The sequence below is a fragment of the Rhodnius prolixus genome, unplaced genomic scaffold (assembly GCF_049639745.1).
Source record: "Rhodnius prolixus isolate KJV_2025 unplaced genomic scaffold, Rpr scaffold_2, whole genome shotgun sequence".
NCBI lineage: Eukaryota > Metazoa > Arthropoda > Insecta > Hemiptera > Reduviidae > Rhodnius > Rhodnius prolixus.
In genome coordinates this window covers 15,160,418-16,135,592 of record NW_027411592.1, presented here as the reverse complement: position 1 = coordinate 16,135,592, position 975,175 = coordinate 15,160,418, and the positions used below count along the sequence as shown (strand labels likewise).

The 975,175-nt window shown below is 31.7% G+C and overlaps 36 protein-coding genes and 8 long non-coding RNA genes across 93 annotated transcripts; 23 read left to right on the top strand and 21 right to left on the bottom strand.

The window, feature by feature from the left end:
• The first annotated feature begins 3,394 nt into the window (after nt 1-3,394).
• Nucleotides 3,395-131,900, top strand: LOC141449115 (inward rectifier potassium channel 2-like). Of its 5 annotated transcripts, none has more exons than XM_074118202.1 (9): nt 3,395-3,629; nt 15,443-15,642; nt 115,394-115,508; nt 117,385-117,616; nt 118,286-118,560; nt 120,223-120,415; nt 121,929-122,150; nt 122,367-122,538; nt 131,759-131,900. In XM_074118202.1, the coding sequence occupies exons 2-8, from the start codon at nt 15,449-15,451 to the stop codon at nt 122,522-122,524; spliced, it is 1,389 nt and encodes a 462-aa protein (XP_073974303.1). In that variant the 5' UTR covers nt 3,395-3,629; nt 15,443-15,448; the 3' UTR covers nt 122,525-122,538; nt 131,759-131,900. The 5 variants fall into 5 exon arrangements, with proteins under 5 accessions (XP_073974303.1, XP_073974302.1, XP_073974305.1 ...); XM_074118201.1 differs by having other exon boundaries at nt 3,399-3,629; nt 15,440-15,642; XM_074118203.1 differs by lacking the exons at nt 3,395-3,629; nt 15,443-15,642 and adding exons at nt 85,059-85,355; nt 99,510-99,729.
• Nucleotides 13,299-17,190, bottom strand: LOC141449124 (uncharacterized). 2 transcript variants are annotated; one of them, XR_012455343.1, is made up of 4 exons: nt 16,752-17,190; nt 16,093-16,175; nt 14,628-15,048; nt 13,299-13,450 (listed from the first exon to the last, which is right to left on the bottom strand). It is a non-coding gene; the product is annotated as an uncharacterized lncRNA (long non-coding RNA). The 2 variants fall into 2 exon arrangements; XR_012455342.1 differs by having other exon boundaries at nt 14,692-15,048.
• On the bottom strand, nt 24,248-133,986 carry LOC141449121 (uncharacterized). 2 transcript variants are annotated; one of them, XM_074118216.1, is made up of 4 exons: nt 133,854-133,986; nt 25,516-25,660; nt 25,355-25,416; nt 24,248-25,273 (listed from the first exon to the last, which is right to left on the bottom strand). In XM_074118216.1, exons 2-4 carry the CDS (start codon nt 25,615-25,617, stop codon nt 25,216-25,218), a joined length of 222 nt encoding a protein of 73 aa, XP_073974317.1. In that variant the 5' UTR covers nt 25,618-25,660; nt 133,854-133,986; the 3' UTR covers nt 24,248-25,215. The 2 variants fall into 2 exon arrangements, with proteins under 2 accessions (XP_073974317.1, XP_073974316.1); XM_074118215.1 differs by having other exon boundaries at nt 24,248-25,416.
• LOC141449116 (ATP-sensitive inward rectifier potassium channel 12-like) lies at nt 132,129-164,993 on the top strand. 3 transcript variants are annotated; one of them, XM_074118208.1, is made up of 6 exons: nt 132,129-132,388; nt 158,826-158,937; nt 159,014-159,331; nt 161,370-161,609; nt 161,726-161,992; nt 163,377-164,993. In XM_074118208.1, exons 1-6 carry the CDS (start codon nt 132,129-132,131, stop codon nt 163,461-163,463), a joined length of 1,284 nt encoding a protein of 427 aa, XP_073974309.1. In that variant the 3' UTR covers nt 163,464-164,993. The 3 variants fall into 3 exon arrangements, with proteins under 3 accessions (XP_073974309.1, XP_073974307.1, XP_073974310.1); XM_074118206.1 differs by having other exon boundaries at nt 163,362-164,993; XM_074118209.1 differs by lacking the exon at nt 132,129-132,388 and adding an exon at nt 155,587-155,802 and having other exon boundaries at nt 163,362-164,993.
• On the bottom strand, nt 163,910-502,096 carry stg1 (stargazin-like protein). Its single transcript, XM_074118210.1, has 10 exons — nt 501,716-502,096; nt 271,195-271,552; nt 200,619-200,711; nt 179,611-179,751; nt 175,055-175,175; nt 173,583-173,770; nt 172,039-172,196; nt 171,186-171,233; nt 170,282-170,687; nt 163,910-170,190 (listed from the first exon to the last, which is right to left on the bottom strand). The coding sequence occupies exons 2-9, from the start codon at nt 271,397-271,399 to the stop codon at nt 170,400-170,402; spliced, it is 1,242 nt and encodes a 413-aa protein (XP_073974311.1). The 5' UTR covers nt 271,400-271,552; nt 501,716-502,096; the 3' UTR covers nt 163,910-170,190; nt 170,282-170,399.
• LOC141449114 (uncharacterized) lies at nt 220,740-225,735 on the top strand. 5 transcript variants are annotated; one of them, XM_074118200.1, is made up of 4 exons: nt 220,740-220,897; nt 221,928-222,167; nt 224,502-224,676; nt 225,493-225,733. In XM_074118200.1, the coding sequence occupies exons 1-4, from the start codon at nt 220,804-220,806 to the stop codon at nt 225,614-225,616; spliced, it is 633 nt and encodes a 210-aa protein (XP_073974301.1). In that variant the 5' UTR covers nt 220,740-220,803; the 3' UTR covers nt 225,617-225,733. The 5 variants fall into 5 exon arrangements, with proteins under 5 accessions (XP_073974301.1, XP_073974297.1, XP_073974296.1 ...); XM_074118196.1 differs by having other exon boundaries at nt 224,505-225,735; XM_074118195.1 differs by having other exon boundaries at nt 224,502-225,733.
• On the top strand, nt 338,606-397,722 carry LOC141450184 (uncharacterized). Its single transcript, XM_074120338.1, has 3 exons — nt 338,606-338,707; nt 395,567-395,709; nt 395,786-397,722. The coding sequence occupies exons 1-3, from the start codon at nt 338,606-338,608 to the stop codon at nt 397,176-397,178; spliced, it is 1,638 nt and encodes a 545-aa protein (XP_073976439.1). The 3' UTR covers nt 397,179-397,722.
• LOC141449107 (uncharacterized) lies at nt 404,685-409,199 on the top strand. The gene is made up of 4 exons (XR_012455340.1): nt 404,685-404,986; nt 405,492-405,624; nt 407,391-407,611; nt 409,011-409,199. It is a non-coding gene; the product is annotated as an uncharacterized lncRNA (long non-coding RNA).
• LOC141449106 (UDP-glucosyltransferase 2-like) lies at nt 414,800-424,511 on the top strand. Its single transcript, XM_074118187.1, has 5 exons — nt 414,800-415,325; nt 417,927-418,519; nt 419,257-419,476; nt 420,163-420,382; nt 423,749-424,511. The coding sequence occupies exons 1-5, from the start codon at nt 415,094-415,096 to the stop codon at nt 424,035-424,037; spliced, it is 1,554 nt and encodes a 517-aa protein (XP_073974288.1). The 5' UTR covers nt 414,800-415,093; the 3' UTR covers nt 424,038-424,511.
• LOC141449105 (UDP-glycosyltransferase UGT5-like) lies at nt 433,273-446,010 on the top strand. 4 transcript variants are annotated; one of them, XM_074118185.1, is made up of 7 exons: nt 433,273-433,747; nt 434,499-434,609; nt 434,707-436,448; nt 438,313-438,461; nt 441,260-441,488; nt 442,176-442,395; nt 445,614-446,010. In XM_074118185.1, the coding sequence occupies exons 3-7, from the start codon at nt 436,205-436,207 to the stop codon at nt 445,882-445,884; spliced, it is 1,113 nt and encodes a 370-aa protein (XP_073974286.1). In that variant the 5' UTR covers nt 433,273-433,747; nt 434,499-434,609; nt 434,707-436,204; the 3' UTR covers nt 445,885-446,010. The 4 variants fall into 4 exon arrangements, with proteins under 4 accessions (XP_073974286.1, XP_073974283.1, XP_073974285.1 ...); XM_074118182.1 differs by having other exon boundaries at nt 433,291-433,747; nt 438,313-438,896; nt 445,614-446,002; XM_074118184.1 differs by lacking the exon at nt 434,707-436,448 and having other exon boundaries at nt 433,294-433,747; nt 438,313-438,896; nt 445,614-446,001.
• Nucleotides 476,324-481,150, bottom strand: LOC141448610 (uncharacterized). The gene is made up of 2 exons (XR_012455165.1): nt 478,100-481,150; nt 476,324-477,805 (listed from the first exon to the last, which is right to left on the bottom strand). It is a non-coding gene; the product is annotated as an uncharacterized lncRNA (long non-coding RNA).
• A 2,221-nt stretch (nt 502,097-504,317) lies between the features above and the next one.
• On the bottom strand, nt 504,318-511,481 carry LOC141449123 (uncharacterized). Its single transcript, XR_012455341.1, has 3 exons — nt 509,600-511,481; nt 509,407-509,521; nt 504,318-505,323 (listed from the first exon to the last, which is right to left on the bottom strand). It is a non-coding gene; the product is annotated as an uncharacterized lncRNA (long non-coding RNA).
• Nucleotides 511,482-512,142: 661 nt separating this feature from the next.
• On the bottom strand, nt 512,143-517,197 carry LOC141449120 (uncharacterized). The gene is made up of 4 exons (XM_074118214.1): nt 517,020-517,197; nt 516,009-516,193; nt 515,643-515,679; nt 512,143-512,487 (listed from the first exon to the last, which is right to left on the bottom strand). The coding sequence occupies exons 1-4, from the start codon at nt 517,072-517,074 to the stop codon at nt 512,234-512,236; spliced, it is 531 nt and encodes a 176-aa protein (XP_073974315.1). The 5' UTR covers nt 517,075-517,197; the 3' UTR covers nt 512,143-512,233.
• A 9,333-nt stretch (nt 517,198-526,530) lies between these two features.
• Prp6 (pre-mRNA processing factor 6) lies at nt 526,531-532,059 on the bottom strand. The gene is made up of 2 exons (XM_074118194.1): nt 526,836-532,059; nt 526,531-526,732 (listed from the first exon to the last, which is right to left on the bottom strand). The coding sequence occupies exon 1, from the start codon at nt 531,931-531,933 to the stop codon at nt 529,141-529,143; it is 2,793 nt and encodes a 930-aa protein (XP_073974295.1). The 5' UTR covers nt 531,934-532,059; the 3' UTR covers nt 526,531-526,732; nt 526,836-529,140.
• A 266-nt stretch (nt 532,060-532,325) lies between these two features.
• On the top strand, nt 532,326-545,213 carry LOC141449111 (uncharacterized). 2 transcript variants are annotated; one of them, XM_074118192.1, is made up of 3 exons: nt 532,326-532,441; nt 540,381-540,724; nt 542,087-545,213. In XM_074118192.1, exons 2-3 carry the CDS (start codon nt 540,393-540,395, stop codon nt 544,764-544,766), a joined length of 3,012 nt encoding a protein of 1,003 aa, XP_073974293.1. In that variant the 5' UTR covers nt 532,326-532,441; nt 540,381-540,392; the 3' UTR covers nt 544,767-545,213. The 2 variants fall into 2 exon arrangements, with proteins under 2 accessions (XP_073974293.1, XP_073974294.1); XM_074118193.1 differs by having other exon boundaries at nt 532,404-532,559.
• Nucleotides 532,839-534,077, bottom strand: LOC141449119 (eukaryotic translation initiation factor 3 subunit J-like). Its single transcript, XM_074118213.1, has one exon. The coding sequence runs from the start codon at nt 533,582-533,584 to the stop codon at nt 532,979-532,981; it is 606 nt and encodes a 201-aa protein (XP_073974314.1). The 5' UTR covers nt 533,585-534,077; the 3' UTR covers nt 532,839-532,978.
• On the bottom strand, nt 537,596-563,037 carry LOC141449118 (uncharacterized). 2 transcript variants are annotated; one of them, XM_074118212.1, is made up of 5 exons: nt 562,787-563,037; nt 554,066-554,243; nt 540,076-540,198; nt 538,389-538,526; nt 537,596-538,285 (listed from the first exon to the last, which is right to left on the bottom strand). In XM_074118212.1, exons 1-5 carry the CDS (start codon nt 562,958-562,960, stop codon nt 538,011-538,013), a joined length of 888 nt encoding a protein of 295 aa, XP_073974313.1. In that variant the 5' UTR covers nt 562,961-563,037; the 3' UTR covers nt 537,596-538,010. The 2 variants fall into 2 exon arrangements, with proteins under 2 accessions (XP_073974313.1, XP_073974312.1); XM_074118211.1 differs by having other exon boundaries at nt 540,076-540,201; nt 562,787-563,027.
• Nucleotides 563,038-564,523: 1,486 nt separating this feature from the next.
• Sans (SAM_USH1G_HARP domain-containing protein Sans) lies at nt 564,524-583,693 on the top strand. Of its 3 annotated transcripts, XM_074118180.1 has the most exons (11): nt 564,524-564,727; nt 573,623-573,823; nt 574,430-574,614; nt 576,319-576,534; nt 577,704-577,880; nt 579,465-579,588; nt 579,674-579,758; nt 581,490-581,607; nt 581,747-581,922; nt 582,172-582,321; nt 582,502-583,693. In XM_074118180.1, exons 3-11 carry the CDS (start codon nt 574,448-574,450, stop codon nt 582,597-582,599), a joined length of 1,311 nt encoding a protein of 436 aa, XP_073974281.1. In that variant the 5' UTR covers nt 564,524-564,727; nt 573,623-573,823; nt 574,430-574,447; the 3' UTR covers nt 582,600-583,693. The 3 variants fall into 3 exon arrangements, with proteins under 3 accessions (XP_073974281.1, XP_073974282.1, XP_073974280.1); XM_074118181.1 differs by lacking the exon at nt 573,623-573,823 and having other exon boundaries at nt 564,525-564,727; nt 574,462-574,614; XM_074118179.1 differs by lacking the exon at nt 573,623-573,823 and having other exon boundaries at nt 564,526-564,727.
• Nucleotides 583,694-585,201: 1,508 nt separating this feature from the next.
• LOC141449108 ((E3-independent) E2 ubiquitin-conjugating enzyme) lies at nt 585,202-601,151 on the top strand. Of its 2 annotated transcripts, none has more exons than XM_074118189.1 (23): nt 585,202-585,532; nt 587,282-587,455; nt 587,555-587,713; nt 588,861-589,013; nt 589,694-589,821; nt 589,904-590,073; nt 590,229-590,339; nt 590,435-590,577; nt 590,974-591,087; nt 591,230-591,444; nt 591,563-591,725; nt 594,705-594,868; nt 594,975-595,139; nt 595,245-595,393; nt 595,554-595,729; nt 596,319-596,596; nt 596,676-596,761; nt 598,382-598,501; nt 598,636-598,799; nt 598,894-599,155; nt 599,760-599,961; nt 600,075-600,190; nt 600,761-601,151. In XM_074118189.1, the coding sequence occupies exons 1-23, from the start codon at nt 585,323-585,325 to the stop codon at nt 600,916-600,918; spliced, it is 3,780 nt and encodes a 1,259-aa protein (XP_073974290.1). In that variant the 5' UTR covers nt 585,202-585,322; the 3' UTR covers nt 600,919-601,151. The 2 variants fall into 2 exon arrangements, with proteins under 2 accessions (XP_073974290.1, XP_073974289.1); XM_074118188.1 differs by having other exon boundaries at nt 590,229-590,357.
• A 2,917-nt stretch (nt 601,152-604,068) lies between these two features.
• Nucleotides 604,069-616,232, top strand: mAcon1 (Mitochondrial aconitase 1). Its single transcript, XM_074118190.1, has 15 exons — nt 604,069-604,228; nt 607,672-607,820; nt 609,940-610,019; nt 610,147-610,244; nt 610,336-610,509; nt 612,030-612,339; nt 612,670-612,842; nt 612,933-613,062; nt 613,341-613,498; nt 613,672-613,930; nt 614,009-614,214; nt 614,304-614,401; nt 615,163-615,410; nt 615,603-615,703; nt 616,034-616,232. The coding sequence occupies exons 1-15, from the start codon at nt 604,196-604,198 to the stop codon at nt 616,166-616,168; spliced, it is 2,352 nt and encodes a 783-aa protein (XP_073974291.1). The 5' UTR covers nt 604,069-604,195; the 3' UTR covers nt 616,169-616,232.
• Nucleotides 616,233-617,398: 1,166 nt separating this feature from the next.
• On the bottom strand, nt 617,399-620,900 carry Sf3a2 (splicing factor 3a subunit 2). Its single transcript, XM_074118191.1, has 6 exons — nt 620,780-620,900; nt 620,521-620,688; nt 620,312-620,445; nt 620,113-620,242; nt 619,518-619,645; nt 617,399-617,758 (listed from the first exon to the last, which is right to left on the bottom strand). The coding sequence occupies exons 2-6, from the start codon at nt 620,672-620,674 to the stop codon at nt 617,474-617,476; spliced, it is 831 nt and encodes a 276-aa protein (XP_073974292.1). The 5' UTR covers nt 620,675-620,688; nt 620,780-620,900; the 3' UTR covers nt 617,399-617,473.
• Nucleotides 620,901-626,306: 5,406 nt separating this feature from the next.
• On the top strand, nt 626,307-629,712 carry LOC141449101 (uncharacterized). 2 transcript variants are annotated; one of them, XM_074118176.1, is made up of 3 exons: nt 626,307-626,444; nt 626,863-627,062; nt 627,901-629,712. In XM_074118176.1, exons 2-3 carry the CDS (start codon nt 626,899-626,901, stop codon nt 628,268-628,270), a joined length of 534 nt encoding a protein of 177 aa, XP_073974277.1. In that variant the 5' UTR covers nt 626,307-626,444; nt 626,863-626,898; the 3' UTR covers nt 628,271-629,712. The 2 variants fall into 2 exon arrangements, with proteins under 2 accessions (XP_073974277.1, XP_073974276.1); XM_074118175.1 differs by lacking the exon at nt 626,307-626,444 and adding an exon at nt 626,631-626,862 and having other exon boundaries at nt 626,932-627,062.
• Nucleotides 628,813-631,479, bottom strand: LOC141449102 (uncharacterized). Of its 2 annotated transcripts, XM_074118178.1 has the most exons (3): nt 631,340-631,479; nt 630,722-631,007; nt 628,813-629,122 (listed from the first exon to the last, which is right to left on the bottom strand). In XM_074118178.1, exons 2-3 carry the CDS (start codon nt 630,949-630,951, stop codon nt 628,813-628,815), a joined length of 540 nt encoding a protein of 179 aa, XP_073974279.1. In that variant the 5' UTR covers nt 630,952-631,007; nt 631,340-631,479. The 2 variants fall into 2 exon arrangements, with proteins under 2 accessions (XP_073974279.1, XP_073974278.1); XM_074118177.1 differs by lacking the exon at nt 631,340-631,479 and having other exon boundaries at nt 630,722-631,087.
• Nucleotides 631,480-633,899: 2,420 nt separating this feature from the next.
• On the bottom strand, nt 633,900-647,832 carry LOC141449100 (WD repeat domain phosphoinositide-interacting protein 3). 6 transcript variants are annotated; one of them, XR_012455338.1, is made up of 10 exons: nt 647,695-647,832; nt 647,468-647,619; nt 646,275-646,457; nt 645,987-646,169; nt 643,551-643,741; nt 639,179-639,264; nt 637,104-637,205; nt 635,517-635,638; nt 635,294-635,442; nt 633,900-634,167 (listed from the first exon to the last, which is right to left on the bottom strand). XR_012455338.1 is itself a non-coding variant. In XM_074118170.1 (9 exons), exons 2-9 carry the CDS (start codon nt 647,532-647,534, stop codon nt 634,052-634,054), a joined length of 1,050 nt encoding a protein of 349 aa, XP_073974271.1. In that variant the 5' UTR covers nt 647,535-647,619; nt 647,695-647,832; the 3' UTR covers nt 633,900-634,051. The 6 variants fall into 6 exon arrangements, 4 of the variants coding, with proteins under 4 accessions (XP_073974271.1, XP_073974274.1, XP_073974272.1 ...); XR_012455339.1 differs by lacking the exon at nt 633,900-634,167 and adding an exon at nt 634,452-634,583; XM_074118170.1 differs by lacking the exon at nt 635,294-635,442.
• Nucleotides 647,833-649,873: 2,041 nt separating this feature from the next.
• Nucleotides 649,874-695,550, bottom strand: Vps13D (vacuolar protein sorting 13D). Of its 4 annotated transcripts, none has more exons than XM_074118164.1 (71): nt 695,322-695,550; nt 694,463-694,653; nt 692,658-692,840; nt 692,227-692,475; nt 691,798-691,959; nt 691,345-691,662; nt 690,259-690,530; nt 688,870-689,033; nt 688,279-688,429; nt 687,998-688,196; nt 687,724-687,922; nt 687,517-687,640; nt 687,323-687,446; nt 687,053-687,213; nt 686,498-686,633; nt 685,057-685,235; nt 684,708-684,853; nt 684,417-684,608; nt 684,240-684,335; nt 683,683-683,886; nt 683,335-683,592; nt 683,096-683,264; nt 682,772-682,951; nt 682,424-682,651; nt 682,030-682,228; nt 681,024-681,336; nt 680,468-680,866; nt 680,100-680,263; nt 679,866-680,025; nt 679,181-679,448; nt 678,937-679,105; nt 678,668-678,863; nt 678,379-678,582; nt 678,088-678,251; nt 677,812-678,010; nt 677,630-677,729; nt 677,265-677,544; nt 676,985-677,182; nt 675,479-675,614; nt 670,431-670,639; nt 670,129-670,325; nt 669,693-669,851; nt 669,464-669,610; nt 669,278-669,372; nt 669,058-669,200; nt 668,524-668,677; nt 668,235-668,448; nt 667,870-668,089; nt 667,621-667,800; nt 667,346-667,453; nt 667,159-667,266; nt 665,918-666,142; nt 665,664-665,842; nt 665,370-665,514; nt 665,079-665,281; nt 664,809-665,004; nt 663,959-664,139; nt 661,997-662,029; nt 659,322-659,500; nt 659,103-659,204; nt 658,388-658,537; nt 657,204-657,359; nt 656,690-656,896; nt 656,305-656,487; nt 655,699-655,873; nt 654,582-654,781; nt 652,259-652,371; nt 651,935-652,075; nt 651,712-651,840; nt 651,463-651,628; nt 649,874-650,305 (listed from the first exon to the last, which is right to left on the bottom strand). In XM_074118164.1, exons 1-71 carry the CDS (start codon nt 695,416-695,418, stop codon nt 650,222-650,224), a joined length of 12,612 nt encoding a protein of 4,203 aa, XP_073974265.1. In that variant the 5' UTR covers nt 695,419-695,550; the 3' UTR covers nt 649,874-650,221. The 4 variants fall into 4 exon arrangements, with proteins under 4 accessions (XP_073974265.1, XP_073974266.1, XP_073974267.1 ...); XM_074118165.1 differs by having other exon boundaries at nt 684,417-684,584; XM_074118166.1 differs by lacking the exon at nt 661,997-662,029.
• Nucleotides 695,551-695,665: 115 nt separating this feature from the next.
• MnM (myomesin and myosin binding protein) lies at nt 695,666-710,113 on the top strand. Its single transcript, XM_074118168.1, has 11 exons — nt 695,666-695,699; nt 696,026-696,226; nt 702,049-702,165; nt 703,704-703,966; nt 704,171-704,393; nt 705,201-705,488; nt 706,024-706,151; nt 706,305-706,477; nt 706,996-707,338; nt 707,963-708,131; nt 708,454-710,113. Exons 2-11 carry the CDS (start codon nt 696,163-696,165, stop codon nt 709,959-709,961), a joined length of 3,276 nt encoding a protein of 1,091 aa, XP_073974269.1. The 5' UTR covers nt 695,666-695,699; nt 696,026-696,162; the 3' UTR covers nt 709,962-710,113.
• A 1,977-nt stretch (nt 710,114-712,090) lies between these two features.
• On the top strand, nt 712,091-719,967 carry LOC141449099 (zinc finger protein 277). The gene is made up of 8 exons (XM_074118169.1): nt 712,091-712,446; nt 712,531-712,717; nt 712,854-713,056; nt 713,857-714,010; nt 714,493-714,744; nt 718,557-718,708; nt 718,914-719,006; nt 719,851-719,967. Exons 1-8 carry the CDS (start codon nt 712,229-712,231, stop codon nt 719,852-719,854), a joined length of 1,263 nt encoding a protein of 420 aa, XP_073974270.1. The 5' UTR covers nt 712,091-712,228; the 3' UTR covers nt 719,855-719,967.
• Nucleotides 719,968-744,210: 24,243 nt separating this feature from the next.
• On the top strand, nt 744,211-816,961 carry Reg-5 (Rhythmically expressed gene 5). The gene is made up of 5 exons (XM_074118162.1): nt 744,211-744,436; nt 796,315-796,381; nt 811,261-811,365; nt 814,287-814,364; nt 815,556-816,961. The coding sequence occupies exons 1-5, from the start codon at nt 744,335-744,337 to the stop codon at nt 815,858-815,860; spliced, it is 657 nt and encodes a 218-aa protein (XP_073974263.1). The 5' UTR covers nt 744,211-744,334; the 3' UTR covers nt 815,861-816,961.
• Nucleotides 773,646-789,338, bottom strand: LOC141449095 (uncharacterized). 2 transcript variants are annotated; one of them, XR_012455337.1, is made up of 5 exons: nt 789,186-789,338; nt 789,000-789,095; nt 785,101-785,547; nt 784,717-784,781; nt 773,646-774,317 (listed from the first exon to the last, which is right to left on the bottom strand). It is a non-coding gene; the product is annotated as an uncharacterized lncRNA (long non-coding RNA). The 2 variants fall into 2 exon arrangements; XR_012455336.1 differs by having other exon boundaries at nt 784,717-785,547.
• Nucleotides 816,962-818,023: 1,062 nt separating the features above from the next.
• Nucleotides 818,024-822,535, top strand: LOC141449091 (uncharacterized). 3 transcript variants are annotated; one of them, XM_074118160.1, is made up of 3 exons: nt 818,024-818,483; nt 818,559-818,743; nt 820,291-822,535. In XM_074118160.1, exons 1-3 carry the CDS (start codon nt 818,251-818,253, stop codon nt 820,446-820,448), a joined length of 576 nt encoding a protein of 191 aa, XP_073974261.1. In that variant the 5' UTR covers nt 818,024-818,250; the 3' UTR covers nt 820,449-822,535. The 3 variants fall into 3 exon arrangements, with proteins under 3 accessions (XP_073974261.1, XP_073974260.1, XP_073974259.1); XM_074118159.1 differs by lacking the exon at nt 820,291-822,535 and adding an exon at nt 819,139-820,266 and having other exon boundaries at nt 818,046-818,483; nt 818,586-818,743; XM_074118158.1 differs by lacking the exon at nt 820,291-822,535 and adding an exon at nt 819,139-820,266 and having other exon boundaries at nt 818,078-818,483.
• On the bottom strand, nt 820,395-826,053 carry LOC141449093 (uncharacterized). Its single transcript, XM_074118161.1, has 5 exons — nt 825,913-826,053; nt 824,812-824,970; nt 822,398-822,535; nt 821,105-821,182; nt 820,395-820,832 (listed from the first exon to the last, which is right to left on the bottom strand). Exons 1-5 carry the CDS (start codon nt 825,922-825,924, stop codon nt 820,722-820,724), a joined length of 498 nt encoding a protein of 165 aa, XP_073974262.1. The 5' UTR covers nt 825,925-826,053; the 3' UTR covers nt 820,395-820,721.
• Nucleotides 826,054-827,542: 1,489 nt separating this feature from the next.
• Nucleotides 827,543-850,168, bottom strand: Taf1 (TATA-box binding protein associated factor 1). Of its 2 annotated transcripts, none has more exons than XM_074118146.1 (29): nt 849,387-850,168; nt 847,929-848,144; nt 847,662-847,841; nt 846,676-846,792; nt 846,372-846,547; nt 845,256-845,443; nt 844,976-845,174; nt 844,645-844,885; nt 844,311-844,445; nt 843,602-843,825; nt 842,679-842,799; nt 841,989-842,232; nt 841,598-841,728; nt 840,275-840,496; nt 840,066-840,191; nt 839,844-839,977; nt 839,605-839,773; nt 838,834-838,984; nt 834,720-835,019; nt 834,420-834,616; nt 833,628-833,813; nt 831,903-832,142; nt 831,287-831,431; nt 830,703-830,996; nt 830,266-830,408; nt 829,979-830,101; nt 829,184-829,265; nt 828,702-828,851; nt 827,543-827,886 (listed from the first exon to the last, which is right to left on the bottom strand). In XM_074118146.1, exons 1-29 carry the CDS (start codon nt 849,909-849,911, stop codon nt 827,630-827,632), a joined length of 5,616 nt encoding a protein of 1,871 aa, XP_073974247.1. In that variant the 5' UTR covers nt 849,912-850,168; the 3' UTR covers nt 827,543-827,629. The 2 variants fall into 2 exon arrangements, with proteins under 2 accessions (XP_073974247.1, XP_073974248.1); XM_074118147.1 differs by having other exon boundaries at nt 842,091-842,232.
• Nucleotides 850,169-850,324: 156 nt separating this feature from the next.
• On the top strand, nt 850,325-858,485 carry Su(P) (prostaglandin E synthase Su(P)). 2 transcript variants are annotated; one of them, XM_074118153.1, is made up of 8 exons: nt 850,325-850,340; nt 850,437-850,986; nt 851,346-851,555; nt 851,643-851,845; nt 852,839-852,950; nt 855,285-855,385; nt 855,460-855,728; nt 858,340-858,485. In XM_074118153.1, exons 2-7 carry the CDS (start codon nt 850,690-850,692, stop codon nt 855,716-855,718), a joined length of 1,182 nt encoding a protein of 393 aa, XP_073974254.1. In that variant the 5' UTR covers nt 850,325-850,340; nt 850,437-850,689; the 3' UTR covers nt 855,719-855,728; nt 858,340-858,485. The 2 variants fall into 2 exon arrangements, with proteins under 2 accessions (XP_073974254.1, XP_073974253.1); XM_074118152.1 differs by lacking the exons at nt 850,325-850,340; nt 858,340-858,485 and having other exon boundaries at nt 850,428-850,986; nt 855,460-855,796.
• Nucleotides 856,328-860,406, bottom strand: LOC141449089 (uncharacterized). Its single transcript, XM_074118154.1, has 9 exons — nt 859,004-860,406; nt 858,755-858,919; nt 858,525-858,655; nt 858,322-858,448; nt 858,020-858,145; nt 857,671-857,757; nt 857,409-857,543; nt 856,921-857,040; nt 856,328-856,666 (listed from the first exon to the last, which is right to left on the bottom strand). The coding sequence occupies exons 1-9, from the start codon at nt 859,119-859,121 to the stop codon at nt 856,557-856,559; spliced, it is 1,119 nt and encodes a 372-aa protein (XP_073974255.1). The 5' UTR covers nt 859,122-860,406; the 3' UTR covers nt 856,328-856,556.
• A 150-nt stretch (nt 860,407-860,556) lies between these two features.
• On the bottom strand, nt 860,557-864,247 carry LOC141449090 (splicing factor C9orf78). 2 transcript variants are annotated; one of them, XM_074118157.1, is made up of 7 exons: nt 864,107-864,247; nt 863,846-863,960; nt 862,563-862,711; nt 862,274-862,480; nt 861,275-861,408; nt 860,904-861,105; nt 860,557-860,814 (listed from the first exon to the last, which is right to left on the bottom strand). In XM_074118157.1, the coding sequence occupies exons 1-6, from the start codon at nt 864,223-864,225 to the stop codon at nt 860,927-860,929; spliced, it is 903 nt and encodes a 300-aa protein (XP_073974258.1). In that variant the 5' UTR covers nt 864,226-864,247; the 3' UTR covers nt 860,557-860,814; nt 860,904-860,926. The 2 variants fall into 2 exon arrangements, with proteins under 2 accessions (XP_073974258.1, XP_073974257.1); XM_074118156.1 differs by lacking the exon at nt 860,557-860,814 and having other exon boundaries at nt 860,881-861,105.
• Nucleotides 864,248-864,456: 209 nt separating this feature from the next.
• Nucleotides 864,457-873,213, top strand: Arp6 (Actin-related protein 6). 2 transcript variants are annotated; one of them, XM_074118149.1, is made up of 8 exons: nt 864,457-864,597; nt 864,686-864,992; nt 865,071-865,188; nt 866,434-866,626; nt 866,806-866,998; nt 867,627-867,834; nt 867,971-868,236; nt 869,620-873,213. In XM_074118149.1, the coding sequence occupies exons 2-8, from the start codon at nt 864,916-864,918 to the stop codon at nt 869,747-869,749; spliced, it is 1,185 nt and encodes a 394-aa protein (XP_073974250.1). In that variant the 5' UTR covers nt 864,457-864,597; nt 864,686-864,915; the 3' UTR covers nt 869,750-873,213. The 2 variants fall into 2 exon arrangements, with proteins under 2 accessions (XP_073974250.1, XP_073974252.1); XM_074118151.1 differs by having other exon boundaries at nt 867,971-868,261.
• Trhn (tryptophan hydroxylase) lies at nt 870,195-885,385 on the bottom strand. Its single transcript, XM_074118148.1, has 12 exons — nt 885,336-885,385; nt 877,147-877,239; nt 875,112-875,222; nt 873,955-874,168; nt 873,545-873,642; nt 873,410-873,477; nt 873,219-873,269; nt 872,365-872,510; nt 872,116-872,251; nt 871,909-872,035; nt 871,597-871,826; nt 870,195-870,574 (listed from the first exon to the last, which is right to left on the bottom strand). The coding sequence occupies exons 2-12, from the start codon at nt 877,228-877,230 to the stop codon at nt 870,313-870,315; spliced, it is 1,527 nt and encodes a 508-aa protein (XP_073974249.1). The 5' UTR covers nt 877,231-877,239; nt 885,336-885,385; the 3' UTR covers nt 870,195-870,312.
• Nucleotides 885,386-898,027: 12,642 nt separating this feature from the next.
• LOC141449077 (inositol polyphosphate-4-phosphatase type I A) lies at nt 898,028-919,498 on the top strand. 2 transcript variants are annotated; one of them, XM_074118131.1, is made up of 21 exons: nt 898,028-898,285; nt 898,360-898,492; nt 902,422-902,493; nt 903,976-904,131; nt 906,064-906,264; nt 907,559-907,713; nt 908,213-908,342; nt 908,519-908,700; nt 910,474-910,676; nt 910,833-910,993; nt 911,077-911,260; nt 911,351-911,555; nt 911,678-912,058; nt 912,130-912,422; nt 912,562-912,749; nt 913,445-913,638; nt 913,720-913,946; nt 914,352-914,632; nt 916,477-916,608; nt 918,018-918,153; nt 918,241-919,498. In XM_074118131.1, exons 2-21 carry the CDS (start codon nt 898,375-898,377, stop codon nt 918,371-918,373), a joined length of 3,732 nt encoding a protein of 1,243 aa, XP_073974232.1. In that variant the 5' UTR covers nt 898,028-898,285; nt 898,360-898,374; the 3' UTR covers nt 918,374-919,498. The 2 variants fall into 2 exon arrangements, with proteins under 2 accessions (XP_073974232.1, XP_073974233.1); XM_074118132.1 differs by lacking the exon at nt 902,422-902,493.
• Nucleotides 919,499-923,414: 3,916 nt separating this feature from the next.
• Atg13 (Autophagy-related 13) lies at nt 923,415-938,774 on the top strand. Of its 4 annotated transcripts, none has more exons than XM_074118142.1 (7): nt 923,415-923,572; nt 924,855-925,077; nt 926,366-926,708; nt 926,838-927,021; nt 928,709-929,006; nt 930,819-931,034; nt 938,597-938,774. In XM_074118142.1, exons 2-6 carry the CDS (start codon nt 924,925-924,927, stop codon nt 931,032-931,034), a joined length of 1,194 nt encoding a protein of 397 aa, XP_073974243.1. In that variant the 5' UTR covers nt 923,415-923,572; nt 924,855-924,924; the 3' UTR covers nt 938,597-938,774. The 4 variants fall into 4 exon arrangements, with proteins under 4 accessions (XP_073974243.1, XP_073974244.1, XP_073974246.1 ...); XM_074118143.1 differs by lacking the exon at nt 938,597-938,774 and adding an exon at nt 936,875-937,138; XM_074118145.1 differs by lacking the exon at nt 938,597-938,774 and having other exon boundaries at nt 928,709-928,997; nt 930,819-934,802.
• Nucleotides 929,013-930,334, top strand: LOC141449083 (uncharacterized). Its single transcript, XR_012455335.1, has 2 exons — nt 929,013-929,829; nt 929,916-930,334. It is a non-coding gene; the product is annotated as an uncharacterized lncRNA (long non-coding RNA).
• Nucleotides 937,434-940,068, bottom strand: LOC141449081 (uncharacterized). Its single transcript, XR_012455333.1, has 2 exons — nt 939,928-940,068; nt 937,434-937,899 (listed from the first exon to the last, which is right to left on the bottom strand). It is a non-coding gene; the product is annotated as an uncharacterized lncRNA (long non-coding RNA).
• Nucleotides 940,069-940,869: 801 nt separating this feature from the next.
• LOC141449082 (uncharacterized) lies at nt 940,870-942,035 on the top strand. Its single transcript, XR_012455334.1, has 3 exons — nt 940,870-941,310; nt 941,403-941,502; nt 941,686-942,035. It is a non-coding gene; the product is annotated as an uncharacterized lncRNA (long non-coding RNA).
• Nucleotides 942,036-945,374: 3,339 nt separating this feature from the next.
• On the bottom strand, nt 945,375-953,410 carry LOC141449078 (SET and MYND domain-containing protein 4-like). Of its 6 annotated transcripts, none has more exons than XM_074118134.1 (11): nt 953,091-953,410; nt 952,416-952,650; nt 951,803-951,983; nt 950,171-950,345; nt 949,896-950,051; nt 949,047-949,293; nt 948,106-948,371; nt 947,659-947,984; nt 945,968-946,114; nt 945,727-945,898; nt 945,375-945,638 (listed from the first exon to the last, which is right to left on the bottom strand). In XM_074118134.1, the coding sequence occupies exons 1-11, from the start codon at nt 953,222-953,224 to the stop codon at nt 945,497-945,499; spliced, it is 2,181 nt and encodes a 726-aa protein (XP_073974235.1). In that variant the 5' UTR covers nt 953,225-953,410; the 3' UTR covers nt 945,375-945,496. The 6 variants fall into 6 exon arrangements, 4 of the variants coding, with proteins under 4 accessions (XP_073974235.1, XP_073974236.1, XP_073974234.1 ...); XM_074118135.1 differs by having other exon boundaries at nt 945,375-945,656; nt 946,004-946,114; nt 953,091-953,409; XM_074118133.1 differs by having other exon boundaries at nt 945,375-945,656; nt 953,091-953,407.
• A 355-nt stretch (nt 953,411-953,765) lies between these two features.
• On the top strand, nt 953,766-959,126 carry LOC141449079 (copine-8-like). 4 transcript variants are annotated; one of them, XM_074118140.1, is made up of 9 exons: nt 953,766-953,982; nt 954,087-954,384; nt 954,470-954,691; nt 954,831-955,046; nt 955,269-955,404; nt 956,325-956,586; nt 956,659-956,806; nt 958,107-958,221; nt 958,791-959,126. In XM_074118140.1, the coding sequence occupies exons 1-9, from the start codon at nt 953,912-953,914 to the stop codon at nt 959,003-959,005; spliced, it is 1,683 nt and encodes a 560-aa protein (XP_073974241.1). In that variant the 5' UTR covers nt 953,766-953,911; the 3' UTR covers nt 959,006-959,126. The 4 variants fall into 4 exon arrangements, with proteins under 4 accessions (XP_073974241.1, XP_073974238.1, XP_073974239.1 ...); XM_074118137.1 differs by having other exon boundaries at nt 954,470-954,703; XM_074118138.1 differs by having other exon boundaries at nt 953,769-953,982; nt 954,087-954,372; nt 954,470-954,703.
• Nucleotides 959,127-975,175: the final 16,049 nt, after the last annotated feature.

The window sequence follows — 975,175 nt, the reverse complement described above, 5'->3', positions numbered from 1 at the left end:
AGTATTATTCTAAAACAATCATAAAATAATTAAATAAAATATTGTTTAATTAAAGTTTACTGCAAGACCCTCTCTGAGATTTCTTTTAGTCTTTGAAAAGAGAATATTGTTTTCAATTAGTCAAACCTTATCGCTATGTACTATACAGAAAATACATTCCTACAAAAACATAACTTGTTGCAACCAAGTATACGGTTTAAATTTATTTCCGGCATATAAACGTCCTACAAAACTGCGTTCAAGGTTGTTACGTCTGACAACTAAGCAAGATAACAATAATGGGACTTTTACATCATGTAATAAACATTTATTTGTTTAACAAATTGTCTGCTTATCACCTCGTACCTTGTTAGTTTTTTCTATTGTTGATGCCTGACCTCTGTAACGGAGCTTATTTATTTATTGTCAATCTTCCTCTTACTGTTCACTGTTTCGTTCTAACAGGAATTCCGAGGAGAGCAAGTTATCTTCTGCATTGTAATTGACAGTCGGGTTTGAGGATAGTTTATCAAATGTCTATCTATTTATATTCTTTCATTATTTAATAAAGGAAATTCATCTTCAAAGTCTTGCCAGCATTAAAACAAGGAAACCCAACTACAAACTACTAAAATAGATGTTTTTAATATAGTTCTTCGAAGCACTCGTAAGGAATAAATATTTTTGTTTTTCCTTCATACTAAATGTATGAAGTAAAAAAATAAATTAATTAATGTGATTGTCTATCTTTTCAGACAGCCTTTTCGGCTAACCACTAATCAGAAGTCATGAACGAAGGCTAATATATTTTACTTAAATTCTCACATTAACCAATAAATTAAATCCAAGCTTTAGATCAATGCCAGTACCGCAATGCAGCTGAACTTTGCGGACCTAAAATGCAGAAACTATTGTCGAGATTCATGGGAAAGGCCTGTTAATAATCTTGCGTTGTGTTTAAATGAGCAAACTCAAGACGTGCAATGTGAAAGTAGCCAAATCTCTGAGAACTCAAACCAGTTTTGGCCAATTTCTTCTTCTGGTTCATATGCTATCCAAAGAGTCAAGAAACTCACGGTGAAGCTGGGAAGATCTTATAAGCTGTGTAAAAGCATTCTCATAACTATGATGCGATCTCGTTTTTTCTTTTGTTACATAAACTAATCTCAAAAACTTTCTTCAGCAGACCATCTCACTCATAAAATCAAACAAAAATTAATAAAATATGGTTTGAACATTCGAATGATTCTGTTACTTCATCACTTTCTCTTACAACTACAAACTTTAAAAAAATTATATTAATTCTCCCTAGTCATGTAGTTTGCGATGCTACCCATACCTCTCTCTCAGAACATTAAAGAGCTCTCTCTATTAAGCGAATTTCTAGAATGTAGAATTAAAATTTGACATTTCCTACCATAACTCTAAAGCAAGGATTCTTCATTGTAACATTCTTACAACGGAAGCTCTTCACCCAATTTAACCGCATATTTTGCTAGAATATCGACATCTTCTTTTTCTAGGATTCTATTGTAGCACGCCTTAATTAAACATATTCAATTTTGAGTCATTCAAAGCTGTCACAGAAATGGATTAGCCTCCTCTCCTGGGATTTTGGTACCCTGCCTAAAAAGCACCTCAGCCTAAAAAACTTGAACTAACTTATATTTCATCTCAAACATTCGTAGTATCTATTAGCGGAGGCGTTAATCGATGTAATAATTTGGGAATAATGTGCCCAGCTCTACCCATAACCATACAGACGCGCGCACACACACTCTGTTTTTTACAGAGAAGATAAAATACTTCCTACATCGCCTACAAATTTTAGAAAATCGGGCTTGTAACTTTGATCACCGTTTACCTCAGACTGTTGACCATCTTCTTTGGTTCTGCAGAGATTTAGAAAGTTAATGATCATCTTATCCGGAGTCAGGGTTTCCACAAGGAAGCGAAAATGGGCACTTTTAAGCAATAAGCAGCCCCATGGTGCCTCCTCTCCTTGTAGAAATCAGCTCACATCAGCCCTTTATCATTCAGAAAACGTCAGGTCAGAAGCAAATGGAAGACTTAGACTCCCTTCCAGGTCTTCCAGCGATTCGTTTGCGATCATAATGCGCGCATTCTCCAGGAAGTTAGAGCGCATCTTGTCTACTCTTTTGACCCTACATCTAGATTGCAGCCTTCGTAGTTGCTTCCTCAAAAAATCAATACCCTAATCTTTCTTTCTGTTAAGGAGGTTTAGTTGAGTTGTTTTTTTTTTAGTTTTATCCAAAAAAATTCTTGGAGAAGCTCGTCTCGGTCATACCTATACCTTACAGGAGAATGCTTTCGTGTTAGCCATTCTTCAATGTCCCATCTGCCACATGAAAGCGTACACACAAAGAGATTTCACTACCACCTAGGCATCATTTGTTCTAGAGTGATTTTTATAAACATTTGAAGAGGTTTTCGGGGTAAACAAATCCATTATCTTGATAACAAAGGCAATGAGTAAATGTAGATTTGAAAATGTGGTTTAAGTCTGAAAGGCTCGATAATATCTTTGATTTGTATGTTTATTGTATAACCCTGACCAGTTTTGGATTTTCATTTCTCATCAGAAGTACAATAATCAGTTTGGTGTCAAGATTTTGACTTCATTTACGTTACCGTCTCGCACGTCACTTGCTGACTGATATTTTTCAGTATTTTGAAGTGTACTCTAATTCTGGCACCTAAGATTTTATGTGTTAACTTCAGATCTACAACTTTATCCTAGAAAACTCTATTTAGAGTAAATCTGGATATTGAGGCGAGTGATTTCTGCAGAAAGGCTATTTTTATTTTGTAATATACATCCTCTATCCCTTGGGATTTGTTGTTAGGATTTGAATGAGTCGCTATTATAGACCACCTCCTTACTTAACAGATTGTTCACTTTGTCCAAAATGGCTCTTAGGCTATTCAGTAAACTTCATAAACATTTCATTCGCACAGAGCGATGTCTTCTTCTTTCATCATATTTCTAGAAAACTTCGTATAAGACTGACGTTGTTAGGTATTAGGGTAAGGCTTGGCAGTAATGTTCCAGTCCTTTGCAGTTTACGGTAACATAATATTACTGAAGGTTGTCTCGCTTCTTAGAAAACTGGGAAGTTAGTAACCTGAGAATAGAAGTAAGGCAAAGTCCTGGGAGTGTCCACACCAAATTTTTCTAAACGGGAATGAGATAATAAAAAACAGTTCAAAAGGAATAGCGTCATAATAGGCCAATAAAACACCAGTTTAATAGGCCATGTGTAGTGAGTTGCAATTCATTGACAGGCAGACTATTAGTTTAGCGATGTGAAGATGCATGCGACCCACAGGAGCAGTGCACTTTAGGGGGAGTGTCTGCTACAGAAACGTCTGGTATATTGGAGGGGGTACGGGTTGTATCGCGCGCTCAACGGGCGCTTCTACAACTCCACTGTGTACAACTCGAAGGTACTTTAACTTCAGTCTCGTGTCAACATCAGTGGTGTGTACGAGCCAGCTGTTGCATTTTGCCAACCAACGCACGATACGAGTTTTGTCACGTGTTTTGTCCACGAATAGATAACAGAACGGCTCGAGGCGCAGGAACTTGTACAGCTGAAGCTGCTGCCAAAACTGCCTCCAGATTCAAGGTATTATTATTTATATGTATATATAAAACCACCCTTTAGTGATAAGATAACGATAAGATTGTCGGTCAGCCAGTGAAATTATACAATTGTTTATTAGATGAATTATTTTATAATCCCAACTTTCATTCTGAAAATGCTTTATTAAATAAATAAATAATTAAAAAAAATTAAAAGTTACACCTTCTAAGAGCTCAAATAGGATGTGTTGATTGCATTCTAGATGAGATTTCCCAAAATTCAGTTTTAACCATATGTTCTTGATACACACGATAAGGTGATCTTTTCATTATATGAATGTTTTAGTAACTCGCTGTCGAGTTAAGTATCAATTATGGTACTATATTTTGCATAAATTGCCTAAAATATCCAATATTTTTGAATCACTTTCAACGAAATGATTGTGTTTTTCACGTTTACACGTGTATCCAAATTTGGCTGAATGATTTTTCATTTAATAATATATTTTATTTGATCGGGCGTTGTATATTTTTTACGACCCTTAAATGTTTTTCTTTATCACACTATTGAATAGTAATTTGACTTCAAGGAAAATTATTACACTTTCATAAATAATTAGTATTTAATAAATTAAACTGTAACACCATTTTTGGAATGAAATGTTAGCATTTTAGTTAAACCAAATGCAGTATCTGTGGTTGGTCCTAAACAGATATAATGAAAAATCCGAATATGAGCAATATCAAATTAATTATCTCTTTCAAAATCGAGTTCAGCATGATTTAAATCCCCAATTTTAAAATGCATATTCTCCTTTATAACCATTACAAACTATAATTTTATCTAAGTTACTCTCAAGAGTAAAAGCTTTCATCTTTGTGAAGTATAGATGCTCTTCCAAGATTAGGAGTTAGGGTGGAAAATAATAGATCAATCAAGTGAGCTTCTACATTTTCATGAGGGACATGTCTTTCCCTAATCCATTTTTTCCTTTAACCAAAATTGTTTGTAGAACTTGTAAAATACTAAACTTGAAGCTTGAATTTTTGTACAATGATGTATTTTTCGTATTACATTAAAAGGAAATATTTATTAATTTTAATTATTACATTTTTTTATAAATCACAATTCAGAGCTAAAAATTTTTTTGGTTTTATTTAGAGTATCTTTTTTAATGTTTCCTTACAATTTGATTGTAAGAAATTAATACTTCAACAGCCTCCAGATCTTGCTACTAAGTCATCTTTCAATATAATTGTTGCATTAGATACCAATTGCCAATTTTTAATCTCGGCTGTTCCTAAAGACAAAAGTCTGGCAGTTTGACTTAGAGTAGCTATAAAGAGTAGGTATGTGGAGTTGGTTTTGTGTTCCCTTAGAGGTACAGGCTACACTCAAGAGAAAAATAAAAACGAATCGACCTTCTGGAATTTTTTTAAAAACCCTGCTTGTAGTTATCAGAATAATGGTAAAAAAAGTGACTAAAATTTAGCTTGTAAAATGCAGAAATCAAAAATTTAAAAATACAATCTAACGTGATGCACGTGTGTCTCGTCTCTTCCACATATTTTTTATTATCATCAGAGGTCTTTAAGCGATTGGACACTTCATTTTGCACTGCTGGTCTCCAGAGTGAAGATACAGCATTGTACTTCACAGATTGAACTTTTCCTCTTCAACAACCTCCTTTCGTTGCTTTCTCTTTTTCTTCTTTCTTTAGGCTGATGTACGATGAGTTCTTTCTCATGAAAAATCCAAGCATCTTCCTCCATGACTCGATAGATTAAGATAGCGATCCCTAGCTTTTTCTTTCAGCAGTCCCTGAAGAACTTAAACAATTGTCAAAGATATCCAATCTCATACAACTACCGAATACTGCAATTTTTACCAAGTTTTAGACGTTACTTATTACATATATGAGGTAAATATTAAATTGTCTTAATGGGTCACTTTGAGAGAAGCTTTAACATTGCAGTTTCTTGAACTATCTTTTCGTGGTAGGGCGTCATATGTCTGTATGAATCCGTAGACGAGAATCAGTGAACGAAGATCAAAGAAAATCGGACAGAATACTTTATCAAAATTGCCCTTCAGTTTGAGTCGAAATCTGACTACTATGGAGTTAAGACTTTTGTCTTTTTAGATAATCTCTTCACCCACAGATCTCTCGCTAAAAAGTTTTGTTTTGCATTCAGAGAACTCTAAACATAATTTTTCACTAGGAGTGAGTAAAAGATAATTAAATTATTTCTTGCAAACAAGAATAGTTATTAGACGAGAAAAATCTAAGTAAACAATGCAGTATTGATGTATAATGCATTCCAGAAAACCGATACACCCTCAGACAAACTACGGGTCAGCCAAGACGCAATATATTTATATATATACATATATCTATCTACCTTCAATCTATACATATATATCCAATTGTTTGCAATCAAAACAGTGCTCCTAATTAACAATTTAAGGGTTACAAATTCTAGCTTTTATTTTATGAATACCTAATTAATTTATGTTTATATTGTATTAAAATAGTATTAAATTCTAGGAGGGACTGTGCCAATAAAAAAGTAAAGTAATACCTATTTTCTCAGGTCGGCTTTACGTCCAACTACCAAATTAGGTGTCGTGAACAGAGGCGATTAGCAAACATACTTTACTGTAAATTTCTTTTATTAACCTATAAATAAAATCTAACGCCTAGATCGGGAGTTGAACCCAGTACCAAATACATATCAGCTTTATAGGTCTCGCCTCTAATCGCTCGGCTACCGTGGCGCGGGTGTGTGCCAATAAATGTATAGACATATCTTAAATATATTTGGAACCAAGTACCGCAGTGTCTGAAGTATTAAGGCGAAAATTGTAAAACTGAGTTGTGTCGCTGTACTGGGTTTGATTCTTAGCCTAGGCCTTGGGTTTTATTTAATGTAATGATGTATTTAATAAAATTTATAGTGAAGTATGTTTGCCATTCGCCTCCATCTATGAGTACAGTAGTTGGACGTAACACCCAGCTAGAAAAAATAGCCGTTACTTTACTAAATTTAGAACCTGATGCACATAAGTAATAAAAGGGGAAGTCTGACGAGCACTTAATTACGAACGTAATTAAATGTATATTTTTTCTCTGTGAATCATTTGTACGTTAAACAAGTAAAAACTCTAGTATGCAGAATGTAAAGTGGAGTGAATTATGAGGTGTGCTAGTCGGCCGGCAATACAAGGTAAAGGTCCCATCGTGTGGGTGTAGATTTCCTCTGCCATCTAGATAGTAGACACTATAACAAAATGACAAGTATTATAAAAAAACTAATCCTTGGCGCGCTCATATTCATGTATGTGTGTAGCCAAAACAAAGAACATGTTTGAACTGGTCAAAAGTATTAAAAAATATTGAACCAGATGTTCAATTGTGGTGTCTAGTTTTCTTTTGATTTATTTTAGTACATATTTATTAATTAAAAAAGCTATTATTTCATTAACAGTGGAATATGGAATTTAGTTTAGTAGATGATAATATGAATCAATATTAAATAAATGTGCTGTTATGAATAAAAAATATCTGTATTTATCCAGTTTTCGTAGCTCTAAGTAAAGTAAAGTAATGCCTATTTTTTCAGACGCGCTTTAAGTCCAACTACCAAATTAGAGGTCTTGGACGGAGACGACTAGCAAACATACTTTACAATAAATTTCTCATAAAAACCATTTAATAAAATGCGATGCTCAAACCACTACTATAACACTATACTTCTTATATTTTGGCGACTCTAACCACTTTGCCAACTTGGAACCTCGTAGCTAACCTTTAGGTAGTGCTATCTATTAAGTCATTTAGAAGTGGTATTTCTAATACAAACAGTGCTTTGTTTTGGAAGATTGTACTTTGCAGAATGACAGACTTCCATCCAGTTGGACAGACTGTGAAAGGGGTAAAAATTGTTGTGTAGAACATTGCGGTTTAAGCTGCCTAAGGGTTAGATAGGTATGTCTTAATTATTTATCTTATGCAGGGTGTCCATGTTTCTCTGGTGTTGAGATGAACACTGAGATATTTTGACTTTTCTGAACGTCCTTCCATTTTATGTCATTGTTGTAGATTTTTAAAGGTCTAGCGCTTTTTACGTTCTGCGTCAAGATTGTTATTTGTACCTTCTGTTCGTTTCCACTTCCATTTAAGAAACCAGCCTTTTACTGTGTACATTCGTAAGATATCTATGAATTCAGTAAGATTTTGATCTCTAGAAAGAAGTAGAGTGATTTCTGCATAAGTTGCAAGAACAAAAGAGTCAAATGAAGAATGAGATTTTTTTGAGGTATCTTGAGGAATTTGTTTGGCAACCAAAACTCAAGATTCTTAAAAAATAATATCTCATCGAGGACTGCTCAAGAACTATTACAATCTTATTTCAAATGGCGGATATTAAATATCTGGTGTTGACACTCATATAACTTACTCTTTAGCCAATTATTAATATTCTAATTGTAATTTTTTTTTTTTTTTCAAGATTTTGAAACCTAATAGAAGAAGCTATTAGGTTTTGTAGATAGCTGAAATTATCTTAGTAAAAACCACATTGTTTTATTTCTTATGTTAAAAAATGTTATTTATTCAATTTTAAGGTAGACATTATCTTAAAACATACAATGACAATAAACTACTAGGGAAAGCAGTTTTCTGAAGAATACACAAACAAACATCGAAAATATACGAATATATCAGTAAAAGAGATTATTATAAAGGCGATTCTCATTCAAGTTTATTGAAAAGAACGAACTCAAAATAAAAAAATAAAAAACAAAATTTACTATAAAATCGCATTTTGAGAAGTAATTGTCATCAATTTCAGAATTCTAGAATTGATTTAGGTGACTCGTTAAATGCTTTAGAGCCCCTGAAATAACTAACAACTTCTTTAATAATGCCGCACATTTCTCAATTCCTTGAATCCGTCATTCGCTCATATGAATAGATACTGCAAATAATGTGTGCAATTTGATTTCTTTGAAGCATACTGAATACATTCTCGATCCACTAGTGCAGTACATATTCAAAAACTAGATGCCCCAAAGAAGATGATATTGACTTGTGTGATCATAATATATGAAACATTAAACTCTATCCGGAACAGATTAAGAAAACAGGTGTTAGTGAACTTAACCTGAGCAATATCACATCCGACCAGCCCAGTCGATGTGGTCTGTCTAATGACGCAATGAGTTAATTTTGGGAAATGAGACACTTGTAACTGTGAATAGAGATTGAATTGAGCGTTGTCATCAGTCATTAGTTCTATTTAATACTTCGCCTGGAAATAGTCCAGAGTCTTAGTTTTTTTGCGCAGTAAAAACTAAATTATATCATTATGTTAATAACATTATATGTAAAGTGAATAATCAGTAACTAATTGGTTGAAATCAGCCAATTGGAGGTGCCAGTTTACTGATTTGGAATTTCAAGTTTGTGATTTTCTCAAAATTGACTTCAATTTTCTTTAAACGGCGAACAATCACAGCTCACTCCTTGAACAATCATCTGGTCTATTTTTGATTAAAACTTGTTTTTACACTTTTCATTTTATTAGAATAGTGTTGTGGAGGAGCGATGAAAAGTCCTTTCTTTTGATCTATTTTGGGTATGATTAGTATTCTAATCAAGCCTCATGCCCCTCTAAAGCCTCTCGAGGCTCGTGTAACCCCCTCAAAGAAGAGTAACGATGACAACAGTCGCAGTTCAGAGCATCATTTAATACCTTTTGTGAAAAACCAATTTTTATGACGCGTTAGACAAGCTAGGTTGTCGCGCTCATGTCCAGTCTATGTTTGTTTCATAATAATGTAATTTGCCTCTTTGAAAGTGTAAAATAGAATTTAATAAACACAATCAAATAACTCTACTTTCTCAGAGTGTAGAATAGGAAAAGTAGGGAAAATGTGCGCAGAATACTCAGAAATTCTAACGAAAGTCCAATGAAAATACGGAAATTCTGGCAAAGGTAGACTATTTATAAAAGTATTGCTTATTTTTATTTAAAAAAGCGTTTACAAATATAAATATTTAGAAGAAACTAGTTTTAAATAATCAATAAAAGTCAATTTCAATAAACCATATCATTCTATTTAATGAAATTACATCCTGCTGGCAAAAAAAAAGTGCATTAAACTAGAAGTTAGTAAACTTATCGATGTTTAGATGAAAACACAACTGAACAACAAAATTCAAGTTGTTAGTTTGAATTCAATCTCTAAAAAAGAAAAAAGGTCCAACAAATCTTTGAAATGATTGTAAATAGCAACACAATTTAATTACGGGGAGCAATTTTATATTTAAAGATTTAAGTTTACGTATTTTGTTGGGAACGTTTTTAAAATACGTTATTTTGTACAGGAAGTGTGTAATCATAAATTACTAAATCTACTGCAACCTAAAATATCGGTGGTTCATTACATTTTGTATTCTTTTCATATTTATGACAAAAGACAATTCAGTTTTTCATTTTAGGACTTCCCTTTTACCGTTAACTCTTATAGATAGTTTTTATGTAGACATTTAATATTAATTTTGAAAATCTGAAGAATTATGGCGACTTTAAGTGCCAGTGTGGTTGATCATGATTATTACAGTCGTTAATAAGCTGTACATGAGAGTGAATTGTAGTGTTGTGCTAGAATTTGGCCAATGAGTTTGCTAAATCCAAACTGTGTTGCACATACGAGTTATGGTCCCTTTGTGTATGTATTGGAAGTGCTACTGTACATTGTGAGTCCTGTTAGACGGGAATTTACCGACAGTGCACCTAAGCTTTTACTGATTGGCTACTCTGTTTCCCAAAATGGAATGAATACTTATGAGTGGCTTAGGAATAGTTTATTAATTTAAACGTTCTAGGCAAAAGTAGTTATTAATAAAGATGATTCTGCAATCAAATCTTACTAAAGAAATAACGTTATCTTTGCAATGTTGGATCCCAGCAGGAGGCCGCCAGCTAGTAAGTTTTTAATCTAATCGATCGACCTCGGAAAAAACCCATATTACTCAATGGATTTCTCATTTTTTCATAGTTTTTCGGAAACGCCTCAAAAGTTTTTTTTTTAAAGATCTTATCACAATGCGCAGACTACTTATATGTTTGTTTAGAAGAGTTTTCCGGACAAACTCATTAAAGTGGTGTCTGGTGGAAAAGTGAAGTTTAAATATACCTTGAAAAGTAGGGATGAGCCATTTTATGAGCAGATACAACTTGAGAATTGTGAGCAGGCGTTGTGCAAAAACATGGAATGATTTTTTTTGCTATCACTGAAAATCTATTTAGTCAATTGGCACTTTTGGTCGAACAGTTTTATTTAAAATTTGAATTTTACGTTCATATCTAGTGTCCTTTTAATATTTGCGCAGGAAATGCGAACAAATATTTCTTAGAAATGACAGTTTACAGGGGTGCTAATAACCTCCCGACGCCTCCTTCCTGGAAAATGAAGTTTTGTTCTGTTGCACTCTGGGAAGTCAGACACAGGGAAGTTCTATTTAAAGAAGTGCCGGTGGAACAGAGTGGATTAAAATAAATAGATATTAAGATGGGATGGCCATTAAATAAGGTTGCGGGTTACTGCAAGCAGCCAAGAAGGTCATGCAGTATGTGCCTATTGGAACACGTGGTCAAGGAAGACCGAGAGAGCGGATGCATAGACCAAGTGTATCGTGATGCTGGAAAAGCTGGAATATCTGATTGGAGAACGAAGGCACAGGACAGGGAAGGCTGGAGGAAATTCCTGGTGAAGGCCTGAGCTCGGTTTGAGCTTTAGCGCTGGATACGTGTGAATGAATACTTGGAACTACCCAAATCCTCTCCAAAAAGATGCTCGTAAATTGTACCACTCTAAAAAGAATGTTTCTAACAAAAGTGATAGACCTAAATTTATAATCGTAAGATAAAAAAAAAAAAAAATAGCAGGAGCAGTTTTTTTAAAAGTCTCTAAACTTTATTTAGTGAAGTGTTACTTTCAGTTTGATGCTGGCTAAAATTATTAATTAGTTTATCATAAAGCTCGTATCGTGCATGTAATTAATTCAGCTTGTTTACACGTAAAATAGTAAATAGTGAAACAGAAGAATAATTCTGTTAATTATTATGAAAATATAAATTTTCATTCTATCCTACATTCTCAACCGTCATCATTTCTTAATTCTGCGTCCTATTCTTTAATGATCTACTGACATTAATTTCAAAGAATGTTGAGCAAGATTTCTATGAGTAATTTTTTATTTAAAAAAAAACAACAAAAAAGTTATATAAATTCAATGTGACATCACATATATATAAACGTTACATTTATAATTGTGTTTACAAAGAAGAAACGAGAACAGTTTTAGGTTAGGTAGTTGGCACAGTTCGTAATTTTAGTTTCAGTAGAGTTTAGCAATGGTGTTCATTTAAATTTTGTGATTTTTGAAAAATAATGTCAACTTATTCGTTATTACTCAATTAAATTAGTTAATACTAGCTGTTTTGATCATTTAACAGTCATATCGATCGACTTATCACTAAAAAAAAAGATAACAGTAACAGTATCGTAACTATAATATTGATAATGGTAGAGAATGACATAAATCCTCTGTCTAACTTACTAGTATTCCCTTAGCTTTACTGACTCATTATTCTGCACCGAAAATAGTAAATAATGTTACCAAAAGAAACATCTATGTTTCTTAACTTAAAAAAACGGCAACCATTCTCCTTTCCATCTCTTAGCAAAATTCTTTACAATAATTTGCATAAGTAAGCTTCGGTAACAAGGCGGAAGCAATTAAATGCGTGCTGTCTATAAAACGAACTTAACGATGAGCCCAATATTAAAGAATTAAAACTGCAAGATTATGCATTTGGGCCAAGTGCAACTTAACGATGACTCGCAAACTAATCAATTCATATTATAAGGGCACTTCATTTCATTTCAAAAGGATAAGTACCTTAAGATTAAATATTAATTACGCTCCACTGCGAGGTGAACAGAGAAGATGTTCAGTCTATCTGCAGTTACTGCGGCAGAGAATAAAACACCTTCTCTTCCTTATGATAAGACTGCTGCCCACATAACAAGCTTCTAGTGATTCTCCGAATCCATACCACTGAAGATAGGCTAATGGAGCTTATGGCAGAGAAATATTACATTTGTCTGGCAGAGGACATGGATGAGGCTGGATCAACAGATATAAAGCTTTCCATTATACTAAATAACAAGCTTTAATGGATTATAGATCCGTTGGGAAAGCAACGACGACACAGTCACGCTAAGAAAAGCAGGGAGAAGGAACAATTTCATAGTCTATATATACCTGCTTCTATGATGAAAAGTTCCGTAGGAAGTACGGAAACATGGAATTTTATTCCTCAGATTGCCGTTTCGGACGGCTGCATGGGATAAATAAGAAATTCGTTGTCGAGCTCGAAACACACGACTGTATCTTTGGTGATTTAATCATTTATATTTTCGACCATCTGCTTGTGTGAATTACATACTTCTTTAACTTATATAAAACGCTATATTTTTAGGGGGTAACGCTCTAATATTTTAGAAGGATAAGGAAATCTGTTTCTGAACTCCGAAACGTTTGAAAGATATGAGAAAATAGGTCAGAAAATTCGAGACTGAAAAAGTGTTTTATTATTTAATTTTCCAGAAGGAACAAAAGTTAGATAATTATGGAGTTGAAGCAAGTCCTCTTCTTTTGGGTTCTGAATCGTTTCTGCTAGGTCCTGGATTTAATTTTTCTTCTGTTTTATCAAATAACCAAGGCTATTGATTAGGAAATTTGCTAATAAATTAGTTTTTTTTTTGTTGATTGTAACAAAATAAACGATCTAAAAAAAAAAATAGTTAAAATATTTATCAATTATTATTTAAGATATCCAGCTTAATTATTGCCAAATAACTAACTATGGATTACAAATTCTTATCCTTAAACTCATATTCAAGAAATAACATTTTTAACACTCAGTTCTTTTGTCATTTGGGTGAGATGACGAAGAGACCTTGAAAATTGCCCACAAGGTCAAGTTTTGTGGTACCTTACAAAAGACTTTGTCACTAATAGATTCCAATCTGTTTGTATTTACCTTAATCATTTTAGCAACATAACTGGCAAAACTGTATCGCTTTCAGTAGTAAAAAATTGTTCTTCCAAAAAATCGAAAGTGTGCAATCGATGTGGAACTTATAGAGGATGATTTATTGAATGCTTTCACATTTTTATGGTTAAAGGAGCATTGTTATTATAATCTTTTCCATTAATTTAAATAAAACTTTGAATTGAAATATGAATGAAACATCCGGTTCCTAAACACTAACAAGAATTCTAGCTAAATTAGGAAGTGTGTGGGATCATAACAAGTTTTAAATGATTTAAACCCACCAGTCAACTCCAATCTAGTTGGGCTTTGTGGTGAATTTTGCCGCTATCTGATGCGATGAAATCATCAAGTAAAAGGCACATATGGTTACAGTTTTAAAATATTCTCTTTTCATTCAAGTTTATGCGAACTTAGTTATGTTTCTCGCTCACATACAAAAATTAGGGGAAAAATAATTTTGTTGCGCTGCGTATTAACTAAAATTAGGTTTAACTTTTGCAACTTTTTACTTAATGAAGAATTATAATAAAGCCAATTATTAAAAGGAGATTAACGACTCAAGCTTGTGTATAGCAAAGAGACCGCATATTATTAACATTATTTTAACTATTGACATTTGTTACAACATCGGGTATTAGATAGAAATCTGAGACATACGTATAGGTCTATGTTCTTATCTACTAGGACGGACCCTTCCATTCGCCTCAGGTTAGTAACATTTCCAAAGACACTTTTCAAGCGAAAAAATTCTACTTTACAATGCTCGGATTCTAACGCGTCTTTCAAAACTCCAATTAGTGTGCATTATACTGACGGTCTCTAGACAAAGGCGTCTAAGGAGATCAATTAAAATTTTGAAAGCGAAGGTTCGAGATAATGGCGATATGTTTTCTTAATGGTTTATTACCTAGAAATATATTGATGGACAAAACTGGTTTGTGAATGACTAAAACAGGTATAATACTACACACTTTTTGAGTCCATTTTGTTTAGTTTCTGGCAGTAATTGGCATATCTATCGGAAATGAATTTTTAATGCATTAATTCTTCGTTATTTCAGAAATCGCAAAACGATTCACCACTTCACCAGCCGGAATCGGATCGTCCGCAATCGAACTTTTTAGCACCAGTCTCAGGATTTTGCCAGTAATTTCAGTTTTCATTATTGGTTTATACTAGCGCAAGTTAGGTAAGACTTATTGCGGGAAGTTGCAATAATCCATTCATCTGGAGTTATGTGGTACAAGTTCCTGCAACTCTTTTTTACTGTTTGGAGATGATGTTTAACGGCGTCTTAGTCTTCCAGTTGGATTTCATTTGACAACCTTCTGCAACATAAACGTGTCACATTAAACCAACAGATATTTCATTTTTTCTATCTACCATGCAGAATTAAGGGCAGGTTACTTTTTCATTTCACCCTTCCCATTAAGCCGCTGACAATAATAACTTAAAAAACTTATCACCTTAAAAGTGTAAAAGAAACACTTCATAAAGCGATTACGTGAAGAGGGTTTACTAGAACCACTCTTCAGAATCAATTTCGGTATCGATTGTGTAATGATAGGTTTTAAGGTTTATGGAACTTTTAATGATAAGAGTAAATTTCATCCGATTTCTAACAATTAATTTATCAAAACTGAAATAATGTTAAATTAGTAAAATTTTGTATTCAAAACTACAAAACAGTAATTTATGTTTATTTTCATGTAAACACAGCAGAGGGCTATGTCTACGCAGTGGGAGCAGCTTATCAGCTCGACGATGACGCCAACAACGGCGGTAGCGGTCAAGCTGGCCGTGACGCCCGATGAAGAAGCACCCGGACAGACTCAGCCAGAAACACGAGGTCTACTCGGAACATTGAACAGGCACATGGGAAAATTTGGTGTCAACCACACAAAAGGTTCTACACTCTTCAGGTAGAATTATATATATTGACATTGATAACTCCTATTTCAACATTTAAACAAACTGTTTAAAGACAAAATGGACTATTATTTACAAACAGAAATACGATTGGTTGGATCGTACAAAAATTCACACGTCTAAGTTAGGATTTTTTCCATCACTTAAGAATTTTGTATTATATTCGAAAGTTCTTCGATCTTATTTCACTATGCAACTCAAGCAACAATAATGATAACTAGACCTGGTTTTCTATTTATTTTTTATACATATAAAACCTGTTTTTTCGTAGATTGAAATTTAAGCAGAAATTGCATTGGTTGAACTAAATATTTCTTATGTAAAGTGAGTACCTAAACGTTAGGAAATAGAGGGATTCGAGTTGACCAATCAATTTTGAAAATGAGGTTCATTAATTTAGTAAAAATCAATGGTAGTTTTGCTTCTGTAGAAGCCTTTTATACCTGCTAAAAGAAGTATTTCTTCACCTGGCTTCAGTGCCAATCATCGTCGTCTGAATCGAAAGTGAAAAATATCTCTTGTTTTTCTGGAAAGAAAAATCATTGATTTTTCTTTACGAAATCATCTTTTAAGTAAAAAGAAATTTCAACCTGTTGCTTTGGAAAAATTTATGAAAATTCAATAAATACAAATTATTACTAAAAAAAAAAAAAGGTTTTAAAATTTAAATAATTTCAAAAACCGTTCTTTTTAATTGAGAAAAAAATTAATAATTGTCCGAGGAAAAGAATATAAGTTTAAAATAACATACAGATTCTTTGCTATAGTCAGCATTAGCGAAGTCTGCATGTTCAACACTTGGCAATCACTATTATTTCTCATTTTAAAATATGACTCCGATGACGACTGTTTACCACAAAACGCGTCATTTCTAAATGAAAAAGGTGTTTTTTTCACTTTGAAACTTTGCAATAGTGTGGACGATATTTGGTTGATTCACATCACTTTCAAACGTCAACGCAACGAACAAAATAGAAAACTGGTTTTAGATCTTAAGTTAGCGTTCAAAAACGCTGTAAGAAAACATTTGATCTGGTTCAGGTATCATTTCTGTAGCATGTGTTGTGCAGATATGTGCTAAAAACATTATAAATAAACACACCTTTGGAGTAAAATAATGGTGCTTTGTGCTACTAATTTCACAGACGATAAATGAATTATGTGATAATTATGTCATCTGCTTCATGAAATTTTTTTTTTTTTTTGGTAAATGCCTTAAGGTAGTACGAATTGGGTGCATAAGTTTGGTTCTATAGCATTTCAGGGCTTCTGAGAATCTTGCTTCAGTTTTATTGTGACCCGTTCGGCCATCACTTTACTTTTAAAGAAATGGATTCTAATTCTTCCAGGTAGAAACGACAGCTGATTTCCAAGATAGCTGTACTTATCATCTTTCTGTAACAATTCTGTTCTACATCAATGAACTCAACCTCTTTTGAAGGTTGCAGGTTTAGGATCTTATTTCACTTTATGTGTGGGAACGTCAAACAACGTTCGTCAAACAATACTTGTTGGAATGTCCTCCTTATCCTTATTTTATTTCTGGAAGGACCTGCACAAAAAAAAACATTTAGACAGATTTGGGTTCTTTGTATAACCTTCTTTTTATTTACTTGAGGGGCTATAGGGAGAACCTCACCATAGGCGCTATAAAACACCTTGGGTCAATGCAGCGGTCGAGACTTTGAAGACTTCTTCATCCATAAATCAGGACAAAACCTCCTTTTCCTCTACAAGCTACTGACCTGTTTTCTTACAAAATTCATTCAACAAAATCTCCAAAGTAAGTATTGCTAGCCAGATAAACAGAACATGTTGATGCAAACAATATACCAATCAATAGTTCGGGTTTAGATCAGAACTAAATTCCAACTCGTAAGAAGAATAGTAGACCATGTTACTCGAAACTTCCTCTACAATAAAGATACTGACACGATTCTACTAGACATGGAGAACGCCTTGAATTCTGTTTGGATCTTCCTTTTCGCCTAATCGAGTGTTACTTTCCTCTAAACTTCAAAAATCTTCTACACTCAAATCTATCCTATAGAAAGTCTGTAACCCCTCTCAACTCTGCCACTTCATACTCCTATCCAATGCAGCAGACTTACCTCTTGGGTCCCATCCCACTCATTACATAAATTAATCCTTTTCTCAAACCTTCTCATACCCAACTCTACACTAGTAGCGGATGAGGTGGCTTTTTACAAAATATGAAGAATCGACCCTAGTAATATAGCCTTTAGCAAAAGATGAACTAAGCGTACTACAACTAAATTTAAAATTAAAAATTATCTTGACATAATAACGCCATTAGCTCACTACTTGGGCCTTAGAGCCTCTACTTACAAATTGAGCTCGTCAAGATACACGGACTAAAAATTAATCTTCTCTATCCACATTCAGGGCAAGATCAATTCCGGCAAACTGACTATAATACTAATTTTCCTATTGCACTCATAAAATTTGAAGATAGTGGCACAAAACAAACTCCTCCTCTACAAAGTGGTCATCAGAATGATGTTATTTTACGCCTACGCCTGACCTGTTGCAGTAACGTCAAGAAGCTAAGCAAAATTTTCTCATATTCGCGTGTGACTTTCCAAGATACTTCTTTCGACTTCTTTCATGTCATATCTTTTATAATCTTAAGTATACGTACTTTTGTTCAAAACCGCATACTGAAACTCCTCTCCTATCTAGATTATCATCCTAAGCTACTCTTAAAGTAGTCACTTATGATCCTTCCATTCTCTACAGACACAAAAGAATTGTACATACACTTGATGATGATGAGTTTGCTCTTTCGTTTAGCAAATCTAAATTCTTGCACATTATCTGCAAGTTGAGGGCATGACGCCAAAGTGTTGATCTATTAAGCTAGACCAAGAAGAAGTTTTGAAGGTGTGAATGTAAAGAAGTGTGTAAGCCCATTTCCGCCTTCCGCTATCTCTGATTGTTACAGCAGTACATGAAAAACTATTGCAATCTTACAGGGTTCGAATCAATTTCAAACGTTTTAATTATTTTTTGTGGAATAATCGGCAAACACTCGAAATTTGAGCTTTTAATTGAAAAATTTCCATATGATTGTATTCTTTCGAAAATTATTACAAAATTAAGTAAATTTCATTCATAATTAAGTTAATAACGAATTTGGACGAAAAATCAAACGGTTAAGTATAATAAATATCTCTACTTTCTAATTAATAAAACAAGGAGGTCTAGATCTAGTAAAAAGAAGTCTTTTCAAAATTCTGCTGACAGAATCATCAGTTCTTTCATTTCTTTCTTGTTTATCTTCAATAATGAAAGATTACTCACACAGATATTTGTGAATTAACAAATTATCTTTATTGATATAAGCGACACTAACATTAATAAACATTTGGAATACAATCTGTGTATATATATTTCAAGTTTCATTCATTTACAGTACCTGACAAATGATTTAAAATCAAGTTTGCGATACGATATTTAAACTGAATGAATGCACCTGAAATGTTGACTGTTCTAATTTTTTTTTTTTCTATTTCTGTCATATTTCAAACTTTATCCTACTTTAAAAGTTAATTTATCAGTTCGTCAAGTTTTATATCACCATTGGGTTGGCCATTAGTAAGCACAGTAAGATGTAAAACGACAATCTGACTAACTGGATCGATCGATTTTATAGGGACAAAGCGACTTGATAGGCGCAGACCATTGGGGGAAGACTACATTGTTGCTAATGCACAGAGTTATGTTTAATGTATCCAAAGGGAGGCAGTAGCAATGGATGAATATGGTGTGGAAGGCAGGCAAGATTCGTAGCTCCACTAAAAAAAAACAAGAACAAAATATCTGAAAATCTCCTGTTGATGAGTTAACTTTAAACGCTGAAAGACATTGGATTGGGGAAAAAAAACAAAAAATATTAACAATGTTGATTCATCTCGATCTATTTACTCGTATATTTGCTAAGTTTTATTGCCTTCTATTGACTAAACACGAGTCTTTATAACTCTTTCCATCTACACGATCATGATCAACCAAACTGTGACAATAGAAGAACAAATCCGAAACCGAAGGAAAACAGAAAGTATATGATAATCAACATGTGATACTTTCCTAGAAATCAAATCTAATATGTATTCAACGGTGCCCAAGGCTTCTTGAGCAAAGAAGAATTAGCAAACGGAAAAAGATCGCCAATAAAATTTAAAAAGATATAAAATTACTGCAAAGGCAATAACCAAGGTACCTTATGAGGGTAGATTAGTCCGGCGAAGCGAGTAAGAAATGTACGATGTTAGTGGGTGTCGCGCCAGTAAAGATGTGTAACTTAACCGACAGTTATGTAACTATGGATCGGTCCACCATTTTAGATAAAGGAGTGTACTTCTTTAATATTTCAGTTCCATAACATATTCCGCAGGAGGTATTTGGCCATAAAAAAAACTCTTAATATACCTCTTCCTTCATATCATTTAAATACGGATAAATAATTTTGCAATAAAATAAATTTCATAGTAAAAAAATTAGGTAATTTTTTTCAGAGCTGCTTTTAATTTAGGTAACGAGCATGGTTTTGACTATTTCGAATCTCTGTGAGAGATAGACTGTAGTCTAAACAAAAAAAAAGAGATTATTTTAAACAACACTGACAGTTTTGAAGAGTTAGGTGCTTATGCTGCTATTCTGGAAGATCAATTATGAATTGATTAAAAAGAGGCAGGGAGTGATCGTTTTAGTTTCCTTTTGGTTTAAGAAAATTTTTATATAAGTGCCAAACTTATTCATCTAATCATTAACAATTTTGTAAGCGATTTTTTTAAAATAAATGGTTGAAGGGTAGTTTAATGATTCTTTGTTTTCACCAATTACATTACATAATAATACAGCAAATTATCAAATATCAACGACATCCTTACCAGGAAATTTTTAGTTTAAAATCCACAATTGTAGGTAGACAAATTTATTGTTCAATAATAAATACCTTCGTATATTCGGAAATAAGAGGCCTCCTTAAGTAATTCTCATCAAATGTCAATTATTTTCCATCACAGGCGATTAAAACTGTTCAAGCTCTAATTTTGATTTAGTGGATTCCCTTAATGAACACATTTCTGGTTATTAAGAAAAACAAAAAACTCTAATACGCCGCAATGGTGACCACTGAGGGGACCAATTGTAAGATAGAGCATAAATATTATAACAAATTTTTAATTCTGTACGAATATTCCCGCAAATATACATAATATAAATAAATTATGAGATGTTATCCCAGCTAGAAACCTCCACCTAAGACTTGATTATTTAAAAACAAGATAGGAAAGGTAGCTAGTTTTTATTAATGTTATACTTTTTATTCAAGAATGAAGTTGGCAAACAGTTCAGAACTAGCATGTAGTTTGATAATAAGTTGCCCAAATTAACTACCCAGCATTAACAATGTTTAATGTTTCTCTTCTATAAAAATAACACATCCACCTGGGATTTTGAAATAGATTTATTTATTTTTTTTGGATATAATTTTAGCTTAATTCTATTCTTCAAAGGATTAGGTTGTTTATTTGGTTATAGATATATATTTGAGATATATTACAAATATAATAGAATTTTTTTGGTATAAGGTTTAGTCACAAAAGGATTATTTTTTATTGACTTTTCAATTGTCTGTTCAATTATCTGCTGGGCTACAAACATCGCAGTAATTAGTTAAGAAACAAATGAACAAACTCTTCAAACTGAAAAGCCATAACTATTTACAAAGGTACGTCTTTTTTTTTTACTTATTACACCATTAAGAGTTAAATATTTAAATTGGGACCTTAACTAAATTACAATTAAAATGTGTACATGTTTTTGTAGGCCTTGAAGATGTTTGAATAATCATAATTTGTTCCACAAATTCAATGTAACCAACATTGTTTTCCCCCACTTTGTTGACTAAACTTTTAAGGGTATTAACGCTTGAACACAGTAATAAACTTGAAGAGTTTATTTGAAGAATGCTGCTGCCTAAGAAGGTCCTGGTTCCTTGCCGCATAAATTGCGTCAATCAATGTAGGTCGCATCTTTGGGGGTTTGTGCAATTCGCTTGTAATAGGACAGACTAAACAGTATAAGCGATAACTGGTCTTTTTAATGAAATCTTGAAACCTACAGAGAACTCTATCAAGAGAAAAAAAAATCTTTTAGATTCCCAGATTAAGCACAACCTGATTTTATTTCGGTAGATTTAGCTTTGAAATAAAATTTCCAAAAAAAAATCCAATTTTAACTTGAACTAATTTCAGAAGGTCTGTGAATCTTGGTTTCGTTTATATTTAATTTCCTTTTTTTTTTTGAAAATGAGAAGTTGCTTTCAACGATCGTTTAAAGAAATAATCCTTTAAAAACTTCGGCCTAATTCTATTAAAGGGCTGAAATTGGTGTGTTATGTCGGAAATATTTGAAAATATGTAAGTTAAACATTTCTAAGCAAAACATAATGCTAATGGAACCCACTTTTGGCCCAATCGAGAAACGTTTAATGTTCTAAAGTCCCTTCTAACTGAAATATCATCTAACGTTGACTACCTTTTTTGGTTTTCCCTTAATTAGAAATTTATCTTTAATAAAAACAAAAACTAAACATTAAGGCTATAAATGAACTTATTGTAATTATTCACGAATGTTTATTTTACTATTTTTGAACTTTTTCTCATTCTATTAATGCCGGATTAAAGTTATGGCTATCATAAATATTTCATGTATGTGTATCATAAATAAGTAGCCAGACGTAGGATAAAAAAAAAATCATAAATATTTCAAAATTTGAGTTTTTACTCGAAATATCGTGGATTTTTTTCTAAGTAGTATTGTTTATGTGAGTGAGCAGAATAACAAAAAATTCTAAAATCGTAGAAAGGTTCAAATTTGATTATACGAATGTGTACCAGCAAGTCTCCAATGATTTTGTTTAAACTTTATGAACTTCGTATTGCACACCTGTGGGTCCAGCACTTTTTAAAAACTATTTCCAAATTTGAAACAAATCGATTGAGCCTAAAATGCCTCTTAACTAATTAAATTTGTGATTTTGTAGCTAATTTATTGCCCAAAATAGTGCCAACAAACTAAACTGCTGTATGAAAAAGTTATGTGAGGGTTTTACACCAGATTTCTAATTTATTAACTTATCAAGTCGTTACTAAACCAGAAAAAAAAAATCACAAAATCAGTCACTAGTTGTGATAAGTATTGCAATCAGTTATCAAAATTGTGGAATAACATCTAACAGATCTTCTCTGGTTGAAGTAAGACTTCCTGTTCTTGGCAAAACATGTAATTGCAATTCCGGTCTCATCACTTTGAGGACTCTAAATGTTCACTTTTTAATTAAATGGAATGTTCACGTGATTAAACGGAAGCGAGAAGTAAGGGTACGTTTACAACGGAGCTGTGAGTATAGATGATAGCAGAGATGATAACTGATAGAGTAAAATATAATCGCTGATTAGTGTGCACAACGGAGCTGTGATACATGCGACATGCCCGAGTAGTGAAGAAGAGTTTTTATGTTCAGCAGCAACGAAATGGTATATTTTAAAGAAAAAACGCTTTAGAAAATATCATGTACATACCATAAATAAAAAAACGAAGTACTTTGGGCGAATTTCACTATTTATATAAGGAACTTAGAAATTATCCGGATCGTTTTTTTTAATATGTGAGGATGGGTCCACCCACATTCGACAATATTTTAGAAAAAATAAGGTCAAAATTAAGAAAACTTAGGAAAAATTGTCATGGAAATCCTATAACCATAGAAGAAAAACTAGTGATTACTCTTAGGTTAGTAATGATTTTATTGAAAAAAAAAAACAAATAAATACACATGAAAATACATGGAAGCACGATTTAAAAAACTAAATATTGTTTAAAAGTAAATAATAAAATAATAACCAAAAATAATGAGTAAAGACAGCACTAAATAATTTTTCGACGTCCATTTTGAAGCTCCGATACTGGAGTTCAGCTAGCAGAAAAATGAAAAATTCAATTCTATCATCTATGCTCGTTTATAGCAGCGAGTATGAGTCACTAATCGAAGCTTCGTTGTGTACGCTCACATAAGAATGTACTAGGTTATTCTATAAGCGCTGATGCATTACTGCTATCATCTCCGCTATCATCTATGCTCACAGCTCCGTTGTGAACGTACCCTAACAGTGGTGTGCATTTTTATTGCTTTTGTTTATGACGTCGTTTATTGAAAATCTCGTTCAATTTTTCGCTAATTTCTCTGTACGAAACTAACTAAAACTAAAATGCGTGATTTGATCTTTACCCTCTTATTTGAATTCATTTTAAAATAATTAAAATTCATTAAGAAAGTTTTTTTGTTAGGTTTAAGCAATATATTCTTAATCGACCTGTAAAGCATTAAGATGGAAAGAAAGAAGCGTTTTGGCGTCTACAATCCCTAGGCCCTATTAGTAATAGGATTGTACTGAGAGTCAATGAGAAGTTGGCGCCGAACATCACGTGACCTAGCACAATTTCCGCTAGCCAAGGTTCTAACTCTCTTCGCTAGAACTTATTGGAATTGGCTGGTGGTTTGGTGGAGTTAAGTGTTCGTTGCATGTTAGCTACAGCTTTACTATTTGTGCAATGCTGTACTGGTGACACAGAAAATATCACTAATTTCAGAATACAATGATTGGTGGTTGCCATACATTGTACCAAACTCCTTCACCAATATCACTGCATTTTGGGCGAACTAAATCTCCTGAATCAGTCTTAAACAATCCTTTTCGAAGATCCTATTCGATAATTATTCATTAACAGGATTGAAATGGGAAGTGGTGTTGAATTTTTTTTTTTAATTATGTTGAAAAGTTGGGAAATCATATCTTTGTCTGCTTCCAAGAACAGATATAGAAATTATAGTGTCTATATTAACATAATATATATATTTTTAAAACATCATGCTTAATTATTAATTGAGATGAAAACCGGTTTAATAAATTATAACATCAGTAAGTAATTTTATTTTATTTCTATTTATTTATTTGTCTAAAGTAAATGCATACTTATGACAAGGAGTCTTGCTCGAACAGAGATTACATAAAATATTCAAAAAAAAGTTACATAAAACAGATTAATATTATAAAACTCATGAAAAATATAACATAAAAGTACAAAGTATTTATGTACTATTTATATAAAAAATAATAATACTTATTTAATGGAAATCTTTTAAATTAAATTATTACTCTCTTTTAGAAATGCAAATTATTAAATATTCAGAACAAAACAAAATTTAAATAAATAAAATACTTGAATAATATCCATGATAAATATCCTCGGAGGATTCAGAGAAAGTATCTGAAAACTAATAAAAATATTATAAAATAAACTATAAAATAAAAATAAAGTGATAGAATTACCAAAAAATTGCCCATCCAATCCCTATTTATACAATCGACTGCTGGTTTAAATAATCATTTCTCAGTTTTAAGCAATCCTTAGTATAAATAAATAAATCCTTAATTTTCTGGAAGGATTCAACCATCAATAGCTTTTCCCATTTCACTTCAGGTGGGCTGAAGAATATGCTTGTTAATATATCTAGATCTTAAATCGGCATAAAATCTACAGCATAAATAAAAATGTATTAAGTTATCAGTCTCTCTCATACACAATGGGCAAACATCTGGAGAGTTAAATACATACTTTTTATCTTTGATGTAGAATCTGTTATGTTTCTCTCCCGCCAATCTTAATTGAATAACAAACTGTAGAAATGTGAGATTACATTTAATTTGTAAAGTTGAATTTTTGAAACTGTAGTTACATATTACTCTATATAAAGGATTATATTGAGAATTTATTACCTTCTCTATGTCCCGGCTATCTATGTGATTATTCATTTTTATTACTAAATTGTTCATTTCACTTCTTATAAGATTTGGATTCTGTGAGTCCCAAATATCCATAGCACCAATAGTATATAAAAAGTTCTTTAGGGAATCAAACCAACTGAAAGAAATATTATTATTATAAGAGAATTCACACAATCGTTTGTAGCAAATATTTGGCAATCGGCTTTCCTCCATTTCCAAGATATGTAGCCACCAGGAGATAGCCTGCTTAAAGACTTGTACCTGAATATGATTTCTCCCCATTTCTAATCTGACATAATAGTCAGGAGTAGAGCGCGAGAGTAAAAAGAGAGATTTCAAAAAATATAATTGTACCCTCTCAATTTTGTCCACATAATTAAGCGCCCATATCTCGCAACAGTAACACACAATGCTCCTAACTACGGCATCAAATAGGCGACATCTGCTTTCCCAGACCTCCGGTTTTCCCATGTAAATCAATTTTCTCACTTGAGGAATAACCATCATTCCTCTGGAGTGCAATGTATCAGCAGCGGCTTTTCGAAACTTGGCTGAAGATGAGAAGGTTACATCTAAATAATTAAAGGAATTTGTCAGTGTCAGTTATCTCTCTAATCGAGCTTATGCTTAAACCCTTCGCTCCGTTCGTCTCAAAATATTCAGTAATATCTGAAATGAAGATCGCAAATAAGAGCGGGCTCAATTTATCCTCTTGGAGAACCCCCTGGCTAACTTTAATTTCATTTGAGGTCCATCCACCAATATCAACCATAAAGCAAGCCTTTTCGTAAAGATCTCGAATACTCCTCATACACTTACCATCAAATCCAAATGAGTGCAATTTTGCCCACAATTTTGGGTGTGATACAGAGTCAAATGCCCGGCGGAAATCTACAAAAATACAAAATACTTTTCTCCTTTTTAATCTCAATTGTAGATTAATCGCTGCAGAAAGAGTAAAAATGGCACCTCTACACCCCCTTCCCGGTCGAAACCCCATTTGCTCCTCTGGGAGCAGCATTTGATCTTGTGCCCATTTACTGAGCCTGTTGTAAATAATTTGCGTAAATATTTTAACTACTGCGTTAATTAATGAAATACCTCTATAATTGAGGGGATCGGAAGGATCACCTTTTTTAAAGAACATCTTTAACTTTATCTTTCCCCAACTATTCGGTATACTTTCTTCATCTAAAATTTTATTAAAAATATTCAACAAATAATGTGTCCATTTTAAAGGCAAGTATTTGAGGGATTCATTTATAATGCGATCACAAACCGGGGCCTTATTGATTTTGCTCATTTTGATACTTAGCATTAAATCTACTATTGTTATGGGAGCGTCCAATTCCAGATGTGACACTGTAAAATATTTAATTTCTGGCGAAACTGGAAGAACCTGGACATTTCTTATAAACTTTTCCCATTCTTTAAGAGAAATGTGGTTAATTATTCGACTGGATCCCCTAAGACTTTTAATGGTCTCCCAAAAATCCTTACTATTACTAATATTATTTAAGCTTTTGAGTTTCAAAATAATTTGTTTTGGATGAATTTATTGTTTTTCTAAAATTTTGTTTAGCTTTAAGAAAATCAGTTAACCTGTCCCCGATAAAGTGAAATTTTTTGGCTTTCTTGTAACACACTTTTATTCTTTTTTAGCCCTGTAACAATTTTCATTATACCAGGGTTTATTTGAAGTTTTTTTCTTAGTAACATAGACAATAGAAGATTTAATAATCCCACTCTTCTCCATACCCATGTTAATTGTATTCACAAAGTTCTCATACAATTCATCCGTGGAATCACTGTGAAAATATATAGAAGGAGATTCATTTACAAACCCATGAAATTGGAAAAAATTTGCTTCATTTCTATTAAATTTTGTTAACAAATTATATCTATCAATATCTATTATATCTATCGCTATCAACTACATTATTATTACCAGCATTAATATCCAGATATAAAACTATTAAAAGGTGATCTTAATGGGCAGAAACAAATTTAACACCAGTAAGTACCTAATACATTTATTATTCAAGTATTTAATAAACTTTTACTTAAAATAATTAAGAAAGAGTTTGCTAGAGCAATCCTAGTTAAAGCTAAGGTTACCCAAGAAGTTCTGGTCCAAAGGAAGGGCGAATAGCAGAAGAAATAACTTGACTTCCACAAAAAACAAAATAAAAAAAATATTCTGAATGTTTGATACCGTAATTTCTACAACCTAGGGGATTACTTGGGTGCAAGTACAGGTGTAGGACGAAATCAAACATGCAATAGGAATAAAAAAAGAAAGCGATAACATTTAGGTTATCTGAGGTCAGAGGGTTAATGGAACATTCAAGATCAATTAGGAAACCCTTATCTGACTTTCTTGCAGAGAATGAAGAATGTTATATGGATTATTTGTTGTTCATAAAAGAATTCCCACTTGAACTTCGCCGATTAATTCCTTCACGAATTTAAAATAAAGCTTTTATCAATCTCAATTCTTTAAGAATCAGTCTCAATGCTTAAACAAGAATCGTTTCCGATTTCTATACCCACCGTCACTCTGAAAAATCTTTACACATTATAGTATGTAGTGAACCAAATAAGCTCTACGAACAGAGACCTTAAATTTTTGTTATTATTAACGCTACAAAAAAAAGATTACCTGGCTGAGCTACACTATATTGCCAACATGTGGCTATGAACATACAGTTCTTTTTAAACCGTCCAATATTTTCACCCTAAGTATATAAAATTTATGTCCTCCAGTTGTGGAATAGTAGTACAAACGAGCAGAAAGGATTAATTTTCTGTCTAAAAACAAAATTTTTCAGAGAGCCACATTGAAGGAGCCATTTTACTCGTCGATGGGAATTATATATTACTCTTAAAACTATATCTCGCTCAAATCATCAAGTTATAAGTTAGACAGAGTATGAAATAAAACTTATTATTTATAAACGGTTTAAGTTATTAGTTCCCGAGTAATTGAACTAATATTTTAGTTGGATTAATAAATGAGATAGAGTATTTAAGGGATTTTAAAAGCAAATAGTAAGGCCTCTGATCTCATTTGATTCCACATTATGTTTTATGCAGAAATTTCGTTTCATTATTACCCATTTTCAGTATATATGAAATCAAAATTTAGTAGACTGATGAGCTAAGTAAATAACGTTTTAGTTTAGGCAACCAAAAAGTTTGAGATTAAAAAAGCCAAGAATATTATGCCTTAAATGAAATAATTTAGAATACTTAACTTTGTGAGCAGCAGTCCAGAATCTTGTTCTTAAGATAATAAATACTTAATGATTTTTTGTAAAACTATTTTATTAATAATCTTGCTCATGCTTTTTTTTATACTGAAATATATAAACTCTCCAGGAACATTTACGTAATATCCAGTCTTAATTACATCAACATTGTTAGTGAATAAATTAATTTTCAGTGGCTAAAGGTTTGAAAATGGTAACACTTACTGGGAATAAGGAGGGCTTGTTGGCATTTATATTGGAATGTCACGGCCCGCACTTGGAGGTTCACTTTGAAAATATCACATTGTGATATTATCATACTTCTTATTATTCTTCTTTTATTTCCTTAATTAGAAATCCTCTTAAAATGATATTTACATATTTAAAAAAGTATTTTTTTTTTTTTTTGTTCATTAAAACAAAACAAAAAACTTGCAAACAACCAACTATTCAACAAAATCCACTAAAATTTAAAATAACTTGGAACCAATGAATTGATTAATTAGAATTTATTTTCATTTTGTTAACTGAGAATTTCTAAACTCAGAAAGTGAGCAGCATCGCCAAGTATGATGATACATATTTGCTTGTCTAATTCAATGTACAATATCATGTCCTTCAAGGCTTGTTTTTGGGCGTGTATTTTCAGAAATAGATTTACATTATATTTTAATACGAAATATTAATTATAACAGAAAATTATTTCTTTGAAGAAATAGTTATAAATTAAAAAATGATTTATTAACGTTAATTTTAAGACTCCAGTTACTAATATTTTGCCTTGGTTTTTATTACTGTTAGTATTATTTACGTCATCCAAATTTTGTTTTATCCTGTCCAATCTGTCTGCAAACGATTACTTATAAATGTAACAGCTATTGTAAATAAACTTTAAAAATATCTTTTACACACTCCTTCAGAATGATATAAAACTTATGTTGCTGATTTATAACATTAGGGGAAGTGGACTTTTTTTTTTATTAAGGCTTTAACTACGTTATAATAAGTGCTGATCTTATTATTTATTCCTCTTTCTCTTTCTTTTTTTTAGTTTATGTCTAACCTTAAACAACTCACTTATACTAGTTCTGATTTCTTCCGGAATATAAATTTAGTTTTTATTTCATCTACTGTTTTTTGACGTTGTTAGTTTTTTTTAACTAATATTCTTTCCATTCGTTTGTGTGGATATATGAATCTGTCTTTCTGTATTTTCAAGAAATCTGCTCAGAGTCCAAATGTGCAAAAGTCAAGGGCGTTCAAGTCAACGGTACGGCTCACCAAAGTCTCCATTCTTTAGTGTTACTTTTTGCTCTGAAGTTTTTCCGTGAACTATGAATTACATTAAATTCTGTTTTCTTACACTCCCAGGTGGCGTTAGTTTACAAAGTCAAATCGACTACAGTGTGAAATATAGATTGTAGCTCCAATAATTGATTGTTAGTTCCATTAGATGTTTGTAAAAACTTTTCTGCATTAAAGAAAGAATTGAATGTGTGAGTTGATAGAAGGAGACTGCGTTTGCTGTTGTTTATATTTGAACCGATCTTTTTAAGTGGTTTCTACCATACACATTGTACATTTATTAGCATTTAGTTTTATGCGGTTAAGCATTTCATTACATTTATTCGTGTTTTCAAACAACTTCTGCATTTAAGCTATAAAACAACATTATAAAACTCGTGCATTCACTGAATCACTCATTATTAACACATTTGATCTGTTTTAAAGATAAGATTAGTTGCTTTTCAGTAATTTACAGTTCAGAACAGTCATAAGTATTGCATTTTGCAACTAAAACATTTAGGCTGTTAATGCTTATTACAAGCGATCTTAATTTAGCTTTTTCTGAACGAATGAGGTTTTCCAATTTAAGGTGAATCAATTGTGAATGTTCAAGTGTTTACAGTCTCAGGTTCAGGTAATATCAAGTACGATATTTCGGAATGTGTGACATAGTAAGAGTAGTCGACCATTTTACATTTCCAAAACTATCCTGGAGAGAATCTTATTTATGATCCTTGGTTGATGCACGTTCGCGTGTGTGCAGTTGGAAGCTATAGGCAGGAATAGAGTTGCGTCTTAATTCCACCTAGAAGGTGAAATGTGGGCAAAGAGGGATATCCTTAGAGTGACGACCAGTAAGAGACAAAGAGAAGAGGAAGTAGTTAATCCAGTATTCTGACTTCCTCTTTGCAACCTCTCCAAGAATTAATTTGGATATATGAATTCGTCAGAAATTTTTCCAGAAATGTGAGCTCCTAAACGAAATGGAGCACGAAATTGCCCTCACTGTCTTTGAGAAAAATGCGATTGTTTGGTTCCTACCACTGAACTAAGTTCGGTTGCATATAAAATAATCAATGAAACAAAATCCTATTCAAGAATGGAATGCAGACATATTTTCAATTTTTGTTATTGAAACTTGAATTATGTTGCCAATAAGAATTTAAATACATTAAAACAAATTTCTCATCGAGATGAACTTTGAGATGAATGCTTATTAGAGCCCCATTCCTCTGGTCAATTCCTCGCCGAACTTTTTTTCCTCCCACTTGAATAACTCCAAGAACCCCATCAGTTTCCCAAAAATAAAGTTTAAAGAACTAAAATTGCTGTCTGTTATGTGCTGGTGAGTTCGAAGAATATCAGTACACCGAAAGTGCGACTGTACAGAAAATATTTAAAATAGTGTGACACAAATCCATTTTTTTAAATTAACAAACAAAGCTCCGGGCGCCATTGACATAGATTTTGAAGCCCCTTATTAAAATAAAAAACTATAAATTGTTTAATTCCAAGAATATTAAGAAATTGGTGTTGTGTAAGCATGAATTTGAATTTTATTTTTACCACACAATCCCAAGAAAGATTGTAAATTTTTCCTCTGCTCAAACAACATAATTATATGACTATCAATCAGAAACAAATTACCATATAAATTGAAGAATATTATACACGACTAGAAATTTAGCCTAGGCACTATCACGAAATTCTATAACTACGGGGATTTCCAAAATATAGTTAATTTATTTGAAAAATCAATAAGCTATGTTTCGCTTAATTTATTAAAGGGTAATTGAGGATTTATTGCAATAAAATCCACTTCAGGGATTATTTTTACAATATGGAAATCCAATCAGTATAAGGGGAAAAAAATCAGTTTTCATTAATAATGATGCTATCATCTCTAATAGCTATTTCCTTAAATACTTCTTTTTAATATTAATTTTGCTTATGGTCGACAATGTTTTTCTATAAATATTTTTTTATTATTATTGAGATTGACGAATATTGGCTCACTCACGTAAGTGTGCTACAATTGGGATATTACCATCTTTCTATTTTTCAAGCATTCCTCACTTTACTTTTACTTAACCTATAATGGCTAATTGGCCAAGTAATTAATTTTATTGTTTTATTTTTTTGCAATTAAAGTGCTAACGTTCATTTTGTTATAAGATTATCAAAATTTTGCAATTTATTGAAAATAAAGACTTTCGCTTCTATGTAATTAATATGTATTCTACAAAAATTGTAAAAGTCAATAAAATAAATAGAGAGAGAGAGAAACATTTAAATGCAAATATTTGCAAAACAAAGGGTGCTGCCCAAATAGATCGGGTTGCTAGACACACAGCGTACCAATCAGTCAATCAAGATATATAGATAATAATAATAATAATAATAATAATAATAATAATAATAATAATAATACTGTTACTAGGGAAGGGATTAGCTATGAGGTTAGCATACTGGACTCCCACGCGGAGGTCCCGGGTTCGAATCCAGCAGCTGACCCTTAGATTTTCTCTTCCTAGGAGCTTCTTACAGCTCACTGTCCGGTGATGGACAGTGTTGTCTGTAACGAGAGAACACTGTCCGGAGGCCGGCAGTGCACTGGAAAAAGCTCCGGGCGCTAATGACCTCAGCTGTTGATGCGCCAAAAAAAAAAAAAAAAAAAAAAAAAAAAAAAAAAAAAAAAAAAAAAAAAAAAAAATACTGTTACTACAACAGTAGGCTGGGAATCATGCACATAATAATACACCAACCCGACGATGGCAAGGTAGAAAGAACCAAATGACATTAGGCGAACTTGTTACAACCAACCTGGCTGTATTTATAGGATCTTACTGGTTTACCTAACCAATCCGCGCTCAACAAGATCAACAAACTCACAGGAGCACCTTGAAGAAGATTTCAAGCGTCCATTTTCGTTTACCACATTCACGTGAACATAATTGCCAAATGCTAATTTTGGCAATAAACAAAAACGCTGAGAGATAAGGAACGTATTAAGGTGTACGTGAAAGGTTAACTGCAGATCAGGATTGTCAGTTTGAATCCAAACAGTTTAAGTGGCTGATTGTTTTCCTTTGAATCCATCACGTATCACAGAGTGATAGAATATAGTACCACAACAGCAAACAGCTAATTAGGAGGAAGGTGTCACAGAACACTGAAGACTGCCCTAAACACAATCCTGCACTACACGCCCACAGTCTTTACAGTAATTAACACTAGAAGACTAACTATGAACTGAAGTAACAAAAAAGACTACAACTCTTCAGAGAGAAGAAGGTCTCTTCAAGGTGTTGATAAGACTAAGATCGCAAGGTCACCGTTCCAATAGATACTAACCTTACATGTAGCTACGCCATCGTATCGCACGAGGACATCAAATTAATAAAACTCAACGTCCGCTCTTTGTGGACTGACAAAGTGCGCAGCAATATGTAATCAGCAAAAAGAATCAATTACAAGATTATCTGACATTTCCGCCCAAAAAGCTCGATAAAACTTTTTGGTGTGTTGCAACCAAGGTTGATTACCTTCCGCGTTCTGAACACAACAGCTACACCAACAAGAATATGCTGAAAGAGTAGCCAAGGCTACAGGCTCACAAGATGCTCTTTCCTGAGGCACAGGGCGAGAAAGAGCCCCACTAACATAGTATGTACACAATCTTATTGGTTTTCCTAAAGAAATACTAAAAACCCGTCTCCTAAGAAAGCTACATTTCTTGAATTCTTTAGTTTTGTTTTAGTTGCCGTTTTCTACAGATTCTAAACTTAAAATTTAACTCGAATTCAACGGTGGAACAATTTTTTTTAAAGATTTAGCGCATTGAAGACTTGAAGCAACAATATCAGTGATCGTCAATTAATCTTTAACGGGAATCGTTTCTGTATGCAGTAGAAATTTACGTGGCTATTTATCATTAAATCAAACAAAAAAAAATACTGGTCAGAGAAATAGAAGTTAGAATGGAAGATTGGTTGAATTATGGTATTAAAAACGTGTAAGAACTTCAAAAAAGTCGATCATCGTGAAAAAGTAGGATTTAAAATTGGAAAATAGATGAAAATTTTGGAAGCAGTTTCTAAAGAAGTTGACAATTGCATGTGCACACACACTTTTTCGCTGCACTTTAAGCACACTAACAGTGCCATGTCGAGACTATAGTGTGCCAGTCAACTGTTCAGTCTTTGGAGGTAATTCCATAGACTTTACTCTATTAGTGGTTACCGCTCTCTTTCGTAAATCACTTTTTTACAATTAATCTCTGTTTTAATCACATTTTTGAGATCAGAAAACAAACAAGTGCATGATCAGTGCAACATAAAATTATACAATTTGGATGCATTTAAATTCAGTTTTTGCAGCATACGACAGAAATTAGAAACGAAAAAAAAGTAGCTCTATTTGTTTTTAGTAAAAACTTAATATATAAATCCTTTTTTAAGTTTTTAAACAAATCTTTCCTTCTGCAAATTGCGTTATTTTCGCAGGTAATGTGCTTACTGTACATCACCATTTTCCTGATGCGGAACGCATGTTTTTAACAGAAATATTTCGTATCTCAAATGGACAAAGGGAATTGAATGAAAAGCGAACTATAGTCAGGTTGAGTATTTGGTAACGTTGAACATTTAGAACCTTCATAACCTCCATATTTCACTAAGGGTATTTTAACGGGTCAGCTATAGCCGTTATATGAAGATGTGATGAGTCTAAAACAAGGTAGTAGGATGTTGCTTGGCCAAGAAGGACGCACGCTTGCCCTAGAAATGGCTTCTCACTTCCTCAAGTAAGTGTAGTCTATGTTACCGGCGATGGCAATCTTTTTAGAACAGGTTATTAACATAAGCGATTAAGAAGAATCACTGTACAGACTAGCCCTGGATGTTACAACTACGGTTGATCTTTTCTTAGTAATTCATTATGATAAACGAAGGAAAAATAAGGAAATGCAAGCTAGTTTGGGCAGATGTAGTGATTTTCTTTAAGAAAACTCACTATACAGACCAGCCCTGGATGTAACAACTGCGGTTGATCTTTTTCAATTAATTCATTCTTATAAACGATCACTGCTACTTTGTTTATCAAATCTAAGAATATTATCTATTTATAAAATTCAATTGTTAAAAAAGAAATTTATTAACAAAGCGTGGGTTGGAGATGGTGACCGAAAATCTGGAAACCAATGCTTTCGTTTTTTGAAAAAATGAAGAATGTAGAACAAGATTGCATTCTTTTCAGGCAGATTGCTTGTTACAATCGATTCGTACACTTTTTCTCGGCTAGATGAAGATTCGGAGTGATTCGAAAAAACTGTGTAGTACAAAACATACGTTAAAGAAAAATCGTCTTTTGACATTAAACAATCTTGGAAATTTATTTAAACAAAATTTAATATTTTAATTTGTGGCTACGCAATATATTAGAACAAATTAAAAACAGCGAAATTGTCATTTTTTCATAATTCATTAAGTATAATTTAATCTGTTAGTATGTACTTACATTAACCATTGGCTGTGGCAACTCAATCGGGGTCCTCGAAACAGCCATTCGTTTTCATTAAATATGTTTGTTTCTTAATATAGCACTCGGAAATTTTGTTACCAGTTTAAAATTGTTGGAATTCTTTTGAGTGCATGACTCTAGTGCCCGAAACAACTAGTTTCAGGAAACGCTGAATCGCCGAGGAACATATTTTTAAAAAAACCTTTTTCTGAGATGCCCACAAATCACGTTTATTTAGAGTTTGCATCTAAAGATTAGGAATTGCTGCGAATGATATACACCTTCAGAATTCACTATAATTGCGAAATCAGTAGTTGAATTGTTTTGGAATGACAGTCAAAACCCGCTGACCATGTCTGATGTGCACAACTTCATCGTGAGTGGTGTGCTGGTCAATTTCATTTGAGTTGGGCTATAATTCTTTCAAATCATTAATTCCTTCTATGAATGAAATATTTTAAATCAACCTGCACAAATAAGCCATACCCCAGAACTTTAAGCACACCATTGATAATAGTTTCTTATAAATCCCATCAAATTGGCTAATTTTAATTTTTCTATTTAACAATTAAGGTTTATACTCAACACTCAGTTATCTGAAATGACAATTTTTTATCAACTTTTTAAACCTTACCTAATTTAAATTAGTTAAAATTAGAAACGCGATTTTGAAAATGTAAACAATAGTGTATTCCTAATTTATGTACACAGTTTATTAAAGCTCTAAAAATTAAGTAATTACAAAAGGTAAATTTAAAAATTGAATAAATATTTGTCAAATCTCATAATCGATAGAGCTTTAACACTCTTATACAATATCCATTATTCTTATAATTGAAAGTTTACTCAGATTAAAACCTGACCTTGTACAGTTCATAGCTCTTTGGATGGGTAACAGAATATCTTCTATGCACTCCTCGCTAAAGTATCATCTTAGCACCATCCATTTCGACACTGACAAAAATAACACCACATTTCTAGCTCTAATTGGAATAAAAACCGTTGTTAAATTTATATTTACTGACCTTTATTTTCGGAGTTTTCAATGATTCTAGAGGAGCCGCTTAAGGGTGTTATTGTTGAAAAGTTACTTAAAGTATACTCACTTTTCTGGTTGGTAATTGTAAAGAAAAATAATAATAATTCCAATAAAAATAAATGCTAATTTTTTACGGAGACTTTCTCAGACCAATGCCTAACTTCCTTATCAAATATCAATCGCTCGATAAATGAAAACAAAAAGAAAGTACGAGGATTCTTTTTTAGGAGAGAATATGATAACTCCTTTCACTGTATGTCTTCCTTTTTCTAAAATGAGAAATTCGTCAGGAAGTTCCTACAGTTTTGAGTTGATCAAGAGTTCAAGGGTACGCCCATCGATTTTACCTTACTTTTAAGGCACAACTTCTTCTTCTCAGAACTTTCTAAACCAATACTGTGCGGTACGAATCGACCAAGAATTAGCCAACTCAGCTTTCCAAATTTTTCAAGCTGGCAACTGTTGCTGTTAATTAAGATAGAATTAAATCGTATCATTTTAGAATTTTTCACATCAACTCGTACCGTCAAAACTCAATTAAATATTCAAAGTTATAATCTAATAATTAGTATAAGAGACAAAGGTATAATTTAAACGCTATTTTTATTTAAATACATTTTTAAGAAAATAAAAAAGCGAACTTTTGATAAAACCTACCTAAATTTTATGTGAAATACCTGAAATGCTAAAAAAGATTATGATTATTTATTACACAAAAGCATTAGCTTCAGATCAAAGTTTTTGTTTATTTATTGGTAATTAGTTTGATAATCTAAATTTTACTTATTTGTGAATATATATTTTAAAACAACTTAATATCATCAAAGTGCATTGAAATTTAAGTCGAACAAGTTTCTGACATAAAAAGAAACTTCTCTAAATAAACAAAACAATCTACTATCCAACAAAAAATTCAAGATTCATTAACATTCACTCAGCAGGTTTCAACTGAATTGGTTAGTTGTTAATGTTACAGCTGTTGTGTAAGGAAACGGCAGTAAATCCTAAGTTAGGAGTTCAATGTCCCGAACAACATGTAGGTGGTCTTTGGACTACCTTAACACGATTGTCTGCTTGTATGTCGCCTTATGGATTTGTGTACATGTGTCGGTCGTAATCCTAAATTATAGGAAGAAGAACATCCGGCTGCCATTGCCTATAACAATTGTGATCTTTACCATGTGGTATGAAAAAATAATAAAATTATATTTTAAACAATATGTCTTAGAGGTGGCCGTGCATGTAGTACCATGACAAAGGTATAAATCATTGGTTCATTAAAATGAAAGCTTTTAAGGGAAACATTAACATCCAGAACTCCTTCATATAACCATCTCTCCTTAAAAGAAATTCCAAACAAAATCTGGGCAGAGGGTTTACGACTCCTGAAAATAAGTCTTCTAGTCTAGCGTAGTTCTAGGGATTTTAGATATGAATTCAATTCTCACTAACATACTAGTGCTGGTGTAACAACACTTTAAAGAAAAGGATTCAATTAGGAAACTTAATTTATGTTACCGTCAGAAGTGTTAAAACAAAAAGAATTTGAATTCCTCAAGCTTTTTATTTTTTTGGAACTGATAGAGTGTGCATGCTGCATGCACGAGTTAGAGCAAACATTAGATCTTTCAGTCAGTTACCACTCTGGAACAGAGCATACTAAATTAAAATAGCTGTCTATACTAACAGATAGCTTTTGGAAGGCTTCACAAGAGACTTCATGTTGGCAAAATTAGTCAGAGAATTAATCAGTTTCTTGAAAATACAGAATTCATTCAATGTACGATGTTTTCGTAAGTTTTCCAACCTAGTTAGAGAAATAAGTTTTTATTAATTTGTTATTACACCTGTTGTTGTAATCTTTATAATATTTACTGTTATTTAATTGTTATTCCAGTTATTGTGAGTTTAAAAATATTTATTATATCAAAACTGAAATAAACCCTTGTGTGGAAAATTAATTCTTTATCAAAATTGGCTCTGTTCGATGAAAAAAAAACAGTAAATGCTAAAAACTGACTTATGACTTAAAAAGGTAAATACTCAATAACGAAGTTTGGCAATTACACTCACAACAGGTAGGAGAAAGTGTAAACTTGGCGCGACACTTTATCTTCATGTATTACCATTAAGGAAATCTGCTAGAGGCACAATTGGTTAAGATCAGCCTCATAAACACTTGCAATTAACTTCAGAGTATTAATTATAATGCACATTCAATGACAATCTTGTCATAAAGAATTAATAGGACAAGTTAATTAATATAATAGTATGGATAAAATGGTCCTTAATACAGTCGGTATAGTGATTTTACTTATCAGAAAACACACTACATCAGCACAAACTAGCACGTATTTCCCTATTTTTCCTTCGTTTATCACTATGAATTAATTCAAAAAGACCAATCACAGTTGTGACATCCAGGGCTGGTCTGTATAGTGATTCTTCTTATTAGAAAACACTCTACATCTGCCCAAACTAGCTCGCATTTCCCTATTTTTCCTTCGTTTATCACTATGAATTAATTCAAAAAGACCAACCACAGTTGTGACATCCAGGGCTGGTCTGTATAGTGATTCTTCTTATTAGAAAACACTCTACATCTGCCCAAACTAGCTCGCATTTCCCTATTTTTCCTTCGTTTATCACTATGAATTAATTCAAAAAGACCAACCACAGTTGTGACATCCAGGGCTGGTCTGTATAGTGATTCTTCTTATTAGAAAACACTCTACATCTGCCCAAACTAGCTCGCATTTCCCTATTTTTCCTTCGTTTATCACTATGAATTAATTCAAAAAGACCAACCACAGTTGTGACATCCAGGGCTGGTCTGTATAGTGATTCTTCTTATTAGAAAACACTCTACATCTGCCCAAACTAACTCGCATTTCCTTATTTTACCTTCGTTTATCATAATGAATTACTAGAAAAAGATCAATCTTAGTTGTAACATTCAGGGCTGGTCTTACAAATTAGCAACTCAACAAGGAAAATGTAAAGTTTTATAAGAATTAATTTTAGTTTTTTTTAATATAAAGAATTAATTTTTTGTTAGATTTGTGTTGAAAAGCCTTTAGTGCGCCTTAGCGAAAGTACGAGTATTAAGTTATTATTGAACGAAATCAGTGAGGGTTCCATGTGTGGAATTTGATAATTAGATTCCCCAATGTGTATTCATATATTGTGAATAGTTTATACTGGTAAACATCCACAACAATTTCATTTATTGTTCTTTGTTGCTTAAATAAATGAAAAAAATCATTTTACAAAATAAGGCTTTTTACTGACACTAGCAGCTTAGTAGTCGAGTACAGCAACAGCAAGGAACAAGCTAGTCTGTTGCTGCTGGTATCTAGTACTCAGGCAAATGGATGAGTAGATGAGTTGTGCAAAACGTATTAGCCTTGAAAGAGCAGTATGATTTCAATGAATAATCAGCGATCGCCTATAGCCATGACCTCAACATGCGCCAGAGACAGAGGCGCTTTACTCCCAAGGTGAGTCTTGGGATTGAGGATGTCCACAGCGTAAAATTCAAACCGTTAAGTATAAATCATGATCGAATAAAAAAAAAAAAAGAATCAAGAAAAAAGAACTACTCCCCAGAGAAAGCAATAAAGGTATCTCTATCTTTCTTCTTGCTATCCCAATCAGTTCAAGTTGGTCCCAAAATTAATCTTAAACAACTAATTTGTAAAATATTTTGTTGTGATAAAATCCAAACTAATGTCGTCATTTCTAAATCATCTTCTACCTTCTAAACTTTAAGATATTCATTTGTTTGACCTAGATATTGTTCAGACAGCCTTGATCCTTCTTGATAAAGTTACATAACTTCTTTATCTGTTACATGTACCTTGAAACAGACCTCTAATTTAATGATTTTATTCGGAAGAAAAGATATAGTTCATATAGTCAATTATTTGTTTAAAAAGATAATGATCGCGTGTAAATATTTCTACTCCTTTATTAATTGATCACGGGAAAATAATATAATGAAATAAATCTACAGTCCTCTGACCCTCCTCAAGGGATATCAACCTTTTTGCGGCCCAGGAAAATAAATTCTCTGAAGCCTGTTTACCTACTGGGTACAACAATAATCCCGGGGAATGGTTGGCGGTTATACTAGTCCAAAGGCAAAGTTCTTCATTTACCAACCAAGTGCCTTAGCAGGGACCTATTACAAGAAGGACAAGAAGCCATTGGAATAACTGTAGGCATCTTGGCATTCAAATCATAGTCTGAGCAAAAACACTTCATAGACCTAACATTGATTGACTGCAAGGAAAACTTAGAAACGGCATGTTGTATCAATATGATGCATTTTATACAAGCTCTTCGGAGAAGACAAATTCATACCTTCAAGCTTTATTAGAAAAATCATTTCCAGATTCCAAATAATCATACGGCGTAAGATTGTTTTATGTCGCAGTGGCTAATCTCTGGCCTCCCATGGAATCTAATCACTCATTCAAATTAATTTAATGCCCTAAATGTAACAATGATGTCCGACATCACAAAACTAGACTAAAGGAGTAGTTTCCGATCAAATTTACCACTTCAAAAGAAACAAATTTTCATCAGTGAAACTTAGAACTGGTTTTAAAATCTATATGGAAGAAAAATTGAAGGCTGGCAAATAAGAAAGAATTCAAGAATTTTCGTACTAATGAATTTTTAGTAAAACTAATGAAGGTTTTCCAATTGTTCTTTTTTTTGTAATCCTCAACTTCCAAATCTAGCCGAACTAAATTGTATTTTCTAGCCCAATCATAAAAAAAGAAAATTAGATAGAGAAAATAAGAAATTTAAGTAAAACTAGTAATGATTTTCCATTTTTTCCTTTTCTGAATCCCTACATCCAAAACAAGCCTATGTAAAGTGTATTATCAAACCGAGATTTAGAAATAGAAGATCAGAAAAAGAAAATAAGAATTTCACAGAAAAATTATAAAAGATTTCCGATTTTTAACCCTATTAGCTGAACCTCTACATCCAAAAGTAGTCGCACTAATGTCTATAATCTAGCCTTGACAAGATAATTTTTCTGAATCACTACATCCAAAATAAGCCGATATAAGGTGAATTATCCAATCCTGGTAAAAAAGATGAATGTTAGAAGGAGAAAATATGAAATTCCAAATAATTCTAGAGAAGATATTCCATTTTTTCTGATTCTTCTTTTTTTACTTTTTCTTTTTTGAACCTCTACATATTAAACAAGCCTTCGAAAAGTGTATTACCCTCCATGCCGCAGAAGAAGAATGTTACAAGGAGAAAATATGGAATTCCTAGTAAAACTAATAAAGATTTTCTATTTTTCCCTTTTTCCTAAATCTCTACTTCCAAAACTAGCCCATCTACTATGTATTATCTAACCGTAGTACAAAAATAGAAAGTTACAGGGAGAAAATTAACAAATTCTAGTAACACTAAGGAAGATTTTTAAAATTTTTCTTTTTTTCTGGATCCGTATATACAAAAGTAGCAGTCCTAATATGAAACAAAGAAGAATTGGAAAACCGTAAAATTATCTCAGTGGAATGAACAGGCTTACCAGTTGAGATGCAGCCCTTTCAACAATAAGTTTACAACCTGCTTATTTTCATGATCACATCATCCGAATGACAAACTGTTTTATGTAATATTTACCAGAACCAGTAGATGTCAGAGTGGTGTTTGTGTACATATATAAGATAAAATTGGAATAGAAAATGAAAATGAAAACCAGTTGTTCCGTAAATTGCAAGAGCTCTAGAAACACTGAAACTGACCGGATCATTAGTCAGGAATTGAAGAAACAAAACTAGTGTGTAACAGCTGAACGTCTAATAGAATCTAATCCATACATAGCTGCATGGCCAGTTGAGTATAAGTAAGTCCCAATCTATGGGCAATCTACTCAACCTGAACTGCTGTGTACGCAATAGTGAAGCTACAGTTTGGTGTTAAGAGCTGCAGGCCGCTTTGAATACAGTTTATTTTTCTAACTACTAGATAGTGAACGCATTGCAATCATGCATGTGTGTGCCCCTTCTGCTAAAATTATTAAACGAGATATTGCCCTTAGATTAAAGTATGAGTCACTCAAAAAAAGATTAACAGTGCTCTAAAATTATTATTTAAAGTAGGAAACAGTTTAAAAATATTTCAAAATTGGCCCGATACACTCAGTTTGCAAAAGCAATTAACCGCATTATTGAGCATGATTTAGCTAGTTCCAAAAACATAATTTAAGTAGACATCTTTACACCTTAAAATTGTAATTGCAATGTTTTCATTAATATGTAGGCATATGAAAGTGAATTGGCCTGCTTTCTTGCGGTGAACACGATAACATTGATTATTAGACATTTTCTAACGTTTAACATCATTTAAATTTTCATGATGATTGTGTTTATGTACATTGGTTGTTTGTGCATAAAATTATGCTTTTTGTTTATCCACGTTAATTGAGATTTTTATATCAAATTAATCACTGACCATGTATTCGGAATGCACCGAATCTAAGCATAAAAGAAATTCAAATTCCCTAAATAGCCTATCATCTAGTAACTTAGAGCTCGGTTTATGGTCTACATCAACTAAATTATGTAAAAACGCCTAATGGGTGGCCTATCATCTAGCACATAACGAAATTACAAAATTATTTATGTGCGAATTATTAAAATAGTCACACTAATAATGGCGCTACAAATAATTGACTTCAGATTGATTAATGCTTTGAACTATTTAGGTATTGGATTATTTTTTTTAATTTAACTTAATTTTTTTGTACACATTGATTTATCTGGTAACATATAATTTTGTTTACTCTTCTGAAACAATATCGATTCTCAATTATTCTATTATAGGGTTAATTGGTTGATATTTGTTGACAAACTGGTCAATATACTTAGAGTGTTGACCATTCTATCCTTAAAAGTTAAGTCCTATATCTGTTACAGTGACCTAGAGACGGGCATTAACCACATACCTACGTCATAGGGATTTATAAAGTGATATAAACTTTAGGGAGTTAACTTGTAGGTGGTAGAAGATCCAGTCACTACTCTTCTGGCCTGAATACTTCCATCATTTTCTCTTTTATAGGGTTCTTTCTGATCAAACTTTAAGGGGCTTCTCTCTCTTCGTTTTTTAATGAGTAATAATAACACTTAGTTCAAGATAGTGATATCTTGACAGATTATTTACGCCACTACCATATTCTTGGTTTTGTTAATGGGCCATCCTCATTTTGAGATTTCTTTTTTTTTTAAGAACACACACAATTTTATGGGTCTTTATCATTTAAACATAATCCTTTATCTTAAAAGTCTGACCGTTTATCTTTAATTATTATCAGGATATTATATTATCTTCTTTATTTTTTACCTTAAATTGTAGAATTAGTTTTCACTTTACTATCTCTCAGTGTCTTAAGTGGCCTCGCGTTATTTATATAGACTTTTTTAAAGACTTGCCAGCACAGAGCTATATGTTACATTCTAAAAAAATTAAAAAAGGTGTACTAAATTAAAAAATAGTTGTACCAAAGTTTGTGTTACAGTCCATCCTAAAAAAGAAAGCACTTTTTTAAAATTTATGATGCAGTTTCATTTAGAATGTAAGGTATATCTTACCCCAAACCGGATATCTTTTATTGGGATCATCTAATTGAATTGTTTTAAAGGAAAAGAATGTGAAATGAAGGGTAAAATTTTGAAGAAACCTTCTTTACTTTCATATGTAACTTAACTTCAAACTATGTTCCCGTCTCGCACTAGCTGACTGTGAAACGGAGATCAAATGGTGGGTTTTTTCAGGTACTTTTCTTACTTTATCTACCAACTACGACTCACATGGACGTAACATAATAGAGTTCTTTTCTTGAAGATATTTTTTTGAGCGGACACTTAGCAGTTCGGATATTTCTGCAACAATGTACCTGACCATCATCTCCACTGCTCTTAAACTAACCCCTTTTTTTTCTTTTACAAAGAGTTGTACCTCTCTGCAAACAATATATTTCACATATCCCGTACACACATTTCGTAATTGCATCTTAAAAAATAAGATATTAGTAATATAAGCTTTAGGTACTTTCTGTTTATTAAATTGGGAAGTGACAATACATTTTTACTTACATTTAACAGAGAATATGATGTATTCAATACAACCACTTAAGTATCGCGTGTTTTATGTCGTACATATCGGTGTATGAAAACATACAAACATAAATGATATGTGACAGCATTCCCATTTATAATCTTGGTTAAACAAAGTTTATTACTCGTAATTCATTGAATACAGGCTACATAATTATAAAAGCTGATCTTTTAAGAAAAGATTTAACGGTCTAATGATTTCTGTTCTTAGCCGTACATTTGAATGGAAGGAGCAGAAATGTCAATGGATTTTCTGTTTTTGTTTTTACTCTTTTCAGTTGAATACTGGTGGTCCAGATTTGTATCACTAAACATATCTCTTTGTTCACTGTATCCAATAAAAACTAAACTTCCCTGTACAGTGAATGTATAAACCTAAAAATACTTCATTTTGACATTGACTTTGTGAAATGCGTCTGAATTTGGTAAAATACAAAATTACGATTGAAAGTACGTAACAAAAAAAAATGAAAGAAATTATTTCAAATAAACACTGAGGGAGTAATTTGTAAAGAAAGCAGTAAGCCATTTCATTGATTTCAAAGGCTGAAAAATTGTCTCTTTCGTTGAAATTTATTCATTTAAATTTAGGACTGAAGTCCATTTACAATGAATAGTGGTAAATATACACAATAAATTACCAAAAATGCATTGAAAACCTATTATCTGAACAGTTTCTCATAAAGTTATATTGCGTTCATTTTTATGGTCACAGATAACATGGAATTTTTATGTACTACTAACAATAAATCTCCTAAAATACTTATGAATTTCCAGTGTTGAAATTAAATCTCATCAAAATGTAAATGGAAATAAATGTCTATATGAAAAAGAACTTGAAGCTTATTTAGGTAATTGATTTTTTATGTATACGTGTAGTAATAAATACATCGTGATTTTGAAGAAAGTTATTAGTTGAAGCCATAATGGAACATTAATCATTGCGCTTCAAGCTAGATACAAAAAATAAATAAAACCCTAAATCTCATTTTGCTTAGTATTATTTGAATAAATAAATTTAGAAAAATGTATTTTTAACATTTGAACTTTTTTTGAAAAAAAAAGTGTACCCAACATTTTCATTAGTAAATTCTTTGAAATTAAAGATCTTTTAAAGTAAAATCTGGTATTAATTTTTTGGTTCTTTTTTATTCATTTAATTTTTGAGTGATGCACTTTTTCAACTTAAGCACTTTTCGCCTATTTTAAGAATGTTGCCTTTTCGTTTCAAGGGAATTCGCTCAAATAATTTTTGCAGAAAAAAACAACAAATATGCAAAAAATTGTCTATTAAATTCTGTTTAGATTTTTGCAATGACATTGAAATAGAACGTTCAGTTTTCAAAAAAAGAGTAAAATGGAGTTGTAACATTTAACAGCGAATTTGGAAATTTTAGATGTCAATGATTCTGTCGAAATCATTTTAAAATATTAATTTTAAGAAAGTATCTTCATGTGGCGTCCCTGAGTGCTCACTTTTAGCATGGAGGATGAAGGCTTAAATTGTGATAATACGGTGTATAATATTATTTGTGTTCTGAAAAACAAATAGGGATCCTTACTTAGGCTGAATGTGATACCGGAAGCTTTATCTAGAAGCTGAAAAGGAAGTTGCGTGTATATTTAAGCGCTCAAGTGTAATAAATGAGCCTCACTTGCAAGTCAATTTTAAGCAGTAAGTCACAACAAATTCTAGGATGTACAGGATTTATCCTCTTCAACTGTTAACTTTTGACGTTTACAAACAGAGTTTTGTTATTTAAATTTAAAATGTTGAAGAAATAAATCACTCAAGAAGAAAAACAAACAATATACAATAAATGCAGGTTTTTAAAAAAATGCTAGTCATTAGTACTGTATAATAAACTAACGGTTCATAAAATTTCAAGGCAACCTCCGCCAACAGACCGCACATATTTACCCTTCTTCTTGAAGAGACAACAATCAACTTTTTATTCCAAATAAAGGTGTTTTACTCAACCGTACTTGTAATAGAACTGATTGCGGTGCGGTTGATGATTTAAAGCTATTTGATGGAAAAAACTTGCTGATTTTGTACTTTTTACGTAAGAACTATCCTCAATTTGCTCCCATCATAGATTGGAAAATTTAAAGCATTTTTAAATCAAATTGCCTTATTAATCTTATTGCCACTCCTTATAATATAAGGATTCAACATCTTTGTCACTGCCTACTTGTCATTGCTTATGGCTTATGCCATTTTGTTAGATTCAACTCGCACGGCCTCTTATTTACTCATTTGTAAAATGTTAGTCCATAAACAGTGCAGAAAACACACCAAACTTACATATTACAATGTAAAAGAACGTTAGAAATTATTTCTTTGGGATTAACGGTGGCGCGGATTCGATTATTGACTAGAATATTCTCTAATGTTAATTCGCACAAATGATTTTAAATGATTTACAGTTATTTCGAGGAAATCATTGAAAATGATTAATTTAAAAAGGAAGCAAAAAAAAAAAAACTAATACCTTCTGCCGGTAAATGATCCAGATAAATATTCACAGTTTTGGATTTCCCCAGCAGATGTATGTTAAAGGTTCGTGGACTCCAAAGCGTCTGATATTTCCGTTGGTTAGCTACCACAAAGCAAAAATAGAACTAGCGTAATGATATTATATGCTCCACTTTGGTAAAACTAGCTAACGAAATATTTAACTTATTTTGTAGACTTTTTTTTCTATTCAAAATAGAACATGAAAATATCCGCAAAGAAAATAAAATCAATTTATTAATTTTAAATTTCATACTTAGTTTGCTTGATTACAATATTTCTATTTTCAATATTGCCACTCCTTAGATGTTTCGTTTTCAAGGGTCTCTTACAGCTCAATGTCCGGAGATGGCTAGTGATCTCTCACAAGTTTGGAGTTTGAAGAAAATTTGGGAGTAAAACTTGGAGAGAATACGTGAAAGTTATAATTTAAATTTTTAGCTATAGTAAAAAAAATTAAAAGTAAAGTAAAGTAATCGCCTATTTTTTCAGGCGGGGCTTAACGTCCAACTACCAATTAGGTGTCGTGGACGGAGGCGACTAGCAAACATACTTTACTGTAAATTTCTTTTATTAACCATTAAATAAAATCCAAGGCCTAAAGACCGGGAATCGAACCCAGTACCACAATACATATTATCTTCGCAGGTCTCGCCTCTAACCGCTCGGCTACCGTGGCGCCTGAAATTTTTAGCTATAGTTTAAAACATTAGCGAGTTAGAAGGTTCTTTCTCAATTATAACCTTATAATTAGTAGCAGCATGAGAAAATAGCGCGATTTCTGCAGTTCAGCAAACCACACTCCTAAGAAGAACAGTTTAAATTTTGTTCAGTTTAAGGAAGTTAAAAAAAAAAACTCCAAAATGAACAACTGAAACAACTACGTGCTTAGAAATTTGCCCAATAATTGAATTTTAAAAAACGGTAAATTGAATCATGTTCCATAAATGTGCAAGGTTTTAAATATACATTTAGGCAAATAAATAAAAATATCCAAATATTTCGTTGAATTCAAACTAGATTTTAAAGTCAAGGTATTCTTTATGGTAATATAACATCTCCACAAATATCAAAAGAAAGCGATTTATAATCCCACTCAGTTAGTGTGAAATATTATTTCCGTTTTAAAAATAAATCATGTTCATATGTGGCAAAATTTATTGGGATCATAGTATGAAAGGCATACAGAGCACCACTAAACTGATATGTAAGAAGAGTTATGCCAAATATATTGATATATTGATACGAATCGCAGAATTGTGGTAATTGGTCGCAAAGAACGTAGACATCTTTAAATGTTGCGATTTTTCATCTACGAATTCTAATCCGTTAAAGTAGAATAATAAAAAATATTTATAAAAGAATGAATTGAATATATAGAGAACAATTCTAAATTAAATTACGAAAAAACTTATTCAAACATTCAAAAATGTATCGCAAAAGTCTGACCAGTGAAATTTGTTGAGAAATAACAGATTTTTGACACACTCCGGATACACTGATGATTTATTAATGATTAAATTTTTATTTTAGGATGCTTGTAAAAGCCGAATGAAATTATTAAATAATTAGCGAACGATTAATAGAACATTTTGACAACTATGGAGGATGTAATTCTTAGATGTTATTGAGTAGCAATTTTCAATCAGCGCGTTTAGAATATCGCGAGAAAGTGACTGATTACCTTCATTGTCTAGTTAGCATGTTTAAGATTGATACTTTATACCAAAACTTTACTAATGCTGTTACTTGTGTCACTGGTGCGGAATTAAGATTTAATTCACTTCTAACTGGTATCCCCGTATAGTTTGCCTTTCAAATTTTACTACGAGGGTGAATCAAATATTAACCGGACTTTTCTTATTGACGCTCCCAAGGTGAAGTGAGTAACGTGACGTCATAATATATGTTGGTTGACTATGTGAAGTGGAGGTGAGTAACTTGGTCCGGCTCGCCAGAGCAGTTTGGCTGTTAGTAGCACCATGTCTAAATAAGAGGTACCCATATCTGTTGAGCAACGCATTATTATTAAATTCCTATCCCGGAAGGGCGTAAAACCTGCCGAAATTTTGCGTCGACTAACTGTACAGTTCGCTGGAAAAACGTTTTCAAGGGAGCCAAGTCTACGACTGGCACAAAAAATTTCCGATGGCCGAGAGTCAGTGCAAAATGAGACCCTTGCACGCCGACCTCGAAGAAACATCAGTGAGACGCGAATATTCTTGCGATCCGTGAGATGATTGAAGGAGACCGCCAGCCTTACAATATGGGAAATTGCTGCACACGTTGGAATATCGTGTAGGGAGTGCCCAATCAATCATTCCCGATGATTTGGGTCACCGAAAAGTGTCGTTAAGGTGGGTTCCTCGCCTCTTCACGAAGAGCAGAAAGCAAACCGTCTTGCAGTCTGTGAAAGATTTTTGACACGATATCGAACAGAGGGAGATGCTTTCTTGAGGTCACATTGTCTCCTGTGATGAGACGTGGGTGCATCATTACACCCCTGGGAGGTCATCACTTTGATGTCGACGATGGTGTAGAAACGTTCGTGCGCAATTGGCTACTGACACGACCAGATTCATTCTTTGATGACGGAATTAAAAAACGTCCGATTCGATGGGGAAAATGTGTAAATAAAAAAGGAGATTATTTAGAAAAATAAGGTGTATTCAAAATTGTATTTACTGTACCAATAAATGTTCTAAAGCAAAAGTCCGGTTCATATTTGATCCACCCACGTATCTTCTTAATCTTCGACTCAAAACATTCATACAGATGTTTCGAACCCATTAGGACTCACCTTTTGTGAAAACATTATTTAAATTGCCGAAAAATACGGCAAATTATACAGATAGTTAGAAACAGACTTTATACACATTAAAGTTGCATGTCAATTATATTTTGAAAGTAATTAAAATGTATGATAAAAGATTACCCAAATTAGGATTGTTAATAAAATTTTATTTCCTAAAATGTTATAGTATCGAGAATGGGAATATCTATGTTTTCAATCACAAGTGCCGTTATTTCAAATAGAAAAGCCAGCTACTTGGACAGGTAATTTGGCACAACTTTTATAGCTTATAAGTTTAGAGAAGCAAAGGAATGCCATATCTAGAGCGAGACACGCACAACACTATATTGTTCACCCGAAGATCGAGTTTGGTAAATGTAATTATTCTTACAGTAACAAGTTTTAAGATGCATAACTGATTTTAAGAGCAAGGTCTGAATCACTCAATTTAAACTACAATCCGTTTGACCCAGAGTGCTCTTAGAATTGTATCTTAAAAGGTAACCTAAAAGAGATTGAAAATATTGTCCATTTTATTAGGGTTTAACCAGATTGGCACCTTACAGAGAACACTATCAAAAAAAGAAAACCCTGTCTTTAGATGAAGCTTTCATTATTTTAAATAAAGTCAACTGGCAAAGCTTAATAATTTAAAAGTCGCGCTGCAATATAGGAAAGCACTTATAAATGAAATTGATTATTGATTCCTGGCATCTTTACTGTTTATTTTAGCTGCAAGTGAAGTTTTTTAATAAGCAACCCTTGTTAAATAGAAATTCTCCTTTTTTTTCAGAACGTACTTTAGCTGAAGAGTGGCCTTCAGTTTATAGAAGCCTAGTGAGGCTGAGACGTCAATAACGCTAAAATTAAGATAGCAAACTAATACCTCGCAAGTATCTCGTATAACACGTGTCGCAGACATCTTTCTTACCACCAACCACTGTGCCAGTAATATCAGGGTAGCTCGAGCTTGCTATAAATTATCTGTAATCTGAGTAGTAATCTGATTATTTATTACAATTAAGTCAAATTATATGTGATTTAAAATATCCTTATGTTCTAATTATTATTTAACAAAACATTTAATTTACTTTAGTGCCAATCAGTACTAAGCAAAATCAATTTGACTATGCAGACATTTTTTAGTACGAATTTAATCTATAACAAATCATTGATTACTTTTTAACTACGCTTCTATTAAATAAAATTCTACCTGAATTTATTATTCGTGAAATTTAGTTATAAATATCGCTGGACATATAGCAAATTGCCTCGTATATTACTGTGGAAATTATAGTAGGGTTAATACTTTTATAATTTTATTGTTTGTGTTAAATCAAAGAAGAAAAGTGAAATGCTATCTTTTAACAATTATTAAGGGAGATATTTGGATCATATGTACAGAAACTTGTGCTAGATGGATAACTTTGGATACACATGGATAAATGGATAAACATTGAATTATTGCTAGTGGTCAGTTATTAGCGCCTCTAACAACTGTCCACGCTTAACACATGCTAGAATTAAGAATTCAAATTGGCGAGGAGTCGGTCCAAATGAAAACAACAACTTGTCTTTTTGCGTTTTCTATAACTCAAACAACCCACTTAGCCACGCCCTGAAGAAGGCAATATATTTGTCGAAACGTTGGCAAAAAGACGAGTTGTTGTTTCTATTTGGACCGATTCCTCGCCAATATGAATCCTTAAATATAATATTTTACGGTCACTAAAACCAATATATGTATATTAATACATGCTAGAATATTTATCACACTTGACGTGCAGAAATAGTGGGTGCAACCATTTTGGTCTAACAACTATCACACAAACTCTAGAACCTCAAGGAACATAGTTTCCAATTAGACCCAGAGTGGCTTTAGAAAGTTTAGAGATGCGCACTACTTCCTTGATGAATAGTAAAGCAATAAGATAATAACTTGGCTTGGAGTCCACTATGCCCTTAATTTTCTTCTCCTAGAAGCATCTTTCTGCTCACTATCCGGTGAAGAACAGCATTGACAAGAACGAGTGAACACTTTCTGGACGTGGCAATGCACTGCAAAAGGCTGAGAGGGCGCCAATGTTGAGGTGCCTAATCATTATATTGAGGAGTTTTAAAAATTGTATTTAAGTAAAAAAACAATAAATCGTAACAATATACGACATCTCTCAGATACTAAAAGCTGTAAAAACAGGAGATCAGTATAGACTTCCTGGTAAAGGATTAGCTGTGACGTCACCGGAACAACCATATCTCCCACTATTCTATATGACGTTAGTTGGTGATGTGTAAATATAGTTGAGAAAAGATACCCACAGGTGCATGATACCAGACAGCTTTGCACGGTGGTCTTTTCTTAGCATTGATTCTCATCCTTAGGTGCTTTTAACTTAAGTTAAATTTATTATTCATTTCTCGGATCATTAGGAGGAAAAATATAATTTTTTTCAAGGAAACTCGCTAAAACTTATAACTTAAATTGATTTTATGGGAGGAATATACGATAAGTGCAAGTTACCGACAAATAATTTCGGTCATTAATAAACTAGGGAGGATTTCCCATAAAATATAGACAATTTTTGGAAAACATTTTACAAATTATTGCTTTTTAAACCGTTAATCTAAAAACGTCTTGTTCTTAATGCTTTTTATAATGTTTACAAATCTACACTCCTTGCATTTGCAACAGTGAAGAGAATTTATTTTTGTGAAATCAACAAGGCCATGTTTTCGGTTTACTTCTAAATTGCTAGTACGGTGTAATTTCAGTCACCCGTCAACTTAATATCAAACAATAATGAAAATATTGATTTAATAGAATAGATAATGCCACCGGTTTGTTGATGACTACTGCTTCAGTACTGGAGAGAGAGCATTACTGTTCGGCTGCCTTCGATCATGTTTAGCATCCTGGATCATTGTTCGAAATAAAGAGTCTTTGTTAAACATACTTTCTCAATCTGCTATCTTGTCTTTCAGAAAGATTTTTTCAAGAACTTGCTCAACATGCACTCTTCTTTGCCATCAGTAAGGGCGGAATTGCCGCTGACGAATAAACTTCTCTTCAGACATACCTATCGTATACCCTACTCAGTAGAAATATGCAGATGACACAGCTACAAGTAATACACACTCTAAAAACGAGTTTATAGATTATAGAATCTTGAACAAAGAAGTAGCGAATTAAATTAAACCCACAAAATTGCCAGCAAGCCGCAATTTACTCTCTGGAGGGTTTCCTGACCTCCTGTTATCTTGAACAACAATCCTCTTCCTTGCACAAATCTGGAGCGCTATCTTCGGCTTTCATAGACAAACGACAAAACTTAAAGGACAAGTAAAGACAAATCGTGTGAAACTTCTTTACAGGCGGGTTAAACAACGTTCCAAATTGCCTTTAGAACTCAAAAGATCACAATACTATCCTAATGCCTATGTGGGTTTTAGTCCATAAAAGCTGTGGGGTTTTGGATAATTCCGTATGTTAGTCAGATTACCGTAGAAGTTGTAAATCAGGGAAATTAGCACACTTGCTACATTCCAATGCTAAATCATTCATAATTTTATAACAGAAAAAAACCCACCACTTCTTTTTATATGATTTACACTTTCACGTTTAGTTTTATAAAAAATTTTAAATTAGAATTGTAATAAATAATAATTGAAGTAAGAAAGTTAATGAGAATTCAAACAGATTTTTGGTGTCGCTTGTGTGCAATTAACGCAAATAACACTGAAGATGGAAAAAAAATGCTGCCTCAGCTAATTTCTTGCAAGACTGCAAAAATATCTGCCTTACAAAACAAGAAAGTCTAAGTTTTCCAAATAAGTCTAATAGGCAATCTCAACTAGTACGAATTTACAAGGTTATTGCAATGTTCAATGAATCAGATATGTGATAACATTAAAAATAGAACTCCTAGTTATTAAAAATAGGAAAGGAAATTAACTTGCACTGTACAGAAATAGTAAGTTCATTTATTTTATTTTTGTTCTTAAAAAAAAGAAAGATGGACAGAATGAATGGTTAGATGTCTAAAAAAAAAGTATTTCTAATTATATTCACAAATTATTACTTACATTTTACCTTAATGTGCGAGACCCTGAAATAAAACAGTTTCATGTTTACAAAAGTCCTTTTATTTATGTATTTGTCTATAAAAATCAGTTTAGAGGGCAACAGTTTCAATTATTTTTTAATCTAAACATTTTAAAACATTTTGAGTGAATCCTATACAACCAGCCCAGAAATAAAGCTTATTTTTCTAAGGAGGCTTTAAGATGAGTTACTGATCGATTAAGGGAAAAGAAGGCTTCGAATTTCTCAAATACCGCATTTAATAAAAGCCAAGACCTCAACGAAAGAATAATAATCATAGATATGATTAGCAACTTACTCTTTGTTAGTTTATATTGTGTATGCCCCATTCGGAGTTCTTTATTGTCGATTTTCTGCAATGTGTTTTCAATTAAAAAACATCTGTCTCTACTTTTGCAAAGTAAATACGCATCACAATTTGTTATTTCTACAAATACTGTTGGTTTCTGACAAGCTCTCATTAATTTAGATCTGGAATCTTTCACCCACTTTTGGCCGCTTCTAGTTCTGAAATATTCTTATGGTAAATCAAGAGTTATCTCTCATTCACTAAAGAAAACCCTTACCATAAACGAGAGAACAGTATCTAATCTGAAACGCTCAACATAATTCTTGATTTTTACTAACTTTCAATTGTTAATTTTTTTTAAAAAAAGTTGCTATTATCTTTGTTCATTCGCGCTTCTTATTTCTGCAGAAAATTAAATTTAAGAAATTCAAATAAGCAAAAGCTTCAAATTCTTATTTTGAACTTATTATCATTCAATTATTATAATTTAAATGACAATTTTTTTTTATATATTCTGAACTTTATTAGACGTGCTTAGTTATCTATCAGACACACCTATGGCCCAGGCCTTATGCCTTAGGGCACCTGCCTTGAAATACCAATTTAGGCGATAATGAACGTAGAAAATGATGCAAAAGAATTAATAGTTATAACGAATAAGAAAGGAATTAAAACTCAGAGATTTGAGCCCTAATTTACTTATTTTCTTAAATGTGGGAACATTTAAAATAGAATAATTAAATAGTAGTTCACAAAATCATCTGTAATAATGCAGTAACTTTCAGTTTAAAATATTCGTCATTGTTTACTGATATCAAATTATGATGTTAAATTATTCTAGAATAATTGTAATTTCTTCAAATAAGAAATTCTAGACAACAGTTTAATTTCTGATAAAACCGTTCATTGTTCGGATGCGGCACTATAGATCTGATTATTTACATAATCCTAAAGTAATATATATTCTTCGTATAAATGCAGAATTTTTCTGTTTATCTACCTGTCTGACAGGCCGTTGAGGGGCAATAATTCTTAAATTAAATAATTTTATGATTATTTGAAGAAGTACTGTCAGATTCAACGCTGGAAGGTAGTAAACTTCACAGTGCACTGCTCCATAATATAAAATTAGGCCCAGCGAAGTGTCGCTTGACGTCATTGTAACGATTTTGTAGCCAACAGATTCCTCGGATTGGTATCAATAGACGCTATTTAGAGGGTGACGGCTCTCTGCCGACTTTATTAGAATGTTGTTTCACACTACAGTCGATGGACATTATTTTTAGTTCAATCAACCGTTGAAAAGGCATAGATAGAACAAAATAATGAATAACAGTATCATTTGTCTTTGAATCAATCAATTAAATGTAATCTATAATTGAAACGAAAAGCACCCAATAAACATGTATGTTATTTATAGTTAACTTGAAGATTCCTCTTCGCTAATAAATTTACTTTTCTTTAGCTCTTAATTTGATGCCTGGCAATCTTTTCTCTTCCAGCAATTACTTCATATCTAAGAGAGCAAGTTTCTTGTATTATTTGCTTAATTAGCCAGAAAAGGGTTGTAGACCCGTTTGGGCGTTTCGGATTTTATGTTTTCTAGGTCGAAATTTTACAGTTTTTTTTTTTTGGCGATTATATTGAAGACGGTGTCCTTCAAATTTGTTCTATTAGTACTAAATAATTTTAATTTAAGTAATGAAGAAAGATAATTTTAAAGGTATTAAGTGGGCGTTAATGAGAGTTTTAATAAAGTGAATCTGTACAACGTGGAACCAAGAAACATTTTAGAAAAAATTAACCGTAAGAGAGTTACATTTAGTGTCTAAACTTGTATTTTTTCATATGTTTTCCGACTATAGGCATGAGTTTGGAGAAGCCAAAAGAAGTGTAATTATCACTACTATTAGAATATTTATCTTCTTTTGTTTAGAATAAAATAAGCGCAAAAATCCATTTCATTGAGGAGTTATCATAAGCATCAATTATCTCATCATAACTGTTATCATAAGTAATTAGTATCTATCTAAATCCCAACGTTGGTTTTATCCCAAAATCCCTTTTGGAGGAGGCCTTTTTTATCCCGTTTCTGAGAGCTTGGATTATAAATAATACTTGGAATAAGAAATTACTTAAAGCTTTAAATGTTATTAAGATTTAAAATAGATTGATGAATTAATTTTAATCCAGAAGCTTTCCAGTTAGTTTATTCATCATTGTGGTCGCTGATTTGGAATTTAGTTGAACTATTCTGTTTGTACATGGTCTCTTAGAACTAAAATAGTAAGGGAATATGAAGAATACAATTAGAACAAGCGGAAAAGAAATTACATTTAGAAACTAAGATACTTTTAAAATAAAAAGCAGTTTCTATTTTTAGTACTTTGTGTTGCTGATTTTTAGCAAAAAAGTTTCTTTATTATTTAGTTCCCAAATAAGGTATGTTGCTTCTTCATTCTTGATGTTTAAAGATAATGCAGAAATCTATTCTATATAAAATATATTACGCGTTCAGAATTTATTATGCCTACAAGTTAAATAAATAATTCATTGTGCCAACATGCGGTTAGATTTAGATGATGTTACATTTTCTTTTTACTCTCCTACTGACATTTACTTACTGTCAGCCGATGTTAGGTAACAAGGAATTGAAATTACATACATTGTATACCTTGATTCACTCTAAATTTATGCAACTTCTGTCAAAGCGTGTTATATAATATTAGTTAATGTTTTGTTAATAGTACAAGGCCATTTCTGAGAGCCACTTATCCAGGAGAGTGTCTGGGTTAGTGACAACTACAATACAAAAGAAAGAAGAGGAATCTAGGCATCTGGAATGGACAGGTGTAAGCAGAAGCAGACCAGCAGAATAAGTTGCTTATTTTTAAAGATTTGGAAGTCCACCATGGTCTTTTATGTGAATCACATAGATGTTACTCATTCTGCTAAAAAAAAAATATATATATTCTAAACGGAGTCTCCAAAACATAATTATTTTCAAATCTTATGATAATCACGCCGCTAATAAGACCATCAGTCAAAGCTGGGCTAAGGAGGAATTGTATTCAGTTCCAAACGAAACAGTACTTAAGAAGCTTCACGTCAAGAGAGGAATGAGGATGAACTGGCGAGGATCTTCCTATCGCTACAGATCCGGTTGTCTACTTGCTTAATATCAGTCGTTAAAAAACAAGCAAAGAAGCTTAGTAACGGATCCACACAAAAAGTAATCGGGCACTTTCTTACCATGGCCGAGAGCACTAGAAGTCATAGTGGGTTTGTTGACCGAGGAATGTAGCCTTAGCAGCAAAGAAGACATACTTTTGCTTCAGTGAGCAAGAGAAGCGAATCTGCCAATACAAAGATTTGACAAGAGCAGAGATTCTGACAATCGGTGGCGCCTCCTAGATTTATTTGTGTCAGCCACGATCAAGAAACAATTTTGCATTACTGAATAAACTTTTCCTACTTTTAAGAGATTTTCTTACCATTCAAATGACTTTGTTACGAGGTAAATGTATCAAATGACAACTTAACTACATAGTGAATCTTTGATTTATTACCAATTTTAGAAATTTCACAGAACATTAAGTTTCTAATTTCTGTTTACTTCTGCAAGAGAACCATAAATATCAAACGGAAGTGTGACAAAAACTGCTACATCCAGAACTTCTTTCTACTATTCTAGTCAGTATCACCACTTGTCCGAGCGAGCAACAGTTCACTGACTTGTATTTTTATAGAATGTGCGCTGCACCGACCTTTCTGTTGATACATCACTTCTTCCATAACTGTTGGCAATTACCATCGTAATACTTATCTACGAACTTCGACTAACACTAAACAGTTATAAACAGCGCTGTCTATACATGTAACTACTCAATTTTTAAATAATTTCTTTCTTAAACAAATTAATCAAATTTTAGTAAAAATCTAAACAAATGAGAGAAACTATACAACAGCAAGTAAATAAAACGAAAATAACTATTTCGCCTTGTAAAAAAAAAAGCCAATCTAATCTCTTTATTTGAAGAAAAATATCTAACTTCGAGATTCCTCGCTATTTTCATTATATCTGACGAATCAAATTTACTCATTAAAACTGTAAATATGGTAAAACATTCTAATTATTGCACAAAATTAATTTTTTAAACTTAAAAATTAGTGGCCTAATGTAAATACACAAAGCGCAACCAAACCCCGTTCGTCTGCTTCTACAGAACAATGGCCAAGCCTTCTCACTGGGAGGTGTTGCAAGTTCAATTAGGTCCTCCAAGTGTGGCCGTTGCACCAACAGTGTTACTTACCCACTAAATTCGAATTTCAGTTCAGGTAACTGAAGATCTGGCTTTGAGCTCAGTTCCATTTGGACCACAGTGGGAGGTTTGTTCAATAGAAACCTGATTCTAAAAAAAGCTATTACCTTTGCAGTTTGAAAAAATGACCTTTCACGTGCTTTCTGTTCCGTTCGTTTGAAAATGAGCTCAAAAAAGGATTTTACATGCATAAAATATTATTTTTTCGAGTTGGTGCTTTAAGGTAAAGAACCTGGGTCTCAGAAGGGATTCTTTACTACACCAGATATGGAAACCTAACTCTCCTTCAGTTTTCTCGTTCAATCTTACCATTATACCTATTATCTCAATGCAGTACCTTTCCTAATTCTAGACCAGTTAATAAAGGTTATTCCTTCGCATCACAACCACTCTCAAGATCTTCAGTCTGCAGTACTCAAAGCACGGACCTTCCCGGCGGTAATGTACCGCTCTGGGATTACTAATCTGTGAAAATGTTTTCGATAGGGCAGATTATCCTCTGGCGTCGTCTCGGGTTTTTATTCTTTTCTTTTAATCCTCATTATTTAATGCAAACAGCTCAACTTAACACGGGTATGATCTTGTACGCAGCCTATTAAAATTCATTTATATTTAATAAAGAAAACAATGAATAAAAACACAAAATCAAAACTGCACTTAATAAAGTGCATCTGTGTTATAATGTAACTTCATATAAATTGCAGTTTCTGTATTAACGTTATGAAAGTTTTAATATTTTTACATTTATTATTGTATTCAAATATTGGAATTTCTCTTTTCAGGTAATGGGCCGACTTTCTGTGAATGAAATTTAGATGGTTTGATAGCAAGTAAGCAGAAATACAAAAGTATTATAACCAGGTACTTAGTTTAAAATGTCTAAAGTAATTAATTGAACAACCATCAACTTGTATTCTAATAAATATTACACTTAACTGATTAGTACAATTAAAGTAATGTTTAACGGTACATAATAAATCTTTTTTTTTGTGTACAAATCGTGATGTGGCTCTTTTGTAGCTGTTTAGATTGTAACAGATGTTTTTTAGTTTAGGGAGCAAATGCATACGGTATTCGTTAAAAGAATTGTTCTTGAAAAAGGCATAAGCAGTAACGAATATATAAGACTAGAAATGCTAATTTCAAGTGTTACTCTTCTTTACACATCCTCGCCAGCGTATAGCTGGAACCTTGACGCGATTTTTTTTACACGATATTCTCTACTGATTCTCCCACCCAACCTAGAGACCTTCAAGGACTGTGCAGATAGTGCAATATGCTTAAACTCTATTTATCTTTCTCTTGATAAAATTTTAAAAATAATTTAGCTGAACGGAAATAAATGTTTACAGGTTCATTTAACTTCACTTAGGTGCACTTCCTCCCCTCATTTCCGTCAAGAATAAAGAAATATATTAAGATAGTAGATAGGATTATGTCTCTCGTGAATACGAAACTAAAAAGTTAGCAATTCAGCAGACGTTAAGGACAGTAATGAAAACTGTTAAAAGGAGATCAACCAATAATACAAAAACGAAGTATCTCCAGTGCTGAAAACAACGGAATCGAACTGTGGGGTTAGGCGAAACATCCAACAACATCTAGATGATCCAATCTATCTAGTTTAAACTCTTTCACAACATTGTTCTTTACCACATCTCCAATTTAACAATTCACAAAGAGCTGAATGCTTCCTTGACGAACTAATCCATTCACTCACTAGGAAACCAACAATCCAGTTGCAAGAGACTTACTCAATTTTTCTATCCCGACAATCTTCATCTAATTTGATATAGGTTTCCTAATCACCATAGTACAGAGAGTTCTAGCGTTGTTTCACTCTTCTGAGGTTGCGGGCATTGATCGATTTCCTCCAGCTATATCTTTTCAGGCAATCACACTCATAATTCCTAGCCTGCCATGTACTACTAGATGTATCGGTTGTCAGCCCTATATTCTTGATGAAAAGAATTTTGCCTTCTCAAGCACTTCTGTGCATTGCAGCACAATATCCTGGACTATCATCTTACATAGGAGTGTGCCCTCGCACCATTTAATGAGCTCCTCTGTATGTACTTTTTTATTCTTTTTATCCTTACACGCTATTGAGCAGAGAGCCGTCCACTTCGACAGCTTACAGTTTCTAAGCTTGCGAACTAATAAGGGACAAGATTTCACTTGAGTTACATTGCATACTTCACGCAGATGAATATTATTCTCTACCTCTAGCTCAATTGAAATCTAAGGAGTCCATAATCCAGAGTTGAGCTTGCAGCTCCCACGAAGAGCACAGAACTCTACATTTTTAATTAAATTGCCATCCATGTCGAAAATAAAACTCAAAAGTTCGTAGCTCTCCTCTTCCTTAATTTTGGCCCCAAAAATATCCACTCATTGACATACAGACTACTTTGGCAAACGGGTCAGACAGTTGTAAGAAGTAATCTCTAAAAATTAAAAATTTCAAAGGAGACAGCTGAACCAGAGATCATCTACGTGTTCGTATATGCGTGTCCATTGTACTAATTACAGTAATCTCTTACCTCATACTTATCAAGCAATGATTTCGAAAAGTACAACAAACTAAAATTAATGATATATTGTTAATTTGGTAACCACCTCAAAAGATTTTCGAAATGGCTTTTTATTATATAGAAAGTCTAATATATGTTTGAATGATTGACTACGATAAAACTTATTGCTGCTTCCTTCAAGTAATCAGATATTTTCAAGATCCCTAAGACTTTATTAAACTTGAGAGCTGACCTTTGATGAATTATCACCTCTTAAAAGTCATTTGATCAAAGGTTGACTTAACTTTGTTAGCGATCTTGAAGTCTCAGCTATAAAATACCTACAATGTAATTCTCTAAATAAACTGTAGAAAGAAGCCTTTGAAATAGTTTTCAGCAATAAAGTGGGCTATTATCACACGCATTTCCACTTCGTATTGTGGTTTGGAATAACTGCTGTCACACAGGTTTGTTCACATGCAACTCCTCTTTGACATCGACAAAAACTTCCTTTGAAGTAATGCTGCTAACAGATTGTAATGGAATTTCTTGAGACTGATTAGTGGAAATGGTTTAGTCTTAGTTGCGAACTGCTTTTTAACACCTCTACATCTCTCAATAACCTTCTTTTTTTTCTCTCATTATATGAACAAATATAACTTTAAAATTCTATGTTAATATTGTAAAAAAATTAGTAGAATTTACTAATAAAATAAACTGAATTTGATAATTGGCCAATGACTAGTCTGGTAAGCTGAGTATGCGTCCAAATTCAGAAATTTAGTGACCCATTTTCAGAAATAAACAAACCTTTACAACTTCTTTATAATTGTCACTGCCATATAGTCTACTGTTTTGATTTTTTTCTCACTTTTCGCTTTGAAATCAAATGGTTTAGTAACATATTTGTATGAATTTTGTTGAATAGGTAGGATGCAAGCACAGATTTTGGTCAATAAGATCAGGTATTCCCTCGCAAATCTTCAGTTGATTTAAATTTCAAATTTATTAACCATGCAAATAAGAGATCTGCCATGTCTAACTAATAGCTTTACAGTAACACAATGAAATAAATCCCACAATCCCTTTAAATAATCCTGAATAAGTACAATGTTGAAAAGTCGAAAATTATAAGCTTTTTTGTTTCTTGAGTGTGTAAATTCTGCCAGATAGAATTTACCAAGTTCGAAGTAACAAATTTGCTAGTAACGTCAACTACCGATCCACAGAAGTGGTTAGCTAACACACTTTACTACAAATTTCTCGTTTACTATTAGTTTAAATGCAAGGAGAGACCAAGTGTAAACCCCGGTGCCAAAAGTACCACTAAACTATGCACTATTCATGTAAAATTCTGAACAACTTGGCTCTTCGAAATTCTTTGTATTCCTGTTATGGGAAATGTTGAAAGTTGACTTTTTTTTTTATTAAATGCAAATTTTGAAAAAAGGTTTAATTAATAGATTATTATCGATTAGAGCTAGGTTCTATTCCTTTAAGATTATTGCTCTTTTTGTTCTGACTAATATAAATTTTAGTTTCGCTGTGTATTTTCGCCAAGATTCGATTTACTTTTTTTCTGATTTTGCTCAAATTTTAGCATTGGATAGAACTAAAAAAAAGGTTTTGGTTCCAAACGAATAATACGAGTAAGAGGATGAAGGTTTAGGTTTAGCTTTGTGTATATGATATACTGGACTTATCTTGAGCTGGCTTCTGAACAGCAAACTAATCCCAGATTTTCTTTTCCACGTCATCTCCTGCTACCTAGGACCCGGGGAGGGACATTGTTTAGGAGACAGGTAATTTTTATGAAAAAAAATCGGTTTGTATTACCAAAATTATAAAGTGGCTATTTTCTCTAAAAAGAACTGCTTTATTTAAATTATTTATTCTTCATTGTAAAAAATACTTATATGTCTTTGTAGTCGAAGTAGTGCAGTATATTTAATTTAATATATATATTATATTTATAAGGTAGGATACAAGAACAGATTTTGTCAGTAACAGTATCTACTTAGATCAGACTTAATAATATCTGCAAACTAAAAGGAAAGTTACTTTATATTTTTTCCAGTTACTAATGTGATTTAGTTACAATCATACTTAAATAGCTAAAGATTTTAACATATGTTGAGGACATGTGTGACGTAAAAATTGTAAACGACAAAACAGGTGTAATTCAACAACACATTTGGTACACATCCAATTAAACGCATACGCACTTTTTTTTTAGTATTACGGATGAGTTGTTTCACGTTGATATCTGTAAATGATTTATATTATAAAACTGCTTAAGAGAATATTATTCATTAAATTTTAAGATAAGATTACTTTTCTTACTTAATTTTTGTTTGATAGCAAAAAATAAAATTTTTTTTTTGAACATTTCTGGTTTGTAATCAAAAGGGTTACCTTGTACAGTAGTTCTAATAAATTTACTGCACAAATAAACCTTTAAAGATGTAATAAAATTTAATTATTATAAAAGAAATGAAAAGTTAAATATCACGTGCAAATAACTTATAAACCGTGTGCAAATTGTTGATACACGTGATACCAAAATACGAAAGTATTTCCTTATAGTACTGAACAGCTGTACTGTGATGTAACACAGTCTTGGATTCTTACTACAGTGACGCTGTAAATAAACAAGTACGCTGGATACAAAACATAAGTTAACTTTTAATTACATCCAGAAAAATCTAGGTTATCATCAACAACAAATCTGTCTCTCACTAAGCACGTGCTTCCTAGGTCACAACCCTATCTATTAATTAAGAAAATGAAATCAAAGACACAAAGAAGAAACCAAATCAGTGTATTACTTGGTGAAGTCACAAAGAAACCTCATAATCTATTATCGCCCGCAACAGCGTCTAATTATTGATTCCGAATATTTAACAGTTTATCTTTTTCTTTGAACATAATTTATCATTTATTGGTATTTCAGTAGGAATTGTCTATATTGGCTTGCGAATTTGGTTATTGGAATAATGGTTATGAAGCGTATGGCTACTTTTGAACCCTTCAAAACGGTTTTGGACTTCATTCCATCATCAGAGATAAATTAATTAGCTTGTAAAGGTTTTGACTTCACCAAGTTTGCGTCCCGCACTACCCAAGCTGATTGTCGAAATCTCAACACCAAACTACCTCTGATAATGGATGAATGTCCGCAGCTGGTCAGGAATACAATAAAATGCGTCAATCAAGATATTATCCAGCGCTGAGAACCTAAAAATACTTCTTATTTGATACAAAAAAAAGTTAAGCGTAAATTACTTGCTTCCACCGCCACTAAGTTTAGTTACATTTAGTAGTTGAACGATTAGTCCGATCTGAAAAGTTGGCGATTATTTTTTACTTTATTCGCTTATGGCATTTTTCCGTATCCGAACTATTTAAATCAGCAAGCTTCAACATCTAATTTTCTGTATATGAAGAATAATAAAAATTATTAACTTAATTGTATCTTAAAACTCCCAAGTTTTAGACGAATGGACATCTAGGCGATTGTCCACAGAATTATGATATCACCGAACTATCATTCGGAGTGTTCATTGAATGATTCTGAGAATCAATTTACAATTTTAAGCAATATATATTGTTGTTTGTTATTAATATGTGTAATAAAAGTGAGAAAACTATCATTAAAATTAGATTTTAACATAATTAAGTACATCGGTGTACATCTATAACAATATAGGATAAAATTATAATAGGATAAGGAAATTAAAGTTCTTGTTTTTGGACAACACATAAGCTTGAAAATAATTCATCTTAAATACCTTTAGCTCTTCTTCTCTTGGCACAGAAATGGTCGCCAGCTGAAGTCTCTACCAACAGAATACTTTTATTAAAATAAGAAATGACAGATGTTCGCATACAGGTTTCGTCTGTGCACGTATCGCTTGTTTTTCTTTTTTAAACAGATATATCACAAAATTTCAAAGGAGTTCATAAATTCATTTGATACAGAAGTGAATGTTTATTTATTTAATATTTTAATGAAGCACATGATTCATCTTTTTTTGTATATTTTATTTAAATAGCCTCTAGTGAAATTTTATAGTTTTGGCGAACTTCGTTCTTTTACAATGTACTTTGTTGTTCTTATCTTGTTAATAAGGCTAGCAGACATTCAAAATAAAAACCTCTGGAGACTCCAGTACCCTTATGCGTGGACTCACCCTCTGGAGATTATTGAGATGTAGGTCACATTTCCCTCGTAATGGGGCGGTAGCCTTGGCCTCTCTTTCTAACGTCACTGCTCCCATTCGTGCTATTAGAATGTCAATATAACACTTTTCTTTATCTTCGGGAAATGGCCGTCTGTATAATTGCTGATGTGAGATTACTCCGCTAAGGAAAAAGAAGTACACTTTCTTTAAAGAGCTCTAATCTAATATATTGGCTCTGACTAAACAGAGGTTGTTTAAATTGCAATTTATTTAGTTCTTACAAGAAACACGTCGAAGCTCCCTTCTGTAAAAGACAGTCTGAACTAGTATTACATCCAGCTGGGAGATTAAAGTCTAAGACCAGTACCAACTGATAAATGTTGATCGCAAGAAGCTAAAAGCACTTACGGGAAATGTTCTTCTTATCTATATAAGAAATTTAGAAGAAAAAAAATCGAATAAAGAGGTTTCTTATAATGAGCCTCTGGTTTAGTACGATAATTATAGTACCCAAAATCATTTATGTTTCCTTAAAGGAGTGGAACATTGATCACAAGTAACTAGCGTTTCTCAAGCTTGGACGACCATGGGAATTTCCACCTTCAATGCTTTACATAATTTTGTTGACATTTTTTATATTGTAAAGGTAAGGCTACACCTTATTTCATTTCACATTTATTTCTTTATAATTTTCATCAAAAAAAAAAAAAAAACAAAGTCAAGGTCATCATTTACAAACTAGTAAATCTCTTAAAACATAATCTCAGTTGCTTGATCTAAAAAAATCCAAATTCATCTCATCGTCATTGTTGCAAAAATTTCTTAAACAGCTTTTCTAATCGCTTCACAAATAATGGAGGAGTACTCATGTTTTTTACACTTGACAAGGCAGGGATATTAGGGCTATGGAATCTTTCATATTCCTACGGGGCATAATCATTAAACCTATGGGTTAAAGTGCCTTGTTACCCATTTCATCAACGTGCTCTTTGAATTGAAGTCCCTGGTCCAATTCAAGGTCAACATTATTAAGGATGAGGACAAACGGTATTGTTCTTTCTGGTGAAGGTATTAGCTGTGCATTTCTAAACGTTTAGGCCCAAGCAGTTCTTTTTCTTGAACGGTCACTTAGGTAATATAGATCTTTTTGTAACCCATCAGTCTTCTCCTTTCAAAGAAGTTATTCTCAAAAAAAAAAAGTTTCGTATAATTTATCAAAAATCCGTCTGGCAAATCTTTCATAAATGCCCAGAAACATGCAAAGTCCCAACTTATATTCCCAATGTAACATCTATCCCAACTTGAAACATTTTAATAACCGTGTTCACTCCCTTTAAATGTGATGAAACGGTTTAGTGAATCCCAAAAATGTAATAGTTTCTGAAGCAGCAAACCGTGGGGATTAGAACATATGCCTTGCGAAAATTAAGGTATATTGAGTCTACCTGCAAAGCCCGATAATACGCCTCCAAATGCAGTTTTTGTAGTCTCAGTTGTATGATCAGATGAACGAACAGGCATTACCTACTCGTTTTCCACTTTTTTCTTATTTAATTTACCCACAATTTTACATTGAAGTAGCTTAATAATTCCACTACAGAAATAGAGTACTGTGGCTTCCTTAGTATCAACGTTTGATCGTACCAGTTGTGCAGTCCAATTTAAACAAATAAATTTCTGAAGCGAGAAATTATTACCTCCTTAGCGTTTGAATGTCTGCAAGTTTTTCAAAAAAAGTTGCTACACCGAGGCATTATATTTCACAGGTGAATGCCTTGACTGTTTAGTCAGCACGAACATTTCGACTAAGCGTGATTTATACTGCTATTTAACTTTAGAAAGAGGAGACATTAGAGTTGAGCTAGGAATCCTCTGTTGTTTAAAATATTATTCAGTTTCTTGTATTAACTAAATTCGTTTTCACCTAAAAATAATAAATAATTAAGTGGTAATAGTTACAGAATCTTTGTAATCAAAGAGAATAAAATTTTTAAACGAAATGGATGTACAAAATAATGTCATGTTTAAGTGTGCTGCCATCTTTACATGGATACACATTACTTAGTCAAATTCTCTGAAGGTTAAAAAAATCAGAGAGCGGCCCTATTTGTTTCTTTTTTCTGGAAAAAATAATAATTTTATTTATGATTATTGAAATTCTTGTGCTATTAGCTAAAAAGGAAAGCTAAATGCTAAGTGGGAAGTATATATTTAAGGCCACGAATATATATTTGTGCCTTATATATGATGCGTGTACTACGTATATCTTTCATTTGAAAATTATTATACTGGATTCTAAGGTCAGGCATAATTTTCTAAAACTGGGCGACTTTCCAACAGTTGTCCTTTGTGAAAATTTATATTATTTTAGTGAATTATATTAGCGCTTAAACAATAACAAAATAGTACGCAAAATCATAAATAAAGTACCATCTAAGTTGGACAGTAATCTGTTATCTATTGCGCTGAAAACTAGGGAAATTAATTTTCATTTTGACGTTTTGGGAAAGTGGTACTTTTTCTTTCGTTTATGAAATTTATAAAATAAAACAGGATACAACGATGAAGGGAATATTCTTTCTTAAAGAATTTGAATCTATCTATTCGACTCTATTTATTCGACTCTATTTATTTTAACGCAATAAAATTTCTATAAGATTTTCCAGCAATTCTACGAATATCATTTCCGTCCTTTTCAAGAGCAATAATCGTTAAAAGCATCTTACTTAAATCAAAACAAAATGAGCAAAATTTAGTAACTGGCAAAGCTACTTTTTTGGATTTCACTGATAGGAATGCAATCTGCATGTGGTAGAAATGCATATCGAAAAGACAAATTTACAGAAAATGAATTAGTATTAAACTCAGAATAACAATTATGTGAGCACATTAACTTTATGATGATCAAGTTCATATTCGGTGCAGAGATATTTACTATATAAGATAACTTATGATGTAAAGAAGGAATTATTTAACAAGCAGAACTTAATTTAGTTAAAATGATTAAATGCTGGTCTGTTAGTATTAATTTCCAGCCTTACTAAGAGCCAATAATGTTAAAAGCTTGAAGCTTAGTTTGACGATGGATTACTTAAAAAATAAAAATAAAAGATCCTTTTTATTTTTTTTTTTTGCAAAAGAAGTTCATAAATATTTTTGACAGAAACTTTGTTTTGCTCAACAATCAATAGTCAGTTAAGCAGCAACAGGCCTCTTGGAAGTTCAATGTTAGCTCTCGGTGCCAGTGTAAACTTCCAAACTTGTTGCACATTGAAAACTTCAGCCAGTCCTTCCTGCCAGTAACAACCAGTTTTATTATTTACATTTTTCAGTATTAACATGTTAAAGTGATTTATTTTTTTTTTCTTTCCGTCTATTTCATTCATTGTAATGGTAATTTTCGTCTGCAAATCACTGTCCTTGCGCTAAATTGTTGATGAATGCGCAATGATTAATTAATCAGTTTAAAAATATACAGAATAATCCACATTGACCTAATTCATTGATGAAAACAACAAATGTTTATTGTTTTATTGGAATTGATAATGCAGAAAAAGAAAAACCAACATTTCGCCGACCTAGAAAGCTCTATTTAGGCTATTCTTCACAGATCTACCAACCAGATGAATATTGACTGTTTGTCTCTCTAAATTATTTCTTCTAGACTTATGTTGTCTCTTTATAAGTTTATTAGACGGTGCCAACTTCCCAAATACTAAAATTGAACAGCAAAGAAAGTATTGAAAGAAAGATTTTAATTTGGAAGTTAAATGTAACTAAATTCTGCAATAAAATTTAAGGGATAGTATGCTTTGTACAAGACACAAACAACGTACAAGTGTATAGATGCTAGAGCTAATGAAAATAATTTTTTACTATTTAGTTTCAAGTGTTTTATCAAAAAATGATATAGACTTATGTTGTCTCTTTATAAGACGGTGCCAACTTCCCAAATACTAAGATTGAACTGCAAAGAAAGTATTGAAAGAAAGATTTTAATTTGGAAGTTAAATGTAATAAAAATTCTGCAATAAAATTTAAGGGATAGTATGCTTTGTACAAGACACTTCCTTCCGGAATGTTTGACTTTTTTATTTTTTAATTCAAGAACTGTTTCAAATTATACAAAAATTAAATTAAAACTTGTTATTCAAGTTTACAAAAATTTTCATTGCTTTTAAAGAATTAATTACTAAAACAAAATCAAGGAAATACTTTATAAGAGATAGACAAAACAGGAATGGCTGAATAGATTCAAATCCACTGTGACCTGTAACTAACTATCGTGGGCTTTCTGACAATGTTTGTGCTTAGAATAAAGACACAACGTGAAATTTAATGAATTAGGGTTTTACAGTAACCGAAGTACTTGTACGAATCAATTATCTCTTCAGGTACTGTGAGGACGTTGAAGGTATTAGTATGCAATGTTAATAGGCTGGTATTCCATCAGGGTTGTCAAGATTTAAGAAGCTGCACCATCTTCGAATATTACACGAAGTTCTAGTTTACTGAACTCCTAAATACGAGTCAAATAAGTAGTAGTTAATAAGAGAAGATTACCAATGACAACTTATTCTTAAATATATTTTATGATTACTGGGTACCAGAAATCCCCATTGCTAGATCTTTACATTCCCCGTCAAGCGATTTACTTCCATCCATGTTTAGTTGGTAATTAGGTATAATTAGGCAGAGAAAGCGCCTGGATTTGAACTGACCATCGCAGCCCTGACAACCTTAGATGTTGTCTCGTTTAAATTAAATGATAATATAATTACACAAATGGTATTTTTTTTTTTTTAATTTAATAAGGAAGTGATACAGTATTTAATTTTAGGGTTATATCAGCTGAAATTTGACTAAGCAGATCTAAACAGACAGACTAGTTTGAGTCAGCATGTGCTTAGTCGTTAGTTCCTTAGATGACTGAGTTTATCAAAGGCCTGAGTGTACTACGTCACGAATATTGCCCTGAACTGTTTTTTTTTTATTATTATTTTGTTAAAAAAAAAGTAAAAAATATTAATTCTTATCAAAGTGAGGCTTAAAGATATGGTTCTCTCCTACAGTGATAGTCAAATTAACAGATTTTGGATAATTGTGCATTTTTCATTCCTGATTTTAAATTCTACTTTAGAGTGGGTTCATTTTCATTTTAATTTAATATTTAGGAAAAATTCATCATTGTTTGGTAAATTAAATTTACATGGTAAATTTGTGCGGTAATATTTTCTAAATTTCTAAGTTTGTTAGCCTTTCCAAAAATTCAACAAAAAATTTGTAAAAATCAACAGTGATCTTATGAACAGATGGTTCTGCATAATAAAACAGATTTTGACAGATAAAACTATTTCAAACGACAATCTCTTTTAAGACATTTCAAAATATTAAATGTCTACCAGCAACTCTTTCTTATTTTTTTGTGCTGTTTGATTTTTATTGAGTTGATCTACGGCCAAGAGATTCTTAAGAGTTTACAGGTGATTTACAGACTGGGAAACATTGAAGCCTACTAGATGGTTTCAGCAGAGGTAGAGAGAAGGTTTTCTTATGAAGAACTAAGAACATACTTCGCTCCAATACCTCTGTGTCAAGAAATGGCTAAAGAAACGTTCTTCATCCAACAAGTACAGATGGCCTGTTCCAAAGAATATTAGGCTGGATGTTTTTTCTCCTAGGGACATCCTATTAAAAGAACCTATTAGCCACCCTAACCGTAAAGTATCCTAAACTCTACAGGCCAGTGGTAGGTACCCTCGTGTGACAATTCATTTCAGGTCGTTTGATTATAAGCATAAGTATGCTTTGGTAACGCTAAATACAGAAAGTTTCATCAATAGCTGCCTCTGAAGTTAAATTTTTTTACCATAAATAATGATCAAAAATGTTGCATAAAAACTTAATGTTATTTCTAACCTGCTGCGTTGCTTGTAGCCTGAACTCTCGCAGGAACATAAGATCCTCAAAGATTGGTATAAGCTCAATTGGACCAGATTAATTATGAAGATTTTCCATTTCTAATACAGTTAGATTTAAAATTTCATTTCTGGCGTGATGGTACAATAAATTTTGTTGCTATTTAATACCTCCTTTATTCAGCAGTGCAAAAAAACTACAAGTTACAATGAATAATGTGTAACAAAATCTTAGATAAACATATTAGCTTATCTAAGATTGTAACAACGAAAAACCTACATTTTTCTGGGGCATATTAGTCACACTTTCGGTTCTTACGTGTACGGAGTTCAAGAATAAATTTTTTGATCACTATTAAATAATAAATTTAATTAGTTTCAGTGCAATTTAAATTTTAAATCAATGGAATTTGCAAGAATTCTATTTCACATTGGTTTTATAATTTCATTTATTTTCTTCCTTATTATTTTGCTTTTATTTATGATATTCATCATTGCCTTCATCAATTGTTTTCGGAAATTCAGGTAATATGTCAGTTTTTGAACTTTTATTTGTAATATGTTCAATAAAATAAATACCTAGGTAAAATTGGTACCTTGGCTAACTAAAGAGTGGTTGTTATTTTGAAATATTACTCCTGAATTAAAAATTATATTTAAAAGTTTCCAAAATTATTCACGTTTTAATTTGTAAATCACTTAATAATATTGTTAGGGATGTTATTAATGCTATTAGTAATAGCACGGTTAGTGCTTCAGTTGGAAGACTAATAATAAAGCAAATAATTCATAAATAATTACTGAACTTTTGTTCTTTTAATGGAAATGCATTGCTTCAATTAAGAAAGTGTATACACAGAAATTCTTGTCTAAACTATCTTTAGAAGTATCGATACTTTTCAAGTGCAGTCTGTTAAAGAAGTTATAATCTGAAGTTGAAAAACTTGTTGCACATTGCACTGTACTGTAACATCAAGTATCAGTCTACAGCCGAATAAAATGAAGAATTGAACAGTCTATTATTGAGTATATTTTAGCATAAATGAATGCTTGTAATTTTTGATACCCTTCTTCTAATAATTTTCTATTCTATATGGAAGGTGAAACTAAATTTTTTCATATATTATTATTCTTTTAATTTTATTAATAAAGGAATTATTTTGTTCAAAGTGAAAATTAATTTAAACAAAATAATACTATTGGTTGTAGATTTTAATGTAATATGAGCCTGTTCCGTAACAGGACAATAATAAATATTGTCTGGAGTAAAATGCTACACCTTTCAATTTGTAGCTCAATAAAAAATGTTTTCCTGAACACCTCAGCTCGCTTATTGTAAAGATAGAAATGCTTTTTAACGCTTGGCTCTGTAACTTGATGAGACTGTGTTGTCTTATCGCCCAGGAGATATTTTCCGAAGGTTCATGATCCTTTTCAGTTTGTTCTGTTTTTATCTGATGGATTGGAAGAATAGATTAATAAAAATTACATCCATTTTGAAAATCTGATACCATGGTATGAACAATGTGCATTATAAAAAATGCAAACTCACAAAAAAAAAAAATAATAAACAAAATTGCTTAATGAGCATTGCATACAAATATATTGTAATTAAGAAACAAAGTGTATTAGTAATCAGTGAATTCAATAATCTTATAATCTCTTTGTCTGAATCTAATGGTAGTATTAAAATGTAAGCTGTAGCAATCAATATAATTTCAATTAATCACTTGTATATTATTGCGTAATAATCTAAAGCAATATAGGATGTACGTTGAATAAGTTACAAAAAGAAAATACTGAGTAGAAAAAATGTTCAGAGATAACACCAGCCTTCTTTACAAATATCCTGGCAAATGTTGTTTCTCTTGTTTGGTAAACATATCGCAATAACGTAAACATGGACTTTATCTATCAAATAATTATTATTTTGCAGAATAGGCTTTTTGAATTCATAAAATTTTTCATTTGAATGGTTGAACGCTTGATGGAAATTCATCCTAAGTTGGTGAAAATTTTGTAAGGAAATTGCTTTCTATTTGTTAAGAGCGAAAAAAAGTTGGCGATTACATACAAATATGGTTCTACTTCCCTTGAAAATGCAATAATAATATTGGTCAAAAATGCAATTACAGATGAAAAAGTCCAGAATGTGTTTAATATGACATTGGCGACCAGCAATATGATACAGCTGAGACCCTGATGGGTTTTTGGAAGCAATACATTTTTACATAATAATTGACTGAGAAGGTTTCGTGCAAGATAAAGTGAGGCATTGTTTAATACTGATCAAAACCAACATTTCGCAGCAATATTTGAACCATTTAAGTGGGGAAAAAATAATAATAATTTTTTTACTGAAAGTCTTATGAAAATTACTAAACGTCAAAAACGAAACAGCAATCAAAGCTTTGGGCGGAAGACGATGGCTCTGCACCAAAAAGAAAGTAAAATCTATTTAATCTGTGGAAAATGACAGGCCAGAGTTTTTGCTGCAATGCTCTTTATTGATTACCTTGCACAGGATAAACAATAACTGGCCGAATAACACGCAGAAGGGAACAACTGGGTGAAACAATTCGTGACCAAGAGGTTGTAAACCTCTAGGTGAAATTTATATTTGATTAATATACACTTGCGGAAAAGCAGCCATAGATGGGTATTTAATAGGCGATTACTTAACTTTTTACTTCCAACTGAAGGAAGCATACTTTTAGGATTTTTTGAAATCTTTCTTGAAAAACGTTTTTAGACTGGTCTTAACATCCAACTACTAAATTGGTATCGTAGACGGAGAGCTTTATTATTAACATTTTTATAAAGAGTAGCGAATGCGATACTCCAACTAGTCCGTGATCATGAACACTGCGCCAAACCTGCCCCCGAATTAGTTGCGTATAAAATATTTTTAACATTTAACCGTAGGCTTTCGAAAAGCTTCTATCGTTATATAACCAATTCTAGGTTAGTAGGTACTGCCTGCATTCTGGAAAGAATGAAATGTGAGGACTTTTTTTATCCAGGTAATGAGGATCATAAGCAGATCGTCTGATCTTGGAGGGTGTCTTTAGAGCCCTCATATGGCCACTGAATCATTTTAGTTTGTTGGTTGAAATGCATTATGAGTACTGTTATCAAAGAATGGATTACACCAGTCGCAGGAATGGAAGCAGTACGCGAAAACGTTATTTATTATCAGCAGCACAAAGTAAACTCAATTATTAGCAAAGTTTTCTGTAAAAACATTATAACAAGGCCGGTTGAGAATTCGTATGAACATGGGTCTCTTTACCAGCAATGCAAACATATTTATGAATTGTTTGGATGAGTATCGAATACCCAGAGAAGATATTGTCAGCCAGAGGAAGAAATTTAAAAGGCAACATCTCCTGGCGCTCTCACTATGAAAGCGCTGGTGGTTCTCCAAAGCTTATGTCTTCCAGCGTTAACCAGGAATGTCTAGTTCCTATCACAAGTAGTTACAGTAATATCGTAGAGAGGTGTATAAGTGAAACCAACAACTTTAAGTAGAACTTTTCTTGTGAGAATTGAAGTCAGAGATACTCTATTGTTGCTGCACGTAAGATTTTAGGACACTATTTACAGGACGTGAGATATGTAATTGTTATGACATGATTGTTTTTAAGTTCGAACTCAAGGGCTAACAAGAGCACTTTTTAACGTAATTACATTAGTCAAAATGAGAAAATTTCGTTAAATGAAACATAATATGTTAATAATACCATAAATATGGTTGAAGTTTATTTATTTTAATGCAACATTGAATAATAAATTAATTTATTTTATTTGCAAACAAAATAAACTGGTTTAGGATTTGTATATTTTTTCCAGTAATCAGTTTCATAATGCATTAAATTTATTATAAAACATGCTGTTTCACTTCTTTTAAATGTGTTTGTTACCTTCAACATCGCTAAAGTTGTTTGAATGGAATTCTACTTGATAGCAATATTTTCCAACATTATTTCCAAGTTATTGTAATTTTATTATTCTATCACAACTTATTAAAGCTTTCATTTTTTTAATGTTCTTTTAAAACTAATTCTCAAAAGATCATAAGATTACAGTAAGTAGCAAGCTAGTTATGTAGCAAAATTACGCTTCTACAAACAGTGGAGTAAAAGTCATGATAAAAGAACACTTAATCATTTATTTGTAAAATCTCGCATATTTGAATCCAACTTTTGGCAGTCCTTTACATCTTTTTTCCTTTGTACCTTCGGACAGGGACACCAACAAAATTTAAACATTTAAATGAATAACTAGTTTCAATATGCCAGTTTGTTTTTAGGTAAAGGTGTTTAGGACTGGCAAACTGAGACGTGGTAACTTAATTGAAATAAACAAATTCTGTATATTGAACTTTATTCTGTTTTTTCTTTCTTCAATACTCAAATTACTAACCAAAAAAATTGTTTAAACAGAAATTTTACTCGAAGATAGTTGCCTTCAATGTAAATAAATAAAGTAGCGCGACTAAGGAGCTTGCCACGCAAAGGACTTACAGAATTAGCCTCAAAATGGTTACAGAGATTCTGTGAATTTGTCATTTGCTTTTGGTAAATAATTAATTTTCTCTAATATTATTACAAAGGAAAACAGTACAATTCACAGAAATGTGATTTTAGAGTGAAAAATTCAAGGAACTTCCACTCATAGAACCTTCTGAAATAAATTTTTATGGAAATAAGTTCTAGTACGTGATTAATGTAAGTTTATATCCACATTTAAACCAATCAGAGTAACGGTTGTTGAAGAAATTCGAGACAAATCCTTCAGCTTGTTCGCACTTCAACTCTGACTGAAATTTTAGCACAACACTTAATCCTTAATCCTCCTTAATTCTTATTATAATAAAATAACACTAAAATGGGTGTGTTTAATCGCTCCCTCCAGAAGTCCGCCTAAAGAGAATTATCCAGGTAGGGTTTAAAATAAGACATATACAAACTACATTAAGTCACTGTGCGGTCGCGGTCCATCTAAAAGCCAGTATTGTTTTAGGCCACCTTATTTTACCAGCTGCACAAGTATAAATTCCAGTAATCTTTGAAGAAACGTTTTTTTTATTTTCAGTAAGAATTGAATCGTGTTTTAAAACAATAAGTAGCAAACCATTTGTACTTTTTCTATTAATAATTTATTTCATTGTACATGTTCAGATACCATATTTAGTTTGGCGACAGGTTAGGGCTTTTGTGTCATTGAAATAAAGGACAATTGAGTTTCTTACTATTTTTAGATTTCTTTTATTTTTATACCAGACTACATAAAATACATTTTACTATTCTGAAATTTAACCTTAGTTTTATTGTTCTTTGTTAAGGTCAATTGCTTCTACCACAATTTTATACTACTTGATTTGATTTATTTTTATAATGTTATAATTTAATTATGTCACACTTTTGTGGACAATCTTGATGAATTGCGAAAAGAATTTTTTTTTTTTAAATCTATAAAAAGGAAATTGAAATGCCAAAATCTTCCAGATGTCAATAAAACTATTTCCGGAAAACGTTTCAGTAGATTGAGAAAAGTTGTATTTATGATTCATCTGCGGAACCATTCTAGAAAATAGTGCTCGCAATCAGCGGATTTCTTGTTTGAATTGGGTGGAAATTCCCTTTCCTACATATGGTGCTTGTATTACTTGAAGAAAATTCCATTTTCAAAATTCAAATAAAAATGGCAATCTCTTAATTCGTAAGGTTTATCGCATCTTAAGCAATTCTACCAATAAACTATATCATCCATAAAAAAACAGTGATTCAACGCGGGATGCTAATTATTCGCGAAATGCTGAACAAAAAAAAAAATTAATAACTGAATTAATTTTGGTATTTCTCGAGATATTTATTAGCGAACAATTTTAGTATAATTTTTTTTTATTTTTATTGAGAAAGGGATAAGCTTGAGGGATTAGCGTGCTGCATCCTCTCGCGGAGATCCCTGATACGAATTCAGCTACCAACTCTTAGATTTTCTCTTTCTATAAATCTTCTTACAGCTTATTCAGCTTCATCCAATGGTGGACAGTGGTGTTAAACGAGAGAATACAATACAAATAACATCAGTGCATTGGGCGCCAATAACTTATGAGGACGTTGATGCGCCTTACATTAATAAATATTAAGATAATAGCAATACATATTATATAAAAGTGCTTTGAAAGAAATCTGCCAGGGATACAATAAACATAAGTGCTGCGACGAATGTGATCAAAGCTGAAATTATTTATTCTATTTGGATACAAACGCTCCAGTTGATTTTGCTTCTTCTTCTTCGTGAGCACTATTACAGCTTAAATATTTTAAAAAGAAATAATATGGTTATAGACCAAGTTTTTGTTTTTATTAAGAATTTGAATCTTTGATACAGAACTGTTTAAAGTAAAAGAGACCATACTTCTTACACAATATTAAGTGTACTTAAAGCGCTTCAATTAGACTGAATTTAAAAATTAATGGTCGTATTTTAAAATATTAAAACGAAAAGTAGCATAATTCTTTTTTAACTCGAGAGTTATATTCATGCTCAAAGTGATGAATTGTTGTTTAGATCGACTTGTCGGAAAAAGTTTTTTTATTATATACAAAAGTCTTTTTATAAAAACCGAATGTTTGTATCCCAATAAATAAATTATAAAACCAACATTTTATCTCAACATAGTCGATTTGTAAACATCCAAACAAATAAGATTACATTCTTTTTCAAATTTTTGTAGTTTTAATTTGAATTTTAACGTAGTCCTTGGGTTAATTTCGTTTCTTAGGGAACTGTGTTTATTTAAACATAATTTGCCGAGGACTTTAACCCTTTCTCACGGGAATTTTTGTTAATATTGTTACTGCAAAAATTGAAAAATCTTTGTACAGTATTATCTTTGTATACAAGCCCTGAAGATAACCTAGTTCTTTTAGGTCGTAAGTGTGGATATAATAAAACTAAAATCACCAATAATTTCTCTTACTTACAAAATCATTGCAGATTATCTGTTTGTTTATTACAATTGCAAGATTGTCTGCTTTACTTAAAGCAAAACATTTTCTAAAAATCTAAAAGATCTTTATGATAATTAGAGGACAATATGCATGCAAAAAGGAGATCGAAAATCTTCGATATGAAAAAATAAATAAAAATTCTAATGCAAAGCGAATCGAATCCTTGCAAAAAGTAGTTTTGCAGTTGACTGGTATACGTTCCAAAGAAATGATCTATAAAGCCAAATCTATTGCAAAACTATTGTGGCTCCCTTAATGCCTAGAACACACTTAGATCTAGTCGTCCAATGTTGATATTTTAACGAGCTAGAGATTGGCATATTACAATATAAATCTTGCACTTATCAGAGAGCTTTAATCGAACTTCAGGCACTTGATCGCAAAAGAGATTGTCAATGTAAATTTTGTGCTTGTTTCTGTCTGCGTTAATTGCAAAGATCTCTGAAGAAATAATTAATCTAGATTTCTCTCTAAATTCTAAATACTTTGGATTTGCATAATTATACCCTCTCACCACAGTGGCTACCTGCTTTAACAGTCAGACGCTTCTGTCTTGTTTTGTTTTGTTTTTTAAATAAGACAAACTGTCTACTTTCAAAAGCTACCTCTGCACATACTGGTGACACATAGTGCACTATCAAGGAGCTTTATATTCCTTGATATCTTAGTTATACGTAACTTCTTGTAACGGGGCGTATGTATCACATTTATTAATTTTCAATCTTAGAGGTATCTATTTCCTTTAATATTAAAATATTAAGTATTTTCGATTTTTTAAGGCACGATTATAGTTGGTTTAGACTTAACTCTGCACCGCCAACTTCCGTATATTAGTATATCCCTTTTCTTCGTCCAAGACATTTTATAAAATGTTTTTTATGATTACTAAATTATCTATATATATTTTTCTTGTCACTGACATGAATCGTGAGACTATTATTTACAGAAATGAGTGACATTCACTACTTTCTAATAAAGACAGGTGCAGAAGCATTGTTATTTTATAATTAAAAATATTCTGTACCTTATCACTTTTAACTTTAATTCATACTTAATCGAGAATAATCTAAGAAACCATTACTAGCACAATGAGTAGAATTTGAATTAATTATTATTTGATTTATTTTTAAAATTGTTTCTTCGTAGAGCCACTAAATTACATAACAATTCACCTGCACGAGAGCTGTATTTAATAAGATCCCCTAACTTTTTCCTCATCCAAAATCAGAGGTAAAAGCAATTATTGTGCTAACAGTTTTCCCTAAGTCATTTCTTATAATTGCTTAATCTTATTAGTTTTAGTAAAGTACTAATCGAAATAACTACTTAATTACAATCTTCCTGAAATGTAAAAAATAAATAAAAAAAGAAATAAAAAAACTTCAAATTGAATTAAAAAAGATAAGAAAGGTAAAAGTTTAAAAACCTTTCTGAAATTTAATTAAAAAAAAATTAAAGAAAGAATAAAATAAAAAATTGAATTAAAAAAGATTGATGATTTAAAAAAAAGTTTTACTTTTATTTTATTCATTTAGGTGGTCTGTTTTTCCATTCGTTTGCAAATCAATAATTGCAAATTGCTTTTACTATATTAGGTGAGTGGCTGGACAAATTATCAAAAGATCTGACCATACGTAAGAAAACAAACAAGTGTACTTATTCATGAAAGTTTCATGTTACTTGGGCTCTCCAAAGCCATCATCGAAAATCAATCAATGGACCAAGAAGACTAAATCTCGTTTTCTTTGAGCTTCATTCTGGGCTTTAAATATGTCTATTCAAAAACCCATGAGTCGGTGTTTATAATGTTTATCAGGCAGACATCAAAATGACACGAGGAGGAGAATATTAGCTTAGTATGTTAGGCTTGAAGTCCAGAAAATGGAAATTTTAAACTTAACAGAGTTCGAAAGACTACTTAATGATTATTAATTAAATCAAGTTTAAATTGAAACATCAAAATAGTTGGCTCTCCTCGTTTCGTACCCGAAGTATCTCGAACACTTTTGAGTTGATTTTCCCATTGGAAATCAAGTAGATTTTTTGGTAAACATTTATTGCTTACATATTAGGGATTTTTTTTTGCAATTTTCGGGATTTTTTAAATATAATGTTATAGCTTTTCTTGTGTTTGCTGGTTTACATCTTCGTCAAGCCTTTGAACATCATTCTCTATCTAATGTGAAACCTATATCGATGTGTTAACAACAAAATAATAAAAAATTTCCGGACAAATTGAAGTTAGGAAAGTTGCAAGATATCTTCAATGTTCGACTCATATCTAAACTTCATATTTCAAGGGTAAAAAGAAATTAATACATGATTAAATAGCCGAAGAACATTTTGGCAGTTTCCATTGTGTGGTGTGACGGGTATTATGTGAACTCAGATTGAAGCATATCTTCTTTTTTTTCATTAAATTATATAGCAAGCCATTTTGTTTTTGTGATAAGATGTTAACTCAAAGTACAATTCTGTGTTTAAAGAGTTATGCTATTTACTCTGGAGAGTCAGTCTAAATACTCGCTCAAACTGTGGCCAATAAAGTTGTAAATTTATTGGTCCAGCTGCCAGTTATCAGAATAAACTAGCACAACAAATTCTTAATCTGTAAAACATATTGATTCCTATTTCAGTCTTAAATAATGCATGAAAATAAGCTATTGATAACATTGTAAAAATTTCACTGAACTACGATTTATCTTTCTCTAAGTAGGCGGTGAAAGAATAAGATAAGATTTGGTTGTTTTGCGTCATTATATCGTACTATCGCTGTCGATAATGGCAACTGTTTGATTACTTTCTAATTCTGCATGAATATTGTATGTAATGTTTGCAGTTCTTTACAAATATGGCACTTAGCTTATTGGAATAAATTCATGTCAGTTTATTATCAAAATCTACTTTGCTAATCTATCTAGAATTGAATATTTTTTATTTTAAGTGGAATTATCTTGATATTACCGTTATCGTGTCGAATTTCCCACATTCAGTTTGTGCCGGAAAGGCATATTTGGGCCATCTTAATAGGAAATTATAGCGAATATTCCTTACCCACTAATTCTTACTCTGTTCCTGAGCGTAAAACTGCAAGAAACTGAAATTCCGTGTTTTAAATTTTAAATTCTATGACTACCTAATTAAATGACTAAATTAAAAAGCCATTATTGAAATATTTAACATTGAAAATTTCTTAAGAAAGGTTTATTGGGTTTATCAGCACGTTAAACATTCTTCTTTAGCTGCCTTAAGTTCTCTTTCAGTACGGCTTACTATAACGTCGTCTACTTAACATCAAAGAAAATGCATCATTGGAATTCCAATCTCAGAAAAATCGTTTAATTTTTGCCTGGAATATAGCTTTGTGGGAAGATTTTAGTTTCTAAGTTTCTCAGAAAGGTTTGCTTTGATTTATTATTGATTCGGTAAGATATTTGGTGTATCTTATATAATTTAGCAAAAGCAAAAGCATTGATTTTTTTTTTTTTAAATAGTTTGGTGTACTTAAGTCTCAACAATCTGGATTAATTTTCTCTAATTCTAAAATTAGAATGATTATTCTAGAGCATGGACAAAAACAGAATCTCTTCAACTCTTTGAGATTACTCATTTGAAGAAATTATGAGAGTCTCGCTTGCGCAAGAAACCAGAATGTATAATGTGGATCTAGTATCGTTGCCAGTCATCCTCTACCCGTTAAGGCATCATCATCCATCTCAAGAACTTCTGGGTCTTAATTTTCTTCTTCAGCCGTCCAACTCTTACCACAAAAACTTAGTTTACTCCATCTATTGTCACTACAAGGCAATACCATCTTAGCCTACTTTCCTCTAAAATTAGTTCCACTAATTTAAAGTCGAGGCTAGATCAGATGGCTCATTTTTCGCCCTAATTCTTCTTGATTTGCAAGTATCTCATTTTTACGCTCTGCACCTGCCTGATATGTGAACTTTCTTAAGGGCCAGGACTTGCTCGGATTTAAACAGTGGTGTATAAATTTACATACTGCCATTTTGTTTGTACTAATGGTGCACTCATACCTTTTGGAAGAAGAGTACTAAACACTGAAGATATTTCTCGTTTTCCAGTAAAGACTTTTGAACGCAAGCTTCAGATTCTTCTACCACTGGATATATGTAACTCGAAGGTTATCACATCCCTTAACGCAAGAACAATAATGACCTGCATCTTCCCAGTTAGTGAATTACCTTCCTCTCCAAGCTGGATTGTATAAATGATCCTTTCTCCTTTTTTACCCATTAATTTCAAAATATCAGGCATTATGCCATCAACGTCGACAACTGTTCCCATAGATTGCTTTACTAATGTTTTTTCTTATTGATCTTTCTCTGTGTAATGGTCTTCATCCTAGATAAATACTTCTTACCTTGCAGTCAGTATTTCTTGGGCTGTAATAGCTCCTACATATAATAATAATTCTTGGAAGTACACGCTCCATCTCTTCATAATGTCTATATAATGTCTGTTTCCACATCAGAATTTACTCACTATTTCTTTACTGAATTGTATCAAACTAAATCTGAACTTCAAGGCTTCTTTTCTCTTGTTCATTAACCTAGAAAATGTAGTTTATAATATGCATATAATATGTAGTTTATACCCATAAATATATTTAATAAATATATATAAATGTATGTAGGTAATTATGTGCAAATGCTTCTAATTAAAACAAGGTTCGTCAAAGCTAAAATTCATCTTAACACAAAAAAAATAATAAATAAAATAAAAAATAACCCAATCCATAAGGAAGACACAAATGAAGTCAAGGCAAAAGAACAGACTTCTAATTATCAAATTTTACTTTAGTTCACTTACTTTGAATAAATAGAGTGTATATTATCATTGAGAATAGTAATTTACTCTAATTGAGTGAATATATAATTATAACGTGATAAGCAATTATTAAATACGATCTTAGTGGGGTAAACAAATCTGCGTTGACGTGTTCACTCATAATTTACTTTATTTAATCTAGTTTATGCTTTTAATTATTATTTGTTTTCATTTTGTTGTCAATTTTCCTGTATCATTTTATTTCAAAATGAATAATTAGAATCAGGCCCAGATTTAGACCGGTTTAAGCACCTATCCGTCGTATAAGAGATAATATTCTGTTTGGTTTGAATCGAAATTGCATGTGCCCAAGTCAGATTTCTACCTGTAGATTAGGACTATTCAAATTGGTATATATAGATCCCCTGACCAGTGAGCATTGAATCTGGCCTGAATAATTATTAGAAATGATCTAAATCAAACGCTTTCAGCACTTTATCTGGCTGTAACACCAATGTGATCTGGAGGCTAAAGTTTAAAATAACACTTGTCACCGTGTAAACTTCTCATCGTTCTTCTTCGAACATTTCCAACGTAAAGAACGGAAGTCCCACTATATGTAATGTAGATGGACTAAATATTGGTAGACTTACCTGGATTTTGGTACCACTGGGAGCCTGCTTATCTTACGAAATTGTCTCCTTGTGACGGTATACTATTCGCTAGGAATCCTTAGTTTTAAGACTTAGAATGAAAAAGTGAACTTACTTTTCAGTGATGACGATATTCGCGTCGTTTTTTTTTTTATTTACACGTGGCAACTATGGCCATTTGCACACCTGTTTTTTTTTGTGTTAAGTTGAATAGTATACATTCCAACTTTGGTTACATTCAGTACAATGCCTAATCCAGCAATGACAAGGTAAATTACAAGGTTGAGCGCGTTATTTCCTCAGATCGTACACGTTTAGAACGACTATATTGATGCCCTTCATTCTAAAAGCACAGAAAAATATTTTAAAAGAAGTGTGACTTCTGAAAGGAGTTAACCTGCAAATTTATATTTTTCCCCATTTTGAAGCCGTTAAACTGCGAGTAACTTTTGACAATTCTTGGCTCAGTGGAAGTTTAATAATCTACTTTAATACTAGTATTTTAACTAAACGAGAATTTTATTTTATGGAATAAAATTTTAAAAAGAAACAATAAGTTTTTAGCTCTAACTACTTAATCCACTGTACCATTTTTCCTTACCTGAAATCATTTACTTCTAGGTTTAATGTTAATTGGCTGTAAAAGTAACTGAAATTTGATTTCTCCTGTGGTTGCAATTGTTGAGCTAAACAGTTTTGAAATGTCAGTGCAAAATTCATGAGTAAATTTAATTCCAGCTGCCGAGTAATTATTCTTTCTTCAAGATAATACATAATAATATATTTTTAGTTTTGACTCCTTTTTAATTAAAACTTAATTTTTCCGCAAGTTCTACGTTTGTCTTTTATTTTATCGTTAAATTATTTATTGTTTATTACTCTAGGAGTGGGCTTAGTCCATGCGTTAAACTCAAACTGCCCTATAGAAAATCCAAATCTGATTTGTGGATTTCGAGTAAATAAACAGAAAGATTAACGATGAAAAATTAATAATAGATTTTTGCACCAATAAGGTTTTGAGTAGGACCTAAACCTTAAAAATAAAATGAAAAAATTCTAAAAGAATAATCATAACTGTTTAATCTATTAGATGTATTTGGCTAACATCTTGTAGTTTTTTTTTCGTAAATATCATATGCAAAGATATTTATTATTGGTTACTATGACAAGAAGTAGATGAAGAAGGAAAAAAAATGTACTATTTCCCCCACTAATTTCGTTGTCCTAAACATTGCCAAAGAACCAATTGGCAAAGAACAATGATGCTGGTGTTTAGAGAGTGCTCAGTCTGGTGTCGCGCTCATCCAATACACCTAGTCAGTGAAGTGTACAGTTTTTGTGAATACAATATTAGCGTACGCAGAATACTTTTATTAAACCGTTTTATTAGATTTTACCGAAATCTGTAAACCAGTCGGTGGTGTGTAGAGGTTGGCACAAATGGAAGCTACATTTCTGTTCCTATATTTTTGGTAAAAACGAATTCATTGAAATTAAACATTGGTATTACTTGGCTGGCATTGTTCTTTATTTTTTTTTTTTTATAGAATTAAGGCGAAAACAGTCCGGTAATTTTCTTTTTTTTAATTAATGTATTATGATTTATTTGCATATACCGTAACTCCTAAAATAACATTTTTAACAGAGACAAATGCGAAGTGATTATTTTTCAAAAAAGGAAAAAAATATCTGCAGCATTTTTTAAATTCTAATATTAAATTTGCAAATTTTCAATTTTCAGTATAAAAAAGATAATAAAATGAACAAACAAAATGAAGCTACGCATTTTAAAAAAGGTGTAGCTATTTTGATTCATCATTTTCTGCGTTGAATTAGCTTACAAAACAATAATATTTCATTCGATTAAAATATGGTACGTAAAACCCCCCAATAAATTCTCTCACATTTACTTAGAATTAAAAAAAAAAAAATACAAAAAACTCCTCCGCTTTCTGAATATATTTTACAATACAAAATACATTTCATTAGAAATAAATCAGTACAATGGGGAGCCACTCTCCCTTCATCATCGGTGTGCAAGAAGAAAATCTAATGTCACAGCTCCCCCAGAACTTTAGGTAAATTAATTTTTTTAGGAAAAACTTTTTGAATAAAGCGCATTAAATTTATGTAAATTCATTACTACAAATAATTTCACTAAATTTATTTAGTGAACGTTTTGGCACCAGTGGGAAAACAATGAATGGTGTTTTGATAACTGTGGGTACTGTCTTTCACATTATATTTTAGTCTTTCAGAATAATAAATTTCACAAATTCAACTTCTTTTTTTGTTTTTTAGTTAAATGTGCTTAAATTTGTATTATTAAAGTATTCTCTACAGTTCAAAACAGAAAACGATTAAATAAATATCAAAATTAGTATGAATCATTTACAAACAGTATATTACGCAGTAACTAGGATATTACTTCACCTAATATACATTACATGGTAAATTTTCTTTAAAAACAGAATTCTTACAAAACAATTTATCAATTGTAAAAAATACAGCAAGCATTGAGGAACCAACCAATGAATTTATTTACTTTTTAGCCAAAAGTATTCCTCTAATGTTCCATTTTTATGAATATCATTGAAAGAAAATTTTCTTTGTTGCTAATGGTTCAAGTTTCAATTAAAATTTTCGGATTGATTCTGATCAAATCAAGAAGAAGAAGAAAGTCAATGATACTTTTGATATGTTGAAAACAAAATTCAAACCCCAAAATAAAGTGTTTAATTATCTAAAAAACTCAAGATATAATTTGTGATTTTATTTTGAAGGAATGATGGAATTAACTTTTTATATAGAGTTTTGGAGATTGTCGAATCATTTAAATACAAAATAAGTCCCATTTTGAACGTTGAATTTTAAAATTTTTTGCTGGTACTTTATAATCATAAAAGTTAATATTATTATTATTTATTACAATTTCTGTGAACTTGTATGAATCATCTATGCGTACCACATCGACTGTTTATCTAGCTAGGACATCCTTCATTGTGATTCAATTTTCTAAAAATGCAGATTCAACGGCCTATCTCTTTTTTAAAAAAAATTGCTATTTCATTTTGCAACATACCTAGTTGGAATTTATAAGCAAATAATTTCCAAAAATAACATAATAGAAAAAATAATTGAGAAAAGATGGTATGGATTACTTATTTCATAATTGTTTTAGAATTTCGGACTGTCGATAATTCGATTTTAATTCTAACTTAGATGTTGCCTATATAGTAAAGACAATTTTTTTCAGATTGGTGCTTCAAAAAATTGCTGCGAAATTTTCCTCCTAGTTTAACTGATAGGAATTTTACTAAGATGGATAGCTAAAGAAGTGGATACTAGTTTTATCACTATGTCCTAATAGATCTATTTTCCCCTTAGAAATGCCAGTGATTATGTACAGAGTTCAGGAGGTTGAAAGAGAAAGAGACTGAGGTAGAATTTGCCTGCAGGTTTGCTGAACCCTATAAGTTGCACTCTCTCTCTCTCTCTGCAGTTGTAAGGATGGGAATACCCTCTCGGACAACAAGATCTCTGAAGATGTGACGAAAACCAACTTGATTTGACAAATTGAAAATTCATTTGGATTTGTTGAGATCACAGAACTAATTTCTTTCGAAAACTCTTAAAAAATCCATTTCATTAACTTTATAGAATCTAAACCTATTTGATTAAAGCTTGCCAAAGAAGATCTGTGCCACGAAGGACAATAAAATATTAAGAAGAATGATCTGGTTTTCTCACATATGTAGCAAACTAGCAAACTCAGCCCATCACGATTACCCCTTTTATTGATATCCTCTGATTTCTAAACATTTGAAAAAGAAAATTATTCATATTCAATAAGTTTCAAATTTCAAATTAATTATCACTCCATTTTTCCAAATTTAGAAGATTAATAGCCTGCTTTGAGTGAATGTATTATTACTGCTTTTTCAACATGAACATTTTTGATAGGTCTGAATAGCGTTCTAAGAAAAAACAATACTTTCATAAACTAAGTTTCCTTCCCAATTTCAGCTGCTCACCCTTCTGGATGTTGTTGCATTTTGTTTACTTTGTGAGGCTGTGCTGGTGAAAACTGCTCAATTTCAAAACAAACTCTCTGATAAGGAAATTCACATAACTTTTTTCCTCGGTAGCCATTATTGATACTCCCTTTACAAGTGTTCTCATAATTTAACGATTTTAACCAAGAAGAGCTAGGATAAATTCATTTTTACGGAAAAAATATTCCAAATAAATTTCTATCTTTATTTGTGTAGCAAGGAATCGAGACCAGATCTTTCCACTAGATCTAAATTCATAATTATTGGAGATATGATTACTATTTGAAGTTTACATCTAAGATCAGGAATTGAATCCAGCTTTACATGCTTTTCTTCCTCGTTCATGTTCAGTTCAGGTTTCCATTATCGTAAAAGAGTATAGCTCATTTTTTTTAGTGTACTTAGAGTTGTTAAAATTAAAATTAATGTCGTTCTCTAAAAAGAATGATGCAAAAAACAAAACTGACATTAATGATCTGCACGAAAGAGAAAACCAGCAAGCTATGTCTGATCGATTATCCTGATTTTTCCCGCAAGTTTTAAAGAGCAACTACAAGCGAAATGGAGTTTTTATTTTAACCAAGACAAGGAACGAATCCCGTTTCCCATCGCACCACAGCCAGAAAGACTTACTGTACTATCCGCTAGATAATCTTCTCTGCTACAAGATCTAGGATCTTATTCAGTACTCTTTTTCTGAGATGTACTCCTCCTCACACAGCAATAGGCCAAACATGTCTATCACAACCTCGCGGCAGCTACCCAAACCATATATATCCTCTTCCTGGTAGAACCTACACAGTAGAGGTTCATGTTCGCCAGAATAATCTAATTCCTAGCAAACTGCAAAGTCTCAATTTTACACAGATCGTGCATAATACTTTTATCATTTAATTGCTGGAATTTAACTGCCTTCAATTGTCCACCTCTCTCTCTAAAGCCACATTGATTGCTTAAATGCTGTTTGCAAGTTGAGGCTTGTGAGTTACCACTTTTATACATGTTATAAAGGCATTTATAAATGTTAAACTGCAATTAGAGAATCTATAATACAATTTAACTGTACTTTTATACTGAAGTTCTCTCAATGTAAAAAAATAAAAACTCTTCAATGTCTAAGTTTTGTTAGGGTTTCTAAATTTATGGTGAAGTGTAGCAATAATTTATCAGGTTCAGGTCGACATATTGTCAATAATACTGATAATACCTAGTCACTGTAATAATACTTCTAATATTATTTATAATAAATGTTAATTCCTCTTTCGACAATACCACAAAGATGAAAGAGGAGAGATTATGATGTTCTTTTTCTCTACCGATTGATTTGCCGACTGTAACCTGACTGTAACCAAATCAGAGTATGACTTCTACTTGGATCACTCTTCTTTAAAGTGGATCACCTTCCAAACAAATCAGCCACATATGAAGGCACCCTTCTCTGCCAAAACATTTTTCAAACTAGTTATCATGACTTAAAACCAACAAACCAAAGTTTTCAGATTATGACTTAAGTACTGCACTAAAAAAGACCGCTCAAATTCAGGGGTTGCTCCTAATTGTAAGTGGAGAGCTTATAAAAAATCATGAATATAGGATGTAAATATGATACAATGATGTCAATCAAATCATTAATACATAACTAGAAAAGAAAATAGAACAAGCAACTTGTGCTTAAGAAAAAACATTGCAGAAAGGAGCAGTTTTGTCAATTTACTATTTCACAGCTGACTGGTGTCATATTTGGGGGTCGATCATTTTCTCTAAATCCAAACTATACGCTATGTACTTTAAACTTTTAATTTTGTAAAATCTTCTACCAAAATTCTTGAAGAACTACTTGAAGACAACCGATGTAATTATTATATAAATGTCGCTTCCTTACCTGGTGATCTTTGAGCCCAAAGGATCTTTTCTGTCATACTGTAGCTTATCACTGATATGAATATGATGGTTATCACATCGAATACGGAACTACCTCTTTGTGTGAGTTGTTCAAAATAGTAAAGCTTTTCTTTTTTTAACAATGCCGTGAAGCTTTCCTTCACGCTATGATAGCCTTGATTGATTAAAATCATGTTTGTTGGGCGCGCAGCTCCTTGCCACAGCTCCAATTTACTAATCTAACTTTTATTTAAAATTAGTTATAAAAATTTCGCAACTACCATTAAATTTATTTAGTAAAAAATGTGCTGTTTTTAGTTTGCACGAGCGTGGCTGCAATGATTTTAGATCGAAATGTTGATATTTATTGATGTAACATATTCCATCCACAAAATATTTCATATTAATGTAAATTTGATGCCATAAGAAACACAAATAATTCTTGATCACTCTTTTCAAATTTAGTTGTTACAAAAAAAATTATTACTAGTTTCTAAATAGAACTAGTTTGAAGAATAATGTCATTAACTTTTTCATTCATTGATGCCAAACTAACTAGAATAGTTCCTAGACTTATAAAATAAGGTAAAAAAAGAAAAGATTTTACGTAATTCTAACTCAGCTGGAACTTGAAATGCAGCCTTGTTGTCCTTCTGCAGATTAGGGTCTCTTTTACAATATATCAGTTAAAAAGAGAAAGAGAACATTCTTTAGTTTACAGATTCATTATATGTAAACATTTAGCCGTTGTTTCCGTAGATTTCAGCATAAGTACAACAAAAATAAACTTGATTGTTGACAAATCAGAAATAGATCTTCTCTATTTTACCCTCTGGGTGGTGACGTCTATAAAATAGTTCTGCCAGTCGTCTGTTTCCTTGCTGCCATTGTAATATAATTTATTTTTATCTAGCCTACTAGCCAACTAGACATTTACAGTTTTTTAAATATTTTGTAAATATAAAAATTTTAAAATTATATTTACGATCAGTTTTTCTTATATTTTTTTCAAATGGCTTTAATAGGTACTAAAAAAATACTAAGATTAACTTTAGCAGTAAATTCAAGCAAGTAATTGATAACTGCATTAATTTTAGTTGCACCAAAAATATCTAATGCAAATTAGAAGTATGTGGTTGATTTTGGGAATGCATCAAATCTACGTCCTTTCAGATGATAGAAATCCATGATGGACATGAATAAAACACCCTTTCAGCGTAACGAATTTCACTTTAGCGTAACACTATAACGCAAAGAAAATCTACTCTCTCCATCGATTTGGTTTCCCCTCTAACATTCATCAGGCTCATAGAGTTGTAGGCACCGTCGCAAGCTCCCTTGAGCGGGGACAGAATTGCCCGAGAGCCTTTCTTAGACATTTCTCAAGCACTAGATCGGCTATGGCATCCGGGTCTTCTGTGAAAGCTTAGAGCATTCTTCCTTCGTCCTAAAATCATACCTTGCTAATCGCTACTAGGTACCTCGTTTTCTCCCATATTTTCTATCTTTGCCGGTGTCCCACAAGGAGAGTTCTTGCTCCCCTCCTCTATACAATTTACACTGCACTCCTCCATCTGCATCCAAATACTGCCATCTTTTTCTTCGCTGACAACGAACCCGTCATGGAAACTCGCCATCTTCAATGCCTTTTCAATATCCTAGAATTCTGGCTCCGTAAGTAGAGAATTAAGAAACCGAAATCCAAACATATAGTATTTATGTTAAACCGAAAAACCTCTCCAACGACACATTTCAACATCACCATTCCTACCGTTACAAAAGTTCGATACCTCGGACTTTACCAAGGCAAATGACAAATCTGAAATCCTCACACTCGACTAAAACGATCTGAGTTAAATAATAGATATAAACATTTGAAAAACAACTAGACAAACGTTCGAAACTGACATTTCGTAAATAAAAACAGCAGTACTACTCACTACTAACCTTTATAAGGACATACGAAATAGAATTATACGGAACAGCCAAACATTGGAACCTTTATCACATACAATTCCTTCAATCTCACACACCCTTGTCAATGCTCTTTTCTACGTCTTTAACCAGACTATCCAGCATGACCTTAAAACTCCCTTCGTCTCTGTCATTGCCAAATCCAGTTACCAGAAATTCCTTTCTCAACTATCCCTTCACTCGAATCCTTTAGAACCAGCTCTCTCAACCTCCATCCTTCTAAATAATCCTCCACAACGTTTAAAGTGTCTTACGTATCCAACAGCTTATGTAGCGTTGACTGTTTAGTGTAACAGTCATGAACCTCTTGCTATAATCGCATGTTACGACTGCTATCGCTGGAAGAACGTCGTACACGCCAGTCATGCCAATGTGTGTTGGTCTTCAGTCTGTCAGCACATCATTTATGGACTGTTACAAGTCATCTCTTTTACTTGCATTTATTTTTTTGCATTTGTAAAAATCTCAATACAAGTTTTAAAAAAAAACGAATTTCACCTCTCATTTGAGTCAAAATCTTCGGATTTTTCTTCTCAAGTTTAAATTAAGTTTCTTAAGCTTCCAAGTAATCAAATTGAGGAACAATTTGTTCTTTGGTTTCTTTTATTTCACATATAAAGGTAATTCTAGATCTGGATTTGAGAAAAGAAAATAATTAAATCTCCACAGGTTAGGAGATTAGATTTTAGAGGAAAAGTAGCAAATTGCATATGCAGAAATACGGAAATTAAAAGTAAATAAGTTAGTAGAATTTATTATATTATGGTTAATGTTGGAAAATTAGTTATATACACGTATTAGGCAAACTATTTACGATCTTGTGATCAGTACAGTTTCCTTGACAGAGTACCTATCTTTCGCAGTAATTTACCAGTTTTTATTAGCTTTTTCCAGTTTGTATCTTCGTTGCTCTTTAAGTAAGCTGTAGTTAGCTTAGAGTCCTGTTTATTCCAGTTCCTCAACAAAATCTATACTTACACCATGAACAATAATAAATCCTAATAAGGGCCTCCCTTCTCTGGGGAAATCCAACTACATCTATGTTCTAAAGTAGGGTACTAAGGTAACACATTGTAAAGCTGTAAAGGAGCTCTTTCCAATCCTACAAGCCGTATATTCCCGTCGAGAAATGCTAGTCTACTTTAAGCCCAACTTCACTGTACAGAAAAATAATAACTTTCAAGCAGAGCATTGTCCATTAACAAGCCATAACTCCCGAATGCGGACTGAAACCTGTCAATCCCTCCGGTATTCGACATCTCTTCCACCTCAACAATTTGGAATAAATTCATGCGATGCTTTGAAGATCCACCCACAGCATATGTAGAAACTAATGTATTCCTTTTCCTCAATTACATTTTCTAAGGATGTAGTTGGATTGGCTCACACTTTGAACTTATTATCACTTCTTATTCAATCTTCTACTTATTTTTAAACATCTAATCGCAGCAGCTTGGTAAAAAACTAGTTTTATAAGTTCAAATTTCAGAGCATTAAATCACTTTTTGAATGTTTCAAGACAATTTGAAAATGTAAAGAAAACCACAACACGTTTAGGCTTTGCTGAAACAATTTTTTTTAATAATTAAGAACCTAAATAATGGGAAGTACTAATTTTCTTTGAAAAGAAGTAGTTTTTGAAGCAATAATTGTTTCCGAAATGTATGACTTCTGCAGATATAAAAACACAATCAAAAGTTATAAACAATTAAAATAGATATTGGCACCGACTTTATTGTAAAAAGTTTTAGCACATTTTTATTAACATAGAATATTTTTCCTTCTTTTCATTTGAGTAGTTGCAAAATCCCGTGGTATGTGCCTGCTTCCTAAAAATAACGCTTTAGTAAGTAATAAGCGGAATTCCTATAATATGAATATCTATTTCAATAAATTTGCCATGGGATTAGCAATTTTATAGTCTTAGCATCATTTATATAGATACAGCCAAGACACTTGGTAACCAACATCGAATTACATGAGTAAATTTAAAAACGCTTGCTCTGGCGGCGGGGGCTTTTGCGGTTTCTATTTTTAACAGTTTATTCACCCATTTTGTATTTTTAATGTTTTTTGGACATTACGGCAATTGGAGTTATGGGAATCTTTAGATTAAGTTTAGCAAGGAATTTTAAGATATTTTAATGTATAACACGTCAAAGACTTCTGTTGCAAAGGTTGGATACAAGTACATAAATAAATTAATTTTACTGTTTAAAAATTTAAAAAATAATTTAAGGAAAAAAAAATTGCAATAGCTAATTCTTAATTACAGAGCACCCCATTACAGAGTCCTCATGATTGCCTGTTATCCACATCTTTAGTTTTTGACTTCAGCTACTGCGGAAACACTGCTATTTATCGCATATATCTTAGTATTTCATAAATTTGAAGTGATTTCTGATAATGAAGAAATTTTGTTAACACGTAGAACCAGTTTATTTTTTCCTCGTAATATTTTCGTATTTTTTTTCAGCTTTCAATCAGTATCCGGCCTTTTCATAAACGCATAAAATTGATCGTTTGTACTAGCTTTAAACGCATTATAATGGTTGACTGTCTAAATCCATTTTTGATGATCATAAAATGAAAAAGGATGTAAAAAAAAAATCTTGAAAAATTCCTATTCTTTAGGAAGGAACTACAGGAAACTATTATTAAAACCAACTTACGTCAATGGTGTATGAATTCATTGTAAGGCAAATTTGATTTGATTTCCTCTTCTTTCTGTAATGGATATCCTGTTATAAAAAACAAAACAAATGAGATTTATAAACCCCTTTCTTGAAAAAGTTAAAATTGTGTTTAATACTTTTTCCGGCTAATTGACTTCCTGCATAAAGAAATAGTTGTGTGAATGTGTTTACATTTCCAGAACTGAGTATGAACTTATTGTTTTACACTAAATTCTGGCTGATCTTTCATTCCTGGTGATGGCTTTCGTTGATTTAACACGATGACGTCTATGGCCGCATTACCATTAACTCCGTTCTAATTCGAGAATTTTCTTATTTTAAGAAGGTAATATTTTTCTTTAAGTAAGTCTATCGTAAGAACTATTTGTCGCCTGCATGGAAGTCGTTTTTATTTTTCTGCTAAAAAGTGGTGAACCGAATCTACGTACTTGAATCGCTTCTAAAGTGTTGGCTAGAACCATTCCTCACTCTTGAAGGCCTCTTCTTCTGTCATCCTCTATCCAGCCATGCTATCGTTTATCTCATCTATCCATTTTTGTTTCTTGGGGTCTTCCTCTTTTTCTGTACCCTTCTTTAATCTCTTTCGCACTTTTCTGTTCGCCATTCTTTTTACGTATGTGGACAAACAAACCATTGCGGTCTCTCAATAGTCAAGAAAAGGTTTATGTTCATTACTAACTTGCCTCTTATTTCAGAAGTTTCTCCTACATTGATTTTATTATCAGAGTCATCTGAAAGAAGTCATCAGAAGTTTATCTCATTGGACAATATGTGCATTGCTGCAGATAAATATGATGCATAAACTTTTCTGCTTGCAGAGAAAGCCTTAAAGAAGGCCAGCAGATAACAGAGTCGAGGAAAGGGAAGATAAAATATGAAAGCTATCACAGAGAGTCTAATGTATTTTTAAAGGGAACACAAGAAGCCAAAGGGAGCCATATCCGTTTTCTTTCTCTGCAGTAGATTTAACCATTTATATTGAATTTTTAAAATGTCCAATCAAAGTCCATTGCCATAAATATAAACATTTTATTCAACCTAATCTTTAATTCAACAAATACAACAAACAATCAATTCGTCTGGACTAGGGAGAATGGAGATTCTTAGAAATATATGTTTGTATTAAATAGAAATTGCATTTGACTTGTTTTAATTTTAGCAATTTTTTTGAGGATGGAAATTAACTCTTTTCACTTCAAAGTTTTCTCAATTTTCCTCCAGGAAAGCCTAAATTGACATTGGGAGGGTTATTTGCATTGCAAGGTTCTCTAGAAGTTTTAAAATGAAGCTGTGCAATTATTAATAAGGTGTAACAGAAGTTTTTAATCTATTATATTACATTTATTTAAATGAATTGTAGTTATGCATAACTATTGATGGCCATTCAGTTCTGATTACTTAACATACAGTATTTAGTCTAGTTTTAATTCTATTATTGATTTAAAAATTATAAAATGAATGAATGAAAAATTAACAAATCGGGCAATATTGAAGCATTACTTTAAATTCCAGCAATAATTGCTACTCGAAAAATATATAAAGGGGCCAAAGCATTTTGAAAAATTTGTGTTGCATAGAGTTGGTTTCAAAATTTTAGGGAAGAAGGTATGAACTTTCAAAGGAAGGTTGAGGCTGTGATCCTCGAATAAGGGCTGGAAAACTTGCTGATGGAAAAGGAGTAACCCTAGTGCCGTACATGGGCACTTACATGTCATTGGAATGGTGCCCAAAAGCTGTTCGAATTGTTTTCTCAGCAAAAGGCACTTGGGATTGAGATATGTGAAAGAATTCCTAGAAATCCAAGTGATTTTCGATTTACAAAGTGATTTGGCACTTGAGAAGTGGATATACTTTCAAAACACATACGTACATCCAAAAACAGTAAATTATGCTAGGACCTGGATGTTCTTCTTTCTGGCTTGCGTCAAAAAAAAAGATTTGAAAAAACAGAAAAACCTCTGCGTATATGAGGAAATTTCGAACGAGTGTTGTATTTCGATTTGGTCGTCAAGGAAATACATATCTAAACATTTTTAGACAAAGTTAAAAGTCCATGCTGTTGATCTCTTTTTAGTTGAAACAAAAAATTTCTACGCTATGAATTCCCTAGTATTAAAATTCTCTATTCAGTTTTATACATTGATTGGTTTTAATAAAGTATAGTTAAGTATTGGTTTTTAATTCATTAATTTAAATGCGATTTAAATATTGTAAGTGAAGCGTTTAAACCGTTAATACATGGTTGGATGTTTAAGCTGGATAATATCGTCGATTATATCAGAATAGAATGTTTTTTACTTTATTTAATTCATCTTCAGAGATTTCTTCATTACGTTCTTAAGGATAATTTTTTGTCTCACTTCTTGGCGTGTCCCAGGGGGAAAGAAGTAGAATTCTCTTCTCGAATTCAATGAACAAATTGCATGAAATGGACAGAATCAAAACTAATCAGAAAAAAAAAAAAATAATGTCTAATAAAAATCCATCAAAGTATGATTGTTGTAATTGTTAAGTAAGACATAAAAATACTGAAAAATTATAACCATTATAGTAGCTTTCCAGTTTCCGCGGCTCTGAAAATTAAATAATTATTATGGGGCTGCTTTTAGAAAGATTAGAAGAAAATATGGATGCAACGACGGCTAAAACCAACGATATTTTCTAGCACTAAGGACCCAAACACTTTTTCTAAAATGTTTGAATAAGTTAACTGTTAGATCTGTTTGAAGAAGAAGAACACGGGTGTAACTATAGAAACAAATTCGGCGAAACAGAAATTGCTGATTGGCTGAAAGTAAAATAATGATTGGTAAGAAGGGGATAAACTTATGGTTATTTAACCTACATTTTATGTTCTGGGAACGATGGAATAATTCGAGGTTTTTCACTTTAAGCCAAATTGCAAACCTTCTGCTAAAGCAAGTGCCATTTTGTAAGAGGCAGAGTTTACTTTATGTATTACATCTCCATTTAAGGTAGCAAACGCATATCAGCAATATTCCTAATACGGTGTACGTTGGTTCTAAAAAGTAATGTCATTGAACTAGCTTATAATAAAAGAATAAAAAGTACCCATTAATGATGAAATTTTTGTATCTAATAATTATAAGAAACTAGTTTGAATAGTTTGAAATTAAATGAAACTCCAATTTGTAACTCAAAATGTTTCGGCAATCGTTTAATTGTTTCTGAAGATAATATTAACATTTAAAAATTCTGTTTCATTCTCTAATATTTAAGAGAAAGTGAATGCGATTAATATCTTGGTTAACCCAATTTTGTACTGTAATTATTAGACTGTTGTTTTCTATTCATTGTTTGATTTTTTTTTTTTAATATCTACTCTTCTTACCCTTAAGAAACGATAACGTCTCTTCTAAAATGTTGATAATGATAGTAAATAGACCATTGGACTACAAATGCTTGACAAAAGTGCCTAAAATGTTATGGGAGAAGGTCGTGAACCGCCTAGAAGTAATCCGTATCTACTAAAATGCTTCATATAGCCTCTAATTCTGCAAATTTATGTACGAATAAACAGACTTCTAGATGAGCACCGAAATAGGGATTCTAAGTAGGGATTATTAACTCCAATTTTGAATACAGGCAGGTAATTGACATTACTCTCTCTTCTAAGAAATATTATTACACTGATCGATGATTGGGGAGTTTTTCACAGGCTGTTCTTGTCGAGGATTATTTTAGGTTTAATCTATCTATGGATTGGTCCAATTCCCAAACTGTGGAATCCATGAATGTACGAATCGGAATGCTTACCCTACGCTCCTAGAAAGTAGACTGTGCCCAATATGGTACCTTCAATTCCTTATTGAAGAAGTGGAAAAAGCTAGCATTCATATGAGAGCATCATTTGTGTACAAATTAGCTCGCTTGATAGTCTTGATAGAAGCAGAGATCAACTTCAGGACCTTTTAATTCGAAACAAATCAAAGGTACAAAAAAGCAAGGGTTGGTTCCTGGGTTCGATTTGTTCAGACAAATCTCAGTAAGACCCAAATCTTCTTTGATTTTGTTTTGCTACGCTTGTTTACTGCTGTTTTTCTATGTGTACAATGCTTGATCATTCCCCACAGACAAATAATAATAAAGGCAGATCTATATTTTTACTTTTAATTATTAATATCTTCCCTTATTTAATTAATTCGTAATATTTAAACAAAAAAACTTCATTCTGAAAGCATTTTGAAATATTTATACGCATATTCAACATTAAGTATTTTAGCTGTAGAACAGCAGTTTCCAACACCTGCTATCAGTTATGTTACGCTCGAATTATTTTGGAATAAAGGAAAATACAAAAAAGAAAAATGAATAATAAAATGTAAAAAAAAAATTACAAAATTTCTCTCTTTTGGCCAACGTAATGGGAGTTCTGTTGCAATTTTAATACCATCCCACATAAATATCAACCGAACTTATTTTTGGTTTAAATATTATAATAGCATTTTTTAATTTTTCCTTGTAATTTTATGCATAATAATAATAAAAATGCTCCAAATACCTTGGTTACAGCCAGTAAACTCAAGACGAAAAATCTAAAGAGAAGAAAGAAACCTAAAACTTTCTTCAATTAACTTAAGTGCAATAATTCAAAGAGTTGTAGGTACTGAGATGTTCATACTTCGTTTATTTTGTTTTACTCTATTTTAGTCCCATAAATTCCTTGGTGGAGGAAAACTAATCTCTCCTTTGGTCTTTTCCTTCAATAAATGCGTGTTAATTCTAGTTTGATTTTATGTTTTCTTGTATTTTGTGGAGCCATTCAATTTCTCTTTCATTATTTATGCAGTGTAGTGAAAGATTTAAAATGATCCACTGGCTGACTCTGATAGGAACTATGTTTGTTTTGTGTCACTGCAACGTTAATCTTCGTAAAATACTATAAAGTAAAGAAAATTTTGAACTAAAGAGAATGCCAGTCAGTACTGCCTAATTTATAAACTAGAAAACAAAAAATTAAGTAATGAAAAATTGATGGAAAATAAGTTTAATATTACAGTTTCTGACAAAAGAAAAAAAAGAAGTCTCACAGACTCTTTAGAATGTAGAAATCTGCCAGCCGGAGAAATGGAGTATGTATTAGTGGATCTGGTGCAGTCTCCAGACTCCCAGGAGCCGGTACAGGTTAACAGTAACATAAAAAATAACAATAACAATAATGTCAATAATGTTGCCGATACAAAGCGAAGGAGATACACCGTAGTGGATATGCTTTCAAGGTAGAGCTTTAAAATTAAATAGAATATGTGTTGCTTGATGTGTCAACGCTTTAAAAATATATTTTTTGTTTTCTTAAGCATAAGTTGGATGTTTGGCTGTTGTTACAATACTAATTTTAGTGGTTAGCAAGGGCCAAAATTTTAAAAAATTAAATGGTTGACGTTTTGGACTTCTTTGATGTCTTCAAGAACTGATTCAAGGAGTAGGGAAGATGAAAAGTTACCAGAGGTATTCGAAACGCTGAACATTTAATAATTTTTTTTTTTCGATCCAAGTCAACCATTGAAGTTTCAATTGTAATTTTCTTACTTAAGTTAAATATAAAAAATATCCAAATTGATGGACTTGAAAAAATGTAAGTAATCTGCTTTAATTAACAAGTTTTCATTTCATTATTTTACAATAACAAAAATAATGTGTGAACAAACATTCACCAAGGTTTTTTTGAACTTTAAATTCATCTTAATTGTGACTGATGAATTTTTCCGAAAGAGAATTATTGCTAATTTTTGCCTTTTCATTTTTTACTTCCCCAACAAGTCTAAGAAGTGTTATTATTGTATTATATAAGATGAACTATTATTGTGTTCTAACAGTGCAAATTTTCGGTTTTGAAAATATCCGTTCTGAAGTTTTCCATAGGCATACAAAAATTGGTTTTTGAAAATTGGGGTCTTTGTGTGTGTGTGTGTGTGTATTCATCGTAATTCAAAAAACTAAAATTGTAGAAAGATCCAATTTGTGAGGGCCACAATAAGGTTTTGGTTGGAATAGGCAAACCGGAAATTTTTCAGAGTTTTAAGGTGTTTACGAAAACGGTTGAAAGAATTTTATTTAAAATTTGACTAATGTATTTTTATGTAGTCTTAAAACATCTATTTGAATTATTATTACTAATTTTTTTTCAGTAAAATTCGATTCAGTAGCTCTTCAGTTGGGTTGATAGGATTCGCTCCATCATTTTTATATATTCTACTGTTTTTGCCACGTGCAAAATACTAATAAAAGTCTGATGTGTAACTCACACTACTGTATTTTACTAGTTTTATCAAGATATTAACTAATATTTTCTTTAAACTACAAATATTTAAGTCATATTTAATTATGACCAAAATTTTACAGTTTCTAAAACAATACATCCCACTGAAATGCATTGTTTTACAAAAGAAAGCCCTGCTACAACCTCAACTCGCTTTTTTAAACTCCTTTTAAATATCTTTAACACCTACCGAAGATAAGAACGCATACTTAATACAAAATTGAACTCTAGAGGAAATCTAAAGTGTAAGACGTTTCATTTTTGCAAAATTATAATAAAACATTACATGTTTTGTTATCGTTTGGATAAACATTTTTAAACTTTACAACGGTAAAAGTAGAGGCGAAAGCATTTATACAAGTCCGTGCAATTTATGTCTACATCTGGATATTAACAATACTAAAGAGAGTTTGTTGAATATTAAATCTATTAGCACATAATGAATCTGGATCAAGTTAAACCAACTGAATGTAACACGTGTATCACACGTGCTCCACTGCTTCTATTCTTGTCAGTCCAATACGAAAGTTATTTCCTTTCTTATTATATATATAGTATATATGTGTATATGCGTTTAAATTTGAGTCCAGAATAAAGTACTCTTAACAACTATTACATAGTATTGTAGCAAATTAAAAAACAAATTTTTAATCAATCTAGCTTTACTAAATTACGAATTGTTAATAATTTTTTCCAACACTAAATTACTATTTCTTTCTAGATCTTAAATGTTAAGGAAATTGGGTTATCAAATTCCTAATTTAAAAATCAAGCTTGAGTTTATTTAGTTAATGATCACTGATAATTGGTTGCCGAATTACAAAGAATATATATTTTCTACATTAAAAATAATCAAGGTTATACACATTTTATAGACAAAACACTAGGAATAAATACTATTTTACAAGAAATCAACGATACAAAGTTACTTACCTTTGAAACGTTGGAAGTTATCTTTTTTGTTGAACTTAGAATAAGTTTTTCTCCAAATAAAGAAGAGATTTGCTTTTCTTTTATTTATGTTATATTTCCGCGCTTGTGAAGTTTGGAAAAACAAGCAGCAATGAACCTAAACATGGAGGCCACTTGTATTCTTAGGGAAGTTGTTTACTATTCCGTTGCGGAAAAGAACAAAATGGAGTAATTCTGATTCAGTTGGGTGATTAAGAAAATAAGAAACCCTTAAGAAAATAAGAAAACACAGGGAAATTGGTTGAAGAAAAAAAGAGAAGAATGGTGGAAGACCGCAAGGGCAGACAGAAACCTGCAAAAGATCCAGTATTGGACCAAAGATCATTCATAGTATCCACCTTTTCTAACAATTAGGCCAGTCTTAGATGCTGCAGTCCCTGCTTTCCATACTGGACTGTAAGCCAGGTAATTGACTGTTAGATGTTAATTTCTTCTTCAGGAAATGTTCTTATTTCTTAGATTTGGTCTTAAGTCACCGAAACACCTATTCTAGGCCTGAAGCTTGTTCTGAATATCTTTGCCGTCTTCATCCATCATCATCATCAACGTCAGCATAGTAATTTGGTAGCCAGATTATATAGACAATCATCACGTAGATTTAGATTGAAAAGAACTGTTCACAAAGAATAACCTTGCCTTTATGCTTCTTGTATCAATTACATTACCGGGAATTCTGTTCTTGAAGTGCTACTATCCTAGAGTTCTCGAAGGTATCTTAAACTTTTGATAAAAACTTTCTTTAGTGTATTATCTTGTTAAAAAGTTGAGTTTATTTACAACCAAGTTTTGACGTTTTTCCCTCCTCACTTCAACAATGATGAAAAGGAGTTTTAATGAAACACCTAAACCAATAATAATGATAGAAAGAAAAACAAAAATATTAAATAATAATTGTGATATTAATTATAATGCTCCAATGTAGTTACAAAAGTCTAATTACGACTATAAAACTGGGCCAGACGAGTTGCATTTGTTTGATGTAACAGATGCTAGAGTGTTGGATTAAACTTGTCCAGCTAGGTCAGCTGTTTAGCCATTTGCTGATTCCAAACAAATAGTTGCAGTTACCATGTCCACCGACCTATCTAATCTGTTCTAATTAGCTCTTAACAGAGTGGACTTGAAACATTTTAATTGATTCCTTGGATTCTTCTGTTTTACCATTTGAATTTTTTAATCAAAACAAAAATTACCTGGGAATGTATTTAGTTGTGTTTTAATAGTAGTTATTTTAGTTTTTGTTTTTTCTTGAAATATTCTTTGTAAATTACACCATGTGAAGGTCCCATTTCTTTTGAAACATCAGGAAAATTGAGTTTTGACGAAGTTTCTCAAAGAACTTCAAAAATAAAATATGACCTAATTCTATTCTACCTGTATTACTTCAAAGGGCATTAATAAAAGCGGAAATTATTAAATAGGGAGGATGGCATCTTTTCAGAAGTGGTTTTCTTCTAGAAAGCTATCTAATGATTGTCATCCAAAACTACATGCTAACAGCTTGTAGAATAATATCCCTTTTATGTAAAACTTTCTGTCAGATATGTAAGTTATTGTGGTTCCTAAGAGACTGAGGATTTACGTTTATTTATTAGCTAGAATTGGGTTAGTGAACCAATTGTCGACTCTCGCCGAGTCAATAATAAGATAATTTGAGAATTTTACCTTTTATATTATCTTTGTTTATAAGTGGTATTTATTTATTTTTTCTGCAACGATATTGATCAAATAGATTTTGAATAAACACAGGTGCCGCAAAATTTCGAAAAATTGTTCTAGTTCTTGTTCTTGTTGTTATCGTTTACCTTATTTATTTCTGAACAACGTAGCATCCAAACTCGTAAACTGATTATCATGACAGAGGTGTCATTCAATTTGAAATTTCATGAAGATTTACGATTTGAGAGTTTTGAGGTTGTGTATCTGTTGAGAGAGAAGTTAAACTCCTCAAAATCTATTATCAGTAATAGCTCTGTAAAAATTCTAGCCCAATCTTGACGAAATTTGGCCGGAAAAAGGAGATGAAGATACCCTACGTATGATTGCAATGCTTTCCTGCTTTTCGCGAACTAAAGGAAAGCTTTGAAACACTTTCAATGTAAGTGGTGAAAGGGACTGCTGCCACCATTTTATACACAACAAGGTGGTCCAGAACCGTAATTTACCATCCAAAAAAAGTTCACGACAGAATGTTACGCATTGTGCACATATTCTGAGTCACTAGTTGAAGATGAGAATGAAAATAATCGTATATTTCGATTTTAACTCCCGGAGTGTGGATGTCTGCTTACATACTCACTGGAATTTATCCCTTTTCTAACTTAAGAAAGTTGTTAACAGAAGCATAAAAGTGTAAGAAAGTTTTCAGAAAGGGTAGACATTTAAACGATAAAATGTTTTAAATTAGTACTTAAACTTTCTTTAATGGAATCATTAAGTAATTTAACGGTCTAATTAGAAGACTACTGTGCAATGTTGACTAGATTGTCACAAGCACTTTGTCGTTGAGAGTGTATATATTCTACCTTGCTGTTTTGCCACCACAACAGATATAGATAGCATTCAGTTCTTATATCTCCATTATAAATAGTGTTTGGTTGCTATTAAAGAATATATTTTGGTGCCAAATTGACTCCTCTCCAAAACAACTACATCACACTGGTCTCACGCTACACCAGACTTGTAGCCACTACTATCCAAGGGAAGCCGAGAATGACTTGGTGTTCCCACTAGGTGGCGCTGTATCAGTCCACACTACCCACCTTTGACCATGGCCAAACAACTGTATATTGCTTGCTTGTAACTAGGGCCCCAGATATAAACCTACTGTTCAAGGTGGGGATTTTAAGTAGTGACACTTACTTCTTCCTTCATTCTGTGGTAAGGGTTTATTATGTCTTTTTTTCTTTAACGACGAGCCAATGCCAGACAAGTCTGTTTAGCGTACTTTGCCAATCTATTGTGATTTGGCTGCCACATTTTACACGGATTCATTTATCACGCGGATCTTATTCTGTTAATATAACACTTCATCCGCCGGTATTTTAGTAATCGCTAAATTAAATTCCTAAACTGTTATTTTTTATTATAGCCTGCCTTTGATTTTACTCTTCTCTAGATATTAGTCTGCCTTTGATACTAATCTTCTCTAGATTTACTAGTTTTTATGGCAATTTTTTCATTTCACATTTAAATGCACATTCCAACATTACCTGTTTTAGGTCCTGCATTAAGTTTCATAGATTACATTAACGGTCCAATTAGAAGACTACTGTGCAATGTTGACTAGATTGTCACAAGCCCTTTGTCGTTGAGAGTGTATACTCGTATATTCTACCTTGCTGTTTTGCCACCACAACAGATATAGATAGCATTCAGTTCTTATATCTCCATTATAAATTATAAATAGTGTGTTTCCATTACCTGTTTTAGGTCCTGCACACATTTCATAGATAAGTATTGCATTTCTTCCTCACACTTCCTCAGAAGGCTAATTGTTTGATGTGCTAGATTTCCCAAAATAAATATAAACCATTTTGGGCTGCAGATCTCGCATTTAGACCATATTGAACATTTTATAAATTATTTATTTCACATTTTAGCATCTCTTGTGATTTAAATGGTTTTCAAAAATGTCATCCATAAACTTTATTATTTCAGAGTGGTTTATAAACTGATTTAGTTCCTCAGTTACATACTGCAGCTATACTATAATTTACCATAGGTGAACAATGGTCACGAATGGGTCTGTCGTGACAAGATTGTAACTACTGTCGGTCCAGAAGCCTTTCATAGAAACTTTTAAGTGAAATGCATAAAATGTTTCAATTCCACAGCAGGATCATTTACGCTTATTTCCAACTCTCCATTTACTGTCCATTTCTCTTTGCTTTTACGGCCTAAATTTGTGAAATCTTTCTTGAGTGTATTTAGAATTGTTTCAGTCCACCCCCATTTGAAAATGCACCCTATTTATAATGCAAATATATGTATAAGTGCACATTGAAGATAATATTTTGAAGTTAAAGCAACTAACGCACGCATTATATACTCATGGAAGACATTTCTGCACTTCGCCTTACCTATTCTCCTCTCACTCTTACCTATAAAACACATGAATATACATTAACTAACTTTCGGATCAAATCACATATCGTCCAACATCGATCAATTCACACACTTTAGGTACACACAATCATTTAAATGAGATAATTAACTTAAAAATTGCGATTTATAAAGAATAAAGCTTTATAGAAAGTTGGACTAGAATTTTAGCTCTAAATTTAGATTTGCTTTCAATATCATGATTGAATCTATAAGTATTTGAAACATATGTATGTTCTTTACATAAAATGTATATCCTTAGTATTTTAATAAATTATAAAGTTCAATAATTCAATTTCAATGGATATTTATGATCACGGTTAAAAAAAACTATTGTCCCAAACAACCTAAAGGCCTTTTTGTTGATAATTGTCTTTTTTACAGAACACAGATTAAAGATTCAATGTTCGTACAACGTTCTATCCAATATTATTTTTGTTCACCTAACCTATCCCTTTTTACTTTCTCTTGCGTTCTAGTTGGGGAAGGTTTAGATTGCATGGTTTCTATCTTGAGCTTTCATCGCAGTCATTCGTATTGAGGTTTACAGAGTTATAAAAAGTGATTTTTACAAATATGGTTTAAATGCAACCATCGTAACTCAAAAAACTAAAAATACAGGAGGAAGTTAAAATTTGATATTAGCAACACACCATAATTTTTTGGTCATATTTGGAAAAAACCACTTTATGAAAACGTATTTTTCAAATTTTTCTCGAAAACTTGGTGCAACAATTGGGTAGATGTTGATCATCTACAAACTTTTATTTGTACCATTTTCCCAAGAAAATTCTATTGAGAGCACTTCTGGTAAAAAGGGTAGATTAGGTTTTAAAATAGATGGCCGAATAAGCCTTCGTCTCCGCGATCCAGAAAGTGGAAGATAGATTCTCTCTGAAGGACCACTTTTCTAAAATGTACTCATTTCTATTGTTATGGTGAAATTTCTTCCAAAAAACCTTTTTTACTTAGAAGTACCTTCGCTTCATTGATGCTTGCCAACAAATATATTCATTCTTTTTAAAATCCGACCATAATAAAGATGGGATTGTTGGAATTTAAAGCTTTACATTATACTTTACTAACCTCTAACTTCTTTCAGAACAGGAGAAGGTGCTTTACGAATACTTCAGTGTTCCAAATGAATTTTTCATATACAATTAATTGTCTGCAGTGAGAAACAAAGCCAAAATTTGGAAATGTTCTGCTTCTCTTGACGGTAAATAGGATGGTTTGAAAATTATCTATTTTATTTTTTTGCGCCAGAGCTTGTGTATACCAAGAATTTTAAAAAACAGGAAATGGAGTTAAACAAATTGCTTTTACCATTAAATTCTAACAAGTGATCCGAATTAAGGGTTTGAACGAAAACCTTCAACCGAAAATGCTAAACCAACTTATTTTTTTTCTCTCTCTTTCATTAATTAAATATTGAAGCTGCTTCCTTCATCTTCTAAAATCAAACTCAAGTAGTTGAAGCACTAAAAACTAAAAATTCAATATTTCACATTTGATTATTAGAGTACATACAATTTAAAATGAACTAAAAATTGAATTTCGATAAAAGCCATTATTATGACCGCCTTATTTAATCGACAGAATAGTTTTATCAGTTTTCTAAGGGTGATAGTAAAGTAATTTAATCCTTTTTGAATAGGAGGTCGTCGGGTCATTAATATAAGAAATAGTTGTACAGAATAATCGAAGCGTCAAACACTGTGTCAACAGTTGATGGTCGTCGCCGCTCTGTCGATCATATTACACGGATGATATTTTGTGACTCTAAGGGCATTACACTCTATTTTAGTGGTGCACAACAGTATCAAGTCTAGGTAAACATTTAATTTTATGCCCATAAACATTTTTTAGTAGGGTCTATTTTTTATTATCCCCTCTACTTTTCATTTTTCTATTATAAACAATAACAATTTATACATTGTTTTTCATATTAGCATTAAATTTCAATCAGTTAATTTATTAATAATTTCGGGGACTGTACCAATATTATTGATTATTACAACATAACATAACACGCTGCTCTGAAAGCTAATGGTAAAACTAGTAATAAACCCAATAAACAAATGATGTAGAATATTTTAAATCAAATAACCGCCTTCAAGATGTGAAGTGCCGCGTTGTTCAGCACATCCTTAACTGTCGGCAAAGACAAAAAGGAAATATCACTAGATTGAAACAATTTGCCTTCCATCATTGATTGTTTCAATTCAATTTATGCTACTATCTAGTGAGTTATGTAACAAGTACTTTATCAATTACTTCTTTGTAAACTGAGATTCACTTTTTTGAATGTGAAGGAGCAAGTATCTAGAACAGAATCTAATAAAACTTTAGTTGCGAATAGGGCTTGGTTCTGTTTAAAGTAGTTTAGTTTAAAATAAATTAAAACTGATAATATTAAAAGTTCCCTTTTAGTAAAGAAAGTAAAGACCGATACAATCTTAGATCTAGGTTTGTGTCTCATTGTCAGCTGACACATGATCCTCTCTCCGCCCTACTCTGAACCTTTGATAAGGTCGTTTTATTTTCCACAATTTTTTTTAAATCTGGTCTCATCCAAACGATTCTTACAGCCCAATATAACTGTCGATTCGTCATTATTGTAGTATCATTGCTGTTATTTCTTACAACTTGCAATGCAACATTCTCTAACAAAATTTGCCAGTCGGAAATGCCACTGCATTTTTGTGTTTTGATGATGCCTCGAAAATAGCACCGGATGATTTTCTTTAAAATTAATTCCAAACTTGTAGATTCAAAACTTTTATTTGAAAACTAATAAAATTCTTAAGGCAGTTCTAAGAGGATTAATTTTCTTTAAAGTGTCACATTCGAGTGGAAATATCATTACAATATTATTAGAGATTAACTAAATTTTGTGGGTTGGACCATTTTTCTGTAAAAATTCTTAAATAACAAGAAAATTTTATTTACATAATATATTGAAGTAAAAGAAATTCATGTGAGATTATTAGTGTTAGTTATTTTTTTTAGTGACTTTTTACCGTCCACTACTTTGTGTAGTGACTTTATCACTAATCACCGATTGCACGCAATGCTGTTTAATAGAATTGCCCAGCTTCTCGCCTATGCGGATGATATCGTCAAAGGGTAAAAATTTCAGGCAAGAATAAAAAAAAAACAAGTTTCTATGTATATGGAAGTCATTGCAAAAGATTTTGGGCTTTAATTGCGATTAGACGTTGGTTCATTCTAAAGTTAATTAGGCTTTGAGTATCTCCAGAGACGCCGAAATCCCGGAAATTTGAACCAACATATTGTGCTTAATATTCCATTTTGGCAGTACTCAAATTTAAAACTTTTACGAATAGAATTTAACACAATCTGTATAGTCGTAAATGTACGTATTAATAATATCTAAGGATTCTATCTATTTAAACATACATTATCATAAAAAATTAGGACTGTAAAAAGATATAAACTGCCAAAACTATCTTTTTGTTCACGTGCAGATCGTAAACATAGAAAAATATCATCCACAGATTGTGTATAAATTGCTCATGTTAACACTCAAAATATCAGTTTTACTTACATTTTCATGTAAACAGAAAAATATCACTTTCCTTATGTAACCTTTTTTCATATTTTCACTGTCAAATGGTGTTTCTTTTTTACAAAAGTTACATCATTCTTATTCTAACTCAACGCTTACAGTTTCATCACTTTGATTTAAAACAGATTATCGTGAAGGTAACACTTAACATTTTGATTGAATAAACAAGTTTCTTTCGAACGTTATTCGTAAGTTAGATAGTTTTTACAAAACAAAACGTCTTCCAATCATTAAGACAGACAACGATAAAGTATCTTCTGAACATCTATGACCTGTAAGATTTAAGACATGCAGAGATTTAAAGTTAGAATCATTTTTTTTTTTCTCCCCTCGATACCGAACTAAATGTCATAATAGGTTTAAAACTGGCAACTTTCTTTCAGGTGAGCTTATCTAGCGTTCAACTACCAAATTAGGTGAAGCAGAAGCAAATTACTATTAACCTTTTTTTTCAATGAATAATTAGTAGCCCAATTCGGACTGGAGACTAGCCACTTGCAGGCCCACGTACCAACCACTATACCCAGCCCGTCTTCTTATAATTTGTTGTGCAACACACTTTTATTGTATTATTTTGTATTTATTTTTTTTTTTTTTTAAAAAAAAACTATATTAAGTTATCTCTGAAGGCTGATCAAGGCCGAAATAAAGTCAAAACATTAGGTAATACTAATGAATTTAAAATTGCTGAAAGTAAACCTCAAGTGAGGTATAAGAATTATGCACCTTAGCGATTGTAGAATTTTATTTGATTTGCTATGCAAAATACATTATTTTTATCCTTAAAGAAAGCGAGGAAGAGATAATAAAACGAAGATACCGAGATAATTTTCAGAAATTTGACGATTTAATTAGAAAGTGCATCATAAGTGGAAATGCGCCGGATTTCAGTGCACTGCCGGGTCTTGTCAGTATTTTATCGTTTTAGACTGCACTAAAATAATTGAACAGTTTTTTTAAAAAGGCTCTTAGGAAGTTAATAATCTAAAGACAACTAGCTAATTCTTTTTCAAATCTTGTTTTTATGTTATACTAGTTATTGTATTATGTTCGTGTCTTACTGTGATTTTTGAATTAGCTCAATAATTGTGAAGGATTTACTCTTTTCTGTAAAATGTCGCGTGCATTTAAGCTGCCATAAAATAGATTAAAATGACCAATGTTTAGATTTAGATTTAACGGGCGGGACGGGACCTATAGGTGGGGTATACCCCACGGCACCGCAGCCACAAGAGGCTTCATGGCTAATGTTTAATATAACTATAATAATATAATATAACTATACGTAACTATCATATAACCAACATCTTCAATGTCTTTAACTATCCCATAAATAATAATTTTGCTTTTATTCAATGGGGAAAAAAATGGAGAGATTTACTGTTGACATTTCGACCATATAAAGGTGAGTGTAAAACAAGATTTAGACCTTTTAAAAGAGTATGCGAGGTGAAGAGCCTTGGAGGTCCTAGTATAGTCAACTAAGGAAATAGAAAAAAAAAGTAGCCTACTTGGGAGCCGAGAGTCTGAAAGCTCAAAAAGCTGGGTAATTGAGAATATTCAGAAGTAGTAGCAGCACTAAAGAAAGCTTTGTATTAGGAGGAAATAAAGTCAAATGTTAAAGAAATGCAAGATATAAATGAAAAATAAATATTTTCGTAACTGTCATTTCTTAAATACTTCAATCATAAACAGGAAATAATCAAAATTATGATAGAAACTGTTGGGAACCTCTTTAAAAATGACAAAGTGGAAAGTTTTAGATGACTGTCAAGTGTTGACAGTAATAATAGTCTCAGAAACGTAAAATATCAAATTTGAAGATCAGTAAAATTGTACAAACATCCATTAACACTAATTTGGGATTAATTTTTACTAGATCACCTGGAAATGACAATTTTATGGAGCGTTCATGAAGTTAGGACAAGAGGTTATAACGCCAAGTAATAAAACAGAAAGGGCAGTAATACAGGCCTTTTATTTTGTATTTATGCAAATATCACGAAGCTACGAAGAAAGTCATGAGTTGTTCAAGAATTTCAGTACGAAACATCACAATTAGATTTTATCATTATTAATTTATTTTTAGAACACTACAGCTAATCGCTTTTTATATTAAATGCGAATTCATGAATTGTTTATTAAAATGCTAAAATTAATGTGTAAAATGTGTAAGAAAGTCGGAAATATGGGGCTGATAATATTTTTCCAATCACTTCCAAAAAAAGTTCCAAATTTTGGTCTAATATACAATTTGCATCAAAACTTGATATGCACAATATATCTTTTAAGTACCGTTATTTTTAGATGATAAACACAAAATTGTTGATACAATAATAGCAATTAATATTAAAGAGAATGCATTTCTTATTCAAATTTCCCAATTAGATACATTGATTTACTTTCTAATGCAATGCAGGGTCTCAAATTTGTGTAGTTGAATTATCTTGGAAATGCGTTAATTAAAAAGTATTCTGAGTTGGGATATTTTTTCTTTTTTGAAATTTGTTTTTTTTTTTTTTTTTTATTTCTCTCACAATTAATTGGGAAATAAAAACTGCAAATCATCTCTCATTTTTTGATTTAATAAGAGATGGTAAAAAAACAAGTATAAAAACAATCTCAAAAGTAGTGGCTAACTTTTGAATTTGGGATTTATAAAGTTCACAAATGACAATCCTGAAATATAACGCCAATAATCCCCAGCAGGGTATGTAAATCAAGACCACCAAGATCCTCTTAAGGAGGCAGCCCTTCTTCTGAATCGCGGTTAGCATAAGCTGCTTTCCTGGAAACTACCATTATTAAGAGAACTCAAAGAAATACCGTCAATCTCATTATTCAAACCATTTTGAAACTTCTTTTTCTAAAAAAGAGAGAGAAAGGTGAAACGATGATTTTCGGTACAATAAACCAAAAAGTTCAAATCAAATATCCTAAAATTAAAATTATTTAACGCTCAAAATAAATAAACAGCTAACCGGGTTAACGTGACCTAATCTAACTTCAGAACTCTGATCCAAAGGTGACTTCTTCTGCACTTAATTAATTGCATAAACAAAGTATTATGTGTAAGTACATATGCCTTAATCTGATAATGCTACTGGAATAGCTGATGGAGGACTTAAAAGGAAAAAAATATTATTTCTTGACCATTAGATATTCAATGTAAATGAAACAAGTATTACGCCATGTTTTTTTTTTTTCGCCAACCTTCGTAATGTAGAAAGTTTAAATGCCACTACAAATTCAGAATTTATGAATACCATAATGAATGTCACAATAGACTTTTTTTAAAATATTTTAATAAAAAACTTATTTCAACTTAACTGCTAAAGTAGATCGTATTGGGCAGAAATTTAATCGATTAAAGAGCCCTTCAATGCAACATTCTATATAATTATTCTTTTAGCCATAACGAAAACAGCACCACTAATCCTTGGCAAGCTAACAGTTTTTTTGGCACATTTAAGAGAGTACTGTTACGAGTGTTTTGCGCGATATGGTCTAATGACGAGACTCTAACTAAATGTGTTCCATCCATTATTAGCAACCAAAAACAATACAAACAAAAACAATATTTACAAGAAAATCAAATAAATAACTACATTGTTCTAATTGTGGCCTAATGATCTTTCAAACTCCCTCATTTGCTTTATTTTTTGTTTTAAATTAATTTTGTTTGGTTTGTAGTTCAATTTTGCCGTTCTATCTTCCCCGCGAAATCGAAATATTTTCTTTAAAAAATGTAATAATTCATCAAGTAAATTAATACTCAAAGAAATTGGTGAATGAGCGTTGCTTTTTTTTTCTTGAAGGAGACCATAACCAGAAAAACAGCTAGTAATAATAATCATTCTGTATCTAAAGTTATGTATCACATTTCAAATCTATAATATAATTCCAGGATCGAAATCGCAATCGAATGCTGCACCTCAGTTCAGGATGCTATGCCAAAATCAATAAAATGTATAAGCAGTTCAATATTAAAAAAAACAAAAAAAAAAAACGAAGTAATATAGTTTTGTGATAGATCACCTTAACTTTAAAATACTTCAGATTAGGTAAACAAAAACTCTCCTCCAGGTACATTTATTTATTTTTTTTACTATAATTGTTGATTCTATAAAGTTCATGACCTTAACCGAACCCATCAATAAAAAGTGGAATCGGACCATTTTTCTACAAACCATTTTCTTCTGAGTTTAACATCTGCAACCACCAATAATTTGTAATGGTCATTTTTGTAGTGCTGAATATAATTTTTTGAGTCAAGTTTTAGAAGAGCATTAAATTGAATAATTTCTTCGATTTTGCAGAAGCATGTTTATCTCCTTATTCTATCAAATTTCGGATTTTCAACCATCTTCAAGATGAAGGTACTCAAATTAGCGGAAACTAACCACAATAACTCTTTTTTTACTCTCTTGGCATTCTGGCCAATCCCCGATTTAATGTAGTTATTTTATTCAATTTTTTTAATTTATTCCTTCAAGAGCAGCAGTTCCAGAACTTGCATTCTCCACTGCTTGTAGAACAACCGTAGACTAAAAAAATTATTTCTCCATCTAGCGAAGCTTGGGGTGAGAGAAGGAACTGCAATGTACACCATACAAATAGACCTAGGTACAATTATTGAACAGCTTCCTCATACTCGACATTAAATATATAAATACATTATAATTTTTTTTTTTAAATTTAAGACGCCTAAATGTCCGAGGCCATTGGTGCCCATAGCTTTTTCCAGTGAACTGGCGTCCTCAGGACAGTGTTCTCACGTTAGAGCCAACACTGTCTATCAGCTGTAAGAAGTTCCTGGAAGGAGAAAATCTAAGGATCAGCAGCTTGATTCGAAGCTAGAATCTTCGTGTGGTATCAAGAAACTCAGCCACTAAACTAATAAATACCTTCCCGATATTTTATTATTATTCTAGATTTTAAACTACTTGCCACATATCTAGGATTAGGCTCCTATTGATCCTCCTCATGATGTCACCATTTAAGGAAGTACATGTTTATTTGTGCAACATTCTATTTAAAAATTATTTAAAGTTCTTTTTACTTACTTTGTAGGATAAAAGTAGAGAGGAGGCTTTCTGTGGTAAGAGGCACTTGCCTTATTCGGTGAAAAAATTAAAAACAAAATGTCCAAAACTATATCATTTTTCATGTTTAATTTACCAGCAAAAGAATTATTATATAAGTTAAATATAATTTATTAATTAACACTTGAAATTTTATGAACAAGTAATTTGAGGATTTTTTTTGTTCTAGAAAATCAAAGTTATCTGCTTTTGACAGGATTTCTGTGTAATTTTTTTTATTTTATGAGTAGATGACTAAAGCAATGTAATACAAAGAAGTATTTAAAATAATTTTTAAAAAGAAAAGAAGAGGGCATTAACTGAAAATTTCTAATTACTGAAATTTTAAGTTTATACAATAAAGCTAGGATGTGTACCTCAGATGCGATCTAGGGGAATTAAGTGGAAACACAATGGTTGCATCGATGGTCTTTTCGTGAAATTACAAAATAATTTATTGTTTTCTGAATTGAAAAGAAATAAATAAATTATCGGCTCTAGTGTATGATTAATAATTTAATTATAGGTTATTATTATTCAATCAAAGTTATTTACCTTTTTTCAGAAAAAAATGTGACAGAGGTTACCTTTACCTTTACATTGTAAACGTCTCTATTTAATTACTGTTCATTATTTTTGGTGGCTGATTCATAGTTTCAATCGGATGAAAAAATAACTGCCAGTTTCAGTCATTATATATTTTTATTATGCCGAGCTTACGATGACCTAGTCCATAGGTCGAAAGCTGGGCATAAATAAAAATATATCATGACTGAAACTGGCAGTTATTTGTTCATCCTACTGTCTCTATTTTAAGTGAACGATAATTTAATCTAATAAAATACAGTTCTAATATATAATTACATTTCCAGGTATCGTCAAACAAGGTTCAGCTCGAGAAGAATCAGAAGAAGAGTTGTCTTCAAACATGGTGATTGCAATGTTGTCCAGGGCAATGTAGCGAAGAGGAGACGAAAATATTTGCAGGTAATTTGACGTTCCTAAGCATATTATGTTTGAAAGATTTTATGATAATTATGTGGACGGTTTAGAAGTATAGAGTAGAGACTCTGGTACGTTTACTGAGTTAAACGTTCATTAGTAATTTTTTTATTCTTCAGATGTTGACGCGCCTTAAATTTATAAAAAAGAAACAAGAGTAAAGAATGTTGCTAGCTGATATCAAGTTAATTATGGTTTCAATAAGAAATCTTAAGAGATTATCTATTTATAAGTTAATAATGAGGTGTTAAACTTACATCAGACACATTTAAAAAGATCTGTGAGCTAAGTCTTCTTTTCTCTTCTGGAACAACATCTTTTAGACAGAAAGATTATTATTTCGATCTCGTTAAGAGATCAGTAGAGGATTCTAAAAATCTTAAAAAGGTGCTTTTCATTTTTTTTTTTCAGTTTAAACAAATATTAGAATTGAATTTCTTGACAAGCGATCCTAATTGATTCATTTTAGTAGACAGATGGCTTGTTAGAAATGATCATTAAATCAATTGAGTGCACTTGAAATTATCTTTAAAATTAAATTCTTTTGCGATTGTTCTTTACTGCATAATTTTCGTTTTTTCTAAAAAGTTGACAAAAAAAGAAAGAGGCACGGCTAAATATTTCAATAGTAAGAGAAGAATGATTTGGCAACGTTGAATGACCGCAATTAGGTGACATTGTCTAAAAGACTAGGAAATTTTGTAGATAAGATAAATGTTAGCGTGGGAGTCAGTAGTAAGCTTACGCGCACTTTAGGGTTACACTTAATATAAACATCAATGTCTGAAAACATGATGTCACCTATAAGCAATTATTTATTCTGCAAGCTTTAAATATTCCTCGTATTTTCAAGCTTTGGGAAAATTAGTTGAATTGACTATTGACTAGAAAAGTAAAGGATGATATATTTTTCATCCTATCCTTAGTTTTTTAAACAGCGTAATCAATTAATATATAAATAAAATTACTCTTGGAACTTGCAATAAAGTGAACAATGCGTTTTACGTTTATTTAAGAAAGGGGTAAAGTTAAGGATTTGAGCAACAACTGAGATAAATCTAATAATAAGATAATAATATTCAAATAGACTTTTATTCGTTCATTTAATTCCATTATGTACGAGTATATATTTTACTACACTAAATCAACAAATATTAATTCATTTAAAATAAACTTCTATTAACTAAAATCAACCTTTTTTATTACGACTTCATCTAATCTCGTTTAAAAAAGTGATTTTTAATCACCATATTTGATGATAACCATGCACCTTGGAACTCCAGTTCTCTACTTCTTCCTCCAAGTCTTTCACAGTAATTCTTTGCCCGATAGTTCCCGTCACCCACCCTATTTTGTAGGCGAAGAATTCATGGAATTCGAGTTAAACATCACCTTCCCTTCATAATATAAGACGAAATATTGATGGTTACCCATTTCATTTGATTTAAATAAATGAGTACTAGTTCGCAAAATAAGAAATGAAATTCATTCGCATAAATTATATAAATATTTCCTTATATTTAAGAATTATTTTTTCTAATTTGTCATCGACTTTATGATTCTTTACTTCGGTTGGATAATTTTTTTAAAAAAGCTTAACTGATATAAAAAGCATTAAAGAATTCAATATTCACCCCCTTACGAAATTCAATTTAATTGAAATTCAAAAAATATATATTAATTGGAATACAGTAGACTAAATAAAAACTTTTTAAATAATAATATTCATTGATTATTTTCTAGCATTTAAGCAACCACATATATAAAATTATATATTTGTCGGCTTATATCCTGTACGTTTAAATTGTTTATTAAGCGACTTTGTTTAATTAATTATTGTTTTTCTTCATTTTTTTTTTAGGACATCTTCACCACTCTTGTAGACGCCCAATGGAGGTGGACTTTGCTCGTATTTGCGTTGAACTTTCTATTAAGTTGGCTGGGATTCGCCGCACTCTGGTGGATTGTACTTTATACACATGGAGATTTAGATCCTAATTTATCAAATAACGAAACTTGGACACCATGTGTGAGAGACGTCAAAACATTTAGTTCCTGTTTTTTGTTTAGTGTTGAAACTCAACATACTATTGGTAAGAAATGCTATTTATATCTTTATTTAAATAATTAATGTTTTAGGAGTGGTTTTTATGATTTGTTGAAATATTTCTGGTAATTTCTCTCGATCTTTCTCCAAACAGCGGTAGTCTACGACCTAGATTTCACAGGTATCCGAGAGATATTTAATTGTATTCTACTTGTGCGTTCATTCAAATCTTTTTGAAAAAATATACACTGGAAGTACTGTTTTTTTTTAATGGAAAAGCAATCTTGAAAGTGAGAAACAAAATTCTCTTGATCTTTTATTGGCTTTGTCGGTTTACCTTGCCCTGGTAATTTATAGTTTTCTCAATATACATCAGCGATAGTGAAGCATTGGCTTTCAAGAGATTAACGTCAATTACCCAGTCTTAATGCTGTTTTCTATGAAGCCTTATTGCATTGCCATGTTTTGGGAATTCGGATATAAATTTAGTGTCTCAGTTGTCGGAGTGACACCTTTTCTTTTTTCTGCTTGAAAGCAAAATTCTGTGTTCAGTAAGTATTGTGAACTGTTTCCCTTGCTGAAGATGTAACCTCCTTTGCTGTTAATCCTTAAAATATGAAACATATTGTTAAAACTAGAAATAAAATTTAAATTTCATAATAACAATTTCAAAGTTTTATTATAACATGCCATATCATCTAATATTTTCTTTCAGGCTACGGTGCGAAACATACTACAGATGAATGTCCAGAAGCTATATTTGTGATGTGTTTACAAAGTCTTGTAGGAGTGATGATACAAGCCTTCATGGTTGGTATAGTGTTTGCCAAATTGTCCAGGCCTAAGAAAAGGACACAGACACTACTATTTAGCCGTAACGCTGTGATCTGCCAAAGAGATGGCCAATTGTGCCTAATGTTCAGGGTTGGAGATATGCGCAAATCTCACATCATTGAAGCCCACGTGCGCGCGCAACTTATAAGCAAAAGGGTAATTTCTTTATTATTATTAAAATAATCTGATTATAATTTATTCTTAATATTCTATTGTAATAAATAATTGCAAAAATACTATCGTATAATGAAAGTCCCTCCCTTAGGCTTCACTACTTAGTCTACCACTTCTGGAGAATCCATTTCAGAACTTTTGGAACCGCTATTTTTTCTTTGTCACATTTCCAGTTAATGATCCCTATGGATTTATAGTGTTTGAATCTATAGGTCCCACTTTGAATTTTCAGCTTCTTATATAGAACTGTTTATGTTAGAGCTTTCTTGTTTCCAACGCCCATTCTCTCTGCGTGAAGGTTTTTGAAACCATCGAGTCTGGTGCAAATCATCCACCCCATAAGTATCAAAATGAACCAGATAGTAAAACTGTGCATTACAAAAGGGGCCAGAAAAACTTTAGTAGAGAGAGAATCTGCGTTGGATTCAAAAAAGATAACACAATTCAATAGAAAAAGCTCAATATTCGTTAGCTTGAAATAAATAGTAGCTGCCAAGAGGTTACTTAGTTCAGTAACAAAGGTTTCAAGAAAATGCATGTATGGACAAGTCATTTATATTAACTAAAAACATTGGCGAGAAAGAAGTTCTAACACTATTTAGCCATGACTATCACTCCAATAGTCTTCGACAAAAATGGGGGAAGGAATTTTTAAAGCAGAGAATCATGCTTACAGTCTAATTGCGATTAGATGCCCTAAATAATTTGTATCCTGACGGACTTAAAAGGCGAAGGTACCCCAGTTGACAACTGAAGTAGACGCGTCCATTAGAATATCGCCAACTAAGAAGTCCACTTTTATCGCTGCAGTGGAAAGATGATAGGAAATCACGTATGTTTGGTTTGGTTATAATAAACTTAGATTCTTCGCACCCCTCATATAAATGGGTGCTTGATTATTTAATGTGCACTATTTAATATAAAGTGGAAGGGCCTTTGATTAATATTGTGGAACCTCGAAATGGGCACTACTTTTATTTTCTCGAAATTAGATGCGGAGAGTCGCCAGTTTCGAAAAGAACTTTATTTGAGAAAATTCCAAACTAGTTACTATATTCTTTTTAAGCTTTGCTCTGCTGTACTCATTTAAAGGATTCACACTCCTAAGAAAAATATTTCCCTGATACCAAAGAAGTATAGACATAGCCATTGAATAATAATTTCAATAAAGAAACCATCTCCCTTACATCATTTTAGAACTTCAACCAGTCAAGGTTATAGGAGAATTGAAATTCTTAAGAGAAATTGGTTTATACTTCTTAGGGTTTAAACTTAAATCGATCAATATACTCAAAGACCATCCAATACGATGCAAACGCCTCTTTTTGTTTCTTCAATCAAATTTAAACATTTAATTAATAAATTAGGCAAGACAAATATTTTTGCTGCATGTTTAAAACGCCCCCACTATTGGAGACTAAATCAGTGGTCGCAATGAAATCCTAATTAATATATTTCACATATTCTGTGTGCAATTTTTTTTGTATGAGTAAATAAAAAAAAAATGCATGTATACTTGAATGAAATTAACTAATGGCCATTTTAAATCTGGACATTCGAAACTGAAATGGGAATTAAGAGAACAACAAAGTAATTAATTACTGAAAAAAATTAAATAAGAATTATGTGTTTTGTTTCTTTCAGGTAACCAAAGAGGGTGAAGTTCTTCCATTCTACCAACATGAATTAAAGGTAGGCGGAGATGGTGAAGAAGACAAGATCTTCTTCATTTGGCCGACAACTATAGTCCACAAGATTAATCCGGAAAGTCCCCTTTATACGCTTTCTGCAGCTGATATGCTCAGGCATCGTTTTGAAATTGTTGTCATACTGGAAGGCAAGTGTTCATTAAATAATTAGCAAACTATTCTGGACACCTTTAGGTTTCAGTGAATGTATTCCTTGAAGTTTTGTTTTGGATTATTCGTAGTCTTAGGACCACGAAATAATTTCTTTAGAGCATCACTTCTTCGAAGCAAACAAAGCCTAAGGATACAAAACAAATTCTAATTGTATGAGAATCCTTGGAACTGAATTTTTACCACTAGTAAGAAACATTTTGCTATCGTGCATGATTTAGATTTAAGGTTTTCATCATTAATATCAGCTTGAGTATGTGAAAATTCTCGAAGTACTATGACCACAGGTGTAATTAGGATTAGGACCATAGCCGCTGTAATTATGGGTAAAAAAGTTGGAATATGAAAAAAGCATGCAAGTATTTTTCAACGATAAACGATTTTAAAAACATTAGTTTTTTCCCCTAAAATCTTTTAATAACAGCACAATAGGTGAAATAGTAAAAGAAACTCTATTTGATTTACATTTACTTTTTACAATAATTATCCAGTCATAAGATTTTTGCAACTTACAGTTATTTTTTTTGTAAAGAAAAATTTTTCACTAAAAGGGAAAGAGAAATTTCAAGAACAAGAGAACTTTTTGGGCGAAATCCTACAAGCAATAAGAATATAGAATTTTAGAATGGTAATTTGTATTGCTGAGGAGAAGGATACCTCTCAAGAAGAGAGATAATCCCAAAGAGATTGAACATACCTTTGATTCAGTTAATCCTCTAATTTAAATTTTCAGTAACATAAACTGTCCCTTAATTCCTGATTTACTAGAAACTTAAGACGACTGTAACAATGTTAGATTAGGTGTGTTCATAAATAAGCTTATTACAATTTATTAAGTATATATCCAACCACAAAACATTTATTTAACAAGAAGAAGACAAAAAAGAAAAATGCATCTTTGAAATTTGGAATAAGAAACGAATAATTTCCTTATCAATATTAGCGTTCAAAATGCATAACGGAAGCCAATTAGTAAAGCATAATCATAGTAAAGACGATTAACAATATTTAGAAGAATAAATTGAAGTAACGCAAACCAGGTAGAGCAATGTGCATGCCGCTTACTTAGTTAGGTCTTAGGCAAAAATAATTTGTTTTTCTCCTCGGTCGACTTTAAAATCTCAAATCTAAAGATAGGTTGTCAAGAATAAAAAAGATAAGCTGGGCAGAACTTTTTACTTATGGTGAAGCACAAGATCTAAGATCAACTAATTTAGCAATGTGACTTACATCACAGAGATTAAGATCAAAAGTACTGGCACATGTTATTATATTTATTCTTACAATAAATATAAGTACTGAAGACTGGTAACTGGTGAACTATGATAAATTATTTTTGAAATACTGATTTTTAATATTATATTTTAATTACTATAATTTAGGATGCTCTTGGCAATTGTTTTTTATATTAGATTTTTCCGCGTTTATTTAATTTTAACTTCAACATTCAGTATTAAAACTTTAATTAATTAGTTTTGTCTTATTATAAAGGTGTAATTGAATCTACTGGTATGACAACTCAGGCTCGTTCTTCGTATCTTCCAAATGAAATTCTGTGGGGCCACCGTTTCGAACCGTTGGTATCATTCAAAAAGGAAACTGGTGAACATGAAGTAGATTACGGCCTATTTAATAACACATATGAGGTTGATACACCAATTTGCAGTGCTCAATCGTTAGACCAACTAATGGGCATTAATACCAACGCAACAGGTAAATTGGAAGAGATGCAGTTATATAATGAGACCTAACTAAGGATTATATCAGTTTTTTTTTCAAGTTAGAGTATTGAGGATTTTGTTATAGATCATAACGTAAAATTTCTACTAGAAACTGTTTTTAAAAGATTCAAGAAAATAAATTTTGTACTTTAATTTTCTTTAATCTTTTTTTCAAAGAAATTAGGATACAATAACTTTATTATTTCAGGTAATGGAAAATTCCAAGTTGGTGGTAGTTTAGCATCTGAAACACCAGATTTAACAAGCATGGAATCCAATAGCATGCTTTGCGACAAGACTGATCAGAGCTTACAACATGTAATTCTACATCCAACAGATATTCCAGGACCAGAGTCTCGCATTTGACAACCACCTTCTTGGTAAGTAAATATTTTTTTTTGTAATTTGCTTTATAAACTGTACCCAGACTTATGCTTAATTAATTTTTTTTTTATCCGCAATTTAGTCATATTTTACAATTCTTTGGTATTTGAATAAGATATCCGAAGGTGATTCATATTTTGAAAATTAGGATTTATTTCTACTACACATATATATTCTAATATAATCTAAGAATTTTACCTGATTATCTATAATTAAATAATGGTTCTTCACTACTAACTAAAAACTTCTTCAGAAAATGTGAAAGTTTCAGTTGCTTTACATCAATTAAATATGAAAGGAATCAGTCAACAAGAACGCTGAATGTTTTAGTTTATTGTTATATAACCGAATTTTTACTTTATTTTGCGAGTTCTATGAACAAATGCTTTGGATATTTTAATGGATGAGTAATATTTTTTAAAGAGGCTACACAGGTGTTGGACAATAAATTTGTTGATTGAATTGCAGATTTTGCGACTAACTTATCCAGCTAGAAAAAAGTGCACTTTTTTAAATCGAACTTAATCATTATTGTTGTAAGATCTAAGTTCAATTCAACCACACTATTATCTCCTTAAGTTTTACACATATGTATACTTTTCTTTTTAGTGTAGGCTAATTATTATTATTATTATAGATGGTAGGTATATATCCTTTATTTGGCAAAGTTTTTAAAAAGAATATTTTTTTTTTCTTTTCAATAAAAATTAAACACCAACCATCAAAAACTGCATTACTTGAATATCATAAAACTGCTGACCTATTTCAAGATAAGTCTCATACTTATTGAAATATAAGACATAAATAAAAGCGGGCTGAGAACTTCAAAAACAACATTCTTGTCAGTTTCGCCTGTAGCAATTATTTTTCTACTGGGCAGGCATGGCCAATATCCAGGTGAGAATTATTTGCAGTTTAGAGTTATGTGGCAATTCATTTTAACGTGACAGTAAGCAAGCTCACACAGTTAATGTTGTTAGAAAATATAATAACTACATTTATCGGATTTCCATTTAGTCAAGATTATACCGGAATGAGCTAATCAAGTGTTAGTTTCTTCAGATAATAAAATATTTTTAAAATTCTGTTCGGCTTTCATTTTAGATTTTTCAGAGCTTAATAATCTGCTGCCATTCTTTTTTTCTTTCGTAATAGATCAAGATATTCGTACATCAAAAGAACCATGTTACTTTAGAACAGCAAAACTAAGGTGGTTTATAATACTGGAAGGTTTCTCAACATTATTAATTATTAATGTTAACATTAATGTATTTTTTAGCTGTCCGTATCCGATCGACTGACCCATGCATCGACAAAAAAAGCTTATCAGAAAAAAAAGAAAAATTCTTAATACTATTTATTATAATGATAAAAAAATGAAATAATTTATGCTACTCTTACAGCAAGATTAATGCTGGCATCAGGAGAGAATTGGATTAGGTTTAAAATTGTTTCATCCCAAAAAGGAGTAATGCTTTAATTGTATACATTTTTAAATTAAAACTAACAAAGGAAACGGCGAAAGGATTTCTGAAAGCTCCAGTTCTAATTCTTTGTTACTATTCTGTTAATTTCAGAGGTTTGAAAAATTAATTTGTTGTTTCGAAATTATATGGTGTAACAGAGATGAAAGTATAAACTAGAATTCAAGATTAGGTTTTGAATTTTAATAAAACGGAATATTATTAAAGAGAAATTAAACATGAGAATTAAACAAGATTGTTGAAATTTATAAATAAATAATTGGCTATTCACAATGTGAATCTCACAGACAACTCTTTTTGCTTTCAAATAATAACTTGACTCTTAATGTACAACCCTTGAGGTTTCCCATGCCAAGCGATTCTTTAGAGTATTTGTTTTATTCTTACCTTTTAATTTTTGCAGCAGTGAATTTTGATCTGGGGAGAATTATTCGTTTAGTAATGTAACAGAGTAAATAATACAATTCTTGCCTGCTGGCATTTTCATAAAAAAATTAGTTAAAAAAAGTTGTTACGATATTGATTATTGTAATGACCTAATATTAAAATTATGGTCAATTTATTTGACTTTTCTAGAAGTATAATTCCTTTCTTTATTCGATAAAAGTTTCATGGTTAAAGCATTGTAATTTTAGTTGGAAAGTGGCTAAAATCCTAGTAATTGGGCAGTAGACTGGTTCCCAAATGATGCTAGCAAAAGAATGATATTTAAATGAGATTGCGTTAAATTTGTCAAGATCAGTGCAGAATAAAGGATAAGATTATAATTTAATTGAAACAGAAATGGCGCCATACTGGAGATGGGCTAAGGAGCTATATAGTAATAGTGTCTCCTTCTGTCATTTACTGGCTATTACTGTTGTAATGAGAAGTGGTAATTCGAACATCCTGCCAACTGTGTGAATGAGCAGCTATGAGAGCGTTTTCTCATTGCCTTCAATCGCCGAGAATTGGCCATTATTCTACAAGTTGTTCATTCTATCCACTTTGTTTTTTCAGCTCGCACAGTAATCATGGCTCTGTAGCCTACAACTGTTAATCACTAAGGAGGATCTGCCATCATACAGTTAATCTCGGAAGATATTTGTGTTTGAAAAATTCTGTAGCGAACACGAGTCTCTCCTATAATTCTTTAGACATCTAACTTATAAATTTTTTTACACAATCCTTCTTTAAAACCAAAGTCAATTCTTAATATATTATCGCTAAGTCTCCGACTCTGCTGCTACCAGTATTACAATATTCTTTACAACATCTTGTGGCTGGACTATTTTTACTGAACACTCTGGTACACCCCAAGGTGATGAAGGATGGTCTGCGTTCTTTTCCTAGTTAGAACCACTGTTTTCCATCTATATCCATCGCAATGTCGAAAGAAACCACTTGGAGATAAAGATCAGAATTTCTGGAACTAGGAACCACCAATCTTCACATTATCATTTTCTAGTTGAACTGTTAATTCAAGATTAGACCCTTTTTAAAGTAAATAAACCTACTGATCTTTTTGCTGAGAAATGCAAAGCTTTGATTCAATACACGAAGTGATCCAATCTTATGATTAAACTAACAGTTTGTTTTACAATATCATCTTTTTGATGGTCCTAAACTAAATGTTTCATTTTGTTTACGTTTTGAAATGGAAGTTTTAAATAAGTCAAGCTACAATAAATAGAAGAAATACTCTCTTCTATGAGTAAGAAATTAATTTTAGTTCCATTGTATAATTTTTACATCCAATTCTTAAACAAAATGTTAAATGAAAGATTAAAAATATATTTATGTCTCTCAATATATTTCTGATGTAGTTTCCCATGTCCAAAATCTTGTGCTTTCCCAATCCGTCATATTTAAAAAGGAAAATAAAATTAACTTGCTACAGTTGAATGAAATACTTAACGCTAATTCATTCACCCGAATGGAACTAAATCAAATTAATCCCGTGTAAGCAGAAAAATTTACGATGAGATAAACACAAAACCTAATTCTATTTCTTCTGACTATCAAGTATCTTTTTTATTAAGTTACAGTCTAAATATAGAAAATATTAGTTACAAAAATAATACTACCATTTTAAAGTTATTTATTACGTTCGTTTTTATTTCCTTACTAAGTAGTATTACTATCAAGTCACATTTTTTAAATCGTGTTTTCACTAGAAACGTCTGTTTTAATGTCCGATGTATATGAAAAAAAATGTTTTGTGTGATCCGTAGGTGAGTGTGTGCATGTTTCCGGAGAATATCTCAAAAATGAAAAGTAGCAGTAAGCTTAAAATTGATATCCCGTTAAAGATATTTTGTATTTTTCTATCAGAGATTACATGGAAATTGCCAACTGATTGCTATAAAATTGTTATGTATAATATTTGTATTATTAATTGCCTATCAAAGCGTCAATTTTATTCGGGACTTTTTTTTTTGGAGGGGGAAATGGGTTTTTCGGGAGATTCTCGGAGAACTGCTGTATTTGGCTTCCCGCCCTAAACTACCATTCACCAACTATTTGCCGTTTCGTTATGTTTAAAGAACATTACTACAACAAAATTAAAATAAATACAATAAATTTTTAATTTTCAGATTTCACTTTGAGTACTATTTAACTATCAAAGATTAAAACTGGTTATCCATAAAAAATTATTGTGGTTGATTTTGAACTCTAACAGATCTAAGACGTTAAGAGATCTCTTAGTCTATCTATAGGCCCAAAGTGTGGTGTAGCAGCCAGTGTGTTTCTAGGCTGGCCTAGCTGCAGATTTATAAGTGGATTAGCCCATACAAGCTTGCACGTTATGGAATGTGCGCAACATTTGGTAGTATTAAATAATATCTCTCTCACACTTATTCTTACGTACAAATAGAAATACGTACAAAGAGAAAAGGGAAACCGAATCAGCAAAATGCTAATGGCTCTTTAGAGGCATTCTAGTTGAATATTACTTACTTCTGTGGGCGCTACGCCCTTTTGAGAACCTCGGCCTCCTCAGTACTAGCACTGGCTAGCCACCATCTACTTTCTTATTCGTGGGCGCTACGGCCTTTAGAGAACCTCGGCCTCCTCAGTACTAGCACTGGCTAGCCACCTTCTACTTTCTTATTCGTGGGCGCTACGGCCTTTTGAGAACCTCGGCCTCCTCAGTACTAGCACTGGCTAGCCACCTTCTACTTTCTTATTCGTGGGCGCTACGGCCTTTTGAGAACCTCGGCCTCCTCAGTACTAGCACTGGCTAGCCACCTTCTACTTTCTTATTCGTGGGCGCTACGGCCTTTTGAGAACCTCGGCCTCCTCAGTACTAGCACTGGCTAGCCACCATCTACTTTCTTATTCGTGGGCGTTACGGCCTTTTGAGAACCTCGGCCTCCTCAGTACTAGCACTGGCTAGCCAGCTTCTACTTTCTTATTCGTGGGCGCTACGGCCTTTTGAGAACTTCGCCTCCTCTTCTCACGCTAGTGGTTCCAAGATCGTTTTTTTCTTTCTCAAGCCATTTTAATCTTGGCCCGTCTCTTGTTCCCTAAAAGCACTCTACCAGACATCTCACGAGTTCTAATTTATCCAGATATCCTAAATATTTTATTCTTCCATTCCTTACTCATAAGATTAAATCAGGTCTCTGTATGAGAGCGCGGAGCTCTTAGCTTTACCTAATTCACCACATTTCTCTTAGTTTTCTCGGACAATAAATGTTTCTCGATAATTTTCTTCCCATAACATTGAGTGCTTCCTCTTATCTTGCTTGATTAGTATCGAGCTCTGGTTTTAATTCAATAAACTGGTCAGATACTAAATTTATCACTTTTCTGTTTCAAATTGGATAATTTTATTTAGAGTAGGATAGTTGATGAAGAAATTTTAATTTTCTACTGTCATGATTGCAACAAAGTACATTAAGGACAACAATTAGGCAAGTTTAGACAGTAAGACCCTGATGTAAATCGATAAGTAAAGGCAAGAAAAATTTGAGGACGATTCTTTTTTTTTTTGTTGGTTGCAAATGATTTGTGAGTGTACAAATAAAATAGGAAAACAATCGACTTTGTGAAAACCTGGGTAATTAATCAAATACAGCGAAAAGAATAATAAGTTAACTAGAGTAACTTGGAGATATAAGATGCAAATATCAAAAATAAATAATATTCACTCACTTTAAAGCATAAAAATATCAGACGATGAAAACATTTGTTCACATAAATTTTCCTTTGATTTACAAATAATTGGCAATTCTGAATCGCGTGCCGACCCAGCTCGAGTGGATAAAAGAAGAGAAAAGCTTACAACGATTAGGGGCGCTAATGACCTCAGCAGTCGATGCGCCAGAAAAAAAAAAAATTGGCAATTCTATGTGCCATGAACTGATATCCATCATTTATTTTACGCATTTTTCAAATCTAATTTGTACTGAAATTGAGTTGTAACTATAGTCCAGTGTGCGAACCATCAATGACAGAAAGGGGATCTGAGACAACCCAGTTGTGAGAAACCGGTATTCAAAGAGCTGGCCATTAATACAATGTGTGTATTGCCCCACTTGGGGCTTTTGTAACAATATTCCCAACCTTCCAACAATAATAATGGCTTATATTACGTAGATTCAGTAGAATTTGTTTTTCTTCTTTACTCGAGTCCAATTTACGATTTCGACTTTCCATAGGAAGTATTTATTTTGAAAACCCCAGTATCTAAAAAAAGTGTTTTTTTTTTTACGATTTGGTCTGATTGGTGTCTGATTCTCGCGCAGTTTGCAGAGCGTGAGGTCAGAATAGCTAAAAAATAAACAAAAATCTCTCTTTAATGAAAACTGGCTGGTCATTTCATTAAACAGATTTTTGGGAGAATTTGTCCCTTAAACATGTTTAAACGCAAAATACTGCGAGTCAAATATAATTTTTTAAGATTACTAAAAGATGATGTCAAATCTATATAAAAACTTTTATAGCACATCGCTTAAAAAATTTAAAAAAAAAATCCATAAAGTATGTTACACTATATTTTCTTGCTTTTCTTAGCGTTCTTCCCACTACGAAACTACACTTATAAGTCACTTATGTTTCCTCTAACACCCTTTTTCTCTTTTTTACAGGAAAGCATTTCTTTCCAGAATACCTTCACAAAAACGATTTTTATGAAAAAAAAAAAACAAAAAATAATCATAAAAATCCGATAAATAAGAAAAATTGCATCTCTAAACTTGTGTTTCTGGCGAGAAATCAAAATTGTTGGCGAGAGAAAGTAATAATTAAATTCATTGAATTAAAAGCGCTAAATATCAACACATATAGCCCCTTCGAAGAATTTTTTATTGCAAAGGTTATTATCTATATTGGTGTTATCGCATTACCAACCAGTCTGTACAAATAGTATTTCTCTAAATTATATAGTTCCACTATCTTTTGTTTAATTCAATTCTTACTCTTTTTTTTTGTAGTTTTGCCGATGAAAGTGTCAGGTTCAAATTTTTAAGTCGATTCATTTTTAACGTTTTATCTAGTTTTTAACACTGATTAGTAGAAAAAAGAATTTATCAGTAACTTTCCGTTATCAATTGAAATTCGCTTACAAGTTACTTAGTTTTTACTTTTCGCTTATTAATTATTGGCTTTTCAGCCAATAACTGGGATAGGCATCCTTAATAAGTAGCCAAATTCCACTGATCTTGAGCCTTAAAGGCTCCTTCGATAATTTTCGGCATCCTTTATCCACCCCGAACAAGGCTCAACCTCGTCTCTTTCCAAATAATTTGGTAGATTTTCTTCAGAAGCATCATGCCATCACATGCACGACTTTTTCTTATTCGATTAGATGTTATTAAAGCTTGTTTAATACTATATGGTTTCAAGTTTGCCATTTAATTTTTATTCTATTTTAATTCTACCTACTACAGTTTGTTCACAAATGTAACTTCCAATTTTTACAACGAGCTCTACGGGGAGTAAAGTCATCACATTAATCACACTATTCAAGCCTCTTTTTCGCGGAGGTTTCCCAACACATCTTTCGTGTTAGTCTTGTAGAGGTCTGAACTCGCGAAGACTGAGCAACCAGTCTAGCCATTTTTTCAAATTATTTTATTTTCAAATTCCAAATTTTCACGAAGAGCTTACATCACAAATTTCGAAAGAGAATTTCTGTCACGTAAGTCAGCACCTGATGGTCTTATACAGCAACAATTTAGCGTTTAAGGAGAGATTATAAGAGCCCACAGTGCCTTTTTGCTCGGTTGCCGGCTGTGTCCCTTCTTCCATATTGTTTGCAATCAGCACACTGGAGGCTATATGAATGACTTGAACCCTGCGGACACTTTCGCTTGACCTAGAGTCTCACCTCTAGCTGAAAGAGGTAAACCCCTCCTAACCTTTCGGGCAATGCAATATCACCATGAACTGGATAATATCATTATAGATAGTTCTCCAACCATTTGTCTTTATGACTCTATTTTTGTACTTAACTGCGCAAGGCCCAAATTGATCAAGGATCACCTTGTCTCAAACCTTCATTAAAATCTTTGCTAAGATTCTACAGAAGATGCCCCGTGTCTTCACTCAACATCGTGAGCCCGCTAATGTAATTCGTGTAGATTCATTTTGTTAGCGTAGAAAAGAGTACTATGATGGTGTCAAATTATTTTTAACAAAAGACTGGGTGCATGTGGGCGACCAAAATGTCGCCAACTCAGATTCTACAGGAAAAGATATCACCGGAGTCAGAAACATGATAATATGATACATTTCCGTTAAAGTTTTACGATTCAATTGCACCCAGGATGTACATCTTTAACATTTTTACGGTTATTATTATTATTTAATAAAAAAATGTTATTTTCAACAAATTGGATTTCAAGTGCATTTAATCTCATGGAAGAACGGATTTTTGGCGTGGTATGCACCACTTAACTGTACAGTTCTACCTTCTATGGTTAAACCACTTAAAATTTGTATTGTAAATGACAAATTTAAAAATAAAATCCATTTGTCAGTCAGAAGTGTTGCTTTAATGAGTTTTTTTTTTTTTAATTATCATCTTTTATCTCTTGAAAAATGTACTAAAATTTTATTTAAATTACGCAAATAGATAATATTTTTTAATTAAATATTTGTTTACACAATTTTTTCTTGTGTCCACAATTTTGTTCTAAGACTTCTTAAAGAAGCGAAAAGAATTGTAAGTATGGGCTAACTGAAAAGCAGTCAATTGGTGACTGAATTTGTACAGCTGTATATCATCTATTCGTATTTTTGTTCTTAACTAATTACTTTTCAATATTTTTAAATTGTTTTTATCATCGGTTTCGTTCTGATTACCACTGTCCATTTTCTGTCACTTACCTCTATGAATGAAAATTAGAAATCTGTCAGACATAGTTAAGATGGATAAAATAAATGATACTGAGGTTAGTTTAGTAAGATTTAGATGGTACTAAATTTTGCTGAGTAACAAGAAAGGCCCACCAAATATTCAAACACAATCGGGGTCATAAAGCCACATTATTTCACGGACCTCTCTTAAGATCTAAGTAATTATTCATTGGTACAAAATTGTATACTATAATTGGAAAGTTGTATTATTACTTAAAAATATATAAAAACAGTAAACTCTACTTTATAATTGAGATTCTAATATTAATTTTTTAAGTTTTCTAACTCTTAAACTACAAATTGAAAAAGGAACTACTACAAATAGAAATAGTCATTTGGTGCGTGACATATACAATGAAAATCCATGATTTTTTTTCTGTTTCAGGTAACCATTTGGTGTAACCGGAAAGTTGTTTAAATAATCAACGCAAGAATCAATCAAAGACTGTAATTTAATAATTGTAAAAAGGAAAAAAAAGTGAGAACGTGTAAATAAGTAATTTATATATATAAAAAAAACTTTGTAAATATATGTACATAAAATAGATGACGGCAAAGAAGAGAAAGAATGATAGACCGGTATGTTATGAGGGGGAATTGAGGCAAAAATTGTGTGTGGGGGAAATTGTGATAGTGCCATAGTGCTACAGCATGGAGGGGAGAAGGTAGCATCAGTGATATGTAGGCGCTGCGTGAGTGAAGTGAGAACCGTATATAGGGCATAAGTTTTAGGGCACGAATAAACAAAAATAAATATGTCAATAGTTGAAGAGGAATTGGAATCACTGAAACCTCTGGACGAGAGGAGCTTTGATTCACCGCCAATTAGATTGGACAGGCCTACCAAACTTCAGCTTAGAAAACAATCCACACCGGGAAGTTTTAGATTTTTCGAAGATACGGATACCGAAGGCGAGACACCATTGGCCGCCAAATCTCCGTCCACAAAAATCACCATCGTACCGCCCCAAGTTAATAATGGCAAAGACACCTGCTCGAATTATTCTTCTTTCAGGTAAATAGTAATTAAAATAATTATCCTAATTAGAAAAGAAAATAACATAAGATAAGAGAGTCAAGGATATTCATAAACGATTTGCTTGTGCAACCTGTTAATTCAGATAGTAACAAGGCAAAGACGGTCTTGCAAATGTAGCCGTATGACGAATAACGTTAGGGCACCAGTCATTTTAGGGACTTCAATTATTTAAATGCAAACACACGCTAACAGCAGAAGAATTATTTGAATATAGAATATCACAAAATTATTCCTTTGTTAATTGTTGAAAAGATGTTTTTTTTTTTAGATTTTCTACAACATTTTATAAAAAAATAATGGACTGTATTGTCTGTTAAATTATTATTTCTTAAGATTAAGAGATTTTCCAAAATTTACTTGACCCTTTTTTTAAAAAATATTATTAGTAGACATGCTTTAATTTAAATTCAGTTTAAATATAATTAGAAAAATAATCTCACTCTAAGAATAACATTTTAAACAAAAAGTTGAATGACAGTTAATATATTATTCTCAATAGAGTTTACACTTTAAAGTTAGTGAATTCACATCGCCCCACTCATTGCCATTAATATTCATTTATTCTTTCGATGTTGCTCCAACCAAGTAGGTAGCTATCCTCATCCAGGTAGTTTACACATGAATGCCAGGTGAACCGAGCAATTTCGCTCTGTATTCACCAAGTGCTAGGTTTGTTGTTTTTAGTATGTAATTATGTTTCTTTAGAAATCACTTTTTTTAATTTATTTATTAAAAGTTATTTTGTAAACCTTACACAATAACAATAAACCTTAATATTCCTGTTGGAACAAACAGGAAACCTTCGAAACAGTTCTTGTGAAAAAAAGAAAAATTAGTTAAAATTTAAGATAATTGAAGTCATAACCGATAATTCCAAAGAAAACTCCACCTCTCTCTAACTTTTTCTTTCTTAAGAGGAGTTTGGGAAAAGGGAAAAAAGAATTTCAGTCCGCGTTGTGGAAAATTATTTCAGAGTTGATGCTATCCCTAATTAAGAGTTTTATTTATTTTTATTTTTTTCCATCGATCGATTTTAGTTATGATAAAGTGTGTTTAGCTCAGTCGCCATTCATAAAACGCCTTTTTTGCTTTTTCTAACTCTAAATCTATTTCAGTTTCTTTGTTTTCTCATTCCTTTTCTTTCAGTTTCTTTGTTTGAACTCAAGTCAGTATTCTTGTTTGGTTGCTCCTTATGTTAAAGAGTACCATAAGAAGTTAACAAAGACTTTAAAAAACAAAAATATAAATTGTTAGAAATGTATAGTTATTACATTTTTTAAAAAAATTATCAGTTATTCCAGATATTTCATGATAGATAATGCTTCATTCCAGTTACAAAGAATTTCAGATGAACACCTTGAAATGCAGGTGGTAATAAAAATACAAAAAAAAAGACATCCTTGAGAAAAATATAAATTACGGAATAAATATAATTTCTTACCTTTATACTGTAGTGTTGGTTTCGATTTAAAGTTGCCAATAATTTACATTAAGATGTATGTCTACAGTTTGCTGGTGTCCTACTTTAATGCATTGTAGCTAAATTACGAATTGGTTTCATAAAAGAGGTTTTGTTTAGTATGCAAATATTGCACTTTAAATTTACAGCAAGGTAATAAACAATGTGTTCACCCATCTCCTAATTAGCATTAGGTTTTCAACTAGAGTTATGTTTGGCATGATATTTATGATTTGTTGCAATAATAATTAACTTCTTTTTTTTTTTGAACGTGTGAAAGTTTTGGTAAAAAAGTTCAGCTCAAATTCAAATTTTTACTAAATCATCTAATTTACATTTTGAGCAGTACCAGTTTTAAGGAAATTAAATTATTTGTTTTTGAATTTTAACCTTTTTCGTAAGTTATTAACAGAAAATAGTATTACGATATTATCAAGTTTTAAAAATTAAGATATCACAGACTTTTGAAGTCATCCAAACACGAAAAAAATGCTTTTAAAAATGATCTTGTGAGGTGGAAAAAATTTGTCTAAAAACGAAAAAGTTGCAGGAAACTCAATTTTGGTATATTGGTCAAGAAAAATCGTCACTGCTAGACTTGAGTATCTGCCAAAATTTGTCTTTTGAAACCATTAATTTACTGAATTCAATTTCCACTCGGAGTTAAAGGTTATCTTTAGATATTAATTTTCTTACATCTATAGTTTACTGTTACTGCCATTAGTGATAACTTTTTTTTATCTTTTTTTTCTTTTATTGTGGTTGTTGGGCGGAGCACTATCATACAATCGGACCATCATGCTCTCCCACTAGAAAGTTATAAACTATTAACCTCTTTTTCGACTAATTCAACAAAGTTAATTTTCCTTAACGTTTATACAATATATATGAATATCTTCCTAACTAAACTTTTGATTGCTAATGGTCTCTTCTTTTAGGCATTTATAAATGTTCCGCAATATTTAGCACCCTCTCATTATTACAGTGCAGTGTTATGGTTTACAGTATAGTAGCCAATCAAAAGAGTTGTAAAAATTCAAGGATGGAGAAATTTAAATATCGCAAAGTGTGATATTACAATAATTATCACTCTTATTTGAATTATTTTGTGCTGATTTAAAGAGATTTAAAGTGCAGAAATATTTCCTTAATAACTCCTCGATGAATGATTTTAAAATTATCAGATTAAAAATTGCTAGAAATTGGCCCGTTTCCACTTAGTTATTTTAAAGAGTGTTATCTTTCTGTATTTGTTACAATACAATCCAATTTTTTAAAAAAAGTTTTGTTCTCCGTAAAAGCTATTCGAGCGACTCAAAAGTCATGCGATTCCATCACTAACAAAAATATATGTATTCCATATTAATCGAGTAAAAGTTTACTAACTTTCAACAATGTCTATTTAATGGAACGATTTATTACCATTTTATGTAATAGGAGAAAAGAGAAACAGTTTAAAACTGGGAAATTAGAATATTTAAAAGTATTTTTTATGGTTGAGAAGGTTTACTGCGTGCATTAGTGAATTTGTACATCATTACTTTTACCTGCATGTGCTGGAACCTACTAGTTCTCATTCAGTTTGCTATCTGTTTCCTGTTTCCTACTCACTTATTGTTTACTTGAAAAATAAAAAAGGAAAAAAAACTTATGTTTAAATGAACAAGTTACAGTTAAATTACGAATAAACAATAGAATAAACTAACATATTTACAATGCAAATGCGAAAAGGAAGAACAAAGATAGAAATAAAAGCTTAAAAGTTTTTCGGATTGTAGCAGGTAGTCGTGAAATCATTCTATAATTAATAATAAATAAGCAAGCGTTATCTCTAAACATACAATTCTAGTAAATATGTAAAAAAGAGGAACAATAATACTAGTAAAGGATAACACAGAAATAGTTAGTGCAAGAAGAAGCTAAGGGTTAGCTAACTGAGCTAATATAAAATAGTGAATTCTCTTTTTAAGGCATTATTGCTTCAGTTCTTGCTGTCCGAAATCTCCCCATCTGTTAACACATCCACAGAGGGTTGCCACCTTTTCTCAGGCTTCCGCAAAACCACTGACAACTGTATTTCCCTTACAAATAAGAAACTCTAGAAGTATTTCTCTTGGGATATTTGTATGGCACCTTAGCGATCCACGTTTTACTCTTCACATCTTTTCTTTAGATCTCCATCATCCGCATCCAACCCTTAAGACTTTGCCCTAGTTCTCAAAAATGACGGCTTCCTCCTTCATTCACCCTTTGGGCTGTTCAGTCAGGACTCCCTCTTAATGATTGCTGCAACACCTTCCAGTCCTAAGCATCGCCACCTAATCAGCCTCGAGATCTTCCTCCCTGCTATTGAAATGATGATACTTATCATTCAACTGATGTGGCATGTGAAGAAAGTCTATTGCAAGTCAATGACTCTTTAAAGAACCAGACTGAGGTGGAAGTTTAGAAGCGTGCAATGAGAGGTACAAGTTTTACATCTTGTTTCATCACATGTTGAAATTTCTGCCACAATTTAGGCTTTTAAAAAATTAATTATTTATTATTTATTAAAATGAAACAAAAAAAAGAAAGGAGTAATTGTTGAAGAGGTTAGTTTGGAGGTTATGAATTTTATTTCCATAGTGAAAGGTATAAAACAGGAGGTGTCCAAGGACACAATGGTCGTACATGGGACGACACTTCGATATTTCATTGTGCACCTTCTCAACGTCCGTCTGACACTTTGATTCACCCACACTAACACCCTGATAACTGTATTTTATCTTTTTTCCTCTTCTCTATAGCTCATTCAATTCTGTATCTCAGAAATTTTTATATGTCAACCTAGGTCTTTATATTTTTCATTAAACTAAAAATCTGATATTAAACCTCACGGCATTCTTTCAGTATAAATCTTCAGGTTTAAAGATTCATTCTAAACATTTTTTTTGGAAACCTATTTCATCCTTCCTAATATTATCAGTGCTTAAAAAACCTAAACATTCTAAAATAACTACATACCCCACTCATTTCTCTCCAGGGCAATCCTAATAATAATTTATTTAAACAAATTTATTAGAAATAAAGTTATAGAGCTAATGTAAGTAAAAATTGTCGCTGCGGTACCAAGTTAAGGCCAAAATCTGTCCTCTCCCGAGCTTAGCGATCTTGAATAACTTTTGCCTGCTTTAGGAACCTTTCGAATTGTGATATGAATTTCCTAAAGGCTGTAGTTACTGTAGTTGTTATTAATGATAATTTTCTGTTTTATTAGTGGTAGTTGGCCCAAGCTTTTTGAGAAAAACTCTAAAAAAAATGAAAAATCAAATCTCAAAAGTGGCACTTCCGAATTAGAGATTTTCATAGAACGCGTAATTTCAGCACATATTATGAAAGTGATATTAACGACCTAACATTGTACAATAACGTACTGGTTCACTCTAAACAAATTTTCTTTTTTAATTGAATTTTTCTTTCAAAAATTTTTAATTTAAAGTTATAGGTCAACACATAAAGCTATGAATATGCCTTGTATAATGAAAATTAGAGCTATTTTCAATAGATTCGCTACAAATAAATAAATAAATAAAAAACTATACTGCAAAGGTTTTAAGAGAAGGAGTCACTGTCAGAACTGCAGAGCCGAAAACAGACTCAACATCCAGTACCTAGACTTTATAAATTAATTACCTATTTAAGATATTATTTGTGCAAGACCTTAACGTGTACTATCCTTCAACGCCAAGAAAATGACCAAGCGTTGTCAGCGCGATATAGTCATCTAAAATAATGTCTGCAGCAAGCTGAAAAGAAATCATTAAAGTCTGAAAAACATTTTGAGTGATTCTAATGGAGTGAAGAAAGGAATCATGGCTTTTTTTTGAGAAGAAAGAAAAAGATATATATTAGATTTTATTATGCGGACCTTTTTGATTTGGCGCAGTAAAAATACGTCTGGTTCAGAAGAGCTGTATGTAACAGTCAGTCGTATTAGCGAGGGATAACATTTAGCTGGGTAGTTATTCTGCCTTTTGAATCCTATACGCAAAGCGGGTTGCATCTTTTGCATTTGTCAATATAGAGTTCATGGTACTTGCACGTGGATATATAGACGTATATAAGTAGCAGGAAATTGATTTCAATTAGATGGAATGTTATGTTTAGGCATGCATTGATTCAGGTTTTCCATTTCAAGAACATTGCTCAGGTGATGTAGCTGTTTATTGCATAGAACGGCTTGACTACACTGGATCAAAACGTGGTGAGAAGATGCCTTCTGTATTGTTGAAGGCTGAAGTATGAGGATGAATGGGCATGTCATAAAGAATATCGGCTAAAAAATACCACCAGAATAAAATGAAGAATGCAACAGCAGAAATATTTGTACATTAAGAGAGGCAAGATCTTAGAATTAAGTAATACGTACAAAAAAGGTATTGTGCATTCTTGCGCCTGTAATAAGTGCTTTCACGTATTTTTAAATTAAGAACACTGAGCTGTTGTTAAGTTTGCATTAAACGTAACTAGTAGAATGTCTTGTTACTTTTCGCGTGAGTAAATATTGTGTGTAAAATTACATAAAAGATTACACACAATATGTGAAAAATACATTAATTTTTGCTTGCGTGAAAGTTAAAATAGATAACAAAGCCACCCGTTTTTTGGTTTTAATGTGTGTCGCAAGATAATATTTTAAATGAAAACAATAATAATAACAAAGAATTGTACAGTTTCTATGTAAGAACAAAATACAAATTTATTTCACCAAGAATTTCAATGACGCGAAGCTCCGAAACCTACAGAGTATTGTCTAAACAGAATTTAAGTATTCTTACGCTGAGAAAAAAAATTAAAATACTGCCTCTATAAAATTGTTTTTTTTTTTTTTAAAAAAAAAGCGTTAAAATTAACATTTCTCATGAATCAGTTTAATGGAACTAAAATCCCTGTTATCCTCAATAACAAAGAATAACATTAAAATTGTAATCTGGAGTTTAACCCTCGTTTCTTGACTACTCACAACTCGCTTGTGATTTTTTTTAACAATCTATGTATTTTAAAACTATGTCAAAGTGCTGGCTGGCATCAATATAAGTTACCCATAAAGAAAAGGCTTTCTGAAAAATGCCAGCTTTCGCAGAATTTCTTTATTGGATTCAAATTTAATGAAAAGTATTTCAAATCTAAGTGATTGGTGATTATCTAGATTAATGGAATTCAAAGGCTAAAAGAAATCGTTTCTGGTTAACAATTATTCCCGGGGTAAAGAAAATTTTCTTCCCATCATATTGGCTTAAAAAATTATAAAACTGGCATTATCGTCATGAATTTTTCAACAAAACTAATACCATTTTTACAGGCTTTAGTAATGAAATAACTTTAAATAAATCAGCTGGTTTTCTATCAAATTATGGAAATATTCCTGAAAATTCGCCTTTTCATTTATGCCATTTACTTGAAAGTCAGAGATTTAAGCACTCATTTAATAGCTGTTTACACTAAAGAAGAGGAACCATACATTTGACTAAATGTCACTCGAAGGTGAAGTGGCAACTCTACACAGAATTTACAACGTGATTATTCAACTTTGTATAAAATTACGGCGCAAAATTTAAATAAAATTATTTTCGAGAAAACGTATCAAATAAATAAATAAATCGTTTTAATAATAAATGACTGAACTGAATATTAGCATTTAATCATCAGCTGGCACTTTAACGAAATATTAAATTTCTTTATGTTTTGAGTTGTAGTGGGACTTTTTCTCCTGAGAAAAAAAAACGTGTATTTTTGGTAGAAACTCGTTATAAGAAATGAAATTAATTCCTTTTCTTCTTAAAAGACTTCTTAATAGAAAGTTAAAAAGTGACGTACGACCTCCGGATGTCTTTTATTTGAGTTAATCAAATTTGCCTGTTAAATGTTCTTAGAACTTTATCGTTATTGCACTGCCAGAAAAGTTCTTTCAGTCCAACCCTCAGCTTATCCTAGTAATACTTATTAGACCTTTTTGCATTATAGTGCTTGTTCTACTACCTTACATCTATGGCACATAGGATGGGCATGCTGTCTAAGAATAACTATCGTACTTTGTTCTCTGAAACATCCGAAATTACAAAAAAAAAAAGTCAATTACCCTCACTTTAACTTCAACAATAAAAAAATAATATGTGCTTTCATAATTATTGAACATCAAATAAACAAAATTAGGTATTAAAACTTGTGACTTATTCACTCAACCCAATAAGTAGTGTATTTTTCCAGCTTAAAACAAAATTTACAGCTAGCTTTTAAGATTATTAAAATGTTTTGTTTTGTCAACCATTTTTTACTCATCATTTCATTTTATTATTTGTTTGTCCTTCAAATGAACATCAAAATAAATATAAAATTTAATCGTTATACAAACTTTTGTATTCGTTTTAAGCACATTCACCCATATAGTAGTATAAGCAAACATTCTGTACTCCTACAGCTATTTCTAAAATCGCAGATTTCTGATTTGTTAGATCTTGTTAGACCTCAATAACATCCTTGTACTGAAGAAGAATTGACCACCACACTTACAGCAATCTATTCTGAGTAGGGAAGATAATGATAAATGATAAATAATGAATTCTAAATGAGCAAAAAGGCTAATTTCATTATAAAATTATTTACAAGCACAAAATATTATCTTCGAATTTTGTTATCAATCCGGTATTTTTTAACAGAATCATGTAATAAATACAAAAAGAAAACTATATTTCTGATTTATTAAAAAGCTGCTAACACCCGATTCATCCCTGCCACCAATATCTGTTACCAAAGCTTTGCTAAATTGTACCACGGTTTATGAATCCAAAACCTATACTCACTGCTTTCACAAGCATGGCCGGCAAAGCTGGGCTGTATTGCGGTACTGAACTTGGTTTGATTTTCGGTCTAGCTAGGCCTAGGTACGTACGTATGTACGTATTAAATGTTAAATGAAGTAATAAAGTTAAGTATACTAGCTATTTGCCTCCGTCCAAGATATCTGCCCGTTAGTGGGTATTTACTCACTTTAAAGTAATGCCTATTTTTTCAGGCCTAAACTACTAATCGTGGTGTCGTGGACGGAGACGATTAGCAAGCACATGACCACCAAGTTCTCACAATAAACATTATAAATAGAATCAAAGGCCTAGTCCGGGAATCGAACCGAGTACCATATTACATATTTAGCTTTGCAGGTCTCTATTACTTATTTTACTTTCGCTTTTGTTTATTCGTCAAACCAGTTTAATGAAATCACTTCTAGAAAATTGGCAACAAAACTTCCCCTAATAGATAGTTACATTCTAAACTCTCTGCACATAAAAATGGGTCCTTATACCAATAAATTATGTTACCTAAAGTAAATTCCAACCACACTTCAATAAAGAAATAAAATAATAAAGGTCATTATCACCATTATTAACTACAAATCGCTATTTGCCTCGAATCATGCCGAACACAACATCCTACAGTAATTTAAGTGCCATTAACCTTTCCAAAATGATTCACACAAAGAACTTCTGACGGAAATTCTACATTTTTACGGTTGGATAAGTTCATTTGTTTTTTCATTCATATTAATGGTCTCTTCATTGTTTTAAAACTTAAATACTCAAGTATCAGCTCGATACTTGCAATTTTTTAACATTATTATTTGCTTACATTACATAGTAAAAGGCTAGCTCATTTAGAACTACATATTAAATTAAAAATTATAATGAAATATTTAATTTCTATAAGATGTTGAGTAATCTGTTGCATTATGGTTTAATGTGTATTTATAAATTTTAAAACAGGAATATTTGAATGAATCATATCGTAATAAAGTAAATGAATTAAAATTTTATAATTATGCACCATCTTATACAGCTTCCTAATTTAGTTTCCTACTGAAGTAATTTATGAACGTGAAAAAATTGTAAATGAAATTTTGCCAACGATTAGCCCTTTCATAGATTGACTAGCCATTACTCCATTGTTGAGTAGTATATCCAAAAACCAAGTTATGCTACAAAAGAACAATTTTTTTTTTCTCATAATGAGAACATTTTCAACGATTTTATCCGCGTTTTTTCCCGCTTAATTCTGCCCATTTTAAGATTTGGATCATCAACTTTGTACAAGACAATTTGAATTTCTCTTGTAGAGAATGTCTATCATACAGTACTGTCTCAGTCTGATAGCATTGCGTTGTGGAGAAAGACCTGGCGAACTACTTCTAACGGTATCTTGTACTCTTAAAAAGAGATATAGATCTAATTTGTGCAGTTAGCCAACCACAACCTACTGCAAAGAAAAAAAAAGAAAGAATTTAGTTTCTTTCTCTTCCTGTACAAAAACCTTTGAGTTGCTGTCATTTTCGAAACATTTTTAAGTTAGAACTCAAAAGTGCACAAAACGAAATTCGTAAGAGACATTTTCAAAGAAGTGAAATAAAATTGATTGTAAAATTTTGGCATTTTATAATAACTACAAATTTCAGATAGACATTTAATGTCCTTTTTAATGTAAAACCCATAGAATCGTACATATTTCTGAAAAGGCACATTAGAGGGAAGAATACTATTTCTTAATCCAAGATTGCCTTATCTAGGGAAAAAAGTTTAAGAAAAGTCGTTGGAGCATCTTTGAGAAAATTTCATGCAAAAGAAATTCACCTATTCAATAAATTGGTATTTTCTTTTCAGGGATTTCGATCCTACGTCACAAGTCAAAAGTTCGCTGGTAGTCCTAATCTAAAAGTGAAGTTTTAGCTAATTGCGATTTTCTATTTTCTTTACACACCAAACAGTGAGAAAGTGGTACCATTTGCTGAGAAAAACATTTTTCCCGGCCGTGAGAACCACAAAACAAAGATTTCCCGTGATAATTGGACCTGATCGCAATAAATTATCTTAAAAAAAAAAAATTGAGTAATTTTCTTTAAAATAAGAAAGATTGTAAGAAAAAGTCACAAAAAAAAAAATCTCTAACAGGATATTTTTGTCTATATAATCCTCATCTCCGCGTTCCTTTAGAAAAGTGATTTACAAAGCCATAAACCTTTATCTACTTACTACGATAAACTGGATGCTACACAGCCAACTACTTATCAGGTCTTAAGAACACAGGCGAATAGAAAACATTCCTGATTATAATACATATGATCTTTAAATGCTATCATTTGATAAGTAATCGTTTATGTTAGGGCAACGTTACTCACGATAATGTATTCAATATTAGACAGGAAATGATAAAAGTTAGATTATAAAAATGGTTTATTGTTACAAAATCCAGTAGCGAATCAGTGCAGTGTTGTTGGTTTGGTAAAAATTATTGCGCGTCTGCAGTGATAGCAATAGGCTTTACAAAAATGTTCTTGGAATATAGTGATTGATAACGCTTTCTTGATGATAATAATAATAAGTACAAGCTATATTTAGCTCCGTAGTAAAAGATATTAATTTCACAATTCTCCAGTCAGATTTCCAGTTTTAATAAAGAAGTTAAATAGTTCATTGAGAAGTGAGAAACTTACTTCGTTATAGTTGCGTCAATGCTATCCAAATATGCTTTTTGTAATACTTGCTTATTTTTTTTTTATTTTTTTTTTTTTAATAAAATAAATTTTTCATTAATTTCAAGCGAACGTTGAATTGAAATTTAAAATCTTTCTTACTCCTAAACATATTTACACTCTATAGGATGTAATAATTTCTCAAACTCCCAGAGATCGTGTTCATTTTTGGAAATTATGTTTTCATTAGAAATTTTGGTTTTGAAATCCGCTGGACTCAAAAAAAAGAAGAAGTTTTTAGATCAGGAATGTTGTAGTGGTATCAATAGAATATCATCGCAAAAGCTCGTACATACTATTGTAGAAATTAGTATTTGGTACTGTTGTCGATTCTGATACTAAAGTCGAGATGAAATGAGACTTACAATACGATATAACATTGTTGTGCGAATTTCTCTAAAAAAGCACCATCTTTTTTGCTTGTTTTTCTATGTTTGTTTTTTAATTTAGTTGAACCATTCATTAAGCAGCGATATTGTACTTCTGTTACTTCACGCAGAATATCTGAAAACAATATTACTGAATAACAGGTTACAGTATTTAGTCAATTTACGAGTCTGTTTAAAAAAACGTTACATTGAAACGGATAATAATTAAGCATTATTTTATTAAATAAGGCTTTATTACAAAACCCTCAGCTCAAGAAATTTGTAAAGCTAAAAGGTGTTGTTTTTTTGACGACATTGGTTTCAATAATTTAAAGAGATACTGAGATTTGGAAGTGAGGCATGTTTTGGAAAATCTCTTTCTAGCTAACGTGAATCATTTTGTATTTCTGCATATACTACTTATACTTTTAAGCCTATCACTTTTATTTGAAAAGAAACTTTAAGCTCTCCACTTGAGTGACAAAACCATCTGTCTTTATGAAAACCATAAAATATTGAATGCTATACTAGAATTTCAACTTTGTAGAAAAATGATACCCTCTGATAGTTCTACAGATTTATTGTAATTTTCTAAAAAATAGGATTAATTAAAATTATAATATGTTGATAATTTATAAACATGTAAAAATATATATCATTTTCATATAAAAACATTTCTGGCTCCCTATAATCGTCAATTTGAATAACTGCTCTCTAAATCCAAAAAAGGAGCATTTTTATGGAGCTAAAAAAGTTAACAAGTTTTTTTAATTATTAAATTTTGTATAAATGAATATATATTTAAATTCATATAAAATAAAAGAAGACTTGGAATATTTATGACGCATGGATAAAAAAGCGTTAAGGTCTTCTTAAAAATTTGATTATTTAAGTCTTAACCACACTCAAGTCAATTGGGCACTATTCCTTAATAATATATTTCCTCTTAAAAATTTAATACCACTTGAGAAGATTACGTTCATAGATCCGAATATAAAGCGATAAATTAATGGGCAATTTCTTTATCACTTTATTTTTTTCGTTATTTTTAAAATTTAAACGACTGCCTCAGATAATCTTAACAGCAGTTGCAAACTAAATTATGTTGCAAAATATTAATGATTATATAATCAACTATTACGTATTTATATTTCGTTTTTAAAATATCTAGATTTAATTTGATCAATTTCATTGGTTTAATATATTGTTTAGGTTTAAATTAACAAAAAATAAACTGTATTAGCGAAGTATTTCCTGGGTATTTCGCTAATTTGTTTTTTTTTTTTTCAGAAATTTATTGCTGGTTTTGACTATAAATTGATTGTGGGGAAAAAGCACGTTATTAATGCTATCAGATATTCTATCTGTTTGGTTGGAAGTTTCACTCAGAGTTAAATCCATTAAATTATCCAGGAAATTGAATCTTCTAAGCATTGAGATTTATTTACTAAATAATATGAAATTAATTCAATTGCTATAATATCTTAACCTATTTGACTTTTGAGCGAGTTACTCAGCAATACCGACACCTAAGGAAACAGATTAATATTTTATTTAATAAAATTACATTTTTGCTCAACTAATATCTTTAAGATTTGTAATTCTCTAATTTAGTTCTATTAAACGCAATGATGGCCACATAATTCACTTAAATAACACTGTCAAAGGGGTTGGTTTGAATGTTCAGAACTGAATATTCGTCTTACTTTTGGAAAACAAAAACAAACGCGAATAAAGTGATAGTTGGCTAATTTACAGTTCTCTGCAAGCATATTGTGGGGCCCCGTGACAACACCAATTCGTACAATCAAATTTGAGTATAATGCGATTTTCCGAAATTGAGTTATGTAGACCCTATCACATACTGAAAGGAACAACAAATCACAAGGTTTGTTACAATCCAAAATCTGCTAGATAGCATTAATGATTCTTTTTCTAACAGATCACTAGAGTGAAAATTAATTTTAAAGTAGCGAACGCTATTCATCTCAGGAACGAAAAATTATAAAAGAAATGATAAATATATGTATATTATATATACACATTTTAAAAGTATTACGCTGAGCTTGCAGCCTATTAGGAAGCCAGCCACTGTTCATGTGTCTTCTTTGTCCAATAATGATATATTCTCACTGTATTAAGGGCTATCGGAATAATTATAAACGTAAACTCCTATTGCTTGCAAGTATTTCGAATAATTTTTAACTTTCAGCGATGCTTTAAACATAAAACAAATCAAGAAGGCTAAAATAAGTGGAATAAAGAATAAAATTTTAATTTTCCCTTTAGAAACGGATCCTTAAAAAAGTAAATAGCTATGATTAACTGCAAAATTTAAATTGAATGCCCTTCAAAAGTTCTGAACTTCACTTGTGTTAATTTTTACAATCCTCTGGTAATTGACGGTATCTTTGGTGTTTTGTAATTTTGTTAACGCTCCTTTGTAATCACTACAATTTACTTTACCAATTAACACTCACCTTTTTTTTTAGGTAAATTATTTAATAGTTATCAAACACTTATCACTTGAGAAGTTACAAAATTAAAAGAAATATTGCGTCATTCTATGAACGAAGGTTATTGTCTGAAAAGGAAGTATCTGAAAAAAAGGTATAACTTGAGAGATAACGCTGCTTAGTCTTAAACTTCAATCCTGAAAAGCTTACTTAACTACCACAAAAAGGGTGAAAGTGGTGTCACGTTTTTTTGAGCGAAAAATTGAGCCTGAAATTAATTTGTATTCAAAATACTAGGAGGTTTTTTTTATGATTAATTTATGATTAGAGAGAATTAATTTAAATAATTTTTAGACAAACATAGAGCATTACGCCATCAATAGCCGTGATTAAGATGAAAAAGATTTCACTTTTCGGATGTAAATTACATTTCGATTAATGACTTATTTTTGTTATCTACAATTTATACATAGAAATCTTTTCAAAATTGATACTCATTATGTGGATATTTATGACCCCTCTCTCTTACAGTGGTTTTAATGTCATAAAAATATTGAAGCAGAATTAGGTCCAAATTTTACAATAGCAGAAAAGCATCTTTAGGGAAGGGATTAGCTATGCGGTTGGCGTATTGGATTCCCACGCGGAGATCCCAGGTTGTAATCCAGCTGCTGGCCCTTGGATTTTTCTCTTTTTAGGAGCTTCTTACAGCTCACTGTTCGGTGGATAGTGTTGTCTATAAAGAGAGAACTCTGTCCGGAGGCCGGCAGTGCAATGAAAAAAAGGCTAGAGGCCAATAACCTCAGTTGTTCAAGCGCCTTAATCTTTTTTCGCATTTTATATTGAGCTACCCCGCTTGACATTCAAATTTGACGTTCTAAATATGATGAATAGATAATAATAATTAAAATAAATTAGAATCACTCTGCGCTCAAGTTAGAATGCTCAAGTTTCTTTAGACCATAAATATCTGCCATGGCTTGTTGCACTTCCTGGACCAATAAATTCTATTATCTGTGCAGAATCCTTCGATTCCTTCAACACGTCAGTATTCTGGATCTCTGTGCCTCCTCTGAATGTCCACAGAGTCTGCAGGAAGTTAATAATTTCTAGGGCTACCTCTTCCAGGTGCTTACTTACAATGGCTATAGACGAGAGTGAATAGCCAATCTTGCTCAGGCGATGTTTCCTGCTTTCTGATTTTTCTCCGGTCGTAATTTCTCAGCAGTTAAGTATGCTTGCTTGAGGTTGAGACTTTTTACTTAGTTGGTGGAAAAAAGTGAACAACATTACGATCAGGGTTGTTATCGTAGATTAGATTACAACAAAAGAAGTTAGGATGAGTTAAGCGGCCCTTAATCTCAGACCCAGTGCTATTGTGGTGAACGTTTTTATTTTATTTTCTGTCCGATTAGATTGTAAAAATTCAAACCATTGCTATCAAAAGCTCTATTGTCTCTTCAATGATGACAGTGCTAACAAAAAGTAGTCGTCTATGATGAAGATGATATGTATGAGTAATTGTGCGTATTGTAAGAAATCAAGAAAGAGAGAAATCCATTTATAATCTTAAACCAAGTATTCAACTACTTTCATAGATTCTGTATCGATTATGTGAATAAGTGTTTAAGATGTCAGTGAAGTAAGTGATGGATGAGATTTTTGAGTTGTTGGCCTGGCGTGGCCGCAGATATTCACAAAATTTGTTCGTGTAAGTAAACAATGGAAATAACTGTTTGCAAATGCTTCATCGATTGCACATTCTAAAATAGAGCAAATATTAAAAAAAAATAAGATCTAAAGAGACTGGAAAAGGGTTATTATTTTTGAACGTATTCACCAATGCAGAACCTCGGACAATTAGTCCAATTATCTAAAACTAAAAATGAACAAAATAATTTATATAAAAACAAGTGAGCAAGAATTCCATTTATAAACTTAAAAGTGATGTGTTAAATATTTCCTAACATTTAAATCAGTTTAGTTCTTCATGTCGGCCAGTGCTTATTTCATTTCTTCTCTAATCAACTCAAACGTTAAAACTTGGCTTTGAAATTTGAACGCCCCTTAAAAAAGTAAGAAATAAACTTATAACGAAAAAAATGTTTCGGTGTCAACTTTAATACCTGGTTTGGGTGACAGGACATATTTATGGTTCACATTTCATTCATAAGATTGGTTAAAGGAACACATGTTTTTGTAAGATGTAAGTTGCACATGTTGGGACTTAAAACAGTCCAATAAGTAAACATGCTTTTAGTTTTAACCTTTGCGCATAGCTTTACAACATGTTAAATATATTTTTGCCAGCGATGATATTTTAAAGTTAAGGATACATTTTGTCATATAAGGTTGCGTAAACAGGTTAAAGTGAAGAATCATAAGCCTCAATAACCATTAAGCTTAATTTTTTAGTTGATTTAAAATGAAAAAAAGAAGTTAAATTTATGTCTGTCTTATTTTCTACTTACCCAAAAACTCAACAATTTGGATTTAAAGTAACAATTCTTATTTTAATAAAATCAAAGAAAAAGCTAGTTGTATTTTTCGTTTATGCAATATGTCCAGCACCAAGAAAAAAAATCCTTTATATTAAAAAAAGTCAAAATGTACGCGATTGAGTGATGTAAAAAAAAATTAACTTCCATTTTTCCTAGAGAACTTCCGTTAAACGCTTTACTATTTTGCAGAAACTAACCAATGTAGGTTAACTACATTAACAAATTTAACTTTAACTAAAGATATTTTGGGCCCATTGTATGAATAAAATTTGAGACCTGTTTAGATTATATATTCGTTTTGAAAATTGAGCAGCCATTGAAGACTGATCAGGCCCGAAATATTTTTAGAAAAACATTGTGAATATAAAAGGATTCTTTTATCCATTCCTCCTATTACAACAGGTAACAGAGGTTTCACGTTGTTGGAATAACACAGATTCTTACTTGGAAAAAGATGTATTTAATTTCTATTACCAAAGATGTGAATCAATTCAAAGTGGGGTTTTAAGAGTACTATCAGTATAAAATTTAAAAACTGGATATTTTTTAATATGAAAAGTATGTCTAAAATGTTACATATGCGATATTTGGCAACTTTGATCCAATTCTTATTCATAAATTTACAGATTAAAGCGTTGACCACAGAATATGAAGCATAATGGCAAAGCCAAGATAAACAGAAATAGAAAAAGACATTGTCTGAGAACACAATAAGCAGCATTCTAACCGCTAAATGAAATTAATACTTCAAAATCGTATGAAATGCTAGACCACCACAAGATAGCCTCCAACAATAATCTTAAGAAAAATGGTGAGAAACATAAGTTGATTCACACTAACATTATAGTAACAAGCAAAACAAATGCGGTTTTGTGGACAACCCAAATTAAAACCACGAGGAAATCGAAGTGTTATAGTTAAGTAACAATAATAGTAAATAATAATAATAATACTTTCACCAAACTTAAAATAAAAGTATTATCAAATTATTATTATAATTATTATTTTCAAACAAAGAGGAATTCATCAGTAGAAAATTAATAATTTGAGGACCCCACTTAAAGCTTTCACCTCAGTTACTTTTTTTATTTTTCTATTAAAAGTAGCATTATAAGTTTACAAGCAGAAGGTCTCTGTTCAAATCTTTAGATTTTCTTTTTTCATCTTCAACCTCTTCAACCCGGTAATTGTGTTGTGTGTACCGAAAAAACAATTCCGAAGACCGGGATTTCACAGTTAAACTCAAAATACAAATTCACAAATATATTTTAAGGAAAATCGAGAAAATTTGAGAATTTTGAAACCCAAGAGGATATTCCAATGATGATGCAAAGCAAACTAAGTTGCTTTCGTTAATGTGGTTTACCAGTTGCCTAATTTCCCAAGTAACTTCAGCTGTTACAAATCTCGTTCTATAAAAGCAAAACCTCTTTGTTTCAGAACAAAAACCATGTAGGTTTATTAACCTCCTGACAAGTGTGCCTAGCAATTTCCGATCTAGTTCTACGAATACATTTAGAAAGTTAACCTTCTACCTCGCGTGTCTATTTTGTTTTTAATTAAGTGGTTGTGTGAAGTACACAAGCAAAGCAAGATGCATATTTAAAAGCTAGAGTTTGTCTTTAATTATGTCGAATTATTCATGAGGTTGTTAGCCATATGAATTACTTGGACAGACGTCTGCAGGCAAGCGTGCTCTCTGAGACTAGTCGCTAGGATTGCCTATACATTTCTAGAGAGTATGTCTTTAAAGACTGTGGCCTCGGGATCTCCTCTTTGATGACGCGGTTCTACAAAAAGTAAAATGTTATTTGAGTATTATCGCTGGGTGGGTAACTTCTCCACTCTGAGTGTCATATATTGTTTATTGTTACCCTTGTTGCTTATAACGCAATAAAAAAAAAAAAAGTAAAGTTATTGCCTATTTTTTCAGGCGGGCTTTACGTCCAACTACCAATTAGGTGTCGTGGACTGTAAACTTCTTTTATTAACCATTAAATAAAATCCAAAGCCTAAGACCAGGGATGAACTCAGATCCACTATACATATTAGCATTACAGGTCTCGCCTCTACCACTCGGCTATCGTGGCGCCTTATAACGCAATAATATGCGTTGATTGTAACTAAAGAAATGATTTTTTTAAAAAAAAAAAAATTATGAACTTTTATGAAATAATTGAAACAAATTTCTCTTTCTGTATTGTCAGTTTTGTCATTGATTTCAAACTGATTTCTCCTTAGATCAACTTTCATAGTTCGAAAACTAAGCCCATTTTTTAGATTTCATATTCATTGTTCTGAATTACTTTTTGGACTAAAATCGACAATACTTAAAGTTTATTATCCTTCGATAATAAACAATTATCCTTTTCAAGTTTGTACAGGTTTATGCTATGAGTCATTGATTAAACTGTTAAATTGCTACAGCCTCTTATGGTCAAATCGGTCAAACATTTCTAGAATCAATTTACATTTTCAATAAAACTTATTAAAATAGTAAAGGTCATTTTATTGAACCAAAATTTAAATTTAGTGAATTTTAAATTCCGATTTAAAATATAAAATCTTTTATAAGCCTGTTATGTTATAATGGGACAGTTATTAGAAAAAAACTATCCTAAAAAATATTCTACCAATCTCATCCCAGATGACCAGTTTGCATTTAACATAGACGAAACCACTCAATTCAACTGGCATCGCGTTATAGACTTACTATCGCTTCCTTCCTTGAGTGGGCGAATGTTGATCAAAGAAGTTATGTTGGGTTTAGGCAGTGAGGCTTGAGCTGGAAGCTCAAGAGCATTCACGATCCTTACAATACATCTCTACTACTTACTAACTTAGTGTCATACTTATCTCTCTGCTATTATTTATTAGCCAAATCTCTCTCTCATTTCCATTCATTAGAAACAGGAGTGCCTTAGAAGAGTATCTACTTCCTGAAAACTATACTGTATATTCTGCAATATGATCTCCTCACATCCTGTAATACCCAAAAGAAACTCACTGTTCCATTGTTTATTTTAGAAGGATGGTTCAAGAACCAATATGAACAGAAATGTGTAATATTTATCTTTAACACTCATGAAAATAATCTGGGCTCCGATATAACTACAATGAAATTCCTCTTCCGTATACCAATGTTGTAATGCCTTTATGATTTTATGAATCTGAAAAGAGCTGCAGAAGCCGTCTTAAGAACCACTTACTTCTTCAACTGTGGAATTTTATGCAGATAACAGATGCATAAGGACATAATAAAAAGTTTATAACTCATACTTAAAATCCCTGGGGCTAAGGAACAGAACATTAGGTCAGCTAAACGTTTAAACTGTTAATGAATCCATTGCATTCAGTTCAAAATCAGTTGTTAACCGCAGCGAATTTTGCTTTTCCTTCATTTAAGAGACTCCAAAACTTCTTTACCCACGTAAATCTCTTTGGCTGGAACCACTTTCCGAAGCTCACCAGACTGCCCCTACCGGTGCCTCCTCCTTTAAACAAGGGAGTTTTACTTTTTAGCATTTGTGCGTTGTAAACATACAAAAGTTATTATTGAAACCTTCGGCAAATCTTTAAATTAAATTCTATCATCTTAAAGACAAATGGAGGAGAACGAAATGCGTTTGTTACATAAATGGTGTATTAATTTGCCGAAATACATATTTTCTCCTAATATGTTCACTGCCTTTAATCATTAATTTCAATATAGTTAAAGAAGAATATCTATTTAACTTAGGAAACTGTTTATAATAAAAGCTAGCCATGAGAAGGATTGATTAATTCAGTAGGTTTTGTATATAGCAGTAAACCAACATTGGTAATTCTACTTGGTAGTAAAAGGTTCTTGATAATCTTTGTAACAAAGAAGTCAGTCCAACTTGGAGATCATGTTTAAGAACTTCAGCTCTCACTTCTGGTGTACCAATTCGTACAAGTTATTCGCAATCGTTTAGATGATCTGTTGCGCTTTTTATTTCAATGCTTAACCTTCTGCTTAAAAAAAATTAAATATCTTCTTTTTTATTGAAGAAGGGATTTCAAATAAAATTGGCCTTGTTAAAATTCATTTCAAGTTCAGTAAAAGTTGGAGCTAATGAAAAAATACGGATTATAGGAAAAATCTTTTTAATTTTTTTGTACCAGCTTGATCCATTTGCACTTCAACAAGTGGCAGTTGAGTGGGTAGAGATGGATAGCAGGAATTCGTATAATAACCAAACAGTTAACTCGGCGCTACATAATCTTAAAATATGAGCATTGATAACTAAGTTTATTTTGAAAAATAATACTCAAATATCTGAAATTAAAAGTTTTAAACATTAAAATTGAAATTTGTGGTTTTGATTTATGTTACGACGGTTTTGGTCAACACTTTCGTTCCGAAACCAGAATGAAATCAATCTTGTTCTGATCTTTCAAAAAAAATGTTTTTATATGACATTTTGTTAAGGAGAAGTGCTGTATAATCAATTTTGGTTTTATTACCGAAGTTGTATGTTGAAATACAACTTTAATTAAGTAATTTCAAAATTGAATTCACGCATACATTTTTTGGGATGGATACATTATTTTTTGATGATCGGCAACTGTTAAAACCGATTGTAAATCAAGTACACTAACAAGATATTTATTCCCATGAAGTATATTGGTGAAGCACTATAATAAGAGATACATAAATTAAAAATTGAATTGAATATTTGTAAATAATTCAAATGAACTGAACTTAATGACCAAGATTAATTTACATGAAATAAAAAAATAATTATAGGTGTAAAAACAGATTAAAGTAGATGTAAATTATAGGTGTAAGTGAGTTGTCTTTAATACTTTTGCAACTAATTGCCTTTATCGGTTGAAATTAAACTTATATTAAATCTAAATTTATGACAAAAGTTGTAAATTATTTTGCATAATTCTCAATCATTTATCTTAATTTGAATTTGACCATATTATCTTTGAATGACAGATTTCAGTTTAATCCTACACATTTAGTGGACTTAGATATAGTAATTCTCAATTAATTTCATTAATTATTTTCTAGATTCAAAGCAAAATATGTATTAATCTTTTAAACGCAATCGTTCGAGTGGGTCGGCCTCTGGCTTACTTTGAAACAGTTTTTTTGTCATCAACCTATAACCGAATTACACTTTTCAAACTTACTAATGAATCGTGAAACTGCAGATTTTAACTATGTAAATGATGACGGCATCCTATTCACCATCATTATCCAATAAAAAAAAAACTTGAAACCACCATAAGAAAAATTGGTTCTAAAATGGCCCACTTAGCTGGATGAAAATTAGGACAAAAACAAGTTAATGAAGGACTGAAGCTTAATCAATTATGCGCATCTAAATGGATATTAAATAGTACATTGAAATGATGTACATAGAAAAAATAAAAGTTGGATACATTAACAACGTAAATTCCACTTCGCTTAAAATGAAGATAAATATATTGAGGAAATATTTTGAAACTTTAATGAATATCAATTTAGATTTTGAGCAAAATTATTCAATAAGAAATTTTTTAGCAAGGAACAAAAAATTGATTTGGAGATAATCGTTTAGTTGAATATATTAATTATTTAAACAAAATATATTAATCTATCAACCTCTTATCGGGAACAGTTTTTATTATTATTATTATTATTATATAGATTTGTTCTCGTACATACGGGTCACTTATAGAGAGATAAGTTTGTTACAAGATGAAATGTATTGCACAAAAAACTAATGTGCTCATTATGTGCGATCTGGGCTTTTTTATTAAGATTTCTTTTAAACAAATCTTTCATACCACTTTAGTATTGACCAGATTAGAAATAAATAAAAGGTTTAGTTTTCAGATAAAATGAAAAGTTCAATATAATGCCTTGTGCTTAATGAAAATATTGTTAATTTTAACATTCCTGGATTAGGTGGATTCCGAGGCAACTTGTTTTTAACTTCTCTATTAAAAAAATATTCTTTGCTATACATGATCATATTATCTGCGGTTTAAGAGCTTGATGGCAGTATCGTCATTATAAATAAATAAATAAAAAATAAACGTAACTTGAATCCACTCTCTTACTCAAATTCTAATAGTTAGACGAAACGAACATCTTTGGTTTTTCTTAAAACCCAGAACTTATTAAGTTCTCGTTGACAATTGGTTATATTCAATTTGGGTTAAACATGAAATTAAAAGAAAAGTTCTAATTTTGTTTTTTTATGTGACGAATTATGACGAAAAACGTCTTTAATATTGTAAACTATTTCAAACTGAACTAACACGAGCCGAGCTCGAAAGTCTTACTTTCTGTACCTCTAAAAAAAAAATTTGAAAAATATTTTTACACCTTCTGAGAATAGGTTCTGGCAGAAAGAAGTTGAATCGTCGCTTCACCTGCTGTGTCTTCGTTGTTAAGGGTTAGGGGTCGGCCCTTCTGATAAGAAAAACCTACGGCCTTCATACTTTACCCAGGAACCTTTCGCCAGACTCTTGAGTTTAATTAAACGGGTAACTAGTGTGAACCATATCAGACCCTTCCTGGGTCCTGGTAGCGTAGCCTTTTTTACCAACTAACTCTTTTAGGATCAAATCATCTCATTTAAAAAAAAAATTGTTTAATAAAACATTAGAGTTTCCAAATAGAATCCCGCCACCAAATGACTAAATGGTTATTAGGGGAAAAATTTATTGAATTGCAGACAGGCTCCATCTGTGTACACTTTAATTAATTTAAACAGTAAGAGGAAGGCGGAACAGATAAGGCTAATGGAGGGGGATCGTATTATCGCAATGAAATCCACTTGAATATGAAACGGTAATTTTTCTTATGCACTGAATATTTTAGTATACCATAAGTGTGCCGGTTAGATCTTTGTTCTGAGTTGTTTTAGTATAGTATTAAAACGGAATAATGGCTAGTGAAAGAGAAATGTATGAAATTTTGGAAAATGGTTTAGTTGGAGAAGCTGCTTCAATAACTGCAAGTCTTGGATCTAACTTTGAACGCCCTAAATTGCACAGAGAGTCTAGCAGGACTTCTAGTATTAGGTGACTCTTTTATGTTTTCTTACCCATTTACCATAAATGATTGATAAATTTATAATAAACAAAACTAGAATGAGTTATTATTACTTCACAGTTATGTACTATTATCGGTTGTATATAATTCAAGGTCCCTTGGCAACCCTAACGGTTATCTTAAACAAACAGCAACAAATCAAAACAAAAAATGAGTATCCATGTAAAAAAAAAAGACTAAGAAGTTGTTTGTGTGGTCTGGATAGTTATGTAGTTTTATTTGGTAACATATTATTATTAAATTATCACATCTTAATTATTTTTTAAATTATTCATTTCTGTTTATCAATTGTCAATAGTGGTTTATTAGTCTTATATTTGTTATAAAGTGAACATCATCTTATTTCTTATCTTTGAAAACAGTAGGCTCGCGTGTCAGTAATTCTGCCGAAGAAATAGTTGCCTTAATCTTCTGCTAGATCCTAATACTTGTCAAAGGAAGGAGAACTTTTTCTCAGACGCCAAAGCCACCTTCGTCGCCGTAGTAAATCACCTGCCTACGGCCAAATTACAGCATAATAAACTATAACCAAGGTCTCCATGCAAGGACAGCTGAGGAGACAGTAGTACAGAAGGTACCAACACTCTGTGGAGTTCCAAGCAATGAGGAAGTAGACAGTCTGGCGAGTATCGGTGCAGTTTAGCACCAACCAGTCAGTATGCAGGCATTAGCTACTTCGCCAAATAATTATTTAAAAGAAAGAAAAGAAAAAGATGTTCGGATTATGCGACGGTCTTAAGCCAGAGGAAATTCTAGACATTGTTTATAGACCTACGTTAAAACGCAATCTATACTGGCGATCTATTTGCCCTGAGCTGATGGCCTGTGATCTCTAGTACCACCTCCATCGTATTAGACGGCAAAGAGTCGCTCTCGTCATTCGAAGAAGAAATGAATAAACGCCGAGCATTTATTTAGATATTCAGCTATCAGAAATGCCGAGGCAGATACTCTAGAATCTCAGAGGAAAGATTTGTAAATTAGCAAAAATGCCTGCGAATGCGTAAAAAAAATAAATAAAACAGGAAGTTATTAAAAATCTAATTCTAAATGAGAATAATTTTATAAAATTCTTTTTAGAAAAAAAGGGAAGGAAAAAACTTGTGTGTAGATATGGTGTAAATTTTAATTATTCATAATGTTTATCTGTTCTGTTGTTATAAAAGTGTCATCATTAATTTAAAAACATTTGTTTTTGTTCTTCTTTAGTTAGTGTCAATTATATTTCTATAATTTAATGTTCGATAAAATAAGATTAATGACTTCAGCGTCAAATTCTTTGAAATTGTCTTTTAATCTGAACTTGATGCCTGAAAAGTGATTTAAAAATCTTGCTATCTTTCTTTGATGTGGTGTTTGGGCATTTGATAATAAATAAGCCAAATTCTAAAACTCAAAACGTGAGTTTTACCAAATTTATGATCTTTCACTAAATTTCAGACGTGATCGGACAGAATTTAGTACTTCTAGTAGTTTTGTTAAAACATGGTTATGGAAAATGTGGTCCTACTTCCATAAAGAGTTGCAGGCATTTTAAGGAGAAAAAAAAAGTTGAAAACAGTTCTTTGTTGCCAAGAGTAATCGCCTGTTGATACTCTTAAAAACATCAATCAAGCTTAAGCAACTAATTTCGCTCTGCGATATCTAGTACTCTCATTGGAGATGCGTTTAGTTCTGCGATGTCATTATGCTACACACCTATCCCCTCCTTGTGGTACAATGTCGAATATTAGCAGTTCGGCCTTGGCCGCACAGCTTTTATTTACATAATTTCAATCTAGTTTAAAGTAGTTTACTATAGGTGAGTTGAACTTTATTAGTGTACAATGAGTGTAAACTCTTAACTAACATCCTCTTTCTGTATCATTCTTTGAAGGACAAATTCATAAAAATATAATTGCCTAACAAATAGCAATAAATTGCATTTTATTAGGGTATCTAAGATTTATCCACAAATGCTATTTCCAGTTCTCAACTCTTTTTTAATTTTTTGTCTATGGACATCAAATTTCTAATTACTACTAATTACTCTAAATACTAATATTAAATTACTCTTTAGTGAGGGAGTGGCGAAAATTTGGCAGAGACAATGGTTTTACCATGAACTTTAGGACATTATTCTGGCTTTTATATCAAAAGGAATTATTATGAAACTTTTTTGAATTACATTTATAGTTACTGTAACAGCTATTTTAGGAGGTTTGTTCCATACATTTTTAGCAGGTAGATATTAGGTATTTATTCGATACTGCTGTTTGAAAATGCCCTTTTATTTTCAAACCCGTACCAGTTTCTCCAGGCAGCATAGAAGGTATCCTAAGGCTGAATCCTAAAGATATATGCCCTCTAAAGAGTTCTGAGATTCCTTTCACAAAGAAGTGATTCTCATTTTCACTTCTTCCATTAGCTCTTGCATTAAAAATTTTTAATTATGGACTCTAATAATTTCACGTTTATCTCTATCATCTTTGCTCATAGATGACAACTTCCTCAGGCTTGTTGAAAGCTGAAGATCACACAGAGCCAAGTCTTTCTTCTTTACGAATCATTTTTGTGCAACTATATCTTTGCTTTGGGTCCGGAAGTTATGTCGAAACAAATAGATACAAATAGTGCTTTTAGCATAAGGGTATGTTTCTACTAAAATAATTCTTTTTGCAAGGGTTTGATATAGAAATTAAAAAAAAAACAGTATCAATTTTTTCTTGGATTTATCAATCTTTTCAAAACAAAACTTGGGCAATAAATTCGCAAGAAAATAAATATTTGATGTAAAACTAATTAGTTTGATATGCCGAATTTGTTGCATCCCAGATAATAAAAAATTATTTAAGCAAGGGCAGGTAATCATTTGCGAAAATTCATCTTATTCAAAATCAGTATAATAAGCTAGTATCATCATCTGTACAATTGGTAAAATCAGTACAAAGTAGTTGAGTAATATTTATGGTAAACTCTATATCCATTAGTAAATCATTTTATTGAATTGCAGGAGTCGCGGTAGAGGATCTACCAGACGTGTTAAAAGGCGAGCTGTGAGAAAAAGTGGAGAATGCAATGTCACCCAGGTCCACATTTCTAAGAGACGCAGAAGATACTTACAGGTAGCTATCTTAAATTTGCTCCTTTATTTTTTACTTCTTCTGGCCAATACCTAATAGTTTCTGTATATAATTGCAGGATATTTTCACAACGCTGGTTGATGTTAAATGGCGATGGACTCTGTTAGTGTTTGCTTTAAGTTTTACACTGTCCTGGTTAATGTTTGCTGCCATTTGGTGGTTGATAGCCTATACTCATGGCGATTTAGATCCAGCAAATTTAGAAGATGAAAAGTGGTTACCGTGTGTGGTTAATATCAACAATTTTGCATCTTGTTTCCTCTTCAGCATTGAAACTCAACATACAATTGGTTACGGTTCAAGATCTACTACAGAAGAATGTCCTGAAGCAATATTTGTTATGTGTTTACAAAGTATTACTGGAGTGTTTATTCAGGTAATTAATTGCAAATTATGTTCACAATAAATGATAGTAATAAATAAGATAAGATAAGTAAATGTAAAATATGGAAGGAACAAAAAAACATTAATACGCAAACAGATTATTGTAGCTATAAACTTGTTTGTGGCTATAACAAATGTTCGTGGTGAAGGCAAAGAGGATATAAAAAAGGCTACTACTGTAAGTGCTGGATTTAGGTAACCTCCTTTAATTAGGCCCCCAATTCTCTCATGGTTGTTCTTTCGTTTTAATTTTTTGTTTTATCACATGCTATAAACATAAATTAAATGACCTATTAACCTTTTTTATCTATCTTCAGACCTTTATGAAGGCGATGGAAGAAATTATTGTTGACTGAAAGTTAAATAATATTCCCATTTATAAATGTATATCGTTATTACAACTATTTATGATGTAACTAATACGTCATAATCATTTGCACCTTGTAGGGACTAGGTGGCTTTTAAAAAGTCACAGACATTTCATTACATAATCTTTTCCTTCTTGGTAAATCTCTAACAAAAGAAGTTCCAAACATTATTAGTTTGGTGACAATTGAAATTTATTTTAATTTCTTGTGGCTTGACTAAAACCCATAAAAAAAAGCCATAAGAAAGAGAAAGGGGAAGGATCCAACTATTTAAAGTTTGTATTTTTATATTATCGCTGTAGCAAAATAAAATTTAAAATTTGTGGTCATAGTGGTACACAACCTCGGGAATGAAAAACTAATATTCAGAAAAGCCGATGTATAACCCAACTCCATTGGCCCTTTATTTCCCCGAGCCTTCTAAGCTTAACAAAACTGGCAACATTTTCTGCATTAAACATTTAGCCATTTGTTGAAAGTGTGGTTAGATCCGAGTGCTAAATATCTTTGATTCTATCCGTTGTAGCATGCATGTTTATTAAGAGACAGCAAGTGTAATGCAAGATAGAAACGTAAGTGAAGCGAAATCTCTAATTGGTTTGGTGTAGAGGATTCGATGGTAGATGGAAGTCTGACACAGATCAGGGATTCTACAGACATGCGTGCTGTGATGGATCAAATTTGTAGATCTGTAAATTTGGAGAAATCTCTGACGATCTCCACCTCTAATCTCCCAAAAAAATTCCTTAGAGCAACAAATATTCAGGTCAAGATCTCTTCTACTCCATTTTCGTTATGATTCAAGCCTGTAGAATTCTAAATTAATCAAATTTTTTTGTAGCATGAATTTTGTTCTTTTATAAACTGATGTACTTCACCAACAACTTAAACAAATATCAATTTGCATCTACTTTTCTTCGATAAGTTATCAGCAACATTGTTGACAGAAAAAACAAATTAAAATTAAATTACATCCAACTATCTCTTATATATTTTAGGATCCAAGGTGGTGATTGTAACAGATTCCAAATAGAAGAATTGTTCAATTTTTTGAAGTAGGGCCAATTTCAATTTTCTCTCTTGGATCTCTGACTCCATCCAGTCCTTATAAATTTTGTTTTTTTATTAGTAATCAGGCCAACGCAAAGCACATTAAGCAAATAAAAGTTTTATTGCAAATAATGAACGAGCACTATCACTGATGTCGCTTAACCCCATGTATTTGAATCAATTTCTCATCGTCAGGATTCCCGAATCTGCAATTTGTTTTTCAATTGCCAGCTTTTTTTTTTTAGTCTACTTTGCGCATTGAATCCTGAGGATTTTTGTTTGATTGCGGACTATAATACTGCATATTATAAAGCCTTCCTAAATGAAACCTCACAGAAACCACTGTTTTACTCCATGCTGCAGAAAATAATTAACATGGTTATTAAATAATAAGATCTGTGTATAAATTATATGTGTTTTTTACTTAACATTATTAATCGAAAATGCAGAAATTTAAGCGTGACATAAAAGTTTTCGTATTCTTAATGCCAAGAAATGAAGGTTTCCGAAAATATTAAATGTTGAAATATTGATTTACTAAATGATGTTTTCACTTTAACTCTGACTTAATATCTCTTTTGTTTAATTTATTTATTAATATCTCAATTTCAGGCTTTCATGGTTGGCATTGTGTTTGCCAAAATGGCTCGCCCTAAACAACGTTCCCAAACGCTGATGTTCAGTAAATTCGCGGTTGTCTGCATGCGTGATGGCATGCTTTGCTTGATGTTTAGAGTGGGGGATATGAGGAAAAAATCACATCTGATTTCGTCTTCTGTAAGAGCACAGTTAGTCAGGCCTTACACTACCAAAGAAGGTGAAGTACTTACACCTTTCTTACACGATCTTAAGGTAAGTAAATTAAATAGAATACATATATACTCTTTAAATTAGACTAAGTAAAATAAGATTGATTTTATGTGATTAATTTTTTCTTTTTCTTTTTTTTTTGTAAATTAACTCTTAAGGTGAAAGCAGATAATTATGAATCAGATATTTTCCTTATTTGGCCAACTACGGTAATCCATGAAATAGACAGCGCCAGTCCTTTGTACGATCTTAGCGCAGCTGATATGATCAACGAAAGATTTGAAATTGTGGTCATTTTGGAAGGCACTACCGAGAGTACTGGACAGACGACCCAGGCCAGGACTAGCTACGTGGCTGGAGAAATTTTGTGGGGACATCGTTTTACACCAATGGTTACTTTCAACAAATCTAAGGAATCTTACTCGGTAATTTATTAGAATTTATTACAAATAAAGAACAAATAAATAATAAATATTTTTAAACAGTTTTTCTCTTAGAAATTTTAATGTTTTCAACTTAAAATGAAAGAAAAGACGTTTTAAATAATTCAAGTTTGAAGAGATAAATAAATTTTTCATTTTTCTTGCTAAATAAAGACGAAATCTAACTTTCAACGATTGGCAATCTTAAATGTGTTCCAAGCCCTGTAAAGAAACCAACTTGCTAGTGCTAAACTGCATTTGGTGCCAACGGTGGGATTCGATTCCCATTGGAACGTTCATTCTTCGAACTTCTTAATTTAGCTCACGTGTAGGATTCAATTGTGAAAGTGAAATTCTTCCCACAACCAGAAAATTAAAACTGTTTGTTAAAAAATGTATAGGTGAACTGTAGACCCATTTGTAGACTGATACAAGATGCCTTCTCGAAAGAAACCGATGTACAATAAGCAAACTTTTACATGTAGTTCACAATAGGCGTTTCTATTCTTGCATATTTAAAATGTTTTATTTCAATATAAATGCTGAATCTTAATCAACAACCACCTTAATTATCTGAAAATCCAATGGATTCTAAGAGTTCTCTACCTAATGAGGAGTTGCTCTGAATCAGTTTCCTAACATAGTCTTTACTTGTTTCAATGAAAGAAGGAATTGTTATAATTGCATTTAAACGTAAAATTTAATTGCCAGTAACAGAAGTCATTGCGTTTGTTATTTTACAATTCAAAGAGATTTGTTTACTCATTCATTAAGCTTACTGCTTAAAATTTAGGCTATAATTTCTGACACTTGACCATCTGTAACAACCAACAGTAGTTTTGGGACACATCCAGCAGAAATAACTGTCACAGGTGCTTTGTAAAACAAAAATCACTCGGGTTTTGAAGAAAAGTATTAAGGGTTTCAAGTTGGCGTGGAGCTAGGTCAAAGTATTTAAGAAATGCTAGCAATGCGGCTGCTCTCATGTGCAGCTTGTGGTTTTGTTGGAACGCCTAATTCATCTGAATGTTTTCTGATAATGGTACCAGAGTTCATTACTAAGCTGCAGTCAGAAATCTGAAGGCAAAGAATGTCCAAGACCAATTTACTTTGCAATATCTTCTCTCTTCTATTACGTGGTTGAACCAGACCTGAGCAGCATATACATTCAAGACTTTTCGATTCTACTCCATTTCAGAAGCGGTGTTTTTCATTTCAGACCACCGACTTCTTTTGCCCGCTAATACAAAAGTAAAATAATTTTTTTTAAAAACATGCCTAATAAGAAGCTTTTGTTCTAGTTTTTCCTCCACAAAATTATGCTGGGCTTGTATTTTTTCTTACGAACAATAATTTTTTTCAATTTTTGCAGGTGGACTTTACCCAGTTTGATAAAACTTATCAAGTTGATACTCCATTATGTAGCGCTAGAAATCTTGAAGCTTTCCTTGAAACTGCAGACATGGATATGTGACAAGGATTTTGTAATTACCATCAATCAGACAAGCAAGGTGTTGGAATGGCCGTCAGCACCATGCAAGAGTTTAGCTGGCCAGTGATCTCATAAAATCAGTCATCACTAACTTCTATGGAAGTAATGTACAATGTGGGTACCGCTGAAAGTGCACACCGTGCTATGTTGCTCTAAAAAGGGACTGTGCTCTTCGAGTTGTGATTCAATGTCAAGAGTATTGGATTATTATGCAAGAATGGGTGGGTGGACAAAATTAAAGCGAAAAATTTATTGAAAGAATCATATTTTATAAATAATACCTTTGCCTTAGATATAATTTTTAATATCTAACAGTAAATAATTATTAATGTTATTTATTTTTGCTAATTTAAGACCTAATTTAAGTTGTTTTGAAAACCAAGAAAACAAAACTTTAAAGATTGTACAGTTCGTTTTATTTGTATTGCTTAAATAAAAAAAAAAAAAAAAGAAAGAAAAGTAAATTAAAAAATGTGAAAAAGGGGAATCGCACAGCTTGTGCAGTAATTATTATCAGAGAGTGCAAGTTGTTCAATCTTCATTAAAAGACATAATTCTAAATATCAAATGCATTCCAGAAATTTCTTTTAAATAGAAGACATGGTTACAGAAAGACCGCTTGGAGTTGCTAATAAAAACAAAGGATTATAGTTTGGTTGGATTCTGACACTTTCTAATCGATTGACATCAATTTGCGGTTATTCATTCTGAGCCAGTTGAAATAATTAAAAATAATACTTCCATCACATATTTGTTTGAATTCAATTTACATAGTGCTATAAATAAAAAAAAAAAAACTTTAAACAGCTATGAGGCATTTTTTTCTTCTGTTTTAATTATTGTAAACATAAATTGGCCTGTTTTCAAAAAAATAATGAAAAGAAAAAAAAAGTTAAAAATAATGAAGTGGGCCCGTAATTTCTCCATCACGTGTGATACTATTGCTCAATGATTAGGAAAAATTAATTAAAATTAAAAATTGTTTTATATATGGGACTGTTGAGAACTAGTTTGTAATCAATCATCATCAAATTTGCATTCATTTAAGTATAATACAATTCATATAATTACACTTATATATATTTTTTTTTTTTTGTTATCTACAATAACCTGATTACATTATGAAAATGAATAAATAATAAACCCCCTTTTGTTGAGACATGTATGAATAATTATATTATTTTCATAGTATAATTAGGCCTTGTGATACTAAAGGTAGGAATATTTGGTGAGAGAGTTGTAAAGTAAAGATATGTATATTTCATTTTATGTAACAGTGTTTATGTACAAGAATAAAATAAAATAAATAAGAAATCAAACATAAATTTGAGCGCTATTTTATTATTATTTTGATATTAAAAAAAAAAAAAATGGAAAAAAAGTCTGTATGCATATAATAAATATGATATTAAGAAATAACTGAACAAATAATAGAAAGTTCAACTATCTGTATATGATTCGCCTGTATTTTACTATTTAATTAATAAAGAATGTTAATTTTTTTTACAGATATATATATTCTTTTTATTTACTTTTAAAATATTTAATGAAAAACAATTCACTAAGACAAAATATATTCTTTTAAATTTCACAGTTCTTTATAATAATTAAAGATTAACAAAGAGTTCATTTTAATTTTGATTACATACTTTAAGATACTTTTCCATGTTTTTTTCCCTCAATGTTTCTAGTAAAGAAATAATTTGTTGGTAACTGAATGAAGTCTTTGAAGAAATTGAGGTAATACCAAATTTTATAGCAATTCCCCTCAAAACAAAAAATATTATTTTATAAACAATTCCTTAAAATTTATCTGATTTTGTAGTTTATTTTATAAATTTCAAGTCCAACAAACAAAAATAAAATATTTCGAATTCTTTTTAAAAAAGCTCTTTCTTTTACTTATTTATTTAATTTCTCAGAAATAATAATTCTAAATATTTTTGAAAATGAGGCCTGAAATTTGAGAATTACGGTTGACAGAAAGTGGATTTGTTTCAAACATTTAAAAAACGCTCAAACTTATTGAAAAGAGGCTGCTCAAACTGGGAAGCACTCAGGATGTTCTCCTACAGTCTAAAAGACATATTTGTCACATAATGGAACATGAAAAGTATGGTAATAGCATGTTGGAGGGATAACTAAAGTAATCTTACCTCGGACAATAATGTCCCGATAATTACATTAACGGAAGGAGTGACCATATTAGCTGTAGAAATTCAAGCAGGTGTCGATTTATTTTTAACTACGAGTCGTAAGTATGCCCTAAACTTCTAGGGGAGAAACAAACTAGCATGGATACTTGAACTGACCCCTGAAAACCCAAACCAACCTCAACCTTGTGGTTAAGAGATATCGAGAGAAATAAATCTCGATAAGTACAGTACTTAGTGCATTTTACATTTGAGCTGAAAAGTTGTTTTTGTTAATAATCTTTCGTTCTATAATTAAGTCTTCCATGACTCGGCCTAAAAATTATATAATTCGACGTAGAGCCAAGAGTGGCAGTCAATATATGAAAGTTACCCAGTCTGGCTTCATTCCCGAAGTGAAAAAAAAATGAATTAAGCTTTTCAGTCATATCTTTGCGGGTTCCAGTGGATTTGAGGCAGTGATGAACCGAGTTTAGTCCTCGGTGAATGATCTTCCCAGTGGAAATGCATTGTCATCCAGACAGTCTACTGTAACTGCCTACCGAACATTCTCTAACCGGCATATGCAGAAAGAAAGCCGTCGTTGTTTGTGAATGACGGCTTAATTTTTTCAACTGTATTTCTGTGAAGACTCCGAGAAATTAATATGGCTGACTCAAAGCCAAAGAACCTCCTCGGACAATAGCTCTCTTACTTTGAAATGAGTAAAAAGACTGGAACAGCCAGTTCAATTAACCGTTTGTTGACGGGCTTTAATAGAGCTGTAGCAGGAGGAAGGGCATGAAAGGGTATGATCATATGATGATCCCAATAAACAAACGCAAAAAAACTGAAAACATGTAACGCACTCTTGAATTTAGGGCAGCAACCGCGTTTACTAAGGTAGAATCATGCAGAAATCTACCCTTTAACGAAACGACAAAGTAGAATTTGCCCCCAAAAAATATTAACATTTTTAACAACAAAAAACAAACTGGTTATAAAGTGTTATTCAATTTAATAAACATAACATCATATGCTTCTTAAGCTCGGTCTTATACTTCACATTTTAATCATTCACAAAGGAAATGAAGTTACTATTTTTAATCCAGGGTCATGCCACCAAATGCACCCAGTTCAAAATAATTATTTAGTTCAGTTTTTGTAAAAATTATTGATGGGTGAAAAGCACGCAATAAGATTTTGTGAGACCATAGGGAACTTATTGATATCCAAAAATAAAATGCTAAAGTACAACAAACCCTTTCACATTTACCTGAATTAATGTCCTGATTAAATAATAGAAATCTTGTAGAATACCCAAATAAATAGATTCAGTTGGTTACATTTTCATATTATTTAATATAGTTCACAATTTATCACACAAATCTTCACTTTTTATCTTTTGAAATATTTAAATGTAGCAAATCACATTTATGAACACTAATTTGATTATTGTTTTTATTCTTATAGTTAATTCTAAACATAAATATTAATCCTATACATTTTAGTGTTCACTATAATGCATTTTCGAAAATCATTTATCTCGATAACAGAAAATAAACCAATTTTTTGTTTGGAATCAAATTTACAATTTTGTCACAGATTAATCACTTTTACAAAACAACAACTGAATCAACGCTATTTAACTCTTACATATTTAAGTTTATAAAAGAAAACTCTAAAGCCCTAAACCGAAATATTTGCATACAATGAATTTCTGTGCCCTTTAATAAATGTGCCTTTGTTTTTCTTATTAGATATTTACATTTTTTAAACTTGCTATGATTACTAAATTGATCTTAATATAACTATGAATTTTATTTTATTTATATTTGATATCAACTTTCTGTATCAAACTTTACACTTGTATTGCATACAACATATTTATTTATTTTTTAAAGAACTATTTTAGAATTTAAACAGATTTTCTGTAGTATTTATTTAAATATAAATATAACAGTCATCACGAATCACAAAAAAATTAAAACATTTATCCATTTAATTTTTAGTTATTATCATTAATACAGCTTAATTTCTCGTTAACTGCATGATATGAACAATCATTAAAAATAAAAAAAAACTGATGAAGTATTAAACTTAAATTTAGGAAGTTTATTTTAGAAAAAGAATTAACTTGTTTTCTAAAAGTACTAAATTACCCAAACATATTTTTATAATTATCCAATAAATATTCTTTTTACTGATTCGGTAAATAAGGGATGTTTCCCGATGAAGGTACACAAAAAATCTCTATGGAAAATGCTCATTAATTTTTTCAGGAAATAACAATCCTTGTGTTATAAACGTTGAAATAATGGAATCTAACAAATATTATATTTACATACAATAATTTACCTACCCGTATGTGAGCAAGAATTCAGTTTTAAGTTAAAAATACAAAACTCCTTCTAATAAAGATAAATGTGTTTCTGAAACAGTACGTTTATGAAAAAAATATATATATATTTTAAATACATTTAGTTTGCAATACAAGATTTGGATTATAAATATAATTCGCCTAGACATATTATTTAAAATAGCTCGTCAAAGAAACGTTAATAATGCATGTGGAGGCACCATGTAAAATCTCTAAAACAATACTAACTTCAATACATTCACGGAAAAAATCTTGTAGAAATCATTAAGTTAAGAATAAAATATAACTAGAATGTGATAATAAATTGAAAGAGAAATTATTTACATAAACTTATCTTTCTTTAAAAAACCTAAAATATCAGAAAAAATAATGCAAGAAATAGGTAGTTCAAATTAAAGACATCCGGTAGTTAACTATAATTTTGTCAAATTACTAAATAATTGTTCTAATAATCACATAATACTGCCTATTTATTTTTTCTAATGAAATTTCTAAACAAATAGCTTTAAAATTAATAAAATGATATAGTATATTTTTCAGGTAACAATATGTAATTAATATGTACAAATCTTTCGCTATTTTTTTAATGTCAATATATTAACATGGCAGTAAATAACTCTTTAAAAAAATTAATTTAAAAACTTACTTAACTCAGTTAAGCAATATTCTTTTATTTCAATATTAAATATTTTTTCTTAATTAATTTTAGATTAAATCAAATTATAAACTATTTCTGATGAAAAACTCAATTCACACATCGGCAAAAATGTATCAATCTGTTCGAAATGTATCTTTCCTGGTATACAATATTTTCAGTGAGATTAATGGCAATACAGGAAAACTGTAATTTAATTCCAATAAACGATACCTTGAAATATGTTTTGATATTGAACCAAAATTAAAGATTAGTCAAATAAAATAAACAATGTTCGGATGAAACAGAAAACAAAATCTACTCACAAAACAATTTTTTAGTTATATTCTGTAAATGTTAAATAAAATTATGGATAAATAATAATTTTAAGAAAAGAAAATGATACTAAAAACGAATCTATCCAGTTTTTTTTTTTTTTTAATGGCTCAAATACAATAAATAGGTACATTTTTGGTACGAGATTCAAATTTTTCAGTGACAACCATTGCATAAATACAATAAGGTTAAACTAGCTGGAAATTTTTTTTTGATGTTTACGAAAATGAAGTATTTTTTTTTCCAATTCATTAAAAGTCAATCCAATTTAATGTTCACAATCGCTTTATTGGTTTAAAGTTTAAGCTTAGCCAAGTATAAGTTTAGCATAAAAAAATAAAGAAACAACTGTGTTACCTTAGCATTTTATGATTTATTAGTTCTTTTTTTTTGCTCAACGCTTAATAACTTATTTTCTTGGAACTAAATAAAATAACTCCCAGAAATAAAGCAATATCTCATTTTTTCAAAACAATAGTAGTGAAAAATCTCAGTTCTAGATGCACTCCTCTCTCGATGCTCTGCACTAGAATTCAACAATTTTCGAAGAAATTGTTTCCTCGAAAGAAGTACAATACACAACACAATTAAAACACTTCCTCATATTTCTTTTCCTATCTTAAAAATAAAAGGAAAAAAAATGGGACTTAAAAAATGAGTCTGTTTTAACTCTTCGCAAAAAAAAAGCTTAATATTCTGTTTAAAAAAAAACATTTACTGAAGTTTATAGATTTAAAAAAATAATTCACTGGGCAAAATAAATCAAGATAAACTTCGTACAACTTTTCATCTTCTTAGTGTAGAGAATACTAGATTCAATTCTGCGAAATTCCACTTTGATCACAACATGTAATATTGAAAATATATTAAATTCATGGCAGAACAAATGTTATGGTTTACACCTAAGTTCGTATTCCAAGGCAGGAGATTAACGGCACAAACTACATTTTTTCGCTTATACAGTAATTTATGTTCTGAACCGTCTGAAATAATCAAAATAATGAAATAAGTGATTTTTATGTCGAAACTTGTGGAGTAAGGCTTTCAATCTGGAGGCCTGATCACTCTCAGCCTGACACCCCAGCTGTGCATAAAAGGCTTTCCACTAACTAAAAGTGATGAGCTTGTAAAAATGATCTTCATCATGAATTCAAGGTTTTTGTGCATGCTATAACTTCTGTAAATATCCATTTCCCTCACTGAATCTGTGACTGTAAGTTCTTATTCCTAGAAAAGATGATGGATTTAACATTAATGAACTAATATTTAAAGGCTACTTAGAAACAATGGATGATTTCACACACAAAATGAAGCTCACCTTCTGAATAGTCGCACCATTTGAACAGATTGAGAGCAAATTACTGGTCTAGTTGATCGGCCAAACGATATAAAACGCAACAGTTGACCGTGTAGTGCCGATGTGGAGGAGCCGTCTGCTAGACTGGCGTGGTACGGCGCAAACTATCGTAATCACTCCTTTGAGCTCGAGATTCAGTCCTAAGAGGCGGAACTTCGTCTAAGTCAAAGGTAACAAAGTCCGGATGGGGTGAAAAATCGCCGATATCGTCGCATGAGTTTACGTCGGCTGTAGTGGAGACTGTATGGTTAGTGAGATCTCGAGGCAATTCTCCCCAGCCTCGTGAAGGCACCTCGGCATCTAATTCACTAGGATGATAAGCATCATCTGGGTAGGCGTAGTAGGTTGATGTAACACTGCTAACTCTCTAAACAAAATAGTTTTTAAAAATGGAGTTCTACGACGGTGAAGCAGAAAACTGTGCAACTTTGAAAAGCAAATTAGAAATTAGAACTAACAACAGTGGACGTTTATCAAAATACAATAAATTTTAGTTAATGTATAATAATAATATTTGTGTTAGAAAATGTTTCCCAAAAATTTAAAAGTATTCAGGTTTTCTGATAGCGGATGATTATAATTTTTGAACAATTTATTTCATTATAAGAGTTAAATATAATGCATTATAGGTCTGTTCCATCAGACAAGTTGTGACCAGTTGCCAATAGATTCGTGCTTAATTAGTGCACAATCGCGGTCCATGTACTGGTTTAAATTCTATTTGAATTTTGTAAAATCTGTTTAAAGATGGTTAGGCTTCCCATGGTTTGCCTGACCAAAAAAAATTGAATTCTGTCTAAACAACGCACTCTCAAACAAATTCTGATGGAACAAACCCAATATAAAAATATTTGTCGGAGATTACCTGATGGTCATGTGGGGCAAGACAAACGCCAACACAACTTCCCCTTAACTGTAAAATGTACAAAATTACTAGTTAATACTCACTGCTTATAAAAAAAAATCCTTATATTTAAATTAATGAACTAAAACTATTTAGAATGGACGTAGTTTCTGTAACTGCGGCAATTCTTTTTTATTACTATTAGGTAGTGAACCATTATAAAAATATTAAATTTCGCACACACAAAAAAAATGCATGAGAAAACTAATGTCCCGTTAAGGAAAACATTTTTTCCCGTTACAGGCAAACACTATAAACCATCGGATCAATGATTAAGTGAGCTGAATGAAGCTCCTAAAATGAGATAATCTACGGACCAGCAGCTGGAATCTCCGCACGACAATCCATTGGGCTAACCACTAGCTAATCCGTTTCTCATAGTTCCTAACGACAAAAATGTACTTTTTCTGGTTATAATCCGATTTAATTTACTTCTATAAAATGTTTATGTTACTCTGAAAATTGTTCTAAATTAAATTAATATGTAACATAAACTGTTAATAAATATGTTGTGTCTTAATCAGGATTGACTTAAGCACCTTTTTATATTGGAAAAATACCAGTAAAGTTTTTTATTTTCCTTCAAAAAGTTGCTATAAAATTCAGCCCAGAACAGAATGACATCTGTTAAATTACATAAGAAATGTGTCACATAAGGAATTCAAGTAGCTGGTGATATTAAAAAGGAGATAAAAGTTTATCTGGCTACAAAACCAAGCCGTTCAAAATGACAACAGTACTTTAGTTAACACTGAAAATAACAAATGTAAACATTTAAATATATTTGAGGACAAGAACAATAATAATTACTGACATGTTTAGGTGTCGGCGGAGGTGTTTCGTCCATGTCGGCTTGTTCTAAGTACAGTCGCCTATGGTGGTGTGCTGGCGAAGCACGATCGACGTGGGGTATATGGTTGCTCATAATTGGTTGCGAATACTGAGGGTGCCTTCGGCAAGGATATAAAACACCTGGTGTGGCATAAACAACTATCATCTTGATGGCAATAAAAAACAGTACAAAAAAAATCAATTAATTTAGATATTCTTTCTTAGCCGTTATATTTTTCTCTTATTTTGTATTCCACCCAATTTATTGTCAGTATTCAGTGCTCATAATATAAAGAGCAATTACCCGCCAATTACGTAAGATATGGTACAGAAAAGTTCCGGGTAAAGTGCAAGATGTATTGTGGGTTGTAACACCGAAGAGGGCCGCTAGAATATACAAGTAGTTCACTTAGCGTTAAGAGTCAGACTAATCCAGTCTTCAGTACCGCATTGTTTGAATCCTAAGTTCCAACCAAGTGGCGAAAGTTTTGAAGCAACAATAGATCAGAAACAAAATCTTATTTCAACTGAAGAAAACTGTTTCAAATGAACACTAATGTTTAAAAGAGGGTTTGTTAATAATTTTTCGTGACCAGGCAAAGTATAAAGACCAATTTCTGACGATGACGATGGTGACTAGAAGACCCCTACCATAGATAACATGCATGAGCGCAGGAGATAAGTACGGCAGATCGCCGGCAAGTTATGTTAATACTTACAACTAGGTCCTCGCACCGATAATACATCACTTAATGTTTGCCTAAGCAGTTTTTACCTCCCAACCTATTCAGGTGGCAGATTAAATAGGTTAGAAATACGGATTAAAATACTATTTCAAAACTGCATTAGAAGAATAAGCTACCTAATGTAAAAGTTCAGCTATTCTCGTAGCTTTCTGAAAGGGCAAGTGGCTGATATTTGGTAATGTTGTACGTATTTTAAGGAAGAATGCAATAAATTTTTTGTATATTTTGTTCAGAATTCTCTTTTTTGTCCCTCTCCGTTCTAAGAATTTCAGCGTGAAGGAAGTGACCGAAAGACTCCTATTTTATTTACTTCACTGCATTTTTTCTTTCAAATTTCTGTCAATGAAAATTGACATTCTTATTCCTTTACTGACAACTCCCGTGCAATTTTATCCTGATCTCAAGCAGAAATTGCACCTCAAAAAATAATAATTTATCAAAATGGAAGATATGGAAAGAGTTAATGGAATAGAGCTGGAAAGTAGATGTTACTGCAAAAAGAAGACTATCCGAAGGGGACAGAGTAATTTAAGACTTTACTCACAGATGCTATAGTTTTCAGGACCAGCCTCCCAGAGCTTTTGGATAGTACTGTGGAAGTACTTAGAGCTAAATTAGATTTTGATTATGAGCCAAATATTCTGTAACTGATGGACAAATCTTAAGACAGCAATTGCAAATTGTGTTCAGTAATGTACTTGCATCATATTGATATATATTGAAACCAGCAAAAATAGTTTTTTCTTGACAGATAGTTACTAACTATATAAATACTACATACCACTGGAATAAATATGTTGATCAGGCAATAAAACTGAAGATGAAGACAATTTTCTGGTGTGATGATTCATCATAGTCATCTCCAATGTTTTCTTGCCCCAATCTCTTTGGTGCCAATAAATGTAAAGAAAGACTGCACAAGTTCCAGCGGTTTCAATAGACATAAATCCACTCACGTACAGTAAAAAACTATAAACAAAAACAAATTTCTTATCAATCTTACTATTTTGTTAATTGTTAAATGTTTCACTGCAACAAGAATATGTTCGTAGCACCTACCACAATGAAGCAAATATAGAATTACCAAGCTAAATCAAATTAGTTAAAATATTTTTTTTTTGGATATAAAATAAGACATTTCTGATAGACGGATTTAGTACAAACCACAACTTTGGTTTCCAGCAATAGTTGGAATCTTAAGGTGTACTGCTCTGCACTTATCCTCAGTGTAATTTCAACTCAATTTCTCTTTGACTTGAGCTGATCGCACCAAAAAAAAAATTTTCCTAACTCGTAGAATACGTCAAAAATTACTTGAAAGATCAATTTCGTACTCTGATAAATTTACAACACTATAATCAGTGTGTTATTGACAATAAGGTCGAAAGAATCTAGTTTGTAGTTCAATCATATGAAAAAATGTCTGGTGAAGAGAGACTGAAAGAGGTAGACCCTGAATATGTCTATTATTCGAAGCATTTCGAGACTAAATCCAAATTTCAAAAAACTTTAGGACACACGTCTGCATGGAACATACATTAGCAGAGTAATAAAGTAGTGAAATCTAAAGAGTAAAAATATTTACATTGCACCTTTGTAAAAGGTTTTTAAACATAATCCAAAAACGGCTACTTTGAATTTGAAATAACTGGCTGAAATTAAAAAATAAAAATAAAAACTTTAAGCTCTTTTTAATAACATTTATGATTAAGAATAAACCCCTCCCTCTTGTGGCCAGTCCATTTTATTTCCAATTACAACGAAATGATGTTAATTATATTTAATTACAGAGAATTTTCCCTCATTAAAATAATGTCTAAAATTTTCATACGTGTACTACTAAAGCGTTTGTATCATTATGTAAAACAAACTAACTCGTTGAGTGAGTTGGAAACCTGATTCAACTAATTACTCTCATACTGCTAGTAAAATTCAACATTTCTTTTTGCCACTCCTTCAAAGAAGAGAATAAAAATGTATAATTATTGGCATCATGTTAGATTCTTCACGATAGTACAAAAAGAACTCTGTTAATTTAAATGAAAAAGAATTATCTACTTAGGTTATGAATCTAGAAATTAAGAAAAATCTATAACGCATTGTAAGAACCATGCAGAATATAAGAATACAAATAAATTCTATAACATCTTAAAAAAAGATGAAAAACCTAAAAAAATAAAACTTAAAACCACCAGAAAATAAACTTGAGATGTAAATAGTACCTATAAATACTATTTCTAAATTCTTACTCACCTATAACCATATTTATAAGTAAATTGCGGCGGTTGCAGTTGTGACTTCGGCCTTAATTTTCCTCCTATTTCTGCCTTGAACACTGATATGTACATAACTAATCCGATAAGCATTAGCAAACCTGTGCGCAATTATAAATATATTAATACACAAATAATAATACATCTTTCATCAATAAGTCTAATATCATATCTGGGGTACCATTAGCATGTTGTAAGTAGGCAAACAGTACAGAAATCACTAACACTGTAAGTATTTCTTCCAAACACAATTATTTTACTTGCATATTTGCTACTAACTTCATCTTTATTATAACTATTTCTAAGAACGAGATTCTTCGGTAAATCAATTAAGAGATTTAATTGCGAATTAAATTGCAAGGTTGATGTATCCACCTCTTTTGAACTACTAAAACATTGGGGTACCATTTGATTGTTTAAATCTATCATCTCAGGAGGAGTAGTGATGCAGAATACTGAGAAATTTTCTGGCAAACTCAACTTAATTAAACTTGATATTAAGACGATGTTATATTAAGCATTCTATTCATATTTCAACACTAACACTAAATTCTAATTTGCGGCTTGAGGGACGCGATAGCACATAAAAGTTCATTATGTCTAAGCTCCCAATTAAAGTTTTGCAAAAGAAGGTGCTGAATCATACAAAATTACTCCTTATTTATCACACTTAGTCAAGAGCAAGAATTAATTATTAAGAAAACCTATTCTAATTTATTATAAACCTTTAAAGAGAACATCTTTCAAAAAATATAAAACTATTTCTCCCCCGCTAATAAAGAAAAATGATTTACAAAAAAAAAAAGAAAAAATATTCAGAGAACTCCATGTACGAGTATATATATACGAGTATATATAACTCGTATATATAATATCAACAAGATAATATTATTGGTTTACTTAGAAAGGAAATAAATGTTCTGTTAGACATGTTACATCCGGGTTATGTTTACTTATGTAGTAAAGGTAGATTGTGCTAAACCAACACAAATTTGTTCAAAGATAAAGTGTCAACATTTGGCCACATAAAGCTATTTTCAAAGCATTATCTTTCTTTATACGTCGATTTATTTTTATAACTTTACAACATGATTTCAAGAATACATAATATAATAACATAGTATAATTATTCATATTTTAAGTGCCGCGTCATTGGGTTAAAATCTTTTAATGAACCATATTAGGTGTAATTTGAAAATAAATAAAATACTGTAAAGGATGTAAATTAAATGTATGGGATATTTCCACCATGGGAAAAGGTCAGGCGCCAGGTAGTGGTAATCCCAATCTAACAACTCCCGATTCCTGAGATTTCCCTAAAGAGCCTGGGCGGTTTAGGAGCAATTTTAGGGATTCACAAATGTAATCTTGTAGGCTACGAAAGCAATAGATAGCCTTAAGGGCTGTATTCCTACTCCTGTTGAAGTATGAAGAACTTTTCATATTACCTAAACTTTGAATCGAAATATCTCAGTTCTTGTCGTACGGAATTCTATGCGGTTTTACACAATTATAGACTACAACTATTTAGAAAAATCCGAACTTTGTAGGAGCAATAGTAAAATCGAGATATAGGAAGAAGAAAGCAATAAACCAGACTTCCTATCGTCCAAAAACTAAACTGTCTTACTTATTCCACTAGTATTTAGATACGCAAAGTGACCCAAATGGAAAATTTAGAGAGTCAAGAACTCACTGCTTGCATCACGAAGGAATTTCTCTTCTGAATGTTGCAAACAAAAAATAATTATCGAATTTTTGAGAAAACCTAAAAAAAATGAATATGCAGCTCATTTGAAACAGAAGCAATTTTTCCTTCGTACGGCTGGAAGCATAAAGGATCAAACCTTCACTTAAAACCAAGTTTGTGAAAAGACAAAATTGCTGAGGTAGATAATATCTCGCTTCAATTAGGGTTTAACGAACTCTAAATCTCATTATCTCACATACACACTTAACAAAGCCGCAAAAAGAAAAAACAAAAATAACTTTGGCTTATAGTTCCTTCTCAAGATTTACAGAATTGTAAATGTTTATTCAGCAAGATGAAGACTTTTTGTATTCATAAAAAAATAAACCTTTTTTCTTTAAAATTGTTCATAGATTATTGGGGGTTCGGCCTCTAGTTATTTGATTAGAAGGCAATGAGTCCTTGGCCCTCTAGAATTTGATGACGGTGACTTTATTGAGTCAATTCTACCTGGTGAACTGTTACGAATGGTTGTGAAGACAGCAAGACTAATGGCACTTGAGAATCAATTAGGAACACAGCTCGTTTTTATTCGCCAACAGATTGTGAATAAGAGTAAGTGAATTAAGTTAAGAGTGTTTCACAAGTAGATCAGTGAAATTTTATTGGCATTCAAGTGAAAATAAACTAAGGAAATTGTCTTATAATTTCTTCTGCCTGTTTTTTCAATAAAATAAAATCATCCAAACTTTTCCATTCCCCGTTTTATTAGTAACTTATCTTACAAAACCATTAAAAAGTCAGAAAAATATTAATTTATTATTTATTTTATTGCATAACTTGATAAGGGAAAGTTTTGTTAAAAAAAGGCAAATTTTATGTTTAAATTAATAATTCTACTCTCATCAAAAGAGCAGTAAAGAACATGTATATTCACGATAATGAAGTGACACCACAGGGCGCCTTCTCCAATCCCATTGTTCCTGAAATTGTTGTCTTATCGTGTAACATGTTTACTTGTTGCAGATGTAAATTGCAATAAAAGATGAAAAAATAAATAAATAAATAATTGACTATCAAAATGAAGAATGGAAGAGTAAAATGCAGGTGTTATCTTAAACAAAAGGTGGAAACTGTTGCTAAAGCCCACGTCAAAACCAAAAAGGCCAAGTTCCTTCAAATGAAAAAGTGGTTAACTGTTTCAGCACTAACAAATTAATAATATTTTTACAAACATGCATGATCATTGGAAAAAGTTCTTAACTGTAAGCGATATGTGTTTATATAGTACTTAGAAATTACAAAACGAGTGAAGAAATTTTGTTTTGACTTTCACAATTCAATTTCGAAGTCTAAACTTCTGTTTATTTACTTCTGTAAATACTAACCAACAAGGAAATTATTAAAAAAACTACTGGCTACAAATCCTTCAGCTTAAGATTGAAAACTGAATGATAAAAAATGTATATCACTAATTTCAAACTACTTAATCCTTCAATTATGCAAATATTAAAGGTACTTACTTAAAGTTCAAAATATTGTTTTCAATACTAGATTATAAACTTTATTTCTCACGAATAAATAAATTAACGCAGATAACAGATTAAATCATTTTGTTACTTAGAATAATAACTTATTTTTTTTAGCTCTAATTATAAATAGTAAAATCCTGATTAAATAAATTAATAGGGATTAGTAATTAAAATATTCAGGTTTCGATATGGTTTAACTATATGCTTTAAATTTGTTTGTGTTGAACAGAAGTTGCGATTATGTATGGTGTTTAAGAACTATAGCAGGTCACGGTTTAACAGCCCCAGAGAACTCTCATCCAAACCTAAATCACACTTCTGCACGCAAGAAGGCCAAAGATTCTACTCTAGGAATGTTCACTAAAATAAATCTTAGGAATGGTTGTCCCCAGCTAAAATTAAAGCGAATGTTCTATTACTTTAAATTTAAGCGTCATAAGGTAGGTAGCACGCCATTGTCTACCAAAGTGTGTTAACTATGGTATGGAATTGGTATGATTATACGTTATGCTATTAATACATACTTCTAATATTAGGTTTACATACTGTGTTTAAAGTTACAATTTCATTAAGTTCATCAAAGATTACAACTTCTGATTATTAGTAACAAATTGTATTGTTATTATGTCCTGCGAAATTATGTTTAATGATTATGAAAATTAAGTGCTTGTTATTGTTCATTGTTTACCTGGTAAATTAATGGACGTTTATTACTGGACCAATGAGATGGTGAATAATTGACAATTATGTTTAATTAAAGTTCGAATACAATGTTTTAAATAGGCAGCCAAATCATAGCAACACAGATTATTACAAGAATAGCATTAATCTCCTTCTTCCTCGTGATATAGAATAGTCGATGTTGTAATTATCATATTATAATGTCGTTATTGTAAGAAAAGCAGGGAGAGACTTGTTATTGATCAACAGAACAGCCTTTTTTTAAGAAGAATTATGTTAAATTTGAGTTAGACTAGTTTTCATTTTTATCCCATTTGTAATTTTGTATTTCTTCTAGTTTTGTTTTTATTTATTGGTTGTCCTTAATGTTCTGATAAAGTGATTATATAGGAATCGAGAAACCAAATTTTATTCGTACCATTTTAAGTTTGCGAAGCTTCATCATTGATTCATTCAATTTATAGTGAAAACTGTGACAAATCAATGATAGTTTTCATTCTTATTCCAAGATTGCACGTTTCGGGTTAATGAAGCCATTTTAAAGTCAAAGAATGCAATTACATAACCAACTTAATTTTTTTTAGAACATAGGCTAGAGAGTTTTTTCAATATAAGTAAATAAATAATAAATACCAGATATAATAAATATGACTCCAGAAACAAAAGTGAATATCCTTCTGCTTCTTTGAAATTGTCCGCAAAAACAAGAAAATTCACCACAGAATAGAAGCAATGTAGCCATAATAAAGAAGAAAACTGATCTTGTTACAGCATCTGAAACAAAAATAGTTAAACATCAAATTAGTACATAATCTCTTTCACAAAAGCTTACAGTTCAAAATGTTAAGTATCAACCCTTTTACAACTGTCTTACCGGACAGTTTTAACATACAGTAACTCAACAGCGATAATGAACGAGACATAGTAAAAAAAAATCATGATGCTTTCATGATTGGTGAAACAAAAAGAAATCCAACCTTAGCTTTCATTTTAGCACAATGACAAAACAGTAATGTTTCACGGAGCAGCCACTGGGACCCATTAGTTTATTTTCATTCTCAACTTCTAGGAACAAATATTTAAGTTACCGGTGGTGACTTAGCATGGCTACGGGAGTCGGTTGGCAGGGCAGTTCTGGGTGTCAGGCGATGGTTACGTTCTAGAACTCACCCAACAAAGAGGTGACTAACTAATACAGTTTAGTTCAAGTCAACTATGACAGGGAAATGTCCGTTGCTCGCTGCTTCAAGCTTGCCATAAAAATGGAGAAGACTCAGTAACTTCATTAGACTGATTGTCAAGCGTAGGTTCTACCAGGTGTGGAAGAACAGGATTGGCTTCTTGGACGCACTCTATCACCTTCTTATATATAAAAAAAAGTTGGAAGATAATTAAACATAACTATGAATATGCTATATTTTATTTTTATGCTAAATTTTTACATGCTACATTTATTTATTTTTATTTTTGTGTATATGTGAAAAGTATTGTAAATAAATTTATTATTATGAATATGCCATAAGATTTTGTTTTAAATTCAAATTATGACCTCAATAATTTAAATAAATTCACCAGAATTATATTTTTTGTCAAATTAAATGTGTTAATTATAACTGTAAAAGTCGATAGTTGTAAAAAAAAAGAGAAGATTATTATAATAACTTCAGAGCTTCTCAAAGCAAGATGTTGGTCCCATAGACTTGTTGAGGCCAATGAATATTCATTAAATATTCATTAGCAGACATTCCCATACTGTTTTCTCAACATAAATCTATGGTGTCCAATAAACACACTCTAACCTTGTAGTACTCTGATTCGGGCGAAAGGCTTTAGCGAAACCAATTACTTAAAAAAAAGAAAAAAAGATTGATTACAACAGAAGTTATTTCTGGAATAAATTTGGATTACAATTTAGGAACTCCACTCTCACCAAAGTTTCATTTGAATAGACATTTTTTACGTTGCCATTGCCAGCAAAAAAAGGGAAAACTGAACCAAAACTTACCAGACCCTTTATGATTTATATAACTTACTAATCTATTGGTTGCTAAACATTTCTAGTTTATTTACATAATTTTCTGCTTTTCTAACCATTTTCAAGATTAAGTACTAATCAATTATTTGAATATTTCCATTTTATTGGCTGACTAAATTGTACTAGACTTGAAGAGTGCCATTATAAGTGGAAGCAGAAAAGTTAAAAGAGTGAGAGGAAAATATTCATTAAATTTTTAATTGTACAAGCGTCCAATACTTCCGTTCTTCTTAAGGAGTTCTTTTCCCCTCGTTATCTGCCGTTACTACTAAGAGAGAGGTACCTAAGTCAGCATCTATTAGAATTTCCAATAAAAGTTGACTTCCAGATTGCTGATAAAAAGAATATCTATTACTTCGGTTAAAGGTCTTTTAATCTTAGAAATGTCAAACCTTCCACTATTTAATTTCGTTCTCTCCTTTGCATTATTTCTTGTCGAATAGAAAAATGCCTTTGAGAACATTTTAATTTCTTATTAATGGCTTTGTAATTATTTTGAAATGTGAACCTTTCCTTCTTCTAAAAAAACTTCTCTTGTGTAAAATGAAGCATGTCAAATATTTGACTAAATTATCTTTTCAAATTAATTTCACCAACGAAGGAAAGTAACTTTCATTTTGTGTGTTTTTGTTTTTTAACAAACAATGAACTACAGGCTACATCCTGTGGTAATAAACATTATCACTGTTTTCCGTTAGCCCTGGTTTTTGTTTTTGTCAAAATTCCGTTCTTTCTAATAACATGAATCCTGGATCGAAAAGCGGAATGCCTAATCTTCAGAGATCATCGCATCAAAGTTTCACACCTCCTTTAAAAGCAAAATTATTTCAATAATTGCAGTCAGTATTTTTCTTCTGTATAACCTAAGAAGTTGAAATCTTTCAGTCACCCATTCAGCATCTTGTAGGGTCATACAATTTTGTATGGCTGTCAGGCAGCAGAAGATTAAGTCTCTCCTGACTTTTTCTAAGTAGCTAGCGACATGAAGTGGAATGTATAATTTTTCTAAACAGGTTCCTTGGCAAAAAGTCATGGTCGACAATCAGCCGACCCTAACGACGCTAGGAAAGGCTGTAAACTATATGGTGCAATGACTACCAATTTCTACATGCATACATTTCATAATAGCCGGATATCCATTTTCCATAAACGTTAGCGCGACAAATTTGTTGCCTTTTTAAAAACGTTTTCAAGGGTCATCCTCAGAGAAGTCCTGTATTGTTAGGCGAACTCTTTCTAATTTTGTTACATCCCGCAACAGGGTTATTGTAACCTGAAACTAATCACACGCAAACGCAACTAGCCACATAAATAACCAAAACATCACTCGGTTCTTGTCTCTTTCACTTAAACGTGAACATTTTAGGAATAATTAATTATGAGAAGTTAAGCGGGGAATTTTCTTCAGCACCTAGTAGCTGGAAATTAAATGATTAGAAGTTATATATTACAACCTTGATAAAGCTACAGACATCACATTCGACAATAAAGCATCTATTAAAACATTGAGCTCAATTGCCACGGTTATAAAACAAAGCCCAAGCACAATTTTCGGAATGAGAACAAAACAATTACCTGACTCTGGCTCTCAGAACATGTGAGGCCGAATTCTGAGGAAGGAAGCATGGAAATGGATAAGCAGAAATGAATCCATGTTTAATGGTTTGCCTGGGATAAGCAATATCTTCTAAGAAAATGGATGGAGAAAAATCTGAGAGCACTGCACTGAAGAAATCTCCCAGTCTGTGGATCGGCAAAGTCTATTTGGGCAGTTATGAACAGAAAAGTTCAATGAGAATAAGACGATAAAATTTAATTTCTTTCGCACAACACAATGTATACAAGGCCTGCAAATTCTGTAGAAAAATAAAGATCCCCAGCTTATGTTTGAGGGACTGAGATACCATTCTAAAGAGAAAATTTAGAAATATGGTCCTTATCAGGAAGTTGCAAGAGGAATCATTCTCAGAACTAATTTTTCGTTTTGTCACAGTAATTGTACTATTTCCATCAAAATAAATAAATAATTGGTTTGATATAAGTAAATATAGCAATAAACATTAAGTGGGATAATCTTGTAATATTATTTCTTATTGAATTTACAATAATGTAAAGAAAAACTAAAGTAAAGTGAATTTAAGAAAAGCGTCCAGACTCTGAAAAGAAATTGAGCTATGAGTCCGTTCTTTGGAGATCTCTCCCAGAACTAGTAAGCTTAGCTAAATTCTGCGAACGAAAAGTCTGATGCATACATAAGCCTGACTATTAATCTGACTAGTTCACTCAACTAGTTCGCTGAAGCTGGGTTTTAGAAAGCAAAAGCTACTTCAGTTTCTACAAAGGAAAAGAAAAGATAGATTCTAAATTCAAGAACCTATTCACTAAAAAGACGTCATTTATAGGTATACTTATTTAGGACTTAAAGACTATTAGATGAGGTTAAGATATGGACTGGTCTCCAGAATACAAAAATTAGTCTATATTAGGCGGATTCCCATAAATGAAAACGAACTTAATTTTAATATTATGTTAAGTTTATAAACTCTGTCAAAAACTTTGCTTTTTGTTTATTTTTTATTTTAAATTTTTATTTATATTTAGGTTACATTATTAAATAATTAAAAAATCAAATAAATAATTATAATAATCAATAATATAATTATAACCAATTTGTAAATAAGCGAAAATTCCAGCCATATAAAAATACGGTTAATCAGTTGTATACACATTTAGAGTAAAAAATTGATTAACAAAACATAAATTAAGGAACAAATTCAATTTTTTAAATGATGCAAAATCCCTGACGGAACGTCAGTGACTGTACCTCCCATAGAAATGTTATTTCAGCCTTATATTAAAACAAAGATAACAAAAATTCAATTACGAGGCAAAGAGGTCATTATTTACCCATATTTCAAGAGGAGATATGGAGTGAGCAAGTTATTACTGGATATTACAAAACTAATAATAAATACAATGAGTGGCAGAATCCTCTCTTTCAGATCCCACAGACAGCCTTTTTTTTTCAATATAAGCACGCATCGTTTATTAAATAAAAGGAGAAAAAAGAAGCATGACCCTTCGCAATAATTACACACTTTTACTTTCACTTAATAGTTAATCACTTAATAAGAGAAAGTATTGCGATTGGGTCCAATTTTCTAGATTGGCTTTTCGAAAGGAAAAGGCCAGCAGTAGGAATAACCACTTCCTGAAGCCAACATAATAATCCCTGCTACTAGATATTCTGAAGAAAGCTCTCCCAAAATAAAGTCAAGAGGATTCTCCGACTTCTGGTTAAGTATCCAGATTTTCCAGGCAGGTTCCAACCGGAAAGAAAAGTGAGGAAAACTATCCAATAAGGCAACATACTCTTACAAATCAAAGATTCTGGCTTCGTGAAAATTACATCATATAATCGGAGGATAAAAAAAATGTAGAAAGAAGCAGTCTAGAATCGGAAAATCAGAAACATTTATTTCCACTCAAAGTTAGAAGACTACTTCACAATTGTAATTGAAACAATTATAAAAGAAAAAGTGTTGTGTTCTTTTATCAGAATTCTCTATTGATGGTTTTTCAGTCAGAGCTCTGAATCAATTAATGATATTTATTTAAATTTAGGGGAAAATAAAAAATACATGGTTAAGATGAAAGGTATAGATGTTAAGAGAAAAAAAACAAGACTCAACTCCGGTAAGTTTATTAAAGGTATATTTCTTCAAATACTTACTTCCTTTTTTAATTTTCTTTTCTGAAGTACACTTTGATATTAATCAGCAGACAACAGATGTTTTAATTTCACACAATCTTTTTACTTTATACAGTTTAGTATTTTATTTCCTAACCTTTGTAGAAATTTCTTTGATGTACGAGTATTTTACACTGAAACAAATATCCATTAGAACTTATTTTTCAATTAATTTCATAAATTATATTTAATATTTTTTTGTAGGAAATGTTCAGCAAACGTTTGTTTGTTTTCAATTTTTTGTTTTTCTTCTTACTTAATAATAAAATAATTATTCTTTTATTACTTATTTATTTAGTTTCTTTAATTTATGGCGCGTCAACATCTAAGGTCATTGGCGCCCTATTCTTTTATTGTTATTATTAACAATAATATTCTTCGAGAAGTTACTATACCTAGACCAACCTGAAACAGCCTTGTGTTAGAGGAGAAAGCGCCAGTCATTGTTCGGAGTGGTCAAGTTTAGAATGATAATGGATGATGGTCAAGTTCAGAATGATAATGGATGAGCTTGAGAAATTTTCCTTAAAAAAGTGAAAAGTACGAGTTTAATTTTTGTTAACCTTCTTTGGGTTAGCTGGTGGGCTTGAAGAGCACAGATCTACAAGACTTAATACTTTGGTAATAACGATAACAACAATAACTCAGAGGAAAAAAGAAGATAAAGAAGTACTCTGCAATTGATTTTACATTTGGAGTTCCCAGATGTTTTCTGATATCCATAATTTAAGTGACAAGGCGATGTTTAGAAAATAAAACAGAATGTAAAAATAACATTTATAATTAAACGTCAGCTTCACAATTCCTTAGGTTTCCTGGTAATTCTACGATTATGCAGCATTATGAGGAATTCTTAGGGGACCTACAAGCACTACACAGCTCCCCTTCATCACTTAAACCCCCATTCACTGTCACATCTATCGAGCGGCTGCGGATATCCTACTGCATGATATAGTTCACTCACCATTACACAAAACAATAACCTCATTGTGAAGCGATTAGCTTGGTGACAATTTAGCAATTAGCTTTCTGGGGGGCGGTAACTTGAATTCGGGGTCCAGGCTTCCTGCTATTAATTAGATTTTCTCCTTCACTTAGCCTTTTCCACCTAACTGTTCGAAGAAAGGCTGTGGTATGTTCGGGTGACAGCAGTAACTAAGTGCATCCGAAAGGCGTTGACCATATATTCATGTACTGACTTGCCAGAAATAAAAAAAAAAATCACGCCTAAAGGATTATTTAGGTCAAAGTGAAATGGTTTCATAAGCACTTCTGAAAACAAAAACTTACTTCTCCATTTGATAATGGAATCTTGAAGAAAGTTTACGAAGACACAAGAAGCAAGGAAGATGAAATGATCAGGATTTAGTGTAATAACAATAACTATGATCTAGAAACGGTGGTACTAACTAAGCCTACAGCGAAGTTAGTCCATCTCACACGCTCTGTGCGCAACCAATCGGGATTCAGTAAAATTTATTCATCCTTGTACACCTTTTTTCTGACTAATTTTAACTACATTTCTCGCAATTACTTCCTTTCAAATTAGTGCATCCTCGTTTCCCCTGTAGGGAAATTTCCGCCAAAAATCTATTTTTTCACTTTTCAGATTACTCATCCATCATAAGCCACTAAGAGACTGTCCAGATTTCATCGACTAAAGAAGAATATTTTTATTGAAGCACTGATCTGCTAGGTACAGAATACAACACCCACATCCGCGGTTTTTTTTTTTTTTGGCGCATCGACTGCTGAGGTCATTAGCGCCAAATTTATAGTAATGTATGTTTAATAGTTGATTCCGTCTTCGCCATATAATTCAATAGTTGGATGTAAAAGTCCACCAGCTTACAAAAAAAGGTATCACTCTATTCTGTTTCTCGCTACTGGTTTTTTTAGTAAGTGTGAATCAAGTCACAACCACCTATGCAGGCAAATAGAGGACTATAGTTTGGACACGATGCACAGGCACAGGAGAGTTAAGGACTCCCTGTGGTAGAACTTTACTATCTGTTGAGGTTTTTTTTTCATGAGTTTTTTGCCTTATTATCTAATTTTATGTTGTATATTTTGTACAATTTTTGTAATTATTATGCTGCAGGTTATAGAATTCGTACTGGGCACTCCTATGTACATATGTATTTATTTTCATGTAATAAATAAAAATCTTTTATTCATTCATTATTCAATCTATTCTTTTCTTTGCATTATCCACTGAGCCAGGTCCCTTGATAATAAAGTTGAATTTTGTGATATTTATTGCAGATAATAATACAACTTACTGAGCCACATCTTACTGAGTTTCTTTCAAATGAACAACTGCTTTAAAAACACAGAATTTGTACTCAATTGAAGTTCATAAGACTTAAGAGAATCTCAGGGTTCCCATTTTTTGAAAGAGTTGTTAAAAGATTCAGAAAGATGTCTTAGACTATGTTCCTTTGTCAGGTTACTTCACATTAACGAGGTATTCCGTCCTCATTCATATTCCAAACACGTGACCAGAGCGCTGCTTGTTATCATGCTACTTTTATTCACTCGTTTCCACTTCCCCCTCAAACGCTCATTCTGGTTTAAGAATCGAATGTATTATCGTTATTAGCTTTAAATTTTGTTTCTAAAATATAATTTAAATTCAATTTAATATAAGAAATTTTAACCAGAGCCACTAAAAATCAATCCAGAAGATACCATTTACGATTGATGGAATCAAGACCTCGCGACAGCCTTGTCTGCGCAGAGTTAAGCGGCATTATTTTAATTTAAGAAAAATTTGGAGAGGTAGACAGTAAAGATGTGTTCGGCATAGATGGCGATTCCAAAATCCTGATTAGCTGCCCTAAAAAAAAAACAAATATTTAGGAAAGTGTTCCTTCCCTTACACCGAAACCTTCAAATATCTGGCGGCTCGTTGGTGATGAGAAAACTAAGGCGTAACAAAAAAGAGAGAGATTTGCTGTAAGGAAATAGATCTTTTTAAAGATTATAGATTTTTCAACATATTTCTTCGAAGGGGTTAAATTGTGTAAAATCTGCGACCAAAAGCCACCAGGCGGGAGAAGAAAGTTAACGGCTTTAGGCTGTTTAGGGTAAGGAATGTTTACTGGGTTGATAGATATGTGGCCCGTTAAACGAGTTAGGGTAAAGACCGTTAAAAAAAAATCTCTGTAACCAACGTTTTTCAGTGGTTAAGCCGTTTATGTCAAATGGACACTTTTATTTTATTTTACCAATTCTTAATACTTATATAATGTAACTTATTAGGAAATTTGGGACTTAACGCTAGCAGAAGAAAATCAAGGACATAAAAAAACGAACAAAAAACATTATTAACGCAAAAGAAACAAAAGTTAGGAAGCAATTAAAAATAGCTTATTATTTAAAACAACTAATATCTTTTGTATTTCTTTTTGTTAATAATTATTACATTCTCATTTACATTCTCAACAGTTTTAAAGAACAAATAGCAAATGTGCAAAAAGTGATAAATGTAAGGAATTAATTTATTCATTACTTTGTCGAAGTACTACAATAAGTAAGGATACCTTGATTCATTACTTTTCATAATACTAGGCTTGGAAAATCTACAAGAGTTTGCGCAATCAAAAAGAGTCATAATACGCCCATTTTATAAATACGATATAAATACACAGAAAATAACGCCTATTTATTTTCGGTAGTGAAAACATTCAGAATAATCCTCAACAGCTACGTAAGAAGTATTCAAATAATTTACTAGAGACTAATTAAACTTTCTTTAAACAGAATAACAACATAAATACCTCTAAATATCTTATAATTTTGAATAAATCTCTGCCTGAAGTAGAATATTCAAAGTGACAGGCCTTAAACATGTTTGCATACAAAGATGTATTGCTCTAATTAATCTTGTTCTAGCTAAACGAGACTTGCAAGTCGATCGAATGATTAGGGTAATTAATTGGTGCCAGCAGATCAATCCCTGATACAGACTGACAAACAGTAGAACGGACAGAACCACACCACCAGATCGGTCTACCTTCAAAGCCTGGTCTGACTTACAAACGCTAATTTTAACTATTGTATTATAGCAAAGAAGAAATAGCATTATTATAGGAAATAAGTGTGTGGATTTGAAACATTAAAATGAATAATAATTATCTTAAAATGTTCTTTGAGATAAATAAATAAATAAATAAGAAAAAATTAACAAGACATGCCCTTACTCCTTAATTGGATAGAGTAATTCATTTTCAAGCTATATTAAAGAGCCTGGCACTTAAACGCTTCTTCACAACAGGAAAGAAGGTAATATATAAGAGGAGAAGGTCCCTTACTACATAATTCTGAAAAAAAAAAAAATCTATTATAAACGGCGTACTAAAAATATTTCAAGAAATTCTATCATGCGATTTGGTCAAACTCAGAATATTCATTTTGTACTCGTTAAAACTACATACGTTATTAAAGACCATACTCAGACGACAATTACACTGTTGAAGAAGACTGGTCCATCTACTGTCACACAGAAAAACCTTAAAGGAATTTTTCCTGTGAAAATGATTCAACTGAAAGTTCTAGATCTAAATGTAAGCAGCAACTGCCAAGTTTGGTATAATCGCTGGAGCAAGTACCTATGATGCCAATAAAATCTATCGGGTACAAATATCCATTTGAAAATTCCGCGATTTCCAGCACACATACGCATAAAAAGGAACAGTTTGTAAGAAAACCGCTTTTTCGTAGCTGATGAGACCTTAAAACCGTCTGCTTCCATATAACAGCCTCTACATCTCTTCTAAGCAGAGTGGGACTTCTTTTTGAATAACTTGATCCTAAAACATGTAAATGAAATTCAGAGCGAAAATCGAATACTGATCTCAACACTACAACACATCTTTACTTAGCGTCCTCTCGTATCTAACCGCTTTGCTATCGTGGAACCTAAAGCTTCAAATTTTATTTCACGTATACTGATTTTAACAAACAAGCTTTGTGTTCATGTTCCTTATGTCTGACAGGTTTTGGCTAGTCATCAATCTTCAAAAATTAATCATCAGAGTCGTGTAGAAAAAGTGGCTTCACTTACAAATTTTTTGTCATCCTGATAAGGCCTGGTTATGAAACGTGTAACTAATTGTAATATATTTTAGCCCAAAAATTAGTTGAGAAAAAAAAATTGCTAATGGTAGCTCCAAAAGAGTTTGGAAGGGATCACTAGTATCACTGTTACTCATCAAATTAATTAATGTCAAATTAATTACATGAGATAACTAATTACCAGTATCCAAGGTAGAAGGAAGAAAGATGAATGCTTGTTTTCAAAGAAAGTGGAGGTCGAATATTGTTGAAGTACGATTATTTAAAGGATAAGTAGAAAGCAAAATTAAGACAACTAAAATTTGCAACAACCCAAATAGATTCTACAACAAATAAAATGATAGACTAGTTTTACATTTTCAAAATCACTCTTTGTACAGCCCTACTTCTACTTAATAACTTAAAACCATGTGATAATAAATATTTTATTAATTAAATAATTCAACACAGTGAAAGAACTATTTATTTCTTTAGTTACCGGGTAAGAACATAATTGTGACATGCTTACCTTTACAGAACTAGTATTGCAGAGCATCATAAAAGACTGAATAATGACTGTTTGCCCAAATAAAGTGATAGCTGTGATTCTGCTTCTCTCAATTATACTTCATCTATAATTAAAAGTGGTGGAAAATTGAATTACAATCTACGGAAACTTGACGAAGACGGCTACATTAACCGGATTGGCAGCGAAGAGAAGTTGGTGTGAGTGATTTTGTTAGATATGCTAGGGTGTGTTACAGTTGCATTTAAGCTGCTGCAAAGTCCTGAGTTGAACTTGCAAAGCCGTGAAGAATTTGAGAAGTTCGAGTTTTCCTAAATTCCTGCTCAAACAAACGTTGATACAGTGAGTTCTTTCTGGTTTAACACTGATGGATAAGAGATAAATAAGAATAATCAGCAAAGTTGGAAAGAAAGTTTGTTTTTAGAAGTTATTAAGTTAATGCGCGAAACATCTCCCACTGTTGGAGGAGCCTAGCTTAAATAATTCTTTACTAAACAATTCTTCAGTGTATTCTCCTGCGGTCTGTCGGCTACCTACCGAACTACAACTATCCTATTTCCATCTTGCGGTACATTTTCTTCTCAATACACCAGCTCCTATGCGAGGGAAATTTTTTTCTTTCGTGAAGGTTTATCTCAGAGTGGTAGTTTGAACTTTATATACAAAGTTTGCCCATTAAGGGAAGAGGATCCTTCAATGATTTAGCCACCATATGATGATAACCCTATCTAACTATCAAACAACATATACTAATTTAGACAATGTATTGTAATAAACACATAATCTGCAATAAAATTAGTATGTACTAGTTTAGCTAATCTCCAGCTCAACTGCAAAGACCATATTTTACAGAACAATGCAGGTTTAAACACAGGAACCATATTAAATAAATAATTTAAGACACAATAAATTTGCATCATACAGCCACAACTTATACTTGCAGGAACTTCTAAAACTAATTACTTTTAGCAATTGTAAACGTTTAGTATCTGTTGATGGGTGCATCATCTAAGAAAAATTAAGAAAGTCCATCAATAAGCTTCCTGGACCGTAAAAAAAAACTTACCTATATAACATTGACACATAAAAAAGTACAATTTAATAGTATCGTTGGCATTTGATAGCTAAGCAGAATAAATTTAATTGATATTATGTAGTTCATCATTACTTTTTAAATTGGCTTTTTGCATTAACATCAAACGAAGTGCTTGACTACTAGCACTCGGATACAAAGCTAAAAGTAAGAGGAGATTCTGTTATATTAGTAATCTAACAAAATTTCCATTTAATAGAGGAACCAAATTTTATTTTTAGATCCATTAGTGAGCTATGAGAAGTAATTAGAAGAGAAACCAAAACAGCTAAAAGCGATAAAGTTGGAGGACAACAATTGACAGCCGGGAGGCTTGTAGAGTAGTAATAATGTAATATTTGTTGTAAGAAGTTCATTGCTGTGTTTGTGAAAACGACGGTAATACTAGAGTAGGAACGGACTGCCGGCGGGCAACATACGAGTTCTTCTGAACACCAGAAGTGAGAACTTTTGGAATAGAACCAACGGCCATTTGCTGTTGTTGTTAGTTAGCTCTACCAGATCTAAGACCTATTTAGCTAACAGCGCTCTAACTTCTTAGTGGCGAAACCAATCTTTAAGGTAGTTGCCCAGACAATTTCATCACCTTGGTAATAGATTTACTTTAAACAAAAACTTTAATCTTATATTAGAATGTCGAGATATCTGGTTTTCTTAATCTGATTCAATACAGACATGTTTCATACACTACCAACACACATGATATTTGAGCAAAAATTATTTACTTTCCAAACGTACTATTAAACAAATCTAACTTATTCAATCAATAAATATCAGTAATTGTTAATTGATGGTAAGAAATTTGAATTAATGATTAAAAATTCTCGCTAGGTTTTACAAGTTAATGCATGAATCCGAGATTGGCACACAGAGTAGCGCGAACATTTTTAGCGGAGATTTTTAGTGGAGTCCTGACGACTTCAAATGTCTCTAGTTTTCCTTTCCAACCAAATCTTTTAATAATGCGCAGGCCAGTAAAGGGCCGAGTAGTGTAGACACTGAGAGAACACTAATCATAATCGGACAAAAACAAAATATAAAATCATAAAAAATATATCTAAAATTGGAAATGATGATGGGTTTCTGCAAAGTCATGTCTTAAAATAATTACTAGAAAACCAGTTGTAAATATGGGCGCCAAATATTTTCTGTTTTTTAGAAATTTAGAAAGTGCTGTGGAATATTCCTTATTTTTCAGGCTACATTTTTTTGTCAAGGATTATTGCCCGAAGTTAGCGTAGGATTTTTTGTTCTTTTAGTTTTAAATAAACACTGACAGGACTGCCCGAAAGAATGCAGCTTAAATGGAATAGCCTGCTAACTAATACAGATACATAATATCTAAAGGGATCAACCTATCCCGACTAGCTATTATTGGCCATTATCTTCTTCAGTGCTATATGTCCCTAGGAGGATTACTGTACCTCAAATCTCTTTATAGTTGATATAATAATAATAATGTTTCTCGCTACCACACAAAAGTGAGACAGCATAAAAAACAAAGTTCCGATAGTAGAGAAAAACAATTCTTTAAAGAACTTGAATCTATGAACTAGATAACTCAAAAAATTATACTTGATGAAAATTTGGTTGTTATATTCCGTTGTAAATTTTTAAAATATGTAATACTAATGGGTATTTAAAATGTTAAAATGCTTTTTATAGTTTTAAAACAGAAATACTTAAAATTAATAAATGTATGAATTATGTCGTCTAAGAATTCCTGGAAATATTTTCAATATGATTTGGTGAATGAAATCATATTTATAGGCAAAATAGAACGCCTATATTTCAAAAATGCTTTTCAATATTCAGATGAAATTTGTTTAATTTTGCTTCATCTAAAGAATTTATCAATCTAATTTTTTTTTCACAATTTTTATTTAAAAAATAAATCCCTGAAATGTGCTTTAAAAGCATTACTTTATTATAGAGAATGACTTAAATTCTAAGCATTCATTTGCATTTGTTACTCACAAAATCCAACATTGACCAATTCGCTCAACGCAGCTGCTCACCAACTATCAAAACAAAATAGCAATTCAACTATATAATGAAGAAAAATGCAGCTAAGAAAAAACTGAGTTGCCGCTAATTGGACCAAGATCCGCTCAAATCGGACGTTTTTCTTTCTATTTTCATAATGTCTTCGGCGGTTTTCTCAGCTGATCCTGGCTGAACGATTTGCTGTAATCACTTTCCTGTAGATCATTATTTCAAGGTTCTCAGTTGCTACATTGTACCAATAGTTCCTTCCTGAACCGCAACGAGTTCCCATTCAGCTTTCTGATAGCCTAGATAACTTACACTCAGTAACCTAGCTCTTAAGATTCACACAGTCAAATTTAGAATACTTTGTGCCAGATTTAGATCCCTCGCAGAAGTGATAACCGCTAAGTGGTCCGCACACCAAACAGTCCTTCTCCAACACCCAAAAAGTCGACGTAGGTGATATTTCAAAGAAACGCAACTAATTTAGAAACCAGCGATGCTCTCGCCTAAATACTGCTGTACGCCATTCCTGCTTGGTTTCAGAGAGTAAGGAGCAGGGCTCTCTTAATTGTACCAAATCCGCAGTAGAAAACTCGGTACAAAGAACGTGTACTCCTGCGCAGAAAGTACACAGCAACAATTGGTTAAGATAAAAGGGTACTTCGAATATAGCGTGAATAAAAAAAACGAGGTATAAAAAGTGGTCGAGGCCCTCAGTAATGCATGAACCTTCGATAACCTCTTGGATTGTGTCGACGGTCAATCGTTCTATGTTATCATATAACAGAAGACAATTCAACAGCAGTCTTAATTCCAGCCAGCAGACTGGATTTTAGGATTTCCTGTAATTGCTTGTCTTTTGTTTCCAGACTACTTACACACCTTAACACTCCCTTACCTTGCACTAACACTTCCACACCCTTTCCATTGTCCATGTAATAGGGCTAGATTTATTTTACCTAGGAGCTTCTTATAGATCTCTGTTTGGAGATGGACAGTGTTGTCTGCATCAATATATATATATATATATATAGTAATCAATATAAGTAAGGTGTCTTGAAATTAGAAATAACGTTACGCCATGAGAAATCCCAGCAAATAAAAAATCAGGGCAAATGTCAATAATATTCAATCACACTCTGGCCATGTTCTCTAGAAAACATACAACCTCGAAAAAAAGTTCTCTAAATTGGGCCACACACAAGTGTCACAAATACCGGTACACTTCCTGGGAAATTGCATTTGTCTCATGAAAGATTCATGGACAGAAGACATAACGCAATCTGAAATAAATTGATTACGATTGTAGGGGGGAAAAATAAATAAAAAAAAAAACTCCTGAGGTTGAGCAAGTTGTTAGAAAGTTTTACTGTTACAGAAGCCATTTTGACCTAAAAAGTTTATTTGTTTATTGTTTGGCACTTCCACATAACCTTTCTCTCAATGAACTGAATTTTGATAGTTTGCTCTTTTTTTTTTTTCTTTTTTTAGATCAAAACAAAATTTATTGATCAATTCCTCCTTTATTACATAAATTCAAGAAATATTTACTTTTTATTTTTATATCTGCTTTTGGTGGTGATACTGGAAAGTAAATTTTGGGGAATTTTGTTTTCATTTAAAACAAATTTTACCGTTACCTATACGTCCACGCAAATGACATGCACAGATACTAAGTAGATGCAAAATTGAATTTCAGAATTGAAAAAGTAGAAATATGAAAATAGTTGGAGATATACGGACATGGAAAGAAAAAAACAGTTTGTTATGATCTGCCTTGGGCAGTTTGTAACAGATCTTCTGCTAACTAGTTACCGACAATTCCTCTCCAGTTACATAACGACCAGCCTTCATTCGAACCTCTCATCACTAAAGCCCAGGGGAATTCCACTTTCTTAGAAAGTTTATTGCCCTTTACCTGTGACTCTTGTTCACAACTTTACAATATATATAGAGTATATATGTAGTATAGAGCATATACGAGTATATAGTGTGTAATTCAATAAGGGTACATCCTAGGCATAGTTAAGTATTGCTTCCAATATCGACCTACTACCTACTTGCACCGTCACAAATTTACCAACAAATATTTAGATCTCCTAATTATTTATTTTTTCCTATAAGTGTTCAGCACCTTTGACCATAATCGTTGAAACGGATATTAATTATTACCTTTGGTCTCAAAATTAATATCACATAATGCTTCAGTAACAGTTATTGTGAATCAATGAAACCTTTAGAATGAACTAAATAAATAAGATCAAACGCGAATGTTGTGACAGGACAGTTGGAGGGTATGGTTAATCTTATAAGGGAATCATACAAAATTGCCCAAAATCCAGGGTCACAATATGAACCCTAAAGGCACCCTTTCGCTATAGGAACTGAATAAGATAAATTATTCTGTACCATTTCTCGATCTGAGAAGTACAGTACCTTATTAAATATCCAATGACACAATCCGTGGATAATAATGGCACAAAACGTTGGTCTAGGCTTTGTAGCCAACTACAAAGCAGAACGAACGCAGAAAAGCAATAAACAGAACGTATTCTTTCCTCCATTGGTTTCTTTATAATATTAGTAACTCATGTTTAAAAGTAAATTATTCTCAGATTTTTTTTTTTTTACTTGTAGCTTACTTTTTTGTAATGAGCAACAATAGAAACAGCCGTAGATCAGAAGCAACATATTGGCACTGAAGAGACTTAGAACGCTGGGAAGCAGCCTTTATAAATGACAAACCTTAACGTACATGAACCATTAAAATGCCTAAAAAAGTGAACTTCTTAACTTTAAGCAAATTAGTTTTTTGAAAACAGAAGCATAAAGATAATTCATTTTACTTCTTTTTTTTATTTTATTTGTGTGTAATAAGGATTTGAAAGTTGGAGTACAAATATCGTGCAGCTAAAGAAGCAAAATAATGTGCTAAAAACAACTGTGATTATTTTCGTCCCCGTCACAGAACCCTCAAATCAAAAATTATTAACGATCATGTTATTTAAAATAATATTGAATATAAAATGAAACATATTCTATTCAAATTGAATTCTCCATATAAATAAACTTTGAAACCATGATAATTTATCAATTATGTTAAGCAAAGAAAAGGGAAAGTTTTGGGTAATAATTTTTAAAAAGAGTTCAAATAAAGAAATGGACTTTAAAGCACTTGTGATTCAGTACAAATGGAAATCGGAACTCATTAAAACCAGGCATTCAAGAAACTTTTAAGAGAAATCCAATATATTATTCTCCTACAAAAGATTTTTTTCTTATTTCTGATTACTATAAAGATCAGGGAAAATACAACTAAAACCAGAGAGAGAAGAAAAATTAAATCTAGTTGAAAAATGCAATGGTGGGATTGTTTATAGGTTTTAAATGAATTAATTATTATAGCGTAGACATCAATAATTTATTTAATTTTAATGAATGAATTAAGTGCTAAGATTTAAAATTGATTTATCCAATTATAGTTTACCATTTAATTCAACACCTAGCAGAGGAGTACCCACAATTTTTTTCAACAAGGATTTAGTGTTGCTTTGAATGATATTAGTTTATCATCTAAGATGTACTTTTCCATTTAGGATACAATACAATGTTCCTTTGAATATATTTATAAATTAATTTAGAAATAAATTGAAGGTTAATATAATAAATTCTTTTTTATTTAAAGGTTAATAACTGGTAGCCAAACCTAAATAAGTAATTACTTTAAACGTACATCTTGGTATGGTTCACAAACGGCTTCAAGTCAGGAAAAGACATACGAGACGGGGTGCATTAGCTAAAGAGCTAAAGTATAGTTTAAAAATTTTTTGTTAAGCCTAAAGAACCTAGCCAGTCTTTTAAGCCAGAGAGTTAGGTGCAATATATTTTCAAAACTGAGATTATAAGGTAAGGTATCATCAATAAAGATAACCCGAGATAGAGAGAGAGAGAGAGTGAGAGAGAGTAGCTTTCTTAACTATCAAGTTCTTTGAAATTCATTCAGGTTAGAGTGGGACTTACAGCCAAGATATGTTTGCATATTGCCAGCGAAAAAGTAAGATATAGTTATTTACCTAATTTTAGTACGGTTCTATGCCAACAAAACCAGGCAGCTAATCAAACAGTTTTATATACGTATGTTGAAGAGTGTTGACAGAGAGAAGAAGAAGAACCTTCTTCAATATACATTCTTTCATAATCAAGGTCGTGCATGACTGACTGTAAGTTCGACTTTTTAGAAAAGAAAACCTCGTTCCTTTAAACTTTACCTAGAAGTTCCTCTCCAAACTCTTTAGTCTAATCAAACAAACAGGTCCAAAGGGACAAACCTAACTAGAGGGTGCCATAACGATCCCTCAGTCTGCAGTGGCTTAGACTCAGTCGCCAACAACCACGGTATATAAACTTAGGTCCAATTTTTGGGATTAGAGAATGGAGTAGAACACAGTTTACAATTAATTAATGTAAATTTAGAGAGTTGTAGGAGAGTTAAACCATTTAATTTGGTCTTGAAGCTGAAATTTCTTAAATTTAGTTTGTAGTCTATTCAATCATTACAATTTTTTTTTAGCTCATGATTGGGCCACTATTATTCTAATGGGAGGGGGTAGGTACAACTTCTAAATACCTCTTAGGGGCGCCAATGTTTACCAATTCTATGTTTATACTAGAATTAATTCCAAATTCTTATTTAAACATAGAAAACCTGGCAAGAACCCTTGCACGAGACTTTAACTTCTTTTTGTAATTACAATCATTTTTGCATTTACATCTTAAGTTTATTTTCGTTTTTGAAAAAAATTTACTCATGGTGGGTGTAGGGTTAATTAGTATGGACTTATTAGCCGGCACTTCAACAGACAGTCACGCAAACACTTGAAATTAATTTCACAGACTTCCTAGAATTCCAAATCCACTTAAAATTTTTAATAATGAAAAAATATAATGGAATTTGGATACTAACTGAGAACTGTCCGAGATAAATAGGTAAACTCAGTAGAATCAAACCAACAGCAACAAAAAAAAAGTTAAAACCAATCGCCTGAAAAATTATTTGTTCCAGAAGCTAGCAGATAAACTCCAAGATTATAGTTTCGAGGTGTATGGAAACTCTAAGAGAACAAGTATTAATCCATTTTCAGCGAAGCAGTGTACTCGCATACCTAATCGAAACTTACTTCCAATGTGCTCATTATTAAGTGTTATCATGTTAGTTGTAATTTAGAGAAACTTCGCTAAGACTTTCTAAGTAATTTAATCAACAAGTATGAAAAGCATTAATTCAAGGCATTGCTAGTTTTCCAACATGTGACAGTCACAACTTTATGTTTTAATAGTATTAAATATTTCCAGAGATCTTTGGTCTATATTGAAAGTAAATTGTTCTTAAAAAAAGATTACAATATGTGCAGTAATATATATGTTTGTAAATAATTCAAATCAGAAAAAATGCTTCAAAATGATCACATAGGCATTCATAGCGAATGCTCGAATGAAAGTATCGTACCTGTAAAAAATATAAAACAGCTTGGAAAGAAATGGAGTGGCCATTAGCGGTGTTGGTGTAGCTATCAAGAGGAAATTCTATACTCGGTGCCAATAGTGGAGAACATGAGCCAAGTTTTCCCAAAAAGCAAGGCAAGTAGAAACACAGTTTCCCTTTGGGAACTATATATCGTTGCCTAAAGTTATTTGAACTTTTGTCTCTGTCCATTTGTATTCCCATTAATACTATTTAAGTTTTGTCTTAAATGGAACTTCATTAATTTTAATAAAACAAGTAGGCAGTTTACAGTTAATTTTAAACTTTAAAAATATTTAGACATACAACGAATAAAAGCGAAAAAGTCAGTCAGTCATACACTGGCCCAAAACTTCGGTGCTCTTCATTTGCAAAAAATTATTCATTTCCTAAAAAGAATCATGGTTGCAAATTTCTACATTAACAGACATTTTATTCGAGGATCTATTCGACTTTGATGGATTGAACAGACTTATAGCGATTCTAAATGAACATTAGCTGGTGGCAATCAAGTATATTTGGGACAAGAAGAACCTAAACGATACACTTTTTTTTTTATACATTTCTTCTCAAAAGTCTTAGCGGGAGGAAAAGCAATCCTAACTACCGACATGAAGTTACGAGCTGTCATCACAGATCACTTGATGCTGGTGTCACAATTCAAGGCTTTCAAAACAACGCCTAAAAAAATTCATTACGAAGGCTCCAGTTGGATTCATGTTGCAGTGAAACAATTGGTTTATTTTATAATGTTTCTGTTACATTTTAATTAATTTCTCTCTCGAAAAAACAAGCTTACAATTATATTAAAAATATCAATACAATTTAATATATAAAAATATGTATAATTAAACTACTCTATTGTGTTGGTACTCTATTATTGAGCTCTATTGTGACCAATTGACTCGCCGCAACAAAAATTGTTTTTACTGTGAGAAATAGAAAACTAAGAAGTCATATTCTGGGAGGGCAATCATAATCATTCGATTAGAAATATTTCTTCGTCAACTAAAAGCTCAATGCTCATGATGCGTTACAATTCTCAAAATTATTTAACTGTAAAAGCCGTTCATATGCTTGTTCTTAAATCCTTAGTAGAGTTAGGACATTGGATGTAGAGTCCCGATAAGCGTCCAGCTGGCCAGCTTAGATATTCCCTTCTTGAGAGTATTTACAGCTCGTAGTCCGATGATGGACAATGATGGCTGTGGAAAGTGAACCCTGTTGACAGCTCTACAGTGAAGAGTTTCACAGCACCGATCACAGATGTGACGCGTGTTATTTACATAATTTAAATAAATTACGCGCATAAAACAAAACTGATGCGCGAGATCATTTTGAGGAAAATAAGTTCAACCAAATCTGTTTGTTTTAGCAACTGGGTTGTTTCATTGGGCAAGGGAAAAAAATGGGCTCGATGCAGTCAGCCAATCAATCGGGGACATAACCCGGGTGGTCCTCAGTCTGGGCAGGAAGACTCTTAGGTATGAGCAAGTTACTAGACCGCGCCTAATTCAGCAATACAAAGGATGGAAAACTAGTTTTGTTTTATTAAACAGCTTCAATACTATCAGTATACGTATAACTGAAATTTAATAGACTACTATAGGATCTATGATCCAGATGGCTGTATCATCAGTTAACCTTATTATAAGACAAACTCACATGGTATGGCCATTGTAGAATCATTAGGATCCGGACTATATTCTTCTTTAGGGAAGTATTCAATATTGGTGCACTGCAGTTCCTTTTCTCCAGCTGTAAACAAAAGAAAACCATAAATAAACAAGGGTCAAAACTGTATTTCCATTATTATTACAAGATTCTTTTCGGAATGGAGGGAGCAAGGTTTTCCTTTATTACCTTCTCCACAGATAAATGAAAAACTTAAAAAGAAGCAAACATCAGTGGTGATTCTGTGTGGAGGAAAGAAAATGGTTGAAAAGAAAGCGTAGCAGGAAAATCTAGAAAGCCAAAGTGGTGAAAAGAAAAACCTTATGTACAATTTTACATTTCAAATAATCAGAGTGTAAGGAAATGAGAATGTTTTTTAGTTAAACAGAAAAGGGATTATAGGAAAAGAGACCATGGCCAGTCTGTGTGCTACCAGATCCATAGTAGTCTTTCACCACCATAAACACTTCCCTGTCCCAACTTCCCTTTCACACTCGCAAACCACTTCTTTTTTCCAATTACTTCCTCTTGTGCCTTCTAATACTACATCTAATTCAACCCTTTTCTTTATGTAACCTTTGCTTCCATCCTGGAAAAAGGGTTAGTAGGGAAAATGGTCCAGGCAACTAAACTTCTTTCACTTAATTAATGATATGCTGTTGGAAAAAAAGAAAAGTTATTAACAACACAATTAAAATAGTCATGTCGTGCTGGGCTACCCTCAGATTTGTTATCTTTCACACTATCCGGATAGGGAATATCTGCTTTCACCTTTTTTTTAAGTATTGGTATCAAATTTAAAAAAGTTCAAATCAAGTGTAACTTTCAAAACATGTAGCTTAAAAGGAATCACATGGCCGTCATTAAGAATAATGGTGAGCTATGTATCAAATGAATTTTTCAATTCTAAAAAGCTGGCTCTTTTTCAACACACATCAAAAACTGGTGGACAACTTCCTTAAGCGAAAAGTCAACCATCCACTCTATCATTAATTTTCCGACAGAACTGATGTGTGCAAATAATTGAATCTAGTGTACCAACAGTCTAACTTCCACGTTGTGCACATTAAAGACATCTGTTGCATTCCATGAAGACAGCTACTCAAGAGGATCCTTCGCTACACGTTTTATACTATCTAAATTTAGGATTTAGCATCACCTTCAGACAGGTGTATCTGAAGTCACATGAGCACTCTTCATATTTCTCAACTGAAAATTAAAGCTGAAAGTGTAATCAGAATTTGCTAAATTTTAATGGATAGTGTAGTTCCGCAAGCATAAGTATCAAGGTACAAATGAAAAACTCTTATCTCTATGACTTTTCTTTTCAAGGAAAAAAAAAGGTAATGACTAATTTTTGGTTTTGGTAGTGTCAAGAACTCAAATTAGTTTTTATTCAGAAAATGACAACTACTGAATGCAAAATACATACATATATAAATATTTCTATTTACAAAGTTAGATTAATAGAGAAAATTTAAACAGCAAATCAGATAACAGATTTCATAAATTCTTTTGTACTGGGATAATTTACATAAATCTCTTTTTTCATATTCACATTTGTTATCATTTCGAATTATAGGATTAAAGTGACTTTTCTGTTTGTATGAACAGGTCATTTTATCTCACTTCTAACCCTCAGGGCTTGCTATAATCTTGAATTCAATTCTGTTTAAAAATCTTTCAAAAACAAATATAAAACTCTTTTTTAATACCTCGTTTGAAGTTCACTCTGCCAGTGTGTTGAAAATTGTAAAAGAAAGTAAAATTGTTCTTCAACGATTAGTCTTAAATGACTTTAAAGAAATAAAACGTATTGTGGCCTCCAAAATATCGTTTTTTATCTATGGCAATTCAAGTACGAATGGGATTTGTAAGTCTAACTTAATAATAATAAAAAAATGTAATTAAAGTCTAAAAGTATTTACATACAAATACAGATACTGGTAGTAGCTGGTAGGTAAGAGTACCAAGATTATTTAATCCTCTTCATTTTGTTCTTAATTAAATTTTACATTCTTAATTACAACCTTAAGAGATTCTATTTGTTGCTGGGAAAACAGACAAAAACCCAATTCTAATTGTCTAACCTACAAAGTGCCGGAGCCTTCAGGGAATTCAAAAAAAGGTGGTTCTTTCTTTTGTTTTTGATTATTATTATTTATGGGAGAGGAGTTTTTCTGATCTCTTCGAAAAGTCGTTTCTTCGAAAATAAATATGAAATCAAGAAACATGTTTCTGGAATTAATTCCGACGATTCGAGTATTTTGTATGAACTTTCCTAAGTTGTTATTGTGAAAAGAGTATTTCGCAAAGTAAAATATTATTTTCTGAATTATAGGATCAATAAGAAAAGTTGTATATTAAATAAAATTAGTAAGAATAAGGGATTATTAAGGTGGGAATTGTGAGAAGGAAACAGAGGGTGTCAGATTAGAAGAGTCCCACATGATTGATTAGCCAAGCTAAGAAAGGAGGCAATTAATTTACAGAAATACCAGCGAAGGAAGGTCACACAGTCTGGAAGGAGATAGACGACAGTCCTGGAATATAACACGTCTCCCACTAATTGTCTCACGTTCTCCCACCTACACTGAATATTAATTAGAATCGTAAGGATGAATGCCAGATAGATGGTGACAAGTAATTGCCAAAGCGAGTCACAAGATTTAGTACTAAAAACTAATTTTATGATAAATTAAACAATTTTTTATTAGTTTCATACTATAATCTTGTAATTATTAACTGCGGAGAGAGGCCGAGGTAAAATGCTGCCTCGAATATCTCTGGTAATAGATAGTCAAACAGTAAATGCTTTATATGTAAAGAGTGCAATACGGGATATGGATCAAAAGTGTTACTTACACCTTATTGAAGAAAACCAAGAGAATACCTTCATTTCCTCATAATACATTACTAACATCTACTTAGGGAGAAATTTTACACAATATTTTTTTAAAATGAATGAGGATTAAACCTAAACTTCAGAAAACTACTTATATATTTAGTATGTATATGTTACATGACACTAGGAAAAAAAAAGATTTGGAATTTGGTAAAGAAAGAAATATACTCGTAGTTGGATAAATTCCTTCAAGTATCTAGATTTGGTTAATGTTGAAAAGGTAGAGCAACAGAGGCGCTCAAGGAGGACTGGAGACGCAAGTAAAGCCACTAGAGTGTAACAATCCATCTTAAAGCGAATTTAAAAAAAAAAATAAAAACACAGAATATTTAACAGCTCTCAAAAGGAATAATTCTATGGAATTTTGAAATCCTCCTCTAAATTCTGGAGTCCTCATACTAATCCTAAAATCTAGAACAATTTATTTGGATGTTTCTTCTATTTTGAACATTTTCCCTGTCAATTATTATTAAATTATGATCCAAAAAAAAAATAGACAAAATAGACTCTTTACAAACAATAACAATAGTTTTACAAGACTAACAGGTCACACCGCTTTCAATTTAATTATTTAAAGTTAATAATTTCACCACATACCAAAGGCTTTTTTGCTATTTAGGTAAGACAGTTATTTAAAATTTATGAAGCCCAAATAGTTGGTAAATTTGTTTGAAGGAACTCATTAATCATTGCGGCTGTGACAAGAGCAGATCTGTAACAAGTGATAATGTACATATTTGGGAACACTGTCCAAGATTATTCCTCTCTAACAACAACAATGACGACTACAGGATATTGTTTCAAATTTCAATCAATCTTAGCGGAACTACAATTCGTCAAATTCAATAGATTCAATAGCATATCAAATATAATAAGTAACAACAATCAATCTGAACCGTCATGAAGTAGATGTATAGTTAGGTGCATAACTGAAAATTCTTGTAATTTAAGGCTCTTTAAAAAAAAAAAGAAATATCAAAGTAAATGTAATAAATGTATTCGATATTATATAAACATATATTGGAATTACTAGCTGAGGCCGATTTTAAAAAGGATCTATTTTGGTATGACTGAAAAGTGTTCAGATTAGTGATAATAAAGCACATCACTAGTTGGGTAAAAATTTTGGCGCAGACGATTAAAAGTAGTTTTGGAAACCAAGAAATAAAGGAAAATTTCATAACAAACCACTTTTTTTTATGAAAAATGTGTTTAAAAGTTTTGGGAGGATGCTTAGCGCTATTGCAACGATTTTTATCAAAATGGTACGCATATAGGCTGAATCCTGGAGTGACTAATAAATCACGATAAGATCTCCGCTCCAGTTCTGTATGTGAAAGTAATCGAATCATAACTACTCAAAAATCATTCGGTCCTTTCGGGTTCTTTAGTTAAACATCTCGAACATAACTAATACCAACAAGAATCATCGCTTACTTAATGAACTAGGTGCATGCCGACATGGTAGATGTGAGCAATGTTTGTCGTTCATCTTTCCCTCATATACAATTGTTTTACAAATTATGGAAAGGATTCTATGAACAGAAAATAAACGAAAATGAGCCCTTATGAAAATGAGACCTCTAGTGGCTTTAAACCGCCCCCAAAACCCAACAAATTACTAGGGCAGACTGCTTATAAAATATTTTAGAGTTGATTAGGGAATGTTTTTATTCCAAGTATCACACAAATGTCGCTTCTTATTTAATATCTAAGTCGCATCAACATATAATGTCTTTGAGGCCGAAACTTAAAGGCATCGATGGCTTGGATTGACCACACCAAACCAATTACAGTGCCTCACCATTACGTAACCCTGCTTCTTCTCTAGTAATAAGTTGACAGGAATATTATTGAATTCCGAAAACTGATTGTGGACACGTGGAAAGTTAAACCGAGCAATCGTTCAAGAAGAGTAAACGTTAATAAGATTGGTACATGAAGCATAAAAAAAGCAATATGTACATATTTTTCTCAGCCTTCATTAGGTTTTCTTGCCCTTGATCCTGTACCATGATTCAACAATCCTCTTTTGGATATCCCTGGAAAATAGCTTACGGGACACATCTGCCTCATAGCGTCCACATGGATAATCTGAAAGTAAATACAAAATCAGCGGAGCAACTTTATTGAATGTTGAAGTTAGTGATCTCATTCAGCTATTCAATTAGAAGGAAATTTGAGAGAGAAAATTATGTTGTGCTGCATGTCGCACGAGAGAGGCTAACTATGGACTTCCAAAATTAGGAGGAAAATATTGGCATCGTAATACATGAAATACAGAAATTTTCAGCTTTTAAATATCTTAAATGCCATCAATGCTTTGAAATATCTGCATCTGATGCACAAAAGATGGTGATAAAAGAGTTAAAACGAAGGGTGACACTTTTCCTGAAATTTAGGCTAAGCGTTAAGAACTGCATCAAATCTTAAAATATATGGACGATACCTTTCTTTTAAGTAGAGCTGAAGTGGTCGAAAACAAAGCTGGAGCAATTTGTTCGATATGTTTGTACCATAAGACTGCTCACAAAACTTATCAAGAGCTTCATTCGCAAGATTATACTTCTCGGCGCAACAGGTAGGATAGGTCTCAACAAATGTAGAGATTACCTGTGCAGTTGGCGTCAAAAATTAATATATATAAATAAATTAATGAGACGAGCCACTTGATGAGTAAAATTTATTAACTTATCTTTTAAATATAAAAGAAGAAGAGACCGAAATACTACATTATCTTAAGCAGGAGTAGACAAAAGAGCAACTTCGTGGAAAATATCACTTAATGAAGCTCACACGTAGCCACTGAGAAGGCACCCACAAAAAAGCGATCTGTAACCGAATCCGTTTGTTTTATCCACAGTATTTGCTTTGATACAGTATTCAGGTTCATAATTATGTAGAGAAAATAATTTATATTTATATTTTACAGCATTACTACTCCTTTTCTAATGTGATATATCAGTTTACTATAAATCTCTTCTCTCTTTATTCCTGCAAAATAAATGGGTCACAAAGATTTAAACAGACTTATGTATAGTACATCCGTATTTAGTTATTTTTGATAAGAACAAACAAAAGCCATCCATTAGTCTGCGCTAAGGTCAGAATAATCCTAACCTTAAATTTATTTTACCCAGATTGGCATGCCCTTCAAATCACTTAGCTCCAATTTTATTTTTCTTCATTTATCCATTCTTTCTACAAGAGCATCATTCCTCCCCCTTGTAATTTTTATAAAATAATATTTCGCCCAAAGACCTAAGAAATTGGAATTTATTGATACAAAAGTTAGTATTAATCATTCTATAAATCTACGGATAATCTGAAAAAGAAGGAGTTCAACTTACTAGTTAATCACACGATAAAGAGGAAACGAAGATTAAACAGTAAAATCAGTTTTTCAGTAACATCCTCAAATACCAAGATAACAAAAATTTGGTGTGAAATAAAAGTTTTTCTAACTCACAAACTTCCTGTTATATGGAATTTTGCAGAACGTTTGGTTGTCCTTATAATTTGATGATGCAATAAGCCTGTAAGCCATTACGTACATTACGCTACAAATCAGCTTTCAATCACATCCTAAATAAGAATGTAACTTTTGTCGTATGTATGTTTAGGTTAGGTTTTTTATCCCGGGGTTGAAAGAAATTTTATACGAGTATTTCAACCCCATTAGATTAATTATATTTAGTTCTAGTTTATTTTAGGATGTGCAGGAATATTAGTTCAAAGTACTGCACATCCAGCTACTAGTAGAGTAAATAGCCTCCTCGGATTTAGTATTCAGTAAAGCCCAAGCAAATAATAAACTTAGAAATTATAATACTTTTGGTTTTGCCTACAATAAATATTGTAAAGTTTTTCTAAAAAAAAAAACTTTACTTACACAACTAGTGCCCGCCACTAGTTATTTTAATAATAATGTGGGTTTGATTAAATAATAAAACTCGCTAAAGTTGTAAGTAATAACCTGATTTATTAACACGTTAACATTACTCACATTAACATTTACTAGCAACTAACGCTATTCATTACAGTCACCATTTACAACAGTCACAACAGTTTACTGTTACTTACTCACTTCGTAACGCCACAAAACTGTTCCCCGACTGACCACTGGTCCACACTGCACCGAATTGCACTAGTCTCAGCTACACTAACACAGCTCTACTCATCAACTGACTAATTGCCCAACTAGCTACCACTGAAGCACTCCGCAACACTGACTCTCCAAGACTAACTCATAAACTTGACTAATAACTATAAACTCTAATAACTCCTTAAAACTTGCTTAAAAACTCTTAAAAACTCAATTGAAACTGACTTCTCCAGCTGTGTCGGCCTCCTTTTAACTGCGTGCCTCCCTCCAACTGGGACTGCCCTCCTCCAACTCTCTGAGCATAAGTTTCCACGCCCTCCTGACGTTCATTGGCTGGAGAAAACATACTGCCACCACCTCAGCTGGGAGCCGCCTCCTCCCATTCTCCGTCTCTCTCCAACTCCGTCCGTCTCACTCTCACCTGTCAATCACTGGCTGGGAAACACATATGCCACCACCCCAACTGAGGCCTTTCTCTTAGCTGGCTTTTACACAGGTCACTAACTCCTTGAACAATCTAGCCCTTTCCTTTCTAGTTCAGGTATAGACCGCCCCTTTTGTTTATGCAGTGGCGGCCTGTTACTGACTTTGGTCGTTCAACCTCTAGAATAATCTAGGCCTTTCTTCTCCGCCCAGGTCAACTTCGTTACAATATAATAGAAAACATTTAAAATTATTAATTCAGATTTAGATATGTAGTATAAAAGTTAGTTGGTTTAAGGGATGACACAATTATATTCCACACTCCCCCTCGTCGACAAGGTCGATGAAATAAGAGGGGATGTGTGAAAACAATTTTGCAGACCCAGGCTCCACCGTACCTTGTTAAGCAAGGTGTTGTGATTGGAAGCTATGGGTCTGCACTTGTGTCATCCCAGCTCCAGTAGTATAAGGAAATAAGAAGAACTAAGAAAGTGGGCGCTAATGACCAAGAAGTCGATGCGCCGATAAAAAAAGAAAAAAAAAAAGAATGTAACTTAACTGACACTGCCTAGTTATATGTACTGCCCGCCGCAGTTCAGCGCCACCATCCAATTCTAGAGATTAGAGAATGTACGTCAGAAGAGAAGTTCTAACTTTTGTATTCCAGCGCCTCATTGAGGTAAATATTCAATACAAATACTCGTACAATGTATCCTTAGCGAATTTCTGTAGACGTCGTTCGATATTCCACAGCAGTAGATAGTTGCGGCATTGCTTCATCGTAAGCACTCTCTGGTGCATTAATATGGGACTAGTACAGTTTCCAAATAAATATAGGTATTCAATTATTCAAAATCCAAAGTGATTAATGTTTGTATCACGTAAAATTTGTACTGCTAGAAAAGCAATAAACAATACCACTAGAGGAGCCATCATGCCACAAATTAACTAGTAAAAATTTTGCTAGCTGATAAACGCTTTTAGGAGGCAAAATTTAGTGCAAACATTGGCATTAAATCAACAAAACCTCTATCCTTCTTTTCAAACGACAGCTCCTCTTATATTTCCTACATTCGCGTGAATGTTCTCAGACTATCTCAATCGTCATTTAAAAGCAATTTGGCCGGCATGATTGGAATCACTGTACAGAATCTGTGAAATGCAAAAGCTCAAGGCAACAATACATTCCATGCAAGTGACAGCTCATAGATCTCCACTCCTAATTCACCTGATGTAACCAAATTATCGATACTAGTTGAGGGATGAATGCCATCCGAAACTCTCCTTTCAAGAAGCTTTAAAAATAAGAAGGTGATCAATATAAATGGGTATGAAATGGTTTATATTTTAAATGAAAAAAAGAGTTGATTCTTAAAAGCTTTTTCCCTCCAGCATTGCTAGTCCCTTTTAAGAATTCGCAGAATTATTTATTTCACACTGTTGAAGATCATAATTGTTACGAGTAATGAAATAGCAAGGAATAACTGTACTTCTTTTTAAGACCCATCACAAGCGGAAATCCAATTATAATTGGAATATAAAAGAAAACGAAATATCACATAAACACGATTGTTTGTTTTTTTGTTTTTTTTAAGAAGAATTTAAAGCATTACTTAATTATTTTCCAGACGATACAATACAATAGTTTTCCAGTACAACATTACAATAGTTGATGAAGCTTGGTACCATTTCATGGTTCTGATATGAAGAGATTCAAGTATGAAAACTTAGGTAAATAGTTCCAGGACAAGTACATCCAAAACTGCCTTCACAAGTTCACGTCTCCTTCCACCGATCTCTTAACTGAACAGTTTTACTGCTCTCTCTTTCTCTCCTCTCTTTCACTTCGAACATCACCGTTTTACCGCAGACTCCTGTTAAACTGCCGGAAGAGTGGCACCAGAACGGAACAGCCTCGTTAGCCATCTTGTCCCCATAACGGAAATAATTCCTGTCTGCTTGCTAGCAGCGAAGGTAGTAGGAAACATCTGTTCAGGACATTGCCTCTCTGATCGGATTACCTCTCTCTTTACAAAACTCAAGTACCACTAACAGACTTCTAACATTCATTGGCTGGCAAATTCGCTCTCTAAACAGATGCAAGATTAAACTTTAGAAAATCAATTCCTGCAGACATCATTTAGTAAACAGAAAATGAAGTTAGTTCGTCTCCAAGAAGAACTAAAAAACAAAAATCAAGTCAAAACGGATAAAATACAATCTGGACCAATCTTATTGGAAGCAAAATATGTTTATAAGAAGATTTCTGATTTTCTGTTAATAACAACGTTAAAGTAACAAATTTATTAAAATATTCGCTTTCTTTTTAGGTTTAATTGAATATAATTATGTGCTGCAAATCGCAATAGAAAAATAAATAAATAACTAAAAATCGCTCTAACCACAGATACGTGTCATAAGAAGTCGCCAAGTAACTCATTTAGGAGATAAAAATGGTATTCCTAGATTTATAAATAATAAAGACCCCAAGAAACTTTAGAAATTAAACATAGAATTTCTTTAATCAAAATATTACTTAACGTAGAAACATAATTTGACACATAACATTTGAAGTTTAACTGGGACAATGTCTTTGCCAAGAGAGAATTATGTTCAAAGATTAATGGCCAAGAAAAGAGTGGAATGGAAACAATCTCCATTTACCATTTATCGATTTTACGCCTCCCTTAAAATGCGAAAAAGTTTCTCCAACTTTGACAATTATCCTAGTGACTAATCGATCACTTCTACAAACAGCTTCTAAGTACTTTTTATTTGTTTTTTCAATTAATTACTGTAATTTCTTGAAATTTAGAGAATACTAGCATGTCAGGATTATTGAGAGTAAATTCAGAAGTCAAAAAAAAAAATACTCTCATGATTTTCTGTTATACTTACTATCCTCAAGATTCTAACTAATGTTTTTCTTCAATATATGAACTATATTTACTTTATACTAAGATTATACACTTTGTAAAAACCATACATTGCAGTGAAGTGGTCACCTCACAAGTAAATCTATCCCACCTCTCCCCAATAACCTCTCTTACCTTGTATTTCTTTCGAAAAATATTCCTAATTCACAGGCATAGTTTACAGAAATAACTAAGAACCATTAGAAGAATTACCTCCCCGCTCCGGCCAGTAAGTACGATGAAATGTCAATTTAGAAGAAAGTCTGCCCATTATTCCGTCCCCGAGGTGCCCAACGTAACAGTTCTACTCCAGTGAGGGAACCAACTTGGTGACTGAAGTAGGCTTTTGAAAGACTCTGAAGCAACTTACCCAATCAACAACTGAAACTGTCAACAGCAAAAGTGTTCATCCATAAGGATAAATACTACGAGGCAATCCCAATATGCAAGTATCAAACGACACGATTACAAGAACATCTAAGTGACCACCAGTATTAAAATAGACCGTTTGCTTTAAATCAACCATCAATTTCGGAAATTTCTAGGCTAAATCCAAGATGAATGCCCACTTAAACAATTAAATATGTCGTTGGCTGTCATTCCCTTTGTGAAAACCAAAATATGTGCACAATAAACTTTCCCATTTTGTAAAATACATGGATAATAAAAGAGTGAAAAAAGCAACCGTACATTTTTTAATTTTCCTTAAAATTCTTTCTTCTTTTTTTTCAAGAGAAAATAAGTAAGAAAGAAATCTTCACTCAAAGAAAACCTGAAAATAAAATTGCTTCAAAATGTTTATACAAAGAAATATTTTTAACAAACATTTTTGGTAAAATTCTTTTATAAAAAACAAATTTAATGAAATTAATAAAGGAGAAAAAAAATGTATGTATCTATTTTCATTGTTAACATATCAAGTTCGCCAATAAATTTCTGGGATAATGTTTGGTGTTCAAAGAATCTTCCGAATTCCTACTAAGTTGAATTTTATGCAATAATATCTATGTACTGGGTACATAAAAATACATGGTGAAATATTTAAAATACTTGTTACTTCAGATATTTAATAATTAACATCAGCTTTTGTTCAAATCAATAAAATTAAATTTATAAAAGCTTAAGCAGAGAGAAAGAAAAAAGGGAAATTTCTGGACTTCAGAATTATTAATTTATTACTTCGCCTAGTACCTTTTAAAAAGGGAACAAGATGGGTATTTTGTAAAATATATTAAACGTTTCTCGACCTTTTCCATTCATGATAATGATACCGCAAATACTTTTTAATAAATAAACATTTTGAATAAAATATCACACAATCTTGCGTTCGGTGCAAGAAACGAATATTTACATTTATTAGAATTTACCATTTTGTTTCACACTTCGTATAATGGTTTTTTTTGGAAAAGCAATAATTTTGAAATATCGAACTATCTTTCACTTCATGTTAAACTTTAATCTTTAAGGTTTCAATAGTTGCTATTTACTTTAAAAATGCATTAGCTCTAAAAACTCAAAACATGCCCATTCATCTTGTCATTGAGCGGGAGCTTTGGGGTTTGGACCTGGTGGAGTCTTAACCAAGAAATGCATGAGTGGCTGTCACCAAATATTACCAATTCTACAGTCGCTTTTCTTCAGAATCAAATCTTCTTACTTCCAAGGTGATCAGCAAAGAAATACAGCTGAAGAGCTTCTATTTGGGTCCTGCGGTTGCTGCAAATTCATCCGAAAGGGAGATACATACCGGTGAAGGGAAACGTGATTATTTTATTTATTACATTGAGAAAACTGCATGAATAAATTTCAGTGGAGGTTTGGTGGTAGTTGAGAACTATCACCACTTTTCTATTGGTTGTAGTTTTCAAAATCCCCTAAATAAAAGTGACATTTCTGGTTTGTAGATTTTAACCAAACTTTCTTGTTAAACATACACATAAAGATCTACAGTGCCACAAAGATTTGACTTCATTGCAGTACTTCTTGCGGAGTAAAAGAAGAAAGCAGTAGGTATTCTGTTGAGAAAAGATTGTTCAGATTTTGCCATGAGAAGACAATCCTTCCAAATTATTATTGCACCTTTTTTTATTTACTGTTTTATTTTTTGTGTACATATTCCAACCCTACTAATCGTCCACTCAATAGAAACTGCTTGTTTCATATTTCTTTTTTTCTTCCTTTTTGTCAAGATTTATAAATATAACAATTTTCCAGAATTCTATCGTAACAATAAACGAGTAAAAATAATCTCCGTCGTTATGACCGAATTTCATCGCAATACTATTTGAAAAGATACGTGTTCCTCATACAAGTGTAACTGAACGAACAAGAAGCAAAATACAATATGAATTTACATTTTATAAGAAAAAAAAAAAAAATTGCTCCACGTAAAAAGGAGTTTTATACATGGCATGTTCTGAATATATAATGAGTTTAGGCGATTTGCATTAGTATTCGCTTCTTCAATTTTTCTTTGAAAGCAAACGGTGTACAAATAATAGCAACTGGAGTTCGATTACTATTGCCACATTATAAAACATTGTGCGAAAAATATGTCCAAACTTTTGAGTTAAAAGTCAACTTTTATTTTTAAAGTAATAAATAGAAAATATTTTTTTAATAGAAGGAGAAAATTAGGGCGTCGCCAGCTTTAAAGCAAAAAACGTAGCTTAAATTTTTATAGAGGGAGAAGGAAGCGATAGAAAATGAAATTTTTGGGTAGATAACGAAAAGTTTTTTGGCAAATATTTATGAATTGACCAAACTGTCATGTAATGAAGTGCTTACTTCGGTCACTTTTCTATTCGAACGCTCATTTAACGAGATCTACACCCAGAACTCAAAACTCAATAAAAAAAAATATAATTAATTTAAGCTGTGTCAAAATCTGAGATCATGGGCGCTGCAGTCTAATTCAGCGCATTCTTTTCCTCCTAAAACATTTTTCCCAGCGTAATGTTTGAAATAGAAACATGTAATTTTTAAAAAAAAATTGTTTTCAATCGTTTTCTTTCCACTTCCGAAAAACATGAATAATTCTAGCATTGGTTAACGATTGGTCGAACCGTAAAGTGATCACTAGGGTCACATTAGAGGGTAACTTAAGATTGTAGTCATAACAATATTACATCGCGGGCAAATGTTTCAACTGACAGAAATAGGCCTTCTAATTTAAACTAAATTTCTGGAAAAGGAGCCGTTTTCAAGAATATATTAAGAAGAAAAAAATTGAAACCGAAAAGATAAAAAGAAATTACCAAATTTCATATTCCTTCTGAATTATAAGTTTTGAAATATTCTGACCCAAAACCAGTCCAAGGCTATAAGAACATTTTTTCATTTTCAAGTGACCACAAATCCGTTTAAGTGCCAGATGATCTTCGTCTCTTAACATAAATTATGCTCACAAAGATAAAAGTTTAAAATTGTAGAATATTAAGGAAAAAAGCTTTAAATTACAAATTACATTGAATAATAAAATTAAGTTACATGCTCATTTTTAATTCTCTTGTATTATGTTTTTTTTTTTTAAACTATTACATCATAAATATACACCAATTTGTTTTATTAAATAATTATCACGCAGTTCTGTTTTTAAAAAATACATCCTTTAAAAATCTTTAATATATAAGGGCCAGACCTGCTCTGTTTTACAGCGCAGATATCAATGTCTGTACAGAGAAATCGATAGCAAATCTCAAGAATTTGTTCTGGATTCTCTGAAGTTTCAGCGTATTGGTTGGAACGTCAAATTCCTCACTGGAGCAGTATGATTCAGTCTTATTATCAAATATTGGGCCTTTGATTCATGGATTTTGATTCTTCAACGTTAGAAATATTTACAAATTATGTTCGAAAAAGAAATTACCTATTTTTGTGGTACATCATTTAAGAAAGTAAAAAATTAATAAGCTGACATCAATCTCTGAGGGATGCCAACCGTTTACAGTTAATATTCTCAAGCATTATTTGAAACGTTCTACTAAACAAGAAAGAAACAATTTTGTTTTAAATTACATAATTTTATAAAGTGATTTAATAATCCTCGTCCGAGTGTCCATAATGTACAAGGAAAAATTTCATTTTGACATAATATTATAAGATTAATTAAAAAGATAAATTAAATAATTATTTTGAAAAATATAATCATATTGACATAAAGAAAAGAGGCAAAATCATAAGATCATGATTATTCATATAATTTATTAAAACGAGACTAAAATTACCCGAGGTGTTTCTTACCTCAGTCTGCATTAGTTCGTTACACAGCTAACTTCTTCAATAGGATCTCTGCTGGAGAGCTTTTTCTCAGCCGAAAGTAGATGCATATAAGTAATATTTATTAACTGGGTGCAATACGAGTCGCTTTGGTATGTCCTTAAAATTTTAATAATTGGAATTTATTTTTAAAAAATTACATAAATACGAGTATATCTATAATTTAAAAAAAAAAAAAATATTAATGAACTTTTGAAATCCCGCAATGAACAGAACGAGCATTAAGTAATCCTGGGTCCAAATACAGACAGAGACAGTGAACATGAGTGACGTTGACTGTAAATAGAATGAGACTTAAATATAGGATATTCTATACTTGATAACTCGAAAATTAAAAATTTTGAACTATAAATAAACTGATCTTTGGGAAAATTGTTCGGATCAATTGAAGTTTAAGAATTCCATTAGTTATTCCGTTCATAACCAATTTCTTATTGGTCAGTCATATGTGGATATTGGTAAATCGAGAGTAAGGACAAAGAAAGAAGTAAGTCAAACTAATCTGTATATAAAATGCAATGGAAACTTTTCGAGTAGTTTCAAAAATAGTTTGGTTGATCACACACTGATATTTTTGTTACATCTGTTCTAAATAGCAACGTATTTTTTCAAATTTCTAATTTTTACTTAAAGTTAGTTATGATTGTGTTCTCTGAAAAACAAAAAAACTGGAGGGGTATATATTATTAAATTCAAAGCTCTACTTAAACAATTTTTGTCAGACTTAGTGGATCTCGATAATCTGCAATATAGCTCTTATTACAGCATAAAATTTTATTTCATTCTATCAAAAGCAAAAGCAAAAACTAATTTATAACAAAAGTAGTCTAAAAGTTCTTCTCATTGTAATATTTGTCGCTTATTATGTAATTATAAAAGCGAACTCTAGGTTACCCTCTAATCGAATGCTGACTAGTTTTCACAACGACCCATAGAATGTTAGTTTTCTCTCCGCCTAAAGTGAGTACACTAGGATATGCAGTCAGCACAGGAAATTATCCTTGATTAGCTTTAATTATCTCGGACATACCGCTCCGTGTACATAAATTACTCTTTTGATTAACCTCAGGTAATTATGTACGCTTTTTCCCACCAAATAATTATCATTCTAAACTGTAAACTATTATTTAATATACTGGTAGCTAGCTGTCCAATTGTTTTGTGATATATTATAAATATTTTCAAAAACAATAAGTACCTTAATGTTACTGATGGCAAACCTTCTGGGAAGAAAAAATGTGAAGATATTTTTAAATCATTAGGACAGCTAAACTTTTTCTGCTATTATTTCATTTTTTTTTTGCGTAAATTGCAGGATAATATGATGATCTGCAACACATGGGTCTCCAGCTTGGTTCAACTTCTTTGTTAGCTGGCTCCTGTATCTGTGAGGATTCATTAACATCACATGTTACAGTTCTAAGGAGCTTGGTAGAGGGGTCACTACAATTTTCATTATTTAAACGTAGGTCCATAAGAGAAGCATTAGAGGCCTCACTAGCTAGGTAGTGAAAACTTCGCCTGCTCTAGTTGTTTCTAGATTCTCGAAGAAATCAAATCTATCGATTATTACTGGAAAAAAATTTTGTTTCTACCTTCAGTCAATATTTTACTGTAATGTTGAAAGCATTAAACTAATCAACAAATTTTAATACTCTACAGAAGCATTAGGGACCAGCAAGGACGCAACCAAAATAGTTTCTGGAATTAGGTTTGGTTCAAGAAGAAAATGCATTACTTTTTCCTCTTAAAAACTATTCTATTAACGATCACTTTCTTAATGAGATTGTTCTGAGAACTTGTAAAAATAACTCCGGCAACATGATCTCTTAAAGCTATTAATTATAATTAATAGTAAGTAGTCACTAATCACTTTATGCTTATGAACTTTGTGAGGTTCTCAGATGGCTCCAAGGCAAAAGAAAACAATTCTCTTGTAGTTAAAATTTCATTTATTTTAAGTCACAAAAAGAATAACAAATGTAAAAAGTAAATGTAAAACTTGGGTTAGAGAATATAGAATAAATCTTCATTTAACGTAAGAACAATTGATAAATAATCAAGTTAGGGCGCTTAGTATCAGATAACTCACTCAACAAAAACATTTTTTGCAACGAAGAAAATAATAAATAAATACACAAGTGATAAAACAGGCTAGATATTTGTATCAATAATATTTTATTAAAATAAACCCCTGCTTACAGAATTAAACTATTTTTACAGTTTACTTGTAATCAATGTTAGCCTGCATAAGTCAGCTACAAATAACATTTTGTGCTTGAAATCATTTTATATTAAATTAAAGTGAAAATAAATATATAAATATATATTTCGCTTAAAGAATACAATTAAAATTTTAATAACTAGACCCGTCTACTCGAATAATAACTTAAACAAGATTGCTGTAAGGCTCTTACATAATGTATAATATTTATAATAAATTGATTCAAGTATTTTACCACAATTCGTTGTCGGCAAGGAAGGGCTAAGCTTAGCTTCTCCACGATTCTCATTTCCTTCTATACTAGAATACAAATTGCCTTATTTTACATTTCACACTTATTTATATACACAGACTTGTTCCTCTAATCTAACTCTTAACAAACATCACATATAATTTTATGTATGGAAATATACATATATACGTTATACGTTACTTTACAGAAGGTAATATTTTTTAAACTTTGAAAATAATTGCATTTAAAAATTTAGTAACTAAAAATCTCTAACTAAAACAATTTGTAATTGAATGCAAACATAGAAATAAAAATGCCTTAAACTAAGTAAAAGAACTGGATGGACCAAATCTGTCCTAGGAAACTGTAGGATTTTAATACACGTTTATTTATGCAAAAGTCGTTGAAATCATTTATCCTATGTAACAATAATGTTAATATATCTTATAAAACTTAATTTAAACTCACTAATTTAAAATCCTGTGAATATCCAAAATTAGAGTTGTTTGTTAATTTCTCTTTTACTGCTGAGCTATGTTACTTGTTAGTTTATTAGTCAATTCAGAGTCATTTAGCAATTTTTTTTCTTTTGAAATTAATATCCTAATTTCTATCTGGTGATCTATATTTTTTTCGTTTTAATTAAGATTTATTATTTTTTATCTTGATTAGGATGGTCAGAACCTTCTTCTTTAGAAGCTTCCTGAAATCCTTTGTCTAGTTTAGATATTTGAAAAATACCTCCTTTTTGAATCTCAAAGATTCTGAGTGGAAAATGAAAACTATGAAATTCCAAAATAAGAATATCGCATTCAATACATAATTTTCAGTGTATTATGTGAAGTTTCAACGAAAATGAATGATAAATCCTGCTAATAAATAACATTTTTCTTCTTCAAAATTTCTTCCTAAATTAGAAGAATAGATGACATCACTACAAAAGTGTTTTGTTTTGAAATCATTCAATGCCACTTGTTCCTAACTAAGCCATTTCGTTCCGAGCATCTCAAAATAAATATGTTTTAGAAATTGAATGATTTGCATAAAGCATGCTCAATTAGAACTTGGCAAGTGTTATTCAAAGTATTTTGCGTTTAATATAAGTTGTTATCATATAGCTTCAGAGCATTCAGTACTCTTTGACACACACTTCAGTGAAGAGATCGTCTCGCAGATAGTCAAGCTGGTCAAGAATACCCAGCAAGTTGCTAGCTGGAAATAGTCTCAATACAAAGGCCTAGGTTTTTACCTTTTGCCAAACATGTGTTTAAAGAACTTCTTTTCTTTACAATGAGATTTTACGTGAAGTTCTTTTTAGAAAAATTCTTGTATACTGCGAATTATATCAGAATGTTTCCTACTTGTTTGATGGTATTAAAAGTTTTTCTAGTTAAATAAACTTCAGAGTGAAATTTCTTTTCATAATTTAAATCTGATTTAGGCCCTCAATTTTTCAAAGTAATTTCATTTAATTACATACATGTGTCATCTTTGAAGCCGTTCAGATTGGAGAATAAACCGCAATAAAAGAAATATGAAAAAAAAGAAAAGAAATAGAAGGTTGAGCATGCTGCTTCAACACAGCATATTGTTTGTGAATATTGTTTTACTTTATGAAATTACATGCAAATTCTAGTTGATCATTAAACATGTATTGAGCCTCTCAAATCTATAAAAACATTGGTAAATAACAAATAAAAACTCAACTCCACATACATTCCCCAAAAATCAATTCTAGTGTACAAGAGATTTCTGGCTCAATAATATAAATTTATAATCTGACTAGAACGCTAATGTGCCTTTAATTTTGGAATTTAAAAATAAAAAATAGTTTAGAAAACATGAATTTATTGATCCGAATAATTCCACAAGAGTACATTTGAACTGCCCATTAGAATTTAAATAAACATTACCATCATTTTTATTATTAATACTTACTTTGATTATGTATCTTAAGAGTTATTGCATTGAGGCGAAGAACCGCGGAATGCTGCAGAGTCAAAAAAAGAAGACGAAGAGATTGCACTGTGTAACAGGAGAGAACAAATCGCAAAAGATTAAAGTTAATGAATAAATAAAAGTAAAATATAGTGAATGTGTTGGAAAGGACTAAGAGTCTGTTCGGAAGTAAAGTGTAGTCTTACCTAAATATTTAATGCAAGTGGAAGAGTAAAGCTGCAAATTTCTCCAGCTCTCCATATAAATGTTCCCATTTCGCTTATTCAACTGTTTAAGTCAAAAGCTTTATTCTTTCATTTTTCTATTTCCTTGACCCCTGTTGACGATCATTTTCTGCCGCTTACTTAAAATGAAAACGCTCCATTGAAAACTTATTCGTATAGTTTATATTTTCCATGGGTTCATAGCTGTTTTACTGGTTTATAAGGAACAAGATACAAGTTATCAAACACTAGTGAGAATCTAGAAGCAGAAGACCAGCGTACGTTGTGATCCCCAAGAATTTAAGTAAAATCATTGCTAGAAATATGAATTTGAAAAAAGTCAATTGAATTTTCACAGAGAAATAAGAGTACAACCATCTCTTTAGGTTACTTGGTGTTCTGCCAGCTTATTACATCTAATAGACTAATTCCAGGACTAATTTGCATTTGATTTTAATGAAAGTTTTTAGCTTCATTTTAATTTCTTTAGTTGGTGACACCTTCTATAAATTACAATAGCAGATTAGTAAACGAGGCAACTCCAAGTCAGTTCTTCAATTTGGTATGATTGCAGTTACATACACCTAAAATCTAAAAAATTAACACTGATGCGGAATCGAATTGAAAAAGAAGTTTTAGGTCGCACTGGCACTGACTCTATAAATAAAATCTACTCTGCCAGGAGTAAGAAACAGTAGCGTTCGGCATGAAATTAACGACTAAAATAATAATTATTATTAGTTTACGGAAAAAATAAAAACTTCTTATGTATTATTTTAAGAAGTTAAATGCAAGACTGATGGAATAATGGGAATGTTAAATTAATAGACCGTTGTTAAATATACTTATATATATTTAAATTTATGTAATTTCATATGTTAATTTGAATTAGAACACACGAATGCAAAAATATTATACAGACACATGATTCAATGGAATTTGCCAAACTCGCAATATTGAGAATTTACTATTTACTTAAAAAAGTGGCAAATTGGTTATACCTTAAAACTGATCTGACTGAAGAAGGTACTTTCAATTGAATTAATGTTACTTGTGTTAAATTATATACAATTTTTCACAACTATTTGGTAAGTAAAATTTGATATTAGTAATCAAATAACATACTGGCCAAGATGAAAGAAATCAACGAAATAAAAAAAAAGGCGGCCTGTCAGTTCACGTTTGTAATTATAATAATTAGAGATAGGTTGAAATAAATTTTAGGCTAAGAGAAATACGATTTTTGAAAACAAAATAACCACTTTTATTTTCTATCAGATTTATTTAATTATTCTAAATCGATTGTACATACATGCAAAGTCACCTGTTTTTTCTATCTAGATGTTAATTACAATCTGTAAACAAAACCATCTACGTTGGAAAGTTGAGATATTTTATAAAATATGGTTTATTTAATGTTTCATTGAACCCTGTTTTTGCGTCATGAAGGAAACGTTAAAATTTAACTACTAAGTTTTCATAAACTTTGTAAACAAATTATTAGAGCAAGTGAGGAACATTACCGAAATAAAGTAAATTTGATTGCTGATATTTTAGATTTTGATTTTTTTTCAAGTATTATAGAATTGCTGGGATATAACCGAGGGTATGTATGCTTTATTCATGGCTCTGAAGTGAGACGTCTCACTTGTGGAGCATGCTAAATTATAGCTTGTGTTCATAATCTTCTTTTTGCAGCTACCTACAAATAAAAATTATATATTGATTGTAAGCTTTGCTAATTTTATAAGCAAAGATTATGTAAACAAAAACATTTTTTTTTAAAAAAAAGAAAGAAATCAACAGGTAAGCGACGACAAGTTGATAATATTCTTAGACCGGATTCAAGTACAAACGATGATGGAGTCTTATTAGTACGTAATCTATTATCAAAGAAGAGGTTCAATACTTTTAATTAAAAAGGGAGCTTTTGTAACCAACTATAAGATACTAATCTTAGTAGCAAGAATCCACACAACTTTTAATTGAATCAATGTTGAGATGAAAAGATTCATTAATTTTTAATTGAAATACAAAAATGTTTTCTGTTTAACAGATAATGTTGATAAAAATGACGGAGAGAGTAAAAATAATGATAAAGAAAGGGAAACCAAACAAAGAGTACCATTTAATGAGGGCCAAAGTTCAATGGTGCCTTTAGGAATTATTAAATACACAGTGCCCTTAGCTAATCGACAAGTACCCCAATTGTCAGATCCCTCTAAGAGACGACATAAAATACACGAGGATGGAATTATTAAAAGATCTGGAGTAAAAACGGTCAATGAATTTAATGGTAATTCTAATATTTTTATGCATGTGTTTGTTTCGAATCTATTTCTGTTAATAAATAAATTGTGTAACAATTTATGCAGTATTAAAATGTAGGTAGGTGATTTTATAGAGCCATGGATGTAGAGACCAAGAATGTTTCAATAATGAAAGTCCTTTTTTGGTTGGAAGAGTGGTTGAAATTCTTAAAAAATCTGGGATGTTGAGGTAGTTGATGTGGTACAATTTCTAAACATATTACATTTATCTCCATGTAATAGCACATCAAAAAACCATATGCCTAAAGTAAAATCGTTAATATTCGCAAGAGATAATAGCAGAGTAGGGTGGTTTTTGAGGTCTATGCCAAATTATCTGTAAGGTAGTATACGTACAGGTTTTCTCCCGGGGCTTTGATAACTCAAGAGGCAGCGGAAAAAATTGATTCTGGAACGTTATGGGCCCCTGCAGAGTCTTTGGTGAGGTGGGTGGACACTCCAATTCACCCCCTAACTGCCTTCTGAGGGAGATTTAAACGCGTGGGAAGAAACTAGAGGGAGCCTATACTTTCCGTGGAACCTTGTGAAGCCAGAAGTACATAACAGATCATTAAGGTCGCAGTTCATCATTATGCATCAGTAACTCAACAAGACCTACACAGTAACCACTATGAAACCAGCAGAAGTGAATCCGCAAGAACTGGTGAGACCTGATTTTAAACCTTTTCTTTCGGGAACTCCCAAAGTTGTCTTCAGTTTCGAACATTTACCAAATTGTAGACTTACATGATGACTATTTTCAATACAGATTTATGGAAATAAAAAGAACAGAAAACGAAGAAGCAGCAGAACCCTCCTTTAGACAATTTTAAGAAAAGAATTTTAAAGCAATAATACTTCTTTTACAGAGTAGTCAGAATACTAGAACAAAAAGAAATCATTCAAACGTCTCATATTTATTTCCGATCAAGTCAGAGATAATTCCTTGTAGATGATTAATACCAGCAGTTCGACTGGCACTTTACAATGAATTCTTAGCATTTAGCAAAGAGGCCCTAATGTTTTATATGAATGCGTTTTATATGAATTTGTTAATCTTTCTAGTAAAAATTATTCATATAAAATTTTTCGAGCTTCACGTATGTGAGCTCAATGTTCAAGAGATATTTTCGAGAAAATTTCAAAAAATAAAAATCTATTCGAAGTGAGAATCAAAAATACTCAGGATTATATTACTCAATTGTAGTCGAAAACTTATTCATATTGAAAAGTAGAATTAAAGTTCGAGGTTCCATTGAACCAGAGTAGCTTGCAATCGCACACGGCTTGGTAAAGTCACCACGAACAAATAAGAATCATTATCCTTTGTTTAGAGATATTTTGTTTACACTCTGTCCGTAAATCGTTTTTTAAAATAAAATAGCAATAGCAATACTTCCGGTTACCAGCAGTAAGAGAGAATTAAAAATCAATTTGATTGAATTACTTTGATAATTTTTGATTTCCAAAAATACCACCAATATTAACACATGAGAGATTATGAATAAATTTCGCGATCTCAAACCACGTTGCTGTCGGTATCCACCCCATAGTTCTTTACAGAGACTTTGACGTCAACAAACCTACCTGTGTATTGTTCCTAGAAAGTTGTACCATTTACAACGCCAAAGCATTTTGGCTTAGGATTTAGGGATACTGGATTTTGCATATAGATGTTGCCATTAACCCACAAAATACTCTAGTGGCCTATAGAGGACCATTATATTCTAATCGACACCATTTGCTCTCCATCGTAAAATAATTCGCAAATTTTACAAATTTCACATTGTGGAATCAGAAAAGAAAACTATAGAAGGACATTCAGCAAATGACGAGCTTACAATAGGCCTAAGATATAACGGCATAATGAAAGCCTAATCCACTGCAATCTATTGTGGTTCCCTTGAAGTGTCAGTGTTTGTTGGCAGGATGTAGTTGTCTGGAAAAGGTGTACGATGAGTAAAATCTGAATGAGTGCGATGATCTAGTTTGCCTGTAAGTACCTTGAAAGAGCTGTACCATCAACCACTTCAGGAGAGATGTCAGAAAATTTTTGTTTGTTTTCTTTTTTTAAAGATGCGTAAACTCAGGACATTGGCGCCCGGAGCTTTTTTCTACAGGTCTCCGAACAGTGCTCTTTCTTTGCAGACAACACCACGAATCGCCAGACAGTGGAATCTAGTAAATCGTAACCACTGTGCTAATCTCTGCCCTCCAGTAAATGTTGTTTTGTGTTTTAGGTTTCGTTTTCGATAACACTAAAGCATTGAATAGTCCTTTCTACTTAGAATAAAATAATTATAAATATTTTTTATTTTCAGAAGAGCTCATTTTTATAAAATCAGACCCGAAATGGTTTACAAAATTACTAGAAACTCAGACAACGTCAGAACAATACCTTTACGATGTGCAAGATATTTATGGAAAGGAAGAAGAGGCTGAAATAATACTGAAAAATAATTTTGATATCTTATGCCCAATGGCAGTGGAAACAAGGTATTCTAAAATGTTAGAATCATTAAGTACCCATCATGCTACAAATTTAGGTAACTTTCACAATTCTGTTTGGGAAAATTTTACCTCTTCAGAATCTGAAGAGGAGGAACTTACTCTAAAGAGCAGAAAGGAAAATTTAAAAAGGATTTGGAACAATCAAATTTTTAAAGCTTCCATTAAAAATAGTGGTTTTATATCAGTTGAAGATAATGACAGTTCCGATGAAAGTAATACAACGTTGGTAGAAGATGTAGTTAATGGGTCACTTATTAAATACATAACAAACTGTTCGCAAAAAAACATTGCAAATGAAACAGCTAACTGTAGTAATTATTCAGTTAGTTCCGCAGAAGATAATCTGTTGAACAAACAAGGCCTCGGAAGAAGCCAACTAACAAATAACGACGGTAAAAGTGAAACTGTTGCATTTGAAAACTATGTTATTGTACCAAAATCTTCAAATGAAAATAATGGCAGCACTAAACAAAATCATGATTCCAAAAAGGAGATAAACTTTACTGTCACTTTGGCTGAAATGATGATCCCTTGGTTTAAAACGCGGAGTACTCCAAAAGTGCAGTTAAAATCTGCGATTGGTAATCGTAGGAAGATTTTAAAAAAGAAAATTATTAAAACTTCTTTAAGAGATGATTTAAAATTGAAAGACAAAGCAGAAATTAAAGAAAGGCAAAATATTTTACCAATAATCTGTTCCCCGGCTAATGATTGTTCAGTGACCGCCAATGAAATTGCTAAAATGGAATTAAAAGGTGTGAACGATTATCAAATAACTTCAGAAACACTGTTTAATTGCAGATTATATTTTGATCAAGAGAAAAATAATGATTTCACAAGTGAAACGGAAACAGCTAGTAGCGAAGAAAACTATTTTGACGAAGAAATAATTGCCTATGAAAAAAGTTTAAATACAGTTGACTGATAAGTATAATTATCAATATGTAATGATTTTATTTTTTTATAGTTTTTTCAAATAAACATAAATGTAATTGTTTAATTCTGTCATTAAAGATTACTGCCTTTACGAAACATACTTTTTTAGGCCTAGAATTTTAAGTGTGTTTTAGATTAATGAGATCCCAACGAAAGAATTTCTGTCTATCTAAGCATTTTCGGATGTAAATCCAGAAACTACCGAACGATCATTAACATGTTTTTCTGTATAATTCTACTTTTTCTTTTTTTCTACAAAATTGCAATATAGTTTGGCAAACACCGATAATCCGAAGTTTCTTTACTTTTTCTTTTGCTTTTATTAATAAGAATGTATTGCTATTGGTAACCAATTTTCGAGTCAATCAATACATGTACTCGTACAGTTCAAACCCTCTGAATTCGAATAAAAGAATATTGTTAGCGCTTGTGCTTAGTATAACATCTTTTATCGTGTGAAGTGGACGCAAACCACATATCGTTATATTACATAGTATTAAGATACATAATATTAAGAGATACATAGTATTAAAATTTAGATACCATCTCGTACCTGGACTCATCACAAAGTATATGTAGTCTGAATTTGAGTTTCTACTCCTGCCTTAGTACCCTTAGGAGGAAGCCATTTCTTCCGTAATTGTAACGTCCCATGTTATTGCTACATGAACAACAATTAATGGCTCCCCGGAGCTGAAGAGGAGAGAGAAGTAGTTTTTTTTATATCGCGATCCATCTCTAGTTGCCATTCTAAAATAGTACAATGCATTCCAAACTAATTTAGGATATTTAAAAAACAAACAAAAAAGAAAGAATATTGACAATTTTAGTAATAATTTTTTATATTTTGCCAAGCTTTGGATCTAGGAACTAGTTCATTTTCAGATCTTATGCGATTGACAATATTTTTAAAATTATACGCAAGTTAGTGTGTCTTCTGTCCTGACAGTTTAGGACGTTAGTATTTAAACTATTATTATGACAGTCTGGATTATGGTAGATACGATTATTAGTTTGATTTATAATAAATAGGGCGGCATGAACAAATAGAGAAAACAGAAGTGGTTAAAAGGCAATATTTAATAATTTTCATTCTCCTGAGCTAATATCGTATTAAACACCTATAGGCAAATTTCTTGCATTTTTTTAAAATTACTTGAGGCGCTTCATCATCCTAGGTAATTGACGCCCATAGCATTTTCAAGTGCACTGCCAGCCTCTGAACAGTATTCATTCACTCATTACTGAAAACACTGTCCATCACCGGACAGAGAGCCGTAAGAATCTCCTGGAAAGAGAAAATCTGGAGAAGCTGGATTGGAACCTGAGATCTCGGCATCGGAATACAGAATGCGCAAAAACTGAGCGTTAATCTCTTCCACCACTTCAATTAATTTCTTGTATTAATCACTAAATAAAATTCAAGGCCTAGAATGATAACTACCTCTACAGGCTTTGTACGTATTGTGTTAATTTTGGAGGCGAATAGGTGATGTTCATTTGATTCTAATTTCCGTTGTAATACTGGGATAACTACCAAAGTCCATGGACAAATAACCAGTCATTTTTCCTCTAGATGCAATTTAGCTTTCAATATTTCCATTTCGCATGAAAGTTTTACTGATATATAATCACATCCAAGAGGTAAAGGTATAATAGTTAATGTTCTGTACACAATAAAAACAATTGCAGATTTCAATTCTGAAAGTTTCTTCTTCCTTGGTTATTAACAGCCCATGAGGCGCCTTAGCCTCCTCAATATTTCAATTGAGGTTTCGTGACGAGCTAAGGTTTTGTAGGGTAGGGATGTCGACCCAACGCCCAACCCCCGACACAAGGAGGACATTTGGGTTTAAAGGGTATACTCCCTTTGTCGAAGCTGTCTCCCAAGGTAGCCCTTGGGTGTGTAGTGTATGGGCCTTACTGTGAATGTAGTAGTGTAAGAGTATTGTGTCCCTATTGTATAGTGGAAGTGCATGGAGTACTGTGCTAGGAACCCGAGGGATTGCAACTCCCAGGAAGGTGCATGCAACAGCGATCCCTTGTAGGATCTGTAAGCTTTCACATTCGTAATATTAAGAAAAATATTTAAAATTTAGTAATTTATAACTTGATTATAAATTGCATGTACAACATCAAATATGCACATAAATTTGATGAACTAAATTACATGTATAACAGCAAATATGCACATATATTTGGCAAACTAAATTACATTGTTTGATAATTTTAAATGGTATTAGTATAAGGTTCCTTGGCACAGACTGCCATTCAGAATAACTGAGCGAATGAAATTTATAGAAATCTCCTACAAGAAATTTCTTATAAATTCTTCTTTTTTTTATTTATTTATTTTTTCCATGCGATTGATTATGAATCTATGATCTTGATACTGCAAGTAATTGAATTCAAGCATATTTATATTTCTAAGGCGCAAATATTTCGCTCTATGTTTACCAAGAAAAAAATAAAATGGATTTATATTTGTTTACCATCAATAATGTATCAATTACACCATCTTTGGGTAATTATTTTCTCTCTGCAGTGAAAAATTACATCACATTTTAAACAATAATTAATTTATTTTATTTAATTCAATAGAATCGACTGATTAAAATTTAGTATCAATCAATAAGTTTTTTAATATTTTAAAAATCAATGTTTCTGTATTCATTAACTTGAATGACTCATTTCATCTAATTTTACTCCAATTTGGTACCTCATGTTTTTTGCTCCTAATTTTTTGTTTGATTTAGGCGATAGAATTTCATTTAATTAGTAAGTAAGCTGTTTAAAACGCTCTTTACAACTAGATGAACATGTGCAACATTTCAAGAACAGAAATAAAGAATTCTATTCTCTAGAAAGAATTTATGAATAAAAAAATAAATCTGATGTGGATGCTCATTAAATGTCTCTTTTTGTAATAAATTTATTCCCATTTATTCGACAAACTTCCCTAGATATAATATGGATTTTTGCTGGACGTTCACTTGTTCTCATTTAAAAATTGCGGTCAGATTCTTGGCGTTTAAGAACAGTTCCAACATCTGAACAATATTTGTATATATTTCTTAAAAAAGCCTGAGAGAATGAAGGTTTGGATGGCACTACATAGATGATACCAAACAGATTTTGAAGATATTCGTTCCAAACTACTTAGTAGTTTTGCCACGCAATCACAGATACAATTGCATTGGTAATAAGTGGATTAAAGAGAGAAGTCAAGTCATACTACCTTTAAGTAATAGAATTTATTATTTCTAAAGTAAGCAATAATTTGACATAAATCTACCGAAAACCTGAGACCAGAAAACTATCTGGCTACTGTAATAACAGCTTTTACGCTTAACAATGATATAAGAAAGCAAAGCAATCAAGGATGGATCAACTATTAATAGAAATAAATACTAAAAAATTACTCTTCTGCAAAGTATAAATAAGAATAAAAGATATAGTATCTGAGAAGTGTGTAACAGGATAAAAAAGGAAAACGGGAGATAGTTTTGGTTAACTTAAACTTTGGTGTAAACCCTCACTCACACGACTCTCTAGTGCTGAAATAATTTCAAATCAATGGGCGAACTTTTTTTAAATATTGAATTTTGCAAATTCAGCTTCATAACTAGATGGTGGAATGGGCCTGACCTAAATTTACAGCAATAATGTCAGGAAACTGAATGCGCCTAGTACTGGTAGTGCCCGTTAGATGGCAGCTCCAACACCAGTCCTAGTTATCCTAGTTTCAATTTTAGTGTTTCAAAACATGTTATCTAGAACTCCTCCTTTTGAACATATACATATAGATGAAAAATGTCTCTAATAGAAGTGATTAACTAATTTTCATATAAGCACTTAGCAAACAAAGTCTAACGCAAATCATAGAAACCTGTTTGAGATATTCCAAAGAACTAAAGATTTTAACAAATTTAGAAATTATTTCTTAACATTTCTTGGTGCAAATCCCATCTAAAGGAAATTGGAACTGAAGATGATTCTTTAGATAAAAGCTTAAGATGACACTTCTCAGTGAATTTCTCAAAAAAACAATTATCCCTGAATGATGTGATAAATATTGGTGAATAAAAATGATGAATAATTTATTCTTGATGAAGCTTTCAGTGTGATTCATTGCACCATTATACGTTCTTAATAGCATATTATATAACTTACTTAGTGAAAAAGAAGGACATAAGGTAGATTGATTTTGCAAGAGCATGGAAGATCTTTCTAAATCTGTTTCTACACTAGAATACAAGGAACCAATGGCATACCATTTCATCGCCCATAGGCGATTCTGGAAATGTATTGTTAAAACAGGTAAACTGTTAGAAAAGTAATACAGTGTAGAACTTTAAACTTAAGTATATTTAAAGTCGCAGAAAAGTTTTCTCTTTCAAAGAGTCTAAAATAAATAATTTTTGGCTCAAAAAGCGAACTTGCTTTTTCGAAAAAAGTTGAATGTTCTTAAGACCTCTACAACAAGAATAACATTTTTTTAAGACAATGAAGAATGATAATCTATCACTAATTTAATGCTATTGAGTGCAGCAATTAAATCTACCTAATTTAAAATTTAATTTAAACAGTTTAAACTTTCTTAATTTAAGGCGCGTTATCAGCTAAGTTTCATTCGGACCTTTTTTTATTGCTTCCAGATAGGAAGGTATCCTCTCGTTACACTATCTATCACTGGGTAGTGAACTGTAAGAAGCTCCAAGAAAAAACTGGGCCAGCTGCTGGATTCGAATCAGAGACCTCCGCGTCGGAAACCAGATGCTAACACCTTCTACTGAGCTAATCCCTTCACTGGTGACAAACAGTTCTAATTAGCATAATTTGTGACATCTACAGTATTTGTTACTGGTTAATGTGTAAGTGGATTGTGTTAAAAGTGGCATTGAAGATGTGACGCACAAAACATAATACCGGAGCTCAAAACTATAAAGTTTCTGTCAAAGTTGATGAGTCTGCTTTTGCTCTTCCATTTCTGGCAAAATATTGATTGCAGGTCCAGAGAATCTGTGGCTTCATGAGTATTGTTTGATTTAAATGAATATTGTTGGAGCTCCAAAAATTATTCAATACTAAAATATAAGAAATCAAAGAGGGAAGGAAAAAATATGTTTTTAAATTGTCTAAAAACGTACAAATCTAGTGTGTTAGGGTAGTCCTGGCCAAAACACCTGTTGTTACTTCAGACCACCTGTCAATATGTCAGCAAGTGTCTTCTCCAAACATTTGAAAGGATCGATGGCAAAAAGACCTGTAGAAAAGGCAGAAATGGGCATCCGAACTCCTCTTTTCGTACTTACACAACTTATTCCTTACAAAATTAACATTTCATTATATTATTATTAATTTCAAAACTATTTTTCTTACATTTCAACACATTTTTCTTTATTTCAATTACTAAAAAAAATAAAAATAAAAAAACGACCACCTGGTAACTGAACTGCTAAAAAGAAATTCTGAAAGAGTTGCTAAGGGCTTTCAAAAATTTTGGGGGTGATCAAAAAATATGTCAGGAAACCTTGATGTAAAAAAAGCTAAGATAAAGGAAAAAGGTTATTTTGTAAAGTATTAGGTAAAATGAAATGAACTTTAATTGCACTGAATAAAAAGAAAAGAAGCGTACCGCTTAAAAAAAAAACAGAAGTAGAAACAAAGTAGAATAATAAAAATACGATTACTAAGTAGTACTAGTGGAAACTGATGTCAATGAACATTGTTGTCAGAAAGTTTGTAAAGTTCTCACCCTTGGTGCGTTCAAGAATTGGAAGACATCCAGAGGAATAAAAAGAGAAGGTAAAAGAGTGGTTGAAAAACGAAGATTCTTAAGTGGTGGAAGTGCTTCTTCTAAGGAGGAACGCCAACTGTTTATGGTTCAATTAAAGTTGGAAGTAATAGGAGCAAATACTGTACATAGCAAGTAAGAGCTACTGGATAAGAGAAACTTTCTATCTGAAGACAAGTTCCTGCTCTTCGTACATCAGTTTAATAATGTTTGCACACTCGATCAGTTTTACAGTTCTCATTCAACTGGCTCAAGAGAAAACCTTCGATTAATGCTAAACTATTCTTTGAAATGCTCCTTTAATCGCTAATCGAACAACGAACAACGTTGGAACAGATGGAATTTTCAATTGGTCTAAAACCTTGAATGTTTTCACAACATTTCGATATCTTAAAATTATAAGAGCATTTTAATAATATCCACAATCGGCCTAGAAGATAATTTATAAGTTAAACGTAACTTACTAATTACATGAGAAAAAAGCAAGGCTGAGGTAGCTGATACTTCACTTAGCACATCCTCAAATCATAATTCGGTCTTTGATATTAAATACTCAATAGACGAAATCCTTTTATTATCAAAGACCCTCAAGGAGGGAACAATAGATCTTTTAGATCATGATTTGGACTACATACTTAATTTGGTTAGATCCGCAGTGCAGTGGTGGTTAAAATCAGCGATTCATATTTAATGTTGAATTGTTTATAACTAAAGTTCAACTCAATATCGCTTCACTCTGGAGATAAGATTCGCTATCTTCATTAATAAACGACTATCGTTAAATCTTCATAAAACTCAAAAGCTATGGAACTGAAGAAAAATTGTGAAGTATTGTACCAACTATGAAGACGATCGAAACTGCTACTCAAAAATAAAATACTAATAATGTACAACGCAATATTCAAATCTGTGTGGACTAGAACTGAAGGGTTAAGCGAAACAATCAAACGCACGAAAAAATTCAGACCTTTCATTCCAAATTCTCAGTCATATTACAGTCGCTTACTTACCTAACGCATAGAGATCTCAACCTTTCCTACAAAATACAAACAGCAAGCTAAAATCTCAAGAATTCCAAAACTCTCTTACTTTCTACTATAATCCATTACTACAAAATCTAATCTCCATTTTTATTCCGTGTCGGCTAATTAAATAGCCTACCCAGTGACCTTCTCTGAGAGATTTTTTATCCCAAGAAACGGCAGAGAGCCAACAAATTTTTAAGAGTCAAATTCAATGGCCAACAATATCAAATTTCGAAAACGCGCTCGGTTATGCGTCAAGAATCGAGGTCGGCATTTTGAGAACATGATACATCAATAATGACTAAGTAATTATGTATTTTACATGCTTAAAGAAATGATTTTGTTAATAAATAATAGTATTGATATGCGAGTACGCTTCATTCAGTCCACTTTGCTTCCTTCGCTAACACCGTGTTTTTCAGCACTTTCTTAGTAATAGACCAAAGAAAACAGCTATTATTGAAACTGATTATTATACCATTGGAAAGAGTATTAAAAGGAGCAGTTTTTGTGAAATTTGACAGCCTCTAAGACCAATTTTGTCGAGGAGGCTAATTTTTGAAAATTCATGAAAATTCTAAATTCCTAAAAAAATTAACGTCCTTATTGCAATAAATGAATCTGATTAAAGTTAAATAACTACGAAAATGATCTATTATAGGAAATTTAATGCTGAAAACGAAAGTGAGGAGAAAAATGTAAATAAGTGAGGCACTAGTTGAGAAATAGTGTTTTTATGACGTAAGGTCGGGTTTAGTCGAAAAAAAACTGAAGAAATCATAACTCTCTAATAGATAGAGATAGGACACTCGTTCAGGCGGCGTTGTACTGCATTTTGAATGTAGTTTAACAGAAAAAAAATTTCGTCACTTATCCGGTTCCACCCTGTATAAGTGCATATATGTAGAGATTGTAAATTACCAAAAACAAGTAAGTTTATTTTCTAACATAATCTCGATCTAATTTAAAAATGGTTCACCATGTGAGAGAAGTAACCATTGGGAAATAACAAGAGATAGAAATACACTCAAAGTTGATGTAAACAAGCGAACAAAAAAGCTTTCTTTATGCATCGAATTCCCTTATTATTATTATTTTCTTTTTTTTTAATTTAATTTAAAAAACTTTTTAGAGACTGTCAAGAACAGGAATGGCTGACAGTTGAAGTCTGTTCACAATTTCTATTGCGTAACAAGACTTGCTCGGCTGAAATATTCTCATCAGTTCTTAACTGTCTCGCCATCGTCCACACAATCTTCTGACATCTCAGTTAATGTTTATGACAGACGTGCTCATTATGCAGTATTTCTTACATTCAATATTTATTTGTCCCTACCCTAAACCAAATTCTTAAACGTCTCGTTTTTTTTTTTAAAGTGGAGTGCTTAGTGAAGAAGCTTACTATAGGAGTTTGAGACCCCTTGTTTCACCGCAAATGTGGCACAGAGCCGCAATTGCCAGTACATATTCTGGGAAATTGTCCAGACAACGTGGTTTTGGTCACTCACCGCCATCACAGAGACAAGCAAATGGTTTCAGCAGTCCTGGCCGAAAGGGGTTACACCTACATCGATGAGCAACAGTACGGTGTATGAACAATGATGTTGTACGCATGTTGTTGCATTAATACACGCTTTCAGTGCAATTTTCCATGCTAAGGAGATCATATAGGTCTCGAAGGAATATAATTTATGGAAAGAGCGTATACGTACCCTACTTTTCACATACTCTAACGTTTCTGTTTATGTTCAACTATTATTAAAAACAAGTAAAGGATATTTGTAGTTGAAGATATTTTGGAATGTTGTTGCTGTAATTTATTAGTATGCTTTGTAATGATTAATTTAATTATTTAAGCACCTAAACTTAGAATTAATTTGTTTTTCTTATTATTGGCAAATCCTCCGGAAAAACAAAAAAATCTACTTTTCATTTAAAATTATCAAACATAAAGAATCATTTTAATATAAGCTAGTTATTGAAGCTATTTTTAATTGTTTTAGTAAAAATAAAGGACATTGTCTACCTATTACTAAAAGCAAGATTTAGAAATCAATAGAAAAATTCAATTTCTAAAATTAGTCATTATTACAATATTAATAGTTCCCTTAATTCCGTTTGTAAGAAAAAGTAAATATTGGAAATATTATTTGTAATCACACAAATTTATGGGGAAAAACAACATTTAACCTACTGTTAAAAATCCAAGGGCTGGATCTAAAGTTCCCAATATTATTAAATTAAGATTGTCAACATCTGTGGCGATTGGTCCATTATTGTCATGGTGTTTGTACTTCTTTCTTAGACCAGTCTTTCTTTTCTTATAATTATAGGCCATTTTTCTTATTATTTGATTAAATAAATAAAAATGTTTTTTAAATTTAGCTATTTGACTTGAATGGCAAAAGAACATTGTGAGTTAGATTAATTAGACATTTAATAGGGATTTTTTCATATTTATTTAAACGCAGAAATTTAAGTTTCTTTCGATGTTTTGACGAGTGAAAGACCAAGTTTCTTGGTTGGACAACTTGTTTTGAAAGTCTATTGTGTTCTGATGATCAATTTCCGTAGTTCCCTTCAGTTAGTTCAAAAAATGTGCAAAGTAACAAGGCAGAAATGAAGATGGAGACAAATTTAAGGAAGGAGTTATGTGGATGTAGGATGTTGATAAGGAAAGGAAGGGATTTGATTAAGTCCCAGATGGTAAAGCAATATTCCAGGAGAAAAGATAGAATGAGAAAGAAAAGGAGAATAGGGAAGAGGAGGTGCAAGCTTTCTGGTCGGCAAGACTAGAATTCCGCCAAGGATGGAATGCTGACTAAGAACACCGCACTTCTAAGGCGCAGGGTCGGATACCTCCTTCTTACTGTCACCTTGCTCACTTATAATTATCTGTCGCTTTTTTTTTTTGCTTTATCTAGTTTTCTTGAAGAAAAAATTGATGTTGCAAGCAGTAGGAATTAGTAATTTCTAAGCTTTTAGCTTCACTATTGGTCAAAAAAACTTTCGATTGCCGCACTGATTCTCTCTTTAATTTTAGGATCGCCCTACTATTTCTTAATGTTCGTAATCAGTGGCCGGACAATATATTAATCAAGCCAAAAACTTTATTTCACATAAAGCACGCTTTTAAAGCAAGTAGTGATGAATTGAAATTACTAGTGCAATACATAATGATATAAAGTTCGCAACAGTTGAAATTGGGTGCGAATATAGCATGCATCTTTTGTATTCCATAAACAATTCTTGGAATCAGGCCCATTTCTGGGCAAAGGCCTCTCCCATTTTATTCCAGTCTTCGCGACATCTTGCTATTTTGGCATAATTACTTCCTGTTACTTGGGTTATCTCGTCCCTCCATCTGCGAAACTGTCTTCCTTTCTTCCTCTTCCGGTTCGCCGGGCACCACTCAGTACAGACTTTGGTCCACCTGTCACCTTCTAACCTAGAAATATGACCTGCCCAGTTCCACTTGAGTTTCTTAGCTGCTACTACCAGATCCGTAAGCAGAGTCTTCTTTCTGATTTCTGTGGCTTGAATCCTGTCTTTCTTCTTTATACCCAACATACTCCTCTCCATCGCTCTTTGAGTGGTACGCAACCGTTCCTCATTCTTTTTAGTCAGCGACCAAGTCTGGGCTCCATAAAGGAGACACGGAAGTACACATGCATCAAATACCCACTTTTTAATACTGACATTTAATGGAGCTTTAAAAATATGCTTTAGAGACCAGTACTTCTTCCAACCAATGGAGATTCTTCTGTTTATTTCTTGCGTGGTCCTATTTTTGGATGATATGGTTTGCCCCAAATACACTGCTGAATTGTTTATGGAATACAAAAGATAACAAGTTTATTTTATTTATACAAAGAATTGACTTTTTTTTTTTAAATTTTTATTTAATTATTTGTAAAGGATTGGTAATATAATGTACATTTTATTTTTCATTGAAGTAATAGAAAATATAAATTTTTTTTTATTTTTTTTTTTATTTTTTTGTACCAAGGATGTAAATCTAGGAAAAGAATAAAGGCTTATTTTTATTTTATTTTATTTATTTATAGCATGCATCATGGGCTAATTGTGAAAAGAACATTTGTGATCTGAGTGTCCACAAAACAAATTCAGGGAACAAACAAAATTCCAAAATTTTGACACGATTAGAAGAATGTTCTATGAGTAAGAAGGAATTATTAAAATACCATTATCAATTAGCAGCCGACAATTAGATAGCAATTACAAGAATTACAAAGCCATCAGCCATTGTTTCGCCACATTGTTACGCCACAGTTAGTGGTATTTTGCTTCAGACATCTTCCCTAGTTAGGATGGTATAGATGCAAGAGAAAAAATAATTTCTATTATAATTAAATCCAATAATCCTGTTGTAGAAGGGATTATTCGTTTTATTTTTGTTAAGCGATAGTTTTTAAAAATTTCATGAAGTTTTAAAGAAAGTTTTAATCTTTGTAAATTACGGAACTGGAATTTTGGCTGGAACATCATTTAAAACATCTTATACATATTAAGAAGGTACTAGACAACATACGAGATGTTATTATGATGGAATGATTCAAAGTTCCGAATAAATAGAAACTCCAATTATTTTAGTTTTGTAAAATTAAAAACAATTAATATTTCTTATAAACACTAGTTAATTAATTATGTGAATCTTTCTGACTAATGAGTAACTTTTACAAATAACTTAGCTTGAACAAAATATATAAAAATTTTATATGAGAGGGCTACCTTCGACTTGTTGATGATCTTGAGAGGCAAATGAAATAGGCACACTATTAGTAGTCAGTCTCACCTTGACGATAAAATAGTGCTTGAAGATTATTGACATGTTCTCTAAATATGACATTAAATTAATCACGCTAAATGTATAAGTAATGATTGATTATTGTAGTCTAACTAAATCTCTACAATTATTTTTATTATTTATCACCAAAACATGGGTATTTCTATGAAATGTGACAACCCTTTAATCTTTCAATATAAAATTTTTAAGAAAAGGTTAGCGCTCACAATAAAACCTGATCGATTAATGCATTCTGTTTGAATGTTGCATATAAAGTTAGGAAAGTAATTTTATTCTTTTGATTATTTTTAAATAATAATAATTAAAATTTTGGTTTGGTGTGCAGTGATTGATTCGCTGATTTTAATCAGCCTTAGCAGGCAGCTTTACTCGTGTTTGTATTCCTGGCCTGTTTTGCCCTTTCATCTACCATCAGTGATTGATTAAAATTTGACTGTTTCCCCTCTTACTGCACTTAGCAATGGATGAAAATCCGTGACCAGTCAAGGATGCAAACAAACATGCGCACTGCGACGGATGAATCAGCAAGACAATAATTCATTTTAATGTAGTTAACAAAAATTACATGAAATTATAAATAACATAATACGTAGAAAACGGCAAATACCGTTCGCCAGAATGAACTCACATTGAATTCAAACATAAAACCTAAAATGTAACAAAAAACATCTCTCAATGCAAGGAAAGTGACATAAAAAATAGCATAAAGTGACATTTCACAAATAAATTAATAAGGTACAAAAAACACAAACGAACTAGAATTAACTATCTACTTAAATTTATAATTACATTTCGGATATCCAGTAATTAAACTCGAACTTCCTGACGATCGTAGCATAGCAATTGTCGATGATGAAACTGTCCAGACAAAAACTTAATGATCTTCCCCTAAGGGAAGGTTTTTACTTTTTTTATAAATTTTCAAATTAAATAGGTATATAACTATATTGAAACTAATTAGTCGAAGTTCAATTTATCCTAAAGAGAGACGGTATCGCCACAAATCTTCAACTTCATTCTGTGACTATATTTTTAAAAAATAAAAGTTTTGACATGACTGCACGAGTAGAGATTCCCTGATCGAAGCAAGAAAAGAAGAAGGCTGACTGCGCCAACGTCTGAAACTCGTGGGAGTGAGTCCGTCCACAAGCCGATGTTAGAACAAAAAAAAATATATATTGATAATTTGAAGAGCTGTTTTCGGTCTGTTATCGTACAGGAAGTGTGATTTAAGAATGTATTTGAAATGAAAAGACAAAGTGTGGGTCTGAAAGAGTTCCAGAGTTGTTTCCGTTGAGAGCACATTTGGTTTTCATAAAACCCACAAACTGTGCGCCACAGCAAACTACAGCAATTTTACTACCCTTGAAGTGTGGGTTCTAATGGAGGAACGTTTGTATTTATTTATATTTATATATTTTTTTTAAGTGAATGCCAACTCTTTTTAGCTGAAACTTGGCTATAAAAATTCATTCCTTTCGGAAGGACAGAAAAGATAGGCGAAAAGTTAAGGTGTTTTAGATTCTTCGACCCCAATAATTCCGTAGTTAGTTTGATAAATCGTTACTTTTAAATAACAATTTTATTCTTACTCTAACGAATGAACAATATTTTTTAATTTGTGCAGACAAGAGTCCTACACTTGAAGTTTCTACTCTCTGGAAAGCCCTATTCTATTTACAGGGACCACAGTGGAAAGGATGAACAATTTTCATGATCAGCAACAGTCACTCTTTTTTGTTAAGGAAATTTGAACAGATTCAACCCTTGTGTTAAACGTGCATGAACCAATTTAAATGGAGTGGAGTGAAAATGAAATAAAAGACAAAATGCGTTGCCAATGGATTCCATTAGTGGAAGAGAATATTGAGTGTGTTTTAGTAGAAAAAGGTTTGTGCCTGTCTGCTCGAGGGCGGAATGAATGTCGGTACTAATAGATTACAAAAGAGCAAAGAAAAAGTGAATTCTTCTTCCCGCGAATAAAATGCTAGCTAGTAATAGTATGTAAGAAATAGCAACTAACTATACAAAAGGTTGATTTCACACATTCTGAACTTTTTAGCGAGTTTCCTTTTCATTTCTTACAATAAGCAAAAGGCTTTCTTTAGTTCTATTTTATCTTTCTTTGCTCCCTTGACTACTACTTTCTTCGTAGTCTTTTTATTTTACTTTTGCGTCTGGCCGAAGATCAATCCCTCTGACAATATTGTTGCATTCAACATATATACATCTTATGTGAACTAAATAAATTTATATTTATTATATATAATAAAAATGTATACTTTTTTTTTGGTGGTAAGGATTTTTAAAGACCTACCACACACGTAAGTCACTTAAAAACACGATATTATATTTAACTTCAGATTGTGCACAGCGCTTCTAAACACATAGTGGCCAATCAAATAGGATATAAGATTGTGTTCTTTTAAAAACTTTAGCAATATATGTAACAATGACCAAACTACTGACTATTCGAGTCTTTTCCTTTATTTTCGAGACCTTGAGCACTTAGTAAACAAAGACAATGTAAACTTGAGAAACTTCAACCTACTTTAAACTTCTTTAGTAATCAGACTAGCTTCACCGGACTAGCTTCATTCATCATTCGATTCAGCCTACTGTACTGCTTTCTTAAGTAAGGAAGGAGTGCAGAAGTTATTTTAAATCTAAAGGATTGGTGTCAATGAAAGAAAACTATAGTTAACATGACATAAAAGATGCCATAAACATTTAAACACAATAACCTTTATTGTAAACCTAAAAAAAGACATTTTTAGCAAAGAAAAAAAGAAATATCAATTAGTACACCGCAATATTTCATTTCCTCTCTTATCTTTGTTGAGTCAAGTTGAGCCTATTACCAACATCATAGCCAGAAAGCTCTGACGAGCAACTCTATTCTATTTTATTAACAATTTTTTTTTTTTTTTAGAATCCATTAATTTTTATGAATGTCAACTCTTTTTCAAGACATTGTACTGGATTTTTTCAAAACTCTCCAAAAAAATAAATGAGTTTTGTAGGAAGTTTTATTTAAGCAATTACTGTTTCTATTTTATTTATAACGGCTAAAATTATTCTTCAAAAAGGAAGTAAAAATAGTAAAAGATTAAAAGATAAGATTCTTTTAGAACGAATTTCTTGAAAAAAGTAGAAAATTATAAAAATAAATAAATTTAAAAAGGTAACTAATATTATTGTTTAATGCAATTTTAAGAATGATTTATTTTGAATTAAATTTTTTGACGCCTAATCGTTATAATATCAATTCCTTAGAGAGGACAATCCGAATAAAAAGAATTTATGGTTGAGCAAACATTCGGCATTTGGTGTGAGATCATAACATTAAAACTGATCGCAATTTGCATTCATTTAGTATCTCAATGAAGTAAAAAATATTTGAAATACATAAATATTATAAAAATATTCTTAACAAAATATATATAATATTTTGGAGAATAATTTATGCTTCAAAATGGAATCAATTTTTAGAAAATTTATCTGTCTTTCTAACCGTGTCATCAGAATCGAATTCGGACTAAAACTTTCTGTGTAATAACATTTTTATTGCAAAAAAGTTATGATTTTAGAAAAAAAAATGTAAAGTGACGTCACTCAAGAACAGTGGAAAATATGAAGTTGCCCAATACGTCATTGAACTCCACTTTAGATGTGCTACCCACAGTAGGCCTATGGACATTACTTACTGGTTCACCCAGCTTTTCAAAGATTATATCAACGGTCCAAACTAAACACGCTTTAAGAAAAAATTAAAATTCCGCCTTTCAGTTTGTAGTTTGCCTTTGTTTCAAAACGGAGTTCTCTTATTGGAGAATAAGGTACCTATTTCTTCGGGAGTATTAGTTTACATTCGAGTATCCAGTCTTACAACACAATCAACACTCTACTGTCATCCCCCAACACGAACATCGGAACCTGTAAAAAATCGTTAATTTGAACAATTATCAAGATTTTAACGCCCACAAAGACAAACTAAACATAACTCATCATCTCGCAAACTCATTTACAATACACGTGATAATTTTTGTACATATATCTTTGAACAAACGGACGCACATAAATTTTTTTTATATCACAACTTATTTAGCTTTTTGAGGTAGTTTTATTAACGTAGAAAATTTCACATTGAAATTTCAAAATCACTTACGGAATCCACCCTTACTAAAACTTCCAGCGTAAACATATATTTCGCAATTAGTAAGAATTACTAGAAGGAGAATCTCACATTACTCCACAACCCTCATAAATGTAAATGTTTTTGTATCTGGCGCAAACCCGGCATTTCAGCCACAAATTTTATAAGCGGTAACTATTACGGGCAGAAAACTCGTAGATTACAAACAAAAAAGTGGCTCATTAAAGGAAAATATGAGGCACTTTTCATCAAAAGGGAAACCTTTTCCCTTGGGATCCCTCCTAGAATCAAATAATCAATGTAGCAACAGGTGGAATAGGCACCCATTAGCTCCGCGGATACTTTTAAAATATAAATACAATCAATCAATTACGAAAAATTGTATAACCTAAACAAACAATCTCTAAATGTTCGACAATCTATCTTCTTACAATCAAATCTTCATTTGCATTCATTTAGTATCTCAATGAAGTAAAAAATATTTGAAATACATAAATATTATAAAAATATTCTTAACAAAATATATATAATATTTTGGAGAATAATTTATGCTTCAAAATGGAATCAATTTTTAGAAAATTTAACTGTCTTTCTAACCGTGTCATCAGAATCGAATTCGGACTAAAACTTTCTGTGTAATAACTTCTAAATGTTCTTACAATCAATATCAAGAAATAACAAAAAGTGCAGAATGGCGATCTTAGTCCACACTTACAAGACAACCTGTGACTCAGTAATAGAAAATTACAGTACATTTTATCACCAAGATATTTTAAATATAACCATTAATAACGTCCAAAAGATTGCTTTAGATTGCAGTAATGTCATATTGGGGGAATAAGAAGTCACTTAGCACTTTTACGAAAATTAAACAGTGAAATTATTAGTGAAAACGTATAACTCTGCCAGCAAAAAGGGTTAAATCGGCCAAATGAGAAACCCGTATTAGGTAGTCTAATAAAAAAACACCAGAAGCAGCGACATTACCAATCTTAATGAAATTAAGAATGACTTTTTGTTTAAATGAGTAGCAAATGAAAACAATAAATGGATTGCATTACCTTATTGCATACGTATTGGTCACGTTTGCTAAACATTAGCAGGCATTGAAATACAACACAGAACGAAACAATTCGTTTACCTACTTAATCAATTTTGAGGCAATTTTACAAAGATTATGTATATATACATATATATAGTTGAATGTTGCAATAAACTCTTTCTAAATAACCTTCATGGACACTATTTAAATGTTATAAACAAATTAAATACAAAAATAGTGGAGGGACACTGCAATAGCTGTAAAAAAAATTACTACATTTAATGTACAATTTTAATTGAAAAAGTTTCATCATAGTTGGAATTGTCACTAAAAATACATTAAAAGATTAAAAGCATTGAAAGATTGGCGTCAATACTGAACTGTCTTGACCATTTTTAGAGGATAGGGAACGAAAGAATATTCAAAAGATCGTTTCCTAAGCAATCCAAGCGGTTATGAAGATACAAGATTTAAAGCGGCTAAAGAAAACGGGGGAGTGGAACTGCCTAGATCAGCATGGCTGGCAAAATGTTATTTAGGAACTCCAATATGGACTGCAGCGCCACAAGGAAGAAGACACGAGTACCCTCGTGGTAGGAAGAATTGCCTCTCAACTCGCGCAAGTTACTCCCTTCATTTATGTGACTGCGATAGTGTGAAACAGTTTCCAGGGACTAGTTTTAGAATAAGTTTTCTTGATTGGAATGTCTGTGAAACTGATCTATTTATTCTTGACCTGAATCAGGGCGAATACATAAACCGATTTAATCTGGCGTTATCCCTTTTTTATAAGTCATTATAGGCTCAGGGTATCCCAGTGTAGATGGTTCTGGCCTCTGATCTAACACAAAGGAAGGAAACAATCTCTTGTATCCAGTTCGACATTGTTACAATCCCTATTTTGCAATATGAAACCCCTGGCACGTTTAAATAGAGACAATACTCAAAACTCTTGTATAAGGGCAAAGTGTTTCCTGCTAGCGTACAAAAAGCCTCTTGTAGCTTCAGAAGAGGACATTGTCTTATTATTCGAAACGGTTGCCCTAAAGTGAAGGACCTAGGCCACTTATGTGTCCCTATTCTACCTTATTGAAACCCTACCTCTTCTACAACTTTCACATTGGTTCATCTTCACACTGGTTACTCTTAAACCAACCAGTCAGTCTCATTACAGTACCTTCTCTAATACATCAGAGAAAGGTTTATAAACTTGTGAATTTACAACTACATCCCTCTTAATCGTTATTGCTTTTGATGATGATAATGAAATTGAAAAAATATCATCCAACTTGAACGTGAGCAATGAGACGATAGGAAAATTGGGTATATTTTTTCAGTCAAAAAAACCAATTCAACTGAGAACAATTGGAGCATTTACATTCCTGATGTTTATACAAAAATATAATGGTATTTTCCAAATCTCTTACAACTACCAAAAACAATAGTTTTTTGAGGGGAGGGTTATTATTATATTATATATAAATTATATATAATTTATATTAACAATATTCTTGCAAGAAATAAAGAAAAATTAAGTAAGTTAATAGAGGTTAAACATTTCAGTCCTTTTATTTTATTTAGTTACAAGATCTGCTAAAGCATTTAAGGAAAATCTTTTTATTTTGGGAAACTGAGTTAACTAAAACGTTGTGGTACTTTATCTAATACCAATTATTTAATTTAAACAAAACAATTCATACCATTATAGTTTACTATTATTATAGTATACTTAAGCGTTATCTTAATATAAAATGGGAAAAAATAACACTTTAAAAATAGATTTATTGAAGTTTTGTTGTATTAAGTAAACTTTTAAGAAATTTCAAATGAAAAAACAAAATCTGCAAGATTTTTTAACAAAATCATGAGATTTCTAAAATTTAAATTGGTTAATTATGATGACACATATCTATTTGATGGAATACATACGGACTACGAGCAGAATTAAATTGAGTTTAAAGATGCGTTAGTTCATTAAATGATGTTAAAATTAACTTTTCTGAAATAAATGGTGATTTTATGAAGGCCTGCTCTGCGTTTATTTCACTTGTTACAATACAATTTCTCCAAGACAGAAGTCAGTGGTAGGCCGCTCAAGTTTATTAAAGTGAACCGAACTCTAGTTCTCCTCCTAATGACTAGTAACTTTCTTAATTACTTTTACGTCTGTTATCAACCCATCTTCACGTGGTTACATCAACAAAGTTTGGTAGAAAGAAGGAAGAGAATTTATGTAAAAATAAATGTAAGACCCAGTTTAAAATACCTCGTGAAAATTATTATTTCTTGGATATAAAACTTTTAACAGTTTGGAGAATAATGTATAAATGGGAATGAGTAATCAACTTTATAGAAAACATCTGAGGTAATGAAAGAAGTATTTGGTGAAGATAAAGTTGCTCACATAATCTTTGATAAAAAAACTCAGCTCAATACGCACATCCTATCTTTTACCATTATGCTGAAGGTTCTAAAGACCCATTTGAGTCATAATTAAATCTTACCAACATTATACTGATTGTAGAACTAAGTATTACATCGAAATATAAGTTATATAAATATACAACACATTCCCGAAAACACCAAAAATCTCTAAATACTGCACTTTCGGCCAGCCAGTTTTCTTTAAAGTTCCATACTTGATTAATATGATTTAACTAATATGTAGAAAGTAGAATATAAGCCTAAAACCATACGACTATCAAAAAAGAGCTTGCTAATGATTGAAGTTAATGATTGAACTTCTACGAAGAAATTGTTCTTTGAAATAATAAAGGTAATAGATTTGCATACTACAATTAGCACAATAAATCTAGAAAAAATCGTTACGAGCCGTTTTGAGAAAATATTAAATAACGAAAAAGTGGTAAATCTGGTGGATTGATTTTGACCAAATCCTTAGTGAGTTGCATTTTTAGGAACATCTAAGCGAAATATAAAATTCTGAACAAACAATTATTTTACGTTTTTTAGTTGTAGTGGATTCATACTCAGTAGCAGAGACCAATCGTACATTTAGGGGACAAAAAATGAATATTTCCTGCGGTCTCAGAATTGAAAATTTACTGGATTACATCACCATAGGCAGAAATAGTCGGGCTTCCCTGTGGCGCTGCGCACACAGATTTTTTCGTTCAACAATTTGTCCTATTATTTATTTTGTTATAAGCCTGTAATTAGTTACTTGTTTATTTTTATTTCATCCTCAGTTTAATAAAAAATTTATATAATGACAGAAAAGCTTAGTGTAAAGAGAAACTTATAAACGGAAGCTACAAAGTTAATTGTCCTTCCTCCTGCTAAATATGAAATAAATAGTTGAGGATCGTGATGTTAATTGAAAGCAGGAGTGACTTAATAAAATAACATTAAAAGACGACCTATTGTATCTGCTGTCTCACAGAAGCTGATAGTAGTTCATTGGATGTAGGCTCTACATCAAAATATGAATGAATATGTAAGTTGATAATAACGTAGACCATGTATTTCTTGGATTCGTGAGGATCTATGAATTTCATGATTCCAGAATTAGTCGACTTTAATCCTAATAAAACAATTGGTACACAGGCTGAAGATAGCCTTGTTTTTGCTAAAAAATCAAATTTGAATAAAGAAAATTGTAGAGAATGAACGTCTACAACATTAAGGAACTTATGAAAATATGGTAAGAGTTCTTTTGACGGCTCGCTAATCCAGAGTATATTAACCAACTCTCCAGGCTGTATGTGAGCTTTGTGAGGAGTGTCTTAGATCCTGAAGAAGATAACTAAAGAAGTAGCGACCAGTTAGTTCATTTCAAATTGTTCCGCACATATTCAACTAGTTAGAGAAAATAATTATATTATTTGAAGTGCCAGAACGGATCTTGAAAAAAAGTAGGTCGAACAATAAATGTAGAAAAAGTAATTTCGAATGTAAGACACTAACAAATTTAAAAAAAAAAAAAATTATATTAATAATAAATGAACAGAATTCTATACGAATTCGAAAGAGATTCAAGAAGAAAAAGAGCTCCTTAACGGAACCTTTGTTTGTTTTGTTTTTTTTTAACATGATGAACGACAGAGTGTTGGAAAGAAAACTTTGAAACTTTGAACTGCTGCGGAGGAAGCATAAAAAGAAAGTATAAATCCAACAAATCTGCCGGTGTCTTGAGTGCTTGAAGCAAGTATAATAAAGGAATGCAGAAGAGAAAACTCTAAAAAGCTCTGGCTAGTAATACATTCATCTTGTACGCCTTGCTCTCACCTGAAGACAGAGTTTTTAAAATAAGAAGAAGAAGAAGAAGAAGAAGAAAAAAAAAAGTATGAGCGAGTAATGAATGTATAATAAGCTCTTCAATATTTTTGTTTAATTTTTTCGCTCAATGAATTTAAAAACACGTGAAATACCTTACTACATTAAAACCATACTGCAACTTTAATAGATTACCTTTCTATTCAAAGTTCTAACCCGGTTTATTGGCTTCCTTCAAATTTGAAATTCTAGTGTTATGGCACCAAAAATAATTCAAATATAGAAAATAAGACTCCTGAGAAGCAAAGGAAAACATATTTTGTAATTAACTCATTACATCCCTGTAAGTGACCTGTAGAAAAGGCAGAAATAGTCGGGCTTCCCTGTGGCGCTGCGCACACAGATTTTTTCGTTCAACAATTTGTCCTATTATTTATTTTGTTATAAGCCTGTAATTAGTTACTTGTTTATTTTTATTTCATCCTCAGTTTAATAAAAAATTTATATAATGACAGAAAAGCTTAGTGTAATAATTAAGTATAACTCTAAGGCTTTACACCTTCAACAAAGTTTAAACACTTTTAACAACTTAGAATAAAATGTCCATATCAAATCTAAACTCAATGTTCGATCTCCCTTATTTGGATGTGGCTTTATAAAAATAAACTAAGCCACTACTACATATACACCAATAGTAATGCCTTTTTTTCAGACAAGTTTTACGTCTAATTACCAAATTAAGATGTCGTGGACGTAGGCGACTAACAAACCTACTTTATAAATATTAATATATTATAATTGGGGGTTTAATAATGTCTTTTGAAGCGTGAATGGCATCTCAGAAATTTTGTTCGGGATTCAGTTCTTTAAGAAATTCACAAAAAATTCACGTTTACAAGAAACTGATATCGTGTGATTAAATAAAGGTGATGGTTGTCGAGAATAGTTTAAAGATATCCGAAGAAGCCATTTTATATATATTAAAAAAATCATCGTCAGCAACTGAAAAATATTATCATTAAATTCGCGATTCTGATTCTTTAAATTGCTTACGACAACAACACCAAAACAGTTTGATCTTTTTACGCTTATTGTTTTTAAAATATTATATTTATATTCTTCCTCGTACACCTAAAAAAGTCTGCCCTCCTATTTTCTTAGTGTTCTGATGTCCTCAAAACAGTTCGACGATAAAAAATAAATAATATCAATATTTCCCTCCTTTCTAGCAGAAAGAGAGTTAAAATTGAACACTCCCATTGCAGGCGTGAAGACAAAATATATCCTTAATTAATGAACATTCTGGTATGAATATTTAAGCTATTTTCTCTTAGTGCTATTATTACAACTAACTTAAAAATGTATTAAAAAGTAGAAGTGTATACCACAAATAATATATGGCTATATAGGAATATAGCCCCAACATTCGTGTTTCAGAAAAACATTTCATTTCTTTTTCTTTTTTTTTTTGTTTCACAAAACGATCAAGATTAAACCAAATCTCTTTGGTTAAAAACTACGAGTTGGCAAAAGTGCCAGTTAATAAGTCTTAAATTTTGGTGAAAAGTGTTTGAAAAACCAGAAAATACAATCAACAAAGTAAATCGCACAATCCAATTATACAACTTAAAACTTGTTTTTTTCATGTTTTAAATGCACTCATATTTTATATAATTGACCAAATAATAATACATTGATTTGAAATAGTATTTAAAGAGATAAGATAAATAACTTCTTTGAAAATCTCCAAAGAAAAATAAAAAAAATAAAATTGATGTCTATAGTTACTTTATAGTTCATAGTAATGAAGGCTAGTTATTTCAACCAAAATCTATCAGGTACAGTGGAGAGAGTTAACAGCCAAACACTTTACTATAAAATTCTCTAATAGTGAACATTAAATAAAAATCTGAGGCCAAAGCGGAAATCGAACGTTTCTTAGGGGTTAGCAAGTGCGAGCGCCCAGTTATCAAAGAATATCATTGGAATCATTTTTCGAAAAATACGAAAATCATAATACTCCAATCCGTTTGGATTTCGGATCAAAGAAATTGACCCATTAAAACGTACGTATATTTAGAGGAACTATATTTCCAGTTAAGTATGAATTTATAATACTTAGCATGATCGCAATTAATTTGTCTTGCCAAGAGAAAACTTTATACTAAATAAATTAGATTGGATAAATTAATGGAGTTGGGGGCCGTATTAAAAGAGGAGAAATTAAATTGAACAGAAATCCATAAATAACCTTTGATCTCAAGTTTTACCAAAAGGTGCCGCCTCCATCTTGCCAACCTTAAGATAATTACAGTCAGTATTATATTCAACAATTGTTACACGATTAATATTAATACACTATCTTGGAATATATTACTCGGCATTTTCTGGCAATCTTAGACCAACTCAGTTGGCAGATATTACTGTTGTTAAACATCAGTATGTATGCCATCCGCGGCGCGTATAATTCATTAAACACTCACAATATTAACTCATGAATACAAAAGAAATTTCATTTTGAATTGGGGTTCCAGATTAATCTTTATGACAGTATTTTGACTATGTCAACCTCCAAATTGACGAAATAAGCGCAAAAGAGAAAAAAGAATTCTAATATTAACGTAGACCAGTGCTGTTACAAATAAATACAGAAATGGATATGAAATCTCACCCTTAAGACTTTTTTTGACTAGGAGTTTTGACTAAATAAAAATGTTTTCAATATATTTGTTTCCTATAAATAGACTTTTCGCGAAAGAACTTGAAAAGTGTAGAAGCAAAAAACTAAGTGATATAGAGATCAAATCTCCCAACGCTTTTTATGAACCTGGAGAGTCCCTTAATTTAACAGACGCGTTAATTTCAGGAAGCGATAATTTCCAATAAGATTAGCTGTCATTTCAATAGCAGCCCCATTCGCTTGAAAAACTTGTTCTCAATAACTTCACAGTTCGTTAGCTCCCAAATGAGTCCAAAACTGAGGGACCCCGATAAACAAAACAACATCGTCCATGTTCATCAATGAACCTTCCATAAAAACAGAAATAGCTTATACATGTAACATAACACGCCATTATACCACCAAAATTAATAATAAATTACTAAGTACAAACAAACATTGCCCAAACCTAGGCCAAAACAATAACCCACCCAACATATTCGCCGCTATTACCCAAGAGACATACCAACTATGTAACCTTTCCAAGAAACTAGAATTTAAAACCGCGCTTAGGACCAATTACAAACTGGGAATCAGTGCGAAAAAATAGAAACTAACAACCATTATGACAACTGCGGAAATTACAAACTAGTTTGTCCAGACTATTGTAGTACCTGTATTGATCAGAGCGGAAAAAAAAAAATCCAAAACAATGGATACAAAGTATACATCCGCTCTTACAAACAACAACTTACGCAAACCTCCTTAATAATTACAGTAACAACAACATAATGACTCTGTTACATTAAGGAAAAAAATGAAGACTTCAAATCTTAGAAGTAGTAGAAATATTCATGAATCAGGAAGCCATTTACTAAAATATTATGAAAGACCAAATTAACTATAACTATGACACACCATTTAAAGTCATTCCGACCAAACACACCGACACAGCTTTTTTTTATTTTATTTTTTTCAGAAATTTTGGCATTCCTGAATTCCATCTTAATAACAGATTTAGTACCAGGCCTCCGAAGAGTTTGTAACCTCCGGAGATTGTCAAACCTTTAGAGTTACACTCATCTATAAAAATTTAATGAAGAATCAGCATGCCCTCTCTAAGCCATGATCGTACCTCTTAAACATTATTCACTTTAAGGACGCCCACGTACTATAAAAAACCATTGGAACTTCAAAAAAACTACAATAGGTTGCAATAGATTGTAGTTTTTCATTCACTCGCTCTTCGGAAAGATTGCAAATACTAAATGCCGGTGAATTTGAACCTAATATATTGCAAGAAACGGATTTTTCCAATGTATTATAAAAAGAAAGGCGAAAAGCTTTTCCTCTGAATGGTAAAGATTAAGAAAAACTTAGATAAAAATATAATATTGCTGAACTGCTCAATCACGTAGCTCCGATATTACTAAATTTTATTTTTAAACATGCCATTAATAAAAGAGGAGAATTAGGACGTAAAAAATTTCACGGACGCTTTAAATAGCAGTATTAAACCATTCATTTATAATTACTTAAGAGTTATATCAAATATTACTGAGGGAACTCTGAAAATTAGAATTCTCTGCCGCTGGTCTGTTTTATATAAAATCATTACTTCGATTATGAAAGAGTTTAATTTTTTATATTCTTTAACGACATAACACTTCTTTTATTATTTTTAGTTTTTTTTTAGCACGAATTTTTTCCTTGTAGAATATATAATTTAGAAAGATTTGGCAAAGAGTAAAGGTGGAGATAAGAGGAAATGATGATATTATTATGGAATGTAATAAAGAGTAAATGGAGGCAACATTGAACGACCGCCTCCAACCAACAGTCAATATCGTTACCCAAACCCATAACCATACTAATTAGAATTTAGACTGCACTAAAATCTAGGATAACAAAGCGTCACGTATACTTATTGCTTCAGTAATAGAAGCTATGATAGGCTAGATACTGAGTGGGCGAACCATCGTATCTAACTTTGAAGTGGAAGTTGTTATCTTGCCAGCAAAATGGATGTGAGGAGACATCGCTTGTTTATTAGCCAGCTGGGTGACACGCATTCACTAGGAAGGGTACCGTTTCCATTCCAGCAGTATACTTTCCAGCTAGCACTTATGCTCCTCAAAACTCAGTTCGGAAATGTTAAACTACTGTGCGACTCTGCGAGTTGAAGCTCCGAAAGTATTAATCAAACCCCTTCAATTACTGATATTTCAACTTATAATAATGAAAGAAATGATTAAAAAAATAAATGTTCAGGAAATAATGATATCCAGCAACTGTAACCAACTACATTTATAAAGTATTGTTGAAGTTTTGAGCATTATTTCCCTTTTTTGAAGTCCAGCACTGTGGACCCAACAACCACATTTAAAAAAAAGTCAAGAATGTTAAAAATTGAAAGTGTTATTTCTTTTTTTATTCTATTTTTAGTGTCTAAAATATTTCCAATTTTGTGAAAGTTAGAAAAGAACTTGCAGATTGAGTTGTATGTGCAATAGATTAAGTAGCATATCTTTCTAATGCATTTAATTATCCAGCTAACTGCTGCAGCTGAGTCACTGAAGGATGATAAGCTGTTGGACTTGAATGACAAATCAGTAATTAATTTATTTTACGAACGGGTTTGGCATTCTGAAAGATCAAGAATATTACCAGAAAACTAACATACTTTCCAGATGTAAACATTTGCGAAAATATTTGCTGAATAATTTGTTCAATGAAATAATCACTTTTGCTGAACAATAATGTAATGAGGATAATTAATTATAATCAGCATAACACACGTCCTGGTCATGCAAATAGTTGTTGACAACTGATGATTACAGCACAAAACTGCCACCATCATTCAGAATTTCCACTTTAAATAAATCAATAGTGATGCATTGTCATTCAAACGGCTTTTTCATGATTATTGTGACATTCTTAATTCCAGGTTAAACGCCCATGGAAAACGTATTCTTTGTAGTCTCTCGCTGCCCTTCAAACAGTTGTATTCAAATAATCCCTCTTTTTCCCTACTTCCTTAGCTAGATTTACCTTTAGACACCATGATGTCACCTAGTTTTTCCTCTACCTTGACGTGGTATATAGATAAGTGTGGCCCAACCATCGTAGTTATGCCGTCATATGTTTGCAATAACATTTTAGCCACTTCTTGGATACTTTCGTTCAAGAATCCACTTGGGTAAAAGCTACAAAATCTGAAATGTAAGATGGCTTTAGCACTGTCATCTACAATAGTTGCTGTCGACAGTCATATCGTACTTTTAAAACCCGGTTGAAGAATTAAAAAGCATCTATTCCTAACAGATATTCGTCCGACAGAAACACTCATTAAAAGGCTCACTCCACATGAGAACACTTACTTGTTTTGGTTTATTGTATAAGCAATACTTAATACTTATTGACGGAATAAAAGCTATCGGAGCAAAAGGAAACTCGAGATACACCAGAGCTGATTATACGTTCAACCAGAAAGGTTTATAAATCAATTTAGTCTGCGAGACCGATTATCTTTTGTATCTGAAGGTCCTTTATTGCTCATCATGCAAATTTGGGTACATTACAGTCATATTTCTTTACATCCGATCAAGATGAATACTAAAAAAATAGGAAAGACGTAAAAATTCAGAAACATTAGGGGACTAGATACGTTGTACTATCTTATCAAAGAATTTAAATTTGTCACTATCAAACCTTACAAGTTAGATTCATACAACAAATCAAAACGATTGAAAAAACACTTATCTTTTAATCCTAAATTTAATGCAGGAAATGGGTTAACTTAATTTAGTATTCTGGGTTCAAATACAATATATTCAACGCTTGTATTTTGCCATAGGAGAACAGTATAGCCCACTTCTAGATCACAGTCTTCGTGTAAGAAGCTTAAAGTGGCACCGAAAGCCGTTAAGAAAGGAGCGAATGACTTACTTCGGACATTCAGGAAAACAAAGTGAACGATCATACATTAACTTGAGAATCCTAAATTGAAATATTCAACTGATTTAGGTGTTCTGTAAGAAAAATAACTTAGAGAGAGTTTTGTGGGAACTACAATATTACGTTTTCAAGTATAAGTGAGACAAAAGCCAACAATCTTCTCCATCTTTATTTAAGTACATTGAACATTTAAAGCTTTTTTTTTTTAGCTAATTCTGGGCTGAAAAAACATCTGTCTACAAGAATTGAATTCAGATGCAGCTAAGAAAGTTTTCTCACCTCATGGTTTTCTTTAAGTGAGCATATTACCTTTCCAATTATGGAAATTATAGTGAGTAATACATACCTAATTTACTTATAGACTTCGTTTAGGTTGAACGAACCCATCTTCAAACGTTCATCGATCCCGTTGTGAAGCTGTGCTCTACTACATCTCCACATATACGTATACACCTCACCTTCATTTTCCATATCTATGTTATGGAGTCAACAACGATGTGAGCAAACACTTACTTCACGAGAAGTTAATTATTAGTCAAAATTACGTTTATTTAGTTTCATAGTCATGCCTCCAGATAGATTTGCATTTATCTCGTTATTCAAATTAGATTAAAATACTTTTAGAGATGCTCCTTTTTATTATAATTATAATGGTAGCCAACTCCCAATATTCTTTATTTTCAATTAAATCAAACATTAGAAAAAACAAAAATCTTTGTAACAATTCTATTTTTTCTCCATGACAGGCAACAGCAAATAGTCCTAACAGGAATTCTCATTCACTTTCGGTTGTCTTTGTTAATAATATGTTACATGTAATTCATAAAGAAGATGTTTGAATTTGTATAAACTGCAGATATGCTGTAGCCTCACACGTTAAGATCAAAATTCAAAATGCACACAAATCGAAATTTTCATAATGAAATTTCATAAATTTAAATAACAGTTTAAGAATTGTAAGCAATCTACGTTTAAACCATGATCAAAGTAGTTTATCACAATTTTTTGAATAGTTATCTTTATTAAATAATCAGGAGATTTCGAGCTATCTAAGGTCTAAAACAGCCGTGGTCCCAGACACCCACTTTATTCAAAATGTACCTGGATAGGGCGATGTATGGCTGTTTCAGAAAGTGTAAAGGTATGAGAATCTTATTACTTTATTCCATGCAGACGACAAATCTAGAACTGATGGAGGAAGCTGAATGATTCTTATTCAAATTGGAGTATGAAGATAAATTATGGTAACATTGAGTACATGGTGATGCTGGAGTGAACAGGAGGATTTGTTAGTGAAAGGAGAGCAATGTAAGAGAACAATTCAATTTCAACTAGTTTGGCTCGTTTTTGGAAGGGGAGAAAGGATATGAAAAGAGAGAGTGGGTTAGACGTGTTCGGGCCAGGAAGGTGGTTGAAATGATTCTATGTAAATGGAATCTATCTCTCTTAAAGTGAAATATAATGCGAATCTTCTAACCATTGAAATAAGCAATCCTCATATATGATCCGGAAACCTGGGCTACTGCAAGGAGGTTGTTCGAAAAGGTAAGTCCAACAGTAATGGATTATAATCCAATAATTATTGGAGAAAATAACGAAAGGAAATAGTGATAGAGTAACAAATTAAGATATAAAAAAGGAAATGAAGGTTAAGGATTATTTGCAAAGAAAAATTGTAAAAAGAGAGCTGAAATAGCATGGCACACCTTCCAGCGGTGCTGCCGGTAAATTAGCCACTGATGTTGATGAGGACTACAAAGAGTAACCACCTTTAAGGCGTCTAAGAAAGAGATTAGAAAACAGCTCCTCGTGCCCAACCATTCAGCAGTGGGATAGGTCTCTAGCTGTTGGGGAAGTCCAACACTTGTATCTTGCCTCTCTGGCACATGAAGAACAGAGGATATAAATCGCAAAAATAGAAGATTGAAAAATCCAGAACCTCGATAAGCAACAGAGGATCCTATTTCTAGCAGTAAAGTAAAAGTAACATTTTTTGCAGCAGAACCTGAGAGAACAAGACCAACTTCATATATTCTTCATTTCAACTAGGGTACAACAGTAAAAAATAATTGGCGCTGTTTTGAGAACAACGCGAGAAACTGAAATATAAAATCAATAAAATTGCATTTCAATGAGAATTGATGGAAAACCTTTTGTACATTTGTTTTAAATTGATTTGTTCATCTTTTCAACGACAAATAGAATATTTGTTAAAAATATTTTTATATGTTTAGAGACTCACCAGATGCGCAAGCTTGAAAAAAAAAGCAACAACAAAATAAAAAATAATCCTGCTACATTTTACGAAAATGCAATGATTATTTTCATTTAAAAATAGAAAACTAATTTTGTTGAGTGATTTGAATGACGAAGGAAGTTCGTTGAATGTCACCTTTAGAAACTATATTTCCTGCTTTATCAAGGTTTATTTGTTTAAACTGTGGTACCCAACAAGTAGAGTATCTGTAGGTTGCTTTTGCGGTTATTGTCAGGTGATGGGTAGAGTTATCTGTAACAAAGAACTCTAAGCCGACAGGGCGATGCTATGGCTCCAGTTTCATTGACACATTGACGTGTCTTAATTAAGTAAAAGAAAGTAGAATAAGAATTAACAATAAGCAATTTCCATAATTAAAAGTTTTATCAATTTTATTCGTGATAAAACTGAAATGTAGATTATAAACAAATTACCTTGCGTCAAGGTAAGTAACTTTTACTAAGTTGAACCATTAAATTTTTTTTAGTTTTTCTGTTTGATGCGTTAAATACGTAAATACATATTTATGTTTTAAAATCAACTATAAATGTATTAATTTTTTTTTTTTCTAACTTATTTATTTCTAGTAAATTTCCCGACGATAATATTGAAAATTTATGACCTGGCACAGTTGAAGTAGAAGATCAAACGTACAAGCCCTACAAGTTGTAGGGAAAAACAAGATTTTGCTAAAACTGAACAAAATACCAATATACCAAGATATTGAGTAAGAGCTAGCAATCACGTCAGTTAACGGTTAAAACTTAAGAAGGCAAACTCTTTTTTAAGTTTAGGGGCTTACATATCGATTCAGTTCTAACAAGGGCCAAATTGAAGAATTATTTAAAGAAGAAATACATGAAACAGTTATAATGAAAGACAAAAGTTTTTGAAAACAAATAATTAGTAAAATGATATAACAACCTTCATTCGAAACCTATTGTATTGTAGTATATCTTAGACATTAACCTCTCAACCTAGAGTCTTAACAGAATAAGGTAAGTTATGAAATCAGGCAAAAAATCCTTAGATTATCTTTTCGTCAGGTCCGACAGATTTCTGTCTAGCAGTTGAAATGGTTAGAAATATAAAACAGTGTGATAATACGATGACACCAAACTAAACATATTCACCGGTCTCTAATTAACAGCGAATGAATAATTATGAACAGATTGAGCTAATTGCTATGCAAAATGCATTCATATTCATGTTATCTGACACATTCGCTAACACTGACAAGACACACTGAGAAAAGGGGTGGTAACCAGAGATCGATCGATGACCCAAAATAAAATCACAGCTATCACTAAAACGTTTGGCCAGCAATGTAGGAACTTACAATTACTTTCAAACACCAAATTTTCTCAAGCCAGGCTTTAATAAAGTCAGAAAAATAAATCTGAAATAGCTTCATTAGTAATATTTCAAACGGGTTAAAAGTTATGTACGATGAGGTATGAACGGATTTTCTACTGTAGGTACAATTAAATATTCAGATTTATTGGAAGATTTCATTATAATATATTCTAATTCTAACCGCCTATCTTTCTAAAATAATAACAATAAAATAGTTCAATTGTAATTTTAAAAAATTTGTTGTCTCTTGACGGTCAATCTCTTTTTATAGTTCACCTACCATAACCAATCACTACTCTTCCTGATGATCCATTAGTTTCTTTTTAAGGTTTTCATGAATCCGTACTCATTTTTGCTCAACGACTTTCATCCATCAGAGCAATATGGCGTGCTCATTTCCTCCTTGACTTATGAACTTCTACTTACAAGTCGGATGGCAATTTTTTTTTTAAAAAAAAAAAGGAGTCAATTAAGGATATTATACCGACCTAAAATTTGTCAGCAGGGTAAAGAATCAATCTAAATTGAAACATTTCTCCAAATAGTCAACATATAGTTCTTGTTTACAACCTATTCAACCATAAAATAAAGATCTGAGGTTTGTCTTTGCATAATATTTAATTATTCTCATTACAAAATAAACCATTTGTTTCTGTCTAAATTTAAGCTCTTTGGTAAGCAATTCCTTATTCCAAACGCCACCTTAGCAGCGTTATTATTTAATAATTTAGCGGACTACCATTATGGAGGGCTTTAGTGAAAAATATCAACTCATGTACAATTAAATTAGTCGCTAGATGTAGCTTTGCTGTTGAGATGGTGCTGTGTAGTTGAAAATTTCTGAACAAAAATTAAATAATAAGTGATAACAACAGCTTCATTAATGAAGTGTAGTTCAACAACTAGCAAGGTTTATAAATCCGTACCTTAAATAGAAAACAATATAATTCTTTAGAAAATTTTTGATGGCGTTAAAACAGAAAAAAAAGAGATAGCCTAGGTAAGTGGAGTTAAACTTACAATACGAAAATTGATTTTAACGGAGTGAAGCTGTGGAGGGCACGACTGCAGTAAATCATGGTAATACTGTGTATTTCTGGCCTCGGTAAAGGGTGAAAATGGATACGATGCCAAGGAAAGCAAGGCTGCCCTATAGAATATGCAACAATGACTTGACAATAAGGAAGAAAGGGATGGTGGAAGCTACTACAATTCAATAAAACGATTTTTACTGAAAGCTCTCAAATCAATGCACAGAGAATATATTCAGAAGTTATAGTTGCATCCATATCCATTTTAATATTAATTTTACTTTCTCAAATTAATCACTCTATTTTTTCAAAACTCTTCTCTTTTTTTTAAAAAAAAAATATTGCGAAAATGACAATAATCCGTGATTAAACAAGTTTTCACAAGATTAGACAGGGGTCTTCAACCTCTATGGGTGTTAGTGGATAAAGTCTGTAAATTATAAGGCTCAGAGTTAACTTGTTTCATTTAACAAGCATCAACGGTAATCCTGTAATGTAGAAATATGAGCAATATTTATCTCCATACATAAAACAAGAGGACAGCCTATATATTTCATCCCTGAAAGAAATGTAGCGAATTATGGCTAAATATGAATTATCCAAGCAGTTAAAAAAAGAAACATTTTATTTTCTAAACCATTTACTATTTATTAATGTTAGCCATAATTAATTGCCTACACAGAAAACAGGGAAAATATGCCTTTATCTTATTGTCAATGTTTTTGTAGATGAATCTTATGAGAGGAATTACATAAATTTGGTAAACCTATTCTATCTTCTTAACAGAAAAAAACAGAAGAACTTTGGTTGAAAAAGACAAAAACATCTTTACATCAAATATAATAAATTATTTTATACAAAATAATAATATAGTAATTCAAATTTAGTGAATTATGAATTTTTTAATTTCTCATAATCGGCGGAATTTAATTCCTAAAGTTCAAACACATAAAGTGGCGTAGTTCGCTTGTAGTAAAAGAAAAAAAATTGGAAACTGACTAGGAAAAAATTACGAAATAAGGTACAGAAGAAAACTTTATTTTATTTCATTCCCTGTTAAAAAATAAGAAGTAATTGTGAATATCTCTTAAAGATTTTCTACCAAGCTAGGAAAGCCAAGGAATGCAATGTAAGGGCGAATACTGGCAAAACGTCCAACTACTAAATTAGGAGACGTAGAAGAAGGTGAAAGAAATGTATAGTACATACAAGTATTTGTATGAATATTACTATTTTTCCAATAAAATGAAATTCAAATGTGAATTAGATTTCCCACAATGCATGCACCAAAAACTGCTTCAAGGTAATAGTAAGGGACACTTCCCGGATTTCTGTGCAAATTGCTTAAACAAGGCTATTTACTAAGTATATCAGGTATTCTTCTGAAGCTTGTTTTTCACAAGAAAAAAGCTGACATTCTTCAGTTTATTGCAATTCCTTCCTCTCACATCTTAAATCGTTTATAGAGAGAGTACAAAATTTGTTTATTTTCTGCTCATCTCAATGGCGGAAAATGTAGAAATTCTTATCACTTGTGCAGGTACCCCAGCCTAAAAACACATGCAAGTCATCACTGACCAGTCCATTGCAACAACACATTCAAAGAACTTAAAAGAAGGTTTTCTAATAAGCATATAAACTAGAGACACCTAATTGGTAATTGGACGTTAAGGTCCACCATAAAATACAAAAAAAAAAAATAAATAAATAAAAGTTATTACTTTACAAATACAAACAAACAAATGCATTCAAAGTACACCATCACTAGAATGTTCTTATATTATATAAAAGGGACTTCACAAGATTACTGAGGCAGCAGTGGACCCTTATCTCCGTGGGAATCACTCCAGTTTATATTGCCAGATATGGAAGTTATGTTGCAAGTAGTTCTATTCAGAAATAGCTAAGAAAGAATCGTGCTTTTTATATTATGCAGACACATAAATAAATATCAGCATACCTTTCTTTCAAAATTTTCATTGAAAACATTAACATTGTCATTAATTATTAATACTTAATAATTCTTAAGCCTCCATTTTTGTGCTGATGTACAAGCTGAAATCACACGTTCAGCTCCTCCCGCTGGGCTAAATAGCCATGCAAGTTACATCTGGTATACATTTACAAGTATATATATTTTTAAAAAGTAATAATTCCACACCCTAGTTATTTAGAGAAAGTACAGTGCCGAGAAGAAAAAAATATACAAATATCAAATTCACTGCTATGATTTATTTTCTCTGACATGAGACACTCCTTCTGCTAGAGTATATAAGAGGAATGCTACAACGTTAGATCCCATTTCTTGCTTCCTTCAATACATTTCTCTTATTCAGCGCACCTTATTATTTCCATTTCCAATAGTGACATTGAAAAACATGAGTTTTCTTGAAGAGATTTTTATGTTAGAACTATTCTTTATCAGAATAACAGTCAAACTAAAGACATCAAGTTAGCTTTGTTCAGTAAAACGTCGTTTCGATTTCCATGTTATATTTTGCAGATCTATATTTTAGAAGGAAAATTATTGTATACATTTAGGATTTTAGAAATTTATGGGCCAGTCAAGTGTAGTGGTTATGGTAAACCTATTAAGAAAAAGACACACAAAGTGAGCCCGCGAATAACTTATTTTTACTTCAAGATTAATAATGAAGCATTGAATTAATAGCTCCCGTCAATTTGACATGTGGTTATAAGCTACCAGGATAAACAGGAGATTATTTTTATTTTAAGTAAACAGGAGCAGATTTTATATTTTATATTTTGTATGAGTATTGCTGTGGTAGAGATGTAGAGTGAAACCCTCGGCAATACTTGTTAGAATTTAGGCTAGTAAAATAGGAGAGGAAGAACTATCTCAAATGTCAGGTGCACTGAAGAGAAAGCAACGAAGAAAGTCGCAGGAAATCGTGAGGATCTAGAGGTCTCTACAGAGACGGTCACCTTATACACTCAGTTCCTCGCGCTTATCAACGTTCTCCTTCCCCAACTTGAGTTGCAAGGCTAATCTCTTTCAGCAACTACGTATTTACCTAGAATATTTCCCTAGTTAACTGAAAAAAGAATAGCTAAGTAACAGTGAAATAGACTTCATCGCGAGGATCCCGGATTCCTTTGCTACCGTATTATTTTTACTTTCTCTCCAACAGCCTCAAAAAACAAGTCATAATCCGGAATGGAGAATATTGTCAGTAAGGGGAGAGCAGTTCCCCTACTGCCTCTGTGAAATGAAAAATAATCCAGGCATCAACAACCATTCGGAGTATATAAGATAACCACTGGAGAAGGATATTTGTAAATACACTTTCCAATTACGTTTATATAAGAACTACTACTTAGTACATCAGTACATAAACCACACACTTGTCATTTTGTGCACCCGGATTGAAGACCTACAGTTGCCGAAGTATGGGTTTCAACTTCAAAGAAATCCTGGTTTGGACACCACAATGATTCTTCAAATTCATTATTCATACACTAAGAAGCTCCAAATGTTTTGAATATTTGAGAATTCTTTCCATTTCCTTACTAAAAGAAATTTTGGAGACGCTTGAAAAGAAATCTGGTGAAACGTCTTAGAAAACGAAATTTGAAGCTTACTCTTTCTCTGTTAGACGAACTTATTTAAAATAAAATTAATATATATATATATATTGTATATGTATAAATATTTTTTTGATTTCATTAAAAAAAATTCAAGCCAAGTTGAGAAACTCTTCATTGCTGGCAAAGGAATTTTTATTCTTGGCTGATTTTATTTTTTTATTTTGTGCATTTGAATATTTTATCTCAATAAAAGAAAGTTAAGAAGAAAATAGAGAAGCGGAACAGCTAAAACTACTTGGAGAAAACCTGACTTAAATATATTCTCTTTTTTATTTGCCAAAAAATGCTAAAAATAATAATAATATAATATAAAACATACTAAGTGTGAAACACATTTACTTCTACTTTATTTAAAAATTAATATGGTACATCAGTGATTTAATAAAAGCTACAAAAGATTAAAATTAAAAATAAAATCTATTATTCTGACCAGTATGCAAAATTGTTCACCTAAAATGGCTGATCCGAATTATGTAAAATTGTCCGAATTAGTGTAAACCTAATTCTAAATTAACCATTTTAAAACAGGTACAAAAAATTTGTCTGATAATGTTGCAAATATAACTTTCATTTCCTTATTTTTTTCATTTGGTGGAAAAACTCCTTTGGATATACATATATATTGTATATTTGGTTAGGAAGATGGGTGCATTGAAGACAGTTTGTTAAAGTTGTAAATTAATAATTCTTCCATTTTGGAAGAGAAAGAACGTAATGTAAAGGTAACTTCTATTGGATTTGTCCACTTACAACTGCCTGGTTGTGAGTACACATCTTAGCTTGGATTCTCAATTGAGAAAACTTCATTCTCAATACTGAGAGAGAAGACCAAAAGTTGGAGCGTGCTGGCCAGGTTGAAAGGTTGCTTCATTCAGAGGTTGTCGGGCTAACACCTTACAAGATAAAATAAAGAAAGATTCTTTAGTACACAACTCAGACAATTTTTATCTGGACCGAGTCGAAGCAAGTGAATTCAGGGGTGAAAATAAATAGTCTTTAAAAAAAAAAATGATAATATGAAATATTTTCCTTGGGTAAATAAGAAAGTGGATTAAGCTGCTCCCCTTTTTTTTCCAGGAATAAGTTAAAAGAGTTTTCTGGCACTTGTCTCTCAAGGCAGAGACAAGGAAGAGTTGATGATATTGCTAGTGGTTTCGTCCTGAAGAAAGGAACAGAACGTTCAAAAAAGATGATCTAACGATAGCAACTAGCTGAGTGAAGGGCAGAATTATTATTTATTTATTAAGTAAAAATTCTACTTCTAGAATACAAGTCAAAGTTGTATGAATCTTACTTCTGGCAGCGAACTAAGCAGCGACTCTAAAAAAAAATCCTTTGAAAAAATTGTAATTCAGCAGTTAAGAGTAAAAAGTAGTTTGCCCTGATAAATTTATTTTCTTTTTTAAATTTTGTTTGTAAATACATATATATATAAAATCACTAAGAAATAAACAGACCCTGAAATTGCTTTCATTATAAATCCAACTAAACATTAAATGAAATTTTAAATCAGGGAAGGGATTAGCTATGAGGTTAGCATACTGGACTCCCACGCGGAGGTCCCGGGTTCGAATCCAGCAGCTGACCCTTAGATTTTCTCTTCCTAGGAGCTTCTTACAGCTCACTGTCCGGTGATGGACAGTGTTGTCTGTAACGAGAGAACACTGTCCGGAGGCCGGCAGTGCACTGGAAAAAGCTCCGGGCGCTAATGACCAGAGCTGTTGATGCGCAAAAAAAAAAAAAAAAAAAAAAAAAATTTAAATCATGTTCAAGACCTCTCTATTTATTTAAGATATTGCAAAAAAATATTTTTATAACAGATTTTTTATTCTTTGCAATGGAACTTATAGAATCTCTTTTAAGTGGTGCAGAATCTGTTAGTATCAGGCTTTGATCTGATTATATGTATATTCCTGCGTTATATATTCCTGTCTTAGTATTATTATAATAAGGAACAATATCATTCTTCACTTTCTAATTCCTATCCAAATAATTCAGATTATTCAAATTAAACACAGAAAAGAGAGTCTATATGTAGGTTTTTAACTCTTTAATTGTGCATTGAACATAATAGTCTATGTTTTTAAGAACTTGTAATGAAGTTTGCACATTTATTCTTAAGCTTTAGCTGGTTGTAATTATACAAAATTAAATGAGTAAAAAGCGAGCTATAATAGATTTTTTAAAATCAATTTGAGTATTGATACCAACTTTCTTTGCTCAGACATCAAGCTAGCAGTCCCTAACCCTATATTGCTGATTCTTCCATCTCATTCTCGCTTTGTTCAATCTTTTGTCTCCACTGCTACAACTACAATTTAAGGTTGTGTGCGCTAACTTTAAACATTTTAAGCATCGCTATGGCTATAAAAATAATTATATACTAATAACACCAAATACCCTGGAATTTACATTCCTCAGTAGTGCAGGGGTTTCAAATAAAATTACAAATGCAGGAGTAGATATGACTCCTAGTGGAATGAGGTTTATTTACTTCTTAACACTTCGTGTGATAATCAGTCCTTTATTGATATTAGCCTAAAAACATTCATACTCCTAAGAATTAATTAAAGTAAAACATTTTGGAGTTTCACAGTTTTTGGGGAAAAACACAACCTAACTTCATTCTAACTCATTGTACCCATAATATAAGTATAGTCGTCCCAAACTGATTGATTGAACTTGCGCAATCACACTACAATACTTTAAATTAAGTATTAGATTATAGTTCGCCTAAGACCGTCCTCACTGGAGTTAAAATGATGATTTTTGTACTATACAGTATACAACTTTCAAGTCACACTCATACCAAAATGTAAGCAAAAATATTGAACATGCAATAATGAGACAGAACACTTAACTCGGAGCTGAAAGATTAAGGTATTCTGACGATATTTAAAATATCTAGCTCCGGTCTCCCCTGCTAGGACTCTCGTTCGAAACGAGTTACAAGTATACTCTGGAAGGAGTAGAAGAAAATGAGTTCTGAGCTAAACTGAGACTCAGATGATAGTACGATGTTGAGAAGGATTTAGGACGAATAAAAATGGAAGAGGAAGGCAGTTGACCTTCAAGAATGGAAGGGTTTATTAAAGACCGAAGTCCTGCAGGTGCCGAAGTGCCACAAAAAGATAGTAAATTTAAAATTAAATTTCGAACAATTTACAATTTGTTCAAATATTCGCCGTATTTCCTTAGACATTCTGACTTACAAAAACTTTTCTAACTTTCTATTCCTCGAAACTAATAAGAATATACATTCTTCTATGTTAAAAAACTTTGTATTTTAGAAGAATAAATTTCACTAGAAGTTTAGATAAACTTTACTTTCTTTTTAGAGAGGACGAGATAAAATAAACTTTTTCCAAATAAAGTAAGGATCTATCTAGTACGAGTTTCAGTCAGTCTTTGGTTGGCAGGGAAATACAAAGCGATGATAGAGCAAATTAGTGAGTGAATTAATTTACCAACTCAGTAAATAATCAAAACAAAAACTTTCCAAAAAATATAAATAAATAAATAAAGTCCCATTAATCTCTAAGCTCTTGATTTTAAACATTACAAAGTTCTCAGTTATTTGAATTAAGTATTAACTAATGGATGGTGTTTAAATGAAATTATCAATATGTGTCTATTTAACAAAAACTTACAACTTATGGTTTGATTAAACGGCAGAAGGTTCACAAATCAAAAAGAATCCAGCATTGCATTCATACTTCAGCACGTATTTCAGCATATAGAAATATTCGAAAAAGCAATTGTTTAATTTAAATACAATTGATATCATGTTGCAGCATTAAGTTTTCATTAATGTTGTTTAAACTTATGATGTCACAGATCCTTGTGTTGGCAATTAATTAATAATAATTTTTTTGTTTATCAAAATGTATTCAGTAACACGAATATTGTGAAAAGCAAACCGAACATCTTATTCAGCATACTCTTTAAGAATTGCTTTGATATGGTTATTGTATAAAATAGCAGAAGTTATATTTTAATTAAAGTGAATTATGTCTAATAAAAGAATAATTTAGAAAGTGTTTTATGTAATTAAAGAAGAATAAGTTAGTACACCAGCAATAGATTATGAAGGAGTGCGTATTTGGAGGCTAACAAGATATAGTAGAATTTCAACTGAAACATTTAATTTTAAAAAATTTTTTGGATGTCTATTAATACATCTGATTAGTTGGCTCACTTACTAACCAACGTGAAGTCTACTTAACTGTAAACCATTAAATTACATTTGCCGGTGTATTAATCCGCCAGGTGAAAGATATTCTGCATCTTGCTTATCGAAGATATCATAAAGTATACTTGTATAAAAATTGGAAAAAAAGTTTCTTGGATTTAAATTGATTTTTAGATAATTTAATAGATATGGTATTAGGTGTTTAGCATATATTTGCAACCCGAAGATCGTAGGTTCGAATCGAGCTGCTGGTCCTTAGACTTTATCTTCCAAGAAGCTTCTTACAACTTACCTCCGGTATGTTTTCTTTACTGTCCGGAGGCCAACAGTGCACTGAAAATAGCTACGGGCGCCAATAACTTCACGGGCTTAAACATATATACGGGCTTTAAATTTAAATAAAAAATAAAGTATGTCATTTAAATCCATTGTTGGAATTTAGATTCAATGGCTGTTAGTACATTATTGTTGTTATATGTAGAGGAAAACTATTTATTTTAAATAATTACAGATTTTATATATTAAATTATTTCATTAAGTGTCTATTCTATACTATATTTAATTTTGTTTGTCCGATTTGGAGAGAATGTAGTAAATGAACATGTTTGAAGTCAAGTGAACATAACATGATGAACTTGATTGTATTGACTGTAGAAAACAACTGGTCCATTTTTAATACGGAGAAAGCCCTGGAACTATTAGTGTTCTCTTAAACGCGAATTAAATAATTTAATTTTTACTTGTATGAGTATTTTCTGTACTAATCTTTTTATTTTACTTCTCATGACACTACAATCAAGTATCGAGAAAGCGTTTATTGTTATTCTACATGCCCCATAAACATTACATGTAATGGATTGGATATAATTACAATTTATATTATATTCTAAATACACATAATACATAAATATATGAAGTATATTTATACATAAATCACATTAATTTAGCTGAAAAGCAGTTAATTTATTTAATAAAAAAAATTGGTTATGGAAAAACACATTAATCTTTCTTTAGTAAAATGAGGACAATCATCAGTGTGTGATCTGCATCTTGTACTATGGTTGCATTACAGGTGTATTTCAGTGATCTATTTAACACTAATAGATTTACTCTTTAAATCGTTGTAACCAGTTAAAACATGCTTAATTGTTAAACATACTTTATGCTAGGATATACTAGAAAAATTTCTTCGCCTGCCCAATTTTTTCCGTTAATGCATTTCCAATTACAGAACGGTTCTGGTTAATAAGTGAAATCTTGACTAATGTTTTAGAGGAATTTTCGTAAGACAACGCCAGAGGGTTTGTTCACTACTCGTCGCTTCTAGAGCATCTTTCACTCCTCCTGCTTCCATCATGCGATTTTTTCTACTTTCTTTTGATTTCCTTTCTCTTAATTTTAAGCAAGAAGTGACGACTGTCAAAGTTCATCATCAAATTTTATTAAACTTATCTGTCAGTAAGCATGTTGTAATTATAACTTGGTGTCCGATACTTTTTGCAACTCATTCTTGGTCTAGAGTCCAGTCCAATAGGTTTCGCCAGATTCTTAGAGATTCCCCACTCTAAACTTTGCCTTCTTGAATATATGCTCTCAGAAATATGCAAAAAATGCACATTCTAAATTATAGACCAATTTATCTTTACGTTCATTTATTACTAGTAGTAAAGCAAAGGTTTTTTTTAGTCGAGTATTTTCGTAAGATTTTTCTTTTATCTTTTCCAGTTCGTTATTATTCAAAACAAGATTTTCTATCAGTTACTTTCTTTTAATTATGTAAACGAAAGTAATACGCACAAATCATCAAAAGTCTCACATTTTTGGTAACAAGAACAATATTATTTAATCATGGATTGTTTATGAAGCGTGGTTATCAATAGTTCGAACCCATGTGAAACTAATTTTTATTTGATAAAAGAAATGTTAATAGTAAAGAATATGTTACCACTCCCGCCTACGATGTGTTGTAACTGGCAGTTGGGCCCGTCCGAAAAAATAAAGGATCACTTGACATAACTTTTTTTTTCATTGCTGTAAGAGCTGTAAGAACCAACCACTTGCATAACTTTAGAATATTTATTTTGAAGAGGATTGGTTATTAGAACTTTGGAAATAAGTGCAAGTATGAAAAAGTTTTCGCTTCTTAAGAAGTACAAATGAATACCAGCGTTTCAAAGTCTCCGTCCAGTAGAGCTGTAATGAAAACTGTATTCTGGTTATCTGTGTGAATGTTTCTCTCTAAGAGAGGAGTTAATAAGTTAAAAAATTTATTTATGTTTTGTAATGTATTTTATTTCTTTTTTAATTATTTTGGCTTTATTTATCTTTTTACTTACTTTCAAGGAATTAAAAAATACCATGAAATATCACAAAGGAGCTATTCGTTTGAGCTTATTCAATGGCATAATTCAAAGTGTTTCTTTCACTTTTTTTTTGTGCCTATGTTTGTATATATTTGTATTAATTTATGCTGTACCCAACTGTATTTGAGACAGGACGTGAGTCCTATAAATCAAATAAATAAATATTTCAATCCAAGTAATAATGTACACAGTAAGATTTATAATAAACCTCTTAATAATAATTAAAGTTTTTCATGTTCCACATTAATAATTTGTTAAAATAAATAATGATTTTCTGTAATGGCATTTACATATTTACGTTTTCACACATTTTTTCATGTGCAAAAGAACAAAGTCTGTCTAAACTGTTCAACTTCTTCTTCGTTTTCGAGATTAAGCAAAAGAATGGAAGACTGTATAAGGAGAGAATCCTGATAGTGCAGCGCTGCACTGAACTAACTGTTCACTAACTCTGGCCTAAGGATTAAAAAATAATTAAATAAAACGTAGAGAACTCACATAAAATGGATTAAAATTATTTTGGCTTCATTCCCTCAGCAGCGAGTAAATAAATTCGTTTTTCGTTTCGACTATGTAGGTTTTCCATATTTACTATTGGAAATTCCAGCTATCTACCAGACCGCCTCTTCTCTTCACAGAGGAGATCCATCCTGAAACCTAGTTATGCCTCTTTGACGCATTTAAACAATAAAAGCGGCCGTATCATTACTAACTTATATTTCACTTGATCTGTTTCCAGCAACAGTCAAATCAGATCCAATCTTATGTTTGAAGAAATATTTCCTCATGAAAGAATATTAATTTTTTGTATTATTTTCCTACAAGAAGCTCATTCCACAGCAAAGGTTTTTCTTTGTTTCCCAAAAGTCGCCACTCTAAATTGTTTTATCATAAATTTTCCATTTCTTCTCCCACTTAAGAACTTTGTTTAATTTAATTTTTGTTTAGATTTTGGTAAATCTTTTGTAGAAAATATTTAATTATTTGAGATAAGGTGAAACAAAGGATTATATATTTTAATGACAGTTTATTTTTTTTCAGATACATCTTAAGAAAATATTGATAATTGTAATTTTACTGAGAAAAAGTGAAAAACAATGTTAAAATATATTGAAGAATAAAAATTCATCTGCAGGGTTTGGTATGAATTTACTTATTTCAAAAAAAGTATTAAATTTTACAGAGGAAAAAAAATCGTGAATGAAGAATAATATTTTTGTCCCCTATCAGTTTTAATTCCTATTGAGAAGTTTTATCTTTATTTTGCAAAAATACTGTTTGATTATTATATTTGAATAAGAAATGGTTTTAACGGAAGCTATCTCCTAAAGCCATGCAGCTAATGTACTGAGTTATTTCCTGTTCACTAAGATAATTATCTAAAGATATAGAGAGAGATAAATAAATAGGATAGAAAACAGGAAAAAGGCAGAACGGGCATAATGGAATAGAGTGAGGAAAGGCTGTAGTACATTATACACACATATCATCAGAATCAGATTAGGGAGTGCGGTAGAACATCCTACCTCCAATAGGCGTGTGGAGGCGGCGGTATTAGAGTCCCAGAGATGTGATGGGTTACACATTGCTGCTGGCCTACTCAGCACACCCTCTCTAAAAGAGCTAGTTTCTCTCACCTCGCAGACAATATTTGGGATATTCAAGGTACATGTTCGCCTGGTATTCACATCTTCTTGCCACCATTAAAAATGTACTAAGCAAATCCCTTCATTCATATTTCAGTTAAAAGATATTTCATACATCACCTTATTCAGTAAAAACAGCTTCTATATAGTAATAAAAATTTTTGCAATAAAATATTAGGTAATAATGCCCAAAAACTACACAAAAAAAGAGCACATCCTTAATTAAAAAATGGGAAATCCTCGTTCCTTTGACATTTTTTACAATGTGAATTTCATTGGTATTATTAATGTATTTAAATGGATTATTTCATTTTAACAATTATAGCACCAAAAAAACGATTCTAAATCATGAATTTCGAATTTGTGTTGGTAAAGTATGAAGGATGGGATAAAATAATGGAACAGTTAGGAGGTAGTCTGAATTCCCTGACCTCCTGTTTCACAGAAACAATAGATGCATTGTTCCTTTGGATATATATGAGAGCTAGACCCGCACTAACGGCTGCAAATTAAATATAAGTGTTTTAGAGGAGTAATGCTGCTACTTCAGTTAGATGTAGTGCTGTGTTTTAAGTTAGTAAAATATTACAGACCAAGAGCCAAACCTTTAGCTACGAAACTGTGTAAATATGTTTATAAGGAAATAAAAACTCCTGTAATAATGAAAACAAGTTAACATAATTTTAATTTTATTTGCAATCTTTATTAGGAATATATTTATTTTTGTGTGCAACATCCTGTAGCTATTTATTTTTTTATTGTTTTTAAGAATATGCACGCCTCCTGACAGTGTTCTTCCGTTACAGACGACGCTGTTCATCACTGGATAGTGAGCTGTAAGAAGTTTCTAGAAAGAAGAAATTTAAAAGCCACCAGCTAGACTCATACCAATACACGTAAGAAGCCAATTCACTGAGCAAATCACTTTCTTCTATTACTATTTTATCCAATGCTAGCACGTGGAATCTTTCCCATTTTTCGCGGTAAACTTCAATATCCGTTAGGTCTTAAGAACTAATAGTTTCTTATTACGAATTCCCCTAGAGCAAGTTGCATATTTTGGGATGTTTGCTATATAGCTTTCCGTTGCTGTATAATATGTGTGAGCAACTCTGAACATGAATCTTCATGCCACGTCACGATTATGAACGTTGTCGAGGCTGTTTTTTTTAGGAGGCCTCTCGGTATGCGAATCTGTGGCTCAGCCAGCAGGCCCAATTTCGACAGTACATGACTTCTTAATTATTATCTTTAAACTAAGGTGTTTGTTTCCATACAGAGCTAAAAACCATATTTTAAAATACGCTTTTTCGCATGAACATAGGAAAAAGTAAATAAGAAAATGCACCTTTGAGGGTGTTAGATTTAAACTTCATAGCTAAATAATTAAATAAAAATAATAATAATACTAACGATTAGTAAAACAAAGTGACCACAATCCAGAGACGGTGATCTTAGGAAGGTACTGATTGTCACCAGTGCCGTTATATCCAGGATTTGGCATCTTTTCCTCGGTGTGTAGCCAGCAGTTAGTTGATATGGCCACGGAGACAATGACGAGGCTGAGCAGCGCCGTGAGGGGTGACAGGACTGTGAGGAGGTCTAGGGACCGGCTCATCTCCTACCCGCCGCCTCTGGGGCCCCTCATATCACTCGTCCACACTGGTCCCTCAGACTTCGGGCTCCTCGCACTCGGTGACTCTCCTCTATCTCAAGATGTGGTCACCCTTCCAGAAGCGTCCAATCTCTCAGCCTTCTCACTAATTGTTACCTGGAATACAAAAATAAATTGTTTTTGAACAAATTATTTACAAAAGAATAATGAAATCATTATTTTTTGGAGGGACTTTATGCCTAGGTGTGGAGGAGGTGGTGTTAAGTTTATTTTTTAAACATAAAAACAAAAGATCAAATAAAAGTCGCAACGCAGATTTTAATATATTTACTTTTTAATGCATTAAATAAATACTTTGCCTAGACAAGAAATAGAAGAAGCACCACAACACAGTTTAACTTTGCGGGCCGTCCTTGCAACTGCACGGCTTCCGTGACATCTACAGAATACTCTCTTCGGCCTTTCATATACTCAAATATCTTACTACAGCTGGAGTGAATCTATTTTACTGCTTTTAGTTTTACTATTAGTTCAGAATTATTCTGAAAGCATTGGGTTTCCTGTGAAAGCAAGTGGTCCAATAAAATGACGCATATATGGAAATGCAACAAGTTTAGTTACCCACCACAAGCGGAATACTATCAATTTGGAAGCAATATATCCACCAACTGTAATAAGAAATAAATGATGTAATCTTTTTTAAAGAATAAAAAGTCACACGCCCGATTAACATCTTTTCTACGAAATTTTTTATCATATCAATTTCTTTAAAGTAGCTCATTATTTTGCAGGTGATAAAAGAAAATCTGAAATAGCACTTTTAATAAGGGGGCTTAAAAACTCTGTAAATCCCAAAAAAATCAAATATCCTGGCAAAAAAGTAAAAAACTTAGTAAGCAGCATTTCGACTTGCAGAGTGAATAGGGATAATGGACTTAATAAAATCCAAAACCACGGCGCTTTAAAAAAACTCTATGGACCGTAATTGTCACAAAGGCGTCCTTAACAATGTACGCGCGTCTTTACAGCATACAACAAGGAATTGTGAATGTGTATGTGTAATGTTAGGCTGGAGTTTCCTAAACGGTTGCTCGCATCAACTCTGCAGACTCAGAGGAGTAGGGTATGGCTATTGTAGGTAATCTGATAGAATAATTTTTGTATTACTAGGCTAGAGATACCAGCCCGGTTCCCTAAAGAAGCTCTTCCTTCCTACGGGTAAACAGTAACGAAGTTAGAAGAAAACTTTGGGAGCTATTTTTTAGGAAAGTAATGTAAAACTGAAAAATCGACGGATATTACCCGAAACCTTAACAGCTGATGCGATAGAGCCCAAAACGAAAAGCACGTTCTTTTCACATTTAGTTTTTAAAATATGATCCCCAAACACACACAATTAGATATCATTGTTTAATAAGTTTAAGGCTAAGAGTTATTTAATTCCATCTCTTCAAAAATGAAAAAAACTAACTTTTAAGATACCAATTTAATATTTAAACGAGTGAAATAAATTGGCTGCGTTGTTTTGAGCAAAGGAAACAGTTACCGCAGAATAATCCATATAAGGTAAGTGGGGGGAAGATGCCACACTTAACACTTATTTCCGTTTTGTAGGAAACTGGGTTATCGAAAAACAACACCAAATGTATCAACGTCCAGGTTGTTCTTTATTCTTTAATTACTTATATATATTAGTATATTAGATTAATTGCAAAACCATTAAAAATGCATTTGAATGAAATTTGTCAAAACTGGCATCTTCCCCCATCATGTGGGGAAGATGCCAGTTGATGCGGGGGAAGATGCAACAATATCTTAAGATATAAATTGAAAAAGAAAAAATTACAAATTTAATGTTAGGTAAACAGCAAAATATTCTCATTAAACACTGAGGGGAAGGAACACCGAACAAAAGACATTTTTTGTTTAATTTTTAACAATTTTTTGCAATGCAAATTGTCTTTGCTGCAAATTTCATGTAGCCATCTCTTGCATGTTATGCATTGAAACCAATCGCATTTTGGGCCCTTCCTATCATAAAAATATCCATTACACTCAATACAAAAATCATCGTCCTCCTCTTCAATGTCACTCTCACGACTGGTCATTACCAAATTATCGGGAGCGGAGGATGCTGAAGATGAACTGTCCTTCCTTTTCTTTTTCTGCAGTACTTTTCCCTCTTTTTTTGTCGGCAAAGTCGCCTTTCTTCTCAATGCCTCCCGTTTCTCTACCGTCGTAAGGACTTCAGCAGTTTGTTTCTTTCTTCGAGTTTGCTTGGGTTTCTGAAATCTGGGGATAGGACTAATTTCTTCAAAAGACGTGATGGCACCGCTGCTGCTTGTTGAAGGCTATTGCCAGTGGTGCGTTAACTTCTTGTGTGGCATTCAAATTTTCTTTCATATTGTCAGAAATGGTATAAGCATGTTCTGGAATTTTTTGCGGATCGTATGGATAAATTCTTTTATGCAGAAAATCCCACGCTGCCATTTCCAACAGTGTCTGCCCTATTCCACGCGGCGCTCAGCAAAGACCCAAATTAAAGTCTCTATGTTAGAATGGATCCAGTTGTTAAGGGCCTGCTGCCAAAAAGTTTTGTCTTTGATTTCTTTTCCCTATAACATGATATTAGTTAGTTTTCCTTTTTATTTAATAGTTTTTAATGCTGGGTCAATATGACCCGAGGTGACGGCTTATGGCACTTCACATAAGGGTGACGGCTCAAGGGTTAATAATATTAATGTATTATACAAAAACTATATTTCGTGTGTCAGTAATTGTTTTATATTGATTTTATATTATATACGTTTAATCTAGTCAATCCATCACCAAACCTTAAGTATCGACAACGAAATATTATAACATGGGTACTCACCAAGTTCAAAGAGTTGAATTTTCAGTTTAACGACGATTAAACTAGATATAAATAGAAATACCCACAAGCACGGTATTCACAGTTGTTTACTACACACTTTAACGTAGGAATTGCTGTCATCCAGTTGTAGATATGCAAAATATGACGATACTTGCATCTTCCCCCAACTGGCATCTTCCCCCCACTTACCTTATATAAAATATATATATACATATTTTATTAAACTACTTTAATATTTTTTCAAAAGAAATTATAATATAGAAGATCTTCCATAATCCTTAAATACCAACGGAGGTCCATAAGTTTAAGAACATTAACTATTATCTTAGGAGGTTGAGACTTATTAAGTAGAAATATTCTATAGTTTCTGTAGGGCGCGGCCGGGAAGTTATAATATAATCCGAGTAAGTCAGGTTGTTTACAATCAATATAGAAATAGTTTGCTAGTAAGGATTATTCACCGCTTCTTGAAGTGTAAATCTGTGGGATTAGAAACTTGGCAACCGTACCGAGAATGTTTCGTATCGTTGTTGGCACAATTTATAGAGAATAACTAGGAACTGAATAATAAAAATAAAATTGTTCTTATAAATCGGATTTATTATGGGCATATTACGCGGCAAAGAACCAATAAGAAGTTTAGTAATGGGGAACATTATTGATTGAAGATAATGGGTCTGAAAAAATATATGTGATAGATAAGTATATTAAAAAAACAATTTTGTACAAAAGTAAGAGATGGAATAGGGGAAATTCGGTAACAAAGTAAACAAGACGCTTTGGCAAGTGTCAATAGAGATTAAGTTGAGTTTGGCTGGTAGAAGCGTCGAACCCGTCAGGGGGAGCAGATTGATATAGTTCTGATGTCCAAATAGTGGCTCGGCAGCTCGGTAGAGAAGTTGGAAATTGTGCCAACAATATGGCCGGTCGCTGATACCCTCCTCTTTGCCATAGTATATCTTTCTATTGTTCCACCATTGAATTTATCTCTGATGAATTCCATTCTATTTATTGCAACTTTTACGAATAAAAATTTCAAGCAAAAATTTTTTTTTCTTTTCAGATTTGGTGATCAAATAAGACTGAGTGATCAAAAATTTAAAAAAGCATCATTTTTTTTAAGAATAAGCCTAAAAAATATTTTATCTGAAAATTATTCTAATCACTAATTACTTTATTCATTCAAAGAGATTATTGTGTGAAATAATATCAAAGAAATGAAAACTAAAAAATAACCTATTTATCGAAATGAAATGTGCAATTTGATATTAACGTTAGACTTTTCTGAAGTGACAGTTCATATTAAAAAAAAAAAATTAATTAATAACATGATACCCAAGGTTACTGCAAGACCATAGAGGCACCAAGGTAGCAGAGCTAAAATTTATTGAGGTCGATTGCCGGTCTAGGGCTTAGATTTTATTTGATAGAATAAAAAGTAATTCATAGCCAATTTCCAGGCAATACTTTACTTGTAAAGGCTAAAAGACAAGCCTAACTCTCCTCTCTACTTGCAAAGCGGTTAACTTAAAAGGTATAAAGCGCTTATCCTTAACACAGCCAACAGGTTAAGTTTCAACTTCACTAGAAACGTAACCCTCCTTCTTCTGGTACTTTAGTCCTATTCCACCAACCAACCGCGAGTGGTATATCTTGGAGTTTAACTAGACCTAAGATTTACATGAAACACCACTTAAACTTATGGAACTCAACAAGAAGTACACACTATTTGACGAAGGTTTGAAACCAACAATACAGAATTAAGAGACTTTTTACACCCATGGTTGGTTGGTGCAATAGGTGCAAACTTGGCTATGAATTTCTTTTTATTCTAACAAATAAAATCTAAGCCCTAGACCGGCAATCGACCTCAATAAATTTTAGCTTTGCTCACCTCTAACCACTCTGCTATCTTGGTGCCTCTATAGTCTTGCAGTAACCTTGGGCATCATGTTATTAATTAATTAATTTTTTTTAGTGAACTTCTTTGTATGAATAAAATAACTAGTGATTAGAATAATTTTCAGACAAACTATTTTTTAGGCTTACTCTTAAAAATGATGCTTCTTCTAAATTTTTGATCACTTAAATTTGGGCTTAAAGACTGGTACGTTGCAGCTAAACAATTTAACATAAATAGAATACATACAATATACTTAAATTCCTCCTCCGCGTTGTAAACTGACTGAATTTAACTTTAGTAACTTTCCTCTACAATTCTTTTGTTTTTCACAAAAACCTATCTTCACACCCAAATCCTCTTGCAGTAAATCCTGTTCTAAGTCTAATCGACTCATCAAGGTAAGCGTTCTCTCTGATCTACATTTAGCAAGTTTATCTAGCAGCTCAGGGTAGTCTGGTTAGATTAAACCTTAATAGCTAAGTTTTATTTCCATTAGACGCTTCCAGCAGTTTTACTTTGATACATTTCCTTTACATCTTTAAGCCCAGAATTGTGTCTTTCCTTAAATGACATTAGTACAGAATTGTACGTCTGATCTAACAGAATGTAAGTAGATGAAAGTCCTGCCTATGGATGAAGTGGGTTTCCTTCTGATGCAATCAGTTGGAAAACTTTTACTACTCTAATTTCATGAAGGTAACTTAAAATAATTAATCTTGAATTTAAAAGACAATGTATGGCTTTCTTGTATTACTGATAGGATCATTATTTTCCGATATTCTACCTTAGATTAAACAACGTGTTAAAAAGTTCTTGCTTAGGTGCGCACATTTCTTTGAATGGTACGATATTTCTCGGTAAATGACTTTTAAAAAATAGAAAATCGCAGAAATTTCAGAATTGATATTTCGAATCGGGGCTACCGATGAACCCCAAGTAATATCAGCCAACCGGCAAAAGTCAAATTTGTTTTTTTTCTTCTTGAGTTGTTTTTCAAAACGATTTTCGTTAGAGTTTCAGTGCTTATTTCTGGCATTTTAATCAATAAATTTGTTTAAAACATTTATCCACCAAAATGCCAGATAAATTTTAAAGCGGAGGCGATATTATGCTACGCAAGATAATTTAAGTTAATGCGGCCTCTTACCAAATATAATTTATAAAGCTTTTTAAATATTTTCAATATGTTATTAAAATTGCAAATTCGAAAAATATCGATTAAGAGCGAGTAACATTATACTGAATGTATTTTGTAGCGTTCAGTGATTTTTGCGCACCATTTTTTGTTCCATTTGGTAAATTCCAGTAAATGAATGTCCTGTGAGAATACACACCTAATTTTATAAAGCAAGTTCTGTATTTCAAGAAACTTTAAACACAACATGTGGGTTAAGAAAGAGTAAACATTTTTAGATGAAGGTAAATTATGTTTACCACCAATAATAATAATAAAATTGGTAGTGTAATTATACAAACTTATACTGTTAGCTAAATTTGACTAACCATTTCTACAGGAATTTGGATTTTCCAAGGGTACACGGACTAAGATTACTTGTGCTGATAACTTGCATAATCATTCAATGCACTCAGGACTGAGGATGCATTTGGTGGCATAAACCCAGTTCCAGACCAACATATGTACATTCATTTCAATCTGGATACATGTTTTTAGAGCACATTTATTGACTTACTAATAGAAAATGTAAAAATGCAGTAAATTATTGGACTTTGCCCATTTGTGCAAAGTATCTAATTTAAAAATTTATCTAAGTAAATAGTACATCAATAGAGTAATGTATTATTTCACTAAATTAGGATTAAGCTCTGAATTATATATTAAATTAGGATTAAATGATGACAAGCTGGGCGTCAAAAAACATCAAACTATTCGAAAAATATGAATCAACTATAGTTTTAACAAAAAAAATAAGTTAAAAAGAAGACTTTAATTTCAGGTGAGATTTTCTGCAACCTGTCGCGCTTCTCTTTCAAACTACATCATCTTTCTCTCCTTCCGAGATGCTGCTTTGATTACTCACTGCAAAGTTTAGTACTTTATCATCACCAGTCTTTACCAGTACGAACCGAGCCTTACTAATTCTGTAAATAATCACAAATTCCCATCTAAACTTAAAACAAAATTTCCTCAATTCAATTACTTCTTCTATTCGAACGGTTCTAAAAATCATGATGCTGTTGGGTGTTCAGTCTATGATTCCCAATCTGACACCTGTTCTCAATTCAAAGTTCACAACTTATCTTGAGTATTTACAGCCGAACTCACAGCCATAAATAAATGTCTATCTCATATCTTATCAGCGAATATTCAGCACTCGTATCAGTTTAAAATGCCATTATGAGCGACAGAATGAGCGCTCTCCAAAAATGAGAACAACCCGGTAGTGATTCTTCCTTTTTGATCTCGGACTGTTAGATTTAGTATAGAAAATAAATACTAATGGTAGATTAATGGATCTGGTATGGGTGAAAGGACACTGCGGATCGGGAGGAAATGAGAAGGCAGATATCGGCTTGAAAATGGGCACCAGTCTTGAAGAAAGACCAATAGAGTCACTAACAACTTTTGATATAAAACAACTACTATAAAAGAACCTGATGCAGCAAATGGGCTAAAATTTGCTCGATTTCTAAAACCGTCAAAGGAAAATTCCACTTCTCCGTAGAGTCCTCCATCCCAGTAAAACCATGTTTTACTAAATACTCAGAAAGTAGAGCATTTTACAGTAAGTATCATGAGTAGGTTGAGATTCAACCATAATTACTCAACATTAAACACTTATTGACCTTCAAAAATTGATCCCATGGGCTCTGTGATAATCAACAGCTGCATCAAATCACATAATATTTCCCTGCGCAGTAAGTTCTGCAGCGTAAGAACACCAACGGTAGCAATTAGCTGTGGAGGGCGATATGAAAGACGAACTGCCCATTGCGACCAGTTTACACACAATACTTCTTTACCCAGACTTATATTATTACTTAATTACTATGTTACGATTGAAAATTATTTTAAAAGTGCCTATTGCAGATAAACAATCCACTATTTGAAGAAACACCAATAAAAGTTTGCAGGGAACATCTAACGAGGCCTGTTAGATCCCTGTTCCCCTGTAGGCCCTTTTTGTTCTGTAAGACTTTCAGGAGTGTCGGTGAAAAACAAGACCTTTTTTTGCCTCTTAAAAGAAATAATTGAAACATAGTGCTGAACTATGTTGTACAGAATTTTATCCCAAAGTATCTTAAAAGTTGCTAAACGACATGGCTATTTTGTAAATCTAACAAAATATCTTGTTTGAAATGTAGAAACTAATAACATTGTGTTTAATTACTAACTGAAAATGGCTCTTTCGTTTTATTAGACGCCATTAAAACAGTAAGAGCCAATTGGTGAAATGGTTACTGCGACTTCAAATGGTTTTATAGCAGAACTGAATTGAATTCGCAATGATTGTTCAGATTATTTAAAAGAATAGTATAGTTGTAAGAATATGTCAACGGGTAGTGAGCCTACGCACGACCATTGTCAATTGAAAATTGCAAAACTACCAAAATCTGCATTACTCTGCGAAGTGAGATGGCTACTAAAAAAAAAACTGTCCAATTGGAAATAAAAAACATCATTAAGAAAGGAACGGGTAGTTTGCAGTTTTCTAGGCAAACGCCTTAAGGTCCTATTCCATCTAGGATGCCAGTTCGAATCTCTACGTTTATCACTTCAGTTTCAATGTTTTTCTTCGGGAAATTGATTTTACATGTGCTGCCTTCAACAATACTATGTTCTTTCGGTCAAAAGTGTTATTTAATAAATTGAAAGTTTAGTTTTAACACACATTCTTATTTTCACATAAATTTAATTACAGAAATTGCGGCAAGAGAATTTGGATTGAATGGAATGTCATGGTACTTCACTTAGAAGGCTTAAGGATACATTTCTTTCCTTTTTTATTTATTTATTTTGAAAAACTTTGTATTTCATTGTGTACAGATTTTTATATTTATATTGTGGCAGCTGAGTTAAAATTATTGTAAATAAAATTATAAAATAAAAGACAATGATTTCCAGCATTCTCTGTCAAATATATTGTTTTATTTTTGTTTTGAATATTTAAGTTATCTTTATGTTTGAATGATTTAGTTTATCTTTGGTAGAACTATGAATATACAATTTCATACATAAAAGCTAGTAATCTTTACTTTACTATAAAGATATACAATGTTATGTTACCTGTCAGTAAATGAGTTGGTTTTTGTTGTTAAAGTAAGCAGATATACATACAACAATTGCAACTATAATAAAAATAATAAATTAACGCAAAATTGTTTTAGAAAATCATCTAAAAAAGAAACACATGAGAAAACAATAAAAAAAATAAATAAAATAGAAAAATAAAACAATTTGAAAGAAAAGTAGTCCAAAGTGTTCTAAATAAAGTACAGGCTTTCTAAAATTACTACAATGAGAAAGATAAGGGTTTGAAAGAGGGTGCGTTTTGGGAAAAACAGATACAAAATTATTTCTTATTCATATGGCTACGATTAACAATTAAAAATAAAAATATATTTGTTTAATTTATTCGATTAAACTGCTGGATAAAAAATATCAGAAAAAAATGTATTCATTATTCGAAGCCAATAATGCCCATGTCTGGTTTCGCGCTTATGTGATGAATGATACTACTTCAAAATAGACAAAAAAAAAGTTAAAAATGTAACAATGCTTTGTAGAAATGCTTAAATTTCGCTAAATTAGCGCTAAGTATAATTGCAGAACTGATTTTTTTAAAAAAAAATTAAAATAAGACTCCAACTAACACATGACAACTGAAGCCTCGCATCAATAGAAAATTTTAAATTAGTCAAGCTGGTCTTAATTTAATGTAAGAATTAGAGAAATATAAAGTTAAGAATATGAGCGTCACATAAAAGGATTATTATCGCTCTCTAATTTGTTTTTACTGTAATTATTTACGTAGGTGAATATTTTTATTAACTCTTTGTACTTTCAGAATTAAGTCCTACAACAAAATGGAAGTAAACATATTTGACAATACTTCTAAAGCAGGGCCACACATTTGAGCAAAGATCTCAATTACCTTTAGCACGATTCCTGATAATCTATAAATAAAATTGCCTTCCCATAAATCTATCATGGCTTGCGAATTTAGCTCTTAATTCGAAATTGTTCCTATTTTAAAAATAAATAAACAGTTGATTATTAATAACAATATATAATAACAATTGACTATTTTTTTTCAGATTAACATTATTTTCTCACAAAAGATCAGATCAAATGTCACATACAGTTAAATCAACATTTGTAAGAACTTTCTAGATTCAATAAAAATAATCGCAATGGCTGTCCTGGAAATTCAATCTCTCTCTCTCACCGAATCAGTTATTTAATAAATTCCCATTGCCTAGAATAATTTTCTTCTTTTTTTTAAACCTCCCGATTCAAACCACAGCGTCTAGAGCACGGGAAGCAATTGGGAAGGTTAGTGCAGAAGAGAGAAGACATTTTCTAACCAGAAGGAAATAAGATTTTTTCTTTGAGAGTTGTGTTCTTATCTGGCGGTATATTAAATTACTGATAAAATGTTACCAGATTTGTCAAGTTACATCAAGATGACGTCATAACCGGAATGAGATTTCTTTGTTTGTAAATCTAGTTTTTTTTTCTCTCTTTTTTTTTTTTAAAAAAGATTTATTTTTCAACAAGTTTGGTAACATTTCAGAAAAGGTAAAAAAAAATGTGGGAAATGGTCAAAGTTTTTTACTCCTAGATCTTATTCCTTGTAAAGAGGATGTAATCCAGTATTATTTTCGAATTGAAATTTTTACATGAAGTTTATAGGTAAATTAAGATCGCAGGAACGGAAAACTTGGTACTTCAAAATGAAAATCCGACTAACGGAAACCCAATTTTAATTAAAACATTTTTCAGTGATTTTTTCCAAAATGATCCAACGATTTTCGCTAAACGTAATTTAATGCTTCCTCACCTAAATATATTTATTTTAGCATTACCCGAGGAAATTTTGATTTAATGAAGTCTAACGCTATGATGGCTTGCAGAAAACTAACTGAGCGCAGTTTTCTCATATGTTCCACTTCAGAAGAATTTACTTTTTAGCCACCCAACAAGGAACTTTATAAGAATTGCTTAACTCCAAATTAAAACAAAAAGTAATAAAAAAATCTTATAACTGAGCGGAACTGGGACCTTTTTTTAAAAAACTGCCTTAAAAATAAATCCCCTCATGGAGTTAACACAAATTTTCTTTAATTACACCCACCAGTGTAATAATAAAAAAAAATACAGTTTTAAGTGAGATAAAAACCTATGTACAATTCTGTCAATTAACCTACATAATCCCTGAAGATGAGACCTACTAGTTGATCGAAAGCTTAGAAATGATAAATAATTAATAAAACTGAATTTTGGCCATAAAGTTCTCTTCTTTCAAACAATTTTTGTTAGATTTGGCTATCTGTCTCTTTTGTGAGCGATCGTTTTATTTTATTTCAATTATTTATTTATTTGAAAAAAATTTCATTAATAAATTATTTAAAAAGGTTTTGGAATAAATAGATGTACCTTAAAGAGAGTTTCAGGTCTAGACACACAGCGAATTGGAGGTTAGACAAAAATAAGTGGTCAAACAAAACGTAAATTAGAATTATAGTAGTTGCAGTAAAAAAGATTTGTGTAAATTTTCATGATGTTACAATTATATATAATTACAAAGTATGATATCTACCGAATAGTCAAAAATCAATTAAATTAGATAGTTTTTATCGACTCTTTCGACTAGATTAATGTTGAGCTAAAGTTATTCAACATTAAAGCAAATCTAAGATTAAGTATGTAATACAAATTAGATTCAAACAAGAAAATATTAAATTTGGCTATTTAAAGGGAAGAGAATAGTTGACATGTAACTATTACCATCAGAATGGTGTCTAGGATAATCCTATAAGTATTTTCAGTACCAAATGAGGAGATAGTCTCGAGCCACCAAATCGGCCCAAAACTCACATAACCACACCGTTCCAACAAAACGCCCTCACTAAAACCTAACCATCACCAGCACTCCTAGCTCCATTCATTTCCTCACTCTGACCGCTAATTTCCTTCTTCATCCTCGGACATTTCACTAACATGTAATCTCTTAAGCTAAACTTTAACCAAATTTGTTGTTATCATATTTACCCAATCTAAATTTTGTTTTTTCTTTACAAAACAAATAATCAAACTTGAATTACAAATCTTACTCTGTCCCTAAGCACTAGCAATTAGGCGAAATAATATTGAATTTGAAAACATTAGAAGGCCTAAATAGAGTGGCAAAACATTGGAAAAGTTTTATTACCCACCAACTGTATTGTAATGTACAAATAATAATGTGACCCGAAGTCTGGAAATGTCTGTACTGTTATTCTGCCTACGATTTTGCTGTTGGGATAAAATTAAAGAATCAAACTCGCAGAACAATAAGTACTGTGAATTACAGTGGGATGTGAGCTATAAAGAGGAGAACATGACAAATTTTATTTTTTGAGATGTTGAGAATAATTCTATTGTCTTATTGACAACTCTAAACTTCTGAGAAAACTTCTATTCAATTCAATAAAAAGTCTTATTTTGAGTAAAATTATTCTAACATCAAAAGAGACCCTCTTTTATAAAAATGTTCTTCCTTCATACTAGGTTAGGGAAAGAAAAAAAAGATACGAGACCTGGATATTGGTTGCAAAAGCTAGTCGTGGTGTTGCTGTGAAATGAATAATGAATGATTGAGAAGACTGAAGGCTGCAGACTATTCTGAAGTAGGAGAAGTGAAGTTTGAAATAAAAATAATAGTTAAATAATTAATAATATTAATTTAATTATAATATAATAATTAAACATAATTAAATAATGTAAAATACGCATAACGTATGTTCAATCACTTTTTTTTGTTTTAAATTCAACTTCTTTAATTAAAAGACATTTTTGGTACAAAATATTAAAATATTTTCTTCAACTTTTAATTGTATTATTTTTGACATAACGCCCCTGTTTTCTGGCAATCAATTCTATTTTACTAAGGTGTTTATCATTATACTATGCCTCTGAACATGCTTCGTCTAAGTAAGTGGCCCACTCTCTTCCAGGTAAATTGCTGGAGTGAGTTCTTCACATGAATCCTTATGTTGATGCAAAAAATAACTTCTATTATTGGCAATATTTTGGCTTTAAACGCTGCAGATATATTTAGCGTGATCAAGTAATCCCATCTGCAGAAGGTGCTAAAAAATATTATTTAAACTAATTTTACAATTGGGATTATATACTAAAATAGAAATTAGACTGTATGGTAGATTTACTTATTATTCACCAGGCCCTATGTAGAGAAGTGACTTCTTCTCTCTGCTAGTACCCCAGCCTAATCACGAACCCTTATACTATACCTATTGAAATGGCCTATTTCTTAATATGGTTATGGTAGATGTAACTAAGAAAGCGGCATGTAACGCTATTCTAATCCATAAAGAAAACCAGCTAATACAAAAAACATGATCACTTAATGCAATAAAACGTTCCACACAGATCAAAGAAATGAGAAGGCTATGATTTCTAAAAGGATGAAAATGGATTTAGAAAAAAAGTAATCACTTGAAGAAGAAGTTGATCACAAGAAAGGAGAAACTCAAGAGAGATTTAAAAGAAGATTTGTAGAATGGCCCAAACAGATTAAAGTCATGGAAATATAGAAAGAGGTTGCCAAAGTCGGGTGGTAGCAATGGGATTCTTAAGATTCAAAGTACCATTGAGCAATAAAGCTATTAGGAAAAGATGGTAGATAGAGGCAATAACACCAAATCCTCTGTGATCTAGAAGTTCACTGCTATCTGTATCATTTTAGGGCAACAGCTTCTAATACGCCTAACCACATCAATTTCTAAGCCCGTTGTTCACTATTGTAACGCTAGAAAGTAAAGAAGGAGGATTCCAACGTCGCAAATGTACAGAAAACGAGAGAAAATCGCCAAATATCTGCGTTACTTAGTTAATGCTATTTCCAGAGTGGTTTTAATTAAATTATATTTATTCAAAGAAATTTCAGGCCATATTAAGAAACTTTTTTCACGCTGGTGAACGAGATTTTTATTAGAGGCTTCGAAAAAAATACATGTAATCTACAAAATAAAGCCTTACAAAGAACATATTACAAGAATATAAAATATTTTAATATTAATTCTTTATTTATGTATTTGGAAAGCTCTCCTTTAGTTTTTCAAAAAAGTGACTCATGTAAGCTGATACAAACTTAAATTTACCTTCATTCTTATCAATTATTACTTTGTTAGCAAGTTTTTACTAAATTCTTTAAAAATAAGTTGGTTTTATTTTTGTGTAAAGGTTACATCTCCTTTTATTTAAAAAGATATGTGTAATATATCATTATTACTTAATTTTTTGGTCGTTATGTTGGAAAAATATAGTAAAGTAATTAATTCATTTCATTTTATTTAATTTGGGATGTAAGTATTCGAACTAAATAACTCTATTGTAAAAGATTGTAACAAAAAACAAAAAACTGAATAGTTAATTCTTGTATATGTGGAGAATGTTATCATATCCGGTGTGCAGAAGTGAAAGAAACTAAGTATAAAATAGTACAGCAGTATGTTTAGTGGGTAGCAGACAGCATGCGCTATTTTGCAGAAAATGAAGCGTAGCACGAGTATATATTATATGCGAAGAGAGCTTAAGGAAAGAGAATAAGAAAACTAATTCAGCAATTTGCATAGCAGTGCATTCAACATGATCTTCAAATATATACAACGAATTTACATAAAGGTCCTTAATGGCTTCGCAGCGAAACCTGAATGTAAGAGATATTTGTTGGCAAGTGAAATCTAAGGATAAGAAAGTGAGATAAAACAGGAAATACATCTATCATTTTATCTACATAGTACACAACTTCTTCCAAAGATAGTGGTCTGCGTTAAATTTCCTACATATTCCTTTACCATTCTCTAGAATGAAAACATTTTCAACTGTTACGGAATGTTTTATTGGAATTCTAAAAATACTGAAAATTAAATTCAACTTTGCTTGAATAAATATTTTATGCAATTCTGATTTTTTACTTGATACAATAATCAAACTGGCACGTATAATTGTTTTTTAATTAAACAATCGCCCAAAATTCCAAAAATAAGAGAGAAATATATAAAGTTCGACTGTTAGGAAGGAAAAACATACATGTGGACTTTTACCTGTCTTCCAAAGAATGCTAAACCAGTTAGATTAGATTAACATTAGTCTTTTAATTACTTAATCGCTGCAAATGAATGTAATTCAATGATCAAGCTGATCTAATGATTTCAAGTAAAGTACAAAAAGTAAAATCTCACGACTTATATCTCTTACTACAATCCGTCAAGTTTTCTTCCACCTTTGAATTTTAAGTAACAGATTAGTTTATAATAAGTTATTTTGCTAAATTATAAGTTTTTTTTTATTTAATAAACGACTGACGGAAGAGTGTATTCCAAGTATTCTTCTCGTAAATTTTAACTGATTAATTATACAAGGATATTTCTAATAAATATATATAAATAGAATTGAACCATTTAAGGGATCCGTAGTTCCGATCATGTTATTTTTTTTTAACTCTTAACAAGTTTCATTCTCACAAATATTACAAAGGCTTCCTCCAAATATTTACATTCTCTAAAATTACAAATAAACAAGAGAAACAAGCCTCCTCCACATTTTACTCCTCTTAAACCTCCTTAAAATGATTTTTTTTTTTTTCAAAAAACTTCGCTGAAATACATAAAAATGATCTTTTGTAGAGCCAGATCGTTATCTTTTGTAGGGGCAAGAGGCTTTTTCAGGAACCTTATCTGAAGTTACAGTAGATTATGGCAAGATGTCTGAGTGTTACAATTTTTCCTGCAATTTAATTACCGATCACCGATTGATAAAGTAGCAGAATTCAATTCCTGCAAAAAGTTCGAAAAATTTTTTTATTTAAAAGACCCACCTCACTTCTATTCTGTAATTAGTAAAATTGCACAGGTGATGATGACTTTCATTCTCAGCCGGAGAATTAACAGCGGATGTTAAGCGGCAGGACTTAACACCTCTAGGGAAACTGAGTACACCATAAATCTAAGCTAAGGTAATTGGCCATTTCCTTTCCGGGTAGAGTTGCTTCCGCCGTTACTATATACCATACTGAAGTTCTCTGTCTTTTCCAACTTTGAACAGTCCTGTCCCGGCAGATCCTTTGTGCTTCCTATTCTAGTAATTGGTACTAATGTTTGCAACCTCCATTCTCTCTAATTTATTTCTATGCTCCAGTTCGCTCGGAATAGATTCTCTGCTGTTAACCTTATAATTACAATCCTACATTAAATATTATTCATTTGCTATTTGCTTTTCCTCCCTCATGTTAAAAAAAAAAAAAATACAGTACTTTATCGAGGTTTTAATTAAATTTGATATAAGAAGACCTGCCAATTCTCTTCTGATTCCCTTCCTTTCGCAAACTCTCTCTCATACTCATTCCTCTCCTATATACGACCTCTCTAATTTTCTCTCAATGTGCGGACATCAGAGTTTTACATGTTGATATAAAACTTGCAAATCCTATCAGAAATGCAAAAAATCAAGCAAAACTACGACTTATAATTATTGTTATTGTCCAGCATTCAATTTAATATCAAAGATTTAGGACTAAAGATTATTCTTAAATTTTAGAAGTTAGTTTAAAAATAATCATTTATTAACTTAGATTGATTTAAAGATTATTCTTACGTGCAGCAAACATGAAAATAATAATAATTGATTCATTCACTTCGCTTCTTGAAAAGACATCGTTAGTGGTTTTTTGTACGTGAATGACTAAAACGAATTACAGCCAGAAATTCCAGGCAGACAATACTTCATTTAATAGTTAAAATAGTAAGATGGAAACTGATAATCTGCTAACAGCTTGCTTCTTCCATATTTAGAGTCATATCCAAACAATTCGTTGTTGAACATCTTAATGAAGTAGGCAATAGGTATTCTAACTTATACAACTATCAACTCTCATTTTGGAGCTTTTAATGTAATTAAACTTTAGAAAAAGCTCTGCATTTTCAGAAAAACTAGCCAACTTAAAGCTTAAGAACTGCATTTAAAAGAATGTTGATTGAAAGTTTCCACTAACATCTTAAAATCCCTCTCGTTTCTTCTGAATATTCATTATGACGTCTTTCTTCCTCGAGGACTTCTGTGTTCAAAAAACTGTTTTTTTTTTAGAAAATAGCGTCAGAGTGAACTAAATTCTCAAAAGCAGTAAATCACAAGAATCTATAATCACTTAGCGAATAAAATTTCCTTAATCGAAATTATCACTTTTGTGCGGATTTTTCAGTTTGTTGTATTAGTTTGACCAGATTTCTTTTACACTTTGTATACAACTTGTTATTTAGATGGTCTACTTCTAAATGGACTACTTTCCAGGTACGATTAATAGCATTTTCTAAATACAAGATCCTGCCTGTGTCTTACGTATTATTAGAAGGTTTAAATGTGTTTAAAGGATTGAAACAATTGAAAATGTGGTTAGGTCCGCATTGAAGAATATCTCCGAGTTGGTAAGGTAGTGCAAGGCGGTAACATAAGTGAAGCCCAAATCTCCACCTCAAACTGATCAATTTCTGCCAAGATAAAAATCCGAAACCGGTTCGGGATAAAATACTACCAAGGATGAAATCAAAGACGCATTACAATTAACATTTCACCCAACACTGTTGAACGAGATGATTAGGTTCTCTTCTATTTCATACAGGGTTTGTCCCAAAAGTAATGAGCCTTTTTTCAAAAAAATAGATTTATTGATCAAACATGTAATACAACTTAATACTCTTCAAAATAGTTTCCTCCTGCGTCTATACACCTTTGCCAACGTGTTTTCCATGCATCGTAGGCCCTCTGGAACTCGCTTTTCGGAATGCTGTTAAGGCACCTCGTCGTGGTTTTTTGAATTTTGTCCAGGGTCTCCAGAGCTTTCCTTTCAGCTCCCTTTTCATCCTTGGGAACAAGTCTGCCGGGGCTATAGGGGGGCTGTGGCCGATCCGGGTCAGATAGGAGTTGACAACGAAGGAGGTGTGACTCGGCGCGTTGACATGGTGGAGTCTCCATGAAGACCGGATCTCTGGCCGGACGCGGGTGACTCTGTGATTTGAGTCTTTTGAGAACTTCTTTGTAGAAGTCCTTGTTGACGGTCTGCCCAGGTGGTACAAACTCGTAGTGCACGATTCCCTTAGCGTCGAAGAACACGATGACCATGGACTTGACGCGGGACTTGCTCATTCTTACTTTCTTCTGACGCGGTGACGAGGTTGTGTGCCACTCCGCACTCTGCATTTTCGTCTCCGGATCGTATTCAAAGATCCATGACTCATCTCCTGTGATGACGTTGTCAAGGAAATTTGGATCCTCCTCACAGAGTTCAAGCAGCTCTTTGCACACTTCCGCTTCCTGTATTATTCTCCTTTTTATAAATAAGGTTTTGACATATATTAAATATTAGAAAGGACAAAATGTTTCGTGTCTGACGTATGATAGACCACAATCGTCAATATATTTGTGATTTTTAAAAGACAAATATAACTATTTTTAACTTATATTCTGTTCTTGGATGTTGTTAGTGACGTACATATATATAAATATTTTGCGATGTAACTTTTTTGAACTTAATAAAATTAAGTTTATATTTTATTTCTAGATTTTTCTTGGTATAATTAAGGTAAGGTTAAGTAAAGTTATTTTGTTTTTAAATTTCTTCTTCTAATAATGAGTAGTACAGCCTTGTAAACACAATTTTTTTGTGTAAGTATAAGCAGGATACAAAGCCAAATTAGGAACATCCTGATTGTTGAAGTAGTGAAGTAAATACAAACATGCGCTACATTAAAGAAATGTGATTTCCGTTTTTAATAAGGAAATTGCACAAATAATAATATCTAAATAAACTGAAGAAATAATTTTTTTTTTTTAACAACAGTTAGAGAAATAAATCAATTTAGGAAGCAAGTTAAATTAATTTAAGAAAGGAAATGTTTTAGACATTTTAAACATCTGTTATTTTTTCCTTTCGTTGTGTTTTTTATCATTTATGTAGAACAACTTCGCAGTTAACGATTTTATAATTGAAAACAAATTCATCCTGCACAATGGAATATCCTCTTTCCTGTTGGTACACTCGCACACGTTAAGAGATTCTACAAGATGACAGAACTCTTCAACCAATCATACGCACATGTAGATACGGCAATAGGCAGGCATCTTCCTTCCTTGGCACTCTAATAATCTAATACACCAGAAAAGATAAATGCATACATTACCATTCTACTATCTTTTGACGAGCATTTTCATCCAATGTTATTATTTTCTCGGCAGATATGCTCAGTAGAAACAAGAAGATAAAGGTCACAAACTGAAAGATCATCACAATCATGAAATCAATCAAGAAACGTAATGTTTTTTTTTTAGTCAGTCTTTACATCCAACTAGCTGACGCAGAGAGAAGCAACTTTACTAATAATTTCTCAAATTAACCGTAAATAAAATCTAAGGCATTGACCTAGAATCGAACCCTGTACATTTAGCTTTGGCTGGCCTCGCTTCTAACCGCTTAGCTACATTGGCGCCTGAATCTTATCTTTAATATGCGCCTTTTCAGCAATTTGGTACCACTATACTTTTTGGGATCACTTTTCTACCAACCAAAATAAAACAAAAACTAAGTAGAGGAATATACCTACCACACAAATATCTATTTAACTTCTTTTAAAGCGACTTTTTTAAGGATTATATGCCACCTCATTGCCTCTATAATTACAATAAATATTTTAGAAAAAATTCAAATATAAAGAAAATCGCTTGTACGAAAGTGCTACTTTATTGTATAAATTTTGTGGTTTCGGGCGATTTTTCCGAAGCAAATCCTAAGCTTCTAGAAACTTTAATTACGGTAATATAGGCGAGAGAAAGTGACATGTAATACTTCGAATTTTACGCATACATCACCTCGTATCTCTGACGTAGCCAACATTGTGTTCTTTTAATCCTTGACTTTATTGCCGATCACCCTAAAAGTTTGGGGGGAGAACAAGTAGTGGAATGAAGATGCAATTCGCATTTATTTGAAATAGTATTTTATTTAAAATTACCATTTTGAAACAATTAATTATACCCTAGCCTTCTTTTGAAATAATTTCATTCAAATTAGGAAATACGTTATTTAAAATAACGTTAAGGGAGGGCTCTCATTTGACGCGCAAAAATATTTAGTAAGACATTTAAATAGCAATCAAATTTATAAAAGAAGCAAGCAGATTATGCTGTACTCTCCTTCAGTGAATTTTCTCTTGCCTCATTTTTTCTTGATTTTTTTCTCTGAATTTATTGGGTCGAGAACATTCGTCTAGATCACCTCGCTTGCAGTAACCACTCATTTGTTGTTATTAATAACACAAAAGAATGCCCAGGGAAAGTTAATAAGAGATGCTGAGAAAATGGAATTCACAGAAAAGTAGAAGATAGGTGGAAGACCAGCTCGCAGATAGAATGGAGAGATAGAGGAGCGGATAGACGATAGGTAGAGGACCTGCGAAAACTAACAAGACTATGCTAAACAATTTAGAAGGAACAATTTGACCTAATGGCAACTGAACAGAAGGGAAACGAAACTTCATTCTTCTAGCAATCCTAGAAACTAGCATTCGTTCTTTTATATTTATTGTCCAAGTGTTTATTAAATAATTCTTTTTTATAATACGGGTTTTATTTTTAACATCAAGAGCGAGTAATTAAAATTGAAAGAATCAAATTGGTGTAACTAACTAATTTAAAATGTTCTGATCAAACAGCGAAATTCTAAATGAAAGAGACGTTACGTTCATGAAAACCTGTAGGTTGATGTAAATGACTCGGTTATGTAAACAATAAAAGAAAACAGATGGTAAAATTTGGTGCGTTGATAAAACACATTTTATTCCCTGTAACAACAACATTTACTCCTAAATAAGCAAATTTTAGCAGAAGGCACATCTTTCATTTTAAAAAAAGAAAGTTTAAAAATACTTTTTTTTTTATCTTTGGCAGAGTGAAAAAAAAAAAATCATGCTGTATACGTCATTGCTAATGCAAAACAAAACGAAAAAATGTGATAATTGCACTCAGTTACTTCCCAATGATTGCAACTGGAGTTACTGGATGAGGATGAAAAAATTCAATCTCTTCAGTCTAAAATTCTCCACACTATCGTTGACGCTCCATTTTACGTTTCAAATCTAACTATCCACACAGACCTGGAAATTCCGTTTGTAGGTCCAGGAACCTAATTAAGAAGTCAAACCAACACCTAAATATTTGTAGTAGCTGATATTAATTGTAATAATAAAAAAATTATTAGTAATAAAAAAAGAGAGGAATATTTCTTGTATGGCGATACACACAAGATGAACCATTTCTGAGGTAGAAGTTAAAACTTGTGTTGCAAACTACATAACGATAAATGTGTACTTTAATTAAGTCAGTAAATTGGCTGAGTCAGGTGGCACCCTAGGTAACTGTTGAGAAATATTTTGTAACGGAAACTTGTTGAATGAGAAAAGTACTGGAAGTGGGACAAGCAAGTTGTAAAGTATAATATATTCGTAAAAAAGGTACAATGGTAGTGAACATTTAGACGACTGTCAAGTCAATAAATTAAAGGCGACAATCACGACGATCTATAAATTCACTAGCAGGGAAAAAAAAGAGGCTTACGGGGGTTAGGAGCTCGTATAAAGAGGAAATTGCATTTTCAATTTCAACGTGCCCTTGCTGGAAATATTCAGCTATGGAACTTACGAAAAGAACCAAGTCTCTTGCGATAAATTTATTGTTCTTTACTTAAGACTTTTCTGTCAAGGAGGTGTTAACATATGAACTGCAATATGAATGTTCTGACCTATATTAATAACATACTTGAATTCTATGTAAATTTCATCCAATTTGCTTTATCTTGGTTATTCTACTCTTAAATCAAACCAATTTGAGTAACTATTTTTAGTTGGTTACCGTTTAATATAAAAACAAAACGATGAAGTGGCTTAAATTTATATTATTTATATTTTTGTCCACTTAACCATTGTACGACGTGCATAAAGGAACAGAAAAATCCAAGGGTAGACAGGTCTCCTCCAATCTGGGACTTTGTATTCTGGGTCTAGGCACTAGTTTTAAATTTCATCTCTTGCTAAAGATTTTAAGTACATTCTTAACAATAAGTCTTTATGAACAATTTACGACTAAAGAGCAGCTAATCCGTAGCAGTTAATTCTAACTGAGGCTGTAATTGAGAAAACCGCCTTTAATTACTATGAGTAGTTCTGTATTGGTGCAATGGAATATCAACAAGATTAGAATTATAATTAATCCCATAATGCGCTATTTGAAGCTGGTTATAATAGTATTGCAGTATAACTATAAATTGTGATTAATAATTATTATGCTTGAAGATATAGTGTTATGTAGTAAGTAGCTCGGCCAGGAGATAATTAATGAAAATGTCGGCTTGTGGGACAAAAAGCTGAACTTTCCTTACAAAGTAAATACAAAATAATGAATGCCACTTGATAAAGTTGACTTTTGAACAGATTCAAATGATCAAAGGAAGTTGGCCGTTTCAATTGGTCATTAGATTTTATATTATTTTCAAGTATGCTAGTCATTCTTTTTTTTATTCACCTCAACAAAAACCAGATATCATTTTCTAAAGTAATTCCACTTTATCTGCTGGCATTCCCAACTCTCTCCTTAAACTTTTTTTTTGTTTTGCAAAACACACTTCTTGAACTAACTTTTCAGTTAGTTTGTCACCTATTTAAATACAGCTTGACTAATATTGCAGTGCTGCTGTAAGTGCTGTTAAAGTTAAAAATAACAGTATAAACATATATAGCAAAAAATATTCAACATTGATAATGTATTAGAAGCGAAATTAAGGAACTACTTATTAACAGTTTTGATGAAATTTGAAAGGAAAATGGAATGAATGATTGAAAACAATTCAAAGCATAAAGCAATATATTTAAATGGTAAATTCTTGAGATTTAATTTGATATTTTGAGTGGTGTGCACATAGAGTATAAGATAGGACAAGTTTCACTTACAGGGAACCTCGATGATATAACAATATGATTTTACATTAATAATATTAACAATTAGAGAATAAGCAATTGACCGACGCAGCGCGTATAACTGTGGAGCGCGCACACATTAGATGAACTGAAGCATTCATTGGTGGGTTTACATTATACGACCAGGTATAAAGTAAATAAAGCTCTTTTTCCAAATTATATACACAAATACTTCAAAGAAATTTATTTAACAACAAAGTAAACATTTAACAAAGATAAGCAGATTTTGCAAGTAACGTTCGCAATACTCAACTTTGTTAAGAATTGTAATTGTTAAGAAAGAAAACACTGGGTGCCAAATATCCTCCAAGCGCCTAATGCAGGTTTAATTATTCTAAACTTCTGCCATATTTTAAGCAACCCGTTGTTAACAGAAGGTATTTTCCAGTTGATTGTGGCCTGAAACAATATTGTCACAAAATTGTGCGGAAAGTATTATCCGAATAATATCCGGTAACTATCGGAAAAGGAGATCTGCGTTGTACGTACCAAACGGTCTGGACTGGATGGTGGTCGTTTTTTATAAAACAGGCACTGGCCGCCAGGAAAATTTAGTCCAGGGATCTCAATATTTATTTGTTAATGAAGTAAGAAAAATAATTCAAAATAAACACGAAAAATATTTGTTACATTCTCATGGAATGTGTTTAAATTTCGAACATTAAGTCTTGGTAAATGTTTAGATTTATGCCCTCTTATTTACTCTTGTGAAGCTGTGTCTGAGTAGTGTTGATTCTCCGATTAACATCTGTACCAGGTCACGATTTAACAGACTTGCACTGGTTTGGCTTGAACTGCCATTAGATTGATCGAACGCATGTTAGCTAAAAAATCTGTTAGGAGAATTGAGAATTTGCAGACTTGGCAGAGAGATTTTACTACAATATGGCTCTTTTTTTTTCTACATCGGGGTAGAAGTAAATCAAACCAGTAAAGCCAATTATCTAGCCAAGATACATGTAACTTACAATCTTTGTAAACCTTTGCCTAGTATTTACAACAGGACAAATAAGATTACAGAAGTAGGAACATTATAATGAAGAAATTAATAAAAGAGAAAAAGTGCGACTGCTGTAATCTCTGTGGCAAAAATATAGAACCGAAAACATATCTGAACGAACAAAAGATCAAGAATAAGGGCAAGAATATACAAGGAAATCTACTTATTACAGGAGCATACTGTAGTAGCGCCATCTCTGAACTAATTATTAACTAACTGGAAGTCATATCAGAAGTTACTAACAAGAGTTACTCGAAGTTCTCTATTTACTATCCATTATGAAATATTTCCTTTAACCACCGCCCTATTTACATTTAGCCCAAAACATTCTCAGCTAAAGATTTATTTCCATATAACTTTGTTTTTCCATATACTCTTAAAATTTTGTTTACTAATTTATATGTGGTTTTCGCAAAAGCAATTGAAATCTAAGGAATTGAAGGCCCAGTTCCCAGGCAGTTCTATTTAAGATTGAATATGAGCTCCTTATTATGGTAATGTCTTAATAAAACCAAATCATTGCGAACTAAAAGATCTACTGTGGCTTTCTTAGTGTTTGTACACAAGTGGGCATCCGGAAAGTATGCGTGGTGAATATGTGAATGTTGAGTATTTGATTACATACATCAAATTATTGGGACATATATTAACGACTGCAGTCCCAAAGTACATAATGTTTCAGTGCTGATTGACGTTTATTAATCATCTGACCTAGTGGCTAAGTCCATTTCTCTCCTGCGATCTTAAGAAGTGTATGATCAATCTCTGGCATAAAATGAGAATGTTAGAACAAGAAAATTTCTTCTAGCGAAACTGGCAATGATTTTCCATTTCTTCCCTTTACTATAAACACGCTACCCTGCCGATACTAAAATCGCTCAACCCCATGGCTCTCATTTCTTCTTCGTTCTTCAGTCATAGCCGCACTCCTCTTAAAATTTATTCCCACTTTAGCTACAATCCTTAGCTTCACCATCCTTACTGGGATCGTTAAAACACTTACTGTCTGTACACAGGAAATCGCACTTCAGCTCTAAAGTCTGATTAAAAAGATTGGTTTAGAGAGGTACTCAGGAATAAAGTGTACTACAAAAGAAGACACTAGAGAGGAGATGGCTGTGTTCTCTTCCCTCACCAACTCTTATCTATTCTCCGTTCTGAATACAAGCCTGAGCGTATACGTTCTGTCTAGATAACTCGAAGGATGCATGTTACATTGGCTTCCCTTTCAAGGGCTAGGGCGCTAATTTAGAGCGCTTTATCTATCTCAGCTACCAAAACATTCGCAATGTGGAATAGATTACATAATTTATTTCTTTTTCAGGTTAATAAAAATCAATAAAAGACAAGAATTTACTAAAAAATTTAAGTAGAAATTAACTTAGATTAACTAAGAGAAGTGAAAACTTATGACAAATACTGATCTCTTCTATATTGGAAAGTAAGTTCAATTGCTGCTTAATTTTATGGACATTTTGTTGCTTGGTAAAAACAACTAGATTAAGCAAGTTTTATGTATGACTCAAACATATTCGGTTTATTATAACGAAACAGCAATAGACTTGAAGTAGACTAGATTTGCAGTTTAAAGTTTTAGATTACCCTAAATAGAATAACGATAATTAATTTCAAGATATAAAAGGAGGAACATAAACATCAAAGAATTCCTGCAGGATGAATATTTATCTAATGCTTGCATTTAGAGAAAGTAGCAAATAGGTGAACTACTTCTTGAGGGACAAATGTTAATAACAATGCAGCTTCCACATCTAGCCACAAGACAGTCCTCAAAAATTTAGGATATCTAAGATAAGAAAGTTATTGTCCAGCGCTATGCTACCTTTTCAGAATGTATGGGCAGCGGAGCAATTCCTGGTCGGGCCTCACATCCGACATCACCTTCCATTCAACAGAGCAATTATTTTGGTTTTGCAGGCCTTTGGGCCTCATTAAACAAAACTATGCATCTAGTAACGTAGACTATTAGTTCTGATTAACAAGTTAAATCTTGAAAATTAACTTGGGAATCCTAAATCATCTAATTCTCTAGTCTCCTATGTGATTTAACAAAGAACATAAAGAAACAACTTTTAGTTTGAAAAGCATTGAGGTTTAACGGCCTTTAAAACCTTGAATGAGTTTTGAGATAGAAACTAACATGAAGAAAACTGCTTATTATGAAAAGATAATGTACTAAGTTTCCGCGAAAACCGGCTGAAATTGGGGAAGCTAAAATTTTAGCTTTCTTCTTCTTCATAGAGAGGGGGGAAAAATAGACAACTTTGGCACGTTCAAATGAGCGTTTTCTATCTGGTTAAAGAAAAATGGAGATTTGTTAAAAACAAATACCCTTTTCTTAATTTTCGCTCTTAATACATATTTTGGACAAAGAATGTTACTGAAACAATCTGGAATGTAGTGTAAAACTTAATGTCTAAACTAAAGTAAATGAGGTGTACCAAGTTATAAAGTAAAAGTCTTACTTTACTTAGTAAGTTTGTAAGTTTGGGAAGAGTACGCGCTATAAAAGTGGGAAGAGGCAGCCAGCCATGATGACCCCCTCTAAAATATGTGAGCAAAAAAAGAACAAAGAGAGCTCTTTGACTTTCTCTCCAATGGGAACCCTGGATAAGGCGACGGGTAAAGCGAACCTAACTTGCTGTTTTCCTTCAACAACCTGGCCTCTTTGGAATGTTCAAGTTAGAAGCCAGCCAGTGAACATTCACAGTTAATTCCTTACTACTAGATAGCCTCTCCGCCTACAGCCGCCACACAACCATCCAGCCTTCACTCCGTGCCCGCCCGCCACTGCACAACCCTAATGAAAGTAATTAGGGAGTAAACACTGTGACTTATAGCAAAGGAGGTAGGAGTACAGATTACCCGTTCGTTGTTCGTTCCTACACAAAGTCTAGCCCAACTGCTACTTCTCTATCTTTGTGTTTACAATATTTTGCACACGTTAACACTTTGTTTGGACGTATAATTAAAAAGAATGCATGAAAAAGGTATAAAGGGTAAATTGGATTTCTTCAAACAAGTTTCTGTATTAATCAAGGTAATGTTTGAGATTATTACTAATGAATAGTGAAACAATGAAGCGATAATGAAGTATTTCTATAGTTTAATATCCACTCATTATTGTTAAAAGTACTACATATCTAATATCCAAGTAGTTGAACACGGATTTACCTAAGAGAAAAGATTTACCTGAGAGACAATTTCAGGAATCAGTATTGACTATGCTGAAAGAAGACTTTGTTTTGCTAAATTCCCACAAATTCTATCGCAATCAAAAAATTATTTTATATTGTAAGTAATACAGAATATATTTAATAACCCGAACAGCCTAACCCACTTACTTTAACAGGTAAAAACTTCATGTTCTGAATTAGCCAATGAGTTGGTTCGATCACCATCAACAAAACTACCCATGTAACTCCCAAATCTATTGTGATTTGTGATTAAATAAATCCTTCACTATTGCAGACATAAAGAATTGTGATTCTTTATTTATCTTTGAAAAAATACAGCAGCCAGATTTGAGTTATACCCAAATCACTAATGAGATAAGATCAAATCATCTAATCATTCCATGCTTTCTTAATGTATGATTAGCCTAGTAATTCCCGCCGTGTCAAGTGTAGAAATGACCAAATCACCTAAATTGTCAATATCTCAGATGGTTAAATTTCAATGCTTTTGTTTTATCCTCAATTAAAGGAACAACAAGTAGTCCTGTAGAGGGGATATGCTTAGCCAGCTTATTAATTAGTAGAGGTATAACTTATACAACTCAGGACATGTTTGGAGAGATATTTATTGATTTTTAAGAGTTCTTAGAATATATCGCTCTCTTACAGGAAAGGATCCGACATCCCTGGATTTTGATTCCAGACAAACCAACGATTAGAGAAGCAAAAAGAAGTCAGTCTTACTGCAATGTGAGTGTAATTTTTGCTAAAAAATTTCTCTATTGCACATTACCTCCTTTATTTACATTAAAAGAAACGAATATAAAATACCTACAATCATTTACATTATCCCAACTTAGAAAAGTTTAATTCAAAAAATTCTTTTTATACTCTTTGTGAAGAAAATATTTAAAATTCTTCTTGTGTTATAAAACTTGAATGTTTTTCAAAACAAATTAGGATTTATTACTCTACATTTGCGGGCTGTAAAATGTTTTAATTGACTTAAAGAAACAGTAACAAAAGTAACTAAAATAAACAAATTTTAATGAAATTTGCAGCCATCAACCCTAATAGTAATTAATCATTAAACTAACAAAAACTCAAAGTAATAAACCATAAAACAAACTAGAAAACAATTTTCAAGTTGAAACATATTTCAAAGTCTAAAACTTCTAAGAAACTATAGACTAAAGAATTTATAATTCTAACTGTAATGTTGTAAATTCACGACCGTCTGCCAGCAAGTAGTTAAAACTGTACCAAAACTTCTTACTTAATAATTTAAATATCTCATCCATTATATGAAACATAAAAATATTTTTGTTAAAATACTTTTTATTTATAAGAAGTGTTAACACAACCATTATGTAAAGCAGTCTTAAAGACAAAAAAAAATCTATATATTGAGGTCTTAACTTAGTTAAAGTAGACTTGAATTTACGGAACACAGATAACTAGATCGAAAACTGATTCAATTCAATCATTGCTGGAAAATAAAGCGCCTAGACTTTAAGTGTATAGACATTTAAATTGGTATTTATATCTTCCAGCAAACAAAAATCGCCAGTATTCTTCTGCAATTTTAGTTCAAACGATAGGTGTCAATGCATGAAAGTAAGCGTAACTTTGTTTTCATTTTTTTCGTAAAAGTACCATCTTTATAAAGTAATTAGTAGTACGTAAACATTTATCCTAAATAAGTAATTACTTTAATGACTCTTTGAGGTACTGAGGCCCCAAAACGAAAGGCGAATAGGAGTACTCGCTCTAATACGGTTGTAATCCGAGGTATATTTCAGTCAGCCTACGAATACTTACGTACTTGGGACCCTCTCCAAGGACCTAAAAGCCATTTCAGCCAAGGAAAATGCCGCAGAAGCACAGCCATCAAAGCTTTGAAATAACAAAATAATCGTAGAAATTGGTGGTTGATAAACCTCATATCAGGTACTGAAAAGTCATTAATAGCCACTCGCGTAAGTTTATTCATGGTATTATTCCCAACAAGGACGGGGAAGAACAACTGGACGATCCTAGGCCTCTTGAAGGACCACTACAGTCCGAGTAAAACACTTGTATTACTTGAGCCTATCAACGAATAAATAGCCTTTGAAGATTGGAGAGAAAGAAGAAGACAGAGAAGTTCTCATATTGAGTATTTTCCGCTATGGGAAGAACTCATGCCTTCAAGCTTTAGAAAATAGTTTTCTGTCTAATATACACACACATACTCGTATTGGGAAACTTCCATTCTAAATGTATTTTTTATAATATTAAAAACTCCCCCTATGTAGGTCTAAGAGAACTAACTACCACTGGGTTTACATTCCTTCACTTAATAAGTCTAATAACAATTCCTCAGCAACAATAACAACTCTCAGTTATCTTCAACATCTCTCCAAAAGATTAACTCTTGAAACATCAGCTAAGCTTTGAAATGTGAAGAACTTTGAAGGTCATAGCTAATAATTCACTTCAAGAAACTTAGTTTGCTAATGATTGTTTCCCAAAAATCTAAAAACAAAAGAAGATAAAAAATTAACTACTTTGCAAATAGAAAAGAATATACAACAAAATGCATAAAAGAAAGATTTAATATTTCACATTAGTATGTGGTCGCAGTGATGGGATGATATTTTCAAAGATGTACTAACGAGATGCTGCCGCCAGCACTAAACATGACGCAGAAAAGCAAGCAAGAAGATCTCACACATTTAACCATCTATCTTCATGTTCAAACCACAACCTGCGTAGCACATTTGGTTAGGAACGCATGTAACATCACCTAATGACGGTAATTATGCTTGAATTCATAATTTCGGAGCGTCCATTATTCCCGTATAAAAGAGCCTCATATTACATTTTTTACATATACATTAAATTATAAGTTTTTTGTATTCTATTATTTTAATAACATTTCTTCTAACCCAAACAAACCAAATTTTTTTGGGGGCGAAAATGACAAGTTTAAAGAAAAAAAAAAGATTCACTTATATATGGACCCATTTGAATTGACTGATGAAACGCACATTTGAAAAAAACCAGGAGTTTTATTGAATATTTAACAGAACCAGTAACACATATTTTAGTTTTTATAACATTTTACTAATGTATTATACACTTCTCTTTTACAATTTGAAACAACTTCCTTGTAGCTAAAAGGGTTTACGATTAACCTAGATTATCTTGAAATAAATCCATCCCAGGTTTGATTGTATTTAGAACATTCCATTATTACTTTGTCCGGACACTCATTCGCCTAATCACATCGCATTGGTGACCTTGTTAGCCCTATTTGAAATAAATACTCTTTATATATTCCGGCAAATAATTCTACAAGTAGTTTTTAATCATTCTGAGATGTTTAAACCTCTATTCTCCATTGAGTAACATTATGTACTGCATGCATTATTAACGCTTGCTGAAACTCCATTATTTTCTTTAACGGGACATATATACATTTATCGCCTATACACTGCAACATCCGGATTTCCACCAGTGCGATTTGCTATTAGATCGCTTGTAGATGATATAAGGCTAAGTATCTGTAGTTGAGTGTTTAAATAATTGATATTAGTGAAGTAATATTTATTATAAAGTTATTATTTTGCATAAAAACATATGTATGTGCTTGTATTCAATGCACATTTTAGATAATTTTGAATAAAAAGTTAATTGTTAACAAAATAATCGTTTTATTTCTTTCTGTCCGTAAATTAGGTCAGCCGAAAATTAGAACAGCTGATATTCCGCAAAACAAGGCCCAACGATGGTGTACAGAGCCATGTCGCAAATCAAGCCACCAGCCTACGACGGAATATCATTGTGGGCAAATTATTTGCGACAGTTCAATGCTGAACCAGCAGTTTAGTGCGGGATATCTACCTCATGGCAAGAGCTGCATTCCCTGATGTGAATGAAGAGAGATTATGCCGTGGATGGCTTCACCTACAGGCTTCCCCCCTGATTGTTGGCGTCGTGTTTTAAACTGGGTTCGGTACATCTTCCGAATATGTTGGTCACCAAACTTTCTCTCCAGATGCCCGCTCAGACGGCCAACATCCTGTTGCTGAGCTTCTGAGATACACTGGAGGATACCCAGTGCTTCTCCACGCAGTGGAAATGATCAATGGATGTTGCTTTGTCTCAATCGGTCCAACCATTTGCAGAAGTGGCCGCATTAAACTGTCGCAAATAATTTGCCGATGATGATGTTTATTTCTCTTTAGACCTTGTCTACTTCTTCTTGAACCTTGCCTATTTCGTACTTCATTTCATCTTGCATCTTATTTATTTCCATTTCTTCATTTCGACCTGACCCTTTTTCATCTCCTCCGAAATCTTTCACATCTCATCTTTCTTCTCGTCATGACTGTTTTTCATTTATTTTTTCATTTCTTTAATGAGATTAGGGCTTCCATTTTCTGCTTTCCACATCTGGTATTAAAAGTAAAATGTTCTTGAGATGCTGTGTTTGGCTTCACTACAAAGAACCATTTAACGATTTTATCCCACTTCTGACACCAAATGTAGTATTTTTATTTGAACTAACACTTCCACTAGTTAATAATGTAGCTTCGTTTAAGATAAAAACGCTAAACTTTTAATAACACTTGAATTAACAGCTCAGTTAATATCATATACTAAAACAACCCTAAGTTGAACAAATTCACGAAAGTTACAACAGTTAATGGAAAAAGAGATAATTGAAATAGAATATGTTAGACATAACTTGCCTAGTTTGTGTTTCATTTTTGATAATTCTTGGGAGAAAAAGATTTCAAATCTAAGTTCTCCTGGGTGCGCCTACATGTGTGGTCAGTCATTTTCCTGAATTGCCCATGGTTTAGAAAGATAATTTTGAAAAAGGCTCCTTTGGCTGATCATTTTTTGGTCCTTTCTTATCTTAACATGAATGGGCAAGAAACCCTTCACAGGGTATGATTTATATTTAATAGATTAGAAATTCTGCCAACTCATCGCACATTATTCATTCAATATAAATCATACATTACATTTTTTATGCTTTCTACTAATCTTTTTTTATCTATTATGAATTTGCTCATAAATCTAATATATTTTTCTTAGATTTTCTCTGATTTTTACTTCTCTAAGAGATATTTTTTTCTCAACAACAAAAATAACACTTACCTACTCTTAGTAAATAAAGCTGTTCATATTTTTCCCTAATAAATCTTACAAATGGATTTATGGATTTAATTCTAAGGCGGATAATTACAAGAAAATACTTTGCCTAATTGATTAATAAAATTAATCCATCCTACGCCTAGGTACATATTTGTTAATTATTAGGCACCACTTTTCCGCAGACTATGTATAATTTTGTTTACTACATTTTCTTGAATGTTGGAGAGCTTCAATCAACTTGTGCTTCTGTCACTTCACTTTGCTTCTGTATCAATTGTGAGACTTAGATCATTTGTTTGAATAGGAAGCTAGATAAAATGCTCTGGACTCAAATGACATCTCGACTGTATACGTTAAGGTACTCTTCTAAGTTGGGGCAAGCAAAATAGGATTTTTTACAGTGATAGCAGAAGAAATACTTTAGCTATACTTTAAAGAATTAAATGAAGTGGTTGCGACACAAAGCCGCTTCTACAATTTAGTTCAAGACAATGGCGAAGAGATATCTTATGACAGGTTTACGCTACCGTAACCCGTTCCTTGTATGCATTTAACAAATAATTACAAAATACTAAGTGAAAATCATATTACTGTATATTTTTTATAGCATCAGATGTTATTTCCAAACAGTAATTATATTATATTCAATATAAACTCTATCAAGATGCACAGACATGACGTTACTGCAATTAGTAAGCAAATGAATATACAATTTCATTGCACAATGCAATAAATAAACATGCTTCTATGCATGAGCTTATGTTTATGTATACATAACGGCAGATTGTAATTGAATCCGTTTGTAGCACAACTCCCAGAAAAGATTACCATTGGTTAAAAGTTTTTTCATTAAACCCATAAAAATCATTTCATTAAACAAATAAATAATGTTACTATTTAGCTCTATGAGCACTACCACTTAGGTGCATTCTCCCCCTCTGATGATGCTGTACATTCATGGAGCATTATGAATAGATTACCACCTGGCCTTCATTAAGACCAAACAAAATAAAAACCACTTCATATTAAAAGCGTCAGTTTATATTCAAATAACTGTAGACGTTCGCAAAGCATACGTTATCAAATAGTTTACAAAAAAATTATATTATTTTTTAACAAATATCATTCTGATTAATTCAATATTAGCTATTGTTTAGAAAATTTGTAAGGTGATCAAATAAGTCGACAAATTATTCGAGAGCTCCAGGGCTAAAAACTCCGCCGAACTACTAAATAAAAGATTTCGACCTTCTGACGCAAGCTTTGAGTTGTGATTTTATGTTACATGTAGTCGCATCCAACGTAGATATTTTTCTGAAAGGACAGTGTGCCCAGGGTTGTGCAAACATTTGTCTTGTGAAGGATATATACTCCTAAAACAGAGCTTGGAGAGGCTCGTCTAAAACAAAACTTCTCAAAAGGGTGTTTTCTAGAAGTCTTTTAGACATTACTCAGGCAGTCTTATCGCATGAAGGTTCAATGCCAAATGCCCTTTTGGCAACCAGTCGACCTCATCGTAACCTTTGGCTTGGTACCCCCACAGTAGCCCCCAGCATAGTTGCTACAATTTATGACGGATAAAAAAGAAGAGTCGTTAAAGAGTGCTGCAAATCATTTTTCAGCAATAAAACTTTCTCAACAGATTGAATAATTTTTCAATCCAGTCGAATCTTAGCCAGTAAATAATATTTTTTCAGAAATAAGGGTATTTTATCAATTCCCATTTATCAATCAAATACTACCATCAATCAAATAAAAAACAATTTTTTAAACAAATTCAATTAGATTCCTATCACCCTAATTTGTGATTCACCAAATTAGATCTTTTCCAATCAATTTAAACTTTTTCAATCTTACTTCACCATAATTTAAGAAAATTGCTTTTTTCTTAGTCATAATTTTTTCAATCAATAAATTATTTTGAATATCTTTACTTTCTCTAAAATCGTCTTGCAGCAAGAAGGTTTTTGCAGTAGTTGTGTTTTATCCAGAAATATTTAGATTGAAATTCACTTTATTTTTGAACTTGGTAAAATGTAGTAGGCACCAATCAAAAATGGAAATTTGATATTTCGAATCGGTGCCACGATTTTACCCGATAAGAAGCTCCAGGAAAACCTCTTTCCACCGACCCTTTAACTGAATAGACATTTCATTTTCTATAAAAACTTATTATGTTTACAAAATTATTAATACAACAGTGAATAAGAGCGGACGGAGTAAGGAAATAAAATGTTTTAAAGCTTTAAAAAAAGACTAAAACAAACAGTGAATATCGATTAAGTAAAAAAGTAGGAAAAAGAGAAAAATTAGTACGCTAGAAAGGGGAAAACGAAACAAGAGAACATCCTGACAGAGGGGGTGTATGTGTAGCAGGATCCTGCGGGAAAAATAAAGATAAGTCTTATCATAGGTACACCCACAGGATTTATACGGATCGATCGAGAATTTTCAACCAACCAACAGTTCCTACTCAGTGTACGCAGCTCGTTATTATATTAGTTAACCAAACTTGATTGTTGCTTTATTTCTGGTTTGATTATTACTCATGAAAGGAATAAAAAACCAACTACTCTTATGAAGACTTACAGTCCAGACAAATCACACAAGGCTACTGACGATCACAAAGAGTTCTTACTAAAATTTAAACATTTCCGATATTTGTCAAGTTAATTGTGATTATAAAACAACCTAAAAATTAAATTTCATAACAAATTAAAAGTTAGTCGGCGTAAAAACTTCCTCCATCATGCGGTCATCTTTTTACAATCAATTTCTGTTGTAAATCCAAGATATAGGAAGACAGCACTCAATAATTAATACGTTTATCTTCTCTTTTCGGCAACTACCAATTGCCTAAAAACTTCTAAGAGCCACACATGGTCAGCAGTTGGATTTTTCGTTACTTGGCTCTCCAGCATGCTCTAGAATTACTGTAAAACTATCTCAAAGCAACATTTTTTACCAGACTAATGGAAAACCCAGTTCAGTTTTAGGCATCCTCAAATTAACTATTATTCTCAGGTTTAGTAAAATCAGAATAACTTTTCTTATAATCATTATGTTTCCGTTGATTAAATTGTTAACTAAATTTTAACAAGTTAATAGTTTATAATGATTATTAAATAGAAGCCATTTTTTTTTTTTTTTTTTTAAATAAACGTCTTCGTAGGCTTGAGGTCTGATCGGCAAACGAAAGTCCTGAACAAAATTGAAATTGGTTCAACTTTCAGACTATGTTTAATATTACTATTTAACTTTTTTTAATTGAAGTCACAATAATGCAAAGAATACTCTTTCTTTAATTAATAACCCACACGTTTAGTTTTTAAATTTCTTGTCATTCATATTTTATTATAAGAACGTCAGAGTTGGTTAGAAATTGAAAAAAAAATTCGCGTTTTCCACTTAACTTTATATTAAGTAACCTACAATGCAATTAATATTTATTGCTTATGATAAAATGAAAAGTAAAAGTCACTTTTAATAAAAGCCTCATAATTTTTGCCATATCCATACATAGAGTATGAAAGCAAAAGGAATAAACTGGGACAATGAAAGCAATAAACTCAGTATACGAGAACTGTGCACCATCACCAAATTTTCCTAATTTCAAATCGTTAATCTGGTTTGAATGTGAACAAATGGTCAAACAATGTGCTTGATTTGTTAGTTCAGAGATGTTTCAAAATGAAAGAGAATAAAATAAATAAAAATTATTTTCACTCATTTGAATTATTCATTGACTGATAATAGTAGGTATTTTATTTATCATTATTTAGATAAAAAAGTTTCGTTTATTTTCTTTGTTTATCTAATAAAAAATAAATTTTATTTGTCTTATTAATAAAAAGTAAACTCTGTAGCTTTATGTGTGTACACTATTATTACAGACATTATTACAACGTTGACTGACAAGTTATCCAAACTGAAAAAATTGTACCGTAGGAGCAACGACGCCGTCTTGAGGATAGTATTCTTGAAAAAGTCTCATTGACATTAGCAAGAGCTGATTTTTGTTAAAAGCTTTTTCAATGGACTTCACTTTCTGATACTGTTCTCTCCTTTCAGGCAACACTGTCCTTCACCACAGTGTAGAAGACGATCTTTGGAAGAAAAAAGCTGGCTAGTGTGTACCTTCGAGTGCCGAGGCAGAAATCTAGGGAAAAACACCAGAATGAGTACAGAATGTTCATTCAATTTAATTTTAGTGTTCATGAATAATTTATAGTAACGTGTCTCAGTGTTCTTCAAGCCTGACAGTATTATGAAGCAAAAACTCACTAACAGATAAATATGTTACTATCGGTCAATAAGAATTAAATTATTTAAAATTTAAGTTAAAAATAAGAGCAGTCTCGCGGGATTATTATCTCATTGGGAGATCTTTGTAAATGAAATACTTGTAAAAGCAACAATTGTGTATTAAATCTCACTTTTTTTTATCTGCAATACATGTACAATAAATAATAATTTTAATAACCGTAAGGCTCATATTGTTATTAAATAAGTTTGATTACCTAATAACTTGGTTTAGTGATAACTTAAAAGTTTCAGTTTGGAAAACTGTAGTCAGGTTAATCACCCTTTGATTCAAGGCATCTAATGAACGGAAATTAATGAAAAACTTTTTTCATTTCCCCAGTATAGCCTGTCGAGGATATTCTACCTTCATTAGAAAATGAAACTTTTGGACTAAATGACCATAGATGGATACTCATAGCACAAACTGCATCTTCTTTACTTATCTACATTTTATTTACTAAATTTTCGCATCATTGTACGGCTAAATTTGCTTCTTATGTTAACAATAAAAGAGATATATATGGATAAATCAGGTATATCAATACTTCCGTTCTGGATTTGGCGGTCGTTTAAAAATAATAATAAAACAAACACAGTTTTTAAATGATTAATTAGTGATAAGAACAAAGAAATGCCAATATTAACATTTAGTTAGAAATGTCTCACTTAAAACGAAAAATTTCTCCCGTGAAACTAAGCATGTCCTATAGAAACTATAGTCAAGTTTTAAGCGAGTCTTTGTCAAGGCTAAGTATTTCTTCTTGCTGGATTCCAGCAGAAGTTGTCTTCCCACACCGTTGTTCAATTCTGCTGGAATTTCAACCATCTTAGACCTATAAAATATAATTTTGCACACTTACCATTGACAGATAGACACTCTTTTCACCTGATCTATTTTCCTTCTTCCTTTTCTTCACAGTGCATTCTCCTGCGTGTTCTTGGCACGTACCGAATTTTCCATCTGGACTTATACTGATCATAAAATCGCACCGAAACGGAGATGATGGCATTCAAATTACCTCGTTCTGCCTCCATGTTAGCCCTTGCTTGCTTATCTCTCTCTTTGAATGAATTAACTCAATTTTAGAAATATTACAGTAGTGTATTGTGAGGTCACACTCCCTTCATCAAAGTATCTGCGGCTAATGCTGCTGAAGATAGGATGAAAAGGAATTAAAATCATTTATTTTACTTCGGAACATCGCATTAATGAGTTATTAAATTAATTGTCATATAAATAATTTAAACGGATATATTTCCGTCCATTTATTTAAAATGGGATACTTTAAAATAATACCACTGTAATAGTCTAAAGGTCTACACGAGTAATTTCCAATAGTTCCGACTGATGGTCCCACAGGTAATAAATAACAGGTGAACGGAGTTATTTCAGAACTGTCAGCATATTTGGCTTATAGCCATCAAGTTTTCTATACTCCCGTGTTCATTATATGATTTTTATGGGTGCCAGAAGTCAACTGAGAGTTCGGCTGTTGGAAAAGTATACCCACTGCGACGCCAGGTTCCCTAAAGTATAGAAATACTTAAAAACTAGTACTTTAAATTGAAATTGCCAAAGACATGATAATTTTAGGGAAGACGCTACCTGCATTACACGTTGAGAACTACTTTGGTTAAGCGTAGGAGAAAAGTAAATTCTTTCTGTGATTTCTTTTATCAACGGCAGAATGATACGTATCTTGTACTTTTTTTGTGTCGCTGCTTCTTACCAGCTAGCTTGGTCTGAGACTGCTTTATGGTTTGTCCTAGCGAATTCCGAAATCTATAGAAAAAGACTATACAACTCTTATTATTAAAATCAATGAAGGAAGTGAACACATCTACGTCACCATAAAGCTAATAAATCTAAGTAAAATATGAGAAACTCTTAGAATGTTGCCTAAGTGTGTATATAATCCCAAAGCAATTCTATTGACTCTATAAAGAAAAGCGTATAAAGACTAAGGAAGCAAATATACATGATCTAGAGAATATTAAAGGAGGAACGAAACAGCTGGGTCGCGTAATACAGGAATAACAGAATATCAGAATGCTACAGTATCTTATAAGAAAATATATATGTATCCAGTATAAGGGAATATGACAGATTTTAATTTGTATGTTCAACTTTAAAATAAATCTTGAAAATTTAGGTTTACAAAATTATTAATGGCTTTTTAGAACTACTGGAACTTAAAAAATACAGTAGTAATAATTTATGCATAACTTTTTCATTAGTCAACCAATGCCTTATATTCTGGAGAATTGTGCATTGTTTACAATAATCAAACAACACTGCTAATGCTAGCAAAAATATTTTCTAATTTTTTTTTATGTTTGAAATCAAAATAACAAAGAAAAAAGTAACAAATACATAAAAATGCAATTAAAAATAATAATATAAATAAAAAAGTGGTAATAAAATTAAGTAAAATGTTAGAATTAAAACATTTCATTATGTGAAAAATGAATGACTGAAAACTGCATTTTTAAAGTTGAAATATCCTGTGTTAATGAAACTATTAACTATTCCCTGAATGAGGGTATGGACTGGGAACTTCTTCAGGAATGCAATCTCAAACATTCATAAAGTGCCTTCAGGTCTTACAGAAGTTGATAAAGGATGCTCGTGTTTGGATTAAGCATATTCTTGAGGTTGGTTCGCAGATCTTTCCATACGCCATAATTTCACTAGTAAAGGTATTGTTCATTCTTCTGCCCATGATTGAACTACATACAGTTTAGAAGCACAAAGAATAAATCTGTATTTGCAATTACGTTACTCTGCAATCAACTTTGTTGGTGAACCAATTAAATAATAACAAAACAAATAATTGGAACTAGTTAAGGAGATTAAATGCAAAATCTTTCTCAAAGTTACATTAATGAATTTAATAAGCTGCAAGATCAGACGCAATATTGAAATGAAAATGTTGCTCATGTTCAAATTATTTCTAAGAACCAATAATAATGAAGTAATCAGGTAGTATGGTACATGCTTCTTTTAAAAATGTTTAAAATATATTATTTTATTATTATATTATTTAAGGTCATTGGTGTCCAAAGTCTTCTTAGTGCTCTACCAAAACTCTGGACAATACTTTCTCTGTTAACTCAACACTGATCTCATAGACAGGGAGATGTAATAGAAAAATCGCGTAAAAAGGAAAATTTAAGACCCAAATTCCTATCAATCATTTGCCGAATTTTTTAGACAAAAATGACCTGAAAGAGTCTGAAAATAGAATTCTTCAGAATTTAGAAGTTCACCGGTGCGGAGAGGAATAAGATGGAAACGGCAATTTCAGATGAGGGACCTGGTTTTAGCACAATTTTAAATATTGGTATCTTGGCGAGTAAAAAATGTTGAGCTTATTTATTGAAATGCTCCATTAAAGTTAGTTATGATCATTATACATTTAAAATACTTTTTAAAGGCTGTACTGCGTTAAATTTAGCAACAGTGTCCATCAACAATTGGGCTACCTACTTATCTTGGGGTATTTACTTATTTATTTATACATATCTTTGACAACACTTTAAGAACGACTTCCGTTCAAAACTTTTTCAAAAATAAAATTGATGTGAAACACGACGTATATATGTTAACTAACTTCAAAAATGTTGTTTGTATTAGTTCAGCACATCTTAAAATACGAAAAGTTAAAATTTTAAATTTGGACTTGGTGCTCCCAACATTAATAAACTTTTAGGCATAATCAGCTAACCAGAAATAGCATTTTACTGTAGATTTTTCTGTTTTTTTTTTCTCTAAAACCTTGGCACTGATTTCGCTCATTACATAAATGTACGAGCTCTCTAACCTCTTTCCAGCAAAATACTTTTCAAAACAGTATTGGTGGAATTAAGCTTCTCTGTACTATCATTTAAGCGTAATATACGGCTTCATTAGCTTAAAATAGTGGTTTGAATTCAACATTTAAGCAAAAAGTGAAATTTGAAGAATATCGATTAAGCAGAAGAGTGACTTCACTTAAATTTTTTGTTGTTCAATGATTTTTTTCTCACAAATTACAGTTTCTAGGAAATTTCATTACATCAATAAATTGCAACAAAAGAAGTCGTTTTAGTGTTTGCATCATATTTTTTCATAGCTGTAATTGTATTAAAAATTTTAATTTCTCTCCAATAATTCTAATGGTTATTTTCAAACTCATATTTAATTTCAAGTTTCGAATAATTTTAAAACATTATCCATTGATGCATATAATTAATATTTAAGTTAATAGATATGAAAATAATGAAGAATATATTAGTTGGAGATAATGAAGTCGCCATAAAGAATTCGTAAAATTAAGATAGATGATCAGGTTTTACATAGTTAATGATTTTTGTCATTAGATTAGATTTGGTGACTAGCAGACACATCGAATATCTCAAGACTAGTTGTTGTAAGAAAGGTGAGATTCAATATACGCGTTGAAAACAAACTGAATTTCCTTTCAAATAGAAAAAGCATGGAAGATTCCCCATTCCCAAGACTTTAACGTGACTCCACTGCCGCTGACACAAACCACCAGAGAGCCAAGAAATAGAGCTAAGACTGGTCGTTCTTTAGCGCTACTGCCTTCCCACCCAGTATCATTAATACCCGACAGCTGAAAATCCTCCAAAACAAATTCCTTCACTTCCAACCAACTCACCACCACATTGCTCTGGGAAATTACCTAACCACATGAAAAATAAGCCCTATCTTTGTACACAACTAAATGAATTTTTTTTCTTTTATTCTTAGAAACTAAACCAAATACCTAAATCAAAATGGATATTGCCCATTATTTCTAGACTTTTCTTATTAAATTTTGGAATGATTTTAAAGGAAATCGTACATAAACCCCTGAAAGCAATATGTAATTTGTACAATATTAATAGCTTTTAGCATTCAAATTGGACACAGCAAGATTTTAAAACTTGAATTCTAAGCCTTAAATACATGGCACATGTGTTCCTGATGGGTTTACCTTTATTTTTGGGCTGGGTTCCTATTTCGAGTTCAAATCTTTTCTATAAGTTTCTTACTGCTCACTGTCCACTGGTTATGGACATTGTTGTCTGTCTATAAAGAGAAATCACTGTCCGGAGGCCGACAGTTCAGTGAAACAAACAGAAACATTCACGTCTCAAATTAAAAAACTAATAGTAATGCCATTCATTAAATATTGCCAACAGATTTCCAATGTAGCTGAGACCCTATGTAGGTACCACGAGTTACATTAATTTGTGCAAATTAATTACATGCACATAAATATAAGATGTATTTTATTTTAGCTTTAATCAACTAATTATTTACTTTTTATTTAACTTTGTTTTTAACCTCTGCTTATTAATTGTAATTGAACCTTTTTACGTTTTATGATAATTAGCTTTTTCATTGATTAAATTCATAATATTCTGTTATTAACTGCATATAATATTTTAATATACATATACCTTCCATAAATAATATTTTTACAAATCATTTATATGCTGTCATTAATTTAAATTACATTTTTTATTTAATTATTTAGATGGTAATCTTGACTCCACAAACACTTTGCTTATCCTTCTTAATTCTAGATCTACCTTATTTTCGCACTTGACGACTGGATACTATTCAGCTATCCCGCTGTATCTCTCATCATCTAGCAAACAATGTAGCCAGTCCAATCCAATTTTTCTGTATGATTACTTTGCCAACATCGCCGACTGCTCTCTTTCCCACTTATTATTGGGTTTTTCTCTTTTTACTACTTGCATCCATCTTTTCAACCTTCTCACTGTCATCCTTACCTTGTCTATATTCCTTTTTTATTGACTCCATGTTTTACAGAAAAAGCACACCATAAATAAACATCATAAACACTACATAAACTGTTCCATAAATTTCTCTTGGTATCCATTCCACACGCTATTTGAAGGAATTACTTATTTTTTCAGGCAAGGCTTAACCCTATCAAATAGCTGTCGTGAACGGAGACTAAGAATACATTTTACTTCCAACATTATGTCTACTAAATAAAAAGTGGGTTTTGAAGTGGGAATTACTAGTTCAAATGGAAACCACTGCGGCAACAGCCACCGCCCAACCTACCCAAGTAATCGACCTCCATATTGGTTGGAGGCTCACCAACTTAATCCAATTTTTGTAGTTATCTCATTGAAACGCCTTCACCTTTTGCAATCATTTGCCCCAAATAGACTGTTTTTTTATTTTTATTTCTACTAGTCATTATTATCCATTAGTTTCATAGCAATTTGTTCTCATAATGTTGTTTTATTTGCTTCCTTCTCTCTGCCTTAAGATCTTTGAACATATTTTTTTATTTTCTCTTGTGCTCTTTTTCTATTCATACCAAATCATCCTCAAACTTTAAAATATTTAAGTATTTTCCGTTCATTCTATCTCCATAATCGTGTGACTTCTTGAAGATTTCTACCAATCAGGATCAAATTATTTTAAGAATGAAATATCTCCCTGACTGAGGACTTTTCTCATGCAGACATTTTCAATTTACATCCCATTGACACTTTTACCTTAGTTTTCACGTATATTTACTTAAAAATATTAACGTACTCTTAAATGATCTTAATACTTTTCAATGTTTCAAATATTACAAATGTGTATTCACTGTCAAACGGTTTCTCGAAGTTCCCAAGAATGAGTGAGCTTTGTGTTCATGTGGTTTTCGAAGTTGGTTAATTAATAAAAAGGGCACTTGTTAAGAATTACATTACAGTGTAATCAATATTAAATTGGGACTCGTGTCTAGGAAAACATTTTGGCAATAATTGTACTATTTAGTTCTCCAAAGTTGTATTTTATTGAAATATTTTTTTGTTTTTAATCGAACTTTGCTTTAGTTACTCAATGTTTACTACCAATAATAACCTAGGCTTCAAAACTGGCATCTGTTACTATTTTTTCTTTCTTTCTTCTAAATAACTACATTATCAATTTAATTTCGAATGTTCCTATCTAGTTTAATCCGAGTTTTTTATTTCAGGAACTTTATGAAAGATCGTTTACATCATAATGCCTCCACATATTCTATCTATATTATCTCTTTCCTCATAGCAACACCCAATGGAAGATTTACTTACGTCTTGAAGTTTAAACCGGTCAGCTATGCTCCTTGTCCTAAAACTTGAGATATTACCTTGATTATTACATGATTCCTGTTCAGTCATCAAATTTTGTGAAAAAAAAAAAAAAAAAATGCGCAAAAAAGTTAGACGCTTGGGCAATCAATGGCCACCTGAAAAATATGCTAATTTTCAAATTGGCAGCTAGAGAAACTTTTCTATTAAAGTTTCGTGGAAATTTGGTTTTCCTTTGCCCTTACTTTTGCTTCTAGTGAGAAGAGGAATTGCAATTATGCAGTTTTCACCTGAAATATTCACTATGGAGTCCCTTGAAATTATAGAAAAATTGTCTAACAAAAAGCAGTCTCTTATTCATTATCTATCTCTTGCTTTAAGGGTATGTGTGTTAGTAGAAGGAAATGGCGGTTCTGGCGCACCTAAATTGTGCCAGATCCAAACACCACCAAATCTGGCAGGCTAATCATCGAGTTCAACGAAGCTGTAAGCCATACCCATCAGCACCATTCTACCCCCACCTATCATCGAATTTGACGAAATCCGCTCCATTACAAAAAAAAGAGGAATCGTATTAAAAGATAATAACGGCCTTATTTCTTAAAGAACATAAAATAAAAAAAACATTATCGCTAAAATTTGGATTTAGAAGCAAATTACCCATTTTCGAAGTGAACAAGATACCGAAAAATCACAGTAAATTTGATGTAGAAAGTTAAATGATCGAAGTTTTCGATCTTAGTTTTGAAACTCATCCAAAATTAAAAACGTTTATACCTCTCTTCCTTCTTTACGGATTTTAATTAAATCTTTACCAAATCATAGAAACATTGAAAATTTAACCTTCTATATCTCATTTACTACTCGTATTACAGGTAGTAAAATGCGATTTATACCAGCTGTACAGAAAACATTTTTCTACATTTCGGTGAAGAATTCATTGAAATCTGCTAAATACGAAAAGAGATATAAGAGTTGGAATTTTGAACGAATACGGATACCTTCAAAATATAACCTTATAAGAAGAAATATTTATTTATAAGATCTCATTATAAAACACTCAATGGTGAATGTAATACCTAACCTTCAACTTAGACAGACTTTAAGGGCAAACTTACACATACTGCTCTTTTTTTTTTTTTTTTTTTTAATATAAAACGGGTTTGAACGCTTTAGTCTCATCAAAAGTAATGGTAATAAAGTAATTATAAACATTGCATGGAATTTAAGCAGCAATTGTAATCCATCAGTAGACAACTGGCGATAGTTACTTTCACCTACACTTAACGGATGGCTGCTAAGCACCGATGACACGCAAAATCGTAACAGTGCTGAATTTGGATTCTTAGTAACGATTAAAAAATATCAGTTTTTGGTGTTCCGTTCCCACTTTAGTAAAGTGACTGCCTAGATAACGGTTAAATAAAAACATCTAGTTTTAGAACATTCTGAATAGAACATTTTGCCGGAGCTGGATAAAGTAAAGTAAAGTAAAATAGTCCTTAACGTCCAACTACTGCCTAAATAATCTTAACAAATAAATTTAGGACTCAAAATTGGCGAGGAATCGGCCAAATGAAAACAACAACAACTCAACCAACCCGCATAGCCACGTCCCGAAGAGGACAATATATTTGTCGAAACGTTGGCAAAAAGACGAGTAGTTGATTTATTTGGACCAATTCCTCCCCAATTTTGAATCCTTAATTGAATAGTTTACGAAACCTATAAATTCTTAACCAATAAAAATTAGACATACCCCGAACTGGGGATCTCCCAGAAAAGCATAGTGAGGATAGAGAAGGATAAGCTAAGTGTTTGTGGCGTCACGATTACCATATAAATAATTAAAAAAAAAATGTAATTTAAATTAATGACAGCGTATAAATGAATTGTAAAAATATTATTTTTGGATGGTATATGTATATTAAAATATTATATGCAGTTAATAAGCAAAACCATGACCCAAAAAAATTTCCACCATTAGTTGAGAAGATATTGAGAGTAGAAATTTTTTTGGGTCATGGCATTGCTGTGAAATTGGGCCCTTATAATTTCCAAAGCAAACAACAGATTATTCGTATGAAATTTTGTGTTCTTACGCACTCTATTTTACTGAGTAGTATACTATAGTTTTCTTAAGTACAGATCCATTAGTTGAGAAGATATTGTGGGTTGAAATTTTTTTGGGTCATGGTATTGCTGTGAAATGGGGCCCTTATAATTCCCACAGTAAACAACAGATTATTCGTATGAAATTTTGTGCTCTTACACACTCTGTTTTACTGAATAGTATGCTATAGTTTTCTTGAGTACAGATCCATTAGTTGAGAAGATATTGAGAGTTGAAATTTTTTTGGGTCATGGTATTGCTGTGAAATTGGGCCCTTATAATTCCCACAGTAAACAACAGATTATTCGTATCAAATTTTGTGCTCTTACACACTCTGTTTTACTGCGTAGTTTGCTATAGTTTTCTTGAGTAAAGATTCAGTAGTTGAGAAGATATTGAGAGTTGAAATTTTTTTGGGTCATGGTTTTGCTGTGAAATTGGGCCCTTATAATTCCCACAGTAAACAACAGATTATTCGTATGAAATTTTGTGCTCTTACACACTCTATTTACTGAGTAGTATGCTATAGTTTTCTTGAGTACAGATCCATTATTTGAGAAGATATTGAGAGTTGAAATTTTTTTGGGTCATGGTTTTGCTGTGAAATTGGGCCCTTATAATTCCCACAGTAAACAACAGATTATTCGTATCAAATTTTGTGCTCTTACACACTCTGTTTTACTGAGTAGTATGCTATAGTTTTATTGAGCACAGATCCATTATTTGAGAAGATATTGAGAGTTGAAATTTTTTTGGGTCATGGTTTTGCTGTGAAATGGGGCCCTTCTAACTCCCACAGTAAACAACAGATTATTCGTATCAAATTTTGTGCTCTTACACAATCTGTTTTACTGAGCTGTATGCTATAGTTTTCTTGAGTACAGATCCATTATTTGAGAAGATATTGAGAGTTGAAATTTTTTTGGGTCATGGTTTTGCTGTGAAATGGGGCCCTTATAACTCCCACAGTAAACAACAGATTATTCGTATGAAATTTTGTGCTCTTACACACTATGTTTTACTGAGTAGTATGCTATAGTTTTCTTGAGTACAGATCCATTATTTGAGAAGATATTGAGAGTTGAAATTTTTTTGGGTCATGGTTTTGCTGTGAAATGGGGCCCTTATAACTCCCACAGTAAACAACAGATTATTCGTATGAAATTTTGTGCTCTTACATACTATGTTTTACTGAGTAGTATGCTATAGTTTTCTTGAGTACAGATCCATTATTTGAGAAGATATTGAGAGTTGAAATTTATTTGGGTCATGGTATTGCTGTGGAATTGGGCCCTTATAATTTCCAAAGCAAACAACAGATTATTCGTATGAAATTTTGTGTTCTTACACACTCTATTTTACTGAGTAGTATACTATAGTTTTCTTAAGTACAGATCCATTAGTTGAGAAGATATTGTGGGTTGAAATTTTTTTGGGTCATGGTTTTGCTGTGAAATGGGGCCCTTATAATTCCCACAGTAAACAACAGATTATTCGTATGAAATTTTGTGCTCTTACACACTCTGTTTTACTGAGTAGTATGCTATAGTTTTCTTGAGTACAGATCCATTATTTGAGAAGATAACGAGAGTTGAAATTTTTTTGGGTCATGGTTTTGCTGTGAAATGGGGCCCTTATAACTCCCACAGTAAACAACAGATTATTCGTATCAAATTTTGTGCTCTTACACACTCTGTTTTACTGAATAGTATGCTATAGTTTTCTTGAGTACAGATCCATTAGTTGAGAAGATATTGAGAGTTGAAATTTTTTTGGGTCATGGTTTTGCTGTGAAATGGGGCCCTTATAATTCCCACAGTAAACAACAGATTATTCGTATGACATTTTGTGCTCTTACACACTCTGTTTTACTGAATAGTATGCTATAGTTTTCTTGAGTACAGATCCATCAGTTGAGAAGATATTGAGAGTTGAAATTTTTTTGGGTCATGGTATTGCTGTGAAATTGGGCCCTTATAATTCCCACAGTAAACAACAGATTATTCGTATCAAATTTTGTGCTCTTACACACTCTGTTTTACTGCGTAGTTTGCTATAGTTTTCTTGAGTAAAGATTCAGTAGTTGAGAAGATATTGAGAGTTGAAATTTTTTAGGGTCATGGTTTTGCTGTGAAATTGGGCCCTTATAATTCCCACAGTAAACAACAGATTATTCGTATGAAATTTTGTGCTCTTACACACTCTATTTACTGAGTAGTATGCTATAGTTTTCTTGAGTACAGATCCATTATTTGAGAAGATATTGAGAGTTGAAATTTTTTTGGGTCATGGTTTTGCTGTGAAATGGGGCCCTTATAACTCCCACAGTAAACAACAGATTATTCGTATCAAATTTTGTGCTCTTACACACTCTGTTTTACTGAGTAGTATGCTATAGTTTTATTGAGCACAGATCCATTATTTGAGAAGATATTGAGAGTTGAAATTTTTTTGGGTCATGGTTTTGCTGTGAAATGGGGCCCTTATAACTCCCACAGTAAACAACAGATTATTCGTATCAAATTTTGTGCTCTTACACAATCTGTTTTACTGAGCTGTATGCTATAGTTTTCTTGAGTACAGATCCATTATTTGAGAAGATATTGAGAGTTGAAATTTTTTTGGGTCATGGTTTTGCTGTGAAATGGGGCCCTTATAACTCCCACAGTAAACAACAGATTATTCGTATGAAATTTTGTGCTCTTACACACTATGTTTTACTGAGTAGTATGCTATAGTTTTCTTGAGTACAGATCCATTATTTGAGAAGATATTGAGAGTTGAAATTTTTTTGGGTCATGGTTTTGCTGTGAAATGGGGCCCTTATAACTCCCGCAGTAAACAACAGATTATTCGTATCAAATTTTGTGCTCTTACACACTCTGTTTTACTGAGTAGTATGCTATAGTTTTCTTGAGTACAGATCCATTATTTGAGAAGATATTGAGAGTTTAAATTTTTTTGGGTCATGGTTTTGCTGTGAAATGGGGCCCTTATAACTCCCACAGTAAACAACAGATTAGTCGTATGAAATTTTGTGCTCTTACACATTCTGTTTTACTGAGTAGTATGCTATAGTTTTCTTGAGTACAGATCCATTATTTAAGAAGATATTGATAGTTGAAATTTTTTTGGGTCATGGTTTTGCTGTGAAATTGGGCCCTTATCACTCCCACAGTAAACAACAGATTATTCGTATGAAATTTTGTGCTCATACACACTCTGTTTTACTGAGTAGTATGCTATAGTTTTATTGAGCACAGATCCATTATTTGAGAAGATATTGAGAGTTGAAATTTTTTTGGGTCATGGTTTTGCTGTGAAATGGGGCCCTTATAACTCTCACAGTAAACAACAGATTATTCGTATCAAATTTTGTGCTCTTACACAATCTGTTTTACTGAGCTGTATGCTATAGTTTCCTTGAGTACAGATCCATTATTTGAGAAGATATTGAAATTTTTTTGGGTCATGGTTTTGCTGTGAAATGGGGCCCTTATAACTCCCACAGTAAACAACAGATTATTCGTATGAAATTTTGTGCTCTTACACACTATGTTTTACTGAGTAGTATGCTATAGTTTTCTTGAGTACAGATCCATTATTTGAGAAGATATTGAAATTTTTTTGGGTCATGGTTTTGCTGTGAAATGGGGCCCTTATAACTCCCACAGTAAACAACAGATTAGTCGTATGAAATTTTGTGCTCTTACACACTCTGTTTTACTGAGTAGTATGCTATAGTTTTCTTGAGTACAGATCCATTAGTTGAGAAGATATTGAGAGTTGAAATTTTTTTGGGTCATGGTTTTGCTGTGAAATGGGGCCCTTATAACTCCCACAGTAAACAACAGATTAGTCGTATGAAATTTTGTGCTCTTACACATTCTGTTTTACTGAGTAGTATGCTATAGTTTTCTTGAGTACAGATCCATTATTTAAGAAGATATTGGGAGTTGAAATTTTTTTGGGTCATGGTTTTGCTGTGAAATGGGGCCCTTATAACTCCTACAGTAAACAACAGATTATTCGTATCAAATTTTGTGCTCTTACACACTCTGTTTTACTGAGTAGTATGCTATAGTTTTCTTGAGTACAGATCCATTAGTTGAGAAGATATTGAGAGTTGAAATTTATTTGGGTCATGGTATTGCTGTGAAATTGGGCCCTTATAATTTCCAAAGTAAACAACAGATTATTCGTATGAAATTTTGTGCTCTTACATACTCTGTTTTTCTGAGTAGTATGCTATAGATTTCTTGAGTACAGATCCGTTATAACGTTTTTTTTTTTTTATGTTATTTAAGAAATAAGGCCGTTATTATTTTTTAAACGATTCCTCTTTTTTTGTGATGGTGCGGATTTCGTCAAATTCGATGATAGGTGTGGGTAGAATGGTTCTGATGGGTAAGGCTTACAGATTCGTTGAACTCGATGATTACCCGGTCAGAATTGGAGGTGTTTGGATCTGGCACAATTTAGGTGCGCCAGAACCTCCATTTTCCCTCCACTTGTGTTAATAACAGTCAGCGTGTGTGTTCGGTCAGCAAAACTAGTGTTTACGGACAAAGCATAGAAACGGATAATCGAGGTAATTATCAGTTTAGAAAACAAAATGTAAACTCGATCCAACATGGTTCCCGTTTAGTAACATTTTCGATAAATAACGCCACGGGGTCAATTCATTTTGCATGGAATTTTATAAACAACGGTTCCAACTATTTTACGAAAGCATTGTTGGCCAATTGCATTCATGCAGTTCTATAACATTTGTTTTCCAAGAATATGCATTGTTAGATAGATCTGATGGAGAGGGGTTTAATAAAACGGGCCTTCTGGGAAAAGTTTCATTCCATTTTCAGCACAGACCGCCCAATTTATTGCACTATTGCACAGTCTGATTATTAATTACTATGTTGAAATTTATTGCGCGCAATTGACTGCAATGCAGTAAAGGATGTAGAATGAATCTCGCAATAAAAATGAAAGAAAATAAAAAGTGCAATTCTACTGTTCTAATTTTCTGTAAATTATGCAGTTTTCACCACATAAATCTATTGACCAATTTGGAGTAGTTTGCCTAGATTAGCTGCGGTTTTCTTTTTCTTTCCTTTTCTTGGTAGCAACGGGCTTTCAGTGACCACCTGCCTAACCGTAACATAACGGTATAATTTATTCGTCTGTAACATGAAGCACCCTTGCGTTAACCAGCGAATTAAATAAAAATCATATCTTTATATTCTTTCCGTATCAATGAAGCTGTCATAATTAATACGATTATATAAGATATTGACGAAATAGAATCAAATGATAAAATCATGAAAAGTATTTTCTAATTGAAAGCGTTTATCATTTAAATTTCTTTTCATTGATACACTCCATTTCATCTAAAATATATTTCACTTTTATTTGTTTAAAAAACATTTACTGAAAATTGCGAAGTGAAGTCGTTATTCTTTTTAAATAACAGCATCTTCCTTTCACTTAACAATCTAATAACTAACCACTTAATAAAGAATGCATCGAATCGCTACTTCTGTATAGATGTAATGCAATGCAATGCATCTGCTTGCCGTCAATTAGCTAAGCAAACTGTAAGGAAATTAGCATACATAATAAATGTCTTTGTTTAGGAGTAGTAAATATGAAAATTAAATGCGAGAAATATTACTAAACAAGTACAAGAATATGTGAAGACAGAACTAACATATGAGAGGTAGAATTTACGTCAAAAAAATCATGTTTTAAAGCAGTTATCCACAGTACTTTGTGATTAGACATTGAGGAAATTTAAGCTCAGTACTTTGGAGAGCGAATGAAATAGTGCCTACAAATTCAGCGCTTTATTGAACAGACTATTCAATTGCAAATCAATTCGGACGTGTTATTACAGCTGGTTGTTTCACTTTATTATTTAACCGAATGTACTGTGTTTAAGATTGCAAAAAAAAAAAGAGAGTAATTTAACCTTTACCTTCATTAGTACTTTGACACCAGATATCCAATTTAAGTTCAACTTGTTTATGTTAATCGTTGATTTTATCCTTTATAGTTCTTATTTCCTTATTGGTTTCGGATAACCACTTATGGTTGGATCATTGTGACAGAGAAACTGACTTCCACACATAACACATCTCAGGATCAACTATAAATAAGTTGTGCTAGGACCTAAAGTTACATTGATTGCTCCATTTCACTGATTTTAGTTGAGGTTTTCTTATTTATACAGTCATGAATTGTTTAACTCCAGCTAATTTGCTGACTATCGTATTTAATTTGTTTAATCTCCATAAAATAAACGTTCTTTCTTTCACTCCATTAAGTATATTTCATTATATTTCATTTCGTTCTGTTACCTCAATTTCATAAGTTTTTTAATTCACTTTTCTATTAGCTTCATTTAATTTAGTTTAACAAAATTTTCTTTCTTTAAGTTTGTTTCGCTAATTTTATAATTTGCACTTTTTAAATACTTATTTTTGTAATTCATTAATACTAGCTTTATTTATGTACAATATTTATTTTCTCTGCTAACCTATTATTTCCTTTTCTGTAATGATTTTCTAACAGTTTCTGATTTAGTTCTTCATTTACTATATGTTTTATTGATTTAATACACGCATTTTTATCTTTAGTGAAACGTAATTATTAATTGCATATCAAGCTCTGACTGATTTATCCATCCTAAAAGATAATTATCTTTACAATTGTACATCAACGAGCAATAATAATCAATAAAATGCTGTTTAGTCAAATTTAGGTGTGAACACTTACTCTACTTTTTTTACTAGAGTAACTCACAAATATTCTTCAAACTTTATACAATTGGGTTATATTTTATCGATACAAACATTAAACGTCTTCAATTTTTTATCCGCCCTGGCACGCATGTTTATTGTATTCCTGATCGAGTTCTGACTTATGTCCATGATTGCATTTTCCCAGCGAGGAAACCGCTTTCGAGGAAATCTCAATTTTACTAATGACTATTTTCAATAAAGTGGCACTTCAAGTCAGCCGATTTTCTTGGAATTTTAATTTAATGAACTAAGAAATTTCAAATAATAAGTCAGATCGTTTTAATTTTTAAGTTTCAAAAATAGAAATCGTTATTTCACGAAAAAAATAATTGATTTCAAACATACTTAAATATACAAAATCTATAAAATTTCCATATTTCTAATTTAATCAGGGCAGTTGAAATAACTGTAAAAAAAAACCTCCATTATGTGCTTTTTGGTCTCATTCATCACTCCACAGATTCAATTTGAGGAAAAAAAAAATTCAAAATGCCCACTTGTAACGATAAATCTGAAATTTGGTTTGACGGTTCTGTAAAGTGGCAATACAATGTGATAACATGTACAATAAATTACCAGTGTTAGTCACATTTGATTTGTGAACGCTATGACATTCAGCCAGTATCGACTAAGTGGAACTATTGATAGAAGCTCTTACTGCAATTATCAGGAAAAAACAAATATACTTTTGTTCCGATATTGATGAAAAAGCAAATGAAAGGCTTTTTATCGAATTCAGCAAGAATTTCTAAAAAAGACTCCTTTCACTAAATAGTAAAAAAAAAACCTGAAATCTGATCCACGTATTCCATACGGATTGTAGTTCCGCCGCAAATTTAAAGTTCCCATCTTAACTCTTCAGTTTCTTATGACTGAAAGTGTGGTGCTGTTTTCTTAAAAGCCAACCTCATACTTCTGTATGAGTACTGTATACATCAACTGTATTCTTACAGTTGATTTAACTTTAACTTAACTTCTTTTATCATTTTACTCCTCTGATTGAATTAGACAGATTGTTTAGACTAACATAACTTAATTTCTACTCCTCTCATTGAATAAGTCAGATTGTTTAGACCAACATTGAATGAATTGCATTAATAAAAACGATTTGTCAGAGCTTGTTCAAAGACTCTAAGAAAACTTGGCTTCGAAGAAACAAGTGATTATTCGATGTAGTGTACGTTTACAACATGATTAATTTAAAAAACTCTGAGACTGAAATAACTATTTTCTATTCGCTGAAAAATTTTCTGATGAAGCTCGCCAACGGTACCTGAAACATAGAGATACATTAAACAAATTTACCTCCAAAGAACTCTTTCTCTTGCCAATAAAAACCTTGTCAGCAAAACAATTTAAGTATTAGTGCCAAATAAATTGTTGAACCCTTTAAAGCTCAAAAATGTAAGACATTAATTAAGGTTCTTAAGTTTAACAATATTTTTTTTTAGAGGAGGAGTTAGCGCAATGGTTGTGGGCTGTCTGATCTTAGGAAAACTATAACATCTCTGTCCGAGATAGGTTGATGATGTTCCTCAGGTTGATAAGCCTTAATTTAAAACAAAGAAGAAATCTTTAGCAATGGGAAAGAATGGGAAAAGTAAACTGGACCAAATTTGTTTAGGTCCAAAACTATGCCTCAAAAACCTAGTACTTCGCTTTTTATTCACAATTATCGCAATCAAGCTTTAATAAAACTTGTGTCGCTTTTGAAGCCCAAATGAGATTCCAATGTCTAGGTTATCCTACCCAGTTATTAACAACAAAGAGGATGTAAAGAACGAAAAAAGGCACCAAAAAATCTGCATTATTCTCTTGATGCTTCGGGATTCGGTCATAATTTACTTGAAATATACTTTTATTTATTTATTTTTAGAACAGATGACACCCAATTTACAGTTCCGAGTTTCTCCTTAAAAAAAAAAAAATACTTTTTTTTAAAAGAAGTCTTTAACAACTGTCGAATTATGGGAATTTAAAGATGTTTGATTTCTTTTATAACTAATTGATTAAATACAATCTGACTAAAGTTTAATTTCCATAATTAGTTTAGGCAATGTATACTCAAGCGATATTTTTGAAGAACATTGAACATTTACTTCATTTGTTACTGTTTCATTGTTACTTACAGCGCAAACGCACTGATTATAGCACAAATAAACGCATAAAAAAAATCTGCAATGACTAAAAATATCAACAATATTAATAACCTATTTATTTATAATTACACATTTTTAACACCGGATGGGGAAAAAACGAAATACCTGTAAAAGCATTTGAATGGCAATAACTGGAAAATTTTAATTAAAACATTCATATTATCCGTGATTTTTATAATAATACAGATTTTTTTCAGTATTTTCCTCTTCCTTAATTTTGCTGACAATTTATTGTAGAAATTATAAAAATCCCATTTATTTATATTGAAAATGTAAATGTAAAAGTTTATGCTGTATTACTGAAGTAAATATTACATTTTAAATGTTCATGTTCCCTAACATATCGTAAGTATGTGCTTTTTCAATACTTAACGTTACTACCATTTTAAAATCAAAAATTTTCTCTCGAAATTAGCTCTTACGTTTAAAATCAAGGAGAAATAAACTTACTGTAAGAGTACCTCTAGTTTAAACTGTTTTTTTTGTAAAAATAAATGATTAATTTTGATGAATGTTTGTGTTACCAAATTGTATTTTATTTTTAAAGACATTACGTTCCGAAATATTACGTTTGAAAAAGTGACTAAAAAATAATAAAGTTAAATAAAAAATAACAAAGCAGTCCTTACTTCAATAAAAGAACTTAGGATGAAAACATGTTGATTTAAAGATCAGTTTATTTTTTCTTTATTCATAAATTTTTTTATTCTTTATTAATTCATTAACTATACGAAGAATCGAAGAAACAATTTTAACTGGACATACTTCTCGCAAGAGGTTTATTTCATTAGATTTTGAATCACCATCTTTATTTCAGATAATCAGATGTACCAGTGCCCAAGATTCACAAGCGTACTGGTATCCTAAACAGAATGAAAAGGACATTCTACATAATCAATACCAGCGTTGTTGCATATACTTGTAATTTACTCCTTTCACTTGAACATTCCCTATGAAAAGTTCTTGAATTTTTCTAAGAAGAAAATAAATTCCAGCATTAATCAATCTAGTAAATCCTCTGTAGGAATACTGATTGCTATAAAATATTACACATTTTGTGGATTACTAATAAATAATTTAAACTAGTATTACGAATTAGTTCCACAACTATGATTATGAACCCTTTGAGATTATTTACAATTCATAGTTGATGTAGCTGAAGTAATTTCCCTGTGGATGGGACCAGAATCACCTTCCGCTCAATATGACTTATTGTACGTATCTCAAATTTAGTAAATCATATTAATCTCATCAATAAATAGATTACTCTCATTACAACTCAAAGATTTGCCACTAGATCGAACTTTTTGTTTTAAATAAATAATAATAAAATGGATTCATTTAATGGAAATTTCCATTATTGGTAAACTTAACTATCTAGATATACATGGTGAGAAATCGGGCTTGGTATAGCCCGATCCAAATGTACGCAATTAGTTCAGTACCTAATATATTGGTTGTGTTCCAGTTTGTGGTTATAGCAAAATCTGTTACTTTAGACCTTTGTAAATACCAAATATATAATACATACATACATGTATAGAAAGAGAGGAGTGTTTGTGTGCCCATACATAGATTTAAATGCGGTTATAGGTACATAAAGTTCTAATTTACCATATGGCTGTAAATGAATACTTTCTAATAGGATAACGAAGGTTGGAACTGAATTTGCTTCGATCACGACATAAAGGGAGATTATGAAGATATTATATAAATTTGATGTGCGAACTCGAAAGCACTAGTACCAATCGAACAATATATTGATTTTGAATTCTATACTGAATCACTACATTTTATTGAAAATGACTCCAAATGTTTTCTTTTAACTATTTACAAGCATTAATCAAACAAGCAACTATAATTTTGATTTGAAACTCTACCAAAAGATTCAAAGCTTTTCACTTATATTTAACTTACATAAACTTGAACTTTTTAAAGAGCTTCAAAAGTGTTCAAGCGTTTTAAATTACCGACTGTATAAACCGTCTGAATTGCATTACTGTACTTAATCTAAGAACTTATGAAATCGCAAAATATGAAACAAATTTTGGTTAACCATACCAGTTTTTGAAGAAAACTACTGAATTATTGGTGTTTATTTAATTTTCATCTTCCTAACATCTTTCAAGATAAAAATCAATAGAAGCATCAAACATCGAGAACACCAAAATCTCCCCTACGCACAAAACTTCTCCAATGCAGTAAACAGCAGAAGAACGGCCTAAAATTCTCAATAAAGGTAACTGCGATGATAACAACCAAAATTCATTAAAAACTGGTAAGATTGGTTTAGTAATTACAGCATGTTATGGGTTAGGAAGGCAAAAAGTTGAAGATATATTTTTAGAGAATTATACAAACAATATATAATTTACAAACACAGAGTGTTTGTCCAACTGTTCCGCCGCGAATCTATGAAGGAATAATTAATTAGCCCTAGTTAAAATTATACAGTGAAAGGACGGTAGCGCTTCTGTCATATGTAAGAGGGTTTCAGTAACAAATGGAATACTCTTTAAATTAAAGCGTAATGTTGTTATTTATAATTATAATTAACAACTTGAGCCGGTTATGTTATCACTGTGTTCCAACAAAGACCCTAAGGTGGTATAAATTGTAATGAATAAAAGTCTTTTATGATAACTTGCACTCTGTTATTCGGCATCTATGGATCAAATTTTCTGCAGAGATAGATTGGATTAGATTCAATTAAGGCGGCCTCAAGGCCTAAGCCACTGCGACTCCTTTAGATCTATTATGGCTCCCCAACTATAGAGCTCGCCCTCCAGAACTGTCCTTCTAATCAGACTCTTAATTCTGGAGAGCGACTCTTGGGTAAAGCTCACAGGCCTTGGTTTTTCCTCTTCTGCAGAGGTAAAAAAAATTACTCTTTAGAGCCACTACTAAACAAATCTAAATTCAAGAGTCAAGTAATGTAAAATATTTTTAACTTTACTTCGAAAGTGTCCTTTTGATTTTTTTTGTTTTGATATTTTGAAAATAAGACTATTATCCAAAAGTAGTCTTACATGCGTTTGTCATGTAATGGCTTTTACAAAAAGAATAAAATAAAATGTATTCTCATCAAATTAATGCAAGTAATCTCTCCCTGTCAAATATATTATACCTCTGAAGAAAACTTAAGTAGAACGCCTAGTATTAAAACCAATAATAACATTGTACTGAAATTGGCAACAACATCTAACTTACACTTGAAAATGAAAATGTGAAATTTCTTTTTTGAATACTCTGAGAAATTTGAGCGTAATGATTGACGTTAATTAAAAATGCTGTTTACAGAAAGGGGTACATCATCTTAGCCTTATATCTGACACCTTTACACCCAAAGTTGTGTTAATTGTTTATTTATGAACTGTGCACAATTGCACATCTAAAACTTTGACTCAAGGCCTGAACCTTACTTACAATCGTACATTTGACAATAATGATTTTGATTATGTTTTTTGTTCTTTCTTACAGTCATTTGAAAAGTATAAAAACAACTTTTTGCTCGAAATTCTATAGGAACTTTTATATAAAATCTTCTGTTAATAGTTAAACACGATATTTGACTTGTAATTGAGTAGGTAGGAAATAACTTTGGTTAAATATCAGGATAGGTATTGACTGTTTTATTTTTGGCTTAAATTATATATGTATGTAATAATAATAATAATAATTAATATCACTAATAATAATTAAAAGTTCTATTATTTCAAACTTTCTTCCAATCTTTAATAGTTCAATAAGTGTAAGGTAGCTGCTGTAAGTAAACCACTCTTCATTATTTACTCTTTAACAAAAACTTACAGTTTAAAATGTTAAGTATAAGGGTTGATTAAACGCCAAAAGGTACACAAATCAGCTAGTACCCAACATTTCATTCATGCTTAGTTGATATAATTTAAGTAATTTTGCTGCATTAACTTTTTCTTCACATTTTTTTAGAAATTATTAGATGTCACAGACCCTTATGCTGGCCATTTTCATCTACAAAATATTTGTTCAAGTAGCACTGTAGATTGACAGTAATATCTATTAATCTATAATAATCAAACTATTAATTACATGTTAGAAAGAAAACGTTATAAAAATAAAAAAAAAAATATGAGGCTAAAAAATTCAAAACCTTTTTTTAAAAAATGCTTACACCAACATACATCAATGATTTTGTTTATTTTATTTTATTTATTTCTTAAATCGTCGGTTTAAGTTCATTCTTCGATTAAAGTAATTGTTACTTTATGTAGTAGTCAAACGTTTATAGTAATAAGTAAGTGGCTTTATCGCAAATAATATAGTTTTCTTCAATTACATTCTCCATCTAGGTGTTCTTCCCACAATGTTGTATATATGTAATATAAAATAAATAAAATAAACATATTTTTTAGGACAGCTAATTATTCCAGTATTTTACTATAAGTAAAATTAGGGGGTCTAAATTAAATTACAATTTATTGAGAAATCAATAATTGTTGAATAATCTACTTGTTATTAACTGTGTGTTATTTGTGCTCACGAATACTTCGGTAAGACGAATTCATGACTGAAATATTCTGTTAAATCCGTGATTCAAATTTAAACAGTAGCTGACTCTAACTTTGTCTTTTTCTACTTTAACATGCATGTATATGTGACTACTCAGCATAAAGGGCATATTAAAGATAAATCCAAAGAATAATTTGAAATGGAGTTAAAATAAAGTACCTATTTAAAAACGAAGATATAATATACATTTTATCATAATTATAACAAAATAATATTATGAATGATCTGGCCAGCATAAGGGTCTGTGACATCTAATAATTTCTAAAAAAATGTGAAGAAAAAGTTAATGCAGCAAAATTACTTAAATTATATCAACTAAGCATGAATGAAATGTTGGGTACTAGCTGATTTGTGTACCTTTTGGCGTTTAATCAACCCTTATACTTAACATTTTAAACTGTAAGTCTTTGTTAAAGAGATTTTTGTACCTTTTGGATAGATTTTCATTTTTGTCTACTTTACAAAGTTACTTATCTGCTTCACAGATTTTTTTAAAATTTAGAATAAGCAATTCTATCATTATAACCTGATAAGGTGTTAAGTCGGAACCATAACTACCATTGGAGAGATCTTTTTAAAGAATGATTATAGTTGCCATCCTCAATAACAATTTTTTTGAGAAAGCGTTTTGAATAAAATAGGAAGGTATTTGTACGTAATAAGCAAAATTAAACGGCGATTTCAGTACTTCCTCTTAAGAGGAGTAAGAAAAATAAACTGCGATTAGAGTACTTCTCCCTAAAAGGCAAAGATTTTGAATCGAACGACAATTCATTAATGTAAATAGGTTCACCCATTGATAATTTTAACGATTGCAGTACTTCCTCTTAGTAGGTGCAAGAGCTTGATGGCCCTTCACAGCCAAGTGGAGGAGCTTTAACAACTTATTCGAGCTGAATTTTATCAAAATCGGACTAAGCGTTATAGAAATATTGGTAATAGAAAGGGCCTTACTTGGGTGGGGCAAACTCCCCTCCTTATGAGGCACAGCGTTCAGACTTTTAAAGTGCAAATCTGTACAAAATTTCGATTCGAATGACACTACATTCATGACAATCGGTTCTCGTGTCGATAATTTGAAACGATTGCTATACTTTCCCTTAACAAGTGTAAGAGCTGATCGCCGCTTTAATGGTACGTAGAGGAGCCCTAACTCTATCATCCTACCAAATTATTTCAAAATCGGGCTTAGATTTACAGAGTAATTAGTAATAATAATTTTGGAGGGGGCCTTACATAAAGGGGGCTAACTCCTCTCCTATTCGATGTACAGCCTCGAGACCCCCAAAAGGCACATCTACATAAAATTCCGAATCGAATGACACCTCATTCATGAAAATCTGTTCGTGCGTTTAGGCGCTACGCAGTTTACAAAAAAGGTAACAACAACAACAAGAAGAAGAAGAAGAAGAAGAAGAAGAACAACAACAACAACAATTTTTGAAAATGTAGTTTTTGTGCATTTTTCGCATCGTTTTTCTCGAAAACTAATTAATCTATGTTATTACGAAAAAATTACAGCTATAAAGGAGGGTTTGCCCTTTATTTTAAAGAAAATTTGGGAATTTTATCTTTTATAGAAAAAGAGAAAAAAATTGTCAAAGTTGGGTGTTTTTCAACATTACGCTTTTTCGTGCAGTTTTTGACGATCAATCCTTATACAACTGTCCTACCGGACAGTTTTAATATAAGCACCAACTAAAAGGCAACCAAGTAAAGCTGTTAATATTGAAAAATAATCTAAATCCCATTTTCAAGCAAGTGGTCGTAGGTCACTCGTTCGAGGTCTTAAGATGGGAAAGAGTTAACTGAATTTCATTATCTAGTTTTTATAGTTTATCACACAATAAAGTTACACCGCCTTTTAAACGGAGAATATCATTTATTTATTTTTTTTCAGAAATTACTAAGTAAATGTGAACCGTTTAGCTGAAGAACAGTGTATCGCTTCAGCTAGATTTATAACAAACTTTCATTGAGTATTAAATAGTAGTACATAACTAACTTCAGAAAATTCGTTACTAAAAAATTTGGAAACTGCTTTTATCACCTAAAAGCCGAAATTATGGAATAAACTCAATATTATTTATTATTATGTTCTAAAGTATATATTATATGTTAAAGGTAATCAGTCTTTATATTATTATTATTATTATTTATTTTATTTGTCTTAAGGGCAGAGCCCTATAAAAGAGGTTTGGCTGTACTACAAAATATATTTATATGATACACAAATGTTAGAAAGAAGCACATAAACAGAAGTCAGGAAAATGAAAATTCGAAAATGAGACCAACTTAAAAACCACATAAACTCGCAATGCCAAACAAAAATACCTCTAATCATTTAACATAAATGATCTCAATTTCAGTGCTTCAACAAAAAAATTGAATAAATTAATTACATTTCTCTTGCTTGGTGACTGTAGGATCAAAGGAAACTCAAAATATTGTATATCGTTAATAATAGAACATAAATAAACCGCTCTTAATGAAGAATAAACAGAACAGGAAATTAGGACATGGTACAAATCCTCTTGTTCATGAAGGCTGCATAGGCTACATAATTCTGGTGGGTTTATTTTATAAGTTATACAGCCAATTGTTATTTTTAAGATAAACTTAGAACCCAATCGAAGCTGAGCCAGAAACTTTAGAAACTTGAAATTCATATCGTATGTTAAATATGCCTGAGGTTGCTGATCCTTTAAGTAAAGAGAACTATATATTAAATTGAAATTGGATTGATTTACTTTGTCTAAGTCAAGTTCTCGCAAATGGTTTCTATAAACAAATAAAATTTCTTTAGACTTTTTTTTAAATAAATTTAAATCCTGTACTGAAATTAGGACTGAAAAATCAATAGAATTGAAAGTATTCAGTAACTGAGTAACCCAGTTAAATTTAACATTGGCAATTCTATGCTGCTCACACAGTTTTAAAAAACAAAGAAAGGGGTACCTGTCGGAAGACATATTTTTCAATTTAAATAGCCAGTTAATGGCTAGCTTTAACACATTATACTTAATGTGAACAGTTCCCACTTCTAGGCGAATCGCAAAATTGGGGGTGCACCGTGATAGACCTAGTAACCGCTTATAGAAATTTAAGTGACAAACTTCCAAAGAGTCACAGTACCTAAGTCCCCAAATCTGAGCGCCATAAAGAAGTACTCCTAATACAATAGCATTGTTAAATTTGGTTCTGGCCTCCCATTGAATTATTTTTGCACCGGCACAAGTTTTCAGTACAGAACCAATAGCTGTGTTAGTTTTGCCAACAGTATATTCAGTCTGCTTAAGAAAAACGCCAGAATTAGAATACAATATACCGAGGTAATTATATACCGATACCTGTTCCAAGTGTGAATCGTTAAAAATTAAACGCCTGCTACTCTTTCTATGCGATTTTGAAAATCTAATAATTTTAGTTTTGTTAGTGTTAACGTGGAGAAAGTTTTCTTGACAGTAGGTTTCTAGCAGGTTCAGTTTAGACCGAACATCTGTATATGAATCACCAAACAATACCATATCGTCTGCGTATAGCAGCATAATAATGTCAGTGCTCTGACCAATAGGGATGCCCGAAAAGCCTTTACTTCTAAAATAAATTTCGATGTCGCTCATAAATAAATTGAATAGGAGTGGGCTCAGTGTTTCCCCCTGGAGAACTCCTTCTGTTATATCAACAGGTTCGGATAACTCACTACCACATCGAATTTGAAGAATCGCATTATCATATAAATACTTGATAATTCTTATTATCTTACTGCTGACACCTATTTTATTCAATTTAACCCAAAGTAAACCATGATTCAAACTGTCGAATGCCCGTTTGAAATCAATGAAGGCACAAAACAATTCACCTCTAGGCCTGGATAATTTAACTTGTATTAACGAAGAAAGCACGAAAATGTTGTCAACACAGCCTCTTCCCATTCTAAACCCATTCTGTGATTCAGGTATTGCCCTAACCATGTCCGACCATAAAGTCAACCTGTTCAAAATAATTTGCGTAAATATTTTTAGAATGGAGTTAGCTAAAGCGATCAATCTATAATTTGTTAATTGTTTTCTATCTCCTTTTTTAAATAGATTAAAACCTATAATTTTTGTCCAAGAATGTGGGACTTTTTCTGTGGAGAAAATATGATTAAACATAGTTATAATATACAGAAGCCAGTTTTGTGGTAAGAATCTATAAAATTCATAGTTAATATTATCATTATCTGGTGCTTTTCCAGATTTGCAATGGTTTAATATATGGTATACTTCTGAATCAACTATAGGAGCATCCAAAACAGGGTGTCTTACATCTAAAAATGTCAAATCTATAACATTTCTGGCAGGATAGGTGTCCCTGTAATAAGATACCCATTCTCCACACGAAATAGAAAATTCCGAGGGAATATTTTTGGCTTTACGATACAGATTAATGGTATTCCAGAAGACCCCACTACTCCTACAATCACCAAGTTTTTCTATAATAGATACAGTATATGACTTCTTTTTATTTTTAACTAATTCAACATACTTTTTCTTTTCGCTAATATAAACATTCTTATCAGGTTCATTATATTTAGAGAGCTTCATCTGTTTTAAAACTTGTTTGACCCTCTTTTTAGACTCGACACATTCCAAATCATACCAGGGTTTATTGGTCCTGTACCTGTTAACACTTCTGATTTTTTGACATTTAAACAATTCTAATTCATTAGAAGTTTCCTGAATAGCAGATACCAAATTATCATACATAATTTCAGTAGGTAACATATCAAAGTTAACAGAAATTCTATTAGAGAACTTCATCATATAGTTGTATTGGGAAGCCTTATCACTATTCCAACTTAATTTTAAAATTTCCGCTAATTTCGTATCAGTATTATTAGCACTACCAGGTAAATTAAGAGTGACATTTACTGGAAAATGATCTGACTTTGTAACTATATCATCTACCTTTAAATCACTTACTAAGTCTATATGTATTAAGTCACACCAAAATAGATCAATGGTACTACTACCAGTTGTCTGAACATAAGTAAAATGACCTAAAAAATCACTTGTAGAACGACCATTGACAAGTATCATAGAATGTAGTTCCATAAAATTAACTTAACATTTACCTCTAGTGTTACATACTTTATCCATATTCTTTTATGATAAAGAGATGTACCACAAAATATATTCACATCTCCCTGATTAAGCTCCGCGACGCGACAATTAAAGTCACCCCCTATAAACATTGGATAAGATAAATGCTTATGCTGAATCTCTCTAATAGTTTCATCTAATAAATCTAGCAATATCTCCAAATTTAATGAATAATTAAAATAGACTAATCCTAAAATAAAAGTAAAATTTGACAAAGAGATACTAACAAAAATCCAATGTTGACACTTATGCAAAACAGAAACATTAAATTCTTTCTTAACAAATATTAACAACCCACCACTAGCGCGTCCAAAACGCTTCTCTTTAATTGCATTGGAGTTAATTATAGTATAATCTGTATACTTTGTGGACAATATATCATAAACTAAATGTGTTTCTGTTAAACAAACAATGTCATAATTAGAGAAGTTAAATAAATCGTGTAAATTAACAAAACCTTTCATATTCCAAAAAACTATCCTAAACTGTTTACCAAAATTAGCCCTTGTTGAAACATTCTTTAACTGCTAAGATGGAGTCTCTGCTGAGCCCGTCTTCTTTTTTTTCTTCAATATTTGCTGGGTTTTTTTCCTGTCCGGAGTACTTAACCATTGTTCCAACTGAGTTCCTTTTGTAGTAACTGGAGTGCTCGGACGAATATCTTCAGTTATAACTTTTTCGTCCGAATCACTTTCCCTTCTCCTAATCATTCTTCTAGTGACCAATGGGACTTGATCAACAATATCATGACAGAATACCTTCTTTCCATTCGAAATAGCAAAATTATACATCAGCCTAGCGTCATTTCCATTTTCGACTTCCTGCTTCACCCACTTGTGCAAAACTTTCCTTTCCTCTCTCACTTCCGCTGGATAGTCTTCACTTAAAAAATAGTTAGTGCCTTTAAGCAGTACTCTTTTAGAGAGCAACTTTAGAGAATTTTCCTTTCCGAATCAAATTTTATTAAAATATGACCACCGCCAGTCCCTCTTCCTAGCTTACGAAAGTATACAATATCCAATACATTACACTCCACTTTTAAATTACTAACAATAAATGTGACGATCTGTTGTAGGCATTCAGCTCTATCCGAAGATTGCAATTTAAAGCCATAAATTATGAGGTTCTTGCACCTTGCTTCTCTATCCAAATATCTAATCTTCATAGATTGTTGTTTGTTAATTTCTCTTAATTTCTCGTTCTCTTTTTTAATTATATCGAACTCTTTTTCCAGAGATTGAAGCTTAATATAAGTCTTCGAGGTTACTTTTTTAATTTCATCAATCTTATTAGTATTTTCATTAATGCTAATTCTTAAAGAATTAATTGCACTCAGAATTTTTTCTGTATCATTCATGATGAGAGGCGGAAAAGAAAAAAAAAATTTATGCTTCTCAAAATACGATGTAAAAAGATAAGTAAATAGTTTGAACAAACTATTTGTTAGTAAATAGAAGAGTATTAGAGAAATTACATACAGTGGAACAGTTATATTTACCAAAATAATATCCCTTCCACGACGAATACTTGCTCACTCCCCACCACTCTACAATATATTACTTAAATCTTAAAAATTTCAATAAATTATCAATATTCACACACAATTTTCAGGAAAACTATTTGATGAAATTTCACGAAAATTTACAGTCACAATCCTCAGTTATTAAATTGTAGATACACAAAAAATCAAAACACAATTCAACGTAGAAACAGTCCTTTTAATAGAAAAAACTAGAGCACCAAACAGCGATGTTCACCTGTCCACTGTCACAGCCAAACTCAATCAGTCTTTATAACTGTCACAGTAGATTGTGTGTATGAAGAGCCTGCTGTATTTTTAATATGCAATAAAATCAAATAAAGAGAAAAGAGAGTTTTGGATCGGTAAACAAGTCCTTCCACAAACAAACTACCTCAGTATAGTGTTGTTTTTGCAATTAAGGGTAACGAGAACAAGTTTTCAGAAGGAGTTATAAATTTATTTCATCGTTTTTAAAGGTAAAAACAAAAACCACTTTTAGGCACACTAAATCGCTTAAGAGAGGAAAAAATCTATCAATTAGAAGATGCTTAGTTTGAAAATAATTTGAACGCGATACAGGTTCTCTTTATAGCGAATTTTATTATTTAAAATAGTTTAAGATGAAATTCATTCCAAAATCTCAATAACAGCAGCAGTAACATCCCTCTAAATTACTTTTTCCAACTGATTCACATTTCTACCACCCTTTAGTAACCGTGGTTCGAATAATCAAAGATTTAATATTTATGACTGATTTAAAAAGAATTTCAGAAGATGAGAACAAGCATTTTAGGTCAATTACACTTTTTAATTTTTATGTCTATCTTTTGAAAATTAGCTTTATCTATATAGGAAGAGGAATGTATTGTTCTTTACGTTATAGTTATTAATGTTCAAAGCAGATCCCCAGATCGAATCTCGCGTATGACTACTTTTTATTTGTTAGGAAAAATTGTTTATAGTAAAGTATGAGCTTCCGTCCCTCATCCAGGACACTTAATTCGTAGTTGGACGTAAAGCCCCGCCTAAAAAATAGGCGATTACTTTTTTTTCTTTACTTTACTATAAAAAAAAACCACTTACAAAGCCACGCTCTTGACCACTAGGCCAACACCCGCCCCTAACCGGTGATTATGTGCCCGCTCACTCCGAGAGGTCTACTTAGACCGCTTCCGCTGCAAGCAACAGCAGAATTGATGGTCTGCAGAGATACTGGACGACGGAAGAAGAGCCAGGTATGCTGAGAAACTTTCGCTAATTATTGATGAAAGGGTTGCCTCGTCTATGGAAAAATAATATGGTGTAATAGGCTTTTTTTTGAAAGATACTATTTTCGCCTTCACAGATCATAATAAAACATAAATAAATTAAATCTATCACTAAAAATAATGATGCGTGTGTACACGCACATCAATTAGAAATGATTGTCAAAAAAAAGAAAATGTATGTATAACCGAAAAATCTTGAATAACTATTCCCACATCACGATTACGTGATATTCCAGTTACAGAAAAGAAACGTGCGTGCTAGAATTTTGGCAAATCTACTAGTGGCTAATCGGATTATATGCCTCGTTCAAATGCAAAGAAAACTGGAATAGTTTAACTAAACTGTGCTCTAACATTTCTAGTTAAAGTCGACATTAAAGTGTAACGATGTCGGTCAAGTAAAGAATAGATGAACTCAAAGTGAAATAGAAAGAGGGCATCTAAGGCTCTCCGAACACTTACAAACAAAGGATGAGTGGGTGTACCCCATTCTTTTGCAACAGTATTTTTAATTTAAAAAATCTATGGTTTTAGCGCAATTAATTGATTAAAAATTCAAAAATTCAATTTTAGCTGCCATAATATTCATTCATTTTTGAACACGATTAGAACAAAATTAAAAGTACGAATTAGTCTGCTAATCTATATCATTTTTATTAGTTATGTTGAAAATATGTTGTAGAAGCCTAACATAGACTTCTCCAACTCTCTTTATGTTTTTTATTTCACTTTCATTTGTTATTAAAAGTTAAGTAAAGTAATCGCCTATTTTTTCAGGCGGGCTTTACGTCCAACTACCAATTAGGTATCGTGGACGGAGGCGACTAGCAACTTTACTGTAAATTTTTTTACTAACCAAGAAATAAATTCCAAGGCCTAAGCCCGGGAAAATCGAACTCAGTGCTACAATACATATTAGCTTTACAGGTCTCACCACTAACCGTTCGGCTACCGTGGCGCCTCATTTGTTAGTAACTATATCTCTACTACTCCAAATATCTGCATGTTTCTTATTCGACTTTCAAAGTATATATCACAAGCAACTGAATTCTTATTTTAAGTTTAGAGCTCCAGGACTTTACTGGAAAAAACTGGAGATCTCCCATTTACAAAGCGACGCTCTTGAACACTAGGCCAACACCCGCCTCTACCCAGTGATTATGTGCCCGCTCACTCCGAGAGGTCTCCTTAGACCACTTCCGCTGCAAGCAACAAGCGGAATTGGTGGTGTTCAGAGGAATTGTACAACGGAAGAAGAGCCAGTAGGATAATTATTAATGAAAGGGTTGCCTCGTCTATGGAAAAATAATATGGTGTAATAGGCATTTTTTGAAAGATGTTAGATTTTAACAAGTGTATACATTTATAATTGTAATTTTTGGTAGAAGTGAAAAATTTCATTTTTTCAACTTGCTTAAACAGATATATCCCCAAATCATTTATAATACTTCAATAGTTAAAATAAATAATGGCTTTTGTTAAAAATGCTTTTGACAATTAGTTTCCATCATTGTTTTTTAAAATGATAAACAAAATAATAAAATAAAAGTTATATTCCTAGAAATCTTAAAACAAAATAATAAAAAATATATGAAAGAACAGAGAATAAGTGGTGAATTGTAGGATATATAAGGGAAATAGCAGAAGAAATGGCTGATAGTGGGCCAAGAAATAGCATCAGAAGAAAGTAGGGTGTGCATGTGCCAGAGTGTGGCGGCCCAAAGTGTGCTCTGGAGTCCCCAGCACGTCCACTGGAGCCGTCTTCACCGTTCTCCAGATCGGATCCCTCGAGTATTCCATCCCTATTTTTGTCTATCTACTCTAGTCCCCCAAACACTATTCTGCACATTCTACTCATATAAGAATATCTTTGTTTAGTCGGTTACAAAAAAAAATAAAATTTAACATATTTTGTTTATCATTTTAATAGAAATATTTACAACTACAGCAATAAAAAAAAGGTGTAAGAAGTAAATATTTTGAAAATGCTAAAGTACACATGTTTGGTATGGTGCTGTAATTTGTCTTGTGGTGAATTCCTTACCCGGTGATTAGTAAGCGCCTATTTTTTCAGGCGGGGCTCAACGTCCAACTACCAATTAGGTGTCGTGGATGGGGGCGGAAGCTCATACTTTATTATAAACAATTTATTCTAACAAATAAAAGTCTGGGGATCTCCCAGATACAAAGCCACGCTCTTGACCACTAGGCCAACACCCTAGTGATTATGTGCCCGCTCACTCCGAGAGGTCTCCTTAGACCACATCCGCTGCAAGCAACAAGCAGAATTGGTGGTCTGCAGAGATACGACGGAAGAAGAGCCAGTATGCTGTGAAACTTTCGCTAATTATTGATGAAAGGGTTGCTGCCTCGTTTATGGAAAAATAATATGGTGTAATAGGCTTTTTTTGAAAAAAGTTAAATATTAACGAGTGTACGCGTTTATAATTGTAATGTTTGGTAAAAAGCATGAAAATTAAATTGAAATGTCGTTTCAGACCAGCGTATGGATTGCACTTTAGTTTCTTGTCAATAGGCAGTCTTGAATATCTTACTAAATCAACTTCTGGTATAATAATTCCATTCAGATGAAATACAGGACTATAAAGAAATTTCACCAGATCTGATATTTATTTCTCATCCGCAAATAAAAACCCGGATTTAAGATTATTTAGACAGTTTTGAGCATTCTGACTAGCTTGCAAGGATCTGCATTTCAGAACAGAATAGCATGATCGCCAGCTAATTTTGAAATAACGATATTAAGAAATAGTTGACGATGTCACCAAGTAGTTAGTATAAGGAAAAAGAAAGGGCCCAGTATAATTCTATTTTTATACTAATATATTTGAAAAAAGGAAAAAATAATATGAATATAACAATAAAACTTAGCAGCAAGCGTTTCCGTCTTGATGTTAAATAAATCATCTTCACAAAAAACATTAAAACAATGAAAAGTATACGTTTTTTTTCTTTATTAAAAAAAGGCAAATAACTATAAAAAAAAATTAATTTAGGAAACATAACTAACTTGGCCTGCCCAAATATACTTTTTTGACGAATGTTCTACAATTGAAAAAATGGAGAAGAAATTAAAAATTAAACTCTTCAATAATCTATTAGCGATATGTGCTTGTTTGGAGAATCCACCAGTTCTGCGATTTGTACTAAATGTCAAGGAAAAATGACCAAGAAATACGAATCGCTAACCGAATTGGGTATCATGCCATAAAAATGAACATCTTTGCTGGCAAGAGAAGTTACACTTGGAACATATATCATTCTTGTTTTCAAAGAATGGAGAGAAATTGAGATACAACAACTTTCCTTGTTGAAATTAATAAAGGAAAGACAAAAAAAATAATTAACGAATTCATTTCTTATCTTTTCCGTCTTTCTAAGAATCCTTTAGTCTTCTCTAAGGAGATAAAGTTGTCGTGGGGTTTATTTTTACAGAATTCTACCTTTGGGCTGCATTATTGACATTAGAGAAACATTTTTTTTAATACAAGAAAACTTTTTTATTCTTTGAAGGAACATCTCTTCGAAAAAAAATTGTTCGTGAGTTTAATTATTAAAGCTATATTTTCAAATAAATCAAGGAAGAATGAGACAATGCACTTTCTTCTATTATCAGATACTAAGTAAAAGTGTAGTGATATAATAATAAAATAAAGAGTTAGTTGGTAATTAGATACCAAGTAACTTACGGTATGTAAACTAATCCAGAAAATAATTGATTAAGTCTCATGTAAAACTCTGGTTGAATGAAATTGAGCTCTAAGTTTCAAGCAAACTATTGTTCAAGCAAACAAACAATATTTATCTCCAAACAATTGAACGTTTACAATTGCGTTTCTAATCGAACTTAACATGCAAATAGATCTTAATCATTCTAAGTCAAAATTCGATAGAGCCAATTCCATTTAAACATTCTGTCCAAACAGAATTCTCTAACTTAAAATCTCTTTCTTCCGATGAGAATGACTTGAGGTACAGAGCGTTTTGGCGTGCTGGCAACCTCTGCAAACGTTTGTGTGTAATTGATAATGATTGTTATCATTGATACAGCGGCAAAATGCGCTCATTGCAGAGGACAGTAAGTCAATATCAATCAAGACAGGAAATCCTGCCAAATAAAACACCAATGTAACAGTCCATAATTCATACAGCAAAACTACTATCAAGTCTGTAATTTGTACTTCTCGTACAATTTCAAGAAACAGTTCTTGATTTACAAAGTGAAAAAGTTGACCGGGGACAAAAAAGGAATTTACTCTTTAAGCTTCCATTTTACCAACTCCCACAAATCAGTTCCTGAAGAATGTCTCCAGAGATGCTCAAAACCCTAATAAATAAGATTTTTTAATTTTTGCATAAATTGCACCAAATATAGCATCAACGTACAAACATCTAATTTATTCAACAATTCATCATTTAGTTTAAACTGTTCGCTAGACATTTGGTATGACCAAAATTTAGTAAGATAACAAATCTACGTTTGATTTACAATGCACTCTGTAAGCAGTACTTAGATGACAAATTACTTAGTTAACATAAGCAAATTAGGAGATGTAAGGTAGAAACTACGAGCTACTGGGGGTTTCTGATGCAATTTTTGACAGAACCAATACAACAGGAGAATAATTCTCCTGGTGAATTAAAAAACATGTGTTGATATATATTTACGGTATGTATTTAAACCACCTCTAACTGATGATATGTATCTGATGTATAATAAATAAATAAAAATATTTATCTAGCATGCCCACTTTTTGATGAAACATTCCATTTTTTCACTGTCAAAGTTTAACGTTTAATACTGTAACAAACAAATTATTATATTTAAAAAAAAAAAATAAGTAGTAGGTACTGATTTAAAAATGATGTGAGAAACATTTACAAAACCATACAGCGTAAATTAAAAAATCATCACTTGTCACAAACAACATACATTTTTTGAAATCGCATCTCACATATTTATTTCATGAAGTTGCCAATCTTTGGCAAGCTGTCAACTATTGGCAAAATGGGTTTCAAGGTCTTAGAAAAGTTGATAAGAAATCAAATTCTCCAATCTTTAGGCTTTTCCTTTACCAGGATTCCTTGATGCCTTGGAACCTAGAATCTCTCCAAGGCTTTCAAAGCACCCTAACTATCCGAGAGAAAATTCTTACCGCACTAACCTGCTATTCTTAATTTAATTCCAGCAAACAACGCCTAGGATTTTGGTCTTTTGTTCAGATACCTTAGCGGTAAAGCATTCTGAAATTCTTTTTCCTTTTCTATAAAACGCTTCCTGAGAGGTGAGACACTTGCTTTCTTGCCTTGGACCATCCGTAAAGGAAATCAAATTTTCTGACTCTATGCTTCTTAAATGCTAAAATTCCAGGTCGCAAAAACAATCTTAAGTGATAATTCCTAATGAAATTCCTACTTTTACTTTAAGTCTGTTCAGGATAAAAACACATGATTTACTTTTGTTATTACCTCTTTAATCTCCGTGTACTTGCGTCGAAAACTTTTTAAGCCACTCACCCTTGTCGTTCAGGATTCATGATTAAGTTTTGCCTCTTTTGGCTGAACAAGAATCTTTAGCCACGTTAGTAGCTTTCTCTATCTTAACAAATTTTCCATTGTTGTCCTAAAATTAAGATACTAGGCTAATTTATTATTATTATTGATTTATTTATTTTATTTTTTACAAGAAAGTTGGATTAGATGTAAAATTTCTATAAACCCAAAACTAGATACGATCGAAAATGCTTTAAATTAATTTTTCTTTTATCCACAGTTGTAGATCAAGAATTCTTTTCTTCTCTACTTAAGGAGTAGTAGCAGCATGGAATCAAATTACCAGCGTGATGAACTATTTTGGAACATTAGCATTAATATTATTCTTTGATAAATTATACATTTTTTTTGCGTTTATTTTTGCTACAATCAGCGCGTTGGCACGCTATAAGTAACAGTGATAACAGAAACAATGAAGCAAACGATTGGAGAAGTTTCCCAGTGGTAACACTTCAAAACATTAGGCTATTAGTCGCTCTCTTCACTTGAGAGGAGATCACGAGGACACTTTCTTTTAAGACGTCTTGTCGGGTTAACAGGAAGAGTTCTTGAAGAAAGATTTTGTGCTAGAGGATTTATATGAGATTGCAGATTGAAGTAGAGTTTTCTGTATCTCGTTTTAGCAACTTGTGTGACAAAAGGAATGTTTAAGGTCAGTGTGCACAGTCAGGTTGAAGACATAAATATTATTAGATAAAAAATACACTAGTTTTAAACAATATTCAGAAAAGTTTGCATAGAGATAGAAATAGAAAAATAGAATAGAAATTATTAGAGAGTTGTTTTTGTTTAATTCTTGCGAACTAAATGAAAGACTTCTAATAAGATGCAATAATTGATGCAATTCTCAACAAAGGCAAAGGTTAAATCGAAAAAAGATGATCAAAAAAATTTGATGGCAAGAGCAATATATGAGTAACACTAGTGAACTAGATACAAAAGTAACAAAACTTTGTTAAAAGAAGAAACTTCTGAAATAGCTTCTTTTTTTGCGCCAGAGAGAAGGAGAGAGTGGGAGGTTCTTGAAGGACAGAATGTAGTGGAAGAATAGAATGAGGGCAGTATGTGCTTGGCTGGACAATAGGACTTCCGGCCCTCGAGGATATGGTTGGTTGCTTCCTCGTTTTCTCCCGCAATCGATATTATGGTCATTCAGCTCACGCACTAACACACCTTATAACAAACAATAATATTGGCCCGCAACAACGTTTAATTTGGCTCATAAAAAAACTTCGACTAAAACACAAAGTTTATTTAACTAATATACTACATGTTAATCAATTTTTAGAACAAACACAATACGCTTCAAAACAAAATTGGGAAGGGAAAATTCATTTTCCGTCTGACTATAAGATACTGCTCTGAGCAAAATCAAGTCTGTTGCCTGGAGGTGACGATAAGTACAGAAACAGTTCACCTTGAACTTGTTTTAGCCCAGAACTATGCAAAGAAGTTGGCTTAATGTTAAAGCCATTTAAAAGCGTTATCTCAATCTTGAAATGGTCTTGAACTTTTGTTATTCACTTTTATGTTTTTATTTCGTCAACCTCTCAAAGGAACGGCAGTTTCTTGGGCTTTACTGGTGTTTTATCCTTCATTAAACAGTAACTTCGGCCTTCTCCAAACATAATCTCCACTTAGCCACTTTGCTGATGCTAAACTCGTTGCAACGTTTAGAAACTATCTGTGACTTAATAGTTTGAGCGACAAGGAAATGCAAACTAGCTTCAATAGAAATGCAGCGTCCAGTTTCCTTGTGACAGGAACATCATTCATAACAATGGTATTATGAGGATCTTTATTCTGCCAAAGAATTTGTCGAAAAGGAAGTAATAAATTCTGTACTTCTGCTAGCTGAATAAGAAGGTAAAGAACGATTTAGGAGATTATAGGCTTCTGGAAATAGATAAAAAAAATTATTCGCAACAAAAGTATATACCTAAACAGTCCAGAAGCCTAGAAATCAATATTGTCTAAATTTAACCAAATAATGAACATCAATAACAAAAGTTTGTTTCATATTGTTGATTTCATATTATTACCAAAATTACTTCCAGCAATTTTCAGATAAATAAATAAAAAACAGCTTTACGGCCTTAGTAATAAAACTGTACTTATTTTTATTTTCGTAATAAAACGTATTACGCACCCTTTTTTCGGCTTGCACCGGTAATAATAACCATTTTCTAGTTATTATATTTTAATTTAGTTTTATGTCATAATAAAGCCCGTGCGCTATTTCCAGCTTTACCAAAAAGTTTATCATCTTCTAAGCACAGAAAAGAAATGTTATATTACGATTTTTTTCTGTAAAATATTATTATATTCAACTGATACGGAAGTAAAAAAAAAAAGTTTCAATTGTAGAGTTGGCAGTTGATGTGAAGTATAACTTTTTTCCCATTGCCTTTTTAACAACATAAAAGAGATTATTATTTGGACTTAATTTGTAACTTCAAATTTCTAGAAAAATGCCATGAAGGAGAATAGAAGAACTTGTTAAACATTTTGGTACGCAAAAAATTCAAAGAAACTAAAAAAAAAATCAATTTCAGTAGAAATAATTGATTAATTTATTATAGTACAAAATAATATTTTCTTTGTTTGTGGTAATATTTAAAATGATATCTCGCTTAAAATATTAAGAAATCTGTAAGAAAAAAAAAAGGGATGTTTAATTTTTTTTATTTAATGAAATAATATCTAAAATATCTAGAGATTTATCTGAGACAATATCTAAAATATCTAGAGATTTATCTGAGACAATATCTAAAATTTCGTGAAGTTTTTCTTTTTTATTTCATTTTCATTAGAATTGTGGTTTGAAAACCACAATATAATTATATCTTATAATAAGTGTAGAATTTTAATCATTGCCCAAATTGCCGAAGTCAACAAGACTATCCAATACTTAGTTACTTTACAAAATGTAAACTAAGCATTGGATAGAATGCCAGGCTGTCGTAAACATATAAATATGTTTATATTTCAATTATGTGTTTGAATATCGTAATTTCAAGAATTCTTGGTGCTCATAGTAAATTCTATTTACGTTCCTTAGCCCTTTTATTCTTCATTGAATACTGGTTATTTACCTCAAACTCTAAGGAAGATTAAAAGTAGGACAAGTTTGTAGGTAGAAGAATGTAGGGCATTTCTTCCGTAAAATAAAGTAATAAAAAAATAAATCTTCTACAACTGCTATAAATCTCAGTGTAAGGAAATCGACGCAGACCACATAACGTAAAAACAGGAAAACTATTTCTACGAAATCTCTCTTCATTGTAAATATTTTATTGCATTAAAATGGTGTTCGAAATCGCATTCTTAGTAATACAAAGGTTTATTTTTAAATTAAAATTTTAAAGGGAGCCTATTTTCTAAGAGTTCTAGCAAAAAATGCAGGAATCAAAGAGACAAGTACGTAATTAAGAGAAGCATTGAATATGAAAGTGTGACATTTTGATTACGAAAATTGGAACTGCACTGTTATTTTAAAAATAAAAGAGTTTAGGGCGAAAATTCACATGAATTTTGTTTACCACAGTTTACATAAAGGAATTTTTTTGAAACTTCTTCAAATTTGGAATTTAGTTTAGATAAAGAAATCAGTTTTACTTTAATAAAAGTAAAATGTTGTACATTACACTTGAGTAGAAGATTAGAGAATGGCTTCCAACTATTATTCCCAAACCAAAGAACTAACACAAGAACCAGTTTCTTGCGTAAATGATTCAAGTAAATTTTAAATATCCGCATTGTCCATAGGAAGTTTAAACAAAATTGTTAAAACCATATTAGACTCCCAAAAAAAGGTAAAAGGAAAAATCGATTCATTAAAATCGCAGTAACTGATTGGCTGATTTTGTTCAGAATAAAATTAAAATTCAAATTTATTACTAATTTCTAAGATAGCTGCGATTCGAAATGTCAAATTTGAACTTTCAGTAATTTTCCGTTTTGAGTTTTGCCAAGCGCATAACTATTTCCGGTATATCAATCAACACACATCTCCCTTAGACCAATTTGTTCTAAACATTTCTTCTTCAGCCTCAGGGGGCTTTAAAACTAAATATTGCTGGTGTACTAGCCACTTCTTCGGCGATCGTGGAGTAACTGGGTTATCCCAGCATAACGAAAAATTACACAGACAGTACCAACAATTCAGATACTGCGTAGGGGCTGATTGGGTTGTTGGTGTGGGCTTCTATTTGGGTTTTGGCGAACCCACAGCCTAAACTCTAGCTTTATCTTCACACTCTATGTTTCTATATTCCTATATATAAACCTTCACTAAAGCCAACCTCCCACACCCTGTCAGAGCTACTTTTGTCCTTCTTCAACAAACTCAACTGTTACCAGAAAGAGAAACAAGTAGAAAACTTAAAAGTCTTCGTAAGGTTGTGTTATTTTTACGAAGATGTTCGAATCGATAACTGCAATCTATAACTGTGAGTGCAGTACTCACAAAACACAAAAAACTCTCCGTTAAAAATACTGTACAAAAATTTGGTCATTTGTTAAAGTTTTCCACTTATAGTAGTGCAAAGAGAAAGTAAAATGTTTATTTATAAAAAAAAAATATATATATAGCTGGCTGTAACTCAGCGAACATAATATCTAAATGTTTCAATAAATATTCATATGCGCTGTTTATCTCTGTCAAAGTTACGTTGAAGATCTGGTGTAACATCAATAATGTTGCTGGCGCTACTTTGTATTCAAAGTAAGTTTGTTCTCTTCTTCTCCTCTCTGGATGGGGTCTGGAGTGGTTGCTCTTTTTTTTCACACCTCGCCTCTTATTTCATTTCTTATACACCCACCCACATGATTACAAACACAACTTCCAAAAAAGTTGAAAGTAGAGTAAATTTGTCATTTGCATATCTCCATTTAAACTCTACCTTGTCCTCGAGCATTTTGAGGATTATTCCACTTTTCACTGCATATCGTACAAGATAGTTTTGAAGAATTAAGTAAAGCATTCTTTACTTCATTTGTAATCGTAGTAGAAAGTATTACTATTAAAAAAAGTTTGAAATTGTTTGACACCAAATACTGGGATGAAAAACAAAAATATTTTCTAGTATAAATGTTTTCTTTTAATGAGTATCCGACAGTAAGACTAACCTGCAAATTTTTCCAGTCATTCCTTATACCTACACTTTTACCAGTAATTCAACTTTTTTTTGGTAACAAGGGGATTTTTAGAAAACATCTATCTAAGCTCCACTTTCATGGTAAAATTTTCAACTCGAACAAATGAGCCTTCAAATGGACAGTCTGAAGAAACATCAACTCGGTGACGTAGAAGTTCAAACTACAGATCATTTAATTGTGAGCAATGTGAAGCCAATCTTTTTTTCATCATCATGCAGTCTTTTCCAATTATGCTGAAGCAGTGTTAAGGTTGTGATAACTCATCCATCGGGAAACACACACTAAATGCATCGTTCCTTTTAAAGATCTATTTCAATAAATAAAAATAAAATGAATTAAAAAGCTTTTTGTTACTCCATCTTACATAATACGATTTTAAAACCTTTATGAATTCTTTCATCTTTAAGAAATTTATACAATTTTGCTTTGGTTGTTTGGACTTTTTGTAAGTTAACTGGCATTATATTTACTAATCACTTGATATTCTTATTCTAATTATTCAAGGGTAATCCTTCGATTTAAAACATCTTTCCATAGCTTCTCTAGTTCTCCAAACATTTTACAATTAAATAAACTACTTAATTATTAAAATTAATAGAAGTTTAATATTTGGCAACATTTTTTTATTTTCTGACAGGAAAACGCTTAAGGGGGATATATTTGTTTCCTCTAAAATGTAATTCAAGTGAAATTTACAAACATAGAGGAAATAAAGAATTTAATTAAAACTTTAAATTTTAAGCAGTTACTCAGAAAGTTATCTTTTATTGCTAACATTTAGCATTTTTTTAAGCGATAGTTTTGAGAAAAGTTCATTACGTAAATTAAGGTATGAGAAAACAGTGTTAGTGTTTGTACAATCTTTGAAACAAATAATTAAATCAACTGAAATAAGTAAATAAACTTTAATTAAATAATAATACACTTTCTAAATGCAAACAGACAAATAATGCAGTATTCCTTTTTTTTAAATTATATATCTTAACATAATTGTATCTTTTTTGTTTATTCTGAAAATAGATTATTCTTTAGAAAACAAGCATAAATGCACAAAAGTTAAAATAAGAAATACCATACAGTAATTAGATGAAGAATTGAAAGATGAGAGAAGAGCATCTCTAATCTAATCATTAGATTAAGAAGTATTAAATAATGGATGTTACTGCCTGTTTCAGTTAGCTAAGTTACTTATGGCCAGAAAAAATAGGAAACTTAAATTAGCCAGAAATTATGCAGTTTACTGCGGCATATTCTAAAAGTGAGGAAAAAATAAACTTCACTGGTTATGAAAAGTTTTTAAGCTTAATCAGTTTACCGACCATTTTTTAATTTTTTGTTTGTTTGTTTAGAGTAATTTTTAAACATTTTTTTTCTATTTTTTACTCTTTACCAGTTTAAAACTCAAATGCACATTCTGAAAACAGATCTCTACATCCAATCATAACAATACTTTCAATAGAATTAAAAATTAATGTAACAAATGCTACATGGAATTCAACGTAACCACAGGTTTCATCATGAGCCTGGATCTATTATTTCAAATTAATCTTTGTGTTCATTTATCAGAAAGAAGTTTGTGGAAATTCTTCTTGAATTACTTATGTATAATTATTATATCCGTGAGTTCCTCAACTTCCATGCAGCATGGTTCATAAAAGTAATATCAAAGTAAATAATAATATATAAAATATAAAAATAATAATATATAAGAGTAATAATAGCATTTCATAAAAGATACAGTTTTGGAAATGACTATACAATGAGATTTCGGATGAAAACCCAAACTCAGAACATTTTTATTCTTCAGGACCAAAAGTGGGTGAAGACAGCAGAGGGCTTGGTCGAATCCCTGAAAACAAACTGCAAGAGATTTTGCACATTTTTTTTTCTGATTTCTTTCTAACTATTACGGTTAACAGTTTATTTTAAAATGATATTTTACGCACATGGAAAGCGGGACCAACTTGGAGGAGCCAGACAGAATCTTTATGTCTCCTAATTTGATTACCTTCGTCTTAGATTTTCTTTTAGAAATATTTAAACGTGACACAGCGCTTTTTTGACGCTATTTTGTTCATTTCAGTCCGCTTTATGGAAATGGAAATATTATGGAAATTCTCAACGTTGCGCAAATCTTTCTCATTTGAATGGCCGTTAAACAAACCTCACCTGAAAATTTCATCCAGTAGTCATAGCTAACTCCTTGAAATGTTTTAATAAATTACAAATTTTGGAAAAATTGCGGGCGATTTGAAAAAATTATTCATTGATACAGAAAGCAATGATACAAGATATCACGGTAAATGTTTTGATGTTAAATGGAATATAATTATTTTAGAAAAATTATTAAATATCAAATTATTACGATTAAATTGTATTGATGCACTTATGCACTAAAAATAAACACTATCTATCTGTGCATCTTCAAAACTATATTCGAACTTTCATTTCCCAGGTTAATATTCTTATTGTAATAAATTATACTCTACTTTAGAAAAAAAAAGGGAATAATAAGTTAAATAAATGAACATTTTTTTTCTAAATTAATGCCCTTTTCAAAAAGAATTTAATTTCTGTTATTTAATAAAAAAGGGGAAAAAAAAGAAAAAAAAAGAACCCAATATACTTCATCATAATCATAAAAATCTCATCAATAAAGAGCCAAAGAAATTTAATAAGATCAAAGCAAAAAAGGCCTCTTAAATGAAATCTCTCAGATTTCTGAAAGTCGACAAAAAAGGAACAGTATAATTTGCGCCAAAGTCTCGACAAAATTAATTATTATTTTCGAAGCTCAAAAACTGATTTGAATTGTATGTGGGCGAGTAATTTTGTTCTCTTAATGCGTTGTGATTCGTTGTTTAATTTGATTTAAGTAAATCATAATTAATAAAACACTACATTCTAAAGAAGAAAATACTTGGAATAGAACAAAGATATAAATCCACAATTCAACATAGTTTTGATCCTTGAAAAATATTATAAAATTACGGTGACACTATGTGAAAAATTTAGCGAAGTATAAACCAAGACAAATGTTTGGGCACAAAGATGTGGAAATTATTTCGAAGCACCCAGTCCAGCTTCCTAGGACAGCAAAGTTGAAGGCTGCAATAATGAATACAACGATTCATACAACGTCGGCACAACGACCGTGTTCAATGCTGGCAATGACTTCCAAAGCAGCTTGAAATAAAGCAGAAGTAAGCAAGAGCAACACGGAAGAGTGCATTTCGTAATGGAGTAGACAAAGAACTATGTTGAAGTCTGCATAACAGGGCAAGGATTACTACAATAATACGAGAACATAAATATTTCATTCACAATGAACATACAACTGTTTAAAAAAAAAGATGAAAAATATACCTAAATGCACTTATATCAAAACTGTATACTTCCTACATATATTTTACACAGAAACTAGAACAAACTAAGTAGAAAACTAAAGTTTTCCTACAAAGAATATTGCAAGATTTTCTAGAGCTATTTACGAGACGATTGCTGAGTAAATTGAAACTTGTGAAACAAAGTTCACAAAAAAGCAGAAGCAATAATATGAAAAGGGATAACATTTAAAAAGTTAGTTTCTATCAGCAAATAGTAGCTAGAAAGGCAGTGAGTAAACCATAAACACATGTTGTATAAATAAAAAGAATAAATTATAACACAATATATTTATTTTGTAATTCAAAATGATAACTTTTATTTTTTTTATTTTACTACTGTAATCAGTGTACAACAAGCAAAAGAGATGAGAGATAGGGAAATTTTGCAAATACATATACACACTCACATAAACTGTAGAAAACAAGTTGACAATTTTACCCAGTTCAGCAAGGTTAATAGTGCATCTCACGAAATCGGCGTTTTTTTTAGGTGGTCGCATGGGCACCGGCGCTTTAGTCTGTGATGTGGATCAGAGAGTTGTAATGACTCTCTAGATTTAACTGGAGTTTTTATGTTTTGAAATAGGGCTTTTCCAAAATTCAAGAAGAATATTTAAATCAGAATGTATTGTGTTACTGGAGACGAGGATGGAAGCGTTAACTATATAGTTCTTAGAATTTTGAAGATTTTGAAGTCGGTTGATGTTCGATTTTTTGGCACTTTCATACGTCCTTATTGGGGCAAATAGTTTTCTTTTGTTCGTTAGAATCGGTTTTGAACGTTTGTCGAGTTGCTGCCTTTTTAATAATTTGTAACTCAGGTTGAAGTCCATTCGTTTGAATCTCATGACAAGTGAATTCCATGTTAGTCGTTTGTCAAGATGTAGACCAAAACATTGTCCTTACTTCGTTACGAGAATGATAGTGTTGTGGAAGCAGTGAAGAGGGAAAATTTTCTTATTTAAAATGAATACTATATTTCGGGACAATGTTTTTGAAAAGTTATAGAATTGTCCTAAAATTTGTATTTGTCATTATTTCAAAAAAATATTTCTCAAACTATTACGGTCGATAGCAAAGCCATCAATCCAACTAAATTCAATTTTATTTGGAAAGAATAAGTAGAGTTTCTTAAAACTGAGAACATAAGGTGACCTGGATAAAAACGAACTGGGAGGAAAGAATTAGAAGTAAAGTTTAACAACTGCACATTAGTATGTTTCAACGAATAAAATAACAAGGATAGAACTAATTTCGGCAATAAAGTAAAATGAACACCTCTGGTACGAAACACTTAAACTTTTTCTTTCTGCTGTTTTATATCACTCTTTCTTTTTTTTTCTTTTTTATTGCTGTTAAAATAGCACGCTATAAACAAGTTTGGCAACAGCGCGCTTCATAACCTTTGGGTTTCCTTACTTGAGAAAAGGAAGTCGCCTGGACTTAGTGTTTCAATCAGCTAGAAATGTAGATAATAATTGGTTGGAGACCGACAGTGGCATTTCCTGGTATGCCACAATACTTTATAAGGATCGGGTGACTAAGTTGAAGAAAGGAATTTCAATGGCACAATGGATACTTCTTTCGCTTTTTGGTAAGACATGGTTTTTTTTGCTACCGTACTGACAGCTCCGATATACACGATTTTTTTTTTAAGCCTTAACCATTGTTCAAATCTAAATGAGTTGCTTAAGGTTTTTAAATTTTATTTAACTTTATAATTGCTACAAGGCTAAACAAGAATTTATAGTCAAATCAGATTTTATTGTTTCCACGTTTTTACATCACATGCTAAGAGATGGGCACAAATTATACAAATATAATGAGTACAACCACATTTTTCCAAGTGAATGGTCCATTAAAAATTTATAAAACTGCCTCTTGTTTCGCCACCTAGAATTAGCCAGATACTCATACAGCCCGGACTCCCTCTCAGTTGTTACCAGGCTTGTTATTTACTTTTTTTTTCTTAGGAGGTGTACTGGTTAAACAAAAGCAATCTACTTTTATTCTTTTCGCTTTTCTGTCTAATTTTATTAGTTTGTCGTTTTCCATCACTTTTTAATACTAAATTCTGGAAAGGCAACTGTAAAGCCCACTAATAAAAAGCAAACAGTTTTTCATTTGACACTTACCGCCAGGAATTCCGTCTATTTGATATTTACTTTTATTCCCAATTTTTTGTTATATTCGATAATCAATTTTTCGAAAGTTTATGTTTCTTCTTTTTGATGGACTATCATAACCTGACCAGCTGCAAAAACAACATAAAATGTTGAAGTTTTCCCAACTTGAATTTCCATTCGTCCCACATTTCTATCTTGGCGATCCATTATTATTAATTCAAAACATAAAGATTCTTATTTAATTCTTTTCTGTCCTGACCAACTTCCGAGGAAGCATTATTGATATCATTCCTGCTGTAGTTTATACCCCATCTCTTAAGCCTTCGTTTTATACACTCTTATTTATAACCCCTTTGTGTAATGAAAGAAAAGAACCAGAAAGGGGGATAAAATGATATTAACCTCAGGGGTTTCATCTGTTTCCATCTTGTAGTAATATCCGAGATGGTTATAAGAAGAAAAGCGGAGATATGTTAGTTGGATTGGTGCCACTTTAGCTGTTGCCGCTACATTAAACTATTGGATTGTAACCACTCTGCCGCCACATTCAGTTTCAATCGACCCTGAACTTTCTACAATCTGTAGTGTTCTTAATTTGCATGTTCTATTTGTTTTTCCCTCTAGTAAAACAAAAATAAATAAAATGATAAAGTGATTTCAAATTGAATATGAGTAGAAATTTTTGTTTATTCTTATATATAGGATTTCGCAACTTATTCACGTGTTGCAAACAACCTCTGTCAAATCTCCAAAGAGCTAAAGCAACACCACCGTGATATTCTTTGACGTTTGCAGTCCTTCGATTGAATAAGTTTCTATGGATGATGAAAACTGTACAATCGAGTAAATACTCATTATTTAACTGACAAATATTTACCCAGGCCGGGGTAACTCAATGTTCTAGTTCCACTTCTCTACACTTTAATCTCAGTTTCAACACTTTAGAATCTTTGCTTTCTGAAATAATGGTGTATACAAATTATTGAATCTAGATCATATCAAAACAAATTTCTATAAATTTACTCTAAAATAAAGGTACAGTCAGATCATCCACAGTAGACCGGTTACAAAGTCTCAACCACAACTCGCCTACTGTAAATTCTATCGGTACCAAATTATTCTTATCATCAATATTATCAGTAAATTTTCCAAAACATGGGAATCAACCAATAATTAATATGCCACTTTCAGCTCCCTTGTGGGCTCCGTCCGAACATTTTGTGGACTTATAAAACGTTTCCGAAGAGGTCTAGCCCGGGACAATACTTAAATTATCCATCCTAGCAGTGAAGAACTAAAATTCTTCCTTTTTAAATTAATATCTTAAAAAGTTACTATCGTAAACATGTCTTTTTATCAACTACTGTCAATATAATGTTAAATTATTGCTGTAGTTTTAAGTTTGAAAGAAATCGCTAAAATGGAAATGAATTTATAAACGAAATAGGTCAGAGTTTTGATACTTTTATTCAAAAGAGAATTATTTATTTTATCTTAAACTTATTAAACTTTTTGTATACATAATTATAGTAAAATAATTATAATAAAAATTAAATAAAATATAAATCCTACAGAACCCTATCTTAGGGATTTCGGAAATATGTGACTTTTGCGAATTAAACGAAATACTATTTTTTAGATACCAAATTAAATTTATTAAGTTATTGCTATTGGTAAGGAACTAAAAACATCCTGTCTCCAACTCAACAATAAATGTACTTTTGTGGGGCCATAACATTTGAGAAATAATTCCTAATTGGAAGAAAAATGTTGAAGGAAAAGCCAATAAACGTTGTAGATTATACATGGTTTCAAAAGTAGTTTCCCTAGTGGCAAAGAGACTCGGTGTTTATCAGTCAAGCATACGAAAATTCAAGATCGAAGAATCCAAAATAGAAAAATACTATTTAAGAGTAAAATAGGAAGTTGAGTGTAAAGCGATATTATCTGTTTTGTACAATATTGTAGGAATTACTCTGCATGGAAGGATAGAAAATTCTATGGGATGCTGTACAAATCATCTAAAGAAAAACTTGCTGGGCCATCGATTTTCTTTAGCAAAAGCTTAAAAAAGCGGGTATTGTCAACATAATAACTATTTGCAACAACTAATGTTGAACAAAATAGCAATTCCTTTCTGTAATTTTGTGGAGATTTATGTGATATTAAAGATTTCATAACTCCTATTAGTATCTCAGAACACCAATAGCATCCATACCACTCTCTCATTGGTCTTTAAGAAGCCGGACTACGCTACTCAAGACATTATAATTTATATATTCTATGAGCATTCGTCTAGCCGTCAGTCTATCGCAGTTATATACATCGTTAGTTTGTCTAGTTACTGAAAATCTTTCGTTATTTTAAACTTCCATATCAATGCGGTTTATTCAACATATTATCCGTAAATCTACTTTATTTCTATCTTAGCCTTTTTTATAAGCTTAACTTATTAAATGAATACCTCCCCTGGACATTTCATCATAACTTCTTATGCTTCTGATTGCATCTTCTACAAAATAACTCTTAATCTAGTCAGTCACACTGTTACATCATGTTAACATTGTTCCTTCATCTTAGAATCGGTCGAATCATATATATAGAGGTGTTCATGGTTATGTAATTTTGCTCAAGTACAAATATATAATATGAACTAAGTGGCCTTATTACATGTATGCCTGTTTTGGTTATTTATATGTAGCTTGCGTAATAATGCGAGTGTTTTAGTGAACCTTAATCTTTTAGTTTTATAAATTTATTTTCTCATTGTAATAACTATATCTATTCTCATGATTTTTTTTATTATTTTTCTAGACTTATGATCTGTAAAAACCTAGATTTTAATTTTATGATCTACGATCTCAATTAATTGGAACAGAATTTCCTCTGCAACGATGAAGTTATCCTTAAATATAGAAATAAATAAAACTTTAATCCATAGTAGGAACAGGACGTTCTTCAGGGTTTACTGAACCAATCCAACCAACTAGGTTGGACATTTTTTCAAACCTCAAATTGGTTGATGCACAACTTTAATGTAAAAAATCGCGGTAATTCTCAAGAATGTGGTTTGATTTTCATCTAAATTTTGTACGTTTTAACTTTATGATGTAATAATTTTATTAGTAATTTCCACCGTCGACGCATAACGTCCTACTGCAAAATTTCATTAAAATTAGCGAAGTAATTATGAGAAAAAAGCGTTGCCACAACGTGTTTTGCGATGTATTTTGAATTCGGCATTCTAGTACAAGTGCTTCTCAGTTAACAAGATTTAGCCTCAGAGAGGCTTGAAGAGAAATTGATTAGATATAAGAAAGAATTGAAGAACTTAAATTAAATCCTTAATGCATATTGAATCTTTTAGTCGTTCCGTTTCAACAGTATCATGATATGACTTCTCTTTCTTCCAAACGATAATATTAAAGAAAAGTATGAACAAAATAAAGGTCAATAATAGTACAGTGAATTCAATGAAATGCACTCAGACTAAACAGACAAAATCAACTTGAATAGCTTATTTCTAACAACAGTTGAAACAAGAATTGAGAAAAACAAGTTAAACTAGGAAAAGCAGAATAAAGAAAGAATTGGAATTTTAAAAATTTCCCCTACGCCGTGGTACTAGAAAAGTTAGCTGAGTGTTGTGTGTTCAAACTTTAACCATTAAGAATCTGTGCCGGTTAGTTGCAAAGGCAGACAAGCTGCATAACACTTTTAAAAACAGCAAGCAAACTTATTCAACTACGCTGCTTCTTTTTTATCATTTTTCTGTATTTACCACTTTTTTTTCAAACAATTTTCATTTTTAAATGAATTTTTCTTGGCTAATTATAAACTAAGTTTTAACAGCCTTGAATATTATTATCCTTGCTGCTTATAACGCAATAAATACAAAAAAAAAAAAAATTCAAAACGAAAATAACAACACACAAACTCATAATTATGTTGAAAAAGAACTTCATTCATAACGGAGTTATCAGTTTGGTCCAGTATTAAGATTACCCAACATCCATTAGGGTTCAATAGACAAAATAAATGTACAACCTTTTTTTTTTTTTTGAACCCAGGAGCACGAAACTTGAAGCCACTTTTTTTTATTCACTACTTCCAGAACAACTAGTTTTTTAAGGTGGGAATTTGGTTGCTTCAAGACCATGGATCATATAATTCAGGTGAAGATGGAATGCATATTAGTGCAATGTGCAACTCCGAAACTCATGTACTCCTTGTGATTAAGTATACTTTCAGGTAGCTTAAAAGAACTTTTTAAAGATCTCTGGACTTATTCTACATGTTCGGCATATAAATGAGCTAGGGACAGTAAACGCGACACTGCCACAAATTCTTAAAGTTTTCAGACAGCGGAAACTATGAACTAACCTTGGGGCCCACCAAACATAATTTTTAAGCCTAGTACGATTTGCAGAGAAAAAGATTTAGTTTACCTTTATATATTTATAGCAGTTTTGAAAACTCCAGAAGGGAAATTTAAAATTTTCGATTAGCGTCCTATTTCTGCCTGGGTTGTAATTTTGGTGAAAAATAGGAGGTACAAGTTTCATTTATAAGTTTGCGTCCATTCTATTGGTTTTTCATTTTTAGTTATTTACGGGATACTAAAAATCTGACGAATATAATTCAAAATTTCAGATAGGATTTCTAGGGTATTTTAAAGTACCGAAAATCAAACCTGGATTGGACAGTTTTAAACCGATTGCAAGCATTCATTCAACTAACACAATCTTAAATTCAAAGCCACTCTCATTTGGTATTTATAATTAAGGACGTGAATGCTTTCATCTAATTTTCTTTGAAACAACTCTAGCATTCTTTTAACTAATTCGCAGTGTTGTGGGAAGTTAGTGTTACCAAGTTTGTAACTTGTACCCTACCGAACTATCTGTCTAAACAGTTGACATTTTCATTTTTAAATTCCTCTAAAATAGCCTATTTCGATTTTTACTGAATTGTCATTCTCAATTTTAGTTTTGAACAGTAGTGGTTAACAATAATGGATAAAAATTTAAAATGAAAACACAATTTTATCCTTTCTCTATTTTTTGTGACCTAAGATTGGTGTCACTCGATTCAAAAGAGACCCGAAAGCGCCAGAGGGAATAGCTGTTACTGGTAGTAAGGCCATCTTACAATTTACTAAATTATTTATTGGCAATGCACAGTGCACTTGTACAGATGAACAAATACAAACAAAAAAATTTTACCTATTCGGGTATGGAATGCATAAATGCCCTTGCAATATTGTAACTGCCAGAAACTCAATATACCAACAATCTAAATTACATTTCATCATGTTACTATTTACCTAACGAACGTTTTGTAAACCAGTTTCTGCACACAAACCTTGTTGCTAATTAATACAGCCTCGCATTGCACGATATTTTTGCTTGTAGAGAGTTATCAAGCAAGTTTTTGTGCAAAATTAATATTTATACAATAATAATAACTAATAACATCTCTTTGTGTAAAAAAAACTATCTGAATTCCTCGCCCTGAAAAGGTTGTCTGAAGAAGAGGACTTGAATTTAAGAAAGGGGTCAGATTAGAAAAAAAAAAAAATCATTAAAATGAATGTTAAACCAATACAGCCTCTGCTTAATATCCGTTCCAGTAATTTTCCAAAGCAATTAAGCATGATTAATGTTGTGAGGAAGTCGGATACACTCAATGGAAAGTGCGTAAGCAGAAGTAAAGTTAAGGATTAAAACAAATTTCTGCAATTTTCTACGAAATTTTAAGCTCGATATTTCATTCATGGGAACCGTAAGGTAATATTTTTTTGTGTGCTTTCAAAAAATTAGTGTTATGTATTTAAAAGTACTGTTTGCCAAGTTAAAATAAGACCAAACCAAGTTTAAATTCACACTTCTTGTTGGAGATAAAAAGAAAATGTATTACAAGATAATGCTCTGAAAATGTAGATAATAAAAGATTTAAGACTTGGAAATTCTTGAATTCTAAGCATAACCTAAACATTATTCTCACATATTTAGTTAATTCTAACAGACTTCATTAATGCACTTGCACTTTGAATTGGAATCCATGGACACTACAAGCACACTAACCATGTTAACTATGTTTAGAAGAGAACGCTTATCGATGAAAAATAGAGGAATTCCACTAGGTCCAGAACCAGATCTTTATTACTTTTGAGGCTAATCTCTTCACTAATTACTTTAGCTCATACTTCAAAAGAAGAATAAACGTCTAAAGAATTAATGGAAAACTCGTTAAAAATAAGATTAACTTAGGAGCTAATGATGAAAAAAACCTAAGCCTTATACGGATAATGGGTAATCTAATGTAATAACAATTGAGCAAAAGTAAAGTAATGAAAAATAATTACAAAATAAAGAAACAAAACAGCATCTTTAATCACAACATTCTCATTCTCATTTTCTCTTTTACTTCTAAAATAATAAAACAATCCTGTAAAATTAAACAAAGTAAAATGTGCAATATTCGCCTATTTTGTTAATTAACTTTTAACTACCGAATTAGATGTCGGTAAATTAAAAGCGGAATGTAGAACTGGGAATCTTCCACTTTTCTGTCCGAACTCCGACCCCGCCCTCTTACGAACAACATAATAGTAAATGGATTATATCACATAAACCTGAAAGTGAACTGTAACTCTACCAAAAATAACAATGTATTTATAAAAAAACTCTGTTTAAGGTTCAATCTAATATGATTTCTTATGCCCATTCATTGATTCACAAAATTAAAATTGAAATATGGTATGAAACATAAAAAAAAACTCCTTCCTTCACTTATTCATTCTCCAAACTAACTTGATGCTTGTAACAACAAAGATTTTTACAATAAATAATAATTTGCTAGCAAAATGTTACAAGTAAAACTGATTGAAAATAAGCCTCAACAAATCTGTCAGCAATAACATTTAAGTTTTTAATAACTTTCATTCCATTAATAACTTAATAAACTACTAAAAGTTAGGTATTTGGCCGATTCACTGTAATTTTGTTAAGTGGCGTTATAATTTTTAAAACATGTGGTAATGTTTTTATGTTTCATCAATAAGGGATTTACAACAGAGCCTTGAAGGAACAATAGATAAATTCTCAAGGAAATGAAATTAGATAAACCAAAAGAACGCAAATATTGGAAAACGAGCTGTTCTATTTCTTACAGAAACTGTTTTTGTTGTTCGGAGAGCAAGCACCTCTGAAAATTCTGCTGAATTAACCCTTACCAATCAAACTAATATAATGTTCCAGGTTTTGAAAGGAAGAAAATTAGGTTGAAAACAGTCGCTTACTCTGGTCCCTCAGCAATTTAGAAATAAGGAACCTTCGAGAAAAAAAAGAAAAGGCAATTAGGTCAAGAAATGGTTTGGGAAGTCAAAATCTTGCCATTTATCTTTATCAGTTCAATGGGGTTCCTCTACCGTATCTGTAATCAACCTGCGCGTCGACCGCTACGTTTCTAGACCTGATAATGTCAAACCTTAGAGTAAATTATATTTCAAAAAAAGATATTGTAAAACATAATTTCTTTATTTCTATCTAAATAAGCGATGCAATCTTTTCAACTTGCTCAAATTAATATTTCACAGAAATTTTCCATGGACGAGTACGCCATTCATCTTTGTCGTTAATTTCGTTGGGTTGTCGATGCATACTTTGAGAAGATTAGGAATAGAAAACTAGAAATCCTTAATGTATACATATATATTTTTTTACAATCTGTTAGATGTGTCTGTCCCGTAAACTGGCCATTTTCATCAATACTTTTTGTTAAAATAATAATCAAATGATTATCTCATTGTTTTTTTTTAAATTTGTTTCAATAATATGGTTATTCTATTGCAGAATTTAGTATTTTGTGCATTCCTCTCATTCTTACTTAATGTATTTTTACTTTTTTAAATATTTTTAATATACTGAAATATTAATATTATGTACTAATCTTCGACACGAAACTCGTCTGATAGTCCTGTCTACGCTTAAATGAAATGTCTAAATCACTCCATAAAAAAGTGTAGGGCTTTCTATAATTACTACACAGGAGCTGCTTTATTATAATTTTTTCTTCTTAAACACCGCGTATTTATTGCTTTCAAAAATCTAGTCGTTAAATTCTGTAAAAGGTTTTAATTACAAGATTTCTCATCTCTTACGTTCTAATAGTTACTATTTTCAATGACGTTAAAAAAAAGAAATACAAAAAATATGTTTATCGAAACTGATTTCTAAACAAAGCAATATACACACATATTTATTGATGTACTGTAATAAAAGCTTCATGATGAATATGATTGCTATTATAACCACATTCATCAAAGGTTGGTTACATTAGGCCAAATCGTTCATTCAGGAACCAAATAAATACGTACAATTTCACCAGAATTGTTTTAGAAAATTGGTCTAAATTAACCTCCACAACCATCTCTTCTAATTATTTTAACTTTTTTATTTTATTATTTTTCACTAAAGGTTTTTGACGTAAAATTTTTCTCCTGTATGATACAATTCCTGTACGGACTGAACTAACTCAGTAATAGAGTAAATGCTTCACTTTTTTTCTGCCTTAGTCTAGCTGCCATTTCAAAATGCTGTAGTAATTCTAGACTTGTTGAGGTTTATTTTAAAATTCGAAACATTAGAGTGGTTTAGCTAAAGGGTTATTAATTGACCGAAGATAACAAGGTTCTAAGGCAAACTAAAGCAAATCATCTGCACCAGTAAGTAGCTTAATCCTGGCCTACCCATGAATACACCACCTTCAACATAAATTTTATCATCATTAATAAATAACTTAAACTGAGCTCGGACTAAGAAAGTGCTCCTAAAAAAAAACGAAAACATCCTTCTTTAAAACTTCCAAGTTTTTATGAAAATCGAAGCACTTTTCATTGCTTAATTACTAGACTTTTCTTAAGTATAACTGTTATAAAATATTCTGGAAGCATAACTCGAATATTGAGAAATAATTCTGGATGTTACCATTCACTCGCCAGTTTTTGTTCTTCCTTTATTTGATATCTTGCTTCGAGAATTAAAACACTTTGTGCCATCCCAAAATAGCCAAAATTTACGAATGAGATCAGGGCCTTAAGATCTGTCATAAAATTGCTCTTGTAGTATTCATCATAATTCATGACCCACGTTTAGATTTACCAATTAGGTTTCCCATTTCTTGTTCATTGTCGTCTAAACAATGGCGAAATTTCAATGAATCCAAGGTACGCTAGCATAACTGATGAATTATTTGCTTATCTGGCTGTTTTGTACAATGTAATACATTGAAATTTGACCAGGAAAACAATCTTCTTAAAAATAGAAAATTTATTGATTCAGTAATTTTTCTGTTTTATAGAGGTTTTTCACTAGAAGTACGGCAAACAAGAAAGAATAAAGATCATTATCTCTGAGGTTCCTACACCTAATGAGTTTTAGAGGTTTCTCATTGTTAGTATATTTGAATAACATCAGGGCGCTAGGATCCTTGAAGAAATAGCTAGTCTATTTGGTCCCCTAAGGACTTGTAAAACTATATGTACATACATACTAAATAGTGGAAACCATGTTTGTTCTAAATTGGTTTTATTTATGAATATAATATTAAGTCCACACCATAACATTTGTCCACAGTTTTTGGCGGCGCTATTAATTAAACTAACCACCTTTTCCAAATTAACCGGGCAGCCTATGCTAATTAGGTGAGAACTTATCTCACTTTAAATGATTTATCATGTTTCAGTTATCTGTATTTTGCGGAGAGATAAAAATATTAATAATTAGGGATATATATAAAACACCACCTGAATTTTTAAAAACACACATGTGTATGCGTATACGAGTATATTGGAATTTCATAGTGAAATCCTTAATTTTTCCTTTCTAAATTCTCTAGTTTCTTACATTTGATTAGTGGTTAAGGTAGGAATTATTTATCTATCCAGTGATTGAACTAGGAATGACATAGGGAGGATTCACTTTCTATAAAGGCGCTAGTCAGTGCTAATGGCCACTTCAGTCCTTTTCTACTATACCTTGCCAGTATTCCTCTTTTACAATAAACTTTCTTACATTACACACATACAAACATACCTCCTGCAATGTATATGTATTTGGCATTTCATTTTAATTTTACCACTTTTTGTTAAATTTTGTTGTAGTGAATTTTGTGGTTCACTTGTTTAGTTTATTATAGTTAGGCCAGAGACACACCTGCAGATATACCAATATCCTTGATGTAGTACACATTCCAACGAGAAAATTTCGGCCCATTCTTCAAATCAAGATCTTTTTAACTCATCTTTTTAAATTTTCGTTTCAAATAGGAACTGAAACCATTAGACCACGACGTTCATTGGTTACTAAATTCATCAGACCAACTGAAGAAGTTTCCTTTTACAATAAAATTTAAGTAACTTATTAATTGTATTTACCTACTTAAAAAAAATTAGAGGAAATTTTTATAAACATAAAGATGTAAGTTCGAGAGAATTGTACGCAGCTTTTAATAAAATTTAAATGATAAAGACTTAATTAACATTTATAAAGAACTCTGTATGTATGCGTACCTATATTTATATACTTATATTTCAAAGGAATACTAACAGATACTACGATTATCCAGTATCTTCCGGGACGAGAGAGAGGAAGTTAAAAGATATGTAACTAGATGCTTTAACTAACTCTTTATTAAACGAAATTTAATGACTTATATTTAATACAAGACAGAAGATATGATAAAGTGATAATGAATAAAATGCTATCAGTTCTGCAAAATATTGTGCACTAGAATAACCGTTTGGGACTCTCGATTGCAATTAACAAAACCAAAGTAACAACAAAGCTAACTTAGATTTTTCATTTATTCGATGTGCGCAAAAATAAAATTCGGAAACCGTCTAAGCACAAACTTTTCATGTAAATGTAAAAAAAACAAACAAACACAGAACTGAAATGAAATGCACATTTCTGCACCTCGTATATTCAGCAGATAAAGTGAACATGATATTCAAATTCTTTTCTTAAAGGATATATGATCGAAATTAGCGATAGTGTAAGTGAAGCTTTTTGGTGTTTTTCTATTGGTGTAGAGCGATAAAATGTCTTAGTCAATAAGGTGAAAAGAATTGGAATAACACAAATGCTAATGTACAATGTTTATAGAAATGAAGCTTTAATTGAAAAAAAAGGGATACTTTTTTGGGTGAAACGTTGAGCAATAATTATTTTAGCAGAAATAATGCGGAAGGAAGCAGTACAGGTTTTTTTTATTTGAAGGAGCAGCACCTCATTTTAAAAAAATTTTCTGTAAGAAGCGTAATTGATTTCTATATTTCTTTTTCTGAAAAGAGGAGGAGGAAAGAAAGAGGTGAAACGTCACTCATGAAAATCTTCATTCCAACCAGATTAGCGATAGTTATGAAACGAAAATTTTTTAATAAGGGGTCAATGCAAAGGTTTAAAGGGAAAACAACATTATTTCAATTTGTGAGTATTATTCGAAACTATGGAAGAAATTATGACAATGAATCGTATTAATGTGTATATAAAATACAAACCATTAAAGAGATCTTATTAAAAACTAGAGATTTAGGGCAGAACTAAGGGAAAGCCGACAGTCAAGAATATGAAAACAGCAACGCGCCGCCCCTAGGTCGGCTCTTGAAAGCGGCCGGCGGCGGCAGATGAGCTTGACTTATGTTGGGGGTGTGGTCTCTCTCCTTTAACTGTGACTTACGACCTTTGGACATGGGCCACAAAATTATTCACCCCCTTCTATACACTTCCTGCTTCGCTTCTTCGTCCGCGTTTAAATATTATATATATCTTACTAGAGTTTACTTTTTTATTTATTTTTTTTTTTGCAAGAGATTCCTCTAGACGGGTTATTATGGTCGCCGGAAAGATGAAGAAATAGAAATGAATCGGCCTCCCGGGTTGGCTGAAATTACATATAATTCCGCCATGTTTACCAAGAACCCCAATTAAACCAGTACTAATGAAAATAAATAGATTTGGCCTAAAAATCTATAATAGGTTTAAAACTCGAAATAGTGCACAAAAGTGGAAGCCCAATTTCGCTTTTGCTTTAAAAGGTAAAATCCTACGAAAGTTTTAGAAGAATATCTTTTCTTTGGAAAATATTTTAAAAAATAAATAAATTACTACCGTCAACCTCGATAAATTGTTTTCAAATTGGAGACGTTTATTCAACGCTAGTTTAATTCTTGTTTCTCATAAGGTTATAGCAATTGCTACATCAGGTATTCAGAAATTCCCAATTTATCCTAGGATTCTTAGGAATAGATACTTGATGTCTGCTATTCAAACTCGCCATTGGTCTTTGGCTCATTACGTAAACTGATAGTAGACTAGGGCGGCCTCAGGGCCTACGCCACTGCGACCCCTTTGGGTCTATTGTGGCTATACTGATAGTAAGACCCTTTACACTAGATACCCTTTACAGTCACTGATACTTACGTTAGTCACATAGGTTCTAGTGTCTTTAAAGTAACTCTCTCATCAAATTTTAATTTAAATTTGTGTATTGCCAATTCTTTATTATTAATGATAATAATATAACAATCAAAATCTGTCACATCAGAACTCAACAAAATATTTGCAGATTATCGTTGAAGCAATGATCAAGTTACTGAAAACTAGGTCTTGAATGTCATAACTTTCCGTCAAAGAGATTTACTCGTTAATGAAGCGATGTATTCTTTTTTGCACTTTAGACTTTGCAATTGATTAAGGTAAACTGGTAATCAAAACTAAGCTAGCTACCGCTAGATAGTTCCAGAGTATATAAATTCATAGAATGAATGTGTAGCTTACAATGTGTTAGGAAATGTGAGTGTTTATCGTATAATGATGAGGTGGGATTTGCCTATGGGCTCACTAAACACGAACGATCGTATACTTAAGAGTCCCTTTGAGTTAAAGTGGTTGTGTCGTTTGGGTAGGTTACCCGCAGGAGTCACAAGATTCTAGTTGAAGATGAAGGTAGACTATTTTCCGCTAGGATGTACGTGCGCCTCGTAACACGAGCGACATTTTAAAAGAGAAGTACCAGGGAAGGTAAAAGTAAATTTTTATGAAAAGATATTGTAAACAATAGTGATACTGAATGCAAATATACCAACTTGGTTGAAGTAAAGGTAACTCATCCTGGATTATGCCTTAGACATAAACAAATAAAGAGAGATGGAGAGAATTGAGGGACCATTCGCTAATAACTTCCCTCACTTACTCCTCTCACCTAAACACGTATTTTATCGAATGTTCATTTTGACAAATTGGAAAAAGACTACCGCAACATAGCGATAAGGAAATGCTTGCGGTCGTGTTTTCTCCTCAAAGTCGATTTCATTCAGTTTAGATATTAAAGGTAATATTTTTAATATTCAACATCTAAAGAGTTATCCATTTAAACTAGATACAACTCTTACTTGGAAATGTGGGGGGTGATGGTTATTAAATTTAAAGGAACTTGGTTCAATAATCTAACTTTTCATTTTTTTTTTGGAAATTTCGATGAAAGCGTTTCCTGCTGATCAATATTTTGAAGTAAAATTTGAAGTACCAATAGCTTTTTATTCACTGTTCAAAATTCATTTCTACAAGAAAAACGTGTTTTCCACCTTATTAATAATGTATTTTATGATTCTGAATTGACGCTACTTCTTCAGGAAATAAGGACACTTTAAATGTAACGAATACTATATTTAGTTAAATTACTTGAACATTTATTTGGCTGTTCCTACAAAATGATTTAGTAGAGCAATGATTCCCCAACATCATTTGGCGACTCCTAATTTTATGTTATGTATATCATATATGATGTATAATATACTATAAAATAATGTACGAGCATTGAAACTTTAGATATGTAACACATAAAAGCAATATACACATACATGTAACTGATTACTTTTGAGTTGTATGAGCTAGCAATTCCCATTCTTTTAGAGTAAAGATAGCATGTCAAAATCATGCAACTTCTTTATGTGCTTAATCTAAATAAATAATAAGTAAATAATTTCTTTTTTCTTCAAAACTTTAAGAGGCTTTTCAATAATCGGATACAATTCTACTAACATCGTTAAACATGCATTTCTCAATTCTCGTATCAAAGTTGTGGAAAGATTGCATTCTTACAAATGAATCAATGATTGCTGCACAAACGTTATTTATGTGCTCAAAAATATAGACAATGGCTAATTTATAGTTTCATTTTTTTATTTTCGTTTAAGTGATCCAAAGTCGTTGTTTTTCTGTGAAATAAAAATTATTTTCAGTTCAAGAACTCTTCTTAAACCTTTTTCTTTCGAAGATACCTAGCTTCACAAGATGGATTCATATTGCTACTACTTTATTCCGTATTGTAGGAACGTTTGTTGAAAATATTTCGCAAATGGTTCGCTATTTTTAAGGAAAATTAATGGAACAATAAAATCTTAATTAAATAGCTTCCCAACTAAAAACAGTCGGCGACCGACTTTTTGTCGCGACCCATAGGTTGGGAACCATTCTCTGGATTAGAGAATTTTCAAGTGGTTCTACAGTTGAGCAAACCTTTCAAAAAAAAGAGAGAGAAAGTAAACCAAACTCGATTCAAAAATGAAAATAAGCAAACTGATTAGCCTAGAAATGTAGTAATTTACAAACTCACTTATTGAAGAAAAGAATTTTTAATTCAAGGCTAAAAATAAGAGTTTTTCGTTAACAAATTATTTATTTTGCAGGGTTAAGATCAAACGGACATGATTTTTATTAAAGAAAGAAGTCTTCTAAATTTAATACTCTACTTAGTATTTAATTGCTTCACTTTGTGACAGTTCACATTTAATTAATCCTTTTATGGTTCAGAAGAGATAGCTGACTCATCTAACGATTTAGAAGTGGAAATGAAAAGCTAAGTTGCCTTGGTGGTACGTTCAGCAGATCACTGTAGCCAATAATGTAACAAAATCCTCTTTTAACTTTTTTGTTTAACACGTAATTGTATTGATCTTAATTTTATTTAAACCATTTTAGTTAGTTCAAATTTTTAGAAAAAGGGCTTTACAGAGAAGCAGATTATTATTTTAAGGAAGTGACTGCAAAAAATATAACATACAGTTTTGTGAACACCTACAACACTTCTTTTGCTACAGCATTCAAGGTCTCAATATTCAATACAGGATATTTAGAAACATTTTTATTGTGCAATGGACTCAAGAAAATGGTTATCCAAGAATTCTAAAAACTTCGTAGAACGGAGGTGGGATTAGTAGAACCTAAAAGAACAACGGAAGAGGTGGCAACTGCATGCCAACTCGACGAGGATTGTCGCTTATGCTAGGATCCAGTGTCTTCATTTTCGGAGAGATAAAACTTTCACTTCATGAAATTTTCATCTCAAGTAAATTTAACAAACCTTTTAAGATGTTTCAAAGCACGGAGAGACTGGAACACTACATCTCCTGGCTCTGTAGACCCACGCGGTATTCTATAATCCTCCAACTAATCTTGGCTCTGCGGTATTCCAACTAATGGCCCTGGGTCTCTTGGGAGGAGAGCGGTGGACAGGAACGATGGGTAGTTCTTCCTGTGTCTCTTTAAGGGTGCAGCATATTTGATACCATCTATCTGTCTAAGGGATTAGCTCCCTTTGAAGTGCCACCTAATAACTGTACTGTAGATTAAACATTTAGGTAAAAATACAAATCGTGTAAAAACTGGATGAAGTGAAGGGCAATTTTATTAAATAAATTTTACGCTTACTGGCATAAAATTTATAGTTTTATAGAAAATTGCAATAAAAGCAAATCGTGTGAGTCCGTTACAGATTTTTTCCCCTGTATCTAATTGCCACCGTATGTTGTAGTAATGTCTGCAGTTATGACTATCAGATGATAGCAAAGTACTCTTAGAACAGTGTTGAATCACAACACTTTTCGGGCTGAAGAAAAGGTATCTAAGAAAGCTTTTATAAGAAAAGACATGTACCAGTCAGCTACAAGTACTCAGCTACATAGTTGATCCTTGAAAGAGGGGCTGGCACTAACTCGCATTCTAATTTGAAAAGTAATCGCACAATATCTACATACATAACCAGAGGATATCGCTTTACAGTCGTTTTTTATTCCTTGATCTTCAACATTAGTATTCTTTGTCTTGCGATTTTATTTCTTTAAAAATTGAATCATAAATTAGTTTTGGTGGTACGAATTCAGGAAAGCGAAACAAATTTTAGAGGAACAAAATAATAATATTCATTAAGTTAGACTAGTATAAATAATCATTATTTCTATTCAAATAATAGCAAACTCAGAAAATCTTTGCTCGCACAAATGTATGTAGTTTGCTTTGAACGTTTAAGTTGACATGTAAAGAGTAACATGCACAGGATATTACAATTGAAAGTTAATATTAAGAAACAAAAAAAGAATAATTTTTTTGCAAAAAACGAAATATAAAAACAAACAACATCACTATTACTGAACAATGTTTTTATCGAAATAAGCAGGACATTTCGGTCATGCTATAAAAGTGCCAAGTCATTGGAAAAATCCAAATGATTCTACTTGCGCTGGGTTTTTGTGTACTGCCATATGAGATAATATTAGGATGAAATGTTAAGCCCGCAAGGGAAACTGTATCATTGTTGCCCGTACTTGGCATTTACTAGTTCTTTTTCTATCTCAACCAGTTTTATGTTATCATTACGGTGTGTGTTAGCCCGGACAGAAATAGTGTTTAGTAGAGAGCAGAAAGAGCGAACCTAGAAAGAGGACAACACCAACTAGTGAGTGTAAACTGTGCTGGCCCCGAGCAAAACAGTACTTCTTTTGCTTTAACAAATTTCAGATTTTCATAAAATAAAAATTGATTTTCGTACTAAGGGTAGTGCGTTCTTAATTTACATGTAGAAATTTGACCAAGTTTAAATTATTTAATCAGTTAACAAGAAAGTGGTCCTAATAGTAAAATGAACTTCAATATTTAGATGGGAATGCTTTTATTTTTATTTACTACAATCATACTTAATAAATGTATTTAAAAACATGAATTATTTGAAGGCATTTCATTTAGCCCTCCTGATACATCTTCAAAATATCTGCATTTATAGATGTCTCCCAATGAAAGGTGACACGACTTCAACAACTAAACTTTTCTTAAGTTAACAATGGGCAAGGTAAGAGAAAAGGGCCAAATTTTCCTGATTATTGCTACTCAGACTAAAAGATTATGGAGTACTTTATTTAGAAGGCAATTATAAAATTCATTTGAGGCATTAGCTTTACAACTTCAGCTCTTTACATTGAACAGCTTTATGAAGTTATTTTAACAACAACATTAACAGCTTTATTATGGCTGTCAATGGCAGTAGTTGTTTCAAGTACCCTCTAACGGGATCAGTGCTTGAGTTCTATAAGAAATATACATCATTTATTTGTTTGGTAGGAAAGAAACGGCCACAATTTCAGTAAAAAAATCCTTTTTATTTCTCAAAGTGTTTAGAATACCACAGTTGAATCCTCAGTTCAGAACTACGTCGAGAGGCAATTTTATTAAATAAATTGAAGCTTTACACCTACATCTTGGCGTTAAATGCCAACATTTATGATAATATGACCAATCACCAGATAATATTTTAAAAAATTTATAATATGTACTCTACCGCTGTTTGTTTTATTATCTTATCTGAGTTCAAAGGATAAGAAAGATTATTTATTCAGCTTAAAAATACGAACTTAATTCAGTAAATTGTTAGATGTATGGTTATTCTCACGACTTTACCATAAAATCTTTACCGCAAATTTTGTCCTAACTTGAAATTTTAGAATTTAAAAGTCGCTAAAAAACAAATTTAATTTAGTAAATGGCTAATATTGACCATCCGAATTTTTTTTAATTAGAAATGCAGTTGGATAAATTGTTGGTGTACATTGAACTGTAATGATGACACATTAAAGAAAAACTAACCTTTTTTTTCTCCCAGAACTCTTTTAAAAGAATTTTTCCGCGAAAAGGTAGCTATTATTACATTATTTCCTCTTAACATATAAAACGACCTTACGAATTTTAAAGCAAATCGTTGGAATCATTTTCGAAGAGATCCTACAAGCTGAGTAATTGATTTAGTTTGGTCTGATCGATATTTATTTTATTGTCGCTTCTGATAGTAGCGTCTAAGTCAAATAATAAACTTGCAATATTTCCTTTGGTTGGGACATTTTACATATCCATGAAAGTGCAATTTAAGTTCTTTTCAAGTCACATATGGCAATCAAGAAATAACGGTTATTTTGTTACAAACCATTTTGTTTAAACTCAAGGGATTCTAAAAGATGTTCTTCCGGTAAAATGTAAATCACAACAGCAATTCTTTCTTTCTTATTATGGAGAAAGGGCAACTAAAAATAATACTTGGTACAAGCATTTTAATTTAATAAATCTGACAAGAATAGAGTGTAATTATTGTGATGGAATGCTAGTTGTAGTGTACACATCAAGGAAGTAAAAATAAAAATATTGAAGTCACACAAGGGCTTTAGGCTTTAAATAACTAAATAAAAAAAATATCTTTCATATTTATTTGAAATAGATATTCACATTAGGATTATGCTAATTTCATGCATATAAAGTAGACAAAAAATAGTATATAAAAATTGTATTTTGACTTTAATGTAAGATTTTAACAGGCCGCTACAATTGAATTGTTACTTTTTTATACCTAACCGAAATTGTGACTTTTTTTCCATTACTTTAAAGCCATCATAACAAAGGAGAATGAATGAGGCATTTTTTCTGCAGACCCTAAGAAGATAATCAGGATCTGTGTGTGGTTGTAGGGAAAAATTTAGTAATTATTTACAAAGTTTAATGCCCTTTTTAAGATAAATTGATTGTACTGCAAGTAAACTAGGTTTCGAGACCATTTTTTTTGCCAAATGGTAACACATTAGAATATTCTTTGCTGAAACCAAAAAACTAAACGAAAGTAAATTTCAATAAGACTGACTAATGATAACTATAACTATTTTTAAACATGAGCTTTGCGGTTGAGGCTACTATAGAGAGCTCATCCGATGTTTGGAGGTTACTTAATGATAAACTTACGCGTCTGAAAATAAAAATAGGTGATAGTAGTCTTAACTTGCAAATGATGGAATAATGCTTACGCTCCTGAATCAACTGCCTTATATTGATATTCCCCACTCACAAAACAGAAAGAGAGTAATTCTCTTTGCTTTCGCTCTAGGGCTCTTCAGAACTACTTCTATAGTTATAGTGTGGCCAATACACTAATCTACCACAGAGGCTTGCCACTAATTCAGAGATCTTCGCGACCTGCGGTTATCCCAGACTAACAATCACTCACTCACACAATTCTCAGCAGAGGCAGTTGATATGTGCAACTGCTAAGAGTTAGCGAGTAAAAAGGGAAACTAGTTAAATTATCACACATATAAAAGCACTACACTTCTTGCGAACGCCAAAAATCTAGGGAAAAAACACTGAAAGTTAGGAGAGCCACAAGAGAGATGGAAATTCATTTTTCTAGTCCAATTTCAAGTAGTTTCTGATAAAAAAGACAAAAGAAAATTCAAAATGTTTAAATATTTAAAACAGCAAGGTAATCAAACAAAAATATTGTGTAATTTAAATACCACCAACTATTTAATGACTTAAACAGAACATATTCATATCGGCATTATCTGAAAATCTTTATCTGAGATCGGAAATAAAGTTACAGGGATAAAAGTCACAAAGATAATTAAAGAAAATAGAAATGTTTGCTTTTTAAGGAATGATGAAGACGTAAGTAAAAAATTTGAACGCTCATTTGACTATCACAATAACTTTTGACTTACACAATTTATGTAAGTTTCTTTAAACGTCCACAGAAGTGTTGCAAGATATCGTAAAATTTATTCAATAAAGAGGCACTTCCGCTCTACCGATTTACTTTATATTTGCAATTTATTTTATCATTATTAATAATGTATAATTAATATAATCACACATTTTACTTTATAACTGGAAGTTCATTTTAAGGAATTAGTTCGCAAAGTAACATATCCAGATTTTGTAGGAGATTTGATTCGTTGCATCAATTCTGGACCAATGAAAGAAATGACATGTTGTTGTTGAAGTGGGGCTGTAAGTGTACATAATCTTTAAAAAATAACCAATACTTGTAACAAAAAAGGAGAACCTACCTGATTGAAAAGACAATAATAACGGCAGGCAAGAGAGATCACATGTTACGTGAGATACACATGAGATCGTACATGTCAATGAGGCGCCGTCCAGCCTAAGATTGTTTAATTATCTGGCAGTTTTCCTGTTCTCTTTTTGTGTGACATTTTTATCTGGATTTAACAGGTTAGGTCTTGCATTTGCAGTGGATTTGTCTTTACCGTCACTTCCTTTGCAATTTAGAAACTAAGACCTACGTTTGAAACCATCGTAGAATGATTTGAGACACCATTTGGATAGTACTAAGTGAAAAACGTATAACTATTATTGAAAATACCAACCAATGAGAATATTTTGAGCAAAAAGAAATCTGAGTTCCCTTTCATGGAGCTATTATCTTACTGTAATCATTACTATCTTAGTTGTAATTTTTTGTTTTTTCTAATATCGCATTCCACTAAACATTTAGTTACCCTTAACTAACAGAAGTGAAAGCGAGCCCGCGTGTTAGACTGGATTATGACCTCCAGGTAGAATGTAGTTGTGTTGCACACTACTGCAACGCTACGATCAAAATTATTGATGTTGTAATTTTAGAAAAGTTAAATAAAATTGTTAAACCATTTTCGAAAAAATTGTGAAAATCTCATAATTATTTTGTCTAAATCGCATCAAATTCGACATTCTTACAACTCTATACAAGATGTAAGGTGCGGTGGAGGGTGCTGAAGAGGGCAGAACCAATAAAATCCCACCAAATGAATAGATAACAGAATTTTCGTTTTGATATTCTGATTAAAATCGGATTCAAAAGTTATGATACAATCTACAAAAATTACTAATTTTAACTTACATGATTTTTCGTGCTTACTATTTCGTTCCCACAACCAAAAAAAAATTTCGACTGTTTTCGTAGTCAGAGAACCTCAACAGCCAAGTAGACTCCTTGCCTGTTCGGTACGAGCAAGCAACAGTCTAACTCAATATGAACGGTAATGTTAAAAATCAACTTTTTCATAATCAATAATATAACCAAGCTGCAGGCGTTTGTACGCAATCTAAAGGAAGTAGGACATTTTTTGATATTAAAGTATCTTCTTTACTTTTTAAACTTACATTTGCTATAGAATTTTCTGAGAAGTAGTTTTCAAATTAATAAACTGTAATATTATTAAAATATCCATCCAATGGTCTAGGGATCCAATAACGACCATCCTGGGATAGCGATTCTGATAACTACATAGTTTTTATAAGCAAGAAATTGATATTTGCCGGATGTACAATAAAATGTTTTTTGTGTAAAGTAAGTGTACACTTCCTCCAGTCTGTTAAATAATAAAATAATTCTAATTGAATTTCCAGCCTTTAGGGAATACTGACAACCGTTTCTTAAATTACTTACGAACACAAGTGTGGGGAATTTTATCAATTATGTACTGAATTGGTCAATCCATTCTGAATTATGAAGCCCTTAACTTCTTCCGACATTAAAAATAGGAAACTTAAAATAGCTCCCCGATTCTACTTTAAAAAAATCGAACAAGTGCACTCAAAAACCTTAACTTATAGCAATTGAATAGTTCAATTCTTATAAAACTTAAAATTAGTACATAAAAGTAAGTTAACTTAAATATTTATTCATTTATACCTTAATAAAATGATGCTATTGAAAAACGTACGATTTTCTCGGCACCCAAAATCCCACTATAATTAGTATTCTCAATACTCTAGTTTGTTGATCCCTTCCGAATAATAGGATTTGTCCAAGTCTGAAAAATAGCCATTCGTTTCTGCAATCACCTCCTCGTTTGAATAAAATCTTTTTCCCGCCAGCCATTTCTTCGTATTGGGGAACAAATAGTAGTCCGAGGGAGCCAAGTCTGGAGAATAGGGGGGATGTGAAACGAGTTGGAACCCTATTTCCATTAATTTTGCGACCACAACTGCTGAGGTGTGAGCTGGTGCGTTGTCGTGATGGAAAAGGACTTTTTTGTGGGCCAATCGTGGGCGTTTTTCTTGCAGCTCGGTTTTCAAACGGTCCAATAACGATGAATAATATGCACCTGTAATAGTTTTACCCTTTTCCAGATAGTCGATGAGGATTATTCCTTGCGAATCCCAAAAGACAGTCGCCATAATCTTTCCGGCCGAAGGAACGGTCTTCGCCTTTTTTGGCGCAGATTCCCCCTTGGTAACCCATTGTTTAGATTGTTCTTTGGTCTCAGGAGTGTAGTGATGTATCCATGTTTCATCCACAGTGACGAAACGACGCTTAAAGTCCTGCGGATTCTTCTGGAACAGTTGCAAACCGTCCTTGCAACACTTCACACGATTTCGTTTTTGGTCAAGCGTGAGCAATCGCGGCACCTATCTTGCGGATAGCTTTGTCATGTCCAAATGTTCATGCAAAATATTATGTACCCGTTCATTCGAGATGCCCACAGCACTAGCAATCTCACGCACCTTCACTCTTCTGTCATCCATCACCATATCATGGATTTTATCAATGATTTCTGGAGTAGTAACCTCAACAGAGCGTCCAGAACGTTCAGCGTCACTTGTACCCATATGGCCACTCCGAAATTTTGAAACCACTTATAAACTGTTCTAATCGAAGGTGCAGAGTCACCATAATGTTTATCAAGCTTCTCTTTAGTCTCCTGAGGTGTTTTGCCTTTCATAAAGTAGTGTTTAATCAACACACGAAATTCTTTTTCGTCCATTTTTTGAAAATCACTCGACTTCCTTGATTCAAACGAATGCCAAACACAAAGAAATAGACCGATCTGGCTGAAACTTGGTGTGTGTTCTTCCAAGAGATGCTACTAACTAAACATAACCTCGATACGCGCCAGTAGTGCTATCTCTCTGGCTGCACGGACTTTTCAAACGACCCTTAGAATTGAACCAAAAATGAGTGTTTAAAATGATGAAAGAAACGGTAAAAAAAGTCATCAAAATAAGATAAAATAAATAAAAACTTGCTATATAAGGAACAAATGCACTTAATGCATGTGAAAAAGACAAATGTTACACTTATACGACTCTCTCTAACCACTATTTGCATTGTAAAATTTTCTTGAATGAGGAAATGGTACTACTTCGATGAATGAAGATACAATTTATGATTTCAAATATTTAATAACCGTTTTGAAATGAATTTCTTGAAATAAGTTATTTCCAAATAACAAGATACTTTTGTAGAATTCAATAGTAATGAGGTGTTAATTACAGGAATGCAGGGAAAAAAATTTATGCTAAAAAGTCATAATAAAAAATTAACTATATGAAATAGCAGAATTATTTCTTTCTGCTTCTTTTTTTTTTTATAATTTAATTAATAAATATTTGAGTTAAATTCAAAATATATAGTTCAGGAAAAGTGCCATTGTATAGAATAAATGATGGTTTTTGGCGATTTTTCCGTTTCAAAAATACTAAGTTCCATGAAAATTTCATTTATTTGAAAGTCCAGGTCTAATCGAATTTGTCATACGCCATATTGCTATAACAAACCAATTTTTATTTATTTTTTAACCGCCCACAACAATTGAAATCTGCTTTTTTATTATTTTTTACCTGGCCTAATTGTGACCATTTTCATGATTCCCATTTTTCTGTAACTTTATACCAGCCCCCAAAGAAAAAGGCAGTCTTTGTGCTATTCTTTGACGTTTTGTTTTTCCTGCTTTCTTTATTAAAATTGCCTGGTAGGACAAGGGGTGATCTTGAAAAACTGCGTACCGATAAAAAACATCCACTTTGACCATTTTTTTTAAATTTTTAGTAAAGAAGTTGTACTAGAAAATTGTTTTTAATTTGAACATCAATACATTTGAAAGAAAGAAAATACAGAAACACGATATTGTTGCTATAAGCGATGTTTGTTTTTTAGACAGCTATTTACACAAATATCACCTCAAAAGGATCTTACATATTAAAAACATTTTCAGTAATTTGGAAGTCTAAAAATAAGCATTTCTGGTGATAGTCAAATTTTAATCAATAATAATAATAAAATACAATTACAAAGCAATCTCAGAAAATAGTATCATTTTAAAAGACATTAAAGATTGTATTTTTATAAAGAAAAATACACTAGATGATTAAAAAGTAGAAACATCTTCCATGGTCTTAGGCCGTTAGAGAAGTTCATAATTTGACAGACTTTGCAAATTATAAGAATTAAAGAAACAAAAATTAATTACTGTAATAGTTCAATGTATAACTCAACATTATTCATATTTTTTATTGAATAAAGAACGTTCATAAGGAAGCAGAAACAACTCAACTTAAAATAAAGCCTAAGTAATACACAATTATAGTATATATACGCATGGACCTCGAACGCTTGTAACCACAGTACAAAACTTAGCTGCAGGTTTTTCCTACTTTTTCCCTGCATTCCAATCTTCCTCACCTAACTTTTCTCTTACTTCTCTTAGTTAAGAAGGTTGAAATGTATTATACATTTATATTTCTATATTTATTTTATGTAGATATTTATCATATTAAATATTTATTCTATTCTGTTAGTACAAAACCAGTGGGTTTACTGCAAAGAAGTCAACTATTTAAGATGGCTGTTATTAAATTTTGAAGGTGCCTGTTACAGATTTCTATTACATAAGAGAGTGGACTGAAACATACGCATACTTACTTCTACATAGCTGAACTTGAGTGAGTTCCAGCGGAAGCAGTAAGCGATGAACTAACTATATATTACATCAGAGAGCACAATTTATTGTGTAGAAAGCATATTGCGGACATCATACTGAGATAGTTGCGGGAAAAAGCTATAAAAATAAAGGAACTAAGCTATAAAATTTAGATAAAGTATGCGAAAAAGTTGTTTACTGTCTAACTATAGGAGACCTGCGGCACCAAAATATTGTTTCGCCACACTAATTGATGTTTTATAAACATGTTTTCATTTTACGACGAAATGAAGCAGCTTTTAGCGCGTTCATTTCACACTCGTGCATTTTTTATCATCCACGGTGACAGGAAAGGGGAATTATTCCAGCTTGGCACCAGTGAAATAAATTCCTTCTCTAGAGAATACAGTAACTTTTCGTCTCTAGAGAGAAAAAGTCATGTTCCTAATTGATTTTAGTGGAATTATTGCTAAATGTTACTCAAAAGAGTGTTTAGACAGTTTAGAAGAGTGAAAGTAAAATTTAAACAGTTAAGTTTTCGCAGTACTGCATTCTAAAACGAATATATCTTGAATGAATCAGATTTATAAAATAAATTTGCTTTCCTAATAAAAATTACTGTATTTCTGCAACATAGACATTTTTACGCAAATATAAAGGAATTATTTTGACTAAAATTTCACCACTTAGATCATACCTAAGCAGTGTTATTCGGTGTTACACATTATTTCTTAAAATGCTGGGATGAGAGCATTTAAACCCTAAATTCTAATTCCACAGTTCACTTACAAAGCATGGATTTGAAAGTATGAAGAGCTCTCAAAACTTATTCTATTCATTAAACTGTACTTGTGTTACCCTTCAAATTTGGAATTTTACCAATATATTTAATCCCTATGGTTATTGAACTGGTAATTTGATCGAATGTTACATTCAAGTAACATTTTTAAAGGAGCTAACGGCTACCATCTTAGAACTACCATAAGAAGGATATTCCTGGAAAAATCCATTAAATAGAAGTTTTATTTAAACATATGCAATGAGTGTATTTTGAAGAAAAATATATTGGAGCCGTTTTTCGCATAAATCCTTCTAACTAAATGAAATTTCCGTTCGTTAATTTGTAGATTTCCCCATTTTACACGGCAGTTGGCAAGAAACAACCTTTGAACGTACTGACTTTCTACTAAGACGTACTGTCACTGGACAGAAATGACATTTTGACATATTGGGCTACAAGAGTCATGTAGCCCAGGCCATCATTAAAATAAAAAAAATAGGCCGATCTAATTAAATTAGATTTCATGTTTAAGGTAAAGACGGGATCAACGAGTTGGCTGATAATGAAAACAGACCTAGGGGCTAAGATTAAATTATGAGATTTTTTGTTTCTTTTATTGAAATCCAAAAATAAAATTTCTTTAGTTAGAAAGCTTTATTATGGCTACTTACAAGTGAAAAAATAATATATAATTAAGTCGTTTTTAAAATATTTTTTAAAGGACTTTAGTTCAAATAGAAAAATGTTTTAGGTTTCTAATTATTATACTTATGATACCAATATTAATAACAATATAAAGAAGTTTTAAGACTTTCAGAATAAAGTGAAAAAAAAACTCAAGGTTGGATAAGGAAAACAAGTAAAAAAGATATAATTAAATCCAAAATATAATTACGAAATAGTTACTATTATTTACGAAGCGAAACTTTGTAAACATATCGCTTCATTAATCAAAAGATGTTACATTTTCATAGAATGAATGTTAATAAGTTTGATAACTGTAAAAAAGCGTAGTATGGTGTACGGTTTATTAAACAATACAAAAAAAAAATAGAGCAAAAAAGACACTCGGGATGTACAAAGGGTGAACTCTAGCCATCTTTATCTTATCAAGCAGCCAAGTTATTATGCCGACCACTTGCACACACATTCCATCCTTACCCTCAAGCCAAGTTATCTTCAACTTCAATTATTCAAATTAAGCCCCTTCCCACAGGGCTTTCACTAACTTTGCAAAACTTTACTCTCATTTTTTTTCAGTGATTCATTAGACATACAAAAAAAAAAATTAAAATATACTAAAACTATGTAAATTATATTTGTTTTTAAACTTTATTTCTTTTAAAGTAATTATTTTGTTTTTAACAATTACTAAATAAATTATTTTTTAAAAAAGATGCTTCTGTTTTGAAAATTTCTAAGAAAATTCTAATTAAATTCATGTAAATTTGATTATTTAAGACTTACACCGAAAGTTTTCTTTTATTTCTCAGTAAAATATTAGCTGCACCAATCTTGAATTTTTAGGAAGCCGCATAAAATTTTTAAAATCAGTACAGTACCAGTATGCTTCTCAACTTGAAACGAACATTTTCTATTCAGATATATAGTTATTTATTTTTTAAATCAATTCCTAGATTGGCTAGTATAACTTCCTGAAAATGAGCAATGATCGCTTATCAAGCATCATTCCAACAGACTCAAATCATTATAATTGGTTTCCCATTAAATCTTTCACTCTATTAATAGGGATGACATTTCAAGGAATACCTAAATCTATGAAAAAATCTACTTACGAGATGAAGTGACATCTTCTCTTGGAAATATATTAATAATTCAGGATATAGATCCAGTTAAAAATTCCTCTCTGTGGTAGTTTGGAATCTCGTCTCTTAGTTTGGCTGAATAGTAAAAATTCATTTTTAAAAGATTCATTTTATCATCTTTACTTTTATTGTCAAAGGTTTGCCCGACTGTGCACTTGGTTGTTATCAGATCATTAATCTGATTTTAACTAAAATAGAGAACAAAGAGTTATGGAGAAATTATTTAAAGATGACGCATTAGAAAATAATTATTGAAATCTACCTTTATCCCACAAATTACTTGTATACCGAATGCTGGTAATAAAAATTCATTTGTAAATTTAATTGGATTAACCTGCTTCTAGACTTGAAACTGAAATTATTCAGATAATTTATTTATTATCTATTCCTAGATTGCCTTATATATAAATATAATTGTATAATTAATATATTGGTATATAAGGTATTTAACCAGCAACAAATTTATTTTCAGAGAACAGCTTCAGACAATCTATTGGTCCAATATGTTAAATTGCAAAAACAGGCACTAAGCTGCTTGCAGTTGCAGCTTCATTTATGTCTCACTTCTTGCATTTCTTTCCCATTGTGCCTATAATTTGTACTATAATAAACTAAAATCCAGAACTTCAACTATTTTAAGACATTATTTTTTCTAATTCTTTGTTCCTAAGTTCAGTTACTGGAATTACTTTTAATATTTACATTATGTACATGATATGTACAGGAATATTACTTGCAAAAGCAAATATTTTGTGGAAACCTTAGTGTGATATAAATTATTATTTACTTCATCCACTAAGTTCTCCAAGTACAGGAACTGACTTCCTCGGCTAGTTCGAAACTGATTGTAAAGATAAATTGTACTCAGGGTTACTACTAAGAAATTTGAAGAGTCTTTAATTTGCACAATTTACGATATTTAGTATAAATTTAAAAAGTCAATTTTAAAATAGTTCTGCAGAATCAATTATCAGAACTGCAAAGGAGAAAAGAATTGTAAAACAAATATTTTCAGCTCATCACATAAGGCTAGGAAGATATTTGATTTTATAGCCTAAGAATTTAAAATTTACACAACAGCATTTTTAGGTGCAAATCATTTGACTAATGGTAACATTAAAATGGAGTTAATAATTTATTAGATATTTGGAAAATTGATTGATTAAGTCTAAAAACATTTCTGCTTAAATATAAGCTTCAATGGAACCAATTTTTTATTTTCATCTTTATGTATTTTTCTCTTTTATATTAATTAAGAATAAAAATGAGCTCAAAGTATTTGCATTATTTTTATTTATCGTACATTAAAAATGTTCAATGTGATTTTATTTTTGTGCGATCCGAATTAATATTGAAAAATATTCTCTCTTGAAGTGTCACAATTTCAGTAAATATTAATTTTCACAATAAATATTTCGGTTTTGAAACTATTTTCAAATTTGGCAACATAAATAAAAGAAAAAATCAGTTAATATTATCCATAAATCTATAAATTTTTAAAGAAACTTCAAAAGATTTCCAACGTCAAAATAATGAAAAATATAATTTTAATTTAAAAGTTTTCTATTCAAACTGCCCAACGGAGAAATGGCGATTACATTTCCTTCCTCCTCTAGGACCCTCTGCAAGACAAAAAAAAAAAAAAAAAAAAAAACTAACAAACAAACCGTTGTGTGAAACTATAGAAAATAATTCAAAAAAAAGCGTTAGTTAAAAGTTCACAAAATCTATTCTACCTTTACCCTATCGCTTTTCACATTGTCTTCCCTCAACATCTCAAGCAACATCCTCTAAAACTGAAACGAAGGAATGCCGCTAGTCTTAAGCTTAACAAAATTTCTGCTAATGAATTCAAGCACCACAAGAATCTTGTCCATCCGAGTTCTTAGCAGAAGATCTAATGAACTCCTGATTGTAGTTGTGAATTTCTTGCGTCAAAAAATAATAACAATATAAATAGAAGAATGGGTTGTTAGCTAATTGATACCTCCATGGGATGGTTTGCCGGAGATACTAGTTTCAAATGCAATCGTGCTACGCTTAGAAATTCTCTTCTTAGCTACCTCTTCAGCTCATTGAACGATGACGAATATAGTGGTTTCTTGTGGGAAAACATTGCCTTGAAGCCGACGATACCGACTCCCACGCTAATTCTTAGTCAGAGGTGGCGAACTCTCTACGGGATACCCAGCCACACGAAATTAATTTTTGGGCTAGACGGCTACAACTTTAACTCAATAGACACAGGCTTACTATTGTAGGTAGTTAGCTGATGATGAATGCAATTATTTGAGTTTAACTTGTCAATTCCATACACTCAAGCTCTTACACTCAAGTTCTGCTGTTTACAAACGTCAAAGTGCTGTACGCAATATGTAACAATAGATTCACATGGGAATCTCAAGAAATCCAACAGTTTCACTGATTTACAAGGGAAATTATTCCATTTACATAATCAAATAATCATGAAATTATTGCGAAAAACAGACAGAGAAAATCTCAGCATTTAAGAAACAATTCAACAAAATTAAAAACTAGAAATCATATGAAACATTCGACTTCTGCAGTTATCTCTAGTTGCATGTACAGTTTTTCTTTATTGGGTCAGATTGGTGCTTAAACATTTATCGGCAATCTTAAACTTAAAGCACTCTCTCTGATTCCTCGCAACACCCTGAATCTTTTTCCATTAAAAAAAGAGGTTATCAAATCTGTGGTATAAGCTTCTATAAAATAACGCTTCTTATTCTGCTGATTATCTCTAAAAAGGCAAATAGATGATTTTGGCGTTCCTAGAAGTTTAAAATAATTATAAACTTCTGCGGGGAGCTTTTGTTTATACTTCCCGGGGAACAATTATAAATTTTTGTCAGAAAACGTTTCAAATATATGTCTATAATAGAGGGGCTCATTGAAAAAGTCATTCTATAAATCCATGCTTCTCGTTACTGAAGTTGTACCATGAAAGAGTTAGTGGAACCTAAGTACAACTAAAGTTTGTATTCACACTTACACATTAATAATAGGATCAAATCATTTAAAGCAGATATATAAACGACATTTAAAGCATAAAAGTACAAAATGCAAATAGGAACCTTTTTTCTAGTAGTAGACCAGAAAGTAAATTTTGGAAAACAGGGATACTAACTTCAAAACAAGAAGAGAAAATCGATCTTACGAAGAAAAAGTTAACAATCGCCAACTACATATTTCAAATAATTAGGAGACTAATAGCTGTTCGATCTGAGAAAGTTGGCAAAGTAATGAACGACTTTGTACTAAAATTCCATTCTTTAGAACTGGAAGATTAAACCAGAGAATACAGAACATCTACTATGTTCAATCTTCGAACCTGAAAAAGTGAAAAGTTTTCGGCTGGGTGCAGAAATGGCGTTGGTATCAAAGAAAACTTGTGTTTACATACACACTGCTATAATGTTGTAGGTCGTAGGTAAGGTGTAGTTCTATTTGAACAGTCGCATAGTTTTCTTTATTCGTCTTATTAAAGTAAAATTTTGTGTATTTCGTTGAAGTATATAAACTGAAATATGATGCCAACGTAAAATTTGTTTTAGGACGGTTTATCCTCTTCGAAATTGCATCCAATGCTGGTGAAAGTCTGCTAATAAGTGGTCTACTTTTGCCCTTAAAATAATTACTGCATGTTTAAAGTATTTTAGGTAGGCTAGAGGTGAGTGATTCCAGGTAGTCTCTTAATACAGTGGAAGAACTGTGTCATTCGTTGAGGGCACATTAAATACGTTAAGGTAGGTAAACCATAACAACTTCAAGCAAGGAATTTTATATCCTCTATAAAAATAGTATATATTAAAGAAGAGATACACCATCATACTAACTAGACATGGAGGCATTATATTCCGCTATATTGGTCTGCAAAGAAAAAGGGTACGGTACATAGCTGTTTGCCGTCAAGAGCCTCAATAAACCAATTTATAAAAATCTGTCGTGAACGCTGATCGAATTTCTCCACAAATTAACTTAAAGGCGATGGGTCATAAAAAAAAATGAGGATGGTTCTTTCGAAGGTAAAACCAACGGTTACAGGGAAAGACCATGCCCACTTCATGCTTAAACCATTTTGATTCTGCAGAAATCAAAACTCATTTTTGTTGAAAAGTATAACAAATAAAACACAAAAGTAATTCTGGAGGTTTCTAATGTATTAAGCTTAAATAAAATCGATGCACCAGTTTTAGAGAAAACTTCATCCCCCATAAAATTAACGTCTAAAATAAAATCGAAGTAGAAATACATTTAACCGAATTTCCTTAACTTGGGATTTCAGCTATGTTTTTGATGTGTTTTGACGTTAAGTAGATAGATGGCAGGTTAGAAATTGATCTGAAAGAGTACTTCAGAAGTAAATCTTCAGAAAAATTAACTTGAGAAAAAGAAAAATAGTCGCATTTGAGTAAGAAGATAAAATTAAATATGAGTAGGGAGTAGGCCATGCCCTAAACATATATTTTGTTCTTTTGTTTCGGGAAATATGTATTTTTAAGGAAACCATAATTTCGAAAATTTGACAGAATAGCAATAATTGGACATTAAAAAAGTAAAAATTAAACTTATTGCTAATTTGATAAAGGAAATTTAGAAGAAAGTATAAACTCAAATGTTAATTTGGTTAAAAGCTTTCTGAAAATTTTAACGAAATCTGGGTAAAAAAAGTCAATATTTATCTGTTAACTGTTAGTAATGTTAATCAACTAACTGCAGTTGTTACCCTAAAGTAAACTAAAGGAAAATTAATTTTTACTGGGCATAAAAAAAATAATAATAGTAAAAGTAAACAGAATTAAGAGTAGATTATAATCAGATTATTAACACAAATAACTCTCCAAAAAATGTAAATATTGTCTTCTTCTTCTTTAAGTTATTAATTACCTCAATCCCAGCTGTGGGAATAGTCTTCATATTAACTTAATTGGCGTGATCAAGACGCACCTTGAGGACGTAGAAGACGGTTATGCCCACTCACAGTAAACAAGGCCACGAATAAAGCCGGATGGTATTTTAAGCGGTGTTTGCGATTTAATCTAGTATCGAGTACATTATGTGGGCTGCTTCTAAGTAACAAAAAAAAAAAACAAACGTTCGCAGAAAATAGAAGGGCCCTAAACTCCTGGCAATCTAGATGCTCATTAAAACTTTTACCAGAAGTTGGAATTCCTCTTAAGTAACTTGCGTACGAATGAAGCCGGATGGAAGGTCACCGGCTTTCCTCATTAAATTTATTAAAATTCAACTGCCATAAAAAAGAAAAGTAATTCTAAAATTATTTATTATTCAATTTTAATTATAAAAGTATCTTACAAGATTTCGGATTGTTAATAATACCTAAACTCGAACACTTTTGGAATGATACTTAGGTAGCCAGACGGAATTCGGAACGCATTTAATCCGATTTTACAGGTCTTAGCTATATGTTTGACTGATAATTCGTTTTGGATGTTTATTCTTGTTATTCATACCATTGCTCTGTCGTGTATACTTACTCATGTGCGTACAATCGAATGGTCGTAACATTCTACCTAACGCACCACATAATCTCCTTCAGATAAATCTAATGCAGAACGTGATAAACTCCGAGTCAAATTGGTCTAAACATTTTTTTTTTTTTTTTTTTTAAAAAAAAAAACGTTAACTCACACAATCTGATAGACTCTCTTTTCTGATCTTCGTTAAAGAAGTGATAAATGCATACATAGTTTCTACAGGAACTGTTTTTCTTGATAAAAAAAAACCATCATTACAAGAACATTATTAATCTTGTTCTTTAAAACCTTGAAGATTATTCCTCGAAATAAGATCTTCTCTGGATCTAGCCGAATAATTATGAATGAAAGTGATAAGGCGATTAACTATTATATTTGTAATTATTTCAGTGGAGCTTTACAAAACATTATTTTACCATTATTATTTTTAAAAAACGCGAATCGGGCACAAACAAAAAAAAAAGGAGATTATTTTGGATAAATGAAAAGAGTATTCTATTATTTTGATCCCACTGGCAGCCAAGAGATTTTGGCCTAAGTAATTATTGGGTTTAAGTTAAGGTCCACCTCCAAACATCTGTTGCATTCATGATTCTGCAGCTCATAACTTGCATCAGGTTACTTAAATTACTCTATGTTAGGTGGCTCACAATGAAATACGTCGGTACGTTGTTGTCCAAATTGTGTTTACAAACTTTATCAAAGAATTCTTAATAACAAATTTTGTTTTATTAGGTGTTTTATATGAAAATTATAACAGGCAAAGTGTTTCAATAGCCCATTTAAGACTAAATTTATATTTCTATAAATGAAAACTATTTAAATTAAAATTAAATTGCCACGAGTTAGTTGGGTTAAAATTGTCCCAAGTGGGGTATTAAAAACTTCATTCTTTGATTTATAAACTGTGAAAAACCGGAATCCTTAAGAAATATCTTAAAGCAATTGGAGAAATTACTAAGTACTTGGAGAAAGAAAAACTTCAAAAATATTGGTTCAATTAATAACTCCGATAAATTAACAGATATTGTACGTAGTTAAAAGGTAACTAACCATCTTCCCATAAATTTTAGCATGGACAGAACTGAAAAGTTAAATTAGCCAAAGTTCTTCCTGTGCTAGGAATCGTAATGAGTGAGATGGGATCCTCAATGCGAGACAATATCGTTGACTTTATCCGTCAAAACACTTAAGTTTATTTTTTGTTTTTTAAATTTCTGGCTGGTCTCACATAATCATCCCTCATAAGAGGTTGATTTTATGAGGATAGTGTAGAAATTTGACTTCCATTTATCTATCTTTCTCAGATGTATGTACTTACTAACTAGCAGACTCTAGCAAACAAGTCTTGCCAGGTAACTAGCTCGAAAAGAATAAAAGAAAGAATTCCGTTCAGTTCAAAATTATTGATTTTATAAGAAATGAAGGAATGTTCATCAAGAATTGGAACCGTACGGTATAAAGCAAAAATAAAAAATTACAAACACAGAAATATATCAAATCTTTCTGGAAGTAAAATTAAATAATACTTGGAATAAATTAATTAAGAGAAAATAAATCCTGCAGCACATAGTGAATATATTTTCTAAAAATCGAGGTAAATTGCAATGAATTGGAAAGTAGAAGGTGTAGGTAATATTTAAAAGTAATTTTTATTATAATTATATTTTATTCTTTGTGGACAGAGTGCGCATCAATTATTAGGTCACCATGGCCAAACCGTTAACAACTACGTGTTGAACACATTTTTTTTTTATTGAATTTTACTAAATTTAAATTCTAAAAATAACGAATTACGAATTACCAAGAATTATGGATGATGATCTCTGGTGCCTTTGACAAATTAATAATGGTAAATAAAATAAAAAAACACTTGCGGATAACTTCCGAAATATATAATTCATGTACAACTGGCGCCAATCTAAAAATATGTTTCAATATTGAAGAACAAAGAAATGCAGGGACTTCTGGAAAGTGCATGTATAGTAAGCCGATAAAACGTCTGTCACTCACACTGATGTATCAAAACTGTGAGAAAAAAAAACGACCAGAAGAAAGTTACAATCTTGACGTTTCACTTATTATTTAATATTATTAATTTAATACTGAAGAATTACAATGGGAGAGAAAATTGTAACAATTGAAGAAGTTTGCCAAGATCATAACAGTAAAAAAAGAAAACTTGTTTTTGTAATGAGTTCATTCTACCAAAAATATTTTATGAGAAAGAAGAGCACTTAACTTCCGCTAAGTGAAGAGTTGAAAAGAGTTAATCGGAGTTAACAGACTTTGTGGAAAACTTGTCTGATCGAATGTTTTCGAAAAATCACTAGATGCTTAAAGAGAGAAACCATTTTATCGAGCTTCAAGAATAGTGATTGTGGTCGTTCTGAATGTGGATATCCAAAAAAGAGAGATCGTCACTTCCTTCAAATGACCGGCTGTGCCTAATGTGCACCTAATTGTGGCACGATTTCATATCAGTCTGGCTCCAGTAGAGCCAAGAGAAATATCATTGAGTCATCCAATGGGATCACATCATCTTTAGTGATGAGAAATAATCTAAGACGGAGATTCCGGTAATTAAGTTCGCTGCTCAAGATGCTAGCTGCATTTTAGCGGGTATAAATAGGATGGAAAGACATAGGCATTTGGTGTAGGTTACCTTTGAACTTTACCAACAGCAGGTTCAATACTCAATAATACCAGATTTTAAGACCAGTTTTAATTCTCATATTGAACTGTCAAGAATGGTTTGCAAGAGGAGTTAAAAATTTTGCATTAGGCGGCTTGTTTTCCCAATTAAAACCCACTTGAATATGGGTATGTATGCTATGAATACATCGGCGTTTAAAAGGAGTTTCCTCCATGCAGCAAACCACTTAGAAGAGCTGCATTGTCACTTTCAGCAAACCTGTAATGAGATGCAACAAGGAGACATCGATCATATCATTCATTCGAAGCACGCCATTGATCGTTTACTACTTAGGCAAATAAACTGAAAGTTTCAATTCTGTAAATCTACTCTTTCAGGGTATTGCATTTTTTTTTTTTTTTTCAATAATCTAGTTTACATTTTGTGCACATGTTACTTACAGGAATGGTAGCAAAGTTAAAACTGATACAAAATATGAAAGCAAAAGAAATTTGGTAATGAATAATGAAAACTTGCTGTGAATCTTAAAGAGAATTGAACCTTTTATCGTGGTCATTGATGAAAGGTTCTAATCACTAATTGATGAAAGCACTTCCTGCACACAATAAATAATGAAGAAAGGAATTAAATGTAATAAATAATACAATTTTTTTTCTTTTTTAAACAAACTAAACCAATCAAACTATAAAAATCGTGATGACAGTTTAGAAAAAAGAAAGCAAGGCAATTGTCTAATTAATTTAAATTTTTAAAGTAGATATGATGATAAAACAGGAATGGGGATATTTATATCTCTAAATGAGAATTAAATTTATAAAGTTAGTAACTGCCGTCGCGTAATGTTTCAAAATATTGAGGTTTGAGTAATTTAAAAACAGGTAAAAGAAAAACAAAATAAAATACATAATTTTACACGTTTGACGAATCAACATTTTTCAAGGTGGCTTCTTACTAGCAGCGAAGAAAGAAAAGGTAAAACTTTTTTCCAATTTGCAGGTTAAAATCACAAATTTTTAAGACTGAAATTTAATATATTAATAAGAAAACTGCATACAGGTTCCAGATAAAATTGTTAAAGAAGGTAGGTGTGTCAACTAAAGACAAATAAGTAGGGGTTGACGAAAGATTTGTTTGTTGGCGGGGCGACAAATTGTCAAGTGGAAAAGGGTGTTCCCCCCTCTATAAGAAAAAAAATTAAGACATACTCGTCCGTGTCTAAGTGATTGATTTTTTGATGTAGCAATATTCTTATATATAGTAAGCGATCAGAATGGACAAAATATCAGTTGAGTGGTCCAGTCCAACCGATCAACAACAGTAGTTGGAAACATGAGAGTAAGTAGTTGAAGTTTTTATTGTAATCTCATTTTTGAATTTGTAAGTCGGATAACATTACCTCCACTTGGCCGTAAATCGTTTAAGGACTGGCAAAATAATGTTGTGTCTACATTTGGCGACCTTATTGTTTAGGTTAAAAAACTTTTTACAAACGTACGTATGTATTCAAAAAATTTCGCCTTAAAGGAGAGGGCTAGCGATAGATGTAATAATGTTCAAATTGACTGTCCCATAAAAACTCGTAGGATGCCCAGTTTCTGGTGAGGCTAATATGTGCTGTTTGGGGTTAGTGTAACAGAAACGTTTTAGCGCACTATTATTATGCATGCTCCCGTATCACCACTCTATGGTTAGCAAAGGTTCCATCAGAAGATAATATAATTGGTATTTAAAAAATCTTTTGTGGCAAAAAAGGGAAATTTTTCATTCGTGTAGACTTATCTTTTTTGAATTGTCTTGAAAATAAGTAAACAATTATTTTCTACAAAATTATCTTAATGAATGTGTGAGTGACCGCCTTTCTTGGGAGCTCAATTTTAAATTTGATACATTGATATGAAGCCACCAATGGACATGAAAACAAAGTAGGAGTGGCTAAAAATCAATAGTAGTTTTCTTAAGTACAGCTTTATTGTTGTAGAATAAAAGCATCTGTAATGTGTCCAATGTATATTTGTGGGAGGGAATTACCTCATACAGCCTGTGGACGCAGTAAACAAGGTAATTAATAGAACTTTGGGCGAGCTTTTTTTTTAACATCTGAGATTATTGTCGTCCAGGACCTTTTTCAGTGCACTGTCAAACACCCATTCTCTCCCATTATCGCACAGTGATCTAGCAAATTTGAAGGCAGACAGTTGGATTGAATGAATGTTTCATATCATATTTTTTATGATTTGCACTTCATTCTAATAACAGTTTAAACGAAATAAGCAATTAACTGTGACTAAGATGCAGGGATGTACAAAAGAATTTTACGGCTCCACCGACTCCACAGTGCTATGGTTTATAGAATGTGCATGAGGGTGTCTGCATATATAAATTATATTTTTTATTATTAATTTTAATATTTGTTTTTATGCATATATATATATAAAAAAAACTTGATTTGGTTTGTGTTATTGTGCGCTCATAGAGCCCAGAAAATTATCATAAAAACAGAAAACATATATAGATTTATCCCGTTATCACATATCTTCCAGTACAGCTGAAGTCAACAAGTAGAAAGTGAGTTTGATAAAAGTAATATAGAAATTTATTAAAAGAATGAGTGTTATTTAATAATAAAAACTTTATGAATCCAACGCGTTCAGTAGGTCCAGGGCCTTTTCAGTGCACAACTAGATTAATAAACCTATTTGGAAAATAAGTCAGATGTTTACACCAAAATGATTAATTTATCACCCTCAGATGATTATTGAAAGTCCCAGATCAGTAAGGGATACAATAAAATCAAAGAAACTATTTTCAAATATATGTTTAATTAAAATTAGGTTTGCTAATCAATGTTTACGTTTTTAAATAATTTTGAACTCAGCAAAGTAACCAATTATGTTTACTGAATTTCAAGACTGGTCATTACGCTTAGTCATACCATTATAATAATATACTGATTGGCAATTGGGCCTTAAGCTCTGCCAAAAGAATAGATTGCTTTCTTTTTAAATATACTATTTTCCTCGAAAAAATTCCTTGAAGTTTTTCACACACATCTACTGACCTCAAGAGATGTTTAGGTGTAGCCCATGTCATTGTTACTTCTAGGTTGTGGGTGGAATGCCGTCAGATGCTAGTCCAATTCCCTCATTAAAGAACTCTTCCATCTTTTTCTCTCTTTTCAATGTTGTTGCTATCAATTGAATAGGTAGAAAGTTAGACAAGTAAATATAAACAATTCGCTTCCAAGTTTCTTAATCCCTAAACACGATTACAGTTCAACCGAAGTTCTCATATTATGAATCGCATTTGTCGGAATATCGTATAGACAGTTGCTGCGTTACTCTCATATCCTTCTCCTCATAAGGAATAAGAGCCTTCGTCATTCGATTATTATTCTGGCTACATACCACAATCCAATACACGTGCAATTTTAGAAGTACTCTCTCCCAAAGAAGCTATCTCTGATTCCTTTTAACTGAATTGTCTATTCTAAGAAAAAGCCGAAGCCTTTTCTTTCTAGTAGGCTATACGTCCAATCGATCAGATGTCGCGGACAGAAGCGGATACTCAGACACATTACATTAAAAAATTTCTCATCAACTATTACGTGAAGTTCAAAGCCAAGACTAGAATACTAGAATCATACCCATTAACAAAATACAAATAACTTTGCGGTACACATGTATAACCGTTTGATGATTTTAGCGCTTTTAATTAATACTTCTAATGCCTTCAAGTTGTTTGACTTACCAATGAAAGCATTACTGCTTTCTGCCACATAACAAAAGAGTAGTTTTTACTGTAGACTTGTTTTTTTCGTGAAAAGAAAAATGTATATATTTTCTTATTGCAACCAAGCCTTTTCTTAAGACCAACCAAAGCTGAAACTTATTCTTAAATGTTAATTACACAATGCAAAATTCTATTAAAAGTACAAAGTAAACTTTAGCGGAGCAGAAACTAATAAGGCACAAAAACGTTTTTAAGAGCGGAAATAGAGGCACATAAATAAAACCATATTATTTTACGCGAAACTAAGCTTAGCAAATCATTTGAGATTGGCTTCAATTTATGGATGAGCTCCGGGCATATAATTTAAAAGGGAATGTCAGTAACCCTAGTGATAGCCTATACTTAACAGTAAACAAAGGGAGAGAGTTGAGAGAGAGAGTTGAGCATAATGTTGAATTTTAGCATCCTGTACTGTAAAATTCTGAATTTTTCTTAAACTTGGAATCTATTAGTTCTAGATATGGTACAAGTGCAATAAATTCTGAAGGGTAAAATCGAACACATCATTGGTTCCACAATGTTGAAAAATGATTTCACCCGTTAATACAAGCTCGTTAACTTTCATACTGATAGTTTTGGGTTCTTGATCCATCTAAAGAAACTGAATTATGAATGTTGAAATAATTGATAAAATCAAATTTGTTATGGAAGTATCAATTTTTAAATATTCATGTTTCTTAAAATCAAAAAGAAAAAATTAATTGTATTTGTACTTGTCATTTAATTAATAAATAACACAGCTAATTCAAATAACAGAGGACATTGAAAATTTAAACATAAATACTTACAAATGTCTGGTCCAACATCTAACACAAGGTTGTGAGAGTTGAAGACATTAAACTTTAAAACATAATGAAACAACATAATGTAATCATTAGATAAATAGAATATAAAATCAGAAGTTTCGAATAAAAGTGAAACTAAAATCTACGACACAATAATTCTACCATCAGTTGAAACTCAGAACTAAGAAGCATTAGAATATTTCGCAATCCTTTTCTGGAACATTGGCGGAAAATTCTGAATTAAAATCTACAACTATGACCGCTAGTTACATAAACAATTATAGCTGACCACAGTCTAGTGTCACAATAAACATTATGAAAGAATATTTTATAATACATATAAATCTGAAAATTTTCTCTGGTTACAGGGCTTAATATTAACACCACTCCTGATAGCTGCACTAGTTGCGCTGCCACCTGCCAGCGCGTCTAAAGCAAAAAATAAATCAACAGATATTGCAGTTACTAAAGGTGACAAAGCATTACCCGATGTCAAAGCAGAAGTAGCCAAGTAAGTATTCCTTTGTGTGCAAACTGCTCAAGTATCTTATTAATACTATAGAATAATTAATGTTTTATTTTATTAGTACCCAAGGAAATTTAGTAGACAATGCTGACGATGAATCTATAAACCATGTACATTACCATGAAGGTAAATTAGACCATCATCACGACCATCACGGACATCTTGGTCATGGCCATCATCATGGTGGACACTTGGGACATCACCATAAACATGGCGGTCACTTGGGGCACCACCATAAACATGGTGGTCACTTAGGACATCACCACAAGCATGGAGGACATTTAGGACACCATCACAAACACGGCGGACATTTGGGACATCATCACAAACATGGAGGACATTTGGGACACCATCACAAACATGGTGGGCATTTGGGACATCATCACAAACATGGTGGACATCTTGGGCATGGCCATCATCATGGTGGACACTTGGGACATGGACATCACCACGGAGGCAGCATTGGTCATGGTCACTCCCACGGTGGCAGCATCGGTCATGGTCATTCCCACGGTGGAAGCCTTGGTCATGGTCACTCCCACGGAGGAAGTATCGGCCACGGACATTCACATGGTGGTAGTCTTGGACATGGACACTCACATGGAGGTAGCTTAGGACATGGACACTCCCACGGAGGTAGCCTTGGTCACGGCCATTCACACGGTGGAAGTATTGGACATGGGCATTCACATGGAGGCAGCCTCGGTCACGGTCACTCACATGGTGGCAGCCTTGGCCACGGTCATTCCCATGGTGGCAGTCTCGGACATGGGCACTCCCACGGCGGCAGTCTCGGACATGGACATTCTCATGGAGGAAGCCTCGGTCATGGTCATTCCCATGGTGGCAGCCTTGGCCATGGTCATTCTCATGGTGGCAGTCTTGGACATGGACACTCTCACGGCGGCAGTCTCGGACATGGACATTCACATGGAGGAAGCCTCGGCCATGGACATGCCCACGGAGGAAGTTTAGGCCATGGACATTCCCATGGTGGTAGTCTAGGACATGGTCATGCTCATGGTGGTAGTTTAGGACATGGACATGCACATGGAGGTAGCCTGGGTCATGGACATTCTCACGGCGGTGGTGTTGGACATGGTCACTCCCATGGAGGCGGCGTTGGACATGGACACTCCCACGGAGGCGGGGTCGGCCATGGCCATAGCCACGGAGGCGGGGTAGGTCACGGTCACAGCCACGGAGGCGGGGTTGGTCATGGACACGGACACGGTGGCGGTCTTGGACATGGACACGGACACGGAGGAGGTCTAGGCCATGGCCACGGACATGGAGGTGGCCTAGGTCATGGACACGGACACGGAGGTGGTGTCGGACATGGCCATCACCACGGTGACGATGATGGTCACAAAGCAGCTTCCTCACTATCTATTGCTGTACAAAAAGCAGACAAAAACTCAAGCGATGGTAAATCTGCCAATTCTGTAGTGTAAAGTGATATAATAGTACTGACTGGAAACCTGACTAAAATACTTTTATAATTAATATAATCTCGACCCAACGCTATATTTGTAATATTGCTTATACTGGAACTGAAGCCAAAGTATGTAAATATTTTTGTATAAGTATTAACTGATACTCTTGTTGTCGTTATTACATTTGAATTTTGTTTATTTATATATATATCAATGTTATTTATTTTGTTTTGTTGAATAATATATAAGAACAAAAGCGAAATATGGTTCATTCTATTGAAAATACCTTCACAAGAGAAAATTATCAATATTGGCAGATGTACATTAACTTCTCCAGTGTTGTGAAAAAATCAACAATAATAATGCTTCATTTTACTTATATCTAATGAAAAATACACAAAGAAAGGAAGATCAAAAGTACGGGCATGTATATGTAGTAGCAGTAGGTAATTGTAGATCTGATATACATCTATAATGTGTAGTACACATCTCATATAAAAGAAAATGATAAATAAAAAAGAAATGTAACTGAAAATATAAGAAAATTAAAAGTGATATATTAAAAGAAATTATGCAGAATAGTCCCACAGCAGTTGGATTAAGCACAAGTAAACGTTAAAAGTTAAGGAGATTTTCAAATTGCAAATGTAAAAAGATGGCAGAAGAAAAGAGCTGAGTAGAGGACAGAACAATTATCACAGAATGAATGAAACACCTCATATATACATTTCAAAGCGTGGGGTTCATAATTAAAACTGCAGGACTGCCGTTTGGAAAAGATATATTCTTAGATCTTCACAGCTAAAAATCACATCATATAAACATCGGTTAACAAATTGTATAAGCTTTATGTTATTTTAATTTACTTTCTAAAATAATTTATTGTTTATGTAATGAGAAAAATATTCCGATTTGATTTTTCAAGTGAAGATCTTTTATTAAAAGTCTGTCAATAAAAAATCCAAAAACTTCGTCTTTTGGGTCCAGGGCACTTCAAAACAGATTTTTCCGTGGAATCTCAATATTGAAAATTTAAAAAAAATTTACTGCTAGGAGTAATTTTTATAAAAAAAAGATCTTCCTTTAAGAAATTGACTCTTAAGAAAAGTAATAAAAAAATTTTAAATTAATAAATTTAACTAATTGGACGTAATGAACGCATTAATGAACAGTATTCCCACTGGAACGAACCTGAAGCACATTTTCAGCTCTTAGAGCTATCAGATTTAAGTATTAAAACTGTCCGGTAGGACAGTTGTATAAGGGTTGATCGTCAAAAAGTGCACGAAAAAGCGTAACGTTGAAAAACACCCAACTTTGACAATTTTTTTCTCTTTTTCTATAAAAGATAAAATTCCCAAATTTTCTTTAAATCTTACTCCAAACCCTCCTTCATAAGTGTAATTTTTTTTGCAACAACCCAGATCTAATAGGTTTTGAGAAAAAAGTTGCCGAAAATGAGCAAAAACTGCAATTTCAGAAATTGTTGTTGTTCTTCTTGTTGTTGTTGTTGTTGTTGTTGTTGTTGTTGTTGTTACCTTTTTTGTAAACTGCGTAGCGCCTAAACGCGTGAACCGATTTTCATGAATGAGGTGTCATTCGATTCAGAATTTTATGTAGATGTGCCTTTTGGGGGTCTCAACGCTGTACATAGAATAGGAGAGGAGTTAGCCCCCTTTATGTAAGGCCCCCTCCAAAATTATTATTACTAATTACTCTGTAAATCTTAGCCCGATTTTGATATAATTTGGTAGGATGATAGAGTTAGGGCTCCTCTACGTAACATTAAAGCGGCGATCAGCTCTTACACTTGTTAAGGGAAAGTATAGCAATCGTTTCAAATTATCGACACGTGAACCGATTGTCATGAATGAAGTGTCATTCGAATCGAAATTTTGTACAGATTTGCACTTTAAAAGTCTGAACGCTGTGCCTCATAAGGAGGGGAGTTTGCCCCACCCAAGTAAGGCCCTTTCTAAAACTATTATTACCAATATTTCTATAACGCTTAGTCCGATTTTGATAAAATTCAGCTCGAATAAGTTGTTAAAGCTCCTCTACTTGGCTGTGCAGGGCCATCAAGCTCTTGCACCTACTAAGAGGAAGTACTGCAATCGTTAAAATTATCAATGGGTGAACCTATTTACATTAATGAATTGTAAATCTTTGCCTTTTAGGGAGAAGTACTGTAATCGCAGTTTATTTTTCTTACTCCTCTTAAGAGGAAGTACTGAAATCGCAGTTTAATTTTGCTTTTTACGTACAAATACCTTCCTATTTTATTCAAAACGCTTTCTCAAAAAAATTGTTATTGAGGATGGCAACTATAATCATTCTTTAAAAAGATCTCTCCAATGGTAGTTACAGTTCCGACTTAACACCTTATCAGGTTATAATGATAGAATTGCTTATTCTAAATTTTAAAAAAAATCTGTGAAACAGATAAGTAACTTTGTAAAATAGACAAAAATGAAAATCTATCCAAAAGGTACAAAAATCTCTTTAACAAAAACTTACAGTTTAAAATGTTAAGTATAAGGGTTGATTAAACGCCAAAAGGTACACAAATCAGCAAGTACCCAACATTTCATTCATGCTTAGCTGATATAATTTAAGTAATTTTGCTGCATTAACTTTTTCTTCACATTTTTTTAGAAATTATTAGATGTCACAGACCCTTATGCTGGCTAGATCATTCATAATATTATTTTGTTATAATCATGATAAAATGTATATTATATCTTCGTTTTTAAATATAGGTACTTTATTTTAACTCCATTTCAAATTATTCTTTGGATTTATCTTTAATATGCCCTTTATTTTTAGTAGTCACATATACATTCATGTTAAAGTAGAGAAAAACAAAGTTAGAGTCGGCTACTGTTTAAATTTGAATCACGGATTTAACAGAATATTTCAGTATTGAATTCGTCTTACCGAAATATTCGTGAGCACAAATAACTCACAGTTAATAACAAGTAGATTATTCAACAATTATTCATTTCTCAATAAATTGTAATTTAATTTAGTCTCCCTAATTTTACTTAAAGTAAAATACTGGAATAATTAGCTGCCCTAAAAATATGCATATCTTATTTATTTTATATTACATGTATTCAACATTGTGAGAAGAACAGCTACATTGAGAATGTAATTGAAGAAAACTATATTATTTGCGATAAAGCCAGGTAATTATTACCTATTATTATAAACGTTTGACTACTACATAAAATAACAATTACTTTAATCGAAGAATGAACTTAAACCGACGATTTAAAAAAATAAATAAAATAAAATAAACAAAATCATTGATGTATGTTGATATAAGCATTTTTTAAAAAAAGGTTTTGAATTTTTTAGCCTCATAATTTTTTTTTATTTTTTATAACGTTTTTCTTTTTCACCTGTAATTAATAGTTTGATTATTATAAATAACTAGATATTACAGTCAATCTACAGTGCTACTTGAACAAATATTTTGTAGATGAAAATGGCCAGCATAAGGGTCTGTGACATCTAATAATTTCTAAAAAAATGTGAAGAAAAAGTTAATGCAGCAAAATTACTTAAATTATATCAGCTAAGCATGAATGAAATGTTGGGTACTTGCTGATTTGTGTACCTTTTGGCGTTTAATCAACCCTTATACTTAACATTTTAAACTGTAAGTTTTTGTTAAGGATTAAACGAGGAATCCTACATTAAAAAAAAATAATACGTAAAGAAAGAAAGAACTATCGTATATAATGTATTTTGGGTCTCAAAAAACTTAAGTGCTAAACCTTTAACTACGGTTATTATTTTATAAATATTTATATTTTTAGTCACAAATGCACTGAAATATGGTCTCAAGAATCTCTAATTTTAAAAAAAGAAAAAAAGAAAAGTTTAAATTGACGTTGTGAATGAAAAGTGCTACAAGAACTACTACGTGCTACAAGTATTTCAAACAGCTTTTCAAAATACATATTTCAAACGTTATTCCCTTGAACAAACTTTCTCTGCTTTTGGAAAAATGTGACACAAATTGCTTTTTAATAAAGATCACAAAGAGATAAATAACTTGGGGAACATTCCTTTGTAATTTAAGGTACGACAACAATTGGCAGATGGAGTCTTTTTTTCTTTGCAGATTATCACTCCGCAAGTGTTTCCTCGTTACCAACACCACTAATGTGGCTATGAGCTGAAGAAACTACTACGAAGATAAATTCTAGCAGCAAACAAACTGTACTCCAAACTCAGATCCTCCTATATTCTGATATTAGTGCATTACAATTCAGCAATTTCCTACTCTTTTAAAGTTTTCTTTGCCCAGGCTAAATGCTTGTTAATTGAACATATTAGATACATTTTTTTAAAATCATTTATTTAGTTTGTTTTTTTTAATTTAAGTAAATGATTTAAGAACTATAATTTTTAACTGACACTGAACAATATTGTACTGTCCCTAGTGTAGTTCTTTGTATAGTCTTGAGTAAGGTTTGTACAAATATATTGCCTAAATGGAACATGTGGGCGAAGACGTAGTCCATCTACTTTATTACACATTTTTTTAGCCTTTTAAATTCAAGTATCGCCACCCTATATGATATCTGGTCGTATAAAATATTATTAAACTTTCCGAACTGGCTTGTTCTCAGAGAAAATTGAGTTTTAATTTAATTCAACTACATCCACAACCCAACTACAAGCGATTGCCCTTCACCATTATTAATTATTTATCGCAAGAGACTACAATCTTTTTTTTTTTTTTTTTTAAATTTAAATTCGAACAACTTAATTGTTTTGCAGACATCAAATTCTTCATTAGGGCCTACATTTTTTAATTTGCCTTACTTCTAAAAAGAAATATCTTTTCTTTTAGATTTTCAAATTCGTGGTCTTCTCGAGACAAAAATGTTCACAAATTCATCTATGTAAAAGGAGTCAAATAAAAATGAATAGTAAATATTTTTTCTCGTATTTTAGTAAAATAAATACGATCTTAATCGACAGGGCACCACTTATCTGTAAGTTGGTTTGGTAACAACTGAACAGAGATATTGCGGATCGCTGCAGCAGTATTTCAACAAAAAGAAATGACTAAAAAAAAAAAGATTTGCACATTGATTCAATGGAGCGTGCAGTAACGGTTTGTGCAGCTTCGCTCAGCAATCTACACTCTTTCAACAATCCTTCCTTTTAAATATATATGTATATAATTTTTTTGTCCATTCTAATTTTATTTTGTTTTCTTCTTTCCAATTAGTTTCGCATCAAAATGATTTATTTTTATTCCATTTAGTTAGAAGATTTGTGTAATATGTTATAAAAACATTTGATCATTCTATTAACTATTCAGGAAAAATAAAAAATGTACTTGTTTAAATTAAGGAGCATCTACATGCTACTGCACTTGAGCGTCTTCAATTGTTGGTCATCGTACAGTGGAGTCTTTTAAACAAGATTTCCTTCAATTGTTGGTCATCGTACAGTGGTGTCTTTTAAACAAGATTTCAGGCTGGCCTGAAATTAATGTTAAAAAAATTGAACGAACCAGTTATTATTTCTAAATTGTAATACTGGTGCAATGCATATGTTCTTATTGACAAATTTCCTTTAAATATTTATTCTCTAACATCAGCAACTATAGAAGAGATGATGGACTATACACACAATATTTCAGCGGGCATCCATGCCATAATAACAATAAACATCATTAAAGTCTTAAGATATATATTCTAGAATACATAATAAAAAACGAAGGTACTTTTTATAGAAATCGCTTCAAATAAAAATGATAAAGTGTTAGGCAAACAATCAGGTAAATAGTAACAGTACTTCTAAAAGTTTCTTGGCTTCTGGCTTTCACGAAGTATCAGAGGAACTTTCACAAATTGAAAGGAAACAAATGAAATTTTTCAAAACCGAGCGAAATTGGAGGCTAATTTAGATTTTTTTTTTATAATTTAAAAGTTAATGTAATCGTGTGAAACGCTGAGGGTTCGCCTGATTAGAGTTATACTACTTCGCAGGTGCCTTATTTATGGTTATCAAGGGGTCAAAATATTTTAATCTAAATGAAAACATGAAATGAGAACATCAAGGAATGAGTGAACGAACAATAAGAGTGTTAATGTTAATTAGAATAGGCTTCTAAGTACAGTATAAACCCATATGATTTATAATCTATTGTTACAGTATGTTTCTATTTATTGTTACATTCATTCCCCGCAGTTAAAGTTAAATTTAATACTACAAAATGTACAATATTAAACTGAGGGAAGCCTAGGGGATTAGATATTACAGATGAGTTAAAGACGAATTAAAATAAACAAGTAATTTATTGTTTCGCTTTTACGTAGTTATACATCAAATTTAGATATGGGCCCGAAAGTTAAATTCAAATAATTAAAAACTGTCCCCTATGAAAAAATGGTCAAAAACCGCAAGTAAAAGCGTAACGTTTTTTCTACAAAAATAAAATTTCCAGAATATTATGATCCCTAGCAAAATTGGGAAAAACGGCTAGTGTAAAGTGATGTCAATGTTAGATAACATACTCAGATCAAAACATATAAGTATCCATTTGTTACACCAGTTATAAATACATCTGTCCTTTCCAAACACTCCAATTTTGTAAAGATAAGATGTTTTAGAATGTAATTAAAATTAATGAAGAATATTTTTTAAATTTCTTATATTTGTTTTTTCTTTTTTGCCTCCACGGTTCGACAATTCCTTATATTGGCAGTTTGAAAGATCTAACATTTTCCTAGACGCTCTAATCATCGATGGAACGTAAATTTCTAACCCTTTCTAAGCAGGGAATGACGTGATGTAGGCTTTACTTAATCTTGGCCAGGTGTAACAGCGACAATGAATTTAAGAATATAAACATTGGTGCGTAAACCCAGGAATCCCTAACCAATAATCATTTTTCACCACAAAAACAGATTCTGTCGTTGAAGATAATGTTACTTCATTAATTAATCCATTCAATAATTGCTGTTAATTATATTTATGTTTTATTATACTTTATTGTATTTGAGTCCTTTTTTAAAACTTAAATAAGTTTATAATTCATCCTTCATCGAAATGAAAATATCTTTAATTAATGGGTAAAATAATGTCAGCTTTGGACACTACTTATTAAAAGAGGAAATCGGACCTTTTTCCTAAGAAAAAAAAAAAAGGTGGCATTCCATTGCTTTTTACAAATTTGTTGATAGAAACCCGGATATCACTTAAAGAACAGGTGGAGCTTTTTCCAGAAATTTGTTATTTAGTAAATAATTTTTCCTGAAAAAAAAAAACAATCTGGCAAAGACATTACCCTGAATAGTTTTCAAGGAATTCGAAGAAAAAGTGAAAAACCATTCAGAAAATTTGCATTTACTGCTTTGCTATTTCCTTTAAAGTAAAAATTCCACTCAAAATTCTCTTAAAAAAATGTTTATAATAGAAATGCTAGACCTAACATATTTAACAATGTTAAAGAACTTTTAATTCTTTGTTTAGGTGACAAAAGTCGCCAATTTTACGGTTTTTTCAGCTAAGAATTTTCCAGTAGAGAGAGTAATGACTAGCCAGGAAGTTAAATGGCGCTGGAAAAGAATGAAGTGGCGGGGATATCCATAAATAAACCATTCATAAGTCAGAGTGCAATAAGATTCCGTTTGAGTAGGATGCAGTGTGAATGTATCTCCCTCTACTTAGTTATAGAACCTTCATCAAGTTCAGCCAAGTATCTAAATATTATCTGGATATTATTGTGACATCATGGCTAATTTAAAACGAGGGCAGCAATTTTTGACCGCCTTCTACTTAATGAATAAAGCAAGGTAATAATTAAATTTTTATATATATCATAAAATTATCTATATAAACCTATTTATTACCTTTATTTGCAGACTAAATATTTATTTTTAAATTATTAACCAAGGGCAAACGTTATCCTTGTTTTCAGCGTTACCGACCTACTTAACCCCACCTTAAAAAAAAATTATCTCAGACTTTCTGATTATAACTAAAAGAAATAATTATATTCAAATTCTAAAATTAAAAAACAGGCAAAAGTTTTTGCAATGTTTAGTGAAAAATAATAAGGAAGCTGGAGTTAACGAAAAACAAATTTTGTAAAGCATAAGCTTACAACCTTTGGAACTTATCCGGTATTTAATCTTTAATTCAGTTCCCAGATTGCTTTTAAAAACTACTGTTTATGAGGCGAATCACGTTTGGCCATTCTCAAAGAAAGAAATAATTCTTTTTCCACAATAAGAACAAGAAAAGAGATATTTTCTAAAATAAAATTCTTCAAAATTTAAACACTTCATTTTGTTGCAGGTTTTGCTCCGTTTAAACGAGAGTACAAAAAATTAATCCGATTTAGTGAAATATAAAACAAATAAAGTTAATACAGTGCTGAGTTTACTAAACCTGCAAATGTTCTAGTTCTCCGCATCTTGTCAAAACTAATGTTAGTGAGATAGTTTTTAATAAGATTTAATGCTCTAAGTTATTTCTTAATCATACTAGTTACAATTTATTAAAGATTTAGCAAAGCTAATAAAGAAGAAGAGTTAGGCGAGCAGTTGGTGAGATCTGTGGAGAAGAGTTGGAAATCTGTTCCCAGTCAAGACATTTTTTAGGCCGACTTTATGTCCAACTACTAGATTAGGTGTCGTGGACGGAGGTGATTACCAAACGTATTGAACAATAAATATCAACCATTAAATAAAATCGTAAGGCATAACATCTTATAGCTTTTTGCGTGCCTTGCATCTAGCCGCTCGGCTGTCGTTGCGCCCTGACCTCTAAATCGATGTGAAAAATGTATCATGAAGAATGTTTCTAATCCGCCTTTAAAACGCCTCGTGTACAGAAGTTTTATGTACTGCATCTTGAACACATAAACATTAGATTTGTTTTTGGCTGCACAATTGGACCCCATCTCTTCACCCAGTCTGCCTAGTTCATGGCATGGCATTGCTCTCTTTTTAAGAATTATTTAAAAACTGCAGAAAATAAATATGTTTTTACTTTTGCTTGAAAAAATTAGAGGAGAAAAATAATAGGTTATTTAAGGTTCCAATTAAGAGCAATCGTCCTGTTATTAGAGTGCTCCTCTGGTTGAGTTGTGCAAGTACTTCTCATTATTCTACAAAAAAAAAAAATATGCTAAAACAATTTGGAGATGGCAAAAGAGATTTCACTCTCAAACCCAAGTGCAAGAAGGAACATTCTCATTCACTATTCCCATTTCATCCATAAAATTACTAAATGTTTTATCGCATGAAATAGAGTCCAGGACAACACAAACAGGACGTCCAGTCTAAGGTCCTTGTGCAGTTGGATTTTAATTACACTCGATAATAGTTATGATTAAAGAAATTCAACTCAAAATCCATATTCAATTACCGTCATAAATCTGCTCTTTAACTAAACAATAAGAATATCTACACCACTTTAATATACGATAAATTTACATTTTAAGGATTAGCTGCGTACCTTTTTTTATTCATTCTAATTTGGTAAAATTGCACCTTCATATTCATACAATTTCTCTTCATTTTGGGATTGTCATATTTGTTAAATTAAAAAATACTTTAATTTATTAAAACCATTTAATAGAAACAACATTCTGAATAACGGCCCAAAGAGATGATAATGAGTTGGGAAGGGTCCCACACATTTCACATTCATTGTAGGAGAAAAGTTAAGACCAAGATAATTTAGTTAAACATATTGCCTCAAGTATGTATGAACACATTTGTAGTAGTTTAGCAAATATTTCTATCAGCAATATGCCCAAATATTGCTGCAAGACGATTGCTATTTTGTCAGACTGGCCACTAAAGCATGTAAATTACGATTCTGCTGAACGAACTGTAAGCTCACTTTTGAGGATGGACTAACGGACATAGGCAGTTGATGGGTAACAATTTAATGCTGATATTGAAAAAAATCTACAAAGGGACTTGATTAGAGGTCTTTCTTTGAGAGATTTCCTAGAATACCTTCAACTCTTGCCCAATCCTTGGCCTCTTTGTACTGATGTACCAAACATTCATGTTGGAACTTGCAACTCAATGATTGCAATTCATCTTACTGATAAAAGCAAATTTTCGTTTAATTGATCTCAAAGCATCAATTTTACAAATCTCTTTTTAGTATAGTTATTTCTTCATGTAATTTATGGCATAATTTCCCTTCATAAGTGTGCGACCTTCTCTTTTTTTTCAGCAGCCTTCAGGAATCGGAATGTGAATTGAGTTAACAAAGGAATAAGTTTCTCTTTTTCAATATAACTGCTTCTGACGTCAGGAAGGTTTTTTCAATCTTCTGAGGGAATTTTTGGCATTCTTGATATTAAATACAACTTGATGTTTTGATAATAATATAATGTGTGCAAAGATAGCAACATCCAAACGCATAACAACTGGCTGCTTTCTAAAAAGTAACAGGTAACTCCTCGTAGAAACTTGTAGATTTCATTCCCGAACCGTCTCTTTGAAAGGTAAAAAAACAAACATTATTTTGCATATTACATTAAAAAAAAACAAAAAAAGATTTAAAACCTATTCTAATCTTGCAAAAAACAGATTACAGGCGGAAATATTAAATCATTTGACATTTATATTCCTATTAAATGCAATTTAAAAAGCAGGAAAACTTAAAATTATTATTTTTCTATGTTTCCATTGCGATTAACTCCGTGACCTCCATCTAACTCATAAATCTAAACTCATAAGAGCGATAGATTTAATGAGACTAAAATAACGTTTAAAAACACCAACATACATTACCGTCCAGCAATTTATCTACTTAAATGAACATTTTTTAATTTGTCCAGGTTACAGAGCGGATTTATGTTAATAATAATTTATATATACCGTTAAAAATTGTAGTGGGAGAGTGGGTCAGTTTGTAGCCTTTAGTCAAATATATCGTAAAAATTTAAAACAAGTAAAGAACGAAAGAAAAGGATCCTATTTACGCTTTTTTTAAAAATTAATCTGATGTTAAGTTATCAAAAGCATTTAGTTTTCTGATGTGGTCCGATATAAGTTTATAAGTGTAAATCAAACATTTATCTAGCTTTAGACGGCATCTTCACTTAGTCTTTTTATTGAAAAAAGAATTTCTCCAGCAAAATCTGAAGTATATCGCATACCAAAGCGCTTTAAATTATATTCCATATGTTCTGATTCATTAATATTGTTCACTGTACACTTATTACGTTCTCTAGATTCGATAAAAAATAATTAAAATAAGAAAAAAATTGTCATTTCAAGTTTGCGAAAAATTGAAGACAGTATAGTGATAAGCACTAATATTTCTGAATATTACAACAAAAAAGAATTCAAAAAAGACCGTTAAACCATTGTGATTTAATATTTTGAATCCAAAAAGTTCTAATTTCCAAGCCGAAGAAAACATTCAAGATAAAGTTTATCATTGTATAATTGAAAAAAAAGTTGTCTAGAAATTGTATAAGAAATTTTAAACAGTCTTCTCTAACTATGCTTTTAACATTTACGGCTAATGCCAAAAGATAAGACACTTTTGAAAGTGAGAATGAAATGGTTAGAGCATGGTTTTATTTGAATGAAGAGGCAGGCACAAGATACATCTTATAGCTAGTTGAGTAAATGTTAACTATTAAAGCAAAACATTTATTCAGAAATGGTGTGTTTTAATTGTGAAAGAAACAATAACTTTTTATCAAACAATTACAGAAAAAAAGTAATAAAGGACACACCTCTACGCAGAAGAGATCAGTTTCTTTAGGATTATTTTAAGACTAACTTATCTTTTACTTATATTTTATTTTATATGAGAAAATGAAGATTTTAATTTCAGAATACAAATAAGATCCAGAAAACGAAGTCGTAATAATTAAGCATAGCAGAAAGGAAATATGTACACTACCTTCTTTACAAGATAAGATCAAGTAATTATTCAAACAACTTTGTTTTCCAACTTGTTTCTACACTTATCACGTAAGCGATAGAAATTCCAGTGCCAATAAAGTATAATATAATTTACCCACGCTTTTGAATTTATGTAAAATACATTTATTTACCAGGACTTAGAATTCTGCTGATTTACTTTTCCCTATGGTGGACAACCAGCATTAAAATCTTTTTCTTTATTGGCTTCTTAACTTATTATCCGTCAGACACCGCCGAACACTAGCTTCCCCTTCAAGGATGGTAAGATATCCTAGACCAAAATACCTATACTGGTATCTTAAACAAACTCTCTCTGGGTCTTTAGAGAAAGTTGTGTGCAACTACTTGGTCATTTAACAAGATTAGTTTTCTTAAACAAATATTGAGACTTAAGCGAGCCTGAACACAACTTTCCGTTCACAATAGATTTTGATTTTATTAAAGCCTTCTTTATTCTAGATTCTCATCTGTGAAGACGGACCTACTCATTCCATGGCCCCATACGGAAAAACAGACACTAATTTTGATAAAACTATACCGACTCTTGGAACCACCTTAGATTCATAACAGATTGGAAACATCTTTAATGGGAAAAGCCATAGTTCTTGACTCGCATGCTCTGTAAAAGAGGTCTGACAAGAGGTTAAGACGTGCGAACTCTTCTCTTTTAGTGGAATAAAACTTATAGAAAACTCCGAGATTATTGCACATATTTCTACATTACTGGCAAAAATATTGTGACTTGTAAGTATGCCATTAAGCGTTTTTAGAAAGATATGAGCTGCACATTTTGTAATTGCAGTTGCACTTTCACTTAACTCTTAAATAACAAATGATGGAGGTTGTTCCTTTAGAGTATCCGTCAATATTAGCTTTTAATTTAAACTATTAACCTGACCAAGAACTCAATTCAAAACACATAAAATAATTGTAATATATTTAAGAGCAAAGGAATCAATCAAACGCATCACTGGAAATTTAATTAATAAATAAATTTAGAGAACGAATCAATGAGGAAAAATGACAGGCCGGCACTGGCAAAAGCTCCAAGCGCTAATAATTTCATATGTTGATTAAAAAATAATCAAATAAAAGCAATGTTAATTATTTCCAAAACATTTTAGGTATAGTCTCAGCATTAGAGTCAAAAGGGAACCACGCTACTAACTTACTGAAAAATCTTGCCATCTATCATTCCCTCTCGACGACCTTAATCAGCAACTTAGGTATCATTAAAATACTAATGATTAAATATTTCTGAACTCTTAACTTTCTTGAAAAAACTAATACAATAACGACTTTTGAAACTCTCAAAAGCTTTATTGTGAAAGTTTTTTTCCAAATGGAGTTGCTCTAATGAAGGTTGAAGTAAAATGCTTTGTGACATAGTCACAGCTCACTTCTAGAAAGTCAAATAGTTTTCAAAAGTACCTAACAATTACAATTATAAACAATTTTAACATCTGCTCCATGAAAATGGTTTATTCTTCTCGTTCACTGAATACAACAATAAAACCTAGCAAGTTTCAACTATAAACAATAAAATGTTTAGGTTAGTTTAAAATTATATTGTACTAAAATATTTTGTTTTCAAACAAAATTAGTCCTACTAACTGTGGAGGTAATATTCGATTCTAGCCACAAAAAATCGAAGAGTGGTTTCTCTGGTACTTCTAGAAATTTAAGCTGATAAAGAGTGAATCTGGCATGAGGTAACTAATCAACTTCGGATTTTCCGCAAACTTGTTACCCAGACAGAAGGGCCTCTTAATTTCTTGCTCTGCTTTGGTTTGCAATACAGTAGCTTTTCTTGGCAGCCGAGCCCTATGTTATATCATATCCTTTGGTTCAGTAGCTTGCGGAACCTACCAAATCTGATTAATCATTTTAACGTAATTTTGGTTGCCACTTTTGTCTTAAAACCTCAAACGACTGGAGTAACTAAGCGTTCATGTCATCAAATCTTTTATTAGATTAACTCCTTGCAATTAAATTAATAAATAAGAGTGATAGATGTGCCATTGCCATACTTTTCTGTGCATATTTCTTCTCAATAGCTACATTGGTTTGGCAATCTTCATTAGAAATTTGTAAAACTAAACTCACTAATCTTACAAGACTTTCCTAAAGACGAGAAACAATATCCAACCCTGAGTGCATATTTATCCTCCATAAGGTTTTTTTTTGTCCTAAGCACAACCATCTGGTTGAAAGCATAAAAAAAGAGTGTAAGCTCTGTCCCTTTCGAGAGATTAATTCAGTTTAATTTTTTCAATTAGTTATTGCACAATCTCCGGAGATAGATTTTAAATAATATGATATTAATTCCACATTCTTTCTTTAAGTAATGATGAAAATAAATAAAAGAAAAGAATAGTGATAAGTTTTAAGTATGAATAATTTCAATAATCAATCTCAGAATTTAATTTCTATTAGCTTAAGATTTTGTGACCTCTTAAACAGATTAATAATAAATGAGGCTACATGAACCCTGTTTTAAATTTTTCAGCCATGTATGTATAATACATGAATAATACTATTTTAAATATAATCATTCATAAAATCATTGGTCCTTATGAAAACAGCGTAGCGCATTCTCCGGTCAATTTTTTTCTCGAATGATTTGATGTTAAGTAAATGAATTTATTTTATGGGGAACAATAAATGTACCCGCGTCAAACTGTTGTACCATGCTGTGAGAGGAACGCCACCTTTACAAATATCGGACAAAAATATACCAATCTTGAAAATCCTTTCTCAGAATAATGTACGAATGAATATCACCGCATATGCTTATTTTAAAAAAAGTAAATGTAAATTTTAATAGCATATAAAAATGTTTCTGCAAAGATTTTCTACTCATATTTTTGAAACATCATAATTTTCATTAATACCTTTACTTTGGTAAAGAATATGATCGGGAGATGAATTTTCCTAAACAGTGTGTTAAAATTTATCCAAATGTGAAGGAAATTTACCGCAAGTCTCTCAATCAAACCGAGCAGTATCCTCACTGCAGAGGTAGTTGATGGGAGCCATTAATTACTTAGATTTGGCGAACATAAGCACATCACCTCACAAACTATCATTCACTCTTATATATCGTATACTTAATAACTTCCAAATTTCAGGGAGACACACTGACAAGAAACCACAACGATGTTTCTATCGGTGTGGCTTTGAATTTATGGCTACTTGAGGCTACATATTTCTTAAGCTTATGTTATTAAATGAAAATGCGATCTCACCATTAATAAAAAGGAAACTAAAGCCTGTTTTTTTCAGGCAGGCTGCACGTCCAACTACCAATTAGGTGTCGTGGATAAAGGCGATTAGAAAACCTACTTTACTTCAAAGTTCTCATATTAAACATTAAATAAAATCCAAGGCTTAGACCGGGAACCGAACCCAGCAGTACCTCAATACATATTAGCTTTGCAGGTATCGTATCTAACCGCTAGGCTACCGTGGCGCCTTAGTAGAGATTTCACCATTAGTATTTTGAAAACAAATCAGTTAAGTTTTATAAACAACTTTAAGGTACTGACGAAGTATACTCCTATTTTGTTAGGGCTATAACTAATTAATTTATGAAATTAATGAAGAAAAGCATAATTCTAGGTGCTAAATATACAAAGTCAGTAAACCTCTTAATGTGAGATTCTACTAAGTATAAATCCAAGTTGTTTATGCTTCATATGGTAAGATAAATTGTTAAATTAAAAATTTATAAATATATATAAAAAATATAAAGGGATAGATTCTCATTCAGCATTTTAATTTAGTACAGAATAGTTTTTTCGTATAATATATAAGTTTAGGACAAAAATCAATTTAAAAAAAAAATTTCTTCAAATTGTGTTAAAATAAATTTTGTATACTGCTCACCAATAATTACGGCTTAAAGTTGCCAAGAAGAAATTCAAATATTCTCTAATTTGCATAATCTAGCGTCTGCCAGATTATTCAGAATTTTCTAAACTTTAGAATTTAATTTGCTTTTTACAAACAAAGCCTTTAAGTAGGAGTAGCTGTGATAGAGCTCTACTGGATATCCCTTGATACGACTAGTCAACTCTGAACATGAATCATATAGTGGAAAAGATTTTAGATGATTAGTAGTTATTAGAAATGTCTTCTTATTAAAATCCGATATCTTGGATAATGTTGGAGCATTTTTGCAGGATGGAGGTGATTGTTACATGGCTGACGGACATGTCAAGACATGAAAATGAAAATAGAAAGGTATTATTGAATCATCCCAGATTTTTTGATTGTTTTGGGCGCTTACGCGGAATTTACATTGATGGTTTGTGTTCACTGAGAAGCCCCGAAAAATCATTTTTCGAATATAGCTTGCTAAACAAGTTGTTATTGTTAAATATCAGGATGGAGGGTGTTTATTAGAAAAGCATACACCACATCGACTAACAACTTGTATTTAAACAATACAAACTTCAGAACGAACTAATCGATCAAAAGTGGGGATTTGGTAAGGAAGGCTTTTATTCTAAATAACTTCACAAATCTCAGCTTTATTAAACTTTCAAAATATAGTTCAAACAATATGGTTTAATAAATACAACCATTGAGCACCTTTTTTTAAAACAACAAAAATCTTGAACCATTGAAAAGGAAGCGATATTTAACAATGATAGATCACTTGATTGGAATGTTCGTGGTCGCTGATTGAGTGCTTGGTAAAGAAAAAGTAAAGCTAAATTTAAGCAATGTCAATTATCTTTTGTGTAAGAGTAATGAGGGTTCGTCATAGTGGGCTTGCAGGCAATTACATGGAAGAATTTGAAGAGAACTGCGTGAAGGAGAGTTCATTGCGATCTTTTAGGAAGCAGCTCACTGACTGCAGAGGTGAGAAGAGTTATAAGAGGGTTTATCTTGGAGAAAGGTGGTGATGTCCGAGGATGATAGAGGTGAGGGGATGGTTTGAAAGCTGTGGGATGAAAGATTGAGATGGCCCAGTAGCACGAGCGTAGCTGAATGAAGCGCGCCTCTTGCGGAATGGTGTCTCCAGTTGCTTTGAAAGGATGTTGATTGAGGGCGTGCATCAGTGCCGTTGTTTCCATCCCTCAGTCGCAGTTATTCCTTGTAAGTTTGGCAGCCTTTATAGTTGGCCGTGTGCACCTCAAGACAGTGCACGCATGTGGGAAGCGTTTCTCTTGTCTTCTTACACTCCTCTGTGGAATGCCAACCTGCACACTTGACAAATTTTGCAGGGTGGTTACAGTAAGTCATGATGTGACCCCGTAGTCTTGGCAATGTCCTTCCTTTTGTCCAGTTCTTCCACTCTGGTTCTTATATAGTACTAGAAGTAAAGAGAAAAGAACCACTATGTATGTTAAATTTAATTATTTCTAAAATAAAGTTGGAAGTCTCATTCTTGAGTAAATACATGTTACAGAGACGGCGGGCGTTAGGCTAAATTATCACAGACACAACTGGTTCCTTAACGGAAAAACTAACAACACATGAAAAAAATCCATTCAATTTTGACAGATGTTGAAAATTAGTTATTAATAGGTACCTACTGTTAAATTGATTTCATTTTTTTAAATTAAAAATGTTTTATATTCATAATATGAACAGTCAGACAGCCAGATAAGTAAACATTTTGAGTGTACTATTGGCGTTATGCTCATGAGAAGTTCCCCGTGATAATACTTCTGCTAGGATTGCAGACTGTTATTAGGCTCGGAGGAGGCTAACAGCGATAAAAATTTTATTTGTTCTTAATAACTCGTACAAAACGAAATTTAAAGTTTTTTACTTTAACTAACATTGGACAATCGTTGGGGTGTATTAAAAAAAAGTAACAAAAAACTTTATTAATTAGTTAAAATTATCTGGGAAAGCACTTAAACTAATTGACCCTCCCCTTCGGGCCGAATTAATGGACGAGTTTACATATCAATTTGGCACAACTGTTCCAAACACTTTTTAGAAACTAAATATTTAAATACTAAATTTAGCAATATGCTCATAAAACTGTTTACTTTGTTAATTCTTTTGTCTAGTTTGATTGACAGAAATCAATGTGCGGATATATTACTTTTAGTGCCGTTGAGAAGTGGCAGTTTTTATCACATTTTAAATCCTTTAGTGAAGTTATTGCTGGATAGAGGGCACAATATTACTGCAGTTAGCGCCATTTCCTTTCCTTATCACAATATTAGACAGATCGTTATCAAGAGCTCATTTAATTGTGGTTAGTAAAACAGTTTTCAGTTCAAATATTGTAACTATAAATAAAATAAAATAGTCTTGTGGAATAAAAATTTTCCATTTAACAAATCATATATGCATTGTAGATCTTTAGAAAACAAGGCAATTGAAGAGCAGCTTATCTTTTGCCTAAGGTATGTCTATGGCTCCTTCCTAAAGACAGTCAGCTCATAAATACTGCTTCAATCAGACATCAAAAGTTGTTTTTACAGCTGAGAGTCTGGAAGCGCAGTTGCCCAAAAGACATTATTCACAGTATCAGACGGATGAAGGGATGAGAGTTAGGTTACCCCAAATCTTCTGCCCCAAAGTTTGATTATTGTCTAGAAAGAGCAAGCCTAGTAACTGCTTGTAGGCAGAGCTGATTGCAGAAACGATCTGTGTTGATAATATCATAACACGGAGGTATCTAATCACAGTTTACCATTTTCTCAGACTCTACAGACGACCATGCAGGTTATTAATTCCTGCGGATAAATTAAAGACTATTTACAGAAAAGAATTGAAATTTAGGGGAATTTAGTAATAAGTGAGGGATTCCTTAGTATATTGACGGCATGCGAACATTTATTGCATTACAGCCATCAAAGCATGGGTACTAGTAGATCGTAGGAGAGTTCGTTTCTGGCATAAGCAGAAAAAAGATTATCATAAGCTAAAAGCCATATTATTTGAAAGCAATTCAACAGAAAAAAAACCTTTGAAGGGTCTGACTGCAACACTTAGTTTGTGATTATTTTGTCAGGCAAAAATGGATACCGAACTGCAGTTATAGTTATGTAACTGAGATTTTTTGCTCTTCGGAAAAAAAGAATTTATGCCATCAAGTTTTATCTTACGAGTCCATCTCCCTAATCAATGAGAGAGGACACTTGAGGTCTCGTAACTATTAGCTCAACTATCTAATGAATACGACTTGTTTAGGATTCTGATACGTGTTACAACAATAAAAGGGACTGTATAGAAAGAAAATCTCAAGAAAAGAACAAATAAGTTTCCGTTGTTTGTATTGGGATAGGCTATTCACCTAAAAGTGCTTAGGCGGTGCTTAAGAAATTGGCACAATAGTTTATAATTTTAGTGACAAACATAATATTTCGATTTGCATTAAATATTCAATTCTGTATAATTTAGGTAGGGTAGAAGGTACATTCTACTGATATGAAATAGTTGCAACAACGCTATAAAATAGTTTTAAAAACCCTCTTAAATTCCAGAAAATATTAAAAAATCAATGGAAAAGGCTTTTTAGTAGATTAGCCTCTACTTATTGAGCCAAATAAATATTGACAATTCGAGTTAAAGTTAAGATGATTTTTTTTTATTTTTTTATTTTAAATAATAAGCAATTGTGAACATTGATTTATCTGTTTTCGTGTTCTTTACTTAAAAATCAGTTTGAAGAAGTATCCGTCTTTGGTCAGAATTAAAGAAAACATAAACATGATTCTAAAAATCTTGCACATTATCCAGCATTGCGGTGCCAACATGTTTTCAATACGTATGTAACTAACATTAGTTAATATTATTTCAAATTACGAGGAACCAGTTCATTTTCAAGATGACACTGACTTTGCAGTATTGTCAGAAATCCAAAACAATCAAACTAAGTCATAATTAAGTTCGCCAAATTAAAGAAAAATCTAGTCCTAACTAAAATATTGTCCAAAAAATATTTGTTCACACTCAAAAAAAGTAAGCCATATTTTTCCAACGAAACAGCAAATTTTATACATTTAAGCTAGTAGAGAACAAGTAAAAATATGTCATTTTGACTTTCGCTTTTGTTGGCACTATTCTACAATTTAATGTAATATTCAGTGCATCTATGCTATAATGAAAAGTTAAATAATTCCAATAGATAATTTGAAACATATTATAAAACTTTAAATAAGTACCCATAACTAAGATGTGAAAAATAGTTTTTCCAAAATCGTAGAAAATAAAATAATAATAATCTAACACAATTTATAAAAAACTAATATTATATTTCTTTATAGGAGATTGATGTATTTATTTTGATAAAATTTCGTCGAAAACAGACAGAGTAGACGTTTGCTTCTTTTAAGATTGTGGACGGAAAACGGTATTGATGTCAGTCACACATGAAAAAAACAAAAATTAAAAACTGAATATTATAAAATAAATACAATTTTAAAAGATATTGCAATAATTAAAAAATATTATGAAGGAGAAATATCATATTAACTTCAAAAATTAATATCAAATGTTAATTTGCTATTGGTAGAATTTAAATTTCAAAATATCAGTCTTATATACATTCTTAAATTATTATTTGTCTTTCTGATTTTTTAAAAGTAACAAAAAACCTTTAATTAATGTTTAGAAATATTTGGGGTAGATGAAAGATATTTGTCAGCAAAATCAAATGCTTTAGGAGATTCAACAATGAATTGTGCTTATTCTTATTCAAATTTTGGCAGTTACTAACAAATTTTTCTTACTTGAAGAGTATTAGATTGTGAAATTGAATGTCTAATAAAAAAGGAAGAAACAATCCTATTTCTTTATTTGAACAGAATTTTCTTACAAGTGAGGTAATTTTAACTTGTAATTGTTGCAGCTCTGATGGACCACAGTATAACGGATGATCCAAGGAGTACATTATTAAATACTCATGAAATCGGCTACATGGTTACAGAAGAAATGTTCAAAAACAAAGAATTTCAAGCTCTATTATTGCAAGATCGAACATTCGATTTAGTAATAAGCACCGATTTACCATTATTTTATGCAATAGCAGCAGTCGAACATAGATTTAAAGCACATGGAATTACCATATTGAATCATGATGCTGCTTCCCAAGTTTCCTGGTTATTAGGTGAATACTTCAACCCAGCATATCAACCTGCAACGCATTACACACATGCTGAACAGTCGATGACGTTTCAAGAGAGATTGTATAATTTCTATGTAATGGGAATGACTTTATTTATAACGTACTCATGGATATTACCATTACATGAAAGTTTACTGAAATCATTCTCTGATGATTTACCATTTTTAAAAGATCGGCCATCATTGACTAATATCATATCAAATAAATCATTAATACTGATACCCATACATCATGCAGTTCAAAATATATATACACACTCTCCCAGGACTCGACATATTGCTGGCATTTGTATTGAAAGGAATAACTCACTGCCTAAGGTTCGTATAACTTTTTGTTGGATTTGAAATGAACGAAAATTATTAACATATTGAAGTACGAATATAAAATTGCAAAAAGAATTTTTCCCTATTATAGATAGATATAAAAGTTTTTACTAAATGCGTGAATTACTTTTAACAAAAATAAAGTTCTAATATATTTACATTAAATCCCTAATCGGTAGTTAGACTTTTAAGCCCTCCCTGAAAAAATAGGCGATTATTTTACTTTACACAACTTTCATTAAATAGTTTATAGAACGTTTAGGATGGGAAAAGGATATCATTTATAGAAAAAAAGGATAGAAAAACCAGCAGCTAGAGGAGGAATTTAGAGAACGGAATGTTTGTCCCTTAGCTGTTGAAAATGGAAGGATCGTAGGTGTTTATTTCGCGGCAGAGTGGGTCAGGATGACGATCTAGAGAGGAGATGATTTTCAGGAGACGGTTTTGGATGAAAGAGTGTACAGGGATAAAGACCTCATGAATGAAAGCGATTCTAGCACTCCGAGCAGTCAGTTAACCACCACTCTAAATTTTCATATTAAGCTAATTACAACAGTTTTTTTGGGAACGGTAAGAGTAATTTGACAGCAACGCTCAAGATTCAGAGCAGTAGTTAGTTTAGCTATTGATTGTATATTTTTTTATTAGGCTAAAAAATGATTTATGTGACGGAAGACTTTTCCACATCATACCTCTAATTGGTCATTAATGTTATTTCAATATTTTTGCAGGTGTTTGACAACTTTATGTCAAAATCACCAGGAGTAATTCTTGTAAATTTGGATTTATCTTTATTAAATAAGCACAAAGCTAGAAAATTTGAGAAAACCCTGTTATCAGTGTTTAGTAGATTGATGCAAAATGTCATCTGGAAGCATAACTTAACTAGCATATCGTCCTTACCTCGCAATGTAATGGTAACGGACTGGTTACCTCAACAGGATATATTAGGTTTGTGGTTTTATTTACCTATATCTTTATTTTTCAAGATTTTTTACATTTTTCTTTACAAATTTAATCTCAATTTTGCAATATCTTAAGCTAAAACCATGTATATAGAATACAGTTATAACTCTATATCGCCAAGGCGACTTTACCTACAAGATTAGGCATAATCTCGGTTTAATAATCTCTCCCAGCTCCACAACACCTTTGTTGATGGAAATTTTACTTGATTTGCATAACATCCAGCCAACCAGTTTGGTCTTTAAGGAAATTACAGTTTTAGGACGGATTTTTTCTTTTTTAACTTTGGAAATTTAATTTTTAAGATAGGCTTGCATAATTACTCTTTTAAATTGATTAGGTACATATATAATGAAAAACCATAACCAAATAGCAAAGGAACTAAGGAAGTTCCTAATATTTATATTTTATTTTTTCTCCATTACAATCACTTATATTCCAGAAAACAATGAACACAATGAAATTTGAGAAGGATAAGAGTGTATTTCTCAGTAGAATCTTTCCCGCCTCCTATCTAATAATTTATAGGGATTGTAGTGTTTTTTTGCCTTTGCTACGACTATATTTGCCACAGTTGCTCACTAACAGCCTTATTAAGAAAATCATAAATATAATTCATATTTATTAACCAGTTTTTTAACTTTGTCTTGAATTTTTTTCTTTTTTTTTAGCACATAAAAATCTGAACTTATTTATGACCCATGGAGGATTGAATAGTATTACGGAAGCAACTTACTTTGGAGTTCCATTAATAATCACGCCTTTCTCTATGGAACACTATAGAAATATAAAAAAAGTTTTTAATTCTGGTGCTGGAATAGTAGTAGACTCGGAAAATCTGTCTGTTGCTATTATAAGATCAACTATATATAAAATCAGCAACAATCCAAAGTAAGTATTATTTTAAAATATTAATATTAATTTTGCTAATTTATATGTAAATGTGGTACATGTTATCTCATTCGATATGTGAGTGTGTGAATTAAAACCATAGAATTAAAAGAATATGGATTTGGTGACATAATGGCGTAGTTTTTTGAGGTTCAGTAGGAGAATTACCCGTTCTTCTCAGTTCTCAAGTAAATATAAAAAATTAAACATTTTATCGCCCAAATAGTCTAAGCAACAATTTGTAATGAATAGGTTCTTCCATCTTCTGTCGGCTTCTAAACATCGATCTAGTAGATTCGATGCGAAAGTGGTTATCTAAACGTCCAGTTTTGAACTTGAGTCTTATAAAGTAAAAGATATCCAATGTTTTTTCAATAATATATTTAAAATTTAGCATCAAGAAGAAGAGTTGTGGCCTAGGAGCAAGTGGGTGCTCTTGGTTTTTTTAAAGAAGTGAATTATTTAAGTTTCTTATTTCAGATCAATCACCATTGTATGGTGGATCAAAAAGAAATTTTTTTAAACCTACTACTTATATTTTACATTTCTTTGATGCAAATTTATATTTAGATTTTACCCGCTCATAATTATTGTATGCATTTAATAAGGGAGAATTTTAACTGTAATAATAAAAATGAGCTATTTAGTAATACATTTCCTAACAGCAGAGCAAAAAGTCTTTGGTTAAGGCACATCATTATTCGAATTTATGAGCAGAGCACTTCATGACACGCCCGTTTAATACACTTATGTTTATTGGAAAGGGCAGAGTGTTGTAGATTTAGTCTGGATTGACAGACAGCATTTAGCAGAATTAAGGGAATTGGAATTGTATCTAGATCAGACCACTTTCTGCTTTCCAAACGTTCTGGTAGAAAGGTTACTTGGCATAATATAGAACTGTAATTGTTTTCTAATTATTTTAAGTTTTCACACGAATATCTTTGAAATAGTAAATTTTATTTATGAAAGTTAGTACTTAACTGTAGTTGGAATCTGTTAACCAAAGTAGTGAGTGTTTTCTAGGATAGCCGCACAGCTGGTCTGTGAAAAGAAAAGGATTGTTATTGCAAAAAATATGTGGGCAGGGGGGTACTCGTCGGAGAGAGAACTTGTTGTGCTGGCATTTATGTGGCTTTAAGTTAATTCTCCATTGTTTTGCCTTAGGTCCTATGACGTGAAGGTGTGACCTTAATTCGTGGGCAGGTGATGAAGAGTTTGCACTTGTCACAAGTATGGCTGTGCATCTGCATAAGTACAAAGTGGGTGGGTTTATGTAAATACTGACCGATGTATATTCTGTGCACAAAATTGGGCCAAGTACACAACCCTGCTTGTTCTCCTCTACCCATTAGAGTAAAAGAAGAGGTATGCTGTGCCACTACTGACCTGAAAATTACTTTCGGAGAAATTGGGGCGGGGCGTAAGATGTGGTTTTTAAAAATTAAACCTCAGAAATCCAAATTTGTTATTTTTCATAAGTGAGACTTAAGACTGCATGGTGCAAGAGTTATAATTAACAAAATGTGATAATTAAAACTCAGATAGAGGGAATTCATTGCCATTGTAAGAAGTATAGGGCATACATTTGGACTGTTAAGATGCGTCGAATTGTTGAAGAGATCACATCTGAACTTTTGTAAAAGGTTATAACAATTATCTCAAATTATACCGAAATTGATTATTTCAACAAAAATAACTTACAAAAAATTCAAATATTGCTACAAATTGCCAAAAATTATTGCCGACAAACCAAAAAAATCATCTGTGCATATGCTTTTTAAACTTTTAGAGATTAGTTCATCTGCTTCAATAGAATATGATTGATTTCTTTAATTGAGAAGTTTAGCGGGCAAACATGGTGTTACTTTGAAAACATCAAATCTCACTGAGCTCTAAACTAGAAAAACATAATCAAAACTTCATTTGCTTTATCTAGACAGGCAATCGCTTGAAGGTTCGCGTTTTAGTGACATTTCTAATATAGCCAACCACTCTCTTGGCTAAAAAACCACAAGATTACATTCATATTAGGCAGTATTTCGTGGTTACCAGAATTGATTGCAAAAATATTAATTTCTAATAAATATTGAATTAAAAGATAGTTAAAATGACCAACCACGTTATTAAAAGGATCTCAAACAACACGAAGTATTCCAGTGGTTGTTAAGTAATCTGTTACGATGAACAAATCTTCTAACTGTAACTTTTTAAACTTTTATTTTGGGACTAAAAGTTCTTGTTTGACTGTTTGTTAAAATATTTATTATTTTATTATTATTTATTCTTACCTTAGGATGCTCATTTAATTTTAACACTAGTGTTTTTTTTTTAATAGCTACTCCGTTTTACTTAGGGTTTTAGTCTTAATAGAAAATAAATAAATGTACACAATTTGAGGAGACTTAAGGCCAAAAAAGTAGTTGGAAAATTTAAGAACAACAATTTTTTGCAAATAAGTTCGTTAACAAGGAAAAGATGAAGTACCCAGTGGTTGTTGAGGTCTGCTTTGTAGACAAGCAAACAAGAACTAAACAGAGATAGATGTACTACACCACCGATACTAAGCTGTAATGCCATCAAATCCACTTCTTATCCGTGATTCTTTCCGTTGAGTTTTCTCTGGGTGTCAACCAGCAAGTTCTTTTATTTAACAGACCTTCTTTTATTTTCTATATTATGAGAAAATGGTAAGCAAAGTATTTCGGCAATAGTCTCTCCATAAAAAACACAGATTTAAAAGTTCTCAAAGTGCAAAGAAATGTTTATTTATTATGCATATATATATAACTGGAAGCTTATATAACGAGTACGTTATAAGTAACATTCCGGGTAACCTTGGAGGATACCACCTCCTTGCACAGTAAGTATCTGAAACTGTATAACAGTGCATTATAACCTGTGTAATTATTCTTCTTCTAGACCTAGACATTTCAAGAAAAAATTTGCATTCGACTCACTGGTGGACTTAATTTGCCCCTTTAATTGATGCTCCCAATAAATTTATCTTATGATGAAAAATTAATAAAAAAGAATCAAAGATATTATACTAAAAAATTTCTAGAAGCTTTCAAACGTAGATATCATAAGCCTAAAAAGTTTAATTAAATTGTTCGTTTTAATGAAACATGTAAAACATGCAATCCTGGATAAAAATATGGTTGTCGTTGTGAGGCGGAAACATAGTTGAAGCTAAAATTTCTAGAAACTGATTAATCAACCTCTGATGTTAAATAAAAGTAGGAAACTCTGGTCAGGGATACCAAAAACTATGCCTGAGTGATCTCAACTTGGTGTTTGTTGTTGACCACCTTAAATAGACACAAAGTTTTGAACAAATTTGCTGATTCCTAACTTAATTACTAGGTACAGAGAGTCGGCGATGAGGCGATCCAAGATGTTCAGAGATCGTTTACAAAATCCTTTAGATGAAGCAGTTTATTGGATTGAATACGTATTCAAATATGGTAATATATTGAAGCCGGCCACATCTACTATGCCACAGTATCAAGTCTTTTTATTAGATATTGTCTTTTTCATAGTTCTGATTATAATTATTACCTTCTATTTGTGCAGATATATTTTCAAATTTATTTTTCATAAAACTGCTAAAGTATTTTATAATTTTCAATCAGTGAGCAAGAAAAATGAATAAAATTCGTACTTTTTCAAAAATAAATTATTTACATTATCAATACTGATATTAATATTTATTTGTATCATTTTTATTCACTAGTCTTATAATTATTATTTAATCACATTTCTCTAAAAAATAATAGTTCTGATTATGGGTTGGGTAAACATAAAACATAACATGATTTATTTCTTTTTTTTAAGTTTAATTTACATTCTCATGTTTTGTGTAAAGATAGGCGATAGGATTTAATTTTTCTTCTTTTCATTAATTTGCATTAAAGCAATTGCTTTCATTTACTAATTATTCCTACTTTAGCAAACTTTAAATTCAAGCAGATTTTTTTGGTTCCCTTTACTGAATTAATGTATGGTTTAAGAAAGCTAATGCGTTCAGGGAAAGCAAATAATACGCCATTAAAACGATGTGTGCCTAGAGTGATTATTATTTTTTTTTTTAAAGCAAAACTATAATTACATGTAACAATTATTTTAGAAATAAAATTGAATGTTTTTTTAACTCTGGTGATTTCATTAACTGCAATAGGAAATTGTACTCCTTATAGACTGTAGGCGAATTTCTTTTGTATTCTCTGGGAACAGTCATATGAATATCTGTTATATGTATTGTGCATAGATTTTGTTAGTTTCAAACTATGGCTGACAAACAGGAAAAGAATCAACTTCCCAATAATAATCTACCAAGGGGCGAGGACAAGTAACTGTCCTACAACAAGTCCATAAATAGGTTAAACGAAAACTGGGTAATTTTGTTAGGATGTAATTTTGAAACTACAAAATTAGATATTCAACTAATTATTCAAAAAAAATTAATACTTTAAGTAACGTGTTAACATACCAAAAACAGTCCTACGATTTTTTCGCATAGTACTTTTTATCTGATTGGTTGTATTAATATTGAACTGAGATCAACATTTCCTAAAATATTTAATAATAATAATAATAATAATAAAGGCGATATTAAGGGAGAAGCTGAACTTGAAATTATGATATCAAAATCGAATTCGGTTGACGAGCTTATTTCAAAAAGAAATCAGAGTGCAGGGTTGCAGAGTGCAATAGATAATAAACTGCAGCACAATTGTGTATGATGATAATGAAATTATCAGTAGAGAGGATGAGTTGCTTGAGATTAAACGATCGGATACACGTAGAATCTACTGCTAACTGAAATCAGAACATTGGACTTAAAAATAATGGAAATTAAATAAAACAAAAAAAGTTATGTTCAAATGGAGGTGAGTAAACACTGATTAATGTCTCTTTAAAAACTTGTTTATTTTTTTTTCACCTGTGTCAGTCTCTTTAACTGCCCAAAAACATTATCTTGCAGTATGAAATGATGCAGTCAAATCTGAATTTATGTATTATATATCTCATCTGTTTCATGTATTATACAAATTACAGTGGGAGCTGAAGAGAATATGATGTAATGGGAAGCAGTTTACTGACAGAACTACTGTAGGTAGTATTAACGCTAATCAACACCTGTCACCAGCATCTCTCATCGTATGTCAAATATAGCGCTAATCACTTATCTACTTGATCATACAACATAAATGCTACTACAATTAGTCATTCCTATTAATTTGAATATTTGTTCTGCAATAATGGAATATTGGCAAAAAAATAGAGGATGAATAACATCGCACAAATGAATAATCTGTTAATTTTTTTAATATCTTGATCTTTTGAGATCAAGTCATAAACCAAGAAAGTACGAGAAATATCACAATAGTACATTTTAAAACTATGAAATTACTATTAGGAAAAGAATGTGCTCAGAGGATAGTTCAGTTACCTGTTTTATTTTAACTTATTTTTATTTTTTTGTTCCAGTAGCCTCTTAAGAGTGGCCGCCACTGCAGTGAAGCCTCAATTTAAAGGTGAATTGTGGATGGTGGCCACTTAAATTTGTCCTAGCCTTGACAAAATTGCTCATGACACAATTTTAACAGTAAACTTTCGGTATTCTGAGCTGCCAAAAACATAAAGACTGAATAATCCTTTGTTTTATCAAAATAAAAATTACAATTAAGTTTTAAAGCAAAAAAAATAAAAAAAAGCCTCAATTTCGATGTTTCAGATCAAAACTTTTCTTCTCACAGCAAAGGTAGATAGAAGATGGAAATTAAAAATTATAAAATATAATAAGATGCACAGAGCTTGAAAACAATGAAGTGTATTTTACATACGTAATAATGTTTAAAATAAAAAATTCTAAGACATTTGAATTCATATATTTCATTTGAAATTACAATGGGAATGAATTATTTCTTTGAAAAATATCCTTGCAGACATAGCAATACTTCAAAATAGCCTTTCTTCTTTCTTTTATTTATTTTATTCTATACCATTATCTAAGTCTGCTGACGTTTTTCTTCCATTGTATCTACAAATATTCGCAAACAGCTTCCACCTTCGACCTAGTTTTTAAAATGGAGTCGTTAATGGGAACCTTTAGATTTTTTTTTCTTTTTAACTCTGTGATGTCTCATTGTAAATTATTGAATCATGCCGACTATTTTGTATAAATATTTCATTTTAATTTTTAACGTCCATTGACATCCTTCCTTGTAATATCTTCTCATTATTTCCACGAGAAAAGTGAAATCTATAACTTTCCTTTAGTAATTTAATTAAAAATAAAGCTTCATTTCTAACAGCCCAAGTTATTAATAACCTTGCAGGAAGAAAAGAGTTTGCAAACATTCCAGGTATTTTGATGATATCTAAGGAAAATGACAAGAATCACAATTATACTCGCCATGAGAACTGATGCTATACTGAAGAGAGAACACCAGTTCTTGAATGAATACAGTACCTCGTTACTTTTCATCATTTCTTGTATTTACCCCCTTTTAATAGTAATTCAGATATAGGAACGGAAAAAAACGATAAATGGTTTCCTTAAATTTCGTGAACTCCCACATTCAACATATAAAGAGGTATTCTGTTACCTGTAAACATAGATAATATTCCTTAAAAGGCATTTTCAAATAGCAAGTTATTCTTTAATTTAGCTACGATAACTTCATTACTGTTATAAGAATTTAGATCTAGATTTGGGAATATCATAATGACAAAAACAACTTTGCATTTCATGCCATTTAAAATGAGGTTGAGGTTGAGTGCTCCTTAGTTTCTTTCAATTTTGTTTGGTAGATGAAGAGAGCACGCATCGCAGTTGATGTGCACTTTTCCTTACCTGAAAGCTATGATTACCCTAAATTGAACAACTTTTGTGTACATCCAACTCTTATCTTGACGATACGACTTACAAAATTAACAAAAACTATTATAAGAATTTCTTTAAAGACATAATAAATAATTATTAAGATAATTGACCAATAAACCGGAAGAAAAATATTTCTATCAGATCGTCAAGTAATCTGTGGAGTAAAAGCCAAGTACAAGAAAGTGTGGTGAATGTAATAAGGAATAATTAAAAGATAAAAGAACTCGAACACACCTAAGTGCATATTTACGGACTTAATGCTGAAATTGAAGCTTTCTTTTCTTCTTTTTGAAAAGAGAAGGTGAAGATGGAATAGCTCAGGTCCATAGATGATCCAAAAGAATATCTATAGATTACGCTAAAAGATTGTCTTCACTACAATAGGAACTTTTATCTTTATTATTAGCGAAAGAATCCGCTGTATTCCAGAAAAACTTCACTTTTTTACTATTTTCACTGGAACAGTGTACTAAAAACATGAAGCGTTACAATTTTGAAGCACTATTTGCCTACTTATCAGCGTAATTCAATTACCTTGCATTAACATTTTCAGTTTTGCCTGAAAATTTGCTTTTTTTAAATTTAATTTATGAGTAGAGGAGGAAAGTGTGCTAGCCTCCTAGATGTCGGTAATAATGATCTTCCCTTAGGAAACTCATAGTGAGTGTGAGAAGGGAAAACTGGCCGACAGAAACACACCAACCAATTTGTAAAAAACACTATTTTGTACTTAAAGGATTTCATAACAGTCACTTCCAGTAGAAACTAAACACAAAGATTCTACCGGAAAATAATACCATAGGAGAATAAAAAGGAAGAATGAGATTAGCGGACAATAACTGACAAGAATAAGCACCAAATGATATGCTGAATGCTAAGAATAAATAAAACAGTGATCAAATGTCGATCACTATTTTGACAAAATGATTATTATTTTTTTAATTAGGTTATTCAATGAAGAGGTAACTTTGTAATTCTTTCAATAATTTCAAAAGGAAGTAAAAGATTCAATTAATTTAATACAAAAAATAAAGTTGATCGATACGATTTCAAGTGTTTACACAAGGGAAAGATTTTTAATCTTCCATTCTTTTGCTATTTGTTGTAGAGGAAAGAATTGGCAACCTAACAAATTACCCAGACTCACCACTTCAAATTTTATCAGAATAAGAAAATAGTACTTTTATAAACGTTAGAAATGTATTGGTAAGATTAAAGAAGATAACCCCATCTTAATTAAAGAGAAACTTGATTTCGTTGTCGTTACGCTACCTAGCAAACTGCCATCTTCGGAGGATTCCTCCTCAGTGTTCAGGAAACAGACCACCTTACTTCCAGTACATAAAAATTAACAGTAGAAGTGAGCAATGGACACATCTTCCTTGGAACGCCAGAGTAGAAAACTAGAGCTCTCTCAGACTGACTTGGCGTCGGTAATCTAAAATGACAAGTTGTTTTATTTATTATTTAAATAAGAGAATTTAAAAATATACAAAAGTAAATAAATAAATAAATTTAATGTAAGTGCTTTTACTTCCAAGTCAGCACAGTTTATACCATCTCTTTAAAAGTCAAGATTCTAAAGTTTTTGATAACTTTCAAACACAGCTTCTAACTTTATTTTACCCAAGAATAGATTTTCGTACAAGTTTGTTTGTGCCATTTAATAAAAAAGTAAACTTTTCACCTACTTTCCATTTTATAAATTTATTTATTTTCCTTAAAAATTTATTAAACAAACTTTGCAGAATTTTCTCACACACAACTGTCATGATTAATTTTGATGGATGAAGCTCGGATGCAACAAAAAAATTTTTAGATTTAGTATGTTTACATTAACTAAAATAAGCAAATATCTATTTCCTGTATGAAAACATTTTAGTAGTGAGGAGATAAGTAATTTACTTACTATCGAAGGGTAACCTAATATGGTAATTCAATTTACCATCTCCAATGCTGAAAAGGCGAACTGAAGGAATGAATATTTCTTAATTATTCGCATCAAACGCAACCCAAAGCTCCCAAATTTTTGGGCACTCTGAACTTTTGTGAAAATGTTTTGCAATGGTCGCTTGATTGGTAGGAACGGTTTTGAAGTCCTTAGTACGATAAATGGTGATCACCTGGCCTATAAGACCATGTCAACGTACTGTTAATTAATTTATTTTTTAGTTTCTTGCAAAACTGCTCCATTTTCTTTAAAACTTGTTTCCTAGTCTTTTGGAAACTACTACTCTTTATGATCTTTTGTGTTCTAATAGTTTTAAAGATGTACTAACGCAAATAAGGACCTCAAACGAAGTAAGAAAATTACAAGATAAGTTGAACAATTATTAATCTATTGTAGAGTAAAAATATTAATATCTGAGTTGGGAATTTGCCTAGATTTTGCCTCTAGACTTGTCTAATGATCTTGGCATTCGCTATAGGTATCACACATTGGCACGAACAGGAGGGCAAGTTTCTTTTTTTTTTAAATTGATTTTATTAAATGTTGTGTTGTTTACAAAGCTATCATTGCCTAATAAAGAGATGCGATTCACTTGTCATTCATGCAGACAGATTCATACACATTCAAGAGATGCCATTTATACAGCCAACTAACCATACCGAAAATTGCTATTAATATGAGTATTAAAGATTTGTTTTCTTAATTTTACAATTTCCTAAGAGAGAGCAATATGAAAGTTTTGAACTTGTTTCTTGTTTTTATTTACAATTTCTTAAAAATGTTACTGCATTGGAAATTTTTCACAATCTTAACTTGCATTAAGAACTACTTTGATATTACATGTTAACAATGTTTTTTGTGTAGAATATTGGTCACAATTATGTTCTTTAAGCCTCTCAAATTTCCTCTCTTTGTCAGCCTTTTGTTTTTCTCAGAAAGCATCTTTTACTGGTATTTTATAAATTTTCTTTCTTCTCTTTTAACTCGCACAGTATCTAAAGCAGAGTGGTAAAAGAAAAAAAGCTTGGTATCTTCTGATTACTAGAAAGATTACTTTTGCTTAAACATTAAATTAATCCCTTAAGAAGTGGTATACACGATAAGAAATCCTTTTACTTGCAGGTTGCACGAAACTTAACACCCCCTGTAATCCTTGGTATAAACCACTATTGTCTTGTACTTTGAGAGACGTTCCAGTACTTTGCCCTCCAATGAACTTTATACATTTAACCTTTTTGCAAACCTCCCTTGAAAGGAAAAAGATTAACGATTACGGACTGTTATACTTTTGAAGCTGAATCTAAGAAATCCCCGTCAGCAACCATGAAAGTTTTAATTTAATGTTGGTTAAAGTAAGCCCAACCCCTTGGCGTGAACCAACCACTGCAATGGATTATTCAGTTTAAATAACATTATTTTATTCTGGTGCTAAACCATTTTTTAATTATGCTCAGGTAAAAACCAAGTAGTTGAAAGAAAACAAAAAAAGTGACTTGAAAGTATACTGCGAAAGGCTGCTATGATTTCGCAATCTTTGCACAAAATGAGAAAGATTAGAAAATTAAAAACAAAATCTTATTTTTAATGGAAAAATTAGTAAATTTGCAATAATAAATTTTCGTTGTAAGTTTATTTTCACGAATCATGTAAATGTTACGTAAACTTGTTCCAAAACAACTTCAGTTTACTTTGAAAAAATGTTGATGTGAAATATGCAAAAATGAACTTCATCTAATAATAGTCTAAAAAGAAATAGAAGTTAAAATAAATCCAATCCATCAAGGGATTGGTGAGAATTTGCACATAACAAAGGAATTGAGAATGTGAAAAATGTATAAGACACATTATTATCGTGAAATACAATTAAAAATGTCCTTGCTTAGAACAAAATGTTATCAAAGTTCTAGGATTTGTTTAACAATAAAATAAAAACTAAAAAACTGCTCAAGTTTTAACTTTCGGTTTGTAAATATCAAAGCATCCTACAAAAAATGTTAAAAACAATTTAAGCAATTACGAAATTTAGTTATTTTAAGTAATATAAGCTTTGTAAAAATTTATTTGAAACATAATAGATCTACAGTTAGTGTTTTATTTAAATAATTATAAAACACAATAAAAATATTTATATAAACAGTACGACAGTGGACATTTGTCATTTACTATGAAATTATATTATAAATCTCTACTTGCAGTTCAGGAATTCAGGTTTCAAAGACTTAATACTAAAAACAAGCTTCACCCAGCAGCGTGAAAAAAACGTGAAGCAGTTAGCATTTCGTTGTGGACCTGGTAGCAAAGTTCGGGTGTACACGAGCTTTGGTGTCTTCTTTAATTTCCTCTAAATCAAGAGATTGGCTCATAAAAGAGCTTGTTAAAGAGTTTAAAGAGCACCACCTTCAGTCACCAAATGACAGTAATATTAAAGAAGTTAATTCAAGGCTACCAAATTACCCAAATCTTCTATGACAAGTCTTCACCATCTCCTCTAGCCAAAGAAAAAAGAAGAATCAAAAATACAATCCTAGAAAAAAGTTCTTGAATGAAACCCAGAGGTTAAAAAAAAAAGAAGAATAGAGCGACTAATTATTGATTGGATGAAAAGAAATGTAGCAGATTTTCAGAGAAGAGATATTGGTGGCCTGGAATAGTCAAGGGACAAGAGCGAATAGTAAAGCATGATAAGTAGTTCTAATAAATTGATGTGGCAAGTATTTTAAGAATGACGAAATATTGAAAAACTTAGTAAACATTCAAATGAATAATTTAAAAAAGGTTTTCCTATTGATTCACAATTTAAATGAAAACATCTATGAAAGATTCTTCCAAGAAAACTCAATTTAGAACCCTGTGAAAAAGGGGTGACGTTAAACCCCTTTAAAAATCCATTTCAGAATCCTGTTCGGCTCTTCGAGAATATATTTTCAATAACCGAATTGGTCGTATGTGCAAACAAATTTGTTGCCATACTCTAATTTTGAGGAAAAGATGGTCTTTACCGAACAGTATTTTCTCAAATAATTCTTGCTTAATAAAACTGTAAATTCATAGACGGTCTCTCAGTTATTACTTGCACATTTAAGCAAATTAAGAATTCAAGCATTGTTTGGGATAAGTGACTAATCATGCTTCCCTCTTATAGTTTATTACGTATAATTATTGTATATTATAATTATTTTACTATAATTACTATATATTATATCTATTATTTTATTACAATTTTAACCAACTGTTTTTACTATTGAAGTCAACAAATATGTAGTTAAACTTAGAAGTTAAAAATATTATTTTTAGAAAAACAGTAAGAGAAAAGCGTGCTAGGTTCTTGTTGGAGTTTTATTTTGCTTTTATTAAATAAATAATAATTAATTAAACAAAAAGTCAGATCGAAAAAGGCAGCTTTGGCTCATTTTATGCAGTTACAGTGTTTTATTTTGTGTTCAAAAGCTTTTTTTATAATAAAGGTTTATAATTATTAAACCATGCATCAAACATTGTAAATAGAAATTTACAACTGTAAATCGGAAGAGCTATCAGTTTTATTTATAAATCACATTTTTTACTTGCTTTAAAATTTACAAATATATGTTTTGCTCCGAAATATAAAATTATTTTGAACATAAATTTTTTAGAACGAGCATGAGTTACATGCTGCCATGTTTGACATTGTTAGATATTAATATTTTATCAAGAGGTTAATTTAAAAATCAATTACAAGTAAATTCTACCAGGATAGAATTTTTATGTAATTAAATTCGTTATTTTACTAAAAGAAAAACAAAAACAGTCATTGATACGAAGTCCCAACAAATTAATTATTTAGAATTTTGCAACAACAAAGTTCCCAAGAACATATATCATTATTTTTATTTAATAAAACATGCATAAGTGAAAAAAAATATAAAAAAATTGGGTACAACCAATATTAAATAATATTTTAACACTAGCATACTGCTATTTAAATAAAATATCTTAAAACAACCAATATTTTTCTCAAATATCTCCTACCTCCGCTTAGCTCTACTAATTTGGCCAAAATATACTTTAACTGTCAATTCCCATAAATCATTTAAAAAATAAATAAGACTTAGAACAAAATTTCAACATTGTGACAAGCAAAGAAGTTGTCAAGAATCGCTTAGTTTTGTAAGAATAAAGTATAAAAACAAATTTAATAATCAATAACTGTGGATACCTATACAAAATATAAATCGAAAACATTTGTTTTATATTCATTCATTTGAAAAACAATCTCCTGGTTTATCACAGTAGATTTAAAAGAAAATGTTTAACTGTTGAAAATGAGTGGAGTATATGAATTCGCGCGGCCAAAAGCGGTTTAAGTGACGTAGATGCTTTTCGGGATGGGATGCATGGTTATTGTGAAAAAGGAGGAAGCAAGAATGGAAAATGGATTAGTTCAGCAACGAACAAGAAATTGAGGCCTTTGAGGAGAGTTTATTTGAAGACATAGTAGAGAGCGTTTAAACTATAGCGAACGACTTTACATTGGAAGGAATGAGTAAGTAAGCCTTAAAGACGAAAATATCATTTACATTCATTTATTTTAAATTTAAAATAAAGAAAAGTGTTTCATACCCTCTTATAGAAAATGTATTTCTTTAATAGAGGGAAACACAATAAAATTTACTAAATTCCCTCTATTAGATTTACTCGAAGTGATCTGCATTTCAATATCAGATTATAGGAGACATTCTCCGGTAAACCGAATAATCGATTAATGAATATTAATAAGACTATCCTAAATCAAGCTCTAATTTAAGTATTAGTGATATCAACTAAAATCATAGTAGAAAAATAAATTTTGCACTTATGCGATAGCATTGAATATTTCTTATTAGTTGTACAGATTCGTTTCTGAGAGGTTTCGTTGGGTAAAGAAAATAATTCAAATTTTTAAAGTTACCAATGACTGCTCATCTAATGATTGGCAATAATAGAGTCACACATTCTGAGAAACATAAAGGATGTTAATTATTTCAAAATACAGCTCCAAACAATCTACAGTAACGAAAAAGTTGCAAATGTCCGACATTTAAAAAATAGATTCATTTTAATAAGTGAAAGAATAGTTCAGGGAATTAAAAATGTGCAGTTTTTTAACCTTTTTATTTAATTTTACAATTGCAATAGGAATGATACAATGTTTTTAACATTTTCAAAGATTACTGATTGATGAATTTCTAATTATTGCCAATGTATGATATTACAACATATTCATAGTTTCTAACGAGATTTAGTTTTATTTTTAGCAAGAAATTATTGCGATGGAGCTCCTAAGTAGACATTATATATGCCTAAAAATATAACAAATGTGGAAAATGAAGCCGTATGAAGTTTTTACCTACAACTATTGAAATAAGGTACAATATTATGAATTAATGAGAGATCAATCATATCGTGATTGACTGCAATTTTATAAGAAATAGATTACTTTTTTATCAGACTGTTTTTTCGCAGCCAACATACCTACGTTCTGACACTCGTTGAATGGTCTCGAAGAAATGATAACTTACCCGCCATTATCAAACGTTTTTCACTTACAAACAGAGAACTCTACATTACTTTAACGATACCACCTGTCAATAGCACACTGCTTGATTTTGCCTCACAGTCAGAGTATAAATCTCACAAAGTCACACAAAGCGACAATTTTAACTTCAAATAAAGGAACATATTATAAGGAAACAGTATTTTGTAAAAAACAAGGTATATATTTTTAATCGTAAGCCTTGCCGAAAATGACGTTTCTATGTTAAAATAATTAAGAAAATGATGTTACCAAAACAAAGTACTTCAAATCACGATTTATGAAACAGACCTCAGTATAATAGAATAAAACGGTTTTTTAAAAGTTATCCTGTCTGGTTGTCAGATAGGCTTCGCACGACCGTCCATCTTCAGGCATTCTTGTTGAAAGTGAAGAATGAACAACAAAAATTTCTCAAAAAGCAAAAGAACCAATCGAATGCAAAAGAAATGGAAAAGTAAAAAATGCACAGAATTGAGGAAATGGACACTAGCCTTAAGACTGCGTCCCGTTGGCAGCTAGCAGCAAACACTGACGCATTCTTGATGCCCCAATAAACGATTTTTTAATTAGATCGCCCGAGTTTATTGATTTCAACGCGAAGATTCAGAGTTATAACTTATACCTACATTTTTACTAAAAAGATTTTACTGCCAATTCCCGTATGTTCTAACTCGGCCACAGCGTGCGGACTTTTCAAGCTCACAAGATTGTTTACAATAGTTTACTAATTAACCGCAACGAAACTATTGGCAAAAACCAGCAGATGATCGTCAATAAATGAACAAACAGTTTCACGCCATTTCCAGCGATGATCAATCCACCAAATAAACTATCATTTAAGTTCAAAGCCGCTTGGATTCAGAAGTGCATGAGAAAGAAAGTGATAAAAAAAAGAAGCTAAATATCCCGTCACATATTTTAGTTTTGTAAAGGTAATGAGAATAATAGATTGTGCACAAAGCCATATATTTGGATTCTGCACAGCAACACTTCATATGGATATTTATATAAAGAAGAAGATAAAAAAAAAATTAGTTTGATAACATTAATTCTTTACAAATTGACAGCAAAATGCTAGGGAAATGTGAAGAGAACTGAAAATAAAGAAAATCCTTGCAAAATAATTAGATTACGTCATAAAATTAGAGCTGCGGCGCTTCTATAAGTTAACAATATTATCTTATCAATTTTCTACCCTCACACTAATTGACCTCCAATACTGCCAGAGTTCACGTCCAATTAATAAAAAAAAATCATGTCAATAATTTACCATTCAAGGAAATATTCATAATTAATAATCATAATTGTTTAGACAAATAACAAATTGAAGGGACAATGTGAAAAAAAATTTATAAGTTTTCTCTAATCTTACATGTGTATATAAATAGGAAAACAGTGATGGATTGACTAGTGTTACTGTCCAGAATGGAGGTGTCGTTGGCGTTGTGCGTAGTGGCAGCGGTTTGTGCTCTCGCAGTGAATATCCGTGCTGCAGAAATTCTTTTAGTGTTTCCTTTGCCAATGAAAAGTCATTACTACACACTTTTGCCTTTAATAAATTCGCTAGCTGATAAAGGACATCATGTTACTAGTTATTCATCATTGCCATTTGGTCCGCATCTAAATATTACTGAACATCTCTTTGACTATGACCTTCCTGCAAAATTAGGTATGTAATTTATGATTAAATTAATTAAAAATCTATTGTGAATGCCTATATGACTTTTTGAAATGCAATTCTTTATGTTTTACGGTACTTGTGAGTACCATTGGCAATACCTGAAGACGATATCAGAGCGCTCGAAAACGGTGTCAAACCAAAATAACGGTCTGCAAAGTTGTAACAATACATCCCCCTCTCTTAGTCTACTTAATGTACAAATTGTTAAAAAATGTCTTTTCCTATCAATAGAATTCACTGCTGAATAAACACCCACCCCATAATCTCACATTTTTGCGAATCATCCCATTGTTATTTTTTGTAATATATACCAGAAACATGCATTAATATGCAGTGGAACTATAAATTAGTTCTCAATTTTGATCCTGATGAGCGAATACGATACTCAGCTTCAAAAGAGATTTTCAGCACGGTTAGCCAGGCTCTAAAGAAACGCCTTCAACTGGTGCTAGAAAGTTCCAGGAGACTGGAAGAAGTTTCCTTCGTCAAGGTGGTAGATCGTACAGCTGTTTTAAGAAATGAAGAGCTAGATGGTAGGCATAGTTAGGTACTTCGTTCTTCCCTGTATTGAATACGAATACTTGGCTGGCATATCTGTGCGAACACGCAGAGTACATCCCAGGAATGAAAGACTACACAGCATTACAGCAATAAGTTCAATAATTTTTTCTGATAAAATGTTGAATTTCAAAAAATGATTTTATAAAATTTTGATGTTTACGGTACAAAGAAACAAATAAATAGAAATTAGGTTCTCTAAAATTTTATTAATACGATACATTAATTACCCTGTGAATAAAGAAATGCTTGCTTAAAATCCAGTGCAAGCATATTTAGGTTGCTCTGCTTGACCAGTATACTAAGATGGAAAAATAGTCAAGTGCATCTACCGACTACGACTTATCTATAAGTTCATAATACCAATAGTGCCTTTCTTCATTATGATTATGATAACGATTTCCATTTCGATCAAAGGATGCTGCATGGAGCTTTAAGACACGAGTTATTAGTTTAAGGAAGTCTCAGTTGGTACGCTCTAAGAGTGTTGCTTTAAAAATGCACCCTATTCCTCTGTAGTCTTCCAAGTTTCTCCTGATGAATTCCTTTGTCACCAGCAGTTCTTGCACTAGAAAAGAACAATCTTCTTTTTTTTTTGGCCAGCACTTCTAGTTTCTCATTGCTGTAGATGTCAGATTGTCCAGCGATCTTCTAGATAACGAATATTGTTCTTTTTGAAAGTCTGAGGAAATAGCAAACAAGTTCTCTTTGTGGCTTCACAAAATTAATGGCAGTTTATTCAGTAGTTGAGTCCAATTAAAACAGAATATTTTTTAACTTCCCAGATAGTGAGAAATATCTTAGATTGTGGCCACCTCACCATAAGTTATCACAATCAACCACCCATTTTAATTGAAGCTTCCACGTGTAGGAGGAACTCGCGACACAAGTTTTGCTGAATGCGTCCGCGTATATTCGCATCATGACCAGACCCTCATTTACGGGTATATTTCAATTACTATCGAACAGCGTACAAAAACTGTTGCAAACACAATTTTCGTTTGAAGCCGGGGTAATATGAATTGAATAATATTTAAAGTTACATGGGACGAAAAGTATTACTAGCTATAATTTAACATTTCCTAGATGTGATTAAAAGTAGATCTTCACTCGTTGTTTTAAGTCAATAAATGTCATTTCATTTTATAATTACAAAAAAAAAACTTATTTGATTCCACTTAAGCTGGTTAAAAAGTTCCAAGTTTAGATTTTACTATATTTTTAATTAATTTAAAAAATTAAAGTTGTGAACTTTTTTTATGACCGCTATTGTTTAATAGTTTTCTGATTTCAGGCAAAAAAGATATGACAAAAATGGGCACTTCTGTAACATTATTGATGGAAATCCACGACATGGGATACCAGAGTGCGTTGAGTTTCTTCAAAACAAAACAATTCCGCGAACTAATGAAGAGTACCCGTAAATATGATGCGCTCATTACTGTAAATATAATACAAGAGTACTTAGCCGCATTACAACATAAATTTAATACTACTAATATCGAAATATTACCACATGCAAATTCACCAGTGATATGTCTACTGAATGGTATACCATTCAATCCAAGTTATTATGTGGACGTTAAGTTACCATACACAGATAGAATGGTCTTCATGGAAAGATTGCACAATACATATAATGTCCTTGTGTCATGGTTTGTTACATATTTTATAATTATAAGAAGAATGGCAAACATAGCTGATCAATACATTAGATATCCAAATTGGGAGTATAGACCGCCATTAGAGCGACTAATAATGAACAAATCATTAATACTGGTTAATGGGCATCACGTTCTCAATTACCCATATCCATTACCACCACATGTTAGAGACATTGCCGGCATCAGCATCCGACCAAACCAACCGCTGCCAAAAGTAATTTCTTAGCTTCTATTTTAAAATTACTATTATTTTATGTTTTTTTGTACCAAAACTTAAATTTGAATATACATTTTGTTATTTTTTTCCATTGCAAACGCACTGCTAACATTTAAGATCTACTTTGCACCATCCTACTAAGTGCCGCTTCTCTAGTCAAAACAGAAATATGAGAAACCCCCGTGATCTAAAATCAATGGGAGTTACAAAAGAGAGAATTTGCTTTTCCGTGTCAACAATTCACCATGAGGGAACCAATCAGCTTAAAAACAACTTATACAAACCTCTTAGTACACTCCGACCGAAATTGTATTCTAAAGAAGTTTTTGCTTTAATTTTGGAACTTATTTTGTAAGTTCTTATTATTTTGTAACTTATTTGTATTTTGTAAGCTATTTAATCAAAAGCAATAGGTCTAGTATTAAAATTAGAAGGTGTATAATACTAAAATTAGGAATGTTCGACAGGTTTTGGAGAAGTGATTCTTTTCAAACCTGGTATATTAATTAGTAAATTAATTAGTTTAATTCTCCTCACTAATGTCACAAGGTGGATAGTAATTGTAGAATATTGTTCATAGTTTTTGGTGACTGAATCATTCGTCCAAAAATAAAATAAAATCTTTGCCAATTTTAGTCATAACTTTACATAGACAGGTTAGAAGTGACACCAACATTAGATCTAACATTGTAAAAAATATAATTGTTAATAAGAGTAAGCCCTGAAGTCGACTAAAGCCGAAAGCTTGGCAAAATAATAATAATAATGACTGAAATTAGCAACATTTCTTCCTTGCGGCGGTAATTACATACAATACCTTTCAATTCAATGAAAAGTTTTAGCTTTCCAGATGAATAGCCAACAGCTTCCTCACGATGCTTAGCCTCTAATGAACGATAGGATCCAGATAGAAAAATATCCCAAAAAGGTACTTGCCCAGGTTAGTAAAAAAAGCAAGAAAAAAGCGAACTGCGAAACTAGGATAAAAATTTAATAAAAACTAATTGAGAGTAATATTTAGTTGGAGACATCCAATTATTAGAAAATACATCTTGGAGATATGATAATATTGGCATCCTTGTTTGAACAAAAAGTGGTGAGAAACGAGAAAGTTAATTAAGAAAAATGGAAAATCAGCGCCTAACGATTACAATCTTTTTTTCTCTTATTCTCTACAATGAAAAAAAAAGAAGAAAAACTGTGTCCAGAGTTTTTATAGATCTGTATCTCTAGAGACGGTAAAGAGCTTTTACGAGCTTAGCTTGAAATGGTGGGATTTATTCAAATCGGTACAATTCTGATTAACTTCTCCCCTGGGAACAACCCTTTTGGATACAAAAACCTACGTTTAACGAAATGTTAAGGTCAAAACAAACCATTAAAAAATATATCCCGCTAAAGATGGTTTTTCTCAGCATAGAATTCAAAGCTATTCTTTGAATTGTTGATACTCTAAGGAGTTTTACTAACCAAATCATTTTACAGTTAGCGTTGCAAATATTATTCGATTCATTTTGTTTTATGAAACTTCACGCATCAGTTCTTCATTTCCTTGCAGAATAGAAAAAAAGTTATAAATAAAATGGGCGCAAGAGTTTAGGACACTTCCGTAGAGTTGGTAACCCACACAGAAATGGGTGTACAACAAGAAAACCTGGTTCACCATTCTCCTCGAAACCTAAATTTCAGTTAGTATCGTAGAGAAAAGGACAGGGATAAATGAAGGCCTTAAAACTGAAAATACCTTCTTTTTCAGGAGGAAAATCAAGAGCTATTAAAAAACAATTTCTGTAAGGGTAATGAAAATCAAGTTTAGTCACTTAGCTTTATATTTTACTTTCTAACATTCTTCTGAAGAATAATAGATTCTTATTTTGTATGTCATATGATCAGATTTTACATCTTGCAAGCAGAGCATAATAAATTGGGAATGTAGCTTACAACTAGAAAACTTAGAGGCGATTGTCAAGAACGTTAAGACTTAAAGATGTTTTTTGAAATAAAAACTGTAATAACCACAATTATATCACAATGGATGTCTCTCCTTCTGGCAGTCATGATCGTGTTCGAGAACTATTCCTCGTAGTCATTTACTAAAACTGTGTAGTTTTAACGGTATCGTTGAAATTATTCGTTAGAGCAACATGTTTTCTCAATTTTTAAAAATAAGTTCAAAACTTTGCCTGACAAAGCTGAACCATATTTACTCGTATAGTTACACATTGGCGATAAACTCCTTCTCACCTATCGAATAGTATTTCACGTAAGCTTAGAATTATAAAATAAAACGAAATAAAATATTTCATACTGATAATGAAAAAATTAAAATTTAAAATTACTTTTATTTCTTCTTTTTTTAGAATATTGAAGATTTTATTACAAGCTGGCCAAATGGTGTAATTGTTTTAAGCTGGGGTTCGGCTGTAACTGGTTCTATGGCGGATAGTGCTAAGACGGATAAGATCCTGCTATCTGCTTTTGCTGAGCTCAAGTATGGAGTACTGTGGAAGACAAATAAGAACAAATTCGCAATACCAGCTCCGCCAAATGTAATGGTAATAAAATGGTTACCACAACAAGACGTTCTGGGTAAAGTTAAAATTAAGTTTTAAAAATGTTAAATATTTGTTCTGTACTAAACAAATAGTAAGATTGGATAATTACTTAACTAATAATATTATTATCCCTTGTGGCTACTAAGAAAAAGAGTACAAACCTCAAGAATATTTTTAACAATTTGTTCATTATCCTATACAACTTAACATCTCCATTTCAACACCAGCGATTCTTTTCCTTGCACACTTAAGAGATCATTAACTTCCTAAGAATAGTGTGCGATGAAAAGGGATAGATTTGAGCTTGATTTAGATGTGATAGAAAACGGTCAGTGTCGTCTGTGTGACCGACCTAGTACAAAACAAAAACACTGGAATCTTATATGGTTTGATTCTTGGCACCTGTCAGTAACTTAGCAAAGAAACTCTTTCAGTACTACTTTACACAACGGTCTGTAATGGAAGGTTTTACAAACTGTAAATTATTGGAAAGAATTAAAATCTATCCAAAATCCGGTGATTGAACGTGGAGAATGTTAGTCAAAGAAAGTTTTGTGATAAACACCAGAATTTGGATTAAAACAAATTATTTTGAACAAATAGTACAGCCTAATATGGGCGTTTTTGAACGTTTCGCTTTTTCGTACACATTTTGACGATCGAATATCCTACCGGACAAGTTTTAATTAACGAAAATTAATTTACAAAATTATTTTTTTAGCACATAAAAACGTTAAAGTGTTCTTAACGCATGGTGGTTATAATTCTATAGTAGAAACCACGCACTATGGTGTACCAGTAGTGTTAACACCATTCTTCATGGATCAAAGGAAGAATGCACGTAAATTGATTGAAGTGAAGGTAGGAGTACAGCTTCTTCCAGAGAACCTCACTAAAGAGTCCTTAATTTGGGCCATTAACGAAGTTGCCGCTAATCACAGGTATACATAAATTCTTTGGATAAATACCAAATTTTAGGTCTTTTAAGAATTTCATTAATAAAAGTAAATGAATAAAGCATGAATACTTTGTAAGAGAACCGAGAACAGACAGCATTTGCTAATACGGTTTTTCTTTGAAAAGAAGCCAAAATGTAAATATTTGTGCAGGAGTACAATTTTTAAAAAATCTAGAACGCAACAAACGATTTTGTGTTCAATACAGCTAAAAATTTTCAAAAATATAATATATTTCCTTTTTACAATAACGGAACTACGAACAGACTATTCTCGTACAAAGGCTATATTTTTCCAAAGTTATTTCACTGTTTTTCATTTTATTATCCATTATTTTTATAATCATATCTTAACTTTTGAAGAGTTTTTAAGAAAATTGTCTAGAACGCTTAAATTAAACATTATCTGAAAAAAAATTAGTATTCAGTTACTCGAAAGAAATCTAGTTGTATTAATGTTTTGAACAGTTAAAAATCTTATGTTAACACTTACAAACTTTCTCAGAATGCAATTCTCCAGTGTCTTACACAAATTTTCGTTGAAACTTAGAATATTTACTAAATGTAAATGGCTTCCAGCACTGCTAAACCAGGTACTAAACATTAAAAGTGTATTTATGAGAGAAGCGTGACATGCCTATTTGACTTAAAACTCATCTAAAATCATTTTTCTTGACAAGAAATTTTAAAGTAAAAATTTTTATGATTACACGCATTTCAAAAAATTCTATGCTGATTTTGTATGAAGCAATCGATGTATGGTGGCACCTAAACAAAATATCAAAATTTAATTTTAAAATATGTATAGAAGTCGTAACCTAATCTTGGCAAATTGCACAAAAATGAAAAATGGACTTAGTAAAGTAGCGTTTACGTCAACGATTTTTTTCCTTTCGACAATTTAGCAAACAATTTTCATTGAACTTTCATAGATGATGTCGTACAACACTTACCTCGAGTGAAATTTCAGCAAAATACACGATTAGACATTTTCGCTCCCTACTCCCATAGTCAACTTTTTCTGTATTTTAGTTTTCTTTAAAATGACTCTAACCTTCGGTATTCACATTAAAATCAAGAAGATCTATATTTTGTATTTGATACACTTTAATAAGGGACGCTGTAGAATACAGAATAATCTCTAATATTTGTAAAACTAAGAATAAATTTGCGGACAAGAGTTTGAAGAGGATTTCTCAATTGTGAGTACTTTTTAAAATTATTTTAGCAAGTAATCTTTCGTTTATTATGCTCTTGATCTTGCTTTATCTTCGTTCCTTCTCCTAAATACTGAATCATACTTCTTTTCTGAATGGACTGTTCATCTTAGGAAGATCCTTGCGAAAATAGCTTCTAGCTTTTTCTCTAAACTTCGAATTGGAATTTATGTACCAAGCTCTTTAAAGCTTAATAACTTTTTTAGCTAAACTCTTTGGATGAGAAAAGTTCCCTCTAAATGTAATGATCAGTTTTAAACGCTTGGAGTTGGAAGCGAATAAGTTATGAACTTCAGACAGATTGAAGGAAGTAGTCGGTGAAGGTCCAATTCCCCACTTTCTTCTGTAAGTTGGGCGAGTCAGAATCTTTAGCACCAAGTTTTCAATCTTTGCCGGTCTTGGTTAAGGTTTTTCAGTTTCAGATATCACTGTCCAGCGTCGGACATCCAGCTGGAAGAAGCTTATCGCCTGTGATTTGATATACTAATTTTCCTGTAGAAATCGGTCAACCCTTAGTGTACTGAACTGAAAGCAAAACATCTCTCCTTTAAAATGAACATTCGGAGAAAAATATTCAAACAAAAAAGACTGATTTTTTTTTTCTCTCCAATACTTTATGTGAACTACCCCCCATCATATTAAACTTCTTTGGCTACATTTAAAATTTTAAATAAATTTAAATTCTTTTGTTATTTCAAGAATATTGAAAAGAAAATAAATGTTCATATAATTTATTTATTTTTTTTAAAGACTATTGGTTAGGAAGTTGAACGGAATACTAATTCAGTCAAGTCAGTTTTCGTTAGTCGCGTTATAATTTTATACTTGGAAACAAGTAGATTGGCACAAGGTACGAGGGATGCCGGTTTCGATTGGAGAGTAGAACATTAAGGGTACTCTCTCCCATCATCACAATCTATTGAGGGGACCAAAAACAAATATTCCTTCTTGACATTAAAACTAAATCTGCTACAGGAATTCATGGCTGTTTGAAGTTTGCAGTTCTATTCAGCAATTAGATATCATTGTACACCAAGCAGTAGCCTAATTGAGACAGTAGAAGGGTTGAAAGGATTTGTCGATTACACTTGGTTTATTACATTTTAGTTGGTATCGGTTTTGTAAATTCTGTTTGAAATCTCTTGCGAGAGGTTAGTACACACAAGAAGGGAGTTACTAGTCCTTAGTCTTGATATGCCTTAGACTTGGAAATGTTTAATGGTGGAACATTACTTTTGGCCAAAGAAATATTGAAATAACATGCTACTGAACTTTACAAGGCTCCTTCAGTTTTATGAGACACAAAACCAGTGATATTAGATGTGCATATATCAGTTAATTGCAATTGCTATCTCTAGACGAATGCTGCTTAACTTAAGGAGAAAACTGCGAAGAGCTAAGTAATGTTCCTTGTGTGATGCCAGCATTAATCTCTCGCTTACTTTAACTTGTAGTTTCAATAACTATTTTCCAAGTTAAATTCAATTCGTTTTCTATAACAGTAAACTAAAGAAATTAAAATCTCTTGAGGTGTTGTTACATTGAATATAAGTACACCGAACAGATGTTTATGATGCATTTTAGCCTCTTACGAAATAATTACAATATTTAAACGTTTCTAAAACGTCAATCTTTTTATTAAGAAAAAATATGTTTTATCAAAAACCAGTCTTTTGAAAAAAATCTTTTTTTTATCCTCTCAACTTGCCCTTCTAGAATTTGGTGACTGGAATGCATTCTAAACATATCAATAAAAGTGGGGATATTCAATATCTAAAATACCATTCGACAGCAGTTGGTCTTTTTTTAAGTTTTTAGCACGCCAACACTAAAACAGTTCCTCAGAAGGGCGCAATGCTACCCAAAACATTAAAAAAACGTTTTCTACCTCTTCCAGGGAACAACTTTACATATCATTTTTATATGAACAATTCTGATGAGAACTTGCAATTTAGTTAAATCCTTAAAAGATAATTGTGTATTGCAGATATAAAGATGCAGCTATAAAAAGGTCAGAGATGTTCCGTGATAGACCAATGAGCCCCGCTCAGGAAGCAGTCTACTGGATAGAATATGTAATCAGACACGGGGATGTACTCAGGCCAGCTTCCACTGAAATGTCTTTCTTTCAATTACTGTTACTTGATGTGATGGCCTTCAGTGTATTAGTTGCAATTAGCGTTTATTTTATGATTAAGAAAATTGTATTATTCAGTTATCAGCACTCAGTGACTCAATTAGACAAAAAGACAATGTAAATAAATGTTCACAACTTGTAAATATGAGCTATTAAAATAATATAGTATGTAAATATCATCAGATTTCTACATCAAATATATAATTTGGACCTTGCAAAAAAACAAATTATGCACTAACGTAAATAGGAATCGCAATATCTCAGAAGTTAGTACACCATTGTAATTTGTAAATTTGAAAGTTGGTGAGCCTGTTTCGTGGGCGACCAAGTTGTCGAAAATCTTTTACGGCTTTTACATCTAGAATATCAAAAATATTCAATTAGATGTTTCATAACAACCCAACCATTCTTTGATGCTAGAAGTCTCCCGAAACATTTTCACAAAATACTTCTAAGCCAATCGTTACTTTAGCATGAATAGTGGTCATTCACTTGTGCAGAAGTCACTTCACTTTCAGTTGGCTGCTGGAAAAGTGTCTTCCTTTGGGCAATTTATGGCCAAATATTAATAATAAATAATATTTATTTCTGGTATTCGGAGTAACCAATCAGAAAGAATGCAGAACTGAAGGAGGTTTAGAATGAAGATGATCTACTAACTCGGATTAAGGAAGGTAAAATATATAAAAGTAAGTTAAAGTAACAACGTACTTATAGGATGATGAATGCGCTAAGTAGGTCATCTCTGGAAAATAAATATTACAATTCTATTTCAAGAAATAAATGAGGTTCTTATTAATTTTATATTTTCAAAATAAAATTTTTTATGCAATTCCATGAATGAGAGAATGCATTAATAAACGCACTTCGGTTCATTTTTTTACGATTTCCTAGAACGTTAACATATTCAGACTAGACTTTTGGAGGCCAACAAAATATAAATATAGTTATGGGTCAATTTTTTTTAATTTAGACGTCTAAAACATTATTTTATTAAATAATATTTTATCCAAATCTGCTTGCACATACAGAACAGCCTGTAACAAAGTTACCAATAATATTGTTATTAGAAAGAGATCGCTGTTTGGAGACACTCAGAAGCATTTGACCGAATCGTTGGTGATTACAGAATTATAATAATCTTTCTGTAACTGAGTCCCTTGTGAATTTTTATACATTATGTAATTAAATGAATTGTGCGATTTCATATCTTGTACCTAAGATACAATTTTGTGACAGTTTATTTACTTTTGACGATCAAGCAATAGGAGACTTTTTGGAAATGGCAAAAATATAGGAATATATCATAGAATTTATTTTAAATAAGAGTGACTCATTTAATTTAGTCATTAAAGTAATATAAAGAAATGAGTGATAGAAATGAAGTGCTATTTATAAATATGGATAATTTAGTTTGTATTCATATTTTACAAAATATAAATTTATTGTTCTTTTATAGAAAGAATAATATTTGGTAGAATATTACACGAATAATTTGTTTAGAAAATTATACACTAATAAGACATTCAAATAGGATTAAAAGGAAACTAAATTATAATTAATACTTGAACATTACTATAAAATTACACTTGAACAAAAAATAAAAAACATTTGTTTGTTAAACTAAGTTTCTAATGTATAAAAACATCTAAACATGTTTAGTAATGGAGTACATTATGTACACACGACTGCTTCTGCTTCGTTTGATGTGAATTCTTCAGCACCAGTGAAGTAAATAAAGAAGTGTTAAGCAAGATGAACTTGATAACAACTGAATTGATAAAAAATTCAAAATAAATATTTATCTTTTAAAATTCAGAATCTTATTTTTCTGAAACGTGAAAACATTTTTGCTATACATTTTATATAAATATTAGATGTATTCTATATTGTTAAATTTTGAGTTCTATGAAGCCATTTTCACTCGAACGATCAACATTTACGCTAATCTAATCTCATCCTAATAAAGAATCTAAGCAAGAATCTTGGGCATGATTTTTTAGGGGGAAAACAGTTTTTAACGTGAAGTAGAAGGTACGGATTCACCAAAAGAAAAGGAAACATAATGAAAATAACTGGAAAATTTCCTAGAAAAGAAACAAATCAAGTAAAGTGGCCATTCCAGCTGAAGGAAACATCCTGGCACTTTCAAATGATGTCGTGTGATAACCATAAGGACTATCAACTAGCTCTTCAGCATGCCCGTTAACTATCACCAGAACGAAGTCCCACTCTTAAATAAGAGCCAGAAAATGGGCTCATTGTTAGCTAAGTACTCCATTGTGTGAAAAAGTTCAAAAAACCATTAATTTGTCATTCTTCTCAAATCTTTTACTTGAGATTTGGAAATCACTCATTTTAGAAAAAGGAGGGAAATTCAGTTAATCTGCTGTGAAAATCAATTAATTGCGAAATACGAAACGCCGTCATAAGCTTTTGGAAGAACTAACTCTCCTAAATTGGTGTTGAAAAAGGAAGTTAGAAAGATGCTGAAGTAGTAAAGTAGACGTAAAGCCGAGCCTGTTCTAGTTATAATAACACTTCTTTTTCTTAAACGGCGCTCCAACTCATGAAGAGTCTTGGCCTCCTCAAGACGTGCCCACCAGGCGTCTCTTTCCTGCGCAGCCGCCCTCCAATTACGGAATCCTAACATAGGTACAGCATCCTTTGCCACACTATCCTCCCAGCGCTGCTTTGATCTGCTACCCTCCTGGGACCTTCTTCGCTGCCCTCCATAATTTTTTGGGGGTATTTCTTCATCCCGCATCCTTGCCACGTGCCCTGCCCATCGCAGTCTTCCGATTTTTATAATTTTGGCGATATCCGGTTCCTTGAACAAAACATATACCACCCGGTTTTTCCTGATTCTCCAACTCTTTCCATCACGTACAGGGCCATACATTCTACGGAGAACCTTCCGCTCGAATACCGCCAAGGACCGCTCATCTACTTTTGATATGGTCCATGCTTCGGAGCTGTATATAAGCACTGGACGGATCACCGTCTTGTACATTTGAATTTTCGTGCTGCGGGAGATAAGCTTGCTTTTGATGTACTTTACTAGGCCAAAATAGCACCTATTTGCGGCCATAATTCTTCTTTTAATTTCCAGGCTCTCTTGTTTTGCACTACTAACTAGGGACCCTAGATAGCCAAACTTGTTAACCGTCTCGAATCTGTAGTGCGCAATCGTCAGCTGCTGTTCCTCGATGGTAGAGCTATATCCCTACTCAATAACATTATAATATGGGTAATAACACTATCATTTACAATTAGAATTGTTTTCATTTTTCGTCATTAGAGATCGTGCATTATTAAATAATGCGTTATTATTTTAATTCATTAAATTATTATTCCACTGATCTTGAGGAGGTAGTTAAGCTCAGAAACAAAGCAAACTCCATCACGTTTTCATGTAAACTGTAAATGTGAAGGAACTTGTAAAAAAAAAATCCAAAAATGTTTTCTGGATGATAACGACTAATACAAAATAACAATTGAAATACGCTTCAAGGAAAGTGTTAGTGTCTTTTGGAAGAATTTTTCACAGCTTCATATCCTATGAGATAAACTTTCATCCCTTTTGTTGGATATTATTTTTATGAAAGTCTTAGTTTCCTTAAAAGTTCTCCTTGCAGTGAAGCTGGTGAAGTTAAACAACTAGTAGTTAGAAGAAAACCTTGAAGACTGTATATTTACATCAGATTTTTCTCTTAAAATGAAAAAAATCCTAATTATATAAATTAACAAGTAAATATGCATAATTAATTAAGGGTTTAAAGCAAAGAAAGAAGACGCTTGGAAAATCCAGGGCAGCTAACTTCTTATTTTTAGTCATTATAATTCAGTTCTCAGTGTTCTATAAACAAAAATTAGCAATGCAAATTGAATTTTATTGCTAGGAATTAATTTCCCTTCACTCTGTTAACCTTAACCTCCCTTCAGTAGAAACTGATTACAGAATCTGAAGAAGGCACAGTTAAAAGCGCTGAAGTATTTATTACTTAAAAACTCAAACAAACATTACAAGTTCTTAACAATTTTTTTTGTTTGTTTGTAATCAGTTGCTGTGTGATGATTACCATGAGGAAATGACTGGGAAAAAAGATTTAATTACAAAAAGAAAACAAAACAAAATTATTGCCCTTTCCTACGATTCTGCCAGAGTTCAGACTTTTTACTGAACCCTGTCTAGTTTATTAAGGTCATAAAAGTGATTTTGAATACAATGTTTAGTATATGGCAAAACCTACTTCATTTTACATTGATTTCATTCCCTACTACTGCAGAGAACGAAGGGTTGCGATAAAACTAAAATATCTACATTGCTTACCTTAATTAATTCCTAAAAAATGTTATGAAATTTTTAATTCTTTAACGAATGAGATTCGAACAATACTTTTGGCTTAAGCCATCTTGCCTTTCAGAGGGAATCTTATATTCGGTACGAAAAATTCCATCTTCTTTCTTACCAAAAGACTATATAGCATTTAAACTTTCATAGCTATATGTTTTCTTTAAAACAACAGGTACGGGGAATATCGTTCACTGATTAATTATACAGAAAGGATATTAGAACAAAATTAGACTTCAAATAAAACAAAAACTTATTCTGATTCTAATTTTAAAACAGCTTCTTCTCAGATTCTTAAAGAAAAACAAGTAAACGTAAATAGAGAAGAAAAAAAGAAGAAGAAATGGTTAGAAGACCATTGCGCTGTCACTCTTGACAGTGTTCAAAGAAAATAAAAGAAGAATGTGTGATGAGATTACAGCATCCACCGAAAAATCAACTCACATAGAATAGCAGTCTTGCCTTAACTGCATTTTTGTTTAGTCAGCCTTTATAGTTTTTGAGTGAATTGTAAGAAATTTAATGGACATTTAAATAGGATAATAGGAAATTTACGCAGACAACTTGTACAAGGGTAATTACTAAAAATATAAAACTTCAATGAAAACAAACTTATTCAGAAAAAAGTAATCCAGCAGTTATTTAAAGAATTATTTATTTAGAATTCAAGTTAGCCGAGCCGTAGAAGGCGAGCGAGGATCGCAAAGATAAGACATTTAAACAAATAGACTATTTGTTTGATTTTTATTAATTATAGTTCGTAAAATATATAATTCATGACAGGTAATTTTTTGTCTTATTTACTTTATTTATTTTTGCCTTTGGATTTCTGTCCCATTTGAAAAAACAAATTTGCGAAATAAAATTGCAATATTTATGTTACTGTACAAAAATACTAATTATTCAATGTTTTTCGACCATATTAAATATTCACATTTTGTTTTAGTTTAATCAATAATTCAATAAAAACTAATAAAAAAAATATGATTTATTAATTAATAATTTTAAAAGTTAAAATTAAATTTCTAATTGAGTATCAATAGCTGTTAGTTTGAAAGGGGTGGTAGTTTAAATAACTATCGTAAACCTCCGCGATTTTAAATTCGTAATTAATGGAAGGACAAAAAAACCGAGAAAAAGGTCAGAATGAAGTAATTTTTTAATCTTAATATGATTATTTCTTTTAATATTTTAATTAATTTTAATTTTATTTCAAAGGAAGAGGGCAAAAAAATTTGGCAAACTTGGTGCAAAACAAAAGACACCATGAACTGCGTTAGAAATTGCACATCTTAGTTTCGCACGGTTGGAGCAATGACATGTGTCATGCATTTGACACAATATACTCAAGCACTAGTTCACCGCTTCAATTATACTCATTCTACTATAGGTTCTGCAGAAGTAGACTAAGTGTCCAACAACTTGGATTCAGAGCATCCACATTTCATCAAACACATTCATTAACAATAAATACATACCGAAAAATGGATTTGAATTTTAACATTTCACTCCCACTTTAAACTACAGCCTATTAATAAACAATGTAGGCACCATAGTAGCCGAGCGATTAGAGGCGAGGCTCGCAAAGCTATGAAGTATTGTGGTACTGGGTTCGAGTCCCGGTCAAGGCCATGGATTTAATTATTGTAAAGTATGCATGCTAGTCGCCTTCGTCCACGACACCTAATTTGGTAGTCGGATGTAAAGCTAGCGCCTATGAAAATGGACATTACTTTACTTTGATAAAAAAAGGAGAATCTATCGAACGTAAGAGACAACCTTAGGTGACATTATTCTGATTCCAATTTGAATAGCATGCATTGTAGTTTTCTATAAAACCGACAGATTTTCAAAAATATGTTAATTATAACATTTTCGCATTTGGTCTAGAAAGAAATTCCTATAAATGAAACGCTTATTGAAAAAGTAATTTTTATAAGCGTATTTAAATATTGAAAAAATAAAACTACGTTTAAAAGGAAACAGAAAATTCAAATACAGAAAAGAAAATAAGATAAAGTTGTGATGTTCCAACGGTGAATAGTTATAACAATTTCTTTTTTCAAGGAGTTGAATAAAGGTGGGAGGGAAGACAGTTTACACCCCTCCAGTGAAAGGCTTTTTCTAAATGAATTTATTGTATTACCAACCATTTTGGGAGAGCAAGATTACAGGGAATAAACGCTTAGGATTAAGTTTTTTTTTGTTCATTGTTCACATTTGAAGTAGAATACCAACCGGCACAGCTGTCAGGAATTATTATATTTTCTATTTCCTTTATTTTTATAGAAAATTACATGAGGATACACATTTCCTTTTTTTGAAGACCTCATGCAGAAAAGTTTGTGCAAAAAGTGTATCAGTAATTTAAAGTATATAAATATAAATAAGTAACAAATCTATTTTGTGCAAATTTATTTAGGAATGAAACAAGCAAAGTCCTTTATATAAATCTGTATCTTTATATAAATCTGTTGTATATGTATTTTAAAGAACATTGTATCATGAAAAATCTATACAGGTGGGGAATTTCATGTTAACGAACGGATGTCGGCCAAAACCTTAGAATTAGAAATAATATTAACAAATTAATAAGAATTAGATCGAGCTTATATCTGAAAAAAATTTATTTAACTTTTCTAAATTATAATTGGTTTTACGCAAGCATCCATCATGCGCTAAAATCAATTTGCCGGGTCAGGGGACCTTAAACATATATTTCCCGAAATCAATTTGTTTAAAATTTGGCACAATAATTGTAGCGTACTGAAGAAAAAAAGGCTGTAAAAGGTGATTAAAAAAATATATATACATTATTTTAACAAAGAAATAATTTTTTTTTTTAATTTAGACACATATTATTGGAGCAAGAAATAAGTGAATGTTATTAAAGTTATGTGCTAAAAAACAGTCAATTGATATTTGAAGCAACGGCACAAGAGTAAGCTCTGAACTGCACCCAAGCTTGAATCTGCCAGAGGGTAGTTGAAAAGTCACTATCCCAAACTGATTTTCTGTTCTAATTTAGGAAAGTTGCTCTCCGAGCAAATTGGGCTTAAAACAACAACTGGTCTTTGGCAACAACTAATTCCATTTCAAAAATACAAAACGTGACAACATCTCAAAAAGTCTTATTTATAAACTACTTCGTTTCGAAGGCGTCGGGACTAACTTTACTCTGTAATATCAGATGAAAAAGAGATTGGAAGAGAAACAATGTTCTTATATCATTATTATTTAGTTTTTAACCTTATTTATTTTCAATGCACTTTTTGAAAACTGGAATCCCAGAAAATGCACACAACTAAAGCTCACTTTCCATAGTAATAAATCATAAACAGTACTACTTTCAAATTTGCCATAAAGATTCTCTCTTTGTTGCCATAAATATTCTCATAAGCACATATATAAAAACACCTGCAATCACGTCTTCATTAGCAAGAAAGTGTCATAAACATATCTCTATGTACATTCTGATTCGATATAATCAATTCGAAATTGAAAACAGTAAACAAATATTCCAGAATAGAAAATAAAAAATACAACTTTTTCTTTATTTATTATATGTTTTATTGACATTGACACATGTTATAAAATAAAATGTTATGGATTTTCCAATCCATACATGTTATCGCTCGGTTTTGAAACATTTCTCAGAACAATTATTTTAGGATATTAACAAAAATAAAAAATAAAATCATATGTGATATTAACATTGAAGCTAACTATTTCATTCAATCAAATTTTAAGTTCCTCAAAATGGTTGCTTTTAATTTAGATTTTTTTAAATTCAATGCCCTTACAAAAAACGGAAATCATTTCCATACTTAGTAGCTATTCTGATATAGTAATTCCTCCCTGTTATCATCTGAATATAGTCTAAATAACCATAGAAGCATAGTCTAAATCTACATCCACAATTGGAATTCCAGTATTTGACTTGTAATAATTAAGAATGCTCTTAAAGTGTAAGTGCGACCACTATTAAAAAGAAATTTTAGTCAAGTTTTTCAAGACATCTTTTACCTCCAATCACAAATGTAAATCTCATTTATTTTCTACAATCCAACAAAAAGTATTACGATTTTTATCGAGCACATCCTCAGATGGAATAGTGATATGATTTACTGTTTATATATTATCAATTTTAGTAATTTATTACCTTTATCTGTGGCAACTTCCAAAAAATCTCACTTAAGAATTGAGAGATGTGCCCGATCATTTTTCCCACTGGATATCGTAAATAAATAATGCTTTTGAAGGGTCTCTACAGCTACCTGTTGCGGCGTCCTCTGCTGCAGCATCAACAGTTAGTTGATCATTTCAAATAAATTGAAAATTTATTATGTTTGGGAAGATTCTTTGTAGATGAAGATAACAGTTACTTAGTGATGATTCGCAAGGATAAATGGATATATTCATCTCTCAGAAAGCTCACCATTACTACGGGAAGGCCTGTACGTAATAACAGGAATGAAAATGATATCCCAAACCAAGTAATACTTAACTTACAAGAACCACTACTTCGCACTCGTCAGATTTCACTTTGTAAAAAAGAAGAAGTGCTCATTCGTAAAAATTAGGAGTGAAATCTGATTTCTACAACCATTCCAAACAATCGCTGTGAGCTGCAGAGCTGAGAGATCATACTTTAGCCGGGATTAATGTAATGCCTGTCATCTTGGTGACAGATGGGCAAAGGACATTGTTTTCAAAACTTACGGGATGTTGACTGGTAGGAAAGAAGGAAGCCTATGGAGCATTTCCAAGCGCACTCCATATCCCTTCTCTTCCAAGCACTTTTCCAGCTCAATCTAAGACCCGAGCAGATGGGAGGATGGCACCAGAGGTTTATTGAACCGAAAATGGAGCCTGCGAGTACTAGGCCGCTTCTTGTTTTAGTAGGTAGCCAGCCTTTCCTAGCTAACGTAGGCTTGGGAAGGCATTTGATTTTCCAGCACAGAATAGTCGAAGAGGATATCTCACTTGAAGGAGAGGTGCTTGAGTTTAGAGAGAAGTTATCCAAAACCGCTGGCTCTTTACCCTTTCATAGGCTTCCACAGAGAGGCTAGGTAACCAGGCGCCGAAAAGGGACATATACTCGCAGAAAGGAATTAGTGGAAACGTCCCTGGCACCAGCGAATGGTTATGGCCATCTGACGGCTCTTCGATCTCTGGAATTTCCTTAGAAAACCAGCGTTGGCCTTCCTTAAAAAAAGCAACTCCTAACCTTTCATTGTGGAATAAAAATTTTAGAATATCTGTTAAGAGCTGCAATAGGCTCCAGTTCCTCTTTCTACCTTGAATTTCCTTGAGAACCTGTTTCATCTTTAAAACCTCTGGGAGCTATGGACCCACCAGATTGCGATTCCACTAAGTTTTAATGGATGTGTTGAACGGAAATATATATATAACCTAACGTGAACTTCTTGATGGAACTTGACTGGTCTTTTACAGAAAAAAAAAGATCTTCAAAGATGCCTCCAAAAAAAAGTATTTTCTTAAAAAGATACCCTGTAATGTGACGGCATCCGCTGTTTTAGCCACAATGAATGTGGCCTCTACACCTTAAATTTAGTTTCAATTAACAGTTAATAAACAAGCAAGAAATAAAGCTACTACAGATCACTCTTCATTTATGTATTATTTATTTCCTTGCTGTCCAGGATATCTTCTTACAAAAAGAGCTTCTCAAAGATAAATCCTTCCTGCATTATCATTTGGAAGGAGATTCCTTTTGAAGTTAAGACTTCCTTCCTGCAGGTTCTTCTACAGTTACGAACCCAGTGGGAGACCCTTTTCTAACTTCTACCCAGTGACTGCAGACATTGTGATTCCATATAGCCCATTTGCTTCATCTATAAAAATAAAATAAAGCTTTATTGCTTGGAATTTCAATTTTATTGCTTAGGTGAGCATTTCCTTCCCTGAGCAAGTAAAATTTGTTGTATCGCAAAAGTTGAGCACGTTACTTCGTGAAAGAGCATTTGATGAAAGGAGGAAGTGCAAAGCGATGCTTAACGGAGAAACTCTCGAAAGCTAATTTCCGAAAAATTGAAGCCATTCTCAGGTAACTTTAATAAAAGAAAGTAAAAGTTAACTTTAAAAAAAAAATACATTCTTCAGCATGTGGTGATAATTTTATTCTAAGAATAAAATATTAAAGTACAAAAATTTAAGTGTATTAATAGAAGTAGTGAAAAGTAAGAGGCGACCCATGTACTTGCTAACATAGTGATGCTATTTGGACGATTGTCAGCACAGTAACGATGTAGCAGTGTTCTGCTACTGTATATGTGGACGTTTGTATACACTATAACAACAATAGGGAGGAACCGTGACGATGAAAGTCGTAAACGTCATGAGATAGTGCATTTAGTCAATCACATTTCTCTTTACACATATAGCACCGTCTCCCAACTACCACGTTCAGAGTAACGCTGTGTACTGTAGTTGGGAGAAATGAAGCGGCCATATAGAACCCTGCCACAACTCGCCATAACTGGCTTCGCTACTATTGTACTTTCAAAACCATGCTACAAACTAACACATCGCAGTGTGTACATATACACATTTTGAGACAGTTTCCCTCTCACTTACAGTTGTACACATTTCCAGATCTACACTCTGTGGGTATCATTTAGATGGTACACAACACTTCACTCTGCCAGAACTCGTCCACAATTTCATACTACGGCCCACAAACTCATGCTATTTAATGTTACTTAAAGGAGCACATATATCTGCTGGAAATAGTGTCACCATTTTAAATCTTCAATTAGGAACATAAATATTTTGTAATTTATATACACGGATAAAAAAGAAAAGAAAAGCTGTCACACATATTTTCAAGTTTTGCAGAAAAAAAAGTCAATGGAATTAAGAGATTGAGTAAATACATAATTATTTACTTCTCGTCATTCTTCTTATCGTTTATAACACTAGATCCTCGACAATTAAAAAAATACTTCTTAAAAGACGATAATTTTTCCTATAAAAAAATATCCGATTTAAATGAAAAGGATAACTAAATAAATGGATTTGAGACTTAAGGAAAAATTTTTGAACAATAAATGTTGCTTTTCTGCAATATATAATAAAGTTATGTGAATTTCCGAGTTACACAAATTTAACTTGCTCACTACAAAGCTATAGTTCACCAGTTTACGAATAATCTTTACCGATGGAATTGAAGTTAGATTTGGTGATGCTGGTCAGTTGTAGAATATGAACTGAAACCAGCTACACGTTACGGCTGGCACCTCGAATTGTAATTGCTTCATATAAACACCGTTGGGTCTTCTTAAACTGCACGCCGAGATAGACCAACGAGTGTTTACTCCAAATTGTTCCAGGTTTAGAAACCAGCTTGGTTTCTTGGATACAACTGTAATACCAAGATTACTCCTCGGTAAGATCTCGGATGAAGACAACACAGACAAAAGAAAACAGCGACATCTGATTCAAAGGCGGCATTAATTGTTTTGAATTTTGGTAATGGAATAGACAATTGCAAACTTTTCAAATGCTACTGTAGAAAGCTGGGGATAACGCTTATGATGGTACGGAAGTTGTTAGCAGCGGATGCCGACACATTACAGGGTATCTTTTTAAGAAAATACTTATTTTTGGCATAAATTGAAACTTGCCTAATATCACTAACCAGTTCTATTGCCACCGAAGCTACAAAGGAACGTTTCCACCTCGATTCTAATTCGAACGAGTCCCATTGAAGTCATCTAATTATTATGCTGGGCTCATCACTGGCAAAAACTTTCTCGAGCTGATTCTTCATACCAATGGTATTCTTAATTCGTCCAAATGCCCGTTGTAAAATATGGGAGCTATTATGGCGGCATATCTCTCTAGATTTTCCGTGTTACAAAATATATCAACCATAGCGGATTGCCACTGAACTTTGCATCATAAAATACTTTGGTGGCGAAAGCGAAACTACTAAATTATATTTTTAATTGTTTATGTCAATAGAAAATTAAATGGTTCTCAAGATAACTTTTATAGTACAGCGTTCCGTCAACATTTTGAGTAGTGAAGGATGAAAGTGCAATACGGCTATTCGTGTGTGTCCACGCACGAGGCGCAGGAAGTTTAAAAACGGCTCAACTTGTATTGCGAGAATGACTCGCGACAGAGTGTGGCGCAACAAGCCATCCATTCGATTAAACTTCCTTTTTTACCAGTTTTATTCAATCAAATCCCGTTTAAAATAATTAAATTCTTAGGGGAGGGATTAGCTATGTGGTTAGCGTACTCGATTCCCACGCGGAGGTCCCGGGTTCGAATCCAGCTGCTAACCCTTAGATTTTCTCTTCCCAGGAGCTTCTTACAGCTCACTGTCCGGTGATGGACAGTGTTGTCTGTAACGAGAGAACACTGACCGGAGGCCGGCAGTGCACTGAAAAAAGCTCCGGGCGCCAATAACCATAGATGTTGACGCGCCTTAAATCATAAAAAAAAAAAAAAATTAATTTCTTCCACTTCTTTAGACTTAAATCTCCTGTAGTGATTAAATAGTTAATAGCTTAGTATTACTTATCAACCTGTCTCTTTTTGTCAATTATGCTCATTCACCATAAACCAGGTACCGCTTTGCACCTTTTAGTTTGTAAACTAAAAAAAAACCGTTCGGTGGAAGCAGTAATAGCTTCCATATTAGGAAAGCTAGAGCTAAAGTCCAACTTGAAATGTAAATAACGCCTAAGATTGTTTAGGTCTGTGGTGTCCGCTACTTTTAGAACCAAAATAATCTTTACTGCTGGACTACTTAAAATTAGAGGCTAAAAGTTAGTTCTCTTTCGTTAATTGTGTACTTTGTCCCATTAAATAAAGAATGTTAAAGTTGCAGAATATGGACCAAAAGTAAATCAATAAAATATTTGTTGCTTATATATTATATTAAGTCCTTCATATTAAATACTGTATGGAAACATTTTTTTTTTCTTCTTCTTTTCAATAATAAATGTAATCGTGCAATCATAAACAATTATGTAGGCATATTTCCAAATAACTAATGCGATATGGCACCAAGCCAGACGCCTACAACTTCGACTAAACTGTATTACATGTATTTAGTACTTTTTTTTTCAATTTTCAAAATAGGAAGACAAAATAAGTAGAAAAGTGACTAGGGTAAATAACATTTGGTCATAACACTTCGACTTAGACTTTAAAAACTGTACGAACGAACATAAAATTCGCTAGTGTTCAAATGTTAGAAAACAATAATCAATGGCCCTGCCTTTTTATTTTTTCTAGAGAAGCTTCTTCCCACAGGCGAAGAATATCAGACCCAGTTTCGGTACGACAACAAATTAATATGATTTGAACTCTGGGTAAGACCTCATCTTCATAGTTATCTTATATTACTGTTCCTATTCACCATATGGAAGAATTTGAACATATTGAGAGAAATTACTCATACAATCATTGCAGGAATTTGCGAAAGATGATTATTTTTAAAGGCATTTACTTATCTCTAGTTTAAAGTAAAATATTTACGATTGAATTTTCTGTAAAATACTTTTGTAGTTTCACTGTAATACTTTTTGTGTAGTTGTGAATGTCTAAACACACACACAAAAAAAAAATTACTTCATAAATTAACAGATGATATGATGGAAATAGCCTAACATTAGTATCAAGGGAAACCAAGAAAATACGTACATCACTGTAAATACAGCGTAAATGGTGCGAATTTATAGATAAAGGTTTTTATCCTAGATATTGAAAAGAATGAGTTCAGTTTTCAATATTTTAAAGAAAAATTGCAATCAACTCAGGGAAATACAAGATTTACTTATTCAAAAATTAAAGTACTTTATATTGTCTAATACTACACAATAATGTAATAGTGAACAATATCATTTCAACCGTACTATTGACGGTTCTTTAAATAAACTGTGTCCTCCGGAACAAAGAATATGCATTTTTAAACAAGTAAACCAATTTAAATTAAAATCTAAACAAATAAAAAAAATTTATGAACTTAATTAGCAATTATACATATCTATAAAATTAATTTAATTGTCCAAGGATGGCAGTAAAAACAAATAGAACGCTTAGAGAGAAAGTAGTTCAAAATATATAGATGGAGCAATCTGTTTAGAAAATAGAATGCGAGGACGGGTCGGGTCGTATGTCTAAATTTAGTAGGCCGAATGCCGACCCAACATGCGACGACACCAACAGCGGACCGGAGTGTAGTAGGAGACCTGCAGACCCTGATTTACGCAGATTCACCAGACAATTGAATTGCCAGCACTCGCCATCACTATTTAATAAACGCTCCCTATCATGTATGTATCTTCCTACAGTATTCTAGCGGTCCTTCACTCTCATTGGAAAACATTCATCCACTGCCAGCGGTTTCCAAAATGAACCGTAACTAAATTGAATTTTCAATAATTTTATATACCATTTATCTGAATTGCCTTCTGTAATTCTACAAATAAATGATGGCAAGTGGAAGCACTATAAAATAAAAGAAATCCAAATAAAAAATATCTTAGTTTTCATCAAGGAACATCAACAGGGAGATCAATTGAAACTCCAATTTTAGTACCTGATTGTATACTATAAATTGTATATTGTAGATTGTACTAGAAGGGCGGTTCCACCAAAAGGGGAAGGAACGCAGGCAATCCAATATGCCCATTGTTCCCCTTTAGTACCTTTTAAATCACTAGTATTAATTCAGAATTTGATATTTCTTTTTTTCGCTAATTAATTCTAAACAGACACGCCAATGGACCTGAATTTCAAAAATCCAACTAATGCAAAAACAGTGATATTTTTGCCAAATTATGATTTTAACATTCATAAAATTGATAACACTAATGTCATGATTCTAGATTTTAGCAATTTATGCTTACTAGGTAGATTTCTCAAAAATAAAATATAAAAAAAAGCAAATACCGATAATGATCTCTTTCAAATCTTTGCCTCTATTTAAATTTTAGCGAAAATGAAAGCATTCCTATATCATTTCCCCTTTTCAATCATGATTTACACACTGCCGCTGGGAAACTTATCAACTTTTAAATTTCCTCTTCTGATAGCAATCTAAACAGTAATGTGAAGCTTTGACGGTCGTATTGTTAAAAGAAGATTACATTTCCCATTAATGAATTATAGCGAAAGTGCCACGAAAATATAAAGAACCAAACCAGAAATAAGAAGAATTTCATCGAAGTCCCTATGTATATAGAACAATATACAATCTAACACAAATTGTATCTTTTGAATAGAAATGAAAGCTATTTAATATAAAACGTATAAAATTTCCAATTTTGCTAGGTGAATGTTCATATGATTTCAGCAACATTTGACAAAGAATTTTCTCACGAATGTTAAATTGCAAGCGAGTCCCAACTACGTATACAGGGCGGACATAACTGGCACGGCAGATAGACTATTCATCATAAAGAATGCTTGTTTATATACAATTATCAGAAAGCAAAAAAGCAACACATATATGATAGAATACCTGGGTATTATATTAGATACCCTTTGATAGTTTATTTATTATTTTTTAATAAAGATAAATCATCTTGTTGTAAATAGCAACCTAACCTGATATATTATCAAATGCAAAATTATCTAAAATTCATCACACAACACTTTCATCAGAAGACTAAACTGTATTTGGAAAACACGAAGCGTTTATTTTGCGCATTGTTCTGAAACTACATAGCACACGAAAGATCGTACTTCTTCCGCGATTTACGCTGGTTACAACATAAATTTCGTCCCCTAAAAATTTCCACCAAAAAGAAAAGTTACTGAAATTTTAAGAACTTGGCAATCTCAGCAATAAACAAACGGATGCACAATCCATAAGCTTTAATCTGTTGTTTGAACAAAGAAAAAGAGATAAATGTGGAAAAATGGATTGAATGTGAATGATGTAGAAAATGAAGGCCAAGATCAAGGTAAAGAAAATGCATTTTAAAAAATGAACACAAAATGCCAAAAAATTGCATATTACTCCGAAAGATAATTGAAGTGAAACGATCCTTGGAAAGGCACGCAAATGTTTAGATTTTATTTCGAGCAAGTCAATGTAAACTCGTACTATTAAAGAAGACTGAAAAAGCAATTCACCCTACTCTGAATTGCTATAACTGTTGGCTGAGTATTTATCGAATAAAGAAAACATCTATCAGGCTATGGGGCTAAGAATTGTATTACACTCAACGCAATCAGATTGAATTGGTAGAACTGCCTGAATTTATTTGAGGTGAAAATTAGTCATAAATACTTTGCGAGAATTAAATTTCTTTCTGCTTTTAAATAAAAGGGGAAATCAAATCTGAATAAATGGCTAGGTAAATTATGAACTTCCTCAGCTTGGAGAGAGAGTAGAGAATAATTAGGCAATGGTCGGAATTGAAACAAAGAAAACGCTGTCCTATTGAAGTGACAGGTAAAGACATCTTTCAGAAAAGATAACCTGTAGAGTCGCTCAATGTGATGGTCTAGTGCTTCATTTATGCCCTTAAGAACAAGATATAGAAAGGAAAGAGGGAATAGAAAATCACGAAACCGAGACGCTCTTAAAAAGTTGGCCAAAGGACCACTTCTCAAGTAGAAATTATTCGATTTACTTAGAAAGCTTGTCTTATGATTATATAATACTTGCTAAGAAGAGTACTTAAAGGATTGGAAACCATCATTAAATTTTTCAAGGTTCATGAATGAAGTATTTGATATTAGTTGTCGATTTTATTTTATTTTTCAAGAATTGAATATTCTAAAACCTGTGGTGTGGCAGTTTAAGTAACTTAATTTAAATAAACCAATAATATCGTTAAATTTTCTTTCTTATCATACATATATTTCTTATTTTTTTATTCTTAGATTCAGAATTTAAAACAAAAGAAGTAGAAGAAAAAGAACTAAACATTGCCGCTTGGCTGGTTTCACCGACCGAAGATAACTTACGATCTGCCAACAGTAGTAGGTAGATAGCACCACACCAAACACGTCCTGTTTCTTTGACAACATGTCCGGCAGAATGTGGACGCTAGCCAAGTTTCTTACACAATTCTCGCCATAGCTGCGACCCCTGGCAACATCTTGTGTGCTACCCTGAGCAGCACAAAGCTAGATTTACACCCACCGGTGGTATGCCTTACTACGTTTGCTCCTCAAACAATTTAGTCTTTAATTCTACTGCTGGTTACAGTTTGTCGCAGGTAAAAAACTATGGCTTAATTTATTTACCCCGTGTACAATAAATTTCTGTAAATTTGATACGTAAAGAACTCTATTCTAATATTACACTAATTTCCTAGAATTGATATTAATTGGATCCCCGCAAGGGGAAGCAGATTAGCTGTTTCTTGGGGAGTAACGCCCGCACGCATTTCTTACATACAAACAGACTTACTTACAAATACATCTTCCCTACACACATATCAGACTTGACACTAGGGACCTCGAGAGAGGGGAGGAAAGCTCTCCTGCACGTTTGCCGGGAGTGGCAACCCATGTCGACAGAAAGTGGAGTCTTTTGGACGTGCGGGCTTCAGAGCCCAACACTCGTCTTTGGTCCTCGCTTCGCCTTGTCTGATCAAGTGGTTTGGGACGATCATGCTATGCGAGAACCTTGTGAGTGAGGATGTCGTGGAAGTATGCGTGTAGAATTATCCGCGTGGTCACTTCTATACAATGCTTACTGTATGGATAGGGTCAGCTGTGGTTGTCTAGGTCTTCTCGGATGTTCTACCCTGGTACCCCACTGCCCCCTTGAAGTTGGAGGCTGCTACTGGGGTCCAATAGAGAGTCCATGGAGGCTGGACCACTTGGAGGATGAAACCATCTATTTAATATGGAAGAATTTTTATCAACATATAAAATATCAAGCAGAAGTGTGAATAGGAGAAATGAATAGTAGAAATTTGTAATTATGAAGTTGGCTGACTGGAGTAAAACATTTAAAAAAGAGAATCCAATAAGAATATATGAAGAAATTAATAACTAGCCCCTGATTCAGAAATTATAAAAACTAAGGAACAGTATGCTACTGATAAAAGTTATGTCAAGAACATACTTTGAAAAGATGTTATAACGGTCTACGTTTTGAGGGACGGATATTTTGGAAAAAACAAACAAAAAATCAATAACAATGTTTTCCGTAAATCGTGAAAAAAGTTTTCGATTGAATCATTATCTTGAAAATAATCTTTAAAAAAAACTAGAATGTTATTAGTATAAATTGATAATTAGTATGCCTTGCGATGGTTGATGTATTTTAGAACCACTAAGATTAGCAGGGTTGATAAATTATTCAAAGTAAAAAGAATCAAAACTATGGACTTAGAAATCAGACTTTACGAGCACATTAATGGCTAGACAAGACGAGTTATTATCAGATATGAAATATAGAATTTAGTAACAAATATGCTATGGCGAAACCGCTTAGTTGACAGGGTCAAAACTGAATGTCTGTCTACTGGCGAAGTCCTTCTGCTATTACAATATGGACCACCATTGACTTATTTACCATCTAGGAACAGCCGAATTTCTTAGGGTAAATCTATTACACATTTTCAAACTGCTTGCTAGTGCCGCACCAAACTCCGTTTGAGTTTTTATAATTTTTTAATTATTTTCAATTTAGTATTTTTAGTTTTTCGTCTGATTCTGCAACCTCTACCTTATCCCTCTCCTGGAGAGAGAAAAATTCTCTGGCACGGAAATTTTGATAGTTAATGCATTTAATCTGGCTTTAACGTAAATTTCTCTTAGGTTATTTACTTTCTTTCTCTTAGGATATTTACTTGCAAAATTTCTCTTTACAATTCTCACTTCACAAAAAATATGGAAATAAAAGAAGACAGCTGCCGAAATTTTCTTCTTCCCCATTTTCTTTAATCTGCACGCTACTAAATAGAGTTCATAAATTCTTTTAAACACCTCTGTGATAATGCAGTTCTAACGATTCAACAGGAAATATCCAAAATGGCGCACTCCTGAGGAAAATCGGGAAGTATCTAAAAAATTTAACTGTATATTATAAGACAGCTAGGGCCACAAAATGATTATCCATCAAACTGCTGGAAAGAAAAACTTAAATGGATAGATCGCGAGGATGAATGAAGAAGCCGGAAGCTATTTAAGGATGACGAGGATAAGAGGAAGATCAGGGACTTCCTGGTAAAGTCCATTTATTGAAGGACTATAGCTAAAAGAATGGAATCTTTGTGCTATACTATTGTTTATCGTAAATGAAAACAAAATAACTAATAAAGTTGTTTCAAAATTGAAACTTTTACAACTTTACAGGCAAATAAACTGGTATTTCCTTGATAAAAAAGAATTACGCGATTGTTTGTAAAAATAATTGCCGTTATAAAAATGTTTTGCTAAAATAATCTATTGAAGGAATAACTGTAAAGGATTTTAGAAAAGGCAGATAATGGTATTTTGTGTCAGAAGAGGTAGTAAAATAAAGGAAGTATAAAAGAGTGTTGTTCAAGTTTAAGGAAGTAGTCAGTCACGAACTACCGTTGGCTGTGGACGATGGGCGATGAAGTATAGTGTACTAAAACAAGCAGAGTTAGCTGAGATGGCAATAAAAATCAGTTTATTACCTTCCATTATTAGGGAAGATAGAACAATATGTCTCTTGGATAGGACAGTGTGGAGGCCAATAAGATAAAGGTGAACTAAAGTCCTGATCAAGAGGAAGGGGGTACAGTTGATGAAGATTGATTGGACAACACTTTAACACTCTGCCTGTGAAGAAAGTTAATGTTGGTACGCCGAGTATAACTTATAATCAGTAATCGCTTTTCCTTCTGTAACAAACTGTTCAACTAAAGCACAACTTCATTACATTTCTTATAAAACTTGAACTATTGAAAAAAAATTCTTATAAAGTTCATCAGTAACATTTCTTACTCTACAGCTTAAATAGTAAATGATAGTAAATACTAATGGCTTAAATAGTAGCTCTATAACTTTAAACTTAGTAAATGAAGAAAAAATAATAAAAAACTGGGACGTGCAGTTAATTTGAATCTAGTGTATCCAGATTCCCACTTAAAAATCCTTTTTCTTCTCTCATGAAAGCTGTTGATACAAATTACGAGAACACATTTGTTAGACCAACGATCAAATCTTTCACTTAATAACAAACGACTGATTTACAATTCTATACTACGATAAAACCCGCCTAGACGTACGGTATTGAACTATGGGGTTCAACGAAACGCTCCAATCTTCAACGAATTCAATCTCTTCAATCTAAAATTCTCCGCATTATCGTTAACGCTCCATTTTACATTTCAAATCTAACCATCCACACAGACTTAGAAATTCCGTTTGTAATTCAGGTAGCATGAACTCGCTTCAGAAACTTTCATCAGAACTTGCACTACTCTCATTCCAATCCTCTTGTCCGTCATTTATTACCTCATCACCTTCCAGATCATCCTTCAAGGTGATTAAAACGCCAGTGCCCTCGCGATTTTCTCTCTTCTGAAGAGAGTTCCTAAATCCTGGAGTGTTATCACTGGGTAACTTCTCCCCTCAATTAGTGAGTTTGTAGTGGTGTCAGTTATTGTCATTGTTACTTGTGGCGTATCCAGCGCTGGTGTAACTTAACAAATAAATTAAAATAAACAAGAAACAAAGAAAAACACACATTTGTAAAGATTTAAATTTGTTTCAGTGTTGAATGTAAAGTAATCCATTTGAAAATGCATCTATCTTCTGTGTAATCATAGATTTCATGGCTTTCTTAGATTAGCGCTATGATAATGAAATATTTTTATTACCAGCTGACAAAGACCAGCTCAGTCCTGCAATTATATTAATGTCTGTTTTACTCAAGATATAATATTTTCCAAAAGGTTTCCAAGAACTGACATTCCTTTTAAAGAAAATTGCGTTTTATATTTAGGTATTTTCTTCCCTATGAGATCCTGTTTTTCCATTTTGCAACAATTTGATTAATTTGAAGTAACAAGATTTCTGCGGATTTTGTCTTTTGTTTTAGTAACTGTGTAGGGACGCAATTAGTAAAATGGAAAATAAGAATTATCCGTCTTAGGAAACAAAGAATATGGGTAATTTAATAATGAATCTAAGTTAAATGTGTAAGAGTTAAAAAAAAAAGTAAAATGGCATTTCAATTTGCACATGAAAAAGTTTGAAGTATATAGAGCGGAGCTACAGTTGGAGAAAAAAAAAAACTAAAATTACGAACAGTTTTTCCAAATTAAACAAAGTGAAAACATAATTTTCATGTGTAGCTTCTATCGAGCGGTTAAAGCGAACAAACACATCTCACCACATTATTACCAAGAAGAAATATCTAATAGAAAACTACACATCAGCACATACAATCTACCAGTATGGTACTGGTACCAGTAAAATTTGCTTACTTAAAAAATAGTATTAGTTCTGTTAACTTTTTGTGGCCCTCCATAAATCAAAAGTAGCCATGTATGTCCCTTCAGATATTTGGATATCTGTGATCTACGATTCCTAACCAAAAAGTCGATATCGACTCTTACAAAAACAAATAATGAATATACAGAGGGCTGCTGAGTGCATACTGCGCACGCTGGGTTCTATTCTCAGACTTAGCCTTGGATATTAATGTGAATATGGATCTATTTCAAGTTGGAATTGTGCTTTAATTTGATTTTCGTTTAAACTTTTGTGTTATCCAAGAAGCATAATCGTATTCTCTCTCCTTACTCTGAGTTTTTTTTTAAATAAGAGGAAACATCTCTTAAATCATAGCACCGCAATCGCAATCGCGATAAGAGATCTCTGGCACTTAGACCAGATGAAATAGTGCCCGATAACGACTGTTAAGTAAACCTTGTATAAAGGCGAGGATTTTTATACTAGAAATATACTATCGTTACAATGGGCCTCTTCATTGGGGCATTTCGCTACTATTTTACTCTATTCTGTGACTAAGGCAGCAACAATGGCAATTATCTCTAGTAATTGCTTAGACAATGATAGAATTCTGTTGGTGCTAAAAATACATGTTGCTCTATTTGTTATTTCCGGAAAGGAGATTGATTATTGGTTTCTCATGGCCCGGATCGGAGTTTTGAGTTATCCGCATTAACAGATCAACTTCATAGCTCGGATCGAAGTTGCCTAATACGGCCACATCTACGAATATGAGAGAATCTCGCTAAAAAGAATTAGCTTTTCTTGCTTTAAAAATCGAGTCCTTTGGAATCTGGGAACAGTAACAATAGGCGCTCCCACTCTCAAAGAAATCTTAGCAATACTAGGTGGGTTTAACTTTAACCTCCATGACTTCACAAAAATATATTCTTAGAAATAGCTTAGTAAATTATTTTGGGAAAAATCCGCTTTAAAATTTAAAATTTATCTGCTGAGATGCGAGTCTACCAATTAATAGCTGTTTGATCTACTGTGACTGGTTTCATTGCTGAAAACCCAATACATGTAATTGGCCGACACGATTACATTTAATAAAAAAATAAATAAATAAAAACCCCACAATTGGAGAACTACGGAAAATGATGCTGGTAAAGGAATCCGGTCAAGAAAACGCTACTAAAACTTAGCTGAAATTCACTAATTTAACTTAAACTTTGCGCTTTAAATAATATTAATAACGCAATTTGAAAAAAAAAGAAAAACATAGGAAACCAGAAATATAAAATACCCGCTACACTTTTCGTTAAGACAAAAAATAAAATATCACCTGCATTTTTCGAACAATAAAAACACAAATGTAGATAAGAAAGTACAATCTACTGTAAAATTTTCCAAAAGAAATAATAGCGAAATAAAATTATCTAACAGAAAGATCTAGATCGTAATATAAATGTATTATACATTACTAACGAAACCTTCTTCGTTTACATATTCATTTTATTCATTGTACAAGAGAAGTGAAGAAAGTGGAACAAATGTTCAACTGTGAATTCATTCACACTGAATACTGCTACAGTTCTTTTCTCAATAAAACTGTAAAAGTAGTCGTGGAGACGGAATTAATTTAATTCTGACTTGTTTTTATTATGTGCTCTACATTCACCCTTTACTAGCTCAAACCCTTAAATAATCTTAGCACCTGGGAAGAACCAAAAGAAGTATTTCCTTCTTCCAGGGTCAGGCTTTTCAATCAGGGCATCGATCAGTTGTAATGTGTTCCTCTCTGTTTCTGAGTCAGAAAATGCCAGTTAGCATTCACAACCTTCCGATTACAATCACTAGGACAAATCTTATCCCTGCCTCATCAGACTGAGTTTTACTTATGAGAAGAACGTTATAGTACATCTTGCTTTAAGATTTCGTTTCGAAAGATTTGCAAAGCCCCTTCTTTGCCAGAATTATTTCATTATGTCACGAGATGCTCTCAATGAAGTTGCAAATATGCTCCTACAATGAATTGTGTGTTTTAATTGCACTTAAGACTGCCAGAAAGATAAAAAGATCTTTTGTTGTGTCTGAAGAAATTGAACCTTCGTTACACTAATTTCCGCTTTCGAGAATTTCCACATTTAGAAGTATGTTTCATTAGATCTTTTAAAAGATGGTATCGCAGTTTTTAGGTTCTCGATTGTCGGAAAAAGTCTTTTATTAGAACGTAGAACCCAAAAACAATTAAATTTCACATTTAGTATCTGTGCATTTTTATACAAAATCCAGGCAGCTATCGGAATGTGGTGGAGTAGTTTCTTTATCAAGTTCATAAAATTGACACATTACCTTTATAATACTAATACTAATGTATAAAATAATTATTATTATTGTTCTTTTTATATACCTACGCCAACTGAAAGTCCCGGCAATTACGATATGAAAAATATCTTTGTAATTCATGGATTTTGAAGGTTTTTGCGCTAATTGTTTTAATAAAATGTTATTGCTTAAACTGGGATTTATTTTTTGGAAAAATATTTCTAAAAATTATTTACTGGAAAATTTAATAATAAAACAAAATCATCACATTTATGAAAATCAGTTATGTTTTATTGATTGTACAATAAACAAAGTGAATGCAATAATTAACTTACTAGTTCAGAAAATTAAGAGATTTTAAGTTGGAATGGTATCTGCAAAAAACGCGGAATATGATCAGTATTAGGTTTGTAATAAAATATCATTACCAAATTAATTCATCCATTTCATCGTTAAGAAAACTTAAAAATTTGAATTTGTAATAATTGCAAAAAAAAGAGTTAGTAATTTAGATTTTTGTCAGTCCTAATAAAGAAAAAGATTTAATGAAAACTTTAATTTACTACATTAATTTCAGGTTATTCTCTAGTTACTTAGAATACAATTACATTCCTGAGATTTTGAAACATTCAGTACCAGGAGCTAGGAAATGTAGTTAGAACAATATCGTACCCACATTAAACTTTCTTGAATCGTCTGACCGTATGATTTTATTAGCAACCATGGTTACCCAGCCAGCATAATAATCTAACTCCAAAGGTCTTTGAGTTTAATGAATTATCAAAATTAATTGTAATTGTCAAATAATTATTTAGCAAATTAGGTAACCTGAGGTATAAAAAAACAGCAGATGGCTTCTTTAAATAAGACAAAAAACATGTAAGATAGTTGAGAGATAAAATATTGAAATATGCAAGTAAAAAATTACTTTAATATTTTTCAGCCAGGAAAAATTCAATAAAACAATTATTTCCAAAGCATATTCAGTAATGAGCACGTTCGATTCAACAGAAGCATCGGTGGGTACAAGAATATGTACCTTCAGTCCAAGGCGATCTTTTGAAATACACAGAATATTCACTAAAATTCTTCTACAGTAAGCTAAACATCACTGAATGATCTAATGTATGTTGTAGTTTGAAGTTGGAGATAAGAGAACTGAAACCAAATCCACAGTGACCTGAAATATCTGTTGGGTAGGTAATACTCGTACCAATGTTTGAACATAGAAGTTTACAATACGAAAATGTATGTGGTATTATTGTTTGACGTAAAAGGCATTCTCAGCGCTTTAAACAACATTACATCATTAAGTAACTATTCATCCTCCGATGTTTACAAGAAATTATTCTGACCGCTATACAATATAAAGTATATTTAAGGCATTAGATTTAAATTAAAGGCGTAAGTAAGTTATATACAAATATGTGAATGCATATGGTTTGATTCGTGGAGTTTGTCGAAGCGTACGCAAAACGAAGATGTGATACATATCAACTATTTGTGCGAATGTTGAGGATTTTTTTTTCTAAGATAACGATGAACGCCGAGATCTCAGGAATGCTTCTCCAAGAAATATTTAAAATTTTGATAGAATTTTAAGTTGAACGAAATCCACTTTTAAATTTGTGAAAAACTACCCCGTCATTATTCTGTAAAGTAAACATACTTGCCTATGTAAGTATAAAGCTACAGTTTTTATAGAAATATTAACAACAGTTATTTAAATTTTTTGGCAGAATTGCTCGTGCCTCAACGCAACACTCACAGTTTACACTTATCAGTTGTAAAGACTTTTTAATTCTTTATTAATTAGAAAACAATGTTCCATTGCAATGAGAATTTTATATAGAAGTATATAAAAATATAATTCTAGGGAACGTCACATATCACCTCATGAATAACATTAAAAGATTTGAGCCATTTTAATGAACTTCCGTCGAGGTGGAGGTTCTTAAAAGAATGATTAGCTGGTGGGCGAAGATTTTAAATATGAGTAATGAGCGACTCCCTAGAATATGTTTGGAAAAGTTAAAGTACTTGGATAATCTCTGCAACAATGACATAAGATTCAACTGGTTTTCGCAATTAAAAAATAAACTATTTACAATTGGTGCTAACTATGTTCTTAATATTTCAGACCCTAATTTAGTCCATCGCGAAATTTCAAACATAGTTGAAAAAATTAGAAACCACAAGGTATCCATAGATATAAATTCTGTTATGAATTCAAATTTCAGTCCATCCTACAGAAAAATAAGCAATTTAGGATTTGGAGAGCCTTATCTAAAATTTAGAACTAATATTTCAAAACAAAAAGTAATTAGCCAGATAAGAGTCGCCAAATTTAATTTCTACAGACTGCTCTGTAAAGGAAAGCTTTATATATTTGATGGTGAACAACGTTGCAACCTTTGTGACGAACGCTCGCCGGATGATATTCGTCATTTCTTGCTCTCTTGTGCCCCACTCGCCATTATTAGAAATAGATTCCTCACTAGCTACATAGATAGTAATGTAAGTTTGGATGAAAATGTTTCTAATTTACTGTTTATTGATAATGCGGACAAAATGGATAATGTTTATTTCTTTGTAATGTCAGGCCTATCTATTAAATTCTAAATTTTTTAATCCAAAAATTTTTTGTATTATCATTTTTTTTATTTTTACATAAGCAAAATCTCAATTGAATTTTATTATTTTAATTGAAATTTGAAAAAGATAAATTTATTTCTATTATTATTTTACTTTGTTTTAAAGAGCATATAATATATTTTATTATATTATAAATTTATATATATATATATATATATTTTTTATTTTGTATTTATTTTTCAAGAAATGTATTCTGTTTTGTCACTCAACTCCATTTGTATGAGGAATTCCTCAAAACAAAATAAATAAATTATTATTATATTATTATATATTATGAACTTAAATCGGACAAGGAGAGATAATTTCATTTCAAGAGATGAACTTGAATATACTTAGCATTTTTAAGTTTTTTCGATGTTGATATAACCCTAAATTTTAGAAATCTCAAAAATGTTGGAAAGCGCAAAAATAATTATAGATAGCGTTGGATAACACAGAAAATCTGACAAATAGAATTAGTTCCATGTTGCAATCATATTGCCTGTAACCTCACATTGCTTGGTACTTGCCTTCTACTGTTTTAGTGCCAGCCAATAACTGTATTATAATTAAGCAAACATCTAAATATCCTCTACTATGAGATCCTTGACTATATCCGGAAAAACTTCTGTTACCCTGTTAACAGAAACAGTAAAAATAGGGACGGTAGTTAAAAAAAAAAAGTAGATGATTCCAAGTCTGAACGAACTGGATAAATTCTAATTCTAATGCTTGCTTCAAGCGAAAGTAAAGTTATGGGAATGATTCAAGCCATATTTTGGACATAAGTTTTCTGACGAGAGATAAGAAATCAGGAACTTTATAACCTGTAAGACTCTTGAACGTGTAAACATATGTCTTTTTCTGTAATGTTTTATGTAAGCTGAAAGTGACAGCACTATCTGCAGTCCCCTTAATATTTAAATTTCTAAGAGCCATTTAGCACATGAATTATTTATAGAAGAGCAAAAGATTTCTAGGGTAGAGTATGCATAAAAAAAAAATCTTTTTTAATGGACCTTATAGCCTTGGCTCAATGGTGACAGTTTATGTGAATAGATTTAAATCAATTTCGTTATTATCGCAAGTTTCTACTAAGATTTTCTAAAAAATCTCTAGTTTGTAAGGAGGGTTGAAAAACTTATTTTAAAGTAAGTAGTTGGTGGAAGATTTGGAAGGGATGGTCATGGTAATCACGTCACGCCACGATCTAAAACATTTAAATGGCTTCCTAGATATCAATGTTAACAAATATATATAAGTAAATCATCGATAAAGAGGTAAGGTGTGTAGAAATCACTAGGCTATTTCGAATAACCAGAGGTCGGCTCTTTTACGGACGACCTTCTAATAATGAATTCGGGAAAGAACGGTTAGGATACTAGTTGGAAGGAACATGGCCACTTCAAAACAGTTAAATAGACACAAGACTCTGGAATTATTTTTATTGCAACAAAAATCCAAATTTCTACATATATTAGAAAAAAAAACACCATATGATCCACTATTTTAAAGGGTGGTGACTAAGATAAAAAGCTGTATTTCCGGTAAATGTAAAATTCGACGACAATCTAAAAGATCGCAGATCTTTCACTAAAAGTTTAAAGTAATAAAGTTTTGCAATGGAATAAAAAATGAAAACAAATTTCAAAAAAAAAAACAGTTGGTCATTGTAAAAGCGTAAACTTGCAAAAAGTTTCTCCGTTTTACTGTTATTTGGACCATCCATGTGAAGTGCTAAGCAACGGTGCTTGAAAGAAGACAGAAGCAAATTTTCCATATTTTGAAATCCGTAATTTAAGAATTTAAACTTAAGTTCTTAGGATTATGGATCCGACAAAATAAAAACTGTAACGCATTTCAAGGGAAAAAATGAATGAGTGTTATTACTGTTTTTGGTGGGATGTTGATGTTTCATTGAAAATTAACTTCGAAAAATAATTGGAAACTATTGTTGAACAACCCGTACATAAAAATTAAATATTTAGGTCAAAGCGAAAATCAAAATACAAGTTATATAGAATGAATTATTATTTGACACTTAAGGCGCCTCGACAACGAAGATTATCAGCACCTGGTGTCATTTTAAGACACTACCGTCTTCTATAGATGTTCTCTCGTTACTGACTACACGGACTATTAACAGACAGTGTAGAGACTCAGTAGAGTGAGTAATAATCTAAGAGTAGAGTACCAGGATCCGAGACCTGTGATCGCTTACTATGCCACAGTGCTACTAAATTTTTTTCAAGAAGTCAGGAATGTATTTACATTCCTCATGTTTGCTTTAAATTGAAATTAAATATAACACAAAAAGTGCCAAACATTATCTTGTATGGAAAAGAAAGTCTTGATAACGAAATAAAGATTGTGATTATATAATCTTACATATCACATGGAATTAGGAACATATCTTATTTTAAAATAAATATATACAAGCAGCCCATTGTTTGTCTCGAGCCTCTTTATGAGATGTCAGATGGAACTAGGTTTGTATCTTAACAATATTTGCCAAATTTCTATCAGTGTGCCCTGAAATATAATTACCTCAGTCATAAATAACACTGTAGTAATTAAATTTTTTAAATGAGTGAAATTACCTTGGCCTAGACTGTGGTCTATATTCATGCCAATTAGCAAAACAAAAATTTGAAATTGTGTAAAACTAACTTATTACCAATTTTTTATAATTCACTAGAAAATATTTAAACTTTAAATAAAATGGACCCTTATAAACATTGTTTATATGAACTTAAAAAGAATGAAAAACTAAAAAAAAGTAATGAAAGATTCAAATTCGGTTTAATTCTGCTTCATTCCAAATTTCCTTTAATTATCTTAAAACATTAAAGCTCGTCAGGAAATCTGGCAATATCTTTGAAGATCTTAAGGGTTCTGCATCTAAAGTAATTGATCAAATTGAGAAATTTAAATTCTAAAAGCTTCTTTGACAACTGACAACTTATTAATCTTTGAGAGAGATTTGCAGAGTTAATTGAAAAACATGCCTAAATGAGCAATAAAGCAAAAGCTCTCAATCGTTAAGTTCTAGGAGAAGCTCGGACCTAAAAATAGGATGCTCTCAGTTCCCAAAACAATTGACATTCAAGATCACCAGGGCTCAGAAACTGGGAGAGGAGCAATTCCATAATTCGGTATATCAAAGGAATCGCTTATTCGCATTCCCCATGGAAAAGAGGTTCTATCTTCCTGATTATATTTCGGAAGGATGTCTTGCCAGGGAGATAGGTCTGTGAATGTATAATGAGATATTCAGGAAGCTCTTGAAACAGTTCTTACCACCACTCCTCCAATTGTTCGTTCCTTTGTTTGGTACATCTCAAAGATCCGTAAGTTGTTTTGCATCAAATACCTCAAAGACTTTTGAGGACGTCTTTTTCGAAAGGAGATGATCACCCACTAGAAAATCCTTAGAATGATTCGTCATTCCATCGGAGTAAATTCCAGAAGTATTCTTCATTATCAAGCTGTCTGTCTCTTAACATCCTGGTTCGTCTTTATGCCTCAATCTAATGCTACAACCTAGGCTACCTGAATACGACATTGTTCGAATTGGCTTAGTGAATTCCCAAATACTTTTTCAGTTATTGAAATTCTCTGGTCTCTCATGCCCTTCCTTTTTCTTAATATTTTAGTAATTAATTTTATTTAACAAAAGGAAAAGTAAGACAAAATTGTTTTCAAAATTACAATTTATGGAGGACAAGTTTTATCCTGAAAAATATTATTAAAAGAAAGAGTGCGAACATAAGATAGAAATAACGTAAAAAGCTAGATCTACTAAGGTTAGTAATTTATGAACATTAATTGGAGTAAAGACAGAAAACGAATTGAAAAATTTCAACAATTATAACTTTTATTTTTCAAAAAAAAAAACAAATTTTTCATTTGTAGTTAGCAACAATAAATACTAGAAATATTACAGAATAACAACTTAGTACAATGAAAAGAAATAAAATTGTCCTAGTTACAGATTTACCGTTTTGCTGCTTAAAATGAATATTGTATGTGGTCTCTTTTAAATAAATGTAACAGTTACACTTCTTCATAATGTTTCATTTGTTTTTTTATCTTGTATCTTTGAATGCTAGATTTTTTTTCTTTAATCAGAAATTGACCATTGGGAAGTACAACTTGGCGCCAGAAACATTGAATGAAGTGAGGTCATTGTTTGGAGCCTTGTTGAAAGCCACTAAACATTCACTCAGTTATTTTTTTCCATTAAGAATCACAAGAAGACGGACTTTTTTTGCCAAAATTGGGCACTGCCTTGGATGGCAGGCAAATGAAATTAGGTGCGGTGTGAAAAGAAAATGGAATTACAGTATTTTATAACATCTATTGCAAAGATTAACTGTGTACAAGCTATAACAGACAGCAAGGGTAGAGCGAGACCGTGACGTAAGTGAAGTCAAAATCTCTATTTATTAATTAAACAGATTAATCTACCTCTAACGATGGACGAAAGCCCGAAACCAGTCAGGGATAAAATAATTACGCTCCACGGATAAAACCCAAATAGTATCCAAAGATATAAATTGGAAAGCTTAGTGGTTAGCAACAATTCTTTATAGTAAAGTTTAGATCGTCATTCCAGTGCAATACAGTGATCTAGAACACAGTCACATTTTTTTTAGTCTAGTAAGCGGATTTCACTCATTCATGCTTATGTTATCAATGTAGCTAATCTTTGATATTTTACTTTGAAGACAAATAAATTGTAAGATAAGAGATATTTTCAATACTAATTAAAGCTATAATTTTAATTTTTTTTAAAGTGTTTAAGTGGATTTTATGTCTTACTACAATTGTTTATAATAGACATTAAAACAAAATCGCTTAAACCAGGGGAGAGAGTAGAAAGAGTTGGAAAAAAAAAAGATTTAGGTTGAATAATATAAAAGAGGATATATCTTTGCGCTAAACAAATACTCGTGATATATATTAAAAAGCTAAATAATTACAGCGATACTCTAAAATTATAGAAGCATTATTTTAATGAAACAGAAGATAAATAAATAAGTTAATTTTATTTAATTAAGGCGGTAAGGAACACAAAGAGGAAACTGGAGAAATATGGATTCCCGACCCGAGAGATGGTAAGGACGAAACTTGGCATTTCTAAAGACGCTGCATCCTTTTCTGGGTGTACATTAGTCTTCTCACTGCCCTACAAGTCGGGGAAGGCTTTCAAAGATAATTAATACCATCTCAGGAGTTAACTCACCCAGCGGATCCTGAGCAATCTGTTAGATCTCAGGTAATCTAATAGTGTTGTGCTGCTCTTGCTGTAACGGTCTTTTAATGCTTCCATCTCATCCTGAAGGGGTTTATTTAAAAAAAAAAAAAAAAATGTAAAAACTCATTTATCATGCTAACAATAACTATTTCAAAAATATCAATGAAACAAAATTTAAGATTTTTTTTTCAAAACTGATAAAATGGGGATATTGTCTCAAAGAGGAATAAAATAGATTCACTCATAAATTGATAAATTTGGTATTCTAAGTTAAATGAAAAGTGGTTGAAGATTTGTTGACATTTTAACAACCACCGGCTATAATCACTTTGATTTATTTTCTCCAGACTTAGAACTCTAAAATGATTCACTTACTGTTACTGAAGGGCTTTACGGTACATTAAGGACCTTGTCTATGGCCTCTTCTATCTCGGCACTTGTTCCTATCCAAAGCACGCAGTCTCAATCTTCTTAGCCCAAGCAACTCAGGTCTACCTCCATGTCGTTTAGCTACAGCTTCAATTACGGGCATTTGACACCAAAACTTGCCAAGGGTCCTTGATTCAGCCATCCTTCCAAAAGTTCTAATCATCTCATCCTTTTTGTAAATCGTACATATGTTATTTTCTCTGGTTGTTAATTCCTTCTTTACTTTTCCTTATTTTTTATAATCCTTATTACATTTTCCTTGGCTAGTATTTACGTCTCACTAACAATCTTGGCAATCTTTTCTTGGTTACTGGCCATGATAACATAGCTTTGGACCTTGCTATCGTCTCGTCTATCTCATTTGTTTTAGCAACAACAGTGCTTAAATATTTGAATTGCCTTCGAGCGCTGAAAAAATATTTTCCTAGATTAATACTCTTCCTAATAAATGAGATTGACTTTCCCGAGAAAACTAAAAAAAAATTCGCGACAAAATATTTCAAAGAAAAGTCATAGATCTTTGGAATTAGGATCCATAATTGACCTATTATTATAGTATAATAGTAATGTTGACTGAAATATTTAATAATTCGTTTAATAGCATTTTTATAAAATTAAATAGAAAAATTATTATAAACATATTTCGTTAGATTTGTGAAAGTTTTGAACAAGTTTGCTCTATGATCGTTATCAAGTTTGAACTTCATCAATAAATGTAAGCGAAGAAGAAAGATGGAAAACTTGGGAATAAGATTTATTATAAGTTTCGCGTTTTTACAGCGTTAGCAAGTTGTTTTCTGTTGTGATATGCGGTCAGTAACTTTTCTTTCTAACCGGCTGTATTATTGTCAGGTGTACCTAACTTCTTTGCAAGAGTTTTTCTCTACTTAAACATCACACTTAACTTTATTACCTTCTATTTTCTAAGGTCAAACTAGAGATAAGCAATGATCATTCATAGGAAAATCAAAATTTTGATTAATGGAGAAGTAATTCACACTGCGAAAAGTTCTTTTTGACATTTCATAACTGGAGCAAAGTAAATCCGTATTTTTTACCAATATTTTTTATTAAGTACATACTATGCTTTAATCCTAACTGCAATACTGATTATTATATCTACTTAATCATGCCTACTTTCTTCTTTACTAATATGTTTTTCTATTGGAAAAGATTAAAAACAGATATCTTAGTTTCTGATGGTAAAGGTCACAGTGTTCATTATTCAACATATAAGATTTCAATACTTTCTTAGATGCGAATCACTCGCAAGACTTTCTCTTACAGAAATTATTAGTTAATTATTATTATTGACAATAATTCTGCCAAATACGAATATTTAGATATATATTTTTAAGATTCTCTTTGGTATTAAGAAAGTTTAGATATTAAAAAAATAAAATCATTAAATCTGCAACAAAAAAAGCCAGTAAAGTGGCGTGGTAACGTTACTTATGAAAGGCGGGATGTAATTGCAAAAATACTGTGATGCACCCGATATAAGTTGACATTTTAGTGCCACTTATGCTATCTCCTGGCAGCAATCAGTATCAAATCGGTCAACTTTACACTGCTCCATTTTAAGCTCTCTAATAGACAGTAACCTAGGAACTGCAAAAGCTCTAAATTTGACCAAATGTTATAAATAAATAGATATGATATTGTTAACGGACAGAAAAGCGTGGTACAATATTAACTATTGACGCAACCGAAAGGGCAAACTTACGAGGGTGGATATTTTCACTGCACATTTTCGATAAAAGAAGTATTATACTGATATCTAAAACAGACACAATTCAAATAGGCCCTGAAGTTTTCCAAAAACTAAGCTTAAGTTTTGTTTCTTATAAAAAAAAAGCTTTTTTTTAAAAAAAAAAAAAGAAAAAGAAAGAAGAGGGTCTTCTTTCAAAGATTGAAAGTTCAACAAAAGAACAAATTCTTTGAATAACCCAAAAAGGAACTTTGAAACAGTTAGTTTTAGCATTCATTAAGAAATAGAGTAATAATATTCAATATTCTAATTTAGTATGCATTAATGAAGGGACGAAATAGAAGAAGGGCACTGACACTGATAGCCCCAAAAGACGCTGCGCACCACTTAACACTGGAGACCCGAAGAGCTAAACATAGATTTAACATTCATTACATAATTTCTTCGACCGTGCAACATGTGGGAACCACAACAGAGCAATGGATTTGATTTTATAGCCTCTTCCTGGGTAACTTTAAATATATTCTTGAAGCTGCCTGTGTGCATCGCTCGTTTGAACAATATTTTTTCTCTTTTAATTTTGCACTATTTTTAGTTTTTTAAATCAGAAACCGTTGCAGTATTGTGAGTCATGAATAATTTGTTTATTTTAAAAAGAAACTGTTTTGAATTTCTTATTAAAAGTAATAAATAAACAAACAAAAATTATTATTTAGTAGAAATATACTAATTAGTGGGAAGTAGGAATTACTCGGTGATAGCATTTAATGATACAAAAACCATTTGAACATAGCGTTAACAACATTCAACACAGCGTTGGCATGAGAAGGCGAGAGAACTTTCTCATGTAGTTTTAATAAACAATAAGAGGCGACGAGAATGGAATGAAGCGCCGCACGCTAGTAAACAACATCGCCTTAATTAACATATTTAAATTTACTTAATAGAATGTAATTAAAAAAGAAACATTCATACATAATAGAACAAAAAACCAATTTTGCAAAATATGGACTTTAATACAACAGAATTAAGATAATATAAAAAAAATAATTTGGTCTATTCATTCATATTATATCAATGAATAAAAAATAGAAAGGAATGTAAATATATTTGTTTGTTCTTTTAGGTGCATAGATCGTTGCTCCGATTTCGAACAACTTTAAGTGCGAAAACTCAGTATCGTCAACTCCTCGCTCCGCCCTAAAAGAAGTATGTAAAAGAAAGATTTGATATTTTTACGGCGTTAAGATGAACAAATTAAGCAGGTCACTTATGTAATGTGTATTTTACACTTTCAAATTAATGAATTTTTCGAAAAATGCCATATCTTAACTATTTATACAATACAAGGCCCTGCAAAATTACAAATAAAAATTAAATTAATTAAACTAAATGTGTAAATGGCATTTAAATTCATGTTCACCACTTCTACTTGCTCTAAGTTTGTAGTGTGGTTATAGCTTTCAATTAATATTTCAAAAACAAAATTTTAGAAAATATTAGCACCGTTTCGGCAAAAGGATGACACGCATTTGTATTATTTGGATATTTTGTATATACAGCGCATATTTTCCGTCCTTCATGAACAAAAAGATATCGTAAATTCCAGAGAATTGGCTAAAAACGTGCGCAGTGAGGATTAAGCCAATTGAAAAGCAATAAGTATTTAGAAGTTTATTTAAAAATGAAACTGTTGTTTATCCATTCGAGAGAAAGCCTCAGTTGCAAATTGTGGAATAATGTTTACATTTTGAAATTTATTTAAAAAGATTCGTATTTCTAGCAATTAGGAGGTACTTTTTGCAGTTTCCAGAGAGCTCACACATTACTTGGCTCAGATTTAGGAGTTAATGCGCACTGTGCAAATGGAAAAATTGTAATGATCTCTTTTTTTAGAGTCTGCAATGCCTAGATCTAGGCAAATTACTTCATATATTCGGAAACAGTTGCTCACCCCTTTCTTTCGATTTACTTATTCCCTGCACTTTAATTATATTAAAAAAATGCCCTGGCGGTACCAAATAAAAAAAGTCTTACTACATTGCCGGCGTGTTAAATAATAACAAATTATTTGGGTGTGACGCACTTAAAAGTATGGGTACCAATTATAATGACGTGAAAATGTTTGGAAATGGTTCTACTGAGCTGTTATTAGCTAATAACATACACTATATTATTATTTATTTATTTTTGACATTTAAACGAAAGAAGTAGAATATGCAAGGTAAAAAATTACTTTAGATTTAAAAGGTTATCTTTAGGAAAGAAAGTTAAATATCAGTGAACAGTAATAGACGATAAGAAAAATTGGTAAAGCATAAGCTTACAGGACAGCTGATATAAAGGGTTAGTAAGAAAACTGTATAGACAGGCTGTCCATCAATCTTCAACGTTGACAAAGACAAGCGGAGGTCTATTTGTGCCAGACGTTCTTCGCTATTTGATGTGTCTCCTTCTTTACAAATATTTCGTACAGCGATTCAATTGAACGTTGTTGATTTTACACTAAAAATAAACTATTTAAAAACATGCTATTAGAAATAATTTTATTTTAATATTATTTTAGGTTAGACAAATTAAGTCAAGAAAATTATCTGCAATTTTTCTTTCTTTAGAGGAAGATCAAATTTTCCAAGATATGTTTACCGGGAAATAAACTTTAGAATTTTCTAGAATTATTAAACAAAACTATTTATGTTGCTGGGGGTTGTAAACAATGACACGAAACGAAAAATTTTAGTAAACCTTATGTATGTAATCGCACTAGAATTCATCGTCAGCGCACAAAAGCTTCCGCAGCTGAAATCCTACAAACGCCATTGTGACATTATTGTCATGATTTGCTTATAAAAGATAGCGGTTTTCTTTAAACTTAGTAAAAGTAAGGTAAGTAAATTAATGTAATCGCCTATTTTTTCAGGCAGGGCTTAACGTCCAACTACCATTTAGGTGTAGTGGACGGAGGCGACTAGCAAACATACATTACTGTAAATTTCTCTTATTAACCATTAAATAAATCCAAGGCCTAAGACCGGGAATCGAACCCAGTACCACAATACATATTAACTACCGTGACGCCTCTTTAAACTTAGTATATTGTATAAATAAAGATCAAGCTAAAGCTTTTATTAGGAAAATTGTTAGGTATTCTGGTACAATTAACTCTAAAAGAGCTCTCATAAAACCAATTAACTGTTCCATCAAATTTTGCAACGACATGGAACAGTAAAATCAGTGATGAAATTCAGTTTTTTGTGGAGAGCAGTTTTTAATCTTTTCTGTATTTTTAAAATTGGATTCTGAATCCTTAGAGAATTAAGAGAGATTCATTTTTAGGGGGAGTTTTACCTCAATACGTACCTATAAAACTATTCAATTGTTATGAAAAAGTGAAGTTTATCCTGGATTTTGATTTATTATTAGTTTTCTAGACCGAGGTAAACATAATAGAGAATCCCATGTGATTTAAAACTAAATGACTGGAGGAAATTTCTTTATATGCAGGAAACAAAAGAAAATGTTGAATCAAATGTTTCATCTTTTCTACATATACGACAGTTTTCGTACAGTTTTCGATATATCCTTAAACTACATTTTTGTTTAAAACTAACGACTAAACTGAAAGCATTGTTTGACCAATTTTTGTTATTGACGCCGTAGTGATAAAAAATAGCTACCTACAAATTTCAAAGAAAAAGATTTGGAACAGGGTCAGGAACTTGCAGCTTACAATTTGAATAACAGCATTAGTAACACATGTGAAATGGAAGTCATGAGTTTTTTTAATAATAAATCCATGTCTTCTCTTGGAACCAAGAAGAAAACCTTTGCAGACATACAAATGATTTTCTAATCAAGATTTACGAAGCAGTCTTCTAGAAACATAGAATAATGTTTGCAAAAATATCGTTAAAATCCACAAAATTTATTCAGTAAAGTGGCAGTTCCGCACAATCGAATTTGGAATAAACTTTACATTCTTATTTAATTCAATATAATATTACACAGCTGATGAGACGAAACAACCCTATTATTACCCACCAGAACTACTACTGCCTTAAGAATTACTTAAGAAATAAAGCATGTGCTTTTGCATTGTACATAAAAGTTATAGTAGATTCCCATATGTGCATTCTGTTAGCCAATTTTTGCCAAACCGGTAAGTCGTGGGCTGTAAAAGGTTAAAGATTTATTCGTTTTGAAGAGCGACCAGGGTAAATCAATCCGTTTTCATTTTATATCGATCACACCAAGGCCAGATTATAAATATCATTTTTTGCTACTTGGGAATCTTTTAACAAATATTTGTTATGAAAACTCAAATTCTAAACTCTGCACGATTCTAATGGCAGAAAGTAAAAATAAATCACAAGATAAACTAGGAAATAAAATTGTGATGAATTTTGCATTGAATAGGGGAATGGAGATAAAAATAAATGAATTAACTTACGTACAAGGTATGAATAGCAACATACGTTTCCGTTTCTGGCAACAAAGTAAGTCTGGCAATCTATAAAAAAGATTCAACTATATGGAGAGTTTTTTCAACAGTAAAAAATAAAATTAATATTCGCCTTTCATTTTTTGGCGTGTGGCATCACCTTATTATCATGCTTGAATTGATGTTCACTTAGGTAGATATTAATTAATGCTAATTATAAAATCATATGGTCCTCTGAAGCTTAATTTCATTTTCGAAAATCTTTATTCCATTCAGTCTTTACCTAGTATTTGTTTTTACAAATCATCCTGTGTTACATTGTGTCCATCAATTCGATGTCATCGAAAATCAGGTACCGGAAGTACCCCGGCTTTACTAAATCCATTTTTTTATATTTTTGAAATTAAATTGAAAACGGCACCTAAAAATTTGCATTTAATTTCGCAAACTCAATTTAACACATGAAGATTATAAATTATATTTCTAATAACACAGCATCCAACACTACTTATTGAAAATTCTGTGTCCTATTACAAATGAAATGCTCCATAACTAAGTCTCTAACAAAACCATTCACTCTGATCTAAGAGTACCTTTCAAGACGAAAGCACTACGCCTTTCAGCACATTCCAGCCTTCTCATTGACCAGTTTCCATCTTCCACAATTCCAGACGACAACCCTAACCGTCCACTAAGTTGGCGCTGGCCTTTTACTTGGCGTGAAGGTTAATAATTGATTCATAGGACAGCCACAAATGGATGGTAACTCCTCACATTTTATGGTATCCAATTAGTACATTTGTAATCGCACATGCAGTGGTAAACTTCGATGAAGTTAGTAAAAAGCAAACAAAAGTGTAAAGTGTAAACGCTGCAAAATGCCTTTTTGTGGCAATCTTAGGGAGAGGAGGGATTAATCTTCCCTTCTTTTAAAGTGCGACATCATTACCACTTTAATATTAATATGTTAGTTATTAAATATGAAAATACAGTAATATACTGAAATTCTAAAATCGTAAAGAAATCAAAGCACAAGTCTCTATTTTTTTGCTCCATAAATTTTCGAGTTTTTTAGGGTTTTTTTCGAGCACATTTTAAGAGAGTTTCTAGAGAATTTCATTTTGTAAATTTAAGTAAGAGAAAACTGTTTGTGTGTGTGATTAGACCAGAATTTTTATCTTGCATTCTCGTACAGTGGTATTAGTCCTCTTCTTCAAAATCGATAGCCACTTCTACTGTCCCTTAATCTCCACTTGTCCCATTTCCACGTCAAATGCCTACTTTAAACATCCCAGTTTAGAATACATTTATTTTGCAGTTTTTATTTAAATCTTTGATTTTTCCTGTTCTACACTTTGTAATTACGAAACAAATGAAAGAATATATCTTTTTATATAGAAAATGTTAAAAATAATCTATGTTTATTTGTATGTTAATTTCTTGTAGGAATAGCACCAATTTCCACCTAACTTGGAACAGATTTTCTTTAGGATAGTGGTATTGAGAGGAAGTTAAAGATAATAATTCCTCTAGCTGCAAGCTTTTCCTCTCCTTTTTCCCTGCATTCCAATCCTCCTCACTTAACTTTTCTCTTTCTTTATTAGTTAAGAAGGTTAAAATATATAATACATTTACACTTCTGTATTTATTTTATGTATATATTTATAGTAATACATATTTATTCGATAATATTTCCTTAAAGGGAGCGATGGACAAAAAAGAGATTACATTCCTAAGTTATGGAAGTCTAATAATTAAAATGCATTTCTTATGGGTTATGCTGGTTATAAGTTATAACCACTTTCTAATCATTTATATACTTTAAATATATTCTAAATTGATATCTAGACTAGGCGCCACTTTCGGACCCCGCAAATAAACTTTTGGGAAAAAAAACAGCCATTTTTTGGTCACATTTAATTTTTTTGAGATTTTCTCTCTTACAATTTTCTAAAAATTTGGTACACATATTGCGCATGAATAGTTTATCAATATTTATTCATAAAATTTTCCCGAGGAAATTTGATTAAAACATTTCTGAGCGAGATGGAGATATTTAGGCAGGTATGTCATGGGGAACAGTACAGTACATCGAACACTAAATAATTGCTACCTGGGGCTGTCTCTTTCACATGCATTCAGTTTGACGGTAGTTCTGTTTCACTGAAGAAAATTCTCACTGATTGTTATTCATACCAGTAGCATAAAACTTTGATTTTTCTTTTAATAAAAAATACCTTTTCTGTCGAAAAAAGAAAAGTTTAGCTTTTTGCTTTTTTCAATAGTTAGTAGACATAATTAAATTTAACTGAGGATGTTAACTGAACAAAGTAAAAATTTGTATTATTTTTGATTGGATAAATCGAGATTTGACTAATCAATTTTAAAAACCAAAGTGTCAAGGCAAGTTTATGATTAACTTGAATCATACTAGCTTTACAGAAAATATGAGGATTGGAAACTATTTTTTAATTGAAGTAATTTTTGTTTTATGGAAAATGGAATAAAATATATTTGTATTTGAATTTACGAATGCGAACTTGTATTTTTATTGTTTTAGATTTTAGAATTGAATTCTTATTTGCAACAAATTGAATATTATCTTCAAGACTGACAAGTCAATCTTCTTGATTAAAAATTGTTAACATTTAATTTATAAGAAGGGTTACTTGCTTGCGAAATTGTCAATGAAGCGTGAATCGATCGCCTCAAGTCAATTTACATTCCTTCTGCAATATGGTTTCCAATCACAGAAGCATGCTTCCGACACAAGAATAAAAAACCATTCTGGGTTGGTTAACATCTTCAATATGTCTCTATCAAATCCCAAGCGCTAGGCCAACAGTCTTTCTCATTATAGGCATGAAAAGGATGGAGAGAATATCAAAAACCACTCCAGAGGAATCATCTTTTAGTCCCAGAAAATGTAGAAAGTAAGACTTTTTATTAAAAGTCCTCTGGTAATAACTGAACTTATTGATCCATGCCGTCGGATTTGTGTCATAAATCCATTTCTTGTCGACTATTTTTACTAGTAATCCGTAGAAATGCTTGACAGTTGGATTTTTTAAGAAAAGTTGGCCAGTTCATTCTTCGGGAGGTATTTTGAGAATGCAAGTTCATTGAACACTATTCTACATCTTTAAATAGTAAACAGTTTCATTTAAAGACCCAAGATAGTTTTACAAAAAGTGCTCTAATAATGGTATTGGTTGTGTCTTCACAGTCTCCAGTGAAAACCTTATCAACCATCAGCCTGTACGGGTTGTTTTTTTGTCGAAAGTCAGTTTTTCAACACAAGGCAATATGAGCAAAGGCAAAGGGCAGAACAACTACATTTTCAGCTATAAAAAATAAATAATGTAACAAACTATTATAAAACATACGGTTCTCTAACAACGCTTTAATTAAACAATAATTCTAAAGGAACCATTTACAACGTCTAAAAATTGGTAATAACCAATCAACAATGTATTTTAAAACGTATGTAATTTTTAAACAAATGAAACTTCCATCAAGTTGAAACAGGTGCTTATGTATGACACTTTAATTGCAAGAAGTGAACGAATACGACTTTATTCTGGGGCATTGGTCCCCTAAGAATAAAAAAACAAATACAAAAATAATGGCCTTATCTGGCTAACAAACAATAAGTGATTAAAAACTAGTTGTTTTTTTTTCTGAGATTTTCTTGGTTTGAATTTAAGTCCAGTAGAGAACAGATAAACTGTTGTAAAAAAAGTTTTTATTAATAAAATGTTGGAATAATTAAGTAATAAAAACATAAAATGTTTTACTGACAACCCACATAGAATTTAATGTATGCGATCATTTTAAATATTATTTGAGCAGAACATACTAAATAAAGAAAGTATTAGCATGCTCTCAGAGACTATTGGAAAAATTGGTTCAGTGAGATAAAATAAATCCCCACAGTATATTGCCTGTAATATCCATTTACCTATTAAGTACAAAATAATGTTCTGCACAGCATAATGAAACGCTATATATAAGCTACAATCAATACTTACAATAAAATGGAAAGGAAAAAGTAAAAAAAAATCTGTTTGCTGTATAATGTTATACTTTGGATAGAATATCCAGCGGTTTCAATAGAAAATTGTCAAAAATATAGTTCTTAAGCCGAAGATGTGCCATCTTTTCAAAAAAAACATCATTAGGAAGATTATACATCGTATTACTTAAACAACTATAAAGATCACTGGGATATTGTTCAAATATGGGGATATAACTTAGCAGAAGTTAGGATGGTAAAGGGGAAACTAAAGCAAGTAGGGATTATGTTGTGAATCTCCCTTTTAGTGGGTATAACAAAAAGGGACGTTAGTGGAAATTAGGAACTCGCACTAACCACTTAAAATTAAACGAGTATTGGCAAATGATGGTTTTTCTTTTCAGTAACGAAATCCTGGAGGAGGACATCCAAACTGAAGAAGAAATTACAGTCACAATCTTGGTACTCGACATTAACAAGCCAGTCGCGCTACTTGAGAAGCTGGTAGTAAAAAATACTTCCAAATACTCGGTAACTAACTCTGGGAAGTAAAGATTTAATTATTTTTAGACATTTGAGCTGAACTCCATATTCCTTAAATTTCCTTAAAAATTATTATGCCGATATAATTTCTACTTTGTTTTAATTACAGCCACATTCTTACAAATATCGTTATTATTTTAGCATTACATACTGTAAAAATTAATTTCTTTTTCATAAAAATGAACTTATGTTTCACATAAATACGATCTTTGTGCACAAACCTCTCACGCTCCGTTTGTTGTTAAATAAAGATGATGAAAAAGTTTGAGATTTAACCTCAACAATCTCACAGGCGATCTTCCCTTTGTGAATATGAATAAGCAAATCGAACAAGATTCAATTAACAATGAAGAGCTTCCTAACCCTTTATAATTAGCAAGACTTTGATATGTCACAAAGTCAGAAATACTGTTCGTTATCTTTTATGCATATTCCTGGACATGTCTCTGGCAACAAGTAACTTGACATAATTCTTATTAAATCCTAATACGAGCAGTTTGACAGAGTATATTTTCGTGATGGATTCTCTGTTTCATACCCAAATAATATTCAAATTCTGCTATCTAAACAATTGAGACTAGTTTAGTAATAGAAAAGTAATAATATTATGATAAATTGAGTTATATCTTTATTAGTTTTATTAATAAAATGTAAGAGTTATCAATTCCAAATTGTCTCATTAGAAGAGAGTAATAAATTTTTATTGAGAAATGGCCAATTTCCCCTAAAATTTTTCCACAAACGATTGTAGCTGGGTAATTTAGTGAAGGTGGCGTGCCTATAGCTGTTGAACAGTTAGAGATGTGAATGGTCTCCACAATGGAAGTTTGAAGAATTATGGATTTCTGTCCTGACTGCAAAGAGAAACATTGGTGAAGTCAATTCATTGCCGCCAGTAGTGCTTACAGTGGCTATATTCGTATTCAAAGGGCCAGTAAATCTGTCAATTGAGTTTCTTCTTCGGAATTTCTTCAGGCAAGTGATTTAGACCATTACTGGTTTACAAGTGGTGCTTCGTTTACTGATTACTGACGAAGAAGTGATTTTAAGTATATTTTTAAAGACAGCTAGAAGTAGTCCCTTTATGAAAGAAACACCATCAAAAACCAGAACAGTTCACTTTGATTTGATTTTTTTTCTTCAAATGGAGCAGTGTTGATAAGCATCCTCCTCCTTATGTAAAACTTGAGAATTATAACTTATCTAAGGAAATAATTCTCCATTTTTTTTTTTTAAATTATGAAGCGCTAATTATACTAAAATAATATTTAGCTCCTTTTTTTTATCACTTATTTATTCATCTGACACAGCAGTAATGTTATAGCTTTTAATGAAATTGTTAACATTAGCTAACGACATTTAGACTATCTCAACGAAGTTAAGCATTAGATTTCCAATTAGGCTTAGCACTGAAACTAAAAAACTTACAAACGGGAAAAATATGTTGCACACATGCAATTTCAATATTCAAATTGAAAAAAAAAAATTAGTAATTAAAACGATGCTGTTAAACAAAATAGGAAAGCGGAAAATGACGGCATGACTCTACCTTCACTAAATATAGCTGGCTCCAAGAGAGAATGGAAGTAAAGAAATTCCCAATAAATATAAGACAATTGAAAATTAAAAAAGTTCGATATAATTTTAGAAAAAAGTTGGTTATTACACAATTTTTATTACATAACAGAATTCATTAATGCAAACTGGTGTACTGGCTAAGTTTGTACTGAATAGAGTTAGTTAGTAAATTTAAGAGTTTGTTGTTGGTTTAAGTTCAGTGCTTTACAAAGACTATGTTACACAACATTCATTTACAAGTTTGTTTACATTATTTTATTATTGTAAGGAATATATTATTATTGATGTGCCTTTTGTATTTTTATCCTTTCTAAAAAGACTTCCATTTTAGATAAGAGTCTGAGATCTGTTCTATAAAACTGGAATATATATATATATATAAAAAAATAATAGAATTGAAAATTTGTTGTCAATTTCTGTCTTTTATAAGTAATTAAAGAAAAATTCAAACTATTAATTGTTTTAAAAGATGTACTCACCGCAGGTAGTATTGCAACACCACATTAATTTGCATCGATATAAATGTTTCAGTCAGTTTAAACTCTCGCTGCAAACGACTCGATCGGGATATTATCTCCAGTTTATTCTTACTCATTCTTCTTTTATTTGAATTATTCAACGTTTCAGCTGAAAAAGTTAATGATGAGGTTAGCCTATGAATATTAAGGGCCTGGCATTTCTCCCTTTTACAACGTTAACTGTCGATCATCTCTATGTCATCCGCTGATTTTTTAACCACTCGCTGAAAAAAGAAACATGTAAATCTATTTCCTAAAAAATAGGTAATCAAACTAAATAGATAATTATTGCCCAACATCCGGATTGGGTGCTTTCAGTAAGCTTTTAGAGCCATTTTCTCTTAATCCAAAATAAAAATTGTATTTGGAATGTTTCTAAACTTGTTTTGAGAGTATCATCGATGGAGGATATCAGATGTAAAGAAAAGGCTGAATGACCTTCAAAAAGATGAAAAACCCTACTTGGCTCTTACACTTAGAGATTCTCTCCTAAGTAGAGTTGAAGTATTAAAGAATGCTCATGAATCAGGTATCTCAACTTGAAGAGCACATTGATGAAGTATGTAAGAAGGTAAACATTGCAGAAATATTAAGAATCCCAATGCCCAGAAATCCATACATTACTGCCTTGTCAAGTCTAAACTTGAATATACCTGCCCTATTTGGAATACGTACAAACCAGATGGAATAAAGAGGATAGAAAAGCTGCAAACAAAAATTTGTCGCTTCCTTAAATGTTCGTCAGGGTAATCGTCATTGGATAGAGACTGAGTTATTAATCAGAGTTTTCTAAATAACGATGTTGATTGTTCCGAAATCTTATCTAACATTAGATTCCACGTTCCACCAGTGAAACTCACATACGCAAGAATGTTTAACATTCCTAATTTCTTCAACGAACATAAAGGCTATTGAATAGTGCAGTAAAAACAGACACTATTCAATGTCCGAAGAGATGTGGACATTTTTGCATCAGATAAGATGGTCTTGCAGTGTTACAAACTAGGTGAGGAACTGTAATTTTTTTTTAATGAAACGAGGAATAGGTCCAGACTAATCCAGAAAACTTCCTTCAGAAATGAACATTTGGCCCCAGGCTGCTCTCTACATAAACGATTTTAGGTGTTACGGTGGAGGTAATAAAATCACTTTGAACTGAACGTTTGTTCTAAAAACCAATCAACCAATAGTTGACTATTCGGCAACTGTGTTCACTAGCAAATCTGTGAAAACCACCTTCTATTTAGGTAATGTAAAAGTTTAAAAAGGTCGCCCCAGTAAGGGTGATTTGGGCCCGATTAGTGGTTATTTCATTCTTTAACCCTTACTAAACGAAACCACCAGCTGAATCTCAATAGCATTTAACTTGGCTAGACAGACAACAGCCATGTTCATTTCATAAGAAAGCCAGCATTCAAACTGCAAGAAATTCTACGAAGAAAATGAAGATTCAACACAAGCTTTAAAAAAAAACCAGGCATTACATAAAGGCAGTATTTTGCCCGTTATTTTTTATGACTTTTTTTTTTTATTACTATCAGTAAAACTATTGGTGTTGCAGCTTTAAAAAATTTTGCAATTGAAATTTGTTGTCTAAACATGTGTAAAGTTAGAGAATTATATTATATAGAGAAGAAAAATATTTATTAAGTGGTCAATTCCAACTCATTATTATTACTGTTTAGCTGAAAAAAAAAAAATTGTTTCGACTTCAAAGAAAATTCTATTTCCGGAAATCGAAAACATTAAACATTCTTGTTGAACATAACAATAAAAATAGAAACACAATTACATAAATTAACCCTTCCTTTCAGATTCAGTAACTAACTTTCACTGCACTTAATATTCACAGCCTATTCGTCAAAATTCGAGACAAGTTCACTCTTTAACCCCTCCAAAAGGGAGCCACCAGCTGAATTTCAATAGAAACACCACATCATTAACTGTGTATAAGGTTTGGGCGGATGAAATGTATACATGATTAGAGAGAATTGTGAAACGGTTTTCTCATAGTAATAAAAAACCCGGTACAAACTGTGTCCTAAATAAGTATACAAAATTATCACCGGATTTCATTAGACTGTAGATCATTAAATTTATTTTTTTTTTTGATGTTTTCTTACAACTTTACAAAATATTAATAAAATAAAAATAATAAACATATATTAAATATCAATGTGTGGTTTCGTATGCTAATAATTTTTCGTTGGAATTTTTGTTATGTAAAGAATTTAGTTGTTTAAAATAATGTATCTATTCTCTTAAAAAATTTATAAGAGAATTTAATAGGTTTTTAATAACTTGTGCGTGTTTTGATGAAATGCCTGATGTCGCCGTGGTAAGGAAGTGCTTCGCAAACTAAGGAAGAATTTGTTGCAATCTAAGTTTCTGTTCATAACTTGCGAGGGAGTGTCTGCAACAGACTTTACTGCATTTTATTAAGATTGGTATCATTAGACAGACAGATTGCAAAGCTGCTTCACAGAATTCTATAGCAATTAATAATCCAAATAACTGCAAAATGAAAAACTTACGAAGAAAATATTATGTAGGTAATTGGATGAATTATATTCCTTGATACTGAAAGAAGAATAGAATGCTGGGATGTAGAAAATTTAAGATTTTATTTATAATATAATTAATTTTTATATAATCTAATGTAGAATTTTTTTTGAGAAATTAGCGCACTGAACTGATGAAGTTACTCGGAGTCAACGATTTTGAGAAGAGAAAAATTGCCAATTTGCATAAAGCAGATATCTCCTTCCAATAAATCGTGCAACGTTTAGAAAGAAACAAATCTTTCGAAAGGAGATCTTGGTCTATGGAAGGCATGCAGTAAATAACTTCGATTAGTTGTGCAATTTTGTCATAACTTGTGCTGTCCATTACCCTCTGGAGATCCGCTATTTTAAGATTGTCTTTTTCTAAGAGCTTCCCAACTTACTTAATAAAATATCCACAGATAAATAACGAATATAAAATTGAAAACTGTCCAACAAAAATCTAACATACCACCATTTGTACAATTGATACTTTTTTATTAAATTTTCTTTAGCTAAGATTAAACATTTTTCAGTATTAGACGATAAATTTCTAAATGAATTTTTCCCCCTCAATAAATTAATTATTTAAAAATCAAATAAATCGAGGAAAAAAATTATTATACAACACCATATAATGGCAATTCTTATTACTTTGCACTGGGTACGAACAGTATATACATATTTTATATAAATGAGTAATATCTAACAATAAAAAAAGTTATCTTGGTAGTTTTCCTCGTAAATTTTAATATACTTTATGAAGGTACATCTTTGTAAGTGGAACAAACGACTTGGCCAATTTATTACACAAACTCAGAAGTACAGTAAATATATTCTGACAAGTGATTACTCATGTAACTTTTAAACAAAAAAATACCATCTGAAGATAGGCAGATACATAGCGGAGGTACAATTAGAATATATATACCAATATTAAGTAGATAGATTTATCTCTTCGCTAAACATTTAGTAGTGATGATTATAATTTTTATATTTTCCTCTCCTTTTTTCTCGATTTTGTACTCTAACAGTATTTCAATTTTTTTGAACCTTTTTCGTTTACTTCGTCATCTTCAACTTGAAAATTCCTAACTAAATTATTTTCCTAACTAAAACTAATGTATTATTAGAACCGGTATTGTAATTTATTGTACAGGAATTTTCTTTAGATTAAATTACTATCGTTATTACAATTTCAGGTGTAGTTAACGTTATGTTGAATTCTGAATTCAACTGAAAAAAAAATCCTTTGTAAGCAGGCACATTTCAACAATTCACTTTCAATTGTTCTCAAACCATGTCGAGTTCCCTTTAATCTAAGGTTAAGCAAATAATAATTTTTATAAAATAGAAATACATCCATCCCTCAATTATAAATATTTTCCTTACGCATAATCAATCCTAACTCAAATGTGTTTTCCTTTACTTAGAAGTTCAGTAAATGCATCAGATAAATGCTGGTGATCCTAAGCACTTATAATTCTAATACTATGTCTGATCTGGATGCTTGATAGGCTTAATTTTACTCTTAATCATCCCAATACAATACTTCAATTCCACCTTCTTTTCTTCTATAATCTTTACTCACAGTGTCTCACGCTGTCACATTTAGAGACCAGGTCTCTGTGCTACTTTCAGTTATTACAAGTAGTTTTCAACCACTCTTTTCAAATATCTTTGTTATTAGCCTAAAACATATAATCTGCGAAGAAGACAAGCATGGCTATCAAAGTAAATTGGCCTTGCTCGTGTCATTCACTCTTAAATACAACTAAATTTATTTTGTTTGGAAACATATGCTAAAGTTTTACCAAAAGTTCATAATAAGATTATGAATTCACAATAAGAAAACTTTATTCTAGCTAGAATACTTTATTGACTATTTAAAGATCTTATCAAATTAACAAAGCGCGTTTTATCTGCAAATTGCTAACTGAACATTTTCTTTCATTTAAGTTCCAAGCCTTTAGAACAGCAAAAAGTAAAGTACAAAACTTGTACGTGCTCTGCATCCCACTTGACGAAATTATGTAATTAAACCTGTCCTGTTTTATTTGTACAAATTTTTATAAGACTCATTATTTCTTCTGTAGCGATATTTCTTCACGACCATATTTTTATTATCAAATAAAACAAAGTTTTTAGCCTTTTATCCATAATTTTAAAATATTAACATAAAATTTACTTCCTATTCTTTCCTACTTTAAGAAAGAATTCTTTACTCACTCAACTTCAAACTTAAAGACACCAACTTTTTTTGTAATGAGGTTATTAATAGCCCGTTTCCTCAATTGAAGTAGAACAATCGTAATTTCACTTATACTTGTAAATTTAAATGGTTATAGTTTAAAAAAGAACCCATTATTATAATATTTTTTATTTTAAGCATGTTAACATCTGAGCACTGTATCTCTCTTTACAATGAATTCAAAATTATTATATCTTCTAATTTCAACAAAATATTCTTGTAATTGAATTAATAATCATAAAAGTTATGTAAAATTACAAAAAAATATTCTCTACCTGATATATGTTTTCTACATATCATAATGAAATGCAATACAGATTTTATTGTAATATTGAACAATCCATGGTTTGATCTCAACCTGAAGGATCATCCCGGAACCCGAGTACTTTACCCGATAATCCCGAGTACTTTACTACTGGGATTGATAGATTTAAAAAAATAATCTAAACTACTACGGCAGAGTAAAGAACTTTATATTTCAGATAGTAGGTACAATCCACTTGGTATTTTATCACTGTATTCATAAAAAATAGTTGTCTAAACTCATTTTAAACGCACTCCAATTTACTTTATTGTTGTTCCACGTTCTGTTAAATAAAGAAATTTTAGTTTAGATTGACAATTGGTAATATAATGGAGAGTTGTAGTTAATCTGTAGATCTTCTATTACCTTCCAATCAAGTAATTGGGAAATATGAGGACAGTGGAGTTCTGTGATTTGTGCAATTAATGTAGGTTGGTGCCTGTTGTTTAAAAAAAAAAAAATCTGACTCAACTTCAAAAAGTTTCATCTTTTTACTACCGCAAATACTGCTTCCAAAGAATGTACGAAAATGATTAAATCACCAGCAATTAAAATATGTGTAAGTAGCGATTTTAAAAAACGTATGAATCCTGTTTTAGGTACGTATGTATATTTGTAGGATTGTTGTACATTCCAACGAAAATTCATCATGCAATGTTATTTATATGCCTTTTGAGATAAACTTAGTGCTATATTAATAGTTTTTTAAATATTTTATTTTGAGGTTTATTAAGGCCGAGAGGTTAGAGGCTAGGCCAGCAAAGCTGTGATTCTATTCCTTGTTTAGCCTTAGATTGTATTTCATGCTTTATATTTAGTAATTTACAGTAAATTATACACAATAGTCACCTCAGACCTCGACACCTAATTTGAAACAAAGTTAAAAGAAAATTTGACCTGAAAATTACTTTAACTTACTTTCTCTATTTTAAAATGTCTGAAATTCATATTAAGTTTATTTTATTTTTAAGCACAATCTCTACATCTCTACTAGTTCACAAAAGAAAATTATAGTCTATAAACCTGTTAACTAGGTTGGAAAAGTTTCTTACTAACTGTTAGGGTTATTCTTCTAAAGATTAAATACTTGAAACAATATCGACATTCAAAACATAAATTAAGTAGTCCCTGAGCTTGAAAATTTTAATAACATTTGTAAAGTTCTCTTTTTACAATATCACAATTTTTTTTGTTTTGTTTTCTGATAAACATTTTGCCATACAATACTTTATATTGTGTAACCAGCTTACAAGATAAGGCTTTTTGAAGTTGTTCACTGTTTATCCCACAAAAACATTTTTAATAATACCCTGTCTATTACATTGTATATAAGCATTTAAATTTTTCTCCTTTAGTATCCCTGATAAGGCTAGTAAATTGGTATAATAGAACACTTTTGCCTGTAACCTTAATAATCCTATAATCCTTGTGAACCCCATTTTTAATAGATATATCCAGTGAACAAAACTTTAGACTGTAAAAGACAGGTTTTCCCAATATCATTAGTGAATACATCCCATGACTCATAACATTAGTTCCCAATTAAACCTGTAATGAACCCTGGGTATAAAGAGAGCGCTTATTTTTCTTCAGTATTGGATTAGAGGCACCATTTCCTTTTTTCTTTTATGTTATACCACTTATTAACGCTAGGAGGCTGAAGGCTCCCTCTTCATCTATTTTTTTCAAATAAGTATAACAAATTTATCAGTAGCATTAATAAAAAAGAAACATTTGAAGTTTATCCCAAGTTACATACGATTTGAAACACTTATTATGAATTCAAACATCGAATAAATTAAATTAAATTTTAAACAATAGATTTATTAGAAGGCTGTCTACACGTTTAGAATGCATAATCAATATTTTTTCAACTGGTTTTTACTCGTAACTAGCCGTATCCAACTAGCGCCTTACAATTTACAACTTGCCATGTTGTTTTCAGTAGGTTTTAAGCAATTTTATTGCTCTATTGTAACTTAGGTCATGAGTATTTATTTTTTTATTCTTTTGTATAATCGCTGAGAACGTAAAAACTAAATAAAACGGTGCAATCGAGAGATATTCAAATACACAGTTCTTTTTCAAATGACCCCATTTTCAGTGCTTCATTTTTATTACTTATATAAGAAATATTGCACAAATAAGTCCACAAAATCATTGATAGCTTTCTATTACCGTGTATTCATATTTACTACCAGAATAGGTTAAGTAAAATGAAGCAGATTATTCCATCATTTATGTATGAATAAAGAAAAAAGTAGATGCCCAAACTAAATAGAAAAAATCTTAATCACATGTGTGAAAAATAATTTGTATTTATAATTTTTTTTTTATCACAAATATCCCATTCCTTCATTTTATATAATTTAGTAGAATTTCATCTAAATTTTAATGCTAATAGTCCCAAAACATGAACCTTTTAATCCAAATATTCAACACTTTTACTAATTAAACGCGTGCTTTGAGCAACTCACGAAAATCAAAATGAAAGGATCCATGTGCAGCTGGACCATGGTACCTTGACTATTACGAGTAATTTACGATAAATGAATTGAATCCATTTTACAGACAACAATAAAAATTATTAATTTAATATAATTTCTAATCAACATATGATATTTGTAAATTATAATGTTGAATACATAGAATACACACGTATTCTATAAGATTCTCACTAAATTCCCTCGCTTTTGGATTTTCATTCAAAATTAAAATTATAGTATAATAATGAACAGTAATTAAAATTATAGATTCTAATGCAAAATGTACAATTTAGACAACAATATGATTAATAAAACTATAATATGATTGATCTAAACTTCCAACAGAATAAAATCAACATATTTTCAGGAAGTGGAGAACGTAGGATTATGGGTGGATATTTTAGGTACGTATGACGACAGTAATCGAACTACGGAGATATTGTTCAGGATGATGCTAACAGACAAGAGTGGTGTATACGGTTTGAAACAATATACAAAGGTGAGAATCTTATAGAATACGTTTCTATTCTACGTATTCAACATTATAATTAACAAAGATCACATGTTAATTAGAAATAATATTAAATTAATAAGTTTAATAATTAATTTTTATTGCTGTCTTTAAAATGGAATCAACCCAAGTTCCTGATATGTCTAATGGTGAAAAAATACATGCGAAAGCACGTATAAAGTAATTAAAGTCGCTTGAGATTTTTTTTTTTCGTAGCAAGACTAAGGTTAGCAAAGATCAGCGGTCAATATCACCATGAATAAGGATCGGCTGAAAGTTGAGTCTTTATGACTGATAGCACCACGGAGCAGCATGATTTATGATTCAGCTGTGCTCGATAGATCCCATATCTCTCCTAACAGTCCTACAAAAAGAGGCAGGTCTTGGAGTTAATGACGCTTGTGTTAGTTGATGGGACTAAGGAATAAAGTAGATAGGTCAACTGGCTGAGTAATCATACGAACGATGATTTGCACTACATGTCATCCATTCGTCTGGTACACCCAGACACTTCTTCAATTCGTTTTTGTTTCTTCCATTCGTCCAGTGAAGATAACCCCACACCCTATCAAATAATTTTCAAGATGATCTTAGGTGGATAGGAGAGGAAACTTCGTGCACCAACCCTAATAGACAATAGAAATTTTACACGATATCACAAAATTGCAAATCAGTCCGCGAAGGCTTGACATTAATTTTTGCCTATGTATGGAGCAACAATGCATTGAACATTAATTCACAAGTAGACTAGTATACTATTTTATTATGGTGTTTTCATGTTATTGAGATTTATATCGCTTAAAGAAACTGGAAACCCACAAAAATTCAACTACACCATAGAATTCATAATAAGCAAATATTATACTGAATATCTCTAGCCGCGAAAATACTATTTGTATTCTAGTGCATTGCTAAATTAGATCTGAATCCACATCAACAGAACCCAGAGGCTTAAGAATCAATTTTCTGATAACTTTGACTTTTTCAACTGCTCATTAAATGATATTTAAAAAAAAAAGTAATGAACAAAAACATTACAAGCTTATCTCAGTTTAATATGCACATAACAATCTTGAATTATTTGAAAATAATTTATATAGACATATAATACAAACTCAATTTCTTATTTAATAATTTCAACAGTTTTTTCTAAATTCATTATTTTTACTATATTTTTGTACTTTCTTAGTTTACTAATAGTAATTACTTTCTTAACAAATCTGTACTTGAGGTATATTATTTCTTTTATGTAATCATTATTTATTTTATTTTTTTGCTTTTTGTAAAAGGCTGTTGAGGCCTTCAATAAATAAATAAAATTAATTTATCTCGTATTTTTTAAAATTAATATTCGATTTTTTTTTAAGTTTTTACTTTTTATTTTTGCAATTGTTTATAAATAGTCCTAATATTTTTCCATTTTTTTCAACAATTTATTTCTAGGATTGTGCATACTTTTTGTAGGTATCTGTTGTTTGTTTCATTAAACTTTATTTCGATTTTTGCACAATTTGTGTTTCTCTACAAGTTTAATACTTGAAACCATTTCATATTAAACATGCTATGTAGTTAGTCTAACGGTTCTAACATAGAGAACGAGCCGATGAAGGTTTAGTTGTCTCTAGATATTTTATTCCAAAACAAAAACCCTTATCCGATTAATTAGTCTGCATAAGACCATCTAATCTAATTTTTATTCGAATTTGCAGTGATGTTATTAAAATTATTGATTAAGCAATATCATAAAAGAAAGAAAGTTATAAGATTGTCAAATTTGTGGATTTCTCTTTATTGTTGCACTGTCGCGAAATAAATTCATACATTTTCCGAGAATTACCAAAGTGGATTTAATTCTTTAGGTCAGGAATACGAGCAAGCGTGGGAAATAAGAGTTAATATTAAATGAGAATCCTGTCTGTCTAAAAAAAGAAAAGAAAAGGATGAAGAATTATCCTGCATATCACTACAGACACATAAAATTTCCAAAGTTAATAAATTCTTAAGTACACGTGAATAAACTGTTTAATATTAAAAGTATCATATTTAAAATTGTTTTTATGAAAAAATATTTAGAGAATGAAGAAATTAAGAATAAATAAAAGAAGTATTTAAGGGCACTGAAAAATGAAACAAAACATAAACAGACATTCGAAAAATATTACTTTTTATTTATTTAGAAGCTTTATAATTTATTATGCATAATTTTTTAAATAAATAAAAGGATACAGGAAATTTTTATTTGGTGAACCTCTATCTGTAAATAAAAGTTCAAAAAATAATAGAAACAAAAATGTATTATTTGGTTATTCATGGATAAGGTAAAACATTTTATTTATTTTTTTAAATTAGTTATCTTCAATGTGTAAAATCAATATGAGCAAGCAATTGTGATTCTTTAATGGAACGAAGCAATTTAGAAAAAAAGTTTCCTCTGAAAACGTTGCAAGACTACAAACAAAAAAGAATATTTATCTAATTATAAATATGTACTTTTACTACAAATTGAATCGAGTGCTGCAGTTACTAATGAACTAAAAAAGTATTTATGGGAACAGCAAAATGGAACAAAACAAAAAAAGTAATTCAAAAATATTACTTTTTATTAATTTAATGGACTATTGTTCAGTGTTAACTAAATGACTACCCTGAACTTTTACTTACCTCAAAATAAAATACAGTTAGATGTGTTTACAAATAGTAGAATAATATCCTAGGACACGACGCGAAGTTATAAAATATTGGTGAGGAAAAAGATAGAATGATTACCCGATACTCTTGGACGCCGGGGGCAAACTGGAGGCTGGAGATCGCATACAGCCGCCCCCACTACTTAAACTTCCCCTCTTAACATCCCCTAAAAGAGAGGGGTAGGTCTCGATTTATGGTCAAAAGGATGCCAAGTCTCTGTATCCTCCATCCCACCAACGCACATCTCTTTTCCCTAGTAAAACCCTTGTCCGAATATTACTACTGTTCTTCCTTTCTTCCCGTTCTCGAATCATTGACTATACTCACACTACTGCTTTATAAACTCTTCATCTATCATCAACACTATTACCACAGAAACTTTTAAATCAACCCTACTATATTATCGAAGAGAAAAAATAACTATTAAACTAAACATTGCAACTTCTGTTTTCAGGAATTTTTTTCCATTAACAAATCTGATATTTTTTTTTACTGTAATAACAATTTCAATAATCACATAATAGTCAAATTAGGGTGAAAAAAAGGAAGGGTTATTGTTATTTTTAGGGCGCATCGACAACTGGGTCATTAGCGCCGAAGGATTAATTATTTTGAATGTCACTGGATTAAAGTTATTAGAGTTATAACATCCTTAATTATAATTCAATTCAACGTTAACCACAGCTCTAAATTGCAAATAAATGTGTTTTTAAACATCAATTCAATATCAACAATGTAATATCCTACGTTGCTTTAGCGATTCATTTTTCTCACTTTCTTATCTGTGAATTTCCTTCGTAAATTATTACATTGTTTTTTGTCCCTTTCCAACAAAGCGCTGTTAGATTAGAGATTACTTGTAAAATTATGTAGAAATAACAGTCACACTCACATTGGTTCCTTGATTCTCAATGTTATTAATAAAATGTAATCGCTAATTACCTAGTAGAATGAATTCATGCCCAAATTAAATATTTCAATTCTTTCCACGTTTTATGCAATTTAATTACTTAATTAAATTTCAAAAAATTGAAAATTTTAAGCTGTCATAAATTTTAAATTGTTATAAATAACAAATAAAACCATTTTCATATGAACTAACTCTCTAAAAACAAATGGTCAAGTTGAAACAGTCTATTGTATGGAAGAAAGTGATTTAAAAGAACAGCTGCGTTCAGAAAGGACTTCCTCAGCAGCAGATAAGTGTCAAGAAAACCAAACTGTCAATATACGAGTATATGACTAGATTTATCTGAATATATTCAATACTGATATTTTTTTAACATTAAAGTTAGTTGCAGGCTTTTGAAATGAAATGTTTATGATTTTGAAAGGTTGAGTGGATGATCACTCCTTTTACCATTCAGAGAGCTCAACAATCCAAAAAGGGCCACCTGGGAGTGCCCAGCGGCAAGAAATTGTAGAAGAGAGTAAGATAGCCAAGATTTCCATAGGGCAGATATGGTGACGCACTGGTTAACATGCAAATAGGAAGTGGTAGCCCAGACAAAATGAGGATGATGCTTGATGAGGGGGAAAAAGAGAGGAATTTGGGGAATAGGAAAACGCTGGTAAATTGGAAGGAGATGTCTAGGAAGGGAGCCTCTCACGCTAGGGGTTAGTCGAGGTTAACAGTTGATGTTGATTTTGAATTTCCAAAACTTTGTTTCTATAAATTTATTTCTCTTCTTTGTTTTAGAAGACTAGAGGCGCACAGTCATAATAATATCTTTACAACCTGCCTAAACTTCCAGTCTAAATTGAAATTTTAGAATATATTAGAGACGCAGCTCAGCGTTAACGATTTTTTTATCCTTGCTACGTTTTTATTGTGCTATCTCATCTTCTTTGAAGATGTGACTTTTTGTACAACTAATTCTATTAAGAAACAGTGAATGATGTAAAAGGCCTTATTAATTCATTAAATAATAATAATAATAATAATAATAATAAAAGCGGAACGGCAATTTAGTGAATACTGACTTTTCATAGGAAACTCTGGAATAGACTGAAAGTAAGTTCAGAAACGTCATTACTACTTTCATGAGTAGGAACGCAGAACTGAAAACTTACCGCTCCGTTGATTGCACATTATGACGGCGGGACCTATCCTAGGCTATGCGAAATCTCAAAATGAAGCCCTTCCCCCCAAAAAAAAGCCAAAAGAACTTACAAAGGGAACTTGGTTTCTGAAACTACCTATTTTAAGTGCATTCGTTGAAAGAATAGATTATTTTGTTAGGGATAAACTCCAGATGCTTTTTTTAAAAGACAAGGTTACAAATCATTTGAAAAGACTTCATACATATCACGAAAGCGAAATTTTGTCCGATTAGTTTTTTAAATTGTTTTTAATGCATCTAAGAAGTTTTCTTTTAACTTTTTTATTCAAAATAAAGCAAAGCAAAATAAGATTCTCTCGCTTTTAATTAATAGGTTTATTGTATATCCTTTTTGTGTAACATAAATGCTTTATGTTCCAAAAATATCCTAAAGAAATCACAATAATTACTACCTATTTTAACTTCTTAAATGCATTAAAACAATTTAAAATACTATTTGGACAATTCAGGTAATTGATTTAAAAGGATTTTAATTTTATTTTTATTTAGAGCGCATCCAAAATCTCTTATTCTCTACAGTTATGAAAAACATTTTCATCCTCAATGTTTTTCAACAAATACCTTTGCAGAATTTACTTCAACGAAACAAATTAATTTATTTTTTGTTTAATTAGTAAAAGAATTCCCCATGGATTTTGCAGATGTTATAATTATTATTATACTATTATGCCACATCTCTAGAAATTAACCAATAGATTAAAGGCCTAGTTGACTTGAGTTAGCTTCATAGATAGCTTTGATCAAAAAACTGTTTAGGTTTACCTATTTCATTCATAGGGATTTTTTTAAAAACATTTAAAAGTTTATCAGTTATAATATCTACAAGAAGTTGAGTGACCCTTAAAATTATGCATCAAGAAAAATGTATGGTGAAGTGTGAAAATAAAGTGTTTTGATTATTCGTGCAGAAATTACACTCTTTATGCTTCCACATATGGTTGAATGGATCATTTAAAAATAGTCGCTAAGAGGAAGTTGAGAAAAGAAAAAAAAAAAATTGTTCCTTTAAAATAAAATAAAAGATAAAAAAAATACTACGCTTGAAGTATAATTTTAAAAAAAATAGTAAGATTCTCTTAAGCAGTATGTATGCATACACATTATATACACTTTTTCAATAGGATTTTCTCGACTAAAACTTTCTTTCATTTTTCTTTGATAAAGTTTTCCGCTTAGAATTAGCGATAAGTGTTGGCTACATTTTATTTTGTAGGTTTGTAAGTTGATTGTTGACCACAACTCTCATTAAAAGTACAGTTTCAAAATTAATGCTAAGAAGGGGGACTTTATAAACAATTATTGATTTAGTTAGAAGTGTGATCATCAGGTTTAAGCTCGGTTTTTATTATTAGTTTTTAAGGTCGCACATATGTTGACGCCCGGGGCCTTCTCTTATTTCTTTACTATAAATCAAATGCCTTCAACTATAGCAGTTTAAAATTTCAGCCTAATAATGTCCTGAAAAAAAAAAAAATTAATATGCGCAGAATACTTTACACTACAGTAATAACACAGAATTGTTATGTAATGATATAATGAAAAAAGTAAAGTAAATATTCAGTGTTTGAATCTGAATGTCTGAAGTCGAATTATTCATAGGAGAAAGTTTGTCAGTGCTCATACCAGGTTTTTATAAAAATAATTATTTAATTTTTAATTAATACTTGAAATCTGATTTCCAATAATATTTAATCTAAATTGGTAATACATTTATACCTCAATTAAATCTTCGTTTGTGTTGGACATTTCATTAGGATGCTGGAAATAAATGACCTAATGGGATGAATTCATAAAGAAGTATAGCTGTTTATTAAATTATTGTAAAATAAATGAAGCTAATTAGATGTTAATATATTTATTTTTTAAAAAAAACCTTGTTATTTCATCAAACTTAGCTAAATTTCTTTATAATTATTACAATCATAATTATTAATTAGACAACCTAATAATTATTTAATTATTGTTTTTATACCAACAATTTTTTCTTGGCTGTAAAAAGAAAAACGAAAATTAATTTAATACCTACAAATATGTAAATGAGAGTAAACTTTTCGATTTGTTTCTACTGTCAGACTTTACTAATTCAAGAATAACTAACAGCGGCCAAATTTGATAGGAGGTAACTCCCTCTAAGTCCATCTCAAAATTTTCAGATTTTCCATGAAGAAAGTGTTCTTAAACAAGAATTTTAAATTCCATTTAAAAGTTTCCGCCGCTGTTTTTTCTGTCAATTTTTTTCATATAAATTTTTATAATTTTTATTTTCAAGATAATGCTTCCAACAAAAATTGGTAGTAAAAAAAAACTATGAAGAATTTTTTCAAAAAAGTAATTAATTGATGTTGATAAATGTTTTCTAAAATAAACAAAATTGAAAATTAACAAAATGGAAAAGAAATTAACACAAATAAGCAAAGAGTGGCCAACTCTGCCGCCAAAATTAATACAAAAATAGATAGTGAAAATTGAAATGAAAGGATCAGAGCAAGTGTGAAACCCAAGATAAAAAGGTTTCCTGTTTTTGCATTACGCTGCTAAAAGCTCTTTAAATAGTTCAACAGTTGGAAAGTGTTATGAAAAGGTTTCATGGACCAAAAGTGAAAAGATTGGCTGGATCCAAGCTAACTACCATACTTTTGTTAATACATTTATTTAAAATAAATTTGCCTTATATTTTATCTATTTTGTAGATTAAACGCCTACAAACGTTATTGCCTCAGTTACATATTTTGTGAAAATGAATATTAATTAATTTAGTAATTAATATTTGGTATCATTGTTAAATTTATTTACGGATAGAGCTCAGCTATTCTTAAAATATAATTGGATATTTATTTACGAATCAATAAAAATTCATTTGAACTTTTTTAACGAATCATAACAGGGAATCGATTTTTTTTTACAGGAAAGGCATGTTTATCTCCGAGAGTTTCATTGCATAAACGTTAACTCAGTCGGCTGAAAGACGAGATCTTTGAAAGTTAAAGTTTGGTAAATTAAAACCAAGATGACTGAACGTACATAATGATATACCGAATGTCCAGAAGATATCTTTCTTATACTTGTGCTGCACTATTGGTTGTTTCTTTTTATTATATAGGTGTAATTTTTCTACTTTTTGTAATGTATATATTTTTCCATATTTTGTCAAGTCCCAACTCTCTTGTAAAACTGCTAAGTTGTAACAAGTAATAAATAAATAAATAAAAATAATGATATACCTCTCATTATCATTGCCTACTGATCGACAATTTATGAGACCACCATCCGAACATCCACTAATGTGTGCTAGCAAGAGAGCTCCAGATGACCGATTTGCAAGCCGTGGGGAAGAAGAAACGAACAGCAACAGGGGTTCATGGTAAGTTAGACAAGATGAAAGTGCAGATCGCCAGAAGTTCTGCTTTTTTTGCAGCAAGAAACTGAACTAAACAATGCTTAACGCTTTGGAGAAATTATCTCATCAATCTGTTACTACATTAATCTGCGAAGTGCAGTTTTATTGGTAATAATTCCGTAATTATTCTTCATTCATTAAAAAAAAAAAAAATCATTCATTTCTTACACCTTTACGAATTTAAGTAATTTGTTTCTAATCTAGTTAGGAACTCTGCCTAATAATGTGATTGAAAGGCTTCTGTCTTTGTTCACTTTTATTTTTCACTTCTCTTGTCTAAGGACTTTCAGAACCCCTGCATTCCAGTCAAGCAAGTATAAGGGTTTCTCTGGGTTATAAGGAATAGAGAGCTTTGTCTTCAGCAAAGTCAGAAAGTTTCTACCAATTGCTGAAAATGTACGTCACATGAGTGGTGCATAGGTCGGTGATAGCACTGAACCTTGCGGGAATATATTTGTCGGAAGTTGTTTTTTAATTTAACTCTAAAGTGTCAGTTTGCCCAAAAAGAGTTTAGTATTTTGCATAGCTTTGCTGGTACTTTGATTCAATAAGTGCTTGAATAAGTCGATCCAGTTTGAATCAATGGTTTTTCTCATTTTTGAGCTGCAGCATTGTGGTTGATTTCTTTTTTCTCATGTTTGATTTCTAGTTGGTAGTGAGTAGAGTGTGAAGCGACATTGGTTTAAAGCCTGTTTGGATGTTCGATATTATTTATAATTTTTTTAATTAATTTAATAAACTGTTTCACAAGTAGTTTTTCAGTTCTATTTTAAAAAGTGCTGATTTAACTAGGTTGGTAGTCGAAGGATAAACTCAGGATTTATTAAGTTATTCCCTTCCCTACAAATGCCTTAAAAGCCTACAAAATAATGTTTACCAGATGTAACCATGTAAAGCTATATTTGCCAAAATTTGAAATGTTGGATACAATTTAAGATAAAAAATTCGGTTTATAATTTGGAATGGCCTACTCAGGCATCCAAATTCCTAAATAAGAAGTGGGCCGAGGTGAACTAAGTAGGGCATAGCTGCCTATTCGACTCCAAGGTTGAGCTACGCTATTAATTGAACGAAAAACAAAAATTATCGTTTTTCGTTTTTTAAAACAGTTTTGTTTGTTACTTCATTTTGAATTAAGAACTAACGGAATAAAGAAAGCCCGAGAATACATGAACTACAATGAAGACTGCGGATAATCTGTTTGATGCGCACTTCTCTGCTCTTGCAAGGTATGCAGCACATTGAGGCTGATGCTACGATTGCCCTCCTTGAAGGACTTCGTAAAAGCAGGGCAAGCTGTAGGGTGTCATGTGTTCATTATGAATTTTAATAAATACTTTTGCAATAATTTTTGTTTTTTTTTCAGCCAGAAAGTTTATTCGTATATAATAAGACATTCGTATAAATGACAACTAACCTTTCTAAAAGTTTGACTGGAATGTTTACCGTATATTTCTGCGAGAAAACTAAATATTAGATTTTGCGTCATTAAGAGAAGTTTGCTAGAAGTTTTTTTGTATAAAATTGGAGTACCATCTGGCTAGTCCATCTAAAAAAATCACGCTACGCATAAATTTCTCATGTCATTATATTTTTAAAAAATAAAAGAAAAACTGGCAACCGAACTCTGCCAACAATTCATCTTAACATGACAGCCCATCCTCAAATTACAGTTAGTTTGAAACCTTTATGTAGAACATCATTTGTCATGTTAGATTGTAAACTTTAAAGGGAGTGGCTTCATTGCCAAATCCATTGAGTCCTTTTAGATTTTTTTAACCCTAATAAATAGAATCTTTTTGAATAACGATGTCTTCATTATTTACAATGTGTGAACTGGAAATTAACTAAACTTAAGAATCAATTAATACCAGGTGCTATATTATAAATTGAGTAAGTGATGGAGATATCAGTGTTAGTGTACAATCAATTGTTGAGCCTACATACTCGCAGGTAAATGGCTAATCCATTGTAATCTGCGGGAAATAATTTTAATAGGCTAAAATTTTTTAGAAAGTCTCATGTCAGAGCTTTTATCTTGTCAAAAACTTTTTATAAATTCAGATAAATTAAAAAAGTATTCATTCTGTCAAAAAGAAGAATTATTAAATTTAAGTTAAGAAGAAATAAAGAACAACATAAACCTGAAGTGGCTTGTAGGGCCTCAATCGCGGGAGAAACCATTCTTCCATTCCTATCTCCTTTTAGGTTCGCATAAAAACAATTTTGCCAGACTATTTATTGCCGTGTTTTTGCAACCTAGTAAAGGACAGTTATTTATTTACATTCTATACCTTTCATAAAATTTAACTTTTTAGTATTCTTTCCTTTCCGTACCTGGAAGTGCTTCAAAATAGAATAATTCACAACATATGACTGTATAATGTTTTTCTCTTTTAATCTCTTTTAAATTGGTAATAAACTTTTCTTTTGTTTTTAAACAAAGTAAATTCTTTCTTTTATTGTGCAGCTGCTTATCTTGCAAGAAAAATCCTAAAACCAATTCTTAAAAACCTTTTTTTTATCATTTCATTTCAAAGCTTTCTACTTTGTGTAGGATACCCTTAATAATAATCAGTTAATCAGGTCCATTTTGATCTGACAGGTTTCAAAATTCCCTTTTTACAAGGAGTTTGTTTTGGCAGGTAAATGTGAAAAACGCGAACACTATTGTGAGATTCAGAGATTCTCTTCCTTTCTACAACTCCTGGGAGGTTGGGTACATGTAGCAAAGGTCTTTCGAGTGGTGATCTTACGCCAAAACATTCATGATTTTTTTTCCAAAACATTTCAGATTGCTTTAAACCTTTTATCTACATTATCAAGAAACAGCCTTAATTTGACGTGCTACCAAATATGTATGGTGGCTAATTAAACATTTTATCGACAATGATTAATAGTTTTTCGTAGGATCTAATTTCTCAATAGAACGATACTGCGAAATGTCCCGTAGAATTAATCACTTCTTCAGGGGTCTTGGCGTCTCTGCCGGTATTCTAGCCAACAAAAACGACACTCTGGCAACTTAAGCACTCACCAAATTCATGTTTTGATGTATGCAGCTATTTGTGCTTACCAAATCCCAAAGGCAACTTCCAGTATGAAGAACACTTTACACACACTTACATTTTGTTCTCAAACACTTGCACATAGATGAAGACAATAAAATTTTAGGGCCTTCAGTACGTACCCTAGCAGATACAATCTTTTTGAGTTCGTACCGATCTTCGAAGTAAATCTAAAAATAGCACAGACATAGACTTGTAGACAATTGTTTATTAACCTAGAAACTCATCAAGTCGGACTCATCGTTAACCAGTCCTTTCTTTAAAAAAAACCTAGCACTATATGAATCATAAAAACAAAGTCTTTTAGTATATGTTTCAGTCTTTTATGTCTGTGAGAAATGGAACAATCATAGATGGAAGTTAAGAATACTTGATTGGAAGAAATGTACTGAGACTGTAAAAAACTTAAAGTGTGCCTTGAAGTGTCATACCAAGTATGAGAAATTTGTTGTCTGATGTAAAACTAGGTACGTCTCAGATCGCAGCTCTACTCAGTTTGAAGATTGATTCTTAGTACACTGTATCCCATGCTGCTACCTATGAAAAAAGGATTGAAGTAAAGATTGAGCTAATATTAAATAGCACTATGTATACCATTAATTTTTGCAGTTACTTATTGAGGAATGTTTATATACTAAGATCTTTACAGAGGTTTTGATTGGTAGACAAATATTTCTAGAAATTGTTCACCTTATTAAAGGTAGCAACTGAGTTAATGCAATCGTCATAGATGATGATAATATTAAGAGGGTGCAAAGAGATTTTTGTTAATATTTTAAATTCTATTATTTTATTTGACATAGTGTATGTAGATTAACTCCTAGTGGATTTATCGTATTTTTAGAAATGATTGCTTAGATAGGAATGAAATAGATAACAGCCAGTTTTTAAATTAATAAAGGGGACATCCAGGATAAGTTAGGAGTACCGTCAAGGCGTAGGATAGCAAATAATCATGAAGGCTACGAACAGAGAAGTAATAACTAAATTTTCAGGATGCTATATTTTGAAATTAAAACTAAGGAGCGCAATTACAAAACGTTACTTTATCTATTAACCATAAAGCAGATGGTTCAGGCTAAAAATAGTGCCTGAAAAAACGCCAGCACCCAACCAACAAAACTAGTTTCAATATTTCTCACCAGGTATCACTAACTACTGCGATTAAATTTCTAGTTATTAAGTTTATTGGCCAATCTCTTGTAAGATTTTGATATTAAATTTTTCAAGACTAAAAAGATTTTTATTCTGTTTTTGAGAACCATTTGATGGTGTTATCTATGCTGTTAGAACTAGAATGCATTTTCAAAACATCAGAATCAAAAATATATTTTTATAACTTACGCCATAAAAAAAGAACTAATATGAGAAATCTGGCACAAAAAGTTGGGAGCATTTTCGGATCAATATACTCCTGCGAGTCGTTTTTTTCGAAAATGAAATTTACGCAACGCAAAGATACACTGTAAAGATTCCAAAAATATGTAAAACTATATTACTCATTTACCTTTACAATTATGTAGAATTGCTTATTTTAAAAGAAGATATAAGGTGAAAAAGTTTAGTTTTCCATTTCCGTCCTACGTCGAATAGCTGTACCTCATGTCATATTGGTGTAATCTCTGCGAAAATATGTACAATTATAGTACTCATCTACCACTTCAGATGTTAGGAGTGGTTACATTGTTTCTCATTTAAACGAATGGTGTGAGCAATGTTTTTAACAAAACCTTCAAGATCGACTGTAAAAAAAAATAAATAATATGCAAAAAGAAGCATGTACACAAGCGGTTTTAAATATAACTAAGTAAATTCAGTATTTCATCTTTATTATCAAACTTTAATACATTTTAACTTAACTTAAAATTAAACAGTTAATGATAACGAGATCAATTTTACATGTTTATTCTTCATCATCTAGTTTCTTTCTCAGGATTCTATATTTGGCAATAACTTGATCAATGGACTGCCTGGAAATTTGAATGGTCTCTTCTAATGGAGCTGGCCTACTGTCTGTCAGTACAGATGAAGGTCCAAAATCATCATCGGATTCAACTGAAGATAATGTGGTTTCTGCATTTACATCAAGTATGCTATTCTTTAATATTGGAGATAAAGAGTCATTTTGAACTGGAACAAGTAAAGTCTTCTTCCTAGCTACATCAAGGACAAAAGAAAAAAAAAAGTTGAAAAATATAATAAGCTGACAAATTGCAAAAACGATCACCAATCGCCAAATGACCTTTTTTTGAATTTATGAAAATAAGTAGTATTGTATAAAACAAATATTTAATAATTATATTTCATTTGTAAATCATATTTTGCAAAGCATAGCCACCACCCAAAGAAATTTATACAAATACTATGTCCGAATAAACATAAACATCCTATAGTCAATTCATTTTATTATCTCGGCGTACCCTTCTCCAATACAAGTAGGTTCTACCGAGCCTCTACACATTTCATATTTGCGTCGAAATTAGCTATCAATGAAGTAAATTGTAAACGCAGTAAACATTGTAACTATTACTTCAATTCAAGGCGAAAACTACTGGACTGGATAGCTAATAAAGCCCACTATGCTGTACTGCTTTCAAATCGGTGCATATATGTAAATTCAACTTAATTTAAATGAATTGAAAAAGTAACTGTTACAGAGTGTACAAAGTTTTAATAATCTAACTAAGAAAAGACCAACTCATTGTCAGGTTTACAAACAGAATAACCCTACTTAAAGCAATGCATTTAAAGCTATGCTTTCGCTAATTTCAAAAATATTCATCACATGAAACGCAAATTCCTCGTAAGTGTTACATTTATTAACATTCCATAAATTACTAAACATAAAAAGCAAAAATATAACTTTAAAACAGTAGTAACTTTCTATAATTTGTGAAAAATATGTTAGAATCAATCAATTGTGAAGATATCTTTTTAAGATCCACTTATTACGCATAAAAGATAAATAATATGATAAAAAATATGTTAAATAATATTCTTGCGATGAGTCTGAGAATTTTTAATAGTAAATTAATCATTTTACTGCTTTATTACAATAGAACCGCAGGGTTTGTTTTAGATTAAAATAATACTATAAAGTAACTGAAAAGTGTTTCTCGTTTACGTCACTGCAAAGTAAAATTTTCTAGTTGGAATATTTACGAATTGTACATGCTTTCTTAACGTTATTCCCTCAAACCTGGACTAGTATTCAAAATTTCACTCTTCAAAAGGCATTCATTTCTAATTCAAGGAAGAGAGATTTAAATAGATATTTCCCACCAATCGGCTATTTCCTTTAAAGCAATCTATAATTGAGGCGCTCAGCGCAATACTGGCCCAACCCCACTGAAGTACTTATTGGGTAAAGTAGATCTGAAAGTTTCATGAAAAGCTGTATTTATTTATGGCAGTGATTTTTCAAGTAAATTCCAAAACTTTATCATATATTGCAGTGCAGTACCTAGTTTTCACTTATGCATTAAATTGGTACATTAAAACAAACTATTCTTGCTAGTACATGTGGATTGGGCCACTATTGCAATATCCGATTTCAGTTGATTTGGGAAAATATGTGGGTTAGGCTTATATTATAATGCTATAAATCTGGTAATATGTGTCTTAAGAAGATAATACTATATATTCTTTATGAATACTTTTCACATCTTATCCACTTCCTTCTTCTTCATCAGAACTTCCCAGTAATAAACCAGGGTCTTCTGTTGCTGCACTTCTTTTCTTTTAATGTTATTAATGTTTCTGTTCTGACCTTCACAGTGAACACTGTACATCACAAGTTTGCTTGTCTTTACAAATGCCTTTATATAGAGCAAGATGCAAGACCCTATTTCTTGAGGACCCCTTGAAGCCTTCGATTCATCCCAGACATACATACAAGTATCCTGGTTATTGAGATTGTGAATCCCTAGACAATATGTCCAGAGCTGTCTTTTATAATAGCACATACCCACAGACAGAACTGGTGAAACAAAGTTTTCATTAGATCAAACGCTATAACTGTGGCATCATTTTCTGGTTTGCCTACTTCAGCATCGACCTTCATTCCAGCTCTGGCGGACTCAGCATTTCTTAAATGAAGTTCTTTTTGAACTTTGCAATCCTCTAATTGCCTTCCAGATGCAGTGATTTTCTTCTGTGCAATAACACACTTTCCATGTCATCTGTTGAGTAGACTGAGAAGGTGGGTTGGGCCAGTATTACACTCTAAGAGGCAGTGATTCCTTTCAATGCAATAACACACTTTCTTTGTCATTTGTTGAGTAGACTTAGAAGGATGGTTGGACCAATATTACACTCATAGATTAGCATATGGTGAGTGCAAACATGTTGATATTTTAGATTTCACATTTTTGTGGGTTGGGCCAGTATTGCGCTGAGCGCCTCAATTAACCTCAAGCTTATTTTTTTGTATTCAATAGAAATTAACAATTAACTACCAAGCCGGTCTGGCACCCACACAATAATGTAACCAGCAGAGAAGAAAGTGAGTGGATTGCCTAGTTTCACCAATGAACCCACATATCGCTCAATATCAAAAACTTCCTACGCTGGAATCCCTAGAGAAACATTTGTTTAAAAGTAAAACAATTTCCCACTTTTTTTTCCAGAAAATTCTTACCCCTTTTAATTTATTTTTTTTAAGTCAAGAAAAATTGTTCAATAAAGTGAAAGAAGACAAAATGAAAAAAATGGAAGTGAAATTGCAAGTAAATGTCTTCCAATAAATCGGAAGACGAAAAAAAGCATTTTTGGTTTAGCCTAACCTACACAGATCACCCCACTAACTCATCCAAATGAAATCCAATCAAAATATGTTTGAATTTACTGTGATTTTTCGTTTTTAAATTTACAAACACAAAAATTAAGAAAAAATGAAAAATCTTTAAAATGAAAGACCCTTGACTAAAATAAAATTAGATATTCAAGTCCTGAAAGGGGAATCCCTGTAATTAATTTTTCAAATGTTTGAAGTTCAATAATTTACTAAGACTTTCTCCCAACCTTTCGAACCTTCGTTAAGTGAATATTTTCGTAGCATTAGATATTCTCTGCGGCGAAGACAAAGTTTTACTTTTTTTTTTATCACTGTAAAATCAAAATAAGATTTCAAAACTATTACACAATTATAACGTGAAAATATCAAAAATTCCTGAATCCCAGTGTCACAGAACAAGTAAAAGATTAGATTACTTAAGACAACCCAACGGCTATTTACAGAATACTTTTATTAAACAAAAACAATTAAGGCTTGCATTTAATTAATGTGTTATTATAAAATAGTAGATACTTACAGGATTCAGAGCACAGAGTAGATGATAGAACGCATTCCTAAAATAGAGAAAACAAAAACCTAAATAATCAGTATCCATAACATTTTATTTTGCTAAAATCGCACAAAAAACACAAGAAATAAAGAGGAATGTAAGTCTAAGAGTATTAAAAAAATATATAATATATTAATACACCTCATGGAACTGAAATAAACAAATAAGTGAATATGATATACATTTTTAACAACGTACAAAGATACTTCTTATGTCTTGTTATAGTAAAAGTGAAAATGGTGAAGATAAATTTTTCTTGGACTTTTAGATAGATCTATGTATAACCCTTATTAAGCACTTTTTTTAAAAAACATTTTAAATGACAAAAATCACCTTCTTATTATTTGTTGAATATTTCAAATTTTTTGTCTTCGTTGAGGTGATTTGTTTAGTACATAATTTGGGAATTTGAGAAATCCTTCTGGATACTGGTGTACCATATTCCACTGGTGATGGAGTATCTTTTAATTCAACATCTTTTATTCTTTGTCTAAAATCTTCCAGTAATTGTGCTCCAGCTGTAAGGATAAACAAAATTGAAAATCAATTATAGCCTAAATAATTATATTAAAATTTTCTTAGATAAATGCTACAGTACGACAAAGTTGGAATTAAAACTATAACATTTAACTTAAATAAATTTAATAATTAATTTTCTAACCATATATATTTTTACAATTTATATTTATTTTACTTTTGGTGAAATCATTCATTAATACATTAGCAATCTGGATTAAAATTCACATGATTTTCTCTTAACGCAATTCACCCAATTAAATTTTCTTCAAACTAGTTTGTAGGGAAAAAATCGCTAAAAACCAAAGAAATGAATTTAGCCTACAGACACTGAGTTACTTCTAATTAGGAATTTTATTTGCGTATTTAATTCCTATTAATATTACCCAGATAATGAAACCGCTTATATCTAGGTGGTACTTTTAAGGGAACTTAACCCACCTTTCCATTAAAACTCCTTAAGGAACATTTTCTCAGGAAAATGTTTCTTACAAAAAGTATTATGAACATGTTTGTAATGAAACTTTTTTGGACTTAAAGGACCTCAAAACGCATATTCCTGCAAAAACTCAAAATAGAAACGCTGCTCGATTACAATAAGAAAAAGTAAAATACGGATTGTAACCCCAGCTGATTCGTTCCAGTGAACTGAATACAAATGAATAGCCTAATTTCAATCTAGTGGCTTGAGCTTTACTCCTAGGCATTAAAAAACAGGGCCTTCCCTAGCATATGTCAGTATTAATACTTGGATTTTCAACCTCCCCATATCCTTTAAATTTTATATTTCGGCTTTTGAGATATTTATATAAAATATTTTCTTCATACTTAGGTTGGTAAACTGAAACTCTTGGACTATCACTCCACAGCTTAGCCACTGCATTGCTGCCAGTTAATTCAAACAAGTAAGTAACTGAGTTTTCAGTGAAAAGGCTAAACTAGGGTTCTTAAGTTTTATTTTCACTTTTTTTTGTACTTTTTTGTTGTAATTTTTTACTTTATTTTTCAATTGTTTTTTCAAAAAAGCCCTTACTTACGAATATTTTTTGGTAAGCGAGAGAGAAAGCTGAAACACATTTAAATAAAATATAATTATTAAACAGTCGCCCTTATTCATTTATACTAAAGTAATGTATATTAAAGAGTGTGACTACGTTAGTGAAAATTTCTATAAAAAAAAGTTACTGCCGACATAGCCCCTAGCCCCCATCGTATAGTAACAAGTACAATGAAAAGAAATCCACAAGAAATAAGAACGATATTAATTAAAAATAAAGGCGCAACGGTAGCCGAGCGGTTAGAGGCGAGACCTGCGAAGCTAATATGTATTGTGGTCCTGGGTTCGATTTCCGGTCTTAGGCCTTGGATTTTATTTAATGGTTAATAAAAGAAATTTACAGTTAATTATGTTTGCTAGTCGCCTCCGTCCACAACACCTAATCGGTAGTTGGACATAAAGACTGCCTGAATAATTAATGATAAAGAATAAAAAGTAAGACATTACACAAAAAAATGCCTTTCCTTTCTCACAGAATTAAATTTGCCCTGTAGGAAAGTTTTTATAAGGGTTGATCGTCAAAAACTGCCCGAAAAAACGTAATATTGAAAATCAGCGATTTTTGGTATATAACATTTATTTCCTTTCGCTGTTGACTACTGAACTTCTATAACACTGCGGCGCCCATGTTTTATGCTTATTTCTTCGTCTTAAAATTTCTTTTTTTTCTTTTTTAACAAAATAATTCACTTCAGTTCCACTAAAACTACGCCTGGGTCAAGATAATGTCCAAGTAACGTAACACAGGTTAAAGGTCTAATGAAAATGTAAAAATAGTCAAATTGTATCAATAAAATCTGAAGATTTATTTTCTTGAAAATGGCTTCTACGCTACAAAAGCCGCTTTCGAAATTAATGAAGTCGGGAAGGAAGCTCATTTCCACTGCTGTTCGAGGCTAAGTTAAAAAATTTAGAGTAATGTGCCTGGGAAGTATGCATAATTTAAAGTCATGTATCCTTAGAGCACATTACGTTTGAAAAATAAGAAGAGAATCTTGCACCAACATCAAAACTCGTACCACAAACCACTAGGAGCGAGCAATACATCGTTTCCAGCAATTTATACCAACACTTGCACCCCTCGCGAGGCCAACATGAATTTTGAAAAAGTACAAAACTGTGAATATTGAAGCACATCGAATGAATTATTATTTAATGGAGGAGATGAAAATGGAATGTTTGGTCATCTTGCTTTGAATGTTATCTATTGGTGTCAGAAGGACATTGTTGACCCAACAAGGAATGAATTCAAGCTACAGAAAACGAAGCCCTACATTTTGGGAAGTAATTCAATGATTGAGTAATTATATTATTTCTGAATTTTAAGGTTTTTAACCATCATTCTAATATCCTAATATTATAATATAACAAGAGAATTCTTGCACATAGTATTGATTAAATAAATTATCTCTTGATTATTGTCATTCTAAAAAACAAACCAAGCAGAATACTTGTAACCTAGGTTACTGAAGATCAGATAGTGCTTATTTGGAACTCGGTCACATTAGTAGAAAGGAAGAAATACATTTTTGAATATTCTTCAAAATGTTGAGTAATTTTTAGTTTTTTCCAGGCGCATCGACAACTTGGAAAGTAACAACAAATCATTCGAATTGTTGTAAATAACGCCGATTATTATTTATTATAAATATTCATATTGGGCAATTTAACCTTATTCAGAGCCATAGTGTCTGTCCAATCATTAAAAAGTTAGATGTTTTTTTTCCCTGCTACTTTTAATAATTATATCTTCTTATACAGTCTACTAAAAAAAAGCTCTAGTTAAGAAAACTCACTTAAACCTGGAGATGAAAATTGAGGACTATCCTGTTGCTCAACGGGCAAAGTTAGCAATGGACTTTCAAAAAACTTGCTTAACCTTCTGGATTCCTTTTTTTCATTTTGATCTGTAATCAAAACAAAATAATGTCAAATTTGTGTCATTAAACTATACTACAGTTTATATATAAGTTAATCCATTATTTTATTTTATTTGTTTATCTTTATAAGTAAAAAGGATTTTGCTTAACAAAATATAACAAAAATCTTAACTTACCTTTTAAAGATAGTAACAAAATCTCGCATTTATTAAACAATATATTTTCCATAGCCAACAATTCTGTATAATGATCAGTTTTCGACTTTTCTAAACTTTCTAAATCATTAAAAAGTTGTTCCACTTCTCGTTGAGATTCAAACAATGTTAAATGAGAGCAATTTTTAAAGAAACACAGAATATTCTGTGAAATAATTTTGTTCATTTTTATAATACTAGATAAAGATACTTTGCCATTACTAGAAAGATTCGACTGTAATTAAAAATAAAAAAAAATAATGCTTTAAAGATTAGCAAGACATATTTAATAATTAAAAATGTTTATATTTACCTTATTAAATTGATTTTGATAAGTTTCAAATATATCTTTATCCAAGAACGATAGAATTTCTTCGGCATGTAATGTAGTAATATCATCATTTCTTTTTCCAGAGTCATCAAGGATCCTCAAAGGCACTAATAACTCTTCTAGTAGCGGATGCAAATTTTCGAGGGTCTTTTGCTTCTTAGCATTGTTATCATCCAATGTATCTAAATCTTGATTCCATTCTGTAATATGTAAGTGACTGTGAAACACAACGCAAACTATCCCCATAGTATTCTGTGAAAGCCATTTTGCATAAAAAAAAAAAGATTATTTTATCTGATTAAAAATAAGTCCACGAACTTTAAAAAACCGAGCACAATTGTATATGTACCAAAATTACATATCCTTACAAGCTACTAAATTCTTACGACTTCATTGAGAGTTTTTGCATCTTCCCAACAATAACGTCGATTATGAGGTTTTGTAGTAAATCAGTAATGTGACCTAGGATGATTCTATGACGATATATATAAATATAAACTTAAGTATTGGTCAATATTGCAGTGAGCGTTACGATACTAAGACCTCATCAAAATCATTCTCCATTCTGGAATAAGTAGAAGAAATTAGAAAATAAAGAAATCTTAGAACAAATTTAGGCTCACTTGCTATAGGTTCGCTAGTTATGTTAAATACTAACAATCACTGAGGTGAAAACAATCTTAAATATATCCCAGAATTGTGGACGTCACCAAAATTCAAAAGAAAAATCACCGTCAATCTTAATTCCCTAAACTATCAAAGGTTACATGAAATGTTTCACAACCGAAAACAAAAATTAACTCAGTGGTAAGCGCCAAATACTATATAATTTATAAAATACTTTATATAACGAGGTGTACTTTTTTTTATAAAGTTTACTTAGTAAGTATGATAAGTATGAGTTACGCAACCTATTACCACTCGCAGCATTCTAAATTTTATATTTCATTCTGCCTGCTCGCTAATCAGTCACAGATTATTGCAGTTGAAGGACTGTAGAATTCTATTTACTAAAGCACAGTAGGTGCATCCGAGCTTCAGAATTTCATACATCAAAGGTTTTTTATTCAACAAGGTGTACTTTTTTACGACCGAATAGATAGAGCAACTCAAATGAGACCACATATTCTATAGTATTGATAATGTATCAAATCTCCTCTATGGAAGTTCTAGGAAGAGTGGCGGGAGCCGGTTCAGTGGTCACCACTCGCTATGCCAACATAACTCTCCCTCCGATGCCAAAAAATTCTGAAAAAGACTCTGAAAAAGAAATTGGATGGCTGCTAAATATGGTATGCACACCTCAAACGCTTGTTAAAAACGTAGGCTCTCCAAAAAAAAAAAGCAGGAAGGAGCAGCGGTTGAAAAACCACTTCCTGAAGCCAACTTATGAAGCCTATAGATATTCTGAGAATGGTTCCTCCAGATGAAGCGAACGAGCATCACCAGAAAAGTTTTGGATAAATTAAGCAGGCAGTCAGGAATCATCACTATCTAATGCCAGTACACCCGCTTAATGCCCCTGAGAGGATATATCCTCAACGGTCTTACTCTTAAAAGGGGATAAGGAATGAAAGTCTAGCCGAACTTTAGAAATCAAAATTTTGTTTCTGTTAAATAATTTGCCTATTTCAAAAATTAATGTAAACCTAGTAACATAAAAAAATTGCACAGGGTCGTAGCACAACCTATTATTGACAATGACTATACCGATATTAAACATTAATTAAAAATTCATAAAATGTAAAAAAAAATAAAACAGATTACAATTAAGTTTACGGTGAAAAAAACCTTAAAAAAGGTAGCGGGAAAGAAGCGGTATTAAAACCTTCTGCCAGATTATTGTCAAAATATTATGTTAGTGATAAAATTTGAGACTTAAGTAGTTATAAACCATTTTTACAACAATATAGGATTAATATCAAATAAACAAATGTGGTATTTTGTTGTTTAAAGTACTAAAACGTATTTACTGAAAATACGGTTTAAGAAATCTTTCTTATAAATACGGATGAAAATTGTAAAAGTTTATTTAACAACCAACCAGTTATTGCTGACATCCAGTTATCATCACTTATAATTTTATCCTGGAATGAATCTGGGCAATCCCTCACTAAGATACTCAAAACATCATTTTGCTTTATAGCCTCTCCCAAAACAGCATTCTCATGTTCCAGTTTTCTGAAAAACATGTATAAATTGAATACAATTTAAATGTAAAATTAGTATGTTGAATAACCCAGAAAACTGGAATTTCAGAAAACAAATATGTAAACATATAAATTTTGCATGAAATAAGCAAAATTGAGATCAATACCTTCATGAATCACATTTATTTACTACGGAATTTTGTATTTTTAAAAAAAGGTTAATTTTGGAGGATATTTTTACCTACGGGATTTCGAAAGAAAATCAGGGATAAATAAAAAAATAATAAACGGTTTAGGCGCTCAAGACCGTGGCAACCGATACGCCCACAAAATTTGACTTAAAAAAATGATAAAATCATAAAACGCAACTTATGACTAAGGATTATATTAATAACACTAAAGTTTCAGATCTCTGGGATTGAACCGAGAATCAACAGTCTTGATGTCTTCATCTATAAAAGTCAAGCCCACAAATCAGAATTTCAAATGCATCGCTAATCTCTACATTAGCGGTAATGTTTAGGTTTTATTCTCATTTTTCCTTTGCTTCTGTTCTATATCGGATTTCCACTCATCATCAAAGTTTGGCAAGCGCAGATTGTGATGAAGCTTTCTGGCCCAATGGAGGTTGGCTCTGCGCACTCTTTTTTTTGGCTAATGCTGCAGATTAGATACCGCTCTTCGGAGATGAGAGAGAAGGTGGACAAGTTTTTCATAATTTTAACAGCAGCTTCTGCTAGCTCATTAAACTTTTGCTATCTTGGACTGTAGTGCACGAAAGTGAAGTAAAATTTTTGAGCAAACTCCTGGATTTCTTTGTGCCATGATGTCTACTAGAATATACTGAAAGCAGAACAGCCAAACAACTAAAAAATACTATGATAGGTTGAATAAATTGGTTATGCACAATACTTGATATATACAAAGATTGACTGGGTACCCTCACAATTTTTCACATTAATTAGATTTTAAAAGTTTGATAAAAAAATGTGGAAACTAAATACTACACTATGCTTTCTACTGCATTGCCCTATTTTTATAATATTCTTGGGATTTTAATATTTTTTTTTAAAACTTATTGCATTCACTGTTCAAGTATTTTAAATTCTTCGCCCATTTACGCGAGACAAGATTTTATTTACAACTGGGTCGCTTGTCATCGCGACAAAAATTCTATAGGTGCGAATGATCTTCTGTTATATAGTGGAAGACGCAATTCGACTGGATCGCCTTCCTGCTCTGTCGGATATTTCAGCCCGTCGCGACCAACGACCGATCGTGTTCTGAATGCTAGATTCAAAATTAATTTATACAGTTTATAATTCAAAATTGTAAACGCAAACAGGTGTTTGCATTATTGAAATACTTTTTCCCAGGAAGATGTATTTCTGAAAAGTAAAAGGATAGCGGATGTAAAAGTGAGAGGCTTACAGTGAGGGATGCAAAATTATCAGTAGCAAAACAACTCTTCATTCTTAAAGAAGAAAAAGTTAAAAGAAATAATTCAATTTCTCACCTAATCATATTTCTTTTGTTCCTCAATTCTTTATCTAAGCTCAGTCTTTTATTGGAAAACCAACTTGATATTGATTTAGCTTTATTTTGGTAATAGTACAATTTTTCATGTGGAGTATAATGTAAATAATAAAGTTCTGGAATTGTCATACTAGTTTCTAAAAAATAAGGAAATTACATTGAATAAATAAAACAGTTTCTGTTTATCATATAAGATTTTTTCTCTGGTAGCCGATATATTTTTAGAATACTGATCTTCTGCATCATCAAAAAAAAAATGTTTCAAGAATATAATTGTCAAATAGTACAAGTTTGCAGCAATCAATAACTTCTCAAAGGCTAGAGATTACCACAAGAAAAGAATAGTGCTAAGAAAGTGGTGATGAAATAAAACTTTAGAATTTATTTAAAAAGCTCTTCAATTTATGTAAAAAGTAGGTTCCTAGAAAGTAAAAATCGAAGGAATAATATGAAACTGTTTATTCAAGCTTTAACAGGTAACGCAGTTAATGATACAGTAGATCGTAGATCCCATCATTTTTGTGAAAATTTTATTAATGAAAGATTAATACAATTAAATAAAAAATTAAATTTTCATTTTATTTTTGCGAGAGAACTGAATAACCTCAAGAAAATTTATTGCTGTATTTGAATGAAAAAATTAGCGTTGGTCTCAGTATTTTAATGCTTTTATCCCTCCCACAAATGAATAACTTTCACTCGAGCTTGGCTAACATTATACATCTATTAATATCTCACCAAATTACGTAAATTGTATATAAAACTAAATTTAAACATAACAGATAATTCACTATACTTAAGAAAACAAGTTTGGTGTACTATTTACCTGGGTAATTTTCTCTTAGATGAAATTTGACAGAAAATAGGCTTAATTTAAGTAGAAACCTATACATTTTTTGTGTATCCAATGATGATAACCCTGTAAACAGCGTCAGTTGAAATCGTAATTGTGCTTCAGGCCACTCCTGCAAATTTGAACATTTCAATAGTTACATTTTATGCCAGTTACAAACTTTTTGTACTTTACACAACCAAAAATAAGATTTTGTATTAACATTTACTTTATAGCCATTGCTTTTTATATAATATTCACTTATTTCGCCGATATATTCTACATCTATGTTTAAAGGTCTCAAAAAAGAATTCAAAAACAGATCTTCCATTACTACGTGGCACAATCTTTTTCCAGATAAATTGATTTTCTATTCTTTATAAAACATTATGGAACAAAACTTTCTTGACAATGTAATGGTGTGAGCAAATAATCGCTATATGTTCTACTATTTCTAAGTCACGGCGATGCGTGCAGTTTGAGGTTTCATATATGGATATATAAAAAAAGTAGTGGCTACTTTTTTGTGACCGGTTTTACGTCCAACTACCAAATTAGATGTCGTGTACGGAAGCGATTAGCAAACATACTTAACTATTAAATTTCCCATATTACCCATTAAATAAAATCCAAGGCCCAGAACGGGAATCGAACCCAGTACCACATATTATCATACATACATATTAGCTTTGCAGGTCTCGCCTCTCGGAGCCTTATATGTATATATATAATGTCTATTTAAATTTGATCATATCAACTTGTTAAACAACAGATATTTTTGCAGATAATTTGTAATTTGCGATGGATGATTGTGAAAACTCATTTTTTATGGAAGTTTTCTGTATCGAATCTTTGTATACACTTTGCTACTCTCTCATACATTCATGTTAACTCAAAGTATAAATTATCCAACTACGGCGCCAACTACTTATTTAATAATTTTTCTTACTATAATGTACCAAATTTAACTAAAAAAAAAATAGACAACCATCTTATCTCTTTGGTATCAATTCAGTAACGCATTCCAATAATAACCCATTGAATTAAGATGTAAGCTCTTTAGGTTGTAAGGAAAAAAATATTTAAAATTTAAAACAAGTACTTCAAGGCATCGAATAGTTAGCCAGTTAAGATTATATTATTATAATTACAGCATATTTTCCATAAAAGGTGAAATTTATACTTTTAACTCTGAAGTGAGGTATACTATTAGCAATTTGAATGCAGCTGAAATACAAGTTTAAGTAACTGATACATTAAAAGAACTATTGATTATAAAAGATTAAAAAACTTTTATAATTTACTGGAAAGTGAAAATACAAATTTAAATGTTTTTGTTCAACCTCCCCTTTCATAAATTCGATTCTGTAACAAATAGTTATAGCGATATTTATTGTATAAACTCAAGTTTTCAGATATACATTAATAATTTTCTTTGAAACTGTATAATTCTTTTTCAATAATTTTAATCACCGACGGATCAGCTTAAATATCTGAAAAATTGCACTTTTGTTTTCTGAATGCACCCGAAGAAACTAGTATCCCCCAAAAATAAAAAGATTGCACCTTCAAAAAACATTTTTTTCGTTTTCAGGTGATCTTAAATCCTACTCAACACATGCTATGAGTAGTGATTCTTAAAATCGGAAATTGGACACGACCGCAAATATTGCTTTGACAGAAAGCTAGAAATCAATTTTTTGCTACATCGAGCCACGGATTGTGCACGCTAATGATAAATCTGGTATGTCAAGTCGTAAAGATAAAACTTATCGTTTGGCTTCCAAGTTCCATTTCATAAGTCGATCACCAACCTTTTGGTTTCACCCAAACACAATGACATTATTACCATGCAATCCCTTTTTATAATGTAGAAAATATTATTTTGCAAGAGTGATAAAATAAATAGAACAATTTATTTCGATAATTCCTTGTGGTAATTACTTTATTAACCTCGAAAACTTGCCGGATGGCAATATTTAATAATTCATGATGTACCTCTTTATTAAAAAAATAATTAACCATTTTGATAACTTACTCTGTCAATCCATTTCATAATATGTTTTGCTCCTACCCTGAACTGCGCTCTTGTTTTTGAACATTTCAATGGCCAACAGTCCATAAAAATCTCTGTCCTTTTTTTAATACTGATAACCGAAATTAAGTAATACACTATATGACAGTAAAAATTTTCATCAACTGCAGTAATGCCCTAAAAAAAAAAGTTTGAAATTCAATGACATATATGAATACACAAGATAACAGAGATATTACATATATATGTAATATACTACACTATATAGTGTAGTACAAAAGAATTTACCTTTTCCAACAGCATCTTCAGCTCAGCAGAAAGTGGATAATATTTAGAAAGCAGTCTTACATTAGTTAATGTAGAGCTCAGCAGTCCATCCATTATAAACTGTACTCAGGAAATTAAGGTGTGAAACACATCACTTAGTAAAGCCAATTAGGAGTTCTCTCAAAGAAAGGGTTATGTGATTGCTGTATTTGTTAAAAGAAATTCTTTATAAATTTAGTTAAGTTGATTCTTCAAAAACCTAGCGAAAAAAGTAGTTTGAACTATTGACGAAGTAAAACTTTCAAAATTACAGTATTCAATAAAACTGCCAATTAAAAAATTTAGTTTTGAGTTCCACTTACTCTCCTTGATTTCTTTATTAGTCTCCTATTCGTAGTTAATGCAGTAACATTTCCATCCTGAACAATATCTCCAAGTTGAACGGGTTTGGATCATCGTCTTTATTTAACTTTTTAAAGGTTCTTTTAGTATTTGTTTTTTATGAATACAAACAAGAAACAAAGAGTGAAAAGAATTTGATCCCGGGAAGTTCTATGAATTTTCACTTTTTTCGTTATTAATCAGAAGATAGACCAAGTTAATAGTCAACACAATTGCAATTGGAGAAGGTTAACTAGACTTAGCAGTTTTTTAAAAAAAGCGGGATGTATTTGTGACGTCATACGTTCTTTATTGGTGTCCGGCAAATATCACGTGTCTTTAAAATAATTAATTATTTAAAAACTGAAATTAAAGAAACATCAAAGTTTATTTATTTTAATAAAATTTGTTATATTGCTTCTTAATTAAAACGTGAAAGATAAATTTTTTGAAATGCACAAAAATTGAATAATTTTAATCCCAACCACTTACGAAGATTAAGGTCTAGTTGTTCGGCCAAATAACAAACAATCTTGTTTGACTAGATTTTTTCTAGTTTTGACTTAGAATTTTCACTTTCTTTTCTAGATACTTCAATTAAACTAAGGCTAACGATACAGCCTCACTAGAAGTGGAACTCGGCGAACATAATATTCATAATAGGGGGCAGCAAGAATTTTTTTTTGTAGGGGTAAGGTGCCTGAAGTAAACTAATTACTTTTCATTTTAAACGATTTTTTTAGTAAGGCTACATAATCACTTTCTTATGAGTTTGTACCTAAATATATGTTTACAAGCTAATTTATGCAACATAATTTCATTCAAATAAAAAATAAAATTAACAGTAATTGGCAGTTATTAATAATTAAGTAATGATTTTAAACTTATGACTCCGTCAGATTTTCGGACGGATCCAAGGCAAGTAGGGAAAGCCAAATCACCGAAATAATAAGTATATTATCTCGTTATATCTAAGAACTGTTATTGTCTTTCAGACAGGGTTATTTTCAATTACAGGGTTATTGAAAATATAAGAGAAAGATAATCAATTCCAGAGTTGTGATTTTCTCAGGTATCCAAGCGGTTCTGCTGACTATCAAGTCCTTCGTAGTCAATTCTTGGCAATGCTGCCGGAATAGGCTTTCTGATGAAACTGGTATAAATCGTCTGAGTACCGTAGCGTGCAGGAGCTTCACATATTGCGAAACGGCAGTCTGCTTAGGCCTGACTTGAAAGTTTCCCTCATCGCACCAGTCATTAATTCAGACCACTAAGTACTACTGCAGACCAAAAAGTTAAACAGTTGTAGCAGTGGTGGGTGTACATCTCGGGCCTAAGTAAGGCGAAAAATTCCAATAGCTAATAACCAAGAGGATTGAATGATGATTTGAGCCTACGTAAAAGGCGACATTTTTAATGGCCCATTGGTTACTCAGTCTCAGGGACCGAAAAAATTATCAAACAATTGGGCCATTTTTTCCAGTATAATTTATTACATAATAATTTTACTTTCTTAGTGTTGACAAATTTTCTAGCCTTAGACTCGAATCCAAGATAGTTGAAAAGGGAAAAGCCAAAATCGAGGAACTCTTCAATGTCATTAAAGTGCGAGGAAATGTTTGCTAAATTAATTAGATTATTCAGTAGGATTAAATAATGTTACCAGTTTTCCAACGTTACGAACATGTTTAATAATTTGGTAAATTACCTACTTGTTCTTATCATTGGCATTACATAATGTTATAACTTCTTAATTTCTCGATGATCTAAAGTTTCAAGTAAATTTTCAAAAAACGAATTATTCAAAGAAGTACATTTCATTTAAATTAATGTATCTTTACAAAATTGTTTTTTGCAGGTGGCAAATTATTTGTAATCCACAAAAGCAAAGAAATTAATGAATATTGGAACATAATTCTCCATGTCTTTTCTGGACATTAATCATTTACTGAATACATTGAAAAGTGGCAGGTTCAACGGAAATGTTAGTAAAAAAAAGTCTACATTTTTCTCATAATAATTTAATTAAAATAAATTTTGTGGTGACTTTACCAAAGAATAATACTATATTGAAATATTGTGAACAATTTCTATGAATTTAAAAATCTACACGCGCGCAGAGAAAATCAATTAAGTTACACTTTTATTTCAAGGTAGACTCTTGAGTGAAAATTGTACATAAAACATGTTATTTATTATACACTTAACATTTTTAGCACTATAGACAAAACATTTCATTAAACCTATAATAATTTGAAAAATAAGCCCTAAAAATAAAAAAAGTTACTAAATAGGAATTGGTAATTCTTTTGCTACCAAAGAAAGTATATGTTCTGTAGTTAATCTCCAATTATTAATATCTTTCGAGACACGACACCACAATTCCCCATGATGAGGTTCAGCTGCAATACAACGTTTTTTAACTTCTTCTTGAGACTCTTCTGTACCATTAAATAGTTCAAATTTATAAAAATATGCCCAAGAATCGCCTAAATCTGGTTCAATCTTAACGGTTCTATTAAACCAGTCTCTGCATTTTTGCAGCTTATGTTCACACCAAAATAATTTTGACACAGCTAATAAAACATGAGGATCGTGTTCACAACGTTTCAATGCATCAACGGATTTTGTTTTTCTTTGCGGCCTTGGTTCAAGGAAAATCGCCTCAGCCCATAAGATGCCAGAGTTAGGACATTCTTGCAATGCTTTGGCCATTAAGGTATTGGCAATGTCTCTCATTCCAGCTCTGAACTCAACACGAATTGCCTCCAGCCACAATCTTGGATTTGCAGGATTCTTCAGTCGGGCTTTCTCTAGCACAGATCTAGCTTTAGTTAGTTGCTTTCTTTTTTCTTCTAAACCAGACATCATCAACCACAAAGGTACGGAATTAGGACATTTCTTAATTGCATTGTTATAAGTTTCCCAAGCCTTTTCTGTGTCACCTTTTTGTTCTTCAATTTGCCCTTTCATCATCCACAATTTTGCAAAATCAGGAAAAATCTTAATTGCATCATCTAACAATTTTAATGCTAGGTCAAGGTTGTCTAAACACCATTCTAATTTTGCTGACTTCATCATCACACGTGGTGTAGGAGCAGAAGCTCTTGCTTTGGCTAACAATCTTCTTGCTCTTTCATATTCTGAATTTTCGGATTCCAGCTTAACTGCAGCTAACCATATTTCTTCTGAATTAGGATTGGCTTGAAAAGCTAATGATAAAATGCCTCTTGCTGCCGGAACGTCTCCAGCTAACCATTTGGACTTTGCCCCCATCAACCACAACACTTCAGATTTTGGACAATGTGCTACTGCTCGTTGTAATAAAGTTTCGAGAGACTCTCTTGTGCCATGATTCTTTTCAAAATAGGCGGCTCTTAACCATATAGATTTCTTACTAGGAAATATTGTAAGTGCTTTGGAATATATAGCTCGTGCACATTCATATGCTCCTTGGGATGCGCAGGATTCGGCATCTTCCATCCAAGTGTGTTTTCTATCCTCTTCTTCTACACCGTGGCCCATTATAGATTTAATTAACAACTGGCAAGTCAAGACAGAACCAGCTTTTTCTGCTTCGATTGCTTCCTTGAACCAATGTTCACGGTTTATTTCTACTCCATTAGCACTAAGAGAAGTAATGGCTCTTTCAATAATTTTTTCTACCATATGGTGATTATTATTTGCTTCTTCCAATTTCGCTGCTGTCACCCAAATTTGTCTGTCTGTAGGGATGTTTTCTCTTGCCTTATTTAAAACTTTTCTGGCATTTTCATATGTTTCTAATCGTGCAAGAGCTAGCCAAAGATCTACACTTGTAGGACAGCACTCTACAGCTCTACTTAACAGAATACGAGCATCTTCTGGATCTTCAAGTTCAACAGCGGCCTTCCATAAGCGCACAGAATTAGGAATATGTTCAAGAGCTTTTCTGTAAACTCTTCTTTTGGCTTTAACTTCTGATTCTAAATCTGCTGCCCTGATCCAAATTCGTACGGACGTAGGTATGTACCTAACAGCTTGGGCAATTACGCCTTTGGCAGTATCAGGCGGCTGCAATCTGGCCGCCTCCAACCACAAATCTTCGGACTGCTGATTTTCTTCACATCCCTTCATTATTAGATTTCTTGCTGCTTGAATCTTACCGGTGACTTCTTCTAATCTAGCAGAAGCTATCCAAGCAGGAGGGTGATTAGGATTAGTTTCCCTTACTGATTTCAATAACAATCGTGCCTTTTTAATATCATTAATATCGCCACCATAAGTTGGTATCATGCTCTGTAAATCGGTTAGGTATCCTTTTGGATCTACTACTGTTTGCCCTTCTACAGAATCTGACACTTGATTTAATTTAACATTCATTAAATTATTTCTAGCTTGCCCCATCTTTCGCAAATCTAAATCACCAGTAGGAGTAAGCATTCCTTGAGTAGCAGTACCTGGAATGGCACTCATTAAACCACTGGAAGGATCAATACTACTTGTTGACTCACCTCCTAAATTTCTTGATAGTACGGAGTCAGGAAGGGGTGTGAATCTTTCAGCTCTCGGGTTCCTCATTTTTCTGTTTCTTGCATCCCCAACTTCAGGAACATTACGCCATTCATCTTCTGTCACTGCTACTAGACCACGTTTGAGGTCACTGAACTGCTGCTGTATTTTTGGCCTCTCCTGTCTGTACCTCTCAAGTTCTTCTTTTAATCTCTTTTCTCTGTATTCTTTTCTTTTTTCATCCATTCGCTTATCTATTTCTTCGTAAATCATATCGGCTTCCTCATCATCTTTATCATAAGGATCTTTACTAAATAATGAACCACCATATCCTGAAAATTCATCATAATTAGAATCATTGAGATCTTCGTCATCTTCTTCCTCTTCTTCTTTTTTCTTTCTTTTGCTAGGTGGAGCATGTCTGTCGTCGGACACATCATTAGCGTCTCTCGCAGGGCCTATATCAGATCTTGTGGTAAATCCTGTTGCACCTCTCCCAACACCAGCAACATAACCCAAAGGTGCCGGGATCCCCAAAAAATGTTTTTTATTCCTATTAACTAATGCAGCAGGTGGTGCTGTCATCATCTGGATTGTTGGTATTTTTGCCAGACTAAATAATAACACAAAACACTTGTAAATACAACTGTACGGTAATCCACTGTAACAAGTAACCTTACACCCAGGAAACAAAATTATAACCTTATTAATGTTTGTAAGCTACAGCAAAATAAATACAAAATAATATTAAAAAAGTATATATTTTGGACATGAATTTAAACTAAAGTACTAATTTTGACTGCAATATCATTTAAAATTCAATGTATGAAATAAATTCGGAACAATTTTTCGAAACATAGTAGAGAATTCTTTTAAAAAAGAGCATAAATTTGGTCCAAATGTTTCTTTTTTTAATTGTACAAATTTGTTGATTTTGTAAATTGTCAAGTATTTTGATGTTACTTTGATCATGGTTGCAGCCGCCATGAGCAGTCACAAAGGGTGGATGGAGAGAACATTTTTTTTCCCTCCCGCCACCACTGTTGTTACCGGTTCTCTGGTGCTGTACAGTACTTCACGATCGCGGACTTCGAAGGTACGGGGTTACTTATTCTAATTACATTTAATTAAGTACTGAAGTTTAGAAAATCAAATATTTAGTTGCCTGCAATTTTAAGTAAAGAAATAGCTTTTACCAAGTAACGGGAATATTGGTAAGTAAATACTTAATAGTCAGTACTTGCTGCTACTTCTCAGCCACAACCATTGTTGTGAGACATGTTCTCAAAATATTTCATAGGTTACATCGGTAATTATTGAATGCCCATTTCTTTTACTATTTAATATGTTTTTGTAACTGTTCTGTAAATACTTTATTATTTGAAGTGTTATAGACATAATTCAAAATAAATTTTCAACCAACTATAAAATTTGCAATAGTATCATTACTCACACGTTGATGGTAATATCTTGTTAAGAATTATATTCATAGAAAAATGTAAATAAATTTATTTGATTTCAATAAATAATTATTACAGTATCACTTATTTTACTAACTATTATGCAAATAATATGAACATTTATGTAGAAATAGTTCCAAAGTTATTATGTGTTTAGTTTGTTGCAACCTCATTTAAATAAAATCGTCACAATCATAGGATGTATAATCGTAAATTTTGTCGTCTTCTACTCTTATTTTAGCTCTTGCTTTTGCCTTAGAATTAGTTTTTTTCTTTTCTCCCCTCTCCTGTTTGACTCTTTGTATTTGCAGATTACCAATCCAGTTATGAATTTTTCTCAGCTCGTTAGACGGCAGATGTGAACAGAGAAATTGAACAATTTCTTCAGAAAATATGGAAAAATTCGAGTTTTTATTTGCGTCATTTAAAAGTGCCTCAAGTTGTGTTTTTAGTTTATCAAAATCTTCTTTAGAGTTCAAAATCGTTTGTTCTACTCCAAATACTTCTTTTGCCAAGTGAAGATCGGCTTCAATTTGTAGTTTGCGGATTTCTTCCATACTCATTGTTTCTGATTTATTGGTTTCTTTATTTTCAGCATCACTTTGATTCATTGCGTTGCCTTTTGACTTGCAAATAGGTGGAGGTAGCAGATCCATTTCCTCTATTTCTGCGAGTACATCGTCCCAGTTATCAGCCACATTTTCATCTACATCTTCACCTTCCCATTTTTTTGTTGATGCAAACTGCGAAAAGCTTGATGTTTTCCAAACATCCATCATACCCACAAGTCTTTAAGGATTTTGAAAGTTATTTAATAATTTTCGTTTTTAATGGATACAAAATACCGAACACTTGCACATTTTATTAATTCTATGCATTTTCTACGTTTACTATTCATATTCATATTTTCCAAGAATACACACGACATTTTATCTAATGTAACAACTTGTAAAATTTACATTGAAAGGAAGGTTCAAATGAAACTCATCGCTGGTGTTATTCATTTATTGAATTTGCAGTGGGTATATAAATAGGTAGACAATCTGAAGTTATTTATTAGTATAACTTTTTCATTTTAATAAATTTAAAATTTTCACCTACTATTCATATTTTTGTTGGATTTAGTTTCAAATTCCATGAAACTCGTTCAGCATTATCGCAATTTTAAAGGAAATTAGATATTACTCATAATATACATATGTACATATTTAGCCTATTAGCCTATCATTTTTGTTGGAATTTAAACATTTTAATGTTCAGTCGCATTTTATACATGTTCAGATGCGGTTTTAAACTTATGTGAAGTTTTATCATACCAAATTTTCTTTAATTATATTTACTAATACGAGACATGTTAAATAAAAATTTAGACAGATCATTGGTCTTAATTTATTGTTATTTAATACTTAGTTTGTAATTAGTGTATAGTTTTCCAAATTAACGTTTTTTGATGCAGTTTTCGTTGTACCTTTACTTTTATGTCACTTTTTTAGAATAGGTTATATTTAAGTAAGTCTGTAGGTATTATTGCTACAATTTTAATTGTCTGGATGCAAGATAGTTATTTTGCTCTGTATGCGATTTTTATAGTACCTCAATTATTCTTTTCTCTGAAATGATTTTTCTTCCTCTTGAGTTTAAAACTTATAATAGAATGATAGTACTGAAATGAGGATAAATACGGCAGAATAAACTTTCTACAGCAAAAAAACTGATACGAATGAAAATATTTAACAGAACATTTTCGGTTGATGAGTAAGGGACATTTAAAAATGTTCTATTGTGTTCATACTCTGAGCCTCATTTTTTTTATTTATTTAAAAAGAATAATACCTTTCTTTCTATCTTACAATACCATTGCACACATTGGTTCAGTCATCCTTTCTACCTACAGAAGTTTTTTTATTAATTTGGAGAGAAGGTGTATATCGTCTTGGTCCTTTGCTTTTGAGTCTGTTAATAATATATAACAATACCCTGAAATAAAAATAATGTTAACAATGCTCTAGTTATATTTACATACCCACGATTACAACATTCGTGATTTTCTGCCCTATTTTATGAATTCCTAGTACCAAACATATTCGGGCAATTATTTAATTTCTGTCTATCTTATTAACCGGTGAAAACAGTGACTAACTTGTAGAGGTTGTGCTAGAGTGGAACTAACAGTACAAATGAAAATACAATAATGTCAGTACTGAAATGAAAAATACCATCACAGCCTTGAACTTTAAATATAAAAACGGCTATGAAACATTTAAGACAATATTTAGTGATCGTGAAAAACATTTGGAACTAACTCAGTTATGTTAGTTTAGAGCATCAAACAGTGATTGGATGGAAATGTTTAAGTTTTTGGTTCTTAGGCTGAGCACTGCACTGGAGTGAAAAGAAAAAGACAGATGAATTGGAGTGAATAAGACCTTTACTCCAACAAAAGCGGGACAATAACAATAACTTTTCAATTTCGCTTGTAGTTTCTGTACTTTTTTTTTATGTGGCTTCTAGGACAGGGATACTATACCTGCTAAAAATAGCAAATGTTGAAAATTCAATTTTAAGGTATATATTGTTTGTTGAAATACATGTGTAACTACTAAAATAACCAGTAACTTTATTTATATTTTAAACTGAAATGTTATTTTCACTTGATTTTTTTGAAACAGATGATATTTTTTTTCTATCTTTTTTCCTACTTCTTGCATCATATTTGACAAGCTTAGATTTACCTGTAATAATAGAAATTTTACAGCACAATACTAATAGTTGGGTATGGATTGATAAATTTTTTTGTTTATAAAAATTGTGAATATAATGGATTTAATTTTTTTTTCTAATTATTGACTTCTAATTCTAATTATTCTATCTAATTTTCTAATTCTAATCTTTCTAATTATTTTCTTAAAACGCATTTTTTTTTTTTTCGGAAAGTTCATGTAAGTAGGAAATTCCATTTCATAACATTAACATGTGGGTGGAGAATGAGATTTTTTTTATGCTGCTTCAGCGACTCCAACCTTTATTCAAAATTTTATCGTCATTTAGTACATAACTAGAAATTTTTTGATAAATCAGATATTGAAACTATTACTTAATCGTACACAATTTCTTCTGCAAGATATATGTATCTTTAATTAAGCAGTTTTCTATTCCAAGCTAAAAGTAGTATCAGCATCAATTAAGACGTGTCAACATCTAGGCTCATTGACGCCCGGTGCCTGTTTCATGTTCTCTCGGACTATACTCCCTCGTTACAGACTACTTTACTGTCCATCACCGGACAATGAGGTTATAGGAAGCGTGGGAAAAGTAAATCTAAGAGCAGGGAGCTGGATAATACCTTAGTACACTTAGTTATTCCTTAGTTACTCCTCCGAATTTCTGTTATTCAGTCGTGTTAGAGTATTTAGGATTTTTTTTTTTAATGATATTTTAAGAGGTAATTTTTGTTTATTAAATCCTTTAAAACGTTTCAATTTACTATATTGACTCTAACTATTTGAGTCTCTTGATTAATTTAAAGAATTTAATTAAAATGAAAATTTTTAACGTAAATCATTTAGTAAAATGTAAAAGTAACGTTTATGATTTCGTTTATTAACTCAAATGATAAAAGTGGATGTTATCTTCTTAGAGGCTACTTTCTTACAGCTCACTCTCAGGAGGTTAGCATTCCATTTAACTAGGCTCCGGTGCAATGAATTCAGATGATGATAAAACTTTAAAAAAGTCTTTAAACAAATTTAATTTTTGGCTTTCACTGTGGAAAGGTGTTAAACGCGATGTTAATATGCTAACTGAAGAGGTGCAGCTTGCACATATCCCTCCAAAGTGTAATGTATCCTTATCATTGATTCAGTCTTGACTGTGTTTCATGTCTACGTCTAAATTGCAGGATATATTTTTCATGTGCTTTTAGAAACACTATTTTAAAAAAGATTTTTATTTTATTATTTAGTTTATTTTTTAATTTCACAACAGCATACAATGATGCACCAAGCAAAAATGCTAAGTAAGTGACAATATTATATATACGCATTAGCCTGTTAATGTGGGCGGCGACCAATCCAGTGTTTGGAGCCAATAGTCAGCAGCTGTTACTGCAGACATCTCTCTTCAAGCATATCGGGTCTTTTATGTGAGATTTGGCCAGTAGGTTGGTTTTGATAGGGAAATATCTCTGGTTGAGGATATTATGGAGTAAACTACCTCTCGGATTTGCCAAATAACCTGGATGCTTCGCGTTGAAGTCGCCACCGCATATGAATCGTGGGCCAAGGGAACTTAGTAGGGAGAGAAATTTATATTGATCTGTTGTTTTTTTTTTTTTTTTTTGTTGACAATATACGGTTACAATAATGAAGGAGAAAGGTCCCGCCAGCAGAGAGATCATGGTAGTCTGTAGGAGAAAGTTGCAGTGTGAGTTTTCAGAGTAGGATGAGGATGGAGTGGAAGGAGGAACTAGAGACGGCGGAAGAGCCGTGACCATTTGCGCGAAAGACACAGTTCTACGGCTGCCTTCTTCGGTATTAGTTGAGGAAAATCGCCTTGATGAAGTTGAGGAGGCTGATTTGTAGTGATGGCGGTTCTGCGCTGGGCCGAAGGATGCTCATATACAGGAAATACCCATCTTGCTCGTAGTTATTTAATGTAATATCATCGAGTATAATAAAAATATAATTTTTTTTATATATTTATTAATAAATGAAATAGAATGAATCAAACGTTACAAACTAGTTACGAGAGTTAATTCTATATGTGTAGTATTGATACAGTATTCACGCATCTTTACAATTTTCATTAAGTTTCTTGCATTTTTTTTTTTTTTTCATAAAGACGTACAGAAATTAGCCTAAATTTGGAATTTTTCAATAATTACAATTTCGATTTTTACTACTCTGTACTTAATGTAACAACTGTAACGATCAAGGCTTTAATAAATTTTAACGCTTCAAACACTTACACTCTTATCATAAAGCCTCAAGAATAAAAATTGAAATTGAAATTTATTTTCTAAAAAAAATATATATAGATCTATTTCCGGAAGGGGATGGGGAATGGAAGAACATTCTGAGGCAAGATGGTAGATGTGCTCCAGTCTCAATTCGAACAATCATATTTACCCGAAGAATGATTTAGAAAAAAATAATTTTTAATATTCGGTACTTTTTCTGCTAATAAATATGAAAAATGAAATAACTTTCACGCAAGTATTGTGGTTAATGGTGAATATCTCATTACTCTAGCTAAAAGTATCCATAATGCGCTAGCTGCAGTACACAATGCAAGTGCAGCCCATCCTAATTCTAGACTCCATCCACCAGCTACTTCTCTTGCAGGCAGGTAATGATTTCTTAATTGGTTTCTTAAACGTTCATTTCCTGTACCAAGAGCTCCTTCTTCAGCATTACCTCTACCTTGACATTCAGATCGCCTTTTAAAGTGAATAATAGTCAGAGTGAATAAAGCAAATGTACCTGTAAAAAAAAGAAGAGAATAAATATTGTAACGCGTTTTCATGTAACAAAGAGGGGTTTATTTATAAATATTAAGTAAATGTATTAAAAATCAAATAAATACCTGCTAGTAAATACATAACTCCAGTGACAAGTACAGCTGAAATCTGATGTTTAACTACTCCGAATAAACCAACAAGTGCTGAAGATCCAAGTATTATCAGACAAACAAGCGCACAAGAGATCGATAAATTTTGCATTCCTGTAATTAACATAAAATTAAGGTTAAAAATGTTATGGTCCACACTGCTCTCTTAAATTACCCTAATCCATTTGTATAGTCTCTCTTTTCTACTGTTATTTTTCTAAAAATCCACCACGCTGATTGAATTGCCAGAGGCCCCGGGACTTCCTTCAGAACTAAAGATCATCGTCATCTTCGATTGCCTGTAGAGAGTGCTACCGCTGGTTTCTCTCCTGCTATCCAATAGATCTTGTAAATTATTAAATAAATAAATAAAAAAGAAACTATAAAATTTGCCGAATTTATTATTTTTGAATCAGAAGATTAATATTTTTCTTATTCGTTTTTTTGACAAGTTTTCAAATATATATATCTATTTGTACATATTATTAACTAATCAAGCCAAAGAATTGTATTCTTTCATTGAAAATATAACTTCTGTGAAAGTAGGTGAGGCAGAAAGTTATCTCTTACTTAAATAGACCTACTTCTAAATCGAAATTGGTTCCAATGAAGTTTTTGTTTACATTAGTTGTATTAAATTAATTATTCCTCCAAAATTTTAATAAAAAATTCACAGGATTATACTTCAAATACAGTCATTGAATTTTCTGGAAGAAGTAAAAAAAAATGTATTGTTTAGTTTAGTTGCTATTTTTTAAGAATAAAAGCAAGGGCGCTTTAAGAGTAGTATTTCTTAACGATAAAAGTTGGAAGAGAATATCACATGCATAATAAATTTAATTTTATGCAGTGAACTTATTTCTCTTGAGAGTGGTAACACTTTAATATAATTCTGGGTTTGTTTTGTAGTAAGCAAGCCCTGTTTTGTTTTGCCAATGAAAGATTCAATAGAATGAGGGAAGCCCTTGAACTTCCTTTCTCCTTTAGCTATGACTGAGTAGTAGTATTAAACCATGTATGTTTGACAAGGCTACCCTGATTGACCTCTCTTCCTTCATGCTTCCCAGATTAAACTTTCTTTGGTATCAAGTAATATTTTCATATTCCATTTGGAAGTAATTGCGCGATCTCTAGAAATAAATAATCCACAGGATTTTCTTTGTGAATGCTAAAAATTAATTTAGCAAAGTTTTGCTTTTGCGTTGATAATTATTGATTAATATTAAATGTGTGTAGGCTTTATAAATATGAAAATAATATTTTTAACAATGATTTGTGGTGCAATTTAAATAACTAATTCTTCAAACAATAAATGACCACAACTGCCAACTATTTTTTACATTTAATTGGGCAAAACCCCTGAAATAAAGTACAATTTTCTGATTATTATTTTCAAGAAACTTGATTATGGCAGGTTTCCTTAAAGATATATGAATGTTTTACGGTAATAAGTTGATATTCTAAAAATATTGTTCTTGAACTCTGAATATGACCAGAATTAGCATTGGTACCAAGTAGAAAAACTACTACTAAACTAACTATTTAGTACTATCACTCCAGAATTATGTGTGTGATGAAAATGTTTTAAAAACGATGGCAAGTTGAGCTCCGTGTTGTGAGCCCAATTTAAGGATTTTTCTTTAAAGTATAAAATGTGGCTTACTGTGTTGCCAGTCTCCTTTAATATCTTCTAATATGAATTCATTCTCAAATTGAGCATTTTGGTCCAAATAGTTAACACATTTAACGTCAGGAAGACCCATTTTTTTCAAAATCCTTAGTTCTTCTTCTGAAAATATATAATAATTAGAAATTACATTATAAGATTAAAAAACATAAACAATATCTTCTAGAATATTGTTTTTTTAATTTTGTAAGAAAAAAATACTTGTGTTGAATAAAGTAGCGGTAGAAATTATTATTTGTGTTGTAAATGAATAAATTTACTTTTAATTTTTTTGTAAACAGATTTAAGAAAAAATGCCGGAAGCTGTTAAAGAGGGTGGCGTAGCGGGAGATGTAGCTGTACCACCAGAAGACAGTATACCACCACCTCCAGTGGATCTAGCCACTGATGGAGTGATAGAAGTGAAACCTCCACCAGATACTGAACCGTCGTTACCAGCTGATCATGAACAGAATGTTGACCAACATGAAGAGAAAATGGGTGAAACTGCGCCAGATGTAAAGGAGCCACCTATTGTTGATGATAAATCTGATTCAACGCCGCCCGCATCTGAGGCCTTAAATGAAGTTAAAACAGTTGAACATAGTCCAAAAGATGAATTAGATGAAATGATTTTAAAAGGAAGGTGAGCATTTTTAATTAAATTTTCAATATCTCTTAGCCGTAAATTCCTTCCGAAAATCGCATTCATTATCTAAACTGGCGCCAAGTATCAAGTAAGGTATATTTCCGCATTATTGTTACATAGCGAATAAGCCGGAGAAGGTTCCCCCCTCTCTTCGTCGGAGATGGGCTTCATTATGTACTTGATGCTCCAATTTCCAGCAAAAGGCTTTTTTTCCCACCCAGTGTCAGCATTTTCTTTCAATCACGCGATTGAAATGTTGCTGGTCTTAAGTCTGCGGAAGCCGAAAACTTTGTTTTGTCAACTTCCTCTGGTGCACAACCTTCCATCCTTTTGAATTAAATGGCTTTATTCTTTGACAGTAATCATCCTTTTTGACAGTATTAAAAAGGCATGCGCATCAGCGCTACTAAAGGCTAAACCTGCATGTGGGACCACACAAAAGACAATTTGCTTATAATCGAAGCCTTCGCTTCAAAACTTCCTTAACCGTTGTAATTTGAGAGTCTCAAAATTTGTGGACTTTCTTCACACTGGAAAACTAGGACAACTGAAGCCAACACCAGTGGTTTTTCAGAGGGAATAGCTATAGAAATGTGCTTCTGAAATTGCTGAGGTTATCTTTCTGCTTTAGCCTTAGAAAAGGCTGTCGCTAATTTCTTTGGGGGACACATTCCATTTTTTAGCCCCTACGTCGTGTGCTTTTATCGTTACATTCATTATGCAGAGAAATTTCAGCACTGTTACTGTGTTAATTTATAGTCTTTTATCAGATCGGACGTTTTTATTTACAGGAAGGTTGGTTTGTGAATAATCTGCCAATTTCTGCTATAAATTCCTCCAGACGGTTGTCGCGCCAGTCTCACACTAACTTTTTAACTAAGTGAATCGTAATAGTTTGTTGCGCTGCTTATCTTATTAGTCTGACGTTTAAGTCTTAAGAAGTATATTGTTGTGGTCCTTTACGACGTTTAATTAATGTTAATAATTGAATTCTATGAGTGAATTCGTGCAAAAACCTGTACAGAGGCAGAATAAGTAGCCTTTAATAATGTAAAGCAAAAACAATTTCAAAAAAAATGTTTGCTCCTTCACCCACATGTTTACTATAAAGAGTACTAAAGCCAGTGTAAGGGTATCTGACTCTGGTGGGAAAATGATTAGCACAATAACTTGAGGCCTCCCAATTAAACTTAGATTTTATGTAATGTGTTAATGTTAAAAAATTGCAGTAAAGTTTTTGATATTTGTCCCATTCCGCGAAATCTGATCGGTGTCTGCAAAAATAGCATGCTACTTTTAGCAGTAGAATTTTACTTTTTCTAGATATTACATCGCTAAAGAAAATAATTTGTTTTTCAGGAGTTTGCTAACAGTTAAACGAGACTGCTATGCCGCAGCTGAGATACTTAGTAAAGCTTGTGAGAAATCATCGGAAATTTATGGAGAATTATCAGAACATTGCGGAGAATTATACTATCTTTATGGATGCTCGATGTTAGAATGTGGTAAGTCAGAAAATAACGTTTTGGGAGAAGGGATGAAAAATAAGGAATCAGAAGAAGCAGAAGGTGACGAAGAAGAGGAAGAAGAGATATGCGACGGTGAAGATAACCAAGAAGAGAAAAGCGAGGCTATGGAAGTAGATGAAAGTGAAGAAGTAGCATCAAGTGCTGGGACATCCAACGGCGCTGTAAAGGACGACAAAGAAGAAGGTGACGATACAACAAAAGATGAAGAAGATGAAGATTCATCGTTGAAAGTTGCTTGGGAAATGTTTGAACTAGCTAAAGTCGTTTTTGATCGCTCAGGTAATAAAGAAAAGTTAGCCGACACTTTTATGAAATTAGGAGAGGTTGGCATTGAATCAGGACATCCTGAAGCAATGGAAGATATGCTTAAAGCTCTAGATGTAAGACAGCAACTTCATCCAAATTCAAGAATAATTGCCGAAACACATTTTAATGTAGGATTAGGGTATTCTATGTTTGAAATGTTTGATGAAGCTATTACACATTTTGAAAAATCAAAATCTTTATTAGAAGAAATAATAGTAAATTTAGAAAAGGCAGGGGATGATAAATCTATTAATGAAGCTAAGGAAATTAAAGGTGTGATACCCGATCTTAAAGATAAAATCCAAGATATGGTTGATTCGAAACGAGATAAGCGTAGAGAAATGGAAGAAACAATAAACGGAAATATTCTAGCTGCTGCTAAACAAAATGGATCTTCTTCTGCAGGTACATCTTCTGAAGGTGATAAACCCGCTTCCAACATTACACATCTTATTAAACGAAAACGAAAAATTGATGAAGTCACTTCTGATCTTCCAAGTAAAACTACGGAAGAACCAAAAAGAAAAGTAAAAGCTTTAGATAAAGTAGCAGTTGATGAACAAGAGTCTGATTCAACAACAGAACAGCAAAAAAAAAGGGAACAAATATCTTCCACACTAGAGGAACCGATGGAAATGGAACAAGCGAAAACTACTAATGAAAACGCTGTAAATGAGCCCCCTAAAAGTCAAGATTTACTGACCACAGATTCCAAAAAAAGTGATTCAGAATCTGATAAAATTTCGAATTCAATGGATTGTGAGTCTGTTCAGTCAACTGAAAAGGAAGAAGACATGAAAGAAACATCTGAACACGTTTCGGAAAAAGTAACAGAACACGAAGAAAAACGTGTTCATTTATCAAATTTGGAAGAGAAGGAAGTGAAAACTGAAATAATTACTGAAGCTGTAGGTATTAATGTTCCAAAAAAAGACATTCAAAGTTCCATCCCAAATACTAATGACGAAAAAACAGCTAAAGAGACGTGTATACGTGAAGAAAGTAACAATGATAGCGAAAAATGTGTAAATGCCGCTGCACAGGATTGTACAAATGAAAAAAATACTTTAATAGAGGAGAAACCAGTCATTGCTAAAGAAACATTATTAAAGGGAACAAGTGAAAAAGAAATTTCGAATGCCACGCCTACCGAAGAGAAAACAGATCCTGATTCTTCCCAGACGCCAAAAGGATTAGAAAAAACGGATTCTGTAAGTGAAAGTAACGAAGTGAAATCAAATTCGAATGAAGAAACTACAACTGGTATAATTACCCAGATCAGGAACGAATCTGAGCAAAAGGAAGAAACTCAAACGACTGAATTAGGAATCTCAGAGACAAAAGAAATGAACGCAATGTCAACTGATATTGCGGAAGTGGAAATAGATGTGAAAACTAAGTCTGATAGTAAAGAAATGAAAGGCGAGGCGGAAATGGATAAGAAAGCAGTGGATGACTTTACTGATCCAGAAAAGAGGGTTTGTACTGAATCTTCTGAAATGGAGATTTTAAATAACCAATCCTCTATAGACAGTATGAAAAAAGAAACTTCGACGAAAGAAACTCAGGAATCAAACGAATCTAAAGAAATGGCAGCCGAGACAAGTGCGTCAGAAATCAAACACGAACCAATGGAACCGAGTGCATCCGATAAAGAGGTTGAAACTTGTGAAGTTTCAGATTCCCAAGCAAAAAATGAAACTACAAGCTTGCCTAATTCTGGTGAAAAAGCAGTTATTGAATCTAAAATCAGAGCTGATGAAACTGAAACAAAGTGTGCAGAAGTTAAGTCAGACTTAATCTCACCAAAAGTGACTCTTGAAACAACTGTGAATGAAGCCAGCAAGAAGCCCTCTGAAGTGTTAGAGGCAGAATCATCTTCGGAGACCAGTAAAAGTAAGGCTGAGGAAGTAGTTACTGAAACTAGTGAAAGTAATGAAACAGAAAACGTAAACCCCGAGAGCAAGCCTGTTATTGATCAACCATCATCCGCTAAATCCGTTGAAGATGAAAATTTAAATGGTACGGATGAATCCCAAAGTGTAAATACTAAATCATCTAAACCTTCTTCAGAAGAAAAAAGTGTTACAAATGGGTGTAAGGAAGATCATACAGTTGAAGAAATAAAAACAATTATAGATGCTCCAGTTTTGGCAAAAGAAATAGGAAAAGAAGAAATTGCCACAACCGTAGCTGCTGAATAAGTTAATGTTATCTTTAAAGTAATGATACAATATAATTTTTTTTTTTTTAATTATTAAAAAAAAAAATAGAAACATTCTAAGAGAAATTGTGAGACTGCCTTACCTATGAAACAGGGAAGGGAATTGATTCATAATATTCCCCAATATCGAATGTATTTATAAAGTGATATGTTGATTGTGATTGTTCCTTATTTATATTTTAGTAGTGATCTTGCGTACACTTTCTCTAGTTAATTTTTAATCGTATTCTCTGTACTACATAGTATTTTAATTTATCCCGGATGTGTAATTATAATAAAATCGTATAAGTATATAGGTGAGTTGAGTATTTATGGATATATTATAAGGTGTCAAGCTTCCTCAAACATACACATTTTTATATGATGTGGTCTTTAATATTTTTATAAAAATTTTTTCTATGGAATAAACGTTTTTTCATATTTTGTTCATATGAATTTCTTTTTCAACCTCACTAATTCTAAAATATTTTTTTATGTAGTTATATTTGTTGCTTATTATTCAGATTATGTATCAAAATGAATTCTTCCCTAATATTTAATTTCTCTCAGAAATTAACTATCTTTTTTTTTATAAACCTTAAATAATTCTATAATACATGTGATAGAGTGGGTAAGTAGTATTAAAAACATCTATTATCCCTCCCTTCTTTTTTTGTTAGCAGCTTTTCATTAAAGAATGTTTAATAAAAGAATTGTAAATTTTAAATTAAAGGAGACAGCATTTACTTTAAAAATAATGAAGAATGGGGTGAATAATAATCTGCCATATCTCTAAATCTGGTCCGTATCGACCCCCCAGGATTTGTCATTAAACACTGAAATAATTTTGGTCAATCAATTATCAAATTAATTTGATTCAAAGAACGAAGTGACAAAGTTTAGTTGATTTCTTTGATGCTATCTTGGAATTCTTCACAGGGAAAGAAATTTAATTTCGGTTTTGAATGATATTTTGAATTGCAAAATAAACACTACTTGGCGAGGACTTGTACTTTTCTATGCAGACTTAGTCGAATGCTAAGCCTATCAAAAGAGAATATTAATTTTAGAGCGGTCCTGTGGGAGTTGTGACTCATATTTCTTTCAGGAATATTTATTTAATCTATCTATTTATTTAATTTAAAAAAATCCCTAAGTAGCTGAAAGAGTACCCAAAATTTAAGTTCTTCCAGACTTACTTTTAGCAAACTTTAATTCAGAGTTACAAAATATTAAGTTAATATTTTAATTTCCACCGCACTTTTTGCCAAGTATTCGTAAGGCCTAATAAGGCACAAGAGATGTAGCACTTGCTACTGAGAAATTTACTGCGATTGACTTTTCAAAGGAAGTTCATGTTTATTAGGCTTCAGATGATAGTAGAATGCACCATTTAGTTTTAAATTATAAATATAAGATTATATTATTATGTATTTATGTTGAATATTATTAAAGAATATTTCACAAGATAAAATATGGCGTTACTTGCTGCTAAAGGTCATGCAATCGTCAGAGGTCTACTACTGTTACTTACAGTACTAATCGTACGATCAGTTAAATAATAAGAAAAAAGGAAATAATGAATTCATTTGTAAATAAAAAATCTCAGTAGAATTAACTCATTTTAAAATAAATGATAGAACTGTAGTAAGTAATCACTAATCAGGCATTCCACTGAATCAGGATCTGGCGCCTTCAGTTAACCAAAATATTGTGTGAATAGACTACTCTGAATACAATTCTCAAGATTTTAACTTGACCAGTTTTTTAAACGTTAATTTCAAAACACAATAAGCACTAATGTTATCTAGATTTGGGGTGGGTGTTTGTCTAGAGATTATGAAGCGTGGCTTGGTAATCGTAAGTGCGAGATCTCCAGTTCAGCTCCCTTGTGTGGAGCAACTTTTTATTCGTTATGAAAAAACCATAGTAAAGTATGTGGTATGTGTTCCGCCCCTGTCTACATCACCTAATTGGTAGCTGGAATTTAAGCCCCGTCTAATAAAAAAATAGGCAATTACTTTACTTTTTTACTTTATCCAGATTTTAACAATATCAGGCTATATTGCATTGGGGTTAGAAGGAACCCACGCCCAATTCTGGAAAAGAAGTTTTTGAGATAAATTAATTATTATATAGGTAAGTGCTTTATTTGAAAATAATGATTACATTTTTTTTGTTTATTATACATTTAGCGACTTGATCGTCAGGCGAGTTCCACACTTTTATTTTATAACTCTAAAATGTTTATATGATATATAATAATTAATCGTTGGAGCCATTTGGGCGAAAAACTCATAAAGTAAATAGAGTGTATTCAGTAAGATGGTACTTCCGGCTATAAATTTTCAACGCTAAGTTATAGTGGGTCTTTTGAAGAGACCCAATCAAAATATTAATTTTCAGCTTCCTGTGTTATCTGATAAATGTTCATACACAGATCCACCTGTTTGGTCTTTAATTACTAATTAAAAAAAAAAGTAATCGTAATAAAAAAAATGAAAGAAATAATACTCATATTTTATAAAATAATTTCAACACTCTTCAGAATTTCGAAATATTAGTATAAATGAGCGATCAGCGCATTATGAAATTAAGATTATTTATTGAAACCAAGGATTATTGAACTAGGTGTGTTTAAGATGAAATCTTTAGAAAAATAAAATAAAGTAGAATCATGTATGGATGTAAATACCGCAATGCAGAACACTTAGATGGTACGACTCGGTACGTGGAGTTGTTTACCTGTATATCACATTTACTTTATTCAGTTGTTTGTTCTTGTATTTTTCATATAAGAAAATTCTACTGTCCGCTTAAAATAGCATGGAATTGGACCAATTTTTTTTCATATATCTATTTTTGAACAGGATTTTTTTTTTATTGTTATAAACTATTTTCTCCATCATAAATGGGATTTATAGCACACAATATTCCTTGGGTTGTTCAATAACCAACAGAGATGCAATATTACTGCGCTATCTTTGCTTGGGTTACGAAGAGGTAGCAGGGCTATTATTTAGAAATGTATTTTTAAACTGGGATGAGTACTATGTAGACGATTAGTTTGCGTTATACAAGTTCATTTCATTGGCTTAGTTGGTCAAGACAAACGGCACACTTACAAGCGGCCCTGCCTTTAAGTCAAGTCGCAGGACTTGACCCCGATTTAGCCGAGAGCCCATGCCGACTTAATCTGACCTAATATCTGCTTATAAAGGATGATATGTCAGAACACAACTCAACAGAAAGTTCCACCGTAATTTAAAGCCCCTAGGAAATTGTGGCGGGAGATAAAGAAACGTCTCTATCAGATTGCACCCCAGTCGCTAGTTTACGTTATGAAGTTCATAACACTTGGATACCAGGGAAGACAATTAGCAAAAGCGACTGAAGGAAACCTTTAAATTGTTCTTGTTTTTTCCGATAATTTGTTTAACGTAATGTTTTGGTAGCAGATGTAGTTGTTATCTTTTTCTTTCTTTTTTTTTTTTTTTAATATCTTCTGTCTTGTTATTACTTTATTATCTTTATACAGCAGGTGGTTCCTATTCACTTTACTTTAGCTTACATCTAAATAAAAGAAGCCTGCAGCTTAAAAAATAATACCAAAATATCAGTTGTAATAATCTTTAACATAAGGAGGTTTGTCTGTGCACAGGATACAAGGGAAAAAGCTATTTGTTGAATCTTCGGTGACAATTTTTTTTTTTTTTTTTAAGGCATTTTACAAATGTGTAACTTTTCATACTTCGTTGCCTTTCTTCTAAGACCTTTATTTAATTTTATACTAAAGAAGAAAATCCTTTTGTAAAAAATAAAGTCACTAATCAGAAAAATCCTAGTAACATGAAATAAATTTTTGTTAATTATATTAACTTGTGTTTAATAGAACCTTAATAAATGACGCACACAAAGAGTACATAATAAACATACAGTATGTATTTCACTATGGAGAATACAACAGAGGATTGGCGCGGGATCAACATGATATATGTCGTATGGCTTACCATTCTGATAATATATTATCCCACCTAACTAATGAATTTTCTCAACGACTATGTTATGTAGAAATTTAGAGCATAGCAAGAAACATGAGCTGCTCACTACATTTATATCTGATGTAAAAGTATGCCAACAATATTCTGCAAAACCTAGAGGAGGTGACGTGCTTATAACAATCAGTGCTATAGGTCTGTATGTCATTAAAACGAAGCTGATCAGTTCGAATAAAAAGGCTTATTGCCATGGTGCTTCTTTCATTGACCATTCGCAAAGACATGAAATTATTAAATTTATTCTCAAATCAGCCAGCTATTGTCCCTTTATCAAAGAAAAAACATGAAGATCAGAACGATTTTTCTAGATCTGGTATCGTCTTTAGACATCTGATTGACGAGACCATGGAATCTCTAAAGCTGTAGTAATACTGGTGGATTTGTATCATTCTACTTTAAACACACATACTAAATTTTAGGAGTCTTATTTGTCTCAGAATAATCACTCACAATTTCTTAAACATTTTCAACACGCTGATTGTGTTGGAATGTATTTGTTTCTTCTATAAATTCCTGGAATCTCCTGCTCATTTAAGCTGACATAAATAGCAATGTAAGCTATTGACATTTTCGTACCTTGACGAAGATCAGTTAGCTATAGATTCCCAATATGGTTAAGTTCAGAAACAATAAAACTTATTCGCTGATAAAAGGTGCTACGCAGAAAACTGGAAACTTCTAATGTAGCGTACAAGTTTATAGCAAAGTAAAGGATATTATAGTGATTGGCAATTTTGCAGGCTGATACGATATACCTTGATTTGTGCAAGGCATTTGATGTATTCCTCCAAGACTTTCTGCACAAGAAGCGCAGTTGGGGACACGGTTACTTCTTGTACATTGTGATTATTTGTGACTACAGTTTATCTTTTCTGTGTTTTATTTTTAATTACTCAATTTATCTGTATGTATGTCTTCATCTGAATTGGCTTTTTTGCCATTTGTTGAAGTAAATAAATTAAATTTTAAAAAGATATCTTTTCCACTTTTTCTTGGCACTTCGTTCCATATATGACCTCGATCGCACCAATAACTTCGGCCTGCAACGATTCGCCTCCATCTCACCTTATCCATATTTTAGCGTCCTCCTCACAACCAATTCGTCTGGGTCTTCTTCCGACCAGAGGTACTTAGACGAAAGTACAAAAAATGAAAGATAGAGTATGAAGAAGCAGATCATTGTTTTGTTATTAAATGGTTAAGTTATCAACTGTAATATCTTGAATAATTTTTTGGTTATTGAAGAGCTTCAAAATGGGAAAAAAACTCCTTTTTTACCAAAGTTTGGGTAAATTTTTTACTCAAGTTTTTCAAAAGTTACATTTTCTGTAAAAAAATCAGTCACGAAAATTTTAAACAAACGCAGAAAAAAGAAGAAAAAACTTACATTTCTCTTAGAGAAATGTCCAATACTTTTACCATAAAATTGTACTTTCTCATACTATTGTTATGGTATCATATGATACTCGTATCACTAAAATATCTATTTACGAGATTTATGTTGTATTCTTCGAATGTAGTGATGAAAATGTTTTTCTATCGACGCATTATCCTACTACATAATATATTCCTACAATACATCTGTTTTCCTTTACAAAAAATTCCTTCTTGTTCGCACGCAAACACTTATTTTAAGTGTTTAGCTTAGGTAAGCAAATCGATCTGACTGATTGAAATCGCTTTAAACTAATCCTCTTGCTTTAAGGAGATAGTTGCAGACTAAAGTTTCAGCAATTTTATTGTTATGGGTCACAAAATGGCCCAAAGTCAAATTAAAATTTGATCACATTTTTAAAATTTTCAAGAACAATTTATAAATATGATTGAATCTAAAATATTCTTTCCGTAGGAGAAGAGGACAGACAAATTTTATGCTCTTGAGACAAATATTTTTACCCAGGATGTTTCAAACGCTCCTTTAATGCTGAAAAAGAAACTCATTGAATAAGGGAATAGTTTCGAGATAATGATTAATGTATTACTACTACCAAACCAATGCTGGGTAATTTTTACCCGACTTTGTCATATTTAGCCCATATTATTATGGTTACTATTGTCAGTGGGCAGAGAAGCCCTATGCCCTTCTTAAGCCTTTCTGGGCCCGTATTATCTACCATAAAGAAATACTGCAATAATTTTTGTCAAACGAGACGCTTAGATGAAGCGCCACACACATATATGTAGTCACCAAAGAGCCCCTTGGCCCACAATAAAACTAACCTTCGATTATGTGCTAGCCGATTTAACAGAACTAGATTAGGCTTTGGCTCTGTTTAGAGAGTCCGGAGCATTATTGGCTCATAAAGCCCGCTGAAAGAACTTGCGGAACCAATACCATCAATCACAAGACTTCCTTCCGCCATGAAACAAGTACACCACTCTTCATGCCTCACACGGCGGCGATCCAGTGAGTGGTACTGGCAAGTTGAACCTCACAAAAGAAACGGAAGGAAGAAAGAAATATTTCCCTCGCTCTTTCTATGGAGCACCCGACTACACTTGTAAGCCTGAATTGTAGCTAAGCAATAGTCTCCAAGTAGCCCTAAGACCACTCTCTGCGTTTCCCACCCACAAAACCATAGCACAAGGGTTACCGTATCCGTGATAGTGTACGCTCTGGATTAGGCTCAGATGATCGCAGCAGTGAAAATGCTTTCGGAAACTTAGAGAAGATATTCTTTAAGTGAGGCATAAACTACTTATTTTTAAGAATAAAAATCAATAAATAGGATATGGAATATTTTCTTTCTGTAATCTGTTCGACTGAAACAGCTAGTTCCTCCTTCTCATTATAGGAAGTCAATTAAATTTATTTAATATTGGGTGCTGTATTTTAATTTTTAATTATTGAGTCGGAAAAAAAAGTTAAGAAATACTCCTTAATAGCTATTTCCCCAAAAAATATGTTTTAAAATAAAAGGTCTTTTTAAAAAAATGTTCTGGGAGCAAAAATCTGTAGAAGCACAAATTTAAAATCAAGATTAAATGTGTTTTTTCAGCATTTACTAAAGTACTAGTGTACTTCAACTGCACTTAATTTGTTTTGTGCATCAACTTCTAGGTTGGCATTTAGTTTTCATATATTATTTGCATATGTTATTTCATTTGTGCGTCTTAATATTTTTTTAAAGAATGATTATTATTAAGAAGAATAATATTTTGAATTGTTACATTTCTTTCTGTAAAATAAATAAGTTAAAATTTTTTGAAAGTTAGAATTGCAAACAATTAACCATTGCATTATATGAATGGATTATGAACCAGCAGAATCTCTATACATTCCCCGCATTACACTATTATGCAGTTTATTAGTAGAATTTGCTACATGAACAACTGCGTAGTCATTATCACCTCATATTCACAATGTGGATGTATCTAATGTACATTATCAATGATTAGCTGGGCAATAGAAACTGATTTTAACACGTCGGAATTACCGCATTAAACTTAAATTATTTGAATATTTTCTTTAATTCTAACTGCTAATTATTTATATATTTTTCTTATTACAGTTGGGAAACCGTACTTTCCACTAATATGAAACTTAAGAAGGAAACATACCCACACCCCTCCTAGAATTTCATTCAAAGAATTTCATAGAAACAAAATTAACTGAAAAGTTACAATCTTTTTTATACCTAACTAGCATGACATTAAGAGAAACTCATAAAATATCGCGAAAATTAGAGAAAATCTCTAAAACCTACCATTTAACTAATTAATCTGATTAATCTTTAATCCGAGTGTGAAGTTTTCTTTAAACTCCGATTTTAGCCAGTACTTATTTAAATAACACTTGACACAATGACCAAAATGACAATTTAAATTAGAAGCAGGCGTTCCTATGATTCCCGGATGTGTTCGTAATCAAATTTTGCAAAAAAAAAAAAAAAAAGAAAAAAGAAAGAATGATTTAGAAAACAATATAAATACAATGAATCAAAGTTTAAAGGAAATATAATTCCAGTCGCAAATAATCGCACTTATTTGTAGAGCTGGTTGCAAACAATGAGGCGGTAAAGGGACTTTAAATGACTGATGATGGTGCAAACCAGTTTAGGTCATTAGTATTATAGTTTCCAACACGAAGTAAAGTATTACACTTACTCGACTAAGTTCAATCTTACCTACAATTATTTATGTTGAGTTTTACAAATATTAGAATTTTATGCTCAAATTTTTACTAGTATTTATAAAGCAAAACAAGGTATATGATTTATAAACCTAAAAAAATTAAATAAGGTTTGCAAATTGAGTACTTTTATGAAAACATCATTCACAATCTTTTTTTTCTAGTGTTAATTAATCCATGAAAAAAATAACTTTCAGTTCCTAGTTTGATTTTTTTTTTGTAAAGGCGGCAAAATTTAATTTCTTAATCAAATAGAAGTTATTTATAATTTCTTCATCAGCAATTTGCATTGGATCGATAGAGCTTTTATTTTTTTAATTTAATTTTTTTTTTCAGTATTCTAATGGACTTTTTTTTATTTTTAAAAGGACACATTTTTATCAACTTTTTGCTAAAAATCTAAAATGCTCAAGTAACATTAATTTTTCTAAGACTTCAAATAATAGGAAATAAACAATTATGCGTTAGATAAGGATATAATAACTGTTTAATAATATGTTGCTTATTTAAATGATATACAAAATTTAGTCAACATGCACATTAACTAATATAAATTAGAAATTATAACAAAATATCTATTAAAAATTTCTAAACATTTATTATTGCCGCAGATTTATATTGTTGGGTCACCGTTGGCCTCACTCAGAACGAGGCCTAATTAAGGCTCCTAATTCCTCATTTTCCGCTATAAAAGCTGGAAAACTCAATCGACATTCTCTTACACCTGTACTCAAAGCAGTTAGATTTTTTAATACTTTGAAGTTTTACTAAATGTATCCCTTATTAATTTAGATATCTAAGGCTATACTCTCAAGAGTCACAAAAATCTCTCTGATTTAAGCTCTGTGGCCAAACTTCAGCTCTACATTGGCCAGTTTTCTTCCGTCAAACACAACTTATTATCAGGCTTTTTCAGCCTATAATCAATATTCTCAATCATTTACATAGTTCTTTCTTTTTTATATTGGGAATTGCTTAAAAATGTTCATTTCAATTGAGTCAACTTCGCCTCTTTTCTCTAATAATAAACTGCCGAGAGTATACACAGCTAAATTCTAGAAAAATAAACTTGATTCAACAAAGCAGAAAAAAAATATGAAATGTACATACCCGCAAGTGCTGGACACAAGGTCCATATACCGCCATGCATTGGTAACAGAAATAAACCAGCAACTTCTTTACCTAATTCTCCTATTTCTGTGCGTTTTCTAAGAGATATTTTACTTACTCTTCCTTCCATATGCCACTCTATAGAAGTATGATGGCCATAAGGTTTAAATATACTGTCCTGTAAAAAATGGAAAAATAAATCAATCAATACATTTACATTTGTAATTACATTAATAGAATAAACGGATGATAATTTATTAATTTAATAGCTATTAAACTAATGAAATAAAAATTATATCAAAATATTATATGGAAAATTGAAATATTATTCTAATTCAATTAATTCCAATCTAGTTTATATCCTCTCTATTGAAGATCTTTCGATTCTCATCAATCCTCCCACAGGAGCCTCACAAAAATCGTATGCGCAGCTTTTTGAAACTGGTATTGAATTGAAGTTACGGACACCCACTAAGTCAGATGTTTCGAATCCAAAAAATAAAAGTGAATTAAAACCAGTAGTGGTGCCTTTATCTTCTGCTGGTTCTATGATAATTTTTTACTTTGGAAACAACCCAGTAAAGCACTTGTTTTGATTTGGAAAGAGAGATCCTGGATGAGCGAATAGGCAGTACAGGCCAATTATTGGCCAAAATGTAGAAAAACCACATCTCCTCCAATGGGTTAAGTATTAAGACTTTTTCCGTGAAATAAGAGGAATCTTAAAAACTTAATTATTAACATTACCCTAACGGTACCACAGACGCACACTCTTGTAATGAATAAGACATTATGAAGAAACTAAGGAAACTTTGGGACGTCATATCCGTAAACAACTTTGATTAAAAAGTAGACTCATGGAAAAAAAACAATCAATGTCTTATTGGGATTGAACACAATGTAACCTACACAACTTATTATCAGACTTTTTCAGCCTATAATCAATATTCTCAATCATTTACATAGTTCTTTCTTTTTTATGTTGGGAATTGCTTAAAAATGTTCATTTCAGACAAAGGAATGCTTTTAATACGTCATTAACAGGTCTCCCTTGAAAAATTCTAGTTTTAGCGAGTAATGTGCCTTTTCAAATACAAAAATTCTCCTGATAAGTAATGTAGTAGAATAAATGAAAATGGTCTTTTTATAACCAAATGGTAAATAAGTCTAGTCGTTTTGGTAGAACATACTTTTCTCTATTCTCTCACAAATGAGAAAAGTGTTGCGATCGTATTTTCTATTTTAAGTAGCAGTTGTGCCTTATCCATTGCAGTTTCGGATTTCCTTGGAGGTGAGGCAAGTGTTGTAACTTTTTGCTTCGTCGACCATATCATAGTCAGAATTCTACCTGCCACATTTCCTGGGAATCCATATTACCTAATTGGAATATACATTTCATCCTTATCTTCTCTAATAGTTATAACTTACGTCAAACTTTGTCTGGCTACTGTCATCGGTTCCTTCAAACTTAGTATTTCAGTAGTTCATTTAATCGTCCTTAATATTGGGTATATTATAGAACCATCATTACACAAAAACTAAAGTGGCACATTTAGAGGTATGCTTAACTACAATCTTTTCCGCAAAAGATTTATTTTCGAGCAAAATTTTTAATAAAATTTAGTAATACACACATATGCAATACGTATGCTAAGTTTAAATGTTAGAATGTTTTCAAGAAAACTATGTACAATATAATGTAAAATATTTACAATAAAGATACAATTCAAACAGGTCTATTTTGTCCAAAACCAGGTTCCTAAACGAAATATTATAAACTTGAACTTTGAACGACTTTCAGTTTTTTAATTATGATCTCAGCCAGCCAGACATGTCTACCAATTTTTTAAAAAACCATGTCTTGCAAAGAGAACATCAAACTGAGTATTGCCGGTAAAAACTCAACATCTAAAATCTGCACGACTACAATCTTCTTCTTGCTAGGAGAAAGAGAATGAAAAAGTATATTTGTTCATTTGTGCTTCTCTGCGACCCTCGTACTGGATCGTCTAAAATATAACTGCTCGAATAAAATGAGAATCTTCTCATATCCAATATTTAATACTCATATCCACAGCTAAACTTCCACAAGTGCAACATACTGACAGAAAGATGTCCGAGGAAATTATAATAACATTCCTAAATGACTTGAAATAAGAAACATGTTTTAGGAAATTCCATTTTCAGGAAAGATAGAAATACCCGTTCCATTAGCAGTAAGAGACAGTTAAATCCCACTCTTTTCAAGCATCATTTATCGATTAAATACCAGCAAGGTGAGCGCAACTTTAGCACACGGTTATCTGCCTTAACAGCTGTCATTAATTCGTTAATTAATCTGTTTATTGTGTAACAAATTACTTTAGAACGATTGTCTGTTTATAGATTTATTTGGACTAAACAGGTGGTTGGTTGCAGAAGAATCAAGAGAGTTGTGAAATAATTACATTATGAGCAGGAAATATTGTTTCATCATAATTGGCGAAAATATTGTAAAACTAATTATTTGTATAAGAAATTCTTTTCTTTATTTATAAAGAGGTTCACGCCTCATTGATTACTTTTAACTTTTTAATGAGAATACAATCAGAATTAACGTCAAATTCGTAATTGTAGTATTTATACAGGATGAACAAAATAACGATAATAAATGTAGTTTGTTCTACTTTTATCGTTTTTTATTATTTATCTTATACATCTGAGCTAGATAAAAAAGATGTGGTGAAATTAAATTAAATTTTTTAAACTTACATCTGAAATTGAACGAGCATTTACGAGGGTCGTTTGAAAAGTCCGTGCAAAGTCAGAGAGATAGCACTACTGGCGCGTATCGAGGTTATGTTTAGTTAGCAGCATCTCTTGGAAGAATACCCACTAAGTTTCAGCCAGATCGGTCTATTTCTTTGTGTTTGGCATTCGTTTGAATCGAGGAAGTCGAGTGATTTTCAAAAAATGGACGAAAAAGAATTTCGTGTGTTGATTAAACACTACTTTATGAAAGGCAAAACGCCTCAGGAGACTAAAGAGAAGCTTGATAAACATTATGGTGACTCTGCACCTTCGATTAGAACGGTTTATAAGTGGTTTCAAAATTTTCGGTGTGGCCATATGGGCTCAAGTGACGCTGAACGTTCTGGACGCCCTGTTGAGGTTACTACTCCAGAAATCATTGATAAAATCCATGATATGGTGATGGATGACAGAAGAGTGAAGGTGCGTGAGATTGCTAGTGCTGTGGGCATCTCGAATGAACGGGTACATAATATTTTGCATCAACATTTGGACATGACAAAGCTATCCGCAAGATGGGTGCCGCGATTGCTCACGCTTGACCAAAAACGAAATCGTGTGAAGTGTTGCAAGGACGGTTTGCAGCTGTTCCAGAAGAATCCGCAGGACTTTAAGCGTCGTTTCGTCACTGTGGATGAAACATGGATACATCACTACACTCCTGAGGCCAAAGAACAATCTAAACAATGGGTTACCAAGGGGGAATCTGCGCCAAAAAAGGCGAAGACTGTTCCTTCGGCCGGAAAGATTATGGCGACTGTCTTTTGGGATCCGCAAGGAATAATCCTCATCGATTATCTGGAAAAGAGTAAAACTATTACAGGTGCATATTATTCATCGTTATTGGACCGTTTGAAAACCGAGCTGCAAGAAAAACGCCCACGATTGGCCCACAAAAAAGTCCTTTTCCATCACGACAACGCACCAGCTCACACCTCAGCAGTTGTGGTCGCAAAATTAATGGAAATAGGGTTCCAACTCGTTTCACATCCCCCCTATTCTCCAGACTTGGCTCCCTCGGACTACTATTTGTTCCCCAATATGAAGAAATGGCTAACGGGAAAAAGATTTTATTCAAACGAGGAGGTGATTGCAGAAACGAATGGCTATTTTTCAGACTTGGACAAATCCTATTATTCGGAAGGGATCAACAAACTAGAGCAGCGTTGGACGAAGTGTATAAGCCTAAAAGGAGACTATGTTGAAAAATAAAAAAGGTTTACCCCAAAAAATTAAGTAGTTTTTATTTTTGCACGGACTTTTCAAATGACCCTCGTATTATTTTTGTAAATTCATGATAAATCAGGACCCCTGTTTGTATAAGAGACTTTCTCCTGTGAAAATAAGTAAGCACACGAACACAAGCATATTCGCAAATTAACCTTGGCTCAAGTTACTAACTACATAACTAAAGAAATGTAAGAGTATTTGTGACTAATAGCTATTGAATTTGCGAATTATTATTATGCTGAAAACTCTAGAGAGCTCACACAGTGAATTTTATCGTGGCACGAGTATTAATGGTGTAATCACTATTGTAGTTTGTCGCCTACATGATACCAGCAGCTTTTGAAAGTCATGAAATTAGTTGCTATTTTCACACCGACTTATAAAAATGCAGAATCCATCATACTGATGTATTTTATGTAATCCTATTTGATACTATTTAATGTTATTGCGTTATTTATTGTTAACATAAGTGGTTGTCTCGTTACATGCTTTTATAATTCTGTTAAATGTTATAAGGCACACACCTACATATATACATTCCTCAGTTACTATAATTTAATATTATAAAATAAGTATAATCAGCTTTAAAAAGTAATTTTTTCTAAGCCAATTTTAGTTTACATTTAATACTTGACCAATATTAAATCAGAACCTAATAATTATAGGCATTAAAGTTGATAATGGAATCTTTTCGATTAAATTAAGTTTTAGTTTTGACTTTTTTTTTTATGCTAAATTAAACCTTTAATCAATTAAAGAATTTGCATGCATAAAACGTCACTTTACTGCTTTCCTACCTGAAAGAACTTTGACTCTGTAAGACATGGGTCGCTGCGCTAGTTAGGTACTTTTTTAATGGTTCAAGGGAGTCCATTTATGCAGGATTCGCCATTACCGCAAAAACTTCTCAGTTTTTAAACTTTTATACAATATAGTTATTTACATAACCCCTCCTTCCAAAATTTATCTAATTTTAACTGAAGTAATAAAGTCTGATGAGGAAGTAATTCTCCAATTGCAAATATCTAAAAAAGAGTCCATTTAAACTTCACATTTTTTACTAATTTTGTATATAGTGGTCTTTGTATCATATATTTTTCCTTAGAATAAAACGATATCCTTGATGTAGTTTCCGTTCAAGTTCTCTGACAAAAGTACAAAACATGGTAACAGATATTCGAAATAGAAAAAGCTGTTCATTGTGAACATTGAAAAAGCTAACAAACAAGAATTAGTACTCTCATGCAATTGATTTTCTTCGATAGTGTTTATAAAATAAAGATTTCTGTAGGGAATACTCCATAAAATCACGTATAAAAATCTAAAATGTACTCACTTGTATTGCGGAGATATTTTTGTATCAAGCTGATTATTTATTCAGTAACACTAACGTAAATAAGCAAAGTTGATTCTCATTTACCGAGTACATAATACTGAATAACGTACAATACAATTATAAATAAATGAGTGAAAAAATGTTTTGTGTATCCCAGCCTTCTGAACTTTATATTTTTTCTTACTCATAGTAAGAAAAGGAAGTTTGAACACGCTGTATCCCCTTATTTCAACTATACATCGTTAATAAAAATTTTAAATAAAAGGGTTCAAGATGAAATTCCTGAGATGCGCCAGAATTTGTAAGCAACTTGGAAGATATCCCTGTAGTTTAATAATGAATCAAGAGTGATCACGTTTAGATTCCTGTATAAACCAAAACACTAAGACATTTATTACTAAATTTAGGACGGCATTACATTCTATCAAGTTCTTAATTCTAAAAACTTTTGTTTTTAGAGAAATCTGTTTGTAGTAGTTGTTGGTAGGTTTACCTCAATGTGGGTAAAATGTTGGTGCCGATTCTGTATAATCTTAGCAAGAATTCAATTTGTTTCTGAAAGTGAAATTTGAAGAGAACTGATAAGTTAGAACTTTTTAGTTCTAGAATTCATTTGAATATTTGTTAAGCTTTTGTTAGAAAATTTTCTTTTCATAAATATTGGATCAAAAGAGGGGTTCTGAGAAGAAGCGTTCCGTTCAACCGTTACTTCTGTTATTTTCATTGTGTTAAATTGATAATTGAAATTAAATGGGAGTATAGTTTAGCACAAAACTTACTTTTATATGACAGTAAACAAATTACCAAAAAGAACATGCGATACATAGGCAATTTTTACACATTTCTTAGATGCAATTACGACCAAAACTAGAAACTTCGCTCATTTTCAATTCTTGTTTTAAGATTCTATTAACCGTTGAGAAGTTTTCTTACGAAAACAACAAAACTGTATCTTAAAAAGGTTGCCCACGCCAAACGCTTATCCAGTGATTAATTAGGAACCTTGTTGAAGGTACTTTGCATTAAGTTTGAAGGAAAATTTAATCATCATCCTAACAATATAATGGCACCAGCATCCATCATCGGCATAAGTTTGTAAGTAAAATGCCGATGAATTCTGCCTGATCAACAGAGCATCCGTGACGACACATCACAAGCCTCGACCAGAGACAGCTCCCTTAGGGCAGCCAGTATAAACACGCATGGAGACCTGAATAACTCTACTCCTCACAAATTAAGTTAGTTGTCAACTGACAACTAGTATCAATTGTTTTATCAATAGGAAAGAATAAGTAATTTTTAACAACTAGATTCAATTATTAACTTCAATTAACAAGCAAATTCTTTCTATATCAGAAGTTTTTTGGTCAAAATCAAAGTGCCTGGCACTACCTGTATTTTATTTTATCTTTTCGTGTACAGAAAACTTTCTACCCCCCCCCCCAAGCAACGACCTAACTTTCTGTAAAGTTTAAAGTTGAATTCCATCGCCTGGCGAAGTTAATAAAGTTTCCTTTTCATGTTCCACTTAGTATCATTGTTAGCTATGTACCATTGAAAAATTTTCTTGGGAGTTAGAGTTTTAATTGAACAAATCTGAATAAATGTCTTGTTTTTTTTACCTTGATATGTTGATACTCGCAATATCGTAATGCATTACATAAATGTTATGTGTGTTCAGCAGAACATCTAGATGTGTACATTCAATATTAAATGTGTCCAGTTGATCATTGTTAGTATTGATAATCCATGTACAAAATTAGTACCACAGTGCATGTATTATTTGTGTATTGCGTTTTAAGAACAGTATTTCGAACTATGTAGTTCTGAACCTAAATGCAAGACTCTTAGATCACCTTATTTACAGCATTTGCTTAAAACTAATTATTTACAAGTAAATACAATTGTGTTGGTTCTTGAGGCGATACAAGTTTTAATACCTACATGATTGTAATCAAATACTTAGTTAATGCTTGATTAAAAAGAAAACTGAAATGATCACGTGTGATTCTTACATGATTGTCCAGATTGTCACGTCTATTTCCTTTAAACTCTAACTTCAAATAAACATTCTTACTATGATTGTGTAGTTCCTTTTGACGTACATTAAACTGATATGACATTTTAGAGGGAACCCTTCTCTGGGAACTATTAAAATAAAAATTACTGATTCCCAGGTGAGTAATTAGCATACTAAATCTCAAAAAAGTAAAAAAAATCCGTGGAGGAAAGTGACAAAAGATTTTAGATAGCTTGGTTACAATCAAGCTAACATTCTGAACCATTAACTAAAGTTTAACGTTCCTACGATTTTCAATATTTTAGACATTCTGTTCTCTCTCAACACACAAACACACAATGCCATAAGATAGATCGTTTCTGGAATGAGACGAACCCTAAAATGGTTATTGAAGTGGATTTTCAATTTCCAAAGAGCGACTAAATCGCTATACTTTCCTGCCGACTTTTATTGAGTCAGTAAGTAAATTATAAATATTATTCTACCTCTGATGATGGATGGGTTGTCAGGGATACAATATGTGTGCTAAGACGGATAAAATTAAAGATGTTATTTATAACACTGTGGGTCTAACCACATTTTCAACATTTACTTTGAACTATGTATAAAATAGTGTTTTACTTCTTCCATTTGTTTTTATCAACATCCATGAATATTGACTTCAAAATGGGTTTGGAAAGCTGTCACATCAGGAGAATCTCTATTTCATCAATTCATTACAATAGTCGCAAATTCACAAAAAAGAAAAGAAAGCTAAGTATTTTGCAAAATGAATGAAGAGTATTTTAGAATTCTGGCCTCTAATCACACGGGTTTCTCGAGCGAGTCAATAATCTATTTCAAGAAATGTTTCAAATTTCAATAAATTAATTTTTAATAAATAAACATCCACATCAAATGGCACACGCAAAGGCAGCTTCTAATTACTCCAGAACAATTCTACATTTCCCGAATCTTAGGATTTTCTGCAGTAATCTGAAGCGGTTTATCGTTTCTCTCCGAAACTTTACCAATATTATTAATTGTAATTGATTGCAGGCTTGGTTTAAATAAAAGTTTATTTCTTTGGAAGGAACTGTGTTGACTCATTGAAAAATAAACTCTGTACCAAATTCTTGAATAAAAGTTATTTTTTATTTATTGAACTATGTAAAGAAATATGTTATTTAAATAAGGGCGGAAATATAATGAATATTAGCTTAACTTGTTTTTGTAATAAATGAAGTTTAATATAAATAATAGAGTATAGTCCCAACTAGATGGGATAAGATAATTGGTAAAGTTTCAGTAATTTAATGACGGCACGCTACGTAAGATGCGTACTAAATTTTCTACTTAGGCCTACCTCTGTAATATTTCCTTGTGCAGTAAGCTGTACTACTTGATCTCTATCCCAGTCAATATGTTCCCAATGGTCAGTCATTATTGATGTACAAAGTAAAGAAGAAGTGAGTACTGTAATAAGGACGGTCACTAGTAACAGAACGGCTCTAGGTTCTAAACATCTTCCCGCCTCCATCACCTGGGATCACTTCTACACTACTGGGGGCGGAAGTATGCCGCCAAACCTTATATCTCCACCAATTCAGTTCTGCCAACGTAATAACAAAACTTAATTTACTTAAACTTATTCTTTAAATTGCTCATTTAACTAATAATTCACTAACAAAATATGTATAAAAAAAATCTCATTTATTACGCTGTACATATTAATTCAAATTTTTTATCTTCTTTTGTTAGGTAAGAAAAATCTAGCGAACATTCCAAATGTTTGAAATTGAATTTTCAATACCGGAAATAGCCGGAAAGCAAAAAAGCTATAAAATGTGCGCCTGGGTTTCCAAATAACTCAAAAACTAGAAATCGCAGGAAAATGAAGCTTTAAGTGGACTTTGTCCAAGGAACCTGACTGTAACAGATTGTCTATCAACCAACACTTACAATTTACTGAGTAGATTTTTCACTTTAAGGAATTTCTTTCGAAAAATGGTTTTTACAATTTTTTTATTATTGGTTTATATAAACTGTTAGTTTCATATTATTTTAGTTATTTATATCTATTCTTAATGTATTAGTTAATGTTGTTTTGTTGGAAGATTTATATTTATTTTTCTTTTATTTTCCTTTTTGATGTTTTTTATTTTTTACTTTTTGTATTATTATTGTATTATTTTTTTTTTGTGTTTTGTTTTTCTTCTTTTTCTCTCTCTCTCTCTCTCTCTGTCAGATTATGCACTCTAAGTGTATTGTTTTATTGAGGAGAACCAAACTCCATTTTGTATGGGTCTTCCCAAATACAAATAAAATTATTATTATTATATTATTATATTTCTCCCTATAATTTTAATTGGAATTCATTATTTAAATAAAATTTGGAAATCAAACGTCATTTTGAATGTAAATATCACTTTACTAAATAAATTGGTTAGTTTTAGCGTTGGGGGGGGGGGGGTAAAAATTCCTAGTTTCTAGAAACTATCATTAAGTAAATTGCGGTCAAAGCAAGTCGTGTGAGGCACCAAATATTTTGTTTTGTAAATGGAAATTTTAAAATAAAGACCTCAATAAAGAGGCACCTTCATTCAGCCGATTTTCTTCGAATCTGTAAATTTGGTTTTACAATTTATTTTTATTATTATTATGTAACAGCTAAACAGTTAAGGTGCTTTCGAAGAAACAGTAAAAACTAACCAGGAATGCATTCAATCAAATTTTCTTGAAAAAATGTTTTAAATAAATATTATCTTTCAACATATAAGCAATTAGTGTTCACCAACTTTCAAGAAAATTGTTGAAGCAGCAAGAAAATCATTGAATAAATGAAAAGTTGTTTTTGTTTTAGTAAATTGGTAATTTCGGAAAACTGATAGTATCCAAAATCTTATTGTGATATGCAATTTCGCGAAACTTCTAATTTCTACACCCTGTGATTTTTCGTTCTTGATTTAAGATGTGTGTGCTCGTACAAACTGAAACAAAAATTGATATTTCCGGTGAAACTCAAAATCTGAAATCTGCCCGATAACAATACTTCCGCTTATAGCAGAAGAATAAGAGAAAGTAAAAAACAAAAAAGAACAAAGAAGTCCAACCGTGGCAGAGGTGGAAGAACCTTGATCCACTAGAGAAGCGGGGATGTCAGAACAGGGAGATAGTAGGTGGGGAGCAGAGTTCAGGTTCGTGGAGTTTTAACTGACGTCAGTTGTGTGTTTGGACAACCAAAGTACAGTCAACAAACTCGGTCAACGTTATTAGCACAAATAGTGACATTTTAAAAATATTACAGGTATGTGAGAATACTTTAACTGGATTATTTTATTTTGTTAAATAAAACAAACTGTTTTCTTGTGGTACTGCGTTGATCGATTTGGAAATTAGCAAGTTAAAAAAGAAATATAAGGTAGTAAATTAGGACTTTATAGTATTATCATAAATGTGACTGATGTAGTTTGTAAGATTTAATTAAATCCTAAGTTTTTATAGGCATTGAAGAAGGATATTGCTCTGTTAATAAAGTATACATTTAACACGAATAGCGGATACTGCTTGTGTATGTGGTTCGTGCCATAGATACGTTCAGGAATGTTTTTGTAGCTTGGTAACCGTATTAATCTCTACTTACAAATAATAGAAATTATCTACTTTTTTCGACTTTCTCCCATGTAAAAACTTAACTGTTACTACTATTGCAAATACTCCATGCATTTACAGATTGTAAACTGATAGAAAAGAAAAAAAAAAACAAAAGTCTATATATGGTAATTGTTTTCGTTGACTTCACTTTGAGTCAACTTTACTACAGTTATTAGCGACTTTGATGCAATTGATTTACCAGCGATTTCTTTGCTTAAAACTGCTTACTGATTTCAAAGCGTGCCTTGTCATTTCCATTTTTAAATCTTTCTCTAAAAAAACCATCGTTTTTGGAACTTCTGTCTCGTGATAATGTTCAATTTATACATGAATTTGGACCAGATATAATAATTTGAGAATTCCTGAGTACGAAAAAGATGCTTTTAGAGGAATGTACTATATACATGTGTTTGTAAACAGTCCTACCTCACAAAAGTGGAAACGCGGGTAGCTCAAACCGATTTAATTATACTTAAACTTAATTAATTATAATATACATATGATAATGTTAATTATTTTCTTTGTATACTTTCCTGATACCCGACCAAACCCACAACTCCTGAATGCATTTTTTTTCAGTTTTCCTCAAAGTAGCTTTAATGATTTTCATTAAAACTTCGAATACTTATTTGAATCATTTTTCCATGAAAATTCATTTTTGGACAGTTCTTGACGAGCTGTTTTTCTATGTGTGGTCCTTGTAGTTCATGTATGACATTAACGACGACGATTAATTGTATTGAACTTATTCCGACCAAAAATGAGATTTTTCTTACATTTTTCCACTTTTCCGCGATTTTTTGTAAATCGCTCCAGCTGATTATCAAACCAAAAAAGAATTACGAAATAAACCTTGTACATAAACTATTCACATAAACGAAAATAATTTAAATACAAATTTTCGTATTCTTTTTTTGAGGTAATTATCCTTTAAAGTGCTGTTTAGGAGTAATACAAAGGAAACTTTAGAGACAATCGTGTGCTGTTCACTTGGATTTTACATTAATTCCAGAAAAAAAAAAAATTCAAGTATTTGATATTCCATTTACGACTTTAAATTTTCAAATCAGTTTATTAAATGTTTTGTTTGCTGTTATTGTGCCCGAATAGGTTTAAACATCAATTTGGTTTAATAGGAGTTCTAATCTATTGTCTTTGAGTCATTATTACTTTGTTGAATTGGTCATGATTGTGCATTGTATTTTTTAAATAATGTAGTAATGTAATTCCTTCTACATTTCTATACTGTTTTGGATTCCTTAAATTTGAAAATGTCATCAAATTTTCCTTGAAAATTAATAATTAATATATTCCTTTTCGTATGTTTGGTAAAATTGGTTTTAAGAATCTTTTATGTTTTCACATTCATCATATTTGCATAAAGTTGTCATATTGTTCTGTAATCATTCATTTAAATGTCTCGCTGGATCAATAAGAAAAAGGCAAGGCATGTTGTTAAGAACGAGTTACTGGAGAACAGCCCAATATTGTGTGCTATACCTATCTGCGGTGCACGGAAGCGATACTTCCTGTTCTTCACAAACGAGGGGTCATAGAATTTCTGATCCGTAACGTACACGGTCACTTACTTTTAAAGCTGTTTACCACTCTCTTTCTAAACTAAGTAATAAAAAATTTATTTTTAACTTTATATATTAATCAAAATATTAAATTGTTTATATAAGTCTCTCAAGTGATGATAGACAACTTATATAAAAATTATAGTATACCTATAAAAAGTATTTTAAGAATTTAGCACTATTTTATTACCTAAAATTTTCCTTATTCCAAAGAAGAATGTAAGTATGTGTAATATAACAGTGATAGCAACTTAAAAATAATAAATCTTTCTGTAATCTTAGTAAATTGTTCATAGGTTTTATTTTCTCCGCTCTTCGAAATGTAAAATGAATTCCACTTTGTATTATTCGTATACTTTTACCGACAACTGGGCGGAAAAAATATTTTTTTGTCGTTAAACAATTACACATGCCTAGAGGACAATAAACTCATGCAGTAATGTCTTAAGTATGTAATGTCTCAACCCAGTTCGTATCCCAAGTCCTAATACTTCATGATTAAGAGTAATGGATATTGAGCGCTCATGGATATTCTTTAGGTTGGTCTTTTCTTAAGTACATTGGCACCAAATCTTGGTTTTAAGATTTTTCTCGCTTCTGTCGACACTAGGCTGATCTGAGTTGGAATCGAATAGTTCAAGAATAAAGTTTGACTTCAATGCTTTCAACATTTTTTTGGAATAGTCTCTTTTATTAGATACTGAATTATAATGCTTTCCTAAGAATGTACAGTCAAATCTACATATAGCTAATTTTATGTAGGGATGGATGATGCCTTATCAGTAAAAAAGAAATAAATAAAATATAACTGTAAATAAGAACTTTCTGAGAAGGCATTTTTCCCTTTCCAGGCACACATTTCCTTCAAAGTTAAAAATTCTTTTCATGTTCACCTAGTTTTAACAAAAATGTAGGTGACGATGAAAAAATAGGTACTTGTCACACAAAGCAGGCACTTGAACGTAATGATATACTAGACCAGCAGTCGGGGGTTATTATTTCAATTCTTTGAGGATAATTATAACAGATTAATATGCGTTGCGGTGATCGTTGGACAATCAGATCAATAACCCTTCTTTTTATTCTGTTCTGTGCAGATGATAAAGTTGGATGGTTTAATTGAAATAGGTTACTTCACATTTCTTTTGGAATATCTAATAATCCAGTTCCTAGGATTTTTTTTTTTTTCCAAGAAAATGGAGTTTTACGTGCAGTTAGTACGTGAAGCTAAAAGAAAACACTTATTTTTAATTTATTTAAAATAAAAAAGTTGCAAAAAAACTCTTTTAACTGAATATATGTCTCCAAAAAGACCATTTAGACCAGCAAAAAAAACATGTGTATGTTACCAATTGCTCTGCATTTTTTTAATTACAGAAAAGTTTCTACCTGGAATAAATATACTTAGATACAGTTATCTTTCAAGTTCCGTTATTTTTAGCTTATGTAGTCCATAAAATAGTTATTCTTAATTGCTGATTGGCAACTCAAACAAACCTTTCAATTGCCTTTATTTTTAGACTTTTTATTTCGCCGACAGAAGATACGTAAAACAATTTTGAAGGCTTTTTTAGAGTTTTCTATATAATTACATAAAAATAAGAAATTGGATGACCGATTCCAAGACTAAGTCTAGGAATCGGGAAACCACTTCATAGGATGGTTTAGAACGTGTGCTAGTTGTATAAGCAGCGTTGAGAGAGTAGAAAAACACTGGATGGCAAGCCAGGGATCTTAAATGGCAAGAAGCTAAAACGCGACAATAGTGCAACACTAAAAGGATACTCTCACTAGAACCCAAGAACCAGATTAGCCTGACTGGGTTACTTAATGGGCGCAATGGATTTATGAAGCACCTCCACTAATTAGTAATTAGCCTAGAAAACCTAAGCACGCTACGTTAGAACAACCATTGGTTAGAATATGATGTCTTTGGTACTGTAAGTACAGCGGAAATTGTAAAGGAGAACGAATAATAGAAAAGATTATGGTTCTAGAAAGTCAGTAGGCTTCTGCTATTAAACTCTCAAAGGCCCAATAAGCCGTCTTTTGGCTACGTGCCTGGGGCGCAGGACCTGTCCCATGAATGTTGCAGTCCTTTTGATCAAGTGAATGAGTACTTTATTGAATTTCTGGCAAATTTTCTTTTCGGAATCTACCTCGGAACCATTCGAAAAGCTGGTGTTTTTTTGAAAATCTCTTGTAAAATTGGAATAATTATTCCAACTGCTAAGTGACTGGCTCTCTGTTGGACTAAACTAATACATGCAAGCTATTACTCTTTTACACCTGCAAGCTAAACAATTAAACCATCTCCTTTCTACTTTATTCGATAAGTTTAAAAGAACGTATGTGTGAGGCTGAGTTAAGACTAGATTTTATAAATATATTGGTCACCTGAATATCTCGCATAAAGTGTTGAAATAATCAGAAGCAGAAATACTGTCCATTAAGTTCTCACCAATAATGTGATGAGAGTGAAACACAGAAGTTTGCTTGGAAGCAAATACAAGATTTTAAACGATGCAACTATGATCAACTACTATAGTAACAGAATTGACTGCAAAATGACCTACGTTTTGATTTTTTTTCTTTTTTTTTAACGTAAACTGACTTCCCTCAAGCTTTCACATTGTTTATATTCTTTGCAAATTGCCCAGAATACTGTGATTGAGTAAGGTGTTTATCTAGCTCGTTGACTCATTGCAGCTCTACATTGCAATCTACTCCAGTTTTTTTATGCAGGCACCTCATTCCAGCACCTGCATCTTTAGATACCCTCTAATTTTGTTATGTTCCGGGTTAAATTCTCTCTCTTTCTCTCTATCATTATTCTTTTAACAGAATTGGCAGTTTTTTAATTTATCATCTTCATTCCACTGTCTAACTATTAAACACTCTATAAGGTGAATAATAGTTACTGTCATCCAAATAGTAAGAATTTATATTTTATCTTATTACAATTATTTTGTTATATGCAAAAAAAGAAAAAGTATCTCTTATGGGTTCTAACTTATGGGAACTAAGGACATAAATAAACGTTTCTTTCTTTCTCAAGCGTCTATTATAATCCAAAAACGAATCATATGAAATTCGTTATTGATACCGTTTTTGTTTTAATCAAGTAAGATTTTGGTAATCCGATTGCCACACAGCTCTTTGAATTTTCCGGTTTCTTGAGTATAAGCGAAATCTACAGATTTTTCTTTAAATGTTCGTTGACAATCATAAGTGGGTCAGCCAGTTTTATTGTTCTGGAGAAAGAATGATGTTAGTGGTTTTCTTTGTAAAAGCCATTCCTTTAAACTAATCATGTATGCACTTAGATTGTTAACAAATATAATAGTTTTTGTTTTGCTTTTGGTTTGTTTATTTTATTTTTTTAATGTATAAAAAAGAAAGTTGTTGCTTCCAATGTAGCAAATAATTTATTCGCCTTCAGATTCCGCTAGGAAATACGATTCAATTCCAATTGAAATAAAACTAGATGAAAATTATTTTTATTTTTTTTTAAATGTTTATTGTACAATTTGTAATAATACCTATTTATTTATTTTTAAAAAATATCATATTAAAATAATCAAATGAAGTTGGTTGCTCTTCTTTCCAGTCAGAACTATAACAGTTTTATATTAAAAGCCAATCTTTTCCATTTTAGGTATTCTTTAATAACCTTTTTACCAAACCCTCCAAGCCCTTATTACTCATCTGTACTCTTCTAAAATTAAGGGAGATCGCTAAGAAATAGACATTATCGACTTATCTCATTTTACAGAGCAGATATAGCCCTCTCAGAATATCATTCCTCTAAGTCAAGGATGAGCAACACGCGGCCCGCTAAGCATTTCTAAAATTGAATTTGATCTAATATTGATCAGCTTGTATCGAAAAAACAATGCCAAATTTCTCATTAAAAATTTCAAGTAAATTCCTTTTTCTGTTCTTTTCTTGTTTGTTTTCATCTTGCATTAAAATTTGTTTATGAAATCTTTACTTTGTTTTTAATTTTATATCTTTTTATTCTAATATTTATTATAAATAAAGTTTCGTAAAATATTAATAAGAGTTAATCTATGTGCGGCCTGCCAAAAAAAATTAAAATTTAAATTGGCCCACTGATTAAAAAGGTTGCTCACTCACCCCTGCTCTAAGTTAATATTTAAAGTGTTGAATTCTGATTTATAATATAGTTCTCGTTAAGGGAAATCGTTCCAGCCTGAGATTTAATGATTGTTCAAATCTAATCTTAAATCTTTATTCAGCCTATGATATATATATGTATGAGTGATGTTAGCCTTCGAAAATGCGATCCTCCAGAACAGTATTCAATGCAATTTCCTAAATGACTGCATCTATGAGAGTATAGTAGAAGCAAAATTCATTAACTTCAGACTCAATTACTGGTCTAGTATGTATTTTGTTGACATTTTGAAAAAAAAACAAATTATTTGGAAGGCTAGGATTTTGGAAAAAATTGGCCATCTGAGAGGAATGGTAGTCCACGCATTGATCATTTAATAAAAAAATAAGCAAACTCTCATCTAAAAATACAAAAATACTGTCAATGAATTCATTATTGAGTGAACATAGTATGTTGGTAGGTAGTTGAACTATCAAAGAGATTAGCAAGCAAATGAGATAAAAATATTTTACAGTTATACATGATCTATGTGCACACTTTTTTAACGAAAAATTACATTTACAGTTCCTTGCCTATCTTGAGAGGCAGTATGCAATCGTGCAAATTTTCGATTGTACATTTTTACCGGAATTTAACGTTTTAAGGTTTTCCTAACAAAAACAAAAGTTGTTTTACCAATTTTTGTGACCAGCACAACTCAAAAAAGGATGGTCACGAAAAGTTCAAACCTGAAATTTCGACATTTACCACCTGAAGAAACCGTCATGTTTACGATTTGCTATAAACTACCGTACTATTCCGCGCATTGTAATTGTGTAACTTTATTTTGTAACATAATCCCAAGAAAATCCGTTTTAGGGTAGATCTGGAGGAGATATGTGTAGCGTTTTCTAAAGGGCAATTTCAGTGAATTGTACTGACTTAGCACATGCACAAAATAATTTAATATGTTTCCAAAATCGGAAGTTTGAAGATAGTCTATTGCCTGAAGAAATGAGGATCTCTTGGAATGATTTTTTCTTAGTTTTTTGCTAGACTTTACTGAAAAACTTCCGTTTCCTTAAATTCTTCTCTCAGAATTAATTTTTAGAAATAATTATAAGTTTGTCACTCTACTTTTTCATAAGAAAACGCATATTAAAGCGTAAAAAAAAAAAATCGAGTAACCTTGTGAATAGTAGTAAGAAAAAGTTGTATGAGAGTTATTTCTGGCGAATTTTTTCGACTATTGATCTGGGTATGAAGTTTGAGGTGAATTAGGTAGCTATTTTGCTATTAGGGTGCAAGGTCAAGTTCGAATATTGAACCCTGCGCTACAGATAAAGGACTTTATCGGGTTCATGCATCTACGCTCTGCAATCGTAGCGCCCAATTATATTTTTAACTCAAAAATTATTATTCTTTATTGCATTCATAATAAGAAGTCAAAGTTGGACGTTTTTCGACGTTACGCTTGTTGGTGCACGTTTTGACGATCAACTCTTATACAACTGTTCTACTGGATAGTTTTAGTAAGTCATTTTATTGGAAGCTTAAAAATCATTTAAAATAAGAACAATTAGACAATAACAATCCAACATTAATTCGCTGAAGTGTGTAAATCAGCCAAAAAAAGATGTCAAATCTTCGACGACACAGATGCTCATCTATTGGTTTATGTAAGTCAGCCATTTGATGATTTAGTCACTTCTCTAGTAATGCTTACTTTCATTTAATAAACTCTTTCCTCCTATTTATTTTCTTTTAGTTTCGTAACTTCCTTTTAGTAATTTATATAAAGTTAATAGCTAAACGTTTTGGTGAAAGTAATATTTGTTTCACATCTGTCCTCTTTATGAGTAATTTAGGAAGGAAGAATTTCCATAACTGAGTGATTTCTAGGAATGAAAGCCTGCCTTTTGCTCTATTCATGAACAAATCTAGATCTGGGCACAATAAATTAAAAATCTCTGCTAATCTAAAAATTGTAATTATAAAATAAAATAATAAAAATTATCTAAATTACAATTAATTGGACCAATTTAAAAATTCTTTAAATATAAGTTCTCTATAATATTTATAAGTAACAAATGTGTAACTAAAATTTAAATTGGTAAGAATATAATTAGAGAGCTGCACCAGTCACATAGTAGGATATATTAAATTTTTTATCAATTTCTTCATCTTCGTCACCTTTTTACCCCTGTACTGAAAAAAACTTTTCGACTTCACTATCCATTTCATCGTTTTGTAAACCTCATCATGAGTTGAAGTATTCTCGCTTACAGAAAGGAGAGTATCTTTATGCCTCGGCTTATCTCTCCATCTTGCTTCTGCCATAGGAGATTTAGTTATATTCCTTAACTACCATCAAGTTTAAAAACGCAACAGTTTAACATTGATACATTTCTTAGGGTTTTCGGTTTATAATATTACAATATAACAGTGTTCTAAAGCATTAGTTTTCTATCTGTTGACAATGATTGCAATTGACTCTTAATGGTTGTAAATATCTATTCTATCTATATTTAATATGACTTTGCGATAAAACAGTTCATTAACTGTAGAGGCGCATTTCTGCAACGTAATAGCCGCAAGATGTGGAGTTAAAACGATCTGTAGGACGCAATCCTTTTTTATTTTGAGCTTTATGTCGACAACAATCAAAATCTTAATATCGAGATTAAATATGTAGCATAATTAGTTTACACGTTGGACGAAATGCATATGGTGCAGATTGTTTTATGTGGACCATTGTCATACCTAAATTTAATATGACAGTACTAAATGTACAAATACATTCATTTAAAACAAAACAACAATTTAAATTGATGTTATACCCTGACAGGTAAAAACTGTAATTGTTACACCTATAATTAAAGAGAATAAATATTTAAGAAAGGAAGAAACATTATTAAAATCTTTTGGAAATAGCACGAGGTCATGTAGGAGAAGTAATGAATGGCACGCCACTTTCGGATTGAAATTTATAGTGGACAAGTGAATGAACAACGTTTTACGATACCGGATTTTCTGACAAAGTAAAAAGGTTAATGACAAATTGATTGATTTTTTTTCTTGCCTTTGCATAATTGTTTCGTTTATTGTGATTGTTTTCGGATTTTCATCCGTTTTTAAAAATTTATTTATCAGCTTTTTATATACTGAAAATTTCTTTACAGCCAGCTTTGCGGGTTAATTCCAACGATTTATTCACTAAAATTCTGTTGGAAACAACCAGAATATAGTATTCTCTGCGGAAATAAAATTAATCTGAATGATTTATGAATTAGTGTAAGTGATCACCTAATGGGTAGTGTTCATTTGATATGTTTAAAAGTCAAAATGTATAATTTATTGAAATAAAATACTAATCAGAGAAGGGATTAGCTGGTTTATACTGGTTTCCGTATACTGGAAAAACCTCAGATTTTCTCTTCCTAGGAGCTTCTTCTGGTTCACTAACCAGTGATGGACAGTGTTCTGTGCATCGAGAGAACACTATCCAGAGGCACGCAGTGCATTGAAACAAGCTCCGGGCGCCAATTACCTCATAATTGATGCCTTAAATTTACTTTCTTAAAAAATACTAATCTCAAAACGTTGTTTTCTTTGACTTATTAGTTTTTAGTTTTCAGTTTAGTTACTATATTAGTTTCAGAATTTGACATTGATGTCGCAAACCAGGTATCACAGAGCAGCTCAAGATGGCCTGCTGGATATTTTGAAAGAAGCTACCAAAAGGGACTGCAATTTAAAGGACGAAGATGGTATGACTCCTACATTATGGGCGGCAAATAATGGACAGCTGGAAGCATTAAGACTGTTAGTCGGCAGAGGGTTAGTAATTAGATAAATGCTTTTCTCTCATTAAAAGTATTTTTCTCAAAGAAGGGTTAATTAAATATTCCATAAAGAAATGTTTAGTAGTTGTAAGCAAAATTTTCTTCTTCTAGTTCTCACTGTACCAGAGATGATTTTAATTTTCAATAGCAGCACCCTTCTATTGATTCCTTCTGCTTCATTCTGGTCTCTCTACTGCACATCCTTCCATAAGTAATTACTTGTTCCTAACGGCTTTCATCTCTCTCTCATTATCGGGCAGTTCGCATTTATTTCGCGATATTTGACTGTATAGCTATTTAACTGGTTATTAGCACTTGATTTTTATAAATCGTTTAATTGTTAGTTTAGTTTAATTGACAATAATTATTAATATTTTTAAGGAATAATGCTGGTAAGTAATTGATTTATAGCACATTAATTTCCTTATGCAAAATATTTGTGACGAATCGGCCAGAAATAGTTTACTTTGATTTTAAGTGCTTAAATGTCATATGGTTAAATTTTAGGATAATTAATAGAAAAAAGTTATAGCAATTTGTATATTGGTAAAACCCAGTAGAGATTATTGTTGAGCTTAGGTAGCTTCTTACAGATTTATGAGAAATTTATTTAATTTGTGATATAAGTATTGTACAAGAAAAGAGTTTGAATTGGTTGAAATTGTTTAACTTTTTTATATTTAAAATAGACTAAGTTTTTTTTCATCACGTTGAAAAAGAAAATAATTCATTGCTTAGTTGATCTTTATTTTGATATAATTACAAAAAATATTACATTGGGTAACCAATTTTAGTATTGCACTTAATGCCATTATAGCTATACTAGTTACAATAAGTACAATGCTAACAAAACAACCTTATATTAATAGTTTCTATAAAAAAAAGTGCGACATTGACTGAAGTTTATTAGGATAGGTTGGTTAAAAATGCTTGTCTTACTTTAGAGAGTTTTTTGTAAAGATTATAACGTTTCACGGGCACTCTAGAATTGCTATCCCTTTCCATTATGGGCGGCTAGTTGAAATGGAACAACTATTACATATTACTTAGTAGATCTCCCTTAAGAGCTGCAGGCTTAGTAGTAGTATAGGCTTTTTTATATATACATGGTGAAAGTATACACTGTACACTCACGCGGTAAAATTGTACAATAGATAAATTGTACGGGAATCTCGATGAAATGCGTTTCAAACTTTCTCCTTAATTTAGTTTTTTCTCTTTTCATATCTTACATTTATTGGATGTGACTAGAAGGTCATTTAACTTCTTCTTGTACATAAAACAAATTTTTAGGTTCCTCTTTAATTTACTTCTTTTAAGGGCCAATTTAGAATATTTGTTCATAATTTAAATTTACTTTTACGCTATTGCGATTTCATCCCAATTTCCTTACTTCCTATCCTTTTAAGCTGGAAAAACAAGTGATAAAGAAGAGGAAAAACAAAATGTCACACTGCTCGTATCATCCATAAAAATAATTATTCGAACGCAAGCTGTGATACTTGTAGAAATTATAATTAGTTAAATTAGGGTAACATGAGAAAACAAAATAATCCAGTCGAAAATACCCCTTGCCGTATAAGTATTCCTCTTCAAATTCACAGTGCTTGCAACAAACGTAATTATATAATAGTAATCAAATAAAAGTTCGAAAAATAAATAAATGACTAATTTTTCAATAATTTTTTTGATTTTTCAGGGGAGACGTAGAAAAAGCTAACTACCACTTTGGACAGACTGCTCTGCACTTGGCCGCTGCACGTGGTCACTTACCATGTGTTTCTTTTTTAGTTGGATTCAATGCAAATTTATTTTCGCTTGACAATGAACATCACACACCATTACAAGTTGCATCTAATCCTCACGTCATTGACTTTCTGGACAAAGCAACAACGTCATTACTTCTTAACAACAAGTGAGTTCTTTATGTTTTTATATTCATATGTATACCTAAATCATTTTCTCAAAAAACTTTAAGCTCAATTCTTATTACAGATCAATCTTTCGTTGCCAGCCTCCTACCTGAAATCATGATTTTTAAACGACTCCGACAGCTCTACTACGTTCGCAAACGTTTCCTTTTACAAGTATTACCCATTGTTACGAATTTTAAAAGTGAATTGGTAATACACATTTTGAGATCTCCTGACTCCGAAAACAGTAGTTTGAGTTTAAGATCGGTGTGAACATAATATCTCTAAAACGAACTATGGAGTACTCTCAAAGTGGTATCCTGGTAGAATCCTTTTTTGGTTCCAAGATGTCGGCCGAAAATAATTAACTGGCAGAGCTGTTTCAATGTACTTCCTTTAGTTTTCGCAATTTTCCAACAATGATTCGATCACTTTTATTTAAATATTTCTAGACCAAGCATTTACAAACATGTCTATTTCTTTTATTTGAAACGTTTTTATTGTACAATTACTTTTTGTTTGTATGTTGTTGTTTTTTTTTTTTAATAACTCGGCCCTCTCCAAAGCCACTTCGTTTAAAATTAAAAGAAATTAAAAATCTACCACCTTCACTAGGAATTGATTTATACTATAAAGCGGGGCATTAAAGAAATTGTTGGAATTCAAAGCTAGATTAAAATTGTTTTACTAAAATGCAGCAAAAGAATTGATTTCAGGGTTTCTTAAAAATCAAACTTAGAATCCTAACTGCTGTCAATTATCACAAAAAAAAAAAAAAATAATAATAATAATAATAATAATAAATCGTTACTTTTTGACAATATAGGGATGCAAATTATTTTTCAATTCACATCATTTAATGATAAACGTGGTGAATTCGGAGGGGGTCTCGTGAGGTAGGAGTACTCAATGAAAGGAGCGACTATTTTGAACTTGAAAAGCAATAATTAGATATTCTCTGCGAAATAAATTTTACTTTCTTCGCCAAGTTTATAATCTAGATAACCAATAACTTCCGAATTAACTACTAAATTCTATATAATTCTGCCTTCTAGGATTAAGTTCTATATTATTGTTTAAAACAAAATTCTATGGGATACGTTGTTAAATAAAATTGATTTTTTTTTTTTTCATTAAATTTCTTTGGTTGAACATTCGTCATTTTCTATAGGAAAGAAGTGAAAACATTAAAAGATAAAGCACTGAAAGATGCGGAACGAAGGAAAAAGAAATACGATGAGAGGATTAAGAAAGAAAGGGATAAAGAAGAGAAGAGAATGAAAAAAGCGGAGAAAGTAATTGGTTCTAAGATAGAAACTGACACTCCTATTCCAACTGTACAAGTAAAGTAAGCTATTTATGAAATTTTTTATTTGATTACTTCAAAATTTGTGTATATTTTGTTTATCCCTTTTGAGTGCAATATTAATTTAATGGCGGTTGCCTGAAAAATTTAATATTGTAGCATTTTTTTTAGTGTTATATCAAATTCGACAGAGTATTCAGACATAATTTTATTTTGACTAAACTGATTAGGCTTAAGTTTGAAAAAAAATTTCAAAATGTCAAAATTTCATTTCTTACATTAAAAATACAATTTCGAAAGCAAATCTTGTTGAAATACTATATAGTACAATTTCATCCATCATTAAGAAGTCCAGAGGAACTTAATTTTCAAGCACTTATTGAGCTTTAAGGTGTGTTTCAGATGTCAGATGTGAGGTTTGAAAATTTTTAAAGAATTTAGTTTTATTATAATTTTAAAAACGTTTGGTGTGTCAAATAATATTTTGAAATTGAATGTGTCTAAGAAAACTTTGAACCCCTTGCATTTAAATAATTGTTATCTCATGCTTAGAGCACTTCCTTTGAATAACTATTTCCTTCCGAAAACCGTTGCTTTTGAAATCAATAAAAAGAAGAGGTGTTTGGTTTAAGCTACCTTAGTTAATAGTTTGCCTGTGATTTTACAAGTTCATTAGATGGTTTGTATAACTGAGGAAATTTTCTTTATTATCCGCTCTCAAGTGAAGCTTCATATAAGAGTAGTATATTCAGATAAACAGCTATTGCCATGCCATAAAATATCGAATCTATTCTAATTATCATTCGTACCAATTTCTTAAGATGAAGTATTAGTACAATAAATTTTAAGATTATTCTTTACAATTTAATTGTTGCCTTGGTGTAATTTTGCCATGAGTTTAAATTAATTTTTAAATCTTAATGACAAGTTACTTCTTATTTCTTCAGATTACAATGATTGAACTCATTTTTGAATATAACAATCTTAGACTCCTGCAAGGATATGTTCTCAGCTTTTCGTTGTTCTGAAGACCATATAATGAGCAGAATTTGAGTAGTCTAATGATAGAATTTTGTTCAGCTGAATCCACACGGGACGATCAAAAACCTAGTGTTTTTCTACAAGTGGATTTCAGACTTAGGCAACTTACTGTTCTAGTTTTCTTTTATCAGCATAAATTGAATATAATAATACAATCTCTGACCTTAGGTGTTTGTTACGTAAGTTTTCAGTCTGTTTTGAAGACTCTACACATGTTAACAATTTACCTGAAGGCAATTATCGATAAGTTGAACACAAAAATTTGGGATTGTATCTAACCCCATTGAAATGCATTAATCATTTTGATTACCACCTGATCTTAAAACATCAAGTATGTTCAAGCCATTGATTCTTTTAAAAATCGAATACGGGCACTTCTTTAAGAACATGCTGCTAAATCAAATTTTTAGAAAGAATACAGGATTCATACAAAGCCTTTTTGTTCCTGGGAGTATGGGGCCGCCCGAGGGATTTTAGTACAATGTGTTTCACTTTGCAAGCCTCTTAAAAATCAAGTTACATTTGCCCTATTACTCTCATTATTGCTGTTACGATGGCTATCTAATGATCCAATGATCTTTGTAGAAATAACTCTTCAGCACTAGTCAAGGGACCAACATTCACGGAAATTGTTGGAGGAACATTATCTAAAAAACCAACTACAGGTGTTAAAAAAATACTTGAGAAGACCTTGCGGCCCGATGATAAGGTTTTTTGTTTTGTTTTTTTAATAGTTACATATCAATAATAAGAATTCTGAACGTAGAATTTATTTTGTTACTTTATTTATCTAGAACCATCAGTCATGTAAAGCAGCACCTAACCAAAAAAAGGATGCGCAAATAATTTATGTTAGTTCCTATGATAATCCAAATACAGGTAAGTAATTAAGTACTTTGATATTTCTGAATAATTATTCATTTGTTTTCTCATTAATTGAGAGAATCTGATGTTGCAACTCTTGTAAACATTATCTATTTATTAATTATCTATTACTTTACAAACCACGCATCTTCGTTAAAGCAACTTTCGCCCTGTTTTAACATAAATATTAAGTTGAAAAATTCTAAAAATGTAAAAACCTAAAATTAACTATACTTATAGAACTTCATGTGAATAATTTCTTCTTTTTATTCTAAGGCTCGGTGTTCTTAAAAGGACCAAGGCCTCTTCGTTATTCTTTGCTATTCCTCGCTTCTCTTCGCCGAAGTCGGTTCTCTTGAATGAAGATCAGTCTTTGATAGTTTCTTAACCGTATGGTTTTACTGGGATAGTGTTGTTAATCCCATGCCCAAATCCCTGTTACCTTAGAAGGCTTAAAATTAACTATACTCGTAACAGGTCATGTAATACTTTGAAATCGCAAAATGTGAAGTCTTCTGAGTGTAGGATAGCAATAGAGAATAGCAAATATGTTTGGTTGCATTATTCATTACAATCCTCTCGATTTCAAGATGTACAATTGTAAGTACGGTTATGTAAGTATATATATCCAAATATAAAATTAAACAAGGCAGCCAGTCAGCTCACAAATATGCACACATATATCTCTGGAATGTTTATGACAATTGTATGAGGTTGAGGAGCAGGGACGCCAAGATCTCTGAAGAAGTGGCTAGAGCAGTTCTCTCACAATAAATGAAATATCTTTTTTTGACATTGTCGCAATGACTTCATCATTGACAACAAAAGTTTTGTCACTAATGACCAAAGAAATGGAAGCGCTCTTCCCCCTAAAAAAAATTTTTCTTATCGGAAGTTTGCATTTGTTTGCAGGATTTATTTCCAGGATTTTAGATCTTTATCATCTGAATACTGAAGTTTATAAATGAATTCCAAAGAAATAGGTAACTTTACATGTAAAATATGTACAAATAAATTCATTTTGGCAAGCTAATGTCTACACTCTTGTCAATCCAAGCAGGTTTATCAATTATATTGTTGTATCAGATTTTCATTAAACTGGGCAATGTTCCAGTAGATGAACACGTAACAAATATCTCAATAATCAATCAATATCGCCCATTTGATTGAAAATCTGATATTACAAAGAAAAGTGCATAAAACCTTTAAGGAAATTCAAACTAAAACGAATTTCACAATTAAAGGTTTTCACCCCAATGACAGACCGACATACTTACCAGACCAGTTAGTGAAAACCACTTTTTCGTATTCTGACGATCTCAAAATGAAAACTTAAAAATCGAAAATCTTCGCGATTACATTTCTTTTTCGTATTAAGGTGTTGAGGAGTTAGTTCTTTTACGGATTGAAAAGTTGACAGATCCGCATGTAAAATAACTACAAAATCTTTGATATGTGCCATGCGCCATTTTCAAATATTTACTGCTGTTATTTGATACTGCAATATAAAAAGTCAAAGCTTAATTTTCCTTAAGTTGGATTTTATAGCCCATTTCAATAATAATGTAAGGACTAGGTGCATATAGAAATTACATAACATTGGACTCTCTCCTCGTCGATAATAATTATGAAATATAATTGAAGATTTCTCTTATCTGAAACATATCAGAGTCCACGTTAAGTAAAATTTGAATGTTATGACAATAAAAATGAACAACAGACGTTCTCACATTATTGTTCGATTAGGTAAAAGAGGGAAAATATCAGATGTTTTTGAAAATCCGAGCGTCAATGGAGCTGATAATCTGGTGCAATCTTCCATGTTTGATAGACCTGGCTTTGGGAGTGTTGCGTTCAGAAGAAGGTAAGTAACAAAAGATTGTTCATTTTTATTTTATTCCTTCATTTTCACGTTTCTTCATTTTTTCAGGTTATATGTTAATTCCATTTTAAATTTACAATTTCAAACTTTTTACATTTGTAATTTCTAATATTATTTGCAGAGCAAATTTAGCTGGCACTCTCAGCGGTCCTCTTACTGAAGTAATTTTGGAGAAAGATACTGATATCGAAGGAGAATGTGGAAGTGAAACATCCATTGGATCTGTGGGAAGTTTGGCTAATAGGAACAAACCTAGTCAGCCGGTGTGGCTAGCTGATGATATTACGACTAGTGATGGTAAGTTGTACAGAAAATTGCAGTCTCAGACATCCATTCATCTTAGACTTCCGCCTTCAATGGTTTATATTTTGTTCTAAAAACTATTTTTCTGTTATAAAATTAGTTCCATTTTGAGTGAACTGATTTGTGTGGAGATGTCTAAAATTAGCTCAATAATTGACTGCTTAACTTTTTTTTTTTTTACAAGTTAGAAACAAATGATAATGAGACTATAATTTCTTACCTAACGTTATTCATACATTTTAGAAGAGAACATAGTTTCTAACGGACAGTGGAGTCCTTTAGAAAGGTTTCTGGTAGCAGCCGGCGTTGAGGAGTATTCTGCGACACTTAAAGAACAACAAATAGATTTAGATGCACTTCTTATACTCTCAGATCAGGATCTTATTGATTTAGGTTTGTAAATTCATTCATTCATTTACTTTATTTTCTTGCTTAATTCATCAAATTCAATTCTCTATCTCAATATAAATCATTAAATATAAAGCTAAACAATTTATTTGACCAATGCAATCTGGCTTTATTTTTCAATACTTTTCTACCCTTGATAAGCAAAACTGAATATTAAATTTATAGGCATACCAATGGGCCCAAGGAGAAAACTACTTCATGCAGTAGGACAACGTAAACAAGCGTTGCAGAATCCTGGGCTACTGAATGACACAAAATTATGAAAGTTTATTAATCTAGTTGCCAAAATGATCTCTTAATTAAAATTATTCTATTGTTGCAAATAAAAAAAAATGCTTTAATTTTGTTCTTTTACATAGAATATTTCTTGCAGATTGGACGAAATTATTAGCATTGTAAAAAGTAAAATAGGTAACAATTCTAGAATATTAGATAGTGATTTGCAATCGAAATTAATAAAATTAGGAATAAATAGAGCAGTGATTTTTTGGTATTTATGTAAAAATAAAAAATATATCTATAAATGAAAAGACAAAATATATATATAAATGAAAAATATTTACAAGGACAGAAGCGAAACAAATAATTAAGTTAAAAAATATAAATTTTCCTTCCTATTGTTTAAGGGTGCACTATTTATTGACAAAAATAATAATAATAATAGTAATAATAAAAAATATCAAAAGTTCATATGTTTATTCTATTAACAAATGTGTTAATTGAGGGAGGAAAATAAATAATAATACATTTTATTATAACTATAGAACATCCTCTTTACATTTCTTAAATGGCAACTATATAAAAAAAATCTGTAAATTTGTAAAATGTCAAATGGTCACTTCTTTATAAGACAAAAATAAATTAGTTCTAATTAGTAAACATTATAGTTTTCCAAGTAACTATGTAAATTTAGAAGAAAAAACTTGGAAAATTCAAAATATTAACAAAATACAATAAAACACAGAATTTCTGGGATTGCCAAAGTTCATAAACCGAAACTTATAAGTTGCAAAAAATCGAATCAGATCGTATTTAAGTAAAAAATTTACTTTTTACACAGTTTGTAATAGTATTCACATATTGTATTAAAGTTAATTAAGATGTTAAAACGTTCTTAATATTGTTTGTTTCCATTATCTTCCTAAGGTGAGTTCTGCTTATGTACCAAAGATTAAGAATAAATCTACATTCTTTATTATTTTAATAAATAAATCTAAATATGGTTAGATCTTGCGATACCTCCTATTAGATGTGCTTGAACATAATGTATAAGGGTAAAAAATAGTTTGTGTTTTGTCTTTTTGTGTGATATTTTGTAATTAGTAAATTATTAAAATAAAATCTTTTTGATAATATATACGCCCCTGTGTTGAATCTCATTGAAGATATGCAAGATTGAGTATATGAGGGGGAATTGGAGGGAGTAAAGTACTTGAGGGAGATGAACAATGTGGAGATGATGATGAATGTACTTGAAGAAGCTAATTCACTACAATAAGCGGATTTTTAAAGGAATCGTGGGTCCCATGTACCCTTCCTTAACATCAGTTTTCATGAAGAAATGTCAAGTGCAGTAGTTCTTTATTCGAATGGGCGGTGTAAGCTAAAGAGACAGATTCACATTTCCTATCATGGTTTTTCTTCAAATTCGGTATTTAGTAAAAAGTTTAATTCTCTCTAACGTACATATATATAAACCTTCACAGGCCTCTTCTGCCTGGCCTTAATATATTAAAGTAGGGCGAGTAGTTAATGATAATCGTTTTCACGTACCTCGTACTACCACTCCACTTCAGCGACTTTTTATGCACTCATTCTCTAATGGCAGACAATGACATTGACATTATAAATGTTACAAAAGGGTTCGAGCCTCGTTAAAACTCCACTGGAACCCATTCTGGGCAATGCAATCTGCCTCCACATTGCACTGTATCCCGAATGACTGGGTACCTAGCGAGAAAGCCCGGGACCTCAGCATTGGAATCCATTAAACTCTAACCACTTAGCAATCTCTTCCCTACCAATGTTGATAATTTGAATAGACCCCTATGTTTTAATAGAGTCGCTGAGTCTTTACGTTTATAGTCACCTCTTGAAGAAAGGATTGTGACTCAATATTGCACTCAGACGGTCTTAAGAAATAAAAGGAACGTTTGCTAATTACCTGAATGAGTGCAGCCCTAAGCTCCACCCCACTTTGACCCGTATAAGAAATTCAAACCACCCTCCCCTCCATCAAAGGATTTACTTTTTTTTCTATCTACTCCATTTTTCTCTGCTATTTAGATGAAAAATTAATCAATGTTTAATGTATTCTTAGACCTAGGGCAAATAATTGCCGACAGGTTTACAGGTATCTAAGAGTGAAGCAAAAGTTTACATAAGCTTTTTATCAAAAATTAAGTGCATTTATGTTGATAATTGATAGGATGGATGTTCTTATTGAAAACATGATTTGGTCTCAGCAAATAAAAGTTTTATTTTTCGCAATAAAATTTTAGTGATCGATTTTTTCGGAATTATGTTCGCAAGAAAATTTTATTACAATTCAATAATGTAAGGATACTTGGAGCTAAAACTCTCATCGCAAACACCTAGAATAAATACAATCATAAGATTCGCAAACAGACCTTTGAGATACCTTCGCCTTTGACAATTTTCAAACATAAATTTATATTGAATATTCTGTATGTTTTAAGTGTAAATTTCCTTGGGTAAAGTAGTATTTCAGTAAAGTGGGGGCAACTGAAATAAATTTCATAAACATTTTTATACTAGAAAATGGAAAATATTTAATAAAAAGATAAAGTACATATGGATAAATCATATTGCAATCGAAATAACTAATATCTATGGAAATTTATAAATTATCGTAGCAAAAATTTACCAACATTCAGCAAATACGGTGTAATCATGTAATGGCTAAACTGTGGGTTGCAGAGGCATTGCAAGATGGGCTTTTAAGTTTTTCCGTTTGATAATCAACATGGCTGCTGAACATCAGTACTTTTATGAGGATGAAGTTTATAGAGTTAATAAAAAAGGGAATATCGAATTCGGTATGGTTTTGGAAAACTCAGAATTGGTTAGCAGTGATGATGATTCAGACAATGAGGAGGGTGTCAAGATGAAAAAAGGACATATACGGGTTGCGTGGCATCCCACTGGTACTGAAGAAGTTGTTTCTGAAAAAAAGGTTTGAATTTTTAGACTAAATGAAGTTGGATCTTTTAATAATTAGGCTGAACTTTGTGTGTAGACATATTCGTCTTAAATAGTTGTGCTTAATATTTAACTTATATTTAAGTTCCACTTCCTTTAATCACTATGAATTAAAAATGACGAGTATCTTTATCGTAATAGGCGGTGTTTATTCTATAATGGAATAAGAGGGTGTCAATCACTCATGCAATAATTTAATGTAGTTTTACACATTATTCAGATAACCTAATGGCTATGGATTCCCCATGAAGTATTTGTAGCATATCTCGCAGTTTTAATGTGTTGGATAATCATACATAGAGATGTGTTTTATTCTTTAGGTGGTAATCTACTTTCCTGCTCTTTTCAGTTATTGATCTTAAATTAATATTTCAATCATAAAAAATGAGCTAGTAGTGATTGAAATAAACATAATTCCGTAATTCAAATTTCGTTTTTATTCAAGCGTTTCCTTTAAGAAAAATTAATTCCCGAAAGTTCTAAGTTATAGCTTTGTATATTTGTAAAATGATCGTTTATTCCGGAAAAGTTGTAGCTTGGGTGGCAAGGTGGTAGAGTTAGCATTTAGTGGATCATTTGGAGTTACCAGTGACAAGCATTTTCAAGTCTACCTCAGAAACTTTTTTTTAATAATATTAAGTTATTTATTTGAAGACCCATTCACTGGGACTTTGATGTATTGGTTTGTAATCTTCATTGATTGATGGTACTGTTGGTGATTAAATATGAATACTTGGTTTTTGAACATATCCTATTCTACTCTCATTAATAAATGTTTCCAACATGAACCCTCAGATGTTATTCACAACCTTCGGTCGAAATGGTTTGGTTGGGTCCTACTTTCAGTATAAATAACAAATATTGTGAAACTTTTATGCATTTGACAGAACAGATTCAAATGAACTCACTTATTCTGTATTTGCTTTCCAATGAGGGAAATCAGTGTCATACACTTGTTTCTTTGAAAAGATTCGAATTGCTCAATCGAGAGATTTCTTTCTTTCCTAAGCTGAACTCCAGCGGTAGAAGTTAATTTCTTAACTCGATAACAATTCTTCTTCTTAATAATTAAAATTAATTCGTTGTGATTAAAAAAGTATGAGAGTTGGAATTCTTTGTCCTTACATCGTTTGTGAAAATTAAACTTGTAAAATCTTGAGCTTTTATATTACACAATTTCAATTATGATGCAATGAAATTGATTCTTAAATTCCCATAAGCTTTGGCAGATGACTTTGTGTGTTTAGTTTTGAGTCATTTTTTCTTCGACACTTAAGAAAGGAGTTAGGAAGCAAAGGAAAAGGATCAGATACTTTTTTTGAAATAATGTTTTTAATATTGGTTCTTCTGAAGCGAAGTGTCGCGCCTAAATATTGTGGTGCACCACTTCCTTATAATATGACTTTCAACATATTGTCTTAGTTATTTTGATGTTTAGCGTGTTCTCTCTTTAATGTAAACTTTTCGTCTATATTAATTAAAAAAGTTCTGGTTAATGCAACAATTGAATATCGTTCTGGAATGAAATATTTCATTATTTTTTGATTAGTTGTACAAGGAACTTCTACATAAGTTGCTTCTTGTATTACTTATTTTGTTTTCATTTTTGAAAAAAAAAAAAATATATATATATATTTTGCCGGAATTAAAATTTTTTCAGCTAAGAAAAGAATCTTTTAATCACGAAATCTTAAAAAAAAAAAAATGAATATGTAATATTTAGGTAGGTTTGGCGGATCGTTCATTAATGCCTGGAGATGTAGTAAGAAGAATGATCAAAGGCAAAGATACACAAAGAGGATATTGCCGTCATATGGAAGTTATTGCTTGCGTACAAGTTGTTGGATCTAAACACATCATCAATAATATAAATAGTAAAGATCTTGTCCCAATAGAGGTAAGCTTGTGTATTTTTCTACCCTACTCCTTCTTTTATTTTTTTTCATTTTTCTTTATAGTTTTAACAAATCATAATCTTATTTGGGTTTACTTACAGGAATTAGGTCCTGACATTGCAGTTTGTTTGGACTCTTGGGTTGGAGGTATAAAACTTGCACACACGAAACTAGTTCTTAGGTTGCCGGATAATACTCGATGCGTAGTACTTGATCCAGATTCTATTGGATTAGAAGTTTTTGATGAAAAAAAAGATTCAGTAAGTTTTTGCTTGATTTTCAGTCCAGCATAAAACGTTTTATTTATTATTAAGCGCGGACACTATTTCTTTCTTTCATTTCTGGTTCGTAAGAAATAAGGAATATACTCTTTAAATTTGTTGTCTTTAGGGTTTTCGGTCTGTTAACGCAACTGTTCCATGGTGTATTGTGTTGAGAAGCATTGTATTTTGGCTAAATTTAGATATTTTTTGTATATGCAGTCATGAAAAGTCTGCCGGGAATGTGAAGTTGACTTATCTAAAAATCTTCAGATTGGGAAAAAGGAGAGGCTAATCGATCAGTATCCCTTATTTCCCAAGAAGGAGTGTTACTCATTAACTGTCACCATTTCTCTTGCGGAATTTACTGCTTACGTCTATTCACCCGAATAGTAATCCATCTTTACTTCAAAGTATTACCGAAACCTTGCATGCGCGAGCATATGAAGGAGAAAATAAACACAAAAACGAATAAGTAGCGCAATAAACAGTGATTTAAACAACTGGAATCAAAAATGATCATCGAATGTGGTTCTGAAGCAATTTTTGCAATTAACCCTTGTAACTTGTTTCAGTTTGGTCTATTGTTGTAGATACTTTTATATTAAGAAAAACAAATGAAAGTTTAAAATTTTAAATGTTTGTTTTGCCCTTCTAGAGCTGATACGGTGTCGCAAATGAGCATTAATTACTCGGTAAATGAAATCTATGGAATTCAAATTCTAGTGACACAATGCGCTACAACTAAATCCGCTCCTTTTAAAGTACAGCTATCGTGGCTCTTGTAGATTTAAAATCGAAGAGGGAGTGATTGATAAAAGCTAAATCCACTGCGATGTAAGAGTTGTGTTTTACCGAAATCTTAGTGTTTGTACATAGATTGTAGCACAGCGCCCATTACATATGAAATGTGTAGCCTCTTCTGTAATTTTACTAATTGTTTTTAGTATTTGGTTTTGGTAGAGTTTTTGTATCACATAAGATAGCGCTATAAACAACGATAAAATATTGACACTACATGTTTCTCAAAAAAACAAATTCTAACAGATTTGATAGTTTTCCTTGACATTAGAGCCCAAATTTTGCTTTCATATTTTTTACTTCATGTAAATTTTACTTTAATAAAGTTATATTTATTAATAACCAGGATGCGGAATTTTCACATCGTGGAGATTACTATCCGGGACAAACTTTATGGGGACCATTGAATGTACTGGATGATATAGCAGAATGGATTGAACCAAAAGAACCTGTAAGACCTTCTGTGAAGTATAAGTCTTCTGGACTTAAGATAATCAAGGTTAGCCTTAGTTATTTATTTATTAATTTTTTAATAGGTTTATTACTTCTTTTGTTAATCATGTGATTTATTTTTATTTTTAATTTAAAGCTTTCTATGATTTTTGGTGCCCGGAGCCTTTCAGTCCACTGCCGGTCCGTAGACGGTATTCTCTCGCTCAGTTAGTTAACACTTCCCATTACTGGTCAGTAAGGATTTGATCCGGGACTTCCCCGGCTTACTAGTCCACCGCGCTACCATCTGAGCCTTTTCATAATCTTTCAATAGTTTTGCAGGCGCTTAAAGAAAAAGCTAGTTTACTACTCTGCTGCTTTCTACTCACAAATTCTAAGAATATTTAGGCAGTAATTGCCAGAACTTAATTGAAACTAAAATAAATAAGATAAAGATAATAATAATTATTCATTAATACAGTTTCTCTAACTTATTACTTCAGTTTTTTAAGTGAAACTCTGAAAAAACTGGGCCATCTTTTAGTTATCTGATTAATGACAGCTTGGTTTTTAGAAGCACCATTTTCACTCGATTTTGTATGATGTACTTATCAATTTTGTTTGATAAACCCAAAAAATGTTTCATACTTAGTTTCGTAGGGTTCGTAGGGTAGGACATTGATTTTATTTTTTGATATATCATTTCACAAAGTACTATGTAACTGTGTTTGGTATATTATGCCTTAGGTCGTTGTTGAAGATGTTCAAGTAGATTCTGTAGCCGTTCATTGGCAGTGTAAAGCCTATTCTAAAGACGGAGCTGGCTCTGATAAAGAACAGCCTAAAGTACTTATACAAGGAGAGGATTTGAAGAGGTTAGTCTTTGTAAAAGAAAAAACAATAGTCTTCTGTTTTGTTCGCAAATGGAGTCAAAATTTTAAATATAATTTTTATCAGGTTGAAGTTATTGACAGTATTTGAGCCGTGTACCCTGCAGGTCGGGGATCGTAGTATTTATACTTTAAAAGAAAATGATGTAATAACTACTAGAGAACAGTGGCGTAAAGAACAGAAAAGAATAATACTTAAAGACGGGCATGGAGTAAAAGCTAAAAGGAAAAGACAAGGTAAAGCTTTAAGATTTTGGATATTGATTTCTCTTACTTCTTTGAGGTATTTTTATTGATAAAGTGCTTAGTATCAATGAATTATTACTGTAATATCAAATATTCTTTTAAAATTCCTATGTACTTGGTGATTTTGTAATCCAAATGTTCTTTAGGATCAAAATATAAAAAAGTTGGAAATGGCCCCAAAAATAAACCTGATGTTGAGAATGGACATATGGAACAAATAAAAAATGTGGAAAATTTGAATATGCAATTCGATGAAAGTACTTTAGATAATAATAGTGAGTTTTTGCTAGCAATAATTATAATAAACAACTGCTTTTATGATACACTTTTTTGTTTCGCTTCTTTCTTTTAGAACATTCGGAGACTCGCGAAGAAGAGGAAAGCTCAGAGTATGATACAGACACAGTGAGTAATGCAACAAGCAGTAGTGCCAGTGGAGTAAGCAGCACATTTAATAAGAAGCACGCTTCACTTCCGATAAGAACATTAACAAAAGTAAGCTGTAATCTGAAAATCGTAGCTATTTATCCCGCAGAGAACGTACTCTCTCTCTTTTTACACTCCAGTGTAAAAATAATTTCTTCGGGTCCATATTTGTTTAGAAATCTCTTAACTGCGATATTATAAAATCATCGAAATTCTTGAGTATTGAAGAGAGGAGAATTCTGGGAAAGATCCACAGGCCCAGCAAACTAAATTGGATCTGTGCTTAGGTCATCCTGTTGCCCCCTATATTTATATTTTTTTTTAGAGATAGTGGTAAATTCTGCCTGTTTGGTATTGTGGATGACATCAAATTCACGTCTGCCGATCAAAGTTATTATGTTCCACTGAAGAATCTTAATAAGTTAGTATGATATTTTATTTAACTTTAACTTGCAAATTTTACAGAAATTAAGAAGAAGTGCCCAAAAAAAGATTGTAACACCTGTTAAGTTGATTCCTGGAAATAAAGTTATTGTAGAAACAGTTAGCACGATGTCAACTGCGGATGTTGTATGGCAGGTTAGGTTGTTCACAATTTTAATTATAAATTGGATAATTAATTTGATTGCAGCTATTATTTAGTCATCTGTTCACAAATTAAATAAGAGATATCCTACCACTTCTTTTTGTATTACAATTATTAAATATATTTATTTTACAGGATGGCTCTGTTGAAAAAGGAATTCCTTCGACTGAACTGTACCCTATACATCATCTAGATGATCAGGAATTTTTCCCAGGGGATTTCGTTATTGAAAATAGGGAAGAAGGTTGTATGAGAGTATATGGAGTTATCCAAAGAGTGGATCATGCTGGAAGAACAGCAACAGTTAAATGGTTCCGTACTTATTCTACCGCAAATAATGTTGATCCTCAGTAAGTGTAATAATTTTGAGTATTAATTCTGGAAAATTGAATAAACTATGTAATTTATAGTTCATGAAAATAGGTTTCATAAGTTTTTTATGTTAATTAAGATTATTTTTTTCATTAGACCTACTTTGCTAATGGAAAATGAAGTTAGTGTATATGATTTGAAAGATCATCCTGACTTTCAATATAGGCCAGGAACAGTAGTAATTAGGGTTGCTAATTTTCAAGGGGAAGATGAGGGATGTACAGCTGGACAAGTTTTAGACAATTATCCAGAAGGAAGGGTATGTCACAGTTTTGAAATCATTAACATTAGTCTTGTAATGCATTTTCCAAAAAATAATACATTAAACAGATTTAGGCATTTCTATGGAATATTCTGCTCCATTTATCTGTAAAACTTATCTCGTGTTTGTATCTAAGTAATCATCACACTTTTGAATATAATCAGTTAATGACAGCAGGTTAGACAGACAAAAATATTTATAACATTTTTATGCACGTATGTCACATACACATAAAAATAAATGTTTTTGTATATTTCTGATCGGTTGTTATCCATTAATTTTTTTATCCTTTATTGTTCATTAGATTAGTGTAGAGAACTTTATTTTCCACTTATAAAACCTCTTATTAAAACTGTCCGGTAGGACAGTTGTATAAGGGTTGATCGTCAAAAACTGCACGAAAAAGCGTAACGTTGAAAAACACCCAACTTTGATTTTTTTTTTCTCTTTTTGTATAAAAGATAAAATTCCCAAATTTTCTTTAAAATATAGGGCAAACCCTCCTTTATGACTGTAATTTTTTGCAACAACACAGATCTAATAGATTTCGAGAAAAAAGTTGTTGAAAATGAGCAAAAACGGCATTTTCAAAAATTGGTCTTGTTCTTCTTGTTGTTACCTTTTTTGTAAACAACGTACAGCCTAAACGCGCGAACCGATTTTCATGAATGAGGTGTCATTCGATTCGGAATTTTATGTATATGTGCCTTTTGGGGGTCTCGACGCTGCACATCGAATGGGAGAGGAGTTAGCCCCCTTTATGTAAGGCCCCCTCAAAAATTATTACTAATTACTCTGTAAATCTTAACCCGATTATGATAAAATTTGGTAGGATGATAGGGTTAGGGCTCCCCTACGTAACAATAAAGCGGCGATCAGCTCTTACACTTGTTAAGGGGAAGTATAGCAATCGTTTCAAATTATCGACACGTGAACCGTTTTTCATGAATGAAGTGTCATTCGAATCGAAATTTTGTATAGATTTGCACTTTAAAAGTCTCGACGCTATGCCTCATGAGGAGGGGAGTTTGCCCTACCCAAGTAAGGCCTTTTATAAAACTATTAATACTAATATTTCTATTGTATAACGCTTTGTCCGATTTTGATAAAATTTAGCAGGAAGAAGTGGTTAAAGCTCCTCTACGTGGCTGTGAAGTGCCATCATGCTCTTACACCTACTAAGAGAAAGTATTGCAATCGTTAAAATTATCAATGAATGAACCGATTTACACCAATGAATTGTCGTTCGATTCAAAATCTTTGCCTCTTTGCCTTTTAGGGAGCAGTACTGTAATTGCAGTTTATTTTTCTTACTCCTCTTAAAAGGAAGTACTGAAATCGCAGATTAATTTTGTTACTTAAGTACAAATACCTTCCTATTTTATTCAAAACGTTTTCTCAAAAAAAAATTGTTATTGAGGATGGTTTGGGGACCGCAACTATAATCATTCTTTAAAAAGATCTCTCCAGTGGTAGTTACGGTTCCTACTTAACACCTTATCAGGTTATAATGATAGAATTGCTTATTCCAAATTTTAAAAAAATCTGTAAAGCAGATATGTAACTTTGCAAAATAGACAAAAAGAAAAATCTATCCAAAGGGTACAAAAATCTCCTTAACAAAAACTTACAGTTTAAAAAGTTAAGTACAAGGGTTGATTAAACGCCAAAAGGTACACAAATCAGCAAGTACCCAACATTTCATTTATACTTCATTGATATTATTTAAGTAATTTTACTGCATTAATTTTCATTCATATTTTTTAAAATTTATTAGATGTCACAGACCCTTATGCTGGCCAGTTTATTCATTATCTTTTTTTTGTTATAATATTGATAAAATGTATAATATAGTATATCTTCGTTATTAAATAGGTACTTTATTTTAACTCTATTCCAAATTATTCTTCTGATTTATCTTTAATATGCCCTTTATTTTGAGTAGTCACATATACATGCATGTTAAACTAGAAAAAGACTAAGAGTCGGCTACTGTTTAAATTTGAATCAATATTTTTGGATTTTAAACAATATTTCAGTCTTGAATTCGTCTTGCCGAAATATTCGTGAGTACAAATAACAAACAGTTAATAACAAGTAGATTATTCAACAATAATTATTCATTTCTCAATTGTAATTTAATTTAGTCCCCCTAATTTTATTTATAGTAAAATACTGGAATAATTAGCTGTCCTAAAAATATACATATCTTATTCATTTTATATTACACATATTCAACATTGTGGGAAGAAAACTTAGATTGAGAATGTAATTGAAGAAAACTATATTATTTGCGATAAAGCCAGATAATTATTACCTATTATTATAAACGTTTGACTACTACATAAAATGACAATTACTTTAATCGAAGAATGAACTTAAACCGACGATTTTTATTTAAAAATACAAATAAATAAATAAAATAAACAAAATCATTAATATATGTTGGTGTGAGCATTTTTTTAAAAAAAGTTTTTGAATTTTTTAGCCTCATATTTTTTTTTATTTTTTATAACGTTTTTCTTTCTAACCTGTAATTAATAGTTTGATTATTATAAATAACTAGATATTACAGTCAATCTACAGTGCTACTTGAACAAATATTTTGTAGATGAAAATGGCCAGCATAAGGGTCTGTGACATCTAATAAATTTTAAAAAATATGTATGAAAATTAATGCAGTAAAATTACTTAAATAATATCAATGAAGTATAAATGAAATGTTGGGTACTTGCTGATTTGTGTACCTTTTGGCGTTTAATCAACCCTTATACTTAACTTTTTAAACTGTAAGTTTTTGTTAAGATCATTTTATGACGCACTGTGAACGTCATAAATTATCATGAACAAATTACATGAAATTATTTTCGATTTTTGAGAGACCCTCCAAAAATGCAAACGGCAAGGAACGTGAATTCTGAATTTGTTAATTCTTGTTGTGGTAAATAGTCAAATAATCTTTTACTGTACCATTAGGTTCGAGTATGGTGGGTTGAAGGGCACATATCAATGTGTTGGCCTCAAGATTTATACAAAGTTGGTGAATACGATTCTGATGAAGGAGAATTGTGGGACGATGGAACTAGTGACGAAGGATCTTGGCAGACAGAATCTGAAGAGTTGGGAACCATAGACGAACAGTAAAAATTTTCTTTGACTTCAATAATAAAATCAGAATAGACACTCTATTTTCTGATTCTTGATGTTACTTATTTCTATTTTTTGATTTTACAATATATGTTTTAGTTGTTTAGAAGAGACCCACGATGAAAGTCTAAAACCTAAGTTAGCTGCTAATATTGAAAAGGCAAGAATAGCCATGTCAAGACTCGAAGAGATTTTCACACAGAATCCTTCCCTACAAACTACTGAAGTAATGAGAAAACTTTTAGAGGTTTATAAAGATTGCAGGTAATATTTAAAGTTTTATGTTATAATTGGATACTACTTTTTAATTTGATAAGATCATTATTAGATTAGTTTTATTAATTTACACTTTAACTTGACTAATTTTAGATATTTAGATAAGCTGATGGGGACAGCATTTTTTCATGAAAGACATTTTGAAGGATTGTTGGAAAGAGTGAGGGAACGCGGCAGGACTAATCTGGCACAGAGAGTTGCTGATCAAGTTCATAGACTTTTTACACATATTGAAAGTAACGGTAGGTCTATCCTAAACATCGTTATTACTGTATAACATCTACATTACATTTGAATCGTTTATGCTACTTTGCCAGAAATCTTTTCTGTCATGTATAATTCATAACTGTACTTAAATTGGTTTATACATGTTGTAATAATTTATGAATATTGGATTGGCAGAACAGTTGCAGGACCAGTCTTTAATCAATCCCTCCGCTGGAGGTGATAAACTATCTATTGTTACCTCAAACTCAAACACAACAGAAGAACTTGGTGACGAGAAAAATATTCGAGATGCTGCCGGAGAATTCTTATCTGGAAGCCTGGCGTCCCTTGAAGCTAGGGTTTCTGCTAAGGTATGTGGCTAATGATTTCTTCCCTAAATATCAAATAAATTTGCATCGTACTTTTCAAAAAAATAAAAAAACTCTTGAAAATACCTGTTGAAATACTTTCTTAAATAACAATAACAATAATAATTATAACTCACAAAACAAATTATTGAAAATGATGCCTAAAATTGAACCTAATCTTTTGTTTACAGTACTCACCTATAAATCTATAAATTCAGTTTGTTAAATTTTTCTAGAAAAATACGTTTTAGGATCGGGGAAGCTTCTTTAGTGTTAGTTCAGTGTAATGTAAGGGTATAATAATGAATAAATATCTGAAAATAGAAGTTAAAAGAGAATTTGTACACAAAACCTTAGAAACGATAGTAAGATAAGATCAAATGAGTGTTCACACCTATTTTTTTTATTTTCTTTTTGCTTTGCTCCTCCCTCATAATGTTCAGTGGTGTGCCTCAGTGTTCATTGTTAATGAAAAGACAAAATCATTTCTAAGATTTAAAAAAAAAAGAAAAAACAAAAAACAGAGTCACAAAATTATTCTTGTTTTACAAAAAAACAAAATAAAATAATAACATAAGAGATTCATTTTTAGGTTCAAAGACATGTTGGTTTAGAGTTGAACGATAGTAGTAGTACATCTATTCAAGATCAAAACTCCACCTTTGGAACACTTGCACTTACGTTCAACAATAGCAATCCAAATGTGCATCACTCGAGCAATAGCCAGAGCAAATCCACTGCCCAATCAGAATCTTCAAATCAACAGCCACAGTGCAACCAAGGGCCTGTCTGCGCGGCTAATGTGTGTGTAAGACTTTGTTCACTCTTACTTGGGCAGCTGGTTAAAGCACATGCTGAAGTAATCAGAAGGTTATTATTTGTCACAATTAAATCGCTTTAAAACTTAGACATTTATGTTAGTGTAGCTGTTTAATTCTTGAATTTTTAGATTTGGTGGTAATTCCGGCTCTATGAGCGAAGCGGCAAATAGTGTTTCTCCTAATGCTAAAGAATCTGAAAAAGAAACTAATGATGGTAATATAATTTGTACATTCCGATATTATTGTTTTAATTATGTATATATAATTTGTATATACTCCCCGAGCAGCGAGCTCTAAGAGGTGGAAGACAAAATCTGTGGGCCGGCAGCAGAAATCAAACGCGGGACCTCCGCATGAGCATTCAGTGATCTAACTACTGGAGAATTTCTTTCTTTAGTGCTGTTGTTATTATTTTCCTTTCTTTCCAGTCTCCGATATGTTTTAGCAGTGTACGAATTTAATTTCCAGTTAGGCACTTTTTTAGCGCCTAGACACATTTATTATTGGTAACTTAGAAATTTATGGAAAAGTTGGCATGTACATTACAGTCATAGAGGCATTATTCCATAGGTACTGTGCAGAACCATGATGTACTGTAGGTATCAGTTGGACACTATTTTGAGCCCTTATTCTGCAAACTTATGTTTTTCCCCACCACTTTTAGTGGGGATAGCTATTTCAGTTGTTACGTCTTTACCATGCTAAGCAGAACTATTAAGGTCGATTGTAGGTTGTTCTTTCAGTGGACACTCCTATCACAGTACAATCTGCATGTAAGCTAAGGTTGAGCCTCATTTGTAAGGTACACTTCTTTTAATAAACCCGACCTTTGTTGCTAATTTTCGATAGATAATTTTAGTCACCTAATTGTTGCTAATTGATTGGGTCGATGAATCTAATCGGATTGTCTTACTATTTATGTAACTCCTAATGCATATAACTTTATCCTCCTCAGATAAGATTTTGTGCGAGAAATGAGGTCTGTCTGTGAAACACCTAACATATCTCGCAATTTCTTAAAATGAATGACGAACACACTTAAGTTAGATTCCTGAATTCGCTGGTCTGAATTCCACTGGTTTTAGAGATGATCCCAACAGCGGGGAGCGCCAAAACTAGTCAATATCTGCAAAATGAATGCGGTCTATCGCAATATATATATATATATATATATATATATATATATGTTGTCATGATTTGCTCTTGATGTAGGCAGTTGTTAATATTAATCACATTATGGGGGGCTAAATTTAGTTTGGAAAACTGTCATTATCTGAACAAAATCTCTCTTGATTATCAAAGATGGATTATAAAAGTATGCAGAGGGATATAAAATTAAATAGCAGCCCTATTAAGATTGAACTAAGTTTTGTGTCCCAAGAGTTATTTAGAGGTTGAAGAATTACAACATACAGCATATGCTGATTTATGATGTAAGTGGTTTAAAATATCTTCTGTATCTACTAAAGAAATAGTTGATCTTTTGAATAGAAAAACTATAGCACTGACTGATTTCTGCTAATCTGCTTATTCAAATAAGCAAAATTGTTTAAAAAATACATATGCTATTTCTCTCCAAGTATTCATTTTTATTTATTAATTTTATTTCTGTAAGAAAATTAATATTATTTAATTTGTCGATAAGTACATTTAATTTTTTTTTCTGATTTGCCTACTGTAATGGTTGAATAAACAACAGGTTTTCTTTTGTATTTTTTCATTTAGTTTTATAAGTTCTAGTTTTTTGTACAAGTTTTCTGAATGTATAAATAAACATTTTTATTTCTAAATGTTAAAAAATTAATATATCTAACATTATTACACTGTATTTTAGAAATAATACATTCAAAGAATAATACTGACGGTCAACCAAATCAGACTTATAATACGGTAGAGGTCAATGGAACTATAGACTCCAATGATGACAGCATTCCTATACCCTCGGAAAAGGGAGGTCAGTTATTATTATATTCATCAAGGACTAAAGCGATTATATTTTATTACTATCATTCTCAAACATTTATTTCAAACAGTTGTATCTCCTTTGTTGGTTTGATTTAATAATGTAATGTAATATTATTATTCTAGTTTTTACAATCGTGGATTCTGCGCCAAATAGTCATAAATACAAGCTCACAATGTTCCAACCGTCAGATACCAAACTGTTTTTTAGAAGAGTTAGAGAAGAGATTAAGCTTCTCAAGAATTCTCTACCTGCTGGCATATGGGTGACAGGCTTTGAAGACAGAATGGTTCGTTACTAATAGGACTATCAGCTTTTGTATAATACAGGCTAGTTATTTTACTCACTTAAAATTCATCACTTTCGTAAAAAATTTGTTTCAGGACCTTTTCTCTGTTATGATACGAGGACCGTCAAAGACGCCATACGAGGATGGACTGTTTTTCTTTGATTTTCAACTTTCTGCTGATTATCCAAAAACTCCTCCTCATTGCCACTACGTGTCTTATTGTTCTGATCGATTAAATCCAAATCTTTACGAGGATGGTAAAGTCTGTGTTAGCTTACTTGGGACTTGGACCGGGAAGGGTACCGAAGTTTGGACCTACACTTCTAACTTACTTCAGGTCATTGTCTCAATTCAAGGTAAATATCTGTTTTCATTGTTCTTTATTATGATATTTAGGGCGTAACAACATTTGCTGATCGTTGGATCCTTCGCATTATTCTACTGGCCTCTTAGGGTGTGAAAGTCTAAGCTCTGCAACTTAATCCCGAAACCTCCGAGAGCTTGTCCAGTACACTAATGATTTAATTAATTCTGTTAAATTTAATTTAATAATTTAATTAATCCTGTTTTAATTGCTACCCTGTATCTCTTGACAACATATTAATTTAACTTAGAGAAACTGTTTGGTATCAGATAGCAGAGAAATTAGAAAAAAAATAAAATGAAGATTAAAAGTGCTATCACATTTAGATCTCCGGATTTAGCGGGTTGTTCCTAAAACATTTGTAGTCTTGGACTGACAGAGATTTTGAACTTCAAATAATCTACCTTACAATTTCTTGTGTCTCAAAATTTTCTGAGTATATTAAATTAAATGCATTAATAGAAATTTGTGTATAGAAATTCCTTTTGAAACTTTTGCTTACTTATCTACAAACTCTTTATTGCTGACATATAAATAATATAAAAGATTAAAAATACAATCAGTACTAACATTGTGTATTCTTTCATTTATTGTAGGACTAATCTTAGTTAATGAACCATATTTCAACGAAGCAGGTTATGAAAAACAGAAAGGAAGCCAACAAGGAAGAGAAAATTCTAGAATGTATAATGAAATGGTCGTTTTGAAATTAGTGCAGGCAATGACTAAATTGGTTGTAAATCCACCACCTGTATTCAAGGATGAGATCAACCAACACTTCAAACAACATGCAAACAAGTAAACAAGGCCTTTTATATTCAAAGTAACGCCTTTAAAAAAAAAGAGATTTCTCTTTCATGATATGCGTAAATGGGTTTATTTTTTTTTATATTGAAGTCAAATTTTTCTAGGTTATGTGAAAGATTGGAATCTTGGCTTGATCTATCTGAGAACTATAACAACGCCCATCCTTTATCTCCAACTACTCCCACAACGTATAAACAGTTACAAGACATGCATACTGATGGTAAGTTTTTTTATTCACTTCTTTTTACAAGCTAATGCCTCAAATGCGTTATTTTAATTTCAACCACTACAAAAATTGTCAAATCATTTTTTTTTATATCGTATTTATAATGAAATACAAAAAAATACAGTTGAAAATGTGTTTAGTTCCGCAGAGCTGGATGGTATCTTTGATTTATTCGTTTTAGCACGAATGTTGTATGTAGTCATGCACGCAGGGATCCAATAAATATCAATATACATGCTTTCTACGACGTATACAATTAAAACTATTAATTTGGACATTTCCTTCACTTTAGTCTTTATTGTTCCTGTTACCATTTATTGTTTTATAAACATTTATGACAATTTGATTTATTAAAAAAAATTAATAATTTTAGTTTTTTGTGAGCTTTAACACCACTGGTCACTACGTCCGCATCCTTGTCAGTGCATGGTTAATTTTTAGACAGTGAAAGATGAATAATTTTGATTGTATTTTTGTTCTACATATTTTTAACAGAAATAAACTGAAAATATCTATAATAACCTAAAAACTAAATGTGTTATTGATATGTTTTTGTTTTTCCAGGAGTTAGGCTTCCAGAATTTCCATTAATTCCTGCATCGAAAGGTTTTTGTATTACATTGAGAAAGACGTTAGTCAATTTTAAAAATGTTTTAGACACGCAGCAACATTACTATCAACAACAACAGCCAGATAATATTTCTGCATCGTGCACCAGTTAGTACAGGTGCTGTGCGTAGATCTAATCTATCGCTACATTGCCTCTCACCCCATTATTCAAATAAAATCGCAAAAAAAGAAGCGTGTTGTAAGCCAGCCATTTGTAATCAATTCTTATGATTGCTGCCTACTAGTTAAACTAATATATACATTAGTGATGAATAGCAAAGGACAGTTTAGCGCCTGGAATTTTAATTTACAAAAGATTATAATTAGCTTTAAAGACAAAAACAAATATGTATTGATTGTACAAACGTTATGTTCATTAAACCAAAAAGAAATATATATATATACAGTGCATGATATATATATATATATATATATATATACAGTGTATGATATATATATATAAAATAAACACGTTACAAATATATATATATATAAAATTAGGATTAGAAACTGGTGTGATGATTAAATTTGTAAATACTTTATTAAAATAAAAAAGAATAATCAGTGACATAATTAGTTTATATTATGTGAATCATTTTTATGACGTCTAGTCCTTTGTTTTGATAATGCTCTACCTCTTTCTAAACATATTTATGTAGTTAAAAAAAAGTTACTTAATTTGATTTGTACCTATTTTTCATTTAAATACTTTCACGGAGTTCAGTATTTTCTGCGATTTTTTATGCTTTAATTATTTCAATTAATGCTATGAATAAAGTAGCTTAACTACGAACGGAAAGCGTTTAATTCCTATATAAGCAATTGAAGCTATGTTGACTTCTGTGGTGCTAAGTAAGTTGGGAAGTATAATTAATTGTTCTAACAGAATGCGCTTTTGTGAATTTTGCTTAAAATGCATTTTCTCTTAAAACAGATCATTACTTTCCCATATTCAGAACCTCTGGGTAATGTACTTTATTCAAGAGGAAATAAAAACTTTCATTTATCTTTGTGAAAAAAAGTATAAATATATAAATTGATTAAATTTACATAAAATAGTAAGGCTGCCTAAACAAAATATCATTCCAAAGAAAGAAACTGCTTTAAATTTGTAATTTAGTTCACGGTATTACCATTATTGTTTGCAGACATTTCAAGGATTAGAATGTCGGTTTGCTGTTATTTATTATTAGATATTTAGGCAAACTATCATTAAAAAAAATTAGTAAATGTATATTGTTCATTATTATTATTATTTTTAAACAACTGCTTAAAATAATAAAAGCAGTTTCAATATGGAATTGCAAAGGTGTATGTATAAGAATGAAGTGTACCAATAATAAATTCCTGGTGTTTCAGTTCTTAAATATATTTATATATTTCTAAAAGAATTTGTACATATGAGTAAATAAACATAGAAAGAAATTGTTTTTTAAACTGAATATTTATTTATTTGTAGTTGATAATGAAAGTAAATTGTAAAGAATTAATGAAAAATAATGGTTAAACATATATACATATATATTTTAAATACATTAAGAACGCGTACACAATTTTTTTTTTGGTGGTTTATTAGGTGTATATCTGTTTTTCTTTGAAAGTAAAGTATAATTTAAAACGAAACTGTTATTTAATGTTCGATCGATTATTATTTATTTTTATTTTTTGTAATTACATTGAATAAGAAGTGCACAATAAAAACGCAAATTGGTTGCTAATAAATTTGAATATTTTTTCTAAAGGAAACAAAACTCCAACTTTCCCAAAACTATCATTATCATTGCAAATTTTCAAAAAATGGAAGTTCATCATTCTTTAACTTCTCTTTATTTCAGGTGTCTTGAAATCTATTGGACACTGAAAAAGTTAAAAAAACGAATCACAACTGTACTCAACTAGTTGGGAGTATCATTATTATTATTTTTGAACTTATTACATAGGCTTCGTAGGAGTAGAGTAGACTGGCCGTGAGCAAGAACTCCCAAAAATAATAGTAAAGGGCAAGGGAAGAGAATAGGAGTTCCCAAAAAACAAGTACATTATTACCAAAAAATAACCTAATTTTATTCCCATAATTATTGTTTGCTGTAAAAAAATGTAATACAATAATAATAAGCCTTTATTGGTCTCATTACATATTTAAATACATATTAACTGATTTATCATATTTAACATAATTTATTTCTCCTTTTTTATTCAGTTAAGAATTAAAACTAAATATTTAATCAAAAATAAAAAATACTTTGCATAAAATTTAACAATTATTTGTATTTATTTTAAAACCAGGCCCAATCATTGAGTATAGGCCTCTCCCATCTCGGTCTATTCGTCTCTATTGTACGCTCTTTTGTACCACTTGTGTCCTGCTACCTTTACTATGTCATCCTCTCATCTCATTTTGTGTCTTTCTTTCTTCCTGCTGCGATAAAAGAGCATACAAAGCATTGAATGTCCTGACTATTTTCATCATTAGTACGCACAACATGGCCAGCCCATTCCATTTATGTGTCTTCACAGACTTCTCTATGCCTTAACTTCCGTTTCTTGCCTAATTATTGAGCATCTGATTCTATCTTTTCACACCTTTCTTACTTCTTTCTATTGCCAAAAAGAACATACTGTTTCTTTATTAAATAAAGAGGAAGCGGGAAAGGAAAAACAAAATTATAAAATCAAGTTTAAAATTTCGTTTTATATCATATCTTTGTAATTAATTTAAACTGAAATTTATCTTAATAGTTAATTTACTGTATGCTTTACTCCCATTTTACTTGCAGTAAAACGGTAAACCAATAAACGTAATTGTAGATTAATTTTATTTCCCAAACAAACGATGCCCGAATACCCTCCCCCACCCTATTAAGAAAGTATATTTGAAAATTTGGGGCGAGCTAAAGTTTAAAATTTATAATTTCAAATAGTTCCAAATGACGTAATTTTACATAACTATTTTTGATTTATCAACAAGAATGTTCTAATGGGTTTAGTACGGTCGTTTGCCATGGCTGTAAATGCATCACGCACACGCAAGCTAAAATGCATTGTTCAGGTTCGATTCCCTTTTTTTTGGCCGTGAATTTTTCATGTTTTAACTTTCATGTTGAGATATTATCTCAACTATAAATTTCTCATATTAGATATCACCGATGTTCTTTTTTTGTTAACTAAGAAATAAAAAAAGTGGATAAAATGTATTATCTGTTATAAATAAAATATTATTTTGCTTAAAAATAAGAATCACTGTTGGTACTAAGCTAAGTTTGAGGTAACAGTGTGCGTGTGCATCATTGCATTTGCCACACTAGCGCTGAAGTGTATTTTTATTACTCTTAAGGGGCAGTCAGAATTTGATTCGTTATCAATGAGATTGTACTAGTTGAGAACATCGGTATGTCGAATTCACTCCGTCTAATAGCGCATAGGGTAAGTTTGTTAACATTTAAGTGTGACATTCAGTTAAGCTGCGTATTAGTCTAATTTGTGTTAGGTTACATTCAGAATACAATGTTAGTAGTCCATGGGTATCACTGCTTATTTCTCTGTTTTACCTTGAAAGTGTATAAATATATATATGTACATATACTAAATATATATATATTACTTTACTAAATCCTATAAATGTAGATAGGATTTAAGTAATGAAAAGTAGTACAAAATCCAAGTTATGTACGTGATTTAATTATTATAATTTAAAATGAGTTTTTAGAGAAGTCTCTTCCTTATTCTATAAGGCTGCAGCTAAAAAAGGACATTGATATATTAATTTACTTAGAGGAAAAAATAATATTGACAATTTCAGTAATATTTTTTTCGTAGCCCTGTAGATGACCTAGTCCCTAGGCGAAAGCTTGGCTGAAACATAATATAATAACTGAAGTTGACAATATTCTTTCTTCCTCTTGGATTAATGAATCAGTCACCAAAAACGATGATTATTAATGTACCAAAACAGTAACTGAACAAGTTTACCAATTTGAGATTTCCAACCAGCTAATGTTAAAGGTGTGATAAGTCTTCAGAAACTAAATATTCTCCAATTATAAAGAAGAATAGTAATTAATAACAATTTTATTAACAAAATTTTGTGCGGGTGTTTGCAATTAGCCTAATACATAAATATTTTATTATGTAATATTTGACCTTGGACATTCATATCTCAAATTCTAATGATTATTCTTTATTTTTAGGTGTATTGAATATTAAATGTTATCTAGTAAATAAAAAAAAGAAAGTTTTTATTTTGTAGGTGTATATTTTTTCGCTGAACGTTGCCCAAATTTAAAAGTAGGTTTAAGCCTTCGAACATTTATTCAGTTTATTTATAGATCTAACTTTTTAGAGGAAACAATTTTCATTCACTTAAACAAATAATGCTTTAAATGTTTTTGGAGAAATCAAATCATTCAATTTTGATTCTAATATAGAATGTTTTCTAATTAGAATGAAAAAATATGTACATAAATCTATACATATTCTTATTTTTTTTCTTTACATTCAATACATGGCAAATCATAAAGTCATCAAGTATTTTTCTCCTGCATTGTAAAGTAAATGAAAGTAGCCTGATAACTATATATACTTTTTTTCAATAGCTCTGTTTAAGGTCACAATTAATTTTTGATTCACAGCCAAATGTGTAGCTTTCTCAGTTTGATTCACGTTGTAATTCATCTCTTAAAACATTCAATTTGGCATAACATTGCCAGTAACTTATGTTACGTTGTATTATGTTTATAACTTTTATTTTACGTATCACATCCATCGTTTTTAGGCCATCAAAAAATGATTTATTTACTACAAACTAAAATTATCTTAATATTTTTTGTTTTTATTGCATGAAAGCTTAACAATAGATTTTCTTGTGATACAGTCAACGATCGTAATCAATAGTTTTCATTGCAGCTTAGTTTTTGCATTGTCTATAATATTTATGTAATTTTTCATCACATTAACACCTTAAGTAAAAAAATAAAAAAATAGGAAATGGTTATAAGCCTGAATCCATCTATTGCGGTTCAATTAATCTAGTGTTTTTGTACCATACTTATCACTTAAGCAGGTTATGTGCAATTTAGGGTTGTAACTCTGTTTCGCACCTTTTGCCTGATTATTGAATGTATCATTGTTTAGCTAGGATTTTCACTAGGGCAATGTAAAAACATTCTATGGCTGGGAATATTTATGTTGTGGATAATTTAGAACGTAACAAATCTGACGTCGTTGACTCCCGAAATCCTCTACTGCTCTTTTGTAAGTGCTCTACTGACTTCCGGTCAGCCATCTCATGTTCTAGGTGAAAATTACTAATTGACAGTCGAATATCAAATGGAGAGTGGGTCGTGCAACCCACAGACACAGCGACTCTAGCATCGAAGCAGCCCCAGGAGTGAAAAACACCTAAGGGATGCATCGAAATCGGACATTGAAACCGAGCTATTAGCTTCCGAGTCCATCGAGTTAATATTTTCTCATTATTGAGATTATACGAGCCAAGCTGTTTCACTTTTCAAATGGAACGTTCTTATCACAGAAAGCCAAAGAAAAAGGTATAAGTAAGAAACGATAGTTTTTATAGAGCCATTAGTACAGATATTTTCAGTGACGTGGAAAAACTGTTTCTGCGTGAGTGAATTTGACCCCTTGCGAGAATTGTTTATAATGCAAAGTAAAGGGCAATAGAACTAAAGGTAGGACAAGAAATACAATGAGAGAAAGAACATTTTAGAAGTGAGGATTGGTATAATCAGAAAGAGAGTGGCTTCGAATACCCAGTTAGCTTGAGCGATTTAGAGGTTCCATTATAAGTTGAACATAATGTAAATTTCTTGCTGTTAGTACTGTCAGATCATCTGTGTATTATTGAGATGCTTGGAATACATTGCAGTTTTGTAATTGAATTGTTATTTTTCTGTTTCTTCTTGGACTGAATTCTTGATTTTTGTTTTTAAATAGATTATTTCAAAAGTTAATTAGAGGTTTTGAAGATAAAACGGGAACCTTTTTTTTCTATGTGGGATATAGGGTAACGAGCAGGCGACCACCTGGCTAAAGAAGGCTTAAAAAGGGAACAAACTGATCCACCAGTATCTGTAAGAAACAAAAAACTATAGTTTCTACCGTACTTAAGAAAGCAAGGTTGACAAATTACATAGAAAAATAGGAAAAATTACTTTCGATTCATGACAGGATTGTCTGAACTTCCTGCCGCGTTCGGTTATAGCTTTCTCTTTCCGGATACTATCTGGTCAAAGTGGTAAGCAGTTCGGGTACCATTTGATAACCTGCTGCAAAAGCATCTACACCCCTATTTAATCGAAAATACATAGTAGGAGTATTTAACACTCTGCCTGGAAGTGAGAGATATTGCTTTCCAATCCAGTGTAAATTTTGAAGTGAAAGCTCATTTTATATTGGGCTGCTAGAAGAAAAATGGTCGAAAGGCGAAATCATTGGCAAAATTTTGAATTGCCTGTTATCAGTTCCGTTTAGCCGACCGCAACACACTATTTAATGATATTTTACGTTTTGGATTAGATATTAATTGTGGAAAATAGGCAATTCAAAATTTAAGCGGATAGATTATTGACGTGTATAAATTTAATATTATTGACGTTAAAATAGTCAATATCTCAAGTTTTTAACATAACCAGATATTTCATTGTTAATGTTAGTAATTTTGTGGCTGGATAATATGGGCTATATCCATCCACCCGTCTAAGTGAAGCCGATGTTTTTTTGGCATCTCTCCCCAATTTCCAGTTAGCGTCAGAATTTGGTTAATTGACTTTATTTATCCATTTATTTGTTATAATAATAAAATCTTAGAAATTTTAAATATTACAACTTCATTTGGCTCTGTGTTTTAGGGAGGACCATGTGTCGTAGGTATCAGAACTACGAGGGGTCTTCACACCGGCCTCGCCGCCTGTGCTTTGGCAGAAATGAGTAAATTCGACAAAGGAAAATCACTTCCTTATGATAAGCTACAAAAAAATTTAGATGTTATTAAGAAAAGGTGACTTTCGTAAAAAAATTTATATTTAATAATTATATAATTGGTTTATTGAAGAAAATAAATTTTCAATTTACATAAATTATAAATAAAATATTTCAACCGGCTTACTGGTGGTCTCGTGGACCGTCTGAGGAGTTGCCATAATTCAAATGATTTAGTTTTTTAATTAATGAATAGATGTATACATTAATTAAAAAACTAAACAAAAAAAAAAAAAGAAAAATTCTTGCAGATAAAACTAAAGACAATTATAAATTATGATATGAGCAATATTGAAAAATAAGAATGGCAAAACTATTATTAGAAATCTAAAATAGAGACAGAAACGAATACAAACTAAATACAAACAAACTAGGTATATCAATACAGAGCAATATACAGGGTGATCCCTTTAAAACGCACCAATCGCTAATAACGTTTTAGGAAAGCGGAATTTCGAAAAATTCACGAAGTAAACTGTATGTTTTTTTTGGTCTAGTTTTCAAATGTTCCACCCCCGATGCTGTATCTTTATTTTTGGCGGAGTTACGGGCAAAAACCCGATTAGGTTTTCATAAGGACCACTGGTTTTGACAATGATTATGAAAATTAAATAAAAAATTGTGCAAAATGCCGTTAACCCCGTTTCGATATCCCTAATATTAGTCGAGATATTTAAGATCAAAGTTACAATTTTATCTATTCGTGAACGGTTTTCAATATTAATTTTCCACCAAAAATACACGTTTTGGGAGGTTCTCGGACTGTAAAAAATGTTATTTGTGACGCAAAGAACAAAAACAATAATAATTAAAGATTTTGAAGAATGTAGTGTAATGTAATGTTTATGGGAGAATCAGGATAAATAGGTTTTATCATAAAATAAAAGTAACCATCACATCATTTTAATGTACCCATACGCAAGACTTCTTGACCTATGATTACGGTAAGAATATCTTGCCAGGGTGTTGGTCTAGTGGTAATGAGCGTGGTTTTGTAAGTGGGAGATCCCCAGTTTGAATCCCGCGGGTGAAGTAATTCACAATACTTAATGCATCATAACACTTTTTTAAATAAAATGTCACTCGTGGGATTCGAACTGGGGATCTCCCACTTACAAAACCACGCTCTTGATCACTAGACCAACACCCTGGCAAGATATTCTTACCGTAATCATAGGTCAAGAAGTCTTGCAAACGGCGTACATTATTATGGTATGATGGTTACTTTTATTTGATGATAAAACAAATTATCCTGATTCACCCACAGCCATTACATTACTCTAAAAATCTTCAATTACATTTTTTAAAATCTTCAATTATTATTATTTTTGTTTTTTGCGTCACAAATAACATTTTTTACAGTCCGAGAACCTCCCAAAACGTGTATTTTTGGTGGAAAATTAATATTGAAAACCGTTCACGAATAGATAAAATTGTAACTTTGATCTTAAATATCTCGACTAATATTAGGGATATCGAAACGGGGTTAACGGCATTTTTCACAGTTTTTTATTTAGTTTTCATAATCATTGTCAAAACCAGTGGTCCTTATGAAACCCCAATCGGGTTTTTGCCCGTAACTCCGCCAAAAATAAAGATACAGCATCGGGGGTGGAACATTTGATAACTAGACAAAAAAAAAACATATAGTTTACTTCGTAAATTTTTTCGAAATTCCGCTTTCCTAAAAAGTTATTAGCGATTGGTGCGTTTTAAATGAATCACCCTGTATATCGTAATCAAGTTCAATGCTCTAACATAATCAGGTATAATTAAATTTTTTTATCAGCTCATATCTGTAATTCCACGCTGATTTACTGTAATTAATCAATACGCGCCAGTCTTGGCCGTAAAGGTACCCCCAGAAATTCACCATCAAATAATTTATCTTTACCAAATTACAGCAGGCGGTAATAACTTGGTTTCCCTTGTCTATGCAGAGGGTTTAATTCTTCTTAGAGTTACATCTCCATTTTGACTTCAGAACTTCTTGACATGAAAATATGCACTTAGCTTAATGCATCTGAAAAATGCCTTAATAAACGCTTTGTAAATATTGTATTCGTAAGACAATTGTTTTCCAATTTTAATGATTGTGTTAGTTCTTAATAATTTATATAACATTATTTTGTTAACAGATTGAATAGACCATTAACTCTTTCTGAAAAAGTACTATATTCCCATTTAGATGATCCTCAAGGACAGGAAATAACACGAGGTATGTTTCAGTATGACGAAGAGAGCAAATTCGACTAGGCGCGAAGCTTAGTATTTGATTAGTTTATTTTTAGTAGAAATGTAATGATTGGGTACTTAGAGCTAAAAAAATGATTAACTTACTTTAGGTGTTAGTTACTTGCGTTTGCGACCTGACAGAGTCGCCATGCAAGATGCTACGGCTCAAATGGCGATGCTTCAGTTTATATCGTCCGGTCTTCCCAAGGTTGGCAATTAAAGCAATAATTTAAAACTTGAACACTTCTTTTAGTATTTGAAATATATGTATGTTATATAAGCGAAATTTTGGGTATTAGGTAGCTGTTCCATCTACTATTCATTGTGATCACTTAATAGAAGCTCAGACTGGAGGAGTAAAAGATTTAGAAAGAGCGAAAAATATAAATGAAGAGGTGTACAGCTTTTTGAGATCTGCTGGAGGTAAATATGGTGTGGGGTTTTGGCACCCAGGTTCAGGAATCATTCATCAGGTAAACATGATTCAAATAAGTAATGCAATTATGTAAATTTTCGAAGTATTAACAAAAAAATACGTTTGAGATCTCATGGATAAGATAAAACACCAGTATCTTTAATAATTTCGGTAAGCGTGATCGTAAAGAGAGGTGGAAATGAAGTTGGCATTATTTTACTAAAAGCATTATCATTATTAAAAGCATTATTTTAAATTAATTCGCACAGGGAATAGCCACACTTTGAAGGGGTTTGTCCCTTCAAATATATATAAAAATGTATCAATAACAAGCAGTAAAAAATTTAACAAGATTGCGATACTTTCTTTATCGGTTAAAAATGTAACTGTAATATAAAGTATATAGGTTATTTTATAAATATCAGTTTCCAAGACAGTATTAAATGACTTACTTTCCTATATTTTATAGAAACATGAATCCATCTTGTCTGCATTTTAATCTTATCTCCTGTCTTTTCAATAGACAGGACTATTTGTTTTTAAATATTTGAATAGTTTTCTAATCTGATGCTTGTAGGAACGAATTTTTCTTCTCCATTGTGCCCTGTCATACAATGCCTTTCACACTGCCAAGAAATATACCCATTATGTGGTTTCGCTTTTTCTTTCTATCAAACCTAGCAAAGGTTTTTTGGTTTTCGTTCCAATGCGACATTATTCCGACTGTAGTAATTAGAGAGGCAGTAGAGAACCGTTGGGTAGCTTACGATCATCCCAATAGTTTCCCAGTTTTGTTGAAGTAATATTGTTTACGAAAAAAACAGTTAAAAGGGGCTAATAAAGAACTTTGTTAGCTGCAGTACTACTTAGCTAGCTAAGGCTGCATAAGTAGATAGCATAGGCTGTAATTGGCTCAGGTCTTTTAAGGATAAGGGACTTGCATGGGCCAGGCAAGCTGCTATCACATTATGCTTTTGTTCCGAACGCTCGAAAACCCATACCATATGTGCCAGTGTCCATCCAGGCAGACTGCCTTGGATTAATTTCGTAGGACTGATTGTCAGTAGATTGGACGCAGTTGGGGTGGACTGGTGGTCCATATAAGTCATGAGCTTTTGATGCAAATAGCAAACTTTAAGTATTTTTTTGAATAAACATTACTACAATACAAAACATTACTTTTATTACCTTTATCCTAATGTGATGAAATAATAAATTAATGCATATAATCAATCTGAAAGATCGTCCTTAGTATGAATGATATATCAAAATCCCAAGATTTTCGAAAATATTCATTCAAATAAACACAAATAAATTTTTAAAAATTTTCCGTTTCCTAGAGATCCTTTCGTTGATATTAGGGATAATATTATTTAGAATTTTTTTCTTCAGCTTCAGCTTATTCCGTTTTTTTTTTTTTTTATATATATATATATACATATATATGTATAAAAAAATATATATTTGCATTTCCTGTTTAAATTTTGTTAATTTTTTTTGTCGGGAGACAGAATTTTACAAAAGTTAATAAATTCGTTTATATCAAATGATATATTTTTCATGAATTGTATATTACAGATCATTCTTGAGAACTACGCGTTTCCTGGTCTTCTGATGATAGGTACCGATTCACATACCCCAAATGGTGGTGGACTAGGGGGACTTTGCATAGGTGTCGGAGGTGCTGACGCTGTGGATGTGATGGCAGACATACCATGGGAATTAAAGTGCCCTAAAGTTATTGGCGTTAAACTCACCGGTGCAATGAAGGGATGGACAAGTCCAAAAGATGTTATATTGAAAGTGGCTGGCATCCTTACTGTTAAAGGAGGAACTGGAGCAATTATTGAATACTTCGGTCCTGGAGTTGATAATATTTCATGTACAGGTATTAAACAGCTTGTATGCACTCAGAATAAAAATTTCAAATTGCTCTACCACCGATACATTATTACTATCATTTATTTTATTTTCCATAAATGTTTGGATTAATGAGTTCAAAATCTCACAGAGAGGTTTATAGTTTTTTCGCAATATTCAGTTAAAGGTTATCGTTTATAAATCTTTCCGAAAATGGTTATTTAAACAATGCTCTCAGAGGCTTTAAGCAAATTATTAGAAAGTGATGTTTCCTTTTTCAAACATTATTTGTGTGAATTGTTTTGTATTATTTCCTTAGAATTTGATAGCTAATAGATTTTCTTTTTTTAATTACCAGGAATGGGTACGATTTGCAATATGGGTGCCGAAATAGGAGCTACAACTTCAGTATTTCCATTTAATAAGAGAATGGCTTCTTATCTTGAAGCTACGGGTAGAGGCAATATTTCCAAAGATGCCGAGAAACACAAATCATTACTTACGCCAGATGAAGGTGCGCCTTATGATCAGGTAAATCAGTTTCAACATCAATTCAGCATAAGCATTTATTACAAGCGTAATAATCAATAAGCATTGAATCATTATTTTATCTTAAAACAGGTAGTTGAAATAGATTTATCCACATTAGAACCTCACGTCAACGGGCCTTTTACTCCTGATCTCGCCCATCCTATATCTAAACTAGGAGAGAATGCTAAAAAAGCAGGCTGGCCTTTGGATATTAAAGTCAGTTAGTATCATTTTTTAAATATAATTTATTTTTCTTATTAAGAGCGGGTCAGATACAAAAATATGTAAATTTAGTATGAAAAGTGTTTCCTTAACACTTTGTTTTTTTAATTTCCTAGAAACTTATATTTATATATAAATTTAATTATCCAAATGTTTGCTGAGGATAGGTGGTTTATTTTTTGTAGAAGAAAATTTAATTAATTTTCCGTAAATATCAGCGAATATCATTTCTTGAAAATTACTGCCGAGATTTAAAGACGAGTTTTTCATATGCAGGTCTTATTGGTTCTTGCACGAATTCTAGTTATGAAGATATGGCAAGATGTGCATCTATAGCTAAGGAAGCACTTAAGCATGGTATAAAATCTGCAACTCCATTTAATGTTACACCAGGCTCAGAGCAGGTCAGGGCCACCATTGAAAGAGACGGAATAGTAAGTTCTACCTTAATTATATCTTCAAATAAATGTTATTTTCATGCTTCAATTTTTCTAATAAATTCTAACATTGCTAATAGTATTGTTTGTATTTGCAAGAATTAAGTTCGTTAAACCTCAAAAATTCATTATTTCTTGATTTTGAATTAGTCATTATTTACTATGTGTAGGCAGAGACTTTAAGGCAGTTTGGTGGTACTGTTTTGGCTAACGCATGCGGTCCTTGTATCGGACAATGGGACAGAAAAGATGTAAAAAAAGGCGAAAAGAACACAATTGTAAATTCTTATAACCGTAATTTTACGGGCCGAAATGATGCTAACCCAGCTACTCATGCTTTTGTTACATCTCCGGAATTAGTAACTGCCCTTGCCATAAAAGGCAAGCTAGACTTCGACCCAAGAAGAGATTCAATAAAAGGAGCTGATGGCAAGGCTTTTCAAATTTATGAATTTTATTTTATAGATTATGCTTTATTAAAGTCTTTTATAAGTTTTCTTATTTTAGGAAAAGAATTTAAATTGTCCGATCCATTTGGTGATGAGCTGCCCGTTCGTGGATTTGACCCAGGTGTAGATACTTACCAAGCTCCACCTCCTGATGGTACAAAAATTCAAGTACAGGTGGATTCAAAATCTAATAGGTTACAATTATTGTCTCCTTTTGATAAATGGAATGGAAAAGATTTGGAAGATATGCTTATTCTTATTAAAGTAAGTTTTTTAAATATTTTACGTAGTTTGAAGGAAGTTGGCTAAAGTTGTAAATTTATTTCGTCCTAATTTTTTTTTTTTTTTTTCAGGTAAAAGGAAAATGTACAACTGATCACATTTCAGCAGCAGGTCCTTGGCTGAAATATAGAGGTCATTTGGATAATATCTCGAACAATCTCTTCCTAACGTAAGGCATTATTATAACGTAGTTTCCACTAATATTTATTTTTATTTTCAAGAATTCAAGGAGTAAATAATAGTAAATTATTGCATAAATAAATAATTGTTAAGGAGAAAGTGCTTATTAATAAATTCTAAGGAAGGGACTAAAATCAACGGCAGTGCTCGAAAGATTGATATGTCTTCAGCATTACTACCATAATCAGATCACTGTAACTGAAGCACATAATATTCTCTTAACTCACAGAATTTGGGATTACTGGTAACTTAAGAATTTTAGGAACTTGTCGGATACTTTGGTGTTCAGTCTGTGAGTTAAATATTTGATAAAAATGTTTGTTGAATATGTTCCCACGCGAAGATCTCAGATTCCAATCTAGTTGTCGAACCTTAACTTTTCTAATCCTAATACTAATGATGAACGTGGGTTTTCTGAAAAAGAGAAAACTGCCCGAGGCCGGCAGTGAGGTGAAAAAGATTATTGATGTCAATGTCTTCAGATGATGATGCCCTGAATAAATAAAAATTGGGACAAAAAATATCTATATCTACTTAGCCTTCACTGGGAAGTGAACCGTGAGTAATCCCTGTTTTTAAAGCAAAATCGACGACAGATATGTTATTCGTTGGACCTTCAGTAATGAGATAGAAGTGAATACCTTTCTAATTTGCTATGGTTTTATTAGATCCGTCATCCTGATAATTAAAATTAAAATCTTTTTAAAATGTTTTTCATACAAATAATTACAACTTGTAAACTTATTACAGAGCAACTAATGAAGAAAATGGAGAATTGAATAAAGTGAAGAACCGGCTAAATAGTCAGTGGGGAGCTGTCCCTGACGTAGCACGGGCCTACAAAGCTGCTGGTAAAAAGTGGGTAGCTATTGGGGATGAAAATTACGGTGAAGGCTCGAGTAGGGAGCACGCTGCATTAGAACCTAGACATCTTGGTGGCAGAGCTATAATTGTTAAATCCTTTGCTAGGATTCATGAGACCAATCTCAAAAAGCAAGGTAAATTTAAGTCCTAAAATGTCATATATTTGGAAACTGTTCGAAACAAACAGAGAACAACTATAGCTTAAAAAAGTTTGCTTTAGATTTAAAATTATTTATTGATTGAATTGATGACACATTATTTATTTAATTCTGTTTTGGCAGAGGTGTTTCGACATATAGTAACGTATAGTTGAATTTTAATTTTAGGACTTCTACCTCTCACTTTCTCAAACGCAAGTGATTACGATAAAATAAAATCTGATGACAAGATTTCTTTGGTTGGTCTTAAAAACTTAGCTCCTGGCAAGGTAATATAATAATATATACATGATTACTTCTATAAGAATTAGTTTTAGCTTAATAATTGAACAAGCAGTAAAAAGGAGAAACAACTATAATAGAATTTTCTTGAATCGATTAGTTCAGACAATTCTGATTAGCCATTTTTCGTAGAAACTCGAATTGAACAAGAAAATTTTTTAAAATTGGAAGGTGTCTTCTATTTTTAGTAGAATAAATAAAGAGACGAATTATGAATAATTTTAAAAAAAGTTAATTTTATTTTTTTCCGTAGAAAAATGTTTTTAAAGTTGAACTCCACTAAGAAAATTTAATCAATATAATTTATTTTATTCCAGCAAGTCGAATGTGTTTTGAAACATGCCGATGGAAAAACTGAAAAAATAATGTTGAATCATTCAATGAATGAACAACAAATTGAATGGTTCAAAGCTGGAAGTGCACTGAATAGAATGAAGGAATTAGCTAAGTAAAAATAGTTAAAATTAACTTCATTTACCACAAGAACTTAATATAAATTCATAAGACTCATTTATGGATTCAGGACGAAGAGATTTTTTTTTTGTAGTATCATGCAAATTGCTAATCACTGTAATGAAGATTTGTAGTATACCATGTGGTTGACTGATTCATTGTTATGTGAAATTGAATGGAAAGTGCCTAATCATTATAAAGCTGACACTATGTTTACCCTGATGAGTGTATGTAATAATAAACATATTCTTGTGTAAATTTTATGTAATATTATTTAAGAGCGGGTTCTATTTGTAAATTCTTAGTCTTTGATTTACCAAGTGATTCAAATTCCCAACGTAATTATTTATTTTTAATTAAATAATGATGATGTAAATATAATTGGATAGTACAAAATTGTATGATTGATGTTTACCTAAACACACTTGACGTAAAGAAAATTGGCCGATACCAATTTACTAAAAAAAAAAAAAATAAATAAATAAATACCGGAATTATTTGGCAACAATTATCCCATCTTATTACAAAAGTTTATCTATTTCTTACTGAAACCTTTCTGTTCTGTTCTTATTTTGCTGTACTCTTGAGTATGTCTTATCTGAAACAACTTTTTTGCTGCAAGTTTTTGTAATGCTAGAGCGAAATCGAATTAGCAATCTAATAAATCTTCGTTGAGGCTCAAAAATTACGGAGATATATCTGTGAATATATTTCAATATCTGTGTTAATGAATTCATGAACTGCATTAACATTGAGTAAGAGATTCCAAGGAACTGAATTTTTTTTTTTTTAATTTCATAGAGGCATAATCAATTATGATACTTGAGAGATATCTCAAAATTAAAACAAAAAACTGTTTTAACAAAAATTGTAAACCAGAACTAGTGTGACGAGAATAGAAACTTACAAAAAAAAATTGAAGTTATTTTTGGGAAAATCTCCAAACAAGGAAATAATCCATTCGGTTTTAGAATGTTCATCAAAGTTGAAATTGTAGCAATCATTTTACCTTTCTTTATTTAATTTGCAGGTCACAAAACCGTTTAGAGGAAGGTCTAACCACCCCTCTGCCTAAAGTGCCCCTTAATCTCCGTCACTTACCTATGTGTATTACACAATTATTTGTGTATCAAATGTAAGAAAATTTGCTTACTAGAATTGTAAACAGAATGTTCCACATCTCATTTAAATTATTTTCATTTGTCATGGTATCCAACGAAAACGTAAAATATTATAAATCCATTTATTATACCATTAAAATAATAAAAAATCTGACTGCTTAAAACAAACTTAATTCACAACTATCAGTTGAGAGGCGGTGGCATGTGGTGGGCAGAAGGAGGAGGGGGAGGTGCCATCATGAGATTTGGGGGCGGTGGGGGTACAGGATTGAACATTGGTGGTGGTGGGGGTATGTTCATGGGTGGGGGCGGCGGCATCATGTGTGGCGGCGGTGGCCTTAGTGGCGGTGGCGGAGGCCCTCCTATTGGTTCGTTCTTGAAAGCGAACTGCAGGAAAAACTGCTTTGTATCACGATTCCAGTGGGTCCAAAACTTATTTTCTGATTTATCCACCTCTCGGCTCGGAACCTGAAATTTTATATTTTGCAAATAATAAATAATTCACGGACAAATTTAGTTCTAACAATAAGTAAATTAATCGCGCCTTAAATCGTAAGTACTACAAGCTCAATGGTTCGAGTCAGCTATTGATACCGAAACAGTAATAATCAAAGAATCAACAGTTAATCTTAGACGTTATCACTGTTTGATACTAGCCATGTTAAAAAAAATGTGAATAAGCATTGAGGATGATCGCTCCTTTGTCTGAATGTTTGGCAAAAATGAATAAAAATACGAATGAAGTCACCAATTTCTTTCCTACTTGATTATTATTATTTTTTGCATTATCAACATCTCTGTAATCATTTTCTGCATCTTTATCTGTACAAGTTGGGGCTTATTAGGTCGGAACCGTTGTGCAGATTGTGCCAGGAAAAGGAGGAAACGACCTCTCACTTGTTCGACTGCGTTGCAATCGAGTGGTTGCGCTACCATACCTTCAGATCTTTGAAATCGAAGGAGATAGCGGAAAAAAACTAGCAGGGAGAGTCCTCTACCTGCTTCTTAGTAGGGGAGGTTTCTTCTACTAGATCCTAAGGGGAAGGCACAATAAGCCTCTTTTGGTTGCGGTGCCGTGGGGCATAGGTCCCGCTATCTTTAATCCTAATCTTGTAATTATTTTGAGTAAAGGCGTTTACTAGATTTATTCCCACAAAAACTTGATTTTCTTAACTTAATTAAACGAGTCCTTTATCTTAAGTCATATAAAATTAAGAAACAAAAATATCTTAACGAAAACTTTCGCGATAATTTATGTATACATTCCCTTAAACACATACCTTTTAGAAATAACACTACTTATTTTAATAGATTTAATACCCATGTACACTAAAACATTCACAAAATTTTTAAGAATTTCAAGATATTGCTGTAATAGTTTTTCCCGCAAGAAACGTAAGCGATCTATCAAATTAATGAAGCAACACCTGCCTCTTACTTCGAAAACTGTATCAGTACTTAAAAATGCTTCTTTACCAACCTAAATTAATTGTATGCAGGAAAAAACAATCAAAAAAGCACATTGGTTTACGCCCTGGAAAAGACATGTCTTTTTTAACGTTGATCAAAACAAAAAGAAAAAGATTCATACATCCGAGAGCTAGTAGAGTTCAAAATAGATTTTCTGTATGTAGTGCCTGACATTTATAACGAGGTGGCTGATAGCGAGACCGGAAAGGGACCTATTATGGAGCTCTCACAAACGTACACCTATTGTAGCCCAACATGAAGCTCGCAATTGAGGCCATCAAAACATTAAGTACAACGTTTTGGCAGGAATTGTAGGTGAAAACCCCCAGACTAGAAAGGCAACAAAGATACAAGCTCATACAAGATACAAAGATCTCGTTAGATACAAGCTTAAGCTTAAGTTCATTAATATCTAAAAGGACAGTATGGGCATCCTAAAGAACCACAACGAACTGATGAACAAGAGTAAACGGTGATTGTATATATATGATTAATATTACTCATTGGAGAAGAAAACTCCATCCTCTCAAGTTTTGCATAGACACTACTCACCAGACTTTTTAGTGTACTCAAACAAATAGGCTCTACTTGTGAGAGTCACAAAATACGAGTACCACATGTGACGCGGTGATGTACTACCATGTTATTCGACCAACATTCGGGGAATGCAATCGATATTTGGCCGAACGTCAAATAATAAAATTTACTGTTTGACATGTAAAAAATTAGATTAAAAGTTCATGCAAATTCTACACACCTTGAAAGCAATAGTTTCATACGGCTCTGCTGCAAAAAGAAGGTACTGCCACTTACGGTCAGGTGGTTCTACTCTTTGTTCGTATGCAGACATAAACCTATGTCTCGGAAAAATGCCATCCGCAATTTCTGTTTCACCAAAAAGCGGACTGTGATTAATGAAATTATTTTCAATATTTAAAATCTGTTGTAGACTCAAAAAAATACAAAATAAAATAAATTAGTTAATTAAAATAAAATTTAGTAATATTGAAAATTTAGTAGATCCATATTGCTAAATTTCTTTGATTTTACCCATCGTAGCATGCATGTATCCCTAGCCCTTCTCAATGTAATGCGAGACGGAAGAAACTAGTAAAATCGAAATCGTTACACAAAACTGATTAATCTACCTCTGATGTTGGATGAAAGTCCGAAACGGTCAGGGATACAATAAACATGCGTACTGCGATGGATAAAATCAAAGTTAAAAAAAGTAATACTTTAAAACCTTGAAGTAGCAGTCTCCAGAAACAAAAAACAAAAAAATTTTCATGAATTCTCCTAATGGAAATATGACTACTTCATTATATTGTAGATAACACAGAAGAATGTACCTGGGTAATCAACTTGGTACAAAAGACTTTGTTGACCTGTCTCTGGATCTCGTTGTTTAGTGACTCTATAACCTGGGCGACCAATTTTCACGAATTTTTTTGGCTCAATTCGAGGTTTATCTGGAGCAGGCTAAAATAAAAACCATAAATGAGTACAATAGGTAATGTTACAATATCCACTCTAAACTAAGAATCTTACTTGCTGAGGTGAATCTTTCGCTTCCTTTGCAGCACGTCTAGCCAAATTCGCTTGGTGTTTTTTTCCCTGGGTGTGCGCTAAGTAACTACCTTCATTGTTATGTAGAGTTAAACACAACTTACATTCATAAGATCCTAAAATAAAAAAGGAAAAAATTAACTATGTCAAAATATTTAGCACAAATGTACCCAAATAAGACATCATCTCACCTAAATGATTTTTCATAAAATATGGATCTTTATTAATGTCAATGGTTTCCAGAGCTAATTGTCGAAGCCGCTCTCTTCTGTCTCTGTTCGTTTCTGACCATGATGCTACTCCTCCGCTGCCAGTTTTTCCTCCAGGTCGATTTTGGAAATCCATTTCTTACACTTTCACTAAGTTTTCAACAAAGAAAATAAATTTCAAAAAAAAGCCAATATAAGATACCCTTCGTTCCTATCAAAGCGAAACAAACAGATCCTTAACCTTCAATAGCTCGTCCTTACACAAAACTACAGTTAAGATGCCGGGAAGGTTATGTCTATTGTTTATGTGTATGTTAGCGATGCGCTATTTGAGCGGACTCGGTCTTATTGGAACGAATCTAATGATCGAACGAGTTGAATCAAAGCCCAATTAAAAAAAAGAGATTGCGCCCCGTCCAAAAAATTAAGGCAAATTGAAATGAAAATAATACTGAAGGGATTAGGTATGCGGTTAGCGTATTGGATTCCCTCGCGGAGGACCCGGGCTCGAATCCAGCTGCTGACCATTAGATTTTCACCGTCCGGTAATGGACAGTGTTGTCTGTAACGAGAGAACACTGACCGAAGGCCGGCAGTGCACTGAAAAAAGCTCCGGGCGCCAATAACCTTAGATGCTGACGCGCCTTAAACATTAAAAAAATAAAAAATAATGAGGTAGTAATTTTGTTACGTTTTTCACATTTTTGGCTAGAAACATCATTTCAAACTGTGACATGATATAAACTAGAAGTTTTATTATGTAGCTTAGTAAATTTAAATCTTCTTTATTGCAATTATTAACTTCCAACTGATAAATTTTGTATATTTCGGTATTGCTGTAAAACTGAAATTTTGGAAATACTTTATGTCGAATAAATTGATAGACAAGATTTTTAGGCATTATTTGATTTTATTTGACACCTACTAACACAGTTAAATGGAAGTGTAAGGTAATCCTATGTAGGTCTAGAGAGTCACCAATATGTTTAAAAGTGAGTGTAACGTAATCCTATAAAGGTCTAGTAAACCATTAACAAAGTTAGTATAAGGTGGTTCATTTTAGGTCACTGTTAACCCATGTTTTAATATTTATTTATTAACAAATTAATCTGTTTCAAATGTTTTAAAGAGTAAATAAAATTTATTGAATTAAGATGTAAAAAATAATTTTTAAAAAATAAAAAGTAATTAATTAATAATATTGCATTTATTTTTCCTTATAATCAATGTGAAAAAATTAAAATTAAACAAATATAATTGATCTTTCAAAGTGATACAGAAAATCAGAAAAAATAGAAAAGAAAACCTAAACAAAAGGTTATAAATGGCCGCTATTGGTTCCCCAAAGTCTTGGAGGGCGTAAGAGCAATAAGAGGTTAGTACAGAGCAGCGTGAGCCATCTGGTGGCAGTTTATGGAACTAACATCCGTTGTCATGGTGATATGTCGCGCGGCCATCTTTGTTTTCGCACTATATAAGCCAGGGCGGGACGTTGGGGCGAACATTGTCGCCTCGAGCGCCAAAGCGAACATATCTCCTCTTCTAATATTAACACCTATAACCAACATACATTCATGATCGTAGAGAGTTACACTAGATAACTGGGGTGGGATGGTGGGGCGAACAATCGTACTGAGGGAAAATTGTGTTTACAGCTGTTATATGGAGGTTTAGTGCTACCTCGTGACGAATATTTGAACTAACTTACCATTTTGAGTTTTGAGGTAAAAGAAGAATGGTTTTGGAAAAATGCTAGTATAAACGGTGATTGTACCGCTTCCTAGGAGAGAAGCATGAACTAAAGTTTATTTGTTAATCATTTTCTTCGTTTCTTTTAATTACTCTTTCTCTGTGTTTTTTTTAATTTAGGCATTATGGCAGTTAGATGGCATTAGGTAAGTGTTAATTAATGATACCGGAAGTGTACTGAAATAAGTTTTTTCTGTTGAGAAAAATGCAAAAAATGTATCTTCATTGTCGAGTATTCAAAAATACATCCAGGCTATATAAGTTAGTGAATTTCGCAGGGTGGGAGGGTGGGACAAATATTTTTAATAGACGTTAAATGATAAACATATAATATACATTCATGTTGCTTTAAGGGAAAGTAGTGAATGAAACACATTATATTGATGATGCTTTAAGGGAGAGAAGTGAATGTTAGACTAGATATAATATATTCGGAGTGACGAGCAACAAAGTGATCTGTTCCCCTACGTCACTCAAGTCGTACTGAAGAAAATTTGTTGTCGATATATAAAAAGGCTACATCAATGCTGCCTAGAGGTTATTTTAGGAACTACTGTAAAAAAATTTCTTGATAAGTGGCGCTCTATGAAGGATTTTTTAAGAACTAATTTTTAATTTTTTCGATATTTTGCGTATTTTTAATAGACAGTTAAATGATAAAGATGTTTTATAAGAAGAGAGATAGATAGACTAGATAAAATATTTTCAAAGTATAACCAACATATAATATACATTCATGATGCTTTAAGGAAGAGAATTGAATGTAAGACGAAATAAAATATATTCGGAGTGACGAGCGATAAAGCGACCTACTCCCCTTCGTCACTCAAGTCGTACTGAAGAAAATTTGTTGTGGATGTATAAAAAAGGTTACATTAGTGCTTTCTAGTGATTATTTTAGGAACTACTGTAAAAACTTTTCTTGATAAGTGGCGCTCTATGAAGGATTTTTTAAGAACTAATTTTTAATATTTAACTTTTTGTTGATTTTTGGCGTTCTCTGACGGATTTTTTTCGAACTCCTTTTTATTTTTTTAACTTTTTCAATCTTTTGCGTTCTCTGACGGATTTTTTAAAAACTAGTTTTTAATTTTTCAACTATTTCGATATTTTGCGTTCTCTGACGGATTTATTTAGAACTATTTTTTTTTATATTTTTATAAATTACTTTTTCTTTTTATTTTTCATTTACACGTTTTTTAGCACTTCTTCTTACATTTTATTAATATAGATTAATAAAAAAATAATATAAATACTAAGTCTATGTAAAAAATAGGCATGCAGAGGCATTTTTTTTTTTAAATTTAAGGTTTTTATTTATTTTTCTACTAAGCTATATACATTTGTTTTTTAAAGGTAAAAAATTTATATAATTAATTACATTGTGACATAAACATGCGTTTTAACTTAAAGGTAAATATAAAATTTTTTTAATCATTGATTATTAACAAAAGTTGTTTTTATACTTTCGTAGGATGTCATGACTTTTTCTTTTTAACTTCATCTGGCTGGCTAAGTGGGGAAGGTTGCACATGTGTGTACGTGTTATAAAAAATGTTAATAATAAATTTTTTCAATATAAACAAATGAAAAAAGTAATTTTTAAAGGGTTCTGTACAGTTAGTGCATAAGCAATGTTTTAAAATTTTAAAGTTTAAATAATTCTAATTTTAAATAAAATTCTAAAGATTTTTATTTCATACGGAGAGGGGTGCGAATTTAAGTAAAATTATAAGAATCACATCTCCGATTTGTACTGAAAAATAATATTATATTTAAATGAACTATAGTATAGGATACCATTTAACCTTAACAGCTCTGCTTGAATTTTGGAGAGCCAGCTAAGGTCTCGCCATATGGCCAAAATAAGAACTACTGTGGACTAGTGATGGGCTATTTGAGCGGACTCGTTCCATTGGAACGAGTCCGATGGTGGAACGAGTTGATTCAAATCCCTATTTTTAAAAAAAGTGATTCCGCCCCGCCCCAAAAAATTTAGGCAAATAAAAATGAAAATGAGGCAGCAGAAGGTTTGGAACGATTAAACATAAGAACAAATGTCACGCAATTTATTATATTATTATATCATTAAATGTTAGCTTTCCCAGTTAATAACAAAACTATATTTCTTTAACACACATTGAGTACTATCCCTAATTTCCAATTGCTCTGATAAATATAAAATTAACAACGTAATACAAATATTAACACAAAAATAGGCTAGTCAAATATAAATTAAAGCAATGCAGTTTTGTCATTATCTAGCTTGACCACTAGAAGACTGGAGTTAACTTACTTCAAGAGTATTCAAGGTAGAGAAACGGAAATGGGTAGGAAATTATTCCATAAAAATTCTAACCCTTCAAAATTATAATTACTCATATTTATTAACTAAGAATTGAATATCAAGCTTTTAAAATATTATCTTATTGTTTTACAAAAAGAAAAAGCTGTGTGCTTAATCTTAAACTTAGCGCTGGACACTCTTACTCTCATCTTCATTGGCGTAAGCTTGAACGTGTACATGTCAGCTAGACGGTCAAAGTAAAACTGGGCCAAAATTTAGTATTACCTAACTGGTTTACTTAGTGTAGTATCCCTCCCACTCTATCACCTATTTCACAAACATTCATCGATTGAAAATATTTTTTAGTTAAATATTCGTTTCATTGGAATACAAAAAACATTATAACGCTTTCTTAAGATGATTTGAATTTTTAAAATTTGTTTTTGTCCATTACTCTTATAAAATACGAAGAATTTCAAATAAAATATAATATACAAACACAGAATGATCTAGTGTGCAGGTGGAGTCAGTCGTAGTTACCATGACAACGGAACCGTTAAACAACTCCGGCCCAGCTCTAGCATTTTCATTGGTTAAATCCACTGGAGTTGGTGGAGTCGAATCCGGAGTGATTTAAATCCTTTTGAAACCGGACTCGTTCCATTTTTTCGTTCACTGAATCTAGCCAATAGAAATTGCTGGAGCTGGAACCGGAGTTGTTTAACGGTTCCATTGCTATGGTAACGAGGACTGACTCCACCTGCATACTAGATCATTGTGTTTGTATATTATATTTTATTTGAAATTCTTCGTATTATATAAGAGTAATGGACAAAAACAAATTTTAAAAATTAAAATCATCTTAAGAAAGCGTTATAATGTTTTTTGTATTCAAATAAAACGAATATTTAACTAAAAATTATTTCCAATCGATGAATGTTTGTGAAATTGGTGATAGAGTGGGAGGGATACTGCAGTAAGTAAACCAATTAGGTAATACTAAATTTTGGCTCAGTGTTACTTTGACTGTCTCACGGTCATGTACACGGTTAAACTTACCCAATGAAGATAAGAATAAGAGTGTCCAGCGCTATGTTAAAGATTAAGCACACAGCTTTTTCTTTTCGTAAGATAATAAGATAATATTTTTAAAGCTTGATATACAAGTCCTAGTAAATAAATATTTCTTTATTTATGAGTAATTATCATTTTGCTTGAAGGGTTAGAATTTTTTTTATGGGAATAATTTCCTACCCATTTCCGTTTCTCTACCTTGGATCCTCTTGAAGCACGTTAACTCCAGTCTTCCAGTGGTCAAGCTAGATAATGACTAAACATCATTGCTTTAATTTTTATAATTGACTAGTCTATTTTTATGTTAATTTTTGTGTTACGTTGTTAATTTTATATTTATCAGTGCAATTGGAAATTAGGGATAGTACTCAATGTGTGTTAAAGAAATATAGTTTTGTTATTAACTGGGAAAGCTAACATTTAATGATATTTTTTAATGAATTGCGTGACATTTTTACTAATGCATAGGGTAAGTACAGAGACCGGAATCGGTGAACGAGTTGTTGGAATCGATTCCAACCCTGGAATTGATTCAAATCCAACGAGTCCAAAGACGGACTCGTTCTGCCCATCACTACTGTGGACTGAGGCCGCTCAACCAGCCCATAACTACAGATAGAGATACTACAGACTACAGAGCAGTAAACATTCAAGCTTCAAGATAATTTTTCTTCGTCGCTAAACAAAACAAATATCTTTTGAGTTAACTTATAAGCGACTGCAAATTTTTTTAAAATCATTTCGTTAAAGAAGTTTCATTTTTTGTTCCTATTCAGTTTTGCAAGATGAAAAAGACGTATGTATAATTGGCGGTATTATTCATAGGTTATAGGTGTAATACAAATGTTAATTGTGATCTTTAAATTAGTATTGTATTGTTATAGTAAGTACTGAAAACTGTGCTGTTGCAGGACTAAATTGTTGTCCGTAATTTAAATAAAAATTACTTATTGACTAAACAGTTCTTGTTTTTCATCTATAGCTTATCGTCGAAAACAGTTTTTCATTGAGAGAATATGCCCAAATCGTAAATTCTAATTCAAATAATAGTACAAGCCTTTTTGATTTTTGACGCTTTAAAAACAATATTTTTACTTTATAAACTGAATAAAAAACGAAAATTGCCATAAATGCCTCGCAAGCATCAGACAGTTTCAGTTTTAATTTGTCGAAAAGAAAGTGTACCATTCAATGAGATTAATTTTCTCTTTCAGGTTAGTATTTTATTTTAACGTGAGGTAAGACAGTTGATGAGTTCTTACATTTATAAATTGACTCTACAGGTGGCCTGGTCTTACGCCGAGAAAGGATTGTTGGTATTTATTCTGTCCAAAAGTATAATCGAAGCAGACAGCGCTATTCATTTCAATTCGAATACTTCTAGACCTGAGATTTTGCAGAGGATAATATTCAGGTAATTAACTATGTTCTCGAGCCCCTTCCACAGAAAATACAGTATTTTGTTATCTTAGAATTGTCACATTTTGAAAAGATTTCCGAAATTGCCTATTTAATTCTAATACTACTAAAAAAAAAAGTAATAAGGATACTGATTAAGTAGTTTTATTAACTTCGCTGATTTTATCCGACATGGTTAATGCATCCCTGACCGGTTTCTTAATTTGATCCATCATCAGAGGTAAGTCAATCAGTTCGGTATAGAGAACTCTATTTCACTTATGATTCCGACTCTTACTACATTTGCCACGAATAAAATCAGCAATATTATCCAACACTATGAGGTTAGCATACTGGACTTCCACGCGGAGGTCCCGGGTTCGAATCCAGCAGCTGACCCTTAGATTTTCTCTTCCTAGGAGCTTCTTACAGCTCACTGTCCGGTGATGGACAGTGTTGTCTGAAACGAGAGAACACTGTCCGGAGGTCGGCAGGGCACTGGAAAAAGCTCCGGGCGCTAATAACCTCAGCTGTTGATGCGCCAAAAAAAAAAAAAAATTATCCAACACTGCTGACATAACTTACATTTTCAATAGTTTTAATGTACAACAAAAGCATTTGATAGCTAATTATGTGAAAATTTAGGGATAAATATCCATAATTAGTTAGCAACAAGAAAGCAGTATCTAAATGGCCGCATCTTGCCTTTCAATTTGTGCAAATATAATTACAAAAGTTGAATTATGGAAAACAATTAATTCACTTGATCATGCACTTAACTGTACTTAAATATTTTTCATCATTATATTTTAATCAACCTAAGTTGCAAACGTACTTATTCTATTGGTTTTAAGGTATTTTTCTGAATCTTCTGAAGTGTTACAATGGTGTCACGAAGTTCATAATCGTACAAAGATTCCTAGACTTTTCCTGATGAGTGCTTTGGAGTCATTCGGCCTGTCACATGAATTTGAAGCCGTTGAAATATGTGCAGCTCTATTGGATGCTATTCAGTTTTGCAGTCAATGTTCGCAAAAGTGTACATACCTCTTAGTTAGTATTTGCACTGATAAGGGTGACACATATCCGTCTAATCTAGCGCCTTTATTTGACAGAGTTTGGCATCTGGAAAGTTCGCAATGTAATAAACATACATTCTTCCAGATGTCTCCTTCAGTACATGGAGTACCTCTTAAGAAACTAAATATACTATGCACTTCATAAAGCGATTACGTAGCTAGTACTACTTTTTGTTTCACTTTATTGTGTTGCTTAAATATGTTTTTAATTCTTTAACTTTAACAAAATTTAGCTTTTATGTACGTTTTTTAAAAATAAGTTAATATGGAATTAGATCCCACTTATATTATGTGTAAAATTCTGAAATTCGAGAACTTAAAAAGTTTTTAAATACATATTTCATTGGAAGTAATTATTTATAAATAAGAACATTACAGCTATACCCCTTTACAAAAAATAAAATTAAATAAATACATAAAAAGATAATAGAATTTTTTATTCAGTGAGCTTGTTTGTTTATGGAACTCAAGCAGATGTAAAGCAAATTATTTAATAATAGAAATCATCAGAAAATATTACACTTATGAATTATCATTTTGTATAATGAAATATTTAACTGTAATGTTTATGGAAAATATTAAGAAGATATAAGAAAAAAGAAACTGATGTTTGACGTTAAGCAGTCGCTTTACATTTTTTACATATTTAAAAAAACAAACCAAAAAAACCTTTTTTTTGTCACATTTTTAATCTTCTACATAATATAATTCAGCAGTGCGTAAAGTATTTACATTCGCGGAAGCACTAGTTGGATTTAAGTCATCATTGCTGCAGAACGGTAAATCAAAAGGTAGTTTAGTGGGTTTGCAGCCTTTAACTGAAAACGTTATTACTGTATTTGGATCCTGTACTTTCATAGTTACATCAGAAACTGTGATTTGAGTCACTGTCGTTACTCCTCCCCAAAACCAATTACCTCCATCGTTACTCGGTTCTAAAGGAGTTTTATTTAGTATCTGATGCTGCATCATCTGTTGTGTTGCAGTAGATTGAATTCTGAGGAAGGAAAATACATGTATTATATTTGATACAAAAAAAGTATGTCTTTGTTTTCAAGATAATAGAGGATTCCACTCTCAACACTTCTCGCTTCTCGAATAAAAGAATAATAATAGAAAATTAAGAGAAACTTTCCTTAAAAATAAGGAAAGAATAATGCATGTTTCTAGTAAACATTTATTAAATGCATTACTAGATTTCCTTGTGGTGATAGTGAGACTATTTACATTCCACGCAAGAAATGTAATGAATGGTTTTTGTAACGATAACTGTCCGCCACCCAGTAAGCTATTATCTAAAGTAATTATTACTATCGGCACTTATGTTAGCGTTATCATTTGTTAGTTTTGGTAACTTCTTGTCTTAATATACATATTTCTAAAATAAAATATGACTAAAAAATAAGATAATCTTCCATAGTGAAATTAACTTTCAAATTAACCATTAGTTAGATAAACTTATTATATCTAGTCTTTATCAAGAAAATTTATATTAAACAACCAGTCAAGTAAAATCAAATAAGATTATTCAACTGAAAATGTTTTCGAAAGTGGCACAGAATTTTAATGACTTATTTTACATTTCACCATGTTTTGTGAGAAGATTCATTTCAGAGAGTGAAAAAACGGAGACAGGCTTTTTATCTAAACTGCAATCTGTGAATAAACACACTAAAATATCGTTTTAAAGCTCACTAATGCTAAAAAAAAGTTTTTATAAATGAATAAAATTAACACAAACAAATAGAACTTGGTGTTGCGTTTCGGTGCCTTCTTCACTTCCAGTAAACATTAAGTTTCCAATTATTATGTTAACAAATAAAATAATTATATGGCCAGATTTGAATTAGTCCCGCGAAAAATAGCAGAAAATGGAAATGGCGGGATGTTTATGAAAGCTTATAAACGAAGAATCACAGGAATTTAAATCTGTTTCAAATGGATATCCTTAATCGGAAATACCATGTTTTTTCCTCTTATTTTTCTGAGATATCCCCAATTGAGCTCAACTCAATTCTTTTCTCAAGCGCAGATCTTACAACTTGTTGAATGTGATAAAGGGCACATCTAGAAAAAAGACTAGTGTTCTGGCTTAAAACTAGTCATTTCAGTGATTTTTGGTTTAAATAAGTTTAAATGAATCTTTAAAATCCTAAGTTTATGAGATCATGTACTGATAATTTGAAAATCGTTTGGCCGGAAGTGTGATCCTTGGCTGATTTTTTCAGCATTTGGAAACCGCTTAGTTAGAAAACGATTTTCACTTTTGTTTGGAATTCTTTCCATGAAAAATGAAATTGAGGAGTTCTGGGAAGTCATACTCCCTTAAAAGCTTTATACAGTTTTAAAATATGACAAATCGCCAAATATATGTAATTGGGGAAAGTTATGTGGATGTTATTGCATCAGATTTTGATTTGTATGAAATTTTAATTTCAGTATTATTGTATTTAAGCTTTAGACTGATATCTGAAGCCTAAGTAATTATAATTCATGTAAAAATTATTTCATGAGAAACTCAAGTAAAAAAATTTGTAAACTCTTAGAATAGCTTACATATGGCATAAATATAACATCTATAAACCAATTTACTGACTTTCGAGGAGGTGATGGCTTAATATCCAGCCTCCTGACATTCCGGCACGGTTGTAATGTTGAGTCTAGTACTGCACATGATGAAGGTATCATTTCCGTTACTAGCCTGTGCCTTAAGACGACACTGGTCAGTGTACGCCTTGTTATAAACCACTTCGGGTCCCTTCTTTCTTCTGGATAACAGTGGAGTGCTGTGATCAGTAGAAAAGAGGCTATACAAATGTAGTACATCTTCCCTTGTGGTAATAAAAATGAAGACTGAAGACTTTGGGCGGATTCTTGAGTTCCTAGTAAAGTAGAAAAACTTCATAATAAAAATATGGTTCGTTAAACTAACTGCAAAAGAAGATAAATAAAAAAATCTTAAGCATGTATTAAAACTGTCCGGTAGGACAGTTGTATAAGGGTTTATATTAGAAAGAAATAGTTAAATATCTCGTATTAACGAGGATTCTAACAGGTAGTAATTAAAAAGGGATTACTCTAATTTTAAATTATTCTTGCCTTTAATTTATTACCTAAACATCTTAATTTTAAGAATTACATACATGAAAACAAATGTATCTCCCGACCTATCCGTAAATACTTATGCAAATTTGTTAAAATTATGCTCACTTACTTCAATAATAAAATTGTACTGACATACTGATGAAGCAATGGTTAAACGTACAAGTCAAAATATTCCCTAACAAATGGCTACATAAAGAAATCACCCCCTCTTTTTGTAGAGAAGGGAGGCTAGATCACGTTTCTTCTTTCTGATAACTTACTGAAATCGTGCCCTTCTAGAATGTTTAATTTCAACTTCTAATCTCCTCACAATTATCAATGTAAAGTATATTTTGAATTATGACTTATTATAACAGTGGCAAAATAAATTTCAGTACACTAGAACATTTAATTTTTTCTTTTGTCTGTTTCATTTAATTGTTTCTACAAAGTGAAACAAGCCTGATATTTAATCTCCATCCACAGGTCTACAACTCAGTGAAGCATGTTTTATTACTGCTGTTTATTCAAATGTAGGCTTTATCTTAAAGGTTTTTAACAACACTGGCACCGGATAAAGCCCTGGTTTACAGAAGCACTTTTCTATTAATTGTTTTTTTCGTTGAATTCTTTTGCCTTTCTTAGTTACAAACTATTTCTAGAAAATGAGGTCGTTTGACACTTCTGAAAGCTTCCTAGGCATTACAGTTCGTAGATGGGACCCAAGCTGTCAGTACATTCAAATTGCCAAGAATTCATGATTGACACTTTTAAACTTATCCTATGTCCAGGTTTTAAGTGAAAGGAAAAAGGATAAGGCCACCAATGTTGAGGATTCCTTGATTTTTTACAGCATTAAACTTTAGACTAAAGATAGCGCAGTTTCATTGGGACTAAACACGAAGCCTGAAGGTTTGTCCACTAGCTAATAACTGTTTTCAACAATGTTCGTAAACAACTATATTTTTTCAGTCAAATAAGTTACAAATTAAAAACATCTACCACAGCTGTACAGTGCAAATGAATTTATTCCTTAAGCTATGTAAGTATTCTTTTTTTTTTTAAAGTACTTAAAAAAACAAAATTTTCTATTATATTTCACTTTTTAAATAAAATTAATCTATGGACAATTTAAAAAGCAAAGAAAGTTATGGGCATTTTTGAACACTTCAGGAAGACCTTAAAAATTTGATATTTTGTTTTCGATTGTATACAACTTATTTTAATAAAAAAAAAACTTTTCAAGACTCCAAAATGTCTATTACTTTTTAAAACATTATTATGTCGTTCTGTACATACCATAAGTCACTCAATAATATTTGTCAGATTTTTTTTTTTAATTAATATAATCATTTTATGTTATATTTTAACAAAAATTAAAATTTTGCTCACAATCTTCTTTATTTTGTTTGTAGTTATTAAAAAAGGTTTTGTAGAATAATTTTTAAAAAACCCAATTGGCTTTATTTGCTTTTTATTGATAATCGTGGACAAATATGTTATACACATGGACGTCAGATTAAATTTTTTTTTCTTCCTAACATAATAATTTCAAAAAATAATTTTTACATAAATCTGTTAAGGAATTTTTACATTCTTTTTGCTTTAAAAAAAGTTATACAATAGAAATGTACATATTCACAAAAATCTGGAATTGACAAGTTATGAATTACTGAATCATTTTACAATAATTATAAATGTACAATAAGCAATTAAATAAATAATTAAGTCAAATTATCAAGAACTACATCAGAGAGTAGCTTACCTAACTTTCTAAAGATTCATTTGAAGTCAAGAACAAAAGATATTGTTCTGATATTGTTAAATTAATACACAAAATAAAATCATTTAGAGAAAAATGGACATTCAGTAATATACATTATAGTTTTTGGTACGAAATATATTTACAGCATTCTTTTCTGAATAATTAATTTGCTCCCATTGGTTTAAAGTGTTTATATAAAAATAATAATAAAAAATCTAAATTTAAGATCTTTAAAATGTAACACATTATTAAAAGCAGGTTTTCGTCTACTAGCCAGTATTTCTTTAAATAAAACAATTATGATTAAAAACAAAAAACAAACAAATTCAAGACCCCAACAGGAAGTAATTGAATCATCAAAAGGACCTCTTTTTGTTTGCAAAACGACATACAGGAAAATACAAATCTTTCAGATCTAGAGGAAATCTGTTTTTTGCATTAAAAATAATCAAAACTTATTAAACTGAATAAGATGAAATAATTCTATTTCTCTCATATTATATCACATGTTTTATTTTTTATCCATATTATAAAGAAAACGAAATGTGTCAAAAATTTTAATGAAATTGGTTTTTAAGAAAATTTAAAATATTTAATAAAGCAAGAAAAGGCCACTATTTTGAAAGAATGTTTATTAAATAAAATAAAGTGCATTTTTTGTAGTATAATTAAAGAACTGTATGCAGCATGGAAAAGATATATAATAACCTGTTGCTATTTTTTAATATTTACAAAAATTCAATGGGTAAATAGGTAAATTAGAAAATAATCCAAGTTCAACCGTTTTTTAAAGTTGTAAAATAATTCCAGCACATTCTGTTTCACTAAGAATAATTACTAAAGACAATTTCTCCTAATTTAATTTTATCCTTTTTTGAAAAATTATTTTACTGGACTAAATTTAGGTGTGCAGCTAATTTTCTTAAAAAAAAAAAAAATGTAAATAAAATTGTAATTTTATGTAAATAAATAAATACAACCCTAGGTACAAATGAAAATCTCATTTGAAGTCGTACGAACTACTAAAAAAATAATACACATGAACAAATATTAAATTAAAAATTATTTAAGTCAATATTATGCATCACTTTTGGTATCATCAGGACTTTCCAGAAATTGAGCATACACGTCTCTCCAACATTCTCCTTTAGAGTTGAACATAAATTTGTAGTAACTTCCATCTGCACATATCACTAAGGCAAATTTTCAAAAATATTATTAGAAAATAAATAAATAAATAAAAATGAAATCAAATAATTCAAAAGATGAAATAACTTAATCCCATCAACTTCTGAAACGGGAGCTTCAGAAGTTCCTGGGAGCAAGAAAAAAAAAATGTTCGGTTTTGTACATCTAATTTATACCTGAATAACAAACTATTAGCCGCTCTATTCTACTTCTCCTGTTCTCTTTTGTACTCTATTATACGCATCATTATTCTTTTCTCGCACTTCATTAAGTTAAATGCGATAATTAAAGTCGTTGGACTTGTTCATTATCAGTAGCTATGACTTTTTTCTCTTCCTAGGAATCTCTGAAACTCACTGTCTGGGAGCTGCCGGTGCAGTGAAAAGGCTCCGGGAACTAATCGGCTTGGATCCTGACGCGCCTTAATTACATATACATATATAAAATTAATTAGGATCAATACAGATGGGAATCCGAGAAAGCAAAGTTAAATATTCAGAAAGAATGAAATATATGTTTAAAATTAATAATTTTAACTGAGCAGATGCAAAGAAAGCTGCTAGAAAGTTATTGCGTTTTTTTTTTGGAGCGCTGGTTTCAGCCGTATGATTTGGCACAGTGCATGCAAATTGTATCTGAAGGAAGATTTCCTTCCTGAATAAGAAAACCTTTCAGACTTTCGACAGAATCTTACTATTCAAATGAATAGAGACGGCATGTTCCCCAAACCAGTTCAATTCATGTTCTCTCTTAACTTTTACAAAATCCTTATGATACAGTAAATTAAGTGCAAAAGGAAATACTTCGCGCATTAAGCCAACAAATTTCAACAAATCACCTAACCATCAATAAGATTGATTACGATCTCAGGCTCATGTAATTCAATAATCAAATCCAACAAGTAATTTAAACATCCATTAATCTTCACTTGCTCCATCTCGACTGGCTGAGGTTTTTTATCTACGAAAACTCTGTCCATTGAAAACTCTTGAACCATTTCTGGGCCTCCCACCTATCTCATCCCATATTTTGGAGATGTACAAAAATTTTTGTATTTACAAAAAAATAAAATAAATAAATATACACGAATTTATTATGAGTAAACTGCTATTTTTTGTGTTTGTACGTTACCATCAAAAAAGGCAATTACTGCAAAGAATTCTTATCCAACAGTTTATTTACATCCTCATCTGTATAATCTTAATTCTTAATAATAATGTTAATCTTAATTCGATTTTTGGTTATGATGAAACAGTTTGACCTTAACAACAACTTAAAATCTGCAAATATTTTATAAAATTTGTAATAGTTTAATAAAAAATTATAAATAGAAAGTAGTATTAAAAAAAATTACCAATAACAGAGTTGGGGTCAGCTCCAAATGCACATATACATTTAGGACCGCCAGGCACTTGGAACTTGCAGAAGCTCCATCTGGAGCTAAAATATTTTGGGAGGAAGGTTGCTGAGGCGAGGCTACAAAACATAAAAGAAAATTAAGTCTAAAATAATGATGATTCATACACAAATTTATAGCTTCTACCAACAGCAAATTAATCTGTATTTTTTCTTAATGCGATAGTGACTTGTTACCAAAATATACTTATGTTACTACTATACACGTGTGAAGGTATATTAAATAGAAAGTAAGAAAGAACATGTACAAAGCGAATTGGAACATCTTCTTTTAAAGGGAGATCTACAAATTGAAAATATATAAATAACTGAACTACAAATAGGGATAGTGCAATAAGTCGCAATAATAAAAGGGGCGAAGAGCTGTGACTGCTTCAGCACGGAGGGACAGTCAGGAGTAATTCCTATAGGACACCCTGATCGCGAAAATGCCTATACACAGGGTAAAAAGTTCCCAAAGAAGAAGAAGAACAATTTTGCACAGAGCTTTAATTAGTGGAAGTTTTCAAATTAAAGTCAGATCACGGATCTCTAAATGATTAGAGCTGGCACAGTTGTACTACAACTGGAGTAGATCTAAACATCCCTTGGTAAGATGACAAGAATGACAGCATTTATACCCAAATATCTAATTATTTGGGTTCCCTAAGGAACATGCCGAGAATGTCACCGCTACAAATAAAAAAGCACGTTTGCGTTTACTTTCTTGTTCTTAGAAAAAAGCTAACGATACTCCCAGATGCAGTCGACATTTTCCAGCAGCAGTTAAGCACTACGTGAAAACGTCTAGGAGATCTATCCCTTTTAGGAAGTTAAGCCAGACAAATCAACGAAAAACATCACCTTTTTTTTTTTGTAATGTTATGATTGGACATATCTGCTTTTTAACATTTAGATAATACAACTTATTTTTAGATAATATGATTTTTTTGTTTAAACGAACTAAATAATAATAATAATTTGTTTATTGGCATTTCAAAATATACACATAAAAAAGTAAGTTTCACATTTTTAACATTTAAGCATGGACTTCTCGTCCGTCTGCTTGAGTTGCACTTTTGTACTAATAATTACAATTCCATCCCGACCAATAACCAAAATTTAAAATAAAAACAAAAAATAAACAAAGAGAGACTACTTTTCCTTTATAAATATAGAACTGAAACTTAAGAACAATTTTAAAAAATAATACAAAATTAATAATTATAATTTTCCATGAGAAACTGTCTATATCTTCCAGCGGATGTACAGAATTTATTTAAACTAGCCCAATTCTTACCGTTCAGGTATTCTAAAAATTCCGCCCTATCCAACACTCTCTTGCCAAAACACGCAATTCTAAATTCGACCATTATGGGGCAAAAACGAACTAAATCATTGGCGGATAAATATTCAAAGGTATGTCATTTCTAGTATAGATCCCGACCCTAAATTTATTTTAATCCACCGTATTCATAACTCAAACTTACATTTTTATTTACAGCATTAAAGATATCTAAAATTGTTCATATTTTGTTTTAATTACCTTGATTGTTTGTTAAGTTTTTGATCTTCTACAGAAAATACATGCACCGTTCCATGGTCACTGCTAACACATAACCAAGTCGAATCCTGGTTAAAGTTAATACTGAAAAAAATGCAAAAATTATACTGATTATTTAAAAATAAGTAAAATAATGTCTATTTCTGTAGATAGGCTTAACGAACATATAACGGACGTAGACGGAGGACATGTGTCATAACGAAGGGGACAGCAAACATACATTTTTCTGTCTAAAATCTACGGCCAAGAATAAAAAATAGAATGGTCTGGGAATCGACCCAGTATCATAATTACGCTTCTAAGCTGTTTTTGTTCGTGAATGAACTTCAGGGGGGAAATGAAAATCAGGAGTCTGCTTTTCACGGTTGACGATGTAAAGGTGGCGGATCACCTTCACATACAACAGAGAATGATAAACAGACTTCCTTGACTATTGTGAGATATGTAACCTTACCTATATTTGGTTAAATTTAAAGTAATGGCATTTAGGAGAGGCGGGAAGTTGGATAAGATTAACTCTGGAATTTAAACATTAGACAATTGATATAGTTAAAAAATATACATGACGTTAACCCCTAAGACAACATTTTGATGACATTCCATCAAATTTGCTGAACATTTCATAGTTAGTTTGGCCAAGTTTGCTTCTATTCCATTTTCAATAATTTATTTAAAAATAAGAATCTGCAAAATTGGAGGTGTAAATTCAGCTTCCCGTGCATGTTACGCTGCGAGATATGGGGATTCATGAGATTCGAAACTGTAGAGAAAGTGCTTATTTTTTTCAAGAAGTTTTTCTTGCATCCATACAATACTTTATTCAATACCAAATACAAAGTTCATCCTGTATCTAGAAACAGAAGCGGTACCTCCATCCATATACGTCTATACTCTTGTCGTTCATTTTAATTTCATTCCAAAATTTTTATGTTTGCCCACTAGGCAGTTCATGAGAATTTAGGCAGAAGAAAAGAAGATTGAAGTTGTGTCAATTAAATAATTTTGAATTTAATTATTATGAACAGATAGTATGAAAAAGGAAATAGTCGAACTAGTAAATAACATTACGCAAATTTTTAAACAAGACTTACAGAGAAATACTAGTTTTAAAGGGTCTTGCTTACATGAGGCTAACTCCTTTCCCTTAGGATGTTCATCATCGCGACCCACAAAAAGGTACAACTTCATGAAATTCTGAATTGAATGACTCTTTTTACGAAAATGGTAACCAGAAAAAGACGACGATTTTTAAAAATGCTTTTTTTTTAATTTTTGGCAACGTTTTTCTCAAAATGTATTTGATCTGTGTCCTTGCAAAAAAATAAATAATAATAATAAAAAAGAGGATATGCCCTATACTTTAAAAAAAATATGGTCATTTTGTCTTTTACAGAAAAAAAGGTGTCACAAAGTTGGAGGTTTTTCAACAAAATGCTTTTTTGTACAGTTTTTCACTATCCTACCGGACCGTTTAATTAATCACTGTTTCGCTGTTAATACTGTAGTTTAATTATTAACGAATTAAAACTGTATTTAATACGGCATTTCTGATCAGATATATTTTATTTTCCTCTCTTTCTTAAACTAATTTTTTTATCTACAGATGACAATTCTGCAGATGGATGTATGTCCATACTATGTGTTAATACATAAATAATTTAAATTGTAAAACTAACTAAAAAAATTAATAAAGATCAGTAAAAAAAAGTAATTTATTAATTAAATAAACTTCTAGCATTACTTCTTCTAAGCTTTGCCGACCTCGCTTCTGATTGCTCGGTTACTGTAACTTGAACGACGAATCGTACTTCAATGAAGTAAATTATTTAAACATAAAGTGGCTTTATAAATAATAAAATTTTTTTGAACAAATTTATTAGTTCAAATTGTTTGATTCTTTATAAGCTGGATAAATATTGTACACTTGGATAACTAGCGGGTAAGAGGGAATTTAAATTTAAATTTTAAATATTTTAGAAGAGAAAGGTAAGACTAAACCTGTGCCATGTATATAAATTAAAAAAAAAGAAAAAAAAAAAGCATAGAATGCTACTTACCAATATATCTGTGCAGTATTTGCTCCTCTTCTAAGCTCCATTAATTTATCTCCTGTTGACGTGTCAAATATCCTTATTAACGTCCCCTACATTAATCAGTCACTAAATATAAGCACAATAAAGAAGGATGTAGGATCTTCACAAATAAGGAAAGGGAGGCCATAAAAAAAGTCTAGTTAAATAGTAATTTAGCTCAGTAATTTTGAACCTTCAGGGAAAAACGATGTGAAAAAGCCTTCAGAGCGTAATCTAGTAATCATGCTTATTTCAGAGTACTTTTGTTAAAATGCCCTAAATTAATCCTAAATCAATTATGATTGAGAAATATTGAAATTCACACGAATTTAATTTATAATAACTCTGGATTGAAACTCTGAAGTACGGATTTTAAGATAAATTGCCTCACATTTTCTTCAATCTCGTGCACTAAAACAGTAAAACTCCTACCAACATTATGTAGTTATAAAATATATAACATTGAAATGGCACTAGAGGTTAGCATAACCCACCTCTTCCCCAGAACTGCCCTAAACCTACTATATATATTTTCCTAGGGACAAAATTCTAATCCGGTTGAGGATTTCTTCCAACTTGTAATTTTAGCAACATATTGTACCTTTCTTATTGGAAATAAGTTGTACGATCTTGAATTTACTGAAATGCCAATTAGAGAAAAGTCTATCCATCCACGCTCCTTCTCTTAGATGTGCTTCTTACTTAAATGGATTTTTCTGGAAAAATGTTTCAAAAAAAAGTTGTAAATCTACATAACTAGAATGATCTACAATGTTTAAGAAATCTTAGAAATCATTTTCGAAAAAAATTCCAAATAAGTGAAAGAACACTTGAGTAAAAAAAACTACTCAGGTTTAGGACTTTTGAACTTTCAATCAGGTTCGTGGAAATGCCCAAAGAAACAAAGTTTGGAATCCCTGCGATTTCTCGCTTTCGAGTTGGTGTTCAAGCAAGTATATACAAATCCATGCATATTGGCACGACAGTCATATCGAATATTTGTCACAATTGCAATTCTTGCTCTAATCTGCAGTCAAATAAAAAATTCTTTTATGTTTAATTATTGTAAATAAAAAATAAATATGTTATGTAAGCGAGAAACAGCGTTTCAATCTTTTTTTTTTATAGCAAAGTTACAGTTTCATATCAAGAATAGAAAAATTTGCTTTGTACAATCTTTTATGTGAGCAATATTATAAGAGTTAAGGTCACACGTTTACTTAATAGAACTGCAACATTTCAATCTCTCGCACCAAGACTTGGAATGAATGATTTTACTTTTCAACTTATGATTGTTACGCAGACGGTTACAATTGAGCTGCTTGCATTCTCTAAGGGGGAATAATAGTAAATGACTGATGATAAAAATAACCATACATATGTATATGCTTTATTCATACAGATAGGGTCAAAAAGGTTGATTCCCAACAAGACTTTTCGATTAAATTCGATTCAATTAAATTTATCGCTAACATTCCATGTTTGAAGAAAATATCTCAACCGAAACTACTACTACCAAGGTACGAGTTTATTGAAATAAAATGAGAGAATTTTCTCACAGACGTTTAACTCTAAACGTCTTATACATATTATATACAGTGACTCCCATTAATATTGGGACACCTATTACAAAATGATTTAAAAGGAAAATGAAAACACCATACAAAAGTTTGGAATTTTTTTTTTTAAATTACATTAGCAACATCTGTACAAATTATATATAAGTATAAATCGATGAAATTCCAAACTGTTAGGTAGCACTTTTTGAAAAAGTGTGAAATAAGGCTCTCAAAAATATTGGGACACCAGAAGTGCTAGAGTTTAAATGTTCAATATTTAAAATCTCCTACTATTTAATATTTGGTTGGTAATAATTTAATAATTGCTTTTTGACTTACAATATCCCTTAAACGATCAGGCATAGGTGAAACAAGTTTTTGGTTAATTCAGGTGGTGTTTTTTTCCCATTCTTCCAGGAAACATAGTTTTAATTCATTTTTGTTAGATATTACTCGTTTACTTAAAGCACTAGCTAAATATTGCCATAAATCTTCAATGGGATTAAGACCTGGAGACTGCGGAGAGGTTTGGAATACTTTTGGGCAATTATATAACAGTCACTGGCGTATCACCCAAGCCGTAGGTTTGGGGTCGTTCTCTTGGTAGAATTTAAAAGACCCTAAAATACCCAATTTTTGGGCATTTTTTTTTCAAATTATTTTTTTAATATATTACTATAAACCATTTTGTCCAGCACTCATCAACAAACATTAATTCTCCAAATCCTGATGCGGACATCTAGCCCCAAACCATAACTGACCCACCTCCACCCGGTGGTGCAGCTTTAAAACCCTTTAAAGTTGGCTGTAAATTCTTCTTTTCGAGTTCAGCATTCGCTTTCCTCCAGATCATATCCCTTCCATCTGGCTAAAAAATATTAAATTTTGATTCATCGCTAGAGTATATCATTCCAAAATTCACTATTTTCATTAAAATATTTTTCGGCAAATTTCACTCTCTTAGCACGATTTATCTTAATGACAAAAGGATTCTTCCAGGCTACTCTACCATGATAGTCGAGTTTTCTTAGCACTCTCCGAACAGTTTCTGCTCCATTTTTGCTCTCTGAACATGTCAAAAATTTCACATTGAAGTTTTGGAGCACTAAGTCGGTGATCTTTTCTAATTCTTTTAATATATAACGCTGCTCTCTCTCAGAGAGCAGTCGAGGACGGCCTTTTTGTGGGATTGAAACAATTCTTTTTCTTTTTGGTAACGCTGAATGATGTTCCACACAGTAGATGTTTTAGGTCCGATCAGTTTTTCCGTCTCTCTAACACTTTTTATTGTCTTTGTGCAAAGAAATTACAATTTTTCTTTGTTCAATCGTTGTATTTGTATTTTTGCGCGACATGTTATACGTGGCTTGATTTATATAAACTAATTTAATTATTAATTTCATATTGAATATATGCTTAAGGTATATATTTACAAATTGTATAAATATTCGGGCAAAACCTTGGACAAACTATAAATTATAATAGTGTCCCAATATTTATGAGAGGTAGAATTTGCACTTATTATTATATATATTTTTTTTAATCTACCAAAACATTTTTATGTACTTATTTAAATAGTTTTTATTTAATTAATAGTAATTATAAAATGAAATGAATTTATAAAAATTTGAATAAATGGGTGCCACTTTTAATTTTCGTCAATTTTGAACTTCTGTATGTACTGTCCCAATATTAATGGGAGTCACTGTACATACAGATTAAAAACATTTATTTGAATAATTTTTCCAGAAAAACTTCTTTAGAACGTACTGAGAAGGGAAGAGGCTCTAGGTCCTAAAGTTATTTCAGGGTATTGTGCAGTTTTACTATTTGGATAATATTAATAGGGATAAGTGTAATTTAAAATTAGAATTTTGAAGAAAATAAGTAAATTATAACCTTGAGAATAGTGCTAAGAGAATGTTGTTAGCGTTCAAACCTGAGTTTTCACCCTTGCTACGATCAAAAAAATTAATCGATCCCAGAAACACTGTAACACAAGATCTGAGATCTTTCCAATACAATAAAGATTTTTAAATTATAATAAATTTGAAAGTTGCCATTGTTAATTACTTACGCACATTTTGTGTTTTAATTAAACAAAATTAATACAATTTTTAAAATGATCGATTAATTTGTTCAGGAATATAATGTAATATTTTACACATGCTACTCCCCAGAAATTTTTGTTAAATTTTTACATTTTCCTACTAATTATTTAATGATCTGAAATGAATACCGCTATATCCATTAAATATATTGCCTGTTTATGTCAAAGCTACCAAATATACCATTCGGTCGCCTGTTACTATTTTCTTCTGTGCCATGTAGTGAGTTGTTTTACGCTTTAACTGTGAACTTTTCTCACTGGGTGGCTAGTCACCTCTTGGTAAAAATAATATTGACGATTATTAGAAAATGAAGTGTAAAGAGGTTCTTAGGAAGAAAAAAATCAAAGGGCAAGGACTTTCGATTAGTTAAATGGATAGTTAGTTATTTTTAAATTTACGATCTCAACCCTTCATTTTGTCCCTTGTGATCTGCTTTTTAGTATTAATAAGCGCTAATTTGGATAAGTGCGATCCACATTGCAGCCGTTTAGCCGAACTGGTTATACATCGTAACAAAGGGATAGTTCGTATAAGATTACCGAAGAAGCTCTGGGCTCTTTCTGAACTTTTATTACAAATAGGATACGCCTTAATTCTTTAAATATTGTTAAAAAAAAAAAGAAGACAAAAAACAAGTACTCAACAGTCAGTTAATTGATATAATTTTGGTTAAAAAGTTAAAAATACCTTTTCTGAAGCTGTAGCTAATCTAGTTCCATGAAGATTCAGAGCAATGCAAGACAGAGGAGCCTCATGTGCTGTTATCTCTAGTGGCCTCCTTTCAGTGTGAGCTAAATCTACCAAATGCACCTCCCCAGTTCGTCGCCCAGGAAATGCCAAAACAGAATTGTTGCTATTCGGACAAAGAACGCAGAGTCCTGAAAATAAATAAAACATTACATAAATAATCACAATTATATACTACTACAACGTATAAACAACGTGTGTCTGTAACGAGAGAACACTGTCCAGAGGCCGGCAGTGCACTGAAAAAAACTCCGGGCGCCAATATCCTAGATGTTGATGCGCCTTAAATTAAAAAAAAAAAATCATCAAATTCATATTTGAACATAAATCCAATTAAATGAAAATTTGAATTTACTATCGACGTAAACCAGACCCAAAAAATTCATTCTCTGACCTCTGATATCAGAGGCAGCTACCATCAATTTTTTGAAAACTATATCAAGTGTGGAACCTTCCTATTTTCTTCAGAACCTAGACACTTGGCGTGGTCTTTGATTATTTTAGAAAATATTTAGCAACAAATAGGGGACCTCTTCTTACTTGATTAGGCCTTACATAGACCTCAGATAAAAACAGAAGTGCCGACTAAATAAATTCGACTTTCACCAACCTGAACAAAAATTTGTCGACGTATTAAAGGGCAATTCCATCTTATTAACAGCTTTAAAGATTTTACATCAATATATATGTACTTTCTCTTACCCTATTAATTAAGAGGATGTATTGTCTTAGGGCAGCTTTAGATTTTTAACTTTCACCAGAAATATCCGTTTTGAAATTCCGTGAGTTCTAAAACAACGAACGTTTTCATAAATTGGATGGCGCGCATGTTTAAATTTCTACTTATGTATATATCACCGTAACTGAAAAACGAAAAACTGCAGCCAATAGCGATGCTGCGAATGCCGCATGGTTTTAGTTAAAGAGATCTACCAGAAGTAACACTTCTGGAATAGATTTTTCCATTTTTTTTTAATTTCTCAAAAAAAGCTCCGACTATTTTCTTGAAACACTGGGATACTGCTTACATGTAAATCTGAATCTATTTTTGAAACATTTTTCGATGAATGGCACTTTAGTGAAAGGGGAATCGTTAAGATGCCATTACAGTTAATGTATCGAGTTGCCACCATATAAAATTAGGAATCAAATGTGAGAATTAAATTCCAAATTTTTGAGTAATCGGCTTCACTTTTACTATAAACGTTTTAATGGCTGGCTAGGAACAACCTTTATACCAGAAGAACACCAGAAGTGATAGAAACGTCAAACTTTCTTAATTATTAATTAAATTTTATGAGAGTTACCTTTGGGTCAGATTTCATTTTTCAGATTACTCACAAGGCTCTAGAAAGTTCAAAAATATCATTATCCATTATTGTTATACGATCTACCGCAGGTAGATTGTGATTCCGACAAATTCTAATAAACCTAAATTCAAAATTAAAGATGTCTGCAATAGTTAAAATGTTAGTGCAGGGTTACCCCTTTGAGTGCATTAAAAATTCATTTTATTTCGGAGCAGAATTGAAAGATCAATTATCAAGTTATCAATTTGAGTGAACTGTCGAATAATGGCGGCTAACCGTGCATATTTTGCAAAACCAAGGTTATTCAAAACAAAGCAAGAAATTGTCGAGATTACCCGACTTTGATAAGACACATGAAGCTGAAACTGGAATCTAACAGTGGCAATGGATACCTAGAGATATTAGAGCGAAAATGTTAAGATATATAGGGTCTCTGGCAGTAAATCTGATACTTAGAGAATCCGAAAAATTAACGAGTTTTACGCTTTATATAAGACATTTGAGGCGCCACGATACCGAGCGGTTAGAGGCGAGACCTGCAAAGCTAATATGTATCGTGGTACTGGGACCTAGGCCTGTCCATGACACCTAATTAACAGATGGACGTAAACCTCGCCTGAAAAAATAGGGCAAAAATAAATAAAGACATTTGTGCGACCCGCCGAACCAAATGGTTGGGTCGCGTTCCATTACAAAAGAATATCCCAGAAGGTCTAGACATTATTCTCTCAGCAAGGAGGCTTTACAAGGAGTTAGCATTACACTTTCAAACGAATTTACAGAATTCTTGTTTACTAATTACCCTCATGACTCTGAATAGTTTATAAATAATTATATATTGATGTACAAAACAAAACAAAAAAGTTGCAATGAATTTTTAACAGAAGCAAAAGTAAAAATATAAATTTAAATCTAATGTACGGAAGACATAAACGTCTAATTTATTTAGACCAGCTGCGCTAATAAATTTTATAAGAACAAATAAACCTAATCAAAGAAGTTGCCGAATTTTTACATTCTATTCTCTGACTATTCTCTAAATTTCTCATTCTATTCTACAACTCACCTCTAGGATTTGGATTTGTCTCAAAAACATGTAATTGTTGAGGGGACTGTGTGAATGTAAAAACTTTTATTACGCGTTCCAGTACCACAACTATTCTGTCTCTTCGCAATCGGACTCCACGTACTGCTCCAACAAATTCAAGAGAAATCGCTTCTTCCTTTTTCATGTCATCCCATATCATCACTAGAAAGTAAAAACTCTTCGAGTTCTTATTTTATGAAAAACTATTTTTTTTAGAGAATTAATGAATGTAATTAAAAAATACATTTTGACTAATATTTATAATACCTCTGTTAATAGGATACTTGGGATTAGCTCCTCCTCCAACAAGGGCAAGATAATTACATCTAAATAACATCTCTACTTGTGATAATCCTCCACCTCCTTCTTTGAAATCTTGCCTCTCTTTTTCTTTTAAAGGATCGCAGTTGTAAACTCGAAACCCGTCGTCCATTCCACAAGCAAAACATCCTACAGGTAGCAACTTGATTGATTAGGTACAACAGGGTTATAATCCCGAAATTATAAAATTGTGTCAATTTCACCAGGACTGTAGAAACAAAAAAATGACCAAGGCCTAAATAAATGTCCCAGACCAACTTGGGAGTTCGTCAGGCATACTGCATCCCACTGCGGTTCTTGATGTTTTTGAGCTGGAGAGGTAAAGTTACTTAGGGCTAATATGCGTAATACAACTTCATTCAACTTTCTTCTACTGGTCAAAGAAAGCGGCAAACCTCACAGTGGTCCCGACGATGACGAGTCGTGGGCCTCAACCAGGTGCCGTTTGGATAGGTTCTTGACCTGTGGTTAAATTGGGTGCAGTGTTTAGTGACATTCAAGATAACGAAGAAGTTTTATGATCATCAACATACATTTTCTGAATCATCCAGTGCACGTTGTTTCTTAAAACTTTCGTGCGAATGACCAAAAGAAGTGGCTCATAGAAGCACTCTAAGAAAGTTCAGAATAGCCATTATCTGCAACTCCTCAAGAGAATATAGCAGGGTAGTGACTTGTAAGAAATTCTCAGGTCTTGTGGAAATTTTATTTTCAGTTAAGATTGTTAGGAAGGCGATCTTCAAGAAAACATCTAGCTCTGAACTAAAGATCGAAACTGCCTCGTTTCGATAAAAGTTAAATAACTGGAAATTGAAGAGAATGAAATGTCCTGACTCGCTGCAGAATTAACACTTTCCTTACTAGATCAGTTAAGTATTTGTTGTCTAACGTAACTGACACCATTTAATCGAAAGAAAAAAAAACGAAAGTGCAACATTAGGTACGTGGATTCCCACTTCAGTCGAAAAGTATCAATGCCTTAGCACCAAAGAATTGTATATTCTGTATCTAGATAGAAAGTATGAAATGTCTCAAAATATATTACATCTCTTTAAACAGTCTTTAGTTTCACTACTTCGCAAAGCTGTTGTCTGTAAAGCTAATTAAGCTCAAAGAATACAATTAAGTAAATATGATACCTTGGTCCTGATTGAACGCTGCATATAGAAGTCCATTATCATAAGGGTTGCATGATTCCAGATTCATTTTGTCATTTAAACGTAATTAGATTAGCATCATTTTACGGTTATGTATTTATAAATGTACTACGCAGATAGCTCAAGTCTTTATCCTAATAGAAGTAAATTGAAAAAATAATTTATTACTTACAAAAAGAAAGCATAACTAAAGAAGATTACTCTTATACCGTTTATATTTTAATATACATGGTGGAACAAAGCATTAACATCAATATAGGCAAATTGCATAACTAGTAACAAACAACGAACAGCCAGCATCAATCTGCTGTGTTAACGCGAACAGCTGATCACAATTTGCATAATGCTTTTAACCTTACATTGCAACATTCATTCTCAACTTCTCATTTGTAGCCTTTGTGAATGGTGAATTATGAACAAGATATTAATCAGTTCATAGAATTAATAATTATTAATTGATATTCTTTAATTTTAAAAAGTTGTCAAAATTCCTCATGGGAATAGATCAAGAAATTTTGTCACCTCCTTTAGCTTCTTACAAAATACAAAAACTGTAGAGCTGAAAATAGACGGCGCTCACGTTCAAAACAATAGCTTGAAACTAGGTTGAAATTCAAAAGTAGAGGTTGAATCTGAATGTGGCCTGATCTATGATGAAATTTCCATTATTTTTCATTGGCCAATGAACTTCTAACCAAGAAGTTATAATTTATAATCATTTTCCTCTTTATGAGATAATTTTTGCGTATTTTTCTTTTGAAATATTTTTATATACATAATTATCAGCAATAAAGAGCAAGAGCTGCAAGGCAGTTAGATTCGCGTAGATTAGATTTTTTCTAAAATAATTCCAATAGGAGTATTGTGAAATATGAAACTATTTAATACAAATTCAGTTTTCAAGAAAACCCAACTACATACGTAGTGGTAAGAAAAAGTCGAGTGAGTGTACCCATTAATTTTTTCAAAAATAGATCCATCAGAATGTATTGTATATTATATAATATAATCCAGATATTATTTGGGGGAGGGGAAGGGATTGATTAGCCCTTTTTCTAAAGCCCAATTTACTGAAGTGCATGGATGTATGGACAATTGTAATCACTTGTTAAATATTAGATATAATTAAACGAGCAACAAACATTCTATTATTAAAGAATAGTGGTTATCCGGAAGTACCACTGAAATTACGAACTGAAGGATGAATGAAATGTTGGGTACTTACTTGGGTATTTGTGTACCTTTTGTCGTGTAATCAACCCTTATACATAACTTTTTAAACGGAAAGGTTTTATTAAAGAGATTTTTGTACCTTTTGGATGTTCTATTTATAGTTTCATGATCCTACTACGAACAATAATTACACATCTCAGAATATGATCTCCCGTCGTATATTTGCGATATAAGGTATCGTGCAATATAATGAATCACTCCAAAGGCCCCCTGTAGTTTTTCAACCAGGGTTTACACTTAGGGCAAACTAGGCTCCTAAAGTATTAAATACTGCATAGCAAGTCCATGCATTGTGTTGTTTTTCTTAGTTTTCTGTTCATTATGTTTTGTATTATTTTGTATCATTATTTAATACAACACACATTATTATTATTACTATTATTACTGCGTAGCGATACCCAAGAGAAGCATCTCCATAATTAATATCGATTGGAATGACACCTCATTCATGAAAATCGGTTCACGCGTTAACGCGCTATGTAGTTTACACAAAAAAAGGTACAATAATATTAATTGATAAAAATGCTGTTTTTGCTTATTTTTGGCAATCTGTTTCTCGAAATCTATCAAATCTACATAGTTGTAAACAAATTACTCTTATAATCGAGGATATACCCTATATTTTAAAGAAAATTTTGGTATTATATCTATTATGGGAAAAGAACAAAAAAATGTCAAAGTTGGGTATTTTTCAACGTTAAGCTTTTTCGGCCAGTTTTTGACGATCAACCCTACCGGACAGTTTTAATTTTGCCTTTGCTTCAATCATAACGTGTATTATACATTGTTCATCAGTCGTTCTTTAAACACTTCAAAAAAATTAAGTATCAATTTTAGCAAGATTTTTGTTTTATTTTAAAGTAAGTTAAAAAAAAATTTATAACACAAATAACATTTCTACTCTTTACAATGTCCGCACATAAATCAAGGAAATAAGTCATTTGCTTAATCAGTCTTAATAAATACATTATTTTAGAAGAAACAATGTTTTTATTTGTTTTGTGAAAAAATTAAATAGCTTGAATTAATGTTTTTTGTTTTAAACAAATAATTAAAAAAACTATTTACAAAATTGTGCATGTAATTAATGAGCATTATCACAAATTACTTTATTATATTTTTGATTTAAATAAATAAGAAGTTGATTGACTTTTTTTTCTGCCAAAATTATTTGCTTAACATTAGTTTAATAAGTTGTATCACAGAACAAATATGTTGGTACAATTTACTTACTATAAAATACGTTGAATACAAAAATATTTCTTAAATTTATATGAACTCAAGTATGATAAATGAAATAATTGTTATAATTTTATTTAAAAAAGGAACATAGGACTAGTAGAAAATAGTATTTTTTAATAAATCTTAAAAAAAAAAAATTGGCATTTTTAGAAAATGACTTACACTACAAAAAAAAAAAAAAAATACTGTTCGGTGCTACTTAAGCATGGTGTTCGCGAAATGAACACTGATGTATTGTAATTCATTTGAATTCTTCCTTTATTACCCAAGAATATCACTGGGTGAAAAGAGTGTATGCTGCCGCTCTACAAATCTCGATTTAGCGTAGTTCACCTGATGTGATACCTGTTAACATTTAAGTGAAGACAAATATTTTTATTGTTAAAGAAATTTCTTTACAATAAGAGTTCGATATACATGAATATATGCAATACATGTTAATGCCTTAACTTCAAAAACGTTTAATGCGAACTTACCAAGATCATAAACATATATTAAACAATTCAAGTTTTCAAATGTTAATAAAACAAACATTAATAAAAATAAAGTGAACAAAATTAATAAAATTAATCAAAAAGCCGCTTCAACATTTTAGATCAATGACGCCAGGAACCTTTTTCAACACATGAAAAAGGTTCCTGGCGTCATTGATCAAATATCAATTGGTCAATTCATAAAGTTAAGGACAATTCTATCCGTCAGCGGAGGGTGAACTGTAAGAGACTCTTACGAAGAAAATTCTAAGACAGTCAGGACTCAACCTCGAGATCTCTGTGGGAATGCCACTAATGTCCTCCTCTCAAACAGAAATTTTTAATAGCAATCCCATTATAAATAAAAATTAACAAACTGGATTCTTAATATTATTTAATTACGATTAGCAAATCCCAATTGGCATAATGCACTTAATTTTAACATAAATTTATATTGATGAAGAAATGTTATGATGAAGGTACGTTAGTACAATGCCAAAAATTGTTGCAGGAAAAAAAACCTCGATTTTAAGTTATATAAAAAAAAAATCAGATTTCCAAATATGTAATTACAAGTATTTATTTTGATTGGAAGTCAATATATTTTGCAAGAATTTAGAACGAATCACATTAAAAGCATCTAAAAACGTATGATCCAAATTACTTTTTAACAAAAATAACAATAATAATTCAGGGAATTTAAACTCATTATTTCCTTCGATTATCGCAAAAAAATCCCTGACTTACCGAAAATATGACTTGATAATTAACTAGGTCACATTTTGAAACTCTATTTCGGAAGGTGTATTTTAAGAGAAGTTACCTTGTACAATAATTTTCTGAATTAAATTGAATGTTCTATTTTCCATCAACAAATTATAATATTCATCCTACAAATGCGGTGTAAGTAAAGGTTTTTGAAAGTTCACGTTAGTTTATTATTTAATTTATTTTAGAAAATTACAGTTAATAATTTTAGAATTAGTGAACCTAGAATAAAACTAATTTGGTTTTATAAATATAACGTACCCAAGCAGCAATATTTTCTGTATCACAACGTATGCGAGGTCTGGCAATTGATTCAAGACCTCCTTGAATGACGCCAACTTGATCAACTTTCACTGTTAATTCTACGTAATACATTAGGTCTCCATTGCTGTCAGTCATAGTTAATGCAGCACAATGTTTTAAATCACTGAAATTATCATAAATTTTGTAGCTATGTGTAGTAGGGGTTTATAAAAATACAATCTCTCTAAAATTCCATAATTAACTTACTCTAAAGGTGCAAATACTATAGCTGTCCCACTAGAAGAAGGGCCACAACTAAATACCCTAACACTTTCACTTGATATTACTATTCTAAGATCCTCAGAACCGCTCCTTAATACTTCATAAGCCATAAATCTGCAAACATAAAGGAGTATTGATGAAAAGATATATTGATATATTGATATATTTATATATTTAAATAAATAGCAGAATATTGGTTATAACTTACAGCTCTGAATAGTTTCTATTGTTGATAATATACAGGAAATGCTGACCTTCACTCTGTTTTTTATTATAAGGAGGAAGAAATCCTGTAGGGCTTGTAACACACCTTGGTAATCGTTTACGAGTGGGTATTTGTTTGCTGGAACTAAAGGGAATTATTATTATTCTGAATATTTTACTGGTTTTTGAATTTGATACAAATTCAAAAATATTATTATTAAAATGTAATATTAGAACTAGTTGAGTTCAATTAAATTTTTAGTGAAAGGCAATTATTAAGCCTATTCTTCTCCAAAACTTGCAAACATTGATTATAATTATAGCTAACCTTCTGCTAGAATCTCTTACAGCGCTGGCCGTCTCTGAGGCTAAATCTAATACTCCAACAACAGGTTTGGTTACGGTCCCAACTAAACCTTTTGCCAGCCCTGATATAGTGCCCTATGCAATGATAATTTTATTAGATTTTTACATATATAATTATTTTAGTTTGACATTTTTTAACTATGAATAAAATGAATCATTTATTATCAAACTTAAGTGTGGCTGCACAACTATCGTGCATTGTGAGGCTATGGCTACACATTCTGATTAGTCTTCAAAATATTCTTTAAATATAAAAAAAATTGTTAATTTTGAGCATCGAATTAGCCATCGTCTCCCTAACACTTTCATTTGATATTACTACTCTAAGATCCTCTGAACCGCTCATTAATACTTCATAAGCCAAAAATCAACGTAAGTATGAACGATAATTTAAAATCCTAAGAGAATTCAAGATAACTGTTTCTGACAGGGTAGTTAAATTTATTAGTTATTATGATCTCTTCAAAATGTATTAGCCAGCATTATAATTATGAAGCTTCAGGCCCTAAACTCTTTTGCGAAAAGATTCTCTATACATTTGTATACACTTCAAATACGTTGTTCCCCTTATTGCATGATTTCTCAGACTGGGCTTCTCTGACGGATAGTAGGATCTGTAATCCAGACTTGCTTCTATTTTCTATTGCGTATTTTTTCGTGCAGGTTAAACACTCATCAACCAACAAGCTGGTACGGACGGGCTTGGTAGCACGTTATCTACCATTGTTTTTGCAAAAAATACCAAATTAGTTATTAGCGGGTCTCAAACAGGGGATCTCCTGCTTCACATTCCACACACTCTTGATCATAACCTCGTTCCAGTGCTTAAGATAAGTTATTTTGATTTGAGGAATTAGTTCTGTAAGGAACATGGAGGTGAATATGCTCAGGTGTTATCTTCATTGAAACGAAAATAATGAAAAAATAAAGAAATTGTAAATCATCTCTCATAGAAACAACAAAATAAATAAACATTATTTACCACGGATTTTAATTAATTAAAGCATAATTATATATATAATACCGTCAAAGTGCACATAAAATATATTCAAAGATGTAGGCAGCTTCCGCCATATAGATATCCTGGTATATTGTTAAAAGAAATAATTGAAAAAAAATTGTCTTTCTATACAGAATGGGAGAATCTGTGTACAACCTATGATATTCCTTTATCTGATTTTATAAATAATAAATTAAAAATTCATTCAATTGTGAATATTATTAAAAATGGGTTAATTAATAAGTATAATTTGTCAGCACAAAATAGTCAACGGCATATTTTGTATAAACAATTAGATTCACAACTTAACTTTGTAAATACCATTTTGAATAGTAATACTATCAGCTGGATAATCAAAGCACGGGGGGAACTACTTTATCTTAATAAATATACCTTTGGTAATGAAATAAAACTTTGCTCTATGTGCAATTTGACAGAAAGAGAGGAAAGTGTATTCCACTTTATAGCGGTCTGCCCTATCTTGCGGGAATTTAGGCTGAGGTATTTTGGTTAGGTAATAATGAGTGAGGAAGAATTCATAAATTACTTAAATGGAAAATGTTGGCCTAGCTTGGTTAACTACTGTAAAGATGCGTGGAGATATAGGTATGAGCTTATCAGTGAATTTAATTACTGAAATTAAATATAGAAAAGACAGTTAGTACGAAAATATATAATCTTGTAATTAAGTAAATAAATTATTTATTATATAAAACAAAATAAATAAATAAAAGCTATTAAAAAAAAAAAAAACAAAAAAAAAAACAAACAAAACAGCGGGACCTTATATTTGATAAGAATTATAGTTTATAAAATGGAAGAAAAAACAGAGAATTATAAATCAGTGTAAATAGATTTGAATTGTGGAGATTGGACGATTAAGTTTTAATTTTTATAATGCCTAAGATTTTATATTTAATGTATTTTTGTTCTCTCTGTTTTGTTTTGTCTTTATAGCCAAAGATGTGGAATTTAAGTTGTCTTTTAATTGTCTGTTATTTTGGCCAATTGATATTTAATTTCTTACTATAGAAACTTAATAAGACTTTCTCAATTTCATTTAGACAGCTTCTCACTCAGACGGTCTTTTGACCATGAGTCAAGTCTGTCAGTCTTTTTCTAATTTGCAAAATTATTGTATATAGTTATTGAAATAAAGACCTTTATTATTATTATTATTATTATTATTATTATTATTATTATTATATAATACAATTTTAATCGCAAAATTAATGTGTATTTTAGAAACACATTTCACCTGAATATTATTTAACATACTACTTACCTGAATACCATCATTGGTATAACCATCGTACGTTTGTTTGAACACACTAGTCACTCCACCTAACAAACCGAATCCGAATCCTTTAAGTCCTGCCATCAGATGATCACTACTAGAACCAGATTTAACTGCCCTAATTTTCTGCCTTCTTTCTTCATGCGTGTCATCAAACACCACACGTCCTATCCCATCGCCAAGCGATTCTATAAAATAAAAAGTATTTGAAAAGTCGACTGCAGTTAACAATGTTGTATTACTAAAATAATTGTGATATCTTCAAAAAAATCTGCTGCAGACACTCACAAAAATTTGTCTTGATATAATTCTCACAGTAGCAAGGTATAATTCTTAAGTGCTAAGATCCTAAAGATTTTCAGTAGCAACATTTTTAATTCACATTACCAAAATAGTGAAGAAAAAAGTAAAATCAAGAAATGGTACTTAAGTGAGAAGTCCTAAACTCCACCCCTAGAAAACAACCTAAAAATTGATTTTCGCGAAAAACGTTTCAAATAAAACTGATAGGTCCTTATGAGTTTTTCTTTACTGTTCAGTTAAAACTGGTATCGGAAAAATTGAGGAAAATTAAAAAAAAATGCACGAAATTTGTACTACCGGTAATTCAATTTTCTTACATTCGGACATTTGTTAACTAATTTTCCTTACTGTTCTGTAAGGAGTAGATCGTACTTCGCAATAATTACACTTTAGACAGAATTGAAACAGACCCTTCTTCCATAATACAATTTTGCTGAAAATGTTTCAAATAAAAGTTTCAGGGCTAGAAGTACGCAATGATCAATACTTATACCAAATATAATGAAAATATTAGATGCTATTTTCATATATATATATGTATAAAGTTTATTAAGGGTGAGAATTTTCATTCATTTAAGGGGGCCTCAAACGGATTTCCTGAGAAAACTCAAGTTTCTGCTTTACGGCCTAATTTGTGCCAAAGGAATAAAATCCGCATCTAATCTCTGGGAACTGTTTATCAAATATACAAATAATCCTTTCATTTTTATTGTTCTTTTACTTTTTACAAATAAAGATACCGTGAAAAGGGCCACCGCCATACATTAAGCGATGAAAAACCTTTGCGATAAATTTTACTTACCAGTAACTTTAGCAGCAGAATTAGAAAGACCATGTGCAACGTTTTTTACCAAAGCCTTCACATTGCCATCATATATAAGCCCTGACACACCTTCAGAAAGATCATTGACGAATCCAATCGGATTTCCTAGAAAATCAACTGATCCCAAAATGATTCCAGCTTGCCATTTTAGTTCCTGCAAGAGGAAATTACTTCATACACTTAAAAAAAATTCTTTAAGATACTACAAAGTAAACAGAATGAAAACCTATAGTTTAAAATGTATCTGAAATGAATTATTAATTTCACCTATGTCAATTCCTATTTCTTTGCTAAGGTGAAATATTCAATCTATTATGGAATCTCTTTTAATGTATAAACCACTAATAAATTATTTAATAAAATTTTTGCAATATAAATACCAACCTTAATTCGATTGGAAATAACAGAAAAAGATTTAAATAGTTTTCTAATTTGTAGAACACATGTTACAAAAAAAGAACCAGGGAAAATCTGTTCAGTTTTTTCATTGTTAAGCTTTCGTTAAAGTTTAGAAAATAATTTAATTTTCAAATAAACATATGAGTGCGGAAAAAGTAAAAAATGTCTATAAAAACCATTGCTAACGTCTTTATAATGTTTCCAAATAGCGTTTATCAAAAACTGGCTACTCTCAAATGCATGCTCCTTCTTAAAAATTTCTAATTCAACAGCAGCATCTTCAAATCGAATAAGAGTAAGGCCAAGTTTTTTCTTCACTGCAATCAAACGATCACTCAACTTATTCGATGTCATGACACTAAGTCGGACCTAAAACATGTATTGGATATAAGTTTGATAAAAGAAATTACGTTTACTATAATAATAATGGAATTACAATGTGAGACGTATCTAATATTAAATATTCTTGAATTCAAAGATGGCAAGATGCCATCAATAAAAAAAAAAAAAAAATTACTCTTTAAATATATATTGTATATACATAGTGTTGAAGACTAAAGGAAAAACGAACCTGCGTAAAAATAATTTCGAGTGTACTAAAGTAGTATCTTTTAGCGTGCACAGAAGCTGCTTCAGCCAAAATTCTTTGAGTCTCAAAATCACTTTCATCCGCGTTTTCATTTTCTTCTGAATTGTTCCATCTTGTGAATAGATATAGTTTCAGTAATAGTCTTTCATCGATAATGAGAGACATATTTTTTATACTTATAATGAGATGCTGAAATCAAAATTACTCACAATTTAACTGTACGATATTTAACTGTGTTGAGAAATTGACTTAGTTAAAAGATTTGCGAAAAAAAATATTTCTTAGAATTCTGACGCCTTAAGGCAAACCATCTATAAAATCTATGTGAAGAGATTTTTTTGGTCCCTAAGCCTCAACTATGGAAACCATGTTTAGTAAGCATTATATGTTCTTTAAAACTTAATCTTATCTCATAGACTTCAAAATGAAATAAGTTCACAAACAGACATGATGAGAATTACCACTTGATATATTCAATTATCATAAAATTAATCACCCTAAAAATATCTGCGTTGTAGCTGTGTTTAGTTGGAGTTCGCTCAGCAGTTATGCTTAAAGCTGGACGAGCAGCCTCATCAGGATCTGAAGTTCTAGAGATTGGAGAAACAAACAGTACAACTGGACATTGTGCTTCAAACACTTGGTTATCAACCTGAAATTTAAAAATTGAAACACAATAGCAAATTACTTATTTCTTCATAAAATCTCAGTTAGTGTGTTTAAAAAAGAAGTAATATTTTATTTCTTTAAAGATAATAGTTTGTTTATTTAAGAGAAATTATATTACTTAATTTCTTGATGATATATTCTCAGAGAAAAGATGATGGAGAGGCTCAGAAGGAGGGAGTGCCTGGTGATAGAGAATCGATAGAGCATTGGGCATAAGGTTGTAGACAGTCGTTTCGAAAGATGTAATGTAAGACGGGGGAGTGTTTGTGACTGAAATACTAAACTGGGTCGGTTTTACTGTGAGTTCTGACTCTATAATCAGATGAGTCCAGTGCCTGTTGGCAGAACTAACGGCTCTCGCCTGCAATCTCCTCTCTATTGCTTTAAACCGGAGTAATAAATTAAGTAAAACCAAGAACGATTAAGGATTACTTATTTACATAAATCTAGTTTTTCCTAGGATATTACTCTCTTTAAGTAACATTACATTTTGAATTTCATAATTATTAAGTTACAAATAAATTTCTTTTATTCTCCAACAGATATTACGTTCAAAAATTATTTTTATATTAAGCTCTACTTGAGATATACACATACGTACTCTGCACAACTTCATTAGTCTTTTTGGGAATATTTTCATATTAGGTTACTCTTATTATTTTTGTTCAAATAAATTAGAAAGGCATAAGCAAACTGTAACTCATCAGAATGTAAAAAGACACCTTTGACTTGTACTTACAATTTTAGAGATTTCTATGGAAAATACAAACACATCTGCCTGAGCTTTATTCTAATCTTCTTACACACATTATATGCTTAGTGCTTTTTGAGGGGCTGGTTTGATAAATTTGATAAATGATTACGCTGAGAATAGATTTTTTTGGATCATATTCGAGCAGGAATTGGTGTAAGTTCTTACAATTTACATAAGATCACTACATAATTTCAGTTTACGTAAAACTTAAGTTACGAGATTCAATGCAAGATAATAAAGTTAAGTAAACTACTAACCTGTATATCTTGTATACAAATGTCTAAGATCTCTGCAGCAGGCGTGATGAGAGTACTAAATCTCAAATCAGAAAGCCTGGCAAAAAGTAATTCTTCTGGTGGATTACGAGAAATTAAGCTGACTCCAATACAAGGAAGATTAATGTTGACCTGTACAAATACAAAATTTTTATGACAGCTAAATATCATTTTATTTTGTTCTAGTATCTAATGGCATTACGAGTTGTTGCACAAAGAAAAAAATAGGTCCTTTGTTTCCGCCGGTTATATTTATAGAAAATAATTTAAAAACAAAGATTATAAATACTATTTATATTCAATTCATTGAACTTATTTCCTAAAACCTGATTACAGAATCTAATCTCTAAAGCAATAATACTAACTGTAAAACATAATGCGAAGATTATCAGTTTAAATTAAGATTTGTTTCGTTTTTTTTTTGTACTGAATATTTTAGAGTGTTGAAACAAGGCAAATTTTCTGACCTTGTTACAGTTGAGTTTTCACTTTAGAGTATTCTTGATGAGCTATTAATCCTGACAGACAGAAATTTGCGAGCTAGTTCCAGAAGGAGACTACTACCAGTGTCTGATAAAGGACAGGTTAAGCTGGTAGCAAAATACTTTACCATAACATAAACGGAGAAGTTTTGATATTTCAATAACCTTACTATGATCAGAATAGGTCCAGTTTAAATATCTGAACTTAGGTATACCTGAATTTCTTGATAACTCTCATTCTCTTCTTTTTGTGACCTAGTTGGCAAGTTACATGAAACATTGTACCATCCTCCTTCACTGATTTGATGAAGTCTTCTCTGTAATTCAATCGATTCAATTAATTCTTGCATAGTAAGATAAAATATTTCACAAATCCGAATAAATTTCATTAAAGAAGATAATTAAAATAAAATAATAATTTTGGAAATGTTTACTTTTTCTTTGATATCGATCACTTTGAGCACTCTCGTTGGACCATCAGTTTCAATCATGACTGATAAAAACCCTGATCCAGGCCTTAGTCGTTGTCTTGAAACTGCTTGTTCCAGAGGTAGGCCGCTATCAGTGGTCTGATAAGTGACAGGTTGAGCTGGTCCCAAAACTGCCTCACTCCCTGCCAAATAAATAAATACAAAGAAATCTTGACTCAAATACACTGATTAAAGAAGCAATAATGTTTACGAAGAACAAGTTTATTATATTTTTACTTCAGTGACTGGAAGAAAAGTATTGGAGTACTAGGAGCCCCTACAGCCAGTGGGCTGTAACTTTTCAGTGGAAAAGGCTTTGGGCGAAAATTCCTTAAGATACTGAAGCATCTTAAACAAAACAAAATTAATATTGCGATCATATAAAATTTTTGATTTTGATTTCACATCAAAAATATCAGTATTGAGGCCACCTGAGTCCGAAAGTGGTCTTTCTCCCCCCTCACTATCAGTGTGCGCATGTGGGTGTTAGTGAGTGAGTGAATAAGTGATTGATTGAGTGAGGAGAGTTTGAACAAAATATCTCCAACACTAAAAGTCGCAAGAAACTAAAAAAAACGGATCTCACCATAGAAATCGACTTCTCAACCCCTAGCATTATTTTACTGAAAAGATTTTGAACTTTTTCTACATTTTCTCAAATGCATCCAATAGTTTTCACAAAACTTTTTTGATACATTTTATCCGAAACAATTTCACAGAATAATTGGATTAAGAGCAAAATCTGGGAAAGGGGAATAGAAGACTTTACTCATTAACAAGCACGTTCTTGTTGTTATATGGTACTCGTATAAAGGTGGATTACAAATTTCGAGTGTAAAGAAAAATATACAGTCAGAAGTGCCACGTTTCATTTTTCTGGGATTTATTTTTTCAAATATGCCTCTTTAGAACTTCGAGAAAATCACTACCTACACAACAAAAACAGTTCAGATAAATTTCAAATTGCATAACAAATGAGAAGCAAAGTTTCTAATAATTGCCAGAGTTAATTTTTTGAGAAATCTGATGAGGATGTCGATAACACCTATAAAGCCAAAATGCACAAGTGCGACGAAGAAAGAATTCACATCAAAAGGAAGAGTTCAACAAGTAATCAACACTCATATTTGAAAAAATAAATAAAAATTCACAATCATGTGCTTTAGAAACAATACATTATCCTTCGCCGACCATTCATACTTTTTTAAACTTCTAACTCTCTGCACAATGCTCCGATTCCTTTTATGCGATTGTAAAACATGAAGCAAGACATAGGTTCTATAAATGAAAACCCAGTGAACTTTAATCAAGTGTGGAAAGAGAGAGGAAGTCACGCTCCTTGGTCTAGTGGGGAGAAAGAGAAAATACAGGCTCACATGAGCCCTTGGATCGCAAACGAAATTGGTATTTCTTCAAAAAAAATATTTTTCTTTCCCTCATCCGTTTAATTAAAAAAATTAACGACATATTTTCATGTAAGACTTCTTTTTTTCATCCATTACTCCGTGTCTTAGTTTTTGTAAATAATTTTAGGCCTTCTAAAACTAAAAGCAAGAATCTGTTATTTAAATTTGTTTTTCAAGAATTACCTATAATAATAATATTAATTCTTGTATATCTTATTTGCGTCGAAAATTGAGGTTATTGGCGTCCGGAGCTTTTTCAGTTTACTTCCGGCTTCCGGACAGTGTTCCCTCGTAAACGAAAACACTGTCCATCACCGAATAGTGAACTGTAAGAAGCTCCTAGGAAGAAAAAAATCTAACAGCAGAAGTATTCGAACCCGGGGTTAACGTATGAGGATCCAGAGCGCTAACTACTTATCTAATCCCTTCTCTCATTATAATGATTGGATAACGTAGTGGGACCTATCCCTCAAAGCCAAAGAGGTTTTATGAGGTAGTCCCAATCGAACATTAAACTGAGGATTTTTTATGCTTTAAAAACCTTATATTTTGAACAAGGTACCGTTCGCTATAGACGTTCGGTGAACTCGCTAAACCTGACATTATTCTATAATTCACACCGTTTTGTTCAACTTATTTTTAATGATATTAATTAATTAATTATTAATTTAAAAAATTAACATAATAAATTAGAATATCACAAAAACGAAACCATGACAATTTGTCACAAAAAGGGGTGTCCCGGTGAACGTTGGGCTACCGTTATACTAACTGAATCATCGTTAGCAGCATCATTAACATGCATTTAAAAACAAACTCTTCATGCTTTAAATGATAGAAAAACAAATCGAGTTCTAATCGCAACACAACTTTTCTATAAATGCATATAGAAGTGTATGAATTACTTTTAACGCATATTTACAACACAAATTTCAATAATAAATTGAAAATATTTTCAAAATATATAATTTAAAAAAAATCAGGCAATATAAAGAAAAAAATGTTCTCTATTTAATCAAATAAAATATATTGTATTAGTAATTATTGCTTCAAGTGTACGAGATGTGATAGCATACCAGGCACAATGAACATAAATAAAATAAACAATGATAGTTTCGAGACAAAAATATCAATAAGTTAGCTCTTGTTAAGATAAGCAAAGTTAAAATAAGAAAAAAGGAAATAGAATATTTATCTTTGTGTATTTTAATAAAGAGAAAAAAATATACATACAGCGTTGCCAAGGGACACCCGAATTGAATTTTCCTGAAAAATAATTTTGATAATGTTATTAATCCCACCATATAAACAAGATAATTGTTATAATTGAATAAGAAATCTGAATAAATAATTGAGTGAAAAGTTCGGGATTAAATATTCCGATTTTGTTTTTCTTTTCTAAAATAATTCAGTATCTTTTATGAAAATATTATTTAATCAAGTCAAGACTTTATAAAAATCATCAAAAGCTAACAAAGAAATAAGGAAAAGGAGAAAATTAAAAAAAATATTAGGCATACTTTTTGGGTATTTAACCTTTTAAGGATACGTATATACCTAATTTTATCCTTCATAAAATGACATAAAACATTACTCGTGAATTGGATAATTTAGAAATTGGAACTATCTTGTCCTCCGTAGGGTGGTTCATTGAAGGAACCTCCAAAACCCCTAAAAAAACCGACTGGTATGAATAAATTAGCAATCAAAGTAGCGCTCGTGTTGACAACAAAAAAGTGCCACGACATCGTCACAGTACGAGAAAGATCTAGAAAGAATTAACAGGGCCCTCGAAGCACCTTTTAAACTAAATGCTGTTTTAACAGAATTTATTGTTATCGAGAACATTTTTACTGTACAGTGAGTGTATGTATATCTGAGGGTTAAAATTGCATAAAAAACGGCTCCAAGAATTTCCATTAACTTGGTGCACTCACACTGACAGAGAGTAAACCTATCATAATTTGAAAAATGTGGTTTGTCCGCAATGCTGGATACTTGCTATACTTGCTGACTGTAGTGTAGTGCGAGACGGAAAGTTCAGAACTCTACACCAAACTCATTAATCTACCTCTGCTGATGGCTGAAAGTCCGAAACTGGCGAGGGTAGAATAAATATGCGTGCTACGACGGGCAAAATTAAAGCTGTCATTATTTATTTGAAATTTTTATAATTTAAGAATGTAAATCATTTATCATAAAAAAAAAAACTCTGTAGAGTCAGGGGTCTCAGAATTTTTATTGGTGAACATTCGAGTATGCCAGTTCATCGTAATACTGACCCTTCACTGAAGTTCTGTCAATCGCAAATTTGAGCACAACAAAACCGACCATTTTCATTCCCCCTCACACAATGGCAAAGGCCAGCTAGCACCAAAACAAACGGTAATGCCGAAACATTGAAAAAAAATAAAAGCATTCGTTAGAGGAATGGCTTAAAAAATAAATAAATAACAAAAAAAAAAAACAGATGAAGCAGAGAAATCAATTTAAACAGGCAAGATGAAACACACTATAATATCACCATAGTTATAAATATTTGTGCATGATTCTGGGATAGATTACAAAAAAAGACTCACTGCTCATGCATTAAGTATCTCTGTATTGTCAATCAATCTTGCTAAAAACAATAAAATTATTATTAAAAACAAAAACACGCAAAGGAAGCTAAGAAAAATGAAAATTGTCAAAAAATAATCCTTTAATGTCATTTTATTTGTATTGAAGGTTTAACTGTTAATAAAATGTGTGTGAATCCCACATGTGTTTTGATTTGAAGTAAAAAAAAAAGAAAGGATCAGAATTTTTTCATTCCATTTCATATAGACTTATATGAAACTAACTTCTATCACTTTCTCAATCGCATTATGCCCTTAATAACAAAAGATTAATTGAAAAAAAAAAAAAGCGTCGGGCGCCACTAACCTCAGATGTTGACGCGCCTTAAATTAAAAAAATAACGTATACATGCGTGCATATGTATTTCCTTAGCCTAGTCTCTTTTGCTTATTGTAATTAATTACAGTTGCAAAATAAATAAACAAATAAAATAAAATAAATTATTCCTCGCCCTAAAATTCCAACAAAATTTCAGGCTATCACATATGTATTCTGAAATAACATGCAACGAATATTTCATGTAAGAAAATAGTTTAAAATTTGTGGGCTATATTTTTAATAATTCTCCTTTCCTACCTTTGTGCAATCCATAAAAACCATCTTTAGCTTGTACACACATACTATTGTGCACACAGCACAGTCTGCCTTCATCTGTAAATCTCCAACTCTGTGTAGAAGCCCTTCTACTATCTGGTCTACGCAAAGTTAATCCTACGTATTGTGTTGGTTGGGGTGCAGGTCCGCAAATATCCAGTACCTTAAAAAAATAGTTTAAGATAAAAACAGTATTTTAGTATGACAGGGAAGTATTTTAAGTTAATTCCAGAATCGATTTCAGGTATATAACGAAACATTTCAGAACCTGTTCTGTTGAACTCACTTGTGGGCGGGTAACTAATTTCTCTTTCCCTTTCGTCTTTTAAAATAACATACAGAAATCGGGCAGATTTGTTTTGATTTTCCACGAAAATACATTATTTTTCTTTCCGTGTGAACACTTATCAACTCCAACAAAAGGTATTAAGTACATGTTGTTCCTATTTATTTTATTTGTTATTTCGTATCTGCCCGTTTTTCTTTAATTACTATTACTGACTACAAACATTAAATCTATAACTTTTATTTGAAACTTTTTCCCTAAAAATTAATTTCCTGGAGGAAGTTTGTTGCCCTCATCTTATTGCAATCAATGATGGCGTCAGGCAGCCAAGCGGAAGTGATTAGGTTCGCAAAGTTAAGGTGTATATGGTATTGGATTCTGGACCCAGTGTAAGCCTTGGATTTTACTTAATGTATTAAGTGAGTAAATTAGATAAAATATGTTTCTATTCGTTTCTCACCACAAACCTCAACAGAAGATGGATATAAAGCCCATGATAAGACTACTTGGGTTTAGATAAATTGTTGAAGTTAAAGCCTACTGTACCATTATTTTATCAGATCTAGCCCTTGGTGGAGCTGAACCTTCATGTTGCAGTTGACCATCCGCAGTCATTCTCCACAATTGTGACCTAGCTCCTTGTTCTTTTTTGCTTAGTACTACTTTACCAGTGCAAGGATCCGGAACATCCAGTACCAGTTGTTGGCATTCTACGTCTAATAAATCCGTGTTTCCTGTGCAGCTGAACAAAAATTCAAATGCAACACAGAATTATTTAAATTCAATAATTATTTAACTAAGCATTAATAGTTATACTTTTTGAATGTTCCAGTAAAAGCTATATATATAAAATTTTCATAGGTGAGGCCTTGTGCCTCGCCAAGTACTCTCAGATTATAACTGGCGGAAACTCCTCCCGGGGCAATTACTGTCAGAAGATTATCCAGAATTGGTTCATCCCAAGCATATGGCACAGAACTTTGGGGAGGAACGTTGCATGCCAAACTGTCTAAACCAAGCTGTTAACAAAAGTACTTATTAATCAGCCTGTCTGCAGAATTCATTAATTTATACTAGCAATGAAAAAGTTTGTTTATTTTTTCTTACCTGGTGAAACTTAATGGAGACATGAGATAAATTATCTATTCTAATAGGAGGTGGCATTGTGTCCGCGTCGGTCAGTACAATAAAATGAGTAGCTCCTTGCAATACTATTTCAATTCTTAAGAAATGCATGCTGCCATTAGGATTCCTTAAAAAAATGAGTGATGTCTTTTAGGTATTCATTTTTATTAAAGGTAAAATGATATGAAATTTACTGTACCTAAGACCAGACAAAAAAATGACTTAAATCAAATTTGTAGGTAAAAAAAAAACATACAAAATCTACTGTCGACAAACCTTATATTTAAATGGAAGGAGCTATTTCCCACAAGCTTAAACCCTCCAGACCAATGACACTGTGGAACATCTAAGATTCTAAGGCATAGAAGTTGATCTTTGTCAAGTCTGGGCCAATGAAATGGTAAGGAACAATTTGGAACTGCGGTTAGATATGTGGCTTGTGCTCCTGGATCACTCTACATTGTACATAAATGTAAAGGTATTAAGTTAATTCTTTCAAAAAATATTTTTATAAAAGAATGTGTACTTACTACTGTTGATGCAAAACATTTTTGAGCGAACTGCAGTCTATAGCTAGATTTATTATGAATTTGATAACGTGCAGTTAAGGTGACAATTTTGGTCATCGAATAACGGCCTCTTCCTTGCCTTACTTCTATACCTATCATGTACACAAGATCTGGTCTGTTATCGCGCAAACTAACTTTCAACTCCCTCACTAAGACTCCTGGTTGAAGTGTAAAAGCTCTGCAGGGCTAAAATATAAAAAAGGTTAATTATTCTAATTGAATTAATTTTTCTCAGGTCTGCATGTTTACTGCAACGTTCTCACTCTTTTTTGTTTAATGAATGTATTCAACCTATCTCATGAAGAAGAAGGAATAACAAAGAGCTGTGTATGAGTTATACGGGACTTGTAATATATACAGTTTATCAAAGAGAGGAGAATAATATCAAAGAGGCTGGGAGACGTTGTGAGAATGGCAGAGGATAGAATGCCTCGCAAGATGTTGTACGAGAAGAAGAGGGTGACCGAAAAGAAGTTGACTCCAGGATGTTGAAAGGGACCTTAAAGTGCTAAATGTGGAGAACTGGAAGAGAAGGGCCATGTGTAGAGAAGACTTGAGGAGTCTGGGAAGCTAAGGCCCACTCTGGGATGTAGAGCTTCTTAGTAAGTAAGTAAGTAAGTATCCAAGCTATCAAGAGAATTAAGCAAATCTTGGTCAAAACAAAACAAAATCTGGTAAATTAAAATCAAACTTTCTGACTAATTCGGCTGCAACCTATTTTTGTGATACAGAATTGTGTTGACTAAGAAATCTGAAAAGCATTGATTAAGCGCGCTGGTTAATATAAATGTGTAGGTGTATGAAAAGTGCCCACAAAAGTCAAATAACTCCTCACAGATCGGTCAGTTGCAAATCTCAGACATTAGCGTAAATATAATGTAAAACATCGGGATAATACAGTCTAAGAATAGATTTAGTAATAATGAAGGCTTAAACAGTAACTTCATTAAATTTTATAGCTTTTGTAAGAGGTATTTATTATCTCTAAGTGATTCTATGATTACAGAGCAATGTAAGATTAGATTTCTATCTCTTAATCTTGAATTAAAATGCACCTCAGCGATAATTATGTTTCAGATGTTAATAAACCTGGAAATTTAACTAAAGTTATCAAACGCTTTCAAAAATTCTTTACAACTACATTCCAAAGGAGGAATGTTTCAAATTCTTAAAAAAACAAATGTTTTAAAAATTTTACTAACAAGTGGTACACCATCATCATGAACTTTCATCCCTACTCTTGCAGTAACTGTTGGACTGGAATCATTATCGGCAAATGAGAATAATAATGGCGCCACCATCCTTGCAACCTTTTTTAGAGATCAAATTTAGAATAATTAAAATACATAATCCAATTATAACTAGAAGTAACCAACTATTTATCTTTACCTCATGTTCTTCATATTGCCCCGCAGTATCCAACGACACACCTTCTTGTTTGAAAACAAGAGGTATAGCAGTTTTGTTTACTAGCCAAAATGGTGCATACATAGTGACCTAGAATTATTTTTAATGGAATATAAGGGTATTATACACATACATTCCTGTATTTTACATGAACATAAAAAACATTCAAAACTTAAATTATAATTATTACTTAACTCAAGTGGAAATGATAAAAAATTAAAGTTAATTTTGTATAATTAATCAAAGGACTAACTAACTTTAACATGAACGCCAGGATATGAGTGCACAACTGCATTTAGGTACAATCTCCGCTTCTCATTGTCGTGTAAGATCACTCTTGTAGTGTAACTATTACTAAAGCCAGGTATTTGCAGTGTACCCCCTGTTCTGAAGTTTTCTAAATTGAATGTCAGTTCCAATGTGTTTTCAAGATCAACCTTATTTAGAGATAGTAATTAATAATTCATCTTATTTAAGAAAATAATTACATAACTAAAGAAACCTACTGAATAATTGGAGAAATGTTGTCCCGGCTTGATAACAGACTTCACAACATTCGGATCTTTAATGGTATAAAAAAGCTCGTAGGGAAGAAGATTTATTATAGTAAGAGGAGGCAAAAGATTTATGGTATGAGCAGGTTGGATCATTGCCATGTTCAATGGATGTTCTACTGGAGCGTGTCTTTCTGGTGGATAGTTCTCTCGTTGAATGGAAGCACAAAACCTATAAAATACGACACATCACATACAAAATATAATTTAAAACTACGTGACCATTGTGTTGAGTTATTAAGAAAAAACTAAATGTTATAGATAACAGCTTAAGATAATTTAATTTTTATAAATAGTACGTTGTTTTTAAAACAAACCTAAAAGGGAAGCCACTATTTGTATTACATTGCCTCATCTCATGTTTGAGCTGACCTGACTGAGTAACATGTTGCCAATTAATGGATTTGTTTGAAAATGTGTAGAATTTATGAGTTCCTGAAGTGTCCAACGGTCTTGCCCACATTTGTGCCATTGCATGGCTTAACGGAACTGATAAAATCTCTCCTCCTTTCACAGTTAAGTGCATAGGAACTAAAATTAAGATTAGAATATTTCATTGTAGCATCATAAAACTGTAAGGCATTAAGATTTATTGTAGTTACTTACTGCCTTTCCTCAGGTGTTTGTTATCCAATTTTATTTCAACAGTATTATCTAGCTGATTTGCGATCTGTAAAGCGGATCTGACAGTTACAAGTTTTCTGGCAGAACCTTCCAGTGTCACTTCCAAAACAATCCTCGCTTGCGGCATACCTTCAGCCTAAAATTAGATCAATTTTATAATTTACCCAAATACATGAAGCATTTAACGTGTAATTTCTCTGCCTTGCTGAGGAACTACAGATATATGGCGTCATAGCCACATTATATCCGTATCATGATTAGATTTACCTAGCTATTTCAAACTCAGCCCACTCACTGTAGAAATTACCACAAAGATTCGAGTCGCCATTTGAATTGGCCATTACACCATGATTAGTTTTGCATCCCATCCCAAGCCTTTCAATTTAAAAGAGATCAATCAACCAAATAACAAATTTAACGGTATAAGAAACGAACTTAGATTTGCCGAAAATAAGGAAAAATCTATAGAGCAAAGAAATGCCTATAAAATTTCTTAATTAGGAAGAAAGTGCATACCATTGATGTCATATCTGGAAATGCTTGTCTGAAATAAATGCCTACTCGATCTACTGTAACAGGGGTGATAGGATTCCATCCTTCAACTCTAATGCCCAATTGATGTGACCTCAGTTTGTGTGTATCCCGGTGCCTCACTTTACCTACAGATAGTAGAGGAAATATAAATCAAATTAAAAAATAACAAAACTCTTCCAAGAATTGGTTCTGTTCTAATTACCTCTTTCAATGAATGAAAAAGGAACAGTTGCGAATGGTTCCACTGTATTCCATATTAAATCATGATCAGGTAATTTACGTTGCCTTTCCATTAATCTGAAATTTGAAATTAAATTTATCTCTTATACCCAGCGCTCTAAATGATGATTCCTAAAATTTGGAAACAGTAAAAAAAATTAAATGTTACTTTTCTTCTGTAGAAATAATTGTAGTGAAATAAAGCGTTGATCCAGTATCATTCCTGAGAGCAAATGGAACAAAAGGAGAACGTCTTCTGTAACCCGGAGGGCTGGATAATATTTTCAAATTTGAACTATCATCTCTGCCAGTAGTTCTAAAAAAAAAAAAAAAAAAATGAAAAATATTACATTTAAAAATAGAAAAATCTAAAGTAGCACGTAAATATTTATACCAACATTTCCTTGGGACTGTAATAATCTTGGGTCCATATTTCTTTCACACTTCGATAAAGTTCAATTAAAGAACTTGTTATATTGAGGTTTAATGAGTTAGTGGAAGAAACTGAAAGGTCTAATCTCGTTTTATTAGCAGACTGTTCCCAACAAATAGTGCAGCTGTAAATGAAAAAGTTAATTACAACAAAATTGAGAGAAAATTACGCTTTTACTAAGTAAAATCGAAATTCGCCACTGTAAATTTCACTGACTATTGTTTAAAAAACAAGAACTATACTTTCTACATTACTGTTTTTCTATATTTAGTATGTATTTTATAATGAGAATCCAATACATAAGTATTCTTAAATTACTAATTTCTTACTTATCGTACAATAAAATTTACTAATAACTTTACCAGCAAATAGCAAAAGAAGTTTGAATTCTTTAAACTAACCTCCATGGTTCAATAAACGGTTCCCAGCCAGAAAGGAATCTATTATAATAATGAACAGATATGGTTGTTTGCGAAAATCCAGATTTCTTTATAAGATTTTTTTTCAATTCCAGTTTGTTGAATAGAAATTCAACAAGTGGGACATCTGCATCTCTACAATCGTCAATTACGCACAATCCCACGCTATCAGTTTCCACCTGTAAAAAAACTCTCGTTACACCTTTATAGAACCATTGCCTAATTCTAAATATATATAATACATAAAATATGTTATACAGGTAACAAACACTTTCAATACCTACCTCAAGCTTTTGAAAAGAAAAGGGAGAATCGAAGATGTGGTTAACTGGACTCATTGCAGGTGGAACATTTGATGGTGAAAAATTGTTAATTATTATAGCATGTTGTGTGAGCCACAAAGCAGCATCATCTAAGTTTCCGTTACAGTTACTTAAAGCTTCTGAACAATCCTCTGTACGAAAACCAAGGGCTTTTAGTTTCTCCAGTTGATCTACGAAGAAGAAGATGAAAAAAATTTATTCATAAAAATAATTAAAATTACATAAAAACAATTTTTGAAGGCTATAACAAGTCTTTTGACTTGTCGAAAGGTTTTTTTTAGATTCTGTTATATTTTTATAACAGAATCTAAAAAAAAACCTTTCGACAAAATCCCATTATGAGAAAATCTTTTTAGTAAAGTGTTATTTCTGGTTGACTGATTATGATTAGAACATTTTAGTCAGGGCCCATGATAGCAGCTTGACTTTCTGCGATTTATGTCTTTGAGTCATGCCGGCCTATACATAACCCACACTATTTCCAGTTCAGGGGCACGAAACTTCAATTTCTAGTGAAAACTTAAAATTGAAAATCTTCTCAACTTCAACACTTCCCATAAGAGAAGTAACCAAAAGAAACAACTCAACAAACTCATCTGAAATAATGAATATCTTTCTCCAGCAAAAACTGAAGAAGTTCTCCTTAGCGGTAAACGACACCAATGTGAGAGTGTACTGTTATTGTTGAATACCCCAAGGCAAAAGGGTCCATTTCTACCAAAGAGGAGCAGTATGGACAAAGTTGAAAAATTTTAACCTTATCCAAACATTTACAACAATATGGAGCCTCTGCCTGGCGCAGGTTAACATTCTCGCCTTAATAAAATTAATTCTACTTGGCCAACTCACGTGCCGCAACTTAAATAGGCGCCATCACTTAATTTGGAAAGTGGCCATTAAAAAATGATACAGGGATGAGCAGGAGTAGACTTAAAAAGTGTGTACATTTACCTACTGAAGTTTGGTACGGTCCATATGGTGTACTAAAATTAAATTGCAATAATTTAAATCGCAATGAATGAAATAAAATAACTGAAAAATCCAAAATAAAAATTAATACAAAAACACATCTTTAGTGTGTTAAATGGGATAGACAAGGTACAAATTTGAAAGAAAAAATTAATTATTAATATGAAGTAAAACTCCAAAGTTAAATTATAAAAGTTAACAGAAGCCTTTGCATTACACAATTTTGATTTTGATAGCTTTACCAAAAGAAAACAATTTACCTTCACTTCATTGAAGTTGTAAATAAAATTTCGCATTTTTCGTAACTTCGAATTCTTATTAGCAAAAAATGCACTACAACTTTTAGATTAATAATAATAATAATAATTTTATTTGCTTTTGAAGATACATCTTCTTTGCAGAGGAGTCTGACAATATACACATAGTTGTACAAAATAAATGATTATCCTTGTGAAATTACAGAAATAATAATAAAATAGAAAAAGAAAAATAAAGTAATAAGTAACTTAAAATACTAGTTTAATAATATTGTGGAGATGTAGAGTAAAAGTTGAACGGTTGGACTAATGGTAATGAGTGACTAAGAGCAATTTAAAATTCGGTAGTAGTAGTATCAAAAAATAACACATTTATGAAATGTCTTACAAACACTGTTCAGTTAATATTTATTAAATCAAATGTTCAGTCAGCTTGACCTAAAACTATCTGAATTGCTTTGGTTTTTTTCTCAATAGCCTTTAGCGAAAAATGGTAGATATCGTTAATTTGTTCAATAGTTTTGATAGTTAATAGAGATTCCAGGGGACTGGTATCATTCAAATATTTACTAATAAGTTTTTCCCGAATTGAGTTAAAAAACGGACAATTGACAATAAAATGTGATAGACTATCTGAGCTGTTAGTGAAACAGGTATTACAACACTTTTCAGGATAAAATTTACATTTGTTTCCTTTAATAGACAATGTAGGGAACTTGCAGCTAGCCAGGCGAATTTGAGCAATCAGTCTTAATTTATTGATGTGAACTTTAAAAAGTAGGTAATTTTCACCGATATTAAAAGTGCTAATATTTCTAAAATAACTGTTAAAATTAGAATGAATAGCGGCATCCACATCTTTGCTTAAACAATGGTTTTTAAACTGTTCTTTTAAGTTGAGCATATTTTCTTTTAGAGTAAAACTGGATTGTGAGAACCAGACATCCTGAGCTCCAATGGTAACTAGCTGGTCTCTAAGCGAGCGTACCCAATTAAAAGGTATAACTCTGTTATCAATCAGTCTGAAGAGCTCTAAATAACACGCCCTCTGTAAACAGTCATCCGACATAGTGAGAATCTTATACCAGTAATTCAGCATTCTGTCGAACACAAGAGATCTTAAACTAATGCAGCCCGCCTCCAGTCGCACAAAATGATTCGGAGTATTTTGTGGGAGACGCAGTAAGGTTTTAAAAAACCTCAATTGTACTCTCTCCACAATTTCCACATAATGAGGGGCCCAGACCTCAGAACAGTAAAGCAGTATAGTAGAAACAATCGATTTGTAAAGAAGTATCTTGGGTCCCCATTCATCTGATTTATAGTAAGAAAGCATCTGCATTACCCTGGGTATCGCAATAAGGCCTTTCACGGTAAAATGATCCGACGCTACTTTAAATTTGCCCGAACTGGAAACGGGGACACCTAAATAAACAAATGATTTTGCGCCTTGGAGTTGCACGTTGCAATATGTCAGAGTCTTTACTTTTATACGGGGCGATTTTTGAAAGGGAACAATAACGGTTTTTGAGGTGTTTACGGTTAGGTCATTTAATTGGCAGTATTTTTCTAACAACTTAAGTTTAGATTGGGCATCTTTCCATGAGTATGCCGCAATGACAATGTCATCGGCATACATGAGGAGTAACAGGTCTATTCTGCTGTTAATGCGTATCCCTTCTGCTCCATTATCCCGAAAAAACTGAATAATGTCGCTGATAAAAAGAGTGAACAGTAAAGGGCTTAAAGTTTCGCCCTGAAGCACTCCTTTGGAGGGAGAGATCGGGTTTGAAAGCACATTATCTTTAGAGACCATAATCCTAATTCTGCTGTAAAGTTGACTCATTAGCCTAATAAGTTTAGCACTAACCCCTATGCAATGGAGCTTTGCCCACAGTTTATCGTGAGAAACAGAATCGAATGCTTTATGAAAGTCAACGAATATCAGAAAGAGGCGACTTTTTTCTTTCCTCAGGTTAATGTTAATAGCAGAAGTAACAGTAAATATAGCATCCGTGCAGCCTCTGCCAGCCCTAAAGCCCATTTGTTCATCTGGCAGAATCTTGTTAAATTCGGCCCAGGCAGTCAGCCTCTGGTTTATGATTTGTGTGAACAGCTTAACCAGACAGTTCACCAGAGCTATACCTCGATAGTTAACCGGATTCAGAGGGTCACCTTTTTTGTGCAAAAGTGTTAATCTCACTAAGCCCCAATCAGCTGGTACACTTTCTTGACTGAGTACCTCGTTAAACAGGTTTAGCAAGTAATGTATCCACGCTGGAGTTAGTGCTTTGTAGCATTCATAGGGTATGTGATCTAAACCGGGGGCTTTCTTATTCTGACTGGAGGCTATACTACAATTTAATTCATCTAGTGAGATAGGATCATCCAAGACAGGGTGACTTACTCCTGCGAATGTTATAAGGCGCGCTATATCTGGTTCAGCTTTTCCGAGTAGGCTATTGAAGTAATGTTCCCATTCCGGCAAACTTAGTGAATTAGAAGGTTGCTTAGTTTTGAAAATTTTGGTCAAATCCCAGAATTGTTTAGAATTTTTTATTTCACAGAATTTTCTTTGTAAATCCTCAAAATAATTTTTTTTACTTGATAATAAGATTGCCCTATAGTTTTTCTTAGCGAGCAGGAATAAGTTTGAGAATTCATCTTGGTAGCCAGAGTATTTCAGTTTTCTGAAACTTTTATTAACTTCCTTTTTAGCTAACACGCATTCAGAGTCAAACCAAGGATTTTTTAAAATATAATTACTATTTGAAGTTACAGTTTTAATAATACCAGATTCTTTAGCAGCTGAATAGACGCAGGAATAAAAGTTATTATAGAGTAGTTCCGTAGATAGGTTATTATAATAAATCCCCTCGCTGGAGTTTATAATGCTTTTAAAGAGAGTTAATTTTTCTTCTGTAGGTTTAACCGTAACAATTCTTTTATTGGAAGGTGGTTCTGTATGGTATAACTCAGTTTTAATCTTTAATGAGCAAATAAAATGGTCAGAGAATGGTGAGATGTTTGAAACTATGCCGAAATCAATGCAAGAGGGCAGTGCTATACTATTAATCCAGACCAGATCGGTAATGCTCTTTCCCTGATGACCAACAAAGGTATATTGTGCTGGAGAGTCGCTCAGAGATCTGCCATTACATACCATCAGTCCCAAATCCTGCATCACCTCCACCAGTTTTTTCCCCCTATTGTTTACTTCCTTATCTAGTGATATCCTATTACCAGCAAATTGACCATCTATAAATATCTCATCTTCTAAATTATTTAATTCGCCCACCCTAGCATTAAAGTCCCCTCCTACAATTACGTTACAGTCACTATATTTCATAATAATATCAGACAAAACTGTGTGAAAAGTATTCATTACATTTGAGTGGTCCAAGTTTGGTTTGAAATAAATGATACCAATTATATATTGACTGCCCCGCCCCGCCAGTCTCAGGAAAAACCAGCAATCACTACTTTCCAGAATACTAACTGACTCAAATAAATTATATTTTAAAAGAATTACAATCCCACCACTAGGGCGGCCTTTGATATTAGGTTTGTTAGCCTTACAAATGTAGTGTTTGTAGTCTCCAAAAGAAGCCGGCAAGTTAAGGTTGTCCCCCAGAAACCAAGTTTCACAAAGGCATAAAATGTCAAATTCTTGAAGAGTGTTAATATCAGAATTATTCAGACAATTTAAGGAACTAATCCCATTTACATTCCAATTACAACTTTTAGATTCAATGAAAACAAAACAGAAAATTGTATACTTACTACGTAAGTTGACGGGATGCGTTTCAGCAACTCGACTTCGAGCCGACTGAGTTTGTTGAGGCAATGAATCTAACATCTGAGAGAACATTCTCACATCATGATATGAAAGTCTTAAACTCAAATGTGCCATGTGAACCTAAATTGAAATAACTTTAATTTAAACAGAATCTTATGAAAAAAATATTGTTTCATTACTAGTAGACAGAAAATAATCCTTAGCAGGGCTTTGTCTGGGCCTTGAGAAAGGCCGTTTGCAGGCCGATATGGTTGTGGCCGATTCATTGTCGCCATCTTTCTTTTATGGGCTGCTGGGTTTCAGTGCAGATCGTTTAGCCGCAAAATTAGCGTTTCCAGGGGGCACGACGAGGACGCGATCTACTTCACCCCCCCTACTCCATTTGAACGAGTGCCCAGCACTACAGGGCATGAATACGCCATATGAAAGATATTGGGCTGCCAGTCAGAAAATGGCTTAACGCCTTTGTCGCGGGATAAGGTATAAAAAAAAAAAAAAAAATAGTAGACATTTTTCTAGCAATTCTAAGGAAAGTACAATATATTTTGTTGGTGTGAAATCATTAGGATTTACTTTTCTAACTGATTTCTTTTTTTTTTTTCTGCAAAGGATTTTCACTATTGAGTGGTTCCCTCCCGCCTTTCGTACAATGCTGTAAACCTAAACTTTATAATCAATCGTAACTGAGCTATACAAATAGAAAAAAAAAAACCATACACAATACCAGTTATTGTAATTTTACGTTTAGTTCCTGTCGCAAAGGATCATTTGCTCTACATTTCATTTTCTAGTTAATTGATTTTAAACGTAAGTTACTTTGGTGCCTCAGAAGATATCTTACGACTTTCCATTACATTAAGAAATGCATTTAAAAAACAAATGAACAAAACAATAAGATTTGGTCATGTTAAGAAAGTTTGGTATTTTTTCTCCCAAAAACCAATGGGGCAAATAAACTTTTATGGTCTATTTTAATGTAGGGATAAAGCAGGAACAGTTCGTGACCCTTGATAATCTATAAAAATGTATAAATTCTAGATAGTGTTCTGGTATTTGACAATCCCTTAAAGCCCAATGTATTATCAATTATTTTAAACGTAAGATTACTTAAAACGTTCATCAATTAAAATTCATCAGTTAAATAAAGCTAATAATGTTATGCTCTTAATGGTAAATGCAAATATTTATTTAGGACCAGTAGAAGCGTGCGCTTTATTAACAAAGCAAGTAAGAAAATGTTGATATTATATAAGTTCAGTCGACTTTAATAACAAATGCAAAAAAAAAAAAAATATTGAACAAGAAAACAAAAACCTGCAGCAAAGATCTGAAAGAATATAGTTTTCCTTGGAGAAGAAGAACAAAAATGATGTTGAGAGAAAAGTGACATTACGAGGCACCTATAAACTTCTGCACAACTAGCAGATTAAGAGAATAGCTTAGGTTGTAAAATGAAAAAAATATTGATCTTTAAAGTATTTGGAACTCACCCTAAGTAATTTGATATCAGTCCCTTCTTCAGCATCATATTTCCTAGTTATATCCATGTTTACAGTAACTGGATCAATTATTGACAGAGCTGTTTCATCTTCCATTCCAAGTATACAAGAGAACATCTCGCAATGGTTCAAATTAAATGAAATTGGCTTCTGCACTTCTAATGGTCTGTAGGTAATTACGGTTGTACTCTGGAAGTATGTACGTACATAGATTTCGTTTTAATAATAACTAATTTTCAATGAGGATATAAAAGTAAAGATAATCCCAAACCTTTAATATGACCGCATTAGTGTCCCATTGTGATGTATCCTGTAGTACAACTATTTCTGAATCAGTAATGTTAAGCTTCAATTCAAATGGGAGTTCTGTATTTTCTTTATTAGAATGTTGTAAATGTGCAGGTGGAACAGGAGCAGGACTCAGGACAGTTGGCTGGACACTGTCTGGTTTGGTCATTATGAAATCCCTAACCAATTCCCACCAGTCTAAAATAGCCATTAATCTCATATTGTTCAAAAGTATTGTAAACTTCGATGAATCTACATTCATTCTGAAACACATTAATAGAACTAAGTGCTATAAAATTCAACGAAACAAAGAAAATTTTAAAAATAAGTAAGCAATAAATTAAGTACCTGTGGTGGACTTGAGCTTGTACAGAATCAGTTCCAGTAATCTGATGTATAGGCTGAAGTATGTTGGTAAATACATTTGACCGTTTATTAGCTGGTTGATCTTAAAATTAAATCAAACTAACATGAACTTACGAGATATAACGATTATAAGATCGAATAACAAGAGAAAAATAAATTCCTACCTTGATATCTAATATCTGTAATGAGGATTTCTTGCGATACAAGATCAATATCCTGTGTTCTGTTACTAAAATTATCTACCGTCAGACTAGATTTGATGAAGTTAATACAGGCGAGTTCATAGAACTCAGTAGGTACTAAACATACACTGACATCGACCAGTTCAAGTTTCATGTACGTACGCGTCCATACAAAATCATTCTTAAAAGGGAAAGGAAAAAATTAAGATAAAAATTAAAAAGCAAAACATCAATAATATTTGAAAAGAAATAACTAACTTCTTCTTTGACATTTATTATTTCAATTAATGTCGTGGGCATTTGTAAATCATCTAAACATTCACCAATATTGAAAGAAAGCAAACCGGATATTAGCTTGTAGTCCTCTAATGGAAGAGTTGCAGCTAAAGTTGATAATTTTCCATGAATACTTAGATCAGGAACTATTATAAAAAAAAAGAAGCAAAATGTAAAAAGGTTGTTCTTACAATTTTAAGAAGAATGAATACAAATTCTTAACTAAAATTAATTCTAACTACGACATTGTTTTTCAGTTATAAATTTGTGTACCACAGTGAAATGATGACATTAAATTCCTCTCAACTTGAAGGCTAAGGTGACATTTTTCTTTAAGCAGAGAAGGTCCTTTTCTTTTAATGTAGTAGCTACCTACTGCGACGTAGTTTTCTATTGGAGCAGAAATATCAGTAACTCTTTCACCGGTAGCGATATCCATACTTTCTAATTCTATCTTCATCACATCAAGTAGGACCTCTAAAAAATTTAAATAGCAGTAGTCTCAAAATAAAGAAGATACATAAAACTAGTTCTAATCGCACGGTGTAACTCGAAGCAGTACCTTTCAATGAATCCGAAGATTTACTGATAACACTTTCATGATCTGACATGCACAAACTGTTTTTTACTTTTAAATTGCCTAGATTTGCTAATAAAACTGATGTAGATTGAGAGCTCATGGGCAGAATAATAATTGGAGAAGGAGCATGTATCTCCAATAATATTCTAGTAGAAAGGGCGTTTTCTTCACTCTCAAGCTGAAAGTGAACAAAATTAAAAGAAAAATAAGATAATATTTATTCCTTTACAGTTTACCAATTAAGTACTTACCAAACTACCCCGAAAATACCCTACTTCTCTTCGAAGATATGGAAATAGATTAAAAAAAGCTTGGATCTCAGAAACATAACGTTGAGTATGAACATAAACTAACGAAGTCATATTTAATTTTATGTTGAAATCGCAGTCTACTATTTCACTAGTACCAGTTGGATTATATCTGAAAATAAATAATTAAATGTTACAATTGTTTATTCGGAGAGTAGAAAGAAGACCTTGACTCAATTGAACTTACTTAGTCATATCTAGTTGCAGACCAGCTGTAATAAATCTTTCTCTATAAAGTGCGCTGTGACTGGGAGTTAAATCAGCCAACATGAAAGTTCCTACACTCGCTTCCGTTCTTGTAGTTAGACTTCCGCCCAAAGAAACTAATTTAGCGTTTAATGTCGACATTACTGCTTTTGCAACTTCATATTCAGCGCGATTTAACACAACACTTAAAGATTTTACAGTAATTTCCAATTCAGAATCAAGTCCAACAGCTGACTGGCTTTCCGCGTCTGTAAAAAAGTTCATCTTAAAATCTAAGTACAAAGAAAAGGAAAAAGCATTAGTCCGAAAAAATTAGAAATAAATAAAAAAAATACTTCGCGGAAATTTCTTTCATGAATATAACGTTAGATCGGAGAAAGATAAGTTACTAGTAGTAAAACCCTGGGCTTAAGATTATCTTGGGAGCCTCTGTAGCTTCCATGGTAAGAGAGTGTTAGAGAACACTTTAGATGGCCGGCTCTGCAATACGCTGACCATTTGTAAAAACCACATTTTCGGTCTCAAACCCGAAAGTAAACTAAAAAATCGAAAATCTGCACTTTTCAGTATAAAGATTACAAGAAGTGAGAGTAAAAAAACAAAAATGAGTACAATTTTATGTAATGTCAAAATGCTAAAATAATTTGCATAGTATGGCTACTCACAGTTAGTTGTAGCGGTAGGAGTCATCGGTTCTTCTAAACGATTACCAAACGTATTTTGATCAATGTCACTAATTCCAAAAAAATCAAGTACGACAACCCAAGATTCCACATTCACAATTAAATCAAGACTGTTAAAATCTACAGTCACATGTTTTGTATTCTGAAATTTGAAATATATTCAGTTACGCTTTGCAAATTCAAGTGTTTCAGTTCATAAATGAAATTAGGACATACGTTTTGAGTTGGATGTCGGGATGGTTTCATAACTATGTTAACATGAACAAGATTGTCTTCATTAAAGACACTTGGTGAAACTTTTCCTCTAGGCGATGGGGGCGGAGTATAAGGACATTTTGGTGGATCGCCTCTCATCCTGTTTTCAACTGAGTTCTCTGCAGCTAAATAATTACCAACGTACAAATGAGCATTTCATGTTCGAGATAAATATGTCCTAAATAAACGGCATTTACAGTTGAGTTGCAATTAATTGAGATACAATTAAGAAAGAAGAGTGGCAGTTAAATTAAACAAATTAATTAAAATTTGTATCCAACATTAAAGGCTATGGGATGAAATGTCTAATAACAAAATTCATTTCTCACCAACTATATGATGATGCCTTGTAACATTAGTGACTGCTCCCAAAATCTTTCCAGTTTCTAGATGATCAGGTAGTGATGAATGCCAAGGAAGAGAAGTTTGTCCCCTGGCAGAAGATGACAAATCTGGCATGGATCGAGAAACGAAGTTAAGAGGTATAACATCACTAGCACCATCGTTACAATTGCTAGAAACCATTATATAGCGGTGCTTTGAATCGGCCGGTTTTTGTAAATCTTCCATAACAACTGAATGTAATGAAACGTGTGCATTTATTTCCATTTCATGAGATTTTTCATACTGTACAAGTAGTTCTTTAAATGAAAGCTCTACAAATTTCTGTTCGCCAGCACCAAGGTCAGCAGTTAATTCAAGTGTCAAGAGCGGTAACTCAAAGTTGACTGAAAACAAGAAAAAAAACAAAAGAAACACACACACATGGAAATTATAACTTTGCTGTTTACTTTTATGCGACATAAGTGATTAGGTGACATAAGTGGGCGCACTCTCTATAAGAAACGTTTATTAAGATTAGAGAAATTAGAATTTATTTTTTACCTATAAATGAGATCGTTTGTGATTGCTGAGTATTAAGAGCAATTCGATGTGTGGCGCTGTGTGCGACCATCATCCTAGCTCTAACAGCAGGATCCATACTCAGCGTTGATACTCCAGTGTTCATTTCAAGAGGTTCCTCTAATATATTTTCTAAACACGAGATGGTATTTTCGTCTCTGGTTATTGGAAATCTATCACTTGGTTCTGCTGGAGCAGTTCCAGTTTCGAGACATGTGTCAAGTGTAGTCAGTAACTGCTCGTATTGAGCACGAGATAATGAAAATTTCACTTCATTTATTACACTTCCCTTCACCTAACATAGAAACAAATTAGAATTATAAACATTAAAACCTTAGGAAAATTCCAAAATAAAAAATTGTCATTTAACAAAATTTACTGATTTATTGTCATAAACAATTAGCAATTAGATAAATTGCTAATAGCGAAAAAACTACTTGTAAGTTTAATATTCTTATTATCATAAAATATTAAATTTACGTAGAGGCCAATTTCTTTCCTACCATTCAAAAACCGGTTTTTCACAAAAGTATTAAAATGAAATTGTTTCCGAACTTTGAATACACAATTTACTTATTGACGAACATTTCAAAAAACCGCGGCTAGACTTAAATTAGGTCTTCGAATTAGTTTATCTGAAAAATAAAGTTGAAATGAGAAATTAAAGGATTCAGGTAAAATTTAAAGTATAGACTGATTTGTTTCTATGGATATGGGTTAATATTTGATTAAAGGTATTTTGTGGTCATAAAGGTTCAAGTTTCTCTAAAGTAGTCCTCATTCAGAGAGAACTTTTAACAATTAGTGAATTGTCTTTACTCAGGAATGTATTATTCAACTCTAATATTTTAGAGTTTGGTACTAATAGAAGAGTTCCAGTACAGCTTCTAACAGAATAAGATTCCCTCTTGCCGAGTTAGTGTGTTAGCTAATTTTTGGTCAAATACAGAACTAATGAAAATATATTTACTAAAAGTAGAAAATTTACCTTCAAAGTTTCAAATTGTTCTACTTGAGGCAACTCAGACAAACTAGCATCCAAAATTAATTTGTCATCTTCTTTTGTTTTAACGTGCCCCGTTTCCCTAAACACTGCAAGTTGGATGCTGGTATTATGAAGTATAGGCTTCCCGTCTGAAGAGCTGCTATACAATTCCTCAGCTCGCATTAAACATGGATCACCAGAACTAAATTAGATAAATAACGATTAAATTTACATCTGACAAGCTCTTTTTTTTTATTTAACTTTAAAAAAATCTGGTTAGATAGGATTTACAAAAACAGCCTACAATGAAATGATGAAACTTTGGAATTATATGGACTCAATTCAAGCATTAAATAAATATAAATTAGTTTTGAGTGTAATTACATCAGCAACTTACCTACTAGCTGTAGTGCGCAGACGTTGTTTGATATCGACAGTGTATAAATTTATTGAAGAAATATTGACATCATAATTCTGGGTTAAATATGGACTGCTGTCCCAAGGAAATGCTGCAGATGGGTATGAATTTTTGGCAGTAATACTTCCTAAGTGTCCGACTACACACTGAGTACTCATTTTGGAGCGTGGTATTACTACTACTGGACTAGCAAGAACTATATCCCATCTAGTATGAAAACATATATATATATATATAACAAAATATTGTTCATTGAAGCAGAAATACTTCTCAATTGTATTATAAGAACAATTTTTAAGGGAAAATTTTATTTGACAATAAACGCACTTAATAATAGTGTTCCATTCGCTTTCGACAGGACTTCTTGGTGTTAAAGAGCCTCTGTTACTATCTAAATGATCAATTGATTGAGACAGGCTCCTTCTTTTCCTAGGTGTCTGAGAAATGTCACTGGAAGATCCATACAGTCTACTGCCCATCGAAAGACTCTGCGCTAATGCTTCAGCTCTAAATTTCCAGTAAAAGTCCATATATATATTTTTTTTATTCATAAAAGTAAGTAATATCAGACAATAATTCTGAGGGACAGTGCCACAAAAGCAAATTATTTTCTACAAAAAACAGAAGGTTAATAACTTTACTAGTCAGTACCTGGCATGCACAATACCGATGGCTACTTCAGTTGCTGCTGATTTAATAGAAGCTACTAAGTTTGACAGGTACTGCTTAAATTCTGCTGCGCATGAGTTTAATTCAACTAATAAATGAGGCGAATGGATATACCATACTGAAGCCATTCTTACTGAAATCTCAGCTATATCTAAAAATAACAAGGTTGACTAATGCAATCTTTTAATTTAATTGCTGAATTAAAAAAAAACAGACAATACCTGTATCGTGATTTAAAGACGTTCTTTTGAGTTGAAGACTGAAAGCTTGCTGATTACTGCTCACAGGGGGAGGAACTGTTGGATAACCTGACATGCTATACATATCAGAAGAAATGTAGGCAAGGTTAACTTCTTTAGGGCCTGCTTCCGTCAAAGGATCAATTCCTAAACTAAGAATTCTTTGATGAGTGCGTCCGTCTGGAGTTAAATCTAAAACCTGAAGGCCACCTACAGATCCTTCTATTTCCAAACTAGATCCTGTATTGCATTAAGTATGATTACACGCTTTACTATCTTCAAAATTTATTTTATGAGAGAAAAAAAAAGGAAAATAATTAAATTATTTACCTATGTTTGCATGAATTTTTGCTTCAATCATTGTAGCAGTAGCAATTTTTCGCCCAATTACACCAGCTTCCGTAGCAACTGCTCTAAGTAGCAAAACATTAAGACGATGGAAATCAAATGTCACTTGTGTTCTTGTAGTAATAGGAGTAGAAATGCTATTACTTTCATCACTATTAGAATAATCACTGCACTCCGCTGTACCTGCTAATAAAGTAAGTTTTATTCTATTAATTTCAAATGCTTTCAAATTAACTCACTTTAATTTAACAAGTTAAAAAGAAATGAAGTCAGTAGTTTTAGTTCTACATAGTCAAGAATTTTAATTTATTTTCCTTCTTTTTCCTTTCTGATCACCCATCGTCCAACATAGTACCAGATTGGAAATACCGATGACCTATTTAAGGTAATCAAATAGTGTGCTTGGGACCCCCCACCCACCCACTTACTCAGTCCTTTCTCAAAGGTCCTTAGAACGATAGAAACCAATTAACTTGTGGATTATGAAATGATGTCAATTTGTTTACACATAATACAAATTTTCATTACAATATACATACTTGGTGGTGGTACAGGAACTACGTGAGCAATCGGCTTTTGCTTTGGAAAAACTCTGTGTACAAACCCAACAAGCTCTACAATGGTTTCTTGATTAGCTAAAAAGAATTAATAACCACCTATAAGCACAACTTCTGCAAAAGATTTCCCATAAGTCAAATTCTCAATATACGATATACCTATTATATCTAAATTATTAAATTGTATATTGGCAATTTGAAGATGCTCTTTCTTTTCATCGTTTGTTGGACAATCAGCGCTTACAAATATCAATTCCAGAGAAATTAAAGCCTCGGTGTCTACCATTTCAATAGCATTTGGAACAGGAAGTTTTACTTGAGAAGGCGCTGTAACACCAGAAGGAGATTTTGCTAAACAAAAGATTTTTGGTTTTTTAACATTTTATTCTGATAATATTGGCTAAAGCAATTGAATATAAAATTAGAAACAACAAAAAATTAACTAATGACCTCTATTAGCTGATAAAGAAGAAATGGCTTGAGAAATGGCCAAAGGCGAGGTTGGTAGCTTAATGGTTTTATCTGGATCTGGTGACGAAGGGGACGTTGGAGATGTTGGCTCACTGTCTTGCAATATCCCACTTACACTATCCATACTACAAGCAAAAGGATGATTCATTAAACTTTGATAAAAGATGTGAAAACATATGAAATTTAAAACTCATTTTGAAATCATGTTTACTTCCTCTAAATTACTGTTCAAGATGGCTACAGCAATAAAAATATCTAATTAAACATATAAATAATTTTAAGAATACAATAACATTCAAATAATTCCTGCATACTAAAATACACTAACCCAACATGTTTATGACTTGCAATCAGAAGTTCAAAATCAGGACCAAACGTTTGTAAAGCATCGACTAACAGTAATCCATGTACACTGAGAGAAATACTGGTGTCAAAAGGTCGTTTAGTAAATCCCATCTTAACTCCACTGACCTGCAGTTCAGCAACACTTCTGCCTCTTGACTGAACCTAAATTACATTTCAATTTAAATAAAGCCAACGGATAAAAAAATCAGGACGTTAAGTCTTAATTAAGTCTTAACCTCTTCTAAAATAATTTACTTATTAATCAATTATTGCACAGGGCGTCTCAGTTTCTAATAACCAAACTCTAGGAATCAATCGAACAGTTCAAATGGAAGAAAATATGTCTCGTAACATTTAGAAAAAAAAAAAAAAATTGGAAGATAAGTTTCAGATTTTATATTTTCACTTTTTACTACCTATCACATAAAATTGCTAATAATTTCAGATGTGGTGAAACAACAAATTCGACCATCCGAAAGTGTGTATAAAACCACTTTTCGAAATCGAGGCACATATTTCCGATGAAAAATCCAAATCTGCATGATTACAGTAGCTACTCTAAGTATTGTAAGAGAAAGTCAATTTCTTGGACCCAATTTACTTCAAAATTGAAATTTTTATAAATAATGGGGTGCCTCATCAGCAGAGGTGCTGGGGTTCTGATAACGCACATATGAACAATATATTAAGTACTAAAAAACCATTCATAGCGAATTTATTAGAATTTACAGTATGGAGTTATCCAATCAAGTTTTACCTTTTTATATTGTTATATTGTACTATACTTTTTTAATGAAAGAAAGTGGAATTAGCAAAATCTGAAAACTAGATCCAAGAAACTTTGGTTATTAGAAAGGCCAGGGTCCATCTTATGACAGCAACGAGTATAGTTTAACTTAAAGCTACTCCTTTAAGTTTAAATATCTTAGTGGTAACAATGCTAAAATAATAAATAAAAGAATGAGAATTGATGGGGGCATGAATGAAGGTGCAATAGAAAAAAGTTCCTAAGAAAAATCATGGAAAAGAAGCACAAAGTAAAAATTAGAAGTTATTGTATTGTATTAGCAGAAGCTATTGTAAAAAAATGCATTTGAAAAGACAAACCAGATCACAAATGAGGAAGATTTATAGCAAGGATAAATTAGAAAGCGATGAACAGGGTTGAAAGCAAACCTATTAAATGAAGTAACTTAGGTACAAGAGGAATATCTTCACCGTGTAAACATTTAGAAACAATAGAAAAAATGAAATCGAATGGAAAAAAACTCAGCAAGGGCTCTTCACAGGTTCAGGTGTAGAAAAATAAAAAACAGTAAAACAAGAAAAAGAACTGAGAACAGATCCCCATAAGTATACATATCAATTATACATATAATGTAAACAGTAAACTATAAAAATCTAAAATAAATACACAATCTCACCTCTAAAGCCATTTGATCTACAGAAAACTGAAGCATCAATAATTTTGCACCAGTGTCTAAATCACTATCTTCTAAAGCAATTTCCTCTTCGGTTAATGTCCCAAAAAGTTCATCATTAGGGGTTGTTTCCTGAGATCTAACCAAAAATTACACACGAAATAGTGATAATACTCTATGCGTTCTATCTTAGTAATTTCAGTTCTCTCCACTAATTCTCATTCAACTTAAATAAAATTTTTCTCCTCAATGCAAGTATTGGGAATAAGCTGATTGGAATAAGCCAGACCTCTATTATTTCCTTAAATTCTTTTTTTTTAAATAACTTTCCTTGAATTAAAAAAAAAAAACTTCCTAAAAGGAAGTTGGTTATCGTTTCTAATTCAAATATCACATTGATTCAAAACAAAATATGGATGACCAATCTCTAGGTTAATGCATCAAATTTCATGTGATAGTAAACTTTAAAAAAATCCATCTGCGAAATCAATAGTGGGGATAATAATGCTAGAAACAATAGTACCACTAAATTTCTATAAAAATAAAAAATAACTCTACCTGAGTGGAGATATTAAACCTCGTCCACTAATCACAGCTACCAACGATCTGACTGCTTTTACTTTTTCTTCATTTATGTGTGCAACCAATTTAGGTAAATTACCAGTCAACGTTAAACTTGGAAATTGTGGATCAATGGTGTGAACGACTCTTCGTTCCATCTAAAAAAAAGTGAAAATTCATGCAAACATTCTGTAAAAATTGAAATTACATAATTAATTTTTATATGATAAATAAATTTATTTATTAATGGTAAATAAAGAGAGTTACTTGTAACGAAATGCTAAATTTATCTAGGATATGTAACGAGGAAGTCCCACGTAGGTGAGCGTATTTCCAATTATCTCGGACACAACCCACTAAAATTTGTAAATCCGACAACTCAATAGAATACCTTAAATGACACAAGTTATTACTTTTAATTTTTCAATACAATTTACAAAAAGTTATTTAATAAGTTATACCTTTCATATAATTTATTATGAAGAATAAGCTCATTAAGATTTGTGATATCTACAGACTGGTTCCTAGAAGAAGCTAGTGAACTTGCTTCACTTCCAGGTGGTGTTGAACAAGGAGTTTGAAAAGCTGAGAAATGAGTATTTGTTGAATTTTAAACGTTATTAAAGTTAAGCAATTGTAATGTGGACAACAAAATATTAATCACGTACCTTCTTCATCCTCTTCTTCTTCCACAGTCTCAGATTTTGGTCCTTGTGAAACTAAAGATGGATCAGTATTTCTATTTGTAAAATATAATTTTCCAAAATCGATTACACAAAGAATAGCGTTTTTATCATTGAAATGTTCTACTAGAAATATCTGAGGGGCTGAAATATCCAATTCTAAATCCCAACTTTTTTTATTTGTCTAAAACATAAAAACTATGCATTGGAATGTATCGGAGCAATCTATAATTAATCTGACGAATATCTTATAATTTACCGAATGCCCATGAACTAAGCTTTCCCAATTACTAAGTAAATGCTGTTTAGTTTTTCTTTTCATGGCATGATAACTTTTTCTAGCAGCCTGCCTTAAACCTGAATCCTTAACTTGATGGGGACCAGTAAAAAAATCCAATATCCACTTAGTAGCTCCAGGATTGTAGACAATATCTAATGATTTGGATTTAATTTCAAGCCTCAAGGGGGGAGAAAAACAAATAAACTTGAAAAAAAGAATCGTCAAGTATTGTTAATATTTAATGTTAATAATAATTTTACCTTCTATCTGCTGAACAATTAAGTGGTTTATATTCATAACTAAGTTGGAAAAGTGGTTGATCTCTAGTTGTGGATACATTGTGACTCAGAAGACGAGCTAAGCCCGCAGGTAAATTTTTACCTTGAATGCTAGAAGGTGCTGAATCACTTTCTGTTGAAAAAATTATACATCTCAATTTTTTTTGGTTCAATAATTCAATTAAATGCTAAATGTTTACATAATAAAGTTCAGCTACGTTGTTTAACTTAATTTAAAGAGATTTTCACATCTACTAGTTCTCATGTGACCTACAAATCCTCTTATTTGTTGATCCTCCAGACTGTAGTTTCTTTTAAGGAAATTGATTTCACAAACTGTGAGAAATGCAATAAGAAGTCGTAAACCGGATATTTTAAAGTTGAATTATTGTTTTTGATTCAAGAATATACTAGCAAACTGATTAATATTAACTGATGGAAGGACGTTAAATAAATAATATACGAGTATATTCGTGGTTGATTAATAAATATCACAAACATTTTATTCTCGACAAAGATATGATTTTTATGATTATGATAATGAGAGAGCTTTTTAATATTGTTAGTACTAACTCTGTGGAGAAATTAAAACAGGAAATGCAGAGTCTTTGAAAAGATGGTCTCGAAGATAGAGGGCTCCAAGTGTTACACTAATACTATGAGAACCGCTCCTCGGGCGTGATTCATAACTCAAACGCACATTTTCAAACTGTAGCTCCATCAATGGCTCCTTTGTACTGTAAAATAATCATTTTTTAAATATCGTAAGAGGAAAACTTATATTTAGATTTTAATAACAAAAAAAAGCTAATATAATTTCACAAAACGTTTTTTAAATAGAAGAGTAAAATGTGAAGAAACATGTATACAAAAACAACTTAAAGTAAAATTCGTAAATAAAAATGGAATATAATGTTAAATTGTAAAAAAATAATAGTAATAATTTAAAGCAGTCTAGTATTTATCCTCGAATCTAAATTATTGTAGCAAGAGGTTGTTTCTTTCGTATGTGATGAAACCCGAATTATGATGAACACGAAACACGATTTCGTATGTGTATGTATGTGGTGATCCTAATCCTACTAGTGTGGGAAACAGTTTTGGTCGTTGGCCTCCAAACCTTTTTCCAGTACGCTAACGTCCGGACAGAGATTTCTCGTCATAGACAACACACTATCTATCACCAGATAATGTGTTGTAAGATGCTCTTAGGAAGAGAAATCTAAGGGCAGGTTGGACTGAAACCCGTGATTTCAGCGTGGGAGGCAAATACACTAATCACTGAGGTAATCTCTATCCTAAACACTTTCTATTGTTCTGACTTAATTTACGAAAATTATCAGGTAATTTTCTTTATAATTTCGCTCACTGAAGCTTACAGTTCTAATAAGTGTACTTAAACGAGACAATAACTCGACGTACATAAAACAACGAATCTATATGCAATGTTTGAAGTGGGCTCAAGATAAAATAGAGCGTGTTAACCGGTTGCTGTCCCTTTTGAAACTGGACTTACAAACATTGACGGGTACACATCAAACGCTAAGCTCTGCGAAATTCTGATCCGCTCCAGTTACAATAGAGAGTTTGCAGAGAAAAACGCGCTCATACCGACCTTGTTGTGGTCATAACAAAAAACTAAAGCTAGAGTGCGAACAGAGCGCGGGACCGAAACAACGCCCTAAACAGATGAACAAAAACGGACGTTCTTCTTTAGTGTACCCGACAACAAGTAGACAATGTTAGTCGAAGTTCAGCAAGTTGAGCAACCTGCTCCGCTCTGTTGCGTTCCTCTGCGAACGATTCAGAGTGTTTGGTGTGCACCCACCTTAAGGACAACAAGGCGTTTACTAATAGATGATTATACAAAAAACCACATGCAAACAAACTTAGTAACCATTGGTTATAGTTAAAAGCTTTAAATCAACTATCAATGTAGAGGATTGAAATTTACATTTGTACCTCGAACATAAGTTAAAAGCACCCTGCTTAAGTGTAAAATTAAAATGACCGAAAATTGTATCCCTTTTCAGAAGGGTATTATTTTCTATGCTATCTGCTAAAGCGTCAAGTATTTGTTCCTCTAAAGCATTACTACTAGAAGTTGGGGTTTTTTCTGTTTGTGATGAATGCCAACCCCACCAGTGTGGGAACCAGGAAGCCAATACACTAACACCTTGCTGACGTTTACCATTCACTTGACATTCAGGGCGTCGAGTACGGCTCATTGCAACCTGAAAATAAGAAAAAATAAGTGTAGTTTCAATTGAAAAAACTGGAATAGTATTCCAATGGTGACTAAAGTGGGAAATTTTCTACATTTACTTTGTTTTTATCAAAACTTTACCAAGAGCCCAAATAAATTATTAAATGGCTGAAAAATACATCTAGAAAATGTCACTAGATTTAAAGTCCTACTGCTTAATTACCTACTTTCATTGCTTACAAATATTTTTTATAATTGAGAATAGTCATAGAATCTTTTCCGAAAGAGTTCAAATGATTCTTAGGAACTCAAGATATAAGATATTTCTGATGAGGCTACTTAGTAATACGATTCTAATTGTGTTTTATAACAATAGAATTCTGAATAAGTACATTCTGATAAAGTAATAACGAAAATACTCGGTTTATAGAAACCATCTAGGGGTTAACAACTCAACTAAGCAGATCTGCCGGATAAATTAGTCTAGCGATCTGTGATCAGTAGTACACTAGGGGAAGATTATCAGTACCTCAGTGTTATTAGGTACCTCAGGTATCAGTATCTCAGTGGTTATTGTACTGCGCGGAAATCCCGGATTTGAATCCTGTTGCTAACCTTTAGATTTTCTTTTACTAGAGCTTTTTACTGCCCAATGGTGAAGGACTGTGTTGTCTAATCAGAGAGAACACTCTCCGAAGACCGGCAGTGCACTAAAAGAAAGCTACGGGTACAATGATCTCATAACTATGTTGACGCGTTTTTAATTAAAAAAAAGAAGTATTTCTGAGTTTATGAAAACATATGGCTCACAATAAAAGTTATAAAAATAATACATCAACTACCTGTCGTAATGCAAATAAATCCTCAAATTCTCTGGAACTTTCAAATAAATCTTTGAATAATTTCTCTTCCTCTTTTAAAACAGTTGTTGGCGTGATTAATAATTTACTGTAAAGCGAAACATAAGCCACATTATCTCTGGCTCTACTCAACGCCATCTCCCAAGTTATAGATGGTTTCACAAATCTGCTACAAGCATACTTCCACCACAACTGAGGAGTTTCTTTAATAGAAGTCTTAGGTCGTTCGCGAAGATGTCCCTGACGTCTTTGGAGTAGAATTAAACCTCTTCTGCAACCTACCATTTCATGGTATTGCCTCTGTAATGAGATGAATAACATTCAGAAATCTAAAATTTCATAAAATACTTTTTTATTTATTTATTTTTAAATAAATCTTTACAAAAGCATACTTATTTTAAGTTTGGGTTTAATATAAACAACTATTAATCTTACTTCTGTGAGCGACAATGGAACTTGATCCAATGTGAGGTCACAAATAATTCTAGGGTTAGTTTTAGATCTTAATGGAAGTTCACTCCTGTTTCTTTTCACGTGCGCTTGGGCATTTACTGGACTTAGTAGATATTCATGTGTGTTTCTACAACTCATTGCAACCTGCAATCCAATATTTTTTTAATTACTAACTCTATTCCGCAAATATTTTCTATTTTTGTTTCTTACTTTTAAGAATATAAATTTCCCGTAGACAAGAATTAGCATCAATAGATTGATGATACGAAAGTTTGGTCTCAGTTTGATAAGGCCACAGCACCATGGCTGGTACAAGAAGATAGGATAATGATAATATTAACTCTATTAAAACATACTAATATCTGAAATACTAATATGGTCAGAATTTTTCAACATAAAAAAATAGCTTACTGACAGCTCCTGTGACGGGAGGTCTCCCCATAAGCTGTCTGTCTGAATTGAATCCCAGTAAATTGCGAATCCACTCATTTCCATAAGCTTATATGATTCGGTACCTGTAGAACAGGATATGAAACAGGGGTTCCATAACGCGTTACAGCTTTGAGCAGAAAGCGATTCCATTTGTATTCCAGCGGCAAAAGTTTTTCCAGCAATAGTCATGTTGTCTTCATAACGGATATGTACATCTTTTATTTTCAACTACATAAGAATAAACATTATTGTTATAAGGTAAAAGAATATAATTTAATAAAGATAGAAAATTAAAAAGGAATCTAACATATTAATTGTAAAAATTGAATATTTTTCATCTAACTACCATATTAAGAATACAAAAATTAAATTCATTTACATAATTCAGAAAAATAAAAAATAAAACGAACCTGTAAATTTTCAATAATGTTAGCAGCAAAGTTCATGCTAAGACCTAGCCACGACGAATAACTCGACGCATAATAGCTTGTATCCTGAGAAGTTTCTGTCTCTGATCGCCATCCAGTTTCGATTGCATCCAGTCGACTTAGTTTATAGTCTAAAACAGCCTGTTCTTCTGCTTCTTCACTCAACTAATAATGAAAAAGAGATAACTAAATGATAATAATGCCAGAAATATTTTTAACAAATATACAATTACAGAATTCGTTAATATTTTTTTTTTTTTTGCTTTTACATTCAGCAGTTCTTCATATAAACTGCATGTAATCAGTTTTTTATCATGAACATATCGGATGGTAAGGAAGTAATCTCAAAATATAATATACTTCAAAACTGCTATTTACTATTTACTACTATTTAAAAAACTTTTATTTCTGCTTTTTTTCAAAAAACCATATTATACATACATTACATTAATTTCTTTTTTGACTGTGAAGGATGCATATATATTTTTTTTTACTTTTTTTTTTTTGCTTTTGCGGCACTGGCCAAGAGAAGATTCAAGTTCTGAAGTAACTTACTTCATATTAACATAAACTCTCAAAAAATAAAACAAACTAAAAAGTTTTAAAATAGTTTTTTGTATAACAAAAAAATTGAAAATATAAAAACAAAAAAAAGTTATACGCTATAAATGTAAGTAAGAAGAGCACAAGTTTCTGCTTTGGCACAAAAGCGGTCGTACGATGGTCAAACACTATCGTAGGTTCTTAGTTTACCAAGCATAAAGGAAATAAGAACTGTAAAAAACTGGATTACATATTTTGGAATTTTTATTTTCACTTACAGGAGAGAAAACGGCTATCAATATTTTTCTCTGACGGGATCTTAAAAATCTCAAGCTCCCTACTAGAAAATTCCAATAAATCTCTAGTGCCGCAGTCTCTCTAGTTCTATCATTACCATTTTTAGCGAAAAAACAAATTTATACACATATTGACCTATTTATTTCAATCTTTCTGGTGAAAGCAATGTAAGCAAAAAACGGATCCATTCGTAAATCTAATAATCACTTTCTTTCAAACATAACTCTAGACCGCATCTGTTAGCGATCTTTAATCTGGCTTTACATTATACCATTGCATTGTGCAATCACGTTGGCATTTAAAACACTGCACTACTCTCAGACTATAAGGTTCCACCACACATCTCGAGAAGTATAGTTACACATCCTGAGGTAAATTCTGACCCTTCAGTGCATGAAAAACTGTACCATTAGTTTATAGAAAGCTCGTAGGCAAAGAAAGTAACCGCTCAGAAATGAGCTTGAGGATCTCACCAACAAAGTGGGAAGTAAATAAGTTAAGATCTCTCTATGTTTCATTTCATACTAACTGAAAATTTGATTCTTTTTGCCCTCCCATCTAATTAAAATTAAACCTTCACTTGATATAAGACGTATGATAAGTTTTAGTTGGAGAAAATAAATGAAAAATACTATTCCATCTATTTTACATTTAACAGAAATTGCAAAATAAAATAAAGTAATGCCTACATTTTCAGGCGGGCTTTACTTCCAACTACCAAATTAAAAAATAATAATACAATACATATATTTCAGGCTAATCAAAGGGTATAAATTTTATTTTATGACCTGTGCAACTCTTCAGACGGCTGACAACCATGTGAAGTGTCATATTGTTTTTAATATGTTTTTTTTCGTTGTTACAATAACAGAAATATATATGGATAATTTGTACATAAAGACAAAAAATAAAATAAACTTAAATCAAATTTCCAAAAGAGAAAATACCTCTGTAAGACGTACTGGTCCGACTACAATATAAAGTTGATCCATATAAATTTCCCAAGGAGCACTAGTTATCTGACTAACTGGTATTTTGAGTTTCACTTTACCAATTAAACCAGCTCTTACTTCAACTGGAAGTCCAATTTGACGAAGAGAATCCTTCTTTAAAGGCAAATTTTCTAATTCAACTGCACCTACGTTCAACAAGTAAATTAAGCACCAAGTCATAATCTTGTAGACTAATGCCAAAAAAAATAAATATATATTTCGTTTCTGCAAAGTAACAAATACAAAGATTTTATAGAAGTTCAACGAATAGTCACACATAACAAATAACATGTCTTATTCCTGCCAGCTTAACTAAAAAATATTTACTTATGCATCAGTTCTGGAAAATCATAGAGAAATATCTCTGAGGTACACATCTATAGTTTGCGATAACCGTAGCAACTATCCTACAGAAAATATAACACCCTCTGGACTCTAGGCTGGAGTGCATGCAATTTTTATTAAACCAATCCTGTAGACTGAAAGCTTCATAAAAGATGAACTATTTGTGGAAAAATCATGTGTATTTTGAAGAAAAATAATGCAACATATTTGTCAACAAACAAAAATTTAAAGAATACTAAACATAATATGCTTCCTTTTCTCAAATGTTAAGGAAAATTAAATTTTAAAACTATTTAATTTTCTTTCCTTTCTTTCTCTAATAAGATATGCTTGAATGAATACTTAAACATAACTAATGATTGCAAAACTGCGTAGTGAAAATATTGGTGATTTCCAACAGTCAAATAACGAATGCCTTATCGAATTTTTAATTAATTTTGGCAAAATTTATATTATTACATTAACTTACCTTGCAATAAACCAATACTGAGCTGATCTGTATTTAGATTTTCCACGTATTTTCCTAAATAGTTATTTATCACCCAGGCTACAAGTCCTTCCAACATTTTGAAAACTTCTTAATAAAACTATGTAAAACTATTCAGTTCACACCACAATCGTAATAAATAGCTGTTATTTCATGACTTCTAACCAAATGGGTGAGGACTGCACGTACACTGCTAAAGGTAAGGTTACATAATCCGACATAAGTGGAAGTGATAAGACCTACCATACATTTAATTAGAAAACACAGAGACATCTAACGGCAGTAGACAGAAGAGTTAGAACTCAGTAGTTAGTACCACAAGATAGTGCTAGGTGCTCAAAAATATTAATATATCACAAGGTTTGTTAATGAAGTAAGCTTCTTAGGCAAAATTTATAAAAATTGAACTGAATCTAAGCAAGTACATACGATTAGGTTCTACTTAAATTGAAATTTCAAGCACTTGTACCTGTTAACTAAGAAGTAAATATTAAAATTGAAAAAATATTTTTCCTAGGGTCCTAAACTAATATTTTATAAACTTTTCAAACAAAGCGGTACCTAACGAATAATTCATTTCATTTCTCTATTATTTCAGTTGAAAAATGAAAAGCTACATAGCTATATTAAGCTACAGTGATGGGAGAAATGTGGCCAAACTATAGCTTACTCTATTTTTGTTCTAGTATTTCCTGGCTTTTGGCCAGCAACTCATCAGCAAACTATGGTGGCAAACAATCACATAAACTGATCGGGACTACTCAGTACGATTCGCGAGTGGACAGGATGTGGCCTCCATCGTTCGGCCTATCTGTCGGCAGGCATGGGATCTGGAGGAAGTAAACATAAGTATCAGGGGTCCAGGACTGCACATCAGGCAGCCGCCGGTAAGTAATATTAAATTAATTTGAATTTTAAAGAAATACAAAGGCCAGGGAGGTAATACCCTGTTAATAACACTTATAAAGGAAATTTTATTTGATAAAAGCTTCACACAGCTTTGATGCCCTTCTTCAAGAAGAGTCAGTGTTGAATATCAAGGGATTAAATAGATTTGAGTACAAAGTTATCGTCATAAAATGTTTTTATGCATGAATTAGTGCGAGTTTTTAGGAATTCCAAAAGTTTGTTTCAATGTCTTAATTGGTAATGGGTTAGTTCCGCAGTGCTAGATATCTTTGATTTAATCGGTCGTAGCATATTTATTGTACACCTGACCGATTTCGGACTTTTATCCATCATTAGAGGTAGATTAATGAGTTTGGTGCAGAAATTTCGACTTCACTTACGTTACGTCTTGCTTTAAACTTTCTGGCTCAAAAATAAAGTTCCAACTAGAGTAGTGCAACGGCAGATAAAATCAAAGATGAAAATCTGTTCTCTATTCCAAATTTAAAGAATGTAGATGTATGTAATTAAAACTCTTGATTTTTTTTTGAAATCCAAAATAACCAAACTCAAATTAAATCAGCAAAATACTGTGTTAGCTAGCTAGGTGTACTAGGCTTCAAAGAAGAAAAAAGTCTGCGAAAAAAGAAGATTAAAAATTCGTGGTTAGATAAAGCAATTTTTTCGTAGTCTAAAAACTTCTCTACCAATCGTTGATGCAAAATGATTTTCAAGAAGTCTCAGCGAGCAAAATATCTCACACCTCAACTTCGCGATAGCAACAACCCTCAATTGATCGAGTTAATGTAAAAACACTTCTTAACGCCAAGGTTCAGTCACATTAGCTAGTTTGTTCACCTAAATAAGAAATAATCCGACATTGTTTACAGTTATTGACATTCGGTGAACATAATTCCAATATTAATTTTGTTCAGTATTGTAAATATTTTGTTTTAAATATTGCTAAATGCTTAGATGGCTATACTGATGCTTTATAGTTACTTGATGGAGGTGTCAGATCAGATCTACAGGGTTCTAAATGGTTCATTATGACACTTTCAATTTAAGGGAAGTGAGTTTAATGAAAAGTGTAAATTGAACTGTTAAATTTATGAACATTCATGAATGTGCACATGAACAATTTAACAACCCCTGCAGACCACAATAGTTGTGCCGTTGGTGGAACACCGGCAGAGACGCCAAGATTTTTGAACGATGGCAAATCTATTCTACCTCCTTATTATTATTTGTCTATATAACGTTTTATTAGTTCTCGGGGTAACTAAATATTTGCCAGTTATAAAGAAATAAAGTTACTTCTACAAAACGCGAAATAAGAATATTAAAAATACGTACAATTTTTACCAGCTAGTTTGTAGAAGTATTACAATAAATCTAAATTCAATTGCAAAGTTGATTTACCCTCCAAAACATTAGATTCTCTTCACTTGAGAGGAGATCACGAGGCCACTGTCTTAAACAAACTTAAATAAAATACATTAGCTTTTTGGTTAAAATTATGAGATAAAGTACTAATAATATGTTGATTTGTGTATCTTTGTTGATTAATTAGCCTGTATACTTATCTTTTTAAATTGAGAGTTTTTATTGAGTCCAAAAGCATTATTTGCAAATTTTGACAAATGTCTTTTTGTACCAGAAAGCGAAAATTATCTGATTTTTGTATTTTTTCAATTAATTTTTTGTTCACATTTTGTAAATATAGAGATGGTTTAAATTGTAAGAACAAGGGGTAGAAGCTACTTGTCGTAGATATAACCTCGTTGATTGCAAATATTTTCTTCAGTTCAAAAAATATTTAATAATATTGTAACTAAATAAATCTTAGGAATTTTCTTTCAGTTTAAATTTAGATAAAATTCGAGGAAGAATTGATAAATAATTCTTGTAAAATTATTGAGACATTCAATCAATCATCTCAACTTATAAGTGAAAAATAACTAACTAAAATTTGAATTATTCCTTCTTCAATTGTGCCAAAAAAAGTAATGTTTAAGCGAAAATCATTGACCTTTAATACAATACACAAAACAAATCTTGATACTTTTTTTGTGGAGACATGTGCAATATACTTATTATCTAGCTGGATAAAAATACGAACATCCAACGCATCCAGGACTTTTTAAAAATAGAAACTCTCAAATCTATGTTTCGATCCAACATCATCTAGATAATACTTTAGTAATATAATATTATTCGCTCAGAAGCCGCTTAGGAAATCATATGATTATGAAAATTATTTATATATTAATTTATCACTATAATCAGAAATGTTTTAACGAAAGTTGGTTACTTTGAAAAATAATCAAATCCCGAACTCAATAAGCTTTGGAGGGGAGAAATATTTACACTCTAATTATAATGTTAGTTGTTTAAAAGAATTTAAAATATTTTTGGAAGTAGCCGATCCTCATTTAGATAAGTACATAAGTAGGGATGTATCCTTCCTAACAGACTACAGACTTATATGATTTTACTTGGGTTATTTCCGAAATGCCAGAGTGGCATTAGAAGGAATAGATGTTTTATGGATAATATTTTTGTTTTAAACTCAATGATTAACCTCCATATTGGCTTGAAAAGAATGAAGCTATGAAAATATTGTTTGTCGATTTCAAAAAGGCATTCTACTCAGTTAATTATAGTTTGTATAGGGGTTTTCCGGTAAAATGTTTAGGATTATTTTGTCTTTTATAAATTCTCTAACATAAGAATACAAAATAATAACTATACAACAATAGCAGTCACTCTATCCTAGGGGGTCGTGCGAGGGGAATTATCAAGTCCCATTATATTTAATCTCCTTCTAAGCGATTTAGAAGACTTTTTATAAAAGTACATTAAATAGAATCTGTTATTAAGCTTAGTAGATCACTTATTGACATATTTCAAATTAATAAATTCTCATTCAATGTACGGAAAACTAAAATTATAAAATGTAGCTGAAGTAGGAAATGCAAAAAACAAAAACAAAATCTTCTTTCAAGGAAAATTCATTAATCTTGTAATTTAGTTCTCCCAAATTTGGCTTTTTCAAAGAAAATGCAAATGTGGTAATTAAAAGAGCGAATTTGTCAATCCAGTTATGAGTATTTTAAACAGAGGTAAAGTTAAATCGTGGTAAAGAATTTTATCTCTTTCAGTTACACAAACAATGGAAAAAGTGCAAACAAATTTATTACGTATCTTTTTAATGCACCTCGTAACACTCCTGGGCTTCCTTTAAGGCTGGAAACTGGATAGCTCGCGTTTAAGTTGTTCATAATTAAGCAATCTTCACAGGGGATTCATAATCTTAAGATTTATAAAGAATAGCCTTAAGGTTAGTTTTACCAATTGATAAAAATGCCCAATACCAGTAAAACTGGAGTGAAACATTGGGTTAAAAATATCTAAAGGGAGATGGGATTGCTGTATGGAGCAAGAATGTCAGTTTAGTGATGGTAATGACAGTGTGGTGAAATTAAAGATGGGTATTAAGATGGCTTAAGGTATAAGCTGTAATGCGTTGTATGCCTTGAACTGTATACCTTAAATACTGTTTAACTGGGTAAGCTCTTAAGTTTCTCTGCAAGCTCGAATGCCTAATTCGATCAAACTTGAGCATAGCCAAGTAAGATACTAGATTTCACTACTTCTGCTGAAGGTTTGTCTAGAACGCGAAGAACTGTTGGGAGAAAGGTAGAATTAAGAGCAACAAATCCAAACTGGTAGTCAAGAATTATTCCTTTAGATGCAAGAACTGAATTACTCGTGTAAGCATATGTTTCTCCAAGATTTAGGTTTCAGGCGTTTTGGGTATGTTTTGGAACCGTTTTGATTGATAAGGCAATTTTTATTTATATGTTTAATTTTTTCTGCACGTAAAAAGAAAATTACATCTAAGATAATTTGTTTGATTTAGTTTTATAAAATTTTATTTAAACAAGTATTAATTTAATTTATTAATGCTTTATATTTTACAAAAGACAGCAACAAAAAAAATTATCTCGGTGGATTGTTGAATTCATTAAATAAAACGACTAGACAAAAATTGTAGTGACTCTAGAAATAAACTAAGTTGGCAGGCTACCCTAAAGATTAAAACGCGGCTAATACCTTCAGCTACAAGGGTTGCCCAGTTTACCTGTGCATACTACTTGAACTATTTGATGGATTAAGTAAATTTTATTACAAACCACAATCTCAAAACTCAATTCAAAAGTAAATAAATAGAAACTGAGAGATAGGAAATCACCCTTTTAGATTACTAATTAAATAACTTCCACAAAATATATACGAGGGGGTACCCAAAAAAAACCGGAATTATTTTTTAAAAGCTATTTATTTACAAATTTTTTACAGAACAACCTTATCCCCTTCAAAATACTCTCCATTACAACTAATACATTTGTCCCACCGGTGCTTCCACTGTTCGAAACATTTTTTGTAGTCATCTTTAGAAATGGCTGACAGCTCCTTCTTCGTTTTTTTCTTGACCTCTTCAATGTTGTCAAATCGGTGACCTTTCATGCCCTTTTTCATGCGTGGAAATAAGAAAAAGTCGCACGGAGCCAGGTCAGGCGAGTAAGGTGCGTGGGGCAGCGGAACCATGCCATTTTTAGCCAAAAACTGTGTAACAGAGATGGCTGTGTGTGCAGGTGCATTGTCGTGGTGGAAGAACCAGTCTCCTGTTTGCCACAAATCGGGTCTTTTTTGGCGAACACTATTGCGCAATCTTTTCAAAACTTCCAAATACAAGGTTTGATTGACGGTCTGACCTGGGGGGGACAAACTCTGAATGGACTACGCCTTTGGCATCAAAAAAGCAAATCAGCATTGTTTTGATGTTTGACTTGACTTGACGACATTTTTTTGGTCGGGGTGAAGATGACGTCTTCCATTGGCTCGACTGTTGCTTTGTTTCTGGGTCATAACCATAGCACCATGACTCATCACCAGTAATGACCTTTGTCAGAAAGTCTGGATCAGTTTCAAGCTGTTGTTTCAAAGCACGACATGTTTCAACTCGATGTTCTTTTTGATTGTCAGTCAGAACTCGAGGAACAAACTTGGCAGCAACCCTTTTCATCCCCAAATCTTCCGTTAAAATTCGCTGAACCGAGCTCCAAGATAACCCACTACTCTCTGACAGTTGATCAATTGTCTGTCGACAGTCTGTGAACACCAGCTCTCGAATTTTTTCAACATTTTCGTCAATTCGGGCAGTTGATGGACATCCAGAACGAGGTTTGTCATCAATCGACATGTCGCCATTTTTAAACCGAGTAAACCACTCGTATACTTGAGTTTTTCCCATAGCGTCATCATTGTAAGCTGTTTTCAACATTAAAACACTTTCAGCAGTATTTTTGCCGAGTAGAAAACAAAATTTCAGAGCTGCACGTTGTTCACTTAAACTTGCCATCATAAAAAACGAAAAAAGAACAAAACAGCGCTGGTAAAAACAATTACTGCAGATGAACAGAACAAGCCAGGCAGACAACACAGGCAGGACTGAACTGGCAAGGAATTGCGCTATACACGTCTAGCGGCAGAAATGCGTACTACATAAGCTCCATGCGCGGCAACGCAATTCCGGTTATTTTTGGGTACCCCCTCGTATCAGACAAATTTAAAACCATCAGTAGTAAATAAGCTACTCTGTGGTGGAGAGATGATTGTAGAAATTAATTTGCTTCATAAATTAGAAAAAAGTTAATTTGTTATGCAACTTCTATTAAATATTAAAATTTCCTTGTGGACTGTATAGATATTAATTGAGTAATAAATTAATAAAAATATTTGGCATTACTTTCAGACAGACCTTCGCCCCCTGGTAAACCATATCTTCTACCTGGGAGCCCCAGATCAGATCCAGACGTCATCACAATAAAATGGACTCCACCACTCTTCAATGGTGGTTCCAAAATTACTGGTACGGATGTTAAAGAACATTTAAGTAGTCTTAGACTTGTAGTATTTTATATAAAAAAACAAATAACTTATAGTAGAAAGGTAAATATAATAACTGCTTTCTTTTGTTTCGCTAACTGTTGTAATTCACTTTTTACTAAGTGTTTATTTTCAAAATGCTGCTATGAGATTGTAAAAATTAATAATGTTAATATAAAAACCTTCAAATGATGATTCCTACGTGTTTGTAGGAGATTGCAAGACCTCCACCCAACAAATAAGAATTCAAAAAATCAAGATAAAAGTTCTTTTAACACGATTTTCTCTTATCGCAGTTAACATTATTAAATTTTTTTTTCACTTAAAATTTGCCCAATAAATAGGTTCTCTTCAATATTAAAGCATTAAAGGTAGAATGTTAAGAAAAATTCGCTAAGACCCCAAAAATTCATTTAGTGTAATGGCAAAATAGCACTTGCTGTGCTAACTTTCTACATGTTTGAAATTTTGGTTAAATATTTAATCCTTATTTATATTTAATAGTATAGTTAATAAATTACGCTAAATTATACTTAGAGCGGGTATTGGTCTATTGTCAAGAGCGTGGCTTTTAAACGTGGTAGATCTTCTGTTCGAAAACCGCGTATGACTACTTTTTACTTGATAGAAAAAATTGTTGTAAAGTGTGAGCTCCCGCCTCCGACCACGACACCTAATTCGTAGTTGGACGTTAAGTCCGCCTGAAAAAAATAAGCGATTACTTTACTTAGAGGAAAACCAACTACATCCTTCACCACAAAAGTGCCCTTAATAAATCTTGTTGAAATATTTCAAATAAAAGTAGCACAAGTTGTATTGGTGTTCAATAAGTAAACAAGTAGTGCCTATTTTTCAACAGGCTTTACGTCCAACTACCAATTAGGTGTCGCGGACGGAGGAGATTAGCAAACGTATTTTACTATAAAGTTCTCGTATTAAGCATTAAATAAAATCCAAGGCGTAGACCAGGAATCGAACCCAGTACCACAATACATATGAGCTTTGCAGATCTCAATCAGTAAATAAAAAAAGTGTAAAGAGCATCGTAGGAGCTTCTTTTTCGAGAAAAGTTTAAAAATGATCATAATAACATTCGACGTGCCACTTCCGATTGGCCCCTTTTTGTCCGAAAGCTATTGTCAGGTCTGGTAGCAGCTTTTAAACTAGAGATCAAATTTGAAAATTTTGTTTTTGAATCACCTAATTACATTTAAAAAAAACAACTTAGAAGTTGTCATTAAGATGACTTCAATATTAAATATATTCATTTTATAGGTACTATTTTCGAAAAAAGTTTAGATTTAACAGGAAGTTTAATTTTTTTCCCTTTATGAATGATTTATTTTAAACTTAAGCTGTAATTTTATACTCAGTCACCGCTACTATAATGTATTCTTGTTCCTTTGTCTGATATAAAACTAAACATGTTTTCGGCAAAAGAAACAACATGCTATAAATAAATAACAATAATTATATATATATTATATTAATTATATATTATAACGCAAGTTTTGTCTTAAGGTTTCTTCGTGGAACACAAACGAACTGGCTCACCACATTGGGTGAAAGCCACACCGGTTATGGTCCGACATACCCAACTTTCTTTAAGCGGGCTAGAACCTGGTATGAGATATCAGTTCAGAGTGAGTGCAGAAAACTGTATGGGTCGCTCGGATCCAGGTCAAGTATCAGAGCCTTTCGCTATATCCTATAACAAAGGAGCCGCCATGGCTCCAGTATTCGTTCGTCCTCTAATGGATACAACGGCGATTGAAAATGATAAGGTATGTTTACCTCACACTCTTTAAATCCTCTTTAAAAACAGAATTTCTTTCTTTAATATTACAGTTTGGCTTATAAATTGGAAAATTATTTTTGAGATTTCAACACAGTACACAGAGAATGCCACTATCAATACTTAAACAACTTTTAATTTTATGGTTACGAAGGAAATGTACAATTTTTACTTATTTTTTTAAATTTTTTAGGTGGAATTCTTAGTGCAATTAGAAGGTACGCCAACTCCCAAAATTTCTTGGTACAAGGATGGTTTCGAAGTATTTAGTAATCGTAGGCAACGTGTTTCAACAGACGGAGATCTCAGTTCTTTCATTATCCATCAGGCATCTCTCAGTGATGAAGGCGAAATTAAATGTTCAGCAACGAATAAAGCCGGTCATGCTGTAGTTAAAGCAAGACTTGTTCTCGAAGGTAAAAGTCTGATTAATCATCTGTCTGTTCTACACAGATGAAGTTAAATGGCTGTTGTTAAGATAGTGCTCTATATTGAGATCATTTACAAAATAAATTTTATTTTAAAGAGAAAACAAAATTATGTTTACTAAACTGGGACAATTAATCTTAATCATCTTTTCTTGCGCTCTCATTCTTGTAGATGTTTTTCTTTTAATTTTTATCATAACTTCTACTTCTGCTTTTTTTTTTGTGTGTGTGTCAATTTTAATCACCGTTTTCATCCTAAATCTATTTTTTTTTAATGTCCTTACTTGACGACTGCCTTTAAATTAATTGTTCTTGTATTTTGTCTCGCCTTACTTTTGAATTGTTCTGCACCATATCTATTGTCATCGATTCTATTGGAAAAATTAGAGTGTAGGCAAAATGATATGTTCAAATGATAGGTATAGTAATAGTCTAGTCTGTTCTTTTAAAGGTACGTTACATAGGCTTGATATAAATAATATGCATTTTGTTACAAACTCACTTAAATGAGTGTTTTTCTACAACCGAACGTTAAAGCTACTAAATATCTTAAGCAAAATATTCGTGGAAGATCTCCCTTGCATCCCTAATAGTTAAACTAACTTACTTCAAGAGAATAAAGAGGTAATTTTTTTTTTTAAGCAAATAAATTAGTACTTACATAACGTGTAAAGTAATTTCTTACTTCAAAAGTCTACTGAACGAATTCTCAAAATGTCACCTATCAACTCATGAATTGCCTTAATAAACGTGTTTTTATAGTTTGCTTTTACAAACTAAATATTTCTGTTTCAGCTCCTCCTTCGATTAGATTACCTCGACAATATGAAGATGGATTGTTATTTGAACTAGGAGAGATAGTGCGTTTGAAAGTATCAGTAACTGGTCGTCCGCAACCTACAGTAACCTGGTTTCATAATGGTGACATGTTGTACCCAAATAACAGGGTTGAATTAGCATCTACTGAAAAGTATGCCATGTTGAGAATCATTGAGGCCCAAAGAGAAGACCGAGGAGAATACCAGATTAAAGCTAAAAATTCAATAGGAGATGATTCTGCTTCTTTTCTAGTTACAATTACAGGTAAACAATTTAATAAATTGATTTATTCTGCAAGAGTAACAGTTCTCAATGGAAATACTTGTTTTAAGATTCTCTGAATAGAGAACATCTTTTTAGAGGATATATTCCTCCTTTCGCTCTTAGTAGTCATGAATTTCTTAAAAAATATAAAAATATAATGGGTGTTCTTTTCAGTTTGAAGGGTTTCTTCGTGCCCGGAAAATGTAAAAAAGTAATTATAATTCAAACTTTTCCGAGAAAATTGATATTTGAATGTAATATCAATAAATACAAGTAATGCTTAGCAACACCCCCGCCCCAAATTAATTCATGAGCCCAAATCAAAATATAGAGTTCCAGCTCCCTGAGATTTTTTTTTTTTTTTGCAATAAAATGGACGCAATGTTTCCTCTTACTAGTCAGTTAAAGTAAAATTTTGTGTAAGTGTCTTAAATAGTGTTCATGCAAAGTGTATTGCTTTTTTGAAATGGAATTAGAAAGTGAGGTCTTGTTTGTTTAAGAAATATGTGTTATTCATGTACATTTAATTTATTAGATCGCCCATTACCACCTGGAAAAGTAGCTGTTGTCATGACTTTGGGAAGATGTGTTACATTATCTTGGGGTGCTCCTAACGATGATGGAGGATGCAAGATTGGCAACTATATTGTGGAATATTATAGGGTGAGCTTGCTTCTTTTACGATTTTACTTAGAGATAAAAACGATTAGGCAAGCTATATATTTGATCTCCAGTAAAGAAGTATAATAACTGTACAATATTCGATTCTTAATCATCTGCATCACTCTAATTTTTTATTTTTTTTTATTTTGAAAGATTGGGTGGAACATGTGGTTAAAGGCAGCTACTTGTAGACAGTTGACAACCACAATTGGAGACTTAATAGAAGGTTCCGAATATAAGTTTAGAGTAAAAGCAGAAAATCCGTATGGAATTAGTGATCCAAGTGAAGAGTCTGACATAATCTTCATTCCTGATCCAAAAAGAGGGTTTGTGTTGCAGTAGTTTAATTGATTAAATTTGTTTAATTAACCATTAATGTAAATATAATTCAATTTTACATAACATTCAAAATTTTAACTAAAATTTTACCTTTACATGAAATGAATTTTAAAAAGTTCTAATTCAAATTCACTAAAAATTAAATAATAAATCAGCTTATCTCTAAAATTAAGACTTTAATGGACCACATTGATTCTTTTAACGGTTTAGACTTGTTGTTCATAAAAATTTAATAATTATCGTTTAGGACAACTAAAATGTTGGATGTTTGTTAAGTTTGTGGTATAAAAAATTACTTCATTTCAGCAATGATTTTTTTTAGTAAATTCAATAAAGACGTTTTGTTCTAATTAATGGAAAAACAACTGTAATTTTCAATTACACAGTAAATTTGAATTTTGTAAAAACGAAATAGGCAACAAAATTGTTTAAATTCTTGCTTCAATAAAAATTGCTGTTACCATTTTCTGTATGTTTGTTTTAATTTAAATATTTTGTTTTTCAGTCTTTTGGAGCCTCCACCTCGCAGCAGCCAGGTTCTGCTGGATGAAAAGCCTGACCAATGGTTGGGAAATCGAAAATTACCGGCCCCAAACACACAACATCCAAATATAGCTAAAAATTTATCTCTATCGAAGAAAAATGCAGAGTATGATTGGCCTTATGAGGAAGAAGAAAGCCCGCTTCCTTCTCCTGTGGTTTTGGCAAATCAGGTCTTGAAAAAAGTGAAGTTAGCTCCAAAGAGAGGATGGAGTGAAGATAGTCAACCTTCTTTCGACGAACCCGAGAAACCTCTTCCACCTGTTCCGCCAAAGAGAAAAAATAAAGCATTAGTTACAACTGAAAAGGTATGAATTATTAATAATTTAATTTGCAGTTTTTTTTTAAGGCTTGCGTTAAAACGTCATCAAGGCATTAAAGAACGGATAAAGTTTATAATAATAATACCCCCTCCTTAAAAAAAAAATATTGGAACAAAGGGCATATCCTGTTTCTTAAGGCACCGCTTCCGAGGTTTATGTACGGTTAAGATTTGTAGAATAGAAAGGCGGTTCCACCAAAAAGGGGAAGGAACGCAGGCAATCCAAAATGCCCACGGTTAAGATTTAATAGTTACCCATCTTACAGGAAATCATTTTATGTTTAAAATTGATTCTTATTTTACTCTAATTAGTCTGCATAAGAAGGGCTGAACTTGTTATTGTTTTATTCAAAAGCACGTGATTAAATAATTATTTTCATCTAAGAACAGCCTTTATCATTAGATGGGAAACTACATCCCTTTAATTTATAAAAAAAACAAACTAATAAGTCGCAAACGACGATATTTTAGTTATCTATCTTGTCATCTTGTCTGTATTAAGCACATCTCATTGATAGATGAAAATTATATTGTATTGCAGTTGTAAATGGTCACAGCAAATGGTTATATAAGCATATAATTACTTTACAATGTCATATATGTATTTCAGGCTGAGTGGAAATCAATGTCTGAAGATAAAAATAAAACTGAAGATATTAAGCGATGGGAAACTAGGGAGTTTAGTCCTACAACTTCACCTAATGGTGAAGAATTACACAGTAGTTCTGAGATGATGCTCGTTCTCTTACCAAATAGTAGAGAAGAAACTGAAGAAAGAGGTACGCAGGCCTTTCATATAATAGAAATATGATTGCTTTAGAGATTTTTGCATTTACTGTCAGTCGTGGATGGAATTGAATTTCGAAGTTGACACTTTGTTCGAATTTTATAACATCTATTTAGATAAAGAAATACAAAAAAAAAATTCATTAGTTTTTTTATTTTGTTTTTAAAATCTCAGAAAAAAAATTTTGGTTTTACTGCTTATTAAATGGTGAGCATTCTCTTACTCAGCAAATTTTACTCTAACAAGCAAATTGAGACTTGCTTCTTATTGAATGCATTTTTCAAATCTCTAATTGAACTTGCACACCTGTTTAGATGAAGCTGATGAGCGTATCACAGCTGAAGATTTGGAAAAAGAGTCTATTATACCGCCACCCATGTCGCTGTCTGCACCGGTCTTAGGCTCATGTGAACCATTTGCAGCACCTTTACGGCAGTCAGTGAGTTCTTCAGAACTGATGTATGAATTGGCATTAGCACGATTAAACAAAGAATTCGATGTCGAAGAAACAGAAATGAATTTACGAAAGAGATATGGTATCGAGAGAAGAAGAAGCTTTGAGAAAGGTGCAACCAATAATAAAGAAGATTTGAGGTTAAAAGAAAATAGAGAACTGTCATTGTCTTCAGAAAATATCACGATAAATGATCAAGAATGTAATATAAAAGAAAACTCTCCAAATAAATCTCTGTTAGAAGATAAAAAGGATGAGGAATCCGAAAAATTAATAAACAATAAAAAATCTGAACAATTTTCTGAAAGATTTATGCAATTTGAAAAAAGTTTCAAAGATTATTCTGTGAAATATGAACTTGACATTAATCCTTCTGATATTGATAGTGTTGACAGAATGTCTTTTGATTATAGTGAAGAAACAGATGAAGAAACGTATCACCCAAGAGCACCTAAAGGGACATTTACCCCTATCACTATCGAAATCCCTCAGATTCCACGCTTAGAGGTGCCCAACCAAACTTCGGTTTCAGATAAAAAACTAGATGATTCTGAATGTCTATTTGAAAATGAAATTTATCTAAAGGAAGAGTTTACTAGAAGTAACACTCCATCGCCGGAAGTATTACGTGAACCTATTAATCAGAAAAGTATGAGTGAACAAAGTGTGACCAATATTTCTCCAAATTGTAGCTCTACTCAGTTAACTCTCGATCAAAATAAGACGCTAACTCCGAAACCTATTCTAAAATTGCGTGACCGATCAGTAGATAGAGGAAGTGATGTAAGTGATACAGAACATTCTCATCAAAAAAAGGTTCGCATCGAAGCTCCAGATGATAAAGATAATATTGATTCAATTGCCAGAAAAGAGAACGATATTGGATTATCTGCAGGTATTGTCGCACGTAATAGGCGCATGAAAAATCTGTCTTCTAATGAATTTAATGATCCCATGACAGTTGTCATTAGCCATTATAGCGATATTGTTCGTGAATATGGTCGATCAAAAAAATCACCGACCAAATTGTATTTAAGTTATGAGGAACTAAAAGCCGCAGCAGAAAAGACAGAATCTGACGAACCGTTATTACAATCATCAGAACAGAAAGAAAACGTAAAGCTAGATGAGGAAAGAGTAATTGAATCAACAGACTTTCGGAAATCTACTTTGTCCTTACGTTTGAAAAAAAAGGACTTGTTCAGAGAGTTTACCCTCAATTTATTTTTGTTTTTCATTGCTTGTTGGCTTTTTATATTTAACGACCCTCTCTTAGTAATTCCCATTTTGATATTAATGATGTATCGACAACTAAGCGAAACATTAAGCAAAAAACTTGAATATTTCTTAAAAAAGAAAAGTCCCTAAAAATTAAATATAATTTTATATTCATAAAACGTCATAATCATTATTTTAAAAATAAGTTTAAAACTGGAATAAAATGTCAAGACTGTGATAAGCATTTTGTATTTGGACAACAAAAAATAATTAATAAATACGTCCTTAAATATTCTTCTTCAATCTCTTTAAATACATATGTGTATTTAAGTAGAAGACATTTTCTGAAAATCAAATTACTTACATTGGAGAAATTAGTGAAATGAGATTGGAAAAGAAATTCATCATGCATTGTGTATTGTAAAAATTGAGTTTTTATTTATCTTTCCACTTCCAAAATAATTATAAATTCCATCCATTCTTACATGTAATTGTAATGCAAATGAGATTGGCTGTCAATAAACGTAATATGAAGTGTTGTAAATATAGGTTGTACCATTGAGTTTTTAATATTTGTTTTTAATGTTAAAAAAAAATATTAATGAACAAACTCAGATACTATTTCTTACATTACATTAAAAAAAAAAAATTGCAATACGGAGGATGTTTTTAAATACTACAAACTTGGTAAAATGTTTTTTCTGGAGTGCAATTTGGCAATTTTAACTATGTGATAATGTTATCGGGCCACTATTAAATTAGATTTTACTAAATAAATAACGCATTTTATTATTTTACTGTAAAGAAAGAATATTGTGATCATGTCAATTTGTTGAAATTGAGATTTCATCGGAAATATTCTATTGGAGGTTCCATGAATCAGAAAAAGAGGATTTGAAACGATGGTTTCTATCCTATTCTGGGTATGTATCTACAAAATAACTCAAAAACAGAAAATTGCAGAGAGGCGAAACTTTTATTTGGATCTAGTCCTAACAAAATACCCTAATGTAACTCAGCGATCAAAAACTCTCAACCGAAAGTACTGAGTGGATTTTTCACTTTTTGAAAATTGTTTGCACGATGTTAACCGTACTCTTTTTTTTTTTTTACAGATTAGCCAAAACCGTACTCTCATTTCATAGATCTTTAACTATTTTAATAAATTTTCTAGGTGAATTCGCTTTATGAGGAATGTAGGTACATTTCCTCTGGTGTTATTCATTGAAAAAAACATTAAAAAGAAAATCTCTAGCCCACCAGAAAATAAATAATTAAATTTATAAATACCTGCTATCAATACAATTAATAAAATACACGCTTTACGAAAAGCTAATATAAAAAAGCAAATGAAATACCAAAATAAAACTTGTGAAATTAAATTAAATATTTTTATATTCGTTGATGAATAAATAAAGAAGAATGAAACAATCATTATTCAACGATCTGGCACGTTTGTACTGCTCAAGAAGCGCAGCAAACAGTTCGGTATTAAGTAGAAGACATTTTCTAAAAATCAAATTCTGTACTTACATCACCCTCTTCTAACTGTTAAGTGGGCAGGCAAATAAGAATGTATTCAGCTCCTTTAAATTGCAAACTTCATAAAGTTCTGCAGGAATTATGCAATACTTTGTTCGACTTTTTGCGAAGTTAAATCTCTCAGTAGAACGAATAGTCTTATTATAGGAAATAGTAAATTATCTTCCAATTACAGTTAACAGCTTGATTATGTGCTAAGTGAATTACAAATTCACCTGGACCTCAACCTTGTGAGAAATACTTTAAAATATTTACATATATTTCCTTTTAACGAGAACGGATTGGGCTAACCCATGAACCCATAATCAGCGAAAAGATTGCATTGAGGAACCCAATTAAAGTCCATTTTATAAGACCGATATATACCGGTGGAAGCAAATTTTAGGTAGCTAATGTGCGTTTGTTTGTAGATCCAGTTTCCAGTAGCTTAGTTGGTTAATTTTGTATTTACTATTTAGTGTTTTTATATACTGCCAGTTTTAGTGCCAACACTATTCCAAGTATTTTAAAAAAGTTGATTTAACATATTTTTTTTAGAAACCAAACGTTGCCGCATATAACGTAGAGTGCTCATAACTCAATATTTTGAATTGGATTCATTATTTGTATCTCCCTTGTGAACGTGAACTTTTCTTGGTCTGTCAATCTGACTGTTGTCGGATGCATGTCAAATGATAGGAATTCCGTGGCATTCTTTATATTATGTCCTTGATAACCACAACTATAACCTATTCAGTGTTAATGTGTTAACTGTTAAACTCGTGCTTCCCAGATGAAGATCCGTAAGAATCTATACTTTTCAGCAACTGTGTGAAGTTATTTTTTACGCTGAAGTTTGTTTAACAGGCTGAAATAAAGTTAAAATTTTAAGAACCATGTTCGGTCCGTTGATGTTTCCCTCCGGGGCGGGATCATCTGTTCAACCTAGTAGTTTTTCAACTTTAGGTGATGATGAAGATTTGGAGAGTGTTCCGTGCCTCATTTGTCCGAAAGAATTTCTTTTCCCCGATGAAAAAGAAGTCTGCCTTTCACATCTTTTACAAGAACATTTCATTGTTATTAGCGATGAACATTTGATTGCAGATCTGCCGAGGTATGTAAAATTTACAATATAAAGTCGACAAGTTTTGTTGCATTTTTCATGTATTTTTCGTTTATTTTTTTTTTTTTCGTTAAGATACATTAAATTTTGGAAGGAACGATTTGAAAGTAGTGGAAACTTCAAACAATATTGCACGACTATTTTGGCAGATGCCAAGGACAAAAAGACTGGAGTTATTCATGAAAAACAAGAATTTTATTTGCTGTCAGAAGCTGAAATAATTGATAGGGAGCTGAGAGAAAAATTACAAAAGGAGCGCTTGGTAAGTTGAAGATAACATTGTGTCGGTAAATAAAATGTAAAGAGAATGATTTTAACATAAACAGAAGGTACACTGCATGATGTTAACATGAATTTCAGAAGGTTCATTGTATGCCAATAGATTTTTCTATTTGTAGGAATCCGTTTTAGAGCGACAAAGAACTGAGCGAGAAGATACAACGTTTACTCATGAGTGCCTCTACTGTAGGCAGTCATTAGGCCCTACAAGAAGCGATTTTCTCAATCATCTTTCCTCACAACACAATCTTCAACTGGGAAAACCAAGCAATCTTGTCTTTGTAGATAAACTTATTGCGATCATCGAACAGAAGATGAACAAGTCAGTATCTTTGCTGTTACTCTTTCTCAATGTTAGCAGATTTTCTTCCATTTGTTCGCCGGTTTTGTTTAGTACTACAAGGTCCCTCTTTTCAATAACGTGTAGAAACAATAATTGTCTTAATCAGTCAAATTTTTCTGAAAAAATGTTTCAAATACAAGTTTTAGATCTGCATAATTACAACTAGTTCACCAAGTTTGAAGAAATTCGTTAGAGTCGCTTTCGAGAAAATTCTTAATCAAAGGAAAATTGTTTGAATAAAGAGGCCCGACAAAACCTTATTGTGGCATTCTTATGGCAACTAGTAGAAATATCAAAGTTGTATTTATTGCTTTTTTGTTTTGTTTTTGAGTTTGTTGGACACACCGACACATGTTTATATATTTATATATGCAAATACTAATTTGTAATAATCACTTTTTCGGACTAAAGGATACTTCCGATGAATACCCAAAATCGAAATTTAAATAATAATAAGATAATAATAAAAAGTAATAATTTAATAAAGTGTCTACCGTGTCGGCTAAAAGTGTCTTTATTTAAAGGCATTTTACAAATTTAAAATACGATTTTACAAGTTAAAATACAAAGTTAAAGGTACGATTACCACACTTTGTTTTACTTAATAGATAGAGAAAGATAAAGTAAATAATCTAGAGAGTAGATTTATGTAATAGAATACTGAGGTTTTTATTTTAAAAGAGAAATTACTCTTTTCACATTTTGATAAATTTCGAAGTAAGTACCATTGCTTTTGAAAATTTTTGATTGAATTTATATTCATATTGGCTTATTTTAAGTTTGCAGTGTATTTACTGTGAAAAGTTTTTCAAGGACCGCAATGTCTTAAAGGAACATATGAGGAAGAAAGCTCATAAAAGAGTTAATCCAAACAATGAAATGTATGACCAATTTTACTTGATTAATTATATAGAACCTGGAAAAAGTTGGAAGGTACGATTTTCAAAGCTGCTTAAAATTTAAAATAGTTTGTTTTTGAAGTAATATTTAAGGTTATTATTAGTTAATGAAAGAAATTTTTTAAAATAATATTAAGTAATAATTTAATAAAGTGTCTTTATTTAAAGGCATTTTACAAAGTGAAATAAATAAAATAAATAAAGTTGCATAGCTTTAGTAAAACTCATGGTCCTGTGCCTGTACGAGGGACTGTCCCTTCATAAATATTGAATTAAATTTAAGATATTTTGTATATTGTATAAATACAAAATTATATATTATTATATAAAATTATAATAATATTCGGACCCCTCTTCTAAAATTAATCATTGCAAATATTGCAGCGTATTTTTTAAAATATTAATTTGAAGGAAATGGTGTCATTTCGTATGTTTCATTTCGCATAATTTTCCGTATTAAAAAATTGTTTAAGAGCTTGGAAATGTTTTGTGTTATATATCTTAAAATTATTTTAGGAAAGAGAAAAATTACGTCGAAAGAAAACGAGCCACAGTGGGAGTACTGGTGATGATGAGGATGATGACGACGATTCCGAAGGCGATGACAATGATGACTGGTCAGACTGGGAAGAAGAACTTCAACAGCCCATTGTTTGTCTTTTTTGTGAGCTATCACTACCTGAATGGGCTTCAGTTCTCTCACACATGAAGAATCAGCATTCATTTAATTATGAAGAACACACATTAGCTTTAGATTTCTATGAACAGGTAAGTTTCTTTATTTGGTTTCGTGACCTAAGTTAAAAAAAAATTGTTACGGATTGGGTCGGAAGCACTCACTTCAGACAAGTATTTAAGAAATGAGACTCCCAGTCCATGCTCATAACCACTGCACGAAATTTGCTCATGTATACAAAGTATTGGACTCAAAGGTACTTTTTCTGTAAGAACATTCGTATGTCCGTGAAAATTTCTTGAAGAACTCAGTGTTAATTATTTATCTGAAAATGGTTTTTATTTCGTCCATTATTACTCTCGGCTATTGAAACTGCTCGAAATAATTATGTATATATTTGTTTTTTAAACTCTTTCTCATATTTTCATAATGTTTCGCCATCTTTAGTGTCCAGAAAAATACCTGAGTTTCCAATGATAAAAAATAAAAAATATTGGTATGTTGTCTTGTAAAATTAGTTTTCTCTTTCTCTTTCTTATATTCGTTTGGATTGCTCGACTTTACCCGTCCACACTTTCCAGCGTTGCCTTCTGGCTAATCTTAACTACTGATATCATTTCAAAGTGTTTTAATCATCATTGTCGGCCAGTCTCAGACTAATGGATGACCCTCCATTGATTTCTTAGATCTTTTTTCTTTTTCCATTCTTTCGACAAGCCAATCCATTTTAGTCTGCTTGCGTTCACCTTTACCGGGCTCCCGGTACATCTCCCTCAGCTCTTAATTAGATCTTATTTTCAATACTTCTCTATTTCTAACAGGTCCATATATTGAACTAGGTTGACTAGATTGATATTTTATCTAATAGTAATCTTTCTTTTCTTTTTAAATCTTAAACATTAATATTTCCTGAAATATTTTTTTTTACTATCCAGCTTTTCTCCACTTTTTCATTATACGCTCATATTTATTTTATTTATTACTCTATTTTTCTTAATTCCTTTACTTCGTATTCCTTGGACAGCTCTCTTCTTTTCTTTACTTTTAACTTACCCAAGTGTACTCATTGTATTATCTTCATCCTCGCTTCATTCTTTCTTTCACTTTTTAGTTTAATCATCTATTCCCAATTTAACTAACAGCCATTTTCATTGCTTTCTCTACCGCTTTTTATCCATTTCTCTACCTCTGTAATTTCCTATCTTTTGTTCAGCTTCTTTTTTCTTGTTTTATTTTTCTGTTTTCAGGCTTTAAAATTTAAAATAATTAATATTTTTGAAGTAATAATTAAGAGTATTATTATATAATCAAAGAAATTTTCACCCCCATCGTAAGGTGGGGGATCAACGGTCACCTATGGCAGACCCCCACTACCACAGGAAGGCTACATTACAATGGAGTTACGCCCGGGTGCCCCAAGATGATAGTTACCGCGCATATTATATATTTTTACCCTGTACGCATTCAGCCTCGACACGAGTCCCCATCTCAGCTTGGGTAGTAATCGGGTGGGGGGGGGGTCAGGAAAGGGATAGACGGGATCAAAGGAGGGATAGAAGCAAGGATTAGCTGTGGGGGTATATCACCACTATGCCCTATGTGTACTATGTAAATGTATTGGGGTGTTACAGTGAAATGTTACTCATGTTCATGTTGTTAGGCTGGGATACCGGCAGGGATGCCAAGTACCCTGAAGAAGTAGCTAATCCACTTTCCCCTACAGGGTACATATACATAATACATATGTCTCGAAACCGGTCAGGAATACAAGAAATATGCTGCTTCGACGGATAAATTCAAAGATATATCCAGCATTGCCTACGCAACCTCATTTCCTGAGGATACATACACTTTAGGGCGGATGTTGGTGCAGTGGTTATGTAGCGTTGGTTTGTAAGTGGGAGATCCTCAGTTCGAATCGTTAGATTTATTTTATTTTTATTTGTTAGAAAAAATGTTAATAGTAAAATATTAGCTTCCGCTCTCGTTCAAGACACCTAATTGGTAGTTGGAAGTTAAGCTCTGCTAAAAAGTAGGCCTATTCGCCTGTATGTATCTATTAAAACGGGAGCTTTAGCCCACTTCCTACTCCCAATTTTGGAAGGTCAGGGATTTTATTCCGGAATTATCTAACTGACCTAACAGCAGCTTCCACCACAACTATGGAGCCCGTCTTATGTAGACTGCAGGGAATGTTTCCATTTGGGAAATAGATTATCACTAGGATTCTCTAACTTTGCGAAACCCAATTATATATAGTTCTGTACTAGCCCTCTAGTATTTATCTGTCAAAGCACTAATATTTATATTTTATAAACTGGTATTCATTACCAGTTTCGGATTATAATCCGTCATTAGTTAGGTTTAGAGAATTTGATTTGCTTATTTTTCCGTCTCAGTTTAATACAAAAAACAAATTAGTATAATAATGCGGTAGTATCTTTATTAGACCAAGAAGTATCTGATTAACTAAGAAAACTAGCTAGTACTGATTATAGCACGTTTCAGACTAATTTTTACATTAGGAAGTCGAGATTGATAGAGAAAGACAAACATTAAAAAATTATTTCTTCACTATGTTATTAACCAGTAATAGGATAAAATCACAACAAGAAGGGCAGATCAACACTTGACAATAAAAATCGTTCACTTTTATTTCTAACAATTTTTTTTAACCATGTACTAGAAAAATGTTTTTAAAAGACTTATTAGTCACTATATATTTTTCGTTTGAAATTCAAGAGAGGTTGGCTGCAGGTAGCAGATGCTTCTTTGCATTGAGCCGGATAATGAAATCAAAGTCCATTTCACGTAAGAACAAACTCCATATCTATAAAGTTATTATCCGGCCGGTTGTAATTTATGGATCAGAGAGATGGCTGCTGAACCGGAGCGATAGTAACATGCTAAGGGTTTGGGAGAGGAAGATTTTAAGGAAAATATTTGGCCCTAACCTGAAGGACGGAGTTTGGAGCATTAGGAAAAACAGGGAGCTCAGTGAGCTTTACGCGTCGCCAGACATAGTAGCTGAAATTAAAGGGAAAAGACTTGACTGGCTGGGGCATGTAGAGCGCATGGATAGGGATAGTATTACAAGTAAGTTGTACAGAAATAAACCTGAAGGAAGAAGAAAGGTCGGCAGACCGAGGAGAAGGTGGATTGAGGAAGTGGAAGAAGATATTGCCAAGCTGGGCATAGCACGATGGAGGTATAAGGCAAAAGAGAGAGAAGACTGGAGGAAAATTACTAAGGAAGCCAGGGCCCTACAAGGGCTGTAGAGCTATAAAAAAAAAAAAAAAAAAAAAAAAAAAAAAAAAAAAAAAAAAAAAAAAAAAAAAAAAAATATATATATATATATATATATATATATTTTTCGTTGACCACTGGTCCCTAATCTGTTCAATTCTTTTTGAAATGAAGACATTTTTAACTTTTTCGTAGTATGAATATAGTGATAAAGTCAAATTGTCATTTCAACTATTAATTCGGAATATCCGTTTCGCTATCAAAATAAAGTAAACTTAAAATAAAGTATTAGTTTGGAACTCTGTTCATATCCCAGGAAGATACGAGAAAAACTTTTTAAATTGATAGTTCGTACTATCAAACTGGCTATAACTAAATCGAAATCCTTCAATTATAAGTTCTACTTGTCGATTGAATTTTTTAACTTTTTACACTTGTTGATTTATAATATTGTTAACTTTTTGCGGGAAACAGTTTTGATAGAGGGGTTAGTGTGGCTATTCTCCAAAGTTCCAATATAGTGTATGGTCCGTTGATTCCTGGAAAATCTTAAGTGTATTGATGAAATTGACCGAGAGCTTGTAAGAGGCTCCTGGAAAACAAGTAACATTTAAAAACAGATTTTGCTCCTTGTTTGATTGTAAGGTTTTAATTTTAGGTGAAGGTGGTTAACTACATACGTCGCCAAGTTTATAGAAATCGTTGCATAATTTGTGATGGAGAATTTCCTGCTAGAAATGAATTATTGAAACATATGACGACCGAAAAGCATATGGATATGCCACAACGCAGTCTTTGGAATCAACCAGAGTAATAAGCTTCTCTTTTTTTCACTCGTACTGCAATACGTACATGTGATAGAAATATTAACTGTATGAAGTGTTCCTAAGAGTTGTTTTTAAATTTGCCCCATAGTTTTGTTGGAACTTGTCAATTTGAAGTTACATTGAAGTTTGCTTGCTATAAGGTCCATGCAGAATAAACTACTTGCTCTAATATCTACCTATGTTTTCAGATTCTACTTCCCTACTTATGAAAATGATGCATTTCTCTGCCAAATAGACGATAAGAGAGAGGATGAGGAGAATGCTGAAATCAGTGAAGCTAAGTAAGTTTTTATGTGCTATAATCGTTATTTGACTATAATCTTTATTGATTGGTGAGCTAAAAATTGTATAAGTGGAAGATAAAAAGAATATCTAAATGATAGTCTAAGAACGTGCATTGCTGTTTTTGATGTAATGTCAGTTTGGTTGTTGCCTAATTGACGAATTCTTCCAATTTAAAAATATTAAAATAATTTTAAAATAATGCTGGATAATATCGTTGATTTATCTGTCAAAGCACTAATATTTATATTTTATAAACTGGTATTCATTACCAGTTTCGGACTATAATTCGTCATTAGTTAGGTTTAGAGAATTTGATTTGCTTATTTTTCCGTCTCAGTTTAATACAAAAAACAAATTAGTATAATAATGTGGTAGTATCTTTATTAGACCCAGAAGTATCTGATTAACTAAGAAAAACTAGAATGTAAATACTCCCTACTTTTTTTTTTGTCTTTTCGTGAATAGCAAAAACTTATTGAAACTGCTTGGAATGTTAATATCGATAAAAGTAAAGTTAAGAGGATTCACAAAAATTTGAAGTGCGATTTTAGTCGACTCGAAGAGAGCAAAGTCTGGGGCTTTTCCGTATTTTGATTTATTAAGTACAGTTAGCAATTCTTGTAAAAGAAATGGTTTATAATACCTCTTTGTTTGATGGAAGGTTCCATTCCCCAATATTTTTCGTGCCGCGAACTTCAAAATGTGTTTTCTGAAATGATTAACAACACCCTAGTATTCCTTACTAACTTTAACAGTGCTAAACGTTTACAATAAATCAGAATAATTTTTTATTTTTTAATTTACTCAACTGTTTGTAAAAAGATAGCTTCTTGTTAACAGATAGTGCCAGTTGGAGAACATCATCTAGAAGAAGTTGGTTCAGTGCTTATTCTGTGAATTTTACTGTTCTTTAAGACGGGGACAAGAATTGTAAAATATAGTTGATTTTTAACAGAATATGTGATTTGTAATTTTAGTTTCAACTTCCAATTTCTTACTTAATTCTTCAAATAACAATTAGATGCTGACTTTCAAACAAACGTTTATAATTTAATAGGAACAATACCTATAAAGTGAATGTGTTTTCTACAAGTGAAGCAAATGGATTTGGGAATTATTTAAAGTTCACAAAAATATCTTAAGAGATGAATTAGATTTGGACAAATTGCGTACTACATTTCTATTTCGCCGATTTAGACAAATTTATTGTCAAATAACTGCGTAGAATAAAAAAAAGCTGCCGAAAGAAGTGTCACAAAACAGAACAGCATACAATAGGAGGAAAATTATATTTAGGTAGACCAGAGAATAAAATATACTAAACTAAAGAGTCTGAGGAGACTCAGCAGTAAATGCTACTAAACAAAAAAAAATCGTAGTCACTTACAGGTAAATAAACTTAATAAACAAAATAAAGAAAAGTCAGTGAAAATTTCTTCCACAGCGTTTTAGGAAAGGCTTGGAATTCATTGTTAAATGAAGTTTAATATTACAATTTTTGTATAAGTTTCATTTTATTAGAATATTTTTTTTAAATGTAATTTTACTTAAAATATAATAAGAAGAAAAACTTAAAATCTTTAGTTTCCTAAACAGTTTTTTCAAAGTTAGATGTTCTGCTTTTGTTGAAGAGGCTGTGTTGTACTTTATGGGCAGGAACCCTGCTTCGACTTCAACTATTAGATTTACACAATTGAAAGTGCTGGAATTGTACATTACAGCTAGCCTAAGGTTCATGGTTCTTAAATATTAATCTATTCTATTTTTAACTGTTTTTTGGGATAGCAAATAGGTGGGATGTTTAAAGTATTAAGACTGGGAGAGCCGCAATATTTCGGATTCTATCCTTGAACTTGTTGTCAAGGACTTTTTCTTCTCATTCATCACTGCCGATCTGATGCACAATTTTATTTATTTTTAGGGCGTATACTCCGAACATACTTCCTTAATTCAGCCTTGTAACGAAATAGTTTTTTTTATTTTTACCAAAGTTTTAGTTTTAAATATCTTGATTGATGTAAGTCTGTGATTATTTTGAGATGAAAAATACTAGATTGAACAAATAAGTTTAGTCACATTAATTGCTGCTCTTTAATTCAATTTCTAACGAATCAGTTGTTATTATATTTTATTAGTTCGCTTAAAAAGTAAAAATCTGTAGAAAATCTTTCTGCAATATTGAAATTCTAATTTAAAACTTTCATCAAGCATTTACTTTTTCTAAATCTTAAATTGAGGTAATTTTAATTTTAATTCACGCAGCGCTACTATAAAGAAATGTAAGTTTGTATGATTTTACGACAATCAATATTTATGAGGGTAGATATCCTGTAACTAAACTAGCATTTGAGATAAGCTTTAAATATTAAATAATTTAATATTTATACTTTAAGCGTCGTTCTGCTCTTACACCTTTTAAGGGGAAGTATGGCAATCGTTTCAAATTTTTTTAAAAAAAGCTTAAAATCTCATAAATCATTGAAGCCTTATGAATTATTTTATAACGTTTTTCTTTTGAATCTGTAAATAATATAGATTAATAGATATTAGAGACAATCTAAGTTAAATGGTGTGCTACTTGAACAAATCTTTTGTACTCGTACATGAAACTAGCCAGCTTAGGGACTGACATCTAATAAATTTTATAAAATATAAATGAAAAGTTGATGCACTAAAATTACTTAAATGATATCAATGAAGTATGAATGAAATGTTGGGTACTTGCTGATTTGTGTTCCTTTTAGCGTTTAATCAACCCTTATACTTAACTTTTTAAACTGTAAGTTTTTGTTAAAGAGTCATCTCATATTTTACCATTCTTCCTCTATCATCGTCTCCTATTCAAATATTTTCTAGCCCCCATTAAAGTTTCTATCTCACCATCTCATTCTTACACTGAATCTCTCCGAGAGAGGAAGATTCTTGACCCTTTGGAACTTGAGAAACTGATTTTTTCCCTCAACTAAATAATTGAACGAAGTTCCTAAAAAATTAAATCACATCATGAAAAATCGCAGGTAGTTGAAGCTTTGAAATTCGTTTGGGTAGGGATATTGTTATGGTAACTGGATTAATTTGTCAGATAATTAAAAACTTTATACGGTGATTTTCAATATAATAGAATGTGAATAAGATATTGTCACAAGCTACAAAATTTTGATCATTTTTGGTAGATTTATTAACAAAGAAGGATTTAAATAAATTATATATCCCAATCTTCCCTTCAAAGGTGTGGAGTTTGCATTTCATAACAGAACTGCCCTACATTACGATATATGATCGTATATGATGCAACATTCACAATAACAGCCTCTTGACCTTCAGTTAAGCATGTACCAACTTACAGTCCTATTATGACCTATTGATCTCCGGCACCTTCTCTAATGCATGTTCATTTAGACAATTCCTTAAAATATTTTTTTTTAATAAATGCTAAAATAAAGATAAAGAATGGGTTCTTTCTTTGATACGAAATGTTAGTTTGTCCTAATTTATTCATGAGGCAACTGAAAGTAAAAATGTTAGTTTTTAGGACTTATTTGGTTATTGCAACATTACTAATTATAATTTGTTTTGAATGAAATTATTTGACACAGCGGTCACTACAGTTGCAAATGAAGTTTTATTCTATTCTAATCTTGAAATCAGAAAGCCTAAAATATATCGTATTCACTATTTAGTGTTATGTGCACTAATGATTTCAGTGAACTTCCGCTTGATGGGGAACTCCTCACTCTTTATTTAACCCTAACTTTTTTTCTACTACTCATAAGTTTATAAATTTACTATGCAAATCAAAAATTAGATAACGTAGTCGTGCGTCTCTACTAAGACTTCACTCAGACAAGGGTGCCAGAATAATGATAAGTAAAAGTAAAATTTTGTACAACAAAATAGTGAGTCACTTTTGGATGCTGATTAAAAAACCGAAACTGCCAGAAATAAGAAAAAGGAAGTGTCTTGAAGGACAAAATCAACGAAATATTCCAGCACTGCGGGCCCGACCACATGTAGATTCAGAATAGCTTAAAATTACTCCAGAAACAAAAAAGAAGGAAAGAGTAGTCCATGCCACGAAGACTCATGATTTCGGTCAAAATTGGAGCAACTGACCGATCGTCTTTGCATTATTTTACAAGTAGTTATGTTATTTTGTTATGTTTTCAAACAAAATTTATGTGTGTCTTTTAATAACGAGAATGGTGAGGGTATGTATAAGAATATATGCTCTCATTTAATTCAAATGAAAACATTTCCATATTTTATACGAATCATAAGATTTTGCTTATACCTATTTATTACTTTCCCTGACACTACTAAGAAAATTAATTTCCGTAACTTTGGTAGTGTCAAGGGGTTGTGCAGGGACTAGTTTTTAGAGTTGGGTTTCTAGTTTAGGAAATCTGTGCCTACATTTGCGCTGGGAGCTTCTCTCAAACGGTGTTGAGTATGAGACTCTGGACGAGTCCACTCGACACCTGCATCGAAGAAGACCTGGCTGCTGTTCTGAGAGACCAGAACGTGTAATAAAGAAATACGATTAGTTAGACATTTCTGAATCTTGCAAAAAGAAGAGGATCACCTACTATTAGAGGTCTGGACAATAAGTTATGTCGGCTGGAAAGCTTGGGAATAGAACCCGCCCTCTGTTCATAACTAATTTAATTAAGAAATCTTAAGTTTAAACAATGTACTCCTCATTAAAAATATTAGATATTTCACGAAGTGGCGTTTATGAAGACATAGACCTGCTCTTATTTGCCTCTTAACCCTTAAGGCCTATGAAACAGATTTAGCTGGAAATGTGGTTATGTTAAGAGCAAAACAGCATTAGCTTTAACTGTGTAGCTTCATAACTTTAACTAAAAAAGTTTTTTAGTTAAAGTAATGACGATTAATAGTAGGTGGAGGATCCATGGAAAGTAGCAAGACTATAATGAATCGGTCCCTCGAGGAAACAGCAATCAAGGCCCAATACCATGATACCACTATGTTTCGTATAAACGTATGGAAAGGGTGTTGTTTATTTATTATAATTTAATACTTATTTTTATTATTTAATAATAGAATGTTTAATTCATTAAGCGGTTGAAAATTTACGCAGCTACTGACAGGCATGTATAATAATTAATCAAGTTGTTTATTTTATTAAAAAAGGTTCAGTATTTTCAGAATATTTAAATATAGTTTAGAGAAGTATTATAAGTTGTTCAATTCATGTTACATAAGAAAACAATTAAAAGTAGCTGACTAAAGCACATACTGCAGTTCCTATCTTTAAAAGTTGAATAATGTACATATGTTCAAACATGTTATCAAAGGGTAAAGTTGCCATTTAACGATGATAATTAAAAATGAGCTAAACACTATAGTACTAATCATACTATTAATCAATATCTTTCTTTTCTAGCGACTAAATTATTTCAATCTTGTTCACTATTTAAAATTAGATTAAGGGAAAAAAAGAAGATATTTATAATGTAGTGGAAAGTGGCATAGAACATAAAATGTTATTTTTAGTGTGAGAAAACTAGATTTGAACCAGGGTGGGAGTACAGATATATTTTCCACAAGCGTCCAAGGAGTGAGGGAGCGTTTGCTTTCTCTATCCATTAACAGAATATCCAGGGTTTTCCGAGCTATTTTGTTATTGACTTTAAAAGCTAAGAAAACATTTAACTTGTGTTATTTTGAGGATTTGACACCTCTTCTGAGTGCAATAAAAGCCGTTATAGGGAAGCGATTAGAATAGCCTTTCTTGTAGTATATGTATATCAGTATAATGAATGGCTTTACAAATTGTACAATTTTAGTAATTATTAAAATGTCAGATATATTCGAATTAAAAGAAAATATATTTGTTAGAACCTTGAGAATAATAATAAGAGAAAGTCGTGCGGGTGTTGGCTCCACATTTGTCCCAAGTTAAGCGAATGCCAAGCTTTTAAAGAATAATAAATTTTTGTTGCGGTTGTTAGCTTTTGTAAAACTGAGAGTAAATAATGTTATACAAGCGAGAATCAATTGAGGGATCTTTATTCAGGACTTTCTCCTTAAACATCTCAAAAATTTTTTAATACAATTTGAATTTTGCTTAGTTAGAAGAATTTTGTAGAGCTCTTAATTGCTGGCTATCACAACCAGAAAAAGAGACATTTCCACCAGAAATATAATATAATGAATCTTCTATTCATTAAATTGGCATTTATGAAAGATTTAATATTTGATCAAATAATAGATAGATATGAATTGAGAAATATACTAACTTTAATGGATAAATATCCGATTCTTTGAGAGTTCAGTAGGAATTATTAGGTTCATTCCCTACATTATTGGTTTGGAAAGTTGTATGAGAGGTTTCTTTCAGGTTTTAAACAATTATCAAATTTAAATTAAATAATATTTTACTGAAGCTTTTTGATGACTTGATTGATTTTAACATCTCAATCAATAGTCAAAATAATTAATGATTGAGAGCGCAATTTTTTTATGAGCTGCAACCAATACTTGATTACACTTACCGTTTAGATAGGAAACAATTTCACACTATTTAAATGGTCAATAACATTTCTTGAAGTGTTTGTGTTAAAAATAATTTGATTTATTGAATTAAAAGAAACTCAAGGTTTATTTTATAAGAAATAATAATAATTTTCAACCTTGAAGTCATCTCCTTTATACAATAATAAATATTTACTATTCTTATATTGAACCTTCACGTTTATACTTTTAGTAAGTTGTAAAGATTGCTGCTACGCTACCAAAATCTGAGCTTAAAAAATTAACTGTAATAATGTACAAACAAAGAAGATTGTTGTACTTTTTGTACATTGGGCCGAAAAATTCTACAATAAATAAAAACAAAACTTTTATGATTTTATAAATAATCTAGAAAAAAATCAAATGTATTTAAAAAACGGCAACGAAAAAAAAAGAAAGTGTACAATCCAAGGGTTAAGGGTGGTGGATTTATCACATACAGAAGTTCCATTTTTGGTATATACGGTGTGATATTTATGTAATCGGTGAATCTGTTATTTAAGGCTGATTACAAATTTCATATCTTGTTCTGTAATTGCATATTTTGAAATCGTTTCAATTTTCTGTGTTTTGATAACAGAATGAAGAAAATAATAGTCCTGCTTTTTAGTAGTTATAAGCTGGTGCTAAACACTTGCGTAATATTAGGGTTTATCATGTATTAGAGTATTCCATTGAAAAATGGTAATTACCAAGGCTCTTTAAGGAAGACCCAGGAAGTGCGATAGGTCGACAGAGAGGAATGTGAGCAACCAACACGTCCCCACAACCTGAGGCTCTCGGAAGTTTGAGATAAAATACTTCTTGATACTAATGCATTCCACCCATAACCGGATTCAACAATGACATTCAAATTAGGAATTTAGAATGTTCTAGGGAGGGTTTACACCTTTACTATGTCTGGTAACCATCCAAACTTTTAAGAGAATCCTAAAGAAAACAGGGATTCGGAATCCACCTGATGCCAAAACAACCCTAACTCTAATATCCCCCAGGATAGATAGGATCTCCTTTTCACGTTGTAAATACCTAGACTCGAAATCGCCGAGAAGAGAAGAAGTCGGTAGATAGGGATAACTCCATTGCGCCAAAACCTCTCTCCATTTTGTAGTCATTAGCAAAAATAAAAAATTATTTTCAAATAAATGTTACGTAAATATATCATATTTTTATTTTTTAGTTAGATAATTTCTCTCGCAGCTATTACTGGAAAAGTATCAATACATCCGTAAATAATTTTTGATCCTTGCCTAATCTGAATAGTGTTGCATTTTATTTATGTCCATAAATTTATCACACCAGTGCGAATTGCCTTCACCATCCAAGTTGACGCTATGTAACTAATGGGCCTACACTCTTTTAATATAGATGTAAATAAGCATAAGTATATTAGCTGGTTATCGAGGCCTTCAAAGCGGAGCAATCTTAAATTCAGAAACTTCAGTCTCAAAATATAGTAGTCAAATGTAATATTTCAGGAAATGGTCCCTTATATTAAAATCAATAATTTAAATCGTTAACTACTGCTTAATTCTCAAAAAAGGTTTCGTGAGGAACAATGTTAGGCTTCATTAGAGAAAGGTGAAATATTAAGAAAGGCCGTATTTAAGAACAAATGAAATGAGAATTGAATAAAATTCTAATTATAATAATTTTTGTCATTCAATAAGGAGGACTTATTTCCTTTTAAAAACACTTTCAGTTTCGTATTTGAAGGTTGAAAGTTCTTTATAATTCTGCTGAGTAGAACTATACTCCTGTCGGTATTATAACTAAGTGAAGTATACTCGGGCAGCTTTACCCTCTTTTTCCGTGACATATTTTGATCTCAATTCGAATAGAAGAGCGTTAAAGTAAAGTTTGACCTCCTCACTTAGGAACACATCCATCAGACTAATCAATGGAAATTTAATTTGTATATAACTGGAGGACATGGAATTGGGAACATCTACCTATGTTCCATAAATTTGTACCTACCTTTGTTTCAAATCTAGTTACATTTACCAACATAAAATGTAAAAAACACAAAATATTTGAAAATATGGTTAGGTACTAGTACTTGATAATATCGTTGAGTCCTACCCGTCATAGTATGCATGTTTATTGTATCTCACTACACTATACTTAAGTGTTAGTAAAATCTTGCATTTCTCTTAATAAAAAGCGAGCTAAATTTTTGAAGTAAAAATAAGAACAGTCATTTCTTTTTTTTGCAAGTAATAATCAGATGATAAATGTTAAAGGTCGGGATAAGCACTTTATTCATATAAAGATTAGTTATAGCAAACGAAATGTTCTTGAACCCGAGGCCGTTATTGACCTTGTCACCCCTTAATCATATTTGTTTTATTAAATTTACCATCTTCAACAGACAATAGTCATTAATTTCTATTTATTATATATTATAATTACAATAAATTTTTATAATACGAGGTCATACTTTGACCATACTTCAAACTTGTTTTTAATTATATTACCACTTCAAACAATTCTTTAATGAAGTATCGAGTAATTGCAACAAATAGAATTACGGCATCTTGATTTTACAACTTTTAAGTTGGCACATAAAGCTAGCTTTCATTTTACTAGTGAACCGAACCCACTCCTTACTCCAATCTAATCTACTGCTTTTAACGCACCACAGAATCAAAATATATTTGATTTAAGTTAATTAGTGTAATGGTTTCTCTTGAATTTTCTGAAAAAGAAAACCAAATATGATGAGAAGTAAATCTGCAAGGCGAGAAATAATTCTTCAATGCGACCACCCGAAATACGGCATAAACACTCAAACGACTTTCTTTAACTCCATATATTAAAAGTATAAATGCCAAATTTACTCCAATCGCCTAGATTCGTCCAAATAAATATTTCAATTGTGTAGAAGTATTTATTTTTCCCGGAGTTGAAGGCAACGTTTAAATGCTCTTTAGTGTAACAGGCAGCTCTCCATGATACTTTTTTCTTTTTTTTAATGATTAAAGGCGCGTCAACATCTGAGGTTATTGGCGCCCGAAGCTTTTTTCAGTGCTCTGCCGGCCTTCAGACAGTGTTCTCTCGTTAAAGACAACATTGTCCATCACCGGACAGTGAGCTGTAAGAAGCTCCTAGGAAGACAGATTCTGATTCGAACCCGGGATATCTTGGGAATCCAAAAGCGAACCGCATAGCTAATCCCTTCCCTGATACTTATTTACTTATGCAACATAAAAAAATTTGTAGTATATAGCTCTTGCAAATAAATATGTTTTAGGCTGCGTCCACTAAACAGAAACTAAGAAGGGAAATAGCTAGATGTATGCGTTTAAAAACCGCACCATGCCCTAATTACGGCAAAAACTGTCCTCAAGATAGCAGCACAATGTTGTGTGGCTACTAGTGAGATCTGTTAATTTTTGAACAAACTAAAACAATCAAGGAAATAAAACATTTTTTATTTTTATTTATTTATTATTATTATGTTTCACATAAGATGTTTCAACTTCGTGCCAAAGTAAATTCATTTGTTTTTTTATTTTTCATTTGTCTGGAAAGCAAAAGGTCTCTCCAAGAGAATCCACCAACAAAACACAACATGCATATGACCTTCCTTCATTTATTGCTCGCTATAAACAATTTTTTAATTTATTGACTATATTTAAATTTCTAATTTAATTAAAAATAAATGCATTGCAGGAGACCTGCAGATTAATAAGTTGATGAATATTAAGATGTGTACTGAAACATGCAGATTTAAAAGTACTCCCTACAATACTTTTCTTAAGTGAGAGTTATCTCTTCAGAATTTTGGCTGCTTAATGAGAATTTAAACTTAACAACTCCGGCAAAGACTGCTTAAAAGCCGCTCCACATAGGAATTTTAGATCAGACCCTTAATGTGAATTTTAGAATAGTCCTTTAATCAGTCCATTAATAAGACCATATGATAGAAAACATTTTCATTGTGCCAAATGAAGGACATTTTAAAGTTAAAATAAAAACTGTTGCACTGGATTATTAGAATGAGTAATGTTGAAACGACGAGGAAAACGAACGCATTGAAACAGAAATTACAAAATGTTCTGCTTCTTCTGACGTTGAAACTGTCGTGGTTAGAGCCAAAAGTAGTCAGATTTCAACAAGCAAGAAAATGACCGTTGACATTTTTTATATTACGTTTCAACTTTGACAAATTTTTGCCGCCCCAACAAAGTGAAATTTGGGGACAAAAATGATTCATCTTTCACATTTCTACATTTGCAGTTCTATAGCGAAAAACTTTGTAATAAAGGACTCATGATTTATACATGCCAAAAGCAGATACTTTGACTTATGAAGTATTTCCGGTTTAAACGTTGTGAAATGCAAATTTCCTGACTTAATGTTATGGTCGTTTAAATGTTTAAAATGAACATTAAATAGGTCATACACGCAAAATGAAAGTGAACTAGTTTTTCAATTAAATATATTTAAATGAAACAAATTTTGCCCTAATGCAATCTATCTTCTTTTTTTTACTATTACCAGTCCGAAACAGTTGAGGATAGTGGTTTTGATTCTAAACTTTAATGGAAGACATTGCCTGAGATTGAGAAGCTATGACAACGAGAAAATAGAAAATATGAAATTTGCATTGTTACAAATATTTAATGTATTACTTACTAAGGAGCCCTGCAGCCTGGATAAGCCCACTTTTGAGATATATCGATTCCATATTCTGTTGCATAGCAATGGACCTATTTTAAAAGTTTCTACCCTGTTCTCACTTTCTTTTGCTTTCTCCTTCTTCTTTTGGTACTTCTTGAATTGGAGCTATGAATACATAACTCATATTATATGAGGAACTTAGTGCTCTTAACCTTGAGCATTCCACAGCCATTTAAGTCGTTCACTTTTATGAATTCGTCAATGCTTTTATGACTCTCTTTCTATGAACCTTCCTACTCAATATTTATTTTTTTACCCTAACTCCTCCGTATTAGATGGAACATTTATTCCTAATTCCAAATATTAATGTGAAACAAGTATCGGATGTTCTGGATACAAGAATGAGTGAAAAGGGGAAAAGTTCAACAAAACTGCCGTGGTAAGTCTCCAAAATGCTCTTTATACCCGCCAATCATGCGACCACACTATTTTGTTAATGACAAAAAGAGAAATTACTTTTTGCTCTTTAACAATAGTAATCTGATTATCTGAAACTCTTAGTCTCAAACATTCAAAATTCTGTCATTTCTCATATTATCCATTAAAATAACATAATATTTTAATGTGACAGTTTTGCCAAATGTACTTTTGAGATTTTTATAATAAAAGAATTTTAGCATTTCCTCACAGGGTAGCGGTGAGAGGTTTCAGGTAATGTATACAAAGTGGAGGAATGAATTTTTGTTTTGTTATTATCACTAAAAGTAGTTGTTGCAATAAATCGCTAAATATCAGTGGTAAGTTACATTTTCAATTGACATACATTTTAACAACTTAGTTTCGTAAAAACATTACTTCTACAGGCTCGTCCACGTCAAAAAACATTACCAACAAATACGGTAAGAAATGAATGAAATTAGTAGTTATTACAATAGTAACTATTTTACAAATCCATTAGTGTTAATTGATAGTTATTCTACAAAATTTCATTCGTTTCAGTGTTTGCAGCCATTTTTTGTATGTAACTATGCTTTGGAAGCGCTCGGGAACCCATTGACCCACTCTTTCTTCCAAATCCTTTCTGATATGACCCCATCTTTCGCCCCCAAAAAATGTGTGATGGGCGTCGTCTCTCATTCCTACTCAGTGGGGGCAATTTCCCTCTGACCGTTTCTCTATCTTCCGGAGAAACTCCCGGAAGTAACCGTGCCCGCTGAGGAGCTGGGTGAGGTAATAATCTACCTCCCCAAAACCCCTACCAACCCAGCTTCTGATATCTGGGAGCAGGACTGCCGTCCACCTGCCACGGGTTTCCTCCGTCCACGCAGCTTGCCATACAGCCATAGTACGCTCTCGCTCTTCTCGGGCGGCTGCTGCCCTATCAGCTTCCTATCTTCTTTCAAAGAGCCGCTTCCTTTCACTAGCTAGTAGCGCAACGGGGGTATCTCCCACGATGATCAAAATGGCTGGTTCAGAGACTGTTCGGTAGGCAGAGGAAATCCGCAACGCGCCAACTCTCTGGACCCACGTCAGCCTCCCTTATCTTATTGCTTAAAAAGACCTTGTCTCAATATTATTTTGCACAATTTCATTAAATGTGACTTTTACCTAACTGAAATGAATAGCTTTTAATTGAAAAACTAATGCCTTTACCACTCACACCAAAATGCTCTAAAACAAAACCTGCATGCACCCAGTTCCCCATAATTGTGAATAGCTTTCCTCTGCCTCACATAGAACAACAAATGGAAATTTATTATTTCCATTTTAAAATGATATTCGTCTAAAATGAAAGCTATATAGGGATTTCATTTAATATTGAGGAAGAAAGACAGCAAATCAGAATTAATGCTATCAGAATTATGTATTTGTATTTATTAATCAAATATATTGCATGAGTTATACTCTATGTAAGCAGCATACTGAAATATACTGTTCCTATTTGGGACTACTTTAACGGAGTAATAACGTTAACATATTTCTGCCCTGGCTTCTTCACAATGTATCCTTTAGAATCTCAACTTTAACAATTTGAGACGATCGAAATATTTGATCTTTACTAATAAGCTGCAAGAAATACAAGTCCACACTCAACAGTATCATCAAAAATTAATGAACTTGGATCATTTTTTGCGAGTTGAAAATTTTACTACGGCAGGTTGTATTTGAATTCTTTGCCTCCAAAGAACCTACTTGTAAAAAAAGAGGAATCTAATTTCTTGCACAGAGATGAATTAAATGAATTATTATTTGAAAAATAAATGAATGCCTTATATTTTAATACTCATTAATGTAAAACGGCAAGAATTTTGTATATCTCACTACAAAATGAATTTGTATCAAATAAATGAAAATGATAAAGAATCAAGGCGCGGCCCAGTAGTAGCACAGTTTATGTTGGTGCTTTACAGATTTCTGTTGGTTCAATAGGTCGTACTGTTCGTGCCGGACTAACTGCAATTTTAATTGCAAATGCCTAATATAGAAATGCCACTAATGGTGTTTAGATCTTTATTCCTTAGAATTCTGTGAAAAATATCATTTTAGAGGGCACCTTTTGATTATAGTGAATTTAAGCGATTCATTCAATATATCTCTCAGGTAATAAGTAAAGCCGTTTACAGGGATATCATGATTACCGTTTATTATTGTTCATTTTTGTTTCTAAAATTAAATACACATTCCATTCTGAAACGTTATTTTTAAAGAATAACGTGGATAGCTGCAAAGAACTTAAGAATTTATCGTCAACTAGAAGATCTAATTAGGCCTCAAAGTATAAAAACATTACTGGATTGAAATTCAATGACTGTAGCTGCCAATAAATTTGAAATGGATTCCAAAACATATCCTGAAAAGCTTTGCATCCTGTAGGAACTACGAGTATAATTAAAATAGATAGAACTGATATTTGAAATGTGTATGTTAAGAGTGAAGCAAGTCGTGATAACAAATGACTGAAGTGCCACACCTAAGCAAGTGCTGGGAATCTTCTACCATATTTCAGTTTCTTTTTTGCATAATTAATTCTTATCAACTAAAGCTGAAACTTGAAATCTGATTTTCACATCTTAAATTTTTTTTATTGTTTCCCCTAATTTTATGAAGTTTATTTAAATATTTTGATACCTAACATTGCAGATGTTTTTTGCGCAAGTACTAGAGATGCGCCCACTTACGCTTCTGAAACAATACTATTTTTACACCGACAGCCGCATGCTTTTAGAGTCATTCTTTTAATTAGAAGAGGCAAGTTGTATAAGGATACTCATGCGCCCCCTTCAAAGACAACGCGGAAAGCTGTAGAAGAGAGATAAACGAGGCTCATTTGAGCAAAAATATAATTAAATAGAACCCATTTCTGCTTTTGTGCATCTATTCGCAAATAACATCTATTAAAAAAAAAAGTAAAAGATAACTTCCATTCCACTAGACAGATACCTGTAGGGCATCAAATTTATATTACACACATTAAAAAAGCAATTAATATCAAAAAGGATAAACGCTCTTTTGGAAATCACACGCGGATAGTTCGTTCTAAGGGACGATCATCTAAATCTCGCAAGTAGGATTTTGTGAATTTAAAGTCCAGCACAGTAAGTTTTTTTTCCCCCAGAAAATACAAATGGTAGAGAAAGTTAAGAAATTACTCGTATATTTTCATAACTTAAAAAAAAAAAAATCTTTTTTTTCGAAAGTAGTATAGCAAGTAATGTCTTTAAATATTTGCATTTTCAATAGTGTAGTCAGAACTTTCTAAGGCCTAACATTGTACGAGATTTGATAGGTTTGAGTTAGTAGGTTCTGTTGTTCGCACCTAGTTTCTAATGACCGTCTAAACAGCTTGATTTCATTACTAGATTTAGAAATTACAGACATCTGTTTAATCAAAGAACTGTATGAAATAATATTTAAAACTGAGGAAAACAATAAATTAACAAAATTGCACAATTTGTTATTGTTTGGTTTGAAATTTACATTAGAAGGAACGTGAACAGTAGGTTTACTTTGCCATAGAAATCAAATTTAATATTTACTGTTTGTTTATGACTGGCTAGGATGGTTTTCAGAGTTAAAAAAAAATGTATTTTTATATTTCATAAAAAAAGAAATCCTCTAACTAGCTCTTGACATCACTAATTTTTAAAATTCCAATTGCCAGAGAACATTAAACAATATTTCCCGTTCTTTTTGTAAAAACAGAGTTTATGATAGATTGCAAGAAGCTGCATCTTTTAAAGATATCTCCGGTTCCAAATGAAATATAGTTCTCTTCAAAAAAATAAAATAAAATAATCATAATTCGAGAACAGAGTATTGTATTCTGTTCAAATGCGAGCTTTGATTAGCCCTTTAAAGATGTGTATTGAAGATACTGAACTTGATCTAGGCAATACGAGTATACACTTATCTAAGCTTGTAGAAAACGTTCTCCATTTACTCTGTAAACACTTGTTAAGAATCAAACGTAAATGTTGTTCTGTTAAGATCACATTAGACGTTTCAGATATTTGAAAGATATTACACATTATTTAAAAGAAACTTTCACTTCAAAGCTTCTTCTTTGATGACACATCTAATGTGTCAATTTGAGGAGTATATCCTTGCTGCCGTAGATCTGGTTCTCACGGCTAATGAAATTGCAAACAAATAAATCTAAATGCCTTATTTAGGAATTTATTGTTCCATTTCACTAGTACACCGAGCCACCAAATGACACAGTCAGCCAGTGCAAGATTCTTGCCTCAGTCCCCTGCTTACTTACTCCCTTCGGCACTACCAGAATGGTTTACACCCTGGTGTATATTTTATTCAATATTTTGTCGCTAATTTAGTTTCTTTTCCCTCACACTAGACTTAAAAGAACAGAACTAAACAGACGTTATCGACTACTTAAAAGACTCTCAGAGAATAGATCAAAACTCTCTCTAGGCAACAATAGACTGATTTATACTTCTATTTTAAAACCCATCTGGGCGTATGAGATAGAGCTGGGGGTTCAACCAAATGCACAAATCTCCAAAGGATTCAGTCCCTTCAATCTAAAATACTTCGAACTATTGTAAACGCTCTATTTTATGTCTCCAACCTGACCTATACACACTGACCTTAACATTCTTTTTGTCGCACAAGTTGCTAAAACACGATACAGAAAACTTCATTTTAACCTGCAATCTCATATAAATCCTCTAGCTCAAAATCTTTGTTCAAGAACTCTTCCTGACAACCCGACTAGACTCCTTAAGAGACAGTGGCCTCGTGATCTCATCTCAAGTGAAGAGAGTGACTAAAAGTCTAATGTTTTGGAGTATTACCACTGGGTTACTTCTCCACTCGTTTGCTTCATTTGTACTGCTATTGTTACTTACAGCGCCAACCACTGATTGTAGCGCAATTAAACGCAAAAAAAGTTTCTTTTCAAGCAACGTAACTTGTTACTTCACTTATTTTACTTGCTGCTACTCCTGACATTGGAGGTACCCTGAATCCTTCCTTTTTCCTCAGCCTGGTAAAAAAGGGGTAAAAGCAGATAAAAACACTTTGAATTGATGAACAGGCCATGTTCCTAGCACCTAAATTATCAACTATTAACTGTAATTTATTTTCTACATTAACACAAAAAATATTATTACATTCTCAAGAGGACCACTCATCAAGGAATACAATCCTTGCATGTAAAATTCCGTCGGATTTAGAAAGTCACCTGGCATTAGTCACTAATGATGCAGGGATAAGTTTCCTTTGAAGAATACCTGGTCTCGCTGACACCCAAGCATCGCATTCGCTAAACTCCTGTTCGCTCAACAAGTGTAATTTTATTAAATTGCCATTATGCGCCATTATCTACTTTAATAAAAAAATTCAGTATTATTATTTTACCAGTCAAATGAGTCTTATATAATTAGCAAATCACTAATGTGGTTTATTTTGTAGAAATGAGTGAATATAGAGGTGTATAGTCTTCGGTAGTAAGTAATGTGAGATTTTGAAAAAAACTCCTGCAGAAAGAAAGAGTTGCTGACAATATTTTTTTCTTTTGGTTTAATTTTTCATAGATACTCTGAACTGGGACCATTGGATAAAAAAAGAGATAGAATCATACAATTTACACCCCACCTTCCTCACGATATCGTGGATTTTGTAAGAACCGCACATTTCCACACTACGAACTAGTAAATCTCTTGATAATGTAAGGGCAAAAAAAGTAAATCTCTTTTTAAATTGTGCAAAGAGAGATTGCTACTTATATTGAATGACTTTTATAAAAATTAAGATTTAGTCTCTATAAAGAGATTTTTATTTTAATGGTGTAATAGGTGTTTACTTTTTGAAAATAATTACTTTACATCTTAGCGTTACTTAAACACTGAAAACACCTAAAACGGGTGAATAGATGAAACTGTTAATAGAACTTTTATAAGTCGAGAACTTTTAATTTTTATTTTGAAATATTTACACAGATTTTGAGAATACTTCTGCTTACCATTTTCATTAAGTATTTATAAGTTTAACTAGAGATATTAATGCATACATTTGGACTTTGTCACGATGAATAGAATTCGTGATATATATGTATATTTAAAAGCAATCTTTTTTTCCCCCTTGTCATGTAATTGCCACAGCAAGAATGTTCATTACATTTAAATACTTCTTGTTTTCAAGGCAATGCTTGTCATGTCTTCATATTTACATATTTTATTTTCACCTATTGTTCTTTAATTTAAATAACTGTACATTAGTATACTGTAAGCAACTACAGGAAATATAATTTGTCGCAGACTTCAAAAAAATTGTTATAACTAACATTCTTTATTTTATTTTTCCGAAGAACCATTATTAGATTATCATTTATTAACGAATTTTTACTTAATCTATAATTATGTATAAATTAAGCATTTGTTGTTAAGTTTACAAAAATAATTTTTAAAAATTGGCTGAAAATATATTTTTAAAGAGAAAAATGAATAGTCCAAGAGAAATCGACACTCATAATATTATTTTAAAATTAAGACGCATCAAGACCTAAGATCAACAACACTCAGCGTTTCAATCAGTGCTCTGCCGTTTCCAGACAGTGTTCTCTCTGTCCATAGGATTTGCACAATTTTTTTTTTTAATTTGTTTTGTTACACAAAATATACAAAATTAAACTTAATTAATTTTAAAACCATGTTCACCTTTTAGCATGTTAAATCATTTAGGCAACGGACTTTATGTGTAAAGTCTAAGTGACCATTGATTGGATCTATATGACCTTTAATGTGTTTAATTGCAAATATGTACTGGGATATTACAAAGTACATTCACTTCGTGATTTATGTACATGCAAATTTTATTTATTTTTAATTTTTAGAAGAAAACTCTAGCAATTTCCTTTTGATATTTACTAACAGAAAAATAAAATTTATTGTAAATCTCTGTGTTAGTATTTTTAGAAGAAAACTCTAGCAATTTCCTTTTGATATTTACCAATAGAAAAATAAAATTTATTGTAAATCTCTGTGTTAGTATTTTTAGAAGAAAACTCTAGCAATTTCCTTTTGATATTTACTAACAGAAAAATAAAATTTATTGTAAATCTCTGTGTTAGTATTTTGTTCAAAACGCCCCTCTAAATTTTCATTTAATACAAAATACCCGTCTGCTTCAAATTTAGACGTTATACTTCATTTTAATCTGAATTATTTGAGCAACAAATCTTAGGAGATATTTTGAAATTACCAGATTTTTTTCCGTATTGTAATTTTTCTTTCAACAGTTCTTGAGAAATATTCAATTATTCAAAGAAAGAATCATTACAAGAACCCTTGTACTCTCAAGAACTCTATAAAATATTCCCAATTTAATCTTCATGAACTTCTACCATTTTATTACCATATGGTGCCAGTTTCTTATTTGTCTGCAGTGATAGATAGATGGATTCTTTTCAAAGAGATATTTATATTGCTCAAGTTTCATCAAACCCCTGTAGTGTACACGATTCATACAAAAATTAAATTTAGATCTCAAGCTGTGATAAATCAATAACTAAGGGCGTGGTCAATGAAGTTATAAAGAAAACATTTAAAATCCGAATCTATCACCGATCATTCCTAAATTAAAACTATTTTTCGTTATTAAATTGATTTATGCAGATTGCAAAATTTCAATACTGTTTTATATACAATAGGTGCCTATATAAATATGTATATGTAGGTTATATATGTATGTATATGTGTAATATAGCTATTTTTTATTTTATTCATGAAAGACCGAATAGGCCTCAAATGACGCTGAAGATTGCCACTTCTTCAAATTTTATTAGCTTCCCGCAATTCAGAAAAAGAATAATTGGAGAATAAAAATCAGAAGTTAGTGCCGTTACGGAGTTGCTAAGTTTCAGTGCCAAACAGATACTCAGATATCTTGAATTTCTTAAAAATATTACCTTTAATACTTTCACATGTAATGGAAATCTCCTACGATCGAAATGAGCCCCAAAATTAAACTAGACTAGGCCTTTCAATTTAGGTTTTGCAAAGATATTTTACTTCGTTGCTCTAATCTTATTAATAGCTGAAGCCAGTCTTTGCAACAAAGTACTGCCTCGTTCCTCAAGTACGACTGATTTTATCAGTCACGTCATCTTTAATTTACAAATCCCAGCACTATTCTAGTTCTAGTGTACGTTCTTAAGTTGCTCCATATCTTCCTTTTTTCTTTTAATTAAACCATAATATGATGCTGGAACCGAGTGCTGGTCAGTAAATTTTATCCGAAAGACATTATCTACAATGTGGAGCAGTGCGAGAGAGCTTGTTGTAACAGAAAGTCCATTTTTCTACACGAACCAGACACTCATTAATTATGAAGAACATACTGAGCCATGTATTCAGGCGAACTTCACTAAAGACAAATAATCATCTTTGACAGTCTCACCTTTGAGCAAGTTTATCAGCAGAATCACATAAAATCAATGAGATAATATTGGGAAACCACTTGGAAGTGTAAAATATCTTCTGGTGTCACTCATCATAAGAAATGTCCGGTAGGACAGTTGTATAAAGGTTGATCATCAAAAAGGGCAAAAAAAAAAAAGCGTAACGTTGAAAAACACTCGGACTTTGACAATTGTTTTCTCTTTTTCTATAAAAGATAAACTTCACTAATATTTTTTATAATATAGGGAAATTCTCCTTTATAACTGTAATTTTTTGTCCAACCCAGAACTAATAGATCTCAAGAAAAAAGTTTTCTCAAGAAAACGGTATTTTCCTAAAATGTTGTTGTTGTTGTTGTTCTTCTTCTTCTTATTGTTACCTTATTGCGTAGCGCCTAAAAGCGCCGGCCGATTTTCAAGAATGCGGTGTCATTCGATGCGGAATTTCATGTAGATGTGCCTGTATTGCTGCATATGCAATGAGAGAGGAGATATGTATATTTTAGCTTTGGCCTCAAAACTAGATAACAAAGACAAAGCAAGTAGAAATCTAGACGAACTGGAACCGAATTAGGTATTTTTCCGTTGTATTTTACTTTATATTATAGTAAAGAAGGCTACTCTTAATGTATATTTTAGATTTGGCCTCAAAACGAGATAACAGAAACTAAACAAGAAGAAATCTAAACGAACTGGAACCCAATTCGGTATTTTACATTATATTATCGGAAAGAAGGCTACTCTTTATGTATATTTTAGATTTGGCCTCAAAACGAGATAACAGAGACGAAACAAGAAGAAATCTAGACGAACTGGAAACCAATTCGGTATTTTTCCGTTGTATTTTATTTTATATTATAGTAAAGAAGGCTACTCTTTATGTATATTTTAGATTTGGCCTCAAAACTAGAAAACAAAGGCAAAGCAAGTAGAAATCTAGACGAACTGGAACCCAATTCGGTACTTTTCCACTGCATTTTTACTTTTCTTGTCCTTTACGAAGACTACTCTTTATGAATATTTTACCATTGGCCACAAAACTAGATAACAGAGACAAAATGAGAACTGGAAGCCGATTCGGTATTTTTCCGTAGTATTTTACTTTTCTTGTTCTTGCTGAAGCCACTCTTAATGTATATTTTATCATTGGACTTAAAACCAGATAATAGAGACAAAACATCTAACGCTAACATCGTTTCAGTCTTTGCTAGAATAGCTCTACAAGATCACCTTAGGTCAGTAACGTTTACAAAGTTATTGTTCTAAGCTATCTCTACATTACAAAAGACTGCTTTATTTAACAATTATGCGATCTATGTGGGCCAGGCCTAACCAAGACTTTTGAATCTCACGGCATTCAGTTATCCTAACTCAAATCCTACGCCTAATTACAGTTTTTCCCTTTTATACCTCCAATCTTACCCTCCATGATGACAATCTGATTAAATTACATATCAATACAAGAAATTCCACTGCAATCATTCACCATAACATTCCCTGACGACCTCATTATCTGCACCACTCTTCCTGGAAGCCCAAAGCGGCGACTAACGCGCTACGGGCCTAGTGACAAAAAGGAGAAAAAAAAGAGCAAAATATGTATGTAAAAGATGAATTGAATTTAATAGAAGAACTTACAACTAGCCAGTTGACAATGTAGGTAATTTATAACTTAGTCATAAGTCCACATATGTTTGTCAAGTTCATTGTATGCATTAAGTGAGCAACTATTTACCTCGCAGGTCAAGGTAGTTAAATTTTTATAATATACTGAGAGTATAAGTATAAAGGTTGTTGATGAATCACTGGCGTTTTACCTTTTATGAGCAAATGTGACGGGTTCACGCGCAGGCGGGAGTACGACCTTGTTCGACGCGTCTCTTAATTCCAATTGTTTCCTACATATTTATACTCTAGGATTTTTCGAAAACTCCTTCTGTGGCTTCCTGAAAATTTCATATACACATTAAGAAAAAGTTTCTATCATTTTTATTTGTAACATTTTCTGGGTAGCTACATTTCGATCAGTATTGGGATGATAGTCTCAGGGTTATCTGTAAAACTTTTCAGCATAATTTGTAAGCCTTTCAATATAATTCAAAGACACTTGAGTAAAAGTATTTAAATACCTATGGCCCAATGTAGATTTACAAAAGAGGTAATTACATGAAAGAAACACAAAGAGAGAAAAATACGAGGGGACACCATGGTGAAGAAGCTGCAAAAATATATGAGTTACTAGATGAATTTCTGCAGGAAATGTGCTAGATGAGGAATGATTAGCTAGGAGAATCATGGGAGATAAGGAGAGAAAGTGATGAGGATGAGACTGACATGGTTTCGAGAAGAAGATGAGAGAAGAACAATGGCTCAGTCGAGAGAGGATATGATTGAAGAGTAGTCGATCTAGAATCCCCTACTGCATTCTCTACTATGTCGAGAATATATCAAAGGAAAAATTGCCGAAATATGGTTATAAGACGACTATGGGGGTGTTAGAAAGAAATAAAGATGCCTCAGTTCTGATAACTACCCTCGAAGAAGGAAAAACGTCACAAATATATGGATATTCACAGATCAAAACGTTCGACTTGAGGAAAGAAGATACTTGCTGTGCCTGGATAGAAGATATATAACGGATCTTGAAAAACTGGAGTATTCTGGGTACGCCACCAGTAAACTATAGGGAAGGACGCAATCGGTTATTTGTTAAAAAATATGGAGAGAGAACTAGTAAAGTATTATTTTGGTCTGAAATCCGGCTTTCAGGGAGTTAAATTTAGGTTGTTTATGTTTCTCATATAAGTGAAGGAGCTAGCAGCTGGAAGCTCGAGGACATAGCTCATATAACTTGGGTAATTAATTTGGTATGAAGGGTACAGATTGGAATCTTAAGGCTTACAATAAGTTCAGTCCTAACGCTAATAATATCGCCAGCTCCACAGTGCAGTGTAATCAAAACTAGACTAATGCAAGGAATGATACGCATTAGCGTGACAAACATTTCTACGGGGTCATGGGATAAAATTATGATTTAACATATTCTAATTACGTGATGTAGGCCAAGTTTATTTAATTTCTAGAGGTCCTTGCTTTCATCAGCCTTTTTTTCTTCAAGAGATTCTGGTTTTCTTATTTGAAGCAGAAAAACTTTAAACTTCTTTCAGCTAATATTTATTACGCTTTTTAATTTAACTGTTAAAAGTGTACTCGCTAAATTTTTGAGTGTGATCGAAAATATTTTAAGTAAAGTTTTTCCGCACTTTATCGAATTCTACCAAAAGTTAGGATACTTAATACTTAATTATTAATTTTTATTATTATTATTAAGCATTATTAAGTATACTTAATTATTTAATCTCTGAAGGACATTAAAGTTCATTAAGGACCTTAGCCTCCTCTTAATAAAACATGCAAACATTTATATTCCAACATTGTCATTTTTTTATGCCAAGAAACTGAAATTGAGTGCACACCCTTCTTCTTCTGTCTTCAGATTTACCATATACCTTCTGGGAGTGTTTGATTCGACCATCCACTTCACATCAATCATCTACTCTTACAGTTTTGATGAAGCTTGTTATGTTTTGTAACTTGTAATTTTTTTCATTTTCTGTAAATATTTATTTTTACAGGACCGTATATTCAAGCGGTATTAATGTTTCTTGATTAGTAGCGAGATCTCACAATCATTTGTTTTGACCTGTCTGATTACAGTCGTACTTTCCAGTGTTTTTGCTTGATTTACATTACATTCCACTGCGCATAGAAAGAAGTAGCATCTAATTTCTGCAGCTAATTGGGCTTTTATCTCCTATCTCCTCAACTGACCTATTGCTCTCGATAATTCCCTCCCTTTGTTGAAGAATTATTTGTCAAAAATTAATATTCTCCTTAAGAAATGAGAATTTAGACAATTTCATAAACAAGGTTTTGCTTTCATTAATCGGTTGACCTATTCTCTAGCTGGTGATTTGAATGTTTGAAGGATCCTGCTATCGCCCCTTCACTTCAAATGAAATTATCACAACATCAACATCAAGAAAGTCAAGGAAGGAAACTAATAGCAGTTAATCATTAAGAACTGGATTAAAAGAATTAAAAGTAGAACAAAAAAAGCAATGGATATGGAGACATACGATATATAGCAACAACTTGTATTTTATTATTCAATTTGCTGTGAACAATAGAAAATGAGGACATGCTTTATAAATTCGAAATTAATCTTCTGATAGCAGAACTTGAAAGAAGTACCGCTTTCATTTTCAGTTTATTTGTTTATTGCAATCATTAATTTACTTGAAATAGCGTTATGTAAATTGAAATTATAAACTAAATCAGATATATTGTAACTGGATGTTTTGTTTTATTTCTGAATTACTCTTTATATAAATATATAATATAAATGTACACTACATTGCGTAAGACATGAATAATATATACTAATTTTTTTAAGGATTTTGTAAATCTATTTATAATCTATTTATACATAGGCAAACAAATCTCTACATAACAACCCCTCGGAATTGACTTTTTTAGAAAAATGTTTCAGATAAAAGTGATAGACCGAATGTACTTAGAACAAATAGACAAAGTCGCCTCAAACCAACTGATGAAAAAAAAAATATATACTTACCTATATATTTTCAAAAAATATATATCATACATTACACTAATTTAAACAAGAAAATCTCTCAAGCAGAAGTGCAATTTTTAAAATGTGTTTATTTAAGGATTATTTTTGGTGCTGTTTTCGAGAAAATATCAAAAAAATTATTCAGAATCCTGCTTTCGGTCAACAAACTTACTTCAAAAAGTGGATTGTCGAGAATTTTATTATTATCAGTTTGTTTTGAACGCTTTGCAAAACAGAAGAACAGTAAGAGAAAGTAAAAATGATTTTGATGATAGACTGACGGACGTATATTACTTTTAAGTAGTTCTTTTTGTTTAGGAAATAATGTTTTCTTTCTGATGTGATGACAGAACAGAAAGCCGGTCATTATGATTAATTTTTTGAATGTATCCCAACACAATACATGTCAAAGGAACATGTACGCGGCCGTTCAAGAGCGGTAGTGCGAGGAGAGATGTTTACTGTAAGGGGGGATACGTGGAGTGTGAGACTGCTAAACAACAAACTTGCTGGCCGGACCCAGTACAACAACAAAAGTCTGTAGTTTCACAGTTATCGTTTATCCGTTTGCAACACAGTAAAATTACCATTTAACATTCGTCATGTGTCAAATTACGAAGATAACGTTGGTTTTAGCGGCAACTATTGCTTTGACGCAACCGTCCGCCATACCCATGTGGGAATTTCTAACCAGAGGAGAGAAGGTCAGTGCTTATCAGTTGTTTATTTGCCATCAACATTGATAAAATAAGTTAGGAATAGAATCGCCCTTAATAAAAAAAATAATTCAGCTTCATTTTGATTATAATACACAATTTATTTTTAGTAACATATAAAATTCATTTTTTTGAAATAAATATTATTAAAAAACCTTTTCTTTTGGAGAAACTTAAGAGCGATTTGGAGTGTACTTGATCAGGAAAGTATTGCAAACGTGGCAAATTTTCGAAACGAAGTTTTCACTCCGAAAACTGTATTGCGGCCCTCTAAGTTCGAAACAGTGGTTAAAAAAAAAAAATGATCCGTTTGTGTGAGATCATTCTTGCTCAATACGGATCAATCGCTAGCAGCAATAATATTTCGTTTAAGGACCCCAAAGAAACTTGACAGTAACATAACGTAGCAAAGAGAATCCCTTATCCGGTTCTGCCACTTTATACAGTAATTTTTCTTTACTTTGTTCAGATTTTGTTCGGAAATTACATTCTACGCGGATTGGCCAGAAAGACTGTGCATATTTTGTAACTAAAACTTTTTATATAAAAACCCTTTTCGCGAAAAATAAGTTTACAGATACTTTTGGGATACTGGATTGATTGGGCTGTCCTCTAAATTTTCACATTAGTGTAATGTTCTAGTATGACAATGAGTTTTCGACGATTAAATGAATGATTAAAATGCCGGTTTCAGAGCGAAGTAATTACCTATTAGAAGCGTCTCTTTACAGAATAACTTTAATGACGTTTTCACGAAAATAACTCCTAGGATTCTAATTCATAACTCTATAACTTTGAACGTAATATTTTGTATAGAAAACTTCTATACAAAGTAGGGGTTAAGGTATAGAATCCCTCTTAGAGTTTCATTTTAGTTTTGCTTTATAAAATTATGAAATGAATATTGTTAGGAACATTAAAATATGGTTCAAAAATGACGAGTTTGAACTTTGCCATTTGTAATAAGTTAAAGTCGTGTGAGTGTACATACCTGATTTTAGTTTGGGTTTTAATTTACTGTTTACTGGATATCACTAATCTTTTATTCTCTCCTATCCCTAGAAAGTGGCTGTATTGCGATCGCGTCAAAGTTTGGTATTTGAGTTTTGAGGGGAATTACCGATTATTGTAGTCCCTTGGTTCCTTGAAGTTCTCTCAATCAAATGGCATTTACGAGGATTTAATGTGCTTCTAAAAGTAAAGGATATATGACTATGGAATTTGAGGAAGGGCAAATGTACTCAGTCTTTTTTCTTTTTCAGTATTGCTCGCTTTTCTCGAAGTTCAGTGACTCTAAACTCTTTAAAAATAGTTATACCAAATAATCGTCCAAAGACTTATCACTTTTGCTCTAAACGTTTTCCTTAAAAATTATGTGCCATTACTGGGAATCCTAAGGTTTCACTACCTTTACATTCGCACTGTGAATTAATATTACGTTAACATTCTGATTTGCTCAAAATCTGAAGTCTGTTTGTCACAAAACTTAATTTGAAAATTTAAGAAGTCGAGAAGTGTGGAAGTGTTACGTTAGATGTTTTAGCGCACTTTCAATAATAAAAATAAACAATATGCTAATGAAATAAATCTAATGAATTATGAGAATTATAATCTAATTGTAAAGTCGTACTGTACCATGGTCAAGGTTAGCCACTTTAATAAAAATTTTGATTTTATCTTTCGGATTTAAAAGCAATTTCCTTTCAATTATCTCATTGCATTTCTCATAGATTCTCGAGAATTCTCAATCCAGGATCTTCTCATCTTTCTTGCGGTTTTGTGGGGCATGATGATAATCCACATAATTTTCTGGTTTGAAAAGATGTATGATGATAATACGTACATCTAAAATTCTTGGTAAATTTTTTTAGCTGTATTTGCACAAGAGCAGCAAATTTTTGTTATTAAAAAAGTTATTAGAATTTGCTACAAAGCGGAAATCAGTTTTTTGTTTATCATAAACTTATCAATAATATGAAATTTCGGCATTTCCATAGGTTCTGTCCGAATAATTTGGAAATTTCATGTAACCCAAAATCTACCGTTCGAAGTATTAACGTTTATTTTGTTTATTTACGTAATATCTTTCTAAAAACAAAAAATAAAATAAATCTTTAAGTTTTATCTTAGATACAGACGATCTGATTTTGGTCATTTTAAACATTTTTTTCAAAAAACAAATTTAAATTTATTCAACCTAGTGGTTAGGTTAGCCAGACGTCCTTTAAAGAATCTTGTTGGCCCAGATTTTTTTTATTTCTTTAAAAGCGCGACATTTCCGTAACAGAAGCAAAAGTGTCTTTTTTTCTCTCTCTCTCGCCTTAAGGTGGTTTTTAGTATTTATTTTTTGCAGCATATTTCACTTGCATAATAGTCTATTTTTATTAACATATGATGCTTCATAAATTTAGTTGTTTTGGCTTACAAAATCTTTGATATCCTGAATCGAGGCTGGCGAGTCAGCTGTATTTTTTTTTGTCTTGCAATCGGGAGACTCTCCGCCAGTAAACATATATGATAAACAACTTTAGAAACCTTGAATCATTTTTATGCATTCAATCTTGTTTTCCTTGGAAACTGAAAATGGTGCTTTATATGTTTCAGTTATCATAAAAATATTTGAAAAATAATACGATGGAAAAAGTACATTTTAAGCGCATGTGTAACAGAATATTTAAATATGCCTTATACCTCGAAGGAATAAGATAATGAAACAGCAGTATATAGTGTCACATTTGCCAGAAATATTTATAAAATTTAAAAGGTCGTCGAATTATATCGATTTCCATTTTAATATAAATTATTTTGAGGTAAACAAAATATCAGCGATAAACAGCTTCAGTGTCGTGAGATTTTTAAAGTCTATTTCAATTTTGTTCTTGGCCTTTAATTTGTCTTTTCATTGGGTTTTTAATAATAGTGTAATGAAGTTGAACATCCCTTGAAATTTATTGTTTAAGGTTGAGAGTTTATTTTTATGTTTGTATTATTCTTTGCCCATAATAATTTATTAATAAAATTCATAATTTGTGTTTAAATATTAAAAAACCATTGTCCAGATTTAAATTAAAATCAAATAAGTTCAGGATGGGGATGAAAGCGGTTAAATCTCTCTCTTTGTATCTTTTTAATGAAGGCGTATCAACATTTAAGGTCATTAGCGTCCGGAGTCCTTTCCATGCTCTGTCTTTGAATAGTGAATAATACTCTTGGAATAATAAAAAATATTCTAGTTTTTAGTTTCTTTTTTCTAGTTATTAGTATAATACACGTACTTTTTATAAAAGATTTCGGTTAAAAGAATTTCTTCTGATAATTCCACATTTAAAATTTATAGTTCTGTTTTACAAAACCCCTCCTCAATGCACGATCGACAATTATTTTTAATGATATTACTATTTGATATTTATCTCTTGAGATTAAAATTAAAATAGCCGAGAGAATATAAAATCCAGTAGCACAGTTTTTAGTACACTATAGATTTGCTTGCGGCAAATGTCATTTTGTGAATGTGCGAAGTACACAAGGTTGTTTGTGTGATTTTGTTCATTCTATAATTACTGTTTTCTTAAAAAAAAAAATAAAAATTGTTTAATCTGGATTTCACCAGTATGGTAGATAATATTTTATAGTTGGAATGTTATAGTAGATTTATTTTGTCAGAATTAAACCATATTTGCGGTAGATCATTAAAGTTATCTTGGTATCAACAAGCCGGTTTGTTATTAATATGAACGGCCCTGTTGAATAGGAAGTAGAAGTGTGGCTGTGCGTAAGATCTTTACTGGGGCAAGGACTTCCTGAAGTTTCCTTTATCTCGTTTCATATTTCTACTTTCTCTTACACCTCACAAGAAGAAGCTGCATTGAATGATATCATTATATTCAAAATTTTCATCGGATATATTTATTTTTAATTTTTCACAAAAATCTGTAGTAGGCAGTCTGACGAAATATCTCTTATTAAATAATTAGAATTTTATTGATAAATCGTGTTTTAACCTTGAACTTTTTTTGAAGTTCTCTACTTCATAACTGAGTGTGTGGTAATTCTTGTAATAAGGTTCATTCACACACAAAATTTGCGCCACCTTGTTCAAATGCGAAAGACATCTCGGTTATCAAAACAATTCGTCGGTCTTGCATTGGTCGGTTTAGGAATACGATTATCATTTGACCGACTTTGAGAAAATTGATTGAGACAGTTTAAGATTAGGCTGAAAGGTATCACATTGGTGTCTAGCTGCCTGCGAATAGCTCACACTCCGAAAATTGAAAAAATTTTATACCTAAATTTGGTAGATGTGAACCAAGTTTATTTAGAGATTTAAAAATTGAATAAATTCTTAATTGTTTGCTTTCAATTATTCCCCTTTAAATTCATGATGGTACAGCAGTTGCAATTGAAAAACATTCAATGACATTGTTTGGGACGAAAGCAAATTTTAGTTCTTAGTAAAAAATCTACAGTTTATTTCAGCAATAAAATAGAAACGGGCTGCTTATCGGATCCGATTGTCTAGATTCTTTTAAAAAATATAATTCCGGTTTCAGTTAACTTAGAAAAAAAGGGTAATAGATGTTTTGAACAGCTTCACATTTCACCTTAAGATACGACAAGAAGTTCTCACCTGTAACGAATTTGCTTAACCTTTCTATTATCCTTAACATTAAATTGGCTATTATTATTGTGGGAAGTGATATTGTTTTCTTTTTTGGCCGCAAAACGATTTAAAACATCACTTTTTTCTTTTTAAAACTTTCTATTTGTGTTTTTTGTTACTACGAAAATGTGTAAAAATGTAAAATACTTTCCTATTTATTCTTTGTTTTGGGAATAATTGCTGACGCATTGTAATTTTCAATAGTTATTTCAAAAAACAATTTTTGCTCTGGCATCAAAGTACATTATGTCGAGTGATAGGTTCTTGAAGCTTGTTGAAAGTGATGTAAACTAATCTAAAAAAAAAAGAAAGTTATGAGCAAGATCAGAACTATGTCTGTAAACCCATATAGTACCTCCTCACCCACCTGGGCCAACCCCCTATAATTGAATGTATTGAGGTCCATAATTAGTGAAGAGTGTCTGCAGGAGCGCCAGGATTCCTGAAGGAATGGCCATTCCATTTTCTTCTTCTCCCTTTCCTCCAAAGTTTTTTGTTTTTTTTACAATAAATTCCTTTGGCAATAGAAATATTATTACACTCGAGCGGAAATATAGCGAATTAATCGTGTTGCAATTAACGTGTTACAGATTGCGTAAAATTTCATTTTTTACTTTTCAATTAAAGCTTCTTCAATCAGCAATCAAAGCTTTGGAAGTCAATGTAAGAATAAATAAATTAAAAACAAATATTTAATATGCGGTCGATTTTTCCTAAATACAATTCTCTGTTTCGATTATGTATTACTGACTACTTTATTTTGAGATCATTACAGTTATGGATTGTACAATCAAGATTAGAAACGGGCTTTTGTGTGTAATTCTTTTTTTGAACATACATACATTTAGTTTTGTTCCCAGGAATTACATAAGATTTGGTTAACTGCAACTCTTCCTGCAGAAGGTGCTGTTTTAAATGGTCCATGTAATCCATCCGTTGGAGAAAAAAAATACTGTTTAAGTTGTTAATCCAGTTTGAGCTACTTGTTCTGATTATGGAATTTTATATATATAAACCATCCCTAGTGGCCTAAAAAAAAGAAGTGTTTTATAACTACAACTTCATTACAAAACTTTTACTTTTTTTTACTGTACTTTCGTATATACGAAATTTTTGTCAATATTTTTAAACTAGAAATTAAAAAATGAAATGTTTTTAAAGTTATCCGTGTCAGGCAATTTTTTTTGCATTTAAATACCAGGTTATGGAGGAATATTTTACTGTTTGAAAGGAGATTTGGTGACTTAAGTTTCAGAGTTTTCAAAATATTTGGTGTGTGTAAACCACTTTCATTTTATATCGAATGCTAATTGCTCGCATAATAAACATCACTTTAATTTGGCAACTTTTCTGGAAAACTAATTTAAGGAAAAAGTCAGAGGTCAATTATGAAACCTAATATTAGATAAAAACATACTTTTGGTAAGAAGCTAAAAGAGATAATAGTGCTGTTCGCGATATTGTAACCCGTCTTCCTTTAATTACCTGGTCATGAAAAGTAGCCTACTTTGTTAAAGAACGATTCCACATTAGGTGATGAAAACTCACACTTCGTACGAAATTTGTTATTTGTAATTCGAAAAAAAAAAACTGAGATAAACAAAAGTTGTGTAAAAGTCCTCACCACATATAAATTTTTTTAAATTAATGGAGCTCGTTTAAGGTCATAGAGCCTTCTCAGATCATTGCCAGCCACCGGATGGTATTCTCTCGCTGTTTTTCATGTGAGCACTACAGTGAGCTGCAGGGTCTCAAGAAACAGATAATTTAACGGCAACACTCCAGGATTTGAACCTTCCATCTGAAGGATAGTAGCCAATTTCATCCAGGAATTATGATTATTTTTCTCATATTGACTAGGAGCGCACCTTATCACTTTTCTAATCTCTTTTCAGCCCCACTCGAGCCACTTCCTGCCTTAGCACAAGGCCGTTGCTCAGGTAGGCACAGTGCTTGCTCCGCACATTTTCTCTTATCTCACCATTCGTAGTTGATGAGTGGAAGGATAAAATATATCTGTCCAATAAAATAAACAGTTAAGTATTTTTAAACTCTTAAAAGCCATTTTAAATTTATTATTTGCGTATGAACTTTACTCTGTTATCTACCAGAAGAGACGATTTACTTTAAGGAGGCTAGAGTAGTAAAGTAAAGAACTCGCCTATTTTTCAAGCGGGCTCAACAACCGACTACCAATGTATTAGGTGTTGTGGATGAGGGCGAAAACACATAGTTTGCTATTAATTTTTTTTTTTCTAACAAAAATGATACAAACTTGGTTTAATTTGGAGTTCTACCTCGTCAAAATTCACGCTTCATAATCATTACATTTAAACCCGTTCCAATTAAGGAAATTAAAGTGTACACTACTTTTTAATAATGTTGAAATGTCCAGATATTATTAATATAATCACTAATGTTATACCTGACATTATTGTTATTGTTTTTCTCTAATGTTTGTCAAGGAAAGGATTAATTATTAAATAAGTGTACTATTCTAAATAATGCAGCGATGAACTGCACCTGCTTTCAAAAAATCGTCCAGAATTGTTGATAATTTTAGTTCATAAAATATCGGAAATAGACTTTTATTAAAAATAACAAAGGAAAGCGATAATATTAATAATATTCATAAAGCTTCTTTATCTTTATGCTGGAAATTCCCGTGTAAATATCCTGGTACTTCTTTATTCAACAATTCGCTCTGTTCATTTTCTAATTCAGCATGTTCACGGATGTTCTTTTTAGTTATTTTTTTAATTAGAATTGTAAATCCGGCTTTTTTAATAAGTTTAACCTTGTTTTTTACAGATTTCAGAATTTGCACAGGTTTAAAATAAAATTATTAAACGATTTTGTGGAATAAAGGACATTGAATCGCTTTTTGAAAACATCATTTTTACTCTTATCATGACTTTTTGTCAACGTTTGCCTGTCTTCCTTTGGTAAAACTCCTTCTTGAGAAGAAAGGTAAATCTTTTTTTCACTTCTTTCGCTTGTGCGATTGAGTGAGTTACCGCACTGAGCAGACTTCATTTCTCGATTGCACATCAATTTCTTCTTCATTCAAGAGCTCGCTTGTTGAAGGCTTCTCGAGATAGTTGTGCTCGGGGTTTCCTGACGTCAATGATCTTTCTTCAGAAGAAGCTAATGCCATTTTATTTAATTCGAGAGATCAAATGGGTACGAAACCACTTTAACTCTGCCTCTTTCGAGTATGTACCGCCTGCATTGGATGTGATGACCTTCTTTCTGATATTAGCAATTGGAATCCTCTAGATTGATAGCTCTTTTCACTGCGCGTTGAAGTAAGTCAGGGTCTAAAGTAAAAGCCTAAAGACCATTCTGGTGCAGGGTTTGCAATTCCATTAGAAGATGCTAGGGAAGCTAAAGATGAACAAAGAAGATAACGAGTGCAGAGGAGAGCGAAGTTCCATGATTAAAATTTAAACAAGAGTTATGTTCTGATGTTTTTTGGCTGTCACCTAACTAGTTGGCTGTCACCTATGTAGAGTATTTTGATTGTTGCAAAGAGTTTTAATATGGTTATTAAGGTCTCAAAATAGTTTCAAGGGATTATTTTTTCAGAGTGCAAAGATATTGATTAATTGCTCATAGAAGGTTAGATCGATTTTAGAAGCGAATTAGTAGTAAAAGAATTCAATTTCAATAACTAATCAAAAAGAAAGAAGTGATGATAGAAGGCAATCAATCATAAGTGCAGCTATTTTATTTACAATCAGTGCAAGATATTATTCTTATTTGCAATATATATATAATTAGTTTATCTGGTTTGCGAGATATTTAGAAGGAACTATGGTTATTAGAGGCTAGTGTACAATCTATGATTAAGTAAATCGTCATTAGAACTATCAGGAAAAGGAGTCAAGGTAGACTTGTCATATTATTGAGTCTATGAATAGCCTGTCATAATATTAATAAAAATTTGAGATAAATATTTTCTGGTTTTCCTTTTAACACTATAACTTCTTTACTTTAATACTTTAATTTTATTTTAAATTTTATTACAAGATACATAAGTACTTAACAAATAAAGTGTGTGATTTATTTTTAAAGTATCTTATTTCTTCAAGGCTATTTTTAAGACTTGGAATTCTGTTATTATAAACAATCCTTACAGAATTAATGAAATAATCAGGAATTTCATTGAAAAGTATGAGAAATTGGGAAAATTGGAATAGGTGCTCTCGTGTAGTATTTTTTTTTTTTTAAAGTGTGCTGATTTCTTCATTTGCATAATTTAAAAGATAAAAGACTTGATATACAATTAATAGTAAAGGCTGTTTGCCAGTCCCCTCCGTCCACAACATCTTATTTGGTATAGCTGGACGTATAGTCCGTCTAAAAAATAGACATTACTTAACTATTTTAGGAAAGTTAATAATGAAGGAAACGAACATATTTCCTAAACAAAGAAGACAAGCTAGAGACTTCACCTTCCCTGATTTATCTCCAGTTGTTTCTCCAAATTGAGGTTATTATCTCCATCATCCAAACAATTTATAAAAACAAGCAGAAATATTAATTTATATTCAAGTAGCGTACGAGAAGTGTATCGCGAAAATTTGAGACGGTCACGTGTATTTTATGGCTGACCTATTACATGAGCAACACACAATAAAACCACAAGACAAAGTAAGAAATAAATGAGCAAAATTGATAAATTAATTTTTTTTTGTCTATATCACAGCTAATTAAACGCCATTTAGATACCAGAAAATTGATATTAATAAATTGTGTCGAATATTTATTAATATTCATGAAGAAGTACGGGCAGAATTAACATAATTTATAAATTATCTTGTTAAGATGACATTGAATCTCCCTAAACAGGACATACTGTTGTCTGTCAGCTTTGTTTTATATCTTCTATTTGCATTCCCTACTTTTTGTGATAACCTACGTTCTTCCAGTTAGTTAGAGAAATACTCACTTGAATTGTGTGCTTTGGTTTTTATTACATTCCATCTAAACACTTTATGTTGATTTATTTAAAACCTCATTAATTATTTCTGGATAGGGACTTAATTGATAAGTTACGAAGGTTTGTTTTATTGAAATAATCACTAAGTATAGAAAGTCTTAGAAAGCATAAAAGTTGATATTAAAGAATGATTAATTAAAGATAAAGACTTTCGATATGATCATGAGAAGAAGTAGCGTAGGAGTCTAAATTGCACCGAGGAAACTAATATCTAGTTAGGTTTTTATTACTTTTTTTTAAAAAGATTTATAGCAAATTTCAAATTTCTTAATTAACATTTTGTGCATGTTCAATGCATTCAACCAGACTCTTTACTTTCATTCCACTTTTTGTACAGTAAGTAGCTTTGCAAAGAATACAATTTCTTCCTACTGCTTACAGAAGTATTTAGATTATCGAAATTGAGTTTCATCAGAAAAGCAGTACTTGTCCTCAGAATGCAAAGAGTATATGTTTAAATATACCTTACTCTATATCGAGTAGATATAAATAAAATATCTCAAAAAAAAAAAAAATTATAGCTAAAACCACCAATATGATATTTAGGCCAGATGTAGATATTTAATTTAGAGATTTTTCTTTTTTTTGTCAAAATTCATCTTCGAAACTTTGCTTTGCTTTCTTTAGCTTATCACGGTTTTCATGAAAATTTCTTAAGATGTAATTTAAAATATGAGAACTATCGATCTACTAATGATTTACCAATCATTTTAATTTCAAACATTCTACGAACAAAGATGTTTTTTGCTGGTGCTTTAATATGGCTGTCCTAAACTTTCTTCAATGCTGAGTTCTTTCAGTTAATTGCTGAGTTCAATTGGTGGTCCACCAATGCATTACCTGATTCCAAGTTTGCAGAAAATGGAGAGTTTACTTTTTCTTAAAATTTGACACGCAATATTATAGATCGTGTGTATTAAGTTTCGCTGCGGAGTACGCATGGTTCTTTGCTCAAATTCTCGTTATCTTTTTATTGCGAAAGCTGGAAGATATTATACTCATTAAAGTGGTGGATGGATGTGATTTCTGGCTCCTTACTATTCTCCTTCTTAAAGAAAGAATTTTTTCGATCCAGGAACTTTTTTTTTGTTTAAATGAGCGATTTAAGGAGGGTCGCATAATCTCTCCCTTTCAATTACAAATATTGCAGCATTTCCGAGTTGATATTAGCCATCATATATGATAACCCCAGTTGATTTCTTTTCCTGTGAGAACAGTAGTATTTTATTTTTTAAATATTTTGTTGTTAAATTCGTGAATAATGAGGCCATCTAAGTATTTCTTACAAATTGGTTGTCTAATTCAAATTTAATTACGAAACAGGAACCTTTCAAAGTTATTTTGTAATCAAAGTGTCGATCCTAATAAGATTTTTAATTGCTTCCTCATTCTTTATTATCCGCTTCTAACAGCTTTAAAGTTTTGCCTGCCATTGTTCTAAAAATAGTCAAAAATAAGCTGTTAGTAGAGAAACATCGTTGTCTCGAATGTTAAATAATCATCAGGGCCAACAATGCTGATGATGGAAACTTTTCTTGATGCTTTTTTATCTTTGGTTAGTTTTCAAGCATGTTATCTTTTCCATCATTCTCGGATTCTCTAAAAACTCAAAAATTATAGCATTTGGCCATAAAAGTTTGAAGCAAAATATTTAGTGTGTCTCGAAGATGAGTTTGCAGTATTTAAAATGTTTTTTGAAAAACGACTACAACGAATTTCATTAAAATTGGTGTGCTAATTACAACTTTAAAAACATTTTCATGTGAATTCGATTAAGGGCACTTTTGACAGAAACAAGAAGTTAGGCTTCCTTTTAAAGTGCCAATCATGTAAAAAAATGGTTCCTACGATTTCATTTAAACTTCATTTAGTGATTAAATAGAAAAACAAATCTAAAATTTTTAATTAGAACATTTTTTAGAACGATTATCTTCAATTTTCAAAATGCACTAAGCTCGTTCAAAGTGGAACAAAGGGAAATGGAATTAAAAATTCTCTTTACTACTTCTAGATTTAATAAATATAAGTAATCTACATTACTCTGTTTCTTACAATAATTTCTTATAATTCAGACAAATTGGCTCATCTGCTTATCCAACTTGAAGAAAATCTGTATTTGAATAATTAGTAATATTTGAATATTTGAATCAAGATTGCAACTAAATTGAACAATATTTTTAATCAATAAACAGGCTAATAGTTATCAGAATCTGTTACTACAGCCGTATTGTTTTATAAGATTTAGTTTAAACTATAATTTACATTCAAACTAACGTTTTCTATTAGATATTAAGACCAGAATTTTATCATTTCAATGTTGCGTCAGGTTACTCTCTAATAATTAAATAATTTTCATTCTTTTTTGTTTTTACATTCCCGACCATAGTGGTCAGTTTTCGAGTATGGTATTGTTTCGCCTTCAATTATTAATTTACAATAGAATATTTTCAATTAAATTATTAAACCTCTTCTTAATGCTCATTTTAATATTGAAACAATAGAACTATGATATAAGCGATTGCGTAAAATTAATAAAGACATCTAATTGTGTATAATCCATGGTTTATTATGGATAATTAAGTATTTTATTATCGTAAAATTTAATAGTCTTATAATAATTGTAGTAATTAGTTAGTTGGATAACTTGAACAATTTTTGTGGAATCATTAACAGTTAGATTTGACGTAATAAGTTTGGGATAAAAGTTGTTTTGAACGCGGTATTCTATCAGAAAATAGTGTCTTGAGAAGAATTTAAACGTTGGGTTAGCAGCTGAATTAAGGGAAGGAATTAGCTTAGGATTGAGTGCTGTGCACTTCCTTGAGGAGATCCCGGGTTCCAGTTCTTGTACATCTTCCTTACATCTTCTCTTTCCATGAGCTTTTTACTGGAGCAATTGTGTATTGGTTACGACGAGAAAATACTAACTGAAAGCCGATAGTGCATTTGAAAGCTCCGGTTGCCAAGGAAACCAAATGTTGACGCGCCTATGTAGGGTTGAGAGATAGGATCAGGAAGAAGAATTTGGTAAGAAAGAGAAAGCGTTGCCGAAAAAAGTCAGCGTGCCGAAAGGACCCCTAATGCCAGTGGGCCAGCTAGTGAGCTGTGGCAATGAAAGAGCTATTTCCTTTACAAGAACTATACGAAGGAATCAATAAACTCAGTATCGCTATCAGTTGATCTCAATCAACCCTGTCTTGTCCATTCTTATCTATTACGCAGTCTCTCAGGCTATCTTTCGTACATTATTTATCATCTTCTCTAGCTTTTACACGCCCTAATTTAAAAATAAATAAATATTATCTTATAAAGCGGATTGATTTTTTACTATTTAAGTTTAGATTTAAATTTGTGGCTACACTTTAGAAAGGATGTTTATTTTGAGAATAATTTGAATTAATGAGGGAGAATCGCCTCTGGGAGATCCAGTCCGACAGTCTGTCTAAAACCACGTGGTCAATGTAGATCCTGGGAGAGTTAGCCTCTAATAAATTCACACAGAAACAATTCCTTTATGTTTTTTGAAAGTGTTATACTGGATAGGTATTATCATTAAATGTTTTGTGTTGTTGGGCTGGAATCACTGGAAGGACGCTGAAAATTCCAGAAGAAATACGTAATCCTCTGGCCTATATGAGGTTGCATACTACATTTGATGGTTCTACGTAGTATTAAGTTCTTATGGTAAAATGACTTTACCATGCCAATATTGCTTGGCGACAGTCGAAAGAATTCTGTTAGTGAAAAAACCTTGCCCTCAGAAGGTAAGAGGTCAATTTTACATGTAAAAAGTGCTGCTGCTCTTTATATATATATATATATATATATAAATCTACAATCTATATATATATGTATATATATATATACTGTATTAATTAATACTAATTCAGAATATTGCCTTAAGTTAGAATGTATTTTGATAAAAAAAAATGTATTTGCATTTAAATCATTTAGGAAGGAAGTTATATTTTAACTTTACTATCATTATGTAAGACTAACTTTTTAAAAAGTATTCATGACAGTTTTTTTTCAAAACATTAATATTTCATGTGATCGTTAGCGGCAAATCTACAATCTATAATTATAAATAATTAATTACCAGTTTTTTCGGAGAAAATCGAATAGCGTGAAAAGATCTTAAAATGGGACAGGGAGAAAGACCGTTAGAGAGGAAGAAGAGGACCTTGATGTGAACAGACAGGGTCACATCGAGTGGCGACAGTAATTAGGCTATTAAATTTAAAAATTTCTTCACAAAGCTATAATGTAGTATAGAAATTTCGCGAATACATATAAAAGAAACAAATTCAAGCAAAATTATATGGGGAGGAGCTTGTACAAAGATGTGTAGTCTTGATCCAGCTGTGATTTCGTTCTCTGTTATGGAATGAATCTAGGAATTCTAAGAAATAACTACATATGTCCTCCTTAATATTACACAACAGATAGAACAAACACTACATCAAAGTAGTTCTTTAGAAATGACCCAGAACTACCCTAAAATGAGCTGAAGTTAATTGATCTACTGAGTGCAATGGGAGCACTAAGTTTAAAAGTTGTTGAAGTCTCTAAAATGGGGTTGGAAAAAAGTTATTTAGATTGGAACTTTCAGTTGGAGAATTTTCATTGCTGAGTTGAGGTACGCAAACGAAATATTAAAGGCCATTTTCTAATTTCGTTTTATATTTTCACGTTAAAAGAAATAATATAAGTCACGATTAACAATATGTAATGGAATAGTTATTACCTAGTTTTTTACTACATGAATTTTCTGATTATATTTGCATATTTGATTATCTAAAAACGTGTCAACACTTGTAAGAGTGTCAACATTCAATGCTTATAATTTCATTCATTTGTAAACTACTTATCAGCTGATGGCGAAATTGAATTGAACCTGCATTATTTGTCCTTGCATAATGCTCTTCAATCATGGTATTTTAATGTAAAGAATATGATTTAATATAAAATGATTCGTGCGTACTAAATATAGTACTAAATAGTTGTATTAATTTAATTAATTTTCTTTACTTAAGTAATTCAAACTTCCAAAGTGCCAATTAACCCTGGTCTGTTCATTGTTTTACTCAGAAATTTCCTCTCAGTCCAGATTATATTGAATTTATTGATCAGTCCTAGAGGGTGTTTTCAACAACAAGGCTTTGGACAGGATCCTTGTGTTGGCGCTCAAATTGCTCTAATTGAAAAATAGAAACAATCCCCCGCAGTCCCTCTGAGATCTGCTTCTAAATGGTGCCAAGGAGACACATAGTGGAACGTACCTTACCTTCGCCTCTTAAATCGGGTGATATTCTTCGGGCATTACAAGTGAACGTAAAACGTAGAAACTTCTTCATTATCTAACCTTCTTATTCTTAATCTACTTTCTACATTATCTATTTTCAGGACTTTGTAAAGCAAAACGGCCAGATTCGTCTAAATGTATGTCCACAAAAATAAGATTAAATAATAATTTGTTTTCAGCGAGCATTCGATTAGAAAATGACCTAAAAAAAATCCTTAAGCTTCAAAATTTTGATCAAATAATCTCAGAAAGAGGGGATAAAAGAAAAGGCAAAAGTGACGCGAGTTCATAAAGTAGTTGTGACATTCTGTGAACAACCTGTCGCTTACTTATTGACCTTTTGTATTTCAACTCTTCTGTGTGGCTGTAGCCATAAAAAAATGGTTTCTCTGTAACTGTCAAACGTTTCAGCTTAGTTGCCTCTTTCAACCACTTAATCACGGTACAAGTTTCTGATAATACATATAATGATAATAATAGAGTGTCCGCAAATAGCCTGTTGCCGTTGCTTTTATTTCAAGTTTTGATCAAATAAAGTGAAATGACTTTTATAAAAGGAAAATAAATTGTTTCCACCAAGATTTGAACTAGCTACGGCTTTAGCAGGGTTCTTGGCCAGACCCTTCAGCCCTAAACCTAGGCCTTCTAATTCATAAAAGAAACTATGTTGATACAAAATACACTAAACAAGTAATCACATTAAACTTAAGAAATTACAACATTAAAATTAACATAAAGCTTATTAATCACTTTTATCTAGCTATCTAATTTGCGGGTTAGTGGTTTGTCTGTTTTGAGTCATTACAGATTATTTTGAAATCCTAACTCAGCTAATTTTAAATCATATAGTAAACAAAATAGAAATAGTTTTATAATCTTCATTTGCTAAAGCTAAATAAGGTGACACCTACGTATGTGGCCTAAGTGATTATATCCACTATCAGAACAAAAGCGGAGTTAAAGAGAGCACACTTACGCGCCGTTCAAAAAAATATTTGGTAGTTACAAATATAAAATCGATTTTTACTCAATAATCATTGTATAAGTCGGAGAACACATTATTCTCTTCTCTTTCACTCTTTGTTTTTTGTGTTTAGGTGTTTAGACTCTTTGAAGAAGGCAATCAATATCCTCGAGAACGAATAAAACCAGGAAGAGTTTTGTTGTTATTTTTTAGTTCAAGGCTGATATTTGTTTTTTGCTCCATTTCTACAGAAATGGCTACACCTTTTATTAATCAATTATACGATCAAAGAAGCAAATAGTTTTGAAAAACGGGGAAAAATTGCCGATAAATGCTTGAGAGTAAATCTATGTTGGACTTAAACCTTGTTATAAGATGGTTATCCGCCTTTAAAATTACTTTTAATTTAATTTCCTGGGCTTTTATTCGTTCCTGACGACTCCAAAACACTCCACAAAGAGCTTATTTTTGCTTTAACTCGAGAAAAGCTCTAAAAATCTTTTCCTGATTTTCTTAAATAATCTCATAAGATATATAAAAAGGTTAATAAGATATGGTATAATTTGGGATGGTAGAATAGAACATAAATTATTCTATTTTATTTTCTTGTTTTAGATAAATTCATATTATTTCATTTGGGGCATTGATGGCGACTTTTTTAAAAACGTGGCCAGTAAAGAAGTGACTATCAATATCTACAAAAAAATTTAAAAAAATATTATTCTTTGAGAAAGAAAAATCACTTTTTTATTATCGTAAAGAATTGCAGTGTGTGTCTCAGAGGATTGTGCCTGCTTAACGAATAGAATTACCAACATTAATGACCGTCCTAAAAAGAAATATTAATAACTAAATCAAATGTTATCTGTTATAAGTTTATCTTACAGAAATCCATAAACACCATTATTACACAAGTTCCTTCTTCTTCAGATTTCAGACTAAACCATTATTTCCTTAATAATTGTTAAAAATTAGAGAATTCTTAACTTGCTTTAAACCGTCCTATTTCTCTGTCTTTCTCTATTACTTACTGGCAGTTAGTAAATATCTGGCAAGCTAGCATGTGTTTAATCGACCCAAAAATATTTTTTAAACACATGTTTAATATTCTTCCTCATTTTACTAGACAGACATACACGCACTTTATAAAAGTAACTGAAAACACTTGGATTTCATAAAACGGTTGTTTCAATTTTTTCCTTTTTTAAGGGTCAGAAAATTAAATTTTTATTTTTGAAGTTTATTTCGTCTTTTTTGTTCCTAAGGTTGATTACAATAAAAAATGATTAAATTCTTTAACTTAGTTTATTTTATTAAAATTAAATTAAATAAAGCAATAACTTGAATGGCTGCTTTTGATATTTAGGTTGTTCTTTAGAATAGAAATGAATGATCAAATGCAACATGGATTGTAATTTGTAATTATATCAACTTCACATTTTTAAAAACAAAAATTTAATATTAAAGATAATTAAGTAACACTACCTAACCATCGTTCAAGTAACAGAGAAAGGTCAATAAGTTTAACAGTTTATTTAACTTAACCAAGTAAATTCTAAGATTGTAAAGTCTCATCTTTTAATAAAAGCGAAAAGACATACATGGTTTTCGAGGCGAAAAAAACTCGCTTTGCACCTTCAATTGAGCAAAAATAATAATAACTAAGAAGTTTATTTCAATGAAAAAAAAAAAATCCTAGAACATATTTGAAATCTTTTAGATTCAGTCTCAAGTTAATTTACTTCTTGGTGTATAAGTGATATCATTGTATTATATTATAAAAAATAGTCTGACATCATTCTTTCAAACTAACATGTAGTTATACGGACTGTACGCTTGTTTGTTGTACTAGATGCTTACTCAGTACTCTAGTGATGTAGACTGTTTATGATTACCACAAATGACATTGCGATTTTAACTTGCATGGGTCAACGTATAAATTATGAAACTATTTAACTACTTTAAGAATTAGCTACACCACTGCCCATAATACTACGGTTAAATAAATAAAGAACAAAATGACATTTTAAATATGGTTCGGATAGTAAACGTAAATAACTTTAAATAAGAAGAATAATTATTATTATTTAAAATTAATATTAATACTTATGGATAAGTATACATTAATGTAAATTTATGTATGTACTTGCGAGTTATAAATGAGCTCTCAAATTATTTATGTAGTTGTGTGCAGTGTTATCTATGGTGAGCACAGTTCATTGAAGTTAACAAGCTATTCATTTTACGGACAGACCATGAACTGTTTTTACCACAGTTCCTCTCTCCAACCTTTCTTAGGTTTGTTTATTTAATTTTCTTTAACTTGCCATTAAGTATTTCCTACACAATTTTTGTTTTCAAATGTTTCTCTGATTGGTTAATTATTTTTAAAGGTTAGGTGGAATGAAACGTTTAGCTACCAGATCTTGATGAAGTGTCTAATAAAAGGTGTTTAAGCCTTAATAGCTTCATCTGTATTCTCTGACTACAATTGTTCCTTAAAAGTAAAGAAGAAAGCCAAAATGCAAATCGCAGGACCAAAAGGTGTGTGAGAGTAGGTGTAATTACTGCCCTTCAAACATGTTCAGTAGTACTTCAATTGTTTTCACTAGAATATAAGAATAAGTTTGAGGGTAACTGTTAACTATGCGACTAAGGTATGAGTGGTCTTTGCAGACATTCTGCTTCACCTAAACTTTTTGAGGTATCTCGTATAAAACTACAGTGACTGGGTGGTCACTGAAAAATGGCTCTCTCTTACTGGATAAGTATAATGGTAGTGAGACACTCCAAGATGTTTCTGAATGATCCTAAAAAGACTGCACCCAAGCTTAATCACAGAACGAAAGTTCAGCTGAGGAAGATGAATATCGCAGGGCAGAAATCGACTCATTGGCTAGCATTAGCTTTAAAACAACTAGTCAAGGTAAGTTTCGCCAAACTTCTTGCGGAATGCGTTCAATATTCTCGCAAACGATTCGCTTAGTTTGGGAGTATGCGGTTTTGGAGTGTACAGTTTGGGAGAACAAAATCTAAATGAGAAAATATATTTCTTACGACTTTTAATTCTATTTGATTTACAACTTTTAATTTTATATTTGATATTAGATAGGAAATCTTTCTCGACTTATGCAAAGCAGTTATTTCTAGAAGTGATCTTAAAAGAAATTTGTAGTGTCTTCAATTTGCTTATCTAGGAATTTAATTTTGTTTTGTGAGAAATACATAACTTGTGATAAATGAAGTTTCTTCTTGAAAGTGCTTACCGTTTTTAGGATGCTGTTTATATTATAGTAATTATCGTAGTTAAAATTATGCTAATTAATATTATTCTTTATTCGGCTTTTATTGAACAGATATCTATTTTATAGTTATAAAAAGGAGGTTTACAGATTAGAAGGGGTTGACGCATAATCGCTACATTTGTATATTACAAAAGAAAATGTGAAGGAGACTTTTAAGATAACTTTAGATAAAGATCAACCAATCTTAAATTTAATTTCGTGTAGCTAATGAAACCTTTTGCCTAATTACTTCATTATTCTTGATAAATATAGTTGACCCAAAAAAAGATAATAATGTCAACGTTGTAACCCATATATCCTTGCCTCTACATTCAGCATTCTAGTTCTTTCAGTTGTAATTCCAAAGGCCCGTTGTCCATAGTTCGGACATTGTTCTCTTTTTATTGAATTTCAATTTTTGTTGAGTGATTTATTTTTAATAATTTTCAAATTAAGGAGGACAGCTCCAAAAGTTTCTAAGGACCACCAAAGATATATGAATAGATTTTTGGTCTGGTTTTAAAAAAATCTGTAATAAGTAAACCAATTCAAACTTGTAGCTGTGAGAATGCAGGAAGAGAAATCCTGTGATTGCGCCAGTTTTTGTTTTATTTGTTTTTGTTTTTTTTTGTTAAAAATCAAATTTGGTTTTAGTTAGTTACATAAAGCTGAAATAACATTAGCAAGAGTGTCATGTACTCTAGTAGGAAGAGAATTTCAGAACACTCCTTTGGAGGGGGAACTGTTTATTGAATGTAGGTCTTCCTTTATTTAGCATACATTTGTATGTATGTAGTGTGAGGAAGTGGGGGCGGAAGAGGGGTTAGGGTTAGATAAGTCAAGTTATAGGTATTGGCTGATGCTACAGGATGCTCCTACAAGCCCAGGTCAGTCACCTGGGTGACTGAAGCTGGCTGACAGGTTATCTAATACATAATGAGGTAACAGTATATTTTCCTTCCTTTATCTGCATACCATTGCGATGTCTGACGTGCCAATAATACTTTTGTTCAACACCTGTGGAATAGCGTGAAGATGTACAAATTAACTTCCATTTGCTTTAATGCCCAACCACACAAGTCTCATATCTAAAAGCACGCTATGCTTTCAATCTTTAGTCTCCGAAGAGTTTTTTGTGTCCACTTTTACTTAATTCAAGTTGTTTTTCGATTAATATGCCTTCGATATATTGGTTAGGAAAAATTAGTAAAAGGCTGCTGAAGCCATATAGTAGAGTTGCTCTTCATAAAATCTTAGGGGGTAAATGTCCTTTTTTTCTCCTTGTTCAGCTAGGGCTTTGAAACTTCAGTGGCGCTGATGAGAACTTTTCGGGACAACTATGATGCGAAGTTATGACGATCAGATTTTACTGAACCTGTCTTACCTATTGCAGCTCTAAGAACTTGTTGTACAATTGACATTGTCTGAAGATGCCTTTAGCAGCCAATCACGAACTAATAGTAACGATAAATATATATAAAAATAAATAATTTTAAAATTATTTACACATGTACATAATAAACAACTTAAAAAGTAAAGTAATGCCTATTTTTTCAGCCGGGCTTTACGCCCAACTACCAAATTAGGTGTCGAGGACGGAGGTTACCAGCAATTACTATAAATTTCTCATATTAACAATCAAAGAAATCTAACGCCTAGACCGGAAATCGAATTAACAGCTTTCAGATCTCCTCTTTTACAGCTCGACTACCGTGGCTCTTTAATAAACAAATTAAATAGAACAAATAATTAACTTATAAATTTAATAATTTTGCCGAACATAAAAAAATCATGATAAAAGTTGAAAGTAATCTTCTTTTAAAGAGGATGACGTCGTGTAAATTGGTTTCGTTATTTACGAATGAAAGTAAGTGATCGTTAGATAGTATATTCAGTTTCTAGCATTTTAAAATACATCTTAGGTTTCTGGAATATAATAGATATTAATTTAATTCTGTTTGTCAAATCGCTGCCAATGTACATTTCATGTTTGCTTATACGTATTAACCTTAATACAAAAATATACATATATAATAAAAAAATATAGATATATACATATATCTATTCAGCTCACAGTCCTTGATATTATAAGCAAATGTTCAAAGTAGAATTTCTATCACATCCTAATATCATTTTTAGTTAATTTTTTGTTAAGACTCTGAAGACACCTGTGAACTTTAATTTTTTGGTTTTTGCTCCTATAAATTATACTTTCTTCTTTTTTTCATCAATGTTCTATATCTTTTCTGTTTTTTATTATTTTTTCTAAATAATTTTATTTTAGTTCGGGCTTCTTCAGAATTATCTACTGTTGACCTTCCTTCTCGTTAGTTATCTTAATTCTGAATAAAAACTTGTTTTGGACAATTACTTATTTAATTTATACTTGTCACTTTTGTAACATGATGAACAAGACTGATATACGAGAAACAGTTTTTAAAAATGAACGTTTTTATCAAAATTAGTATCTCTTGCAATTCTTCATCATTCTCATGATTATCTTTTGTTTTAGTTGATTCTTTACCTTAAAAATTAGAAACAAAGCAGTAATTAAGTTTGTTTCGTGTTAATTTGCAATATTGATTTTATCTGGCATTTTGACGCATTTATGTTCGCGTCTATTACTCTGTAGTTTTCATATAGTAGAGGTTTTTTGTAACAAAAAAAAAAAAAAAACAAACAAATGCTCTGATAACAAAATAAAAGGTCCATGAGTCACGATGGTGATGTCCAAATAATTAATAAATAATCTGACTGTACAACATGAAAATTACTCAAGCAATTTATAAGGAGATCCCAAAGAAGGAAAAATGCTAATTAAAAATATAAAAAGGTTCAAAAATTACTAAAAATATTTTAGTCTGGAATGCAGGAAAGTTAAAGTATACATCTAAATGATCTTCATTTTATAGTGGGTAAACGGTTGTAGCAAAAGTGTATTATCTGTAAAGTATTTATAGCCTAATAAATAAAAAAGAAGGAATGCGAAGCAGTTTATCGGGATTGTGATCTGCATACGTGAGTTGGTAAATTGATAAAGATGTGTTGATGAATTTTTTGAAGGACTCATTATATGGCTGAGTGAAAGGTGGCAGTGTGACAATAGCCATGACGAATATCAGACCTACATCATCATTATGCCTTCGTTATGGTCTGATAAGGCGTTAAACATTCGGCAGACAATGATTAGTATTTTTAAAAAAAAATAAATAAAAATAAGAAAAATGTCTTTTTTCCTACAGCAGTTAATCTGTCTTTATAAGTATTTAATTATTAACTAAGTCTGCATTATTTGATAGTCTCACTCAAGGGTGTTCTGCTAAACTTTATCTCATTTATTGTGGAATAATACATTTTTGTATATGCTACCTAAACCATCTAATATTTGTATTTGAGAATGGATTGTTTAAATCTCAGCACTTTTTTACTACACCTCTAGGAAATCAGAACAATATAATTAAAACTAATTATAAAAAGTAACCGAAACAGCAAAAACTACAAGAAATTTAGAAACATGTTCTTTATGTTTACTCAAATTTTTTAAGATACTTATTTTTTATCATCTGACTTGGAGAAGGGGGTCATGAATCTCTCAAAACGTTGGGGAAGTGAATATTAGCATAAAAATAAGTAATATAAATATAAATATTGCAATATAAATTCTCTAATAAAAATATATTTGATCTTTCAGTGTAGCCTAAAAATTAATGCATTATGTAAAAATAAAGCTCTACGTTGGAATGTTTCATCAATACAAACTGAGTATGAAATAGATGCTCCAGTCTCAAAACAACAAAAATTATGCAAAAGGAAAAGTTTCGAGGAATAAGTAAGGATAATTGTTGATAGATGGCATCAGGAACTTGTTCAAAGATAACCGAATAATGAAGCAAGTTTTAGCTAGGTTAAGGTTATTACTCGTACATAGATGGAAAAAACAACTATTCAATAAGACATCTGAAAGGTTACATCAACTAAGATGAGTCAGGAATTAACAGGATTGATTACCCTGTGAGAAGCCAATCAAGTTTAAATCGAAATTCTGTAGAAATGAGAACATCTACAGGAGAACTTTCCGGCAATTTTGGTTTGAATGTAATGAAGCAAACTTTGTCAAGGTATGTTTGATTTCAAAAAATGGTAGGCTAAAGTTGGTTCACATTGCCGGAGGCACCTTTTTCAAAAGCACTCAACCTTAAATCTTTTAATAAGGCTCGTGTGCTACTTGACTGTATTTCAATTTAGGTTTAGTTATTGGGGGAAATCCAATTATGCATAATTACTAATTTTCTGTAACTGTTGGCAAGGAATTTTTAATTTTGACTTCATGAATAAGTTTTTTATAGATTATTAAGTAGAAAGCTACTGATATATATATAAATATATTTGTTTATTTATTTTGCAACTGTAATTAATTTACAACAAGCAAAAAATATTAGGGTAAGGAAATGGTGAAAATGCATTTACATACACATACGCGCACATGCATGTGCACCCAAAGACATGAGTGGCATGAACGACGACCATCCAGTGATGGAAGCCTTTAATTCGCAAGATTGGCAAGCTTTTAAAGCAACCATCCTAGGAGATCGGCGTTATATGCTGAGATGGTCGCGTGGCCACCGCCGCTTCATGTTCAGTCTGTGATGAGGATTTGAAGGAAGTGTTCAGGTGGACAGGTGTTGTGGTCCAGAAGGATGTAATGACTGTAGATTTGAGTGGAGTTTTATGTAGCGAGATTGGGGCTATTCCAGAAACGAGAGGAATATTTAGATCAGAATGTATTGTGTGATTGGAGACATAGAAGGGAACGTTAACTATTGTTTTTAGAATTTTAGACTGTAAGGTTTGAAGTTGGTTGATGTTCGATTATTTGGCTCTTCCTTAGAGTTGTATTCCGTACGACCATATCGGAGCAAGTAGGGTGATGTATAATTTTCTTTTGTTCGAATAGAGATAGTTAAATAGATTAGTTGGAATGACTTTGAAAACATTGTTGGAAAATGTGAATCCGTCCATCTATTGTATTGAGAGGTGATTGCGACATTAGTTGTTATTGTTAATGTTATTGTTCAGTCTAAAATCTCTTTCGAAACTTTTGTTCCCGACCCTTTTGTCTAACCGCTTTACTAGAACATACATGTGAACTTTGTTGTTTTTTTTTAATTTATTTTTTATTTAAAGTAGAATGAATGCTTGAATCGTGACTAGAGTCAGTTCAGTTTCTTTTTCCTTTCATTCAACACAATTAGGAATCACAGTGAACTTGAGCACTAAACTGACTCACTATCTTTCTATTCGTGTGTCTCTACCAGTGATGTGGAGTACCTCTTCTCTATATCCTTAAATGTCGTTTTATATTTTGATGGAATTGATTAGCATGGAGTAGAGAGTGATTTAGCATTGATGGTTGATTGGCTACCTTTCATAACAGTTGGAAATAATATACAATTACCAGTGGTAGCACTTTATATCTTATGGTTTATTGCATTTTTGAAATAAAATTCGCTATTTACATGGATATTACCTGTTCTTCCACAAATTAATTAACTTTCAACCATTTTCAACGAGATTCTGATTATAAAAATAATCAATTATTCAAATAAATAAGCATTTTTTCTTTTTTAATTATCTGGCAATAAAAGTGGAAATATTATATACTAATAATATGCAGGACTTGTATTCTAAAGTAGGGGAAAAAAATGTTTTAATGTGATTATGTTATTGGTAAGCGGAAGCATTTATTACATCACATTAGCTGGCCAGCAGCTGGTGATCTGTTCTTTAAGATCTCACAAAGTATTTCCTGTAAATATGACTGGGTCACTGATATCACTTCCCTTGCATAAAAAAAAAAAGATAATAAATTTCATTTATTTTAGGTAAGTTTTGGAATGTTGGTTTTGTTCTGAAATGAAAAAAGATTAGAATAATAATTTAGAACAGGATGTACGTATATTCAGATTGTAGTTGTTACTTGTAGCCAGAGCAATTTAATCGAAAATAGAATGAATAAAAGAGCAAAGTGATTGTGTAAGCAGTTTCTGAGTACTGGTTCGGTCAGGAAGAATTTGAACGAAAAGGAATATCTCACTTTAGTAGTTTCCTACTTTTATACACATCTGAAATGAATACCATAGGCCGTAACAAATGTATGTAAAATTTTAGTAAAGATGGTTTACTCTTTTAAGCAAGTTAATTATGTTTATTTTACAGATCGATACCCTCGGATCTTTATTCGATCTAATTAACTATTCTTTGCTCATCAATATTCTTCTCGTTATGAAAACGAATTCCTCGTTTTTTTTTTGTTTTTTAATATTTTTGTTGTTTTTATACAGGAGTTTCAGTTTCACTTGCTTTCACTACACCTTATACAGATCGTGCAGCAGCAGTAACTTTATTTTGAAATGTTTTTATTTTCTTCTTCAAATTCAAATTTTTCGTTCAACCAATATTTCTACCAAGGAATCCATTATATAAAGTGCTTTATAAAACGCTAAAAAAAGGAATATACACCTCACTAGGATAGGTCGTAGGTATTGAATAGGAACTTAAAGTGCATTGAGGAGGGTGGTGAAGACAAATGCACTTAAATACAACTCACATTTGCATTTTTTTTTTACAAAGTAAATATCATTAAAGTGAACGCTCAGCTTTTTACTGAACAATCAACTTAGTAGCAAATACTACTACAGTCTTTAATAGCACAGTATTTGGAAAGAGGTAGGCAATGCTGAGAACAGTTTAACGTTCTGGAAGATGAAACAAAACAGTTACTGGGACGTACTTCTCTGACTTTACCTCAGATTTCAAAGGAGTTTATTATACAGCACCAAATTTTAGTGGAGTACCCTACTAAACAACACCTTACAAACAAGGTTTGTAAGAAGAAGTCTTATTCAATCAACAGGAGTATACATTTATTTTCATACATCAGTTGCAAATTTTAGCAATAGTTTTTAAAACTTTATTTAGATTTGACTCTGCGGAAAAAAGTTTCGTTTGAAGTTAATATTATTCTTGGTTTTGAACTCAGAAATTTAAAATGAAATTAAATATAACATCAATAAGTTTGAGCAATTGTTTGCTAGATATTTCCCTAGCAGAGGAGAAACATGATTTCCATTTAGATTATAAAAAGAATGTCGATTAAGGAAATTAGTACGCCTATAGAAAATTATGAGGAAGAAAATGTGATGAGTAGAAAGTGAATCATCCTGCTTTCTTTTCATACTCCGTTCTTACATAGATTTCATTAGATGCAGTCGAATGCACTCTTCCTGATTAATAATGTTTTACCAGCCGGTGAAAGCACTTTAAAATTCATAAATAAAGATAATAATTAAAACCAAAGGAAATGTTCAACGAGATTTTTCTTCTGTTACCTTAAGAAACGCTGAATTACAACAGCTTTCCAATTTTACCCTTGCTCAATCCAAAATTACTTACTGACACTGAATTATTATTGTATAACACAAAAGTAGAAGCAAACATTGGTGCTGATTTTCCTCCTCTTGACCAGGGAGTTCTGAATAAATGCTTTATTTATCTTAGTGTACTGGTAGTTAAAGGATTTCTAAGTGAGAAAGAATCAAATTTAAATTAAATGATATGAAACAAGATTTTTTAGTTCTTTATTCCTGGAATTTCCATATACTTCAAAAACTGTATAATTGTAAAGAAAAATCTGAAAGAAATCCGTCAAATCAAGATGGGCGTCTCTGGTTCCACAGCAAAGATTATGGCGGGACGTTTAAAAAAGAAAGAAAGAAGATTAATGTTCGTTTGTTTTTAAGTGAATTCGGTACACGTTCTATTGTAAAGAATATTTATGACTTTGTTCGTTAACCCTTCAATCTTCAATGCTTATTTATTGACTGATTTTAAGGAATATTTCACCTTCAATGGGTCCCCTCTGACATCAATAACAGTTCTGTTACTCTTTATCCGACCAATTTTTTCCTCAGTAACCTGCTTTTTTTCTTTTTCTCTCTGCTTTCCAATCCAAAATTTTGTTTTTTTGCTTATTATTTATTGGTCTTTTAACATATGAAGTAATGGATGGTTTGCCTGTAATGTGGAGTTTCAAGATTGTCAGTGTAAAGATGTGACGTTTGCCTTGGGCAGGAGTAGCTAGTAGCATGATTTTATATGGAACAGTTGGCCCTAAGTAACTTACTTCTCCAGCTCCAAAGCACTAAGGGTCCCTGGTAGAAAAGAATGAGTTGGCTGGAACAGCCACCAGGACTTTGCGAGTGGACCGTTCTCCGCCATTGCAGGATGCCTGACGACCTCCCTAGAAACCTCCTACAACCCAAAATTAGCAACTATCCCAGACTTTATACCTTTCTGTTCTAAATACTGTTCCTCTTTGTCCCTGCTGCCTCTTTGTCAACCATCAAAGTCACGGAGAGAAAGAATCTGAAGCCTCTTAGGAGCGAGCAGCTGCACGAAACATTCAAATCAATCATTATATCTTAAATAGTTCCTTGATTGATAATTATTTAATAGTTTCATCTTTATTTCAACCAACGTTTTGACTACTTATCCCGGGTTTCTTATGCTAGACGAAGAAAGAAATTAAATTAGTATAATCGACAAAATTCTTACTCCCGATGGAGTGTTGCAGGTGATGTGAATTTGGTGTTCCAGTTAGAGTATGGAAATAAGAGAGACCAATCAGTTATAAAATGATGTCTAGTAAAAGCAAAATAATATAATTATGAATTTTATATAACAAGTTCTATGTCCTCAAACAGACGGTAATCATCATTCTATCTCAACTTTATAATCCACATAGCTTACGTATAACAACTTGTTATGATGCATAGAAAGGTACTAATAACATAAAATGTTCGTATATATTTTTTTAAATTAATGTACTCTCTTCTAAAAAATGGTTATGTCAAATGTTTGAATTAAATTAATAATTGTAAAGTCGTACATTTTTATTTTTATGGTGAAAGGGTTAATAAGATATTGGCCCAGGGTGTAAGGAATTGCAACCTGCAATTTGCAATATTCGCAAGGAAATACTGTTTTTCTAGCAGTCCTACTCAGTTCTCTCACTTCGATAAAAATAATGATTAAGCATTGCTGTGGAGAACTAAGTGTTTCGGACATTGTTTTCCTTTCTGAAATGGTTGTAAATAAGGTATCTTCATTTTAATTTAACACGTATGGTTTGGCAAAAATTCATTGGAGAACTTGATAATAATGGACTATAATGGTGGATTTTGAGTAATAACGGTATTAAAAGAAGCTATTGAAGTTATATTCTAAGAAAAACTTAGTTTGTTTAAAAGATTTAGGCAGAAGTTGTGCGCTTGTCAAACTGTAACTTGGCAATTAAGTATGTTCCAATGCCCAGGCAAAAGTTATGTCAAAAAAAATATGACAGTTTTTTTATTCATCTCAAAAGTGCAAAGACGCTGGAAGATCAAACTTAATAATCTATTATAGTTTCAAAATCTAATATTTATTTTTAGTCGAACTTCAGAAGTAAAGGAATTATGTAAACGCTTTTAGTTTTTAAAAAAACTTAAGATCAACATAGAAAGAAGAAACAACAGTTTACTAAACACCCAAAATTTTTAATTCAACAATAATCTTTAAATAAGTTTACACCTGTAATTGCATAATGACACATAATTTTACTTTTATGATCCCTTCTAGCTATAAATACTACTGCCTAAACTTCATACTGAATTCTTGCATTTAGAAGTGCCCGCGATAATGGTGTAATTGGACTATTATTTTGTGAGGTGTGGACTATTATGCTCGTATTTGTAGGATATTAGGTTTGATTTCTGATCTTGGCCTTGGATTTTTTATAACTCCTTACTATGTACGGAGTGTATACTTAGGAACTTTTGCAAACCACCTTTAAGCCCGGAGCTTAGTAATAAAGCTGTTCTTGTGTTAGGTATTATTCTACCTACCAAATTTTATATGTGCTTCGATTATTCGAGGGGAATAAGTCAAACAACAAATACAAGTATTGTAATAAATAAGCCCAACAAATACAAATAAAAACAAGGTTTCTTAAAACATCAAAAACAAACTGATGGACAAATACCCTACAAATGTTGAAATGTAAATGTTGACCACAAAAAAACATAAACACTAAAGCTTCCAGCTGAAAACATCCGTAAATTTGGTAGTTTACGTTTGGTTAATAAAATTAGACAAGTTCCTTGATATGGTCGAAAGTTTTGTAGTTTTTGACCATCTTTTTTATTTGTAAGTTTAACTATGGTTTATACAGGACAAATAATACGTGATCTGAACATTAGATAATAAAATAAAACGCAATTATGTTAATGTGTTAAGTTTTCACTTTGAATCAACTCCAAAAGAATAAAACTTCTGGAAATTCTTACACAATCACACAAGTACATTGCAGTAGTTTTTAACATGCTTTTAAAGTTTTGAGTTTATTCTTAGATAAACTGAGTTAAGTAGTTTGTCCTATAATTTATTACTAAAATTTATTGAAAAACAAAAGTTTAAGTAACCAAATAATTAATTATTTAAAGTTTCTCCTCTTTATTTATTATTTTGATTTTGCTTGCTCATTGTTGATAAATAAGATTTTTTCTTTCTAAGGTCTTCTCTTACAGCTCACGGTCAGATGATGAGCAGTCTGAAACATGAAGAACCTAGGCATTGATTCTTCTATGGCTTTCATTAATATTAATATATAATTATTCTATTAATAATCTGTTAGAGTTTTAACTCATATGTGACACTAGAAATATCTAATATCAGACAATTGTTACCTCATTTCATTGATATGAGGTAAAGTGACATAGGAAACAGTGACATAAGGTTTATGTCAGCATGATGCACCATGAACAGATTTTACATCAGTCCATGTACATTCTGAACAATTGACAGCTAGCAGTTTTTTTACAAGAAATTAAACGATATTCGATCGGTGGATTGGCTAAAGTACGAGTTTGCTCATTGAGCTCAACGTTGACATTTAAAATATTATTTTTTATATAAATCAATTAAAGGATGTAACCGAAAGTCCGCAAATAGAAATCCGTTTCATTTTAAACAGTTCCGTGAAATTCTTCATCTAACTTTTTAACTATAACACAACTCACTGCGTTGGATTGCCTGAGGATCCGCTGTAAAACTGAACCACCTAAGTAGATACCAATTTCGTTTGCCGTTCCCATTGAACTGATTGTATATTATTAAATAATCGTTGAAACTAGCTGATTAGTCATTCAGTCGTTTTGCGTTACTTTTCGACTAATATTAAATATTTTTTATAACAGTATTAAACAAAAATAAATTATGAAATTTAGGAGAATGTAATCGAGCAAAATTTCTCTTTTAAGCGATCAGAATCAAGGCCAATATCCCGGACTTCGTTAACGCAATAATGTGCGAGTTTATTTGGGTTTATTATTGACTTGTGCTCTGATAGTACCCTTTCCTTTTTACCTAACATCTTTGTCATTTATGCGAAAAGAAAGTGTAGTTAATTAAATTTGTGTTAAGAAAAAGACATGTTTGCAGAATTCTGTTTATTTCTTAAGGAAGGAGAAATGATGGAAACAAATGTAAAGAAATGTAAGTTGCTTTCTCTTACTCAACTATTAGAAGATATTATTTAGGTGATTAGAAGGGATTGCGATCGTGCAGATTTTGGATTTGGAGTTATCAGCAGAAATATTCTGAGGTTTAGAGATCCTTTGATACCGAAAAAAGTGGTTTTTACAATTTTTTTTGTGAATATGTTTGTGAGCAGCATAACTAGAAAACGGAAAAGCTTTTGAACAAAATCAGCCAATTGGAACTGGCATTTTACGAAATCGATTTTCAGTTTTTTTTCTTCGAAACAGTGCCAAAGATTTCTTAAGATATATGTAATGGATATTCGTCGTGAAGTTGTCGGATAAAGAGAAATAGTAAAATAAATAATAATAAAGGTAATTAAATACAAAAATTTAATGACTTTCTCCTCACAGGCCACCAGCTACGCTAATTTGGACCAGTTCGATAATTGACTTGACTGCTTTAATATCAAGGAAGTATGATGTGCTTGTTTCAATAATTTATATCAATAATCTAATTTATTTTTCTTTACGAATAGGAATTTCTGTATCTATTTAAGTTTTTATTAATGTGAGTTGAAGAACTAACTGGTCTGCTCCGGCTTTACTTACTTGACTTCCTGTTTAGTTATGAAGTATTTGTTTACATAACAGGCTGCAGTTTTCGTAATTGATATGCGGGACGTTGGTTCTTCTAAGTACTCAATGCTAATCTACATTTCTTTATCCAATTATCCAGCGAAAATTGGTTATCTTTATATAAAATAAATGAGCAGTTATTAATATGAATTTGATGAGATGGTTTTTGATGTGTGCAGTAACTAGTTACTAGTCGTATTATTTGCATTACCATTCCAATTTAAGTGAATTTTTAAATAAATTTTGAAGATGGAAGCTCACTAGATTCAATTTAAAATTCGATTTTATATTGAAAAAATAAATATTAGGACCTGGATTAGTTAGTACTCACAGGCTTATGATAAAGCTATTTCTGTTTAACTTGATAAAATAAATAATTTATTTTGTATAAATTCAATTAAGAGAAAAATATCAAGTTACTCTCGCGTCTACAAAAGACTGGAACTTATGTGGATACGTTGAATAAATTGAAAAAACGAAACCCAAAATTATTAACATTTTTATTGAATCTTAGCTGGACTCTTTTGCGTTATTCTGAGGAATTATGCTCTATTCATTCTTTTATGTAGTATGGAAGTATGTTACGGAAAAGTTCTCATCTTTAGCTGTTCTTTCCTGCAAATGAAATAAAATTTCCGCTTAAATATTTTTGAAGGAAGTTATGTTACCTTTACTATTGCCTTCTTTCGTTTCTTATTTTCCTAAATTTTGAGGAACTTTGTGACGGTTCGTGATGACATTTTTATACTCTAATTAAATGATAAATGATAACTACTCTTCAATAAAGATTTTATTTTTATGATTTTTTACCACAGAAATTTTTGTGACAGAAAGAAATAATTAATAGATTAATTAAAAAAAAAAATTCTACTATTCGCTATTTGTCTCCAATATTATAAACGATTTAACAGATCTCATCTGTTCACTATTTGTGTGATTTCAATTTGTTTCATTGAAACAACAAAAGATTAAGTCATCCATACTAATGAAGCTCTTTTGGCCTTCAGGATTCATGATTTGTTTCTAAATATAATTACTAAGTGTTGTTATTCACGTATTCGATTATAACCAAATCTTCTTTCACTTATAACAAAAACAAAGCTCAGAAAATTTTTCTTTTCGGTATATGAGCTGTTATATAATATCAGATTTCAATAGTTATTAGATGTTACAATTCGATGAAAACAATTCTTGCTTGTAAATGAAAATTTTTAATGCTAATATAGTTGATAAACTATATTTATTCATGAAGAAAAATCTGTTCCACTGTTCAAAATTAGAATTACTATTTTTAGAATACCACTGACCGTGATCAGAAGTTCCTTGAATTATCTTTTCTTCAGAATAATTCAAAGTTACTTTGAGTAACTTGAGTGCTCTGTTTATTGTGTAATAAATAATTATATAATTATGGCTGTACTGAGTAGCCACTTACCTAGGACGTGTGCAGATTAATTAATCAAGAGGTACAGTTAATGAAGTAGAGATTTAAAGGCAATGGTAGGCTACAAGAGCTGAGTTTATAATAACAACCAACAGAGATGAATTGGGAGTATCGTTTGATGAGTAGACGGTTATAATTTTTTTTAGGCAATTATTTAATTAAAAAACCTCTTTTGTTTCAGGTAAGACATTGAGGAATGGTGATAATCGATAAGTACAGCGACGAACGTAAGAAATACCATAGTAAGTAATCGTCAATTTTTGGGGGGATTAGGACTTAACGTCTAATTACCAGTTAGGTTAGGTGGATGAGATGGAAACACATACTTTTTTTTTCAAATAAAAAGTAGCTTCACGCGGGATCCCCACTTCCCCTCGCTTCCACGCTTCATAACCACCACACCAACATCTGCTTCAAGAAATTTGATAGCCTACTTGATACGTATAATTTATGTCTGCCGCTTTTAAATTGTTTTTTCTGTAAAAATGCTTTAAAATTTTCCTAGTATTTCAAAAAAAAAAAAATGTATCATTACACTGACATTCTCTTAATGCAACTAAATAAATATTAACGTAGAACCGACATAAATGATGAAGATTGCGTTCTAGCTAATACTTATGAATCGGGTACCTTGGCCGTTGGCTAGCGATCCTTTCATTTTTCCGACGATATATTTTATAGAATTGAAACAAACCGAGAACTCACATTTCCCAGCATATTTTTCTACATAAAAGCGTTTCAAATAAATAAAATGCAGCTCGTATCTCAAGTTTAGAGAAAAACGATGCACTTTCGAGTAAAAAGGACTTCCTGATAAAAAATTATCCTCGAAGTTGGAATTTTTAACAACGCCTTAACGCTACTTAAAAGCACCTACCGGTTAACCCACCAAAAAAAAAAAAACTTCCTGGTTAAAAGAAAAGTGTTGGAACCATTCTTGAGAAAAATCGCAAAAAGCTATAGAATTGCTTCAGTAAAGTCGCGATTCCGATGGATTACACCGTTAGAATCTGAAACAACAAAACGATCGCCTTTTAATCTTTCTACGACTTTTCTCTTTTAAAATATTCTGTTACAAACTTGTGCTAAACAAAACATGTCTCAAAATCCTCACAATATTTAATATTAGCAGCTACATCTAATTTACTCCTAAACTAATTTACAATTAATTTTAATTGCGCGATCACAGTACCTACTTCTTCCTTGTGAGACTACAGAAGAAAAATTATTGCAAATTTGCAATTTGTAGTTAAATTCGGTACCCACCAAATTACTGAGTTAATTAAATCTGGTATGATGATCAAATTGTGAGGCCAAAATACTTTTTTATACCATCAATAAACAATTTTGTCTGTGAAACAGTTGACTATTACTGTTATCTGAGTCAGCTTCATTATTATCTGACCCAGTTCCAACATCTGATAGATCCGGTTCCGTTTCATTATGTGTCCGGTTTTATCAATAGACGTTACTTTCGTTTTTTTTCCATTACTTTTTTTTAGAAACTTCCCGCTTAAATGGTGACATTACTATTTTTATCAGTACTAATTTTATTTAAATAATTAATTTCCGCTTTCTTATCGCCATTACTTTTTGCTTAAAGACAATATTTTCTTCAGTGTACCTTATCGAATTCATTGTAATTTTTTTTTATTATTAATTATTACGCTTCTTGTTTTAAAATTTTTATTTAAACTTTAACCAATCAATTTTACTTACTTAAATATTATTATGTTCTATTAAATAAAAACAATTTTTAAATAGTTTATTTGAAATGAAAAATTTGCAGACGTTAGAACGATTTTATTGAGTTCTATTATTAATTTAATGTCTCAAGGTTTAAAAACATTATTATTATCTATTGTGTACTATAAGATTGATTGATTGATCTTTTAAATATTTTAGAATTACATTGCACATGTACATGTCAAAAATAGTAATAACAATACAATAGAGAAATAGCGGCACAATTTTATCATTTATTTTTAAATCTTTCGTACATCTATTTTCCTTTACTCCATATTTATACATCAGTCAGCGATAGAATTTGTCCATCCTTTTCCGTTCTTACCACACGATAGTTATCCTCTTCCACGTAACATCTCCACAACACTTTTTAATTTCTTGGTTGAAGCTCTTCGCTGTTCGATTTCATCTTCTTTTGGTCAGTTTTAATGAATTCAATTCCAATACTTTCTTCGTTCATCTCCCTTACTGGTCCATTCTATTTCTATTTATGTTAGACATCGCATTTCCTCAATTTTATTCGGAAGTTTTTGCTTTCTTATTCACTCGTATTGTACATTTACTTTCTGTTAGTCTTCTTTAGGTCTAAACTGCGAATATTTGGAGCGTGTAGTGAAATATCAGTAAATGAAATTTCTTAATAAGATACTGAAGAACGCAAAGCTAGTCTTGCATTGTCTAGCTAGTCTAATCTAACATTATAAGCGCATCCCTACTGGAATTTTTAGATGAAAATAACCTTTTTGTATGATGAACATCAGCAAGCATTCAGAGATGTCTTAAATTATATAATTCTTGATGATGAAAATGATATCTTTACAAGAGGTGGTTTTAATTCTAAAATGGGGGATGTGAATTGTTTATATGAAGATATTTGTGATATGTCTGAACTGAGAAATGATTTAGTTAGAGCGGTGAGAAACTAATTGGGATTATGGAACAGATTGGTCTCTTGATATGCAATGGAAGAGCGTCAGGAGATTTCCCAGCCAATTATATTACACATTTTCGGGCTTCAAGGATGCAGTTCGATTGATTTGGTATGAATAAACTGTAAAGCCCGTGGATTGATCGGGGGATTTTAAGTAGAACTGAACATTGCTGACTTTTCTAAGATTGGAAATGAAATAAAAAAGGAAAAGTTGGGTTTTTGAACAAGAAATAAAAACTATTGGAAAAGTTAAAAATGAGAGACTAAAAATGCTAAAACTGACAATCTATAACATGGACAATTTCGTAGAAAGGTTGTAAAAGTTATTGGTATATTATTTTGAGTAAATGTTCGCATGTACAATATAATCTACTCGTATTTAATTTTTACAGCGTACTGACTCAACAAATGAAATATTTCATAATCGAGGCCTTGGAACTACAAATAAACTTTTTACAAATATTAATATTACTTATATAAATTAGTTTCAATATTCATACAAACATTTACAAATTAATCTCAAATTAATGGATTACCTAATCTCATTTATCTTTTTAAATGCTAATCAGTCATTACTAAAGATTTTACGTGATGGTATTCAGTTAGGTTTTAGCCAATATATTTCACTGCCAAAGAATGTACGTTTATATGACATACTATATTACATGTTTATAAGAATATTACATGTCAAAATTAAGTTAAACTTAAGTTTACGCTTTTACAAGTTTTATTTTTCTATATTACTGCTTAGCAATGATCTGCATTTGATTCTGGTGCCTTCGGTTCTTAAAGAAAGTTACGCTCAAAGACAATAATTTGCGCTGTAATCACCGTCGAATCTGACGAAGTATTCAACAGAATCGGGCACATTAAGATCTTTTTTTTACAATCTTTCTTTTCTCAAAACCTACCTGTTTTATTTGAAATATTATTACATACACTTTCTTACTTTGTTAAGAAATTGAGTGTTTATCGGAAGTAAAATATATTTTTCTTTTTTATCATCCATTTTTTTGAAATAACAATTGCTCCAGAGCAGGTGGCCAACGCGAAGCCCGCAGGAATAATTTTCTGTGCCCCGAGATTCATTCTAAATTTACAAAACTTGTTTCTTATCTGCAAACGGAACTGATTGACTTACAACATAAAAATGAACTAAAACACATTTTTGAAACATCACAATAAAGAACAGATTTTTATAACACTTATGTTAGAAAAGAAAAATTTTCTAATATGAGAAATCTGGCACAAGAAGTTGTGAGCGCATTTGGATTAATTTACACCAGCGAATCGTTTTTTCGAAAATAAAATTTACTGACCATAAAGTTACCCAGTAAACTGTCCGAAAATATGTGCAGTTATAGTACTCAAAGTTAACTTTACAACTGTGCACAATTCCAGTTTTTTAGTTCAATTTTTGATGGAGATATAAAGCGATAAATTTTAGGCGCTTTACATTTCCTTCATATTTCGAATTGCTGTATCTCCTGTCCTATTGGTGTAATATCTGCAAAAATGTGGACAGTTATAGTACTCATTTACTATAGTGCAGAATTCCCTCTTTCGAGCTGTATTTTTGAAGAAGTTAAAAGGTGATAAAGTTTCGAGGTTTTACATTTCCTTTCTATTTCGAATTGATGTATATTCTGTTCTATTTATATGTAGGTGTAGGATTCACGGAGAATGTGAAACTATCACACCAGCTGTGGTTTACTGGACACGCAAGCCTGAAGTTCCGAATTCTTGGCTGCACTGCTCTTTGCCGGGAATGTATTCAAGCTCCAACTACGAGTACCTCGTATGTTGTGGCGATTTAACTTTTTTAAAGGTGCTCGGCATAAAATATGTTAGTCTCATATTAGCTAATTAATTCGAACTTAAGTGTCTTTATTTTTTAGTTCGCAATAAAGAATAGATTTAAAATGTGATTAATACCATAAGTAAGTTAAGTTTTAAAAGTACTATTTAAACTTGACTTAAAACTTAGTAACTTTTATTCTGTAAAGCGTAACAAAAACTTAGTTCATTTAAATGAAAAACATGGGAAAAAATCTGTACAAAAAAGTAGCAAAGTAAAGGAAATTGTAATGTGTTGGATAGGCGTTATCGTAAATCTGGTATTTCTGTAGATGTCAGAAGAAACATGAGACCACAAAAGATATTGTTGGAGTTGTCGTGGCCACTGTTGAGTTGGAAGTGTAGTTGGACATACCTCAGGACGATGCCCTTGAACAGCGTGACCGCCATTTCACCAATTACTTTTCTTGTTCATAAATTCTACATCACGTTATTGACCTTATATTTGATATTTTATCCTTTTTTTGGCGGATTTAGTTTGCGGAGCATTCTTCTATTATTATTTATTGCTTTCAGATTATTTTTGAAAATGAAGCAAATACCTATCATCCCTTAACATCACATGCCAACAGTCATAAATGTTTCCTATTCGAACTCTTTTCTATTTACTTATTTCTCGCGAGTCCTGCCTTAAAATTTTGGTTATTTTTTCCAGCCAAAATTCTGCAGATTTCATTATTTTATTTCGCAATTCAAATTTAGTATTTTATTAAAAAAATAGTCCAATGTACAGTCTAACTAGACATAACAGAAACAAGTTCTTTAAGCCCTTTAACCCGACATTGGTTGCCCTCTAAGGTATCAAAACCCATTTTCCTGTTTCCATGCCCATCGTTACAGCAATACCTGGTTCCCGAAAGATTGAGGAAACTTCGTTGAATAATTTGTGACTATTTTAGAGGAGACACAAGATCCTCGTCTAGAGGTCATATTCCTACCGTCCGGTCAGCTGAAACTCGCTCTGGAATCTTCTAATATTGTATTATTAAACATTTTTAGAAAAAATTCGGCACTTATATAAACTTGATATAAATATTTATTAATATATTTCTGGCACAATCCTTTTCGAAGGTTATATTTTCACTTATGTTCTTCAGTTTTCTTTATTAGTACAGCGGTAATGATTCATTTCCTACAGTTTTATTTATCCTGTAAATACAGGATGCTTATCATTAAATCTATTTCTTTGCAAACCATTAGTTGACGTAATTTCTTTCTTCTTACTTCCTTTAATTTGAAAATCTGAAATCTGCTTGAAATCAAAAAATTAGTACCTATTTTGGAACAATAAAAACAATACAGCCATTGTCGGTAGATCTGTTTGGTTTGGTAGTTTGTCCTCCATTAATGTAGGTGTGCCAGCACTTTGTTGTCAATCATTTGCTTTTTTTCCAACAATTTCTTTCTTAATCAAGGAGTATTGTATGTGAGACTGATTGCAATTCTAATAATAGTCAGAAAATACTCTCTATCGCATGAGCCTGGGGCTGGGCCCTTATACTTCTCCATTCTCCTAATTCTCTTGCTATCTTAATGTCGTAGACTCTTTCTATATCTTTTATTTAAGTTGTTGGATATTGCTTCACGAATGAAGAAGTAAGCTCATCCTTCAGCCTACAAAACTAAGCCGTTACTAACGGTACTACAGTGATTTTATGTATAACAACAGCAATATGGGACTTGAAGCCTCAAGCTCTGTAAGTTTGTATGCTAGATTACAATTAAAGATAAATTTTCTTTAGTTTTATTTTAATTGTCCTGGACACATAAAATACATACGCCAACAACACATCTTAAATTGCTACATACATTTTGTGCAGTCTTGGGCATCCTGCGATAGCGATCACTCGTCTTGGTCCCATTGGTAACTGGCCTGTAACACGCTAAGTGCCAATGCCGATTTAATAGTCTTATGCCTTTTTATAGGGCGTTTACGCTCAGATAACAATTCCACAGGTTATGCAAATTATTTTTCTTCTATTTATTTCATTTACAGACTGAACTGAGGTTGGAGAAAACTGCCTCATATATCCTGGGTGATTGCGATATGAAGGATCAGAATAGTGTAGGCAGAACACTCGCTCGCCTAAATGAACCAAATCAATGGATATGGAAAACAAGGTTGTTAAATAGTCGTAACTTTGTAAAAAGCGTCGCATCTAAATATTAATTTAGTTGAAACAGGTTAAACATAGACATGAATTATTCTATACACAGGTAGTGTACTCGGAATTGTGTTGTTTGTACATGTGAAAGTACTGAAATATGGTGATCATCAGGCTGTTGTATATTTGAGTGTATATGTGTTTGTGTGTAAAAATAGTAACCACTTTCACTAACCGTAAATATGTCTAAGGATTCTTCCATAGATATTAGATATTTAATTATTTCTCTAATCATAATTAATTCATTGAAATTTATAAAATCATCCTTTAAATCAGTCAATAAAAGGAATTAAAATGATGGAGAGCATATTTTTAATCGAATTACAAATAACATATTTCGATTATGAAGATCAGCAGTTCTTTGAGAATTAGGAAGAAATAGAAAGCGAAATATTTGCCAAAGAAAAACGAATCTTTTGAAGCTAAACAGCCATTCATATTATTTTCTTATATCTTTCATATCTTTTAAGGACCGAGATGGGCAAGAATTTAATCAATTAAGTACAAATTAATTTTAATCATTAAAATTAAAAAAATTAATCTACCAAATTAGTTTATTGAATTAAATTATCAGAATAATAATTACAATTTTTCATTTGATTGAATTAAATAACAAATTTAGTTTTAATCTCTTTGGACGATTAAATTTTTTAAATTAATCAAAATTTAAGTGATTAAAGTTTTATTACCTCAACTTTGCTCATGGTTGAACCAGGATCAGGCCCCAAGCACCTCCATTCTGTCTAGCTGGTGCCTAATCACCATCAATATTAAATTCTAAATTAGATTAACGATTAAATTTGAAATTTAGTTCACTAATTAATTGTCACCATATTAAAAGTACGATTAATTTCGCTGATTAAATTCAGATTAAAATTTAAAAAATTAATCAATTAAATTTATGATTTAATTGTATTTGTGCAAGTATCAGCGCCAACCTCTGACTAGGGATATCTCTGTATCCTTTTTCTCCACTAATATAATATCTAATAAGGCAACAGGCAGGAATATTTCAAAACTCTAATTTGTCGATCGTCAAATGAAACCTAATATAAATTATGGAAAAAAATTACCTCGATTTTTTTTTCTTAGAAGTCTTTCGTATCTGTAACTGCGAACAAGATAAAATTACTCTGAGCTTCCAAGATTGCAGGCACTTCAATTCCCATGATTCTGTGATTCACATTCTGATTCCTTTTATTTTGAAAAATTAACCAGTGAGGCTTAGTCGGACGGTACTACGTATACTTATTTATGCGTGTGGATATTATAGCACCAGCTAAATGAATGTTTTCTAACTTTTGAAAAGCTGTTTGACAAGCAGTACTATTAATTCTACAAGCATAATCAATTTTGAATAAAATTACGTTCCAAAGAACGCAAGTTCAACATGCGTCATATAACCCATTCTCTAGATCGAGTATCTGTAACTGCTCCGGGATACTTCAACTGCTTCTGCTAAACTTTGAAATTTTAACTATTGCAGAAAAACAACCAATCTTGAAAGTTTTTCTTTTTTTCTATAAAAGATAAGATTGGTAAATAAGTTTTTTTCAAAGAAATTAAATGTTAAAATATTATATAATAAATATTGAAGAGAATGTTGATGTAGGGCACAGAATTAGGCAGAAATGAGTAGGACCTGTTATTTAGATTTAGTCCAACTGTTTGACATCTTGTTTATATAATGAATGAAATAATGGTTTCTTCTTGCATATATTTTTTACTCTATATTTACAAACAGCAAGAGAATAGACATTGCTTCAGCATATACCTAACTTATGTATTACTTTTCCTCAGAGGTGGAAATAGCCATCTAGTAATTTATTTTTCCATGAATGGAAATCAAGCATAAAGAGAATTTATATTCTTGGAATCAGAGCTGCGGAGAAAAAGAGAATAGAAATTCAACCAAAAAACCCCCAAAGCAATATCCTGTTTTTAAAAAATGGGAATTGAGGAAGAATTTCCTTTTTTACAGAATCTATTATGTAAATTTACTTCTTTGGAACCCAAAGATACTTAAAATAAAGAACATGTTCCTCCTCATTAATTAAATGTTGATCATGGGCAACTAATAAGGGAACAGCATTTATTAGTAAGAATGCATTAGTTAGATTGCAAACAGAAATCAGGGGACTTCAACTCAACTCATTTCTGAAAGAATAAATTTTAAGGTTTATTTTTTGAACAGATAAACTAAGAGATACACCTACTCTTCGCCAGAATTACGGCTACTTTACCTATCGCCAGCGCTTCTTTGCATATAAAATGATCTGTGGGTCTTCAATATTTCTCTTAATAAGTCCTCAAACATGAAAGGGTCCTTGAACATTTTCTATATCGAGTTATAACGGATAACTGTTTCTATTTCTCTGCATTTAAATTCAAGTATATTAACCAAGCACTATTCAAAAAAAGTGCTCAATGTATGAAAACATTTATTTATAAATGGCCAATCCATCTGAAGAAACCAAAGCAAAGTATGTCTTCTATCTTCAAATTTTACCACATTTGACTTTTTAGTTGAAAAAAAAGAACATTAGCTCTGCCAAAACCAAGGGGTCAAGGAGACACCCCCAATAAATTTTTCTACACAAAAGTATAAATGCAGAAAAAATTACAAGAAGATGTTGCTTTTTTATTCTGTGTATATTAAGTTAATAAACAATTTAAAACAAATCATTCTCTACATGTAATCGCCTACTCCTGATTCCTGAATGCTCTTTAAAGTGTGATCCATGCATATCACTGCAAACAGTCATCCTATTAAGCAATTTAGTTAGCGTAGTTATCGCAATGTAGTTTAGCAACCATTGGAAAGTGATAACGTGACTGTTATTTGGGACAGGTTTTTAGTAAAATTGTAAAGATAACAGGTGATAACAGTATTTCAAGAAATACTGAAGCTCTGTTATTGGGGAGACCAGAGAGGAATTTCATAAGAAATTCTGTACTCTACATAGTTTTAAAGTTGAGCATTGCTATCCAGAAAATGTTTTAAATAAATGTTTGCTTACAAATGCTGTAAACGAATCGAGGATAAGATTACCAGCATAGATCCTTCATTATGAACTAATTATTATTATCCTTCATTAATTTTTAACACCTGGTTAATAATTGGATCATAAAATGAGAAATAAAATCAAAGCTTTAAAATTTCTGTTCTTTAAAATTCGGCAGAAGAAAAGTAAAGGTGTGACAAAGTAAAGGTTTTTTTAGGAATTAGATAACGCCTTTTTGGTTAATTTTTGGTAGTACTTGCAGTGTAAAGCTTCTTTCAAAACACATGTGAAGCTCACTCCGTATTATTAAACTTAGATAAATGTTCATGAATATTAATTTGTTTTTAAAATTATTAATTTTAATTTTAAAGTATTAATTTTTTTGAAATCTTTAAGCAAATTGTCTTAACACAATGCGAGGAGCAAGGCTCCGGGTTCCAATGATCTGTGATGGTTGATATGCCTTTAATTTGAAATAGAAATACAATGTAAGTGGGCTCCAAGTAGCTAATACAAATGATATTAGAAGAATGTAGACATCGTTTTTGTAATTAATGTACATTTTTATTATTTATTACTTTGTATTGTTTAATGATACCACCATCATCAGCACTTACATACAAGGTGGTACTTTCAAGACATGGCAGTTTGTATAATTTATGTAACTCTACATTTTCACTAGTTACACCTCATTGATTATACAATACTGTAATCGTGTTCCTCATTTGTTCATCAAATTATCTTTTGTAAGTGTGTTTGGTTTGAGAATCAAGTTTCAACTGACATTTTTTAACGTCTTCATTTGTAATATTACCTTGTTACATCTCAGTATATTGTTGATATGTAATTTTAATACTCATGTGGGAATATTTTAACTGGTAAGCTAAAATATAGTCACATCAAGAACACTAGAATACATGTAACTTTTAAAAGGTTACAATTCTTTGTTTTACGTTTGTTGTACAATATGTAACTGGAGATAATGCTGTAGTCAACTCGCTATGTAATGTTGAACTTGAATCATTTTACCTTACTCCTTGTAAGGGAAAGATAGCAATCTTGCAGATATCAGCTTATGACTTTCAATCTACATTCCCATTGAAACGTACACTTTGAGACCCTATCACTGCTAAATCCACTGCAACCTAAAAGATCTACGTATTATAACTCCTGATGAATCAGTGTTTTTGTTTAAAATCGCTTTGTAAACTGTTAAATGTATAAGTGTAAGATGAGCTGAATTTGCTAAACCGAAATAGTTGCATACTTCAACTATCTCTACACAACCTACGTCTGTATTCTGTGTTAGTTTGGGGTGTCAGTGTAGATTTTGTTCCCCCCTACGGGTTCTGCAATCATTATGTAAAACATTTGCCAGAAAATTCATTTTAGAGGTAGTATACTGGAGAAGAAGCGAAGTTAAACAAAACGGAGGCAGAAACAGAAACTAGCGGTAGGAGGTTCCCTTAGTTCATATCATCTTCCAGGCCATTCCATACCACGTCTGCTGCCAGCATTAATCTAAAGTTCCTTTGTGAGCCTCTATTTTCAAAACTTCCCTTCACTTATCCTCTTCGTGGACAGGTTGTTCCTTTCTGTTCATCTAACTGTGGCTTACTGCCTTCTAAACTAGTGTTGCCATCCAATGGAACTATTTTCAATTTATGTCTAAGCTACCATTCTCTTTCTTGTTCTCTTCCGTAAATTTTGTTTGTTGAAACCTTGAACTGGAGAACCAGAGGTTTTATTTCTTAGTGTTCCTCTCCTAGTCAAGCTGTTTCCATTACTATCCCTACGATTTGAAGTACTCGTATAAAACAATATTTGTTAAGATAACAGTTATTTGTTGAGAAATAAATAAAATCACTCATCTAAAAAATACTATTCCTAAGACCTCAACTATCATTAAAATTGATAGTTATTCTGAAGTTAATGACTAACAATATTAAGCCTTATTTATTACATACCAAAATATTTTGTTATTGTACTTGCTGTAAAGAGGCGGGCTTTACCTTCAGCTGAGTGTCAAGTGGCACGGCCGTGACGGTTTTAAACCATACATTCTATAATTTTATTTATTATTAATAATCCAAATACAATACACACCTAACAGTTTAGTAAATCAAGATAGAAATTTATTTAGTATTACTTACATTTTTGACATGATTGGGTCGTGAAAAAGACCAAGGATTTAATAATACAAAACATAAAACATTCTTGAACAGAATACAACTGGTTAATAGACTTCCTCATCACAGCACCGATGTGAAGTGAAATGAAGTGTTTTTCATAGTCTTTCATGAGTGTGTTAGCTGACCGACTAAATTAGAGGGAACAGGTTAAATGTACATTCTTAATGAGTCTAATCACACGTTATATGTGTCTGAAGCAGTACAGTATTTTAAAAGGGCTGAACACCGTTTAAAAAAATAATAATAATAAATTGTGAAATAATTGTTAGATGGTTTTTAATGATGTTATTCAACGCATTTATAACAGAAATATTATCTTTATACAATTCTCTTTTGTTCGTCTCCGATTCTTCTTTAAATGAAATTCATTCAATATAATTTGATCTAGAAATTTTGTAACAGATTCAAAATTTCATTTAAGAGAACCTTTTAAACCGAGAAATTTTTCAGGGGAAATCTGTTTTAATGTAGATTTTTCGTATTAAAACTTTGTGAAAAACAGATTTTTTTTAACAACTCTGAGGGAAGATGAATCAATGGGATTCATCTAATATGGTCAGGTCTTTTCTAAATGGTGATTGGTATGAAATGGATTGCACTAATTCTTCAAGAGATTAGATTAGATTATCGGGGCGGGACCTATGCTCCAAGGCACCGCAGCTAAAAGTGGCTTATTGTGCCATCCCCTTTGGATCTAGTAGATGAAACCTCCCCTACTAAAGAGATGGAGGACTTTCCCTACTACTTCTTTTTGCTCTACTATCTCCTTTGGTCTCAAAGAGCCAAAGGTTTCAAAGCGCAACAGCTCGATTATAACGCAATCGAACAGCCAATGAGGAGGCCGTTTCCTCCTCATCCTGAGATAATCTGTACAACTATTCCGAGCTAATAAGCCCCTTCTTGTATATGATGACCCTATGTATACTGTGTAAATGTATTAGGGTGTAACAGTATATGTTGCTCATGTTCGTGATGTTAGGCTAGGATACCCTCAGGGACGCCAAGTACCCTGAAGAAGTGGCTAATCCTTTTCCCCTTACGGGTTCAAGAGCCTTAACAGATTACTCTTTATATTCTTTTCCCGAAGAAGCCCTTTTTTTGGATTTTACCATTCTTGAAGATATTGCAGTGAAATTTCTGACTAAGAATAAAATTAATGAAAATATTCTGTTTTTATATATTATTTTACATATTGTGAGAGAAATTTAAATTTAACAAAGCAGAGATTTCTTGAAGACAATGGACTTGGACACTAATTTTGTGCAAGAAAATTGTCTCTAGCTTGCGATTCGTGCATGTTAAGGTACACGTAACACACGCAATATTGCCACATCTCTCACCTCATTTCTGTACATAAATTCCAGAGTAATCAACTTAAAAAGAGTGACCCCCCCCCCCCACAACTTTTATAACAATAATAAGTGGTTTAATGAAGAACTTATAGTTGGCTAGTGTTGGAGCCAATCATGAGGATTAGTGAATTCATGATTTCTTTTTTGCTTTCGGTCATTATCTTTTTTGCACTGAAAATCCTGACCATTTCTTTATCATAGTTATTACCATTAATTCATTATAAGAAGTTAAAATAGTAAGAAATTGCAACCATCCGGAATGTCTTTACATTGATTCAAGGTTATATACCAAGGAAATACGAAAGATGTCGGGCAGTTATGTCCTAATAAATCTGTCAAAGAAGGCAGACGGAGTACTGTGTCAATCGTGAAAGAAAAGAGCAATTTTAGGCTCATTCTTTAACCATTTTACTTTCCCAAATGGTCTTCCTACTTTATTCTTATTCTTAGTACCTCATCTTGTTATTCTATTTAGCTCTAAGATCACAGCATAATATATTATTTCGGACCACATAGCTCTTTTATTTGCTAGAATTGTTATTTTTTTATAGCAATAAAAGATTATTATTATTATTGTTAATTTAGCAAATTCTATATTACTTCCGTTCTTTCAGATGCCAGTATTTATTGTCAAAATTATGCAAAGAAATTTAGCTTTTAGCGACATTTGGTTTCTTCTCTCTAATATCCTTTCTCCGGCTTCAACTTATCAACTAACACAGTGCAAACAGAGAAATTGAATAGAAATGAACATTTTTTAAAAAACATATTAGAGTTTTTTCGTAAAGTCTTCGCGTTACTAACAGGAGCATAATCCTGTCGAGGATGTGAAACTTACCTTTTAGTTTTATTGATCATTTTAATGAACCAATAGTTGCCCTTTATAACAACCCTTTGTCTTATTTCAGTACAACAAAGTTTCTGCCTGCTAAGCTTCAATAAGTTCCTACAAACTCCTCCTATTCGATCTTGGAAGATCCTTAATAGTTTTTATATCACTTCCTTTGATTTTATTCGTCATGTGTAATATTAAAAGCTTTTTATAGAAACAAATTAATCCCAGTAAAATAGGAGGTTTTACATTCTCTAATTTTCTAACAAATCGTCTCCTACAATCGAATGAATCCGTCTCGTTCATGAATGTTCAAGTTTAATTTTTCACACAAAAATTTTCTGAGATCGTTAGCAATGATTAAAATCAGTGAAAGTTTTATCAAATTAGAAATATATTTTTTTGATTTTCATTTTTAATTTAAACAAACTGGATCTATTAAAGAGTAAAGAAAGTATTCAATGTGAACACATCGTATTTAGTGCAATAAAGCACGTATGTAATAAATACATAGTAATGGTTTAATTATATGTTAGTCCTTTATGTAGAACTTATAGGTTCCTCTATCGTCATGGAGAAAGTAAGTTTATATTACCAGCTTTTCAAACCTTCTCAGCTTCTTTATTGGCCTTAAATTTGAATAAATGTGAGTGTTTTTATTTTCTCTAATATTAAGTTCATTAGTTAAATGAAGATCATACTACTCAAGTTTTTTTTTTTAGATTCCTTTACTGAAATATTATAGTAAGGAAAGTAGTAGAAAGGAAATAGCGATCATGTAAAATTTGTTTTTTCTGAATAGATTGTTTTGAAAATACTTATTACAAAGGAAAGTTAAATACATTGAAAATTAACCATGTTTAAAAAGTATTTAGATTTTACTGATTAAATGTTTTCACTTATTTGAAAATTTCTCAAAAACACCTCCAAAGATTTTTTAAAGTTTCGTTAACACACATTGGTATTTCAATAACTTTTATTTGAATAATTGTTTTAGCAAAATTATTTTAAAAATATCATTTCAGTACAATGTACTGAAATTTTTAACACAAAGTTTTACAAAGTTTTACAATTTGGATAATGTCACTAAGAATGAAATAATGTTAATAATTCGAAAAACAGTATGATTCTGAAGCTAGAGTTTTACAGTAAGAGTAAGTCGAATGTTCGCACCAAATAATTTGACAATCTTTTAAAGAGACTAATCAAAATGTAATCCTTGCAAAGTATTGTATCAATAATTGTCATTTCATTTCCTCCGCTTAAAATTGCCATAGACAAATAGCTGCGAACATAGGCATGTTAAAACTTAGTACTCATTTATAAAAAACTTAAATTAAATATCGTAAGTAGTTTCTATTTCTTCAATATTTTTCAAATTATTTAGCCTTGGATGGTAGAATTAAATGTAGTTTTCTTGAGGAAAAGAAAGAAAGGAACTATATAGTGGGACAGAGGAAGTAGGCAGTAGTGAGGGGAAACTGCGGGCCGACCACCTTGAACTCTGCTCACATCACGTGTCTTGCCCAGACGTTCGTATTGCAAACGTTCACATGTCCAGCAACGTGAACAATCCTCTAAACTCTAAACTACAGAAAGTAGCTGTATACAATAAATATTTAGCTTATTCTGATTTCCACGCATTCCAGCCTGAAATCTTTAATTTCATCAAGTCACTACGGCTACATTAAAGACTTTTTGACATTCTTATATTTCGTTACTTTTGACGCAAAACAAAGTAGGGATTGAAGAGACTGCTTTTTTATTATTTGAAACAATTGTTTGTCATTTTTCACACGTTTTTTTCCGAGTCAAATGCTCCAATTCCAAAACTATATTCATGTAAGGAAATGTATAAGAGGGAATCTTAGCTGAATTACATTTTGTTTTCTTTAATAGTTGTGAAAATGTCTCTTCAGTTTAAACTTCTTTACAAAGTTTGTAATTTTCTTTTCCTTTTTTCTTTTTTATAATTATTTTCTTTGAAGTTTTAGTAGATCCTGTAGTCCAAAACATTTGTTTTTTTTCTCACTGACTTCTCTCTTGCCAGTCCTCTTTCTCTTCTTTAGCCCATGACTTTCATTCTCCATTCACCAGTTAAGCGTCGATTTCCTTCGTCATGGACGATGTAGAAATTATCCATATTTCTGCATGGGTGTGATACAGACGAGATTTTAAACGGCTTCGTTTGCAACTTCGTTTGATTTTTGTAACTACTAGATCCCTTTAATATTGGACTTAAAGAACAAGCCCACATAGAAGGAATGTGAAGAAACGGAGGAATATATTACCCCAGTTTTCTGAACAAAAGGGATATGTAATTACCTAAAAATTAAATAAAGGATTTTAATAATAAAACAGTAATTGAAACGACGTTTCTTCACTGGAAATCCTGAGTCCATCTATCAAACGTTCTAATCAATTTTCTCATTTCCCTCGTTTCTTCAAATAAGTTGTAGAGCTGCAGCTAACGAGCTTCTCTTAATAGTAAAAATTTCTAGAATTAATACTTAAATAAAATCTGTGGAAGTTTGAATAACAACTGTTAAATGCTCAAAATATAAGATAATGATAAAAAATTGTATCACTTTCAAAGCTTTGAGTTGGGATATTTTTGTTTGCACTAATTGCTGGATTTTTTTCTTCTTAAAGGAAAAATGCATTTCCGGCCCCAACTCAATACGTCAATTCGGACACCTTTGCAATCCTTCTTCGTATAATCAACAAGAGAAAGTAAAAACTAATCGAAATAGAGCTTCTACTAACAGATAATAATAGTGAAGAAGACTAATTACTTAATCATATTGAAATAGACCAAATGAATTATGTATGTCGAAACCTCTTAAGACATAATTACTTCACATAACAATTGATTAGTGATTGATGTTTTAAATGACTGCAGTACAATAAAAACACGCCAGAGGCAGAAGAATTAATTGAAATAAGTTCTTCCTTGGCATAGCAACGAGCTGAATGTATTACTTTGATTACCTGCTCTCACTTAATAATTTTAACCGTCATATAAACTTAATTCTTCACAGATCTTTCTGTTTTAAATTGGTGAAGAAATTGTGGTCACAGAATGTGGTTTTAATTTTTCTAATTTCGTTACTAATCTCTTATTAAATTATCTAATAATTTTAAGATTTTTTGAAGTGAAATTACTGAAAATAAGATATCTAATATGATTAAGTCTAGCGATTTTTTTTTGCACGTTTTTCTTATATTTATTCCAATCAAAATCACTCTGAATTTATAAATCAAAATTTATCTTTGGAAATCCTCGGATTATTTCTTCTTCTTCTTCTTCTAATCCAAATTGCATTTCTTTTGGCCAAAATTTTGCTTGCTGAAGATTTTTTTTGTTTTTTTAATAAAGTACTTTCAAGTGAAACTTTTTTAATAACGATATTTAGAAAGCGAAGATTTCTGCATAAGAGCAGTATGAATTAGTGCAAGAGTTGAGAGATGAATAGCGGGTGTTCTAATTACTAACAAGTGGAAATCTATTTCAGATTGTAGCTGATAATAATAATAGCAATGTAAGATAAAATTAGAACTGTTTTTAGGTCAGATTTCACTTCGATCTTAGCCTGTTTGTTACAACCAGATATTGGAGTAAGTTACTGTTAAAAGAAAGTGGAAGTAGATTGCACTAAGTCAAGGTCGGCCGAGAAAGTAAAGAAAGGTATGATACTTGCTGAATGTACCGCCTGCCATTCTGATAGACTAAAATTTCCTTCTACAATTCTTTTTTTCTACTTTTCTTTCAAAAAATAAAGAAATTATATACACACTTGTATATATAAAGCAAAAAGTAAAGTAATATTACAAAATAAAATCAATTTTTGGGCTCAACGTCCAACCAACAAATCATAGACGGAACGAAAAGCCATGCTTTATTATGTATTTGTAAGGCGCGGCGACATCTGAGGTCATTGGGGCCAAGAGCCACTGTAGGCCCTGGACAGTATTCTCTCGTAACGTGTATTTTGATTCGCTGGTCAGGGCCAGTCATGACATCCCAGAAGATCAAAAGAATTCTGTCGCCAATAATAGCTACTTCGGCTTCCATAAATAATTAAAGTGCAATCTTTTTACAAGTAGCACAAAGTCTATTCTGTTTCAAACCCAAATAAGGCGTGTTTTAACCCTAATAAGACGAGTAAACGACGCCTGGAGAAGGAGATCTAATCAGGAGCTAGGGAATTTATACAAAGAACTAGACGTAGCAAAAATAATAAGTTAAGCAAGGATATGTGAAAACAATGAGGGCGCTATCACTGGAAGGTCAAAAGGGACTGATTATATAGAAAGAGAGGAGTGACATGGCCAAAACTGAGATGGACAGAGGGCGTTAATAAAGACGTAGTTTTTATTTTGGGAATCAGGAATTGGAAAGCAACGGTACAAAACAGAGAAAGCTGGAAAAATTTTGTTGGAGACTAGTGCGCTGTAGAGTCACTGATTATGATATATTTATTTTATTTTACATATAACTACATACAGTACAAAGTAATAGCTAAGCCGCCAGATGATCTTTAACTCTAATTTAAATTATGTGTACTACAGAAATTAAAATTTAACTTCTTTATTATAGGAAAAGTGACGTTAAAAACACTACTACATTGTAAAACAAAATTAATAATTTCCTACGGAATTCTTAATTATTCTGCGCACTTACAATAGTACACACCAATTTTTTTATTAGGTGGTTTTCGCTTCTGATTTTAAAAAGAACTTCTCAGATGCATTCTTTATATTGTATGATGTTTAATATATGGTAGACCTTTTTCTTTCATTTGGTCCAAGTTATGTAACGCTAGATGAATATTTTTAAAGTACCTGTTCTATCCATAAACACCCATAAGTGGGTCTAATATTTACTTTGATTTTATGTTTACAGATGAGCCATTTATTCAACATGTTCGTCAAACAAGTAGCTGAACACTGCAACTCTTCAAATATGCCAGGTAATTTTTTTAAAAATATGATTTCACTTTTCAAACAAACAAAAAATTCATTGAAACCTTTTCTACTTACTCACCTGTGTTTAAGGATTTTGAAATTAGTTCTTGTAATTTAAGTGATTACTGAAACTTTTACTAGTCTATAATTAATTCTTATAGTTTATCTTTAATTATGTAATAATAATAGCATTGAAGTTATATGTGTAACGAGAATGAAGAAGTAATTATTTCAGCTTTCAGCATATTAATTTACCGCCTTTATAAGTTTATGTAGCTGTAATCAAAACAGTTTCGAACCCTTCTAATAAATAACAGTTATTTTTTCCCAAATTTTCACAATTCATATTGATCACTATATGAGAGAATTCTTAAGTTAATTTAAGGCGAAATCATATGAGATTAGTGAAACCTGGAGAATTTTTCAGTGCGTTTACGGACTCTGGACAGTGTTTTTCTGTTACGGACAACTCTTTCCACGACCTGGATAATAAGGAGTAAGAGATAGTATTTACAGAGAGAAGGAGTGAATCTGGAATGAGGTTAGGTCTAGGTAGATGGAACGGGGAATCCATCTGTAACTGACAAAAGTACAAGCGGGCATCAGGAGGCTAGAATTGCTTGCTGGTCCGTACTGTTGATCATTCTAGACCTTTTAAGAATGGTAGGTACCAATATAGTCCATCAAACTGTGCTTGTTTTTCTTATTTCTAAACGATTTTGGATTTTCTTCCATCATTAGAAGTTTATTCAACAAGTTGGAGTCGAGGATTTTGCTTCCACTAACATGTTTCTATCACATACATCGATGAGAAGTCAAATTCTCAACACCAAATTGTTGAATAAACCATTGATGATGAATACAAACCCTAACCGTTCAGAAATAAGAAAAAGAAAAAAAATACCCGCTGTGACGTGTAAAGTCAACGATAGAAACTTTGTAGGTCACGAGCACCAGTTAGTCTAGTTGTAATTTTCACTCATACTTGTCTAAGAAAACTATATAGAAGTGAAGTTTGTCCATGAGATTTATTAAAGTTACGTGATTCATGTCTCAATTGAACTTGAAAATACCTTAATATTTTTTTTGAAATAATAATGATAGACCTTCAAACTAGAGTTTTTTTTATAACTCGAACATTAACATCGAAAAATTATTATTTGATATCAAATTTTGTTTTTCTTAAAAGTTATTGACATTTAATATCAGTTAATATTCTGACTCACTGTAATTGTGTTGCAAGTTGTCAATTAAAAAAAGGAGCTTCTACTGTGTTTTCACAAAACATAAAAAGTGAAGGTGAATTCCCCGCAGATAACACGAACACAACTCTCGTTTTATACAAAACAAATAGATATTTCTATTACTTTAATAGTATTTCATGTCACAATCCTTATTTGTTCTTTAAGAGATTCCGATTTATATCCATATTTATTTTATTTATTTATTTTTTTGCGCAAAACTCTGTCCCTTCTATTTATTTCACTAAATTAAACCTTTTCTCCTTTCACTCATCTAAATTTAAATCTTTGCCACATTTTATGATCTTAATCTATATCCTTGACTTTCCCCTTAAGCCATTTATTCTTTGATAATTTTTTTTTAGTTCACTCTTTAAAGAGGAATGTATAATAAAAAACAGTGCAGTCATTTTATATAGTCTGGTGAAAGTTAGTAAATCCTTTCATCTTTCTTTGCTGACATTTTTATTTTCTTCAAAATTTGACTAAATTTAATAAAGTTTTTAACATTTGATGCTTGAGGAGCAGATTCCGCTGTGTCATTTATTATTCATTCTTCCTTAGAAATCTTTATTTGAAAGTGGTAGTATAAAACAAATATTGATATTGCTTTTTTTTCTTTCTTTCTTTAACTGATATCTTTTTTGCCGATATTTTGCATATTATATTAAATTGTTTTGTAAAGGAGAAATGTTCCAAAGCACTTTTTCTTCAAAAGTTGACTTTTCATTTTCATTAATTTATTTATCCATCAGTACACAAATAGATTTTTTCATAATTCAGTTCCAATTTTAGATAAAGATTTAATATTCTGTAACATCATTTTTTTTTTTTAATTTTGGATTTAGAAAGCAAATGAAATTTCAATTTATCAGTTAATTGTAGTAAACCTCAATGACGCCCCTTTTGATGAAAGTTTAGTTTTTTGCACCATCATTTAACGATGGTGTGAACTAACATGATAAAAAAATACTTTATTTGTGACCCGAAGTGATAAAACGTCAATTTGAACACAATGTCAATGCATTTCTCAATAGAGAAGCCTTTTAAATTTTGAATTATTGTATCCTCAGAAGACTTCTTTTAAAAAGTTTTCTGTTGAATAGTTTCAAAAAAAAGTTGTTGTGCATCTTCACAACATCACATGCATCTTCATATGAAAGTAGAGTCATTCTACTCTTGCATTTAACCAACTTGGTACTTCTTTACAGTCAACGGGGATCCCTTTATATTGGTACACTAACAGAATTACTACTTTCTTTTTTGCTAATTTTAGTAACCAATTACTTCACTATTGTTGGGAAGATTATTCTACTAATGTGGGTTAGTGGGCAAGGAGGTCTGCTGGGAAATGAAATAGTAGCTTCAAAGGCTTCCTGGTTATTCATTCATTCAATTCGTCTCCAAATTCTCTTATAATACATTGAATTTATGTCAAATCCAACTGCCATAATGACTGGATGAAGCTATTTGTAATTTTGCAGAAGCAATATTTATTATTAGACAGCTAACAGTCTAGAAAAGGGAGAGATGGACTGTGAGTGACCATTATAGAAGCAGTCTAATCCTGGTGACCTTGAGATGAATTTTAAAAAGCATCATGATAGTTCAAACAACATGCAAAAAAATAAATAATAATAATAAATATCAAAAGTGATTAAAGTAACCAAAAATAAATGAACAACTCGACCAAATTATTGCCAAAAAAATAAATAATTCTAAGCAACGATACATCGGGCTGTTTGCTTTTAAAAAAAAGTCAAAAAATGAGCAAGACATCACGTTTTTTTGTAACATCAGTTTTCTTTTTGTCTTTGAAGAGGTAATCTGTAATTAAAAGCAATCTACTAGCCCACATGACCATTGCATTTCTACATTTCTCTCACCTCTCGCATACTCATTCTTTATGACAATCTCATTCATTTTTACTCTTAAACTATTCTAATTAAAATTTGCATATAATAAAAAACTTCAAGGTAAATATGACTCAATAATGTTAAAGTAGTTATTTCATTACACGCTTGTTACAAAAATTATATCATGGCCGATTTTTAAGTAGTTTTATTTAAGTTATAAATTATTTATTATTTTAGTTTCTGGTATTTTAGTCAATATTTGAATGTTTTCTAAATATTTTGCGGAATCCTAGGAGTTAACATAAATTATAAGAAAAGCATCTTTTTCTCTATAATCTTAATCCCCAATATTCCTAGTTTAATTTTTACAGTTTATCCTAGAACATTTTAGTTAAAAATATTCCAAATTTGATTCTTTAAAAGTACTAATCAATACCAATTCAATGTGATTTTTATTATATTTAGTGGAAATCATAATTATATCTTAAGGAAAGGCAGGAAGTTTTCGAAAAAAAAAATGAATAGGCCGTTAAAATAGAGTTTATCTTGACAATGAGAGCACTCTTTATGCAGCTACTTTTTTGAGTGGTACAATAAGACACAAACTATCGATAAAGTTGTTTAGTTTAGTAGTCTGATCCCAGTGTCAAGGTCTTATCTCACCAATTGTGGCGTAACTTGCCATATAAACTCCTAAGTAAAATTGTACACACACCTTTTCTCCAAAGATTATGCAACAGGTTCCAACACTGTTGTCAGCTGAGGAAGCAGTTCCGATCTATCTCTATAGATGCACAGCCCGTAAGAGTGATGGTTGTACATCATTCATGAGCAGAGATGTTTTGAACGCCCTCTCGCTGCTTCCCTCACCTCCTCAGAGACCTCACACGATAAGTTATTACACTGATGCTCACATAATTTATGAACCTTATAATTTTTTAAGACACTAATCTTGATCGGTTCTTTTCATATTACAGCCCCATCCATATTTTAAAATACATAAATTTACATTCCTCATAAGAATATTTACTCAAAATCAATTTTAGGAGCCATCATTTTAATGTTGTACATGTTATAATGGATGAAAAAAAATATCTATATATTTAATTTATTTCCATAAAAAAAGATAAACCTTAAGAGAGATAAATTGTTATGGTAATGGTAATTAAGTAGTTTTAATAACTTATTATCAAGTGTTAAATCATAACACCGAGCGTGGAACAAAAAATGAGAAAATTACTGGTTATCCAGAATGGATGCATGCATTATAATAAATAGGATACTATCTTTTGTTCTGCTCTGGTAGTCTTTACTCATGTTTACCTCATTCCGCCACTTAGTTTTATTTATCTCAGCTATTATCCCTAATTATCATCATGCTTTCCTTCTCTTTTCTGGTTTTAAAAAATAAAACTAATTTCTTATGAATTGAACGTTCTAATAACAGTATTGTCTAGGATTTTAGACTTAACTTTGTATGCTGTCCATCCATCTGATCTAGGTTGCCACTAACATGGTTCTAGTTACCAGCCTACTTGCTACTTTTTGCCGAGAATAAATATTATCAATTCCCAAAATAAGTGGCAAAATTCTTTTTCTTGAGAAAGATTGCAATTTATTCTTTAGTCACTTGGACCAGCCAATATCCATCAGATGAGTACAAAGTATTATTTGAATTTTAAATGATAGACTTCTACTGTTTTCTCCAAGTCAAAAATATGTGTACCTCATAAAATACCAAGTTGCTCCAATAACTGAGAATCAGGATAAAAGAAGTTGTAAATGATTAGATCATGGAATTCATTCTAAATTTAAAGTAAAGTTTTTATCTATTCCAAACAATAGTTTATTTTCATTAGAAAACTGTGGACACATTTTAATTTTATGATTTTTATAATCATGACCAACAACAAATTATGAAAGAGAAACAGAGAGGATAGATATCTATCTGCAATGATGGCAGATCTTCTGATAGAACTCGTGAAAGTAAAACATTATCAACTGTAATACGCACACTAACACATATGTTGTGGCTCTCTGATGCGAACAGATACACTACAAGATAAGGTGGGGGATACGATCTAAGGTGAAACAATCATTTTTAGTGCTTGGAAAACTTTCATCTCTTTTACTTACAGTTCTCCAGTTAATAGTGAAAGTAAGGTGGGTCACTTTCTTCAATTATGTACATTGTACTACAGGCAACCATCGCTCGCAATCCCCTTGTCATACGCTGATCTTTGTCTTTCAATTCGCCTTTGTATGATTGAATTATAATATAAAGTATAAATACAAATTCGAAGTCTAACTAGTTAAATTTATAAAGTAACTTGTCTCAAAATGCCAACGACAAAAAGAGTAAACTATTTTGCAGATTACTTGAGGATCAGCAGCCCAGAATATCCTGGATTATGATCGTAATTGTTGCATTGCACTAATAATGCATTATCTTCTGACTTACTAAAACTGGGGCTCTTCTTATCCCAGGGGCAGATGATGGTTATGAATCGTGGATTTGTAAATGGGAGATCCCCAGTTCGAATCCCACATATAGCTACATATTTTTAGTAGCAAAAGTGTTAATAGTAAAGTATGTATTTTAATTTCAAAACAGCATAATATATAAAAGCAACTTCAAACAGTTTAAAAAGAAGAATTTTCCAACCTTTTTAAGCAAACGCACAAGATAAAAGAAATATATACTTCTGAAAACTCTTCAAGCGTCAGGAGTGAATAGAACTCTTTGTGACTGCAGTAATAAGCATGTTTAGTAATCAGTCCATCAGCAGACTTATCTTATGTTCTGCTCTAAACAAATTGTCTTTTCCTTTATTTTATTTATTTCTTCTTCAATAGGCGAATTTATTGAATTAAGTCCGTCCGAATGGTGGCTTTATAACTGAACATAATTATATTTCTTTATTTCCAATTATCTTTTGATTTCTTCAAAGATCTCGGCTGCATAAGTTTAAGTAACTCTTTTTGATTTTAATCTAACCATTATTCATAACAACAACTATTGTATTATTGAAATTGGTTAAGATGAAACCTTGAGAATTATGTTAAGGGCGTACTTTTTTTAGGGACCTTCCTTGAACACATTTGACCTATCAGTTCAATATTTTTTCAACTTCTTCACCCTATCCTGATAACATCTTATTGAATTAGCTTTTATTACATATACTGCTGCACTTATTGATAAATTTTATTTTCCTTTTCTTATTTTTGCATTAATATTACTTTAATATATCGTTTGAAAGGTTGAAGTTTAAAACAGAAACAATCGAAGTGTGAACTATTAGATCAAAAAAGATAAAAACAAATTTTATCTGAAATGCATTGTTTTGTGTGTTAATATATTGAATTCTGATTTTTTGCAGGCTAATTAACGAAGTAGAATGTCTCTATGCTGCACTAATGATCTTGAATGAATGAAAATAAGTTTATTTACAAAACCAATTTACATTTTAATTACAAAAGAAATGTACATAGATAAAGTAATAGAGCTTCAAGTTATACTATCACTCAATGGCGTACCAATATTTTTTTTCTGGAGGAAAAGGATTTGGTTTGAAAAGTAAATCTACTGCCTTTTAATTTCAAAGTTGTGATTTCATTTAGGAAACAACACAATCAAATTCCTAATGAGATTGTTTCTGACAATATTTTTACAAAACATTTGGGCAAAATGTTATCACTTCTTTAAGCTATAAGATAAACAATAATAGATAGGTTTTTTTTTTTTTTTTTTTTTTTTTTTTTTTTTTTTTTTTTTTTTTTTTTTTTTTTTTTTTTTTTTTTTTTATGAATTAAGGCGCGTCAACAGCTGAGGTTATTGGCGCCCGGAGCTTTTTCCAGTGCACTGCCGGCCTCCGGAAAGTGTTCTCTCGTTACAGACAACACTGTCCATCACCGGACAGTGAGCTGTAAGAAGCTCCTAGGAAGAGAAAATCTAAGGGTCAGCAGCTGGATTCGAACCCGGGACTTCCGCGTGAGAGTCCAGTATGCTAACCTCATAGCTAATCCCTTCCCTAATAGATAGTTATCAGTAATTACTTAAAAATTATCACCCAGTTCGGATTTCTGGCTCCAGGACAGAAGAATGGAGAGTACAAGGAGTGATAGATATCTCAGAATGCCTAGAAAAACTGACTGTTTAGTCCGAGCTAGTCATAATGATAATAATAATGATGCTGAAGTTATGAGAGAATGATAATCAATTTTAGAGCTTTTGTTTTCTAAGGAATCTATCATTACTATCATGTTCTACAAAGTTAATAAAAGGAGTGTGAGAATGCCAGGATAAACCTTAAATTGGCAATAAGTTCTCAATTTTTTCTTTAGTCTGACGGAAGATATATTGCCGAGCGTTACCATTCAAAACAACTTGTTTGTGTTTGACCTAATATTACAATGTGATATTTTTTAACATTTTTTTTTTTTTGTTAGCTGTAAAAGACCAACAGAACAATTCTCGTCACAAATCAAAGAGTATATTGGACTTTTTCCAAATTGCTTCCTCTTGTTCCATTTGGGAATGCTGTTCAGGAGCAATCTAATTCCGATCATCTGACTTAGTATAAACTTAGTATTTCGCAAGTAAATCTTGTTCTCTTCTTTTGTAGACCTTCACTGTAATAGCGCAAGTTACGAGTACTTATTCTCCGAATGAATGTTGAGAGGATAAATCCAACATCTTGATATCAAAGTTTGGAGAAGGCGGCTAACTTTCTTTAGAAACTATCAATTCTATACCAAGTGCACTGGATACTTGAGAATTGATTAGACTCGTCGATTCCCTAACACACATAGACGTTGCTTGATGATTGCACTGAACTTGCCTTGGGTCTGAAGTACTATCATCACTATTAAATGATTTTTTTTTTCTTCTTCTTATAAGTCTCTAAATTATTCAAAGTATTTAAGACCTTCGGAGGCTAGAAGCAGATATGTCTGTAAATATAGTAAATGTAAATAATAAAATTAATATTTTCTTTAAAATATATAGCCACACAAAAAAAAAATAAGGAGATTGGGACATTCATTATGTGCAGCACTCTTTGTTAATAATTTACTGAGCAACGGTTATTGCATAAGTTATTATATTTTGGATTCTTCCTTGATTTCGAACATTTACAGTTGAATTAAATATAAAACACAATGACCTGTTTGGCTGTGAAATAAAATACGAGTATAATGCCTACAAAGTTGATACTTTATGAAATAGAGACAAGGCAAGGACCGTCTACAATTTTACATAATATTACAATAAATCAAGAAAAATCTACATCTAATTTCCGGGTGGTCACGATAAAATTTTATATTCCAAGTTCTCTTCTTTATTATAGTGAATTATAGTCTAAATGAATAGAAGTTTATGTTCGGTAATATTTTGTTATATTCTGTAATTATTGTGTAGTTTAACTTCAGTTTTTATTATGAAGAAATTTGTAACATCCAGTTTGTTAGATAAAGTCATTTAATATTTGGAAAATGCTTTATGTGGTGATAATTAAGGTACAAGAAATATTTCGGGTACTTTCAAGGGAAATCTTTTACTAGAATAGCAATATGAAAATAGGAATCCTTACAATGTCAGTAGTTTGTTTATATAATGTATTGCTGAAGCTTATTTTTTCTTCTTTTATTAAAGTTTTATGAGATACTTTTTCCTGTTTGCTTCATATTTAATGAACCCCAGGCAGCATGGTTTAGCAAATAGCTATTTCACAATTACACATATCCATTTTATCATTTGTCAAAGAAGACATTTTTAGATTTGTGAATTTTCTTTCATTATAAGATAATGGAAGAGAAGCGTGAGCACATCTGAAAATTCTACCTAAGAAATTGTGTGCTGCCCAAAATGTTAGCAGGTCCAAAGAAAGTATTGCTTAGCCGAAACATTTCTCGGATTGAAAAAAAAAGGATCATCTAGGAAAAATGAAATAAGGCAGATCAAACGGTTATTTTAAAACATTATTCTGTAACTGAATTCATTTTTAACGTTACTGCCAACCATTAGAGTTGGTACATAACTCCTTCTAAGCGAAAGATAATGGAGAGGAAAATTTGACTGAATTATCTGATAAACAGAGAGGCCCTTGCGTTTTGTCAAAATTCTTCTTAAATATTCATGAAACCAATTTCAGTCATTAACAGAATCCCCAACAGCTTAAGTAATGTCTTTCTCTACTGTTATACCATTAGTCTTCTACAAACGCCAAAGAAATGATAATATCTTCAATAAAACATGTACTCCGTCTAAACCACCTTGAATCATCTTCATTATAGTTTCCAACTTCTAAAAGAACCGACCTCACCCTGTAGGTTCAACGATTTTATGTAAATATCCCCAGTTCTTAGTATCCGTCGTTACAAATAAAAAATAAGTCTAAATTTGAATCGAAATAAGTCGCTTCCATTGACTATGCTGCACTTAAATTGTCTCTTCAGATGTAAAGTGGGGCCAATCCCGCTATTATTTCACAGGTACTAGTATTTGTTTTCTCGCCGTTACTATTGAATAGTTCACGGGAATAAATGAAAACTTCACTTTAAAAAAAAAAAAATTATTTAACGTGATTATTAGGAATGTAACTTAGAACTTCTTATTGCATATTGAAGAACATGGTTGGCGAACAGATCGAATTGGCAACGAGCCAAATTGTGTATTTCACATCATCGTGCACTTTACATATTTATAGCAGCTACATATGAAAACAAATAGCAGTTTAAGGTGTTTGCAGTAAAGTTACATATTTAACCATGATAAATTTGATACGAGTAATAATAAAGGATGTGCGTTTATCTAAACATCTGTTCAACTTTTCAAAGTGATCCTTCCCATTTTTGTGAATACTTTCTGGATTAACATTAAGCAGACCTAGTAATTACTTTATGATAATAACGTTGTAGAATAATTAAAATTCTAAGATCTATACTTCTGTACACCAACAACCTCATTTATGCTAAAATAAATAAATAAAATTAGGTGCTAATACTTTCACGATTTTCTTTAATCGCAACTGTAGACAATTTTTTTTAAAGTTAGAATTGTTTTACAATCGCGAATGCTTCCATCTTCACAAGACAAAAAACAGGGAAAAAAGCATCTTCATAATTTACAAAGCTTTTGCTTAAAGAGTGTACATACGTAAAATGGGGAACAAGTAAGTTTTTTTTTTTACATTTCTTTGTCTCAAGCACAAATCTAACAAGTGGCTTTTATTATTAAAAATTACTACCATAAAATGTGTCCTTATAGAAAACTAGAATTACTAGTAGGCTAGTCGTTTTCAGTAATAACTATTAAACACGAAATCGTTAATACTCTTTTATTTTATGTTTTAATGATTACAAAGCGTGTATTTAAATGAAATCAGAGTTAGTAATAATTAGTTGTCAAAACCTTTCCAAAAGTTTAAAATGTCTTCATATTATTGTAGACACATAATAATATAATAAAGCAAGTCCTATTATCATAATTTTGGGCCTTGTAATTAATTACCTCATATTCCCATACATTATTCCAGTCACTGTAAATATCAAGTATGAAAGGAAAATGTTACAGTTCTTCTTATCGTCGATATAATATTCACAATTATACAGCTTTATTGTGTAATTTTGTTAATTTACTACAGTATAGATTGCTTTTTAATCTAGCTACTATATTTGCATTAATTTCGAACTATTTATGGTTTTCTTTTCAAAGTTATTAAACTCTAACTCGTCAGTCTGAATGTATATTAAAAATAAAATGTATACCATTTCCTGACATAACTCCAGGTCAGTTTCAGAATTAGATCTTTGAAGTTCAACATTTTCCATAATCTTGACTTTCTTTCCTCGTGATACCAGACTCAAGAGCAAATTTTACTTGATTTTGATTAAAAATTACAAGATCTAATTAAGTGTATTACATTGGAGGATATTTTATGTAGTTTTTTTTTTTTTATGATTTAAGGCGCGTCAACATCTAAGGTTATTGGCGCCCGGAGCTTTTTTCAGTGCACTGCCGGCCTCCGGACAGTGTTCTCTCGTTACAGACAACACTGTCCATCACCGGACAGTGAGCTGTAAGAAGCTCCTAGGAAGAGAAAATCTAAGGGTCAGCTGCTGGATTCGAACCCGGGACCTCCGCGTGGGAGTCCAGTATGCTAACCTCATAGCTAATCCCTTCCCTTTTTATGTAGTTAATAATAATAACATTTTACAAGATGAGCGCAACGCTATTTGTTTCCACTTTGTTTCAAAATTCTAAAAAATTAAATGAAAAAATCAAAATTGAAAAAAAAATTACATATAAAGTTAACAATAATGCTTAAACGAAACAATTTAAGTAAATAAAACCAGCTAAATCTGAAAATTTAAAAATAAAAGTGAACATTATATTTACATTAAACTAAATGTTCAAATTTCAAAAAGTATCAATACATTTTTGGGACTCTTTTAGTTCAAAATGTAGAGGAACTAAGAAACGAACATTGCCTTGTCAAATTTAAATAAATTACGAGGTCTCACAGGTAATTGACCACTTGCCACATTATCCCCATTTCATTATTGATTAAGCAGTAAAATAAAATTTAAAAAATGCATTTTTTGTCGAGGTACAAGCAAAGAATTGTTGCTAGAACGAAAAAAGAGCTCAGAAAAGAGTGTGCATTTGATTTTGAGTCGAAAGCAGATTGGTTCTTCCATTTAAGAGCCACCTGAGGTGGACTTTATATCCAATTCCAACACTGTGCAAGCCAGTTGGGTTATGTAGTATAAGCTACCCAAAATGAATCGACATACATCACTTGTCTTATAATTAAATAAATGACAGCAGTTTCAAACACCACATAAGTTTGGGCAATATTATAATTACATTCAGAATTCGTGTAACTTTAAGTGAACTTCCCAAGGACATGCATGAGGGCAGTTTGATTGACATATACTACCCACTAATTAGGTTTTTATTATTTTTTTTTTAAATTGGTAGCCAGTTTTTCTATCGTTTAAGATCTTTCAAGATATCGTGTAAGAAATTCATAGGCAGGCTCACAACCATGGTATAATAAGATATAAATGTTGATTTGATAACAATTTGTGGTATGTCTAACACGTCATTGTGCAATCAAATTATTGCCCTTGGACTTTGAACTTTATATTATTATGCCTAGGAGCTCTTGGGCTGGTAGGTGGAGTCAACCTCATTACTGATAGATTTCGTAAACCATCACTTTTATGACTAGATTGGCGAACAAGTATTTGTAATTATAATTGGGTTTTTGTGTTAATAATTCAAAATATAGAGTTATGTTAAATGGTTGAATGTATTTAATGACTATTTACCTTACTGGTCGATCCTGATGGCATTTTTACAGTAAAAATCAAGTGAAGGTATTAGGAAGAGTGCACTAAGCGGAATAACATTCTTGGCAGCTGGTCTTTGCCTTCTTTGGATCCACAAAATAGGCTTGACAACATTTCCGAACGAAATATTTAAATTATAACATTATTATTTCTAGTCCTTGAGAGTTTTTCATTAAATCACTGCAATACGAAAAAAACAATAAATTCAATTACATTAGAAGATAGATTATTATTATTTTTAATTGCACATAGTACTTTATTTAACTAAGTATTAATAAAATTAACAATAAATACTGTAAAAACTTGAAAATTTCGTTTTTCCTACGTTTTTACGAACAGGTTAGAGAAGAAAAAAGATTCTTTTTTTCTGAGACAAGTTTTGTTTGGTGAGCATTTTGGTGTAACTCCATGAGAATGCTTGGTATTTCTGTCTCACAACACGGTCCCAGCTGAAGGGAAGAGTGTAAGTTATTCAGTTAGACCAATAGCTCTCCTCACAATAGTTTGTATAGCCCGCAAGGTTCTAATATCTTTGAAAAATAGGATAGACATCCCTTTTGTGAGCAGTTAAGGGGAATATTTTTTAAATTTCGTTATTTATTTATTCTTTAAGGCGTATGAACGAACATCTGGGGTCAGTGGCCCCGTAGCTTTTTTTCAGTGTTCTTTCGTTACTGTCAAAACCTTCCATCACCGGACGATGAGCTATAGGCAGCTAGGATGAGAAAATCTAAGGGTTATCAACTTGAGAATCCTTCTTTATTTAAATTGTGATATTTTTTCTATTACATCCACTTTTCGTCATTCGTTTATTTTAGCTTCTTTTTTGATTGTACAACATACAGCCAACGGTAAAAAACAGTGGAGTTTAGGTAAAAATTAGGAATTAAAAAAAGTTATATTAAAAATTGTTTAGATACTTTAACTTTGATACACAAGATGTCACTACAGATAAAAACAAATAATAATATAATTTTGCAAGACTTAGAACATTACTAACGGTGAAAGTAAATCCATATACTGAATTGTCCTTTTTAAGACCTAATTCTTTAATACGCGAAGGTTGGCAGGTCGGAGTTCAATGTTAACGGAAAAAGCTTCATTAAAAAGCAAACTTCCTGTTTATTTATAGCGCACAATACATTGTCGTGGTGTCGTGGTTGATTTATTTAAAATTGACTTTGGTAAATTATTATCGAAGGTACTTATTTTCGTCTGTCTTATTTTATTAATCCTTGTATCAAGTTTAAAGTACATAGTAATAATTTAGAAATTAAATCAAATGATTTAATGCTTTAATCCTCTCTTGAATTACAGACATTTTCTGGGCTCAATGTAAATGCCAACACTTCAATAACTTGTTCTGCCCCAAGATGAGTTAGTGATATTGATTAGTTAGGTTCATATAAATCACTTAAGATCGAATCCATAAGAGAAACAGCAGATCAAAATACTTAGCGTCTGCAACTATTTTCTACTTTCTCTGGCCCACCATATTAAATCTATTCCAATTTTCATGCTCCCCCCAAAAAAAAAATCTTGCAAAGCGGAAAGTAATTTCCGGGGTCGTCAGGTTAAGGTTTACTTCTAGAGGCCTTTTCCAAGGTCTGCATCTTTACACACACATCTTTTTATCTTCCTGTAGGCGTTCTACACAATATGTAATTGAATCTACGCCATTCTCAGCTCAACATGGTCACAGTTCAACATAGCATTTTGCCTTGACATAGTAAAAGTACATATGTACATATTGTGCTCTGTTAATGTTAATTTTAAATTGACTTCATTTTCCTGATTATATACATAAACATTGCCGACAGAAATTGCATATTTCCAGCTGCTCATGACTGTTGAATGCAGTTAAAATATTTTCAAATAGATTTAATTGAATAATGATGCAACTCCAAATCCTTCCATTATAAGGCGTAAGTGCTAGTTCAGTAATTTCAAAAATCGAGAGAATTGAAGTACGTTTCGTTTGTACCAAACCCTAAAACAAAACTTCAAGACTTGATCTCCTACATTATTCTTTTCAACTGGCTGCATAAACGATATCATAACGCTAATCGCTGGCATTTAAATAATTAACCAAATTATATTGTCCAAATTTTCCTGTAAATCTATTATTATTATCATTCTTTTTTTCATACAAACTCCTTTTTGTAAGTCATATTTCATTTTTTCAGCATCGATCATTTTTTTTTTAATTATACGAGCTATTAAAATATTTATTCTTCATATTTCCAAATAGTGAAAAGTTATCTAAATTCTATGTACTATGTTGTATGATATTTTTCTATTTTATTTCAAGGGGCTGTTTAACAACAGTTGCGGAAAAATGTAACTACATACTTGTTAATGTTAGATAGTAAATAACACTAGTACTAAAAAAAGCCCCACAATTTTGATAGGAAATATTTAATGTTACAGATTGCCAAAAGGTCCTGCTTGTATATGGCCTCACGAATCTAGCCAAAATGGAGGACGATAGTTTGGACATAATGGATCCTTACCAAAGAGGAGCAAATGACATTAGTAAGTGTATTTGTGTAAAGTCCGTATTAAATTTTCAAAACCTAACTAATGTACGTAACGGTAAGAGGAAGTCGTGTGAGTGTGCCCGTTAGATTTTTCAAAAATAGTTCCATTTATGTGCAATGTGTAATATAAATAAACTACTGTTTAGTATAAATTCCAGTTCTCAAAAACCCAACTATCTACATAGGTAACGGTAAGAGGAAGTCGTGTGAGTGTGCCCGTTAAATTTTTCAAAAATAGTTCCATTTATGTGCAATGTGTAATATAAATAAACTACTGTTTAGTATAAATTCCAGTTCTCAAAAACCCAACTATCTACATAGGTAACAGTAAGAGTAAGTCGTGTGAGTGTGCCCGTTAGATTTTTCAAAAATAGTTCCATTTATGTGCAATGTGTAATATAAATAAACTACTGTTTAGTATAAATTCCAGTTTTCAAAAAACCCAACTTTCTACATAGGTAACGGTAAGAGGAAGTCGTGTGAGTGTGTACATTAGATGTTAAATATTAAGTAGGGAATAAAATAATGGTCAGTCGAGCCGAAAATTACCGATAATAACCGATCGCATTCGGCTTGTAAGTCGTGTGAGTGTGCATATTAGATGTTAAATATTAAGTAGGGAATAAAATAATGGTCAGTCGAGCCGAAAATTACCGATAATAACCGATCGCATTCGGCTTGTTAGAGAGAAAAGAAGAGAAGTGAGGTTAAAATCACACGGCTAAGGCTGGATGGGTTAGAGATCTGTGTCTAACCCATCGTGCCTTGATGGCATAGGTTTGGACTGACTTTGCATCTCTGTTGTCAGTTTATCGGCTATATCTCAGGAACGGATAATCGCAGAAAGTTCAAATTTCATATTTAGTTCATGTGACACCTTCGGAAGCGACAATTAATTTTTGATCAAAATTGGCCCACCGGAAGTACCACTTTACTGAATAGATTTTTCACATTTTTACCTTTTTTTCAAGAAACCGCTGCTTGGATTTCCTTGAAACTTGATATAATTATAGCTCACAAATAGTTCTAAAACTTTTATTCGAAACATTTTTCTGGAATACTTCGATTAAGGGCACTTTTGGGAGAGGGGGTGGTGGGTCAGTTCGGTAGAATGTCATTTCTTTGTTATATGTAGACTTAACTTCTATTAAACATTAATTAGGATTAAATGTGTAACAAAAATTCTGTATTTAAAGAATATTGGTCAACCGGAAATACCACTTCATTAAATCGATTTTACAGTTTTTTGAAGTTTAGTTTATAAGTTACTACTATGTTTTATTTTAAACTTGCTTTGCTGATAGCGCACAAATTGTTCTATAACTTTAATTATAAACATTTTTTCTAAATAACTTCATGTAGTGCACTTTTAGGGGAGGGGAAGGAATTGTTAGTCATTCTTTTAAAGTTCAATTTCCTGAAATCATAGAGTTATAATTAATTTGTTTAAACATTCCATATTTGAAGAACTGGAAGTTTTTCTTTATTGAATCAATTTTTAAAATTTTACTTTGTCTAATCCTTATAATTGTGCTAATTTTCTATTTTGAGTTCTCACCGGAAATATCTGTTCTGTGGTCTTTTGAGTCTGAAAAAGTTTTTACTAATTGGTCCGTGAGTGCGTGTAGAAAAAAAAAAAAATCGCAGATAGTTCAAATTTGGGATTTCAGTGGTTACCTCATTAAGGTTTTGGTTAAAACAAGTGAACCGGAAGTAGCACTGTAAAACAAATTTAGTCATTTCTAAAAAACAAATATTATTGTTTTTTATTTTACCTGTTTTCTTGTTTTGTATGTTTAGACCGATCTCTTTGATTACTAACATTTTTGTTTTGGGGGGGGGGACATTTGCTTAATTACACTTCTGGAAGAGGGTTCATTTTTATTTTAAGTACCGTAACTGTTTAAAGTACTATCTTGGCAACTATGTTATGTTAAAAGGAATAAATGTGAGTCTAGATTTCTGAATTTAAAGAAAATCGATTGACTAGAAATGACGTCTAACGCAATTGATTTTTCAGTATTTTGTGATCTTCTCAAAAACGGCTTGTGTAAATTTACTGCAACTTCGTGCAATGGGTGCTTATAAGAAGGGGGATGAATAGATTCCTCTCAAGTGTATTTTTTTATATTATTCATTGATTTACGGTCCCCTCTCTTTGTACTGATAAGAAGGATTATATTTAATGTTAAAACTGAAAATTTCTTAATCTAAAGTGTGTCCTTTACTCAATAAATCGCCAATTTGTTTTTAGATTTCCTCGATAATGACGCAAAGGATTTTCAAACTGTAAGTTTTTGTTGAGTAGATTGTATTTTAGGCTTCTGAACCAAATTCTACCAAGTTCTTGTAATTAGCCAGTTCTGTTTTCTTTTTACCACAGCCTTTAGTTCTTGCCTTTGCTACCACCAAGCACACCCTCTTCCTGATGATGTAAGATGAATGCTTCTCGAGCTTTCAAGGGTGACAAACCCAGAATTCTCGCATCACTACAAAACCACATTTGCGTATGAAATTGGAACTCCATGCGACTATTAAACTCAATTTTCAGCATTTCTAAAGTTTTCCGTTTAGTTATCCTGTCTCTCTTAGATTTTTCAAAGGCAGAATCTACTCTTTTTTGCTATTCCAGCAGTAAAATCATTTTCGAATGAGTAGAATTCTTAGGTGTGTCGATAGCCTAAAAAGCCATAAAGAAAAATAACTCGACAAAATATGAAGGTTTCTCTGACAATACGAAAATAAGCAAGTCACAGATATGATGATCACACCTTTCTGTTCTTTTTTTAGCAAATATATATACATTTTTTTTTACTTTCAGTACTTTTGATAGAATTTTACTATATTAGCATTTTACATGGTTCAAATTGTAAATACTAAAATTATCTAACTTATAAATTGCAATTTTTTTTCTAGTATGGGAATACTTGATGCATGGCAGTTACAAGAAGAAAAATACTCAAGAGAACAAGGATTTCTATTCTGATGCAATGGGTATGAATATTAACATTTTATTGCCAATTTTTTGGAACACACTTAACCTTATTGGTAATCAATTCGGTGTGAAAGAAGGAAACATTGGAAAAAGGTTAATAATTAACTTTGATGTAGACAATGATATTAGCAAGGGAATAACATCTGTATTATACAGGAATCTCTGTGTTTATCTACCTGCATTGAAAATTGGAATCTTAAGCATGGATTGCCAAGAAAGAGTTCTCAAGTAGCTGGAATTTATCGACCAATTTTAATTAGAATTGTAGTATTTATTTAAGTTTTTATGAAATAAAGCTGAAACTTCGGATCAAATCCTCTTCCTAAACAAACCTCACGGAGGCCCAAATAAATACTATTTAAAATATAACAAAAATGACCAGCAGAAGTGCTGCGATAGTTTACAAGCTTTTTTTAAATTTCATCATCCTATTGGGGATCTGCCAAGTTGCTGAATTTTAGGTGACCCGAGGAGAACAAAATCAAAGCAACTTCCTATATTCAGCCCCTTAAAAGCAGTTTATTATCGTCACCCTATGAGATGATCTGGTCACAGACTCATTCTAACTTATCCTAAACCCTATCTCTTACAGATTCTATATAGAACCCAATTCTGGTGTTTGCTTTAATTCAATTCATTACTCAACAGGGCGGCCGGTAAGAGAGGCAGTGTTGAAAAATGCCGGTGTCCTCTTAATCTAATTTTTAGTACAGTTTTCTTTTTGTTTGTTTATTTGTTTGATTTTTTCATTAATTCTAAATTACCTCTTTTTAATTCTTAAATAGGGTCTTATTTATTGAGGAGAATATTCATGTTACGCTTAAGTATGATATGCTCGGAATGGAACCGTTTTAAAAACAGTTTTATTCTCTTTTTAATTATTTCTTCTTTCTCCTTCCTCAAAAAACATCATATTAATGAATGAAACGTTCTTCTTAAGGTTCTTATTCTTTTTTCAGAACCATTATCACGCGTGATTTTATCTATTTTTTGAGCTCTGCTCAATATTTTGTTTTCTCTGCTTTTAAATAACGTCACATTTTTTTTAATTGTTTGATCCTGCCAAGTAAATAAAGTTTTTAAAAGTTCTCGGAAGGTAAAAATAATTGTATTTCTAGTACTTTAGGAACTGTCAGCTGTCTGAAAGTTCTTTCCTATGAAAGTTTATATACAGCTTCTATGTTTTGCAGAGCCGAGCACTAATGAAGGTAACCATCTCGGTTCCCAAGAAGAAGCTTCAACAAACATTGAAAAGTACACTAGTACTCCCTCTAGATACATGGTCGGTCCAATGGAAGTACGAGTACTTCCAGACGGTAGCCCTGTACCAAGAGATTCTCCTCTACCTAAAGACGAAGACGCTGAAGAATTTTTGGCCATGCGATCTAAACCTGTACCATCAATTTCGGAAATAACGTCATCGTCTTCAAAAAGACAGGAAGTTATAGCAACCAGAAGGGATTCTCAATCTAGTATTAAAAGAACAAAGCAATAGTTCTCAATTGTTAACAACCAACAGAAGAAACAAAACAATCAAACTATTTATTTTTTTTAGATTTAGTTAACATTTCAAAATATATACTAATCTGAGGCCGCTGCTCCTTGATGAAATTGTTTTTAAAGTCTGTTTATTTAAACTAAGTAATAATAGCAATAGTTTTAATTTCCATTTTACAACTTTTTACTCTGGTTTATTAAGCAGCCTCTTGTACATATTGAAACATAAATACAGAACCACTATATTAATAAAAAAAAAAAATCTGCGGACTTAATTATATAAATCATAATCTGCATTTATTGGAACTAATATAATTTTGTATATTATTCCGAAAATGAGAAGTGATGAATAATTCCAGGTAAAATGCTTAACAATAATCTTCGCTACCTAAATTATTGTCAATGTTAGAAAAAACTAAAAATTATGGCATTTTGGAGCAATTTTTCTCTATAAAACTTTTTTTGAAAAATAATCTATGTTATTGCAGAAAAAAAACGGCGAATTAACTAAAAATTTTGATTTTATTCTTAATCATTGTATTAGGCCACAAATGACTTTCAAATTAACATCTTCTTTACTTTACGACAAAAAAAAAACTTGGGTTTTTCTTAAATACAATAGAAATTATATTCATCTTTGAAGTTCCATTAAGTGGAATAATTAAAAAAGTTAATATAATTTTACACTTTTCATCCGCAGTCGAGTATGTCCGTATCCTCTCAGAAAAAGGTTTTTTTTTTTAATGTAAATAACATTTTTGTAAATATTATAAAATACTTTAGCGAGTAAGTTACCCTTATTAAAATGTGATACCAGAGTTCATCTAAAACATTGTTTTTTGTATGCCTTTGTACTACTTCTTTGTTTTATATTTTAGATATTTAAAAATAGGGCCCTGATATTCATTTACCCCACCAAATCTTTATTTATGGCACAAAATTATTTTTATTTTTTATTGTTGTTCAAGGAATTATATTTTCTACTTCAAACAAAATTTTGTAATTAGTAAAATAAATTTTTATATCTACGTGGGGTCTTTATTTTTATTTTTTTAATTTAATTATTGTAGAAACTGAATTAAAAACCTTGATATTTGAATATCTGTTCTTATGTGAATGTCTTTTCTTTCCCAGGGACCTCATTCCTTCTTTGCTTTATTTACTAGGTTGTTAGATTTACTAATAGAGGCTTTAACGTCACAGCACTCTACGCCAACATCTGCCTGCCTTAAATACGCATGACTGATCTAAATTTAATTAGTATATACCAAAGCTTTTATGAAGAAAATAAAATTCACTAAACGATAGCTATGTAAGGAAAATGATCCGCATTTTCAAATGGCTGCGATACATTCTTACACTCCAGGTGTTCAGAAATGTGTATTTTTCCCTTAAACAGTCCATTCCTCTGCACAGTTTGAATGCCAGAAGGAGTACTTTTGATTCTACACTAAATCCGCTCATTAAGACTCAAAAGACTACCACAAACAAAAAAATCTTAATATACTGCAAAAAAGAAAAGTATATTCAATGTATATCATTAGCTTTTCAAAAATTATACTGTTTACAACAGAAGAGTTTACAACCAAGCAAAATACTGCAATTTTATCATTTATTTTATTCAGTAATTTTTACAAAATTTATTTTTTGGATAGCAGACGTCTTTCACCTATAAATGTAGGGTTACCACCCTTGCAAAGAGAGTGATACTGAGTCTAATGTTACGGAGTTTGACAAAAACCTGCAAAAAGAGCTTTGTTTCAGTGCTATTACTTTTAGCAAATTAAAAGCTCTTCATCAAAACTGAAATCGCCATTCATCTCACCCTGTGAACAAATTTGTTATAATTTCGCACAATATAAGTTATTATAGTCTAATTCTACTAAATGTTACGATCCATACAAGTGTATGGATCCATCCAGTGATCCATTATACCTAATTAAAGCGTATGAAAAAAGAAATTTACATGTCTATGCTATCTAGCGGCGTTTATTAAAACTACAAGGCAAATTTAGTTCAGTCTTTTGTCGCTAGAATGGGCAGCAGAAAGAACCTACTAACAAATTACAATTAAATATTTTATTAAATAAAACTCGGGTGACTGGTGGCTTATTAAAGAACTATTATCAGAGCGAGGTAAATTTAAAGTAATAATTTTAAGAAACCGCCATTAGTTATTAGATAGCTTGTGACAAATGGATCGCCAATATTTAAAAAAAAAACCTATCAATTTCTCACTTTAAAGTGCGAGTTGTCTAATGATGCTTGATGTTTTTTTAAAATTCTTAATCTTGCAAAATATATTGGAACTATAAAATAACCTTCCCTGTGTACCTTGCTTTATGAAACTTGCTAGTAGTGCCTTCTTAAGTTTATAATTTTATCAATATGCAGAAAAATATTATCTGTTCTTCTGCTGCTACAGTTCTGTTTCTCTACCCAGTTCATTTATATTTTCAAAATTTTCTTAAAAAAAAGAAAAGAGAATTGGAACGTGAGCTAGGAATTGATGTACTAAAGGTAAATCGCTGTCTAGGATTTGGAATTGAAAATAAAAACAACCATTGCAATCATACAGAATTTTCTTGTAACAATTTAACTTGTGATATTGGAAAATTATGGTAATTGTTACGCTTTATATATATTAGATCTTCTAATTTATAGCTTCTTAAATTTATTGTTGTTTTCGATTGTAGTTATGTTTTAAACTTTGTTAAAAGAAGCAAGGAATGCGTTGATGTGTGCATATATTACCTTACTGCAAAAGTGTTTGCCAACGTCTTTATAGAAGCACATAGAAGAGGAGTTCGAGTCAGAGTAATTGCGGATGACAGCAATTTGGAGATGACGAATTCATGGATCTCAGTTTTCCTTCGAGAAGGTAAGACATTCTCGTTTACGTTAATATTTTAGTTTTATTAAAATTAAAAATTTCGTATCTTTTCATGAATTAAGTTGTTTATTTCTCAAACAATTAATCTTTTTTACTACTCTTTTGATTAGCATCTTTTGTTAGGTTCATTCTTAATATTAGTTTGATTTACGTAAAAGTAAGAATGCCTTGCCTAATTTGTTGCTACATATTTTTTAACTTTTTACTTAACCACTTCAAATTTAACCAAAACATGTGATCTATTTGGGTTTGTAGCCGACCTCACTATATGGTACGTAATGGTTGTGAATCTCTCACTTCCTTGTAATGATTAACCCATTTAGTCAACCAAACTGGGTATCCAACTTTATTTCGTCGATACTTTTATGTTAATCTTCTTTCAGGTATCCCTGTGCGTCAGAAGATATCACACAATCTAATGCACCATAAGTTTATTGTCGTTGATGAAACCATTTTAATAAATGGTTCCATGAATTTTACACTAGCTGGTGCTTTCAAAAATATAGAAAGTGTTTTGATATCATCCCAGCCAATATTAGTGCAGCAGTTCATGAATTGTTTTCAGTCAATGTGGACAGTTTTATCGCCTAATAACTGAGGTTTAACAACTGTTGTTTCGACCGAAACAAAACCCTCATACAGGGCGACTTATTTTAGTTATTTAAAAGTCCGAGGACTCTCTTCTAACGACAATTCACTATAAAAGAGTGTTGCGAATACAAAGAACTAAAACGGGAGATCAGCTTTTCGAGAACATTCAACCTACCGCAATCTTCACCTAATTCCTCAATATTACAGCTATACTTTTGATACATATCAAGTCAGTGTTTGTACCAGTACAAATGTAAACCTTTGAATATTTATAAAATATATATGTTCTTTAGTCTTACATACACAAATGTATTATCCTATATTGTGTTCACATTCTTTTGTGATGTCTAAATCTGTTAGATAACTGGTTAATTCCTTGTAATGGATCGCTCCAGATAGCAATAATTCAAGAAACAAATATCTCATACATTTTTATGTACTGTTACAATAATGTATAAAGTTAACTATAAACGGGGCCAACCGTTCTCAAGTTCGACCTTCTTTAGCTCTTGCCTTTAGAAAAATCAATTGTAACGCTGTGATATTTATTTATACGCATCTTTTTTAGATATGTATGCCTGTAAAACGAGTGTGCATACAAGTATATATAAGAAAAATTATTTAACTTCGAGAAGGTGTGAAAATTTGAGTCCGCAATATTGGATAGCATCGTTGAATTCATACTAAACAAACTTTAGAATGTGCTACTTATTGCGGTTGAATCAGTGTTAGCGTTATTTACTCGGTTTTGGAATCGCTGTAATCTACAAGATTTAATGATTACGTTTTAGAGTAAACGTCCAAGTAAAAAATTGCCAGAATTTGGTATTTTTAAATATTTGTTACATATATATAAATATGTGTATCGTAGATTTGACTACTACAAATTTTAATACTGAATAAAAATCTCATGAAATCTAGTTCTCATTACTTTTTTTTCTCAGGTCCTATTGAATTCTTAATACTTATATTTTCCATAAGTAGGAGACGGGCTAGGGCTGGACAAGGACAAAGGATAATAATGGGTCCATTTAAAGAATTTAAAATCTTTTTAGAATCACAATTCTTTTTATTAGCTGTTGCTACTAAAACAAATGGTTAAAAAAAATATACTATGTATATATATATAAAAAAAAATTAAGGTACTAAATTAGATTATAAAATCATCATTTCACTAAATAAATATTTTTAATTAAGTATTCATATAATTTTATTTATTTATTGGGTTGAAACTAAGAAAAACGCAAAATCCAGTGTTTACAATCACAAGTGATACAAACGTTAAAATTCACAATTTATTAGCACGATAAAAAATATTAAGAGTTTTTACTTAACTAATCACTAATCCATCAACAGTTGATACAAAGAAAGTACCTTAATTTAATCTAGCTGGTTTGAGCTGGTCACATTTCCGAGGATTATTTGTTTTTAACTTGGACAAACTGGCAGATATTCCATATTTTCTTGGCGTTGTAGTTAGGCTATCCTATAAAATAAAGTAAACCAAAGTGATTTAAAATAGAGTTGATTATTAAAAAATATGGATTTGGGTTGTTTTTAAAATATTCTGACACTAAATCATGCTGGGTAAGTTGTCAAAACATTGATACTGTTATGGAATTGGGAAAAATATTATGAAGTATGTTTTTAATATTAACTCCCAGAAGGTTCATAACAAAATATAATTAAAATCAGTTCTTATAAACAACCTTGAAATCAACAAATTAATATCGTAATAATAAAAGCCTGAAAATTTACCAGTGATCGTCCAGGCGTGACACATAGAGACTGCTGTGAATTTGATCTTGCTGTTCTTTTAGTAGACGATAACGATTCCTTAAAATAAAAATTATAAAATAATGTCATTTTCTAAGTCACTAAAGCTCATAAGGTGATTCTTATGAAACCTTAAAATGCAAATAGGGCAGGTGTTTGTTAAAATCTTTAGTGTTTAACAGTTCTTTCATAATGCATTACTATAAAGATGCTATATGTATCATATTTTTAGAAGAAAAATAAATATTTCATGTACTAAGTGAGACTACGTCTGGGCCTAAGAAAAGAAACTTGGGGACTCGCTAGAAGTTAGAGCGCTTCTGAATGCTGGTGTCTTGATGGTTTGGGCAATTAAATTTTCGCTTTAGAGACCTGGTTCAACCAGGCCGAGCATATGCTTGTGGGAAGGTCATATTCAAATTAAATGAAGAAAACTGTCTTCCTGCTTTTGACCCTCATCGGAGATATATTCTCTCGTAACTATTAGGAAAAAAAAAAAATTGTATCTTAATTAATCTACTACATCGTATATAAACGAACTAAGAGCCTAACTGGATAATGATTACTGTTCGATCTACTGTAATTACTACAGCGTCAAAGAGTATCCCGAACCATTTCAAGCGATGAGTTGCCTTGCAGACAGAATAAATAGTTCTAATGTAGTGGCTTGATAACCCTCCGCACTTCCTTTGACCAATGAAGGTTTCAGGAACATAAATGCGGAATACCAAGGAAAGAAAGGAGGGTGATTTCCATGGGCAAATTACCACCTGAGTAGTCTGCCAATTGATCTTTAAGGCAGTGATCTTTATGTGGCAAACATACCTACAGAATTGGTGTGGGGGATTCTTCTAATTGCACACTGTCGGAATGTTCAAATGGATGCGGATAACCCCAGCTTAAGGATAGCGCTGCAATAAATGAAAAAGGGTCAGCAAAGGTCGTTTTAAGAAACAAGATTTTATTGGGCTGCGTGACGTCAGTGGCCGAGGTGGGCAATGATTGACATTAGAGAAAAAATAAAATTAAAAAAAAAGAGTAAGTTATGTGTCAAATAAAGAGTTGAATCTCGTTTATGTGTGCTTATTTGTTTTTGTGTTTTGGATCTGCCATTTGACTGCACTTATAAACTTTTCTGTGAAACTACATTTCTCTATTCTTATAATTTGTAGTAGACCTCAGATTCATTCGTTTTCTTCCTGATAATACAATCACAATTGAACCCACTTTTTTTTTCAAATTTGTAAAAACAATTAAGTAAATATATTTGCTTGCCTGACTGGCTGTTTTTGATAATCCCATTTGTTTAAGCCGTATTTCTGATTCTTTTAACTTAGCACATACTTCAGAAAGTGCTGCACTGACTTTCACTTGGACAGCTTCCACTTCTTTTAGTGCGTTAGCCACAACTTCCTGAGCATTGAAAATTATTTTACTAAATATTTTATAGAAACCAACTGCGACGACATTCTTTAGATTTCATTTCTTATAAATTACAACCTACAGACACTAATATGTTCATGAACATCCATGTCATCGCCAGTTACAAACTAATAAAGTTTTCCAATAAAATCCAGTTAAAGAGACTTTAGATAGAGAGGGTGCCTATTCTCATCTAAAGCAACGCATCAGTATAATATACGAATATGCAAGTTTTATGTTATAATGGGAATTAAAATGTCTTGATTAAATTCCGAGTCTATTGAAAATTCCAAAACGACGAAAACGCTGTACTATTCTATGGATTTTTCTCGTTTCTGAAATTTTGTTTTCTAAAAGGTCTTCTCACATTTCCCTAAACCTCGTTATTAATAAGTTTTTATAAAAATATATGTAGTCAGAGAAAGTCGTGTGACCTTCCTTTAGTTAGGCCTACTCAGATAAATCTATTCTATTTAAGTAAATATTTTGAAGCTGGGGCTTCCTGCTGTTGTAAGCACCCTTTTATGAAAGATAAGCAAACTAACATCTAGTAAACATTTAACGTCTTAAGAAAATGTTAAATTAGAACATGTAGAATGGAAGTCAGAAAAATGAAAAAGAGTGTTCATATCAATCTGTTTTGTTTTCTTTGTGATTGTGCAAGACGGTTTTTCATCCTTCCCAAATGTTCTTCATTCTAAACTGAATAAAAGATATAAGAGTTTTTCATTCTTTCTCCTAAATTACGAAGTAAAGCAATTTAAAGATGAAAGGTACATTATACATTTCAGTCAAGTCTATGGCAGCATAAAGAGAGAACAGCTGGCAAATGCTTTGATAACTTTTGATGTGCCAGGAAAGCTGGTTTCTCTTATAAAAATGACTATGAAAGGGACAAAGTGTAAGGTCAAATTGCAGAACTCGCTGTCGGAAGAGTTTGAAATAAACAATGGGCTTCGAAAAGATCCTCTCTCACCCATTCTTTTCACTTTGGCTCTCGAACATGCCATGCGATGCATAAAAACAAACCCAGGAGGTCATATTTTTACTACACTGACTCAGCATATGGCTTATGCTGACGATGTTTTGATAACGGCGCGTACTACCTTGAAGGAGCGCTTCAAGAATTTGAAGAAGCAGCCGCAAAGCTAGGTCCCACGATAAATGCTGATAAGATAAGATATATGAGAAGCTCGCGGCAACAAGAAGACCGGAAAATGTTCCACTTGGAGATCGCGAATTTATGTCGTGCGAGTCGTTTAAATACTTAGGGTCTCTGGTCACAGAAACGAATGAAACATTTGTGGACATAAAAGTGAGACTTGCGGCAGGGAGCAAATGCCTGTTCGCATTAAAGAAAATGCTATGTTTCAAATCCCTTTCTAGAAAAGAAAAACTTCACATATATAAGACCATGATAAGACCGGTAGTGCTTTGTGTAAGTGAATGCTGACCCAAGAGAGCCAGACAGTCTTGAGAATGTGGGAAAGGAAAGTATTGAGGAAGATATATGGTCCTGTGAACGAGGGAGGAGGATGGAGAATCCGCACCAACTTGGAACTGCTAACTCTTTATGGGAAAGCAGACATCGTTCAATGTATTAAAAAAGGAAGACTAAGTTCGTTAGGACATGTGGAGAGGATAGTGGATAACCGAATCCCTAAACGCCTTTTATATGGAAGGCCAGGAGGCGTCAGAATAAGAGGTAGGCAAGAATGAGATGGCTTGATGACGTCCAGGGGAATTTGAGGAAGGTGGGTGTGCGAAAGTGGAGACTGAAGGCCCTTTTATATAATGATATTGCCAAATTATCACTGATCATTAGTTGGTACTGAATATGTGGTGTATAAATTTCGAGGAAATTTAAAAAATCATCAGAATGATATTCATCTCTTCATTAACAGATTTTTTTTTTCAAATTTTTGGTTCTATAATTTAATTAATGTACTTAGAAGGATTTAAACATGAGCCAACTTTAAGCTCCACATTTTACACGTTGTATGACAAATATTTGTGTAGGTTAGGTGCGTACGCAAAGTTTATTGAAAATCGTTGGAGCCATTGTTAAAAAACTAATCCATTCACTTCAGAAATTATTTCTGAGATACTTTAAAAGATATATTTCTGGTAAAAACTCAATCATGAATTTTGGACACGACCGTGATCAAATAATTTAAAAAAATAAGAAATGTTAGTTAAAAATTATAAAATGAAAATCAACGACATAGTCGCAATTCATTTATGTAGTATTCTAAAAAAGTACTCACAGAAGAACAACGTTGTACGGGTACTGCTTGAAACATATCGCCATTAGAACAAAGGTAAATAAGAATATGACGGGGAATGCCATCACTTTCATTTAGCGAAGTCATTTGAAAACTATTCGCCAAAGATGCTTGTATTTCTGTACATTCAGCGCAAGGTCCCTGAAATTTAAAATTGAGGAATGATTTGCATCCCATTATCATTTTCTGCAATTTATACTTCAATTTTTTTGAGAAAAAATGTATTACTTTCTCTAACACCTAAAACAAGAAAAAAAAGGCTTGTTTTAAGGAATCGGTAATTTTCAATTTTGAGTTTTCACTGGAAATACCGTTTTGAGATCCCCTGAGAACGAATAAAGTTTACCCATTGTTCTGTGTTTGTGTGTCTGAGAGTGTTCTCATTAAGCTTTTGGTCCAAACAAGTCAACTTATGTACCATTTAATTGAATCGTTTTCCGAATTTTAACATTTCCTCTGCATCGGCTCCTACGATTTTATTAAAACTTCATGTAATTAATAGCTTACTAGTACTTCTATAACTTGGATTTGAAATAGCTTCGCGGTAAAATTCTATTAAACGCTCTTCAGCAATCATAGTTGGTATCAAAAAGGTAATGTGTCATTTCTGAGTAATATGAGTTCTAAGGAATAAATTCTTAACAAACATTCCAAATTTGAAGAAAATCGACTTAACCGGATTTTATCATTACTGTTTTCTACAATTAATCATTTTTATAAAGAAATATTTGTTTGTAAAATGACGAACAAAGATCTAAAATATCGAAATTCCGGATTAGATAACTATTTAGTTTAAACAGATTTAAGAGAACGTTACTACTTTTATGAAACCTAAGGCTTTCACCAAAAAAAGAAAAAAAAAATTGTCTGAATTGTTGTGTGCCATTATGTATTTAAAATAAAAATGAAAAAAATTGTATGAACACTTATAAACTACAAAACTGGTTAAAGGTAGAAAGAAAAGCTACAATGTTCTGTCTTAATAACTGTTCAATCCAAAATTACTAAACTATATGTTGAGAAAATATAATTTAGACTACTGTACATTTACTTAATATTATATTCGTTAAAAATATTACATACCAGTTTATCCATCTTTTACATGATCCAGAGTAAGCATTGGTTAGCAAGATATTGGACCTGTTTGACGAACTTTAGACCTCTCTTATTTGTTATTGAATATTTATTGTTGTGTGTGGATTGAATGAAGGTAATAAAATAGGCAGCATAATTCCTGGACGTATAATTAAAAAATAGTCGTAAATTCAATTTTTAAATAAATAAATACTGAAAATGTTTTACGTTTGCACTAGTTCAACCAGTTATAACAAATAAAACAGTAATGTTTGATTTTACATTTTGCTGTCCTAACTCCATTCAATTTTTTTTTTTTCACATTTCTTTTTCTTAAGAAAGATATGTAAAATCTGTTTTAATTAAATAAATAACCAATGCTATATTTATTATACAAGAATGTACATTAGATGAGTTTAGCAGAGCATCCAGCAGCTTATTTAATTAAACTGCAGATGAAAGGCTTGAAGAGATCAATTTTGATATATATTTATTAATACATAATTTTTCGAAGAATCGATGAATCATTCTTTCGTTCTTCCAGAAAGTGTGGATATTTTGGACATGTTACCTTTCTGTAGTTAGTGATTCATTTACAAGTAATAATATAATATTATAATAATATTTACGGCTCTGTATAGCGGAAATTCGTTGAAAGCTTAACAATTTTTCTATTTGGGAACCACCTAAGCATCAAAGTCGTAGATTTCTATTATAAGTCTTCAACTGGAAATATTAAACACTTTTAATTAATTTCTTTCAAAAGAAGGCTTTATTAGTTCGACGTTACGAATACTTTTGGTGTCCTTCTACAGCCTTCAATTTGGGGAAGAGAGTAGTGGCATATACAGAATAACCTACAAGTTTCTTAATAAGGACAAGAAGTTTTCTGAACGTCGAAATAGTAAAGTTTTATATTGAATTAAAATCAAGTTAGTGACTTTTTATTAGATATTTTTTTGTAGCTTAAGTGAAAGGCACATGGATGTAAAATTGTTTTAAGGAGACATCAAGTGTAATTCTGATAAAAAAAAAACTCGTCAATAATTTGACAGTAACTGTCAGAAACAAAATTAAATAAAATATTTGAATTAATATTATTTATTGATAACAGTTTACAAATTACAGCATGAAGAAATTTTCTAATATATGAAATGCTTGCAAGCTATTTTTGTACATTTTACATTTAAAATTTTCCATCCAATTAAATTCTATTAATTTAATATTTCTATAAAAAAGAACTAGAAAAAATCAGAAGAACTATATACACAGATTAATGAACAAAATTTTTAAATCTTTAAAAACGAACATAAAAGCACCTACTACCTTAAAAATAAGTGTTACGTACAAACTAAATAGTAAAGAAATTTTTATTCGCGATTTGATCGAGTAAATAAAAAAGAGAAGTTGCGAATTTCATTCAATTAATATTTACAAATAGTCAACAACTTCTACTATCTTATCACGTTTAAACCCACAGTTTCAGTACATTTTAGAAAATTTTGCTTTTTACATTACACAATTTTTCTTCACAAGAGAAAATTATCTAACTGATTCAAAGTAAATAAATTCTTGGACATTTTATAATTTAGCTAGTCATTTTGAAATTGACAACAAAATGCTTTACCTTTTTGAATAAAGGTATCTTTAGAATGAGGTATTTATTCACAGAATCCTCATTGAAGTTTTAAACTCTTTTTAGTTAACTAATCACAAAATCAAGAAACTAAAACCAAAGAGCATCATCATTGTCGTCCGGTTCTTCATTGTGTTGTGGTAGTACAGCAACATGTTCTTGAGAAAACGAGTTCGAAGTTAATATTTCTTGTTTAATATCTGGTTGTATATCTTCTTCGTCAGATTCACTAACGGCTAGATCTTCTTGTACATTATTTGTAACTGGTATAATAGGTATATTATCTCTTTTAAGACCTCCAAGAAAATCTGAAGGATCATAGTTCGGATCCACATCCATGCTTTCATCTGAGAAATAGAAATTAACAAAATTAAGGTTATACAAATTAAAAAAGGGAAACAAAAGATTGAAAATTATTACTCCTTAACAGTTGCAAGGCAAGTGATTTCATTTAGGTAAGAATAGTAAGATAGCTTGGCTTTATTTTTCCTAAATAAATATTAGGTCGGAAGGTAAGATTTTTGGGTTTAAACCATTTAAAAACTCTTGCTTTGCATATTTTCGAAGCGTTTTCTCTGTAGTGGTAAGACTATCTTACAGAGAACGTTTTTAGAAAAATGCAACATTGTTTTGCTAAGTAACTTTTATTGATTTCCAATATTTTCAGAACAATTGCCACATGTTGCAACTTTAACAAAACCACTTAAAACTAGAAATTTACAGAGCCAAATGAACCTGTTGGAAACAAATTGAAGACTCTATGTGTTAAGTAACTATTATTAAGAACAGAATAAAAACAAGTTTAGGTTAGCAGAATAACTTTTTGCATTGTTTAATCGATAGAATCGCTCATCAGAACTTTTAGTGCTAGTGTATATGAGCTTAAATATGACGCTACACTTAAAAAAGGATCCTAACTGCTAGAGGAACAAACGTCATTGAGTGTTTCAGACATTCCCCAAAAGTACGCGTTTAGTCGGCTAATTTGCGTTTATTTCAAAAACTTTTATCTGAAGTTTTTCAGCTATACATTTGTATACATACAAATTCTTCACATTAACATTTGTTATTCGGCCCAAAATTTGGCTATTTGTAAATTTTCAATGTAGCTGAAGCTGCAACTTTTAATGTATAAGTTAAATTCTAAGTAGTTTAGTCTTACCTTGCGGGTTATCAGTGTAATAAGCGATGTTACCTAATTGGACCATAGCTTCAGCAACTTGCTGACTGTCATCATCTGGTAATGCTTCGCCCTCGTAACCTCCAACTTCCTCTAACTCTTGTTCATCCTCCTCGCTTGAAAACTGCAAGTCTGAAAATTATTCCTTTTTTTAAAAAAAAGAACTACCAGAGTTTAACTAAATGTAGTCCAAAATATTGGAAATCTTTTTTTCCTCATTCCAAAATTCTTTAAAAAAAAAATTATCTTAAATATTGATGAAAAAAAACAAATAATAATTAGAATGTTTTAGGAATAAGTATATTAATGAATAATTTAATTAGAAATTTCTTTCTGTGTTTTAGTCATCAGAAGTATTTCCATTCAATCACCTTAGATCACAGGAATAATGCCTTTTTTATGTATCTATTTTTTGTATTAAATGCGGAATTTCGCTAACAACTGATGCAAATAAATTTATTTACCTTCTTCCAGTACACCTGCTTCTTTTTTAAGCTTGTGCATTTCGACTTCGACAAATTCAAAATCACCTGAGTTTCCAAGATCCTATTTAAAAAAATTACAATTTTAGGCAACATTTATAACATAGTTTGGAAAAGGATTTATAATCCTTTTATACAATTAAATAAACAAAGAAAAATTAAGTTTGAACACAGACTGCAAGGATAATGAAGTAAGTATGAGCGAACATTGTCACAACTTCTCTTAACGTTTTTTGTTTTTTTTTTGAAATATGTTAAATATAATTTGTAAGAACATATAGCTAGAAAATTTACTCAATAAGGAAGTGGAACATTCGCAAACCTACTTTTTGGAATTTGCAATTTTGCTCGGTATTTAATCTGAATTAAATTTTACACAGATAAAAGGGATGCTTATATTCAAATGACTCGTTGGAGCGAAGCACAATCCCCTACTTTCTTACAATTGCCTTAAGTAGAATTTTCCTGCTAAAACGATATAAAAAAAAAGTTATAGATTTAAACCTGAACCAAAAATCCAATTTTAACTTACTGCGACTTTCCGTCTTTAAGATATGGCTGAATACACACTAAAACACATACACGTACACACAAATTTGAAAAATAACTTTTTTGGGCACCGGGGATATTCCTCAGATGGAAATTTTCTGGGAAAGTTCAAAATAAAAATCTGCGCGATAGCAGTACTTTCTCTTAGAAGGTATAAGGAAAAAAAAAAATAATAATAATAAACCTAACTGAATAAAATAAGCGAAATATATATATATTATTAGTAACCTGTTCTTGCCCATCCTCGTCATGTCCTAACCATGGGCCTAGAGAATCAATATCAGCTTGTTCAAGAGCTCTTTCTTGCGCGAGACTGATACTTTGTTCCAATTGTGTGAGATGTTCATCGTACTGTTGGACAAAAGGGCATTAGTACACAAATTGTGAAATAACTGAATCTAAGATCTGATTCACTGGAAAATTCAATTAAAAAGTTTTAAAACACTTTCAGGAAATTTATGTTAACATTATGAGTGAAAAATGCATTGTATTGAAATTATGTTAAAAATACCCACTTCTTCCAGAGTTTGCTTTGCAACTCTAACCAGCGACTCAGCTTTTTGAGTAAATGGTGATTCTTTACCATTATAAAGTATGCAATTCCCAAGGATCTTCTCAACATCATCAAGAAAATCTTTCCTCGAATGATATTTATGAGCTGAAAATGTTACGAGACTCAGATAAATTGCAAAATTGGACAAATCTCTGAACAAACATGAAAAATGAAATGAAATATAATCAATAACACCTAACAAAAAACAAAGTTTGTAAAATAAATGAGTTTCTAATTTACATTGCATTTTTTGTCGCGTAATAATAATATATTTTGCTATATATGTAATTATGTAGGCTGAAATTTGGAACATACTAACCAAATAAACTTTTCATGTCGACAAGCTACTCTATAAATAATAAAGGAAAAAAAAATTAAGAATTGAATCGATAGACTTACATTTAACTTTTGCTTCAATAGTTTCAAGATCAATTGGATCCTTGACTATATTATAATAATCTTTTACCACCTTCTTATTGACTGGTTTGGCGAATGGCCAGGATTCTGACATTGTTTTTAATTTATTATTAACAACGTTATCCAAAATAAATGTCAGCGCAACTTGATCGTTATCATCAAGCAATGGATTAATTGCTTTCTCTAAACGCATCAATCTTTCTTCTTTTTCTCGTAAACGTTCCACACAAACTGTCATCATCCTTTTAGCGGCCACAGTCAAACTGCTTTTACCGCCTGAAACACATTTCAAACATTTTTATTTTATACTATTTGCGAAATAAGTCGCCATATTCTTCGAGTAAAATCTATTCCTTTTTAAGACAGTGACTTCATTAGGAACAAGTACAGACAAAGTTCATACAAATTAGAGGGCACCCTTACATGAAAATAAATCAGTACCATTCAGTACTACTAAATAATAGTATAAGCCATCAGTACATACAAAAAAATTGATGAAGTAATCCCAATATTAACTGAGACTATTTGAATTATTAAAAAAAGTACTCAGTTATTTAGTTACATACCGTTATACAGTGTAGAGTTTTCAACAATTTGATTCACATCTGCAAGAAACTCTTCTCTACTCTGGTATTTTTTCTGTCTCAAATTATCTCTAATAGTTTGTAAATCCATTGGCCTTTGGACAATTTTATAATAATCCGGTACAGACTGTAAAGGAATTCATACATTCAATTCTTTGTTAATGACTGTAAGGTAACAAATTAAATTTCCACATATGAATATAAATGTTTCCAATATCTGTTTTGGATTTGTAAAAGTGCTTGCTCTTGGGTCTTACTTTAAATATGCACGAAACTTATATATTAATCTATCTACCTATCTTATTAGGTATTTTTTTACGATTAAATATACCCAAATAAGTTTTAAACAAAACAAATAAAATGATTTTTGCAATGCCAGTTCTTTTTTTGTTTCAGTTACCAAAAAAAGATGAACAGTAACTCTAAATAATTTTTTTTTTAAATAAGAATTTTTCGAAAGTTGTATAATATTGACAGTGACTGCATGAATTCTTTGGAATTAATTTGTTTCTATATACAACAAGCATTTACCAACAAAGCATTAACTTTGTATTAATATGTATTTATCATTAAGTCTTTTATTCAAATAATATATTACTTTAGCATTAACTGGAAACAAAAATGGTTGAACATCTGGAAGATCCCTCATTTCATTTAAAATTGACTCTAAAATTGTTGATAGTACTACAACTGGATCTGTTCTACGTCTATTGGCAGGTTTCTGATGCCTTTTGAGATAATCGCAGTGAAGATCGCTGGATGGTTTCCTTTTCTTACTTTTCATGGCTTCCTTAGGTACTTTAAGAAGCAGCGATCTCCTTTTTATTTCTTCAGCATGCTGGAAGAAACAAATACAAAATAAACTAAATACAAAAATATTAAAATCTGGTATCTGGTATATTCACACGACTTTTTCTAAGAACAATTCTCAACGTTCTAACTAATAACTCCAAACTTTCCAAGTTTGGAAAGCCAAACATTACACTGAAATCACACTTTAGAATAAGGACTTTAGAATACTTCCCTGTTTAAATGCGCAGTAAAACACGAGATGCGGGTGTAAGGAAGAAAAACTATTTCTAGGTATTACAATATACGATCATATGACAAGTCTAAATAAAAACATATAGCTATGCTGAACATTACTTGCATTAAAAGTTATCTACTCAACTATACACTGTCAAATCATAAAATTCTTCATGGTATCTGGAGCTGCCAAGACATTCAATCAGTGTACAAAACCCAGCAAGATATGTTTCTTTAACCGTTGAAAAAAACATAGCAAGAAAATTTTTTTTTTAATTAAACCTGACCAGCCAACGAACAAAAACAACGGATTAGATTAGGACCAACCAGCTGTATTCGTCAATCAAACAATAAGATTTAAGAAAAAAAAAAGTTTAACTTTTATGTATGATAGAAATAAGAGATATCATTTATTTTAAGCTGGTTTTTAGTGTCGAATGGTTACGCTTACTTATTCAGCTTCTTAAGTTTGCCTTATCCTATTTATACGGCAAGATAGGTCAGAAAACAAAAGTATTTCGCTGCCTCTGAAGACTAAATGAGGGGAGAAATATCTCTCACTCTATTGTCAGATTGCACTACAACTAATTTGCATTTTTGAAACCTCTGGTACTCGGTGGCCAGAAAAGACTAACGTATAAACGACGTGTGGGAAACTCTAGACTCGAGACCTTGTAAAAAGAGCGATTTTCTTCTACTAGAATTAGAAAGATCGTCACAATCAGCTCTTTTATTCACAAGGTAGGGTTGGTTTACCCCAGAAATTTCTGACAGGACGATAACATGACCCACCAATTTGTCGGGTAGCAACCGATAGTTTGGGGCATGAGATTTTTGGCATCTTGAGAACAGAGGAGATCAACGCTAAAAAAGGTAAACCTTTGGATTTTATTAAGAATGAAAACTTAATCTATCTTTCAAGGTAGTGGTAGCCTCTTCGTCTGCTATGCCATGGGATCCGCCCTGTACCCCTACAAGAGAAAGATAATGTTGCCTGCGTTTATAAAACGTTTAATTTTCTAAAATGGAAAAAAAAATTAATTTAAGAGAACACCTAGTGTTTAATGAATCCTCAAACAGAATACCCGTTATAATGCTGCATTTAGCACTCGAAATAGAAACGCTTTTCTCAGCCAAAATCTTAATTTAGTTTATTATTCTAACACGAAGAAATACTTAATGTCTGAAATAACACTCTGTCACAATTTTTTTCTACAACAAATAAATATGGCTACATCTATACACTTATCCTTAGAAAGATAAGACTTCTACTGTAACAAGTTATGCAACAAATTACTTTTAGAAGTTTTGATGATAATTTCACTTTAGTTCCTTCAACATTAACGAGATCTTCATCATCTGTGTTGAGCTGCTTTTCAAATTCTTCTTCTTGTTCCTCAGTGAGAGCAACGGACATTGGTGGCAATGGTTTATCTGTACCTGAATACATCGGACATGCTTTATTTGTTCTCATGTGTCCAACCTGAAATTATTTTAAACAAATTTTACTTATTAACAGAGTAAAATAAAAATTACCAATTGGAGGGAAGGAATTAGCTCTCTGGTCAGCGTACATTTCAACGCGGTGATACCGGGTTCACTGTCCGGTGAGTGTTGTCTGAACATTTTGTTTACAGTTACTTCTTTTTCAAACTTTATTTATTCTTATTATTGGTTTACGTTATTTAGCTTCTCATTGCACACCCGGCCTCGGGATAATGTTCTCTAGTTACAGACAACATTGTCCAGTGATGGAAATGTAGAGGCTTTATAGAAAAGAGCACTCCTAGATTAGAACCCGAGACCTTCGGCTTACGAGCCCTCCACGCTACCATTGAGCTGATTCCTTCTCTCTACGAGTATTTCCGTATTTCCGTTAACTGCTTAATTTGATTTGTCACATAGTTTAGCGATTATTGGTTATTACACTGTTTACAGCTTGTTGTTTTTAATTAAACAATAACTTAAAAATACGTTCCAGTACTGCTAGTTAAGCAATAACCTGATGAATGTAAGTCCGAAACCGTTAGGTCCAGAACTGCGGACATAATAAAATTTTAAAATAAAGCATTGCATGATTGGAGATTACCTGACCACAAGCACCACACTTCAATTTAACATCTGGTTTCATTTTACTTGGTTTCCTTCTGCGTGGTGTTGGCGGGGTCGAGGGACTAGTAGTAGGAGCTTTATTCTTTACAAAACCTGACTTAATTAATGGTGGAGACTGAGATCCTTCTCTCATCATGGTATTTTCCAGAGTAGTTGTATTTAAAGGAGATACTTCTGTAATTAAAATATGAATCATTAAGTAAAAATAACCATTTTATTGTTCCATCAAGTAATTCAAAAATTCAGATCAAAAGTAAAAAATTTGCTATGTTGTTACCAGTAACAGCAGTTGTAAGTGGTCTTGTTGCAGCAAATGAACCACTACCAGTCATCTTTTCTCGTTCTTGGTTTCTCTTTATTCTTCTTAACTGTTCTTGAATTTTTCTTTTTTCTTTCTTCATTTCCTCCTTTAACTGATCATCCATTGTTGAATATTGCCTTATAAAGTATTCGTCTTTTGTTGACCTTATTTTAATATATGTGTCAATGACTGCTGGTTTACGGACCACTTCTGTTCGAGTATATTCCTTTCCTTCGGCATCTCTAAATGTTCGATATATTTTCAGCACTCTTCCAGCTAGAATATAATGTGAAAAAATTATACAGAAAATAGAAATAATGAATCAAGAGTTACTGAAGTTTGGAGGGACCAAACACATAATTTTTTCACTAAAGAAAACTTTATAAATTTGAAGTTTCGAACACCCTTGATGTCCTTCCTCAGGAACTAAGAAGTGAATTTTGTGGGAAATAAGTGTATAATATTCGTAAATCTTTAAAGAAACTGCTCTGTTAGAAGAAAATTTGTTAGATGCAAATCTACAGTTGCTTAAGAAGGTCACGAAGAGATACGAAACGTCAAGCTAATAAAGTTTTCTTTTACAAGAAAATATTGTTTTTTAGTTCCAACCAAACATTCGAAATATACTACCAACTGCCAAACATCCAACTAATTAAATAAAATTAGAATCAGATTCTATGATCACCAAAAAGCCTGCAATTTAAAAAGTTAAGCATAAGGGTTGATTAAACGCCAAAAGGTACAAAAATTAACAAGTGCCCAACATTTCATTCATACATCAGCTCGTAATTTCACTCATATAGAAACGTTCGTCGAAGCTTATGTTTTATTTAAATTTTATAACAATTTAAGTAATTTTATTGCATTAAATTTTCATTAATATTGTTTAGAATTTATTAGATGTTTCAAACCCTTTTGCTTGCTGTCCATTTTCATCAACAAAAACAAATACTTCAAACACAAATATTTACTGAACTGAATATTTGTTCAGTAAAGAGAAACATAAACACACATACATACGCACACGCACAAAAGTAATGACGCTATAAAACTTTTCTTTTTTTTAAATTCATATTCATTAACGATTTTTGTTTTGTTTTTTTACACCCGATTTATCATCGTGGGTTTAAGTTTATTTTTCGATTAAATTGTTTGGTACTTCACCTTATCTAGTCCTAAAGCGTTAAAAATAATAGGTAATTAATTAATGTAATAAATAATTTACTTTTATTTAGAAGAAAACCAAACCGCATTTAATCTAATTCCCCCCTTCCAAACTGTTTCTACTCAAAGTTATAGATTTGCACATATAAAGAAGTAAACAAGTAAAATAAAAAACAAAAGTATTTGTTTTTAAAAAAATTCTATGTAATTAAAAAATATTGTACAACGGTACTTCCGGTTCACCTATTTTGACCCAAAATCTTAATGTGGCAACTACTGAAATATCACATTTGAATTACCTGCGATTTTTCTGTTTTGAGTCACGTTGGATACTTACACGTACTCACAAATTTGTAAAAAATTAATTTTTTCTGACAAAAAAAAGACCACCAAACGGATATTTCCGGTGAAAATTCAAAATCGAATATCAGCACAATTACAATTTCAACTCTTGGTAGAAATAAGAGAAAGTAAAAGCTAAAGAATCTATTCAATAAGGGGTACTTCCGGTTATCTAATATTTAACGAGTGGTAAGTTCAGGCATTGTAGTTACTGGGACTTTAGAAGAATGGCTAATCAATAATACCTCCCCCCCCCCCAAAAAAAGTGTTCTACACGAATTTTTCAGAAACATGTCTCTAAGAAAAGCAACAAAACGGTGAGTGCCATACATATAAGAAAACTTTAAAAAAATTAACAATCGATGTTGTAAAATGTTACTTCCGGTAGACCAATTTTATTTAAATACAGAATTTTTGTTACACATTTAATCCTAATTAATGTTTAATAGAAGTTAAGTCTACATATAACAAAGAAATGACATTCTACCGAACTGACCCACCACCCCCTCTCCCAAAAGTGCCCTTAATCGAAGTATTCCAGAAAAATGTTTCGAATAAAAGTTTTAGAACTATTTGTGAGCTATAATTATATCAAGTTTCAAGGAAATCCAAGCAGCGGTTTCTTGAAAAAAGGTAAAAATGTGAAAAATCTATTCAGTAAAGTGGTACTTCCGGTGGGCCAATTTTGATCAAAAATTAATTGTCGCTTCCGAAGGTGTCACATGAACTAAATATGAAATTTGAACTTTCTGCGATTATCCGTTCCTGAGATATAGCCGATAAACTGACAACAGAGATGCAAAGTCAGTCCAAACCTATGCCATCAAGGCACGATGGGTTAGACACAGATCTCTAACCCATCCAGCCTTAGCCGTGTGATTTTAACCTCACTTCTCTTCTTTTCTCTTTAATAAACCGAGTGCAATCGGTTATTGTCGGTAATTTTCGGTTCGACTGACCATTATTTTATTCCCAATTTAATTTTTAACATCTAACGTGCACACTCTCACGACTACATGCCGAATGCGATCGGTTTTTGTCGGTAATTTTCGGCTTAATTGACCATGAATTTATTTCCAATTTAATATTAAATATTAAATTTTAACAAATAATGTGCACACTCACACGACTTTCTCTTCTGTCGCTATGTGGTCAGATTTTCCTGTAAACTAAAATTAGTATTAAATAGTTTATTTATATTACACATTGCACTTAAAAGGAACTATTTTTGGAAAATTTAATGTGCACACTCAAACGACTTTTTTACTATTACGTACGTAGTTAGATTTTCTTGTATAGTAGATTTTTTACCAAACAGTAGTTACTTTAAATTACACAATACATTCTGATGCATCTATTTTTTAAAAACTTAATGTGTACACTCACACGACTTTTTTTACTATTACGTACGTAGTTAGATTTTCTTGTATAATAGATGTTTTACCGAACAGTAGTTACTTTAAATTTCACAATACATACTAATGGACCTATTTTTGAAAAATCTAACGGGCACACTCACACGACTTCCCCTTACCGTTACCTATGTAGATAGTTGGGTTTTCTTGAAAACTCGAATTTGTACTAAATAGTAGTTGATTTATAATAATATAAATAAAACTAATCTTGGAAAAAGTTTTAAGTGTCACTCATACAACTTCCTTCCTCATATGTACGAAGTCAGGTTTTCTAGTCAACAATTTTCACCAAAACGTAGTTGATTTATATTTCACACATTCTAATGGAACTATTTTTGAAAAAAAATCTAATTGGCACACTCACTCAAGATTCTTTTACTTACACAAGGTTCTTACTCATAATTTTTCTACAAACAACAACAATTTTATTTAATTATAAAGTTGATAAAACATTACCCTGAAATGAATATGGAATCTACTTCACAGCACAACTTATAAGTATATCTGTTTGTATTTGGAATAAGCAATACTTTCTTTATAACTTGATATTGTTTAACGGTGGGACTGTAATTACCACTGGAGAAATATTATCAAGCTTGAATTGATGTTTCTAAAGAATTCCACAAACTATTTGCTTGGGGAAAAGTTTTTAATAAAAAATAAAAGGTATTTGTACGTAAATAGCAATTTCGTATGAGAAATTAAACTCGATTAAACTTCTCCTGCCACATTTTATTAAAATGTGGCGAAGATTTATAGAGTATTATTAAATCGTTTAAGAGGGGGCCATCGTGAAGACAAACTCCTCTTCTAATGTATGAATGCATCAAAACCCCCAAAAACCATATCTAATTAAAATTTCGGATCGGATGACTATTCATTCATGAAAAACAGTTCACGCGCAGGTAATATGAACGATTGCAGTACTTCTTCTTAGTAGGTGATAAGAGTAAGATGTCTCTTTAATTTCAAGGAGGGAAGCTCTAACACATCTTTCTGCCGAATTTTATCAAATCTTGCTAAAATTTACAGAGTTATTAATAGTAATAAAAGTTCCAGAGGAGGGCCTTACTTGTGTGGAGCAAACTCTTTCTCTAAAGTTTAAAGAGTTTTAATTATGGTGAACATAAAGTGCTGAGTTATAGATAAATTGAGGAATGAAACCTTACCTTGACTGTTATTAAAATTATTCACTGCAGAATTTTCTTCTTCATCTTTCTTTTTTTCTTTTCCTTTCCTTGGATCTTGTTCGCTATTGTTTTCCTTCATAAGAAGCTTTCTTAACTCTTGTCTTTCTTGCTCTTCTTTTTCTAATGACAACTATTTACAAATATTCGTCCAAATTAATTAAAATTTAAGAAGTGTGCATGAGTAAAACATTCACAAAATTACCATCAATGTTACAGTTTTAACTAAGAAATGACCATTCAAAATATTTTATACGAATACCAATAATAATGAAACCATTATGTTTTTAGAAAATAATTCTAAGTTCTGGGAATTTAATTTATTTAAAATATTGCGCATTTGACGAGGTAATACCCTAAACTTCTATCACCCTGCTTTTGCATCTCCTAAATATATAATTTTTTTCCCTCTTTCTCAGCTAATAAGAGAAAGTGAACTGACTAGCTAATCAATCATGTATCTTGATCCTTATAGGGCAATCTAAGACCAAGCGATACAAAAAGCTGTACACTGGCATCCCTATGGTAAACTGAAGAAAGCCAGATTCAATGAATTAGTTTAGATATTGGGTTTACAAAATTTTTAAATAAATCTAACAAACCACACCAACACACTCAAAGTCACTTTCCCAATCCAATTTTTATGGTTGGTTTAACAAACATGACATCAATTCTATTAAGTTGACTTGATTTTGCAGTTATTCTCTCCATCATTGTTAACTTTAAAAGTAATAATCTTTCTATATAAAATACCTGAGTACTGGTTTTCTTATTAGCTAACATATTCTCTATATTCTTTCCCATTTCCTCAATATCCGAACTATCCTCGTCAGAACTTTCCCCTTCGTCAGTTGAGAGCACTTCGCAAGAGGATAAAACTCTATTTTGTAAATCGAAAATTCTCTGGCATTCTTCCTTGTACCTAAATATATTTTCTTTATAATTTCAATTAAGATAAATGTTAGATGGAGAATGTGTAAAGTCGATTTTACCTTTCTTGGTGTTCTGCAATTGAAAATCTATTTCCTCGCGAAAATTTTGATATGCCGTCGTCACCAGCCTTAGCCTTTTCAGTTGATAATGTTCTTACTACATCTATTACCTCCCATCTGGACAATTTCTTAATCTATAAAAACAATAAGAATTTATGATCCAAGTTAATATAAAATTAATGCTTAAAACCTACTGAAATTAATTTTTCCTGAAATACCAACTTCTTCTTCGGGTACTCCAAATTTTCTTAATAAAGCTTTGGCATTATTCAATGAGAGTCTTCTTAAATCTGCATCCGTACCAGTGACCGTTCTCTTTGGCTGTGCTTCTTGTTCCTCTTTGCTTTGCTTTAGGAATCCAAAATAAATAATTACTTCGACTAATCTTCAGTTAATGCCATTCTGCTTCTAATTAATAAAATAAAACTCACCGTGGGTTTGTTGGGCATTCTTACATATGAAAACCCTTCTCCACAACCTGTAGGATCTGCTGGCCCAGTTAACTGCAAAAGACACTTTCCTTTCATTGCCTGAATATACGCTCTAGTAGTATTCCATGGCGCTACTTTAACTTCATCATCCATTTTTAACTGAAGATCTTCATCATCCTCATCTTGTGGGGTGAAAATGAACTTTTCCCCGTAACCAGCATCCTGAAAAATTCAATACACATTAAAATCATTGATTTTTTTTTAATAGTTGATAAATTGAACTGATGTGAAATATTTGAGCGACTGTTTCTTTCTCTTCTTCCATGATAGTCAATTTGCAGATTTTCTTCAAAATTGGATTTGCTATCTAAATAGTCCTCAAGTTTATTTGTCGCACTGGTATTTTACCAAGAAAAGGTGGAAACCAAAAAGACTCCCTAATGCTGCTCAAGATTTTTTTCTTTCTTTTACTTCGTGCAGATTTTCGATCTTCGAGTTTTCAATGGAAATACAGCTTTTAAAGTCCTTTAAGAACAAAAATACAAAAGACAATACATTGTCTGTGTAGGTGGTGTGCAACTGTAGTATGAGTTCAGATCTACTCCAGAGCGAATAACCATTTATTTATTATTAATGAAGATTTTACTACAGGTAACTAAAGCATGTGGTAAAACAATACTAAACGAAATAGGTTCTTAGCACACTTCGCATTATGTTGGAATTTTATAAGAAGGCGCCGGATGAATTTATTTATTCTTTACACGGAGGTGGTGTTTCAAATGCAGTTGAGAATTATAGATGCACCTTGTTTGAGATTAAACTGGAGAAATGAGCTAATCTTTTGGTATCGGCATTTCAAAAATGTATTGAAAGCATGACAATTCCAAAAAATTATAGCTCTGTTCTAACATATATAACTTAGGCAATATATTATGTATATTAAGGCACTTTATAACCTAATATCATTGCGTACGAGTCCTTTTCAGTAATCGGCTCTGCCGGCCTCCAGACAGCCGTTCATACTGAACGGTAAAGCAGCGGAGGTTGCTAGGAAGAAAAAAATCTGTAAGCAGCGTAAACTGATTTGAACCCAGGTCCTCGGGGCTGTTTGTCCACCGCGCTACCAAAAGAGCTAATCATAATAAACCTGTTTAAATATATTGCAATATGCTGAAAAACTCCGCTGTTGACCATTAGTTTAGTTTAGTCTTATTTCAGCGCTATTTTATTACTTCTTTTTTTTGTATGCATTAAATACATTTCTGTTTAGGAAATTATTATTTAATATTACTATTAAATTTCTTAAGTTGTATAAATCAATACCTTCAGTCTTTGTTCTGCAGCTATCATACTGAAATACGCACAACATTGTTCAGGTGATACCATAGCTCTAATTTCCTCTTCCGTTGGTAATCGAAATTCAGGTTTGATTACCCACCAATTTGAGTCCATGCCTGCAGAAAATAATAAAGATACAATAAAAGTTTAAATTCGAAAATTAGGTCACTTCTAATAGGCTGCCAACGTCAGAAAAGGGCATACAGGAAAATAATTACAGTCTTATTTATTGGAGATTAAATAAGCGAGTTTAGGAATAGGAATTCTTTCATTTGCGCAAATACTTCTTTTTAACTACTAACAAACACCTACTCTAGATAATCATAAAAACATGATTGTTCAACTTGGATTACTTTTTTTTTTTAACAATATTTACCTAACTTCTTTTTTTGGGACAAAACTTTGAAACATCTTGGAGAAGGTGGACAAAGGAAAGGATTTTTTTCGGATTTCTGTAAAGGTAGTTTCTCTTCTCTACCTGTTCTCTTGAAATCTGCACACAGCTTTAGCCTTTTACGTATACTACTCTCGGAATGTGAGGGAAAAGCTTTCTTAATATCATCCATTCTTATTCTTCTCGGGCTATCACGACTTTTCCAAAACAATCTATAGATGAATACCTAAAACAAATAACTTAAATTTAAGGATATATAAACAAAATAAATAAAAAAAAAAATGCGGTGCGGGGAGAAGCGGGCTTTCAATCTTTAAGCAGGAAAATATTTGGAACGCCTAAGAATCAGGCACTTTGGTTTTAGAAAAATAATGTCTAACGAATATATGAAATCAAATCACAGAAAGACTGATTTCTAACTCATTTCACAATGTTGATTTAAGCTCAAGAATTCTATTACATTTAAGATAACCACTAACTGGAAATTTGGTGCTTATTGTTTTTCATGAGATGGATTCCAGTCAATAATTTTACTAAATAATTTAAGTAAATAATTTCACTTGTTAAATTCGTAGGTAGTGAAGTCTCTCTATATCAAGACAAAATTAAAGATAGTAATATATTGATAAAGTAAAAATTATTTTCATAGAAAAAAATGGGATTTTCCTTTACCTGCAAAAAATCTCTAACAAAGTTGTTTGCACGTTTAGAATTTGGTCCTGGTACTTCATATAACGGGCACAGCTGTCCTGCTACGAAAAAAGAATCTACTTCTCTAATAAAATACTGATGTCTGGAAAAAGAAAACAATGACTTAATTATAGGTACCTAGCAGGTCAGCAATTTTGGGTCTATTCAGGTGGCCCAGCCTAATAACAAATATCTTTCACTGACATATACTCTAAAAAATCGTCCATAAAAGTAAAAATGAAGTAATAAACAATAATTCGAAATTGTCGAACAATGCTAAGCTAATACTTATCAGAGTTTGAAATTCTCCAATTAAAATTTTTATTATTTTGGATAATAAAATTAACCTTAACCTTAATTTTAATTTGAAATGTTATTTGAACCCTTAATGTTATTTGAAGAGGCAATCAAGCACTTAAAATGAACAAACAGTTTCTCCGGGATTGTTTAGAAACAATTTCCCCAGCAAAATGTTTGAAACAAATGTGGGGCACAGGATTATGTCCTCGACTTACGGATCTTCGACCCACCAGTGTTCTACAAGGGCCACGGATGTCTTTCTAGTCTTTAATACCAGAAAAAGCGGATTCTCTTCATCTTGATTCATCTTTAAAGAAAAGGTTTTCTTTAACCTGCTGCCAATCTTACCTTCTTTCATGTGCATTGTCTAATTACTCTAAGGACCCTCTCTACCCAACTTTTAACAATTTAACACAGAGATACAACTCAAGTATAATAATATTTTTAACAATATTTGAGAGCAAAATGACAACTTTCCGTTCACGATAATCACGCATAAAATTAGTACTTAAAGTAAGTTTATGAGTCAAAGAAGCACTTTCTAAACATAACTTTTTGGTAAAGTCCGATTTTCTTAAAATCCATACGTAAATTATATTAAATACCTTGTCCTAATAACTAGGAAATCAGTAGTTGGTATCTTATGTTCATAGATAGGTGCTCGATACATGTTATTCTCTAATGCTTGAATAGATTTGCCCGGAGGAAGAACACCTAAGAATGGTGAAGTATATGCATAAGCTACTTCACCATATTTGTATTCTTGAGGGCCACTGTCTTTTCCTGCTCTCCTTTTGTAATAATTTTTTACTTTAGTACACATTCCAACCTAGCATAGAGAATCATAATATTAGATTCATTAGGAGAATCATGAAATAACATTATATAATATTAATGTAGCATTATATTGTTGATAAGATCATCAATTACTTTTACCACACATCATGAAGTAAGTATAATTGAAATTAGTTTTTGGGTTATTTCGTACAGATCAAGTATTATTTTATTTAAACTTTTTTGTTATTAAACAGAACCTTTTATAAATTTTTTGGTCTCTTAATTATTAGTATATCTTTCATTTCTTTGTATATACTTCATTTCTATAAATTAGATTATTATAAATATCTAATTAAATAACTAATAACTAATTACGGTGCTTTCCTATATATCTTTTTTTTTATACAGAGTGGAGTAAGCCTAAGAGACCAAAAAAATTGTAAAAGGTTTCGTCCATAATAATAATATGCACATAAATTTGTGACGTAATAACGTAACTAGGCGGCTTAACTGAGAGCTAAGTACATTTTTAATTACCTGGTTGATAAGAGGAGGGTGTTCTTCAATAAATTCAACGAGAATAATGTCACCATCTTTGCCTGATAAATCTTCAGGAGTTCTCATAAAGAAAACATCACCACCTCCAGAAGCTGCTCTTTCAAGTTCCCTCAACTAAAAAAAAAAGAATCGCATTACTAGAAGAATTTATCCACTTCCAATCAGAAGTAAATTAGCAAGAACCTCAGAATAGAATATTTATTTTCAGTAACAATTATTCTTCAACGCCTTTTATCTAATATACAATATTTGTAAACTAACTACGTAATAAATTTTCTTTCAATTTTCAACTTTGCATTCAACTGTGAATTACCTTAGCTTTTTTCCTGATATTTTTAAGAAGTGGTGTAACCGAATGTGGACCAGGATGAGCGAGAGCCCCATGAGAGAATCGTTTCATCGGAGGCCTATGAAAGTTTCTCAGTCTCATAGGTCCCATGTGCGTTTGCACAAATGGTGCGCGCAATTCTACTACCGGGGTAGAATGCTGGATCAGATTACCACCACTCACTTTAAGCCTCAATGCTGTATCCGAAGAACGGGGCATATAATAACTAATAAAAGCAAACGCAGAGTAAATTAAATTTGCAGGTAGTAAACTGGGACTAAACTAAAAACAAAAAAAATATATTTTTAGTACTGACTTGTCATTAGATACATTAAAAGGGTCTCTGTCGGGAGATTTGGGAGTAGGAGGTGGAGAGTCTTCTTCCAATACATTAATAACTCCAGCTTTGCCTAACAACAATTTTGATTTCTTCACATGAGGATGTGGAATCTTAACTTTTACTGGAGTTGCATTATCAAGACGCTGTTTTGCTGGATCGACATCATTTGGAATGCCTTTATTAAATTTAAGTTCGATTAGTCATCATGTCTGAATGGATATATCATAAATTAAAATATTAATCAGGAAGTATCTACCTAGTATAATATTTTCATCATTTGGATCTAAGGTAAGAATTTTAGGTCTAGGTATGTTATTCATGGCATCAGCATCCCAAATTACTTCATCTTCCCATGTTCCATAAACCAGTTCTTCATTTTCAACGGGAAATATAGAGTACCACGTATCATCACCATTTTCTTCAGCTCTTCCTTTGTTCATCAAGCTGCGAAAAATAAAATTAACTGATTTTTTAACAAATGAAATTGGATAAGTTAGTATAAAAAATTAAAAGTTTAGGCTGCAATAGTGATTAAACAAAAAAAAAGAGAGAGAGGGGAACTTTAATATGTACAATAACTTTTTAGAAACAAGTTTTTTGAATTGTTTTTTTATAAAAGCAAACTAACTAATAATGAGGTAGTAATTACCTACCACAAAATACGAATAATTTTTTTGAGAAAAAATGTCAGAAAACCTTCATAATTTAATAAGTGCCACAGATTTTTTTTTTTTTACTTAATGCGAAAAATTTTCAACGACTCTCCAATTTTAATCGAAAACATTCATGATTAACCTTTAGATTTAATCACGGAGGAGAGGTAGGATAAACTGCCACACGACAGAGGGTTGCCGACAACCATCCACATAACAAATGGATAAACAACTAATAACAGAATTACTATTAACAGTAACAGTAAGACCAAAATCAGCAACACCGGAGTTCTTAATACAGGCAAAGGTAATAGGAAACACCCTTGTACTTGATCCTGTTACACAATTACGAATAGAGAACAAATTCAAGCAACGTCAACGGTCCTGATATTCTGTTTCTGTGAGCTACCAGAAGAAAAATTAAATTAATTTGTTTGAGTATTTAAACAGAGATGCACCCAATGATGAGGAAAGCATTCTCTCATTAATTCTTATAGAATAAGCTTATCACAATTATATTATTATTTACATGAACAAATTTTCTTTTTTATGTAAGCATTCGAAAGCACAATACCAAATAGACATCTTGCTTAGGTAAGACCATGACTTGTTGGAGGTATTAATGATAGTTTAAGGGTAGCGATTCGAATAAGCTTTTTAATGTAATATCACTTTACGCAACTCTGAAAAAAAAAATGTCAAATAAAACTGTTACTAACCAAGAAGCAGGCTTAGCTTTGTTAGGAGGCATCTGATTAACAGGAGCATTCGGCATCCTAACTCCTGTCATATGTATCATACCTTTACCAGGTTGGCTGAAAGCCTGAGCAGTCCTATTGCTACTACTAGGTAACCATCCTGCTGCATTTATCTTACTGTTTAATTTTTGTATTACCTAAAAGTGGTTTGACTTCCAATAAATATTTAACATTCTTTCTTTTTTAAATACAAAAGTATGTTTTAATAATGGAATTGATCGACCATTAAGATCCTAATTTCATGATGGGACTTCTAAAAAGGTACCTTGTGTTTAATGTCATCACCATTCCATACGACATCATCCTCCCAATGAACTTGTGACACCATTAAATATGCGTCATCTGGATAGTCATCATTGTTGTTTACGTTTCCTTCTTCAATCTGAAAGTTTAATCTTAAATAAACCTACCGAAGATTTTGCAGACATAAAAGAATTTCACATATCTAGAAATATACAAATAAAAACGAGTTAATCAGAAATACCTCAATGTAAGTACAAATTAATTCAACTCTGAATCCGTCCATTTAGGACGTACCTAAAATCTAAAGTTACAGTCAAAATTACGTATGCAGACCACCTGGTTACGATAACATCAGAAATAAAAACACTGCCGACTTTGCTCATGGCACTTTACAAATACAGCATCACTTGGAACCAAATATTAAATTTGGATAAAGGTAAAATAATGGTCACTTGAATGGTTAAAAATCTACCCGTGATGGAGGTGAGAGGAAATATTCAAACTGTTATTTACAATGTTTATGAAAACTAATAATGTAAGCTTTAAATCATAAATCTTAAAGGTTGAGCACAAAGACTCAACAAGAATAAATTCTGTTTAGAAATAGGATTTATTTTATACAGGAAAGTGCTCTAAGCCTTTAAATTATGTGTTCTTTCGCAAATGTATTTTTCTTAATATTTTTTTAAGTTTATGTCTAGTTGTTGCTTGGTAGTAGAATGTCGCATTTATATTTTAAACAAGAATACCAGGCATTACTTATACACCAACTTTACATTTGTACTGTCATGTCATTTTAGTAATAAAAATAAAATAAATATGATGGCATTTTAGACTAAAAGATGGGATGAGATAGTTAATGATCACAGTTCAGCTTATTTCCCACAGACAACGGTCGAACAGTGCATGTTATTTTATTAAGACAGTATCTATTTTTGTATTATTATAAAGTGATGGATTCAATTTCCAATAAAGGAATTCATCTATTTACTCAAAATCTGGGAATACCTTTTCACTGAGTGTAAATCCATAATGGAAACCTTCTCCAGTTTCAGGCACCTCTAGCCTGTCGTACCATAATTGTGCTGGCCCGAATCTCCAATCGGCAACTTTTGGTCCAACTTCTGATTCTCCTGGCTCATTATTTTTACAATTTCCTTTTGTTTCTGTTATTCTCAGAAATTTTTCCTAAGAAATAAATGTTTGTAAGAAAAAAAAACAGTATCAAGTTGGTGAAACTTATAAACAAACTGTTTATTATGAAAAGTAGTTAACCTCATCATCAGATTGACATTGTTCAGGTGTAGGAGTGGGCGCATAATTGAAAACCCAGCCTCTTTTCGGACGGTGATCACTATCTGAACCAGAATCTGAATGATGTGTTTCACGATGATGTGACTTCTTTTTTCGCCTTCTTTTTCTAACACTGCGCCAAATATGAGGTAAACTGCTGGGCTTTCCAGGACCAAATAGCCGAGAAAACCTCAAAACCTAGGAATATTTTTCTTTTTAAAACATTCAAGATTTTTGAATAAAATTTTTCAGTGATATCCGACAAAATTGCCATACTTGTTGGGTTGAGTTCGCAAGTAGGAAGCGAAGAAGTTGAGAAGCACAGGAATGGTAAAAGGATAAGGCGCATTTTAGGTGTACTATTAAAATAGGAAAGAGTAATTATCTTTCCGTTGCTGGCCCTTAAAGTCCTTTCGAATGACTTCAGACAAAAAATATATCTCTTTACTCTCGGTCGGATGACACACATAAAAGAGAGAATGCTTTTATTAGAAGAAGAGGTAAAAATGCTGTTACCAAAAGGTAAACATGGATAACGTAGGGCCCAGTACACCAGAGTAGCCAGGATGAAAGTATTCGGTCAGCATCTACCGTCAAATCGAAATTCTATCAGCTACTTGGATAACTGCTAATTCAAAACATATGAATAGAAGGGATGGAAAACATGTCTAACCAAAGAAATAGTAGTTGATACGTAATTCAAACACAAAGATAGCGTTGATCTCCAGTTCAATTTATATGTACTAGAGGATACCAATGCTATTGACATTAAAGAGTTGAGGGAGTAAGGAAAATAATGACTGCACAAGTCAGCCCAGTCCACGGTTTGGGAATGGCAAACTGAGAATATTCAAAATGGATATAATAGAAAAAGGCGAATCCAAGGATTAACCAGATCGGTTTAAAAGATTCATTAAACAGACCGGTAAAATTAGAAATATGTGAGCATTTGAGTAGAAAAATAAAAAGAGGGTTGCTCCTAGGAGTTTCAGGGGCGAGTCTGTACAGAACATTAGCTACATCTATTTTTCAGAAGCAATGTACGGGATTTCGAGGACCCACTCTGGCCCAAATGACCGTTTGGGTAATGTTAGGGTTGATAGAATCTATTGTTAGGAATGCCTCCTGGAGTAGCAAGCACATTTTCAGACTGAGGTCTGAGGCCTCGACGAAGGCAGCGTACCAATAAAACTTTCTTCAAAAATGAAGTAAAGCTAAAAGAAGCAGTTCCAGAAAGTTTTGCTAGGGCATTGATGTAGCGGTTAAGTACATGAGGAGTTGCTGAGGGCATCTGTGCCGGTCACGAAGCATGAATACAGTCATAAAAAACACGATTCTCCTCTTGTTTGTTATTCTCTTTCTACTTGCAAAGATAATATGACTAAGAAATACTTCCACGTTCTTAACATTTTTAGAAACAAATTTAAATTTTTCTCTTACTTTGTCAACCCTAAAGTCTGGAAATAATTCTCGAACATCTACACCAGCATATTTAGAAGGAAGCATAGCAGCTAAAGGTGTGTCTAGTTTTCTTTTCTTCTCGTCCGGTTCAATACCATTTTTCTCGGTAGGTAGAGGAGGCGGCGGCATTAGTTCGGTATCAATGGCATTTCCAACATCTTCATCATCAGCATCATAGTCACTAGTGCAACCGGTTTGAGATTCACCCTTAATTGAATTATATGAAGGGTCTTCAGCCAATTCACTAATATCCGAATAGTCAATGGCTGAGGAAGACTTCTCTTCTAAATTTTCATTTAACTCATTAGTTTCCGATTCTTCACCTTCTTCATTTACTATTTCCTTTATAAATGAACCAAATCCTAATCTTGCTAATGAGGATAAGTGTCTCTTCGATTCATTATCCAAAATGTCATCTTCTAATTCTCCGCGTTCATCAATATTTCCAAACAAAAAACTTGTAAGTTCAAATTTGCCTGTTTCTTCATCATCACTATCATTCATTTTAAATAATTTTAATAAATTTTTAATCTATAATTAAAAAAAATCAGATAAGTCACAATAAATGAAATAACCACCGAGAAAAATTACTTCACAAACAAAAAGAAGCTTTATTTAAAGAAATAATATCTAATTAGCGAACAAACACATTAATGAAACTATTTCACTTCTCAATTTTTTGGGTTTTGTTTATTTTTCTGTAATAGTAGGCTTTTTGCACCAAGAATCATAGTAGGTTCCATCACAAGATGACAACTGTTTTCGAGTTATCGAACTGGATTAAACTTAGATTAGTCAATTTACACATCGCAGAGTGCAAACGCGAGTAATGCAAAGTCGATATTAATATTGCCTTCAGTTCACTTTTAGCCACTGGTTTTAAAAAATTTAAATGAAGATCTTTCTAATTATTTGAGTAGCAAGTAAAAATAAGTAAGAATGGAATAAATGTGTTTATCAATAGTTATAGATCGATTTATCTAATTGTTTTTATTTTTTAAGTAAACTTAGGCAATTTTTGTATTACAGGTTATTTGTGAGTAGGTTTCCAAAGAGGCATGTCAGTACAAATATCATTTGAGAGCCAACGAATTTTATTTGTGATAATCTGAGATTTATTCATCTTAATGTTAAAAGTCTTGCTGTTAAAAATGTACAAATTTATGTTCTTGACTGTTTGAGTAATTTTAACCCTCCTGGCTTTTCTTACATAATAGTGTAATGCTGAATTATATAGTGATCATAAATTTAATTTCAGAGGAATTAAAAAAATATATAGGCCATGTCTTTCATTTTGAGGAATGTAAGATATTTTTCACCTAGAAGTGCTTTGTTATTCATTCGCAACGACAAAAATCCGTTAATACTTCAATGTAAAACATTTAAAACAAATACCAAAATGCAGAAGCCAAATTCGCGATGGAAAATCTTTGGACTAGCATCTATTATTGGAGTTGGCATAGGGGTAGTATACTCGTATCGCAAAATAGAATCATCAAGATACGCAATTCTTAATCCTGGCACCGGAGAAAAAACTCGAATGTTAAAAGAGTTACCGAACATAGATATTTCTCGAAAAGTAAGTGCGATATTTCTATTTTTAATAAAATATTTTTGGTCATTTGTTACTACCTTTTTAAGTCATACCTAGTGATATAGTCAAAAATCTTAATTGTTTTGTGAATGGGCGGATAGCAAGTAACTGCAATAATGGTTGATTCACAATTATTCCATGACATTTATCAGATTGATTGATCTGATTTTTTTTATTTATACTTATAATACTTTTCTTCGCAAGGAAAGTGTGTACTTTTGCTAAATAAAATTTAAATAATAGAAATTGTAGAGATGTGATTGTCTGAAGTTTATTTGATCTAACTTTGGGTGCTAGATTTAATGCATTAATATTTCCCTAAAAACTTCTTAAATTTATTTTAGGTGCAATATCCGACCGATTCTTCAGGCTTGGAACTTCTATTATTTCAGTATCCTACATGTCCATTTTGCTGCAAAGTTAGAGCATTTTTGGATTTTTTTGGAATTTCTTATAATGTAGTAGAAGTGAATCCTGTACTAAGACAGCAGTTAAAATGGTCAGAGTATAAAAAAGTACCTATTTTGCTGGTAAAAATGCCCAATGGTTACTTGGTAAGAAAATGTTTTTTTTTTTTTTTTTTTTTTTTTCAAGTTTAGAACTAATTCAATTTATTATAGGAAGTGATTTGTCATTTTTAGCAATTAAATGATAGCAGTATGATTATATCTTCACTGACATCCTATTTTCATGATAAAGAATTTGGAATTCATGATGTAGCAGACTTTTACCCAACTCTATCCTATTTGGATGATGATGGAATAGTAAAAAAAGAAATTCCTAATCGTTATTTTTTAATGTATCACGGTGTAATGCCGAAAGAGAGCACCAAAGAAACTATAGCGTGAGTGTTTCAAGCTTAGAATTGAAGTTTAGAGCATTTATTTATCTCATTAATTAGATACTAGTAGGTATGTACATTATAAAGGAAGAGTAAGGTAGGTGGTGTACATCTGTATGAAATGAACATTAAACATCATGAAAAGCAGAAATATGAATAATAAAGTTAGCGGAGTATTGGAAGCTTTACGAGTTATAAATAAATTTATTAAATGATGATATTAGATGCTCTTGAGATAAGCAGTAAACGGCTATTGATGAAATTGGTAATTGGTGCAAAGATTTTAATTTACTAAAATTTATAGTTTATGAGAATAATAAATCTAAATTCTCTGAAGTAATATCTAGAGCAGGGTTGGCCAACCCGCGGGCGGCATGTGTCTTACCTGGAATAATTTTATAGCCCGCGAGAATTATCCTAATTTTACAAAATTTGTTTATTATCTCCAAATGGAAATGATTGACTTACAATGTAACAATGAACTAAAACATTTTTGAAACGTCAGAATCAAGAATAAATTCTTATAAGACCTACATCACAAAAGAAAAATTTTCTAATTTGAGAAATCTAGCATAAAAAGTAGAAAGCGCTTTTGGATCTACTTTTCCTGCGAATCTTTTTTTTCGAAATGAAATTTACCAAACATTAATCTCGATCGAACTTAACGGATGAAAACTTGCAACATCAATTATGTTGTGCAATTATGCGCTTTGAGATCGACGTGAAAGAGTTAAGAAACAAATAACTCACTAGTTAAACATTATTCGACAATCTCATAATTTTCATTATTATGTTATCTATGTTTATATGTATGAATAATAAAATAATTCTGTTTTGGTTTTTTACTGTAATAAGTTTTTGTAATAGGTCCAATCTGATAGATGTACATATTCTATAAGTGCCCTTTTGGACCTACAATATCATTTGTGTTGGCCACCCCTGATTTGGAGAATCCTAACCAATAAATAAATTTATAATTGTTACCTACGTTTTTAGTGAGGAAAGGAAGTGGAGAAAGTGGGCAGATGATGTGTTAGTTCATACTCTTTCCCCGAACGTATACAGGACTAAAGAAGAAGCATTGCAAGCATTTAGTTGGTTTTCAGAGGTAGTTGAAATTATTTTTGACAAACGACTTTTAAAACTTATTATTACTGATTTGTAAATGTTATGTTGATAAAGAAATGTCCCTTAATCGATTTTTTCTTAATTTGAAACATTTCTACTATGCAATTAGCAGTTATTAAGGAATAGAACAGAAATTTATTCCAAATTCATGCTGTGAATTAAAAAAAATGCAAAAGTGTTAGCAGTTAAAAGAAATAAATTTGGTTCAAGATCAAAATATTATTGGGCAAAGTGTGAATTATGGTTTTTGTGAACACGACTTTCTCAAATTACCATACTCTCAAGTCTAGCTTATACGAGCTCAATAGCTTGTAGATCTTACATGTTTTTAGACTCCGAATTTTTCGACTCACATTATCCTGTTTGTAAAATTGCCGTTTTCACCGATATTACACTTAATACACTAAAGAGGGAACTTTCCAAATTTCCTTCTCAGGATGCCCTAAATTTTTTTCACAGAACTATAATCTTCCCCAGGATATTTCTTTGTACGGCAATTCTAATGTGAAAGTATAGCTTATAATGTTGACGAGGATTAAATTAAATGACGAGGAGAAATGCTGAAATTCCTAAATTGTTTTATAAAAATTCATTCCTTTGGGTAGGATAGGGCTAATCCTTCAAAAGTAGATTTATTGGCGCATAGTACTTATTATCGGATAAGTTAAGTTAGTGAGAATTAATTGTATTTCCGAGAATATCTTCCGAGATGTTCAGCAAATCGTTTGCAAGGGAAGAAATATCCTTAAATAATTTACTTTAGCATTCGTATCGAATTGAGATGGCATTCTATCGGTTTTATTAGTGTTTATTTTTAAGAAAATTGATTTTAAGTTCTGGGGTTTTTAGGCTTCCTCATAAAAATCTATTTATTTAACTTAAAAAAAAGTCGAATCAGTTGCAAATAGATAAGCTCTATATGAATAGTAGTCCATCTGTTTTTCGAATCAGGCATCTTTAACCATGTTGACGACTCACTACGCCTGTACAGGACCATTCAACACTCATAGTTAATCATTTTGGCGACTCACTAGACTTATATAGGACCATCCTGCACTCATATCTAGCTTATTTTTTACCCCACTACATGTAACCTATTTATGTATTAGTCTATTTGGTCAATCAATCTACTACACATCTCCATGTTAGTGACGTAAGAAATGTGAGGTACTTTTTTTCACCTTTGCTATTCCATTTTGGTGGAACCTTGTTTTATAAGACGTACCTGGATTAGAAAGATCTCACATAAGGCTACATTACTCAGTTAATTTTTGAGTAATTGTTTTAGTCTTGCAAACATTACAGTAATTCCAACTTTATGTTTTATTGAACCAACCTTGGATTGACTCGCCACTTATAAAATAGGCTTTAAAGTAACCTTCTTTTTCAACTTTTTGAATCGACTTGGTTACTCAATGCGAATAAGGGGGATGTGTGTTATACCTCATTTATCAGTGTTTTCCATGAGCTGGTGTAATACTTTGCAAGTTCAAGGTATTACTTATTACTCCTCCAGTAAACTATCATGGCTAATTGTTTTGCAGATTTCAATGACAAAAGTCCTATTTATCATGGTGCCCCCACCAAACAATTGCTCCAGTGAGACGTCATCAGAACTTATTCCTGAGCGGGTATGAGCTAGCGCTCGGGGACCGCCCCTTAAAAAAAAAAAACTTATTCCTGAGACCGGAACGCGATAAGCACTCTCCTCAACAATATATTGAGATGTGGACGAGGGGATTCAACCTCACAATTTTTGGAGAGGGTCTTTGGGAATAGAAAGGGAACAATAGTTAGAGAGAAGATATTTCAAAAGTTTTCCTAACTCTCCAGCACTCCTAGGTGCTGAGATTAAGAAAAGTGATATTATTAATTTAGATGAGTAGTTAGAATGAAGATGCCAAGTTTCAGAAAAGTGTTCATATTGATGAGATGAGGCTGCTAGTTGGTAGAGTAAAGGTGCCGAGTTTGAGAACAGTGATAATATTGACTAACTGGACAGAATGAAGCTGCATGAGCCCGATCCTAGTCCAACCATTGGCAAAGAAGTGATTATAAAAATTTAATCACTTCAATGATTGGTCCATCAAATTGTAGAATATTTCACTTCTACCTGAACGCTTTTGTCATTCATTTTGCCATCAGTCGGAAATTTAAAAAAAACGCAAAATTAAAGTATACAAGTTAAATTTAAAGTCAAATATATTATGCTGCAAACATCCAGCCACTCATATTAATATTTACATTTAAGTTTGGTGATAGATTGTTTATTGTATTTAGTCTAATTACATCCTATAAAATATCCTTTTTCTAGGTTGGCCAATGGAAAGACCTGTTTCCGATGTGGGAACAATACTTGGTTGTTTATGTTGGTGCTTTTGCTATGTGGATTATTGGCAAACGTCTAAAGAAAAAGTACGCTTTATGTTACCATATTTCAATTTTAGTAGGCGCCGCTGAAGACTAATTTTATATGTATATAATTTCAGATACAATTTAAAAGAGGATGTTCGACAATCATTGTATGATGAATGCAATGTTTGGTTGCGTGAATTAAAGAGAAAAGGTACGGAATTCCATGGAGGAATCAGGCCCAATCTCGCAGACCTTGCTGTTTATGGCGTATTAAGTAGCATAGAGGGCTGTGTAGCTTTTAGGGATGTAATGGAGAATACACAATTAGGTCCTTGGTACACAGAAATGAAGCGATTAATTTCTCTACAGGCTGGAGGACCAGCATTGGCATGAAAATGATAATGTTAGTGAGATTTGATAATCTTTTAGTTTTTATTTTGTGCGAATAAATCTAACTTATTTTCTCAAAAATGCTAGTCTCTTCAACTAGTTACCTCCATTTATCAAATAGAACAAGTTTTAGTTATTTTATTTGTATTATATTGTAATAAAAATAAATAATTTTTTTTGTTTAAACATAATCTAAAAAATTGGTTGCATTATTGAGACATATTTTTTACGTTGAGTCGAAGTGGATTCATTAATTTCTCCAGTTGCAAAAATCGGCATAATTTTTTTAGTTGATTGTCATCATTCAAAAATGTATCTTTTGAACAAAGTTATGTTTTCTATTTGTACACAATATCGGGCAGTTTTAATCTTATAATATGTAATATTAAAAGAGGGACTGCAAACCATTGTTCAATGTTAGTTAATTTTCTCTTTAACATCACTCACAACTTATTGTGAAGCATTTATTGTACATACTCGTATACATCCAGGGAAGAGTTTAAGGGGTTTTCTAGGCATTTTTTGTTTGATGTATAATCTCTTTCATAATGTTGCCTTCGAAAATAAGAGTTCAGATAATGTGGAGGTTTAAAAACTAGGCGTATCTAGAAAGACTTGCAAATTTAACAAAAACTTTATTGGCTAGTTTTGGCTTCTCATTCGAACTGGAAATTGTATTTTTATTGTAGAAGTACAGCGTTAGCAAATTTTATTGACACAGTATAAGAAATGAAAAAATCAAGAAATCAATTACTTTCTTGCAAGTAGCAAGTAGATTGCAAAAGAATTTTAATTCAGTACGAGGTACTCCTTTAATGACAAAAAAAAAGTAAGATGCATATTAGGGTCTACAAGGCATTTGCCTAAAATTGAGATGAAATCCTCTGATACCAACATCTACTCCTTCTTCATAATTGGTGACTACGGTCAAAACATAAGGTTGCGATTTAGCTAAAAAAGAATTAAAAAATTATTGTCTACAAAATAAAAAAATCAATTCAGTTTTGCCAATTACTCTATGAATATTTAAATTGTTATTAATAAGTTTTTAACATAATGAAAACAATAGTTATAAGATGTGTTAAGATGATAATTATAAGAGGGCTAGTGCAATAAAGCAATTGCTTCAGATCTAGCGCATAATTAAAAAATAATTGTGATAATTATAAAATTGAATTAACTTCATATTTATAAAATAGAATTACTTGTAGTTGTTTCAAAAGAAGTGCCACAAAATCTATCTGCGCCTACAGCTTCTCCATTTTGAAAAGGATTCGGAATTACAATGAAATTATGATCACATAATTCACCAATAACTGGTACACCTAAAATTTTATTGAACATTTTAAATTAGAAGGGCATTATAAAGACATAAGTTTTGTCATTACATAAAAACAGAAATAGTTTGTTATTAAAGATTTTGGATTGTTGAAATTAAAAATCTCTCATCTGAAAGATCATTTGAAATGACTTTCGTGTGAAATGCTTTTAGAAAAATTGATTTATGGAGGGATTCTGTGAGCTTCCCCCTAGTTTTTTTTATTTATTTTAATAACATATATTGAAGCCAACCAACATTTAGTAAAAATTCAAACTTCAAAGAAAAGCTTGCGAAACATGATTAGAAAAAGTTGCAAGCGTGCTCACTCCATATTTTTCATTCCGGATTGGAAAATAATGTAATCTTATGTACCTAGTTGATCGACTGAATCTCCTGAAACTGAGAACGAACTACTGTCGGCACTTGACCATTCTAAACCGCAGTAGTCTGAAGCTGGTTGTATGCAAATTCCATAATTCATGTCATTCAGCTGACGAGTTTCAGTTCCTTTTGAATAATTTATTTTTATAAATACCCAAACAACATTTTATCAGTTTTAATATATATATTTAGTTGTCCTCTAACACAGGTTGTTTACATGACGAGTGCTTTAAAACGACTTTTTTTAACTTACCAGACATTGTAGGTATAATAATTCCATAGTTAAAACTAGAAACACTTCCTGAGGTACTAGTGTAATATTGCAGGCAACCTCTTGGCGCTAAAACAAAAAATCAGCAAGATAGACTTGATTAGAAAGGTATTGTTCTGGTTCACAGAGAAATAAAATGAAATGTTTGTTTTTAGTTAATATCTTTTATCACATTGTATAAAACATAGATTTATTGATTTTTCTTTAATAGAAGTACTTGATCTTTATTTAGAAGCAAATAATACAGAGATAACTGAGATGATCTCTAACCAGACATTTATTCATCGACTATCTATCTTATACAAATTGTATTATAGGTGCTTATAACTACCTAAATCGGTACTGTTACATGGAACCTGCGTGATCACCATGTTCCATCTTCTGTCAAAAGCAACATTTCCACTTGTATCCACAGTCAACTGAAGAAAATCACATTGGCTGTTGAAATCGACGTACACTGTTTTAAAAATAAATAAATCATATTTCGACATTTAAAATTACCCATGAAAATCATTTAATAAATGTTAACTTATGATTTAAATTCAAAAATTTGCTGTATTTTATAAAATGTATAGTTAAAAAAATATTTTATATCCTATAATATCATATCGCCCAATAATTCACATTTCTTACTGTGTTGTCCTGAATTAGATCCACATATGGCAGGAACCAAAGTATCTCCCACTGCAAAAAAATCATCTCCACATTCTCCTACAGAAGATGGTTGGGCGAGGGAGAATTCTGAAAAATCTATTCTTATCTGTGTTTAAAAAATATATACTCAGCTCAGAAGGGCACTTTTATATAGATTAATATATAATTATTACCCAACAAACCTGACAAATATTTGCATTAGCCTTATTTATTTGCAACGTACATCTCGTTCCACCCTTATTTGCAGAAGGAAATTCTGGATTATTAAAATATGTCACTCTAGCTGAAGAAGTCTGGCCACATGTTCTTAGAACTAAATGTTACATGAAATTATAACTCAATAAGTTTAATTAATTAAAATTATTATTTCTAATTGTAAACATTTGCTTTTGCCAATTCTATCGTTACATACAAATGCAACAAACGCCTCTTCTTTGAGCACAAGATCCCACAGGAGAACCATTATTTGCATTGCATCTACTCCGAGCTAAACATATACCTTCTTGATTCAGTGCAGTAGTACATGGAATTCTAGGAACTACATAAACCCTCCAAAATGGTATTATGAGTGGATTAACTGAAAATAAAGTGTTTGAAAATAACTGACGATAAATGTGCACTTAAAATCTCTCATAATTCTGTAAATTCAACGTAAACTTACTTCTTCCTTGTCTGTTATTTGCAAGATTTTCGGTACTTATTTCCGTTTCAGATGTTATCATTTTGAAACTCTGACACAACACCAGTAAAATAATTTGCTTAGCTATGACTTTGCTCATAATTTCCTTACTGCCGACGGAGAAATGACAAATCGTTAAGCGGTCCTTAATTAACGCCTTCAAAAAGTTAACGGAAAGTATAATAATTATACTTTCAAATTGTGGAGCAGTTACTTTGTCATTAACATACAGGTCATAATTATTACATTTATTCTTGATTATCTTCTTACACACTAATATTTGAGAAAAGCATAGTTTTTATTTAAGAATGTCTTGAGAAAAAGTTCTAAAATCATTTATGCAATAAATAAATCCAATGCCTCGTAAGTGATAACTAGATACCTAAAAAATTACACATTTTCAAGTTATTAATTTCTTTTTCAACCACTTCCACTTATATAAGACTAGATTAATTGGTACAATATGAAAGTGCTTTTTTTCTATTCTTACACGTTTAGGTAACTCTCTCCTATTTTGGCGTCATCAATTTACCACACTTACGGTCCACGCTTCTAATTATGAGAATTTTAAAGGGCTTGCTGAAGCACTCCTGAAAAAAGATCCGTTACTCAGTAAGTGGGTAATTTAATCCGATCCATTCTAAAAGGCAAGCCTCGGGATCCTGCAGAGACTGCTCCATTCCGCTCGGTAGTACGTTTTTAAATACCTTAGCGATCCTCCCAATCTAATTCATTCAAGTACTCACGGCCAGCTAACTTTCCCCTTCCGATTTAAAGGACGAAATCTCCTTTGGTCTCCTCAATTTTATGTTATTTCTGTCCATCTGAGGTTACATGTGTGTTTATTTAAAATAAGGGCGAGTTTATCGAATAGTTAATGTTACAAATCATACCTTTGAAATAATTTATTTCTCTAAAGCACTTAGCTGTTTGTAAATATGCGCATTAATTTCGGGAAATACTGTAGGTGAGGCATGAGGTTACCAGGCAGCCGACCTTTCAAACAATTTTTATTGTAGAACGATTCAGTTTCTTTCTTTCAAAAATGATTCACTTTATTTATTCAAGCACTATAAATTAGGCCAATTCAATTCTAATGAATAAGCCAGTCATACACCATCGCTAACGTAATATTTTGAGATAATGTGACCGTCATATTTTGAATAACTTTACCATCTTTTCTTGCCATATGAGATAACAACATTTGAGGCATATCTTCGCCTTCAACGTTGGTGACGCTTTTCGCTTGGTCATGTATCTTTACAAAACCTGTGGAAATATGTCCTATATCTAATTAAATTTAACGTGAGCATTGTTGATGCTAAAGTTTGAATTTACCTTAATGGACTAATTCTTAGATCATACGGTTTATCACCAATAATCTTGTTTTTCATTTGTTGATTTTTCAGTTTTGACAATTACAGTCCACAATAAAATCTTTTTGAAATAATTAATTTCATACGCCTTGAACTTGGCTAAGTCTTAGGAGTCTCATCCTCAATAACTCGGAAGCAATAGGAAAACGTATGAATATGTTCTATTTTTAAAACATTTATTTCGTCTACTGGTACTTCTTAATTTACATAGCTAGCAATTATTACGGTAACTTTTATGGACTTAGGATGTCATCTCCACGACCAACCTCCAACTTGAAAAATCAGCTAAATATTAGTTGCTCATGGAATCCTCCAATTAAACAGTTAAAGAATTGCTCTACTGCAAAACTTTCAAAATTTAACATCTGGCCGCAAAAATTCCAATGGATTTTAGAAATTTACAATTTTAAAATCGCACTGAAACATATAGTTGAAAAACATTAAATTCATTCGAAATATGGTAACTGATTAAATAAAAATACATTCCTTTTCCTTTATTTATTTACATTAAAATTTAAATGAATATAGTTTAAAATCTTCTGTATTGTTTTTTGAATTTCTCAAAATGATAATCATCAGTAGCTTTCTCAGCTCCATGCCTCTCTCTTTTATTTCCTTTAACAGGTTTCTCAGACGGAAGAGGTGCTTTACGTTTGTCATTATTTTGTTTATCTCTCTTATGGTCAGGCCCAGATTCTTCAAGATTAACTAAACATGAAGCAGCAGCAGCGATATTAAATAAGATAAAATAAAAACGATTATAGAGTCCTAACAAAAAGATAATGAACAGTTATTTATTACGTACTACTATAAGTAATTTGTTATGTTACTACGACAGTACAAAATCCAAATGATTATTTCCATGTAAGGTACCTACATCTATTATGCTGTACAAAATTTACTGCCATATTTGTAGGAACAAATTGTGAGGGGCCGTCTTTTTTATTTCTTCTTTCCCAAAGGAGTTTTAATTTAGCTTCTTCAGTGGCTTCAATATTTCGAATTTTGGCCCTAAAATTAAACTTGTGAGTAAATAAATTAATGTAAGCGTATTGTATGTAATAAAAAGCTTAGTAAACTTTGCTTACATTTAAAAATTAAAAATTTCAAAATCAAAACAAGCAAACTTGACAATGCGATTAGGAACCACCATTGCATATTTGACTATACAATTTCGGTCAAAATACGTTAACTGTACACGCTACTTTACGTGTATTTTTACATTTTTTCCTCGAAAATAATTCCATTTCATTAAACTTAAGAACCCCTTAAAGGTCTTGGAACTTATTTATAGTATAATGTTGGTGGGTAAAACAATAAGCTTACAATTCAAATAAATGAAAAAAGTACGGCTGCACTGCTACGTAATATTCAATCCTTAATATTAAAATGCAACGTTAGAATTCTGAGTTTGAAGAAAATTAATTAATTGATACGGTTTTTAAAAACAGATTTCTGAGTTTTTTCTTGAAATTTTACAGAAAACAGTTGCGCCTCTTTTTTCTGTATAGATATAAACTTGTTTTAATTGAAACAGATTTTGGAAAACTTATTTCTAGGAGTGATGAGAATCTAAACTTCATGTCTCATTGTCGCAATATGTTCATGCTTGAGAAGAAGTCTGAGGGCGCTAAATTCTCAATCAAAAATATAAACCAAAAATAGCAAAACATAATCTTCATTACCAGCCTGTAAATACATATAACCAAATGGTTATATACTTTCAATATTTATTTTTTAGAAAAATTTCAATTTCAATCAATAAATCGAAAGTTGAGTAAGTTTTTTCATTAGATTAGACTAGCTAAGCATTTGCAAGCCTCATGCTCCATGCTATGCGTCGTCCCAAATGTATAGAACAACCTATTTCGCTTACTCTATTCCTAGATCGACTTCCGGAATGCCACTAAGCATTTGATTTGACAGCATTTCCTCCGACTTTTGAGAAGAAGAAGCTGTCAAATGAGTTGGAACTGCCATTAATGCTGCCTCTTCGGGTGAACAGTACTTATTCTTTGTTGTATCTTCATCATTATCTTTTTGACCCTTCCTTTTCGATAATTCCACTTCTATATACTTCATCCTACAAAACAAAAATAAGTATGGCAACATTTCCCAAAGTAATTTTAAAAAGTAAAAACGATTAATTGGTTGAAATCACGTACATTTCATCGTCTTCATCTCTCTTGTTTGTTTCAGCGGAAAATTGGGTACCAATGCCAGTATCGTAGGCGTCATCTTCCACATTTAATTTGCCTCCCTTCAGGGAAGACATATTCACCAATCCCCCATTCTTTAGTTTGAAAGGATCGTTCTGGAAAAATAGTGAAATGTCAAAAAGAAATTCAAAATGATGCCAGTCGATCAAAAATGAGCAGATTATTCAAATCAAAATGAAAATCTTTTATTCTTTATCCTTTCTTAAGTATTTGTAGACTTAATACAAAATGAAAAATTAAAATAGCAATTATAGATCAACGCAATGACTCCTCTCCTAAGATAACATTTCTTAAATGAAAATGATAACGTTCAATTCAGCAGTAACTCAATAACAATATTTAACTCTAATTTTTTGCAGCTGTCTCGGCAAAATGCTAATACAAACTACAATTAGTAGTTCTTCAGTTGCTTTAGAGATGAGAATCTTTAGGCTCCCCTCTACTCCAGATCATTAGTGTTGAAGCAGGATATGTTCTTCCTGGGAAAGTAGGGGAGGCACTCTTGCATCGAGTGGTTATTTCAATCAGCTGGCTTGCTGACACCTGGAATTTATCTAGAAAGCCTAGGCGGTTACCAAAATTGGAGGTATGTAAATCCTCCTGAAAACATTTCCAAGCTTAAATTTGGAGCCAATGTATGGAAAAATGGGAGGAAGGCTTGGTGGAAAAGGTGCATAAAACCCCAGGGAGATTAAACCGACCACGGTTCCTCACTCTTTATCGAACATACCCATAGAGCTTGGTTCTATCTGGATCTAGGGGCTATGGTTAGAACATCTGTGGTACCTTGGAGGAGAGCCCAATCCTTCTTAGAGAGCCTGGATAGTAACCACATGGAGGAGGGGAATATAGAATCCTCTTTAGGATACTTTAGAGAATTTAGGGAGAGCAATAAGGAGACGGATGAGTTGGCTACAATGTATGGTTTCCCTTGCTATTCGACTTCTCCTCCTCTTCACACTTTCTTAGAGTACTTGGGTGAGTTGTTTGATCACCTGGAGAGTTTCACAATCTCTCTCCTGGCTCCAATAGGATGCGAAAGATCTTATAAATGGATGCAGTGTAGAATACCCCGAAAAAAGTAGCCTGGTGAAATCAAGCTTGTTCAACATTTTATGATATTTAATATCACTCTGAGATAACATGGGTAAATTCCAAATGCAGATTATAAATGGTTATACTGTGAAGATTTTCTTTAAACCCAAATATATTTTTCAATTGTAACATACACAAAGAACTTCTTCTTCTCTTGAAATTTTTTCCCCTAATGCTAATGTTACAACACTTATTCCACCTGGCCTTTCACGGAGTTTCTGCAAAGCCTTTAAATCTTCCAACTTTTCACTAAAAAAATAATAAACCAAAAATATTGAGAAACAAACTTAATAGCACTAAGATAAAATAAATTAATGGAAGGCAAGAATAAGATGACTAAAACAAATTACAAGAACTTTACAATTTTTTTTTTTTATAAACAAAAGTAGCCTTACTGTACTGATTCATCATCGCTCTGCTCTTGTTCATCCTCTGATTTCTTCCTTCTTCTATATGCTTTGTTTTTCTTGGCTTTAAATTTAATCTTAAAAGCATCGCTTTCCTTTTGTTCCATTTTTCAGAATAAATCCTTTATTATAAAAGACTAACAAACACTTTCCAACATTGCAGCTCTTACAATATTTTTTTAATTTTGCAAAGAAACTTTAAGAAAATTATGATCATTCTTACCAAAATGATCAGATTCAATCATTCACTCAAAAAGCAGGATAGTACGCTGAACGCTATCACGAATTCGGAAGGTTATAGTATACAGTGTAAGTGTATAGGTAATTGTGTGCACTCTGCACTGTGCAGTGGTTAGAGCTTAGACAAAAATGCACTCTTACCTCGTAGTTCTTAGTATTAACGAACAATTGAAAGAAGGTTATTTACAGGTTACCGAAGACTTGTGGCTCCTGGAAGCAGGACTGTCAAGTTAATGATAGTATGAAACGTTTGCATTAAGTGGAACGATTCTATTTAACATTATTAATACATTTCTCTTGATGGTGCTATGTTCTTTAATTTTGCAGGACTGAGGACTATTCGATGTACAATTGGAAGAAGGTTATTAGGTAACGTTTTTGAATGAAGTACTAACCGTTGCGGGTATTCAAGCGTTAATAACGATGAGAGTGATCTGCAATTAGTTTAGCTACTATCCATCGTTATTAACATGTTTCTCATTATTGCCTGCCGTGACAAGTTCTTTCATTAAACGTGTTCAATACCAAATTAAAGAGATATTTTGTTTTTACTAAAAATGGTGGAAAAAGCATATATACTTGATAACGGCGCCTACACGGCTAAAGTTGAGCATTCCACTGCAAAGGAACCTAAGTAATATAAATATATATACTTTTAAATAACTTCACGAAATTGGAAAGTTTTTTAAAATAGCAATTCCATTTATTTCAGGATTATTCCCAATTGTATTATGAAAGCTAAAAGCGAAAGAAGAAGATTGTTTATTGCTGACCAGGTTGAAGAATGTAGAGATGCATCAGGATTATTTTATCTACTCCCATTTCAAAAGGTTTTTATCAGTTATTTTCAAGATTTGTAGTTTTAGTCAATTACTCCATTTCTGTACTCCTTTATAAGAGTGTTGTTTACAATAATGGGGTATTGATCTTAAGAATTAAGGAGTATCGTTCGCTAATAATCAAGCCTTTTTCATTCAAGACGAATCAAGAAACATAAACCGCGCACAGTGTATTACTGAATGTAGGTTTTTAAAATGCCTCACTTGGCTTAGGTCCTCAGAAATCTCTATCTTTATTAACTGCGAGCTGGTTACATCGAGGCTTATTAGCAACTCTACCTTCCTTTCCATATCTTTCATAACTCGGATATTTCTGAACGGAGCATTAATACGGATTTACATTAATCAGCCAGATTCAGTTGATTTATTTTTTCATATTTTCTGTTGACAGTAGATCAGTATGAAGTAAACGTATTTTTTTGAAAAGTATTTCGGGTAAATGATGAAATAATCAACCTGAGACCTACTATGTAACCAATTTTTTTTAATGTAAAACACCACTCTCCTTTTGGATAGCAATCCTGCTTTTTTGTGATTTGTTTTAAAGGCGCCCCAACATCTAAGTCTATTGGCGCACGGAGTCTTTTTAGAGTACTGCTGGCCGGACAGTGCTTTCTGCAGACAACACTGACCATCATCGGAAGAAGCTCTAGGAAAAGAACATCTAAGAATAGTTCGCCTGGATTTGAATCAGGGACCTCCGACTTACCGCTCCACCGTGCTACCTACTGTGTTAATCCTTTTCCTGACCTAATAATTCTTCAGGATCCTGTGTACCTGTAAGTGACACAGCTCTGCGATACACTTGTTCAACCCCAAATCCCAAAAAATCAAATTGTGTTTTATCTGTATAAATAGTTCTTGTTTGAAACTTCTGGATTTTATGAACCAACAATCTAACTCCTACACCATCTCACAGCCTCATGTGGGGTTAAATATCCAGTCACGTAGGTCCTCAGAAGCGTTCTATAGGGAAGCGGTGCTTTCTCCATGCAGGTGATAATTAATTAGGCACGTCATCATTTGTGAAATTGTAGCAAGAACCTTTTCAGCGCAGTGCCGAATTTCCCGTTGCAAGTAATTCGCTCTTCATTGGGTAGTAAGCAATGGGACTTCTAGAAAGAAAACATCTAAGATAACCTCTTAAATTTAAATCGCGTTGAATTTGCTATTAAATTTTCAAATTTTAGAAGTTTTCTATCTCATTTCCTTAATAACTTGCTTATATTATTTTAGGGCCTTTTAATGAATTGGGATATTCAAAAGACTGTATGGGACTACATATTTGGAAACGACTGTTGTCCATCCAATTTTTCAGAAACTCCCGTTATCCTTACAGAGCCTTACTTTAATTTTTGCAGTATTCAGGAAGCAATGGCTGAAATATTTTTTGAGGAGTATGAATGCCAGTCTTTATTACGAATTCCAGGTAGGTCCAGTAGCATTAAAACTTTTACTTCTTGACGTTTATATTTTATAATCCTAACAAAACTTTAAAATAAGCAAATAAATTTTTTAATTTATTTAAAATCCATTGTAAAAATCACTTAAATAAAATATCTGTTTACCTTAGAGGATCAAAAAATAATAAAATATTTTTCCTTTAAGCTGGAGATTTGAGTGAGTATCATTATAGAAGTGAAAATCGTAGCACTCAGTGTTGCTTGATTATTGATTGTGGATACAGTTTCACTCACATTGCTCCCTACATTAGAGGGAAAAAACAGAAAAATGCCATCAAGAGAATTGAAGTTGGAGGAAAGCTTCTTACCAATCATTTGAAGGAAATAATTTCTTATAGGTTAGGAAATATTGCATTATCAATTTGTATTGCATTTATTTATTAACTATTAAAGTCTGAATAGGTTTATCACAATGTTTCGAGATTAGGAGGGTATTTCTTCGCGTCACGAATTTAACCCTCCTGAAAGTAATCACATTATTACAAATTATGTTACATTTCATATTAATTAATTTTATTCAATTCTGCTTTGTAGAACTTCTAAAATAAGACAATTGTATCTATTTTAATGTCAGCGTCAAAGAAACTTAAGTTAACATATCCTTTCCTGTTATTTATATAAGTTCATCCTCATGTGCTCACAATAAGCAACAATTCTGCAACTTTTCTTGTGCTTCTGTAAAAGGTCTTCCGTGCAAAAACATCATTTCGTTAATTAAGATTTAGGTTTTTCAACAATTACCTGCTTAATTCACCCTTCCCCCTTTTTTGGTCTATCCATCTTCTTTTTCTCTTTTTTTCAAGTTTATTTATTAATTTTATCTAAGGACCGTTTATTTTCTATCAAGTTGTTTGACTTTTTTATGATAAATTTTTAATGTTTTTTTCTTATTTTTATTTTACTCTTGTAACTGTAGTGTTACAGTTATTAATTAAATAATTAATTATTTATGGCTTCTTCTTTCAGACAGTTGCATGTAATGGAAGAAACGTATGTAATGAATCAAGTAAAAGAAGATACCTGTTTTGTTTCTATGGATGTAATGGCCGACATGGCAAAATGTAAAAAGAAATATCCTGAAAATGATATAGTTAGAGACTATATTCTTCCAGATTTCACAAATTTGAGAAGAGGATATGTGCACACATTTGATAAACCTCCCGTTGTAGAACAGGTAGTTTTTTCCTCAACTTTATTTTCATCATATCTTTTTTCTTGATATTTATCACAGGAACAAATTACTTACTGCAGAATAATAGAATTCTAAGAATTTTTTATTAAATTAATTGAAATTTTGATTCAAATTTTAGCAAAAATTGCGAATGAACAACGAACGATTCTCAGTTCCTGAAGTTATATTTCATCCATCCGATATTGGTATCAATCAAATGGGATTATCGGAAGCAGTAAAGCTTAGCATTCAACAGTGTCCTGAAGATGCCAGATCTGAATTGTACAAAAACATTGTTGTAACAGGAGGGTCAGCTCTTTTTCCTGGATTCAAAGAACGTCTCTACAAAGATGTCAGGGCAGATGCACCAGACGAATTTGATGTCAATATTACACTACCTGAAAAGTATAAATTTAATTCATTTATTCTGGCAAGTAGAATAAGTAGTAGTTTCCAAAAAAATAGAAAATAAATGCTAAAATCATCCCAATTTTCAAGAAAATTTCAACGTTTTATAAGATTTTCCTCCAACCTAAAAAATTTTCTGCAATAAATTGATTTTATTGATAATTATAAGAGAAAGATTTTTGAGAACTTTTTTTTTAATTGTTTAATGTTTTTTCGGGTACCATTTAATTGTACATAGTATACATTACATTTCTTTGATTTTTTAAAAGAGATGCACTATTGTGCTAGGTGAGATCAACTAGTCCATACCTTGAAAACAAATATATACTATACAAAAATATAAAATAACTAAATAGCTATTCGTCGTAAATGAAAGCCAGTTTTTCCTAAAACAAATTTTCTTAAATGACATCAAAATCAAAACTTATAATTTTACGGCATAAGAAATGCTATATAATGTTTTGCTATCAAACGTACTCTTTAGGGCAGAATTTAGATCCTGAAGTTGAGAAATTTTCTTGCCAGAAGCCGGTAGTTAGGATAATCATCCTCTGGGGCGAAAAGATCCGCTCCTATTACGCTCCTTAAGGCGAATGTATCGCCAACACTTTGTCACCACGTTCTCAAGGGAAACTGTGGGTTAAGAGGAGAACCAGAATTTTATGCTAACCATTCTAAAACTGGATACCAAAAATAATGGCATTCTTTAACATCTTCTAAAGAGATATATCTTCCTCCGTCGTTTACTGGATGGAAAATTATATTCCTCTTACTCCGTCGTTTACTGGATGGAAAGATATATTCCTAACGCTTACCTGAGCTCTCTGTGTACCTTCTAGATAGAGAGGAAACTGCATGTTAGTGTTCTGAAGACGATTTGCTTTTCCCAATTTAAAGAAAAGAGATTCAAGATTATTATTTGTCAATATCTAGCTAGGGAACAGATCCATTTACAAAAAACGAAACGCTAATGTAATATAAAATATGGTTCAGTTCTCTTACCATATTACTATCAATTAGATAGACGCTTTAACTATATTCCAAATTTGGAGAAAATCGATAACCTGGAGTATTTTATTTCATTTTTTTTTTTCTAAATTCTGACAATTTTCTTGAATAGATTCCAACTTTATTTGTAGACTAGTTATTAAATATTCTTCACGATTGGTATCCTTTTATTTTATTTGGAGAGAGAGAAAAAAAATTAATTTAATAAAAAAGATATTACCAATTGTGGATTTTTGTGTTTTTGTTTGCTTGGAGAACGTATTTGCTTGAAGTAAAAAAAAGTGCTCATTATTCTATTATTTATCATTCAATGATAGAAATAACATTATAAAAGAGTGAAGCACATAATTTAAGAATTGCTTTTTGTTGCAGCCCGGTTACTTACGCTTGGAAAGGTGGTAAACTAATTAGTAAAGATCCCGAATTCTATACTTTTGTTGTAACTAAAGAAGAATATGAAGAAGAAGGACCAAATATTTGTATGGAAAGATTTGATAGTTAGTAATTATTTATTTATCTAAAGCAAAGAAAATGACGGAAAGGGCATAGGTTTTTTTTATTTTAATAAAAAAATATATTTATAACATTGTTTTCTGAATATCCTTTTTGAAATTGGGAACTCAGATCCAACTTCAAAACCAAAATTAATTTTCGAAAATCAGGGCCGGATTTAGATGAAAAGAGGCCCTAGACTATTCCACTTATGAGGTCCCTCTTGATCTTGAGGTCCTAGGCTGAAGCTTAGTTAGCCCATAGGAAAATCCGGCTCTGCCTAAAATAAATCTTTCTTTTACCGTATATTCATTTTAATCATGGGTAGTAATGCAATGATTATTTTTTCCCAACACCCTCCACGCGAGTTCATTTGATAGAAAGATAATTAAAGATGATAAACGGGTGACTTTTTATTAATATATTTAGTATTATTTGAAAAATTCACTTTGAAATAAGATAATATGAAATTTATTTCTGAAATATAGTACATATGAGAACTACTTGCACAAAGATTATTTATTTAAAGTGCAGATATTTTACTATAACACAATAAGGATTATTTTGAATATACTAGTCATGCACTGCTTGGTCATAATGATCTTGCCGCTTATCTCCACCAAGATCAATACCATCTTGTAACATGTGCGCTATATTTTCCATAGTATCTTCTCTTGCATCAATTTGCTTCAGAGCGTTACTCACTATACAAAGATCTCCTCGAAGTTCTGACACCAACGCTGCTATTTTTTGGGCGTTACTAAGTACATCAACGCTTTGTGTATAGGGATTATAGCGCACGCCAAATGGCCGTTGTATACATTTTGCAAAAGCCCTGTGAACATGAATGAAAAAGTGTAAGTAATTCTAATATAAACTCACTTTAAAGTTGAACCTAAAGCATAAAACAAGATTGTGACACTTGGGTTTATAGTAAGGCGCAAAAATTTAATCAAATTCTGTTCACTTCATAATACATTCTTGGTTTATTGGTGTGAAATGCTTTTGGAGACGAATGCTATTTAAAAAAAAAATAATAATAAGAGTCAAAAGTATTAATATGTATGGTTTTGCTATCTATAAATGATTATTAAAATAATATGAAATTCAGTATCCTCTGTGAAGTTCAGAATGCAGTCAAAAATACAGTAAGGTATACAATGACTTAATGCGCTAAAATATTTTATTTCAGATCATGCGCATTTTATTAAATAGATGACTTTAAGCACAGATGATTTTGTTAATTTATGTTAGTAGCAAGCAACGGCTATTATAAATTTACTTATGGTTGACTTTTTTTTTCTATTTCTGAAGAGTTGCTTTGCTTATACCTTAACTTATTTGTCTTGTAATTTCTAATTGTAAAATATGTCACTGAAGGAGAATAAATTTTAATACGCCTCTTTAGTCTACGATGGGGATTTGAAGGAAGTGTTGTAGTAGACATGTTGTGGATCAGAGGGTTGTAATGACTGTGCAGATTTGAGTGTAGTTTTGTGTTGCGAGATTGGGCTATTTCAAAAGAGGAATATTTAGATCAGAATGTATTGTGTGAAGTTGAAGGGAGCGTTCTTAGAATTTTAGACTGTAATGTTTGAAGTCGGTTGATGTTCGATTTTTTGGCGCTTCTGTAGAGTTGTATACCGTGCGTCCATTTTGGGGCAAGTTGGGCGGTATATAGTTTTCTTTTGTTCGTCAGAGTCAGTTTTGAACGTTTGTAAGTAGTCTTTTTAACATTTTATATTTCAGATTGAGGTCAATTCGTTTGAGACCTTGAGTGGGGGTTCCGTGAGTCTTAATTAGATATAAATTTATCTTCTTACAATGCTTTATTGATTTTATAAAATTAATGCGCACCTCATTTGTTCCTTAGCTTCTTCAAATGAATCAGTATAGTAATAAGCATTCTGATAAGATGTAATGATACATTCCTCGTGACATGTTAATTCTGGATCGAACTTTTTGATTTTCTCAGTGGCTTGAATAGCGTGTTGAAGTTCCGCAATAGAAGATAGTAAACCAGCACCATAAACTCTTAATTCACCATCTTGTTTGCAAAGACCGAATTCGACCGTAAAAAAATATAACTGAAAAAAAGGCACATACGATATATCATGTTTAGACGTGAGATGGCTCAATTGTCTAGAATTTTGTTTATTAGATACTTACCGTTGCCAGCTTTTCTACATCTTCATCAGAAGCTCCAAGTGATGTCAAACCAAGTTCTTGAGAAAACTGTGCAAAACTAGGATTTGCTAAAAGTGGCATGTGTCCTAATAGTTCATGGCAACAGTCGCTTTAAGATTTAGAAAAAAATCATGAATTATTTGGAAAAATTGTATACCTTTAGATACCTTGAAAATAACTAAAACTTACGGTTCAGGTGTATAATAAGGATCAGAACTGTGTCTGATGTACTGAGTACAATGAAATACTCTAAATGCTAAACCAGCCAAAAAGTCTCTGGGTGACAAGTAACCAGCTACTGGTCGTAGCTGAAAGCCAGTTTTTCCTAAAACATATTTTTCTTAAATGGCATCAAAATAAAAAAGGATTATGATTTTAATCAAAACTTATAATTTTATGGGGAAAAAAATTCTTATAAAGCTTTGCTATCAAACGTACTCTTTAAAAACAAGTTTAGATCCTGAAGTTGAGGGATATTATCTTGCCTGTAACCACAGTACTTAACAAGTTCAGGCCAGTTTTCTAAATACTCTCTGCAAGCATATTTGGCATATAGTTTATGAAGTTCCGTGAAGACTGTGCCCCTTAAAAACAAAATCTAATTATGACCATTTCATCAAATTAATATTTTGAACATTTATCATTGTTTTTTTTTATAAGATATCAAGTTCTGATGGTTAAATTTTTTCCAAACCTGGAAATTTTACTGTGTTTTTAATATTTCATACGCATTTTATTGTATATTAGATTCAAAAAAAACTTTGCTTTTAGTAATTTTAAACATTTTGTTTTAGCAGAGTTCTTGGGAAACAATCTTCTAAAATAAATTGCAATTAATATCATTAAAACTTCATTAGTAGATGAGTTCAAAAGTATTTTTGTTTAAAATTGATGAGCAGTCCAGATGAATTATGGAGAAAAAAAAAACAATAAAAGACAAAAAGTATTCAAAAGAATTATTGATAAGAAAGTTTATGTGGGAATAGAGATTGTTGGAAATTGTGTTCGTTTGTGAAAGATCACGTTTAGATAGAAGGAGCAGGAAGGCGATGATGTTGTGAGTAGGTAAGGGGTGAGGTGATTATCTGTCTTGTCTCTTGAGTTGACTACTAGGACTTAGTAGCAGATTGCATTACTGTAATTGTATCAGTGTATCTCCAACTTTAGCAGTACTAATAATACGATATTTAGATCTCCATTATTAACTTGCTGTTATGTTTACCCCTTACGTATATTAACTTTTTGTAAAATCTACCCATTCAAATATAGTTTTCATTAAATTTTTAACTTACCAAGTTTTAATTTCTTCCTCTGTGTATTGCACTCTGGGAATAGGTTGTCCGCTAACAATATTAGAAACATATTTTAGTTCTCATTAAAATGAAAGAGAGTTACATTTTGTTGCAGATGTTTTTTAAAAAAGGAATTAATACCAAAATTCAATCACTTACTTTAAACCACCTAATATAAAGAAATTACTTACTATTTATAAGAGTTTGCTATATTAGCAAATGTTTCTCTTCTTTTTCTGTATACAGGGTCTTTAAATCCCTAAAATTACAAAATTATTATTTACAAAATTAGGAATAACGTTACCAATGTTATAGTATTTACTTACCGGATGATCGGCATCTAATTCTGATCCATACATTAATACTTTCTGTGCTTTATCTAAATCCTGAATTCTTTTTGGAAACCACGGCATCTCTTCAAAATCTGTAGTAAGATGTTTCATAATTTATTTCTTACTTTGAATTTTTTTTTTTAGGTTTTAAAAAATCACAAAGAAAACTTTTTAGAATCGAATATAAAATTATAATAGACCCAAATTTCATTATTCTTCGGAGTTCAAACATACAAGACTTTGGAATAATGACTAGAGTAAGCAAGGGAAACTGCGCTTCCGATAATAAATTGGTATATTGAATTTATTTTATAAGTTTCCAAATCAATCCTTGCACTTCTTATGTGTTTCTATATTTACTTCGCATTTTAATTTAACAAACTTAAATTATCTAAACTGTGTACCAAAGCTAGTTGTGGCTGATAGTGGAGTTGGAGGCGGTAAATCTGATCCTGATTCGTAGGTTGTCAAATTTATTGCTGCCACCTCTCTTCTCAGTAATGACACAACTTGTTCCATCTTTCTGTTATCACATTCCACTTCCACAAGTATCTCGTATTCTGAATCATGCCTGTCTGAAGGACGTGATTCTATGTGTACAACATTCACGCCCATGTCCTACGCTCAAAAATTCATTAAAAATTAAGCCCAAATTATATGCTTAAGAATGCTTGGTATTATATTAGTTTGGTATTTAGATAATTGGTGTTTTAATTTCATAATAGTTTAGTATTTTGTAGTGAATTTAATATTTGAAAAGTATTTTTATTTTAATTTTTATTTAGACGACTATAAATTATATTATAATTTACTCAGAAATTTTTTTTCCAATTTTATTATTGGGTGTTATTATTTTGGCATATATATTTAAAAATAGTTGTTCATTATTAGTGTGAAACCGGATTGTCCGAAGTTGGAGGATACATTCAGTTACTGACTGCCCCTAGGATCATCTGTACGTCCCAATTCATCTATCTTGGTTCTTCTTATATAATAAGAAAAATTTGCGCGAAAAAATAGTAGTGCCTTTTCACTGACGCTAAATAGAGTTTTTGAAAGAGAATTCGTAGGGAGAATTTAAGGCAGAATAAATGAAAAAGGTACTTATGCAAACTGAGATTAAGGTCACGTTAGGAGGTTCTGGCGAACCAGATAGGCCGAGGCAGAGTTGAACAGATTGAGATAATAAAATAGAGCGGAGTGTCAAGAAATGAGAACTATTGGAATCTGTAAATTGGCAGGTCAAGGATCAGAATTGCCTGCAGTAAGTGATATCAACTGCAGGTAGGTATATTAAGTTGTCAGATGTACCGAGGCAAATCGTCTATCTCTGGTTTCTTACAAATTTCTTTTTCTTGAGCGTAAAATAAAAAAGTGTAATAATTTTATTATTTCAATGCAAAAAATCTGAATATTGATGGTATGTATTCTGTGGCAATCCTTTGCAAAAATTGAAAAAGCAACCATGTTGAATACATGCCAACCATTCTTTAATAAAATTTTCCTTAAATCACATCCAATATAAAATTACCTTCAATAATAAATTGCTTTTATGAATTACCTGAAACACTTGCAGTACTCTTGCTAGTCCACCAATTTGATTCTTCAGTGAAAATACCACTGAATTTCTGCCAGTGTTTTGAATATGAGGCTGAACTCTGCTGCGTCCTTCCTAATTATGCAGTTTATCCCAAATAAGTTATTCAATTAATTGATCCAATCCCAGAGCTTCAGAAAAATTATTTGTTTAAAAAAGAAACTCCCTTACTCAAACTAGAAATCTTCTCGAAACAGTAAATACTAATGGAAATACTAACGCTAATCGTGATTAAAATACGGCAATAATAAGTTTTGATATATGTTCTCTTAAGGCATTTTCAGAATTATTTTTTCATAGAAAAACTAACTAATAATATTTTTTCTTCTTTTCTTTTAATTTAATGAAAAATTTACATCTGCAAAATTAACATACTGTAAGAATGAGGGGAAAAGATGAGTGCAAGCGAGGGAAGCTGCCCTCCGACAATCCTTCGAGATATTTGCAAGTAGTGAGGCGACAGATAGTGAATGAGATGAAGTTATTTACGAGTAGAATAGAGCGAGATGAGAAGAGTAATTAGTAGAATAACGTAATCCATTAATGTATATTTAACTCATTATTATATGAATTGTCTTCGATATATTAATGCTACGAATGATACGGCAATGTCGCACAAATAGAACTTAACAAAGAACTGAAAGTATGCGCTAAGAACTTGAACGAATATTTTGACCAAGTGATTAGGAATGTGCACTTGAGCATTTTGTACCATTCAACGAATAGGGCGATGTGTCAATTGACTTCCACCAGATTCCTTCCGCCCTTGCTGCAAGGCTTCCGCTTGCTACTGTTAAAAAGGTATGTACTTCGCCAATAAATACGTTTATTAATTTTCATTTTGCAGGATGCAATTTTGATTTTCAAACATGTAAAATTTTCCGACGCAACCTGAGTCTTTTAAAAGAACACTTTAAAGTTGCACTTTTGCGTACACTAAAATTCATATATTTATATTTTAGAATGTCTGAACGGTTTGAATAAAAAATCACTTTTAGGGAATTTAGAAAATAGTAACATTATTTAAAATAGAATATTCTGTTCCAGAATTTCTAGGTTTAAAATGTCTGGGTGCCCTGAAGGAAATTAGTGACCAAAATAAGGTCTTTCTGGTCTGGGTACCTGGTCATTCAGGACATAAGGGTAACGAAGCGGCAGATCTATTGGCCCGGAAAGGCTCTGCGAGATACTTCGTTGGCCCGGAGCCCTGTTTTGGGGTTCCGAAGTGTATTAAGACTGCGACCATTAACTTATGGGTGCAGAGTAGGTCTCAGGAGTGGTGGTCTGCCACTACTGGACAGAGACAGGCGAAGGAGTTTATTAAAGGCTATTCGCCGAGGCTGACTGCAGAATTAATCCGCCAAAGCCATGGGGTTATCAGGATGATTGTAGGTCTATTAACTGGCCACTGCAGACTCAGAAAACACATGCATCGCATGGGCCTGGCAGATGATAGCCTCTGTAGGTTCTGTCAGGAAGAGGAGGAAACAGCACTGCACGTGTTGTGCCAATGTGAGGGGCTTGTTTGGCTAAGGATGTTACTTCTCGGGGAGGAAAAACCAAGGCCTGTGAGCTTTACCCAAGAGTCGCTCTCCAGCATTAAGAATCTAATTAAAAGGACAGGTCTGGAGGGTGAGCTTTAAAGTTAGGGGAGCCACAATAGACCCAAAGGGGTCGCAGTGGCGTAGGCCCTGAGGCCGCCCTAGGCCAATCTAATCTAATCTAGGTTTAAAATGCAGTAAGTTTTAAGAAAGAAAATTCAAGGGGAGAAATTTTTCTTGAGTGAAATTCATCCTTAAAAGATTCCACTTTCTTAGTTTACTTTCTTGGCTTTGAAGAAAATCTTTTATTATTAAAATTTGTTCTAGAAACTAAGTTTGCGCAGAGAATATTATTACTATTGTTGCTTCTTAGTTTCTAGTTTAAATGAAGCAATTTAGAGACTTTCTTTTTTTTGGTTTTTTTTACTTACAAATAAACTTGAAAAACAATTACTAACCTCTGAGTCTGTGTGCTTTAGTGACCATTTTTCACCTGATCTGTATAACCAAAGGCCAAGAAGACTCTTTCCTGACCCACTCATTCTGATTTACTGCAAATAATTAAACGTAAATCTTGATATAAATATAAACAATGAATATGAAACTTAATAACATCCGTAATGCCAGACATTATCAATGATTTAACGGGACATTCATGTTTGTTTTCAAGTAGAAATGATTCAATCACCGAAGATGTGAGAAAATAAGAAGGAAAACTGCGAAAAAATGAAATCATAGAAATTAAATCTGATTCAATACAATCACATTCGCTGAAATACTTCAGTGGAAAACAAGTCAATTTACTATTATTTCTGGGTAAGAGGTAAATTTTGTTTTGTAACGAAACAAAAAGAGGCTTAAATTTTCTCAGATACTCAATTTCTATATTAGTAAACTAGTACAAAATTTTTAAAAAAAGGGGTGAATGAAAGATTGAGTTGGTTGAAGCCCCAGCTTGATGTGTAAGCAAGAGATCAGGATAAAGGGAATTGGTAGTTGAAGTAGCTGGCGTAGCCTGCGATTGTATTCAATTAAATAATAAAAAAAAAAAAGCTAATAACCTATTTATTGTATTTACATAACAATATCTGTGTACTTCTTATGGAAAAAATTAAATAAAATACATCATTGCGGATATTCTGTTGGTTTCTACTCTCTATTCGAATATAAGAAGGGAAATCCTGCAGGAGTACTAAGCCTATTGATTACTAAAGTTGGTGATCTTCGGTATGTCTTCGGTCTGGACTAAAGTGTACTTTAGGGTAACAAGTACCCAAGAGTATCTAAACTGTCAATGCAAAAGATATACCAAACTTTAAGATTAACACCCACAATGTAAAACAAATGGCAATTGTTATTAAGTACGTATGATCCCTGAAGATGGTCTAGTCCAGGGGTGAGCAACCTTTTTAATCAATGGGCCAATTTAAATTTTTATTTTTATTGGCGGGCCGCACATAGATTAACTCTTATTAATAATCTCCTTAACAAAAACTTACAGTTTAAAATGTTAAGTATAAGGGTTGATTAAACGCCAAAATGCACACAAATCAGCAAGTATCCAACATTTCATTCATACTTCATTAATATTTAAGTAATTTTACTGCATTAACTTTTTATTAAATTTTTTAGAATTTATTAGATGTCGCAGACCCTTATGCTGGCCACTTCATTCAAAATATTTTTTTATTATAATTATGATAAAATGAGTGATGAATTATTCTGAGTAGTCACATATACATGCATGTTAAAGTAGAAAAAAACAAAGTTAGAGTCGGTCACTTTTTAAATTTCAATCACGGAGGATTTAAAACAATATTTCAGTCTTGAATTCGTCTTACCTGTAATTAACAGTTTGATTATTATAAATAACTAGATATTACTGTCCATCTACAGTGCTACTTGAACATATATTTTGTAGACGAAAATGGCCAGCATAAGGGTCTGCGACATCTAATAAATTCTAAAAAATTTAATAAAAAGTTAATGCAGTAAAATTACTTAAATATTAATGAAGTATGAATGAAATGTTGGATACTTGCTGATTTGTGTGCATTTTGGCGTTTAATCAACCCTTATACTTAACATTTTAAACTGTAAGTTTTTGTTAAGGAGATTTTTGTACCTTTTGGATAGATTTATTTATAGTTTTATAAAGGGTTGCAAACAATAACATATTTACACAGCATAAACATTTATGAATATATCCTCCCTCTTCTGGCTCTGCGTATAGTTAGCCTTTAGATCCTGAAACATAAGTAACTCCGACGGACCCCTCATCCTTTCTCACCTGGGCTTGGGACCGGCTTGGCGGACTTAGTCCGTCAGTTAGTTTAGTCACATATAAAAAATAAAACTACAACGCATATATAATATAATAAAGTAAGAGCAGACCATCGCTTTACTGTTATGCAGGGGAGCCCTAACCCTTTCATCCTCCCAAATTTTATCAATTCGAGCTAAGATTTACAGAGTTATCAGTAATAATAATATTGGAGGGGGCCTTACATACATTGGGCGAACTCCCCTCCCAAATATGCACAGCGTCGAGACCTCTAAAATGCAAATCTACATAAAATTTTGAATAATATGACACTTCATTCATGAAAATCGGTTCACGCGTTGATAATTTGAAACGATTGCTATACTTCCCCTTAACAAGTGTAAGAGCAGACCGTCGCTTTATTGTTACAAAGGAGAGCCTTAACCCTAACATCCTACCAAATTTTATCAAAATCAGGCCAAGATTTACAGAGTAATTAGTAATAATAATTTTGGAAGGGGCCTTACATAAAGGGGGCTAACTCTTCTCTCATTCGATGTACAGCGTCGAGACCCCCAAAAGGCACATCTACATAAAATTCCGAATTGAATGACACCTCATTCATGAAAATCGGTTCGCGCGTTTAGGCGCTACGCAGTTTCCAAAAAAGGTAACAACAACAACAAGAACAACAACAATTTTTGAAAATGTTGTTTTTGCGCAATTTTCACATTGCTTTTCTCGAAAACTAATAAATCTATTTTATTACGAAAAAATTACAGTTATAAAGGAGGATTTGCACTATATTTTAAAGAAAATTTGGGAATTTTATCTTTTATAGAAAAAGAGAAAAAAAATGCCAAAGTTGGGTGTTTTTCAGCGTTACGCTTTTTCGTGCAGTTTTTGACGATCAACCCTTATACAACTGTCCTACCGGACAGTTTTAATTTACGAAACTTCGTACGAAACGCATCGCGTCTGTATTGCATGTTTGAACAAGTCACCGACAAGTGTGTATCTCGTCACAAAAAAATCGCGCAGACGCGGCGCGTTCGTATTGCATGTTTAAAAACGTCGTCGACAAGTAACTCGCCATAAAAAAATATTTCGGTTTAGTATTTACTACCATTTTATTATAATTAATTTTATAACAATATATTGATGGGAGAAAGTCGATAAAATAAATTCAATTTTAGAAATGCTTGGCGGGCCGCGTGTTGCTCATCCTTGGTCTAGTCCATTGGTAATTAAAAAAAAATGTTTCAAGACAGAAATTGGCAATAATCTTCCTCTTGGATTAATGAAGCAGGGGAAAAAAAGATAAACAATGTTCTACATTTATTATGTTGATTTTTATAAAGTCATATAATTTCTGGTAAAGGTAGCCATCATTGTACGCAAGGATGGAGCATAATTTAGGACCATCCTGCATCAATGATGGACTTTCACATCTCTTCTTTTATTTCTAGATTTTTTTAGAAACTGTATTTTTTTCGTCAACGAAGTAAAATTATCCCAATAAAGCTAAAATACATTTAGTATTTGAGCTATCCCACCTCTACAGAGTGTTTACTCTTCACATAAATTATGTAGTGAATTTGGGCAATCGTGTGGGAGCTCTTAAAGAACATAAAACAATCACACGATTGCACGTTTGGTATCACGCTTTGGAAGCTTTTGCCGAAAATTGTCACAATGAACTGCTTTCAATACAGCGCTCATTGAATACTTAATATAACTGCCTCATATCATTTATCCTTATGAATGAGCTGTGTGGGCTGTCGCCAGATCAAGATGTTACTTTGGGGTTGGTCCAGGGTACGGCGTCTCTCACGAGCTCTTACAAATGCCTGAATGGTTCCCTCTCTGTGGTTTAAAAGAGACACCTTTGCAAAATAGGGTTCATGCCCGTTCATTTTTATAGATTTTGTGAGACGAAAGGGGAAACTTCCCTCGAGAGGTTAGGTTTAGAATTTTCCGCTCGAGTAGGTGGAAAAGTTTAAGCTGATTTCCCTTAAGGTTGTTAGATTTGCTCGGGATTTTGTAATTCTTGACTAGCTTCTGTTCGAACTGGTCTATTTTTAGACTTTTTAGATAAGTTTATTGGCCCATAGAGGCCTGGAATAGAGTATATTTTCCCTCCCTAATAATAATAACGAATAATGATAATATTAATAACATAACTTTGTTTCAACGCCTTAGATAATTCGGAAGTTAAATCCTACTAAAATCATATTTTATGGATATAATTTTGATTAAATGTATATTATATCTTCGTTATTTAATAGGTACATTATTTTAACTCTATTCCAAATTATTCTTCTGATTTATCTTTAATATGCCCTTTTTTCTGAGTAGTCATATATGCATGCATGTTAAAGTGGAAAAAGACAAAGTTAGAGTCGACTATTGTTTAAATTTGAATCACGGAGGATATAAAACAATGTTTCAGTCTTGAATTCGTCTTACCAAAATATTCGTGAGCACAAATAACACACAGTTAATAACAAGTAGAGTATTCAACAATAATTATTCATTTCTCAATAATTTAATTTAGTCCCCCTAATTTTACTTATAGTAAAATACTGGAATAATTAGCTGTCCTAAAAAATATGCATATCTTATTTACTTTATATTACATATAAATATACAACATTGTGGGAAGAACACCTTGATTGAGAATGTAATTGAAGAAAACTATATTATTTGCGATAAAGCCAGATTATTTATTACTTATTTTTACAAACGTTTGACTACTACATAAAGTAACAATTACTTTAATCGAAGAATGAACTTAAACCGACGATTTTTATTTACAAATAAATAAATAAAATAAAATCATTGATGAATGTTGGTTTAAGCATTTTTTTAAAAAGTTTTTGAATTTTTTAGCCTCATAATTTTTTTAATTTTTTTTATAACGTTTTTCTTTTTAACCTTTAATTAATACTTTGATTATTATAGATAAATAGATATTATAGTCAATCTACAGTGCTACTTGAACAAATATTTGTAGATGAAAGTGGCCAGCATAAGGGTCTGTGACATCTAATAAATTCTAAGAAATATTAATGAAAATTAATGCAGTAAAATTACTTAAATAATATCAATGAAGTATTCATGAAATGTTGGGTACTTAAATAATATCAATGAAGTATTAATGAAATGTTGGGTACTGCTGATTTGTGTACCTTTTGGCGTTTAATCAACCCTTATACTTAACATTTTAAACTGTAAGTTTTTGTTAAGGAGTTTTATGGATAAATGCAAATTATTTATGGATAAGCACAAACAAATAGAAATTGTCATTAAGGTAACTAAATAGTATTGGGACCTTAAAAAAAGCGTTAACGCCATTTTCTGGAAAGTTAAAACATAAAAACTGCTAGCGGATTTCGCCCGAGACCTTAGGATCAGAAGTGATAACATCACGGTAAAAAAAAGTTTGAAGATTACACTGTCCCAATTTGTCGCTTGAACCCTGAAAAAAATATTACCAGTAATGAGGGAGTGGAATGTACGAGCTGCGGGTTATTCCAGCCAAATTAGACATAACAAAGGGACATTAGAAATAACATGTGCGCATGGGTTTTGATTTTAAATTGTCATTTTAGTAAAATTATTTTTTTCATAAATCAGATAGAGTTGTACCACAAAACATGTAAGTAATGCAAAATTAGTATAATTTTAACGCTGTATTTGATTCTCCTCCTTTTATGGCATTTATGGGGCGTACGCGACGAGTAGGTTTGCCGATGCAACAATGTTTTACTCATTCTCTAAAATTTGAAGGCCTAATTTAGACGAAATTGTTTAAGTACATATACCTAATGAATATTGTTTGGATCGACCATAGTAAAGTAGACATATTCATATACACATATTAAACGGAAAATGGCAGAACAAGGCAAAAAATCGTCATTGCCAGTGACATAAACGCGAAATCGCCGAGCATGTAATTTCGATTGTCACTCTGTTGATGATCATCGGTTACGAATGTGAATAACTTTTCGATCAAAGCGGTTCCGCTGAAAAAAACAATGTTAGCAAATCCTCTACTTCGGCAGCTTTACGAGTAAAAAATAGTTAAGTAGATTAGGATTTGTTGTTAGAATTAGCTGAATTATCAATAGGTGAGTGTTATTACTTGTTTGTGGCGCGTTTATGTGATTAGCATAGTGTTCAGGGTAGAATTAGCATTTTAAAGTTTCACTTGAAATACGGAGCACAAGTACTCAAAGCAAATTGCTAGGGTTGTAATTGGTCTATATTTTTATCAATAATTTTAGAAGTTCCACGCAAGTTGGAATCATTTTACCATTCATACATAGACCACATACAAAGTAAGCAGCACATGTGCAAGGTACAGAAAGCGAAAAACAACTTAATAAATTTAGAGCCAAAAATTCTGACTGAGTCTAAACAAAGTGAAAACCTTAAATTCGAAGGTTGGAAAAGAAAGATGCCATTCTACCGAAGTCCTTTCCACCTATCTGCTTTGCGTCTTCTTTTCTTAACGTAATGAAGAAAGCCATGACCAATATTAGGAGCTGGAAGAATGTCTTTGCAAACTACTCAAACATGCTTAACGAGCTGAAAGATCTTTGGATACTGCTCTATTTCAGTTGACTGCTGTAATCCTGAGGTCTTTCTCTATATGTCAATCAAACATCCATTTTTATCTTTCTAGCCTACGACAACATTTTAAGTCAAAAAAGATTATTGCATGCTGCATTAAATAGTGACTGAATATGTCAAGTGTGTAAATCATCCAAATGATTTACAACTATTGTTACGCGTCTGGAGATAGCGCATATAAAGATCAGTGGCCAAATTTGACTCCACTTGTTAAGAAGTGATATCAACCATAAGATAAACAGTTCAGATAAGAGGAATAAGCAGCAAACTTACCGTTTGCCAGGACTCCATAGCGCGGATTTACAGATATCACTTTCTCTCATGAATCACACTGTAGAGAATGTTTCGGAAAATTAAGGTGATACAAAATTACAAAATATGGAGGTAAATGGCACTATGTTTGACAATGACACTCCATTGAACCTCATTTTATAACTCACTGGGAATTAAACGTCTTAGTTCGGGATTAAAAAATGGGGGGGGAAACAAGCTGAACTCTTAGGTTCTAGGTTGAAAGGTTGGGATCTTCTTCAAAAAGGCAATAAAGTTCGTTCATAACCACCAGGAAAAATTTCTTAGTTTCTTTTCTATAGATATGATTTGGCGTATTCCAAAATACTGAATTAGAAATTCTGGGTCATGAATATAAATAAACTTTTTGGGTATTCTACAAAAAACAGTTTAGTGATTCAGGTGATGATTTAGGTGTTTTTCCACAATAGTAACACTATTATTAGTGTCTAATAATATGACACACTGTCATTAGTTTATGCAACTGATATGAAGGAGACATATGAAAACTTAAATTTTCGGAGAGCAGCTAAGCCCAGATGACAAAGCATTATGGAAGCCATTCAAAAATGTGGTGAGAATTTATGTAGGCAAACAGATTTACTGACATCCCCGGATTACCATGAAATGATACCGAAACTGAAATTTGGGGAGCAACATGTCCCTCAAAGTTGAGCTTTTGGTCACCCACCTAGATAGCTCTCTTGACAATCTCGGTACAATAAGTGATGAACATGAGGAGCGGTTTCATTAAGATATCTCCGCCCTGGAAAAGAAGTACCAGGATGTTTGCTGATAACTGCTGGACACTGAAAAGAGACGTTCTCGATGCCAAGTACTGAAGAAACTTAAGAACAGTAACGTATTAGGCAAGTAGAGTATCGAGAATTATATTGTAAATGCAAAATTTTACTGAAAACTGTACTGATAGAGAAAAACTAATTATGTTCTTGTATTCGACGAAAGAAATACTATCACAATCATCTATTTTCCTTCATGTGGTAAATTTGTAATTGATCTAAGGAAGTCTTTTTCATTCTTTTTCATTTTTCCTTTGCAAGGTCTATGCAGATTATTTTTTAGTTGCTAGACTTCATCTTTAAACCTTTTTTTAAAGTTGGACAAAACGTTGATAAACTTTTAATTTTTATTTATTAAAATTAAAATTGCCAATTGGTCCCTTGAAGTTCATTTTTCAGTGAAATATTGCAAAATGTTATTCTTTATCTCAAATTTATTCAATGATTGATTAACAATAAAAATATGTAATTTTAAAAATAATAATTATAAATTGTAAATTATTCCTAAAAACATTAAATTTGCTTTGGTTGTAAAAGTAATTAAAGTGAAAGAGATACAGTTTCCTTTTAAATTCACCTTAAGGTAAGGTTTAGGGCATAATTTTTAAAAACCATCAACACATACAAACCTACGTTGTAGGATGGAATGACTTACCTTGGTGGATGCTCAGGAGAGACTGTTCTGTCCAAACTCCAAACACCAGTTAAAGATACTTGTTGAGAAGGTGGGTGACGTCATAGTAGAAACCGCCCTTCGAGGAAGGCACTTAACCACCCCCATGGACACTCCTCACTTAGCTACTTAGAAGAGACCCCTATTTCCTCCTATCAAACCAAACTTTAGTTGGCTGATAAATATTTAGAGCTCCTACTTAAAGAATTTTTTTTGTTTTCAAATAAAAGCTCTTTTATACTAAGTAAAACTCCTGGTAAAATTTAGGGGTGAATATTCTATTTTTAGCTTTTTTTTTTTTTCTTTTAAAGAAAGCTAACATAAATGTGTGTAATAGGTGAAAATTATACTCACAACTAACTTATTTTGGAAAATAGAACTTTTTGCAATCAAATGTTAACGTTAAATTGCTGAGCTAAATATCGCATAAATTTGAAACGTCAGGGTAGTAGCAATACGGAGTGAATGCAGCATCAAATACAAGAACAAATTCTTAAGGACTTGAAAAAAATATTGTTACATAAACTGCAATGAAAGCTGTGAGCTGTACGCAGATTAGATTATTACTTTAAAAAAAAACATACTTCTGGCCTTTTTAATTTCCAGGTACAGCATATTTGTATAAAAGAATTTACAAGTTATTGCTGATTAGCCCGCATCTTTCCTGACCGGTCACGGATTTCATCTTCGGTCAAAGCCCAAAATCGGTTAGGGTAATAAAAAAAACATGAATAAAATCAGCGGTATTTACCATTGCAGCGGATCTAACCACATTTAAACATTTACATGATAATTTGAAGGAAATATATTTAGAAATAATTTACCAATTCATTCTTTAATTTCTTTTCTTTCCAGTCTATTATTGTTTAAATTTAAATTAATAAATAATGCGATCTGCATTTTTATTTATTTGAAACAAACGGACTAAATCAACTAGTAATAACTTTGGCGCATTCGGTAGATAAATTAGTAGTAATCAGTTATAACTAATATATTACTTATTGACTAGTTGTTATTTTATTTTAAGGCGCGTCAACATCCGAGGACTAGCTGATTTGTTACACAATTAATTGCTAGATAAAAACATTTAAAAATTAAAATGATGTAGATTAATATTTTAAATATAATGTTACAAACTATAGTTAGTAACAACAATCTGATGGCAGATATTGTGTGGAAAGTTTCAGGACATTAACTCTTTTGTCTCCAGCTAAAGGACCGTGAAGTTATAAAGCATCCTCGTAATTTCTGATTCAACCAGACCTCTTTCAAACGGATGATTCTCACCCACCCCCTCTTTCTTGAAATCTCGCTGTTACGTGCGGCTATCTCTCTCTTCTTTAAAATTATCTGTTAGATAATTCCATTAACGGGTATGAGTTGCTAATTTTCTTGAGATTGTTTAGAAAAGTCAATATTTTACATGATATTAATATTCGCTACACTTACTTATTTATTTAAATTTATTTCATCGGAAGTTCTATACATTTTGTTTAAATTCTGTACGCATGGAAAAATGCATGTATATATCCTAATACTTTTTTGAAACATAAAGTGTGTTTAGTTCCTTATTTCATTTTCTTGCCGTAGTAAAAGAGTTTCTTGTTCAATCTTCCTCCTTCCAATGGAGCAAATTGAGTGAAATTTTAGAAAGATTCCTGATACAGTCATTGTCACTCGGCCAGTTTTTATTATGAAGAAGAATCTTCTTAAGTAGCTCTGCATCCTTGACCTCTTCACATCCTCTACCTCCATTTCACTATTCCAGTGCCTTGGAAATGGTCTATTCGGCATTCTAATTATTTGGCAACCATGGTCCAACCAAATTGGACCAACTGTTCGCCCAAATTTCACTGTTTACTAATCCTATATTACCTACAGCCACCATCTTCTTAATACTTTGCTTTTAAAGATTTGCAGACTATTTGCCTTGAAACTGTGCTTTTATGGCCTTCAATAAGTGCGAAGTCTTAAACAAATAAACAGATGATATCAGCTAGCTTCGGGCAACATCTGAAAATTCGTCGATTGCCTAAGACAAACCGCCAGTAACCGCAATTAATGATACTGCAATTTCTTTTAAATTTGGTGTAAGAATAAGTACTTATTTATAAAATTAAGAGTTAATGATGGGCAGAGAAGACAATTTATTATGTACACGTTGTGGGCACATCTTTCAGACAATTTGAAAAACCTCTGATTTATATAGTCTCCTTTACAATGACAATTTTTATAGCATATTATTGGAAAATTTATATTTTGCCATCTTTTTTCCGGACCGCATCTAACCCTTCTGGATGCGCCCCTGAAGGAATAAATATAAAACTCTTCCAGACTAACCTGAGTGCTAGTTTAATTTACCTTTGCAATCTAAGGGTTAAAAGGAAAGAGGAAGGTGTACAGGGAGAATGATGGAAGGGGCTACTCAGGAAGAATGCTATGTATAATTTATAAGAAAGTGTGGAATCTGTTCAAGTGTAACAGGTGAAAAAGGTGCGTGGCGTCTATTCATTTGGCAGGTTGGAAGACAACCAGCCAGAGATAGGTTAGATAAATGGAAACACCACATTACTGGGAACTCTGGACAGCCATCGATTATTGTTCTTCTCTACTTCCTCCCTTCTTCATCCAGCTTCTTTTCTTCTCCCATTACATGAGCAAACAAGCTCTACTTGCTGACGGACCTCCGCCAACTTCAATAGTCAATATCCCAATCTCTTCTTGCTCTATATCACAAGTTTAGAGCTATCTATAAGTGAATAAACTTATTCTAAATTTAAAGAAAAATATAATTTCTTATTTTGCAAGAACTTGAAAAAAAATAAAATATTTTGTAATTTTAAAAAAATTAATAAGCTGTATGATTTTAATTTACATAGTTCGTCAACTTTTGGGTAAGACATTTCTTGGTTTCATTACTAATTTTCAATTAAATTTCGTTGGTTTTACAATTTGTAAAAGTGCAGAAAATAATTTTAATACAAATTAAGAAAATCTCTTCAAAGCAATTAAACTCTTCGCCTGAAATTTAGGCATTATTTTACTATTAGTTGTTATTTCAATGGTTTTAGAATTCTGAAAAAAACTTAACCCAATTTTTACCTTACTTTAATTTACGATGTTGTTAAAAAAAAAGAAATAAAGTAATTCATCTTAAAATTTACTTTAAAACAAATCGTAGCTATTTAGTTTAAAAGAAAATGGAGTTTTGACATCTTGACATTTAGAAACTCCAATGACTTATTTGTACTTTCATTAAGATAAAATCAGTTAAAGAAAGAAGCAGCTTAAAAATACTTTCCTATGGATTTGTTTCTATAGCAACAGATTAAAATGAAAAAGAAAAAAACAGCAAATGATAAAAGCCCTTGGTACGTGATCCATCAATACTTGACAAGATATTCCAGTTCTTTTGATGTTATTGTTCATGTATACTTCTATAAACGCAAAAGAATGGTTACTTACAACAAAAAATTATACTACAGATTATCACTTCTTTACTCTATACTGCTATTTTTTAGAAACTTTTATTTACTTTTTGAGGTTCTTGAAAAAATATGTAACAAATATTGTAACATAATTTATGAATTAAATGGCAGATATAAAAAAACGGATTCAATTATGCTGTTGCCCCAAAATTACCGAATATCTCTCTTAAGGGCATTTCAAACTTCCAACAACCAAATTTATTTTCATTTCTCAACTTCCACAAATCTTACATTTCACAAACTATTACAAAGAAAACATAAAAACTTTAGTTAGACATATCAAATGCAATATAATGTCTGATTGGTTAGGTGAGTAAACCAAGCTAGTTTTTAGATTTTTTTTATTTAATTTTTTTTTATTTTTGGTGTCTTAGACAAAGCACCTATCGATGCTGGTAAAGACCCCTCTTTAACAAGCAGTTATCGGCCAATCTCCTTACTTCCTTGTCTTAGTAAGCTGACTGAGAAAATTATTTTAAGAAGACTCACTTCATTCATTGACAGTAATAGCCTATTATCATCCTGCCAGTTTGGTTTCCGTCCAAGACATTCGACTACTGCCCAGTTAGCCAGAGTAACAGACTTGGTAGAGCACAACTTTAATCTGAACAAGCATACGGGGATGGCTTTGATTGATGTGGAAAAAGCCTTTGATTGTGTTTGGCACTTTAATTAATCTTATGTAGTAAGGTTTTTTTTTTTTAAATTTTTTGCCTTAGCATTAAGTTCGACTTGTGTCCAATGTAAATATTGATATGTTGTGGAGAGGATATAGGCATGTAGCCTGAAACCTCCTTTTAAATATATTTGTATAAAAAATTTTAAATAAACATTTTCAAATTCAAATTCGATGCCCTTGAATCTAAATTTAAAAGATTTTAAATAAAATTAGATAGATAGATAAATTTCTATACCAAAAATCCCTCTTAATGGATTTAATTATCCATCACTTTTTCCCACAACTTTTTACTCAGTTTTAATAATAATTTACATCTAAATTTGTTCTCTTAATAAAGGAGATATGGACGACAAAGCAAGCATAAAAAGCAAAATACATAAACCATCTTTAAAAATTACTTAAATTTTTACCAATGATCTCTACAAAAATATATTTCTCTCAATATTTTTAATTTTTATTCAGATAGTTCAAATTGGATATTTCGTTTATGAACCGCGAGGAAACCCTGTAAGAAAGTTTGGTCAAAATATAATCTCTGAAAATGCTAGTTTGTAGAATTGATTTTTCGTTTAGTGTCTACTCAGATAAAAATATCCCATTATCTGTTATCATAATAAAATTGTAACTCACAACCAATCCATTCAATAACTCCTCGAAAGAGACGATTATAAATTTGTCGAAATTAAAGTGATTCATTGACCGAACTCAAAAATATAATTCGCGACATATGTAATGCTGCAATTCTTTTTTCAATAATTTATTTTAAGAAATGATTCTGGTATGACACGCTCTTCTCTTTAAAATTAAGGAGTTAAGTTAAAATACAAACGAGTAAACTTTGAGAATTGCAGTAATACGTAGAAAGCGGTGTGGGTACACAAAAAATGTTTATATTCACATCCCGTTTTAAGAGGAATATTTCAGAGGATTGTATATTTTATTAATATATAATATAGAAAAGAATAAATAAGAGAATATTTATGTTATGAAGATTCTTATTATAAAAAAGTTTCCATTGGTTCAGAGGATCTAGGCAAAGAGTAGTTTGAGATTGTCTATGAACGGAATGAAGTGTTGGGAAAGTTTGGAATGAACGGGATTTGGGTAGGTCAAGAACAAAAGGGATATTTAGGTCAGTAGGGATATTATGATTAGTCACTTAGAAAAATGCGCTAACGATAGTGCGGAATATATTTGATTGGAGGGCTTGGATTCGGTTGAGATTGGAGAGCTTAGCTGTACCGCACAATTCAGGTTTGTACGTCCAGAATGTGCCTTATACGGCTTTGTTGTTTTTTGTTCTTAAAAGTCAATTTGGATCATTTATCGAGTAGTCTTTATATTATTCGTAAGTTAAGTCCCTGTCGCTTGAGTCGGGTGTGGTCACTTGAGGCGTTTGTCAAGGGAGAGTCCGATGTATCGCACTTTATCTGCCAGAGGTATAGGAATCTGGTTCAGGAAGATGGCCAGGAATAATTTGTGACTGAGGGTAATGGTTATGAAGTGAGATTTGGCCCCGTTGATCTTTATTCTGTATTTGCGAAACCAGGGTTCTAGGATATGAAGATGAGACTGGATGGATCGAATAAGATTTACGGGATCTATTTATGGATTAAGATGGCAGTATCTTCGGCATAAGAATCAAAATTGAATTGTTGGGATGGAGGATGGAAGATCAACCAGATCAAGGAAGAGAGTTGAAGCGAGAAAACTCCCTTGAGGAACTCCTAGTTTTTATTTAAATAGTTTTTTTAGAGAAAATTCATTCTGGATATTTGGAGATTGTTAAAATGTTTCTAGAAGCCAACGCCTCGAGAAAAGTAGCACAAGAAAGTCCTGTTCACATCAGATTTTTTTAAACAATAGTTTTAGAAGGAGAAGGGCCCAATTTTTTTTTTTTTTTTCTGTGCCTGGGGCCTCACAATCTAAATTTTTCTTCATTTGAGGTCAGTTCTTGATCAGATCAGATCTTGATACGTTCCATTTACAAATTGATCTTAGAATAGTTTCCGTAGTTTGTTACTGCGAGTTACAAAAGTTATAATTCAAAAGAAAATTTACATACGGGAATTATAGGTTGAAAGAAAGCTGAGTGAATTTTCCACACCAGTAGTAAAATTATTTATTCTTTTTTTAATGACAATCATAACTATTTCAAAAAATAAAATTTTTATTTCTATTTAATAGCACAAATGACAAAATTTTTATATTAATTTGTTATATTGATTATCTTCGCCGATTTTTCCGAGGTTTTTTTGTCATTTTTCGAAATTGACGTGCTCGGGAAGAACGTGTACGAAATAACTTCTTGGCTCTATTAAATTTCCTAAGACACTTTCTACAAAGGTAATATTTAACATTCTGGTATTCTATATCGTCCATAACAATTTCACCTTCTGAAAGATTTAAAAATCCACTCATAAGGCACCTTTTAAGCATATCTTTAAAATTTTTGTTGACAACTTGCGATGGTAAACCGAGTTTGCCACTTATGAAATTTCTTAATTCTTCCTTTTTCTGTTTCTTAGCTGACTGTAAGTTCTCTTGTAATAATCTGTTAAAGTTGATGGTACTTACAAATTTCGGGACAGTCATCTTGTTATTGAAAAGTTTATGTACTTAAATTAACAATTTTCAATTATAAATCTAAAAAAAAAAAAAATGAACTTTACTTAAAATTTGTCAGTGTAATAAACTTCAAAACATTCTTATGTTACCACGGCCATTTATATACAAATTGCTTAAATATTTTAATATGGATTTTGTGTTTTAAATAAAACCATAAGAGTAAATTTTTAGTCTTAAGTTTATCTCTCTTTTGTAGCCAGTGCTAAGTAATCTATGAGTCAGGAGATAATAATTTCTGACCAACAAATCACATCTTTTCGGCTTTGATATTAATTGTCTCTAAAGAACTTGTAAAAAACAGATATACAGGGTGGTCACGGAGGAGAGGTCGAAACTTCTGGAGGTGATTCAGCAGCTCAAATGCAACAAAAAATATTCTATTAATTATGGCTCGATTCTCAATAGTGTCCAAGATATTTGCATTTTTAACTTTGCCTTCGATATTCGCGTTTTTCACCATAAAAACGGCCGTAACTTTTCTATCCTTAATCCTTCAACAAATCTGCTTTTTTCAAACGAAAGAGCATTAAATTTCCTATAAATCTGCTTAACCCAGAGCCTCAAAACGTTTCTTATAACAATGAAATTTTTGCTTTAATGTCTAAAAAATTCGATCTCGATGATTTTTGTTAAAATTTTCAACTGCATTTTTTCAATGATTAATGAATCAAGGAATCACATAATTTCAGAAAAAGTTGCGCATTTATTGATCTTCAAGTCATATGGATTTTTTTGATTTTTAATGAAACCCTACCCCGAATAGAGGGGTGTAATTGCAGAAAACTGGGATTTTGCGTAACCGACTTTTCACTAATAATTTACTCAAATGTCAATTTTTGGATAAAGAACAAAAAGAAAAGTGTTTTGGTTAAAGAACAAAAAGAAAAGTGACCATTTTAGTTTTTAACAATCATTATTTAAATAAACGGAAGTAAAAAATAAAGTAGCAACAAAACGCCGTAGAAAAAAGTAGAATACGTAGGTGCCTAGCTAAAATTGTTGGAACTATTCAAACAAGGAAGTGGGAAAGAATTGTGGCGAATTTTTAATTTCTTGACTACAATTGTTTGTGCAACTTATTTTAGTGACATAATGGAGGTCATTTATGGTGAAAAACGTGAATATCGACGGAAAAGTTAAAAATGAAAATTTCCTGGACACTATTGAGAATCGGACCATAGTGAATAGAATATTTTTGTTGCATTTGAGCTGCTGAATCACCTCCAGAAGTTTCGACCTCTTCTTCGTGCTCACCCTGTATAAGGTAATAAATTTATCATATTTTAGTTGTTCATAAGATAGAAGTAACTTGAAAACATATTTATTAATTTGTCGGTGGCGCAGTGAGAAGGTGCAGTGTTTAGCAGTTTAATTGTTGTATGGAAATTTTGCTAAATAATTACGCCTTAGACAGAAAACAAACAGTTTCAGTAAAATTCAGTAAAAATAGAAAATGGTAATGGAAAGGTAGACACAATTATTGTATTGAAATAATTGGAATAAAATAAAGTCTTAAAAGTGTAAAAAAAAAAAAATTTGGTTTTGAAACGGATGTTGTGCAGAGCTTAAACTTAGGAAACCACTTGATACTCTGGTACAACTATACTGACGAAAATCTAAGAAGAGCGAGGAGCCGGCTGCCAGAACTATCCAACCGCTCATATCATTGCACCCCGCCGCTCTAACGCCTTTTCTAGATATCTTAGGGTGCCTTCCATTGCCTCCCTCGATCACAACGGTTAACATTGAGGATTGCCTCAATCCCGAATGTGGGAAAGTCTTCAGTTTGACTCTGTTAGCTGATCCTTAGGACAGTTGCAAAGGGAAAACAGGATGATAATAATATGTTCTCTTCCTAGAGTTAAACCAAATTCTGAAAATTAAAAAAAAAATACTTTTTTCTGATTTCTCAGCTAAAAGCTTTCGGAAAGAAAAAGCTATCCACAAGTGGCACTGTATTGAATAATTTATGATGATTATTATTAAACTTAGGATGGAAGATATGCGAGGAATCGGTCAAATAAAACAACTCGTCTCTTTGCCAACGTTTCGACAAATGTTTTGTATTTGTGATATCCAGGCCCTGAAGAGGGCAATATATTTGTCGAAACGTTGGCAAAGAGACGAGTTGTTTTATTTGACCGATTCCTCGCAAATCTTCCATCCTAAGTTTAACAATTTACGGTCATGAAACCAATATATGCATATTATTATTATTAAAATGGCTCCAACGATTTTTTTTAATTGGTTATTTCAAAAAAACTTGTAATTCCATTAATTGCGGCAAGAGAAAGTCGTATGAGTGTTAGCACCAGATTTTTACTTTCTCATTCGCCTAGATTTTCATTTCTTTGAATTTTCATTTTGAGTTTTTATTTTAGTTTGAGAACGGTAACTTCGAAAAATCTAGTTTTTAGAAATTGGTCAGTTTGTGTGTGTGTGGAATTTAATATAGAAAAATTCAAGCTTGAAGAAAATTGATGAACCAAAAATGCTACCTTAATGAACTTACTTTTTGTTATTAGAGGTTTTTTAAGTAAATTTCTTTAAGAAATTTCGGTACAACTGTAACGCACAAGATGTTTGTGAATAATAAAGTTAATAAAAATTGTCAACGTCATTAATGTTTGTTTTCAAAATGAACTAAGTAAGTCACTACAAAGTTCAAAGAAAAATTTGAATTACACAATTCTAAAAGTACCTATTTCAATCAAAACTTGTTTTTAATTTTTTTTTTATTTGTTAAGTTACACCAGCGTTGGATACACTATTTTTTTTTTTTTTTTTTTTCGGCGCATCAACATCTTGGTCATTAGCGCCCACTATCATAGATCTTCTTATTTCCAAATACTACTCGAGCTGGGATGACACGTGCATAGATACACTATTAGTAACAATGTCAATAGCTGATACCAATACAAACTCACTAATTGAGGGGAGAAGTTACCCAGTGATAACACTCCCTAAGAAGTTTTTAATGAGTTAAAAAATACATTTTCTGCTAACTTTAGAACTTACATCTAAAATCTCATTTAATTAATTTAATTAAAAAATTAATTTAATTTTTTTTTTAGTTTTTTATAACAAGTTGTAGGTATACAAGAGGTTTTAGACATGTTTGCGAGATAAAACCAATTAATAGATTTCCAAAAAGGGGACTAGGAGCGCTTTCTATCAGAATATGTGTAAACTAGAGATTCTATACAGATTCATTTCAGTTTCTATATTTCTACGAGTATACATACTAATGTAATGTCATAAGTGAAGACAGGCAAATTCTTTTATTTATTTATTTATATTAATTTAAGGCGTTCTTCTTAGGTTCATTTCATTGGCATAGGTAAAAACTCCGAGCATTTTTTACTTTTCAGTGCGATGTGCGCTTCAAGTTTCTGAATCGAGTGACTTAGGACCAGATTCCTGAGTTTTAGTTTCCACAGTAGTTCCAAGCTTTTTCTCTAAATTGCAGATATTACTTTCAGTCACATTAAGATTTCAAGAGAACTAATTGCGTTGCAAAACCTACTGCGAAGAAATAAATCAGAGGTCTGAAGTGCATGTTCGAATATTCAGAGCAATCATAAGCTTACTGTTTATGTTTAGAAGCGGGTAAGATCTGAATAAGGAATGGGAATCAAACTAAAATGATTTTGACACATTGGTCTATATTCTATACTAAAAAATTAAGTGTGTGGGTTTCTTCACAAAATGCAGTCGTTTCAATATGTTCAATGAGTTAAGATGTTTCATGAGTAATCGTCAAACCAAAATAATTGCATTGTGATACGAATCCAGAGTGTTAAAAAAAAGGGAAATTACAGTTACTTTGCGTGCATAATATAATTTTAATACGCTTTCGGCTTTATAATTGCTTCCAAAGGAAGGACCTTGGTAATGAAATAGAAATTGGGCATTTTTTGAATAATTTTTGTTTCAAAAGAGTCAGACAGGTGGCATCTAAAAATTTGCAAATATTATTCAAAATTAGGACATCAAATTGTTTAAAATTGTGGCACCACATTTCCCTGGAAGTATTAAATTTATTGGCAAATAATTACTCTACTGTGCAATTTAAATTCAAATCAGGCTTTCGTATCTGCGTGTGCACTACATTCTACTGGACTGCATCAAGGAAGTTTCCTTTCCTCCCTAGGGTTCAATAATGTGCTTAATATTCTGCTTGGGATTATAACGAGGTGAAAAAAACTCTTTGGATACAAATTCAGAAAATATTATCATTAGAATAGGTGCTTTCTATTATTCGCTGATGAACCGTATACAAAAAATTGAGCATGCATATGCTAACTCAAGTGGAGAATTTTTCTTCGTGGTATGTATTTTTTAAGGCGAAACCATCAATGGCTTAGAAGGCAAGCAAACCAACTTTGCAAACTCTTATCTGGAATTAATGATAAAATTACGATGGTTGGGAACCCAAACATTTAAATCTTTGGCTTATTGGCCATATTAGTAAAGATTATAGATCTAAAAGGCAATTACACTCTTTCTGGATTTCCTAGAAAAACTAAATAAATTATTATTTTCTAGCCCTAGAAAATGTGGATTTCCAAGAATTATGCTCTCTCAGTTTTGCTGGCACTTCCATTTATATATCTTCAACGAAGGTCAACTCACATCCCTAATTTAAGCGGCAAAACTTCCTCTCAAATCTTGGCCGAGGCTGGCAAATGCTGTGGATAATCTTGTTCACAAACTAAAGGCAATTAGGTTTGGATTTCAAGTTACTAAAATTCCAGAAACATGCGTTTTCGAGTCATGCGGCTTTTACTTAAGAAATCCCTAGAGATTGAAGAAATTACCAAGGTGAACAAAAAATTATGCATAGGAAAAGCAAAGGAGAAGATCAATCCTCATTGGGACCCAGCAAAGAAGAAAGAAAAAGAGATTCTTAATTATCAAAGAATATGGCAATGATTTGGATGTGCATGCACACTCCTTATTTTAGTGATGCTGGACTCTTGTTGAGGACAAATGCAAACTTTAGCACACAGTTTAGAAAGCCTTCTTGCACGAGTGGTCTCCATCCATTGTCAAATTTTATTTTAATACCTTTCAAAACACTTAAACAGATCCAAATACTCTTGTAATAGAGAATTCCCAAACAATTCAGCGCATATGAGGATTGTGGCTAGTCAATAAGTAGAGCTAACGTATTTTAGTAGAGTGCCGTGAATCGCTAAGAGCAGCAAAATGCACCCTAGACAAATGATCCAAGAATAATTAGGGAAGCTCTAAACCTGGCCTTGGCAGCAAGCAAAGCCAAACTGAACTGGCCAGAATCAATCTTGTTTGTTAAAGCAGGAAACGTGAGAAGTCGGATGAGAGTATCGACTAATTATTTTTCCTCTAGCTGATAAGGTGATTCATAAAGGCAACTTTATACTTAGTCATTGGACCTATAATTTTCTTCTGAACATTTTTTTCATTGGAAGATTGATTAGAGGATTTTTCATATATGTATATATGTATGTATATACGTTCTTCTATGTGAGTAATATTGCAACCAAACGTTGGAAAAGAATAAAATAAAAACAGGTCTTTTTATGTTTCACATTTTTTTTTTTTCTTAGTCATGGGGAAATAGTAATTTTTATTAGCTCAAAAGTATATTTTTGTTTCATTGGATTTTTCAAGAACCTAATGTATGTTTCCAGCAGCACAAAACGAAATCAACTCTGTACTTTCTCTTACAGCTGAAGGTGGACAGAAACGATGGCGAGAAAGAAACGACTAAATTAAAAAGAGAAATAGCAGTAGTTATATTTAATTTTAAACTTAAAAGAGCGCCATTTTCCTATAAAAATTAATTATTTTTAGAGAAGACACAACTCTAAGCTTACCTCTGACAGCTGATAATCAGCTGATTATTAGGAATGTAGGGGGTTGATTCCAAACTGTAGATACCAACTAGATACCAAGCCCTTCAATGTGGTATCACCTACTTAGCTGGAATCAATGTAATTTAGGTTCTTTGTGATAGGTTTGTAGGGTAAATAAAATGTTCTTAGTGCATAATACTCAAAGTGTATTTTTTTGAACTTTGCTCAAAAATGAAGCGAGGGAAAAGCTTTAGCTATTTTCCTCCTTTTTGTTTTTCAGTGCTTCACTTATATTAGGTAATTTACTTAGTGTACCTAGCGTAGGCCTAGGTGTATAAGAAAAAAAAATTAATTTTTTGAAATATCTGCAGATACGGCTTCTTATTATGAGGTTCAACAAGCAAGAGTTGCATACATTGGCAACGCAACCATCTCAAGAATTCGATAAGGAAGGAGTCTTATTTTTGCGTGAAAGGCAGGAAGGATTTTTTAGACGCACAGAAAGTAAGTGTTATTTGTTTATTATCAACAAAAAAAAAAAAGGTACAATTAATTGAAGGATCGTAACTGAAATATATTTAGGTACCTGTACCTAAGTTCTTATGTCTTAACAACATTGTCCATCTAATCATGAGGTAAAAATTTTGTTCTGAGATATCAGCATTCGAAAAGCCTTTTGTTATGAATATTTGGCATGAAAGAAATAATTTAAAACTTTCAAGAATTATATTTAGTTGTCACTAGATGTCGTTTTACTCGAAAATTCTCTGCTCTCTTTTCTTTATTGTATTAAACTACAATTTCAGTCTTATTGTTGCTGTTTCATTTTAAAAATGTCTCTTGATCTTGTGTGTATATCACATCTTTGAGCTTCTGTTCATTTACAAAATGAACCATCTATCTGAACTTTGTCATGTGTATCAATATATTTTAACAAGCATCGTTAGAGGTAGAAACGCATTTGCATGAAATAAAGTGCATTTCTTGGCTTACCAGGAATACTAATATTGATTAATAATCATAACTTTTTTTATAACGATTATGGCGTACAAAATAAAATATGAGCAAATTTGGTAGCTAAACGTTAAGCCACCTGAAAAACAGGCATTACTACCTTAAGTACATTTTCATTAGTATATACATATTTATCCTTATATTTTTCATTTGAGTAAGAGTTATCATAATCTCAGCTACTACAATAAACATTCTTTAAACGGTAAAATTTTGGGTTTCCACTATTTGTAGCCACCGTAATAGTAAAGTTTTACAAGTAGCAAGAATATCCTGTAAATTTATTAGAAAATAGGACATTTTTAACGACATTTGATCCCTAAATTCCTTTTTATGATAATCTAAATCTTCAACTGCATTTGTACCTTGATAAAAAGTAGAGCGATGGATTCGTCAAACATGACAGTTACAAGGTCCATTCATCTACTAGATTACAGTAAACAATAAAATGTTTTAATGAAAAATATGAAAAACAAATTGTGCTATTAGTATCACCGAGAGTAAATGAAAATATTGCATGAAACAAAGTAACATAACAAAGTTATAATTTTTCTTTAGTAAAAGTTCGCAGCGATATTGTAATCTCAATGACATTTGAAGGAAATTAAATTATTTACACAAATAATTAATGCCCTACATAACATTCGGTTTCCTTGAAACTTAGTTTTACACATTGCAGCATAATAATTATTAATACTTACTGGGCTTTATAATTTTGATAATTATGATTTTTTTTTTTCAATGATAATTATACTTTAAATAACATTCTTCGTGTTAAGTTATTTAATTATAAATAAATCTGAAATAAAGCATAATAATTTTTTCAGAATTTAAAGAACCATTGTTTTTCACTTTTTGTAAAACAGGCTATTTCTGCCAATCCTGTTCATTTAAAAAGTAAATCATTAGCTCTTGCTGGTTAATATCTTTTGAAAAACTCCACATCATTAAGTAATTCGTCCTAATTAATCTATTTTTTTCATGAAGATATCCAGAAACGCGGAACATTAATAATGTATTTTTAGTCTCTTTAGTCCTATTAATAATATTTATTAGTAATGGATCCTGCGATCTTGCTATTGACACTAAAAGACCATCCATTTCAGTCAAAATATACGGCCAATTTAACCTTCTAGTTAACCCAAACTTGCTTTAGTTTAAATGTCTAGAATTGTATACGCATATGCACATAATCGGCAAGAATCACATTTCAGAATTTTACTTATTAATTTCCAATTCAATTCCAACCCTAAATAAGTCAAGATCGTACTACTTTTCAAATTTAGCGTTTAGTTTGATGAGTTGTTGGTGGTAGAAGGAACAGTTTATTATAAAACTTTTGTTTAGAGCTAATTTAGCAGATTTTTACTTCTTAAGTGCACATACAAATTTTACCATTGAAGATGGTAATATGGTAGTTCATGAATGTTGAGATTGACTTATTACCTCAACTCCATCACCCTTATAATTCAATTTTAGTTTAAATTTTGTTTTCTTCCCTTAATTTTATTTAAAACATTAGTTCTGTTTGCATTTATCTGCACATCTCACATCACTAAATATTTTGTGTAACTTATGTTAATTAGTAAGTGCAGTTTTTTAATATTAATTAAATTACACATTTTCCTCTTGAATCCCTATTTCGAATATCTCCAGCTGAACTTCTCTCTTTGGTGAAAAATATTGATAAGAATTTACTTTTCTGAACACTTACTTTAGTAGAGCAAAAAAATAGGCCTTGATGTTTGATTTTAATTTATAAACCCTTTTGCAGCATAGGTGGAATATTCATCAAATTCTGAATTCCGTTTAAATAAACATGTTGGAATTTAGTTTTGTAGTTGCAAACCAATCAGTTTAAAAAAATTAGTTCATATTTTTAATACTATAAATTTTACTAAGCTTTACTGTAAAATCAGGGCGTGTTTTGGTTTCTGCTTCAGCTGTGGATTTGGGTTGTCAGTTGTAGCTGCTAAATTGAGTGAGTCTTGTCTTGATGCTTGCGAATAAGCTGGGTTAATGGATTTCTTGCTAATCCTCCAACTGCTGCGCTTTATTTTCTCTACTTTGACGTTTCTAAACATTAGATAATTAGGGAAGAATTGTTTAATTTATTTATTTATTAAATATATTGAAAAGTTAGGACTCGTTTATTCAAACCCAGAACATCTCTGAATAGGTGGTGTCCAAGAGCCACTTTCTCCTTCATTACTGAGTATTTTTTGCCATGCCCAAATAAATTCTAAAGAGAGATATGGTATGTGCTCCATTTTGCTGTTTAGTTTAGTTTTAAATTAATGTTTCTCTTTGTCACGCGGAACGTTGTGATTGCTTCTATCTAAGTGCCACGGATTTGTTTGTTGGAAACTAAAATGCTTTTTCTCTTAATTGAATTTCTTAATGAAACAATGAAGTCAGACATTTTCGAATAACTCACAAAGGGGATAAATCTGCAGAATAATGAGAATAAAACTTATAATGGGATCTTATGGCAAGACATTATTTTCGATGAAAACTGTATTTGGAATCTTTACAGTACGAAATCTAAACAAAATATCAAGATTGGGCTTCCTTGGTTATTGGACGAATTTGCTGGAAACTCAATTTCAAATTTAACAATAACAAGTTTGCAACTCTTCCACCTACTGAAAAATTCCTATTGTCATGGGTCCATTATAAAAATTAGTTCGTATGGAGGTTATCGAGACCTGCGAAAAGGCAAACAAATGATTGAATTCATTGGTCTCTAGCTTTTTACTTTTCCTTATTAGACAAGAGGAGTTTGCAATTAACTTATTTTTTATTATGTTGACATAGCTTAATGATAGACATTGCTTTCATTATCAATCAAACCTTAAAATTTGCTACCTTTTATTAATAATTACTGGTGCAAGAGACCTTGTAAAGATATCCATTTAAGGTTCTTTTTCATTAATTGGTGGTAGAAGGGACTAAGGCGAATTGATTAAAAACAAGTAAATACTTTTGTTATGTTAAAATGTAAAATCTATTAGAAGCAACATTTGTTTTCTTCTTTCAGATTATAGCTTTATAATTTTTTTTTTTTTTTTAATTTCTAAGTATAGTTTTTCTTTTGTATAATGCGATGCATGCGTCTTTATTTTTCTCCTAAGACTAGCATAACAACCTGGTAGGTGAAATTAAAACTCAATGTTACATTGGAATTTTTTTTCTTTATAGCGAGTAAGTGATGCACATTTTAAATTTTATAATAATTATACTTAAATTTTTTAAATTTCTTATATTTTAAATTAGAAAACAGTAAAATACATACATATTTTAACATTGCTAGTTTGATACAGTTTGGTTTAAGTGTCAAAATGAATCGGAAAAAGCACGATTTTTTCTTCTAGAACGTAGATTGAGAGGTGTGAATTTTCTCTCTTTATCCATTATTACAGGGAGAGACAGCAAAAGAGGAAAAAAGTCTAAGGGTCTGAGGGATCTGAGCTGCTATAGTGGAGCACACAAAGGTATTATACGTCTAACAAACACCAACTCTGCTTCAGCTAACACTTTCAACTGTGCTCATAAATTTCTCCAAATAAGTATGACTTTGTAGCTCAAATATTATATATTTATCCATGGATTTCAGATTATTTAATAATGTTTAATAGCCTTTGGTGCTATTTGCTTCGTAATGTTTGTCCATTTGAAATATTTATCGCGTTGTGGAAATTTGTTACCAAAAAAAAAAAAAAAATGGGAAGTTAGGTATTATTGTTAGAAGAATATTTTATGTCCGTTTATGATTTATTTTAATTGTCTTGTTTATACTAATATTCGGATTTATGAGCATAAATTGTACTTGTTAAGCAGTTAATTTGTGTTTCGTCTAAACACTCATTTTAACTACATTACAGTCTAACTTTTAACAAAAGTAATGTAACCTTTCAATAAGAAAATTAACGCTTACTTTAATTAAATGCTAAAGAATGCACTTTAGGATTATAGACAGGAATTTTTTTATTTCCTCTTATTATTATTTATTTGATTCATTGATTTTATAGCAATAGTAAGTATTTTTTTAGTACTGTTTCGTTTTGGTTTTTGCATCCTCAGAGTTGTCCTATTTACAATAGATAGAGCTTTGCAATGTAGATTTTTTTTATTGTAACTTGAAATCATTTTTTCTTTTTTAAATAAAAGGCAGTAGTGTTGCAAAGTCTGGCAGCTTGATGCATAATCACCCTGTGTGAGTATTTTTTATTTACACTAGCACATTCTGCGAAGACACGTAAGCTTTTCTATCTAAATTTAAACATAGATTAAGAGTTTATAATTCAAAAATATCTTAAACATATTTACGTCATTCAGGATTTCAGAAAACAAAACAAAATCTTCGTAAAATTCCAACTTTAGCTTTCTTTGTTCTCAATTTCTAGTTTGACAAATTCCGTATACCTGATATCTGTTACAAGACTTATTCCAAAGTCGCAATTAATAGATTCATTAATTGGAAAGTAAGCCTTAGAATACCTTTCTTTCTGTATCTCTCCAAAAATAATGCAATGTAGGATCGTCATGTAAATAACATGCGCAATAATCTTCGAACGACATAAGAGAAATGTTGGAAAAAGTTAGATCTTAACTCATAAGATTAATCTTAAAATAATTATTCAGTAAAGTTCACCTTTTTTTCTGTAATACATGGTATTATTAAGAAGGTAATATTAATTTCCTTTTCGGCCAACATTCCGGATAGAAACTAAAGTTTCTAACTGGAAAAAAATGTAAATTATTTTTCTGAAGTAAAATTTGTCATACTTAACATTAAAATTACATGAAACATGTTAGTGGACCAAATTTTACAATAGATTAATTATGCTATTTTCGATGACTGCAATGTTAATTTGCAATATTGAAGGTTATTTAAAAATAAATTAACCCGAATGACGTAAATCATAGATAATTATTAGAATATTTGTACTCATTAATAAATTATTTTCCAACAGTAAGTGTAGAGCGATGGTGCCGGCTGCGTGGGAACCTTTTGTTTTACTTCAAGAACAGCGACCAGTGGTCGGAGCCTATAGGAGTGTTGGTTCTGGAGCAGTACACCATCAAAGTTGACCCACCTGGACTTGATCCACCGTTTGGATTCACTATAGGTTCAAAATTAATGCTTATCTTATTAATAAGAATAAGGTTACAATTTTTCTTTAACTTAACGCTTGGAAAGCTCCGAGCTAATTATATTAAATGGTTAAAAAAAAGAGCGCAGCAAGTTAGCAACTATTCAAGTTCGTTTTGAAGTCCAATGCAATGTATTAATGTAAAATAGACTGGTCATCGTGGTCAAGTACGCAGCAGACGTTGTTAATGTGCTCAGCATCCATCGTTCCATCGAGCAGAACAAACATATGGGGGATTTAACCCGCCCTAATCTATATGTATGTGCTTGAAAGTAATTATGTCCCGTCTTTAGTTCATAATTTGCTTGGCAGTATTTAGAAGAACGTGTTCTGCTAAGGGATGGTCGCAAAGTATTACCTACAGCTTGGTGTCGCCGCCTCTTATCAAATTGTTCTTGTTCTAGCCAGGTGGCACTTGTTTTAAATGGGAACGCTTTCAATTGTATGTGTCTTATAGCTAAGTAATCGTCTCTTACACTAACCTTTCATCTGGAGTGGATGGTATCCATAACCGAACCACATTTGTTCTGGAGCCTTTTTTAAGCTTCTTCTCGGTTTTCAGACTCGGTTATTTTTGGCGGATAGCTATTCGAGATTTCTGTAATGGATGCTTTCGAATCGACAGAAAAATCCATTTTTCCAGGTTGATTTTTTTTTAAAGTGTCAGTGGCTGTCGAGTAGCTCTGATAGGATGGGCCTACACAGAATTCTCCAAAACCAACCTTTATTGATTAGCCGAACTGTCATTGTAGTAGATGTACCATTCCGTAATTAGAGTGTTCTCAGAGCTTTAGTAGTTAGCAGCCTCAGATCAGCTTTGCTTCATTCGCTTTTCTACCCTTCTTTTAGCAAGCTCAGCTTGAAATTTGGACAGTCGGTATTTCCAGTTATTTCTAAGCTAGTAGGAAATAACTCCCCTTTATTGCTTGCGTCACTGTGCCTTTCACTCACATCCTTGACTTCTCCTGCTGTGGTGGTTTCGCTAGAAAGTAGCAATAGTTTTTCTGCCTTCTTTCTTCGGATTCTGTTAGGATAAAACTTGCTCTGAAGTCTCATGCATTGATTTTGCTGTTTGAGTAATCACTCTTGGGGCCTTATGATGCTTTAGATGCGCTAGTCATTAGTTCTTGATCTGCCATTAGTCTTTTGTTTGTTAAAAAACAAGTCTTTGCAAGTCTTGATTGAGCTTGTAAAATCGCAAAGATCTCCTTTTGTTACGCATAAGCCTAAATTCCACACCACTTACAATTCCCATGTGTTCGTCATGTGTTTCCTCGTCCATCAGAAATATCTCGCTCTACAAGGTTTCGTAATCAGCTTTGAAAGCTACATATACGGCAGTTGTAGATTGTCTTCAATGAAATCCTTTTTTAACTTTTTTGTCCAGGCGAGACATCCGTTCTGTGTTTGGTGCTGCGTCTTTTCTGACTTTTATCTTCAACATAGAATTCAAGGCGAGTACAAAATAAATAAATCGAATAAGACGAAGGCTGCTAATTTAAGAAAATGGTGTTTCGTGAAAAATTTCAGTAATAAGCTTCATTCATTAAATTCAAACTTTTTTTTATTCAAATAACAATAGTTTAATTAATATGAAATACAAAAGTTTCACATCAGTCTGTAGAGTTTGGAGTTCTTTCATTATTTATGCCCCTCGTTATGCACATTGATTTCTTTATCTTTTTATTATGTAAAAATAAGTATCCACAAAAGAGTGAAGAAGAACCCAACAAAGTGTTGACGTTTTTGAAAGATTGAATTCACAGATGTCTTTGTGGAAGAAAAGGAAATAATTTTAAGAAGTGCTTTCTGAAAAAATAAAATAAAAATATAAATGTTTTAGTAATACGTACCTTATGTATAAAACTATAAAATTCATTAGTAATTAAAAAGTAACTAATTTTTCAGCTTTCGAAGGAGGTTTAGACCAGCATTTAGGAGTAAACACAGTAGAAGAAAGGGATTCATGGCTAGAGGCGATACAGACTGTAAGTTACAACAAAATGCGAACAAAACTAATAGAGTTACAGCAGAAAATAGAAATGAAAAGAGGGCATGATCCTGATCTTGATGTACATATGTGGCGATTGAGAAGAGGAAATTCTGTTGGTAAAGAAATACAATTTAGCAACAATTTATTTACAAGTAAATAATAGGGATCATTAAATTATTATCTCTATATCATTTGCTATTATAAACACGTATCTAAAAAAGAATGTTATTATTTATAACAAGTGATATATGCATTTAATTACCTCCCTAGTTAAAAAAATTATTTACTAAGTTTAAAATTTGGCTTTCTTCATAAAAGAATAATGATTTCGAAATTTAATAAAGTAAATTTTAGAAATGTAACTTATTCCCAGCGCATTTCTTATATTAATAATATACAAATTAATTTAAATATATGTACTTTCATTAATAGTTTATTTTTTTCTGAATTCTTTGGAATGATAATTTTTTAAAGTGAAATATGTACTTGGGATCAGTAGACTGTAGTAGTAAATGGCTGCTTTGAAGATATCGTTTGTTGCAGAAGTTTTATAGTAGGTTTTCTTCCGATACGTTACAAATTGAAGAGCTTGGTGCAAAAAGGAGTTATCTAGTTAAAATTTTTAGTAGGGACAAAAAACTAAATATGCTTTAAGATGTATTCCTTACGTTGTGTCTGCTGTAAGGATTAGTTAATATATTGTGATGAGGTCATTTGGGGCTCAATTTGAACTTTCTAGGGCATTTTTTAAGCTTGCTATAAGCAAAAGTTATTTTTCAGTTAACTCTTTTTTGCACCAAAATCATAATTTTCAGTAAACCTTGAGTACATATTAAGTACTTTAGTCAACAGATTTCTTGTTTTTGAGCTTTTAAGTGGCATTTTGTGTCTTGTCGAAGCGAATGTTAGATTTATTATGCCTGTCAAAAAGAAAAATAATAATATCTACCTAATATAAACATTAAATAAACCTAATAAAAAAATGTTTGTTTGATTGATGGCGTCATCTTTTCTGTTTGGAGCAAAAGAAAGTTATCTGCAGTAAAAAACTCATTTTTTCTCCAAATCTAACCTAGGTTAGAGAATAAGTAATAATAAACGAATCTGCATAAAGACTCGTTTATGCTCCAAAAGATGTAGAATTGAACATACAATAGGGGGCGCCACTAAACACATTTTCTGTAAAAAATGTAGATAACTCCTTTTTGCACCAAGCTCTTCAATTTAGAACTTAACTTTTTAGATTAAAGCCTAGATTCTTGAGAATATAAATTCTTTATATTTCTTATACTAAGAGAATATTTTGTGCAGTTTAGCAAATGGAAGTTCTCAAATATTTTAGCAATATTTTTGAAAATCAGTTATTTTTTTCTGAACTGAAGTAACTTTTTTTGTTTTGTTTTTATATAGATCCCAGTGAGTTACCAATTTGTGAAGTATCACTCTCGTGTGATAATCTTTTATGTGATGGACATGGTAGACCTCCAAATCCAATAGTAGCAGCCCATGTTTTCATTCCATCTGCCGCAGTATGGCTAAAATATTCCAATACTGAAGTTGTTCAGGTAAATTTTTAAAAATTATTTCTTAAATATGTGTGAAAGGTACTGGAACATAATCCGTCCACGACACCTAGTAAATGGTAGTTGGACGTTAAGCCCCGCCTGAAAAAATAGGCGATTACTTTACTTTACTTTTTTCTGGAACATACCGGAAGTAGCCATCACCTCATTAGTTGGAAAATTTTGAGTTTTTGTATCTCAAAAATCAGCATAAACAATAATTACTTCGTATATAAAATTGTCCGGAAATTTTTTCAAATTATCAAGAGGAGCCCGGCCATCTTTGTATGTTATACTTAATAAAAGTAAAAATAAAGGATCATGTTGTAAGCAAGCTTCTGTTCCTATCGCCGTTGTTATTAGCATTTAGTTGAGTAAAATTATGTCAGTCATTCGCAACATAAGTTTCTTCTTATATTTGGTAAATATAAAAATGATAGTAATAAAAGTATAATAAAATTCTTTTATTTATTTATTTTATTTATTTTTTATTTATTTTCAGAAGAGTAGTAATCCTAGTTTTTTGACCACAATTAGTTTTCGAGCTAGTGATGGTCTCAATAGCGAATCTAAAATTAAGTTCACAGCTTTTGACATGAAAGAAACTGTATCGCATACTGCTACACCCATGGGTAAGTACCCTATTAAACTTGCAGATTTGATTTCCACCGTTATTAAATTCAATAACACTCTTCTACATTTAGATTATAACCATACCAACCTGGATAGGATTTTTATTTATTTTTAGAATACTATTAATCTATTTTTGAAACCTTTGAAATAATTACAATTTTCTCGTATATTGTAGGTAGCGCATATGTAACACTGAGTTCACTTCAAGAAAATAGTAGACTTAGAATTCCGTTAAAAGGTAACAGTAGTTCCACAGTAGGATTTTTAAGCATTGTTGTCTGGTCTTTAGAAAGAGAGGATAGTAATCCCAGCACAGAGAGCACACCACTTAGAACTGTACAACATCATGATACTTCAGTAAGTATATGTACACCTTGCAAACACTTTCTCTTAATCATATCCTCTAACAGTAGTGCAGAAATTGCAGAGTTAGAGATTTCTCCAACTAAACTTTATCCTGAAGCATTTCTGTCCTTCTTAAATTCAGTTTTTATCCCCTGGATATTCTTCTGAAGTTCCTGGTTCCTATCTAATTTTCTCTTTCCTCTTTCCCGGAACGTGTTAACTTGGAATCATACACCTTAATAGCTAGTCTTATTTTAATTCTTTCATCTTATTACAATATGACCAAAGCAACGTATCTAATTTCTTACTTGAAAGTTCCTTGCTATGTAAACAAACATTCCTAACTATTGTTCCTAATTGTTTACTTCTATTACTGAAGTATCACTTCACATACCTAGGTTTACGCCTTAATGGCGAACTGTATCTCTGAGTTGAGTTCTTTGTATATTCATAAAGTTTTTGCATTAATCAAGAGATTTTCTTACGTTCATATTATTATCTAAGTAAAAATTCACTTTTTTGCTTAATCTTAGAAACTAAAATTTAATGAATATATGGTTCGTACGTTTATCGATTAAGTTGACGCTCTTGTCCGTAAGTTCACATAAATTTGATCGTTATACTGGTCCACTAGTCTGTTAAGTTCCTTTAGTAATTTAGAACATCTTCCGAGAAGTCGACAAGAAAAAGGTAACATGTTTTATCATTCCTTATCTTATAAGTATTGTTTGTGGGTTCCATGTGTGTCATTTGTCAGTGAAGAGTTCGAAGTAGCTCACCAAGTCTGTTCAAGGAAGAAGATTGGTATTAAAATCGACTGGAGGTCAGAAGTTCTGCCGAAGAGAAAACTTTTGCATGTTGGCATTTGCGTGTGTTCATTTTGGTCCCCTCCTTAAACGCCATAGATTCTTTAGATCGATCTGAGTGGTTAATTAGTAAGAAGCTGATGATGGTTTTGTGCTTGTAGTTCGTTAGGCTGAGTCGTCTGCATATGTACAGAGTTGAGTGAATTGATATGTAGATATTGTGCTGTATGTACCAAGACGCTCCCTTACTTTACTCCCATTCCTACTGAAGAGAAAGGAAAGATCGCTGAACCTCTGTTGATCTGCAAGTATTTTTAGAAAGATAAGAGCGCAGAATAAATAAATAATAGAGTACTTTTTTAACTTAAGTAGTAAACTGGGAAGACAATCACTAATTAAAGCTTGCGAAATAACTGAAAATTTTCCCATGCAATACAGCTGATTCTACAACACTGGAGCTATTTCCCTAATATGCGGTGGCTCCGTTAGATCGAATTGTGCTTACTCCTAATCCCAAATTGGTGGTGTGTTTCTACCTACACCAATGTCCGCGAATATTAAGTAAATGTATTTCAGTAATAGTTTTCAAGCATTTTTCCTGTAGTAATACTGGGCTGTTTAAGTCTATAAGAAGTACCAAAATATGAGGGTTGTACGATTATTGTGGGCCAAGATATCGTTATATTAGAGCATTTATGGTTTAATTTATTTTCCTCTAACTCTAAATAAAGCTCGGCATAACACACTGATAAGTTCAATTTAATTAGCAATATCCATCTAGCTCTACATATTTTGCATGCATGTATTGGTCTTCCAGACATCTGAAAAAAACCTACCCCAATCAAGTGCATCTTATCTACTTCAGGAATTCTTCTTAAACATGGAATTCAGTTAAAAAAAAAGGAAGGAATGAATAAATAAAAATAAATTTACTTTAAAAATATATTTCTGATTATTACTATTGTTTTTTTAAATGTAGATGTACTGTCACAGAAGATCTCAGTCACTTCCTCCTCGGTTAGGCACTAAATTGCGTTTACCTAAGCAAGGTGAATTCAAACAGTTATTTGGAAATGCTACGCTGCACACTTACAGGTTTCATTCTGGATTAGGAGGAGATATTAGTGTTCACGAAGTGATGGCAGAAAGTTTGCTTTGCTTTCAATTCCCTCAGCAACTGTTGTAAGTTTTGTATTTTATAATTTAATATTATTCAAAATTTGTGTGGCTGAAATTGTTGCCACGGATATATTTATTTGTTTAAATTTCAGTTTTTCGACTCCCACATCACGAATTCTCTAAGTGCTAATTCTGAGTCGGGGTTTTCATTTATTTTAGGGGTTTGTGGATTAACGAAGAAAAGGAATTGCTACAAGAAGTAGCAGGCATGGGGGAACTTGTGGAACCTTGGCATTCCTTGCAAGTAGAACTTTTAGATAGACACCTCCACCTTTTGCATTTATATTCACAAGCTAAGGAAAATCTGCAGGCTCACAAAGGTAGAAAGAACTGCTTAATATTAGTGGTATTCCTTTTTTCCTTTTGCTTACTTTTCTCTAATTGATTTTCTATTTTTTCCTAGGAAGTAGTTTTAAACCTTCTTCTCGCAAAATGGATCGTTCTTTGGAGTTTGCTCCTGTCAATTTACACCTACAAAGAATGTGGGTTCAAAATGAAACACTAAAAAAATGTGATTTTTACGATATAATTACTGTCGGTGCCTTCACAGCTCATTCACACAAATCAAAAAATGGTGGTCTAATAAAGTAATCAATACAACATCCTTTTTTTACTTTCAAATTTTTATGTTCCATTTTTGTTTTTATTAAAGAAACAATATTAAAAAATTGTTTCAGACTTTTACAACAGGTTAAAGAGTCACCTATGAAAGCTCGCACTGGAAATCCTGGGTTAAATAAAATTGCAATGGCACAGGATGCTATACAAGCTATTAAACAGTTGCGTAGAGAAGTTGTGGATGCTATGAGAATGCTTATGAAATTAGCTAAAGAAAAGAAAACCGCCGGTATGCTGCCTATATGTGATGACATGGTTAATAAGGTAAGTAATTAGATTAAGTTATTTATGTATAATTTGTGTTTCATGTTATTTTATTTTGTATTTTTTAATAAAATGATAATAAAATTAAAATCTTTTTAGGGTAATTCTTTTTCTGTTTTCAGACGCGAACATTGCTTACTCTTTGGGATTCGAGTCTTGTAGAAGAAGCATTAAGTTTTGTTGAAGCGCACAAAGTGAACGCAACTCCATGCGATGAAGAAGATGTTACATCGGTTCAGTCAATGAGCAGTTTGTCTCCTTTTAAAAGAATAACTCAACAGTTAAGATTTGCCGACCTGCGAAGTCCTGATGCTGACGATCCTGTTACACCTGAAAGCCCCACTAGTGGTTCAAATAATAATTTCCATCCATTTTGGACTATTCCCACGCAGCGTACTCGGCATTCCAAAAGTCAACAAGATCAGTTTGTTATATTTCCAGATGCTGAGGAAGATGATGTGGGCCTCAAAGTTATTAATTATGACTACAAAACTAAGGAAGATGTACGTTATAAAAAAGCAGACTTCTTTTTCGAAGTTATTAAGAAATTCAAAATTGATCTACTTTATTTCAGGCCAGAGAGGGCGATAAATGTAAAAGCGAATCTGAAGAAGAAGACGATGAGGAAACTAACATGGTGACTTTACCATTAACCGCTGCCACCAACGGTCACGACAGTGTGGCTGGTAGGCTGTTCTTGGACACTGACGTCATGTGTAGTTCACCTTCGGCTAATTACTACAAACCCACCGACGAGCCAGAACCATTTGACTTAACTCAGTTGAATATTGAAGCATCTGTAATGTGCTTAGTTAGTAAAGTGAAATTTTTATGTGGCAGATGTTCCTCGCCTGCCATTCGAATCCGGTAAGCATTTTTTTATTAACAGGTAGAGAAAGAGATGGAATATTTGGGAAGCAAATTACAAATAAAACCTATTTTCAGTATTTTGATAAATTTTTTACACTGATCATGTTAGACGATCTTTACCTCTCCTTTTTTTCAGGAGTACACAAAAAGGAATTGGAAGATCTCAAAGTTTTCGAAGTGAATTGTGCGCTCAACAACAAGAAACCGTTACTTCACAACCAATTACAAATAACATTAATAAACTACAAACAAGAACTAACAGCGACGAAGGAGTAAATCAGGCTGTAGAATCTGCAACTGCCGTGCGCAACAAGTTTACAGAAGGTTTGTAGCCAATATTATTTCACTTATTACTTGACTTTTAGAGTTCTGGTCGAGAGAAATATTGTATTTCCCCACAAATAAGAAACTATTCTGAAAAAAAATTCCAAAAGTGCATGATCTATATTTCAAACATTAATGCATCAAATACCCGCTTCAAAAGGGAAGGGATCAGCTCAGTAGTTGGTAGACTGGACCTAGGATCAGGAGGTCCAGTTGTTTTTTCAAGAATGCTCTCTCCCTAAGAAACTCACAGCCATCTCTCCAGTGAGGTCGGTTGTGCACTGAGAAATCTCCGGGCACCATAGCATTACATAAGAACGCACCTTACAAAAAATTAAAAAGCATCCAAAAGCCTCTCTGAGTCTCAAGTGAATGTCCACAAACACCATTAAGTGGCATTTATGAATATTACTTATTCTACCATCTATATATTGTGATGTTAAATGAAATCAATTAAGTACAGGTAAGAAATTAAATTTAGATGAAGTCATTCTGTCTTGTTAGTTCAAATCACTTTTTGGCTCTGTATAAAACAGTACAAGAGAGCTACGACTAGACAGAAATGCGAAATTTGATTCTGTTAATAATTTGCAATTCAATTTTACAACAGTACTTGGAAAACTCTAAACCTTAAGTTTGTATCCGGATCTTCATTTTCTTAGCTTGGCCACTTAACTTAATTACTTTTATTTTAGGCTTAGAATTATCCTCATTAACTGATTGGACTCGAGAATTACGTCCAAGTATGAAGAAATTACGGCAAGCAATGGATGGATTACTCAAAACCGCTAGGCTTACCCATAGTGTGTTCAGGTTGCAAGAAGATCGCAGAGCAGCGCAAAGATCCTGTAACGTGCGTTATCGCCGACACGTTTGCTTTTCACATGCTGTCAGTGGTTTTCCAAATACTTGATATGTTTTCATTGGATTAACTGTTGCAGAGTTAATTTTTTTATTTATGATTCTTTAGCTCACATCTTTAGTAACTGGTCTTATGGCCAAGCTTTGGTGTCAAAAAGCGGATCCCGTATTTCTTCATTGTTTAGCCAGCATAGGACCTCTTGTGTCATTTGAAGCTTTGCTTAGCTACTACGGTGATGAAATAGATATGTGGGGTGATATGGCAGTCGCAGTTGAAGATCTGAGAACAGTTACTTTTACTTTAATTCAGGCATCTCCACCTTCAGCAAATAACAAGTAGGTTGCTCATTAATATATTCATTATAGAATTATTAAATTAAAGATTAAAACAGAAATAGAAAAATTGAATTAATTGTTTTTTCCAATAATTTATGTGTGAAACAGTGCAGTAAATTATATTTATTTTATGATCAAAATTGTTGCAATTTATTTTCAAAAAATAAAAAATAATATGTTGTGATGAAAAATTCTATTTTATATTTTTATCTTTGGTGGAGAATTTTGGTGTAATTTTAATCTATTAAACATTTGCATATGTATTTTTAATATTCTTAGCTTTAACATATGAGAATGTTCTATATGAAAAATTCTATTTTATATTTTTATCTTTGGTGGAGTATTTTGGTGTAATTTTAATCTATTAATTACTAAAAATTTGATATATTTCTCTGTTGTAAATAGAGGCAGCAGCTGCACTCCTCGGGTGATGGGGCCTCGATCATCGTTAAATGTACAATTGCCTGTACCGGATTCTGTACATTCTTTATTGCCACTCAGCACTCCTCCTTCATATCTTTCATTCCACGTGACACCAGTATTCTTCAACATTGGCATCAATGAATTGGCAACTATAGCTGAAGATCTTGGTTCTACTAAACCACAACAGAGATCTAACGTAGACAATTTCTATCGTCTCAATGAATACTACCACAGATTTAGAAAATTGGGACTTTTAAATAGTGGTAAGACATTATCTGTAAAATAACATTTGATCTAGACATTCTTTTCATAGTTCTATTCTCTTAATTTAATTTTTATAGCAGAGATAATGAATTGAATGTTATATATAGTTTGACGGTTGAATTATTGATATGAGATTTTGCTATTTGGCTCAAGAGAGTCTCCCTATTATCTTATATACCAGATTTTACAATCTTAACAATCGTCTTAACAATAAGGCAATTTTTCAAAATTGGCAAATGGTGAGTATTTCTCTTCCTTGAATATTGTGGCTTATGATGGGTGCACTTTTCGTTCATTGCAAGAGCTTTCGGCCTTCGGGGTTGTGGCAGGTCGCCACTCCTCTTCCTGATAGAACATAAGGTGAGTTGAAAGTATGTTATCTACTACGAAGCTGTCCCTCAGCTTGGTAAGCTAACACCAAACTCCCCAGTTTTCCTCTGGCCACTTCCAAGAAGTACAGGCATATACAGGGTGTCCCAAGCTATAAAAAACCGTTATAATATAATCATTTTGAAATTTCTTATAGGAATCATGTTTTCATTCATAACTTGTAAAATATCGCTCACAGAAAAGAACCGTTCGAGTAAATTTTTCTTAAAAAAAAGAGGAATCTATTTCTGAAATAAAAACCCACCTCCCCATTTGGAAAAATGAAGTTAGTGCCTGTATCTCGCTTCTGGAAGCACCGAAAAAAAAATTACAAATTAAATTTGGATTTCTAACAAAAAACTAAGGGTACACGTATTTTTTAGTTTTTTTTTCTAGCTATCTTAGTTTCCGAGAAAAAGTCGTTATCCATATAGGTTGGGACACCCAGTATACCCTTTATATATGTATCCGGCAGAGAAAAATGGATGGTAATTGCGGAGCAGGTAATTATCACGCCTGACGCGTAGCTATTCATTTCCTGTTAATTACTCACTCATCCATATATCAGTGGAAGTCTCCATGTGTGAGTCTGGCATAAACCTGACGATATTTTAAACTAACTGCTGTCCTGACTTTAGTCCACTCGTATCATTTATGGACCTCATTCTGATATTATATTACCCGATAATAATTATAAAAACAGCCTTAACCTAGCCTTACAATTTAAACTTTAAATTTTGTTGTGTAACTCTGTACTCAATGTCAGGTCCTCTATTGCTTGCGAGAAATCGAATAGGAAGAAAGTCTTATACATTATCTCATAACATAATATCTCTGAATATTGAATTCTGATTCTTATTATATCATACGTTGAATCGAAATGTGGGAAAGAAAGAAGGAAGTTCTCAAGCACTCGGTTTGAAATACTAAAGGTCATTTTGGTAGTCTTTTTATTAATTTTTTTTAAATGAATCTATCATACACTGCTTATAAATGAAAAAAAACTTTCTATTTCAAAAGCTCTAAGAAGGTATGGGATCCCACAATGAGCTTTTGGAAACGTTGCTTAGTTGAGTTGGTCAAGATAGTTTTGTTGAGGTGTTGGAGCTGTGACATAGAAAAACTTGAAGGCAAAAAATAGTGAAGGATTCCCAGCTCTCTGTAGAACGTAGAGCTATGAGGTTGATAGGTGGATGGTTACAAAATTAAAAGTCACACATAGCAACTAATTTACTTTCATAAAACCCATGAATTTCTAATCTCATTTAATTATTTAAATATTACCGAATATTGAATCAAAATACTTGAAATTAAATTATGTTAGATTCAGAAAACAAAACATAAAAATTGGGGACAAAAGCATGTTTTAGGACAATTATTTGCAAACTATTAAGCAACTACATTGATTTTTTTTTTTTTTTAAATAAGCTAATTATTGTGGTTAAATACCGTTAATTTCCCGATTCTGTTTCAGGAATGCTAACTAGTAAAGCAGAAATATCATTAAATGATTTAATGAATCAACTAAAATGTGAAGTTGAAAATCCAAAGAGTAAAAACGTAAATGTTCTTCAGTTAGCTGGTCATATTTGCAGAAAAATGAGAGGTACTTTTTTCTTTTTAAAAATTAAGCCGTGTCTTCATCTGAAGTCGTTGGAACCTGAAGATTTTTTTCAGTGCACCCCTTTTACGGACATCACTGGCCATCACCGGATAGTGAGATGTAAAAGGCTCCTAGGAAGAGAAAATCAGAGGGGTAACCAGTTGGGTAGGCAACTGCTATTAAACAGTTTGTTTTACTTCTGGAAAGGGCGTTAGCATCTAGTTTATTAGTACCATTTTGCTTTTTTAATCTAATCTTTTTCTTTGTTTCACTGGAAGCCATTCAAGTAACAAGTTAATGCTTCAGCTTCCATCAATCGACCGTTTGTATGACGTATGTAATTAATTTTGTTGAAGGCTCTACAGGTGGCAGCTAAGGTAGTCTTTTGGTATTGTGCAATGATTAGAATGTCTCACCGAACAAAGGAGGGGGATATGAGTTCTCTCTGTCTGTCTCTCTCTTCACTTCTCTTCTCTTCTCTCTTCCTACTGAGGCTATTGAAATCTTACTCAACTGGCCGCTATTACATATTTACATCCAGGATAAAACCAGGGACGCGGCTAATAGACTCAAGTATCATATATGGCTATAATAGGCCGCATTATCTGGCTATCATATGATGTCATATTCGATCCTTGGCATTCCTAGGTGTCGAACTGACCGATCAGGTTGGATCCGAGAACCTCGTGTAAGGTTGGTACCGTGAGGAATAATGACGGTCCTAACACCCTGGAAGGAACATGTGCTTGCATTTAATTGCGCAGTCTAAAAATTTTTATTTGGGTGAGCTCAGGCACTTATGCCACAGCCTTTCATGCAAAGGTTGTGGCCGTTATTTATTGTGTCAGAAAGAGATTAAAACGGAATCTCCAGAAGGATAGTTATCTATTCTGATAGTCATTCTGCAATCAAAGCATTCAGCACTTACCAAGTCAACTTTGGGCTGGTGAGGGAAAGGGTTCATCCCTTACTGAGGTTGGTGGTTCCAGTAAGCTCTCTCTTTCCTGGGCGCCTGGGCACGTGGATTATGTGGGCAACAAGAAGGATGAACTGATTCAGGAAGGTTCTAGTATAACATTCATCGTGTTCTCATTGACGAAATCATTATTCAAATCCTTAGTGGGCAACAATTTTTTGGCTTGGTGGTGGAATAACACTGGCCATGGAATGGCGAAGGAGTTCGTTCGAGGACTTACTCCAAATTAATCGGCGGATCTGTTTGGACAGAGCTGAGGAACTGTTGGCGCGCATACTGAACGGATATTGCTGTGTCTAATCTAGATTTTAACTGATTTTGCTTTAGCGGCTTGAAAAACCAAGGAAAAAGAATTCATTGGAAAATTAAAAGGGTTCTCATTCGACTAATTACTTCACTTTTTTGGCATTATTATAATTTGAAAAGTGTTTTACAGGTTTAAGATTCACAAGTTGCAAAAGTGCCAAAGACCGTACAGGAATGTCCGTTACACTCGAACAAGTAAGCATCCTTAGCTCAGAATATGATCTTGCAGAACATGAATTCCAGAGAGCACTTGATTGCATGCGAAGGTACTTAAAAGTGTTTTCGATATTTATCATTTTATAAAAATTACAAATTAAAAGTATTGAACTAGAGTATTTTGTTTAAATATTTAGTGAAGGATGTCGTAGAGAAAATAGTTACAAAAATACTGGTGTTAGAAGATACGCTTTCAACAGTTTTCAGTTGTATACATTGCCGAAAATGTATCGGCCTCCACCTGGCACTTACGGTTCAGCACAGACATAACATGATTACCACGTAATTTTATCTAAGAACTCATTGTTCTTTCATTTCGTAAAAGAGCAACATATTATCTGCTGATACATAAAAATTATTATAGTGTGCAATTAATTCTTTAGTATTATATTACAAGAGAAGTTTATTTTTAGATTATGTTAGAAAACAAAAATATTAAAAGTGACCTGATCGACCAAAACCCTTCAAATTTTGAATTAAGTAGATCTTACAAATATATTCAACAGTTTTTTTTTGCAATTGTTGCAATGTAGAATTGTATTTATTTCTAAAATGGGCTTTTTCCATAATGTGGCTAAAATTATTTAAAACATGCACTTTTCCAATGATAAATCATGTTCAATTGTAGTTTAAGTAGTGATAATTTTTAATACGTTGCATATAAAATTTCACCTTCATTTCGTAAAAGATATCACGGTGCCAAATATTATTAAATTTTATATAAATTCATTGATAATATAAATAATGGATGAAAACTAATTGTAGTTTTCATTATACTAAGTTAATGTTGGAGTGAACACCCTGGATTTTGATATAGAGGATTTTTTTTTTTTTTGTAAAACATCACAAGATAAATCTTCTTTTCAGTAAATTTTCATATATTCTGTAGATAATTGCTGAATAAAAAAAAAATGTGTCATTCTATTGATTTAAAAAAATGTACTATAATACAGTATTTTATGTTTTAATTAAATTTGAAGTCATTATGAAAACATGCTCAAATTTAAGGTATTGATTGATAAAATGTGTAAATATGTATCTAACTTTTTAATTTTGACTTTTAACTAAACGTCTTCCATTTCCTCATTAATTTTGTTTTAATTATTTTGAACTATTTGAATTATTTATTTATTTTTATTATATCAAAAAATAATTATTTATTTACAATGTACTTAAGAACTGAAAAGTTGTATTAACAGTTATTTATTTCAACTTTTAAATGTTCAATATCTAATAAGTTTTGTGATAAAATGCTGGCTTTAAATATTTTTTATGTATATTCTAAAGTAGCTTATTGTTTTTAAAATTATAATTGTTTTATAATTTATTTACCTGTCTCTCATAAGCCATAATATATAATTAATGTTTATTATTAAATTTAGTTTTTAAAAAGGTTTTACATAGTGTTGTTTATTATAAAAATCTGTCACAAACGTAAGAGTTATGATTGATTAAAATGATACCAACATTCCATTTTGTGTATATACTTGTGGGTGCAAAAGTCAGTGGAGATAAATTTTTCAATATAAACTTCACATACGCTTTTATTATTATTATTATTCTCTGGATGCAACAATGAAAATATGAAAGCTAATCAGGAGAGAGGTGGAGGTTCAATGCAATTCACATTCTGATTATGAGATCATTACCATCAGTTCAGTGCTGATGTGCTGAAACCCAACATATGCAGTAAAATTTCTCTACCTTAAAGTAGTAGCTTCCTAGCGTAAGAAAAGTTGATGGTACTCACAAACTAAAATCGAAATAGTCTAAAAGATTGTTGATAATTATTTTGAATGATGAAAATCTGATTAGATCCGCCGAGCTGGATATCTTTAACTTCATCCGTTGTAGCTCGCATGTTTATTGTACTCTTGACCTTCGAACTTTTACCGATCATCAGCGATAGATTAGTTATATAGATAGTTTGGAGTGGAGATTTCACTTATCTTACCGTCTAGTACTACACTTGCTGACCCTACCTGGACCGCAAGTGATAACAAAAATACAAAAATAGGGTATAGATTTATTTAATTTAGCTGGAAACAATTGATGTTGCTGTAATTCTAATTACTATTCTTAACAATAAAATTATCCAATTACGGACTTTTATGCTAATCTATAGAAATAAAAGTGGGCCCAAAACTAGAAAAATTATTTCTTAATTCTATTAAATAATTGATCCCCTACTTCCTGAGACAGTCTGTTGTTCAGATTGCTGCTTTTCCCTCCATCTTTCTCAACCGGGCTTGGGGCCGGATATTGTGAGTCTCCATTGGTGAGCGAATGATAGAACAGGTTCCTTGTTTTAAGTATTTGGCAGTTGATGAACGTGGAAAGTAGAGAGAGGAAATTAATGCCAGAGTGACCGCTGAAGAAAGACTGTTTTCTGCGACAAACAGAAAATTTTTGAGTAAAAGAGAAGTGGCCAAGAAAACAAAAATGGCAGTTTACCGCTCAACTTATGTGCCAACGCTTACATATGGCAGCGAATCCTGGGCCCTGAAGCAGTCGGACCGAAGCCGCCTTCAGGCTATGGAAATGAGATTAATAATAATAATAATAATAATAATAATATTTATTTTTCATATGAAATATTTACAAATTACAAAATGAAAATATTGTACGGCTTGGAAAATCCGTCAGCCGGAGTCGATGTAACTATAATGATATCTACATACATACAAAGAGAAAAGAAAAACAAATAAACCAAAAAATAATAATAGTAATAATAAACAAAAAATATAACCGACCTAGAAATAAAAATAAAACGAAATAACCAATATATAACAGAATTATAAATTAATAATTAAACTCCTGAACCAGCTGATAACGATAAGACCAGGCATGGCGAGCATATTTAATAAGAGGTTGACAATTTCGCGTTCCATTTAGGAAAGAAATCAATTGATCTCTCGTAAGTACTGAACGTCCGAGATAGAGTCTCCGGATCTCAGAAAGAATTGAGCAGTCACCAAGAAAGTGAACCACGTCCTCAATGCACCTTGAATTGCATAGAGAACAAAGCTCAATCTCCCTAGGCAGCCATGGCGTATGATTCAGGTAGACAAGCTCACATCTTAACTTAAAGATCCAGCGGAGTTCAGTTAGAGTTAGACCCAAGGAATTATCCTCATTCAAGTGACAAAGGCTAAATGAGTGGTCAAGTTCTCTGTATAAAAGGAAGCGGGACGAAAGAGAGACGCGGTCCAGAAACCCCCGACGATGAGCTGCTTTCATCTTAATCAACAGGGAGGCTAATTGATCCTTCCACGCAGGTATATTTTCCACAGAGGCCACAAAATCGCAGGAATACTTCTGAGCCAAGTCTATCCAATGTCGAAACCAGAAAATCTTTTTATTGATAATCTCCAACGCTAAGATTCTTGGTAAGCGGCACTGGGGGAGATCTAAGACTCTTAAAATATATTTAAAATGGAGTTTCAAAGTAAATACCTCCAACAGGTCCACAGCGGTCTCAATGTAAAGCATATAATTAGGCGAAGATGTGGGAAGTGCAAATAATTTTTTAATAAAAAATCTTTGGAGACTCTCTACAACATCATACCTTTGAAATCCCCAGACCTGGGCAGCATAACATACCACTGAACGACAGATGGAGTTAAAAACTTGGAATTTAAATGGAAGAGGTATAGTACCCTGCGAGAGATAGCCAGACCAGATGCGATTAAGGATTCTCTTCGAGGATGCCACCTTCTCTGCAAGATGGGTATTGAGCGAAAGACGAGGCGTCAGGGTTACAACCAGATATTTATGTCTATTAACAACCTCCACTGGATGATTTTTGTAATACAATTTTTCTGATGCGGCCAGTCTGCTTCCCCTTCTGAAAATTAAAACCTTAGATTTATTAAGGTTGACACAGAGATTCCATAAGTCACAATAACTTGCTAGAATATTAATATTTCTCTGTAGACTCTTTGGGTTATCGGCAAGAAGGACCACATCATCAGCATACATTAAAATTTTGATTGAAGTGTTAGAAATATGAAATGAGATTCGTGAGAAAGATTGTGGGAAAAACAAGGAGAGACAAGATTCGAAATACAACCATACGAACAGTGCTTAAAAGTGAACCCCTCGTACTAGTAATGAGAGAGGACAGCTAGGATGGTACGGTCATGTGAATAGAATGGATGACACCCGGATACCTAAAAGAATTATGGAGGCAAGAGTGACGGGAAGAAGAAGAGTTACCTGGGTGGACAACATCGAAAGTGCTCTGAGAAATAAGGGACTGGAGATGTCTGTGGCCAAAAGAATAACTAGGAACAGAGAAAGCTGGCGCTCCTTGTGTAAAGCTTCTACACCTGACGGTAGATGAGGTAGCGAGTAAGTATTTACTGGCTGTTGTAAAATTTCATTATATAATTAAATGATATTTATTTTTTAATTTATGACGCGCCAACATTGACCTCCAATCGGAGGTGTCATTGGCACCCGTCAGGGCTATACCAGTTGCCGGAAGTGTTTCCGAGTTTTGGACAACACTATCACTGGGGACTGAGCTGCAAGTGTAAGAAGCTCCTAGGAAGAAAAGATCCAAGGATTAACAGCTGGATACGAAACCGTGATCTTGGCGAAGGAATCCAGCACGCTAACCATTTGCTAATCCCTACCCTCAACTTAATTAACTTATTGTAAAGCGAATAAATTACCACCTGGTGCTGGATAATTGACATTTGTCTTCTTTTATGAAAAATATTAGAAGTGAGTCTTTTCATCAGCAAACTAAACCAAACACAAATCTGAGAAGAGAATGTTCTAATTGAAAAAATCCTAAAATTAATACATAACTTCTAGCACATTTGAAAAAGACTGCCCAATTTTAAGATTTAAGATTGACTCTGGCATTAATTTGTCTTCTAAATTTAGTCCAATTATCAAAACAAAGTTAATAAAAAAAAGTTTACCAAAATCAAAAATGGGATGATCAAAGGATTAAGGCGAAAATTTTATTTACTTTTCGTTTTCGTTGCCTTCTCATTAGACCATATAAACTGACCAAAATAGCAATATAAAAAAAAAAAATCAAGTCTTAAGGAGAAATATGTTGGGCCCCTCTACTAATGAAGTAACAACATCCAAAAACAATATTTTTGTAGATGGCATAATGTCGTAATTCGTAAAAATCTGTCATAAGTACCAAAGTATTTTTTTTTTTTTTTCATTCTAATACATAAAAAATTAGTCATTTCCTCTTGGCCTTTTGAAATTCGCATTCTCTCTGTGTGTGTTGTGTATGTCCAGTATGCTGGCTAGTAAAAACCTAAGAACTAAACAAAACACGTACTCGTTTCTGATTCGCTACCAAAGAGTAATAGTGTGACGTCACAAAATACTGTAGTTTGTGGTTAAGTGTAGTGTGCTCTTCATGAGATCTGTTATGTGCAAAACGAGTGACTAGTTTATATTATTTTGGATGTAAAAAGCATTGAAAACAATATGGTAAGTTAATGTTGAACTCTAGTACTTTCTTTTTCCAAATCCTATTTTGTTTAATAGGAAATCATTTTCAATACATGTTGAGTCATGCTCTTCCCGGTTTTAAATGGGAGTGGCTTTTGATAACATCCTGACATTCTTGACATATTTGAAAATGTTTTATTTTATTTATTTTAACTTGATCAACTTCAGAATTCCTGACACACATGTTTCATGCACCCGTATTTGTATAATGTCAACATGTCCTTGAATATTTGATTAGGCTATAGATTGGTCGATTAATTTGTAACATATCTGGTACACAGATTCTAAATTGTTGAAATAATATCCGTGTTTTTTGCCCTCGAAATAATATCCTTGTTTTTGCCCTCTTGAAAACTGCTCTTGGATAAATGAAGTAACAGATTTTTTAAGCAATTGGTTTTGGAATATTGACTTATATTCAATATTTGCATCCTCACGGAAATAGCATACTGCATTGTTTTGTGATCTGTAAACAGATTGTTTTATGGTTAAGTTTAGAGCTCACCTGTAGTTCTGCAGTATCAATTTAAATTCCAAATGTTAGTTTGTTGCATAAATGTTGAAATCCAAGAACAACTTACATGTGCATCATTCTTTACTCCATTTTATTTGAAATGAAAGTATAGGCTACTTGTGTTAACTTAAGATACCTTTTACTTTTAAAAATCCCCTATCAACTTTCCTTATAAATGTTCTGGAACGCTATATTGGAACACATATGTTAGATCTTAGATTTATTTAAAATATATACAAAATGAATATGTATAGATGGAAAAAGCATTATACAGTTAAATAAATAAACAGTGAACAAATAATAACATTTAGAACTAAAACAATTGCAACTTTAAAATATCTGGAAGTTTCTTTTGTAAAATAGGAGATGACTTGCAGAATTTTGATGCTCCCTGTGTTTTTTTAATGTTCAGATTGTCTCAGCATATAATTAAATACATAGAGGAGTAGAATTTTATATTTTTATTAAAACTAGCTTTCCTTAATTAAACCAATCCATGTAGCAAACCAGGTTGCATTCATTGCTGACATGTAGTTGCGATGCTACAGTACTAATAATTGCATTTCTTTTCCTTCTTAATCTTCGTAATTTAGAGAGCTATACACCTGTACTTAGTTAATTAATTAATTACACAGGGTGCATTAAACCTTGAATTTTATGGTATTTAGAAAATAAAGTCAGTACACTCCGTGCTTTGCATTCATATACTTTTGCTTAATGATTTTTCAGTGTGCACATTCCTTTCAGGTGATGATGACATTCCATATTTACCGTTGGTGTTGATTATTTCTTCAATATTTTCGCTTTTTCTGAAAAGATGGCTAGCAATAAATTAAGCGCCCAGGATAAAAAAGATCTAGATAAATTTACTAAGTTTTTAGCATTGAAGTCTGCTCAAATCATTGTTCAATCCAGGCTGGGCGAAAAAATTAATACGAAGTGTAATCCAGAAACTTTAGGCACAGATTGGGTAAGCATTTTTGTTAGTTATTTTACACCAATTAAAAAATATATATATTTTTTAATTCAAACGTTAAAATCACTTTTCTTAATCATTGATTATGGCATTTACCTTGACTCTATGTTTATAAATAAAGATTCAATAACGTGATGGCAAAATTAAGATTAAAAAGGTTGGAGATTGTTGAAATAAACGATTTAAATGCTAAAGATAAATTTGTTTTGTCAGATTTATTCTGAAAAAAAAAATAGATCAATTAAAAAAAATTCACGATAATAATGTTTGTTTATATTTAATTCTCTTATCTTTTTATTTACGAAATTTAAATTACATTTAAATTTAGAATTTGTTACTTTATTATTATTTTTGATTTTCATTCATTTTAATGTCTATTCTATTTTATAAATTTGACAAATAACTACATTAATAATTTTTTAATTGAATCACATTTTACCTCTGCAGTTCCATTTTATGGTTTTGCGTTTCTTCCTCCATTTATCAGACTAAAGAAAATACACTATCATTGTAGAGAATTTACAGCGAAGTGAAACGTTTACCTGATTTTACAGAATTTCTTGGAAGGAGCTTCATTAATTATATTCTGTTAACCTCCTTTCGGGCTAAAAAGAATGAATTGCAAAAACATGAATTAGAATTTAAATAACTTTTTGTGAAGCAGTTTTCTTTGAAACTCGGGAACGCTATACGTCGCTGTTCATGACTGTTTCACTTGCATCTTTTCTTATTAATACTTAGTTCTTCTTTAAAAAGAAAGTTTAAGAAACTTTTTTCTGGCAATTGAGTGTAGTGATTATGAGAATAGACAGTTTCCTGCGTTCTTTATCTTTATATGAGTATGGATTTTTAATGAAGGTGGAAAAACGTATCTTAACAATAACCGTGAAAACTATCTTATGCGTTCTTTATCTTTAGAGTTGTGTGAGCTCTTTCAATGACCAAAAAAAGAAAAGAATTGTTGAGATTAATCTGCGGTTTTGGTTTAGAGAAAACAGTCTAAAAAAGAAAGGTGTACACGTACGGTAATATGGGTCATTCAGATCGCCCTAAAGTTGAAGAACTCTGGAGACTTGATGGATCTGATGTGGTTAAATGTCCTTGGATAGATTAAAAATAAGTCTTGTTGAGCTGATTTGACTTTTTTGGTTTTAACTATCTTTATCTGTATAATACCTTAAACAGAAACAGTATAATTTAAAAAAAAAAAATCATTCTAGGTCTCTTAAAAACTCATAGTAATTTTATGTGTTGATTTATTATTATTATTTTTTTTTTTTAGTTTAATCTTGCTATAAAAGATTTGCCAGATGTATTAGCTCAAGCTAAATCAGCCATGTACAATGGTGGTTCCCGTTTACCACTATGTGTCGAGATATCTCTACGAACAGTTGAAGGAGATATGATGATATTAGAAACTTGGTGTGTGGGTGTATCACCCGAAATAACTGACCCGTCAGTAAGAGTGACCTATACTGTTTACAACAGAATGGGTATTCTCCTTAAGAGCTTGGTTTCTGTAACAAGAGTAACTCCAGCTTATAAGTTATCCAGGCGACAGGGGCCAGATTCATACGTCATCTGCTACAGAATTTACGTTGGAGAACCTCAGTTACATTCATTAGGTTAGTTTAGGTAAAAATTATGTAATTTTTGAAAAAGAAACATAAGTTCCTGGTGATAATCGTTTAAGATTTATTTCATTAGCTTTCTTATAAATTCACTGTTTGATACAATTTCTAATAAAACTACAGGCGAAGGCTATAATCAAGTACGAGTAGGACAGCTAAGTACGCCAGTTGGTACAATTCATCTCTCTGTGGCTTATAGAACCAAAATGACAATTTCACCCCAACCAAGCAAAGAGACTTCGATCATGTTAAAAAGTGATCATTTTAGGACAGAGTTTAGCCCGAAACATACGCGCTCTAATAACAGGTAAATCCTCTTGTTTTAAGTGGTGAGCAACAAGGGTTCTAATATAATAAATATTAATTAATGAAAGGATTTGGATGAAAATGCAATCGGAGTTCCCTACTTTGAATACAATTTTGTTTCTTTTAAGAGATCTTCGAACTAGGAAGACTTGTCTACTTATTGTGCAAACCTTATTATTGTTTCAATCAAACAATAACTACTAGGTTGGCGACTCTCAGAGTTAAGGGGCGAAAAGCGCTTACGACTTATAAATGTTGATCAAGCCCGTCATAGTTTGTATGTTATATTTATTTTTGATCTATTACGGATTTTAACCTATTATAAGAGTTTGATTGATCCTTAGGTGAAGATTCGGTGATACGTGGTCTTTTTATGATTAAAGATACCTGCACGTTAAAATAGCGAATCGGTGTAACGCAACTTTTATATAATATATTCACTTACAATATATATAACAAAAATTCTTTTGAGCTGGAAGTGTATTACTTTTGAATCTACGAACCATTTCTTTTTGGAACTGTTTGTCTAAAAGCGAATTAAAATTATTTAATTAAAGATTTTTAAGACGTACATGACCTTGTACTTTGTGAAATTAGTTGTGTTTTAATCAAGGACAATATTTTCCTTTATTTTCTGTTATAAAAGTTTTTTTTATGGTAATTTATTAATAATAGGATAGTGTGACTGGTGTTTATATTGCAATAAAAAAAAAGGTAAACGTTTGAGAGGAAGGGGTAATATGAAAGTTTTCTGCCATTTGAAATCCACTCTATTTTAGTGAAAATTATTAATTTTTTAACATATAATATTACATACTTTAATTATACACTAAATGTCTAAAGTTTGGAAAAAAAAGTTATGCGTTTGTTGACAGCGCTTTCAAAGTTGTCATATTTCTTTTAAGTACATTTACATTTTATATAATACGGGCCTCCATCAACGGTGCACTTCATTGGCAAGCTATTTTAAGAGCAGATTTCTCTAGGGACCTTTAATTTACGTAATTATATAATAGTTTATTTTTGGATCTATCCCTACTCCACCAACTAATCACCTTCAGCATTCCATTCAAGGCCTTAGCCTCCCACCCATTTTTTGTTCGTGGATGTACGTACGCATACACGTACTTAAAATTATTAATGTAATAATATATAATAATTAATTTTATTATTTCATTTATAATTTAATATATTTATTAATTATTATTTGCATTTAGTGGATATACATTTGCTTCTTATTGTGTTAAAAATTCCCAATTGTTTTTGTAATTTAAATTGATGTGCGCCAACATCTAACATTTAGGTTCCTAACCTAAATTGGAAATTATTAACCCAATAAAAAAATTTAATTGAAAATTGATGGAAATAATATTCTACTTGAGAAAAAGAATTTTTGTTAGTCATTCTTAAAAAAGGGTACTTTTAACGAATTAATCAAAACAATTATCGAAGTACTAAAAATAAAAAAATGTAAGGTAGTAGCATTTGTTTTTAAAGTGAATAGATTTCAAATATATCAATAAGTTGAATAGTTTGCCTTTGTTACAACATATACTACCAGGGCGACTAGGGCCAACAAAAGAAGTAACTTTTGATTTTATTTATTTATTTTTTGTTACCATTGTTAACCTAGCTAACCATTGCCGTTTGTACTGAATACTATTTTTACTTTGCATTCTCAATTTCAGTGATGAAATTAGCTCTTCATTGAGTGAGACTATTAAAATGGGAGCATTTGCTGAAGGAATGAAGAACTGCGGTGGTGGAAATGGACGCACTACCGAAGACGACCTTTCAGATATGCCATTCATGAGTTTGTTGACGAATGGAAAACCTGCGATGCCACCAGCTAGTCCTCCAGATCCACCACAGACTCTACATCATACAGATAACAGTCCAGCATCTCAGGAAGATAGTGATAATGGCAATCTTACGCCCACTTGTCCATCAGTTACTTCACACGATGATTTCATTATGGTAGACTTGGTAAATCTTATTATTGTTCCATTAACCCTTCCCAGCTTCTTTTACTTTTATCCATTTTTCAAATTACATAATTTCACTTTCATTATATAATTTTGTGGGTACTCTGAGTACTTCTGAATCTTCATATACTTACTAAATGGCGGATGAGGGTTAAAAGATAATTTATATGTAGATGGCATTTAAGCATCTAATACAACTTTTTCATCCTCTAGTATGATTTTTATACTGACATTTTAGTTTGATAATTTAAAAAGCATATAGCATTTTACACTTTGCAGTTCAAAATAAGATTAGGAATGTGTGTTCGCTTACTTCCGTATTTCTTGCTCGATAATCGGTCATCATTTTTTATTTAGATTTAAACAACATTTTGTGCCCTTCCCACAGCCAAAGCTATTTTGGAGGCAAAATTAAACATGTTTTCTTTCCTCTAATATTTGTATTTTTTCCCACCTCATAATGTGGAACGTAAAACAGAAGTTCTAATATGAGTTTCTAAGATTTACGTTGGAGCTAGTTAAGAAAGCTGAAAATTTCTATTTGTAGGGCGTTTGAGGTTCTGCAGTAATGAATAATGTTCGGTAATTATCATTACCATATGGTGACCTGGAAGTTTCTTCGCTCGCATAATTTGTTTTTATAAACCTGTATATCTTTCTCTTTGATTGACTTGCACTCTAATCTATTGTGTTTTTTTATTTTCTTTTTATCTAATAAATCCACATTTTTCAATTGGTGTGATGTACAAAAATAACTTGGATATTGAGTACAACTTCTATTCGCTGTCTACTCGTTAAAGGCTGTTACAAATAATCTACTAAAGGTAATCACTGAAAAGGACACGTTCTTACTTAAACTAAATGACTGGCAGAGGAATGAAGGTTAAATGATGCTTCATCATATTTTAAGTTTGCAGTTTCCAACTACAGTTTTAAGTTGGCTTCTGAAGAAAGGGTTCTTCTCCTTTTCTTCATAATTTCGAAAACGGCGATTTGGCGACGTTATATCTTTCTTAATTCGTGGGCGTCACAGGCTGATACAAGAAATGAAAGTAAAAAGGTTTTTGGTATTCATTAAGGGCTTTTGAGAATTAAGAGAAACACATTAACTTTTGTGCACACCTTATTTTTTTCTGTTATTTGATAAATGTTGCTTTGCTGGTTCATTCCTATCCTTACTAACAACTGCAGTTGTGACAAGAGCTTTAGCTTTGTGTGCTTAAGATAAACAGTGAGTTTTGCATCACCTTGCATTGCCTGTTCCTTTACTTAGAAGGATGTTTCAAAGTTGAGAAACATTTTGTTTAATGTTGCTTAAACTGTGTAATTTTCTTTACCTTAGTTATGATCAAGAGAGCTCTAAATTGTCCCCTCCAAGTTAGTGGAAAATTCCAACTTTTGACAGTATTTAATATTTGTTAAACAAGAATTAGATTGTACGTTTTGATTTTCCTGTATTTGTTTCTTGCGTTCTTAATCTACCTTGAACTTTCTTTTCTCGTACTTGTTCTCTAATTATGAATGATAATAAAAACTTTACTCACACCCTGAATCTTCTGAATCACCTACAACTCAGGTGCCTTTCTTGAGCAATTAGGCCTGCTTCCTCACACCGAACCTCGCTTGATCAATTTGATAAAAGATGAAAAATGCATGACTATAAAGTGCTTAGTTACATTTATCTTTTATTGACGTTGGCATTCCAAAATAAATTAGTTTGACATTAATTTTACTTTAATTTAAGACAAATATAATTTCTTTGTATGAATATTAAATGTGAATAGTAAGTTTTTATTTATTTATTTTTTTACAGAAAACTCCTTTTGCTGGATCAAATGCTAATACTGATCTTGGTTTATTCTACCGAGAATGCCAAAGTGCTCCACCTTTACAAGGAGTAAATGCTCGTGAACGAACAGTAGCTGAACAAGTAGGAGACCTCACACTACAGTTGGAGGCCTTTGAAACGAGCTTAAAAGAATACGACAGAGTAATCACTGAATTGTGTCACGTTGATAACAATAATTAGGTAATTTGAAGTTTTTCGTTTTTATTACTATTTTCTTATAAATTAGCTTTGAGCTAATTGTGCTATAAAAGACTTAAAAAACAGAAGCAATGTACTACTTGTCATTTGAAAAAGCTGATTCTTGTTCGTAACAAAATTTTAGTGGATCAAAAACCACCTAAACTACCGAGTGATTTTTTTTTTTTTTTAATATGATACAACTTCCATTTTATAAAATATTAAGTTCATACATATCCTATATTTTTTATTAGTCATTGCATAATATCCGCAGTTCTTAAAAAGTGTTAGCGTAATTAATTTATTTTTTTAGTTCAGCAAAATGCATTGTAGAAATGGTTAGAGTTTTATTAATTTCAATTTTAGACATTTATTTTTAGTTAGGTTTATGAATTCTGATGTGGCCACTAACTTTTTGATTAGATGTTGGAAAAATTATATTGATCCTAGTATGTCTTTTGGTGGATTAATTTTTTTACAAATTTGTTATTACTTTGTGGTTGTTGCATGATTGAAGCACATATAGTAGTTTAACAGTAATCTTGACAAGAAAAATTGTTTATGTGTACAAAATCTGAAATTGTGGATATTATGTAATTATTATTTTTTCTTCATTTTCGTTTCATTACCTGGTTTCTTTTCTTTTTTTTTTTGTTTGCTCTCTTTTAATTGTGTGATAATTATATTTCAGTAATATATTTAATATAACTAAAATTAATAATTACTATATGATTCATACATATATAAATTTGTGATACAAGAAGTTAAATTGAGCTTGAATTATTTTATTTTTATTTAAAAATTTAATGGATACATAATTTCATTGAGAATCTTGGTTTAACTACTAAACAAAATATACTGTAGCAAATTAAATATATTAAACATTAATATAGTTCCTTAATTTTGCGTCGATTTGCGAACATTACTATTCTTTTTCGAAAGTGAATAATGTAGCAGAGTTGTTATTATCAAACATGAATACTATTTAAGTAGGTTTATTACAAAGTCTGTGATTTGCTTTTGATGTGTATATAAATTAATTAATATAAATTAAGAGATTACACAACTTAGCTTTAATTTATAGTCAGCGGTTGTCAAAAGAATAGATTAATTCATGAACAGAGTTAAGCAACACTTTGTGTTTCAGGGCCATTGAGTAAATTTAAGATTTCATTCCTTTTGTTAATAAGAGGGAAGTTCTCTTACTGTTAGAATGTGGTTAAGAGTGATATGAAAGTTCTGTAATTTTTTTCTATGGGAAACTACAAATTTATACCAGATATCTATGTCTTTGGTATTTATATAAGTATCATTACACGGTATGTATTTCAATGGTATATTTATAAATTTCTCTGGTCTTAAAAAAAACAAGCGTTGTTGCGACTTAAATCTAGGGTGGGAAAAGGTTGTGATTTTTAAAATTATTTGAATTAATAAAATGTTAACAGCCTTTTTTTCGCTACAGTTTTTTAAAGCTGTTTGGAAGAATTTATGATTCAAAATTAGTTAACTACAAAAACGAAACTAACTCAAAATTTTAAAATAAAAGTAGAATTTATAAAGTAGAACCCTGTACCATCATATTATTATTATTATTTTAAGTTAAATATTAAGTTGTTAATGGGAATGGTTAGGAAGAGATTTAAAAATACCTCCTACATAACATCCGGCTTAGTCGTTAAATTTGTTTTAATTATTGTTAAATTTTATGGTCAGCGAGACTTTTCTTTTTGTGTTGTGCCACAATTACATAACGAACGACAACCTTTACTAAAGAATTGAAAATTTATAGTTCTAAAGGATGCTGCTGCTGTATCTTGAATGTCATATATACATATATTAAATTGAAAATTATTTTTCTAGTCCTTAGTTATGTATTAAATAAGTTTATTTATAAACTTCATTAATGATTAAAATGAAAATTTAATAGTTAAGGTGGTAGTTGGACGTAAAAAGCCTGCCTAAAAAAATTGGTATTTCTTATATACATTTACTTTGTCCAACGCAATTTGAAATGGTCCCCTTGACCACTGATTTTGGGTCTTTACTAGACCTATCTTCATCATTAAATTTGCTTTGGAAGTTTTAGGAACCTTAAAATTAATTATATAAATATATATCTGTTAGATAAAAGCTGTTTTTAAATCATTTGAAGGGAAGGGATTAGCTTTGCGATTAGCGTATTGGATTCCCACGCGGTGGTCCCGGGTTCGAATCCAGCTGCTGAACCTTAGATTTTCTCTTCATAGGATCTTACAGCTCACTGTCCGACGATGGAGAGTGTTGTCTGTAACGAGAGGGCACTGTCCGGAGGCCGGCAGTGCACTGAAAAAAGCTCCGGGCGCTAATAACCTTAGATGTTGACGCGCCTTAAATCATTTAAAAAAAAATCATTTGAACATTAGGATGATTTAAATTTAGATCGACCTGGTGAAGAATCCATATTTTGTCTTTGTTAATAATTTTAGTAAAATTAATTTCGTAACATTAGGAACATAAATTTACTTTAACTGCTGCATGCATGCATGAGTACAGTAAAATTATGTCTTGAAACCAAAAGCAAAAATCTATCGTTGCGAAATATTTGCCCATTTAGACACTTACAAAAATATTTGGGTAATGCGTTTCCCGTTTAATGCAATTTCCTACAACGCGGAAACGTATCCGCCGCGTTGTACGCGTCTCAGCTGGGCATACTTTTTAATTAATCATTACTCATGTCAAAAGTTAGAAAGTAGCTTGAGGTAATATCTTAGCTGACGCGTAGTGTTCTAAATTGTTAATTGTATCATTAACAGTCACAAACAAAAAGAAAGACTCGTTGATTCCAATTATTTAAGAAATGAAATAAAAACTATTTTTTATATGCTTTACAAAATTATTTAACTTCTTTTTCTTTTAATGTCTGTTGTGTATGTGTAATAATTTATTTATATTTTATTTTTTTCATTTTAAAGAAATCCTATTTTTTTATTTAATTAAGAAATTAGTTCGTAAAGAATATTTACATTGTTACGTTATTATATAAATTAAATATACAAATTCGAAAAAAAAAATGACGGGGTTAATTAACAGTAATATGAGCTGATAAATAGTAATAATAATAACACATATATCTTCAAAATATTTTAGTTGAAAGATCTTAAAGGCTTGCAACTTACTGTAATTTAGAGAATTTGTTATGTAAGTTAAGATAACACTTGTTATCCGAGCACTTTTTTTTCATATACTTAAGTAAACATTCCTTATTAAAGCCTGTGTGTTTCTTGCTAATGTTCGGTGTTAAGATTAACCATTTTATGTGTATACCACTACTGCGGAAAATAATTTTTACTCAATTATAAATTTATTATAAAAGTAGAAAGAATTATTGGTTGAAGGAAAATATAAGTAATATTCTTTTCCTTAATTTAAATCTTTATTTTTTACAAAAAAAAACAAAAAAACTATAATTATATAAGATTAACCAGACTAAGTTTGCAAGTTCTGGTATAACATAATAATGGTTAATTATTTATATAGAAATTAATATAAATATCTATATATTGAATATATTATAACAATAAATAAAATTAGCCATTTTGAATGTAAATTTGAGTTTATTCCTTTTTGTTTGAGGAAATTATGGGATGGAAGTTAATTAAATATTATTAAGACTGATTGGGCGTTAGGTTTATGCACAAATGTCTGATTATAGTTGTTCAGCCAGTAATATGTAAGTGTATTTATACATATTTATGCAACTTATGAAATAATAAAATATTAATCCCATTTATTGTGATTTTATTATAGCTTCGGATGAAAGATATCTATAAAAAAAATAATTTGGAATGACATCTCGCTCGAATTTCAATGAAATTTTATTTAATTGGAATTTCTAGTTTTGAAAGATTTTTCAAAAGGTTTCGTCTTCTAGAAAAAAAAACCTAAAATAAGCGCTTGCTGCAAAGGTCAAGTATAGATAATATCTCTGAATAATTTAAATGGCAGGAAGATTGAATCAAAATTTGTGTGTCACCCTAACATATGAAACTGTTTGCTTGCAAGGTAAATCCGTAGAGGCGTTTACCCCACCCTAGAAGCGCTTTCTGCTTTTCGAGCCACTTTCAGTTTCCCACTTTCTCAATCTGCCTTCAAAAAGGAGTGCTAACCTAGCTATTAATAATTATTAAACTATCATACTTGGTTCTTTAATTAAGTGCGTCTTTTTTTAATGTAGTAAAAAAAGGAATTCGAACCATCTTTGCAATTTATGTACTCACGTAATTGTACTCCATCTTCAAGGTAAGAACTTTTTATCTTGTTATGAAACTGTTATCTCTAGTTCATATGCAGTGAGGGTCCATTTGAGGGTGCGGTAGCTTCCAAGCTAGAAGGCATGTTTTCATAAGATAATTTATTAATAGCACATAGCTGAAGGGCGAAATCTCTACATGGTGTTGCCATCTTTAGGTCAGGATCTCTTACATTAGAAGCAAAAAAAAAAAAAAAAATCGGTTCTGACGGCGCGCGATAACACTTAGTGTATCAGAATATTAATGCTGTACTTTCATAAAATTCTGGACTAGATAGTCTAAAAACTACTGGTATTAACTACAACACCAAAGACACTTCCTCCACTCTAATTCCGGAACCTGTTGATGAGACATTACTCGATGCTAAACAAAATCTAGCTCTCTCTTTAAAAACTGCAGACGTATATGACGAAGCAGTGCATATTCTGGCTAACGCAATACAGACTTCCATCTGGGGATTGTCTACTCACATCGAAAGTATGTGTTTTAGACAATATAACTTACCCAGAGCTCCATTCAATGGCAATGGACACGTTATCCTAGAACGAAGTACACAGACATATCACATACAACTGAAATAAATTTACACAGACTAAGAACAGAAAAACATGACGCCTTCGTTATAAATCTGACAACAAATCGTAGACCGTAAATCTCTCTATACATCTACACAAGCTACCATCCTGTAAGTACATCCTTTCTCCACTTAAACGGGACGACGGGACTGGGCGAGGTCAAAACACTTTTTGCTCATCATTTACAAACGTCTTCACACCTCACCCAGATATGATGGACGACTCGCACATGACTAAACTGGACATTCCGCTTCTCTCTCAATGCCATCAAAAACCTATACTCCTTCTGATGTCAAATATACTATCAAGAATCTTCCTTTCAGAAAGTATCCAGTGTCTTCTTTCAACATCCCCTCTTCTGCAACCCTATCTTTCAAATAGATTTTTTCAAGTAATAATGGTTCAACAGTTTTTCCTTTCTCAACAGTGGGGGCAAGAGAGCCGCAAGGGAGTATACTTGGCCCTATACTCTGCACATTCCACACATCAGACATACTTTTGCGTTCTCTACACTGCTCTGTACAATTGCAGATGACACAGCCTTCCTAGCTACAAGTACATTCCCTTCATCAGCTTCATAAACCATAAAAATGCCAGCACACCACGCTTACTCTCCGGCGTGGCTCCGGTCTTCAACAGGAGCCCTTCTTGCACAGACCTGGTGCGCTACGTTGGGCTCTTCATAGACAAACGACTGACGTGGAACACTATACACTAGACGTAAAAGACAAGCAATGTCAGCAAAACGAACTATCTGTAACTTCATTACAGAATCCTTGGACAACGCTCAGAATTGCCTTTACATATATATTCCAGGATTCAAATCCTGCTCCTAACTCTTAAATTTTCTTTTCTTAAGAGCTTCTTACAGCTGGACACTGGACACTGTTCGGAGGTCGGCTGGGCACTGAAAAGAGCTATACGTTAATGACCTCGGATGTTGACGCACCTTTTAAGTAAATGTATGTTACAGTGATATACAGAAACGGTGTACGGCTCAAATGTCACATATGACAATTTAGAAACGAAAAAATGTAAGATTCAAGTGGATGTATGATAATAAAAATGAAGTAAAGGTCAATAGTACCCTAGAAGGAAGAAAGAATAATACCAATTCCAGCCGATTTTTTTATTAAATAAATCTGTAAATATTATCAACAGGTCTTTTAATCACATAATACTGATTACTTGATGTAGAAATCATTTTGCACCAGTTAAAAAAAAAATTCAAAACATTTCAAGAGTATCATACAAATCGTTCCTTGCAGCTAAGTCTGGCTGTCTACAAGTCAACATTATTGTCGGCATCTTGTAAAACGCTTATAAAAACTTTATCATCAATTTAAACTCAATAGAATTAATAGTCAACAATTTTCACAGAAACTGCATTTTTAGTCATTAAAAATGTAAGCTAAAAGTTCTTGTTCTATTGTAGTATATACCATATATTTGTACATTGTGTTAAAATAAAATGTAATATGAACATATTAGAAAAGTGACTAACTGTGATAATGACAACTCAAAATGGAGAATTTTATCACTTTTTTTTTTTTTTTTTTTATAAATATCTATTCCTGCTCGATTTGATTAGAGTCATAAAAACATCGGAAATGGTGAATGGTATGAGAATCCAAAGAGGAACCATGATATGCACTGGGGAGAGATTATAACCGACATTCTCTAGCCGAAGACATAAAAATATTAAAGAAACAAGCTTTAAAGCGATTGCGGCAAGATACCACAACTTTCTTTCGACTGAGTTCGAGAGACGGTCGTGACCAGATCTCCAATAAGACATCATATTAAAAAACACATAAATTGCTAAAATTGTATCATAAAACCATACTGGTATAAAGACAATAAACCAATTCCATTGAATACGAGAATCTAAACGCAGAACTAGGAGTATCAGGAAGACCAATAGTACGAACCACGTGAATAATGCTCGATGAAGAACAGCCATATTTTTTGTTAGAAACTGCTCATTTGCATGTGCACCTGAAAGACAGAAATAAGAAACTCAGAAAATCAAGATAAAAATATTAAAAACAAAAATTACTCGATATGATTAATCCATTAACCTTCTTAGTTATTCAAAGCAAAATTAAATCTTAGTTTAAATAATAAATTGTGACACCTAGAAGAAATCTAAATTTACATTTCTTAGTCCAGTTAAGATTTGTTTTTTATTCCACCCTTTAAATGTTAAAATGAATCTTATGAAGTGCCCTGACTCACCTTTAAATTCTTACTCCAAACGGTACATTTCCAATATATTTACAATTAGTAAATGAACTTAATTAGTAAGCTGTTATTAATAAGTCAGATACTTAATATACTTTCCCGATCTTCTTTTTTCCCTCATTTTATTTCTATACCTCCTTCAAAGTAAAATCTTTTTCCCTAAGACGAGTTGTACAAATTATGCAAAATTATTAAGAATAAGATTCATAGTGAGGTATTTAATCTCCTTGCTTCCCTGAGATGAGGTAAACATTAGCTACAGCTAAATTTTGTAAATGATCATATTTTTTATATGTCAATTTACAAATGCATTAATTATCTGCTGATGCTTTTATTAAAACTGTCCGGTAGGACAGTTGAATAAGGGTTGTTATTAATAGTTTTGTATTTTATACATGTACTTTGCATTTTTATTTAGAATTAATATTTGCTTTTACGTATTCTTACTTAGAATTCTGGAAACTGAGTTACCCGACTGTTACAACTGGAACGATGAAAAGAAGTATGCATATCAACTCTGACAAAAGTAAAAGTGTGATTTCGTTTCACGCAAACGCCATCACCAAATTTCAATTGCATGGCATTCCGTAGTTCAGATCTCCTCAAATAAAAGATTATGTTTAGTTCAATTATTGACTCATTGCAGTTTAGATGTTAGGAGGCGTTAACAGAATGAGTAACTTCGACATGCAAGGAAAGCCATGGAGGCAAGAATGTCTGGAAGGATGATTATCTACGAGGCCACAAGGATTGACAAAACAGAGTCGGAGCCTAAATACTAGCGATGCCACCTAGAAGAGGTACTATATATCAGTTGATTCCTCAAATTTTTCTGAATATTGCTAAAATTGCTTAAAGATTTCCTTTGAACGAACAGGTTTAACCAAACATCACCTTCTAAAAATTAATGAGTAGGATAAGATTCTAATAGGGCGGCCTTTAAGGCCTACGCCACTGCGACCCCTTTGGATCTATTGTGGCTCCCCTTCTCTAGAGATCGCCCGCCAGACCCGTCCGTTTAATCAGACTTAATTCTGGAAAGCGACTCTTGGGTAAAGCTTACAGGCCTTGGTTTTTCCTCCCCGAGAAGTAACATCCTTAGCCTGACAAGCACCTCACACTGACACAACACGTGCAGTGCCGTTTCCTCCTCTTCCTAACAGAACCTACAAAGACTATCATCTGCTAGGCCCATGCGATGCATGTGTTTTCTGAGCCAGCAATGGCCGGTTAATAGGCCTACAATTATCCTTAGAGCCCCACTGCCTTGACGGATTAAATCTGCAGTCAGCTTTGGCGAATAGCCCTTAAGGCTGGAAACATAGTGGAGCGGCGAGCATAGCGGCGAAATCAAACAGAAGTTAACATATGGGACCGCGCATAGTGGCGAGCAAAGCGAAGATAGAGCAACTCTATCTATTTCTAGTGCTTGTTTTCGCCGCTTTGCTCTTCACTATCATCGCCGCTTTGCTCGCCGCTCCACTATGTTTCCAGCCTAATGAACTCCTTCGCCTGCTTCTGCCCAGTGGTGGCAAGCCACCACTCCTGAGACTTATTAAAAAATTAATGAGTAACGTTTTTGTGGGATTGTGAAGTTACAGAATTTTAACTGGCCATAAGGGAACCTCCAGCACTCAAAAATTAAAAGTGAATCGTGAAAATACGAATACAAAATATCTTAAAAACGAAAAATCGAAGGAAACTCAAACTTGATATTAAGTTTTTAAAATCCATTTATTAACAATTACTTTTTTTAAAAGATAAGAACAAAACTATTCTTACCTCAAGGCGTTGAACAAATTTCTAATAAGAATACAAAATTTAATGAAAATAAGTTACTGATGTTCACTGTTTCTTTGGACGTACTACATTATTTCCACATGTTCACTTTATGAACAAATAACATTTAAAAAATAATTGTTTAAAAGTTAATGTCTCAAAAACTGCAATACGTACACTCAAGACTGTTTTGACAACAAATGCACAAAAGATGGACTCTTACTAGGCTTGATAATCTGATTCATATCAACTATTTCATAAAATCATATGTTAGCATATCTATTAAAAGTGATTTAATTATCTTCGTTTACCACATCGTTCCACATTCCACTAAGACTAGCATGAGACACATGTTTAAAATTCACACAGGGCTATTAGGGCGAACTCAGTCCACTGGAACGAATCCAATGGTGGAACGAGTTGATTCAAATCCCTTTTTTTTAAAGAACATTCCGTCCAAAACAATTAGGCAAATAAAGTGAAAATAATTAATACTGAAGTTACATAGATATTACACTGAAATACAATTTTTAACTGACTTCAGGCTAATATTTAAGAGTCACCGACATATTCTAACTTGTAAAATCAATCCACACCAGAATAAAATTTAGGCAAGCTTAATATACTGATGCTTGGAGGGGGCATACGTTTCAAGATTGTTTAGAAGGCTTGCAACAATTATAGAATAATAATAATAATATTATTATTATATTATATAATATAATATTATTATTATTGATTTGTGCTGTTGTTAACTGAAAGCATTTAACTTTAAGTGCATTATATTAAAAGTAAGTGTTTATTTCAAATGATTTTTTGATTTTTAAATGCTAAAAATTTGCATTGGATTTCATCAAAAGTGTCTATTGTTTAATTAAATATATATATGGTGCGGTCAATGAATTGTCCAGTAAATGTGCAAACTACATCTTCATGCTATCTAGCAACGATTTGTGGAACTAAATTCTTTTTGTAGTTCTAGCAAGCGCCACTAGGTAGCATAGCATTCACTTTCGCTTTATCAAATACTTCTATTCTTCCATTTTCTTTTCAATTAGTTTTTTAGATCTTAGAAGCACAGCCCATTGTAAATCAATAACTTATGTTGCACAATTTTATTGTAACTATTTTATTTTATTAGTTTGTGACTTTTTGAAAACCGGCAATATTCAAATAGATTAGAAGCTTAAAGATAGTTTAATACATTTAAGTTATTACGTTTCGTAGTTTGAGATTAAAATAAAAATTAGTATTTTTGTGTAAGGCATAATATAATTATTAAATTGTTTCTGACATACATTATATTATACTGTTTTAGAGGGCGTGTCTCAACTTCATTGTACTATTTTAGTGTCTAAATTAAAACAAAAACCTATTTAGTTATCAGTAAGTATGAGATGGTTTTATTATAGTGCCAATTGTTTCTTGATCCAGTTCCCTTCGCTGGCTCGAAGTTACCATGGTGCTATTTATTGCAGCACGCAACTCTTTAAGTTGAGGTAATTCGCATCATTTCGGCATTCTAGTCAATTAACGGAACTATATACTTCTACGCTAGATTATGGAGCTGTTCTTCAGGTAGTATTATCTGTTACTTAATACGTTCAAAGAAACACAAAATAAATTAAAACTTCTTTTTATATAATTAAAATCATATATATATATCTAAATATAGTTGTTTATTGTGTATTTGTCATGGCTAAAGCTTTTATTAATGTACACTTAAAAGTAAATATTACTAAATGACAATTTAATTTGCAGGGATTAAAGTAAGGGTTGATTGTCAAATATGAATATGTGGACAATTCCAACTTAAAAAACCACAAATCTGCTGTTAAAAGAGCTTATTTGTATTAAAAAAATAATCTGTTTAAAATATTTGGAATGATTTTATAAAAATTTATTGTAATAAAGTGTAAATTTAAAAAAATAAAATATTAATTAATTAATAATATTGCTTTTTTTCTCTTTATAATCGCTTAATTAACATGAAAAAATTAAAATAAAACAAAAATAATTAATAATATTCTATTCATTTTTCATTATGATGAAGTAAATACGAAAAAATAGAAAGGAAAACCTAAACAAAAGGTTAAAAATGGCCGCCAGAAACTTAAGAGTGGAAGAAGTAAAAAAAAACAACAAAAAAGGTTAAAAGTTAGTTAAAGTCCTAGAGTGTGTAAGGGTAATAAAAGGTTAAAACAGAGAAGCGCGAACCATCTAGTGGCTGTGTATTGAACTAACACCCGTTGTCATGGTGATGGCCATCTTGGATTTCCCCACTATATAAGCGAGTAAAAAGCCCGGGTGGGAGGGTGGGGTGATCATTCTCACTTCGACCGTCGAAGCGAACACGTCTCCTCTAACCACTAGGTGTAAAACTCTATAACCAACGTATTATACATTCATGATTCATTAAGGGAGAGATGTGACTGTTAGACTAGATATGATGGTATATTTTGGAGTGACGAGCGACAAAACAATCTACTTCCGAAAAATCTCACCTCCACTGTCGAAGCGAACACATCTCTACCAATATTATAACACCTATCTAACATACAACATATATCCATGATTCTTTAAGGAAGAGAGGTGTTAGACTAGAAAAAACATTTTGAAGTATAACCAACATACAACAAACATTCATAATTCTTTAAAGGAGAGAAGTGAATGTGAGACTAGATATGATATATTTGGAGTGACGAGCGACAAAACGATCCACCCTCTTACATCGCTCAAGTCGTACTGAAGAAAATTTGTTTCCGTTATGTATAAAAAGTTACATCAGTGCTGTCTAGTGGCTATTTTAGGGACTACTGTAAAAAATGTTCTCGATAAGTGGCGCTCTATGAAGGATTTTTTAAGAACTAATTTTTAATTTTGAACTTTTTGATTTTTTGCGTTCTCTGACGGATTTTTTTAGAACTAACTTTTTATTTTTATTATATTTTATATTTTGCACTCTCTGACGGATTTTTTAAGAACTAATGTTTAATTTTGAACTTTTTGATTTTTTGCGTTCTCTGACGGATTTTTTTAGAACTAACTTTTTATTTTTATTATATATTTTGCTCTCTGACGGATTTTTTTAGAACTAATTTTTTAGTTTTAACCATTTTTTAGTCCTTCTTTTTTGCATTTTATTAATATATATTTCAAAAAAAAAAAAAATTAAACAATCTATGTAAAAATAGATATGCAGAGAAATAGTTTTTTTCTATTAAAGGTTTTTATTTATTTTTCTACTAAGCTATACACTATCTTTATAAATGTAAAAAGTTCACATAATTAATGACATTGTGATGTAAACATGCAGTTTTACTATAAGTAAATAATATATTTTTTAGTCATCGATTCATAACAAAAGTTGTTTTTATATTTTCGTTGGATGTTTTCTCAACGTCTTTTTCATTTTTGACAGTTTTGTAGGTAGTAGTACTAACAGTATTTGCAGTTTCAATCTGAAAATCATTATTATTTAATGAAATAAAGTATTTATAAGATTTAATCTTGAAATAAAAAGTGTTGCATGTAAAGATACTACAAATTTAAACTCAACCGTTTCTAAAGATATATTTCGTCTTATTTTAAAGGAATAAATTAAAATATGGAAAATGAAAAATTTTAAACTGATCAGTCTTTTACAATGTACTGTAGCATTGTAAAACATTGTTTCAGTAAATTATTTGAACATGAATTACTTCGTTGCAATTTTGCTTTTTTACTAAACTTGTTCTAATCAAGTTACACTTACTGCCATAAATTTATAAATCATTGGTTTATTTAGTTTTTTACAACCAAAATAAACCATTTTTTATTAAATTTCTATAAAAAGAAAAGTTTAATTCTGTCCAAAATTATTTAATTTTAATTATAAAAGCTACAGAAATACATATTACATCTACAACTAATGATAGTCATTCGTAAAAATTAAATAAATGTGAATGTAATTAAACTAAAGCATTGATATGTACATTAAAATTATTTTTTAAAGAACCTAAGCCTGTTTATTCAATGAATATGAAATATACAAAAAATACACATACGATTTAACATTAAGATTAATTCGAATGAAAGATACATCACATTTAAATCTTCCATTATTATCATTCCAACTTTTTTTTCATGAAAATGAATTAAAAAATGTTAAGCTCGTCTAAAAATAGTTGCAATTTGATTCGAAAAAAAATTCCATAATTCACATTTGACGTTGAATTTTTCAATCAAAATAAAACTTCCTTCAACAATAAGTAAAACTTACCTTTTCCAGATTCAATGGGTAAAATTTAATTCTTCTGAAAAAAAAGTTAACATTTCTGCTGTGATACTGTTACATATGAAATTATAAGTAAGACAACCTGTACAACAGTTCCACAGAAAGAGTGGTGGGTAGATTTCCTTGACTTCTTTACATTCCCGAATAGAATGGATGAGAATCGACTTAAATTTACTGGTGTATTCAAATTACTGCATGAAATGTAAGTACCATAGTATTTCACAGATGAAAGATGAGCGGTACTGTGTTCAAGCTGGTATTGCGTTGGATAAAAACACTGAATAATGGAAATAATATTACATTAATAATTATGATTTAATTCACACCTAATATAAGATTGTAGAAATCAGAGTATTTTTCGGGCAAACTAAATCTCGTATCAAGCAGTTCTAATCCCTGGTAATCAAGAACCATTCAGTTTTCTTGAAAAAAATTAATTTTTGTTCAAGATGATAATTTTTTTTATTAAGATTATAAAATAAACAGCTAATTGTATTAGTACACTGCTTGTTGAATTCCTAACAAATTTTGCACTTTTATTTATTATCAGCGATGATTAATCAGATTAAATAAATACTGGATGGTTAAATGTACTTTGACCACGCTTATATTTAATAAATGAAAGAAGATAACCATGATTGATGCCTCATATATTATTTTATCCGGCTCCTCCACCTAGCGGCTTCGAAAGAACTTAACATTACTTTAACAAGTATGTAACTGCACCTAATTCCACAAAAATTGCATTTTTACGACCTCTTACTCCTATTGCGATCATACCATATGTTTGAAAATGATTTGGGATCTCCTGAATTCGCAACCCATGGGTGTTGACAGAATAGCTAAAAACTAGGACTCGAAGATTGCTCAAATTTGGTTTCCATTTTTTTCGGTACTAATTACATGTTACATAATTACATATACAAACAATTAGGTTGTAGTGGTGTTTTGTCAAACGTAATCGCAAGAGTATATGTTTCTTAAAATGGTTTCAAATACTTTCTTTTAACTTGACGCTCCGTTTAATTCACTAAGCAATATTTGAAAAGTTGATATTTTTGAAGTTCCCAAAGAAGTATCCATAATATCCTCAGCAAAATTCAAAACCTTTGTATTCTAAAAACAACATGTTGCTTGAAAGAGGTAAACGAGAAAAGTAGTAACAAAAATAAAAAACAATGTAAAAAGTCAATTTATTAACAGATATAATAAACTAATAATTAAATGATATTGTAGTACATGGTATTGTTATTGTTTTGTTTTGTTTTTGTTTTTAATAGGAATAAAAACAGAATATTAAGTATAAGATGAAAAATAGACTGGGATTTTGAACTCAAATATGTTCTTCAGATCTTCTAGTTCTTGATAAGTTCGGTGCATCTTACCATTGCACAATTTGAATATTTCTTGTGCTTCTTCAATATATCCAAGAATATTGCTAAAAATATGGGTGAAACTGGAAACCATTATAATTAAAATTTAGACCAATCACGTGATGACAAGGTTTACACGTATCAAGTACTTACGATTCATTTTTCTTTATTGTATCCTTTTTTTCCATGTACATTTCCAATACAGTTACTGCAACATCACACAATTTTAGCAATTCGTTTCCTACCTCTACACTCTTATTTCCAAAGCGTTCTTTGTTTCCAATAATATTTTCTTCAATGTATTTATAACTTTTGTAATTATGACCTGCAATAAAAAGAATGTTTTGTTTCCTGCTAAAACAAATTTGAATTATTTGTAACATCTATTACTTACCAAGATAAATTAACATTTTTGCTAAAAAATCCTTACATTCCAAAATATACTTGTGGTGTTTGTATAAATGTAACGAATACAATTTTAATGCCTTTTCTGCTAGTTGCACACCTTTTTGAAAATTTTTATCTGAAGCTGCTTCTTTCGCTACAAGAGAATACATCAATTAAAATACAATCATAAAGTGACATCAAAGGGAGATTTTCTGATCCTTAAACTCATGTTTAGCCAGTCCCTTTTTTTTGGACTAACCAACTGCCAAGACTCACAATTTAAGGGCTGACATGATGATCATTTAAATTTATTTGGTTACTCTAGTTCAATATATAGCCGTAATATATTATAGTCTAAAGCTGCTGCTCTTAGAGGTTTTGCATGGGACCTTTCCGAATTAACCAGACGACTATGGTTTAAAGGACACGATCATAATAGAAATTTGTAATAAGAACATGATTTCCTTTGTAACAGATACATTGTATCTCTATACAAATAAAGTATTGATTGATTGTACGTGGCTGATATCTACAAGAATAAATAAGTATCCTCACTATAAAGTGCAATGAAGATCTCAAATCATGTAATAATATGCCCACTTAAGGGCGGGTGTTGGCCTAGTGGTCAAGATCGTGGCTTTGTAAGTGGGAGATTTTCGGTTCGAATCCCGCATATGACTTTTTATTCGTTAGAAAAATTGTTCGTAGTTAAATACGAGCTTCCGCTCCCGTGTTCGGGATCACCAAATTGGCAGGTGGATGTTTTAAGCCCCGTCCGAAAAAATAGATCTAAAGACTAATTAAATTCCAAAATGTTGATATTCGAGATCCGTACTGGAAGATGCTGTAGGTTTCTCACGATCCCTCTCAAGCACCTGGTTGGTTCCCTCATTGGGAATTGTGGTTTAAAAAGATATTCATGCCCAATCCTTTCTGTAGTGTTGTGACACGGAGAAGGAAACATACAGCTATCTTATGACCGATTTTTTAAGGAGTCAGAAGATTAGGATTTTTTGGTAATGAAAAAAAAATCAAACCAGTGTTCAAAAGGGTAAATCAAATTGTGAATCCATGTTACTCCTTTTTTTTTAGTACGACTTTTTAAGAAGTATATTTATGGAAACCTAACGAACAATTTTAACGTTTCACTACTTAAATTTTAATAAGTAAGATGTTTTAAAAAAATATTAACACAATTCTTTCTAATTTTGAAAGTACAGATCGTAATTTTGAATTTTTATTTTTAATTCAAACCATTCCTAATAAAAATAAATAAATAGCTACTTCTTTAAGAAACTTGGATTTCCTGCAAAATCAACTCAAAAACGGACATTGGAGATACTTGTGGCTTTTTGGGGCAGTGGAGCACCACACACGATTAATAGTAATTAATAATTCCAGCAATACATTGAAGTTTATTATTTTTTCACTTATTTTAATGCAAGGAAAAATTAAAACTGTTGAAAAGTACATTTTTTAAGTGAAATGATTATGTATAATGATTATACAGACATAGATTTCATCAAAATCTTTCAAGCAAGTCGAAAGAATGAATACATAAAAAATAATTAATATTTGAGCGGCATTAACAAAATAATTAAACTCAAGGATTAAAAGGTAATGTAATAGATATAAATGTGACGTAGCCAAGTTTAACGAAAGAAGTATACTTAAGAAATCGAAATAAGTTGTAGTTACCTGAATACATGAATGCTACAGCTTTTTCTACAGATGTGACGCAATCCTCTCTAAGTGAAATTAAGCATTTAGGACAGATACGCCCGTGAATAGGTACAATTCCACCACATGTTTCATTTTGGCAACGATATCCTGTGAATCGTTCTATAAAATCTTCTTCAGAAGTGCATTGTTCACACTTACATAAAAACATATATTGCTGTAAGAGTGAAGATTGTCTTTCTTGTCTAGACATACGTCTGAAGTGGGGACCATAACAGTTGTACACTTCTTCCCCTTTCTTTATATTTCTTATTGCTCTCACTATCAGATATTCGTCTTTAAAACTAAAACAGAAAATACTGATAATGAAAAGAATTAATAAACTAGATTGTTATATTAAGTCTAAATTTGTTTTAAATATTTTAAATCAGAATTAAAAGTTATAATTACACAAGGTATACATACCCATTTATAATAGAAGGATCACAAGAATGATTCATCATACTCGCTGAAGGGTATATTGCCGTAGCTATTCGAACTTGTTCTTCGTTCAAAATTTTGCCAGCAACTGATTCTTCTTGCATGATCGCAGTAATTGCGTGACCGTTACAGACCAGCTGAGCTATATGAAGTAAAATTAATCCTCCAATTTCTAGAAGCGATTCTATTCTATTAGGACCCATCATAATGTTTGTGAAGTTTTCTAAATAAATCACCAATACAGTTGCAGTCTGAAGAATAAAATGAAAGATAAAAGCACAAGGACAGAGTGAACTGACTTCTTGTAGTCCTAAAAGTAATGAAAGAGGCAGCTTCAAATAATTGGCAAAATCTACTATCCAAATTCTACAATATTAATAAGACTCAAGAAAGAAGTCTCCTAGGTTTTTCTATTAGGTAGTAAAAGCAACTTGACTGCTATTTCGACGACCGATTCTTAGCTATACGTTGAAGAGTGATGATTATTTATTAATATTACCTTACTAGCGGAAAACGTTTCTCAAAAATGCACACAAATAAAATTGAGGTAAAACTCGCTTTAGAAACCCAATGAAATATCCCTTCAATTAATTGTTGTGCTCTGAAGATCGATATCACACCAGACTGAAAATTATGAACAGCGTGTGGCACCAATCTCCAGAGACATATACATTAATATCATGTCTAATGTTTTACAAACCAAAAGGACCAGTTAGGAAACTTAGTAAAATATTCCAGATGAACTAAGGAACATAAGCAGTCGGGGAGCTAACAGTAACAAAAGTTACAAGTTACTGTGATAATTGTCCAGGGAAACAAGATTACGCCTGTCCTATTTTAATAAATGACATAAAAATAAAGTTACAATATTGGCATCTCTTTTTCTTAAATTCTTTAAAGAAGTGATATAACATATTTTTACTCACTAGCGTGTACTGGTACAAATCATCCGCTTCTAAAGAATGAATATGTTGTTGTAAATCTTTGACTCGCTGATATTCCGGATTGCTAGGTTCTGTGAACCCTATTAATGCCACTCTAAATCCAAGATGAGCAATCCCTATCATATAGCTCAGTTTGAGACCAAATCCACATTCCCATTTATGAAATTTATTCCATGCAATTCGCCTACATTGTTGACTACAGAAACATGCTTCTATGCAATGCTTACACCTATATAAAAAAATAGTAAAAGTTATGTTAAAAAAAGAAATAAAACCATTCATTATAAAAATTATAAGGAAGCTCTGTAGTCAGAATTTAGATTGGATTCAATACAACAAAAATCAACAACGTATGCGTCAATCTAGCTGCCTTAAATTTTTTTTTTTTTAATTTTGATCATGGAATTTCAAATTTGAAGCTTCTTATTAATATTCAGCTGACTACAAAGTATGAAAGCTTCTTAACCAGCACTTAGAATTTTAACTTCTAAACGTAATTTAAAGTCTGACTCTCTGATGGTAGAAATCAAATAAGAATATGGAATCATCCTTATAATTGACGAATAATGCAGAAATTTTTCTGAGATCGAGATACCCGATGGGAAACCAAGTTTGAGCACTTTATGACATTGGTTTTGAAATTCTGTTCATTCTCTTTCCCAAACACACACACTTTAATAGACATTATACACATATTTTTTATTTTTACAATTTAGTATAAACAGAATTTAAATGTACAATTTAGAGAAGTATAGATTAATCCTTCATAAACATTTAGGGTAACTTGGTTGGTCCCGAATGGAAAGAATAAACGAACTCGTCTTTACTTACGGTAGAGGGTTTAATATCTTCTTACAGCAAGCCTGGCAGTGATCAGATGAATAATCAGGTAATACTACAAATGCAAACGGTTTCTCTATAAAAATTACTTCACCAACGGACAAATTCTCTCTAGCTATAACATGTCTTCCCTTAATGGAATTTTTCCTAAAAATTACAAAATATTTCGTACCAAAATTAAGCGTTCTTTTTTAAGCACCCTCAAGATAGGCTTGTAATTTTAAATATATTTTTTTTATTATAACTTTATTTTTACTTGAACTAACATTAAAGCAAGTTTTGATGACGCACTAGGAAATTCAGTTTTAGCAGAGAAACTGTCCATAATTAATTTAAATTCCTCCTCGGTCTTTGATGAATTTACTTCGTTTTTCGGAGGTTTTGCTACATGTTTTAAGTTACTCAGGCCCTGCTGTATTTCATCCTTCAGACGGTGTAATCCTAAAGAGTAAATCATATTAAACTACTTTAATAATCCTTAAATTTAATTAATACTGTACACTGCTAATAGCCGAATACTCGTGCTTCGCTACAAATAACTTTATTATTATGAATTATTCATTTATAAGTGCAATAATAAGGTATAAATTCGTTTTTTAATATTTTAAAACAATTTGAATGTTTCTGTAAACTGGGATTCTAGGATGATTGATGAAGTACATTTTTAACATTTCATATAAAACCTGTCACAGATAACAACAATGAAATATATGAGTTTAGACTCTCTGAACCCAATGCCACCCCTCACTGTTTCGACTAAGTAGCCAGACTAAGTAGCTTAGAAAAATACTTTCTATTTCTTCTTCGTATTAATCATTCCAATAAAAATAAAACAAACACTCCTGATTGTGTTATATGAGTGGGCGAAATAGTGGATCAGCTGTCTGATCTGATTCTGCCACGTACAACTAACTGTCCATGGAAGAAACACTCCCTAGATCCCACTAGCCACTTAAAAAAACTTCGCCCTCTCTGCCTTATTGGTCATAGTGTAGCAGATTTTAAAGAAAACTGCACATTTTATAATTGAAAGAGACAGTCTGATAGAATAGATAACATCGAAGTACGAAGAATTCGGCGGATTTCAGCGGAACCATAGCGTCATTGCACAGTTTTGGTGGGATTGAATTTCAAAACAGCAGGATTGGGGGACACACTGTTAGGTACATGGCAAAATGAAATGACACCTGGTGGTTCAAGAATATGCAAGAACACATCCGGGTATTGTGCTACATACTCAACCAACCAAAAAGCACACATATACACATTATTCTTATTCGCAGTCAGTAGCTCCCTCAACATAAAGTTGTTATTGCTGTTGATTAAGTCATTAGTGCGACTGAAAATTGTTTTTTTCTTCAGCACAATCAACAATAAACCACAATGCCTGTTGAATGTTGGGGAATACAAAGTAAAGCTTCAGATCAGATCGGCTCTCCCAAAAGATCCAAAGGTTACCAGGAATATTTACTCATCTTCCTATTCCAAACTTTTTCCATTCAGTATCAAGTAATAAGTTAGAAAATGCCAAGGGGCGAAAGTTAAAGGACAGCACTTTAACATTAGAACATAGAGGATGACTCAAGCAAGCCTTGCTCAATAGTCAAGTGATTGTTGACACAACCAAAAATTAGCTCTACAGGAAAATTCTTATCAGCTTTTCCACATTATGTTATTTTCTATATCAGAATATACTCTCGGGGCAATAGATAAAAAAAGAAAAGAAAAAATTAGTTTAAGAAACTACACAGAAAACATAAGGAAAGTAAATACTTAACATTAAACTTCCAGAAAGATTACTTTACTGAATCGATTTTCTACTTTTTTGTGGTTTATCAAAGGATTCAAACGATTAAATTTTTAACCGCGTATTTTATCAATTAAATACAAATTCTTACTTTTCTGATCTTTTTCAACGCAACGAATTAACATATAGTTAGCTAACTCATACGCTTCCTGGCCCTCAATAAAGTTGTTTATACATTCCAAAGCTTTTGCCTTTCTAATTAAGAGTCTAATATCTCTTATAGAGGGAGTCTTGTTGCAAGACAAAGCATATTTGATGTCAGAAATACATTCCTGTCAAATTAAGCACATATTAAATATTTCAAACATGAATTTGTTTATTACCAGTTCATAAAATAAATAAAGACATATATATAAAGAACATAAATGGAAGAAATCTAGGATTACTCTGGCAAATCTAAGTTTCAAGACAAAACTTTTTCTCAATTAAAATAAGGAAAAAGAGTATTCACAATGCCCTCGGGTTTAAACAAATAATAACAATAATATATTTATTGGCGCTAATGGCCTCTAGGAAGACGATGCAAAATATATATGTAATCTAAAAGGAAGATTTATTACTTTGAAATAAAGTTACTTTTTTAATCTACCATAAAGATTAACAGATATAAACCAGAGGTTCTTTCTTTCTCCTTAAAATACAAATCTATTTTGATTTGAAATAATACATACCATAAATAAGTTTAAGAAAAATAGTTTAAAAACCTGGTATTTTTTCATGCTAAACAAAGCAGCAGATCTGTTGCCGAACGCCAACTGCAGTTCTTCACTATCTTTTGGTGCTAACAAAACTGCGTTCGTATAATAGCGTAAAGACTGGTACACATATCCCTTCGTGTAGAAACTATTCCCTTCTGCTCTGTATTTTATAGATTTCTCTTTACTTTTTTTCCACTTGCACAATTGCGACTGAACGGCTAACCACTGGGACAAAGTATCACTGAAATAAAAAACAAGAAAAAATATTTAAAAGCAGACTCTCATTGGCTATTGTGCTTGTTTTAATTTGAGAACTGGCCCTTTTATTTGCTTCCATTCTTAGCCCTTCTTAATGCCTAGAAATTCCTAAACTAGCATAACTTCTGTTGCAGCCTAGAGTATAATCTTACAGAAACAGTTACCTACTTCTATTAACACATGTTTTAATTAAAGAAAGACAAATATTGCTCTATACTTATTCTGCCTAGAAAATAACTATGAATTTTATCAATTTCTAAAGTTTAAATCTTGATTAATAGCTTATGGTATTTGCTCGCCCTAAAAAAGGCATTTGGATACCTTATACCAATAGCACAAAATAGCATACTTTATACCTACTGGGTTCATATTACGAATGATTAAAAATGTCCTATTATTAACTAAAATAATTATTAAACTTACTGTATGAATTTATTTGAAAAACACTCTTTAATTATTCCTTTCTTATCTAATTTATTATCCAAGTGTAAGCGGGTATTACAAGAACATAACTTTTCTAAAATACTTTGCCAATCGTAGAGTGACAATTCACTCATCTTTCTTGAAACCAATCGAAGGAATTTTGAAATTAAGTATAATACAAGTACACTGAGTTTTGGACAACTTAGTGAGGGTTAAAGAAGGTAAACCCTGACGATCTGAAGCGAAATAAAACGCCAGTACTCTTCTGGATCGAAACTACGTTCAGCTCAACAGAGTCAACACTCCACTCAGTCAACTAATAAACAATTTGTAACCTTCTCACTTTTTAGACCTGCATTATTTGAGCATAATTTATTTTTCAACCTTTTTGCACGAAGCAAAATTACCAGATTATATGATTTTGGAGGACTTAGCTCTAAACTGCCTTAGGGAAATGCATTATTACAATATTTGTTTCTTGTAATTAAGCTTTTTTCAAATTAAACCATTTAATTTCAAGTGCGGATTTATTTTGAAAGTTCCACATTCAATTCTCGACTTCGCTATTATGTCTGATGTGTGTTTTTGGCCTCGCATTTATTTTTTACGGACTGCAGGGTTCTTCAACCAGATGGAGGGGTTCTTGCAACTTCGCCTTGCCTACTGCATCAGATAGAACCATAGAGGAAGGTTGCACGGTTGCAGTTTGTTTTGTTATTAAAAGTGACGTAGTGACGTCAAGTTCTCAGTACTTGACGTTACTAAATTGTATTTTTTAACAAAGTTTCCTCCCTTAATGAGTAATCTTTCTTAATCTTGTAATGAACATGGCTTTTACACCAGGATCAGCAGGCCAGCCGACATCTGAGGTCGAAATATCATTAGCTTGCAGGTTATTTTATTTACAAATCTGTTTTTGCTTTATTTACTTAAACAAAATCTTAATTTTACTCAAAAACAATTTTTCTTTTCCTCACTACTCTAATTATTCCGCAGAAATCTTAGCTGCAAAGATGTTCTTTCAAAGTCCGATCCTATGTGCGTCACTTTCACCCGCCCGTTTGGAGAAAATAGATGGGTTGAATTACATAGGACAGAAGTTATAACTAATTCTCATGACCCAGATTTTGTCAAGAAAATTCATATGCAATACCGATTTGAGGAGCAGCAACACTTGAAGTTTGAAGTTTACGATTCCGATTCTAGCAGTACACTTTTAGCTGATCATGATTTCCTAGGATATGCTTCCTGCACTCTTGGCCAGATCATTACCGGAGGAAAGGTACCTAACAGGGTATAAGCTTTTTAATATTAACGCTTTGATGAATTGTAATATGCGCCGCTCTTCTCATATTAATTTGTGATTTTTGTAACTAAAGCTGGAATTGAAATTGCTACCTAAAACGCGTGGACACGGTGATGAGAGACTAGGCACTCTTATAGCTTGTGCCGAAGAATTGTCTACATCCAAAGATGAGGTGTTACTTAAATTTTCTGGTCATCATTTGGACAAGAAAGATTGGTTTGGGAAATCGGACCCTTTTTTGGAAATATATAAAACCAGTGAAACTGGAGCTGATATACTGATCTATAGAACAGAGGTATCAACTCAGGTATTTTCTTAGAATTAATTACATGGAAGACTTTTTCCTTTTATTTATTTTAATTATAATTCCTTATTTTAAAGACATCTTTTATAAATAAAAATTGAAATATATACTATTTGAATTTTTTACGAAGGTAATCAAGATTACTCTGAATCCTGTTTGGAAAGAGTGCTGTTTGCTGGTAAGGACACTTTGCAATGGTGATTATGATAGATCTCTAAGGATGGTGTGCTATGACTGGAATAGAAGTGGAAATCATAGTCTGATAGGAGAATTTTATACAAATTTAAGAGATATGCTTGATCAAAATACTCCAAATTCTTATGTGCTCATCCATCCCGATAAACAGGTATTTTCTCAAGAAACAATTTCTCCTAAGAATTTGCAAATTTTATTTTTTTTTCTGTTTTTTTCTTTTATTTTATTGCAGTTGAGTGCTTTTTAACAATTCCTCAATGATAAGAAAGTACTTCTTATTTAAGTTATAGGGTTTAGAAATAATTGTTATGAAATTTGCGAAAATATTTATTGCAATTTGTCAGACTAATATTTTTTTTAACAAATATTTCAGTTAAAAAAAAGGGAGCTATACAAGGGCTCAGGTACTATAACGGTGGATAAATGTTTACTTAGACCAGTCTACACATTTTTGGATTACGTTAGGGGTGGCACACAAATATTCTGCACAATAGCTATAGATTTTACTGGTGAGACAACAAATATATTTTGGATAAATATTTTTCAGTTTTGAAGGATGAAAATAATTGTCAATTGTTTGTCACTGATTTTTGTGCAATACCTAAGTAGGAGTTATTTGTTTTGTACGTTTCCAAATCAGTGGCTTACAGAACTAGTTTGCTATTCATGTTAGTTCGACGTAACTTGTTATTACTAATATCCTATATCAGAAGTTTTTACTTGATTGAAAACATCTACTTATTTTGGCATTGGAATAAAGCCCAGAAAAAAATAGAATAAATAAACTTTCCTTTTCCTTGATTCAAAATAAAAAAACAAATCCCATGTGGCAATAAAATTGTTCGACTTGTTCTTTTTCCCACTAGTTAACTAAGTTCATAAAATGTTTCTTGAAGATTTTGTATACTTTATACTTTTTAGTGCAATTTCGTACTGACTCACTCCACGAGACTGTGTCCATTATTCCCGAACACTCCTATATCCAAAATCGTCTGCTCAAACTCCTTTCCATCTTAGACTGCCATCCTAATCCACTCTGTCGCGACATAGCCTCCTACGATCCTTCTATAACATACAGACACAAAAGAATAAAACAGATACTCCTCTAACTCTCTACACTTGCTGCAGGTTTTTCCTCTCCTTTTTTCCCTGCATTTCTATCCTGCTCACTTAACCTTTCTCTTTCCTACTTGTTATGAAGGAAGGTATTGAGCATTATACTTCATTGTTTATTTTATGCATATATTTATTTAATAAATATTTTTGTATATTATAATAACAATTTCGTACAAAAAGTTCCGTTTGTTTATACATATTCATTCAAGATTCCCTTTCATGGGTACTTGAAAAAAAAAATGGTTATAGCTGCAGCAATTAATTTTATTGCATTGAATGTTTCATATGTTTTAATTAACTTTGTTTTGTGAAGGTTCTAATGGAAACCCTTTGTTACCCGAAAGTCTTCATTACATTTGTCCTGGAAATTTGAATTCTTACGAACAGGCCATACTATCAGTTGTTTCAATTATTGAAGATTATGACAGCGATAAGCAATTCCCTGTTCTTGGTTTTGGCGCTAGACTTCCCCCAGATGGAAGAGTTTCACACGAGTTCTTTGTTAATATGCACCCGACCAATCCATACTGTCACGGAGTGCAAGGAGTTCTAGAAGCTTATAGAGCCTGTATCAGGTAAATTTTTCAAAATTAACTCATATGTTTTCTTAAAAAACGTTTGCTACTTGTATCTCATTTAATGTTTAGGCAAATACAACTGTATGGTCCAACGAATTTTGCCCCTGTTATAAATCATACAGCAAAATTTGCTTCAGCTTATACCGATGGTTCAAGCTACTTCATTCTTCTGATCCTCACAGACGGAGTTATTACTGATATGCCTCAAACCTGCCAGGTATTAGTTCTTAAGTTGACTTTTTGATTAAAAATTAAAAGAGCACAATAATCGTTGTTAGTCGTAAGTTTCGTTATCAACTATTTTAATAACAGTATCGAAAACCAAACAGTATTTGTAATCTACCACCCACCATTTCTTTATATACATTGTATATTTGAATTCTAAAATTAATTGCTGATCAGATCTTCCGAAAGATCGCAAAAAGAAAAAAAATAGGAAGATAAAATTAAAACAATGTAATAATTCCACAATTTAATATTAGTAACTATGGTACACTTATTGAATAAGAGAAAACTGATTTCTCTCTAAAAACAAATTTTCGAAATAAGTGGAAAGCAAAATGAATACACAAAAGAAAAGCCCGAAATCTCTAGCATCATACCTTACGAACATCATAATATTTGAAAGTTGGTGCGGTACTTAAGAAATGTTTGAGCATGTTGAATCAAGTCCGATGACTCAAGCTACTTCATTCTTCTGATCTTCACAGACGGAGTTATTCTATTTTTTATACAGAATAGGTCTGAGTCCCAATACAGCATCTTTTATTAGAATTCTGATTGGTTCTGTTATTGTAGCCAAGAATGGTAGGAAATTCCCCAATAAATTAATAATCCCTAAAATCTTTAAAAGTGCGTTTCATTTCTCAAAGCAGAAATTGTTTGAAACTCACTTATCTGTCATAAATGTTAAAACATATAAAGCAGAAACCATTGTCTAACATTTTGTAGACAAGAGTTATTTCATAAAACTTTCAAGAAAAAATCACTTTCATTAAAATTAGTTTAATTAAGAATTGAATCGTAACAAAATAATAATTTAATTTTTCAAGAAGACGTCCTGTTTCAAAACACGTCAAAAATTTAGAAGCTCAAATTTGACATTCGCTTAGGCATCCTATAGCATCGGACTTAAACTTTAGTTCAAAATCTGTCAACTAGTTGGCCGAGTTTGTTCAGTTTTCTTTCCTTTGTTTCCAGAAAATAGCCCTTTTCTTCAGTCTGTTGGCACACACACACAATCCCATTTTTGCAAGTAAATTGATAATTGGGCATTTTGGGCGGAACGGCTATCGCTTTTAAAGTGCCTCCTCAGACATATTACTATTTTTTTTAAAAAACTGTCCGGTAGGACAGTTGTATAAGGGTTGTTTTACATAATTTGACGTTTAAGCTTTTAAATAATTGCTGCATGGGATAAGTGTTTCTTAAGTTCATTAATTACTTATTCATTAATTTTTTGTTTATTCTTGTTATCTTGCAATTTTTTTTTTATTATTTATTGATTTATTTTTAAGGCCATTGTCAAGGCATCTTCATTACCTCTTTCTATAATCATAGTCGGTATTGGTAATGCAGATTTCACAGCCATGGAGCAATTGGACGGAGATACTGTCGCTCTCACCAGTGGAGGTAAACAATATAATGTAGTCTTTTTTTCATTAAAATAAGTCTTATGCACACTCAGGGCCTCCGACAGCGTTCTCTTATTACGGACAATACTGTCTTTCATAGAAAAGTACGTTGAAGAAAATCGTAGAATTAGTATTATATTACCTGATTAGAAAATTGGTAGTTGGACGTAAAGCCCGCCTGAAAAAATAGGCAATTACCTGATTGGAAATTGGTTTGCAAATTTATTAATATCGGTGTGTTTAAAGAATAATTAACATTTTTTGTTATAGAGTCTTAAAGTGATTTTGTGAAGTACAATGAATATGTACAAGTGTAAAGGGAACTATTTTTAAAATTAATTATTATTGTGATCTTGTTATTCATACACTGAGTTTTTTTCATAAGTTATATTAAAATTTGAGAAAATTGTAAAAATGTAGTGAGTAGCAGTGCACTTAAATAATATTTTTAACAAAAAATAAATATGATTTTTTTTTTTTTTTACAAAACTTGTCTTCTACGTTATCCAATGTTAATTTTGCTTTGAGGTTGAAATAATGTTTTTGATTACTTTTGCCATTTTTCAGGAATGCGAGCAGAAAGAGATATAGTACAGTTCGTTCCATTTTCCAAGTACACATCCAATTCTTCCTTGTCAGCACGTCATCTTTTAGCAAGAGAAGTATTGGCAGAAATACCTGCGCAATTCGTATCCTACATGAAATCTAGAAATGTGGTGCCAAAACCACCAAAAACAAATGAAACAACTTTACCACCAGATCCTGAAACTGTATATTCATGAAATTAATCCACATTCAAATATTAACAATCATCCTACTGAATTATTGTCGTTGGATTTTGTATGTATGTATTATGTTTGGATTTTTGTAAGAGACAAAAAAAATGCAAAGAACTCAACTATATCGATTGACTTTTTTATCATAAAATTTTTGATATTACATAATTTCAGGATTTATCAAATTTCTATCCACTGCATTTTCACTTCGATAAACCAGATTTCTTAAGAACTTTATTAGGGTGAAAAATCTTTCTGTAAATGTTAAATGTAATGTATATCTGGCAAAATAATTTGCCATTTTTACTTAGTTCTCGGCCCACCGTTGTTTTAGTAACTTCACACTTTAATCAATCGCTCCGTTAGGATTGTTATAATAAATATTAATTATTGATACTTAACAAATTTGATAAATTTGAATTAATGACATTTTTCATTATATCAAGGTGAATTACTTTTTGCTGGCTATTTTGAAAGACTGATTTGACTGAATATGGTTTGTAGAAATAAACTTAAGCCTAATGATTATGATTCATAATAAGATACGAAAATTAATTTACGAAAGTTGTACTGGCAAAATTTGTATATTAATTATATCCACACTGGTATTAATTTCGTATAAAAATAGTGTAAGATTATGCTATAATTTATTTGCCATAAATAAACCATTCATTCAAATTCAACTGATGGCGAGATTTGTTAATCACATAAAAGGAGTTATAATATTTCCATTCAGAAATTCTTAGTGCATTTTAAACAAAGAAATGTGATTGCACATATGAAATATGTAATACATTATTATTATTTCACTAAAATTATAACATACGTCATTCCTGGAATTATAGAAATTTGATTTTACCTGATAAATGTTTGAAAAACTAAATCTATTAATTTTTAAATAATTTAAAAATTTAATGAAAATTTTTATGAAACTATTCTTCGAGCTTTAATAATCTTGAGATGTAAAACTTACATAGTATTTATTATATTTCTTGTGGTGTGTTACTCTATATCGATTTTTCGCCTGTTGAAAATCCGAAAAATGAAAATTATTGACTGTCTATTATGCATGCTTGAAATAACCAAACTTTACTTCTATTGAAAGAACTCAAAATTTAATCCTTCATCTATCGACGATGCTGGTCGGATTCTACTTTTTTATTTCTTTGTCTGTTTATTTTTTAAAGCAGGATTTATTTTATTTTATTTTCTTAAAATATGTTATTGCTCTCAGTAGGAACAGAATGTATAAGCTAACATACAGTGGTCAAAAAAAGTATTCATACACGTAAGTTTTTTTACTTTATCTACTGAACTTTTGTTTCTAGGATGACTATTTCTTCAGCACTGAAATCGAAGATAGTAACAATGAACTAATGCTCTTATTTTTTATAAACATAAAAGATTGATTAAAAAGCAGAAAATAATTTATTGTATGCAAAATAAGTATTTATGCACTCAGTCTGAATGTTATAATTAACGCAAAACTAAAGACCTTATATTTTGTAAGCAATCCCTTTGCATTAGTTATTGCCTGAAGCCTCCTTGGCATAGATTCCACCTGGTTTAGTGTCTCTTGAGATGTGATTTCTGCCCATGATTTATTTAAATTGGTTATGAGCTCTTCTCTGGAAGAACATTTCAATTTTCGAATTTTCCTCTCTAAATAAGACCATAAATTTTCAATAGGGTTTATATACGGAGACTGTGGAGGGGTGAGAAGTTGTTTCCGGGCATTATAAAGCAGCCATTCCTTAGTATTTTTGGCTGTATGTTTGGGATCGTTATCCTGTTGAAAGAAGTATGCGCTTCCGATAAACACGCCAACTTTCAGGAAGTCTCGCATTAAATTCAGGGACCCTTGTTACGCCACAGACCATCAGGAATCTATGCCAAAGAGGCTTCAGGCAATAACAAATAGAGCTGAAGAAATAGTCATCCTAGAAACAAAAGTTCAGTAGATAAAGTGAAAAAACTTAGTGTATGAATACTTTTTTGACCACTGTATGTTATCTTGAGACTTTTCCTTGCCAATAACCATCTGCTCTTGTTGACTTGTAAAGAATGAGTTCTTCAAATTTTTAATGTAAAGCTCTTGGTGATGTTGTCATTCGGTTTTTTAAAACGACAGTTTGATAACTAGTCCATTTCTTATGCATTGCTAATTTTGTGATGTTTCGTGAGTTCGAAATATTATTACAGCGATATACATTAATTTTTTTCTCTTTTTAGGTAAATTTTTCGTTTAATAACTCTCAGATGTTTATGTGAATTCATTTTGTAGAGGGGCGACCGCGATGTTCTTATGTTATGTTCTCAAAAAACATTAAAATAACTGTATAATACCTATAGTTTATATATCATATATTTTTTTAAATCTTAGTTAGGACGAGCAGAGGAATGTGAGATGTAGAATATGTGTTACTTCTGCCTACATCACCAAAATCAAACTGTATTCATGCATTCTTTTTTGAAAAAATGATAGCCTTCACTAAAGTACATCACTGCCTCAATGAGTATCCACTATTCCGTCTATATTTTTCTGTTCAGTCTTCAGAAAGTCCTAAAAAATTTAGGTTTATTTATCCTTATTCTGATTATTAAAAAAACAAAAAACAAAATAAAAAAATGTATTTATAAATATCTCAGAATAAGGAACATTCCTTTTTTTTTGACTGGATAATTTACGAATTAACTACTTAAAATATTATTGTCAGGTAATTGCAATATTTTGTTAAAGTAAAGCATTTCTAATTTTAGCGTACTGAAAGAAGAGACAACGTTAATTCACTTATTAATTTATTCACTGAATATGTTCAAAATTTAGGGTTCAGTCTTATTAAAAAAGATACGGTAAAAACAAATCATTTATCGAAAAATATTTTTTTTTTTTCAAGCCCTCTAAAGCAGTTCAAATATTTTATTTTTTATCATCAAATATAGTATCACCAAGTATAGACAAATTATTAAAATAGTAAAAAAGAGATTCTTTTTGTTTGATATTAAAAACAAAAAATATATATATTTAAATTTTGCAAAGAATTTAGCTACTGTTGAGAACAAATTAGTTAATATTTTGTAATTGTGTTACCATTTCTTTATTCTTAAGCCCTGGGGTGGGCAGATATGAGGGTGGATTTGTGTCTAGGAGATCGCTAGTTCGAATCCCACTTCGAGCTCTACTTTTTATTTCTTAAACAAAAATGTTGGAATGTCCTCCCTTCCCCGTTCACGATACGTAATTTGGCTGATTGATTTTGGCACAGTTTATAAAAAAAAAATGAGTACTTATTAACCCTTTCATAGAAAATGCTATCGAGTATATTAATCATAGTTTAATGGGACCACTTTTGCCCTTAAGTTGAAAGTTATAAAATCCACTGACTATCGTACTTGCTCCTTTGCTTTTTTAAAATTTAAAATTTTTTTTCTAGTATGTTAAAAAAAAAAAAAAGTTTCCTTTGTAATGTTTAAGCTTTATGCAAGTTTGGAAGTTATCTACAACTTGTTTTTAAGTTTTGTTATATTATGTAACTATGTATACATAATTATCTTGTTATTGTTTGCACAATTTAAATGATTATTTATGTATTTCTTTTTAATTATAGCATTCTTTGATGACAGGCTGTGCCTTCTGAGAATTAAAATATGCTCATTAGTTGATTTCAAAATGTATATAATAGATTTGAATTTGGATCATTTTTTTAAATTGTAATTTTATTGAACAGTAGTCATTTTGATTAGGATTTCATTAATTTTAATAAATCAAAATTTCTTATTGAATCACTTTATATATTTTTATAACGTCTTACTGTCAATTAAGCAATCTGACCATTAATTTTAAAATGTCCCTCTTATTATAATATTTTAAAGCGGCCACGTTCCCAAATTTCTGTACTTGACATTAATTAATAATTCCAATGCATTTATTAAATTATTTTATTTTAAAAAAACAAATAATAGAGTCTTTTTTTAATTTAGTTTTTAATTGCAATGATAAAAGTTTAGTTTTATTATTGTTAATGTTATAAATCTTCCAAATTTGATATTATTTTGCGACTGATCTTCAGTCGATAGCAGTAAGAAACCCGCTCACTGCTTTAGTAAATAAGAATCGCTTTTGCAGCAAAAGATCTGCCAATTTTATATTGATGTACCTATAAAAACTTTCTTCTTAATTTTGTTACCGCTGTGAGTACAAATTTTCTTAAATATTTTTACATTACATTAAGAATGATATAAATTTATATATCTTTATTAAGTACTTTACAAAATATACATCTTCTAAGTGTTATTAAAGGTGTTACTCATAATTTTTCAGTTAATTTTCCAGAAACTTCACCATTTCATTAAAATTAAGTTCCCAGTTTGTGATTTTTATTAACATTTTTTTTTTTTTTTTTTTTTTTTTTAATTCCATTAGCTTTTGAAATATTCGTTACTAATTATTGAGCAATAACAGTAACGAAGAATAGCCCTTATAGTTAATAAATAATAATCATAATAATCAGTAGATGTTGAAGCGCCCTAATTTAAAAAAAAAAAAAAGAAGCCTTTATTAGGGAAGGGATTAGTTAGCTCAGTGGTTAGAGCACTGGGTTTTTATGGGGAGATGCAGCTTTCGAATGCAGCTGCTGCCCGTCCTTAGATTCTACTTTCTTCTCATTGTCTAGATTCTGGCAATGCCCTGAAAAGGCTCTGTATGCCAATGCCCTCTGATGTTGATGCGTTATAAATAAGTAAAAAAAAAACTACATTTCGTTAGGGGGGAAACTAAGCGTCTGGGGGCAAACGATCGAGCAATCCAAATTGGGCAGTTTGAGGTTTGAGGCTTGGGAGAGCCTAGGATTTCCTCAATAGGCCTTTGTAAGTTTAGGTGGTGGATACACTCTCTCTTGTTGAGAAGGGGTGTTAAAACTTTAGTGAGTATTTCAAGCTTCTGGGTCTTCTGCCTTCCTAGGGGTTCCCAGAGTGGGGAGAGGGGTCTGGCGCCAGGGTTATTTTTTTCCAATTTCCCGGCTCCCGGATCGCTAGGAGGAGAACTTCCATAACTATTCTGACGGTTACTTTTTTATAATATATCGTTTTACTGATTACACCCTTCTGAGCACTTCCTCTTAACTCTAATTCCAATCGTAAGAAAGGTGTAAAACCTCTAACTTATAGGCATTATTACTAAGGTGATGTTTTGTTGGACAAGAACTGCAGAATACAGAAACTAGTCAACTGATTTCCTTACTAAGAAGGCAACTACTTTAATAAAGATGCCCAAATGATCCAAAAGCTCCCTGAAAATCTCTTTAGTTTACAAGATTGGCAGAAAACAAAGGAGTTGGCAAGTAAATAACATATAGCCTGCAATGCTTTCCGTAGCACGGAGATAACATCTAACGTATTTTACACTTCAAAGTAATACTACAGGATTAGTTCATAATAAAATGAAATATTTTGCCAGATTGGAATACTAAAGTCAATTGAATGAGAGTGTTAAACTGAAATCCAGGTTGTTGATCAGTAAGAGTTTCACTAATCCTAACGATAAATCATTCTTGGACTCATAAACGCTGCTACGAAACTGTTTCACCCAGTTTTAATTTATTAACACAATTGACTGATAATGGTTACAGATATTTTATAGCATTAATCCATTGGTCCTGTATTCTTCATAAACAGAATGAACATGCAGAAGAGTTAAAAAGGAAGTTTTAAAACACGCTTAAAGAAGATCTTGCGCTAAAGACATTTTCGTTTTCGGCATTCTACAAAACGTTTATTTGAAGTAAAAATTTAATGCTGAAAATTAGAGGTCAAGCGAAGAACTTGACATCACAATGAGCAAAGTAAAATAAAAGCACATTTAAAAAAAATTGGCTTGAATACTGACATGAATTCTCTTAATGTAATTCTTCTAGGCTTTCATAAACTTGGAAATTTTATATATTATAAATGTCTTCAATATAGTATGTTATGTAAGACATATTAATTTATTAAAATAAGTAAAGTAATGCCTTTTTTTTTTATTGCAGGATTTACGTTCAATTAACGATTTGGATTTTAGATAAGCAGAGATTATACGAAAATTTCTGATACAATTAGTTATTGCATTCAATAAAATCCAACGCCGATTCCAGGGATCGAAACCGGTACCAGATAATAGCTTTGCAGATCCGCGCTTCCAACGGCTGATTGGCAGGGCGCTTAAAAAGGTTCCTTAAATTAAAAAAGTTTATTGAGTGAAACTCGAAAACTCCTCTGTAAAATCAGTTTTTGCTAAAAGATTTTAAAACAGAAGCTCTTTATCTCACAGGCGCTTTACGACCTCTAACTCGAAGTCACGTTAGAGATTCACTTTGAAATTAAATGGTTACCCTAAAATCATGAATTTTAGCGATATATTTAATTCTGTCACATTATATAAGTTAACACAGCAACAGTTCGGTAGAAAGGCACTTCAGAAAATGCCTACCCTTACGAACACTCCAGAACTTTATAAAATGAATTTTCTAGGAAAATTATTCCAATTAAAGTTCTCTTATATAGTACTGAGTATAATATGTTTGAATTCATTTTGAGATAGTTTTCGGAAAGTCACGAAAACTACATGAATCCTTCAGTAAATCTACACTTTCGGCCCACTATTAGATAGAGGTACTGAAATGAAAGATTAATTCTGAACGTCCAGCGATTTTTGTTCTTATTCGCATACCCACACACAAATTTTTTTGTTTCTCCTAATGGACCTCAAAATTTTATTGCCGTGGAAAACTTAACATTGAAAATTTTACAAATATTAATCTTTTTAGGAGAAGGTGAAAGAAATAATAAATGAAATCAAAATGAAAACATAAACGGAAAAACTCAGTCTGGAGAGATAGTCCCAGATTGTTTTTTCCTTTTCTTAAATCCTCAGTGAGTGAGGTACCCAAAAGAAGATTGTTGTCGATACACGTTTTAGTTAGATATTGACATTTGTTCGATCAGCCATTACGTCATCAGGAAGTGTAATTGACAGGCAGGTAGGAGGGACGAAAAACTGGACTCATGGAAAAAGAGAGAATTCACAGTGAGTGAGGAGTAAGAGAATAGGCGAAGAAGCGAGTGGGTAGGTAACCCAGAAGGCCCATTATTAAACTGTGCTGCTAAGTGAATATTTGATGAATGGCGTGACTTGGAGTCGGCAGACACTGCTAGTGGACACATCAAAGTTTCAATAGTAAAAGACACAAACAGTAAAGCACGCTATCTCAACCACAATCATTATATTTATATCTTATTTGCATAAACTAGTCTGAGGAAACCGATCGGAGAACACGAAATGATGGCTAGTAGAAAATTGTACCAACAAAACTGCTAAACTTGTTAAAATAATTTGGAAAAACACCGATGATAAATTTTATAAAAATTGTTCAATTTTCTAAAAAAAGTAATCTGCTTTTTCAAATAACCAGCCAGCGAAAATTAATTGTATTATGATAACACTCACTAATATATGACAAGTCTATCTAAATTCTAGCTCACTTCCTACTCCCTACTTTTTAAACCTAATCTTCCTAAACCCGATTTGTTATGAAAATAAGCAGTACTCTCCATCTTTGTAGTGGCACGGTGGCAGTAGCTAATATTCTTGCCTTCATGACCTCTCATAGTGTTTTCTTTTTTGGCTACACAAATTTAAAGCATCCGTATTTCCAAGTATAGAAACCCATAAATGTCGCTGAAAAAGATAAAGTCCTTGCACAAAAAACATGTAAAGAGTATCAGCGTATTTCCTTTCTTTCTCTTGTGTAAAGAGGGCATATTATTATTACATGATTTGAGATCTTCTTCATTGCTCTCTGTAGTGAGGATCTCTTCTAGTAGATATCGGCCACATACTGTGTGATTATATTTAAACAACATTTTACTCACAGGCTGTCCTTTAAACCATAGTCGTTTGGTAAATTTGGAAAGATCCCATGCAAATCTTTCCGCTCTAAAAGGAAAATAGCAACTCTAAGAACAGTATGTGAGGGTTTAATTATTATATGATTAGCTTTTCTACGCTGCGGTGAAGTTTCCTTCGATTTCGAAAGACGTGACTTCGATTTTTGCTGCGTTAGACCTTTATTCAATCTTTTTTCGCAGAGTTAACTTTGGTCCCGAAATAATGCGCGTTTCTGGTGAGTAAGCTTCCGACAATTTGTATCGCCTATTGCCTTCTCTATTGGCTGCATAAACTATTAGCTATTATCCCCTAACACCTTCTCCTAAAAACATTCAACTGTACTCATCCATTAGACAAAGCACATACTTTATTCCACTGTTATTCTTACAAGATAACTTAACATTATAGAAATATTCATTTCCAATATGACTTTGTACTCATTATCTACATTTATGAAATCATAAACTTGTTGAGAATCAATGAAAAGCTGATGAGTAAAAATCTAAAACTGCTACTTCTCTCCAGAAAAATTTTTAGTTTAAAATTTGTAAAAACCTAGTCATTTGAAGAGTTTTCTTAGCAGATCTATTCTACTGCTTTTCTGTCTGCCGCTCTACGAAAGGAAGAAACACTCTAAAATATAAGAAATTTAACTTCTAAGGCACAGGGAGGACTGAAATTACTCAATAATTTGAGCATATTCAAGATCGCTCTTTAAAATCTAATGATTTGGGCATATTCAAGATCGAAGAAATGATTGCTTTTAGCTGGCCAAATTTCCGTTCTCTAAATATCGATGCGTCAGTCTTGGAGCTCTCACCATCAAGCTAGCTAAAAGAGCTCCCATAGTTTTTCTTAAAGATATATAAATAATACATTTAAAGCCATAAAAATTTTCAGGATAAAATAAAAAATAAATAAAAGTTTTCAGGATTTTCTCAAATACAGCTTCACTAATTTACTTCTTGCACTACTAACTTCACATTCATTTGATACATGGGATTAAGGGCACTACTGAGAGAAGGGATAGTTAGACATCCCTCCAAAGTGCTATTACTGTTAATTGTACTGTTTTACTACCTACGAGTATATTATATTAATATCAAATGTGGGACTAAATTTACAGATTCAAAAAGAATATAGGTTTACCGTGAGTGATATTTTACTGAGTAGATTTTGTCAGTACTTTTGAGATTTTCTCAAAATTGGCTGCAGTAATATTATGAAAACATCGTGTGATGATTAAAAACGCATATATGTCAACTTTTAGCTGGAACATTTTTCCCAGAAGATTCCGATTAAGAGTGCTTATGAGAGAGGAGAGGGCGATTTCACGATTTGCCTCTTGCCGAGCTCTGAAATAGATTTTCTTACAGTCCTTGTTACCGCAGAGTGGGTTATGAAAGAGGGTGGTCAGATAAGAAATTAGTGATCAAAAGAGAGTTGGGAAATCCTATTTATTACATTTTTGCATATCTTAAGCTGAACCAAAAATACAATAGAACAGATTCACTAGTGAACGATTAAATGTACATTGTGAATCCGAAGATATTGCTTTTATTTACATTACAAAATTTTTCTTTTCATAGCGTGATTATAAACTAGTTTTCATTCTATTTTAAAATTATTTCTTCACCAGTTAACGTGCACTAAACAAGTGCATAAATATAAATAAACTATTAATAAAGGATTCCACTAGTGTAACTTTCAAACAAGGTACCAATTAAGTTTATAATCAAAGTGGAAAGTGACATACGGTGTTAATCATTGGCAGAAAAGTTGTTCTCTTTAAGGGAGCGGATAAGAAAACTAAAAGCGTTATACACCAGGTTACAACATCAACTAATTTATCCTAGGAGACAAGGCCGTTTGGGAAGCACCTAAATTGAATGGGACAAAGAGAAAAATCTTGCACATCCTCCCTAATGATGACATAGAACCTCGTCAGTCGTTCAAGACAAATCACATCCCTTCGTTGTACTTCTTTGCTGGCAACACCCACCCTCAAGTTCCGCTTCTACCATACTAAGTGCTACACCTAATTAGGAAGTTTCTCACTCCTAAGACTATTTGTTAAGCCTAAGTGCTACATGTTTCTTCTTGCTTTCTTTGTACGTAATGCTTACATTTATATCTATGTATATGTATATGTTTTAATGATGGTTTCCTCTTCACAATCTTACTACGTGTGGGTGAAACTTGGCCCTACAAACTAGAAAGTATGGCGGTCTCGGTAGATTCCCGGTCATCACTTTGGATATAATTTCATGTATAAAATATGGATATTGCAACATTTGTTTAACACTTGTCTCCTCCCAGGTTCATCTGATTGGAAGTAAAGCCTACAAAAATAGGTAGTATATTACACCATACACTTGCAGTACTTCTCTTTCTTTTCTGAAAGTCTAATAACTGATTAACAAATATTGAACTTCCAATAAAAGCAATGTGATGTAGTGTTTTTTGAATTTCGAGGAATGATAATTAGGATAATTCTAATTATCAAAAAATATGTATTTGAATTGATTTTTCAATCCCTATTTTTACTTACACTATTTCTTAAAGTACATTAAAAATGGCACAAGAATAGTCGCAAGATAAATTTAGTAAGTATCCAAACTACATTTTAGCTACAGTTAAAGTATACTACGGTATAAAATATACTATAGTATAAACAAACTACAGCAATCTTTAGGCTAGGAGTAATAGTAGGAATAATAATTTTTAACATAATCCTACGCTTATCAATATAAAATATATACGATTACGCATTTTATAGTTAATTAATGATAAGCAAAATGATAACTATAAATTGAAATGAGAAACAAAAGATCTCTTTCTTTTTAACATTCTACGAATTTACAAATCTTTAATTTCTTTCTGCGCCAAGTTGCTGATTTTCTTCTTGCAATTTTTTTGCGTGTGAGGGTACTTTGTCATTTTCAAAATGGAAGTATGTTTCACACTAGTTTTTATTTGTCTTCGAAGCCAAATGCACTTCGACCTACAGCTATAATAGAAAATTGATTGTGGCTCCTTTGAGACCTCAATATCTTAGAAAAGAAAGTATATTTTGGAAAAACAACTTTATATCCATTTATGAAACAATAACAACTTAATAAGGAACCGACTTTTTTTCCTCTTTTTAACATACTACTTATCAATAAGAACTATAGCATCTAATATAAATAAATCATAATATTCTAGTGCAAGCCAGCCCAGCTCTTAATAATTGCTAAACTTAAAATTTTGGACACTTATCACTCCTAAACTGAATTTCAAAATATGTATAATTAAATAAAGTTTGGCCGCAATAAATTTATGGAAGAAACATAATGCACTTTTTGACTTTGGAAGGCCCTGTGGATTTCCTAGCCTTGTTAAAATCTTCTTTTGGGTAAAGCTCAACTTTTAGAACATCACTTGAGATCGTGATTTTGGATTCCCGTCCTTTTTAACATAATTTGACTTATTTATGTAGCTCTCAACTAACATACGGGAAGTTGATGATATCAGATTTTGTGATTGCTTTTGAGGAAACATTTGAGTAAGGACTTTGTATCTTAGGTAACTATTAATATTTTGTTATTAGATCTTCATTCTGGGTAGTTATATTCAAGTCACCCCGCCATCCAAGTGGTTAGAGGCGAGGCCCGCGAAGCTAAGAAGAATTGTGGGTTCGATTCCCGGTCTAGGTCTTGGATTTTATTTAATGGTTTATATGAGAAATTAATACTAAAGCATGTTTGAATCGCCTCTGTTTACGCAACCTTATTTGAAGTTGGTTGCAAAACATGCCTGATAAAATAGGCTTTACTTTTTTAAAAAAAATTATTTTTGCCTTTCTCAGCAACGTTAGCGGGTTTTATTCTTAATTTCTGGTCAAATAATTTCATCTTTACAGACATTGATACATCTTACACACCAGCTTCTTTGCTGCACTTGAAAAAAAAAAAAAAAATTAATGTGGTTGACAAACATAAGTGGGCACGACAAAAATCTCTCGACGAAAAAAAAAATTTAAGGATATATTATATCCTCAACATAAATATTTTCTGAAGATGGAGGGAAGTCTGATGCTGGGAAGAATTGAAGTACGAATCATATTATGGCGTATAATTTCAGATACAATTTCAATTATGTAAATGAAAATAAACTTTGTAAAGACATAAGGTGAAAAATTGAATTAATACAATACAACTGTGCTGGAATAAATTTCTTATTAGTCATAAAATTTTCAAAATTAAAGCTGAATATTGAATGAGAAAAAAGAAAAGATAGAACGAATGATATATCATATATTAAGCCTGCACATTTGAATTAGAGCACAAATAGATTCCTTGGAGTGACCTTAGATGGCTGGCACTAAACGAAGTAGAGAGCTAATTATCTCTTGTTTATTTACCAAAGAGCCGTTGTAAAATTTAATAAAGCAATTTTGCTCCGCATGTAAACAACTCATTTGTAAATAGAACTTTATAAACTAGTTTTCTAGTGAGCGAACTACTGTTTGTGCTGCTATTAAACTTAAAATATAATTATACTGTTATAAATGTAAATAAGATGTTTTATCATTCTGTAATTGCAACAAAATTTGAATAAAAAAGAAATTCGTTCTCGGTTAGTTATTATCCTGTTTGGCTAGGGAAAAAAGGAAGAAAAAACTCTACATACAACTCAGATAAACAATAAACTGAAGTTAAGTTAGTAATGCCTATTTTTACTAGCAGGATTTACGTTTAACTATTAAGATTAATTTCAGGTCTTTTACTAAAGTAGAGTAAGAGTAATTAGCAGAATAAAATTACTCTTTGCAAATAATACAGTTAAACTGAACAAATTAAAAGGCCTTTTTTTGAACTTTTTGATTGAAAGTGTTTTCAAGAGAGTTGGTTTTATCGCATCGTGAAGACCTGCACTGGGACCTCTAAGTTGGTTAATATAATTGTAGTTGGATGCACCAATCTCAGCATTTATCTCTTTAAATTATGTTTTTATTTTTTTTAAATAGTTATTTTTGTTTTTTGGCTTCCTGTCTGTGCAGATTAGCCAGAGATGTACTAAAACTTAGTACTAATAGTTAAAACTTAGTACTAATAATAGTTAAAACTTAGTACTAATAGTTAAAACTTAGTACTAATAGTTAAAACTTAGTACTAATAGTTAAAACTTAGTACTAATAGTTAAAACTTAGTACTAATAGTTAAAACTTAGTACTAATAGTTAAAACTTAGTACTAATAGTTAAAACTTAGTACTAATAGTTAAAACAGTAAAGAAATCAATTTTGTGAGTCAAAATGTTTTTCAATAAAAATATAAAATATTTTTTCAAATATATTTTTATATTGTTTACTTAAATATTATAGATTACTTATTAATTTGGTTTAATTTCTTTGTACAGATCCTGAAGAAGACAATAAAGTTGCCGAAACGTTGGTGGAGAAGACATTTTTAAAATTTGTGACCGTTCCTGAATAATAATTATAAAAATCAGTTTCTGGGTTCTAAACCAGCAGCCGGTTTTTAGATATTCTATTCCTTGGAGCTTTTCACACCTCACTGCCTGATGTTGGACAGTAATGTGTAACGAGAGAACAATGTCCTCTAGCCAGCAGTGCACTGAAAAAAGCTCCGGGCGCCAACGACCTCAGATGTTGACACGCCTTAAATTAATAATAATAATAATAATAATATATAGTTATTACGGTCGAAAAGAGAATCATTATTGAAAATCATGTTATAAATTATTATCGCGTAAAATGAGCATGCATTTGATTTAAATAATTAATTTGTTATATATATATGTATGTTTTAGTTTGGTATCAGTAGGTGTTATAATATTGTCAACGTCCAATAGTACGGTATGTGGAGTTGCTAACATTCGTGGCAGGTAGCTCTGATATCATATCAATATTAAGTGAGCTCTAGGTCTCGCCTGCCTGTCACTTAAACAAGGTTACCTCTGCCAGTTGGACACAGGACAATCGGACGAACTGACTGTGCGGTAATGATACATTATCAACTGGGTTACAACCGATGGCCAAGCTTTATGCTATTTTCCGGTAGTTTCTGGCGTTCGGACTTGTCCACCCCTGGTAAATGCTATCTATTATACAAGAACTCACATCAACACAATCTCATACACTAAAGATTCATATTTCAGCAGGTCATTTCAGGTCACTCACAATCGATTTACATCCCTATTTGATTTCGTTGGCATCAATAATCAAAATTTAAAGAAAACTATTTCTAAATTAGGAATAATTTTTAAATTTATAGTTAGTGAAAACGGGAAAATGTTGTAAAATTATTTTAAATGATTTTAATTATAATTTTTTTTTTAAAAAAAAGAAATGAATGTAGCATGAGAATATTAATCAACCTTACTTATATCTTTAATACGGGTGAAGACCTTAAGGCAGGCAAGTCTCTACGTCTAACTATCTGGTGATGGAGAATGAAATCTGTAGCAAGAGAAAACTATCCGTCAGCGAACTAAGAAGACTTGGAACATCAATGACGTTAGACGCGCCTTAATTAAAACAAAACAAAAGAAAAAAAAAAGAAAAAGACCACTGTTGTCTCACTAAACTAAACTAAATACTTATCTAGAAACCATCACCAAACTTTTTACCTTCCACAGGGGATTTAAATAATGTACAAGGGGATGACATCAAGCACCCGTTGTGCAATTGTCCGAAACACTCCAACAGTATGGCAACGGGCTTAATATAAGAGTGTTAAGCGGAGAATTATTTTTTTTAGTTACATTTGTTTTAAAGTTATACATCAACATTTTGGAGTCACACACTTTAAAAAATAAACAAAATTATTTTGTTTGTTTAAAACAATTTATAATGACGTTTTTTTCTGTTAAAAAAAAATATACATACCAGTTTATATTTTACTGTTGATTCCAAAGAATGGTATAATCTTGAATGCTGTAAATATTTAAAAAGTGAGGGGCATCCGAAAAAAGAGGACAAACTCTTGTACAATTGTATTGTTATGCGGGCACGAATATACCCTCTTGCGTCCTCACATTACATTTGTTATTCACAAAGTACCAGTGTGGCCCAACCAAGTAGACAGCTCTTGCTGAGACGTAGCTCCAGCGGAGAGTTACTTTGTATGCATGGGGCCGAACAACTGTCCGACAACTTTACTTTTTTTTTTCTCGCTCCTCTACCGTACCTCCTTAACATTTGGAATAGTTGGACCATTCGGCTGGTCTACGGTTATTAGCAACCAGCTGGAGAGTTGATGTTTTCTATTACGGATGAATTATTTAACCATCGAAAGTACAAAACTGGTTAACCGGCCAATTCTTTAAATATAATGAATTATAAACAGGTTTTTATCATTTTAATTTAAATACAATTATTTTTCAAAAATTAAAAGAATCTGAATTTTAATTACGTATTACACATGTAGGTATGTGTATAAATAGATAGATCTCTTTATTTTTAAAAAATTATATCAAAAATATATTTACAGAGTTGAGGAAATTAATAAAAATAATAAATAACATGATTTGGGGTGCGATTAATGTGCTATTACTAAAACAAATTGATCTTAAATGAAAATAAAAGAACCGCTTCTAAGAAGAGAAGTACGAGTTGGCCGGTTTAAAATTTGACAAGTGTTAGGTCATCAAATTGAATAAAAAAATCATTCTAAAGTAAAAATTTAATTTCCAAAAACCAAGTTATTTGCACCTAGCTCTGTAGAAGACAGGCAGATGAGTATTGTAGATAAAAGATGGCATCATCCGAGTGGAGCGACCGAACTTTCACGGGACTCTGTGACAATCTGTGATTGTTTTAAAGGAATTTAAACTTGCGCGCAAAATTACCATGATATAGAACTTCTAAATTACTTCAATCAATTGTAAAATTTCTAAATCAATACTTGCACAATTGCAATTCTTACCTTTGAAGAGCCATATAAAAATGAAATTCAGTAATGATGAATTCATTGAGATCTTAAACTAATTACAAAAGATCTCTTGCGTTCCCAAACAAAATTTCAAAAATTAAGCACCAATTTCGAAAATGATTTTTTTGTTGTTTTGCAATTTAGTCGTTTCACACCAACTGTTCATGGACCTGAAGATTCATATTTTATAGCTAAAGAAATATAAAACAAAAGAGATAACTATCTCTCCTTACCTTCACCAGTTCGCTGGATACCATTCAAAATAAAATTAATCATTAACTTAATTGCTTAGCAAAAAGAATTTTACAGGTGA

Coding starts and splice junctions, on each gene's coding strand:
- LOC141449115 (XM_074118202.1), top strand. CDS start 15,449: ATGTCTACGCAGTGGGAGCAGCTTATCAGCTCGACGATGACGCCAACA. Junction 15,643..115,393: donor AAAGGTTCTACACTCTTCAG/GTAGAATTATAT, acceptor TTACATTTCCAG/GTATCGTCAAACAAGGTTCA. Junction 117,617..118,285: donor TGAAACTCAACATACTATTG/GTAAGAAATGCT, acceptor ATTTTCTTTCAG/GCTACGGTGCGAAACATACT.
- LOC141449121 (XM_074118215.1), bottom strand. CDS start 25,617: ATGGATATTTGGGACTCACAGAATCCAAATCTTATAAGAAGTGAAATG. Junction 25,417..25,515: donor ATAGCCGGGACATAGAGAAG/GTAATAAATTCT, acceptor ACATTTCTACAG/TTTGTTATTCAATTAAGATT.
- LOC141449116 (XM_074118206.1), top strand. CDS start 132,129: ATGTCAATAGTTGAAGAGGAATTGGAATCACTGAAACCTCTGGACGAG. Junction 159,332..161,369: donor TTACTGGAGTGTTTATTCAG/GTAATTAATTGC, acceptor TCTCAATTTCAG/GCTTTCATGGTTGGCATTGT. Junction 161,993..163,361: donor AATCTAAGGAATCTTACTCG/GTAATTTATTAG, acceptor CAATTTTTGCAG/GTGGACTTTACCCAGTTTGA.
- LOC141449114 (XM_074118195.1), top strand. CDS start 220,804: ATGGAATTTGCCAAACTCGCAATATTGAGAATTTACTATTTACTTAAA. Junction 220,898..221,927: donor AACTGATCTGACTGAAGAAG/GTACTTTCAATT, acceptor TCTGTTTAACAG/ATAATGTTGATAAAAATGAC. Junction 222,168..224,501: donor AACGGTCAATGAATTTAATG/GTAATTCTAATA, acceptor TTTTATTTTCAG/AAGAGCTCATTTTTATAAAA.
- stg1 (XM_074118210.1), bottom strand. CDS start 271,399: ATGAGCCGGTCCCTAGACCTCCTCACAGTCCTGTCACCCCTCACGGCG. Junction 172,197..173,582: donor TCAACATATTTATTCCAGTG/GTATGTAGTATT, acceptor ATGCCACACCAG/GTGTTTTATATCCTTGCCGA. Junction 170,688..171,185: donor TTGCCCCACATGACCATCAG/GTAATCTCCGAC, acceptor TATTTTGTTTAG/AGAGTTAGCAGTGTTACATC.
- LOC141450184 (XM_074120338.1), top strand. CDS start 338,606: ATGTGCCCGCTCACTCCGAGAGGTCTACTTAGACCGCTTCCGCTGCAA. Junction 338,708..395,566: donor GACGACGGAAGAAGAGCCAG/GTATGCTGAGAA, acceptor CTCTGGTTACAG/GGCTTAATATTAACACCACT. Junction 395,710..395,785: donor GTCAAAGCAGAAGTAGCCAA/GTAAGTATTCCT, acceptor TTATTTTATTAG/TACCCAAGGAAATTTAGTAG.
- LOC141449106 (XM_074118187.1), top strand. CDS start 415,094: ATGCTCATAAAACTGTTTACTTTGTTAATTCTTTTGTCTAGTTTGATT. Junction 415,326..417,926: donor CAAGAGCTCATTTAATTGTG/GTTAGTAAAACA, acceptor TAATTGTTGCAG/CTCTGATGGACCACAGTATA. Junction 418,520..419,256: donor GGAATAACTCACTGCCTAAG/GTTCGTATAACT, acceptor ATATTTTTGCAG/GTGTTTGACAACTTTATGTC.
- LOC141449105 (XM_074118182.1), top strand. CDS start 436,205: ATGGAGGTGTCGTTGGCGTTGTGCGTAGTGGCAGCGGTTTGTGCTCTC. Junction 441,489..442,175: donor ACCACAACAAGACGTTCTGG/GTAAAGTTAAAA, acceptor TTATTTTTTTAG/CACATAAAAACGTTAAAGTG. Junction 442,396..445,613: donor GAAGTTGCCGCTAATCACAG/GTATACATAAAT, acceptor TGTGTATTGCAG/ATATAAAGATGCAGCTATAA.
- LOC141449120 (XM_074118214.1), bottom strand. CDS start 517,074: ATGCAGTGGCTAAGCTGTGGAGTGATAGTCCAAGAGTTTCAGTTTACC. Junction 516,194..517,019: donor GTTTCAGTTTACCAACCTAA/GTATGAAGAAAA, acceptor TTATCCTTACAG/CTGGAGCACAATTACTGGAA. Junction 512,488..515,642: donor TACTCTGTGCTCTGAATCCT/GTAAGTATCTAC, acceptor TCCTTGATGTAG/CTAGGAAGAAGACTTTACTT.
- Prp6 (XM_074118194.1), bottom strand. CDS start 531,933: ATGATGACAGCACCACCTGCTGCATTAGTTAATAGGAATAAAAAACAT.
- LOC141449119 (XM_074118213.1), bottom strand. CDS start 533,584: ATGATGGATGTTTGGAAAACATCAAGCTTTTCGCAGTTTGCATCAACA.
- LOC141449111 (XM_074118192.1), top strand. CDS start 540,393: ATGCCGGAAGCTGTTAAAGAGGGTGGCGTAGCGGGAGATGTAGCTGTA. Junction 540,725..542,086: donor GAAATGATTTTAAAAGGAAG/GTGAGCATTTTT, acceptor TTTGTTTTTCAG/GAGTTTGCTAACAGTTAAAC.
- LOC141449118 (XM_074118211.1), bottom strand. CDS start 562,960: ATGGAGGCGGGAAGATGTTTAGAACCTAGAGCCGTTCTGTTACTAGTG. Junction 540,202..554,065: donor CTTGTGTCCAGCACTTGCGG/GTATGTACATTT, acceptor ATATATTTTCAG/AAGAAGAACTAAGGATTTTG. Junction 538,286..538,388: donor AGTTATGTATTTACTAGCAG/GTATTTATTTGA, acceptor TTTTTTTTACAG/GTACATTTGCTTTATTCACT.
- Sans (XM_074118180.1), top strand. CDS start 574,448: ATGTCGCAAACCAGGTATCACAGAGCAGCTCAAGATGGCCTGCTGGAT. Junction 579,589..579,673: donor CCTTGCGGCCCGATGATAAG/GTTTTTTGTTTT, acceptor TTATTTATCTAG/AACCATCAGTCATGTAAAGC. Junction 581,608..581,746: donor AGTGTTGCGTTCAGAAGAAG/GTAAGTAACAAA, acceptor TATTATTTGCAG/AGCAAATTTAGCTGGCACTC.
- LOC141449108 (XM_074118188.1), top strand. CDS start 585,323: ATGGCTGCTGAACATCAGTACTTTTATGAGGATGAAGTTTATAGAGTT. Junction 585,533..587,281: donor AAGTTGTTTCTGAAAAAAAG/GTTTGAATTTTT, acceptor TGTAATATTTAG/GTAGGTTTGGCGGATCGTTC. Junction 596,762..598,381: donor TGAAAAAGAAACTAATGATG/GTAATATAATTT, acceptor ACTGTATTTTAG/AAATAATACATTCAAAGAAT.
- mAcon1 (XM_074118190.1), top strand. CDS start 604,196: ATGTCGAATTCACTCCGTCTAATAGCGCATAGG. Junction 607,821..609,939: donor TTAGATGTTATTAAGAAAAG/GTGACTTTCGTA, acceptor TTTTGTTAACAG/ATTGAATAGACCATTAACTC. Junction 614,402..615,162: donor TCGAACAATCTCTTCCTAAC/GTAAGGCATTAT, acceptor AACTTATTACAG/AGCAACTAATGAAGAAAATG.
- Sf3a2 (XM_074118191.1), bottom strand. CDS start 620,674: ATGGATTTCCAAAATCGACCTGGAGGAAAAACTGGCAGCGGAGGAGTA. Junction 619,646..620,112: donor GTACCAAGTTGATTACCCAG/GTACATTCTTCT, acceptor TTGGTGAAACAG/AAATTGCGGATGGCATTTTT. Junction 617,759..619,517: donor ATGAAACTATTGCTTTCAAG/GTGTGTAGAATT, acceptor ATAAAATTTCAG/GTTCCGAGCCGAGAGGTGGA.
- LOC141449101 (XM_074118175.1), top strand. CDS start 626,779: ATGCCTCGCAAGCATCAGACAGTTTCAGTTTTAATTTGTCGAAAAGAA. Junction 626,863..626,931: donor AGATTAATTTTCTCTTTCAG/GTTAGTATTTTA, acceptor TTGACTCTACAG/GTGGCCTGGTCTTACGCCGA. Junction 627,063..627,900: donor TTGCAGAGGATAATATTCAG/GTAATTAACTAT, acceptor ATTGGTTTTAAG/GTATTTTTCTGAATCTTCTG.
- LOC141449102 (XM_074118178.1), bottom strand. CDS start 630,951: ATGTACTACATTTGTATAGCCTCTTTTCTACTGATCACAGCACTCCAC. Junction 629,123..630,721: donor AAGCCATCACCTCCTCGAAA/GTCAGTAAATTG, acceptor TTCCTTCCTCAG/AATTCAATCTACTGCAACAC.
- LOC141449100 (XM_074118170.1), bottom strand. CDS start 647,534: ATGAATCTGGAATCATGCAACCCTTATGATAATGGACTTCTATATGCA. Junction 646,170..646,274: donor CAAGTATCCTATTAACAGAG/GTATTATAAATA, acceptor TTTACTTTCTAG/TGATGATATGGGATGACATG. Junction 634,168..635,516: donor TGACCCCAACTCTGTTATTG/GTAATTTTTTTT, acceptor AATTTGCCTTAG/TGATATGTGCAGATGGAAGT.
- Vps13D (XM_074118164.1), bottom strand. CDS start 695,418: ATGTTGGAAGGACTTGTAGCCTGGGTGATAAATAACTATTTAGGAAAA. Junction 685,236..686,497: donor TAGATCAAATGGCTTTAGAG/GTGAGATTGTGT, acceptor AATGTAATTTAG/GTTCAGTCAAGAGGCAGAAG. Junction 677,730..677,811: donor TACAGATATTAGATATCAAG/GTAGGAATTTAT, acceptor TTTAATTTTAAG/ATCAACCAGCTAATAAACGG.
- MnM (XM_074118168.1), top strand. CDS start 696,163: ATGGGATCTGGAGGAAGTAAACATAAGTATCAGGGGTCCAGGACTGCA. Junction 702,166..703,703: donor TGGTGGTTCCAAAATTACTG/GTACGGATGTTA, acceptor TTTTGTCTTAAG/GTTTCTTCGTGGAACACAAA. Junction 703,967..704,170: donor CGGCGATTGAAAATGATAAG/GTATGTTTACCT, acceptor TAAATTTTTTAG/GTGGAATTCTTAGTGCAATT.
- LOC141449099 (XM_074118169.1), top strand. CDS start 712,229: ATGTTCGGTCCGTTGATGTTTCCCTCCGGGGCGGGATCATCTGTTCAA. Junction 712,447..712,530: donor TTGATTGCAGATCTGCCGAG/GTATGTAAAATT, acceptor TTTTTCGTTAAG/ATACATTAAATTTTGGAAGG. Junction 713,057..713,856: donor ATCGAACAGAAGATGAACAA/GTCAGTATCTTT, acceptor GCTTATTTTAAG/TTTGCAGTGTATTTACTGTG.
- Reg-5 (XM_074118162.1), top strand. CDS start 744,335: ATGTGTCAAATTACGAAGATAACGTTGGTTTTAGCGGCAACTATTGCT. Junction 811,366..814,286: donor AAGAGGAGCAAATGACATTA/GTAAGTGTATTT, acceptor TTTTTTTTCTAG/TATGGGAATACTTGATGCAT. Junction 814,365..815,555: donor TTTCTATTCTGATGCAATGG/GTATGAATATTA, acceptor TATGTTTTGCAG/AGCCGAGCACTAATGAAGGT.
- LOC141449091 (XM_074118158.1), top strand. CDS start 818,251: ATGCAGAAAAATATTATCTGTTCTTCTGCTGCTACAGTTCTGTTTCTC. Junction 818,484..818,558: donor TGTGATATTGGAAAATTATG/GTAATTGTTACG, acceptor TTTCGATTGTAG/TTATGTTTTAAACTTTGTTA. Junction 818,744..819,138: donor CTCAGTTTTCCTTCGAGAAG/GTAAGACATTCT, acceptor ATCTTCTTTCAG/GTATCCCTGTGCGTCAGAAG.
- LOC141449093 (XM_074118161.1), bottom strand. Junction 821,183..822,397: donor TATCAAAAACAGCCAGTCAG/GCAAGCAAATAT, acceptor TTTTATTTTAAG/GAATCGTTATCGTCTACTAA. Junction 820,833..821,104: donor TCACGCCTGGACGATCACTG/GTAAATTTTCAG, acceptor TTTATTTTATAG/GATAGCCTAACTACAACGCC.
- Taf1 (XM_074118146.1), bottom strand. CDS start 849,911: ATGAATGATAGTGATGATGAAGAAACAGGCAAATTTGAACTTACAAGT. Junction 847,842..847,928: donor AATGTCAATCTGATGATGAG/GTTAACTACTTT, acceptor TTTATTTCTTAG/GAAAAATTTCTGAGAATAAC. Junction 845,444..846,371: donor AAAGCTAAGCCTGCTTCTTG/GTTAGTAACAGT, acceptor TATTTTTCGCAG/CTTGATGAACAAAGGAAGAG.
- LOC141449089 (XM_074118154.1), bottom strand. CDS start 859,121: ATGAGCAAAGTCATAGCTAAGCAAATTATTTTACTGGTGTTGTGTCAG. Junction 858,920..859,003: donor AAATAACAGACAAGGAAGAA/GTAAGTTTACGT, acceptor CTTTATTTTCAG/TTAATCCACTCATAATACCA. Junction 857,544..857,670: donor TATTATACCTACAATGTCTG/GTAAGTTAAAAA, acceptor ATTATTCAAAAG/GAACTGAAACTCGTCAGCTG.
- LOC141449090 (XM_074118157.1), bottom strand. CDS start 864,225: ATGGAACAAAAGGAAAGCGATGCTTTTAAGATTAAATTTAAAGCCAAG. Junction 861,409..862,273: donor GAAGTCGATCTAGGAATAGA/GTAAGCGAAATA, acceptor GTTTAATTTTAG/GGCCAAAATTCGAAATATTG. Junction 861,106..861,274: donor TTTTGTACAGCATAATAGAT/GTAGGTACCTTA, acceptor CTTCATGTTTAG/TTAATCTTGAAGAATCTGGG.
- Arp6 (XM_074118149.1), top strand. CDS start 864,916: ATGGTGGAAAAAGCATATATACTTGATAACGGCGCCTACACGGCTAAA. Junction 864,993..865,070: donor TCCACTGCAAAGGAACCTAA/GTAATATAAATA, acceptor CATTTATTTCAG/GATTATTCCCAATTGTATTA. Junction 866,999..867,626: donor AAGGAAATAATTTCTTATAG/GTTAGGAAATAT, acceptor TTCTTCTTTCAG/ACAGTTGCATGTAATGGAAG.
- Trhn (XM_074118148.1), bottom strand. CDS start 877,230: ATGAGTGGGTCAGGAAAGAGTCTTCTTGGCCTTTGGTTATACAGATCA. Junction 873,478..873,544: donor AATTAGATGCCGATCATCCG/GTAAGTAAATAC, acceptor TTGTAATTTTAG/GGATTTAAAGACCCTGTATA. Junction 871,827..871,908: donor ATGTAGAAAAGCTGGCAACG/GTAAGTATCTAA, acceptor CCTTTTTTTCAG/TTATATTTTTTTACGGTCGA.
- LOC141449077 (XM_074118131.1), top strand. CDS start 898,375: ATGAGGTTCAACAAGCAAGAGTTGCATACATTGGCAACGCAACCATCT. Junction 908,701..910,473: donor TACAACATCATGATACTTCA/GTAAGTATATGT, acceptor TTTTAAATGTAG/ATGTACTGTCACAGAAGATC. Junction 912,750..913,444: donor GCGCAACAAGTTTACAGAAG/GTTTGTAGCCAA, acceptor CTTTTATTTTAG/GCTTAGAATTATCCTCATTA.
- Atg13 (XM_074118142.1), top strand. CDS start 924,925: ATGGCTAGCAATAAATTAAGCGCCCAGGATAAAAAAGATCTAGATAAA. Junction 925,078..926,365: donor AAACTTTAGGCACAGATTGG/GTAAGCATTTTT, acceptor TTTTTTTTTTAG/TTTAATCTTGCTATAAAAGA. Junction 927,022..928,708: donor CATACGCGCTCTAATAACAG/GTAAATCCTCTT, acceptor TCTCAATTTCAG/TGATGAAATTAGCTCTTCAT.
- LOC141449078 (XM_074118133.1), bottom strand. CDS start 953,224: ATGAGTGAATTGTCACTCTACGATTGGCAAAGTATTTTAGAAAAGTTA. Junction 948,372..949,046: donor ATTTGTACCAGTACACGCTA/GTGAGTAAAAAT, acceptor TTTATTCTTCAG/ACTGCAACTGTATTGGTGAT. Junction 947,985..948,105: donor GATCCTTCTATTATAAATGG/GTATGTATACCT, acceptor TTTCTGTTTTAG/TTTTAAAGACGAATATCTGA.
- LOC141449079 (XM_074118137.1), top strand. CDS start 953,912: ATGAACATGGCTTTTACACCAGGATCAGCAGGCCAGCCGACATCTGAG. Junction 956,587..956,658: donor GCTTATAGAGCCTGTATCAG/GTAAATTTTTCA, acceptor TTTAATGTTTAG/GCAAATACAACTGTATGGTC. Junction 958,222..958,790: donor TGTCGCTCTCACCAGTGGAG/GTAAACAATATA, acceptor GCCATTTTTCAG/GAATGCGAGCAGAAAGAGAT.